The 975,175-nt window shown below is 39.3% G+C and overlaps 1 protein-coding gene across 1 annotated transcript; it reads left to right on the top strand.

Moving 5' to 3' along the window:
- Positions 1–566: 566 nt before the first annotated feature.
- On the top strand, positions 567–544,957 carry GRID1 (glutamate ionotropic receptor delta type subunit 1). The gene is made up of 16 exons (XM_027817170.2): positions 567–937; positions 3,146–3,301; positions 222,130–222,414; positions 306,622–306,827; positions 417,425–417,478; positions 431,524–431,697; positions 443,014–443,175; positions 444,625–444,744; positions 489,873–489,974; positions 491,526–491,723; positions 493,713–494,037; positions 495,127–495,265; positions 515,779–515,974; positions 524,547–524,713; positions 526,063–526,303; positions 544,236–544,957. Exons 1-16 carry the CDS (start codon positions 859–861, stop codon positions 544,662–544,664), a joined length of 3,033 nt encoding a protein of 1,010 aa, XP_027672971.2. The 5' UTR covers positions 567–858; the 3' UTR covers positions 544,665–544,957.
- The last annotated feature ends 430,218 nt before the right edge of the window (positions 544,958–975,175 follow it).

Here is a 975,175-nt window from a genome sequence, read left to right as displayed (position 1 = left end):
CGCCCGCGGTCGCCGAAGTTGGGCAAGCGGCAGCGGGCGCAGCCCCGCGCCCTTACCTCCGGGGGCGTCCTGCCGCGCAGTGCCGCGCCCCGGGCCGGCGGGGACTGCGGGAGGCCGCGCAGCGCCGCGCAATGGAGAGCGCTGGGCACCCTCCGGGCAGCGGCTGCAGCCCCGCGCAAGAGCCCGCGCCCCGCCGCCGGGGCGCTCCGAGCCGCCTGGCCTCGCCCCCGTCTCTGCTCCCCGCGCTCGGAGCATCGCCCCCCCTACCCCTTCTCCCCTGAGGTGTGTGTGTATATATATATGTAATTTTGGATATATCCAAATATATTTAACGGCAATCAGTCTCCCCGTTCTTGCGCAGCCATCCCGCTCCCCGGCGGAGCTGCAAACTCCCCTCCGTGCCGGGCGCCCCACTGCCCGCGCCCCGCCGCCGCGCCGTGCCCCGGCGGCACCGAGCGCCGAGGCTCCGCAGTCACGTGGCGCGGGGGGCGGGCGGCGGCGGCGGGGGGGCCGCTCCGCAGTTCGCGGTCTGCCGGCGCCCCGGCACACACCGAGCGCTGGAGGCTCCGCCGCGCCGCCTGCCAACCCGGGATCTACCTCCGTGCTTTTTTAGCCCCGGCTTGCTTTCCTTTTTTTTTTTTTTTTTTTCCTCTCTCCCCATCGCCCCTTTTTCTCAATCTTGGAAGATTCTTGGGGTGCTGGGGGAATTTGTTTTTTTTTTTTTCAAAGGGGGGGTGCCTGGGCATCTCCCCCCCGCGCCCGCTGCCTTGCTCTACCTGCCCTTGCGCCTTTTTTCTTCTTTTCCCCTGCCTGTCTCTCCACCAAACCCGGGCTGATGTGCTGTGCGAGAGGCTGGAAATGGAAGTGTTGATGCTCTGGCTTTTCCCCTGGATATTTCAGTGCGTTTCGGTGCAGGCAGACTCCATCATCCACATTGGTAAGAGAGGGAGTAGGGGGGTTGGAGAGAGACGCGGTATATAGATAAATAAATGAAGGGAGCGTCTCGTTTAACCGCGGTAATGTCACAGGCAGCGGCTGAACCTAACTCCGCGGAGAGACGGGAGGAGGGAAGCGAGAAAGGCGGCTGAATCCCTCTCCGCCCCCCCAATTGTAAAGTTAGGGGCGAAATGCCGGCTGTGCACCGGGCCGGGAGCGGGCACGGGGCGGGGGGACCCGCCGGGGCCGCCGCTGCGGTCTCCCATGTGGCTGGGGAGCCTGGGCTTGGACCTGTTTGCGTGGAAAGGCTTTCTTCCCCCTCAAGCTCCCCCCCGCCTCCTCGCCACTGAAAACAAACAGCCACCCCCAACACCCGAGCAGGGGAGAGGCGGAATCTGAACGTGCTCGTAAGGAAAACTTTCGGGGAGATAATCCCCTGGCTTCCATCCCCTGCCGTAGCAGGTGTCAGCCGAGCCGGAATGCCGGGGGGTGGGGGTACTTGGCTGGGAAAGGGTTAGAAAGGCGAGATTTGCAGCGGCTGCGTGTGTGCGTGTGTGTTTCTCTGCGCGCAACTGTTGGGGTTTGAATAAGATCTCATTAAAACCCCTGGGCAGCAAGAAGGCTGGATCAGCAGTGGGAGGAAGAGAGGGATGAATAAGAGGCGAAGGAAAGGCTGATGTGAACTTTTATGGCTTCTGGGAGCAAGGCATGGTGATGTCCGCGGGAAGCCTGGCAAGCAAAAGCGAGGCTCTGCAGTCACCTTTTGGCTGGTGTTGAAAGGTACCAGCAGGAACGAAAATGAGGATGTTTAGGGGCGGAGAGGGGGGAGAGAATCACTTGTGGAAGATGATAGAGGAGGAGACGGCAGGGAGTACGGCCGGGAAATGAAAAGCCGTAATTCCCATTAGCCTTTCGGGGAGGATGTGAGACAAAAAAAAAAAAAAAAAAAAAAAAAAAAAAGAGGGGGCCGTGGCGGCAGCGGTCCTGGCGAGTGGGGCTCCGCGGAGCCGGGGGGGAGGTGCCATGCCGACCCAGGGCGGGGAAGGGGAGAGAGGGACCAGCCCTGTAACAAGTTTCCCGGCAGAGGCGGCTGTGGGGCCGGCAGAGGAGGCTCTGGTCGGCGCTACTCGCCTCCGGAGCCTGGGGGCGCAGCCAAGGCAGACAGCATTGCGGAGCCATTAAGGAGACGGGGTCAGCCCTGACCGCAGCGGGGGACTCCGGCCCAGGGGCGCTCCCCAGGCCCGGGGACACCGCGGCGGCAGCGGCGCCAGCTCCGCGGGGAGGCGGTGGGGCCGCCGTGGGAAGTGCCCCGGCCGGGGGCGGGGGTGGTGGCCGGAGCACCCCCCGCGGCTCTCCCTCTGGGCCCCGCTTCCCCTGCGGGTGGCCGGTGCCTCCTCAGCTTCTCCCCGCAAGAACTTCAGCCCGAGAGGTGTCTGCCATGTAACTCCTCGCAGAAATAGCGGTCCGGTGGGCAGGGGAGGAGAGCTGCTGTGTGCAGAGCTGTGATTTCACACGGGCAGTGCACGGAGGCTCCGGCCACAGGCACGCACAGTGTGAATCAGCAGGACTTTTCCAGGCAGGGGGATAATGTGGCATGTTTCCCCTCGCCCGCCTCCTCGTTTTGCTGCCAGCACGAAAGATCTCCCACCGCTGCGCAGAGCAGGGCAGTAAGCCTGGTGCGGGCACACACGCTCCGTAGAGAGGGGATCTTATGTAACACACATCGCCAGATGTTTTCACGTTAACTGCATAAACAGGACAGTGAAATTAAAGCTTCCAGGTTACTGGACACAAATCCTGCCTTCACGTTCCTGCGGGCATGTGAGCCTCAATAAAACCGCTGCCCGAAAGGCAGCAGCATCCTAGGGAGCAAGCCAAGCAGTGGGCAAAAAGTTGGTCAAATTCCCAAGCCTGCTCCCTTGCCCATCACTGGCAAAGCGAGTCCCTCGCCACCGTTCCGGTTCGGGGCTCCGTGAATGCCGGTGGAGCAGAGGGGGCCGGGGGGAGGGTTGCGCTTCCCCGTGCTCGGGACGAGGCCGCGCAGCCTGCGGCGGCCGCCCACGGGTGGGTCCCGACCCCCCAGACGCCCGGTGCCCCCGCAGCAGCCCCGCCGGGCACCGTGCGAGGGTGCTTGGCACGGCCCGGGGGGGAGCGGGGGCTCCGGGGCGGGCCGAGCACTCCTCACCCTCCGCCGCCTTCCTCCCCTCAGGTGCCATTTTCGAAGGCAATGCTGCCAAGGACGACGAGGTGTTCAAGCAGGCGGTGTCGGATCTGAACCTCAATGACGACATCCTCCAGAGCGAGAAAATCACTTACTCCATCAAGCTCATAGAGGCCAACAACCCCTTCCATGCGGTGCAGGAAGGTGAGGGCCCCGCGGCGGCACCGACGGCGCGGGTGGGCTGGGCGCCGGGCTGGGGCTGAGAGGGGGCAGACCCCGGCCCGAGCGGGCGGGAGGCGCTTCGGCGCCGGTGGCAGCCCGGACCCGTCCTGGCGCCCGGCTGGAAACTTTTCTTCGGTCGGGGGTTGGCGCTGTCCTACAAGGAAAGGGGAGGGACGGCGCGGCGCGGTGCGGCGGCTGCGGCGCCTGGCCAGCCCCGCCATGGCCACCCGCGCTGCGCCGGGCGGCCGCGGCTGCGGGTGGCAGCGGCGCGCAGGGGGTCCCGGGCCGCCCCTGGATCCGCAAACGCCCCCTGCCTTTGCCGCTGCGGAGGCAAGGCCGCCCCCCGCCCCCCCCCCCCCCCCCCGCAGGGCCCACGCGTGGACGCGGAGGGGCGAGGGGGGGCCGCACGGAGGGGTGGTTCGTGCGGCGCCGGGGGGCCGGGCAGGAGGGCTCGGCGCTTGCCGGAACGGCTGCGGGCGGTGGCGGGGCAGGAGCCGGCACCTCTCCCGGAGCATCTGTTCCCCCGGGGGGCAGCGGCGCGAGGCGGCAGCGCGAGGTCCCCGTGCCCGCCGTCCCCGGCCGTCCGTTCGCGTCCTCCCAACGAGCGCGGAGCTCCCTCCCCGGGGCTGCGAGGGGGTGAGGTAACCGAGTCACCGGCAGAAAACCTTCTTAGAGTTTACAAGATCTGACAAGTAGCTACGTAGGTAAATCATTTCAATTAGATTTTTGCAAAGGGGAACGTTTTTGCAAAGGGGAACGTTTACATTAATCAGTTTGCCTTTACAAATAAGACTTTAAAAAGATATTATTTGTGATTTAATGAAGCTGAGGTTAATTATGGCCTAGGCTATTTCAGAAGCTGTGTTTTTCAGTAGCAATTATTCTAGAAACAGAGAGCTATTTATATACCCAGACTAGAATATTTAAAAAAAATGATTCATCACCAGCCTTACCCTTAGTTTTACAGAGCACAGAGTGAATCTTTCCCTGTATAAAAATTTGCATTAATCCATATGTATTTATGTCTAAGCTGTGTACATGCAAATTACAGCTACAAAATTACATCAAATTTTAATTTTCATGAACTCTGAACAATTTCTTCTGGTATCTTTTTTTCTCAGAGTAGGTGCTAGTTAACATCAAGCGCATTCAGGAGAAACAGCAGTATATACCTTTTCAAGGGCCTGATCCCATTAACAATAGGATTCCTCCTGCTGCTCTGAAAGCTTAGCAAGGCAGTATGAAAAAAGTCTTTATGAAAATGGAAACGAGAGGACTTTAAAACAAAACTCCACCCACATAGTCAGACACCAGAGAAAAATAAAAATCTCTAAATAATGGCGGGTTGATTTATTGGCAAAGATTAACTCTGAACAATTGGATCTTCTTATATTTGCAAAAGCTCAGTGTCCTATATTGGAGCTTATTCATATTCATGGAAGTGACAGTAGTTGGCTGGCTGAACAATTGCTTTCAACAATGTCTCTTCTCAGAAGTAAAACTTTATGAAACTGTTCTGAATGCCCTGGGATCTGAGCTGACAGTCTTGTGGACAGAGTCCCTTTGCTCAGTTTTGTTGAAAATAGAAAAGCATGACCAACTGGAGGATTCTTCTCAATCTAATAGAATTTTTTAAAATTGGTTTATTTGCAATTTTATTTTTAATTGGTTTATTTATTTGCAATTTTATTTTTAATTGGTTTATTTGATGATTAGCGTTGCATTTACAAAGACTACTATGAAAATAACATTTCTCTACTGAAAATCCATGCTGAAGACGCAGAAAAGACTGGTCAGATTTTTAATCTTTTTGATACAGAATATTTGTGCTACCTGAATATATGTAAATAAAGATGTTTCTTCCTATCCCTCCCAAGATGTTCTTTCAGGGTTCGTGTCCATTGCAGTTAGAATTGTGCTTGGATGAACTGACCCCATGCTGGAGTATTAAAAAAGTGGTTGATGAACACAATTTCAAAGAGAACTTGTTCTCTGTCATTACTTCATTAAGGCATATCAACGTGTCTTCTTTTGTGAGGATGACATAATGATCCTGTCTGCAAGTAAAACCTTGCCACAGTGGGAGAGCTAAGAGGAGAGTATCAGACTTTGCTCAATTTCCTGGCTTGCTTTGTTGGTTTGGGTCAGGTGTTTTTTTTATTTAAGATGTAATTTCCTACTTTTGAAACTGTGATACAACGTGATGACAGAATGATCCACAGGATGTACAAGTTGCCGGGCTATTTCTGAGCAGTGTCTCTCTGCCCAGTGTTACTTGGTGTCATTCTGACTATTCAAAATCTTGTTGTATCTTATGTATGGATGTCCTGCGCATTTCGGTAGAATGTTGCTTATAGTAGTCAAAATAACCTGGAGCAAATCCACTGCCCAGACTACTCGCAGAATCTTGCTGCTGCTACATAAAATGCCCTGACATCCACATTATTCTGCAGTGTTTTTCTAAGCAGCACCATAGAAATCAATGTTGCAAGCATTAGTTTCATAGCGATTGAACTTTTTATAGTAAAAACCAATCTGGAGTAAAAATAGACCATTGTGATACTACTGCCAGAATAGTTCACACAATGAAACCAATCACAAATATTGTTTTTATTCGGAGCATCTTTTGCAGGGTCTTGTGAGATGACATTGTAAATTATTCCTTAAATTCTTTTTAAAAGAGTGCTGCAAGCAAGGACTTTCGTTTCAGTGATACTGTGCTGGTAAAATTATGGAAAACCAGCCCTCTGTGTAACAAGGTCTATTACACAGTAACAAGGATTTAATTACCGATGGTGATTTTTTTAACGTGTGTTCGACCTGGCATTTATTGTACAGCTGGAGAGCTTCCGCATGGGTAGGAAACACGAAAGTAGTAACTGTAGGGTTTTCTCAGTAGGAGCAGTGCATTTGCAGAACTAAAGGCCAAACAGAAGATATTTTGCCTTTCATAAATGGAGTAGTTTTCAGTGCTGGAAGGTGCTGAGAAGTGTAATAAGATTTTGAAAAAAAAAAAAAAAAGCTTTAGCAACTTTGCTTTAGAGAGAGAAGGGTACTATTGTGATAGTTTCTGGTGACTGAAATAGGCACATAAAATTTAGAGATCCTTTTTCTTCAAAGGCTTGGTGGACACTCATGTTCATGGCTGTATAGGGAGCCAGAGAACAGTAATTAACAAAAAGTGTAAATTGTGATCCATCTTTGCCTTTCATTTTAATATACGTTTCAGAAACAAGATCCTGTTGTGCAGAGAAGAGATTGTTTTGGCCCCATCAAAGTCATATTCTATCACAAAGTGTGGCAAGTGGGTGGAAGGAACTCCAGTGGCAAGGGAGGTAACAGTAAAGAATAAATAGACCCTGGTGTATGCATAAAATAGGACTTTGTTGTCTGTCTGTGCTTGCAAGCAGCCATTGCATTTTGTTGTATATTGCTTTTATGTATGTGGCAATTACTTGAGAGAAAAATTGTTTTTTCACTGGCGGTCACGGGAGAAAATATACATGAGTATCGTTGTTCTTTTCATATGATTTTAAGGAAACGAGCTCAAATCACAAAAATAATGTTAAATTATATCCTTGCTTCCAAAACAGCTATGTGCTCAATTTCTGATAATTGATTGAGATGTGAGATAATAAGTGCTTGTTTGTGTGCGGTATGTTTTTAAGCTAGTACTGTGGTAACCTTTTTGTGATTCAAGAATTCAAATAAGCTTAAAGGTATGAGGAACACTTTAAAGGTTTCAGTTCAAATTGGGATTTTTGAGCCTGCCATTGGTGTTGAAAAGGAACTGTGTGTATGACATATAGGTGGCAAACGAGTTTCCAGCTGGGCTTGAAAACACAATGGCAAGTTTAAACTAAAAACCAAACAAAACTAACGTGTGGTTTTGGAGCGGGAATAGTTAAGCTCCGAGTCAAACCCGGGACATGGGAAAGATGATACTTAATTTTTGTTGTGCTCTTTGGAGAAGGGCTCCAAAGGAAGTAGTTACACAGAAACCGTGAGAGTTTGAAACCCTGTTTCTCGGCAGATGATGCTTGCACTTCTATGGAGCTTTCCTGGAGCTGAAACTTGCTGTTCTCTCTGCATAGCAATTTCAAGTGAATTGTTTCTAATTTGAGCAGCCTTGTGTATGTGCTTGTTGATGTTAAAATGCTATCAACTCTGGAAACCAGAGCAAATTTGGAAAATCAGAATATGATTTGAGAGCAAGAATGGTGTTCCATAAATGGGTTTATTGTCAGTCCCATGTATGCTGCTGTGGTTTCAGAGTAACTCAGAGCTGCTAATTTTTTGGATGTCTGTGGGGTATACCACTGAGTGAATCTGATTTCTTATCATACCCTGTAGAACTTGCTAACAATACATGGCATAGAATAGAATAGACAGGCTGTTTCAGTTGCAAGTGGCCTACGGTGATCATCTAGTCCAACTGCCTGACCAATTCAGAGCTGACCAAAAGTCAAAGCATGTCGTTAAGGGCATTGTCCAAATGCCTCTTAAACACTGATGGGCCTGGGGCATCGACCATCTCTCTAGGAAGCCTTTTCCAGTGTTTGACCACCCTCTCAGTATAGAAATGCTTCCTAATGTCCAGTCTAAACCTCCCCTGGCACAGCTTTGAACCATTCCTATGTGTCCTATCAGTGGATAACAGGGTGAAGAGATCAGCACTTAGTTCTTGAGCTATCTTGGCTCAGCACATATATTTCAAGTTACTACCACTGTTGCTGTCTAACAGTTTTATTTGTTGAGAAGGTATAAGCTGATCAATGATAACTAGAGATGAAATACAGACCTGAAGAATGGGACTCAGCAGCTCCATTGCTAGTTTTACTTTTTTTTATCTGGCTAAAATACCCAGCAGAGCTATGCTTGTCATACGTGTATTGCTGTGGTAGGCAACCACGGAGGAGCAGAGTGCCTCTGTGCCTCTGTGTATGTGTGTGTGTGTCTTGGGATATTTGCACATAGCTCTTTTTGCAAACCTGGGATTTCATTTCAAGGTAGTGCAAGTGTTGCTGGCTAGAAACCCACAGGTGGGCCAGAAGCTGTGTCCTGGTTATGACAAAATACAGACTTCAGGCTTCAATTAAAGGACCGTTTTCTCTGTTGGGAGGTTTTAAACTTCTGTGGCTATTAAATGTAGAAGGGGAAGACCTAACAAGGACCATGAAAAAATACCCCTTGGTCATGGTGATAAACCCTTCCCTCGCCATTCGGTAAGCCCAGATCCAGCACCATATAAAGCTAAGTCAAATAGGTTTTTGTGTGAATGTGGAGTTAAGACGTTTTGTTTTGCTGAACTATAGTTTCACATGCCCCAGAGGTGAAGGTTGTTTTTAAAGTTAGGATATTTTAATATCAGAATGGAAGAGTAGATAGAAAGGAAAGGGGAGCATGACAAATGCAAACAAAAATAAGATGAAAAATCATAAAATATTGCATATATAAACTATTTTTTTTTATTTTTAAAAAAGCTTTATTGATTTGACTGTGTTGGATTTGGGAATTTGGTGCATAGTGAGAAATCATAGGCTGTATGTAGATTTTTAATGTAAAGCTTAAAAAAAAAATTTCTTATCTGCCAGAATTGTAAAGGATTGGTTTGTATCAATATATGGTCAATTAATTTTTGTCCAATGGTTTCTCTTGAGTCTTTCATTGTCATGTAACTTTACCTTTATCTACTTTTCTGTGGCTTGCTTGGACTCAGATTTTACACTGTTTTCATCCGGGTATGTGGTTTTGTTTGGAAGGTTTTGACAGGTGAACTCTCAGCTCTCCAGAAAGCACATTTTGTTACACACATTTTTTTCTAGGTTTAGTCTGAGCTTTCGACACTTTTAAAAACCAACCAGAAAGAGTGCAGGTAGGCGTTCCCTCACATGGTCAGAGAGGCCTTGCTGTGTAACTACACGTTTTTTCTACTAGTTTGCTGCAGTTAAAAGCTGTTGCTCAGTGGGGTGAATGGGCTTAACAGTTTTACCTCCTTGTGCCTTGTGAGACCAGACCAAGACTTGTTAAGGACTGCCACAGTGAAGACATCTGTGATACTGTCATCTCATTGTGCTTGTGTTTTTATGCTCTATAGTTGCATGGCTCAGTGCATTATAAACCAGAGTGTTTTGCAGAGCTAAATAAAACAGCAAATTAAAATGTCCATCTCTTCCCATTCTTGTATTCCGGCTATGCTGAAAGCACGGACCTGCAGATGTCTTCAGCAGAAAGGAAGGGAGACAATAGCCCATGAAAGAGTTCGATGGGTGCTGAGGATGAAGGCAGGCTACAGACTGTGGGCAAACATCCAAACACACCTTTGCTTTGTGTTTTCATTCCACTTGCGATTTGTTAATTTGTAGCCACAGCTGTTCAGGTTCTGGTCAGGGTTTAGTGGCCGGTCCGAAATAATTTTGTATTTTGTGGAGGCAGTCCTGCTGGAACACATCCCTGCTACAGCTTGGGCTTTTTTACAGGAGGTGCTGGGATTAGTTCCACCCCAGCCACATTCTGTGCTTTTTCAGAGGCTCCCGTCACTTCAGGCTGGGGCTGAGCTGCCCAGAGAGTGCGACGCATCAGGGTGCAGCGGGCAGTCGGGAGTCAGGGGAGAAGGAGATGGTGAGATGGTGCTGTGGGCTCACTGCTTAGCATCCAAGGTAGTAAGGTGTTTTTTGTTTTTTTTTTTTTTTCCTTTGTGTGTGAATACACTAATGGCATGGATGGGACCTGTTCAGAGCAGAGTCCTGCCCCAGCTCAGAGAAGGTGGTGGGGAGGTGGCATGCTTAGCCTGCCACAGGGCCTGTGTCAGCCCCTGCCTGCAATAAAAGGTTTTTACTTGCTCCTTCCATCACCATCACAGGTTAAGCGCATTTCTTCTCTCTCTTCTGACATGCAGACTTGTTAATACCTTTATTTCCATGCTGGGTGTGGGTCACCCATCTGTTTTAAGGGTCTCATACACAAGAGCTGCTACAGGTTAGGCTACAATTCTTTTTCAGTACCTAATGGCCTTTCCCACCGATCCTGCTGCTGATCCTGCTCATTTATCAACGAGCTGCAGTTGGGTTTCTTATTCTAGGGTTTCATTAAAGAAAATATGCTACATCATTAACTAGGATGCTAGAAATTATCCCAAAAGTTCATAAATAAGCACTGTTCATAAAAATATTAGCAAATGTGTTTCAGAGTTAAAGATTTTCTTTCTTTTTCACTTGTAATTTTTTTTTCTTTAAGAAAATAATTTTCTGAGTGTGTTGTTTGTCTGTGACAGCTTTTCTCAGTCATTATTGTGGAGGAGGATCTGTAAATGCGAAATGAGTATACAAAACAGCCTCAGCCTGATCTAGCTAAAATAATGGCTAAAGAAAATGATCCTAAATTGTGAAATACAATCTGTATGTATGCATATACATGCATGCCCATATACTCCATACGAATAATTTAATTGCTAGACTTACTGTCCAGCAGGGAATATGCCTTGAGCCTTTCTGTGTTCAGAATCTTCCAGCTACAGATGATTAAAGGATAGACTACCTAAGTATTACATTTTAAATTACATCTTCATACTTGTAGAATGAGATGCATTTAATATTTTGATGTGATTTATCATACTATGGTTGAGCTATATAGTGAAAGGAGTTAAAACTACACATTCTTTGAACAGAGGGGATATCATTATGTTAAAAGTGTTCTTGGTTTACCATAGTTATTTACTGGAAGGGAAACAAGACAAAGCCTCAAAACCCAGTTATACAACTACAATGGTGTCTGACCATAAAAGTACAGCACACTGCGGCTGAAATAGTTACTTCAGATTTAACTTCTTGCCATTTCAGAGAAACCATAGTCAAACTCTTCTTCATTTTTTAGGTGAAGATCAAAATATTTTTCATACTTTCATTCATAATAAATTCCCTCTGAGGGGAATTCCTGCTGTGTCTTTATTTGTCTCTGTCATCCCATGCTTAGAGGTGTTTTTTCAATTTACCCCTCATAAAAAATTTACTTAGAATGCATTGCTGGAATCATACTGCTGTGTAAGTCTTGTAATTATATAAAATTACACTTTTTTTTTTTTTTTAGCAGATGTCTTTGTTTATCTGAAAGTGCCCTGCTAGAATTAAAATGACCCGCACAGCTATTGCTTTTCTGACAAGAGATTTTTCCATAATTTACAGATATTTGAGTTGATGATTTTGAAAAATGGCTTACATGTTCAATTTTGCATTTGGACAGTTTTTTTGATATTACAGAACTTGCAGTGATTTTTCTTACATACAGAAATGCGGTGTGTTTTTTTCCATTTGGAAACCTGTTGAAAGAGGACAGGTTTCAGACCAAGGAATGAAACATTTTGCTCACAGGGCACATACAAGTTATGCAGACTACCTTACACAAAAATGTGTCAGCTCTGAAGTTGAAATCTAGGTGTCATCCTGAGAATCCTTTCCATTTCACTCTTCACTTAGGAAAGGGAGCAGCTAATGCTGATCCTTAGTGTAGTTCTTTGGTTATTCGGATTCTTGTCCATGAGAAAATTGAATTGAGGCTTTAAAATAGTGTGGCACATTTTGAGAACCTCATTTTATATCATATGTAGATCTGTAATCATTTCAAAGACAGATAATAATGATATGCTAATATGCCAAGATTTCCTTCATTTACATAACGTTAAAGCAATAAATATCTGAAATGAGAAATATGTTGAAAGGGTTTCTTTTATGTTTTTCCTAATAGCTTGCATTTAATTATAATTTGGAGACCTGATTGCTGTGCTTGAATCTGTGTTCAGGTTTGTGGGTTTGGAGTGCTTTTTATAGCCTGAAAGGTTCATCTTACCAGAAAAAAGACTGTCTATAGTAGCCTCACTTTCGTGAAGTTCCATTCCTTTGACCTTGTTGTAGCATCTTGGTCTCTGTTTTTTTTCCTTGTGCTTGTTGTATTATATATTCAGATATGCCTTAAGAATTAATACTGGAAAGCATTAACAGACAGTGCTTAAAGGTAAGAAGAACCAAGAGGCATTCATTTCAAGTGGTGTTTGGCTGCATTAAAACACACAGCAGGGTTTCTACTGCTTGACCTTACTGAGAACCATTCCCTTAGCAACCTTTCATAGAGGAAGTAAAAGGACAGTAAGAAAACATTTCCCCCCCTATATTCAACAGAATAATATCTAAGAAATTACTTTCTCTCTTAAAAAATACAAAAAGCTCAAACCAGAAAGCTTCCAGTGGATCCAAGCTCTCATTATGTGTCCTGTTTCTTAGTCCAGTCATTTAATCCACTGCTTTTTAACTTACTTATCTGAGTCTTTGAGATTTTAACTAGTAGCATCGCTGATGGAATACTTCCAACATCCTCAAAATCTCATTCACAATCTGGTTTGTTTTTATTTAGGAAGTGAATAAAAGGATTTTCCATATAAACAAATGTTTACAAAGTTAATGAGAATTGTCATTGTCAGTGGGTAAATGGCTAGTTCATACCATTACTTGATATTTAGGAAATACCAATTATTTGCTGCTTGGTAATGCTTTCAGTGGAGAAGCTGTGTAATGATCCAGAGAAGCATTTCCATAGGCCTTTGTTCTTAACCTCTCTGCTCCTGGATAAAGGTAAAAGGGGATGGTGGAGGGAGGAGTTGGTTTATGGGAGACAGAGCCTCTCGGTGTTTTTTCTGTGTGTTTGCAAAACCTTGACTTAATTTTATTTAAAAAATGCTGTAGAACTCAAAGGAAACCTTTGGTATAAATTGAGCATTGTCTTGTGTTGAATATTTAGCTGCATTTTAATCCAAAGGACCAATGTTTTGTCCATTTTCTATCCTACTTGAAGATATTTATGAAATGAGAACACTTATCTGAGGGGATCAGAGGAAAGGAACTTAGGATGTGATGTCTGCAAGGGTCAAAACACAGATAGCTAGGATGTTGAAGTGCACAAAAATTAAAAGGGAACAACCCAATTATCTGCTTTAAGTTTATTTTTACTGAAACTTTATTTTTGTTTTTATTTTTTCAGCTTGCTTTTGTGCCGAAGTACTTCAGTTACTGTGGAGATAGCAGTCTTTTTAACATAGGTAGGACTTTGTGACCCAAACAGAAAGAGAAAAAGCTTGCATTTCCTCTGGTCTGAGCGAGATGCTTGCACAGTATGGGTCTGGATTTTTAAAGAGGCTGGAGAAGGGCAGGGGTGCCACAGCATTAGCAAGTAAACATTCCATAAATTGTCAGCCCGCGGTGGGCACTTCCTTTCCCAAGAGGAGAAAAGAAATTTCCAAAGAGTGCTCAGAGGACAAGATGGGGAAAGACACGGTTTACCAGAAGTTGAGGTTGATTTTTTTTTTTTTTTTTTATTAGTAACCTAATATTTGTCTCAGGAAGGGCTTTCTTCTGTTACCCATTTGGTTTGGTTTTAGTGTCTTACTGCCAACTTGGGGGCCATACAGTTGTAGCTAGTATCTTTATGCCTGAGGTTCTTCACCAAAACTCCAGTTTCTCAAAGGCATCTAGCTGGTGAGATGTGGACTTTCCTGTCTAGAGTTGTCCTTTTCAGAGCCACCTCCTCACCTCCAGCCACAGCCCATTTTATATAGACGGCAGATTCACCATTCTACCTCTTAGTGAGGTTTGTAAATGTGAATTATTTCTCTGGATTCTGGTGTCTTTTTTTTTACCTGCCTTCTCTTGCTTGGTGTTTCCCCTGTACTTCCCTCTTCCCCACCACTGCTCAATGCAATAGATTTTATGAACATGCTTTTTGTGATTTGCTGGATTATTCTATTTCCACTGCATTTTAATTATCATGATGACAACATCTGTTTGCAGCAGTACACAGATGTTTTTTCAGAGCATATTCTACAGTTTGTAAATGGTTACTGTATCTACATGAGAAAACTAAGGTTTTGTGTTTTCCATTTACATTAAAAGAAGTGGAATTGCGTTATGGAAATGAAATGTGTGTCTCTGGGAGATGTGCTGCCTTTCAGTGATTGCCAGTGGAAACTTTTGCATTTCATGCAGCTTCCTCTCTGTTACCTGCTGCAGGGAGCGTGGGGTTTGTATTACAGAATTAAGTCTCTCATCCTGCTTTCACTTATATGAAGGGTAATCTTCCTCTTTTTTGTTTTATTTTAGGTTTTAACCTTTTAAGCTGTGTATCTCTGACATTATAAGGAAATGAAAAACACACATGGACAGGAAGCCAAAGGTGCTCCTTGAGAGCATCAGAGTAGCTCTATAGAATAGGAAAGTATCAGGAATGTAAACAAGAAATTACAACAATGGTCAGTTATATTTGCTATAGGACGTTCTGGCAATGCTGGCAGTTAAATGCATTTAGACTAAAATGGTAATTTGGTCAAAAAGTACTTCATAAGATGTCCATGAACTAGAAGGCAGATTATGTATTGACATAAATGTAATGCTTTTTAATTTTCTTTTTTGTGCTAATTATCTTTAGTGAGATGTTGTCCTTCTGGCAGTTCAACATGCAGAAAAGCACCTGATGGGTATGCAAGAAATAAAGTTTGTTTTATTTTGTTGATCAAAGACAGGAGTTCATGTCCTGCACTCATGGTGGCAATGCGGCTCTAAAGTGGATTTTGGTAATCCTGCTAACTGGTCTTTTGTTATTGCTGGCCTGTAGGGAGACTATTTGTAAACTGGAGTCCTGTCTCTTGCCCTGAGAAGTAATGTGTGGTTGTGTTGAGTCTGTGGACGTAGCACATCTCTGAAAGGATACTATAAAAGGAAGGCTTGGAGCAGGATGTGTGTGATGTTTTGGCTCTGAAATTTATTTTCTCAGAAAAATAAATTAATAAGCTGTTACGTGGGGTAATTAAAAGAGAAATAAATTATTTTGCATCTCTTGTGTTTGTAAAAAGAGAAAATGACTTAGACTGTTGATATTCTTTTGGGCTTGCAGGGAAGAAAAGCTTACAGTCTGTAACTCGTGACAGACTTACAGAGTTGGGTTGCTTTTTATTTTCCTTTTTTTTTTTTTTTTTTTTTTTTTTTAAAATTTAAGAAATAGCCCTGCTAGTTGCCAATGGTATAGTTTACCTCTGTACAAAACCTGTACATGAAATGTAAGCTAACTGTAAAATTTGTACACTATAAAGTGGAGTGCATGAGACCAGAGAACTACTGTACAAGGCCCTAGAGAAAAATGCGTATCATACATACACATGACACTTTACCTAGTTAAACTCAAGTTAAATGCAGTCACAAGATGATCAAGGGCCTGGCGGAAGATGTGAGCCTGCATCACTCAGTTCACTTCCTGGGACAGTTTGGTGAACTGATAAGGTAGGATTGTTGTCTCTCTGAAGTTGAGGAAGAGATAGGAAGAGTTCCTTTGAATGTAGAACAGCACAGTGACAGCTGGAAAGGCTCTGTTGTCTCCAGTGCCCCTGAAAAGTGTCTTAAGGCAAAATGAAGGCTTGTCTTCATTTGCTGTTTAAATCTGTTCCCAGCTACTTTGTTGGTGAAGTGTATTGGACTTGGGAAATACAAATAAATATGTGGATTTGGAGAGTTCTGTCTTTTTAAAAATGTATCTCCATCTCTTCAGGGTTACTTTGCATGTATGATTTGAAAATAGCTTCTCAGATTATCAGATTAACTGGGAAATAGTCATAGGTCCTAGGGCCTTTGGAAAATGCACTTGGAAGCTGAGAATTTTAAGTGGGATCTTCAAGTTTTTGCATGTTATTACAATGTTAATAAATAGCTTGAGAATGGATAGAAAAATGTATAAATGTATGATACTGTTGATAAAATGCAAACCAGCTGAGGAAGCTGGTCTAAAGCTCAAATAAGCATGCATGAGGGAAAACTAAATTGCTCCTGAAAAAAGATTTGTATATATGTAAACTTTGGAATTTTTTTTTTTTTTTTTTTAATATTTCTGGTGATGTTGTATTGATGGTTAAAAAGCGATGTCAAATTATTTTAGCTTTTGGCCAGAAAGCTTTCTAACAGATATGACAAAATTATTATCTTCATGAAACCAGAGAGACAGACAAATGCAGCTGTACTTTGGTCTTGGTGTCATAAATCTAATTTTAAAAAGTCCTTTGAGTTTCTTAATGAGAGCTTGTTAGTATGAAGTGTGTCTGTGTTCTTTCCAAAAGATTACCACTTACCTTTTTTCCAGGGTATCTGTATTTGCAAATAATGGCTCACACGGGAAAAGTGTGGCCATCAATGTAATAGAGTGTTCACAGTGCTTTAAAAAATTGTGCCTGCAATGCATTCATCTGGAATAATATTGAGATTTAAGATGAAGATGGGAAATATTTGCTGACAGGACTGGCCTCAAGGCATTCTTTTTCCTTCCTAAATGCTGATAAAATTGCTTGAAATGTTCTAAAGTATATTGAAGGTTGTCTCAAGATGGATATATTGGCTTAAAAAAGGATTATTCCATTCTCCTTATAATTATATTGTCTTTTTGATGAGATTTTGCAGGAAACTTCTTTTATCTCTTTTTCTATAGAAAAATATTAATACAGGAAGTAAACTTGTTGAGAGTATTAGCTATCTTGATACAGAGAAAGGTCAATTGATTTTCTGGATGCTGGTCCTGGATTGAGTTTTAAATTGTGGAAGTTTGACTCTAACTTTGGTTGCTGGTGAATGAGAATTACCAGGTGAAGAGAAATGGGAGTCCCATTGCAGTTTCTCATGTGCTCGCCAAGCTCTGGTCTGCATAGCATGGTAAGGGAGAGAAAACTGTATGCTCATGACCTCTGTATGTGTCCTTGGGACTGGAGTTCCTTTTCCTAGTGCTCATGTAGTGCTATCATATACTTCATGCTTCCTTTTGACCTGTCTGTAGGGACCAGAAGAGATCTTTGTTTTGAAACATAGCTTAAGGTGCATGGTAGTCTTTGCTTCATCCATTATTTCCTTCCCACCCTTCTCTTTGCTGTCATCCTTTGATCACCCAAAGTACCAGACTGGCCAAAGGAAGCGCTGAGGTACTTGGTATGTTAGGCTGGTACATGTATTGATGAATTCTGTTACTGCTGAACTGCATTTGCTTAAACCAGAAATGGGTTAATCTAGATGTGGATTTGTGAAGGAATTTCTTTTCCTGGTGAGAAGAGTGGAGATCTGCTACTTATTTCATTTCCAGTCTCTGTGCCGTATGGGTTGTGATCCATTTTTCAGGATTTTCTGAACTATTTGACCCAACAGGTTTCTTGATACTGTTGGGGCTAGCATTATGGTCTGAATTTCCTTTGGTCTCCTGTTGAGTTGCATTGTAGTTCTGGCCTTTGGCCTCTTACTGTAGACTTTGGGATGGCTGTGGGCCAGTTGTTCTCAAGTTTTTCAATTTCTATACCTCTGGAAAAGTTCCTGAGAGGGATGATAATTTAAATCTACTGACAATGGGCTTGATTTTTTTTTTTTTTTTTTTTTTTTTTTTGCATAGATTGATCTGTGAACCACAGGTTGAAACCCGTGGTAGCAGATTTAGGAAATAATTCTTAGTGTTTGCAGGACTGATAATTTCTTGATTCCTTGATTGTATTTTTCTGTGTTTGCAGAGAAATAGAGTCAGTGACCCAAATCAATCCTTCCAACTTTGTCCCCCAGACACAGGCCACAAGTATAGAATCATTGAGGTTGGAAAAGACCCTTAAGATCAGTGAGTCCAACCATAAAATGACAGTATGCTCACTGTAATTAACCTAATGCTTTTGTTTATTTTCCTTAAAATAGTCTGTTAAATCTTTATGTGAAGTACTGAGGGTTTCACTTATCATTAGCCAACTACAAAGAGTAGAAAAATTGACTGACGTTGTTGAACAACAAGCCATTATCTAAGTGCTGACAAGCAGATGAACAACCCCCTTGAATTTGCTAGTCTGAGTTGTTTTCTGTAGGGAAATACAGAAATAGTCTTTGGAGGTATAAGCCTCAAAGGGATAAAAATCAACATGGGAATTTGGGAAGTCTGACAACCATAAGCTCAGGTATTGGCCTGTTTGCCAAGCATGACTGTGCCACTGTCATAATGCAGACTAGAAATCTGTAATAGCTGTACTTCAGTGCTTGTAAACTAGTGAGTGATTATTTCATCTTCTGTTTATACCACTCATCAAAGCAGTCTGGGCTGACAAGGCCTGGAAAATTCTCAAGGGTTTTGCCGCTGTTAATGCAGTGTGCTACAATGGGGCCTCTCGTACAACAATGTCGCTGAGTACTTCTAATATCATAGTCTATATTGGCACTAACTCACTGAATCATAGGAGTTGCATATTCCTGCCCATCTGCCTCATTTGAACTGATTGCAGCAATTTCCTTGGAAGTTCTTTCTTCTGTATATTGCATGTGAACTTTTTGAAGTTGATTATGTTTGTTGCCATTAGTAGCACACAGTAGTTTTTTGATGATTTTGTAAGAAGTCAGACCATTTGCTTACAAAATAGAAAGGATTATTTCTGGGAGGACTTTGAGGAGCTTAACTTTTTTCCAGACATATGAATAAACCTTTCCAAGAAATCATTGTATGCAGTACTGCTTTACTGCTCTAACTTATTAAATGCTTCTGCAGCTTTCTTCAGTTTGTAAAAGCATAGTATGAGGATCGCAACCTGCTTGCTTTCTGTTCATAGACATCTGAAATCATAACCTTATAACCATCAATAACTGTGTTGGTTTTTGCCTGGCTTGATCCTCAGGCCCATTACAGCTGAGGTTCTAGACCACATGTAATCCCATGGCAACGATTTGATTTTAAATAGTGCAAATCACAGTTATTTTTCACAAGCAGCCTGAGAATTTGTGCATAAGAAAGCTTTCCAGGCCCACGTGCATTTAGACCTGACTTGTGACCAATACAGTGTAAGTACTGTGAACGAGATCCAGTCCTAGGGATACCTACAGATACAGGGTGCAAGCTTTATCTCCTCTACCCTGCCATGTGTAATAGAGCTTGGCATACACATGAGAATCTGCTTTGGGATTCATTTCTTTTCTTTCTTTCCAAGTTAGCTTGGCTCTTCAGCCTCAGTGGGTATCTTATACAGCGAGGCAGTTAAATTGGTATATTGCTGATGCTTATTGCAGCCAGTTGAAATCTTTTGCAGGTACTTCTGAAATATGATAATTGATCCTTCCACAGGCAGATCCTCCCACATGGGAGGAACATGAGCCACAAATGGCTCAAGGCACGGGCAAAGCTGTCAGCTCTGGGGCAAGCGACTGTAAATGTAGCATCAGCTTTAGTTTTGGTGATGGATTTGGCTGCTCTGTGAGGCTTGCCAGCATTGCTGCTGCCCCATGGGAAGGGCTGGGATTTGGGAAAGGCAGCTGTTGCTGGGGGCAGGGAAGGAGCACCACTCCTCATATTTTCCATTGTCTCCCAACTCACTTCAGGAATAATAGGATCCACTCATCTGAGTGCACCACTGGGACTTCAGCTGTGGTTTGTTCCTTCATATTTATTTATTATTTAATATTTCATATTGGGTAGTTCGTATTTAATAGTAGGGCTACAAATATGATGAGGGGACTGGAACATCTCCCTCAGGAGGAAAGGCTGGGAGAGCTGCGCCTGTTTAGCCTGGAGAAGAGAAGGCTGAGCGGGGATCTTCTCGATGTCTAGAAATATCTTCAGGGTGAGTGTCAGGAGTACGGAGCTGGGCTCTTTTCAGTGGTGACCAGCGACAGGACAAGGGGCAACGGGCACAGCCTGCAACACAGGCAGTTCTATCCAAATATGAGGAAAAGCTTCTTTACTTGAGGGTGACGGAGCACTGGAACAGGCTGCCTAGAGTGGTTGTGGAGTCTCCTCTGGAGACATTCAAAACCTGCCTGGATGTGATCCTGTGCAACCTTCTGTAGGTGAACCTGCTTTAGCAGGGGGTTGGGCTAGATGATCTCCAGAGGTCCCTTCTAACCCTGACCATTCTGTAATTCTGTAATTCTGTGATTCTGTGATTTCCTATGGCAGAAGCAGCCTGGACTTGGCCAGAAACAACCTCTTATCCTTGTGGCATTAAAATTCAATTCCACCTAAATGGCTGAGATGATATGAGCTGTCTTTGCTTAACAGTCCATATGATATGTTGTCTGCTTTGCCTGTGTGGGAGCCGAGTCCATATTTCCAAAAGGTACAGCCAATGGGAAAATAATTTCGAAGGCAGAGCTGCACCGTGAACAAAATTGAAGGAATACTGAGCGTTCTTGAAGTTACACCCCTCAGCTCAGACACAAGTGATCATGTCACAGGTGATGGCACGCTCAGCTGGTAGAGAAAGACAACCAGGACTGTGTCACTGGAGTGACTGCTCCCAGCTAAGTCGTCAGTCACAGCAGACTTGACTGATCTGTAAAGACTTGAAGCGGTTCATTTGTAAGAGAAAGAGCTGCAGTCTGATATATGCTATTCAATATAGGCACAAAAATAAAGACTGTACTGGAGGAAGTTATTTGTTGAAAATTATTCAATTGCCTCTAGAAGAAATAGGCAATAAATCTGCTTGACTGTCTTTATTAAACCCAAAAGCATCTGTCGCAACACTTGTTATGGTAACTGAAGTAAGTATTAAGTCTGACTGTAAAAGTTACAAAAAAGATAGCTTTAAAAATTCATTGCCTGTTTTACTAGTGATTGACAAGTAATTCCTAAAAAGAGGTTTTAAAGGGGCTGATCTGTGCAGTTCAGGGTTCTCAAAGTCTTGCTTTGGGTTTGAGACTATCTAGCTCTTTCAAGATGAGTCTGTTTGCAGATTTATGATCAGTATCAGATGTTTTTCTAAGCCTGTAGCTGACTGCTACCCAGAAGTGAGCAAGAGCTAGCGAAGTATGGACAATGGGAGAATGAAAACAGGAGATTCTGTCTACAAGGGTCTTCCAGGCACTGCCTTAGTGCCAGCTATGCACGTGGAGCTTGATATCCCTTCTTAGGAATGTCCTTAAACTGTAATAAGAGTCTGCTTACTCCAAAATGCCACACTGCATTTACTAATTTACTGTAGCTTCAGAAAGTGAATCTAGAAACAGATATGGGAAGAGGTATGGCAGAGCTGTAGCTGCTGTTACTGGATAGTACAAAACATGCAGAAGATTGGAGTTCTGGGCCTATAATTTTTTAATATGCAGAAATGGCTACATGTAGCACAGAATGTATTCTGTAGTGGATTAGAGATCCATCATTAGCTTTTAAGCACTTTCAGCAGCAAAATATGAGAATGGTTCTTTGAAAAGGCTTGTAGGCATCTCTGCTCCTTTATCAACCTTCTGAAAAAATGTAAAACAGAAAATGCAAACAAAATTAAAATCCTGACTTTTTAAAAAATTCATTCCATGTGATTTGAAAGAGCAGTTGGAAAAGTCCTTTATTTCATCTTTGTTTTCTTGAAATCTGAACAGAATGTGTTTTTTCTGTACAGGCTTCTTATTAAAAAAAGTAAATCCTGCCTTAAAATGTGTAATTTTTGGTGACAGTGATGCTTCTGTTACCTCTGCCCACTCTCCCAAATAAAACCCAAGGAAACCCTTGCTGTCAGTGCAGATTCTTCTTGTGTTAAGGAATATTTTTGGTCTGAAAGCTAAGTAACTAATCAGGCTTGGGCAGTGGCAGGCCATAGACAGAACCAGTGCTTTTTTTTTACCCTCCACAGTTTCCTTTCTCTCGTGTCTTGAAAATATTTGGGAGAAATCCCTAGCTAAGTTAATCTCCAGGGAACTTTTTATTCTTTTAGTGTAACTGACAACAAAGCTTCATTGTGTTTTAGAAGACTTAAAAACAAATGGAAAATGTGTGACTTTTATCTAAAAGCTTTAGTGGGCTTTGCCTTCCTATAGACAATGGTTGTTGGGTCCAGGACTTGATGAGGCACACCTGGTGCTGTTCCACTGCTGCAGAGGTGCCTTACAGCTGGCCCATGTCCCTGCTTCTTTGCAGGCACTCCTCGTGGGAAGGAGGCAGGAGAAGAGTGCTGTGGCTGGGTCTGCTGCCTGGGGGCTTCTGAGGCTTGCAGACAGGCAGACTTCAGAGGTTGCTGGTCTGACTCTGGGCCAGTCACAAAAGTACCTGACAAACTGTCTTTGGGCCTTTTTTGTCTAATGAGGGAGCAGGATATTTTGGTTGCTCATGACTGATCATCTGGTCTCTTTCTAAAGAATTGTTACTGAAGTCTGTGTGTGTGGGCAATATTTCCTTTTAACTTCAGCAAGAAAGATAAGGTACAAACTGAGGCAAGGAAAGTCCCAAAAGCTGGAACTTGAACCAATCAATTGGCCTGTATTTATCCCATTTCTATGAAACACGTATGTGTGTGTATAGATATAAAATAGCTGCTCACCATTAGGTAGCTTATGTACATATTGGGGAATGTTTCCTTTTCTTTCTGGAGCCTTTTCCTGCATTCCCAGCTGTGGTAAGCAATACACAGAGAAGGATGTTATTTTTGTTTGAGTCGCTGTTCTTAGCACTTGTCTTTATTGTCTACCATCTCTTATGAGATTTAAATCTGTTGTTTTCATGCAATTTGCTTTTTTTTCAGTAAGAGTTCCCTAAAAGATATGTCTTGTTTTATGCTAAAACCATCCTTCAGAAACTTCTTCACAAAATCCTTGCAGTTAGGATGGTCTGATTGGAGCCCCTGCCAGGGCATTGAACAGCAGTATCTTGACCACTCTGGTATCTCCCTTGCAGGCTCAGCCTCTGCCAGGCTGGTCTCGTGCTCTAGCTGACCCAGCTGTCAGGCTCCTAAGGCACAAGGTCCCTGCAGCAGCTGCTGACACATAACCTTGTGTGTGCATTTGCACTGGAACTCTTCAATCAGGTACTTAAATGACCATCTCAGTGTCCTTATTTCTCACAGGATATTGAACCCTCCATTTAATATCTCCTTTCATGAGGAAGGACTCTACACAAGCTTTAACACTACTTGAATTCCATTAAGAATTGCTGTGATTCCTAACAATAAATGTATTGTACCTTGCTATAAAGACAGTTCCTGATGATTTGGTATAATAGAAAGAATGCATATTTCCATTGAAAGTACTTTTCTTCTTGCCATTTGTTCAGCCAAATGCTTCAGAAATAGCTATGGTGCTTGGGTTTACCTTTGCAAACGTGAGGTTTTTTGATACTGAACATTTCCTGTTCAGAAATGACTAATTAGCTAGAGGCTCAGAATAAAATAAGGTGGTGTCAAATATGGTAAGAGAATGTAGGGAGGTTGCTGTGTACCTGCACTGTGTGTTTGATTAGGGAGCACTTTTAAGGCACGGGAAGCAGAGAGGCTGTCATTCTTACCTCTAATGAGAGGCCTCAGAGACTGAGCTGTTAACTGCTCTAGGGATGGCACTGTGGATTTCCCTTTTAAAACAGTCTTGAGAGATAATGCTCCTTCCCCAGATCCCTGGTGACATGAAGGGCTCAGGAGTGTGTGTCTGACTTACAGCCCCTCAAAGCCGTCTTATCCAGGGGAAATCATCCCAGGAGTCTCCATAAAGAGACTTGAAAAGAACAGGAGATTGCTGCTTGCACGGGGCAGTAAGATCTCATAAAAAGGAAAAGCTTTGCAGAGCAGAAGATTTTTCTTTTTCTTCATATACCCCCTAATGACTGAAATCTGTAAAAAGCCCCAAACTGTAGCCTATCACACAGCAAAGGAGGAGGACTTGGGTTAGACAAAGTTTTTAGCTTGATATAAACCTTCTTTGTGTTTTGTATAATAGCCGTGTGTCACTGTTAAGGACTCTAAAAGGGCTTTTATCAAGAGGGATTTAGATGAATACTGAAAGGCAAGGTGATGTAGTGTTCTCTTGTTTCACGTGCAGTCTTTGTCATTTTAGCAATGTTGGAGTTTCTTACAGCTTGTATGTCTCAAAGAGGCAGATAGGAACATGTAAATGCATTGATTGTTCAGGATGGTTATGAGTTTCAGGCTTGTCAAGCAGAATTTAAAATTCTCAGTCTTTATTTGAAGTAAGAAAAAGAGGCAGTCACTTTCCAGTAAATCTGTATTTTCTTAAACACAAATATTTTAGGTATTCTAGACCATTTCATTGTCTGTCACTGTATAGATTCTGATATGGTTGCTCTGTAATAACATAACCTTTCTGCTCTACCTACTTCTGAGGATTGTGAGTATTTATATGTATGTATCAAATATATATACATACATAAATATTTGAGATTATATATACATATATATCAAATGCATAATTTATCCCTCTCTAGCTAGGCTCTATTTTCTATTTACAGCGGAAGAACTGATTCATATAATCCTTTAAGATATTTTTTAATTAACAAGTCCTGATAAGAATATTCATTATGGTCTTAAGTATTCTATTCAGTGATATCATGCCTTCACTACAAGAACTTGAAATGCTTTTATTTTCTAAGTTTGCATTAGATTAAAATGTCAGGGAACAGCATTGCGGCATTTGACCTGAGGGATATGTTTTCAGATGGTGGGGGTGAGGTTGCTGGCTGCACCACTTACGTGAAAATCTCTGAAATTGCTGTTTTGATTGCCTTTCAATGACTTTGCACCAGAAGCTTTCTGGGCATAGTGCTACTTTGAATCTGAAGGAGAAGTTGATAGCATGTCTTGTGAGTGACCAAATTAAATCGAAAACTGGCAAGGTCCGGTCGAAGCTGCAACCACTTGGCTGCATAGTGGTACCTATTTTGAGAATGTTGTCAATGTTGTCTGAGGTTTTATGCAGAGCAATCAGTAATACTTAATTAGATGATTAATCATAAAAAATAGCAGAACTTCAGTGCATGTGGATCATTTTTACTTAAAATAACTCAGATTTCCCATTGATTATCCTTGGTCTTACCGTTCTTTCCCTGGCTCTTCTTCAATTTCCTGCAATCAGCTGCAATGTTTAAAAGGTCTTTCTTCATTGGAAAACTTATGAAGTGGCAGAGGAGGCAGGCTCTTACATAGAAGGAATTGATATGATATTGATAAAGGTCTGTTATTTTGTAAATCTTGAGAGTGGCAGTATCCTGTCATTAGATGAAAACTGCCTGGCCAAGTCCATCAAGCCTTTGAATTCTTTTCTTCACATTTCCCAGTCCTTCCTGTTGTCTCTTGGTTTTACACTTGTCCTCAGAAAGCTATGTCAAGGCATGGTTTGGCCCTTGGTATCTGCCTGTAATTTTCAAAGGGAAAATAAATGAAGACTGTACCATTTCTGTTTACCTTTTAGACTGATCTTCATTTACTATGTATCTTTGATAGCTGCCAGAATGAATTTCCAGCTTCCTCAAAGGTTGAGTTTATCTCCCTTCAGATCTCATTAGGTGCTGCACCTTTACTGCCCTAGGAAGCAAGTATATATATTTCTTCGTCACATTATTTTTTTTCCCTTTACAAACATCCATCTCTTCTATTTTCTCCCTTTTCTGAATGCGTGGATAAGAGCACTTTTCCAAAACACTTGTGTTCTGCAAATCATTGCACCACAAATTCCCTTTCCGTCTGTGGCCCCTCTTAGTCTTGTCATTGTGCATTCCTGCATCATGAAGTGTTTTCTTCAGGCTTATCTATTTCCTTCCCTACTACTCCAGATTTGACTGATTATTTTTTTTCTCATCTGTCCCTTTCCTTTTCCTCACCTGCCTTTACTTTTGGACATCCCTTCTCTTCTTCTGCCAGTGCAGCCACAGTCGTCAAATGTTTGTGATGTAGGATGTCTGTTGCCTTAGTACTTTCAGAGAGCTTACGTGAAGAGAAAAAGGAAGCAAACTTGCACATTGCTTAAAGATGAGTGAGGCTGAAGTGCGAGGGGTCCTTATGCCAGAAGAAAATCTTTGTGTTCCTCCCTCAGGAGAAATCTGAGGACTTCACCAGAGTGGAAGCACTTCCCTCATACCCTTTTGTTTTGCCCACATTCCTCTCAGACCGCACGTACCTAAATGTGGTTGTGTGGCAAGTCCAAGCAGGAGCCATTTAAACTGACTCTGACCATCCAGGTCTCAAAACCATTGCAAGTACATCTTTGCTACAGCAGTCATGCTTTCAGATTTTATACACCCTGGAATGCATATTTTTGCTCTCTTTATCTAGGCTGTGTTTCTTATTTACAGTGGAAGAACTGATACATCTCATCCTTTAAGGTTTTTTTTCCCTCTCTGTTCATCAGCACAGCTGGAGCTCTAAAGGATACACTTCAAATGAACGCTGAATTCTTATATTGTTTGCAGCAACAAACACTACAGTCACAAAAAGACTTCCATTATAGTCTCTAGCTTGGCTCTTGCCTCCCACAAAGTGCCATGGATTCCCCTTTCATTTCTACTATTCATCTTTAAACAGCATATGTTATCTGCAGACACAATGGAGAGACAAGCTCTTCAGAAATGTATGTAATAATAATCCATTCTGCATGCTATTCAGTGTGAGGTGGCGAGTGCTTTGGAATCTGTCCTTCTGTAAGAAAACAGTGGCATTTCAAATGAACTTTATTTTGGAGAAGTAAGGTTAGGGCAGTGCCCCGTTTTTCGAAAGAGTAAGGGAAGTACTTCATGTTACCCTGGTTTTGTGGAATTTGTAAGTAAATGTGAAATGCTCATTTATTTTCCTGGATTGAGATGACTTGAACCTAGTATGCTGAATCAGAAGGAAGAAGTGTTTTTATGTGGGGTGTACTGGTGAGTATCAAACCAACACAGTACTGTATGTTCAAAATCTGTCAAGTCTCCAGTTTGCTCATGAACATAACTCTTGAGCAGGGTAGGGAGATACAGGATTTTGGTCTTCCTGAGATGAGTTTCCCTCTCTTAGCAAGTGCTGGGCATGTCACGCACTGTAGAAAGTACATTTTGGGCACAGTGATCAGTAAGTGAAAGAAGGCTTCTGTGTGTGTTGGTAGGGGAAGGAGGAAAGCTTTAGTTTCACTTTTTGTTCCCTCCATTTGTCTGTGCACATTTTGTTAAGCAGGATGAGTTTCATTAGATAGGAAACCAAAGTAAGCACAAATGCTCTCTTCTTAGCTGTGTACTTGGTGGTTGCTTGTTGATGAATTAGCTATGGAATTTGGAAGTTCACAGTAGATTTGTGGTTCAATTTGCCTAACCCAAAGGCTTCGGTTCTCTGTATGTATGAAACAAGTTTCCAGTTTATGTATTCCAGTGACTTCAAGACAGCTAATTTGGAGTCTTTGTTAGTCAAAATGCATGTTTAATGGAAATGTCTATCTGTAGACTAATGTCCTCAGTTTAGTTGAGGGTCTGGAGTCAGTGTTTGTTGCCATTACATGAGGGTTGTTTGCAAGGTCTGGAAAATAACAAGTCCAGACCCATGCAGTAATTATCATGTAGCTGCGTTGTGACATTACATTTATACTGTGATTTCCAGCTTTCTGAAGATTTATGTTGTTTCTGCAAGAAACAGCTCATAGTATACGGTTGATATAAAAGATCTGTGGGAAATTAGTCATTGGGAGACCCTTTGTTCTCTCTCCTCTGGTTTGATTCTCCTTAATTTTCTGTGAGAGGGAAGAATGTGTCCCACACTGCCATTACTATAAAATAATCCCTGCTGCTAAACTGTGCAAGTTTGATGTGACATGGTAAGTATCAGGAGGATTATAATCTATATCATATTCTCCCTGAGCATGCTTCTTTGTATGTGTTTCTTGTTTGGTTTTGTTTTATAAATTTTTAGTGTCTTTTGCTTCTAGTCTTTCTTTCTAGCAAGGACAGTTTATTCCTTGTGCTTTTTTGATGAAGGCAGAGACAGGATAGACATAATGACAGTTTGTTTTCAAGTACTTTTATAGGCAGTGATTTCTATGCTTTTCTTCTTTACAATTCAACTGAAATTTAAGGTTTCTGAAATAATGTTAGAAAAATCTTCATGGTGCCAGTAGTAAGAAAGATAATCAAATAGGCATCTCCTTTAACCCATGCCATTCTATTGGGTACCTCCTTTGGGTTTCCATCAGAGGTTGAAGAGGTTCAAAAACCCTGGCCCTCATGAGAGACTTCAACCACCCCGTTATCTGTTGGAGGGACAACACAGCAGGACATAGGCAACCCAGAAGGTTCATGGAATGCATTGATGATAACATGCTTCTCCAAGTGATAGAGGACCCCACAAGGAGAGGTTGATGATAACTTCCTTCTCCAAGCGATAGAGGACCCCAGAAAGAGAGGTGCTGTGCTGAACCCTGTTCTCACCAGCAAGGAGTGGCTGGTGGGGAATGTGAAGCTCAAGGGCAGCCTTGGCTGCAGTGGCCATGAAATAGTGGAGTTCAAGATCCTTAGGGTAGCGAGGGGTCTCTACTGGAACTGGTGCTGTTTAACGTCTTTGTTGGTGACATGGACAGTGGGACTGAATGCACCCTCAGCAAGGTTGCTTATGACACCAAGCTGTGTGGTGCAGTTGACACAGTGGAGGGAAGAGATGGCATCCAGAGGGATCAGGACAGGCTGGAGAGGTGGTCCCGAGTGAGCCTCATGAAGTTCAACAAGGCCAAGCCCAGTGTCCTGCACATGGGCCAGGGCAATGCCAAGGACATATACAGGCTGGGAAGAGAATGCATTGAGAGCAGCCCTGAGGAGAAGGACTTGGGGGTGCTGGTGGACGAAAACTTCAACATGACCCAGCAACGTACACTTGCAGCCCAGAAAGCCAAATGAATCCTGGGCTGCATCAAAAGCAGCATGGCCAGTGGGTCGAGGGAGGTGATTCTGCCCCTCTGCTCTTGTGAGACCCCACCTGGAGTGCTGCATTCAGCTCTGGAGCCCCTGACATAAGAAGGACATGAGGGCCACAAAGATGATCAGGGGGCTGGAGCACCTCTTCTGTGAAGACAGGCTGAGAGAGTTGGGGTTCTTCAGCCTGGAGAAGAGAAGGCTCCAGGGAGACCTTAGGGCAGCCTGCCAGTACGTAAAGGGGCCTGCAGGAAAGCTGGGGAGGGACTTTTTGCAAGGGCAGGTAGTGATAGGACAAGGGGGAACGGCTTTAAACTGCAAGAGGGTAGACTGAGATTAGGAAGGCTCTGCAGATGCATCTTGACAGGCTGGGCTGAGGGGCAGAGGCCACTAGTACGAGGTTCCCCAGGGCTCAGCGCCGGGCCCCGCGCCGGGGTCACCCCAGCCCCGGGCAGCTGCGGGCCTGGGGCAGAGCGGCTGGGAAGGGCCCGGCGGGGAAGGGCCTGGGGGGGCTGGCTGGCGGCCGGCTGGGCAGGAGCCCCCCGCCTGCCCAGGTGGCCCAGGAGGCCAGCGGCACCGGGCTGGTGCCCGAAACAGCGTGGCCAGCAGGCCCGGGGCAGGGACCATCCCCCTGCGCTCGGCACCGGCGAGGCCGCCCCTGGAACGCTGTGTCCAGCTGTGGCCCCGCACGGCCAGAGGGACGCAGAGGGGCTGGAGCGTGTCCAGAGCCGGGCAGGGGCTGGGGCAGGGGCTGGGGCACCCGTGGGATGGGGGGCGGCTGGGGGGGCTCAGCCTGGAGAGGAGGGGGCTCAGAGGAGACCTTAGACCAGGCTGCCCAGGGAAATGGTGGACTCACCATCCCTGGAGGTATTTGAAAAGCTGCGTAGATGTGGCGCTTGGGGACATGGTTTAGTGGTGGGCTTGGCAGCGCTGGGTTATGGTTGGACCTGATGATCTCAAAGGTCTTTTCCGACTTAAATGATTCTATGATTCTAAGAAATTCTTCACTGTGAGGGTGGTGAGGCACTGGCCCAGGCTGCCCAGAGAAGCTGTGGGTGCCCCATCCCTGGCAGTGCTCAAGGCCAAGTTGGACAGGGTTTTGAGCAACCTGGTCTTGTGGAAGATGTCACTGCCCATGGCAGGGGGCTTGGAGCCAGGTGATTTTTAAGTCCCTTCCAACCCAAACAATTCTATGATTGTATGATTTAGGACTTGGGGACACATTAGTGACAGCTTCTGACATTATGCCTTTTGGAAATATGGGCCTTAAATGACTGCATTCACTGTGGGTTTTTTAGGGTGTACAGAAGATCCAAAGTGCTGAACTTACCTATTCAATTTAATTTTCTTCCATTGTTATAATTAGAAATACAGAAATGTGTAAAATTTCTGTGTAATGTCAGAATACATGGCTATCAAAAACCAGCTTGTGCTATTCATGTGAACTTTTAATTAGATCGTGGTGGATTTTGTACTTGCCAAAACCTAGAGTTTTGTGGGGGCAAGGAGAAAATAGGCAAATTGAGGGTGAAAGGTAAGAAATTTTTCACAGAAATAAATGGAATTGAAAAGGTATTTCAACATTTCTTGCAGTGTCTTGACATAAAATATTTTGACTTTTTGCTTTTGGGAATGATGTAGTTCAGGCATGAACCCTAACATTTGATTATGTAAAGCCGTGGTTGGGAAGTTTCTATACATTTTGCCAACTTTCTTATCTCTCCAGATATTATCAACCAATCAATCTATCTCAATTTTTGGCTCTAATAATTCCCTAAATTAAAAGGAAGTATAGTTGAAAGAATGAAAATGCCAAATATGTCTTATGTCTTGCATTACACATTTGGTCTTTAAAAAAAAAATCTGCTTCAAAGAAGTATTCTTTTATTCCCAGTGTTTGGGTCCTGTAGTGGATTTTTTTTCTTTTTTTTCCTTCCTTTTTTTTTTTTTTTTCTTTCTTCTTAAACCTAGCTGTAGATATAATTCTAAAGAGCTGTAACTGGTAAATAATCACAGGTAAGTGAAATATCTCAGCATATTTCTTTACATGCAGGCAGCCTGGCTTTCTAATATTGCCTTCAGGGAGGGAATACATTGTGAGAAATCAAGTCTGCAAATTATCTGTCATAAATATGCATTATTTTTGGCAAAGCTACAAATGGGGTGCCTGTGTTGATACATGCCCACCATGTCATTAACCATGTTCCTTAATAACTATTAATTAGTTTCACTGGATCTCTGGTAGTCCAGATGAATTGCAGTGGGAGAGCCAAGGGGAACTAAACCCCTCCTTTATTCACTGTTGCTAAGAGTTGACTGGTGACAGGAGACTGCCTTTGGTCATTCTATAACTGATGGAATGATGTTAGTGTCCTTGGATCTTTTTACCTATTGTGACTGAAATAACACCTATTAACAGTATCCAAAATTATGGTTGGGAAGAAGAGCACTCCCTTGTTCCTTTGCACACCAGTATGCAGATTCCAGAACCACACACAGATAGCGTGCAGGTAGCATTATGGGATTTTTCCTTCATCCAGATATTTCTTCATCTGGTACTCGTTATTGGAAACTTTGCAAACAAAATGACAGAAAAGCAACGTGGTATTGACCAGTGCCCTGATGAACACAAAACAGGAACAGCAAGAGGACAAGTGATAAGTATCTCTTCCTTTGCTCTTTGAACAAGTTTATATTCCCATGAATCATAAGAGAGCGCTCATTACCCATCCATCTGCTTGAGAACAGTTTTTTTGGTAGAGAACTGAATCTTCTTTATCAGTTTTAAGAACTAGAAATGTGATTTTTTGTGATAGTTCTTCAATAACTGTATCACAGGATCAGTTCTGTTGACCCAGTTCAAAGAAGGGCACCAGATGGATTAGCCATAATTATTGTTTATATGCAGCTTTGGTTGTGCAATTTCAGTATTTTCTCAAACTTTATTTATTTCCAGTTATTACCAAGCAGTCTCTCCATACAGAAATTAGCCATATTAAAAGTTAAGCCATATTTTAAAGTTACTGCTGAAGAGCAGTGCTGTTTCTCTCATTTCAGAGTATTTAATTCTTTTTATCCATTTCTGAATGGTTATTTCTGGTATCTTTGTTCTCCAGATTTCTTTAAGTGCTGCTAAAACTAGTACAGAAGGCTTACTCGTTGTGTTTTTTTCTGTTGTTTCTGATATAAATGGTGTGAGTGGCTTGAAGAGGGTATCACAGCATCTCAGCAGAAGAGAAAGACTTGCCTGTGACTCCTTACTTGTCTACTCTATTTTCCAAATACATTTTTTTGATTTTATATTGTAGTTGAACTTTGGGTAAGATACAGTTTAGGCCCTTTACTTCCACTCCCTGTGAACCTCTTATATCCTTTCTCTGAATAAGCATTTCCATGACTGTTGGCCTTTCATCAAACGCTCCGTGGCTGATACACTGATGTGTTTAAACAGACATACATTAATTACTGATTGTTTTCTTAATTCTACTTCTGTTTTTCTCTCATGCAGTAGCATTAATTTGTCAAGAAAACAACAGTCGTAGCTTGTTTCTTGACAAAAGCAATTTTATTAATTTTGTAGTGTTAAAGTGGTTGTACTAGTTTTATTCTAACTTTCACATCACCATGTATGTATTGGAAATGCATTATAAAATTTGATGGTTTGTGTTGCTTATAGGGTTTGGTGTTTTTTAAAATGAATTTTAATTTGGAAGGAATAGAGCAGAACTGGTTATATGGTGGTCTTGTAATTTATGCCGTAATAATGGAACTGAGTCACAAATATAGGTCTAAACCTGTCAGGTACATCGGTTTAAATGAAGAAAGAAGTTACCATTTAATCTCAGACTACTGCAGGCAAGAAGGAAACACTGTCGCATTCAGGTTGCTTTCTAATTAGGCAGCAGGTTGGTTGGACTTTGAGCAAATTGCAGGCTTCCAGCTGTACTGAAGTGCTCCAAAGCTTTTAACCCAGTGATTTCTAATCCAGGCTTTTATACCACTTACAATCCATACGCTTGAAGAATTTCTGAGTTGTTATTAATGAGACTAAATAAATGAAACTTGGAGAAATCCAGAGGGAATAGGAACTCCAGAATTACAACAGTCTGTTTTTAATGGCATTTGCGAGTAACCTTTAGAAATTCTTTCTGTTTTCCGCGGTGTTTTGTTCTCTGCAGATTTTGTGTATTGACTGATCTTTTCAGAGGCAACCTGCTGGGAAGTGGAAAACTGCCAATTTTTTAATGTATTGATTGAGATTTTTAGAGGTGGTTCAGAGTGGAAGCAGAAGAGGGAAAGGGATGTGGAGTGTGTTAATAAAATCAGCTGCACTTACATTCCTTTAGAATATGTCCTCCCTATAAAGGAAAAATTAAAGGATACCAGCTGTCTGTGACAGTGATATGTTACTTCATAAAGGCAATGGCCTTATTCTCTTTTGGGATACTAATACTACTGATAGTTGAAGTAAATGTCAAGCCTTCTATATAAGTAGTTGGAAAATTTTCAGCTGTGGTCATTATTAGAAAGTTGACTGTCCTTGGCAGCAGCACAGTAGTATTTGTAATGTTTCTGTATTTAATTTGAAGGATGCTGAACTTGTTTTCTGTTGTCTATATAGGCATAAAAATAAATACAAGAATAGTTATGTCTTCATGTTGTGTTTCTTCTAGTTATATTAAATAATAGTACATCTTTTGTTCTAATGCAAAGCAGTGATAGTACTTTTCCGTATAATGAAATAAGGTAGGTAATACTGTATTCTTATAAATTGGATAAACATTTTTATTGTCTTCAAATGGATTATTTCTGTGAGCAACAGAGCTCACTTTGTACTGTGAGACTTAGGTTACGACCTTCATTTATATGTAACTTGCTCTTTCTAGACTTTACTTAATGACAGACTGATGAAATTTCAGCCCAATATGTAACAGAACTGGGTATCAACATTTTTATTGTAAGAATTTTTGTCTTTTGAGATTTTATTTATTTTTTCCCCCTGGTCTCTGAAAGAGTGGTGTAGTCATTCTTCCAATATCAAACTATACTTGTAACAAATGCAGGGTTGGTCCACTCTTGCAGATGGATTTCATAAGCCAGTACAGAGTGAATGGTCTTCACTGGGACTACACCCCCTCTGGCTGGCTGGCTGTGGATGTGAAGCCAACTTGAAATTGATCTTATTTCTGAATAGTTGCTCTTGGTGATTTAAAAAATCAGGCTTGAAAACATTTGTTTGGTGAAGAACATATAAAGTTATCTGTTCATGTATTCACAATGCCTGATACAAAGTTAAAAAAAAACCAAAAAACAAACAAAAAGAAAACCTCAGGCCTCAGTTTTCCATTATTTACAAGGAAGAGATATTGCAGTGTCTTAGTAGCAGATTGTGTCTACAAGTAAGATTCAGAATCATTCTACTGCACCTTTTAGCTTGGATAGGATAAGACCTATTTTGTTCTCATTAGATTTATAATCCCAGAATTACTTTCAGCACAGATTGCTCAATAGAATGAAATTATTCCTACGTTAGATAATGCGGTAGATTTTTATAGAATTGAAGATGTGAATATGGCCAAACCTGAATATATATCACTCAGAGCCTTTTAACTTATCAATTAACTTCTGGCTTCATAATATGAACCGGATATTAAAATGTAGTTGAGTGATTAATCCTTGAGCTTTTCTCTGTTCTTATACAAGTTTTTTTTAGTAAAGTTGCAGTCCTAATTCTTTGTACAAAAACATTGTACATCTGTTGCTCATAGTAGGCAGGATATTGAAATTCCAAATAGGTAAATTTCTTCAGCATTATGATAGACATTTAAATGCTCTTTGTCTTAGGGCATGGGTATTATATAGTGTTAATATTTACCATTTTATTTTATGAGGTACTCATTATGCTATTGCAGTTTCTTTAAATCCTAATAGACACTTGGAAACTGGAGAGGTGAACCCAATCTCAGATGTGTTGTCCAACTAGAAGAATGTTTTAGGGGACGGTTTTCTTCTTGGAGATTTGTGGTTCTCGGTTTGTGTCTGTGTCACTGTGTTTTACTGATACAGGTCAACGTTCAAAAGGCAAAAGAGGCAAAGGTGAAAATTCTGTTCTGCCATGGAAATATAATTGTGTGGTGGCCTTGTCTGGTTCTATTTGCAGAATAAAACTATTCTGTGCAGCTGTTATGAAGGGAGATACATTATAGTATGCTAATGTGGGAGAGACCTAGTTTTTGCTCCAATGGTACATAACGTCTCCAGGATGTAATTTAATCCCAACTGTTCCCAGTCTGTAATTTCCGTTGTAGCCATGACTGGTGGAAAAAAAAGCTACTTGGCATATGGTGGTCTTACTGGGCAGCAAAAATATATGACCTATAGAAAGAACAGCTTGCAGGTGTGTTGCTGTAAAGAAAACAGAAATGCTTCATGGCAGGAAAAAAGCAGAAATAAGGTATGCCTATTTGGGTTATGCTTCAGTGTGGTGCATGAAACTGTGTTACTTTGTCACTTGGAGGCTGAGTCTTGGTGAGAGAACAGATGAAATTCAATATGTGCTGGCTTTTAACCAAATTTTAAAATACGATAGCAAGTTGTAATTTTAACATTTTATTATACTTAATGTTACAGGAAAACGTAATCTTTGTAGTTTCACTAGTTCACTGGTGTGTGTTGTATAGCCGACATTAACTTTATCTTGAGGCATCCCGATAAAGTCTACAGATGTGCTAATGAATGTTTAACTTGATCTTCAAAGCCATGTGTAACCGAATGCTTAAAACTGATGTTGAAGTTTTTTTTTTTTTTTTTTCTGATTGACTTGATATAGATTTTCTTATTCTAGGAAGTGGGTTTTTTCTCTTATGTAGGATATTACAGGGAGATGTAATATGGATTTGGTGGTGACATTCATTAGTAACTTGCTTTCTACTATTAGGTTCAGTGTTGCTTCTATGTTATAAGACCTCTGAAACAATACTCTGATGTTTGGTGGTGTTGCCTGAGTCCAAAGGCATTATTTTGCAAACAGTGTTGCAAACACTGGAACCATTTGTGCTATGTTCAGACTTCACATTTTCTTGTTGAAGGTATTCAAAGGAGAGTTTGTCTTTTCTCCAAAATTATATAGATGTAGTGATTTTTAAAATGGGAAACAAAATTCTGGGATCATTCCCATTTTGCAATCTTTGTGTGAAATATTTGACATCTTCCTTGAATTATTTGCATTGGTGAAGAGCCTGTGTCACAACTGAAGGATACAGCCAGATAAGGAGTGAGACTGAGAGTTGTTGGCGCGGTTCTGATTCTTGGAGGTCTCTGGTATTACTCTTTTTAGGCTTGTCATAGGCCAAACTGTTTTGTCTGGCACCGTTTAGATATGTCCAAATCACTTTTCAGAATGCAGTATCAGGAGAATATTTAACCTTTGTTCTTGCGTACTGTTCACAGGAGTAAGCCTGCTGGAAGATCTCACATGTATGTAATGTAAAGCTTTATGACTGTAGCTCTACTGTGGTTACCTTTATACAAGAGGAATTACAAGCCTCTAAGTTCTACTGAACATGCTTGTTAACAGCCCCCGTATAGTACAAAGCTTATTATACCTAAGGGAAAACTAATATAAATGATACTGTAGCCTGCCATTAACAGGAGGGTGACAGCTTTACTCGCACTATTAGTTTCAGGTTAAAATCCTGGAGAGCAAAATATTTCTTGTGCACTTGACTATAATTAACCCCTTATGCCTTTCCCTCATAGTCATATCATTTAACAAGGCTTTGTTTGCAGCGGCTCAGTAACACAGTATGTGTTCCTACATATGCAAAGACCACTTCAGTGATTCCCTTCTGCTAGAGGCTGGTTATACTGTAGGGCAACTTTCAGGATTAATTAGTTACTCTCTGAGTTCCTTACTGCTGTTGCAGATTTTAAACACTGAGACAGTAGGCAATTCTGCATTCCCAGAGTCTGTTACTACCTTCTGCTTGAATTCTGTTTTTATGTAAATACTTATTGCCAGTTGCTTGGTTTGTTCAGTGTAACACGAGCACGTATAGGACAGTAAATTCTTTTTTTTTTTTCAGAAAGATGGAGAACGCTGGTAAAGTTGGATGAAACCGAACATTACTCATGTTGTAGCTGGCATAGGCTTTGTGCAGTTTATATCTCATATCCACAGCACTTAGCTGTAGCATCAAACTGTGCCCTGCACGGGTCTGATGTTGAGAAGGAGGGTATGCCCCTTTGTCCTTCAGTCAGCTGGAGCACTTCACCCTTTGCCTCATACTGGTGACAGGCTACAGAAAGGTAAACCTGCACAGATGGTCCTGTCAACACCAGTGCTTCAAACAGGCGTGTGGCTGGGTACTTTGCTGTTTTCACCAGGCTGTTTTTTGGACATTGTAAAAAAAAGGTCCTGGCTGGATCTGATATGTCACTGAACTTGTTACCATCAGCCAGGAGAGTTTGAAATCTAGAATAGTAACTATTCTTACTGGATTTATGGCAAAGGGAGAATAACGGTTTGTGACTCAGCACTTTGCAGCTTATGTTGTTGGAAGTGAAATTGCTTGAATAATCTTTTAACTGCAGATCAATTGCTTAGCTCAAATGATGACTGCCTGCATGGTGACTGGCTATTAACAAAGGTGTAAGTCTCAGTGTGTTGTAAAATATACTGGATACTTTGTAAATCAAAGTCAGTGTTAAGAAAGCTAAGATTATTGAATTGGAAGAGAGGAACAAAGAAAAAGAAGTTAATTAGATAAATAAGAAACAGGTTTTACTGTTCTTACCAACTTATTCATAGAAGCATAAAAGGCATGATTGTATTACTATGTGCAGTGGTAAAATATTTCCCTGAATGCTCCATTTGCATGTTTTTCTTGCATGTTGTGTACCATTCTGTACATTAGGTGTATAAGCAAATTTGTTTTAAGATAATAATTTGCTATAAACTTGTGCACCCAAATTTGCCAAACTGGATCTGTGGTAGGCATTGATTAATGGAATGGTAGACTGAAAAAGCAATACAAAAATCATAATGACGTTTTGAGAAATGAATTTCTATATTGTTTTCCAGTGTTGGAAACTTGCACAAGTCACATGCATTTGATCTGGAAAGTCAAAATATTACTGCATGGTTGGATTAAAAAAAGTAGGGAAGGAACAAGACACAGTAAGAATGATTCAAATTATTTCTATTTAAGGTTTATGTTTATTCCTTGAGAAATGGTATCCACTGTTTAAAACAATTGCATTTATATGTGTTTTTTCCTATTTATTTTAATCAATTAGTTTGGAGAGAACTCTGCTTCACTTTGAAATTAAGGGAAATAGCCAAAATAAACAAATATTCACAAATCACAGGTATCATTTTGGGAGCTGGTAAAGTAAGCTGTACTTGGAACTGTATTTATTTGTCAGTTGTTCAGATTCTCCTGGTCGGCAGGCTCTAGTCAAAATCTAAAACTATTTTGTGACTAGTCTGTCTAGACCAACTGAGATACTAACCTCCCTTCTGCAGCAGCAGTAGTACGATAAATATACGTGGGATATTCCAGGACTTGTAATCTTTTTTCAGTCTAAAAGATTAAATCCTGTGTGGGGAATGGTGTACTTAATTTGAAGAGCAATTACTACAGACTCTGCCATCTACTTTAGTCAAAAAGAATAATTGATACCTTTTCTCCTGGTGTGAATCCAGCTATTCAGAATGATATTTTTGGAATTGTCATAATACAAAGTCTGAATTGCTTCATCGTTAAACTTAAAAGATGATAACTGCACCTTGGCTGTCTAAGAAAGGTCACAGAGACTTGGATCACAAATTTCTTTTAATCTCTCTTCCCCAGTCATTTTACAAAACCATATCCTGCCCAACACAGTACTAAATAAGACTGCTGCAGCAGGTGTCCTTGATGCAATTGGAGACATGGCCATGTTTCAAAATTCAGGTTTTTGGCCGTCTCCATCCTGAAGGGTGATTACATCTTATAAACATTGAAGACTTGTAAACACTATGTACCAATTACTTACTCAGGCATTGGGTGTGAAAATCCTAATCTCTTCTTGCTTGTGCAATGTTTATCCATGAGAAAAGGTTTGCCTCTTAAAAAAACATAGCTGATGTTATATGACCTCTGAATTGGCATGAACATTTAAAAGTGTCTTAAAAAAAAAAAAAAAGTAGGTTAAAACAAACTTGTGAAATAGGTAGGTTTTTTGTATGCTGTGAATTGCTGCATGGTTGATGATGGAAGGAGGTAGTGACGTGAGATGGGAGTTCCCTGTTTTGCTAGTGATGTGTTCTTGTGCATTGCATAACTCTATTTTCGTTGTGTTTGTGCTTCTGTTTTATTTTAAGTAATATGATGGCCACTTTTCTCAAGTTCTATGAAAAAAAATAGATAAATGTTCCTGGAATAAATTTTAAAGAACAATAGTAAGAAATTAAAATTAGTTTTAATGTCTTGCAAGTTTGTACTGGAAAGGAGTGATGAAAATATAATTCTCTCTCTCTGGGTGGTCACTTTAAATACAGAGGTGCAGAGGAGTTTGTAATGGAATCAGATTCTGGTTAAGTTCAGATTAACATTTCTGCACAGTTTCAATGCCACAAATACTTTTTTTCTTCTCCAATATTTATTGCAAAATATTTACATTTAGTTTTTTGTTTGGTTTTAATAAAGGGAGTTATAGTTAATGTATAATTGAATGAACAGATTTTCCCATTCTGCTGCCACTTCCATTCGTGTACCTTTCTAATCGCTTAGCATCCTAATGTACTTACTGCCTGTATTTTTTTTCTGAAGAGCAGCATTTCTTAGTTATCTTTTTAAATCCTACTTCTACTGTTAGCATCACTGTCTTGAAAACTTGGCTGTAAGTACCTGTAGTCACCTGCCATGAAACAGAAGAAATCTTTAAAACTGGCAAATCAAATTTGGCTCATAAAATGTTCATGAGTCACAAGCCTAATGACGCTTCTGGTGCTCTCTGGATTTCTCAGAGGGGAGTGAGAAATGTTTCTACTGCTGCCACTTACTGATCCTGCAGTCTCTGTCTCTGCTTCTGTTGTCATGGTGGGAGGAGTGTTTCAGGTAAAGCCGTGGCTAGCCAAAACTATGTTATGAGGTGGGTTTTCCCCTTTGAGTGAGTTTCTTTTTTTCTTTTGGTTGTTTTCTCCTAAGTTATAGGCAATTAATTTACCTTCTGAAAGGTCCACAGTGTGTATTGTTACATCAATAAAAAGCCACAAATTCTACTACATTGTCAAAACTATTGACTTTGGTGAAGTGTGCTGAACAGTTTGAAGAAAACAAGAATTTCTTGCAAGGTAAAGGGTATGTATCTTATCAGGTGATTTTCTCCTAAACTTAGCTGGAAATCTGAAATACCAGCTTCTGAACTGCAATCTGTTGGCACAGCAGGTTAGGAAGGTTCGTAACCCTGTTCATGTGCAAACGTAGATGTGAATGCTTTCAGTAAGACCTGCAAAATTATAATCGAAAATCTTTCAATTTCTCATAAATGAGCAAGAGTACAAGAGTATTTTGCAAGATAAGATTTACAACATAATTTACTCAGATGATGAAAGCATGACACTGAGGGATTAGTTTGGTCAACATCCAAGATATACAGATTGTTGGAAGAATATAAGTGGAGTGATAAGTTCATGAAACATGTGAAAGTGTTTTTTTACTCTTCTGGTTAACAAGCATGACAGGTGCAGTATGTGCTAATTGCTCAGAATTACACTATTTGAGTTTCTCTTTCTTGTTTTATTACTATCAGATGTCAGGCCTCTAAATGCATTCGTGCATCCACTGATAATAAAACATGAAAATGCCTATGTTTGTTTTTTACATCATATCAAAGCATCATATTGGCTTTGATTGCGGTAAAACTCAAAGACAGCCAAGTACTGTCTGTTCATATGTGAATTGGATGCATTATGCAATGTAACAGTTCTGAAAATAAGCATTGCTTGTATGCAAAACGTGTTTATTTTTTCTGACATTATATTTATTGTAAAAGTTTAAAATATTTATTCCTTTCCCTTTTTTTTTTTTCAACTTTTTTTAGGGGATCATCAAAAAATAAATTATTGCAGAGCTTATTTTAGCTTTTACAGGTACCGAATCATTATTAGATGCATATAAATGATGGACACAGTTTTAATTTCTGCCAAGCTTCTAGGTTTTTCATCAGCACTGTCCATTTTCTTCTGAACGGAGGGATATCTAGTTTACAGAAGAACTATCAAGCACTGTTACAAAAAGGGGGAAGGGCTGTGTGTGATAATATTATGTGCTGTAATAAAAAGCAGGCAGTAAGTTACGGCATCTCTGCTCAGTTACAGTAATAGTTTTCATGTCTGCTGCAGTACAGTATCAAGTCTTGTAGAAGATATGCATTGAAAGTGGGTTTTTTTGGTAGACTAAATAAACTCTCAGAATCCATACTCCGTAAGCCTGGATTCTATTATATGAAGTCTACAGTTTATTCAAGTCTAATGGCTTTCTTTGTGCTCTGGAGAGTCTGAAAACCAGAAAAAAAAATCTGGTAGGGTTTCCGATGTTCACTGACGTGGGGTTGGAGGGAGTCCCTCTAAATGAACTCAAAGTTCTTTGGAACAGCACATATTTAATGATCAAAACTATGTAAGATTAAGCCTGCAAAAGATTGGCTTTATGTAATAAAAAGGTGTCAAGCTACTTATCTGGAGCTAAGAGAATTAAATTAATTAAAGGCAGTGAAATCAGGTCTCCAGTGAGTACAAGCATGTGCTGATCAATATAGCATGTTAGAAAGTACGGGGGAAGGATCTGTTCAGAATGCTAACGGCATGCAGCCTGCTAGGAACAACTGCCAGCCGGGGAGCTGGTTCACGCTTCCTCATGCGCCTGGTGCATCTCGTGGCCACAGAGCCAAGGGGCTGAGCCTCTTCTAACTGCTCCTAAACTGTGCAGAGGCAATAGCACAACGATGGTGGTAAGAAGGGGGTTGTTAGTCTTGAGTTCAAGTTTGCAGTAAGGCCCTTTTCCAAGTGGGAAAATGCCCTTGTCTAGATAGGACTTGGAGAATTTAGTCTGCATGGCCTCAGTCAGGTGTACAGCACAATTACCCGGAGTGCTCAGCTATGGCTGTCAGCACAAGGAACCAAGTCTTATACCAGGTCTTTTATAGTTTTACATTCAATTTATAAAAGCAGCTTTCAGGAATAATTTACTAAAAAACACCTTTCTTGAGTGCTTAGTCTAACACTATCTGAAGCCTGGTAGCCTGTGTGTCGTGGGGAGGTATGTGTGACAGTTGAATTATGCGACTGGAGATTTTCTGCTGTTTTCATACAGTGCAGTAGAATCTGATTATTAAACTGATTATGCAAAATACTGCTACTACTGAGCAGCCCCTTGCAGTGCCAATTGTGAAAGAAATACCCCAATTCATGAAGTGAATCAGAACCCCTGAAAGGGGCATGGAGTAAACTAAGGGAATAATCTTGTAGGAAGTTCTTGCCTGAAAAAGATCTGTCATAGCCACGACCCTGTCCACCATATTACGAAAATCTAAAATTAGAGAGAGCAATGTTAATAGTGAAAGTTAGAGACAGCAAGAGCTATGTAGTTTTATTGTCTATTTAGTGAACAGGCTTAGAGGCTTCAGTATCATCAGAAAGCTTTATATGCCAATTAGCTGCTCAATTCCAATGATTTTAAGTAAATTAACAAATAAGATAACAATGCAAGTGACAATACACCTGAAAGTTCTGGCAGAGATAAATAACAGGAGGATTTTCTGTTTGGCATCTTTGTGTTGGAGTAACTGGCAGGTTGTCTGTTATTTTTGCCCAAGGTAGGTGGGAGGGGGAACACGAGGTTTTTTTACCTGGGCGATGATTGCTCTGGTTCTTAAAGATCCCGGCGCTCACATCTGAGCATGCCAGTTCAATTGTTCTGAACAAATATGAATTAAAGGATTATCATCACTGTACTTTTATTGTTCTTGTAGCTAGAGATGAGTACAATATAAATTTTAGGTCAGTCAGCTGTACAGAATGGTGCTTGTTTTAAATTGCTCAAGTTCAGAGGCTCTTCAGAAGTGTGTAGGTCCTTGATAGCTAAATATTTCAACAGTTCTCATTTTTTACTTACATGTGAAATATTTTTTAAAGAACTTGCCAGTGTCTTCAAGGGTGCAGTAAGGAAAATAATAGTGAAGAATTACTAGAAGTGTTATTTAAATGCAGGTCTGGGAGGCAGAAACTTGTGACATTTAATCCCAGTACTAAAACTAATCCTTTGGTGGCATTTACTTCTCCTAATCTTATTACTACAAAATTATTTTTATTACTAACTGTCAGGCATCTATCTTCAGGCTTTAGCAGTTAATCCCCATGCCTCATTGGACCCATTGTATGGATGGGGGTGCTACTTTTCTGCATTCCACCATGAGCATGCTGTGGTTGTTATGGCTTGGTTTCGGAAAAAAACCTAAAGTCTTTGGTCCATTGTGTTTACGACTTGAGCTATACACACACACACATTACCTTTAACTGTGTGCCCATGTTTTGTCCTGGGTTTAAAGATTATTTGAGAGGAGAATGGAAGGGGCTAAATCCAATTTACTTTATTTTTAGTGCCAACAAAATGCTAGTTCTAATTTATCCTCACAGTAATCAACAAAGGGTTATCCCAGGTTTATTCTTTTAAAACTATCTCTGAGGTTAAATGACCAATTGGTTCAAGAGACTGGTTGTCTTTATCAGACTATTCCTTAGGAATGGACTGTTGAGATAAATGCTGTTAATTAAATACAAATCCTTTTCTTGATTGTGCAGAAACACCCTCGCTACTGGTCCCTCTCCTAATCTTGTTATAACAGTCCCCTGATAGGTCTCATTAGATTGTCTTGTTAGCTGATACAGAGTCTATTCTGCAGCAGAACAGACAGAAAAGTTAATCTTAGTTGGTTATAATGTGTCTCAACTGCTAAAGGGTTTTTTCCTTTTACTTTATTCACTTTTGTTTACTCTCATCATCTGGTTCCTTTTGTTTTGTTGCCCAGAACAATAGATGTGTGTGAAACCATTCATTTATTTACTTTGATTAGTTTTTACTTAATCTGTCACAGTTTATTGAATTTAATTACTTATAAATCATTAACTTAAACTGAACAACGTGAGGGGGGAGAGAAAAGCCCTGAGTGTCTTGTACAGTGTGAATGGGACATGCCATGAACTAGTTCCTAATTTGCCATTCTGAAGGAACTTCTTCAGACATAGAGGTTTAATCAAGGATGCCCTCTATTTTAGGAGAATTTATGGATTTATTGTCACCCATAATTGCATGTGCGGGATCTTCTGATTTTCTTTCTCTGTGACTTTCAGAAAGTCAGCTGCAGAGCTATCGCTCAGTTCCTTGAGAGATCCAGAAGACCAAGATGTCTTGAAAAATGACTCTTTGTAAGAATGAACACTTGTATAAAGTAATTTCAGTATTTGGAGTTGTCCATGATTATGCTAATAGATTTCACTGAATGGCCCGTGGAAGGTGAATTTAAGTAGCAGCAGATCATTTTGTATGGCAGTGCTGTTAATACGAGACTCATGAATTCCTAACCATCAAGAACTCAAAATTAATTGCCATGATACCTATCAAACTCTTTAGACTTGTTGCTGAACTGTTGCTTATACAGCACTGTGTAGGATAGCTCTTTAAAGAGGCGTGGCTGGCCACCAGACCTTTAAATTAGCAGATATGGTGAGGTGCAAAATTAGAGAAGGAAGTAGTAAAACTGCTGGAAGAGGCATGCTTTTTACTGAATGCAGTCATCTGGCATTGCTTGTTTCATTTTTCTTCCTGCTTCCTACGATACACCATGTGAACTGTCTGTGTATGGGCAAGGTTTTCCTGTATTTTATACCATGATTTAAATACATTCCTTTTTTTTTCAGAATGAGATCTGTAGCAAGAGGAAAAACATGGTTTGTTGTCTATTTTAAAAATAGTTTATGCTTCTTTATCCTATTTTCTTGACAAAAACCTGGAGGAAAATGGTAAACAGAATAGTCTTACTAGAGTTTAATAATATACTAAAGCTAATTATTTGATATTAAATTTTTTTTTAGGTCCTTGATCATTGAAATTGACGCCTTATTGCAAACGCTCCCTTTCACTTTTTGTGAAGGATGTGGGGTGTATTTTCTGTTTACTGTCCCACTGGAGAGCAATAGTTTGAGTTTTGGCTTTGCAGAATGATTCATCACCCTTCAGATAATGAAGACCTCCCATTCTCCTGTTTCTCAAGAATCATGGTAGCAAAGGTACCTGATGCTGCAGAGCTCTTTTCTCTGTGGTACTAACTCTCTGCTTTTCCTCCTTCCAATGCATCCCTTTGTTTTCAGCCTTAACTTGATTGAAAATTCTGAGATTCTGAGGAGTCAGAGTCTGGGGATTTTCCTCTTCGTTCTCTTTTGATGAATATTTTGGTGAAGAGAATGTATCCTAAAAAGCTGATGTCAAGCTAAATTGATCTTCTCCACAAAAGACAGATACTAATGTGGAGTGCAGCATCAGGTGCACAATCCATCTGTCCTGGCTTCCAAATCTCCTTCCTTTTTTAAATGTAATTTCATTATCCTGTCTTTCATGTTACGTATTATGTACATGACAAATCCCCAGCTAGAACTGGCTCTCTGAGGAGGAATATAGGTGGAAAAACGATGGCACTCTTTAGGCAACACTGCACGTTCACATTTATTATTCATTCTTGCATGGACATAATTTTATTCCATTTGGAGCTGCTGCTCTAAGCTTTCTACTACAGCATTTGTAAATACATGATACTGCCTCGCTGTTCAGAGAGGGAAGGGTGAAAGTACCCTTGGAGAACAGTGTTGGGAGTCTTTGCCAAGTAGCTGTATGTTTTAAGGAGCAAAAGATGATTGCTTGGCAGATGAAAAGTGGGTGGGCTGATTCAAGTGTGGGTGCTGGCATGGAAGTAGAAATAAAACTGAGAATAAGTACAGGAAACAAGTGTGCAGGTAGGAGGGACAAGGGAACTGTTTACTCAGCAACCTAATAGCCTTTTCAACTCCAGCACAGCATAATCACAATGATCTTGGTGTTTTTTGCTTAACTGGCCAACAGCCATAAGTTCACTGCCCAAGCCTTTTAAAAATTTAAAATATGTATGGATTTGATGAAACCTGTGGCAAGTTAAAAGCTGTACCTCGCTACACTGGAGCAAGTTGTGGCTTTTAGCATGAATTATTATGTATGGTTTAATTTGATTTAAGAGTGTCCACAGTAGTCTTTTGTGGGTATGGCTGAGTGGTCAATATTCTCATTTCTGCTAAATCTGAGTTCAGACCAGGCCTAAATATCAGCTGACTTCTAGAATATATGGTTAGGTTTTGATCTTGTAACACTTAATGTTTTTTCTGGGTAAAGCTTTTTTTTTTTGTTTTGTTCAGGCTTTGTGCATGCGTAAAAGGATGGTAAATTCTTCCTTGGGCAAACACATTGGCTCTTTTTAGCATATCCAGTTTTCAGACACCCAAATTCAGCAGTATATTATACAGAAGAGCACCCGAGAAAATGTGCTTGAACAATAAAGAGAGCTGGTAAAGCTCTTTTTTTGTGCGTAGTGTAATAATAACAAAATGCATAACTGATGAGATATTTTTTGTCCTGAAAGATGAAAAGTCTGTGTGTCTTCAAAGACATCAGAGTACACTTGAACAACACCATTCCAGGTTCTGCCTTGTATAATGTGGGTAGTATGGGCTTGTAGTATGAAAACAGCTCCCATTTCCTTGGTGAGTAGAACCCTATGGATATTCTGGTTATGAACATATAAGGAATTATTCTATGGGAAATAAATGTTTTTCTCAAGCCCATATTGGACTTTAAACGTGCATCTGCTACTTTACCAGCAGCCTCCCACACGCTGCCACAAAATCATAACTTGCACATTTTGGTCTTGGAAGCAACTGTTTCTATAGGCCTTGACTTCTACCTCAGAGTCCCCAAGGATGGTTATAAAATGATTGCATAATTGATTTTTTTAATGGGATACAGCTTTTTTTTATTTAAATGATACTGAATATAATAATATCCAGGTGTCTTAAACTCCTACCAATGGTAGCAGTGGAGAATTCGCAAGTATTGTAGGCTGAATCCTCCAGAAAAGGCTGCCACTTGCAGGAATATAGTGAACAACCTCTGCTGCTACTGAAACTACTTGCATGAAGACTGAGCATCTGACCACCTGTGGTTCCTTGAGAGCTGGAGAGTGTTTGGCATCTCTTCTAGACAGAGGCAGGAAAAAATCCTTCACCTCACTTTGCAAAAGTTCAGTCATTAAATCAAATGGTACTTTCACCTTTAGTTAAGCCCCCCTAAAACGTGAGTGGCTAAGCTTTTAAAAAAACAGTTCTTTCAGTTTTCAAGAACTGGAGGTTATGTTTAGGAATTGATGCATATTTTAAACAAGAAACACTTGAAAATCTGTCCCCTTTTTTCTTGCCTAATTAAGTGCTAAGTTCTGCACCTCACCCTGTCATTATAACTATATGATGTCAGCAATGAAAGAAGAGAACAAAAACTGTTTAGTCTTTCCAATCACTGCCAAAAAGACATTTAAGTGCAACCCCAAATTTCTTTGGCAAGCTTATGATCACAGTGGTAAAATACTAAATGATGCAATGCAGAGCGAGAGCTTTCCAGTGACTTCTAGACCAGATTCTCATGTCTGAGCCTGACCTAACTCCATCTGAATACAATGGAGTGACTCCTAATATCCTCTAATTTGGTGGGAGTGTTTTGTGTGGCTGACTTCAGAAGTATTATTGCCACTTACAGGGGGAGTAGCTTTAAACTCTCAGTGTCTGTTGTATGAAGCCGGATAACTTCATCTGCTTTCATAGTTATCCAGAACCTAAATGATTACATCGAAGATAGGAGTCTGGCTGTACAATCAACAGTGCAGTAAAACATATATGTAAAGTAAATACAAGTAAAGTACAATGGCTAAAGGAAAAATATGTTGGTTCTTCAGTTCTTCAGCTATCAATGATGAGTACATTCCAGGGACTTTAACTGTCTGGTTAGCAAAAATGTTTCCATTTGGGAAAGGAGAGGGATTCATATTCCAAATGCTTTCAATGTAAGGCTGATAAGTTGTCTGATCTGGTCCTATTCTTGCAAGCATTTTAAAAAGTAAAATAAAAACATACGCTGAATAACATGAAATTTCAGAGGGTGAGGAAGAGATATTTACATTAGTGGACAGGGTTTTTTTAATTGTTTATCAATTTCTTTTTTTGTTGTTGTTGAGTTTATTACCCTATGGAGCTGTCTAATTTTTTTCTTGTGATTTTATTTTTTTCTTGGTTGTTTTTCTGTAAATTTTAATTTATAGTGCTGCATTTACATAATGAGTGTAATTATATCTAATTATATGTCATCTCCCCACTGAAACTTGTAATTACAGAATTATGATGTATAATGACATCTATGTTACATTTAGTGGGGGGAATGTAAAAGAAGACCATAGCAAATGCATTTAAAAAAAGAAATTATATTGAAACAAGAACCCCTCCCTAACAGAAATAATTGAATTCAGTCAGCTAAACCTTTACAACTTGGACAGGTTCTTAGTTCAGTAGTATTTAGTCTTTCCCCCCTCAGGAAAATTTTACTTTCACTGATTCGAAGTCTAAATTTTAGGGTATTTCCCTGGCCAATAGTTACACAATATTTTGTCTAAGCTTTTCACTTATGATGTGCAATTAGGTTAAACCAGAGAATTAAAAAGCTGCAAACTGTGTGAGGAGTACAGAAATAGATACAGATTAGAGGAGATCTTTTGTATCTTAAAATCTTCTACATTTTAAGGAGAAGCAGGGCTTTAGCAGTAGTAAATATTTAATCAACAAACCCAAACTTCTCTTGAAAAAAAACGAAATTACTGCCTTTATTACCCAATTGGAAGAAAGCTGTAATCAAAGGCACAGGCAGTAATTTTAGAAGTTGATTTTCAGTGTTGTGAATGCATCATTAGTTTTATAACTGGGAACCCACTAAAAGATTAAAAATTTTCTAGGCTTGCTATAGATGGGATAGCAGCTAGATACATAGACGTGTAGCAGCTGTGGGCCTTCACAGAGATGGTTGAATACACTTTGTTTCTAGGCACTGTGTGATTTTCATCTCAAGAAGGTGAAGGACAGAACTAAGTGACTCACTGAGTTACTTTGCGCTGAAGGCTGAATGTCTAGCTGAGATGAACATCTCTTAGTGGGCTTATAGACTCTCAGGCGTCACGTAGGGTACACAAGTACTTGAGTACGCAAGAGGCCTTTGGGAAAGCCACCATGCAAAACTTTTCACCCATCCATCTATGGAGAATCTAGAGCATACGTTGCTTTGGGTGATGTTGCAGGACTTCAAATAAACTTAGTAAGGAAACTCTGGAAATTCTGGTCATGAAGAAGAATGGGGTAGCCTTTTCCAGTTCATCTTGGGCACGCTCTGAATACTTAATGGTTGATCACTGAAATATTCTGGTCCCTCATATTTATGTTGTTCTAATTGACTTATGCTTGGTATGAGTGAGAAGGAGTGCGGGCCTTTATATAGTAGAAAATATTCAGAGCAGGCTTTCCTGACGTCTTGAGAACAAAGTGCAGTAGGCGAGAGATGGGAAAATCCTGAGTTTTGGCACATCAGGGTGAAAACCCCAAAAGGTTCTAACTGTCCTGTGTTGGTAGCTAATCCTTTCAGAAAGCAACAACAGTTGCTTGCAGTCTTCTAAAGGAAGCTGATCTGGCCCAATTCCACCTTCAAACAACTCCTCTTCTATTGCCTCCTGAGAGCCTCTTTTGCCTCATCAGTGCAAGGTCAATGTTTGACCTTGCAGTGAGTTATCTTGTGACAGATAATTCTGTTCACAGTGCATTCTTTCTGCAGTATAGCCTTGTCAATAGCCTCCTCTCTGAAAAAATGCTTCCCCGGATTCATTTTGCAATCACCACCCCGTTTATAAATGAGCTTTTTCAGGCAGATGATGGCTGAGCTGAATTCCACCAGTCAAACCACATCACTTGTAACATGAAAGGGCCTTTCCTTGATAGGCTGGATTTCTGGACTTGTTTATTAAAACACAAAAATTAAATGCTGTACTCCATTTCCCCTCACAATTTCTTTATGCCCTTCCCCTCTTCTCCATTTCAGTCATTCACAGTGGCAGACTCCCTTACATAACGGCAGCAGCACACATTTTCCAACTGTACGAATGAAATGAAACCACTGAGCATAGCTGAACCAGACACATGATTAAGTACATTATAATCTACTAAGAATAGGAGGAACATGCCACAAAGGCATCATCTATCACAATGTACATGGTGGGAAGGAATCTGTCAACTTATTCTATGTTAATGCCATGATGAATAGGTACTTACTTACACATGTGCATGTGTATAGCTGTTTAGTCTCAATTTCTTTGTAAATAGATGGGAGAACAGCTAAATGCCTGTGAAGACCTCTCAAGCTATTGCTCTGAAGTTAGCAAATTCTTGGCTCAAAGTAGCTTTCTTGCAAATGCAGTCTGAAAGCTGTTTATGTTTGACTGAAATACCATAATGGAGAACAAATGAATGACACATTTAATTACATCTGTGGAATTAAATAAAACACACTGCTAGAACATATGCGTAAGGGTTGCAGCAGAGAGTTTTATTTTCTGAGAAATTAATTGGTTTATTTATTATTCATAAACTAAAATCACACAAAATGGTATCTGATGTATCTGAGCTTTTTGTCTTCAGCATATTTTCATTCCTCTGAAACAAGATTTGTTGAAAGAGCTTTTGTCTGTTGATGTTTTCAGGAGATACTTTCTGAGCAGCCTTTAGATATTTGATAGTAGCTCTTGGGTTTCCACTTCTTGAGTTTTTTGAAAAAAAAAACAACCAAAAAACAAAAAAACCAACCAAAAATATTCCAATATAATGTGTATGTGTATGCTATTCAGCAAAAAGTTATGTCATAAAGTGGGGCAAAATATTCATGCAAGAAATGGAAAAATTGTTCATAGTTTGTTGTAACTGGTACATGATCTAATTGAGAGGTGGACAGGGTAGATAATCTGCCGCTGAACACGTGTCCGCACAGTTAAAACATCTGTTTTGGAGTATCCTTGTACTTAACCCTTATAAGCATGGGATCTGGGACCACTTCCCTTGCCTCCATCTCAAAACACTGAGCAAGAGTATGATAGGAAAGCCAAAGCAGTAAGATAGCAATTTATTGTTCATGATGCTTTGTCTGTGCAGTGACCCACGCAGCAACCCTGAGCCTAAGGAGTCAGAGCAGTTGGGTCTGCCCAGGTTCTCTCGGAAGCAAGTGGGTGAGGGGTAGAAGATGATATCCCTCTCAGGGGACATTTGGGATTTCCTCTTGCTACCTGTTAGTTTCTGTACTCCATGTGGTGATACACGGTTTCCCGGAATTGAGTGTCCGTATTGTTTCATTGCAGATGACTTGTGTTTAGTCATCCAGGTGTTAGGCAACAGTATGAAGCTACCCTGTTTATATTCAGTGATGGGTATGCGGGCATCAGGCTGTACAGTTGGTACACGTTACTGAGTCTAGGTGGGCTGTTATTGGGAAACAGTAAGTCAGACATAGTGAAGTTCTAGTCGGAAAAGAGCTAAAGGCAATTCTGGGAAAAAAGCAGGCAGAAAAGCAAAAATATCACTGCATCTGTGAATACAGAAGGGAAGAAGGAAGTCCCTTTGGAAGAAGAGGAAAAACGATGAGGTTGCACCCAGGTGTGTTACTTCTCAAAGCTAGCTCCATGAAAAGCTCAAGCTGTGGCTGAGAGCCACTGAGAAGCCAACAGACCTGAAAAGAACTGAGAGATGTGGCAGAGTAGAGGAAAAGCCTTAAGGCAAGACGAAGGCTAATTCCTTTTTCCTGTCTTCTTTTCTTCCCCTCTTTTCCTGTAATCCACTGTGTCCCAGCAGCCAGACTGCAGGTAAAACAAGCAGGCACAGCTCCACAGAACAAGCAGGCACAGCTCCACAGGGAGCAGTAAGATATGGCCATTTAAATACTAGAGGTATGTTCTGGTTAGTAATGCTTAGTTAGTAGAATTGGTAGAAACAATATCAGTAGGTAAGCTGTTGACAACTTGATGTTAGCCACCACTGCCAATGGTTGAATTTATCCATGTTGTGTGTTTTAGGACAATACCATAGTCTGCAAGTAGAAAACCGAATATTTTTGAACCTATGTTATCAGTTTCATGATGAATTCCCAAATAATGTTAATAAAGCTCATTCTTTTATACTTCTTCTTATCAAAGATGAATTAGCCATATAATATTTTTTGATTGATAACAAAGCAAGATTTTCCAGTAAATGCTTAGCATGATGCAGTTTTTCTCAGATGGCTACAAAAAATATTTGACACGTCAAACTCAACATGGTGCTGATACTATCTAGGAGAAAATCCAAAGTATGTTAACGTCGATGATGGAATTTTCAATACGCTTGTTGACTGCTAGGACCCTGACAGATTTTCTTTGGCTGATTTTCAGAAATAGTTAATTAATGTCATTAATGCAATTTTATGTCACCTGTGTTGACTTTGAAAGAAAGCTGATCTGAAATTTGACAGGAGTGAAATGTTATGAATTAGATGCATAAGGACCAGGAACTAATAAAAATGGAATATCCAGCACACAGTTCATATGGCTGATCAAAAGGCAATTACAAAATCTATGGGCAGACATGAAACTGAAAATGTAAGTCGAAATAGGAGGAATAGACAGAAAATCAGTGAGACCAGATGGAAAATTTTCATGCATCTCTGTGAATTTAAATTAGGTATGAATGCCTTTAGAATAAAATCCTGTAATTTCTCTGCCACTTGCACAAAAATCGACAATTTAAATGTTAGGTGTAGAGCAAGGGAATGTTTTCTTCATACCTCCCTGCCATGTGACCACAGTTACATGTTCCATTTTTAATAACAATTTTCTGCAAAAGAGTGGCTTATTTACTTTGGGTATTTTGTCAGAGAATAATTATTTATGTGAAAACAAACTAGGGAACATTTTCAGTTTTTTAAGTAAAAGTCACTAAGTACATATGATCCATTTTAAAAATCAATTTTCTTTCATTCCGGGTTTCTTGTACTCTAGACAATTGCTTTTTTTGGCATGATGGCTTGGGGTGGCTTAAGCCTAACAAATCTTTCAAAATGACAGGGTGCACTTGGTGCTCTGAGGACATAAAATGGGTTCTGTCTATCAGGGTCTTTAGAGAATTATATATATGGTAGAAGTCGTGTCAGAATTTATCTCGGTCAAAGCTAATATTAAATCACTGTCAGTTTCCAGGCACCTCTACTATATTGGAAAGTGTTGCAATTGGTTAACAAAGTCATGTTTACTGATGTCAACTTTTGATAGATTGTGTGAGTAAACTGAGGAAGAAAAATATTTAATATCTATTGTACCAGACAGCCACATTTCAGTGAACTATGAAAAAGTACCTATGGGTAAAGTGCGTTATCTCTTAAAGTGTTGCTAGTCACAGAACTGTATATGAAATATAAATGTTCTTTTTGCACTGCAATACTTGCAGTGAATTTCCCTGGAGGAAAAATAAGTGTATAGCCATAAACCAGAAAATAGTTTTCTTGTTTGATAGATGTATCAAGTTTCATCCGGTAACAAAGACAAGAGTGGATGTGAATAGCAAACTTCCCTGATCCATGTATGTGCCAGCATAAATTTGATGTAGCCACAGTTGTCAGAGAAGTCACCTCCTGTGTCACCTCATTTACCTTTGTGGAATGAGGTGCCCTGCATTCAGTTTCAGTACTGACTTGTACACTGATGAGCGTAAGAATCAAAGAAGGTCAGAAAACACAGGTGCTTGATGGAAGTTTACAAAAGGCAGAATAAGAACGAGAGAGAGGTCTTTTTCATTGGTTGCAAGAGATAGTTCAGACTGGGAAATAAAAACATGGAAGCTGCTTCTCAGCTTATTAAAGAGAATGAGTTTCACTTTCCAGTGTGCACGAAAATGCAGTTTCAACATGAGAATCTCATACACATACACAAGTATTGCTCTGGTAAATCATGCATCAGTGCCATTATGGGTGTAATACCTGGCTTTACATTTCTTTCTTTATGCAATTCTTACTTATGTCAACTGGCTAATTCGGTTACATATCAGCAAGGAAGAAACTTGTTTATATTGTCATATATAGTACATTGTTTTGGAGAGGCCCCCTTTTTTTGTATACATTAAAATGAATAAAAGTCATACAGAAGTTAGAATCCGTATTCACAACAGTTACATTCTCTATGTCAGTTACCTCCACCAGCACTGAAGTAGGTTCAATTACAGAATAAATATATTTCCAGCAATACCTGAAACCCATTTGAGAAAATGTATATAGGAGTAGGATGTTGCATTTGGCAGCAGCGTTTGATTTCAACATAGGAGATAACTACAAGATATTAATGCAGTAAGAATGTGTTTTTACTGTGCGAAGGTTTCACTGCATCCATACGGGCCTTTATAGAGGTGCCCATACAGCACTGGCAGAAGGAATGTTTCAGGCTGTTGTGGCTGTTGGATGCTAAACTGTTTGGTTTTCAACAGCCGGGTGTCTTTGAGACTCGGTACCTGTCAGAGCTGGGAATGGCACAGTGTATCTCCTGCACCCATTTTAAAAACAGAACACCCTTCACTGTGGTGAAGGGTTGCAAGGGGTTTGTGCCAATCAGTTACTCCAAAATACATTCCTCTGGTCATAACACAGGAGCACAGGCCCACATCTAAGCATAGTCATACTTCAGAAAGATTTTGAGAAGTAATAAACAATACTGATTTGAAGAATTTCTTCTACACTGAGAGTCACTTTGAACAAAACTGGCAGTGATGGGCACATGAACAGCAGCACTACATTTTATGGAAAGGATATGGGAGGTTTCTGAGAATGCTTTCTGTGCTGAAGTTAAGTGCTTGTGTAAGTGAGGGACATGAATTTAAGCACTCCATGAACTGGTTTTGCACTTTTTTGCCAGCAACATCCCCAGCAGTCCCGTCCCAGGCTTTTCAGATGCGGAAGCTGTGCCTTTGTTTAAAAGGAAACAGGGGAGGGTTTATTCCCTTCTACTTTTACAGAAACTTTTACTGCCTCTTTCTTTCTCTCTTTCTGTTTCGTATTATTTGGAAAATAAGTAAGAGTCTCAGAAAAGCCCACCAGATATGGCACTGCCCAAATTTATGTTCAAGAGAGCCCTGTCTAGGCATTTGTAATCCCACACAGTTTCCTGCAACAATCATGCTCATGACAATTTTCTTGAGTTTCAGGATGTGATTTCTTAATGTTTCTAAGCTCTTCCTAGCTTCTGTGTTTGAAATACAGCATGAGTTTACAACTTTACAACTGGTACCAGCTGGCAGGGGTAGGGTTCCTCACTTCCAGGATGCTCCGTTTTCTTTGCAATATAGAACTGTTTGCTCCACATGTGGCTTCCTGACATGCTCTTGTTGTGGTTGCATTCATGCCCCTTCCTTTGCTAGGAAGAGGAAGATAAATTGTATTTGTCATTAAAAATATTATATTCAGAGATTTGGCTCTTTTTAAAATCTGCATGTGGATCAGTTTGCTGATTTGAGATCTTACTATCTACTTTTTTTAAAGGGATTCTATCACAGAGAGCAGAATTAGAACTTAAAATACATTAATTCTAATATAATGTAAAGATACATGTTTGCTTTTGGGGGGACATTTTAATATACCTTTTTGTACTACATTTTTGAATTAGCTGTCTGTAAATTGTCTTTAATGTTTTAACACTTCTGCTATAAAAGCCATCATAATCCCATAAGTTAATTGCTAATTGCCAGCAACTATTAGTAACAAAATAATAATATTCTGATAATTAGAGATTAAGAACTCTCTACAAAAGAGCGGAATTTCCACTCTTGTTTAGCTCCATCATTTACTTGTTCATCTTGGAAAGCACGGTCTTCTTTCATGGGAGAAGTCTCCTCTCTTTTTCATGGGAAGTATGTCAACATGATCTGTCATGAAGAGAGACATGTTGCGGAAGAGTACGTGTCTCCAGAGGGAGTTCTGTGGTTTTGCTGTTTTACAAATGTTAGTTCTCGAATGCTGAAATGTGTGCTGCCTTCAATTAGTATGAAATTGATCTGGTCTTAGACTGGGTCAGGAAGAAAACTAAATGAGCACAGAAATATATTATCAGTGAACTTAGCATTCTTAATTGGCAAACAATAGAGCTGTAACTATTTTATTTTGATTATATTCACTAACAGAGTAATTATAATTTTAATTGATATGTATGAACAGGTGCTTACACTGAAAGCAGTTTCAAACTGGGATGCGTTATGCTTGAAAAGTAGCCTGGGTGATTGTTCTCATTAGCCAAACAGATGGCTGGACTTTTGCTTGCCATTTTACGGAGAGAGAATTATAATCTGACAATATTTTACATAGTGTGAAGTATTTATAAATCAATAAAAGATGAAATTTATGCTCAGTATTAGTGTAAACGCAGCTCACATGCTGAGGAATGGCATCTCCATGATAAATATCAAGCTACTGTTCTAATTAACTCTTTTGGAGGGTTACTTTCAAATTTAATGAGGCTAGAGCATTGACATGCTCAGGAGTATGTGGAAGCAGATTTTATTTTAACTGATGGATTGTCATGCCCTTCTCTGGAAACCATGTATCTCTATGTTTCATTCCCATCTATTGCTTGATTTTGAAAACTTTAGGGCTGCTTAGGAGGAGCCTTGCTATGCATCTCTGAACATTAACCGGGCACGCTCTAAATGTTGGCTTGTATATTTTCACCTTTTGAAAATGAGGTTGTGTGGGGATTCCCAAATTTTTGATCTAAATTTAATTTTAGATTTGAGAATCCTTTTCTGTTATTCTCTGTGTAGCACAGGATAATTCTTTGTAATCCTTGGAACAGTTGTGATGGATATATTGTGCTTCCTTGTCTGGTTAATAATGTTTTTATTGCTCCAGCATTACTTGAACTTCCTCTCAATTTGCTACTGTAAAAAGAGATCTGATTTTTGAAAACTTTTATGTCCGAATGAATGTTTGTGTGGACCTTTTGCTCCAAAAATTGAGAGAGAAGATAAACTCTGCAAGCAACAGGTGGAGGCAGTCACTCTTAACTTTGGAGTGACGGAACAGAAACAGTTGCATTGTCTTTCCATATTCCCATAAGCTACGTAGACACCGGGACAGCAAATGTTCTTTGGCGTACACCTTTTCTACTCTTGATTCTGGATCCAAAAGTCCATTTCCAGTGGGACTCACTGAACCTTGTAAAGTCTCCTGAGAAGTCAGGCTTCCAACCAAAACCAATAAATAAATTAAATATAAAGTAATAAAACTCAGGAATCTGCATCAGAGACTTCTTAACCCAGTTTCCTTGGGAATTCCTGTTTTTACAGTTACAAGGTATTTTAGGTACAGCTGGTTTGTTGGTGGCCAAGCACCTGTTAAGTCTTTTAGGTATTGTCTCCTGCTATGAAATTCTGCACCAGAATGAATCTTCTTTAGTTGGCACTGTAATACTTTCCAGAATGTTGACTGCAATATCTGAAAGAGAAACAGATGACCAGCTTGAGGGATCAGCAATAGCTCTTCACAAACTGGAGAGTTCTTGATGATTGCATTGCTTTAATATAATGTTCCTGTTAATAAATGTCAAAGAAAAAATTATAGTACTGTAGCATAAATAGAAAACTTAGAACAGTAATTCATATTACACAAAATATTCTAAAGTGCTGGTAACAAATTTTTTTTTTTGCATTCAAATGCCATAAAAGCTCACATATTAAATTTCCAATTACGGCTTCAAACCGGGAAACAGATTTGGGGGAGGTAGGAGGGCTTTTGCTTAGCACTGGCACCAAAACAAAGCTGTAGCTACCTGTCCTTTTTACCTCCCCCTTCCTTTCATGCCTCCGTAGCCACATGGTGAGCCTTTTTATTTTAGACTTTATTTCAGTCTTGGTATCCAGACGACTCTGTAGCCACACAAACAGCCATGCTGGCACAAAGGCTTGGAGTGTCATGGACTCGGTGGAATGTCTGGGACTAGAGGAAAGCAGGACTTCTCTTGGTAACAGCAGTAGCTTTTACTGCCTTAAAATATTAAAACTCCTGCCGTACCTGGAGTCCTTTGAGTACCGGGCTTGGTACTGCCCCAGCTGGGGAGCCTGACTCTGCAACACACACTACCTGATGAGAGGAACTGCAGCGTGCCGTCCCTGTTGCACCTGGTGTTACTCTGTTAAATAAGCAGCTGTGAATGTCAGATAGTATTGAGTTGAATAAAAGTGATTTTTAGCACTTTCTTGTTTTCCCTTCTGTATGGGGTAATGTCCCAAGTGTACAGCTTCCAACGATTATCCATAGCTGCACTTGTACAGCCTGTATTTTGGTTAGGCATTATTTGAAGATAAGGTGCAGGGTCTTTCACTCCAGGCAGAATGAAATGCACAAGGCTTCTAAAATAAGTTGTCTCCTCCTTGGTCCTATGGGGCCAAGTGATAAGGCATTTCATGCTAACCACTGAAGACATTTTTGGTGCTGAACAGCATTCCTCTGTTAGTGCCAGGGGCTTCAGAGCAGTAAATAGCATCAACAGATTTTCTCATCTTTTAGCCATATTGTTCTGCAATCCAAAGACAAGGCAGAAGACAAAGCTAAAAAAGAGTTGTTTCAGTCAAAATATGATGAACAGCACACTTTTCTGAAACTCAGTTACAAATCATTCTGTCAACAAACTGAAATCACTTGGCCTTCCAAAGGGGTTGGTCACCATGGTAACAAAATATGCCAGATACTTCATTTTCCCCAAACCCTTATTCATGTCACAAATGGAGTGGGAGCCCATCCTTCTTTTACTGAGGGAACAGGAGAAATATTTTCATCGGTGCTTGTTATCTGCTGAAAGATCCTCACGAACTTGCACATTGCTGGGAAATGTTTGCTAGGGCAGGTGTTCCTGCAGCGCGCCTGTATGTGCAGAGAGACTCGCTTGAGTACGAGTCGAGACCCACCTTGGTAAAGCATTGAAATGGTCCATAATGGCTGATGAATTGCCAAGGGAGGTGAGAAAGGGAGAGGGGAATGTTTGGTACTACTTGTATACGAGTGCTGGAAGATAAAAGCAAACTTTCTCCAAAGCTAGTTATCTTTATGTCCCATGGTGAATTTATTATATTTCAAGGGCCCAGAGCTCATAAACACACACCTGGCTCTTGAGTTGCAATTTGCGCATTGAAGCCTCTTGTTGGGAGGCTGCTGTACTGGAATAGGCAGAGTTGTTTTACTATTATTGTAGATGCTGTCGGTTCTTTCTTAATTTAATTTTATAAACATCTCCATGTATTTTGTCTGCAGCTCTGGTAGACCATCTGGAGCAGTCTTGTTTTTCTCCTTTTACCTTGATCAGTTCCACACAGAATAGTAGCCCTTCAATTCATGTTTAATTTATCCTAGAGAAAATAAGGAACCAGAATGAGTCAGTTCAAACTGAAAATGGATCTTGAGCAAAGTTCCGCATCCAAGACCGCACCTGAGGAAAAATTGCAAATTTGAGCAGAGATTTTGCTTTAAATACTTCAGCAGAATCTTTCCTTGGAGTGAGGCACAAAGCTGGAGTAATTTTGATGAAAAATTCAGTTGCCTCTTTTTTTTTCTTCCATTTCTCCCCCATTATTCTGCTGCTGCTTTATGGAAAGACTTCTTTTCTCAAAGCTCTTTTGTAAAGCTGTTCTTTGCTTGACCCCAAGCAAAAACTGGAAACAGTCCCTAATGGATTTATATCATTTTATATATATGTATATGTATATGCATACATGTATCTATGTATTTTTGGGAACTATTGTAATACCAGAAGACTTTGATTAAGAGAAAAGCTTTCGAAAAGCATCCAGTTGACTTTGCCTTCGACTTCACCTTTCCCTAGCTGTTGCCTTTAAGGAGAGAGTCTATTGTTTAGGCTTAGAAATTTGTATAAACTATTTTAATTCCCAAATTCAGAGATGGTTTTGAAAAGTAGCATTGTTTCAAAGTTAGTTTTGGAAGTTTTTTTTTTTCCTAAATCGATTCTATGTGCAATATTTTGACTGAAACTGATAGATTTACTACAAAAATAAACTTGAGGTCCTCTTCTATAATATAATCTTCATTATAGATTCTGTCTTTATTATTCATAGTGAGATGTAATGGGATTTTTTTTCTTTCTGTTTTTTTTTTTAATGTGATTCTATGATGAAACATTGATCTTGAGGTTTCTTGTTTGCAGTCCTTAATTACAATTTAGACTTTAAATTGAGAGTATGGTATTTCAGGTTAAAAAGGAAAATAAGGAGTTAGATACATAATCACCTGTAAATTGGCTTCTGTTTTTAAAGAGAAACTAAATGCTAACCAGAAGAAATTTTCATTGATCCAAAGGAAAATGTTGGCGTAGTAAAATTGATCACTTAAAAAGGAAGTTCAGATCATTCCACTCCAATATTCAGCTGAACCACAAAACTCAAAAGTTCTGAAGGTATTAGGAGGGGACATGTCCCAGCTCGTCTGTCATTCCTGAGCTTTGCCCTCCCTGGTAATAGGTTGCTACCACCACTTAGGAAGCTGCTTATCTGGGATGCTGCTAAGGGCATTTGGGATGCTTTCATCCATATGCTTGGTTCCTGTAGTATGTTTTGCACAATCAAGAAGTGGGCCTGGATGGCAATATTCAAAGTTATACAAAACTTTTTGGCTATGTAGGTCAACGAGAACGAGAACAGCTTTCATGTCCTTAATTTTTGAAGTTTTCAGACTATACTGGAATAATTCCTGCATGTACATAAGTATCCACATCTAGTGAAGACATTGTTTAGGACTATCTACTGGAGTAATTTCACTTTACTTTCTGTTTCTAGTTAGTATCAATTCAGATACAGCATCCTCAAAGTGATTCGTTATTTGACTAATCAGTTGGGTAAAGTTACTGAAGAATGTTGTTGTTTTCTTTTTGTATTCTGAAATTGTGATGACATGATTATTTTAATTAAAAACTGTGCTTTCTGCTAATGAGATGGTATTCTAGTGGAATTGCTGTTCTATATCTATGTCCTATCTATATAGAAATTCCCAACTATTTGCTTTCTTGAAGACTGTATAAATTTTTTGTGGGAAACATACAATGAAATTTTAATGTGTTTAAAAAGTTTAGAAAACTATCTTCCTCACTGTTATTGCTGGCAAGTGGTAGTATTTAATGTATGTGACAGTGAGACTGTGATATGTAGTACAGCATGGCAACGTGCACACAACACAAAGTACTATGGCAGAGCTTTAAACTCTTCATGGTGCAACTGTTATCATTATGTCATAGTTCCCCCTTCCTCCTTTACATGCTAAGTATGCGTTAAGGCTTTTACTCGAGCTGGGAAAACAATAGATCAACTGCCATCGCAGCATGTACGATAAATTTTGAACTATGTAATTCCTGAAGGTTAGAAATAGTTGATGGAAACCTTAATTTACATAAAAGAAAATGTTAATACCTGTAAAATTACTGACCAAATACACTGGCTAGGTCAATGGTTGTGATGATATCAAGCATTTGATTGAAGAGTTTTCAGTTTAATATACCCTTTTTGGGTGGGTGGGTGGAGGAGTGGGATGCTTAATGCATTGTTATAATTTATATCACCAGGAAAATCATGACTTTTTAAACACAGGTTGATTTAGGCATTGGGCAAGGGTGATGTAGGATCTTTGCTGACTGGTTAGGGAAATAGCTTTCAACAAAGATCAAAGGAGAACATGAGCAAAATAACAGCAGCCTGGACAAGTATATAAAGATTAGAAGCCCTTATCCCACCGTGCAATGAGAAAAGCTTTTCATTTTGGTCATTTACAAAAGATGGTGAAATCAGGAATCTGGTGAGCTGGTTTTTAATGAATGATTTTATAATGACACAAAATACAAGATTTGGTAGACTGTGAAGTTTAAATAAGGAGGCATTATGGTGGGTAAGAAGTTGGTTGATGCTCAGAAAAGTCATGGAATTTATCAGGCTGATTTACTGATTTATTATATCAGATGGTTTACTGATTTATTGTTGATGTGGACAATGCAAAAATGGAAATTATTCAAACATCCTTCAATTGATCTAGAAAAATCCAATGCTGAGGAAGTTAGATTGCATGAGAACTGCTAGACGGACAACAGAGAAAAAAGGGTTTTAAGAAGGCAGACATATAAAACTTTAAGATCTCCTGGGGGACAGTCTAAGGAAAATAGAAAGTAAGGTGACCTGCTTTGACATAGATGAGATTAACAGCATAATTCAAAATTATCCATGTGTGGAAGAAGGATAGCAGAGAAAGATTATTAAAGACTAACTTGGCTAAATCATGAGCTCCCCACTGGCTTTATGTAGAAAAGAAAATTAGTTAGTTTACTAAGAACAGCTATAAAAGAGTAACATTGATTTATAGGGAGGTACTTAGAAAACCAAGGATCAAAATTAGATGCATTTAGAAAGAAACATTAAGGATGACAAGAAATACTTCTATAATTGCTTTAGGAGCCAAAGGAAAATCTTTGGTCTTTATTGACAGAAGGGAGATTTCTCAGGAGGTGGTGTTAAGAAGGCCAGTATTCTTAATGTCTTTTGAAAGAGATAAAATATAAACAAGAGGGTAGCAAAATTAGCGCTAACAATAAAAGAAAGAGATATCGCCCAGATTGGGAAAGAATTTTGCTTTTAACACTTTGATAGTTAAAAATCTTTTCACATCAGCCCAGTATAACATAAGATATGATGTTTAAAAGCTCTTTGAATGAACCTCAGAACCAGCAGCAGCTTTCCTTTGGGAGCTTGTGGAGGGTGGCCAAGGTTGAAAGAAGATACAGGTTTGTCCATCTTTAGAAGAGGCCAAGGAGGAGAAAGAGAAAAGAATTATTAATTTGGGTAGTTTTGTTCCTGTGTACATTTCTGAAACAAGTTATTTGTAATAATTAACACTTGCAATTTGAGGAAAAGGTAAGTAGCAGCCAATCAAGTCAAACGAGCCTGATTTTCTTCTGTGCTAGGAAGATAAGGTATTGTATGTGGGGGAGGAATGGGTGCTCTCAATCTTGTATTTATTAAAACTTTTGCTGCAGTCTTATATGCCCCATTCACTTGTAAGCTAGAGTAATGGTCTTGGGAGAGCTCCTAAGAGATGGCTGCAAAGATCAGAAAACTAAAATGAAGAATTAATCAATGAACACTGTATGTGTATATTGGTTAATTTGTCATGCTTTCAACACCTGTATTTTTCCTGATGGAGGAAACGAACATAAAGATAATTGCATACATTTCTGGTAACATTGCTTGCTAATTCCCTTCCTCCCTGTTCATCTTTGTGATTTGTCGAATTTGAGTAGAACATCCCTAGAGTCAGAAGGTTATGCTGTGTCCTGGGCATACTCCTGATTTCATGTTTCTGGTCAGAGTGTTGGAATGAGTTCCAAAGAAAATCTGTGTAAGGTGTGTCCAAACAGAACTACGATAGTGTATGGGTATTTGTGAAATGCAAGCTTCATTGGTAACTTCAGGGTTTAACTTTTGCATCCCAGAATTTTGACCTGTCAAATTTGTAGTCACTTGCGCTACTTGAAGTTACCATTTTTATGTTAGTTATTTTATATATTTATTCAGTGTTTTAACAGAACCTAAACATGTTTCTTTATGTTGGAGAAAATTGTGGTTGGATTGGTTACTTGAGTGGATGATATTTCTCATCCAAATGCTTTGGAAGAAGCTTTACGGTAAAGTGATAAAAACCAACTCCACTTAGGAAATTAATTTTAAATGTAAATTCTTTATTTTTTATACAGTTGCATCATGTAAAGATGTCAGTACTAACCCATTATGTGAAATAGTAGCAGATATTTTGAAATAACAATTAAGAATATTTTTTTTTTGGCAAATTTATAAACTTAATCTTGCTAAACTTTAGAAACAAACTTACTCCAAATTAAAATGAAAAGAGAAATTTGCCTTTACACAATGAAATGGTACCTCTCTACTAGAATGCCTTATTCAGTATTGGTGTGTACAGTAGCTATATGCATACATATATCTTCCATCTTTCACTATTTACTTCATTTTTTATGATTACTTTTTTTGAGAGTATTTTACACTTGGATAGATCTCACTAGCTTAACCTTCCTGTCATGTGTTAAGAGTACAAAAATATGTCTTCAACACTTCAGAGGAAGTTTTTTGTGATTGGAAAGGTGCTATACTATTCCTTGCATTTTGCCATTCCTTCTCCTCCCTCACTTTGTCAGGAGTCTTGTTTAGCAGCTCTTGCCTGGTTTCTAATTGTAGCTTACTGGAGCAAACACATAACCTTGTTTCTTTCCTCTGTGGTTTCATATCTTACTGGGAATCATGCACCATTCATTATGGTACTCATCCCTCAAAAAATCTATAATTTGCCAAGAAACTTTATTTTTTATATCACTCTTCAGATACACTTGGTCCTTTCTCTTCTGTCAAGTTTCTGTCTTTATGTTTCAATGATGTTGACTGAAATAGTTGACAGCAACAAAGCAATAAATAAACCTATTTACAAAGAGGTCCCAGAAAGCCTTTTGCTCTGTTTATGTCACTGTGTTTGCCATATTACATAGGACTGGGAAACATATTTGTTAACAGCCTTGAGGAATTTCTTACCTTCAGCTCAATAAAAGATGTAATAGCTCTAACCTATGGGTTTGTGATTTGTTGGTTTTATATTGGGGTTTGTGTGTGTGTGTGTATGTGTGTGTTTTGTTTGTTTGTTGTTTTTTTTTTTAAATACGTTAACAGAGAGTCCTTAAAATAGAGGTCAGTTTTCTTTTAACAGTCAGAAGAAATTATTGATTTGACAGAATCAAAACGACTGCCGACTCTGAAGTAAAGGTCACTGTTGTACTTCAAGAAGTTAGCAAGAATAATGCAGCAAAAAATAGAGGTCTCAAAATGGGCCTTGCAATGTCTAATGAAAAATTAGAACTTGATAGGGTGAAATACTTATGACTGATTGATTTTTAATGTTTTTGTTTTCTTTCTGCTCCCCGTCTTCCATGAAAATACAGATAAATGATCTTGAAGCACTTAAAATTTATTTTTCTGTGAAACAAGTGCAAAGCTATGTTATGACTATGCTTCAGATGTGGGTGAGAAAGGACAGTAGTGAATTCGTCATGGTCCAAGTGGGTATACCAGTTGCAACTGATAGCAAATGTTTGCTGACTGATAATGTAAGCTAGAGGAGGTGTGACACCCTACATATACTCTATATGCAATGCTATTTAAAAAAAAACAAACCCAAAACAAAACTCAGTAATGAACTCCATCAAATTCTGTCAGCCCTAATATCGCTACTTCAGCAGCCTTGGAGATTCAGAGAAAAAAGGCTTGTAAGGGAAATAAATATCCTTTTGTCTTCCTATGTAATGTTCTGATTGCGTTGTTAACTTAGGTCACAGTCACACTTGTGTTGCGTAGAAAATACTAGGTGATATGACCACGAATGTTCTCAACAAGATACCTGACCTATGAGGCCATGGAAAGATCCATGTAGCCTGTACTTCCCCTTTCTCTTTCCTAAAGATTTTCGTAATTACTCAGGGAAGGGAGAAGAATTGTTCAAAACTCTGTTCTGCTCCATTTCCTAAGGTCTCACCATGCCTTGTGGTGTGGAAGCATCACATGTGTTTTGTGGCTAAAATACAGGTATTTTATGTGGCTAAAAAAGGTAATTTTGCCACAAGGTAGGCCAATGTGCTGTCAGGTGCTGAGCACTAGGTAAAGATGAATTGCCCAGGCAATCCTCTGGGAATAAGGATATTGTATGGGGAAGACACTCCCATATAAAATATGAGTGATTTTAGACTCAATTATACTTAAACCCAGCTGGGGCTGCTAGTGGCTAGTACATCCTCTAGAGTCCATCCTCCAGAAGCTTCTGTCACCTGATGCTGCACCTCAGGCCATGCAAGCCCAGATCACCAATCTTTTTTGGAAAAATTAAGAACAACTGTATAGAGTAAATCCCGCTGTCTTTTTTATGTGTTATTTTTAATGGTCATTTCTGTAAAATTTAGCAGTCACAGCACTGCCAGATTTATGAATTGGTGACATGCATTTAGATGGTTGTGCCAGTTTATTTTGTTAGACTTTTAAATTACGCGATCGCATCCTAGTTTTTCATAGGACCTATACTCCCTTCTGTGTACAGTGGGATACAAGGAAGGTTAGCTGACAGCAGCATTTGAACTTAGTTACTTCTATTTTAAGAAACAGAAAAATAAAGTACAAGTATTTAAACATTACTTTAAATGCTAGTCAGTGTTAACTTTTTAATAATGACAGTACATGCAGTAGGGTTAGACACCTCTAAACTAAACTGCATAAGTGTGTAGAACTAGGTATTTAATTTGAATTTAGTACTATGTAATCACTTGTGCTATAAATCAGTTAGGAAAGTATATATTATAGCTACATATTAACCATTGCATGAGAAGTAAATGTCTTATAACTGTTTAATGTGTTTAATATTTATGTATCATTAACATACTGTGATTAACATACTATTAAATCCTAAAGGATAACAAATTGAATTCGTTAAGCTGCACTCCCCTTCTTCCCCTTCAGTACTGCAGCCCTACACTGTAACTGGTTGGCATTCATTATTTATACAATAAACGTTGCTAGCTTTTTTCTCATATAGTTTCTCGGTGCTGTTTACCTCTATGTGGCCTTGTTCTTCACTCCATATTCATGCTTAGGCTGCAAAAAGCAGTTTTGCAGATGCCTGTTAAGTGTTGTGTGAATGTGCAGACTCTTACCTGCTGATTACTAAATGTATGCATTGCACATTCACAGTTTTATATTGGACTTTCCAGTAAAATGGAGTTACTGCCTTCACAGGTTGTAGCAGGATTGCTAATTGGGATATATCCCTATAGAGAATGAGTAGTTGAAAGTACAGTAGGGGATAAAAAGGAGGAAGGTGGAGGATAACCAATAAGGCTGTATTTGTTAGGTCAATAGGATCTCAGAGTGTTTTTACTCTCCAAGAGGTAAGAGCCTGCTGACTCTTAGAGAAGCTAATTGGCTTTCTCTTATTTCAGTAGAAGGTGACATACCCTGTCCCTACTGACGCAGGAGCTCACGGGAGGCTGGGAGCCCAAAGTGCCTTTCTTGGCTGGCTTGGTCAGGCTGAGGCACAGCTCTGTGAGCGCTGTGACCCTGCTGGAGTGGCAGGTAGAGCAGGAGACATGCCAGTCGTGTCTTCTCCGAAACCTCCAGGTCAGCATGGGACCTCTGCTCTGTTGTGCTTCTCCCTTGTGCTTCCCACTAATACCCTGGAAGTGGCAGTGGCAGCGGCAGGTGAGCAGGGCACCTTGGAGAGCAGTGATGATGGTCACGGTGGCTCTGAGGAACAGGTCATATGCTTTGCTGGTGGGCTGCAGTGCCGGCTGCCCGCGGGGTACTGCGTGACATGGGGCTGTGAAAGTGGCTGGCTTAGATTGTTCTAACATAGATGAAAATCCAGACCATCAGATCGTGTGGTGAGAGCCCTCCCCTGTGCTGTGTGGCCACTTTGCTCTGAAGACAGTAGGTTATTTGTAGTCAGACCCCACGTTAGCAAAAGATGTAATTAGGAGGATGGGAGGATATGTGATGACTGATGCCTGAAGAAATTGCCTGCTCCAGATGGCAATCTGGGAGCTGAGCAGAAGCGTAGAGATGAAGCCTTCAGTTACTTAAAGCAGGAAACTAGAGAGTGAGGAGATGTTAGTGAGAGCTTCCTCCCAGGCAGAGCGGGACTTATGGCTAGTTATTCCTGGGTGCCCGTGGCTGTTCTGTTGCTGTGTCCCATGGGTGGACGCTCTGTGATGGGGTATTGCATGTCACCCCCCTGGGGACTCTGCTTAGGACCTGTGTTGCAATGTATAATATACCTGGATAGCGTGCAGTCTTGTCGCTACTTTTGTGGAGTTTTGATGTTTGTTTTATTTTTCCTGTCCCCTATTATGCCTGAAACATGAATAGATGATTTTGTTTCTCTATTGTCAGCAGCAGGTCATCTACAATATTGTTTCCTCTCTGCTTTTCATTCTGCCGTCATCTAGCTACAAGAAATCCATATCCTTTATCTCTCTTTTTCTTTACATTCTTCAATGAAAACAAATAGATCAAATCTGCAAAATTACATAGTGTACATAGGTAACTTTTCTGTATTTGGGATGACCAGCCAATAAAATGGGCTAGTAATAACGTTGTCATACTACAGTTAGAAGCATAGCTGAATTCAGAATTACATTTGTAATTTTAGATTATCACATTTGTCATAACACCAAAGAGGCTTCTTACCTGTTCTTGTGTTATAGTAATGCAAACATTAATTGGTGTGTTTCACATTAGTGTTGAAGAGAAGAAAGTTCTTTCCATTCTTCTGTCAAGGCAAGGTAGCTTCTGGCCTGCTGTCTTGTCAAATTACCATAGTTTTTGCCAGGTACAAGAACATTCATTTATCCTGTTTCATGGGGCATTCATAAATGGCCATTCGGGGGGGGGGGTTAGGAACAATAATTCTAGTTGTTAATACGTAACGTAAAAGATACAACAAGCATTTAACTTCCTATTATCCATTTGGTAGGTAAATTTCTTGTTGTTAAGATGGTGTTTCTAACCCGATTTGTCTAATCATAGATATGGTGATATCGTACTAACTTATATTTAAAAGCTGATAAAACAAGGCATGACCATTTAGGGTAAAATGTAACCTTTGAGCTCTGGCTAAAGGAAATTCAAGTGCTGAATCTTTTAGTTTAATTTTACCAACCACAAAGTTTTTATGCTCTTTTAAAACAGGGCACTCTGATGTGAAGCATAAACTACAAGCCGGCTTTTAGTAACTCAGCATAGGGTTGGCTTTGCTCTTGTCTCTTTGATTTCTGAAATTTTTGGCTGTCAGTTTGTCTAGGACATTTTTTGATTTATGGGAGTGAATGTTTCCATTGTCCCTTAGAATCAGAAGCTTCTATATTCTGGACTCTTACTGCCAACAGAATTAATGTGGTTAAGACATGGAACTTACTTTTCATTTCTTTGGAGAGAAAGATAGAGCATCAGCATGTTTTATAGTCTATTGCAGGTTTTATAGTAAAACAATAACAGAAGAAGAACTGCAACCAGAAATGGCGTTCAGGGTAATGAATAAAGTTGACGCAAATCTGACTTACCTTCTTGCCAGAATCTTAAGTCATTCCTTTTAGCAGATAGACGAGAGCAATATTTACAGAGGGGAAGCAATGACATCTGTTTTATAGATGCTGGAATAAATATGCCACAGAAGATTAAGGCAGTCTTTGCCCAAGGTCATGAAATAATTTAGTCAAACAAGTTGTGAGTAAATATGATATCTGCTACTCATGTGTTGAAATGTGACAAACCATTCCCTATTTTTTATATTCATTATTATTAGGCCTTTCTCCTGTCACTTCAAATCCTCTGTCTATCTTTATGCTTTTTTTCCCTTAGGCTATTTCTTGTACGACATTTTTATGTCCACTTTATTCCATATACATTTGTAACTGTGTCTGAACATCAAATATACAGATAAATACATTTAGTCCATAAAAACACAAAGGGAAAAACAATTCCCATCTTTGTGAAATTCTAGGAGTTTAATAAAGTTAATTAAGATTACTTTTGAAAAGGAAAGAAATAATTAATATTCTTTAAGAAAACCAAAATATACTCTCAAGAGTTCTTCGCTGTCACTTTTAAGAATTTGTATAATAAACTATAAGTAAAAATATTAAAATTAAACTTCCCATTTAGAAATTAGAAATTGATTCTCCAATAAGACCTTCAGATTTTAGGAGCTCAGCAATCTCAGATGAGAAGAATGCTGGGGAATTTGCAGTAGATAAACTGTCATTCTCCTTGCCTCTTTCACCAGGCTGTGTTGCCATGCTAATTTATAGCAATAGTTCCAAAGCCTGGAAGAAAGAAACCTGTCCTTCAGGAGGTGAAAGGTTGGTGAACCCTTGATATAGAACCAATAGTAACAGGTTCCTGTAAAACGTGCTGCTGTTCCTGCTGCGTAACTGTCCTTTTCCCCCCCCTTTCACTTCCTTGAATAAATGATGATCTTGAACAGTCTGAGAGGCGTAAATTTCTCTTGTTTTGTACTCTGTTGTAAAGTGTTTTGTTGTAAAAATTTCTCCTTTGTTACGCTGGCTGCACCAATGAGCCTATTTTTGCTCTATGACTTGTCTCTACCTGCATTTTATTATTGTTGACTGGGTATTTTTGGGAAATCTGTTGAAGTCTTTGTATTTGTCCTTGTACTGGGATAATTTTCTGGGACAAGATCACTGTTTGCATATGACATACAATTTTTGCTCAGCAGCATCTTTTGAATGGCATGGCCATCCAAAGAACATGTTAACTTTTGTGCTTCACAAAGGTTGTATGTTATATTTTCGAATTAGATTTGCAATGCAGGAAATCGAAATCTTTGTTAATACATTGCCTGATGTGTCTTTGTGGTTTTGGGTTTTTTTTGTTTGTTTTTTTTTTAATAATATTCAGAAGTTTAGTAAGCAACTGTGTTCTTTTTCTGTAATGAAATGAAGATTGATTCTTATATTTTTCATAATGGTTTTGTGCTGTTTGATCCATGTGGAAAAAATCTTTCAGATTTTGCAATTTTTATTAATAAATGATTAATCAACAATCTAAAATAAAATGCGAGTTGAATGACCTTGAAATTTAAGTTCAGATGTTTGCATTTCAAGCAATATACAGACCGAGTTTTCAATTTGTACTGCGTGCTTATACTGCATTTGTTCATGTTTTAAGTGCCTGTAACATCTTCCAAGTGAGATGATCTTCGTTATACCTTCAGCATTGAGAAAGTTTCCCAGGTTTGGTTTTTGTTTGTTTTCTAACTTGTTTGTACTTTCAGAGGTGGATGCTCATAAGAAAGTGTGCCAGTTGGGCCAGCATCTTCACTTTTTCTATGCTTTTCAGTTATTTTTTCTGCAGTACTTAATGCCAAATCAATGTAACAAGGTGCTCCAGAGGAACTGCCTAACACTTTTCCAGGGCAAGCTCTCAAGGACAACGTGCAGAGGGTATGGTGTGTATTTCTAAAGAGGTCAGAGCACTGCTGATACACTGAGGAGCGGTCAGCTTACCAGTGCTTCCCTTTGGAGATTTACAAGCTGAAAAGAAATTAATAGGAAGGAGTGGCTGTTGCTGAAACGTAGTGATTAGGAGTTAGTCCCTTAAGAAACCACAACACATGATGGTTGTATGGGTCTAATTTTCCCCTTTGTGCACACATAAAACTCCCACTTCCATTAATGAGAATGACATGCAAGTGTCAAGGGAAGAACAAACCCTGTCTGTAAACCACTGGAATTAACCTCCTTTATTTCTACACAGGAGTGGAGAGGGTAAGAGTAACTCTTTGTTCTACTGGGGATAGTTTTACTAAACTGAAAATCACAATTGACCATACCTAAGTCAATTTTATAGCAAAATGTTATAAGCTCCTCTACAGGTTTAGGCCTCTCCTTGCCATCAAATTCCTAGCCAAATGTACAGGAACAAGCTGTCTCCCAGATCACGGAAAAAGGAGGGTACTTTTCTTTCCAAAGCGTTGTCCCTCATATCCCCTCAGTCAGGGTAGCAAACGCATGCTGCAGTGATTACCTTCTAGCTCATCTTGTGTGGGCAGTAAGCTGTACGCCACTTCTGTGCTGAAGTGCCAACACGCTCATCAGCTCTGTTGTATCTTTAGAACAGCTGTGTGACAGTGACATATAGTTTGTGCTGTGAAGCCATATAATCAAAGGAGAATTTGGGAGGTTCAACACTAACCCAAATATTTCAAGCCTTTTCCAGGAAAATGCATTACATTCTTTATGCACTGTAGGGAGGGTTCTAGTGATCTTACAGTGCCAAAACACCTGTGAGCTTGTAAGTGAAAGTGGGAATTTAGCAACACCAGCAAGGTTATAGTGTTGCTCGATGTACTGGTTTCCTGTGACAGTGGCTTCTCACAGCTTGGTAACTACAAAGCAATGAGAGGAGCCTGCATTTTGGCAAAGGGTGCTCTCTTTCATGGTATTTTTTAAAAAAGTAGATGAGGAGGTGAAATGTAAAGGAGGAAAAAATATTTTGGTTGTATTTACTGATTAACAGCCTAATGATGTTGATCTCTTAGTTGCAGTCCCTGTGGGCAATAGTGTGTGGAGGTGAGCTTACAGCAACAGAAATCAGCAAAAGTGCCTGTTTGCTGCTTTATTGATTAGAAGGAAAGTTCAATGGCACTGCTGCGTTACAGCTGGGTAAGTTGCGTTCTGGTGTGCTTCTTTTGATGAAGTCAAAGAACATATTTATTCTCTGAAAAGTAATGTTTATGAGAGATGCAGCAGTTGGGTGGCAGCATACTACATGCAGGTCTTCTTTTAACCTGTTTTCAGAGGGGGTTACTCCTTCCATCTTCTGTTAAGTTTCTTTGCAGTTAGCAGCTCTCAAAGATGTACATGTATTTGGGACCCAAAACGTCAGAACTCATAGTAGAATCTTGAATAAATGTGTCTACAAGTACTAATTTTAGAAGCATTTGTTCTGAAGCAACAGAAATTCTTCCTTTTATTCCCTTGTGCACTTGAAATAGTGCTTGGCAGTAATTGTCTTCAAAGAGAATAGCCATATTTTTCTATAAAATACCTGAACAGCTAAATAATTCCAAGGATACTGCACCTCTTTCCTCTTTCTCAGCCACTTGCCTTTGGATTAAATTACAGGAATTAGTGTAACACTGTACTTAATATTGTATTTGCAGAGAAAATGGGAATCCTGTAAACAAAATGACTGTGAAATTCACTCCTTCCAGTTTTATGTCTTCATACCTCTCCTGCCATGTCGAGTAGCCTTGAGCTTTGAACTGCGGTGGTGGAAAAATGTTGCAACTAAGACATTTTGATCCATAATATACTGTCTATCTTTGCAGTTAACTGAAAGCTGTCTGTGGCACGACATGAAAATTTTTATGTTGACTGATTGCTTTTTGATGTAACTTAGAAAATAACTATGTGGGGATGATAGCTGTAAAAACTTGACAGGACTGGTACTCTGCAGTTCACTCATGAGGGATGCATTACTAGAAGTTGGTTTTGGAATAATTGTGTTGTATGGTATCTGCCACAGCTGCAGAATCATTAAGTTCTTCCAAAAAATGAGGCATTTAGTTTTCAGTGAATCAGTATATACTCAGGCAAACGTAACAGGTCATGTGCCTTCAACAAAACATTGGTTTTTAGGTTGTAGTTTCTACCTCTCATGCTCTCTGTTTTAGTCATTAAGCACAGTAGCTTTGCCCGGTGATGCTGTGCTGGGCCAATTCTGTTCTGGAAAGGGAGATCTTTAGAGACATAACGTTGTGCTGGAGGGGAGCCTAATGATTATGCACCATTACTTGGAGTTGTATTGTTCCAGTTCTGTAACTTTTTTCTGGTGGTGCTCTTTTCTGGGTAGTAAAGAAAACAGATACTGCAGCTACTTTATGGTATTAAAAATCTCATAACACATAGTGAGAGCACTGGTGGTTGCCACTTACTTTTAGTGCATTTTTCCCATTTGCAAGGCTATTTCATGATCTTTCAGTGTTTTCATTATAAGGGATGAGTTAGAATACAATTATCTAAGTTTTGTTTTAATGATTATGATAGGCCTCCTCATTTCCCGTCCTAAAATTGCTGTAATTAAATAGCTTATCTGCATCTCAGAACTGGCTGAAAATCAGGGACTAGTGATGCGACTGCTGGTCTTTACATGTCAACAGTGTGGCAGCTTTTTGAGGTGCTGGTACCCTTGTGTTGTGCACAGTTAAGTATAGACGCTGGCTAATTCTTGTGCTATGGAGAAAAATTTTACATTCAGCTAAGAGAACTGAACTTGTTAAATTCACTGCTGTTATAATTTCCCCACTGACCTGAGACATAAGAGTTTTGAAGGTCACAAGCCTATTTCTGAGTTATTTTGCAACAGGGGTTTGTATGCAGCTAGTTGTATTTCAGTGTCACTTTTTGCTAAAAATCCACAGAGAAAGGAAAAGAATAGAATAAAGTAATTGTTCTGTCAAGGCTAATAATCTTCATTAAAATCTAATCTGTTTAGTGGCTATTTTTCAGTTTCTTAAAAGGCTTTTAGAAATCAGATTATCAATAGTGTTATACAAGTCTTTTATTAATGCTGTCAGTTCATCTTTTCATAGAAAACTACATAGCAGTCTGGCTATTTCTCCATCTTTTTACTGACTGGTGCTATTTTTCAATGTAAAAGCAAGTAGTTTTCAGAAATTGCAGTTCCATGCATTGCCTTTATATCACTGGTTTTAGGTTGATCAGTTACATTTCTGTATTTAGTCTGATTAATACACGGTTTGATGGTGAGAATTTTGAAATGCTTTGGTGCCCTAATTTTGATTTATTTATTCTGAAAGAAGAAGCCATGCAGTCAGCCTTGACATGATGTAATATAAGATGAAATCTATATTATGTTCATCCCAACCAAGCTAATCTTTGGAAGAATTAATCTGATTCCTTTTGTCACACTTGACCCTCCTTGATAAGATTGATACGTGGAAAGTCCCAGAGAGAAAATCTTAACAAAGCAATACAAGCAGCTGAATTTGCAGTGTTAAAGGAACTATCAGAATGCCAAATTCTGAACAGTTCCTTTAGTTCAAGAATACTGAAGAACACAGCTCACAGTAGTTGAACAGTCCCAGAGTTGTACACAATAAATGGCCAATATATGAGTGGTGAATTAATCTAGTCCTGTTTTGATTTTTTTTGTGTGGTATAGCAAATAATTTGGAAAGGAAAGCAGAGCCAGACTCTGTTTCATGTCTGTTAGCACCTGAAAGTGTTCAGACACAATTGGTTAGGACTGGCTTGTCAGAATCCGCCCATCAATTTTCTACCACTTTGTGTTTATATGTAGTTTTTGTGGGTTAATTTCAAGTTCAAGAGACCTTTGTGTCCTCATGGAGCAAAAAATCCGTACAATAGAATTAGCTTGAACTGGGAAGAACTTGCAGTTTTTACTGAGTTTTTCCTATGAATATATAGATCACTTTCTAGCTTCCTGCCCGGCTTGGGAAATCTACAACAGTGGTTGTACACTCAGTAGCTGAGACTTGATGTTATTTAGGTGGTGTTGGCTCAGTCTTTGGAACTGTTCACCTTATGCCTGCGATGGGAGAGTACGCAGTTATGGTAAAGTATAGTCAAATTTTAGTACAATCATAGTTTCTTTAGTTGAAAGTTCAGCTCATTTTACGTACCAGATGGTAAATGCTTAAATCAGTAGTGATGTTGTATGTTACTTAGCTAGTGCCTTTATTTTTATTTGAATGACAGTCACATTTCTTAGTTACCCTTGGGAATACCACCTCCTCCTCTTCTGAAGGCCCTCACCATTCCTGCAAATAACTAACAGTCTAGATTTGATACAACAGCAAATGCATAACATCCAGGCCTAGGCCAGTCACAAAAACTGCATTCTAAGAATTTTACTTGATAACATACCTGATTTTAAATAAATTGCATGTATTTTAACTGCCTAAAGAACTAATAAAATGCTAACACAAAAATAATTGCACTTTGATCTCTCTGTTGTTGTACAGTTATTGCTATTGAGAGATACCAGTTCTTCAGATACTGTGCTCCTCCTTCTTTTTCACTTCCATCCTGATGATAAAGTGTGCAGTTTCTGTAACTTCATGTAGGTCATCTGTTGCAATAGAGAGATTAAACAGTCATTGGAAGTCATGCAAAGATTTAGCAACACAAGCATGATGCTTCTCTAAGCTGTATTCATACTTTAGAATTGGCTATCCTGGCTACTGTTCTTTTTCCTAAGCCTCCTGGAAGTACACAGGTTGCCAGGATATCAGGGACTTTCACTTATAATTCATCTTTTAGGTGCACGGATGTTCTGAGTCCAGATATTTTTGTTGTCACCATCTCTTTATAAAACCAAAAAAGTATAAGAAGATACAGGACTTTTCACGGGGACTTTCAGGGGAAGTTCCTATTCCAGTTTATGGCTTCTTCAGTTGAAGACTGCAGTAACAGTTGAAGAAAGAATGTTGTTTTTGAGAAAGCTAGAGATATGATTAAATAGATGTTTCGTTTGAACACGAATTCCCTCCTTTAAAGTCAAATACAAATGGGATTCCAATCTTTAAAACAGGTTTGGATCATCCAATAATTTTTAACCTGTTATTCTATTTTGTAATTACAGAACTCAGAGGATATATTTTGTTCAAATAGATGCGCATGCTCTGCAGAGATACTCTAACAGAATGACAGTGCAAAGCTGTACAGATGCTTGATTAACATTTAGCATCCTTTCTGCTAAGCATTTTTTTCAGTAATTGAGGGTTTTATCACCATGTCTACAGCTCTCCTCAGATTCCTCCTTAGTTTCAATGCCTCCCTCCCCCATTCTCTTCCAGCTCTGGGCTCTTTCCTGGCACACTGTCTTCCTTTCTCAATATGCTGCTATTCAAAACACATAGCTATACGTGTTTTCACTAGCATGCAGCTCCCTCTGCCCAGGATAATGCCATCTTACATGTCTGTACAGTGTCATTTGTGTAATTGCACTCAATAATAATACAGCATCTTTCCTCCAATGATATTTCCTACACCTGAAAAATATGATGAGTGAATATTTGACCTTATCTCCTAGTGCAGGAATCAGAGTGTTAAGATATATTCAGTGTTTTGTGGCCACATGTAAAAGACTTCTGTTCATTTAGATATAATTAATGTACTTTTGACCTCTTCGGGCATCAAGAACTGCAGAGCTAATTAATTTGGAAATTATTTTTGAATGCATACAGGTGCACTCATTTAAATGTCACTGACTTAATTTAATAACATGCTGTGAGTTTGGACACGCTGCCAATTTGATAGAGCTGTTTGTTTCTTCTTTAATTTATACTTAGTAAGATTCTATGCTTTTTTTGGAATCTCTGAAGAGTTTGGATGATAAATTATTTTCTTCCATTATGAAAAGAAAATATTTGGGTTTTTTTAAGTTGACAATTAGACATTTAAAAATAGTAAAAATTGTTTAGAAAAAAAATCAGTTTCAATATTTGGACAAGTAGAAGAGAAAAAGAACTGCATCCTTCTCAAGACCAGTGCTTTAGAGAGTAAATGTTTGCTTTTTAGAATGTCTTAATAAAGACTGAATAGGGGTTGGTAGGTGAGGTAACAGTTCTTGGAAGCAATTACTCATATATATTTTCAAGGATTTTTTTTCCCCCCAAGTTGTTTTGGGATGCCATTTATTGTACTGAGAGGAAAGTAATATTGCAGGGTGTTACATATCTAGACAAGTCACCTAGAACCCCATCTTGAGGCAGAGTATTCCCTGCCATTCGTTCTGGGTCCCAGCACAGTTCCCCAGGCGAGGCATAGTCAGAACAATTGCCTGGCAAACCACAAACGATTGCTGGAATGAATCCCATCAGGTGTGCTGCAGGGCTCAAGGACCCGGAGGCTGTGTTTTATTCCTGTCCTGAAGAAACCAAACCTTAATCATTGGAAGGAAAGAAAAATTACTTTTTTGTTCTGTGTGTGTAAGACTGACATTACAAAATCTAACCCAGTTCTGAGATAAAATTCTAAGACAAAAATGCTGTCAGTGTTCTTCATGTATATATTTTGTTGATCTATCCATATTGTTGGTAGCTTTCTTAAAAGTCAGTGCTGGAGGGTTTAGGACTTTTAAATTGTTCAGGGGATTAATGCAATGCTCTTAACATCTGAACTAAACGCAGTTCAGTTAAGCCATTAATTTGCACAAAAAGATAAAGCGCTTCTCCTTCCAATCAAATTGCACTGAGCTGAATTTCTAGTTGTCTTTCTTAGGAGAAGATTTTATTGCCTATGTTCTTCACAGAGTGCAATCTCTATTACACCATTGCCTTCACTGTCTTAAGTTTCAAAGCTTACACTCTGTAAGAAGTATCAGCCAGTGCAATAACACTTATTCATATGAGGGAACAGTCCTTGACATTATCAGGGAAGAAAATCTTGCCAAAGACTTTTCTCACATTAGCAGAAAACTGTGCTTTTTGCAAACATATTTTAACAATACTGTACAAGAATCAAAGCACCTTTTTTCCTGTCTTGAAAGATATTTAAAGTGCAAATCAGGATAAAATGTGTTCAGTTTTGTAGTTCAAATATACTGTCTTTACAATGTCTTCCTGAAAGAAAGTCTCTGAATTTCTTCCGTATCTGCTTGGTCAAATCTATATCCAAAATATCTACTGAAAATAGCTAGGAGCTATTCAATTAAGGCACAAATCCTGTCTCTTGTACAGAGCCTACGTGTCTGAGAGGTGCTAATGCAACTCCGATGGGCCTGGCAGAAGAATGACTGAAACTGGAAGATTCCTGCCTTGCTCTGGACTGCAAAATGTCATTGCAGCTCTTCCTTCAGTACTGACTTAGGATGCACAGCTTAAATATCTGCAGCAGCACCAATGCTCATCCTTCTAACCATCACGGAAGAGCTACCTAATGAAGTCACTAACCTAAAGCTATTCCCAGACAGACAGCTTAGTCCAAATTCTGTTGGCATTTTCTACTGTCATAGTGCTTGTCAAGCTTGGAACAGCTTTGTTTCTTCCCAGTGATCCTTAGATTCTCTTAGCTTAGTTTTCAAGTGTCTCCTTTCCAATGTTACTCGAGTTGGGAATTATTTGTTTCCCTGATTCATTGATCTCTTTTCCCAGCTGTCATATTTTTGCACTTATTTTGTGTCTTTCTAGATTTCTGGTTTTGTTTTGTTTTGTTTTTAATATTTTCCTACCTTCCTCACTTCTGTTTATTGCATATTCCCATTTACCAATGAATGTACTCAACCTTGTATCAGATCCTAAGTGACAAGATCTAAGACAAGTTCTTTTATTATACCACATTCTTTTCTCCTTGCAAATATTTTTTTACATATTTTAAAATGTTTTCCATCAATGTTTGTCATTAATTTTGAACACAAGTAAGAATAGTCCCCCTCTCTAAGAAAGTATTTATGTAAATGAGTAACTAAGCTCAGAGTCAAAACGCTTCCTGAACAAGGTCCTTTAATAAAAAGCAAAACTCTAGGACAGAATTTATCAAGTTATTGCTGTCAAATTATACCTGTTTTGCATTCTTCTTATCTTAGCATATATGAGGTATTCCATGACACTGTCTTTATGACCACCTGCTACTCACCAGTCTCAGTTTCATTATACTCTCAGCTGAAACTTTGTTAGTACTTGTTGTTATTTTAACTACAATGACAATACAAATTACCTTTATTTCATATTCTGAACATTCACTCAACATTTTTTTCCCCTGCATTTTCCATTTATATAATAGTTTTCATTACTTAGAATAATAGCGGGAGTCACAAAAACTTGAAATTTCTTTTCTGCATTCTGTGGAACCCTAGCATATATATCCATTCAATTTATAAACACTAATACTTTCCAAGAACATCTTATCAGCTCTTCACCAGTGACTGTTTCTAGACTGTTTGTGATACAGCTACATTGCCCTTTTTTTGTTTATATCAAGTAATGGAAGGATATAAAATTATACGTGCAGTTATTTACTATGAAGTTTCACACAATTTAGTATGATTAAGCTCTGATGAACTTAAGGAATGAAAAATGAGTTTGCAGAATATTTGATTAAGTGACTTCATAGCTGATGATTACTATAATTCAATATTCATAGTCAGAGAAAATAGTATCTGTGAAACTTTTGCTTTCCCACTTCCTTGCATTTTAGATTATGTGTGATACCATGTCATCATTTTTTTTCCTTCCAACAGTGATTTGGTGCTATTGAAATAAGCAGGAGTTTCATCTGTGAAAACAGGTAGGACCTTAATAGGCCCACCTGCTATCAACTTTGTGTTTTGATAGTTTGTAAGAGACTAGTCTTCATACTGCTACTGGGACATGTTGTCCAAAGCCGTCTCCTCTGCTTTGGTATTTTTTTCAGTGCTGTCCGTGAGGCTGTGAGGTTGGGCTGTGAATTTTCTACTAAGTGAGGCATGCTGCTTTTAATCTCGGATGAGCTAACAAAAAACGTTGATTTGGTTAGTTTTCCTAATGCAGTGCCTTTTCAAGAGGTTTCTATTTTTCATTCTCCTGTGTTTCCATAGTAAATAGTAATATTTTCTTGAAGTGTATAGAAAAACCTCAAATCATCTGGAATGACTTAAGAAATTTTGAGGGGGAACAAAAGCATTATGAAAGAGTTTACTGTGTATAGTTTGAGAGCTTGTTTCGTATTAGCATTTGAAAATCTAAATGCCATTTGAAGACAAAATTGAGCAAAGTAAAATTTAAAAAAAAAAAAAAAAAAGAACATAAGACTTTTGCATAGTGGAATAGACTTCCATTGGTGGTAACAGCTCCCTTGCTTCTGTTGTTTTAAAATCAGAGAGGACAGAACTGTCAAGTTTGTTACAAGAATTGGCTTATATTGGCTTTGCAATGCACTGCCCACTCTGAAACATGTTTTCAGTCTGCTGCAATTTTAAATGTGGTTTTGTGTAAGGGTGTTACTCAAGGTGATATGTGCTTGATAAATCTAATCTCATAAATATTTCTGTGGTGGTTTGTAGTCAGACTTGATGCTTACAGTTCCATCATGCCAGACAGAGGGCAAAGAACTAACAAAAAATTTGGTACACAAAAAATAAGTGGTGTGCTTCCTAAAAATTGATGCCTTCTAAATTACTTATTAATTTATCTTAATTTACTTAATTTAATTAATTTACTTATTAATGGAGTGCCTGCCTACTTTTGGAATATCTTGACTAATGTCAAGTCTCCATTGCTGAGCTCAAGAATGTGGGGTATATTTTTTGCCCATACCTCTCACAGGTTACTCAAGATTTTGGAGGAGATTCCATCAGTTCTTAATGTTCAGAGATTCTTTCAGGAAAACAAAGTGACAGTTACCTTCATATGAGTAATAAGTGAAAGCTCAAAAATCATGTCTTGAGAAATTTAAATATGTACTGCCCTATCACCAATGTTTTCCTTCACTGCTGAACTTTTTGATAACTTTAAGGCAACTCTCATCTGATGTTACCTCGAGTCCTCAGATTTCCTTTACTCTTTTCAGGCTGGCTAAGTCCTCCCTCTGTATGTTAAATGTTATTTAAGTTCTCGTGTTGTTACCGATTTCTTCTGGTTAATGGATTAATGCCAGGTGTCTATATTGACCATTTAAACCTGTTAGCAATCTGCAATATTACTGACTGTTCAGGAGCATTCAGGTATTTTTAGGACCCCATGTGGATATTTGGGCTTATGCTTAAATAGCTCCATTCCTTCTTTTTTTTAATCAAGGAAGAATTCCTGCATATGGTATTAGGCATATTTATTATGCCCAGGGACCTTTGTGGTCTCAAGTGCCACATTCGAAAGCCATCACCCTTCTTGATCAGATCCATTTGTGTTTGAGCTCACTAGGGGCAACCATGGAATATTTTGGATTGCATTGCCATAAGGGAGTAGATTATACGCTCCTCACTCTCCACCATGAGACTTGAAAGAGACTGTCACTCAGTGTGTGCTAAAACTTTTACCTAATGATCCAGAGTTTTACAGAGAAGAAATAACTGAAATTGGTGCGATGTACTTCAAGAATTTTAAAAGATTAAAACTAAATTGTTTTGTGTTGTGATAGTTCTAAGGCAGTGGACTACCACGTGTTCTGTTTTGTGTAAGAAAATTTGTTGAGATGTCAGCTGCATAAATAGATTTTTAAAGTGAGACATTTCATGATCAAAACATTATCTCTAAATATTGTGTTGCTGACTTCAGTGTTTGAAAGTAAAGAACTGTCTCCTGAGAACTATGCTTTGCTGGTGGTCATCCGTAACCAGTTACTGTGGAACACTGTTTTTCCCTTTATGTCAGGAATTTAGTGCTATGGGAAAGTAATTGAGTTGTTTTAAAAGAAGTAAATGTCAAAGTTTACTTTCTATAATGCAACAGCGTCCACATTTACTGTTTCACTTGAGCCATTGGCGATGGCAGTTACTGAAAGAGAACACAAAGTATTTTTTTGCCCTGTTCGGCCTATAAATGCTTGTTCTGTGATTTCTGAAAAACTCCAGGGTTGTGGTTAGATTTCTTTCCTGTTGTGCTTCTTGTAACACACCTTCATAACGATTCATCCGTAAAGGAAAGGTTATGACCCTCTAACCATTGGGTAGTGTGATAACTGCTTGCTTTTCCTCAAAAATCCATCAGTGACTTTGTTGCTTATGTACCAGCAGCATTGGCTAGTCAGTTGCTGTATAGGCAAGTTTCACATGATGCTTTGTGCAGGCTTCCCCTCAGAATTTTGCTCATATGTCTCAGGCTTGCCTGCAATGCTGGCAGCTATTCTGCATGAGACTTCAGCAGAAACTGTGAACGGTGTCGCATCAGGTGATGGTATTGTGTAATGCTGTCCCTTCCTTCAGTCATTTCAGAGTGTGGGTTTGTTCCCAGGGAGTGGAAAGTCCTCAGTATCTCACTGCACCAACTGAGATACTAAATGACTCCATGTAGTCATAGGGTGAAACTCTACTAGTCTGTTTTAGAAGAGACATGCAGTTTATTGCAAGCCTCATCTCTGACTAGCCTTCTTTCTTTTGGAACATTCAAAACAAATTAGAAATAACTTAAAAAGGGTAAACACTAATAATGAGTCACTTCAATAGCCTTTGCTGCCAGAAAATTACAAGTGTTTTAGCTCCTTGCATAGGCAGGGCGCTTTCATTGTCAGTCATGAGCTTGTATCCAAGGGCAAGCTCTGTGAACATTTATAGAAAGATTTCCTAGGCATTTCATGCCTACCACAACTCATTTTAATTATCTTAAAGAAATAGTTTAGCTTGCAATAAATGCCATGCCGTGAATGAATACTAATGTTTTATAATTTAGTTCTTAAAATGTAGTACAGAATACAGATAAGATGCAGTAGACTGAGGGCTTGAGAAGCCCAATTCCTGTTCTAAAATAACTTCATCTTCCTTTTTGTTCTCCCATTCTCCTGTCCCCTTCTTCCGCCTCAAAAAGAAACAAAACAAACCACCACCTTTATTTGGAAGAGGAGAACTGATTTCACCTGCCATAGAATTCCTTTCGAAGTCTGGGGGAAACACCGGTCCATGTTACAACCTTTTTGTTGTGTTACGAATAATACCAATGTGATATTGCTAAAAGCCACGTAGCAATACGCAGACCCACTGTTAGCATGCAGTAAACTCTGTACAGCTGACCAGATTCTCTGGTGTGCTTCTATACTGAAGAGGCGTTTCATTCTATGGTGCATTTTTATTTTATTTATTTAAAAGAAATCCTAACCACTAATTACTGTAAGCCATTTAATCTATACCATGTGTTTAACACAGGCTATGACTCTCTCCTTGCCTTTGTGAGCTCTGTTAATGCAATGCTATTTCTGACTGGTTGACATGCAGTTCTATAAATGGAGATAATTTGTTTTGCCTATTGAGACACTAAGTTGTCTGAGCGAGGACTGTCTCCTACTATAAACAGTACTGAAAATGAGGTGACTGTAACCTCAAGCTAGTGTTTCTGGGTAATGTTGCATATTAATGCCTGTAATATACAACTGCCAAAAATGAAGAATTTTCTTCTGCTTTAATGTCCCTTGCTGTCTAGTTTTCTCTCCTCTTTGTATATTCCCAAGCCATTTGTGATTTCACCTCCTTTCTTCACACGATTTTGAAAGTTCAGGCCTAATATATTCTGTAGTAAAAAGCCCAAGGCACAAGTGTTGCATAGGCAATCAAATATTCATGCTCTTTTCAAATATTTATTTGTATAGTGTTAATAAATTAGAAGACAGGAATGTGACCTTTTCCTCCCAGTGAGTGAGGGCAGCTATCTAACATAGCAACACCTATAATAGGTCTTAAAAGTGTAATTACATGGATCTAACAGTTGTCTGTTATTAATTTTTTTCTTGCTGGTCATTCTAGTAAAGGGCTCTGAGATTTTCAAGTAAGACTTCCACATATCAGGGTTTCTCTCGTGTGAGGATTTTGATAACTTGAGTTTTAGGTGGGCTGCTAACTTTTTGGCAATGCACTGCAAGTTATAAAATGCAGGAATTACATGTTTATATTTCCATGTGTATTTTTATCTCAGATCTTGTCAAAAGATACTTTTTCATATTTAAATCTGTACTGTTAAGATGCTGTTGTTGCATACTTGATTTACGAAGGCAGAGATTGATGTGAAAATTTAGGGTATCTTGTAGGATTATAAGAAGAAATCCAGCAACTCATGGACATATGCAGCCATGTAGTAAACTTTGGATGTGTAATATTTATCCTGGCTCACAGAGCAACAGCAGAATTTTTGAATCTGTGAAGTAAGCGTTGCCAGCTGGAGTTATTTAGGTGGGTACAGACCTCAAGGGGCTTAATTTGGAGATTCATCCATGAGGCAGAAGCAGGATTCTGGCGTTGAAATCTATCATGGTCAGAGATATTTAATAAGTCTATGTTTTGTGCTGAATATAAAGCACAACAAGGTTAGTTCTGGTTCTCCATGGAATATTTGTATGCTATCATAGCTCAAATACTCCTTATGAACGGATTATTCCAAAAGCAATTAAGTTGATGGAAAGACACTGTATTTCAAACTGTTTTGCGAAAGAACTTCAGTAAATTAAAAACATCTGTGATCATAATCAGCAGGTTAGTATAATGGAAAAAAGCAAATACCCTCCCACCCCCCCAAAAAAAACCCCCCATTGTCTTTCTAGTTACCCGAAGAGTTCATTACATAAGCGATTTCTAGTACTGGTAAGTTTGATGAAATGTGGCTGCAGAAATTAACTCAGTTCCTGGAGTCAGAATGCTTGCTTATTTCTTAAACTTATTACGCTCAGTTGTTTCTTGTATTTATGTTCCTCTTCCAAATAGGAAAAGTGGGAATTTGAATTTTCATTCTCCAAGGAGCTGTGGCTATGCACATGAATGTCTTCCTTACAATACAGTGTAACCTTCAAGACCTTAATTTGTTTTCAAAGTATTATTTTTTTGTTTCACCAAGGGCTTCAGTTTAATGAGGCCTTGTTGGATATTCTGGAAATTACAGAATTATGTGAGAATGGAGCATACATTCAGTGATCTTTCAGGGCTTTTTCTGAACCTAGTAAGTGTATACAGGCATAAATAGTAATTGTTCTAATAATGTCTTTGTTATTTAGATACCAAGTCTAAAAAAGCAATATTCATCCAACAGGTTAGAATATTTGGAATTTTGTGAGTTGTTGGGAGGAAAAAATTAGAGCTATAGAGGGATTAGGTTCTATTCTCTCTTCCTTTTTGAACACCTTTTCTCTGAAAAACTGAAATAGGACCATACAAGGGGCAGAAAATACTTCCTTCCTTCTTCCCCTTCCCTATTGATTTTGGGGAGAATCTCATCAGACGTCAAGTTTTTGGAGTATGCTTTAACATTTTGCAGAGATGGTTTAGATGTACCAGAACCCTGGAGTGCCAGCTGGGATAGGTGGAGACTGATGAGCATTCTTCCACTGAAAGTTTTGGTGGCATTGCTATTTTCTTGTAAAAGATTATGATTCAGTTAAATTAGCTTTTTCTTAGCAAAAAGTTTTTAGCTTTGTTGAGTTCCCTCTTCTCATCTCTTCATTTGCCTGGTTTGTTTTCTGAGCACCAGTGTATTAATGTATTTGTGTTTTCAAAGCAGCTTTTCAAAAGTGACTTACACTTTCTTTTTTTCATTTGAATACTCCTTAGTACGACTGAAACTTCAGGGTTATGTCAAGGCTGGTTCAGAAGCGTAGCAGTGTTGGTGAACAACCCTTGGGGCAACCCTGCCAAATATGATTTGTGTTGCTGCAGTCTCTCTATGTTTATGAAGTATTATTGTTTCGACAGTGTCTTGGAGGATATGTTTTTGTTGTAAGGATTGTGACCAGGTAGTCCCAATTTACCTCCAGATGGTCATATGTCTGCCCTCCATATTATGTGTTTATCGACAGCTGCATTTTCCTGTCTGCCTTCAGGTAAGGGATAAATGTTTACATGATGGAAGCGCAGTCTAACACGTCAAAGGAACTATTTGTAGAGCAATATGCAACTCAGAGTAAGGTCATCAAAATCCTTTTAAAAATTGTTAAAGATATATTCAGCACTTTAAATCTCTCAAATGTATCAAGCAAAGAATTTGCCTTTTGAGTGTTGGTAGTGTATTCACACTACTTAAACATAAATAAAAATATTTGGATATAATTTTTCAAGGCATCCTTCAAAAGGGTTTAGTGTAGCTTAATAGGAAAAAAAATCTTGGGCATGTGCTTTTTACTTGTTTGTTTGTTCGTTGTTTTTTTTTTAAACAGTATTTTATTGTTTCATAACAGTACTATGCCTTTTTTTCCCCTTCCCTCAAGTGTGTCATTGGTATTTTATAAAATGAAGCATTGTATGCACACTAGAGAAATGCAAATTTATGCAGAGTAACACTGCTTTAAAAACCAAAACTAACAGTAGCTTTTCCCGAGTAGGGAGAGCTCCCCATTCCTTCAGGTTTGCTCAGGGATGCTATTTTCCCATCCTCATGACAAACAATCAGACTTGCTAGCTGAATGGTGAAATCTTACCAACAGATTTTTTACATAGCAGTGAAGATCTCCTTCCTGTGTGTCAGCTACCAGCAGTTTAATGGGTCGTTACTCTTCATCTGTCCCTCATCCCATTTTGTGTACATGGCTTTTTTTTTTTTTTTTTTTTTTTTTTTTTTTTTAAGAAGAGGTAGATGTTGCATCTTCAATAGAAGATGGGTTTTAATGTGGTTTGGTGTATATTTCTTCTCCTGAATAGAACGAGCATCTGCTCTGTGTGCGTGGTGTTGCCCTGGGAAAGAGGTAAGCTTTTCGTACAGCTCTGGTGGCAGTGTTGCTTTGCTGTCTCTTCCCTAGGGGCAGTGACCAGCAGTGTGTCTCCCAAGAGGGTCCTGCTTTCAGACAGAGAGAGCCTGCTCTCTGAACACAGCAGTGGATCCATTGTCATTTTACATACTCTCATACCTAAAGTAGTAGCTGACCTACTTTTTGGCTTTGATTTAAATCTGTTCCTTTCTCCAACAACTCTCAGTAGTTACTGTAAGTCCACCTGGCAAATCACTGCAGATGTAATCCCAACTCTTTCTCTTTCTTTGGATTGCATCTGTGTTGTACTGAATCTGGTAATTTGCACTGAAATCTAAGCTTTATTTTTAGATATTATATTTTTTACTTTGCTTGATCCTGCAGAATTGTTGACAGGGAACAAACAAAATAAATGAACTTAAATTAATAGACTGTATCAGAAAACACTAAAACTTTTAGAAAGAGTAAGTATAGTTTAAGTTTATAGTGTTGATGTCTTGCCTACATCCTCTAAAATGACATCTTTGTTTCTGTCTGGAGTATGCTAAGATTATAAAATAAGTTTAAGGAAACTAAATAGAAGATTCAAATCAAAAGATGATCTGATCTGTGTGTGTTTATATGTTTCCTGGGAAGATGGAGGAGGATGTTGATATTCCTATGGCCCAGAAAAGCGATATAATCATGTTTTGTGGAGAAAAGGCATGTCTGTTTCTAGATGGCTCATAAACCTTTCAAACAACCAGAATATTTTTCAAGCCAAAGATACTGGATGAGTTTCCCAATTTTCCTCTGCGCCATCCCCACCCCTGAAAGTTATGTTAAAAAAAATAAAACCCAGAAAATAGCTCTTCCAACCTCCTAAATGTAATGTGTGTCTTTCACAGACATGAACATATACAAGACTATGTAGTTTCAGAAAACAAATTCTGGTGAACGGTTTCTAGCCAGTAAATAGCAACTGTGTTATTTCCTAGTATTTCTGGTTTTGAATAGCGAAGGCTTTGTCATTGTTATATTTGCTACTAAATGTTACGAGCAAGATTTACAAACCTAACATGGTAGAAATGCTGTTCTGTCATAGAAAGAAAACACATGGTCTCTTTGTATACTTACTTGATTCAAATACCAAATCATTTGTGCCTGAGAATCTAATATTTAAACCTGAGTTTTATGCTAAAAAATAAAATCTTGTTACATATATATTTATATATTTAATGTACAGTAATGGAAATAGTTCAGTATCTTGTCACCACTAAGCAAGTTGCTCTTAGGAATTTCCTTGTTGTTTAATTTTCCTTAGCGATAACCTACCTAAAAAATAGTTAATGATCATTATAGCAGTAACAGAAGTTTTGCGACTCTCAGTCCATGCTTATTCATTGTTGAAAAACAGATTGTACGATGATGATGATGATAAGAAAAGAAATAGATACAAGGTTGAAAAATTAGCCTGGGTTGTGTTTTTGCTCTTACTTGAAGAATGGAGAATTAAGTCCCCCAGTTTGCCAGAGTACATGTGCAGTGCAAGGAGTGATGCGCTTGCTTTTATGCATGGCTCCTTCCGACTGAGCACATTCCCATGCCATCATATCAGCTGCATTGCAGCGATCTTGTCTAACACCACAGAACAAACTGTGTGCAAGGCTTAAATATCACATCCTTAGAGGTGGAAGAGACTACTGAAATGTTGCAAATTGCAGACACTGCGAAAAGACTGATTTATAGGCTTGTTCTTTCAGCAAAGAGACATGAATGCTTCATTTTGAGTTCTGTTACAGATTATGCAAATTGTGAGGGAGAGAGGTGTCTTAAGACATGAGACATTGAAGTATTTTAGTCTCCATGTCTCCATTTCAGATTCTCCATGAGTCAGAATGATTGTGAAACCTTGCCAGCAGATTGCTGTTTGGCCGGCAGTCCAGTTTCCTGTGTGGTTTTTATCCATGTTACTGGCTTGTCTCTAATAATTAGTATGCAGATTAGTAATTTAAGCAGTGACAAAAGCCAGTGTAAATATGAAATCTACTTTTTCAAACATGAAGATACCTTTCTAAGTTGACAGCAATACAAAATTACCATTGCAGGAAGCTTGTGCTTCTGATGTCTTCTGACCACAGGAGTTTATTATCCAGAGTTGTTAGGCTGCAATCTTCTGTTAGTTTCTTGCAACAAATAATTAGTGAAAACTTGACTATGTGAAATCTGGTGTATTTATGTTAAAGTCTGTTAGCTTCTACATTCTTCAGTAATTTCAAACCATTTGTCTTCACCCACTGCATTTCTCAAAGGGATACATGCCTATATTCTGTTTCTTCTCATAGCTGAAGAACATGTGGACTGACTTAAGCAAGGCCTGCATTAAAAACCCCTTTCGTGGTGAGAATGGGTCAGCTCTGAATGCTGTGGCTCTCTCTGAAGTGGCCATGTTTGGTTTTGTGTGTAGAAAAGATTAAAAGAAAGATGTTTCAGAGTGTGAGATGCTTTCTTGCTAAAGATGTCCCTTTAGAAGTTTCTGTCATGGTAATGTGCGGTATGGAGACACAGCAAGTCCAGGCTGTACCAGATGGAACATTTTGCTAATTGGTTAATTCTGCTTTAGTGCCTGGCCACCACTTGGCATTGTGGCAGAGAGAATGTTACATAGATCCAGCAGGGAAGCTTCTGCTTTTTATTTTCCTGAAATAAGGAAATGGCTTTGATGAAATGAACATTTTAAGTGAGATTTTCTTAAATTTTAGCGTGTTCTAAGATCCCTCTCTTTAACCCTGCATGTGTATCACCTTTTTGAATTTGAAATTTAAACTGGGTCTTTGTTTTTTTCAGTAGGATCTAGGAGCCTTTAAATTGTGGCTGGTGATCCTGAAAGTGAAAAACTATTACAGTAAATGTGCTAATAATAGATTTTGCTTATGGCCTGTCATAACTACTGACTAATGGATCTGTGGACAGGACGAGTGCACTCGATTCTACTAATTCAATAAAGCAAGTACCTTTCTGGATAGTGGGACAAATTTATTCTTGGAATTACTCCATAAACTTAAATACATTTACAGCTGAGCTAAATTTGCCCCCTAAGGTCCTATTTGGAGAACGATATTAATAATTTGTTCAGTTATGACCACAAAGTACAGTGGCATCTTTTTATTTTTAGCATTCTATTTAAAAACACCAGGAAGTTTACAGTAATAAAGTAGTTCCAAGCTCTACAGATTCTACAATGGGAAAAGGATAGTGGGAAAGAAGGGAGTATCCACTTCCTGCAGATGCACACTTGCAGCACATGATTTATAGTAGAGATGAGAATTATTTAACTAGTTCTTTCCTTAAATTGGCCATTCCTTCTGAGCTTTGGGAATGTATTTTCATTATTTAAAATGAAAACACAGGCTTCCCAAAGGCTTTATTAGAAATTACTTGGGACTAGGAAGAAGCAATTTTAGAAGAAAAATTTCCTTTAACAGTGAAGTACTTCTCAGCTACTGGGTATACATACGATACGCTTTTAACCCTGTCTGTTATGTTTTACTTCAATGAGTTCTGCTAGAAAATAGAAATAATTAGAAAATTGAAAATGGAATTATACAGGAACACAGGCCAGCCTAGCTTTGTGCATAACATGGAGTTTGGGATGTGGATTGAATGAATCCTGATGAATCCTTCTATTTCAGTGCCATGCACAACACTGCGTTCAACAATCACAGAGTCATAGAATAAGTTTGGTCTGGAAGAGACCTTCAAAGGGCAACTAGTCCACCTCCCTCTGCAATGAGCACAGACACCTTCTGCTAAATCTGCTTGCTCAGAGCCCAGTCCAACCTGGCCTTAAACATTTCCAGGGCTGGGGCACCTACCACCTCCCTGGGCAACCTGCTCCAGTGTTTCACCACTCTCATCATAAAAAATGTCTTCCTTATATCTAGTCTGAATTTACCCTGTGTTTATTTAAACGCATTACCCCTTGTCCTGTTGCAACAAACCCTACAAAAAAGTCTGTCCCCATCTTTCTTATAAGGCCCTTTTAAGTACTGAAAGGCTGCAGTAATGTCTCCCCAGAGCCTTTTCTCCAGGCTGAACAACCCCAGCTCTCTCAGCCTTTCCTCGCAGGAGAGGCGCTCCAGCCCTCTGACTGTTTCTGTGGCCCTGCTCTGGACCCGCTCCAACAGGTTCATGTCTTTCCTGTGCTGAGGACCCCACAGCTGGGTGCAGTACTGCAGGGGGGAGCTCACCAGAGCAGCCCAGGAGACAGTGGCCTTTTTGGGCTGCGACTGCACACTGCTGGCCTGGCTCATGATGAGCTTTTCATCCACCAGTACCCCACAATACCTTTGTTTTCTCTATGTTAGCAATGAACCAAAGAGATACTGCAGATCTCTCTCTCCCATGTTATTTGCTATGAAGAGAGCTAAAGGAGGCTTTAAGAAACCTCAGAGAACCTTTAGCATGCCCAAATATGTAGCATGTTGGGGATAATTTTAAAAGGAATAGCATCAAATATCGAATATTCATACACTTTTTGTAGACATGCATGTATTACATTTTGCATTAGGTGCTTTTTTTCCTCTCAGGCATGTCAGTTGCCATACTAGCGGATGATTTCCCCCTACAGTGTATTTACATTTTATAAAGGCATTCCCATTCTTGGTTTCTTGCAAATATTTTTCTGTTTTGATGGTGGTGGGAGGAAGCAAAGAACCTCTAGTCCTGTGGTGAAGTTCAGTTTAAAGATTTAAATAGCAAATTCAAGTCAGAAATGAGACACTTAAAGCAACCTTTCAACAAGAATTACTTTCTGCAGGAAGATATATTTGTGTTTGCGTAGGCATGTATATGCACACATTTATACCTCATTTATATTAGGAAGCGTAAACCCCTCCCCCCATATCAACTATTAAGAGCTGGCTTGGGCTTGTGTGTCCAGAAATTTCAAAGTGCTCCACATCCTCATGTTAGCCTAGCCAAACACTAGCAACAGATTGCTGCCTGATCACTGGCTGAGGGCTTTATTACTCCTCTGGCATTTGGGAATCCTCTTTGGGAATCTTCTTGCCGAAGTGGGCAGTCATGGTAGTAACTCTATGGGGACCAGAGAACTCATTGGAAATAGGTCGTCAGGCACGTATTAAGATAACATACCTAATGCTTTTGCCTAATACAAGATGGGCTCTAATCAGGTGTCTAGGAGGTAAACAGAGTTCATTTTCCCGTACCAGTCTGCCAATTTATCTTTTTTTCTAGTGGACAGTTATGTTATCTAGAAACATTTAATTAGTTTGGTTTTTTCAGGTGGTGAAATAGAATGCGACTTGTTTTCTCTCTATGACACTAGCACTTTGTGAACCTATTTAAATGAATTTAGAGTAGTCTCTTCAGTCTAGAAAAGAGACAGCTTGCGGTAGAATAAGATAGAAGCCTGTAAAATCTTGACTGACATGGAGAGAGATCTTCTCACTGTTTCTTCTAATGCAAGCACCAGAGTTCACTGGGTCAAACTAGTAGGTGGCAAGTTTGAAACACATGAAAGAAGCTGGCTGTTCTTGCTGCAGATTGCTGTGGAGGTAAAACTTTACATCGACACAGGGAGGTCTGGAAACATTAATGAGAGAGAAATGATTGGAGAGTAATTAAATGCATAGAAATTATATCCAGGTGCCTACTCTGAAGGCTGTTGTCATCAGGAGCCGCAAGTATTAGGTTGAAAGAACAACTTTACCCTGTTCTTAATCTCCTCTGATGGAATACTTTCATGACCCCTGGTATGGAGAAATTGCGGACAGTTGAGAGAGTAAGGGTGTGGGCAGCAGGAAAAGTATCATTTCTGCCTGGAGGAATGACCAGCTTGTTCATCACCAAACAAAAAGAACAGATTTATTGACCATATGATTTGGAAGATATTTATAAATTTAGCAAGTCAAAATTTTAAAATATTTCTGAGATAATAATGAAGTCAAAAGACTAGAAAATAGATGTCACTTGTCTGTAACCTGCAATCTCCTTTTCTGTTCTGCAGTTCTTGGGCACGTAATATACCATTGCTTTCATTCATTCTTTTTTCAGGTAAAGTACAAGATATAAAGCATGCTTTTGCCAATCAGTAATTAAGTGCGTTGCTATCTATACCTTCTATATCTGTTTCTGTAGGAAAAAGCAATGGTAGATTGAATTAGCTGAAAAATGCCACAAAACAAATGAAGTTCTAAACTGTTAAAATATTTAGACTGAAGTATTGCCAGACTGGAAGAGGATTTTGGTTTAGTGGTGTTGGTGAGATGGTGAACATCTGAGTGTTTCAGAAGAGAGCTTTAGCATGGATTGCGTGTTGGAATCTGAATTAAGATTCATATTTGGCTAATCCTTTGGAACTATAAGCATGTATTTCAGTAGCTGAAATACATAACAATGGTTAGGAAAAGTATAGTAGAGAACATGGTTCTATCTGTTTTTGGTTTATGACGTGGTTTCTGCAGGAGCGGGCTGGAAATTAGGACCATGCATGGCAATCAGTTAGCTAAGGGGAATGTGCTCGAGCTTGTAGGTCACCAACCCTGGGAAGATAAGAAGTGTGAATAGACACAACAATTAACAGGATGAGTCATGCTGAAGAGAACATAGGGGAGTGGGGGACCGATGGCGCCAAGGAAAGGTAACGCCTTGCTGTTGGTAGTTAACCACCAATCGGGGATTGCCTGGTATGCAATGCTTAGCTTCAAGAACCAATCTGTTTAAAACGCGCAGCTTCTGAAAGTGTATATAAACTCGTGTTTCTGTACAATAAATGGACATTTGCTTGCATCAAGCTGCGTCCCCTCTCTTCATTAGCCGCAGGTTTCAACAATTGTTTTAACGTGAAGGAAAGCACAAACACAAACAGACAATTTACACTCATGGTTCTTCTGATCCCAGTAAATAGAGCTGAGATTCCAGTGTACCTCTTTGAAGCCTCTGAATGATGCCCTGACAGAGCCTGCCACACATGCAGCTGCTTCTGCTTATCTTGTTGCCTAATTTGCAGAAATGTGTTACCCCGTTCATATATTTTTTTTTTAATTTGTCCTTCCTTTTGTAACTTAAGGAATCTTAAGAGACATTTGGAGGTCTTTTCCATGTTCAAGAAAGAGTAAGGAGGGACTCTGCTGCAAGAAGTTAAATTGCTGGTGCAGAAAGTAATCGAACACCACAAGGTGCTGTGCAGAGCCTGAAGAAGTAGTACAAAACAAACATGCCCTGAATAGGACCCTGTCAAAGTGCTTGTCTGCTGTAAGGTTGTGAAAGAATTCAAATACCAGAGGGAAGAAAGCTTTCAAGAGTAGCTGTTTATCACACATGCTTCTCCTTGCTCCTATTTAGAGATGCTTGCAGCTACTTTCCATTCAAGCCATACAAGATGCATAAAGAGAAGCAGATTGCTCACAGGCTGGTAGCATAACACTTGCTTTTTTAGCACAGAAGGCCCTGTATTAGTTCCCTTCTAACGCTGTGTGTGTCAGTACCTTGCCCAGCTAATACTGCCAATGTGTTTTCCCTGGAAAACTTTAAACAATATGAAAAAGCACTTTGGGAAGGCTTGTAAAATGCAGTCAATTTGTCACAATGGTTTATAGTTTTATCACCTTAGTCAGTGGAGACTCAGTGCTGTATATCAAAACAGAAAGTAACAAGCTGGAACCATTGCTGCTTTTATGTGTTTTAAGTAGTCTCTGACATGCTAACACCATGTTAAAGGGCTGTCTAAAATTGACTGTGGTTAGTAGGTTCATCAAAGACTACATGACGGATAAGACAGCTGGACAACAAAGTAACTCTCTGGAGGTGATTGCTCCTATTTTTCCTTGGTTTTGATAGCCGAGATTATTATTGTTTAGTTGACTCTCTCTTAACTTCTTTTAAAGGTAAGCAAAACAAGTTAAAACAGAAATTGCAATGAATTCCTTTAAATGCATACACAAAACAATAAGGTGAGATAATGTAGCACTAAGCAAATTATTTGTGATTGCTCTTCAAAGTAAAACAGATAACATGAAAATTTTGTAAAATAGGTGCCTTTTGTTTTAATGCTAATTGGCAGACAGGCCTCTGTAGCTAAGAAGGATGTGCAATATGGAACGGCTGATTACAAGAGCTTCTAGAATTTTCGTCAAGATGAGTGTGGTTTGTAAGTATTTATATGAAATGAATATCACTTTGATAGCCTAACATAAAGCTACAGGCATGAACCAAGTGCCATAGTACTTCTCGTTTAGAAGAAACAGTAGTGAGGGGACACTGTCTAGCTTTCCCCCCTATTCTGAATCCACATTTTCAAGGAGTATTTGGTTTTATCTGAGTCTTAAATGGGCTGGCCCTCCTCATGCTCTGGAGTCCCATGACATCCTGGTGGGAAGTGGCTCTTTCTGAAAGTCAGGAAGATAAAAAGAAAGGTGTTATTTTGTGACTTGATTTGGATGAAACAAAGATGAAACAATGCCCAAGGGAAACTCAGAGTGTTTAGCAGAGCGATCCAAGGATAGGCTTGAGAGCTTGGTATCTGATTTTTGAAAGCATCAGGCTTTTTATCCTTTGTCTTAGCTGTTCAGAAAACACCCCAATCAACTTTTCCTTTGTTTCCCCCCAGTAATTCGAATTTTAAAGTAATGTACCACATCAGATGGTCACAGTATGTTGTACTCAAATTTTGCTGCTGTTGTGGAACAGCTAGTCTTCTCAGCTGTCTCTTTGTATTCTGACATCCTCTTGCTGTACTTGTCCCAGCAGACCTGAGTTTTCATTTCTTTCATTCTTTGTTTTCATACAGACAACTGTTCCAAAATATTCTGCAGGAGAGGAATACGCAAACCTTCCCTGACCCTGACACAGTGACATGTCAGTTTTGGTGTTCAGGCAGTGCTTGGGGATGGTTGCACTTGCTCCGCATCTGGTATTGCACTTGCTGTTACAGCACTTGGTCCTCTCCCTGTTTTTTTTTGTAAGAAGGCAACACCTCTGTATTTTCACCATTCTCTAATTCTTTGCAGTTTCACTCAGAAACTGAAATTCTTTTTCAAGGCATGAAATGTCTGCATGTACAGTAAAACAGTGTATACAGGGGTTGATGGCCACAAAGCAGTCTCTTCCCCAATCAGCTGCCCTGTGGGGACATGCCACATAATCTGTATGAAGTATGGTTGTCAATAAGTAATTGGTCTACTGATTACTGGTTTTGCAAATGACAGTACATTTGCATTCATTGTTTTTGTACAGTTCTGTTAATAACCTCCGCTAGAAGTCAAAGTAACATTCAGCATAGAAACGAGAAATCCCAAGGGTGGGAAGGATGAAGCGACTACAGAAATTTAAAATGTATTGCAGAGCCGTCAGGTCTGTTTCATTTCAAATGTTGCTTGTACTTTATTCTGAATTTATTGTCTGTGTAGCAATTGTCATGGAGAGCCAAAACCAGAATGGAGTGATAATGGTTATCAGGGTTTTAAATTTTTTTCCCATCTGACTGTTGATGATGTTTACAATGTAAAAATTAACAGCTCTAAAAAGAACTAATTGATAGGCACTGTCAGTATAATGATATTATTGTTGGAAGCTCGGTGTGGAATAAGGACAACTTGAAATGAATCTGGAATCGGAGATGAATGTGTCAATGGGAGGAAAAAAACCAGTAGCTGAATGTGATTTACTAAGTTAAATATTTGTTAGCATTATATTCCAGATGCAGAATAAAAATGCAAGGATACCAAATCTGAGCACTTGCAACATTTCAGCATATTTAAAGTATAATGATTACTGCAGTTATTTAGCATAATGACTAAAATAGTTGCACAAAGTACTTTATTTATAGCAACATTTGTAATTAGGTACTTGAACATTTGTTATTTCAGACAGGAATGTCCTGTTGAGCTAACCCATGTGAAATGAATTCTCCAATTAGTGAATTTATATCATGCTTGTTTCTATGATAAGTAAAATGAATTTTCTTTTTCTTGGCAATTTTTGCTACTATTAATTTTGTTTCTAAGGAAACAGTAGAACATAATTCTCCTTTGCCATATTTAATTCTTAAACTCAGCGATTGTATCCTCAGTGAACACATATCACAAGGATTTTGCAGTTGAAACTCCCCAAATATTATTACTTCATGGGGATTACTTGAAATGCTTACAGTCATGATTTCTTCATGCATGTAGCTCTTCCGCTCTTTCGCCGTCCTCCCTCCTCCCAAAAAAAGATAGACTTACAATAGCTAGCATAAAAAACTTGGGTATGAAATGTTCCTCAAAATGAATCAAGTTAATCCTTTGCAAACTAAATATTATCAAGTCGCCTTAGTAAGTTTTCTTTTTATTTTAGCAATGTTAAATTAATGTCAATTATCAAATTAGAGATGATTGTGCCTGGTGCACAAGGCACAGTATGATGAAGAATATTCAAATGCAGCAGTCTAGAGGCTGGTAAAGATGTTCGCAGAACATGAAAGCTTTGTCTAAAACCTGATTCAAGGTTGAAGAAAACCCCTTTGCCACCATTCGGAGTACCAAATGTAGGAAGTGAATTAAATATTTAGATAACATAAAGGTTCTCATGACCTCTACTGAAGTAGTTTCCAACTCCATGGAGGCGTTGAAGTTTTTGTATGCAAAGCACCTTTTGGTCCAAGTTTCTGCCACTGTTCATGCACTGTACATTGCCTCGGACGATGGGAAACTTGTAGTCAAATTCTAGTTCTTCTGCTTGGTTTGGACCAGACTGATGAACTCAGGTTTCCTACTTCCCAAGGGCTGTTGTGATCAGTGATCCGTTGAGTTCAAAGGGATCATTCCTGGCCTCCTTTCTTCTTTTCCATGTGACCTAGCTGAGATACTCTGTAGATTTAGTTCATACCTGTACAGCTCTAAGCCTGTAGCTTTTGTAATTTGCATTTGTGGATACTCTGGCTCCTCTTGCACAGTCTGAGGACTCTGGGTGCTGCTCACAGGGCTGTGGGTTCCTCTTGGCGCAGGGACAAGTTTGACACTCTGATGGCTGTCCCCCTGGGGGGAGATACCTTCCTTTTAATAGGAAGGCTTGGTTCACCCTTGGTGCAGTAGAATATCGGATTTGAAAACCCTATATGGCGGGTGATAAAAGTCTTACTGATTTAAATGTGGTTTACTAAACTAAGCTAAATTAGGAAAGAAAATAGTACCTGGGTAAGCTAGAATTTTAAGTACCCAGTTGCTATGAAAACAAATCTCTCGTCACCATTAGCACTGATGTTAGGTGACAAAGGGGTGTGTCTGACCTTCTGTTTTCTTAACGGTTAAATACTGTTAAATAAATGCTTCTTTTTCCAAAGCTGCTTTACTCTTTTGTAAGAAGTTCTTGTTGCTCTTAATTTTCTGAAGAAGCAGAAGAGGTGGTTTTGTACAGCAGTTCACACTTTGCTGGGAAGCAGGGAAACAGAAGCTGATCAAGTCCTGTATGTCTTATGCTCAAGTAGCTGAAGTGTTTCTATAGCCCCTTAAAAACATGAGTAAAAGAATCGCTTTTGATCAGAAAATACCAATTTGTTGAAATGGTATCATCAGGAATAAGTACCCAGGCCCATAACAGGATTTCTTGAGGAGATGGATTCTGATTTCAGCCAAATGCATAGCCTGCTGGTTGTGTCTAACCGTGGAAGGAACCTAGGGCTAGTTTGCTGTTTTACTGAACATGGGATTTGAAGTCAAGCTATTCCTGGTTGACTATTTAACTGTTTGGCATTGAAGAGTTACACAGAGGCTTGGCAGCCCTTGGGCAGGACACCTGCTGGGATAGGAGACCCTGGAGTTCTAAATTGCTCAGAATAAAACTAATATGTAAAAAGGACTTGAATGCTGTGGTCACCAGGCTACTGGCTGATCTCTGCATGCCTCTCTTTGTCTTGCGGTTGATGAAGGTTTTCCTCCCAAAGAGCAAAATTCAGAAAGTACTTGGAATGCATGGCATAGGTTTCTTAACCTATCTTATCAATGTGTGAAAGGCTATGGATATTTCTTCATGACAATCTGACATCTCTCACATTTGGACCTTTCAATGACACACCAAAGGCAGTGTCACAGTAAAGGGCAGTACGGAAAGAATTTTGCCTGGCCTATATGTGCCCCTTTTCATTAGGTCCAAGACCCGATTGTCAATTCAGAAGAATTTAAAGCCCTCCTGTGCTTTTAAGCTATATTTTAACAGCCTATTTTAAAAGCTGTATTTTGGAGAAGCAACACTATATCCATAATGTAATGTTTTAGTAGGCATTTAAAATGTAAAGTGCAAACTCTGTGAAATATTATTCTAGCTTACGGAATGAACAAAAAAGTAATATTTCAAATCCATTCCCTTTTGTTTTCCATGCTTTTCCTGTGAGCTTTCGAATGTGCCTGAATGTTAATCTAGAACAGACACTGATTTATATGAAAATACATTTTATTAAAAATTATTTCACATTTCTAAGAAGTGTCATTTTCTTTTAGAGTACAGCTTATCACAGCATGATTGCTTTTGAAACATTATAACACAACACAAATGTGGTGCCAGGTAACATGACTAATTCAACACAGTCTGATGTGTAATTAATGTAATACTTCACAATATGAATGCTTTTTAGAAGAAATAAAAATGCAAGTGCAATTTTGGAAGATAATTAACAAATAAAATAGCCTTAAAGGGTTTTCATTTAACTGTTCCTCTGGAGCAAACAACGGGTGTTCAAGTCTTACATATCTCACGTACTTGCAGACTATGCAGTTGGTGCGGTGAGTAAAGGTAGTGTAGGAACTGATGAGAAAACTGAAAAACAATGATAAATTTCTTTACTTTGGAGAAGACAGTTGGGCATTGTTTGAAGATGGCAAAAGAAAGGATTTGCTGGAATTTGTTATTTATAGCTAAGCAGCTTCAGAATGCTGAGATTTATTTTGAATGTCAGGTAAATAGAAAACTGTTTATGCTTTTACCCAGTCCTTGGGATTTGGCACATGATTTTGAAAACTATCTTGTAAAAAGTAGAAAAGAAATACTTGGAATCAGAGTTTTATATGGGGAAGGGGGTGGGGGGGGAGGAGTCTGTGTTTAGAATACAGTGTCTTGTTAGCTATATATTGTTAATTAGGCTTAATCTTCTGGTAAAAGGGATTATGTAAATTCTCAACAATAGCAAATATGGCATTTCACTTTAAAAATTCTCAAACCTAAAAAAATCCTTTGATTTTCAACTTCCCCAAAGATGAAGGTCAAAGCAGCCCAGGAGAAAAGCTGTGAGTGGTAAACAGAGGTTGGGGAAAGGCATTATATATGTACAGTTCCTGGAAATAACAACCCCTGGTCAGATTGGATATTCTTTACTTCTACTTCATATTCATTATATATGATGGGAAACATGGATGAGACTTGGAAAGGCCTCCAGAAGGCTAAGTAGCCATGGCTTTTCTCAAGCCCTGCAGGCTTTGCCTAGAAAAAGCTGCCCAGCTCCTTGCAGCATTACTGATCTAGTGAACTCTGTGTCTGTGGGACTCCTGTGGGAAGAAAAGAATCAGGACTGTGCACCATAATAATACCATACTAACTGTACAGTTCAGGCTTGAGTGCTGTTTGTATTCTAAACCTTGACACACAAATGTTCTTCTCAGTCATTGCCTAGTACCAAAAAGCAGCCACTTTTGGGGCAGACTTTTGTTCTCACGGTTTACTTCCCTCTCTGAAGAGTGCACTTCTTCAAAAATTGGTAAACACAAATATCAAGTGCGGATTTGACTAGCTGGTGTGTCACATTACAGATCAAACAGTGCGTTTGGAAGCAGGATACTTACCAAGTAAAGGTAACTTCTGTACATCTAGCTCTTTAATAAGACTTACCTTCTGTTAGTGCCAGGAGACTGCTTTTAAGTGCTCCAGAGAATTCAGAAAAAAAGGCTGTCTTCTCTATTTTAAAGTCAAGCTGTTTCAAAAAAGGCATTCCAAGTGTGTGAGAACACTGGGTAATCCCTAGAACTGCAGAAGCAGTAGTGAATTTAAAAACAGAGTGCACCTACCATGTAGTCATGCTAATGTAGCAAAACAAGGCCTGTGATGGCAGGGGTATTCTGGCTAGGGCTGTCTCAAAGACTATGCCCAGCTAATTCGTGTTTAGCAATTAGTTACTTAGACATAGAAAATGCTGGGCTTTGGAACCAACATAGGATTATACTGGCTCTGCAAGTTCATTGAGAGACATGTAAATTGGTCAAGAAAAAAAAAGCAAATACGTTTCTGCATTTGTATTTGTGTGTGTGTCCCTAAATGTGTGCTGGGAAGCAAGGATTCTTCTCCCTTTCCCAAGGACTCCTGCCTTGTTTCCCTTTGGCCGTCAGGCAGCTACAATAATTTGCAAATTTCTCCTCTGCTAGAGGCCTTAGGTCAACAAAGCCCAGAGTTCAGCCAAAATTAGTAAGGCTTAGAGATACAACTGGATGAAACATTCCCCCAGCCGCTTTTCTGACTATGGTGCGTTTTAATCCTTTGCAGTGCCTGTGTGCCACAGTCCTGTTTCATATGCTACACACCGGTATCATCTTCTTCTGTTTGTTTCTCTGGGCGAGCCTGTGTCCCTGCAAGGTCCTGCTGTGCCGCCTGACTCATCCTGCTGCATGGAGAATGGGGCTTGGAATACGGTGTGCTCTTGTTACAGGTGCCAAAGCAGGTTATTTTACTCTGCAGCTGGCTGAATACACAAGTGTGGGAAGCAAGGAGTGCATGACCATGTAGTACCACTTGGCTGGACAGCAACTATGAAAATAGTAACGTAAACGAAGGATTCATAGTTTGAACCTCTGTAAAGGCTGTGTGGTCCTGCATCTCACCAAGGGTTCTCCTTGCCATCTAGCCCCAGGTGCTTTCCAGCTGAAGAAACCCATATGGTGGTTGTCTGTATTTTGTTCTGTGAATAAATTAACAATCACAATTACTTATATACTTATTCTGGCATCTTCAGTACATGAAGATGCAGGGTGAGATTTTGTGTGCCTGTGTGTAGTCAGAAGAAAAATAGCTCTAAAGTGAGAGGTGTTATTTTGGTGAAACATCTGTCTTTCTATATCATCATTTATACTGAATAACAAACCTTAGAGAATCATTTAACTACTGTTAACTCTATATTTTCATAGTTAGCAAAGGATGCAACATCTGATTTTTTCTTTATGCCATCCATCTCTCCTGTGTCTTGTGTAGAATTTAAATGCACCTCATTACTGTTCTCAGTTCTTTCCTAGGATGTCTTAATTTAATTTCCATCCATTCTCCCCTGTGGCCTCCAAGGAAAAGAAAATAAATAGGTGGGACAGACAAATTGGAAAATAGGAAAATGCTCTGTGTCAGCTTTTCTGATTGTGTCAGGTGCACTGCAGAAAAAATAATCTACTTCATTATCTCCTCGTTCAAGTGGAATACTAATCAATATCAAGGACTGAAAGAACAGCATTTGACAAATACAGGATACTACTGACAGTTCACTTTTTAAAGTGATCATTCTTTTTTTTAATAGTGACTTGCCGTTAACTATTGTTCTAAATGTTTTTACAATGATTAAGTTTTTAAAAGCGCTGTGTTGCTACTTATGCCCTTGAAAAGGAGACATCACTGAACTGTCCTTTTATCTTCTACTCCTCAAAAAAACCGAACAACTTTTCAGGATCAGATAGAACAAATGAAGTCTTTCTCATGTAGATTGTTCATTTAGAGAACAATCATAGGAAGTTCTGTTATTCTAACAACTCTGCTTCCTTATGCTGTTTTTTCCTTTCCAGACCATGTTTTTCATATGTTTGTATTCGTTAGTACATGGTATGTAGAGAATGCAGTAGTATTAAAGCAAGATACATAGGATGGATTAGACAACCTCAAAAATAAAAGGCAGTACAGATATCCTAAGGAATATTTTCTGCTTACATTAGGTTTTTACCTTGAAGAACATTTACTCTCATGCTGGCCTAAAATTAGTAGAAATCTCCACTTCTGGAAAAAGTAACGCATACCATCTCACTCCTTTTTGATATTCTCTGAGCTAAATGTGAACTCAGAACTCTGCCTTTCCTATTTCTCTCTTCTGTTTTCTTCAGCAAGATTATAATAGGAGTAGCCTTGGTTGGATCAGGAGATTTAGGCAGGTGACAATCCACCTTCTTAGAAGTGTTCTAATAGTGAATTTGGTCTCTTGTTTTCAGAACATAGGGATATAGGTTTTTGACAACTCTCCCCTTTAAGGCATGTTGCTGAGAGGCACTGTTTTGGGAGAGCTTAGTACACAGCATCTGACACTGTGACAACTGAGGTCAGATAATTAGTGTTGAAATACTCTGGGCTTTTTTCCCCCTGAAAATCTGTCATCTTTATCCAGTTTTGGGAAAGATGACTTGAACCCAATTCTGAAAATGTTGATCACGCTGTTTCTGTAATCTGGTATCGTGTGGTGGTTAAATGAAGCACCTGTAAATTTTCTGTGGGACAATGGTATGTAATTGAATTTCCTAGGACAGTATTTTTGTGTGATAGGCAGTGACTGTCTCTAAATGGTTTCTCTAGCCAGCAATCAAAGCAAAAGCCATGCAGTTATAGACACTTAATAGTAGAAGTCATCCTGATGCTCAGAATTAAAACGTGTCTTTTTGTGTGGAGGTTCCTTCCCCGCTAGCACACCTGTGATGGCCGTCAGGAGGTGGCTGTGGTATTTGGACTTGCTGTTCCTTTATGGATCATTGCTCAGCTGTAGAAAATCTGTGTGCTCCAGGACACCTTAGAAAGGGAAAAAATGATTTGATCTGTGCTCTTGCTGGTTTGCATGTCTGTCTGTACTTGCTTTCCACTTGACAGAGTGGGCAGGCAGCTGTTGACACCCCACCCCAGGATCCCCTGTTGTCCCTGAGGGCATGCAGCCTTAGCTCCAGAGCCCGTGTGCCCTCAGTAGTGCCATGGGGACTGAGCTGGGGCTACTGCTTCTGCTTTGTGGATGAGAGTTAAGGCAGAGCCCCATGTTTCATCAGTGAAGCTGCCAGCTGGCCCAGGAAAACACAAAGCAGTATTTTTGGTCTTCAGTGTGCCTGCTTATTTCTTGGAGGGATGGAGGGAGTTAGGGAGAAAGAGAAGAGGTTGAAGCTCTACTCCTGTTTTATCTGTTCACTTACACTTCACACTCCTTTGTGTTCTTCACCAGTTATTAAAAAGCAGTCAGTGGAGTGTCAGGGTGGTTCGTTTACCACCTATGTGACTAGAAAGGAATATAAAATCCATATTTAAATCCAGTGCTTATTGCTCTACATATGATAATGATGATAATGATGTAAGTTACTTTATTACATAATGCCTCTGTTTATGGGCTGAGATCTCATTCTCTAAAAATTGCCTAAAATTTATATCCTCCTGCATTTTGTCTAGTACCAGTTGCAGCCATGAAGGTAAAACTCTTCAGGTCTCTTGAACTCTTGAAGACCTCTCTCTGTAAGAACAATCTTGGAAAAAACCCCAAACATTTCTTTCTTAGGAAGTATTCCTCCCTGTATCTGCCCTAGAAGAAAAGATGTCAGCCTCCTCTTTCTCAAGGTATGCTTTGTCACAGTAAGAGGTGTTTACTTTCTCTACTTTAATACCAGCTTCACATGGCTTAATCCTTACTAATGACTGCAGCTTGGCTCTGTGCCTTGAATCCACCTATGTCTGTAGACTTCTAAAAAAACCAGACTGGGAAGAATATTGGAAATCTTGCCAGAAAAACCCTCTTTTACTTCTTTGGCAGGGTGCCTGGAAAGGAAGAGAGAACACAGAATCAAAATAAATTACAGGATTCAGAAGCACATTAAATTAGCCCTAAGAAATTACTTTCTCCTTGTATTAGTGACTAGTGATAATTTGAAACACTTCAGCCCTGGTCACTTTGTTATTTTAAAAGAAATGGAAATAGAAATGTAAGAATGGAATGCTTGAGTAATAGGGCCAGTGGTTACATTTTAAAGTGGTAACTTAAATTGAAACGTTTTGGTTAAGAGGAGACACCCTAGCAGAGTTAATTTTAAAAGGAGTAAGAGAGATTGTACAACAGTTTAGTCTTGAAGGAATTTCTGGGAGTCCTCTTGTCAACCCACTTCATTAGAGCAGGGCCGGTGAAGATAAGGTTGCTCAAGACCTTGCCAAGTTAAGTGTTGAGTATATCCAAGGCTGCAGATTCCATAACCCACGAGAGTTTTAGAGGGCGAGGTGCACATCTCTCAGAACAGATCAGAAAGAGAAGAGTTTTAAACGACAGGTTGCTTGCACTCTTTAAAGGTGCCTTCCTCACAGGTTTTTATGGCAGGAGCGCATTTTGTTTCCTCCCTAGTTAATAAATAGTATAGGTCTGTCTCTAAGAAGACAGAGAAGTTCAAGGTGCAGATGTTAATTGTTTAAAATCAATATTGTCTGGCCATTGTTCAAGTGGTCCTACCATGCTGTTTTCTCTGAGGATTAGGAATCCCCCCAAAGATGTTACGTAGGTTCAGTATAAAGCAAACACTAATTGTCAGTGTGTGTGAACTGACTCAGCCATGCAAATCTGATCAGGTTATTTGGCTGCTGTGCTCATCAACTTCAAAAATAATTACATCTAGGAGCTTGAACTTGCCTAGTACAAGCACGCAGAGCTGTTACAGAGCTCTTCTGGCTGCAGATATCTTTCCACTACATTAGACTGCAACTTCACTTTTTATTTTTTGTTTTATAATTTTTTTTTTCCCAAAAAGTTGACCATCTCAATAAAGTAGGAAAAATAATTCAGACAGGACAATAATTACCGTAGTTTTCTCCATGGCTCAGTGGGGAAAAGGACTGTATTAACAATAAAAAATCATTTATGAAGCATGCAGCACAAAGATCTCATTTCCTGTAGGTGAAGGTAATCCTTTATTTATTGTGCATATATATAATCCCAAAGGTAAGGATTTGCTGCAGAAAGTGAAATATTCACAGAAAGTGAAATCTTCACCTCAAAGCAATAATGAAAGGATCATCACTCCTCCCAGTTTTTATACAGTCATTAATCTTGGATTCATTTATAACTACCTGAATCAACTTCTTTCTGTTGGTGCTTTGCTTGTCAGTAAATGCTTAAATGAAGAGCATTTCTAAGGACGTACCATAAAGGCTTTATAAATGTAATATTAAAGCTTTTATTCCATTGGAACTTGGCAAAGTCTGAGGGGAACAGATCTGAAAAGGACGTTCTTTGGTTCTTGTCTTCTGTCCTGAGTATCCAAATTATTTTTTATTTATTTATGTATTTATTTATTGATTTATTTATTGCGTCCTATACATATTTCACTGGCTGTGATTATCAGAGATGTCCTTCAGGATTTGTTTTCCAATATCTATCTCATTGTACCCCTTGATGGCTTTATTGTAAGGGAAGGAAGACACAATCTGTTTTCCAGTTGTCTGGATCAGCATCTTGTTGTCTTAGAAGCTGAGATGTGCCGTGTAATGAATGCAGTGACACAGTGGAAGAGACAGATGAGTGGAGGTTATAATTTTTTGGGGCAGAAAGGAACAGTGTAGACAAGTCTGTTAATACTAGGGGAGAGAAATGAGTCTTCAGAGAGTAATTCAAAGGAAGTCTTTGGAAAAGAAAGGTGGCACATTCCCCTGTAGTTCATAGGAAGCAAATAGAGCATGGTCACTACTCTGTCATACCAGAGGGGACGAGTCAATGACGAGACCTTGCTTCAGGAAGGTTGCAAGATATCACTTTGGTGCAATTATGAATTAGATTTATTATAATTATTATAGGACAGTTGTTCTACCCTGTTGGGGTTTTTTTTTGCATTCCATGCTATAATTTATTTTGCTTTGCTTTTTGGGGTTTGTTTTTCATAGAATGTTGCTGGCAATTTCTGCAGCTTGCTAGCCTTTGTAACTAGTAAGCATGCGCCAGTGTAACCTACAACTAAGTAACTTGAGGGTAGAAAGGATTTGAAGTTTGTTCATATGAAAAATAAATGAGATTATTCTCAAAGAGAGATCCAAGGTAAGTTTAATTGCATATATTTACATTTTAAATGCAAGAGATTAATAACTAAATTTAAGAAGTTAATGTGCAGTGGTAAGCTGTCTTTCAATGAGAGTGACTTGTTGGAGAGGTTTCTGGAAAAGAAAGTCTATAAGTGTGTTTTCTAGTATTTCTCTGGAGTAACCACAGTGCTTCCTGATTTTTTATGGTCTTTTATTATAGTTTGTCTCAGAACAAACTTCTGAGGCAGAAAAATGCTATCCTTAGCAGAAAAGTGCTATCCCTATTTTAAAGCTGGGGAACTGAAACACAAGATAGACTGTGGCTTTGCTAAGGTGCAGGATGATGTGTGAAACAGAGCAGAAAGCGGCAACTCAGTTTCCGATGTCCTGGACTGGAATGCTAACTCCCAAGTATGTCTGCATTTGAGATTGCAATAGAATCTGGTTGGCTGGGTTTAAACAAGCTGGCTTAGACACTGGTAACAATTTCTACATCAGAATGAATTTCAGTGCAGTCCAGATTACTCCTCCTCTCATCTCTGTAGGTTATATCCAAGGCTACTGAGCTTTATGAAAACTTGGTTTCATATTCCTGGTCTAGCTAATGTAAAGGTGGTTTTAGGGTCTACCCACTACACTAACGTATATTGTATAAACATACCCGATTGTATAAATGTACTGCATTCTGTGAAGTGAGAAAGCACGCTTTTGTAGTTTAATTCTTAACCCTCAAAATGCAGGGACTTGATAGTTCAACCAGAATCTCCCAGTTCTGCCGCAGATACATGGATGTGTAGTGCTGGTCAGGACACTTATTCACTGTGCTCTGCAGTTCTTCTGTAAACTGGAGGCAATAGATCCTTGCCTCTGAACAGTGCCACAGGAATAAATTCGTGTCTGTCAAATGCCAGTAGCCAGGGGAAGACAGTCACAAAAGCACCCATCTAAGTACCTTAGGCCATTGGGGCTCTGCAGCTTTGTAACAGCCCAGGCTGCTGTTAAATAGAAAATGAATATTGTACAATGTCCACATCCTGTCAGTGTCTAGAAATTCAATCATGGGAGAGAGCAGAGAAGGATAAAAGTTTGATATTTCTCTGGTTTATTGTTTTGAAACAGAAAAATAAATCCATTATTATTCTTTTAGAAGTAATGTCAAATACTGGCTTCTAGAGTAAAGTTGCAGCCTACTCTATGCCTGTCACTGATGTGATTTTGCAGGGGTCAAGAATAATGTTGTCAAATAAATATATAGATGAGTTTTCTACCTTTCGTTAAATCTTTATCATTATACTCTGTTGCCTAGATGTCTTTGTTTCCTCTGCTGCCATAAATTGAGTCCCTAAAGTGTGGAGTGAGTGTAACGCCATCTTAATGTAATCACCTGGATGTGAGATGGCCAGAAGGCTGTATGCACGCATGGACACACACACAGACACAGGCAGATGCACGAGTGTCCAAGGAACAGAGTTTTAATCCAGGAGTACTCTGCAGCCAGGAGTTAAGGTTATGTGACATTTACTGCCTCTCTGACTTGGAATAACTTAAAAGTGAAACAATTTTGGAACCCTTTTCTCCCTACCTCAGTTAGCTAAAGGCTCCAGAAAACAGGATTTGAAGACCACCTTGTTTTAGAACAGAGTAAACAATCATTTTAAAGGATTAAAGAATGGGTAGGTTTTCTTCCCCTTAAGTGTTGTTACAGATAATCTTTCTGGAGTCCAAAAGCCCTGCAGAAGTGATGGAAAAAATGATCTGTGACTGGATGGCTGAAGTGATTGATGAGAATATAGGATCTTTCATGTTTCGGTCATTTTTTAATCCAGAGCAGGCAAAATGGTTACAGCCTGACAGCTGCTGAGAAGTCTGTGCAAAATAAAGTAGCACACATTTTACAAAATCTGAAACATTTGTGAAAAGTTTAGATCAGGGGTCCTCAAACTTTTTAACCAGGGGGCCGGCGCGCGGATGCAGTGGCAGGCAGCCATCTGCGGCTGCTTGGTTTCCCCCCCCAGCCCCCGGCGGGGGGGTGTCTGTAAATACCAGGGGCCGGATTGAGGACCCTGGGGGGCCATATCTGGCCCGTGGGTCGTAGTTTGAGGACCCCTGGTTTAGATTATGTTTTACAGCTACTTAGTAATACAAATAATTACTGTAACACCAATCGGGAATTCTTCAGGCCCGACTAAGAATTAAAAAATACTAGTCTGCAATTGGAAAGAAACCACTAGTATACCTCATGAAAATGCACATATACACAATTTGTGCAGCAAAGACCTAATAAAGAACTTGGAGAAGAGTTGAAAATAAGACAGACCTTCTGATGTTGTATGAGGAAGTATTTTCTCACTCTCCCGAGAGACTGAGTTAGTTCATTCAGGAAGCTTTTTCATGCTTCATCAACAGATCTGTGGCACTCTTTTTGTTATCAGCTTTGTGTTTTTCTAAGCTCCACTGAGGAGGAGAATGCTACATCTGAAAGCTTATCGTCTTTCATTACAATTTTATGCATTATCCTATGTAAGACATTCATTAATGCATACAAGATTCAAATTAATCTACTAAACTGGCCCATCACAGAGCACAAAAATAACAGGTCTCTGTCTTACAAGCCTAATGTAAAGTCTGCCAGCACAGGCACTCAGATCAGACTTCTGTGCTGAGAGTTGTCATGAATTTCCGAGCAGTTGTATAATTAAGCAGAGTCAGCAGTAAAGTTTTGATCATGGCTTGTTTGCTCTATTATTTTCGCTCAGTTACTAAGGTCAGAGTCAAAAAAACTTGTGAGTAGATGTGCCATGTTTTGCCGTAGGGGTATTTGAAATTGCCCACTGTTTTCCTTTTCTACTTTTCCTTCCTGACCAAGGGCAGTATGGAAGTGTAGTTTAGGATGCTTCTTCAGAAATCCACCCTGCAGTGATTCAGGTTTTTCTCCCCCCCTTGCCTGGGATTGGGGAACTTTAAATCTTGGGCTCTTAGTGACTGATGAAAGCATATTTTGCATTTCTACATCTCTTGCCTTGATGGCCATGTTTGAAAGCAAGGAAAAACTCTATTAGCTTAATAGGTTTGAGAATGAAAAATGCCCCAAAACAGATATCTGAACTGGAGTTGAAAGCCTTCTAATTACCCGGGCAAGAGCAGAAATTATACTTCATGAATCATTCAGAACAAGCATGCTTATAATCTGCTTCTCGATTATCCTTTTCAGTCGATAAGCTCGAACCCTCCTTCCTCAGTTCATATTGTTGGTGATGAGTTTCTGTCTGCCAGAACCAGCTCTGACCTGCTCCTTCCTTCGTGCCTCTGAAGGGTTCATCTTTGCTTCATTCTTCAATCATGGCAAATCTGCAGCTTTTTAATGGAAAAGAAACATGTCATCTTAGATGTTAAAGTATTGCATGATTATATCACTATTGATTTTCAGTGAGGAGACCCTTTAATTTAGCATATTTATATTTATATGAAGTAAATCTGAACTTTTGCAGTTCTTAATTTGGTGGTGGCCTAATTACACAGTTCAATACAATCTAATAATCCAGGACTGTAGAAGATTTTTTTCTTTGTGATATAGCTGCGGCAAACACTAATCTTTGTGGTTGTTACCAGAGAAAGACATCTGAATCTCCAGCAGTATTTGTCTTTTCCTGGCGCTCGATTCCTGCTTTCTCTGTGTGTCGGGGTTTTGTTTATCGTTTCCGGTTGTTCTGGGCTCCTAACGTTCATCTTCATTTCTGTGGTTTTCCCCTTCCCTCCGTGACTTGCAGCAATAACTTATTTTCCTTTTAGGCTGGTAAACAACATACTGCTATGTATTCTGAGTCTGAGGTAGGACATTTCTGTTTGCTCAGAAGCAGTGACTCAGCTTTCTTTAGCCAGCAAGTGGCCAACTGCTGAGTCACTTTGGCAAATGTCTGTCTGACAGTGAATGTTGATGAATCTGACAGTATTTAAGAAATTCCTGAATAAAATTACTGCTTGTTTGGAATGCTTTAAAGGCTGATACAGGCAGAAGCGGAGGGAGAAAAAGTATGTTTAAAGAGTGACCTTGACCGTTTTAAAGAGTACATTCTGCAGTATAAAAGAAATTTGGTTGCTGTTCCATTGTGAGAAGATACCTAATAAACTGAATTTATTCTTGGCATAGCTGCTGAATAAGTAAATCAGTAATAAAACTATCTTGCTTTGTTTTATTACTGTATTGCATATATTCATATAAAAAGTTACGCAGAAACTCCTCACTTGTTTTTCATGTGTGCCTATTTTCTTGATGTGTGGTATAGCGTGCTATTTTAGACTGCATAGAACCTTTCTTTACTAATAAACCTGGACTGCTAATTACTGCAATATGATCTCCCCTCCTTCCTCCTTCTTTCTTTGTCTAGTGATGAAAAAGTGAATCCAAGTCATCAGTCATCACTAGTATAAACCTGTTACTGTATCATTTTGTATTTCTATTCTGCTGTTTCTGCTGATGTGCTTTAGATGAAGGCCTTAATAACAACAGAAATTAAAATAAGGGGAATCACAGTGACTTCTAGAGACAGATGGTGTTAATTGATTTCATTTTTCCCCTTCACTTGCTTTCTTAAACAGGAAGACAATAATCCTTCGTTGCCAGAAGAGAATTTTGCTTGTCACTGATATTTAGAGGTTAGTCTTAAGCCAGGTACATTTCAAGATAGTGAATATGATAATGCTGTGTATACAACCTTAATACATGAAGATTGGCAGGACTAATCAGATAAGCAAGAAACTGCTTTTCATGCATTTACAATTTACACTTGCTTTTTTGTATTTTCTTTCTTTCTTTCTCTTTCTTTCTTTCTTTCTTTCTTTCTTTCTTTGTCTTTCTTTCTTTCTTTCTTTCTTTCTTTCTTTCTTTCTTTCTTTCTTTCTTTCTTTCTTTCTTTCTTTCCTTTCTTTCTTTGTCTTTCTTTCTGTCTTTCTTTTTCTTTCTTTCTTTACTGCAGGGCCCTATGCTATTATCAACTTAAAGCGATTTAGTTACAGGTGGATTTTGTGGTAAGGGTAAGCTGCTAGGGATGACAAACAAATTTAGATAGAGGAAGGACTATTTTTTCATTAAAAAAATATTTTTATTGAAAAAAAAATTGAATGTTATGCTTGGATTCAGGATACAAAAACTGGCAGAGTCAATGTAACCAAACTAAGCCAAAGTGGTGCCACAATCCTGACTTTTTCCTAATAATTTTTTTCTTCTCTGTTAAACAAAGTAAATATATCCTGAAGGGAAAATGTAAATTTATACTTGGATATGTTTCTAAATCTGTGGCTACATTATCTGATCTGCTATATCAGGTATTTGGTCTCTCTTCCCTTGCAAACGGGTATTGGAAAGGAAGCGTCATCCAGTGTATGGGATATGCAGCTAACAGTCTTTACTGACATCTGTTCCTCTTGGAAAAGCTTTTTGTTTAAAGGGAGGGTCATCTGACCTCATCTTTTAGAGAATGTGTTGAAGTGTTGAAAAGCCCCTTAGGAAGGCTTTGGTGTATCTCACCATTTCTGAAGCCTTGTACCCTTACTGAATTACTGTTCATTCCTGAAGGATTTGCAGAACTCTTCACAGAATTTTGCTATTCACACTTCACACACGTTTACCCTTCTGGCTAACTCAGTAACTGCTTTCTTCATTTTCATACCTCTACATTGACACCCCCACTGGACAAAATTGAAAAGAAATAAAAAAGTAAAAAAAATAAAATAGAACAAGGTAAAAGTGATGAAGCACGTCTGTTTGAGTGAGGAAGTGAAGCAAGGATCACCTAATAAACTACAAAATCGCTCCAGAGCAGTGGAAGCGTCAAGGACCGTCCTACGATGTCCTTTTCTAAAGCATGTATGTATGGAATACCAACAATAGAAAGCTATCATAGGGTATCAGAATTACTCTGTTGCAGTGAGATACTATGAGGTACATATAGTAGTGGCCTGGTGAATCGAGAAATCTCCTATATTTAGATTTAGATATTCAGAACTATCTGTAGCTTTTATGGCTACACATTTTATTTATTCTTAATCTCATAAAAGTGAATGGATATGTGAAATGAAAACAGCAGTGCTTGACTGAGAGCTAGTGAATACATATATTTTGGGGATGTTAAAAAGCAGCAACCAGTTTTGTTTATGATAGTTACATGGATAGTCTATCGTTTACTTATGGTTTCCTTCTACCTGTCTGTCTCAAACAGTTGTTTCATCTTGTATTTTACTGGCTGTTACAACTTGTGAATTATCTTTGCCAGAAATTGTAATTTATTTTATGTCTGTACAGGGCCTAGCACAAAGAGGACCCAACCTTGTCAAATCTCTGGCTGCAAACAGTAATATTAATAATTAAAAATGGCATGGGAAAATTGGATTGAGACTGGAGTTTGTATGAAATGTAATATTGAATGTAATAAAAGAGAGTATTTAACATATAAATGGGTTTGAGAAGACATAGAGTAATCAAATTCAATGGCATTTTTTTTTAGTACTTCCCATGTCATGTCTCCCAAGGTGCTTTACAGCACCAATAATCATGATTAGCTCTGGATTTAACCAGTGAACTAGTGCAGTAGTCCACAGAGTGGGACAATGAGATGGAAGAAGTTGGTGTTAGTGAGGACCCTTAGTGACCGTGTCATAATTCACGAAGAGATGTCAGTGAAACCCATGAAGTCTGGGTGTGACAGAGTACATGGGTGACCAGTTCCATATTTCAGAAAAACAGTTGGAACAAATGTCCACAAACATTTTTTTGATAACCTAATTATCTGCGGAATGGGAGGTTTGGGATGCATGCTTTGTTTTAGGATGATACTGACAAATCACGAGAGGAATTTATACCACATTTTCAGATTTGCTTTACTTTTGCTTTCATAATTTTTCTAAGCACAAATATCTCTCAAACGTGAACTCTGTGAATTGCAAGTACTGGTTTCTTGGCAACCACATCAGGACATTGCTGTGTGCAGCTAGAAAGGAGGGTGCATTTTCAAATAGACTGCAAATTTAGAGGTTTTGATGGCATTGGTGGTAATGAAGGTTTGTGGCTTGTATTTAATTTATTTAAATCTTGCATTCTTAGTCCTCAGACCCCTAAGTGCAATACACCACCAATGTGGTGAGTACCAAAGTAATCTTGAGTTACCTAGGTAGTGAAAACCTGGGCAGTTTTTCCTGCTTATTAGAAGACAATTTTTGAAACATAAACCTTCCTTTTAAGGATGTTTCATCACCAGGTGTATTCAGTAAACTACTTGCATAGTGTGTTTCAGATGGACGGTGGTGAGGGCTCACGCTCCATGTTACTGAGAAATTATGATGGTAGGAGCTAAGGGGACAGTGTTCCTGCATACACACCTTAGGAGAGGGGGCAGAGGTTGCTCAGGCATGGGAGGGAAGAGCCTGGGACGGGGTTAAAGAGTATTTCATGCAGTGGCATGACCCAACAAATATCAAGTATAGTTTTCCTCTTCTTTTTACCTCCCTCCCTCCTTCATCTCCCTCCCTGAAATCTAGGGAAAGTATTTACTATCTTGGATCTCTGTAGAGCACAGAGAAACTGATGGATGTCAGACAGCGTAGGCAATAATCCGGTTGCTAGGGTCCATATGCCTGATATGCAAGCAGTACAATTTCAAGTCATATATATTTTTTTTCCTCTGCCATTCTATATGGTTTAAATAAATTTGTATTAAAAAGTAGCACTGCGGATATATAATTCCTTTAAAATCTAATATTATAGTGAACAATTAAAATGATTTGTGTTAAAATTTTGTTGCCTTCTGAGCAAATGAAATCTGTTATTATGAAAATTGGTTCTGGTTTTGTAAGATATTGATTCTATTGCAGTTCAGGTGAAGAAAAGAGAAAGGTCAGTGAAAGGAGAAAAATGAGATATTTACATTCTCTTTTTGTGGATGTTGGCGCAGGCTCTAGAATGCATGTTCTAAATGTGTGTTGGATCAAGGTTTTATACTGTGAGCTCTTAAGATTACAGAGCGGTTTTAAATTATACCATGAGGGATTTATACTCGGCTTTGGATAGTCGTTGTCTAGTACTAATAAAACTGCATAATTGTCATAACTGCATTAAAGTTTATAATAAAGCTTCTCTCATTTTGTGGCACTGCAATCTAAATGCCCCAGCACATTAAACAAATGTAAATGAATTGATTTTCCCATAGTTTCAGAGAGCAGGTAATTTTCCTACGGATATGGAGCTCACAACAGAAATTTCTAGAGGAGTTGCCAGGCTTATTGTGGAGTCACAGGTAGGAACCAGATTTTATTCTGGGTTGCCCTGATGAACATTTCCTCACTCCACCCACCTGCGCGTTCTTTTAGCCCTTTCTTTGGAGTCAGGCCGCTTCAAAACATGTCTGTTGTTTTGGTGGCGGTAGTTGATCCTTTCGTCTTTGTCTTTTTTCTAAAAAAACCCACATTTTTTTCTAAAAAAAAATCCACATTTTTTTTCCATGAAATGGGGAGAGCAGTGCTTATATAACTTTCAGGGGGTTTGGTAGTGTTGGCTGGTTCAAAGGGGCAGAACTTCTTGAGCTAGGGAACTGGGACTTGTATATCCACATGGAAGAAATTAGCACCCCCTTCATACCTGGAACTTCTAATGTCTCCCTGGACTACTGATGGATGCAGCCAATTCATCATGTCTTTCTCAAGATCACTCTGAATAAAGTCAACATCTACCATATATTTATTATTTATTAAATGAAATATTTATTATTTTACTTGCTATTATTTTCAGAATCTCTTGACACAATTATTGAATTATATATGCTTACAGATACGTTTGTGCAGAGATGAAGAGGGTACACTATAGGATTCAATTTTTAGAGTTAAGTAAAATCTAGCTACATATGAAGAACAACATATCCAGATGAAGTATCTATTATGCTAAAGCAAATGGTGTTATTTTTTACTGCTTCCCCATGGAAAAGGGCCATAGTTTTGAGATGAAATCCAGTATCTCAAATGAATTTTTCATATTACTTGCATGTAGCAGGATTCATTTTCTCCATCATCTAATGGATCATGTTTATTGAATCTGACAAAGTCAAGAAACTGAGCTTTCACATGTGGAGGGCAAACAACTGCCTGCATTTGCTTGGAAACATTGATTTATCAAGACTTTCATCTTGTGCAGGCAATTAGAGTTGAGTTTCCATCCCTTCATGATAAGTTCCATTATCTTTCTTAAATCTTTAAAAACTAGTGTTGAGGAAAAAATGATGTTTAGGAAAACCACCAGAAATACTTTATAGAAATTTTATAGGGATGCTATAAAGTAAACGAGTGGTTATTGCCTTTCTGTTCATTATTTTGATTCAGTGGGGAAGGAAAATATGACTTCTTGAAGGAAAGAGTAGTCTTGGTCCTGCTTTTAGCAAGGTCAGTAGCGAAACTTTTGCAGTTCTGCCTCTCTTTAAAGATATGGATACTCAGCTGTTTGGGCTAAAGAAAGATGTTCTGTTGAGAAGAGATTTTGCAGCTGCAGCAGTTTTTTGGGGTGAACTGTCTGTCTGGTAGTGACAAGAAGACTGTGGGACAGCAACCTGCCTTTTTTCCCTTGACACTCCTTTCTGAACACTGGGGAATATCACAGCTCCCTGGCAGCAACACTGACCTGGCTGCATTGAAGTCAGTGGGGCGGGTTACTACTGACTTCAACAGTAGTAGGGTCAAGCCCAGAGCTACACAATCCTTCCCACAGGTACCTTGAATCCACCACTGTTTTGTTACGTGGTTTCTGTCAGCTTTACGCACACCATAGATATGCAGGGCAGTTACGGAGTGCATTTAGGGGCCAGCAGACAACTCCAGGTGTCGAGCAGAGTGGCGGGCAGGTGTGAGCTTGATGAGCACAAGGAGGGGCACAGCAAGGGAGCCTGTGAAAGGGAATTAGCAAAATTAGCAACACCTGGGTGGGGGGCCTTGCTGGGAGCAAGAAGGGGAGTGTGCTCTAGAGAGGCCGTAGTCTGCTGAAGATCTGCCTTTGAACAACAGCTTTTGGTTAGGATGTCTGTATTTTAGAAGTGGATGATTTATCTCATCTATACAGGTAAGAAATAAGGCTTACTTATTTGCTTTATTTTGGATCATTTTTGATTATTGTGACCATATGTGTTTGTATATGCTCAGAAACCTGGTTTATATTTGTGAGCTAGGCAAGGAATAAATCTTTTCCAGGATGACCCTGGAGTAAGAAAATCAATACATAGAAAGTATTTGGGATGCGAAAAGTCAAGCGTAGGTTAAAAGTTTGATGAGAATTCTATCTGTGTTTCAGACCTAGCAACCCCTTTGAGCAGGGAGCTATTGGCTTTGCTACTTACCTGGTATTTAGGTATGCTAAGTGTCTGTGAGTCACAGACAGATAACTGTTGTACCTGCAAAAGGCAACTCTATTGCATGTTCAGTGATTATATATAAAGGTACATTTCACTAGATCTGCACGTTGATTGATACAGTGCACCTTAGCTTTTGCATTGGCTCTTCATTGTTAGTAAGCTAGAATGAGATGAAGATTTTTGTGTGTTAGGTTACAGAATTCAAATGGATGATGCAGACGGTGAAGAAAGTATGCCAGGAATTACTTTGGATTTGCGTATCTATGCCGGGTGGCGGATATCGCACCCTGTACTCTATGGACTGATTCTCTCCTACTTGTTTTATGAAACCCTCTTTCACCTGTGAAAACTTGGTGTAGAAGGTAAGAAGCTAAGTCTTACCCCTTAAAGGTGCCATGTATGTAAGAAATGATACAAACTGCAGGACAATATGTTAGTAAGTGTGGTTCTCTTTTTGTAATAATATCCCCTCTCGAAAACTAGAGGAGGTATAGTTAGGAGAGTGATTGGAAAAATTAGACTGTGCAATTGCTAAGCTCTAGTATTAGGCAACTAAGACCAACTGTCTCCAAGCGCCAGCTGAATCCTATTGTGGTTATAATCAGGTACACCTCGCTTGCATTTTAATAGACGCTTCATTTTTATTTTTCTTCTCACAGATACCTTATTCATGTAAGTTACAGGAGTTTGAAACGAGGTGTACACTCTGGGGCCTTAATTGCTAACTGTTAGTAAACAGAAGGTTTTTGCGTTAACTTTTATTGCAAGAGGCTGTTGAGAAACTGTTCTGTGATATAGTTTGCTCTTGTTTGGGGGGCACTGTTTCACCTTTTGGGAATGCTAATGGCACATTTTGAATTACAAGGATTTATTTCAAGGGCCGCAAAAACTGTGTGACATCTATCAGCTGGAAGGAAGCTTAGTGGTCTTAAACTACCAGTGTGTAAATGAACTCTTAGATTGTATTCTTTGGGTTCTGTGAAGTGCTGCAGCGTGCACGTTTCCAGCTGCGAAGGATTACTGTTGATCCCACTAGCTCATCTACAGAGAGGTTTTTATTTTGGTTCGCACTTTGAATAACTGATTCATGTCTCAATGGTGTACGTACATAAACGTAATCCATTGATTACTTTATTTCCTGCTATTCACAGGCACTGCTTGTACATTGCTTTATCAGACCTAAACTTTCATCATTGTCATTGCTGAAAGCTCTTATCTGGAGTGCTGCTAATAATGAGGAAGGTTATACCGTTGTTAACTGTCTCTGGTGTGGCAGAATGTGTTGCTTTGCCGCTCACAAACCCATCGTTCCTGAAGGAGGGGAGGAGCAATGTGTGCAGTTGTCAGGGATGGCTACTCTAGTTACCTGCTACAAAGTACTGCTTTTTCTGAAAGGCAAGTTTACTGCCCTAGAAATTCAACTCTAAGTAGGCCTGGGAGGGGAGAAAGAGGAAATAATTAAATGCAATAGTGAATGGTCTGCAGGCTGCCTTGGGAACTCCAGCCAAGCCTTTAGCTCCCAGTAAACCAGGCTCATTCCCGCTTCAGACCCAGAGCAGACATTGTGGTAGCTTCTTTAGCCCAAAATAAGGAGAAACAAACACAATTAGTTGAAAACCAACCTGAGCCAGGGATTTCTTCTTACTGCCTCAAGTAAGAATGTGGAGAGGATTCATTTATTCAAATGTTAATAATGTTGGAGATTTCCTCTTTCTCTTGTCACTTTTAAATTCTATGACTTGCATCTTCACTGGCAGATTTATGCAAGGTTTCAAGGTTAAACATCAGGTGCCACCGAGGCATACCACAGTCCAACTAGGGCAGTATATTAGCAGTGGATTATTGGATATACTACAGCACGAGAAGTTACAGCTACCAGAAGTTGTGTCCTGCCCAGAAGTTGGTGCGTGCTTGAATGCTTATATAAAAAGTGTTTTGTTTTTCCTACGTGCTATATCAAATAACTTAAAAATTATTTTTTAATATTAAAATTCAAAGTTAAATGATTTTTTAATGTGAATTCATCAGGCTTTCTTTTGACACTTAACAAGTCAGTCAAAAGTTGAATTCAGTGATGAGCTGTATTTTGAACTGACAGATACCTAAAAATATGGTAGACTTCAACCATGGTTCCGTGATTTCTTGAGGCTTCCTTGTAACTGCATTATGCATGAAGGAAAAATAAGAGAGCTCCCTTTCTTCAAGTAAAAAACCCAATAGTCAACTCACAATATTGCAAATAATGTAGAAATACATTCTGAAATCTAAATGTTTTAGCTGAAAAAATAATCGTTGTATATCGAAGCTCTTGCTGACTTTTTTGAAGATGTATGTAACAGTCTTGCTACATTTAAGTCTCAGTAATTTTAGTCTTAGTGTGCTACATCTTGCAGCTTGTTTTAGCCTTTTGGCAAAAAAAAAATAAAATAAAACTAATTGTTGTTGGGGTTTTTTTTTAATCTGGTTCAGATTGGTTAGTGACTCTTTATAGAGAACTTGGAAGAAGAGACTACATGTGGAAGCTGATGTTTACAAGGCAAAGATTGATAGCAATTTACCTCATAAGAAGTTTAAGCTCTTGACATAATAGCTTCTTGCAAGTTAATCTTAGAGTGATTTTATGCTTTAGAAGGGGAGAAATGGATCATGCAGTGAAGAGCCAGGTGTAGTGTGTGTAGGGGCTGTATGAGCAGCACCTGTGTTGACCTGCGTTTGGACCAGCTGGTCCTTTGTGCTTTGCAGCGCAGGTGACAGCGCTGAGAATATTTTGTTTCATGTACAAGTGAAGACAGCCATATGTGTTTTCTTGGGCAACCTTCACAAAAAAAATGAGATCGCAACCGGGACTTAAGTGTGCGAGTGTGTATATGTGAGCTTGAATCACTACGTTAATTTTGAAACAGATCCCTGCCCCTGTTCCCGCCTTCTGGTTAGTGCCGTGAAGCAATTTCAGACTGCACAAAGGTAGGCCTTTTCAAGCTGGTTTAAACTGGAAGACGTTCTCCAGGAGTGCACCTGAAACTGATAAGGGGCAGTTAGCCCATGGCACTGGATCGGTGCTAGTTCCAAGTAAAACTCTCTAGTACTATCCTGTGAGCGCTTGGTGATCAGCACCAGCTAGTTCACTGCTTAGTGTGAGATCTCCTCACGTTGTGTTAAATCACTTGCTAATATAGATAAAGCATGGGAATTAATTTATTTTTAATTTTTTATGAAGTTGAAAAAGAGAGGGTCGTTTGGGACTGAAGTTGAGGGATGGAGGACAAGTGTGAAGTATCTATTAGGGTGAATTGAAAGCATCAGACTAGAAGCGCTTCTCATTTTAATAAAACTGTTTATACTTGGATTTTTATTATTTTGATGAGGATAAATGAAAATCTCACCTTTCTCACTGTTCACAAAGGACAAGGGATGATTATGACGGCACTGCTCCATCAGATGCTAGCCAGTGAAACATGTAGGGTGCTTTCTTGCCGTATGGGAGAAATGTCTTTTAATCTCTCCTTGGGTGAGACTTAGACATCTCTCAACTCTTCCAGGAGCACGGTAAATCCCAGCTTCCAGGAGCATGGTAAATCAGCATGTCCCATGGAGGGGTTCCACCCTGCATACAGTATGTTTGCTAGACTAAGGAAGTGAGGGAGCATGACGTGGGATCCTGATCATCAGCCCCCAGGTCCCAGTCCTTGCTTTGTTCTTACAATGCAAAATGGGGCAGCTTTAGCAGTTTGCTTTGCGTGTGTCATGTTCTTAATGATGATGATTAATCTAATTGAGCTCCAGTTTCAAGACTGTGTTTATAAGAATATTTAAAGAAAATGACATTTTGAATTCCAGAAGATTAAGCAGATGCAGGTCGGGGGGAGGGCGAGGCAAGGCCCAAACTCAGTAATTAAGGTTGTGTGAATGTATCACTTTCATCTTCCCTTCTACTGTTCCAATTTTACTCTTCATCACATCTTATAGATTCTTTTTAATCTGCCTCCTGGGTGTAACAATTTTTCTATGTTTTGTTTTTTTTTTTTTTTGAGAGCTTGTTGTGCTGTTATGACTGTGGGGGATAGTGTGCCAGTTCTCCTTTCAAGCCACTATTTATCCACAAAGATGGATTGTGATTTTTGTGTGTTGTTTCTATTTTGAGAGTATGCCAAACCTTTTTATATTTTTTTTGTGCCCGGTGTCCTTTTGCTGTGGGGCTGGCCTACACCTTTTGCAATGCCGAAAAGATATTTTCCCTAGTGGAAACAGGAAGCCAGCATACTGGAAAAATCATGTGTGTCTATGCCATTACCATTTTTTGTAGGTCTTCTGTAAGAGTTTTCATATCTGAGAGTAACATGAAAACTCTGGAGGGAGTACTAGATGAAAGTACTGTCAATCAAAATGTAAAACTATGCATCCTTACTAGAAGTTACAATAAATGTATTTTCATGAATGATGCGTTTTTTGATGCAGAACTTTTTTTTCCCTTCTTGTAACATAGGCTGTTACCAATTATTAAAGTAGTAAAACATGGAGTAGTCATTCCTGGGCAAAGTAATTCAATTGCAATTCCTTTCTTTAAAAGGGTTCCTTTTGTATTTTTTTTCTGATTAGCATTTTTCTTGTATGAGACGACTGGGTAAACTGAAAGGGTTTTCAGAGGTGAAATAATTCTGAGTAGCCAAAAGGGGGAATAGTATACTTCATTTTCTTTTATATGTGCATAAAATCAGATACATTTATGTTTAAGTATATACACAGACACGTGTTTGGGGAGTTCTTGTTAGTGTTCCCTGCTGTGAAGGAGCCCTTGCACCTGGAGGAGGTAGTCCCGTGTTTTTACCACAACAGAAATTCTAGACAGGTGAATGGTCTTGCATGGGTTTTGGCTGTGGAAGCCATTGTATTTGCTGAAACAGTTCATGCTTTAGATTCTGAAATCTGCTACTGTCAGGACACAAATCCATGGGAAATAACACTTGACTAGTTCTGATACTTAAAGAACTAGTTGTTATACCATTCCCCCCCCTCCCCCCCAAACTACCATAGAACAGTGACTTATGCTTGCTTTCAGAAAAGTAAATTTTAGAAAGCATGTTCTCTTTAAAGCAGTAAGTGGACTGCAATATCTGATTTTTTCAGATGGCATATCTTCAGTTAATTACAATTTTTGGTTGACCATCTTGCCAAATTATTTAATTTTAGAACAATTGAACAACATTACTTGAGTGATAAAAGTAAATGTGCTAAGTGTTGCTCTACTTCGTAAGTTTTTCTAGGGTACTTCAAAGTCATGAGTTGTTGATACCAACTTTTTACAGCTGTTCTATATCTGAGCTGTGTGACTGCATGGAACTAGATAGAGGGGGTAGAAGCCTTTTGTGGTATTAGATGTTGAATGACATTGGTTAAACTGTAAACAAAACGGTTTTGTTCTTTGGAAGGGAAATGTAGCTGGAGAAATGGTCTACATTTATAATAAAGATGATTTACTGCTATTTAGTAATGATCCAGGTTGAAGAGAATGAAGTCTTAAAGTTTTTGGAAGCCACACAAGAAATAAGCATTTCTGAGGTACTTATGTATTATTCACATCAGAGAAAGGCTAACCTTCTCATAAAGCAGTAGGAGAGATACTGAGCATCTTATCATTTCATGGAACAATGTATGAGGCAGATTACAAATGTTTCAGAGTGCTAGAGAGGCTTGGATGCCAAATTGTTTGATAAAGTACTCATGAGTTTAACAGAGCCTTGAATGTAAAACATCTAGCTGTTATACGCTGTGAACTGGCATGTTCGAAGTACCTACAAGCTGTATTTGCGGTGCTTTATGTGCAACTCGTTAAGTCTTGGATACAATATTGGAAGCTGAGTTCTAATGTTCTGCATAACTCCTGTGTTCTTGGGGAGTGAATATTGAAAAGTAATTACACTTTTTTTCAACTATGATAGGTCTTTGAAAGTAATTGTGGAAAGAAGCCAACCAAATACTAATATTTTCTGTGATCTGCTCTGGAGGAGCCAAGGGTGGTTTTTTATTTTTGGGTACTACCAGAATTGTGTTTATATTTATCTGGTCCCTCATAGTGGAAGATCCTGGCTTTGTGAAGATTTAAGCACTTAGACTACAGTTCTGGAAAGTGTTTATTGTGCCTCAGACAGAACACGCTGGTATCTGACTGAGCGCACAATCGCATGCGGTTATATTACTGTCTTTTGATAAGGCAGTGAATAACCTGTAACGTGATTGTCATCTTCATTCAAGGAATATAAATAATGCAAAATTAATTGGGCCTTTTGGGCATGAATCTACAGGCTGAAGTACTTAAAACTTATTTCTGTTCTTTAAATTGAATGAGATGTGTTTTGGTAGATTGAAGGCCTCATGCACAATGCCCTCCAGGTTGGTCCATGTGGTATTTCTCTAGTCGCTGAGCAGACATGCAAGTCATGACCTTGTGTGAAGTCAACAGGAACCTCACATCTCTGAGTTTAGTGTTTGCCTAACTATCTTTTTGATGCTTTCCTGAGGAAAGGAGCCACAAGAGGAAGCGTGATAAAGGAGGATGGGGAAATGAGCAAGTACTACAGGAATTTTGCATCCAAAAATATAATTCTGAACTTGCTCCAAACTTGACTTAAAAGTTAGCCCTATCTTACTCTCCCTTTTCTCTCTTGATTCTGCTGGTCATGCAAACCAGGGAGGGAAACGTTACAACCTTTTTTTGAGCCAAAAGCTATAGAAGTCGGCTTGGGGTAGCTTTGCCGTGTTAATGTGTTACCTTGGGTGACCTATGGGTTCATGAAACTGAGGCAGAGAAGTATTGTTTGGAAAAACATCTTGAATTTCTAAACAAAACTGTCACTTGTACTTATTGGGTATCTGCTGCTTACCACCCACTTCCCATGTGAGTGGAGAGCAGTGCTTGACTACCTTGCAAATATTTGGGCTTTTCTGATTAGTCTTTTCAAGACACTCATTGCTTACCTGAGTAAACCAGGACCTTTTTATGCTTTCTTTTTCATTTTTTTTTTTAACGGTGGTTATGTTACGTGTTTCTATTAGAGGTTTTACTTTTTTTTCTTAAAAATATCTCTCTAAATTGGCAATATTTTCTTCAATAGCTTGTGTTCTAGTAAGCAACTGCTCTTCTAACACTGTGTTTGCTTGTATGAAAGTTGGTCCAGCTTTCTGCTCTTGCAATTGTCACAAAATTCCATTTGTGTGAATGTTATTGGTCTATCTTTGGTATAAAGAATGCCATCATATTTACATATAGTGTAGAATGTAGTGGGGTTATTGTTGTTGTGGGGTTTTTTGTTGGTGTTTTTTCTTGTTTTGTTTTTAAATGCTGAGTCTATTTTGTTTCAAAAATCTATCCTCCAAAACTATGGTGCTTGATCAGGGGTATATGACATGGGTTAAGCTATTCAATTTAATTAAAAAAAAAAAAATAACCTCTGAGAATTGGCTGTAACTTACTGAAAAATGATTCTTGAGTTGTTTGTTTGGAAGATAAGTATAAGGGTAAGCTACCACAGCTTTTTTTTTTTTAAAAAAAAAAAGTAATTATGGTAAGTGCTATTTCCCCTATTTAAAAACAAGACACTTCTAGTGTCTTTACACATGAACTGTTCATTTAAAAGACAGAGGTGAATGCTGTAAAAGATAGAGGTGGATGCTACCTCAGTAAAATAAGGTTGCTAAGATTTTAAACCCAAGGAAGTTAATAAGATAAAGGCATAATTTTCAACTACAAAGATTTGTTCTTCAAGATAAAGTATCTTAAACTGATCTGGAGACTACAAGTTATTAATAGTAAAATACTTGTTAAAAAAATTGTAAAGCCCTCTGAGAAAAATGTATGATTAAGCTACACTGATAGATTAGGATCTTTGACTTAGAGCTGGTGTGATCAAAGTTGAATATTGGTAGTGGTAATTTATTCTTATTAAGCTGCATAAAGTATATTTCTTTGAAGCACAGTAGTTGTTCATTGTTATTTGCCCTTCCTTACCCCATAAATAGCCTTACCCACTTAGTTCAAGTATTTTAAATACCAAAGCAAGAGGAGAATGAGAGAGAAACAATCCTAAATATCACAACAAATATATTTTGGGGTTTGTGTGTGTTTTTTCATTACTAAGTACAATTTTTTTTTCCTGCATGACAGGAGTAATGTGCAGTACTTTATAGGTAAGGTTAATTTTTTTTTTTAATTCCATAATGTTAGGGGTTCCACTTCTTTGTTAAATTTCTAATTGTCCAGAAAGTTTTTTTTGCAGATTAAAACCTATTTGTTAAATAAAATGGTTGTTCAAAAGTTGTTTCTAACTTAAACTATATACTTAGCATGAATTTTAATGTTGATGTCATACCATATAACATAGGCTTTATATGGATTCAGAGGTGTCCAAAGGTATCTCGAATGATTAAACATTGTTTCATACTACACTAATTTATTCCCTGTAAGCAGTTTCTTTTATAGAATGAAGGAGTGGAAATATTCTACGGGTTTTTTTTCTGTTTGTTTTTAAACTGGTCATTTTCTTGTTCCCTGCTACCTATAAAGCCTCTCTTTGTTAATAACTGGACTCCAAGGGAGAGGAAAATGAGAACTTATAAATTTTAAAACATCTCATAAAAGTGATCTAAACCAGCCTCATGATCTATAAAAATGTTACAGGTTGTAAATTGTGTATCTGGGGTCCTTCCAGATCTACATGCAAGTGTTGCTGCTTATTGGGCAGTTCCTGTTTCTAATTGTGTGGGGTTTTATGATGCTAACACTGTAGCCTGTAAGTGGAGCAAGACTGTGAGCGTTGCAGCTGAGAACAGTATTTACTTATTTTTGAATCTGGGGCTTCAGCAATGGACAAGAATTAAACATTAGGATCAAAAAAAAGTGAAAATCTGTGCATCTTTTAAGGCATTAGGAGTGTTGGAGATCTTAGTAAGTACATTGTCTCCATTGGATGGCATATACGCAGAAATAAGTTTTATGAATGGTAACAGAAGCCTAAATGTTTTAACTCCATCAGACAGGATTCTTGGCTTTTGCCTTCCTCTGGCTTAATGGAAACACCTACTTTTCATTTGCAACAATAGAATCTGATGTTTTCTTTGCAATTATGGAGGCCACTAGTCCTGTTTCCCTTTACTTGTAAGGTGTTACTTATTAATTTTTACTTTATTAGTTTTTATTGCGTTAACTTTTGCCTTCTGTGGAAAGGTTTTGATTAACTAAAGGGAAAATCATAACTTGCAAAGCAGCTATAGGGGTAATCTCAAAGTTTTGTCGATAAGCTGCCTCAGTCCTTGGGGAATTGCTGCAGGAGAGATGAAGTCACTTACTCGCTGGAGTCTTTAGCTTCTGTACGGAGAACTGGATACAAAGGTGACAGATACAATGAGGATGCCTTTCCTATGGGTCTGTGCTGAGAGCAGTTAAATGCAATTGCCCACCCCTTCCAGACATGTCAGACATCTCTAGAGACTGAAATTGGTGAGATTCTGCTGACTGTCAGAGCTTGAGATCATTTAGCACCTCACAAGACCAGGCATCAGATGGTAACCACCTTTGTGCGGTGTCGACTTGGACAAAATTCAAACGAGTGAACTACAGGAAAAAAAGAAATAAATTGCTTTTTTTGTAGAATTTGTACTACCAAGGTTTTCTCTTTAAAGCCTAGCAATCCTGCTGTCACTACTTGTTTTTGCTCTGCAGGCACAGCATCGATCTTCCCCTTTGTGTGTGTGATGCAGGAAGGGAACAAGGCATGCAAGATTAGTGGCTGTGCTTTCCAGGACAGCATCACTGTCTCTTTTTGGACAGGAAAACTAAACCTTGAGATTATTTGAGATTATATGCAATTCAAATAAATCTTTGTTTAATTTGAAAAGATTTTGTAATTTTCCAGAACTCTTAATCTGTGTAAATTGGTAGGGTTTCCTGGTCATTAATCAATAGAGATTGTATGGTGATGGAGAATAAATTTTCATTCAGCAGGCTTTCATATGACAAATTACAAAAGATTGTCTCTTTAGGATGTGTGTGGGGAAAGCGGGCAGGAGTGAAAGAGGAAGGAGTCTGAATGGCTCTTACAATGAGGTACATTTAAATGTCACTGTTACCTAAGATAAAAAGGATACTAAAGGAAAAAGGACTCTTCTCTGTTTGGGCACTCTGAAAGTATCCATAGGAGGTTCTAGTTCCCTCTTAGTACAATAGAAATGGGGTTTAAGATAATTTGGACGAATGACTTTCAGTTCAGTTGTTAGAAGATTTTTAGTCCTTGCTTGTTGGGAGGGCTACACAAAATTCACAGGTCCCTCTTTGACTTTTCAAGAAGACAGCTGTTTCTGTGCTAGTAAGTTCTTGGCTTTTACTCGCAACTGCTAATTATCCCAGCCAGCACTGCTGTCCTGCTCCTTTGGCTGAATGTCAAAGGTTCGCTCGTGCAGGTGTGGAGGGGCCTCCTCAGCCCGTGTACTAAAGATGGTACTGACCCCAAGTAACTAGCTCAGAAATTCTTTGGCTGTTTGTGGCATTGGTGTTTCCACCTAGATCTGGGGTTATGTGATGGATTGTACTCTCAGCACATCCATGTGACACAAGACAAGTTTGTTGCTTTTTTTTTCTTTTAGCTAGAACAAGAGTTGGCTATATATGAGTAAAGTAGTTTCTATTGAAAGCAGTCTTCTGTTGACATTATGGGAAAATGAAGGGCAAGGGTAATAATATAAAGGACTACACAACAGGATTGTATTTTGATACTATGCTCATAAAAATGCAGATTTTCGGTTTTTTTCCTCCTCCTGCTATGATTTAAACAATAGTGGTCTCACTTCATTTTCATTGCAAGCCTGTTTCTGAACGATAGTCTTCAAAGGGAGTTTTCATTGGAGATCTGATGGCTTTTGGTTATCTAATCTATTCCTGCAGTGAATCAGCCAGTTTATGGCTGATTTAGATTAAAAAAATTCAGGGGATTGGTTGGATAAAAAGCTGAGCTTCCCATTTCCAAATGTATTGTTACCTCATATAGAGAACGTTGGTTCAAAAACAGCTATTGCAGTACACTTTTCATTGATACACACCTGTACCATTTACTGAAATGTGACACACAAACTCTTCCTGTAACAAAGAATTCATTTTTTTGATGGATTTTGCCATTTGGAAATAGACTTTCTAGTCTCGCTTCCATGCTGGTGATGGTTCAGAACAGGAATATCCTTTATTTTCATCTAAGAACACTGAAGAATACTGAGCTGATGAGATTACCAGTACCTGTGTTAGTTATTTTTTCATTGGTTTGACAAAGCTGCATGCCCAGTTGCAGGCACAGGGAGGTGGACAAGCCAAAAAGGTTAAACACTTCTCATTTTCTTCCCCTTATGTTTATTTCAAATGCTCATCTCTTTCAGTGCCTGAAGGTGGCCAATTAATCTTATGTACTTTTGTTTCTACCAAAAGAACGGTTGTGATGTGTGTCTCTGCTCTTATAGAGGCACGAGGAAGTTCTGTACAAAAAGAATAGAAAACCATTTAGCTTTTAGAAGCCTTCCTGAGGGGCTGTTTAAAGCTAAAACTTGTAATGAACTTGGCATCAAAGTTTTCCATCCAGAAGATTGTGGGTTATGCTTGGAGAGAGCCAAGGTCTCTACCTTTCTGCAAAGTAGAGTAATTTTGTTCCCTGCAAGTTGTACTCGGAGGTGAGGCTTTCAAATCAAAATCCAACACCAGGGAGCCAGCCATCTCCCTTGGTACAATGTCTGTACTTCTCATCCTCTCCATTGTTAAATGGTTTGCATCGCAGTGGATTTGTCACTGCATGCTCTGACTCTTCCCTGGCTGTATGGAACAGGGAATGGAGCTTTGCCTGCTATTGCACTATTTATTTTCAGAGCTCCATAAAAATCGGATAAATCAGTGTGAGTTTCTCCTGTGGTACCCTTAAATCTAAAGCAAGACACATGTTTGGGTTTTTATGCTTATTGCACTCTCTTGTATTTTTGTCATCTCAAAATATTTTATTTGAGAAGCTATGTGGAGACAAAAAATTGTCTAACAGCAATTCTTCCTGACTTCTGCATTCACTGTTAACTATTATTTTGTGTCTATTGCATCAGCAACAAAAATAACATTAAAAGAAACGTAAGAAAATATTTTCTCTGTTTTTAAATGCCTCATCCTCAATTTTTTAATTTATTTTTTTTTCCACAGATTCCCTGCCATGGAATAGTATTTCATTTGCTCAATATTCAGTTTCAGTCTCTGAACGTTGCCTCTTGGCTGGCAAAGAATTGTTAATATATCAGGAAATTTATGATGAAAGGTTGTCAGCATGAAGTCACCATGCAGAAAGTAGAATCAGAAGTCCAGGAAGTTTAATTATTAGAAATGGTGTCTGGCAGATAAAAGCAAAGTACTTTAGAGATGGACCTTCAAGACTTGTGCAAAGGGATCTCTCTGTGATCTGTATTGTAAAATAATCAGATTAAAATATTTTAAGATTTCTTCCTTTTTTTAAATTTTTTTTTAATAGGACACCTCTTTATTCCTGTCATTCTGTCTTTTCCTTTGTAGATAAGTATTATTCAGAGCCAACGATGATGCCTTTTTTTAGGATATCTCCATGTCCTGAAAGGTGTAAAGGCTAAAAGGCATAACTGTAACAATACTTCATAGTGCTGTGCTAGTGATGTGGTGTTGAAAAGAAAAAAAAAAAAAAAAAAAAAAAAAGCAAGAGAGGAAAAATAGTAAAATGAATTTTTGATGCAGCTGCATTGCCATTAACAGGTAATCTGAGCCGTCCTGTCAATGTAGCTTACAGTTTACCGTAAATTCGTTGACGGGATCTCTCCAGCTAGCTGGTTACTCATAGAATGTGTTTTTGGCCAACTGCTACAAAGCAATTTTGGGAGAACAGAAGTTCTGTGAAGCTCAGTGTGTTTCATTGAAGCCTCCCTGGATTCATAGACCTATTCCTAAATCTGTCAAGTGACATTGTGTCGTTTACTTTCATACTGGGAAGGAGTTATTTCAGGTGAGGGAATGCTGAATTGCGAACGTGCAAGTACCTGGGGAATGTGGCTCACTTCTTTGAATAAGATGGAAGGCTGTATCTTCAAATTGAGAAACATACTATATGGCTACTTGCCTCATGGCAAGATGGAAGTTATGCTTTATAGGGTTTTTTTCATGTTTATCCTGGAGGAAGGATGTGATGATAGCATGATTGTATTGGGCACAGCTGGTTTTCAGTAGGTCTCAAATAAGTAGTGTGCTGGTAGGTGAGGTGCTCTGGAAAGGTTTTTGTGAAATTGTATGGACTAAAAAGCTATTTATTTTCAAGTACGATATGACCTGGAAAAAAATCAGAATGTTTCCAAATACAATTTTGCTAGGCTTTGCTTCTTGCCTCACTTCTGGAAAACATTTGCTTGCCTCATGCTGTGATGCAGTATACCATGTAACAAGAGAATTGGGAAAGAGGCTTTTTACTCCATTCTTATACAATATTTGGCTTATATGTATTTCTCCTTTGTTAGTGCACTCTGACAGTTGCAGTAGTTTAGCAAGTAGAATACCAGACATGGACTCAAGAATCTTTAGCTTTGTCCCTCCTTCTTTCACTCTCCAAGGCATGTCCGGTTTGCTTCACCGTTGCTCAGTTTCTTCTTCAGAGCAGGGTTGTTAACACTGTTTTAAACTGTGTCAAGACCTGTTTGTATAATCTCATGCAATGGGATGATTAGTGATTACCCACCCCCCCTCCCCTTAATTTTGCAGTTCAGTGGCTCTTTCTGTTGTTTTATTAAAAAAGACTGGAGTTGCTACAGCTTTTTTGATTGCTTTCCCAAGACTTTAATTTGATCCATGGCTTGGAAGAAACTTGAATAAGCTATGCTAAGAATGATTTCTCTGCTTATGGAGTTGTGGCAAATGTCCTTCTTCGAATGCTTGGGAAATACCTAATTTTAAAAATTCTCCTTGGATGTTATTGTGCTCTTTCGCATTCTGCAGTAGAAGTTAAGATTTGAAAAGCAAGTCTTCTCATACCCTTTCTTCCTGCAGACCTCTGGTTCTCGAAGTACATTGCTGGTCTTTACTGGACAGGATTTAGATTGGATGTGATGAAGCTGATGGTGAGTGGTGAAAGACTTCTGTACAAAATAGCAAAAGGAGTGGCAAGAGCATTCATGTGATATAGGGTATCCCCAGCCTTGCTGGTAAAGGAGATTCTTCATTCATTTGGCTAGCAATGGGAGCTGCATCAAATCTTGCAAATGAAGTTTAACAAGAGGAAAGATAGTTTATTAAAGCCCCATAAAGTTGAAAATGTACGTATTTCCATTTTAAGCCTGTTACAATTGTGCATGAGTTAGCATGCAGAAGTCAACACGTATTTATTGTGTAGCTCTTCAACTCCAGTACTTTTTAAATTGCTGGTTAACATACAATAATTACTGTATTCAGTTTTAAGTAAAGTCATGCGTATTGGAAATATGATTTACATGTTTTTCAGAGCGTAAGGATTACAAAGGTTTTTTTTTCTAGGCATTTCAAATGTTAATTATGAAAATAAGAGTCAGTATAATTGTTATGCTCTTTATGAGAACTGGTTCTAGTCTAGTTCTTTTGACCCATCACTTCTCTCTGTCTTCCCTACCGTACAGTAGGATTTGTAAGTCTGAAAAACCAAGACTGAATTGTTAAAGTCTGCTACTCTGAAACCCTGCCAGCCTGTACTCGGTAATCCCAGAAGAATTAAGAAAAAAGGGGATGGACTGTGTCACATTCATTCACATCATCTTAGCTTGTCATCGGGTCACAGGCTAAAGGGAACAATTGCATAACTGTTAAGGCAGAGAGATGGCACTGTCACTGAGGAACTGTGAATCAAACAAGCTGCTCAAGTATGTATGAGTGCAGCTCTTAGAACGATGCTAATCACTAAGATCTCTGTATGCTGAAGGTTTTACTTAGGTTGTGGAATCTGTGCACAGTAAAATCACTATGATGCCACATTAGTGTTCCCCACCCCCCCCAAATTCTACTTTAATGGAGTCAGAAGGGAAATCCTTAAATGTATGTTGATAGGAAACACTTCAGGAACACTGTATAGGTTGAAAATATGCTCTGCAGTGAGAAAGCAATGCCACTCCTCTTGGAGGCATTGTGCATCTCATGTCTCCTTTACTCCCTGAATCATGACCCCAGCCCTGTGCACTCTTACCTGCTTACCTACTGTACACGTCGATTCCCAAGACCTGAGTCTGCATCCTCATCTGAAAGATGCACAGCTTCATGCCTGGATGTTTTTGAAGGGCGGGAAGGTGGAAGGAGAGTGTGGTCTTGCACATGAGGAGGTTTCATGTACCTTCTGGCCATGCTGATGTGCAGACAAGAAGCCGCTGGATGCAGTTGTACAAGCTCTGCGCTCAAGGAGATTAGGCTGCAGCCTTGTAACGGGGTGGCAGGAGGGCTGGACTGGGAGCTGGAGGGGCAAAGTCCCCGCAAACCTCAGACAGCTTGTCGTCGGGGTTGGCCTGGCTTGTTGTGTTCATTCACAAGCTTTCAGGTGTCTAGCTGAATTAGTTAAAAGAAACAAAACTGTGGAGACCCCCTGGGAGAAAGCGAAAGGATTCTCATTGCAACTCTGAACTCTGATTATTTGCATCTATGCTACTGTGAACTTCCAGATGGCACGTTGGGCTGGTTTTTTCCAGTGCAATGCATCCTTTGGGGAATTTTCCTGAGGAAGAATGAAACATATTTGAATCCGTATTCCATCCTAGTACCCTGTGAATGCCTTGTAAGCAAGACTCCCTTGTCTGGCAAAAAAGCGTCTGTGAATTAAGAGCAACTTGGGTTAGGATTCCACATGCCAAATTAACTTAGTTTTCATTCAGCAGCCCCAACAGATTTTATTTAGCAGGCAGTCTGTTCCACATTTGGATGATCTGCTGACATCATGTGCTTCCTTCCTCTAAATCATCCAGGATGAAAACTGGGATTTTTATCATGCATTGAACATGTACATACATTCCTTCTTTCTAACCTACTAATGCAAGATGGAACTTGTCTATTTTAGCTAAACGAGCTCTTGACATGCATCCGCACAAGTGCTGATCATAAATGCTTTCTTTGAAGAGTCCAAGATGTAGAACTTATACTGGTATATTAGTAGAACCTCCAGGCTCTTACTGCAAAACGTTAAATATTATGGAACAAATCTCCTGCTATTTCGAGTATTTTCAATTGTGATTTCCTTGTTTAAGCTTCCTTTCCCCCCACCTTTCTTCTTGCTTTAGTTTTTCTTTCTTTATGCTTTCCTGATGCTTTTGTGTTTATTTCCCCATATAAAGAGATAACCTGCCCTGCGTGATATCACTACTAGTGGTGAAGCTGTAGCTGTGTTCTTATAAATAGGATATTTTGATTTAAAATCCTATTTTTTTTTTTATGGAAAAGGAGAAATTGTAACATAAATTCTTTAGTAATGAATAGCCTGTTTTCATCTGTCATATATTAAAAGAAAATAGAAAAGCATGGTAAATATATGCCTGCAGGTAAGAGCTGCTACTATCTCCACTGATTGCTTTTTTGTTTATGATTTGAAACCAGCAGTCTTTATAAGAATTTTCATCCTAAGAAAAATGCAAGTACAACATCTGAGCTTTGTAGGAGAAGCTCTTAATCTCCAGGTATGACTGGTTGCTGTCACACTGTAGTAGAGTTGGTTCCCCAACCATAAAGTACTCTCCTTCGAACAGAAGATTGCTGTAGTTGTGCTATCTCTAATTCGATGCTCTGTCCTGTCTGCTTATAGACGCTGCAGTGACACTTGACTAGAAATTTGAGAAAATAATTTATTTCATGCCGATACAGATTTTGGTTTCCTTTACTGGAATAGGTTCCTTGTTTAAAAGGACTCGGAGACCGGGTATGTTTGTTTCATAACTTGAGGAAGAGAATTCACCTTTTCGTGAGAGAGGATTTCCAATCTATGTGGTGCCTGGGCAATGGAATTACAAAATTGGAATTATTGTCTGATGAGCAAAGGGATAAGTCCAATTTAAAATAGGGGATTTGTGCTTGTCCAGCTGTGCATCTACTTTAGGACTACCAGTTACTCTGTCAAGTAGCAGGCTTCTTAATGATTTGAGAAAGATGTTTTCATGGTAGGAATTGCACTCTGTCCTATTTTTCCGTATGTACAAACAGCTTACCGTTTATATTTTTATTTCCACAATGCAGATTACTTCCATTTAGAACAAATAAAACCCCCATCGCTTTTCAGGATAAGGTCTTGTTCTGAAGGTGAAAAATGCTCTGTTGGTGTGAAGTTCCTTTGAACTATGATGGAATAGAACTGTCAAATATAAGAATTCCTGCTTTCGCTCCCAGTCCCATTGAGTTCTAACAGACATACAATGCCCTTGAAAATCAGCCCAGCCCCAGTAGTTTAGGAACACCTCTTGGGTGATCTAACTTTTTAAAGGAAAACCTAACGCCTATATGTTACTCAAATCATGTACACCATAATGAGGGAACTATAGGTGAGAGGCTGAAGTTCAGCTCTGTTTTCACTTGGGACCAAACAAAAATTCCGGAGAGCTTTCTTTTTTTCTCTACCAGCAAGGAACAGAAGAAGTGTACTGCATGAGCAGCAGGTGAGCTTGAAACATCCTCATTACTGTTGAGATGGACATAGTCTCCCAGTAGGGATGTATAATAAAATTCTTGTATGTAGCATGCAGTAGGTACGCGAAGTATCTTCTTTTCTGAAACTGTCTGCTGAGAAATATATGTGGAAGTAGGAAAAAAGACCAAGCGCTGTTCTGTCACATCATCCCATTTTGTGCAGGAAGGCTGAACAGCTGTACTTTTGGGAGGGAGGTAATGCTTCCACAGGTCAACCTTTCAGTTCTTGGGTCAGCCTGTGGTGCAGTGGGGATGTGGCTTTACCTATTTATCATACCCGTGGTTATTCTGTGGTTCTGATCTCCCACAGGGAAGGGCTAGCAAAGTCCTCCTAGCTTAGGCAGTTGAGACTCTCTGGTAGCTGTTGTTTCATCACAGAAGTAGACTATAAGGGACAAATACGTTCTCTGTACCTATTTCCCACCTCCTGCTGTCCCCTTCCAACTCCCCCCCCCCCCCCCCCCCCCCCGCCTTCCCCCCCGGCTTTTTTTTTTCTTTTTTTTTTTTTTTTTCCTCCCAGGAGCAGTTGAACTCTGGCCTCATGCCAGTGCGTACTAAATACAATGAAAAACCTGCAAATGTGTTTGCAAATCTATTGGTGTAGTTTGGCAGATGCTTTACTTTCTGTGTGATTTATATTGGTGCCCATGAGGTTTGATCTGGTTAGGTTACTTAGTCTGGCTTTGTTTTATGTTTTTGTCTTTGGGTTTTGTGACCAGCTGCTGTACATTAAAGTAAACCTTATAACCGGCAGTGTAAACCATGCATATTTTTCGAAGTCATAATTGAAATGGAGGATGGATGATCAGGATATTCTCACTGGTGGAATTGGGAGCAGTGAAGGTTTCTCTGATTGTCAGTGGCCATAGTAGTATACTGTAAAAAGGACTTTTTTTTTTTTTTCTTTTTTTTTTTTTTCTTTTTCATATGTAGCTTTTGCACAAAATTGTGTGCCACTGTTGGGAATAATAATTTCTGGCTTTGAGATACTGAGTGGGATTGAGTAAATATTGTAGTTCTCATTTTGTGTAGATCATAGAAAGCAGACTTGCAGGTGTGTTTCCAGACTTCAGAAACAAGCCAGCAGGTATACCATAGTGTCTGCACTCTGTAGACATTCTGCTCTGTCTGTGAAGCACGAAGGGCACCTGTGGCATTGCATACAGAACAAATACAGCATAGAAAGCACTCTGTAAATGAAATTACACACCTTTTCCCGTTGCTTGTACTGAGGAAGAATTTGGGATAACTAACTAGGAAAGAAAAATTGTTCCTTGTTTGACTTGTATGCCATTCTAAGCAGGGTTCTGCATATAAACAAGCATTACTGCATAATTACAAGATAAAATGCATGAAAACTTTGAAAATACGTAATGCTGGATCAAAGTACTAACAATTTTTTTTTAATAGGCATGTTACTTTTCCTATCATTCATACAGAATGCTTCAAATCATTTTTGTTAAGTTTTATGTATCAATGGAAGAAATCTGCGTACATAAAACTGCCTGCAGTTATCAGTGCTCAGCCATTTTATTTTGGCTGTGGTGACTAACACTTCTGCTTACTTGTCTGTACTGTGCTTAACGAGAGGCCAGAGTTCTTAAGATTCTGGGTCTTATCTCAATATACATAATTCAGTAATTATTAAAATGATTTCCTTCCTGCCTCATCTATTTGTTACTGTAATTCACACTTAATTTGAAAGGTTGAGAGCTGTTGGCAGAAAGTGGGTGTTTACGTGTGTTAATTTACTGGTTTATTATTGGTGTTCTGTGAATTGCAGTAGTCAGTTCTGCCCCTTCTATCACAGATTTATAATCAAAATATATGAACTAATACCTAGTTACAGACACAGATATTCAAGAAATCAATGAAATGATACAGCCTAAAGAGTAGCGTTAGGGGGTACCAACCATCTGACTGGATAAGCCAACCAGAATTAAAGTATTGTGGGAGAGGCTGTTGAAGTAGTAAGCCAAGTCCTTAAAAACCATATTATTTTGCATGAAAAGATGCCTAATTTATTGTTTGAACCTCCAGCTTCTGCTTTCGTTGGTTATGGGAGAGGGAGGATGCCTTGGCTCAAACCTCTTGAACGCTATACGATCGTTCCCAACCACTGCTTTTAATTCCAAACCAAAGCATCCTCATTGAGCTTAGTGTGGATAAGGTTTTCTTCTGCTGCTTGCTCGGAGGCAAGCCACTGCTGGAATAATTGTGCTGAATGCCTGGATCATAAATTACAGACAGGCTTTGTCCCTTTTAAAATTTAAGAGTAGCCTTCTGTGATCCGTGTAGCTTACATGATGCTTTTCCATTACAGTTGCTCTGCTCAGCTATACCTGCAACAAATAGCAGAATTGAGACTAGCAGAATGCCTCGCCTATGTGAATGCAAAAAATTGTTGAGAGTGAAATTAAAAAAAAAAACAAACCCTCCCCCTGACATCTCCGCCCACCCTAAACCTCAAGCCAGCCCCCCTCAGGTTTGACTTGGAAGTAATTTAGCTCCATCTGGCTATGGAGGTCATGTGAATCAGTCACTGTTGGAACAGGCTGAATCCTTTAATTTGGAAACTGCTACCTAAAAGTATTTTAAAAGAAAACCAAATACAAATGTGGCACTGTAGTTGTTACCCTGTGTTGTAATTGGCATGATGAACCCTTTAAAAATTGCATATGCCACCCAACATATGTTATTGTGGTAATTTATTTTAGAGGCTTTTTTTAAAAACTGAGAGGTCAATAGGTAGAAATCCTCGGGTTCTGCTTGTGATCCAGAATTGTAACCCTTCCAGTAGTCATCTGGCCCCAAAGCAGGCTGCAACTCTGGGCTAGCAAAGAATTCTGTTAACCAGGTGGTGTGAGGAGGTAAATCTTTGAAACTGCTTAGATTAGGTAATTTTGAATTTTAATACCTATTTGATTTTTTTTTTTTAATTATGTATACCTACAACATTCCCCAGTCCTTCTGATTATAAAGTGCAAACAATTTTAAAAGTTGCCTGTCAAAATTGGTTTGTTTGGTTTTTGTTTATATTGGGTCTTGCTCAAACTATGTAGGCTTAGAGTTTCTAACACACATAGCAGCAATGAGATTATCCAACCCATCTAAAAATACCAGGTTTAATCAGAAAATTTTGCAAAGATAAAAAGGGGACATTGTAGCTTCTCTTAACTGAACTTCTGTTTATTTTCCCATAGTATAAAGTAGTACAGGGCGGTGTGTTGCTGATGCATGTAAGGGATCAGGTGCTGCAGTAAAGAATTCAGGGACTTCTATGGTGTTACTCGCAGCACAAGGTGTGGACCCAGTTATAATTTGAGCGGAGAAAATCTGCAAAACCCCAAAATATTTCAAAACCTTTGGATCCAGATGGAACCAAGAGAGGTAGGAGTAGAACTGACTACTGTGGTCTGTGCTTTCCAAATCTTGTCTCTTAAGAAGAGTTGACGGGTTGGTGACATAATTGTAGGTACAACATGGAACAGTGTTCACTTAAAAAGGTTTGAACAGTTTTTCCTGTGCTTGCTTAGAAAGATCCTTGGTCTTCTGGAGTATGCCGTTAGGTGCTGGGCTGGCCAAGGGGTGCAAAGGTTTCATAACTTCCATCTTGGAAGATACTATTTTCCAAACAGTAAGGGCAAGAATACTGATCTCTGTCTTGGCAGCCATGACGCAGCAAAGGACCTCTTCTGATGCTTGCAGTTTTAACTCTTGAAGGAGTATATAAGATAAATGAAAACCACAATCTAAAATAACAAGAGGAGCTATTCAGTAAACTATTAATGAGCTGGTGGGGGGTGGTGGGGGGAAAAGTACAAAGGCAATGGTAAGATCGTAGAAATGGTTAAAATAAGAAAAGGAGGCTATGTAACAGTGAGCCATTTTGCGAGGCGCAGCAGTCTAACATCCAGTTGCCATAAGTTTATGTCTTTTTCAAATGGGTACAGCTTCTGTGCAGAAATGATCTGCAGGAAGGCAAGGAGGTGACAAAGTTCAATGTACTAGACATCTTTTCAAACCATGAAACTTGTGCATGTATTTGTTTATGATAATGGCAGCTTGAAAAATGCTACCTGCCACAGTTTACATTTCTGTTAGCATTTCAGTTGCATTCTCTGAAGCTAGCTAAAGGTTAGAGAGAAGAAACTAATTTATGCCCTGTTAATTAGCAGCACAGGAGTAACAGCAGACATTTATCTGAGGTCTGAAATTCAAGATTATTTATACAAGCTGCAGGATTTGCCAAAACTCAGGAGGATATCCTGATATTCCCCTAGAATTGCCGTAAAATATATGGTTTAGGGTTAGGTGCTCAGATTGTCGTGACTTGTTGACATTTGACTGTGGGGCTGTTGTTGGAAACTGGGCAGGGACATAGTGATGCTTATACTGTAGAATTTTTTTGTTTAAATAATGCAAAGTAAAGCTTTTTTATCTTTGGCTGCATTTTCAAAACAAGACTGCAAAACTGCAATTTGGGCATCTATGTTTTAAAATGTGTCTTTTTGGTAAAAGAAAGAATAAAAGCAGTTTGGTTGCCATAGAGATTCAGTCCATTGTGCTCTGTTTGTTTCATACCCTGAGGCACGTGGAGCTTACAACTGGACTGCTCTTGCAAAGCAACAGGTTTTCACTCCCTTCATGCTTGCTGTCTTTAGAATCCAACTGTTTTGAGATTGAGCTCTCCTTTTTCCCCCTCAGTCTTCGGTGCTTATCCGTTATGCCCAGGGACTACTGCTTCCCCCAAGAAAATCCCCAGCTCAGGTTAAAGAAATGAGGTGAACTGCTACTGTGTCTTTGCATATTGCCATTGGAATGCAGAAAAGGGACCTAGTGTTGAAATGTAAGTGCAGTATTGACGTTTGTTTGGCTTTTACAAACAAGAGACAGAAAGGGGAGAGCGATCAGAACACAACCGAAATTCATGGTATCATCTTGTGTTTTCTCCATTAACAACCAGTGTCATGTCAGTGCTTTAACTAATGGCGAGGTTAAGATCAGCTCTGGGAATTTTTTTTCCCCCCCTGAAGATGACCCCGTGCATTTGTTGTTCGGTGTAGAGAGCAGTCACTTGCTGGCTTAGGGCTGTGTGAGAACATTATTGGGTGCTTTTTAGGTATGGAACAGGAAGCTGGTTTTTGCAAAACCTGTAATGAGGTGAGCCTAGTCTTTGAATTTTCATGCTCTGAAAGAGTTAATCCAAACACCTGTGAAGTAAATGTAAAGACCCTAGTGGCTTCTCAGGACTTTGCATCAAGTTGTTGAGTTAAGGAGTCTGTATGCTTTTCTACTGACAGTCCTCTGTGAGATGGCATATGAGAACTTGTTTCCTGTCTTGTTTAAAAAACCAATACAACAACAAAAGCCACCTTACCAAGCAAACCCCAGAGAATATGTTCACTCGTTATGTCCATTTTTACTCTAACCAGTGAAGTTTAATAAGGCAAGAAGAATACAGTTTTGTCCGGTTCTCATGATGATAGATGCTGAAGAGTACACCAGAGAAAAACTTGAGCAAAATTTGGCATGGGGAAACAGATCACTGGAAAGCTTTTAGAATGACAGATTTTCACCATGTTGTGTGGTGTGTCTTGGATGTCTCTTGAATAGACCTGTTGCAAGCCCATCAGTATTTGTTCCAAAAAATACTCACTGAAGAGTTACCAAAATTTTTTTATTTCTTCTGATAGTTTGCTTTAATTGCCTTTGTGTCGTTTGTTCTAATTTCAGGTTAATTGTATACAATTTGATGACAGTGTACTGTGTCTACCAAATGCAAATTCTCCAAAGTCTTCTAGCAGCATTTCATCTTAATGAAAATGCCATTTGGAAAGGAGAAATGTGGTTTAAAAGCAGAGGTCAATTTTGACAGCTAAGGAGTTGGTGTAAATGAACGAAAATGTCTTGCTGAGGGATATTTTTTCTCTTCTAGATTAGAAAAACTTTTTTTTTTTTCTCAGTCAGGTCTTGCAGTGACTTAGGAAGGTAAGATTTTTTTTTTTCTTATGGCACTTTCTGAGAAAGCGTACTTTGGCAATGAAGCTGGCCAATATCTGTTAAAAGTGCCCCTTTTCTTACAGCCAAGTATCTCGTTGGCCAATGACATGACTATGGGGATGGGAGGATGGAAGCAGCAGAGTAAGCAGAATGGAAGCTCGTGTGAGTGCTTTGAATAATCCATGGGGACTGAGTAATTATGTGTGACTTAATGAGATGAAGATGTTGATGTAGGTAATAAGATTTTTCTGAATCTGTTGCTGAACAGATTAAGGAAATGTAATGTGGAACGGTAGTTCAGTGCTAGCTTTTTTTTTTTAAAGGAAACAGTGCCAAGTTGAACACATTTAGGAATTATTTACATGTCGAGGACAAAATAGTATCAAGTGAACGGGGTGGTGATTGCCAATTTATCCATGGGAAATGACCTTGCTGCATGCTGTCCCCTCGTAAAAAGTGTGTGTGTTTGAATCCCTTTTATTCTATATGGTCCTTCATCCTGTGCTATTCATTTGACGCTGGCCAGGAAGCAGAGATTTTTTTTGAACATCCTCTTGGCCTGGACACAGGGACAACTGTTTTTTAATTATCCAAATGGAGGGGGAAAGTTTGCATATTATTAGCAACCCTCAAAGACTAAAGCACCATAAAGTGTGCTTAATACTATAGACACACATTGTTAAGTGATTACATTTGAATGAATGCCAATGAATTACTTATAAAATGTAACCAATTACGAAAGTCTTAGGGCATATCTAAACAATGCTTGTTTTAAATTTCAGAAACAAACATTAAATAAAAACCAATGAAAATGGATTGATACGGTTAGTCTTTTCTCCTCTCAGATAGAAAGTAATTTTCTCTTCTAAAGGAATTCTTGTACCATAAGCAGCATATTACAGTGAATACCAATGATATTTAATTGGTAAACCTTTTGAGGAAGAGATTTTCTTTTTTTTTTTTGTCAAAAATTCTTTTGTAAGAACATTTGGGCTAATACCCTTTTTTCTTTATAGCTGAAACTGGGGTATGTTAGCAGGAATGCTAGCATCAGAATACAGATTTTTTCTGAAAGAGAACCTTTGGTAAATGATTGAGCTGTGACAAGGAGATTTTTCAAATGCCAAATGGGAATTAGGTGCCCAGTTCTCACCGACTTTTCAGCATCTAACTGTCGTTTGTTCTTTTGTTAATCTCTCTTTTTGATCCAAAGTAATTGGCTTCTGCTTATGTATCTTTATCTCCTTCTGTGAGGCATGTGTGAGGAAGAAAGTGTTGTAGGGAGATTCGAACTGTTCTTCAAAAAGAGCATCATCTGTGTGCTGGCAGTCAGTTGAATGTGACAGCATGCTGAATGTGGATTGTAGACCTGCAGAGTAGGAGAGGATGAGAGCAGAATTCACCTTCTGGTGACCTTACTGTGCCAGCAACCAAAATGAGTTGCTTGAATATGTAATAGCCAGATAGAGGCTGGATTCAATGAATTCACTGCAAGTTCTGGACTGACTACCAAGGCATGGCTGCTCTAGCCGATAACCTCAGACACTGCCCCGCTCCTGGTGTCTGCAAGCTTCCTGACTTAGATCTGAGAGAAGAGGTCTCAATTTTATTGCTCTTCTAAAACTTAAAACAGCTTTTTGCTGTTTGTTTCAGAATGGAGGGAACCCCCACCCCCCAACCCAAAAAAATCCAAACTCCTACACCCCAAAAAACCAACCACAAAGATCTCTTTAAGAGCCTTTGAGTTTGCACGGGGGGAATGTTAGTGCAGTTACCTGAAGTTAGAACCCTCCTGTATTGAAATTTCAAAAAGACAAAAACGTGTGTAAAGCTTTTTAGTGCATTTGTTACAGAAGTTCAGTGTAATGTTAAGTAAATTGACTAAACTAAACTTTCTATAGGTTGCTAATTCTACCTGGGTTGTCATAATGTCTTAGTTGGGTTTGCAAAACTCCTGCTCGTTAACAGGTGTTGGCTGTGTGGCTGGGAGCTGAGATGGACTGTGCAATAGATAGTACTGAGGACCCATGTCTGGGCTGATTTTACTGAATTTGAACTGGGTAATCAACGTTTTGTGTGCTTGTTTGTACACCATCCCTTCTGTAGAATGGGTGCAACGAGTGAAATGTTTTCCTAGCATTTGGATGTAAAATTAATACCGTAGAAAAATACTGGTAGGAAATGAACACTTGTGTTCAAAGGTAAAACTGTGAAAAACAAGAGGTAGGCATAGACACTATTTTTCTTTGTTATTCAGTGTGCTTATTAAGTGAGTTTGTTTTTTTTTATTGTTGCCTTGGATGGCATGGGAAGGCTTATGGGGGGCAGTAGGATCATATAATTAATGATTGTATAACAACGCAAAAAAGGCTGGTTAAGCAATCTGTGCTGTGTAACTTTTTATTGTAGGGGGGTTTGTGGAGATGTGTGGGCGTTTGTGGAGGTGTGTGCAGCAAAGCAAAAAACAGTGGGTAGTTTACAAACATTAATCAAACCATGTGGTGTTTTTATAAGTGAATATTGTTCAATAGCTAGGAATCAATTACACTTTTTCATAGGGCATTCAGTGACACAAAATAAGTCAGTACACAGAGCAACTCACTCAGTTCTTGACTTGTAGCCATAACTGGAAGACAATAGTTCTAAACAGTAACTAAGTAGTCTTCCACTACTTGAAGTGGGAATGTTGCATTAGGTTTCCCTGTAATTCTTAGGTAATGTGTTTTGAGCACTGTATTGTATAGTTCTATATAATATAACTGTACAATCACTTCATGTAATATATTGAAATATATTTACATATATACATCAAACTATACAAGTTATACAATAATTTCTATAATTTTAAATTTTATATATTTATATGGCACTTGTATAAGCTCACATACTTTGGTTTAAAACAGCAATTTTAACTTCTTGATATCATTAATGATAAAGAAAAGGGTGGGGTGCCCATAGCTCTATAGGCATACCATAGTATGATAAATGAAGCCATTTACCAACTGGCTGGTTCCGTCATGTGGGATTCTTACTTCTATCAAGCACAACTAAAGAGTATGAGAGGTATTTATGTGTAGAAGACCAACACTGACAAAAGAACGCCCCCTCAAAAAAAAAAAAAACCAACAAAACCCCAAACCCAAGAAAACCTGAAAAACAAAATAAATCACAAAAAAACCAAAACCACCCCCCAAAAAAACCCCCACAACCAACAAAAACCCAAAACCTCCAGCAAATCAACCAACAAAACCCAAAAAGAGGAAACAAAAAAAACCCCCAACATAAAACCCCAACCACATAGTGTTTTAAGTCTACTCTGGTCTATTAGAAAGTTGAAAATTCTATGCAGAAGTCTCTTCTTTAAAAAACCATATTGATATATGGAATGTATGATTGTTGCCCTGATTTTTGAATTTTAGTTATTATTAGCTAACTTTAGCAATTCTGAATATGGCGGAAGGAAATCACTTTGGGTTGACAAAACATGAAAATATGTATTTAGTGATTTGAAATAGCAGAAAATGTACTTGGATTTGAATGAAACATTTTGTTTGGCCCCAATAATAGTTTCATTATATTGAAGTGTTAAATATATGTCAACAGATCTAGTGCATTGTAAATGCAGCTTTTATTGATTTTAAATCAGTGAGAGGGCTAAAAATCAATGAAAGGGGTAAAAAAAAAAGTCAAGGGCTAAAAATCAATGAAAAACTGAAATGCTTTGTTAGAAAATATCAACAAAGCCGTACCTTAAAAATGTGCAGAAAATTTGATTTTTATGACCGCAAATCTGTTAAAACTTCTTTCATCACCATATTACCAAACCCTGGTGTTACTCTCACTCTCTTTTGGTTTTCTGAGGCGAGGGGAAAACCTGGACTGAAAGATATCACCCAGCCTCAGCTCTGTATCCTCTTGAAGTAAGCTGTTTTGAAACAAATGCTGCTCTGAGTCTTAAAAGTTCCAGGGAATCTACTTTTGCCTTTGCTAACACCGTCTTGGGGTTGGCAGGCCCTTGGCAGCTACGTAAGCGTGCGTGGCAGCCTTTCCCCTCTAGCTGCTTGCACTCGGTTTTACTGTTGGGGATGACAGTTATGTTCAGGCTGTGCCTTACCCTGCTTCGCAGCTCTGTCTTCTGCTTGGCTCACTTGGCTGCCGTAGCTTTGAAGAGCCTGGGAGCGGGATAACAGAAGGAGCAGCAGGTTAGGGCCGAGCTGTGGCACGAGGAGGGGTCTGTGGGAAAGCGGCTCGGAGCCTGCCCAGCAGCTTGGCACGAAGCACCCTGCTACTTGCTCATGTTTTGGAACTGTTGCTTGACTCCCTTCTTCAGAAAACCAACAACTCTTACAGCTACTGATCTCCTAAGATACTGTACAGTCTAACGAGTTATGTACCATGCCCAAGAAATAACTGGCTCACAAAGTAATCTGTGTATTTGGAGGCACTGAAAAACTGACTGGGGATAAAGTGCCCAGTATTTCCAAGAGTAGCTACGATTTAGGAAAAAAGGTAAAACATGCGTTAGGCCTATAGTACTTGACTCCACTGCACAAAGGAGACTTTCAAGCCCTTAAGTTCCTTGTCTAGGGGCTCTGTTTGGTATCTGATGTGCTGTAATGGTTGAATGTCAACTCCTACAAAAGTGGTGTAAATACTGTCAGAACAAAGCTCACTTTGCGAAGATCTAGGGCAGGAAGCTCCTGCTGTGCAGAAGCCACAATAAGGAAAGTCTGTTGCTAGTGATGAGAAAGCAGAGTAGGAACTCTGCTCAGATTGAGGAATTACTGCTCTGCTGAACTGGAGCCAGGTAAAAGTGGACCTATAAATTACTTGAAAGTTTTTAGATTTCTGAGTGGGAGAAAACCCTTTGGTGGGGACTCGGTATGGGGAATAGGATGTATTTCTCTGGCATTTTCAGACCACCCCTGTAGCATCTACCAAACCTGATGATTTTTATTGTGACTTAATGCCTTTCTTGTTCCACAACTGCAGCTGCCTCTCTAGGCCCTTGCCTCTAAGGCAAACGCTACGGAGTATGTACTGAGTTGTGGAGGGCTTTAGGCATTATGAAACTTCAGCTAGGAAGAATATTAGGAACTGGTTTGAGGTTGTACACCTTGGTGGATGATCTTCAGTTTCAAAGCTTTGGTTAATATTTTAGCGGGGGGCGGGGCGAAGAAGAAATTATCTTGGCATGGGAAACAATTTAGAACTAGAAGTGAATACCTGTGAAAGCTCAAGAACTGTTTTGAGTTCTCCGGACCACTTGTAATTCAGGGCCCTGATCCTAAACCTGCTTGTGCTAGTCAGTAATATCTACTCTAATTAGTCTGGGAGGGGAGGGGATAGGTAAAGTCTATGCATGAAAAAGGGTTTTTTAAGTCTGGATCCATACTGTAGCCCATGCGTGCTCAAAACTCCCCCTTTAAAACTATTTGCATGTTTAACTGGTATAAAAACTAGTAAAATAGAAACCCTAAGTGGGAACTCTGTCACCAAACTTTATATTAATTTCCCCTCTGGTACTTCAAAAAATGGTTGGACTGTGGGACAGTGAAATATCCTGGCATTTCCCATTGTTATGGATTCTGCTAACAGACCAGGATAGTCCCTGGATGCTGAGACCTGCCACAGCTCTTCTCCTGGGCTTCCCATGCCAGCTCAGTCAGCTGTGCGTGGCACTGCTGATGGGCTATTGGCTTATAGCTAAGAGTGGCTCTGTGGCCAGTATTCCAGGGTCCCTGCCCTAATCTGAGCCTTATAATATCATATTAACAGATAAATATGACTCCTGACCTATTTATTTTCGTAACGATTTGGGAAGTGCTGTGGGTTGCGTGATGTACAAATCTAAGATTTAGAGGATTACTGGAGAACATTAAATTGTTGTGGCTGGATCACATTCAGTCTAAGAATACAGTTATTTTTTTTTCCCTGAAAGTTGATACATAATGAAATTTTATTCTTAGTCATCGCAAGCTTCCTTTTTTTTTTTTTTGTTTTTTATTTGGTGGCTTTGCAGAAGCCAATAAGCTATTGACAATTTCCGTCAGCCCCAAAATCACAAAGGTCCAAAGGTTCATCAAAATCTAATTCCTACTAAAGGCAAAGACTTCTATTCCTTGTCTGGCGAGTATTATCAGATCCTGTATCACTTGAAGAGGGGTGTGTGAGGATTGCTTGGTGATGTGGCACAGTCCCTTTCACTATGCTTTTGGCAGGCCATTGGAGAAGTGGGCATGTACCTATTATATTAATATGAGTAGCAGCTGGGGGCCTAGTTATGCTAAGACTTTAACTCTGAGTAACCACTGAGCTTAATCACGTTAGCAAAGTGAACATTTCCCCAGCATAGATGGCATCTGTGTCTTTAAAGTAAGGTTTAATGCATAGTGGATAACAAAGCTATCCAAATAATGCCTCCCTTTCTAGGTCAGCGCTTGCCTTTAAAGCGCATTTCTGTTCTGAAAGGCAATCAGCACAAACGGTCTGTTGGGCTCCATATTACGTTAGTGTCGTGTTTTCACTTCTTATATATGTTATAGTGTTATATATGATATTGTATCTGTAAAAGCTGTGCTACAAAAGTTGTCAGGCTTCAGACAACAAAGTGCACTCTTTCCTTGGGAGATATCACTCTAATTTTAGACATTTGAAAACAGGATATAACAGAAGTAAAGTTGGGGAAAAGGTGAGAGTTGGATGTATTAGATCAGTAAACATTCTGAATTTACTCAGTAAAAGTGGAGCGCATAGGAGGAAAAGCACATAAAAGAAGGAATGACCTTTGTTAGCTCATCATTACAGTTGTCAGTGTAAAAGAGGATCTGGAGGAGATGTGAATCAGGAGATCAGAGCAGATGGGTATGTTGAGGGTATGCTGCAGCTGAAGAGTGAAACTGGGAACGAGTGGAGCTTTTTATGGGAGAAACGGGTCTCTGTGGGGTCAGATGTGCCAAATCCCAAGTCCCTGAATTTTTAATCATGTTTAACTATGGATCTACATTAAAGAGGGAAAATGTACTTAAATACACAGAGAAGCCAATAAGGTTATGACTAAAACCCAAACTTTCTCTTGTGTGTAGAGAAGAGAATTAGTAGAGGGACTTACATTGGTGATAGAGTCAACTCAAATAAATACAATTCTTAGCAGCTGTATTTTGTTGGGAGCGTGTCCTTGTGTCTTGGGTGCACAAAATAAGAAGGTTTTGCTACTCAAATCTATGTGATGAGGGCCTGGATGAGAGTTTTAACTGTCAGAACTGAAAGAAAAGGTCACTTCCCAGACACTGTGGTCTTTGTGCTCTCAGTTGTGCTCTTAGGGAAAGCTCTAAATGAGGTAGTACAGGATGAATATGTGGCCCATGAAGGGTTTACAGTGGAGAACAAACTGTATTAAATTGAAATATGCATAAAAACTAAATTAGACTAGCTTATAAAGTGAAGTTGAAGCCAATTATGGAAATTAAGCATGATGTAATAGTTAATGAAACCAGTGTAGCAAGCACAGTGGAGCTATACTGATTGCCAAGAACATCTTGCTTTTACAGTACTTATGTAACTGTCAGGAAAGGCCTCGGAGTATTTTTAATAACAATAACCCTTTTTAATAACATTTCTTTTCACTTCTTTTTTTGCTTTTTTCCATGTGATATTTTGCACTGCAGGTGGGGAAGGGGTGTGTGGATAAAAATATTCTTTGCTTTAACTTTTCTAAGCAGTATTCCAGGTTTTACACATATTTTTATTGCCATTGTGAGCTGCTGTGAATTGCGTGTGTGTACTTAATTAACAAGGAAAATTCCGGCTCCTGAGGACTTTTATTGCCCTTATGAGCTGAACAGATTTGTGTGGTTGTCTGCCTCGATTTGCTTCTGCTTTCAGCAGTCCAAATTTAATTTCATTAGGGGAAAGAAATACCCAACAAAACGCAAAGCAATGTAATATTGTGTTTGTTCTGTGATAATAGCTGTTCTCCAAACTTTTGTGCTCTTAAGAAATGGCATCACATGGAACTGAGCATTATGGAACTTGATTTATCACTTCTCAGAATTTCTCAGCCTTATTCCTTCAGTAGAAAACTAGATTTCACTTCACAAATTCTTGTCTGACTAAAGTTTTAATAAAATAAGCCTAATGGACATAAGTTTCCATTTTAAAATAGAGATTTGTTCTAGTGTAGGCTGATAATAGAAGTTTACCTGCTACAGATGGTTTCTTCTTCAGCATCAAGCAGGTCTCACATTTATTCTGTGATTTACAGATATATAGCAAAAGCTAAACTTATGGCTAAACGCTGGACTGAAAGCTGAGACATCATCTCTTCATGAGCTTCTTATAAGATGACGGGTAGTTTAGGTTGCACAAACCTCAGTTTCCTACGTACAAGATAAATGTTAAAAACGTATTCTGAATTGTCAAAACCAACTTCTTGTAGAAATACTAGCATTTGTCAAAATTTTACCTGAAAAGAGCAACAGTAGAGTAGGACACGTACTCAGGTATGGGAGACTAAGGTTTCTGCCAAAGCCTTAAGCCTAAACCTTATTACTGGGGTCAGGAGGGTGCTTTGCTGTGGTTTTGTATCAGAATTAAATCATATAGTGTGGTGTTTATTTTCCATAATATCCAAAGCATTCATGCTTTCTCATGTTTAGTTTTTTTATGCTGGTAACAAAGACCCTCTGTTTGCTTTAGTATCTGGAGATTGCAATTGTGGTTAGTCTTTCTGCTTCCCTGATATGGGAAGGCTAAAGGAGAACATAGGAATTCTTTCTTGCATCATGTCAGCTTCTGACTTCTCCTCCTACAGCTGACTATCTGCTTCATCCCGTATTTTCCTGAATTAGCCCAATTTTGATGGGTATTACTGGCTAGAAAGCAGTTTGTCACAACTAAACTACTGGATGGAGCAAGGGACTTTCCAGACAGCAGAGAGAGTACACTTAAGTGGTCCATCCAGCTGGAGTGCTTGTTTGCCTTAGCAGGCTACCACGTACTGAACAGTACTGTCGGTCCCACGAGAGGCTCTCTAGATCATCTCTGGATTAAAGAAACAGGCTGGCTGTAAGCCTTAACCTGAGAAGCTTGATTCAGAGCTCCTATTGGTGAATCTTCAGTGAATTTCTGGGAAATACAAGATGGATTAAGTAAAAAGTTTTGTGTCTGAGCCACTCTTTATTTGTGAAATGACATTTCTTAGTTGGAAAGAAGATGGGGGGGGGGGGGAACCAAAACCAGAAGGAAAACATGGCTCTTAAAAGTTGGTTGTCTTGACATCTGTTCTTCTGGGCATCTGTACTTGCTTGGTACATGTGTTACTTCAAGTTCTAAAGGAGAATGTCTAAAGAGGGTTGCTAATAGTTTTGCATCATTAAACGGGCCACAATCTAAACTTGTGTTAATATTGTGCAAGAAGGAGAAACTGTTAAAAAGTACTTCTGAGTTACACACATGGTAGCAAGGTACACCAACTAGTATGTTTATCATATTGAGACAATATATGTGAGATGGAATTAAACCCTGGTTTTGCATGACTAGTGTTTAAGTGAAGCAGTGCAGGTGCAAAGTAATCAGAAGCAGAAACCTGATGGATAAGGCTATGCCTCAAAAGTCCAAGCTTTTAAAAGTGAGGTCCTACTCAGTTAAAGCTTCTGTCTTCCTGGCATTATGTGGTATGTTTTTGATAATGGTACTACTGTGTTTGTGATCCCAGGCTAGCTTTAATTAATTTTTAAAAATGAATTGGATATTTTTTTTTTCTCCTTCCTCTGCTTAGGGAGTTGCCAAAGCAAGTTTGAGTAATTTTGCAAATGATTTCTGAGCTTGAGAGCACTGATTCTATTAGACATGAAATACTGGAAATAAAGTAACAGCTCATTGCGTTGTATGTGTATTTTTCCCTTGTCATCTGTTCTACCTCATAAATCAAAAATTCCAAACAAAGGATTCAAAAAGAGAAAGCATAAAAGGAAAAGAGGAATAAGACAAGAATAAGAAAGGAAGAAGAAAGCAGATCCGTATTTTACTTTCCTTTCAGAAAAAAATGGCTATAAATGAGAGACAAACTGGTTTCTAAAACATTGAACATCACATTCTTTCTGTATCGAACAAATGCAGATACAAATTTTGTATCTGCACAGAATCATCACATACACAGAACTTGATGTTGCTTGTTTCTATAGCTACAGTAAATGTAATTACTAAAGTGTCTTTTGCAGATTCCATTATGACTTCAGGTAACTAATAACATGTACTTTTTTAACTGTCTGGGGCAAAATGCTCATTTTGAATTTAAGACAAGTAATACCATTTTCCATCTTAGTTAAGTACTTTGTCATAAGACTTATCTCTGCAGAGCCTGGAGTTCAGTCTGTAAGCATATTACAAATATTATTGCTACTTATTTTCTGGAAGGAAGATTAGGTACTGTGTGTGTCCAGAGAAGCTTCTCTTCCATTTTCACTCTTTGGTACATACCACTGCAAATTCAGCATGAAATCACTGCAGAGATAATTCATACTTTTCTCCAATGTCTTGCATTAAACCAGAGGCACCTCGGAGACCATAGCATTATCTCTGGGAATATAAACTATGTAAATATATACTTGCAACACAGGGTTATGTTAGACTGTGTAATTTTCTTAACAACAAAAAAGAAACCAGGTACAGAATGTTTACTTTTGTCCATGAAAAGCAGTTTTTCAGCTAACTGCCTCATAATTATTCTGTGGGAGTAAGACTTTTTTTAGAAGAGGTTCTTGACGAAAAATGATAAATTCAGTGAAACACAATTCAGGCTGAACAAACTTTTAAATTGTGGAATATGAGGTATTTAAGGGATATGTATATGAGTGGGAGTTGTCCTGAACCCATGAAGCACATGGTAGCAGAAAATATGCACTTGAGTTTATCTTAGAAATGTAAAAATTAGCCTGGAAAGTTGTATAAACTCAGTTGTTTGCTCATAAGAGCTCTAGTAGAATTTGACACTAAAATCAAGGAACTATTATCCTTTGTTTGTGGCTAGACATGGGCCCAAACTATCATCAGATCAGAGATTTTCAAGGTAATGGATAAATTAAGATTTCAATTTACTGGGCTGAAACAAACACTAGAAGCAAAATTATCCTGTTTGAGGATGTTCCTTTTACTTGACCTGAACTTCTTGACTTTGTTCGTCTCTTACACTGTTCAACATGTTGAATTTGAAAATAATATATACAAAAAGCATTAGAAAAAGCATTGCTAGTTCATAGAAAGCTTTCTGGGATACTAAGAGCTCTGAGAGAGAGCGTGAGAGCAAGTAAAAAGTCTGCACAGGCTGCCACTTTGTCCCTCCAGAAGAGCCAGCTGACCTTGGTGTCCTTTCCTGCATACATGAAAAAAATCTCCAAATGTTTGCTTGTTTTGCACATATATATATTAAAAAAAACCCTTTGTCTGTAGCTACATATGTATATGTTTGGAGGTGTATATATATTTAGTGGTTATACATTGAATCAGAAGAAAATATTTTTTATTCTAGTACAGAATTATCCTTATTGACTGTCTTGAATGGACCTACTGGTCTTGCTTTTTAGTGAGTTGATTCATGGAGTTTCTCTTGGATATTAAACTGCTTACAAAGACACAAGTTGATTGGCTTGGTAGTTGAAATTTTACTCCGCTGCCATCTTTATCCATGGCAGTGTTTATGCTTGTCAGATACTTGCCATTGTTGCTCTATTTGTCATTTGGTAGATTTAGAAACATCACATGTGAAATTACTCAGTTTAACTGAGCCAGTGTGGAGCATGGTCTAAACTAAAACAAGTGGAGTGACAATGGCCAGCTTTCCTAGCTGTGTGCTAGATTGTATTGTGGCCAACAGTCTCAGGCCATGGATCAGATACCTTGTAAAGCTGGAAGACAGGAGAGTTTCACAGGCAGAACCTGACAGTGGTTCCTCCAGACTTTCAGGATGGAGTTCCTAGTGAACATGGCTTAGCAGTTCCCTGTCGGTTTGCTGTTTTTCTATAGCTGACAGCTGGCTAACACGGAAGCAACTGTGCCAGGAAAGTCCTGATGCTGGTTCTGTGATTTGCCCTGGCATAAATAAGTGCTAGTGCTTGACCCTCTCTTACATTGCCTGGGAAGAAAAAACAAGGAAATTACGGGGTTGAAGCACTCGGAAGGCAGGGGTTGCTTGCTTTTTCCCTGCAGTTCTCGGGGCATCAAAAGGCATAGAACCAAGCTGACAGATTGTTAATTCCTTTTCTTACACATAGCACCCATTATAAAAATAGAAAAGGAAGGAGGTGGTTTTGGCTTATTCCGGGCAGGATCCCAGTTCCCTCCATTTGGTACATGGGTGGTGTTTCCTCTTCTGGCACTCGGGGATTTGATTGTTTACACAGGTTTGCTTAGCGGGTGCACAATTTAAAAAATGATTTGACAGGAAAACAGACTTGCCTGCATGTGTGCACGTACAAATTTATACGTTCTGTATGAATGCATGGTGTGGACAAGGAAGAGCATGTTCCTTTTGACAGTATAACAGATAGGTATGATGGAAACATCCCGGCATCTTGCCCTGCGCTCAGCCGTTTTCCAGCAGCCCTCTAGTGTGTGGCTCCAGCCCTGCCAGCATGTGTTTGCTGGGTTGAGCAGGGAGGTGGATGTGGCCGACACAGCTGGGAGAGGGAACCTGAGAGCCTGAGGAGAAAGATAAAGTTATTCTTCAGGTCTGGCAATCGTTATTTCTTGCTGTAGGGACTTAGTGTTTGGAGGGACTAAAAACCTACTGGGGGCAAATAAAAGGAAGACAAAGCCAAGTGAGTATCAAAGTGTCTCGCTGTCACTCACTCAGCTGTTATCTGTGTGTTTATTTTAAAGGCAATAGTGACACGTATGCATGGCTTCTACGTTGCACATGATGCAGCAGCAGTACTAGCTGTGGTTTTATTGTTGATTACAGTGTAGATAGTTTAGAAAAAAAATTTAGAAATGCGGAACAATGATCTAAAAATATTTGGATATTAATTGTATGCCTAGGAGGTTCTTTCATTTAAGTTCATCAGGACGCTCCGTATTGCCCTTACCTGTTGATGAAGATCTGTCTTCAGGTTTTATTGAATACTTAAACTGTACTATTTGAGTCTTTTGTGTTGGTTTAATGACAGTTCTTTTAAATGACATAAAATGTGAAGAGAGACCTAAGTTGAATTTCTCTTATGTTCACATAATTAATCTTACGGTTGCATAGCTTGTCATTTTTCTTTGCAACCAATCCTTACAAAGCAAACACCCAGTTCAAATTTTCAAGTTCAATAATAAGACATAATGAAGGGAGAGAAGTGAGTACAATATAGGATTTGTAAAGGAGGGAGGTCTTCTTGAAGCCTGCATAAAGTTTAATGTTATTAACAGTACCACGGTCTTATGTAACAGACTAAAATCTTTGGGTGTCTCCTGTGCTGCTGTTCTAAATTTGCCTGGTTGTCCTGTGCAGTCATCCTGTTGTGTTATGTGAATTGTAGACCAAGTGAAAGAAAAGAAAGGTATTACAGTATTTCATGACAGCTTCTTCAGTGATTTCGAATTCACAGGTTAGTCATCTTTTTCTCAATTCACATTACTCCTTGGCAACACTAATGAAGAAGAGCATAAAGGGTGGATTGGAGGATGATATGACAATTGTACAAAAACTTAGAACAACTTTTTCTCCCTTTTCAGTCCAGTGAGAGCCAATACTGTGCTCATATAATTTTGCATTACATGGACGTGGTAATCAGGTTAAGCAGAAATAATGAAAGTTTTATCAGCAACAGGGAGGCAGAGAATATAGTTTTAAGTTTTTGTGGGTCCTCCTATTTCCAGGGATGAACAGGCCACCTGTTGTAGTTTGAATTCTGTTTCAACAAAGCTGGACCATATATACTTGTTCATTCTTGTACCTGCTATGTTTTTCTTCCTATTTTAACTTTGTTGCCATGTCTTTCCTGCCCACTGGGTGCTTCCCATACTTCTCTCATCCATCTTCCTGATTTCCTCCTATATCCCTGTCTTATTGTCCCCCACTTACTGCCATTAATTAGCACTCTTCTGGAAGTTATATTGATAGAGATCCCTAAAACTGATCTGTTGACTGTGCAGCCAACAACCCATGGCGGAGCCAGGGCTGTTCCCAAGCCCTGGTGTTGGCATTGCTTGGCAATGTTGTAGCAGCCCAGAACTGGCTGGTTACTGGGGAATGCTTTACTTTCTGGGTTTTGTTTTTGTTTTCTTTTTTTTTTTTTTTTTTTTCAGAACTGAAAAATATTTGTGCAACCTGAAAAAGCCTGGTTTTGATTTTTCTGTGTTTATTAATAAAGTTGAATCAGTAGAACTCTTTTTAAGACTGATAAGAGCAGTGCAATGTAATTCGATTGCAATTCCAGGATCTGGTTCAACTTCTGGAAAATAACTTTTCAACTGTCAAAACCCCCTTGAAATAATGCTGTTTGACTCCATCAAATAAAAGGGTATATCTTGGGCAAATGCATCATGGCAAAGTTCCCCCAGATTTCTGAGACAGGCAAAAGACTGTTTTATACGAGGGTGTCATTTTTGTGTTGTAGGAATCACAAATGACAACCTGTGATTAGGAAATGTTTTTGTAGAGTTATTACAGAGGCATTTAATAAGCAAGAAAAGTAGTTTAGAAAATACCAGTGTACACTGAGGATACGGTTTTAGAAGGGATGGCAGCATCTTCTGGGATCAATAACCTGTCTAGTGTTGAGAATTCATTTGAAATGCAAAGTATAGGACAGGTCAAATAAATTGACCATGGCATATCTGGAAAAAAATATGTGTGGCTTATTGCAAAATATAAAGTAATAAAAGAAAAATTACATCTTGATATCAAACTAGCTTATGCATTTCTTTGACTGGAATGAGTGTTGGGCTGTGTTGTGGAGGCAGTTTGGTCTAGCTGAGTAAAACTGGCTTCCAAATCATAGCCATTTCCTGAGTTGGCTGCTCAATAATGCTTCCACCAAGCTGTGCTCCCTGTTATTGCTGGCCTTTCTCCTGGGAGCTGCACTTCCCCTACTTAATTAGATGAGAAGAAGGGTAAGCTGTTCCTCTTTCTCCCTTCAGGTTTGTGTCCGAAGGGTCCCGATTCTCATGCTCGGTAGCACAGCTCACCGACCTGGCTGCTAACCCGAGGGCCCACCTTCAGCGAGAAGGTCTGCTTTGCCTTTCAGCTTGAGAGTAAATTCTAATTAGAGTAGCTTCTGTGTTAATATCAAACCCAGTGTGACTGTGGTTTGGGGGAAAGAGAAGTGGGAAGTTCCTGATGCATTTGTGATTTTGGGTATCTTCATAGCTTTGATTTAAAGTCTTCCTTTCATGCTCTGAGTTATGTAGAAAAAGACACCATCTTCTCTAATGGTGGAATGAGTCCTGCCAGATACAATCTACCATGTACCAAGGAGCCAGAAATGGTTCGGGTGTTCCAGTACCAGGTGATATAAAGCTTGTCTGGAAGAGCCAGCTCCACTAGGACGTAAGCTGGATCAGCTGAGTTCTTGGCTTCTCTGAAATGATGTGCAAAGGTTACTAAGTAGTTACCATCCCAGCAGATGTACATTTGCAAATCTTCAATCTACTAGTGATGACACTTGGTAGTAACATTTACACTGGTCTTTTCAGTAAGGATTAAGGGTCAGAGACAAAGTTTGTAAGGAGGTGATATTAAACGAGTCAGCTGTGTATGGTGCCTTCCACACCACAGATGGGAGTGGGGAGAGAAAGCAAAACTGTACGCTTGCTGTGGTCGCTGTTTTCCTTGAGGTAAGGCCTTTGCTGTGCCTGCTAAAAGTGTCCACCTTGTCGTTAGAATGAATCTGTTGGGGGCACCAGTATCTAAATGCAAGACAAGTAGCAAAGAAATGTTTAGGGGCTAGAATTTCTCTGGAGCGAACCTAAGTGTGCCACCCTCCCTATGACTGTGAGTGACCCCACACACTTCTAGAGCTGTGGGACACCTTCTTTCCTGCTGGGAAGTGACACAGGAGCCCCGAGGCTGCCATTTTCCACCCGGCCCCTTCTCCACTCCCATGATCCATCTTCAATACTATCTATATGTAGTTTTGACTTTTACATTGTAACAGAATAATTGCAAATTAAAAATTAAAAAATCAGATTTAAAAGGGTATTAACATGCACACACACGAGCAATTAGTAGTGGTAGATAATTACTCATCTTTGTTTAGAAAAATACGTATGTATATACCTATATAAGGATTGTTTACCTTTCTAAGGAGGACACAGTGATTAGCTTGTTGCAAGCAGTGAGAACAGTCTTTTTACGTATTTGTTTGAATTTAGCAAAATATTGGAGGAAAGTGGGGGGGGATCAACCTCATTTGTTATGGTATTTGAAACCTTTCAGGTGGCTACAATCAGTCCTCTGAAAAGCTGTTATTACAGGGTTCAGACAAAGTTCCATCATTCTGGTGTCAGAAAGGTCAGATGCTAGAATTCAGAAAAATTATTCACCTCGGATGCCAAATGCAGATTATCTGAGAATAGCCATATGCCAGTTTGTTATGGTGATGTGCACATGCTTGAGCTAGTATGTTGCTTTTGATGCCAAATGTCTGTCTCAATGAGATGAGTAGAAGCAGAGTGTTGAGGCAGCAAGTATAATCCATTCTAATATTAGAATGCGGGGCCAGATCCTGTGAGCCAGCCTGCCCTGACAGCCCAGCGGTTGCCACCACAGTTGAGGGTTCTCAGGGCCTCGATGTTCCATGCAAACAGCATTCACTGCTTCTAATTATTTTCTTTCTTTTTCCAAGAAGTATGAGTAAAGGACAACTAATCCCCTCAGAAAATATAGTTGCAGTGAAGAATGTGATCAAGGGAAAGTGGAAAAGTACTGTGTTGTATTTTTATTTATCTCTGTTAATGCACTTCTAGTTTGATGGACAACCCTACCCGTAGTCATCCTATATAGAAACTGAGTTTGCAAGTGACAAAAGTAATACCGTAAAAAACCCCCAACACCGCTCCCGAACCCAAACCACCCAGCTTTAACTTATGGCCTTCTGTGAATTTGAATGCAGAGGTCGAGGACTTCTGAAAGTGCTATTGTACGTGGATCTAGCAGTGGCTAAGATTCGGGGGATAGATGGCGTAGGCAGGTGAGAAATGTTACTTCTCAGGCTCTAGCTTGCTTTGTTTTTAGGAAGGGACTATTTCAGAAGCATAAATGGCATGTGGGTGCCTGTACCCCACCCCAATCCCTTAGGAAAACCCTGCCCCAGCGCCCTGTCTCGACTTCGAAACGGTGAACTGGGGAAGAGGAACAGGAGGTGCCTTGTTCAGAGCCGATTGCTGCCACCTTTAGGCCAGCTGGAAATCATCTCCCCTTGGCGTAATGCACGTCCTCCAATTTTTCAAGTTTCCCTAACTTCTAGAGTTTTGGAGCACTGATCTGGTTCAAAACTCACCTTTGTTGCAGGCCCATGTATTGAACTTGAACTGACCTTAAAACCATGCCACAATAAGTATTTGTAATAAATTATGCAGCATGCAATTTTAAAGAACATGAGTGTTCATTTTAGTTGATGTTAAAATTTACGGTCTCCTGCATTTGTTTTATTTCGGGTGATATTAACTTCTAATAAATACATCAGTATTAAAAAATGTCAGTGTTGATGTTTAATTTAGTACTGTATTTGCTTAATACTCACATGTTAAAACATAAGAAAATTAATGGAGAATCTTTTTCTTTGCAACCCCTTTCTACTTAGCGCTTCCCACCTGTCAAATCCATCTATTTGAAGGCTTTAGGTATTTTGGTCTGTTTTAAAAGCATTAGAGGAAGATAAAGATAGTTCTGTAGTTCATTACAAGGGAACGGTTCTGAACATAACTGAAAAATAGAGATACGTTGCCAAAAATGTGTGTTGCTGTGTGTCTGACTATGGTACTTACAGGAAACCATCACCATAGTAACTAAGCCTCTGCTAAATAATTACCAACAGATTTGTTCTTTTTTCTCCTAACCTGTATCAGGTGTCTAGCCTTGAGTGTAGTTTTAAATATAAGAATTGTGTATATATAAATGTTTGCACACTGCATTTGGAAGATAAACCAAAGAACTCGCCATATACAAGCTTAGTTCTTGCAGAAGCAGCTTCTGGATTCTAGGTGTCCGCTGCTGTTGTTTTCTCGCCAATGAAAGAACAATGCAGAACGGTTTTAATAAATGCAGTTTTAGTGTTACAGTAAGATGTAGCTATCATGGGAAGCCAGACATCAGGAAAAAGCAAGTTGTTTCTACAAAGCCAAAGCAACTTCTTGTAAGACAGTTGGATTTGTACTTAATAAGCAGCTACTTCAAACAGCGGAGTGGAATTCCCTGCCTTTCCTGTTCCTCCCACTCCATCAGCAGGACTTGGACAGTGCCTTACTCAGGAGCAGATCAGTGGTGGTGCATTCACCTTTTCAGTTGCTGATGACTATTTCTCCGAATTCCTTGCATGCAGAGTCACCTCCATACGTGCTTTGGGAGCGTTCTGGAGAAAGTTGGAGTGTCTTACAAAATCTGTGGCTTCTTATCGGGGAAGTGGCCTGCTTCTCCATTGTTTTATTCCCCAGAAATGCTGTCTTGTGGGCATATTCTGTTTGTAACCCTGTTCTTTTGGGAGGAACCTGCTAGACTTTTGTCCTTTTAGCAGTAAGATAAACAACTCAGGGTTTCCTCTGCATGATAGAATCTTAGTTCTAAAAATACGCTCAACTTGATCAGTCTGAAGACATCTAGTGAAGTAGCCATACCTCAAACATGGTCTTGAAAAGCATTGAATTTGGGTCAAAAAATGACATGGTGAAGGCTTTGTTCTTCCAGCTGAACCTGGTTTCATCTTGTTGGGAAATCGGGTGGGTTTATTTGCTCTAGCAACTGATGCAGCTCAGTGCTTCAAAGAGCTGCCAACCCAAATGGTCTCTGACTTCTAGGATCTTCTTTGTCAGAGAGTTGTTGCTCATATTAAATAGGCCATGAACTATTTCGGATCAGACTTGTGAAACCAGTAAATTAATTTAGCTGTGTATTGGTGTTCACAATAACTGAGTTGAGGCACAGATAAACCTGAGCTTGTAAAGTGGTTGGTCACCTTCAATTATTTGCATTAAAACTCCTTTCTCTCCTAGTGAGAAACAGCATCCAGATATGTGACCAAGGGAAATATTCACCTTGTCTTTTTTTCTTGGGCAATTCCAGCATGATTCATAACAAGCTGTGGGACTGGAGACTATTGTAGAGGTTGGATTAGCATGTTTTTTGTTTTGTTTTCTGATCTTTTTTTTTTTAATGCTATTGTGTGAGTTGGAGCTACTCTATAGCACACTAAATCTTCATCTGTTTGAGGTACAGGCATGAGGTCTCTGAAGACGCTAGCTGTACTATATGGTCTCAGGCAGGATGTGGGTTACCCTAGAAACAGCAATAGTAGCAAGACCAGTAGCAGGGAGGACCCTGTCATGCGGTATTTTAAAATTACTGGAAGTAGCAGCAGTAACTTTGGAGCTTTGCAATACACATTTTCAACACTGTACAAGCCATTTATTGCCATAAAAGATGTATTTTAAATCAGATTTTTCTAAATATGCTTTTTATTATACTTGTGTAATTGTTCAAACATATGTAGGGAATGGGTTAGGCGATGAAAAAGAGCTGAGAGCATTTTTTCTGTTTCAATGAATATCATATAGGAGCCATGTATAGACATAAAGTTTGAAAATTGAACTGAATCAATGAGATAGACCTAATTAAACAAACTCAGATTGTTTTCCAAGGAATCAGATTTGCAATTTTCAGTGCTACTACTCCTTGAAAATCTATAAACTTAAATATGTTCCTGAACTGGATGTGGAATATCTGCAAATGAGAAGGTAGATCCACTGAATGTGTTATGAAATTTGTTAAACTTTGGTTTAGCAGTGCATAAAATGTACATGCATAGATTTCATTAGCTCAACACATGTAACTGATAGCTGTGGTAAGTACGTAACTTTTATCGAACAATAATTTTCTAAAAGGCAGCGTGTTCAAATTCCAAGTCTCTTTTTTAGTATAGTAAGTGAAAAGAGCTTTTCTACTTCTGCAGATGATTCATTTTAGGAAATGCCCTTGAAAAAATCTCCTTGTATTCTAGCAAAGGACGTGCATATTAAGTCTAATCTGCAGTTTTAAGTTCTGCCGGAGCTGAAGATTTATGATCAAGGCTAGACTAAACCATGGCAATATTGTCTTGGTTAGTATAACAGCAAAGTATCTAAGTGAATTTTAAGCTACAGAAATAAAATTTCTTGTTCACAATATCTATCCCATTTAATCTGTATCAGAGAAGTCATGGATATAACATCTTGATCATTATTGCTCTTAACAGACAATTACTCTTCTACTGACTCATGTCCCCTGACATACGGTTTGTTGCTTTTCAAGCCACTTCCAGACTGTTAAATAGCCACATGTCCCATCTGAAGTAAGTGTGGCCTTTCGATTGTAGCTTGTATTAATGCATTTGACTCTTTTGTCCGTGTCTCCCGTTACTTATTTTGGCTTGCATATCCTAGTTTCTTTCCTTTTAATGGCTATCAGTGAGTCCCTAGAAATGTGGATGGGTTTAATTTTTAAAATTTATTACTGATCCAATTTGGTTTTGGGGATATGATTAATACAATAAGCCAATTTGCTACTGCCTATTGAGAAATACTGAGCTATATTTCCAAGAATTAAATCTTACTCAACAACAGTTCTGCGTGTTAGTGGTCACTAAATAGCAGTAAGTAGTTTGACAAAATATTTTTTCTGGTTTTCTTAAATGTTTTGTTTTAGTACATTTAGTCTATGTAACATCATTTGGATACTTGGGAATGTGCATAGAGTTAGTGGGTATAATCCTGTCTGTCATCCTGGGAGAGATTTTAATCTACATATATCTTACAGTTTGACATTTCAACATCATCGTTTCCATTTACATTCCACCAAAAGATAGAGAATTAGTGCAGAGTCTAGACTTCCAGCTTACTCTCTGACCTCTGTGTAGTGTAAAACAAGAAGTACATGAGGGTTAACCAGGTCTGGTTTGTTTTGAAAATGGAATTATGCCAGGTATGCTCCATGACAGTCTGTGCTGGGGAACCCCACTGATTAGGAAAACCTAATCTGGATCTTGGCAATAAATTGTATAACAACCAGTGTGAGTGAACCTCTATTAAGAAATAAGTTTTTTAAAAAAATATATATTGCTTATATTGAATAATACCTAACAAGAGCAGGCTAAGAATTTAGTGGGGATGAAAGCAGCAACATAGTACAGAATTTTGTCTGAAGAGTCTATAGAATTGAATGAAGTAATTATTTCTTTCTTATAAATTGAGGCACTTGGTCCTGAAGAGTGATTTTTCATGGCAGATGCTGAATTCTCTGAAAGAGCTGTTCCTGCTTGAGTGGGGTGAAGCGTGGACAGGGTGATCTCACCTTCCAGCCTCAGCCATCCTGTCGCTCTCTGGAATTAGCTGGGCTTTGTTTTAAGAGCTAACTTGACAGGATTGGATTTTTCCCATAATCTCTTCTGTTTACTGTTCAAAGAGGTAAACTGAGCTGCCTTCTGTGTAGGGTGGCTGTGCAATTTTGTGGAGTCAAATTTGTCCTTTTGATTAATAATATGAATTAAATAGAGGTGACCGTTGTTTGCTTCTGTGCTTTGAATTAGCATTACAGAAGTCCTTGCTCCTGCAGAGGGGGTACCAGGGAACTCGGAAATGAATTGCACAACTTCTTTAATGCTGATTTTCATTATGCTTAGAAAATAAAACTGCACATGAAAAAAATAATCATGTAGCTGTCAGATGAAATCGGTGATTTGTCTGCATGATTTCAGGTTTCTAGAAAATGCTTTTTGTGGTGATTGAATCAGTCTGCACATTATGAAGATTTCTAGTAGACTTTTGAAGAGAAAATTGCAGCAATATGGCTCAAAAAACTTGTAAAAATGTTTTTTTCTTAATTATGAGGGTTTTTTTACAGTTTAAAAATTGTTCCATGGTTTTGCCATTGAACATGAGTGCCCCAAGGGATTTCTAATTGGTATTTTCAGATTGTTTAACAGCCCTTTATTATGACAGTCTTTCTTATAAGGAATTGATCAACTTCTTAAAAAATGGGGCCTTTGTGAGCTTATAGTGAATTCTAAAATTTCCCCTTGTTCACACAGAAATAATAGTATTCATTATGTCTTAAATTCTATCACTTACCACCTGACTGAAATACATGTGTGTATCGGGGTGATCTATGTGCCTATTCTCTACCAACTATTCACTGCAAAACTGCTAAAATGTATATTGGTTTAAATTACAGGAGAGGTAAATGTCATGGCAGAACGTAGCACGCTACATTTTTTTTGTTAGTTGAAGCTGATTCTAAATCCAAGTTTCTGACTTCCTTTACGTGCTTATTAAAACAATAAATTTCAGTCAATTACCTGAACCTCTTTTCTGAGTGTTCCTTCTCTCCCGTCACCTTGTTTTGTATAAATCCTCTGTATACAGCAAGAGTTTTCCTGGGTCCATATTATTGTTATTTTCAAGAGCTACAGGAAAAACATTGTGTTTTCTCTTGTTGAAATAGATAACATGAAAAACATTCAGAAACTAGTGTCATGGGTATTTCCAAGGGCATAACTGTGCTAATGTAACAAAGAACAAATAATAAAATCCACCACAAAGGGATTTCAAGTCTATAAAACAAATAACTTGTATGAATATGATAATAGACCGATTGGGTACAGAAGTGATTTGCATTGGTACAGCTACAGGTCTCTTTTGAAAAATGTAGCTGAATATCGATTTGAACATTTTCATGATCTGAAAACAACTCTGTCAATTTTTTTATATTCAGAAATTCTTATGCAGGAGTTGTAGGAAAGCTGTGCTCATGCAGATAGGTTAGAAATAAAGACGGCGTAAAAGAGGCTACATAGCTGAGTATAAACATCTGAAAGGTGGAAACTAAATTACTATTTCTCATTTTAATACATGAAAATTTTATCAGGAGAGTTCAACCTCAACATGAAGGTATACCACAGGATGTGCCTTTCATTAAAGGCTTGTATTGAGCCTTGCACAACTTTCACTTTACTAAAAGGCAGATGGATGTAAAGCATGAACGCTTTGAATTGTTAAGTTTCTACCGGGCTGTCATGTGAACCAGATGAACAAGCAGCCTGCAGGGTGCTGGAAGGTCAGAGCCTCAGGATGGCTTCACACATACTGCAATGAAATATGCTGATGGTTGGGCCCTTCCTTGGCCATGCTCTTCCTTTCCAATAAGTGACCATGCGTGCAGGCAGATGTCCTGGGCATCCCTCTGGTAGAGTGGGATGTCCTCGCTACTGCAGCAAGAATTGGAGAGTATTGGAGCCCTGGTCTGCTGCAGGTCAGAGGCCAGCAGCGCTAGTTGTCCTAGTCAGTGGTGAAACTTAAAGCTCCGAAACCACTGTAAGAGTATGTGTGTGGATTTTATATTTAGTTACATATTTATAACATGAGTGTGAGTCTTTTTACCACTGTATGATTGTTACTGATTTATGCTTGTGTAAATGAGAGCAGGTTATGGCCTCCTTTTTGCTCGTATGCCTGTGGCTAGGTCAGGTTTCGTGCCTACAGTGTATATCCATAGATTTGGGCACTTTTCCTATCCGTGCAATCACTCAGTAAAGCCATGTGATGGGTGTGTACATATTACTAAAGTTATGAAATGAGATTTCAACCTGATTAAAGCAAGCATAAAATAATTAAAATTGTTGTTCAGTAGTGAATTCAATCCATAATAGAACAAATCAAACAAAAACAATGGAGTAATATTAATAAAGAACAACCTTCTGAAGGCAGGGGAAAAAAACCAAAAACAACCCAACTCTGAGGTCAGCCTGAACCTTGCCTGTTATAACACAAATACTTAAAACAAAGAAAATAATTATTCTTCAGTTTTAATTCATTTCGCAGCTTGAAAACAAGCCTATATCCTAAAGATCCTCAGCTAGTTACTTAATCACTCTTTTAAAACTTTTCATCAGTAAAACACTTTGGCAATGTGTGTCATTTCTAAAAGTTACTGTGCTTGTCTAACCAGAACTCCCACCCTTGGCTTGACCTTGGTTGTTTTTTAAGACAGCTGCTTTGCAATCTACTAATTCAAACATATTTCCAGCTGACTTCTTACTTCCCAAGAATTAGCTCATTATGAAACTCAATTACTTCAACAAAAACATGTTTATAATACGGGAAAATTTTACAATAGAGTTAATGCCTCATTCACATGTTAAAGAATTTAGATGCTGACTTAAGGGATTTAAATGCTGAATTTAGATGTGATCTTCTAGCATTGTGTTTTTTAAAACTTGTAGATAAAAGATCGGTTTAACTGAATTGTGGCTCTTCATGTCTTATATCTGACAGAACATAGACACAGAGCACAGTATCTATTCAATGTGATGTACCTGTACAAAATCACAAAGGACAAACACAGCTAGAAAAAAACCTCTGGTGGACTAGATCTGCTGCATAGCACACAATCACGGTCAAAATCCGATGCAGAAGGTAAATAAAAAGGTCAAGTACTAGACCTTTTCAGGAGTATATCATCAATGTAAATTAGCTGAAAGGTGCCTTTATTTTATGAATATTGTGTATGTGCCTGATTTGACTGTTGTGTGGATTTAGGGAGCTTCTGGAAAAAAAAAAGGTGTAAGAGAAGTCTAAAAACATACTAGCAAGTACATTATTGACTTTGTATTGCGATGTCACTTTACTGACACAAGTGTACTTTTACGGTACGTTTGCCTCTGATGCTGAAACTGTATTTGATGTCTTGGGTTTTACAGGTCTTCTGGGGGAAAAAATAGTATGGTAGAATAAACTTAAGTCTCTGAATTTAGGAGGCAGTGGTTTACAGAACCGGTAGTGACCCTAATCCCATACTTGGAGGATTACACACTTGGGGTTAGTCTGCCTAACTTGGGCTAAGCATGGGACAAATCTGCTGGGCATGTTTCATTTTCTTTTGAATGAGGTAGTTGATACAGAATCTGCCTGCTGGTTGCAACTGCTGATATGTAGTGGCCTATAAATCTAAAACCTCTTTGCCTTGTTAAGAGTCATAGTTGGCTGCAGACCAGCGATCAAATCCCTGTGCAGGCAAGGAGTACAGGCTGCTAGCGAAGAAAGAAGACACTGCTGTCTGTAGCTGTGCAAGCCTAACAGAGCAGCTAAAGAGAGCTTGGAGATGCAGCTGATGAATATAAACACAAAGTAAACCTGGTTCTCCCAGGATGATTTTGTAGCGGGGTTATAGGGTAAGAATGATAAGCAGGGAAAGTAACTCCTCTTTTTAAGGAAACTGGTTGAGGATCTGAACCTTTTTAGACCATCACTGGCAACTCAGATACTTAGAGAGCTGAGGGAAATTCGATTTAGCTTCATTAAAAGTTCATGGTGGCAAGGGAAAAAATTGAAATGGCTTCTTTTCCAAGCTATCAGAGAAAATCCCCGATGACTGCCACCTTGAATGTAATCATCTGATCAGGCTGGTGCAAAGAGGGCGAGTGCCATAAACATACTTCTTGTTTTTGTGAGAATTATGTGAATTAAGATTCCGTTTTGGTGAACCAATTAACTCCAGCTCCAGCATGACCTGGCAGAGCAAATGACACAAGATAGCGTCTATCATGGATCAGCTGTGCCTTACCACTGATGGTGGGCCAGTTCAGGAATGTTCCCAGGACTGACTTTGAGGGTCTCTGGAAAAAATGTCAGCTCCCACACAGCGAGCTGTTTGCACCTGGAGGCAAATAAATGACGGTGCCAGTGTCACTGTGTGTTGGGAAGCAGTGTAAAGAGAACTACCCTGCAGAATGCAGCATTGAGGAGAGGGAAGCTCTAACGGGTGCAATTATCTGTCAGGTAGCCACAGGTGCCAGCCTGGCTCATGTGGCGCTTTCTGCCAGGCTCAGCATTTTCTCATTTTATTTTACAGGTGCTAACCTGGTGTTACATAGAGGATAATGGCGGGGGTGGTTGTGGGGGTTTTTTTGGTTTTGTTTTTTTTTTTTTTTTTTACACCCAAAGCATCCTAAGGCTTTGTCCAAAATGAAAAGCTAAGTAGTCGCAGTGCATGGCGACTATCCTATCTGATAGCTGCTGGGATTTGCTGGTTAGCCAGCTTTAGCTGTGGCTGCTGGTCCCGTTTTATTGAAAGAGGCTGTGTTGGCCAGTACATACCGATTAATTCTCTCTACACGTTTTGAAAAGAATGCTAGGGTCCTTAATTTCTCTTTAAAAGTCGCTAGAGACAAGCAAAAGAGACCTTGTTTTAAGTACTTACCTGAAAGCCAGTACTTCTATCGGCACAGCCGAAGCTGTGCAGCTTCCCCATGCTGTGTCGTGCACCAGCAGGAGTACTTTAAGTGCAGGTTTTTGTGAGGATTTCCACATACAATTCCCTTCTAGTTCAGCCAGACTGCTGACACCCCTGAGCTGATGTTGTTGATGAAGTGCTTAATACATTCGGTATCTGCACTGCTAGTGCTGCTGGATTCCTAATCTTGAAGAAGTGTGGGTAAAAGGAAACTAGCTTGAAAGTCGCTCTTTCTCTGACAAACTTCTTTGTAGCGTACATATCGGGGTTTTTTGGAATAACAGTACTTGCAGGCTTCACTTACAGTTCGTTCTGCCAATTCAGTGCTCAGAATATGATACTGAAAGAAGTTCAGCTGGCATTAGTGGCAGCAAAACTGCCAAAATTTTTATATAAGAGAAATGGCGGCAAACTGGGGGGTTTTAAACCCTGTTGTTTTTGCACAAAGAAAGTTCAAGGCACGGATATTGCATGTCTTCGGAATACAAAGGGTTGAACGCTTGCTGAATGAGCATATTGTGTTTTTGGGAAACACCATGTCTGATGGGGGGTGTGTGTCTGCGCCCATGCGCTTTTTGGGGTATTTGCTTAGGGGTTTTAAGAAGGTTCTGGTTTTGGGGAAAGGAGATTGAGGCATCTGAATCGGTCAAGTTGCATTGCTTTGAATGAAGGTATGTTGTTTTATATTACATATCGTTTGCCAGGGGCTTTGCACGGGCGTGAAAATGGCTGGGTTACTTCTGAGAGCAAAGACTGAAAACAATTGGGCAGAGTGCTTTTGAGTGACACGTCATTAAGAAACTGCCGTGGTTTCTCAGTGTTATTAATGGCTCCTATCTTCTTAGGCTGTTCAAGGTGAAAAAGTTCTCGCTATTAACTCTTCCCAAAGTGTCATGAAATCTCCTTAAAACCTCATTAAACAGGCAGTATTTGAAGAAAATATCTTGTGATTCAGTTATTACTAATCACTTGATTGATTTTTTTTTTTTTATTTTTTTTTTTTTTTGGTGGTTGTATGTATAAGCATGTTACTATGGGTGGATAATTTGCGGCTTAGAGACCCTGAAGCCTTGGGTCAGTGTTAATATTGAAAAGAATTTTTCTTCAAACGGCAGTAGGTGTCAGACCCTGATTTTAGGTGTAAACACTGGAAGAAAGATGTATCACTGGAAGGTGATTTTGTGCTCAAATATGAGAGGCTTATGTTCTGAAAATACGTGTTAGGATTCTGAAGATTTGGTCTATTTAGGAGCTGTGCTTTTCATCCGGATCAATGTACTCTGAGAAATAGTGCCTAAGTGCTTTTTCATTTTACAAGAAAAGAAATCTTTTAATGAAAACCCTTTTAGTAACAACTACATAACAAGTAACAGCTGTTCACATTTACTGTTAAACTGTCTACAAAAGAGAACTCGCAATCCAGCAACTCTAACAACAGAGATCCTTTACTTGAATAAAACCCCAAAGCTTCCAACCTACTAATGCTCTTTGCCCTGCTCAGCGGGTACTTGTTATCTCAGCGGTGACTGAAATTTATGGTAAAGATAGCTTACTTTTCCTTATTGTTAGCCATACCATTTGTGAGCTCTGCTGTGTGCTTTGCTTGCTTTCATGCCGTAGAACTCCAAGAATAAAATGGTACCCCACAACAGCATGCTTGGCAGCTTGTGAAGGGCTTGAGACAGTTGCTTGAAATGCAGTCTAAACTGGGAAAACAGTTGTGTAAAAGTGAGAAATTGCCTTAATTGTCAAAAGGATGTCGGGAACAATCTCGCTAGTAACTACAGTTCCATGCCATGCACTGCAGAAACCTACCGACGCAAAATGGAAGAGGGATTAGAAAGTGAATTTGCAGATTTTTGTACCTTTTTTAAAACTGCAGATACTTTCTGCTTTTGAGGAAAGAGTGAATGTGCTTGGGTGTGGGACGGGGGGGGTATGGGTTAGTCAGACCAAGTCAGTTCTGAGCCTTATAGCAGAGACCAGACTGAGCTCAGTGTAATTCTTACTTGCAGAGAAGAATTTCCACATGTGCAAATGCTCCTTGATGTGACATGAAGAAAACGGTTTCATTTTATTTATTTAATGTTGTTAGACTTGTTGCTGTCATTGCTCATACATTTTTAGCTGCCAGAGGCTTCAGTTTTCAGTCCAACGAAAAAGCAAATGGAGGATTTGGGAGGACATGTGGCAACATAGCTTGCTCTGGTGACTCTTAAGGCAGATTTTAGACTTTGCTACACTTCTGCTTGTGTAAAAGGAAGAGCACGATTCCTTGCTCCATTTAGTCTTACAGCGTATTTCCAAAAGAATTGCCAAAAAATGGGGGTCAGGGTTTGCAATCACAGAGTTGTAGTGGATGTCACAGGGAGACAAGTGCTTGGTACTTGGCTCTCCACTCCGGTGGTCCCTGGAAAGCAGCAGAGCACAGGAAGGCAGGCTGTAGGGAGCTAGGTCTGAATGTGCAGGAAAATTAAAAGGATGGCATCTAAAACTAGGAGGGTAGTTTTTACTTGCAAGATGAAGTTATATGAGCTTTCTGGAGCAAGGGGAGCTGTGCTGCAGTGTTCTCAACTCCCTTCTGCAGCTCTAAAAGCATAGCAATGTAACAAGATAATTTTTAAGGCGATTTCAGTATGGGAGACAAGCAGGAATTAAAGCCTAGATGTGGCTTCTAGCAGAAGCAAGGAGCAAGGTAGAGATGAATTTTGGCAACTTTTCCACTGCTGCTCTTTCAATAGTAATGGTTACTTATTCTCAGCACCTCTTTGCTGGGAATGGCAAACGATTGCTTCTACATCTGGTGTGTCTGACAGATCTGGCCAGCTGGCAGGGAAATACCTCTTCATGGATTGAATGACCTTGTCCCCTTGGAGACTGAATGTGGATGCTGCATCCGCTGACCAAGGGAACAAGGGGCATTCTGTGACTCTTCTCCCAAGCTTGCATTTCTCCTGGCTGGAGCAGTGGGAAGGCTCACCATGCTATTGCACACCCCTGCTTTGCCAAGAGCGGTCCTGTAAAATCCTTTCTTTGAAGCCAGATCAGCCTGGGGGTGTTGCAGAACAGGGGAATACAGGTAGTAAAAGGTCATGTCTCTGGGTCTTGACGGTGCTTATATCAAAGCATACTTTTAAAGTTGTTGATAATCTGTCAGGCATCATGATGAGATGCAGAGTAAACCAGAATGTCTTTGATTTCTTCACTGGTAGGGTTATCTGTATGCATGCTAGTCTTGTTTTTCTGTTCTTAGCCTTGGGCTTTATATAGCTATTGATTTTTTTTTTTCCTGGTTGTTACAACATTAATGCTTATTGAGGTAAAGATATTTGTTATTTTCCCAAGACAGCCTCACAATTCATTAAGAATGTGATGGGTTCCTGTGTGCTAGTAACGACTGCTTTAATTCCAGCAAACAGGATGCCTTACAAACAGCAGGTTAGATATTCACAGCTAGTTCCGTGGTCCATTACAGCAATTTCTTTTCTTCTTCACTGCAGCTAGCATTAGTATTCAAAAGCTGAAAGCATGTTGGTGGAAAGCTACCTAAATATTTATGGACTATTGCTAGGGTCAGAGTAACAAGGGCAGCAAATGAAATGAAAGATTTACGCCATGAAACAAACCGACTTATCAATCACTCTTTGCCAAGTTGCTCATGCTGTTTAAAAAAGAGATTTTCTAAGAAGTTTTTTATAAAATGAATTTCAGCATGAAATTTTGATCTGTAGTTTCACTTGAGTGTCTGCATTATTTCTTCCAACAAGACAAGCAGGTGGAGAAGACATCGCACAACTGACAAAGCTGGCTGTTGCATAGGGTGAATTTCATAAGAACAATGCTCTGCATCTTTTATCTGAGTATATCAAAGTCTTACCAGACCTCAGGGTCATAAATACCCCTGTGTGAGGAAAGTAATGTGAGGGGAGAAACTGAGGTACTGCAACCTCAGAAAATTCTTATGACAAGTCAGACTTAAGAATACAAACCTGGAGCTGGGCAGACTTTGCATTTAAACTTTGCAGTCAAACCTCAGGCCGAACAAGGAAGCTAGCTGTGCTGAGCAGTGAGCAAGCCGAGATTGTTTTATGTTTTTCTGGAGGGGTATAAGAACCTGGATAACCTGGTATCTCTGTTAAATAGAAATGACACTCTTCTGTTTTGTGGAAACATGACAGAACATATATTTGAAATGGAAATTGCCTTGCTTATTCAAATGAAAACCTCTGAGCACAGAGGCCCTACTTTCATTATTTTGATTAGAAGCTAAGTATTTTGCAATAGCAAGCGGGTAGGAAAAAGTCAAACTGGAAAGGAAAAAAATCTTTTATTTTTTTCTTTCAGAAGATGACTTTTTTTGTTGCTTTGGAATGTGTGTAAGTTCATAACCCAAAGTAAAACATGATTTAATTTTTTTCGTTCTGAGATAAATTTAAGTGATAAGAAAATAAAGACCTCCAATTGGTGACAGCACAATGGGCATAAAAATGTACATCACCTAGAGAAAATTAACTGAGCTGTAAGTGGCTTTAATAAGCAGCATACTAGCTTTTTCTTTTGGATTTTAGCTAGGGATTGCGTAAAGCAAAACCCCAGGAACTGACTTAGCATTAATGCATTTTCTAGTTTTCTCTCAAAGATAGTGTTAAGTATTTAAACACAATAAGATGGAGGAATTTATTTCAGTAGAATTATGATAATTTTTAAAAGTTACGTTTGTGTAAAAGGTGCATGCACATGTGCAGGGTGTCATTTGGTTTGGCTAGGAAAATTCTAAGGCAGGTCAGAATCTGTAAGTACAAGTGTATAATCTTCCAGTTAAATATTGAAATAGCAAGTATTTGCCCTAAGTAGTGCTTGTGTGTACCAATGTCAGTACAGTCCTGTTGTTTGGAATCAGCATTTGCATTTTGCAAATGAAACTGGTCTCTTTTGATGACTCACTAGAGCGGAGGTGTGTTGATAATCACCCAAAAGGGATTTTGGATATGCTTGGTGGAGATACACGCCTGTTTCTACTAGCGGAGTGCCTGAATATTAGCATTTGCAAATATTTTTGTTTGCTGGTAATTTATGGCTCTCTTGCTTTCTGAGGAAATAAGACCTCAATAAAGGTGAAAGAAAAAATAAACCTAAGAAAAGCACAAAGTGATTTTCATTGGTATTATAGAAGGCCAAAGGGTTTGCAGAGAGGATCTGAAATTTATTGTCTCTAGATGATGTTGCTGCTGTCATGTGTCCTGTCCTGTTGTCCTCTTGCCCCTTGCTCTGAGGAGCAAAGTAACTGCAACATTTGGTTTTACTGAAATCCCCAACAGCTTTAGGCTGAGCATTGCCCCAAAATCACATCAGCGAAGAGGGCTGTAATTCAGGAAAGTACCTTTGTGTATTTTCTGGTATTGCTAACTGCGCTGTGATTTAAACTGGAATATTTTGCTTAGAATCACAGCAGTTCAGAGCCTGGATATATCGATCACAGTACATAATTGGGCTGAAAACCAAATAGTTTAATATCTTTGGAGATTCAGTTTTTGCTGATTCTTAGCCTGAAAAGAATCTTGACCTGAATAATAATTCTGTTGCCTAGTCATTATTAGAGAAAGCTCTGGATCGTAGGCACTCCAGCCTCCTTATTCTGGCTCATTAATATTGGGCTGATGTTATGTATGTTGTATGGCCAGTGTGGAAATTCCAAGAACTTCACAGCTTCAGAGCATCCCCCCTTATTTAGCATTCATAGGCATGCCTGTCTAAACATAGACTCTTTCTTCTGTATTTTACTTAAACTGTATAATCTTTTCCCCAGCGAGAAGGAAGGCGCACACAGCCACAGATGCCTGAGTGAAATATTCCTCTTGCTGCCCTATGAAAAAAATCTGAGAAGTCCCCATTAGTTAAGAATTTTAGATGATGATATTTACCACTAAGGATCATGAATAATAAATGTTCATATTTTTTTCATTAAAGGTTGAACTTGTGATATGTGGTTTCCTCAACTTTTGAACCCTGTGCAATATCTCATGGTAAATGCCTTGTTTCTCCCGCCCAAGATGAAAGACATCTAACATTTCACGTTTATTTTGGTTAGAGGTATTTGTTTATTTTCCCTGCCAAACAGATAACTTTCTCCAGAGCTTGGGTTTTTTTCCCCCTCACTCTCCATTTACCAGCTACAGTACTGCATATGTCTTTTAGCCAGGGAGATGCTGACAGCATCAGTGAAATGTTTCAGTGCAAAGAACACGTTATACGGCAGCTTTAACGAGGTCTAAAGAATGGCTGCAGGGAGTCACACTGAGCTGCCTCGTGGCACTGACCACCCTGAGAGATGTAAAGGCATGTTGCGGAAGGATCAAATTTTATGTATTCAGGTACTTCATGCAGGACCCTAAATACAGAATCTTGGTTTTTAAAAAAAATAATTTGCGGGAAAAAAAAAAATATTCTTGATGATGACAGGGAAGTTAGGTACGTTGTAGCTCTACAGCACAGAATACTGACTCTGAGCAGCAGTCTGTCTAGAAAGATGCACATGGATACAGAGTGGATTATCCTTGCTGCATTTTTTTAATACAAAGAATAAGCGTCCACTAGAATACATCAGATATTTAAAAATGTATGCCTACCCTCTGCCTATCTGCTTTCCACAATGTAGGCTGCAGGATGAGCTGTACCTTGTATGCTCCTGTCAGTCATCTTGGACAAACTCTTTTCATATGAAAGACTCCTGAGGATTTTTCCTGCTGTTGTACAGAGTTCCTAGGTCTCAGAAATCACTTCTGAAGTCAAAGGGGACTCTTCAACAGTGGATTCCTAGTGCTGTGGGTAGCGTGCTATACGCTTAAGCTCTGATATCTGAATTAGCTGTTGTCAGAAGAAATACTTTCCTACGATGGAAATAACAGATCTTGCCTATGTGGAAGCTGTGTCTATATATAATTTCTCTCACTCTCTCTCTCTTTTTTTTTTTTTTTTTATTTTTTTTTTTAAGCAGCCTTGGAAGAATTCTGGTCTGTTCTATGTACGATACACTAAATACAATTTTTGTTCCATTCCCACCCTCAGGTTTCATTTATTGTGAAAACATGTCTGACTTCCCTGAGCTGGTAGATTTGAGGGGGAGACAAAATGAAGATATATTGAATATCTTGATATGATATTTGGAAGTACACAATCTTTCTCTGCCAACATGATTTTGGTTTCCATATTGTGTCTATATTTTTCTTAGCTTCCCGATAGAGAGGCAGTCAGTCATCAGACAAAATGGTTTTACATTTTAAGTGAAGTTCTTAAATGTTCTCGTCTACTAAGGGTAGTTTTAAACAGTACATGAGCAAAGTGTTGTTTGCTCTTTGCATTATGTAGGATAGCTCCCATGGTTTCCTAGGGCTGATGTGGGCTTCTCCATGGGGAACTGCAGTCTGGACAAGGTGTCAGAGTACGGATTTTTTTCCCTTGGAGTTGAAGGCAATGAAATGCATGTAAGATTAGCCTAGCTAATCAAGCTGCCTCGTGTTTGCCAGCAAATGCAGCCTACCAGTGCGGAAGACAACAGCAGACTGATGGCTTCCTGCCTGCCCACAGGGAGCCTGGCTGTATGCGGTGTCTCCAATAACTCTTTGGGAGCTGCCCCTCAGAGTGGCATTTGGGAAGCTCAGCCCCACGAGGTGCACGGTTGCCCTGGTCTCTGTGCTACATTACTGCCTTGGTTGATTTCCATACTGGCTTATTGAAAGAGAAGCAGCTAGAGGCAGCATCTCCTGGGGATGTGATTTGCATTCTGTGTTTAATTAAAGCATGACAGTTTATGCCAGAGGATGTTAAAATGTGAAATGGAATGCTCTTTGCCAAATATTGGGATTTTATAGAGACTTGGAAACTCATTAGTAGAGAATTTTATTCATAATAAGTGTGCAGCCTGTTTTGCAGGGCCCATTGAGTTTGGCCTTGTTTTCTTTTGGGTTTCTCCCTTGCTGAGTTGTTATTTCAGCCTCACATAATGTTGATGGAAATACCCTGCTCAGTGACAAAACCATTTGAGAAACAGGCGCTAAGCAAAATGTTTCTCTGCTAAGGAGCTGCTCCAGGGGACTGTTAATGAGATAGAGAACCTCCTCCACACTAGGTCAGAGGTTTCAATTTAATCACATCAATCAAATTTTAACCACCTGATAAGCTGTTAGGTGGCCTGTAATAAATGTGGTAGGTATTTTATACTGCTTGTTAGTTTTTTTGCAGGACACCTGTACAAACCTTGTGACCCTGACAACTTGATTGATAGTCTCAGAAGAGAAGTCAAGTATTAAATAGGAACAATCATGTGGATAACTGTGCATAAACCCTTTGTGCAGTGGGTCAACAATTCCTAAGAAGACACAAATATTTATCACCTCACTTTGTGAATTAGATCACAAACTTATCACTTTGAAATCAGCTGTTAGCAAGTGAATTCAATCAAAGTATCTGTCAGTTTTGATTAAGCATGGAAAGTAATACTATTTTTACAAATGCTTAAGGTGTCAGGCCACCTGAAATTTTAATGACTTGTTTTTTTTGTAGAAAGATTTTCCGGGAGTGTGGTAAACTTACTCTTCTCTTAATTATGAGGTGAGGTCACCAAGATGAGGGTCGCTTTGCCCTTTTTCCTGATTGTGTTGTAAGAAACAGCTAACCACTCTTCAGCAGTATGCTGCAGAGCTGCTCTTTGGAGACAGGCACAGCCGGTCAGTCAGCCCTGTCCATGACGTATTAATGGGTAGCTTCAGAGTTGGTAGATTTACTCAAAATCCTATTCTTTCATCCAAAATTGCGCTGTAAACCATAGTAAGAAGCGGCATTTTCATGTGCATGAATTGAACCTCTTTAGAAGTTCATTCTTGATGTTGTCAGATAACCTGCGCAAAGTCAGAGAAGGCAGCAGGATTCTCTGCCGAGGGTGAGGGAGCTGGCAGTGAGGGTCAGAGACTGGGAAACTATTAGTGAAGCATTTGTGTGGTAGACTTCTCTTGTGGTCACCCTGCAGGCATCCAAAACATTACTTGATTTGCAAGGGTTTGGTCTTTCGCAAATAACCCTGGGTTGTGTGTGTAGTTATGTTAATGCTGCTCTTTGTTACCTGCCTAATGATGCTGAAGCATTTCCTTGGGATCAGAGAATGGAAACAAGTGCCCACTCTGCAGACTGTTTGGATTAGGTTATAATTTATGCTAGGGTCCATGCTACACTAGGCAGGACATAAAATGCTGGAAGTTAGAGCAGCCTGGACCATATTAAGTTAGGTTTCAGGTAATTAGCAGTGGATTTCACTGCAAGATTCATCCCCGAGTTATTGAACCGAGGAGGTTTGATGAGGTAACAATCCCTAGTATGTTTTATGATCATGCTTTTTTTTTTGTGCGTGTTTACAGTTGATGGTTTTCAGTATTTTCAGTTTAATGTTAAATTGCATTTATTTGATGAGGCTTGATTTGCTGCACAAGGAACAAGGCCTCCTAAAGATGCCTCTCAAGGTGATGTTTTTCTGGAGCGCTAGGAGAAGCTAGGTTGGACCTGCATACGGAACAAAGGCCATGGAGGGAAAGGCTGCTGATGTTAACTTGTTCTCTTGTATTTTTTTCTGTAGCTATTAATATAGAAGAATTGTACAGTAAATGATGCGTTTTGAGTCAATGTTTTCAGTTCTGTCTGACACGTCTCCCTGATGTTTCAGTAACACATCCATTCAGGTCGAAGTGTCGGCTGTGGTATTCATCTTTCTCTGGAAGAAGACAGTGGTTTTCAGCTTCATGAGGATTTGTAACTTTCTGCTATACATCTAGCTTCTATTTGGAGACTCTGATTTCAGAAGGCCTTGGGAGATAATATATATAGCAAGGTCTAGATTTTTCTTATCACTGCTTGTAGTGAGGGCGCATTCCTTCTTCATCCTTTTAATTAATAGACAGTCTTCTACCAAGTCTTAGCAAAGCGCAGGTGAAGCCCTTGCTCCACTCCCTCTGGCTGCCTGGCCATTCCCGTTCTGCAGCCAGCATCACTGCCGGAGTTTCCTAAACTGACTTGGGGGCTGCAGAAGGATGCAATAAAAAAATGTAATTTCTAATGACCTTTTTTTCTTATGAAACAGCCACAGTAGCGTTTAATAGATGCTTTAACAGAAACCTGAGATGTCCCATCATGGGGAAATTTATTCTACTCTTAAATACAGATGACTCATGTTATGTTTAGCTTTGAATTATTTTTTTTTGATCTATGGCCTGAAATGGAGGGAGTTATATGTTACCTATCATAAGTAGTAAATATTCATGCTTCTAAGTGAATTTCAGATTGTACCAAAGTAATTTTTTTTGTAATTAATAACATCCATATTGCTGATTTCTTACTTTGTTCCTATACAAGAATTGTCATGCAGTAAGCCATGTACTGGACTGTGCTTTCCTATTGATGCTGAAATATTGTAAGGTAATGGCTACTATGCTCATTCATGGACATCCAGAAACAAATAAATCAAAGCAAACAGTCTGTTAAAATGCAATTTCAGCATAATTACTGACACTTGATGTGAACGACTCTTTGTGCTATTTTTTTGTAATCAAAAGATATGAAAGATGTGGATCTTAATCAGTTTCTGTGGGAGAGGCTTATTAAAAAGATCTTCAGGGATTAAAGAAGCAGAGCAAGAGAGGTTATAGCTGTGTTAGTGAAGCAACTTTGTAAAAAACTGTTCTCATTTTGATCAAATACACAGTATAATGTGTGGACACACGATGACAGAGCAAACAGCATCCAGAGGATACAGTTTGTAGCATTGTATACCTATAATAAGACCTCATTTTTTGTGTTGCATCTGGTTATATTACATACTACTATGTTATATCACAGCCTGTTATGTAATCTAAAGCCCCAGTGATGGCAAGGGGGGTGGGGGACTGAGCAGAAGTGCCTGTAATCTAGCAGAAATATGACTGAAAGAATTCAGCAGCTCAAATATTTCAATGTGTAACTGCAAATGGTCAGAAAACCAGGCAGGTTTAGCAGCCTTTGCAGTTGCAGTACTAGAAATTTTCAACGATAGAGCAGAATTGCAGATGAGGTATTTAGAAAATTGTTGTATGGGCTTTTTAATAGACAATACTTATAGCATGTATTCAACCAAATATGAATATAAAAAATGAAATTAGATTCAGATTGTAGTTAGTATTTTTTGACATTACATTTTGAAACCATAGATTCTGTACTATAGCTTTTTTCCCCCAGAATAAGTGGAATTTCTGTGATATTGTCACTTGTCCTAAATTGTGTCTTTAAACTACTGTAGACTTGTACTTCTGGTTCACCACTTAAAATCTCAGTGTCATTTTCACCTATATGGATAGGTAAGTATATTTCCAATACTTCTTACAAAAATAATTCAGGGATCTGGTCCTGTAGGTTTGAACTGCCCGCATATGCGGTCTTGTACTTCTGTTGGATAAGCATTGCTGCCATAAAACAGGTTGATGGAATTGGAGCTTTGACCTGGCTAAGGACAGCTGGCCATCCCAAAGATCGGTGTGTGTGTTACATATTGTGCCATTTAGGTGACAGTAGTTCAGTGTGAATTAAGACTAAACAGGCAGCACTTTCTATTAATTTTCATATTGAAAAATGGTGTTTGTGTGTCTTCTGGGTAGACCGCTACCAAGACATCCTTGCTTATATTGCTACTGTTTTCACTGACAAACTTTTCATAATCATTGCAAGTAACTTATAAAGCTTTTCCTTTAAATATCTTATAAATTCTGTATTCTGGCTAACAATTCGTTCACGTCTGGAAGAAGTGTTGAATTCTATTGATAGTACCTAAAAAGGTCAAAATCTTATAGCAGCTTGCTCCAGAGACTTTCTGTGTGGCTTGAGGTCCAGAGCAATCTAATTAAAATACCATGAGCATAACGAGCTCTGAAAATCTTTTAGGCTTTGTTCCTTAACTGGAAATGCACATGGCTGTTTTGTTGTTATGAGAGTTTAGAGACTGAGTTTGGCCATTTTCTCTGTGGTCTGTTATGCTTCAGTCTGTGTGAAGGAAGCCAGAAGGCTTCAGTAAGTCACGAAGCAACTTCTGTTACCTGATAGATTTTTCTGATTCTAGGTCAAGGTTCGTTTATTACCCAAGGTGTAGACTTCTCTGTGTAAAGGAACATTACTGGAGTACCTGGAGAGAGTACCTCTGGGCCTGAGAGTGTATGGGGAATGTGTAGAAAGCTGTTGCCTGGCCTTTAGGTCATTTGAAGTAGGGTGCTTAATTCTGATGGATCTCTGATTTAAATGTGATTGGTATGGTCATGGCTGAATAAAATCTCTAAAGAGAGCCTAAAATATGTTTTATGTTGATGATTTTTTTCAGAAATGCCTAATTTGCTATAGCCAGGAAGAAATATAAATGTTGAATTCTGCAATGAAGTAGTAAAACTGAGAGTTGGTTTTCACATAAAACAAATGCCTATTGAGAAGCGTTTTATTGTGGTTTCAGTGATGGAGAAAGTTGTGCCCACAAGCTTCCACCATACCTTATTGTAAAATATGACATGCAGGTGGGAAGTTGTGGATTAAAACTTTTTGCTGTGGAATATTTGTAGATATTATGCTCAGTACTCTAAGTGGGGAGGATTAAGATATAAGCACCAGGAAAAAAAAATAAATTAAAGTTGCATGTGCAGAGCTTTGTTAGCTTAGGTCATTAGGTGTATCATGGTAAGGTCAAATTTGGTCAAGGAGAAGGGCGATCATCTTGAATGTGTAGTGGTTGTAATGTTATGGATGGATAAGAGTATCCTGAAATCTGGATAGTACCCGGCAGCTTTTCAAAACTATACAGTGCCTTTCTGCCTGCAAAGCAATGGTGGTAAATGCAGTTCTGGTAAAAATTAATTGTGGCAATGTTTGTATTTTGATGAAAAAAATGTTTTAATTTTTGTTCTGATAATAGCTAATTCTTTTAAATAATGTTACACTGTATTGTTTTTTAGTTACAACGCATGGGTTTTTTGAAACTTAATTTTAGCTTATATTTCACGTGTGTGATTTTGATTTACTATTTTTGTGCTACCATTGTGTAATGCTGTGGAATGAATATGATTTAGCAGCCTTAGAGTTCTAGTCTTTTGTTGTGATTTAGAAAAAAATGATCTGAAATGTCAGGATTTCCTATAGAATGAAAAATGTATTTTCAGACCTATTTCCAGTTTGCTTGTAAGTGCAAAACAGGGGAGGACCTCTTAAATAAGGTGGAGGAGGAATGGAATTCCAGTGGAAGACTATCTGTCTTGAATTTCTCAAAAGTTTAACTTCAGGACTCTTATTGATGTCTTGGAAGAGTGCTAATTGTTTTGAGCTGTGTTTCTCTGAGAAAAAGCAGAATTTCAGATTAATCCATGTGAAGGTGGATCAGAATCACTGTTCTGAGCAGAGGAAAAAAGTGAGAATCTGGCAAACTTGAATGAGTTAGGGATCAAATATTGAAGGAGAGATACCGAGTGAAAAAAAGATGACCAAAATGCCAGGTTGCAGAGGTGAAGACAGAAGGGGATGATGGGGAAGAGGACTGTGGTGGGATGGGAAGATGACTAGGAAAGTTCTTGGTGGGAAGGGTTGGCCTGTCTGCAGTGGAAGGAGCTGGTGCTTGGTTTTTAACTGCTTTACCAGGTAGGCTGGTACCAGTCTCCCACATGTCTGCCCAGTCCTGAGCAAGGCTTGAGTGTGGATAAATCTCTTTGTTAGCTGTACGCACAGCCCTCTGCAAAGGGACATGTCCCCATACTCCCTCAAGTAGCTGAGTGATGCTTTCCGTTGTGCTGGGGGAAAGTGGCAGTGGTCAGTGCATCACTTAGAGTTGCTGGGAGCGTATCAGAGGTGTGAGGGGCTGTTGTGTGTGGGGAGCTGCCCATGGCATGGATATTGTGCCATCGGGCTGTGCTTGGGCTGGAGAGGCCCATGGGATGGCATCTGAAGAGCTCTGCTTGTGGGAACTAGGTGTGATAATTCAGGCATCTGAACGAGGTCTGTACCGTTACAGCCAGTACGAAAGCTAGCATTAAGAAACAACTGACTGTCATTTCTGCTTCTGGATTGGAATACACGCCAGCTTCTTAATTTCTTACTGTTTATTGTCTCATAATTTTTTGTCTTGAGGCTGTGTAGTATTTTATTACATGTTTTTGCCAATAATTGTTATAAACACCTACAGAAGCTTCATGTTAAAGTAGTCTCACTGTTGACATTCCAGACTAGACTTCTCAATTCAGATTTGCTATAAAATGCAGTCTGTGAGATAATTATATTAGAGAAAACTGCACTCTGCAAAATGCTTTAAAAGCTGGAGTATAATTAATTGTAAAGTGACCTCTTAAAGAGAGTAGATTTATTTCTTTAGATTAATTAATTTCCTGATAGAAATTTTGGACTGCCATCAAAACAGAATTGAATCTGTCAGTATCTGTGTCACTATTGCCACATCTAGCAGCACTTACCAACTTTGATGTGATGGGAGCTCTTCTGTGGGGGAAAGGGCTGCTTAGAGGCCAGAGCTTTCCAACCCTTAACTTCCTTTCCAAGTGTCATAGTAGTGCTGATAACTATTGATGTGTCCACTATAATTTACTAGAAACTGTAATGAGAACAGCAGCTCCATTCACAGAAGTGGCTGAGTGCCAGTGAGGTGGTGTCGGGCTGGTTCAGTCCATCTTGTACCAAACTCTGATTAAGACAAAGATGATGGGGGTTTGTACTTCATTGCTACTGCGCTGCTGGGGATGGGATTGATCAGAATCCCATTGTTTTTGTCTTTTTAGCTATCTGTGCTGTATCTCTGTGGGAAATGCAAGTCCTTCAAGGGATAAGCCTTGTTTTTCCTTTGCTTGTTTTTTTAAAATACAGTTTTTGCTTATAAGCTAGCTAGACAATAGTTCGTTTGGATATGCTCTCAGAACCATCAGCAGCTACAGAGGGAAACTGACTTAAGCTATATTCAGCTCCTCTGCTGTTGAGTACTGAACCTTTCAATAGCACTTGGCCATAGCCAGCTGATGTGGATCACCCTGTGGCTGGATCACTGACGTTGGTTATACCAGTGGGTTGGAAAGGGATCTGTTTAGCCTCACATCTGTTTCTGATTCATGGGTCTGACTGCAGCCAGAAGGTAAGCAAACTGGGCAGGGGGGAAGAGAGGAAGTATCTCATTGGAACTGAACCTCTTTGGAAATGTACAAAATAACTGAAGGAGATTTGGAAGGTGCTTTATTTTTTCACCTGGAGCAACATGCGGCTTGTACGGCAAGATGGTAGAAGAATGGCCTTAATGAAAGAGTAGGAGCAGGTTTTGAAACTCTTCATGTTTTTAGTAGTTTTAGGTTAATTGAGGCAAAGAAAGCTAATGAGCAAAAGCTGTTACAAAAATCTGGAAAGTAATGCCTAAGAATTAAAGGTAAAAACTGGTCTAAAAAATTGAGCATTGAGATTCTGTAACAATGCATCCTCAGGAAGAGACCAGGTTGTGGTTCAAATGTGCAACATTATAGTACTGGGTTTGTGGAAAATTAACACATTATCAAACATTAGTTCCAAAAGTTTAGCCAACCTGAAGCAGCTGCCTAGTCCAGAATGAAGGGTGGGCAGTGCACTGATCCCAGGGACAGAGTAGAAAATTATAAATACTTAAAGAAAACTTGAAGCAGAAGGGCAGTTTGAGCTGCAAGTCAGGTCAAGTGTCAGCCTGGCATTTGGAGAAAGAGGAAAAATTGCAGTGTGTAACATCAATTTGCAAGGACCAATAATACGTCCAGATGTCAAGATGGTGATCTTAAAAGTACTTCTTTTAGAAGCAAAGGATGAAAGGATACAATAGAAAAAGTGGGACATTTATGAAGTAAATGGGACTTCTGCTGACTTTAGGGTAAATGTATCAGTGCAGTACCAGGAAAAACAGTATTATCTAAAGAAAAAAAGCATATAGGTGAAAATGAGGCTTAATAGCAGCCATTTCATCCTTCCTGTGGAAGTAAAGACAGTGTCTATGTAAGAAATAAGAACAGCAGTGATTTTTTTGTTGTATTGGGGGAGGAATATCCTTTACTGGAAGAGGGAAGAGAATCCACTCATAATTAACTTGAGCTCAATCCCCATTATCCTTAATTTAACAGGATGACAGAAAACAAGTATGGTAGGAAATAAGATGCATCCTGAGGTGAGTGCATAAAGAACGGATCACAGAGCTACAGTAATTAAACATCAGTGGTCACCCTCTGCTGACTTGTTCAGTGGGAGAAATGAAAACAGGAACGTTTCCCACAAGGTGGAAACTTAATGACAGACCCTGCGAATTGCATACATCTGAAGAGACAGCTGAGAAAGGCAGTAAACCACTTCAGCGTTATTTAGGGTCCCAAGTGCTGCTACTAAGGAAAATGGTTTGCATTTTTTCCAGATTAGAAACAAGGCTTGGAAACTACCAAAATATCATGAAGCAAGATATCAGTGTGGCTGTGTGTCATTTCAGTGTTGGCCAGCAACGTGAGGTTACCCAATGTGGAGCATTGCTTAAAACAAAATCAAACACAAAAAAAACCCAACCCCAAAACAAAAGAAAACGCCAAAAACCCCCAAGCACCCCCACCTCCTACCCCTTATTGAAACATGTCCCAAACATTGTATTTGTCTGGGACCACTTTATGCTATAGACTCCTCTCATTTATTTATTTTTTTTTTAATGATCTGTGGGGAATTGTTTCTTGTGTTTTTCACTGTGTTTGTGGTGATAACCATTGCGTTGTGCAGCAGGCATGTGAGCATGTGTTTGTGGGACAATACACACTGAAGGAACACAAATCCATCCACTGATCCCTGGCACAGTGATGCCCTTATTCTATTTTTGTGGTTTGGTCAGAACGTGCTTCTGCTTTTTACCATCTATTAGCATTGAATGTATTTTGTTTCCTCTTTTTCTTCACATTTATATCATGACTTCCATTTCCATGCTTAAAATTAGATGTCGTTGCATGGTCTATCAACGCTTGGGGAATTTGTTTGCATTAGCACAGTGAATTTTTAAGTTATTCTTGTGGATAACAGCTTTCTCTTAGCCCCATCACCCTGTGTGCCATAAGCATAATACAAGTGTACTATAAAGTGGTGTTATGGAGTGCAACAGAGAAGACAATCTGAAGTGTTAAATTCAGAAGCGATGCTGTTGGTATAACTACTATCCAAGCAATGTTGTTTGTCACACAATAAAAAGATACAGACCCCTAAGAAGGGCTAGGGGAACAGCGATGACGACTCAGTAGCTGCCGTGCCATGTCAAGCTAAGGAGCTGCTGTCTATCTGAGGGGAAGATTTTCTTGCCGTCTTTCTTCCAAAACTTTAGTGGCAATGAAATTGGGGCTTTGGGGTTGTGTGGATCATTTTTTCCCCTTTAGAAAGCCAGTAATTTTAGTGCCATCTCTGCTATCTGGAATAGGATTTACTCCCTAGAACTTAATCCATTGCAGTCTGGGTTACTGTGGTGAGTAATAGTGTTTTAATAGTCTATAACACATTGAGTAACTGACTATAAGTGAAATCTCATTAGAATTCAAATATCTGATACTAAAATGGCTTGATGTTATAGCAGTAAGGGCTGGGAAGCAGTTTCAAGCAATACACTTCCAGGAGCAAGGGCTGGGTAGCTAAGGACTTTCAAGGACATTGGTAAATATATACAAGAGTATTTATGGAACACTGAACCAAATTATACCTGACTTTGTGGCATAGCTATCTTTCTGTATACGTAAAATAAATGTCTAAACGAAGAGTATCTGCATTTACTGACTAGCCTGATTTTGGCAGAATGCTTTATTTCTGTGCTGATCGTGTTTGTTGTATCTTGTGTGGTTTACCTGAACAAGAGACCTAAGCTAAAACTTTATTTTTCTGTAGTTCATTTTCTAGTGATTTCAGGTTAAAAGAGGTACCTCAAAATAACCAACAAACCAATGTGTAAAAAACAGATGATTTTTTTTTATTTTGGTAGTAAAACAAGAGCTAAAGCTTTTAAAAATAATATTTTTAAATTTATGTTTAATTAGGGTTTATCATCACGTTTCAAATTGTATTCATTCTAGGTCCCTTAATTGTAATTTTACTAATCCTACTGAATAAAGCCAGTGCATTGTTTGTAAGTGTGGGGTTTTTTTATTGTGTGTTTTTTGTTGTTGTTGTTTTTGTTTTGTTTTCATGACTGGCAGTATGTTTACAGAATTTTTCTGCTCCTACATTTACCTCTCGTTCAACCCTGATACCAATGACAAGTATGTGAAATACACTTTGTTGTTTTCTTTCTCAATCTTTTGTACTTCAACAACTTGAAGGTATTGTTAATGAGTGTTTTAAAAGCAGAGGAAATGGAATTATATCCTTGAGACAGATCGGAGCGTTTCTAGTTTGAAAAGTCCCTTTGTATATTTATTTTAGGAATACTCAATTAAAGCCCTTTTCAGACGCCAGGAACAAGCTACCTCACGCTGCACCCTGGCGTGCGAGTGGCACAGAGGGTAAGGTGTGCTGCCTTGGCACTGTCAAAGAAAATTGCTAGTTATGTTAAATTTAGCCTATCACTGTGAGGACTAAGGATTTGGAACCTGCCACCCGTGCTCAAAAGGAATAGTATCTGATTGCATGGATGCTTGCATGGAGTGGAGCGTGCCATCTAGGAAGCCATCACCAGAGCGAGGAAGAGCGGCAGCACTTGTCGCAGGAGAGCGTCACTGCGTGGGGCTCTGTCCCAGCTACGCAGCCAGGTGTGCCGCAAATGGTGGCTTGTGTCATCCTGCGTCCGTCCCTGTGGCAGCTCTGCAGAGACGCAAGTGACTCCCCGCTAGCGGCATGGCAGGAGAAATTGTTGTGGAGGGATTCACAGCAGTGAAAGCAAAAGGAAATGTGATAGTAGCTTGTCTTGGTCTGGGTGTGTTGTGGTTGAGCGAGGCTCACTGTCTATGGTCTAGGAGGAATCGATGTTAAGGGCCAATGAGCATATTACTGCTGTTTCCTGGATTTTTTTGGGTGGGTTGTGTTTTGGGTATTTTTTTTTTTTCCTAATTCTGCTGCAGGGAGCAGTTGTTGTGTCACAAGTTCATGCTGAAATACAAAGTACATTGTGATTCTCACAAGGGAAATGTGTCCCACTGGTGGGTCTGAGGTGATACTCTCACTAAGGGAACCTGAATATAGAGATTACAGGGAAAGCAGCTAGAGCAGAGTGGGACGGAGAACCCGGAGTGCTTGAGAGAAATAGAGGGAACTGTATTTTCATAGATAATTTCACTTGTTAATTTCTATTGAGAAGCATAACATGAAGAGCCAGTAGTCTGTCCCCTGAAATCTGCACATCCACCCCACCTGGGGATCTGCTCATGCTTAATGGACTTGAAGCCCAATTTGGTTTGCTTATGTAGAAAGCTGGTTGCTTTCAGGAAGCAATTCACTTTGGCTTATATCCTTGATGCAACTGCTCTTTATTCTTTTCAAATAAGATGGTCTATACCAGTGTAACAGAGAAGGGGAGTGGGGGATGTATTGATGGAAGCCCTGCACAGCCGCAGCCAGTCTGTGCCTTTGTCCAGTGGTTGTAGCCTGTTGCTTTTGCAGTGGAAAACACATGCTGGAAAGTAAACATGTATATCTCTATATTTGAATCGGAGGAGCAGCCTTCAGGTGCAAGCAGTGTGAGGGTGGTTCCCTAGCCATCATTAATAGGTATTTCAAAGCCAGCAGATGAGAACAGCCATCCATAATTTGTGTCTTCCACTGTTTTCATAGCTTGACCTCAGGAGCAGCCATGATATCCAGCTTTGGGAGGAAAAAAACTTAGCTGGTCTGTGTTCATTAAAGGACGCATTTGTTATCTAGAATTAAGAGGATGCAGAGCCAAGTGGGTATTGAAGTAGATTGCATTCAGCTCTGTGGATTTTGGAGCTATATAAAATTGTACAAATTGTAATAAAGGCAGCTTAATCACCCTAATTTTATTTGTGTATATGCTGAATTGTAATGAGAGGTCAGTTATCTTATGTGGGAGATGAGATTTAAATGAGTTCAGCCTGTGCTCACACAGTGAAATTTGCTCCACCTCTGGGATCACAAAACTATTTCTTTTCAGCTTTGCACGTGGAGTGGTTCTGCATTTTGCAACTATGATGTGATGAATATGTTTTGGCTAGAAAATATGAAAGTTAAAAGCATGGTGTGAAAGGCACATCAAACTTGATTACCTTTCTGATGGAATCACAAATGTGGTGAATGAAGGGAATGTAGTAAATGTAACATATTTGACTGTAGCAAAGCATGTGATACTCCATTCCATGAAATTTTACTTGAAAAATTGATTCAAATTGACTGTGATGGAGATGCTGCCATATGATCTAAGAGTTGGCAGGGCAACTATAAACAAAGAATAATGCTAACTGGATGAGGCTGGAGCTTTGGGAAAAGCCTAACCAGGGAATAATGCTATATGTGTTCTAATGTTTAGTATCTTTGTTAATAGCACAGAAAATGAAGAATATAAAGTAATTTCTGTGAAGGTGCTGAACTGTGATAGTGGCAGTGTAGAGGAAAATAAATAACACAGAAGAACATGGAGAGTTATTAGAAATGTGGATGAAAAATAGGAGAAGATAGATATTGAAAAGCTTAGTCTGAACCGTGGCTGAAGGGAAGAATAATGCATAACAGAAAATTCAGAAAACCTCACAGTGGAGCTTAGGAAATAGATTTTTCCTCTTCTAATTAACTCAAATTAATTGAAAATTGAGAAAGCTTTTCTTTAGGGCTCCTCTCTGTTAGGCAGGAAGACAGTCAACTCTCTTAAACCCATCAAAACCCACCAAAACCTAAAACTGCACACATGATATTCTGCGCCACGCCCCCCCCCAAAAAAAAAACAAAACCACAAAACAACACAACCCCAAAACAAAACCAAACAAACCCAAAACCCAGGTAAAAGACCAAACCAAAAGAACCTTCTTCTCCTCACCTTGACCAATGGTTGAATTGAAATGTACTTATTATTGCATGTACTGAATTGCTAAATGCAGAAATTGATGGCTACCTGGAAGTTTAAGTACAGGTTCCCCTTGTGGCTTGTATTGAAGTGCACCTCTTATTTAGCATGTGAATCCTTGCTGAGTGTTTGGTGTTGTTTCAATGCCGGGACATTGCAATTGCAAGTCACATGCTATTCAGGTAGTGAAATGCTTAAAAAAACCAAGCCAAAATGCTCAAAACCAAAACCTTTAAACAAAGCTTTAAAGAAAATAAGTCCTCACCTTCTTAATGCTAGTGCTGGTGCTGCCTTGTGGTATTACTGACAAAATATATCTGTGTGTATCCAGATCTCAACAAGTTTATTTTCTTCAGGAAATATGAGAAGCATCTTTGTGTCTCCCTTGGGAAAATAGAAAAGGATGCTTTTCAAGAACACCCTTTTCTATTTTCTCTTCTGTTATTAATGAGCTCAGTAGTTGCTGATACTTCTGTATGAGAAGGGCTGCACTTGAATGTTACGCATTTCAGTACTACATTTGTTAGGAGTGCAGATCTTTTCCAGGAAAATTCTCAATTGTACTCCCATGCGTGAGGGAGGTGGTAGTCAGCATTGCTGAAATACACTGCCTAGGAGACTTTAGTTATACCCTCCGAAGAGATTACCCAAGAGTTCTTACAAGATTTATCACTTAGCAGACAGTTTGCAAGAGCCCTATTCATGAATGCGTGACTTCAAAGACTAAGATGCTATTTGTAGATTTATTTTTATATCCCCTGAAACGGATTGTCACTATGAAGCCTGTCAGTGAAGAAACTCAGAAACTACTGTTAAAAAAAATAAATAAATAGCCCTCAATAATAATAAAAAAAACCCACAACAAAACACCATACAAACTTCAACACACCCCAAAGAAGGGAGGAATAGATTCAGCCTTCTCATATCATTATTATGTGCTTTGATGTTCCCATTTAATAATGACAATTTTCCTTTCAATACAAGGACCCTGTGGTGGCCCACCCTGAAATCACTTACTGACCCTGGCATCAGCAAATGGTACAATGTTTCCTCTCCAAAAGAGTTTTGGGAAGGCTCACTTGTTGTCTGAGAGAATTGTATGGTGGAGGGAAACAGCAGTGGATGCCATAAGGTCCCCAGGGCTCGGTGTTGGGGACCCCAGAGTGCTGCTCCCAAGGGCAGGTGAGTGAGTTTGGCAGCATGGCCCCATGGCACCCAGGAGTATGAGCTGTGAGGAGAAGTTTCAGCCACTACAGACATAGTAGGCTGCTGTATAGTTAGCTACAAGGAATAAAAGGGCACGGACTACTGATCACTTGGATTATTTTTTTTTTTTAACAATACAGATAAATATACAACCAGCAGGGAACAGAAGTAATAAAGTAAGAAAACCAACACTAAAATACCCACCTACGCCTTCTTTAACGTACGATTAAATTTTTAAGTTTTCTGTCTGAATAAATGCATCTTGGGATTAACACTTTTTCTACGAGAGATGTCTGACAAAGTGGATATGAGTGAAATGCTGTGCATGAAGCCTTCCTCTGGCAGTGTACGTGTAATCAAATTAAAGGAAATGGCAAGGTCACTGTGTATGAATTCTCTTTGTATTTTAGGAAGTTAACCTTTCCCTGAGTTGTATTGTAATTAGAACAAGCAGACCCACTGCATTGTGACTGCAGTATCTAGGGAGATGAAACCTTACCTCTGAGGTTTTGGGGGTCTTTGATCATCCTATAGGTTAGACCTAGTCATATCCCTTCTGAACTATGGACGAAGTGAGTTTGGCATTCCTCTCAATTACATACTTACCTTCTGACTGATGGAAGCTGGTGTTACAAAAGATGAAGGTAATCAGTATTTGAAGTCTAGACTTGCATAAATCCAGATGTGGAGTGGGAAAATACTGACATGTTTTAAGTAATTCAGACGCCTAACTGTACATAGCACCCTGCTTAGGATTTTTATCATGGGGAGAGTACCGACCAACTGCAGCTTCGTTGGACGCAGATAATTTTTAATGTATCAGTAAAGAAGGGAAAGAATCACTAAAAAGCAAAATGATAACAGATTGGTTAGAACTGTGAGATGTGTTTGCTATAGTAGTGTTCTCCACTCGCCTAAATGGAGTGGCATCTTTGATACCAGTGGGTTAGTTGCGTGCCTAGTAAGTTCTCCATAGCTTGGTATGGATGACATCAGTGAGATTAAAAGAACAACTAGGATTAGTTAGAAGAAATTTAATAACTTTAATGCTTACTAAGAATTAACTAACTTATAGATTTCTTGTTATTGACTATTATCATTCTACTTTACACATGAAATTTCAAAATCTACAGAGGAGTTATTTTCAGGTAACTTTCATGTGAAATTTCTACAAATATGCTAGCTAAAGACTTGGGACTCGGGCTGATATTTAAATATACCTTAGTGGCATTACATATTAAGTGATGTGAGCTCATGTTTCTAGGAATGTAGGATGTGTATTGTATTTGCCTGACATAGGAATGTGTTTTTGAGGAGCTGTGATTTAGTAAACAACATAGGTCATTACCGTCTGTGACTTCTAAATATAAACTCTTAAAGATTCACAGCAGCTATGAGAGCAGAATAATGAGTAACAGTAGTAATACCACTCTGTTATGGTAAAGAGTCTTAAAACACAGTGTAGCTCAGTTGTGTGGGCTTTATAAAGGATATGGGCAAGTTGCTATGTTCAGTAAAGAACTACAAGGCTGACTTGGCATCTGCTTCTCTGGTTCTAAGTGATTAAAAAAAAAGGTATGCTTAGTTCAGAAAGTTTGACAATCTTTCTGTAATGACTTTGGGACAGTGTTTCTGGTAGTAAGGAGCTCCATAGTGTTGTAAAAAAAGCCTTTACCAAATAGAGAAGCTGAAGAGGCTGAAACAAAAGAAATTTTCTGAAAATTTTCTGAAATAGTGGGAGTGAAAAAATGTCTGATCAGTGAAGCTGAGCATGTTGTGAATCCTAGAAGCTCTGGACTTGATAACATTTCATAGCAATATGATGCAGCAGCTCAAGGTAGATGGCTACAATGGTATCCTTCTGGCCTTAAAAGAGAATGAACCTTTATATTTATTGTAGTCATTTCTAGCTAGTGAAATGCAGATGTCTAGCCCTTGGGTTGCATGTGGTGGCCCAGGATAACAGCTTCTGCCCAGAGTATTCCTCTGGGGATACTTGCAAGCTGCAGCGAGCTGGGAATTTCTCCAGAGACTTTTAGTGCACCTGCCCTTAAGACTGTCACTTGCAGACTCTGCGTGGAAAAACCCTGATTTAAAAAATGTGCAGATGACCTCCTGCATGAATATTGGTTGCTTTTTATGGTGGTTCTAATGTCACTCCTAAAGCTACAAGTTTCTGCAAGAGGTTGAGTTCTGGAAATAATGTTCTAAATTTTTTATTTGCACAGGTATGCATTTATGGATTTTGCTGCTTTTGCTTTGATAACTAGATGATTTCTGCTCCGCTATAGGCAGTGGATTGTTGCAACTGAAATTACTCAGGATGAAGCAGCAGTGATTCCACAAGGTTTATTACATACTTTACTTTTTTGGTTTAAAATATGCTGGTGTGCCCAGTAGCAGAAGGATAATGACTTTTTTTTTTGGGGGGGTGTGTGTAGGGAAATAAAAGCACAACCCCCCTGCCAATAACAAACCCCCAAACCTCAACCCCCAAAACTTTATCATAAATATTTTTAAGCAGTAATTTTAAATATATATATTATAAGCTTTATTAAATATTTTTCATAAGACAATCCTAAATAGTACATTAAATTATATTTTAAATTGTATTCATGCAAGTCTTATTTCTAATATTACAAACTTTTGAATACTGAAATGAAATATTTTCCAAGTCAAATTTGTTTAATCTGGTTTTCAAAGTGTTTATTATAATTTCATTCTAATTTATTCTTTTTCTACTGTTGTTCATTGTAGGCCACTTAGCAGTGCATACATCTTATAATTGTTGCTGTCATTTCCATATCATTTCCCTGAACTAGAAAAAAACTTGCACCGCTGATTTTTAGTCAACTTTCTACATGCTCCTGGGGGGCCCTGGGTGACTGCTAAACCTTTCAGAAAAGGGGGTGAAATGAACCAGTGACGTTTGCTGTGCTGACAAAATCCAGTGTCCTGTCCTCCACTGGAAAACCTTTTGCAAAGATGGTAACCCACTAACTAGGATTAATGTGATCAGGTCTTAAAAAGGAATGATTTTATGACTAAACCTTCTAAACATTGATATGAGACAGATTGCTACAAATGTCCAAAGATGCATATGCAATTTTCTGTGCCAGTTTTCTTGAACGAGGCACTGCACAGCTGTGAATGATTGCGTTTTATTGCACAGCATCTGGAACCTGTGTGCAACCCTGTGCCCCTTGGGCATCACCTCTACGGTCTCCATCCCTCCCTGGATAGGAGCCATCGTTCAGCCTGTCGCTACCTACCTACCGCCCCTCTAGACAGTGCTTTTTCACACCTGTGAGCAATAGAGCTATAAAGCCTGACCAACTTTTCAGCCTGTTATTAAGATGTCTCTGACAAATAAATCTTCTGCAAGACAAAGGTGGTTGTCCTTCTGCTTGCCATCTTTTCCTTTTTGAAGCAGCATTGAGGGGTAAGTACGGGGTTGTCATCAGTCATTTGTGATAGGAATCAGGCTGACCCCTGATGGACAACACCGGCTGAACAGAGTGCTCTTGAGATGCTATTTCAATAAGGAAAACTAAACACACATACAGATCACATTGCTCAGATGGGGAACTTGGCTTCTGAACTTGCATGTGGAGCGATTCAGGCTTCTGACACAAATGAAGAGGTATTTAAAAAAGTAAAGCATGTTTAAACTCCTCAAATGAGAGTGATGTGTGGTTAAGGTTAGAAGATTGGCTGGAGATAAGAAGTATCTGCCAGGCCTCCAGCTAGGTTTGTTAGAGTATGGATTTTTGTACTGCTTGGAAATTGTCGGATATACAAAACAAATGTAGGGAAGTGTAAGAAGTTAATGTTATGGAAAAAACCTGAAATTTTATGTTCCTGAATCTGAAATGCTTTTTCCATTATCTGTTTACAGCACAAGATACGCTGCTTCTGATAGTATCAGCTTTGAGGATTAAATTAACCTGGCATTTTTGAATTAGGGAGTATATAAAGGCCATTTAATAGGAATGCTTCGATTGATGAGCAGAAATCGAAGACAACAAGATTACATATAGCCCATTCTTTAGATCCTGCTAGGATTGTGAATCTTTCTCATGTTAAAACCAGGCTCTGTAGTCACTTGCTGCTTCAGTGTAATTTTTCACTTATTTGAAACAATGTGAAGTCTCCCACTATTCTTTTCTCTCCTTATTAACTGTGGGTATATGGGGGATTTATGCTGCCAGTACAGATTAGAAAATAGGTTAAGGAAGCATTTTTCCATAATTATTAGGACTAAGATAAGCGTTCTTGGTTTCTTATGTCTCTTAACATGAGTATTGTTTTTGCCGGTGTGTAGTAGTTCTTGAGCACTCAAGTTCATTAATTCCTGTTTGTGGTTGTGCCATTCCTTTCCACCCAGAACTGCAGAGTGTGTTGCTGGAGCAAGTCTTAAGGAGAGGAGAACTAATGTAAAGAGAAATCAGTTTCCATTTGTGGGAATAATTTGCAGTGGCAAGTTTGTAAAATTGAATAAAGTAGCAAAACAGAATGATAGATGCTAGGAGATGGAATCACCAACTGGAAAACAAAAAAGTTATTGCAGTAGATCAGCAGGTCAGTACAAAGGAACTGGTGATGTAGCAGTGCTCAAATTGGGTGCAAATGAAGAAACACCCAGACTATCAGAAAACACAGATAGAAAACCTGGCAAGGAAATAACTTCTGGTGCCTCATAATATGCTGTTTGAATTCATGGAGACAGGTAAAGTTGTTAACAATGTTTTCTGAAAAATACGAATTTAAATGTAGCACAGTTTTTTTTTGTTTTTTTTTTTTTTTTTAAAGAAACACAGCCATATATATTTGCAGTTACTAAAGTTTGAAGGAATTTCATTGTCCTGCACTTCTGCAGACTTTATTTTCTCTTCCCATGTTCCTAAAAAGTGCATTTGTGTCTGTTCTCTCTAGTGTATCTACCAAGTGTTTGTTAATAGATGTGTTCATCCTTGTTGTCATGTGCGCTACTGCTGCCTTCCTAGTTTTAGATGGATGTATTAAAGGTAAATATTAAAGATGATAATAACCAGTTCTGCAGCTTGGAAGCAGAAGCCTTCAGCCAGAGCGTGGATGTGTCAATATGCCCACACTGACACGCGGTGTGCTGGCCAAAACGTCTGTACCACAGCCTTCACCCAGCTTTTTCTTATGGTGCCCTGAAAGGGCCTGAAGCTCAAAATCTCATGTGCTACATGCAGTGACTTCCAGTGATCTTGGGGTACTTTAGATCAGGTTGTAAATTAGTCTGGCAGTCCTACACCCTATAGGCTTCATAACAGCTGACAAAGCAACTAACTTATCTACCTCTTTGTGCTGAAGTGCTGTTTCTGTTTGAGCAACCTGAGAGCAGCCACAGAGTCCTGGCTAGGCGAACAACCAGCTGCAAGACCCGTGTTGTGCGGTGGGAAAAGCATTTGATGGTGACCTGCCTATTAGCTGGTGAGGATGTACCTGTGTTTGACTTGGGTTTGGACAGTAGCCAAACACCGAATGTGCAAATGCATCTCCTCCTGGTTTTAGACTTCCGAAAGCAGGAAGGAGTCCCATCTGTGTGCTTTTATGTATAAGCATCAGGTTTGGGGGGAATGGACACAGGGATAGGTAGATACTTATAGTTCAGCTGTTATTTTGATCTGGTATGACAGATTGTTTCGTGGTTTGGTTTTTGTTTGTTGTTTTGTGTTGTGGGTTTTTTTTTTTTCCTCCCCCTGGGCATTTTGTTTTCTTAGCACGGTGGGGCTGTCAAGAAACATTTCCTGCTGCAATATGCTTTGTGTGCATTTCCGAACAGAATATATATGCGTTTGTGTACACAGTAGTAAATTCTAAAACTGTTATTACCACTCAGGAAAGAGATATTGCATCTTCTGTAGGTATTTTTTGGGAAACACTAGTTGAATGCTTGGTGGCAGTAAGAAAAGACAGTAGAATCTTAGGGATTCTTAGGAAGGGAATGGAGAACAAAACCACCTCATTTTTCTAGTGTACTTCTGCATCTCAAATTCTGTGTGCAGGTCTGATGATCCTGTCTCTCAAAGGTCACAGTAAAACTGATAAAAATCTAAAAGAAGGACAAGAAGCATGGTTAAAGGTATAGACCTGCCTGTAAGGGAGGAGGAACATATTAGATTAGGATTTCTGCTTGAAAAGATATGATAATAGTAAAATAGTAGTATACGAAAAATACAGATGGCACAGAAATATAAGCAGGCAATGAGAATTATCTGAATTTTGTAACATGGGAACTAATGGGTGTCCAACAAAAATAGAAGAGGATTTAAAATGAATGAAAGTAAGTACTATTCCATGGAAAGCACAAATTGCAGAGCTTGTTACCGCACAGTGTTAAGGAAGTCAAATTATAAAGGACTTAACATTCATCAATTTTTATCAATAATAGTTCTTTTGTAGGCTACTAAAAAAGTAGGTTGGAAGCCAGCTCTAACTCAGGTTAATTCCGTTAAGCTGCTGGAACCACTGTCAGTATACAGACAAGAGGGTCACACAGTACATGTTCTGCTTCATAGAACCCTTCTCTATCAGTTGGTATTCATCGTTTGTTTAGACCAGGGGTCCTCAAACTTTTTAACCAGGGGGCCGGCGCGCGGATGCAGTGGCAGGCAGCCATCTGCGGCTGCTTGGTTTCCCCCCCAACCCCCGGTCTGTAAATACCGGGGGCCGGATTGAGGACCCTGGGGGGCCGTATCTGGCCTGTGGGCCGTAGTCTGAGGACCCTGGTTTAGAAAGGGGGGGGAAGAAGGTAGTGTTGGGCTATGTGGCTCATTATTCCCTTCCAGCATAGTAATTTCTGTGTTCAGAGTGTGGCTCATCTGTGGTACATTGCTTTTAGTCTTTTGTCATCATAAGACTTAAGAGTAGGTATTATTTTATTTTTTTTAATTGAACAGTAGTGTAAAAGTGGTGCAATTCAGACATCACTTTCTAAACTACTGTCCAATAAATAGTTTTTCTTTTAAATCTTTGCTGTAGAGTTTCAGGCTGGGAGAGCAGGTGGTTTCCAGTGATGTGAATTGAAGTTTTTTTGTATCTCTGCTCAGAAACAGAGTTTTCAAAGCAAGGGTGGGATGCCTAATGAGAGTCAACATGGCAAGAAATATTTAGTGGATAGTCTCAATTTTCTACCTAGTAATAGCAGCAAAGCAGTATAACATGAGGCACGTTTACTATGAAGGGCATACTAGGTCTGCTTCCCATTTCTACATTATAGCCAGATATTTTAGACATGATATCTAAAATTAGGTATTGTTAGGTGTTGCTACTGTTTCAAGAAAAAAAGACTGTTCTGAGATGCTTTCCTGTTTTAACCAAAACTGAATGTAAGCAATTGATTTTCAGAATTTGATTTGGGTTTAAGAAAAGTTTTGGTGGTTGAACAGGGAATGAATTTGATCATGCAGCCAAATGTTATTCTGAATGTTTCTTTGAATCATTGCATAAATTTCTAGAACGTGTTTTTTCATTCAGATTCTTCTATAATAAGGAACTACTCTACACTCAAGTATCTAATATTATCTGAAGTAGTCCAAATTGTTAAGCCATAAGGAAGTGGGTACATTCATTAACCCTTTTTTCTTTTCTTTTGCTGTTCTGTAAACCTGGGATGTGTCTGTTTTGCTGAAGCCAATGTTTTGAACTGTGGCAGAATATTTCAGTTATGGGAAGCTGACGGAGGAAGGCAGGCAGCAGGGGTAGCAGGGATGGTTTGGGTTTTTTTCTTAAAAAAAGTAAAAATCAGGCCATCACTTACCTATGTAGGAGATAATAGGTAAAAGAAGATTGGAAGTGTAGTGACTCCTTCCTAACTCAAACAATGATGTTTTCAGTTCTTTCAGGAGCATTTGAATTTCAGATTTAGCGTTCTCAAGTTTTGAAGTAGGGGCTTCTACTGACCGCAGGAAGCTGAAGCAGTCAGCAATAGTTATTTAGGCATACTCATAAGAAAGTAAGTGGTAATAGAAGCTGTAGTTTACTGAAGGATATAATGAAAATACATTTATTTTCTAAATTTGTCTTAAACCATAGGTCTGTTCCAAGCAAAGACTGCAAAGCCTCTTGTCCCCTTGTCTACTTGCTGGGCATGCATTAAAGGACTACCTGGTATTTCTTCTGTCTCGAAAAGGGAGAAGCAGGATTCTTTGGAGTTGTTTTAGCTGCTTTGTCTGTAATTGGTGACAATGACACTGTTTCTCCTGGATCTTCGTGGCCGAGTTGTGGGTGAGTGCACAGCCCACAAATAGCCAATGAATTACTAAAGGTCACAGAAGAGCATTATGCAAGTCAGTGGACTTTTAAACGTACATGTATACACACACACACATATATAAAACCTGTTTTAATATAAAGTCCTGGTTTTCTTCCAGTCCAGTGTTTCTTTTCCTAGCTCTGACTTGTAGGCCTGTCTCAACTGCTGGAAGACAAATTAGGTCTGAATTTCTGTTGTGTGTCCTCAGAGGTTCTGAAATGGAGAGGGCATTATGACCGTCCAGCAAAGATAGTGCAAACAGAAGAGTGTTTTGTCAGGGGTGAGTACGTATGTGCAAGACACAATTGGTAGCTCAAACAGGACAAAATCAGCACTGCAGACTCTGAGGTGCTTCTCTTCAAAGGCAGGAACTCTTGATGCTGCACCAAGGCTCTATTTCTATTATTTGCTTGTTGTTTAATCCGACAGTGTACATGAGTCTAGTGATTTTAATTGATAGTTATAGGGGCAGTAAAATGAAAACTCTGACCAAGATTCTGCAATTTGGTTCAGAAGAACAAGTTTTGATTTTTATTTTTTTGTTTGTTTTTAGTCTCCTGGAAGCTCATTCTTAAAAGTGCAGTTTCAGTAGTGTTCTTCAGCAATGTATTTCAGTAAAATACTAAGGTATGTGACATGCGTATATATCCGTACGCTTTACTGAACTACAACTAATATTCCAAGTAGGAAATTTGGTACAGTCACTACCCAAGTGAAACACAAGATAAAACTTCCTCTAAACCCAGCAGCAGCAGCACTGTAAAAGTTCATGATGGTAAAATAAATCTTTCACCATGTTAAAAGGGTTATCTGTTTGTCCTGAAATTGTGTTTCCATTTAAAGTGTCTTATGAGGGTAAAAGAAATGAGTTGTAAGGGTTCTAATGCTGACAATAAGCAGTACGTGGTAATTTCTTGCATCTCAGCCAAGAGAAGCAACCCTTTTTTTTTCCATTTTTAAATGGCGAGTCCTATGTGACAAGTAAAAAGAGAGATTTGGATTTGGGGGGAATAACATCCCTTTTTGTCTTAGCTCAGGGTGAAAACCTTGTTGAAAACTCTATACAGAATTGTGCAATATTTCGAAGGCATTTTTAGCCCATCCTTTCAGCCCATGAATTCCAGAGCAAGGGGAACAGCAAACTAGACCCAATTCAATAATGAATCACTCAGGTTTTTAGATATGGTTTCCTCAGGAAATTATGTAGGCTTCTAGAGTGGGTTCTGTGTCTCTGTTGCATCTTTAATTCCTTCATATATTGCAAGATTTTTGATGGGGAAACCAATGCAGTGTAACTACTGCATTGACTTTGTGTCAGAAACATGTGAGAGTTAACCAGAATGTCAGACCTCCTGCCCTGTTTCGCATTTTTGAGGTATGTGCCACTTTAGAGTGTCTGCACCGCGCTGCGCTGCAGCACAGAGAAATCCAAGTGACTTCAAAATGACCTAGCTCACATAGCAGAGGATGATGCAGTTGTAAGCTGCATGGCGTAGACAGAATGTAAAGTCCTGTTAGAGGTTTATATTGGTTCTCCTTTCATGCCTTTCCAGAGATGGCAAGACTGGGCATTACTAAAACTTTAAGAAATTAGAAGTAGCTTTATAATCAGCTCACTACTCTTCTGGTTTTGTTTGTCATCTCTTCCAGAAAGCAGAATAAGATGTTTTGCTGCAACACCACAAATGCGATTTCATTAAAATAGGACTGATGCAATACCTTTCAGACCTTACAAGAGAGCCCATGGCTTTTGCTGAAGCCATAACACAATTTCCCAAAGCAATACCCAATTAAACACATGGTTATAGAACAATGTGAACCTCACCAGAGAGAGAAATGTTGGTTCTAAGGGATAGATATGTTTTTCATAATGTTCAGATAATACTATTGTAGGGTAAGGAGTTACCATATGGAAAAAAAACATGCTCTGGCAAACACTCTCACAAGAAGCTGGCAGTGAAGCTAAGCAGTTCTGGGGGAAGGGAGAACGGAGGTGCGAAGCCATCGTGATTAGGGAGCTACCTATGAAAGTATGTGAAACGTGAATGAATAGCACAGCAAAAACCTAATGCTGGGATCCTCACAAGTTCTATACTGTAAATAGTGTTCAATATTCTTACCTCCGATCTGGAAATTTGAAAAACAATTGTGTATGGGTGGCACACATTCAGGCTAGAGAAGGCAGTGACTGTCATGACTCCTAACAAGAGCAGGTGAACAGATAGCATAATGACAGGAGAAACTCTCTGCCACAGCTTGTGAAGTTGTGCTCATGGAAAAATAATTAATTTTGCAGCTGTATTTTAGTTTATGGAGGGGAAAAAAGGGCCTAAGTTGTTGCTGGAGAGAGTAAATGTAAATGCATTAGGAATATCATCTTTTTCCCGTTTCCTTTCTGTGACCGTGTTTTTTGAAGATGTATGTGACAGGCTTAAGTATTCGGAGGGAAGTGAAAGCGGATTAAAGATATGGAAAGGAGCAGAATCTTGGAGTTCTTATGCATAAGAAGAGGATTCATAACTGAGGGAGGGACAATGGTGATGGAAAGAGAAAGCAAGTGGGATTTTGTTATTTTAACTACATAGGAGGCAGAGCCAAGGCTTAAAAACAGCAAGAATTTTCTGAACTCACAAAGTTGCCATATTGAATGCTTAGGATCTTACTAGGATTTTTTGATTTTTTTTTTTTTTTTTCAGGATTAGACTTTATGCAGACATTTAGAAAACTCACAACTATATTTGATAGGATTAAGAAATTACAAAGAATTTGAATCCTCATGCTTCAGTACAAAAGCCAATGAACACGACAATATTCTGAAGAATATTCTTTTATGGGAGTTTGGTTTCATATGTCTGCAAAAGATTTGCAAGCTTTAGCGAGACTCATGTGGTGGTGGCGACCGATACGGAAAAGGCGCTGGCCTAGACAAACCTAGCTAGCTAGTATGATAGATTCAACATTGTATTTGCCTTCAATGAAGTGTTGTTTACACAAAGAGTGCAAAACTGGACCCTGATAGAGGAACAATTAGAGGATAAAAAAAGTCCGCAAAAGGTGCCCAGAAGTTTAGCCTAAAAAGAAACTTCATTCTTAACCTGTCTTTCAGTAGATCTGTGACAGATGACTGCAAAAGTATATTGTATCATATGTTGTAATAGAAGAGAGCAGATCCTGAACTGCACAAGAAATATGTAGACAGTTACTTACATTAAAAATAGTCCATAGGAATTCAGTTTTCTGGCCACTTGCTTCTTATAGCATCTGTACTGTTTTGCTTTCAGTAACAAAAAATAATATTACATGTAATGCTGCTTTGCAGTGCCTGACATGGCATGACAAGTATGGATTTCTCTTCGTGTTGTATTAACCACGCAAACAGAACACAATTGCATACTTCATGCAAATACTCCAGGAAAACACAAAGAAAAGAAATAAACAGAAATGACTATACAAAAGAAATTAGACATTGCTGTCATTCGTCTGTATAAATTACCCATGTAGCTCTTTTCTATGTGCATCAGTCAGAAAAAAAGTTTCCCAGGTAAATCTAATTAACCCTTTGGGTAACAAGTTTAGCCTGTCCTGATTTGTGTAAGTGGCTTAAAGCACCGTGCTTGTGATGGCACTTAAGGTATTCTAAACAAACAGTGGCATTCTTAGTGAAGTAGAAGGCCTGTCATTTTTGGATAGGGTTTCCGAGCAACGGAGACTGGGAATTGTGTTTGACAGATTCAGTCACCGTTTTAGCTGGCACATACCCAACGTGTAGAAGGGAGCCAGGCAATGCTTTATGCTGGAGGCTTTGTATAACTTGCCCTTGAGATCTCAGACTCTTCATAGCAAAGAACTGAAGCAAGAGGTTGCCAGCTGATGCTCACCCCAAACTGAGTTTACAGAGGCCAACCAGTTGCCAAAATTTTTTAGCTTGCAGACCCCTGCAAAAAGTGACTGGATTGTGGGCTGAAGTAGGACTTGAGCTGTATGAAGTGTCAGGTGTGGGAATGGTTATTTCTGCAGCTGAGACCCACAGAATCTCCTGGCTGCTTGGGGGTGGTGTCAAGAGTCGGCCAGTAACCAGAGGGCTCAACACAAGTCCTGCCTGAGTCGTGGGAAGGGAGGAATGGGAAGGCTTGGTGATGGTGGCAGCAGAGGGACCAAAAGTCTTCTGGCCTGGTGAACTCACCTAGCAACTTGGCAAGGATTGTCAGTTCCTGCAGGGGGGCCCTGGCTGACCTGCTGAGAACCTGCACCCCTGCCCATGGCACCCCAGGGAGACAGCCAGCCTGAACACCGGTCCGCAGGGCATATCAAGTGCTCTGTGGTAAGTGCACCTCTTCTGGGGTTTACTGCAGAGTTTGGTCTACTGTACAGGCATGTTATAAATTGGCCCGCAAGGAATTTACCTCTTACTGCATCAACAGATGCTGTACGTGTATGTTAGGTAGAAAAAACACTGTATGTGCACTCGTGAGCTAGTGTTGTCCCAAATACACCTATGGGAAAGCTTGTAGGTGAGTGCAAGAGAGGTGCTTGGCCGTACTGATTTGCTCTGGAAGGATGGGAAGTGTGTTGTGGATGTATCCATATACAGTCATCACTGCAAATCAACATCACGTTTGCATGAACTCTTTTCCTTGAGGGCTTCAGACAGAAGATGAGCCACTGAACCACTGTTACTCATTTTTTGTTTGCGCTGCCCAGTGGTGATCCATGGGAGCAGACTGCTGGGATCAGCAGGGACCAGAGAGTTTCAGCTATAACATAATACTAATCAGGGGAGAGTGCAAGTTCCAGCTGGTGCGGTATACTTCAGCTGAGTCCTGCTGGTTTGCAGTTTCAGAATCAAAACAAAAATATGCATTTATGTTTTATTTTTGTGAGTATTTAGGTTGTAAAAAAATAATAATTAAAAAAAAAAACCCACCCAGGAAAAAAGGCATAACCTAAATTTAAATGTCAAGATTAGATTTAAAATAAAAATTGTTTAATTTCTGTTAAAAAGTTTTGTGTATTCTTAATATGAAACTTCTTATAGTTGATTTTTTTCCTTTGTAGAGCTTTATATTTAAATGACTTCAGTAAGGGTCAGTGGGCAAGAAACTTAACTTGTCACTTCAAAATACTTGTTCTTTTTGGATCATATTTGCTTTCCAGTGCATTAGCAGATTGTGGGGCACAAAGAGACCATTTAGCTACTTACCTCATACAGGGTTCTGCGTGCACCCCAAGTGCCTGTTGTCACTAGAAATCTGTGTGGACTCCTGGGGCTTGGTGCAGTCCAGCTGGCTGGACTCTGAGCATCTTGTCCCAAATGTTTAAAAACGTTTTAGTCACACAATGTGAAAGTTGTCTTCTGATTAAAGCAGAACAGAGATGAGGCTAGCTGAGAGTCCTGGTAGAAGACATGGCCTTTCTTTTTGTTACGCATTTCTATGTGTTCTAAAAATCAGTTTATAAATTGAATGTTACCTATATGAGTAGCTCAGCAGTTGCCCATGTATCTGAAGTATTATTCTAATATTGTTTTAATGAGTTGTCTTTGTTCGGAGTGCGTCTTTCCAGGGGAAAAATGCATAATATGCAAGTTGCACGTAATTTTCTGTATTGTACATGGCCTCAGTCATTCTGAGATGTTCAGACTTGTTGAACTTAAGATATTCTTTTTTGACAGCCTAATTCAGTTGCTGCCAGCTTCCTACTCTGCTGCCAACCCGAGCATAAATAAATGACCAACAGATGTTGAAAAATGTTTTGTCCAAAGTATGATCTAGTTGTCATTCTCAAGAGAGAGCTAATGAAAACTCTGTTAGGACTCTACACATCCTTTTATCTAATTTGTACAAACTTTCTCTTTTGTAGTCTTTCTGACAGTTTAGCTGATATATTTTGTTATTGCTTGTAAAAACCTTTTCATCCAATTTTGAGTTCAAAGAAGCTTACCTCCTTAGAATTACCTGAGAAGTTGTTGTCAATGCAGTTACTCAAGTGTATAGCTAATCTGGAAAAAAAGAATGATAGGCACTCTTCTCATTTAGAACCCCTTTTTTTCCTCACTTAAACAAGTGCACCACAGCACATTCTTCTGCATGTCCAAGGAGGTTGAGAAAATCATAAGTGAGAAAAGAGAATATTGCATTTCATTACATTGCACGGAAATGTCTCTTAGACTGGCAGGGAGCTGCAGTGGAAGGGAAGAAAAATGGTTTTCCCTAATTGTTCAGGTTCCCTGTTCATGAAGTAGGTTTAGATGTACTTGGCAATCACCCTCTAGCTGGCAGGATCCAGTCAAGCAGCTGACCTGTAACATCTTGCTATGCTTTGCTGTAGCTGCCAGGCCAAGGCAGAGAGGAAGCAATGCGTCCTGGCAGTGGATGTTGGCCTTGGTCTCTGGTGTCCAGGCTGTGTCTGGTATGTGGTGGCCACCCTGCACTAGGAGAGGGCTGTGAGGAAGGAGCGTCTTACATGTGTCTCCATTACACCTCGTTTGAATGTGTAAAAAACATACAAGAATTTCCACAAAACTTCAAGCTTGCTTCAGGCTGGGGCTTTATTAACATCTTCCATTGGTACTGTTGCCAAGGATAACGTATGCTGTGGACTGTGCAGCTAAGGAACCATATTATCGGTGGAAAGAATCACTTTTGTAGAGCTGAGAAATACTTGTCAGTCTAAATATATATATGTAAAAAGACTGATCTCCATGGAATTTCAAAGAGTAATAGATGTGCAAGGTCATTGTCTGCCAGATAGATGGTCTCAAGATGTAGATTTGGTCTATATAAAAATGTTCTTATCATGTGAAGATGGAGTGTCTCTGACAAAAATCTCCCCTGAGAAATCAGCTGACATATTTATCCAGGAGGTAGTTTTCCTGGTTGCACAAAATAGTTTCAGCCTAGTGAGGGAATAAATTCGATTTGATTTCAAAGAAGTTGCTTATTCAGATGAATTAGGTCCAAAATACAAGTGGTTCATAGTACTATATGTATAATAAATACTGTAGAAAATGTTTGAGATCCTTATAGAACTTTAGGGGATGTGGAAGTGGTGAGTATGTATGTGCTTTCTAAACTGTGTTTTAGCACAATTGTGCACTTGCATTGCTAAAGAACCTGTCTGTCAAGATTTTAGGAATTTTCTAAGCCAAGACATTAGATAGACCTAGCTAAAAATTCAATTGTTCTTGTCCTAGTTTAAAAATGTAATTTGAGAGAAGGTAAGTGAGCTGTGACAAAGGTTGGAAGGGACAACAATAATAGAAGGCATTTAGGTAGGCTGCTGGTGTGCAAACCTATCCTGGTGATTCAGATCTGTCACTAGAAGAGTCTGAAATGACTATGTCTGGTACGAGAGAGAAAAGCCATTTTCTAGCTGCATTAACCAATATAAACCCTTAACATACCTGGTACGAGAAAGAAGAAAGGGGAAAAAAAACCAAAGCGTAGCTATTTCCGCATGATGAGGCAGTTCTGTAGTGATGAATGATTTACCTCATGGGGAAAACACATCTGCTGTGCTATTAAGTTCATATGAAAAATGTTATGTGGTGTGTGAATCGTTTTATTTTGAAACTTCTTTCAGAAATGACTTATTTACAGTGCATGATTTCTTTCCAAGATGTGAACTCTATACGCAGATATACGGAAGCTGGAAGTCCACTTCAAATATTTTCCCTTCCTTTTGTCTGTTTTTTTTTTTTTGTTGTTGTTGTGGGGTTTTTTTTTGTTTTGTTTTGTTTTTTTTTTTTAGCAATAATGTAAAAGTAGCAATGGAAAGAGCCACAAAGCACCTGTGATTGTGGAAAGCCCTTGAAGCCAGGGTTAGTTACTGTTTATGAAAAAAATCTGTTTATAAAGACCAAACTCAAATGAAGGCAGGAAGCTAAGTTCTTAGTGCGTCAGCTGATCACCAAAAGGCTTTTCATAAGGTGACTGTCTTACAGAATCGTCGTAGAGGATTATAAAAGCAAGGTCTTTCACCACTCATTTCAAGGAAGGGAAGGTAAAAGGTTATGTGTGGGAAGAGACTCTGTGGTCCAGGCAAGAAACAGAGAGAGGGACAGAAAGAGAGGCAGACAAGTCTTCGGGCTGGAGACATGACCTAAATCTGGAAGAGTCATCCAGATGAGAACGCGTTCAGGAGACTGGAAAGGGATGTTAGTATTTCTACACTGTTCCCTGTGTTAGCAACTACGTCAAAAGTTATGGTATGTATTTTGACTGTTAGAAATCCTTGAATGAAAAATTATAGCCTAGTCTAGCAGTCACGAAATTAGGTTTTTGGGGAAGTGTTATTTTAAGTAAATTGGGAAGCTTGGAGAGCTAATTGTAGCCTGTTTCTGAAGACTCGGTGTTTACTATGCTTGAGCTCTCAGAAGCTGCACCTACATGATGTGTCTAGAGAGCTAACCTTAGCAGGCAACGTCTCACTTCAAGAGAGATTTGGGGAACTTTAAAAGTCCGCAATGCTCATTGTGTAGGTTATTAGAAATCAGTCAAGTGAAATTCCAGGGGGAAAAGTACCATCAGTCCTGATACTGGCTTCCCTCCAGCCCCCAACCTTACAGTCATGTTATTTTATGAAAACAATTCAGTGATTATGTGGAAAGGTGTAAAGAATGTGACTATTTAGCGGTTATATATAGCATGTGTTCTGGATGGGACCGTGACTTTTATAAAGATGGTGTACAAAAGAAAAAAAAAAAAAAAATCAGAGTGAGTATAACCACTGTATGATGATAACTGAAAAAACCCTGAGCCTCGCAGAAAATATAAGAAACAGTCAGTATGTCCAGGCTCTAAAGCTGACGTTGTGTTGTTTATGGTACCCTGCTGCAACTTGACTTTTAGTGGTCCTAGAATTTGAATGCTTCTCTCGCAATAAAATTCCCTAATGCCTGGGACAGTGGGAATTGCAAGAAGGTGGTAGCTGCTGTGGCTTTCTGACTTTTGGCTTCTGAATTAATTTTTTTTTTTTTTTGCTTGGCTTATGACTCCAGCATGTGACTTATAATACATACTCTCAGAAAATCTGTATGACCCAATAATGAATGCACAGTTAGAGGTATAGTAAAAACCCTTAGTGAGAAGCTGGTGACTACGAATGAACAAAACCCCTCATTTGTGGTGGTACTTCTCATCAGAAATTACTTTTCTAGTAAGTAATTTATTATTTTGAAACTGGTAAAAGGAGAATTGATACTTGAAAGCAGGATCCTTCTCTGACCTACTCTTTCTGCTTCTGTATTTATGATGCATCTTTTCCTGTTTTTATACTAATCCCTTTGCATGCCTAGGTTGGAATTTGGCACTAACCTCTTTGGTATGAGGTCTGTCTTGTCAGTTTTAAGTGTTTTCCTTCCATCTGTGTTTACCTCTCTACACAAGCAGTAGTTACCAGTGTTGCAATGGCCACACAGATTCAGGAAGATGCGATACTGGAATTCCCTACTGAACATTACTTGTCCTGTCATATGTGATAGTGTCTTAGTATCTGTTCCTTAGGATCAGCTCTTCTGACTACAGTGCACTTCAAATCCTGTGGTAGGAGAACAGGGGTGAAATTGTTTTGGTTTTAGTCTGTGACCTGGAGGTTTTATATAATGAGACTTTATGAACACACACACATAACAGCCAGTTAAGCTTTATTAGTGACATAGCCTAAGTAGCACCTAATCAGAAGTGTAGTAACGTATTTATGTGTAGATAATGTCACAGGGCTCAAGTTAGCCTCTGTTATCCACTTTGAAAATATTCTTTTATGCAGTTACTGAAAACAGATAACAGCTGAGAGCAGAGCCTTTCACAGTGAAACTATATTTCAGTGGAAGGTGAGTTATTTTAATATTGGATCCTTTTTATGCGTTTTCTTCTGGATTAGTCAGTTTGGGCTTGCTTACTGATGAAACACTTGGGGTTTAGTTCTTTCTTCCGTTGTGTGGTCTGTAGTCTTTTTTTACAATCTAATTTAATGATTAGTTTCATATATATGACGCTCTCATTTGCCTCAAATTATTCAATATGTGCATACAGGCCTTTGAAAATATGATGCTTCAGATGCTTTAGAATAATTTAGTAGTGGCATCGTCTTATTATTAATAAAACATTTTAATTGTTAGCACCATCCTTTATCCATAGAAACCTGATTACAAGAAGTACTTTGTTTCTTCTTTCTTCACCTTGATCACAGAGGACAGAAAGCTCAAAGTGAAGGTCCTATGGGCTAATCAGTAACGGACACCATTTAAGGCAGAATAGGACACAAGTGGAGTAATCTATTAATACATTTTTATTTTTCTTCAATGCAGTACTGTATAAAGCTGGTTACTTTTTCTGTATGGATTTAATACACCTGCTTTCCACTTCTGGGTCACTTTAGAAAGTAATTTTAAGGCGCATATATATATATATATGTAAATTATTCTGCATAGGTCACTGAAACTTGAATTGCATTAGCAGATTCTTTCACAGCTATGATTTAGGTGCTTTAAAAAACAGTAATTATGTGAGAAACTAGTAATTAGCTGGAAAATAGAGGGGTAAAATTCTTGTATTTATAAACGGGGGCCGGGGAGGCGGGGGGGGGGGGGGGGGGGGGGGGGGGGAGGATGCAGTCACTGCAGCACTGCAGTCCTGAGAGAGATCACATAGTATCTCTCTGGGATTGTAACCCTGCGACTGCACCCACCCTTGCTGATTTTTCAGCGGGACGTGGGAGGATTCCCCATCACGGTGTCCTCTTGCCATTTCAGTATTTGTGTGCGTATGCCTGGTATGCCCCCCCCTCTGTCCTGTTTTGCTCTTTCACAGATCTTTCTTGTGTACTTCAGCCTGTACCTTTTGCTTATCACGCTGGTTCCCTGCTTCCTCACTTGATTGTTGACTGTCGTTTCCCTTCCCTGATGCTCCTAGTTTAAAGCCCTGTTTCTCAGGTTTGGCCAGCCTGATGGCAAAGATGCTTTTACACTACTGATTAAATAGGTCCTGTCTCTTCCCTGAAGTCCTTGGTTTTGAAAGATGGTTCCATGGTTGTAAAAGCTGTGTTGTTGACACCAGCTGTGCAAAACCCACAGGCTCTGTCTACTCTTCTGCAAGCTGTTTCTCTTCACCAGCAAGACTGAGAAGCAAAATACTGGCCTTGTCCTGCACTTGGCCATTGCTCTCTGAGCCGTGTGTCATGCTTGATATGCTCCAGATCTCCCTGGCGCTGTTGTGGGTGGCCACACGGGAGAGCAACAAGGGCATACTGGTGGGGGGGCTTTGTGTGCTGGTGAGATGTGTGCAATAGAAGAGGGAGGGAGACCTTCAGAAACTCTGTACTGGTGGTTGATTGGGACATAAAAAGAACATGTATCCAGCAAAGAGAGGCTTGATTTCCCTTGTAATGACTCTTGATTTGCATTTTGGTGTGACTTTTCTTTGAATTTTCCACCTTCACAGTAGGTGTAGCGGAAAAGGCACTCGCCTCTATCAAACCTGACCACCACTCCAGGGCACTTTGTTAGTTTTCAAATTGGTGTCTTCCCTAGAGTGACTTTCATGTATAGAGAAACCTTAGGTGCAAGGTGTAATTAGGGCAGTTTTTTAAACAATTCTGAATAACATGAGATTAAGGAAATGTACTGCATCTGTGCTGGTATGAAGTAAGCCTGGTTATCCGCAGGGTAATGTCTGTTTATCTGCAGAGATGGAGGCTGAGATAAAGAGGAAAAAAAAAAAAAAAAGAAAGAAAAGTGCAGTCCAAAATAGGAGCAACTTCCAAGAGGCCAGTCTCATTTAAGCATCAAAAGGAGAGGCCTGGTTTTCAAGCAGCCTCTGGGTAAGAGGTGCATAAATGTTAAGACTTTTTGAAAATCTGTCCTAAGGTTCACAGTGGGAACTATATAAGGTGTTAAACACATTTGAACAACTGTCTAATTTCATGTATTCAGATGAGAACTCTTGCAAATTTGTGGGTTTTGATGTTTTTCCCTGATTTGACTCATGCAGAGCTGAAGGGGAGAGAGAAATTCAGAGTAATACTCCAACAATTTAGAGTAGCTTTATTAGATGTTAAAGCTGTGTGGTGTCTGAAGTTACTCTAGGGCAACTGCTAAAGCAAACTGGAGAATGCAGACTTGCAGTATTTTAATGCCACCTATTTTGTAGCGCTGGTCCTGCGGATTTGAGATCTGTAAGCAGTTGTTTTCATGTAAGGAATACTGGTGCTGAGTGAGGACAGGATCTTTTTCCTAGTATTGAGCAAAAATAATTTTGGCATTCATTATGTGTTTCATGGGTAGGGAAAGAAGAAAGTGTTCCTTTTAAAGTTGATTTTAGAAAATGAAATAGCAGCTTTAGACGGTTGCTAGGCTTGGGATATTTGCATAATGCTTGAATGCAATTGTAAGTATGTGATACATTGCAGAGATCTTTCAATAGATCAACCCCTAAAATTTGTCAATAAATACAAGCTATAAATATGTACTGAGTCACAGCTAGATTCATAAACGCTGTGAGTCTTTCAGCAGTTGGCATAAATAAATGAATGTTGTTTGTGTAAGTTGGCTCCTTCACCATGGGTGTGTTCCCCAGCTCTGTGAATTGACTTCTGGTGTCTCATCTGCCTGATGTAATATTGCTGTCCACTTTGCTGGCAGAAGTAACAGCTATTGGAGAGAAGAGATCATAGCAAGATAAGGAAAGGTTTTAGGGTTGTGCATTACTTGAGCTAGTAGTTGGAGTATGGAACTTGCTGTCCATGCATGAGGCAATGGTAGCTTTTGGGAATTTGCCTTGAGTTTCATAATGTTTATCCTTCTCATAACGCAGCAGCCCTGATAGTATTATATATACCCCTGAGGCGCCCGTCTAAGTCTCCTGCTTAAGGTTTCGTTCTCAGGATGTGAACTGCTGCTTTGGAGTGATGTTTGCAGTTTGAATTTGTTGTTTCCAAGTAGGTGTTTTACTGAAGCACAGTGGTGGATTGGTTATGGAACAGAGATCATGCACCAGTGTTTTGGTTTGTTTAAAATTTCTGGGTGACTAGGAGTGTGCAGGGAATGACACATGCTTCTAATGTGCTGGGGAAACAACAGAACAGAGAAATCTTTTGTGGTTAGTTTAGAAGTAATGTCGTGATGCTTAGCCTGATGTTCATCCCTCCTGCTTTCAGCATAAAAGCATGGTACACAGGAGAACAGTTTAAGGAGGGGGGTGCCCCCCACAAATTGAAGTTTCTATTGGCACTTTTTGTGCACACACATCATTGCTGCTAATTAGACAGGCAAGCAGGGCTAACGCGTTCTTTGCTGGTCAATACTGCTCAGAATCCAAATGAGTTTCTTGGTACTGAAGAACTAGGAGGTTTTATCAGCTCGTCTGGAGTTGCTACATTTGACTGCTTTTTGTAAATGGCAGGAGAGTGTTTTCCTTTTGTGCCTGCCGGAACTGAGCCTCAGCCACGCTGACGCTACAATAATACTCGGCGTGTACATGTAAAAAAAGTCCCAAAGGAGGCAGTGAAGTCAAGCATGCATGCAGAATGCTAATGAACGTGTGAAAAAATACTTTTATATCGTTATGATTTTTAATGAAAGGCAAATGAAAGAAGCAGAGGGTGAGAAAGTGCAGTTTATTCTGTGTTGAAGGGCAAAAGAAAACATAATTATTGATGAACTTGCTAAGAACGGAAATCAAATATGTAGTATTCAGAATAGCAGTTGTTTATGTCTCTTAAATAATTGAGATAGTTTGCAGTTAATTCTAACTCAGAACTAGTCTTGAAAGGGGAAAAGAAAAACAAAAAGAATCAAAGCTGGTTCGGTTCCACCTGGTGCCTTAAAATAGTATAGATGTCATTTTGATTAATGTGTAGCTCTGCAAAACCATACTCTTTTTAGTATTACCCAGAAATGCTTATTCATGTTTTTAAACGTCATGCCAAGCTATGATTCTGGAAGAAAACCGTTACTAATGGAATGACATTTCGTCGAGAAAACAGAAGTGCAGTTATTCCCGAGATTTCTGTACTGTCAAGGCATTATTTAGCTGCTTTAAGGATTTTTTTTTTTTAATTATTAATTCAGAACAGCTAGAAAATGTGTACATTTCGTGATATTTCACATCCTCAACCGCTCACATTACTAAATTATTGTCTAAAAAAGTTGTAAATACATACATTATGCAGGCTTTCCTGGTTTGGTCTTCCAAACCCATCTGACTGCAAAGGCAATAGCAAAACTCAGCTATAAAGCAGAGTTATAGCTGTTTCTCTCAGAGACTCTTACCTTCTTTGGAGGAGCTAGAGAGCACAATCAGGTGTCTTTTGTAAAAGCAGGGGCATCTCTTATTTGTCACTAGTGCTCTCAATTAATGCACTTTTATTAGTGGAGTATCCCTTGTACTGATTTCATGGTGGTGGCTTTTCCACGCAAAATGTAGCATGTTCAGTGATTAACCCAAAACCCTTATTTGCAAAACAACCGGTGCATTTGTTGACCACTTGATGGCATCACTCAGTTGCATGGAAAGTAAACTGTTGCCAGTAGAGCAGTTACACTTGTGTGCTTGGTGTGAGAGGACTTTAATGTTTTATTTTAGGCTATTAAAGACTGAAAAGAGCTATTAATACGCTCCCATAAATTAAATGAAAGATGAAAGCCACAACTCTACTTTTGATAACTCTTTTCCTTCTCTATGGTATATTACTTACCACTTTGAAATAATTTCATCATCTGCATAAATGTGAATGAAGAGTGGTCTAGATTGCTTCTTTCCCTGCTTTTGGTTAACTTTTTAAGAATGGCAGCTAGTGGTTTATTGCATTGATACTGACACAAAGAATGTTGTCATGCACTGAAATGTCCTTTTGGTTTGTGCTTTGAGGGAAATTACTTGAAACCTCCAACTGTTGCAGTCAATGTGCATTCTAGGGAAAGGATTTATACAATTTTGTGCATTCACTATAGGTCCTAGAAAAGAAAAGCATTTTTCAGCCTTCATACCCAATCTAGGTGCTCTGTCTGTGTGTGAGCCAACGACAACAGCTTACTGAAAATGCTGAACCAAGGGGATAATGGAGCAAGTAAGGTGCGGTGACTATTATTTCAGAGGTAAAAGATGGTTCTAGTAATGTCAGGGGAGCCCTGACAGTGTATACATGCTGAGAATTGGCCCACAAGGCACCAGCCAGTAAAGCATTTAGTTGAAAGTAAGCTGATGATCTAAATATTAATTTTCCTATGCAACCAGTGTCAATGAGCAGTAACCAAACACCCTATTAGTGCTATGAGCAGTGACTCAAAGGAGATGGAGCTGTCTTCTGACCTCAGAAGGGGTAAGCGGGCAGTGTGGGAAAAGCAGCGCAAGGAAGGCGATATCGCCAGTGTGCCTCTGTTCTGTGAGTAATGGTTAGCGTGTATCTAGAAGAAAAACATAGGAAACATGCATACAAAAACTCATTCATTTTTTTCCTTCTCCTATTCTTTCTTGTTTGGCTTAGGCTGCTGAATGCTGGAAAAACAATAAAAAGGCAGTCCAAGAATAAGGGGAGGATCTTTAATAACGTTTTTTTCTAGAAGTTTTTTGATAAACATTTCAAAATCTCGTGCTTAACTTAGCTTTTGAGGTTTGTTTTGATGCTGCTTTGTCAGGGATATTTTGATATACTGATTACGTGTACATTTAAATATGCACGTTTATATATGTATATACTGGTCTTCTTGATAGTGTATACTGGTTTTCCAGAATCTTTTCCATGTAACTGGTAGCCTACTGAAATAATCGTCATAATCTTAGAAAATGTAAGCGATGATGCGTATCATATTTTTGGATCATGAAGTGCTTTGAGCTGGGCAGCTGAGAATTTTACCTAAGTTGGAGACAGAAGTGGGACTTTACCCATACAACTGATGACTAACTTTTCTAAAAGAAAAAAATAAAGAGTTTATAAACTGACTTGCCAGTCTTATTTCAGTTGCTAAGAAAAAAACACTAGAGAATCCCTTACCATGTGTTTTCTAAGGAGGAAAAAAAAAAAGAGCTATACTGAAGGACAGAGAAAGAATTCAGAAACAGGCTAAATGGTGATTATTCAGTTTTTCAATATATTATCTAGTATAATGGTTTTGGTTAATAGTTATCAGAAAACTAAGTATCAAAAAACTCCATGGAGGGCTCACAATGACAATTCAACTGCTGGCAAATACTATGTCTCCTCTATAGCTGCACTAAAATGAAATATTTGAGCCTGCCTCAGGTCAGGAATGAGCTTCTCTAATTTTCATGGAGTTAGTGGCAGCCTGCGCCTTGCCAGCTGTGTCTTGTCCATACATAGATGCTAATGAACCTGCTACAGGATCATTTTAGCTTTGGTGCTATAAGTCTGTGATTTTAGGACTGTGGCCCCAGGTTTTATTGCTGTTGCCAATCACTCGTTAAAGACTTTACATCATACATATTTACACATGGGTAAGTATCAGCATCTCTCCAGAGATACTCTGTTATATGGGGGGTGTGTGTGTCAGATTTTGAAGCTCTGCCTGAGCTTGCAAGCTGACAGGAGAAGATTTACTTGCCTTCTTGGAGCTGGAGAGAGCCCTGAACTGATTTATTGTGAATTCTTCCCAATGTGGGTTTCATGGCTTTGGAAAAAGGACACATAAAGGGAGCTTGGTTTCATGTGAGACTAGAACATGGGCCTTTTGAGGAGGTCAACATTACAGTTTGCTTTGCGTTGGGTATATGGTTCCTTTTGTTTTAAGTTTATATCATGTTTCTGTGATATCCAGCAAGAATGTTATTTATCTGACAAACTTCAGGCATTTTCTGTCCTCTTTGGTTCTCAGACTATCTATTTTTATTTACTGCAAGAGAGTCTGCAGTATTTGTCAGTGGTTGCATTTGTATGTTGGATGCCGGGCTAGTCACAGGTGCTCTCCAAGGTCCTTCTTGCAATGAATTATTATCCATGGGAATACTTTCATGATTTGAAATTCTTGTCTCTGGTGGAAGACTTGGCATTGCGTTTGGGCTCTGAATGCCGGCAAGCAGGGGAACACAATTGCCATCAGGAGGTATGGTGGGGCTGTGTCAGACTTTCCTGTGGCTTCCAGAATTATCGCATCAAGGACTGTGGGATTTAAGAAAGCCTGGATCCTGGTCCCAGGTAGAGAAGAAAAGCTGTTTAAATGAAAGGGAGGAAATATTTAGTGTTCTCAAATGTTACATGTGAAAAATGTACACATCCAAATTGGGGTAGTTAGGGTTTTGGTTGGTTTGACTTTTGCATTAAACCACAGTGGACTAACTGTGAATTTTCTTTCTTGTTTTAAGATGCATTTTGTTTTGATTGAACATATGTCTAATGTAGTAAGAAATATTAATCTTCACTACATACAAACTGGTACAGCAATAAAAGTGCTACATAAAAGAATTTTGCTGTCTATATCTGTTATCTTTTCTCTCTATTAACAGTTACTCTGACAAGTAACTATAGTTTGTGTAGGGTTTTTGTAATAAAAATTACAAATTCTTAGTAGTTTGAAGAAACATAGTGTAAACACATAACATAAAGGTAATTAAAAACCTAAAGAAATGTAACAGAAATAATTTATTGCTGACTACCCAAAGGAAGGACAACTGCGTAGCATGATACTAGGTGCCAATATGCCAGTTCATTATGAATTCTCTTTCTCAATTAGTAAAAGAAACTGATGAAGAGTAAACAAACAACATAAAATATAAAGTAAGGAAAGCCTACTTTTCTTCAGGAAAACCTCTTAGTGAAGCATCAGGTCAAATGAATGTTTAGATGACTAATGTTGATGTTGTCTTTAATTCACCAATAGTAGGAGTGAATCTATAGATCGGTATTTTGAATAGAAGCATTTTCAGTGATATCGTTTATCCTGTAATTTTGTCTGCCTGAGGGACTGATTTTGCACAAAATCATTTAAGTATTAAAGGACTTTTGAGGCCTAAAGAAAAAGACTACTAGTTATCTACATTTTAGTTATCTATTTTTCTGTTGACTGAAATACTTGTAGGTTCGTGCCCTGACTTCTGTAAAGTTTCTCGTGTGCTACAGCAGAAATGTTTGGGTTTTGTTTAGGTATGTGTGAAAGCGCTCACTTATCTGGCTTGTGTTATTTTTGGTTTTAGCTGAAGGGATTGTATTGCCGTCCTCTTGATTTTGAAATATTGCTTGGTGGGCTGCAGTCTTTTTCCTTGTATTGTTGTCTTTTCTATGTCACCTCAGTGCTCCAGACAAACCTCCCAGAAGGACTTTTTCCATTCAGTTTAAGAATACCTCTATGGATGCATTTCCTGCAGACCTTACATCTCTATTAAGGATACAACATACCAGATTTCTGAAATGATATATTTTTATTTCCTAACTTTTTGCTATTCTAGTGTTTAACCCAAAACTTCTGTTATGTGTATGTTATAAATAAAATTGGCTAATGAACCAAATTGCTGATTAAATTTTGTACACATGAATAATACAATAGTTAGTTCCTTGTGTATTCATTTGTATATAGCACGGGATATTCTGCATGTGCTTGCTAGGCCAGCTTGTAGATTTGCTAACTATGCACTTTCAGCAGAATAACTTGCAGGCCTTGATAATCTCATGGAATGTTAGGATTTAGGTTTCCAAAATAGTTTGGGTTTTTTTATTACCTTCTCCAGAATTTGTGTTCTCTGGAATTTGATGTTTTAATGATAAAATGATTATTTTCCTCCCTACTGGTGTTCAAAGATAAACAATGTGAAAAATCAGTTTCTGCCAGATTGACTGAGGCAATAGTACTAAGGCAGGCATGAAGTCCCTCATCTCATCTCAGCAGGATGGTAGCTGTGAAACCTAGTTACAAATACTTAAGTGCCAACTTCGTTAATCATTTCATTCCAGAGAACTACACTAGAAATATTAGGTATGTGCAGTGTGGCTGGATTTCCATTCTTTTGCCAGATCTGAAGTTCTCTTCCTTTGAAGATCTTTCCAAGCGAAAAGGCAGCAACCTCTCAATTTTTGAACCGTGATATTTTTTTTTTTTTAATCAAGTTATTTGCTATTAGGAAGATTCTCCATTTGCAGTGCAGTAAAATGCTCCTAAAGGTTAATCAAACTAAAAAAGAAAAAAATAATCAAGTAAATTCAAACAATTCAGAGAGGATTTATCAAATATGATCAGATGCTGTCCAGAGTGGGTAGGACCAGCTATAGAGCTACACAGAAGTGAGAGACAGAAAGGCATTGAAGTTTGAAGAGGCAGTGTGAATGCCAGTAGGTGGATGTATTGTTAGATCCAAAATTACAGTGGCAGCTGGTCTATTGATAATTGTGGAAACAAAGGAACAAGTTTCTACCCTTTTCTGAAAAACAGGAAACCACTGAAAGGGAGACTGAAAGATGGTCATATTGTCACATTGCCAGAAGCAAGATAACAGTTTGTCTTGGAGTATTTTGATTCCCTGCAGTTTGGAGAGGGATTTAATTAGAGAGATCTGAGCTAAAGCTTTTAATGCAAGTATCCCTATGAAGATGGTGCCAAATCAGGACTTTGCCATCTGCACCTGTCTTCACAAATAGGATGGCAGTACATGAGGCAATGGTAGGAAAGCAAGACCTTAAAAGTGACTGTAGCAAAGCAGAATTCTTGCATCGTTTCACAGGCTGTGAGGAGTCTCGTGGGCCATGATTAAAAAGGTCACATGGATAAGGTGCATTCTGAAAAATGATAGCTGCACTTCCATGAACTGTTGTCTAATGGGATATGACTGGAGTTAGAGACGGGGGTCACAGAATGAGAGAAAAGTTTGGTATGTATCGGTATGATGTAAGAACCGTTAGACAAATGGATGTTAGAAGAAGCCCCAAATATATTAACCTTTGTTACTTCTGTCAACATCATGACAGAGATGACACAGAGAAGCTAAATGGAGAAAAACAGGGCTATAGATGGAGAAGAGAGCAGACAGTGTGTTGTGAAACTCTGTAATGGAAATAACAGTTCCAGATATGAAATGTCAAGCAGATGTGGAGAGGGGAGATTCTGAAGACAGATTTCAAAAGAATAGGTTGAGAGAGAGATTTCACTGAAACGACTAAAAACTGGATTAAGCAATAATTTGGGAAACTTCAATGAAATCCAAGTGTAAATTTGAGAGATGGTCTGTTGATGGTGGCTAACACCGATTAACAACTACCATGTCATAATTTAGTCTGCTCAAATAGATGAATGAAGATGAAGGCTGATGGTGATGAAGGCATTTCAGTACAGTAAACTAGTAACTATTGCTATTCACGTAGCAGTGAAATCTGGAGTCAGGATTGCTGGAACGTTGTCTCTCTTTATCTGTGGAACAAATACTTTAAAAGCATTATTTCTTAAAACTTATCTACGTAAATACATCTACAGGATAAATAAATATGAACACATCTTCGTTATAACAATATGAAATTGTTATAGCTACCACTATAGCAGTTAAAGATCGCTAAACACCTAAGGTGTTCTGATTCCCCTTTCCCTTATGTTAGTATGTTGACATGAATTGAGGCAACTTCACATTTCTGTATTTCAGCTTTAAGGAAATCAAGATGGTAGTAATAGAATTCATGTGCAAAAATTGCAGGTTCTTTTGAGTGCTTATGAAGCTGCAGCTGGCATACAGAATTAGTGATTTACTCAGTCTCGTCGTCAGGGGTGCTTGACTGTTGCTGAAAATCTGTAGCTAGTATGAAGTAAAACAGAAGATGACACATCTTTTCTCATGCCAAAGTTTTGTATGCAAAAAAGTACAGGCATGTGGGAGGAAATCCTATAAGAATTGTCACCAGAGTTTTCTTCTGGTATTGTATAATCCTTGAACGTTCTTTTGCTATGGGATTTCAAGATGTCTTAAGAGTTAATGAGGTTTTTAATGAATAGGAGTTTGCTAAGTAGTTGTTTCCTATTCTGTTACTAATGTAGAAAGCAGTACTTCTTTATGTGCTAAAAGCTTATTCTCACCTTTCAGTGTAGTAAGAGTGGAGAGGTTGAACTTCCTGGAATCTATTGTATTTTTATATAGTGAAAGTCTTCTACTAGAAATATGACACGTTCTGTTTCACATCCTGTAATTTGACTAAAGAAAGCAATTCAGAAAATATGAAACCTTTTTCCCTTAGTCATTCCAGTTTTTCATTGCCTGCTATACTATTTCGAAACCAAGAGCCAAGAGGAGGTAACAGTTACTGTGCAGCATATGCTTTCAGGCAGAACATAATCAATTGACAAAATATCAGAATGTAGAAACGTATTGACTAATTCTTCATTTTAACCAGTTGACACAAACTACAAAACACTGGGAAAATGCCTTGACCAAAACAGTCTTTGCTGAGATATTTCAGCTGTGTTCAGTGGGCTGTGCTGGGAGATAAGGGGGCCCATTTGCTGCAGCCTGTTGTATCTCTGGTCTTTTTGCTGCTAGTAAGTGAGCAGCTTTTGATTAGTGTCAACTGCTGAATGAAGTCATCTCTTGTTATACAACTGGTGATCAGCTCTATATTCCACAAATAAGTGACTCTCTGAATGCAGCCTCCCGAGAGAAAGGGCTTTGTTTTTTTGCTCCTTCTGTCTGCTTTGCAAGTAAATTGTTCCTTCCACAGACCCGTGTGGCTTGCTTCTCTCACCTCTGGTGACAGCAAAGCTTGCTGGTTGGTGATCTCTGCAGGGGTTTATAGCTCAGCTCGGCTGTTCTCTCCCTCTGTTCCCACTTCTCTGTTCCCTCCCCTACTGTGACTAAATAAATTACCTGTATGACATGTTCAGTTTTCTCTGGCTAGAAGCCTGGGAAATCAAATCTGTTCCCGAACTTGGGTCTCCCATTTGGCAAATGTAATGCCTCCCTGCTGTTAAATCAGGTCAGCTCTCAGGAAAAACAAAGAACAATTTCATGTAACTATAATCAACACAGAGTAAATTTAGATAATGCAGCTGACATGTGTATTGTAAAGACCATCAAGGAAATAATTTCAAAAGCACTTCATCTTTCTCTGTTGCATTAGGATACATGTTGAATGTTCTGTGCATAGAGAAGATCAAACATTTTCTTTCTGTTATCCCATATCAAAGTGTGATCTATTTATTTTCTGTCTGGTCTAAGACGATATTTGGTGAAACAGTTTGTTGGTTGCGTTAAAAACAGTTTTATGTGTTTAATTACTGTGGCTTTGTGTAATTAATATTGGCAATTAACTGCTAATTACTATTAATTATTCATACACTGTCCAGTCCCTTTGACGTTTTGGCCTCTGAAAGTGGAGGTATACTTAAAAGTGTTTAGAGGAGGAAAACCAAATCCTTTTAATATGTTATGCTCATTTTTCTACCTTTTCTCTCAGTTGGTTCCACCGGAGATCAGAGGTGGGTCAGCGGCAGGGTGGCAGCACGTCTTTCCTGCGTTAGCAGAGCTGACACATGCCCTGGCAGCCCTGCGGCATGTGCCACGTGCCGGCCGCCAGCTCTCCCATGTGCCATGGCCATCACCTTGCGCAGGGAAGCACAGCGTGGGCAGCCTCCCCTCCATGCTGGGAGCTGAACATCCTGCTCAGCTACCCTGTGTGTCCCAGAGGGGCTCTGGATTATACCCCGGAGGCTCTTTCATTTATCGGCTGTTAGCAAGGTCATGTAGCCTGCAGCAGGGCTGTGGAGCATCCCAGTCACCTCCTGTCCAGCTTGGCTCTGGTGGTGGGCCTCTGTCCCAGGGAAGCAGATTAGCTTGTTTCCTTTGGGCAGGCTGGGCTTGTGCAGGTGCTTGCTCAGGGACTGAAACGGCAACTGCAGCCCTGAGCTCCCCCAGCCCTCTTCAAAGGAGAAGAGGAGTGGGAAGCGCCGAGTGCCCCTGGGGGACCCTTAGGGCAGCACTAAGCCATGAGTCCTCCCTGTGCCCAGCTCCCAGGGACTTGTGGCTTTTCTGCCACTTATTCAAGAGGGTTAGTAACATCAAACGTCAGTAGCTGCCTTAGTCTTGCCACCACTGACTAAATAGCTGCTGGGCTATAGCTGGGGGGCCTAGACTGAAACATTTTCCAACTCCAGCTGCATGTCGGGTGGCCCTACCGGGCAGAGTCCTGGGGAGAGCGAGCCGGGCGGGATGCTGCAGCTGACCCCAGCAGCACAGCAAGGCTGGGAAGGGCTGCCCAGGGCTGCCCAGCCAGCACCGCCTGGGTCTCACTCGCCTAACGCTTCATCCTCAAAAGCAGATGGGCTCAAATGTGTATGCAGTGTTTTTAAATGGTATGTGCTTTTCCAGATCTTTTTAAAGACGGCTACAGTGTTATTAATAATTTAGTTGTTCATGAGTTGCCTTTGTTCTAACGAGCGCCTTTGTTGTTTCTTCATAGCTCTGAGACACACTGTGAATGTTTTTCCATCAATTTAAAAATCCTTCAAAATTCTGTTGTATAAGAGAAATCTTTGAAACTGAAATTGCTCTTTATTGTCTGAAGTCTTCGTCCAATGTGCACAACAAAGATTAAGAGGTGAAAGCAGTGAACTGGCTTTTAAAAGACAGTTCAGTTCCTGCTTCCACCAGGAATGACCTGAAGCAAGGGCTGTAAGCTCCATCCATATCAGCTCCTGTCTGAAGAAATGACAGCAGTAATGCTATCTGTCCTCGACTTGTTCTTATCAGTACAGATTGCAGATACTGTCTCCTGCCATAGAGGTGCAGGACCTAACTCTGAAAGGCTCTGGCTGATACTGTAATATAAATCATTTCCACTCTCTGTTAATGGCAAGGGTAAAGCCTGTCCCGTTTCCTTCTTAGCATCTAGGTTTGTCAAAGGAATTGCTGAGCTTGTTCTAACCCTGCTTTATTTCTTGTCTTCTCCAGCCTGTGACCTGATGACCCTGGGGATCTTAGCCTTAGTGACATCCACTGGTTGTGCCTCAGCCAACGCCCTGCAGTCCCTGACGGATGCCATGCACATCCCACACCTTTTTGTACAACGCAACACGGGAGGCTCCCCACGCACAGCATGCCACCTGAACCCCAGCCTGGAGGAGGAGGAGTACACGCTGGCTGCCCGGCCACCCGTCCGCCTCAATGATGTTATGCTGAAACTGGTCACTGAGCTGCGGTGGCAGAAATTCATAGTGTTTTATGACAGTGATTATGGTAAGTGGAGAATTTTAGATGGTATTAAATTGATTTCTTTTTAACTGGGATGTGGGGAGGGAAAGGCAAAGGGAGGGGTGGGTTAGAACTTGCTGGGTTCTTCACTGACAAAAGGGAAAATGTTTCAAGTGGACACAGGTCTTTGGTTTGAAGGAAAGGTTGCTGTGAAAACTAGTTCACAGACAAGCAGCAAAGTTGCTTAGCAACATCTACAAGGACAGCTGAAGTTTGAATCATCTCACACTTTTTCAGTAAAATATTAATGAAGTGTTGATGTTGATTGGCATGGGTCACATAGCTGTGCAAGTAAGTTCAGTGTGGCCTCTACCCATTCCCAGAAAAGACTTTCTATCAAAGCTGAGTACTGTTCTCTTTAAAAATTAATTTTCACAATAACTATTACCATTTCTTTTTTCACATGCTTCCTCACACTCTTCTCCATTTGGACTGAATTCCACACTGATATCCTTCCTGGCATTAAACTAAAGTGTAGAGTTAGCATTTCCACTGTATCTGATGCATTTCCTTCAGCAAAATTTTTACTTTGGGCTGAAACTTGAGGAAAAGGAGTCTCTGCCCAAGAAAATGTAGTACCTTATGTTGGGTGTAAAGAATCAAAGAAAAAATAGATCTCTCATTGGGCCAAGCTCTCAGTGAAAGGGAATTGTGTACATAATCCCCCCACCCAACTGATATGAACACTGTTCCATATGTTTAACTCATGGTATTTTCAGCGCAGTCATCTTAGGATATAGGATCTGTAATGGATATAGGGTCTGTAATGGATAAAATAAATTTTCTGTGGTATGTTTTAAAACCTGCAAACACTTCTGGTTTAAAATGCAATGCATAATCTTTTGGTGTGGTGACTGACTTCGAACAGAATACAAAGAAAGGAAATTAAGGTTAAATTGCAGTTGGAAAAATACATCTTGTGTGTCTGTGCATACAGTTTAGATTTTATATGTAGTCTTCCACAACTACAAAACAGACCTTTATTTGTATTCTTCCTATGTAATCATAGATTTTTCAGTGGTGAATCAGAGGGAAATAACATCTTTGGTTTTGAAGTTGGGCTACTCCTGGTTTAAAAAAATGAAACAAAAAGGCTATACGAAGGGTCCTGAGATGGAACGAGTTCTGAAAGTCTTAGGCGCAGCTTTCTGTTCTCAGTTGTTAGAGATGTCAATTGCTGTGTCACTTGAACAGCAAGACTGAAGATAATGAGGCTGATTTTAAGTGGGAAATCAACCGAGGCTGTAGTGTCCTTCTAATCATATAGAATTATTTTAAGCATAAGACGACTGCCATGATACTTGTAGAGTTAGTCTGTAGACTCAAAAATCTAGCAACCCAGCAAATAAACTGCCATGTAATTACTGTCCTATGTAACACTTGAGCAGTGAGTGTTTTGAAAGCAAGCACCACAAGGTGATCTTTTAGTAGCCTTCTGATAGTGATGAGAAAGTTGCTATGTAATGTAGGATTGGGTTTAAGAAGGTAAAATTATTCTAATGGTTATTTCCAAGAATGGGAAAGGAATAGGGCTGGGGTCAGTCCCTCACACGCTGCCTCTGCTGCTCCTTCCTCCTCAGGGGGAGGATCCTCACACTCTGCCCTGCCCCAGCGTGGTGTCCCTCCCACGGCAGACAGTCCTGCATGAACTTCTCCAATATGGGTCCTTTCCACAGGCTGCAGTTCTTCACACAGTGCTCCAGTGTGAAGTCCCCCATGGGGTTATAGGTCCTGTCAGGAGCTACTCCAGCCCGGGCTCCTCTCCCCACGGGCCCTGCCAGCAGCTGCTCCAGGGTGGGCTGCCCATGGGGTCACAGCCTCCTGCGGGCACCCACCTGCTCTGGTGTGGGACCCTCCCCGGGCTGCAGGTGGGGATCTGCTCCACCATTAACCTCCCCAGGCTGCAGGGGAATCTCTGCTCCGGCAGCTGGAGCATCTCCTGCCTCCTCCTGCATTAACCTTGGTGTCTGCAGGGCTCTTGCTCTCACGTATTCTCACTCCGCCCTGCTGCTGAAATTTGATTCAGAGGATTTTTCCCCCTTAAATATGCTATCCCAGAAGTACTGCTGCTGCTGGGCTTGGCCTTGGCCAGTGGCTTGTCCATCTTGGAGCCGGCTGGCATTGGCTTCATCGGATATCAGAGAAGCTTCTAGTAGCTTCTCACAAGAAGCCACCCCTATAGCTTTCCTGGCTACCAAAACCCTATCATGCAAACCTAATACAGTAGCAAACCTGGTTACTGAGCTATGGTATCGCTTCTTCCAGTAGTACATCTGTGTTTCTTTGCCTTTTCTGCAAAGGGTTAACATCTCAGTATCAAATCCTGAAACCCTACACATACTCTATAAATTCAGTGTGATCAAATTTACCTTTTCTGTTTGCCACAGACTGACCTTCAGGCTGTACCAGTAAGACAGACAGTAAAAGAGGATGGAAAATTTGCCACCAGATATTTTGCTTCTTCCAGTTGGATACTGTGTTGCATACTGCAGCTGCCCATGCGCTTCTCCTCTTCCTCTCAGACACAACAACCATCTTGCACTAATTCCACTAAAAGTATTTTTTCATAAAATTTTGGTGGGAGGAGTTCCCATAGAAAAGCCAATTGAACCCTGCTGTCTCTGGGCAGGCATTGGTGAATAGGGGTAGATAAAATAACCTAGTCCCCAGGATGCTGCACTGAGCTCAAGGACAGCAGGCTGGGTGCCAGGGTGTGCCCACTGCCCTCCCTGCTGAGCTGCAGGAGAGCTGTGCTTGTGCATCTCCAGTAGCACCTCCTCGCTCAACGTGCAGGAGTTGCCTGCTGGCCACGAGCAGGGAGGTCACTTGAAGAACACGTGTTTATGATTATGGAGAGTTTCCAACACTGGGCTCTCGAGGTTTACTGTAATAAATGGTCCTTCCCTACCTGCTCTCTGGAAGTTATACTATTCCCTTGAGTAATGTTTTAATTTGTCCATCTGCTGATCTCTAAAACCCAGCCAATCCCTTGGTGTCCTCCTTGTGGAAACTGTCAGGCTTTCAGAAGACGAAATAACATCGCACAGTTAAAAGAAGCCCCATGTTTATAGTAATGCTGTGCTATACTGGAGCTGAAAATTATTTACCTTGTGGATTACTTGTTCTTTATCAGCTATACATTTTGGATTATAATTTCTGCAGGGGTTAAATTAAGGACAAGGAGCAGACTTGGCAATTAGAAATACAGAGTAGTCACTGACCAGCCTAACAAACTCCTCATTATTGTTGTGCTTATGATAAAATATGTCTTGTTTTACACTAAAGCTACAGACAGAAATCTGTGTGCACAGCTTCAGTGAAAAGATATGGTCCTTTCTTCTAGTACAATGCCTTAAATTCTGTAACAAGAAATGGAGACATTTCACAGGAAAGATGTGGAAGTTCTAAAGAAAAAGATAGCTAAATGGAAATGGTAGAAGCACGGTACAAACTGTGATATTCCACCTAATGTGAAACCAGCTTTTAGATTTTGTCACTTGTGGTGAAGAAATGGATAATAGCAAGAAATGAGTAATAAGTTGGTTCAGGAGAAGTGGCCTTTCAAAAGACCTCAGGCTTGACAGCTGCAGCATTCAAACTCTTCTCAATGATAAGCTGTTCTACTGAGCAGTACCAGTGGGGGAAAGGTCAGCTGATGCATATCCATACAGTTCTTCTGTATTTGTGTAAGAAAATGTAAAGGGTTGATATAGACACTGTGTTTTCGTGACTTAGCCCTTGTTTTTCCACTTCTCTCATTTATGGTTTGTGCATAATTTCAGGAGATGCACAGGAAATCTACTCCCCCTTGATCACAATGGGAGCTTTCTGCTGATGAGACTGCTGCCTGATATGAAAATGATGGCTAGGCACTAGAGCAATGCCAGTCAGTCGCAGCCAAGACAAACATCCTGTCTTGCTGATGCGTTGTAGAGCTGTTGGAGCTCAAGGCCAGAAAGACAGACAGTCGAAGCCCTGTCTCTGCTATTCTTTGCCATGTCATCTTGAGAAGGCTTTCTAGCCCCTGTATGCTTCCCTTTCCCATCTGTGCAATGGAAAGAAAAACCTTCCTCCCAGTGCGATTAAACTGGTGTTTGAAATTTCCTTACAAATTCTTCAGGCAACAGAATTGTGGCACATTCAGGAATAAGTCAATTCCAGTAAGAGCTCAAGGAACCAGGGTCATGTTAAATGCATTAATTTACCTTAAATGTCTTTATGAAAATACATGCTAAATGATGGTATTTTACATTAATTTTCTGGGGAAAAAAATGAATTGTCCCTAAGTTTGTCAATGGCTGTCAGACGGTGCTCTGTGGAACTAGGTCTACCCACCTGTTAAAAAAACCTGCAACAGAAAATCAGATCTGTTGTGTCATCCTAAAAAGCTTCAGCTGCCCTCATGTGTTTTGAATTGCTTTTTTCCTCTTTACAGGAGCATCTTGTGTGCCTCCACATACATTACGTCAGTGCTTAAAGGCCTGCTGGGAAGCTTAATGTTTTATTTTGCTGACCTCCTGGATGTAGAAGCATCAGTAATCAAATTTTCTGACATAAAAATTGGTAGTGTGGCAAGTTTCATAAAGAATCTTACCAAGCTCTGAAATGACTATAGGTTAAAAGCAGGGGGTGCTGTCCATGGTAAGATGAGGTTCCGTAATAAACAGATGAAACTGTGCTTCTAGGGCGAGCAAATGAACAGATGTATAGTTCGAAGAAGGATTTGAGAAGGATTTTGGAAGCTGGATATGAAAATGATATGTTACGTTTCTGAAGAGAAATGTGAATAGCAGCGATGTTTTTACTAGATTAATCTTACTGTTGAAAAACACATTGTTTCTGTAGTTACATCAAGTCTCTGCTTTCCTACAGACGTGAGCATATACCCACATTACAAAATGTAAGACAAAACAGGCAGGTTTTTTATGATTCTGTTTTCTCAATTAAAAAGGTATTAGACCTGTGAAAGGGAGCTGTAGTAATTTATTCTTAATCTTTGGTGTCAATAAGTGAGTGTTGTCTGGTTAAGAAAACTGTTGTACAAAAGTTTTACAGAAGAAACTCGTGAAGAGTTTTGGTCCTTTCAAATCAAACTATGGAGTTTTGTTCCTACAGGGGAAAAAACCCCACACTTTATTGACTTATTAATTATTTTAAATTTTAACTTTTTCTAGATTAGAGATAACTTCTGTTTCATTGTGATCATTGACACCACATTAATTTGAATGCTTCCTGATTAATTTTGCTGTGTAGAAAGAACTTGGTTTTCAATGTGATGAGTTTCATGGGAAGTTTTGTTTCCTAGAGCAATTATATGGCAGTTTTGTTTCCGAGTCCTACCTGTTGAGGGCCTCAACCTTGACTAGAAGTTATAGGACCTATGCTGTCAATAGTTTTACAACTAGCTATTGATCCTGGAATGGTGCCTTCCTTTCTGCAGGCCACTACTCTTGCAGTTATTTACTTGGCAAAGGAATATAGTAATGAAAATGGAGAAATGCGTTTTTTTACACAATCCATATGTGACACTGCACATCGTTCATGATGTGAAGCATTGGCCATCACAATAAAAGCCAAGCAGAACATTTACAGACAACCTACTTTACATTAAGATTTTTTAAGTGTTATTCTTGTCAGTATAACAGAAGTTAACTTCTGCTTTCTGCATCATTATTTCAGCTGTTAACCACTTATGCATCACTATGGCTGCCATATCTCCCTACAGGCTTTTCCAGTGAGCATGCCTTGTTTAATGCCAATACACGGAATCTGGTGTTTGAGAAGTGTTGAACCAACTGCATGTGTGTTGGTAGGTGCCTGTTCAGGAAATGTGACACCACCAGAAAGTGTTAGACTTCTGCATGTGCTGTGTGGTTGAGTTTGCATATGTCATTAAAAATACCTGGATTTTTCAGTTGGTTGGAGCACACCAGCTAGAACTGTGGCAGAGAAACTTGAATTGGGATTGCTGTGTTTAAACGGTAAAATGTATAGTATTTAAGCAGCCAGCCACAGAGCAACATACCTTCTTTATGGTTAGAAATCTGCAACAGCAATAGCTTAGGGAGGGAATGGTTAGACATCTCTCTTTGGTACTGCTGTATAAAATGATACAGGGAGGAATAGCCTGGGCCTTAAGTACCTTTTCATCCAACAAGGAACAGAATGATCTGAGCATTTATTATACGCAAATTCTGTACCACCTAGTTATTTATGCATAACCAGGGATACTGGATGTCTAGACTCCAGACAAATGAAAAAAATCTTTACTTTCTACCTGGAAAAAATGAACGTTTTCCTTTGGAAAGAGTGTGTCTTGTAATGTAATATATAATCATCGTTGGTGTTGCAGAGGATGCCAGGAAAGAAAGAATTCAGCCAAGTTCTTTAAGTCCCGTGGAGTGTTTGTGATGCCATGGGGCAGAGGAAAAAAAAAATAATAAAAAGACCTGTTGACTTTTACATTGAATTTGATCTGGAAAGTATTGAAGAAATGGCATTGTGTGCTCCCATATTTATCCTTGAATCACTTTTCTGACTGTAGCAGCACTTAAAGTAATTGGCCTACTTAATTTAAGCATGGATTTTTGTCATTTTTTATAGTATTTTTTTTTATTTAGTAATGCATCACAGTCTATAACACTAAATGCAATTAAAGAAAGTCAATTTAACTTCAAATTATTACTTATAAATTAATTTTAGTACTTTGATTTTTAAGGTATGTGAGTAAGCATGCTAATAGCAGAAGTAAGACTTCCCCCCTCTAAGCACTCTGTAATTCCTAGCAGGGTATGGGAGCTGGGGACAGAGGTTGTTTCCCATAAAAGCTATTCACTAAATACTTTCAGGGTAATGCCTAATATGATATAGGAATAATCTTAAAGTTGTGGTAAAACATTTATTCTGAATGAATGCTGTCATAGCCTACCTGGAATTTTGGTGGTAGTAGAAACCAGTCAGAAGACTTTGGAAAAGAGTTTGGGAAGTTTCAGGTAACTTGTCTTGCTTGTAAAGTCAAGGCAAACTAAGGAGACATTTTGACACTTCAAATAGTTTGAAAAATGTTTTGCAAAGACAGGGTGCAAGTTCTTTTGAAAAATTTAAAATGCTGTGGAGTGACACTTTCAAAACAGAAGGCTTGCTCTCTTTATTCAAAATAATTATTTTTAAAATCAGTTTGTATTTTAAAACACTTCAGAAATATATCTGGGGGCACACTCATGAAAAAATTAAGTGGAAGTCTTTATTGGAAGCTGTTTTCCACTAGTATTTCAGTTCAGTCATCTGGTCAAAAGTTATTATTAATCTAGTCCAGAAAGCACTTATTGTGCATGCTTTACTGTCTCTTTTTCAACTCACTGTAACATTTTAGTGAACAGCCGCCAGGCTCAACTTTGCAGAAAGTAGTGGCTATTGGTGACTGTTTTTTCCCCTTTATGTTCCGAAACAGAGAAATGTTTCATAATACAGCACACACTGTCTAAAGAAAGTGCAAAGTTCAGCAGCCTGGAACTGGAGGGTGCAAATGAATTCATTTTGAACAGAGAGGTCTTTGAGAATTGTAGATGTCATCTGCAGAAGGTCCTAAGTTCTTGGAATTTCTTTCCCTGACTGATGGTAATTTGAATCTCTGGACTTCTCAAGCCATGGCATAAGGTTAAAGTGTTCTTTCGGGCATGTGAAAATGACAAGGAGAAATGTAAGGATGATTTGGTCTACAGGGAACCTGAGGAACTAATTCCAGAAAGGGGAGTCTCTTTAGTTCACATTTGTTCGAGAGTGAATGTTTATGTATCCATTTAGAAATTGTTTGATAACTGTATATCTGGAAATTGAAGAGAAGGGTACAAGTCTGTTCTGGAGAACGTATGTAGGGCTTCGGGCAGTAATGCTATCGTTCTGAGAAAATATATTCAGTATCCCAATATGCATTAAACACTGGTCAATAAATTCCTGGTCACTGTTGTCTTTCATGGAAAGCAGTAGAGGAGAGGAAGAGAATTCACATATATAATTTTATATATATATATATACACACATACATATATTTATGTACGAAATTCAAGGGAAGTGGTAAAGGTGTGTATATTTACATACAGATATGTGCATATGCTTGTGTGTAAATTTATACATGAGTTCATATTTGGAATCAAGGAAACACATTCTCTGCTCCCTTTCTGCCTTTGCCTGGTCCCTCCTAGTAATCTTTCTGATGCCACTCTGGGCAAGATTTCTTTGGCTTTCTTCCTGGATGGAAACAGTTTCTTTTTTGTTTTACCCAATTAAGAGTTGGCGTGGCTTCCCACCACTGCTTTGTGTCTTCCTTATTGAGACAGAAAACCCATTCCTTCTCCTTCTCACACTTCTTGTATTTAGATACTGTGTTTTGTTTATTTTTCTTATGGCTAAGCTTTTTTATGAGTTTGCTGGCTTTCTTCAGCACCCTTTCCATAGGCTGGGGCTAGTGCTTTTGCCAGGACTATTCCTTTTCTTTGATGATAAATAGTGAATGAATGTACTCTGCAGGATTTTTTTTTTTTTTACCTCTGCTTGTAAAGTATGATGACTGTGTATGTTAGAGAGAACATTTTTAGTCATTATCTTCGTAGAAAGGATTAATCTTGAGGACCACAATAAATGTAAAACTCCTGAAATCTTTTTAGAGGAGAAGTATGGTGAGGAATGCAATTTTTATAGAATCCTGAGGGTCAAAAGGTTTTCGTACATATTGTGTGGCTATTAAAAAATATGTGCTATTACCACTCCTGCACAGTATTCATATGTTTGTGATCTATGCATGTATTTGTAAAGTGGTAGGCTACTGAATTTTTGTATAGTGTAGCAAAAATACTAGACAAAACCAGCCTTTTGTTCAACATCAAGGAACTGGAAAGATCTGATCTGTGCCATCCAAGACTTCATTTAAATGTAAAGTTCACTAATTTTTTTTCTCTCTTTTTTGTTCCCCCTGAAAAGACAAGTTAAAACTGTAAATAATCTCTACTGTGGTGATTTTTGGAATATGAAATAAGTATCATTCATACTGTGAATTAAAACAAATGCAAAGGCTATTTTCCTAGCCCTCATGGAAATGCAAGATTAAGTTTTATTTTGTAACAGCAATCAGGAAAGCAACATGCTTCTCCTTAGCTGAAAAAAAGGGGTGATGATCAAGAAGGGGAAGCAAAGCTTGATTGATTTTTTTCAGGTGAAGGTGAATCCAAACAAAGTTATGTAGGAGGTTATTAAATTAGGACATTATAGAAAATGAAGAAATGGGAATTCTTGTCAGTGAAGCACTCTTGGGATTCGTAGTATAGAAGTTTCCATCTCAGTGCTGCCTCTCTTCAGGAAGTAGTCAATGTGAAACTGTGGAGAATCCCTCAACTATGAAGATCTCAAAGCACTTGGAGTTGTCTGGGCTCAGAGCAGAACCCCAAACTGTACACTTGGTCAATACTAAAATCATCTCTGTTATACTCTACCTTGATGACTTTACATTAAAGTACCCATTTAGTGAGGTGAGGTTCTTTTCATCATAGCATCTGAGTAATTTCCAGTTTAATGCATCATTCTGCAAGATAAGGTAGCTGTGTTTGTTCCATTGTATAAAAATTGCAGAGATATAGGGAGTGTTGGGCTGCTAAGATATTTGTGTGACTATAAACCTAGGCATCTTACTTTGATTTCAGTAAGGTTCTGAAATGTTTTTAATGTCTAGCTGGTCCCAGCCAGAGGTGTGCAAAGGTGTCAGACTTTTGCTGTTCCTTGAACTGTGCTGTGCAGGCCTTTTGTGCCTGCTGCATTTATTTTCTGGTGTATTTAATGTTTTGATCTGTTGCTTGGGGAGTTATTTTAAGAGTTACTTAAGTCATTTTAGAAGGAAAAGCATCATTACACTGTAAAGAATTAAATAAAAAGCAGAGGAAAAGAAGGCATCACAGTTTGGATTATTCAGTCAGAGCCCATTAGGAATGTAATCTGGATGTCTGAGTTCCATTGGAGAGTCATTTAATATTCATCATGATATTATAGCATTTGTTTAAATGGAAATAATACATTATTTTGTGTACAAATTGAGTAAATAGGATTAGTCTTATTACTGAGGAACACTGAGTTCTACAGAGATCGTTTTTAATACTGGGTATTTTGTTTTCATATCTCTCGCTTTAGTAGTCAAGATCCTAATAGGCTGTTTCTAAGAAAAACATAAGGGACAATTGTGGAGGACTTCAAGAAGGAGAGGAAAATTGCGTGGAGACATTCCTTGCAATAATGTAACTGATGATTCCCTTGATGGGAGAGCTCTGAATGGAAACATGGCTACCGTAATGCTATTCGGAGGCAATAGTTCAGTTCATCAATTTGGAATGCTTTACAGGGTCAGGAACTATTCATGGTCCCCATTTCATAGACTCAGAATCACTTGGGTTGGAAAAGACCTTTAAGATCATCAAGTCCACCACTAAACCATGTCCCTAAGCACCACATCTACACGTCTTTTAAATACCTCTAGGGATGGTGGCCCAACCACCTCCCTGAGCAGCTTGTTCCAGTGCTTGACCACGCTTTTGGTGAAGACATTTTTTCTAATACCCAACCTAAACCTTCCCTGACACAACTTGAGGTCATTTCCTCTTGTCCTGTTGCTTGTTACCTGGGAGAAGAGACAGACACCCCCTGCAGAGCCCCCCGCCCCCCAGCACATCGACACCCCCAGCTGGTGCCACCCGCACACTGGCTGGGGCAGCGCTCGGTCCCTCGCCCCGATGGTCCATGGCGACATGAACCATGGCCGGCCCCAGCGCTGAGCCCTGGGGACACCCCGTGTGCCCCCCGCCAGCGCCAGCGGGGTGTGACTCCATCCCCCACCGCTCCTGGGGCTCGGCCGCCAGCCGGCTTTTAGCCCAGCGCAGAGCACACCCGTCCCAGCCATGGGCAGCCGGTTTCTCCAGGAGATGCTGTGGGAGACGGTCTCAAAGGCTTTACTGAGGCACAGGCAGGCAACACCCACTGCCTTTCCCTCATGCACTGGGCCAGTCGCTTTATCACAGAAGGAGATGAGGTTAGTCAAGCAGGACCTGTCTTTCATGAATCCATGCTAACTGGGACTGATCCCCTGGTTTGCTTCTACACGCTGCCTAATGGCATTCAAGATGATCTGCTCTATAACCTTCCCTGGCACTTTCCCAGCAGTTTTTCTCATTCTATCAGTAAGAATAAAACCTTTGGTTGGATAAATCTTTACCTGTCACATAGCAGACATGGAAAGGAACTCAGGATGGTAATTCAGCTCTGGTATATATTATGGCTGGCTTGAAGTTAATTTCCAACGTGATTGTGATTTCCTCTGGTCTGCCTTCAGCCACCGTTTGCTTACATCATCACCAAGATATCTTCCTGGCAAAGCACCTATGCAGAGTGAGGAAAATAGAGAAACTCTCCCATGGAAAAATGGTTGTTATGTTTGTACCAAAAGACCAATAAATATTCAGTCCCTGAAATAAGAAATGCCTTCCTTGCATAACAGACCATAACCCAGAGATCTCATTTAATCCTAATGCAACTCCTCGGTGATTTTTAAAGTCATTTTGCTTTGGCCCACTTATATTTGACATTGTCATTAACAGGAATTAAGATACATCTCGTCTTCTAAAAGCCATATTGTAACCTTAAGGGAACTTTGTTAAAGAAGGAATAATCCATTAACTAGAACCGACACTACTCTGTAATCACCTTCATCCTTCAAATTACAGAATCTTTACAGGAAGGAATTGTCTTACGTTTAATTTTTGTAGTGGGAATATGAATCCCCCCTGCTGTGGAAGAATAATTAAAGGTCAAATTCTGGCATTGTATTCATAACTTAGAGTAGCCTGAGCACCAACATCTCACTAGATATCCTACCAGATACTTGTGGTGTAATAGTAATACTGTTGGCTGAAGGAACAGCAGCGTGCTTTAATTTTGGGTAAAGATCTTCCATGTTGCTCTGCATTAAGGATGCTGTGAAATGGCCTCAAGTTGTGCCAGGGGAGGTTTAGACTGGATATTATGAGAAGTGTCTTTACTGAAAGATTTGTCAAACATTGGAAAGGCTGCCCAGAGAAGTGGTTGAGCCACCATCCCAGGAGGTATTTAAAAGACACGTAGATATGTCACTTGGGGACATTGTTTATTGGTGGACTTGGCAGTGCTGGGTTAATGACTGGGTGCTCTCATCTTAAAGGTCTCTCCAAACTAAAATGATTCTATGATTACCTTGTATGGTAGTATTTATGAGCTCATCAAATTTTATTAAAAAAATAGGAATTGGATTGCAGATATTTGACTCCAAATGACAGTTCTGGTGCCCAAAGTGCACTCTTCCTTCAGTAAGTAATATTTGATGATATACTTTATTTCTGCTCTACAGAGTAGTATCTGTGGGAGTCTTTGTCGTGGTTTATATCTTTTATTTTTTCCCATCTTGTGCAGCCACATAAGTCTGGACAAGCTGTAATTAAGTAAAACTATATTATGGTATTAAAACAGGAATAGCAAAGGCAGCATTGCAGTGGGAAGGGTGGGAGGCAAAGAGAGGGAGACTTTAAATGTTGGCTTATGGGACATTTAGTGGGGTTGTCTGAATACTGAGAACTTTTAAGTTTTCTTTCAAATCCTGCTTACACTCTTAGAAAGGAACAAAATTCCAAATAATGGTAGCAGAAGGGGTTGGAACCCCAGAGACAAGTGATTTTGGCAAGTATAGCCACAGTCTTGGTAACCATGGACTAGCTGCGGGGAGAGACATTACGTTGGTGTGATGGCAGTAATGTCACTATGGGTTGGAACTGTTTCTTTTGGTGGAATCTCAGACCATCCTCTTCTTGTTTGGACTGCTATAGTTTAGCCAGTTCATTTTGGATCTGGTTCAGTAACTTCTGCTGTGCAACAGTAGCAGAAAATTAGCAGTAATAGAAATCTTGGATGTGTTTTGGTTGTGTCAGAGAACAGTAAGACATTTAGGACTTCTTCAGAGAGTTGCATCAGAAAATCATTTGATGGTTTATAACATGATGTGGTTGAAAAATTTGTTAGACTTGAGTACAAGAGAGAAAACACAGGGTTAGGAGTGAGATTTGTCTGCTTCCCTTTATGGGTTTAGTTTCTGTAGTGAAGGTGATAAAGGGCTTAATTTCACTCAGTGACTTCATTGCAGTATATTTAAAAAAAAAAGTGTGAAAATTAATTAAAAGCTTCATTTTTGGGGAGAGGAAGAGAAGGAAATTTGTTTTGTTTTGTAGACTGAGAATTATTTGCTTGCTGAAGTTAAAGAATCCAGATTGGGTTGGTTTAAATAATAAAGATAAAAACTTTATTACCTTCTTTTTTTCTCTAATGATGGTGAAAGAACGGATGAACTAGTGTAACTTTAAATGAGTGAATAATCTCCTTGAGATCCAGATATGAATGAATAATCACAAGAAGGGAACTGGAGAACGTATAGCCTATCTAAAATACTCAGAATGGCTCCTGGGTTAGAATAGCGCCACAGAAAGCTCTGCCTGATGTGAGGAAACACCTACATGAGACACTCTTAAGCAACAGAGCTCGGTACTATCCATGCCAGGAGGCCCATGAAACAGTATCAGCTCCTATCCTGCAAATGCATGCGTGTGCCAAGCGCTCTTATCTTTAAACTGAAGAGAGGGACTGTAAAGGCTAAATATAACTTCAAACTGTTAGCAGAATGGGCTGTCTACCTGTATGCAAAGACTGAATTTTTTGGTTTGTGTTGAATTTTACTGGGTTCCTGGAAAAAAAATGGCATCTGCGATTACACTCTGTGAGATCATCTGCCAGTCTGCTTGGTTTCTGAATAATGTTGATCTTGTTGACCAATTTCAAATCAGTCTAATGTACTAGAGGTCTCAAGCCTTTTCTATACATTCTGGAAAAAATATGTGGTCAATACAAGAGATTCCTACCGTGCAAAAGGTTGCACTGTGAAGTCAATTGTGAACTATTAGACAGCAAGGAATCAACCCAGCAGCAGCAGATGCTTGCTTAGGTTTGACATTGGGAAATCCCAAAAGAAAAGGGTCTTTCAGAAGACGCAAGGGTACTAAAAGCTTTAATCACACATTGTTAAACATGAAATAATCTAAATATTGGACACAAAGTCACAGGGTTTAGGACTACCATTGCTCAGGAAACAGTTTGTTTCTAATGTTCCAGTGTTTAATCCCTTTTAATTCCCAGTGTGTTAATTTACCTGTGTTTCAACTTTCTCAATTAACCTTCTGTGTTTCGTCTTCCTCAGCTGATGTCAGGAAGACTTATTGTTACTGTTATATTGTATAATGGATTAGGATGGAGTAAACCATCTCTAAAAGAGTTCCAAAACTCTCAGTCTACAGTCATTGCTGTGCTGTCATAGGATCTGCCAAAAAATAATTTAACTTAGTCATGGTTAATGCAAGGTCTACCTTTCCCTTCACCTTCTTTAAATTTTCCTGAAGGTGGCCTTTTCCTTTGCTTGGGACTTCATGAAATTTGTTCTTCTGTGCACTGTGGCCATTTATCACTTTATAGTAAATCCAGACAAATTTGAGACCCTTCTGATGCAGAAGGGCTGGAAGTGCCACCTGAGGGAAAGGAAAATCCTTACAAAACTAATAATCCTCTGGGGCAGGGAGAGTATTTGAGAAGCTCTGACCTGTTGCAGGATAGGAGTGCATTTTCATTGCAGGTTTTTAATACTAATATAGGAAGACAGATTACCCTTGCTGTCTAGAAAAAAAGTTAGATCTTTGCTTCTTAATAATGATGAAAGCTTAAATGTTAGAACATCAGGAGTACTATCTGGGGATTCTGAATAATTGTATAGAAAACAAAAAGCCTAGTCAAGTTTCCTCGTTTGTGGTCACTGCTGTTTTTCAAGTATTGCTCCAGCATTACCTATATGGACTTTTTTTTAATCACAGATTTATTAGAAAATTAGGAGGTAAGGGTACCTATGCTTTTTGTGTGTAAATGTGAGTAATTTTGGAGATGTTTAGATCAATGTGTTCCTGAATGTTGCTGTTTATTTCACCCACCTAAATAGGGGGGAAAAAAAAGAATCCCTTGGTTGAATTGCTACTATGAGGAATTGATATTGATTTGAGTATTCTCTTTAGGAAAACTTGCTAACAAAAACCAGCAGCTAAGTATAATTTTTTTTTTTCTTAATAATGATTTAAAGACTGGAAATTGGCAAGCAGAAGGAGACCTGTGGGGATATATACAAATAGCTTTGTTTTCCCATATGTCTTGGGTGGGATGATGGCTGCTTTTTATTTAGGTAATTCTTTATGTGCTAAAGAGATGCTTTGTTAGGGGAAAATATCGCCTTTTTTTCTTCATTTCATTTTAAGGAAAAAGGAAAGACTGTGATGATAATGATCTGAAAAAAAGGATTTTAAACATTTAGTGTTTATTGCTGTTAATTACTGTGGTAATTGTATAGAAATTGCAATGTGTGATGTTAATTCCTAGTTTGTTTATTTGAAACACGTAAATGCATCCACAAGCAAATTTTTTGTTAGAAAACCTTGTGTAGGATGTAGTTGTGTTGTCAGACACCAGAATCTCCCTATAGCCTGTCTTATTGTGATGTGTCTTTTACTGAACTTGACCTATTGATATGAAATGTCACATGTTTAAAACAAAACAAAACCAAAATAGGTCTTAAAGACCACAGAAGCTGGCAAGATGCATCATCTCTATGCTTTGAACTTTAATTCCCAAGGAGAAGTTTTTGGAGGTCCACTGGCAGGGAGATGACCAAGTTTCATTGGCTTTTGATGTCATCTAAGTGCTTGGTTCAGTGGCTATTTTTCCTTTTGAAAATATTTTTACTCAAATACTTTTTACAAAGTGGCAAAACTTGATTTTACTGGAATTTAAGAGAATCTTCCATATATCGGTTTAACGTCTCAGGAGACTGCAGAGCCTCATGGAGAAGGATTTATATATACTTCTACCAACCACATTTGCATATCCATGTCTTCATCAATTATCTTAATCCTGACCCCAGTCAGTCAATCAGACTTTAATACACCTTGTTCTTATCACATAGAGTAGTTTGCACTTGCCCTTCATCAGTCAGGTTTATGTGCGTGGCTCGTAACCTTCCAGCTATCACATGGAGTGCAGCAGCCTTAAATCTAAGTCCAAATGGTGTTCACATCCTTCTTGCTGTGACTTTTCCACAGCTTTTCTGCCACTCTCAAATGTAGAAAACGTTCAGGTTCTCAGGTAGTGTGTGTATGTGTAGTCTCAGATTTGTTTGCTTTTTTAAAGTGATAAATGTTTGTCACAAAGAAAGTTTAATGGCTATGGTGAGGATTGAGCTGAAGTTCAGCCCCTAATGTTTCTTATTAGAATAGTTGTAACAGAAGGCAGCCTAGAATCTAGCTGTTCATACATTTCAAAGAAACTTCTCGTGAATTCTTACTTGTAGAGAAAAGGTGGTATGGCCCTACTTTATCAACAGTTTTGAAAAGAAACTGGTTATTACTTCATAATCAGGGTTGTATTTGTTTGCCTTCCTGGTGAAGAAGGCTTGCTCTCCTCTCTTTGACCTGAAGTGCTTAATAAGGCAAGGGATTATCGAACTAATGGTTGTTTTTTTCCAAAATACAGGCTTCAGGAGGGGCCTCGCTGTACTCACAGGCAGTTTTGTTCTCCTTATTTTAAGGGTGAGGAAATTAGATCAGTATTTGTTAAGTCTGACGTGGCTTCTGCGTTCGTTTGTGGTTCATCTGACAGCCGTGCACTTTGCAGTTAGTGTGTCTATTTGAGGTAGAGTCTTTGTGTGTCTACTTGCTTCACATACCAATGGGGAAATGGAGCCGCCCCTATTAGAAGTAATTGGTAAGAAGCTGTAACTGCTGTCACACTATGCAGTGAGGCTTAGATCTCGCTTTAGTTGCTGAGGCTGCATGTCAGAGCCTTCAAAATGATCTGCCTTTCTCCCTTAGTGATCACACGTTGCTTCAGAGGCTTCGCTGGAATGGAAATCTTGCGGGCTGAGTTACGGTTCTGTCCTCCTCCCGCTTTTCCTCCCGACATGAAGAGCTGTGGAGTCATTTGGGTAACATTAATCAGGGGGCTAATCGGGAGCTGGTTGTCTTCCTTTCCCTGCAGTCCTTGCAATTAGGGACATGCCTCTCTGGTAGCGGCTGCTTGTGCTGTGAACAGCAGCTAACAAAGCAGAGCCGGCTTTTTGAGAAAGTGCTGTTTATTTTGCATGTCTGTCCTTACGGCTAACCACCTGTTGCTGGGATGAATTGGTAGTGTTTGAGGATCAGTAAGGGAGAGGAGAAAAATGGGATAAACCCATATGCATACAACACCCATGAACATATGCACTTAGACTATTTCAAAGGGTGCAGTTTTGTGTTTCTATTGACATCCTCATGCTGCATGTAAGTGCACATACATATACAAAGCAATATACATACAAATGTGTATGCATCTGTGTAACCAAAAAGCAAAGGCAGGCCGTGCTTACATTGATGAATGTCAGTTACTTGGAGCCTGTAACTAGAAATTCAGCTTCAAATACAAAGGTAGAAATAGAAAGAATAGAAAAGACTTGTAGGCATAGGAATTTTGGTTTGGTGTCATTTAGACACATTTAAGACAGTGAATCTTCTGCGAAACAAATGCTTTTTTTTTTTTTTTTTTTTTTTTTTTTTTTTTTTTTTTTGGCAAATCACACTTAGCTTTACAGGTTCCCAAATAAGTCAGTGGTACAAAGTTGGAGGGGGACAACGACTAATGCATAGCATTCAGGCTTTGTAGGAACATGCCTTCATTGAAACTGTATAACTTCTTGTGCTAGTTCCTTTACGTGCCCACAGGACAAATGTTAGCTATGCCATCTTTGCAAGTATCCATGGAAAAAAAACCAACACGGAAACCCATGGACATGAGTAGCGCCTGTTTTTTGTTAGTGTTATAAGGCTTTTCAATTACAGCTTTGTTTCCTTGTAGCCTGGGTAACTTTCTTTACCATTCTGCTATCCAGATTAAATTTGTTTTGTTTGTTCTGTCCTAGAGAGCATATTATTTTGGCAAGGTCAGGGTATGTAGGTAATGTGCTGTTGATTCACAGACAAACAAACAAAACAAAAAAAAAGAGTTTGTGTTAAGTACTGCGAGCTGACTACCTGCTAGGATTTCTTCTGTTGTCACTTTTTCCTCTCTGGTATATAAAATGGAAAATCTATGATTTCCATCATACATCATTGTGTATGCGAAACACTTGGCTATTGGGGGCTTCCCAAGGTAACAGAGTCCTGATAATACTGTCTTCACCATACAGTGGATGTATGAAGTTTCTTCCTGACTTCTCTTAATTCACTCAACAAATCATTATTAACTCATGCTATAAATTGGGTAGCACAAGAAGACCATGTTAGCATTCATGCTTAGGCTTTGCTGAAAGCTTCTGAGAACTCAATCTGATAGATGTGGTATTTTAAGTTAGCTCCATGCTTATTATAATTAAAGTCAGACAAGCTGATAAATATTGGAAATGGTTGGCTGTAAATACTGATGATAGTCAAGGTAAAATATGTTGTAACCTACATGATACTGAATAAAAATCAACTGAAGGACTTGTCTCAAAGTAAAATTCAACTTCTTTTTAGAGATTAACATATGTCCTATTCTAAATTGCAAGATAAAAATTAAATGTGATGTTAAGATATTTGAAAGTTGTGAGGTAGTAGAATATTTTAGTGTGTATTTAATCACACTTTGAAGGACTTCTACCTGAACATCTGCATGTTAGAACGAGTGCTCAGGAGACTATGAATAGGTATTTCCTTGCTGTGCTGGTTATTTCCTTGCTATGCTGCTCTTCCCTTATAAACAGTTTTGTTTACTGTTGAAAAGTTTAAAAAAAAATGTTAATGAAGCCTTCCACAATATTCTTTCTGTAATGTGTAGTGTTTGATAACACTGTTAAGGCAGTTGACAAAAGGTGTACAGGCCAGCAGAGACATAAATGTAATACAGCAGAATGAAGATGGCTAAGCCCGTTTCAACTCCCTGAGACATTTTGATAATTGAGAACTTGTTTCTGCTACCCAATGTGCATTAAAAGGGCAATAATTACAGAGTCTCAGTCCTATCATGCTGTATTAATTTTGAGTTCTCACTGTATTGGTCTCTGTTTTATTGTAGTCAGACACTTATATGGCAAGCGTTATGACTGGAAGGTAATGTCGCTTCAGATAATACTCTTTTTCTCTAATGTCCTTGTATACTGATGATTGAAAGTTTAATATGTTTCCACAGAGAGGTTTCCTGCATAAAAGTGATTATGTTTTCTTTTGAGAGTGGGACTTGTTTAGATAGCAAACGTTTAATTAATCTTCCTATTTTCTTCTTGTGATTGAAGATTTTCAATGGAAGGCCTCTATTAGTGAAAGGTGGGAAGAAGGACAGCAGGGTATTAATTTTTTTTGAGTTTTGTTATTAAGAGCATATCAGGACAATATTAGGAATTGTTTCATATAGCGGTCTGAAGGATAATTTGTTTATTAGAGTCTTTTAAACAGTATTGTGCCTGGACACTAGGGGATGTGTCTGTCCCTTGGGAGTGGAAGGGTGGTGCCACTGCTGGCAGTGCTCGGCTTTGTGCTGCAGTGCTGGAGAAAGGGTTTGGCATCAGGAGGGATTTGGTTTTGTGCAGTATCAGAAGGCTCCAGGAGTGCTGGCAAACCCAAATAGCAAAGACCGGGCCATGGGAAAAATGGCTCTAAATGATGGTCTAAAAATAAATTAATAAATAAATATATTTCCCACAGCTCCCCTCTCCTCTGCCACAGATCATTAGGAATTACATGAAGTCAATGCAAATGGACCACACAAACGGATGTGGTCTGTTTCCAGTTCCCCAGTGCAGGCCATGAAGAAGGCCTGGGTTTTGGTATTTGCATTGCATTTCATTCTTTGCATCCATTAATGGTTTCTTGCAAATGACAGCTGATGAGAAAACAGCTTCAGTGTATTTTGGAATAATTAGCTCTCCATCATTTCTAGGCTGTAAAATGCTCTAAAAACTGTTAACATTTCTCTTTCACAAAATTGAGAAATAGCTTTTGCTAGTAATTCCTGTCCACCAGAAATACAGAGACATTAGGATCTTCAGACATCATCAAGCAGTTGAAACTCCAGAAATGCTGTTTTTGTTGTGACAAGACAGACCTGCTGCCAATAAACATTTGGGTCAGCTGGGTCTGTTCACTCCATGGAAAAAAAGAATGTGATACCTTGATCATGAGTTCAAAATATAAAACTACTTTTTGCTTGAGTTTTATTTTCTTTTGGGACATTTTAAATTAGTTTTGGTAGTATATACAATACAGTGCTTCAATATATATGTATATTTTCCTTCTATATATGTTCTTTATCTTTAGAGATAAATATTATTTTTCTTGCATACGTGTCTTTCTGGAGAACGTTTAGGAGAAAAGGTCCAAATCAATTTAAGATGCAAATGCTTTTTTGGATGTTGATCTTCCCAGAACAGCAGTAATGACAAGTGAAGTTTTAAAGGCAGGCATCTCACTTTATCTCCAGAGCTTTTCTGTGTTTTTAAATACATTAAATAAATCGAAAATTAAATGGAAAATGTTTATTTTTATCTCTGGAATTATTTCCCCCTAGTTTTCTGCTTGCTGACTGGCAGGCACTTTGTATTTCATTACTGCATAGCTTCAGTCAGCACATTGATCTTTATATTAAATAGACACTTAGTGCAAACTTTACCAACATTGGACATCTTTTTTCCTTGCTTGTTTCCTTTTAACCCTTGTATTTATTGACGAGCCTTTTCAGTACATCACACCCTAGTCATCTTATGTTTTACAAGTTCTATGGTACTAACAAAATGGAAATAATCCCCAGCCTTAGAAATACAACACTGTTGATAAGCTTTTTAGGGGACTTCGTTTGGCTAGACTACTAGATCAAGAGCTCATTGCTGACTTACTTTATTTTTTTATGTGCAAATTGCTCTTCAAATTGTTATATGTAAGTATAACATGAAATATTCATGAAAGATGACATTAAAACTTAAGCACTTGTCCCTTTCTACAGATTTGTCTACTTAAAAAAAAGGAAACTATGAAAAGGTGTTTTCTTTGCATGATTTCAAGTTAAGTTTGTATCTCCAGTTTGGACATCCCAATTTAAGTTCTCCAAGCCTGTAATTAGCATTGACTAAAAAGGAGTATTTATTTTATCGTTTGTGTTTTTTCAGTTTTTAAAAAGCATTTAAAAATTGCTTTTGTTCAGAAATTCTCCCAGTTCTTCCATACTTTTATAGTACCAATTCTTTTAACTTTTCAGTTTTTCAACTAGCAAATCCTGTTAAAGTTAGGTAGCCCCAAAAATGTCTTTTAAGACTGTGTTTAAGGAATGCTTGATTATTTATGTACATGTGTATGTGTGTGAATGTCTTTGCAAATAACATGATTTGACATGTATTTTAAACTCATTCTCATATTTTTATATATATCAGAAACGATAGGTCTTTATAAACTCTTATGAAAACTCAGATGGGATCTGCTTTTTTTCTGTAGTGGTTATGTTTGTTTGATCTGTGGAAACTAATAATTACAGTGATAAGAGCAGCTTCAGAAGTGTTCTGGAGTGCTGGGAGAGATTTATTTATCCATATGCTCAACACAGAATCCAAATTTTCGGTCTGAGTCTTTTGACCGTGTGCTTATGCTTATAACGGAGCACATTATTGAGGGTAGCAGTCATCTGCCCATCAATCTTTGTTGTTAACCTCTGGTCGAAGGGATCATTCAGCAATGGATTCCTTGACAGTTCTTAAATGATGGTGTAAATAGACATAATGTACTGCAACAGAGGGAATGAAAGATCACCTAGTATTTTTTCTCTCTTGAGGGTCACTTCTAAAGGGTCAATATGTTACTGCATTTACTTTTGAAACCAATGTGTGTTTCAGTGTATCATCTGCTACGTCATTTCAGGGTCAGATTTTTGGGATTGTTTTTCACCACGTCAAGCTGCACCATGCTCTGCTTCAATCTGACAGTATGTAGCGTTATGAGACTTAATGTGATCTGACATAACAGAAATTCAGATTCAGTTAGAGACAGCCTACTGTAGTCTTTACAGAGCTGTTCAGCAGGCCAGTGGGCTACTGGTTTTGTAGGCTGCTTTGCTCACAAAGTAAATTCCAAAAGTTGGGCTAGAAAATGGATGTTTCTGTTTCTGGTTGCATCCTTTAGAGTAATTTACCAAGATATGAAAATAGTTACGTTAGTGTCAGGTTTGACATTGGATTTGAAAATGGTTGGAAACTGTCTCCACTTGCCATTGCAGAAGCAATCAAGTATAGTCAGCAAAGACTCGGTATATTGAACTGCAGTAATGCCTAATCTTTTTAATATGTTTACCCCAGTATTAAAAACAAACAAATGAAAAAAACTAAGCACGGTAAGTGTAGAGAAGGTATTGGAGTAAGTATGGCAGGGTGTTGAAAATTCGAGTGGGCCAAGGAGCTGCCTGTGGATGTTGCCTGCATTATTATTGCCATACCAATAGGGCTGTGTTCTTTAAAGCCCAGAGTACCTTAAAACCATTTGGAACTGAAGTCTGTGCTAAGTTGCTAGTTAGCAGAGGGAAACACTTGATGAAAAAAAGAAGAGAGATAGGACTCATATAAGCACTTAGGCTGTTGAATATAACGTTGTAAGAATCCATTAAATGGACTAATTCTTGGCTGTGCCACCCGTTGTGTCATCCTCTACAAGTTTTCCGTCTTACCTATCTGCTTTTGAGCACTGACATTCACTGTCAAAGCTAGTCTGTCAATACTATGAAAACTGAATCAAATCAGAGTTGAGTTTTGCAGCAATAATGCGGTACGGATAATTTTAATGATTACATGGAGCTTCCATTTGTGTAGTGATTTCTGCACTGAGGTAGTGAGGTGCTTTGAGCCACACTATCTGAGAGAAACCAGAGGAAATCCTAAGCTTTCACTCCATTTGTACGTGTATATTCATTTTCAAATGATGCTCTGGACCCAGATCCCGAGATGACATGCTGAAGTGATATTGTTTTGGGCTGATGTGAGATCAATAGCATCCTTTAATTTTCACACCTACACATCAGTAGATTTTGAGAGAAGATGTGCAGGAAAAAAATATAGTTATGAAATGAATGGTAGTCATTTTTTTCTGAAGAATATTTTGACTGACTTTCCTCTACAAAAGGTGTGATTGCTTACCTACAATCTGAGGGAACATGGAATTACTGAAACATCTTGGCCTTTTAGAGAAGAGCCCAAAGTGAGGGACAGAAAGGGAAAAAGCTTTTCTAATTAGTATAAAGATAAAATGATAAAAAAGATAATAACCTTGCTCCTTTTGCCCATTAATTTGTTAGGGTGCAGGAGAAAAGGGAGTAAAACCTGGGATTTTGTACAAAGTCAGTTTTCAGACTTTCCATAGTAAAAAATTATCTCATTGGAAAATGTGTGTTTTAACATGGTAATTACTAGTCACTTGCTGAGACTGATAATAACGTAAAGGAGCAGCCTAGAGGCCCAGGAGGAAATATATGAATCAGAAGGAAAAAGTTCTCAGCCACCCATCCAAACACTAGAAAAAATGAGAATTTTTTTATACAATAACAGGTACAATTGTGGGGTAAGGAGCTAGAACTGTCAGCCTGAAAGGCAGCAGGGAAAGCATGCTGTGAGGAGCTACTCCTCACAAATCCGTCTCTGTCTCCATCTTAATAAAGCCACAGGCCAGCTGAAGTCTCTCTCAGAAATTAAACTGAGCATTAAAATTAGTTGATGCTCAGATGATTTTAATTTTTCATGTTTTAAGACCCACTGGAAGAACTGGTTTGAATTTGTAAGTTAGCTGTAATATAACTTTTTCAGTGGCTGCAAAAGTCTGTATGTTTCTAGAAACACAATTTGGAGTCAGATTGGGTTGTACCACAGCTTTTTGAAGGCATGTCTCATTTTTTATGTGATTAGTTCAGATGCCAAGAACTACAAAATACTTCTGAGGTCTAAGTACCCTGCTTTTCAAGTGTGGTTTCCTCATGCTGATCTATCTTGGTCACAGCATTATCAGTATTTCTCACTTGAAACCTGGTTTACATATGTCTATGAAGGCTGCAGCCCACCTTTAACTACAGTGCTACAGTGCAGATGAACTAAGGTATAACCGCTATAGATCCAGCTGCTTGTTGGCATTCCCTACCGCACAGCATTCCTGTAGGGGAAACCAGATCTGCTAAGTTTGTTCTAGCCAGTTTCCAGCTCCCAGAATTGCTTTCTCTCAGTTGAGAACACCTCAGCAACTTTGTGTGAGGAAGAAAATTCTTAAAACTTTTCTCACTAACAAACTTTAGGAGTTCCAAAAAACACTTAGAAAATGCTTCGATTGTAAGAGAGAAGTTAGTCCTGTGTGTGGCTTGAACATTTATTTATTTGTGAAAGCAAGGTTCAAGGCACAGATGTTTCGCATGCTAGAAGATACTCCCAAGAATAAAACTTCAAATCTCAAAGCTGTTAAGTAGAGGTAAGGTGATCTCTAATGGAGAAGTTTGGGAAGAGACAGTTAAGCAGTACCGTGATCTTCTCCTTCATGAATGAACTTCAACTCTCTGTGTTTTATAAATTAAAGAATCAAGTCTTAAAGGTTTTAGTGGGAAACATTATTCCTGAAGTTAGTGTGGGATGTTTTTCTTAATGTTTGATAGATGCGTTTTTGTCCAGTTGGCATCATTAGTTGAATGAAATAAGCCATTTATTTAAATTCTCAGAAAACTCAGTTCAGGTGTGGAATTTAAATTAGTGGTTTAGTGTGAAATTATGGAACTTTTACTTCTTTATTTGTTATATGTCAATTCTAGGGGAAGAAACGTTCTCCCTCAGGCTTGATCTGTAGATGATGAGAGCCCCTTGCTGCCCAGCTAGGTCTCATTGAGTTATCAGCCAAAGCTGGAGGAGTTTGTTAGTTCTAGAAGCCTTGGGTTTAACCTCGCAGTATGTGAAGGAAGCAGCTGTTTGCCCAAGTCACTTCAAGAAATGACAGAAAAAAAGACCCAATATATACATGATTATGTGTATATATATTTTTTTTAAAAAGATGGCTTGAATATGGTAGTTTTGACTAGCCATCAGCTGAGTACTACAACTAATTTAATTCTGCTTTCATAGATGTTAGATTACATTAATTTCCAGCAGCACCAGAAGTGCCAGTATAGAAAGTAACTATTTTCTCTTTTTCAGGGCTCTCATTGCTCATTTTTTAAAATTTCAGTTCTTAAACTTGGCAGGTTGAGGAGAATGGCTTATGCTGCAGAGAGCTTCAGGCGTTACTGAAACAGCCAAGAACTTACAGATGTTGTGTCACTAGAATCAGTAAGGAGGAAACATAACCCACTTTCTGTGACTACAGGGGTTAGATAGGCTCCAATACAGTAAGAGTCCAGCCTTGCAATCCATATTCTTGAATGTGTGGAGTATGCGCATTGTGCATTAAAAGTCACTTAAAAATACTTTCAGAGACAAGGAAGAGGTGGGAGTCAAAGAAGCAAGTGTTAGGGGGAAGGCGTTTGTAGTTCAAGGATGCACCACCAGTGTGGAGATTAATGTTCTAGAAAGAACATTGACACCTGTTTTTTCCTTATTTTTTTAAGCTTCTTTTCTCTTTCTCTTGACCTGAGGGAAGAGGAAGGTACTGCCTTTCCTTTTGATCTCTCTGTAAGAAACAGTAAGATTAGCAGAAAGACAGCAATATGCCTTGCTCATCAGCCCAAGTCTGAGATGTCGGTGTTTGGTTCTGTGTTTTGGCTTGCTCATCCATTCGGTTTCCATACATTATTGTCTGGGTGTATTGAATGTGTAGAAACTCACACTGGTCTTTTTGAATGCAGAAAAGCACAGGAGCAGCTCTTACTGGAAGAAAAAAAGATGATCCCAGACCATTCTTTGTCTCCCTGGTTTGAAGAATGTAGAAAGCTTGAATCAGCCTGGGGTCTTTTTGTTTGTACAGGGCAGGAATGAGAGCCAGTTTTAACATAACAGTTGTTTGACTGGTGAAGACTTGCAAGTGTTGAAGTCCTGTAATGTTTTCTGGGTTTACTTTTCAGAAGAACTGAGTAAAACGTAGGCTTAACCATGTCCTCTTCAGCAAACCTGGGCATGCCACAAGCCCTGTGTGCCTTAATTGTGAAGACCTCAAAGCCTGACTTTCTAAATCACCTGTGTTCTGTGTTTTCCTTTTAATGGTCAAATTAAAAAGATTATTGGCTACATTTATTGCACACTTCTATCCACAGGGGCTTAGATCTGTATTTTCAACTTCAAAGGTTAAGAGCCAGATTTTATAGTTGGGGTAACTTGGACAGAATGCTAATCAGCAGCTCTGCGAAGAGCCTGTTATAGTCCACTTGAGGACTTTTCGTTATGAATAGCTTTCTCGTGAAAAGATTAATTACCAAAAAAGCATCTTCTACTTTGTTACAATCACCTCCCACTTCCTAGTGGGATTACATACAATTTCAGAATTACTTTCTTTGTATCACATGTCATAAAAATATGGATACTGACTTTGGCTTCCAAGTGAAATGTCCACAACCTGGACTGAATTGCACTCTAATATCCATAAAAGTTCTTGGTATTTAAAGGAATCCTTCCAGCAAAAGGTCTCACAACTGTTCATAAGCATGGATTAGTATGGCTGTGACTTTCACTCCTGAAAGAACGAGCCTTGTCCAAATGGAAAAGCAGTAGTTGAACTTGGGACATAGTATTTCCCACCATGTTATTTTTCTCCTCACGGTTCTTCTTCCTCTTTGTTTTCCAAAGTCTGTTTATATGTAGCTTGTGGTAACTGCCTGTTTTGGTTCATATGCCATGTGAATCTGTGTGTTACCTAAATATCTGTCAAACCCACTATTTTATTTGTCCGGTCTGTTCATACAGTGGAAGCACTTTTTTATGTTCAGCCAGCCGGAGCTACTTCTCAGGAGATTGTGGCTATGTAGCTTTGGGGAGGATGGAACCCCCCCCCTGCCCCAAGACTGGATATTTCATTGCCTTCACCAAAATGCTCTGGGACTGTTAACCAGATCAAGAAGAGGCTGAAAAGCCTGAGTTTTCTGTTTTATTTATGTGTTTAAAAAGTGACTGGTGGGTATCACAGATAATCCTTGAAATGTCCTTGAGAAGATTAATATTGACTTTCCACTGAATGGATAATTATCTTACGGTATCACATCTGAATTCATATAGAGTAGGTGGTCTTTTAGGTGTAAGTGACAAAGAACTAATGTAATAGCTTCAGGCAGAATGCTTTGTAATTGAATGCGAGAGAGTTCACATGTACTGCAGACCATTAATATGTGTCCAACTCCTCTGCTACCTCTCCTGAGTAATGAGGTAGAAATTGAGAGATCATTCAGAAAAGTCAGTTGCTAAAGACGTTGTTGTTATTGAAGACTGTTTCAACCATTGCCTGGTTTGGGGTTGTTTATTCTGTGTGTGTTCTTTAGTTTGTTTTTTGCTTGTATGATGGAGATGTGTAAACTTTTGATAGTGTCTTCTTTCTCTCTTTCTTATCTTTCCCCCCATCTTTCCTTTTTTTTTTTTTTTGCTTGTTTGTGTCATTTAAATATGGTCAGTTCTGTTCTTGTTTGGTAGAAGGATGCTTTAATAAAAAGGAGCCATCTCTGAGGGAAAGGCTTACAAGAGACTTTGCAGGCAAAAGATTAAATCCCAATTAGATCGCTGTAAAATGAATCATGTCTTGCACAGATCTTGCTTCTTCACATTGCTGTCACGCTTTCTGCCTATAAGGAGAGTACAGTGTTTTGATCCAAGTGCGCCGAGAAAGTGGCAGGATCTGTGAAGCAGGACGGAATATACAGAGCAGCTGGCTCAATTTGTACCAAAGATGGGGTGGGGTGTGCATGTGCGGATTTTTTCAGTGGCTTCCTTCATTCTGTCCTGCAAATTGATGGGAAGGTTTATGCGTTGTGACTTTGCAAGCAAAACAAACTCTTACACAGTTTTGCTTCTCAGGAATATGAAAGCAGGTATTAGGCACCTTTACAATATTTTGTGGCTTTTATTTCTAGCTGGGAATACAGTGTTGGTTCTACATCTCTGACCTCCCACTACAGGGAATACTTTATGGGAAGGAAGGGTGCTGGAGTTGTGAGCAAAGAAAACCTCCATTGATTTGGTGTATAAAGAATCTTGTACAAAAAGCAAAGAGAGTGTCTTCTGGATGGTCATGACAGGTTTGTTTTCTCATGACAGGCACTGTGGTTTGTGTTCTCCCCAAAATTATTCTAATAAGCACAGCTCCAGTGAAGAATCAGGTTTGTTCTCTGCTGGCAAGAGGATATACAGCTAGCTAACAAACTGCTTGTGCTTTACCACTGCCAGAAAGCAAAACTCCTACTGACTTAAATTAAAACAAATGGAAACAAAGCAAAACCACTGGAAACCACCACCACCACCACCACCCTTATGGTGGTATCTCGTAATGCTCCTTTCCTGCTTTGTCTCCTAAGGCGGCATGACACACTTTCACTGTTTTTCTTCTGAAGAAAACAGCTTCATCTCACTTATCACTTTTCTTCAGAAACAAAAAGGAGGCAGGCAATAAATAGCCTGTTTTCTGATGAGAACCTCACATTCTGTCATAAACGTTCTGAACTGATGAAATTGATGAAATCAGCATCTTGGTCTCTTTACCTTTCAGGAGCTTTTGTCACGAAGGGTTTCCCACTATGTTTAATAATATCTAGGTGTTTAATTCTTTTCTTAATTTTTAATTTTAGCTTGGCTAGTTAGCTCTCTTCTAGTTTTTAGCCCATATACAAAGAAAATACCTTACATTCCCTGACAAAGACATAAAGCAATAGTATGTGTTTTTAAAGCTTACTACATTGATAGCCTTAATCTAGATTTAAAAATTATTAGTTTAATAACTCTTAGTCTTCAAAAGTGAGAACAGAACTGCTGTCTCAAAATCCCATAAAGCACTCCAGGAAGAAAGTCTGTAGTCCTGTAAAATTTGGAAACAAATGAAAATAATACGTTTCCCTTTGCTATTGTTTAAATATAAAGACCAAATTGAAGGAGTAATATTGGAAGACAAATGAAGCAGCACAGCAGAGGTGTTGTGCAAAGAAAGAAAGGCCTTGTCAATAAAGGACTGTGTGGTGAATAAGTCTTTGCTTCCTTTTTGGTGCATAGCTCAGGAAGTCCAAAAGGAGTATGATAGAGAAGTTTGCAAATATATGCCAAGATCAGCTTTCATGGGAATGGAATTAACCTTTAAGAAGTCTTTATATCTAAGTTCTTATAAAAAGGAAAAAAAAATAAAAGGTTTCATTTTTATCAAAAAATGAAGTAGTAATTCAGTCTTACCAGAATATAACTAACTTATTTCTTCAGCGTTTGTGGTGTTTAGTTGGAAATTGACTTTGAATTTAGTATAGTGTTTCAGTAGTTAAAGCATTCTATTTACTTTTAGGGACGTGGATGATAAATGTCTATTGCTCCTGAGTTTAAGGTGATGGAAAAGAGTAAATAATTATTATTGTCTCTATAAGATTTACCCTAGTGTCTCAGTATATAAACTTGCTATATGCAAGTTTGCTCTTGGTGGATTTTGCAATTGTTTAATTAGCTGTATTTTACATTTTTACAAACTTATGTAGTAGTTAATGAAGAAGAAAGTCTCTCTGACCACATATGAAGACAGTTTATGGAAAAAAAATTCCTATGTTTTTTTAAAGCCAAGGGTTAATCTAACTATTGCTTCAAAATGATGGGATGGTAGTCAGGGTGCAAAATTGGGTGAAAGCTCCTAGTCAAGTAACTAGAGCAGGAAGCAAATTCCAGGGTTGTCAGTATCTGGTTTAAAAAATTCTTAGGTAACCACTCCTTCAGAGCCAAAAGACAGTAGTTTGCATTCTGTCTTTAAAGATATATTGCCACAAATAGAAAAGCAGGCATATCAGTGGTACAATTACAGTGATGAATTACAGACGTGCAAAATACTGAGAAATGCCAATGAGTTTATCTGGTTTTGATGGTTTTTTTTTTTTTTTGAACTGCAGCAATTACTAATGTTAGATTATAATATAATTTGGAGGTATCACATGTTTGTGAAATGTGTTAACACTGAATCCAGTGTTTATGGAAGGTAGGAACTAGTACTTGAACTTGGAAGTCTTTTTTTAATGTATGTTAGCACCAGCCTGCCTCATATTTTAGTCTTAGAATTCTTTGAAAATCAGTGAGCAGAGTACTTTTGTGACATAGAAACATACAGCAGATCAACCCCACCCTGATGCTTTCCACTTCTGACATAAATTAGAATTTTCATCAGTTCCTTTGGGCATGGCTGTAGTCATGAGCTACTAAAGCAGCCTTGTCTGGAGCGCTGCTTTCCAACAGAGATGGGATCAGCCTTTGAGTCACTGAAGTTTCTGTAGCAGCAGGGTGTTTTAGTCTATAGGTGTTGAGGAAACTATAAATCATCTGTTGTAATCCCATGTGCAGGTTATTTGAATATAGGTGGGTAACACCGTGGGCCGGGAAACAGAAATACATACACTGGCAAACCTGTATTCTCTATTCATAGCTACCTCCAGGAATTAGCACGGGTTGCTGCTGGCCATTCGATTGTCTCTCTAGGTTTAGCTGTCAAGAAGACTCCCTCCTTCACCCTTTTCAACACCTTCCCCCTCTTTCATGACTTCTGCTTAGAAAAGATACTTCAACACAAACCTTGAAGGGGTGGTATGTACAAGGGGATATAACATCCTTTCGTGGATGGATTTGCAGAACTGGGGCTGAAAGTATTTGTAGAGCTTTTCCCCCTTTTCTCCTCTGCTGTGATTAACCACAATTTAAGAAAAATCTTGCGTCACACTTACTTCTTTCTGATTAGGAAAGAAACTAGAGTTGATGTTTTGTAAGGCTGTGTTGATAAAACATCAGGTTACAAATATTTGGTTGGGCAGGAAGTAAAAGTAATTTAATAAAGCAATGGTTTGGGTTTTTATTTTTGGGTCCTCTTGTTGGCTTGTTGATGACCTTTGTTATGTTGTGATTTAACTTTTCTGCCTGAAGTTTGGGACTTATTTTTCTGTTAAGTATTCTAAGATCTGTTGAATAAGAGCTTGGTGTCAGTTTGTGAAATAAAAATATTTTGTAATCAGTTAATCTGCATTTCATTTTTGAGATATCTGTTGCTGTCTTGTTTATCTAAAAAGAAAATGAATATACAAACTGAAGAAAATCAAGTACTTCAGCACCCAGCTCCTGCCTTTTTTTACTTCCTTCCTCATCTGAAAGAATTTCAGTTTCTGTATGGATGTTTCACTTAAGTGGGGAAATAATAGATTAATTTGTTTGAATATGCATGATTTTAGATACCTGGGCTTTAGTGGCTGTAGCAGCTTGAAATCCAAATTGTTTGGCACCTATATAGTGATCAACTGCAACAAAGTCTTTTACTCCACCAATACTGAATTATTTTCCAGAATACACAATTCATTTATGAATATAGAGCTCCATATGAATGCTTTATAAAGTACAAAAAATCAAAGGCAAGCAAAAAAAATCAACCTCACACCCTCGACTGTTCTCTCGAAATACTACTCTAAAACTACTATTTTTGTAGCTGTCAGGGAAGAGGTTGAGTAAATATACTCAGGATTTATTCATGCTAAACTGCCGCCATCAGATGGTATAGATAAAGTAGAAGTTCACTTTCTAAGGTATCATACTTTTCTGAGATGTTTATAACTTAGATAATTTTTTAGAGAGAATATTATCCAGAATGACATAATGCAGTAAAAGTTGAAACTATCAATTTGAACAAAGTGGATCAGGTGATTTTCTTTTTCCACATAAACAAGAAAATATTTCTGTAGTGCTTCAGCAGCGCTTCCCCAATCTATTATTCAAATAAAGAAAGATTAAAAAAAACTATGAGCGCTTAAAATATGAATGTGAACTCACTTGTGTAGGTGTATCAAGACCAAAAGATGTGTCCTTGTGGGTTACATCTTTTAATAAATTGAACAACAGTAGTAAGCCTTGGTCAGCTCAATCGAGAAAGCTTGAAGCTGGAAATTAGAGATGATGATCAGCATACCAATGTTTCTGTGTCTTCCATTGTACTCCTGAAGATGTTGCATCTATTAAGGGTATCACGCTAGCTTTTAGTGTTTTCATTTTGATCTTGCAATTCATGAAGTGCACTCAACCTTTTGCTGTGACTGTATGTGATGTCCTCAGTATCTGCTATGCGTATGGACTTTTAAATATAATACTGCTTATTTCTTGGCCAATTAATTGTGTTTTGAAGGAAGTCTTAGAAAAGCCATATTGCTTTTTTGTGTGTGTGCTTGTGAAAAAGCAGTACACCTTTTTCAAGGACTGGTACTAAAATCTTAGGATGAAGTTACTATATTAGTAGTATTACTTGTTGGACATTTAATCATTTTGTCAGTATTTATTTTTTATGAGTCTGCTTTGCTTCATTCTCTGCAATTCCTTTGTGTATGTTTACTTAACATCTTTTTTTCTATGTCTTCAAGTGAATGATTTTCTCTGACAATATGTGAGGAATGATAGGTACTGATAGATTTAAAGGAGTATTTTAGAAGTGAAAAAAAGAGCCAAAAGAATAGCATGCTCAGACAGCTGTGACTACCATCACTATGGGGACTGAGTTTAAAGGCATTTATATTGGCATTGAGTCAGCATCAGATTTGTTTGTAACTGTACTCTAATGATGCAAGTTAAATTCACAACTTGCTTCAGCTCAGTCAATGCAGCAGAGAGCAGACCTACCCCAAACAGAGTGCAAAGTGCCCTAGGTTTGGATCTTTTGTCTCAAGACCAAAGAGTATTTGTGGTGAAAACTGGTGTGGTGAGCTAACTAATGTGCTGAGCTTTTCACCAAATACATTTGCATTTCTGGCTTTAACTCGTGTTGTGGCTGCTGTAATATGACATGACCTTATTCAGAGCACTCACTTGCATAATCAGTCTCTTCAATAATGTGGCATTCATGGAGGGAGGAACATTATTTATTAGTTAGTTTGTGTGGAAATACAAGAAGATAGAAAACTTTTAATGTTCTTTTTAACATGCTTGCTTTCTGTTTCAGTCTGCTCCTGTGAACCCTCATGGCAAAGTCTGGCTTCCGACTTGCCAAAACTGGTTAATATTATTTGGAACTGTCTGGACAGTCAGGGGTTTTGGGCAGCTATTGAGACCTGGGTGGTAGCAGATGTCAGCTGGCTACAACCTGCCTTGAGACAATCACCCATCCTCTGAGTATTTAATTCCTAAATTCCAATTCTAGCTGGTGACATAGTCTTGGAAAATTTCAAGCTGCTCTCTTGGCATTTCTCACCTATGCGATGGGACTGAGCCTAAAGGCTCAGTACAGAACAGTGCTGTGAGTACACAGGTAAGGCTTTGCTAGGGACTTTGAATCTGGTGATAAGGCAGGTACTAAACATCTGTTTCATGTTGCATGTTTTCCCAAATATATTATTTATTGAATTAACATTTTTCTTGTATGATACTCTTACCATCGTAATACCTTTAGCAAACAATTGTATTTCAATTTCGTGCTAGTTGCCTCACCATCATTTGTGCTGTACTAGCATGTCTTTCAGAGAAAATACATTATATTGGGTTTTTCTTTACTGGACGCACTTTACTAGACGCCGGATAATATTTTCCTAAAATTCTTTTGCTAATTCTTTCAACAACTTAAGATATTTAAAAAATTTCTATCACACTGTGGCCATAATATTTAATGAAGAAAAGTCCATTTTGTGAATAAGGAGAGTCAAGTGTTAAAACACTATTTTATTGCTTAGTGCCTAATTTTCAACATGTCAGTGAGGAGCTCCAAATACAAATAGCAATGGTAACATGGAATAAAACCACTCATAGCTGTGTTGGGAGTTCTGAGTATTGAAATGAATTCAAATGATGTAGTTGTCTATTTAAAATATAAGAAATTATTGTGTACTCATTACTTTATTCTAAGGATTTGTCCTTTGTCTTGTGCTTGGTAACTGGGTGTTGTACATTTAATTAAATGTGCAACTCTTTGAGTTGCATATTCAGTGTTTGTATATTCCTGTGAGTACATCCTTTTTTTCTAGCTTTGTTTTACTTTATTAAAGGAAACATCACACAAGGAATCTCAATGTCAAAAAGGGAGAAAAATTAACATTACAGTTCCTGCAATATCTATAATATAACTTCACAAGAGATGTATATTCAGGCATAAATTTAAAATCACATAAACTGTGAAACATGTTCTGGGGCATCTTTCAATGCCAGTAATAACTATTTTATTGCTATTTTGTGTGTTTGAAATCTGCTGCTGAGCTCTCTCTTCGTATCTTAAATATAAATTTTCCGTCATGAAAATTGTAATCTTGTGTGCAGTGGACTTTCAAGCAAAATAGCTGTGTAATTGCAAGCTTGGACTGGAAAAAAACCACTTTCATAAGAATACCTGTTAATTTTGAGACTACAAAAAGTCTGAATCTATCTTTTGGGGCATCTGTTTGATTGGAGTTGCTGACACTCTCTGCAAAAAAAAAGGAATGTTTTTGAACTTTAAGAAGTGATTAATTGTAAATAGAAAATACTTGAAAGTTTATGCCACACCCTTTTTTTGAAACCTATCAGGTAAAATTTAATGAGCTATGCAATATCTTCTTTCAGAAATGCAGGGTGTCATAGAAAGTGCATCCTAAATTTTTTAGAGGGTTTTGGATTTTTTGTTGGGTTTTTTTTTTTTTCCCACTTAAAACAACAGAGATTGTATTTATTCAGGGCCTTGGAAAGAAAACAGTATTGGTGAGAGCATATCTGTGTGAAAATGAGAGTAATGCACTTAAAGATTCCTAGTGTGATTACACATTTCTTCTGAAGCTTGAAAACACTGAGAATTTCTTTGTTACCCTTTTTGAGTTATGTTGTGTTATTCTTTTTGTCCTTCCTATCCTGTAACCTCTGCTCACTTCCTTCCTTATCTGAGCCTTTTACAAACCCACTATTTTAAGGCCAGAGAGGATTATCCTATTTGATCTATCCTGAATATCACTTATACAGCGGCGTGATGTTATAGCATATTGTTTGGAGAGCTATTCACCTTGAACAAAGGAACTCAAATGAAGGAGAATCTGCTGTTTGCCTCAACTAGATGGTTGTCGTGGTGCCGCTAGTCTGATTCTCCCCTCCTTTTTCTGTCTTGCCTTTTTAGGCTTTCTACTTGGTCTTCCCTTGAGGAGAAGGAAAAAAAAAAACCCCACCAAACAAAACAAGTCTTTCTCACCTATTCCTTCTGTCTGTCTTTTTCTGTTTAACCCCTCCACACACCTTTTATCCCTACTTGGTGATGAATACATCTTTTAGCTTCCTTGCTCTGATGGGGAGGAGGAATTGATAGATGTTCCTCCTTCCTGGAACTTTCCTTTCTGATCTGCTCTTGCTCTTTCATGTTTGGGACCACGTGTGTAGGCTGAGGCAGGGCAGCTGCGTGGCTTTTAAAGTTTCCAGGAAGGCATTGTTGAAAATTGTGTTTTCATTGAATCATTTCTGTTTTGATCTGAATCAAGGAGCATGACACAAGGAGAAGCAGGCTGCTGTATGGCAGGAACTTGTAGCTAAAATGAAATTCAAGTGGCATTGGCAGGAACATTATCGTAAAACTCATCACAATGTGACAGGCTTCAAAAAATTAGTTTGGAAATGTTTTACAAGAACCACTAATGGTGGTGGTTCTACTGCATGTAAAAGCAAATGAATTATGCATAGGTCACAGAAGAACATTTTTGGTTCTTGGGCTTATTGCCGACATTATTGCTGAGCATCCAGAGAATTGTCTTCATCTTGGTCTTTGGAATTTGTATGCTATTATGAATCATTCTGTTCAGACACTTTTGTCTTGTTATGCACTGTTTCTTTCATAGTGTTTTTACGATGACATAAATGCTTTCATGAAACTAATGAAAAGTTCTTTCCTGTGTTGCACAATCTATACTGAGAGATGATCACATGAACAAAGATTTATTAGCAAGGTCTGCAGCTGATGTCACACCTTTGTTGTAGTGATGAAGATTACTTTTCGGGGAAAAAAAAAAAAAGTACAAAAGAAATATGTCAGGAAAGGATGTTGCATAGCTGAACTAATATTTGCAAATATTTAGCAATCTTCCAATAAAGGTGCACTAGAAGAGACGCAAGTATAATATATATATATGTAAATACTGCGCTAGTGCAGGACCTAGTGCCCCAAAATAAGTGACTACATGGGAAAAATCTGGTGAGATTTTTCTCCTGTCCTTTCTTATATGTTCTTTAACCCTGTTATTACTCCTTCTGTCCGCTTTCTTTCTGTTGCTGGTTTGCTGGGTTGGTGTTTGGTTTTTTTTTCCTGTCCTGATTTCACTTTTCTCTTTTCCTGCATCAGGTCAAATACAGCATCTGTTAAGGAATTACAGCAGAAAGTGAAAGTTCTCAAGTGCTATACTGTACAGATTGCTCCAGCTAGTCTGCAGCTGGCTTCTTATATAAAATACTTTTTTCATTGTTGCTGCTTCCACTGATATTCCCCCCTTCTGATCTTCTGAAGTGCTATGTGCAGAAGGCTGGTCATCAAGAGATCTGGTGGTTGCATGTGTATGATCTTTTGAGAAAATGCTGCAGCTTTGGTGCTCAAGAACAAAGGTACAATCCAGGATATCAGTTTCCAAGTTTGACAGGGATAATGAAGTTGCTTTGTTCGCTAAACATATTCTTTTTCCAAGGTGTCTTGCTCTAGACAGACCTGTAAAATGCAGACTGCAATGCCACAGTTACAGGCTCTCATTCTAGCTGATTGCTGTGTCAGGTCTGCTGTATTAGTTTTCCTGTGAGAGCATTCCACTTTGTAGCAGTAATGCTCCTAGTATTTGGCAAATGATATTTTATGTCCTGATGCCTCCTTCAGATTATTTAGTTTCAACTTTGAAAGTCTTCCTAGCTTGCTAAGAGGAGTAGTGGAGAAATGATACTGTTCCTTCCAGTCTGCATGCTGGAAAATACGAGCAGAGTTGAAAATGCGTGGGCTAAATTGTGAGCACCTCTATGAAATATGATTGTCAAGTAGACGCCTGGTAACTGTCAGTGTTGATCTCCTAGGCTGCTGATGTACTGATTTAGCTGAGATCAAGGTAAGTGTTGTACTCATAAGTTATGTTGCTGTGCACTGAACTGCACAGAATGAAGGAACTATGTGTTTGAAAGGATAAATGGCTATTACTTCTTCCTAAATATCTTATCATTTATGTCTGCACAAGGTAAAGTATGAGTCAAGAATAGTTTGGTAGGATATTAAGTATTCTCCTGCCACGTCTGTATACTGCTTTCTAAAAAGTGTTTGCTTCAATTGTCAAAAGGAGTGAATGGAACTAGATTGCAGTTTCAAGTACGGACCATACACCTATACAGATGTCAGAACTTTCTTGATGCTTTTGTAATTAATTAGTTCAGAGTAATTTCATACCTCAGGGTAGTAGAAAAGCCAAGCAAATATTTGTTCAGAAGCAAATGTGGTAGAAGCACTGAATTTCTTGGGGGTGGGGTGTGTTTCTTTCCTTCCTCCTGTTTGAGAATCATCTGATTGTCAGTTGATGCTTTCGGTGAACACCATGAAAACCCACTGATCCTTTTTGTTAAGAATGAGTCAGAGACACAGTAGTTTGTCCACTATAAAATGTTTCTTTAAAACCTAGATTAATAAATAGCACGAACAGAAAGTGTAGAAGTTTTGTTTTGAAAGTGTTTTGCAGCAGAACCCAGATAGCAGAAGGTAGCTCGCGGAGTTTTTCTCCACAACAAAAGGCAAACACTGTGAGTAAAGTATTTCAGTCTCTCTTGAGATGCAATTGTATATAACTGAAGTATCGAAGGAAGAAATGCAAAACTTTGACTGTTTTAATTCAGCACACCACTTTAGTTTGAGGTAACAGTGCCCAGAAATTACTGGAAGGAAATTGAAGCCGGAGGTCCCCTGTTAAAGCACAGAAGCTGAGGTGTGTCCTGTGCTTAGCATCACTGCCTGGCCTATTGCTCTAGTTGCCTTAGTCCCCTTATGCGATCTGCTAGTGGCCAGAGTCACAGAAAAGAAGCCAGCTGCACCTTCCCTAGAATAGCATCGCTATTTTTGGCATGGCCGGCTGAAGCCCAGGGCACAAATTTAACTGGTGATTGGCCCTGAGCCCAGAGCTTACACAATGTGTTACAATCACCGATCTCCTGAAGTTTTCTCTGATCTTCAATTTTTTTTTTTTTAATTTATATTGCAAGACACAGTCTCGTCCTTCTGTCTGTTCATATTTTTCACTTTTCCTTTTCTACATCAATATCAAGAGGATAAAGCATTTGGATCTCTCAGGTCCATCCAAGCTAAGAGAAGAAAGTAGTTCAAAAGGTGGGGATTTTTATCCCCCAAAAGACGACATTACTTACAGGTCCACAGGACCAACAAAATAATACTTCCAATTTTCTTCTGGTAATAACAAATACATTACAAAGGAATTGGGTAAAGAAAGAAGGTTAGAGAAGAGAATAAATTAACTGATTTTTAGTTAAGTGTAAAGAGAAGAATTGGTCTATATCTGGAGCTCCTTATTTCAAAAGATGACATTCTGAGAAAACAAAGGAGGAAACTCCAGAGGCTGCTGAAGTAAATAGCTCAGGAGTTGGACATGGAGAAAGTGTGACAATTTAAAACAACAACATGCACCCTTCCATTGATCTGGATGAATAATCATGTCAAAGAACATTGGGAACAAGCGAAAGAGGAGCAGATTGAGTGAAGTATGTTACATCTGAGAGGGCAAGCATTTTAGAGCTAAATTACAATTGGCAAATTCAAACTGAGTTAATTCTTACAAACCAAAGGTTCTTTGGCCAAATAAACAAAAAGAAAACAATGAGAAAGTGAAAAAGAAAAAAAGATGATCTTGCTAGGCTCACAGAGCTCAGTAGATGTTTGCATTCTCAGTACAATTGATGAATACTGCCCAATCTGCTAAAATTAGAATGGCTAATGAGAGGGAGGGTAGGGCAATGGAGGCACGAGTAGGGCTGAAATACAGTCTGAGGTGTGGTATGGTTGTACAGGGGACATCTGCTAACCTCTCTGCTGGAGTCTGTAAAGAACTGGCTTGCAATAACACAGAAATACATTTCTGACGATTGTACCCACTTACCGATATTACAGTGTGATTGATGAGTAGCAACCCTAATAGTATATTTAAGAATTGTACTTTAGAATTTCATGTGGTGGAGTGGCAGAGGAGAGAGAGAAATGGTAATCCGGAGAACAACAGATTATAAACCTACCTTGAATAGAGGGTAAGAATTTAGAGGAGGGGAAGAGGTTATTTGGTTTTATTTTTTTAAATGGGTAAAGACGCTTTCATAAAAAAGAAAATGGGAAAAAAACAGATGATATTTCTAATGGCAAAGTATGCTAAATTGACGTGGTCTTTTTCCTTGGTAAGCCCACTGATTGCTTAGGTACAATGAATGCAGTTGTTCTTATATGTCTGGGTTTTAGCAAAGTTTTCCATGCAATTCCACGTGGAAAATTGTTGGTTTCAGTGAAGGCTGACATAAGAATGCCAGCAATAGCAAAAGAGGAAGGGCTAACCTGTTGTGCTGAAACCAGTATGGATAGGTCAGAGGGACAGTGTGAGCTAAGGAGTTATTTTGGAACCAATCATTTTCGTTACTGGCTGTGTTCTAAGAGGCAGCATAGTGTGTTTTTGTAAATGCAGAATTACACGTGTTAGTGGGTATCTGAACAGGCCCTATATGCTTAGGCTGCCTGTTTAACAGGGACGTCTTTACACTCTTGCTGGTGTTTGCACGTTCTGCTGCTGTGGCAGTGCACAACGTGGCAAGGGGCCATGCCAATGTGCTGTCAGCGAGTAAAGTCTCTTGAGCTCACTTTGCAGTACTCACTCCTTCTGCCTCAAAAACGAGGCTGAGCACCTGCTCAGCCCCTGGAACAGACACCTCTCCTCCTTCCAGGGGCTTCTGAGCTTCCTCCGTCTCTGAGTCACTTGTAAATTACTGTGATCTTTGCCGTTGTTCTCTACAGAAGAACTGAACGGGGGCCAGGAGGGCAAACGTGGAACTGGCATTTCTAATGGAAGTGCACGGGAGGATCCTGATGAATTTCTTTTATCACCTGTTTTTTGAGATGTCTAGAAATAGGCCTTCCATTGTTTCCTGTGTCGGGATGTACGTATTATAGAGTAAGGAAGGAAGTACTCAAATATATTTTGAAAACAGGGCTATTAATTTCTAATCTTCCTTAAAGGGATATATAACAGCTGGTATGCTGATGACAATGGAAAGATAAAAATAAACCTGGCTTCATTACAAAAAAAAAAAAGCTGGCTGACTTTCTTTTGAGGGGTTGTATCTAGCAAGTCAGTTTTTCTTTTCCACATAGGAGGATTGTTGCAGGTACTGCTTGCACAAAACCTGACAGCTATTATTAGTGTAAAAGAGTGCTTTTGTGTGGTAGAGTTCATAAAGACTGTAGATTGATGACATCTTTCTCTCAGGAAGTTTATAATCAAAAGTGTAATCCCAACCCACGGGATTTTTCCTCCTCTGTACTGCTGATAAGCTTCTGTCTTGAAGATGTTATCATGGGAGATTTAGATGACTGCTCTGTGCTTTGCAAGTAGAGGAATGGGCAGCAAGGCATTATTGCAATAAATTTTAATGCATTTAAAGAAGTGGTTATTTGGGATGGAGTGTTGAGGATTCGTAAAATTGAGGTTGTTATCATCAAAGGGATTATTGTGGTCTTTTCAAAGTCTCCTGTCTTGTCAGCAGTGTATTGTCAAGTTCTGTGAATTCATCAATGGTATTGTGCTATTTGGTTTCTTCTCTTCCCACCCCAGCTTCAGGAGTTATGACAGGATGTGATTATTGTAACTCTTATTTGCTTATTTTTTTATTTAACGTGAGTGTCTCCTGTGCCTCATTTTAAGGAAGGAAAAAAAAACATGCTGTGAAATGTAACTGTGTTATAAGATAAAGGTAAAAGTAATATGTTTCTGGGCTATCCACATTTTTAAAGTGAGCACTACTAGTTTTGGAGTTTTGGATTGTTCAGACTAGCGATACTGACTTTACAAATTCATAAAGGTCAAAAAGATCATATTGATAGTAGGAAACGCAATAAAAATACCCCAGGGATCTCCCATGCCTGTGAGTAACCACAGGGTGATGCAACATCAACGTCAATAGGTGTGAGGTGATGTAACCATGCCTCAGTGTCCCCTGTTCCATCAGGAGGGAGGAGAGCAAGCAACACGTGTTTTGCTGCATCCATGGTTAGAAGCCATAAGGCAAGGCCATGTCAGAGAACCAGCGGATCTCAGATAGTTCTGCAATGTTTCTGTAGGTCTCTGGTTTTGTTAGGTATATGCTTTGGAAGAATGTTCCCTGATATGAATGTGGACCATAACATTTTTGATTGTTAGTACCCAATTTACTCCTTAGATTCTACAAAACCCACTGGACAGCTCTAACATCTGTTCCTTTTGAGAAGCTCTGAAACACAAGTTGTGTTGCTGGCCACATCAAAAACGCATTTGTTGATATGTGGGAAAGAGGAGGAGCAGATGGCAGGACTCACAGAGGCTTTACTCAGACCGTAGTTTAGTCTTGTGCTATTAGCTCCTACTTTCTTGATGAAATATAATAAAAAAGCAAAACCCCAAACCTGTGTTTCCTTGGAGTTTCTGGTGCTAATCATTTGTTTATGGGTCAGACTAGCCCAGCCTGTAGATAGTAACCTGTAGGTAATGCGAGTGATGCATCTAGCTACTAGATGGGTACTCACAATGTGGCTAACCAAGTATGTGTTACAGTCTGGACCCTGTTCAGCAGGCATCAAAATTAGTTAGAGCCAAGATGCCAACTGGTAGGGGAAGAGGGCAACAAACCCCCATGATCGCTATATGCCTTTGTAGATTCCTCTCATGAAGTCGGCTGCACTGGAAAGTGCTACTTGTTAAGGCTGCTATGTATTTCATTTGTAATACTCAGTGGAAATGCACATGATTAACCCATCCCTCCCTGCCAAGTTCCTATGGAGAGGTTCAGCAATGATTACTCACCATTACATCAAAGTGATTTTATCAGTTCCACGGTTGCTTAGCTGTTAATGTTAATTTTACAATTCTGTTCGTAATCTGCACAATTGGTGTCATTGATTGGCACTGAAAATGAGTCATCTGAATATGAGATGTGGAGTAGACTTAGCAATACCTGAAATTATTCTGGTAGCAGTCAGCTCTGAGGGGTGAATATGAGATAATTGTGTGCAGACAATTTCAAAGTGGTAAACTTGGAATAAATTGTTGTTGAAACAGTCTGGACTGTGGCTACCCCACTGGTGATCTTTGAAGCAGATATTAAAATGTTGAAACAAATGATGTATCTATTTGGGATTTTTTTTTCCTCCATTTTTTACAGTAGAGAAAGAAACTGTAACAACTGTGTGTTTGCAAATGAAGGTGATACAGGCAGAGAAAATTCAGATACTAATTTGTATAGAAAAATATTGTAATATGATTTAAGTCTATGAAACAAAAATTTTATGGAAAGCCACAGATAGCTTTTTTATTTTCTTTCTGTAGTAAGGAGGATAGTCTACTCTAAGATGTTCTTTTATGCTGAAGATACGGGAAAGTCACAGCAAGGATGGTGTGGTAGAGATTTTAATATGTTTCTACATCAGTTTACTTATGGAACCACCACATTTTAAAAATCTCTTTATTGGATTGACTCCATTTTCCTATATGGGAGACTAATGCTGCAGAAATTGCTCCTTTATTTCTCTTTGTGGAATAGTTGTAATGTGGGTTACAATAAAGCTAGAGTTGATTTTTAGCTTCAGGGGACTGGGGTAGTAAAGTCTGAGTGGAGCTGATCACCCCTGTCAGTATAAGTGAGCATGAGCAGTTTGTGGGGATGAGCCATAATCTCCACCTGCGTTTTCAGTCCACATGTTGCAGCCCGTGCTAATGAGCCAAAAAGCACACCGAAGCCACCATGACAGAGGAGGTAATGTGTGCCATGTGTAAAACCAGATTAGGTGGGTTTGTGATGAAAATGCAGTACTTAGCTATACATTGGTGCAATCTCAAGCAGGCATTTTGAGTGATAACAGCCTCGTGAATGCCCAGAGGTGGGTGAGAGCCTGCTACACCTACTGCAATCATTTGATTTCTTGGTTGCCTGGGCTCTGAGAGTCTGCAGACATTTCATAAAGTAATAGTAAAACTGCTGAATTCATTAAGAATGAGAGGAGAGTTCTTATGTATCAATGAAATTAAATTTAGGAAAGTGTTTAAAAAGTGATAATAGATTTAAACAGTCCCATAATCTGGTAGGAGGCACAGAGCACGACACTATGCACAGCAAGACCACTGACGTTTTTGTTGTATGTTCAGATCATTTCTGTACTTACTATAATTGGGTTTCCTTCATGCTTCGTTTCCTTTAAAGAATTATATATTTTTGGAAGTGAACACTAATTGTTGCCCTGAAATTTCATGGAGCAGGCATCCCTGGTCACAGTGGGCTATGGGCTGCTTTCCCCAGATGTGTCCTTTCTTATTTCTTGAACGTTGTGCTTCTGACACGCTTCACAGCACTCATAGGTTTCCTTTGGAAAGTGAGTCTGATACAAAGGCGGTAGGCGAGCATAGTTTTCTTGCAAGCTCGCTTTTTTTTTAATTGCCTGGCTAAAACCCTAACTAGCCTGTTTCTGTACATTTTGTATTCTTCCACCCTGCTTAATTAAGTATCTCTTGATTGAAAAAGCAGCTGCTCCAACTGAACACCCTGTACAACCTCTCTGTCTTCTCCAGGAAGGACTGACATCATTCACAGAGCTCCAGTTAAGCTCATAACAGAGCCAATGAAGCAAATAAATAAGGTTCCAGCCTTAACTTCCAGTGGTGTTTGAATATTTTTAAAGCCTGAGTAGAAACCTCTTGAGAGAATGGAGTCAACATGGCGTAGTTGTTGCTGTATCAGAAATACGCAGCTGAAAGCTCCTTGTATTTTCATCAGTTTTCCAAGCACAAAATGTTCCCTTCCTGCTCATGCACAGAACCATTCCTGTCTTCACAGAACTGGGCGTCTTGGACCAATGTCAGCTTATGCTCATTTTGGGATCCCAACCCAAAGCTTTCTGAAAGGCACAGCCTTGCCCTTGCCTTGTCTGTGACGCCAGCCAGTGCTGTGACTTCAGGCACTGCAGTGGTCACCATCACCCAAAGGAACGGGGCATACCTGTGAGTGTGGGCTTGTGGCTAGTGTCTTGCCCTGGGAAGGAGGAAACCAAGGGGTTTTTGTACTTATAACCACTTGTCCCTTTTCTCAAAGTAGTGCTTTGCCTCCTAATGGGTTTAAATTACTGTTTGTGCCTTGTCTCTTTGGATTGATGTATCTTGCCTACTTTTCACTGCAGTGGAACAGCTTTGGCAGAGGGGATGGGAGGGAGTTGACCTAAAGCAATAAAAATGAAGCTTGTCAGAGGTGCAAGCAGGTTGAGAAGACTATTAGTTGCTGCCCCCCCCTGCTGAGATGTGTAGGTGTCTTAGTGACTGTACAGTAGACATATTTGGTTTTACGGTAAAGTGTTGGTCTCTGCCCTTTGCAGCAAGCATACAGAAAATTGGACTTGTGCTCGGGAATCTAATTACTTAGAGGCCTAATCTGATACTTGTTGAGTGCAATAAGAAGTTTCCAGGTAAATACAGTGGATAATTCTTCGCATGCAGCAGTGTACACCAGCTCTCTGCTGTTAGGCAGCCAAGGGAGGAGAGAGAGTGTGTGGCCTCATCAGTGTGGTGTGTTAATGAGGTGGATTATATGAATGGGATTGGGTAGGTATTAAATTTAGACACATATAAAAAATGATACAGCTTTTAGATTGTCTGACTGATGGCAATGTGGACTTCAATTTCTTCCAGCAATTGTCTCTTTAAGAATTGCAAAAAAAAGGCACAACCTCTGCCTGAGCTCTGCAGAGCACTGGGAGGTGGGGGGTGGTGTGGCTGAGCCACTGCTGGTACCCTCCTTTGCAGCTGCGTCCTGGATGGAAATGAAGTGTGCTGCATGTAGTTACCCGATCACCAAAGAGAGGGCACCCTTTACCACCTTAATAATTTATTATTTCCATGGCAACTAGCAACCAGTATCACTTTCAGAATATTTCCCCAGTATAAACTTTGTGGGTTTTATACAGCCTGAATCGGACTAAGGAAAAGAAACTTGTCTGTTAAAGAAACAGATTCCTATTAGACTGTGATGTGATATATCATGTTGAAATCAGTGAGAGATTTTCTCCAGTCTGTGCACAGATTTCTGCCTTCAATTATTTCGTCTGACAGTGACATTTATACTGTAAAGGTCAGCAAAAAAAGAAATCAATGCATTTAAAAGGACAAAAAAATCAGTGGTAAAAAATGCACCGAACTGAAAATCATGCTTTAAGAAGCAGGTATTGCTATTAGTGCATTTGCTGAGAAGCTTCTACCAGTTTTTAAGGGCAGAGTTGTGGGGTTTTGTTTTGGAAGGAAAGGAATCTCTCTAATGAAGTGTATGGAGAGAAAATCCATTTACATTGACGTTGAAGGCAAAAGGGTGGAGCAGGGTGTTGAGTTTTAAATGGCACAAGATGGTGTCCTGTCATTCTTAATCATGTTTTAGTCTGCATAATTTGATTTGTGATAACGTGTTTATATATATTCAGAAGGCATACATTTCAAAGTGCAGATTGGGGAGGATTTGCTAATGACGTGGATTTTTCTTTATGTACTCACTTTTTTGTGCTAAAATGCAGTGGTAGTAGTTAAACTGTGTTGCTGGCACATAAGTGCAAAATGTCTGGGTGGAAAGTTAATTTTCTGGTTAACAGCCGTCTATTTAGAGATTGTCATGAAAAGTCAGAGTTGGGTTATTTAGAATTTGGAAAAATACGAGTTAATGTGAATTACTAGCACATTGTTTTTTGAGTATAGGTAGGGCAGTACACGTCCCACATCCATTAATGTGTTGAGTTAAATTCTGCTGGGCTATTTACATAGTGGCTAATACATTCCAAATCCTGGTTTAGAGAAACCAGTATGTGGCATTAGAAGAAACTAATCTTTTGTCCTAGAAATAAGCTTATCTGAAAAAATGAGGCAGTCTTCATGCTGTTTCAGCTGCAATTGCCCTGCCAGTGTCCCTTGGAGGTCTTTTGTAAAATGTTGACATCACTGTCAAGCGAACATCTTTAATCTATTCCAAATTTGCTTAAAATTCATCACAAACCTGTGTGAAAGTCACTCCCAAGAGAGCTAGAAACCTGGGATGCTGGAATTTTTAAGGTCAGAATGAAAGTATATTGGCAATATTAGAATCGTAGAATCATTTAGGATGGGAAAGACCTTTAAGTTCAAGTCCCGCCATGAGGAGGGACCTCTTTGAACAGTATGCTGCCCTTTAGACAGTCCTGCCACTGCCACACAGGACAGCTCTGGGTTTAGCCTGGCAGCAATTCATCCCGCAATTCTCTGAGTCAGCTTTTCTGAGCTGACACATCACTTGTCTTGTGGAATGAATATTGAGAATTCTGTATTTCTTGTTCTGAAAACTATTTCAAAAGACAAAGTTTAGCTGATTAGATTAGAAAAGGGGCCCAGCTAAAAACAGTAAAGCATGAATAATGACAAATTCTCAGCGTATTTGAATTACTCTAGAAATATCTGCTCAAACTATCAAAAAGCTTGGGGGAGAAATACTTTTTTTGTGCCAATGATCTCTTTGCTCTCTGGCCACGAGGCTCACAGTTAGGCATTGTTGTTAGTTTCATGTATTTACTGCCCTTGTTATGTGCAGCTAAGCAGATGGCGATGTTACAGTTACCTTTTTGTCAGAAATGAGTGCTACAGAGGTACCAGAAGGAAGTAAACAGAATTACAGTTGTTCAAGTCAGATTTGAATCATTAAGAAAGTAGACATCAAAGTGTGCAAATGAGAAATTACTCTGATGGGGGAGGCCCCTTAATTTTTGATTCCAAGAAGCTATTTTCAATAAGATAAAAAGATTAGCAAAGGACTGCAGCCTAGCGATGGATTAACTCCTGAATGTTCATACTGTGGGGATTCAGAAGGTGTGCATAGTTTCAAGACAATTTAGCCTTTCCTTTTCTGCCTTTCAGTTTGGTTGTTGTGCAGTTTAGAATATGCTCCTTTCCTCTCCTTTCCTGAACAAGAACATGTTCTTCCTTTGGGAAGAAATAGGCCTTTAGGTCTATGCTCTGTAGTGAGAAAATCAGAGGAAAGATGGTTCTGTATAGGTGGGAACTGCATGATATGTGGTAGTTGTCCTACTTGGACTTGTTTTCCACTCTTTTCTTCTTCAACTTCCAGTACTTTTTCTGCTGTTAAAGAACACTGAACCTTAGTATGGCAACTTTGCGGTGTCGTGAGAGAAATGTTTTCTGCTTTGGAATCCAATGAAACCCTGAATGTTTGAACATTTGAGAAACTTGGTCTTTCCCAGTGAGGGAGCAAGGGGGGTAACTTACAAATTGTACATAAGATTGGTTCATTTTGAGACAAAAGAAGCCAATTCATATGTTCCCAATAATTTGAGTATTTTTAGAAAAATATTCAGTTATTCTAAAAGTAATTGGAGAGCACTAACTATACCTCAGTTTCTATTATTAATTGAAGTAAGTTTTCTCCATCACCATCTTAATTCTGATTTCCATGTACCCTTGAATTAGAGAGTACTTCAAGTACATGGTTAATACCACCATTTAGTCAAGCTGTGACATATAGAGTGGAGTTTGGCCATTTGTGGCTCTGTGAACTGAGGTTCTGTTGAACTAATACATAGTTTTGCATAACTTCTGAAAATATGGAGGTAGTGACTCCGTACCTAAAGATAGCTGGTTGTAGGTGCTTGGTATAAAACAGGCAGGGATCACTTGCAGGCCTTGTGTTGTATCTCAAGTGTCATGAGACATCTATTTGCAGATGTTTGAATTGCTCCTAATGCGTCCGACAGCCAAAAGCTTCAGTTGAAGATGGGTGACAGATGGGGATGTTTAATTAGGTTTAATTTTACTGTTGGGTTTGGGTTTTGGTTTGGTTTTTTTTTTGTGGACATTCATTTTAAAAACTACAGAAAATACTGAATGAGTTGCACAAGTTAAAAGGTCCAAATAATAACCCTATCTGGCTCTTACATGAGATACAACTATATATTTCTTTGTTCTTTGGGGTGCTCTGGATTTTTTCCAAAATATTTAATGACTGTATCTTCAAAACACATTTTAAATTCCAGGTCCAGGTTTTTTGTCTTTAAGTGTGATAAAATTGGTGGTTATGCTTCAGAGAAGATATAAGGCAAGAGTGTTTCTGTGCCGGTTTGGGTGACTGCTGTGCAAGTGGAAGCTAGCTATTCTGTGGTAATATTAAAGGTGAAAGATGTGGGGAGAAGAGCTTATCCTGATGATGTGTGGGTTAGAACTTGATTTAATGAGAAAGACTAACGGTCACAGCTGTGAGAGTTATTTTAAGTGTGCAACTACTGATACTTTTGGTTTTACTCTCAGTCATCCCATAACAGAGCTGTAAGCTCTAGGTCCTCCATCAAAAGCTTCTGTAAAGGATCTTATACTGTAGTGATCAAAGTACCTAGCCTAAAAATAACTGACAAATTTACCAAAAATAGTAGTTCCATGAAAGTAGGTTTGGTTTAATGCCTGTTCTAAACTAAATGTCTGGATCAGGTTTTGATATAAAAAGACCTTAGTTTTAATTTGTTACTAAGTTGAATCCCATGCAAACACAGCATCGATTATTGCATGGTTTGAGAGGAAACAACACAGAGTATATTGTATTTGTCACAGGCAGCATGATCTGGTACTCACCTCTCTCCATAGAACTTTGATATTATACACCTTTGGAAGGTAGGGGAGAGGGTGAAGTTTGTGTAGGACCAGCCAGTGCAGTAGGGCATGTAGAGCAGTTTGAGGCCATAAGTGAAAGTAAACTATCCAGCTGTTACAGCAACTTCCACTGTGGAAATTTAATTGCCTTGATTGTGAAGAATAGCTGCAGAACATAAGAGGATTCTTCAAAACAAGGGTCAAACACCAAATATTTCCAGCTACAGAATGTTAAATAGCAAGTGGTTTATTGCAACCATTCAAGTTGGAAAATGGCAAAGATGTCAGATAGCATGGTAGCTTTTTTTTTTTTTTTTTTTTCACCTTATGAATGGGCTATATCCTTGAACTGATCTGTTTTCTGCTCAGAATTTCAAGTGCACAGAGCTGCTGGCAGGTTCACTGCCTTGTTCAGTCTCAGGTAAAGAAATAAAGAGAAAACGCCCTTCCAAGTCCTGCTTGGTCATCATGCCAAAAAAGATGGATGTGCTCAGAAATAACACTTCAAACTGGAAGACAATACAAAATCAGAGATTGGCTTTTGAAACTTTTCCAACTTAATGATACTGCTACAAAGTCAGTCATATTGTAGATCACTTGCACACCATAATTAGTTTATAATCAAAATGTTGTCTAGCTACTAGAAAAAAAAGAATTATTTTTGACCATCAGCTGTTGTCTATTCACTGGTGTGATTTTGAACAAGGCTGAACAAGGTGTCTTGTAAAAATCTGGAGGTGTATAAAAGCCAGGCAAAATGTTTAGCCCCAGGCAAGGACATTTTATTGCAAGAGTTTTACAATAAGGCCCAATAAACTTTTATTTGGAATTCTTATTGTAAGCAAGATTTTAAGGCATTAAACAAAGAAGAGAGAGCACACTGAAGCAGTGCTTTTCTAATAACCACAAAAGGAGGAGAAAATATGGAGGCAAAAAATTTTGCTATTAGAGACCCATCAAAAAGAAACAAATTATTTTTTTCTAACACGTGTTTAGTGAAAATGAGGGTGAGATACTTTATTTTTGTTCTATTTAGAAATGTGAGTATGGTCACTATTATTTCGTGCATCCTTTTATAGTGAAGGTACGCTATGCTAGAGCTTTCTGTTGTCATTACATTTGTGGTAATGTCATGTGTATAAAATGGACATGAATATAAAAAAATTGCACTGAAAACTGACATAAGCTTGCCTAGATGGCAAGACAGGGAAAGTTTTGCTCTTTGCAAGATTTACATTCCCTTAAGTGAAGAGTCATTAAGAGAGCAAAGGCCTTTGGAGATGTTTCTTTACTGTATGTGTTAGAGGAAGGCTTAGTGCTGCATTGACCACAGTAAAGCAAGGTGGTGAGTGTCACGTATACTTTCTGCAGTGTAACTTGGTCTTCATTCAAAGCCTTTTTCCCTTCATGTTTTACACTTTAGTTTTCTGAGCAGATCATAGGGCTTGGTGAAGAGCTATAAACCAAAACTCACCCACTGTTTTCCAAAGCTCTGGGGTGTCTTCAAATGGCTTGGCAGTTTCTGGAGAAAGAGAGCATTAGGTTAACTGAGGTCTGTGCCTCTTTGCCTTTGAGGCTGAATGGATCAGAGAAGGTATGAATTAATCTTTCAGGCCACCACCCATGGATGCTTCCAAAGTCAGATATCACACAAAGGAATAGTGCACTTTCTGCCATGCTGTGTTCATTAGTGAAATACATTTTAAAAAATCCTGCTGCACCTGTTAACCAGAGGTCCAGTTTTGACACCACTGCAGAATGGAACAGTGGATATTCCTCATGTATTTGAGTCTGACCAGAATTTACACGGCTCCATCACAGTTGTATTACTAGGAAATTTTGTGACTGAAAAGCTGGAATTCTGATTTGTAGGGTAGGAGCATGGAAAGTGGAAGTCCTACCTCAACAAGCCACTACCACCCACTCCCTTTGGAACACAGCAGGTATTTGCTGCCATATCTCAACAGGGAAGAAAGTGTGCTGTGGAACAAAGCTAGGTTGTTAAAATTGTGTTTAGTTTTATGTGCGTATTTTTATGATCGCCGCAGAGATCTTCACACTGTCAGCCCTGTCACTGTCTCAGTTCTAGCTGTTTCCACAACAGTGTGAAGTCTGATCCAGTCAACTCTTTAGCTTTGACATCTGTCTTGTCTGACTTAAGGCACCATGCACACCTGGGGTATGATCAGAGTAATAAATAATGGTAATAACTGTGTATAGAAGCAGTCATTATGAAATCAAAAATCCACTGAATATAGCACAAGCTTCCATTCAAGCATTTGTGTACACATGTACAGAAGTGTGTGTGTGCAAACACGGATAATCTAATTGATGTATACTTGGTAGAATGTGGAGAGGAATACATTCATTTGAATAAAGAAAAACAAAATTTATGACCAGTATTGCTTGTCTAAGCTCTCCAAACACCAGTTTTGCAAAATTTGACTCGTGTGTTGTTCACACATACCAAATATTTATATACTGCTTTCCTAAATACTGAAACATGGAATCATAAAACTATGTAGAGATCTAATTTATGTGGAGTAGACGCACCTATCAAGAAAACGTGGTGTTGCGTATTGTGAGATAGTTCCAAACACAGAAGGTGATTTTATTTGTCTATGTGGTTAGCTCTGGGTCCAGTTCTCACATCTGGACCAAAATTCTGACTGCTGGTTTGACTGCAAATCAATTAAACTGAACAGACCAGTAACACATAGAGATCTAGCCCATGATGCAGTGCTGTGCAAGTAATGCAATAAAGTTTTATTATATATGCTTGTGTCTCAGAAGTTAAAACCCTTTTCAATCTACTTTCAGCAGTGTTTGGTCTTAATACTCAAAATACCTGAGGGTTTGTAAATTCATACAGTTGTGTTTGAGTTTTGGCTGCTACTACTTTCTAAGTGGTCCTTTGATTATTATTTTTTTCCTTTTCTCATTTTCATTGATTTTAGTTGCTCACATTCAACTTGTTAATAGATACTTACTGTTTTACTCTAATATGAAAACTTTGGGTTAAGCATTTAATGCATCTTGGATTTATACGATGTGTAAACAGGAATCTTCTCATAATTAGGTAGGTTTAGAACAGTCTATACTATTGTTTATAACCATTCTTACAACTGAGGTGGATTGCTGACTCCTTTAAACAATTGGTGTGAATTAGAAAATTCTATACTCTTCAAATGTCCAAGTATCTGGTCTGAGTACTTACGTTATTTTTAGAAATAAGATACAGACTCTTAGATGTATGAATGTTTTTTAAATTTTCACTTGCAGCACTGAAAGTACTACTATGTATTGGCAAGCTTCTTGTCCTTATGTGGCAGTGATTAATTAACACTAATATTTGAAGTACAGAACACAGGTTTAATTATATGTACGTGAGTTTTGATTTTAGTAAAAATACTCATACCAGAAGTTAACCTGGAACTCAGTATATGCTTGACCCTTAACTGAGCTGAATAAATGAACTCTTTACTGCCCTACAAAATATTCCTTGTGGGTCAGATCTGAGGCATGGAGAATAGCACGGTAACAGCTTATGTTAGAGATTTTCATGCTGTATTTATTCAGGGAATAACCGGGAATCTTTAATCTTTAAATGCTGTCAAACTGGTTTTTCCTAGCTGAGATTTGAGGAGCACTGATCGAAGTCATGACTTTTAAAACAGCTGCTTGAACGCAGCAGTTTCCTCTAACCTTGGACGGCAGCGTAGCGCAATGCAACTATCGCACTTTGACACAGCGGGTTAATGTGAAACTTAGGATCAAGACCAAGTGAGTTGAAGCAGTAAAATAGGATGAAATGTGGAAGCAAATACTTTAACCCTTTTCCAGAGTTTTGTGCTGATATGATGAGTGGCTCCTGTTACATATTCCTCCCTTGGAGTCAGACGTCACTTGGTGGCATCATTGGTTAGAGCTAAAATAATGAATGTGTTAAAATACAGGAGTGTAACTACAGGGGAGGGAATCAGCAGCAGCAGTAGATTGCAGCTTTCCTCTTAAATCAGATAAAATTGTTGTGCAAATGTCCTTTGCGGTCTTAATAATTTAAGAGCTAAACTGTGGTTAAATGCTTGGGGAATGGTAGAGCTCTTAAATATAATTTTTAGGTTAAATTGTTTGTTATTTATGTTTCCCTTGAAATGTCAGTAGTCTCTAATATATGTGTGCTGGTTTGTATCCCAGCCTGCCGAGTGGAAAAGGTGTTTTGATAAACTCAGTGAGGCTTTGGTCCTTTGAACTGGAGGAGAATGCTATGTAATGGAGTTGATGGGTTTTCTCTTCTGAGGGGAGGGTGTTGTTTGCTTCACACTGCAGCCCTTCAGACGAGTCAGTCAGATGCCAGTTCCCATTAAACACACAGTCTGACATGACCTGCCCAGCCTCTGAGCTGCACCTGGTAAAGGAGACTACCATTTTGTACAGTGCAAAAAGGATTTTTTGACTTTTGTTTTAGTCCAATTGCACACTGAAAAACTGGCGTGTTGTGTGCTTGCAAAGTGGGTGACTCGCATAACCTTATAGAGGAGATACTTTGAATACAGTTGTTTAAGACTGTTAATACAAGACAGCATATACACGTGATCTTGTCAAAACACAGGAGGTTTTCCTCTGATTGCTTGAAATGTATTCTGTAGGGGGTCATCTGTTAACTTCAAAGGCAAATCGGCACACTTGCATAAAATCAGGGCAGAGCTTACAAAATATGTGTATCATTTGTAGCTGTCAAATAGTATGTGCTTCTCTCCTCCTTCTGTTTGAAGTCAGCATTGTTCTTGCATCTGGCACTGTCCAAAAATTAATTCTGTCAAACAATTACAAATTTAATCTCATATATACATATAGATGAAATCAAATGCCAGTGGGCTACCTGCTAAGCCTAAAAAACGAAGCATGACTAGCACTGTGGAAGGCTGGAGCTAGACTAGGGCTTAATGTCTGGTTTTGATATGATCTGTCATGTTAACACAACCAGTTTTGTTCCTTGAGAAGCAGATTCTTCTTACACTGAGATAATAGTACCTATTTTAGTTGTCTATTTCAGCTTGAGAATCTTGATGGGCTGTGGGACAGAGGTGGGTTGGGATGCATGTGAGAGTGGGAATATAAGCTGGACCAGGACCAGAAGGCAGGGTTGGGGGGCAAGGAAGCTCCGGAGGGGCAGGAGTTAATGCAAGGATGGGCCTCACTATAGAGAGCGGGGGCTGTGCTGGTGGAGGCTGGAGATGGCTTCAGAAGCTGAACCCCACAAGGTAAAACGGTGTTCATCTCCACAGTTCAGTCTTTACGCACAGATTTCTACGCTGGTTTGTCACTGGTGAACAGCTTGACCTTTCTCTTTGTAGCACACCCCTTGCCCCAGGACAGGAAGATATGAACACTTATGAGACAACTGCAAAATTGCAAGAATGTTTTTTTGTTCTCTGGTGTATCTCTACAGGTTCTCTATCCACATTTCTATCTTTGTTCAGAGGCTGGCCCCTAAGTCTCTGACCTAACCTGATGTGAAAGACTTGCTGCAAGAGCCTTTCCCCCCCCTGCCCCTTTCCAACCTGGGAAGACCCACCACAAGGCATGTTCCTTATAGGGTCGGTGTAACTAGAAAATAAAATTGCTTCCCTCATGCCTCTTTCACAGCACATTTTGCTTGCTTCTCTATTCTGTTATTTCTCCACACTACAAGTCCCATTGCATGTTATTGAGGCTAGTGCTTACCCAGAGGCATAATTAGTTTGTATACAATACACCAGAACAAATCGTTGTATTTAAGCAAGCTAGGAAACTGGAAGGATTGTTTCGTATCTGGAGCCAAGCTCCTCAAATCAAGTTTATTTTCAACAGTAAATACTATGTTAATACCCTCTATAATTTCTGGGTTTTTAAGATTCACAGCTCCTACCCAGGGTGGGTCCTCAGCTGAAAGGCTGCATTATGGACTTGTCTGTTTGTTCTCTGCCATTGCATATGGAAAAGAATAATCTCGGAGTTAAGTGTTAGGCAGAGTTTAGAAGTAGAGGTCAGACTGACCTTTCCCTGTGCCTGAGAGCTATCCTTGCTCCAATGTACTGTTAGAGCAGTAATTGAATGGATCTCGCAGTGAATAATAGGAAATGAATCATGGTTGTTTAATATTTTTTTTAACTCTCCACCAGCCTGAAAAGAAATTAATCTGGCAGAAGTTGTGTGTATTTCTTTTTTTCCTTTCTCCTAGGTTTCTGCCTTCCATGATTACCATGACAGGGCATAAAAATAACAAGGATGAAGGAATACATCTGCATTATGCACATTGGGAGCCTGTCAGTCCCACACAGGGAAGTGGAGTGCATCAAGTCAGGAGCATGTGCATGCAGTCATGCACTTAGGTGTGCTGGGACAGGTGACTACATAACACTGTCTCCCTGTTCTTGAAATGATATTGCCCATTCCAAAGGCACTGCAAAGTAATTTGGTACTGTAGATAGTACAAAACTGGTATTTTTCTGTTGTGTGATCTGATTTAAAAGAAAGAGACAGGGAGAAAGAGAAAAATTGATTTAGTGTCTGTGTGTCTGCCATATGCTGAGGGGAGCATTAGTCTGCACCTGTGAGGTGGCAGATGCTGAAGGATGTAGAGCCTGAGCTGATGGAATGATGGGGAGGAAGGGGTGGAGGCTGTAAAAAGTTTCTTCAGGAAGCCCATGCAACATGTTGCCCTGAAGGTTTAATATAATGTTATTTGTGTTACTGTTGTTTACTGAGTTCTTTAGGATGGTCATATTTATCTTTATGACCACCATGTACTTTAGAGCGGGTGTTTCTAGAACTATTGAAAAGTTGTTACATGCTTAAGAGTTTGGTTTACAGCCAGTAGTCAAGAGCTGATGTGGTTAGACGTAATGTTAGCCCCAAATTTTCAAACCTCTGCCTGTGTTTTTGAATGTACCGCTCTCACTAAAATCAACGGAAACTGTAGAGCTAGCGTTTGCAAGCTAGCATTGAAATATTCAGGATTATATTTTTTAGCCAGCAAAAGGAGTTTGCTCCACGAACGTTGGATCAGCATGCTTGAAATAAGCAAAGTAGGAAGGAATCATCAAACAGAGTTTGTGCTGGATACCATGGTGACAAGAATCGTGTAAATGCTTCTTCAGTTCAAATCATTAGCTAGTTGCAGAGTTCCTGGGCTGTGCAAGGCTTTTCCGTATAAATCAAGCTTTTAAGGAGAAATAGTTTAAAAAACAGCTGTTATGGGGCCTTATTAAAAAGGCTCACATCAGTGGTGAGCTCTTACTATTAACCCACATACGTTTGTTCTTAAATAATTAGATGTATAAATGAAACACGGAGCCAAGTATGTCTGTAGCAACCTTCCTGGAGTAGTATTGCTGGTAGAGCCCTATTTGATTCTGCAAGAAGGGAGTTTATTACTTGGTGAGGCTGAGGTCATTGTGGGCTGTGGCTGCCTGCAGGGCAAGCCAAGAAACAGAACAGCTTGGTGTTAGTAGTTTCTACACTGATTATACTGCTGTTAGGGGAAAGATTTCCTTCCGGTAGTTCATTGACATAGAACCTTTTCCAGGAACGATCTGCTTGAAGTTGCATGCTTAGCCAAAGTCAGCAAGGTAAACAACAGACAACAGTTAGGTCTTTAAAGTTAAAGTCCAGTTTACCCTTTTTTTCCCCCTGTTCCATCCAAAATAAGAAAGACAGTGAAAGAATCATGGCATCTGACTGAGGGGAGGTTAAAGGTCTTGAGGGTTTTTTCTCAGCAGAGAGATATCTTTTTGATACTGTAAAGCATAGTTTTCAAAATGAGGACTTTATTTTTCATATTGCTGTGTTATTTTTCAAAGTGGGTATGTGTAAGCTTTGAAAAGCTAGGAACTCACAGAATCACTTCATTTAGTGTTTGTAAGGCACCTTTGATTAAATAAGCTTTGTGCTACTTTCACACAAACTTACACTGAGTCTTAAATTGGATGCACCCTTGAGTGTGTCATTACTGAGTTTACACCGTGCTGAGCACAGGTCTGAACACTGTGGTGCAAAATCATTGCGAGCTTTACATTGCCAATGGCACAAGGTAAGGGGCGCACACTGCACAATTTCTGAGGTCCAACATAGTTCAGGGATTTTATTGTGTAGTGCTATGTGTAGGAAGGGAAATGGTACCCAGTGATACCAGCTGAAAACTGACTCATTGTGAATTAGGTGTGACAGTAGCTTTTGTTCATCTCATCTTGGCTGAGTTCCTAGACATTTAGTGACTGTTACCAGAACTTCCTTTTGAACTTTTAAAGGTAACATAAAAATATGGACGGAGAGAGCTTGTGTGTGTGTATAGATATAAATGAATTAAATACCTGATAATATATTCATTTTCTCATTTCATGTGCATCTGTAATTAATGATGGAATTTCTCATAGACTTCATGGTGGATGCTAGCTCTTTCGTAAACAAAGCTTACGTCAGAAAAGTGTTCTGTTCTGGCCTGATAGGGTAAAATTCTAGTTGAAGTTCCTGAAAATGCAGCAAAAGGTACAGCTGGGTAGATGTTAGCAACTTGCAAGTTGGTGGATAAAATTGATGTTTTTGGTGAAGCATGCTCAGGGCAACATGTAATATGCAAAAGAGTAGAGTGGAAAATGGGGATGGAATAATGTGAGGAAGGACACTGCTCTGAGCTTGGACTAACGGATGATCAGTCGTGCTGCTGAATGTTTTCTCCCAAGGGTGATACAGCCTGAACCATCGAGGAGGAAGACAACTAGCGTTTTGTGTGAACTGGAACAAGCGTGGTGGCTGTTAGGAAAGCTCAAAAGAGTACATACTCAACGTCAAAAATAACAGACTATATCCCAGTGTTGACAAGATGGGAAAGAAACCGCAGACAGTAAAAATCTTACGAAGAAAAGAGCAACAACTTTTTGACTGACCCAATGTAGAGATATTAAAGTATCTGGGAAAGAGAGTGGAACTCTGCTTCTGTGGTCTAGCCAGACTCAGAGGGGATGAAGGAAAGACCATGTGGGATAATACTGGAGGACAGATTAGCATTTGGGCAGGTCAGAAGTGTTAAAGTTTTTGGGCAATAAAATGTCTTATTGGAACATGCCAATTTGCTTAAAGTAGTTTTATAAGCGTATATCACTTTGGATAACAAGTTTTTTTACAGACATATTCTAGTCAAAATGGCAAGCACAATTTTTTCCAGGATAGCCCTTCCCAAGATGATGGGAGGTCCAGGCTTGAGTCTTTGTTTTGTTGGATTCCCCAAGCTCCTATTAATATTAATGTTTATTGTGCAAAGTGATTGGAGACAGACTTGAAATGGCATTTAGCCTTCTTGTTATTTTTAACTGTGAATTTTGCCTGTGCTCAAATGTCTCATTTTGCATTAGAAAAGGAAGAGGTAAGATGACCTTTATGCAGACAGAGGTTTTGCAATTTGTTTCTACCTTAAAATATAGTAATGTTCCTCACTGGTATCTATACTTGGAATGTGAAGAAAGAAAATGTAGAACAGCGAGGCTGCCACCATAATTATCACTGATCTATGGTTAATGAAGGAAAGCTGAAATTGGAATTTTAGAACTCTGTTAAGGACTTTGACACCTTAGTCTGCCTAGTGAGTTACTGCCAAATAAATACACAATTGAATCTTTTTTTTATTTTAGACGACAAGATTTGAAATGAAATAATCATATTTCACTCCTAGCTGAATTTTAGTGCTACTTCAAAAACGAAGGATTAATTTTAAATGCTTACCTGGATATTCATTTCCTTTAAACTGGAAATTGCTATAATCAAAATGAAAACTCTTGACAGCGAATTTAAATGTTCGTCTTCTGTTTCTCACCATAACTTTGTTTAATAGACATCAACAGTTTATGGAGAAAAGCCTTTCTAATACCTCACAGGAAATGAAAGTAATTTCTGTATTAAAATATTAGCCTGTATGGCGGATGAAGGCTAGACTATGTACTACTTTGCTCTGAAATTGTACTTCATGATTTGTTTCTCACAATTTATTGCACGGAAGTATATTGCCTCAGATAGATTGCATGAACTATATGAGTAGACTGTGAAGAAGATTTATTTCAATTATTCAATTTAATTTATTTTTTGAAAGTGCAAGTATAAAATCATCCATCCTGGTAAAGTCTTTGCATAAGGTATTTGACTAAACCAACTTGTCTTTGGTAGTCTCCAATAAAAATTAAAAAGGTTGATTTCTTACAGCAACTAAGACTGTCAGAATGCTTTCTGGTAGCAAGATACATAGTTGTGGATCTACAAATAAAGATAAAAAAAAATCTTTGGAATATCTTAGCAAATTATGTAATGTGATGTTACACACACTTCTGCATATTTTTTTTTTAGTTTTGTAATTGGATTTTATACTTTTTATAAAAGGTAGTGAAATTTGTACTTTTATAGTGAGATTTTCTTTGGAGATAGGCTTTTCTTAGACTGGAACTGATTATAGACCTGATGTGGACTGATTTTTAACTGACTTCTTGCTTTTAAGTAGGAGTAGCCTGGAGTGGATCTTTCTTACAAGTTGAAAAATGGGGAAATACCTTGGTTCCCATCTAAGTTCCACCCTCGGAACTCCTGCTTTCTGAGGCTCCTGCACAGCAGCCCCCAGTTGTGTTCTGGTAGCTGGTCACTTTTTCTGTCTCTTTCACAGCTTAAACTTTTTCCAAGGTCATTTACTTTCTCTGGTAGCGGCATATAACATCTCTTTGGAGTAAGCTTTTAATTTCCAATGTGTAAATAATCACTCTCTCCCATGCACCTTAGGCAATGTAGCTTCGCTTCAGCTGAATCTCTGTGGTAGTTTTCTGTCTTTTTTAGTTTGCTCTAATTAGTTGTTGTATAAAGTTTTATTAGTCCAGTGTATTCACTCTTGGCTTTTTGTTTGTCATTGACTAAGATGCGCTATCACGTACAATCTGAATTGCATGTACTGGACATGACAGTACCATTCCCACCATTTGCTCTCACATGATTGATTGCAACCATTGAATCATGGCTTTGATGTATTGTGAGCCTGAGCAGTGGTTGTGGGTGATGGATCATGATGGTCATGATATTTCAGAAGTAAAGTTCAAATTATATTTAAAAAGAATTTTCCCCTCCTTTGAAGCATCACATTTGTAATCTTCCCATAGAGTTTATGGCAGCAGATGATTATAATGATTGATTCTTCCAGGATCCTATTAGGCTAGCTTTATTTTGCCAGTATAGCTTTTTAATTAGTGTTTTTTTGAAATTATCAGCAAGAATTGATTTTTAAAAGGAATCACCGGTTATATTTTTAAGAAGTTACTCACTATGGATACTAAATTCCTTCATGCTGGCAACAAAAATTGTAAAGGAATAGATTTTGTCACAGAGTGCAAATGGTTTTAATCTATCCAGTCCCTGGGTATTAAAGATCTTGCTATTGTTAGATTTTAACTTAACTGAAATCTAGCTAGTATCTGGTTTTAAAAATGAGTTGATGGTGCTGTTTTGATTGTCTCTTAGTACTGAAGGGTGGCAAAACCATCCCTGGGGAAAACTGTAGCGCTCTTTGAAGGCAGGCCAGGGAGTGAGACAGCAGCAGGCACCGTCAGGAGGGAACTGCAGCGGGCGACTCGTGGTGGCTGTGGGTCTGCCTGGGCTGGAGTTCGCTTTCCCCATAGCAGCCCCTATGGTGCTCTGCAGTAGCTTGTGGCAACACTTGATGGTGTTCTGGATTAGATCTGAAATGAGGAACTTTCTGTAAGAGAAAAAATTACTACTTCTTCTCAATTTTAAAACTTCTCTGAGTACGGCACAACACATTGCCGTAGCCCAAGGACAGCATAGATACAGCTGGAATGTTTTGTGAAATTCATTGTACAAAAGGAGAAACATATCCAGCTTTTAAATAGGCTATGTGCAGATGGTAGACAAGGCAGAGAGGATGTAACTATGTATGTGTATGCCTTTCCCCTTATGTGATTGGCTTCTGTTATAGAAGACTGCAGCAACATCCTAGAACATGCTGAGATTTTTAATCTTCTGTGCCTTCTCTTTTTGGAATCCCAAAGAAAGAGCATCAATGTCTGTCCCCCTGCCAGACCTACTTACATAGACCTTGAGTACTCCTTGCAATATCTAAAAGTGAATATCCATGTAACATCTCTTTCACATCTTTAATAGTAACAGGCAGGTCTGTTATTTCTAGGCCAAAGCATCATTTGCTACAGGCCACCTGATCAGGAAAAGGAAATTGATGAGGCCCTTTTGCAGACAGCTGGAGGCAGCCTCAGGGTCACAGGCCCTGGTTCACATGGGGGACTTCCACCTCCCCAGTATCTCCTGGAAAGACAAGACAGTTAGGCTTATGCAGTCCAGGAGGTTTCTGCAGAGCATTAATGATAACTTTTTGATGCAGGTGGAGGAGCCAAAGAGGAGAGGTTTGCTTTTAGACCTTATAGTCACAAAGAAGGATGGGTTGGGCGTAGCCTTGGCTGCAGTGACCATGAGATGGTGGAGTTCTATTGCATGGAAGAAGCAGGGCAGCAAGTAGGATTGCAACCATGGACTTCAGGAGAGCTAACTTTGGTCTCTTCAGGGACCTACATGGAGGAATCTCATGGGTTAGGGCCCTAGAAGGTAGGGGAGGTCCAAGAGAACTGGCTAATATTTAAGCATCACTTCCTCCAAGCTTAAGGTAGGTGCATGCCTATGAGTAAGAAATCAAGTAAAGGGGACAGGAGGCCTGCATGGATTAACAACAAGCTCCTGGTGAAATATTAATGGAAGAATGATATTTACAGGATATGGAAAAAGGGACAGGCCACCTGAAAGGATTGTAAGAACATTGTCAGAACGCACAGGGGTGCGATGTGGTGAGGAAGGCTAAGGTGAATTTGGAATTAAATCTGTCGAAGGAGGTCAAGGACAGCAAGAAGGGCTTCTTCAAATACATCAGCAGGAAAAGGATAACTAGGGAAACTGTGAGCCTGCTGCTGAATGAGGTGAGGTGCCCTGGTGAGGAAGGATGTGGAGAAGACAGAGTTACTGAATGCCTTCTTCACTTCAGTCTTTACTGCCAAGGCCAGCCCTCAGGTTTCCCAGACCCTGGAGACTAGAGAGCAAGTCTGGAGAAACAAAGACTTTCCCTTGGTCGAGGAGGACCGTGTTAGAGGTCACTTAAGCACACCTGACACCCCCAATTCCATGGGCCCCAAAGGGATGCACCTCCCAAGTGCTGAGGGAGCTGGCAGATATTATTTCTAAACCACTCTCCATCATCTTTGGGAGGCCATGGAGGCCAGGAGAGGTGCCCGAGGACTGGAGGAAAGCCAGTGTCGCTCCAGTCTTCAAAAAGGACAAGGAGGACCTAGGAAACTACAGGTTGGTCAGCCTCACTTCCATCCCTGAAAAGGTGATGGAAGAGCTCAGCCTGGAGGTCATCTCAAAGGATGTGGAGGAAAAGAAGGTTATCGGGAGTAGTCAGCACGGATTCACACAGGGGAAATCATGGCTGACCGACATAGTAGCCTTTGATAATGGAGTGGCTGGCTGGGTAGATGAGGGGAGAGCAGTGGATGTTGTCTACCTTGACCTCAGCAAGACTTGATGCTGTCTCCCATAACATCCTCATAGGTAAGCTCAGGTAGCATGGGTTAGATGAGTGGACGGTGAGGTGGACTGAGAACTGGCTGAATGGCAGAGCTCAGAGGGTTGTGATCAACGGCACACAGTCTGGCTGGAGGCCCGTAGCTAGCAGTGCTCCCCAGGGGTCAGTACTGGGTCCAGTCCTGTTTAATTTCTTCATCAATGACCTGGATGATGGGGCAGAGTGTACCCTCAGCCAGTTTGCTGATGATACAAAACTGTGAGGGGTGGCTGATGCACCGGAAAGCCGCTCTGCCATCCAGCAAGACCTGGACAGGCTGAAGAGCTGGGTGGAGGGGAACGTCACGAAGTTCAGCAAAGGCATGTGTAAGGTCCTGCACTGGGCTTTTTTTCAGTGGTGCCCAGTGACAGGACAAGGGGCAATGGGCACAGATTGCAACACAGGCAGTTCCTTCCGAATATTAGGAAAAGCCTCACCTTGAAGGGTGACAGAACACTGGAACAGGCTGCCCAGAGAGGTTGTGAAGTTGTCTTCTGTGGAGATACTCAAAACCTGCCTGGATGTGATCCTGTGCAACTTTCTGCAGGTGAACCTGCTTTAGTAGGAGTGTTGGAATATATGATCTCCAGAGGTCTCTTCCAACCTTGACCATTCTCTGATACTGTGACCTCAAGTCCACATCCAGTAACCTGGGAAAATAAAAACATTTAGGTCATGTCTGCTAATAACCCTTCCTCAGTCCTAAATGAAGAAGTAAACAACTTTGTAAAAACATATATATATATAATTCCCCCCATAGCACCCCTTGCGTGCTTCCATGTGCAAATCTCCTTGCAAACTGTTGCGACGGAGGGAAGACGCAGTCGCTCAATATGAGTGATCAGCAGACTTCTTTTATTGTACCTTACAGTCACCTTTTATGCCTTCTTATAATTAGCTCATACATATTACAAAAGTTAAGCTCATTATTGGTTAGTTGCCTAAATACCAAGCCCACCCCTAGTTTCTCTTCTGTAGTTTTCTGTTCCCACCTGCAACATTCTTTTCCCACCAAAATCTTCCTGTTATTCTGTAACAAGGACAGCCAAAGACAGTGTATTTTGCTTTACTTCAGATAAGCTGAGAGCGATGTGCATTTTTGTCCAGCCAGCTGGACTATGTCTATGTGACCCTTTTCAGCTAGTCAGTTATCCACAATTCCCCCGTTTTTATTTTGGGCGACATAGGCTTGGTTGACCATTTTCAATAACAGCATTTTAACACAGGAAAATACACAGCCAACTTATAAAATCTCAGTTCAGAAGTATAATTCCTGAAATACTTGAAAAATAAAGTTAGCTTGAAGCTTTAATTTAGATGCTCTTTCTGTTCCAGTGATATAAAAAGTTTAAAAAATTCAAAGGTAATTTTAAAGTTCTGAACATGGACTAATGCAAGCTCAAAACCCAAAAAGAAACCAAACTGATGTTTGACTAGGAATATTTGCAAATATTTTAGTGGAAAATCCCTGACCATTAACAATTTTCTGTCCAAATAACAACTGCCCTTATGCAACCAACCAGTCCATACATTTTCTGAAGAATTCCTCATTGATATCAAAGAATTAACAAAGGGAAAAAATTAGTTCTAAGCTATATACATTCATAAGTGGATTTTTCAATAGTTACATACAGATTTACACACTAAGCCATAATGGCTTGTAGGTGATACACACAAGAAGAGTACGTTGCTTATCTGTCTGAATGTCTATGCTAAATTTGACAACTATGCCACAAGCCAAGCCTACATGGGTGCTGTGTTATGCACGTTCCTTAACAAACAGAAGTATAATAGGTAAATTCCCAAGATCTAGTCCCCAACCTAATTATATTATTTTGTAGCCAATTAAGGAAAATAACACAAATGTGCATATCTACATGTGCACACACCTTTTAGTTCAGAACCAATCTGTGATATAAGGCCTTAGCCTTATGGCATCATCAAATCTTAACGAGTACAGTAATTAAAAATGCAGTCTTACTGTAAGTGCGATTTATGCTGACATTCCCTCAAATGCTACACGTGAGTATTTCTCACTCAACTGCCTCAAGGTAAAATAGTAGTATTCGTTAATATGTATTAAAAAATCATTAATTCTCTACAATAGCAGTTGACTTCCATAACACTATGTAAGCAAAAGAGGCCTAAGATGGGTTTTCTGAATACTAACAATTTATTTTAGACTGTCTAAACTCAGGTCTTGAAAGATTTCACTCTGCCAGGCGTAGAAACACTGTTGCACTCCAGTTGTGATATCCCTTTTCCCAAGTTGTCACATGCACATCTCGCTCAAGCAACATTATTGTCAAAGTTTCTCTCTGCTACATAAAAGCATGTTGCACTTGTAGGTATAAAAGACAGCACCCTTACTTAGATTATTACCTTATTACCTCATAACTCTTAGTATACCTTGTATCTCTGATTTCATCACTTCAAAAATTCACCAGAAGCAGATAAAACCACAGCCTCAGATTAAACTACACCTTAACTGCTGATTCAAATAAAGGCATTCTCTTCAGATATGCCTAATGCTTACAAATAGTGTTGGCTGGTTTTGATCAAGAAACTATTGTTACAATAATGATCAAAAATAATAATCCCATTTGCAAAATGCCTTTAAGCCAGCCTCCTAGTCCCAACCAATTTCCACATTCAGAATACAGCATAAATACAGAATACAGAATAAATTATCTCCATCAAGGCAAAAAGGCTTCTTTTTAAAAACAGAGATGTTTGCTAGTTCAAAGCAGAAACGCATTTCTTGTAGGTGACATCTGAAGCATTTTTTTTTTTTTTTTTTTTTTTGGTGGGTTTGTAATCAAGTCCGTATTTTTCCTTGAGAAGCTTAAGCTGTTCCTCTTGTTTCAGGAGTGTTTCCAACTCTGATTTGTCGAATAGGTCCGTATTTCCCAAAGATATCATACATTTCCTCCGCTGTGATTTCATACGGCAGGTTCCGAATATAAAGGATCCGATTGACCTCTGGGGGCAGCCAGATGTTAGCTCGCTTGGCCGCTTGCATCGCCATGGCGCCGATCGGATGGGGGGGGGGGGTGGGGGGGGTGCCGCCTCGGAGAGAAACCGCGGCCGGGAAGGGGCCTGCCGGGCCGCACGCTGCCGCTCGCCGCTGCCGCGGGGGTCCTGGATGCTATCCCATACGCTAATAACCCGGGTAATGCCTTTTTACAATCTATGTCCCGAACGCTCCGCTTTTCTAAAAAGCATATGAGCGAATCGTACGTCGCTTGTCTCTCCATACCTTCGTCAGCGCTGTTGCAGCCTTTGCGAGACTTCGGCGACGCGTGGCCGGCGGGACCCTCTGTAGGTGCTCCCGGGCGCGGGGACTGTGCCCTTCCGCCTCCTGCGCTGCTTTCAGGACCGGTACCCGAATCTCCGTCGAACCGTGGCTCGCAGGTTCAGCCCTCTCTAGGGTCCCTGTTCGGGCGCCATTTGTTGCGACGGAGGGAAGACGCAGTCGCTCAATATGAGTGATCAGCAGACTTCGTTTATTGTACCTTACAGTCACCTTTTATGCCTTCTTATAATTAGCTCATACATATTACAAAAGTTAAGCTCATTATTGGTTAGTTGCCTAAATACCAAGCCCACCCCTAGTTTCTCTTCTGTAGTTTTCTGTTCCCACCTGCAACATTCTTTTCCCACCAAAATCTTCCTGTTATTCTGTAACAAGGACAGCCAAAGACAGTGTATTTTGCTTTACTTCAGATAAGCTGAGAGCGATGTGCATTTTTGTCCAGCCAGCTGGACTATGTCTATGTGACCCTTTTCAGCTAGTCAGTTATCCACAGCAAACTCCTGCTTTTTCTTAGGTCTTGCCTACTAAGCAGCAGCTCCAGTGAAGCTGTTTGCACTTACAAAATACCTCCTCTGTCCTGGGGAGGGGAAGAGTGTAGGAGAGACAAGCAAACGTGCCAAAGCTATCCATCACTTGGATTAAGTATGCTTCAGATATTTAGATCTTAATGAAGATAGAATGCAAGGAGTTTCTGAGTCTTTTGATGTGTTTCTTAATGATCTGTTTAAAGCAAGAGTGTATTGCTTCTGTTAATGTAGAATCTGAATAATTTACCCACTTTAAAGCATTTTGTCCTTGCAATACCCATGTGAAAAAATGCTCTTTTAATGATTTAGATGGGGAATGGAGGCACAGACATCCAGAATTAGATTATGATTTTCTTTTAGACAAGCGTTACAGTATCTAGTTGTTTAACAGTTTTATTGGGCAGCAGACGAGAAAGTTCTGAAATTGTCACGAGGCATTTCTTTGCAACATCAGACCTTGTAAATATGTCGATGTATGTGATCCTGTGAGACTTGCCAGAAGCCAGAGGTGAATACCTGAAGTATTGGAAGGATCTAAGATCTCCTACAGTTTACTTGTAATGCAACTCTGGAGAGTAAATAGTTTTACTTTGTTTTTTTTCTTTCCTCACTTGTCCTTTCTGTCTGGGTTGTCTCTCTTGCGAAGTGCTAACAGGACCTATCACTGGGTGGATGACAAGCTAGTTAGGCTTCAGTGTGCCTGTTTCATAATGAAGTAAGTGCAGGGTGATTTGATAACAAAAAACCCATGAAATGCAGTGGCAAGATATTCAAATGTGTCTTGGGCGTTAAGAATTTTTTAAGATAAAAATAAATGGTGGATGGTTGAAAAGATTAATTTTTTCTTCCAGTAACAGTTGGGAATTGCATACCTAAAATCATAGTTACAGATATCAATACTTTTTATCATTTAGGCATTTTTTTAATGTTGAAATGGAGTTTGAATATCTTCCCTTTTCTTTTCTGGCTCATGTTTTTCAGGACCTTTTTTTTTTTTTTAATGAATATCATAATCATATGCCCACTTACCTTGGTAATAAAGATGGAATTTAACTTGCTGATGCTACAGTTACTAACACTGAGTAAAATTAATCACTGCCAGTGATAGAAATCACATTCTAATACAGGTTACATTTTTGTATTACCAGGTGTGCTGTGACTCATGGCCAAAATGTTCAGCTCTCCTTACCTATACCCTACCTGTATGTGATGAACAGACTCAGTGTTCTTGTAAATCATGGGTTCATAATACTCAAATATTCATTTCAGTAGCCCAGTACTTTCCAAATTTTTATTTTATCTCTTTCACCATGTGCCAAGCATTTGGTAAAGGTTAATATCAGAACCTGAATATTTATATGCATGATAATACAATTCCTTAGATGAGTAATAAAAAAATGTGTGTATTCATCCAGTGTATCTGTTTTAATAACCATTATCATGATCAAAATCTGCTAGTACCAAAAGACTCCTTGCCTGTGCTTTCTTAATATTATTGTCTTTCCAGAATAGTTGGTTGATGTTTGCTAGAATGACCACCTGCAGAGGAGGGCATGTCAGCCTGATGAGCACAGACTGACAAATACAGTTGGCTACAGATTATTCAGGATCAAGTCAGCAGGAAACCGGAGGGGGAGGGGGGAATAAAAAAAAATAAAATCTGTGCCTGCATGGAGAGCTGGCATTTTTATTTATATAAACTAAACAACACACCTCTATCCAAATGGACTGTGTTTGTCCATTTCTTTTTCCATGTGGAGATGGTAGACCAAGCTATTTTTTCTGACCTTAGTTGCAGACAAATGGAGGAGAAGGAGAGGGGAATGTTGTGCCAAGAACTTGCACATACTGAGCCCTAGAGTCGACGTGAGAGGTAGGGGTACCATCGCATTCGTGTGATGGGGAAATTTGGAGATGTGCTATGAAATGTCACCTTTCTAAATCTCTGCAGCAGTGTATAAAAAGAAAATATACTGTTAAACTAAGGAGAGAGAAAAAAAAAAAAACCCACAACCAAAACAAACCACCATTCTACAGAATGAATTTCTGCTTGTAGGGAATAATCCTGGCCTGATCGTGAGTTCTTAACCCTGTTTATGAACTTGTTGAAGTGGCAGAATGGACCTTCAGGAGCTGACTGTTCACTTTCTGAATTGCTGTCAGGTCCTACCTTACAAGGCAGTGGTTCTCCAGTCCTGGGGAGGCATTTGCAGAGCAAAACATCCTGGTTCCTCTCCTTCTCTCTTGTAGATCTCTTGCCCTCTCCTCCATCATGCCATCCCCTGCTGCAGCAGCTCTGGGAGGTGTGGGAAGAGTAATGCTTGTGTGGGGTTGACAGGAACTGCACAGGGGCACCTTTGGAGACACAGGAAAGGATGCTGGCATCACTGTGAATGAAATGTATGTTACAGCATCGCCTGTAGCAAGGGAACTTTTGGGGTAAGCTGGTCTGCAGGAGTGAGAACATATGAATCGGGAACTCTCCAGTTCCCTGCCTGGCCAAGCCCCTTACAGGACAGTGGCCACCCTGGCTGATTTGCAGTGCATGGGAGAGACCTGCCTGCTGTTTTACTGAATTCTTAAGGGGACCACACTCTGGTTTAGAGACATTTCAAAGTGGAGGGCAGAGTCTTTTTTGGAGAAAGGGGAGAAGGTGATAGACCATTAATGATTCCATGGGAGAAATACCTGGGAGGCGAGTATGCAGTGAAAGTGAAGGCACTTTGGTGTGGAGATGGGTAGATGGGGACCCATAGTCGAGTCCAGGGAAATGCACAAAAGAAATAAAGTGACATTAAAATTTGATAACTGCTGCTATGAAGGAGGATAAATTCTGATTTTGTTTCCATTACTTATATGGACATATTGAAAGCAAAAGCACAAAGTTATCACTTTCCATGTAGTGCAATCCATAAAAATTGTATCGGAAAAATTTAATGAACCTGCAGGATATGGTAGTTTTAATTTTCATTCTAACATGACTTTCAGCTACTTTTGGCAGAGGCTAAAAAAAGAGATTGGGCAACTTTAAGAGGAGCTTGACTGTTTTGTTTGTAACATTAATCAGATTATATGAAATCTATTAATTACAGAACTAACAATAGGCATTCAAATTAGTTGAAATAGGCACTGGATGTCTGATGAATCTGACATGTCAGACATCTGAGTCTGTATATAGACCCTTGGAAAGTCTTTAAGAAGAGAAAGCAGTAGTAGCATTCTAGAGACAGAATGATGTTCAACCTTGGTTTTTAAATCTCTGTAGTATAACTTGTTCTTTTAACTCTCCAGCCCTAATGTAGAAAACTGCAACACAGCTGCTTATATCTTAATATATTTGCAGCTTATTTCCATCTTTCCACTGACAATGTCACATTAAAACTGTAAACACAATTATAAATAGAAAAAGAGAAAGTTCAAACCCTTGTCTTATAAAAAAAGCCTACAAAATATTAACAGATATATAAGTGTGTGTGTATGTATATATAAAATCCTGTTCAGTTGGTTGAAGGGAATTGTGAATTGAAGTGACTATTTAATGCAATGGGAATAAGGGATAGATTGGATAAAAAATAAAAAAGGAAGAAACAAAACTAAGATATGAAACATCAGAGATAGTGTTAGATAAATATCACAAAAATTCATTTGCAGTACCAAATTATAAAGTCAGAAACAAGAAAAAGGTTTTGAACAGTTCGTTTGGACTATTCTGCATCATTTTTTGTTTGTGGGAGGTCTTTTTTTCTTTGCCTTTTTTTTTTTTCTTTTCTTCAGAAACAGTTCAAAAATGTAAATGAGGTAGCAGGCTTGAGGATACACTTCAGTTTCTGTTGGTTTTTTTCTTTTCTGCTCTTTAGTAGTTGCTAAAAGAATTTGCCTCAATACTCCCATGGCACTCTTCAGTGTCCAGTTCTTTCATTTTCAGTCAACCTTGCTATCTCTCTTTACATCTCTCTAGCCCATGGGACTATCCACTTCACTAAATCCACTGCAAATTTCAGATGATTCATTTTCTTCTCTTCTAAGTAGGTTTTTTACTCACTGTCTGTTCAATTTGTCATCAGCATATTGCAAAGCTCAAGAAGTTTGGCTTCTGTGTTCCGCCCACCCCGTATGTTTATCCTCAGTTAACTAGTCCATAGTAATTCTAATATTCCTCCTTTGGCTTCTGCACTTAAATTGTACCATAGTTGCTCAAGGGGAATATTTTTATTACTTGTTATATATCGCTGTCGCTATTACCCCTCCCTGCCTCTCGTACTACAGAGATTTAAACAGATCCTCATGGTTTTGGTAGGACTTTTCCCAGTTGGGGCTGGGAAAGAGTAAATTTATACACATAGGTAAACCTTTCAACATTGTAGAATCAATAAATTGATCAATTTAGATGGAAATGAGTAACTGGTCTATAAGAAGAGAGCAGGGACTTACTACACTCTTTAAAAGTCAGTTTAAATAGTTTATTTCAATCAGTGGAATATAAACAAAAAAATTTAATATGATATAAATCTATGTATGTATATATGATCCCATTGTACTTGTATGAAATAGAAAAGTAGGAGTTACCATACTGGAGGGGAATGTGAGTATGCAAATCCAGAGATACATGAACAGAAATACTAAGAAAAGTTTGTTTGTTTTTTGTTTTGTTTTTTTTTTGTTGTTGTTTGTTTTTTTTGTTTTAACTTGGAAGACTTGGTAATAGGGGATGAAAGAAAATATAAACCAGGATACTATTATAACCAGAAACTGATATTTTTAGTATTATACTTAAAAATTAAAAAAAAAAAAAATCCTGCCGTATGAAGAATATAATCAGTGACCTCGTAACTCTCAAGAGCCTAACTTCCAGCTTTCTCTTTTCTGGTGTTAAAGCACATTTTGCTGGTCATTCATTCCACTCTTTTGAGCAAAAGAGCTGTGTTCATACAAACACTGAATACTTGTTTCCAGGGGGGAAAAAAATGATTCTTTTTCATGCAAACAGTAGATAGTGTAATAGAGCCTTGAAGGTGGCTGGGATGTGAGGTTTCAAATACTGTCACTGGATATGCACAGCAGTGGTTCTGGGGACATGTCAAAAGAAATGAAGTGTGAAACTGTATCTGCAACCTCTTGCCAGAAGGTTTTGAAATAAGAATGTTTCCAGCAGTTTACATGGCTGTCTCATTCCCTGAAGTTTACAGCTATATTGTCTGCACTGCCGTAGGAGTCATTGTAGGTATATGTCAGGAGATGCCTCTAAATAAACATTAAGGGTAAGAAGGAGCAGATGAAATCTGTGAATGTACTCAGTGACCAAAAGCAACCTCATGATATTGAGAGGAATGATTATATGAGTGAATGAAGAGATTTGAAGAAATACTGAACTGGAATGAACGTCATTTTTGCTAAAATGAGGAGACTGAGATGCTAAAATAACAAAGAAGCCTATAAGCTGTAGAAAATCACTCAGTATTATTTTGCTTTCCAAAGGTTTCCAGCTGGCATTCTTAGGTGATCTTTCAGAGACCTGGGTCGCATTCTCCGGACAAGAAGTATCTCACACACACACAGCCCGCCCCTCCACAAAGTTGTGAATGATATTCACCAAATGTATTTCAGACACAAATATGCTTAAACATAATATGTAATATCAAAGCAGTATGGTTATCACAGTGATTACGCTCAAACCTTAAGACAACTAAAAGAGGCATTAGCTATACTCTATGCATGAAAGCTAGTAGAATGAGAAACATTAGTCTTTTTCTGGTCACTTTATGATTAATTACAGTAGGTGGAAGTTATCTTAAAAGTATAAAGAGGCAAAGCTTGATGCGTTGTTTCCCAGGAATAAAAATCTAGAAATGATTTTACCTAGATTGAGGGGTACAATAAAAGATAAAGATAAAAATAAGAACTCTGTATGTGAATCGGAAAACCTGCAGCTTGTTCATCTAGAGTTCAAATAGACTTTCCATGCCTTTATACTCAAACACATATGGTTAAATTGTTCTCATGAACTCAGCAGATTTAGTTTTTTCTCAGAGATTGGAATGTGTAACAGTAATGTGAATTTACTAGTTATATTTGTAATCTTTCATTTTTTTCCTTTCACTGCGTTGTAGTAATGTAATCTTTTCTTAAGGAGAGGGTTCTGTTTTCTACTCTCCAGCAATTCCACAAGAATAGAAGAATGAGAAGTCAGTAATGTTAAAATCTTGTCTTTGCCTGATTGATGGATTTTTAAATGCCTGGCAGTAGCATATTATCCTATCCTTTCTGGCACAACGTCTTGTCCTCTTCCAAGCCATTGCTTTATTTAAAGTAACTGAAATTAGCACGGTGTCTGCTTCCGTGAAATATATTAAGGTGTGCCGATTTGCCAGCACCCACCTGTATGGTGCTGCTCAACTGGAGGTGTTCTTTCTATCCTTTTCTAATTGATAATTTTTTTCCTAGTGACATCCAGATTTGCCTAAGTCCTTTCCAGTAAATTAGAAGACATTAGTTAAAGAATTAAGGTAATTAAGGGGAGGGGGGGAAAAAAAGCCCTCTTCATTCAAATGTTAACCTTAGGGTATATTGGACTTCCTAACTGGCCTTCATGTTAATGGCTGTAATCAGCAGCTGAAAGCTTGTCAGATTTTGGGGGGGGGGGGATTTGCACTGAAGCATTGTCTCAGAGTCCCACAGTCAAATCTCAGTTTAAATTTACTGAAGCATATAGCTCTCTTGTTTCACTTACTCATAAATGTATGTAAAGGAGATGCTATGGTAACACCCATTGTTATAAATATGCAAATACACCACCCCCCCACCCCCCAAGCATCACTGAAGTAAACTGAGAGCCCTCAATACTTACGGCCCTTTGTCCAAGCACTTGGGTGTCTCTGAGTGTAGATTTCAAAATAGCTCTACAGTTAGCTCAACCGGAATTTTCTTGGAGATTTACTCTGCTGCCAGACTGGGGATCGTTTTGACTAGTAAACAAAAGACTCTCTTGCTGTATTTGACTGTTTTTTTATTCAAATAAAGCACTTTAATTAAAGTTTGTGTGGGGGACACAAATGGAGTCAGAAAGTCTATGTAGTAGTATACTCTCATTTTCCCATTATCCTTTTCTATAGCTGAGTTTTTAATGAGACACTGTGTTCCTAAACCTGTAAATATTTCTTTTTGCTGATCCTCTATAGAAGTATAGCAAAGAGAAGAAAAGCTATTGTTGCAGATGGTTGTTAATTTTCAAGTGGACTGCTTCAGTGAAACCTGGATAATTGCTCTTGTGTCTGGGAATATATGAAACACATTGTAGACATCGTTGTCAAGAGCAAGTTCACTGTGGCTTCCCAAAGGCTGTGTACTCAGTCATGGGCATAAGCTGTTACTATAGCGGGGTTGTAGTTTGGAGAGGAGTGTTGCACAGGAGGAATGGTAAAAAAGTGGAAAGAATTTTGCTTGGTTTTGATTGCTGTTTTAAGAAGGAAGGGTTTCACATCCGACAAGGTGGAAGTGCATTCCATGCATTTGAAGTGTTTACCTGGATTATTTTCATAGGAATAAATCATAGTGTGTAGTAGCTATGTGAACACTTACTCATGTGTTGAGAGATTTCATATGTGGGAGGAGACTTGGCATTGAGTTTCCTCACAAAAAGCTAAATGCACACTTGAATGTTTGTAGGACTAAGGCTTAAAACTCTCATTTCCCAGTCTGTTAAAATGTGTTACTTTTGTTTACCATATGAGTGGAGAATCTTTTGGCGCTAATCTTGGTACAGTGTACCACCTCAGTGTTACCAGTTGTCTTTTCGGTAATCATTACTTGTTATGTTCCAAGAGCATGGAGCTAACAGAGGGATGCCTGAGGAAGTTTTAGCTGATGACAAAATATAAGCAGATCCATGTTTCTATTCTCTAGCGTGTTGGTTTTGGTTTTTGTTTCTTTGTTGGCTTTTTTTTTTTTTTCTCTAGGAACAGAGTTGTGATAGAGAATGGAGTATTTGTATTTGCCATCCTATTAAAAGTAATTGTCATAATGCAAGTGAATAATTGGCAATTGATTTTTTTTTTTCTGTTTGTTTGTTATTGGCATATTCCGCCAAGAAGGCCTAATTGATCATTATTATATGTGATATGAACTTAGTTTTTGTTTTCAACTCACTTCTGCTCCCACCAACACTTTTGTTATCTCACTAGGGATCCTTCTTATCTTTCGTTAACAGAGGACATGGGAGAACAGAGGGGAGTCTATAATTCATTTTTGTATCCTTTTGCATTTTTGTGCAGAGTTTTATGGAGGTTGTGTTGCAGAAAAGTAGGCTTTAAAAAGAAGTAGGAAATTAAAGTGTATGTAATCTTCTTAATTTTCTGAATTCAGTGTCTGCATGAAAATACACTTTGTGAGTCAAACAGCTGGCTGAGGAAATTAAACTTCCAGTACCCCCACCCTCATTACAGCCTGATGGGCATCATTTAAGTAAAATAAAGATTGGCCAGAGAGTCCTTGTTCCTGGATTCTGAGCTAAAAATATGCAAATTGTTTTCCTTAGCTTGCCAGCAGGTGCCCAAATATTGGCCAGGTAGTTCAGGGTGGGCTTGCCAGGGCAGGTGAGCTCTGTGCAGCTCATTGCCATGCTCAGGCTCCACGTGAGCTGGTGTCTGAGTGGTGCATGTGGTGCGGTGACACAGGGAGGGGTCTTACCAATGGTTGCAGCCTGGTGCTGACTCAGAGAGCTGTGCTAATGGTGATAAGGCTTGAGACAAGGTATGGATTCAGTGCCCCTGTCCCACCTTGCTACTGAATGCTCTGAAAAGCAAGCAATGGAGTAGAACTGTGGCATCTCCTAATGTGGCATCTAAATTTCTCAGTGTAAATACTGGCGATAGTATGAAATTAACATCAGTAAGGACTTGGTTGTTCAAAATCGGAGACTGGTTGAGAAATAGTAACCTTGGAGAGATTTCCTGTTCTCTCAGTGAAGACTCCATCCCTAGATAGTGCCAACAACACGAGAGCTGGCAGCTCTTACAGCCTTTCTGCTACTCGTGTGCCCAGGGCACCTGACTTTTACTTGGACCTACAGAAATGCTCCAATTAGAGAAAGTTTCTTCAACAGAGTTGAATTATGATTTGCTGATGTGTAGTTAAGTAGTTATAACAGCAACTAGCTCCTGTAATGTGTATTTATAGTGTATAGTTTATTATACTGTACAGGTGTTTATAAAGTACATTGAAATCCTTAGCTGAAAGGTGGTGTATAAATGCAAGCAGTAATTATTGTTACACATATAAAAGAATAAGGTCTTCCTGCCAGTAGCCTTTCCTCAAGGGGGAATTTAATTTCTTTATCTGCAGTAATTTTATGGCAGTCTCTCTTGAGATTGGAATGTGAAGTATTTAAGGTTGATTTAAACAAGAGAGAGACTCAGTCTGCAATCCATTAACACCAAAAGGATGTGCTTTGCCTTCTCTTTGCTGGATGCTTAGCTCTGCACGCATGCAGAATGAATGTGTCTTGAATTCTCAGGGGACTTCTGGTTTTCTCTGAATGGGAAGAGATACCTTTTGCCTCTCTAAGGCATTCTCTTTGCATATTTGGTTTATTTAAGGATGTGCTTATTTGCATTTGCTTATCCCTAGTTTAGGGTTACCAGTCTTGTTTAAGAAGGATGTACTTTGTGTGTCAAAGTACAATAACCGGACTTGTAATACAGTAACAGCTCCCCAACAGTAACAACTGTGTTTGTGTTAAAGCAGACAGGTTTACAGTTCCAGCATCCTGAATGGGCACCGTGACTTCAGGTGTTCATGTAAAATAACACAGCTTCAAGAAGGTGCATTTCATCCCTCTAAATGAAGACAGCTTTATTTTCCTAATGTACTGGTGGATGTATGTTCAGAATTGCTTTTACTCAGCCATAACAAATATTAAGCTCGGTAATTTAATGCCATAATTAAAATTAATTTAGGTGGAAGAAATATTTTGTTTAAACCTAAGATATATGTCAGCAAAAGTGTAATTTCTGTCAATACATCTATTTTTGTCTCATAAGAAGATACAGCAATAACACGGCACAGTGTCTTTAAAAGTATTTTAACATGTTAACAGCAGTAGTGAGATGAGAAGCTATTAAAGGTCATTTGGGTGGTTTACCATTGGGCAAACAGTTGGCAATTATTGCACTTGGAAGAATTAAACGGATGATTTGAATAGAAATGCTAGTTCTTCAGTGAATTCCCTTTTTACATCAATTGTAGCATATGTCCACATTTTTTCCAACAGAAACAAATTTCCTGAGATAGTTTCCCTTGTGCTTTTGAATGCGAAGTGTTAACATCCAGCAGGAGAGACCTGTAGCTTATCCTTTCATGCTAAATGTGAAAGGGCTGTTGTAGCCTTTAAAAGGCTTTTGTGCTTCTGGGCCGCCTGGGAAGCTCCAGGCACCTTCAGCTGGATCAGCTGTTTCAGGTATGAAGCATCACTTGTGCAGAGTAACTTAAATATTTTTACTAGTGATGTGTGACTTCTTTGGTAAGTCAAATACTGAAAACATCTGTTTGTGCATGCAACATATCTGGCTTTATGGTGCATTATGTCCTTTTCCTAACTGTTACAGGAGTAAATATCACCGATATTCTATGATTCGTCTCTGTTCAAAGTCCTTTTAACATTTAAAAGCCTGATAACAAAGTTGATGCAGGCAGTATAACTGCCCAATAAAAAAAAATTCTGCAGCCATTTTACAGGCTTCAGCCTTTGATATCATAAGGGGTTCTGAGTAGACCTTTGCATTTGATTAATCCTGATGCTTGTATCAAAACACTTGCGGTAAGATTTTCAGTTTCTATGGAGAGGTGGTCAAATGTCAGCCTGTGATCTAGATTTAAATGGCAAATCAATGTTCGCTGTATTTTCCGAAGATTACATTTCTGATAGGCTGTTTTATTCTTTCAAAAAATCTTTGATTTCTAGCTTTTTCTTGTCTCTTTGAGAAGGGGCTATGTCACTTCTAGGTCTGAACGGCATTGGGTAGTGCCTGGTTGTTCAGGCAGTGCAGGTGCTGGCACTCTGCTTTGTGTTTGATTGGTGTTAATAGAACTATACAGGAGAGAAAGGTGTAAACATGGGAAAGGAGAGAGTAGGGCTGGATCCTGAAAACTCCCAGGTTAATGTGCTGAAGGTGGTCTGGATGCTTGTCACTTACATGGGCTTAAAGGGAAACTGCTGTTCTATGGAGGAAAAAGGCATTTGGGTTACTGTGCAGAAATACACCTGGGTAGTGCATAGAAACCACACCTGCCTGGGGGATTCCCTGTGCTGCAAACTGTGAGCTGTTGGGACAATGTTAAAGGGAAGTGTCACTCCAGGATTGCTCATTTTACACTGTTTGTCAGACACAGGTTACGGAGCTCAGCAGAGCTTCTCATCTGGTACAGCTGTTTTTATGTAAGCTGAATAATTAAAAAAAATAATTCATGAATTTATTGTACTTGCTATTATATATGTACTTGCTAGAAAAACTATCGCCTAGTTACTGAAAATGTGATATAATTGCATATGTGTTATTGTAAGCTCTGGTGTATCTGAAAGCATGCAAGACAGCAAAACATTTTTTTAGCAAAATGTTTTTGAAGTGAAACTTTATTAGGAATGAGCTGACGAAATCACAGACATTGTTTGGAAATTGTGAGTTCTAATGTTTGTAGAAAAGTTATCTGGCTGATAGCAGTTATCTTGGCACTGCTTGTGGGAACATGGCAGGCAGAGACAAATTAGGAGATGTGGTAGGTGGGAAGCAATTGTAAGAACGGAGGAAATAACAATATATAAAAGTAGAAAATATACCTTACTAATATAATTTTACACTTGCACTGGGATCCAATAAGCATTTGCATTCTAATATTGATGTAGTCATATCTATTGTAACAGACTTTGTTATAATACTCTCTAAGCAGTTGTCTAATCACTTTATTGGAACAGTTAAAATCATATTGTGAGTGGTTTAGGTTGAAAATTTCAGTGCTTGTTCAAAGCCTAATTCTTCCAGATGATTTGGACAAAATAATTCCCTTTTGGAAGCATAATAAGTAATCTTCCCTCTATTGTTTGAAGGAAGACTATTCTGTTATTTATTAACTTAAGAAAAAGTGCTACTTCTGAAGTACGTCCACTTTCGGTTTTCTAAAATACTGGAGTATATATTCAAATCCTTCAAGTAGGTTATTATCTGTAGCAAGGACCCCAGGCTGCTATTCAAAATCATTCATTCAGAAAGTTTACAATGCAGCAGGAGTCTCAGCATCAGGATGAGCATCTGTGTTTCTTACACCAGTCTTATTATCCCTTATTTCTTATGTAAACAATTTGCAGTTGCAAAAATGAGATATAACAGCCCTTGCAAAATAAAACGAATGAAACCCATGAAACTGAAGTGGTTTGGAGAAACATATTTCAGAGTGATTATAGGTTATCTTCCAAATCATTGAATCCTAGAATGTGCATTTTCTTCTGTCTTAAGAAATGAAATAAGAAGTGTGAAGTATTCTGTCCAATTTGCAGTCAAGAGAGACAAACCTACAATAAAGCAGAGTACCTTTGTATTAAAGGTAAAAAATAGTCATTTTTGTCTTCTGTTGGGGCTTAAGTATGAGGAAAAATGCCTTGAATAGTGTTTCTACAATGTTGGAAAAGGTATATATATATATTTTTACAAGTGTATAAATACTAAAACAATGAAACTATCCAAATCTTGACACTCTTCCCTCCCTACTCTAAATATATCACCAAAATAATGCTCAAAGAAAAGTAACCCTGAAAAAAAAAAAGTGTGAAGTATAGAGCCTACAAGCAGCAAATAAGAAAACCCAAAAGCTCAGCGTTGCCTGCCCGATCTCATTGTTTTTCACACTTATTTACTTTTCCCTCTTACAAATGTAGAAATAAAAGTATCGGTATAGGTCATTTGCAAATAGAGCTTGGTGACAATACTTCAGTCTTCCCAGAATTTATGTGGTAGTGGATGAGAATTAAAGGGTGTGAAATTATTTCTTGGTGCTTCTTTAGCCTTGCCTTCAGCTCCGGCTTGGTACTGCAGTTTGCTTCCAGCTGTTTTCTACCCAAAGTAAAATGTTTCCTGGCCATGTGCTGCCTCTATTTCTGTCAAGCGGGGTTAGGAACTGGTATTGAAAAGGCAATATAATGTTGTCTTACCTCCTGAAAATTCCTTCCTACAATGAGCCATCTGTAAAGGCCAGCTGTACCTAACCACACAGCTGTTTCACACAAAAATAATAGCTTAAAGCTGCTTGTGTAAAGGCCAGGAATCCAATTCTGTAAATTTATGAAAGATGAATGCTGTGGTAGACCCTGATTTTTTTTTTCAATATAAACAAGATTATAGATAATATAACAAAAATTAATTGCTTTGTCGATGACAGTATACTTTACATATAGGTAGCTAATGCCGCATTTAGTACTACTATGTTTGTGTCTGAGTCACCCAGCACAGTGACCAGCCTCCCCTCCAGCAGGAAATTATACGTTTCATTATTCCTTATAGTACAATAAAGCCTTTTATTTATGGCAAGCATTAGTTTTGTAGTCACAGTGACAGGATTCATATCTTAGCAGTGCATCAAGGCTTTCCTTCCCTCTTCTAATAGTTATCCCTCAAATTGTCTCATTCTTCTGTTTTCAGACCTGAACATACGTCGTATCTGTCAGTTAGGAAGAATGCTCTTGGCCACAGAGATTCTCTTTCTAGTAAAAGAAGATACGCAAATTTCATAGGAAGTTTGCTTTTCTTACAAAGGTCTACTGACTTAGTTCCAATTCCAGCCTGCTAATTTCACATGATTGTGGTTGACACTAGAGTATGGGAAACATATCCAATTATTATATGGGTTTACTGTTCAGATCACTGTTATGAGAAACACCTGAGTGCATTTTGTATGGTGGCATTTTCCTTCTGGAGTGCAGGTGTTGCAGCGTCTTCAAGAAACTGATGTTCTCTAAGGAGAAATTTTCAAATATTGCCTCTGAAATTCTGCACATGCACAAATCAGGTGAGCAACTAGATAATGAAAATAGTGCTATCTGATTTTTATGGTTGAATTGTAGGCTACACCCCAGGCAAAAATAACTAATTGGAAAACTGAAGGCAGACATAGCTATGGGTTGTGTAGTTACAGCAAACTGGTCTTCCATTTGTCAGAGGTTCTAGACAGAAGTGTTTGATTGTGTTTGGATTGCTGTACTTTTCCTATAAAGTATGAAATAAATGGGCATGGAATTATTTTATTAGTAATAGTTCAGGATAACTTTCTAATGTTAGAATCAACTTTTTAATAAAAAGTCACTGTTAAGACTACAAGAGGCAGAAAGCACATGCATTTTAACATACAAAAGCATTTATAGAATCCTTTTTTTTACTAAATTCTATGTGAATTTTGTAAGACTCCTTTTAGTGTTGAAGAAAATGAAGGATTAACTGCCCTAAATTTTAAGAAGTGGAAAGAAATTCATAACTTTCTGTGAATATTTTTGGTTTAGCTGCCATGGAACAAAGCTCAATTTTTCTTTTATGTTGCATGGGTTTGTGATCTACTGAGGAAAACAAAATGGTGGCATCAAACTCATTTTCTCATATGTGAGATAAAAAAGCATTGAGCCTAATCCATTATAATTTATAAATGGATGCTCCTGCATATGTGCATGTGTTTGTGTATTTATGTACTGACACATTTTAAGAAGTGATTGCCCTCTTGGTAGTGGTTGCAAATAATTATTTGTGAAAAAAAAGATCCCATTATGTAGGCACCTAAAACTGTTAGTCACCTCTGAAAACATGCTCTTTAGTTTCCTCTTCCATCTCTGAATTCCCACCAAACTTTCTCCTTCTCAGTGTCATGTAGCAACAGGCATGTCAACTTTCAGGCAGATGCAGTTGTGCAGTTCTTTCTAATTGCCAACACCGAATAAATTCACATGCACTTTTATCTGTGAAAAGCCGACAGATTGTCCTTTTACATTTGAGCTTGGACAAACTCTTTCATCTCAAATTTTCCTTTGTTCTCAAGCTGGAAAAAGTCTGAATGTTCTCCATTTTTTCAAACTGGGAAATAGCCCTTTTTCCTTGCATGAAAACTTTGTAAAGGAATACAAAATGCTCTTCCAAGTCCAAATAATCTTACCATGTGCATCAAGTATTTTTCCCTGGTCTATAACAGTGTTTCTAACCTGTAGTTCAGCAGGTCAGCTGAAAACGTAGAGCAATATCAGCACAGTTAATCTTTTGTGAACAGCTTTTGTTTGTGCAGGGATAACTTTAGATGCTTACACAAAAAGGCAAGTCATTACCAAAGTATAAAAAAAGGAATTTTGTTACTGCTTGTCAAGCACTGCAGGATTTTTGAAGGACTAAACATCATTAAAAGAAATACCTCTGTGTTTCATGTATCACAGATCCATAAAGTGAGCACAGGTGTAGTAATGAATGCTAGTTTACTGAATTTTAAATTGGCAAAATCCAAACTTAGCTTGACAGTTTTTTAGTAAATACTTTAACCTGTAAACAATTGTTTGTCACTGTCATTATTTCAGTGCACCTGCAATATTTAGCAGTTATACAAGTACTAAAGTCTTCTGGCATTTTCCAGAAATGCCTACATAAGAATAAGCCCCTTCCTTTCCTCAGTGACTCGGGATTTTAGCCAGTAAGCAAGTCTAGCAGTTATTTGACAGTGTGATAAAGCTGCTAAAGACTTGTCTAAGTCATCAGCGAAACACCAACCCTCACGAGTGCACCTTCCTGATGGCGGGGTTGGCTCAATAGCGATTATGCCAGCTAAACCTGAGTTAGAAAGGCAACGAAGTGTCTGCTGCGGTGGGCACTTCCCTAGCTTAATTTCTGTAACTTTCTGATGTTTTCTGTAATTCAGAAAAAAAAAAATATTTTCTGTAATTTCTGTGTTTAGAAAGTAACTTTCAGTGCTTTTCTTTGGATCTAATGTTTGCTAGTTACCATGTTGACCCTAATACATTGCACTTGTACATGGGCTAAATTCTTTAACTGGTGTGTCCTTGTAAGATGTTGCTTGTATCAGGTTTCATACAATGATTTTTTAGCAGGAGAAAAAAGAAGTTCACTTGTCTATTTCACGGCCATGCAACACCGAGATTGGTGGCTGTCTAAGAGCCCACTCAGAGGGGCAGTAAGGAATGCTGTGGACTTGAATCAGGCTGGTTCTCAGTCCTCTGACATTAGTAGTGTCTGTAGTACTGATACTTAGGATTTCATCAGTAGATGTGTCCTTCCAGGATTTTTTAAAAAATAAAAAATATTACAAATCCATCAGCTGTTAAAATCTAGTTTACATTGTTAGAGTTATAGTAAAGTTTTCTGAAGAGCGTGTTTTATTATGGGAACAAAAAATGTATTCTTAGACCACTTGGCTTCACTCATGAGCTGAAATTTGATCATAAAAGTGTGAGAAATGAATGTGAGAAAAGAGGGTTCAATACTTCCTTATTCAAGACAAGTTATACATGTTTCGCAGAAAACTAAGGGCTCCTAATGACATGGTGCAGCTGTGATCAGGTCACTGTTAATTTTGAGAGCAACCCTGTTCAGTATAAGCTTTGACCTTTTTCTTGCTCTAAATTTCACTACCAAATAAAAACTCAGACATTTATGGTAGAAAAATACTGAGATTCTAGAGTACAGTTTGAACAAGTAGATTTCAGGATAAACATAATACGAAATGTGTGTTCCTCCATGTTAATGTCCTAACAAATGTGGGTAGGCGAATGTGTTTTTTCAATTAGCCTGAAGGTGAGGGGCAGAGCTCAAAGGAATTGGTTTTGAAGGGGCTTGTTTGCGTTATTTACTCAGTTGAAAACCAATTTTTTTACACCATAACATATTCTAATAGTCTGGGGCTTTGTATACTGTTCCATAGGTTCAGGTTAATGGTAAACCTCTGGTTGGGTTGGTTATTTATAGGAGAGGAAGGGGGCGGGGGGAAGTAGTCAAAAGGAGGGACGTATATATTCTGGGTATTGTAATTTTTTTTCTTGAAAAAGCAAGCATGATCTTATTATGTAAGACAGGTTGTGGTAGAAGGAGAGAAGTTTAGGGGTGAGTGATTTATCCCCATGCTTGTTCATCTGTTCCTGGATTTCTGCAGTTGAACTGGGATGTTGCTGGGGTGGGACTGCCTTTCTGTTTGGGCAGAGTTAAGCCCTGTGGTCTTGAGCTCCTGGGAAGGTGTGCACAGCCACCAAACCGCGTGCACTGGCATTTCCCGAGAGTCATTCAGAGGCCTCTGGGGAAAGGTAATTGATGGAGTTTTCCTGTTGGCGTTGGCTATGAAGGGGAGCTGTGGAAGATGGCTGTGTGGAATACTCTCCTTCTGACAGCACTGCAGGAAAAAAAGTTTAAAAAGCCTTTTTCCACCTAATTAGTGATGCTTGCCTAACTGGCGAAGGTTGATGCAGCGGTTCTTTTTTTTTTTTTTTTCTTTCTTTTTTTTTTTTTTTTTCTCCTCCTGTGTTACAGATATACGCGGACTGCAGGGATTTCTCGATCAGGCCTCAAGACTAGGACTTGACGTATCATTACAAAAAGTGGACAGGAACATCAGCAGAGTCTTTGCCAACCTTTTCACTACCATGAAAACAGAAGAACTGAACCGCTATCGGGACACGTTGCGAAGGGCTATCTTACTCCTAAGCCCACGGGGAGCCCAGACTTTTATTAATGAGGTCAGTGCACAGTAGTTCTTATTATCAATATTTCAGGAACATGTATGATGACTTTTGTGATACTTTGCTGTGTTTTCTGAAGTGGTAGAATTTGACAGAGCTGGTGGTTCAATGTCAAATAAGATTGTCAGACTCTAGTGCCAGAGAATTGAAGCCTTAGGTACTTCGTGTAACGTGTATGTCGTGGTTAATGCAAACGGGGCAGATGGGCACTTTCAATATAATATGGAGTTCTGTGGGGCAATTCTTCTTTTCTTGTTGTCTTCCATACTGATGCTTTTGACCTGGATTTCAACCACTGTCAATAAGTGACCAGAAAATCAGGAGTGAAACATAATGTGCCTGTGTCTTTATTGCGGAAATCTCTAAATTTATTTTTAAAGGGCATGTTATTGATGTTTGAAAGCTGAATCACAGAGGTTTTCATCCAGTATGAAGTGGGAATTTTATGTTTGTCTTTTTTTTGTTAATGGTTTCTTGAAATCAACGAGGCTAATTAGGACAGGGACATAGATGTTTGGCAAACTTGTAATTAATGTTGCACTGTGGGCAAATTTTTGGCATTAATTAGTTTTATCCAGCTTTTTTTTAATATTGAATTATTTTACAGTGCTTTCTGTGTCAGAGTTGAGAATGAGAGTTGGATCCTCAGTATAAGTTTACGTGTAGTCATTAGGTAACAATTTGGCAATGAAGTGTGGTTATTTTTAACTTTTTAAGTAACCAGGGATAAGACTGAATCAAGAAATTAAATTATGGATGCGACCTGTTTCCATTTATCAGCTTTGCTGCATCAAAGCCTGTTAAAGGGTGGGGGAGTGGGCGTGGGGAGAAGAAATAAAAAGACAAATTAGCTTATTAAGTTGGGGGTTTTATATCAGCATAAGTAAATTTTCCAAACTTATGTTCATTGGTGATTTTTAAAATAATAGGGTAAATTTTGTCATAAGTAAATGAAGCAGATGGGTAGCTTGGGAAAGACTAAGCACAGGGACAAGTTCTACTTGTGTTTGTGCATACACAGAGATTTTCAGCAGAGGAATGAGGGAGTACTTGCCATCAAAGCATAGTAAGTTATATGCAACTCAGTCAGTGGTTTTATTTGCTTCATAACAGGCCTCCAGTAAAAATAAGGCATTGCTTAGTTTTCCGCTGAGTCATAAGAAAGTATCCAAACCGGGTATTAAAAGAAGAAATCAACATATATGTTTTATTCAGACCTAAGCTGGGTAGAATGTCTGTCCATCCTTAATGCACGAGACTCCAGAAATATTTGTAAAAGTTACATGCGTGCACTGTCAGGACCCTGCAGGTCTCTCGAGTGTAGGGGCTAATGTATTAAACTGTTTTACTACTCACTTCGCCTTAAAGCAGTGTGTATTACAGGCATTAAGGCTAATGATCCTGATATATTTCCGGATCCCTGCAGGAGTTTAACTGTGGGCAGAAATGGAAAGTAATTTATTTGGCAATCTTCCCATATTGAATCTTGATTGATTCAGAAAAGCTTTATAAAAGAAAATTTAAACCTTAGAAAAGAACTCTCAAAAGGCTTGAGATGAGAGGTGCTCGTAGGGAAGAATCCTTTGCTAGAGGAGGCTGGGCTTACGTTTTGTGGAGAGTTAAGTTAACGATGATTCCTCAGTATCTCAGTCAATAAAGGCAACTAATTCCCTACAGCACAATTTCAGACAGTCTAGAATAACAACTTTCAGCTTAAATGAAATATGTATTCTTACATAATTTACAGAAATACATCATTCACGATGTGCAGCAGTAAGTGCTTTTGGTCACCTTGGAAGTTATTTGAGGTTTTGAAAAAATTTCCCTTATTAATTTTTTGGGGAAAAAAATCTAGGTGTCTGCAAAAATGTAAGTAGGAAAGTGAGAAGAAAATTCAAACGCTTTAATTTTAAATTTTGGCTATATTTTCATCTTTTCTATTTTAACTCAAGTTACAAATAACTTAAGAACAAAGAGAAGAAATTGGATTTAAAGCTTTGTTTTCATAAATTTCTGGAAATTTAAAAGTCCATGTTAAAAAGAGGTTTCTTAAGATTTTCAGTTTTGCTGAGTGGAGTTGGTGTTGTGTAGCAGGGGGAAAGTGTCTGAAAAACTTCAGCTAGAACTTATTAAAGTCTATTGGCTAATAACATCTCTTCAGAAAAACCAGGTGTTGCGCACAAACCCTCCTGTGGAATGCAGAACAAAAAAAAGAGACTATCTTGGAGAGTGTCTGGTTTATGAACGCTGATATGAATGGTTTTTACACATTTTTCTTAGCACAAGTCATAGATATGAGCCATTGGAAGCTGGTAGAAGAGTTATTTTGCCTGTTTAGATATTGCAAATGATACATTTTTCCTGTTAAAAATATGGATTCAGATTTCAGCCTCACTTATCTCTTGGGTGGGACAGAGAGTTCTCATTTGATTTTGGATGCACAGAGTTAGGAGGCTTTGACATCTCATACATGAAAAATTTTCTAAATCGTAGAAGAATGTAATTTTAGGATTATTTCTTTAATTTTTGTTTAGGCATCATTTTCACTTTACTGGCTTAACATCCTCAATGCCTGGTTCTGTCTTACTGCAGCAGAAATTACTGACATTTCATAAGTTTTCAGGGTCTATTATTCTGCTATAAAACTGCTTTGACTGTAAGAATAGAGAAAGGGAGAGAGGAAAAAAGTACCTTTTCAATGGTGTGGGTATAAACATGGAGTCAACCGTTATTCAGGAAACAGAAGGTAAATGCATTTATAAAACGTTAACTATGCTAGGTTTTGCATTAAAAGGTCACTTTGGGATTAAAGCAAACCTAATCTAAAGAGTGTCCTTCCTTAATCATTTTGAGAAAAATGTTCACTCCTTCACCTGCAAACTGCCCTGATATATTTGGCCTGGTGCCATTGTTCAGTTCGTATGCAAACCCAGTCTCAATTGTAACAGGTATGGCATGTAACAGCAAAAATTATTTTCTTTTTGGAAGACTATGTTATCTCCTTGCAAGACAATATATGGAAAGAAAAGAAGAAAAACTAGTAATTTGGGAATGGGGAGGAGTTTTATTAAACATAAATATAAAATATAAAAGATATTATTCATGTTAGTCTCTTTGGCTCGGACATAGCATCTGAGACTCAAAAGGCTTTCTCTTTGTGACAGACAGATTTCACCTGCCTTTTCCACTTACCAATGAATACGCTTTTTTTGGTTGCAAGTAGAGGTATATTTGTATGGATTACTTCTATCATGAAGGGCTCTATACTACATAGTGACATGAATACATGGAAAATGGCTCAGAGAGGTGACAAAAATGATAAAAGAATAGTAGAGCATGACCTATGAAGACAGGTCTGAGGAATGTTCTATATACAGCCTGCCTAAGGAAATAAAACTGACAAATACTTGAGAAGAAACATAAGAGGAGGAGGAGGAATTATTTAAGGTGATCATGGGTGGTCTAACAGGAAGCAATGACCTGAAGCTAAACAGGGAATGCTTTACAACAGGGAGGTCAGTCAGACAGTGTGAGCGCTCGGCGAGAGGGGTCAGCGAGGCATCATTCTTCAGGATGTTCAAGACTTCACTAGATAAAACACTCGGGTACCTTAAACTAGTAGTCCTTCCTGAACTAGTTTGAAGGACGTTCTAGATAACCCAGGGGTCCTTCTGAAGATGTATCAGGAAGCATTTGTTGTGTGAATAAATTCAGACTTTGTACATTTTGTATACAACGTGTTTGAAGGGGAGGAAGTCAGTGTTTCTCAAGTTTCCTGTTGTAGTGTGCAATAACTGTCAGCTGTGGAGGGATTGTGTTTTTTCTTCTTCACAGAACACATACGGTTTGTTTTGGATACATATTTTAATAAGATGCTGCTTTAAAACTGGAGGCAGTATCAGTTGCTCTATAGACTTCAGTCATTCTACTTAGTACCGTTACCTTTGAAAACCAGTATAATGGAGGCTGTAGCACAGTTGCATGGGGTTATTGATTTGCAAAGAGAAGGAATTCTTGGTTTTACAAAACCTGTAGCAGTGTTACTTGATTTTTGGCAGCTTCGCTGAAGTGAAAAATGTTTCCATTTAGGTGCATCTTTGAAAATGATACCATTACTTGTGAGTCTGTCTTGCGTGTAAGCTTACTGCAATAGGGTTGCTGGTATATATGCATATCCCTGCAGCATACCAGCTGAAAGCAGAACTCTTTGCATGCCTAATACAGCAAACAAGTTTTAAAAACACCCATTTAATACTAAAAGAGAGCAGATTAATTGCATTAAAAATTAATGCTAAAACCTTGTCTTATTGCAGCAGGCTTATCTGAATCTCTGCAATTCCTATTTGAGCTGAAGCTATAAACTTCCAGAATAATTCTGAGTTTATTAAACAGTTGTAAATTATGTTTGCCCTGTTTATGTAGTCACCTGTGTCCTCACTGGAAAACAAGACTGCGCTCTGTTTCTCTTTTACCATAGTTCATATCAAATGTTCTGACTGGTTCTTGAAAAGAACAACAAAAAACTCCACAAAACCCCAAAGCCAAACCAAAACCAAACAGGTATTCTGCTTTTGGTTTATGCTTTTGGGATCATTTCATGCTGATTTCTGGGCTTCCTTCATGCCTGGTTCTTGAGGATGCTGAGTACCTTACTCCCAGAGCGCTCCCAGTTGGCACTTGTGACCAATGCTTCGGACTTCTCTTTCCCTTGTGCAGCTGATGACATGCTATTACTTGACTGGAGCTGCAGGAAATATTTATGGCATCTTGAACAGTCTGCACCCACAAGCAATTGTATGAAATGGTTTTTCAGAGGAAGCAGAGACCTTTACTTTTCAGAATTTAACAGGAAAAATGTTTAATACTAATTTTCTGGCACTTGGCATTTCATATTGGTGTACATATCATTATGTTGCCAGTGTTCGGCCTATCAGTCCCTATCTCTGTTCTATATAGAGTATATAAAGATCTTGAAATATTGCTGAACAATTTGGGGAAAAAAATATTGTGCCTTTTCTTTTTTTAGAAGGCAATTTCTTTGGTTAAAGAACTGGTAATGATTTGTGAGTGCTGGTAACAGAACTGTAGAAATAATACATTCTTCTTTCAATATTTCAAGTTAAATTATACCCACCTTATTTTTTCTAAATTTACCTCGGATTTTCTATTTCTTTGTCCAAGCTAAAGTCTGGTATTGTTGATATTTGCAATACAGTAAGAGATTTTGTGCTTAATAAGAATAATAACTATGATTTAAATCCAAGCAAACCTCATTAAACTCTTAAAACAAAGCCTCCCATTTTAGCATAAATTAGCTTAGAAGCAGGTTTCCTTCCACTGGGCAAAACCCAAAACCACAAACCCAGCTGTATTTTATTTCACTGTGATTGTTCCGAGCTATGGGATTACTGTGAGAATATGTTTGGAACAATCACGTACATATGTCGTTACAGTTTTGTAGCCAATGTGAAAAGGGGGAAAAAATCATAATTTGGTGAATACATGACTTTATTAATTAAATATGAATGTCATTATACATTTCATGTAATGTAATTATACATTTCATGTCAATGACATTCCGTTTACTACTGCGAGTATGTTTAAGTGACAATAATCTTAATTTTTTTTTTAACTCCACTAATAATATGGCATCAGATTGTGAACCTGAATGTTGAAATTATGAGAAACATGAAGATTGAATCCAATGTTATTCATCTCTAACAATAACTGATAGCAGTTTTGTGAAGCTTTGTGGGTCGATTGAGAAAAAAATTATGGAGACTGAATACATTGGCAAGAGTTACACAAAGTCCTTATGAGTCTAGAAACTGCTTTACTAGCAGTATTACTAAGTCCCCAAGTGTCAGTAATAATATGTCTGATCTGAAGGAACTAGATTTTTCAGCTCATATTTGGAATCTGATGACTGGGCATATATGCATAAGAGATCATTTATTTTTAAATGTCATTAAATCTGTATGTACAGGAGCTGGGCATTCCTCTTGCTCCAGATGCTTAATCCTCAGCATACTTCTGGGTCCTTGCTTCATTCCAGGTGTTCAGTTGCTAAAACATGGCTCATGTTTTGCTCCTGTCCACAAGCAAGGATATCGGATCTAAAGGAAACTATGCCAAATATCTAGCTGACAAAATTGTTGAAATATTTTAAATTAAATTCTAATTGTCTTGTGAGCATCATTAATTTTCATTCATTTGTTATTTTTCAGCCATTCATTTTCTTTCCATTTTGTTCTTTTTGTTAATTTTCTCATCTGTTATATTTTTTTTCTTTCCTCTGTCCCACTGTAATGGGAGCTGAACAGCATGGTGCAAGGCAAGCCTGCTCCTATGGGGAGCCCTGAAAAAGCTGCCAGCTCTGTACAGTGGAAGGCGATGGGATGTGGAGACCGACGTTCACGTCCTGGAAACAGGAGCTGGGGTTACTGCAGCGCTGTGTCACTGTTCTTCGACTCTCCATCCAGGGTAGCCCCACGTTAAGACTGTCAGTTCCAGACACAGCTCCCTCCACAGATTTAACCTCCAGACTGGGGGGTTCTAGCTGTCAGGCAGGGCTGTATTTATGGGGCTTTTTTTGGAAGGAAGAGGAGCTATTAGTGACTTGAAAACACAGAAGTTTAGGATTGGGCCACATGCAGTTCGCTTTCTTTAGTGCTGTCTCAAATAGCACCCGGTGCCGGCTTTTGCAAGAGCTGAGACAGGGCAACTCTATAGTTAGCCCTAAAAAACCCAGACCAAGGCTATCAAAACCTAAGCTCACTTCCAGCTTTGTGGCTGTTTTTTCCAAACTATTTTATTTCAGGTTATTCAACTGACTCCTGGAATACCATGCAATTTAAAGATAAAGATTTTATAGATGTATTTTTTTAATATAGTGGAAAGTTACACCAAATACTCTGACATACCTGTGGTCATGATAATACATAAGTACATGCAAAATGTTTCTCTAAAATCCTGCAAATCTGCAGATGACTTTGTCATTCCCAGCAAGGATAATTTTCTGCAATTTAGGTATAATTCACCAGAAAGAAGAGATTACTAATTAATTACAGATGAGTAATTTTAAAATATGGTCCTGCATTTCCATTTGATCACTATACCAGTGCTTACCTGTTGTAAGACACTAGCAGAAGCAGTGCAAGCGCATAGAAAATGCATTTGCCTTATAAAAATCAGGGGAAAAAAGTCATGACCATACAAAAGCTATTTTCCATCTTCCAGTTTTACTTTTTCATATAAATTCTGTGAACTGTTCAGTTTACTGTGCTAGGGCAGCTTGTTTTTGAAGATTATAAAATACGTACTGCAATTAATATATATTCAATTTATGAACCTTCAGCACCAGTGTGTACTGCAGGTTGACTTTTTTCCATGGACACATCTGCAAGTGTCTCTAAGCACAGTCAGTCAGTCAGTCATCTCTCCCCTAAAATGCACTTCTAGACCTGGTGTTCTGGATTCAGAAAATCACTGACTCATTTCATTAGTTGTTTCAGAGGTTACAGAAGGCAGCCATTTATCCTTAGAAGAGATGAGTAATAATTGCTAATAATAATTTGCACCTGCTTTGCATCTTTTCACAGGAGGTTTTTAATCACTTTTAGTAGGTGAAATAAAATGATATTTACCCAAGACTTATTTTTAGTTTCAAACTAATTTGGAAAATTATTTAAGCCTTCACTAATTGCTTGCAGTATACAGTATAATGCTTTCTGTGTGTGAGAGAAAAGCTTGGGTAAGATTTACCTTGGCTTGAGAAGATTAATCCCAAGCAAGGTGCCCTAGGACTGTATGCTCTGTTTCTCTTAAAATTATTTCTCTGTTGGGTAGGCAATGCACAGTGTAGGTGCAAGGGTTAGTGTTGTTGATGCAGTGTTGCCCAGTGTGTAGGATACAATGTTATGCCCATTTTTTCACAATTCAGTGTAGAGCTCCTAGAACAAATACCAAAAATAGAGGCTCATGAGAGCTCTCTGGAAATGTAAGGGAAGAAACGTTTTAGAACCTTGTTCATCAAGAACAAGCAGTTAGATCTGATTAAATTTAAGCTTATAACTTGAGACAGTGTGGTAACTGCAATAAGATTGTTTTTTCCTCAGGCAAAGAGTGTTCTGTGTCAAACAAATATAGCATATCATCAGCATAAAGCATGATGTGTCAGTTCATTTACCTTTGCACCTTGGAGGGTGGCAAATACCTTAAAAATTAGAAAAGGTTTAAGAGTTGTTTTGGAAAAAGAGTACAGTCCTATGCTAATAATTATTTTTCCTAGTGCTACTGTTAGTATTGCTGGTGCTATTATAACTACTATGCGTGTTATACCTGAATGTCTTATTATGAATTGGGATGTTGTTTTACTAGATGCTGTATGAGTATGTGTCTCCAAAGAATTTACAGTGGTCAAGAGATGACAAAAAGAGATATCTGGGGAATAAAAGGGAGTGATGATGAGTGTTGTTCAATGACAGAAATACGTCTTCATACCAGGATCTTAGAAAACAGCATTTTGAAGAAAAAAAAAAAACAACAAACCACAGGGATTTTTAAGATACTTGTGGATTTTTTTTTTTAATAAATAGCAGTAGGTGAAGAAGGTTGAAATCAAGGCCAGAATCTTGGTGATGAATTAGAGGTAACCTGGAAGACTGGCGGTGGTGGGAAGTATATGCTGTTGGAAAGGAAGACAGTTAGCATATCTTTGATATGATAGATAACAAGGGAGCTATTGAAGCAATATGAAGAGATGGGTGAAATGATCAAAGCAAGAGGTTAGAGATCCTCTTTGTAGCAGAAATTTTAGTGAGATATGAGAGCAGCTTGCAATTCTTAAGGTCAGAAAGATGAACTTTGTAGTAATCAATAAGTAATGTCATCTGAGCTGGGAAAGGAATTTTAGCATTACGGATGGGTAAAAAGAACTGTTTATTAGAAAGGTTATGTCTAATGAATCTGTGGATTTTTGGCTTGCCTTGGATGAGAGGCTTTGAAAAAGAGTCAAAGATGACGCTTGGATTGTAGTTCAAATTGTGAGGTCTGATGTTCTGGCTGTCCATTTTGACTGAGAAAAAGTATTTCCTTTAGCTGAAGGGAGAGGGTTGAGGAATCATTGTTGTCTGTGTGAAACTTATGAGGATATCCAGAAAACAGGCTAGCAATTTAGACTGAACAGAATTTGAAAAATGTGTCACAGAGAAGTAGATCAGGACTCATCAGTATGTGAATGGCAGTGCATTTTTTGCTAGTTTGCTCACTGGATGAAGTTAACTTACAGAGAGGTGATTACAAAGTAAGTAAGTGTGGGACTGTTCTCTGGAGTCTTGAAGAACATCACAGAAAGTATCCCCTGGAGAGGCTGTGCTAAAGGAGTGGCATAGGAAACCCAGGAGAGAAGTGCTGGGAAAAGGAGGTTTGATAAACAGAAGAAATAGGATCAGCTGTATTAAAAGCATCAAAGGGAAGACAGTAACAATTTGAGAGTTTGGCTAAGAAAAGTGAATGTCAGTAGGAGCAGTTTCAGTTAAGCGCAGAAGGTAGAAACCAGAATGAAGAGAACTCAGATGGAGACCAGCAGAGGAGGTTCAAGGCAGTGCATGTGAACTGTGTTTTAAAGGGTCTGCAGGTAGAGGGGAGGACAGTGGGGTTGTCATAGGTATAGAACCATGAAGGGTGTGAGAGCAGGAGGGACCTAAAATGCTTTCTGGCCCCCGGAAAGAGAAACAGATGAAGAAACTACTTTAAAGGTATATAAGGAAGGTAAATAAGGTGTTCTTCTAATTCTTACAATGGCACCTGTGTGGAAGATCTCTTCAAAGGTAGCAGGGACTAGAATGCGTTGCATGTCTGGAATGAGGAGACAGGCTGGCAGTGGCAGCACTTTGTTGTGGCTGGACCTTGCATCATCTTTTGGGATGAGCAATGTGTGGTCTCCAGAGTGACAAATTAGAAGTTGGCCCTATTTGTCTTTGCAGTTCTTATCAGATATGCAGTTTGCTTAGTGTGCTGTTCTCCAGCTGTTGGAATGCTGTGTATCAGCTGACAGTAGAGATGTTGCTCCCTGTTTTTCTGGTTGTTTGTTTGAATGAAGGAAATAGCAATGTATCAAATTCTTTCATATTAACCTTATTGAGAAAGGAGGCAGTTTCCCAGGTTTTCGGATCATTTCCTTTGCAATGTGAGTGCTAAGAGAATAAAATCATCTCTGACAACGTCTTCTGTGGGGCAGGACATAAACTCTGTGTCATAAGAACAATTTCTGGTAGAGTTTTAGTTTTTAGTAATGCCTCTTTACTGGAGAAGTCTTCATGCTGAAATTTTCACAGAAGGAAATATAATCAGGTTTCTTTCTGTACATGGATTTGCTGGTTTTGTCATTGTTTTTGTTTGCTACTTGTTCAGGGTTTTGTTAAGATACATTTTCATAACATTTTTTTCAAGAATTTCTTTTCAAAGTTGATCTCTTTCTGTTGAGGCAGGTACCTAATGATTATCCCTACAGAACATAAAACGTGGGGATAAAGGATTATCACTCCCCTTTTTTCTGGCTGGGGCATGGGGGTACAGAGAAAATTGGCAATTTATGGAGTTAACCTGAACTGGGCACTGAATTTCTAAATGTCAAACCAAGAACTTGCCCAAAAAGTCACCTTTTCATTTGATACTGCCACGTATGACTTTGCCACCATTGACCCTTAGTCATTTAATTTGATAGAACTGATAGTCCTGTCAGTCCAGTGATCCTTCTGTCAGACATACAGCCTTTAACCCATACGCACTGTGTCAACTATTTAAACTGTCTTTGAACAGTGTGTGTTGGTTTCAGTTTCAGATAAATAATCTGGCTTGCACGTATGGTCCTACAGAGCATTTAAAGAGCTGCTCAGATAACCTTTAAAAATCTGTATTTTATTTATTGAATTGAGCTCTTTCATTGTAATGAAGTTATAGTTTGCTGTAGATGATGCTTTGTGATTGAGATCAATTTGTTTGGCACTGACCCATCCATTCAACTTGAAGCAATCAGATTTAAAAGCTTTGCACTTTATTAATGTGTGTGCAAATAGCAACTGGATTCCAAGGACACTCTTTAGGAAAGCACCTTGAGTGATTGGTCTTGATATATAATTCATATTTTGCTTCCAACTTTCCAAAGGAAAAAAAACCCTTGCATAATATACTAGACCCAGGTCAGTCACTTAAGAAGGAATTTGCTTGCATGGAAATACGGAAGAACAGAGAGTAAATGTTTGTGTTCTGTGCAGCAGGGAAAGGAAAATGGAGATACTGGAGCAGAAATGAACCAAAAAGTGTGAGTTCCTCAGAGCTGTTCTGTTTCAGCTCATTGAGGACGTTCACTTTTCCAGTGTGCTCTACTGATATTTGCAAATAGTGTCAACATCTTTCAGTTTAAACTAGGTGGAGAATTCTATCTTTAAAAGCCTGTTGGAATTGGATATTATTTCATGCAGGGGACTTGCAACGCTGACCAAATGGAACAGAGACTGTGTAGAAAACCCACCTCTCTTAGGCTCATTGGCACTGAATTTTCCGTGAACAGTGAAGACACAAAGAGTAAAATGAAAAAAGGTCAAAGCCTGAATACGAGGGTAAGCAGCGAAAAGCTGCCCCAGTGCTGGCATCCTTGCAAAGTGCGGAGGCCTCCTGGGAAACGTAAGGAGTGCTTCGCTACGGGCGGTAAAGTCAGCCAGGCATTGGTCCCAAAACACTCCATAGTTTAATGGTGACTTGTGCAGAAACTGTTATTCATGATTTCTAAATGAGATCTGTGGAACAATGCAATCCCTGTTGAAAAGGAAAACAAACCTGCATGAAGTCACTGAGTGGAAGTGGCAAAGCATCAACAAATTTGTGAATAACCTGAGGCTGAAGAGTTGCTTTTGCCATTTTGGAGGCTTGTCCTCCTGGTGTGCTTGCAGAAGACAGGCCTGGTTGGATACTTCCATTTTAGTGGTTAATAAGAATGTGAAAGGGAGTCACAAGCTCTATAAAAACAATTAGATTTTTTTATATCAACGCAGCTACACCGGACAGCTAGAATTGCTGGTAGCAGCTGCCTTATATGTCAGGCATATAACAGTCACATTGATGGTCCCACAACATAGTGTACATAATCTTTATTTCTGTTCTGGTTTTTGCTACTTTGAAAAATGAAATTCAGCTTTTCTAGCCAGAGAATTTATGCCTTTCTCTTGTTCTCTTTATTTTGCTCCCCTTTCAAATATTTCCCGTTGTGATAAATAGATTATGAGTTTAAGAGATCCTAACAGTAATAATAGTGGTGCTGATGTTCAAATGAACTACATAGGCACTTAATGAGATATGTTTGCACTCTTGCAATTGCTAATCTAAAATTAGAATTAAGAGTACATATGAATCTTTACAGGGAGGTAATGACCCAGTCAAACAACTGCCATATCAAGGTGCTTTGCTTATGTATAAAGCTGAAGTAAATTATTTTCACCTTGATCAAAAATTTTATATATATATATTATATATATATAAAATCTTCCCAAACTACTGAAGCTTTCATGTTCACTGCCTTAATTAAAAGTGAACCCTTAGGTCCCATCTGTTTTACCTCATAACTGGAGCTATGAACACTGTTGGTGGCCATGGGTAAATAGTTAAATCAAAAGGCTAAGTGGGCTGGCTGCTCTAGGGCATAATGGCACCCCCCAATTTCCCACTCAGGTCATTGATATTGATTTGCAAATGAATCTGCCTGTTTGTTTACTGGAATTACCGTTACTTCAGCAAAGTGTTCCAGCCAAGATGCAGCAGCTTTCCAAGGACTCTGGATTTCATTGTTTATCACTGTCACTTGCTTGTGGAAGGATCAGGAAAAATAGCAATGGGGATTTGTAATAACAGAAAAATCCCACAACCAACCAACCAAACAGGAGAAAGGCGCGAGTTAGAAAAGTGCTTTGGTACTAAAGTTTCTAAAACAATTAAATTAATGTAAAAGAATAAGAATGCAGCAGCAATTTTTCAGCTGTGTTGTAATAAAGATAAAGACAATGCAGTGTGGGAAATTATAGTATGCATCACACTGCTTTTGTTAATGCTCATGATTTACTTGTTAATATAAGCAGTCTTCAAACAGATCCTTATGTTCTAGATTAAGACTAGGGAGATGGAGAGTCTATTTGCAGTAGATATAACTATATGGATATTTCAGGGATAACTCCTTCCTATCACAGGGAAAAATGTGAGGATAAAATCCAGTAACGCTCATAAGGCACCAGAGAGCAAAGTAATAAGTGTCGCAGCACTCTCCAAACTAACCGGCTGCAACAAGGTCTTTTACCATCTCATACCAACATACTCTTCATGCCAGTCCCTCTGCTGCCTTCTCCTAGTCTCTCCTCATCCAGGGCACGCTCTCTGTCTTCTCTCTTGCTTCTTCCTCCTCTCTCTTCCTTGTCTGCTCTCTCTCCGTTGGCTGCCCAACCACTTAACAGAACCAGCCACACCTGCACCTTATCTACATCAGCCAACCCACTGCCCCTGAAGCCAGCCCACAGCTGTATGCTATCAATATTAACTAACCCAGCTTCATTCCTCTACAATAAGAACAAGAGAAGCTAAGTGGATGAATAGTTTAGATGACTGGGCAAGTCATGTCAATGTCTTGGATTTGACCTATCCATATAATGAGTGTTTGAGAATACTGTGCGAATGTGTTAATCAACAAGTTCTTCAGTTGTCACAAATGACCCATTTCCATATGGTGTGTTAACATTAGGAGGACAATTAATGATTCTGGAGCACTGCCCTTCTCCTGAACCTACCTATCTGTTGTGTGCATTTTCCCTCAATCTTGTGTTATTTTCACTTGGTCGTGTGCAAGAATGAACAAGGAATAGGGTTTGTCTTTTAAAAAACTGGGCAAACTGACATCGTCTGTATGTGAGACGAGAAAGAGAAAATGGAATGGCAGCGTGCTGCGTTTGTCTTGCCCTCGTTCAAGTAGTGACATTTCCGCTCATCAGCTGAACCTTCTAAAGAATGTCAAAATGTTATTGAAGAAAACCCCATGCAAACTCGCTCCAGCTCTTTGTTGCTTTTGACAAGAGTACATGAAGTCCTCTTATGTGCAAGAGAACTATATCAAAATGGCTGGTTTTATGCATTTCCTGCTGCTATTTATTGGCAGGATGACTTCTGGAAAGGTTGAGTCTATTCATACAGAATTCTGGCAGCAAAGGTAGCCAGAGATTTGGTGCCAGTCCTCTCATTTGAGCTTGACCTTGCTTTCCTCTTGATGCTCCCTGCAGACACTGCCTCTGTAAAACTCCCCTGTTTCAATGCTAGAAATATTTTTGGTGAGAATCCTGGGTTCAGCTGAGTTTGCGTGCGAGCTCAGCTACCTCTGGAATTCTGCACTTAACCTTTTGAGATTATATAATGCTGGAGGAGAAATACGTGATTCCTTTTCCTCCCTTGTGGCAAGATCCTAGAATGGGTGATGTTTCAGGTCAGAATTAAGTTTTTATTTACAAATACATTAACTTTGTCGTTTATTCAAAGAATAATCTCTTGTTCTTTCTTGACTACAAGCAATGACTAGCTCCTGAGAAGGATGAGATGTTTCCACTCTGTTTTTACTAATCAGCCTCAAAAGCCATTTAATGTGAATATAAAAAGTAACACAAACTATCAGTATTTCACAGTAATTGTTTAACAGGCAAAACCAGTTGCAGATTTTCTGTGAAAGTCTGGACAAGCTTCCATTGTTCTTTCTCTGAATTTTGAGCCAGATTATAATGGCATAAACCCAAATGAATAAACCTGTTGGAATTAAGAAATTTAAATTAAGGATATTTTACACTTTTGACACAATAGAACTTAATCTGTGGATCTGAGATGAGTAATGTTAGATTCTCTGCCCCTGCCCTGTACCTATGCAATGTACAATGAAATCCTGTCATATATTGTTTTAAGGACAATCCTTTTGATTGTTGCTGTTCCATATTGAATGATCACAGACTTCAGATTCATTTTGCATAGAAAAAGCTTTTAAATGTCGATGTGGGTCAGCCACATTACTACTGGGTACAATTTTCCTGCTCTGTGCTGTAATATTCTTTGCCTTCATTTAAGAAGCTCTTACAAAAGGTATGAACTCTTGCTTTCACTTGATTGCTTCAAATAATTTGCTTCCACGGCTGACCCTTAAGTAGGATGTGTTCTTGACCGATGCAACCACAGGCTTTGACATGTTGATGATGGTGGAAATGGCTTCTGGAAAGAAAATCTCAATTGATATACTGAGTTGTTCATAACAACATTCTTCATTAGAGACATATTGTGGTATTTCCATCATTTGTGTTGCAGTAGTGGTATGTACTACATGAAGTAGTGTTGATGTGTATACACATACATATAAACACATCATTATTTGAAATCCTTATTATTTCATTCTGTTGAGTGAAAATGGTGACCTGGTGCTGGCTAGACAATGATAATTTCTTCTGTTGCCTGTTTGCTCAATTTTACAGTTAAATTCTTTTGCAAGGTGTGGTTTGAAGGATGAAAATGAATGGGGGCGCCTATTTGAAAACAAAACCAAACAGAAAGCCACCTGTCTTCCCTCTTTTAAATAAGCAACATGAGAGATTTCCAAACCTTGTGATAAAATTGATACCTTCCTGTACGGTTGTCCCTGCTCAGTCTTTGGCGCAGTGCATGCATGTTCAGAAAATAACCTCCACCACAGCACATCACCAGGCTCCTAATGTTAAGTTCCCCAGTTAGGCTAAACAAGATGTAGAACGGCAGTGAATTTCTCAGTGTATCTATGGAAAGTGGAAATTGCCACTTTTCCACCTGGTCTTTATTAGGCTTTTGAAGTGCTCTCCATCGCTCCCTTTTCTGAGTGCATTGCTGTTGTTCAATGGCAAAACAAGATCTCTATAGACTGAGCTACAGGTGAAGGCTTTCTTCATCTTTTCCTTCTCAAATTACAAGTCTAGTCAAAGGGAATGCTTAGACATTTATGTAAAGAGCCTTCTGGTTGTGTATTTATTGAATTTTTCTTCAAAACAAGAACAGCTCTTTTTGTTTCTCTCTCTTTTTTTTTTTTTTTTTCTTTTTTTCTTTTTCTGAGAGCAAGAAAGGAGCTGTTTTTCCTCTTATTCTCCTGACACATTTCCAAACCATTTGGGAGCAAATACTTGAAACAATTTGACTGTGCATCAAAGATAAAATCAGACCTCATGGGATGGTAGCAAAAGCAAAAATATAGAGTAAAGATAAGAATTCAGAATGTGCTGCTGAGAGTGCTCTGTGGTGCTTAAAGAATAAGTTGAAAGCGGGCTGAGGAGCAGCAAGAAAGGCTGCAGGGTCACAGGATTTTGTTAGAAGTGGGGAAAATGCTTTCTGGGATCAAGAAACACTGTCTGCAGATGCATAAAGCTAATATTCGCATTACGTCTCATCTCTGTTGAGGAGGCCAGCAGGATTAAATGGGAGGCTAACTGCCTAAATAAGGATGTATTCCACCTTCAAGACCTCAGAGCTCAATGAAAGTCCTAAAATGTTGAGCCTGAAAATTGTGATACTTGTTTTGGGTAGAAGACAGTAACACTAGTACAGAAAATGAATATTTGGTAACATGCACTGATGTCTAAGAACAAGTGTGTCACAGAGTGAAAGGGTGCAAGAAACATCTTGATTTTTCCTAGCCTCTGCTTGTCCCATATATTTGAGTGTTGCTTGTTCTATTGTTCTGCTATTACATATATATATATATATAATTTATTTTTTTTTAACCAAAAGCATCAAGAAGGCATGCTTACGATGAAAAGCAAATGCCAAGTTTAGAGAGAGCATGCAGGGACTTGTATTTGTTTTTTGGGAGTCTTCTGGTTTGCCTTGAAAGAATCCTGTTTGTATTTAATTTGCATAGTTATGAACAAATAATGAATTTTAAATATATTTTAGTGAGAGGGGTTTGAGTTAGCTGCTAGTTCTGCCGGTAAATAGTAAATTCCCTCTAAAATTACCAAATGAGAAATGAGCTATCAAAATTACTACTAATAGAAATCTAGTTCGCTAGCTACATTGCTAAAGCTACAAATGAATGATCTCGAACTCATAAGCAAGGTCTGGATACATGTGTACATAGAAGTGAACATCTATTTTTGTGTATTGGCCATAACTGGATATAATGAATGTTAATGTGTATCGAGTTCATTGTAGTTAAATAGTATGGGTATAGGTATATAGTATGAATTTGTAAGCATAGACTATAATGTTTATGTGTTGAACATATAATTACAGCTGGACTCATGATTTATGTGTTGGATATGTAACTACCCTCTTCACATCTGAATACTTTACTGTGCATTTAGACAGTTCATCGGTATTGTTAGAAAGCCATGATACAATTTTAAATGCAATTTAAAATAAAGCCTCTGTGTGCTTGGGTAAAATGCCTCCTGTCAGCAAATAAGCCGTATTTCCAGACATCTTCAACGCTGGCATCTTGCATATTGAACTGAAATGGCACAAGCCCACCTTAATATTTGCCAAAGTCTGGGATTGCAAGGGATAAGGTGGAAAAGAGGAGTACTGGCTGAGAAAGGTAATGGCTTTACTGTGTGGTTCACCTGGGAGTATGTGGGTTATTACGTGTCTGTGGTGGTTCTACATTTCCTTGGTCTTTGTCTAGAGACCTCATTATTTGTTTTCTTGATTTAATTTTCTTTACATTATCCAACCTAGAGACTTCCAAGCCCATCTCTCTCTGCTTGCACTTCCTTAGTGTACTTTGATTTTTCTATGCAACTGCAGTTTTAAGAAAATCTTTAAGAGTTTTAATAGAGAAATCAATAAATGCAGCCAATAAAGTGTTCTGTCCAATAAAATATATGGGTTTTGCTAAAGGCACTATTTTATTTTATTTTCCTCTGAAATTTGTTTTTTGCTTTACCTTGTTTAGTCTGTGGTGATACCCTCTCTGAAGTGATCCCAGTGTTCATCCTCGTTTCCCTGACTGTGCAGTTCTCCGTAGTTCTTGCTTTAGAATAAGATGTTAAGAGGGTATAACAGAGATTTCCATGTTTTATTTGTCTGGTTGGATCTCAAAATGGGTTGGCTGATGCTTATTTATAGGATCAAAAATTATTTTAGCCATGCAAATGCTAGTTTTGAGATAAATAGACAATTTAAAAACATTAGGAACTCCACTTAATAACATGCCTCTCATAGAAAAATGATAATAAGAATTGAAGTTGATACTAATTTCTGCTTAAGTCATACTTAGATCATATTTTCTGCCATTAGATATCAAAAACCCCAGCCAATACCAAGTTGTCATGTCTGTATTGAGCTACCTGCACAGTGTATGCAGAGTCCTGGAGGCATTTGACAGATTTTATTTTACTGTTTTACTTTAGCGTTTTATCACAGAGTGTTTTTCTTAATGAGAAAATTGATAGCTACATTATACTAAACAACACAAGTCTCTGATTTAACCTTATGGCTTGTTATTTCAGCTTCTTCCATGACTCATTAGTTGTCCTGCCTGCCTGCGGTAGCTCAATTAGGTCTTGGGAGAAGCAGATCAATAGAAAAAAGGTAGATGCACAGTCGTTTACAGATACAGCTGTCTCCCACACCTGCAATTTGAACATTTAGTGTCTTTCAGGCCTTTCTATCACTTGTTTGATTTGTAGCAGTGCTATCATTATTTCATATTCTTTCAACAATAAAGTGCAATTCAGATGCTTAGCTTGTTTGTTAGTGAATGTTGCAGGCTCTGCACTGTTTTTACAGTTGCTTCTGAGAAATCAGGGAGCTGGATTGTTGACTTAAGTCAAGAGGACTTAGTTTACAACCAGCATCCCTATTGGATCTATCAACTACCAATGGGTTTGTTTTGAAATGCAAAGCCATGTGGTCAAGAGAAATTAGGTGAAATGGGGCTCTGTATTAATAAAGCAGAAGACTATAGTTCAGTTACTTCAGTTTGACTACCTTGTGTTGAATTCTTTTTTAGCACATTCTAGCACAAGCCAGGTCATATATCAGTTAGCAGATTGGTTAGAGATGACTCCATGGCATTTAAAATCCACTCAGTTTGTCAATCAGAGATAAATGCCATTGGAATAAAATTCAAGTAAATTTTAGAGGGGAAATTTGGGCAGAGGATGACACTGGGACCTTGTATAACAGAGCAACATCACAAAGACCTTTTTTTCTGTCACGTGTTGAAAAGAAATAATGACTATGACGGTGCGTATGGATGGACTCCTAGCACTTATTCTGGAGTGGTATATGTGCTTAAGTAACGCTTCTAATTTCTATGATAAACAGAGTTTTTCCTGTGCTGATACCAATGCATCTAGGATGAAGATTCTAAAAATGTATGTCCAGAAAGGTGTCAGGGGAATTCCCAGTGCCACATTACTCTTTCAGGCTGACAGCAGGCTCAGGGAAGCACTGTACCATTTCTTACCCTTGGGTCACATACTAAACATTTATTTTTTTCACAACTGGTAGAGCTAAACATTTGCTTCAACTGTAATCCATGGTTGGATTCCCTTTGGTCTGGAAAGACCCTGGACATTTCAAGACCGAGGGGTATCTGCCTCTACCAGGCCATAGGAAATTCTGATCCTCCGATCTCAGGTCTGTATCTTCATATCTACATCAGCTCAAATCCAAGGCAAGACTCCACACCTTTTGCTGTGTCAGGCTGCATTCGTTACCCAGGGCTAAGTTGTCATTCCTCAGACAGGAGGTCAAATTAGAGGCCATGAAAGTTTTCCTCTTAACACTTTCCTTCTTATGACTAACTGCTTCCACGCTTTGTGGTCCACCACGCTGGTGGTCTCGGTTCCCTCAGAAGGCAAATTCCCAGCAATGGTGTGGCAGGTGCCGTGCCCCCTCCGTGAAAATGAGCAAACAAGGTAAGCGCTTCTTAGTGGTGTGCTGCTTTTAGGCAAACACTTACCAGACTGCTGCACATAAGCTGGTATTGACCAAAAGTAATTACTTCCTGAGAGGCGTTCAGTGTGGCAGGCTGCTTGTGTATCTGAAATTACCCTTGCGTTCCCTGGAGAGCGTACAGCAATTGCTAAGACCCAAGAAGTGAATCATTATGATCTCAGCCATCCCTTCCTGATGTCCTCAGATGTCCTGGGGTTGGGTGAATTGGCACTTTCAGCTCTGAAATCATTGCAGTGTAACAATGGCCTGGCCACACCAGATTTTGGAGGTGCAAAATATGAAATCAAGCTCTGTTAATGCCCAGCACCACATGGGCTGAAGGAAACCATGAAAGCTCTGGAGGAGGTAAACCCACGTGCTGAGGTTGCTGGTACTCTTTGAGAGAGGACCTATAACGTAAGATTTGCAACCAGTTCCAAAATGTTTATTACCATTAGTTTTCTAAATTCTACATATTTTATGACCATGTTAGTGTCAGTTATTTTTTAAAGCTTGCTGAATTCTTGATCTCAGTGATTTCTGTCATAAAATTATAGTTTACTTAATGTCATGGAAGAAAAATGTTTTTACTGTGTTATGAGGCAAACAAAGTAACAGCCTAAAGGCTCCTTTCTCTGCATCATTTGTTGCTCAGTGTATTTTTATTACATCCCTTTTTATTCATCATCTTGCTAAATACAATTTCGTAATTTAAATTCTTCTTACTACTCTCCTTGGCTTTTGAGAATCCTTATCATTTTGAGTTCAAGTTCCTTTACTTAATATAGAAACACTATGGCTTTCTGTCTGTGTTGTCCTGCAAACTGACACCACTGGTGAGCTCTGGGAAAGCCATTTCTTTTTTAAAAATAGCAAGAAACTGAAGAAAGGAAGCATAAAGTATGTATGCAGCTTGTTTAATCATAAGGTGATGAAGCAAAGTAGGCAACAATACAGAACAGAACAGCATGATTAATCAACCAAAGAGAAATTCAAACTTCTATGAAATACTGTGACGCTGTTTTAAATAATTGTAAAGACTGATGGATTCATTCAGATGTACTATTTGTCTTTGGGGCTTCTATCAATGAATCAATGTCCTTTATTTGACTGGGTGACACATTTAATTTGGTGTAATATATGATACATGGAAAATGCCTTTTACTTTGAAACTGTAATGACTGATAGTTACCATCATTCAAGTTCTGCTGGTTACAATTCAGTTTTTTTTCTCTACTCATCAAGTTTACTAATAATGATTAAAGATTTTCTTAGTTACATTGCCTTTGACAGCACTGATGATTAAAGACACAGGCAACTTCTAGTATGGAACAGTTCACTTCTGTCCGTCATTGATCTTCCTTTCCATATTATCTGCCAGTTAGACCTAAGCAGAAGTATAGATGAGCAAGGTTATTCAGCACATTTGAATGAGTTATTGATGAGTAGACATCAGTTAACCTAATAAAATATATATTTTAAAACTGTTAATCAAGGAAATGATATTTCATGCTTATGAGAAGATTGGCATTACATTGGAAATTAGATACTTGCAATTAAGATGAATAATGTATTACATTGTAATATATAATGGTAGTATATGGGTTTCAAATAATTAAAACTTGCACTTCATTTGCAATGTAAAACTTTGTTGTGAATTCACTGTCTTGTTATATGGAAATCCCAACTTCTTGCATGGGTTTTTTGGGAGGAAGAAATGCTAAATATAAACCCCTGAAAAATAAAATCAGAATGTAAGAAAAGAAAAACCAAACCAAAAAAACCCTAAAGGTTGAACATGGTACATATGACTGATCTGAAGTGTTATTTCAGCGCTCCATGCCCCTGGTAAGTGTTTCCTGGCTTAGGTGATAGGTGCGTGACTAGATGGAGGTGTCGTGGTTTCAGTTCCCAGCTCTGTCACTCACTTCCTGGCTGACCTTGGACCTTGGCAAGCCATTACTATGCTGCGTGCCTTAGTTTCCACGTTGTAAGAATGAGCTTAATGATACTGACCTTCTCTTTAAAACGTATCAAAGATCAAACGTATCCTTATGGACAAGCATAAGCAAGGGTTGATCTTTGAACCTCCATTTAAAAGGTGACTGTACCTATTCATCCTCACATAAGGATAGTTTTCTGGGCGGTCACTGATACAGAAATCAGCGCTTTCTGTTCCAGGCTGTGACAGAAGGTGTAACTTCAGGAAATTACTTTGTCTTGCTTCTGTTTCTTCTATTCCCATCTGTCAAATAGGGATCATCACCTTCTTTTTAAAGTGGATTTGAACAGATAGGGGAAAAAAACCCCGAACTACATAAGACATACTATTTACTTGTGCTATATTTTAAGTTTTGTGCCTTAAATGGCCCAAGTATACCAATATCTGGGGAGGCTTCATTAAGGGTTTTAGTGGTAAAGGAGTAATTGCATACAAATATTAATTCTTAATGTGTAAATGTAAATGAACTTCTGTCACACATCCCCCCTCCCCCCCCCTTTTCTTTTTACCTGCTGTGTGTAATGGTAAGTTTCAAAAGCCTCCATCAGTTACACTCCTAATTTCATATTAACACTTCTAGTTAAGTAGTTTCAGTGAGAAGTGTGGCTTTCCAGTTAATGATTTCTGTACAGTTTTATGTCTTAAAAATCTGTTTAAGTTTTGTAAATATGCTTTCTGGCAAAATTGAGTAATAAATCAGAACAATTTCAGAATTGGTTTTCTTTAATAATGTGCTTGATGCATTTATATATCATCTTTCATATTTTCTTACATATATTTGAACATTATTTTTCACATATTTATATGTATATGGAAAGTACTTTAAAATGTATTATGTTTTCAAATGTACTGTTTTCATGTTCGATATACATAATGCACATATTAAATATTCTATAGAATATAATGTATTTAAATAATGTGTATTTTCCCATATATTTACTTAGTTATATTAAAAAACAACACCCACTAGGCATGTAAAAGAGTCCTAACCACACAGGCTTTGGATTCTTGTAATAGAAATAGGTAGAGATTAGCAAACACACCTATGTATTACTACTTTAGGCATACATTCATGGTAATCTGCAATCTTTGTTCCTTCTATTTAATTTCTATTTCTTCTATTTATTAGTGCACTCTCTAGTCACCGTACAAGCACGTGGGTGCATTCTGTGAGTGACTATTTATCAGAGAAGCGGATCTTCTGGCTGAGGATGTAGAAATACTCTCTTTGCCTTGAGTAGATCTTCAGGCTTGAATTCAGAAATTCACTGTGGCCGCCTCCTAGGAATTCACCAGATCTTACTAAATTTTAAAGTAGAATATATGGTGATGTCTTAATTTTCTGTTATTGCTTAATTTCTGTTCTTGCTCGTGTGTGTGTGTTTCTGGGTCTGTCATGTAAGGCTGTATATAAATCAGTCTGTTTCCAGAGTATTTATCTCTTGAGTAGCTAAGTGCTAGGCTACTGCTTGTACTAACTGTTGACTTGCATACTTCAACTGCAGTTCTGACTTTGCATAATACTTCATATGATATGTAAATATTGCAACTGGTTTTGAAACCTGTGGAATCATGCCTGGCTCAACGCTTGCTCTGCTGCAGTACGTTTAGAAATGTGTTAATCGCCAATTAATTCAAAAAAGGTACAAGTTAAATACGAGCTGTATAGCTTATGTGGAACTTTTTTCCAGGTTTTGCTGAGGGATAAGAGTAGAAAATAACTGAGGTGCAATGATATGTGTTTACTTCACATGCAGCGAAGTAGCCCCAGCCCTAAATTACCTTACTTCAAATTTAATTTATCTGCAGTCCTGCACACAGTTTGTCGCAGCACTGTAAATTCAGGTGGATCAGTGCTGCTTTAGCAGCAAACGTGACCTTTACGTGGAAGAGGCAAAATGGCTCATCAAGATAGAAAAATGAAATGAATCTGAAGTATTTGTAATTAAAAAGACGCTATTTTCTAGTCCAGAAAGCTTTTCTGTGACTGTGAAGAAAAGCTGTAGATAGTGAATAGATAAAATTGGGGTAAAATAAATGACTGAGCTCAAAAATGGGTTTCCAGAAAAATAACAATAATTATTTAAATTCTCTGCTCGGTCAGACCTACATTCCCAGCATTCTGCCTCTGACAGTGGCAGGAAGATATGTTAGTTAGGGACAATAGGCAAGCCTGGCCACCCTCTGCTGCCTGTCATCTCCCCAGCAACCACATCTGTTGGATTAGGAATATTAAAGAGAATAGGCAGAGATTTATTTTTTTTAACGTGTTATTTATTAATTTGAACCTATTGGAAATGTTTGCTGCTGCAGGTTCCTATAGCAACAAATTCTAGTCCATGACCGAAGATGTAAAGTTCCTATGGGCAAGAAAGGGTACATTAAAAACATATGGGTATATTATCTCAGCTGTCTGATTCTGGTGGCATAACACCTTCAAAGTCACCTCAGTCATTTTTCTGGACACAAATTAAATTGAAATATTAATGGGAGGTGTCAACCTGCAGGGACAATATTGTTTGAGTTTCGGGATTAAGTGGATTCGGAAAATGAAGAATAGAGTCCCGGCACAAGTTAGTGATGCAGGTGTAGAATAGTTTTCAGCAAGTTTATTGCCAAACATTGAATAAGCATGTTCAGCTGTGGACATTCAATGGGTTTGCCTACATATGGAATAAACTTCACTATCTGTTTTGTGAAGACCAAGTTACATGCTCCTGTCTGTCTGTGCCCAGCTACAGCTTTTAAAAGTGCACAGCTAACTCAAGATGATGAAAGACAGAGACTGATGGGTAAAGGACAGGTCTGGCTCTTGGGATTTTGCTGTTTTTACGAAGCTTTTGAAATGACAACTGTTTTGATGAATGGAGCTGTAAATTATCATTCCCATCTAAGATAATTAACAAAACTCTTTGAGAAAATAGGGCCCCCCTTGATCATTGATTACATGACCAATTTCAAAGCAACTGTTTTATTGATTTATAGGAAGAAAGCAGATTGCCCAGAATTAGTCTTAGATTTCACTCAGCTTTGTATGTTGGTTTAAAAGGCAGCCCTTAGGAAGGAGAGGCTCACATTGTGTGTCTCTTATCATGTTGCAAAAGTAATTCTTATTGTATAGCTCAGCCTTCTGCTGTGAGTAAACTGTAGGGCATTCCTGATTTAATCCTTGATTTGTCTTTACTAGCCTTTTCATGGTGGTATTTCTCTGTAGTTTAATTCTTTGTTGTTAGCGTTTTTCAGTTGTTGGCATTTTTGAGGCATGTAATTGTGTAAAATGGGATGATGCATGTCAGCTATTTAGGCAAGCAATACCCTTATGAAAACAAAAGGAGAACAAAGGGAGTATAGCTGGAGACTCCTTCCATTGCTATTAACAGGCTTTGAGGAAAACAGATGTTCATTTGAAGATTTTAGAAGAAAAATATTAATGTTTTGAATTCTGCTTTAAAGTGGGAATAATACTTGACCATATTGATACAAACTGATAAAGAACAAATTTACCTTCTGAAATAAAGGCAATAATTTCATTTTATTGAGGTGCATCTCCTAGACTAGTAAGGCGTTTAGATAATTTGTTCTAATTGCCATTCCTTCTAATACCCATTGCCTAGAATTAAGAAATGTGGGTTTTTTTCCCAAATCTGTTTCCTTTGAATACATGCTCTCTTCAGAAGACTCTTGAAATAAGAACAATGAAGACAACATTGGTTGATAACCCTCTCACATTTTGCAGATAAACACATTTTGGGATTGGGACGTTACAGCTCCCAGCTGTGTTTCAGCTGTAACTGCTTGTCTGCCAGTGTTTAACTCATGGTTCTGTAAAGTGCTTTTAGATACCTTAAGTAAGACTGGGTCTATGGGAAAGAAAAACTTCCATCTGTCTATCTTCTAAGTAATAGACAAAAGATTTACTTTATTGGGCTATTTCCAAGTGCTGAGCTGTAGTGAAGATGACGTACAGAGGTATGATTGTATGCTGTAGTAATTAAATGGAGTTAAGTGCTTTCTTCTATTCCACTTGTTACTTTTGTGTAAAATTCTTCTGAAAATATATCAAATTGATGGTATACAGTGCAGAGACTGTCTAGAGCCCTTCTTCTTTCCAAATGTACAAGCCTATTCATCATTTTAGCTTTCTGTAGAATAAATGCAGTTGTTAAGGGACTGATAGTTCACTGAAGTAATGGGACGAGTTAGTTTATTGTAAGGACACAATAATGGGGTTCTCCATCAATAAGGGGCATTGTTTGGGAGTTTATCTGTAGCAGCAATGAAACAAAAAGCCACATTATTTTTCAGGTCATAAACCTCCTTATTGCTGTTTCTACATTTCAGTGGCATGCTCTGCACTGAACAGTGTAAAAAGGACCACTTGGGCTTTTTTTGCATCCCAAGGCTCATGAAAAACTGTAAACCTCTTTGCTCAGATACAGGGGAGACTGCAATGCTCAAAATGCAGTTATGTTGTGTAGTCTTGTCAAGGCATTTCAAATCTGGATTTGTAACACTGATGCAACGTGGTGTGGGTTCAGCTCAGCCAGCTATAAATGAGCTGTCTGGGGAGGATGTAGCTGTCTACTTGTCAGCACTGGTTTTAGTACTGGTTTCAGCTGGGCCTGCAAAATGTTTAAAAACTATCCCAGAATGTCATGTATGTATATAAAAAGTTTTTTTTAAAAAAAAAAAACTATCCCAGAATGTCATGTATGTATATAAAGGTTTTTTTTTTTAAAAAAAAAACTATCCCAGAATGTCATGTATGTATATAAAGGGGTTTTTTTTTAAAAAAAAAACTATCCCAGAATGTCATGTATGTATATAAAGGTTTTTTTTTTAAAAAAAAAAACTATCCCAGAATGTCATGTATGTATATAAAGGTTTTTTTTTAAAAAAAAAACTATCCCAGAATGTCATGTATGTATATAAAGGTTTTTTTTTTAAAAAAAAACACTATCCCAGAATGTCATGTATGTATATAAAGGTTTTTTTTTTAAAAAAAAAAACTATCCCAGAATGTCATGTATGTATATAAAGGTTTTTTTTTACAAAAAAAACTATCCCAGAATGTCATGTATGTATATAAAGGTTTTTTTTTACAAAAAAAACTATCCCAGAATGTCATGTATGTATATAAAGGTTTTTTTTTACAAAAAAAACTATCCCAGAATGTCATGTATGTATATAAAGGTTTTTTTTTACAAAAAAAACTATCCCAGAATGTCATGTATGTATATGAAAAGGTTTTTTTTTACAAAAAACACCATCCCAGAATGTCATGTATGTATATAAAAAGGGTTTTTTTACAAAAAACACCATCCCAGAATGTCATGTATGTATATAAAAATACATATATATATGGTGAAATTTTAGGTGGTGATAGTCAATGCTTCCTCCTCAATTAGCTCTTTATTTGGAAAGACGTTTGATGTCAGCAGCCTCACGATGACATTTCTTAGTTTTCTAAACAAAGCTTTTTTCCTTGGTGATATGTTTCTGCTCCAGGATGGAAGTTTTACTCTGTCTGGAAGGATGTGAGCATAAATGCTGTTCAAAAGCCACAGAAACTCATGGGCATACACAGGCCTGTTTCTTAAACTGTCATTATTAGCTTTACACCCTCTAAATGCAGTAACTGCTAGATTCCCTTGCCTTGTCAAAGAAACCCTTGCTAATTATATTAGTGCTTTTGTCAGACTTCAAGGATTTGACAACAAGTGTTTGTTGACTACTTCCTAGAAATGGTTACCATGGTTTTCAGTGGACTTGTTTCTTTTCCTGACAGGTCATGAAAGCTGCTAGTAAGATACTATTCTGCAGGCACCAACGTGTGTTCTTTTAAGTCCTCTTGTTGATGCTGATAACCTGAATAATCATCTCTGTTATAAGTATCCGCTGAAAAGCTGTCCTGTTCCCAGGACACTCTTGTCAATGGAATACTGCATTTTCCTGCTGGAAAGTAAACAAAACGTACAGGCAGAAGTGAAAGATATGGAAATCTAGAACACAGTAAATACCTCAGTCATTTCAGATCATTTAAGATTGAAGTTTATGCACTGGGGAGAACTGTGGTAGTTAAACACTGTACTTTCCTGCAGGCTCTGCGCAGGCACAGGATTTTTTGTGGTGTTTGACAGGGCACTGTCTTACTGTGCAACATATGTGTGGGTGTTTTCATTATGGAAGCATGCTCCCTTGTTTGTGTTATTTTTTTGGCTTTATTGGAAGACTTAAGTTTTCATAGAGTTTGCTCAAAGACTGAAATGAACAAATAGGAAAAATAGTGACTATAGTTCAGTTTTTGCAACATAAAATTGCTATGGGGATTCAGCTGAATGCCCTTTACTCCAGCAAAATATAATGTGTGGGTCCTTGCTTTTAACATCAATTATTTGTTTGATGCACGCTGAGCTTTTGAGAGACTGCCTTTGATGTTCAGTGGTAGCTGCATCTAGCGCGACCCTTGATGTTTCTTCATGGCTGGAGAAAAAGTCGGTTGCAGAAACATGGATAAAATCCCATTTAAGCTCATTATGTTTCTATTGAATTTTATGTTGTCCTTCTGCATATGGTCATTTGTCTTACAAGAACAACAACACAGGAAAGCTGAACACATTTGCATTTCTTTCTTCCTTTTTTGAGTTCCTGACTCTTTCACCTTGGTTTAGTCTCCTCTTTATAGTCGGTTACCCAGCAGCAGCTTTATGAGGCTTTATCGTTTGATATTAATAAACTGCCTTGAAAGGTTTGGGGACATCACAGACTTTAAGAATTGATTTTGTATCATTGAAGTAAATTTGCATTTTGCATTGCCCTCAGTAGATGAATATTCTTAGCTGAAGACAGCGATGTTTGTGACATGGCATAAAGCCTTACATGGGGAAATGGACACTAGTTTCCATCCATTTGCCTTGCTATTAGATTAATACTTTTAAATGCAGCTATAAATTAAACATTTACCAGTATTAAAGTTTTCTGGGTAATACATCTGTGTTGAAGTATGTTAAACAATGCTGACACTGGGGCTGTATGTTGTACAAATACAGCATTACAAATAGTTGCAATTTCAGCCTTGTAATGAGGTAGCCACTAGCAGCAAAAGCCCTCCCTCCTCTCCCGCTCCAGTACTCATTCCATTTCAGTATGTCCTTGTAAACTATTTTCTCACGATAAAGACCAAAATGCAAACATCTGAAGCTCAGTGTGAGTAGCTATCCTTTTAATTCCAAAGGATACATAGTTTTAGTGGACGTACATGTAATTGCTTCACATCCTTTCAGGCAATAGTGGGGGAAATAAAATCAGCTGCAAATAACACATGCAGGGAAGCCAAATGGGAAAAAAAAAAGATAATAAGCAGTTTCATGCCGTTTAATGTATATCATGGATTTGTAACAGAAAAGTAGAAACCAGCCAATGGGCAAAAGAATATTAATTCCCTTTTATATTTAGAGGTTGACAGCCCTATCTCACAGCATTCAGAAGCTGTAATTTGGAATGTGGAAAATAGAAAATAAACTTCATAACTTCAGATCTCGACATTTTTAGGAGCTCAGACAGTACCTGATTGAGGCTGTCAGGAGCCAAGACATTGGACGAACAGCTGTCAAGTTCACTTAAAACCTCTTCGCAGTTCCTTTGCCTGGTTGTTCAGTTGAGTTTACTGTTACTTGCAAGCTTTTGTGTGTAGTGCCCACCACTGCAAAGGCTGGGTTACAGGACAAGTTAGCTAAGGATATTTTTTAATGGCTAACTTATTCTCATGCTTGAAATGATTTTATTTTTTTTAAATGCACTTTCAGTCTTTATAGAGTCTTTTCTTCCTCCTAGTTGAGTTGATGTTTTAGTGACACAGTAAAATTGTTTTGATGCCACAGCTGCAGCAGTCACAAGCAGAGATGGGGAAACTGACTGGCTCCAGTGCTCAGGGTGTACTTTAATAAGGAATTAGTCTGCACCCAGCCCTACAGACTGGAAATTTGGATAGTTATTTGGATGGAACTTCACCAGGGAGAACACGGGTACTGTCAGGTAGCTGTATTCAACAGATGTCTATGGGACAGAAAGGAGACCTGATGCACTGGCATGTCTGCTATATTATATGAGATTTTCCATGTGGCATTTCCTACAAATGCGAAGACTTCAGATAGATACCTTGGCTAAGTTCCAGTGAGCAACCCTTCAGCCCTAGCACTATTCCTTCTAATGTCAATCTGAGTTTGGTTTTATCAGACTGCTCGCTTCAGCAATTGTTCAGTTCTATGAAGGTCTCCGGAGTGCAAAAGCTCCAGAACGTGTTAATTCCTCTGTCACAGAAATGAATTGTTAAAATGGTGTTTGTCAGTATTCTTGCCCCAGAGAGGGGGGTTGTCACGGTGTCCTGCGGTGCTGCAGCAGCCAGTTATGCCTGGGCTGCCCCTGTGTTGGCCAGTGAAGGCTGTGGTGCCGTGCAGGTGTATTAGAGCCAAGGAGTCTCGGCGTAGCTGAGACACCTGAAGGGGTGATATGGACTAAATGTCCTCACAAGGGGGATTCACATGCAAAGCAAAGCTCTCTGCTGGTGTTCCCTCAACGCTTTTAACCTAACACTCGAAAAATGTCAGCTTGGGGGTCCATGCAGTCCTGTCACCAAGCAAGCTCAGGGCACAGGGGTGGATATCCAGCAAGGCCTGGGAGGGGGTTGTAGAACAAACAGCATACCCAATAGGGAATAGTTCAGATTCCCAAGGAAATGTTGTTTTCCTTGATTGTCTGGAATCATTTTCACTTGTGAGATACAGAAATGTACCTTTTTTTTTTATACAGTAGCAGATTGCATGTGGTCTACACAGATGTCGTTTTTACCTTGAGAAACAGCAGTAGAACTATGCGACGAGTGAAGCAATTTTAAATACAGTCTGAACGCTGAACTTGAAACATTTGCACACACTCCCCCTCACCCCCCAAAAAAAAATCCCCCAAAACAACCAAACCCAAAAAACCCCCAACCCCAAAACAAAAACAAAGAAAAAGCCAGTTAAAGGAGGATGAGTAACTGCATAAACTGCAGAAATTCAGGGGAAAGTGGGGCCACCCATAAAGTACTGTCCCAGGAGATAAAGAAGAAGGGGCTCATTGCAGTTGTGAACTCTTAGAGAAATTTGGCTAAACCTACGTGCCTGATCTATCTAGTCTGAACACAGTGCAGGGCACAAATGTAAGGTGAACATGAGATATGAATCTCAACAAAGGATTTGTAAATCTGTAGGATTTAAAGGCGCCCTTTTTACCTTTCCTCATTTGGGTCAAGTTTATTTAGCCATCTTTACTCAGGCACAGAGGGTAGCTGCAGTGAGGATATGCTTGAATTGGATATCCATTCCTCCAGTGCACACAAAGCTAGTTCTCTAACAGAAATATCTCTATATGCAATAAATATCTTCATATACACTTTAAGGTTTTCCGTCCTTAGTTTGGGAACCAGGAGTGGCATAAAAGCTGTACCAGGGGACTGAACTTTAGAGAGAAAAAGACAAAAAGGCACATGCATTGAAAAGGCAATAAATAAAGAGCAACACACTCTTATGTAGGTTTGGGATGTCCTCAGGTAGAGGTAAGTACGGGGTTTAGTAACTGTTGGCTTCTATTGAAAGTGAATCTCTGATAAATGCATTGCTATTCCTCTTTCTGAACAGCTCGTGCTGTCTATTATAATCATAGTGGGGTGAAAAGGTTTCAAGTATTCTGTTATGCCACTGATTTTGCATATACTGGACTGGATTTGAGTGCATGAAAAAGCCTACGTGTGTGTTTACATTTATATTTGAAGCTTACCTAGGACATAACCTTTTTGCAAAGCAAAACATTCTTAAAATGACATTTGTTCCTTCATATTAATTGGGAAGAAACTTGTGTAACATGATGCCAGATGTTTGCTACTGTCACAAATCACTCCAGAATAAAAAAAAAAAAAAAAACAAAAACGCAGGCATAATTATCTGAAGAAAAGATGAAGCTAGAAGTTTGGAGGAGTAATTTGTCAGGTAAATGAATCTCAACGTGGACTGTGTGAGCATGAATGACACCTTATTTGTCAGAAAGCTGTTACCTATTGAGGAGGACAACTGTTTCATTGCTTTGTTTTCCTTTGCTTCTCTTCCTGGCTTTCTCTTATGCTCTTCCTTAACCAAAACACCCATCTTGAAATAGACAGTGAAACTCTGAATATCCAAAGTGACAGGTATGAAAAACTCTGGAACTTGGTGAAATAAATATTGATGAAGAAGGAAACTCAGAAGGAAACTTGCAGCATTGTGAAGATTCTGATTAACACAGTTGAAAAGGATAATGTGAACAAAGCGTATTGCTTCTGTTTCCTTATTCTTGATGAAACATTACTCATTAGTAGATTTTTACAAATGCCAGACCTCACCTAAAAACAGTTGTTTGCAGCTTTATTTTAGGTTCAATATACAGTTGGCCATATGAGAGGGTAATTCTTGATCTGGAGCCTGAAACAGTTAGATACAGAACCAGTACAGATTGAATCAGACTATTTTTTTTCTGTGTTTGTTTGGGCTTTTTTTAAAGAAAAAGAGTAGTCCAAATAAATAATCGTGTTTTTCCCCAAAATAAAATGTTTTCATCTAAGGTCATTACACTCCTCTATTTAACATTTCAAACAGTAAAACCCCCAGGCTTTTTAAAATAATAAACAATCAAAAGGAAGTGAGGCTATGTGATGATAGCGTGTGTGACTTGTCAGTCTAGAAATTTGAGCTTGTTGACCTATTTCAGTGAGATTTGATACAAAAGTAGAACCCTCAGAGTTGTTACTTTCCAACATATCTTCGGGGAGGGAGGGAGGAGGGAGCAGGGGCATAGCAGTGTTCCTAGATGTGGCCCTTCACTTCCAAAATTAAAGCCAGAACAAATGTATAACTTAAAATTTTATTTTCCTTTTAAAATAAATGAATAATGCACTTTCTTTAAATTGGAGCACTGAATAAGATTAATTGAAATCTTCATCTTGGATAAATCAAATTATGTTGGCTTCAAATTGTAAATTGTTCATTTGTGACCACCTCCTGGTTTCCAGGAATTCAGACTCTGGGAATAACGTCAACATGCTGGTTAAGCTGCTCGGAAACAGATTTATTTGCGTTTTAAGTGATTTCCTGTTATTATTTTTCTTTTATGTACACTGCTACATAGATAGAAAAAGGTTCTTTTGCTGTACTCATGAGGTATGCTGTTTATGCATGCATGTGTGCACACATGCAAGCTATGTTCTTCAGTCCAGCTTCCTTGAACACTGGTTTCAGCAAGTGCTATTGGAAGGGTGTTGCTGCTTCTAAGATCTTCCTAGGGTTTTTTTTCCACACTGTTGTGCTATGACTTGTTAGTGTATAATTTCATGCTGTTCTCTCTCAGCCAGTTGCTTTCAAGCAAAGCAAAAGTTGCCCATGTTGAGTTCCTCATTGTGGACACTGCTGCTACTCTGCTTGTAAACAGCAATCATGTTTTCCCCTGATTTCCCTTATAATAGAATGAATGTGTGTGTGTACATGCTTTTGCAAGGAGGAAGATGTGGCTCTGAAATAAAAAAAGGTTGAGGTGAGTGTTTAGATCTGAGAGTCTGAATATCTTATAATTAAAAATATATGCACAATTTCTCACTTTCCCCAAACCTCAGAAATCAGTAGAGCAAGTCTTAGGAAAGAGTGTCAGGCATGCATGTAGTTCAGCAGGAATGGTTGTATGGAGAGAGGCACAGAGCACCAGTTCTTTTGGAGATTGCCAAGAATCGAAGACTTTTGCAAAATAGAAAAAAGTGACTTTGGGAAATAAGAGTAAAATGGAAGGTATTTTGTATTACATGGTACCTATCACTGGAAACAGTGTTTCAAATTTTTCTTTTTAACTTCCATAAATATATTTGTTAAGATCAAATGGCAGTATTAAACAACAACTAGGGTGAAACGATGCAGGTGTATTGACAGGGTGTTTATTATCTCTTAAATAAATATAATATTGATGGTAAGCTATTCTAAATTACTAATGTCACAAGTCATAATGTGGGTGTAACTTCTTTCAATAGCCTGTAGATAGTCATCACTACAAAGAATGAAAGGCATTAGTGACCAAACCTCAGAGCATTAATAGAAATAAACTAAATATTTGTATAAGATAGTTCCTTAAAATATATATGAGTCAGGGAAGAATCAGAATGAGGGAGAAGAGAACAAAAGGTTTCAGAATTATGTTCTTAATTAGTAGGAAGTTGAGATCTAATAAAATTAGGATGGGAAGGAGGACAGAATCCACTTTAAAAAAAAAAAAAAGGATTAAGCTGTTGCAAAATAGTAATAAAAAAAAGCTGGGATAAACTTACCTGGGAATCCAAATATTTTGAAACTTAAACGGATTTCTTTTCTTTTGAGGTTTCCTCAAAGCGGTTTCCAGTGCATTATAAAACCACATTGCTAATTGTTTCTCCCACAATGCATGACAGTCAGACTGACTTTTGAATACTCTTTCCAATTATTGCCACAAAACCTTTCTATTGTATCAGTACAATGACACAGTTTTTACCGCAGCTTGCTATGGCATAGTAAATAACGTATACTGCATTTTCTGGTTTACTGTATTCTACCATTGAGACACCCCAGGCCAGTTACTGAAATAATGTTTTATGTAAGCTGAGAACCTGCCTTCAGGTAAGTGGGTGGCTTTTGGAGGTGCAGTCCTGCAGCGGCTGTAGGATGTGACCAGGAAAGCCAACGTGGCTCTGATCACTCAGGGAGGAGGGGAAAAGGATTAGCACATCTTTATGTACTCTTTCTGCTGTGAAGGCATGAGTATTTCAGGCACAATGCAGGTCTGACTGTAAGCTGTTGCAGCTTCTGTCCTTGGGCTAACTCTCTTTGAAGTGGAGCTTTCCCGTTATAAATGTGTTGGGAAATTGCCCCCTGGCATTCCAGGGGGAGCTCCCCATGGTGCGTTGGTTTAGTGCTGCAGGGAGCAACGAGGGAGAGGGGTCCCACTGGGACAAGCACAGTCAAAAGATGTAAATTGATCCCTGTTTCAGATCTTTCTTAATTTAGTAATGCGATAATGTAAGACCAAAAAAAAAAAAAAATGGAACAAAGAAATGAATGATAGCATAGAAAAATAACTAAGCCTGATTTGTTTGTGTATGCCCAGGAGGATAGCATGAAGCTACTGGTCAACAGTGAAATCTAATCATTGCTTTGTTCAAAAATAAAGAAATCTAATATTTTCTTTGTCCACTGCTGAGTTCAGGACAGCCCAGGAATTGGTGTTCATGGAGGATATTTATTAGATTTTATTTAGCTTCTGCTTTACTCTTTCTGTCAGTTTAGACTTCCTATCTGATTTTATCATCGGTTTATTGCAAAGGCAACTGACACTTAGCACTGAGTATTCTTTCACAGTTTTTATTGTACACTGCAAGAAATGATTCAAATACAGGATTAAATGAGATACAGGACACTTTTGAGTGGGCACTTGGAGTGTTAGAGAGGCTCATGAGTTGGTGTATAAAAGCAGCTGCAGCCTCTGGTGTGCTTACCAGGAAAGGGGGGAGGGGAAAAAGACCATCCTGAGACTAAAGAGACACGTGAGCACAGAAAATACGAGATGTCCAAAATTATATAGGATGCCATAAAGAGTTGTAAAAGCATCCGAAGCTGGTTCCTCATACATATAGACCTTTCTCCTTCCTCCTGTATTAGCAAGCACAATTTTTATTAGATAAAAATATAATCCAATGGAATAATGTGCAAGATGTTATGCAAGGGATATCTGTTGTTGCCTAGTACATGCTAACATCTGTTTACCCCATATGGAAAGTTTTAGAGCAGTCTATATAGAAACAATTCTGCAAACTGAACATACTTTGTTTCTCCTGACTCATTATTTATTTTAAGAACTCCTGTTTGGTATAGCAGCTCTTTCTTAAGAGCTTCTTCCCTTTTTATAATTAATATTTGTCTATATTTTACTTTCATTTGCGAGCTGTTCATGTTCCTACAAAACTTTAACTGTGTTGTGCTGAAGAATGGTAGCTTCAGTTGAGAAGGCAGATAATGGAAATAGTTGAGCATCTGCCCATGAACAGCTACTGGCATGGGGCCATTGCAGGGGGTGGTCTGGAAGCGGGCTGTGCGGGCAATGTTAGAGCTGTAGTGGAAACAGATTGGTTTATTCTGTATCACCTATCTCAGCACCGTCCTTGGCTGTGATGGCAATAAGCACGTTATAAAACTTGGTCAGTACTGCTAGACCTTGCTTATGAGAAATTTTCACCCTTAACAAGGTCTTACATTTAAAGCAGCAGAGTAATAGAGGGATAATAGCACAAAGAGGATTTCGTTCCAAGCCTGACTGTGTTTTGTGTCAGACATTTGTCTATATAAAGAGTAAATAGACAAAAAAGCCCACGAAAACTGCCAGGAAACAGGATTGGAGTCCCCAGCAGGTCCTTGACCTGTGATGCTGTGCCCAGGCATGTGACACCCCATTTGCTGTATCCCGAACCATCTGCCACGGCACGTCAGGCTGCCTGCTGCACCCCTCGGCCGAGGGCCCTGCAGCCGATGTCAGCAGCTACTTACACTGCAGGTGCAGGGTCGTACGAGGCCAGGGCTCCTTGCAGGCTGGGTTGGGTGGGCCCAGGGTGCTACACATGTCCTGGGGACACATGGGTGATGCTGCCAGTGAGGACCCTGCTCTTGCTGTCGCTGCAGTGCTGCTGAGGAGGGTGGTGTATATCTATGGGCAGGCATTTCCTCCTTCACTTGGTCCCTGCATGGTTTTTTTTTTTCTTTTTAGTATTGCCATATCTACACATGATGCCCGTTAGCCCTCCTGTAGTAACTTTCCATGCGCTTATCCAGCTGAATGCTCTTATTTATCATTTATAGGTGCTTTTCCTGGCTCCTTTTCTGTACCTTTATGTACAGGACTGTACTCTGCAGCAATAAATTCTATGACTCCATTGAAAGTCTTATTCCGTTGTTTAAAAAAAAAATATTTTTTTTTTGGAAAGCCATCTTTTGTCACCCATTGCCTCTCAATTATGGCATATAGCTTCTACTTACATATAGATGATCCCCTCATACTCTCTGATAATTTTGTATAAGCGTTAGAAAATGCTGACCTTGAAGTGGCGACTGCTGTATTTATAAATGGAAAAAAGATTAATAAAATATTTGAAAAGGGTTTTTTTGAGGAGTGTTAGTCTCAAAAACCCACCCCACCAACACTCCATAAAAATGCAAATACTGTTCTTTTAAGCCTTGATAATGAATAAATTAATTTACATGATTAAAAAAAACATAACTAGAACAAAATACTTACAATATAAAACATTCCAAGTAAACGTTAGGTGTGCTATAATGAACAGCCAATTGAAACTCTTTTACCAATTTAGTTAATTGTTTATTTTTTAATTAAGTTGCTCCCTAATAGAATATCATTTTTGTAAGAATAATTTAAGATGTAAACAATCATATCTCAAACCTTTAGCTGAGTAATTATGTACATTTTAATTTTAGCTCTAGGGAAGTTTTAGGACTGCTCTTTGGCAAATACTTTCTTTGCTAATTAGCTTCCTGGAAATATTATTATGTCAACCACAAAACAATAGAAAACTAAAGAAAACAAGAAATGCCAACCCTTCTGAAAAAGAATTGAAAAAGGATTTTTTTTTTTTAAATGGAGATGAACTTGCATCAATTCTGAGTGATATAAATGGGAATTACTTTTATGGGCTCATAGGTGGGAGGATACTGAAAAGAAAGGGTAGGGGAGCTTTAGTTTTGTGACCTGAGAAGAGGACTGAACTTGAGGAGGACATTTGTAACAGAGCTGCACACTGAAGTGTGCTAGTTTTTAGCATCATTACTAAAATTTTTATACTTTTGCTATTAGGAAATAATTAGGGGACACTAAAGGGTTTACTACACAGGGTGGTACCAAACTTTGACATTTCTGCCTGGTGTTGGCTATGTTGTTCTCATAGTATGTTTAGATTTTGGAGTTTGGTGAAGTATTTCAAGTAGTCATTATCAAATATTTGTGTCATGATTTGTTTGGGGCCCTTCCCTTTATTGGAGTGATAGAGTTTGCTTGGATTTCAGTAAAATTTGAATCAGCCCTCAAGAATTTTAGTACATTACTTCTGTATTCCTAATATTTGTCCCCCCAACTTCCCTGTTAAGTTTTGGTTTTAATAAGGTTTGCACCTCCTAGCTTCCATTGCCCACCCTATGAAAAACACCATTTAGAAAAGCTGAGGTTTAAAATGTGTTTGCCTTGGTGTTGAGTATGGAGGTAACAGCACAGCGTTTTGTCTTTGCTTACTGTCCTTCTCTGCATCTGCTCTTTTCTGATTCTTTTCTCTCACAATTTCATCCATAAACTTGCTCACCTGGTCTAATACCTTATTGCAGGACCTAATCTTTAACTGCTATCTTTGAAGGCTGCGCTGATCAAATCTATAATTTCTATCAGAACATCTGGGGATGTTCTTAACACCTCTGGCCAGAAGTGTTTTGCTTTGGGGAAATACCAGAACATCAGCCCAGGCATAACTGGTAACCCACCTTTTAGCAGAGTTTGAACATGTTTGCATTCATCTGTAGATCAAAGACTTTTTTTTTGGTGGCAACAATGTCCTTCACCGCAACAACAGTTCTGCTTTAGTGCGTGTCATAGGGGGAAGGCAGAAGATGTGGAACAAGTGTTCATGTGCAGGTCTGCTTTGGGGGCTTTGACTGGTGCTGGTCTGGCCTGGGGGGCACAGTGAAGGGGACAGACCCTGCCTGGTGCATAGTGCATGGGGGTGACTAAAGCATGGAGTGGCGTGCACGGAGCTCTTGTGGAAGAAGAGATGATTCTCATAGGCAAGGTTTGAGAGGGAAGGTGTGGCACCAAGAAGATGGGCATACTTATAGAAACCCTTGAAGCATAGTTACGTATCATTAGGTGACGGAGAAGGGAGGACCTCAAGCTCACATAAGTTCCTATATAACTGGGAGGAAAGGGACACAGCAGGTCCTGCTTGAGGGATGTTTAAAGAAACATTGTTTTTGAAGGAAGGTTAGCTGATAGTGGTGGGAAGTGAAGGGTCAGTGCAGGACCTGTGATTACAGGGAACAGAGAAAGGAGAAATAGAGATCAGACAGGATGTCTGGGCACTCTCTACAGGATGTTGGAGGGTACCCTTGCCAGAGAAGGGGCAGGCAGATGCTACAGGGGACAGTGGGGTGGGATGTGTGATGCATGGCAGATCTGGTCTGTGATGCAGGGCGTGGCCTCATTTGTTCTTTATTGTGTTTTCACTGCCTTTGCCTTGCTTCATGCCTCCCTCCATATTTCCAAATGCTTGCTCTGTCCTGCAAGGTCCATCTTGCACGTTTGGCTGCTGGTGGGTTGCTGACTGCTGCTGTCTCTAGAAGGAACCCTTGCTCTTGTACCTCTTGGTAATTCATGCACGTGTGTCACAGGGCAGCACAGCAGAGACTGGCCTGAAGCTCGGTGCCAAATGATCTCTGATTAAAGCTGCAGGTGGGTGAGGCAGCTGCTATTTTTTCTTCTTTCCATTTGGCCTCGGTCACTTGCTGTCTAACTGCTGAGCACCTTGTGTAGTGAACTGTACAACTGGCCTGCCTTTTCAGTGATCTTGTAATTCAGTCACTGAATCATACTGACCCTCTTTTTTTATCCTTTTCCTGATAATTATAAACTTGCTCTGCTGTGCCTGAGATAGCAGAAGTTATGAAATAACTTGAACTTCAAAGACTGTAAGAAATTTCAATTCTCAATGATTTTCTTGTGTTGTCTGCAAAACAAGGTTCATTTGTAATTCCAATTTTTTATTGTGTCACAATAGTATTGCATATGAACTGAAAGGAGGACCAAACCTGTTCAGTAGTCTCCTGATGTAAGGCAGAGCTGAACTCTAAAATTTGCTATGTATGTGAAGACAGAAGAAAGTGTGTTATACAGGGAAGTGGTACAGCAAAGCAGCACCTGTCAGCATTTAGCTTGCAGGTGTATGTGCCAGCTTTTGGTGTTAGGTGCCATGCAATGTGAGATCCATAAGCTCAGCAGCATGGATGCTAAACCCAGAAGTGCCAGATAAAGTCCTTGGTTTCAGAGCAGCACTACTTTTAGTCAGGGTGCTGCCTAAATACGTGATATCTCCTCAGTGTAGGTGCTACATATAAATGCTTTTCTCATGCATATCAAACCTTGGGATTGTTCATTCACAATTCCCCTCCTCTGTCTCTGTGCCTGTCACTGATGAACTTCATGGGCAATTGAAAAGCTCTGTCCATTTGAAAGTCTTTTCCACCTAATTACAAGGACAAATAATATAGTGCTTAAAAATCCATTTATTTTACTCAACCCAACAGTCAAAAAGTTAAAGCTTGTCTCAATGAAGAACATTCGGACTGTACTTAAAACTGCATTTACGCTGTTCTTAGTCACCCATTGCTACTGACCTCCAGCTTCTAATGGGAGCAGACTCTTTTATAGGGCACTGTCGATTTTTTTATGCATCAACTTTCCCTGCTACATAACCATTGTAAAAATACTTCTAATCCTCTTCTGTTGGTGTGTTTGCCCTGTTAAAAGGTAAAGTGCAACTTTGTGCTGTAGGTGACTAGAAGGGTATGTGTTACAAAATTACCCAGTATTGTCAGCTTTTCTTTCAAAACATAAGGTTTTAGTTGTGTGGAAGCAAGGCAGATTTCAATAAAGACTTGGGAGCTTTCTGGTGAATTGTGGAACATCACATAGATATTCCTTAATTTCAGAAGGTCTCACAAAACAGGCATCCATGGCATGAGGGGGTGAGAGTTTCCTCTGAAAACAGAAGACTGCTTCAGTGAACAGATATTTTGTAATTGTGTCATTGGAAAAATGTTAACAAATATGTATTAAATGACTAGGAGTCCAAAATGCTCCCGATTCATTAACTTATTACTGCTTTCCTTCTAACAGTGGTTTTCCCCATTATTTGTATTTTCTTCTTCAGTCCCGTTATTAGCCAGTGATTAAATTGATTGTACTCCTCGTTCTTGAGCTCTGACAACAAAACCATTCTCTCAACGAAGTATTCAGTAGTGCAAGTTGGGACACTTCATTATTTTGTCTCTAGTAGTTGATCACAAAGTTTTGTGGTTTGTGTTTTGTTTTGGTGGTGTTTTTTGGCTTTCTATTTTTAATAGAAAACAGAAGAACATCAAATATCTTAAAATGAATATACTAAAAAATGAAATGCATAACATTATTGTACTAATGGCATCTGCTGCGGATTGGACTCTGCAGGAGAAAAATGTGAGGAATACACTTACAATCCCACATCAGATCATGCTCTCTACCCTTTTATCACAGTATCAATCCCCTCTCCCATCGGCATCTGCTGCTTCTGCCTACACAGTGTTTTCCCTTTTGGAAGACAGGAACAGCAGTCTGTCCTGGCCTAGAAGATGCATGATGCTGATATGTTTCCAGTTCAAGTGCCAGGAGCTGTGTGCACTTATTACTTCTATGCAATGCTATGACTTTCCTTTAGCTGCCTTAAGCATCTCTAAATGGCACCTTTCTCTATGTAAACACATCCTCTAAAATGAGTCTGAGCAGTAATCCTTTTGCCTTCTTGATTTTAATGTGGTCTTGTCCTTCTCCTGTTGACCACAGAGTTTTCTGTGATACATTTTAAACAAATCCCTTAAACAAATGTGTGTACTCCAGTCCATACTGCAAGCTTTGTAGTTATCACAGGCTGGGTGGTGTCTGTTATAGGATGCAAGGAAAGGGTTTTTTGGTGTTAGCTGTAAACTGTGAGGCTTATAAGCATGTTTTTTGTAGCTTACAATGATAATTCAAAATGCTCAAGATAATTCAAGAACTCTCTAGGGCAAGGAGTCAGAATATTTCCCACTGTCCTTAAGGTCTAAGAGCAATAATTAATTTGGCTTTTCCATGAGCAGAGAGGGGTGGTAACAGTATCAATTTGCCCTTCTGATTTCTGGATGTAAAAGCAGGAGCCAAGATTATACCAACTTTTCCAGTGTATTTCCAGGCTGCTGGTGACTTCAAAGTGTTGGCATGACTGGGGGTTGTGGTGGAGCTGCAGGCTGCATTAGGACATGGGTAAGGTTGGGTAGTTGCTAGAAGTTAACTGTTATAATAACTACCACCTGTACTGAGGTTTACAGGCTGGTGAAAATGTACTTTTAGTGAAACTGAATTGCATCTAGATGAAGGACTATGGCCCTCGCTGGCTCTGATTTTTTTTTTTTTAATTTTTTTTCATTCTTGTACCTCCTTTGACACTTTTTTAGTGCAGAATTGGAGTTTTCTGTCTCAGGTTCTACTGCCATCATGTGGAATTTGTTGATCCCCATAAAACCATCTGGAGGCAGCTGTTTGGCAGTCAGGTGCTCTTGTAGCAATACCTGAAGAGTAGAGGAAATAGTGAAGTGTGGGTCCTGGTTCACATGAGAACATGAAAACTGCTTTGCTGAAGCACACCAGAGGCTTACAAGGATGAGCCACTCTCCAGTTGCTGACAGCAAATGGGAGGAATAATCCAACAGCAGTCCCTTTGGGTGCTACTTCCTGAATGCATAAGCACAAGTTAGTTTGTATGAAGAGGTTTGTAGGCATGGAGAGTACATAATAATCACAGTTGATGGTTTCATTAGTTCCATCCCTGGGTCTGATACAGTGTAGCAAAAGAAATTAGGTGTTTTAGCATTATACTTAGCAAAAACTGTGAGTGATGCTGGATATGACCTGCTGTCCCTCTACTTATTTTGCTGACAGATATATATCAAAAACTTTTTCTTTATAAAATATTCTGTAAAATGTAATGAAAATAAATAGAATGCTTTGAAAGCATAAAACAGTTTTTTATTTCCAAGGTTTAAACTATGAACCTTTCCCTTGATTTACATCCTAATAATCTGATTTATACCCATTTATTGTTTACATTTGTTTATATATAATCTGGTGTCTGATCCTGGTTATCTTCTTTGAGGGCTAAGACAGGATATTAAACTTGTGATACAAAACAACACAAATACTTCTCAAAGGCGCCATTTTTCATGCATTGCAATGAATAGAATAAACTAATGCAATAAATTGTGAGTCATAATGGTTGTAATTCTTCGCTTTTCATTTACTTGTAACAGTTGCAATATTCCTAGTTTATTTAGCATTTCTATTAAAATTGAGACTTTCTCCATGAAGCAGGACTGAACCCTTCAGAAAGGAACCACTAATAATTCTCCTTAATTACTAAATTAATAATAAATATTTACACTCTAAGACTTTTAAAATAATTTATTCCTCACACCACTACTTGGTGATGTGTGGGTAAATATATTAAGTCTATATAATTATTATGAAATGTTATTAATTGGAACTGAATAAATGAAAAAAAAGGTGTAATTTCCTATTAATTTTTTGAATGTGTAAAAGTTGCAATTTAGAAACATACTGTATGAAAGCTAAATTAAAAATATATTCAATAAAATATATCTTTCAGTCAAAACTATGGTTTTTAAACTGGATGTTAAGCACTTTTTTTTTTTTTTTGGCTTCATGCGATTCTGAAGTCATTAGAAATGAGGTAAAATAGCAGAATTTCACTCTATCAATCAAGGGATGGTAATGCTGGTTCAAGTGGACCTGCTGCTATAGAGGCATACTAAGTTAATGTATGTGAAGAGTTACTTAGACATCCTGATATTCACTTGAAAATATTTTCTCTCCTAATTTTATGATTTAGATTTTTTTAAAAATGGAATTCTTTTGTATAAATTATATAAAAAATGTATCTGCCTGAACAAGTAATAGGGGTCTGCCAAAAAATTTTTAACTGCCACCTTATTAGTGTCTTCATGTAAGTGAAAAAGACAAGAAAATGAAAAAAAGAGGTGAACATCTCAGTTCACAGAAAGATTCCTGCTGTACTGGGTGAAATATTGTGTGGAAGACTTAGGTTTGGTCTAGCTTACACCAAACTCTCAGCACAAACTGTATTATATCAGACTTGATACAAGGTGATAAGGACCATTTGCTTGGCCAATTACACTGTCCTGACTTTGACTTATGAAAGCAGAATGAAATTAATATCTAATCATTATAACACAAGTATACGCTTTCTGTGTATTCTCACAGTTTATTTGGAAATGCTTAATCCTAGGAATTGTATATCCGGTTGTGCACATACCAAATATTTTCTGAATACCATCGTTCTTCCTCCTTTTCTTTAAACTGGACAACTTGATGAACTAAGTCTTTGGCAGAACATTGAAAGAAGGTTATAATTGCCTGCATGTAATTCGTGGCACAAAAATGTCTGACTTTTCACCTTATACTGCTGTCAGGGTTTGATTGGGGGGTGGGGTGGGGCGGGTGTGCACGGGTTGTTTTTTGTTTTTGGGGGGGTTTATTTTTTTGTTGTTTTTGTTTGCTTTTTTTTGTTTGTTTTAAGAGAAACAGTTGAGAAGAAGAAGGGCTTGTGGCAGGGTGCGGAGAGGAGCCGAGTTGTGTGAGCGGTTGCTGCGGTGGCCGGAGGTGGGAGGGCCCCGCGGACCTGTCCAGGGTCCTGACCGGGCACGGGGTTCCCTTTTTCTTTAGTCACTTTGGCTCCGTGCAGCAGAAGGCTCTTTCCTACTCCAAAAATCGGAGCTATGGGAACAAACTATTTTCTTGTCTTCCCTATTTACTGGTTGCAGAAGCACCTCGTTATAATTAAATGAATAATTTTTTAAAAGGAAAAAAAAAAATCAGTCTGGAAAGGAATCTTGATGGAGCTGGGAGAGTTGTAGTTTATCTTTGAGACAGAGGGCAGGCAGCAGGTATAGCTGCTCTGCAGGGTCTCAAGATAGCTGTCATGCACTTCAAGCCAAATTATTTTCCCTTTGCTGCTTCTAATGTATATATTTGCACATATTGCTGACCAGGTGACTTCAGGTTGGAAACAAACTCCTTTTTATCTTTCTCTTGAGGGAGGAATTTTGAGGCTATAAACCCAATTGGTTTTATAGAAGTTTTTTTGGATGAATTCTATAGAGATGGAATTTATTTTAATAAAACAGAGTGGAGTAGAGTCCTTGCAGTAGGATATTTCACCCTATCTTTCCTGTGACTTGAACAATTGGCCTCTAAGGGTCTTCACACAACTGATACCAAATCAGCCAATGCATCTCACTTTGCTCCTTGTGGCCGAGTCCCTTTAGTGTGGAGAAGCATCCTTCCTCAATGATAGGTTCAACAGAAAGATCAAATGATGAATTGTCAGTTGTATTGAATTATCTTCCCACTCTAAGAAGAGGCTGTGCTTTATCATCATTGTAGAATAGTGAGAGGAGGTAAAAAGGAAAGGAGGAGAGGGAAAAGCAAGAGGAGGCATTTTGTATTAGTATTATCATCAGTAGTATGAAATTACTGATGATATTGAGGGTTCTTACATTCACACTACCTTTACAAATACTAAATTCTCTTTAAGTGGTGTGAGCGTTCCCATACTGAGCCTTTACATGCTGAGTTTCTGCCCAGAGCACATCTTTATGATTTTTATAAGTCCTTAATAAAAAAGCTTCTGCAAGAAATGCTGTCAGAGATATAACTACATCATCATGAATAAAGTTGTGAAGGAAAGTGTGTTTAATAGAAAGTCAATACGATGAAGCTTGTGTGGAGTAATTCCTCCAATATTCCTACAGTAACAAAACAATTAAAAATCAGTGTCTCATTTAAAAAAAAGTCACGTGGTCTGCTAGAGGGCTGAGAGAGAAAGGTATGTGGGTGCTAATGATATTCCCCTCAGCACCCATAATCCATATTGCTCATCAGCTTTAGCAACAGCCACATCCTGCTTAGGATTCAGTTCACATTCCTCTGCCACATTCTGCAGCCATTGCATTATCTGCAGAGGCAAGAGCGACTACTAATAGTACCAGAATGGAGCAGCCCAATGACTGACCTGCGATATGACAGCTGTTTGCTGAAATGATTAAAAGAAAAAAAGTTCTAACAGGGCCACTAACTCTCCCCAACAAATATACCTATTTGGCAGGTTTCTATCCCCTTCTGCAGGAAATTGTCATCACAAATCAAGAATGGAGGGAAGTGGGGAGAGGTGGTCTGGTGCATCATTTGTATTTCTGTTCTTGCACTCTTTGGAATGAGGATAAGTGAATGTGCTCCGTCTGTTCCAAAAGTGCAACAAGTAATGATTCACTATATATCAATGGCATAAAAAGGGGGGTTTATTCACATTCATTCACATAAAAGCAGCTGACAATTGTTAACTCTTTTTCATTATTAACACAGCATCACTAGTGTTACAATTATTAATGCTGTGCCTGGTTTGCTGAGTTCCACTTTATTGATTTTATTTTGATTGGGGTAAGACTGATTGCCACCTTGGAAAAAAAAGTTGTCCTTGAATGACACTATTTAAATATTACGTACCCCTAAACATTCATTAAGCCTCATGCTTTAATTAAACCTAAGTATTACCACTAAGTGTTGGAGGTGTGAAAACAGAAGCAGAAACAGGATGTACCTGAGGGCCTTTTCCTTGTCACTAGAAAATGTCTAAATCACTGTGAAATAAAGAAGCCAGTGAGAGTTTTGATTTTTGGGGGGCACATCAACTACATTAAAATGTGTCTTTTTTTCCCTATGCATTTGTTCTTGATGGCTCATAAATTTTCCCTCTAGGAAGTGTTTTGTTTTATGTATGTATGCGTGTCTGTTGCTTTTGTGTTCTTTTACTGACTCTGTGAAAGCTAATGAGTTTTGGAGCAAAAGACTGGAAGCCAGTCTGATAGGCTCATATTCTGGATTCATAAGGTCTAGGCTCTGTTTCTGCTACTTACCTGCTGCACGATGTTGGACAAATCTTTGTTCTTGTATATCCTCTCCTGCCCATTTTGCTGCTATTGTAGTTTTCTTTTAATGGGAATCTTGACAAATTTGATTGTTTAAATATAATTGTTTTTTTCCTAGCTGTTTTTGTAGGTCACTGTGTTTTTGTGTGACATCTTGTATTAACTTCTCCAATGGTTTTGGCATATCCCACATACCTCTGTAATCACCATGTTGCCACTTCTCACTCATTGGTGCTGATCCGTTTTTCTTGGCTCTGCCATGCTGCTGTCATCCAATATTCAGCTCGTGCAGAAAGAGCTAAAAATATCTCCTTTTTTTTCCTTTTTTTTTTTTTTTTTTTTTTTTTTGTGTGTGTGTAGAACTTCTCATCTGTAGATCTAGAGTTGTTTAACAGTTCACATCTCTGTTTCCCAGAGTCATTACAGTGGTGCAGAGAACACAGGCTTACTTCCCATGGTCACATAGCCAAGTTAAGGGCAGAATAAAATGCTAGAAGCGATCATATGGCTTGTCCCGCTGGTGAAAAATTCTCTGTAACAGGCAAGTACCCTGATGTTTTATGTAGCTCATGTTCCCAAGGATGAACAAGACTATCTAATAAGAGCACATTTACTTCTGTCTTTGCACGTATATCATAATTGAGAAGTATTTTGCTAATATTTTCTGCCTGACACATCTGTGCCTACTTAGGAATTTATTCCTTCTACAGCAAAATAGCTGTTGTTGAGTCAGCAGTTTCCTAATATTATGTAATAATAAAGAATGTAAGAGATTTTGCAAAAGAATTTGCTTAGTTTTATGCTGTTTTTATGATTAGAAATGACACCTGGGCTTTCAGGTAAAGTGCTTGAGGAATTTAGATCATAAAATAATGGTTTGTGCACTTTTGGCTCCTAAAAAGTGACATATACATTGTAGAAATAAATAGAATAGAGATCTTAAACAAATACAAATTTGTTTTGGTCTAGTGAACATGGAAAAACAGGGAGATTCCTTATGGCTCATTAGCTCTTCAGAGCTTTGACAGAGGGGCATTGGTCAGATAAATCAATGACATGTAACATTAACAAAATCTGAGATTTAGTTTTTAATTATATGACTGCATTCAGGGATGGATGCAAAAGCAGTGCCATGGCTGCAGGGGCAATCCACACTTAAGGAATTACCTGTGGGCAATGGCAATTACTGTGTGGAGGCTAAAGAACTATATTTTTTCCAGTGAAGTGAAGCTATGAAGAAACAAAATGCCTTGTGTTACTTTGCAGTAATAATTGAGACTGAGTGATATGTTAACCACTGTTCAAACTCTTGTTCTTAAATTAATACAGCAAATATAGCCTGGTTCAACTGAAAACAGTTATGCTGGTAACAGGTAAAATACCAGGTAATTTATGACAAATTCTATTGGCAGAAGAGCTCTGGCCCATACAGAGATAAGATCAAATGAGTTCAGGCCATGAGACAGCATTGTTTTACATTACATTATTGGGCTATGCTAGGTGTGTTTCTAATGGAAACAGCAATATCCCAGAAAGCGAGCATGGCCTTTGGGTATCACAGGCTGTGAATTTTTACCTACTTACATTTGGAGTGAGTGGGAAGAGCGGATTTGGGTTTCAGTCTCTTGGAACTGAATCATTCCAATGTTTTATTTTCAGATTAAATCCCAACCCAGGCTGGGCCTGCTGTGTCATGTTAACATATGGTTCTGGGAAATTTAATTTCTTTATTACATTTAAGTCATTTTGGACATCTCATCTAGTCAGTCTCTCTACCTTGACCTGGCAGCAAGCCATGCAGTGTGCCTGTTGTAGAGTGGAAGGAACTATAGAACGCCCCAAGTGGCTTGTTGGGACGTTTCGGGGCTGGAAGCATTACAATTGCACTCTCTAGGTGGGATTATTCTCATGTTACTGACCTGGGATCTCTGACTGTGTTAGCTTGGAGCTCCCTGCTCTGCTGTCCACTGTGCAGCATGGGCTTGCCCTTGATTCCCTTTTTGCAAGGCAGGATTCTCACTCAGTGTTGAAACACATCACAGAAACTTCCCGATGGTTTGAACTGACTACAAAAAATCAATTCAGTCAATTTTCCCTAATACAAGGGTTCCTCTTTTTAATTGTTCCTTCTAATGCCTGCCATTATCATAGTCACTGGCCAGAACTGCTGGCAGTTTTAGTATTGCAGAGTGCTCCCTGCTCTCCCCCTAGCCACTTCTGTCTGCTCTACAATCTCTGTTTGGCTTTCTTAGGAAAATGGATCAGTCCTGCCAGCAACCCTGCCCCTGCCGGGGTCCTCTCCCCACGGGGTCACAGCCTCCTGCGGGCACCCACCTGCTCTGGTGTGGGACCCTCCCGGGCTGCAGGTGGGGATCTGCTCCTCCATGGACCCCCACGGGCTGAGGGCACAGCCTGCCTCACCGTGGGCTGCACCGCGGGCTGCGGGGGAACCTCTGCCCCGGTGCCTGGAGCCCCTCCTGCCCCTCCTGCGTGACCTGGGGCTGCAGGGCGGCTGCTCTCACACAGTCTCACTCCTCTCTCCAGCTGAAATTTGTTGCACAGGGTTTTTTTCCCCTCTTCTTAAATATGTTATCCCAGAGGTGCTCTGACTGTTGCTAATGGGCTCAGCCTCGGCTAGTCGTGGTTCCATCTTGAAGCCAGCTGACATTGGTTCTATTGGACACGGGGGAAGCTTCTGGCACCTTCTCACAGAATCCACCCTTGTAAGTTCTGTGCTACCAAAACCTAGCCACACAAACCCAGTACATCTTCCTATTAGAGAAAACTTGGGGCTTTGGTTAAAGACATAAGGTGTACACTTTACAAGTGAACCTGCCTTCTAGTGTGTATTTGTAGGCTACCTTTTTGGTCTTTATACAGTATTTTCCTCTGGAAGTCTGATTTTGAGCAGCAGATGTTTGGTTACCTTTTAACTTACTGTTTTCTCTGAACTTTGGCTATGACTCCTATATGTGCTTATAACATGATTCTGCCTCATCACTCCAAGGCAGATGCTGGGCCTTTGTTCCTTGTAATATCCCAGTTTTACCTTATGACATTACCTAGATCCTTTAGAACTGCCACTGAGATTTTTTTGAGGCTTGATAATAGCATCAACTGTGTATTAAACTGGAAACTTGGAAACTAGGAACAGGTATTTACCTGATTTGAATGCAACGCTTGCAGTTTAGCATATCTGTAACCAGTTTTGAGAGAGAAATATCAATACAAATTATTTTGTATTATCAAACCAGAGGGCAGCAATTAAGTCAGTAATACCAAGGTATTGATATTAATTACAGTCATTGATGGTCAAATCATAACTGCTCTCTGCCTTCCAGTCTTGTGGTTTTTTATTTCAAAATACAATACTTTTCCAAAATCATGTTTTGAGAGTGAAGTGAAACTTGACATTGCATTCAATAAACTGCATTGATTTTGCAGGAGCAACTACAGTCTAGCCTCAGTAGGTCTGCACAGCTCCGTGGCTGCCACTGTGCTGGGTGACAGGCAAACATACCTGGTGCTTCTCAGATCACCTGGTGGAGAAAGAGGAGACAGAGCAGAAGCAGACACCTTTGTCCATATCTTAAAATATAATAGATTTAATCTTTTTTTTCAGATGTTTTGTTTTGCATCTGAAATTGGATCCTTCCTAGCTAGGTAACCCAAAGTCCATGTATGCCTTTTTCTTGTAAATCCTGGCCCTTTGTTACTGTATTGATCTTCTTTGGCCTGCATATAATGATTGTATTGACTTAGCTGTTCAGCCTGTCACCCACCATAATCCCTAGGTCCTTTTCAGAAGAGGTACTACCTGGCCAGTCCTGGCCCATACCACTGTATGAAGAACTTTGCACTTTCCTTTTACCTTGCTCTGCTTTGCCTGGCATCATGTCAGGTTCTCCCTTTGCTTTGGTGCCACTTGCACGTCTGCTGAGGGTGCTGCTGTGTCATTATCCAGGCTGATGATGAAGATAATGAAACAAAAGTCCTGGCACCAACCTCTAAGATACTTTGCCCACTACAAGCAACAGTCAACAACCGCTGGTGAACTGTCGATTGCTGCCTTCTGAACATGGAGGTTCAGCACCTTTCCAGCTCATGAAACTGCCTGTTCCTCCAGGGCATACCTCTCCACCTGCCAAATGAGCCTACTGTGTAAGACGGTCCCAGAGACCTGGTGGAGATAAAAGTTTTGGTGTTTCAGTATACATTTAGTTTCAAAATGGGGCAAACCAACTCTTTAAAGAATTTTTAGAACATCAGGGTTCCATTGCAGAAATATTTATTTATGAAGCTGAAATATTATAGTGAAATACAGTATGAAAAACATTTATTCCTTATATTTTTAAATGGATAGTATGAATGATTAGAGAAAGCAGGTGCCAAAGGAACCTGCTAATTTTTAATTAATTGTTAAAGTTGAAACATTTAACTACAGTAACGTATTCTGATGGAAAATAATTTTGGCAAAGACTGACCAGTTTAACATGCATATAATCCAACACAAATAAATGTGTATCTATTCCTGTAGAATTAATACATTAAGTTTTATTTAAGGGATTCCACAATTTCATGATTTAAAATTTTTTTGCTATCTTTTCAAAATGTTCTGTCAATCAGAAAATGTCAGTTGAAATGATCGCTGAAGACAAATCTATGTTACTTCTCCAGCATTAGAGGAATTTGAACTAAAAATGAAATTAACCTGTATTATTTACATTGAATTTTACTAATCAGAACTCCAGTATAACATACGTAGTTTGAATAATACCTTCTATTTAGGTAACATTTCTAAAAGGTTTCAAGGATGTTTGACGGGCTTGACTGAATAAAAGTAAATCAAAAGGGTAAATTAACTTAATCACCATTTATGTCACGGAACAACTTATTTTGGAATTTGCTGGGGATGGGATGGCTTCCACTTGTGGAAACTGATGGATATTTCTTTATGGTAGCTGGTGGAGACTAGCGTGGTTGAATAGCTCTTGATGAACTCTCACCAGGTCTGACATGCAACTTCAGCATTGTCAGAGGGAAGACAGAACCTACAGTCTGCCACCAAATATTCAAAAAGTTGTATCCATTTCATCATACTTGTGTAGTATAATGAAATTGATTTCAACTGGACTGTGCTGTTGAGGATATGACCTTTCTCATTATGGATGGCTTTGAGCCTGGTTTGTTCATCATTCTATAACTTCTTGGTAATTGCTGGGTTTGGATATTTAGTGCATTGCTTTTTTCTCTTCCCCATTACTCTTAAATTAATGATGAAGAATTCTGACAAGAAAAGAATGGAAGAAAATGAGTCTTTTCTTCCATTCACTCTTCTCTGTTCATCTGAAGTAAAACCAAAATTTTCCATGCTTCGATGGTTGTGACTGGATTTTCTGCAAACTTTTAAAACAAATTTTACCTGTAAAACAATTTAAGTAACCAAGCAAAACAATATGCAGGATAAATTCTATTTCAGAACTACAATACTATAATAAGCTTTCAGACATAGGCTTTTCTCATGAAAATTACTTTCCAACAATTAGTCTAATGCTATGATTAGCTTTGTGGAGTTTAGTAAAATTTGAAGGTTTTTGGCTGGGTTTTATACATTTCCTTTAATGTGGCTGCTTAACTCTTTGATCTTTAAAATAAACTTTTGCATATTAGTATTTCAAAATGTTTGTATGTATATTTATGTCTTATAAAAAAGAAATGAGGATTTAGCTTGTAGATACAAATTCAGGTGTTCATCATGTGCATTTAATACCATTCACAAAATGTAAAAAGACTGGCATCCTGTGAAGGTAAGTTAGGAAGAAATACAGGAGTGGGAAGATGTGATATTCTCAGCTGTGAGTGCTTTCCTCTGCCTTCTCCCATACTGAGCTTAAGTGCTTTCAAAGACATGCTTCTCTGTTGTGCCTTCCTGCATTTCTGCATGGTCTTTAAAGATGCTGAGCCAGTGGTTGAATGTGGTGCTGCCTTTCACAAGCAACAATTGATCCAGCCATCCTTTTTTGTAACTCTTAAGTGTTGCCATTAGGTAATCTTTAGTATACTACTTACGTGAAATTATGGTGCTAAAGGCTGAGTCAGCATATAACAAGTTGATGGTTAATGGAACTGTCTGCACAGAGCACCAGTGGTTATTAGAAAAGTAAATATTTTGTACGTGAAATAATTCTACATTAATATAGAAGACATTCCTTTTCCTTACTACATTGGGTGTTTACATTGGACTTGTAAAATTATTTGTATTCACTTACATATACTGCAGATTATTGAATCTTAAATGCAATTTAGAGCTTTTTGCCCAGAGACTTGCATTTGTGTTTGGTAGATAGAAGGAAAGGTAATAAGCAAAGCTTTTGAAGAGTGAGAGCTAGCAGACTATAAAATAAAACTTGAAGTCTATTAGGATGAAAAATTATGGAAGTCACGCCAGCAAGACTGGAAAAACCCGTAGTCACTAGCAAAGGGAGAATTAAGAAACCTACACAGTCTTTTCTATCTGATTTTCATAATTTTGTTGAGCATTCAAAGATTGAGAAGGTTGGTTTGAGGTGATTAAAAAACTTCAAATGACAACAATTTTTAATTAATATTAGTTAGTCAATGTATTGTAATTTACTTTGTAACAATGGAAATGTTGGAAAACGGGCGAGACTAAGAATGGTGTTTAGAAATGTAATGAAACCATTCGCTAAGAGTTTTAATTAACCACCAGACTGTATGCACTGCCCTTTAGTAGCAAGTCTTTTTAACTTCATTCTTTAAAAGAAGTAATTGCATCGTTTCTCAGGGCTGCAATACTGTAGCAAAGAGCTAAAATCATTAATCATCATAATGCAGCATAAGTGATTTCAGCCTTGTGTTCTTATGATGTGTGCTCAGCTCATTGAATATGAATCTTCCACTTCACTTATTCCTGTGTATTTGTATATTAACATATCTGCATGTTGATTTAGATTTGCTAACTTTAATGTGTCTAGGTACAGTGATGGCAGTTATAATTTTCTAGAGCTCTCTACATTTCAGTGTGTTTATCTGCACCAAGAAAATTATTTATTTGATGAATCAATTCTGCATGTTTCTCCTCCAATAGAAAATGTTGCTCTATATTTCACAAAGTATTTTTACTGTTATGGCTTTCTCTAACGTCTTCTTTTTTCCTTCATGTCTGCTGCTCAACTTTCAATATTGAGTAAATGGCAACACTCTGTTTGCTGTGAGCAAATTATTCAGTAAGTCTTCTTAAAATGAATAAAAATAATTAAAATAGAAAGGTTACATGGTTTTGTTATAAAAAGGAATAAATGGGTAATCGGATAGGTAATGGCATGATTTTGTGTGAACGCTATTTATCAGTGCATGAGCGTGGAAGAGAAACTGCAAAATCACAGTCCAGTATTTTATATGTATTTGTAAGTGTGAATAAGAGTATTCCATGCAAATTCTCAAAGAAATATAGAGATTATATTATTTCTTTGTGTAATTTTTATCCTCCTGGATAGCTGGTGAAGCTAAGAAGATAGCAATCTCTGGTTAAGGAAGCATTGTCTCTCTTTTACAAAGGGAACCGAAGCAGAAGTTAAATCATTTTTCCCAGTGTTTTATATGGATTATGTTGTACTGATAGAATTAAGTAAATTTATTACTGTCTTTAGTTGTAAGAAATTGATTTCACTCTACAAGGCTAAATACAGAAGCATTTTTCTCTCTTTATATACTTGGACTGTATCTGTACTGGTGAATTGATCTTTAATAGTGCAATCTTCTCCACGCCCCTGCCCAGCTAGCTTTGTTCCATTACCTCATTTTGTTGCATATGCAAAGGTGTTTTTTGCCAGGGTCTTAATGTAATGTTTAAATATAAGCACATGCAGATCTATAGTGAAGTCAGAGAACTGTTCCCATAGTACGAAAACAAGCAAGGAAGTTAAACTGTATGGCAAAAAATACTTATGGCAGAGATATATTAGGTTGTGAAACAGTCTTTTTAGGGAAATATTAGAAACTCATTCACTTGAGACTTTTATAACTAGAACTGACAAACCACTAGAAAATGTCTGCAGAGTGAATGTTGTGCAGCGCAGGGTGCTGGATGAGATAGGGTAATAGAGCTTTTCAATCTTGAAATTCAGTGGTTTTGGGATAGTGACACAAATCACATCTGTGGAGTATACTTCAGATTTCCATGTGTTATCAACACATATCTAAAAATTGACCCATTTAGACACTGAATATCTGGCTTGTTTTTCTTCCTTGATAGACAGCTTGAAAGAAATAGTTTGGGTAATGGCAGCCTACTTCATTTACAACACATGGTGATGCATTAAAGAAAGATTTGTGAAAAATTTCCTTGAAACAATCCCAGTATTGATAGACTTTGGGGTTTTATTGTCCTTTTTTTGTTTGTATTTTTACTTTTTACAATACTGTTAAACTGTCTATTGCAGGTCTCTCTCTTAAGTCTGGGTTTATGCCCAAGTATGAAAACCTGTTAATTTTGGACAGCTTGAATGTCTCAGTGTCAATGAGCTAGAGTTTTGTAGTCTTATTTCTCTGACAAGTTCAAGTTACACCATTAGATTTATGAAAGTTCTCTAACAATCTTTTGCTAGCAGAATTTCCTACCTTGTCTGTAGGAAAACATAAGATCATGGCCATTAGTGAAAAAAAAAAAAAGTTTTTTCATGCATTGACTTTTAAAAATTATTCAGATTATTTCTGGGTTGGGTTGGGTTTTTTTGGTTGGGTTTTTTTGTTTGCTTTGTTGTTTGTGGGTTTTTTTTTCCAAAAAATAAGAAACTGGGATTGTTTAGAAAGAGTTTCATCCTTCTTAAGAGCCATAGAAGCAGTGATCAAAAAGTCATTGCTATCTGCATGAATTTGCTGGTTTTGCTGCTAAATTTTCACAAAAGCTTTAGGAAACAGTTCTAGAAGTTGTGAAGTTTCCTTAAGCTAAGGCTTGAGATATAAATGCTATTAAGGCATTTAAAGCAAATTTGACATGCAATATAAATGTCATTTGTCTTTAAAAGCCTTTGAAATTAAAGTCCTGAAAGAAGCTTTGTTTAGTTGTGCTTTAGACTTTAAGGTCACTTTAATGAAAACCTAATTTAGAACATTTGTGTGCTGATGCTATTTTAGGACAAAAGCCATGAAATTTTGCCTTAAGTTAAAAATTACAAAAAAGGACTCATTTGACTATTTGCTCTACTCTATATTTTCTTTTGCTCCCTACAGACTTTTCTTGTGCAGAACTTTCATTTGCTGCATTTGGGTTTATCTAGTTGAGATATGGGGTCAAGTTCTGATAGTATAGATGCAATATATAAAATGGTATAGGCTAAACTATGGTTATTCTGGTGATGGATGACTTAGTACACTAGGGACCTGAAAGTGCTTCTCAAAGTCAGTGGGATTTCAGCTGGTAGAGGTGCTGGTTAAGCCAGAACTGGATGGATTTTGGTTAAATTCCCAATATGTTACTCTGAATCATATACTTTCATATTGGAAAAGGAGATTATTTCCAGAACCAGACATATTTTACTTGTTGGATTAGAAACTAAATCAGGGCTAAAGTCTGGATTTGCATTCCTACCCGTTGATAGAAACCTCCTGAGATGCTGGGAGACCTTTTCAGCTGAAGATCATGGAAACTGCAGCTGAATGTGGTCTGGGAAACAATGTTTTTTCTACTGCGGTTGTACAGTGGAGGAGGATTGGATTTAGTATGTGGGAATGCTTTTCCAAACCAAGAGATATTTTGAGGAAAACTCGCTTTGGCATGTTAACATGTCTATGTTAAAACTTCCCAAAGAGGATGTAACCAAGAACGCTCTGTTAAGTCAAGGTAGTTTCCTCTCTCCCGTCCATGCTTTGAAGATTTTTCACTTTTTATTAGCTAAGAGTTTCAATGAGGACTTGAAGTGCAATGTAGATCAATAATTTACATGAACAAAAAATTCCCAAGAAGATCCAACTTCCTATGATAGAGTTCAGTCAGAATTTTCCAAAAAAAACTTAATGCTGATAATTTTCAGCATTGCAAAGGGAAAACAATGTTTTGCTAACTTAACTGTTATTTACTGTTTCCTGACATTGCTTTATCTGTGCTTTGTACAAATCAGCATGAGCTGTTGGTACCTCCATATCAACTTTTGCGTGCTCAAGTCTCTCCTTAATATTCTGCAGTAATTTTCATTCTTTGCCTGCTTCAGAAATTTTGTACCTCAGATGTGATTCTGGGGTAGCAACAACAAAATCCTGAATTGTATTGTACCTCCTGTCTGTATTGTTTACTTTAGGAGTGCTTGTCGTAGGAAAATATTCTCTCAAAGCAAAATATTATCGGTGCTGTTTCTCAAATGGCGCTGCATAATACTGTCAGTTACTTCATCAACTAGGGACTAATTGTAAAATGTAATTTGCTACATGCATTGAAGTAGAAAAGAGTATGTACAAAAATATTATTTCATTTCCTGAATGCTGTGCTGAACTAATTGAGCATGTAGTTAATGGGAAATGATTTGTAAAAGGACCACGCTCCTGTGTTGTGTTGGTTTACATATCGGTGTGCATGTGTGTACATACAGGTAGTGACAATTTGTAATTTCATATTGATCTTTTTACCTTCAGAGACTCTAAATCTTACAGTTTTAATGCAGAATTGATGGCTTTGCAAGTTAGGCTGTCAGATATAAATGTTTCAAACGTTGCCCTTGTTTGAATCGTGCCCAGAACATTTTTCCAGAAATCGTTCTGCTGCAGGAGATTTTGAACTCACAGGTTTTTTCTCCTGTTAAAATGCTTGCACAGTTTCACTGGAGTTAAGATAATTACTTGGCTCTACCAGATCAGTGAAACAGAGAGATACCTTTTGAATTCCTATATAGTTTATTGTCTTCAATATTTTTCTTAAAGCACATTGATGAATAATGTAGTCAACATTAAACTGGAGGAAGCTGAAAACTTTGAGACTATTTAATCAGTTACATAAATCCCTGTCAGATATCAAGTACGTTTTAAGAACAAGCACCCTGTTGATAAAAATTTGAGTATTTGCAGATTTGGACAGCAGAACTAATACTGCGCTGGCAGCATTTTGCATCTGTTCACAACTTTTGAAAGCAGCAGTTTGAAATATGCCATCTGTAATCACCAACTGCTTAAAAAGAGGATAACAAATGTTTGCTATTAGCTATTAACGTGGATCAAGACATTTAAAAGCCTGTGTGAGCCAAGTTATGTGACATTTCTTCATGTAATACTATACTTCTGTTGACTGGGAATGGGCTGTAGGTATGAACTGCATCACCAGTTCTAGGTGTTGAGTCATCCTTCTCCTGCAGCATAAATACAGTAACATAATTCCTTTGGAATGATCTGAGACCCTGCTGGATTAATTAATGCTTATTCTTCCATTCTTTTGTTAGCTTCCCCTTCATTTCTTGCTGGGATGCTTATCATCCCGATGGCATAACCAAAGACAGTTGTGCATTCTCTGCCTGTTTGACCTCTTGTCTATTCGTTGAGTAGCAGCTCTGCCTTTGAACGTGTTTTGCTTCTGGTGGTGTTACGTCGCTGTGGTGCTTGTACAGTTGGGAAGCAGACTGAAACAATTTCACCATAATAGCAAATAAGGCTAATAATGTAAATAATGCAGTCCTTAGCTGGAAGTTTGTCTAGAGGCTTAAATTTTCTTCTTCTCTAATCAAGGAAGGTCTCCTGAGTTTTCTGGTGACAGAAGTTTGTGAACATCAGTTTCACTAGATGTCAGACCTCAGCAGCTAAAGGTGTGTTTACATCTCCAAGTCAGCTTCATGATTTTAGCACTAAGTATTTAATTTTTGCAGAACAAACAAATGTAAAAAATCAGCAACTTCCCACTGGGGCATGCAGTAGCTTTCTCTAATAAACTGCTTTAATTGCCTGCATTTTAATGAAAGGATATTTTTTGATGGAGATTTTTTAAAATTAACAAACTGTTAAATGATTGATGCAGTTACAGCAGCTGTGAGAAATTAGTATTTTGGCTTGAGAGGCAAGACACCACCTAAATTCCATTGTCACGTATAAGACTATCTTCAGAAATTTCATTTATATGCAAATACTTTGGAATGTGATGTATACATGGCCTGTCTGGGGCAAAATATATGTGAATCTTGCGGCCAATGTGCAGATTTTTTGCGTAACTTTAATTGCTATAGGAATTCATAGTAGGTTAGGGAAGAAATAAATTTAAGCTGAAAGATGAAGAGGGACATGACAGGCAGGTTAAAACAGAAGGAATTTATTAGAAATTTCTTTAAGGAAATCAATATTTACATAGTTTCTATTATAAATCTACAAAAATACTCACATGCAGAAAAATTTTACGTACGTGGGAAGATTTGTATCACAGAAATGCCGAGGCTTAAACATAAATGCATAAAACTTGTTTTTGTTAGAAGGTAATGTTTACAGGTATTTGGCTGATGCATAATTGTGCGGTGTAGGTACAGGAGGTACCTTTTTCTCTAGATAAATGCCAATTATATAAAACACATTCATCTAAGTAGACTGCCTTGATTGAACTTTAAAGTGCAGCACAATAATGCCTGCAGCATGGCAGTCAGTAATAGATGCAGGGTATGTATGTAAGTAAAATTGGATTTATACACCAAGACATAAACAAAGGGGAAAAGTTATGCTATAAAGAAGTCAAGGAAATGCTAAAGATAATTTTGAAAGGAACTCCAGGGTAATGATATGAGGCTTTTAAATGACTAGGAGAAGCCTGGAAAAACAGTTTTGAAAGCCAGTAAATTTCCTGGACTTTTCACTGAGAGTCTGAGCAGCATAATGCAGTGCTGCGATTGCCTCTCTTCATTTTGTAACCCTTCTTTTGGTTTAGGACTGGGGGAGGGGGGAGGGGGGAGGCATGGGGAATATTAATAACAGAAAAGTCCTGGAGAAAGCCAACACTGTTGTATATACCTAGTGGAGGGGGGTTTGCAGTGACTGCTGAGGAAACATGCATCAGATGAGAAAGTATATATTAAAAGTCTGTCATGTTCCACCTGGCTATTTTTAACACACTGCAGAAAATGTGACTGATTCCCCTATCTGCTCACACTTTTCTCTTTGAGCACTAGCTGTCATATTCCTGTCGCATGCATGACATTTTTCAATAGGCTCTTTTTCACCCTGTGCCGCCTCTTATTACTCCATTATGAAGATTATAAATATATGAACTTGATCTCAAAATAGAACTACAAAGACCTAATAACTTTGCTAAGAGTGGTGTGTAGAGTTTTTTACTTTCATGTTATAATTTTGAATTTTATCCCATATTTGTAGTTGGTTTGAGGGTTTTTGTGGATGGTTGAGGTTGGTTTGGTTTGGGGTTGTTTGTTTGGGTTTTGTTTGTGGTTTGTTTGGTTTGTTTTTTTTTTTGTTTTTTTTTTTAGTATGAGACTAGTTCTGACTCAGAATACTTTCTGGTGAAAAATATTGACAAGCACAGAAATAAACTGGGTTAGACTTGTCTTTGCTTTATCATTAGGGAGAAAATATTTTCATTTTTCAAGACTAACTTATATAGGTCTAGTCTTTAGCTTAGGGATGGTGTTTTGGGTTTTTTGTGGTTTGTTACTTGGGATTTTTTTTTTTCACAGAAGTGTTTCAGCAAATCATTTATACAACAGGCATTTGGATAAGTAACAGCCATTGTTATAAATAAGTTTTGTGGATTCTCTTTATTATTAGGTTTGGAAAACAAAATATTTGCTTGTGTTATGAATAATAAGTTCAAATGCCTATTGGGTAACTTCTTGTATTTAGACAAAAACTTTGTTACTAGCTTCATCATCATATGTGGAATGACAATAATATCTGTGTTTTTTCAATTCTATCTCAGTCTTTACAAAGCTTGAAGCAGTTGTTTCATTTTCCACACTGATTTTTTGAAATAAATGTTAGCAAGAGAAGAACTGTTTCTCCTTAGGTAAACTTGACTCTTTTCACTATACTAATTAGCTGGTATCGATTAGTACCACATACTGAAAATATATAACGTGTCAAAATCTGAGCAAGCCTCATTTATTTATACAAACACTGCTATTTCTTTAATTTTTGTCAAGATTCCATTTCACTTGAGGAAAATTGCTGTGATAGTCTATATCTGCATTTTTAAAGCATGTGATACAAACTCTTTAATGTCGATGGAATGGACTTTTCCATTGGCTTTAACAAGATTTAGTTTAGGTACAGAATATACTGAAAAATATCTCATTATACCAAGATACTGAACTAGGTTATGACCCAGTCGTCGTTTGAAAATATAAAAATGCTGCTCTACCTGGAAACAGGAATCACTGCAGCAGAGATGCTAATTTCAAGTTAATAGCCATCTCCTTGCCCAAGAATGCAGGGCTATGGTTAAAGAAGGGTAATGGCTGCATGCCAGCCTGCATCAGGCAGTGTAGCTCCTTTATGGCTATTAGTATACAGGCCACTTAGAGCTGCTCTTAGAATTAGAATTTTAAAATTAGATTTTTTTTCTTTAAATGACTAATAATACCATAACAATAATAATAAAATCTCTGCAGTGTTTCATTTGTCCTCCATTGTTTTCACTACTACAGCGTTAAAAGCTTTGTTCACTAAGTGCATTTGGTAACTTTTTTGTGTTGGACAAGTGTTTTACAGTCAAAAAGAATTTACAGTAGCAGTGTTCTAAGTTGATTATTGACCATTGTTCTTTACGGGGGAAGGCAGGTTCCATAGGGAAAAAACAAGTATAATGCTTGTGTTGTTACGTAATACTTTTTTAACTAAGCATACTCTATAAAGGAATACAGAGCATGAGAATTATTGTGTGCGTCAGCAATTCTTAAAAACTACTTGAGGGAAAAATGTTACACATCCACCAGCTGAAGTAAGCAGGGAACTCTATTTGTTTAATGTGTATCAGCAACTCAGAAATATTTACTCATTTTAGAAGATCTGACTTGAAGTCAATATTCTGGTGGATAATGTTACTTGAATCAAAATAAGGTATTACATACTTTTATTTCCTTTTAAGTCAAATTTAATTAGACGATGCTTTAAAGCAATCAAGATTGAAGTAATCATCCAGTGGAACTAATATGGTCACATTTAAGTGAAATCACTGTTTTGATTTCAGGTCTATCTTAGGCTGCAATGAAAAAGCTACGAGTTGAAAAACATTCATGTTGAAGTTGAAGAAAAAGGGGAATGCTGGGTCAATAATGGCACCTCTGAGAAAAAAGTCTGGATGGGGAGTGCGATGGCTTGCACCGACTGGATTTTAAAATGTGTGTGGGAAGGAGGATCTTTCCTTTTGCGGCCTCACTTGCTCCCAGGCCAATAAAGCTGTGATTGCAGTGCTTGTGTTCAGGAGATAGTGATTTAAACAAACATGAAAAACTAATTGAATACAATGGTGAGGTGCATCACCATTCCTCATGTTTGTAACACTTTTTTTGTAGAAGTAATTCCCAGCTACACACAGATACCATTGCAAGGATCCTCGTTATCTGAGTACTCTCCAGGGAAATATTTGTGGGGAATGTGCTTCTGTGTTGCCCTCTGTGGACCCACTTTCTTCAGGCATGGTAGAGCTGAAGGCTGGGTATTTTTAAGCTGACTGCAGCAGTTCAACATCCATTTCATTTTGATAGAACTAAGTGTTTGCATTACTTGGGCAGCTTTGACATCCTTGGCTGAAATAGTACAGAATATTGAGCCTTCTGTTCTGGCTCCTTGCATGGCTCAAACCCAGATGGCACGCAGCACCATGGCACCAACAGAGAGATGTCTCATTTATGGTTTCAGATACTTCCCAGCCTGATCTTTAAGCATATACCAGACATGAAATTCAGACTGACTTGGACCATCCTGGATCAATTATGAGGTGTGCACAGTAGACATAGGTCCTTTTCCTCTCCTGCCCTCCATAATCATGCCCTTCCCATTTTTCAGATTTAGGTGATGGCAGGGATGGCAGAGGAGCTGGCTGAGGCAGGGTGAGCAAACTGGTCATTGGCCTTAAGCTGTTAATATGTTTGTGCTTCACAATCACCTCAGAGTTCCAGGAGTAAGGCCAGGTGCTCCCTACTTTGAAGACCCTTTGCAAGAGGGACACAGTGAAGAAGTGGTGGGGTCTGCAATGTGGACAACAGTAGAACTGGGTTGGCCTTGATGGAAGCAGTCTAATGGGGCAGTTTGTAGGTGACTGAGAGGCTGAGAAGATCATAACTTGCCCTATGGTTTTTTTTCCACCTAAAGATTTAAGGCTTTGAAATGTCCTATAAAATGACACAATAGTCTGGAGATTCTTAGGATAACAGCAACTCTTAAAACACATTATTTTTCCCAGAGCTGTATATTTTCTTTACAATCAATCTGCTGATTGGAGAGACATACCTATCATCACATATTTGTTAGAACCTGAAAGAGACACATCTTTTGGCAAAGTTATAAAATGGAAATAAAATGATTACTTTCTGGGGATCCAAAACCAGGAAGAAAATAATTTTGGTATGTGTGGCAGATAAATTAGAAATATTCATATCTTGGACTCAGTTACTCATCAGAAAGAAATGACTCTTCAGTTGCGCAGTTCTTGCTGCAAATAGTAGACTCGGATCCTGTGATGTATTTCAACAAATGTTTTAGTTACATATATGTTTTCACATTATGCAGTATGGGTTATTGTTAACTAACTATTGCCTCAAAATCTTAATTGATTCTAATTTTTTTAAAAATTTGAAACCACTTTAATGAATATTTTATAACATTTTGAATTTTTGGGGAATAATGTAAGTTCAACACAACTCCAGTGAAAAAATAGATCTAGTTATTGCATGGTAGAAAAAAGAGGAATGTGGTCAAAGGACTGGACTTAAGAAGATACAGTTCTAAGGTGTATTTCTTTATAGGAAGCAGAAACTCCTGAGGGCTCCTGGTTTCTGTGAGTGGATTTCAAGAGCAGAAAGTTATCAGTCCTGTTATATTTTTGCTAACAGAGAGGTTTGTGTAGATGAAAGCTCTGGGGATGCTGATACAGAGACAGGAGCTGAGAAAAATGTGTTTGATAATTCAGAGGGGATAAAAAACCCTTAATGAACAGAGCTGGGGTTATTTCTATGACATTAAGGTAGATGTGTATTTCTCTTTTGATTTGTTTCTTCATATTTCTCTGAAGATGCTGCTACCAACACTATATCTTTATTACTCAAGTTCATTTGTTGAATATAATGCTGTTATTTAATAGCTCCTGTACTAGGCAACTTTTATTAGGGATTATCAAGCGAGGTTCAGCTTTTAAGGAAGGGACTGATTTATCCCTTTTCTTTTAGAAATCCCATAGTTTGCAATAGATGGCAATGTTAACTTTTCATTGTGCATGCTGTTTTCTGGTATGCCTTTATTCTTAGCTCTAGGAGAATGAATGCATAAATAAAACTCCACTGTTCCTCTGCTGCTCTGCTGCCATTTAAATCCCTATTTATCTCACTCTAGGATGCCAGAGAGGAAATTTAATGTTGAGTATTGGTTCAATAAATGTCAGGGAGGGCAGGCAGTTTATATCCTCTTTTGCAATAAACATTTAGTTCTCCTGACAAAGACAGCATCAGAATATTGGGAGGGAAAAGCTGGTCTAGTGGTCTCTGCTTCTTTCAACAGTTGAAAATGTGGAGGGGTAATGGTGACCCTGTACACAAAGCTGAACCTCCAGAAGTGGGCGATATGCTGTCAGGGATTCAAATGTTTTCTTGACTGGAGTAAGCATTTCTTGTTTAGGAAGTTGAACTGCATGAGACTTGGTCTTGCAAAATGTCCGTGCAGTTCTCCTCTCATCTGTAAGTATTGTGTAGATTTAAACTTTTCATGAATGCAGTAGCCTTTTTGCAAACGTTTGTTGTTGTTTTTTTATTTTACTATGCTTTGTTTGCATTACAATAAAAGACAATTACATCCTTACCCATCCATTTAATGGATGGCATGAGACTTACTGAGCTAATCTTGTGTTATGACCCAGGGTGTGTGTTAGGAAAAGGCAGAAGCACGGATTTAGGATATAACATGCAATTTATTTAAGTGTTGTTACCATGTCATGTAAGTTGAAATGACAGGTTAAAGAACTTACTCTGCCATTATTTGTTTTATGCATAATTAATATATATCCTATGTATTTTACAATGAGGAAATTAAGGCAGAAAATGGAAATTTTTCTAAAATGAAATGTTTATCAGTTAGAGATACTGAAGATAAAATCGCTTGAGTAGAAGGTAATTGCCATACCTATCAAGATGGTCCCTCCCTTCTGCATTCATCAGGAGACTTCAGGAGTAACTAAGTTTAATTTCCAAGGGAGCTTCACTAAGGTAATGAAGTGGTGCCATAAACAGACATAAAGACATGTGAACAAAACTAGGTTAAGATTTAAAGTTAAGTCTGTAGGCCTTCCTTGATATACTGGACAAACTTCAGTGAGAAGGATTCTAGGATTCTAGGATTGCTTATTTCATATACAATGCATAATGGTTTGCAAAGGCTTACAGCATTGAATGTCATATATTGAAAATGTTAAGTTCTGTGACAATTGCAAAAATGTAACAGTAACAGGTTTATAACATTTTTTAGAATCAACTATTATGTTGCATACGTAATAAAGATGAAATACATAACATATATATATGCATTGTATGTACATGATTTCCTATACATACCTATTGTATAAGTTATTTTATGTTCTTTGCCAATACTAGAGATCCTGACCAATAAGCTTTTTAAATACCTGTAATTTAAAATTCTCCTCAGTCTTCTAATCTAATATTTCTCATCTTCACATAACCCCATGACTGATATGTTTAAAAGTCTTTCCATTTCTTTCTGAGCTTTTCTTATGACCTTGATGCTTTTGCTTTAAGCTTGTGTTTAAAAACACGTGAAAAAAACCCTAAAAATGAAACCTACAATCTGAATAAAAAATAGCATTAGAATTACACCTTAGAGATAGATGTTCACACCTGTTTGGTGAGTCCTTTATGCTAAAGCTCTTCTGTTTTAAGGTGTGTTTCAATCCTTGTTAATAAACTAAAACTGACTTAGCCAAGTAAGAATTTCAGCCTTTAGTTCTGGATAGAATGCACAAGTGTAAGCAGATGGCTAACAAGACTAATACCATTGACAAAACATAAATTTCAGCCTAGAAGAGAAGTGAAAATTTACAAAACCTGACTCTAAACTTCTGTCAGGCACTTAACTTCAGGCAAGATGAAATCCCTGACCATCAGTTTATTTTTTTGACCTTAGTGAATGCTAAACTGAAGAACTGAGGACTGGGATATGTAGGGCTGGTATGTCTGAACCAGCTTGTACCTGTATTTAAAAAGAGAAAAAGAAGTACTGAGACCAAGCGGCTAGATAACAGGTCTGTGGGGAGGGATATTACGCTCATAGTATGTCACAAGCTGAAACGTGCAATTGCAAGAGCAGCAGATGCTAGGCTAGGAATTAGGGGCAGCTAATTTACTTGCAAGACATGGCGAGCAACTCCTCTGTTCTGCTCGGCACCGTCGACCCCGGGGCTGGGGCACTGCAGTACCCCACTGCCTGGGCACAGCCTTGAGGGGCACAGCGAGGGTGGGCTTGTCCAGAGCCCACCACCCCCAAAGGAAAGACTGATTCAATAGACTTTATCGGCCTTGATACAGAAAGTCTGGAGGAGCAGGAGGACTATGGGTATAGTGTCTGAGAATGTGAATGCCTCTTGCAAAGAAAAGGTGCTAGAGAAAAGGAGAGGAATGGTGTGGCCATGCATTTACACAAAGCCAAGTATGGCCATGGCACTGGCTGGGGAGTCCATCTTGGGCTGTGTTAGGCAGTCTGACGGTGGGTGCCTGGCAAACCTATGTAGGCAAATAACTGCTTTCTGGACCTGGATTTAGGTGGGGCAGGAATGGCACATCAAAATCATCCTGAACAGATGCGGAATTTCAAAGCATAGGGAAGCACAAAAGCTGCAGAGTGTGGCTGCTGAGCATCCTAGGCTGGTGCATGGTCAGAGTCAGACAATGGCAGGACTGTGCCTTCAGACAGTGGTGACTATCTCCTGTCTCTGTGGTGCTCTGTATTCACTGGGTGCTCTTGGATCTTGCACCAGGCTTTCATCCAACAGCGGCCGTATCCTAGAAGTAACAATCCTGTTATGTTACTATCATGCTCACCTTCTCATTCAGGCTGTCAAGAGCATGGAGGCCAAGCATGATCATATCTTCTCCCCTTCCTCTTTCCCATTTTAAGAGCTTGATACATCTTTTTTGATAGTTTAATGGTTGAAAATTGTGGCTTTGAATCTTGACGATATGCATATCAGGAATGCCATCTGTTGATCAGAGCAGCAAACTCCCCAGACTCAGAGCTGAGCGGTAACCTGGTGCTAGGTGTGCTTGCCTTATTTCCCTTGCACATGTGAGCAGTGCAATGACACAGAGAATTGGAATGATACATCCTCACTTCACCCTCACAATGAGTTAATTTCAACAGCAGAAGAACAAGTTTCCCTACAGACACCTGACACAGGATGACCAGGTGAGCAGGCCCAGCCAACATATGTTTATGAAAGGCAGGTCCTGCCTGATGAACCCGATCTCCTTCTGTGATAAAGTGACTGGCCTAGTGGATGAGGGAAAGACTGTGGATGTTGTTTGCCTGTACCTCAGTAAAGCCTTTGAGACCATCTCCCACGGCATCTCCTGGAGAAACCGGCTGCCCATGGCTGGGACGGGTGTGCTCTGCGCTGGGCTAAAAGCCGGCTGGCGGCCGAGCCCCAGGAGCGGTGGGGGATGGAGTCACACCCCGCTGGCGCTGGCGGGGGGCACACGGGGTGTCCCCAGGGCTCAGCGCTGGGGCCGGCCATGGTTCATGTCGCCATGGACCATCGGGGCGAGGGACCGAGCGCTGCCCCAGCCAGTGTGCGGGTGGCACCAGCTGGGGGTGTCGATGTGCTGGGGGGCAGGGGGCTCTGCAGGGGGGGCTGGGCAGGCCGGGCCGAGGGGCCGAGGCCACTCGTACGAGGTTCCCCAGGGCTCAGCGCCGGGCCCTGCGCCGGGGTCACCCCAGCCCCGGGCAGCTGCGGGCCTGGGGCAGAGCGGCTGGGAAGGGCCCGGCGGGGAAGGGCCTGGGGGGGCTGGCTGGCGGCCGGCTGGGCAGGAGCCCCCCGCCTGCCCAGGTGGCCCAGGAGGCCAGCGGCACCGGGCTGGTGCCCGAAACAGCGTGGCCAGCAGGCCCGGGGCAGGGACCGTCCCCCTGCGCTCGGCACCGGCGAGGCCGCCCCTGGAACGCTGTGTCCAGCTGTGGCCCCGCACGGCCAGAGGGACACAGAGGGGCTGGAGCGTGTCCAGAGCCGGGCAGGGGCTGGGGCAGGGGCTGGGGCACCCGTGGGATGGGGGGCGGCTGGGGGGGCTCAGCCTGGAGAGGAGGGGGCTCAGCAGGAACCTCATTGCTGTCTATGACTACCTGAAAGGAGGCTGTAGGCCAGGTGGGTGTTGGTTTCTTCTCGCAAGTAACAAGCGATAGGACAAGAGGAAATGCCTTCAGGTTGTGTCCGGGAAGGTTTAGATTGGGTATTAGGAAAGATTTCTTCACCAAAAGGTGAAGCATTGGAACAGGCTGCCCAGGGAGGTGGCTAAGTCACCATCCCTGGGAGGTGTTTTAAAGCTGTGTAGATGTGGTGCTTAGGGACATGGTTTAGTGGTGGGCTTGGCAGCGCTGGTTTAGCAGTTGGACTTGATGATCTTAAAGGTCTTTTCCAACCTAAATAGTTTCTATGATTTTACCATAGTGTGAAGGAAAATACACATGTGAAATTACTGTCTGTTCCTCACTCCTGTAACTAATTCAGCTCAAGGTGCTCCCTCTGACTGTCCAAACAGGGCCCTGCTGGAGTACACCAGGCTGTTTCACTCTCTTACACCCAGCCCAACACACAGGCATCCTTGCAAAGGGAGGTAGACACCTTAATTAAAAATTTAATATCTGCTATTCTGAGTCAGAACAGTAGTCCCTCTCGGCTTCTGTGTAAAAATGGCCAGCAATAGAACCTTAACAACAAAGACAGTGGATACATAAAGGGATGCTCTCTCCGCGCCTGGTGTTTAGAAGTTTCAACTCTCCTGGGACCCAGGAGCTTCATGAGAGGTGGAGGTAACCTTTGTGAATGTGCCACCTCCTTTCTTGAAGACAGATTTCTTTTGATTTCTACTAGTTTTTTGGAGGTGAGTTACATGCTTTGATGTGCTTTGTATGGGTAACTGCTTTTTTTTTTTTTTTTAAATACAATCTGATAATGTCATTTGGCTCTGTCTAGTTCTTGAATTGTGAATAATCTTTTCCTATTCACCTTTCCCAGGCTATTTAATATTTTTGAGCTGCTATTCTATATCTTCTCAGTCATATCTTTTTCCAGCTGAAAAGATGTGGTCTGTTTAGCCTCTTCTCATGTGGAGGAGTCATTTGACTGACATGGCCAACTTGTTTCCACTTTCTTCACTGAAAAGCCATTGTACTGGAACCATTTTAGGTCATTAAGGAACTAAGAAAGAATCATGTTTTATTTGAAATTACTTTAAAATATTGTACTGGACAAAATCGGTATAAAACTCTAAAATGTTCCATTTCCTCTGCCTTACCCCTTTAAAAACCCCAAACCAAAAGAAAGACCTACATATAGTAATTCAAAAGAAAGTCCTACATATAGTAATTCACTGTGAGGATGTCTGTTCTGTCAGGTCTGTTCCTTCTAGGACAGATTCATATAACATGTATTGACATTCAGCAGGAGTTGTTGCTGCAGGTTGAAGCAGAATAGAACAACCCAATTTGGATGAAGCAAAGTTAATGTCTTCTATAGTCTACCAGAATAGGACCACCAAAACATCAATTATCTTAATGTCACCTAATAGATAATTGATGTTTTAGTGGTCCTATTCTGGTCCAGTCGTGGACTCGGAGCAGGGTTGACTTTGAAGTCAGCTGTGAACTTGAAAACTGGGGAAGCATTGTCATGGCACTGGCACACTGGTACATTGACTGCCTTTTATTTTGGGTAGTATTTGCTATATTTTCTGATTTTTATGTTTAAAAAAGAAAAGTGGTTTGGGTTTTTTTTTCCTTGCTTGAATAATAACATTTTTACAGTCTGTGTTTTCTTTTAAGTGCATTTATATATGTCAGTGCCCAAAGGGCTACTTTAGATTTAATTTTTAACTTTTAAAACTTTAATATATAGTTCTTATTTGAATACTTAGACTCCTCACCACCATTAGTTCAAATGTTGAGAGCAGCAACACAGTCGTCATGTCTGAGCTTATAGGGGCCTTGGGATTTATTGTATGAGTCTTCTCAGCAAAGACCATTGAGGTAGATTACTTTCTGCTCTGCCTTTACTGTGTACATTGATGAGAATTTTTGTCTGACTTTCAAAAACTAGTAACCCCATTGCTCCTGATTTCTGCATTATCTTCTGATATTAAAGTGAGGAAAAGGAGAACAGCTGTACTGTTTTTCCTGAGCTAAAGAGCCAAAAGGTTTTACCGTCCCTTTCTGTACAATGGATACACACTAGGTCTGGCTCAAAGTCTCTGCCGTGCTCTGTTACAGCTAATCATCACCACAGGATTTGGTTCCTTGTGTCTACAGCAGAATTTGTTTTGAAGCTTTCAGAGCTACAAAACTGCTGTGTACAATGACATGCATTTTTTATTTGGTGTGTCTTCTTTTATGACCTCCTTGACAGTTTCTTTCTCTTGTGTGTGCATAAGGCTGGCAACATACCTTGTCAAATAGTTTCCTCTCTGGACTGAGAACTGAGCAGAAGGAATTTAGTTTATTAATGAGCACCTTTTGGTTTTTTAGAAGTTGTATTTTCACAGCATCCCTCATGGGAAAAAGTCCTTAGACACACATTTACTATGGTAGACACAGGGGCCAAAGTGCAAATTCTGATGGTTAAAGATGAGGGATTCATTCTGGTAGGACTGAGTTGTCCTTTCTTACATTTTTGAGTTAAAATAAACACAGGTTTTTTACAGTGTAGTGTATGACCAACTACAATATATTTTAAATTGCTCATTGAAAAAACACTAAATTGGACATGGTTTCTGATTAATAATTTTTATGATCTGCTTTTTCATAGCTTCTAAGTGTCTTGTAAAATAGGATTTCTATGCAGAAAGGCTGTTATTCATGTTCCTTTGGAAGCTGAAATTCTACAGATATTAAATGAACATGGTTAATAATGGCTTACAAAGATGCCAGAACCCTGGCATCAAAAGGACCAGCTGTATTTGAAACACATACAAAATGCTACTTATGAGCTTATATAACCTACTTTTTCTTTCTGTCCTATTTTGTTAAACTGGCCTTTCTGTTAATCAGATTGTGAAAATTTCTACAAGGAAGTTTCTTGAATTCATTAGCTTAAAAAAAAAAAAATTGTAGAAGAATTTAAGTTAGTTTATGGAACAGAAGTCAAATGAAACACCAGATGCAAGTACAAAGCATCAGAGATTTTAGGGGTTTTGTTAATATCTACTTTGATAGTGAATTTCTCTAAGATTTGTCCAGACCGATGAGACAGACATTATAGCTATTTTGCCCTGAACATTGATATCAGAAAGATTACTTCCCACTCAGCATACAATAAATAAGCCGTAAATTTATGAAAATGGACTTAAGGTGATGTGAAAGTTGAGCTTGATAAGTGTCTTAAAGTTTGGCTGTTTATATCTTTTTGGTTTGTTCATCTTGGAGGAATGCCAGTATTTTCCTTTGACTAAAATAAAACGTTAAAGTCCATCATTCCAGTGCTGTTCCACTTTTAGCCTTCTACTTAAACTTAACTGTTTACACAAAAAAGTTATCTTACTTTTCCAGAGGTAGCTTCATTCTGCCTCTTATGAATTACATCTTATCTTTTATCAATCGACTTTTTCACTCCTAATGTATACTGTGAACGGTAGCATTTTTCACTCCTAATGTGTGCCACGAATGGTAGCATCCTTGGCATACTTCTGATACTGCAGTGATAGTCAGTTTAGAATTTAAGTCTGTACAACATAAAATAGAGTTTATAGATTTTGATTATGCAACATTTACACAGAATATCCAGCTAAGCACAGTATCAAGTACTTGAAGGTATTACTTTTAATGACGTGGAGGTAAGATATAATAGCCTGCTACCTCTACAGTGCTAAAGTATAATCAGACTTCAGTTCATTCACTGTGACATCATTCCCCAGATAGTTGTGTTTCTGTAAATGCAGGATATAAATTTTGCTAGTAAAACTGGAGACAATCATAATGACTAACAATGTGTCAACATGTGGCCAATGGTGTGTGCTTTGGATAGCTCAAACTTTCTGAAAAAACAAAGGTGAAATGTTCTGTGCTTTTTGTTGCTTCATTTTAAATTGAAACAGTTTGTTTTAAAACAAATCAATATCTCTGAATTCTTTGCAGTCCAGCACAACATTAGAGAAAACCAAACAGAGTATGAACATGCCTAATGTGATTCATTTTCTTTGTCAGATACAAGAGCAAGATACAAGGTAAACTAAGAGTAGTTCATAGAATGCCATTTATTTCTTCACAGTATGACTTTTAAATGTCACTATTCCTTTAAATTCAGTTGAAATCAAAGAATCAATTTTACCTTTTCATTATTATTTTTGCATTAGGCTGTAAGAATTTATAGTTTGTTTATTCTCTTGGTCCCCTCAATTCCTCAGTCTCTGAATTACATTAGAGCTGTTCAGATTGTATAATGTTCCAGGCAGACACAGTTGACTTTGCATGCCACATAAAATGTATTTTCTGTATTCCTCCTTATTCTTGCTGTAATTACCAGGAAAATTTCCATGAAATGGGATTTTATTTTATAGAAATTTACCCACTTGTGCTACTAAATCCCATTATAGTGAGAGCATAAATGAGCATTGTCAAAGGGATAAGTAGCAGGAGGAGATGAAATCTTATGAAAAAAGAATTTAGTTTAAAATGAACCTAAATATATGTCCGACAGATTTGGAAATTGTCTTCACAAGGGAAATATTGTACCCTTATGTCTAAAAAGTTTTCATTTTCCTTCAGGAGTCTTCACAACAAGGAGTTTTTGTTTTCTTAATTTAACACACTTTAGGAGGAAACAAAATGTTCAGAAAGTAGTTATTGTAATATTACAAAGAACCCATTAATTCTTATCTTTGTTTGTTCAGTATGTAATTTCCACAGGAAATTATTTTATTAATATTAATATGGGCTCCAAGAGAGCATATTTCCACCTCATGTTACTTTTAAGGTTGCAAGTCATCATTCTATTGTGATGCTGTAGGATAAAAAATGGAGAAAAGGAAATTTTCTGGTTAATTAACATGTGAAAATATGTGAACTTTTTATGTCCCTTTGTGATTTGCGTCTTTATCTTTTAGCATTGCCCATAAAGAACTCTAAATTCTGTCTATCACGTTTATTGTCCTATACTGGGCTACCGCTGTGAGGATATTCTTATGTCACCATCACACTGACAATTTTGGCTGATTGATAGATACCCTCTTGGTTAACTTGAAACCACATTTTTACATAATGGCTATGAAGTCAATGGATAAGGACCATTTCTATAGAGTCTCACAATGTCTTTATGTACTTTTTTAGAAAACTCATTCTTGTCAGGACTTGAGAGAAAAATGGCATTTATGTAACATTAACACCTGCTTAGTCTTTGCAGTTATAAAAGTGACTTAAATAGTGATAGGAGATGTGTTGCTCTTTTTCACTTAAATAAAACCCGCAGCTTGTTAGAAATCATCAATGAGAATATTTTACTGAGCATTGCTGCCTAATATTATCACTACTTATTACATTTAGTATTGTATCCTGGTTTTTCATTCCTCATTTTTGCCTTTGTAAATCTTACTTCTAAGGGTCCAAAAGTGCTAGGAAGTTTTTCCAGAAAGCTATAAAGCAGTAGATGTAAACAAATGTTGAGTTCAGAGATTTTACTCTTTGATGTGTTGGCTACCTCATAATTAAGGTTGGCTATTACAATTAACTACAGTGTGCCAATTAAGATCACTTGTTGCTATGGCTATCTGGTTATCTCATTGCTCTGATCTGCTAGCATCCCCTGTGTTTGTTGAAGGCTGTCAGCTGCCTTGCTGAGAACTAACTTCACATCACTCAGAGTGACTGAGAATTGTCTTGGGGTGATAGTTTGCAAAAATCAGTTACTTAAACAGCACAGCGAAAGTATCATTTATACCTTTAAAATGGGAGATTTTGCACAGTGGAAGAAGCTTAGATAGAAACAGCATATCATGTGTTACTGCTGAAGAATTCTATGTTCTCTACTTAAAGTATCTGTCAATTAAAATAATTCTGTACACTCCCCTTACCACAGGGTCTAAGTTCTTCACCACTTTTTATATCCCTAACTTCACTGCCTGACAGAGATTCCTACCTCTTCAACGAGGAACTAGGGGACAGAGACAGCAAATGACTGAGGCACAATGAATCATGTAAAGCACATCTGTAGTTTATGGGTTTAGATTGCCTTTTCGATCCCTGACTAGCACTTCTTCCCAGCATAAAGAAGCTTGTGGTCACTATAAACAAGATTTTCACAGGACTGCCACATGGTGTGGAGTTGTTCCTGCACTGAGTGCTCAGCATCTTCAGAACTGAATACATTATAAATTTATTAATACATCGAGAGACTCTTATCATGCTACTTACGTTCCATCTGAGAAGTAGTAGAAAGAAAAATTGCTATTTCTATTTTTAGAGTACTTTCAGTGAGTTTACACTAAAAAGGTCACCTGTGTATTCCTGTGGTGCCTCATGCCAGGGAATAGGGTCCCTAGGCACTACCATGAAAACAAATAGTATTTCCTAATTATAACAGAAACCAAAGATTGTTGGAGGTGGAGTATGAGTCATAAGTCTCCTAAGTAAAATAGGTTTTATTTAACATTTACTTTGCAACAGCACTTAGAAACATTTATAACATTGGGCTCTTCACAAGACTAGACACTACAGGATTTGAGTGAATGACTGTCCTATTTCACTTTAATAAACTCAGTGAAAAAAATCAAAGCAGTCTACACCTCTACACAATATAGGTTCATTATATTTCCATTTAGCAAGGACATATTTCCAACCTATTTGTAGCAATTTTCTTTCCTGAATGTGTTTTAACAGTATTAGGGTGCTTTTTATTGGTAGCTCTGATGATGTGTAGTATGTGGTGCAGCTGACATGTTTGTCCATGTTTCAGATGCTGTGCTACCAGGGGCATCAGCCAGGAAGCTTTTAATACTCTCTTCTCATCTGTAGCTGCAATATTAGCAGATAATGTTGAAGAATGGTTCCCATTTTAGCAGGAACTAGCTTCTTATAGAATTGTAGAACCATAGAACAGTTTGAGTTAGAAGGGACCTTAAAGATCACCTGGCTCTGAGCCCCCCACCACAGGCAGGGACACCTTCCACTAGCCCAGGTTGCCCAAAGCCCCATCCAGCCTGGCCTTGAGCACTGCCAGGGATGGGGCAGCCACAGCTTCTGTGGGCAGCCTGTGCCAGTGCTTCACTGCCCTCACAGTGAATAACTTCTTGCTTAGCTCCAATCTAAGTCTACCCTCTTGCTGTTTAAAACCATTCCTCCTTGTCCTAACACTACCTGCCCTTGTAAAACAGACCCTCTCCAGCTTTCTTGCAGGCCCCTTTAGGTACTGGAAGGTGTCTCTAAGGTCTGACCAGAGCCTTCTCTTCTCATGCTGAACAACCCTAGCTCTCTCAGCTTGTCTTCATAGGAGAGGTGCTTCAGCCCTCTGATCATCTTTCATGGTCCTCCTCAGTGCTTGTTCCAACAGGTACCTGACCTTTTTACGTTGGGGGGCCTCAGAGCTGAATGCAGCACTCGAGGTGGGGTCTCACAAGAGCAGAGGGGCAGAATCACCTCCCTCGACCCACTGGCCACGCTGCTTTTGATGCAGCCCAGGATTCATTTGGCTTTCTGGGCTACAGGCACACATTTTGGGTCACACTGAGCCTCTCATCAACCAACACCCCCATCTCTCTCCTCAGGCCTGCTATCAACATCCTCTACCCAGTCTGTTTGTGCTTGGGATTGCCCTGACCCATGTGCAGGACCTTGCCCTTGGCCTTCTTGAACTTCGTGAGGTTTGCATGGGCTCACCTCTCTAGCCTTTCAGGGTCCCTCTGGATAGCATGCTTTCTCTCCAGCATGTTGACTGCACCACACAGCTTGGTGTCATCGGCAAACTTGCTGAGGGTTCATTCAATCCCACTGCCTATGTCACCAACAAAGATGTGAAACAGTGCTGGTCCCAATGCTGGCCCCTGAGGATTGCCAGTCATCACTGGTCATCGAGACACTTGAACATCCAGCTGTTGACTGCAACTCCTTGAGTGTGACCATCCTTAGCCAATTCCTTATCCACTGAGTGGTCCACCTGTACAATCCATGTCTACAGTTCAGAGACAAGGATGTCGTGAAGGACAGCATCAAACACTTTGTACAAGTCCAGGTAGATGATGTTGGTTTCTCTTCCCTTATCCACCAGTGCTGTAACCCCATTGTAGAAGGCAGAGTTTTCAACTTTTAAAAAAGCTGGGTCCCTGCAATGCCTTTATTTTATTTTTTTTCTGTGTGTGTTTTTAACTTACTAGGCTTATACTTGTTTGTGTTTGTAACATGACTGTTCAATCTGGACTCATGTCTCGCTATCCCAAAATCACTCTGTTTAATCATAAAAGAATCTCAAATTAGTACAGGGATTGGTTGCAAAAAGAATTAGTAGGTGGTGGTGGTGATTTTTATTTTTCAGAGATACAATCCACACCAGTTTGTTGCATGATGCTGTTCCTGAAAGTGTGGATTTCTCAGCATCTCCATTTCAAATGCTGTTTTTTAGAGTCAAGTGTGAAAAGTATCAACTTTGTCACATGTTTTTTTTCTTGCTTCTCTCTCTTTGAAGAGAAGTGTGTGTAACTGGAAACATTCTAGACTTAATAGTATGTACACATACAGGTGATGTGCAAATAAAATAACTTTCAAAAAAGTCTGGGGTTTTTTTCAGATCGAAGAAATCAGGATTGTCTTACTGTGAATTGGATCTATTGTTAAGATGAGCTCAGGAGATGATCTGTTATTTTTGTTTGGTGACATGGTGTTTCTCCCAGTGATGGGAAAAAATGAAACCTCTTCTAACAGCAGAGGAAATGCTCCTTTATCAGCCACTTTATCACTACTGATAATGCAGGACTGTAATCTCTCCAGACTGAAAAATAATATATATATTCTTTATTTTCAGTATTTGATCTGTTCTTGTGGGACTCAGTAGTTATCACATTCGTGATCAGCGTAAGTCACACCCTCACTGTGTAGTTAAGTTGGGTTGTATCCATTTGGATGAGAGCAGCAGCACAAGAAATCACTCTTGCCCTTTGAAAAGTGACTGTCTTTGTACTTAAAGTATTATATAATTTGGGCTATGACCTGTACAAATATTCAGCTGGAGTTAAGTCATTTTCTGGAAGAAGTGATATGAAGCAAAATCTGGTACTTAAGACTTTTCCTTATAAAGGCTGCTGCTCTGTGCCAGTGTGAGGAATGGCTTCTGGCTACTCAGAACTCATATAAAGTGCCTTTTATAGGGACTGGAGGAAACTAGACAACTTGTCTATTTCTTCCTATTACAAATATGGCCTTAGAGACATGTATTAATCTTCTGCTTGGGGCAAAAATCTCTTGGTATGTATATATGTGTCATGGGATTCGCATTCATGTGCCTGTATTCACTCATGCCTGCTAAGACAAGTAGTTCATCCCATACTGTTTGCAGAATAAGGTACTTGGCACACAGAGATTTTCAACAAAACTTCTTGAAGCTCTGAATCTTAAAGCATTAAAAAACTTTCAAGAGCAACTTACTGGGAATTAGAAGCACTGTGTGCAACGCTAGTGATGAAGAAAAATATTCTGATGTCAAATTTTTCATTAAACTTTGTCATTAAAGCTGAAACTTATTGTCAGGGTCTTCTTTTGAAGAATGTCATGCTGGAAAAATAAACAAGTTTTAACATTTAACATTTAACACTCATTTAAAATTAGTTGTTAATTTTTTAGAAAAATATTACTTTTAAAAAGCTTAAGAAATAGGGGAAATAAAAAAGCTGAAATTAAATTTCCATGTCACATAGGAAATTAACTTAATCAAGGCTCTAAGTTATACATAGCATCATGGGAAGTAATTAAGGTGATGAGGATTTAGCAATACAATGTAGTGCCAACAAGAACTTTGCCTCTATGTCTATAAGTTTGTCTTTATTTACTGATCTTCCAGTAGCTCCCTTGTAAGTATATTATTAATAGTTTCTTTGGCTCTTTATATTTGGGAAATACCTAGTTCCTTGTGATTTAAAAGTAATGCCTGGAAGATATATTATGTAAACATATAGTGTATTTATAAGATGCATGTAACTACACAATTGTCTTAGAGTAAAAAATAAAATAAATAAAATTGTCATTTTCTGATCTGGTGGTGGTGAAACAGAACTACAGGAAAACTACAAATTCAAGCCTATGCTGTTTGATGTGTGTGAAGCACAGTAAAAAGTCCTCCTAACACATTCTCTTAAAAAATTACCAAATGAATAATGCCGAATCTCTTCATTAATTTTATATTTGCTGCAGTAAAGTAGTAAAGCATTAAGATGTATCACTCAACTATGTGAAGGATAATTTTAGATAAATATAACTCTGAACTTTTGGTGGAAAATATGGGTAGTAAAATTTTGCTGGCAGTTATATATCAACAGGAATCTTTGCTTGCAATAATTTGGTAAGGATCTTGACAACCAATAGAGAACCTCCAGCAATAACAGCAGTAATGTTTGAAATTCCAGTATAGTAAAGCTTAGTTTCAAGTTAAAGAACACATCTGGTTTCGCTGTTGCCCTGCATGACCTATATAGGACAAGTTATCCTTTTTAAATGTACCTGATGTTTATCAGCATAAGAAAGCATCTTAAGACCCAACAAAATGGAAAGAATCTTTGCCTTTCTCTTTCATTTTATCCTTAAGCTTTTTCTTCTACTTGCTTTCTCTTACTTTTTTTGATGGCTATTGTCTTGGCTATTATATCTTTGAGCAAAGAAAACTGAAATACATTCAGAACCTCCAAAATACTACTGTCATTGTTTTAATGTTGTGTGGATGCTTTCAGTCCATATAGACATGAAATACCGCTCTGTTCTGAGATAGTAAAGCCTGGGCAGAAAAAGAAAACTTCCAATGTTGCTGGTGTTTGAGTTTCCTCTATTGTAGGAATGATGCTAGGAATCCATCACTTGAAGGAAAAGACAATATCAAAGTAAACAATTTTTTGTAATATACATTAAAAGTCGTAACTTCAGCTTCAGTCATGAAGTTTTGCAAATTTTTTTGAGTTTCACATTTCAGGTACAATAAAACTGCTAAATACTAATTTAAAATGCATATATGTTAATAGATATCACAAAATCCTTCTCTTTGTTACTGATGAACAGGGCTTTTTGTTAACTGCAAGGCAAAATGCTATTTTCTCTTTAGAAGGCCTACCTTTTAAAAGGTTTGGTCTTGTTTATTACGTACTTGAGGCAGAATGTATAGTAACTGTTGGGAAGGGAAATATTTCACTGTAGTTTAAAGCCTATTTGAAGAAAGGAAGACATCTGGTCATTTTTGTAGTGTGGATATTGAAGTTTTCAGGTTGCAAACAAAGTAGTATTGGCTAGTGAAATTTAATCCCTGGAAATTATTAAAGCCTAGAACTAGTGGAATGTAAGGCAAAACTGTCAAAGAACAACTATTTACTTGCCATTACTTATTAACAGTTATTCCAGGATTCTTAAATGAAAACCAGCAGTTGAGGATATCTTATGTGGAGTTTAAAAATTGTGCATTGTATTATACTTTCATTAAGGAGTTGTATAGGAGTAAAGATCTGTAGCAGTAATAGGAAGGAAGTTCTGGCAAGCTTTTCTCCAAAAGAAGCATTGACTTTTACTACAGAGCAAACAATAGCGAAACCTATTTTTACCTCTCTCCTGGATCACTGATGATATATTACAGTTTTCAGTCATAAATAGGGGTCCAAAAAATCTACTGCTATTTTTTTTTTTTTTTAATCTTGCAATTTGTTTTTTCTCCTTTAAGTTCTTATAGCCTAATGAGGTGTCAGCACTGGAAATTCAAATCTGGCAAGAGATGCTAAATAAATAAACACATAAACAAGAGGTAGATGAAAAAGAGGGCATTTAAAATAGCTAAATTTTAGCTTAACTCTTTCGAAGCCTTTAGCAAAATCTTTTTCATAAAGAAAAGAAAATTAATGGTAATTTGTGCCGAAATGAATAACTGGAATATCAGAGGATACAGGGCTGAATTCCTGACCCATTTCAAGTTTTTATGGAGGATTTGCTGTCCCTCTTCATCCTGTCGTGACCTGGCCAGGTCTTGCCATCTAGTTCTTACGTCTTCAGTTATCACATTTTTAGTTTTCAGCCTCCTGAATAAGAGTGGGTATAGTTATGCAGTTTATGTTAAGTCCAAAAGTTTTCCTATAGCTTTCTATTAATTATCACCCACCTCAACATTTCAAGGTTTGAATGCTATACATGAAACTCAATATGAGGTATTTTTCAAATGTTCTTCTGAGAGTATCTAATGAAACTCTGTATTAAGCCTTGAAATATCCACACTGCTGCAGTGCCACATCTCAGTAAGCCTCCCGATCTCCCCCTAGTGAGACTCTCTGTGCTTTGGTGGAGTGATATAAAATACAGCCAAAACCCAGTGGTGAAAGAATTCACAGTCTATGCAACATATTGAATAAAAGATGCTAAGCCCAGTAACACTGGCATCAATTAAAAGCACCTTCATACACTCAGGAAAGTTACTTCTTAGTAACATTTTGATCAGTGCCCTAAAAAATGACACTTCTATCAGAGGTTCTCAGCTGTGGCAAAACACACATCTTCTGGGGCTACAAGTTTGTGCCAAAATTCCCTAATTTTACTGACAGAGTTTCAACAAAAACCTCTTGGGGGTTACTGGAATCTGCTCTAGTGCACTACAATGAAGAAATACAAATCATAATTATTATGTATCCCTTCTTTCCTAATGGAGTTAGTACTCAAATATTATGCTGTGGCTAAGCGCAGAACAGAGATGGGAAAGGAATAGAGAGGATTTATCTCACTTTCCAAAGCCCTGTTATAAGCTGCTTGGTGGACTTTTATAGTGATTTTAGTTTATCTGTTAGATGTAGCTAAGTCAAAGACAGAACTGTACTAAAGCACTACCTCCAGCTGTTTTCCAGCCTATACTTCTGCATATAACCATAAGCATTATAGGTCATTTCAGAATAAAACAGTATTTCAGAGAAAAGAAAATGTTTTGACTTTTTCCAAATGCAGTATTTTGATTTCTCTTGAATTTCAAAAGAATGTTTGGTTTAAAAGGAGAAAAGAAGCTACATTTTGGGACACAAACAAAAAGTTTTGGTTTGAATGACTTTCGTCAGTTGACCCAAAGTTTCTCATTATTTATAAAAAGCTTTTTTCAGAAAAGCTGTTCTTAAGAAAAGACTGTTTCAACTAAGTTGAAACTGTCTTTTATACATTTTTCTTAAAACTTTTCTGGCAAATAAAAAAATCCCATTATTAATTGATTAGTATTAATTCATAAGTATTTAAACACAGGAAATAATTATAGCAGCATATAACTTGCCCTGTGGGTAGGTGTATAAAGGATGTACATTAACATATACGTTCACATATAAAGAACAGATTTTTACATCAGTCACAAAAAGTGTGTTTTTATGAAAGGACAAAGCATTTTAATGTGCCACATAAGGAAAATATTTTCTTTTCCTGATCAAACACAACCCCCCTCTGTCTTCCTTAGCAAAATGTTTTCTGAACAGAAAGGTCGTCTTTAACTTCTGTGAAGGAAGAATCCTACTATTAAATTATACTAGGAATAAATCAAGTAGTTGAGATTTTTTTGCAGTTGTTCTTGAAATAGAAAAGAGTTTTGGAAAAAAAACAATATCCACCAACAAACCTTGTGAGTTTTCATATAAGAGATTTATTACTCATCAAAATTTTCTATATAGCAGTGTCCTGGATTGGAAGCATCAATACATTCAAATGGTGTATTAACCCATACAGTGTTTATTTTGTAGACATACAACATGAAAACAAGGATTGTGTTAAAGATATGTCACAAGTCATGGTCAAAGTTGTTTTCTTTCTCAAAGCTGTAGTACACAGGTTATGAAATCCTCAAATATCTACTCTCTTGCTGGCAAAAAGATACTGCAAGCAAGCTGTTAATGGTATGAGAAAAATTGCGCTGTCATATAGCATCTTTAATCCAGTTTTACAAGATGATATTTTCTTTTGAGGCTTACATGGCATTGTATTACCAGGTAGACTTTAAATGTTAATAACACCATTATCTTATGTATATGATTCACTTTTATTTGTTGTGTAATAGGATTTAAAAAAATAATATGCTTATCCAAATAGACCTTTGGAAGCATCTATTTTTGAAATCCTTCTGCCTTTTCAGAGATGGTCAAGGAAAGGCGGGAAACTGCAGAAAGGTTATAATGGGGAATGGAAGGATGTGGTGAACTTGAGGAACAAAAAATTTCACAATTCCTTTCATACTGCTTCTTGTGTTGCTTTTTTAAATGGAATTTTGATGTTGGACCCTCTTTTTAATAACACTGAAATCTTTGTTCCTTAGTTTCAGTTAATATATATTTTGCTTTATTTACAACAATTTTATATATTTCTTTTCCTCTAGACTGTTGCATTTTTATAGCTGTTTAATTTTATATTCTTAAGTGGATGTATTTTAAGTCAGCAAGTATAAAGCCTTTGAATTATGTGGCACTTTTAAATTCAAGTCAGTATTTAATAAGCAGTTTATGGTTTAAAATGTTTCTAATTCATGTTTTTAGATTATATGTATTTTTGCATTTTCTGCTGTACCAACACAAATACGTGAAATTGGAAATTTCAGTCAAAATGCAGATTCTAGTTCAGGAGAGTACCTAAGCATGTATTTAACTGAAAGTGAAGGGGGAGACATTTTCAGAAACAGGACTGGAAGATTACTAACTCAGAATTAATCATGATTAATTAAGAATTTTGCTGGATCAAGGGCCTGGCTGGCAATTCTAGTGTGGTTCAGGCAGGTGGAAACGCATTTCTTCTGTATGTTTTAGAGTGCAGACAGTCACAAGGAATGAGTTACACTGAGATTTCCGTTGTATGACTCATACCGCAGTTGTTTCTTGATAGTGCGATTCACACCCATGAAAACATTGTATAATGAAAAGCTGTCCACTTTGTGAAATTGTGAAGTGGGCAGCTTTTTTGTGTGTGAGGTTTTTTATTTATTTTTTTTTATTTATTTATTGTATCTTTGCTTCAACGACTAGCTCTCCATATTTGAAGATTACTCACCAGTTTTTCTGTTGTGCATCACAGAAATGGTCTTCAAGTTTTGTTGCTAATTTTAAGAGACCGTTTGGTCCCTTCATTCTATGTCCCTCTAGAATGTCTCTGGTGTTTGTCTTCTGCTTCCCTTCTGTTAACACTGCTCCCGTGGTCTTTACTGGGTCTGTAACCTAGGGGCTGGGATGCAAAGCCCAGAGGTCCTGCCATTAAAATTGGGAAAAGAGCCATAATGAAAAGATTTTTGGAGAACTATGCTTATTGCTTCTACTGCCACTAGAAAAGCTGGAAAGGAGATTGTCTCTGAGAGCAGCTTATTCCCTGCAAGTCCCTCTGTTGCCCCTCTTACAGTGACAATGCAAGGTGGATTTGATACAGGCAAAGCAGGCTTTGGCATCACTGCCTCTTTGCTGCTGTGGGCAATCTGGTGTTTTCCTCGTCAGTGCTGATGGACATGGCTGAGGATCTGAACTCCCTGCACTGTTCCACCAGTTACTTGCTGGACTGGTCATGGCTTGTAGATTTGCCAGTCTTGGTTAGAGCATCACAGAACTATAATGAGTAAGGACTGGGAAACAGTGAAAATCTATAGTACTGTGGCCTTCTCTAAGGTTATACTCTAGCTTTCTTCTGCAGTCAAAGGAATGACATCTTCAAAGAGTGATTCATTAGACATGTCTTGAATAGGGTAAATTACTATGGAGCTGTATAACTATTTCTATTGATTTGGCCTCCTAGGGAGCTGCTTGGATTAGGCACCTAATTTTACATATCTAAATTCAGTTGACTAAGTCTCTTAAATGTGCACAAGAAGGAAAGACTTTAATGTTTCCAATAATGGAAAAAAATTGTTGCTGAAAATAAGATTTTGCTCATTACCACGTTTGAAAATGTGGTATGAAATGAAAAAATGTAATTTCATGTGATGATGAAAAGTCATTAGGTGGTACTGAGTGCAGTACAGGTCTCTGAAAGGAACTGTGACTTAGCCACCCAATGACATGGGGTATTCAGGTTGACAGTAATGATCTGTTAATGACAATTGTTTGTAAAAAGCAAAGTATAGAAATCATAGTATCTTAGACACTAAACAGGACTGCATGAAATGCGTCAAAAAATAACTGTGCTTCAAGAAAATAGCCTTGGCTTTGAAAAGTTTTAATGTTATGAGTTATTAGTGATATTTTCCTGACTAAAGGAGTTTTATCATGTTATTTTCCTGAGCCTATTTTCACAAGTGAAATGAAGTCACATTTTGTCAAAATATTAAAGGCATAAAATATATTAATGTTTCTTCTTCCATTTTTACCCAAAAGAAAATTCTGTTCTGGGAGACACATTGTCTTAGAAGGATTTTTTTGCCAAAAGTCCTGCCAGAGAATTTCTTTGTTAATGATAAATAGAGAGATTTGGAGAAGAGCAAGATCTCACACTTAGAGGAACATTTTTATATAAAAATCTTAATATTATACTATGGAGAACCACTTTCTGCTCTAGTAAAATAATAATGCTCGCCTTTTATTCTTTATGGGATAATACTGATAATTTTAATTTTCTCATGTCAAACTCAAGATACTTTTCTCTTTTTGTTCCCTGTCCCTCTCTCTTTCCTCGGATAATGTGAGTGACATGCTGTTATATCTCTCAGCAGTTAGCACCTTTTTTTTTTTTTTTTTTTTAATCTCTCTATACAGTCTCTAAATGAGGTATGAGTCTTTGCTGCAGAAACAGCTTTTCAGTTTCGGTCTTGATTTTTTTTTTTTTTAATCTTTCCCTACACCTTCTTTAACAGGAAAGAAGAAGAAAGTCTTCTCTTGCCACAGCAATTAACAGAAAATAACAGAGCTCTAAAATGTTAAACAGGGCCTTTTACATACAACACTATTATACAGAAACAGAGTGTTGCTGTTCATTCCTGCCACTAATATAGGCTTCCAAATTTTGCCTTACAGTGTTTATATGTTTAGTTGCAAATTTGTTGTAGTGATGTAATGGAGTAAAAGAAAAGATCATGGATGTTCAAATAATAAAGAGGAACAGAAGAATCTTTAGAGAATACTGAAAAAATAAACAAATTACTTTATAATAGTAGAATGTAATTTGGAACATATTTTTCTCTCTTGAAGGCACAATGTTCACTGTAAATTCTGTCTGGCTCCCCACCAAAGCTTTCAGAGAGTAAGAAAATATGCAGAAACACATTAATAAATATATGTAAACAGATAATACCTATATTCATTTATAGTTTATACTGAGTAATCGAGCACTAAATTTTCCATCATCCTGCAATAGCAATAATAGCAAGCATACAGGTGGCAAATAGTAAATCTATTGTACGGTAAAAACACTCAAGCCCTATTCAAAAGGTGCTCAGCCACAGGTCATGGCCTCTGAGTGCTTACTTGAACAGAGAAATGGTAAATTATTTTTTTTTGTCCACTTCCAGATGATGTATCCAAACAGAAAAAATTTACATGTTATCAGCACTTTTATTTCATTTTTTTCAGATCTTTTCCAAATTATGCTTCTAGTGATCCTAATGAGTTCTGCCATTACATACTGCATCAAAACTTCCTGCCTATCCTGTCCCTTTTAGATATCAGACATAATCTTTGTGTACATACTTAATTGTGGGATACTCAATTTTTCTGTAAAGTACATTGACAAGTGCTGGAGGGAATGTGAGCTTTGCATCAGCTCTGGAGTCAGTCAAGTGTGAATTGGCTAGGGGTACATGCTGCCAAGTCTGCAGGGGAACACAAAAGGTCTGTTTTCATTTCCTGCCATGAGTAAATTCTCAGGAAATCTGTGCATTCCTATTGGCAAAGAACAAATTGTTCAGGTTGTATTTCTATATCTATCAGTCTACCTCCAAAAGATTTTTCAGGTTTTCTTGATTTTTCTGTGAAGCCTTTCTTTTTCAGTAATCGTTATGAGCAACCTTTTCAGGACAATAATATTTTAGCACTGGATTGGAGTACATACAATTTGAACGTGTTGGATTTTTGAAAGATCCTATATTACATGTATCAGCTTTCTTCCTTCTGAAAATCTCTTTGCACATATGCAGCATTTAATTAATGCTTTTAAAGGAGCTACTACTGGAACATCCAGACCAAAAAGCACCCAAATCCCACTGAAAAAAAGGCTGCAAATTAATTTCTGAATACAGACTTTGTAGCTGAGGAAGCTCACAAGAAGAGTTCATTCTGAAAGTCTGCTCTGTAATTTATCCTTCTTTCAAAATGAAGTATAACAGCTGGGTAAATGCTGGAAATTTTGGAAGGGAGAAGGAGGTGGTAAAGAAACAACACTTCCAGCCCTTAATGGTCTTTTTCACCTGTTGTTACTGACTGACTCAAATGTGATGGGTTGAGTTGGTTGCTTTGTTAAAAGCAAGATATTGTATGAAACGTAATGGATTTGACCCAGCTGTTATTAGGAATGTGTTTTAGGTGCAGGATGGAAGTTCTAAGCTGAGAAAGGTAGAGCAACCATCAGGTCAAAGCTGGTGGTTCTCAGAGCTGTGGTGAGAGATGGAGTTGTCTTTCTGTTGGTTATTCTGAGGTGCTGGAGATCTGTCCTCGGTAAGAACAATTTAAAGAAGTTTCATTTTCTTTCAATGTGAAATGGAAACAAATTCTGAAACCTATTTTTTTGAGTTGTTTTATACCAATAGTACCAGTATTTTGATAGTTTCCATCCATAGTTTGTGCCTAGGTTGTCTTGACTGGTTTGGAAGCATTTACACATGGCCTCTGTGTGTCCAGCGTTGTAGGCTTCAGAGGCAGACCTTATCTATGCTTCCCACTTAGAAGTTCATACCCTGACACTCACTTTCCTTACGCAGGATCTGAAGTGAACATCAGCTTCCCTGCATAGTTAAGTCTTTGTCTCAAGGTCCAGACTCACTGGTCTTCAGGAAATACCTCTTGAATTTTGCAAGAAAATGTAAACCAGTAATCCTCCAAAACTGTAAACTGTTTTCTAAATACATTATGCTCTACCCATTAGAAATCATATGCAACTGCCTGCAGGTGATCTTGTGTCCACAAGTAGTGGAACTTCCTACACTTTTTGTGATTTGGGATCTTCTTTTTTTCAGTCCAGCCTAGCTTTTTGTGGCACTGACCACAATGAGCATGCTGCTCAGAGAGGATCTCGATTCTTCTATGGTATTCCAGTCTTCTGTGTCTTGTGACTCTTCTGACATACCTTCATATGCTATAAAATGATGAGTTTCTGTTGGTGGTGGATGATTCCCATGTTGTGTTGTGGTACAATTATATGGAGAATTTATAAGGCAAATCATGACAGGAGTTAAAAATATATAACTTTTATACATACAAATTTCCAGACTGCTTCAGTTGCTACAGCAAGAGATTTTTTTAAGTGGTGTGTTTAATCTGAGGTTTCTGTATTTACATTTAAAATGAGAACTTGGTACCCCAAATATGCATCTCTATCTTGTGTACTTTTCTGGGTTTTGCTCTGATAGTTTCTGAACCTTTAGAAACAAAATTTAGACACACAACAGCTTTATAATCTAAGGAAGCATTAATATCCTCATTTAGTCTGGGTAACCAGGTATTTGGATATTGAATCACCTGCTCAAGGTTAAAAATGAAATCTGGGAAGGTCAAGGAGTTTAAAATAGTATGTATTAATCTCAGGACAGTTGTTTATTTTTATAAAGATATGTTTTGCTTAAATGGACAAACATTCACAGTTAAAATACTTCAAGTTACTGCTTACTGCCTTTATAGTCCTGATTTATTTATTTTTTTTAGAAGAGGTAGATTAATTCTGTCACACTGTATGTACAAGGTAAATCAGAGAGTACTAGCTAGATATCATTTTTTTCTGATGAATGCACTGTGCTTTGGAGTGAAGCTTCAATTTGCAATTAGTGTTTTTAAGCATGTTTTTGAATTGCAAATTTACTTTTTCTCAGAAGCGTAATAGTCCAACTGAATTCCCTCCCTATAAACTGCAGTTTTCATGTGCCTCCTGGGGTGTCAGACACATGGATTGATCTGGTGGGCAAAACCTGTGTTTTTTCTAAGTACAAATGGCAAGAAGTATCTTAGCAAACGCTGCTTTAAGAGTATGCTGCAACTGGTGTGAACCCAGTAACGCCCTTATGCTAGACAAGCAAATGCAAAGGGTTGCGTGGGTTGAAGTATTTCTTAACTACCTCTGAGTTTGCCTCAGTACTTTATAATTTCATAACATGTAATATGAAAAGGTACCAAAAGATAATCTAGCCCTCTTGGTTATCGCAGGCTGTCTAATTTATTCCATACTTCTTATCAAAATTAGCATAATGATAGGGCAGGGGGAGTTAACCATTCACTAATCCATCCATTGTTTGTTCTCTTAAATCCGTATAAAATCTCTATTAAAAGATCAAACATTGTATAGCACTAAAGTTGAAATAGTTACTAAGTTGAATTACTTGAAGAATTCGTATCAGTAATTTTTTTTTTCTGAATCTTACCAGTAAGCTTGTTAAAGAAAAAACAAACACCCATACCAAAAAGCCCCCAAATATAGATATTCTTAAATACCTAAGTATTGGTTGACCAGTCATGAATAAATTATTTATTACCTGAGATGAACATCAGGACCCATGGTATATAACTCTCTACATCACCCCTTAATCTTTTTATGTTTTAGAGCTAGTAACACTTTGGATTTTCCTGGCCTCTTTGAATTTTGTTGAAAATTAAAATTACTGGTTCGAACTATCTAGCAGATAACTCCTTTCAGATTCTGTTCTTTCTTTTGTTATTTATTCATAATACTTAAATATTTTGCATTATATATAATTTCTGAGCTGCTGTCACCTAGTAGATGAATTTTTACCTATTAGGATTCCTGAGCAAAGATTGCTTTGAACGTGTTGCCAAACCAACGAGTCCTGTCTGGTTTTAGTGGGGTAATATATATATACCATATTTCAGTCATAAAAGATTTAGATGCACTGCCAGAAAAGAAATGAAATTGCAGTTTTGAAAAACAGTGTTAAAAATTGGTCCAGATGTTTGCTAAGAATGGACAACAAATTAGTTCCCAACCTCAGTAATTGTAAAGGCAAGACTTATGCAGTGGTAAGTAGGCCTTAGCTGGAGATAACCTGAAACTCTGGGCAGAACTAGAAAGGCTTTACTTGAAGCAGAACTGTCACCACAACCTCTTACTTCCACCTTAGGTTTTTTAAAGGAAAAAGATTTATCCTGTTCTCCCAACCACTCCCTGGGAGGAGGGAAAAGCAAAACAGAAAGAGGAAGAGCTGCAGCATGTCACAATGCACCAGAAACCTCGGATTGTCTTAATTTGGTTTTGGGGAGAAGGTGATGAGAAATGTCAAAGGATATTCTCAGTTTGCTGCTTGAATATCACTACCATATCCGTGCAATGAGAGTATGTGAGTACACGAACACTTGTATGGTGGCTTTTGTCCTTCTGTAGCACCCAGGCATATTGGAGGATGATTGCTGCATTGGAAACTATTCTTTCCCCCAAGGGATCTAAGGCGGCTTCATAATTTAGTGTAAAAATATGGAATGTGTGAGGGAGAATAAAACAAATATTAGGTCTAGTTAGAAAATAATTAGACACGTTTAATGCTTCAAATAAAGAATCTTATTTTGGGGAAAAAAACCTCACAAAACAAATGAAAACCCAGTCACAACTATTATGACCCTTGCACACCTGACTCTCTAATTCCTCTCCTTGCTTTTTCAGGGTAGAGGAAAGTGATATTTTTCCTACATGAAAGGACATACATGAATGCAGGGGATCTGAGTTACAGTTTCAACCTTTTATAGAATTTTGTAGAGAAACAATATATTTGGAAAAATATGTGTATTTTACCATTTAATATAAAACCGTATTTATTTCAATTCTAATGTGCCCTGTTACATACATTTGCAAAGGACAAGTAAGCAAAATAAATGTCAACGTCCCTTTTACTGTTTTTCTGCTGGCAGTTTGTCATGGGTATCATGATAGAAGTGTTAGAAGGGATTAGACGAATGATGAGAACTTGGTTTTACCTTTACAAAATATATGTATGTCATACATTTATATGCAAATAAGAAATTTCTGCTGTGTGACAAAAAGAAAAAATTGTATTGGCGCTTTCTGTTTCAAAGAGGTGTTTGACAGTTTATCATATTTACTGCAGTATATTGTTTCAGCAAATACCATACCTGCTTAAAAAGGTATAAAGTCCTTTCAAATGTCTTTACAATGCTTGTGGTCAGCCTTGCATGAAAAGGCCATTTGTTCTTCCCATATTAAAGCCTGTGCTTTCATGTAGTTCTGAGAATTTCCTATTACTGTAAATTAATTTCACTTCATTAAGTGGTTGGGTCACAGGCAAAGGAATAATAGCAGTCAGAGATACAGGAGATTACTGGTTTGAATAATCATAAATTGGCACCCACCCGCATCCTCTCTAACACTGGGAGGAAGCTTCTGACTGCCAAAGCCATTTCATTAATAAAAAAAAAAAAAAAAAGCAGCTTATGAATGTGAACTTTAAAGTTAGACATGATAAAATTAATATCTACATGAACAGTATTTTACAGAGTGGAACAATGGATTCTAGTCCCTATAGAAGACAGTGACACAATGGTAAAGATTCACTTTTCTGTGTTATGTTGCTGTTACTTCAGTTCACTTGTGATTATTCAAGTAATCCACTCAGCAGTTGTACATGATGCATATAGGACTCAGTTGTGAAGAGATGACTCCAGAGCACGGAGAGTTTATTATTTAGATAATAATTTGTCCTCTCATTTAAATTATTATTTCTTCTGCCAAAGTATTCATTAAAGCTGTTGCAGTAGTTTTATCCCAGAGGAAAAAATGATAAGGTCTAATGAAAATGTTTTAATGAAAACAGTTAAGTGGTGTTTATTTCACATTCTGTCTTCTAAGTCTGGCCCAATGCTTATTGAAAACAACTGAAGAGAGTCCTACTAATTTCAGTAGATTTCTGATCAAAGCGCTAACCTCTAAAGAAAGCTGAAGGGAGTCATTTATCCAGGATCCACCTCCCCTTACACTGAATAGAAAGAACGAAGTAACATAAAAGGCCCTGAAAAGCATCCTCAGTGCAGGTGTTTCAAAGGGCTGTAAAACTACCCTTTTAAGGAGCAAACTGGAAACTGGATGGTCAGAGAAACCGCGTATAGGGTAATGCAGCTGCAGGGAGCTGCAAACAAATTAGCCGTGTCCCCAGAGCGATTTGAATCGTCATGGATAGTCCTCCAGCATTTTCTCTGAAACCTAGCACAGGGCACGACAGTGGTGTGGAGGGGCATTCCTGCTGCTCTCCTCTTAGTCACCCCCACTGCCACCTCTGTTTAAACAAGGGTGAACCTTTCATTTTTTGCTTTCTGCACACAAGGCCGTTCCTGATACCGAGTGTCTCCTCAGCTTGGAGGTGTACGTGGCACAGAGAATTTCAGAGTCACAGGCCTGGCTGGGAGAGGCAGGCAAAGCATATTTCAATGACCAGTCTTCTGGAAGGCCTTTGGTGGCAGCAACACATGGTCAGCTCTGTCAGAAGGTGCAGGCTGGGGAAAAGCTGCCCAGGCTTACCTTGGTCTGAAAATACTGCATGGTATTATTAACTGTGTGCCTTTGATACATTCAGATGGAAGGAAAGAGTGGTGGTGCTTCATTCTGAATTTCTCCTTGTGCCCATGCTTGTCGTTAGGTTAGTCAATGAGAAAAGCTTGTTGTGAAGATTGATCAGTAATTTATCATTGTTTCTATCTTGTCCATACCATATATGATATGTATCGTGTAACTAAGGGTGGCATAATTACTTAGATAAAGGATAATTCTGCAAACATTTACATATTTAAATTTAAAAGGGGAGTTTGTATGAGCCCAGTTAGTCATACATTTTAAATCCTATTTATTTAAAAAGTATGGTACCAAAAATACACACCCATTTTTGAATTGCTGTCACTTTACTTAAAACATGGAAAGAAATTTTATTTTTGCATCAGACAGATGTTTCTAACTTCTTTTTTTCAAAGGCTTCTTATTTTCTGTGATAATGGTTCAAAAAGTTACAAAAACGGGACACCTCAGTTTATTTCAGTTATTACCACAATTACTTAACTGAGACAGGTTTTGAGCCTTCTGTGGCCATAGGATGAAATAGCAAAGCTTAAGATTGTATACACTGGTTTTTCAAGCTGCACAGCTATGTAGCTTAAGAGCAGGACTTGAGAAGCTATCAGTATATTGAACAATTAATCATCAGTTATTAAATGAATGAGAAAGTTCAAGTTTGGTAAATTAATAATGCTCGGTAGTCACAGAGAAGAATTCAGGCCCTTGTAATGCCTGGGAAGGCTGTATGTTATTCTAGCTGGTTTTAAATTACATGAATAAAACCATCTAAAATCCATGCTGGAATTATGCTTTTTAGTTGCTCCTAATCCATCATGGGTTGTACTAGTGGAGTTTCAAATGAGAACAGCATAAGAATGCCAGACAGTTGGTTTGGTTGTTTTTTGTTATTATTTTGTTATTAAAGCAAGTATAATTGATGGCACTTGGCTTGGATGGCAGCTGTACCCTGGGGTGGAGGTTATGTGGAAGGGTATGAATGCACATATGTATAGCTTTTAGACAAATAAGACCATGTATCTCTAGTTACGCAAAATGAGAATTGCGAATTGTGTTGACTAAATAGTCCTGTTCATTGAGGCCAAGAAAAAATGTCCTCCCTGTTTTACAACTAGATGGGCAGATGGGGTAGAAAATACTTTTGCTTGGCTTTTTAAAGCTGGTGAAGACTTGTTTTGCATGCTTATTTCTCACAGCACCGTTTTGGGTGCACAAGGTCACCCCCTTGAAAAACAGAGAGGGTGAGAGCTGGGGAATCTTGTCATTGGCTCCATTGCAAGTACAGAGGCAGAGCTCTCTGAGCAAGGAGTCTCAAGTATGAAGAGATGTTGGCGTAACCAAAACTGAGTAAAAAAGCTTGGGTAGGAAATTAAAGTATTTTTTAATATATCTAATTAAGTCTAATATACGTTACTTGGCCAACACCCAGAAAACAAGAGTGACATGTGGCTCAAAATACCAGGTTTTGTCTTTTGTGTTGAAAATAGCAGGACAATCAATGGTGTAGGAGTTTTGCGCAGCTGCTGTAGACTCTTCAATCTATCTGGGGAGGCAAGAGGAAAAAGGTGGTATAGAGACAGAGGAAGAATTCTATGTTTGTAGAGTTTTGTCTGCAGATGGGGACAAACAGCTCCATCTGTCTTCAGGTTTGGAACGGCGGAAGTGGCTGGTGAGGCTTTCAGAATAAAGACAGGTTGGGTACATGTAATTAATTTGGGAAATAAATCTTTCTCTGAAATAGGGAGTATGAAGTAGCTAAGGGAACGCAAAATGATAGCATAGGAGTGTGCTGCAGTCTTCTCACTTGACTGATACTTTTTTCTGTTTCAGCTGTGCGGCACAGATAGGTGAGTTATGTCTTGTGTTTGTTGAAAGGGGCAGGAAGAAGTAAGCTGACAGGGAGACAGCCAAGACACAGACTTTAGAGAGAATTGCTGAACAGACTTAATGAAAAGAAACAGGGAACAATGGGAGGTTAGGGAGGGTGATGTTTGAGCATGGTACATAGGCTGTGGTGAGAGGCAATTAGCACAGAGCTCAGCCATGAGGTATCTCATCTGACACAGCTAAATGGTGAAACGTGCTCTCGAAGGCAAGGCAATGGCAAATCTAGCGGGGGAAATGGCTTCTGTCATATATCCCAGCAGTGTTGCCCTGGCTGGGAAAGGCACCTTTCTCCCAGAAGGCAACAAATGATGACAGAAAATGTGTGTATTTGAACTGTTCCAGGAGGACCTCCCTCCTCTGTTTTCTTATTGCTAAAGCCACAGAAAGGAGTGAGTACATGACAGAGACAGAAGAGAAACAACTGTGTGGTCTAATGATTTATATTGATATCCAGGTAGGTGTGTAATGTGACCAATAAATCCTGCTTCCATATAGCCAAACTTAAAAATCAATGGCCAAAACATATGCAAACAATTTTTGTTAGTGTAGCTACTAATGAAATTCTGCTGTTCTATATGATGCAGGTCCTTGAATAGTTGCAACAGTGGTTTGCCTGCTTGTGTCAGTCTTAGATTTACAGCATTTTGTACATGTGTATGTGTGTGTGTATCTGTCTAAATGTACATATATAATATGGAGTTAGTTATTCCTGGACATCAAACTTGAGAAGATTTGCTGATATTTATTCAGGAATTTTATGACAAATCTGGGAGCCAATTTTTCTGAGTTCCCAATTCAGTTTGGTGAGGACAAACTTTGTTTAAAATACTCTTTAAGCTTAGGGCTGGATGATTTCGGCCTTACTACTGGACTGGTTTTCTTCCCTCCATTTTCCTCTTTCTGCTTATGTGCCTGTCCTCAAGACATCTGTGTGGGTATATGTATATGCAGGAGTATGTCCACACGAATGCGCACATAAACAAACACGTGTGTATCTACCCAGGGAAGGGCAGGGTGGCTCTGTGTTGTGGCTGTACAGTTCTGGGTATGAGCTTCAGATTCATGAAGGAAAAATACTTCTGCCACCTTCTGGCATTCAACCGAAAACAATCAAAACACAGGCTTAAGAGTAGCTGCAGGCATGACACAATAGGATATAATTTGCAAGTGCAAACTCACAGTGATGCTGTTGTAAGTTAAGGTTTTGTTTTCAGTTTGAATGCTGTAATAGAGACATAAAAGGCACAGGTTTATGTGCATAGCCAAGAGTGCACAACTTTAAAGTACTCTTTCAAGCGGAGATGCCAAATGGAACCATGGTAGGAATGGTTTCTGGTGAGGGCCTCTGGGACACTGATAGAGTAACTCCAAGTGTGTGTCGTCTTTATGCTCTTCTGGAGCAGAAAGCAGCAGGTTCAGCACATGCTTTGCTGTGATAAACCCATCTGATGCTACTGAAGGCAAGAAAGGATCCAGATTTTTAAAGCAGGGATTACTGTTGAAGCTTTGAACAAGGACGAGTGACTTGAGCTCCTTTTTGTGTCATGTATTGTGTGTGATGTTTATCATGCACTTGGTCTCTGTGCCTTTATTTCCAGCTACAAAAAAAGGTCTAATAGTGCTATGTTATTATTATCTTTTTCCTCTGTTGTATTGAATTATTTTTTTTAATATCATTTTGGGCTTACCAGTTCAGACTGATACCAGCCTGATATGAACACCATGCACAGTAAGTGGAGTGTGGGCTTTTCCCCTCCCCAGAATTCTTTCATACCTACTTTCATCAAGAAAGTAAGGCATAAGATTTCTTTGCTTATGTTTGATGGGTAATTCTTTGTAATAGATAGTCTTTTGTAAGGACCTATTGACTGAGTTACTTTAATAAATCAGACAGACTAACCGGCTCTTAATATAATCTTCTAAATCTATCATTTTTGTAGGCTTTGAAGCAGTATTTCACAAACAGAAGACTCCCGAGCATGAAATCTCATCCCCCTTGACTTGAATGGAGCTATTATTAATCCCATATTACGTTATTAATTCTCAAATCATTTAGTTTTCATGGAATACCATTTTTTTTTTAATCTAAGTTCTTCAGAGCTGAAGTAAACCGTTGCCTTTTCTTAGCCCTAAATTTAGAATATAGTAATTCAACTACCTAAACAGACTTTGAAAAATTACTCCTTTTTTTGGACAGTCAAGCTTTAGTAAATAATAAAGATTATGGTAGACATTCCTTATCACAATGGTAAAGGATTACTGCTTTTGTACTTCTTGCTTTAAAAAAAAAAAAATTAGAACACCTTAATCTTTTAAAAACAATTTGGGTTTGGAAAAACAAATTGCATTAAAACTGACAAGATGCTTGCCAAGTTCCAGGAGATGCAATTTGGAATGTCTGAGATATTAAATGCTGAATGCCTGAGTTCCTAATAGAAGCAGGGACTCAATATTAACTCTTTAAGCTCTGCTGTAGTCTATAATGTAGAAGGTGCATATTTTTGTTTCTTTCTTATAAAACCCAGAAGGCTGCTGCTGGGTTTCTGTACTGTCTCAGCGGTATCAGATGAGAAATGAACTCCTGGCTTACTTGCTCCTGTCTCCTGAGAACAGAGGCCACCATAAACACATAAGTATATGTTCTATAATCACTTGATATATTCTGTAATTATATATAAAAATATATATCTTAATATATTCTGTGATCACATAAACTGATCATGCACTGTCTTGATATTGAAATAAATATTTTGGCCTGTCACTACTGCTGTGAGATGGATTCAGAATCTCACTGTAACACTTCAAAACCTTTGTATTCTCAGCCAGAATATATCCATGATCCTACTTGTCTTTGTTGCTAGCATGGCTGCATGAGTTTAGCACTTGGGATGCTTTGAGATTTATCCTCCTGAGGTATTTAAAATAGTACTTGAAATACAGCAAGAATATTGTTGATTGGCTCTGCTCCTGAACTATCTGAACTTAAACTCTATTCTCAACCTGCCGTTGAGTGCAAGAGTATCTCTCTGTTGGTATTCATACTTTCTTACGCTATTGATAACATTTCAGCTGATATAACTTAGGGTCTAATTGTTCATGCACAAATTGCTAGATCAAAGACAATAAACCTCTAAGAAACCTCTGGTGTTTTTCAAACCAATGAAGATTCAAATAATAGCAATTTTTCTTTGTTGTTGGTCCCTGAGTACATGACCTTATTTTTCATAGTAGCGAATTTCACCATAATTATGTTATCTGGTTTCAGAAGTCATCATATTTTAAATGCTCTCTAAATATCTCTGTATTTATCATACTTCCTAGTTTTCCATTATAGTTAATTCCTTTAATTGTATTTGTCAGGATCATTAGTGATAATATTAAATAACCAGCTAAAGCTCTCAGGTTCAAAAGGAGTGACTGCTGAGAAAATAGGGTAACTGAAAAGCTCAAAGTCTAAGGATGACAGAGGAAATTTGGAATTTCTTTAAGGTCTTCTATCATGAAGCTAGGAACCTTGTCTGTACTTAGCTTCGTTTAACTCACAATTGCACTATCCAACAAGATCAAATATATAACAACTTTTTCCTCTGGATTTAAGATTTTAAAATTTATTAAATGCATACCACTCCTGTAGAACTTTTTAATAGGTAAGTGTTATTCTTCTGTATTTATCTTTGACTGCAGGGCCACTGTCCCAGGAAGTCTTTCTTTCCTTTACTATACTCCCCCTATACTGCACAGAATTAGTCTGTTTTGCCATGATGTCCCTGTAAATTTCTTCATTGTCTGTTGTCTTGCTATAAATATCGTTCCACTTCTGACTCTAATGTCATAACATTTCTATTCTTCTCATTGCTGTTTTTATATCTTGCACTTCCTTCACTGTTTGGACATGGCTGTTAGTATATCCTCATTAACAGATATTTAGTCTCACAAAATAAAAGTGGTTTTAGAGACTGAGCCCTGTGTGCTTTTTTTTCTTCTAGTAGTTTCAGACTTAGTCCTCAAGGCCAGCACTGAAAGTCTTATCTGAAAGAATCACCTGAAAAATGGTTCATTTTAATGAGAATACTTTTCAGTGGTTACATTTACTGTTTCCTTTTTACAAGTCTGTTCTTCATTAGTGCATCCTACTTTAATTTGCGCTGTGCATCTATCTCACCTATCTATAAATACTCCTTTATCCAGCAGCAAATTTACAATGACACCCAGCCTAAGTGAAGAAAGATTTTTTTTTTTCTTGTTTCTTTTCTGTATCAAAGCTATGCTTCTTGTCCTAACTTGCTGACCTCTTCCGTCTGTGCTCTCCGATGACAGGCCAGTCAATTTGTCCCTCATGCAATTCAACAGTTCCTGGGATTGTGTGAATCTCCAATCTTCTCAATTTTATTTTTCCTTCATATGGCTTGTGATTACTTCCTACCTCCCCTGTTCCCTCTCCCCTCTCCTTCATTTATGTTTTTTAATCTTCTCTGTGTTGTCCTCAACACTCATAGGTCTCAGCCCTTAGATTTTGTTTTCCTCTGCGCTTGTAGGTTTCACTGGGTATCTTTTTAAGCATGTCTGTTTGGTCTGTGCAGCATTTCTGTTTCTCTGTGCAGCTGTCTTGCCCTGTTACCAGTTTTTTTTCTTGCCAGATTTGGTCACTCCTCTGTCTTGTCTTTTTCCCCACATACTCCAGGACTTTACAACTCACATCATGTCAAATTGATATTTTCTCTTCTTTCCTGTTTGTTCTCTTAAAAAAATATCTGAATCTCTTCCATGTCTCCAGATGCAGCTCTAGTCCTTAGTTCTTCTCTTCCACACTTTCTATCAGGTGATAGCATTATCTTCATATCAGGTGACCACTTAAGGGTGTGTCTTTATTAAGTTTTATCAGCTAGTCACTTTTTTTTTTGAGCCTGTAAAAACAGATGTAACACTGTTATAAAAATACAGTCCAGTCCATTGTCATGTTTTTTTTTCTCCTCTCTTTATCGTTAAAGTCTCTCAGACTTCCCATCTTGACACCACCTACTTTTGACTTTCTAAGACACTGTCTTTTAAAAATTTTCCCCAGGTAAAATCTTTTTTTTTTTTTTTTCCTTTAAGTTTTGCACTTAGACTACTCATCAGCCATAGCCAAAGATACCTGTAATATACTCTCAAATACATGGCCTTTGTCTTAATCAAAAGTTCAGTGTCCCTAAGTAGTTTCTGTGAACTGGGAAATTTTGCCACACTCTGGACTATGAAAAAAAACCAACCCTGTTGTCAACTAATAGACTTGGTTCCTGTTTCCATCACCCACTGATTTTCCCTTAAGGGGGATGACTTTCCTGCCAAATCCCCTGTTCAGCTCTATTTGTTGTATAGTTACACATGTTGCTTCCAATTTAATTTCAGAAAAAGAAATTAACATTTGTTGGATGCTTTCATGTATTAGCCTGAAATCTGAATCCATTTTCATTGGCTATACCTTGAAACATTTTTTTTTTTTCCTAGTCATAGTTTGTCACACACACAATTGTTAAATTAAAAACTGTGTTCACCCCATAATGTTTGGGGACTGTTGGTTTGGATTTTTTTCCCCTCAGCTTGTTGTAAGAGGCTTACAACAGAGACTCATGGTCCTCTGTATAAATCATTCTACGTAAATTATTTACCATATAGTGTACTTTATTTTTTGTCAGTGAGGTGTAGGCTATGTTAATGAGATGTGATGGAAGTTTCCCTTGTGAATCCTTTCATACCTGCATGGATGAAATTATAGAAATCAGTGCTAAGGAGAGCATATTATCAGTCAAATAGGTTCAGATTTTAAAATTAAACCCCTATTAGTTTCACTTTTTTTCCCCTCTACATTTGTATGGAAGCTCAGGTACATGGAAATTCTAACAAAAATCTGTGTTTGTCTAAATTCTACCTCAGAAACAATGGAAAGAAGGTTGCAGTAAAAATGCTAAAAATTATTTGGTTTCAAGAACAGAATCAAGGCATAATCTGTAATGAATGCTGGTTTCCCTGGAGTCAGAAGATAAGCTGTTGCTCCCGACAGTCAAAAACCCATTTGCCTATAACTTTGGAAATGCTATATGGGCTTGTGTTAGTTAGATGAAGCGGAAATTGTTTTTAAGAATGAAATACATATTTTTAAATTAATAACTTCGCTACACTCTTCTGAATAACTGTAAGCATGTTTTCCAGTGAAATCTGCTCATGCCCCATTACTGTAATATATATTTTTAATATCATTCTTGCTGCCAAAATTAAAGCTGAGAAAGACTGGCAATAATGAGATAACCATGGGGGCTCCAGTGCAGCTCTGCAAGCTTTGAGAAAGTGCGGGTGCAGGACATCGTGGGTTTTGACCCAAATGGTAAATATTTGAACACCTGCTTGGAAGAAAAATCTGTGAATAAAAAGTAAACTTCCTTGTGCCTGCTTCCCATCAGTGTGTGCTGCATGCGTGCACTGTGCGAGGGGAGTGCTGCCTCTGCTTACCTTTGTTTTTAGCCTGTAAGGCTTTGCATAAAGTCATTAAGACTGTGGACATATGAAGGGAGAGTTAGTCCTTCCATTATAACCATTACTACTCCCCAAGGGTTTCTTTTCACCCTAGAGCAGCCTGAAGGAATTATCACCTACACAGAAGCCAAGTATCCTCATGCTGTGTGAAGGAAAGCAAATATTCTTTTTTCTTGGCAAAGCTGATCAGGAAAAGTCTTCTGGCTTGAGATGGTTAAGGTGATTTTTAAGGTATTCTTTAGTGCTCACATGGCCTTTGGCACAATTTGTGCATGCGAAATGCACCATGACTGACAAGAAGGTCCTCAGACCTGTAAGAATTTTGCTTTAGTTATGTATTTATTTTGCAATTTAGAATTAGACTGCTGTAGGCAGAAAACAACTGGTTTGAACTTGATTATGTTTGAGGCTGAGGCAGGACTAGTGCCATCTTCTTTCCTTTAAAACCTGACAGGATTTTTAAGGAATTTGAGAGAAGAGATTGCATGTATGCGAACAGATGAAAAGATGGATAGTGGACAGGGTAACCTTTGATGTCAATGTACCTTTCCAAGTTCACAGAATTTTAAACCCCATTACCTAGGTAAATAACGACTTTGCAGTGTGATTGGCAACTTTGTGCCAGAGGCAATAAATCAGCATTAAAACCGTAAATTTATGAAAATGAAAGTTGAATCTTCACGCTATAGCTGGTTCTTTCAGTTCAGAGTTTACGTGATACAGGATTCTGGGAGCTTCAACTATCATGCTGTCGATACAAAGCATACTTCTTTTAAAAGAGGAAATTAGGAATGTGTAAGTTGTGTTTTCACTGTTTGGTGTTGTGTGCATGTTAGAAAGCCAAGAAGTTTGCATCTTCTTTTAATGATATAGTTACCATCTGCTGGTTTACCTACAAAAAGATCAAATTCTGGAACACTCTGTGCAAACTCTATAAAGTTAAATTGAACTTCCATTGCAAGCTGAAGTTGGAGCATAAGCTGCTCTTTCTGAGTAGAGCTCACAAAGCACGGTGTATGAGGCTGGTGGTATGTACTGATATGTATTATACCCTGTCTGTGGAACAGCTGCTTATCATGAGAGTAGAGACCAATCACCCATGCTGAAAATAGGTTTATTTACCCGGGGTCTATGCCTGGAAAGGCATTTTCAGCCTTTGTACCTATGTCTAGTGAACCCCATGTAGGCATTCCAAACAAACAGAAAACTTAAAGTGCTAAACTGTTTTGGTGGGAATTTCTTCTCTTAATGGGAGTTAGGAGGAGAACCAAAACAAATTAACTAAAAAAAAACCCGGGCTCCAAATGTTGTCCAGTTCTGATGAATTTTAGTTTGTTCTCTGGAGTTTGGCTCTTTCAGGAGTACAGTTCTTAACAAAACATTACAAAATGGTCTCTAAATAGCTGAGAGTCTTACTAGAATACAGATGTACAAACCTGTTATCTTCAAAAAGAAATTCAGTGTCTAACTGAGCAAAATGTAGTTATTCTTTTCAAATATTTCATTTTGACTTCAAAGTCAGCTCTGTGTAGCTCTGGTAAAATTTTAAGTAAAATATTTCTGAGAGACTATGTTCTGTAGTGAACATTAGATTTATGTCTTTACAGAAATGTTGCTCTCTGACAGCTGTGTGATTATCTGGTGTCACCACTGTGCCACATAATTAAATGGTCAACAGTTACCACATTTATAAATAGTATGTGACATTTGAGCTTTGAAAAGTAAATTCTTACTGAATGCTTTTGGAAGAGTTCCATATACAGTACTTTTATGCATCATTCAGTGGAATATGCATCGAACGGCATGGCAACAGAGATTTAATATAATAAGCATTACCTATAAAACTGGGAATAAGATTAAACAGAAATCCCAAGGCATTTCATTGAAATGATTAAGGCTAAAACAATAGGCAACGTCACATATATTACAGTAGTTACTCAAGAGCATTACAGTCATGTAGACAGCAGAAACTGAAGCATATACTTTCTCTTCTCCCACTCTTGCTTATATTTTTCATGATCTCCAACAGTTCTCTTGATCAACATTAAAATTTTATGTAGGTTTTCTTTAGTGTATAATTTTTTTCTGATCACCTATGACCTAAGTAACAGGCAACTGGTGCAGTACAAACTTTAAAATATATCATTAGTGTATTGCAGTTTGGGTTGTTGTCAAATTATATTGTGAAAAATGGCATGTATGCCTTCTAATTAGCATTCCTCAGCTGTAGGGGTGTGTGCTAAAAGCTGGTGAAGGTTTGGGTCACATCTACCCCTGTTTGAAATGCCTTATTGACAACTGAAAATGGAACTCAGTTGTGGATGGCAGTTGCAGGAATTTGATCTAGAATGTATTTTTCTTTTTTTCTTTTTCTTTTTCTCCTCCACAACCCCCACCCCTTTTTTTATTTACTTATTTTTATTTTCCCCTCTTTTTCCTTTATTAGGTTAAGCTATTTAGCTTATTGAGGAGCTGAGACAGAGGTCAAGGACTATCTCATATCATTTGGAAGAGAACATAAATTATTGCAGAGGTTTTGAGGAACAGGAATACCGAGACAGCTATCTCTGACTAACGACCAGACGTACGATTTGCAGAGTGTTAAGAGATCTATATGACCAGTTTGGCCTGCTTTCTGTGGGAGAGTCAAGCTGAATTTGCCAGTTAAAACACCTTCGAATCTCACCATGGCCTTTCAATAATTACTTGTACTTCATCAGTACCACTGAGGGAAGAATAGCTTTTCTTAGCAATGCAGTTCTGCAGAAAAGTAACAAGGAGACAGCAGGATTTGTGTTTTAATGTAACAGTACATGATAACTTGAAAAAACATCCCCACTAAGGGAGGATTTTTAATAATGTTTATAGAGTGTAGACCAAGAATGAACTAATATACACCGTGAATTATCGAGAAATGTGGTTGTTAAAAGCATACTATGCTTGTGGTTCATTAATCACTTGTACAAAGCTAATATGTACCAAGATACGGGATTGACAGCTTCTGTTGTAAGTGTAGGGAAATTAACCATATCATTGATGTGAGGAAGTGATCGCTGAAAGATAGGGACTCTGTCAGCATGCCAAGTGTTTTTTAAAAAGTATCTACACGTAGATTTCTATGAAGATGTTCAGAAAAAGGAAGAATATAGAACTTCTGTCAAAAACATTTTTAAAAAAGTACAAGTTCTTCATGGAGAATGATGTTCAGTAAGAAAGGGTCAGATTCAGTGGATTTTCTGATCTGAAAAAAGTGTGTCCTGGAACCTCTTTAAATGCCTATTTTACCATTTAGAGAAGGAAGAATGTCATATTTCACTTTGAAATGACATTTTAATTAACCTGTATTAAATGAGAAAAGCAAACTTACAGCACTGATTCAGTTTCCTGCAACTGAATTTTTTTCCCTTCAAGATTCTTAGTCCAAGACATCCTAGTTTTATGTTTTTTCATGTAGAGTTCAGATGTTGTACCATGGCCTGGAAAAAATTGTTTTAATCCCTGTACTAATGATACCATGACCAATAAAGCTTTAGAAACAATATCAGGTTGGAATATTCTTTAGTACACTATAAGAATTATGAGATTTAAAAAAAATATATTTATATATAAATATCTTTATAAATATTTATTCTGGCTTGTAATGCTTATTTTATTTATTTATTTTAATCTATTAATTATTGTAGCATTTATGCTCCTCTGGAGATACTAAGCCAAGAGGTATTTACTTACAATGCAAACAAAAGAAAGGTTCTAATGAAGACCAAAGATCTCAGTAACGGCTACAGAGAAATTGTTTTTCTGTGAAGTTCTGTTACCTATGTAATTCACTCCTGGATGAGAACTTCACTATTTTAATTTAAGAAGTTTCTAAATCTAAATCAGGTATCTAGGGTGTATAGACTGAACCCATCTGCTTTACCAGAATTGACTTTTTCATATCTCCTATCTTAACTTACTTGTATCCAAGACATACGCAAAACTTCTCAGATAAACAGGTGCACTTTGTTACTATCCAATTAATTACTGTCAGATCTGTTGCATTAGAAACTTGGTCTCTGTCTCTTCTTTGGAATCTAAACCAGTTCCCTGATTCCTAGGACGCTTCCCCAGACATTTAAATCAAGAGAAAATCATTTAAAAACAAAAGAAAAGAAAACAAAACCCAAGTCCTCCTGCAATGAAACCCAGCAGCTGGAGGTGGGTTTCCCTCAGGCTTACATAATGCTATAAAGAAGGTAGTGACTTTTCTTCTTACCCATCGCTGCTTTACTATAGTAGATTTCAAAATGGTTCTGAAGAATGTTGCTTATTTTTTGTGTGGGGAAGAAAAGACAGTAGTTAAATAATTTATCTAAGGATGAGAAGGGGGAAAAAAAAAGCTTCTTTTTGAAGCAGGTCACTGGCCTTGACCTTGCTTGGAACAAAGAGCTGGAAACAGTTTTCTTTTGAAACCTTTCCAGTGCCAAATGTAAAGTGAGCAGGTAATGAATTGTAAGGGATGAAACTGATGCCTTATGAAAGATTTGCAGAGCTGTGTGTTGTGGTTTAACCTCAGCCAGCAACTAAGCACCATGCAGCCACTCACATGACATCATATCGTATGGAGTGTCCCTTTGGGTCAGCTGTCCTGGCTGTGACCCGTCCCGGCTTCTTGCACACCTCCTCCTTGGGAGAGCATGAGAAAGTGAAAAGTCCTTGTCTTAAAGTAAGCACTACTTAGTGACAGCTCAAACATCAGTGTGTTATCAACATTATTCTCATACTAAATCCAAAACATAGCATTGTACCAGCTGCTAGGAAGAACATCAGCTTTATCCCAGCTGAAACCAGGACACTGAGAATTAGACATGATTACTTACTTTCCCAAGCCCTTCTTTTCTTATACCTTCATTATGAATAATAGAGAAGAAAAAGAAATAAGAAAAAAAAGAGGTTTGTCTGTCATTGTCATGCTGGTTGCTTTAGAAATATGAAGGGAAAGATGACAAATGACCTCAGAAATTTGTGATATTTTCTTTTGATGAAGGCATATCTATGGGCGTTTTTACTAATTTTTAGTATTAAAGCTGAGCTGGTGTATTTCCTAACCTTATGCCCCACCATCCTGGTCTCTAAGAAGAACTCAGGTCTCTTGCAGGCTCTTTCTTCAGATGCTCACTGGCTAGCTTGCTCTGTGCCTGGTTTTCTGCTGCACGCATCCTGGGGCTGGCCATTGGCAGCCAGTGTGGTTGGCAGGGGGCTGCGGTGGGGCTGCAAGCTGGACTACAGCTGCACAGGAGGGGCTCTGTAACGGGGCCTGGCGCCTGGGCTGTGCTCTTGAGATGCTCGGCTGTGTCAACACACGGCGCTCACCGCACTGCCGGTGTACCTGCTTTCTGCTGCCAGCAGTAATTAGTCATAGGATGGCAATAATTTTGGGTTTGTGTTCTTTTGGTATCTCTTAGGGTGCTCTCTGCAAATTATTTTCTAACTGTGACCTCCCTGCTTTACCCTTTCTTTCATTTTCTTTCTGGAAAGCTATGATGCTTTTTATCTTCCCCATTAAGGTAAAGGATGTGCAAGTAATACCCTTTACTACTTTGATATCCCTCTTAGCAAAACACTCTGGTGGTTCTTTTATGTCATGGATTTCAGGGTGGCAGCCCTTGTTTCCAAAAACGTAGACACAACAGGACCATCTGTGTTTGCCATCTGCCATGACATTTCCTACTAGGATCCTGGGGTTGGTTATGGGGCTTCCAGACATTCCTATTGCCTGTCCCCCTGGGTACACAGTAAGGAAGCAACAGGTTGTAGCTGTAACACAGATGCAGGTAAGCCTTAAACCCTTCAGCACATCCTGCTGCCACTGGAACACAGTCTGCCCGTGTCTGTTTGCACACCCACCAGCATCTCTCTAAGATGTGTCCGGCCACTTACCTCCACGTTCCTTCCTATACAGCTTGCCTTTGCTGGTAACGCCAAAGTGCTGACCTGGCAAAGCAGCCAGGTATGGTGGCAAAGAGCCTTCCCTATTACTAGCCAGCCATTTTATGCTTGGAAATGTTTTCAGTTTCAGAATTTTTGAGAATGCCAGGGAGGGATTGTTTCTGTTCCTTCTCCGCACCCCACCCCCCACCCTTCTGCCTGCAGAATTGATTTATTTCTGAACATAGCAGTATTTATTGCTTACTTTCCTACTTCTCCTTTTAATCCTGCAACTGCCATTAGATAAAATAATGAACTGAGTTACTTATAAAGGCAATGTAAATATTTGTTCCCTGCTGTATTCCAATAAAATAATGTTGTCATAGATTATTGGCACTAAATTTATACATTTAAAAGTAAACAAAGTCATATACATGAAAATAGCTTTGATCATTTTTCATGAAGCATCTTATTCTTTTCTTTTATCATTGTTGGTATGAGATCTGAAATCTTAATGCTCATATTTTGATTTTCAGTGTCTCCCTATTTCATTTCTATTGCAAATGCTATCTATTGAGAAATTATAAACAGTTTTCTACATTCACAGCTCCCCTTTCCCTCTTCCCAGTCTGGCCCAATTCTGATAACATCGTTTACATTTTGTCATTAACAGTGGTCCACTGAGTGAATTATAATTCTCTAGTTTGGGTTCTGCATCTTAACATTTAGATAATGAAATGTAGTTGGGGAGGAAGAAGAGCATACAGCCTCCAAAAAAACTTGTTTCCAAATTTGTGGAAGCTATTTGCTAGTCTAAGAGAAAATAAAGAAAAGATGGATGCTCTTTAATTTCCAGTGTGCCGTTTATCTAAAAAGCAGATTTTCTATTTGATAGAAGTGTTTTGAGGCATTACTCCCAAGTGTCAACTAGACCCTATGTACATATAGAGTATAAAAAGAACTAGGACATTTTGCACCTATGTTAATGATATTTTCTACAAAAAAATCCCCATAACATATTTCAGCAAATGAATCCTGCCCTAATAGATGGCAGAGGTTTTTCGCAGCTATAGTGATCACACAAATTCCTAGCCTAGTTTCTTTAATATAGGGTGCATTTATTAAATAGGCTGTAATAGATCCCTCAGGATATTTCATAGACAATTTTTTTTCTTTTTGAATGGATGGAGAAACAAGCTTAAAAACATGGCAAGAACTTGAACAGCTTGAATAATTAAAAAATAATTAAAAATGGGTGATCATAATCTCCTAAGTGCTCGTACTTTTCCTCTCTGAAGAAAAAGAAAGTCCATACATTACAAACATGTAATTCCTTTCTTATTCTGAGATCCCTGAATAGATTTTTCTTATGATTTCACAGGTCTCCAGGACCTCACTCTTCACACTGCTTAACTTCCATGAGCCTCCAGCAACACACATACAATACACCAGTGCTATTTGAAAGTTGAAACCTCTGACATGTATCTTTCAATAGTTCATTTTCGGATTCTTTAGCACATCAAGCCAGTAAATATGGTGCAAAATCTAAAGCACAAAATGCAAGAAGTTTCGGCTTCCTCTCAGCATGTTGGGGTTTAGAATAATGCTTCATGCTATGTGTTGCAGCTCTAAACAGAAGATATTTACAGATATTTAAACTTGTCTACGTACGGTTGCATTTCTAAATAAATTTCAGGCTTTTAGAGTGCAGAGCCATTGACTTCTGTCAATGTGGTGCTAAATGGTCTCGTACTCTGATGGCTGAAGAGAAACCCTTAGCAGCCTAAATCTGTGCACCTCATCTTAAAAAATCTGGTCCAGATATGTTTATCTAGAAGAATGAGTTACAGTAATACATTTCAGATTCCCTGGCTCTTGTGGCTCCCCAGACTTAGCATTTATTCATACAAATTGCTCACTGTTGCAGATAAATCACAAAATGTAGCCAATGCAATAACTCTGCACCTGAGCGTTATTTAGTTCTGCTTTGCTAATGTTGGCAGTACTTTGCTTTTCCTCTATATGTTACAGCACCTGGGTATTTTGGCTTTGTCTGAATATGTTAGAGGGGTGAATGGGGAGAAAATCTACATGGTTTTGCCCAGGGTTTCTTATTACTACTAGCTTTCCTAATAGCTGCAATTCTTCAATTAGGTGGTCAGTTTAATTTTCCTGCCTGCTTAAAAGAAACACAAGGGAGACAATTACCAAATGAGATAATTTTTGACTGCACACTTAGGAGAGGATTGTCTTGTCAGAAGTGTTGTCTCTAGTGGTTCTCATCTGCTTTACAACAGGGGTAGTTAATTTCCCATAATGCTGTTTATGATGATGATGAGAAATACTGTGCCGTGCCTGTGTTGATTTTTCTCTTTTCGACTTGTTTGCATTTTCTCTTTTGGGATTTTTGTCTCCTTAAATGAGTACTTCCCCTTGTGGACATTAGAAGTAGGTATGTGTGTTGCCCACAATTTTCTTGTAGGTTAGTGTAGGCTGCACAAATGACTAAAATTTTAAAATGTTGTTATTAGGAAGTAATTTATTTATTTATTTATTTATTTTAACCACAGTATAAACTAAAAGTAAAAATGTTGGTGTTGGTTACTTAGCCAATTTTTTGTTTGCTTTTTGCTAGGAAGAGGTAACAGTATCCCATTTGCCCATATTAAGGATGGATATCTTGTCATTTCACTGCAGCCTTAGAAGTCCTGGGCGTTTATTCTAAGCCAGTCATTTGTAGTCAGTGTCATGAGAGAAGGTGATTCATCCCATCTGACGCTAAATATCTGAGGGGCTTATTATGTAAATGTGTTCTGGAGAGGAAGGTGGTTGATGATGTTCCTGCCCAGGCCAGAGCTCTACAGAGTCTTTTGTGCCAGTGCAATTTTTTTTTGAGGGCACGCACAACAAACAGGGTGTGGAAATTATCCAGGTTAAAAACCGGTAACTGGAAGTATTTTATTCATCTGTATTTCCAGATTAATTTCAATCATTCATAGGACCATTTATAACATAGCAATAAGAATATTTAATTTCTTATTCAAGTTTAATAAATGGGGGTCATATTGACACAGAAGCAAGAAGTTGTTGAAGGCAGGGACACTTAAAAACTTTGTGTAATGAACTACCTACTGAAATACATGTGTGCTGGGAATGTCCTGTTTTATTAGGTGAGATGAATCCACAGTAGTTGTTTAACTGTGTGTTAAGCAGGATATCAGGAATATCATTATTACTGTAGTGTACATCTCTTGATGCTTGATATTGCTTTCTTAGACTATGAAGTATCTTGAAGTGAGCTTATTTATGTCAAACAATGGGGACAGTTAGAAATTTATATATATATCTTGCCAGATCCTTCCACTGAGGTCCTCAGTACTGTTTGTGCTATCAGTCTTTCCCAGTTTTAACATCTTAGTGAACCATGAGGGTTATATGTGTATGGATAAATATACTGCCTAATGAGATGGGCTGTTTCTTCATAATATGTAGTTATTCTCCAAATCCACACCAGGGATCCAGAAGCGTCCATGCAAAGCATAACTTTCTCTTGGGTCTTATGTAAACATGAAGAGAGGATGACTCATACGAACTTCACTTGAGTGTCTCAGAGTGGTGTTTCTAATTAAATAGGTTAGCTAAATGTTTAACTATCAGAGTTGTAATGGGGCAGAGGCAGTGTATTTTGGGAGGCATATTGAAAAGAAACCCAGCCTACTAGGGTGCATTAGAGATGTCATAGGGAAGTTAAATCTCATGCACTGCATGTTCAGTGTGCAGTTGTTCATCAGAGGATCCCTTATCATGCTGATGTACCACCCTGCTCCAATATGCTTTTATAGTGCATCTAAGGAATATCTTCATGACACAGGGTGCTTTGGTTTAGATACTGAAGTCGGAGAAATGCGACTACCACCCATCAGATACTGTTCCATGAAACAGCAGTGGAAGAGATGAAAAGAACTACACTGAAGCAATGCCAATAGCAATGAAAGCAATCAAAATGAGCTTTATAGTACATTTTTATGTAAGTTCTTTCTGGAATATGTTTCACATGTTTTATTTATTTTTATTATTATATTTCTTTTTATTTTTTTTTTTTTTAGGCTGTGGAAACCAACCTTGCATCAAAGGATAGTCACTGGGTCTATGTAAATGAGGTAAGAAAGTAAAAAAAAAACCAAACATAAGCTTGGTACACTTACTCATCACTGTCTTTTGTTTCATGTTTTGACACACCAAACTGAGCATACAGTCAGTATTTTTTGATTTTTGAATGGTACAAGATGCAAACTGTGGGTGTTGCTTGCCTGTCTCAGTTGAATTGACACAGGTTGAACACCAAAGGTCAAAATAAAGCTTTCAGTATACCTCATAGCAGCTGGGAGACGCTTTTTACCTTCAGGTTGACCATACTTCATTAGCCATTTAGGAAGCAGAGAATATCTCAAAACAAAACTCAAATACAGGCATCTATATATGCCAGTATCTCACCCTTCACTGCTATAAAAGCCTGCACTCAGAGAGTGGGAGAGGAAAGAACGCTGAGGCTAGCTGCAGGCTTAGCTCATTCGAGTATGCATTTACATGATACACAGGTTTTCTCTAGTGCAGAACTGTGTTGGTGTTTTGGCCAAGATCCAGGATGGGTTGATTTAAAATGTGATATTTCCTCTCTACAGCAAATGGTATCCTGTTCTGCTACTATGATTGTTTATTTTAACTTAGTAACAGGATGCCCTAATGGTAATCGGTGCAGAGTCGTACTTAAAAAGCAATGGAAAGCTTGAAATATTGCACCATGTATGATAATATAGAAATCACTGACTGTTCAGTGATGAGCACCAATTGTGATGAGCGCTATTTTATTTATTTCTGATTTTAATAATGATTCACTAAAATATAGTAAAATAGCTAAGTTAAAAATAATGGGCTTCACTGTTTTGTTTATATATTATAAATGCATAGCCTCTAATTTAAAAACCAATTCCTTTTTAATTTCTCATTCCTTATTTTGCACCTAGCTAATAATTTTGCATAGGCTACTTTTAATAGTACCTATAAATTGTGTTGTGTTGCATTAGAAAGGTTCTGTAATTAAATAGGGGTTAGGGAAAGAGAGTGAAATCTCTGCTTACAAAGGCTTTATAAATTCCTTCTAGTCCTTGTTACGTTTAAATACCTCCTGATTTGTCAGCTGCAGTAATGACCCACTACAAAATATCAGTAAGATGCCCAGAGAGTCAGTGTTTATATTCACATAAAGATAACACAGTACATGTTTCCCTAAGCATTTATAGAGAGGGAGTGTTTGTGAATTTGTTATTGCTGCCGTTATTGTTCAGATGTTAAAACTCACTTCATGAAGCCTGAATCTGTAACATCACAAATAAAAATCTTCAGCTCTCATCCATAAATATGTGCATGTGTACCCAAACTCATCACACAGGGTGTCCATTTTGCTTTTATTTTGGGAACTTTTATTTTTTCTCTGTTGTGCCTAGAGACTGGGAAGGAAAGCTATGATAGCAAAATGTAAATCTAAAGTATCACTTTTTAGTGAAAAATATTAGTGCACATACTTATAAATATCTCAAAATGCATTTAAATTCAACCAGAGAATTACAGAAACTTTTTGAATTCATGAAACTTTGGAGAACTGTTTGTAGGGAAAAAAAGAGGAGGAAATACCTTGATTATCCTTTATTTAAAAGAAAAGTATTGGTCTTGGTGTGCTTAAAGCTACAGTGAAAAGGAGCTCTGTTAAGCATCCACGTGGATGTATCTGTAGAAAGATGGAGGTTCCTTAGGCTTCTTACGTAATAGTGTGCATACGCCTGTGCTAGCAGGAGGACAGGCTGATCATGCTTTCCATATACATGTTTCCAGTTGGTACTGGTGAGAATTGCGTGGGTACTTGATGGAAAATATGTTATTCCTTGGCTGGATATTGATTGGTGCAGTGATTTGCAGAATGGAATTAACGTTTAATTCCCAACAGTCTGATCAGCGCTTTCTGATGTAATTCCACATGAGTAACAAGCCGGATGTAGTCCATTCTGCAAATGGACCAAATACTTTGCCAGTCCTTTTTTTCTCCTAGGCAGATAGAAGATCCTACACTTTTCTGTTTACCCTGTGGTCGGTGCAACCTAATGATCCCACTGCAAGCAAAGAGAGGTATAGGGCTAATAAGAAGAGAACACGGTGACAATTATTTCCATTGAGTTTCCTTGTATGAAGAACATAAGGTTGTAAAAAGGCTCTTTTAGGCCTTTCTCACTTCAGGAAAACATTTAATGGCCTGGCACAGGTTAGACTACTGAGGTCTACTGATCTTGAGCATCTTCTCACAGTCTGCCCTGTCTGCCACCTCTTGTCGAGCCAATGAGGATCTGAGCCTTGGCCTTATCTTGCTGTAGTAAGAATGACTATATAGCATGGGATTATTTCAGTAAAAGATTTTATTATTGTCTTACTGCAGTTTAATCTACTTTACTCTCTCTGTATTGACAATACAATAAACATCTGTGGTTCGTTCCCCCCCGCCCCGTCCTTTTGTCCCATATAGCAGGATAGGAGTTAAGTTTTTGAGTTTGAATATATTTTATCACTTTAAGGTTGTTAGGCAAGCAACACCACCAGGCTTGTGATGAGTTAACTTAAAATATGGCTGGTAAGCTTATTACACAGCAAATGTGGAGTATAAGTGTTGGTCTCAAGTTACAGAGCTGTTCTGTCAAGATCCTGCATTTGCTCGGTTCCAATAACCCAAGTCTCTGTGCTAAGGCATCTGTTCAGTTTGAATGCCATTGGTGCAAAAGGATTCAGTCATCTTTAGAAAAAGGCTAGTGAATTGGGAGTTGGGTTGGTTCATTGATGGGGTTGAAAGGCTGGAATCTTACATGGCAACTCTTTCAGGATAAGAGAAGACACAGGGATGGGTCTTTGCAGGTAATATCATGCCGTCATATATCGTCTTCAAAGCCAAGGCCATAAAAACCTGTTTTAAAAATAGATATTTGTAAGTATGTCTACTTTTCTCATTTCAGACGTTTTATGTTTCCAACTTGCAGAGCTGTCGAAAGTAGTGGAGATTTGAGGGAAAAGAAGAAATGTGTTTCTAACCACTCTCCCCCTTTGAGATTTATATTTAATCATCTTCACTTCCATTTATCTAGAAATACTAAATCATTCCTTGCATTCATTTAGGTAGTGATTCTACCTGAATTCTGGGTTAAACGTGCCAAATAGCTTTTTAAAAGCAAGAATATTTGTGATTTCTGTACAAATCCTTGCAAAAGCAAACAACTCTTTGGAACAATGACTAATCCACGCTTAGCTTTGTCTCCAGAATAGTCCAAAACATTGTATTGAGATTTACTATGTTCGAGTTGACAATGACTAGATCTTTTGACCCTAAAGATCTGTTACAATCTATCTGGTTTTCTGCTTGTACCTTTGCTGTTTATGCCTTTTAAGTGTTGATGAAGTGACCTACCAGCTTTGATAGATTGGTGCTATTTCCTCTTGCAACATAACTGGCACCCCTCTTTTTTTGGGTGTTTATCGCTTGTATTTTTCCTGGTTTTCTTATTTTTATTTTTCTCTTATATTTCTTTCTCTTTGGTGCCTGACATCAAGCATCTCTGTCACTACCTCCTGACATTTTTCATTCTCCCCTTCTCTTTTTCTGCCTTTTCAGAGGAAATGCTGTGCATTGCCCAAGGCATACGTCTGTGGGAGAGGCACAAGAGCACTAGTTGAAACTGAATTTGTATGTGGTTGTACTAGGAGTAATGCTCTAGGAGTCGGTGTCTGGTTTTTTCATTAGCAGCAGCCGTATGTCTGGGGATATAAATAGCACTAGAAACCGTGTTTCCTTTTTTGTGGGACATTTCACAGTTTTGAAAATTTCTCCATTCCAAGGTGAGAGAAAAGATAAAGAAATATTTCTGCAAAACTGGAATTTGGACTGAAAAAATATATTCCAATTAAACACAGTATTTTGTTCCCTCATATCAATATATTTAATTCCAATTCCAAGTTTCTAAGCTTTCATTATTTTTACATGTAAATTAGTAAAGTACACAAAACAATCTACTACACACAACTACTCTTCATGTAATGGAATGGGCACTGAATCTGACTGATAAATGAGTTGTTTAACCATTATTGCGTCCTTACTCTAATTCCTTTTCCAGCAAACTTTCATCACTATTCAGAAGCTTAATTGAAAGTTGTAAGACATGGTAGGACAAAGCACAAGGCTACTGGTTGAGATAGGAAATAATTTTTCACTAAGGACAGGACAATGTAGTGTTGCATGTCCAAACCATACGTGCTTGCTTTGAAGCTAAAGGAGAGGTGAGGATCAAACTTGTTCAATAGCTGTGTGGAAATACACAAAAGACATACACTGAGGAAGACTTTTTTTGAAAGTGTATTTTTGAAAGAAATATCCCAAAGACAAGAAATTGAAATAGTGGAGGATTTTCATTTCCCTGGCAGTTGGAAGTGTAATGCTGGGACACAGACAAGGCTTCACAATTTCCTGTGGTTGACAATGTTATCCCTACATGTTTAAAAAGTTAAGGCAGCTGTCAGTTCAGGTTTTGTTATGGCTAAGGAAGAATGGGCTAAGGAAGTCAGATGATAATTGGTGTGAAAGTGATCGTGAGATGGCATGCACTGTTTGAGGAAGAGGAAGAAGTGAGAAAAGGAGAATAGGGATAATGGATGTCAATGAAAAGCTTTCCCAACTTCACAAGTTTTGGCAGCTAGCAGTGCTTTTGGAAAGATGATATGCTGAGTTAAGGATGGCAAAAGAACAGTGGAGTTTGCTGAAGGTGAAGGCCTAATAAGGTATCGTTATGGTCCAAATTGGTTATCTTCACAGATCTTGAAATCAGAGAGGAATGCTAAAGAAAAAGTGGTGCAAAAAAGGCCTAAGGAGGAGTGTAAAGGTTGTAATGAACTAAATTATTATAAAATGAGGCTGAGGTGCAAATTGACTTATACCAGGGGTCATAAAAAGCAACAAGAAATGTTTAGATATAGCAGAAGATAAAGGAAAATGTAAGGTAATTTCTTAATGGGAAAATGAGGTTTTAACATTTTCACTGACTTACTGGATGCTGGCTTTATAGAAACTATTAATCATAACCACACTGTTAAAAACATATTGCAGTAGTTCCAGTTTATTTAATTAAATCTGAGGCACTCTGCCTGATCTTTCAACGTGGAGAAGTGCCATGTACTTCAGGTGTGGCTACAAAATGAGGTATAGCTGGTAAGCGTCTGCAGGAGCAACTTAGAATCCTTGTGGATAATAAACAGAATATCAGTCAGTACTGTTGCGATCTTGCAAAACAAGCAAATCAGATATATTACTGGGAAAATCCTCTGTAATATAAAGGAGCAATTATTTTGCTCTTCTTGACATCAGCTTGGCCTTGTTGGAACAGTATCTCAAATTTTGAGCAAGGCACTTTAAAACAAAGCAAGAGAATGCAGAACAATTTTGAAAATCCATAGAGCACATAGTATAATGAAAGCTCAACAAAATATGGCCCATGAGGAGGGGCTCCAAAGCGTTACGTTTGTCTCCTATGAAACTCAGATGATAGAGCAAGGGTATAGCAATAAAACAAATATAATTAAAAGAAGAATATGATCACGTGTTCACTCTGGAAAGGTAAAGGAAATGCAATTTAATCTTCTGCAGTAAAAAATTAGATTGAGTATTGGGAAGTGGTTTATGATCTAAATATGATAATGAATAGAAACAGCTTTCTTGGTTACTTTCTTCCATCTCGTCATCTCTGTCGTCATACCTGGTTCTGCTATTGTTTTTCATTTTTCTTTATTATGTTTTCCAACATCCTACTCACATTATATAAGTCTGCTAAATATTTCCAGATCTCAGTTTGGGAAGAGAAATACAATGGTATTATGAACACCCCTGTGTATTGTCTGATCTGCACCTTCTGTTCTAGGACTTTCCACATACCATTTTTCAATATGAGTATGGCAGTGACAGTTCATGCAAATATTCACTGCATATACTTCTATCAAATCATTTATTCAGTACTTCTGGTGGCAAACATGAAATTTATGGGAACTGTGACTCACATTTGATTTCCAATCAGTGTGGAATTCCACCCTTCTCTGTCTACTGCTGAACAAGCTAGAGCAATTGCGTTTGATGAGATTCTGTCAGCCAAATCACTGGGGTAGCCCCAGTGATTTGAATTAGCCAGGGATAAACCTGGCATCATATTTCATGATTATCAGTCATTTGAAATGGAGGAGTATATTACAATTGTATATAGTTTTGATGGAAAGATGCCTAGGAATGAATTACTGGCATTTTCAGTGCTTTAAAAATAGAATTCATTATGAGGTGTAAAGAAAGTCTGAAAACTAAAGGTTAGAGCTTCTACTTGACTACAGTTTTCATTTGTTGCTTTTCCACTGAATTGATTCTCATTGGTTCAGATTAACCCTCATCAGATCAGATACAAAGGGGTATTTGTTATTAACACAAAATAACTTCTTACTACCCTGATTCATTAGTCTTAGAATTACCACATTCTGTATGATATGGAATGCTGAAATTCAAACAGTTTTCACTTCTAAATTCTCAAACTGGAACTGTGGAAATAATGAGGAGAACTAGTGGAAATGTCATTACTTTAGTTCCTCACTGTCTAAATAATCAGGTACTCTGTAGGAAAGAAATGTACTGGGGAGCGAGGGGAATCCTCACAGGTCAAGTACCAACCAATATGGGTATTTGTCATGTCCCAACACTGAAAGGGAGTTCTTTCTAATTAAAAAAAAAAAAAAAACAAAAAAACAACAAAACAAAACACTGTTATTTTGCAAATTAACAGTGTCATGCATTCTTCCATTACATTTTTCTGTGAACTACTGTAAAGTTTCCAGAATTAAGCTTTGTAAAACAGGGAGGAATCATGCTCTTAACTGTCCTGGTAGATGCACTAGCACAGTTCCCAGTGCGTGTGTTCATGGGGACTGTATTTCTGTATTGCACAATTCAACATATAGTCTAATTCTATGCAGAGCATTTTGACTCTAAGGTTGAATAGGGGCTCATTTCTTTATCACTAAGAAAAGCTTGTGTTGTTACTTGTCCCGTTTAAAAACAAACAAACTCCAAACAATGCTGCAACACTGCAGGGTGGATAGCAGAAAGGTAAATTGTATTCATAATGGCTCTTGTAAAATGAAGGATGCTTTTTTATTAATAGAATGTAGTAAGCCAGCCAATCTTTTTGTACTAATCTGAGCTTTAATAACTAGGGCTTTTAAAAAAACATCAATAGCTTTATTTTGCTTCATATGTACAGTGCTAACCATAAATACATTTTAAAAAGTCAGGGGCTAGTTTGTTATTGGTGAAAAGCTGTTTTGAATAAAAATCCCAAAGAGCATGAAGCTAAAGAAATAGAGTATTATACAGATTCCAAAACCATAGGAAAGCAAATTATTCAGTAGTTAGAAGACAGCTGAAATTCTTGTAAGCTTTAATTGAAAAATAAAACTAAACTCTAATTAACATCCAGAAAAAGATGCTTTTCAATGTTTTCTTTTCAGTCCACAGAAAAGATCTGGTTTGGAAAAGCTGGAGACAGTGAGCACAGAGGAAGTACCATAGCAATTGCACCTGTAAAGTATTTGGTTAAATTCCTCCCAACTATGCTGATACTTGTCAGTAGTAGTGGTCGTAGTTGAGAGGAGAAGGGAGAAGTGAATTAGGAAGAAAAAATCTAGTAATAAAAAGATTTGGAAATATAGCATGGGTGCATGTTTCATCAGTGGCGAGAAGCACTAGACAGGAAGTTTGAGTGCTAAGGGCCTTGGGGAACTCTGAGCCATGCTGAAATGATGTTATCCACATCACCTGAAGCTGAGTCAAAAGTTTTAGACAGCAGTTGACCTTTTTCTTCCTTTTTGGACAGATGATGCTTTCAAAATGATGCAGGTGATGCTCCCAACATATGAATTTCTATATCTTCAGCTGATTAATAAAACTTTCCCAGACTGAACGTAGGTGATCAGTCAGATCAAAGTGCAGGAAAAAATTATTGATGCTTTTTGCTTTCCCCTTTCAGACCGTTCACTCAAAACACATTTCTGCTAATCCTTTTCCTGACTCTATCTCAGTTCTTTTATTTCTGCTCTTTTCGTAGGTCCCTCCTCCCCACAATTTCACTGTCTGTAAGAGGCAGTTTATTATATGAGGGACAAGAAAGTGTTCCATCACCTCTGTTCTGGTGTGACGTGTTTCTTTACTTTCCATTTCTATCCTGCAGCTCCATTGCTTCTGCCAATAGTTGTTTAAGAAAACAACTAAAAAAAAACTTTCATCACATCAGGCCTGGCCAGTATCCCTGTAGTTACTCATCCTCTTGATCTGAGAATCAAATGGCTTCTCAGCTATCATCTGGGCACTTCTTATTTTCCTCTATCAAATATTTTTCAAAGGTTGAGAAAAATGAGCAGAAAATAGAATAGTAATTATCAGATAAAGTCTATCTCAGCAATCTGCTTTTTCTCCGAGGGCTGCATGTAGGAAGGTGTTAGATAATGCATGATGAGCAGTGTTTTCTAGCACAGGGCTTGTAGAGTAATCTTTGGGAAACTTAATGACTTTGGAAGAAAGATCCTTTATGGATGCAATGTTTGTCCTTTACATTTATTTGGAAAATCTTTGTCTTTTCCCTAGAAACTCCTATATTATATACATTTTGGGTGATCAACCATCAGACCCATGAGCCTCTGCAACTTGTTACTGTTTCATTTTTACTTGAAAAGAACCAAGACTGTCTGGAAGACTGAAATTCTGCTCAGCCTTTCTCTACATATGGAAGTGCCAAAAGATTTATTTTATTTTATTTTATTTTTAAAGCATCAGTCTGTGTTATGATGCTTGTGTTCACTTTGGTAACAAGTTAATAAACTTTTTACACTTCCCTGTGCCTTATTTTTTCTTGAAAAAAAGCAGACTTTTAAAGATAGTTTACAAATGCAAGTAGGGCAAGCATCCTAAGATCTTTCCAAATTATGCTATTATACAAAATGCAAAGACTAAAAAAATTGAATAGAAATGCAAGGAACACACTGTGGAAAATTTCTTAAGATATAGCAAGTGACATATTTCAATGCAAAAATTAACAATTTATAGTTACAATTTATTCCAGTTTTATTCTCAGTACTTTATATTTACCGCTTGCCCAAAGAAATGTTGTTTCTCTCCTTTTGGCTGCTATCTTTGATGCTGAAGAATTTTTATTTATTTTTTATGTTCACAAAAATGTTTGATTTTCTTATATATGCTTGAGAGGTGTCCATATACATGAAACGGTACTGCATGTGTACCTGCATCCTGCTTGAAGAAATTTGTAGGGTTCAGAATTGACCTAATTATAATGATGTTGAATTACACAGAAACAGCCTTACTCAGGTAGAAGTAAGGTTAGATGAGCTTTTATGAGTTGTTTTATCAGTGAAACCAACTTTAAAATTGGTGAAGATTTTTTTTTTTTTGTCTAGCTTTTTATAGCTATCATTTTGTGAGGTGTTTTTTAGGTTTGCTTCCCCCCCCCCGAGATAATTACTTTTTAGTATGGAATAATACTTTGTTAAATTACAGGATCTTTTACTGTATGACCCTTCTATTATCTGAGAAAGATTTCTGGACACCCAGTGTACCTAGAAATAGAGCTAATTCAATTAAATTATAAATACATATCTGTAGAGATTTTTAGGAGTATTGGGTAAAAGAAAGAGAAGTGAGGTAGTGTTGAGTGTGTGGGAGGACTATAAGGATGGGAGTTGGACAGGTGGTCACGAAGGCTTGTATAGAATGTCTTCTGTGTTACGACAAATGGATTGTACCCTTGCCTTAAAAGATTAACACACGTGTGTGTGTGTGTGTGTTTGTGTGTGTGTCTATTCACGTGGGATGCAGAGAAGCCAGCATTGAATAAATCTGTCTACAGGGTAAGCTGTTGCTAACACTTTAAAAACCAGCTAACTGAAGGATGTTTTCTGGATTTTCAACAAGTGAACAAGTGTCCCTTTGCAGATGTACGTAGTGCATTGAGGGATATTAGAATAACCCAACAAAATGTATCGAACCACATTAATCTGTAGCTTGTCTCCATGAGCATCTTTGTCCTCATTGCTGTTCTGTTTAATCCTCCAGTTTTCTCCAGGATGTGCTTTCTGGAAATCTGTTCTGGTTCTTTAAATTATTAATGTCATTAAAATTTATACTTTTCTGTCATTACCTCTAGGAAAATAGAGATTGTAATGTGAAGCATAATTGCCTCATTTTGCAATTTGTGTTATGATAGTTGAGCAGAACTAGAGCAGATTTAAATATTCCCCTGAGCAATATAGCTAGGTATTACAAACTAACTGGAGTTCTTTGTGTACAGATAAATAGATGAATGAATTCCCCAAATGACCAATATTTGTGTGCAAATAAATAGAGAAATGAATGCCACAAATTCTTGAAGAGTCAACTTTACCATTAATATGCCACATCAACAGAAAATACAGTGCTTAAAGGAATACCCTCTCAGTCTTGAGTTAGGTGAACTACTGCTAGCCTGGGTGAATAGTCCATTTTACACTTGTGCCTGCCTACTAAAATATTTAAGGGGTCCCTGAAATATTTGAAATAGGGAAATTCTCTCTGTTAGTAAAGGAAAAATGCAGGATAAGAGCACTTAGATAAGAGAACATCTTTCATGCCTGGGTAAAGGGCTCTCATTCAAGAAATTCGGTATTTACAGGTCTGAGTGCAAAGTGCTGTTAAAATTGCTAAGCAGTAGAGAGTTAGGCTCTTTAACCTCCCTTAAAGTGTATCCCTCAAACAAGCAGAAGCCACCATCTATGTTAAGTCAAGATTTACCCCATGTTGCAGTAGCAACATCATGGGATGACAAAAGCCAAAAAGTGGGCGTGTGAAATGGAATTTTGCAAGGAGTGCTTACCTGGCCACACCAGCTGATAGGCTCTACTTAAGAGTACAGCATTCATGTGTGGCATGAATGATAATTACTGTGTACTCTGTTGTGCTGTGCAATAATCCAAGAACAAGACTGGAAATTTGGGATACATTTGTTTGAAAGAAAACCATCTCTAGCACCAAATTAAATTATTTACTTCATTATCAGTTTCACAGTGTAAAGAAAATTTTCATGTAATGTACAGGAAAGAAAATATGTTACTTTTAAACAAATAGCTCGACGAATTGCTTTTAATTGTAAGATCAGTGTGAAATGCTTTTTTCCCTGTGATTCCAAGGCTTAGAACTATTTTTTGGATGTATGCTGTTATTTTGGTGGGTGTAAAAGTAAGATCCAACTTCCCGTATACTTGTTTTTCCTTTTTTGGCTTGTTGTTGTGGTGGGGGTTTTTGGTTGTTTTTTTTTTTTTTTTCCTTTTGTTCCTCCCCATATTTATCACAGTCAGAATGCGGATGACCTTTCTGCATGTGACATTTAAGGTTTCACATGCTGCTAAGCCAGGACCGTAAGCTTTCTGGAAATGAATCTGCAGGGCCTGCCTGTGCCAGACAAGAGGAATGGATGCGGTCCTCTGGCCAGGGAAGCTGTAACCGGGCTTCTCCAGGGTGGGATGGTGCTGACCTTGAATCCTTTGCAGTTCAGGTGCTCAGCCACGCTTCCCTGCTCCTGGCCCAGCCTGAGGTGCCCTGTGGTGCTGCCTGTGGCAGTTCTGCCCTGTGACCTGACATGGAAAGGCCCATAGTTACCTTCAGCTTTTAGAGCACCAGCTCAAAAATGCAGAAATAGACCTTTTGTTCCCAGCTCTTCCAACAACAACTCTTTTTTCTATGCTTTTACATTTCTAAAAAGGAACCCAATTTCTAAAACGAATGGATCATTTGCTGGCAGGAATGTCCATCAGCTGAAAAAAACAGAGGTGCTTTGTTCCCTTTGGCATCACATACATAACTGAGGCATTGAAGGATTTAGCTACTGTCAGCTCTCCAGACAGAAAAGGGTGGCACTTTCAGAGTCAGATTTAGCCCAATTTCCCTCCAGAGGCTCATGTTTTTCTTCTTTGGATGTACAGTAACTAGGCTCTATGTTCAGGTCTCACTGGTGCCTATAACTAAGTGGGAAGCACCTGGGTTGATGCATCTAACATAATTGATCTCCTCTGTTACCTTACCTCTGGAAATCCCATGGAGGAAGCAGTTCTGGTCTGCTACATACAGGCTTACATCTCAGGTCAAGCATTTTGACATAGGTTATAAGATGTCTTTGAAAGGCTGTGCATCACCTGGGGAGGACAGAAAATGTGCGTGATGTGAGGTGAACTGAAGGCTTTGATGATTTGTGATATTTCCCCCCACTCCACCCCGTTTCCAGCCACTCAGTCTCAGTTTGTCCACCAAGGGGTACAGCTTAGGGGTTTATGAGTTAAAGCTATCCCATAAAACTGTCTATCCCTCAGACTACAGCTTAGAAATGCTGCCTGGCTTTAACATCCCTCAGCCCCACAGAAGAGAAATCCAAGGCAGCTGTCTGGAGGGATCTGTAGAGCTTGTGGGTCTCTTTTGGTGTCTCCCTGCAAGGCTACAGATGCTGCCCAGCATTTTCTATTAAGCCTCAAAACCTTTGGCTTCTATTATTTTCTGATATTCTGTTTTTATGCCACACCAGTTGGTCTGTCATTAATGCAATAAATTTCACCTTCTGTAAAGTTAAAAATTCATGTTCCTAAAAAATGATGGGAGATCGGCAAAGAAGGACTATATTGAGCCAAAGCTACAGTACTAGTCAACCGTAACAAGTAATTATAATAACCCCATGGTCATTTCAGTCACAGCTTGACAGAGAAAACAGCAAGAAAACAAAATTTTTGTTTTTCTTGAATGTTAAAATTACAGGGCCAGGTTCACTTCTGCTGATGACACATCACAAGGTGTGGGTCCTGTTCACCAAGTACAGCAACAGGAATTATTTGCAGCCCCCTACCCTGCAAGGGGCTGAGAGCAGCCCTGTGCAGGCCGAGCAATGAGTTGGCACAGCTGGGCAGCTGGTGCAGCCAGTGTGTACTGGAGATGGGCTGGTGTGACTTGCAGATGCTGCTGGTGGCACTGGTAAGGAGCTGGAATGTAAAGCTGCTCCCTGCAGAGGAGATGCCTGGGGGAATGATGCAGCCAGAGGTGCTACTGCCTGTCCTGCCTCACAGGGAATTCCTGGCAGTAAATAACCTTTCACAAGCTGTACTGCTGTCACAATTTCAGGATCAGTTAAGCCTATGATTTTCAAGCCATTTATCCTGAGATTAAAAAAAAAAAAAAAAAAAAAAAAAAAAAAAAAAAAGGAGGTTTTGGTTTTGTGGCTTTTTAAAAATGCAAAATACGTTGGCTTCAGTTGCAATAGAAGGGGATGCAAGCTCTGTCCCAGGATGGGTTAGAAGGCTGGAACAAGGGAAGGTCTGCAAAGATGCTTTAGACAGTGCGAAGCCTGGAAAGAAGAGAAGCTTGTCCTTGAGATCTCCTTATATCTTATCCAAAATTATCCTGTGTGCAGAAGTTTGCATTCCTAAATGTGTCAATCCTTTCCATGACATTTCTTCTATGTTCAATTTCCTAATATAGATAAAATAAAAAGACTCCCTTGAGTCATCATCAGGATTAGTCTGCAGAAATGATCTACTGTTCTTAGGAGCAAAGTACTTTCTTGTAACATTGCTCTCAGGTGTAATGGCCATATTTTCTAAAGATGGTTATGTTTTCAATTTATTGTTTTGTTCTGACGATGTGGTGAGGTTCTATTCTGTTAAACAAAAACTCTATACAAATTTGGTTTGAAGGCTCTTGTTTTTTACTTAGAAACCTGTTGAGACCATTTTGGTTCTTTTCTATGAGGAACTACCACTTCAGTATGTTAGTATTGCAAAGATAGATGGTACTGTGTTAAACTGTTTTCTTTTGTTTCAGATGATGCATAAAAAAAATCAATATTTTTAATAAACCCAAAACAAAAACATTTGGCCTAGACTAAGCATGTGCATCTGTATTTTTTTTTTCTTCTCTTGTCTTTTTTAAAACATTTATTCAATAATGAAAGGAATATATAAAATGTCTGGGCAAATATATGATTTTAAAAGACTGCGTCTCCATTCACAGGAAATTACTGATAATGAAATATTAGAGCTGGTACATAGTGCTCTGGGGAGGATGACAGTGATCCGGCAAATTTTCCCTCTCTCACGGGACAACAATCAGAGATGCATGAGGAACAATCACCGAATATCATCACTGCTATGTGATCCACAAGAAGGCTATCTTCAGATGCTGCAGGTCAGTAGATGTGCCCAGCAGAAAAATCCAGTTCAGGAATGTGACATGACATAGTTTTCTGTGATTATATTACCTCAGAGGAAGAATAAAATGAGAACAGATGAATCTAAGTATATAACAGTTGGTCAAGTTTTCCTGACTTATTTCCCAGGACTGAGTGCTTTAGATGTAATATTATGTCCATGCAGTACCAGCAAGTGGTTGCACTAACTCAGAACTGATATTGCATATTTCTTTCTATTAAAAATATTTTTCTATTTGAAAAAAGCAAAAGTTTTGCTGTTATAATCTTGTGATGTTACTGCTTGCTTATCGTGTTTATGCCTATTAGACATCTGTTGTGAAAGAGTTAATCTGGGACGATAACAGAGCTCTGATAGGTGTTAGTCTGTGGAGCATTTCATATTTAGTTAAATGCCTGAACCCAGGTGATGTATTCTATCTGTCCCATTTCAATAGCCTCAGCAGCCTCTAGCAGCTGATAATTGTCTGAGCATGTGAAGTATGCAGTACTAGTTCAAGTTCCAGATTCTGGTAACGGATTTGACTCTGGTGTAAGCAGCATCTCAAGATTTCTTGGCAATTTATCCCAGTTATCAATTTTTTCCTACAGTAATTTAAATACAATTTTAGGTGCTATTTGCAAGGATAATGCAATAATTTAGAAACACAGGTCTTGGACTTTCAACAGGACTCCATGTGTTTCTGGTTTAGACACAGAGAAGAATCTCACTTGTATCACTGTTGAAGCTGTTGGATAAAGCTGAAAACTTTAGTGAGACCGAGAATCTAAGCTTGATTAGAATCTTTTTATTGCAAATTTAGTGTCAACCTGAGATGGACTGAGTGAGAACACAGTGGTTGAGCCTGTGAGTTGGCAAGCATGGGTATTGTTTTAGAGTGGGTCTAGAAAGGGCTGGGTTAGGCTATGGGGAGGGGGCTGTTGGCAGTTTTGGCTGCTGCAGCCTCATCAGGAAGGCAACGTGGGGAGAGGTGTCCTTCTAGAGGGAACTTACGTGCTGGCTTGGAATTGCTTCTGAAGGGCAAAGTGTGAGGCTTATGGGAAACCAGGAGAGGTAGGGAGATTTTGTGGAAGAGGAGTAGGTCAAGATTTTCCAAGGAACATGGATGGGGATGTTTGTTTTACTTCTTTTTGCCCTACTAAAAAATTGTAACTGCAGACACTGAAATCCTTTGAGGGGAGGGGTATGGACATTTCCTCCTTGAAGAGAACCTCTGCCAACTCCAGTTCTGTCATAGCAGTGGCAAAGTTTGGGAAATGTCAGTCACAGGCACTGTACTTCTGAAGCACTGGTCTAGTCTTTCTGCACAGGGGAAAGGCTATGCCTATCTTGGCTTAGAAAGAAAAGACACTTTTGATCTTTGTTAGTAATTCTGAGGTATGCTGTAATGAGAACAAAGGCCACTCGTTTCAGAGGATCAAAGCAATTTCCAGTATGTTGAAAAGATTATCCATCCTGCACCAATAAACCATCATTGGGGAATGATCTTACATTACAGCAGGGTTTTGAGTATTGCTGTCTGTGCTGGTTTATGCATAATCTCAGAGACTCATCTGAAGGGCTCCAACGGACCTCTCTGAGCAAGTTATTATTTGCTAAAAGAGTAACTGGTTTGCTTGCTTCAACAGCCTTGTGGCCTATTACTAAATTTCACAGACAAGGACCCTTTAGGAAGGATTCCCCCCTGCTGATTCCCAAATGTGGCTTTTAAGAAGGAAAACAATCTCCGTTTCTGTCTTCCAGAAATATTATACCATCTTAGAAACTGTCTTTAAGAGAAGGGAACAGTAATGTTATCCTTTGTTCATTAGTTCCTTCTCTATGAACTTAGAGATATAAAGAAGTACAGAATTATAAAGTTCTCCTTTTAGAAGCTGATTCCACAACTCTCATGTCCAGCCACACTGGAATGAAATATGAAAGGTGAAGGGCATGTGTGAGATCTCTGAAATTAGCTGCCCCTAGTATATCTTGAGTTATCTTGTAGTTTTTACAGATTGAATATAGGATGCTTTCAGCATGTGCAGTTCTATCAGAAATGTTCCGAGGCTGCGTTTTTTTCACAGGCTTTGCCGAAACATCTTACGTAACACCTTGTGGGCATACAGCTCAAATTAATTTCCAAGTATGAATGACACGTTATTAATGGTCCTGCAATTCAGGTACTTCCAATCTTATGTTTCCTTTTTCTTGCTTAAAAAATAGTTTTGACCTTTTGCTGCACAGAAGTACATCACTAAATTACCCCTGTTGCCAGAGGCTGCAGTAGCTCCCAGCTCCATGTCAGGCTGCTTGAATCCACCAGAGGCAGTGACCGTTGCTTTGAAGTAGTTTGATTAACACCACAGTTTGGAAATCCCTGGCTCATTCTCCCTTGGGCAATCTCATATTAATAATTCTTTGTTGTCAAGGTAACTTACAAGCTATTGTTGGTTAATTATTTATTTAATGACTTTGAAGAAGAATAACCTAATCTCTGTCAGCCTCTAGCTGTAAGATTTTTATAGGGGAGAACTTAGCGTTTTTAACAAGCTAGTAAAGAAAGAAACATTTACGTCATGGATTATTAACTTTGTTCTAGCTAAATTAATGAAAGTCTTTTCGGAATGATTTTGTTCTCAGTGTCTTTAGTATCATATCCTGGAAAGTTGTTTTCAGCGGGTGATCATCCCAGTCTGGCATTCTGACAAGGCTTTTAAAGATCAGGCTGTTCTGCAAGCTCATCCAAAAACTCATCTGTTCTGAATGCTTTGTGGAAAGCCAATCTTATTCCATCAACCTACTTGTCAAAATTTTGCTCATGCCCTTATTTCTTGCACATATAATATACCCAGCTGATTTTATACTTCCACTGGAGAAAAAGCTCTATAACGTTTCTGCCTTGGCCATTTTAGACTTCAGAGGAAAACATTTATCTCTTTCTTAGCCTTCATATATGCTTTTCTGTGTCCATCTCTCTTACTTTTTTGTAAGTGGAAAAGAGACAGTTTAGAACTTGCTGTCTTCCATTGGTGATGTGTATGCTGCGCTCTGGGCCATCAGCATTGTCAGTATTGCCTCATATGGAAGAGAATACTGAAGCGCTTCAGGATTTATAGTTAAATCTGATTAGTCCTAGACAGACCTGGTATGTATCCCTGCATGGCATTTGAATGGTGTTTACTGGGATTACCACTATTAAACGGTTTATATTATTTCAGACATAGTCTTACAGAGTCAATTTGAAGACATTTTAATGCAAAGCCTGCTTCTTTCCAAAATCTTCCCCTTTTAAGTATTAGTTTTGCTGCCCATTTACAAATTGATTTTTGGTGAAGATCTTTTTTCTTTCATCAGGTTATTCATGATGTGTTCATAAACTCAAAATCAAATTATTTTTTCTGTTTATGTTCTTGAAGAAAGTTATTTATTTAGAAATGTAATTCCCATTAGTTTGTTTCTTCCCATATTTACCATTTTTACAGTGACCAAGCTTAATCTATGTGAGATTCTATTTATATTAAAATATATTACAGGGACAGAGTGTACCTGAAATCATTTAGAATGGTCCAAAATATATAGTAAGATTAAAAAGGCAAAAAAGAAAACCCCAGCAAACTGTCACAACATTCATGAGGTTATTCCTCAAAGGATTCAGAGTCCAGCTTCTCTACTGAAGAACTATTCCAGGCACTGCTTGGACATATTTGAAGGGAAGATGTTGAGAAGTGTGGGAGGGTATTCATTGAAACAGCTACTCCTCTCCCTGTGTAGAAATTACATTCTTCAAAGACTTGAAGACATCAGGTATCTTTGTAGGCACCTCTTAGCAGTTGCTCCTGCAGAGCTCCATTTTGATTTATGATCTGTCTTCTCTTCAGGAATGACTGCAGTTTAACTATTGTAAATGGAGATGTTTCTTGGAGGTGTGTTTGGCTGCCTAAACTGAAGGGCCTGCTCCTGCAGTTTTGTCCAACTAAATAGCCTAGTCTCATTTGACCTATTTACACTGCTGTTATTACACAGCTATTAAGTGCTACTGGGGCAGAAAATATTAAGCCCTATTAAAAGCATTTACTTTCTCCCATAAAGGATTGATGACCATCATTTTTCTTTTCTTTTCATTACAAACCTGTATTTGCATGTCTCTTCAGCTAAATTTAATTTGGACCTTTGGCCAGGTGTTCAGTCACAGTGAATTTTTTTCTGAATACCACATGAATGAAATGTATCTTTGAGCTGACCTTACTGCCCATTGAGGAACATAATCTCTCCCTGAAGCCCAATGGGATATGTTTTATACAAAGTGTGTTAGCAGAAGAATTGGTTAAGAAAACCCCAACCAACCGTGGGTGTCCTCTGGCCATGTGGGATTTTGCAAGCAGTTTGGAAGCTACAACCCCAGGTATGTCCTGAAACAAGCTTTTCCTCTCTGCTTAGGCTACCTCTTTTGACTTCTGGAGCTCTCCATTTACCTGATTGTTTCACTGATTTTTTTTTTTTTTTTCACTGCTTTATCAGGGAGTGGACAACAGTGGCTAGAAGAAAGGGTCAGTGGCTACATTTTTTATTTTTTATTGCCTCTGAAACCTAATTGGCACCCATATTTTTTTAAAAAAGTGCCATAGGGTAAAATAATAATCTTGTACTCTGTTTTGCAGTTCCAATATTACCTCTTGTCCCCTTGACTCGTAGTTGTGTTGAGTTTTCCTTATCAAATGTCTCCTGCTAGACTTCCCCTGGACAGTTAGTGTGAGCTGTGCCAAGTTCTTGAGATGTTTAGTGAGCAAAGCCAATGCCTGCAGCTAACAAGCTTGACCATTACAGGGTAATCCAGGCCTTGTATTATTGTTAACATGTTTTTATAAAACATACTGAGTAAGAAAACGCTCATAATTATGATAAGTACTCATAACAAATAGCTGAAGGAGGGTGAGCATTCAGAGACTAGAAACTGTAGGTAGGGAAAAGTGGTGTGAGGTGTGTAACGCAGTAAAAAGGGGGGAAAATACAGAGGAAATAAAAGCTGCTTATCAATGAAACGAGGATTCTGAGGGTGCAGTCTTCCAAAGAACTCCTTGGAAGCCCAATTGTTTGAGATACTTAAAACTAGAATGGGCAAAACACTAAATAATACACCAGTTAGATTCCTTACTGTCAGAAGGCCTGAATAAATATACAATTGAGATCTGTTTTTCTGTGTTTTTAGGATAATTTTATTCAGGCTTTCATTTACCTCATTGATAATAAACAGCCCTTTGGAAGTTTGAAGTTGACATTTGAGTCTCTAGTGAACATTTGGGTTTTGACTCTGGTTTCCTCATGAATGCCAGACTACTGGCTGTGATTTTGTTCTCCCCAAGCAGTGAAGTGTGTATGTCAAACATCGGCATTCATGCGCGGTCTCATGAGGGGTTCTACAAGCGAGAGTGGCTGGCGAGGTGTGAGCAGGGCCAGGAGCAGCGGCAGGCACCTCGGCTCCACCGAGGGCGGCCCTGGGGGCCCTGCCAGCAGGGAGGGCAAACAGGCCGTGGGCGCTGGTGGGCACCTCTTCGGTGGCGTTCCACTGGTCCACATCACCCAGCAACTGGGCAGTGCTGTGTGACAATCTGCACAGGTCAAGGGCGCTCATCCTACCTGAACCTTAAGGGAGAATGGTGGGCACCTATCTGAGAGCCAGGGCTGCAACTCCGGCTGGGGGGTCTGCACCATCTACCCTGGCAGTGGCAGATGCCTCCACCCAGATGGAGCTGCTGAAGGGAGAGGCTGCAGTGCAACCCTCAGGCTGTGGGAAGCACCTAGTCCTTTCTCCTGAGGTAGGGACAGGCAGTGAACCTGTCTGCAAAACCTGTGCCCAAGTGGAGGAGCTCCTGCAGCAGGTGGCTGGGCTGCAGGAGGTGGTGAGAGGACTGTGTAGCATCAGGGAGGCTGAGAAGGAGTTGGATAGCTGGTTCCAGGAGGCTGAGAAGGAGTTGGATAGCTGGTTCCAAACACAATCTGCAGTGGATATCACAGGTTGCCCCAGAGAAGCTGTGGATGCTCCACCCTGGAAGTGCTGAAGGCCAGGCTGGACGGGGCTTTGAGCAACCTGCTGTAGTGGAAGGTGTCCCTGCCCATGGCAGGGGGCTTGAAACTAGATGATCTTTCAGGTCCCTTCCAACCCAACCCATTCTATGATTCTATAAAATTAATTTAAGAAAATGAAACAGGTCAATTTTTCAGTCTCTCCACTCTAAAAATATCCCTGTAAGCAAGCCGTTATACTATAAGTAAACCATCAATCTTCACTGCTCCTGGTAAGATGCATCCTGTCATTAGAGGCAACAGTGCATAACTGTGTTAGGCAGTACTTGAACTTTGAAAGTTGAAATGCAGTTTCAGGGCATGCTAGCGTCTGCGTACGCAAGCACAATAATATCACTCCCCAGGCAGCAAGCGCTTCTGCTGCTGGCAGGCTGTGCTCGGTCTGATCTTCTCTTCCATCTGCTTCATCCTTGGAGCTGACTGCTGTGGCCACTCGCAGGGTGATTTTGGCAGCAGCAGGGTACAGATGCCCAGTTTGGGAATGAGTTTTTGAAGCAGTGGCATCTGGGTGTCAGCTTGTCTTTCCTGGTCTTGTCTGGCTAGACTTCTGGCTCTGCTGGCAACTCAGAAGTTGGGGTCAGCCTTCGTAGCTTGCTGGCCTTCCCAGAAGAGCAGTTCTCTGTGATTAGTGCCTCTGAAGGAGCTAGAAGGTATCTTCATATGTAAAACTTTAAAGGTAAAATCACTCTGGAAAATCTCATGAAATTAACATAAAACCCTTTATGAAATGACATTTAATAATGTGATAGGGAGAGATTTCCATTCTCATTGAAAATTTCTGCTCTGCTCTACCAGTCTATGGCAGATTGTTTCTTCATTGCAAAATAAAGGTTCAGAAAGTCTGGAATGATATTCAGAAGCTATACCAGAACATGCCTCAAATTACTCATGTACAGGGCATACTCTTTAATATATTGGTGAAACAGTCATCATCATTCTTATAGCAGACAGATCAAAAAGATCAAAATACTTCCAGCTTTTCAGGTCTCAGCAATGAGGTGAAAGAGGAACTCAAAATTATTGTTTCTTCCTTGAAACAGGAAAAAAATGAAACACTTTGTTCTAATCTAGGAATTTTTGTTATATGAGGGGGAATCCCTGCAAACAGGTATATGACCTTCCCTCCTCTGTTCCCTCTATGAATATATAAATAGGGGAAATAAAAAATCCTCCAGAGCTTGGAAAACCCAAAGCAGCCAAGTACATTGCCTTGACTTTTGTTCTCTCCTGCTTTGCTGCAACTCTAAATCCTACCTGAAGACTGATTTTTAAATTTACCGTTTTCTCATGCCTCTGACAGCACTGGTGGAAACAGAATATAGTTGATCCCTCAGGTATCTCACAAATTCCTTTTCAGTGGTCACACTTGTATTTAAAAAGAGTTTGATAGTTAGCTGAAAATTAAAATGTGTGCAGTTGCAGAAACAAGTGTATACAGGCTTTGTCCACTGAACCCTTTTTCTTTTCACAGGAATACTATTCTGGAGGTTACAGCAAACTCCTCTTGCAAATAAAAACTAGTACATATGCAGGGCTTTTGCTGTATTAAAATGAATATAATAGAAAATAAAGAAAAATATTATAACCCTGGATTTACTGTGAGATCAGGCCAGAATTAGTGTGTCTTGGTTTAAGTAACTTTTTTCTACAAGAAAATACATACATAATAATTGAATTCAGGTGGAAAGTGAGTATTATTTTGAGAAGAGAAGCATATTTGAGGCATTTAAGTTGTTCTTATTTTTCTCCATGTGAAGAGAATTTGAAAAAAAAGAAGATAAAAATATACCTCGCAGTAATTTAATAATGTATCTTGCTATAGGTATTGAAGGAATCAACTGTTCAACTACATTCACACAACACTACTCAGGCATTAGATTAGACCTGGTTCCATAATTTTGTTTTCTAGCACAAAGCTAGTTGCCATTTGGGATTAGGCAAAGACATGCTGTCTGTACTGTTGTGGCTGATGAGGAGCTGGATTTTGCTCTGCACACTGTGAAGCATCAAAAGGACATTATTTTCTAAGTTACCAGGATATTCTTGGCTGTTCTTGGTTATGTTTTGCACTTCAAAATGACTCGACCTAGAGGACTACCAAAGCAATACTATTATGTTAACATCCTGCCCTCTCTTGTTTTATATAAACTCACTGTCTACACACTGAATTCTGATCACTGTGCAAACCTAGATGCTTTGGGTCATGCTTTATAAGTTTTAAAGGGTTCTGTCCTTAGCAGCGTGGACTTTTATATTTTGTGTTAATTTATGTCTACACTAGCAGAATGAGCAAATAAAATAATAAAAATAAAGAGAATTGATTTTCTTAATATTACAAATCCAGCCTCAGTTGTGGAGGTTTTGCGGCTGTTTTTTTCCTAGCTTGCAAATTTTCTATTCTAAAAAAGAAGTGTTGACTGTGTCAATAAAATTCAACTTCTGTAAGATATTGACTCTTCGAGTGAGTAGAGGGTAAAATGTAGCAATGCATGCATGTGATTTTTACTGGAGTAAATACTCAGAATATGATTATATGAAAGAAGTGATTTTGCCCATTAAATAGTACCATATACTCATTTTTTTTTGCATGAGGCTTTCAGTAGAAGAGAACTGCAGTGGCAAAATACCAGTGGATAAGTGTGTACAACAGGTTGTACATAATATTCTTTCTATGGCAAATAGCAACATGCTGTGTTCTCTCTAACATTTTCTTCTGCCTTGGTACATATGTGTGACACGATGTAAGTAGTGGAAAACCCTCTTGTGCAGCTTCTTTCTTGCTTTCAATCAGTTTATATCATTCTTTCAAAAGAAAACAAAACAATAGTCGTACAAAATCCATTATAGGTCTAACTGAACTATGAGGATTAGTTTGGTAAACACGTGATCGTTTAGTTTTGCTCTACAGCAGAAAGTAATTTGAGTTGGATGCATGGTCATGTCGGCTAAGATCCTCAAAAGCAGTTTTCTCAAGCTTTCAGTGCATTACACTTGCACAATGGTGGCGGCTTCTCTAAGAACATAGCAAGCAGAAAGAGGAGGAAGGCAGTGTACCCTGGTACATCTCGTATTTCACCCTAGAGCTCTCTGCTAGTAAACCAAGAAAACTGGTTTTGAGAATGAGGCTGCAGTTTTCCAGAACTGAAAAAGAACAGTGCCAAACTGAGAAAATGCAAAATATTTCTGATCTGTGGTGGTTCCAAGGCAACAGTGAGTTGTCAGTTATACGTAAGGGAGCGAAATCAAATTCAAAGAGGAGCAAAGAGGATCATAATGACACATAAGAAACAATATTTTTCCTCATGCATGTAAAATTACTTCTAAACAAATGGGTTTTGTGGTGTGTGGTTTGGGGTGGTTTCATTGTTGGGTTTGGGGTTTTCTTTGGATTTTTGTTTGGGTGTTTTGTTTGTTTGTTTGTCTGTTCTGTGGAGAGTAGCTTAGCACAGAATAGGAAGAGTGCCCTGTTGAATAATGAGGATTTGCTTGGTTGCTTTATCTGAAAGTTGTTTGGAAAATATCTGCAGAGTAGAGACACAAATGCAACTGAGCAGAAGAGACTTAGTTGCTGGGACTCACTAACTCTTTAATCACTTTTCATAAAAAAAAGAGAAAATCTGGAAATTAGCTGCTTTGGAAACTCTTTTAAAAAGAAAGATTAACTGAATAAAATAGCAAATGTAGGGAATGTGAACTGCTTGTTCAGGAAGGCTGGAAAGAAAAGAAGGGAAAGAAGATTGCAATGCCAGGTGGGAGAGATTCTCAGTGATCGTATCTCACAGGTTTTGCATTATTTTCATGTTAACAGCTCTCTTTATGTTCAGTCACTTAAATAAGTGGGTATCCTCAATCTCATTTTTGTGTATTTTCTTCCCATTTTGATTCTTCCAAAATGGAATTTTTGTTTATATATCTTTTGTTCAGATTTACATATACTAGAAGATTTTTCAAAGTGCCTAGGTTCTCAGTTTATGTCAAATTCCAGATCAGGGAACATGTACCATTTTGCTTCTGAAGATTAGGATCTTAAGATATCAGAAGCTTACTTGGAGCCAGTGATACAACAGTAATATATGTTTAAGCTTTCACAGCTGAGTGACATTTTAATAGGAAGTATGCAGCTGCATTTATTTCTACATGTAGCTGTTTCCTGATCTCTAGGCACCATTTTCTATGGTGAATTAGAGAAATCTGAAAGATAAATGGCAAATTTGTGGATCACCATGAGTAAAGCCTTCAGCTAGGAAAGTATCTTTTTGATAATAATAATAATAAAAAAAAAAAAAGCTGTATCTGGCATTTGATGCTGACTGGAGATTTGAGTTTAGCAAAGAGTAAATCAATAGCTCTGAATTTGTGTATAGGTTTGAAGAAGAGTGCATGCAAACGCTGGAAACAGGTGGGGGTTATCTAATTATTTTTTTTTAAATCACTTCTCTCAGCCAGCTACCACTGTTAAAGTTTTACCACTTGTGGTGGATACCATGGCTTAATAAAAATCTGATCTTGTATCACTGGCTGTGTCTTGGTTTGAAAAATGAAATACATAGTTGAGCATTACTAGTGTGGTGTTCTTACTAGAGCCTTTATCATAATTATTGTTCTCTTTAACTCTCGTGTAAATTGAAGAATAAGGCGGTTAAGATCAATAGCTCCAGAGGAAGTAAAGTAGTAACCAGTCTCTTGTATATTTGGTGGAGAGAGATGATAAGACCTAAATAATACTGTTATTTCTTCTCCCTCTGTTCTAACAGTCACATTAGTATTGTATTTTGCTGTACCAAAAATTACTGAGGAGATTTCCCGAATGAACAAACAGAACAAGAACTGAATTCCATTCTATCCTTTTGTCCTTGCTGAAAGGACTGACAAAGTAGCAATCCTTGTCTTTCATTGATAGCTGTACTCTTTCTATAGCTTGAGTTTATATTTGAAGTGCCATCTCTTACATCTTTACAGCCCTGTGTTGTGCTGGTGTAGGCAATGCATAGGAAATGCAAAGTTGCTGGAGTCCCTGGGTCAGAAGAGCCCAGGTGCCAAGCAGGAAAGAAGGTGGGAGTGAGCACTGGTATTTGTCTGAATTGCCTTGACTGTCGAGCGTATCAACCACACCCAGCTTCTAGTTTTTACTTCTGCTGCCTTCTGTTTTCTTTTGTTTATCTCCTGTTTTTTACAGTTTCTTCAAAAGGATGCTCCAATAAAGGGAGGCTCATTCTTCTTATTCTTGCAGGTTTCCAACCTGTACCTGTATGACAGTGTGCTCATGCTGGCCAATGCTTTCCACAGAAAACTGGAGGACAGGAAATGGCACAGCATGGCAAGTCTGAACTGCATGAGGAAATCCACCAAACCTTGGAATGGAGGACGATCCATGCTAGAGACTATTAAGAAGGTGAGAATAGACAAACCACAGTCGTGTGAGTAATTGAGTTGCTTCATTTCTACTTGAGATTAGTTTTTGAAAAGGTTTTTGACCTCTATCCAACTTTTCTTTGATTTATTACAAATAAGTGATTTACAACTACCAGGAATGATCTACAGCTATTAAACAAGCAAATGATTTATTACAAACAAATTACACACCCTGCAGTGTTGCTCTGGTGGTGTGTGTTCTACTTCTGTTATTCTCATAGCTACCTTACTTGGAGGTAGTGTGATTAGGAGTAGTCATACAAATTATGTGCATGCATCATCATAATTTCCCCAACAGAAGAACTTCAGGAGCTCAAGGGGCCAGCCAATAATAAGGTTTAAGGCTTATGTTCCATTTACTACAGCTCAACTAGCTTCATAAGTGAGCTTAGCATTGGTATCTATTTGCGTACTACAGCCCACAGCAAAAGGGATCTGATTTAGCTAAGCTGTCACTAACAGTTACAGTCTTGCAGTGTGTTGAAATACTCAAATACGGACAGTACTATGGCTTTGCAGATGCGTGGTAACTTCTTGTATGAAAGTTATTTGATCACAAATACTAGTGGAAAAAATACTCATTTTTTACTCTACTAACTTTAGCAATTATTTGGAAAAAAACCCCAACCGATTCCCCATGTATATTGATGAAATGGTTTTCATCTAGTCAAATGATGCAATCTGATGGTGTTATGTTATTCTCTGACAAGTCCTAATGACGCCATCCTTTGTTGCTAAATTTATTCAAACTATAGTGTCATTTCAAGCCTCTTTGCTCAAACCCAAAATCAAATTCCATGATATTTTCACACAGAGGTTTGAATAATACTGAAAATGTTATCTTTTCTTCATGCCTCTCTTGGGAGCACAGCAGGCATACTCTTTTTTTTTTTTTTTTGGACTTGGAGTTCATGCCTTTGTATTCAACTCCAGAACTGAACCTGCTGTCCCAGTTACACTGAAAGACCTGTTGTCTCCTGACCCACCAAGGTCCTTGGCCTTTTCTTTGGGGTCTCTGTGAACGATGAAGATCTGGGGAAATGTGTTGGGCCATCACTAGTATTTTTGTATTCCAAATACACTTGGGGTAGATTCCATCACTATCATATATCTACTCCAGTAGTATTTGGAATCTACTACTCCAGTAAAGTACTGAAAAAATATGTAAAGTCTTAGTAAAGCGTTGACAGAATTTGTATTTCCATGAACACATATAAGGTGGATATGTTAGTGCTAATGTAATTTCCTGAGGGGGGGTGGGGGAAGTCCTTTTTCTGGCAGTACGTCTGAGCTGTCGAAGAGCATGTGATTGTCACAGTTATGTTCACTGTAAACATTTTCAAGCACATTTGGCGTACCTTTAATGAAGAGGAGTGTTTATAAAGGCAAATTTGTTCTGTTCTAAAATCTCTGAAATGTATTTCCTTAGGGCCATATAACTGGGCTTACTGGTGTTATGGAGTTCAGAGAAGACGGCGCCAACCCCTATGTTCAATTTGAAATACTGGGCACTAGCTACAGCGAAACATTTGGCAAAGATGTGCGAAGGGTAAATATATGCTGCTTCTTTCTCTCTTTTGTTTTCCTCTAAATAATATAAATTCTACTTCACAGGAGAAAGTGTTACTTCTTAAGAATGAATTAGTGCTACCGCTGCAGAATAAATTTGCTATATGAGAGACATTTTCTAATATCTTACTTATATCTGGAAAGCTATTTTTATATTGTTAGGCAGGAGTCCTGCAAGTTGTTTCCACTTGGGCAGTAATGATGCAGTGCCGTAACAATACTGTGAACATAATAGTGAAGACTGCACAATTCTGCTCATGTGTTTTATTGTTAAAATTTAACTGATATAACTGGTGCCTGTCTTACTAAGGAAGCTACCTGAGAATACAAATCACCTAAACACACAAACATGTTTCAAAGTATAGCTGCTGCACAAATTAGAGAGGAATAAATAAAACTCTAAAGAGGGTAATTTCCAAAAGGGATGATGCTGTATCATGTAAAGTGAAGGATGACCTATCAGTGGTAGCTGGTGCAACAAGGACTGATGTGGTTTAGAAGGCGGTTAGAGTGGTTCCATGGGGTTACTAACACAAAATGTCATGGGCTGAGAAGGCTACCTTAAACATGTTTACGCAGAGGGGATGCTCCAAAAATACCTGAAACTTTCAGTTGAACAGTGAGGTTCTGACTGGAACCTGAGCGACAAAATGTCTCTAAACTGGTCAACTCGTTGAAATACAGATGTTACCACTGCATGGTCAATGGGTCCTACACTAAACAGAGCTGAACAAAGAGGATTCCATGAAGAATTAAAATGTACGACATTTTCTATTTTCATTTGACCATGAGTTTCTTTGTTTTATTGTGATTCACCTGAATCGCATGAGTCTAAATGGAAAAACATGCAAAGAACTTGTGTTTACATTACCATTTTAAACAGATAAAACAGATTCTTTCAGAGTATGATTTGGCACAAGGATTCTGGGCATGGAGCCCAAAGGCTTACAATATCTATTAGAAACCCAACAGAAGGAAGAGAAGTATTTGAGATGTATAAAGCTCCAGGAGATATAACTGAAAAACTTCCGTTGCCAAAAAAAGTCTTTGAAGACTTCAGACTGGCTAGGCACTCTCCTATACTGTAGTGATCAGAAATACTATTTCTCAGTCCACTTTCATTTCTACATTTCTACATTTCTACTGCAAATCAGAAAGTCTAAGCTCTAAACACTACCTGAATGCTGAACATTTTTCTCGGTTTTTGGAAACAGTGTTGCCTATTTAATAAAACAGAGTTGCCTTAGGAGGTTTAGGAAGCAATTCCAGTTCATATACAGAAGTATGCACCTCACTTTATGTACGTGCATGCAAAACAGAAGTACCCGGTGCCATGTGAGGTGCTGTGGACTGTCCAACTGTGGTTCCAGCTGCCACTACAGCAAAGCGTGAGCGTCCTGTTAAGTGCTGTGTTGTCCCTAGCAGATGGATGCCATGGGGCATTTAAGTTTGGTCCCATTTTGTTACAGAATTCCCAAGTGACTTTGAGCAAGTCACATAATCACTTTATGCTTCGATTTACTGTCAGTAAAATTGGCATGTTTTCCACTTAGAACAGGTTTGAGGCCTTAAAGGAAAATTATGATGTGAGTCTACTTTATTACTTTTTTCTAATGTACATTTCAAATATGGTAACACGTATACAAAGGCTCTCACTTCAATATATGTAGCCCACTGACCAAATTGACGTATAATCCAGATGTGTGAGGTGGAGATAGCTAAAATATCACTCAAAAGGGACCACAAGGCAAAGAAATAGGTAATATGACTAAATGAGAAAATGAAAATGGCTAAACTGATATACTTCTGATCACTTTTGATCCCTAATGGGCTACTTTGGGATTAGGTGGTTAATATAGGGAGTCTTTCCAAAATGAAAGGGAGTATAATTCTAAATGGGTAAAAAGCCTACTGGCTGTGTACTACTCTGAGCGAAAATGAAGTTCTGAAAATGATCCTTTTAACCTAATATATATAGAGAGTAAAAAGTCAGCAATATGTTAGAGAACTCTATAGAATAACTTGGAAGAGATGAAGTTTCTTACAGCAAAGCTACCATGGAACTACTGGTATTCAATTATTTAGATAGCCTTTTTATTATTGCAGCAAAAATATCGTGCAGCTCGAAAGTACTTTTAAAAGCGTTGAAAGTTATGCTTGTCACATCGATATTACTTGAGTGAGAGATCAATTCTGATTTATTTTCAGTTGTTTCCATATCAGCCTTTCCTCAGATTCAGCTGTGGAGGAACATATTTTTCATGAAACACAGTGTCCTTTCTGGATGCTTTTCTTTTCCTCTGTATGGAGAGCATCTGTATCTATCCATCCCTGCCCTGACCCTAAAAAAATCTTTGCACTTAGGATCCATGACAGGGTAGGGCAAAAGTGGGTAACATGGAGTGTTGAGCTTTGGAAGGAATCCAGTCAAAAGCTAGTGGACTTTCAATACTCAGTATCCCTTGGAAGGTTCCTCAGAGGTCATTTCCACCAGGAAGACTCCTAGTAGGTTGTCCAAGGTAGTAACCCAAATCTGGCAGGAATTTTCAGGGCCTTTCTGTAGAGGCATCTCAACTATTCCCTGTTGCATTGAGATCTGGTCTTTCTGCAGAAGCAATTGTTCCTTCCACTAGCTGTGAGTGAATTATGAGTGCAAGTAAATACATGTATTTTCTTGCTTTAGTGTCCCTTCTCCTTTATTCCACAAGTCTAACACCACAGTTCTGTGGTAAAGGTCAATAGTGGCTTTTATGTTTTTTGTATGTGTTTTCTTTCTCCTTTGAGCATTCTTTAATGAAAAGGAAACTTCAGAAAATACTCTATTTTTTGCTTTAAACATAAAAGTACAGGGTATGTCCCTTAAGAGGTATACCATCTTGCTTTACAAAAGATTCATGTGATTGCCTTCTATTCGCTGTGTGCATGTGGAGGTTGAAAAAGCATGGTTTATTTGTGCTTAAAAAAAGAGATCAGTGTGGTGACTTGTCAAAGCATTTGAAAGTTTAAGGATAAGAATGTCAGAGAAACTGAAGAGGCTTAATCTAGTGTTTGACAATTTTCAGTATGATTTATGTTCCTAATGTCTGTAAATACCTCTTTAAAAATAGCAATCTGAGTATATGTACATGTAAAAAACAAAAAAAAAAAAAAAAAAAAAAGGGGGGGGAGGGTAGAAAAATAACTGGAGATAAAGAGATAAGGGGACTGTAGAAAGTACAAAACATAACAATCAATCAGAAGGAAAAAGTAAGAAATTTTAATAGTTGATGCCACGCTAATGTTTTAAAATGAATGAAATCTCAGTGAAAGAAAGAGTGAAAGAAACACAGATGACGTATAACTTGGAAAACCAAGAAAAAATGGTATAAATGTTCAGGTGAAGCATATGGAACAGAAGGAATAAGACTGATAGCCTATTATATTCAAAACCCTTTGAGGTTTTTGGGATTTGCATTTGTTGCAGATAAAAAAACCCTTCTCATTTCACCTTTTATGTCCACCTCCCATGCTAAGGGTGTACGCGTCAAATTAAGCACCAGCCTTAACCGCTGTATTTGCTCGTCTACTCATCATTGAATGATCTTCCTCTGAATTCAGAGTTACCAACATGCTGCTTTTTTTATCTTTTAAATTCTTACTGATTAGTCCTTTATGAATTTTTGTTTCGCTTATATAGATGCGTAAATGCTCTTTTGTATGTTTAAATTTTTAGGTCTTCTGCCATTAAGCTTCCTGAGCCTTTGGGTTCATTCCCAGCAGTGGCAGTGGTTGGGGGTGATCATTATGTCATTTTGCTTCATTCTCTCACTGTCCCCATCTGTAGCATGCAGTTTAGGGTACTTGACTACTTTGCACAAAGTTTTGAAGTCTGATGGAAAAAGAAAAAAGGACTCTAGCAAAAACATTTAGCTGTTAGAATTAAGAAATTGAATGAATCATAATATTAAAAACTATATTCCCAATTTCATGAGAAACCACCCCTTCAGGGCTTGTTTGGAATCGTTGATGGAGAACTATGTTCCACTGACAGTACAAGGGACATGAAGCGGGAAAGGAGGTCAGTACTATGTTAATTCCCTCCTTATTTACCATCAATATTACTAGTTCTTGTTATTGAAAGCCTTGCTGTAACTTTCAGAACATCTGAGCTGGTTTATGATCTAGTCATGAGAGCAAAAATAAGGGAGTCAGAACTCCAGAGTAGTAATGCTAGCAACTCACTGACTCACGGTGAGCTCTTGATCTGTAAACCTATTTGTTCTTGTTTGACCATGTACGCAGAGAATACAATAACTACTAACTGCCCTTGTAGGGATGTGATTAGGCTAAGATAACACCTGTGAGGAGCTTTATGATCATCTTCTTCTTCATCCTTGGCAGGAAGAATCTTCTGTAGGTGTGAGATGATGTTGTTGTTTAGTTTATTTTATGACAGTGTTCATGTTTTTTATAAAGCAATCTGCAATTCTTTCCCAAGTTGGTTAGAATGAAGGCAGAATTAATGGTTTGCACACATGCTGTATTTCATAAGAAACATTCTGTTCAAAATGATAACGTTTATCATTGGTTATTCATTTCTGTCAGTTGGTATGTTTTATTTTTTTTTTAAATTAGATTTTCTTGAAATATCATCTGCTTCATAAGCAGTCATACTTGTTTCCTCCACCACTTCTGAGGCAGATTGCAGAAGCCACTGTAAGTGGTTTTGTGATGTTTCACAGTTATTGAAACCCCATTTTTGAAGTCTGATACAGTGCTTTAATTGGGATTATTACTTTTAGACAGAATCTCATTGTTATTGTGATGAGAAATCCTGTGTTTCTTATTCATTCCCAAGAGGAACTGTATTTTAGGGGTCTGCATTATTAAGTGCTTCCATCTGCAAGAATATTGCCAAGTCACATCAAACGCCTCTAAAAGATATATACTGAAGAGAATTATCTTAGGTGGTTACTACTGTAATTGAATCAGTTTTACTCATATGGAAAAATACATAACTAGATTGCCTGAGTTTAGCTGTAAAACAAATGCCTGTCTCCTGTTTGAGCACTTCATAAACATGCACTTGGGTATAATAATTTGGTTTAATCTGTATTGCCAAAATACCTTTCAGCTGAAATGTAAGACTGAAGTCTTGGCTACCTCTGATGACTAAAGATCCCCTGTTACTTTGAAAAGTGAAGGGCTAATAGTTCTCTCATTCTGGGTAAACCATAACTTCCACCTATTTGCATTTGGTTTAACTTTCTCTTTCTGTTTGAGCTGATTGAGTGTCATGGTAGAATAATTTGGAAAAAGTGTATTGCGATTCACCCTATAAATACACTGTGTCAAACTGAAATAAAATCTGGAGTATTTTGTTCAAAATAATAAATCTCTTTCATTTTCTAGTTGTAATTTTCTATAGGTATGTGAGGAGCAAAATTAAATGCATTTCTTGCAAATTCCATAAATTGAATTATTCATGATGAAAAATACAGCTGAACATATAAGAAATATCTACGATCAGATCAGGTTTTGAACTATAGAAGAATACTAGAGAAAAAACATGATGAGTCTTTTTCCTGAAATGAAGTGGGATACCTGTTTGCCCAAGTTCTGCAAATTGTGTACTTCTTTTTTGTAATTGAAATGTTCCATGTTCTGCATGCTTTCATTGTAGAATTATAGCTGAATTACTACACTCACTAACTGAAAGGTAGGTAAGCAAGTTTAGAAATGTATTTTTTGTTGCAGATCTGTGATACATAACTCTTTAATTTTTTATTTTATTTTTTTATATATATTTTTAGAAAACATTGCCAATGGGACCCATGCTTTTGCGTAAACTGCTACTTGTATTTGCAAACACAAAATGCTGTATGTATTTGCAAATTATACAAGTGTTAACCTCAAGTAAAAGGGATGTCTTGCAAATTTTGGTTGGAATTCCTCCAAGCATAAGATCATGCTGGTCTTCTCCTTTGGAAGACTGTGCGGCTGCTTATATGACATTTCCACAGCATGAAGCTTGAGGCTAGATTTTAAAAAGCAGCCATATCTGAGTTATGAGCGGGGCCAGGATACCTACAGCAATTAGGATGCTGCTGAATTTTCCACAGCCCATATGCACCACTGCCTATATATTTAGAAATTCTGTTTAATTTGTAAATCACATACTGTGTCATACTTACCAGATTATAATGAATATCGGGTATAGCATTCTCATTTTTCAACATGTATGCAATATTGCATAAAATTGGGATGTTAGGAGTGTTAAAATCAGCCTTCTAAAAATGGTTACATCTTTAAGTATGGAGTTTTCATCAAAGCTCCTATAATTTATTGATGCATCCTAGGAGAGTGTTCAGAATGGGATGGAGAGAAAGCTGCTTTCTGTAGCTCAGCTCATGAAGAATTCTGTGCTCAAGTGTACACACTATGAAGAAAAATGTATTTCCGTAGGGAAACAGGTCAAGATTTTCTGAGCTTAACACCAAAGAAAATAGAAAGTATTTGAAAAAAAAGCTTCACAAGTTCTTACCTTTTTGGAAATCCAAAACCAGAGATTATTTGCTATTCGGTTTTGCAAAGCATCAATCTTGAAAAAAGACAATAAGCCCACTACTCCAGAAAAGAGGGACAGTCTGTCTTTTTATTTCCTGTCCTAAGAAATATATTTGAAACATGACTGTTGTTTAAAAATCACCCCATAACCAGAAAAAACAGAAAAACTTTCTTTTGAGTGTCAGACCAGCTTTTTCAGCATAACGTCTGTCTAGCAAAATCACTTTGAAAGATATTAATGATAATGCTAAAATACAAGCTCAGTTATTTTAATTAACACATCGGAGAGATGTCATCTTGGCTTTCGTAAGCACAAAAATGAAGGAGTTCTAGTATCTGTTCATTTGTAGCATGATTTCAGTGTTGAGAACGGTTGCAAGGACTGTATGTTGAGGGAAACCATGCACAGTTTCCTTTATATAGTGCATTTAATTCTTCTAATTATTGTTGTTGTCTTCCATCATTTGGTAAACTGCAAACACATGTAGGTGCCAAGCAGTTTATGAAGTAATTTATTTCAGCAGTAATTTTAAAATCCAGGATAACTATGTTGTCTTCATGTGTATAGTGGTCTGATGTAATCAATATGTCAAAAGGTGGAAGTTTAAATACAGGTAGTTAAGGTATTTGATCATGCTACGTCACAGTTTTGTTATATGAATAATGACCAAATTTTATGCTTTCTGTTTAGTCCCACCAAAATAAAGAAGAAATAGAAGTTAATTGAAATCGCCCTCCTATTTTTGCTTTTATTTCTGCCGTTTCATGGCAGATTATATTACTGTATACCACTAAACACTTTCACATGCCGGTTTTCATAGGGCAGGTTTCATGGCAATGTATCTTTGTGGTCAGCCCAAATGTGGGTCATGAGGAACTTCTATGTCACAAAATGCCACAAACTATCTGACTTGCTTTGGCTTGATTCCTTGATATCATTATACTTTAAAGAATAACCTTAATTCCTCAACTTACTTTTCTGGAAAGATACATGCAAAAGGGCATCAGAGTTCTGATTAAACCTCTTTGTCCATACTGGCTAATTCACTGAAATAACCGTACTTGGCAGAGATTGCCTGCTGGTGTTCCAGTTCCTGTCAGAACTGCCTTTAAATTGAGGACTTTCTGTTTTCAGACCACACAGAAAACACTCAGTTTTACCTTAAAACAGGTACAATCTATAATTAGTGTGAGCCTGCGTCAAGGAAAGAATTCTAAAATGTGCCCGGTCCAATACCACAATATCTCTTGCTATAGAAATGAATGGATTTTTATATACTTGGGTAAAATACACAGATGTCACAAAATAAAACTTGTTTTCCGTTTTGAGACAGCATCCTTTTACTGGAATAGAGACAGTATCAAGCATAGGTAATAACTCTGAAAATGGAATATTCTTTCTGAGCCATGGCATCTATGTGACAGGCTATCAGATTATAGTATGTCTGTATTTTTAATGTGTTAATGAGTGTGATGTACAAATACATAACAGAACTTCCTGAAAATTTGATTGGTAACAGGACACATTTTTATGTTGTATGTTGGCAACATGAGGATCAGCTGAGGGAGCTGAGGTTGTTTAGCCTGGAGAGGAGGAGGCTCAGGGGGGACCTTATTGCTCTCTGACAGGGTCTGTAGGCAGGGGGGGTCGGGCTCTGCTCCCAGGGAACAAGGGACAGGACAGGAGGGAACGGCCTCAGGTGGCACCAGGGGAGGGTTAGATTGGGTGTGAGGGACCGAAAGGGTGGTCAAGCATCAGAACAGGCTGCCCAAGGAGCTGATGGAATCACCATCTCTGGAGGTGTTTAAAAGCTGTGTAGATGTGGTGCTTAGGGACATGGTTTAGTGGTGGGCTTGGCAGTGCTGGGCTGACGGTTGGATTTGATCATCTTAAAAGTTCTTTCCAACCTAAATGATTCTATGATTCTAATATATAGTAATATATCCATGTTTTTTTTAAGTATTTTCCAGCATAAAAGAGGTACAGGAGCAGAACACAATAATAATTTAAAATATTGACACTATTTTAAAAGTAAATTGTCAATATGGTGTCGTAGGCTGAAATGGCTATTAAATGCAACAACACATTTGAATTCCACTTAGACCCGAAGGGGAAAAAATTACCCCAACAACACAAACCCTTTGAATACTGAAACTCACGAAAATCCACTTTGATGGAGATTGTTGGGAACGATTTCCAGAGGTTGAATCTGTTACATGAGTCATCCTGTTTGTCCTAGGAAGCCATGCCCTAGCTATTCTAAGTGAAAAATATAATTGCCACTAGACTGAATGGGAAATGGGATGGAGGTGATTTCTTAGGTGGCTGGCTTCCAGGTCCCACAGAGCTTAAAAAAGTGTTAATAACCTGAAATGACAGCTGGATGTGAAATGGTGAGTAGAGAATCACAAAGAAGAGGTGTACTTTGCTGACAGTGACTGTACACACAGCTTTTACTTCATGAAGGCAGGGCAGGCTCGGGAAGCATCCTGTTAGTACAGCACGAACCAGATGGAAGTGTCATGTAGAAGGGCTGAACCCTAGTATCTGAAATGGCCAAATCACCTTTGCAGTCAAAATTCTCTTATGAACAAATGTATACTTGTCCTGAAATTAAGTTGCAAGTTGCAAAAGCATCTGATTGAATGTTTTAAGACCATTGGGTTTTTATAAATAGAGTTGTACAGAGCATAAAGCATGCGGGATGCCAGCATTCTGCCTATTAATTTAAGATGCTAGGAAGAACTCAGTGATGTAAGTCTCTTTGCATATTCATTATTAATTTTTGCACTGTGCTTTGAGATCATTGGATGAAGGATGCTATCTATGATTATGTAATTCTTCAAACGCATGAAGTCAATCTCTTTCAGAGTACTACTTTAATGTTCCAGGCTACTAACATCTACTTCACTCCCAACAATGTCTTTTCTATGAAATAGTAAGTTATAAAGTCCCATAGAGTTTATTGATGACATCTGAAGAACTTGCAGGTATTGGGCTTTGTTGGAAAGCGGATGTAGTGAAGAGTAAATTAAAAAGAATAATCCAAGGACTCTCTGTTAGAGTTGAGGAGTTAAGGAAATACATGCTGCTGCTCATTATTCACAAAACAGGTAGTCAGATACAGGCTTTCTTTTAGGAAAATAAACAGCATAAAAATAGTTAAATCCAACATCAGTTGTTTGCATTAAAATTGCATGCCAAAGTCAGTTTCCCTGAATGTCAAAACTAATCAGAAGAAGGAGGGCTGGCTTGCTTATAGCAGTAAATTCCTCTCAAATGGAATACCACTGAAAAGTCCCTTCCTAGTGCTTTAATCCGGACAGAGCTTGCACTTGTTCCCACCATATCTGAATCTCACAATCACAGCATGGTCAGGGTTGGAAGGCACCTCTGGAGATCATCTGGCCCAACCCCCTGCTAAAGCAGGTTCACTGAGAACAGGTTGCACAGAGTTGCATCCAGGCAGGTTTTGAATGTCTCCAGAGAAGGAGACTCCACAACCTCTCTGGGCAGCCTGTGCCAGTGCTCTGTCACCCTCAGAGTAAAGGAGTTCTCTCTCATGTTCAGAAGGAACTGCCTGTGTTGCAGGCGGTGCCCGTTGTCCCTTGTACTGTCACTGGGCACCACTGAAAACAGCCCATCCCGTCCTCCTGACACTGGCCCTTAAGGTATTTGTAGACATTGAGAAGATCCCCTCTTAGTCTTCTCTTCTCCAGGCTAAACAGGCCCAGCTCTCCCAGCCTTTCCTGAGAAGGGAGATGTTCCAGCCCCCAGTTCCTGTGACGTCTTTCCTGGTCCTGCTGTTTCTCTCACCACCACAAAACTTTGGGAAAACACCTGGGGGAAGGTGAATCCTTTCTCCTACATGTGCTGTTTTCTGGGGTAATGTGTCTGTGGCGAAGGTGGTGATGACAGTTTTGTGTTATGTAGTTAACTAACAGACGGGTGATTTTACTAACCTGGCAAGGGAATGGTGGGTTTCAGCAGACAGACCACTCTATCTCCCTGGGTTGTTCATCCCCAAGTCTCAAATTATTAAAATCATATCCATTGTTAAAATGTGATTACTCTGCTGTGAGGGAAGTGGGTATGTTTTAAAACAGTTGAGGTGATACTGTTTGGGTATGATACCTGGCTGATACCAGTTCTTGGGCATCTGTTTTGTTTTGTTTTGAAGTAAGGCGTGTTATCTAAACATATGCAAGGTTGACAGAGTGCAAAAATAGGTATTCTTTTACAAAGCAAGCTAAAGGTTCCCAAATACAGTGCTTAGGCAGATGGGTGACTGAAGGTACCAAAGTATTTAGTCCCTGGAGCCTTACCAGAAAGTAGTTCTTAGAGAAGTACAAGAATTGGCAGTTGCTTACATGAAGGGAAAAAAAAAAAAAAAAAGCTAATATCCAGTAACTAGGAGCATGGGTGATGTTTAAAAGTATATGAACATTTCAGTTTGAGTACTTCTAGCACCATCCATAATTTTCTTAAAGCTTTACGTGCAATTTATTCTGCTATAAGATTAATAATACAGTAAGGCATAAGTTAGTAGATGCTTTGCAGGATTGCTGTCTGAGCTGTATTGAATCTAAACTGAGGGCTCTCATTTTCTCGACGCTCATTCGAGATGCCATTCAATACCAATCTACAAGGCCATTGTAGCTATTTACATTTCAGTAGCACCTGGAGGCTATGGTTTTGTTATACCAAGAATTGCCCAGGTTGTTAACTGTATCATTATTGTGTAATACATAAACCATGTGGTTGTGTGCTCAGACACTTGCTGTTGTAGTCTTGCTACCCTGACAGGAAAATGCTGTCAAAATCTAAGTTTTGAGAACATTCAGTACTGGCAATTCTCCAGGGTGTTTGCTAAGATAGGCATGGATAGTTTTGCAGATAGTGTGTAAGGTATGTGTAACAGGCACTGCTGCTCATGGCTCAGACTTGAGGAGGGAGCAAGTCCTGGTGAAGAATCTGAAGTTTTGTCTGCTTTTTTCCTTTCCCCTTTCCTAAGTTTTGAAATAAATAATTGGGAGTGAAGTTTTTCTTCGTAGATTTTCTGAACTTGATCAGTGATATTACAAGTTTTCACTAGAAATTTTAAAGGGAACTAAGTATTGTTACTCCATGTTTTTATTAGGGTAAGTGAGGGCAAAAGAGAGCACAAAATATTTACTTTATGGGCATGGGGAAAATGCACAAAGATTTTGTTATTATTTTTCATTAACTCTGGTTTCTGAGCGTTCAAAGGAGGACTTTTCCTCGATAGACTCACTGAAAGGACATTCAGCATCTAAAGCTCTTTTTTTCCTTTTTTTTTTTTTTTTTCATTTGAACACAAAGGAACACAGTAACCAGTGAAGCAGAAAACACAGATTTGCTGGCTGAGCTGGTTTAAAATGAAAGAGCGGATCTGAATCTAGGGTACAGCCCATAGAGTCTGCTGCTCTAGAGTGACTCTCATTAAACAACATTTCAGTGGCTTTCTTAATTAAAACCAAATGTCCAATATTATTTGGATCTCAAGATAAATCTCTTATGTCAGGGGCTTGCTATCTGCATTTGCTTCTCTGCTTCTCATGCATCCCCCAGTTTCATCCCCAGCTACGTGGTCCTCGCTTGTATATTGCATCCTGCACCCTGGAAGCTTCTCTCTGTCAAGGACAGTCATTTGCCTCCACAGAAACCATCTCCCCTATTTCTATAAGCAATTCAGTGTGACCCTGCGTGCATTTTGGCTTTGCAAGATCAGTGCCTTTCTCTGTGCTGCCCAACCACAACTTCTTAATAGAACACAACATATAGTCATGCAGTGAACTGAGAGATTAAGTAGATGCCATCCATTCCACAAATCAATAAGACAGAGTAGAATTCAAATCAGTATTGGTTTCCTCCCTGTTTCTATTTTGAATCTCAGTGAAGGGTTTGGGCAAAGACAGTTGAATTGTTCCAAGATCTAGAACTGCATTATTTTAACTATGGTTTGATTTAATAAAAAAAAAAAGGAAAAAAAAATGTAAAGAAATGCCTAGTGTTAAATCTCAGGAGAAGAAAGGGAGACGTTTTCATGTATTTTTTATTATTGATGTAATGTATTTCTGTATATTTTGCCTATGAGTGGTATTACAAGACTTATTTGCACTATCAGCTCTACTATGTCAGCCATGACTTACCACCATCATAATGCTTCATCCAGGATGACTCCTCTTGATTCTTTACTTTTTCTTTATTTCTCCTATTCCCAAGATGTGGTGCAAAACAGTCATTTATTGTAGGCAGTAGAGAAGAACAAATGGAAAATACGGATTGGTTTGCTTTTCGTTAATACATTCAGCTTTTGGAGAGAGTCAGATTTCACAAGGAAAGGGGTTCAGATTAGACTAGAGAGGCATTTTTCAAAACTAATCAAAATTTCAAGGCATTAAGTAGTTTTGGCTTTAGAACAATTACTGCAATTACATTAGTAATTTTTCAGTATAATTTATTATGATATTTCAGGTTCACAAAAGAGAGCTTACCACAGTGCTAGCACTCTGTTTTAAGAAGCATGCTGCAGAAAAAAACATCCCTGTAGCAAAATCTTTCTGGCTTCAAGGTGGTATGTTACTGAACCAGCCATGGGGGCAGGAACACTCCAACATCCCAGCAAGTCACACCGTTTCCCCATTGTTGACCTGGTGTGATCATTCAGGTGGATTTGTTGATTATAACATAGTCCAATATTAGACAGTTGATGAGGATATGAGAGTAATTATTACCTGATAGCTGAGTCATCTGTGAAAAGTCAGAGCCACCATCACTAAAACCTTTGTGTCTGCCACAGAGGGACTCTGCTTTAGAAAACAAATAACCTCCAACTTAAGGGAAGCAATCTTCTGTTTATTTGCACTAATTGCATGCTTGCAATCTTCTCTAATTGCTTTTTGTCTTGTTCAAGAAACAATGCATTGCCTGCAAATTCTGTGTATATGTTCTTTATAGCACAGGTTGGCTAGAAAATGTCATTTTAAAACCGCATGTATAGGTTGAACTATAGTTGCCCTTATAAGATTTTATCCTAATAAAACCAGGAAGCAGATTTCCTGGCTTAAAATACATCAGTTGCCCTTAGTATATGTATCCTCTAGCTTCAGTAGAGTACAGCCTGTTTCTTGACCATTTACAGTACTTCAGAGAGGACCTTCACTTGTCCGCTGCCCCTGCCGCCTGCCGGATTCTCTTTCTCTGTTCTCACAGATTTTAAGCAAAATGTGCTTTAAGAACCTGTACTATTTTTGCTGGTGTCCATACAGGAGGATTTGTGGTAGGTGTTTTGAGTATTGCTGCTGGATTTTAAAGGTAAGTTGCCCTGTTTTCTCACCCTTTATAAAGCCATGAAGAAAGAGTCAGCGGGATCTCCTGGAAAGACAGGAGGAACTGGCACAGCAAGGATCACTGCAGCTCCCTTCCCTCCTGTGCCTACCAACGCAGCCTGCCCACATTAATAATCCTCATTGTTCCATGGCAGTTAGTCAGGCTGCAGCAAAGATTAAATACCTTTTCCTGCAGCTGAATTAACTTTCTAGACGTAAGGGTATAACACAGGTACATCAATGTCCCTAGTGCCTCTCTGGTTTTAATTATTTCAGAAATCTTGTCTGTTCTGAATTCATAATAACTGTGAGCACGTCCATCCAAGACTTGGAAGTTCAGGATCAGACCAGCAGCAAGGCTCTGTAGAGGCAAACTTTCCTGCAGAAGTGAGGTGTTATGATCGTGATTTGGAAACCCAGCTGCAGGATATCTCACTTCTCTAGCTCTGCCTTGCTTCAGTAGGTATTGCATGGTCCAGTCCAGAAAGGCGGTATACAGATTAATGCTGCTCCAGATCAGTTGAGCAAAGGGAGTCATCATTTTCTTTCCCCCTTTTCCTCCACCAGAAATTAACACATCTTAAACCCAAGGCCATTTGTGTGTTTGTGTACAGCCAAGATCCTGCCGCTGTCATTGCTTCAAATCCTGCGGTGTTTCCCATGCTTCCTATCACCAAAAATAGGCATTAGCAACAGCTTCTAGGATAGACATTGGGGTGTTTGTTAGTTTGATCTCTGTTCCAGAATTTCTTTCGTTTCTGTAGGTGTCTCAAAATGCCTGATGACAAATTAAATGGGGCATAGACCCAGGCAGCAGAACAATGCTCTGTGGGGGAGTGCACCAAGAGTGCAGGCAGCTAATTTGAGTAATCCCAGAAACCTGGGGATGCAATGATTAATGAGGAAGGGACCTCCAGCTGGCCTGTAACTTAAACAAGCTGACACAGTGTGTTGAATTAAATAGTGGTTTGATTGACAGCATCTCTACTGAAATACACATCAGGACTAATTCTGTTGCCTTCCTGATGATGTACTTTTATTCTGAAGTATGCCTGGTCTTGGGTATCTCAGACTTTTTATGTCTCAACATGCTCAATTGCAAATCTAGATGTTCTCCTTTTGTTTATTGCTGTAAACCATTTACATAAAAATGCTGAGTCTTTAAATTATGGGAAAGGCTATAAAATGTGCAAACTCATATACATGCATACATGCATATATAGATTTCACTGTATCTTAATTTCCTCTGTGACATATTAGAATCTGCTTTTCTTCTCAGTCACTTTAAAAAAACCCTACAAGTCAACAAAAAGCGATTTTGCTGCGGGCACTCTGAGGGCTTTATATGGACACATTTAAAGATGGAAAAAGCATAGCAGTAAGATTCATTACTTTGGTGAGCTGACTAATGCTGTCAAAAATACAGGTATTGAGAAACAAAACATGCCCAGTGGAAATACAGGGATGTGAGAAAACCAGAAAGAATTTGTTGATAATAATCATCAGTAAACCTGACAGATGATATCTGTACTTCCTTTAGCTGATCACAAGCTAGAAATACAATTATGCTTTCCAGACTGTACATTAGGTCTTACATTAATATTGCTGTGAAGAAGAGTCTGTCTTTCTTTTCTCTACATAATCCTTTGAAGACAGTCATGCAATGTCCCTTCTAGTGCCCTGGGCTAGCCCAGCAGTCTGGTGGGAGCACAGGCAGTGCTCAGCTCTCACCCTCCCTCTCATGACACAGGGAGAGCGGCCTCACATCTGCTCAGAGGATGGACAGACATGCTGGAAAATATGATAAAGGTGGTGACATCTGGGATGCTTCAGTTTCCTCTAGTATGGGAAACTGGAAATTACCGTATCACTTACCAGCTAATGAGCATTTGACAGATATTCTGGGGCAATGCCAAAAAATTGGTAATAGGTTTTCTGGTAACACAGTTCAGAAAAAGATAGGGAGAAAATCTGGATATAAAGAAAACACAAGCTAGTTTACAGTATGAAGAAATATTTCTTGTTTAAATCAGATGTTATTTTTTTTTCAAAATAATACAAGTTTTTCATAGCCTAAGAGACAGTTTGCATTCTAGGTCAAATTTTCTCTCCAGTTTTCAGAAAGTTAAGAAATATTTTTGCTGTCAGTTGCATGATTTTGATTTTCTGTTTCATGCATTAATTCCATGTAGGTTTGGGTTTTTGGGTTTTTTGTTTGTTTGTTTTTTTTAATGTATATACATACATTAGCTGCTTTCATGTAAAAGATGAGGAACTCAGTCTTGAAAGCCTAACTAAATGTTACCCTGGTTTCACAGATAATCAGCAATTACTCCTTCCACTGCAACTGGCAGGCAGTGAACACAACCAGCACAAGTAGGGGCTCTGTTTGCAGAAAGGGACCACATGTCCAAACATGCAAAACATATAATAGTCCTATACCCTGGGGGGTTTTTTTCTGCCTGTTGCCTCTCTTTGCAGCCAAACACCTTTGATTTGGCTGTGTGTCATGACCAGGCATATATATGCCTCACTGGAGAGATTATTAAAGGCATGTATTTTCCATTCATTAATATGTCTCTGATTCTAATTTATAAAGTCTACTTTATTAAATTTTACTCTTGTGTGGCATTTCTTTTAATTATCTGAAAAAAAGAATGCTCAAATATTTTTTTTAATGAAATTTTTCTGTTGTGAACTCTAAAACATTGATTTCTAGCTAGCTGGATTTTACTGTCTTTCTCGCCGCTGCCACTTTTTTCTCTCCATAGAAATACCATCTCCCTAATGTTACCTTCATGTGAAGACCTTCGTACATCTGCAGATCTGTATTTTTCCCTTAGAGGGAATGAGTCTGACTTGGAAATGGGTTTTGAATGTTTTTTTTAATTCGCTGGTGGTCAAAGAAAATCAGTATAATTTGTAATGATAAGTACTTTATACATAGGTTTTTCAAAACTATTATGTTGTGTGGTCACAGCACATGTGATAGGACTCCACTACACTGCTTACAACCGGTAACGACTTTTCTGAAAGGATACGTGGTGAAGGTTTTTAGCGCAGCTATCCTGAACAGAGGGAGGAAAATAACTTTACTTGACCAGTAAAGTTATTGCCTGTGTGCAGTGCTGTGAAGCTGCATAAGCAGTGGCATCGTGTTCTTCAGGGTTCGGACACAATTACGCAGGCCTAGTGACCTAGCTGTGGGTAGCTGGTAGCTGTCTTACCTGGTGAGGATACTGCCAGGGACTGACTGACTGATGGCTGCAGAAAAGCAATAAACAGTTATGGCAGATTATTAATGAATTCTGTTTGAACAATACAAAGAGGTTCATTTTCTGAACCAGCCTTGTATATAGAGTGGATATGAATTTCCCTCCTGAAGACCAAGATGGAGAATAAAGTACATAGTCACACTGATCTCAGGTGTGCTTCAGGACCCAAACCCAAAACACTCTGCCTCCCAAAGACCCCAACTGCCTCCAAATGGCAATAGGTGTTTGGCATCACTGCACTCTATGAATTTATCACTTAAAAAAAAACCAAAACAACAAAAAAACCCAACTTTATATGTGCCTTACTTTTTTGTAGTATTGTGCTCTAAAAAAAAATAATAATCCAGTTGTTTACAATTACAGATGCGATTAGTGTGATCACATGGTTTCTGTGCCTAGAGCTAGATGGTTTCTACCTCTCTTGATATGTGTGTTTTGAAGATAGTGACTTACATATTTTAACTTAATTTAAATCATTGATTTAATGTAGGGGACCAGGATACAAGTGCATAGAAACTGCATCATTTATCAAAATGCTTCTAACCACTGTTAGTAGTGCACATTGCTTTTGTATGCCTGTTTTACGGGATGTATCTGGAGAATATGGGGTGATGGGGAAAGGACATCCAGGAAGAGCAGCTGCCTGGCTTCTTGTGAAAATCAGGTGCCTTTGAGGTGATCACAGTCGAATGAATAGAGTCCAAATGAATTTGTATCTGTTCACATCATGACTGACTCTGTGGGTCTGTCTCTTGTGCCCAGCCCGGTGTGTGCCGCCAGGGGATGATACCAGGTTGCTGCTTGTTGAAATGTTGGACCTGTCCCAAGGCGAGGGCCCACGCTGCTGTGCTGTGTGCTCACACCCTCTAAGGCGTGACATTATCCCTTCTGCACTGTCCCTTTCCTATCCTAGCCTGTTTCCTTTACACGTATAATATTGCCTATAATCTTTTGCTTAACTTTCTTGTATTACAGTGCAAATGAGCCTGTTTGTGCCTAGCTAGTTTCTCCTTGATTTTTAGCTGTGTTCTTTCTCTGTGCTTGAAGCAGATTCTTAGCTACGTTAATTAGTGCCTGACATTAATTGACTTCTATAGAGTTAAACATACACTGCTAGTATCCATCCCCCCTGAAAGTCCCTTGACTTTCTCCCCTTCTCCAGCTGACTGTCCTTTGAATTGATTTACCTGGCATGTCTTAAACTGTTGACAGTGTGAAACAGTTGATACATTCCACCACAGAAATGACTGAAAACATGTGCTAAAGGATTAAGAGCCCTTTAGGATGAATCTCACTACACCACAATGATTATTCTGACTGATGAAATTTTAACCTACATATGATTCTTTTTTCTCTTAGACAAAGAAAAATAAAAACCATTAAAACTTTTAGACATGTTATAAACTTCAGATGTGTTTTTCTGGAATAAAATAGCAGACATCTACCTCAACAAGGCCTTAAACAATCTTTCAGCTTCAGGACTTTGTTACATTATGCCCTCAGGAACCTATTCTTATCATTATGATCCAGAGGAACTATTCCTGAACAGCAATGCTTTTCCATGGTAATAGCACAGTAGATGTTATACCGAACTGATGATTGTTTAAGAGCTTTTTGCCAGTATGAGGTAGAACGGTCCAACATCTTTGAAGCAAGATACTGCCTTTGGGTTGAATCAAGAACTGTAAGGAAGGAGAATTATGTTCTTAGGAAACGCGCTGAAAATTAGTAGGTTGAAGATGAAAAGACTGAAATTAATAAGAGGTTTTCTTTCACGATGCAAGAATAGCTGCCATTTGTGCTGTTGGAAGCTTTGTGGTTAAAGTTAAGGGATCTGCATTCTGTCATCGCTGTTCTCCTGTCACCTGTTATGTTAATGACAGTGACATGGTATCATGGGGTCAGTTTCATAACCAGTAAATGCATAGGGTTTTGGTAATGTTCAGGGTACTGTGATGAATAGTATCAACACTACAGCCGTAATATTTTTTCTATATTATAGAATTTATATTGGAGCCCAGAACACTGGCACTTCCAGATCAGGGAAGATGAGATCATGAGTTATGTGGTTAGTTACTGCTGTATGTGACTACTGCAGGTTTGAGTGTTGTCAGTACATTTGTAGTCTTCGCTCTGATCTAGAAAATAGTTGAGGCAGCTGAAGGTAAGTTCCATCCTATCAAGGTAGCTTTGAATAGGTGGTATTTGTGTCGTCCTTTTATTTTACTGTTTCTGTTCTTTAAAGTTCTTTTTTGGGCAAGAAACTAGGATCAAAATATATGGAAATCAAGTTTTGTGAAAAATCTGGCAGAGCACTCATATTATTTACTCTGTAGACTAAATTTAAAAGTGTTTTTAATAATTCTGTCAGTGTTCAATCTGGTTAGTATCATGTTTGATATCAGAAGTGTCTCTTTTGGGGGTTTTGTGTATTTTTGACTGAAATGAGGAAAACCCCACAAACCAAATCTATAAGCCCCAAACCTCTTCTGGCTTTTCTTGCTTTGCTTGGGTTTCTTTGGGGGGTGTTTTTTTTTTTTTTTTTTTTTTTTGTTTTGTTTTGTTTTGTTTTTTGTGTGTGTATACTTGTTTGTTTTGCTTCACTTCTAGAGAGGGACAATGTGAATGAGTGTCCTCTTTGGTTTTCCGGCATGAGGATAGATAACAGTTGAATAACTTATTTATAGACATATGGAGTATCCACAAGTTCATTTTTAAGGCCAAGGTTTGATCTCTAATAGACGTGCCATCATTTTAATAGAGGCTACAGTCCTAAGTGTTTATCTTCAGTCCTTATAGTACAGGAATCTGAAGTGGGGTAGTCATAGTGATCTCTTCTGGCCTTAAAATCAAGTCTAAATGCTCCAAAATCTGATAATGGAGCTGGGTTTTGCAGTTGGTATCCATCAGGGGGGAAAAACAATGTTTTGGATTTCGGTTGCCTCTGGTTTACCTTGCTTTTGCTTTTTAATTTTCATATAAGAATTAGGTCCAAACATAGCAATGCAGGGAAATATCCATTAATATTCAAATACATTGATCTGGTATTTTTCACCTTACTGAAAGGAAAGTCTTGTTTCAAATACAGGTGATTTTTTGTACTAGTTTAAGACTGAAAACTCACAGTGGATGAATTTCTGAAGAAGAGAACTGGGTTGAAAAATACACTTGGAGCTTGGGTTTAATAGAATTGCTTACTTGTTTGGTTTTAATTCAGAATTTTGAAATCACATTAATTTCACATTTTTTCCTTTTCATTGTGAAAGAACAATGACTGAAACAAAACAGTGACAGTGCCTAATATCTGTACATAAATAGTGAAAACAAAATGTGAGTTTACCTAGAGTTCTTATCTCTTGGATTTGATATACATTTCTAATTCCATATTTTAGAATGTGTACGTAATATTGAAATGCAAGAAGCAAAAAGCTGGGGCATAACCTTGGTGGTGTTTTATATCCACTTTCAAATTTTTACATTGTTTTATGTACTTTGACAGTCATTTTTCTATGTGCTGTATCAGCCCTAAATATCTTGCTTTCTAAGAAAACGTACAGGGGTCAGGTTGTAATATGCCTGGTGATATGCAATTTATATGTAACTGTTCAAAAAGTAAACTTACTTGACTATGGGAGCACAACAGAAGTTGTATTGAAATATAGCATAAATAGGCTGATAAATTAACTAGGGGAATAAAAGAAAGAAGTGTGGATGAAGATACAGAAGTGACTGGAAAAGGGAGAACAGTGTTGGGAATAACCTAAAGTTAGAAAACAAAGGACAAGTGGCAAATAATTGTATTTTCATATCAAAATGTGGCCACCGTTTGTAACCACAATGATAATTGAAGCGGTGGTTAAAAAAACCCCAACCACCACAAAAAACTGGAAAAGAAAAAAGAAAAACATGCCAGCCACAGCGGTAATAATTGCAGGAATATTGCTTTGATAGACAGGACTAAAATTAAAGTTTCTCTTATTTATTCAGGTTGTAATAGAATGTTTGTCCCACGTCTGTTATAAGAGATTAGGAGACATTATTGACTGTCCTTCTACAAGAAAACTGATAGCAACAACTGCCTGCAAGGGGGAGGTAGACTTCTTTAAACCAGATGATTAACCTTGTCATATTTCTGCTGGGATAGCGGATAACACTGTCAGATGTTTTTGAAGGTCTTTCTGTATTCAACATTTTTAATTAATTCAGAAGAGAAAAAGAGATTGGTATAGAATGGATGGGAAAGACGACCACTAACTTGCTCTTATTGTCTCATGAGCCTACAGTATGTCTTGAGCAACATACACAGCTGAGTAAATATTGCTTTCAAAACCATATTTGTAAAAGGTTTTTTTCCTTTTATTTATAAACCTTTAGAAAACCTCTAGTTCTGTAAAATTAAACATAATTTTATTCTATGATATAGTTCCAAAGTGTGGTTTTCCTATAAATGGAGTGGCATATTGACCACTTTGTTATATTAAAAAAAAATTAAGGCTTCTACAGTACTTTAGGAGGTGTAAAGAGACTAGTTTGCCATTCACTTGTGTTAGTGGTAAATTAAGAATGACCAAAATGAAGCCAATACAAAATTGGCAAAAACAAACATCTGTAAATAAGATTATTAATCTCTAAGATACCACTTTCACGGAGTTGTCTCTGTGATAGTTTGGTGATATAGTGTATGATGTGGATGTCCTCAATATTGTAGCATAGAAAACAGTGATTTTTAGAGAAAGTGTACTGGAGTGAACGTTCCTTTTAACACAGACAGAAAATCACTGGGAGCACTTAGCAAAGATATCACTGGAAAGAGTCAGCTGGAACCTCAGTTGACATGTTTGTATAAGCGCAGTCAAGAGGCATCTTGATCAGATTTTGCCAATCAGAGATCTTGCTTGAAAAGTTTTTTCCAATAGATTATAACATCTATTTTCTCTGCAGTCTGTGTAATAACAGTTCACCTAACCACATCTAACCTAGCTTTAAATTAGATAATTTGGGTATTGCTGATTTTATTTCCACAGTACTGTGGAATTCATACATAGACTCTAAAACCCATTTGTGTTTATGCTAAAAACCCGGCAAGTACAGTTATGTAGATGCAGTAAAACTGATGCAAAATATTGGAAGCAGCACTGCTATATTAACTGCTTATATTCATGCAATTTTATGTTACTTGTGGTATTATGCTAATAAATGGGGGTTAAATAGGGGAATATCAGTGTTCTACTAAAATATTTAATTGTCATTACCACATTATGTTCCCTCTGAAAAGCTTGTCCTTATTTCTTAACAAGTGATTTCTCAGATCTGGATCCATCCTGTCTTGAAATGTTCATTGATGTAAAAAATTCAGACGGTGCTGATAACCTGTAACTCTTTTGATGTGCTTGAGCAGAGCATCTGAATGCAGTATGTGTCTGCTAGATAGCTTACATACGTCTGATTCTAATCTGAAATCAAGACTAAACTGGAATTACATTAGCATAAAAGAGACTGGTTGGCTGTTCTTCTTCTTGTCTCAGAGAGAACTTGATTCTATACCAAACGAGAACCTGAGTCTGAAAACCTACCTTCTAAGCCTTACTTAAAGGGGTGTCTGGATCTGTTGGACTAGTTCCTCTGGGGTTCTTTAATATGGATTTCAGGATCAGAATCTTTATCTGACATGTTCAACTGTGAAAGATGATTAATAGTTTGTTGAATAACGGGTGATCTTGCAGCCTACCTTGGAAGGGGTATTTCTGAAATGTTTCTGTTTCCTTACAGCTTATCTCACCATTTGCATACAGCAAAGTGAACCTTGAGAGGGTGGGAAGTGTGGCTGGAGGTGAGGGCAGCTGCAGGGATGGGGCACCTGTACAGCTATGTAGCCTTTAACACATCATGGAGTGGTGGGATTCATCTGTTTTACGCCTCTTATGGCAAATTCAAAACCGCGGGGGCTTTGAAGACAATGAGATTCTGACCTGGCATTATTTTAGGTCTCTTGCATTCACATTTTACCTTAATCGTGGTTACAGTTAGAAAACATAGAAAGCAGTGGCATACCAGTTTCAAAGTGTGGTTGGTGGTTTTTTTCCACATCCCTTTATATTGCTTATAAGATTCTGACTACCGCAAACTAGGTTTATTTTGTGTTGTTTGTTCTTGTCAGATTTCTCTGAGCACCAGAGCAATTATCTAGACAATTTATGAGAAAAACTAATAAGCATACTTATTTGTTATGATGTTTTAAATTTCAAGGAAGGGTCCTGACGCAGCAAGGCCTTTAATCTGAGTCTAACCCAAAATTCAGTGTGACTGTCGGCATGTTTAAATTCTTTGCAGAATTGAGGCTGAAACTTTGTTGCTATCGTACTTGGCTCTTGCTTACTGTAGTGAGAGCCTCATGCTTGTGTCCAAGGGCAGGGTAGCTGGCAATGCATGAATTCCAGCCTATGGAAGAAATCTGGAGTGAATGTGATGACTGTGTCAATCTACAGTACTGTAATTATCTTGCAAGCTCCCTTTATCATGTATTGGCATCTCTTGAAATAAAAAAAAAAACAATACTGTTTGTGTATGAACATGAGAGAATTTATTGCGCTGCTTTGTTGTACCATGGATTAAATTATGATGTCAAGGCTAGTGTTAGAGTTAGTAAATTAGACACACTCTAAACTAACATCTCCAAAAAAATGAACAAAAGGAGCGTAACCGTAACTTACCTGCTGTTTTCCTTTGAATATTTATTCTGCAATAATAAACTGAGATTGTATAATGTAAATCATAAGCATACTTCTAGATTTTAATGCCTGATATTCTGTCATTTGGAGTTCTGCTTGCTCTGCTGTAGATAAATGTTTATGTTAAAGTACAGCATCTTTATCAAGTAATTTGAAGTTAGTCACATAGTATCTGTAGAACGGTGGAAGGAAGAAGACTTGAAGAGGTCTTTATTAGATAGCTCATCAGAGACACAACTAATAATGTTTTGCCATGATATCAGAGGGTCTTCTGGGAGAAATAAACAAGTGTTCCTCTTTTTAAAGGATGCTATTTGGCTAATAATCGACCTGTCAGGTGCATTAGTGTGAGTAGTAAGTGATGCTTCTGGTGACTGCAACCAAGGAAAGTATGTCCCTGCTTGCCTGCCATCTCTTCTGTGCTCTGGCATTCTTTCCGCTCAGTCCTTCGGCCTCTCCTTTTCTCTCCCTCTGTCCACCTTCCTCCCACTGCCTGGCCTTCTTGTTTATGTCTTTCCCTGCACATTCCTTCCTCCTCCTCTAACCCCCCTGTCCCACTGCTCTTTGAGATTTAAACTCAGTCCATACAAACATGCATATTCTCTCTTTTCTGTCCATCAGCTACATAGTATCATCAGGTGTATCAAGTCCCCACTGACCTTTCATCTTTCTTTTCTGGCTGCTTTTTTTTTTTTAAAAAAAGCTGTGTTACTTTCCATGGTTGTTTCTGTAGTGGATACTGGTATTAAGATTGTTAATGTTCTTTTCAAAGAAACTAGTTATACTTATTTTTAACTTTCCTGATTTTTTTGTTTGTTTTGTTTTGTTTCTATCTTACTCCTCAGCTGGGAAGTTTATCTTATGGCTCAATCTTCTTGATGAAGCATGCTTGATCCCCATTTCTGGGAAGTGACCCAAGTCTAGTCATCTGCATTGTCTTAGAAGAATGCCCCTATGGTGTTGCTTTGTAGATCAAAATATAGATGCCATTTTACACAGTGACTGATTTGAGTATGAAGAGTATTCAAATTTGAGGCTTTAAAATTGTCGTGGAAAGTTGACAGGGAACCTGCAGGAGGAAGGCACATAGTGTGCAACTGAGATTTAACCTGAAGAATAGATAGCTTTTGTCCCAGCTGAAGTTTTCACATATTTCCATTTAGTCTTGTGTATTACAGCTTTTTTCTAACGTATGGGTTGCTGTGGCCATATCTTTATAGAGGGAAAAGTTGATAAGCCACATAATATTACTGTTTATGTTCAGCAGGAAGTCAGATAGGACCCTACAGATTTTGCAGCTAAGGTAGCTACTGTTAGGCACTTCTGCTTCCTCCTATAGTGTTGCCCCTTTCCCCTCTCCTCATTATCACATACTTTGCCTTAGAGAAGAGGGTAAACTGAACTCTGAACAAAAAATCTCGTTCTGTCTGCCATTACTTTTTTGTCTCCCAGCAAAGGTACTGGATACCTCTTATGTTTCCCCAACAATAATATTTTCCTTCATAACTGTATGCAGAAAGAAAGACAGGAAGGTAATTTTCGATCAACTGGATTGCTTTAAGCAAAATTATAAAGGCTTTTTAATTTCTCCAGGTGTGAGTACATTTCACTTTAACGTTGTCAGTCTCTCTTTCTTTAACCATAAAGGCTAGAGATTTCCTCTTTAAAATTAGACATGTGATGGCCTTATAATCATATGACTGCAGCATCTGGAGACTTCAAAGCTTTTAATCAGACTTGCTGGCAACATTGCAGTTAACGTGCACAAACTAATTCATAAACCAGCTAACCTTATACATGATGCATGAGCAGAATGACTGCCAGTGCTTGGCACCAAATCTATAGTCTTCTGTTTTATTTTGCTAAATTACTTCGGCCAATAGAAAAGAATGTATATGGTTTCTGAACAAATTCATGTTCTGCCTATTAGTGGCAGCCATGTGAAATATGCAGATTTTCTCTGACTTCACCCAAAATGTGTTCTGCCATGACTTTTGATTCAGTTTCAATATCACATATTATTGAGTGCTGATCCTCCTAACAGTGACATTTCCCTGGAATCTCACCTCCAGAAGCTCAGTGGCCAGCATCCTCAGTTGCACAGATGAACCTTGCTGACTTGAAAAAGGACTGAGCTTTGACAGTTCAGAGAACTTAATTACTCATGTAGAGTGAATGAAAGCTTTTCAACATAGTATTTAAAAAAATTACACCAATAAAAATCAGCTGTAGTGATAGCTGGTTGGCAGTTTCTCATTGGAATGCTTTTCTGGTGGATACATTTTCATAGAGAAATATTTATTTTAATAAAAAACCCATTAAATTGAAATTTAATATATTTTTTAACTAGCCTGAAGTGTGTAATTCTGACAAGATAATAATAATAATAAAAAACCCACAGTATTTAACTGTTTTATTATCTTCTCTCTTGTATCATGAGTCAGGTTCTCTTATATATTTCCTGTACATGATGATCCTGAGAGACTGGAGTGCATTGTAGGAATTTGTTCAGTGGGGTATATAATACACTTTAGCAACTTGTCCACAGGAAGAAATTCAGAACTAGGATAGCAGTGAATAGAAAACAGGGAAATGTGCTTTAATACTGAAATGGATGAGATCCATGCAGGATTTTTGCAAGAATTCCACTTTGTCAAAACATTTCACTTGAACCAAAAATGTCTAAACAAAATGTTTTGACACTGCCTAACTTAGATTTCTCTCTGTGGAAAAGCTCAGCTCTACATCCTGTTTCAGGAGGAAATCAGACTGCCTGGTTTCTCCTAAGATAGCAGTTCCTGTTTTTTCTCAAGTCTAATTGTCATGCCTCCTTCAAATATATGCATAAATTAGTGTGATGTTTCAGATGAGAGGAATTCTTGGGCTGCTTCTGTGAGGCAAGTATTCCCCTAGGGGAAAGATGACACTTAAATAGTGGAGTGGGTTCTGAAAGAGTTCTGCAGTATCCGTGTTTTGGGAAAGAGGCAGAAGGAGAAGGTGTCAACGTGGATCTTGTTAAGCATTCCTGCTTGGTTTCTTTCCCATTCGAGTGGTCCCGTGCAGCATAGGTAAATCATTACACCGGGAGTGTTCTAATTCAGGAGCATTTTACTAGTGAACTGCTATAACAAAGGAAGGCTATATTAAAGTGTGCATCTGGGATTTTGGTTATTATAAATTACATTCTTTGAAATCTCATTTAGAACCAGGAACTAAAATGATGTTGGAAGGCTCAGAGGATTAATTCTTCCTGAACAATAGACTGTCACTGATCACTCTGTAAAGTAATTATGCCAAATTTAATTATAATACAAGCACATTGTATGATAGTCATAGTGTGCCCAAAAGAGAGTTTGAAAAGGTGCCTCACAAGCATATGGACTAGCTCTGGGAACACAGTGGCAAATTACGCATGTTGTAATTGAGTACGACTTAATATCACGCTTTCTTAATTAAAGATTTGGGGTTGTGGGGGGTGGGTTCTCGCTGACACACTTTGCTTTTCAGTATCATCAGCATAATGGAACAAATGAACTTTTACCTCCCCATTTTATAGATTCTGCCAGAAGTCCTTATGACTTCTGGTAGCACTGATGTATTTAAATCAATTCCGGTATCGCTGTAGTGGTAAAACTAGGAGTAATCAAATTGTTACAGGGGTGGAAAAATAACTGTCCGTCCTTCTGATACTTCAGCTGCAGGAATTTCACTATCTTATGTTTCTGATCTTTCAGTGCAATCTGCTCACACACATCTGAGGCTCCTAACTTCACCATTTCAGTCTTTTCAGTTTTCCACCCATCTTCATGTTGGATTTGGACTAGTTGTGGAAACATCATTGACCCTTTAACTATAAAATCAAGCACTGATCCTCTTTACAGTTCCACCTCTCTGGCAGACTGGAGCCTAAGGCACCTGTTGAACTGAGGGAGCCACCGCCTTAACAGACCCAGTCCAAATTTCGAGTAGCGTTAAGATGCTTGGTCAGAACCTTTTCCTGGGAAAAACGAAGTTGTGTGAGTCATGCATAAACAAATGGCATGACTGCCAGTGCTTGGGGGAGCAGTTCCACAGCTGGAATGACATGTTGCAGTAAGCCTGACCTGAAGTTTCGTGCTTGTGTTATGTCAGGGCAAGCATCGTGGGAGAAAGCTAACAACATCTAGGGTATGGGTGTCAGGAGGAATGAAGGACAGATGGTAGCAGGGAGAGGCAGATGCCTTTGATTTGTGTTGCAACAGAAGGGGTTTACTATAAAGCAACAAAAGTGTTTAGGACCACAGGTCAGAGCTAGCAAAATGACTACAGATCTGCTGAGTTTCCTGGGTTTGTACTCACAGCAGGCTTCAGTTTGGCTTATATCTCAATAGAAAAAGTTAAAAATAGAAAATCTCTGAAGAGCGGGAAAACCAATCTAATCTAATATGCCTTCTTTTTTCTTCCCTTCTGCCTTTTTTCTTTTGTATGCAACGACTTGGTTACATAGGAAATCGGGTCAAAATATGAACCTGGTGTTGGTCGTTCTACATTTAGCACAGAGGCTACTATTACCCTGAGTTGCAGGTGCTCTCATAGAGCATAACTTCTAGTTTTGCAGGGGATGGTGCCAGCACATGCTCTGCACTTTGCTTCTCCCATTCCTCCCTGTCCCAAAATGCCTCCTTTAAAAATTAAACTACTGAAACTACTTAAACAGAAAAGTATTTTCTGTTTTCCTCCAGCGTAGAGCATTTTTTTCCCAGGTCATCTTTGCAGCAGCATTATATTTTCAGAGAAAGTGTAGAAAAAAAGGTGTTAAAAAAGAATTAACAACCCCATATGCATTTTGGTTATTTTGCTTAATAACGTGATATAAATACTCGCCTGGAACATGTTAATAGCCAGCCTTCTGTAGTAATTTACACCATCATTGAAATGTTTATCAGATTCTAAGCTATATCTGCCATAGATGGGAAGAGTGTCAGTTTGTTTTATTGAAGAATATTGAATGTGAAATCTTGCATGAGCTGTAATGTCAGCAGTTTTCACAGCATCCACTAGGTGACATTCGACGTGTCTGTGAAGAAATCTGTGTTGATAGGGTGGGCTGTTAGGAGGATCGGAATGACATGCTGGTGACTGCCGCTGTTAGATGTGCTTGCTGGTATTTTAGTCTCGTGAGATTCCTTAACCAGAAGTTTGTGACATCTTCATATGCAGTCCATTATACAAATAAGCCTTAGTTCTCTTTGGCTTTCTGTGTGCACATGCAGCCTCTGTAATGTTGCCAGTCTAATGCAGATTGAAGTCCTGATAAAAGTCATTAACGTCAGATTTATTCATGCTAACAGCAAACTCCTGCTTGTTGAGAGATCCAGTATTCCTTTCCCCTAACTGATATGGTACCACTGCAAGACCAGGAGACTTGGTATAAGTAGATAGAAGTGTCCCAAAAGAAGAACAAGTAACTAAATTAAAAAACTGTGAAAACTAGTTAAGAATATTGGGGATTATTATTTTTTTAAAAAATTTCTGTAAGTTTCTTTAAATTGTAGCTGTCTATAGTCCCTGTGACATTTAGTTCTGCAAGACAATTTAAACTTAGCCACATTCTTAGGAAGGAGAACTACACAGGCTTCTTTATGCATACATATATACATATTTATCTGCCTATATATGTATTTAATGGCAATGGCATGTTCCCTAAAAGGGAGATGAAGAAATGCCATTTTTATGATAGCCTAGGTGAATGTAGGGAGTGGTATATTTTTAAAGGAGAACATTCTAACTAATTCAGTTATGATCCTAGATGATTAAGTCTGTGTTACTTGGCAAGGTGAAGGCAAAGTCCTTCACTGGAGGAGCTGTCTCTAATCAGGATCTGCCTTTTGAAGGACCACCTGAAGAGCTGCATCTTGTCACTCTTGGGATGCAGGGCCTGTGACCTGGGTACCAATCCATCTGTCTAGCCAGGCTTTTCAATACGTTTTGGGTGAGAAACAGTCAAACCTTTTTCCTTTGCTGTGCTCTAAAAGTGAGTGAGTGCTTGTGCTGGCACCAGACTGACAGCCCTCAGCGCAGGAGCCTTCCTTCTGCCTCCGAGCAATGAACAGACGTAACTTTCACGGTCTGAGATGCCAATTCTGGAAAGACCTCAGCCATCGACAATTTCTTCTCCATCGTTGACTGTGTCCATTTTGTATGCCCATCTGAGCACAGGTGGTTCTCTGTGACCTTGGGAGTGCTAATTAGCAGCATTTTAGTAGCATTAGCTGCGATGGTGCAATGATGGTACTTGACACCTCTTCCTTCATCCTTCCCTGTAGCTGCTAAATCTGTTGCAGAGCTAGTTATTAATCTGTTTAGTGCAGGCTCCTCTAGTTCAGTAACCAGCAAGTTTTCAGCTACTAAGTTAATGGACTGCCAGCAGATTGTAGGGTCTTTCAACCATCAGTGCTTGTCCTAAGGCTGCTCCAAAGCAGCTGGGAATATTGTACAATGGAGATGTGGCCAACAACTAATAATTATTAGCACACTGTTAATTTTTTAATTGTTTCCTTTAATTGCTTTGTAAGCAAAGTTTGTAGCATTCAGACATTGTGGGACCTGAAGGCAATTTTGTGAATTACAAAAAAAATCCATGTTGGCTGAAACATTTGTAGATGCCTGATGGGCTTTATGCAGACAGAAAAACACCACACTGGGAGTACAGCAATTGCTGCAAATTCCCCTTAGCTTTATGAAGAGTTACAAGCAGCCAAATACTAACAAACAATTTATTTTACTCTGAATCTAGTGAGAGGAGGGATATTATTCCTAGCTCATAGTTTTCTACTTCATGTATGCCACATTTTGCATATGCAAAGGAAGAGTTTCAGGAAGAGTTCCCAACAAATAGAGTGGAGGGTGTTTTTTCCTACTGAACGAAAATTTCTTTTTCCAAGAAACATTAAATAAGTCTACATCTTACTGTGCATATAGTAGGTAAGCATTTATTTTCCATTTTCTAAGTATGTCTTATCTAAATATATTCCATTTCTATTGGCGAGTGACATTTGCTTTCCACTTCCCTTGTTCAGCTGTGTCTGCATTTTAATACTGAAATGCAGTGTTGAAGATTTTCAAGGCAACTCTTCTAACATAATTGTAAAATATTTTTTATAAAGGTTTAATACTGTATCAGAAAGTTGGCTTTCCAAAGCCAGTTTTCCATGGGCTGTTTTTTGGCCAGTCTCTATTGTTTAGATAGGGTTGGGGTTTTTGAGTGAGTTTTATTTTTTTCCCTCTGAGAAATATGTGGCAGAACTAGAAGAGATACATAGGAGGGAAAAGAGTGATTGAAGAAAACAGATTGCTTCTATGTGAACACATATAGAGACCATGATTCTTTAGCTCAGGAAGCAGACAAAAGCTGGGAGTATGGCTAGGTGTTTATGAAACAATGAGATGAAGAGACAAAATGGGAACAATTATTCATTTTTTTTCTCATAACTGAAACCTAGAGGATACTTAATAAAATGAACAGGTAGCCAGCTTACAACTTATAAAAGAAAGCACATTTTCAGAGACTGTATGCTTATATTTTGGAATTCATTGCCACAGAATGTGTGGAAGAGAAAAGTTTAAATGGGCTCAGAAGACCTTAGGAAAATGAATGCCTGATGGGTCCACTGAGGAAATAGTCTTTATATTGCATTAAGGAGATATTTCTCACACTTAGGATTTCATGAGAGGCAATACTGATTTTTTCTTTAAATGTATAAATGGCTGGATAACAATCACCATAGCAACAAAAAGAGTATCAGGTTAAAGCAGTAAGGAAATGATTTAATGAATGTAATGTGTGTGGTTTTTTCCTCCTCAGATATGTTTGTGGTAATTCTTTGTCATATTTCTGCATCCATATTTCTCCAAGGGCATCGCCCATTTTAGCCCTAATGCTGCGTACAAATACTCTGCTGTTTATTGCTGAAAAACTACCTGCCCTGCAGTGACCGAGAGCCATTTACGCTGTAGGAACATACCTTGCAATGTTTTAAGCTAGGGTGGTCTGTAAATGAGACCTGACTGCTGGGCCCTTCGCAGAGAGCTGCTGCTTTTCCCCCAGGGGAGACTCTCCTACTTACCCGTGCTCCTCCACTCCAGGGGCCTCGGGTGTTTGTCTTCTTCCACTGAGAAATGTGGACCACACCTAAATCATGTCTTGTTTTCTAATTTGATCATGTTTGACCTATCTAAAGGCTTTTCTCAATACTTTGGGAACATCAAAGCATCAGGTGCACTACTAAATGAGCTTTGTAGTAATTACATAAACTTACTAAATTATTGAATCCTTCCAAGCGTGATGTAGAGCTCTCTTATAAAGCTTCTTGGAGATCAGGGTTTATTTTTAAAGCTATGGTAAAGAAGCTGAAAGGTGAGCCTTTAAGCATTACACATAGTACAAGCTGTCTTTCTTACCTGCTTTCATTTCTTACCTTTGACTACTTTGCTGAAATTACCACATCCTTTCTAGTGATGGAGTTTTGCTGGTACGTGTTAGTTTGTGGAGCTGGGGAAATGTATTTATTACTGTAATCTTTCTTATGATGCCTCTGTGCTCTGTCTGTCATGGTGTAAAATCACTCAGAAGTTCCAGACTTCCAGTATTTTTTTTTAAAAAAAGCTAAAAAGTCTCTATTCAATGTGAAGTGGGGAAAAACAAAGGAGGGTAAACATTTTGTTAAGCAAAAGGTTTGTAAACAGTAACAGGGAGAAATATTTTCCATGCTTACCACTGTTTCTTTATGAAGAATAATCAAAGATTAGCTAAGTGTATTACTCTATTCCTTGTGAATACTTAGCAACAGTATGTGGTTTATAAAAATGATAATATCTATGGACATAATGTTTGTGTATTGTCTGCTAATTGGCTTTGTGAGCAAGATGGTTTTATTTGCCTTACAAAACTTCCTTTATATATGTAACAAAGCCAAAGGGATAAATATATTTTTGAAAGCTGTCTCAATATAGCTTGTTAATTAAAACCATTAAATGTATATTATTACACAGAAGAAAATTAATATTTTCCATAATGCTATCTGCAGTTCTTCTGTTTCTTGGAGAGGTGCTTGTCTGTTACCAAACACCAAGTTATGTGGGTTTTTACTCAGTTCTTTTCTTTGTTGTTGAGGAGAAAAATGTCTGCAAATTGTTGAAGCCATTTTGTGTTACATTCTTTGAGAAGTAAGGATAAAGATGAAGTCGTGTTGTAAAGATCAAAATAAGAGAAAGTTCAGTAAAAACTGAACTTTTAAATTGTGTCATGGTTTAACCCCAGCTGACGGTTAAGCCCCGCGCAGCCGCTCGCTCACTCCTTCCCAGTGGGACGGGGGAGAGAATCAGAAGAATAAAAGTGGGAAAACTCGTGGGTTGTGATAAAGGCAGTTTAATAGGTAAAGCAGAAGCTGTGCAGGCACAAGCGGAGCAAAACAAGGAATTCATTCAGTGCTTCCCATGGGCAGGCGGGGGCACAGCCATCCCCAGGGGAGCAGGGCTCCGTCGTGCGTAACGGGGACTTGGGGAGGCAAACACCATCCCTCTGAATGTCCTCCACGCTCCTCCTCCTTCCCCAGCTTTACGTGCTGAGCATGAGGCCAGACGGTATGGGACACCCCTTTGGGTCAGCGGGGGTCAGCTGTCCCGGCCGTGTCCCCTCCCAGCTCCTGGTGCCCCCCAGCCCCTCGCTGGTGGGGCGGTGAGAGGAGCAGAAAGGGCCTCGGCTCTGGGCAGGCTCTGCGCAGCAGTAACCAAACAGCCCTGCGCTGTCAGCCCTGTTCCAGCACGCATCCAAAGCACGGCCCCACACTGGCTGCTGGGAAGAAAACTAGCTCTATTCCAGCCAAAACCAGCACAAAGTTTTACAGGAATTTTCAGTGTTCCATAGATATGGGTTTAGATTCCAGTGCTGAATACCAGAGCTGGTCAAAATTCACTTAAAACCTTCACCAAGGAGACTTTAGCATTTAGTGTTGTTGCCTATGTCAAGAGAGAATATTAACTTCTCTTGACAGTAGTTCTGATAAAATACTGGGTTTTAAAATGTTAATTTTAAAGTACCAATGTTTTATCTATGATTTCGACCTCTCTGTGTTAAGATTTTAAATTTATTTTATAAATTGCATTTTTAAATCCACACCTTCTGAAATAAAATCTGAGTAGGATACCTTTTCCTCTAGAACACTGTCCTTATTGTTACATGAAGGCTGCCACAAAAATATTATGAGGTAGTTAGATAATAGGAATGGTAAAAAACCAAGATAAAATATCAAATGTATACAAATTTCATGGAAAATGTAAGAAGATGCTGCATCTCAAAACTTTGCAAATGAAAATTTGAACAAGAATTTTATTTTAAAAATAAGTTTATTTTTTTAAAAAATATATTTTTCAAATAGTTTCCCACTAAAGAATACTCTTGAAGTCGTGAAGCTTTTCAAAAATACCTGAAGTTTGAGAGAAGAGCATTTTTCAATAGGTTTGAGAGCTGGCTCACCAGGTGACACCAAGGAGCGGGCTGAAGTTTGCTTTCAGTCTGAGATGACTCGGTGCCATCAACCAGAATCAGAAAGTGAATTCATGATGGCCAGTCTTCGGAAGGTCTGCAGCTGGTGAGATCACACCATGGTCTCTTTCTCACATGACCACAGAATGGGCCAGGGTAAAGTCATTAGAACTGCAGGTATATGTATGAGTTTCTTCAATGTGTAGTGAGAAGGCAAAAGCATTCGACTCAGATAATATCCAAGAAACCCGGTAATGAATTGAAAAAAAAGAGCAGATTTTTGGGTATAGCTAATTTTAATAATGTCGATTAATTTGTAAGTGCAGAGCTCTTACGTAGAACGACTGGACAAGGTACCAGGTCCTGAGAGTTGTCCAGTTGCAACAGCCTCTCTTGCTCTCCCTCCCCACCTAAATTCTAAGAATGTCACTACAGGGAGGTATTTGGTTACTATACTGCACAGAGCAGGACAAGAACCTGTACAAAAACATCATGAATTTGTATTTGTTGCTAGATCCAACTTTTCAATGATTTTTTTGTTTACAAAACAGTCTGCCGAGTTCATTATTGTATAGATAACAAGGGTAGTTCTGCTTTCAAAAGCTAGTAATTTCCCACAAAAAAGCACTTGGAAGCTTTGAAAAGAATCTGTTCTCTGTGTGAAATGGATTTGTTTCCATTTTACCCACACATAATGAGTAACGGCAGGGGAATTGGTTTGGTTTTGTCCACAAGCAGCTTCTCTTGAACTACCTGATTTTCAATATTTAAAGCAGTGTTCAGAGCATTCTTGGAGTCCCACACCCACCGTCTCTCACTGGGCAGCAATTTCGTTTGTTTGTTTTTTTTTTTTTTTAAACTGCAGAAGAAAGTTGAGGGGCTTGTTTGTCTTCCAGTGGCCAGGAGCTCATGCTGTAGGGTTTTTCAGCCAGTCATTTCTGACAACTGTTGTGGAATTTTTGTTTGGATTGGTCTAACTTTCATAATGACTTAGTTTTAATTTTATGCTTAGAGGCCTGGTTGTTCAAAATATCTGGTAATTTACAACACCCCTGGGAAAAGCCTGATTCAGCAGTATTGCAGGTATTCACAGTTAGTTTATTCAACCCTTAGAAAAATTGTGGTGCTGCACATACATCTTTTGCTATAGCAACACTGCCGTCTCATTCAACAACAGCATTGCTATGTTATAGCGTGATGTTTTTATCTTAAAGCCTCAAAATGGGGCAAAACTGCTGATGGACTGGGGTGGAGGTTATCTGCCTGCTTTACGAGAGAAAAGCCTGTGAGATCCTAGAGGAAAATAGCTCCAGTTTATTTTTAACACCACTTTTGCTGCATTTTGATTTTATGTTAGGGAAGTGAAATGCAGAAATTTGGGGACAGAGTAATACTTGTCTGCACTTTATAGAGAAACCATCAGAGGGTAATATTCTTGTTCATATTGTTTCCATCACTCTTATGATTGCTTCATTTAGTACTGCATCTTTTCCAGTGCCTGTGTTGCTGCACTAATAACATCAGCATGTTGCAGTCGCTGCTCCTTCAAAGACTGGTATTAATTGAAGCAATTTATTCTATCAGAGCTGAAGATGGCCCGTTTATACTTTTATATAATGAATATTAACAAGTTGCATTTATCTTGTCAAGTCCTGTCAGCTCCTTTTTCTACTTCATGCAGATTTGCTGCCCCATACACGCTTTGCTCAGGCTTGGCACAGCAGAACGTAGGTGTTTGTGTCGCATAAGAGGTCAGAGATGCTCACTAGCTATCCCAGTATAGAAAGAGAAGCAATCCTTAATTGGTATCATTGCTCCTTCATTGACTTGCTGGCAAAATGGTGTCTTGTTCTGCCAATTAATGGAGCAATATCTTATTTCAGCAAAAAGATAGTATTTGTAATTTATGTCCTTCAACATAATAGTAAATGTGATGTATATGGAATATAAAATATAAAGTATATGGTGCTGATCCATTCCCGAGGGGTATGAGGAGTCTTACACTGTGTCAATAAAAGCTATAGTGTTACAGAAAACTGCTACTTCAGTTCCAAATGAAACTCCTCAGTTACCATACTGCAGAAGACCCTATGTACACAAATGCATGTATAAGAATATCTTAGCTTCCTTAATATTGATAGTATAAGGCATAATGTGTCTACTCTTCATTTATGTCATAGAGTCCTTCTATATGTAAAATAGTTGGCTTTTAATAATATGGCCATTACATTTAATTGAACTGATCTTTGGCTAATGAAAAACATAAAGGAAACCACTTCCTGCCACATCAAAATATTTGATATTCTCTGTAATGAAGGACCGTAAAAATAGTGGAGGAAGATATTGCTGAGTTATGCTAGGTAAGGTCAAAATTGTTAATTGCAGTGAACAGCAGAATTTGTAGAGCAAGAGCTGAATAAATGCACAGGCTTCTAGAGAATGAAGAAAGTTAATGCCAAAATACCTCTACCAAAGCTTCTGTTTGTAGTGCTCCGTCCTCCTAAACTACCCCCACAGTTCTGGTGTAGATGGTGTAGTTTTTCCTCCCTAGGTTTTCCCTATCTGTTATGTAGAAATTACTGTAAAAGACATGGAGAGAGAGAGACACTTTATATTCTAGACGCTAATTACTCTCTGGATGACAGTGCTTTAATACTGTAATTGATCTTACATGGCAAAACCATGTTTCTGATACTTATCTGCATTTTGTTTTCATGTATTTTTTATCATTTTTCATTAGGTTTGAGTCCTTTGAATTATTTTGAAATTTTCCTTCCAATTTGTATAAATTTTCTGCTTGTTACTCTGCAGCTTCTTGCTGAAGTTCACACAATTGGATTTGTTTTCTTAAATAGGAATTTCAAGGGACTATCTATGTGGTAGTGACTCAGTTAATGCTACTCTTCCCTTTTAATTGTGAGCCAGTCTCCTTAGATGGTTTGAAGGGCATTGTGCTACTTCAAGGGCAGTCTTCATGTGGCATCTTAATCCTAGACATTTGCCAATTATCTCACTGGCTTCTCAGAAGAGCAGTGGTGTATATCTGTTTCCTTAGATATGTCAGTTCAGGTCAATTACTCTTTCCTACTCAAATCCCTCCTTCAGTGTTCTTGAACTTTCTTTATTTTCTATTCTAGGTCTATGCTCAATTAACTTTATATAAGTGTAACTCTCGGGATTCAATGGTATTACATAGGTTCGCTAAGTTAAAGCACAACTGTAAGTGGTTGTGGGCTGGGACCTTAAATTGCTCCTGTGCACATTCTGCATAGTTTCTCCCTGGCTGAGTTCTAGGAACGGCTTCACTTCAGCAGTGGGGAATGGATTTTTCTATTGAATGTGAAAATATCTGAGGTTTTCAAGTATTCAGGAATTATGCCATTCATCACAAAGACTAAACCAATACCTTTGACCTTTGTGAATGATAACATGCCCCCCTACTGGCCTTAAAGATGGTGATTAATCCACTCACCTGACTTGTGGCAAACTGATGAGACTGCAGGCTAAACCTTGCACTCTGGGGCTCGAATGAAGTTGTTCCGCATATGGGAAAAGTTATCCTAACCACCTTTAGCTAGGATCCAGCATTATGTGAAACACCGGTTCAAATCTGATATCTTTGGTGAATTAAGGAGCCACCAGGCTGTTCGGCTGTTCATTGATTTCCTTCATGTATCCTGGATGTGACAAACCTTTCCTGTGAGAAATTGTTCTGTTTAGAAAGACCCAGAAATGCTTAGCCCTTTTATCTATTTCTCATTTCACAGTCTGCATTGAGAATGAAGAAACATTTCTAGGAAATGGTTTGTATTTGATGTGAAAGGGTCTCTATAGATTATTAGAAGTCAGTAGCAGTTGTTTTGTTGTCTTATATCTAGTTTTGATTCCAGTTTCCCATTTCTTAGTCATCGTTACCTTAGATATTCACATTTTGTCTTTTACTCTTCTTGTAGAAACTGACTCCTCCACCACAGAAATAGTTGTTCTGTTTGCCCTTGATTTTCTTCCAGTATGCCTAAATCTTGTTCAGACAGATGCTATACATGGTATTAAGACTATACTCTTCTCAGCTATGTTGTGACTGCTCTCGGTGCAGCCTGCACCATGAGACACATGAAGACCAAAACCATACTGCACTGTATTACAAGCTCATCAAACATTTGCAGCTCACTTTCAGCCTGCACAATTTTTTAACGTTAATTTCTGTCTTGGTTTCTTCAATTGAAGAATTTCTCATTTTTCCTTTTCATAAGTGTTTGTTTCTACTTATGCAAGATGCATATTATTTCATGTCTGGGTTCTTACCACTCCCACTTATTTTTTCTTGCTGTTCTGGTCTGACATATTTTCAGTGCTTCCCAGTTTTGTGATAGCTTTGCATCTTAGACATTTTAATTTTAGTTATTTGCTATTTCCTGTTCCAAATCATTAAAAAACCTGTTAAGTAAATAAGATCTTAATATTCACTTGCTGTAAAGCTACCTCAAAATGTCTCTCCTCATCTTGACACATCATTCTTCATTGTTGCTTAGAAGCTAGTCTATAAATCATATGATATTGTCCGTATTCAGGAAACAAATTCAAATTGTCCTAGGTGACATGTCACAAGACCCTGAATGAAACACCAAAATTCAGATACAAGTATATCGTCCTCTTCATTTCAGTTACCTATTATTTCTGCAGTACTATTGAAAAAGCAGTCAACTTTGTCCAGGAAGACTTGTTCATTATAAAAACTTGCTGCCTAATGCTCGTTTTTCTGTGATTCTCTAGAAATGTTTTATTATCAGTTATATAGCACCATAAGTTTGCAAAACACAGAAAAAGCTGCATTCTTCTCCCTGAAGTTCTCACATTCTTGAAGGTCCATTAAACATCAATAGTCACATCAATGTGCTTCACTGTCCTGCACAGAAAACCAGGGTCCTCTTGGACAAATAACAGTGGCATGGTCATTGCAAAGGAGGCAGCCTTCCCCTAGTCCTCCAGTTTTTCTTACTTTGTATTATCTAGTCATTGCCTTTAAAGAGCTTACTGTCACAGGAGATGGGTGATGCTGTTTGCCGAAGTATCAGGAGTGGCAGAGCAGATTTCCATGGTCCTTCCTACCCTTCTCTGAATTTTCACCATGCAGATACAGCCCTTGTGTGGCCCCTTCGTAGAAAACTGAGCATTTTGTGCATCAAACAGGATGGGATAAAATTTTCACCCAAAAGACTTAAGAGTTTCTGTACCAGTTAAGGCTTTGCTCACAATCCTTTGTTTCATAGTTTTAATATGGTTTGGAGTCATCAGTGACTCTACGGCTATGGGTGCATAGGCATTACAATCCTACTGCAGATGTTTGGAAACAAGCTACCTGTTTAATACAAATGTATGAAGTATGTCAGAATGAAATAAACATCTGAACGTAGATGACTTGCAGGTATTTCATTGCAAACAAGGTTGAGCTATGTGGGACCACAGAATAGAGCTTAAATCAGTTTAGGTGGTGATCTTATCCACTATTTTATCTCTAATAGTGACTATAAGCTTATACTTTAGAAATGTTAGAATGTTGCTAATAATTACACAGCTGTTATAGAAATGAATTGTACCAGTGTCTGTATTTGCTTGCAGGTGTAAAAACTGTTACATTTGTATTTTCCTAATCCTATTTTATTTAACTGTGGATTACATAAATATACAGTCCAAAACATTCTTTATTTTTTTCTTAATTATGATCCCATATTTCAAATGGAAGTATTTTGGTACCTTCAAGGCAACTCCAGTCATAAAGATTGGAATTATGTTCAGGGAAACCTGTCAGTTCCTTAAGAATGACACATAATCCAGTGTGTGAATCCTACTAATACCTTGTTGTGAATGATATTGAATGGCAGCAAATTGTCTAGATTACTGATATACTGCATTTAAAAAAAATCGTGGAATTCAATGTAAATATTTGTTTTACTATTTAAATGGAATTTTAGAACTGCAAGAGAGGAGCGTCGAGTTTGCTCCACTTTTTTAATGGGCCACTACCTTATTTCATATTTGTCTCCTGTAAACGTTAGTTTTCTTGTTTACGGTTTGTTTATTTGGTTGGGATCTTTTTTATTATCATGTTTGCCTAAAATCTGCTTTTATAATGTCAAATGTTTCAGTAAGGGTTTAGCCATATTGCAAGACTGTCAAAGGGAGTGAGACCCCAACATGCAAAATATATGTACATGGTACAAGGACGTCATACTGGTTATACACTTCGTTGGCTTCAAATTCAAGGAATAAGTTGTCATTGAAGTGAAATCCATTTCAGTTCAACTTTAATCTAAAAGAATTATCAGATTGTGAGTGGCATAGATGAATTTATTTAACTCCATGCACAGAACAGCTTTTATATTCACAAAAAATATGCCCTGGGTTTATACAGGTGTCTGTGTCTCATGGCAGGAGAACAGCCTAACTTGTACGCTCCTGCCTGTTAGAAGTTTTGCAGATTTCAAGGCAGGGATTCCCAAATTTAGTTTCTTTGGACAATGTAACCTCAGCTCCAAAGGAGTCACCAAATAAAAGATTGCTGGTTTTGGTAAGATAGAAGATTCATGCTTTGGATTGATTGTAGCCCTGTCAAATATTACTATACATCTGCTAAATAGTATATGGTTTTATTTCTTATGGGAATCACATTTTCCCTGAAAAAAGTAAATCAGATTTAGGATGGCGGGTGTCATATTCAAAATGATGTTAGATAGTAGTGACATGTTATTTGGACAGTAACTACTGCGTCATAAACCGGTGTAGATGATCTTATTCACTGTTGTGATAGACATGTCAAATATTCCCTTTTTATGCTAATGTCAGTTTTCAACTGTATTTACTAGTAGTTTGCGATAATTTTTGTCTCCGTTTGTTTGGGTGTGAGAAAGACATTTGCCATAGTCCAGTGACATTGAGCATTCATAGCAGAGTTATGAAAACTAAATTCAAGTTCTCAATTCAAGAAATACGTAATTATTGTATAATAGAGTAGCATGGTCATGTGGACTTTGCAGACAAACAGATGTGTAACAAATAACTGCGTTTATTATCAGTTTCATCTCCTAAAGGGAGCGACATACAGGCTCTCCATCTAGTTGATCAAGTTCACAGGAGGTAGGAAATCTTGCAAATCAGTGCTTAATGAATGCAGCCTTGATTTATTTGAGCAGAAGTATTGCCTGCTTCATGGTGCTGAGGAAGGTCTTCACACTTCTGTGGAGCCGTCTCCGATATTCTTTGGTGTGAGTTTACCATGACATCTCAATATGATTTCCCCTGGGGCCCTAATCACTCACTCAAGTATTGGACAGCCAGCAGCTGCATCATTAACAAAGTCGTGAAACTGCTTTGGAGAATTTGACTTCTAATTTTTCAATAGGAACTCAGGAACCCTAAAATTACATTGATAAGAAGTTTTCTTTTGAGGGCCTGACAGATATCAGTATCTTTCAGGAAAAAGCCCTGGACAGCAGGATCAAGAGGCATACCCTGGATGACATCTCTTATCATTTGACATTCCTAGGTTGTTTAGCCATGTAATTGCTTTGCTTGTGTGTTGAGTATGTACGTTTGGAGTTATACATTGCTTGTGGATGTTGAAAACAATGTTAAAATTGTGACTTTCACTCTCCAAGCTTTTCCTTGCAGTTCCGGTTGAAAATGCTAGTAAATATTGGCAAAGATCAGAAGCATGTAATGAGTCAGAATTTTCCAACAAATTACCTTTTAGTGTGAATTTCGCATTTGTTTCCTTGGGTTTGTCTTTATTGGGTGATTGAGTCTCTGATGTACAGCTAGAACTATAGGATTCCCGGCAACATGACTGTTTCAGAAAGAGAAGCTAGGAAGAAGGTTTACATTGGAAAGGTGTAATAAAGTAGCTGTTTTCAAAACTTGAACTCCCATAACTTAAGAATCTTAAGTAACTTAAGAATCAAAAAACCCTACCCAGGCTGCCATTAAACACGTGTTCCACAGACCATTGATTTTTTAAATATATCCTCCAAGTGCTGATTCTGCAGGCAGTTGTTTTTCATAATCAGATCTAAAAGCTTTTTATCTCCTATCAGCTGACGGCTGTGCTATAACCTTTGGCTTCAGACTTCTGGTAGGAACATGGTAGGTATTTCTACAAACAATGAAACTCTAATGGCCTTATCAATTAACAGAAGTACTCACTGTGTTTAACAGTGCTGGAAATTAGTTTCTCAGGCACTGATCTTGACAGGTCAGCTGTCAGAAATTGATAGACCTATCTGTAAGTACTTTGGTCCTATAAACAAAATTCTGTCTGCAAGAACTAGAAGTTAAAACTGACACACTTCTTAACAAATGAAATGTTCTGGAGCACAAGGATGCATAGGAAAAATCCCTTCTGGAAATGGTTTTCCTCATGTTCCATTTATCAACTTTCTTTATATAGTTTCCTTTTAACAGACTGAAAAGATTGTACCTCCACAGAGAACAATATGGAGCTCTGTGCTGATGTGAAATACTCTCCTCTTTGCTCTTAGCCCTGCTACATAAAAGGGGAATCTTGTCTTGCTCCTTCTGAATAAAAGGAATAACTATATGGTTTTGCACTGGCATGTCTCCAGTGTCCTTTTTAGAATTAGAGTTAATGAAGAATGTGAAATGTAGGGTATTTGAGAAGTCTAAGGCCTTGATATGAAATCTGATAGAGTTTTTGAAAGAAAAAATAGTGGGAGAAGGAATTGAAATGTCAGTCCACCAGTGGTGAAGTAAAAAATTAATTTGTTACATTTGCCATTTTTTAGTAAATATTGAATTATCATCTGTAGATTGTGCAAGCCGTTTTGGCCACTGTATCTTCCATGTATCTTTATTGTATAGTAACTGTATAGAAGAGTTGAAGAAGGCATAGACAGTGAACCTACTTTACAGATTTGAGACACAATATATACCACACACACCTATACTGGTATTTGAATTCTGCTTAACCATACTGATTTATGTCAGACAACAAATTTGTCAATTTGGTTTGGCAACAGCAAAAGCTAAGAAGCATCTGGATGTATTTCAGAGCAAGCATCTAAATTCAAATTTAAAAGGTACCATGGCTACAGGTATGTACCTGTATTGTTTGTGTGCAGAAGCTCATCTGTCACTCCAAACTGGCATCACGAGGGGAGAGTTTTCAAACTGAGATACTTCAGCTTTCAGGATTGTCATTAGAGAGCTGAATGTTACTCATTATTATTCATTCCCTTCCTCCATCATCCAGGTCATCTAGAGAAAAGGAGGTGTATCTTAAGTCTTTCCTCTCCTGTGTCTCAGCTTTGAAGATTTAGTGACTATAGAAAAATTTCCATCAGTTGTGACAGTTACTATGGCTGAATATTCACCGAATGTCCTGTTCTTTTCTAGTTCCCTGTTTATTGGTTTAGTGCATCAAAACAAAAATAAAACTATACAGATTCCCATCACATGTTATTTGTCGGTTTGATTTTTGAGGCTTTAGGATAAAAGTGAAGTCATAGAAATAAATCATGTAGGACATCTAGCCACAGGCATTTTCAGTGAAGTAAGTTCTTTCCAAGGTTTTGACTTGTTACATGAAAATTAGCTTCTGGCAGGAAGAAGCCACATTTCACAGATCTTGGACTATGTTTAATTTCCACAGGACATGCCTCCAGTTAACAACACTGCTTCCACATCTGTGAGCATAGTATTGGTGTCTAAGAGTAGAGCTGAAAAAAAAGAAGGAAACAGTTTCTACTTGATACTATTTATGACTCTTCTGAACAAAATGACACCGTGGATTCCGTTTGAAGGCAAAAGGAGTGTCTGGCTGCTGCTGCTGAAGAGCATATTTAGTTTGAATAATCCAAAGGTCACTTAAGATTGACTTTTCTATTGAACCTATTTTATTGATTTTTACTGCATTTCTCTTCAGAAAATGCAGTAAAATTGATTTTTAAAGTGATACATTTAGTTGAAACAGAAACTAATTAGATGTAATGTTCCAGGGAGGTATCCTGAAAATCTGCATCCAGGTAATCTAGCAGATGCATGAAGTACTGGTAGATATGAGATATTAGATCATCAGGAGCCTGGGAACGTGAGTCTGTTGTTGTTTTACTGATGAGGTAGAATTAGGGCAAGAACAGAGAAAAGACTTAAGATGGGATCTGAAGAAAGTCTGAGAGAGGAGACAGTTTGACACCATAGGATCTACGTCAAGATTATATGACTATCAATGAGTGAGAACATTATGCAGCAGGAAAAAACCTCAGTTTTTGATAAGCAGTGGGAACGATTTGAAAAGTAGGAAGGGTTCTGAGCAGACAGGGGAATATGGGACAGTGAGACCACAGATAATTCTGAGGGCTGACAGACAGTATAAACTTACTGGAGAGAAGTGTCACATCAGTGTGATCTAAGTGAAATAATATGACAAATACTACGGATAATAGAGCAGCTATATTATAGGCATCAGTGAAAATACATTCAGGCAAGGTATGTGTTTATGTCTGTCCTCTGATTCTCACTGATTCTGATTCTGCATTAAAAAAAAGTCTCTCACCCTCTATCAGTTCTGGATTTGGTCAAGCTACTGTTAAATGTTTATTTAAATACTGAAAGATTTCTGCAAAGATTTCTGCCTAATGGTCCTTCAGACTCACTGTACTTTCTGTTCTAGCTGGCGACGTGGGACTCTGAGAAAGGACTGAACGGTAGCCTGCAAGAACGACGTCTGGGCAATGACTTACAAGGATTGACACTCAAAGTGGTGACTGTCTTGGTATGATCCTACTTGAGTTCAGGAGAAAAAATACGCTTAAAATAAAAAGGATTTGACTGAGTATTTTGGGCGCTTCCTGCAGTATTTTTCCCTATCATTTTCAGTTCTGTATTTTTGGATGATCAGTTACATAAGCAAGGAAGGTAGATCATGGCCTTTTATTATTTTATGTAAAGCTGTGCACTGTCAGATACACAGAAGATTTGTTTGTTTGCTTATGCTGTTTTTCTGCGTTGTAATTCCTACTGGGCATGGAACCAGCATAAGGCCTGAGGGCACAGGGGTGCATTCCAGATACCGTACTCTGACTCGGATATGCAGTTTCCAGCATTTCATGGATTTTAAGATCAGATGGGCCAATTATGATAATCTAATCTTGGCTCTTGTACACTGCAGGCTGTAAAATTTAATCAAGTGTTTCTTCCATCAAGCTCATAAATTCCTGTTGAGATAAACTATATCTTTTAGATAGGCGTAGTCTTTCCAAAAATTCATTCTGCTCTTGGGACTAATGCCTGTTAGCATCTAGAGCTGTAGCAGAGCTCGTGTCAGCTAAGTGCTAAATTAGGGGCAAATTAAGGCTTTAATGCATTGCTGCCTAAAATACTGTAGTTTGTGGATTGCAAAATGGGGTGACTTTTGGTGCATTTTATTTCTTTTTTTCTGAATCATGGTACAGATAGGAAGTACTGCATAAGATCATTAAGGCACTTCCCCCAGCCCCCAGTTTTTTTCCCCTCTCTGTGGTGAGAGGTGAGGTTATGCTGTAGCTTATGTGGGAGGCGAGCAGATCCCTTCCACGAGAGTGTCAGTACCGGGTTGCGAAGGCAGCCTACTGCAGTGCCTGCGCCACTGGCAGCCTCGGCGCTCCCTTGCAGGAGAGCGGGAAGCCCATGTCTGACAGAAAACATAGCACAAAATTCTGCATTGCCTTGGTCCTGAAACACACTTTAAAAAATACTCCAGGAAGATTATTCTTTGACTTTTCAGAATTTAAAATATTCACAAAATGCAGTGGGTTTAGCTTTTGTTTCGGTATGTCTCCTGGATAAGAGATTAATCATTGTCTGTGGAAAAAAAAAAAGCTTTTTGTATTTGATATGGTCTGAGATAGATGAACAGTAGTAATGTTCCTATGCAGGACTCACACAATTAACTTTATATTCTAGACAGCTACTTTGGACACTAAGGTGTGTGTCTGTGCCCTCTTTGTAGTCAGTGAGAAGAGGAAGGTACTTCTAAGAGCAGTTCATCCTGTGGGCACCAGGAATGCTGCTAGAGGGGGTTGAATTGTCTTCTGTAGTCTGACTCCTCTCAAGTGCTGTGAAAAGCCCAAGGTCACAGATAGGCCTCAGGTGCTGAGGCAGTGGTGTCTGGTTGGGAAGCCTCATAGCATCCCATATAGTCTACAGTTTTTTGCCTAAGAATTTTAGTAGTGTCTCAAAATTTGTGCCAAGTTGTCCAGAATTAACTCAGGAACATCCCTGTGCTAAGACAAGAAGACCAAAAAACTTGTTTCAAGTATCAGTTAAGATACTGTTTTGTTCTCAGGAAGAACCTTTTGTGATGGTGGCGGAGAACATTCTTGGGCAACCAAAACGATATAAAGGATTTTCCATTGATGTTCTGGATGCACTTGCCAAGAATCTGGGCTTCAAGTATGAGATATATCAAGCTCCTGATGGCAAATACGGACAGCAGCTCCAAAACAGTTCCTGGAATGGCATGATTGGAGAACTCATTAACAAGGTGCGCAGAGAAGAAGCTGTATTTAAAAAAAAAAAAAAAAAAAGAGTAAAAAAAGACTTCTTTTCAGATTACGGTGTCAAACCTTTGTAAGGGGATTCTCCCCTTCCTCCATTCCAAATTACAAGAGAATGAATTAGGATAAAAGCGCCAGTGCAGAACACTATGGGTAGTTTGAATATGGGGTAAACTGTGCAATTTAAGATTTAAGACCCTGTATACAGAATAGGAACTGGAAAGTCGTTTGTTCTATTTAATCTCAGCTGTTCCTGACATAAATTATATCTGTGTAAATCCATGTGTTTACATAGCTGTAAGCATAAGAAGACAGGACACACGTGAGTGTAAGTGGATGACTATAGAAAATAGAGCAAAAATCATGTATTCTTCTTAAAATACTAATTAATATTATTTTATTTTTTGTCATTATGTCTTTGCTACTCGTTTCTAGGTGTGACTTTATTTGGGTCACTTTGTGACCATGCATTTGATAATTATCAGCTGTTTGACTACAAAACAGAAAAAGCGTGCCCAGTAATATACCATTAAAAATGTTTTGAAGGACCAGAATTTAAGCTGATCTCAATATTATTAATTCATTTAAAACAGAGGACTAAATTTCTTTTTTTAATTACAGTCTTGCGAATCAGGAATAAGTTAATTGAACTCCTTTGAAGTAAATGGGGGAAGTTTATAGCTTAGAATCTCCCAGAGAATGAAATTGGAGTATTTTGTTCATGTTCTTGCTATCTGACATGGGACAAATGTTAATCAAGAAGGAGAATCAAAGGAATTAATATTCCATGTCGCTGCCCTTTGTAGAAAAGGTTACTCTTCTGCAGTGGAGTTATTACTAAAAGTGAAAGCTTTCTCATTATCTAGTAAGTAGGCGGCTCAGTATCTAGTAAGTAGATGTTTAGGAAGAAATAGAAGTGATTAAAGCAATAGCATACGTGTGCATGATAATGGGATATTCTTGGCCGGTGCTAGGAATTATAAAGAAGATTTTACTTATTTATACATTGACATAAGCTGTTTGAATTTCATTGATTTGAAAATGTGGTAAGAAATTCTGTTAAATTTATTTGGAAATTGTGTTCTTTCAAACAACAAAGTATCTATTATGGTATTTTCTAAATGGTATTTCTGCTACTAGCTTTTCCACTGATGCCAAGGGATTTCAAAGTATTTTCTTTACTTTCCCAACAAAAGTTAGAGATAGGAAACAAAAAGTATATAACTGTTTTTATTGAGATGGAAAAATATTCAAAATCTAGTTGCAGCTCTTCAAAAGCTTTGGGAATCTTATTTATTAACTCCTGGTTTATCTTTCATTGAGTTTGCATACTTTTTAAGGGCCCCCTACATGTAAAACGTACTTGCTTTAAACATTGAGGTCAAAGCAGTTTCAGGACCTAAGTTGCCTTTGGTGCATTCTTCCAGTCACTAGTTTTTGCAATTCCTTCATTCATTGTAAAGACCAAACACAGTGTTCCCCCAAGTTGTCATGCAAAATCCCTTCACGAGTATGGGAAGCTAGCATTTTTGCAGGGAGAGCAACAAACGCTAGCTCTTTGCACCTTGCTATCAAATACACGAGCTGAATAAATGGTGGTTTTCTCTTACTGCTTGCAGTGCACCAGCTTAATATGGATTGCAGCTTTAGGCATCCTTTGGAAAACAAATGAGGGATAAAGGGTAAATAAGTTGCACTCATTCCAGAGAGGAGTCAGGGTGACGCTTTATGTTCTAGAGTATGTGCAGGTTATGTTTCATGACTCTGCTTTAGGCCAGTGCAATTAACTAATGTTCAAATGATGAAATTGATTCTGGTTTTCTTTTTAGACAATTTATTTGATTTTGTCTAAGTGTTAAGTTATAGAAAAAAATGCATGGACTCACTTGGTTCGTAAAGAAGTTTCTCCTTAAGGCTCACACTGGCCGGATTCGTGGTGAGAGGGAGAGATCTGATTTCTTGCATTTGCCTTGCAGAGAGCAGACCTAGCCATCTCAGCCATCACTATAACACCAGAACGAGAAAGCGTTGTGGACTTCAGCAAGCGGTACATGGACTATTCTGTGGGAATCTTAATCAAAAAGCCTGAAGAGAAAATCAACATCTTCTCTCTCTTTGCTCCTTTTGACTTTGCGGTGTGGGCTTGCATTGCTGCAGCCATCCCTATAGTTGGCGTCTTGATATTTGTCTTGAACCGGATCCAGGCAGTCAGGGCGCAGAACGCTTCCCAGCCGAGCCCTTCTGCTTCCTCCACCCTCCACAGTGCCATCTGGGTCGTGTACGGCGCCTTTGTTCAGCAAGGTACTTACTCTCTTGTAAACACCACTGATGGACATTCAGAAATATCCCGCCTTAGGTAAAGCAGGTCAGAATGTGTTGATCTTGGCCAGAATGGTCTAAAGATGAAAAAGATGGCTCGTACAGGCAGGTAATATATTTTATTAGCCCAGCTGATGAAAAGTGGGAAGAGGTAGGTAAGTTGGGGGTGGGTGGGAGTGTGTGTTATGTTCTGCTTTTCTGTCTCAGTAAGTCCAGAAAACCCACTCATAGCAGGTTTTTCCACGTTGAAAAAATTATCATACAATAAATGAACTACAGAGCTGCTTGGTGCAGAATTACAGCAGTTCTCCAACTCTGAAACGAGCACCCTTTCTAGTTGTTTAATTTTAGAAATGTATATGTTTTGGAACTAATGTGAGACAGTATATCTTTTCATTCTTTGAACTGAATATGAAAATGTGATGGGTTTAAATACAGTAAGATATAACCAGCATAAACATACACCGAAGTGACTAGCACCAGCTGTATGGTGAGGTTTGGTCTCCCAACAATGTTTGGGCAGAACTGTGCTTGAAGCCTGCTAGAAAGAAGTCTTCACATCATTTCAAGTGCTGTAAGGAGTAACAAGTAATGACACTAATGTTTCAGTCTTTGCAGATTTAAATACAGCACAGAGAACACAGAAACCATCGGACAGTTTTGCAGGTTTTTTCCAAACACAAAGTGGTCATTGAAAACAGAATACTACTGTATACGAAGCACTGTAATGATTTAATTCTTGCATATTAGCTGTGCTTCACCATTAAACTTTCTTTATTTAGAGTATTTTTCATCTTCTGAAGATTTTATCCTCAACAATTCCCAAGGGAAATATTTTGAAAGATGGTTTTTCTAGAACAGTATCTAGAGCAAGAGGCTGGCTGGAGAAAACGTTTGTAAATTATCGGCCTTCATGGAAGCAGTGCTTTTCTCACAGTGAATGGGCAGTCTGCGGGGGAGGGGAGCAAAAATGTCGAGGGGTAGCACAACTGAGTTTAACATAGCAGGGCACACAGAAGGTGACCATAAAGGGAAGCTGCTGAGAGACTCATTTTCTCTGTTGATTTGTAGGGAGTGAATCTACTGTAAATTCTGTGGCGATGCGTATTGTAATGGGAAGTTGGTGGCTCTTCACCCTTATCGTGTGCTCTTCCTACACAGCAAACTTAGCAGCATTTCTCACAGTATCAAGGATGGATAATCCCATAAGGTAAGAGCCTCTGCTTAACATGAAGCTGGAAACCTGGATTTCACAGAAAGGTATTATCCATTCGAGCACTCATTCTTGCAAGAAGGAGATAACTCTCTAATAAAAGGCTCTGCTTATTTGCAGTGGCTGTTTTTCTCTTCCCCCTCTTCCTTCACCTTCACTCCAGCAACCCCCAAGCAGTTTTGACAGGTGCATGGAGGGGACAATGGCACTTTTAACTGTGTATTTTTCCAGAAGAGAGGTCTGCCATGTTTATATGCCTTTTGTTTAACTAGTGATCTCACTGCTTTGTCTGCCTTTATTTCTTTGTTGAACATCAGAGGGAACTGCCACCTCTGGGGAACAGCTCACTTCTCACCGTGTGATTTTATGTCCTCAATATTTTGATATACACTGTTGTTTATACCATTATTTGCATGTAAGCTATCATAGGCCGTCTTTTAAAATATAAATGGCCAGTTTCAGTGGTGGTGTTTGCAGAAAAAGCTTTTTCTCAAGGAGGAAAAGATAATTGAACCTGACTCCAGGATAGCAGATATAATATAGCAGTTGTTTTATTAAATTTATATGTAATTTTCTACAGTTGTGTTGGCAATATTGTGATGATAAATTACAGCTTCTGTAACAAACCATATTTATCTTGCACCTTTGACTTCTTTTCCCTGCTGTTTGCCTACTAATCCATACCCGATGAGAATGTTTTCAATAGACCAGGGCTCTGAGCAGCTCCAGAGGGCTGCTGGTGGTTTGGTGGCAACGTGTGTGTGTGTAGGTGATTTGCTTTTCTTCAGAAAATGTAAAGACTGAAGAATGTTTTCATTTTTTTCTCTCAAAACATGGACAATATTTCCACATTAACACTGGCATGGAGTACTGGGAGGGCTGTTGACCTGCAGTCAGTGCTGGCAGGACTAGAGCCTGATATCTCATGTTTGATCTGATGGTGATGGGGTGGAGAGGTGGCCAAAGGACAGTGTGACACAGTGTCCCCTTCTAGAAAATGCTGAGCCAAGGGTCTTGTCCTAGGTGCTAGAGTGTGACACGGTTAGTCTGTCGGTCTCATTTGGGATTGCACCGGGAAAACTGGGACTAATATTTGTGCTCAGCTCCTGAAACAGAAGCATTGGCACTTAGGTGAGGCTGGCACTCTTTTCTTCTCTTTTTTTGCCTTCTCTGTGGTATCGTCACAGAAGGACATAAGTGCATTTCTCATAAATATGAGTTTAACGGTATTTCCTTTTTTGAACTTGCCATTGCATACTTGCAGGTAATGTAACTTTTGTATGGCTATAGTGTTATAATAATAATAAAACCAGCTCAAAATCATAACTACCTTTGTTTTTAAATTATTTTTCTGTTAGTTTGGCAAAAATGAGTGGGTTTTAACAGCAATAGAAACAAGAAATACAGGTAGTTTATGGAGATAGCATGAGAAACTAAATAGAATAAAGCTACCACAGAGTATCTGTGAGGCCTGGCTGTAATAGGAATAAGGTTAAGCTCAATGAATAAATTGCTCTTGAAACCAAAGACATGAAGAGTTGTCTGGAAAGCTTGAATAATGATCTGCTCAAACATTTCTGAAAGTTCTAGTTCCTTCATGGCAGAAGAAATTGTCCCTTTGGTTTACTGAGCACCTCCCCAAACTCAGCAAAGTTCAGAGGAGGGCAAAAGTTGGGGTGAAATGCAGTGAGGAGTCTGTCAAAATAGACACAGGTTTAAGAGCAGAACTATGAATAATTACAGGAAACCTTTAAGGCAAAGCTATTACAACATTTATAAGGGGTTTTTATTCCCCTTCTTATTAGAATGAAAGGACACTGCTAAGAATCTTGAGGAGGAGAGAAGTTATTTGGGTGAAGGAACTGCTGAGTGTATTTTTGGGACTTCAGAACTCAGGCGCCCCTCTACTGTTAGAGACGGCAGCTGAAGATTTATAATTAAATGCCTTTCTATATGTAATGGTAGTTGCCATTTTCCAAGTTCCCACTATCACATCCCCTTGTACAAGGTGAGGATACAGAAGGAAGAAAGCACTCTACTGAGATCTGCAAACACCAGCAGAGTAATTCAGGTGTCAAAACATAAATGTCTAAAGTAATTTTAGTTGCCATAAGGTTCACTGCCTGTGCTTCAGCTACTTGGCTATAAGGGCAGGGGTCTCTATTAGGTGTTGTCAGCCGCAATGTGGATTATTTATATTGCCTGGGGTGTCTTAAGTGGTCCCAGATGCTGTGGCTTAGGCACCTGAATCATTCCCAAGGTAATCTGAAATGGTATCTGTCAGAAAGATCTTTGATTTGATCACTCACTGGTTGGCATAACTGAGACAGTTAAAGGACTTGCTTGTCTTGGCTTGCAATGGCTATTTCACAAAGTTTTCAGAATCTCTCTGAGATCCTGCTACTCATCAAAAAATGCTAGTGCCTTAGAAGAGAGGAGATGGGGTAAAGATATAAGCTCTTCAGAATCTTTGTTGAGTTTTCATCCATTACTAAGCTATGATGAAGATATTTTCATATCCCCACTCCTTGGGTGAAACATCTTATAAAAAGTTGTGTCGGATTTGTTCCTGAGAAAGTAAATTACTGCCTTACATGAAGGCATCGTGGCTTCATGTCTCAGCTCCCAGTACTACTTAGCTTCAACATCATATGATGTGGAGTGGCTATTCTTGCCTTTCTAAATCTGCCACTCAGCTTGCCTGCATCATATCTTTCATGGACCAAGAAAGGAATACTCAGGTGAAATCCATTCTTCCCACCCGAAGAGGCACAATGAGTTATAGCTAAAAATTTGCTCACCACCTGAGAACTACCAAATCCATCTGTGTATACATCCTTTGTTAAGAAATCAACCCCCCATCCTCTCAATAAATGCGTGCCATTATGTCACCCTCCATAGAGAAGTCCTCTGGTGTTGAGTACTGCTGCTGCTATGTGGGCAGCAGGAGAGAAAAAAGTATTATGGTGCACCATAGTTAAGATTTTCATTACAAGACCGATTTTCTTCCCAATCCCTCTCCAAAATATCTAATAAAAGTTGTTTCAGCATCAAATTTGACATGTGTGGTCTGTGACTAGTGGAATAGGAGTATGTTTGATTGAATAACTAGGTGTCAATCAATCCAGTGATCATTACCTCCACAAATTTCACTTCAAAACAAGTGTGTCACACAAATCATGAATTATATTTATTAGTGTGGCCTTGGTGAAACACTCACTGAGGCAAAGTTGAACTGCTGGAAGGCAGATTTTTAGAGCTGGCATGTCAGATGAAAGCCTGCTAATAAGGGAATATTTTTTAAAAAAAATCTGGTATTGGCAAATCTCACAAGGCTTTTCCACCCTGCCATGGGTTTCAGGGACTGCCAGTGGCTCATAGAAAGTGAAAACCCCAGGGTAGGAGGCATGGCAGAAAGCAGCTTTGATATGCTGCCTGTATTTCTGTACTTCCTGACACAGACCTCCTAAATCACAAACGGGTTCCCAAGCGCTGTGTTGTCCGGGTGCCCAGATCCCATGTGAGGAACGTGCCAACCTTGGAAAGAACAAAAGTCCTCCTTGGATTTTTCCAAACCCTCAAGGGCTTCTTCACAAGCATGGCAACAGGGAGAGACATCAGCTTCCTGGTCTGGCCCGGCTGCATGTGCTTCCTTGCTCCTCGTGTGTCCTGTGTGCTCATCACTTGTCCCAGTGTGACAGGGTGCTGGGGAGGGTCAGAGTGTGGAGTCTGAGATCCACATAAAAACCTCTGGCCCTTCAGGAGGTCAAGATTAGCAGAAAATAGTGTGAACTTTCCTCGGCTCTCTTCCATTTTCCAGTCGCTAGCAGATGGTACTTCTGCACCCCTTTGCTCTTTTAATATGGCTTCCCTGAGCCCTCTGTCCAGGTTACCTCGTGCTCTTCGCATCTTCCCTCTGCCCCAACCTGGCAACAAGGGAAAAAAGGCAATGTAGTGCTTACATCAGGGTTTCTGTGTTCATGGAGACCCACAGTCAGGGCAGTGAACCATCAAGTAGAATTCCCAGCTGCACATCGGCAGAAGAGAGAGATGTTACCCGGTTCCAAAAGAGAAGGCATTTTTTGCGAATGTGCTGGTGGCCACCACTTTGGAGCTCAGGCTAGGAAGCTGTGATCCATGTTCTAACGTTGTAAATGAGCAAATCTTAATTTTCGTTTTGGACTAGAAATCTAGGTAATGTTTAGAACCCGTGCTAATTCTTGACAAACTTGTTTAAACCCAGATGATTTGCATTTATCATTCTAGTATTTGCCTTCAGAACTGTACACAGCTGATAGGTCTTCTAATGGGTCAGTCTGCCAAGTAGGGGCTGAATTATTACATGTGAGTTTGTTCTTTCTTTTGTCTTATTACATTTTCTAACAGCCCTTGGATCTGCTGTCTGACCTTCCATTTGTAATTATGAGTTTAATTAGAAGTGACTTAACTTCCAGCTTCATTTCTTGTTAACAAGCAGACTACATGCACTTCAGTAGCTGCACAGGTGTTCTGAAACTCAGGTTTAGGAGAGCTTATGTGACAACAGGTTAAGAACCGTGCAGGAAAAATGGGACATAAAAACATAGGCTATTTGAAAATTCAGAAGAGTTTCAGTTTAAGATCTTATCAAATTGATCCTTAACATTTGCACATCTCATGGAAGTTTTGAATGGTATCTGTATGTGTGTGTGCATGGACTGCACACAAATGCATGTTATATCTGCTTTTAAGTTCACAGCTGCTGTTTCATGATTTGGGATTTCCTTATTTGCATTTTAATCCCCAGATTTCATGTCTTTTGCTGACAGCTGAATATTTACTGCAGCTTAGTTGGGGTGATAGTCTAGCACTTAGAAGACTTGGGTGCGGATTCTTTTCCTACCACAAGCTTTGTTTGATCTCGGCAAGCTTAGCCTCCTCTCTGTCTCAGTTCCTTTTCTGTGTAACAGATTTAACTTTTTTTTTTTTTCATATCTTATATGGCATGTTGTCAGTTTAGCCGCTTTAAAGATGATGGCCAGGAATGACCATATTATAATAGCTCTGCAGGTATCAAAAAAAGCTAGATTTTCTGGGTTGCATACAAACCAGAAACAATCTGAAAATATTTTACAAGGAAATGAGAAAAGTGTTTTGAAGATGCCAGCTAGAGGGAAATGAACAAAGGTTTCATCTGCTGTAGTTAAGTGGATTTGATAGGGTTGGTAGCAAGAACCTCACAGGAATCCCTCTATTTGCTGAGATTTTGCCTCGAAATTCCTTGTATTTGGAAACAGCCTTTCTGTTGTTCATATCATCCATGGTTTTCTAAATATTTCATTGGATTTTCTTTTGTTATGTTTAATTTGTAGTGTGTTTTGCATTGTCTGTGCAGCACCTCAGGCACATTGGCAGGAGGCACGTATGAATGAGCATGATAAAAAATAGTTATCGTGATTATTATTTATGGCCTGTGAGCAAAAGCTTCAATCATCAAAGAACTAGGTTAAGTTCATCCATAAAAATGAAGGCTAAAACAGAGTGTGAGAAAGATGCAAGTGAAATGAGCAAGGACAAAAACTCAAAAGATTTTTCTTTCCAGAACATTCCCTCTTTAGACCATGTGGAAGCAAGGTCACGGGAAATGCTCTGCAGCCTGTGTGGCAGGGTAGCAGTGCTCAAGGGCAGAGCTTGGCAGCCACTTGCCTCCAGGCACTGCTCAGGACAAGACGCTGTGTTGTTGCCAGTGCTAGAATCCCCATTGTCTATCTGTTCATTTCACTGTCATTGATGGTGTTGCCCAGTGGGTGCTTCTGGGAAACCCAAGGCTTCGCGAAGTCTGGAGCCTTTTAAAAAGCTTTCTGAATGTTGGCATATGCCGTTCAACCATGCTTTAAAATGGATCCTAATTACTCCTTTAATTGAGCAAGCAGGCAAGCATATAAGTGCAAATATTTTCCAAGGACATTTTTTGTGGGTAAAATGAGAATGCACAGCTGAAAACCAAGCTTGCATTCCATCTCTCCAGTTGCCATTCTAAGAATGTGGCACATACTGAAGATCAATGGCAAACCAAGAGATCTGTGATTCCACACCCTCTTCAACTCTACTCTTATGACAGCTGTATCACAGCATCTCTTCATTTGTTCTTGTTACCGGGAAGTTCTGTGACTTAACTGGGTTGAGGCATTAACGTTCAGATGCATGCACAGTTTAGAGAAAAAAAATGATTCAGATGTGATGTTAGCAAAACCTACCATCTGTGCAGGTAATAAAAAGACTTTTTATTATTGTTTTCTTTTGCTCTGGAAGTGTGAAAATCTAGCAAGAGCAGTAGTCCTCATGACAGCCCGTCAAAAAATCCAAGGATTGGTTCAAATCTGAGATTTGATACAGTCCTTTTTCAGCTCTGATTGAGCCGCCTCTTAAGTCAGACTTTCTCATATGAATATAGTCGATTCACTGGCCATCCATAGAGTGCAGCAGCTGTACGCTCCCTGCATGTGTAACCTTCCATTGGTCCCTGACTTCCACCTTCTTTGTTGTAGTGTGGTTTCTTTTTATTACAAGGATAGTACCTATGGCTTATTTTGTTGGGTTTTATTTTCTGTTTGACTCCTAAGGGGTAAACAGTATAAAATGCAGTAACAGAAGTTTTTTGCACAATCAGATATTTTTGCCAATAGGATATGTATATTTCTATTGTTTTTCTCCAAAGAAGCTGATCTAATGTCTTAGGTGAACTGATAATAAAATCTAATATAACAGGATATTAAAAAGGCAAAATAATTATTACTATAGGAATTCCGAGATGGCCTTCAAGTTTTAGACATTTCTTAACCATAAAGACTACCTCAACCCATCATTTTTTAACAACAAAAACAGGAGTGAGAAGGAAAACTTCATGGTGAATTCTGTTTTGGAAATGGATTCTGGGTGAGGAACAACCATTAAAGTAGGCTAGCCAGTGTGCTTGAGTATTTGAGTTTCACTCCTGTGAAAGCGTTAATGTTTTTTTTCCACTAGATATTTCAAGGTAGCTATTTACTTGACCTACAATGCAAAATTACCCAACTGATTTTGCATGTTAACATACTGTTCCATGTGTTTGCCTGCTTGCTATTCTTTTGGACAGACAGATACTGTTACATGCCCCTGTGGGGTCAGAAGAGTAGTTAAGCAAAGACTCTTAAAGTGGGAAGCCAGGTAAAACCTGACATGACACTGGTGAAACAGTGGCCTGGAAAAAAAAACAAAACAACAAACAAAAAACCAAAACAACCAATAAACAAAACCCAACAAAAATCCTGTAAAATTACTTGTATTTTCTACCATTTATCTTTGTTGGTCGGAGTCAGTAGTGTAACAGTGGATCCTATTACGTAAATCGTGCAGGTTGTTTTGTTACGGAGTAACGTATTGCATATTTCTGCATAGCTTTCCAAATTGTCCGGAGTGGAAAGGTCTCTATGAAAGCATCCTCACAGCCAGAACAACCAAGTAAATTGCATTCCAGAACTGCCAATAATTAGTAAACACTTTATCACAGTAAGTTAGTTCCTGTGAAACAGTGAGATGAAGTTGCAAGTATGTGTACCTACTTGTAAGAAGGGAAAGTTGTACCTATTTTCTTACTTGCTGTCAGCTCAGACAGGACATATATGAGCTTCCAACTCTGCTAATCTGTTGCATATTTTTGGAAATGCTTCATTTGCTTGTGTAAAAAAAAGTCGTCTCACTTTGCACAACTCCTCATCAACATCTCCACGTGAGCGGCGGTTCTGTCATTCTCATACCATGGTGGTTCAGCACCGAATTTTCTCACCCACCTGGCAGCAAAAATAATTTTCCCACCTTCTGTTCCTTATCATATATTCAATGTCAGCAGACTGACTGTGAGTATAAGGAACATGCACTGAATTGTGTATTTCTTTAGATGATTTTGGATGGAGAGAGGAGAGGGGAAAGAAGGGGAGTTTCCAGCAGGAGCAGAGGCAGAACGCTTGCCCAGCCACCTTCCCGAAGTGCCGGCTGGTTGGTTGGTTAACAGTGACCAGTGCTGTGGCCAGTCCTGCACTCCACTTAGATGATCTGTCTTTCACCTTGCAAGCTTTGAATTAATAGCCTGCAATAAAAAGTTGATCTCTGGGAGCAAAGCTCAGCATCCATTCTTTCAGAGGTTAAAGAATGAGCATGCCTATGCTGTGGGTTGCAAGGTTATGAGTTTCAGTTGTGGTGAGCTCAGTGCACATCTGTTTCATGTTGTGCTGATGAAACCCACCGTAAATTAAGAAATCAAACTTTGTATAGGATAGCTGGGGCAAGGTAAGTGTCTTTTTGCTGGATCTGCTGTGGACACAAGAACTTCAGTCGAGGGATGATGCAAACAGATTTGTGCAGTAACATCTTAAATCATGTAAGCTAGATTAATTGGTGTTGTGAGGATTTATTTTTGGTTCTCTGATTTTTTTTTTTTTTGTCTCATGCATTTTTATGATTCTCATGCATTTGTAGTATGTAGGCATATTTAGTCAAATGGTTGCACTCTTTTATGATCACTTAGAAAACACCAATGCTTTTCATTTTCTAGGTCCTGAAAGAGCTCTTGCTGACATTATACCAGCTTCTTATATTTTTTTTTCTTATAGTTCCTCACATTGGAATACTTTGCATCTGTCTTTGATACTGTCTCTTTCAGGAATTGCCAGCCCTTCTGTACACCTTTGTCCTTTAAATCAACTTCCTAAGAGGCTTTCTCCACCAGTTCCTGATATCTGTAGAGGTCTGGTCTTTTGAAATTCATTATTTTTATGGTTACTCTTACTTTCTCCCCAGCCCCCACCCCTGGGTATTGAGCTTCATTGTCTTGCAAACGGTTTTAATCTCGTTACTTTTCTCTTTGACATTTTCATTCAAATCTAAAGCGCCCATTCCCCTTATAAATGTCTCCATGATAGAAGATCATGCTCTCTCACACCTTAAACTCTTAATGCCTTAAATGATATATAGGACAGTATTTCGTCTTCTGAAATAAAAGTTGTTCCAATACATTCTAAAATGTTTATAGACCATCTTGCCATGAGGTAGAAAACTCTAAACTTGCCATTTAAAGAAAAGACTTTAAAAATTGAATATCCTTCTAAGGAGATTTTGAAACTATTCCAGATGACATAAAAAAAGAAAAAGAAAAAAACCCACATTGAAGCACACTTTCTATAGATGCAGGTTATGGATGTTTATGGGGGAAAGGAGCTGGGGGTTCTTTGTTTCCCTGGTAACTAAGATGCTACTGTTTATTACCATGAGTGCTTTCCTATTAGCTTAGTTCCTTTGTGGCAAAAGACTTTCTAGAGTGAAAGAAAACATTTCTGGAAACAATAGTGTTGCTAAGGGAAGGATTACATATGTTCTTTCCACTACCTGGGCTCATCTGCCTTACTAAGCAATGTTCCCTTCTGTGCACGTGCCCCCATATAATATAATACAGGAGTGTTTCCAGACTCATCTGGAGATGAGAGAGAGAACGATGTTGCCTTACAAAAGCTATTTTGATACAGCTGCCAAAGTTCCATTAAAAGAAATGTAATCACATGCACTAAAGTTGTTTGCCTTCTAAACCATTAAAACCAGCCTAGGAGAATGAGCCACTGATTTAATTTAATTGATTTATGAATAGTCATATCTATCTAAAAAAATAATAGAAAAACATCAGTCAGAATAGGGTGGATGTTAACTACTATGTTTCTTTCATATGGCAGTAATGCAATTTCCAAGCTCGTATTTCAAGGTATGTAATTAGACTACCCAATAAACTAATTAATCTCAATATAAGGAACAGCTAGTTGGTTTTGATGCAGTGCTCTCAGTGCTTCTGAGGTTCAGTATTCAGGCGAGACTCATGCTCAGGGTGAGGAGAGAGGGGCAAAGGTCTCTTTTCCTGTTTACCTCGTTTTCCACATCAGGATGAGGTGGGAAGTACGCCATATAGCAAGTGCTTGCCATCTGGCTCCTCTGAGAAACAGGCAAGTGGGCCTCTAGACTTTAAAATATGCATATGTAATGCATGCACTTTAGACATCAATAATAACTGATGAATGCTATATGTGCTTTCAGTATTAATGAAGAGCCCTATGTTTTGATTTCCCAGGAGTACCCAGCACATGTTCTAGCAATCAAGATGCCTCTTCAGAGCTCTTCTGTTTTCTTCTCCTCTTTCTGTCAACATCGATAGCTTCTGCTTTACTCCCTGTGGTAAGGGAAGGGTGTGAAGCACTTTTCCAGCATCACTTTGTACCTCTGACACATCTGAGCTGTGTGAATTCATCCAGTCTCTCCACCCCAGCTGTGAGCCTGCTGACAGTGGCGCAGGCAGCAGCCCAGAGCTTTCTGCACCAAGATTCTTATTCTTGCAGCATGCGACAGCTCCTGATAAATCAAAACTTAATAAAGGGTTGAGCGGGACCTTATCCCACACTGGGATTTCATGGACTTTAATGGAACTGCTCACAGTATAATGATATCCTAACAGTCATTGTATAAAGTACTACTCGCCCTGAGTAAGGACTTTATAAGCCAGCACCAAGATGCCAAGCTTATCCAGTCACCACTCTATTTAATTAAAAAGCTAAAAGATTGTCATCTGAGTGGAAAACAGAATGGCAGTGATATCAGTACTTATAAGACCAGTTAAGAAGGAAGAAAGCAATTTCTTCCCTCTCGATCTTAATCATTAATCTTCATTAAGATTTTCAGCTTCCGAATGTGAGTGGTAGGAGACATCAGCACAGCAAACAATTTAAAGTGCATCTGCATAAATAATAAAGGTAGTTTGTTATTTTCGTTATAGGTAAAAGCATGTGTCAGTTGCCAGATGTGTTTGATTCAGACAATATGATTTTCATGCCAACTTTATGATATGTTTGATTTAGGTGAAGTGACTAAAACCTGCTGTTGGGACCGAGTTGCTGTTAAACACCAGCTGCATTTTTTATTTTAATTAATAATTTAAGGAGCAGAATACCTTGCTTTAATTAACATGTTAACCCTTCAAGCTACTCAGAGAAAGGTCACAATGGCAAAGTGGTTTGAAAGTAAAGCACAAAAATATCCAAAGGTACTCCAACTGATGTATTTCTTCAGCTCAAACATGCTACAAGCTCTTGAGATGTTTTCATGTTTTCTTCTTTGCATTTTAATGCCCCACTCACTGCTGAATGGAATATGGAGTGTGAGTAAAGGAACCAGGCTAACCCAGGTTTTCCAGCAAGGCTGATTATTCTGGATTTGTAGGATGAGGAGCGACTCATAGCTGCTCTGAATCCCCTTCCAGGCTTTTAACTGAATCTGCAAACATCCTAAAGATGTGCTGCCATGCCAAAATTTTCTTTGATCCATTCTGAAAATCTGCCCAGTCATGTAGTAGTTCAGTGTGGATCTGAGCACACAAATTAAAACTCCAGCTTTTGAAAACCTGAACCTGCATCTTAAAAACCCCGTCTAATATGATTACTCTGAATGCCTCTTGGTCTGTCTACTACTTTTCATTGTTAAATTGCAAACATGGTGGCTAAACTGGGTAATATCTCAAGGGTATTAATTTGTTAGAAATATGGGAAAATGGGGTGATGAAGAAGAGACCTATAGGTGCCCCTTGTAAATACAAAGGAATGACTGTCTTCTGACTTCACTCCCTCAATTAGACATCACGTAAACTCAGATGCGATCATAAATGCCCAGCCATGACAGAAACTTAATCCAGGGATCACAAACTATGGGGTGCCAGTGGATGCAGCTTTGAGATGCAAATTCTCGGAATCTAGCTTCCATCGCTACCGCTATTAATTATGTTACGCTATTGTTTGTTTTAGAAAACATTTTCAAGCAAAGTAATTGTAACTTGTACCATGAGAACCATCATGGTTTCTTTACCATATGATAACAATATAGAAAATATAGGACATCCAGAAAGAAAAGATTTATTACAAATAAGCAACAAAAAAACCCCTAGTTAATGGAAAAAGCAGCAATCTAAGTGACTTATGCTCTCATTGCCTGGAGGAGATTTGGAGAATAGGAGGGTTGGAAGTATAGTTAGAAACACTGGACTGGCAATCAGGAGATGTTTAGCTTATTTCTAGTTGTTTAACAGATTTCTTTATGTGGAGTGCTGGAGCAGAGCCAATGTCAGCTCTAGGCAAAATGAACTTCTATGATCCAGCGACAAGTCAAGTCACACTCGTGCAGATCACTGCAGATGATTGGAGTTGCCGAGGTGGTCCTGAGGGCATCGTTTAGAAATAGCAATGGCTAGGAATAACCAGAAGTCTAATTTTGTTTACAGAAGAACCTGTTTTACTGATGATGATGAGAATCCAGTTTGATTTTTAGATCCAAATCTGAGTCCCAGCCAGAAAAAAACTAAGTCTTTTTTTTTTTTTTTTTTTTTTTTTTTTTGAAAATGGGCATGTTTCCTAAATAAACCACTGGAAGATAAAATTCTGTGAGCAATGGGACACAGCCTACTTGTATGGATTTTTGTCCTACATTCCCCACACTTTGACTTTAGCAAAAGTGCTGCAAATTGTTCTGAGATCAGTAAAGCAAAAGTGACATTTGAAGTGATGGTAATAGAGTATATTTCTGCTGCATCTCAGATGCTTCAAAAGTACACAAATCCTACAAATGTTTTGCCAATACAATGCGTGTAGCTAGTAATTAATTACTATTAAAATCATAAACATGACACTGTATCATTTATTAACAACTCGACTTTCTTCACATTTCAGTGGGTATACATACCGTTTGTTCCCTTCTTTTAAAACTTAATTATGCAGTAGCTCTGCGGGAACAGAGTCCCAGTGAAAACACTCAATCTGCAGTGAAAGCATTGTATGGGGAGTTTAGAAGACGGCTTAGTTCAGTTTTCTTGTCATTCCTTTTGCACGTAGGAACTGAGGCTAGTGGATGTGATTTTAAAGAAATTAAATATTTGTGGAGGCTGCACAAGTTCTGTGCTTCTGGCAGCGATGACCGTTAGCATAATGAAAACAGCTGCTGCAGTGCCATTACCTGCTAAGGACCTCAATCACTGTTTGTTTTAACTACGGTAAAAGTATGTAGTTGACATGGCAATGTGTTCTGTGACACAATTGATTGTTCTTTCCACTGGAGGAAAAGTCCCTGCTTCTTTGAAGTCATGTGTAGCAGCTGTTCCTGCTCCACTGACGATGACAAGCACATACATAGCCGTAACTGTCTGCACTGTTTGTCTCCAGTGGTTTGGAAATGTTTAGTCCTGGTGTGAAGGGCTGCAACTCCATCGATTCACTGTAGTTTAATCTGACAATGCTTATGGCTTCCCTTGTAGGAAGTCCCATGAGGCTTTCTCTTTTTTAAGGCTTTTGTTTAGAGTAAAGTGGATGTGTTGGTTTTTTTTCATGGACCACCCATGAAATGAGTTTTATATGAGCTGTAGAATGATATATCTGCTGGTGAAGGACTTGATCCTGCAAAGTGTACGCTAAGCAGGCCAGTACTGCTGCCAGTTTCTACTGGACTACCTCTATCGGTAAAATTAAGATTTTATTTAGTGTATTTGCTGAAGAAACCCATTGCTCTGCACGTCACTGCACTGAAACAGAATTAAGAGCATTTACAGTGACTTGATTCACAGTGAAATGGAACATGCAGGAGTTGATCATTTCACTGTAAAGAAGTTGGCGAATTAGTGTTTGATTTAAGAGCTCAGCTTGATTATTCGTAATTTCAAAGAAAGTCACAGAGATGCACAAATTGGAACTAATTCTTCTGATGCCTAGTATTATTAGATGTGGACATAAACTTGCTTTCATTACGGTTTCATTCTAACAATGCTTTGAACAGTTTTATTGACCTCACCAAAAATATTTTTTTAAATGGCCCATCTTTTAGTTATGTACCTTACAAACAGTTTAATATGCCCAGGTAACATTCCTATGTGGACCTGGAACAAATATTGGAAATTTATAGATATATCTCATAATACCTTTTGGGGGGCTTTTTGGATGGGTGTTTGCTTTTTAGGCTCAAAAGTGCTAAAGATAGGTCAATTCTAATGCTATCTCATTATTCAACTATATGTATTGCTCTTTCCAGTATGACTGAAGGCTTATTGAGTATTGGTTGCACTAATATTTAGGGGCACTAAAAGCTGTTCTTTGTTCCCTTGTCAAGTGGGATTGTGCCTTTGTAACTTGGATTCAGTTGGTGAAACTTTTCACGTGAGTTTCCAAGTCAATGATGCTATCATCCCCTCGTGGCAATTGATATCCGTAACAGATGGATTTTTTTCTTCCACCACTTAAATTACTCAGCTTGGGCAGACTAGCTCTAGGGAGGGTCTTTACATGGAATTTTGAACTCCGTTTCAGATGACTTAAGACAATACACTACCCACTCATAAATTTTACTTAAAACTGGAGATTGAAAGTCTAATGACTATTCATCTGTGAAAAACAGACTAAGGCTCAAATCCTTTGCAGCTTCGCAAATGGATATAAAAAAAAATAAACAGGACTCAGGTCAGGACTCTGAATGGAAAGATATACTGCTTATGTGGAAATTATCTGTACCAATACACTACCACCCACAACCTTGATTCAGCTTTGCAGACTGTTTTCTCACTGAGGATGTACAAATGAGAAGCTGATCCTGCAAAGCTGGCTTGGCTTCCAAGCACATCTCTCAGTGGGTGGACTGATGTGGTCACCAACGACAAACAACATATTGTCATTTCTTCTCATTGTCTTGTCCAATACATCCATGGAGGGAGTAGTTGTGAGCAATTTTATGTCTCAAAATATGAGTGCTTTTCTGCAGTCCACAGTAGGCTGAATTCTTTTTCAGCTCATTGCTTTTCATTGGTGATAACTTTATGAAATAAATCTCTTTTCAGATAGGATTTTATATTCTAGGTTTCAGTTCATAGGCATTTCTTGGGCTTATACTGGTGTTATAAGATTATCAAATCAATTCCGCTGTTTTTATTTTTACTTAGAAGTTTAGTGGGTTTACTTTTTTCCCAACGTGTAAAGCACATATTTCCCTCTTGTATATCCTGTTAGGAAAATAGTTGTAGTTAGCAACTGCACTTGTATTTAGTTCTCTAGATGTCATGAATGCCTAGCTTTTGGGGAAAGAAAGTAGCTTCAAGGTGTTTTAAAAAAGAAATTTAGAATTTGTAGCATATATTTTATGTATGCATTTCTAAGGCTTCATTTAGGCAGAGCAGCTTAAAAAGTCTCATCATCTCTGGGATGCTTTGTCTTGGCAATAGCCATCACCTAAAATATTATGCTGCACTGAGCAAAAATCTCAGGGTACTGGCTTCCTTAGGTAAAAGAAAAACATAGCTTTCTCTGCTAAATATGGAAAAAGCAGTAAATTTATTTTACTGTCCACATACATCTTAGAGATTAATATTAATTAAGGAAATTAATTAATTTTAGTTGAGAGGAATTATTTATATCTTATTGTCTGACAGTGTTGTGAAGGGAGAGGTTCCTCAAACACGTGATCACAAGGCAGAATATGTGCAGATGAATGAATAGGAGCTAAGCATGATAAATCTTGCGTAATTTTAAAGTAATACTGTCAATTCAGGAATGCTGAAATATTATTTTTCCATAAGTAATAGCAGACAGGAAAAATCCCCAATTTTACAGTGTCAGACCACGGGCAGTTGTGAAGGCCAAGGAGAAACTACCTTTAAATCAAGAAGCTGCCAGTGTTTTCCCATTAAGGTTTTCCTAAGGCTGAAGCAAAGATAAAATGCCACATTTATTACTGTGATGTAAAAGACCATTGCTGGATGACATCGTGGTGCCACTGATTAACCTGTTGACAGCAATAGACCTTACACACGAGTCCAGCTGTGCAGCTTGCTACAAACTTTTTTTAAAAATGAACAGTAAGGATGAGGAAAAATTCCTTAAGCAAGGATTTTTTTTGCCTTTTCTCCTTGCTTGCTTGTTTAAAAGACCTTCCTTTAATTTAAAAAAGAAAAGTTACTAAGAAAAAGAGAAAATTTCCCCCTTTATTTTTTGTAATTTAGAAGTGACAGGAGTCTGTTTCCTTTTTTTTTCCCCTCTTTTTAAATACCTTGATCACATCTGAGGACTCCAGTTAAGTTAATTGATCAGCAGTTACATCAAAGCACTTAGTGAGGTTTAGTCTATCACTTAGATAAGATTTGTTCATATTATTAATCCAGAAAGGCTTGGGTTCATAGATTTCCAGAGTAACATAAACCTATACTGGCAGCATATTTTTAGTCTGTATACTTACAGTTACACAAGTCTCTTACTTGTAAGAAAACAGCTCCAAAAAGTGCAACTTAACCAATATCATTATTGTAGCAATTATTTCTAGCTGTCTACTTATAAACACTAGTAATTGCCTGACTCTTTATTCTACAGCATATGCTTTATGTCAGCTTCTTTCTGAAAAATAAAACAAGCAGAGAGAGTCCAGTTTTCAGTTGGCTGTAAATGAAGTAATTGCAACTCCACTGGAAATTATGTATCAATTGTTGTATTTATCTAGCAGGCATAAAAGACACCATTTTTGTTTAGATTAACCACAGATACATTTACTTAAATCAATTGGTTTACATATACTGGTCTATTATAGCAATCACATAGTGGATGTATTTATCTACAAATTGAAGTTTGGCTTCTATAACTGTGAGGAACATTGTCTTTTTCTGCTTTACTAGTTTTATCTTTAATCACACTTACAGAGAGCCCTTAATGGGTTGTAAGATCCAATAACTGAGGTGGTAAGGTTAATGGGGCATCTTGATATGCTACACATTTTTGTTGTGAATAATTTTGTATATTAAGTGCAAGAAATCTTTGCCATAGGGAAGTGAGGCAAGAATGTCAGTGGCTAAAGAAGGTGGGTCCAGCTAATGGCTGGTGGCAAAAACGAAGCTTAAGAATGATGAGGGCAGCTGCCTTTAAAGAATGACTTAATTTTAAGATACAACCAACCTGAAATCACAGAATTGTGGAGTCGTTTAGGCAGGAAAAGACCTTTAAGATCATTATATCCAACCATTATCCCAGGACTGCCAAGTCCACCGCTGAACCATGTCCCTAAGCACTGCATCTACATATTTTTTAAACACCTGAAATGTAGCCGTGTAGTAGTATTTTGTCTACCAATGGTAGGTCTGAGGCAGTTAAAATATCAATGCTTAAAAATGACATGTGATTATCTTAATTCACCCTGTAAAAGCAAGGAGATACTGATATCCATTAAGTATCTTTTCTGTATGTGGCTGTACCCACCACGTCCAGATCTTTTGGTCACCTCTCTGGCCATGGAGATGCTGAGCATCACCTCTATTTTCAGTGCAGAAATACAGTACAGAGAAATTTTTTACACAGTGTAAGAATGAGCTGTGATGTAGACCATTCCCTGTCAGGATAATTTCAGAGAGAGATTTTTGTCTAAATGGTCCATTTGGTAAAAGCATAAGGTTAGCTTCTCACTCAAGCACTCACCATCCTTCTGAATTTATACTACAGGAACTGCTCACAAGCTTGATTCCTACTGTGCCCCTGACTGTACCCTTGGGTGACTGCCTCTCTCACAGGATATTTCCAATGGTGGTGCAGTGTGGAGGCTTTCCTTTGTCAGTGGCTGTTCTTATAATACATCAAACAGGACACTGCGAGACAGGCACATGTAATCCTTAGGACATAAAATACTCTGCATTATCTCTTCCAAGGAAAATCTGCCAGCTAAAGGGGCAGTAGTTGTGTTATTCACCACACCCAGGCAAAGGCTGTGCTTCCCTCCCTGCCACCAGTACAGGTTATCTGTTTATTGTAAAGCATTTAATTTAAACTCTGAATTTGCTCACTGTGCCTTGAGATGTTTAGAGAATTGAAGAAACTGTGCTGCTCAAAAAGCAGCAGGTACTGTGCTTTTGTACAGTACTGATAATCAATAAAATGTAATTTAGCTAAAACAGAAATACTGAAGGTCAATACAGTACAATTTAGCTAAAACAAAAGGCATATTTCTGACAAAAAGCTTCCACAGCAGTAGAGGCAGTAGAAGTGATCCAGAAAACAGTGACATTAGTAAAACTGCAGGTGGAATTATTTTTTTTTTTAATATACAAACGCTCATGTACAAACTTTCAAGCAGAATGGCAGAGTGAGCAGTAGGCATTTGTAAAGTTATCAGCTGAAAGCTGTTTTAAAGAACATTAGCTAAACACGTTTCTGCTACTGCGCTTCTACCAGACATGCACTCCCACACACCCCAAAAACCGTATGCCAAACCTGGTATAAAAAAATGTTGCCACAGAAACCCTTCTGTGTGTATTGAGTACTTTTCTTTGTCATTTGTACATAAAATAGACTGAAAAATGTCTTTTAACAGCCAGATCATCCATCCCTGGGATGTAAGAAATTCCATGGGATATGATAAAACTTATTTTAAAAAATAAAGACAGAACTAAATGTAGCATGTAATCATTTAGCTTGAGACGGGAGGAGAAATGGTCCTGTTCAATGAAATGTACAGGAAACATTTAGGAGACGAGAATATAACTTTCAGGATTGTTAAACAAAGAGAGAAATAAAACTGATATGAATTCTCTCATTTTTCATTAGAATTTTGAATTTCCAGCAAACTCCTGGGTGTTCATTTTGTACGTTACCAAAGTGCCATATACAGAGCTAGAGAAATAACAGGAGGTTTGGGGTTTAATGTAACTCCCAGAGTTAGCCCAAATCCACAAGTGTGCAATGTATATAGAGAAAAACTGTTCACACACAGTCTTACTTAAAGCTGCTTAACAGCTTAAAATGATAAAAAATCCTTAACACAATTTAAGAACTTAAACCACTTAAGCTGTTTGAAGCAGCTTGTGAGTTTGGAGAGTTTTGGTGTGGGTGGGAGAGGCATCCCTGCTGAGCTGCAGTCTGGGGACAGGGCTGGTGGGCTCCCGCGCAGCGTGTCCCAGGAAGGGGACCCTTTTGGAGCCATGCTTGGGCAGGCTGGAGGCAGCGTGGTGGAGAAGATGGAAGAGTTTTCTACATATTTTTACATAATAGTGTGTGTATGCCTGGATTGCTTCGCTTTAAATAGTGTTGCAGGGAATCTTACAAGTTGTGAGTTGTAAGCAGTGGCACATCCCCCCAAGTGAAACAGGGAGAACGGAGGCAGAAATATGTTGTCTGTGACAAGTCTTCAGCTGTGGAAAACAGTTTCAGCCCATGGTCCAAGGGAAGGGTCCTCAGGAGCACTGCAAAGAGATCTTCTGCAAGAGCTGCAAGGCAAAATGTTTTGCTTTTGTGGCTCCGGGAGTTGGAGACAGGTGGGAGGTGGCATGAGTGGGCCTCTGGATGTTTGGAGCTGGTTTGGTTTTTTTCTGAAATATTCTGTTTGGGAAAAAGAAATGGTGAGGGGGGAGGCACGGAGGGTTGCTTTAGTCTGACAGCATTAGTCAGTCAGTCCTGTCAGAAGCATGTAGTTGTTAGGTGAAGCCATATGTTTATAAAACATAAAATAAACCATTACTTATGAGATCCAATTTGGTCCCTTCCGCTGCACATGGTGGTCGATGGTTGAATGTGTGTCTGTGTGTCTGTGTGTGCATACACCCCGATGAAAGCAATGGTGGCACTGCACAGAAGCCCTGCGTGAGGAGAAAGGGAGGAGGCACAGGAATGGGAATGAACATCTGAAGGTGGAAAACAGCTAGGATGCTGCTTCTGAGGGCAGTGATGCCACCTCAAATGTTTTGCAACTTGGTCTGGTTTTCATTGATGCAGGCCGTGATTTATACCTTTCTGTGCAGAAAAGACTGTAAAACAGGAGTGAATTATATTCTGTACAATTTGAAAATAAATGGTGCATTCACAGCCACTCACGTTGAGGCCCATTTGCACTTCCAGAGTGGTATGATGAAGCTAGGCCTGTGTGTGAATGAAAAATGCCTGTTTTACCAGAGGCTGTGAAAAGCGAGCAAGTGAGAGAGACTTAGTGGAAACTGGAAGCGAGACTTATAGCTGTTTATTTAAAACAATGGTATTGATTTAGAGTCAGATGGAGCATTGGTGTAACTGCAAACTAATTCTACTGAATTCTGCGAGGTATTTCTGCTGGTGCTGATGGATCTGGAAGTTTATATTTACAATCTGAGTTTTTCCTGTGCTCGAATAGGTCTTGCTTGCACTACATTCTTGTGCAAACTTGGCATCATAATATTTAACAGGAAAGTTATCTGTCCAAAAAAAATCTTTGCTGGGGTGAAAAAGAGCTCAGGTATAGTTAAATTCATAAGATCTCTATACAATTAAATCACTGCTTGGTTTTCTTTTATGATGAGGAAAGAGATGTGCAAATGATACTAGGTGAGGGTAAGGGCTTCCTGACTAACGAGAGACATAAAAAAACCCCCAACATTTAATGAATGAAATCTTGGTAATGTACTATATAATACTAATATCTTGATATCGCTTGAATTTCAGAACATTTCAAGATCTGTCCAAACAAATGGATATATCTTACGGTACAGTGAGGGATTCAGCAGTGTATGAATACTTTAAAGCAAAAGGGACCAACCCTTTGGAGCAGGATAACACATTTGCTGAACTGTGGAGGACTATCAGTAAGAATAATGGGGCAGATAATTGTGTATCGAACCCTTCTGAAGGCATCAGGAAGGTAAGACTGGATCACAAGGTTTTTAATTTAATTTTTGTTCTGTATCAATGTTGTTTGCGTGGAGTTAATACTGTTAAGTCACAGGAAAGCAATTACGTAGTCATTAAAAAAATATCCATATCTAAAGTTCCTTTTAGTAACTCAATAGCAGGTAAGAATCATATTTTGAGGTCATTGTTTTGAATTTAAGTACTTTAGCTCTGCCTAAGTCTTCAGTATAAAAGCCCCTCTTTGCGTCTGGCCATAAGTTTTCTCAGTTTCTTGGGAGCTCTGATAATGCTATTTTGAATGTTATTCTTTACATTATACAGGTACTAACACTTGTTCATTGCTCGAGTATTTTGGTTTTTTTTTTTCTCTGAGTTGGTGGATTGAACTTATTGGAAACATGAGTAAGAATCGAGAGATTCACTGAACGTATACTCAATTCCCTTAGAACAGGAATTTAATGCAAGGCTTTGTTTATGCCAAACTTTAAAAAAATGCATATACTCTTTCACATGTCACTGTGCTTTCACATTTTATCTCAGATACGGCTACTCAATTTTTTTGATGAAACTGAGCATTGATGTGGGATTCAAGGAGTGATAAATAAAAGCTTGGGATCCTACATCATTGTGCCGAGTCCTGTGATAAATAACCCTGGTTCACATCATGCAAATACAAATGTTCACGCTTTCTCACTCTTAATCTGCCTCCGTTCCCTGCTTCCCATCTTGTAGCTCAGCAAAACCAGATACTAAATACCATCAAAGCACATGTGTCCAGGAGTATGTTATGGCAGAAGGGATGAAGACATGATGACGAAAGTTTAATGTGCTGCTTCTTTATTGAAAAGTGTCCTCTTTATTTGTCAATTGATTTTTTTCATAAAACAAGCTAACATCTGTTATTAACATAGTGATTGATCAGAGTTATTCTGCTGCCAGTGAATGTTACTAGTTCTTTCTGCTTTCATAAGTGGGAAATAATAAAATGGTTGGGGCTTGGGTCTCTTATTTCTTTGAACCTTTGAAACCTTTTCTGAGCAGTCAGAGGGAAAGCATCCAAAATTTAATGGTTTTTACAGCACCATAAGGGGTGTGAACACAATAACACAGGCCATCCCATTCCTGAAATCCAAGTCCTTTAATATAAGATTTGCAACTGTTTGTGTGACTTTGGGACAAAATAGTTACACAAACACTTGTGTCTTCTCAGCAGAGGAGTATTTAGTCAGTAGTTTTGTATCCGCCTGCCTTTTCTCCCATCTCCCAGCTGAGCTTTACTTAAGCCCTCTGCCCTCAGCTCAGATAGCTTTTCTTCCTTGGGACAAGGTAGAGCTCTGGCAATAGCGAAGTCTGCAGTGTGTTGATTCATTCTTTTTTTTTTTTTTATCTGCTCTGCACTTTGTGAAAATGAGGCCTCTATTTTGAGATAGTTTGTTAGCATTTAAAGGAGGTAAAAATAGAGACATTAAGTACTCTTCTATGTATCCTAGCATTAAAATGAATAATAAAACAGTTTAGCTTAGAAAAATGCACAGTATTTTTTTTTTTTTCATTTTTACCATTCTTATGCCAGTGGGTGCTCTTTAATGATGAACTTGTAAATACTTTCATTCTGTAAGCCTACTGCATGCTGCCATTTATGATAGCTAGTTTTGCCGAAGCCAGAAATGTAACTGTAGATTGGCAGGCTGTTTAGAATACCAATTATATTGTTTGTATGGAGCTGACAGTTCCATCCTATCTAGGTGGATAACTTTTCATATTAAGTTTGATTTCAATATTGTGGGGTGAGTTTTATATAACTTGATCAGCTCACTCAATTAATGTCACTGATAAATTTACTTCAGTCCCCGAAGCTGACCGAAGCTGCTATTTGATTAGACACCTACGTAAATTTGGCTTAACATTTAATAACGCTGTCAACTAAACTGTTGTATTTTTAGTTTAAGTGTCGCTCTTCCTGGCTCATTGAGCTCTTTGAATAAACAGACAAGTTTTCCATGTCAAGTATTATGGATAGAAATTCTGTGTTTTCTAAATGAGAATTTATGTCAGCCAAAGAAATGGAACTTTCTATCTGTAATAACGTACTGCTGCATGAGAGGTGTAAATGTGCCTTTAAAATGTACTTTAAAATGTACCATTTAGAAATGGGAAATCTAAATCTCTTTAGCATAAAAAGATCCCTGCAGCAATTTTTCTGAATGATGACTTGCCTGAGAATGCAAAAAAAGCAAAGCACTCCCTTTCTCCCCTCCTTCCCCTTTCCATTTTCTTCAGTCACTGTTCAGCTGCAGTTGCAAAACAGAGGAATGCTGCTTCAACACAAAACAGGAGAGTGCTGCTTATTTATGGTACAGGCAGGTCGTTCAGATGTTTGTTCCATTTACATACCTCCATTTCCCAGAGATTTTCCTACTCCCGTTGACTGCCTAAAAACAAAAGGATAATAGTTGGAAGAAAGTCCTGAAAGCTTTTGTGACACTTGGTTGCTATGGCAGAGGTCTCTTTTCAGACACAGCCCAGTCCCTGTAGCCACAGTGACCATCTCCCATTGTCCAGGCACAGCTTTCGCTGCACTGGGAGAGCTCCGGAAAGGGCGTTAATGCACTGCAAAGTTATGTATGCACCAGAAGGACATTTCACAGCCAGGGGGACAAGTTGCTTTTGTTGTACTCCCAAGGCAGTTGAGAATGGTCATTGCAGATGGAAAACATCCTCCTATTCATAAATGTCTCTGTGTAGCAAAAGAGGAGGTTAACAGACAAATCACCAGTCCATACAAAATGCTATTTTGCCACTCAGGTTTCCTGGTTACAAACAGATGTGGATTAACTAATGTCGTATGGAAAGTTTATTTCTGGTTCAAGGTACAGCCAGGATCCCCAAGAAGCGTGTGGTGGGTAGCTCCTGCCGTCTTTTCCCAGGTGGACATTGGTACTGGAATCACACTAAGCCACTTGTAAATCTCAGCAAACTGTTTTGATTTGCCAGTGGCAATCAGTTCTTCAGGGTACCTATTTATTACCAAAACATACGTAATAACCTGTGGCTTTTTTTTTCATTGTGGGCAGCCATTTTTGCTTTGAAAAATGAAGTAGTAGGATTCTTATGTAATCCCATACATATATTTTATATATATACATAGGATAATTAAACTCCTATTGTATTATTTAAAAGTGTTACTTTGGTGGAGACCGTTTGTTCCCCTGTTCAATCAATCTGGTGCAAAAATTTCTCTAGATCCTTTGTTTTCTTCCTGTGTATCACTTTTGATGAAAAGTGATCAAAACCAAATACAGTACAAAATGTGAATGTATCATTGATTTAAGCAATGGCACAGTAAGATTTTATTTCTTCCCTTTTTTTGCTTCCATCAAAAAGTTTCTTTCCCTTAATGAAGACTAAACATTAAATGATAATGTTTCTTGTTGAACAGTCACCTCCATTCAGTTTGAGAGTAAAAGTATTTTAAAATTTTGATGAATAGTGGTTTTTTTTAATTATTTTTTTTCCAAGAATTTATTTTCCACAATGAATTTTATACTGTGAATTGCGGTTCCTCATCCATATGTTTTCATGGGTCCTCAAAAATTTCTCCATTTCTCAACCCATCAGCCTTTGGAGTAAAAGCAAATGCTTCCTTAAACCTGAATATGTTTCATCCTTTACTGGCTCCTTAATTACATTAATTTTTAAATCATTTCAACAGGATTAAATGACATGTTTTCTTTTCATTAGAGCTGTGTTGCTTCTCTTAAAGCACTTTTTTATTGATAATAAATGTTATCCAAGCATGGTTTTGAACTATTAATGCCAATGTAAAGGTCACTTTTTGATATTTCTGTAGTATCAGCCATATAATGGGATCAGCCACAGTGACACTCTGTTCTGGCAGTAAATTAATCATGAATGTTGCATTATTCTAGCACTTTTTTCTGTAGTATGGTAGCGTCTTCATAAGTTTCAGATAAATCACAGACATATCAGTGATTAATCTGAAATCCATCTTTTTTCAAGTTTTTATTATTTCTTACCATGCTTTATTTGAAAAAAACATTGTTTTGCCATGAGTAAGCCAGGTTCCTTTGAACAATATTCTTCCATCTCCCTCCACATTGAAGAGTGACATTATGAGGTTGCTTACTGCTTTTTAGAAGTATTACTATTCTCTTTGTGGTCCTTCTTACATCTAGGAAGCAATCTTCCTTGGTCTTTAAATTTTGCATGATTATGAAGAAGAAATATTTTTAATATAAGTTTTGCTTTGGGTGTTTTGGGTTTTTTTGTTTTGTTTTGTTTTTTTCATTCTTTCCCTTAAGGCTGTTTTCTTAAAACCTCTTCAACTAAAGACAAATCTGGTGTCTTTGGTGTACATCACCATGGTAGTCCTACCTGGGTGGAATATATGTGTGCTGTTTTGGCTGAAATTATGTTAAAGAAGTTTTTGAAAGTTTAACTGAGCTATTTTTGTTTTGTTCTGCAATATGTCTTCACGCTGAGAGTCACAATAAGGCCATAGCAAAGGAGCAAAATATGAGAGCCTATTAAAAGTCTAACTCTGTGTTTCATTTCAGTCATTCAAGTTATCTTACCTATTCTCAGCTGGAATTTGCCACATTCCCTTTTACCATCTCTTTCTATATGTTATTTTTGCAATGATGTCTGATCACTGAACATTTTTATGGGCTCTAAAAACATACAGTGCAGGCCTTAGATAGCTGGGCTGTGAATGCAAGAGCCTGAGGATACGGATCTTTGCTGGACTGTGATCAGGACTTGGTTGCATGGGTAGGTACATGTGTCATGTGCAGCTAGGGAGTTTTGATGAGTTTCCAGCACATACATCCCATGGGTCAGTGCCAGGTGTTTCCTGTAATTCTTAGTCTTCCTGCCTCCAGTACTGCTCTGGCCTGGAAGCTGAGGGGTATGCACATGTGCACACACGCATTCTTTCATGTGACAAAAATTAAAAGTTTAAACTACTTTGATTTTTTTTTTTAATTTGATTTTTGGTTTTAAATAAGTGTCAATTTGATTGTAGTTGGCTAGTAAAGGTATATAAAAAGTAAAATATCTCAAACACATGTATGTGTGTGGCTCTGTGTCTTGTACATACATTTTTCAAAAGTTGTCAGTTTTTCTTTAAATTGAACAAATTATACTGTTTAACTGTCACAACAGATGTCAACAGGGATGTGAAGGATGCTGAATTTAAAGAGCAACTAAATACTTGGTCATAAGGAAGCTTTCCATGCAATGAACACACTAATAGTACGAGGTCTCCACTCTTCAGACAAGAAAACTATGCAAGTGGAAGAAGATTTGGAAGAGAGAAATTATCCCTTAGGAAAAAGGGATCTTTGACGATTCGGGTTTTAGCAGACAGGGGAAACAGTCTCACATCCAGTATTTCTGGGAGTTGAGAAGTATGCGTAGCTAAGAGTTTAAAACTCAGATTCCTGTTTATGCTAAAATGATCGGGCTGTCAGAGAAATAATGCTCTACAGATGTAATGGCACTGGATAGAACAATTTATGCCATAAAAAATATAAAACTTATATGAATAGGCTTGGCAGATTTTGTTTATTAACCACTTATAGATGTGGGCTATAACTTAGGATGCAGCATTGCAAATGCAAGAGAAGTAGACTTTTTCAGAAGATCTGCTGTCCAACATCTAAGTCAATGTACAAAGCTCTTCTCTATAAAATAACATAGGAAAACTGAGGCTTGAAAAGTAGAATCAATAATGTGATTTTTCACAAGGAATTGTCTTATAATTTAAGTCAGATGTTTGAAGAAGACTGTGTTCCTCAATTATTACTAAGAAAAAGATGTGGAATGTATGACATGTTGTCACTGTTCTTCTTTTCTAATTTGTAAATTTGAAAAGGTGATTTACAGAGCAATTCTAAAACAACCAGAGGCTATAGCTCTTTAAAACAAACATTAAAAAAAAAAACCACAAAACAAAACAAACAAAAAAATCCAAACGAAAAACCAAGCCCCCCAAAAAACCCACACCAGAAAAACGCAAGACATTTTATCACAGTGATTTAGGCCAAATCTTTTATGGGTCTTCTCTTTCTGTACTTCTATCAGGCAAGTTTTTGTTCTCTAATATCACGGATTTTGAATAAATACTAACAAGTGCTGTTGTCTTTGGTTCCATGAGTTTCTATTTTAATGCACTTGAACCTGAACAGTTTTCTGTTTTGGTACCAGAGGTACCAAAAGCCTAGGTAGTATTTACCATAGAACACAACCTGCCTGGGTTGTGCAAAAAATAGGGCTTTGGATGGTCCTTCCCTGCCAGGAGCACCAGTGGGGGGGTGCCCATTGCCTGTTGTCCCTAAGCAGGCAGAAAGCCTATCAGCACCATTGCAGATGTGAAGGCACAAAATGTGAATCATTAAAGCCCATCACAGGAACAGCAGAGGACAAGATGCAGAGATTTGCTGCTAACAACCCAGTTAGTTATGGCTATGTGATCATTCAGAAGATACCTTTGGAAAGCACATTTTAGGCTTCCAAGAACGTAGGTTGCTGGCTGAATTTAAGCTAGATGCCTTGAGGAATCACTCCCTTGCCATCCTTAATTTTTTTATGCATCCTTGTGTTGATAGGTTATGAAGCCTTTTCTGGCTGTTGCGTACAGTAAAAAGTGGTTTGCTTGTTGCTCCCACTTTATGCCACCATTACCAGTTTAGGTAGACAGCCAGGTATATTTTATGTATATTACAATGTAGATGTGGAAGTCTTGCTCTGGTCTGGTTTCATACAGTGACATTGAAGTGAGAGATACTTTTATCAATATGCTAGTTTAATGAGTCGTGTCAGTTTAATCAATGTATGATTTTAACAGTAGAGTCTGTGGGTCCTATTTGAATAAATTCTGTAAGGTCCATACTGTACTTCAGATTTTAATGATGTTTTGTAGTAGTATTGCAATAACTATCTGAGGCTATGTGCATTAATTACTGTTACTGAACTGACCAGAGAGGTGGCAAAAGAGAAGGTGGGGACAAACACACGATAATGGCATGTGCATAACAAACAATTATTTTCAGAATGCTCAGTATAGGTTCTTTTAAATCTTTCCAAAGAGGAAAGATATAACATTTTTACTCTGTTTTAACTCAGAAACAAATCTGGGGATCTTTGATTGCCTTTATTGCAGATAAAAGGGAAGGGGGGTGGGAGGGGGGGGAGAAACATGTAGATTGTGGCAAATGGCTTACAGAAAATCCAGACAACATACTTTTAATTTTTGTTTCCCTGGATTCTACCCACTAGAGGATAACTCACCCATTTGATTTATTGTCATATTTAAACAACTGTCAGGGACTTCAGAAAGCTGCAGTTTATATCAAAGCATGGTGAAGTAAAATTAGCTAAATTGCTCAAGTGAAGAATCCAATATGATAAAATAACTAAGGGAGGCTTACAGGTGAATTCAAAACCAAGCTTACACAAAAAGGGAAACTATGTGGAAGGATGAGCTAACTCCATGCCAGAGCTGGAGCCATTTGCTAGGGGAGCTTGGTTATGCATAAAGAAACATGTGCAGGACTTCAGCTCCTTGCCTTGCTTTGTTCTGACCTAAAAAAACCCTGAAATCACCCAAAGTTTTAAAAAAAATTAAAAAAAAAAAAAGTCTTGGAGGTCTACATTTGTGACTACTCATTTATTTGCATCAGATATTCCAGCCCATCTGTTCCGTTGTGCTCTCTGTGCTCACTAGAGACTTAAAAACATACTACTTAAATATATTAGGAAACCAATGATTACTTTAACCAAACAAAATGATTACTTTTTTCTTTATTGAATCCCTATCCAGAGATGTTTCTTACATCTTATGTTAAGTAAGGTGATTTACATTCATCATATGCTCTGCATGCAGGCATTGGTTTGAATCCAAATTAAGGCTGACATTTAAGGACATCTGCGTGGGTGTGCACTAAAATAAAGCAATATTTGTCCCAAAACTGAGATAATAGGAGATGCTGGTGACTTTTCTTACCTGTGAAAAAATGAGGGAGTTCTTTAAGCTCAGAGCATGCCTTTTGTTACAGGACAAAAGGTTATAGCTCTGAGAAGGGGCTTTGTGTTTTTACATATTTATATGAGAAAAGCTGCAATGTTATCATTTTGGTGACTATGATGACTAGGAAGCACCACTTAGTGCTCATACTGTACCCATCTAGTTACAGGAATGTATATAACTGGTCACATCCCATGTCTCTTACAAAACATACATCAAATTTCATCAGCTGAGGCAACAGCTTTCATCTATAATTAATAACCTGTTAGGTAAGCTTTGCCTACACTTACAGTTGGCTATGTTATCCTATGTATTCCTATTAAAAATGGAAGACATTTTAGCAAGGTTAGAAGTAGATGAGGTAGTTAGGAGGGAAGAGTGTTAGAAATGTGCTAAGGTGGAGGTCTATAGATAAATGGTGACCTAATGAAATACCACCATGGAATAATTACAAGCTCAGGGTTTGCTTGGCTTGGCTTTTGTCCTATCTAGAAATGTGGTTTAGTTTATATTTGTGTTCATGCTGTATTTACAGGCAAAGAAAGGAAACTATGCTTTCCTGTGGGATGTGACAGTGGTGGAATATGCTGCGCTGACAGATGATGAATGCTCTGTGACAGTCATTGGAAACAGCATCAGCAGCAAAGGATACGGGATAGCACTCCAGCATGGAAGTCCCTACAGAGATCTTTTCTCCCAGAGGTAAATTGAAACAAAGCTTGTTTTATAGGATTCCTGTCTACAACCAGCAACCATTTGTGGTTCACATCAATTTTGGCAATTATTGAATAAAGGACAGTGAGTAAGTGACAGCAGAAAGGTTACGAGTTCAGGATTCAGCAAAGCTGCTACTTCTGCTCTTCATACATCTGCTTAGGGAGGAGGGGACTGGAGGTGGTGTGTGGCCTCGTAACTCCAGGCAGCAGTGCCTCTGGCAGAAAAAGGACTGATGTTCAGAGCTCTGTATGAGCTAGGGGAGAGATTGAAGAGAGCTCTTTGATTCACGCTACGTTTTGCAGGCTATGAAGCAACACGTTGCTCCCTACAGTAAGCGTGTAATAATGCCCTGGTTTATCCTTTAGGGTGGAGAGACAGGTCGAAGGCTTAGAGCGGTACAGGAAAACAAGAATTGCTACGTATTGCACGGGATTGCCAAGACTGAGACTATAAAACTATGCCATTTAGTGATCTCTGAGATGTCAGCTAGGAATATCTTTTTTCACATGAATGTGTACACTGAAATGAAGACATGCAGTTGTGCAGGCATGTGTGGCCTCAGCAGAAGGTGAGCGGGTGCTCTGCTCCAGGAAGGGGGTTGAAGTAAGATTTCCTTGTCTTGCTCCTTCTTTATAAAAAGGAGTAAAACTCCAGCTGTGTAACCAGAAACAAAGCTGCCTCCAGAGAAAAGATTGTTAGTAAACAGCTAGAACACTTATCAAACCAAATCCAAAATGAATCATTCATGGACAGAAAGGACACTTCACAAGAGACAAAACAATGATTAATTAGCAACTGTTAACACAGTAATTCAGGCATGAAGTAACAGCATTGAAGTAAAATCTTTTTGAATAAGCTACGTTTGCTGAAGTAAATGAGTTGGTTGCTGCTTAAACAGATTTGTGTTGTGGCACACAAACAGTAGCATGTTTAGTCTCACATGATTTTGAAATTATTGTGAGAGCAGCAGTGGAGTGGGTTGAGCGTTTCGCTAGTGGGACCAGCTGTTGCAGCTGAATGTAGCCAGACCAGCCATGACTAACTGGAATATGGTGATTTCCCTTGGAAGTGCTTCTTGCATTGCAGTGGAATTTTTTTACAGTCTCTTCTTTTTCTAAAGTTGCCCAGTGGAGTTTACCTGCTGCTGTAAGTAGAAAGAAATCTTGCTGTAACAGAGTTTCAGAGTGAGAATGCTGCACGGTGGTGATGGTGGTGGTGGAATGGAGTTTTGAATGGTGGGGCAGTAGATTTAAGAGTTATGTGACATACAGAAAAGATGAAAAAACTGAAAGAGTATCATTGAAAATAATACTTGTCTTCTGAAATTTCTGCAGGATCCTAGAGTTGCAAGAAAGTGGAGATTTGGATGTTCTTAAACAGAAATGGTGGCCACGGATGGGACGTTGTGACCTGAATAGCCATACCAATGCACAGACAGATGGGAAGGCACTCAAGCTTCACAGTTTTGCAGGCGTTTTCTGCATTTTAGCAATAGGCCTTCTTCTTGCATGCTTGGTGGCAGCATTGGAGTTGTGGTGGAACAGCAACCGTTGTCATCAAGAAACACCGAAAGAGGTCCATAACTTTTATTCTTATCACAATTAAAAGTAGAAAACACAAAAGAAAGAGCAAGGAAGTGGAAGTTGTGGGATTTTAGGTGCTCTCATACAATAAATTTGATATATTTTGATTTGCCATACTAAGCTTTGCATATAACTTTTTGGGTGGTTGTTTCTAAACAAATAAAAAACCCCAACAAAATGTGTCTTTTGTGCACACGGAAGGTGCCAAACTGACAACCCTGGAGACTAAAGTCCTCTATTTATAGAGCAGGTACAGCATGGGCAGCAGCAGTGCAAACTTCCCCACATTGCCCCACCAATGTGCCTCAGTCCTGAGCTGGTGAGACCACCTTTAGGGGTAAGAGAGTAGTTCAGAAACACCCCCTTGGCCTCTCTGCTGTGAGTGACTGGGAGACCAGTCATGGGCACCCATTTGTGCCGCCAGTGGTAATGTCTTCTGTGATCTGAGACCCCCTGCGTTGGCTGTGAGAGCCATATCTATCCTGCACAGGCTGTGCAGCTGCCAGCCAGCTGGTAGCTGTTTTCCTTCATGGCTGACCTAGGCTGAGTTTGAAGAGGTACATGAGCAATTAAAAATAAACCAGCTAGTTATTAATTGAATAAGCCATATTGCCATGACACTGTTGAAATGCTTCCTTTCTTTTGAAATCAGTTTTATTTCTAAAAGTAGGAGACTCTGAGTAAACCAACCTTCATATAACATATTTTACCTAGGAAAATACATCTGAGAATTCCTTCGGTTTGAAGTTTTCATGCACAGCAGCAGTAGTTAGCAATGCTATGATAGAATAATCAGCACACACTCAGACCTGTCTTGCATGAAGCCTGTATTTGTTTACGTAGATTAAATGTTTAACAGACTAACCTCTTGTAATTTTGGAGACGCTGAGGCATTTGTAGGTGCTTTCATCTTGGAGCAGATGTTTGTTACAAGCAAATAATAGCAGTGAGCTACACTACAGCTGGAAAACGGTGCATAGCCCATCAATTCCAATCTATGTTTCTCAAGTTGCCAGGAGTACTACGCTAATTGACATACCTATCACCTGTAAGCAATTCTGGCAAATGGGACCTGGAGATATATGTTGCAGTCTGTAATGCTGTGAAATATTTATCAGTAAGATTCCATTCTTCTGAGTTCCTGCTTCTCCCATTTGAATTCATCCATCAAGTGCTTGGTGATAAACATCTGTACCATGTTTGTGGGACAAAGCTGTAAAGTCACTTGCCTGTGGCTCCACTACATGCAGCAGTGAAAGGGAAATGTTGGTAAAAGGAAGCATGGCTCCAGTTTGCACAATGCAGTACTCCAAAAGCAGGCACAGGGAGAGCGTGAGTAGGTACTCTTGCTTATAAAGTAGGTTTCATATGAAGAGAAGTGCGTCTTTCATTGCTCTTTGGTTAAATACTGTAGAATTTTGCCCCGCTGCCTTGTAGAAGTCACTCCTGCTGTAACCCCAAAGGCCCCACTCCACGTGAGCACAGCGAAGGCCTCTCCCCAGCAGCAGAGCGCTCGCTGCCTGTGGTGGAAGCCTGGCAGGGCAAGGGACAGGGACCTTGTGTGCCATGTCCTCAAGCTGCCTGTGCACAAGCATTCCTCTTGCTATACTATGCAGTGTGTTCCCCTCTCTACGCTCAGGGACTCACCTTGGTGCATCTTTGTAGAGTGAGATGAGTATGCCCCAATGGCAGTTTCATATAGGTAAGGTGAAATAATTCACTCTTTTATTGCAAGGAGTTTAAAATACTCAGTTTCCATCTCTGGAAAAGGATCTGCTTTCCTGAGTTTAAGTATTTTCTTTTTCCCCATCCCCTTTGTTTTGCTTTTTATGATGTAAGAAGAGTTATCGCAAATCCCTGCCTACCCCATCCCAACTTTCCTCCCCTTCCCATCCGTCTCCTCCTCCTGCCCTTTCCCTCCACTGCGTTCCAGATTAGGGTTGCTCTGTACGCCCTCTTGCAGTTTCTGTGACAAACAATAGAATACTTTTAAGCTTCCATTTAAAAAAAAATATACTAAGGTTATCCATACAGTAAAGCTGTACTTGGGAAGACCACCAGTGTGTGGGACTGGGCCTGCCCGTGGAGCGTAGCCACTCTGGGTTAAGGGTGGCAAGTTAAACCTGCTCACAGCACACATAAACAGGCTCGGGAAAGGTCGGTGATGTGGGTGCTGCCGAGAGGGAGCAGAGTCAGTGGGAGCCCTGGCACAAGCAGGTTGTTGAGGTTGAACGGGGAAGTGCGTGTTCCTGAGGAGAGGGCACAGGGATGAGGGCTCACAGGCTGAGCCAGCCAGGAGGAAAGCGTAAGGCAGGTATGCGAGGCAGGCGGGAGGGAACGTAATGAGGGGTCCCTCAAGAGGACAGCGGGGTGCAACGAAAGGCAGGTGGCTAGAAGCACCTTTGGGTCAGGTCAGAGCAGCTGGAGGGAAGGGGACACTGCTGCCCCGCACCACAGGTGGGCACGGTCTTCTGCGATCCTCTGCTTAAGCATGGCACAGCCCCACCTTGCCGTTACACTCGAAACTTTATTCCACCCAGACCCACTGCAGGCTGGGCCCTGTGACACGGTGCCTGTCACCTGAGCTCAGCCTGGCCCGGCCAGGGCTCCTGGCCCCTCGGCCCCTCAGCCCCTCACCCAGCTCCAGCTGGCCTGGGCAGGTGGGACCCCTGTGAGGCCGCAGTGGGTGCATGACTGGCCGCCTGTGGCTGATGGCCGCTCACAGCTGATGGCCACCTGCCTGGGGCTGGGCTGGGATGGCACCATGGGGCTGGGAGGAGGGATCCAGTCACAGTGACTGCAACATCAGCTCAGTTATATCAGCAAAGGAGCATAGCAGATGTTTCTCGGTAGATCAGTGGGCAGAGATATAAATTTTATCTATGTACTACTAGTGAGGAGGGATTGAAGGAGGATTGCTGATGGCTACTGTAATTCAGATAGGAAACCACGTTCCAGAAAAGGTGGTGTAGGTTGGTTGAAGATTTTCAACATATTTAGGAGAACCAAGTTTTGAAACTTTGGGAAAGATATGATCCAGAGATGAGGGGAGTGTTAAGTCCTGGGGACTGCTGTGCTTGAGTCAGGAGCAGTGGCTGAGTGTTGCTGGGGGACCAAAAGCAAAAAGAGGATTTGATCTCCAGGAGGTGTTATTCAGGAGATCCCATTTCTGTCACAGCATCTCTACAGCAATGGTCATAATAACAGAGCCGCAGCGTGCATAGCATGTACAGAACGTTAAAATCTGCCTCCTGGCTGCATCTGATACTCCAGCCAAATTGTTAGTTCAAGAACAGCTGCAAACTTAAGTCATGCTGCCGATTTTCTTTTGCTTTTGGGAAGGCTTTGGCACAACGTGAGTGTTGTGATATCACCTAAAAATTGTGGAAGCTGGATCGTCTCCCAACCATTTTCTTCTATCAAGTGCAGAGCTTGTGGAGGGTCACGGAAGGACTAGACTGGTGTCTCCTCATGCAGAAGTCACCTCATGAGTTGAAGGGCAAGGAGGCACTGTTCGGCTTCTGTGACCCTTACCCCGTCAGGAGCTTTATCAATCCGTTGTAGAAAATGACAGCGGATTCAGCCTTGAATAAGGAGTTAACATAACTTGTGGAGCCCTTGCATAACATTCTGTCTTTGGCTTGACCCACTTGGTAGGCTGCATCATGCCGACAGCTGGCAACACAAAAACCGGAGAGATGTTGGGAAGATGAATGCACAACTGCTCTGGCAGATTTATGACAGGGTTGGGCAGCTTGCTGGAGACAGAGCAAGGAATTTTTTAGAGGCTCATTTTGTATGTTGAGGATCTGTGAAGTCTAGCTGGAAGAATGTGCACAGCCCTCATTAGCACTGGAGAAATGTTTTCAGCTGACACTGACGTGTTGATATTTGCCAATTCATTATCTTTTCCTCGTCCACTTTGTATGCCTTTTGTGGACCTTAGCCTGAGCCAATACATTGAGGTGTTCAAGGACTCAGATGTCTGTGTGGTATAAATCACAAATCTTAATTACAGTAAGTGTGAAAAATGTAGTGTTAACTATGTAACTGGGAGGAACAGAAAGCCTGTATTTTGAAGCCTGACACCATAAGTTGGGACTTTGACATTAATTTGATCTACGTTTGTAGTAACTCTTCTTTATGGGGAGAGTGATGTCAGATGGAGACTACTTCCAACTGGAATATTTTTTACATTATTCGCATATGAAGAAAATCTGCCCCACTCAATTAAAAAAATGTGTTGTTCCTACCTATTAAGTCAATTCATTAATATAAACCTCCAGGAAGGATGGACTTCCTTTACTTTTCCAAAACACAGCTGTCATTGGTTCACCATTCTATCATGCAAGGTATAGTGAAATTTCTTGCTAGATTCGGGAAGGCTGGGTGGATTTTCAGGATATTGTTACAAGGTATTTTTGTTTTATTTGAAGCAGATTTGTAAAAATGTTTCTAATGAGTACTGTGGTAATAATCTTAATGTCTCCCTTTTAATTCTTCATTTAATCCATATCAGATCAGATTAACAAAAGAAAGATTAGCTTCAGCATCAGGAAAAAACGTATAGCTGCAACACTGTGCCACGTTCTTCTACTAGAGTTCAAGTCTGTAATCTCCTAAAGTTGGACAGATCTCTGGTAAAGTTTAAATTCCCTTATTAATTTCTAATTCAGCAAAATTTACATTTGGTCATGTTTTTTAAATTAGATTTTCCAGAATTTATAATTATCCTCTCCTAATTGTTAATAGGCAGCTATTCTATACCCACTGTGAAATTTAGCTAGCTCATATATCTATCTCTGTGTGCTAAAATCTTAAATTTACACAGGTGCTACTCAGCCTGCAATACTGATACCTAATCTTTTGATTTGATAAGCTTTAGTAATGTGGGGATTTATAAAAAAGTGAAAATTACTATTTATTCTGGAATCTCTGTTCAGTCACTCTATGTCCCTTTTGACTAACTGAGCAATCAGATAGTTATTGAAACCTAGTACCATAGAAGTGTTGAGCTTTTAGTAATTATCTCCCAATTTCTATATCTTTTGATATGTGTCTTATGCATTTATTTCATTATATCAGTAAGCTATAATATAATGTGAATCATTTAACTGCCAAGGGCTTTGCCACATTATCAGGTTGTTGGTGTCTTTTATTCCATTTGACACACTGAAAGACAGTTTTCAAATCTTCATTGTCATTATGATCCAGTGTCACTGCTTACTGCAATGGACACCCCAGCATCCTCTGTGCTTTATCATCTATGTCTTACTGTGATGTACTATTCCTCTTGAAGATTATTACTTCTGAGATCTCTTCAGAACTATTAAAAAAGCCGTCCTAGTTCATCCACACACTATACTCCAAAACTGAAAACTTAGGCACAAAGATAAAATATCATATTATTCATGGAGATGCATTCACTCAAACCAAATTAATGGCCAACTCTATATCAAAGAAAATTAGTCACTTATACAGGATGATTTTTTTTGCTGGGAACTGATACTTGGTGCATCTTCCATGAAAGGCGATACTGATTCGCCCACTGTTACAGTATATAATACAGCTCTTGAAAGATAATGTTAGAATGTTCTCAAGAAATTGTTGGATTGATTCTTTATAAATCAGAACTGTATTTTCTCCAAACCAGTTGTGCCACTCCTAGCAATGTGTTTCAGAATCTGTACCCAGCGTGTTGGCAGTTTTGTAGTGCTCGAAGATTTTGGGGTTTTACTGGTTAAGGAATGGCATTATTTTCCATCTCCTGAGTTGTGACTAGTCATTGCCTCATAGCTTCTGTCAAATTTATAATTCATTAACAATCACAGTCTTCACAGCTTAGTTTTTAATTTCTTAACTGTCTCATACTTCTGCAAAATCATTTTATTCAACAGACTCTTTTCACTTTTCTGTTTGCACTTTTTTAAAAAAATAATTAAAAGAAGGCAGCAATTCAGGTACCGTCCAGAGCACGAACAGACTTGTGTTCTAGTAGCAGCCTTTTATCATTCCTGTTTCCTGCTACTCCCAGCTTAACAATGTTGTAAATGTTATTTAATCTCAAAAAGTCTAGACTCTGCAATACTTTCTAGCTCTATAGGATAGTAGGAGGTAGTGACATTACTCTAAAAAATATCAGAAATATTTTGGCAGTATGCAGGATGAAAGAAAGAAAATCTGTATCTCTGGCCAGGGCAGCTTTGTATGATCTGCCTTAAGTTCCCATGTTTCCATGTTCGATGATATGCAAATTCCAGCCTACCTCAAACCCTGTATTTCCAGCTTTAGCAGTCATGAAAGTTACCCACTAGGACTCTCTTCTGTTATTAGAAGACAGTGAAACCCCGTGTACCTTAGAAGTGGAAGTATGAAATCACAGATACAGTCCAATGGATCAAAATTTGTCACTGCTAAGAATTGTGGTTTGCACTGTATTCTCCAACCAGATATTATTCCATGGCAACCAAGGCTTCCGTACCTTCAGCATGGCGTCAGCAGCGTTGTTTTTGATTATTAAAGAGTCTTACGCTTTCAACATTATTTTCACTTCCCTTGTCTTTGTCACTTCATTTACCTTGTCTCCTTTGTGGTGTTATCTTTTTATCTGACAATTTGATTTCCCCGGGGATGGTTCCTTTTGAGAGTGAAAGGAAACATGAGATCATCAAACTGATATTTTATTTTCCCTTCATTGCATGTCCTCTATATTTTATCTTGTTTTTATTTTAAATTATTTTTTCTGTATTTTTATGACATATCTGAAATCTTTGTACATTTTTTGCTCAGTTGCATATAAATGATCATTTGTTTGTACCACTGTATTGTATCTACTTTTCTAAGAATAAATAAAGTTTTTTGGGGAAAATAAATCATGCAAACACTGGCAAAATAATGCATTTTAATGCCGTATAGAAATTCAGTTTGAATATAATAAGCTGGGGAACTTCATTTAACTAGCATTTTAAAAGCAGCAGAGCAGTGTTAAGAATCAGTCATCCCAGAATGCACAATTTCATGTTGTTTGATGATGAAGTGTAAGCTGGAAGAATCAGTTAAAGAGAAGAAAAAAAAAAACCAAAAAAACCCCCAACAAAACAGGATATAATGTATAAATTGCCTTGTACAGAAACTGATAATAGCTGGAAAGGCACCTTAAGAAACTCAGTGTTGGCTGTTTATATGAGTGAAGAAACAAGATTTTTTCGTTAGAGCTCCCTAGCAGTGAAGCAGATATTCTGTGATACCTGGTCACAGAGAGCTTGCTCATCAGAATCCAATTAAATCAGTCAATTTTTGCTATAGATCACCATAGATTTAGGTCAAGTCTGTAATGAATCTAAAAGTGACATGTCATCCCCATGACTGATGACACCAGGCCCAGGCTTCTGCTACCCAAAGCAGTATGGAAGCATTCAAGTTTGGTTCCAGCATATTTCCCTAGCTGCAAGGAAGGGATTTTTCTGTTTGGTTTAATTTTTCTCTCAGTCATATAAGAAAACCCTGCTAATGGGATTCTTAGGGATATAATCTGGATTTACTTGGCATGAACCTTGTGGGGGGCAGGGAGGAATTGAACAGAAATAAGCATAAAAAAGGAGTGTTGCCATGCAGGGAAGTCAGAAAGAACCAACCTGTTCAAAGTTGCAGTTTCATACTGATTTTAAGTACTTGCTTAAGTTGCATTATATCACCTATCCCAGAGGACTTCTGTGGCTACTCATGTGCTTGGCCTGAGCTTATGTGTTTTACTGAGTTGGAGCCTTAATGTGTCAGATTCTTTTAGATTCTTCACACAGTGTTTACAGAGCTAATGTTTGTATATTTTATCTCAGCCTACAGTGGTATTTTAAAGTTGAATTTTTGAGGGGGTGGTGGGGGTGGTGGGTGGTGTTGAATGTTCAGTAATAACAAAAGCAGTAAAAGTTCAAAATAAAAACCATAAAATGTTACTTTTTTCTCAAATTTTTTTTTTACGTTTTTGTGGTTTGTAAAATGCCTTAGGCCTTGATCCAACTAAGTATTTAAACATGTATGTAAAGTTTAGTAAGAGTTTGATCCTGATCTCACCCAGATCACCAGAACGCTTCTATTCATTTAATGGTGTAGGATCAAACCTACTTTGCTTTGAAACCAACAAATACGCAGCATAAACTGGAAGCTACATGTGCACTGAAGTAATTTGTTGAAGACTGAACTCACCATACAATAATATTAACAAGAAATTTATAAATCTATTTATCCATTGAATTTTAATCAATTTATAATACCTGAAATAACCTGCGCTCAATATTAGCAAAATATTAAGGAATCACAGATACTAATATTGTGGAAAACATACATTTACTTTTTTAAAAAAATCTTGATGATTTGGTTGTGATTTTCCATAAGTTGATAATCATATTTATAAGCCCATGTATAGAAAAGACCTACTCAGACTTACTCAACATAACAAGTACTATTTCTTCAGAAGTATTTGGTATCCGAGAGTTCTCTGCTGGGAAACTGGTGGCCAGGTTTTTATTATGCTAAGCTATTTTAATGATTTGACTGGCCATGTCTTTTCTCATGTTGAAATAGGAGCTTGGGCAGCTTCCAAAATACAGCCGTGAATGGGGGTGCAGAAGCCTTTTCAAAAGTCAGTTCTTAATTAAAACATCTGTGGATAATAGTCAGGAGTAAGAGTTTTTGAAGGCTTTTGCATAGCTGGAGTGGAGACGAGAGGCTTTGCGAGGCAACTGTCGCTGGGCATCAGGTTGTAGAAACAACTCCTTGTGTCTCCTGTGCCAAATCACTCTTGTACTCCTGGCATAATAGGAAAAAATGGGAACTTCTGAGATTTGGATTTGACTAGGCTGGAATGGTGAAAAACGATGATGATAGAGCAATCTGTTATGCCTGATGCTCCAGTAGAGTAAATCAGACAAAGGGTAGCATTGCTTTCCTTTGGGCTCAGTAGAGTGAAAAATTACATCCCTTATGGACTAGATAATAATTTAGGATTTAAAAGCTGTGTAAATCAATGTAAAGAATCCATTAATTTTTAGTGAGTTTTGGAACAGAATCTTCATGAATTTGATCTTTACTTCTTAAAAGGATAATCTGTCACTTCACGGGGTCATTTTAGATGCAGTTGGATTCTGAAAACAGCATCCTCTTCAGGGCCATCCTCTTTGGTTACAGTGGTTAAAATTTGCTATTTCAAACCAGAAGTATAAGAAGTAATAAGTATGTTTTGTGCAAAAAAGAGTGAAATATTAATTATATTATTAGCCTCACTATCTTGATCCTTTTTTTTTTCTCCCCACATCATCTTTTTCCCTTTCTACCTGGAGATGGCCAATGATGTGAGGTTCGGCCTCAGGAGCATGGTGAGAATTTATAATGAACATACAGATAACTGGTTTGTTGTTCAAAATGCCTGCAGAGATGAATCCTTGCTAGTTTTCTTCTCATCTTTACCTCTCTCTGGAACTCCCCTTGAACCTAACCTTCGTGTTGTTGGAAATGCCTGTAACTATGAAGTAACTATACGAAGTGTGTGCACTGTAAAGGTTTATCCATTGCAAGTTCTTTCTCCTAAGAGTTCCTTTGCAGAGACATTGGCATGCTCATCAACCGGCATTCATTCAGTACTGCATTTTGCTGCTTGTGTTGAAAAATGTTTCTTTGCATTCTCTTACTGTCCTGTTTATTTTTAACCTCATGAAAACTGTGGAAACATCTGTATAATGGGAACCAGTCATTCATTTTCTTTGTAGTTGAGTTACCAGCTTCTAATGCTTGTGAACCAAAGTTGGTAAGGACTTTAAAGTTTGAATACCTCAGCATGAGGCTGGATGTCCCCTCTTGTATTGAGTAACAAATGAAGATGCTATCACAGCCTCTTAACTTTGTGGGTGTGAGTCTGCTGTTGGTTGTAAGGACTAGCCAGTGTTTTTTCTGTGATTGAACTTAGTTAATGGGTTATGATGAACGTGGGAGCAGATCACAGCAAGAGGCTGTGGGGCTACCTGCTGTCACCTAAGGTGCAATGCCTGTCCCAGTGGTGCTGTGTCCTGCATATTTATTCACACAGCGCCATAGCATGGGATGCAGTTGAAGATAAAAAATACAGACAGATGTTTAAATTGGTGTGCATCATCAGCTTCAATGGTCTGGTGGGGAGCTTACTGTCTGGTGTATTTCTGGGCAAGGCACACAGGCACAAACCATGGGACAGTTACAGTCATTACAGAATTAGATGCCTGGCTAGATGTGATTTCAAGTTAGAGAAATCTAACCTGGGTTGGGTGGGCAATGTGAGTGTGGGAAGATGTGAACTGCTCCATGAAGCTCCTTGCTACTTGTAACAATGCTGTAGCAAGACGCTTGTGACTTGATTGGTCTCTAGGTTTTTTTGGTAATAGTTTCTTACTTTGATCGATCATAGATATTTTCTGGCTATGGGTAGGTGGGAATAAACTTTGGCAATGTATTTGAAACAATTTTCTATCACATTAACGTCATCTTTGCAGCATTCTGTTATTTCTCACTTTTTTCCGGGTTTACTTAGGAGGGAAAAGAATATTACTGTCTCTGCATAAAGGAATTTCTGCTCTCTGGTGAAGGAGAGCATCTCCTAGTGAATAAGGTGGCCTCATACATATTTTTTTAATGCAGTTTTGTTTCTTTGAAGGTGATTACACATTGAATGAAATTAATATATCTTGCAAAACTCTTTCATTTCTTTTATTCTTTCAATCTGGTAACAGTCTAGTGGACCTTAGCTGATGTTAGTCTCAATGCGTTCTTCTAACAGCTGTTTTATGGATGATGGCTTAGTTAATTGCTAATTTAAAATACATAGTACAGGTTCCACTTATAAGAGCAGAAACTTGATTGCAGAGTTGGGCCTATTTATAAATGTTTTTCAAGTAGACTCTTGAGGTGCACCTGTACTTATTTCTAATAAGATAGTGTTATGGTCAAACCAGCATCTAGTGGAGTACACTCAGAAACCACTCAGCAAATTTTATGTAACATTAAGTGCTATTTGACTAGGTCAGTTGCCTGTGTTAAATTAGTGATGGCAAACATATATCATTGCTGCATCTGTTTACATGTCTGTCTGCATTTCACTGCATTGTCGACTACAGTATCTCCGGAATGATGAGCGTGGCAAAATAAGTCGTATTAAAAAGGAGTTATTTGTATTAATATAACATCATATTGTGTTGTCGTTGTTGTGCAGCACATCTATTACATATAGCATCACTGCTTTTTATTCTTGAACAAGGCAATTATGTCTGGTTTTGCCACTCTGTCAAAGCCCCCTGGAATAAATTAATATTACAGCTTTACATATGCAGTAGCTGTAGCTGAAAGTAATGATAATGACCCTTGGTGAATATAGAATTTCAAAATAATCTTAAACAAATATACATATGCTGCTTCTTCGTTTTTCCTTAACCAGCTAAGTGTTTTGAGCCCATGATGTCTGAAACCCCACGGACAGAAATTGGTGGCTGAGTGGAGCTGTGGGTTTTGATGCCGAGCTATGAAAAGAACAGCCTATGGGTACCTGAGTGTGGAAACGACACTTTCATTTTCATATTTTTTTGTTCGGTGTTTCAGTTGTGCAGTATGTCTGTCTGAGCATGGAAGTGCCTCAGAGGCTTCCTTTCTGTCTAGCTGGGTACAAGTGTGCCTTCCATCATCTGTGTCTCGTGACCACTGATACTTGTATTTTTTAATATATGTGTGTGAGTTAAGAGGTGGTTTATATAGATGGTAGAGGGACTGGCATGTAACCTGGTCAAGGCCAGAAAAGGAAATGTCTCTCTGAGGCTGGGACTTGACTCAGAGTTTGAATCCTAGTACTAATCACAGAATTGTCTTATTTTTTAAATAGTTTTTCGTAGTGTGAAAATGTAATATTAACATTTATGTCTTGGTTTCATTCTCTCACCAAAAGATAATTCTTCATATTGTCACACAAGACAGAAACAAAGAAACAAAACAGAAATGCACCATGGTTGATGATTAAAACTATATTACTTTAAAAAACGTATTTTCTGCATATGTCCTGAGGCTTATTAAGAACTGCATTAGCAGGCTTTTAATATTTGGCACAGTTATCACCATCTGACCCGGAGGTATTGACGCATTCATGATAGTCCCTCGGTCTATGTGCCTGCCTGCCCGTATTGGCTACATTTCTGAATTTTTAGTGCTTGATATTTAGGGTCAGAACCATCAGTCTTTTTCTTCTCCTCTAATCTAGAGTGGTTTTATTTGTATGAGTGGGACACAGATGCAACTTATCATAGTTTTGGCATAGTTTTAGCATCAAATTTCTGGAAATATTTGGCCTTTCTGTTGGGGCATTTGTCTCCCTTTTTGGCCTTACTGAAACTGCTTCATCAGCTTGTAACATTTTTATCTCTTCAAGTGGCCTCTCTTGAACTTTGTGATAAGATCAGAGAAATCACAAGTAAGAACAGGTGGCCGCATTAGTGTCTTTACTAAAAATATTTTTCTCAAATATCTCCCCTTTGGAAAATCCCAACCATTGCAAGCCTGGCAGCTGAACAGTATTACCTTTGAAATAATTGTGTTTAGAGTGATATAGGCAATTTCTTGAAAACATCAGCCAGTAGCTCCTTTCCAACATTCAGTGCAATGGCTCTCAAATTTGATAATATTAGCTGATTCCAAACCTCACAAGTAGTTTCATATTCTTTCAACCTGACTGCCTACACCCTTTTATGAGAGCCCACTGTCAAAATTCACAGAAAATAAGCTAGAAAAAAAATACCGATTACTCTGTAAATCATCCTGTCTGCATTTATATCTTTCCATAATTTCTCTCTGCATGATAAAGCCAAACTTGGTTAGTCCTGAAAGGGAATCATAGTTTCTTGCAGGTGCAGCCATGCAGGGTTAGTCGTTCCCAGATAATTATGGTGAGCATCCTTCAAATCCATGCCAACGGTCACCACGGTGAGCTCATGCTGTCAGTCATAGGCCATTGAACCTGTCGCTCATGATCGGGTGCTTGGGATGTATCACAAACATGCCCTTCATTTGCCTTCCCAGAATGACATTTAAATTGGTATTTATGAGTAAGACAGTTTCCTGACCAGAAGCATTGTTTGGTTAGCTGTTCTCCTTAACCTCGAGGAGGATAAGCCTGTGTTTGTAATCCATTTTCCTTACACATGATATTTTTTCTTCCCTTCACTGAATAATTTCTTCAACTGATCTATTCATATTGAAAATAGAATTATGAAGGTAGCAAATCAAAATTATTTCATCCTTTTCTGGCAACACATGTGTGTATGTTTACCCAAGGTAGCTACATATGAAAAGTGAAGTTGAATTGGCTTGAAACCTCTGAAATGTGACATATTTCTATTAACAGTTTTGCGTATTAAGTACAAAAAACAAAGAGAAGAAACCTTTGGTAACGTGTCTGTCATGGACACTGGAGTATGAAGTTTGGAGTTCATTCATTCAGCTCTTGAAGAGACTTCACTGGAGCTAAGTGGAGCTGAAGCCAGAAACCTTTGTGAAGAGAAGCAGTAAGGCTTCCCCTGGGGGGCTGGCCTTTGGAGAAGGGAAGACTGTGCTGGAAAACTGGCACACTAGCCTCCACTACAGCTCCTGGTTTTTCTGTCCAGCTGCCAGCTCTGGTGCCTTGCCACTTCCTAGCCCCAAGCCTTAATATATTAATTTGTAGTAATTTATTAATTTTATTTCATTTATTTTGTCATAGAGAAATGGAAAAATAGAGAACAGTTACAGCATCAGAAAGCTTGAAAGTCTTTTGCAATGCTACTTTACCGTTTCACAATTAAGGTGACAAAGCCTCAGCAAATGAAAGAAAACCCCTGCAACCTAACTAAGTGCTTAAGTATTTAAACAGATGGTTCATATTTAATGAGAATCATAGAACTAAAAGGAGAATACTGAGCTGACGGGGGAGCAAAACGTCATAACTTTTAAAACTTTTTTTCTGGCTTTATTACCATTTAACACTTTTTCCATTAATTTTGTTACTTTTCCCTAACATATGGTTTGTTACTGAATTTTCCAAGAGGACAATAAAGGAAAAGAAAGATGAGGTTTACAGAATTTACAAATTCTGAAAACTTGGTTTGTCAAATAAAGATATCCCAAAACCTTCAGTTCTGGAAATCTTGGGATTCAAGGCAGTCTTCTAGTATGTAACGGCAAACGAATCTTCTCCAGAGTTTCTAGTTTTTATCTTAGGGTTGTTTTTTTTTTTAAAAAAAAAATAAATTGAAAAAATCATTCATTCAGCATTAAGATCTTTTCATACAAAGCTTGACATTTAGTTATTCAGCTGCTTTTCATCTAATAAGGCAACGAAAAAAGGAAGAACCTTTAAAAATGTATTTCTATTATTCCTCAGAGACAGGGTTGTTTTCCTTAACCTTTACAAACATTTTATTTTAACAACAAAAAGAGGGAATGATGTGAACTTCTGGGCTCTTGGAAGCCTCTAAAAAGTTTTCTCTGATCTTAATAAGGCCAGAAAGTTGTCCTTAATGCTGAAGGAAGAGTTAGAAGTAGGTGAATGATAGCCCCACCCCTGCCTCTTAAAAAAACCCCAAGCATTTACTTCTCTACACTTTGTAGAGTGTTCTGTTGTAGATAAAATATGATGCCTGTGTGCAGGGATTATGTTCTTCTTGATAATGAAAACTTCAGCGGAATGAAACACGTTTATATTATGAAACATAAGCAACTACATATCCACCATTTGCTGAGGAATGCTGTCCCAGGGCTGGACTGTGCACAGCAGGAGAAGGCAACCCTGTTAGGCCAGCGGAGGGAAACATTCCAAACGATGTCATCCTGGATAACCCCTCTGGTCTGGACCAGGAGATGTTAAGAGCAGCCCATCTGAGGCTCTTTATGTTTACATCTTAAGAAGAGTTAAGCTAATATATAACCAGGATTCATTTGTCCTTTGAATTTTATGACCTTTTGTGCACAGATGCTCCAAATGAAGAGCACACTTCATTCACAAATGGATTTTTTCCTCTACAAACAGTTAATGATTGCATGTTGCAAATACCAAAGCTCTACCTTTCCCTCTGGCTTGGCTAGTTATCCCAGTCACGTTATATTTGTTCCTGTAGTAAAGCGGGTTGGAAGGCAATCAAACAATACAAATGAAATATTTTCACTTGAAATGATCAGAAGAAGGTATTTGGCAAAAGCTCTGAAAAATGCTAACGAGTCATGAGCATTCCTCCAGTGTTACTTAAGAATATTTTTCTATTGTTTGCTCAGTTCTAACCTGGGTTCTCTACTTTTTTCTTATTTTGTACTAGAAGCTTAGCAAGAATATCAATCCCAGATAACTAGAATGCCGACCTAGGAGTCTAAATCAAAGCTAGCAGCATTTTTGAGAAAAGAAATATTACTGGGTACCCAAAGAAGCATTTTGTAACAGACTTCTGGGAGTTAGCTTCCTTAGACATAGATATCATCATGCCTGGTGGTTCCTGAATTTTCTGGATAAACAGAACTTTGCAGCAAACTTTTATTGGCAGACAGCTGAGGAAGACACAGCAGTGTGCAGGCAAACGTCTGTGCAAAAGGAACCCACCCACAGAAGTTGAGCCTTTACTCCCTACAGGGAAAAAATGAGAACGCTTCTCACACTTGCCCCCAGTCCACAATTTTACTTCAAGAAAGAGAAATACATAAAATTATGAATTAGACTTGTGTAATCCTTTGGCCACTGTAGCACAAATCTTTAATTTACCTAGCTGCAGAGTTTATGAAAAAGCCTCCGTTATTGTCAGCTTGGTGCATTGTCTGACATACTGAAGGAAGAGCCTGACGTGTCAGGTACGGCTGATGGCAAGAAGGACTTAACACAGCTGCAGGGGTTATCTGATCAGCTGTTGCGTGGTCCCTTTCTGCTGCAAAAGTTTATTTGTTTTTTTATTGTCTACTGATTTTCTCTAAGTCAAAATTATCTCATTAGAAGATTTGGCTGAAAAAGCAATATTTTTAAAAGAATAGTTTGTTTCTTTGGTGAGGAAGATGGCACCCCCAGGTTTCTGGGAGTTTTATTGGTGTTTCGGTGGATTTGTGATGTAAATGAAACAGGAATTCATTTTCTACTGATTAGCAAAGCTTAGCCCTGTAATTGTGGAACAATTGTACTCCAATTGAAATCAATATGGATTTAGCCTAAAGCTAAGGACACAGGTTTGGGGTCATCATCACTAATTCATTTCCAGATCCGTACAGAGATCAGCAAATCCAGCGGTTCTTGAGTAATGTAGAAGTGGTGTTAAATCACAAGGTTAGAATCAAATCGGTAGTTGGCATTGACGGGAATCAAGGGCTTTAGAGTTGACTTGTCAATTTACAGGTGAAAGCAAAGTTACATAGCAGTGAATACCACTGGAATAATTTTGCATTTCTCTGTGCTCCACCTGAGCACCAGTGGCAAAAGATCATAAGGGGTGGGTGGCAGTGGCATCTTATACTTCTCTGTTCCCAGAGACTAGTTTTTGGTATGAATCAGAGCATCTGTAAGACTGCTGGTGTTGGATTTAACCAACAATTAAGCATATGATGTTTGCTGGGCAATCAGGGATTACTGGGACACAAACGTGTCAGTTAGTCCTACTTCTTAGGCTGGAATCTTGCTGACTGCCTAGTGTAAGTACTGGTTTCTGTCAGACCAGGGAATGTCTCTGGGATTGTTGGGCTTTTATAGATGCTTTGCTGCTATTCTGCCATATGTTATACTTGCATCAAATAACCACAACTGCAGATCACAGCTATGCTTTATGAAATACAGAGAAATGGTATAATGTAATACCTTTTTGTTGGCAATACAATGCTAGTATTAAAATTCAGTGATACAGCATCCCAGGTGGTTGACTTTACCCTGCCAGTTTTGTTGCTTTCCAATTTGAGCATCTTGAATGCTGCGCTGAGGTGATAAACAGCCTATTGTAGGTCTTTGCTGCTTCGGGTTTGAAGACAACTTCTTTTGTCATATTTCCTCATGGAAACTAGAACATGCTGAGTAAGTGGTCCCCAAAGTCCTTTGAAGAGACTGCTCCGGGAGCCTTAGGCAACACATTCTCAGAAGATGGCGATGCAATTTCTAAAGACCAGAGTTACTTTCCCAAACTCTAACGGTAACCAGACTTTTACCAGTTGACATGCCAAGATGACAGTTTATAGTTGGTCACACAACTGTTCAAAACACAAAGGAGTGGTCCCCTCCCCAGGGCTCCCAGAGTGCGTTTCTCTCAGTGCTGTTCCAGTAGGTCTACAGTCTGTGCCATGTAAGTGACCCAGGGCTTCCTGCTGGGAAGGGAAGACTTCTTCACCACCACAACCCCTGGACAGCAGAGTTCTGCATGCAGAGCAACTACCCTGGAGTCAGCTAGGCCGTGCACAGTGTTTTACTGACAAGTTCCTTTGAAAATGCACTGCAGCTATATGAGATAGTGGTGAGCTGTCTTGTGGTTACAAGATAGTGAGCTGCTCCCTGGAGTTTGGAGTCCCAGCTGGCTTACTTGCCTGCAGTATGCTTTTTTTTTCTGGGCTTGTGCAAGGTGAGCTAAGGGCTGGTGGGGTGTGCTGGTCCCTGGTGCCAGCTCCTGTGAGCTGAAACAGAGGCACGATTTACCTCCAAGGAGGATGAGATTGACAACATCAGGGGCTCTGGTAGGCTTGAGATTGAGCTTGTGTTTTCTTCAGCATGCGTGTCTCAGCTGGAGATGTTGGGCGGACCTTGAGGTTTTGCGTAGGCACAGACAGAATCAAAGTGGTGTAATGAGTGAGCAACTCCTGGCAGACAGAGGAAGTGGAGGGGGGCCGGATGGGCTTGGAGATTGTGTTTGGACTGATTGTTCTGGTTTCTTCCTCACTAGGACAAAGAAGTGAACCTGGAGCAGGTCCACAGACGTATGAACAGTTTAATTGATGAAGACATAGCCCACAAGCAAATCTCTCCAGCGTCCATTGAAATCTCAGCCTTGGAGATTGGTGGCATGCAGCCAACTCAGACCCTGGAGCCAGTACGTGAATACCAGAACACACAACTTTCTGTCACCACCTTTTTACCAGAACAGACAACTCATGGTGCCAGCAGGACACTCACGGCTGCCTCCGGCAGCAACCTGCCGCTGCCCCTAAGCAGCTCGGCCACCATGCCCTCCATACAGTGTAAACACAGGTCACCAAATGGAGGACTATTTCGTCAGAGTCCTGTGAAAACCCCGATCCCAATGTCATTTCAGTCTGTGCCAGGGGGAGTCATTCCAGAAGCAATGGAGCCCTCACATGGAACATCCATATGATGAAAACAAACAGTAAAACAACCAGCAGAGCTTTTTAATACAAAATTTAAAAGAAAGAAAAAAAAAAAAAAAACAAACCACAAAACAAAACAAACTCTTAAATTTTTCTTGTATATACCTGTAAATAATGAAAGAATGAAGTGGGGTAAAAGTGTATTTTGAATATTCCCAATTTTCGAAGTAAGTAAAAAACAAAACAAAAAACAAACAAAAATGTATGAATGACTTTGTAAATTTTGTTCTATATGAATAAAAAGGCAAACTACTTGTGATCGTTCTCAAGTGCCAAAGAAGACCAGTTACTGGGACTGAGGGCCATACATTTCCCACCCCCCCCCCCCCCCCCGTGGATATCAACACTTATTCCCTCACTGTTTTTGTTTATTTTAAGAGCAAAAAATTATCTGTTTCTTGCTAGAAAGTTTCACCGTGCTCAGATCTCTCATTTCCCCAGAACCACTTTTTATTGTCAAGATGGTAATTCAGTCAGATAATTTAACAGCAGGTATTAGCACAGCAGTAACAAATCTTTTAAACATGAATTATAAGTAAAATTCAACAAACAATAACCAGGAAAAAAAGAAAAAAAAGATAACTTTTTCTTTCTAACAAGGATTTAAACTTCCACACAGTTTTTAAGTTTAGGCACAGGATTAATGAATTGTGTTTTCACATGTCTGCTGTGCTGTGTGGCTCTTTTTATTTACCCTTGTGTGTTTCTTATATATATAATATATATTATATATGTATTATATATATGACGTATATATTATATATATAAATGCTTTGATAAACAACAGGGTTTAGGCTAAGGGGAAAGCTTTTAAGATAAACTGATCAGCACGTTTTTTGTATCTTGTGGACATGACTGATAATGGGGAGGAACCAATGACCGAAAGGAGTGAGGCAAGGAGGAGCTTGAAGGGGCAGGGGAAAATGGCTTTGCAGTGGCTGTGCCCCCTGGTGCCGTCTCTTTCTTTAAGATTTCAAGCAATTTGCTGCATAATGGATGCAACACTCTCTGTTGAAGTCATATCCATGAATGAGAAGGCTAAGCTTACGAATTTAAGCACAGCTCTGCTTTTTTCCCATTGATTTTATAAAATAAAAATAAAAATAAAAATAGTTCAATGGCCATGCCTATAATCTTGGTAGAAATGGCTGTAAAATGCCTTCCTTTTGTCTGTCAAACACAATCAGAGGACAAAGATAGAGCAACATGTATAGCAAATTTAATGTCTTGTTCTGCAAATATCACCAATGCAATTTCATATGACAAAAATCAAAAAATCCAAACCACATTGTTTCCTTCCCAAACAGTAGTTCGAATGCCCAAGATAACTGATCCCTGGCTACCCCCCAACTCCCTCCCCCCCCCCCCCCCCCCATCATTATCTTTCAGAATTAGGATAATTTAGTGTCTTCTCAAATGTATCCCTATAGCTAGGTTGCAATTTCCCTTTGTAGCTGGATTTCTTCACTTTATTGGAACACTGCTATTTGGGAAAGGCTGAGATCTTGGTGCAGCAAAATCACTGCCTACATTAAGGTGAAAAATTATGTTTGAACAGAGGTAAAAATGCATTCACATCCCAAGAAAGTCAGCAAGCAATCTGGGTCAAGTTTTTGGATAAATAATAATTCCATTGACTGCTTCTAATTTGATTTGCATAATTACACAACAGGTATATTTATGGGATGATAAAATTCCCCAAAATTTTTACATTTCTAGTTTATGCAGGGAAGAAAAGTCAAACTGTGATATAAAACCAGCCTAATGGAAGAGCATACTCAGCATATTCCTTTTTAAATGAGGAATATTGATGGTGAGCTTACAGAAGGAGTACTCTTGCAGGGATTAATTTGTCTCTGTTGTCAAGCTGGCTCCTTGTGAAGACAGTGTGATTTTGCAGCTTGGCACAAATTGCACTATTTGATTCAAACTAATTAAAAATGAATAATGCTGTAGTCAGCTGACTGAATTTATCCTATTTAGAGACTTGGCCCACACAAGCTTTGGGTATTTTTTCTTTCTTCTTTCATCATACATATTCTTATCATTATCTTAATAAACCCATGGACACAGAAAAAAAATGGACATTTCTTCCCCTGATTTTTTCCCCATCTTCCATGAATACACAAATCAGTTATGACAGATATAGCTGCACAAAAAGACTATGCACACCTAGGTATCTGTAAAGATGCTTAGGAGAAAGCATGCAACTATTTGCATTGGAAAAATCCCTCATTTTTATTACCAGTTTAAGATTTTAGCAGCTGCAGAGGAACACGCTCCAGAAGAGGTGCAAGGAGATGCTTGCGTAGCTACAAGGGTGGAATCTGCAAGCTAGGGCTGGGCTGGAGTGGGTACTCCCTCCCTGGCAGTACCAGAGCAAGGAGACCATCACCCTTCATCCTGGGCATCTTCCAAAGCACAGAAGGGTGAGCGGCTCACTTGGCCACCTCAGCAGCCCAAGGCAATCATCCAGCCCCACTCTGCCTTCTGGATGGTGAAGAGCTGTGGTAAGCTGCTGGTGCATGTCAGCCTAGCCACTGCTGCTGGCTGGGCACCAATGTTGTAGTAAACAAGCTTGTCAGAGGTTGTCTGAGCTGCTCCCTTGCCATTTCCCCACAAAGCATGCTGTTTATTTGCTGCAGCAAAGCTCAGAGCAGGGGATTGAAACCCTCCTTTACTGATGTGTTATTACTTTCACAAAACATATTATATCTTTTTCATATTATAGTCGAAACCACTGTACTGAATAATTTAAACTGAACTGCATTTGTTGAATAAATTGTGAATACAGTGTATTTTGGGGATTAAACTTTAACATTCTCTATGTTCCATGTTCTTCTGGCTTAGTCTTGCCACATGCCGTAAGGTTTGGAAGTGTGGTTCGACTTGTAAACAATGTTGGATCTCACTGATTCTTATGCATAGAATATGACTTGCCTGTTTGAATGCTCTGCAGGATTACATCTAAAATGATCAGAGTCTTGAAGAATCAAACCACACAGTTTATCTTTAAGAAAAGTATTTAAGCATGTGTGCAAGCCCTATAGAAAGCAGCTGCTTATGCACAGGTTGAAGTGCTTTGCTGATTAATGATGGAGTTAAAATGCACGTCTCAAATTAATTATATGGCTAATTTTAAGCAGGTGAGTGAGCTCACCAAACTCCCTGGGACTATTCAGCGGCTTGAATTTAACTGTTTTGAGTGCTTTGCTGCACCAGGGTCTGTACTGTAAGAGTTAGGAATCTACAGTGGATCTGTCCCTGTTTAGGAATTACTTGTTTATATAAAAGTTAGCAAGTCATAGCCTGAGCCTGTCAACCATGACAGGAAGCTGTTAAACCTTCCATGTGATGGTGATTTGGTTTTAGACTATTTAAGCAAATCACCAGGTTCTCCTTGAACATAAACAATGTTTCTTTCCCAGTAACTTTCAGATTTCAAAGTAAATGCAGAATGTATGATTTCCATATTCTGTCTCCTCTTTTATATTTATATCTTCATTTTGACAGATCAAAGCATTCACTTTCTCTATAATATGTATTCACCACACACTCATGCATATATATATATACATGCGCAGTTACTCACAGAAGTGAGAAATATAATTTCCATGTGATGTAAATGAGCAGAAGCTCAAAGCTTTCGCAGAGCTGTGCTTATTTACACCACCTGCAGATCTGACCCTGCACTTAGTATCTGGCAAGTTGAAGTAGAAAAACTGTAGAAGTTCCTGAAAACTTTGAAGACCAAACTGTGCCCTTGATTTTCAAATGAGACTTTCCTTGAGTGTGCTTAAAAAGGGAATAGTGTATAATCCCAAATATTCTAGCTCCTCCAGGATGTTTACGTTGCAAAGGCGGTTGTACATGAAATGGAAATTGAGTGCCTATACCTTCCTTTTATTGTGCTCTTTTGCCGATGAACTTTTGCAAAAGTGACATCTGTGGCACAGCACTTGTAGTGCGTCTTGTTCTATTGATCCATTAGTTTAGAAATTACTTTATTTTCATACAAAAATGTGACTCCGTTTCTTCTATTTGCTTGCAATCCACAGGCAATCTGCTTGCAATCTCAAGAATGCATTGCTCTTATTTCTTAGTATGTCATGTTTTCCTATTGCGATGGAAAAAAATTATTGTGCTTTTTAATTTTGGAGCTAAGACTTGATAGAACATTTTTATGCTGAGTTACAGCTGCACATGTGCAATATTTGTCTTGCAAAGTGAAATTCCCAATATCTGCCTTGCTTTGATAACCATTGCTGCACTGTAGATGAAGTCTCAGCAAAACTCACTTTCTCTTAGTCTGCTGATAGAATAAAACACTTACACCTGGGTTCTCACCTGTGTAAATCAGCATCCCTCCTGTGAAAGGGTCAAGCACACTGAGCTTCAGCAGGTGAAGATTTGGCTCTTAATATTGGGCTTGAAAACACTGCTTACCTAGACTTGTATTCAACGATAGCTCTGAAAAGCAAAATGCTTTGAAAGTCTCAAAAATGAACCTGAAAGCAGAACTTTTATTACTATTTTGAGCACCTAACATGGATTTGACTTTAAACTGTATGCTGAAATAGCATAGAGAACAGATTTCTTCTTCAAATCTGTTCAAATTTAGGTATACCTCTCCTCTAAGAAAGGTTAAAAGCTGTTGACATGGTGGCAAATGGAACATTCCTTTCAGAGGAAATCATGATACTGGGGCAGTACAGCAGACACAGTGCTCAGACCTTTTTCTTTTCTTTTGCTTTACTGACTTGAACGTATGTTGTGTGCAGCTAAAGAATAACATAGATCTAAACACAACACATTTGGGGGATCCCGTTGGAAATTTCCCAGAGAATCCACATCCTTTGGCAACGCTGGGAAAGGCAAGGAGAAAGTTAGAAGAGAACTCTGAAGAGAAGGAAAATTAAAGGTAAAAATGAACATGTGGTGAAGAGGGAGGGAGGAAAGGGTGGTTACAACTCATGTGTCTAGCAAAGCTGTATTACTTGTATGAGAAACCTAGATTATATCATACAAGCAGTTGCCTCAGTTAATTATTATTTTTCTTAATTTTTAGAAAACAAATAAAAACAGCATTTGTTCTACCAGAAACAGTTGTTACATTATTTAAGAGTTGGAATTATTTGCTTGGTGATGCCTGTTTTTTGGCTTGATTCTCACTCAGCTGGGGAAAATCAGCCTCAATCACTGATTTGCACCTAAACCAGCTGCAGGCTGCTTGCTGGATGACACTTCCAATGGCTGCTTAGGTCCACAGCTGGGAAAAATCAGCCTCACTGAGCTACCCATAAACCACTGACTTCTCTGGTTTTGGGTGAGAGTCAGAGTTTAGTAGTATCAGCTGCATATGTCTCTGGATTCCTGGCCAAGGATGCTGCTTTGCTAGTGTTCATATTGGAGGGAAGCAGCACAGGCGCTTGGTTTCTCCAAGTCTGCAAGGTAACAGATAACAAAAGCAAGTAATGTGTAAGGCTTTGGTCTTTTACTGAATTTTGTTTTCTCCTAAGTTTGCTGTTGGGTTTATTGGAATGATTTTGAACATTTTGGTTTAATTGTATGCTTACAGGGTACTACTTAATTTTTAATTTTTTTCATTGTTCAAATAGATATTGGATAACTTGCTTAGCAACCTGTGCTGGTAGTAACGTTTATGGTATGTTGTAATACAGTACCACCATAAGAAAGTTGTTTTTTCTTTTATTTTCTTTTCTTGTAAGTCCTGATGAACATGATGAAGTCTCATGTCTTAGTAGCTTAGTTCTTCTGTTGTGCTTATGAAGCTTTGTAGTTTGGAGGATGTCAAGGGTTTTATCTGGTTTGGTCCCCATATAACGTAAGGGGTGGGGGTGGGGGGTGAAGAATGAGTCCTCACAACCATAGATAAAGACAGGCATGGAAAGTAGCAGGGTAAAGTACTTGAACAAAAAAAAAAAAAAAAAAAAAAAAAAGCACATCTTGCCAAAGTTTCTACTGCTTTTACAACTGGCTGGGACAGAAAATGACTTCTGAATAATGATATGTGTGACTGACTAATGTAGAAATCATCTGAAATGCTTCTAGGTGGGAAACCACAAATCACAGGTCAATGTGCCCCCAAGTTGTTTTCAAGCTAGAATGTTTTTTTTTATTATCATATATTGTTTTGTTTTAAAATCACATCTGAAGGTGTATGTGAAAGGATATGGAACCACAGGTTTTAGAACAGCTGTAGTTAATTATCAGACTGTGTTTAGACTCTGATTCTAGGAAGTCACTCATTAAAGAAAATACCTTTGAGACTTTCTATATTTCAGTATTTTTCTTATTTTCTTTCCCTTTTGTGAAATGTATGTATTTGTTTTCTGGAGGAATTATTTTCAAAGTGGTTAAGTATAGCACAAGGGAGTCCAGCACTTCAGGTGAGAATTGCAGCTAAAAGAACAAAAGACATGACAATGAACTGTGGAGAGAGCCCAGATTTATGTATTTTTTTTCTCTGTATCAGCAGGAAAAACTTGACTCCTGTTTAATGTGCTACTTATACGATCTATATTGGATCAGCCCCATCAAATTAAACACTTACCAGAAGCAAAATATTCCATCCCACTAAAGTGCTGAAATGCATATTTGCAAATAAATCTAAGCAGACATTGGAAATGTTTCCTTGTCTTATATGGAAAGCATAATTTTGATCTGCTGAAGTTGAAGTGGGTATACTTACGTCCTTCAGACCTTTAACTGGTAACTTAAGCATTTGGAAGTTCCGTCCTGCACCCAAACATGTTATGTCCAGGGCTCATGATATGGTGAAGTGTCCCACAGCCATCACTGGCCACACCAGCAGCACAGGGAAATGAGGAAGAGATTAGGTTTGGTAACTACTTCTTTGTCCTGAGACAGAGAGTACTCACCCACAAATAAATTTGGGATGACGCTAAGTAAAAACCTTTATCTGCAGTTGCAGATCGTTTTTCATCTCAGTACATTTAGAAGGATCCCAGAGGACTGAGCTCAGCCCTGGTTGTCCATTGCCCCCAGCAGAAGGGACAAGCTTGTCCTGCTCTGGATGAAGGAGAATCTTGTGTCAAGGTGTGCTGTGTTCTGGGTTTTGCCCATCTGTCAGGGTGTTGCTTTCCACTGTTGGCTATGTTGCTGCTGCTGGGTGGATAATGTGTGACAGGAGTAAACCCTCCTGAGATGCGTTTGGTGTAGGCAGGTATAGTATTTACTAGCTGTGGAAAATGAGTAGTTCCTGAATGTCAGCTGCCATTTAAGAGCTGGCCAGGAAGCTATATTGCAATATTTTTCTTGATTCTAAAGCCTGCTTGAATTGTGGTGAGAACCAATTTTTTGGGAGGGTGCTTTGGTTGTGAAAGTTTCCAACTTCCAGTACAGCAACCACTAATGCTCAGCACACACCCTGCAGGCACTCTGAGGTGGTGGTGAAGTGTGGAGTGAGGCGTTTGGCAGTGTTTGCTGGGAGCTTCCTGAAGAGCTCGTGTCTGCTGTGCTGGTGGCAGGGGAGCACAGGAGAGCTCCAAAGTAGCAGTTGCTGCAGAAGGGGGATGTGGGGCAACTCCAGAGAACAGGGGTAGTAGCTGGGGTGGGAGGAGAAGGTCTCCAGAGAGAAGTGCTGATGGTGTAGGCAAGGTGGGAATTACCCCTCAGCAAAGGTTGGTGAGGCTTGGAAATAAAAGGGGGAAAATGCTCTATCAGGGTATGAACTGTGGACGTGGGGGTTGCTGGATGCCATTGTCACTGTTTACATAGAAGTTTCCTAAAACCCATGTGATGTGAAATGGGGAAACCTGGGTCAGATTGATCCTGGCATGTGGACAGAACAAACGGCGATGGTGTCGGGCTGTTCAGATAGGGATGTGAGCTGCTGGCTTAAGTCCGTGCTGTTTGATTTCCCTTCCTATGTCTGTAGCTTGGCTCGCTCATCTCTTCTGGGCTATGATTAGTTGTGCAACATTTACCTAACTCTTTGACAGGGGGAATATGCTTTTACAACACAAGAACAGTTCCCTCTAGCCCATTTGCATTCCTGGCTTTGTCTTGTCATTCATGTCAAAATGTCAAGCAGAGAAACATGCTTTCAAATGGAGTTTCTGCAAACCATTTGGATCAATAAGGACTGTCTGTCTGCGTATTTGTAACATCTGCCACAGAGGAATATGAAGCTCTATCAATTCAGTGGCTTAGTAAACCATGTTTTAGTCCTGTAAAAAAAAAACCCAAAAAAAACCCCAAAACAAACCAAAAACCGCCAACAAAACCACTGTAGTTTGTTTATGTTCAGTGACAGGAAAAAAAATCAGTGCTCTGGGCATTGCAGAGGTCTATTGGAAAGCAAGTCCTGCTTTTTGGAAAGTAGATGTCTCGCCATTTGCACACAGTAAGTACATGCTGTCCTTACAGACCAGGGTATTAATGCATAGACGTGTCACTTTGAGCTCCTGACAGCTCAATGCAGTTGCTGATCACTCCAAAGTCCAGTGCAGGCACCAACTTTGATTATTCTGAGGCAGCACCTGAACAAGTCCCAGAGTGTCAGGAGGAGAAACCACCTGCCTGTGGACAGCAGGGCGGGGGGTGGGGTGGGGGTTGGCCGGAGCCCATAGGTGTGATGCAGGAAAAGGCTCCCCCACGCTTTGCTTGGTGGGATGTGGAGGATGAGATACACCTCTAAGGGCTGAAATACCACAGCAAGAAAATGGTGGTGGAAGGCAGCGATAGGAAAAAGGTCTCAAAAAAGAGGGAGAGATGGTACAGGGGTGCAGTCAGGTTAGCAGCTTGCTTAGCCCTGGAGTGAAGCTCCTGAAGGGATGTAGAGATGTTGCTGTGAGAAGCCATGAGGTTGCAAAAGCAGCATGCTACAGTGCCAGCCTGGGTATTAAGCAGCTGAGCAAGTCCCAGACCTTTAGTTACAAAGCCTGCTTAGTTCCACAGTATTAAGTGCCATGAAAAGTGTATTAAAGCTTTTATTAAGAATTCAAACAGCAGACAGTGAAAGCACGCAAAATGTAAAGTGTTAAATTAGACCGTCAATTTAATTATTCTTTATCACTTAATCCCTTTACCTGTGTGGCTTGTTAAAGGGAAATCCTTCTCTGCTATGTGGGGAGGTATTGCAGGAGATGGCAGCAGCCCTCTGGGAGGGAGGGAGGGGGGGGAACTGGGAAAGCCATCGTGCTGGACGAGGAGGCTCTGTTGGCAAGAGGCAGACTTGAGCTTCAGCAGGGCTAATGCGTGACCAGAGACAGAGAGGAGACAGCCGTGATGGAGGAGACAACCTTAGCCAGCAGTGCACTGACCCTGGCTTTCCAACTCAGTCTGGGTGGCGCGAGGCGTGGTGCCTAAGGCCAGAAATCACGCCGCTCTTGAACTGAGATGGAGTTTTGTGTTGGCTGAAGGTGGGGAATTGAAAGCAGTGCTGCTGGAACGCTGGGGCTGTGGCGGCGGCGCCCGCCGGGGTATGGTGGTACCCAGAGTGGTGCTGCTGCAGGTCGGCAGGAACGGGCTCAGCACCAGTGGGTTTCTGTTGGTGTGTGACTTTGTCCTTCTGCCTTGACTTTAAACTGTTCTAAGCAAGTGTTAAGAAGACAAAATATATCTAAAAATATATATTTCAGTAAAGCCTAAGGGAAAATCCTAGCTTTTTCTTCACCAATAAAGTGCTTATTTTCTCAAATACAAAAGCTTCTGTGTATGTGGGATTTGATGAACAGATGAGATAACAGTGTATTAAGGAAAAACAAAAATCAAAAAAATGTTCTGTTCTGAAGTTTCTGATGCTTCTTGAGTTTCTTTGCATTGAAATACATTGTTCAAAATTTTCTGGAGCTGAATTTTGCTCAAAGGTTACGTTGGAATTGAGGATCTGTAGTTCATCTAGTTGGGAAATGCATTGGATTTTCTGCTTAAATTAGCTGGTCACTATTGCACAAATACCAGCAAAAGTCAAAATGATTACTCAGTGAGGTGCAAATTAAAAGTTCATTCTTATTAAAGAAACATTAAAATTTAATTTTGCTTTTGTTTTTCAAGAGAGTAAAAATTGGATTAATTGGAAATAATTAGTATTAAATTACTCATTTCGCTTTAGTTATGATGGATTTATTAAGTCATTGAGAGATTGGGTGGTGGCACATGTTGATTATGTTTAGATGTCACTTTGTTTTTTCAAGCACTAGAAAGAAATAGCTCAGATCTTCTGACAGCTAAAAAAAAAAAAAACAACCCAAAAAAGACTCAATTTTTATCTAAGACATTTAAAGTTTCCAAACTATTTAAATTTCAGTGGGACTTATAAGCTTAACTCCACAGAACCCCTTTGATAGTGCCTGATCAAAGAAGTAGTCAGGTCACAATTATTTTGTGTATGTTGTGTCAGATGCATGAATTGAGATTTCAAAGCTGTTTCACTATTTTGGATTATTAATTCAAACCCATACCCTAATATTTGTGGATTTTTTGTTGTTGTTGTGTTTCTTTTTCCTTTGATCAGCTTTGAAACTTTCATTATTTTGAATACATTTCTATCTTAATAACTGAAAAACTTCAGACAAGTTTTGCATTCTTCTGCCAGGAGAGGACAATACTGAAAAAAAGGACTTTAAATCACACTTACTAAGTGGTCTTTGGTCATCTGTTGGGATCCTTTCTGTTGTGGTTCTACAGATAATATAGAAATAGATATGTATTTGAGGCATTCTGGTAACATAAAAGGTTTTGGATTCATTAAATCTTCAAATACTTCATGCTTACTTCTGCTGGCCTTCTGTTGGCTATCCTGTATGGCCCACCTTTGTAGGTCATATAGACCTTAAGTCCCGTGAAAAGACCCCACTGTTCAAAAATAAAAACAGTGCATAAGTCTTTCAGCACTGTAAACAGATGTTACTTTACTCCTATTGTTGTATTGAGACAGCAAGAACATTTCAAGGACTATTAATGCAGAGACTACTAAGTAAACTGCAAGTAAATATTGCTTATATTCTATTAATGCTAATATTGTTTGTATTTTTCAGTTCTTTGGTTAATTTAGTTCAATTATTCATGCAGCATCTGCTATCATAAAGAGATTTCTTACCATGTGAGCACAAAGGCAATGTTACCTCTTGTGATAAGTAGGAAGGAATATTCATTTTTTATCTGTATATGCTCTATTATAGCTCTCATGTTCAAAGTGTAATAATTTTAAAAGCACAAAGAATTGACTCGCTCACACAAGGCCATGTGGCTGAAAAACTGAAAGCATTTTTGAGGAATTGGGCACAAAATAGGTCCTTCTGCTTGCCTGAAAACCTTCGAATTAAAATGTTCTGTTAGTCTCTTTAGGTAGACTTTTATCTTTGCTGTAAAGTATTTGGATGTCTGGGGTTTTTGTTTGTGTTTTTTTGGTGGTTTTTATTTTTTTTCCTCAGAGGGAAAGAGACAAAATGTGCAATGTTTTACTGGCTTTCCTTTGCATTATACCTTTAAGGTTGCTGTGATACATGCGGCACATGTAGGTTTTCAGCGGCGAGAAGGTGTTTGTATGGGTTGGGGTTTTTTGTTGTTTGTAGATTGTGTGGGTGTTTTGTTGTTGAGATGATAAATAATGTCCCAAAGAAAAAGGTCCCAAGATGTCAGCCTCAACACCAGGGAATTATGTGCTGTCTAGTAGAATCTTGTATTTTTAGCTGTCATGTTTGTGGCTAAATCGTAATTTGTTCTTCTAACTAAAACTTCCCATAGAACCAAAAATTTTGATCTATTGCTGTGGCTGATGCATATAAGGATAATTTTCTATGAAATGTGATCTATCACGTAGTGCCTAATTATGTCACCTCGAGTCTTGACCCCTCTTCACTGTGACAGGCACAGTTAGCAATTTTCTCAGACTTCTAAACCAGAATAATAATAATAAAAAAAAAATACCCACAACCCTGTCTGATTATAATTGAAAGAAAAGAGAAGCATTCAACTTGTCCCAATGTGATGGTGTACCATATTCCTACACTTCAGGCATCACTCCTTACCGACACTGCAGGTGGATAATTAGTTAGTTGTAAGCAATGTTCACTGGAGCCAGAGTTCTGGTGCCCCAAGAAGATGAGTTTTCTTAAGTAGTTTTTTTTCTTTTGTCCTTCCTATGCACTTCAGCACTCCCAACTGCAGATATCCAGGAGAGCTTATCAATGCTTTCTAATTGGGACTTGCCTGCATGTAAACCTTTTTCTTTCCTGGGGTGCTCCACTCTGCATTTGAGGTGGTCCACATAATTCATATTTCCTCCTCTGGACTCACTGATTTTTTTTTTATTTTTTCACAGAGTAACTTGGAAACTTAGGGATAGTTCTCCTCTTCCTGTCTGATGTATGTTTGTGCAGCTGGGTGGGGTGGGGAGAAATTCAGTAGACAATGAAAAAGAAAATCCTTTTATAATCTGAATTCCTATGCCTGTTCTGTTTAGCTAGAGAAGATTTGAAACTTCATCCCTTGAATATGATGTATTATCAGTTTTGCATGAAAATACTCACCAGCGTGAGCAAGAGGATTTCTCAACTTAGCCTATATTTGTCCTTGAGGTTGGTTTTGTTACCTGCTTTGGCGGCTGCTTTTCTGTATTTCTCTGGCACCTCTCGCCAGAATCTCTCCAGCAGCAGCGCACAGGCTTGGCCCCACATGTTGCATGAGGTCAGTGCTGGATGAAGTGGGAAGCAAAGTTAGTTGTCAGACTTGAAGACATAGCAATTGCTGCTTTATTTTCTGTCTGTTTGGGTTTGTGCATTGTGTGGTTTTGTATGTTTTTTTTTTTTTTTTGTGTGTGAGTTGGTGGTTTGGTTGGTGGTTTTGTTGTTGTGTGGGTTGTTTTTTTTTTCTTTTAGTAAGTTACCTTCTCAGCCATCACATAGTAGCCTTTATTTTGAAGATCACCACTGGCAAACAGCCCAGGGCTGGAAGCTTGGGGCTGCCTGAGCAGAGGCTTGGCTCTGGCTGAAGCTCTGTAGGACTGATGCGTGCCTGTGTGCTGGCTGCCCAGGGTCCTGGAGGAGGAAGTGTTTGTGGTCCAGTTTCTGCCAAGCCTCTATGTTTCGTGTTCTTCACAGTCCCTCTTGTTTAGGCATCATGAACCTATGTCTGTCCCTGCAGATGCAGAAGGGATTACAGTTTTTTGGGGGCATCCAAAATTGATCCCATCTGTGAAAGCTTCAATATTTGGCCTGTTAGAGGATGGCCGGTGAGCTGCAGTCAACTTTTGAAGATGTAAACCATCCTTCCGTCCTCATCTACTATGCATAACCTAACTCCTCTAATCTCAATATATAATTTCTTCTGCTTTTTAGACTTAACTGCAGGCAATTACAAGATGTGAATGAAGTCACAGGTTGGGTGCAGGTTTCTATGTTAGCAAGTATGTGCGCAGCATAACTTGGTCTTTTTTTTTGCAAGTGTGGATTTTTTTTATACAGGGTAACATATGAAATGCCTGTTTTAGTTGTGTGACCTCTTTAATTGTTTGGCTTTTACATGTAAATTGGTTCTGTGTCAGCAAAATACTCCTTTAATTAGAAAACAAAGTATGCAGCCTGGCACCTAATGTTTCCATTAGCTTGTTTAAATAGTCCACAGATCTGGAGTTGGGCCAGACTCTTCATTCAAAGTGTATTTTTAGTTGTATTATTGATACATAGTGGTTGATATATCACTGATCCATTGTTGAAATAGATGTGTTTGAAAGTGTTCTGACACATCCCGGTGGAGTTTAATTGAAATATTTAATCCTATATAGCAGTATAGATCTTTCTTCTTTCAATGCTAAATAACAAAACCCAAATGGTTTGACAGGGTATTTAATATATACCTCCCTTTGTCAAAAATACATTAATCTTTTGCTCATATTTAAGATGCATCTTTCAGCTTTTTTTTATGTCTAAAGATATTGTTGTCCTCTGAACCTTCAGAATGGGTATCTTCACTTTTGAAGTAGGAAACTGAAATAAGGACTTTCTTTAGTCAGAAAGTTAGGATTTTATTTTTTTCTTGGGGTGTACTTCCTTTGAAAACTCGCCAATTGTTTCCACTTCTAGTTTCTTTATTTCTTAGTCAGGTGCAAAGAGCTAAGTTGGTAAAAGATAAATCCATTCTGAATCCAAGAAAAGATCTCTTGCTATCTTTTTAACAACTGAGTTGCACTAAGAAGCACTTTTGAGGAACAACTTCAAATGATTTTTTTTTTTGAAAATGCACCTTTATTATGTCAACTGGATCATCCTTTGTGACCCTTTCAAAAGGAGAATGGATTTAAGCAGCATGGTTTTTCCCTTCTGAAAAGGCACAGTGGTTAGCGTGGGGGTTTTTGTCTCCCGCCCACCACCACCCCTACACACACTTGTTCTTGTATAAACCACGCTGCAGTGGCTGTATGTGGTAATTTAGGAGGAGGGGACTAGGAAAAGAGCAAGACCTGGGCAATAGCCCTGCTCAGCTATGGCTTCGCTGGCAGCTTGCGACAGGGCTGCCTCCGAGACCCCTTGGGCGGCTGAGGGAGCGTGGAGGGGCTGAGCAGCTGGGTCTGCTTCTGCCCTGGCTTGTGCTCACCTCTGTCATGATGCTGTGCAGCCCCGGACATGCCTGGCTCTGGCTGGCTCAGTAATGCACAGCTCGCAGGCCTGAAGTCTGTGCAGAAAGCTGCTGGAGAAGGGTAAATGAATAACGAGCAAAAAGTATGGAATGGGATCCTCCTTACCCAATGCAGCCCTACATCATTGTGAGCCCATGGCTTTACTCTCAGTCTTTTCCTGGCTATAGACATCTCCCACCCCATAAAGGTCCTGTCCATGCTCAGTTACCACCCTCCGAACCATCTGTGTTAGTTGAACTTTTGGAGGTGTCTGGTCCAAAGGACTTGCTAGCTCAGACACGAGCTAGTCTCTTGGTGAGAGGTGGCTTCTTTCTCAAATCCCTTTTCTCTGTGTTCTTGTTTGGAAGGATGTAATCATGCTCTGTCACTCAGAGCTGCTCTGTGCTTTGGAGAGAGTAATGACATTTCACCGCACTTCTTTTCTTGAGTGATGTGCTGAATATTTTTATGTTTTCAGTAAAGTTCATGATAAAGCTGGAACTGTTTTAAGCTGGTAGCAAGTAACTGTTATTTGCCCAGCCAGAATCTGATGGATTTGAGATGGTGGTGTTGGTGGTTTTTTTTGCAAGCAACTGTGTAGAGGTGTCAGCCTAGTTGAAGCCCTTACACGGAAGCAGACGCTGGTAGCTTTTCTCCCAAAGGGGTGAGGTGAATGCACTCTAAGGGCTGGAGCCCAAAGGAACAGCGCTGTGGCATGCTCTCTCCCCAGTGCAGTGTTTAAACCCCAAACCGAAGTCTGAAAGGTCGGGTTGCACAGCTTTGAGGTAAAGATCAGCCTATATAATTGGGGAGAAAATGGATTTGTTTTGCACAACTTCAGTGACTGTTACGTTGATGTTTATCTGTATGCCTTTAAAAAGAAAAGGGCAGCTGGGGGAGGAACATGCTGTGTTACTGCTAGATGGAGGTCCCCCTCAGGAGTGTGCAAGGGTGGTGATGCTGGGAGCTCCCACATCTCAGGTCCTGAGGCAGAGAAAATGGCACTCGGCCTGCCTGTCCCTCGCTGGTCATCTTGGGGAAGGAATTTTTGTCCAGTGCTGTTAAAAATCTGAGAAGGCCAGAAAGCACTTTTGTTGTCCTTTATGTTACTTAGGTTTGAAGCTTCTTTCCCTTCCTACCTTGTGTATCTCGCAATCACTTTAGCTATTGACAGCAATTATGTGTCTCAATCCTTTCAAAATTTTCTTTGTTAATTTCAAATCTGAAATTATTTGTGAGTTTAGGGCAAATGCTTTGCTTCCAGTTCCTAGGCAAAAGTTTTTTATTTGTGCAAGCCTATAATTGGAGGAATGAAGCCTTTTATCTGTGATGACACTTAGTGCTGAAGACTCAATGCTCACAAAGCAGCATTCCTGATGGAAGGAAGAAGAAACATTTTTAGTCAAATATAAGTTAATTCCAGGATATAGGGAATTAGCCACTGCAGTATTGCCTCTCTTGCTTATCAAAGTCACCAGATTCTTCTAGTTTAAAGCATGTCTAAAATGCCTGCCCTGCTGCAAAGGTTAATTATGGAGGAGTTGCAGCTGGGGACCAGCTCCTACTCAGAATGAAAAACCAAAATGCCACCTCCAGAGCTTGTTAACTCATGTAACCTCTCTGTCCTGGCCAGGATAAAGTCATTGTCCTATCTGCCACTTGGTTTGTCTTAGGTTTCCTTTAGCTGGAAACAGTTCATAGCTGTTGCCTTCTCTATCCCAGTGCTCTAAAAGCTAAAGCTGGCTATCTGTACACAAAGCATCTGCTGGCGCAAACTACTGGATTACATCTCAAAGCAAGACAAGCTTTCCCTGTTTGAGAAGACAGGTCAATTGCTCTCTGTGGTTCTTGTAATCGCAATAATTATTGTGTCACAATTGGAATATGGCAAAGGTGGCTCTTCTTGTTGCTACTATTTTACCATGGAAGCTGGCCGTTAATGGAGAGATAGATATTAAAAATAAATAAACGATTTTTAGTGATCTTGCTAAACAAACTTCCATGTTGGCTGTGAAATCTGGACTTTTATAGGTTTCAGAGCCACAATCAGGGTACTTCCACAGGGTGGGAACTGTAAGAAGATGCAGCCATTCCTAGCACGCAGATAGCCAGTACAGTGAGTTATCATGGTTCTTAAACATAAAAAAAAACCCCAAACCCAAAACAATTTCTGTGTAGAAGGGATAAAAATGCCCTGGAGGATTGTACAAATAGAGATGTCAGCTCTTGCCTTAGAAGGTGAAAGAATGAAAACATACTTGAGGCAGCTTTTGTTCACATGGCATAGATTCACTTGTTCTTTTATCTGTAGTAGTGCTAATGGTCAATTTGAATCCAAGGTCATGTAGAGTAGGCAAAGCCTTGGCAGCAGCATCTCTAATTCAACTTGGTATTTCTGAAAGGAACTATCTTTTTGCAAGAAACTTGTTTCCTGGAGAAGGGAGCAATTAATACCTAATAGCCTGTTTATATGTTCAGATACTAGTACTCGTACTATAACATTGCATGAGCAATTGAGGATAAAAACCCCCATATCATACCAGGATAATGCAGAACAGTCAGTACTGAGAGCAGGGCCGCCAGCATGTTGTGGAAATGTAGGGGCAAAAGATAGGACAGTTTCCTGCAGGAAAAAAATATCAATTCTGTCTCTATCAATCACTTATTTCCTCTGGAAGAAAAGACTCCCAGCTATCTCTCTGGAAGCCCCTATGCTCATTTTTCAGCCAGGATTTACAGTCCTTGGTAGATTCCCAGCACCAGTGTACTGTTTCTTAAAATGAATCCTAAAGGGCTGATTTCCATAGTTAGTTATATTCCCATTTTATTTAATTACACTTCCTGAAAAGAAGCCATTCTTTTTTATGTTTAACGCTGCTGTCTGCATGGGAAGTTAAGCTAGATAGAGCTGGTAAAGATCTATTAAAATTAAGCTTCTTGTGACAGTAATAAGCTGTGCCCATAGCACCGTGATACCTGGAAAATATGTTTCTCTGACACTGTTTTACTTGTTTTTGTTCTTTGAAGACATCAAGCAAAGCATTTTATTAAAAAATTTAAAAGATTTTTTTAGAAAGTTGTGTTTTGTTTATTGGCTTTTTTAAGGTTTTACTTGCTGTAAAATTTCTTCTGGTTCTAACTCCTTTGTCTGAAAACCTTGAAATTACTTCAGCTGAAATAAAACTTCCCATGAATCTGAAAGGGAATTTAGTGTTTGCTTCAAGAGAAACTGTCTTTAACCTGTTTTGGTTTTTTTTGCAAGTAAGAAGGTTGGTTAAAGGGAAGATACCTGATCTTTGAGATTATTTATCTCCAGGTTCCCAAGAGACAGACCTCTTTGTCTGAACAGGCGAGGGGAAACAGTTTTTCTTGGTATTTCTGAAATGCCCCTTATGACTTTTGTAACTGTTCTGTTCCTTTTTTTCTAAGCTGGTAGCTTAGTCCTCTCCATGCAAGTTAGGAATATAACTGCTTCCCTGGCTGCTTAAGTGTGTCTCAGCTGGTTTACAAAGCCAAGCCATTACAAGTGCAATAAACCTGTTAGACTTTCATCATTTTAGCCAGATAAAAGAATTAATCTATACACTATGTATTACACATACATATATATGTATAGACAGTGTGTTGCTGCTGTTATGCATAGTAGTGGTTGAAAACCAGAGGGGGGAAAAGATGAAACTAGTTGCATAGCTTGTAGCAGTCAATATCAAAAAGACAAAAGAAATGACAAAACTGTGGTCTTTACCAGTCTGATAGCTTTTCTGCAGCCTTCCCACCAGTGCATGCTCTTGCTTAATCTCAACTTTAACAGATATTGATCAACAAAATTACTTTTCAAGGTCATTGCTCTGGACAGAGCCTTGCACCAGAGATAAGCAGCACCTGTTTTGCAGGCAGAGCGATGCCCAAGATAGCCTGTGAGAAGTGTTCCTCCAGCAGCTGCGGAGGCTGTGACCTGCCTTGACAATGCTGGTGGCTCCTGAGGGTTGTTCACATTGCCCAAAAGCTGTCTGAGAGCAGTGCAAGCCTGTGGCTTTGTTAATTTGAGTTGCATGGAGTAACCCAAGCTTTATGTGAATTTAAAGGGACCTTTTGCCTTTTTTTGTGAGGCTTTTTTTCTCTGTTCATTTTTAATGTGCAGTTCAAAGGTTTTTTGGTTTTGGGTTGTGGTTTTTTTTTTAATATGTGTAGTTGTTCTCTCAGTTCATAGTCAAAAGATTTTCTTTTTAGTTTTACAAGTTTAGTAAACACTCTTTAACATGGATGGTACCTATGCAAATTTTGTCTGGGGATAAACTGAGTTTAATGGCTGTTGCAAGACCCATCCTGCACCCCAGTTAAAATGAGGGGGCAAATCTAGCTTTCTTAGAATGCAAAGTATGCGAAAATAATTATAAAACATTTTAGCTTGTTCTTGTATTGAGAGTTAACAATTACTTGGGGTGGGGGGGGTGGGGAACAACCAAAACCCAAACTTTGGCAACATATTTTCTGTCCAGTAACTACTACTTACTTCCATCAAAATGACAGAACCCTTTCTTCATCACTGAGGACAGCTGAACCACATGGGAACAGACACTGGAGTCATTTTTGGTTACCATAGATAGAAAAACTGCTTCCTAGAAAATAACAGATGCTTGAATAATGGTAGCAAACCCCTTGGAATTTAGTTGTTAAAGTTTAAGGTGGGGGAGTTGCCCAAGCCTGCTATTTTGGGGTACTGTAAAACTTGGAAGTTAGATTATTTTCTGTTTTCCCTGGAAAACCACAGTGATGTCACCAGCCTGTAATGTAAAAAAAAAAAAAAAAAAAAAACCAACCACCACAGTGATGTCACCTGTGACACTGTAATCATTCTGAAATGAGTCCAGTTGCTTAAGTTCTCTTCTGTCAGGTGAGCTGGATGTATCCCAGGTTAGTTATTAAAAAGGAAAAGGACTAGGAAGTTGCCTGATGGGTATCACCTGTTGTAAACTCAGGTTGCTTTATTGTGCATTGAGGGACCAACTTGCCCAATAAATGGGAAGGAGATCCTTCAGTGTTACTGCATTATTTTGGGGGGAAAGGATGGTGAATAATGAAAGCTGAAAAAACCAAATTCAACCTTTTCCTGAAACTGCCCTTTTAGACTTTTGGGTTGGATTTGGGCTTAACGTGCAAGTAATGTATTAAGCAGATTGAAAGCCCGATGTCTGGACAGTAACCTGTTTTCTGGAGTAAGCTGGTGCATCTCCAGTGATGCTGTAATCTCTGTATGTAAATTCCTTCTGCATGCCTGCCCTGTGAACACTGGGGCTAGAGCTGGCAGGCTTGAGTAGATTTTTATAAGCACACCTCCGCTTATGTGTGACAGAAGAATAGCTGACATATAATCAATTTATTTCTCTGGTGCAAAGAAATAATAGGTTGCAACTGGTTACCATTTTCTAATGATCTGTGTGTTGAAAGAGTCATCAGCTTTGTTCCGTGTAATTGCATTCTTTAAATGTGGCTATTTGTGGTAGATTATACCTTGCAACTACAAACACGTTTGAGCAGACAGCAGATAAAGTCCACTGGTTTTCCTTTTAGCTTTATTCAGGTAGCTTCCTTGGTTTCAGCGCAGCGACAGCTGGCTTACCTCTATGAAAGGAGGTAAGAGATGTCTGAGGTGCACTTCAATTCCACAAAAATATCCAATTGTCTTGGCTTGATTCTTCTATTTCTTGAGTTATCTATCAGTATAACTTCACTTTCCACTGTTGTGAAATGCTCCTTAGGAAACTACAGAATTAGTAAGGAACTTGACGTTCAAGCATTGTTTTGCTATGCACTGCATATTCTGTACAACGCTTAAAATATCACGCATACAAAGACAGAGCTCCTGTATTGGTGTGGAGAAGGTGTTGGGGAAGGTCTTTGCTGGCTTCACTACATGCTGTATCCTTCTAAAGTCAATACTGATCCTATTTTCAGTGAATCGGGTAACTTATGAACCCAAAGGGTAGAAATTGCCACTTTTAGCCTTCTGTTCTTATGTAGTAATATAGGCTAGTTCGCTATTTTTTTCCAATTTAATGTAAGACTTGAGTAGTAGTTCAGTCTTCAATCTAGCTTAATCTTCAGCTCGGTGACTGCCAATTACTAACAGAAACCCACTGATGCTGTTTTAGCAATTATGATCTCAAGGTCAAACAGAAATGAGAAGTGACCGCTCTTGTTTCAAGGTGCCCAGGCCTGAGAGACACAGGAGTCCTTTCCAAACACTGATTGTCCTTCACTGAAAAAAAACCCAAAACAAACCAAAAAACCAAAACCCAAACCCCACACACCCTTCAAACTTTCCCAAAATCTTAATGACTATCCAATGACCTCTCCAATACTTAACCTGTATTTTAATTTTTAGTTCTTTTAATGTACTAATAACTCACCTGTGTGTCAAAAAACATGTTAGGTAGCTACCTCTGGAGAGAAGACATGGGAGTGTCTCATACTGAGCTGACAGTGAGCCTCTCCCCACGAGTAATCAGTCTCTTTACCTGTGCATGTGAATGCATGCACACATTTACACAGATCATATTTAAACTGGTGAACACAGTTGTTATTTACATAAATCTGTATTGGGTTTGCATGGCAAGGTTTGGTGGGGTGTGAGGGGGATGCTACAGGAGTGGCTTCTATGAGAAGCTGCCAGAAGTTTCCCCATATCCCATGGGGCCAATGCCAGCTGGTTCTAATATGGGCCAAGCTGGTTCCAAAGCTGGCCAAGGCTGAGCCCATCGGCGATGGTGGTAGCACCTCTGGGGTAACATGTTTAACAGGGGAGCAGGTGGGTGCTTGCAGGAGGCTGTGACCCTGTGGGCAGCCTGCGCTGGGGCAGCTCCTGGCAGGGCCCGGTGGCCCTGTGGGGAGAGGAGCCCGGGCTGGGGTAGGGGCTGTGACCCCGCGGGGACCCTGGCTGGGGCAGCGTGTGCCTGCGGGGCTGCACCCACGGGGGGACCCACGCTGGGGCAGGGCAGGGTGCGAGGACCCTCCCCGGGGGGAGAAGGGGCGGCAGAGACAGCGTGTGAGGGACTGACCCCAGCCCCTGTCCCCCTGCACTGCTGGGTGGGAGAAGGGAGAGAAATTGGGAGTGAAGCTGATCCCTCCACCCCTCTCCCTGGGAAGGTTCTTTTATGATTTAGGCATTTTCTCATTATCTTGCTCTGATTTGATTGGTAATAAATTATTTTTTTCCTATGTAGAGTCTCTTTTGCCTGTGACAGTCATTGCTGAGTGATCTCCCTGTCCTTATCTTAACCCACAAGCCTTTTGTTATATTTTCTCTCCTTCCTCCAACTGAGGAGAGGAGCGATAGAGCCACTGTGGTGGGTACCTGACATCCAGTCTGAGTCAGATCACCACAAAATGAAAGTTTTTTTCACTATAAGGAAGATCCTTTTTTTTTTTAAAAAAAAAAAAAAAAGGTGGGGTGGGATATTTCCCATGTAGTGTCATGTTAGTTAACAGTTCAATTTCCCAACCCAGCAACAGTGCTGGATAAATTTGAGCTCCAGAACGCATTCCCACCCACGTCCCTGTGCAGCAAGAGTCAATTGATAAGTCTCATTTGAAACTGTCTTGCATACAGGAAAGAAGAATTGGGCATCAGTCACTTCTTGTAGGAAAAGTCCTCTCTTCTCCTCGCTGAAAAGTAGAGGAAATGGCAAATGAATCCCCACTTCTCTTGTCACATGCCAAGGGGTGTTAACTCCCTGGTAGCCAGCATCTCTCCACAGTCTGTGTCTTGTTCTCTGATTAGCAATGACCTTGGCTCACAGTGAGCCTTGCCTTTACTCAGACAAGGAGGTTAATTTTTCACAGCTCTAAAGCAGTGCTCCACTGAAAACTACCCCTGTTGTGTTTTGGTTTTTTTTGTCCAGAGCTAGTATCTCTGAAGGGCAAGCTACTTGAGAATACAGGGGAAACTATACTAGTGTCGTCAAAAAGGAGAAACTAAAGGACTGTACTGAAGGAACTTCCAAATGTCAGACTCCTATAGCAGGAGAAGCCTGAACAATGTGCTCCTCTGTGGCTATCTGTAACACATCGTGCTCAGTCCTAGCATTCCTGAACCACAAATCCCATCTCTTGAAATCACAGACCCTGGCTTCATTTCTTACCTTCAATTTACTGCAAACATATACAAACACAGATAGCAAATGCAGTTTGGTTTTTACATGATTGTGCTAATAGGTTGCATGGAAGAAGATACTACTTGCAGCATGTATAGGCAATTTATGAACTTTTACAGTGAAATATCATTAGCAGATGGCAGAGGAATATTACAGGTTGCACAAAGTCCAGGTGTAGTAGCTAAGCAACTGTCTCATGTGCTTCTTGCTCTTTGGAGAGAGGACTAATGCAGGGGAATAACAGCTCACATTAGTGTTGGAGCTAATCTGGCTGACTTCCCCAGCAAGCTCCTTCCCTTCTTTTACTCTGCTGCATGTACCTTGATTTTACCTTTCTGAGATCATCATGGCTGTTCAGAAGTACTCCTTCCATGCCCAAATGCTGCTGGGGGAAACACCGCATGGTCCCAACTGGAGCTGTGATGCTCAGGGCTGTACCCTGTCCACCCACCCATCGCTGCGCAGCAGCATCCCTGCTTGTGCAAGAGAATCTTAGTTGAAGTTGCAGCAAGAAAAGAAGCAAGTGAAATAATTTCTATTTCTGCCTCTATTTCCTAATCCTCCCTAAACCCCAGTGTGCTAAAGTGCCTGGATCTGTATTTCACATTTCAGAGCGATGTAGGTGTTTCTGAGGAAATGGGCTTTAGTCTGTTGTTAACGATTACCCAGTGGGAAGTGACACTGTGGCCTCTCTGTCTGGGTCCTGTCCATCAGCCAAGCCTGCTGGTGTGGGTGCTGCCATGGTCATTTTTGGGAGGCAGACATTAGCCCAAGGTGACCAAATTAAATTCTTGTGGTCAGCCCTAAAGGTCCTTGAGAAAAATTTCAAGGCTGTTCATCTGATGTGTTTGAAGGACAGCAGAGGAGTCAGAAATGAGATAAAACAAGTGCTGTGGGAAGCCTTATCTGCAGATTTTCTTGTGTCAGTCCAATGCTGCTCAGCCCAGCCATGGCTGCATGTCCCCATCCTGGCAGCGCTCCTCAAGAAGGCTCTGCCCATGCCCTTCCCAGCCCTTTTGTCACTGTGCAGGTAACCTGTTTTCAAGCCAGCAGATGTTTGGGAAGCCTCTTTTATTTGTGGAGCTTCTGGTGTCTGTGCATGAAGTAGCCTCTCCAGCCAAAGCTGTGTGTCCCTGCCAGGGCGGCTTGCTCTCCCACTTCCATGCCCAGAGCCTTCCAGAACCCTGAAGGACGCTGGCAGGTACAAGGACGAACCACAAGAGTTTAGAACCTCAAGCAAAGGTGCCATACCAGCATGAGTAGCACTGGGAAAACAGGGAAAAAGAGGCAATGGGGTCAGGAGAGGGAAAAACTTAAGCAGAAGGAAGGTCATCCTCAAAAAAAACCAAACAAACCCAAAAAAACCAAAGCAAAAACCAAAAAAAACAACCCTACCCCAAAAAGATGAATCCAGTGGAAATAAATTTCAAAAGTGAAGCAGTCTGTTTCCATGCAAGTTGTCCTGTCATTTTGCAGTACTAAATCCTTGCTGAAAAGCTTGTACTCATCTTTAGTGCAGGGAAGTAAGACGGGAGACATTTCTAATCTGTGTTAAACATTGCTATTCCTTTACATACTGCTAAAAGCTGACCATAAATACTGTGTGTTGCTTCTAATTATTCATGTCTCACATCAGCTTCAAAATCGGTGAAACTGTTCTTATATATAATTAAGGAAGAAAGGGTATAGTGTCCCAGGAAGGTACCTCACAGTGCCACTGCCTGCCTTTCTGAGCAAAAGCATGAAGTAGGTAGCAGCCCCTGACAGACAGGAGCATATTAAGATAGATTACCAAACATTTACAAAATAGATCAAGCAGAACAAGAGCTTTGTTTGAGAAATGTTATATTAATGCTTCGCTAGACAGACCTCACTACTGTAGAATATTAATAAATGAGGCATTACTTGTTAAATAAAGAGTGGGTGGGTGTGGATGTGTGTGTCCATACCTACATATTATAAAAGATAATTTATATTATAGAAGATAAACCCCTCTTTCAGAACAGTGAGGTCTTGCTAATTGACTGCAATCACTTGATACACAGATACTTAAAGTCCCCCCAAATACTGTAGTAGATGCTTAACTGGGTTATAACTTAATTTTGTAATGGATTGGAACAAAAATTTTCAAGCTCTTTAGGCCAGAAAAAACACACCCCACGACAGAACAAAATCCCAAAAAGTGTTTAGTTTAAAACTAAGCTCCAGTGCTGGTAGCGGCCCCTGGTTTCTCCTCTCCACCCTAGACAGGGATGCTGCTGTGGTTTAGGGTGCAGAGCAGTCAGTTACTAAATGGTAGCACAGGGTTTTCCAACCCAGTGTCTTCCTAAGAACACAAACTAGATGCAGAAGACTTCTTGAGTCTTTCCTAAGCGAGCAGGCCTCTGGTGTTTTGGAGGGCTAACAGGAATAACCGAACATGTTCAAGGCTTCACTTGAAATGACGACATCAAGTTTGTGAGCTGTGGTGCTGAGCTGGGCCCAGTGGTGGCTAACCTTGTGATGCTATTCACAGGCTATTGCCAATATTTCACTTTTGGCAAGGAGGGGGAAGGAGCAGATCTCAAACCCCTTTTATACACATCTTTGGCATCTCACAGTGAGTGCATTTGTTCATCAAGTGTACGTGATTTATAGGTCCCGTGCTTTCGTGATGTGCTGCTCTTGCTCTGTAGGAGGGATTGCCTGTAATGTTGGCAGCATCAGAGAAGGCTGTGGCTAATCCTGGTAATCCCTCTGACTTGTTTATGCTGTACATATTTACTTGTTGTAAGTGTATGTTTGATAGGCCAGGAGTTCAGTAAAAGTGAATTTGCCTCTTACTTGTAATACCATAGCCGCTGCCAAATCAGTTCTCAGGAGCAGAGGTCTCTGCAACCTTAAACACTGCTGGAAGTGCTGCTTGTGCAGCCCTGCTAACATTTAAATAAACCTTCTCCATGCAAACAACTGTTCCTTACTGAATGTAGGGTAGAAAATTTGTGGTTATGTGTTGGCAGTAAGGCTTAGGAGTTGGTGAGTACCTTGGGATGACGGCCTGGTGTTACATCCAGCTTCAGCTCAGCCTATATCCCAGGCTGGCAGCAAACTCTGTATTGCCTAAGCTGGCTCAGGCCGCCTCTATACCTATTACAGAGATTCACAGCAAACGTGCTTCACAGAACAGAGCGGGGTTTTATCAAAGACTTTGTGAGTTCCCATTGGCCACAATAAGGGAATTATTTCTGCTAGTCCCGTTATTGTCAGATGAATCACTAATGCAGTGTTCACCACGCTGCGGCACGTGCCTGCAGCTGGGAGCAGGACAGAGCTGGCTGGCAGCCTCTGAGAGCCACTGCGGGAGGCAGATAAATGGCACAGGTTTAGAGCTGGGGTTGGCTTGGAAACTAACTTCCACTGAACTAAAGGAAATATATGGACTTTTCAACACTTGCTTGTTTTACTTCATTGGAATTAAAGCTAGGCATGTGAGTGTTCAGTGGCCTGAGGGAGGTCTCTGGAAATAGCACAGGAATTTAGAGCATCCCAGGGATAGGGGTGCTGCATCACTAACAGGTGTCTTTTTGGCAGACAGATTGGGTTTTAAGCCATGTCTCCACTCAGCTGTATTCCTTGATTATTTTTTTTTTGATTTTTTTTTTTTTTTTTTTTTGGTGGGGTGGGGAGGGTAAGCACTGGTCTTCATTTAGAAAAGCTGTCCTGAGAAATGCTTTGTTCTCCAGCTGATATTTTCTCATAGAAAGCTTCTGCTTCAATAAACCCTCGGTTTGAAAAAGGAAAGAACAGTAACCTCTTTCGGTTTCTTTGTGGAAGGTTTCTGACCTGCTGTATTTCAGAGGATGTGCTGCTGCGAGGGCTTGGGTATCGCAGAAGTAAACCTCCCGCTATTACTTCTCAATGGAGATCCTAAATCCTTTAGCACTTGAGAGCCCAATCAAAGCTCAATTCAAGCGAGAGTCTGAAGCTTTTGCTACTGAGGGATGTGCTGTTTCCCAGGCACCTCACTATATGTAGGGAAGCCGTGGGTAAGCTGTGATGGCTGGAATTAAAGACCTGCTCCAAAGCCCAGTAACTTCAATGGGTCCCCAATTAGCCCTTATGGTGTGCTTTTCTCTTGGTGGGGAGTTGGCAAGAGGGTCATAAATAAACCTGGCTCAGCCTCAGGGAGCTGCTTTGGATTTGGTTCATGCACGGATGAGTGCTTTCACACTTCTGGCGTGCTTTCTTCTCTCATAATGTGTATAGGATGACCAAAATCTGTGTGCCACCTTTATGAAAAGGTGATGTGGGAAGATTGGGAAGATCTCTTGTGGACAAGTTGGTAAGTCAAGCCCTATGCCTGAGCTGTTCGGTGAGCTGCAGATCCTTTTGTCTTATCCGCAGCCCCATGGGAGAGGGGAGTTTATTCACAAGTTACAGTGAAATTAAAGCTGGAGAAACAAGTTATCTGAAAAGACTGCAACAGGGATGGTCATCAAGCTTGGAGGAGCAGGAGGGTTGCCGCGTAACCAGCCACTGTATAGTGGCATCAGTTAAGGGATTAAGCACATTTTGGTAGGTTGATGCAGAAAGGCGACAAATATCTGAAACCTCCTGTGAGACTGGAGCTGCTCAGCACCTGCTGGGTTTGGTCGCAACATGTGTTTGGTTTGCCTGCTCGGTCAGCACCTGCCTTACTCTGCAGCTTTGTTATTTACTTGCCAAATCAAGTAATGCAACATAGACCTTAAGGTTACCTAAATTCCCTGCGCTCCCACAGGAGGTATGGTGAAGGTACAATTTGCATGCACACTGAATTGCTCTCTGGAAAAAATACCCAAACCTGCTGAAACAGAAGCATCAGAAAGATATGTGGGTGTTTAGGCTTTTGGTTGAATCTTCTGTTGAGTAATAATAAAAAAATGGTGCATTAGGGGTGGGATAGATGTGTGTCTTTTCTATCAGACAGGGAAAGGGGATGTGAATAAAAGAAATCCCCATGCATTGATAGCTGGTCCAAGTGAGGAAATGGTCAATATTGCACTAATTTACCACTGGAGCAGAAATGTCAGGAAGGATTGTGAAAATGCACTGATGGTAGCAATTATATTGATAACCTACCATTGCCATAAGCAGATAAATCAATCTTGCACTGACAGGACTCTGACAAATTTCTGTGAAAATCAGAAAGGAATCTATATTCATTGTGGGTAGAAATAGCTGTGAGGACTTTCTTGTTTTTTGTGATTTCCCACCCTTTTTTTTTCCTCCTTCCTCCAAATATAACGATTGAAAACACTGTAAATGAGAGAAGTAAGAGAAACGTTAAAAGACAAGTGTCATTAGATATGTAAAGTGGCCACCTGACTAACCTGGCTTTCTTTGTACTTAGCTGCATGTAGTATTTTAATAGCTTTGACATTTAGGAAGAGTGCTTTCTGTGAGTCCCTTGTTCTGTGCTGAGGAGGGGGGTGTGCTATATTACTGATACAGAGTTTTAGGTGCTTTTTTTTGGTTGTTGTTGTTCCCCCTGACAGCTCTGCATCACAGCATTAGAAACAATTTATCTTTTGTCCTGCCATTAGTTAAGTAGATGAGTTCATTGCTCTGTTAAAGTGACATGCTCCTACCACTTCAGCTCCCTGGCTGATCCTTTACTTACAGCTGTGTGTCAGGTAATAATTTTATTTTGCAGTGAATGAAAAGTTCTGATGCTCCACAAACTTGCCTTTACCTCCCCTTCTTTTCAGCAATGCTTCAACAACTCATACCAGCTCATGATCTTCTCAAACTCGGGTTTCTAGCCCTTTTGTGTGTCACCAGTCATACACTTTGCACTGCATTTCATTTTGGTTTTCACGCTGTAGTGGATTTTATTTTAGTTCTAACACATATGGAAAGGGAGCATTTGGACCTCAAGAGAGCTTTCCATTTTGAAATAAAAGTGGATTTGTGATTGGGAAGCTGAAATAAAAACCAAGTGCTTTGAATGCACTGATTTATTTTTTTTTCTTCAGGTTTTCAGTTTGCTCCTTTTAGAAGTTTCTTTTTTAACCCAGTTTGGAGTGGGGAGAACTGTAGGAATGTTCTGACACCTGTGAGCTGAAATGGGTTTTACAAACTTAACACCGATGGAAATAAGGGAATAAGGTTGACTGTCCCATCTGCATTCTGTCAGTACCTTGTTGCTCGCTATGCTGAGAACAAAGCATAGTATTTGGTAAAAAAAGTAAAGTTAATATGAAGCCACTTGACTCGTACCAGATAAGAAAGGACTGCAAAAGAGATGGAAGAGTTGGTTAAAAGTCCCCGAGCTGAAACCAAGTCACATACCATTAATCGAGAATCTGCCCCTTTCAGCAGTATGTGCAAGAAAACCAGAGACTTTGGAATATATTAGATTGGGAGCATTAAGTTTAACTAGAAATTGCTAGATTAAACATTTAATAAAATCTCAGTAAGAAAAGAAAGAAGTCTTTGGTCCTTGAAGCCGTATCTCCTAGGAAATGTACACAAACCGAGCTGTCTGGGCAGAGCATTGACTGCGTGTTGTAAGTTTGCCTGATGGAGATATGTAATGTCAATCTGAACTGCTAGAGAGCCAGACCCACAAAGGTCTGGAAAGGACCAGTTCATTCTTGCCATGAATAACACCTAGGCCAAAGTGGTGTGCTATGCAAAACGCTGCATTTCTGCAAAGAGCAGCAGGTGCTAGAGGGTGAGAGGAAATTTTGCTTTTTCATAATGAGGAAATAATATAAACCTATGTAATCATAAAGGCCTGCAAAGGTATATGAGAAACACCAAGGGACTGATGCTACCTGTTCCCTCTCTCACTATGCCCTTGTGAGATGGTATTTAAAGGGCAGTGGAAGGCCCAGGCTGAGCTCTTGAAAGGTTCTCTGAGAGGCTGCAAGGCCAAGGACCAGCAGGTGTCCTTGGGCTGGAACAGGGAGATTCGGGCAGGAGGAAGGTGTTCTGGCATCCTTGCAGCACCTGTGGTTTGAAGTGTGCCTGTAATGCGTACAGTGACTTGATGTATAGTTGCAAGAACAATTTTTCGGGAGCAGGGTTAGTTAAGATAACCCCGATACCCATTATTTACTGCCCTTTTCAATTCTTCCTCCTTTGTCTTTCTAATGGCTGAGATTTTTAAATAATCTCAACGTGGGGAAGCCATAGTGTACTGTTGTGAATGTAGTGCCAGGAAATAGGGATAGCAAATCTCCATTTATTCTACAGAAAATGGATTTAAGGGACATGTACTTGCCATAATTAGAATATTGCAGCAGTCTTTGCAAGGCTTAATTAGCACCACCAGATTAGCAACTCAAAGGAAACTGTAATGCCAGCACCTAACAAGCTTCCTGAGTCAAAGGAAGGTAATCCCGAATTACTCACAAATTACTCGTACACTGTGAACATAAAGCAGGGGAAATAACTCCTAAAAAAAAAAAAAATCAATCGTAAAAGCAATTTGTCCATTGGAAATGGGATGAAATGAGTTTAGTTTGTCCTGCAGAAGCTTGTGCATCAGAATTGCTCCTTGGGTTCATAGGCTGGCCTGACTGTGAAAGGCTTTGAACAGAACTGATCCTACTGGCAAAATGAATCCAAATCTCATAGTGTAAAAGAATTTTTGAAATGAAATTTTTGTTCTGGATCTTGTATTATTATTAACATTCTGGCATGGAAATTTTCAGGAGTCTAAAATGCCTAATAGTCATGGAAATAAATTATTTATAGCATTTTGTTTCTAGTTCCTTTAATTCTAAATTAGCCTATCTTCTGAAATACAAAATAATGTTCTCCCTCAGTGTCATAATACCCCACTCTTTCAACTTTGATTATTTTTTAAAAGAGAACTTGCTCTAAATGAGTCTCCACGAGTAACTGAGCTTTAACAAAGTGTCATTTTCTGGTCAAAAAATGTTGGTTTGTAAAAGTTCCCAAGGCTTTTCACAGCAAATGATGCTCCACAGGAACAGTTGTGATTTGGCATGCCAGTGAATTTTTAATGCTTTCACTGAAATAAAATACATGTTAAACTGGTCATGCCTGGAATAGTCCATGTCATGTGAGTCTTCCTGTTGTGTATAACCATAACTTTTCGGTTTTGCTTGGTGTTAGCTATTCCAGCATGCTTTGGCACTCATTCTTTCTTGTTGAGTATATGCCAAAACACAATTCCTTATAACTCTGAGTTCAGAAGTTGGGGTTTTTCTGCCTGTCTTTCAAGGGGGGCGATGTTGCTGTCCATAGCAGCAAAGTTTATCTGGCAGCTGACAGTGGGTGTAGCACTGGAAACACAACAGCAGTACAGCTAGAAAAGGCATCACCAGCTGAGCTCTAAACTTAAGGACTACTGACTGGCCAAGAAGGTTGCAAACCTTTTTTACAGATGTCTTTGTATCTAGCAGAAAAATGACAAATATGCTTTCGGTGTCCCCATAGGATGCATGTATTTCAGCATCTTCACATAGTGAAATGGGTCTCTGGATTTCCTCTGAGCAATGGGATTCTTTGCATTCTTTCATGCTTTTTTCTTTGGTGCACCTCTTTTGTGTGGATAGTACCGCTGCTCCTTTTTTTTTTTTTTAACCAGGGCTGTTAAAATTCTGGGAAAGTAGCCCTTATGTTTGGCAGCACCAACTCTTGACATAGGCAGCCACCTGAGTATAGTATATGTGAAGAACATCTTTTACTTTACGTCTATATAAAAACCTAGCATTAGATATAAAAAAATATTCTACTACCAAAAAAACCCCTTTCATTTATTTTAGTCTTTCCTAAATACAGACGGTAAAGCACACTGATGTCCATGCTCTTCTAATTGTTAAAGGAGTTTGTCTGTTAAATGTACACAGTGTTATTTTCAAAGCCAGATGTTGCATTTTATTCTTTAGCTTTATTACACTATCTCTTTAGAGGTACGTTTGCCTGCCTTGACTTCTAAAGCAGAGATAAGCAGTCAAAATAGTGTTGAAAAAGCATTAGGTTATTTTCTTTCTTTTCTGTTTTTTTTATTTGGGTTTTGTTTTGGGCTTTTGGGGTTTGGGTTGTTTTTTGGTTTGGTTTTTTTGTTGTTTGGTTGTTTTTTTGTTTTTTTTTAAACTTGGCTTATATATCTTGTGGACAGAAGCTCTGAAATTCTTGCCTGAAGAATAAAAGGTTGTCAAATACAGACACATTGCTCTGGTTTGAGGCCCAGGATAAGGCATCTTTTATCTTTCTTTGTTTTTTGCTAACTCTTCTGCTATTTGGTTACAAATGATGTTTGGCTTCAGTTAAATTTCCATCAAAGAGAATTGTTTTGGTTTGTGTTGACAGCTTTGTGCTGTTGCTGAAGCACTATTGTAGTACTTCACAGACAGCATTTGAATTCTGCTAAACCAAAAGAAGGGAAAACTTGGAACCCACTGTCTAATACAACCTCCTGCAGATTCCAATTTGAGTTACAAACTACTACTCAAAATGAAATTTCTCGGGACTTTTGTGTTAGACCTTGGCTCCCTCTTAAATAAAGCACCCTCCTCTAGTTTTGCTGGAACGTCTCTAACTGTTGGAACACAGGTACTAAAGCCACTTGATAAACACTTGCCCATCTGTTGACACTGACTGTTTCTGCTCTTGTGTAGTGTGGGTAGGGTAGCAGCACCATTTGAGGAGCCACAGCACGTGATCTCTCAAGCGTTAGTCCTGTCGCAGTCATAGAGCTATTCTCCATGTTTAGTGCATTTTTGTATAGCCTTCTGATAAAACCTTCCTGCCCAGATTTGGACTAAATGTTCTTAAATATCTCTTGTTTCCGTTTCAAGAAACGGTCATTTACTTTACTTTTCTGAAGTGGCTTTTGGGAAAGTCAACCATATGCCTCATTGCTTATAAGAATAATAAATACCTCTGGGCTTTGGCAAATCCTTAGCTAAATGACTCCAGGGTCAATTTTCTCTAATAGTCTTAGTCACTTGGTGCATGCTAATTTCTGGAGGTAAAAGAACAAAGGTGATGTATATTGAAGAGCAACTTTATAGTGGCTTTCAAAAAAGTCAAATGTCTCACTGTAAATCCAGAGGAAGGGCTCTGAGCTCTATATGACCTGCCTTCACCTTGACCATTCTTAAAAAGGGATCCTGGAAGTATGGAAGATGGTGGTGAATTAAATACAAATGGGCACTAACTGGAATGCTCCCTTTGCTCCGCGGGAGCCGAGTGCCCACCAGAGGCTGCCTTGATTTTAGGCTGGGCATTGAGATTAATCAGACGAAGCTCTCCACAGGTGCCTCGCCTATACCTGAGAGCAGGGTCTGAGCTCGGTGTTACCCTTCAGTGTCCCTCTCCTGCCTTAAGGAGGTCACCGAGCCTTGTGCTTGCTTGGCCAACACATATAAATGTGTTTCAGCTGTCTGTATCTTGGTTATTCCTGCCTTTCTTGACGCGATTAACCTGGTTAAGCCTTGTACTTTTACTTGTACTTGCAACTTCTCTTTAAAGAGAAGAACAAAAGCAAAATGCTTGCTGTTTTGGCTGATGAGCTGATCGTAAGGAGAGCAGTGACAAATGGCTGCCTTTACTGGGAAAGCTTTCATACTCTTCATTTGATGATGCTGTCAGAAGTTTTGTCAAGAACAACTTAGAGTTTCAAAAGTGCTCATGGCACTGATGGTCAGCAATTGTCAAATAAAATGGAATGGCAGTGAGCGAGGCAGCGCTTCAAAGCAGTCTTTCTCAGGCACAGAGAGATGAGATCCAGTTGAGGTATTCCAGAGGTCCTTCAGCTCTGACCTTGCAAGATAATTAGCGAAAAAGGATTTGGGATCTTTCCTTTGTGTTCAAACTTTTGTTTCTCTGTCTAATGGGTACTTTTAGTGAAGTAAAACCTAAAACGGACAGAAGCATTGAGACTGGAAGGAAGGCTTCTGAATGCTTATGCAGGGACTGGAAATATTTCCTCGATGGTTTTTCTTTTTGAAGAAGCACTCTGGAGGTAACAGCTCCTTCAGAGGTCAGTGACAGTGGTTTAGTGCTTTTGATGCTTGAGTGTCATTAGACCTACTCTAAAATCCCCAGGTGCAACAGGGGTATGCCAGTGAATGCAAATTCATCGGGATATAGTTGTCACAGGGAGACTATTTTGACTGATGAGAGGCTGACAGTCTCCTCTCTGGCCTGTTGCCAGTTTGCTTTGCTGTGTAAGACCCCAAGATAATGAAGAGAGAACTCCTCAGAGGCACCAGCTCCATGGCTTCCCAGTCAGCTGTCTGTCAGGGTCCTCTCACTCCGTCAGTGAGCTGAGGGGGAGACCAAAATCTTAAAACTCTGGAAAAAAGCGTGTCTGGGGCTCTGGGTTCCTTGACCATTGGAGGTTCCCAATGCTTCAAAACTGGAATAAAGCAAAATACTGAAACTCCCCAACTCTCTGGGAATTATCATTCTCTGCACAGCTCCCAGATATATTTAGAAAATTAATTTCAGGCTCTTCTGGTTTCAGCTTTTTCCTCTTTCTTCTTTAAAAGGCCCCAGAGCTGAATTAACTTCCAGGATCTTCAGTGTGAATTCAGCCCCCGCTGCCACTGTAATCGCCAGATGAGCACCGTGTGAAATAAACCCCTGGTCTCGCATGGGTCTTCTCATAACAATAGCCATTGTCTCACCTGATGCAGATTGGCTTTTTCTGGCTGAAGTCTCATTAGAGCACTATGAATAACGAATGAGTCTGGGAGATGAATTTTCCTTTCCTCCCTATTACAGGATAAGGCCAGGTAGGAACTGAGTGTCTTCAACAGGGCAGCAAGGTCTGCTCTCCAGATAAATAAATTATTTCAGCTTTGAGAGTTGTCAAACCAGAACTTGGGACCAGCACAGAATTCAAATAGACCCTTTGCATAAGCGCAGGTATAAAATAAACTGGAGGGGGTGATGGTGCCAGGCAATGCAAACAGCACAAGGAAGCTGGGAAGTTCTCATGCTATGGTCAGTGCCGAGCTAAGCTCTTCTTCCTCTTCCTCCCATCTCTGACCTGGGGCTGGCAGTGTTAAATCTCCTAATGGTATTGTAAAGGAGGAATTGCTCAATAATGGAATGATACAGAAGAATTCTAAAATAAATCATAAATTACAGCGCTAGATATAGTATCTGGCAACTTACTTGTTTTAGTGAAGGACGGTGTCTTATCTTCCTGAGAAATTTCTTTGTTTTTTCTGAATTTACCCCTGGTAGGGCCAGTTGCATTAGAGGTAAGAGCTGTATTATACATCTACTTTACAGTAATGTGCCATATGTAAGTGAAGAACATTTTCTTGAGGGTTTTTAAGAGGGAAGACACTGACAATGACGGCTTTTAGATGGGATCAAAAAAACATGTGGGTTTTTTTTCACCAGCATTGAACTGTAGTGCTCTGAACAGTCTCTTAGTCGCCTACATACCTCCACGGGCTACACAGGACATTCAGGTACCTGATTTTGAAATTACATGCAGGATTTTGCCTCTGACACAGCAAGGAGACCCTGAGCTATGCTACTGCAATATTGATGTAATATATGACAGACACATTTTGGTGGTTCTCTTTTCTGTTAAGGTACTGCTATCAGAGGGGTAGGTTTGTGGTTATTTTCTATTAAAGATAAGTTATGTGCTACCTTATTTGTATCTCAGCCATCCGTAGTTGCATCCGTAGAAGCGAAGAGCAAAACTGCAGTATCTGGGGAAAGAGAGCAGATGACATTGCTCTGGTAAACCTCCTGCTCAGGTCAACAGGGAGATATATGTTTTTCTTTCTCTTTTTGCTTTGTTGCTATTATTATTATTATTATATTCTTGTGGAGTCTGTGTGAGTTTCGACTCGTAAATCCTTCACCAGCCTTAAAAATTATGGAGAAGGCTGAGGAGATAAGGAAAAGGTTTAAATTGTGCTTTGAAACATAAGTGGAAGCTACCAGAGCTAATAAAAATGAAGTTGAATATAAATGGTTTTGGGCTGGTGATGCAGGGTTATCAGGGTGGCAAGGTAAGGAAAAGTGAATTAAAAAATGACAGCAGCTACCCAGTCTGTGTAGAAATATGCCAAATCTAAATAAAAGTATAGAAAAGGTAATAAGTTTCTTCAACTATTCTAAAAAATGTAGAGAAAAAGAAAAAATTAAGGGTTAAAACTTGAGTACAAGAATTCCTCAAATAAAAGCCTGAGCCTCTTATAAGTCAAGAAAAACACTGAATACTCAAAAGACATGCTCGTAAAAGGACACACAGCAAACCCAGGCATACCACACAAAAATAAACACTAAAGCACCACTGACTGTAGTAATAATTGAAGCAGTGTGGTTCAAAGGAAGCAAAAAGCTAGGGAAGTCAAAGTTCAGCTTGAACTGCTAAAATAAAGGGAGGAAAAAAATCAATGTATAGGAAAATACAAGGCAAAATAAGGAAGACTACATTTGCCAAACTTGACAAAAGAGCATGTTAGTAATTGGCATGGTGAAATGCAGTGCTGTGGCAGAGGTCCCTGCTCCCAGTGAACCGCCTCCCCCCCCCCCCCCCCCCGTGCTGACTGGTGCAGGGATGGTAGCTCAGGGCTGGGCAGGGGTGCCAGGGAAATGCTGAGTCCCTGTGCATGGGCTGGATCCAGCACAAACGTGGTTCGAGAACTTATAAATGTCCTTAAAGGATAAACAGGCATATTTCAGTGAGAAAGGAAGCTGGAGAGTTTCATCCCAGGGTAGACAGAATGTTGTGATTGCGGGCAACACGGAGAACCCACTGACTGATGCAGGGAGCTGCTTGCATTGGATGTGACCCAGTACTTGCATCGACTGAGGTGGGATCCGTCAGAGTTTCTACTCATTCAGGATCTAGACAAATAAATGAATATCTGCCTTGAGAGCTGGAAAACATGCTCTCCCTTCCTGACTGCTCAAAAGTAAATAGGGGCAAATGGCTCCAGATGTTGTCTGTGCTGGAAGGAGCTTTGATGTTCCTCTTCCCGTTTTAGGAAAGTAAGTCATCACCTTGGCAGGTAATATCAACAGCGAACCTTCTCAGCCTCTTAGGCTACATCTTGTAGAGGACGTCTTGCCTAATAGATAAGTGTTTCTCAGCCATCGTAATGCTGGGGGGCACCTGCAGAAAAGGAACAAAATTTTTCCTCATTACCGTGCGTGTGGCAAGGCACAGTGTGGCCTGTGCAGAGGTGTAAAGGAAGATTTCTTTTTGTTTCTTGTTAGAACAGGCTGTTATTTCCCGTTTAATTTTTATAAGGTTTCTAAACTTGTTGTGGGCTGTATTTCCTTCTTCTTGACAAGAAGCCCCAGGCTATGTTATTCCTTGTGATAGGTACATCGCTCACCGAGACGATGGCAGTATGGTTCGGTTGCTGCTTTGCTCACAGTCAAGGCGCTGCCTTGCCGAAGCGGCGGGGTGAGCTGGGCCACGGGGGGCTGCTTGTAACCCAGGGCACCCGGGCATCTTCGATGGCTGCATGGGGGGAGAAAAGGGAAGACCACGGGGATGGGAGGCACATGGTGCAGAGCCCAGTGGTTTAGCTTTTACTGCAGATCCTTGCAATGAGGAGGAGAGGACAGCCAGGACATTGGTTTCAGTGGTGATAGCAGGGCTTTATTAGGGTTAAAGTGCACTGTACTGTGTCTAGTGATTCAGAAAGTTATTGTGCAAATAAAACCAAGTAATGAATCTGCCTGAAAAGACGAAGCAGGTGGGAGGACAGCTGGTCAAGTTTTTGTGGTGGTTGTGGGTTTTTGTTTTTGGTTGGTTTTTTTTTTTTGTTCGGTTTTTTTTTTTGTCTTCTATGGTCTACCTTGCTTGGGGTTGTATGTATGTCAGAAGTTTATTTTACCTTTTTTTGCAAAGCTCAACAAAATATGTTTATAATCAAACCTGTTTCATACTTTCAGCCAACTCAGGGCCATGGTAAATACATACGTTACTAAAAGCAGTCATTCTTTCCACATGACCAAAATGTTTATTTGGAACTAACTGTAATATTTTATGTAGCTATGACAATGCTCGATAGTGCTTGACTGCTAGAAACACTGAGTAAGTTGGGAATGAGAAATGAAGGAACATGCCAAGCAGTAATACCAAGCAGAGCAATATATGAAGAAATCAATCTTTCCCACTTGTGTAGCTCCCACAGAGGGAAGGAATGTCCATGATTTTCTCAGCTATTGTGAAAAGCATAAAATGTAATAGTTGCTGCAGTAAGGAAAGTATTTAAAAGAAGTCATGGGGAAATTTTCAGTGATGGAAGAAAGCAGGCTTCACGTTGCTCGTTTCAGCTCTGTAGGTGATCTGTAGATAGAGTACCTTGGAAAAGAGGTTGCCATGCTAGCTGTTCATCTTGCAGGTCCCTGACTCAGCCCCCAGCTGGGCCCAAGCTCATTCCTTTCTCGTGATTACATGATCAAAGCATGAACCACTTTACAAAGTTTAATGTAATGATAAGAGAACATTTGCCACCACAGAGATTAGGTATGCTTCATTCCCAGTGAATTTCAAGGATGTTACTACCAGGGACTGCACAACAGTTAAAAATCAAGGGGGTTTTTTGGCTTTGCTAAATCATCTATACACTTCCTCCTGGATTTCCGTCATAAATTAGTAGAATACAGAATCTGTATAGTTAATTTCTAAGAAATCACTCAGCAAAATGTATTCTCTTGAAAAGAATAATACAACAGCCTCATAGAAATCATTGGCAGAGCTTCAGTACAGTGGGCGGCCACAGGCATTTAGCAGATAAGCTGCAATCAGGAGAGGGAGGGCAAATAATCCTGTGAGCTTTGCAAGCGAGTAAATCTTAGACCACACATGTAAGACAGAGTAATGTGCTTTTCCATGACGCCTGGCTTAGATCCTTTATGTTATGGAAAGCTGAAAGGAATATGGGCATTTTAGCGTTCCAGATCACCTCGGCAAATCTCTGCTTTTGTTAAAATACAGCAGGGGAGGGTAAGCAATCAGAATAAGGCACCTCATTCATAGCTTGTTGATCACACAGTGAAAATATTCGATGATAGAGGTATGAAAGCAGCCTGGGGGCAGGTGAAGAATTGGCCAAGAGAAATGCAACAAGAACAAATATTAAACTTCAACAGCTTGTTGGCTTTTGCATTTCTGTCTGAGACATGCAAGGTCAAAAAGTTTGAAACTTGTCTAGTCACACCTTTCTTTACTCTAAATCCAGAAATTACAGAAGATGCTCATTGGGTCTTGTAAATTGCAAGGAAAAAAATATGCCCAGGTGCAGATTTCTTAGTTTGCTCAGAGAATAATGAAAACAGGGACATGAGGGTTGTTGAAAGTGTTTTGTCCCTGCCATGCTGCTTTTGGGTTTTGCAGATTCCAAAGTATGTATGAACCATCTGCAAAGACTGCAATAACTGGTATACCATTTCTGCAGTATAAAGTGTTTTGTGTTAGATTAAAAACAAGTTATCCACTGTCCTGCCTTAGCCACCTTTGCCACATGGAAGGCATTACTAAAGTGTCTACTTTCTCGGAAGAATTACACAAACTATTCAGGTTCTACATAGAGTTTAAAAAAAAAAAAATTGAAAGTACTTGTAATGGAAATTATTTTTTTTTCCTTTGCTTCAGGAAGAGCTATTTGAAAGCACAGTAACCTTGCACTGACATTCTTGGCAGAGATGGGGGTTGCTAAAGAAATCAAGTTCTTATGTCCTGAACTATTACCGAAGTAACTCTGTGTGAGTGAATGGTTCTTCTAAGAGTCTTATTTAAAAAAAAAAAAAAAAAGAGTGTTTATTTACATAAGACCTTACTACTTTTATGTCAAACAGGGGTGTGGGGAGTGGGGTCGCTTGTGCAGGAGAAGGGAGAGAAGAAAACCTATTGCACTTAATGACAGGTCTCTGCCTACCCTTGTGGGCATCTCTTGTCATGTGCTTCCAAACATTCTGGCTAGGAGCAGAGCTACCGAACACATTGCTTTGGTCTGCTCTTAAAGTAACCATAGAACTGGTGGCAGGGGTAAAAGTGCCATTAATTTTCACTTAAACAGGGGTACATCTTTTTGCACCTTTTGCATGGAAGCAAGATATGCAGACTCTTACTGGCTTTGCCAAGCACAGAAATGCAATGTTCATCTGACGCTTTTGCCCAAGGTTGTTTATGACAGGCTTCAGTAGTCCCAGTGTTGGGCTAATTTCTGCCAAAATGAAGGCAATCTGATCTGCATGCACACAATGAAGCCAAATTAGGTCCACTGTGCTTTTCTGCATCTGTTTTGGATGTAACCCACAGTAACAGCTTTTTGTTTTGTGCTTTTTTGGGGAGGAAGGGTGGTAGGTAGGGGGGTGGGGTTTTTTTGTCAACTATGTACTGATATAAAATGCCTGGAAAAGAGCTATTAGTATAAAAACAACCACATTCCTGTAATTGTAGAAGATGCACACTTTACTAGTGTATCCCCCAAAGTAGTAAATGGGATAATTAAGGAGGGCAGCCACAGAAAGAAGCTGTAGGGAAGGACTTGCTTCTGTGGACACGTCTCTGAGGCTCCCTGCAGGCGCGGAGGGCTTTTGCTGGCTGTTATTTCCCCTGCCCTGCTCTTTGGTTAAATGCTAACACCATCCAAGAGGGTGTTTGGGCTGTTTCTGCAAAGTGTGGGCCCCAAATGTATGGGAAAGGGGTCTTGATGAGAGCCAGCCCTGAACCGGGGAGTGGAAGTGCTGCTGATGGGAATTTCTGGTGGATGTCCCCTTGCTTGGTCTGGCCTTTCTGCTCTCAACACTGCAGTGTCACAGTTGCGTTATTGTGACATCATCTGGAGATTAAAGAGGAGTTGTGCCAAGACTTGCAAAAATGCGTGGTAAGAAACAGCTTCTTGAAGAACTTGAATCTAAATAAGAAAAACCAGTGAAGAGTGAGAAAGGACACAGAGGGACAGAGCCTTGCAAAAGTTCTGACAGCAGGGTCAGTGGTAGAGCTGGCCAGAAAAGTCAATCTCTTTCCTAGCGAATGTTCTCCTTGAAGGCAAAAAGTGAAATGACAAGAGCTTTCAAAGAGCTTGCTGGAAGATAAACAGCCTGACTCTTTGCCTCCTCGGCTCTCTGTGGTTTCTCAGCTGTTGGAGAGGTATCCAAACGGTGATTAGGAACAAAACATCCCAGTTTGTTGCTTAAAATTGTAGCAAAAAACATATGGCAGGAGCACTTAGAGCATTGCTATTTATCAAGCAAATCTTTTCACAGATGTCAAGATTACTCACTGAATACTCAATGTATTGACCACTTTGTTTGGTAAATCATATGTTAGCTGACTAAATACATATTTTATTAGAGATGAGGAAGTATTTTCTGTTGCCTTGCTGGGAACTTACTGGCTGTAAAATGAGTGAGATTCCATTTCTAGGGGTTGCCATTGAATATTGTCGACACAACTGTGAGCTAGCACTACCCAGAAATGTAAGAACTAAGCTAACAACACACAGTGACACCAGAGCCAAGAACGTCTCTACAAGAAATTCATTAATTGAAGAGTTAGAAGAAGAAAAGCACTCCAGAGCGGCAGAGAAAGGGAATGCAGTAAAAGCCAGGAAATGTGCCTCCGTGTTAGGGGAGCAGATTTTACCCACTTGAGCTGCATCAGCCTGGGACTTTTGGCCTGGAACTCTTCCCACAGCCGTGGCAGCCTCCAGACCTTGCTAACTACATTTAACTCCTGAGGCTAGGGGAATCCCAGGCTGTGCAGACTGCTCTCCTGCTCTAGGCAATCCACTACCTTTAGCATTTCTGCCAAGTTTACCCCTGCTGAGACCATCTGACCTCCAGGAAGGTCTGGGTGTGAGTTCTTGCCTTAGCTCTCCCCTTTCAGCAGCCTTGCTGCAGCCATCCACCGCTGCTTCATTACAGCAGCCCTTGTCTAGCTGCCCACCTCACTAGTAGCCAGCGCTTTTTGTCAGTGTATCACTGCCAAAGCCTGTCTGGCAGCCCACAGCAGCACCTCTTGCAGCCCTGCCTGCTGCTATGTATGCCCCAGCTGGTTTAGGGATCAGCTATAGATCCCCACTGCAAACACACGGTGCTTCTGGATGGAGTTTGTAGCTCATTCTGTTTCCCAAAGCTGCTGCAAATAGATGCATTCCCTTCTGCTCAGGGAGTCTGTTCTTCGGATTTTTTAGGAGACACAGTTCTCTGCTTGTTATCAAAGGCATAAACCAACATCCCCAGGTTGTCCTAGGCTATGTCTGTCTATGTTAAACAGCGATTTAACTTCATCTTTTGCTTAGGCGTATAGGAACATAGCCCTGTAAAAAAAGGCATGGTACTTGTATCAAAGGCATATTTCAGCTTTCTCTCTTCTTCTTTTATCTCTCTTTTGTCTTCTGAGAAGGCCATTACAAATCAATAGTTCTGCTTTAAATTTAAGCTTGTAAAAGTGTCTTGTTTTGTCGATACAGTGTTTGATAACAGATATTTCTGCTAAGGAAGTCAGTGAAAATATTCTTCAGAATGAGGTTTCAGGCACATCTTTCAAGCATTATGTTGCACCTTATGCTGGGCTATAAAATGATTTGGAATTCACACCATATTCTGAGTAAAAAGATGTGGTAGTTGTTGGGGTTTTTGGGGGGTTTTTTGCTTGCCTTTTCTCTTGCACACGCTTTGCTGCAAAGTCTGTTCACCACTCTGGCAACTCTGTAAAACTGTATGACCGCTTTTTGAGAAGTTTGTAACAGTTTCTATAGGAGAGCAGAAGAGCTTGCCTGATATCTTTAGGTTTTGGAAGACCAAACAGTAACTTCCCTCTTCACCGAGGAAGTTGTCCCTGGGAATTTTTATTTTCCTTCTGGTGCTCATCCTTGTCTCTTAGAGTGTTTCATGGACAGCTGTTCTAGGCCATCTGTTGCACAGTCTGGGATGCTGCTTGAGTACATATGGATTTAAAATATGGTAGTTGGGATTCAGTGGTTTGAGTGTGAGTCTGGTGCTGACCTTGGGAGAACGGGCTCCAGCTGACCCGTAAGTGTGTGGCTGGCTCTTCAGAGCTGGGGGTGAAAGATCGATGGGTACAGCTTTAGCTGCAGCAGTCCTGTGCCCGGTTTCCACAAGCTATTGAAGATAACGTGCCTTATCTGGACTAGCTCAATGGCCTTTCTAGACTTGAGGCAAACACTTGATTCAACTGAGATTTCTTTCTACTGCACATACATATATATATATATATGCTTTGTCACAAAAGAACTGCCTCGTGGTAGTGTGACCAGAGCATTGCTAGGTCTAAATTTCTAGGCAGAAATTTGCTTTTGATTTGGAGGAATGAATAAACTGACCTAGATTTAGAGCAGTAGCAAGCAGAGGCTAGTAGCTTGTCTCAAGAAATGCCAGGCAGAGCTGCTGCCTACCATTGCCTTCCTCAGCCAGCGCTCCCTGCCCCAGGGGCTGGAAAAAACTTCTTGTGGTCTAAAACTGCTACCCTAGATAGGGAATGTATCTAATGTTTACAGTACTTGCCTCCTCCTCAGTCCTCCTGTAAGGATGATTTGCATTTTCCTGAGTTGCTTGTGCTTTGAGAAGGATTGTGGGGATCTCTGAAGAAGGACTGCCTTTCCTAAACCACTACCACTGCTTAGGACTGACCGCAGACTATGATCATAAGCTGGCTCAGGTTCATCTGGCTGCGTTTTTCTCAGTATATTGCCTTAGTGTCAAGGAGGTGGTTCTCCTTTCTTGTTAGATCTTTTAGTTTTGTTACTTAAGTTCTGGGACCTCAGTAGCTTCCCTGATGAGCAAAGCAGTGGCTGCCACTGCTGACAGACAGGACTTTCTTGGATTTCAGAAAAGTTCAGGGAAGTGCTAGAGCTATGAAGAATTAGTTTAAAATCAATGAATTGGGCAGACTAATGGGCATAAATACAGTCAGTGCTAACAGTCGCATTTATATGCAGAAGTTATTTTGGGTAACTGTAGTATAAATAACAAAGGCATAACTAAAATGCTAACATTCTTCCTCTGTTCTCCAACTCATTTTCCATCTTGATGGCTACACCTCAGATTGGGGCAAGTAAAGCTGTAAGGGAAAACTGGACAACAGTGTTTTAAGACCGAGAAACACAATGCAAATGCCTGGGGTGCAGACTACAATGTAGTTTAACTCTGAACTTTGAGCCCATGGTATATCAGCTGGCGCTGAGCTTCCTGCTTCAGTGCCTTGCCTTGATTACTGCCTGGGTTTGCACCAGGTCTGTTAGATGAGGCTGGGCATTACTAATCTACGCTGCAGTACAAAGTCAGCACACAAAAGAAGAATATTGCGGGTCCTTTCATTTCTTACTTCTGCATGCCCCCATTTAAATAACACCAATTCAGCCTCAAGCTTGGATGTGTCATGTAGCCAGGCCAATTACTGCATCTTTTGAATTATAATGGAAAGGTGTGATGTTCAAGCCTCCGAGAATGCTTAGGGACATTAATACTTGGCTGACAGTAAGATCCTGTGTTACAGGATGAGCTGTGTTTTATTGTGACTATTGAAGAGACTATTAAAACTAGACAGAAAGAAAAAAGCCCTCTTCAGCTTGGCTGTGATCTCTTTAAATTACCTTTGCAAATTCCCAAACCTAGGGGTAGCTGGAGGCCAGTCTGACCCTCTGCAGGCATTACAGCAGCTCCAGGGCTGCCCTGCATCCTGCCTGGTGTAGTCAGCTCTGCCCGCCTGCTGCTGGGATCCACCAGAGCATGGTGGTACCTGGCCTCTGCTCGGGTGCTAGTCCAGCCTACTTTCTCCCAACCCTGAGAGAGTGGTTGCTTGCATATTTTTTTTTCTGTCTTATTGAAGTGAGTGGGCTCAGGATCTAGAGAGCAGGACACCATTCCAAAAATCAATAGGGGTTTGGAGGTAAAATTTAATATTGAGGAAGTCCAGATGTTCTTAAGCTACATCGTATGGTTCTAGAATCTACTTTCAAGTTTATTTTGTTTGGTTGTTTGTTTTGTGGTTTGGTGTTTTGTTTTTGGGTTTTTTTGTTGGTTTGTTTTTTTTTTTTTTTATCTAGGTTGGTGGTGTGCACTTAAAAAGCAGCTTTTTGTTTGTTTGGTTTTTCCCAGCTAGTGTAAATGTTCTTTTCCCCAGTTCTGTAATTCCCTACTGTTCTTTCCTTCCCACTAAAGATTTTTGTACCTTCTGCTTTAACTTCTGTTAAAACCCTGCAAGTCAGACATGTTTCATGTTGCTTTCCTTCCTCATTTCCCAAGGAGTTTAGAGGCAAGGATCTAAATCATAGCTGATGACAGCTTTCTGTGATGGGTGCTTGAAGGAACCCTCTTCCCAGGCGTTTCTAGCTTTTGCAATTCAGCGCCATCAGAGCTCTGCTCTGTTCTCTTGTTGGCAGTTCCCTGTTGTTTCACTTCAGCTGGAAATAAAAAAAAAAAAAACAAACCACCAAAAAAACCCCCAAAACAAAAACCTAAAGTCATCAGCCAACTTGCTTGTGGGGTGGAATGTGGCCATCTCAACTGACAGGTGATGGAGGTCAAGACGCAAAACCCGGGATAAGGCATGGCACATTGGAAGAAAATGCCCAGGATGAGATCGCATTTTCAGAAGAATTTGGGGGAATACCCATTATGTGAGTAATAGAAATTATTCCACATGCTCATGGCTTGAATGCTGTGCTGCCCTAGCGTACTAATCCCAAACTGCCTCCTACTGCTAATGTTAAAGGACACACATTGGGTTTAAATGATGGTCAGCCAAGAATCATCCAAGTGGATAAATGGTTGACCAGTAAGGTTCAATTTATGCCAATATGCCACAGATTACAGCCAGATTAGTTCTTCATAGCAGACTAGATCCTACTGTAAAACTTCCCATCCTCACGTGTACCTGCTGTCCAGTTGCTGTGAACTGAACATTGCCTGCTCTGTATCGAGGGAGGATGTTATCGGCTCCTCTTAAGCCAGCAGCTCAGTTTTTCTAGGGCTTAATTGCCTTGGCTGCCTGGCCAGGCTGTCCAACTCTCAGCCTGGGCAGGAGTGCTTTACTAGGTCTTTTATTTATTTAGCTGTTGGATACATCGTGCTCTTCTTTTATTACCTGTCACATCTTGCCCCTTCTTGCTTTATGAGGAGCCCGTGCCGCAGCAGGACCCTGGGCTCTCTGGCAGGAAGATGGAGGCTTCGCTCCATACAGCCATCAGGAGAACAGTAGGAGCATGGTGCGTGTTTGGCATTCTTTCTTTTCCCCCACTGGCTGCATATATTATACCTTGAAAATCACTGGGCAAGAGCACAAGAGTCCAGTTAAGCATCTCGGTGATTTGAAAGGCAGCAATGAAAAACACAAGTACCACTAGCTTAAGTAAATTGTGTAAATTGTGCCTGTAAACTCCTTCAGAAAGAATTGTGCTGGGGACAGAGAATTAACAATCAGCGAGGAGTGCCGATGCCTATACCCACTCTATGATTCGTGGATGTATTGACAACAGTGGTAAATCTCTTCAGAAATCAATGCAAGCAAGCAAAGGGTATTTTAACATTGCAACGGATAATTGAAAAAAAAAAAAAACACAACACAAAAAACCAACAGGAAATATCTTTATGTATTTGGCAAGCATGTAAAAACGTGGTCCAAATTGCAGACCCAGCATCAGCAGAAGCCACCTCATTGATTGAGTGCTACTCTTCACTGGAAAGAAAATTATGGACAAATTAACTGCTGATGTGCACTCTACAAGGTCCCTGACCCAGCCGAGTCTGAACTGAAAACGTTACCAAGTTAGAAAGGTGTCTGATGACTAATTTTACATGTGTCTAAATGGCTGTGTATGGAGCAAACTGGTGGAGCAGGTGGCAGCTAACATTGGACTCCACGGGTTGGATCCTTCCCTGCCTGCCTGCAAATGCCTGAAGGGCTGGTGGAAAGCTGCTGGGCAAGCCTCTGTTGCAGTGGGAAAGCAAGCACTTCCAGAGCTCAGATTGTTTACTTCAAACTAACCTATTTTGGGTGCTGATTAAGTTATATTTTTCTCTTCAGGAAGGGAAAAAAAAGTATGTAGACAAACTAGTCAGATGGAGAAACCTATATTTAGACAAATTGCACCCTGTGTGCCCGCAGTTACCCTGAAAACACTGCCAATTACTAGCTCCTGGGGATTTGAGCCCTTGTCTGAAATTTCAGTGAGAAAAAGATACCTGCAAGCATTTAACTCCAAGAAGAATGCTGGACAAATTCATGTATCAAGAAACATCCTCGCTGTCACAATTTGGCTGACTAAAAGTAGACTCTCTTACAATTCATTGGAGAGAAAAAAAAAAAAAAAGAAAGAAAAAAGAAGTGTGTGCACACACTACTCCGCCTTGTCCTTCTTCCCCCGCTGTTGTCCTGCAGTTGTGAGGTAAATCAAAACTGAGCAGGAAACAATATCTTCCTCATTGACACTCTCCTGACTTGGCTTCTTGGGATTTGGCTTTTTTAAAGTATCTTTAGAAAGTTATCATTTTTCTGATAAAGCTGTCTTAACCATGACATATCTTTCTTTTTGTTTGGGAGTGTTCCCTCCCTTAGAAAACTGTAATGATTAATGTTCAGAATAGACCATGTTTGATCCTGTATTATTGATAAACCTGAGATTTCTAACTATGTGACCATCCAGAATTTTACCTAGAAGTTTTTTCACCTTCAGGAAAGGCGAAGCTATAATTTTCCAGTGGGACAGCACTTTCTTCAAGCTCTGGTGGGTCATGGGTTCTGAGAAAGTAAAAGCTACAGCAGTAAGTTTGAGACATGTTTTACATTTTCTATACCTCTGAGCACAGTACAGCATGGCTTATTTTAATTAAAGTCTGGTTTGCAGTTGGAAGGATAGAAGAAATACTGCCCATAAAATTTTTTAAGACTCTCTACAAAGTGTCTTATATAGAGTTTTTCCCTTCCTGTAAAATAAGTTGCATATGTAGAATATATGGCAATCTTGTATAAAAAGGTTTTATTGGCACTTGTTGTAATGACTTTCATAACTTATTCATGAGTTCACCGCTTATGAGTAATTTGGTCATCCAAAATACAGGCCGATAAAACTTTTATCTTATACTATACTGTCATGTCTTCTACGCTTTGGGTGGGTAGATAAGCACAGGCATACCAGAAATATGTTGTAGATCATTTAAGGGAAGAATTAAAACAGAATATAAGTTCAGCTGTGATGAAAAGAAAAGTGACTAGATGAAGAGAACCTGATAAAAACCACCAAGACCAAAGCAAATGTATTCTGGTTTGACCTGGTAAAACTGATATTGTCTTTTAAAGTGTCTAGGGTTATGTGTACTTATGGATCAGAAGCCGATGCTTATGACATTTGCTGTTTATTCTTGCAGGTCTCCCTTCTTTCTGCCTTTTGCTTTGTTTATTTTTCAAGTGAGAGAGGCAGTGGGACAGTTCTTGTGTAACTAGAGCTGCATTACATGGGACTTTGTTATGGTCTCTGAAAGTGTTCAGGAGGGAACACTTTCATGCACCTGGAGCATAGATCGGATGTAAATCTAAAGTCAGGCTGCCTGCACACAGCGAAAGCAATCTCTTATAAATCTAGTTTGACACGATTCCCTATTTTTAGCTCCGCGGTGCAGTGTCATATGACTAAGTGCCCTGAGGGTATCCGCTGCTCCCACAAAAGAGGAGGACTCCCACCTCCAGAAGGCAGGCTCACACTTGTTATGCTACTCAAGACATATAATGAACTCCTGACTAACATGATGTTTTATAACCAAGAGAGCTTTTAGGTACCTGAGCTTGGAGATAACGTACTGATTACCACTTATTTCATTTCTTTACCACTTTAAATCAGTGGCATAAAATTTATCATCTTTGAGCCTGTTTTTCTGTCAGACTGCTTATGCTATATATGTCCCTTTCTTGCAGTATATGAAGAGCTATGCTTATAAACCCTTCTCTAACTTTTTTCTAAAAAACGTATGCTGTGCGTATTCTCCTACCCAGAGCAGGGTGGATGTCCCCCCTGCCTACCAGCCCATGCCTGTTTCTTAGGCAGAGGCTGTTCCGTCTGATGTGGGGACCACAACGGTGTGCCTGGTACATTTGTAATAAGAATATTGATCTTTCAATATAGCAGCTTGGCAGAGAGCTGGCCCTTTCCCATAAAAACGCAGCACGGGGGAGCATGGTGCTTGCTGACTGCCGTAGCTGAGGCTGGTTCAAGGTGCCAAGGGGAAGGCTTGCTTTGGCAGAAGTGGCATTAGGAGGGCTGCGTGTAGAGGTACTTTTGCCAGGTGGGAATATCTTCCTTCCTGGTTAAATGAAGAAGGCTTTTCAGCCTGAGTAAGAGGGAGAGAATTTTTGCTTAACAGCTGAATGGCGCTGCCTTGTTTATTTGCCATTGCGCAAAACCTGACCTGAAGCTGTTCTCCGAGTGACTGGTGTTCGCCATCCCGGGTACTCTGGAAGCAGGACCAGGCTGCAAAGGGAATAAAAAGGGGGGTGGGGGGGGTGGGGGGTGAGAGTGTGGAAATATGTTAACTGTAAGGACCCAACCGGTGAGACTGGTTCACAGGTTTTCTGTTGATTGTGACAAGAGGGTATATTTAGAATCAAGACTGCAGTTCTTGATTGAAGCCAAGCCTTGTGGTGACTATGCTCTCAATTAACAAAAATATTAAGGATGGTTGCCAGCTCAAATACTTTAACACTACATTGATAAACCAGGCGGGTCACAGAAAATGCCTGGCTCAATCAAGCAGGTGCCTAAGCCTTGGTAAGGCTCTCCCAGTCTTCAGACTGGCCAGTTCCAACTCATAATATTGTGTTGTTCATCAGGCCCCAAGTGCATGTGTGACAGTTGGGGACGTTTGCAAGTTAGATCTGTTTTCTGGGTATTCCAGGTATTGAAAATGCTGTCTGGTATTTACAATCCTGTTAAATTTGGCTCATTTTATTTGAACAATTTTTCAGCAAAAGAGACCTTGTCATCTATAGTTCCTTGAATTATTATACAAATATGTACACACATCTACTGTTCTACTTTTTTTCCCCACAGATCTATCATTAACCTTTGTCACTTACAGTGGTTCTAGTAGAAACTGTACATCGTGTCCTAATTTTACTGCAGTCTGAAACATGAGGTTACAATTGTATACCAGATGGTTTGCTTATGTATATGCATCGCCACATCCTATGAATTAAAACACAGAGAGACATGGGTATTAATGTTAACAATTCCTTAAGCTAGGATTTAGGGACTGTTTAATTTACATTTACTTTTGATTCTCTCTGCTAAGGAAATGTGTGTATCCCTCATGCCTGCATGTAGTTATGGCTAGTGCCACTGCATTTAACAAGGTAGGAGGTCCCATCAATTGTATTTTTCAATGCATCCACACAAATGCTGCAACGCTTAGACTTTTACACCCCGCTGCTAACATGGGAAGTTTGATTGTCAGTCCTCCAACTGTACAACTGTCATTTGTAGGTTAAAATGGCTATGAATTAATTATGTCTTTCTGAAAGGGGGGGGGGGGGGGGGAGTGGATAAAAATGCCTAGATCAGGTAACTTGTGACAGCTCTCTGCTGTCTGCAGGAAGGGTTATTAATTTTCATCTCCTTGCTTTTCCACCCTACCTCTTCTAAAGGTCAGTAATGAGGCTACTGTAGCAGCAAAGTGGCTCTTCTGTTCATTTTGTTGCATATGTGGGAGTTTTATTTGCTCTTCCAAATAGTTTAGATTTTTATAAATGGTAAAGGGAAACATTATTTGAATGTTTTTGTAATTTGTGGCTTTCTGGGAGTGAAGGATGGGGGAGGTATGTGCCCCTGGAATATCCTGGTGGTGTCCTGGGCAGAGATCATAGACAATTTTACCCCAAAGCAAACCTCATTCTAAATTTCCCACTGCTTTGCCCTCTTTATTGGCAACAAAACACTTCCTAAATAATATAAAGATTAGATCCACAGGGAGAAGGTGCCTTGCCTAATGGCTTCTCTAGGTAACAAAGCCAAACATATAAATTGAGCCATAATGAAGCATAATTTATTATTCTGGTCTACTTTAAATTGTGTTGGTGTTCATGGTTCCCTTAGCAAAACTCCATCGTTATTTACAGTTTTGCTTCAAGGCATGCCTAGAAAAACCCTACAGGCTGGGCATCTGGAATCTGAGAACTGTAAGTTCTATAAGCCCCTGCAAAGCTACTTAGTTCAGCCTCAGATCCTGTTCTGAGAAACCCCAATTCACGTTTACAGGACCAGATCCTGTGCGAAATGAAGGACTTTCGTGCGGTGGCTCATGCAAGCCACGAGAGACCTCCATGGAGAGCCCTCCTCTATTGGAGGCAGTCTGGGCTGCTGCTTCCCTGCCCTTATGTAAACTCTCCTGCATTTTAGCTCTGTAAAAAATCTGCACTGAAACCTTCCCAAATTTGTCTGTCAAAGCTGTTTTATTTTGTGTGCTGGTAGTGAATTTACATAGGTTGGGCATATAAAAGCATGAATGTCGCCGCATAGACTAGCTCATTTGTCAGGACATTCAATGAGTGGTTCCTCTGCTGGTGGGATGTACAGGGTAGGACATTTCGGTATCCACAAATGCTAAACGCTCAGTGAAATTCAGCATTGTTGAATTGTTTTTCCGAAAATAGCCCCATTCCCTGAGGAATGCCTAGTCCTTTCTGAAAATCGGGCCTAGCTCACTACCGAAGCCGTGGCAGAAAAGGAGGACTTGCTTTTTTAAAACACGTCTTTATGAAAAAGATGCACTGAGGCATATTAAGATACTGGATAAAATAACTAGATAATTTGTATTGTTGCTCTCAGAAAGTTATTAAGCGTTCTTCAGTGGTGTAAGTAGTATAGTTCTTTCAGTGTTTGATATAAACCATATTTATTTATTATCAGTCACACCTGTGAAGAGAATGGTATCCTTCTCCTTTATACGCATGGCTATGTTTGGCTGTAGCCTGCACACCGTGAATCACGGATGTGTTAGTAATAAAGCTTATTATCAACAATTCATTATGAAACTGAAATTTATCTTCCAGAAATACTGCAAATTTATGCATATTCTTCAGCTGTTACAAATGCTTCTCAGCTAGTGTGCAGATCATTGATAAAAGTGACAACTGGAAAACGTAGAACATTCTGTAAAAATTTCAGCTGAAAATATTTTTTGTTTTCATCCGCAAATCAAAACCTGACATATTCGAGTTGCAAATGAAATAATATTTTAATTCTGAATTACCACTGTTTCCTCTGGGGAGATTATTTAGGCGTCTCGTGTTTTTCTGTGCCACTCTCTGGTTCTATCTTCAATGATGCATCATGATTTTTGTCTTGTATGGGACTTAGTGCAGTGTGCCGCTAGATGCATAAGTGTAATTTAATGGCAGATAAAGAAGAGAAAAGAGGAAAAGACACATTCATTTTCTGTGAAGTATTGATTATTTTTTTTTTTAAGATTTGGGTATTTTGTGATTTGTTATTTTGATAAGAAAGCAAACTTTACCAAAGCAAACATCTTATCATTTTAATAAAACACAAGTGCTCAGTTAAAAACTCAATCTAAAAAAATGTTGACCTGTCATAACAAACAAGAACAGTGAGATGTAAAACTACTGTCAGTATGCAGAGCACATCTTTTGGTCATAATACATATGTATGAGAAAATTATCCTCTGAGAGGCATATAGTGAAGAAATCTTGATTGCTTTCTGGTGTTATTTACATATTTAAATTAGATAGAATTTTAAAACTAGTATATGCAGAAAACAGAAGGGGTATTTAGGACATACCAAAAGGTTATGATAATACCTTTATTACTAATAATTATTGTGTTGCAAATCTGTTACAACTCAATAAAAATCACTTAATTTATACCAGTATAAAGAAGATGAGAGACAAGACATTTTAATTTTTTTTAATGCTTTTGATAGAATGAAGAGGTCATGTCTGAAATTTAATTGGCTTGGATAGAAATGTTGTTACAGCAGGCTGAAGAAAAGATCTTTGGTCCACTGTCAGTCTGTACCATTGGCTCCAATGTGTTAGCTAGAGAGAAGTGACTCAGCACTGACCACCTTCCCAGTTAACGGAAGCAAAACCTGTGAGCGCAATGGGCATTAGGGAGGAATCCGTAATGGGCCCTGTGTCTCCAGGCCAAGAGTTCTTCTCTGAAAAGCAAGTTGTGCAAAAACGTAGATAAATGAAGAGAACATCTGCTTTGCCAGACTGAGAAAATCCTTTATTGTCCCTATTTATTACAGAACTGTAGCTAGTTAGGCAACTTCATTTTTTCCAGTGTACATTTGATATTGCTACTTGTTTAACTCTTTCTTATGCTTCACGTTCTGCTCTCACTTATGTGAATTTAGTCATTTCAGGAGGGGGTTTTGGAAATCTTTAATCATAATTAAGTGAATTGATTTTGTAAGTAGCACTTGTAATCATGTTCAAACGGAAGCAAGAAGGGCTTATAAAGGACAGTTAACTGTAGACATTGGATGGTGACTTATGTATTGCCAAATAAATCAGTCTACATCACTGCAAAATCAATTTTGCTTCATGTTGTTCATAAACCAATTAATATAAACAACCTGACTTCAAAACTATAAGATCAATTTTGGCTCTTGTCGTTTCATAAAGCAATTAATACGAACAATCTGACTTCAGCTGTCTGCTGTCATATATGCCACTGGATTATGAGCCTTAAAAAATGCCAACAGATCTCTGATGATTTATAATGAATTGCCAGGCAAGGTGGCACTAGAGATGGTGTTTTAGCTGTTGGTGTTTTTATAAGCTAATGAAAGGATGTAGCAAAAATGACGGTCAGGATCCAAGTGAGCTCCATTGCTTCTGCTGTGCCTGCCCCTTGTTCTCTGGGGCTGGTCCCCTCCATGTGGGGTGATGGGTGACATCCCTGCTGCGCTGCAGGCACCTGCAGGGCTCCTGGCTCGAAGCTGAAGTCTTGCCTGAAAGTCTCTGCCTTGGGCTTTGTAGTTTGAAGCCTTCCTGGGAGATTTAGCTCATAATTTCTTCTTTCTCTACAACCTAGACACTGTTCAAATAATTCCTTTAGGCCATATTAGTAAAGATAATATTTGAGGAAAGAAGGTACCCTTCCTTTAAGAGAGGTAAGTTGACACAAATCAGGAAAAGGAATTCAAAGGAATTTGTGGGTATGGAAAAGAAATGCTCAAAGAAGGCTAATATGGTGGTAAACAAAAAGAATGAAATATTTAATTTCAGACAGATCTAATTTTGACTTTCTCAGCCATAGCAGTGACACATTAACAGAAAATTTCTGTAGGAGGGTAACATGTAGGATATACATCTAACAGACTGTAAATGGAAAAATCATGGAAGCAGAGGGTTTGAGTGAAAATTTTTGCATGAAATGTTTCAGGAAAATATGCAAGTTTGACAAAATTAAACTGTTTTGCTAATATGCTAATATGTTTTGACTATTTAGTGATTTTTTTTTTCAATTTCTAAGATTCAAAACTAGTTTCAGCACTTATAAGAATGTATTGACTTACAGATTATATACAACTTTATATTAGAAAATACTTAATATCTTAAAATATGTGAAGTAAAAGAAAAACAGGATAGTAAAGATACGATAGTGTTTTATTTTTTGCAACTATAAATTTTGCACAGATATATATATATATAAAAAAATGACTGTGATCTAGTTTGTGTCACATTTGGTAGATGCCTACAGGCTTTGCCAAATAATATTTTTTACTCTAGGGACCAATATCATAGTAATAATTTATCATATAAATGGAGAAGTAGTCTCCATGGGAAATGCTGGAAGGAGAACAGAACCATGGCTGATCTTGTTTAGTGCCTGTTGATACCACATCATAAAAATCTCATTGGGAGTAAAAATCATCGGTGAGTGGGTATCATTCCTAATCGTGGTACTTCAGTGCTGCAGATGTCACCGCTAGTTCTGCTGATGAGCAGAGGAGTGGGGATGGCACAGGATGGCAGGAGCAGTTAGAAAGCATTTTAGCTGCTAACTTTGCCTAAAGCAATTACATTAATGTTGGTTTTCTAAGCATTTCACGTGGTGTCAGTAAGTCTGTGCTTACTGCCTTGCAGCTGATCAGGAGAACCCTCGAGCCTCTGTCTTTCTAACACATTCTTCATTCTTTCATTTCCTCCGGAGATTAAAAAAAAAAAAAAAAAATATTGAAAAAACAGATTTGCCACTGAAAACACGGGATGTGCTCCAAAGGCTTTTTAGGCACAATGACAGATGTGGCAGTGTGTTCTCACAGCCCATGGAAAATCCTCAGACACTGCCGTGGGCTTGCTGAGGCTGCTTTTGCTAGCTCTGGGCATGGGAACAGGGAGGTTGCTGGCTGGAAAGCTGGAGAAAAGGAGAAGGGAAAAAAGCTCCCCAAAGTAGACTGTGCTTTGTCAGGCGGGGCTGAAACAGCTGGCCGGTCAGTACCGCTCTTGCCAGAGAACTGGACTTCAAAGGGGAAATTTAGTTGAAATATCAGTGCTTGAACAACTTTTTAAAACCTGTGTCCAAGCATGGCTGCAGGTGGATCGGGTGGTCTCAGGTGTGCTTTCAGCAGAGAAGAAGGGAGAGCCGGGAGCAGGGCTGGTGGCGTCAGTGGTGGGGTACGGGTCTGGGACCCCGGGAGCTGGGGAGCCCTGTTCTGTGCAGACCACGGTACCACTGCCTCGTCAGAACAGTCTGCACAGAAAGATTCATTTTCTGATGATGCAGGTCAGCAGGTTGGCTGATCATAACTGCAGGCAATACGGATTTGCTGCTTTGTTGTATTTAGGGGAATACATATATTTCTACTTACTTTAGCTAATCCACATCTGATTTGGGGATTCATAGCGTGATCTCCCATTGACTGCTGTTCGGGGTATATTTATAGTACAAATTTCCCAGTTAAATATAAATTAATTATCATTTATATTACAATATTATCCCCCGAGGCTGCTAGTTCTGCACAAATTTATACTGTAAAAAATGCTTCATTCTCAAAGAGGTTACTATTATTATATGTAAATCTGTAAGACAATGTCTAAAGAGGCATTATCTCCATTATTTTCTCATTCTTGTTTCAGATAGGAAATCTGAAATAGATTAAAGTATTTTTGTTCCATGGGTCTCTGAGAATTTCGTACAGGAGACTGGGAATTGGGCCAAAAATGTCTCAGATTTCAGACCATGTCCCTGAACAATCAGTTATACCAACAGTCCGCACAGGTATTGATATGGAGCGTATGTAAATGTGTATGAATAATAATAATGCAGTGCAGAAACTGATTCTAAAGTAAAGAGATTACAGTGTGTTAATCTGCAAGGCCAGTATCTAAAATGAACTTTCTGCCTTTTAGACAATTATTGAAGCTCAAGCTAAAAGTTCAAGCTATATTTCCTGGCTGGAGATCGGTGTAATGAATATGTGCTACCTGCAGCTAAAACCTGAACCTTGCAGAAATACATTGCATTCCTAAATGTAGCAGAGTCTTTCAAACTCTTGATGACTAGGCACAGTATATAGACTTACCTAAAAGCAGTTGCAACGGTATCAGCTGGTCATAACATATCAGCTGGTGATGTTAAAAACTGTGTTTTCAGATGCTGCTGTCCTTTTTACTAATTATAGTTAAATGCATTGGAGATTGGGTGTGTTTTTTGGTTGTTTTTTTTATCCTGACTTTGGGATAGCCTGCTGTCTTGCTATCCGCAGGGTAACCAGGGAGCAGACAAGTCCCTGTCCAAGCATTTCACCCCACGTGGCGGGTGAGAGGGCTCCCAGGGGGGTGTCCCCTGCAGGGCTCCCCTGTCTTCAGCAGGGTTTGGGCTGTGGCCTCCCTGGGGTGTGATGGGGGGCACTTCACCTCCCCAGACCACTCGGATCATGACTGGCACAGGACAGGGATGGGAAGTTCCAGTTATATGAGGATCTTCAGTTAAATAATATTTTCTCCTACCTATTTTCAGTAGCCATAGGAAATTTTATAAGCCTCAGGTTTCAGTCTAACCAGAATAAGATCTGTAGAGAAGCATGGGGACAGCCTGTACTATGGAAACCTTGCATTTCAGTCCGGATTTTATACCACAAATCAGTATCTTGTTTATAGCTGAGCTGATTAAACTTTACCCATCCATTTTAATAGATCCTCAGTCATAGCTTCACTGAAATCAACATGAGTAATATATGTCAGGTATGACTCAGGTGGAGATGTGCATGTTTCTGTGGGAAGAGGCAAGTCAACTTCTGGCTTAAACATTTTCTTAAAGTATTTTCAAATGTGAACTGTTTATTTTGTTGGGAGGGCAAGGCTGATAACAACCTGCTCCAGGTTTCAGTCAGTGAAGTGCTGATTGAAGAGAATTTTGGCATGATGCAAAATGAGAGATTCAGTAAGACCCTCTGTTGTAGTTTGTGGCATACTGGCAACATTTAATTAAAAAATATGCAACCTGTTTCACTCATATGCAGTAGTTTACTTTTTACTGTGGGGTTTTCCATGAGTTACATGTGAAGGAAATTGCTGTTACTATTGAGGTCTCTGTTAAAAGTGAAGAAATGCAGGGAAATAAATTGTACTAATGAATTGTCACGTTCCTGTGGTCTGAGAGAAATCTCTCAAGTTTCTAATACCAGATAGAAAATAGCTGAGGTCATATATCCTACAGGCCTGCCAAACAGAGAAATGCTTGTTTTGGCTAATCTTCCCACATAAAGTTCTACATCTGGAGGGCTTTCACATACCCTGTCCAGGTGGTGAGTCTGTTCTTAACTTTGAAGAATCGTTAATGAGAAAAAGGGGAAGCACCAGGAAAGCAGTCGGTGGTATTGAAAGTCACACTTACTGAACACTGAACACCTGAAGTCCTCAGAGTCTTCCTAGGTCTAACCCGCCACTGTTGGTGAACTAGTGACATGAATGTCCTCCACGAGGCTGAGGTTCTGATGCAGCACCATGCATTTGCTGGGCTGTGGATGGCCAGCAGATGCTTTACAGGAGACCTCTTGCAGTGCTTCCCAGCCCTTCAGAAAGAACTGCCATTCCCAGTGCTGCAGATGTGGTTAGGGCTAATTTTAGGAGTCTGATGAACCATGGTTTTCTTTTCACTTGCTCATAGGGGTTGTAAATTGCTAACGATCTGCAACAGAAATTAATTATTGCTGATTATTCCCTTTCAGCCACAGCTCAACTCTTCTTTTAGCACAGTGTGTGGATGCAGGTTAAATGAAGTCCAAATCTCATTCCCTTTTCTGTCCTTGAAGTAAACAGCAGATACTACTCACTCTTTACATCCAGATCGGGTCATGCAGGAATGCACGGGGAGGAGGATGCTTGCCCTGTTTTCAGAGGCAGAGAGGGTGTCTGTGCTTAAAGCCTAAAATGGGATTAAGGCCCTCCTTTTGTCACAGCTTCGCTCTTTCCTCTGGGGCTTTCGGTAGGACAAGGTGAGACTGATATCTCTTCCAAATAAATATATTGAGGGGGATTCTGTTTATGAGAACAGCGAATCTGACTTACTGTAAATGAAAGTCATGATAATAATCCATGTATGCTATGCAAAATGATGCTATTTTCTGTGCAGTCTGCATGTAGACAGTTATGCTGTTATTGAAACGTATAACTTGCAAAATTTTAAACATGGAATTTAAATATATGAAGTGACTCCAGGGTAACTGATGTTGAACTAATAAGGCAACTAAATGAAATGTCACCAAGTCTATGGTTACCTTGCCTAAACTGGACATGTGGCTTTGACCAATGCAGAGGGCACACTGAAGCTATGTATTCCCACTGCCTCTGTCAGCTGAGTCTTGAGATGAACAGGGAAATCTGAAAACACTTAATAGCAAACCATAGTATTTCCAGGGGACAAAGGGAAGTCAAAGTATGAGGGTTTTTTTCCACTCTGTCACAAAGTTATTGCCACTTGGCATTGTACTGAACCATCTTTAATGAGGCTAGCGTGTGCTTGCTGCCAGGGTGATGCTCTCCCGTGTTTAACCTTGGAAACATGTCAGCTCTAAAGGCACTTAAGAAAGTTTGCTGGCAGAAACACAAGTGCCTCAATTTCTGCATTTCATCACATCCATAATTGCCTGAATATTGATCTACACACTCACAGGCAATGGCAGAGCCTTCTCAGCAGCGAACATTGGCACTTGCTGGGGCAGGTCAACACAACATGCTTTCTTCATACAAAGCAGTCCTGATCTGCTCTCACTTAATAGCCCAGCATTTAAAGGACTCCTGGAGTTTGCAAAGGTGGTTTGAATCTCATGTCTCTCTGACTCAGAGCTGTGATTTCAGCTAAAATAATGTTATGATCTTTGAGATGAGAAGAGTTCATGTGGTTTTCTTAGTCTATGGTAGAAGCAGTATGTGATTCAGTGAGTATTTCTGCAGAGGAAAGCTGGGACCACCATAAGCCCTGTTTTCAGATGCTGTCATTTTGAGTTAAAGTCCCCCTGTTGAATGTAGTAGCCTCCTGTTGACTTGAAACCATCAAATGCAAAGCTGCTTCTGCTTCTTTCTTCTGTACTTAACAAGTTCTCACACCACTCATTTGATGTCAGTTGTTTGCTGGTGGGAATCATGGTAATCTTGTCTGCCATTGTGTTTGAAGTTAGAGGTTAAAACTCATCTCTCCAACAAATCTTAGCCTTTTGGCACAAACTACAGAGCTAGAATATTAATTTATTAAAAAGGACAGCATTATTATCTGAATGGTGACAGGGAGAGCTATTAATTCCCACGTGCTGCTTAATGACACAAATCTGCTCTAAAGAGTGGGTTTGTGTCTGTGGAGCCAGCTCTTCTTTGCCTCGCTATGTATCTCTTATAAAACACAGAGAGAATGGAGAGCGCATCGGTCCTCAGCATCAGTGTGAAAGGTACAAATATCAATCTGTTTGTTAGAGGGCTGCTGGGGAGAGCAGAGGGCTTTCCACTGCCCCTGGGGAGAACAGAGGGCTTTCCACTGCCCCATATCACAGGAGGTACAAGTGCCCAGGCTGGTGACAACTGCCCCTCTGCTCCCTCCAGCAACTGCTGCTCCTCCATAAGAAGCCCCAGTGGTGGCCCACCTACGGAGGTGTGCTGAAGAGAGTCACTGTATGTAACTATGTTTCCTGAGAGCTCATCTGCAATCTTTATTACAATTACTAAGGATCATTTGACTGTAAATGCTGGCGCTCTCTTGCTATGAATCAATCAGTCATTAACCTTAGCAGCATCGACGTGTTCTCCCTATGCATTTCAAGCAGTTTAATAAACAAGAGAAGAGTTAAGAGCCCATTCTGTATGCTGCGATGTATTGCTGTGTTACTGGATCTGGATAAACACAGCGACGCTTCGTTGTACAGTTACAGTGAGAGATTTATGAAGGAACTATGATGCGAGAGAGAAGGGGAAAGAGGCTTGTGCTGAGATGTGCTGATAAAGAAGCAGAGTTGAACAGAGAAATGGGAGCAACGTGCATACATGTGCGTGTCTGAAAAGCAGGCATCTGACAGTAAGCTGACACGTGCTAGGTAGGAATCGCTTTCAATTTCTTCTGTCGTGTCACTGTGATGCTCGACGACTTTGATTCATTCTGGGAACAATCAGCATCAGTGTGTTGAAGGAAAAGGATGAAAAGAAGAAAAAAAAAAAACACCTACATGCATGAAAGTAGCTCTTTTTGATGTGTCTTTTAGGTGACCATAGTTAAGAGCATGTGGTTACTCTTAGTCCTTGACTATTTTAAGACACTCTTTATTATTATTATTACTATTGTTATTATTACTATTATTATTATTATCATTATTATTATTATACCCAGGAAATGACTGAGTCATTCAGAAATCCAATTTCTGACAGTGCATAGAATGACTTTAAGGACTCCTCTCCTGCCAGAAAAAAATCTGGTGGTGCTTTTTTTTTTTTTTTTTTTTTTTAGTTCCTCTTGGCCAGCAGTCCCCAACTAGTGGTACTGGCCAGCACGATGCCCATGAGGCTCTTGGATATTTGCTGGAACAGTACTACTGTGAACAGTCCAAGTTGAGGAAATACAGTGTTACGTGCAGAGCTGTTGCACAAGATTTCTACTTGCAACAAGGAAGGGTTGGGGATCTCCGCTTCAGGGCATGACAGCCCAGCTGGCGGGTGTGTGAGGTTGACGCGCTGTCCCAGGGAGCAGGGGCAGAATTGGCCATTGCAGGTCAGTGCCGCTCACCAGCTGACTCGCAGCAACACTGGCACCTTGGCAGGCAACAGAGTCCTGTAATGGGAGCCAGAGGTTTCGGAGGCCTGGGAGCAGCCTGCTTTTCATTACCTGATGACTCCCGGGTAAATATGGAAACAGACGTGACAAGCACAGCAAGTGACACTGGGCCCCTCCGCTTTGTGTTCTGCAGCTGGCCACAGGAGCAGCCAAACCTCCCAGCTTCAATTGGCAGGGAACAGGCACCACCTTTGTAGCTGTCTAGAACAGGAGGTCTGGAAAATAATGTCTTTCCCAGGAAACCTGAAGCACTTCACTGAGCCTCCTGCCTAAGCGGGGGAGGACTTGAGCCTTGCAGGTTCGCCATCCTGGAGCAGCCTTTGTGAATGAGCCAGCTCTGCTGAGCAGCCACGGAGAGGGGTGCCCAGATGGCATCGGGAAAACCTGCCCATTTCAGTGCCCGTGCACCAAGCATCCTGGAGCTTGACAAGCCACCAGAGGGCTCGGCAGCTTTGTTTTTCATAATTCCTAACATGTGTAGAACTTCAGCAATGACACAATTAGTTTAAGCCATTAGCGAGAGCTGGATCCGGGCCTTTGCAGAGCCAAATGGCCTGTGTTTTCTGTTTTAGGAATGAAACATATTCTGCTTCTTCTGAACAGGGGCTACAAGGGACTAATCTATCTTTGGGTGTACTTCCTCAGCCAACTTTAAGCAGGCCTGCTGCTGGGTGAGGTACCCTGTGTCCTTATGACTCTGAGCACCCCTGGGCCTTGGGACACTCGGGAGTCAACAGTGTACAGGCACAAGCCCTCAGGAAAATTTCGGATAGGGAGTTATTTCCTAGCAGAAGCTCATTGTTTTGTCTCCTTTATCGTTATTCACTTCTTTAAAGCATGTTCATTCGAGTCCTGGGCAAGACCTTATTAATAACCTCCTGTTAGCTTCTCTTTCATAAATATGAATGTCTTTGTGCAAAGTTTTGCACGTTCAGTTTCACAAAAACATGGCCTTTAAAGTCAGCAACCAGGATCTGGAAGCTTTAAACAATCTTCACATATACTAAAGAATTTTAGTTCACTTTTAAAGTACTCAAATAGTATTTTATGTTTTAAATTAATATATATAAATATTTTTGAAGTATATCCTCCTGAGTTTTAGACCTTCCAGCCAGTTTCATTTTACTGTCTCAAATGATATAAATGTATATATTAGATGTATTTATAAACTAAATAACTATTACAGCTGAATATTTAAATCAAAATGAGTAATTTATACAGATTTTCTACTTAAGAATTTGTTAGAAAATCATAATTTTCTTGATCAGTCCAGTGTCTTATATTACTTTTAAGTAACTATACAGACTGATGGGGGGGGGAGGGGGAGAAAAGAAAAAAAATCCTGACAAAACTCTTCTGTGAGTATCGCAATGTTTAATCAATCTGGACTGATTAGTTGTGTTTGGTCAGATGTGTAATATGACATTGTTCTTCTGCTGTGATTGGATGAATGCACAGATAATCATGATACGAATCATTACATTTGCAAAGCAAAATCCATTTTCCACCGATTCACTTCCCATGAGCATTTTTTATAAAGACGGATTGCTGAAAGGCAGTATTTTTGAATACGTTGGTCGCTTTTAAGTGTCTCCCTTGAGCAGCTTTAGAAATCATTTGCACCTGATTTTAAATGGGGCAAAGGAGCTAGGGCTCTGACTGTGATGCATGCAGGTGCTACTCGTCTGAGTAGTTGGAGTAGAAGGTAATTAAGTTGGAGGAGAGGAACAACCCGGCCTGCCCAGTCCCCTTGCCTCGCCCAGCCTGGGCACTAACCTGCTCCGGGCAGGCTCCCCAAAAGATGTGGGTGAGGGGCTGGAGGCATTGAAGGGCTGCGACGTGCCCCATGGCGCGGAGGCTGGTCCTGCACGTGTGAAGCAGCAGGTCCTGGGAAGCAGGACATGGCCCCTTGCACTGGTCACCCTGGGTGCAGCACGTGGCTAACGGGGGGCTGGCGGCCGTGCTCCGGGTGTGCTGTCCCAGGGCGGGCTAAAGCCCTGGCGCTGCCGTCTTTTTGCAGCAAATATTTATGATTCTCTAAATGGAGTCTTAATGAGCGATTTGCTACAGATGGCCTTGTGAAGGGGAACACTGCGAGTGAATATTCACGTTTCATCAGTGTTTTGTGCCTGAACAGTCTCCAATTTAGAGGCATTTTGTTCTTTGTCTTCGGGCATGCGTTTTCCCCTGTAAGCTTACCTTGGTGAACAGCTGAGCTCACAGCCTGAGCAAGCTAATCTGGAACAAGTTTGTGCATAGATGAGAAGATGGAGAAACTGGAGGGGGTGGTGGCCTTGCAGTTACTGCAGCTCGTGAGGATCAGGCCCATTTCAGATGCTGTCTCTGGTTTCTTGTGTTACATTGAGGATTGATGATTTCTTCCTCTCAGCCTGCCCGGTCTGTCTGTTTGTCCAGGTTGTCAGATGTGCACAGCAATAGGATTCATTTAGGTAGAGCATCTGGTGTAACTGGAACTCAATATCACAAGGTGTTACTAAACAACATAGTCATGCATGAAATGGGGGGGGGGGGGGGGGGGAAAGTACCAGAGCAGGTTAATGCAGAGAGAAAGAAACATGCATAAAATTATAGTGCTGATAGCCTTGTGCTGATAAAGATGAATATCTCATAGACCTCCTTGAAAGCAGAGAGAAATTCTAGTTCTTGTGAATGATTTGCAATTATGATAGCATCTTATTGTTGCATTTAAAAAAAAAGAAAAAGTTGAGAATTTCCTAGATACTGCTGAGGTTTCCAGGTGCCTGGAGGAAAGAGATGAGAAAGTGTTTGGCTGTGAGTACACACAGCGGTGACATTGTCACCTCGTGTACATCCCAAAGAACAACTCCAGGAAACCAAGCACTTGAATAAATACTACAGAAGCAAGGTAAGACTTTTGAAGATCTCATAGGTGGTTAGATGCCTTAGCCTCCTACGGATTTAACTCCAAGTGAAGTGCTCACAGGTTTAAAAAAATTTAAATAAAAAAAAAAAAAAAATCTGCTCTGATGAGAGCTCTCCTCTCTGCAGCCTAAGCCCATGCTCTGCATAAACCAAGCAGCGAGCAGAGCAGGAGGGGTTTTTTTGGACAGAGAAAGCCCTGACTGAAGACAGATAGGTATGGAAGAGTCCAAGGTGTTGATTAGAAGGTTCTTATTCTGCCTTTCATGGAGAACAGCAAAAGGAAAAAACATTTTGAAATCCTCAAGAAATAGAGGAAGCAAATTAAATTACTCTAAAAAAGAATAACCATTGGTAGAAGTGTGAAGTGTTGATCTTACGTATTTTTTGCACATTGTAGAGATCCTTAAAGGCTGTCAGCATTTTAATTAAATATGACAGCTTGACAAAAGGAGCAGCTAGGTGTGAAACGTGTGCACTGCTGGAGGGAGGCTTTCTGCACAACAGTGACCTGAAATCGGGAAGTTGCTGAGTGTGACCTTCGTTGTGCTTTGCGGAGCAGCCAGAGCTGCAGGCAGGGTTGTCAACTGTGCTGTCCCCAAAAAGTGACACACTGTGTTCATTGCTGCGTGAGTCAGGCATGGCCAGAGCACCACCACTGCCGCTTGCTGCTACTTGTGCTTGCCATGCTTGAGCAGAGAAAAGAGCTGACCCTTTCCCTTGACATGGAAGCTTGGTTTCTTGTTGGTGCAGTGGACCTCACCTGAAAAAATGCTGAGAAACTGCATTTTTTCCAGTCTTCTTTCTGTTGGGGTGGTGGTGGTGGGGGAAATCTCAGTTGTAGGATTTTGACATTTAATATTATTATTATTATTAGAGATCAGCCGTGACTGTAGCCTGTAACTAAGTTCTTTCTACCATTACATGGCTTTTCCATTAAATACACCCTCCAGTGTAAGGCTTCCTAGCTCAGTAACACTTTGCTGCGTTTCAGGCATCTCTATTATTAATCAATTTGCTATTCACTGTAATAAAGCCCATCACAATTAATTTATTTAGCACTACGTGGGTATTTCGTGTCTTCTGATTATGCTTCCTTCAGTGTTTCAGTTGAAGGATTTCCCTGCTGCCGGGACACAGTACCCCTGACATCCTGATGCAGCAGATCCTGACGTGAACTCTGTCGATAGCAGATGACTGTGAGAAGGCTTGACACCCACTACAGAAATGGAACTAAAATTGCTTAAAAATTTTCAGTCCTGTTTCAGATTTTCAAGGGCTTGACTATTTAAGGATTTTAGAGATGAGGTCCATGTCTCTTTTTCTTTAGGGCAAAGTCTTTGCTTTGGGAGCAGCCCTGCAGAGACAGACTTTGGGGGGGTACTGGCAGCTGAGAAGTGGGACTTGAGCCAGGAGTGTGCGCTCGCAGCCCAGAAAGCTAACGGTCTCCTGGACTGCATCAAAGGGAGCATGGCCAGCAGGCAGGGGGAGGTGATCCTGGTGAGACCCCCCCCTGCAGTACTGCACCCAGCTGTGGGGTCCTCAGCACAGGAAAGACATGAACCTGTTGGAGCGGGTCCAGAGCAGGGCCACAAAAACGGTCAGAGGGCTGGAGCACCTCTCCTGCGAGGAAAGACTGAGAGAGGTGAGATTGTTCACCCTGGAGAGACATTACTGTGCTTTTCAGTACTTAAAAGGGGCTTATAAGAAAGATGGAGACAAACTTTTTAGTAGGACTTCTCGTGATAGGACAAGAAGTAATGGCTTTAAACTAAAAGAGGGTAGATTAATAAGGAAGATTTTTTTATTATTATTTATTTATTTTTTTTTACAGTAAGGGTGTTGAAACACTGGAACAGGTTGCCCAGGGAGGTGGTAGATGCCCCATCCCTGGAAATGTTCAAGGCCAGGTTGGATGGGGCTCTGAGCAAGCGGATCTAGCTGAAGGTGATCCTGCTCATCGCAGAAGAGGTTAGATTAGATGTCCTTTAAAGGCCCCTTTCAACAAACTTTTCTATGATTTTGTGTGACTCTTGGGAAGCTGCAAAAACCACGGCCAGGCAGACCTTGGCAGGGCTGAGTGTACTCTGCCCCATGAAACTCCCAAGCTGTCCCACGTTCAGATCCTAAGAGTTGCTAATGTAACTTTCATGAGCGATACTGCTGACATTGAATCTACTTCCATGATGTACTGCATTGTAGTTTTCTTCCATATTACTTATGCAGTAATACTGGGTTTAGATTCAGGGAAAAATAAATAAAAATCCAGATTGCTCAATTGCTCAAGAGTGGTAGGTTGTACATTAACTTGTAGCTCAGCTTGGTCACTACTGTGAAAACTACTTTAGGGAAGAAAATATATTCAGAGGGGTCTGCACTTTCATAAAAATCCTGAAAGGAATGAGACGGAAATTCTGTAAGAGAAAACTTAATAGTCATTGTACTTAGGTGAATGTAATTGAGCTCTGCTTCCATGGTGCAGAAATAAAATCTCACATGCATCGAAGCAGTTGAAGAGTTCAACTAATTCTTCACAGCTACATAATAATTTATCATTTGCTACTATCCCAGTGGATTTCTAGCACTCTTTCTGCCATAATTTGTCCCCCTCATATCCTCAAGCATAAACAGTCGTAAGCGTACAAAGACTTGAAACACGCATCCTTCGAAAAGAGCTAATTAAACATTACGTATCAGTAACATATGATTTAATTATACTTGTTATGGAGCAATAAGTACATTGTTTATTTCCCTACATCAATATATTAACAAAGTGGTTACTGACAAAATCAAATGTTCCCCTTCTATTCATATGCTAATAATCATACTTAAAGCAGCATATGATTTGTTGCTAAAACTCAAGAAATGGTGTGCAACAGAGACAAGTCTGGCTGTGGTGATGGTGCTGTGGAGATGAGCTGGACATGGCTGGGAAATGCAGTGGGAGCTTTGCTGGTGGAGTTCAAGGTAAACTGTAAGATGTGGAGACCCCTTCCTCTTGGAGGGGCTGAGCCAGTGCCAATGGAAACAGCAGAAATACTTGTTCCGTGCCTGGTGACTGTCAATCTGGCCTGCACAGCCCTGTAGCCGTTTCAGAAACTTGTACAGAGAAGTGACTAGCACTGTACAACCCAGCACGAGCAAAATCAAAACAAAATGTTTGTTCAACAGAATGATCAATAAACATGTTGCAATAGGGCTTAGCTGGTCATTTTCTGCCTTTCTACTGCTAAGATATTTTTCTTAAAAAAAAAAAAAGCAAAACAAAAAAACCCCACCCCTTTTCTAAAACTGTAAGTAGATTCAGCTTTGTAGTAAAAAAGACTGCTATAAAAAAAGACAGCTTTCAGTTTCAGGTTATGAATTTACCAGGTTCATTTCATTTGTCAGCATTTTTGTTGCTCAGTTTTACAGACTTATTTACAGGATGACAGACTTTTTCATGCTTGCTCCTCCATGCTGGAGAAGACAGTCTCTTACTGGGGCTCATCTCACCTGTCTGCTTGCACGCTGGCCCAGCTAAAGCAAGGAATCATTTGTGCTATTTAGGTGATTTTGATGTATGCTATGTGCTAAAGCATTTGTGTAATGTGGCTGTGTAAATTGAACAGCCAACCATTACCTAGTAATGTTAGGTTATGCGAAATAAATACTACTTATACCTGTCTCTTCAGCTGTTATCATGAGTACAGGTGTATGCTTTGAGACCATTTCCCCCTTTGGGAAAAAGAACCCAGAAATCAGAGACTGTCATTAGCCTAATGTGAACTCCAAAAGCAAATCCCCCAGGTTTTGCGTTGCCTCGCTCCCATTTTTGTTTTACCCTTCTGTGTGCTCTGTGCCAAGGTTAAACACGCTTAGCCATGCTGCTCGGGTGACTTCCTTTCAGTGCAGGGAGAAGAGAAATGAGAGGAAGACTTGGGGTTCACCAGAGCAGTTTTGAATATATTTGCCAGAGTGGACCGCTACATTTGGTAAGATGCTATGGCTTTAACTGTGCTGGATACACCTGAGGAAGTTCCTGCTATGGGTGCATTTCTTTGGAAAGGATTTCTCTGGGTCTGGAAGGGAATGTGACTGTGTGGGTCTAGCAGAGCAGTGGTAATGATCTTCTCTACATATGGACCTAATCCCACTTCTCTGGTTTAGAGGGCAGGGCTCTGTAGTCATGAAGGTCATGTAGATATTTCTCTTAATTGTGTGTGCCTGGCTGGATCAGTTTGGTGTACAAAGGAGGGAAACAGTTCTGTTATCCCAGACAGCTGATGGAAACTGCCTGTTGTATGTGCAGTAAGAGAGTGGTGGGACTCGGGTGAGAGCTCAGGTACCTGAGTTCTACCTCAACCTTCCTGTGGCTGTAGAGGAGTGTGCTTGTGAGCCTGAAGTTTCTATGCACCTAGTTAGTTGCTTTGTTACTGAATTTACAGTCTGATCTAATTCTGGAAGAAATAGGTTATGCTTTGGATCCCTTCCTTAAGCACCGTGTCTTGCTCAGATTGAAACTTGACACACAACTTTCAACTCCTAAAGGTCATTTCTGTTCATTCCTGATGTTAGAAAACAGTTGAGCCTTTTAGAAAAAGTTTTTATGACATTAGAACAATGTTATCAGAACAGTAAGATTTGAAAATAAACTCTATCCACTTTATCAGAAATAAAACCAACTTCTAAAAGCTTAACACTTGTACATAGATACCTGAAAATATTGCACTTCTGTTTTCTGCTGTTGTCTTAGTTAACGTTCAATGGTGCAAAGGAACCAGTATGATGTTTAGGAAAGGAAAAAAACCTTACATTTCTTCTGATGTATTTAAAACCTACCGTGGTGGTGGTTTTTGAGTGTTGGTTCTGAACTCAATGGATAAAACAAATGGGAGAGCTGCAATGCCTGTCGCAGTCTTTACCCCAGAAATTTTTACAATAACTCATCTTTCTCGCCTCCAAAACCTCTCTCATGTAGGTTTTCATTTAACTGGAAAGACTATAAAATCCATTTCTAGATGAACCTTAGCAGTAAAGGTTAAACTGGAAAGAAACCCGATCACCTTTTTCAGCTTAGAATTTTAAAGCAATGACTGAGCCAGAATTTGCAAGTGGTTTCATACTGCTTGAGATGATAAATTTTTATCTATTTCTAATGGAACTGTTTTCTGTTAATAAAAAAAGATGGATTTCTTCCCCCCCCCCCCCCCCCCCCCAAGATTCGAAGAGTGAGGATGTGTTAAAGTCAAAACACTTTGATCAGGAAAGTTTGGGTTCTTTTAAACTTCCTATTTCAATTCAGTGAGCCCAAATTGGCTTGTACCATCTCTTCATTTGTCTAATTAATTCTGGATTTTTTGACACCTACAGCATATTGACTTCCTTTTCTATGTCTTCCTGGGCCACAATTTACCTTCCCAAACCACCCCGTCTTCCATTGCTCTGAAGTTAAATCATTAAATAAAGATCATAAAGGATAAAGTTAACTCCCTTGATTCCCTCATTAACAGTGTCCTCTGGCTTCCCCAAATCGCTTTCAGTGCATGAAACAAGAGGGTGTGAGACAACACTACAGCTTGCTCTTTCCCCAGATCCCGAGGAAGGGTACGGGGAAAGAAACCCATGTCTCTGATCTCCATACAAACCCTTTCCTGGACCTTCCCCTTGCAGCTCTGCGGGAAGGACGGACACGTGCGGCACGTAGTTAGAAGCAGCCCAGGAGCGTTGGTTACTGTCCCCTGCACAGCACATCCTCGGCAGGCACAGCAGCCGTGTCTTACTTGTTGCTGCTGCTCTGGGCCCTGGAAGCCAGCCAGGAAAATATCGTCTTGAAGTGATTTGCAAACCCTGCTAGAGTGCTACTTAGAGACAACTTGGCTCCAATCTTGCACGAAGCTTTTGCACATAGCTTGGTGCGAGCAAGATATTTTCGTGAGGCTGAGCAGAGTCAGACTAATTTTCAAGGCCAAGGAGGGAAAAAATAACAGATCTGTATGCTCTTGATGGGTGAACCCAACTTCGTGTGACTTGAATTAGAGTTCTTTCTTGGTGAGGCTGGAAGTGGTGTTCTTGTAAAATGTCAGTTAGAGATTACATGGAAACTCTCAGGGGGAAGATAGATCTCAGAGCCCATCTTCACCCTTGTCCCTGAACTCTGAGGAATAGATCTGTGTTGCAGCATACCTGCTCCTGATCTTGATCTCCTGATCTTGACTGTAAGCTCTGAACACCGTGTTTATGGAAATTCCATCTGGAGATAGCTTCTGGTTTGTCCCTAGGGTGATAAACTTGTATGAAAGCTGAAACCACCTTGGGCAATATCAGAGAGGAACTCAGAGGCCTGATCACCCCCTTTCTTATCTTCTGGTGTCTGTAATCTCAGGGATTTGGGTGGTTCTGCACCTTTATGGTTCTAAACTCAATTTATTCTGAAGCCATGTAATTTACCCCAGACTGGAGGAAAGCACTCTCCTAAATTATTGAGCTGTCCAAGGATGGAGTTGTTTCACATATGCTGACAGAAGCATTTTTTGAAGTTAACTTCTGATGATTTTTATTTATTTTTTTTTTTACCAATAATGCTAGCTAATTAACAGATGTTTGGCAATGGAGCTGTTTCTATGCATGTTTGCCTGAACAGAGCCCTCCCAATCCTTCAAGGAAACCTGGACAGTTTGACAATAATTCTATTTAGGGAAAAAAAAAGCCTCCTCTGCTGCACAAAGGTTAAGTACTGGGGAATCCGATCCCCTCCTGCTGCTGCTTCAGTGACATTTCATCTTCCAGCACTGCAGGCCAGCACCTGCCCTGTGTGCCTTGCATCCTTCACCTTGGTACGTCATCCCACCCCAGCCACGCTCCCGCAAACACTTTCTCCTGGCAGCCGAGCCTGCCGCTGTTTGCTGCCATGTGAGTCTTGCTGCGGTGTCCTCTCTGTGCGCAGAGGCAGGTTGCAGGATTTATCTGTGTAGTTTCTCCATGTCGCATTGTTCTTCCCACGCACAGCAGAGTAATTACATCCTAGCACAAAAAATGAAAAGAAACAGAGCTTTTGTCCTTATCTCTTCCTGCCTCCCTGTTTGTTCTTTCTAGTCAGTCATGTTTAAAACAGTTTTCCCTTAAACATTTCAAAAGCCTCCCCATCTTCTCCCCTCATTTTTAATCTTTCTTTTTCTTTTGTTAAACATAATTTTAAAAGAATCGCCACAAATTAATTTTTTTCCCTCCTCAGAAAGACCTCCAAATTTGAAAGAAAGGTCCGTTTTGAAGAAAGGAAAAAAGAAACTCTCAAGTGTTTGAAATTTCTGTTCAGATCTGCTTTTGGTGCCTGCAGTGCTTTCCCAAGAGTCAGGGCAACATTTACCCCTGAGGTAGCAATTAAAGACAGAAACTTTAAGTAGAATTAAACTTATTTCCCAGGGAAAGTCTGACTTTCTTCTTTGACTAATTCCCCTTATTATTGGACAAGTCGCTTTGCAACGCCCCTTTATTCTGGCTTGTTTTTTCACACTGGCTGCATGGCTTTTTGCTAAATCTCCACAGTACTCTTCATTCAACGTTCATTAGGAATTTTTTTTCTCTCTAAGAAACTTTCCTTTTGCTGTCAACCATCCAATCATTGTGGTAAGTGAGGAAGTGATTTTTTTACTGAGTCCTGTGCAAAGCAGTACGCAAGCCCCTCTCCAAATAAGCACTTTTCCAGCAGATGATCTGGAAACACTTCTGATATCTCAGTCACTTTATACACCAGAAAATAAGAGCCAATTCTTCACTCAGAATAAACCTAGGATTTTCTCAAGGCTTATGGCAGTCTGTGTAAAAAAAAAAAAAAAAAAAAAAAAAATAGCATTGACACAGGTTCTGGAGGAGGTAGTACTAAATGAGTGACAGATTTAAGTTGATAATTTGAGTGACACAAACAAAATAAAGCATTAAGCATATTCTGTGTGTGTTGTGCTTAGGTCATTTACCTTTTGGTGATCCTGTTAGTAATATTCTTGTTAAGGAGTACCAGAAAATCTGGTATGTTGTGCTGGGATTAGCCCAGCTGGAGTCATCAAATGTTGTTTACTCTATATTGTAAAGCCAAGGCAGCCCAAACCCAATGTGTATTGTGTTTCATTCCCAAAGAAACCCCAAGATAGTGAACATTTAAAGTCCACAGAAGTCGGGGTGGGGAAAGAAAGGGGAGGAGAAGGAAAGAAAAAGAAAAACCCTCCTCCCGTAGATGGCAAAATCCTACCAAGGGCGCTGTGTGACAGCACTAAATAAGCACACGTGCTCATGTGTAGGCACGTGAGGGCTGTTGGGAACGTGTTGCAGATCTCAGTGCCTGCACTGCTATAGTGCTTTGTGCATGGATTCATACAGCTCCCTCTTATTTATTGCAGCCACTGTCCAGGCAATGGTATGGTTTGTAACACTGTGGGGTTTTTTCCGTGTCTATCATTCCTTTTCACCTCTTAACGTGTTCCTTCTTTAGGCTTAGTCTAAAATGCTGAGGCCAGAGTTTTTATGAAGAACACTGCGGTTCTGAGCTTTGTTTTATCATAGAATCATTTAGGTTGGAAAAGACCTTTAAGATCACCAGGTCCAACCATTAACCCAGCACTGCCAAACCTAGCACTGCCAAAACCTAGAGTAAACCATGTCCCGAAGTGCCGCATCTATGTGTTTTTTAAACACCTCCACGGATGGTGATTCCACCACCTCCCTGGGCAGCCTGTTCCAGTGGCTGACCACCCTTTCAGTGAAGACATTTTCCCTAATAATAGTTTTGTTTCTTTTCATCACTGTACTTCTTTAAATTGTATATGCACTAAAAAGAAATGTCATCTTCTAGTAGGCTTCAAGCAAAGACAAAGCTTTGGTGCAGTATATTTAGGCTTGCTTTCAGCTGAGTGGGTTAAACAAAAAGTAATCGGCATTTACAGCCGACTGCTGCTCCAAACCCAAAGCAAGCATTGCAGGGGCTTCAGAGCTGTTTGGTGAAAGCTGAGAGGTGTTCTTGTTCTCTGGTTCTGCAAACATCTAAATTTTCTGCAATACAAATATCTAAAGAGCATGTCTGTCTTTACATGAATTCTGACCTGTCTAAAATCAGCAGCCTGAGATTCAGCTGCTGGACAGCTTGTGATACAATTTGGATCTGTACTCACAGCCCTCTGCTTTCCTGAAAAAAAGGAGGCTTGGTAAGCTTGATAAAGATCCAGAGGTTTAGATGTTTATCCAGAAAATAAGCCTCTGAAATTCATCAGTGGCCATTTAGGATATGATGGAGACTGCTGCTCTGTAAAATATGATGCCTCACATTCAGATTTAAAAGCTTTCTTAAAAATCAAATGCCAGAAACTTTTTAGATTCTGGGAGGAAAAAGGAAAACCTGGGTGGAAGTATCTTTTACATATTTAATTGCATCCCCTGCAAGCATCTATTCCTATTATAGAGGGCATATGATAATTAGCACAAAGAGGCAAACTACAAGTGAAAAGTCAATGGAGTTGTGTTAAAGAGGCATATATGTCTTCTTTATACTCGGTTAGGAAGTCCTTTTTTGAAGCATTTATTGCAGAGTTGTAGAAAATAATCCATAAAGAAAAGCAATTTTGCCAGGAAAATGATGTCTTAAAAGCTGTTTTCTACTTTGCAGTGCATTGCTTGTCTTCTGCCATAAAAATGTTCAGTGTGTTTTGGGGTCCATACTTATTTATCCCTTCTACTACTTGGGAAATGTCAATAATCCTCAGAATGAGATGGAAATGTCAGCAGTGCTGTTCTTAGCAGGGATTACACATTTCAATAAGTAATAACTTTTGTTACCTCATCGTAGAGACAAACTGGTATCTGAACTGCTGCAAATGATCTGAGACAAGTTTTTACAGTCAGCAGTGCCAAAATTCACACACACAAGTGAAAACCTTTCTCAGGTTTTGACCACTAATTATAGTTGAAGCAAGCTTTTTTTCTTTTTTTCCAAACAGATGGGAAAAATCAAAATGTTAAGTAGCTTCGTTTTCACCAGAGGGCTCTTTCAAAGGCTTTAAGCTCCTGGATGGCAGCCAGATTTTCAGTTGGGTTTTTCTCCTTGTGTTTAGTCCCTACAGCAATAAAGGCAAGAGAAAGAAGTTACACGCAACTCCCTTTAGCGTGCCCTGCTTGCTTTCTCTGCTGCTCAGTTAGCAAACTTTACTCCAAGTAGGCTAATGTTTCCAATGCACAGCAGGCTCCAAAACCAAACCTTGATTTTAACTTTTTTTTTTTTAAAAAAAAAAGCTGTCAGCTCCCATTCGTTCAAGGACCTATTCTATTCCTCTGTTTATCTATAACAACACATTTTAAAATTAAAGTCTCAAAGAACTAGGCACTATTTTTAGAATTCAGAGAAAGTACTTTAAAGATAATCAGCCATTTTATTTTTCTGCAGTGACAATTTGATTTATCTTATTGCTAAATAAGGCTTTACTTGTGAGCGTCTGCTTGGAGAGTCATCCAAGAAAAACAGGAGGCAGTGGGACTTGTATCAGAAGGCAGGTGTATTTTTGGGTAGTTCTTGTTTAGCATCTCCCCCTCACCATTACACTTGCCTGAAGTTTTTTCGTCTCTGTAGACTTTGGACCTGGTCTCTGGATCAAGGCTCTGCCGTGATGGGGATGCAGGCAGGCATGGGGCTCTGTGGCAAAAGGACAGGGGAGGACAGCATGGAAGAGGCCATCAGTGTGTGTGTAAATACATATATATATATGTACACGTATACCCTTGTCTTGTTGCCTTTGAAGTCAGAGATACTGAACATCCCCTTACCTTTCCTTATGTAAAAGCGACTCCATGCAGGAAGGTTCCCTGGCACCGTGGTGCCAAGGGATGCATTGCCTGTAAATTTGTGTACGTTTTGTTGTATGTGCTTCCTATTACTTGCTAAACCCACCTGTGTCCTGGGCAAGTGTTTGTGGTGTTTAGGATTCTTTAGGAAGTAACTGGATTTGAGGAGCATAGGACTATGTTTGTAACTTATCTTTAAGAGGCGGACTCATTTGTCAAAAAAGGGAGGAAATAACTGGTGCAAAGCACTCACTGCAGTGTGTCAGGAGCTAGAAACTGGAAATTATTGGTGCAAATATGTGGTTAGGAGGAATAAATACATTAGATGATCTCCTAATGGATTATTTTAGCTTTCATGGGGGGCAGGGAGAAAGGAGTTTATATTGCTTGCATTGCTCTGAGTTATTTGCCTGGCATTGGTAAGTTTTTGTCTTTCTGTCTCATTGTAGTGAAGAATCACAGGAAGTTTCTTCATGTGGGATAGGAGAAGACTTGATGCTTCAGTTTTTAATATCTCTGCACTTACAAAATGTGTTTCAATTTGGGTGCTTCTCCTGAGAAGCCCTAGAAAGCAGCAGAAGTGGTTTCAAAGGCAAGAGAGTTAAAAGCACCAGTGTTAAAAAAGCAATCTGTGTAAACTCTTTTACAACTTGAGAGTTATGTAAAGCCGTATCTTACCTTGGCCTCATGCCCCAGATTGCATGTCCATAAAGCACTGCAACCCTGCCTTGACACATTTTATAGCATACTTCAGCTTTGAGGAAAATAAACTAGTTTGTTAAAATGTTTCTGCAGATTCCATGGCCTGTCCCATCAGCCAGTGGGAAAATGGACATATGAGACTGTCTTGTGTGTATGTAGGACAAGAAGTCTTGGGGGCTGGTGTACTTGGTGGTTTGTGCTGGGAGTGAGGCACACTTACTGTTCCCAGTTATGATGATGCATAGCTGGACAGTAAGCGTGTACCCCACTACCTGTGACATAGTTATCTGGGTGATTGCATGTAACTGATGTTACACAGCCTTATGAAATTGCCGCACAGTCCGGTGCGTAGTCTAGTCGTAAGAGGCGGTAGTTGTATCATAACAACTGTATCTTCAGCTTAGAAGGGGTACTTGTAAAATATGAGGTTGTCAGCTTCTAGAAAGGTAAAAACAGAATCTAAATCATAATTCGTATGAATTAGCCTCCACAAGCTGTGTACTCTGTTGTGTCTTAATTTTGAATGCCTAAATCGGATGTCCTTCAATGGTTTTATATATCTGTAGTTTTATGCATACAAAAAAATTACAGGAGAATCCAACTGCTGCAGAATCCTGAAGCTTAGCAGGAGACAGCCCATGCTGAATGCGGTTGTCTGCAGCAGTTCCCCTAAAACACCCTTGAGACCCATTGCCCTTGCCACTGTCCTCAGAGGTCGGTGGGTGGTAACATCCCACAGCACTTCTGTGGTTTTACATCTATCTGATCCCAGATGGATCCCGCGTTGCACGAGGAGGAGGGAAAATGGAAAGCTGTTGAGCAGAGGATCTCAGAAATAAACTGCCTTTTATCTTTAAAGGGCTTGATCCTCATTGCACTGAATGCTCCTTGCAGTGCAAAGGAGGAACTGATGTGTGAATTAGAGCAATTTATGCACATTTAAAGAAATTTATGATTCAGTAGTTAGGTGGGCATCTCTACAGAAAGCGTGTGTCAGCAGCCTAAATGGAAGAGATGAGAAAACTGATATTTTGTATGTTGTCATCCCTCCGTTACTTCTAGATCCAGTGCACAATCTAGCTAAATGTTTCTCTAGTTTCTGTTCCCGTAAGAGGCTCCTACTACAACAGCATCCTATTCGGAGGGCCTCTATATTATTATCTTGAGGTGTTTGTGTGTGATGCGATAATGCCACTCTATAAATAGAATGCTTTTTGATTTGCTTTTAAAATAGTTTTCTACTTTTAATAAAATAATTTTAAAATAGTTTCATGTTTTCAAAAGAGCAAAATACAGCTGCTACTGGCATCTGATTAATGCTTGCTATTTCACGATAACTGTAATTAAATTCAGCTAATTCTCTACTGCAATATTTATGGAAAACAACGTCCAGGAGCTGCAGTTCAACATTTATGCTGGAGAGTATGAGAGCCCAGGAAATAACTCTGACAAGCTGTGGGGCAGGGGCTTGGTGTGGCCAGCAGGGAGCCCAGAGCTTTCCCTTTGCAGCGTACTGGGTGATGTGGAGACAGTACATTGGCACCCTCCCTCATAATGTTATTTTCTTGCCTCCATTTCTTCTGCTATGAAGGATGTGGCAGCAGAGAAAAGCAGTCTTGGGGATGTCTTACAGAAAGGATTGCTTCAAACTGTGCCTCAGCCTTCTGTGCTGTGGAGATGCCCATCTGTTTGGGCAACCATCAGGGGGATTTACAGCCACCTTTGCCTTCAGTTTAAGATTTAAGGGAAGAAGAGAGCAACATCATTTCCTTGGAGACTCCTTTTTGGTGGCAGCTTCTGAAATACCTAAGCTCTGTGAAATGAATGTGGTGGCAGTTCATGGACATGTTAGTGGCTACAGCAGTGCCACTGCCCTCAGCTCATCACACAGATGTGAAACAATGACAAGAATGTCTCCAAAGCTTTTTATTTTTCCCTATGTGGTTGTGCCTGTCCAAACCGATCATAAGAATTCCTGCAAACAGCTTTCTAAATCATTATCTAATCTCTGCCTTGCTTTACTCTTTAGAAGGTGACTATTCTGTTTAAAACCAAATTTTCACTTTACATGCCCCCTGAGTGGTGGCATGATCTGCACAATGGCAGGCAGGCAATCCTCCACAGTTAAATTGGCCAGAGAAACATAGCCTGGTAGTGGGTGACTGCAGGCAGGTGGTGCAAAGTGTTTCTACACAGCAACTGCCTCACCTTGGGTTTACTAATGCGTTTTTTGGAATGAACACCAAGTACATGTGGCAGCACCATGCATCTCGAGCACAAAGGTGAAGTCTGTTGCTCAGAGAACAAATATTGCAATAGCCTATTGGGACAGGAAAATGGAGCATTAACCTTGCAAACACCCATGGGGTAAATTTAAGCAAAGGTTTTCCCATCTACCACCAACTGCTCTGCTCAAACAGTAACAATGCATTTCACAAGCTCATTGCTCCAGGGTGTGATTTCTGAGCAAGCCTTTGATCTGGTCTCACCCAAATACAAGTTTTGTCTGTTGTAGGAACAATGGATGCATGCCTGGCTTTGAAATGGGAGAGCAGATACATTTTGAGGCATGGAACAATGGATGCATGCCTGGCTTTGAAATGGGAGAGCAGATACATTTTGAGGCATAAGCCAGAGAGCTGCCTATCCTAAAATGTCACCCAGAGTTTACCCATAAGTAGAGAGAGGAACACATCATTCTGGTTACATACCAGGTGAATATCCTGTCCTGCAGCAAGAGACACCCAGGCACGTAGTGCTTGAGTGTTTCCACAAGAACCAATACGATAGGGGCCATGTGGTCTGAAAAGGCTGCTGAAGTAGCCTGTACAGCCACTGTCTTCCAGCTATCAATTCTTTTTCAGTGTTTCATTGAAGCTGGTTCAGTGGTACAAATGTAACTTCAGCCTTAGGACATCCTGGTTAAATTTCAGCCTTGCAGTAGATTTGTGTGTGCCAGTTACCCCAGTGTAATGTGGAGATTAAAGTAAATCTATCAAAAACATTTCACTAGGCTATTTTCTCATCCAGACAAAAACTTCCTTTCTAGAGGAGGAAAAAACAATCCCACCACCAAATAGTTTTGATGAGCCTGACAGGCTTAGAATAGAGTATTTCAATTTTTAGTTTCAGGACTAGAAGCTTTTTTTTCAGTGCCCTACTTTCTCAGGCTTTTTTATAATGTTATTGTGTGCTGCTAAGGGAGAAGAGCTTGCTTGTCTTCCTCAGGTTTATTTAGAGCTTTTCATTGACTAATGCTTTTTGTCACAAGTGACAGTGAAGGACCTGTTTGGTAATAGAGATCAATGGAGATGAAGGTGACATTTCAGAGCAGCATTTTAAAACTAATGCATTGCTGTTTATCTGACCATGGCACCTAGGAACACTGGTTCAGAATCTAAGACCCTGTAAATTCTGTCCCTGCCTTCCTCCTCCTAAAATGTACATTTCCTTTTTCTGTCACTCTTCTCCAACCCAGTACTTTTCAAATTTTTTCTTGCCTATTCTAGAAAACTCTTTGGTGGTCTCTCATCCTATGAATTTTTTATTGACAGACTTCTTGCACTATCGGTGGGGTTAAGCGCCTGTTGGCTGAAGTGGGGCTTTATCAGTAACCGATCGGTCCTTTGCTTCCCCTGGGCAACTGAATCTTGGATTTTGCAAGAACAGAGCCTTTAGTGGTGGGGAGGTCCAAGGACATGAAGGGTGTCAATTCCTTTTATTCTGCACCGAGAAAAGTGTGGTGTTGGCACTGAGCAAATTAAGCAAGTGTGATTTCATGCTCCAGCTCTCTCTACAAATTCAAATGCACTAAAGATACTTGTGAAAAGTGCTAAGGCGATAGACAGTGAAGAACTTAAGGCCCTTGGAGAAGAGGTACAGTAGAAGATAATTGTTGTCCTACATTATATACTGGAGTAATCAGCTTTGAGTATTTGGTACAGTTCAATTCCCAAACACATTTCAGATTCAATCCCCGCCTTCTTTGCTAAGAAATCCAGGAAGGGCAGCTGCTTTAGACTCTGCAGTAATCTGAGACCACCATATACTCAAATAAGTTTCAAAGCATCTGCCAAATTAAAGCACTACCAATGCTGACTAGATTTGAGTAAATATTTACTACCTTGCATCCAATTACACCCCTCTTTCTACACGTAAGCTTTACCATCTGTGTCCAGAAGTACTGGCTTTCGTAGTCGGTTTCTGTGACATCCTCCACACTTAATTCCAGGGTAAGAAGGTCAATGCAGATAATGCATAATGCAATTATATATAAACCACGATCTCTGTAACTTCTGTACATAAATTAAATGAAAACATATTAATAACGTACCGCACATTCTGCCCGGTTGTCTCACACGATGTCATGGCAATGCATTTATTACAGACCAAGCAAAAGAAAGACAGATTGCTTTCCCAGAATTCACTCAGTTAATGGAGAAAAATCCACCCTGATCTAAGCTAGCTCCAGCAGTTTCTCAGAAATATTAATGTCTCAAGCTCTCATGCCTTTAATAAAGTAAAATATAATGTATTTCACTGGAAAACAAATTCTCCATTTCTCCTCTTCTGGCATTTGGTGCAGCTGATAGCTACAGTACTGGTTTCAAGCAGAGCATGCTGAGCTAATTATATTTCTTCTAAACATTGTTGATTTCTTGATTGCTGATGTGGTATTTGAGAGTCAGAGATTCTGAAATGTCAGCTTAACAATCCACCTTTACCAGTCTGAATCCCCTAAATACAGGCCTTGTTTTACCGATATTCCCAGTAAAGAATTACTCTCTCTACTGCTTGTCTGGCAAATGAAACAAATAACAATTTCCAAAGGCTGTATTTTTTTCTGCACCACATTTAATTGGTGGGAGCATGGAGACACAGAAACATTTTCATTAATGCTTCATTATTAATCAGTGAAAGATGGATGCAGCGCTTGAGGGAACCACTGAATAGTGAATTCCCTAAACAATTTACTGTAGCTCCCTTCAAAGAAACAGCTTTTTGGAAAGATGGACAGCCCTGTTAGTGGGAATGTTGCGACAGCACAATGACATCCCCTTTTAATGTGCTCTTCATGAAAAAGGAAAAAAATCCCAATAACTGGATAACTAAACTGTTTGGCAAACAAATGCAAATGTCATTTATTTGCTTAATTTTGCTAAGGTTCTGTGGGTATAGTATTAATACAGTTTTTGGATGATGACTCACATAAATATTACCTTCATATTTTTGGTTTCCACTTATCTTCTTTTTGCTGGTTATAATACTTTATCTGTTATTACTTTTTACATGCTACAATATTGCAACACAATAGTAATTAAGCCTGGGTTTTGATTTAGATAGAGACAGCTCTGCACATCCTGCAGCGAGGGTCTGCCATCACAAATTCCTCCCTTGGAGGAGGAGAGCCCCACTGACTGCTGTTCAGAAAAACAGTGGCTCTTATTCCTAAACTTGCTCTAGGTGTGCGGCTAGATGACACACTAGGTGAGCAGTGTGCAAGGTCTTGAGCAACAACAGCAGAGACTGCAAGGTGCAGAGTCCTGTTTGTATGGGAAAAGAGGAGGGAGCGAAAATGGGTCCCTGGTTGGTGGCATGGAAGTACGTGGGGAAAAAAAATGGAAAAGAAATCTGGATACGTAAGTTGTTTTCCATTCCTTGCTATAAATCTGCCTATTTAGGAGTCTGTAAGGATTGGCTGTGGGAACAGTGCGTGAATTTGGTTGCTCTTGTAAGCAGAAGCCTTGATTTTTAGAAACTTTTCAGAAAATACCCTGGCTACATACAGGAAACTTTTCTTACTACCAACAGTAATGCAGAGTGTTAAGTAACATGGCATCCTTTTTTACTGCCTTACTTGCATTGGCACCTCTAGGCAATAACAGCCTGATGGGATGTGATGGATGGAGCTGTCATAAGACAGCAAACCATGGGGTGTTACCCCTTGTGTCCTGATGTATGCCAAATCCCCCTGTTCTGCCAGGCAGTTAACCAGCTAGTGGCGTAGCTCTGCAGTCACAATATAGTCACAGTCTACTGGGGCCAGACAGGCTGAGGTCTACCTTTTTGCAGCAGGACATGGCCTGAGATAGGGTCCTCCTGGCATCACAAGTGAAGGTGATGGCCAAAGTGGCTCTTTGGAATCTTGTACACATTACTGGATACTGAAGACAGAAGAATCTATTCTTCAGTCTCAGTTCATCTCTGCAGCTTTCTGAAATGTTCAGCTTGTCCCCTGGTTCAGCTAACTTTCTGAAACGATGCTGTACTCCTGTTTTCCGTGATGCTTCATCTCCTCCTCTTGTGTATGTCTGGTTGGGTGCCATCTGACTTGGTCTATTTCTTCTCAACCAATGCTTGTGAGATTTTTGGTTTCCTTGGAAGCATTTGTTCATACTGAGATATGGCCTGTTATCCTATTGCTCAATCAAGTAATGTTCAGGCATGAAATGCCAACATCTGCAGATTTGTAACTATTTTTATCCCCTTGGATGAAAATATTTGTGAGTGGAGAAATGGAGGAACACAGTTTAATTGAAAATATGGCACAGTATATTCTCATCCAATGTGTAAGAATGTTGACTGAAGGAAAAGAAAATAGCGCATCTTTTTGCCTAGTTTTCTTTCTCACAAGATTTACTTTCTCAGTAATGCACATCAAATCTACATCCATGAGACTATTTACTGCTTTCAGCTCAAATTGGAAGGGCAGCAAGTAAGAACTGGTATATTTATTTTCTGTTTAACTCTCAGGAGCAAGTCACAAACCTGGGACCTGTCATGACTGACATAGCAAGCCATTAGGTAGTTACAGGGAAACCCATTTTATTAAAACATCTGTGTTGAAATGTGCATGCTAAACAGTATTTTAATAGGCTATGAGTCTAACTCCCTGAGCTTTAATTTGGTAGCAGAGAAACTTCAAGCATTTTCAGCATTATTTCAAAAAACACTTTAAAGAGATCCATTATAGGGCAATAGTTTTTGGAGAAAGATGTTATTTTCCTTTGGCATCAAAGCAAATGTTTGATAAAATGCTTACTATGACATAAAGCATATGCAGAGTTTCAAGCTGTAATAGGTCTATGAGTTCTCTTCACTTTCAGCCTTCCCCTTCGGTTCCCTCTTCACCTTCCTGCCAGGTCACTAGCTCTTTGCTTTCACTCTAGTTCCTTTACTATATTTTATTCTTTCCCACTGGCTGAAGAGGGATTAAGCCTCTGCACTGTTATTTTGATGCTTCACCAGGCATTACCCTTTCAGGCTTCTTAGTCAGCAAAGTCCCAGCCTGCAGACCTTGGATCTTCTCCCAGTCCTGTATCCCAAGAAGTCCTAGACTCTTGGACTATGCTGACATTAGCAAATGAGCACAGCCCAAAGGAGCAGATACGCAGAAGACAGCAGCTGGTGGCTGGCGCCCACCTTGTACACATTTTAGGAGATTTGCTTTGTACAACTTCTAGCCTGTTCCTGTGGTGACCAGCTGATGCACAACTTTCAGTTTAACTTCATCCTAAAGGAGCCGAGGTTGGGTGTCCTGAGACTGCTGGCCAATGGAAACTGAAACATGGGGCTTTGCAGAGGTAGAAGAGCAGTCCGCACCAAACCATAACACAGGTGCCCCCTCACTCTTTCCTGGCTTTGCATTTCAATCTCTGTCTTTTCCATTATCCCTTCATCTAGCCAAGGGGGCTTTTCCTATCTCCCAGGTTCTGTTTATTTGTGCTTAATGAGTGTCTTCCTTTGTGACATGAACTTTCCTGATGTACCCTTCCTTCTCCTCACTGCCTAAGTACCCACGGGAAGAGGGGGTATGTTCTTCCAGCTCGGCACTTGCCAGGGAAGTCCCATAGACCAAACTCAGGAGCACTCGAGAGCGTATACATAATCTTTTCCCTTGAATAATTCTAGGTACAGGACTGTATTCCTATTCCTTCTTCAAAGTCATGAAGGCTATCAAATCTCTTGATAAATTAATTATTTTTTAAAAATGAGTTGTGAGAAATAATATTCTTTCCTTAATCTTAAATATAGCCTGATATTAAAAAAAAAATATATCCTAAATAAGGAAAATCTCATCTTGAACTCTAGGTGTTCAGTTATAGTATGAGCCCTGAATGTACAATCCTATTATAAGAAATAGCAGACATCCCTAAATTTAGATATCACTACTTTTTTTTCTTGGGATACTGCACCCTAGGAATTCTCCACATAGCATAGATGCAGAGCTGCAGTTGATCATATTTTTTATTAATGTTTATGCAGCAATATAAATATGTAATTATTTTTTTTTCCCCAGCAAGTCAATGCAAAGAACCTCCTCTCTGTTGTAAATCTGTCAAAAAGTCCTCAGGAGACCTAGACTCACAAGGCTCCAAGTCTAAGGTGCTTTTAGTAAAAGCTTCTTCATGAAAATAACTTTGAGTGACTAAAGTATTGATGTCTGATGGGAGTACTCGTACAAAGAATACTTAGTATGGTTTCATACGTTGGTAATTGATGCAGGTGTCTGTATGAAGTACCTTTATCTATTAACTACCCTTTCTTGTTTTCTTTTTGTCTGTCTTTTTGTTTTTCCTCCCTAAAGGAATACATAAAGTTTTCCAAGGTTATAAATCTAGGATTTTATTTTTTGTTATTCTCTCATTTTGAAACATGCATCAAGAAATGTTGCCTCTGCTAGTGTTTGCACACCACTAGAGTAAACGTTCCTAGGAGGGCATTCTCCTAGTCAGGATCCAAATAGATCTTTTACATGTATAAAATCTCAGGGATCCCTTTTTTTTAATTTATTTTGGGTTTTTTGCATATTAGTTGCAAACAATAACAGATGGAGACTGTAATAGCTATATGAAAATAGGGCAAAAGATACAAAATGTTTACACATGCCAAGAACAGTCAAGGATCTTTGGAAATTGCATCTTGCATGAAAGATACAGTGTCATCGTTCTTTGTGGGTGACAGTCATATTTGGTTATTTTGCTTTTCAGAAGAACTGTTGAAATCTTTTTATGCATGCCATATAACAATTTTGTTTGTATTTCTTTGACTTTAGTTTCCTGGCCATATACCATACAATTGTGAAGAAAAGTTCTCAAACCTTGCAAAGAAACTTCTTCCTTTGCTTTTGGTTCTGTTTGTAGGAATGGAAGATGTATAGGTGTTGAAGAAACATAGTCTGAAAGAACCATTAAATAAAATTCACAAAGTGGCATCACTGTTTAAAACCTGTTGGTATTATATTTAATGGACTAGCTCGTATGCAAAGAAAACAAAGGAATGAATAATAAGCAAACACTTTTAGATGGAATCTACTTCAAAGTAATACCTTTGACATGAAGAAACATTTTCTGAATCATTGGTTTCATAGAGGGATGCAACTGTGAGGCCAGTGGTACAAACCCACAAGCTAAAACAGCTGCTAGCACGCTGTGTGTAACAGTAACCAATTAAAAGTACTAAAATTTATCAGGCCTACATTATCCATGAGACAATGACAATCAAGATAGTCATAGCCAGGAAAATCAAGCACTGTTTTCTTATCAATAAGATCTTCTTTAAAACTGTGTTGATTTTTCTGTAGTTACATTATTTTCTCCATGGTCAAACAGGCAATGAGAAGTAGAAAGACAGACTTGATCCTTGTCTCCAGAAGTCTCCAGTTGCAGGTGTTCGGTCTTACAGTGGCTTACACACAGAACTAAAATAACAGGTTGAGTTGCTTTCTGTGTAAATGAGCTGTTCCTCCCCTAGCTCCTCTGGGATCGCTGGGACAGTGAGGGTGTGCTGGGTGCAGCTAGCCAGGGGTATGCACAGCCCGGCAATGCAGCTGCTCCCTGCCCATGGCCACCAGCCGAGAACAGGAGAGAGAGAGGTGTGCCTCATGCCATCTCTCCTACTGCACGCAAACTGCCACCTTTACACCCCATTGTAATGCCATCTAGGCTGAGGTACCTTTCCAGTGTCCCCTCCCCTCCTCTCACGTAGCCAGTTTCAGCACCTTGGGCACCAAACAGTCTGTGGAAAGAGAGTGCTGAATCTGGTCCGCTGTTCCGTGTGCACTGGCTGGTGGAAACAAACATCTTGTCTGGTAGTAGGGGCCATGCTTGCCATAGCCAGGTTAATCTGAAACCAAATTCTTTCCGTTACCTAATGCCTCAGTGCTGCTTCTTTGTTCAACAAAGCCTTAAAAAAAGGCCAAACACAACATTTATTGCTCTGTATGTTTAACCATCATAAATGTTGTCCCTTAGTAATTCTCCATGACAAAAATCAGTTATGCCTAGGTAATTTACCACAGTGAAGTTTTCATCAAAAACTATTAGGAGCATGTGAAATGAGTATGGAATGATGCAGTGGTCCAAGCTGCTTGTTCCCTTGGCATCCCTGTTGGGTCCAGGCTGTCTACCTCTCAGCAGATGTCTTCCTCTGCACGCATATACAGTATCAAATCAAGCAGGACTTGGGCCTAAAGTACCTTTATTAGTGTTAAATTGAATCATTTAAACAGTTAGCCTAACATACTTCATTTGGCATTTGTGTTTTCCTAAGAGCATGGGCTTGGTTTCATTTGTTTCATTTCATCCTGTACCCAGCTGTCTGTAATTTTACTATCAATTTCTATACTTTTATGGTGACTTAGATAAATATTACTAAATTATGGAAATTTTATAAAAGCCAAACAGGTAATGCCATTAACCTCAGCCAGTCAAAAATAATCCTATTAATCTCCTGTCAAATTGGCACATGATGAATGTGCAGTCAAACTCACAAAAATTAACCATTTCACTGCAGATCAGTAAATAAAGTATTGCATATTTTTCTTTATCCATTGCTGTAACAGCGTGTCACCAAATAGCTGTCAACAGCCACCGGGTAGTGATACAAGTATGCTGCTCGGGTCTGAGGTCCACCTTGAGGACACTGGTGGGTTTTGATGATAGCAGCAGCTACTGGCTAAATACACAGTCACGTTTGCACTGCTTGGCTCTGGCTGTAGGAAAGGCTTCTCCAAAGACCTCAAAGGCCAATTAAATATGAATTGACTTTTTTTCTGCTGTTTCATTTGCCTTAATGGACGTATGTTTTTCTACATTTTGCATCATTTCTGCTCTGAAAAATACAAGACTTAGACTGATCAAGGTATACCTGCTCTTCTTAACACTTTAGTAAAGCTATTGGATTAGGAAATTGAATCAATACAAAGAATTTCCATATGGAGACTTCAATTAATAGCTTTGCATTTTTATTGAAGTGGGATGACTCTTAAAGCCTCAGAAATATTGATGAGCCAAAAGGCTGAAAGAGAAGTTCCTTAGTTGGCAATCTCTGCTTTGTAAGGGATTTCTAGGGGTTTGCTTAATTCTCTGGCTGAGTTCTGGCCGATTAATCCTGGATCATGGGAGCTGCACTGTGCAAGGGCTGGATCCAACCGGCACCTGTCAGAGCCTCTGAATGATACAGTTCCCTAAAAATGTGGTGAGTTTTGTTTCTTTAAGACTCTCTTAGGGCTTAACATTTATTAGCATAATTGGGAAGAATCACAGATGATATTCATAATGGAGCAATTGTCACTCTAAGCCCCCAGATCGCTGGATGATAGCTCAATGCATCAAGTGACCTTCATCTCTGGACAAAAAATGTGAAATTATTAGCCTGAAGAGAGGTATGTTTGAAAAATGTTCCAAATGTTCCAAATTCCCAGCCTGGGTAACTAGCACCCCTCTATACCAGAAGCCCACTCCTGGATGTCTGTTTCAGACTCAATTTATGTCTGAAAAGCTCTTTGGTCTGCGTCTGGACCCCAGTGTGGGCTTCTCTCGTCCTTCCCCCCTCCCACAGTGAACTCTTCTCTCCTCCTTGCCCTGGGCACGCTCCTGAAAAAGCAGCTGGAATGGAGGGGGTAAGCGGCTGAGATTTCAGGCAGCTGTTGCTGCTCTCCCACAGCTTTTTTTTCTACTCTGGTCCTAGCAATAAGCAGTTCAGCCCTGAGTTTTATCAGGACTGTCTACATCTCCAGCTCCTCTGAAGAAACAGAGGAGGGGGAAAAATACTTGGCAAAAATAAATATACTGGGGAAGGGAACAAGAGAATCGCTAGCAGGAAAATAAATGTAGAAGTGGGGAGGTGAAAGAAGAGAAATCAAAGTATGAGTGAGGGTAAAAACAGATATAAAGAAAAGAAAAAGAAGAGGGAAGGTAACAGACAAAAGGAGAAATGGAAGCACATGCTGGGGAGAGGGTATGAGCCACCCAGGAAAATTTTTATTACACTACTAAGGGATTTTGGCAGAGAAAAAAACATGGGAAATACTGACTCGGGACTCTCTCTTCCCTTAGGCTGTTTATGACATGGATTATCAATGCCCAAACTGTTTCTTACTATCTTTTCAAACAAGAGTATATTTTTCTTCTATTTGTGTTATACCTCTGTCTATATGTCTTCTATTATCATTCTTGTGGTAAGTACCATTAGTTGAAGACACTGCTATGTTTTCCTTATGAATGTGATTTTTGTCTCCTGATTCCTATTGCCAAAGCATAGCTACTGTTACTAGTAGAAAAATGTGGTGCTTGGTTAACTGTTAGCAGCAAAATCTGCTTGAGAGCTGTGCATGCGAAATGAACACACAAGACCTCTAAAATATCTCTCTAGAACGGGAGTTACAAGGAATAAAACATAGTTTCAATATATTTAAGTAGACAAGGATAGCACACTACTTTCAAGGTACAATACTATCCGTTTAAAGTATACCAACCAGCCTGTTAAATAAATCTTTTCTTTTAGTGCACAGAGCTAAATGTACAAAACTTCACAAAAACCCTTCTTTTTTCACAACCTATAAATCATGTGTGGTATCTCTGTATTATATAGCTTCCATCATGTCCACAACCACATTATTGGAGCCTAGCCTCAGCGTGATCATTTTCCAGCATACGTCTTATCTTTCACTGTGTTGGAAAAAACCCACATACTTAAATTCCAAACTGATTTTATCCATAAAGAAATGCGTAGCTCCAAGAAATGTCACTGTTCCCAGCCGTTCTTACATTTAACCTACACAATGTTTCCTTTTCTGGGGGGGTATAAAACACTTGTTTTCCTTACAGCAGATATGAGTCAAAAATAAATTTATATGTGCTTTGTCGGTTCAGCAGGGAAAACCCTGGCACTCAGGGCAGGCTACGTGTACTCACTGAGGTCACCTTTTGTCTCCATCCTCTGCTGGCTCATTTTGGAGATGTCGTAGAGCGATGGCTGAGCCTGTGCCTTTGCCAGCTGGGCTGCTGTGCCCGACTGCCGAGGCAGAGCTCTCCCGGGCTCCCAGCAGCAGCAACACCTGCCAAGAGCATCCCCACAGTGCCCTGTCCGAAAGGCCTGTGCTCAGCCTGCGTGACTCTGGGCAGCTGGCTCTATAGGAACCCACATTCCCATCCAACCATGCGGTCCAATGCCGGTGTTCATTGAAATTATCTCCCTGTTCCATTTCCAAAAAGCGGCTTTCACTCTAATTCTGCATAGTGGCCCTAAACTGAGTTTCCAGTTTTCATTCCTTTTTTTTCTCCAGAGGTCGTGCAATCTTTCAAAAAAATATCTATTTGTTTTTGTGGGGTTCTACTTGGGGTTACTTATATTTTGCTATTTCTATTTATATATACATGACATGTGGCAAACAAAAGGGGGAAGTACGTGTTAAATCTGTTACTATCTTATCTGAACTCTAGATTTATATTCTGTTTAACCCTTATGAAAAATTACAAGGTATATAAACATGGCTGAATAAGAGTGGACCTTTAAAAATGAGAAAGGGATTCATTCATAGCAAAGGTATTGGGGAGGAAACACAAATGGGTTCTTAAGGTGCTAAGCTGTCAGCTGGCAAAAGTCCCATCATTTCATTGCCTTCTGGTTTTCATAGAAGTTCAGAACCTTATATTTGGGTTTATTTCAAGAATGATGTAAACATTTTGATTTGCTTATTTTTTTCCTTCAGTTAATTCAACCTTAAACTTATTGGCTATTGCAAGTTCCTGGTTTTATACGTAGGATAGGTGTACTTTAGTCTTCACAGGTTTATGAGCATTTTGAAACTCACATATTTAAACAAGACGACAAAATCTGTTACCTGTCTAATGCCATAGGAACTGCCAGTGGCTTAATTAAATCTAAGGGCTCCTGATACAACTGTGGAAAAGTGTAAGGGCCTGAACTTGTAGGAGCTCTCAGCAAATGAGAGCTGGCTCAGGGGAAGTGCATAACAACGGGAAGGGATAGCATAACACTGTCTGTCACTAGGACTGAGCTCTTTTTTTGCCTGCTTTATGTATTGTTAGTTTTGCTTTTGCTATATCTTTCAAGGGTTCCTGCCTGACTTCAGGCTTCCCGTTGCACCAAGCCCCAAGCAAACCTCCAGGCATACGTGCCTAATCTAAAGAGACAAGATTGGGAAGAACTGTTATTACACTCGACTGAAATACAAGGCAAGGGAAAGTAAATCTGTTGTTTAAGGTATTACTGGCTCTTAGTTTTACCTGAGGTGATATATGAAGTCTAGGGCAGAGAAGGGAGATGAACCTTAACCTTCCATTCAAGTGCGTTTAACCATAAAGCTGTCATTTGTCATAGCATGCATGATGAAGGGACAAATACAACCACCCTTCCACATTACTCCTCGTGGAGGTTTTCACAGTCATGACACTGTACAGGAATCAACTGGCTTGATTTAGTTCCCTGTATCTGCTGTGCAGCCTCCTCCACACCATGAGGAACCAGCCCTCAAGGCTGACATGTCTCTTCTGGGACATTGTAAAAATGCCCGTATTTGTGTTTGGAAAGCTTTGTGGTGGGAGGATGCCAGGGCCAGTGAGATAGATAAAGATTTTCAAACCACTTTCTGAAAGCTGCTTCTGGAAAGTCTTTCCTTGTAGTATTCAAAAGCTCTCTGAAGAAGTTAAACATTAGCACTAGCTGAAATTAAGACACTAGACTAAAGCATATGCAATATCAAAAATGCAAAACCCCAAACCAAAACAGTTGCCTGAAAAGGAAGTTGTGCCTCTAAGCTTTTGTGTTTCTGATAGACTGGATACAACTCAAGAAATGCCTCAAAACAGTTGGAACCTCAAAGGATGTAGACTTCAGTGAGTAAATGTGTCCTATTTCTTCTGTAACCTACATCCTTCTTGCCTTTATCCCAGTGCTAATGTGATATTCTGAGCTTCCCAGAGTCAATCAAAAATTTTCTGCTAACTTCAGTGGACCCATAGCTGAGCTCCTGATGCAGATCCCCACTTGCCTTACATGTCCACTATTTAGATGGAGGGTGCTCCACAGTGGGCTGCTTCCAGGATCCTGCCCATCTTGTGCAACTGAGCCCATGCAGCATCCCTTCACACCTGATAACTGCAGTTGCTCTGGAGGGAAAAGGGAGCTGCATCAGCCATCCTGTGCCTGGGCCTGCTGGCCTCAGGGGCTGGGCCATGCAGGTGGAGGGACCTGATGGCTGAGCAGAGCTGCCAGAAGAAAACAGCTGTAGATGAGTCAGACCTTGAGTTAGCAGCTCTGTAAAGATTTGCTTTACCCCATAAATACAGACACAGTTACCCAAAGGGTAGCTGGCAATCGCTGTCCTTACGACTGAGTGATGTGATGTGAAATATATGCAATGTTAATACTTCTGCAGTGCTAAAAGTAAGGATGTAAATCCACTTCTTTTTGTTTCAGGAGCATAGATAAGGAACCACGAGCACTGGGTTAAAAATGTTACAACTTTCCAAGAAACCATAATGAAAAGAGCAGCCATCCAGTCTACTCTTCACTTCACATTGGTACCATGTGAGCATTTGGGATTTAATTGTCTGGGTCCATTTAATTCTAGTGACCTATTTCTTATATGTTCAATGGCGTTTTCTTTCAGATGCTGTAGTTTAACACCTTACCACCTCACATTATGTGGTGTTCAAAGGTTTTTACATTATCTTATTGTAACCTCAGAAAAGGCAAATTATTCAGTACATCAAAGGAAATAGCTTCCATCCACTGCAACCTTGGGCTGAAAGCAAAGGTTTGTAATCTATTCTCAACTTTATTAAAAAACATAAGGAATCAGCCTTCATGTAGCTCAAATACATTTTCTTACATGGTGACATACCATGTCTGATACTGTAGAATGAACTCAATATGAATTTCTATTCATTGCAGTCAGCATACTGGTTGTTATTAAATTCTTCAGTGTTGTGTGATTGAACACACTGATCATGGGAACAGAATACTTGCTCAGCTTTGCACAGCTTTCCTTTGCTCTCTCTTGCTTTTTAGGAGAGATATATATATATATATATATTTTTTTTTTTCTCCTTCACACGTCTGAGGATTGAGCACTACCTTCCCATGACCAAGAAGAATTTAATTCTTGGGTCCTGTCCTTGTGACAAGGCTTGCACAGCCCTGCCTTGGCAACAGCCTAGCAAATGTTCCATCCTATGCAGCAGCCACCCCTCTCTCTGTACATACACGCTTGCACATCTATATGTGTAGATAGAAAAATAGAAAAAAAAAAACCAAAACAAAAAAACCTGATAGTTTTAATCCATCTGTCATTTCTGGTCCCCAAGGGGAATCTGTGGCGATGCCATGAGGGCTTTTGTGCCACTGGTTAGTCTGGGGTCTAAGTGGCACCTGTGACTTGGTGATATCCAAGTCTTGTCTATTGGCTCCCAGGGGTATATGACTTGCTATGGTTGACATCATAAGGTTTTTGATATGAAGTATATAGGGCTAGAAATTTGGGATACCTGTGCTTAAAGACTTAGAACAAATATTCAAGAATTAGGAAAACCAAATGATTTTATATAATTGGGATAAAAGCTGGTATGGAGGTTAACAAGGGAAACTGTTTTCTGTTCAAACACAAAGCTCTCATTTCTCAAATGAATACAAGCTGTCAACTTTTCTGCAGAAAATCTACTATATACATCTGTTTCTAAGACAATATCTGTGCCCAGTAGCACTGGTTTTAGCAGTTACAGCTGGCCTGGAGGAACATGGGAAACTGACAATTTACAGGGTATCAATGCCCATGTCTCTTCCAGGTGCTGTGATCAGAAAGTTGTTTTATATTACAGAGGATAAAATTTCTACATTCTCTGTCACGTCCTCTACAGATTAAAGGAAAGATAACCTGTCCCATCATCATTACAAGCTCAAAAGCACAGATGGAAAAATCCATGCGTATCAGTTCTGTAAGTCTCAAGGAAATTTACAGAGGAAATAAATGACCCACAGCAAAAATGGATAATACTTTACAAAATTGGTACCTGGGAGCTGTGTGGCTAAACTAGCAGTAAAAATGACCCATACTTTTCAACATGAAATTAGTTCTCTGCTGAAGTATAGAAAAAAAGATTTTTAGGCTGTTTTACCACCTGCTCCTTGTTCCTGGGATCTGTGTATTCAGTTTTGATTTATGAGGGAGAGGGAGAAGGGGAATTAGGTGAATTTTGAATGGCATATATCAAGATCATAATGGTTTGGTCTTTTCTTCCAGGCTATTTTTTTTTAATCCTATTTTTGTACAATAGTAAAATTTTAAGTGCTTGCAAAGCCAGAGGACTTTCAGTTACTTCTCTTCAAATGTTTTATCACTTTTTATGCTCTTCTGTCCAGCAACTCATTTGCTAAAGAGTAAAATTGAACTATTTGGTATGCGGTGAGGTTAGCCAACAGATAATTTGACCACAGGTCAGATCAATTATTACAATATCTTTTTACGTTAATAACTTGTGCATATGTGTACATATGTGCATATAGATGTATTTAATACTCTCAGAAAATGTCAGTCTTAACTCTAGTGTCATCAGACACGCTGTGCAGCTGTGGCATAATTTTGCTATTGCTGTTCAGTATGTGAAAGTGTGTGCTGGACATGCTATAAAGGCCATTCTAAAAACAGAAATAAAGGTTTTGGCAAGTTAAAAAAAGATCAGTTGTCTCAACCACGTGGAAAGTCAGGAACCTAGGTGTGCAATTTTTCCTCAAAACTTCTATCAAATCTCTAAATACCTCACAGAATCAGGCTTCTGGTATCCTGAAGAGAGGCAGTATAGTTAGAAAGGAAAAATAACTGGCCTGTTAATAATCCTTACCTGTATTGCTAGTTCATCTTTAATTTAACCCTAGTAAAACTTTGTTTGTTTCACCATATGGAGAACTACAAGAGTAATACTATATTGACAATTCATTATACAATTTGGTTCAGACAGGTCAGTGAATTAATACTTCAGTCACTGTGGACCGAGGGCATCAAAGTCTGTTTGAGAGTGCCCACCAGCAGACAAAGGTAGGAGAGGTCTGGACTCAAAGTGTTGCAAGTGAGGTCCAATCTCTCCATAGAGGGCAGAAAAATGCAGAGTATACGTTCCCCTTCATAGCTGAGGAATTACACGTACAGTTTTTAAAGAGCCCTTACTCTTTCTGGACCCAAGCATCTACCACTGCAGGCTAAGAAGGATAAAAAAGGGGATGAAAAAGGCAACAGAAACCATAGAAAACCCTGCTTTTACTGATATAATTAGGTAGTTGACATAAAGTTATAAAAGTGATCTTTTTAAACAATCTGGCAAATTTGGATATGATTAATATCAGGAATCAGTCAGTGGTAACACTACTGTTCTTTGGAGGTAAAATTAGGTGCAGTTTCTTTATAAAGAACTTCTGGGGGAAAAACCCACTACTGAAAATTCTGCTGAAATATTTTTTTTCTTCTGTAACTTTTTCTCTCGTTCTGTTTATTACTAAACCTTTCTTGTTCTGTGCTTTTGATTCATTAAAAGTTTATTTTTTCTATTCTAAAATCAAATTGTGTTTCAGGGTAAATATCATTCTTTAGGACTTATGCATACAGATGTCTAATGAATCATAAGTACACAGTCTTTATATAGAGTTAGTTTTAAATATGGTATCACTGCATGTTTTTGCAAAACCTCGGTTTTCTCACAGTAATGCTGTTTTTCATGTTTCTCATTAAAAACATCCTGATGGCTAAAAATTACTTTCCCAATCAAAAGGTCAGGAAACAGAGAGCAAGACAGAAGAGCTCCTGCCCTGAAGATGCCTCTGCAGGTACTAAATATATAGCAGTCCTCTGGGGTATTTTGTAACAAATATCTGCTTTTGAACCTTCTTATTGAAAGTTCTTGTGTAACTCCAAACTAAATGTTATTTGAGACTCTGAAAAAAATTCTATTTTTAAGAGACATTGTTTTGACTTTTCATCTTTCCATATCAAGAGAATGTCAACTGCATAACAGAAATGCAAGTCCAGGGTGGAGAAAGATATAAACTTTATAGAAACATCTTTTCTGGAGAATATTGCCTTTTGTGTTATACTGTTTTGTGAGCATTGTGATACAGACAAAGTGTTTAAGAGACTGCCTCTGCTAGTGATTAATTATATCATGGCTTTTATCTTTAAAAAGAGAAAAGCTTTAAAATCATCCAATTTTAAAGTTTGAATGGGTTTAGAAATCTACCTATCTTTGAATCTTTATATAAATAGTGTCAATCTTCTCTCTTTTTACTTTTTTAATACGTGAGACCTAAATATATATATGCTTTTTTTTCAGTCTCTCTTTAAAATAATTGTATGATATTTTTCACATTTACTTGAAAGCAAAATAATTATGGAGAGTGCCCTTTGCACTGTTCCTCATATACATCTGAGACTGAAATTATTGTTAATTAGGTACTTAGAGAAGAATAGTTTACTTTAAAAATGGCTAAATGCTAGAATGTTAAACTATGTCCAAAAAGAATAAATTTTATTATTTAGTCCACTTGTTTAGACAGTTAGTTATGCTTCTGGATGGATTCTTGGCATGAGTAGGGTGTTTACCAAGGTGTGAGTTATTGTCCGAGAAGTGTGAATTTTGATATTGTAGTTATGGATGTGCTCCAAATGTTAGTTAATGTGTTTGACCAGAGGAATAAGCTGTTACTTATAAGGGAGAGCTAAATGTACAGAAGTTTCAGGATTAATGAAATATATTAATCTATTTCATGGGTGTATAATTCATGACTACCATCTGAGAGAAAATTAGAGTTTATACAATAAAACAGAACTATTTTGATTTTTCACAACTATATAGTCTTTTCATGAGTAGTTGGGTTTAGTCCTGGCACAGTCCTGGTTGTTGGCTTGCAAAGATCTTGTCCTTGTGGAGTTTGTGGTACACTTCAGCATTTTTTGTGGATGGTTCTGGTCCCACACACCCTGTGGTTGTGTTTCTGCTTTTCTAGAGGATCCAGTGTGTGCTTCTTCCCATGTACTAGCACTGGCTAGAAACAGGGCAATAAGTGTAGTTGATGCCATCAGTTTGACTCGGAGCTTCTCATTCATGCAAACTGCCTGTTCCAGCTTCCTCAGGCTGACATGGGAGTTAACCAAATAAGACCAAAGTCTCATAGATTCATTTCAGGACCTGGATCAAATCTAATTTACTCTTTTATTGATCTGTATTGGGTATAGTTATCTTTAAAAGTCAGGCCCCCGTTTTGGATATAAAAACCTCATCCTTCATAGTTTTTTCCTATCTTTGCTTCTGCTTCTTTATCACCATTTATCTTGATCAGTTTCTATGTCGTTATGTGCAGAACAGTGCACAACAGAGGGAACACATCCAGTCTGTGATGAGGGAGTGAATATGATCACACAGAGATGCATAAATGCAGGAATTTCTCACTTTTAATGTAATAGTTTTGAATATATTCTTTTAACCTATTCTTCTATCCTTCAGAAAAATGTTTTCTGTAATAAGGTGAATGTATCTTCTGGTTTTTTACATGATACAATGTATAAGATCCACACGATATATCTACTTGTCAGTGCAGTGCTTTTTTTGGTTCGTTTGTTGTTTCGGTTGTGGTCTGTGTTGTTTTTTTTTAATGCAAATTGTATTGGGTATTGAAGTATTCACCAGAATGAGCAGAATGATAATGCACACAGGAAGCGTTATAATTCTACAAGCAGGATGTTTGTTTGCTGTTGAAGTTATGGTGTGCTTTAAGTGCTAATAAATAAGAACTGGAATTTCTAATTGTGCTAAGACTTTTATAAAACATTAAGTAAATAATGAATATTAAAGGAAGAAGCAACTAAGAGACAATGTTATATTGTACCTGAAGTGTCCTAAAGGGACAGGTTACTATTACTATTTGGCACATTATTTAGTTCTCATCATTGATCAAGCCACCTATATTCTTTTTCTCAAATGAAAGAAAACTGCCTTCTTTAAAATATGAAGAAAAGACTTCTGGGGGACCATGAATCTGTAAATGCAAAAGACAGAAAAAGGACTCAGCGTTTTGCACAGCATGGGTAACTATTCACAGGCACATTTTCTTGAATAAAAGAAATAGTATGATGGGATGAATTAATTTGAGGATAGTCTCCACTGATTGCTCTAAGTGTTTTCATTAGGGCCTAAATTCAGACTCACGCTATGTAACTATGCAAGAAATAAATTATATCCTCTTTTAAATCTTTGTGCAGACTGCCCAGTTAGGGTTCATTGCAATTAGGGTGGCACAAACGTATGTTCAACATAGAGGGGTAGAGAAAGGGAAGGGGATTTGGAAGAATACAATAAAGTCATGGCGCTACTTAACTACCAACTCAGTGTGACTGGAAGACTTTACATTTATTTTTCATAAAACATGTAGGAAACTGAAGCCATTGTAGGGAATCGGAGCTGGGAGGGTGAAAGCTTTTGTGCATCTCTCTGCTGCTCCTCTCCTAATGCCATTTATGTGATTTCAAAGCAGCTAAATGTAGTTTCTGTGCTGCCCTGTACTGAAGGTCTGGGCCTCTGGCTGATCAGAGTAAAGCCCTTAAAAGAGCTGGCAATCTAGGAGGTTAATCTGCAGTTCTTGAATGAAAATTGGGTCTTCTAAGTATCCTGTACTGGGCTCCTGCAAAAGACCTGTTAGGACTTCTCACTTTTGAATGTCTTTCTCTCTTTTTCCCTTAGGAGATTATTTTTTTCTTTTTGCGGAGTGACATTTTCTCAGCCTTTTTGGATCATGCATTAGTCATAAACATTATCTGCAGCAAAACTGGAGGTAAGGTCACATTCCCCATTTTATCCAGATCATCCATGGAACAAATCTGCACCAAACTGGATAACATCAGGATAAAGAAACACAGTTTAGCAGAAACATACTGAATGATAATTTTCCATAGAAATCCAAGACAGTCAAATAGAATTGAAATTTAATTTTAGAGTATCCAGGCATTAAATACCTGATTTTTTACTAATAATAGATCTATCAGACTTTCAAACATTCAGCTTAAGCACCAGTGCTAATTGATAGCTGTGTGCTGAAAGAGTAAGAATTTATTCCAGCTCCTCCACTAGAGACATTAGCAGTCTTTGACAGAAATAGGAAAAGTTTTGGTTTTAGGGGCAGGGTTGTGAAGGAAGGTGGTGTACATTTAGCACAGAGGGATCAGGCCTGTTTAGGGCTGATGGTAAGCTGGGACAAGACTACAAGCCAGAAGCCTGGGGACAGATCAGGCTACATTCTCGGGGAGTAAGGCTACGGCAGAAGCAGGTGATGATGGGGTTATGGTTTAGACAGCAAATAGCTAAGTTAACTACCAGGGCAAGCAAACAGGCCTGATGTTAGGGCTGAGGGGGATGAGTTATACACAGCATCACTACTTTACGACAGCATGTGGTGCCAGATCTCATGCTGGCATACAGAGGCGCAACAGCAAACCTGCCAGCACAGCCATGCCATTTATGTCTGCGCTCTCTCGTTAGTCTTGGAAATTGTAATCGATAACTGAAGGTCCCAAAGAACAAATAGCATCGCTATAATGTACATCATTGAATAGTTTGGGGTGGAAGATCATCTTAAAGCTCACCTAGTTCCACCCTCCCCCCGCCATGGGCAGGGACACTTTCCACTAGACCAGGTTGCTCAAAGCCCCATCCAGCCTGGCCTTGAACACTGCCAGGGATGGAGCAGCCACAGATTCTGTGGGCAGCCTGGGCCAGTGTCTCACCACCCTCACAGCAAAGAACTTCTTCCTTAGCTCCAATCTAAAACTACCCTCTTGCTGTTTAAAGCCATTCCCCCTTTCCTATCACCACTTGCCCTTGTAAAAAGAAGTCCCTCCCCAGCTTTCTTGCAGGCCCCTTTAGGTACTGGCAGGTGGCTCTAAGGTCTGCCCAGACCCTTCTCTTCTCCGGGTTCAACAACCCAAACTCTCTCAGCCTGTCTTCACAGAAGACGTGCTCTAGCCCTCTGATCATCTTCTCTGGATTCACTCCAACAGGTCCATGTCCTTCTCATGTTGGGGGCCCCAGAGCTGAGTGCAGCATTCCAGGTGAGGTCTCACAGGAGTGGAGCAGAGGGGCAGAATCACCTCCCTCAACCTGCTGGCCAACGCTGCTTTTGATGCAGTCAGGGATACAGTTGGCTTTCTGGGCTGCAAGCACACAGTGCCAGATCATGTTGAGCTTCTCATCCACCAGCACCCCCAAGTACTTCTCCAAGCTGCTTTCCATCCATTCTCTGCCCAGCCTGTATTTGTGTTTGGGATTACCCCAGCCCACCTGCAGGACCTTGTCCTTGGCCTTGTTGAACTTCATGAGGTTCACACAGACCCACCTCTCAAGGTCCCTCAGGATGGCATTCCTTCCCTCCAGCATGTTGACTGCACCACAGCATAGTGGTGTTGGCAAATTTGCTGAGGGTTCACCCAATCCCACTGTCCATGTCACCAACAAAGATGCTAAACATCAGCAGTCTCAATAGTGACCACTGAGGAATGCCACTCATCACTGGTCTGCACTTGGACATCCAGCTGTTGACTGCAACTCCTTAAGTGTTAACATCCAGCCAATTCTTCATCCACTGAGTGATCCATCCATCAAATCTATGTCTCCAGTTTAGAGACAGGGATGTCGTGTGGGGCAGTGCTAAATACTTTGTGCAAGTCCAGGTAGATGGCATCAGTTTTCTTCTCTTATCCACCAGTGCTGCAACCCCATTGTAGAAAATCACCAACTTTAATTTGCCCTCAGTGAAGCCATGCTGGCTACCACCAATCACCTCCTTGTTTTCCATCCACCTTAGCATAGTTTCCAGGAGGATCTGCTCCATGATCTTGCCAGGCACAGGGGTGAGACTGACTGACCTGTAGTTCCCTGAGTCTTCCTTTTTTCCCTTTTTAAAAATAGGGGTCACAGTTCCCTTTTTCCAGTCAGTAGGAACTTCACCAGTGTGCCACAACTTCACAGATATGATGGATGGTCTCTTGGTCACTTCATCCACCAGGTTCCCTCTTGACCCATGGCTGCATCTCATCAGGTCCCATGGACTTGTGCACCTTCAGATTCCTTAGGTAGTCTCAGATCTGGTCTTCTCCTACAGTAGGTGGGTCTTCATTCTCCCAGCCCCTGCCTTTGCCTTCTGTGACTTGGGCAGTGTAGCTGGAGCACTTGACTGAGGCAAAAAAGTTGTTGACTACCTCATCCTTCTCCATGTCCTGGGTAATCAGGTCTCCCATTTCCTTCTGGAGAGAGCCCATTTTTTTTCCTAGTCTTTTCAGTTAGTGGATTGCCTCAATAACTCTCTTTGCTACAGCTGAGAGGACAGAAGAATGCATTCAAGAGCATCTATTGGATATAGTCATGCTTTCTTCTCCTGTGATAATGATGCGTTTAGAGAAATTCAGCAGATTATATTTACACATTGAAAGGGCTTTTTGATACAAACCAGTCATGGTAGTATGAACTAAGCAATCACTTTTTTCAGGCAGTTTAAGGTGAAAGTCAGATATCTAAGACAGAATGTTTTGTTTATAATTGTGCAACCCAATTAGATGTTCCCATTATCCTAAGACATTGGCTAACAAAACATCTTATGAAGAAAAGTACAGAAATATCTCTGTTCACTGAGGTGACAAAGTTCACTGAGGTGCTGTGAAGTTATGATTTGTCCTGTTGGGGAAACTAAGTCTCAAGAGCAGAAGTTCAAAGCTCTTAGTGTTGGTATCTGCCTGCTGGAGGGTATTGAAAAAAAAAAAAAAAAGGGGGGGAAAAAAAAATCCTTTTATTCATGAAAGGTCCAAGAAAGCAAAATAGTTAATGGCTGGGTCTACTGTCCTTGGAATCACTGGGACATTTTCTGTTGGTCCAAGTGAGCCGGAGCCAGGCCCTGTGTGACTTACACAAGATACCAAATGGACCCACTACTGCCCCAAATCGATTCTTGTGCTACTTCTTCCCCTTCACTGTTAGGGTGAAGGGACAGTTCATTTCTCGCCAAGTTGCCCTACCTCACAGCCTGCTCTCAACCGCCTCTGGAAGCCCTTCTTCCCTTGGTTTGCTGCCATGTGCTGCACATCCAACAATTTACAACATTAAAAATTACAGCCTCCATGTATCACGTTGCTGATGCCGTTAGTGATTAGACAAATCACTGATACACATTTTACTGAAAGTTGGTAAAAATAGCAGGTTACTGAGGTTCCATTTTAGCTTTGGCTATAGATGATCTAATGTAGAAAGAAATCAGGTTAGGGAAAGCTCTGAATATGTATTTTGTAGGGGGAACAAAAAAAGTTTTTCTCGCCTCCTCTCACTGCCTCTCAGTCACCGAGAAAGAAAGAAATGATGAAAATGACACATGAGCTGTGCAAAGCCTAAAAATAAGACAGCTTTTATTTTATATTTGGAAAGGGAGATTAGTTTGTTCTGTGGCTATTTTTCTTTTCATATATTTTTTTAACTTTAAACAAGGTGTCATTTAAAGTAGATGTTCACCATGCCAAAAAAAGCAAACAAATGTCTTGCATCTTATTGCTGGGGAGGTGGATAATGGGAAGAGAAAAAAGGGGGAGAGGGAGGAAAGTGGGGGCACTTACAGGAAAATGCATTTGTGTGGGTTGGGTTTAGCAGTTTGAGACAGGGAAGTAGTTAATCAAATCTCTTCACATTTATATCCAGAAATGAAGAATAGTTTTTCTCTTAAAAGGACTTACCGATGAGACATTCTTGAAGCTAGTATTAAGTTGGCAGGATGGAGGATGCTGCTGGCAGGAGGCTAAATGTGGAAGTGTTAATTGTGGCCAGTCTAAATGTGTAAACTCCCAGTTCAGCAAAAGTAAAGGTCCTGAGGTTAAAAAAAAAAAAAAAAAAAAGGCAATTGAATGCTAAGGATTTTTTTTCCCCCTAAACTATGTCTATAAAATTAGTACTGCTCCTTACAAAGAGTTTTGACATTGGTCTCAGACACAAATTGCAGAAATAAAAAAATGAAAGCCACCGAGTTCATGCTTTGAAGTTCACTAGGATTAGCCACACAAGAGCAAATTCCAGGAAGAAAAGGTAATCAAAATGCAGGCAAGCAATTAGATCTGCATATTAAGTATGAAAATACACAGTGCTGGTTGCATATTAAGCTGGTGCAGTAACCTTGCGCTTCTGGAGCTGCTCGGTGAGGTTGCTGTGCAAAGGAGCTCAGAGGACTCACCTCCAAGGAGCAAATTGCTTTCCTTTGGCAGTCATCATCGATACAGTGCTGTAAATGTACTTTGTGCTTGATCATGATTAGCAAGTGGGCTGGGGACAGCGGGCAGCATCAAGCCCTGCCTGCACTGGGGAAAAGCCCAGCCAGGTACGGTGGGCATCAGGCAGGGCTTTGGGAGCAGCATGGGGTGAGCAGCTGCCCTGGGGGTGCTGGCAGCCAGACAGGGAACATGCAAAATACCTGAGTGATGGCGAGCAGGGAAGTTTGCAGGGCAGCTGTCCACACCATCCTTGGCTCACAACTGTGCTCTGAGCAGCAGCCTGGGGAATTTTTCTTTTTTGTACTGTTATTGTAGTGGGATTTCACTGCAGTGGAAGGAGCCTATTCTAATTTTGGAAACCAATGCTACTGGAACAAACTACATTTTATCTGTACTTATTATCATTATTACCTTTTTTCCTCTCTTTAAAATTGAAGACTAGGATTTTCAAATGTTCGTGCAGCAGCTTGTGTTGGTCTCCCTGTGCTCTTTGCTGTTTCTCACTGGCAGTGACCACACAACTGGGACAAGGTCTGGCCATCCAGGCATCCACCTGGGCACCTTGTTCATCATTGCCAGCACAGTTCATGAGTTCCTAAGGATAGATATATTTTACTTTTGAAGTTTTAGCATAGAGCTGCTACCCTACGCACATCGCCTGTCCCTGATTGTCTGTGCATGCTCACTTGCCAAATAAAAGCCAAATGTTGGTAAACCCAACATTAAAGGCCTAGACACATTTGCTCACCCAGGATCCTAAATGCTTACGTTGGTTTAGGACCCAAGAAAGAAAGAAAAAAAAAAAAAAAGGCAAAAAAAAAAAGCAACCAGCTACTTGCCCATCCTGTTTTGAGAATGGCTTCAGTGTCGAGCAGATCCAAAGGCAAGCCATGAACTCCCAGCTTGTTGGCTGAGCAATTGCTTTCTAAAATCCATAAAGGATAATCGGGTGCTTCCAAGGGAGATTGACCCTGATCCCTTCAAGAAAGATCATTGGGTTTTAGTGAGAAATATGCCCACAACATAAGTCTGGGATCGTGTGGCAGTTTATGTGACATGGCACACATGACAAAGTAGATGCTACTCTATCTTCCTGTCAAAGTTTTTAATTTCTCTGTGTATCTCTCTTTATAAAAGTCTCTCAGATACACGGTACTCACTCACGCAAAGGTGGTTTTGGGTTTGGCTTTTTTGGTGTTTTTGTTTTGTTTTATTTCCTTTTTGAGCTTGATATTGTGGGAAGTAAAGAAAGTAATAAGAAAAGGGTGAGAAGAATGATCACCTTTAAGGCAAGCAGCTTACTATTATTTCAGGAGCCAAGCAAAATCAGTTTGGATAAGCATCAAACATACAACACAGCCAAAAAATGCTTTATTTTTATCTTTTCCCCCCTCTAAAATAGCACATTTGACAAAGCTGTCCCTTTAAATCTACTCTTAATTTTCTCACTTCACCAAGTTTGAATTTGCTGTATTTCTCAGCCCCGTGTGGTGGTGTGGGTGTCAGAAATATGCAGGTGATGTCATTTTTCATTCCCTAACCCAGGGTTTAATTGACACCATCATTCCACACCCCTCCTCCCACCTCTTCAGTTTAAACCTTGTTCTTCCAGGCCTTTTGGGTCAACACACTTCAAAAATGTGTTACCTTCATCATTTAAAGTCTTCTCTAAGAAAGGGAAACTTCACAACTCTCTTTCAGTTTTTACATCCTGGTTGATATGGAAATAAAAAATATGTCTGATATGGTTTTACTTTAGTAATCCTATCCAGTGATAATGTCTTTAACACACAAAATAAAGAGATGACACAGTATTGGTGGTAGAGAGCAGACTGGCCATCAGCATACTTTGAATTTTGAAGGTTTGTTGCCTTAATTTTATTATTGTTTTAATGATCAAAACATATGCTTTATAAATTATCTTCTCTGCATGAAATTTGGTGTCAGATATCAATTTTTCATATACCTGTATTAAATAAATCATGGCCATAAGCTCTTGGGTAAGGTATTTTGTCGTACCTTTAATCCACTCAGCAAAGATTCCAGAATAAACAGGAAGTTTCCCCCAGTAGGATGAATTACTAGAGGAGATGTAAGTTTAGAAAAGAGGTGGTTGGTCAACATAAAAAAGAAAAAGGCAAGAACATGTCTGTATTGACAGAGAAAAGGTTTCAGTAGCCTGGCTCCTCTCTTCTTCAAAGGATTTTCCTACTCCTAGTATCCTAGGGCGTCTTCTGAAAAAGGCAAACAAAAGCCCTGAGGCCAGCAGTGCTACATGGACTGCACCATAGACAAGTGTTCTTGGGACTGTACTGGGAACCAAAAGTCAACCTGTGAGGCAAAGCTTTTCCTCTGCCTTATCTTCCTTTACCCAAGTGAATGGGAACATGTGATGTATTCAGCTCTCATTTCTTGTCCCAAGCTTCATCTGACTCAGAAATGCAGACACAAACAAAACCACCTACTCATTTCAATGAAGCTGTGACTGTTGTGCTGGCTGGGAGGTAACATCTAAACCACTAGAGAAACGCAGAACCATACAACAGCCTTTTTGAAAGCTGGGCTTTCGGGCTTCTGAAATTGTGAGGCAAAGCCACAGCCTAACCTGTAGGCTTTTAGCTCAGTTAGTATCTCCCTCATTACGGTCACATTACAGGTAGTTGTCTGTGATTACTTACTAAGTCAATTAATGAGATAAAGTAAAAATGTAAGTGAGAGCATATTGGGCAATTCAAAGGTTGAAAGGCTATATTGAAACACATCTGGTCATAATTAAGATTAACTGTAAAATTTCACCTGACCAAACATAATTACATGCAACTAAATGTATCTCAGCACAGCTGATTGACACATATACTATACAGCCATTGCAAACAAAGGACAAGATCTAGGTGACTTGCAGGAAAAAGTAAGGTGCATGCTTATGCGAATGGGAAGAAAAAAAGTGAAAACAAACAAACAAAAAAAGAAATATTGCTGCCTATTAACTTCATAGAGAGTTATATATATATATAAATAAAATATTTTTTAAATGTGTTTCCTATTCTAGAGTAAGGTTTTCTTTTACTTTCTTCTAGACTGTCTTTTCTGTGAGGTTAAATGCAGGTATAATACATAGTTACAGTGATTATGGGTTTGCCCTTTATTGTGATCAGCTAACCCTATGATGGAAAGAGTTACTGAAAATAGGAAGGAAAATGGTGTTTATAGCGTGTGCATGACAGGAATCATTAGAAGTGACTTATGGTATGCGCAGGAGTTGGTGATCTGCCAGTGCTAAACTGATGTTGAAGCTGATTAGTTTTTGTCTAGAAGTGGTACCTATGTGTCCTGCTGCACAAGATGAGTCTTCTCCAAAAGAAAAAGACTCTTTGAAATGTGATTTGAGTAATGTTTGTAATTACTACTGCTTTCACTGTCTTATCACTTCATCTGCTGAGCTCCGGTTAGTGTTGTGGCTGTGTAGCCATGTGTTTGTGGGTGTCAGGCTGCGATGATATGCTCCTTGCCCTCGCAACCTGGCCTTTATTTCTTGTAACCCTGCCCAAGTAACCAGCACCAGCTAACCACGGTGTTGGCCAACATCCAACTCAAGGCAAATTTGGAAGAAACTAATACCTGCAGTTGGTATACAAATATGGCTATGAGTCAATCATCTTACTCCATAAATAGTGGGCAGCCCAGGGCCTGCTGAATTCTCCTTCATGGCAGCATCTTCCCTTGAGTAGGGATGCCTCTTAAGGTTACTGTTTGAGGCTGAGAGAATCCTTATCTTGTCAGATATTCAGTAAGTGAATTAGGAACAAGTGTGCTGAAACTTTGAAGTCTTAGCTAAATGATATAAAGGGTTGATTATGCATATATAATCCTTCAGGCATAAACCATTGACCATGTCTGAGACTAAGTCTTGATCCAGCCACACCTAAACTCCCCTCTGAGAAGGAGTTTAAAACACAAGCAGCTCCTTTCTGAACCTCATGACTCAACGCAAGGGTCACCCTGGCAATTTTCTCTGACCTTGTCCTCTGTGCAGCAAATACTCAACTGTACCTTGCCGTATGTCGTGGTTCAGCCCTAGCTGGCAGTTAAGTACCATGCAGCTGCTCACTGTTCTCACAACACAGCCAAAACACAGCACTACGCTAGCTAGTAAGATGAACATTAACTCCATCCCAGCTGAAACCAGGACACCATATAATATTGTTAAACCACTGTCACATTTACCATTGAAATTTGTTAACACACTGTCTTTATCAATAAAATATATTGCTGCATCTCTTTTACGAGTGAAGTGCCCCACTCCATCCCTGACACAAGCACAAAAAGACGTGGAGCCTAAGCCTCACCCAGAATTCATCAGAAAGAGTTGGAGAGAGGAAACTGTTACTTGGAAATTGCTTTTCACTAAATTTTTCCTTGCTGGGAAAGGCTGACTTCCCACAGATGCCATACTTCACCAAGGGCCCTGCAAGGATGCCAGTTTTACTGAAAATCCATTCTCTACTAGAATAAAAGCCCAGCTGAGCTGCCATCCATAGCAGCACCCAGATAACCCAATGCAAATACGGTGTGATTCATCAATTACTGTCAAATGAACTTTTTTTTCTAACTGAAAAAAAATTAGACAGAGATGAGACTTATTGCAAGGGCAGCTGAGCAGATTCAGTTGTAATGATGAGAAAAAGGAATAAGTACAATGCTAAGTTGTACTGGAAAACAGCTGGGCCTATGCTGCTTTTTTTCTTAAATATTATTTAGACTCCTGCAGTTTTGTTTACAGCACATCTCAACATAAGGTGCCATATGGCAGTAGATGAGTGGGTGCTAATAAGAGCACACATGAGACGACTGTGTCTCTGGGTACCCCTTCCTAGTCACCCCAGGAGCACTCCAAGTTGAGGCTTTAGCCTCGAGACAACCAAAGTTTGCTGTAGACTTTTCCTGATATAAACCCAGGTGTTTGGGTAGCCATCTGGCACATGAATAAATTAATGAACATTAAGACTATTCCAAGCCTCTGTCTTTCAGGAAGATGTATCACCAGGATGGTTTGTGATACTGTTAATTACTACAGAGGACTTGGAGGCTTTGGATCTCAGATTGTCAATGCAGTTAATGGTGCAGGTCTAACTGCACTCAGTTCCTCATCCACGTGTAAGCCACACAGCTAATGCATAGTGATGAGACTGGGCTCCCGTCTGGAGCTGCCCCCTGGAAAGCCAGCTGGGCATGGGGAAAGGCTGGGACACTCCGTCCATCCCCATCCCTGCCTGCAGTATAGGAACAGATGGGCTGCAAGTGCCAGTACTGTCCTTTGGTTTTGTTTCATTTCCCAGTTTTACACCTCTTGCTTCTCAGCTGTGCCCCATGCCTTATGTGGGGACTGTGCTAAAGGCACAGCCTTTTTCTTTTTTTTTCTTCCCCTTTTTCCATTCCTCAGAGCCTTCCAGGTGCATTGCCTAGGTATCACACATGTATATGAGATACTCCACCCGTCAGTCTGAGAAAGATAATATCTGTGGCCTCAGCTGTTGCCATGACTTGAAAGCATCATTTAAAACTGTTGATCATGCTGGAAGCTTTACTGGGTATATTCTACACACATATGTGTGCACACACACACAAAATTTCATAATTTACAAAGAAGGGTCTGAAATGGGGATAACTCAATATCCAATAGAGCGTATATTGATTCCTTTCCTTGTCTGTGCAATTAATACCATCTTCTCAGTAACCAGCTATGGAGGGGAAGCCATTGTTCATCTCAAACAAACAAGTCTTAATGAAACTTAGTCCTGTTAAAAGATAATTCTGAGAGGAGCTCAGAAATACTATACTTCAGCATTCCTGCAACCAAACATCACAGTGCCTGTCTTTTACTCTTAGGTCTACTGCTTGGACTATATTTTTAATGTAAAATTGTTTAAATGTGGGGCTACATTCTCATTTTAATAGGAAAACTGTTTTCATACTCTTCCATTTATTCTATTTATTCAGAGGAATTCCACAGTTCTTTCATTGAAATCTGACCTTGACCTAGTTTGGCACCTAACTTGGCTCATTCTTGTCAAGGCTGACCCTGAGCATTAATGCTTCCAGCAGAAAATGAGCATGAGGCTGGACCAGGGGTTCATATGGTCTGGTACAGTAGGGTACCACTGAGTACGGAACAAGCATATGGGTAGTTGTTCTTAATATTTTCTCCTCTTCTGACCGTTTTCAGGTCAGGGAAATGCCTGAGTCAGTTTGTGCATGCAGAAACCCTTGAAGGATCTCCCTTCTGCTAATTCCTTCTCATCTCTGACCCCTGTAAGCTTCTTGAGATTGCTGAGAGCAGATGCAAACCATTTAAGAACATATCTTGGTATTAAAGGAAAATCAAAGTAACAAAGCAAAGACAATGGAAAGTATAGTTGAAATTTTAAGTTAGGTGGATCTCATTAAACTCAGAAAAAAACCAAAACAACCCGGATGAAAATGCAGAAGGATTTGTCTCTGTGCTTACCTAACCTCCCGTAGAGTACTCTTCTGCCTCAGCTGGGGTGAGAAGATGACTGCTGCACATCCATGGCTTGTGTCATGCCACCAGAGGCCTGGCAGCCCAGACAGGCCCTGTGCCGGCATGCAGAAAGAGGAGGCGTCAGGGTCTGCATAGCTGCTGTTGCCACAGCTTTACAGAGGGTGCTGGGCCCAGTCCTTTCCAGTACTGGTGGTGTGAAACCCTGCAAAGCAGCAATGCAGCACGTCAACACATCAGCTCTACAGACATTGAAATAACAAGCCCATTTCTGTGTTTCAGCTCAGCCCCGATATATGACATTGTACATATTATACATAATATATGTATACATAATATAATGTATTATAATGTAAATACTGCAATTTAATGTATGGTACAATGTAAAACATTGAAATACAATATGTAGTATGACATAAAAGCATATGAAATATAGAACTTATAAAATACATAATGACTTAAAATATAGGTCATGTGTAGCATGTGACATGTTACACATCACATGTAACATGCACTATAATGTATAATGTGTGGTATATAATGTCTAGCCAGTGTAAGCTTTACAATTGCTGTCGCCTACTATAGTTAAAGCACAATTTGTTTTTTAAAATCTCATTAAAGAATAACTCGCCGAGCACAATTACTTTGCCTAATAGGAGCTTGTTCTCTAATTCTTCTCATCCATGGTAAACAGGTACTGTCATTTCACATTCTCTCCCTATGAAAGTTTTTCCTATGACACGAATCACTTTATCTCCATTCTCTGAAGACCTGTTTCTGCCGCTCACACTCTTGAGAGGCAGCCAGCAGAACATGCTATTCAAGATGAAGGGGTACTGATTTGTAAAATGGCATTCTGCTACTCTTTCTATTAGTCTGCATTCCTTTTTCAGCTGTGTCGTTAATGTTCTGGTTGCCATCCGACCGCTCTTGTACATTGAACAAAGTTGTTTACGACTATGGGTCCCCTTCCTCAGTGATCACCGTTAATTCAGGCTCCAAACGGGAGACAGCTGCTTAAGTGTCTCCTGACTGGTGTTGCTTAGTATGAAGCACTGAATAGTAGATTGCCCAATATGCTGGGGTTGATTATTTTTTTTTTTTGGTAGTGTTCATTTCAGTCTGCTTAAGGGGTGACTGATTTGAAATAAAGATTTATTTTTTTTAATCTGCACATTTCACAGGTTTTGTGGGGTTTACTGTTTTCCAACTTGATCAAGTAACAGCACCTTTGATGAAAGACTCCTGCCTCTCTCTCTGTGGGTTCCCCATCAGGGCTTACATGTAAGAAATGCTCTTCCATGCTACAATGCTAGCTTGTTCCTCCGCCACAGAGGTGCTGAAACTGCTAAGGCCTGTGTCGCAGGAGAGACGGACCCATGCATCTCTGGCACCGAGAGGTTTCTCTCAGCAGCTCCCGAGACAGAAGCCAAGAGAGACCGCACAGTGCCTGACTTTCCTTTTAATGGCACACGGGCGGCCAAGGAAGCAATGGCAATAGCTCCAAAGCTGTATTTGAAAACCACAGTGGCAAAATGCAACAAATTAGTGAAGTTAATACCTCAACAATTTTGTCACATATTGCTTCAAGAACGGACCTCTGGGTTCCCCCTGACCCTGGATGCCAGAAAACACCTCTCTCTGTTCAGGAGTGCCAAGGACAGGCGTTACCTGCCCGATTTCTGCTCATAAGCTGACAGACTGACATAGCTTTTCATAAAGGAATGCTGCTCATACCGTTAAGTTGTCCACTTTACTCTCACAACATCTCACTTCGGCTGCCTGATTCGAAAGGCATCCCTGTGTTGTGAGGATATTTCTCTGCAAAGAGGGTGTTACGTATATCTAACTCTATAGTCTGTGAAGGGAAGAGAAATTCCAGTAATGATTAAAAAAGAAAAAAAGGGAAAAAAACATTCAATCAAGCAAGCACCGTTAAAGACTCATTTACATAACATAGTGATGCATGGCAAGAAAGCTGCATGTGCTTTGAATCCAAAAGCTCTTGGAAAAGTAACACTGTAGGGCCTTGATTCTGACACTGCTTTTAGCTTCCATGATTTTAAGCAGAGCAAATGTTTTAACATTCAGCACTGAACAGAAGCTAAGCTACACTTTCAAATCAGGGTAAGTATCTTAAATGACCCACCGCCTCCTTACACTGAGCAACTCTAGGTTTAGGTCACCTGCTAGGGAACACCAGTGGGTGAAAATAAACTTCCATTTTCTGCACTTCAGGCTTGCAAGCTTGTTGTTGATTTTAGAGAGAGTGGGGTTGTGTTTTTTTGTGGGCTGGTTCTTTTTGGTTTTCTTTTTGCAGAGCACACATTACTGTCAGTTGGAATACTAATGGACATCAACATAAACATCATCTCCAGGGCTGTTCGATGAAACTATCTAAGGCTGATTGTCTTGAAATTAGCTTGACTCATATCTGAAAATTGCCAGTGATTAGCTGATTATGGTTTGAATTGAACTCAGATTGCTACAAAAAGCTACAGAAAGTCATCCTCAGATATATTCTAGTAAATGATGCCTCAGTTGCTGCCAGCGCTTGCATTAGCGATGAAGGTTTATTACCACATCACGTTGACAGCAGTCATTTTAAAACATATATTCTGCCTAGGGAGAATCTGTCTGCTGTGGAGAATTCTGTCTTTTTACTTTTTAACCTACTCGCTAGGTAAAAAAAAAATAAATAAAAATTTGAGACGTCACAAACAACAGAACAGATTTAAATATTCTCCCTGTGAGAGAAACTTGCTTTCTCTCTGTAAATAAAATTATTATAATTACAGAGTGGTTCAATCCTAGTGCGTCACTAGGAATCATTCCTTCTGTACTGATAGTATGTAACATTTATAATAATTTTAAATAAATCAAAGACCCACTGCTAACAATGCTGATAGATGTCAGGACTATTAAATATATACATATATATATAAAAATTTTGTTGGTCATAATTATAAACTTCTGTGAACAATTCTGGTTTGATTAAGTCCTGTGGATTTAAAGACATTGAAACAAGCAACAGAAGACCTTATCAATTTCCCTGTCTAAAACTACACAGATGTGCATTTATCAAGCGTGTCTGTATCTCTTAGCGTTCAAATAAATACAGTTCAGCTTCCTGAAAATAAGCAAGTTCCTCGTTTAAAAAAATGGTCACTTTTGAGCTATGTCTCTGCATATATGCAGCTGACAGGCTGCTCTGCTCTCAAGTGCATAATTTATTTTTTTTTTTTAACCCCAGAAAAATGTCCCTTACAGTCTTTAAATGTGAAAATATATTTGAACTCTAGTTCTTCTCGCATTACTGACCGTACTGCACAGGGAGATATTCAAACAGTATCTGCAAGCCAAAAGTCATATTTCATTCACATAAAAAAGGGCAACAGGATACTACCCTGCCATTTCCTACAGGTATTCCATTTAGAATACTCACAGTTGGTACCCATTTCTTTTTTTGCTGCATAATTGTCTTCCCGCAGCAAAAACTATTGTTACTTGGTCTCTCTGGTGATGTGAGAAGATGCTAATGAGAGTTCTGCGCTGGAACCACTAATTTGGGACATAAGATTCGGGGTAAGGATTAGGGAAACATTGAAGACACTGTCAGACACGTTAGTAGTAGAAGCCATTATGGGACAAACAGATGAACACTAATTGCCAGGACCAGCTGGCACAGACCTGTAGGACACCACAGCTGGAAAGAACCCCAGGAGCTCCCCCAGTGCAAACCCTGCTCTGTGTCAGGCAGCAATGATGACAGACCGGCTTGTTCAGTGGTTGTCACCCATCACAGGAAGCCAAGGACAGGGTGTCTGCACACCTAACTGCCATCAGAAATACACAGCTTAAAGCTGTCCTGGAAATAGAAACTGGAAAATGGAAGGCTTCATGTCAGTCTGAATTTTTACCAGTTCCAGGCAAGATGCTAAAGAATAGGGTCCAGTATGTCATGTGAGTGTCAGTTTTTTACAGTAGAGATGAGGGCTAGGGGGCAGGTTTCAGGGACCAGGGCAGGCATATGCTGCCATAAATGACTGGAAAAGTGGCTTAACGGGAAGGGATTGACATATGGCATCTGCTCATGCTAGTGAAAGTGGTTCTTAAAGGAGCGGGGCACATGTTCAGGACCACAGAAAGAACTGCTGAGACTTATTAATTCTTAAGTGATTAAAAGAAAATTATTTTTTAAAAGAGAAAAAAATATCAGAAGAAATTCAGTGATGGGCATTAACATCAGAGAGGCCCTTCCCACCCCACTGAAGCTTTTCATATGAAATAATTGCTTTTGTACCATCTGTAATCACCAAGAAATGCCGTACCTACAAGCTAGCGTTAAGACAGCATCAGCACAGTGCCAACAGTCAAACAAGATGAAAGAAGGAAAACTGGTACCCGGAATCTTAGGCCAGCTACAGAGCACAGAGCCTACTGAAACCATAAAAACAGCTCTGGGGCATTTCTCCATATGCCTATGGCATCAGAGCTCGGCCATTCATCCTGGACTCATCCATGGGGTGAGAAGAGCTATAGCCCTTAAAAGGGGGTTAATACTCCATTTTGTGCATGTGCCTTGCCTACATGGTGCTGGGGTGTTGAACTGGCCCTCACAGTGGTGGTGATAGCACTAAGAAAACAGTGAAGAGTTGAGATCCCCTCAATACCAGCATAAAACTGCACTTCTGTCAGTACCAATCATGATACATCAGCAACTAAGTCTGGATGGCAGCCATTTAGCAAGCTTAAATATTTAATTTAAGAACAATAGCAGGTCATTTAAATAATTAAATTCAAAGGAATACTCCGACAACTCACAACATCATAACGGTTTCGTTTTGTTTGACGTCAATGTGTACATTAACTAATAACTGCAGGTGCTCAAGTCACTTCTCCCCACACCTATACACGTACAAATACACCCAGATCAAAGAGCTGCAGAGTGTTGTATACTTTCCTTTGGCCAGAGTTCAAAAGAAAAAAAAGAAAGAAAGTAAAAAAAAAAGCCAGCATTGCTGTGCTGGCTGCTCTTGGAGGACCATCCCTTGTCTTGGCCCTGGGATGCCTCGGCTAGCCAGAAAAGTGAATGTGACATTGCTGTAAGTCACCATCAGTCTGTATGTGAAGGCAAAGGGTGTGCAGCCTCAGGCACTGCCTGCTGACGTGGGCAAAGCAGCCCGTGACACTGCTGCCCATGTGGCTCCTCACACCGCGGTGCCGACAGCGAGGACGGCCACCCTGCCATCGGCTGCTTGGCAAACAGTGCAGAAGTGTCTAGGAAACATGATGAGGAGTGCAGGGGGTGCCAGTTTGTATGAGTGTGCCAATTCTCATTTTATTTTATTTTATTTTTAAATTCAAGCTAAATGAATTAGCAACCAAAACCTTTACTGAGTTTTAGACTCAAATGGATTTGATATAAACACTGATGATACCAGCTAAAAGGTATTTATATAAATATAAACTAATTATATATGTTAACTGTTCCAATGGGCCTAATTGTTATTCCTTAAACAACTACTTGTTATAGGTAAATATTTAGGGACATGTTCCTTTAGCTATGAAGTAAAGCACACACCCACACCCCAGAATACGCTGGCTGTGCATAATTTTGTATCTCTGGCACAAGGCTTTGGCATGGACATGGAGCTGAAGCGTTAGCTGCTTGCAGGTCAGAAGGCAATCTTTTGTGCACTTGTTTGAAATAGTAGCTTTTACATCAAGCGGCAGCATGAATTAGCTGCGGACTGCAAGTCTCCTACCAGCAACTAATGACAAGCTAAGCTAAAAGCTAATGAAACACCGGAGTGCTGCAATGCCAGTAGTGAAGCAGCCTGCTGCACAGTCAGATGTCAGTCTGTTCACATCGCCTACAACTGCTAGTCCATTCAGGCACAAGGACCCGCTTAGCCACTGCCATCGTGTCCTGCTGACTTTCCCAGACATCACTGAAAAGACCAGTCTAGGCAGTCCTTGGTCTACCGAGTCACTGATCTACTGGGTGCCACCCTCACTACAGGTGGGTGACAACTGGGGATCCTGCTCTTTTACAGCTTCATGGCACCTTCACGGTTGTCACACCTTCACCCACCTACAATGTTTGCCACTCCCCCAATGCATTCTTCAGGGTGGCTTCTTAATTGTTCTAAATGGGTGATGAGTCAGTGGGAAATTTCACACTTGGAGGTACAGTGGGTAAGGACCAAGCATGAGCCCTGTTCAGCTGTTTATGTTGCAGAGACAGCAAATTTCAGTAAGGCCAAGGGGCAGATTATACCCTTGTTAGCCCATATATATATATATATATATATATATAAAATATACATATACCACAATAAAGTCCAACCGTGAGGCAAAGCCCTAATCTCCACAGCTAGGTTATCTAACACATAAAAAGAGATACTGTATTTTTAATAAAATCCTGCATTAAATAAAACATACTTCTATAGAGTTAATCCTATATTCTAAATATATCAATTTTTAATAATCAAAACAGTGTTGTTGACAGTCTCACATTTGCATGTGTTTGATTAGGGAAATAGACCTCCAGCATCTCTGCTGGTTTTTATACTTCTCATCTTCATGTAACGCAGCCTGGCTTCCCCGGCAGCCTCCCTGGGACGCCACTTTCCTCTTGGATGTCTATCAAGGCATGGCAATGTTCATGGATAGTGGAGACTGTAGGGGAAATTTGTCAACTCAGTGCATGTCCTGGTATCACAACTCCTCTCTAAGCCGTCGTGATCCCTTTTCCATCCAGCACAATCTGATTTTCTGCTCCTGGGTGCGTGCAACCTACAAGTCCATGGGAAAGTGAAGGAGACTGCCCATTTCCCTGCTGCTACTGACAGCTTGTAAACACCACACCTCAGGCAGCAGCCCCATCCCCAGACACTTGGTAAAGCTGCCTTTAGGATTATTTCTGTTCTCTTCCCATCAGAAAAACCCTTACTCTTATCAACCTATTAGCAATTTGAAATTCTACTTTACATTCAACTGTGTTGCCCAAGAAAGTATAAAGTTATGAAGTGTCTTTTGGACTTACATCAAATGGATTTCTTGATGAATTGCAATCTGGTAAACTACTTGGAAGCTCTTGAAATGTAAAGTCTATTAAGCCTTTCACCATGATAATGCTGTAATGTACTGTACTTTTTTTTTCCCTCCAAGGATGGCAAATATAACAGAACATCTCCTGCTACTGACTGGAGGTTGTGTCTGTCAGCGGGTGTTTGTGATTTCAATTCTGTTTTTCATGGGATCTCAAAAACCTAATTAGGTCGTGATGGACCATGACTGTGAGAAATCCTACTCAAGCAGTACCCACAGCTACAAGAGCAAGCAGAGTCCATGTCCCATTGAAGGGGTGACCATTTAAATGACCCAAGGTCTGGTGGCCTTGGTTTTAAACACAGCCCACCAAACTCTTCAGTACCATCTAAATAACTAACAGCAAACTGTTGTCTCTTTAAACTAAGCTGAGCAAATGGACCATTTTCTAGGATGCCTCGGGCAAGGACACTCATCCTGCAGGACATTCCTTAATGTAGGTCAGCTCACACCTTCCAGAAACCAGCCACAGCCCTGGCTTAAACACTGATGCTGACCCTGAACTAGACACATTTGTTAAAGTTAAAATATTGTTTGCTATCAGCCTTAAATATAGATGAGTAAATATGTTTAAGCCTAGTTTAGCTGGAGGATGTGACCTCAGCAGGACTAAATGGCTATCAAAAAATTACGAGCAATTTTCTGCAGCAGAAAAAGAAATTAAACTTTGCCTTCTTTCAGCTTCAGTTGTGAATACAACCTTAACATTAACCCTGATATTGAAAGAAACCAGGCAAGGGACTATAACCTCAGCTCTAACAACTTCTCCCTAAAGGATAATGGCGAATGACCTTAACCTTACTCAATGAGGTCTTTGCTCATAGTTAGAAGATTCTCTCCAAAGCACCTACAAAATTAACCATATCCTAACTTCAGCTTCTTCAGCATGAGGAAGAATAATCCCCCAAAACACCATTTCTGAGATTCCCTGCAGAGCTTCCCCAGAGGATGAGAAAAGATGTCCAACTCTTTGCAACATATTTCTGAAACCGTTTTCCTAAATCAGCTAATTCGTATAGTGCAAGAACACAGAAATATATTTAAAATCTATTTTCTCATTTACTGTGTTCTGAGATGGGTTGGGGGGTGTTTTAAAACACTTTTTTTTTATAAAAAAAAAAAGCATATTGAATTAAAACTGCATTAACGCAGAAACTGATAAGCTCTTCTTAGTAGGGACATTACCCACTGAGCTGTAGAGCTCCCCTATGTTCTCCACAGACTCTATTAAGGAGGTCAGTTCTGCCTTTCAGAGAAACTCAAATCAAGACAAACTTCAGTCATAATCTTTTCTCCCAGACTTGGCTGTTTTCAGGATTGTGTGCCAAGGATTAATGTTTTCAGATAACATTCACATTTCCCCTAAATGTATGGCTGGGCTGAAGAATTTTCTGCAATAATGAGCTGGGTAAAGAACATTTCAAGCATGTCACTAAATCTCCTGTTTTTTAGGAAGGTGGGGTTTTTCCAAGAAACATGTGCGAGAGACTTAGAAACCAACAGCAATAACCATCCTTATGCATAGGAAGATAAATGAGGAGTTTGTTGTTCAGTAAATCAAAACTTTCTTCTGAATAGGTTAAAACATTCAAGATTTATACTAGAAACATACCCTCTGTCCAGTGGCTGAAACTTGCAGTGGCCATAAGTAAAAAAAACATTATGCAGGCAGTGCTATAGGTCAGTAAAGAAGTTCCCTCAACACATTATTACACGAAGGGGAAAAAATCAGTTACATAAATTTTGGTAAACCTCAAGCAATAAAAGAGAAAAGGTCATAACAGGATCAAACAATTTTGCAAATAATTATGCAACAATAATCCCCATGAGGATGGTGTTCTGAAAGAAGTTGCTTTGTGGTCAACATTAGTGTCATCTAATAGTATTTTAATTTTTTACTCTGCTTGCATACTCTAACAGTCAAGTAAAAATGGCAGAAAATCAAAGTGTGTTTAAAATTGCTGGGATGTGTGTTTGTAACCGTAGATTTTTCTCCTCAAAGCACTCTGCTTCATTTAGCATGAACTAGAGAGGATACACATCTATCTATCTATAGACCTAAGTAGAATCAAGAAGTTAAATCAATAAAAGGCCCTTTATTTGAAGTGGTTGAGTTGTGACCCCTTGGAGACTCCAGACTGATGTTGGTGTTTTGTTTTTTTTTTTTTTCACAGAGAAGCATAAAATGCCATGATATAATTTTTGTAACACTAAAGTGTCCTAGATCAACAAGACAGTTATGGGAGGATTAAACAAACAAAACAAAACCTCTAAAAATACTGGAAGTCATATCCTAAGCCAGGAAAAAACAATTAAGAGCTTGTGAAAGCAATTTCAGTTTACACCAGCAAAACCTGGAGTCCATAAGATCTGAGAAAGCAAGGGAAGCTTTGGAAGAGGTCATCATTATCACTTTTGATGATCAGGGAAAAAAACGGGGGAGAAGTATTCTGGCCAAGGTGTGCTAGGAACTAGACGAAAGTAAAAAGATAGACAAAATTTATTTACATAAGATTTCAATGATTCTCTGAAGTGTCTCCAGAGCTGCACAGAGATTTTTAATCAACTGTAAAGTAATATTAAACAAAAAACGGGAAGAACCTTGAAAAGATGCAACTCTAAAACAGTAGACACCTTTTCACCCATTTGCCATTTATTTGCTTTCTTCAATAGAAGATTTTTATAAAGAAGAAACTTCTTGGTGAAATCCAGGTATTTACTGAAACCTCAAGGCAATAGAGCCAGTGCAAATAAACTCGAGAGAGAATTTCCTACTTAACATGTAAGAACCAGAAATCAATACTGCTGGGTTAGACAGCAGAGACTCAGAATAACTCTTTCATTAAGTGGGGAAGAAAAGCTTTACTGACTGCACTTCTGTATTTAGGCAATTCTATTACTGGATTTCTGGGTCCACTAATAAATAATTATATATAACCCTAATACAGTGTAGGATATGGGAAAGAAGGAAGTGACAGATAAAACTATCCTGTCAGAAGTTTATGGAAGTGAATAAACAACTGGCATTAATGGCTATTTCTTTGTTACAGTAACTTTTATTATTTATAATTATAGATTTTTTGTTGCCGTATTTACTGATGTTTATGCTCTGCTCTCTCATGCAGTAAATTTTCTCCTGTTTTCACTAGCAACTGAAGAAATACGCCCAGGTAAACACACCCTGATTAGGTTTTGCTAGCATCTAAAACAAAGCTTCAGCTGGGTTAATTTAAAATTGCAAGTATAGTCACACCAACCACCAGGGTTTGCATGTGCTTTCAGCTTTTGCCTAAATACTTGTTCATGAGGTCTGTGCATATCATACTCAAGCCCGAGACATAATTTAAATGCTCAGTTAAAATAATAACCATACCCAGGAATATAATCATGTCTCCTTAGCCTATGCCTGTGTATGGTGGAAATACTGAAATAGCTGTGGCTAAACTCAGCCATTGATGCAATGCTAGTTTGCAATAGTGCAGATGATACATACAAACTATTATGGGCATAATCTCAAATGCACTATATATGTAGTAAAATAGTTTGACAAGTGACAGAAACCTGAGTGACAGGAGAAACACCTCCCAGAGACCCCCAACTATTTTTTCTAGCACGAAAACAGGACTAAACTGAAGATCCAGCAGATACTCCCTATCTCATGCACATGCACATGACATGCACAGACTTTGTTAAAAACATTTTTAGCTTAAAGCTATTTTGCCATAAAGTAATATTTTAAAGGTACTGATCACACTTGTGTAAAAATGAATGTAGAATTAAGTATTTCTCTAATGAGCACCCAGGATATGCCCCAGGTTAACAACTTTTGCAGCCATACTAAAAAAACACTCTGGTTTAAATCAAACACCACATTTTTTTAATATAAACTCCCTTTGTCAATGTTGAGGCTTAAATCAATATGAGTAATAGAAAGGCATTATTATTGTACACTAAAGGAGTGATCGGGAAGTTTTATGCCAGAATTTTACATCAGCTGTTAATTGCCAATTTTGTCAATATAGATGTGAAATTCTCTTACAGTTATCATTTTAGAGAAGTGGCATGTGAAATACTACAAAAACATACAAAGTATGTACTGCCAGCTAGCTGTACTGTAAGAGCGCACTGCAGAATACATTTTTTAAAGAGATTGTATAGAAAGCCAACATTAAAAAAAAAAAAAAAAAGACAAAAAAAAAAAAGACAGTATATTCTCCTTGGTTTTTCTGCTGCCTACAGATCAGCAAGCTTTGCAAAGAGGAGGAGAGACAACAATGTCTCTCCAGAGCCACAGAGTATGCTAGGGCTCGGGGAGCCTGTATAACACCTAAAAGGCAAGGAACTCGACGCCACAAGGGTTACAGTTGCAGCCAGCTGCAGAGATGTGGTGGAAGTGCAGAAACTTTTCCAAAGGCTTTAGAATAAATGTATGCTCGAAAGTCACCCAAATGTGCCAGAGTTTAATAAACAGTGGAAGAATAGCTCTTGGCATTGCACATGGGGGTCTGGCTATTTGGTTCATCTGAGTCATCAACCCAGTTTAGAAAGCCGCATTATTCTAATCTGTTCTATGATCTTAACAAAACCATAGCTCAAAAGATCAGAAAGTGTTGGGAGAAGGGCCCATCACACTCCTCATCTTCAGCTGAATTTGTATTTCTTTAGTGCACACCATTGACAATTATAAATTATTTTGTAGGAAGTAATCATTAAAAGAGAACACTTAAAAAACAATTTATTTTTGGAGGTTAAAGTGTGACTGGTTGTTTTAATTTGATTGCTAGTCTTCAAAGAGGCAACATTTTAATTTAAGGGTCAACTTGTTCTGAAAGGCTAACCAATCGTGTAATCTAGATAAGTCTCAGTCTAAATAGGATAAAGATGGCCATGCATAATTAAAGTATTCAAAGGCACCTTTGTCAGTTCACTGCAAGCTTTTGGGATGCATTGAACCATACTAAAGGAACACTCACTGAAGCAAATAGTTTGAGAGATCTATCATGTTAGTGTGGTTACTGAATTCTACTTTAGACTAAGAACTAATTTTAATATAATCATCCCTATGTGATGAGCATTTTTAAAGTAGATTAGCAAGGTTTGAATATCTCTACTCCAGAAAACCCGAAATGTTCCATGTTAAACTTACAAGTTTAACTCTATTATCTTACAACTCTCCTGCTTTTACTTCCCATAGCTCTTTAATAATATCACTTAAGAAAACATAATAATTCTGCCTTTAACTAAACACCAAGAAATCTAGTATGCTAGTGAAGAATGTTTTATAAGTTATTTTTTTACTTTCTTTTCATTACCAAATCTTCTTAGGTACTTATAAGTACCCTACTGTAATGCAAATTTATGTTTTTTTTTCTTATTATTTCTTACTCAGAAAGAAAGAACTATCTTGGAAACAAAAAAGAGCATAGAAATTATAATCTTGAGTTTTGAAGGTCAGAAAAAGAACTTTATTTACCTCTTTGCACCTGTAAGCTATTGCTCACAACACTCCTATCAACCGACACCTAAGGGATCATATACTTTGTCTGCCCCTCCATCCTCAAGTAACTTTTGAGTCTATTGACCTGTTTCGTATGCAATGATGTGCCTCATTTGAGTGGGAAGTGAGGCAACAACAGTTTCTTCCCATTTTCAGAAACAAAGTAAGAAACTTCATCCCAGCCTGCTGTCTGGAAGTGGAAAAATTAAGATGTGGTATACACTTGATGGTTGCACAGTTGAATCAGATCTTTTGACCGATTAACATTCATCCCCTGAGCCTCAAAAGCTAACCTCAAATCTGCCTTTCTCCCATGGACACAGCAGCAAAGGAGAAGGAGGTTGCCAGTCCTGGAACAAATGACTGGTGTGGTAACCCAGAGCAGGCACTGTCTGATGCTATGAAAGGAAATTGATTATCTGAGAGGGAAGGAAGGTTTACCTTTGAGTAGTAAAACACGAGGTAATACCAGAATGAAGTCACAGCTAGCAAGGCAGTAACCTAGAGATGACCTGAAATCTCCCCTGTAATTCCCTGTTTTTTTTCTTTTCAGGCAAAGAGGAGGACGATAATCTTTACAGGAGACATGTATTACACTTGTGATTAGTTCTAGTGAGCTTATTTTGGAGGCCTGCTAAGGTAAATTACTAACACTTAGCCCCTGATCCCCCAAGGTGATTCTCAGCCTTCCTTTATGCACACATAAAGCTTTGAGTTCCTTCACAAGGCAGCGCAGAAATAAAGCCAGCCTTCCGAAAATCAGAATAATGTTGTATATTTGCAGATAATGCTGACAAACAACCCAGAGCCAGCCACAGTTAAATTCAAACTGAACACTGACCACCTCCGTTCTTTGCCATCCCCTTCCTGACAGTCTGGCTCTATGGCTTCAGAAGAGCGAGAGGGTCATGTCAGACCTGAAAACTCAGGTGGTATAGGCAGACTAAACATGGCCCATGTGAAGTTTTGATTGGAGAGCTGCTCAAGCCTAATCTTGTGTTTAACTGATGAATTTAATTTGTCTGAACATGATCTTATAGGGCAGCAAGGTTCATACAGGGAGATGGTAGCTCTTATTAGTCCAACTCATTATTTGAAAGAAAAGTAAGTTACACAGGTCCTTCTTCAGGTCTGAAAGCTCTTTTCAAAGTAAGTCGGGGCTGAAACCAGGCTCTGACTCCAAAATGATAGTGCTTTGTATGGTTCCATGCCAATGTTGTGATTTGATCATGATCTTAATTATGCTAGATCTGTGGTCTATTGTGGATTTAAGGTACACAATGCAAATTAAAGACTCTAACAGTACTGATTCCTTTGCCTCGTGGTCATTTTGGGGACTTCCATACTCTGGGCGTACAGCTGACAGAGCCAAATTTGTTGCGGTGGAGGGTTCATACTAATAATTAAGGTCATTGATGTAAAAATAACTACAGTTGTATAACCAAACTCTTTATGTTAGTAAGATTTATAGTGAGAATTATTAACTCTAACAGCTATTTTATCTAAGGCAGTGTCCATGAAATAGGATGACCTTTTATCTATTACCTGTTGGGTTTACAGCATCTATGAGTTCCAGATTGATGAGTTTCAGACTCAGGCCAATTTCATTACATGTTCTATTTATACCACACTACTTTTTTTCCTGGATGATTGTTTTCTCAGGAAGAGAAAAAACCGCCGACAACAACAAAACCCAGCCTACACCCTGACGTGTTCATGGTATGCAAACTTGATCAGCTAACTACAGTAATTATCAAATGCACGGTGACTCTGAGCCCTTGAAAAGGGGAGACTAAGCACTGAACCTAGCAACCCAACAGGTGAACACTGGTAAATATTGCATTATTTGTCATAACACATCCATTTAACACACAATGAGATAAAACTGCTGTGACTGAAATGAAAGACGTTTCAGGGATGTCTGTAGGCTTTGAAAAGACCAAAATTCATAGAACAACTTTAGTTTATTGATATTACAGCCAGGGAAAATGGCCTAAGCAAGCACCAAAAACCTGCAAAACACTTCCTGACTTTCAAGGAACCTTCCACATGGCAGCCTTCATCAAAACAAAAGCCATCTCTTATATTAGACCTTAAAGAAACAGCTGGAGTTTCAAAATGCTCATCACCAGGCAGATCCAATTGGTACAATTGTATGGCAATCTGACTGAAGGATGCTGAGCCAGATGAACAGCAAAGAACAAGAAAAGGTTACTTTAAAATACATGATGAGGTGGCTACTAGAGCATACAGAGAAACTGTAACCGCTTTGCCATGTTCTCCGTTCAGTATATTGCTCAAGTGCTTTCAAACCGGCTCTCACAACACATCTGAAAGTCCAAATAAATTATAGAGTACATCAGTCATACTGTGGTTGAATAGTTTGAAATAAAATTGACTATTAAAATGATCCAGTCCTTCTATTTCTCCTAGAATATCTTTATTTCCCCTCTGAGATCCACAAATCATACCTTCCCCTGCTTTTCTCTCTCAGGCTCTCTACTGAAAGAGAAAATCTTTAATTGGAGTATTATTTGATCCTTTATAGCCTCAAAGTTAACTTTTGCTGACTGGCCTCTTGAAATGCTTCAAATGATAGAAACATTGCTAGACATCTCCATGAAATAATTAATAGTGCTGAAATTTGCACCATCATCATTAAACCTTGGGACTAACAGCCAGCAGAGATAACTGAGGACTTTTGCATTTTTTGTAGATTAATGATAACATTTTTATGTTTTCTGTAGGAGAAAATACATCAGCCTGAACCCCTCTGCAGGTGGAGGAATAGCCTGATGATACAGCTAAAATTTCTTTGCCTTCTTCATAACAATGTGTTAAATAGTGAATAATTAAGGAAAACCACACCAAACAAAATGAAACAAACATGAAACTCCAACAAAAACAAAGAAGTCAGACATTTCTAGAGTATTTGAGCAGAATACATACAGCGTAATCTGTTTCCCTACAAATCAGGATTGAAATGGACATCGTACCAGCTGTGACAGAGGGAGGCTCCAAATCAACTCATGCCAGTGGTGATCAAAACCAATCCTATTTCATAACATCTTTGATATGATAAATTAGTAATCAGTAATCCTATCCGATGTCAAAGAAATGTTCAAGCTACAAGTCCCTAACAAGAAAGACTGAAGACGCCGCTGAACAGTGAAAGATGCTACCCATGTTAATCACCAATAGCTGTGTGGGAAGAACATGTGGTTATTAAAAACAGACAAAAAAAAAAAAAGAAAAAAGAACGAATCCTTAAAATTGCAGCAATGTAAAAGCACAGCACAGAAGTAACTCATCTATATGTGCCTAGAGCACATGTTTCCAATAAATCTTCAGCAGGTGTAGAATGACTCCCAGCACGGTGGGAGGTGTTCTGAACTCCCCATTAGCAGGGATTTATGGCAAACCTTGCTGAAGACAGTGGGTGATATCTGCAACATTAGGGTCAGAGCCTACTGACCTTGGAATAGGGTGAAAGCTTTGAAGACAAGACCACTGATTTATGGCAGTGAGACGAACACCCATTTTTCCTTGGATAGTTGATATGGGTAATGATCCAATGCAGCAACTAACATTAGTCAAAGAAAATATTTGGGAATTTCTAGATCATCCCTATTCGGCCACCTGCTGTGAATAAAACACCTCCTTACACGGTTTCTCTTCATTTTCCTTTTCTTTTCTTTATAATACTCCTGTCAAGAAAACTGCTTATCGTATACCCTACAACAAAAGCATCTGGTAATTCTAACCTGGAAGACTAATATTATTGTTCTTTTCAGGTACAACACCCCAGTGTGGATACAGCCCAGTGTTTCACACACACCTGTATTTAGCCTGTCGTGACTATTTAAGTGCTTAAAATAAAAGATTCATATTAAAAAGTTCTGATTACCTAGTGGTAGCTCATGCTGGCTTTTGGCTGACTTTTAACTTTGTGAGGGCCTTCATTTCCACAGTAATTCTTTTCTTTTTAAGCAGCAAATACTAATTTTTACCATCCACACTAGTGGTTATGATGTTATGCAGTGATGATAGCCTGCTTTGTTTTAAACCATACCTCTGTTTTGTTAAGTATAAAACCATAGAGGCTTTCGGATTACTGATTACTTCTCCTAAAGGGCATCACAGCCTCAAAGATTTCTCTCTTCCTAGGAGATGAGTCAAATCTGCATAATTTGTATTTCATGACAACACAACCACTAACAGTCTGAATTACTAGTGTTGTACTCTGATGCGTGTCAGCAATGGTAATGCAGTGCTGGCTGGTTATTTAACAAAGCTAAATTAATTTGTAGCTGTCAGTCATGTTTGCCAGATTTGCTTAGATTCTGAAATTTATTGACAAGCTATAATAACTGACATTTAAATTGTCTGTTCTTGTAGAAGCAAACATGAAGCATGGACCTAAAATATGACATTTAGTTCTAATCCCTGTTGCAAATAGAGAAATCAGTTGATACTCTTGTAATTCTTTTTAAAATGGATATTCTCAAATGGTCCAGCATCCTTCTAAAATAGCATTTGAAGAACTTAAATTTCAGACCTCTTCCTGAAATATTTATGTGTATTTATCAGATTCCTTGATTGCGGCTGATGTTATTCTGGCAGACAAGTGCAAAGGGTATATTCGCCCCTCTCTGTATCTGTACTACTGGCTCATTCAAATCATGATTAGCAGGCAGTTTGATGGAGAAGGGATTGAGGGGTGCTGGCTGCATCATGCTTGCTGCTGCCACATGGGAATGGGACTTCCAGTTTCTTGTGTGCCACTTTCTCTCTGCATGCCTGCCCTGATGCTGACACATTCACAGCAATGGGGAGGAAAGGGGCAATCCCTAGCTTCCTCCACTTCTCCGGCACGGTGTTTGGGGGCAAAGAGCACATACCCTGAGACAGCTTTGTGCCACGGCACAGAGTCAACCATAACATGGCCCTGACGATACATTAAGGGCAACTGCATTATCAAGCAGTGACAGTAATGCTATAAGCATATTCTACAGCAAGGCTTTAACAGAAAAAGAAAAAAAAAAACCACAAACTGCCAAACTCTTTTTCTTCCTCTTGAGGCCAAATGCTCCTCATAAGAGGAACAGCTTGATGAACTAGCCACGGTCTTGTGTGCAAACCTCAGGTCCTTGCCTGGCTTCAGAAATGTCAAGACCAGAAAGGAACAGTAAGTTACTTTGCTATTTTAAAATAAATGCTCCATTACAGAACAAACCAGAAATCCATGTTAGCAGCCTGTCTTCCCATACTGACTACTGTAAATTGCCAAAGTTGAACACATATAACTGTTGGTATTACCAGGGCTCGGTATATCTGAAGGGTTTGGCATAGACAGACTCAGAAGCTCATTTGCTTAACTGAACTCGAACACCTGAACAAAGTAATCTCTCATGGCTCTGAAAGAAAGTGGAAAAATTCATAGGAATTGAAAGATCTTTCTGGATTTTGAAGATTCAGCTTTCCTCAGAAACTCAGACTGTGCACAAAACAAAGGGAAAGAGTTAGGTTAAACTGTCCAGGGGGGAAAAAAATAGTATCTGAAATTAGAACTGGGAGATGTGGGGGGAGGCTGATGTCCAACCTGCATAATGCCACCCCTCCACCTGTCTGGATAGCTTTTTTGATGACTCGCCCTTTCAATCCCTCTGATTGTAACTGCCAGCATGTAAAATCAGGCCTTTGTGTAGATTGCTTTTAGCTGATTGTTGTAAAGGGTCTCCACTTCAAATAAGGGGTTAAATCCTCTTTCTGTTACATGAGAATGTTTTTTTTTCAAGAGGTTTGATTGGCCTGGTGCTCACACATTCACTCCATGGAGAAGGACTGGGGCAATGATTGCAAAAATCACAACCCAGCACAGCTCTGTTAAATCTACTATTGTGTCAGAATACAAAGAACAAAACTAGCTCCTGGTTGCCTTAAAACCTAGAAGTAATATTTTCTTTCTTTTAATAGTGGACACATTTTTGAAAAAGCAACAACATCTGATGCTTTTAAGTCCTTCACTGGTCCCCTAATGATGACCGACCAGAACATTAGAGCATCCTTGGCTTCCCTTCAGACCTTTTAACTACTCCAGCTGGTCACTAACTGCTCTGTAAAAAAGACCTCTGTGTGACACATTTGTACACAATATGGATCCTGCAGGTTCTCAATCCCCACGGCACTAGTTAGGCAAGTGTTCCCTTCATGTATTGGCTATGCCCTGCCTTTCAGGCATGTGTATATATATTTTTCCCTTTTTGCCAGCTCCTCTGACTTCTATTTTTAATATTCAGTTAACTTTGTAGAAAGTAATTATATTCTGCTCATTCTACACCAGCTGGTATTTACTTCATCCTCCATCAGGCATCAACAGAGCATGGGGCTGCAAGACAGAAATATTACTCTGGCAAGCATAAATATTTCATTTTTCACACCACAAATGCGTTGATGATTTATTAATTAGCCTAAAGGCCTGCTGCTTCTGCATAGCTGAGTAGCAAAATAACTCAGCTACAACGACTGAGAAAGTCTATGGCTCACATCCCATTGGAAAGCTTTGACCAGCAGCATGTCTGAAGGCTAAGAAACATTTCCAATGGACCAAGACCAAAATTACCAAGATAAATCTTGGCCATTACAACCTTTGGGCTGGCTTTGGGGAAACGCCTTGTCGCATTTCAAGCAGTAGCAGCTCAGATGCCGGCCTCATGCCGGTTCTGCAGCGGGAACCTGTCTGGCTGCTGTCAAACACATTCTCAGCAGAACTGATACTCCATAGCAGCCATAACACTCAAGCAAGCCAATAAAAGCAGAAGATTGAGCAACAGTGTATTATTATTCCTTGGTGCTCATAATTTGAGATCCAGGCTGGCAACCATATCTGGCTTTTTCCTTTAAAAAACAACAAAAAACACAACCAAAAAAACCCAACAAACCACCAAAAACCCACAGCCATTGTTCCCCCCAAAAAACCAACCACCAAACCCTGAAACTGTCCTTTAAAAATTCAGAGGCTCATTCTTGTGTCTTAATATGTCTTTCATAACAGGCCAAGACAGTATCTACTTAATTTTATTTAAAAATGCAATAATGTAGAAGTTGATTCCAGCAATCTCTTAGTTTTAAATGAGAAGCAGAGAAAAGGAAAAAGAATAGATCAAAATAAATTACACTGATTTTTAAGTATGACGAAACACCATTTCAGTGCTGGAAAACATGCCAGTGTTCCAATTTTCATTCTGTTTGCCTTCATTTTTAATTATATTAAAACATAAAATATAATTATGATATCATAATCACTAGCATTATTAAGTCTTCTTAAGCATGGGTAAAAATCTGAATTGGACTGCTGATTTCAAGGCGGGCAGTGGTTCAAACCAGTGACCAGTTACGAGTGACATCCTTAGAAGCCAATACTGGGGCTGACATATCTCCACCAGGGACCAAAATAACTGGAAAAAAACGCACCCACAGGAAATTCAGGGTGACACCATACTGCAGTGCACAGAGGATATATCAGAGGGCAGGGCTGCTGTTCAGGGAACATGGCAGGTGGCAAGGATGCCCCCAGGGGACCCTCAAGCAGCTTGGCAAAGACAAATGCAAGCCCTGCACCCTCATCCTGGGCAGCTTTAGCAAAAGGGTAACCAGCAGGTTGGGAGTTGTTTCCCACCACTGGGCACCTGCAAGGCCACATCACACACATAGTGTCCCAAACACTTTTCCTCACTAGGGGAGAGGTATTAACAACTCCATGGAGGAGGCTGGAGTGCACGTCTTACAGGAGGAGCTGGGGGAGCTGGGCTTCCTCAGCCTCACACAAGAAGGAAAAAGGGTGACATGCTGTGGTCTTCAACCACCTAGAGGAGGGTCCAGAGAAGGCAGAGGTAAAGAATGAAGACATGTTCATGAATCACTGCAAGAGAAATTAGAGCTGGGTATGAGGTAATGGAAGAAGCCCCAAACAAAGCACCATAAAAAAATTATGTACTGCAAAGGTTGTCCAAAGAGGCTGTGGAGTCTCCATCACTGGAGATGTTCAGTGCTCGGTTGGATGAACCTCCAAGCAAGCTCTTCAAAGCTAGCCCTGCTTTGAGCAGTAGGTTGGACTATTTCACCCTCCCAGTGGTCCCTTTTAACCTAAATTATTCAATAACTTGATGATTCAAAGAACTTAGCGGTAATTGCTATTTATATAGCCTACTTAATAATGGATGTTATTTGATGTTTATGCCATAATGTTTTGACCCTATTAAAACAAAAGTTTTCTTTCCCTGCAAGGAAATATCTTACACATCTGAAACGACCAAAATGGCAGCAACTCCAAACACATTACGGGAGCATTTTAGCATAAGGTCCTCAAAACACAGCCTTTTGTCCAAATTGGGCTGAAGACATGTTTTAAAGTATCAGAAGCTTCCATAGAGTTGAATTCTGCCTAGCAGTTGTGGCGCACACACCCCCCCCACTTTAACTCTTCAAAAATAAAGCCTGTGCTTTTGGCTATCTTCCTCTCTTTTGCCTCTTACTAAGACTTTTCAGCAGAATATTTTAAAAAAAGAAATATTAAGTTTGGTCTCATTAGTAATTTCCCTTTAGTTGTGTTATTTACCTTTTGCATGTAACCAGAGACCCCAGCTGAGACTTGGTAGGCGGCGTAAAAGCATGCAGCAAAGAGGAATCGTGGCCCAAGAGGGGTGGTATGTGACATGCCAGGTACATGGTGGAAGGGTTGGAAAGGAAAAAGGAGAGGTACCAAAAACATCAGAGCTGGGAATACAGCCTATCTTTCTGGGTCTCAGTACACTGCTATCTGGCAAAGAAAAGCTGGTATGGGGAGAAAAGAAAAAAAATATAAAAAAATCATTAAAAGTCTCTTGCTGACAACAGCCTGTCTGAGGTTAAGGGTGGAACAAAGCCAGTGTTAGGCTTCTTCCCAAGAGTTATTTTTGAGGTTACTCCTGCTTGCTAGATAAACATCATGAGCTGACACGAGGGAAAAACAGAGACACTGATGTGTGCTTCATTCATGTGCTGGTGGCAGGAGAGAGCTCACAGCCAGGACAGTGGGGAGCAGCAGCATTTTTGCCTCTGGCGGGTGGTGGTGGTACCCACCACCTGCCTGGCATCCCTGCCAGGGAGAGGTGCCAGCCACTGCAGCACCCCTTCTGGCAGTGGGGCCGGGGCTGGTGGAGCTGGTAATCAGCTCAGCACAAGCACCAGGCAGCCAGAAAAGGGCTGGGCATTTGAAACTTGAAAAGGGGTGGTTGACAGGATTTGGCAAATGGGAAAAAAACCCAGATATAACCCCCAGCTTTTGGAGGATTTCATAAGTGGATTATGCCTTGCAGGAAATTTAACAACTGCCAAAAAATTCAGTGTCCACCCAGACCTCCCTGGAAAAACTCCATTTTCCCTAAAATGTTCATGACAGACTCGGCCAGCTGACCATTTTGTTACCAATGTTTCTGTGCATGCTGAAAAGAAGGTGGGTGGTTCATTACAGAGCATGCCCAGCCGAGAATCAGGAGACCTGCACTTCAGTTTCATTAATTTCTGAGAACAGTATCTCTACATTAAGATCAAGCTTATTTCTCACTTTTATTATCTACATTTTCAAGAGCGAGCAAGCGTGAGCGAAAGAGCGCGAGCGAAAGAGCGCAGAAACAGGTCATGGTTGAACCCTGGCCAGCAGTAAAACCCCACGCAGCCACTTGCTCAGTCCGCCCACAGTGGGGTGGGGGAGAGAAGCAGAAGGGTAAAGGTGAGAAAACTTGTGGATTGAAGTAAAAACAGTTTAATTGGTAAAGCAAAAGCCACACACACAAGCAAAGCAAACCAAGGAATTCATTCAGCATTTCCCATGGGCAGGCAGGTGCTCAGCCATCCCCAGGGATGCAGGTCTCCATCACGTGTAACGGTGCATTGGGAAGACAAACATCATCACTCTGAATGTCCCCCTCCTTCCTTCCTGAGTTATATCTGGACCGATTTCTCTTGACATTTTCTAGCAGCTCTCATCAGATACTACTTTATATGTTTATATTACTTTATTGCACATTATTAATGTATGTTTTGTTGTTATCAACAGTAATATTCAGTGAATAAATGTAGCTCTAATATTTTTTTATTTGTATTACAATGAATGTACATGTTAATATACCTGTGATTGCAAATGCTTTTTAGGTGGACAGTTATTCATTAGATTCTTAAGCAAGTGGTAGCACCACCTCATTAACATACACAGAAAGAACACTGGAGGTTCAATTCCTAAGTAAAAAGTTTTGATTTTCTATTGTTTTCTTAATAATCCTGGCAGTTCTGTGCACACTAATGATGCAGAATAGAAGCTGTTATTTTAAGGAGAGAGGTAATGCAAAGGTTTGGGTTTTTCCCCTTCGAAAAGTTCCAGACTTTTCATTTCAAGTTGCTGTGCAAAAATGTCTGAGATCTCACACATTTAAGACATCATCATGTTTTCTGCCAATTTTATACTTATGAGCCAGAAGGAAACCAGCATAAGACATAGGTTTGTTTGTTTACTTTTAACTAAAAATGTCAATAAAATATGATAAATTGTATCTGAGAAATCTGTCTCTCGCACACATTCAATATTTTACTGTCTTCTAGGCACATTCCTTGTTCCATGATGCATTTTCAAACTGTAGGTACCATAGGCATTATCTCATGAGCACCTTTGCCATTCCTGTCAACACTTTGGTTGCCTTATGCCCTCAAAAAGTTTTGCTTAAGTCAAGAAATCGAAGTTATTAATTGCCATGTGCCAAATTTTTGGGCTGCCTTGAGCATGCCACTTAGTACAATCTATAACACATTGCAGCTGTGAAATGGAACACTGTAGCAACAAGGGCACATAGGAGAGGGCCATGAAACCAGAGGTGGGTGTGACAGAAGGCCTGGGGTTTGTCAATAATTCATACTCTATGGCAGGAGGAAATTGATAAAAGTCATTTATAAAGAGATAAATCTATTCTATTTCTGCGTTCACGTAATACACCCTTCATGAAGTTGTGAACTAACACCTCTAATAAAAACTAAAGGACACACAATTCAGCAGCTGATCACTTTGATCTCCATTTCCTTGTTGTTCCACACAAATCAAGATTAAATACTGCCCTTGAAGGCAAGGCGTGATAAGTAGCTTCCCAGAAAAAGAAGGGACAACAGCCAACATACGGACAAAAACCAAAAACGTTGAGCATCTTGGCCTGCTGCTGCCTCGCGGTGGCAATGCCACCCTTGTAACTCACGCAACCGCTCAGCTCCGCAGCGCCCAGGCTGATGCCTCAGAGTACAACAGCCATGGGAAGTACTGGGGGGAGGTCAGGGACTGGACAAGACAGCAGACTTTGATTTGGTTAACTTCTATAATGACATCAGAAATCTTTCCCCACAATCAGACTGCCTAGGTACAAAACCTAAAGGAAACACCAGTTACAAGTGGCATGTATGTCCAGGTCTTCAGCATTAAAGCAGCTGAAGAACATCATTTCCCTGCAAAGTATGATTTATAAGGGGCATAATTTTGACATGCTTGAGGTTTTATTGCATAAGTTGTCTGTTCATAATATTTCACTAACACACCACTAGAAGTAACGTGAACAGGCTCTTCTTGCCTACTCCAACCTGACCTGGAAAAGCGCCTGCTGAAAATTATGTTTTGGGCTGATTTGTTTCTCTTTTTTAACAGAGAAGCATATGTCTCAGCGGATGTACACAAGCTGAAGGTATACCATGCAAAAAGTATGTAACAGACTGACAGTAAAGTGATGATACATGGAAGCATCTCTTCCTTATGTACTGAAAGTAGGGATACAATAGCCAGAGGGCCAGGAAATGGGGTGCTCCCAGTGTGGCATTCCCAGGGCAGATGAAGGGAGCACACACTTAAAAGGGGAAGGGAATGATGACTGTGTCCTCCTGGATTAAGTCAACAGTGACTACAGCCTTTGCCTCTGACATGGCATGACCTCAGCCACATTGCTCTGCAGTTGGGTTAAGGAGGAAAAGAATGGTGTTGCGGAAGGAGGAAAAGTCTCGATGTTCAGTCCCTGTGCTGCATGTACTCATTGAAGTTAAGAAGTGTGGCTGATACTTTCCTAGCTGGAGAGTTAAAAATTTCCAAAAACCTCCTCTACCTTAAAAAAAGGGGGGTGGGGTGGGGAAGTCTCCAGGATATCGACGGCATCAGCACTTGGGACAAACATGCTTGTTCTGCTCATCAGCTTTTGGGGGAGCAGAAGCACCTAATGTTTTGCCAGCATACAGTATTTAGCTTATTGTGGTGAAAGATTTGTTGTCTTGCAGAAATGAATTAATCATGAGCAGTGCTGCTGGAAATAATGGAAATATTTAGGTGGACAAATACTATCATGGAAGCAAGATGGCTCAGTTTAATAGCAAATAACGAAAAATAGTGAAAAATTGAAAATATTGAAAGAAATTAGAAAATCATGACTAAATGCCAGTTTTGTAGTCAAAATGTAGTGATAAAAGCTCCTCTTATGGATGCCAGATTTATAGCTCTTTATTAGAATATTAAAAGGAAAGTTGAGGCAAGGAAAAAATAAGAAAAAGAAAATTAAGCAAGGACTGGTTTAATTAAGAACTCTGGGATAAAATGTCTTGTTTACGATGCATTTTGATTCTTGTTTAGAGCAAGGTAGTTACCCACCAAAACTTAAAAGATTTTCTGAGGTGATGCTGCCAGTGGTGGCCTTTACAAGATTTTGAAAAACACTTTAAGACAGACAGGAAAAAGAAAAGTCAGTCTAAAATTAGATTATTTGCTCAAGCGTATCTAAATGAGATTATGGTGTGAAATCCTACATATGTTTGTCTTTTAATGCATCACTAACAAAAACATGCATGACTTGCAACATAAAAATAAGAAGGTGAACAACTGGTGTAAAACAAAAGAATCTTCGTCAAATGTGTCACTCGGTAGCTCTGTTAGCTGGAAATCCCTTTTGCTTTGATATTTGTTCTGCTTTAGAACCTTTAATGCATCCTCTGAATAATTTTACTAGTGGTTAAACCAAAGGCCTTTAATGATAAACTATTAAAAAAAGTAACTGTTCTAATCTAGACTAAAAATCTTTGAGGTCTTGATTATAATTTGCATGGTCAGACAGATCAGATCTCTTTAATCTCAGCACTGTCTCTTAGCTGACATTGGAACAACATAACTAAGAACATGTGCTAAGAAAACGACCATAACCCACCCTGAAATGCAATTGAATGGGATAAATATTTCTTTAGCTGTAGCTTAGGCTCAATATCTGGCAATAACACTTTCAAACTCCAAAATTAATACTACTGCATGGAAAAAAACCCAAATTAAGAATTGTTTGTCCCCTCACGTGGGTGTTAAATATATAGAGATATATTTTCAATTGTCATGAAAACTTCTATAAAGCAGCATTTGAAGCATTCCATTATTTCCAGTTATTAATGATTTCAAGCAGTATTTCAGTGTTGAGAAGTAGTCATTTTAAGGTCTGTAAAAGACAAAGCCACATGCCTTTTGCAAAGCACTGGCCTGGCAACAGGCCATAGAGGTGCAGACAGGGGCTTTGAACAGGTTTCTTGGGATGATTTCCGAGGCACAGCTCACGTGGTACACAGAAGACTCAAGGAAACACTCAACTGCAAATCCTGACAACTACTGAACCCACTTCCTTTCCATACGTACAGGAGTAGGAAAAAAGCGAGAGGTTTTGGTGGTGTAGGAACCACACAATGATGGCAATACACTCAATGCTTTTGTCTTAGACCGATTTTAGTGACCAAACATGCCCATATTTCCTGGCTCTCAAAGATCAAGAATTTCCTGGGAAGACTCTAGTAATAAGGAGTTAGAGAAAGAAACGTGGCAGTCTGCAAAACCCTGATGTTGTTCAATACAGCTATCTACTTTCTGTAGACAAATGCTGCCAAACATTGGGTGTTGGGAAAAGGGAAAAGGCTTTGGGGGGTGGGGGGTGGGAAAGAGGCAGAAAATTCTTCTTGGTGTACATGGAGTCAGCAGAAAACCTCCATCTATAACTGAATTTAAAAATTAATTGACCCAAGTGACACAAGTCCAAGAAAAGAGTAGTTTCATTAGCTGTGCTTGTTTGGTAGTTCCTTTTGGGACAACAGGAGACCTGTTCCTTTGCAATTACACATGGTCTCAACCAGCATGGAGGCAAATGGATAGCGCATTAGCCTGCAGCACCATTAAGCCTGTATAAGCACAGCAAAGAACACAGCTTCAACATAGAAAGCCTTCACAGGCTTGCTTTCAAAGTTTTGCATGAAGTTACATTTCGATTAAAGTTCCTTTTGCATTTGCTGCGTTTGAGCAATGAACACCTCTGCTCCCTTGATCTCATGTCTATGTTCCTTTCCAGCAGCCGTAAAGACTGCCTGGAAGTGCATCTGTAAATAATTTCTTCAAAACTGGCGAAATGCATTTTCACAGAAGGTTCCCACCAGCTTTTTTTCATAATCCTACTGTGTCATCCTTACGCAATCTCAAAGATAGGTAGCAAAACCCCTGAGTGGAAGAGATTACTACTGATAATTCTGAGATTGCTACGAATAGTGCTGCATTATGAAAGTTAACAAGCTCACTACTTGCTCTTTGGGAAAGATGGGCACAAGCCAGAGTTCCTGCTGCACATGAAAGCCTACAGACTTTCAGAGGTAGCATGCTATAACGCTAGCGCTACACATTGCGGAAAAGCTAGCTGTCATCTCAAGTATCTTATTATTGCCTTATTTGTTCTTCTAAAAATGATCTTAATGGCAAATACACTTTACTCTCTCCTAACAATGACCAAGAAGCTCTACTGACAAAGGGTTTTAAGAGACAAAATGGCAGGCATTCCTTAGAGGAGTAATCCATGTTTTATTCTTAGGTTTTTAGTGTTTTAACAGCTGCAGAAAATTACATTGGAAGACTTTGCTTAAGAATCAAGAGATCTTATTATATTACGTTCTGACAGAATGGAAGCCTAGAGTATAATTGTCTCCTCCATAGTTTTTGTTTCAAAATACATGCATTTCTTTCCATTTCTCCTTCTGTATGCATTTATTGTATTATTTTTTCCTCATATCATTTCATGTTTAGCAAGACTACTAACTTACTAGCTATTTTTTGTGGTCCCTTTCTATTCATGGACAAGTTTACATTTAGATTGTACTTTTTTACTTTGTTATTGGAACAAATGGCAGCAAGAGCACATACGATATGATGTTTGCATCCAAATAGAAATAAAGCATCAATAACTGGTCATGATTTTCCCGAGCCCTACAAAAAGAAAATAAAATGATGTTTTGCATCACCTACCTAGGTCTACAATGGGAAGTAGATTGACCCAGACGTCCAAACTTGTACACTGGGGTAGTAGATTGGAAAAAAACCCTAGTGTGTTAACAGCTTCACTTCATCCCACAGTGATACCCTGCCTCTGGAGAAAACAGCCATTACTTAGCAACCTTAACATTTCCTGCAAAACCACACATCACCAGTTTCACCATGAACGTAACCCTTCCTCAACATAGATAGTCACAGAGTTTTGGGGAGAGCTAAAATACTCTGTCCATGAAAGCGAGCTGCAGGGACATTTGGTTCAGACCTTTAGCTACTGAATGATTCCACAAGTGATAAAATGTACTGTATGCAGCAAGCCCAGAGAAATTACCATCTTTGCTAGTTAAAAAGCCAGCTCTGGAAAACTAGAATTTCAGTCTCCCAGTTGTTTCAGATTCTTAGTAACCTTTGATCTTGAACTACATTCATGCCCCCTATTGAACAGGAATAGAGCATGATCTTTTCCAGAAGCAGCTATAGCAATAAGCCAAGCTCTACCTGATCATCTTTGTGTTATCCACCGAATTATTGAAACTGTTTCCTTGCTAATCCAAATGCTGGTTCCTGGGGAAGACTGAACTCTCCGATTTATGTCTCTCACAGCAGCAAATGCTCATTTTTCCAATAGTTTTTTTTTTTTTTAATACAAGTCTTCCCCCACCCCCCACAAAAGTTCCACAGCAGAGTAAAAGCCTTAAACCTTAAGAGTTTTCATTGAATATAATAGAATCATTGAAGCTTTTTCCTGTCTTTTTTTCTTTTTACCTTTGGCAATCTCACTTTTCAAAAGGACAACTGAAACATGGAAACTTTCTAAAAGCTGAAGAACTTTCTTCTTCTGGGTTTCATTTTTGCTACAGAAATGAAGAAGGCTTAGAAAAGCTGCAGAGTAGCAATGGAGGAGGAAAAAAGGGGATAAAAATAAGCAATGAGGAAGAATAGATATCACTTACTGCACACAGTGCTAAAATAGAAAATGTGTGTTTGTGCCTATGCCTTCCTAGGATTTGCTGAAAGACATTAAATATTGAAGCACCTCAAGATATAATTTATTTCAAATATCATGTTGAGAAAGCCACATTAAATCTGGGAGAAAACGCCTACAGAATAAGCACATGAATTGTTTAACTCAAGTACCTCAAAATGGTAATGGCCTCAAGCACGTGAGGGCGAAGCGGTTTGTTGAATGAGCTTGTGGTGGGACTTATTTCCAGCTGCCGAGGTGAAGGTGGCTAGCTTGTCTTCTTTTCCAAAGGCACAGCAGGCGATGGGCACACCTCTGCCAGCCTGTGCATTCACCTGCAGCACTACTGCACACACTGCTTCCAGTGCCACCTGGCAAGGAACCAAACATTAGTCCCACAGGCCCTTTGCCTTGCGGTCAGGGGCTGTGAAAATAAGGTTTGGCAGATGGGGTCTGGCAGCCCCGAGGCAGGTGCAAGGCAGGGATCTGAGCCGTGGGACCTAATCGCATACAACAGTGACAGCACATGCGAGGCAGAGCCACCGCAGGCCACGAGCAACACCAAACACCCCATGGGCACCGGCTTAAGAGGCAGCAGAGGGGAAAAAAGAAATCCGCGAGGATGCCCAGAGGGGAAAAAAGCACAGAACAACAATCTATCCATACAGCCAAGTTTATGAAAGAAGCTTATTTTGAGGTTTTGCTTTTGCTGTTGTGCACAGAGCTACCAGCAAAGTGGGTACAAGAGAGCAGATTATACTAAATTATCTGAGTGCTTGCCCGTGTGATGCACAGGCTCAGAGGGCTGCACGAGGGCTGGCTGGAGACACAGCTCATTGCCATTGAGCCTGCAGCACTGAGAGGTGAGCAAATGCTATTTCTGACACCCTTCGGGGTACCCAATATATTCTCCATTTCCCCATCCCTCACTGCTCTGGGAGGAATGATTTAAAACCATGAATTCAAAAGAGAAGAGAACATTTTCTAGCAGTAGCAGAAGGGTGATGAAACCATCTTTTCACTGCAGTCAATCCTGCACAGGCCTATTAACTTTATCGAAGAGAAGACCCAGCTGTTTAAAATAACAGCACAACAGCTTTTCTGTCTGTTCTGCTCCAACAGCAGCATGAATCCCCCTCGGTGCCTCCCCCCTTCAGAGCTCTGGCAGTGAGATGCTTCTAGGGTAATGAGTTGTAGCTTGGGAATTTGGAAATACTCTTCGACTTTTTTTTTTTTTTTTGCCAGGGGAGAGGAGGGTGGCAGGAGGAAGAGTGGGCTATCATAAGGACAGAGAAAAGTAATGGCAATAGACCATTTTCACAAAGTTTGTCTGCAGCAGGTTATAATTTTCAAATTCAATGCCCATTCAGTGAGAGAAGGCAGCAAATATAAACATACTGAAGAATGTGTTCCCTGATCTTTTCTCAAGAGAAGGAAAGAAAGTATATTAGAGCTGGTTGAACAATTTATAATGAATAATGTAACTGACAAATTCTTCTACCTTTGCTCTGTCTGTGTGTATTGTCAATGAACACTGGGTTTCTCAACTGTTCATTATTCAGAAAACATTTGCCAAACAATTTGTGTTTGTAATCAGTTCTCAAATACAAAATATGCTCCCAATAGGACTATACACTTACAATTTAGGAAAAATACTTGGGCAATGCAGGTATGTTTCATGATTTGCTTTGAGCAAATTCTGCACAGCTTGCATAGTAAGTTACCATCATTTGTCCCAAGCTGTCACTCAGTGAATAAGATGGTTGAGACCAGCCTGCTGAGGAAGGCAGAGAAAATAGTACAGCTTGGAGCCTGACCCCAGCTGGCCTGGCCCTGAGCTCTCGGGCCCCAAGCCACTGCTTATGGATGCAGGGAGATTTCTCAGGGCCTTGCAGTTAAGCTCACAATTAACGAAAAAATTTACTGGCTTGAACTCAACATGCCAACAAGCTCTGCAGGGCTTTTCTCCAAGAAAATAAGATAAAGTACCTCCTATAGTCGCTGCTCTGCTGTTTGTCATTATTTCCTCCCCTTCTGACCTTCAGTGAGTAAACGAGAGTTATTTCTCTCCCCACTATTGCATTTCAAGCCCAAGCACGTTACAGAGCTAGCATGTTTACAGACACTTCCCAAGCTGGAACCTTTTAATTCTTATATTGACTCCAGTTAGTCTCCAAGTAGCCCACAGTAGTGCTCTTGAGCCCAAGTAGTAGTGCTCAGACCAATCAGACCCATATCTACAGCCAAAGATGGGACACAGGGTTTTTGGTGCAAGGGTATATATTTTGAGGACACAGGGATGTGGCTGAAGTATAGTGAGGAGAGATATTGTCCAAGCAGGCTAGATTCCTTATGCCAGTGATCCTGTCACCTTCTCCAAGAAACTGATCTGACCACCAACCACCAGATTTCTGTCAGTTTGTTCAGTCATTCAGACGAAATCTACAGTTTAACATTGCTTTGTTTCACCTCCGAAACATGAACTAGGGCTTTGTTTGTCCCATGGTTTAGGAAAGATGAACAAGAATGGACAGGAAATAAAAGTATGGAAGTAAACACTCATTTTCAGATTTTTTCTATATCTACTATTAAGTCTGAAGACAGACTTAGTCTAAGACAGACTGAGCCTGTAAGAACAACACATCAATTATTTTCTTTTGCTTTTTTTATGGAGAATGGTTAGAGGGAAAACAGACCTGGCATCACCCTCCATCAGCAAATTTAGCACTTGCTGGAACAGACGAGAACACCATAAACTTTGATCCTGTTAGAATGAAAGAATCTCTTTCCGCTTAGAGGAGAAAGACAAATCTCCCTGTATGTGGCTCTTTTAAGAGACACCACAGGCTTCAGAGATAAATCCACCATGCTGAATAGCAGCATCGTACTGTCAGAGCGCCAGTGCTGGGGAAGGTCGACAACAGCCAATAAGGCTATAGCATTCCCCCTTTTTACTTTTACTAACATTTAAGAATAAAAACCCTTGATTCTGTTGCTGAACCTGTCAAGATAGAAGTCAAAGAGTAGCGCATAGGTACTACAACAGTAGAGGAAGGGTTCATTCTGTTTCCAGTCCAAGCCTGCACTGAGATTTGAGGATGTACAATAAACCGCTTTTGTGCTAGACCAACTTGATTTGGTAGAGAAAAGTCATCAAGTTGGGCAACTTAATTCAGTTTGAAAAAACCCTCACATTACTTTGCATTTAGAAGACAAAGCCCTGTTGCATGAAAGTAGAGGCAGATGCCAAACTGTTTCAGTAAAGCTGTTGGGATGAGTGGGAAGTTGGCTCAAAAGCACATTTCATTCAGTCCCCGATTTATTGCTGTCAGTCTTCATTCCTTCAGCAATTTAAAATACACTTAAGTAGAAATAACATTTAAGAAGAGTTGTTCCACTCATTACTACAGCAAGCTTCCACAAGACCTGGGTGTTATCCCAAGTCAATTATTTTTTCTTCTTTCTTTTGTCTTGGGCTGTGCTGGCCTTCTCTGCTCAGTCAACGAAAGCTGTTACACAGCTGACAGGAAATTTCCCAGCTGAGAAATATGCTGAGTGCCAACTGAAACTTGCTGAGTGTTACTTCATCGAGCAGCCACTGCACCTCTTCACAGCATAAATGACAGACTGAGGCATGAGAGGTCCTTGAGCTTTGCTTGCCTGCTCCTAAAGCATCATGCCCCAAGTACCAACTATTATTCAAGAAACCTTTTGAAGTTAACTGTCTTTTCTGGGTTGTGGAAGCATAATTTCTTCATTATTATGTTTTTTTGGGTAGAATGGTAGCACCTTGCTCATTTAATACATCAAGAAAACATAAGTCATCATCAGCAGTCCACGTTCCTGTAAACTCTCAGATTTGAAGCATGACGCACACAGAGCTGACCCACTCAAGGTATGCATGGAGGAATAGTAAAGTTATATAAGCAATTGATACAAGTTAGACTCTGAAAATGTATTCCAGGGAAATTAAATATTTTTTTGCTTTTGAAAAATTTTCCTTGGGGATATAATCTGTTTAGCAATTTGCAGAGTAGTGCCACCTCTATATTCCTTCATCATTCAGAAACTATTTAAACTAACTATATGCAACTTTCCACTGCAGATTCAGGGTGGCCAAACAGATCAAAGCTGGATATAAAACCAGATTGTTACCAGTTGTTAGACTCTACTTTTCTGTTTGCCCCCACTGCCTCAGTCCTTCACATGTAAATGCCACCTGTGCCCTGCTGATTGAAATTAATACTTTGCATCCATAAATTTCTTCCAGCTTTATGACCGATCTGTAGATTTTACTGAATTAAGCCACTTGCGTGTCTGATGGGTGTTGCCTACACTTACAGGAATTGCAGCCACATTTCCCAGTCTCCATTTGTCCAAACCTGGCTCCAACAAAATGACCTTTCTGCACAAGCTTAAAAAAAAAGTGGAGTTCCTGAGCCCCAGGGTTACAATTTTGTCAAAGTTCACATTCTTGACAGAACTTTCTAAGGTTATAAAACATTCAAGAGATTGGCAACTCCAGACTACATTCATTTTCGGAGAACAACTCACAGAAAAGTTACAAACGTTGCTTTTAGGAATCTAGTTTATATTCTAAACATGATTTACCCCTGAAAGGTCCTTTGTAAGCCATTTGTGTTTCTCATTTAAAGTAGAGCAGCTCCAAGTTCTTCTGTTATCTAAGCATGTCAGAAATGAAAATTAGATTGTTTTTTGCATTTCTTTCATCATACTAGCTCGACTTCATACCACACATGAAAGCTTGGTCTCTGCTTTCTTCTAGCCAGAAGCATTTAATCCTCTTAATGGGTGACTCACCCATCTTAGTCTGGTCAGATAGGAAATCATCTGTGCAGCCAAAGAATTACAAGTATGGAACAACACCGCATGAAATTACCTCAAGGATTTCCATATGGATCTTGCTGTCTACAAGACTATCCTACCTAATAAGCCCAGGGGATTCAGATAACGTATTTACAAACCCTGCTTTCATCGATTTTTTTTTTTCATTTTTCTTTTTACTTTTTCCTCTCCTCATTAGACAGATACCCAATTTAAAGTCACTAGTTAACAGCTAAAAGCAACTTTTATAGGTTTTGTAGCAAGTAGGAGTGACAAAAACACCTCTTCTATCACTTCCTGTAGGTCAATAAAATATAACACAATGAACCATCTGCTGCTTGTATAATGGGTAAAGGCTGGAATAACACATCAGAACTAATCTAGTCTTTTCAGGACTGTCTTCATGAGTTTTAAATGTAACCCTCCCACTGGCTATACGGAAGAGCTTCTGACTCAGCTCTGGGATAGCTGAAGGCACTCTCTGCACTAGCAATCTTTTCTGCTTCCATTCTTACTACAACCAACTTGTCAGGCAACAAAAATATAAACTAAATTACCAAAAGTACCTTTGTATATTTCTCACAAGTCCCCAGAATAGACTCATACTCTAACACCACAGCTAAAGAGTTAAAAAAACAACAAAACAAAAAAAACCCACAGTGAAGACATATCATTAAGGGTCAAGTCTTGCATTTGGGATGTTCACATCTGGGGGAATATCTCCAGGAATGACAAGTCAGGGTACTTATATCCTACACAGAGCCAGATGAGTGGATGGCAGGCTGTTGCAAGCAACAGGCAGGGACTGAAGGCCCCTCATACCAAGCTATAGAAAGCCACATGGCCTTGGTAGGGGTGCATGTGGCAAGGTGCATGTTTTGGAGCAGGTAAGGGATATCCCAGCCCCCTATTTCACCCCAAGAGTTCTGAAAAGTGGTGCAGAAGGGTCAGCTGGAAGCAGGAGTTAATAAAAAGGATAACTGCATGTCTGGGATGGGTGTTAGCCTTAACTTAGCAAGTCTGGAAACAGCCCAGCACCTTGCTGTGAAAACAGCCACCTTTCCAGAACCTGTCCTCCCCCAACTCAGAAAGAACTCCTGCGAGCTACTATGAATAATTATTCCTTGCCTCTCCTCATATCATTAGGCTCTGCAGAGAATACCAGGTCTATAGAGAAGACTGATGGGATTTTTCATGATGCTTTGTAACACTGATCTCTGCCTTCCAGCTGGTGCAAAACAAGACATGTAGGAGATTAAAACCAGTAGGAGTTTAATCTCCTGAAGAATAAAGGAGGGGGGTTAAAAATAAAAAGCTGTGATGTAGCAAAATGTTCTTAGCTGTCCCAGCTTACTTGGCAGTTGAAATTACATTTAATTATGAAAACAATAATTTTCTTGAAATAGCATTAACTTCAACCAAATCCATGAAATGTCTTCAGCTTAATTTCTAAATACTACTAAATAACTATTGTATCTCTTACAATATCAATTTACGCAGAAAGTTTAGTCTCTTGAGGCACATTGGACAAATGTTCAATCACTGGCATCAATATCTCCTTGTTATTCCTACAATTACCTTTCATAATACTAAATATTATATTCAGTTTAGATGTGGTGCTTTCTCAAAGTCTTAGCTTGCCTCGAGTTTCTTACTTCAGCTGAAATTCAAAGAAAACAAGAAGCATCAGTCCAAGAAGACAAAAAAAATCACAACTTCTCCCATCAAGAACTGGCAAATTAACAAACCATCTACCCTGAAAAGGAAGTCACTGTGTATGTAAATGTTTTAAGTCTAAGGTGGTTTAGGTTTTTTGCTTCATTTCATCCTGTGTACAGTAATGGCACACTCTGGCTGGAGGCAGCCTCTTAAATGTTCAGTTAAACTGGGACTTGATAAAAGGAGAGATACTCAGACTGTTCTCTTTCAGAAATATTTCTCATGTTAATTCTTTATTTACTTCCTCCTACTGATACATAAAAGTAAAAAATATTTAAAATGTTCTATGTGTATTTTTGAACATAAACCAGAGGCACTACTAAGTTTCTTGGTGTTTCCATTAAAAGTTACTGTCTGAGGTCTTCTAGGGCTGCTTGGAACTGACACTGAGGAGAATTTTTAGATGTTTCAGAACTTTAGGAACTGTCAAAAATGTTAATTGATTAATGTAGGGGGTTTTTTAATTCTTCATCTCTCAGAACTCAAGTCTCCCAGAAAACAGAGATTAATGCATGCATTTAAGAGCAGGAAGGTTTGTGCAATCAATTATGGCCCGGATTGATAAATAGCAAATCATTCAAAACACATGTGAATGATCTTCAAAACACTAACACCAAAACAAAACAACTCCATATCTGAATCAAATTTACCTACGCTCAGACGTAGTGATATCCTGCTTATGTAAATTAATGAAATCGTAGCAGTGACGTGCCGTTCTAAGGCAGAGTCCTAAAGGAGCTGTGAGGCCCTTTATGCCTCTCAATGTGAAGTGCACACACATCTGGCAACAACCCCATTTCAGAAAAGAAAGAAGTTTCCACACTAACATAAGATTGTGCCCCTTACAAAAAGCAGGCCTAATCTATCAGGAAGAATCAAGGTGATGATACAAATCAAAAGCACTGGTAAACTGGTGTCACTGTATCACCTTTCTGCAGTGAGGTGGCTGCTGTCACCAGAACTGCTCCTTTGGCTTAGAGCATGCTCTGAACAGGACTGCGACTTCAGACTGTTTTCTGTATGCCAAGGGAAGGATGTCTTCTTTGCTTTCCCCCTCCCCTATACATCACTTTAATGTTAGATCCTGTCTTTAAGCTATATAATCCATCCAGCTAAGAGACATTATCTTGTGTCTCATGCTGACCTCCACATTTTGGAAGAAAGTGCATCTTGATATCATCTGCGCTCACCTGCAGTTATGTATTTCCCACTCCTTTGTACTTCAGGTCATCCTTCTAGATTGTGTGGGACTGTCACACATCTCCCTAGCCTACTGTGCCTTATGGCATTACCCCACTTTTCCATCCCAGAGGGGCTGCAGAGTATCCTGAGGCCTCTGCCTTGAGAGCACAGACATCTTTTTCCGAAGGCACAGCAACAACAGGTACTGCTGCTTCTGTGCAGCAATTGCTGTGGATAGAGAGCACCCTGTTAGGGATAAAACGGTCCTCGTCAACTGCTGAGATTCAGATTCTGTGCAACATTCTTGCTTTTTGCAAAAGAAAGTGGTGGGTTTTTTTTCCCTAGGCAGTTAGCAGGTTTGTCCCTCTCAGGAGCCTTCTTTCAGCTGAATCCAAGTCCTCCCGTCATTTTGACTGGTCATAGGAGGGAACCAGCATTTAAGCTGACAAAATATTGACTATCAAACACCTGGAGGGAACCATATCACTGTGGACAAGGTGTCATGTCATACTCTAGTAATAACAAAAACTGACTCATTTTGAATAATTAACTTGTAAACCAATTTCTTGCTAGGAAAGTCCTCCTCCTTTTCAGAACGATCATCCTATTGAATGAAACATGGGCGGGGACCTCTCCCCTCTGCCCCAAAGACCAGCCTTCTTGACTGGAAATGATCTCCCGGTCTAGACTGTTATACAGCAAACAGAAGAGTTGCGTGGTAGAATCCTGGGACATCCACCCATGGGTGCTCTGCACTGAATCTGACTGAAAGCCATTGGATCATTCTTCAAGGGGGTGATATGCTGTCCACAAATAATTGCAATTTTTTCCTAGAAGTATGTGGAAAGAGTGGTTCAAAGAGCAAAGCACAGTATGTACTAAGGTTTAAAATACTCAAACCCCAAGACCCACACCAATATTAGAAGCTTCTTCCCAGCTCTGGGAAGACAATTGCTCTTCAGATAGTTTTTCTGAATATTTAGTAGTGATGGATGATAAACTTCCTAGTAATGGAGATATGTGACTATCAATCAGGAACAATGTGTAATCCAAAGATTTCCATTACTGAAGCAAAATGTCAAGGAGATGAACATCTCAGGGCATGCCAGACCTAGCACATGTAACAGCCTCAGAAGAGAAACATTTGCTACAGCTCAATCATCCATATACTTGGAAATACACACACACCTGCCTTGTCTGCAAAAACTGGCCTGAAATCACATGCAGGACATACCACCTTCATCCAGGCAGTGCAGGAACAAAATGCATTTCATTCAAAGTAAGAAACAGGGAAGATTGTCATCACATGGTATTTCTTTCCAAATACTGCTATGAGGTGTAAACCCTTAGTTTTACCAGTTATTTTTGTAGAATCCTGTTCTGCTTCCACTTTTGTCACCAATGCCATTTTACCACAGTTGGCTGAAAAATTCCTTTACTGTATGTCCTACTGCTTCTCATTTTCATTTCAGATTAGGTTAGCTTTGTCTCCTGTGGCGGGTTGACCTTGGCTGGATGCCAAGTACCCACCAAGCCACACTATCACTCCCCTTCCTCAGCAGAATAAGATTAAAAAAATTCCTAAACTCATAGGTCAAGCTAAAGGCAGTTTAATGAAGCAATAGCAAAGGTTGCGTGTGCAGAAGGAAAACAGAAGATGTTATTCTCTACTTCCTACTAGCAGTGTTTGGCCACTTCCTGGGAAGCAGGGCTTCAGTACACGTACCAGTTGCTCCAAAAGAACAAACATCATAAAACCAAATGCCCCCTCTTCCTCCTCCCTTCTCTTAGCTTTTATATCTGAACAGAAGTTATATGGTATGGAATAACCCTTTGGTCAGTTTGGGTCAGCTGCCCTGGTCACCTTTCCTCCCAAGGCCTTGCCCGCCCCAGCCTACCGGTGAGGGGCAATGTTGGAGAGACAGCCCTGGTGCTGTGCCAGCCCTGCTCAGCGGGAGCCTGAACACCGGTGTGTATCACCACCTTTCTAGCTGCCATACAAAGCCCAGCACCATGAGGGCTGCTGTGGGGCTCAGCCAGACCCAGTACGTTCCCCTCACTCAGTTGAAACATTGCTCATGTATATCCATGCCTAAGCCACATAAATCAGGATGAATCATTCTGCTCTGCTAAATGTCATTGACTTCTGCTCATTTCTTCAACATTTTTTTTTAGTTAAGGGCTAAATAAATAATAATAGCCAAGAATACATAAAGGGCACCTTCCTTTTTGAACCCTGAGGATAGTCTTAGGCCAAAGTATCCCAATATAATTGAATAAAATGTACTAATTAAAATCTATTTTATTTCTGAATTCAATAGTTAGTTTCCATCCTCCGTTATCTATTTCTTATTTTTAGAGCCTTGCAAAGAAAAATAATCCATCTTGCTTTTCTAAAAAAAACCAAATCCTCACAAGACACCAAGAAACCATCTGAAACTCTCCCTCAGCAAAGTTTGTGCTTTACAGAATTGGCAGGTGCATGCAATGAATGTGACACAAAGTGCAGTTTGTGTAACATGCCAGGGACCGAGGCTTGACAGCCAACTGCTGCCTCCGTCACTAACATCGCTGCCTTTTCTCATACTCACAGGCAACTTTGACACTCACCTGCAGTGCCCCAAACCCCTCCGCAGCTTGCATTTAGCACACCTATGATGTTTGTGAAGTAAAGGCATAGCAACAAGCAGGGGAAGCAGGGTTTCAGATCAGGGTATGTCGATCACTGCTTTAAAGTGAGTTGCTTCAGGCTTAATACTGGTCTTTGGCTCACAGGCACTTTTCTGAAAGACTTGAGCAGCAAGGTAAACGTGACTCTGCTGGCTCTACCCCTAGCGCCAAGCCAGGGCAGGGAATACGAAGGACAACAACAACCTGTGTTGAAGGAGAGGGGCAGAAAGGGGCTGATCTGAAAACACGACAGCGGAATGAAGTGGCAGCGACTGTGCTGGTGCTCAGGCCTGTGGGGAACTGCATGATACTCTTCATGGTTGTTTAACACAGTCAAAGCAAAGTAAATTGAATAAGATCTTTCTCCTGGCAGCAAGATCTGCTGGGCAATGTCTCAAGCAATAAACCGGTTTCCCTGGAAAGGGTTTCAGCAGGGATGATGAGCAGCCACACTTTCAAGGCCAGGTTTCTGAGGGATGCACCCTCCGAGCCAGCTCCTCTGAGCACGTGGCCATTGCTTTTCTCTACCTGGGCTATTAATGCTTCCTGAATTCTTTTTACTGAACAGTACTAAAAATATGCCCTATGAAACTCAGGAGTTTTCTTTTAAAAAATGTGGATTGTGTGGATATACATACAAGCAAATGCAATCCTGCTTGTAAGTGAAAATTTCTAGGCAAGTTTTGTTTAAAAGCTTTTGCTTGCTTCGAGCTATAACTTCGTCTATCTCAGTGTCTTAAAGAAACAAAACTTAAATATTTTCCTCACTTTACTTGAGCTACTCAACCCTAATCCAAACTACAAGGCTCTGTGCTACAAAAAGGCACGGGCTACAAACATTGCAATACACAGAACTCAATGAGTTTGCTCACGCGTGCAAGCAGCGCACTCTGGAGTAGGACTGATATCTCAGAGCCACGCTGCTGCCCCAGTCCTGGGAGAAAGCTAAAATGTTTACAAGGGTTTTAGCATCATCTGGCAGCCTTACCCCAGGAAACGCTACACGCTATCAGAACATTATCTCATGGCTTCAATGGAAGCAGAGGACACTTAGACCTCCTGAGAGCTACTTATACTAAATTTGATCTTAGGCTGGATATTTTATACATGCTTTGAAGAAAAAATATGAAAATATTTCAGAAGACTAGTTTGTTCACAGAAAGAAACGTTCACAAACATTAGCTTGAATCAATTTGTGACTCTACAATTGGTCAAGCAATTTCAACAGATCAAAGTAGCAAGGAAGCAGAAGGAAAAACAGGAAGAAAAAAAAAAGAAAGAAAATCAAGGCAACAGTCTAGAAACAGAAACTGTCTTTCCTTTGCTCATGTGGAGATAAGAATTTTGGTTTGAAATTCATAGAAATTTACTTCTAAACACAAACTCCTCTGCCCCACAGAAAGTAACATACTTACTTTGGGGTTAAAATAAGTTTGCTAGTTACCTGTAGTGGTTTGTCCCCCACCTCCACTCCCCCCCCAAAAAAAAAAACAAAAACCAAACACAAAACATAACAAAACAACAAACCCCAAACCAAAACAGAAAAAAACAATTTTATTGCCATTTAACCTAAATTATTTTTATTGCCTGAGTCACCATTGCATGAAAAACTGACAAAACCCAACCTGACCCAACCACCCTCAAATTTATATTTACATTCACATATTTCATAGGCCAAAAGGGGAAATACCTTTTCTGCTCTAGTGTAGGAAAAATAAGCTTCTTTACAACAGGCACCGGAACAAGCCAGCAGACGTCAAGGGCCAGCAGCTGAGGTGGTTATATACCTCCTGCCCTGCCAGGTTTTCCCCTCATTAGGGTTGATTGGTGCTTTTGCAGCTGAACCTGGTTAAGGGGTGGTGCAGACCTGCAATGCCCAGCTCCCAGGGCATTTTCTGTGCTCCCTGTCTCCTGTTCCCTTACAGCTGGTGTCATGCTGGTGAGTGGTGCAACAGGAGGCTTGATGTGCTTGCACATTTGATACCAGGTCATGAACTTTGCTGTTTCAGTGCAAAGCAAATAATACTGTGCTTTATGCACCTTTTGAGCCTGACCTGCCATCCTTCTCTTACACGTAGACATGGAAGGCCTCCTGAAAGCGAGCCAGATGCTCAAAAAAAGTAGATTGCTTGTAGATCTGCTTCAACACTCCTGCTGCAGTATAAAATTATACTCATGCCTTGGCTTGTGATTTTAAAAGCAATGCAATTACCTTTCCTTGGGAAATACAAAACCCTGAGACAACTGGATCTCTTTAAAAATTCATGTATTTTTCATGTACTATGTTTTCTTTTTGCATAATTAGTAATTATTTTAACATGTGGTTATGTTCAGAGTCTGACACTCCTGTAAAGTTGAGGAGTCTGTGTAGAAAACACCAAAGTAAAAGCAACTAGAAAGAAAAATGAAGAAAACTTATTACTTGACTTCCCCACCTATAGTACTATGTGCCTATGAATCCATCGATACTTTACTTGTTTCTATTCAGTATGTAATTTCTACTTTTTAGATAACACCTCAAAAAATAGTGATTAATTTTGTTTGTTGGGGGTTTTTTGGTTGGGTTTTTTTGTGTGTGGGGTTTTTTTATATATATATATATTTATATGCTTCTGACTTTTTTTTTTGACTGGGAAATGTGACTTACGTTTTTGAACACCTGAGGAATGGAAAATGCCTCAACATTAAAAACAGAATGGGAACAATTGTACAGCTGATAATTTCCATAAGGCATTTAGACATATTTCAAATCTAAATGAACTGCTGATGAGAGATTTATTTTTATGTGTGTTATGTGATAGCAGAATCCTGAAATCCTTGTTCAACTATGATTCTCTGAAACTAAGAAAAAAATTGTCTGAGTCAAGACAGCAGGATTCCGACCCAGAGATTTTTCTGCAAGGCCCTAGGGCTGAATTCATCCTTGATTTAAATCAGGCCAGCAGAACTGAAGTCAATAAAACGCCACTGATTTATATCAGCTCTTATTTATTGCTATAGCACCCATGCTTACTTCTGTGCCCCCGTTGTAATCATTCTCCACCGTTCATTAGGTGCATATATAAAAGCTGTCACAAAGCACTAACTAACTGACTGCTTTTTGTAAAACTCCAAATGTCAGATTTCCCTTGTTTGCAAAACAAGATCTTGATCTTGCTAATGCTGGTGGAAATAAGGATTCCTACAACTCACCCCCATGCGGCTCCATTGGGATAAATGAGATAATAATCATGACTGGAGAACAGGGAAGATTTCAACTACTGGAGCATTACTGTTTCCATTGCTTTGAGGTGTGACATGCAGGGAATTCTAGGGTAAGCTCTTTCTGGGTTATCTTACTCTGGTAACTTCAGTTCTCTTTAATAATGTGAAACCTCCTAGCGCTGTTTCTAGGCAGATTCCCTGTTATTTCCTACCGAATTGCTTTAACTTTTTCCCTTTTGCTGCTGTTCCACAGAGGTGCTCAAAACTCAGTTGCATAAAAATGCTCTATCGCATTACTTATGCAAATGGACAAATCACTACACCACCCAAAGACAGAATGGGGGGATGCCTGGGCGGTGTCCAAATGAGTGGTTTGCTGCAGATCAGTGGGGCGGCTGTGAAGTGGATCCCCTGACTGCCCTTTGGTTCAGTTCTCAGAGTGATTTGTTGTCCCCAGAGCAGACTCCTTTTGCAAGAAACCCAAGGGACGGCTCCATATCACAAGCCATGTGGTCCAAGAAATCTCACTACCTCCCCATGGCTCTCTCAGTACATGCTTAGTACTTCTTCCTTCCATAAAGCTTAAACCAAAAAATCCTAGAGGCATTTATCCCAAGGACTAGATTATATGTCATCTGCAGTAAGTTCCTTTAAGACATATATAATGTAGGTACATAGCAATTCTGCACGAATTATGTTGGTCAGCCAACCCACTCCTCTGAAAGTCCATTACTACTAATATAAATGCAACCATTCCCCTGTGAAATTTTAGATTCTTTCTCCAGAACCTCCAGTGAAACTCAGACTTAATTCACAATGCCCCAGTAATGCCATAAAACATTGGTTTACAAACCCAGTGTGGGAATTTCTACCTAGCTAGGCTGCTTCCTTTTTTCATTATCTTAGTGGTTTCTAACAGTACAAAGATAAAATTTTAATGCATCAATCATTTTTCCTTTACCTCAGCTTCTGCTAATTTTGAAGGAACAAGAAATTGTAAAAGTGTAATGTTATCATTCTAGTCTTGCTTCCCTTTTTTCTTTATTTTCCTTTAATAGATACTACAGAAGCTTCATTCAAACCAGAAAGATCTTGTCTTGTATCTCACTGCTGCACAAAGAATTGCTCCCAACTGTGGACCATAAGCTGTACCATTTAATTTCTTAGGCATTTACTACTTTAAATATCTGAAAAATAATTATAGAACACTTTGAACCAGAAAATAGTCTGTCTTACCTGATAAGAGTCATCTTTCACATGGGCTGAAGCACAAAAACCTTTGCTCTAAGTTCATGAAGTACTGATTGTCTTTTGAAAATTGCTTTTTGTTCTGTGCTAGCCTGCTTTTACACAAGTAGATCACATTGAAAGATGGACATATTGTTTGTAAATAAATGAGTCTATATATGACTGTGAGATAGATGACTGTTCTGGTGACTAAGTGCTGTAAATCATGGAAGGACAATGGAAGCCTGAGCTTCGAGTTTTTCACCCCTTTTTGTCCAACTAGTTGTAGTTGAATCAAACCTACAATCCTCTAGGTGCATTTCAGTAAGTGGGGATTGATTTCAATGAATTAAATCAGCATAAGGAAGACATAATCCAGCAGTTTGTCCAACAGCAACTACCCAGTGGAATTTTGGACCTGATTGAAATCCCATTGACATTAACTTGATTTTGTTGACTTTATCGCTGTTTTCAACTCAGCTTGAATCAAGGCTTTCATTACTACCTTGAGATATTATTGAGTCAAGCTGCTGTGTACAGATACTTTAAAAGTTAACTCAAAAGCACGTCATCTGAGCACAACAGATCTGGGCTGCCCTTCATTCTTATTCAGATATGTATCTAACATTTTTAAAAAACTTCACTGATCTGATTGCCATATTAATACCTTGGGGCAAGGAATATAATGTATTAAGACGTGTTGATTTAAATGCTGTGATTTCTTTGAATGTCCATGTGTAATGCACTAAGGTACATACAGCTATTGTTTCCATCATATATATTAAATTCTCTATTTTTAAAAAAAAAATATTCTGCATCTCTTATAAATATCAAAACTTTACAGCTGTTATAGTCAACATAGATGCAGAAACTTCTCACTGAGATTTTGTAGTTCATATTTGCCTGAAATTGAAAGACAGACATATAATCTTAATTTAAAGATCAAATCCCTGAACTCCCTGTTCCAGTGACTTTGTATGTCACTGAAACTGCTTCTATTAATGTGTTGGGGTTTTTTTCCCCAACACATGATCTGGATAAAGAAAGTAAGATTAAAATGTGGAAGATTAAATGAGGCCACTCATACAGCTGTCTAAACAGGCTTTATGTTTTCAATAATAGTAAATCTATATTTACCAACCTGTACACCTATTTTCTAAGACACTTCATATGCATAATTCTCACTAAAGCAAACAGAACGTTGTAGCACATCACTTAAGAGACAGCGTCAAATGAATTTCTTTGTACAAGTTCCTGTACAAACCTAGTAATCATTCCTCAAGGCTTTCTAGCTCTGCTGCCATATGGTTGTCTGCAGGGAAGAACACTAGGGCTGAATTCAGTAGGTAGTATTTGATTTGATCACAGGAGAACTCTTCACTGAAACCAGTAAGCACATATCAATTGCCGTGATGGCGCTCTTCCATTTCCCATTGATATCTTTGCCAAGTCACTCGCCATGATGAGACTTCCTTCATTAAAAAGGCCAGTTTAGCTAAAACTCATTTCTTTACAGTTTATGTTGCATTTTTATTCTTCTTAAACTACTTCTGCATCATCATCTCCTCTAATCACCTGAGCTTTGTTATATGCCTCTTGAATTCCTTAAAATTCTTCTTAGAATCCATAAAGCAAATCAATGGGTATGGCTGGGAAATGACTTTACTACTCTCATCCTTGCAACGCATGGCAGAAATTATGTTTGTCATTCTAAGCAGCCTGTCTAATTTTGAATACTGAATGTAAAAAGTCCTGGAGAGGTGAGCAGACAATGGCTTGTACTTGAACGGAGGAAATGAAAAGGAACAATGCTATTGCAGAAGGGAATCAGCCTACAGAAGACAAGGCAGATGCATCAAAGGAAGGGACCAATACATCAAAATATTTATGAGCATTTCTCTGGGATGAGGAATGTCAGCTGTGAAAAAAGGGACTGCTCCTGAAAAGCCACAACAGGTGGGCTGACTGCACAGATCAAATTCACTGAAAGGGGGTGGGGGAAGTCACTGGATGTCACTTCTCTGCAGAAATCCAGCTGAGGGAGTATAGTGCTCCATCTGGCAGAAAAGTAGTCAGACCTGCAGAGGAGGAATTTTGACTGTGTTCACTTAGGAGAGGCTGAGACATACATTTAAATACGAAAAGCCTTTCATGGGAAACATGAAATTTAATTTCTTGCTTCTCTTGACCATGCATTTTTTCCTTCTTTTTCTCATGGGGGTGATTTTATTCATCATTAGTGGCTAGTCTGAAAGAAATGAAATATCTAGAGCCTTCCAATTTTATCCTTAAGGGTCATGCCATCTCAAAAGACATTTTATTATCATGATATGTAACTTTATTGTGTCCTTTGTTTAGCTCTATTTGTGATATGCATCATATTTATTTTTAGTTGAATTTTAAAAAAAAATTCTTGCATGTTCTTGAGGTAACCTAAGTGCTTCCTATTTGCCGTTTCTTTATTTCTACTTTGCAGCAGAATAAGAATTGGAGAAAATCACATCCTTTCTAAGATGTCCTGCTCAGTTTTTTTCTTTGATGTATTCTGAGTGTACCCTTTCCTTTGTCATATGCAGTGCTTTCTTGCAGCAACTTTTAACAACTGTGATTGATTTCTTGGCTTTTCTTTTAACCACAGTCTAAAACTTACTTAGTTTTCCGGCTGCCACTATGCTTCAGTTTCCGTATCTTGCCATTTTCTCTAGGAATTTGCTAAATTATTCTCAAGAATCCACGTTTTGAAAATTCTTCTCAATCTATCTTTATATACTGTGCTTTATCTATATGTAATAATAAAGCACTGAGACAGTAAATAAAAACTTAATTCAGGATTCTCCATAAATATTAAATAAATTTAAATACTTCTGCCTTTCATACTGCTAGAGACAAATGCAATTACCATAAACACAGGAAGCACAAGCTTGGCTTCACCTGAAATTATGCTGCTAGAGTATCTCATGCCTTCATTTAGATGATCAGCTTTTTCTTAAGGAAAACCTAGGGAGCATGGAGACATTGATCACCAAACTTTATGGTGTCACTGAGATCATGTTACAACTATATAATACCTTCTTGTACTCACAATACTACTATCAGTACAAAATTGAGGATTTAAGGCAGTTATTTAGGCACCCACATTTAAGGAAATTTTAAAAGCCTTTGGCTGTAAGCATGTGGGACTGGTAGATATGCTGTTCATCCAGAGGGAGACATGAAAAACACTATCTTAGCAAGCCCATTGCCTCTGATTTTATTGAGAAATTAAAATCCCATGAGATTTAACAGCACCTTTTTGCATTACAGTCTTCTGTGTATACAAATTTACTGTAGAAGTCAAATATCAGAAGAAACCAGAAATAAAAAGCATGTGCCCAATCAGCATTGTATTTCAGTGGTACACATGAAGGAGAAACATACGTAAATTCCTAATTCTTCAATTTCAGGCAGGGCAAAGCAGCCAGTGTATCCAGTTTTTTCCAGCATCAGGGCTGTTAGTCTTAGAAATAGTTGTGATATCACATGAAAACGAGGAAGCAGTTGAGAAACTGGTGGCAAAGGAGAAAATTCACATAACTTTCCCATCTGCAATTTATGTGCCTGATATGAACAATCTCAGGGCAATTTGCACAGACAGGTGAAGTGGGAATTGTCCCACAGCTGGGAATGTTCATGGGGGTTTTTGGTGGGTTTGTTTGTTTGTTTGTTTGCTTTTTTCTAAATTTTGTTTTGTTTTGTTTTTAAATAGGGTGTCACAGAAATAAAATGTATTAAACCAGGAAGGTTTACCTCATGATGACATCTTAATCCTCCTTCTGAATCATTTTGCTGCAGTTTATTTGCATTTTTTGATATTTCACACAAAACAGGATATTGATTTATTTTAATGTATAACTAAAAAAGGGCAAGCAGAGGAGATGGGGACAAAGAGAAGAAATTAATTATGTAAGATAACCTAACCATGCTTTGCAGATGCATAATGTTAAGTATAATGCCCAGGTGCTGGTGGTCCTTCATGCACCGGATTATAAAATTCCAGAGTTCAGCGAAGGTTTTGGATACACCTAACAGAAGTGCTAGTTCCTGCCAGTAATGAGAATGGACTCAAGGAGCAGAGTCTCTTCAGTGGAAAGCATCAACTCCAGAAGAGATAATGAAATGTGGTATTGGTGGATGGAAGGAATACAAATGGTACTTTGCCTGGTGCTCAGTTTGATTGAAATTTATAGAGGTAGGTGCATTTAACCAGGTGAGAACTCTTACATATGAAGTTAAGCCTTTAAAAGACAGAGTGAAGGAGTTAACTACAATTGGCAGGGGTATCTGATGCATATACAAATGGATCAATCTGCTTTCCTGTCTCCCTCTGATACCATATAAATCTCAATAGCAGTTGGATGAATCAGCAGAAGACCTGAAAAATCAGTTTCTCATTGACGTAGGATCTCCAGGACTTTAGTTCTTCCTTTTGCTTTTAGCATTTATTCAATATAGCCTATTTGAAAATCAATTGTCAGAAAAAAAATAATTCCTTTTGGAAGTTTGAGCTTGATTTCAAAGCAAAAATGCTCATTTAAAACAAGTATTTGTACATTCACTTTTCAACAATCAGTTGAATTTAAATGTGTTAAACCTAATAACCATAAACTGAGCCGAAACGTTGAATGGGTGTACACGTGGGAAGAAATTCCTTGCTGACGACACTGATTTAATTAAGACAAAAAGCAGGATAAAAGAGTATGATTTCTGACAAAGTGATGAGGACAGGTCAACCTGGAGAATTAGGCACATTGTTAATCACTGCATAGGGAACACCTGAAAAAGCTAGGAATTCTTCAGTGCTAGCTTAGTTCTTTCACCTGAGGAATGTATTTCCTCTTCAGCTCTGAATTTTTTTCAGTCCTTGACTCTCCAATGTTCTTGAAGTCACATAAGAATGAAGGAATGAATGAAAACCAAGAGAAAAATGTTATAGATAACATTGGTAAAATTATTATCATCATCTCTTAATCAGGTGAGGTATCAGAGACAGCCAAATCTGAGAAGAGATTCAGTTCAGATTTTGCTTAAGTTCTAAGTACAGAGTGGAGCTGTTGCCTGTTTTACTTTAATGATTTAATTGACTAGAATATGTTTGACAGGCAAGCATCTAGCAAGCCAGGTGAGGTGAAGGTTGAGTGACATCAGTACTGCCCTGACCTTGGCCAGAAAGGCTACATGCAGTTTGCGTGTCTCAAGAATCTGTGGGTGTCCACCTCTCCTTTCACCAACCTGTTATAATGCTCTGCTGCGGCATATGTGAAAAGAAACCTGTGTAGAAAAATCCTCCTGGCAGAGGAAAGGAGAAAGAGAGCAACTGTATTCCTGTATAACCTCACATATCTTGTGGAGACCACTGAGACCAGCATTGCAACTGCTTAAAGCCATCAAGGTAATTACAATAACATGGAGAAACAATTCACTGAAGAGAGAAAATTTCCATCATCATCATTATTAGTTTTTAAGCTCAACTCCAAACTCAATGGAAAGTGTATTATATTTCTAGGAATGTCCATTTGAAGGCACCTATATTTGAATAATAATGCAAATTCCCCAATCCATCAAAACATTTAAGCCAGTTCTCCTCAGCTGGGTGGGATCTTGGACCAAATCACTTACCCAAACCCACCAGGTTATAGCTATGTCTATTTTAAAACTGAGAAAAATAGAATTTAGAGAGATTAAATTATCTGCTCAGGGAAAGAAAACTAGTCAGCTACTGAGCTATGAAGAAACCCGCTTTGCCTAGTCTTCACAAAACAGGGTGCTTGTGTTAGCTTTAGCCATATAAACTAACTTTCAACACGGGGCTTTGGCCGTAACCAACTTTGTACGTACAGCGAACGCCATTGGTAGGAATCGATCAGGGGAAAAGTAATCATAAAACCTGCCAACAGCCAGCTGTGGTTTACATTTTTCTCCCTCTGTTATGAAAAAGGCCAGATGTCTAGAAAAGTGGGGCTTTGTGTTTCCATATACACACTCTCTGAGAGAATATGGAAAGGTAATATTTATTTCCTAACACCTCTTTGTCTATAACTTTTCCCTATCTGGGGGGCTATTTTTATTTATAAAACTTACCGTATCAAATTAAACAATAACCATACAGGTATGAAAAAAGGACTTAATCTGGATTTGTCAGTTTGCCAACATTTAAATAAATATGTGTAGTTATAAAACCATATTGCCATCTTTTCTTGCATGATAAAAAGATGTCTAAAACCACTGATTAGATTGCTGATGGTTCATTTATAGAAAAAAGACAGAGTTGAGAAATCCTTTTTCGACTGCTCTATCCTTAATATCCTTGTTGGGCAAACTCACTGGCAGACTAGGTGAAAAGAAAGTTTATTAAACATTCCTTTCCCATAAAAGTTTGAGAAATTTAAACATATGTGTCTAATAAAGCCTATAGTTAGGTTTTCAAGCTATGTAAATAAAAACTATTATTAATCACCTTCCTTTATGCAATGACATTAGAAGTGTGTTAAAATAGATCTTTTCAGAATGTTTTGGCTTTGAATACACATTATCTGATAAAAAATCCCACCACCTAAATCCTTAGAAGTTCCTGAGAATCCCTTCCACAATTTGCCTTTTTTATTTTCCAAAAGAAGCAGCAAGATGGGACTTTCCATCTCCTTTCTGCCACCCAGTATCTCTGATCTCCATGAGCTGAGGTAGACTTGCAAGTCCTCATAGAAAAATAAGATGGCTGCACCTTTCTCCACCCCTGAGAAGAGGAAGATGCTCCCTGCTGATAAAATGGCCTGTTCCTCTCCTCAGAGGGGGAAAAGATATGAGCTTTTTCTAGAGAGGAAAAAGATGACTAATTCCGTTGAGGGAAAGCTGAAAAACTGCGAGCCCTAAACATGAATTCTAAGGAAAAGGATAGAATCTCTATTTGAATCTTTAATTGTAGGGACCAATGGACAAATCTGGATTTAAAGCAATCAGGGGAAATGAAGGGGTTCCAGGTGACTCTGCCAACAGAGCTATTAATAAACGATGGGTTTCTCAGCTACGGTACACAGAAACAAGACGCTGCCTGCTGCTTGTCTGCACGCTGCTGAGCCCTAAGCATATTTGCACAGACCATTTTTGGCACTTAAGAAGGGGAAAATTTGGGTTTGTGCTGAAAAATGAAATGCTTTGTTTCCAGATCAGCTGCTGATAGCACTCTGTTCCTAGCAACAAGAAAAAGAGATTTTAATATTGCCAATATTTCTTATATTCTGCATGAGGATTAAGTGGGCACATACCTTTCTCTCCCTTTATCCGTACCTACCTTGACTTTGGGGTTATTTTTCACGATGTTTCTCTCCATTTAAAAAACAGGGAGGATTACTATTTCCTCAGTTGAAGCAATATTTATCTCCAATACCTTCCCTGATTTGGTTCACATTTGCAAATTGTCTATTCAGTTATCTCCTTGCTTTCACAACTCTCTGTTCAATTTGATCTGCAGTACACAGGAGACTGGTAGGATTACAGGAAGAAAATGCAACCTGAGGAGGGTGTGGCAAAATGGGGGTTACGGGCAAATTGATCCAAAGGGATTATTTTAAAGTCATCTTTTCAAAAGCTCTGTTTTAATGGAATTATACAGATGTTTGATACATATTTGATTTCACCAGCCTTTTAGAGAACCTTGTTTGCCTATGATATCTCTGTGTTATAACGAATGCTGCAGCTATGATATTTGTTTTGTTTCAGGGTAAATTCCATAGGAAAGGAGAGTATTTTAAAGCTGTGCAAAAGATGTCAAATAATCAGAAAATACTGGCTATATGGCTTTATACAGATCCTCTTCCTTCCCCCTCCCCCCTTCTATTCATCATTGCAGCCTACAGTTACAGTATCTAAGGAAGCACGACAGTTTTTCTTACGTATAAGATTGATGCATTTTGTCAGATCTTATGTGTTTCTTTTAAATCTACAGTAATCTCATTGACACAGTTGTTCAGTACATTTTAATCGACCCACGTTTCTTGGATGAGATCTTGACTCTGGTGAAGACAGTGGCAAAACTATGATCCCTTAAGTTTCCACCTTTCTACGTACTACTTTAATAATTCTAACACGGATCTTACTCGGACATTTTCTTCCCAGCTTTCCTCATGCTTTGCACACAGCTAGGAGATGAAGCGCTCTGTCCTGCTGGATGATTCTCCATGAATGCTGTTTGCTGAGGTACACAAGGCAATACTTCTGACACTGCAGGTCAGGGAGGCCGTGAAGATGATGTTGTCTTCGTTAATTTTGGCATTTCTTTAGATTCAGATGTTTATTTCTGCAACAGGAACATTTTCCTAAAGTTGCCATTGATTTACATTTAGAAACAGGGAAAACTGTTTAAAGAGGATTTGAAGGAGGCTACCTAATTCCACCTGTTACTGAGGAAGATAACAGGTCCATGCCAAGCAGAGCTCAGCCCTGGGGCCGTTACACACTGAGGTCCAGCCCAGGTAAGTATTCCACAAAGCCATTAACATTACACCTGTTTAACCTCAGTGTGCTGGGGCTACCCAACAGAAACACAAACAGACTGCAGTTATTCCTGTTTTAAGGGTGAAGCATTCACTTGAATTTCAGGTGCATTTGGCCCCAGGGTTTACAACCAAGGAGAGGTCTTGCACCCATTTCACACAAAGAAAAGAATCCAGGCAACCCAGAGGAATAGTTTTGTTTCTCTCTTTTACTCTTTGAATATATTTTATACTGTTTGATGACTCAAGATGAGACTTCTGGGAATAGAAGAAGTGTTTCATGGAGAATGACAAGATTATTATGCAAAGTCAGTGACAAAATAAGTCTATTTATTTATTTAAATTTTACAGTGTTCCACTTTTTTGCACAAGGCTGAGCTCAAGAGGCTAAACAAGTGGCTCATCCTAGAACAATGGCCTTAATTTACTTCACAAATGAGACACAAGAGCCCCGGAGGCAGAGAGAAAACATGAAATAGGCTAAGGGGATGGTTCAGTGTAATTAGTTCTGCTTAATGTACCTTCAAATTTGGTGTGGGGTTCAGCTCTTCCAGCTCACCTTAGAAAGGTAATGGGACCCTTTTTAAGCTGCCAGAAAAGATTTGGCTTAGGTACTGAGGGGCCTCCAGTGCAAATTTACTTGTATCATTATAAAAGCCATTTCCTTATACGTGTGAGCCTAATGAAAGTACACTTAATTTGTAATTTTGTATAATTATAGATCTTGATGAGACAGATGAATGTGAATTCAGTATCAGCTAGTAAGTTCATCATTCCTTGTATCATCAATTTCTCAATTATCTCTAATGGTTGTCTTCAAGAGATTTATATCTTGTCATTTTCCTGCTAACCCACGTAACATATCCTAGCAGAATTGTACCAGTGATTTGTCCTAAGGAGACCAATTGCAGTGTCCTGCACCAAGTTTCTGAAGGTTAGGCTTCTAAAATACTACCAGACTATCTTCAGATATTTCCAATCTGGGTAAGATTTCCTTCCAGGCCATGGTATTCCCTTTGTTTACTTTCCATGTCCAGAACAGATGGGTACTCCAGCACTGATGTCTTCTCATTTGAACTTTCCATCCCCTTCCCTCCTTTGAAAGCTTGCTCAGGTAGATGTTAGACTTTAACCATACAGCCAGCTATTTCTACATACACTTCTTTTTTATGCATTAGTACAATTTCCTAAATGTCCTGTGGGGTTTTCCAGTTCTCTGCTTTCTTTTTTTTTCCCTTTCCTCTCATGTCCTCACAAATAGTTCAATGGCAAAGTGACCTCCACCCTGGGCTTTGGGCTGGATATCACAGGGGTCTTCTAAGTCTCTCATTACTCTTCTTATTCATAGTGATCTTTTCCTTACAGTCATGTGTTGGGGGTTTTTTGTTTGTTTTTTTTTTCATTTCTTTGAAACTGCTTAACTTACTCCTAGGAGCAATGCTTACAAGAGAACTAGAAAGCCTAAAAGTAAAAAAAAGCATGAGGCACCCCAGGGAGGGTCCACATGCTTTTCAGAGTTTATTGGTGGTTCTTAAGGATGTATCTGAAAAAAAAAAAAATGTTTTCGAGATAAAGACCAGTGGCTCCTCTTCCACCAATCTCTCAGTAGGAAAGAAGCCATCTGAATCATTCAGCTACAAATAAAAAAAATATTTTACAATCCCATGTTTCTGTTCTCCCTCTTACCCTTTTGGTGGCCATCTCCAGATGTTTAAGACAAGGATTCATTTCCATTTTGAATTATGGAAAAAGTAAGCTCACATATTATGGTTTTTTCTGTGTTCATTCATCTTGCCGAATTTCATCTTGAAGGCTTTCAGGATTAACTGAGAAGAATTTTATTTCATTTTATTTTTTCATACTAAGGTGATGGAGGCAGCAGCCTTAGTTGAAACAAATCCTTTTCCATCATAAGAAGTGATCATAATAAAGCTCTGTTTACCATCCTACAAAATAAGAAATAATCCAGCTGCTCTGTTTACCACTTCTAAATGTTCAGAACCATTTATGCTTTGTCATTACAAGACCTAATAAATTTTCTTGACCAGGAAAGTATTTCAGTGCTGTCATGATAAATATTTTGGTTATGAGTATTGTTAATCTTGCGGTGTATGACATAACTGAGTTCTCTTAAACATCCATAAATTGTCAGGCACTTCAAGTACCCTATCAGCATCCTATCTCATTATGGCAATGCTTGTAGGTAATTTTTTTCCCCTGAATATAATAAACATAGTTATATGAAATACATGAATAAGCAATGTTTTGAGATACGCAGATCTGAATAGGTTGGAAAGACATTCAATAAGTGTAAGGCAGATTCCATCTTAGGATGTAAGAAAAGATAGAGGTGACTTTCCATCACCCACTGATCAATCCTTACTGTATTGCAAATGCTAAAGTAATTTTGTTCAGTTTTATGAGCAATGAGTTGGTTGCTCAAAACCACAAAAGGCTGGGCAAAGATAAGGAGGGGGCTGTGCTTTTTCTAGAACAGAACTACTTGATAAACTGGCCTTGCCTTGTTTTTCTCAGAGAAACTGTGATTGATGGAAGACTAACCCTAGACCAAAAGCCACAGCATCACTCTGCACTTCCAGCCGCTGCTAAGAAATAATGCTTCCTATTCTGCTTAAGAAGAAGCAGAAATGATAGTTTTCAGGCTCATAGGATAATAAGATTCCCCAGGGCTCTCATAACTTAGCTTTACTGCTAAATGTTGTTGGTGTTTCGATGGTATTTAAAGGAAGCTCTTATGTGAAGAAACTGTGAGCCCTTCGGTAACTGACCACTGCACACTGACCTCAGCAAGAACGTGCCCTTGCCAACGAATATGACCCGGCAAGCAGGTAAAGGCCTGTCATCATACTCTCACCTGTCACAGCAGCTTGGTTTAGATGATTTCTAGCCTCAGTTGTCTTCATTTTAAGAAGCCTGTAGTGCACCAAGCACAGCAGTGAGGCATAATTTGGAGAGATAGAAGTGGCAAGGGAAAGAGTATTGCTCAAAAAGAGATATGTATGGTTACATAACTGAAGAAATACCAGAAAAAAAATTCACAAGGGAAGTGCATGAATTTTGAGGAAGATTTCATTACAAGGTAGAATATGGATTTCAATGTAGTTTTTGTAAAAAGGTATTTACTGCAGTGTTAGCTAGCTTAGTAGTAATTCTTGTGTATACCTGGCTGAAAATTGACCGTGGGAATCACTTTCAAAGAGAAAACCTTGGGGTCAGTCTTTGGCTTCTACAGTTCCACCATTCTACTGTAGGTCCAACTCACCCTCTCCAGCACAGGATCTGCTCCCCTTCTCTGCTAAAATCCTGATGACTAAATAGAAACAGAGATGGAAAAAATTCTCAAACAATTGTGGAGAGAGGTGGTATAATTCCTGGGAATTGCTCAGGCATAACAGCAGTACACAAAACTAGATTTGGGAGGTGGATAATCATCCAGCTTCTAAGTGATGTCTCACACGGCAGGAAAAGTGCTATATATTTGAAGAAACACGGAATGAGAAGTGATTTTTCTTAAACTGAGAGAAGCACTACTCAAGGTATAAGAAGATGAGCAGAACAAAGAGATTCCATGAATCACAATTTCCTCTGTTTTCATCTTTTCCTTTTTCTATTTATAGAATGAAAATATTGAGCATGCAGATAACTTGTTCATGTAATGTTTCATTTCATAGGTTTTTTGAGAGAAAACAATAGAGGAAAAATATAATACTCACATCTTGCCTGTCATATCATAACCATATTGTAACCTGAAAGATTTAGGAAAGGGAGCAAAAAACCAAAATGTTTAGAAGATTGCAGTGCATGTATGTATGTGTACAAAAGAAATCCTTGGCTAAGAAGTGATGTTGCTCACTTCTCTTTGCTAAAATGTGGTGCAGACAAGGGGATTTCTATGTAAAAGCAGCAGCCTGAATCCCCACCCTCCCAGCTGCCACAAGTTTTTACAAATATTTGCATACTAAAAGCTTTTTCTGGATTTGTTGACCTCCCCACAGAGCTCATCGTATGTATTTTGGTAATTTTACACAGCTTTTTTTTAGCCTTATATGCTGTGTTCTCAACAGTGTTGGCACACAGTAGCAGCTTAGAATATAGTAAGGTGTTAGTTTTTGCTTGTTTCCATTCCTGCCGCAGTCGTCGTTGTGGATAATTATTGTATTCATTTCTCTCTACTCCTTTCCTTTCTAAGCCCATTGTTCAAACTTCTGGCAATGGAGGAAATGCTCGCGATTCCAGCATCGCCTCCATTTTGCTGTTGCACTGCTCTGACTCTGTTTCCATGAGTTGCTTATTCCACCTCTGTGCTGCCCAGAGAAGATGGCTAGGAGCAGAAGGAAGGATGTGGGAACCCCAGAAAAAGGCCCTGGAGAGAAGGATCTTCATTAGCTATTTTGGCCCCATTTTGTGGACAAGTCTCATGGCTTCCAGGGGCTCAGGCTTCACCATCTCTTGTAACTTTATAACTCTAACTTTACACCTTGATCGGGTAAAGGCTGGCAAGATCATCTGAGCTGATTTTAACTTCATTTCTTTACTCAAGGATTTAGGGAGGAGAAGAAAACCACCAATTGCTCTCTGCATCAGCAGACTCAGTTAATAAATCCCGTTGTGACATGATACCCCCCTTTGCCTTGAAACATGCTCCTATTCCTTACTCTTTTCCCTTACTTATTTAGTGCTTGGATTTTTCTCCTTCGGTATGTTAACAGAAAGTGAAAAAAAACATTTGAAAACACAGTATAAAAAAGATCAGATACGAAGTCATGTTTGGTATGAGATATGACATCATCACTATCCTGAAGTCAGCTTAAGTCTGTCTTTCTCTGGAAATGGTGGGCTCTGGAGAAAGCCCTCAAGCCACATATTACTTTTAACTTTTTTTAATCCCCACTTGCTTTAGCATTGATCTGACAGGCTCTTCTGCTAGCCCTGAACTCACTATTACTGAATGATTGATGGGCAGACTGCTCCCTTCTGAGATAGCATGGCTGCTGCTGAACCTGTGCTCCTTCAACTGAAGAAGGACCAATGAATTTAGAGATACTTTGTGTTCTGAAGAGCCTGTTTATTATACTTCAGCTCTTCCGACACTTCAGAAATACAAAATCAAGCTGCCCCTCTTCCTTTTCCCTGTTTGAAATGACTGTTCTGTTGCATTTTGGCTGCACAAAGGACTGTAATTCAAAACTAGTGCCAACCCTGTTACATGAAAGATGGCTGATAATCTACATTCTCTGGCACTGGTGTGCCAGACCACAGAAGTTCACCAAGTGGTGAAGACTGGGATGGGAAGGTGAATGGAGTTGGGCTGAAGACAGATCTTTTACACCTCAAATCCTCAATGAAGCCTGGGCAGTGGAACACAAGGCAGGCATGAGTTTATCCCAACTGGAAAGAAAGGTTCCCTTACAACAACCGGCTCTGGACTGATCTTTCTTGAGGGCTTGGTCTAAAACCTTGCTCTGCTTTCACCTCTTTTCTTCCATATTGCTGTTGGCATAAAGCGTGATGACTCCAAAGACATGAGACAGAAAGATCACCTATAGCACTGGGAAGATCTACTTATTTTCTTCTGGGAAAAACTGCTGAAATGGATGCTTGAGATCACCAAATCCATAGACACTTGCTTCAAGTCCATTTCCACTAACAGCTCCCCCCCCCCCACCCCCAACAGCAAATGACACTTACTGTTTATTTTGGCCATAACACTTAATAGATCTAGCAGTGAAACACATATGGAGAAACAGCACCTGAGCTCTTCTGAGTTCAATCTAATGCAGGCGATTCTTTATAAACATTTAGCCTCTGTGTACCCCCTCCAGAAGAAAAGTACGCTAAAAGAAGGTCCTTAGTGATAAGAATGACTTATGACTAGCACCTTTCATTTCAGAAGCTAGCAGCTGCTATTTAAAAGCACTTTAAGTAAATATATATTACACCCATATGTATTCAAATGCTCCTAACACAGAGCTACTGTCACAGTGGTTAGTTCATCCATTATTTACATTAATAACAACAACAAAAAAATATTCTTCACTTCAGCATAACATATATTTAAATATTTTGAAATGTTCCGTAAATATTAACCCTTACACAACCCTCTAAGTCTGGAATGTGTTATCATCCTTCCTGTGAAGAATATGAATGCTAAATATATTAAGTAATTTCTTCTCAAGTCTCTCACTGATATATCTGATACTTTCTAGTTTATTATCCTTTTTCTTAACCATTACATTTTATTGATTTTCAAGAAGTACTTAAAAACTGAAGGTAGAAAATAAAAACCAAGACTGTTTATGTGTGGCAGAATAAAAGGAAAATGTAAGTGAGATGGACTACAATCAAGCTGGAGCTTGGCAAGTAAAAGAGTATTGGTGCTTATCTGTCCCATGACAATACTTTTCTTTTCAAATGTCTTTATCAGATACAGCACTGAGAAACAACACAGTGCATGTGGGCAGGCTAATTAGTTTGTTAGCAAGGTTAATCATTGCATCAGTAGGGTACCCTAGGCTCCTGCTGTTATCTACCCAAGAAAAGTGGCTAATTCTGTTAGATGTAGATTTTTTTTATATTAGGATATGGCTTTCATCATTTACCTTCTACTTGAGACGTTGTATTTTAGAGACCATTGGTGAAGAAGGATAAAGACTATACCATGTTGATTTATGTATTTAGCACTGTTAATGGTCTTTCCTGGAATCAGGAAGAGAGATCAGAACTGAAAGAAAATTTCAAAAAATGGTTTATACTGCTGTGGTTTTGATAACTGAAAAAACACCAACTATTCATCTTTCATTTTTTTTCCTTGAAACAGTGTGGCTGGACATCTCCTTTTGCACTAACTCCAGCTGCAGTTTATTGTTCTCTGTTTTATCTGATTATGTTTTCTGATTATATTTTTTGGTTGCAAGTTGTCACGCTAGGTCTTTTCTCCTTTTCCTTCCCATTTAATGAACATACACAATACTTTTCTGTCTTATTCTCCCCTGGCTTTAGTTCTCTGCATCTTTTCACAGGTACTTCACCCCCTGATGCACCAAGCTAACCAATGACAGGCTGAATGAATTGCAGCCCCCTGCAATGAAGCTCATCTGTGTTATCAGACTTCAAATCTTCGGTTTTTTCCTATCTTTTTTCTTTTGTTTTTAAATCTTTTTCAACAGAATAGCTGAATTCCCACCTAGCCCATTTCAATGTTGAGCTCTGAGATCCTAGGCTCGCTTACAGTCTGCTGAAAAAAAAACAGACCCAAGAAACGTGATTGAAATATTCAACCACACCAAAGATTTTGATACAAGTATTTGCAGAAGACCACAGCTAGAAGATTGAAAGAGAATAGGATATAACACAAGTGCCATAACTTTGAAACTACTTTTCAATAAAATAAAACCATGGTTGAACTTCATGTTGGAATGCCAAGGTGCTGTGATAAATGGAGGACTCAATTCTGTTTCACCTGCAGGAAAGGGAAACAAATTCTTCATGATGGACTTTATTAAAATGCTGATTTTGACTTTTTGCCTATGACAGGGCAATCTGTAAAAAAAGGAAATAAGGCAGTGAGACTTTGAATTTTATTACCTCTCTTCCCTTCTCTGCTCCTTGTGTTTTTCTCCCCTCCCTTGGCTAGTGTGGGACTGGATGACTATGATTCAAGCACTTACAAAATGAAAAGGCTTACATTTGCTTGCTTCCTTATTTACCCGTGTAACTATATATATAAAAATCTCAATAGTCCCAATAAGAGGTTATCTGAGAGTACCAATGGTGTAGCTATGTGAGTCCTTTCCAGAAAATTGACTTAAGTTCATGCTCTTAGGTCATTGTATAGGAAATCCAATTTGAAAATGGTTTTAAATTAAACTCATACCACTTGGTGTAATTTCCTGATGCCTGTTTCTTCTTCGTGGTTCATGCTTTGTATTACAAGTATAATGGCCTGCAGAAGTGTCATCTGGTGGATTTAGAACAAAACGAATTAAGAAGTATCTCCCACATTGTGTATTCACCAGGTTATTTAAACTGAAGGAATTGATTTTTTCCGGTCAAGTGTCATGCTAAAAGCAGATTTAGGAAGACAGCTGGTGTAAAAAGAACAACCAAACAAACCAACAAAAAACCCAAAGCAAAATACAACCATTGAAGGCTCTGGGCAGAAAAGACGTCATTGATATTAATAATGTTCAATTTTAAGATCTCTGTACTGGGACTTGAGCACAGGAATGGAGTCTTGTGACAGAAGTTAACGAAGCAAAAGCTTGTGGAAAAGGAGCATCCTGAAATGCTTGGCTTAGCCAATAATGTGGGGTGCGACCTTGGATAAATCACTTGTCTGATTACATCTCAGGAAATCAGCTGGAAAAAAATATAAAGGCTTGCCTTTCTGACAAGTTGCTTTGAACAAACTGAAACGTGCTCCCGTGACATCCCTTATTGACACGTATTTCTTTATCTAGAGGGTTGCTTAATGGGTATGCTGAGGGGCAGGGGGAAGAAAGGGACGAATAACTAAACATGACAGGTGCAAAATGTACCTGTATCCATTTACTGCATAAAAGCTTAGAGTTCCTGCTCATTTAATGTTAACAGCTGTACACAGGATAAGATAGCAAAAAATTGGTAGCAAAGTAGATGGCTTTCCAACTTATTTTCTTCAAAACTTACAAAAAATAAGCAGATTTGAGTGGATGGTAAAAGTTTCAAAATTCATTTAAATTTTACCCTAACCTGTTTCCTCCATGCCAAATGTTATAGTCTGTATGTGGACCAAGATGTATTTCAGATGGATGCAAACTGTGAATATAAATCCTCTGACACATGGAGCCTTACCCACTGTTTAACCCTGTTCAACGCAATCTTAACCCAATGCACACACATCACTGACCTTGCAGTGATCCATCACCCTTACTATAAATGAAATAGTGGTTTCTGAAAAGAATTGGGAAGCTGGAAGAAGAGGAACAGACAAAATTGATGCTATGGCTGACAAGCTGCTAAAAGTAGTTTCAGAAAACTTGAAAGAAAAATGCACCATATTGATATAGGTGAATATGTAAGAGTTAAAAAAATCCACAAGATGCACTATACTCCTGGTGACTCCTTAAACATTGGTGCTTTACTTTGTTAAGCTCTGCTTCTCAGAGCAAGCGTATGTATGCAACTTGGCAGTTGCTAAGGTAACAATCATTTGGGGAAACAGTAGAGTAAAATAGACTTAGAAAACCTACATAAAATTGACATTAAATAGCAATGGCTTCCCTAGGCTTACAGTAACTCCCTATATGTTCATGAATATACATATATAAAATATTTCCATTTCCCACGACTTACCTAATTTGAATTACTTCTGTTTTGAAGGTGAATGGCAGTGCCACTTGTATTTGTTTTTGAAAAAAAAAAAAAAGGTTAATAAAGAAAATGTACTTTATTTTCTAAAACTGTCACCAGTTAGTGCTTTAACACAGGAAACGTTTACACCCATCACCTGCCACTGTTTCTTCCCAAAGGAACATTCTCCAGCACAGCTTCAAGGGCTGCTGAGGGACCTGTGTACCTGCCATTCCCACCCTTGAGCCTGTCCGTGCTTTGGAGCACAGGATGCACTAAAAGCCATGATAGTCATTTCTTCCTCCCCCCTGGCTCTTTTCATCATACCCAACACATAACACTGTCATAACTAGCCTGGAATTGCTTATGCTGTCTTCTTTTTGTAATCGCAGGAGTTTCCCTAGCCGTGTGAGTCCCAGGCAATTCGAGTGTAGGTGGATACTAGCATCCATGATATCTGAGATAAGGCACATGGATTCATACTGCACCCCACATTGCCTTCCAAGCTTGAGTTTTATGAAAAAAATGCAAACTGGTTTGACTAATGAAGATATTATGAAGCTGCTTTAGTTATGCATAAGCTATATAAGGATGCTCCATTTAATTTAAATAAAATTGTAACTATTTTAGCAAAACAGAATTGAAAATTAAAGAAAGTCATGCATTTCTTTCTTGTTTAGAGGCTTCTCAACTTCCCTCTGGGAGCCATCTGACTCTTCCTGTGGATCTTATACAGCAAGTCCTACCAGCCTTGGAGGATGCCTCACTGATGTCAGGAAGTCATTCGTTCACCTGGGAAATTTGTTCTTTCTAGAAGGCACCTGCATCACCTTTTTTGGTATTTGTAAGACATGTAGCATTCCTCGATGATGATGATAGTGATTAGATAGAGAGCTGAATATCTTTATTGTATCTATGAGTAAAACAGCAAATGTTTGTTTGTTTGAAAGAGGGCGAGGTAAAGGGAGTCTCCTCTGCAGGAGTTGCTAACATTTTCTGACAGTCAAAGAATTTAGGGTGACTGTTCAGGTTTGGCTTCTTAAAGGTTCAGTCATCCTTTTCTGATAGAAAAGCAGAAAACAAGGGTGGTCACAGCCATATAATAAATCCAAACTTGATAGAAGCACAGGTGTTGGCAGTATACAAAAAAAAAAAGAAAACAACAAAGCACTCAAAAACTGAACGAAACTCTCTATCCACTCTTTAAAAGTAAACATGTACAAAGGCCTAAATTCCTCTAACAAGAGTCACTTAAGCATTCAGTTTTGTGTCAATAATCAAGGAAAAGATAAGAATAAAAACTAGGGGGAGTCCTCTAGCAAAGACCAACCATCCAAAGAAGGAATCCAAGGTGTTCAAGGTGCTGATACAACCCAACAAGATTCCTCAAGGTAAGCATGATAAATTCAAGTCACGATGTTCACTGGGTGCTCTCAGACCCCCTCAGACTTTAAGCTGAAATCTGGTCATAATTTTCACATTGGTGAAAGTTCTCTTGCATTGCTGTATATGTTTCATATTTAGGAAACACAGAGAGAAAATGCAAGTCTTCAGGCTAAACACTTTGCAGATGTAAGATTGTACTTACCCATAATAATAAGGATTACATTGGTTCAGATATATTTTTAAATATTGCTGAACATTTTTATCTACTTGCAGGGTAGAACAGAATATATCAACCAAAAACCAAGGCAGCTTTCAGCATAGAAAGATGGTCATAACTAAATAAAGCCTCTCTGAATCAAGCTTGTACCCTCAATATCCCAGGGGAATCAAGTTGTGTCTAGTGTTGTCTATCTTGATTCCCTGCCTGCCTGTCTGTGACGCTCAAGCAGTGATTTCTGCAATGTTAGCCCCGCTGGCAGGCTCTGGCTAAGGCTCCCAGGGAGCGGAGCGAGCGGCTCTGCTCTGTGTTCAGCCAAGGGTTGTGCCCTGTGGCATGTGCCCAGCGCCCAGGAGGAGATCACAGTGGGGAGGGAAAGGGGGAACCCGCTCTGTCTAAGGAAGGGGACAGCAAAACTCTGCTTTAGTGTTTCCTCCCTCTGGCAATCAGAGCAAAGTCGAGGTGGTTTCTGGAGAGAAAGGCATTAATGGTCCCAGTTAGCAGGCACCCAGCAGGCTGCCAGAGGGAAGAGGTAGTTTGGAGATGCAGCTGGAAAAGATCCTTCCTGCTCTTTTCATCCAAGTTCATGGGGTTTATCCTCACAGACTGGAAGGGTTTGGCTTTATGCATTGACATGAATACAAATGAAGCATCTGCCTCATGAAAACATGAGGACTATTGGCACAAAAAACCTTTCTTCTTAAACTGGCCTGTTCTCCACTGAGAGCATTTTTGCCCTTACTAGCTGGCATGCTCAGTGTCCTCTTCAGGGCTTTTCCCATTAAGGAGCAAAAGTCCAGGGTAATGCATGAAACCCTTGATTTCACACTGCACAGCAGCGCTCTCTCCCTGGGAATTTACAGCTACTCCTTATGACAGGCAACAGGCAAAAAAGTGCACGAGTGTGTGCACGGGGCAAAATATTCCAGCCTGTGGTATGCTGATGAGTTTATAGCCGCATAGTAAATCTCAGAGCAGGCCAAGCCTGCCATTCATTACTGCTATTTTGTCTATAATTTTCTTCATTACATTTTAATACTATTCCTGTCTATGAAAAGAAAAATTATGGGGACCACTCAAGCACTTTCTTACAATCAGCAGAAGGAGAAATCTAGGACAGAAGGCAGCGCTCCAGAAGGATTTCACTGTATGAATTAACATGGGTACAAAAGAAGAAAAAAATGCCTAGTTAAAAGTAAGTGATATCAAGCAAAAGTCAACTGAGACCAAAATCTGGGAGACAGATCAGTGTTACAAGACCACCTTCATAGCCTGAGCAAACCGACAGCAGCAGACAGACATGGTGGCGAGCCTGGGACACAAAAACCATCGTGATACCTTCCTGTTTTGGTCCAGGATATGTCCAGGCAGTTTCTCACCCTCTTAATGACCTCTGAGTCACCATAATCAAATCCAAGTATCTCATCATAATATCACTTGGAGAAGGCTGGTGTGTCCAAACTCCCCTTCAAACGTGAATTTCTTCAAAGCTACATCAATGTGTTTCAATGAAGTGTGTGCTGGGAGTCACAGGTAGGTAGGTCTTTCAAAACTTGCCTACCTCATATTATTTTTTCAAATCTGAAGCTACTATTTTGGAATAATTGGAAATGGCAATAAATAGTGGAAAGAAGATTCTTATGGCATAAGAGTGATTTTCATTGTAATCTAAAACAAGGGCCAAATTTTATTTTTGGGACAAAAGGGGGAGTGGTAAGAAGAGTCACACAGTACAACAGTAATGTCATATAATTTACATAACTAACAAAACTTCTCAGGTTTTACAGTGGCATCTAACAAGAGACATCTACTAGCTGTATTCTGAGGTACTTGGAATCTTTCTGTTGACTTAAATGGAATTTTTCTTCTATGAAACAAGCAGAAATGGGTGTTCTGCTTCTGAAGGAAAAGACAGATTTGTCTCTTGGTCAGGAATAAGTAACATGGATCCCTGAACACCCAGAGGATCAGGGGAAGCAAATGGTTAGCTGTACTGAAGGTCCTCAGGGTTGCTGAGGATCCTTTCAGCGGAACTGCTCTTTACATCAATATTTGGCAGCTCATCTTCTATTTGATGGTGGCAAAATGGACCCTTACGATACCTCTGGTAAAGGCATAGGGTATGGAAAGAAATGGACCCTGTGCTAAATGGAACCTGAACGTCTGGCAAGCAAGCCTGGCTGTCCTGAAATTATTGAATTCACTAATGAGATCCTTCTCTGTGAAGAAGGAGATAAATATCCAAACCATTTATCACAATCAGATTATTAAACATTTAAAAGTGACGTTAAAAAGGATGATACTCAGAGTAATGTGCATACTCGAACTGGCAGCCCAAAAGCATATTAGCAGTCCAAATTGCTAAGCCCTGAATCTAGAGGTGCTAATCACTGTGTGCTGGGCTGGGTGTCTGGTGAAAATGAACATCATTTGCCCAAGGCCTCAGTGCTGTAGTTTGACTGTACAACACTACAGTAAAAGCGGTCAAAGAGAAAAAGCCAACCGATATTCAGGAGAGCTCTGCACAAAAGCTCAGATCCTTGACACAATCACTTTGTTGTAGCATCATACCTATTTCTACATATTTTGATAGGACAGGCTCTTCCTTTTTGTCTCAGCCTGATGACAGTTAATTAAATAAATGTCCTCCTGGATCCTGGTGCATATTTTATGTGATGAACCAGTTTCAAAGGAAAACCCTGTTTGAACTGTGGTGGGTAGATGGGTGTTGGGGCTAGAAGCCCTTACATAAATAATCACATCATTTTATGAATCATCACTTAGTGTTTTTCATCGTCTGTTCACTTTTCTCTCATATTCCTTTTGTAAAAGTCCGTTCTGTTTGCTTAGTTAACTTGACATACGAACAAATCAATCTGTCTGCTACTGTGGGCTGCTAAGCCCTTCACATCTGTGTCCCTAAAAGCTGATTAAAAAAGAAGAGAGGAGAAATTCCTTCCGGAGTGCATGGAGATTTGTTCTTTTTTTTTTTTTTCTGGCAAATAAGTTAAACTCTGAAGGGCCATTCATTAGGTTGTAATGTTGGATTTTGAAACAGAATGGCTACCAATTGTAAGTACCAAATGCTATACAATCACTGATGTGCCTTGACCTCAAAAGGGAAATTAAACATGTCCTTAGAAACAGAGACAAGAAAACAAATTCATTATACCTTTGGGGATAACCACCCACGTATTCTGTGGAGCAATGCTGGGTAAATTGAAGGACAGAAGAAGGTTGAAGGAGAACTGGAGCCTTTCTCACCCCTTCATGACCTGAACCCTAAAGAAGGGAGTAAACATGACGGCCTGTGTGGTAGGAACAAGCAGGAAGATGTTCTCCCTAATTGTATTCCTGTTCACTTATCTTCATGAAGGACCAGAGCAGCCCCTGCCTAATTGACTGCCTCAGACCCTGTGGCTATGACATAGAAAAAGCAGGAAAGAAAACGTTATTCTAAGTAATGACCCAGTTGCAGTTATGCCATTTTTATACTACATCCCAGAGAAACACAAGTTTTAACATTTGACGTGGCCGACCATAGAGAACACAGCAGGGAATTCCTGACTAGGGTAACAGCTAGGGAGGGTGGATTACCCTTCCCTGGACACCACTGGCTTTTCTTCTGTGCAGAAAGTTATGATTCCTGTTCTATCATTATAAATATTTTTTAGAGTATATTAATCACCAATACCATGACAGGTAGCTGAGGAAAATTTGTGTGAGAGAAATGGCAAAAATGCAATGGGTTTCAATGATGTAGTAAACGATTCTTTCAAAGACTCAAAGATTTTAGGCACAGGATGAGCCTCAGTCAGTTTGTTCTGGAAAATTTAGGCCACCCAGCTTCACACAGTGACTTCTGTAATGAGCCTAATAACTTAAAGATAAACTAAAGCATCTATTTTAGAGAAAGTCCAATCTTACAGCTGAGAGAAAAATTACTGCATCACTTGGGAAGTTTTGCAATTACAATTATGCTCATTATAAAAATGTGCTCCTGCTCATTATTTTAGGTGCTGTTGTTGAAAGCTTAATGGTTCACACTCATTTATATGGGAAAAAAATAAACAGTTTATTATGAAGTATGGAACTACAGTATAATGTTGTCAAAAAATTAGTTCAATTTTAATGAGGCTGCAGAAAAAGTAAGCTATGTTTTTATTTTTGTTCTGGCTAGGAGCTGAAACGCAGCTGTAATGGCTGTTCCAACCCAAGCAGAGAGGCACAGCTGAATTCTCACACAACCCCCTGCCCTCTCAGGAGACAATGATCAAATTTTCATTAAGAACTTTGAATCTTTCTGTTCAAATCCTTAGCTATAGGCAGATCCAAAACAACCTACTTTTAAACCAAGGTATTTAACCTTGGGGGGTTTATTTGATATGAAGCACAGCTGCTTTTCATTTCTTAAGTTGATCAAAAACTATGCATTTGAAATCCACCTTGGGCTTTTGAGTTCATGTACAGAAGCACTTGGAAACGCAAGTATAGCTCCATATTCTATTCCTGCAGGATGGTGGCAGGAAAAGTTTATAACATTCAGGACAGCCTCTGAATTTTCACACTATTTCATTTAGTTTCCACATAAGCCTTTGTAAACTGCCAATATTTACCTGGAGAAAACAATTTTCCACAATGCCAAAAATGAAAATGGAACTGTAACTTACAATTGAAACATAACAAAATGGTTTTCATGACACTGGCTTTAAAAAAAAATAATAAAAAAAAGAGATTGACGCTAAGCCAACATTTTGTTTCAGTGCTTCACTTCATATAAATAAATCTGTGCCAGAAGAGTAAGATAGCTTAGCATCACTGGAAGCTGAACAGATGCTCATTTTTTTATGATTCTCAGTCCATCTCTGTGGTACTGAGATTCTAAATTGATACTAAAAACTGGTCTCAATAATTCCTCCTTGCCACTTTCAGTTGCACCACGGATTAAATTTGCTTTGACTTTCATGATCCCCATATACTACTAGTAAAAATAAACAAACCAAAGCATATCTATTTTTCGTACACTGAAAGAGAACAAAAAAGGCTCCTAAAAGATGAAGCCTCCTTTTGCCTGTACATACATAGACACACACACATTCATACACCAGCTCTCATAGGTTTTCTGATATCCCGAGTCTTCACTACCGGCCACCCCAGCCCAGAGGAGAAACAGGCATACTTCTATTGTATGTGTGACATGCAGATTTGTTAATCACGTAATCCATCTAAGCAGCAAGATGGAAAGCTTTAACGAGTTCTAGCCATACCTATGTTATTTCCCTAGGGAGAATCCTTTCTTCAATTACACTGTTCACTTCCCAAGGCTGCTTTGTAGTTGGACTTAAGTTTCTTTGATTAATATGTGAAAATATATTCTTCCAGCTTTCTTAGATCATTAGTAATTGCTGCTTTGTGACATACTCTTCCAGCTGAGATTTTCACAGGGACAATTAAACTTCAGCATCATCCCCTCTGTTCTAAGTTGCTGAAATAACTATCTATTCAAGATCTGCAGTATAAGGCAATTGTCACAAACACTTTGGAGCTTTTAGCAGAGCAAGGCACTGGCTTATAGGTTATAATGCTCCTGGATTTTTTCAAACAGTCCCTTGCAGCCCTGGGAAGAAGAGTGGGACAGATGTTTAAGAGCAGCAGAGAATCTTCAAATCCTGCAATTTATGCTTTTAAAACAAGTGTGTCATATATGTAAGATTTATTCTGAATTCTGGCAGCTGACCTTGGGTACCTCTTCCTTGCGCACACACACACACAATATAGGATACAGATGAAGGTAAATCGAGTCAACATTTACTCAGATTTCAAACCAAAAAGGATAAAGCATCAAATTGCCCCCGAACAGGCAGTGATTTGGGGCACAGCAGTGCTTCCCTGAGCATTACAATGACTGAAAACCCCCACCAAACCTAAAACCAGAAATGTTTGTATCAAATCTAGCTTCACTAGTATTTGCACCAATATTTTTCCTCATTTCCATTTGTCATATAAGTGCAATCAAGCAGCGAGCTTACTTGGCTCGGTCATGGTGACTGGCTCAGTGACCAAAAAACATGGATGTCATTTGTGGTTTTTCTTCTTTCCGTGTTCTGGGACACACAGAGATTCATCTTGGTATTCGCTTTCCTCCAAAAAAGCTGAGTCAAGAAATTAAATCATACTCCAGATTAATTCTTCATAGACAGAGGTGAAATTATATGCTTCAAATTGCAATCTAGTGCATTATGTATCAATCACATAAGATGGACAAATAAGTTCACAGTCTGAATTTTTTTTTTTTATTACAGTGGAAACAGGGTCCATTTAAAGGTTCTGTTTCAGGATTCAGGGACGAATACTGGGTTTTGTTTCTGTTGTATCCTGACAAAATTCAAGTTCTGTATATATTAAATAGTGTTCCTAATTTGAAGACAGGAACTCACTTGCAGAAACATCTTTAGGTTCTGAAGATTTCCTTAAAGCATTTGACGTAAGTTATACCTCAGCAAAGGTCAGCCCTCGCTTTAAGACTATTGAGAAGGTTAATTTGATCAGATGAATTCAGACTTCACTCTGAAACTCAGTTGACATTTTTAGATGAAAAGTGAGTGATGGTAGTCAGGGGAAAAATCAGCCTAAGCTACTTCTGTTCAGTCACCAGGGGAATCAGAAAATGTTCTGCTGTACGGAAGAGTCAACATTAAAACGCCAAACTTCTCAGTTATTATTTCCATATGGAAGTTGGATTCTGGAGCTCAACAGCTTCAAAGAAGATTTTCACACTGTAGCAATAATAATTTAGACATTTCTGCCATGCCCATTGTCTTGGCAACTCACAAAATATTTTTTTTTATGTTAGGCTCCCCATCCTGGTGCAGCTTCAGCAGCCAGTCAGGAGTAAGAGGGAAGGATGGGATAAGGAGATCATGTCTTTCCAGGCTAAGGTAGGAACCCAGCTACCTGTGGAATGGAGCTGCTGGGCTCCAGTGCAGTGAACAGGACTTGAAGAGCGAGTAACAATCCCAGCTCACTGCACTGATGGTTACAAACAAAGGGCAGAGAAACAAGGATCTAAAATTTTAAGGGTGAAAGTTAGAATTGAAAATAAATGTTGGAAATAATCTATGTTTAGAAGAAAGAAGCATACATATTGTGTGTATACATGCACATGCATATATATGTATAACAAATATATATACACACACCCACACACATACATGCAGGTAAAGGAACGCAATTGAAAATCTCTGATAAATACTTGCTTTTTTACAAGACAAAAACACATGTTTAAGTCACCGTTTTCACCTACAGAACATCCTCCACTTCCGCAGCACTGAGCCGCTTGGAAGCAGGCACCCTGCCACCTTCGCAGGTGGGTAAGAGCGCAGCCATGCCAGCGAACCAGCCTGTTCCTGAAGTCTGAGACTCCCTGGCCAGCTCCCCATCCCAAAACGCTTGAGCAGTATTCGTTGTTTTGCTTCTGTGGCTAGCAGGGACGTGTCGCCACCTGAATCTGGAGCATGGGTTAACTTTTAAAATCCCCAATCGGCAGAATAAAATATCTATTCTGGGAAGTATGTCCACCAGGGTTTGAATTTTCTGTGAGAGTAAAACAGGAGAATAAGCCACATGCAGTGCTACATGCTACCCTTGATCTGCTGGGAGGGCTCACACCTTCATTAGGAAGCAGCAGGAATTTTGGAGTTAGGGAAGGGGGCACAGCCCGGGGCTGGCAGCTGCTGGCTCTCCAGCCGCCCTCGGGGCTCGGCTGAGCTGTCCCAAAGCCTCTGCTATCTCACCCAGGACTTGCAGCCTCTGGAGTGGCAGGGCGAGAACAGGATTTTGCTATCCCTCCTTGAGCTAGCTCTGCTGGCATGACCTCTATCAGTGTACCACTGCCCGCAGGCATTTATCCATGGGAAGCTCCTGGAGACTTGACTTTTTCTACAGAGAAGCAGTATGACTTTTCACCATATACATTTTTTCAGCAGTGCCTGAGATAGACCAAGTTCATGTAAGATCTGCTTCATTTAAAAACAAGATGCAAAACACATCTTTAAATGCATCATTACTTCATTTTTTTCCAAATAGCCAAAAGTGACACCAATCGCTGCAGAAGCAGAGACTCAAATTCTAGGGATCACACAACTGCAGCAGGGTATTTCTTTTGTCTTTCTGATAATGCTGCATCAAAGCACAACAGTTAAATGATCTATTATAAATTACTCCCACTGCTTTCACTTCTCTTTAGGCCATCGTTTTCTACTGGATAAATCCTCACCTGTACAAAGGGTAACAAAGCCACAGGTAAGCTGTTCGAGCTGAAAATCTGTTGTATTTTGTAAAGTGCTGATGTATATGGATTGGAGGCATTTACTTTACAAGAGCAAAAAGAAAATAGTGAGAACAGTGCATGCACTACAAATAAAGCAATTGAATTAATATTGATTTAACACTGAATGTCCCTTGCAAAATATGGTGATGTAACACTTTTTTACTGTCAAAAATGCATACATTGCAAAACGTGTACATACATGCATATGCATGCATGCACATTCAAATATACATAAATATATATATATACACAACTTTACACTTATATTAATGTGCTAATAAATTTAGAAACAAGGTTTGGATCTGGATATGTCATAATTTAACCATAGATGGGCTAGCTGGACAAGAGTGGCTAACAATTTTCCTTCAATCATAACTGTAATTAAGTAGGAAGAACACTGAAGTGGTTGAAAGTTCATGCTAGGAGACTGACATGATGTCAGGTTTCACAAGTAATAAGATGTGGAAAATGTCAAATTATTGCTGAGAGAGAAAATGTCAAAGATGCACTTAAAATTAGACTTCTCTTGCAAGAGTCTCAGTGAACAAGAGGATGCAGAAGAAAGATTATGACCAACATCCAGATGCTGCCCTCCAGGACAGTGATGCCTGACTGAAGCACACAGATCTGTTTCACTCCTCTGTTGACACCTGGAAAATATTTCAGTTCTGTGTCTTTTACTAGCTGTTTCCACAAAGAGCTCAGCTTCTTTATCAGGATTAAACCTGGGTAGGATATACTTTCCTCGAAATACTTTCCTTCAAGTTTCCAGCCTGTTCTGTTCGGCCTGAATTAGCCAAGCTCTACTGGAGGCAGCAGAACTACACCCTTTTACTCCCCCTGAGGATTTGTTCCTCTTGTGTGTGTTTTGTGGTTTTTCTTTTTCCTAAGTTTTCAGAACTTTTGAATATGAATGTGCATCATTCACTAACACATTCTGAAATTTCATGTCATGCCGAGACACACTGAATGGCTCACAGGACTGTCATGCCCCAGTTTAGGGAAGTCTCCAGTAAGGTAGGGCATGCTGCAGTCACCCCCCTCAATCCTCCCTGATCAAAGTACTTGAAAGTGAATAGGCAGCTTTTATCAGTAAATGCTTGGGTTTAAATCATAAAAGCTATTCAGGTTTCCTTGTCCTTGTTTGTAAATTGCCTACCTTTTTTTCCCAAATGTTCCAGACATCTACCAAGGGAAAAACTCTAAAACTTTATGGTGCATCTGAGCAGATGATTAATCAATCTTTGAACTTATAACTTGAGAGCTGCACAGCCACAGCAGCTAGCTGTTAGCAAGCATTAAAAATATGCAGCTACCCATCATTCATTACACATTTCTTCTCTCCCCCCTCTCCGGTCCCTGTTAGAACTTCTCTTGCCATATTACTAGTAAATTCTTTACATAAAATAATGCTGGGTTTATGTTTTAGAGCTATATAATATATCGAAAAGTCTTTAAAAAACCTCTGTGGGCACTTGTTTTCAAAACTGGGATTTTTACCCTTTTTCACACTGCTGTATTTAGCTGAATTTCTGAAGTCACAGTTTTCTGACAAAAGGCCAGTATCAGTAAACAGAGAACCAGGATTTCCCTGCACTGCAGAGGGACAGTTACTACATATTTTACTCTGCCGTGTCAAGTACGTATCACATTTCTGTAACTGTCACTGCATGCTTTTTCTGTAGAGTGAAAAAGGAGGAAAGATCTCAGTGAGGTCCCAGGAATCTCACAATAGGTGAGATTCAGGTGTTTTACATCTGGGAAGCTCTGCACATGTACTGTTTATATCTTGCATTTCAAGAGCCATAACCCATCTGTTTTAAATTACACTCAACATTTTAATTCTGTGATGTTTACTCTTCTGAAGACTGGATATACATCTGTGTCTGAACATAGGTGGTGACACTAGTGATATATAATGCTAACTCCTCTCTTAATGACGTTTGAGTAATTTGGAATTATAGTTTGGGAGGTTTCATAATAGAAAGAATAGAAAGAATAACTGGTTTAGAGAAAGGGCTATATAATGAAGAGTAAGCCACTCCTAAGTATTTTGTTGCAAGTCAGATGTGTCTTTGTTACAGCTGGATCTTCAGTGTCCTTAGGGAGAGAATAAAACCTCAGAATGCTTGTGTAAACTCAGAATATTTCATTTCAGGCAAGATTAACATCTGATGGGCATTAAATATGAATGTATCTGTATTGAAATGGCTAGTATTTGCACTTGAAATCCATGTTTTATTATAATTACAACATTCTATAATTATTTTCTTAATGCAGATTTCAGTGTTTCAAAATTCCATGCAGCCTCATTTATTTTTCATTCGAGATAAAACAGTTTATAATTACATCTTCTTCTTCCCTACCTAATGTAATTTGAAAAAGATATTTATCAATAGTTAAAAATAATATTTCAATTTTTACATCAACTCAGATTGAATTATCTATGTTAATGTAAATTTTCCTAGAGAAAGCAGGTGTATTGGTGTGATACTCAGTATGAGATAATCTGTTTTTTATTAGAAAAATGCCTGGCTAACAGAGGATCACTTTTACCTTTAAATGTATTGTATTACTTAATTGACTTTCCAAAGATACAGAAAAGCAAAAAAAACATCCACCTGGTAACATGGCAAAAAGTGTGTATGTATATATCTCATGCAAGTATTTTTTTTTTTTCCCCTAGCATAAAACCCAGGAAATTCAAAACAAGAATCCAGAAAGAAAATTAACTTTATGCCAGATCCTCTTTTTTTCAGAATAGCAATTCAGCTGTTGCTTACCTTTAGCACTGGTAAAACCTCACTGCAGCTAGTGCTAAATACCTGTTTGTTGGACACTCTCCTACATTAAAATGGGTTTAACGTGCTGCTGAACTGGCCCTTAAAGCTCTGACCAGCCGTGAGTAGCTACTTATGAGCCTTCATTGAAGCAAGTTGTGTGCTGTTATATCAAATCATCAACAAGCCTATGCATGGAGCTGCTGCAGAGGGGAAAGCACAAAGGAGGGCAGCAGGGAGCAGAGAGACTGTAGCAAAATTTGAAGGATGTGAAACTCATGCCATAAAAAAACAGGTTTAAAAAGGAGTCATTTTACAGAGAGAGATGAGAGGACAGCCTCCTCACACCTGCAAACTCTGAGTATCTGCTCTTATTAGTAGCAACAAGAAAAGTCTTGCTGCTGGTGGTGCCTGGGAAATACACCTTCCCTATAGGTACCTGAATTGTCTCAGACCTTTTTTTAAGCTTTCAGATAACCAATTGAACAAGTGATGTTTTGCAGCCTATGCTTTGATCTTCCAGTCAGGTAATTTTGATTAGATCACACTAAGAAAGTCATCTTACTGCAGTCTTCAACTTACATCATGTGATAAATACATCATCATCATCTGAAACACACACAACATGCATACAAAAGCTGAAGGAAATTCAGGTTCATCAGAAGACCTAACAATGCAAGTGATGTTTAACTGGACATCTGTGTGTCACTGGTTAAACAGCACATCGCATGCTATAGGCTTACTTTGTCTTGCTTTAACATTAGTGCGAGTAAATCTATGAACCAGATGGCCTGAGAGAGTCAGTCTAATAAGTCTGGTAGAACAAAGTAGAATTTCATATTTTTATATAAATTTTATATAAATTTTATATTTCCTAGAATCCTGAATTAAATTTATTTTTTCAACAGTTTGGACTACAAAGCCTCAAAGTGTACACATTCCCACCAACACACATAATTTCACTCCAGATCTTTTTGTCTGTAAACCTGGTGCTTGCACCTTATTTATAACTTTTGAGTAATTAATCTTCTGTTATCTCTTTATTTTACGGTAGGTCAGTTCTTTGCTGCTTTGAAAGATATGACTGATCTGGGCAAGTGTTTTTTCTTTTCCTTAGAATTACTGACTTAATTTACCCATATCATGTCCACTGCCTCTCCTGTTATGAGTTTTGACATTAAGAGATTGCGGTAACTGAAAAATAGAGCGGGAAAGCAAACAGAAAGAAAGAAAGTCTGCTTTCACTGTCGTTTGACTTAGACTTTCCACTGTAACATAACCCCCAGATATTTCCAAGTATAACTGGCAACCCTTCTTGTAGTACAAGTGTTATGTTTTATTGCTTATCTTTGGATTGTTAGGAACTGCTGCTGGTTTCCTCTTAGGTTCCTGTGGCTTTAATGGCCCTAACCCACATCAGGATGATGAGACACTAAGCCAAGGAGACACACGGAAAGCCATTGAGCAGATTTGACTATTTGACCTTCTTACTGTCTTGCAGACCACTGAGCACTTTTTCCTTACCTCGTAACACATTCTTTCTTATTAACAGACTCCTTAACCCTCCATGTTTCATATGCTTGTAGCACTATGGATTTTAAAGAAATCACAAGATCCCATGATTTACTGATGAAATTATTTACATATCAAGGTTACCAGCCAAACTACTGAACATCTGCTCAGTCCTGTTGAGAGGATGAGAGAAAAATACAGGTTGTGAAGAGAGCTTTACTGGAGTGCCTTGTAGGGATTAATTTCAATAGAAAAAGATTACAGCAGCTGTTAACATTGCTTTCTAACAACAATCCTTTTTGCTTTAAGATCTGAGGATGTTTTTCCTCACCTCACTTGGATGACAATACTCAGGAACAGTTTTCTTGGGCTGCGTGCCAGCCCTTGCATACCTAAACCAGGGCTAATCTCACCTGCCAAAAAGCGAAATGTCTGGTCTAAGGTAATTGCCTGCTACCACACTTCCTGAGGGCATGCAACTCACTTGTTTTAGGTATTAAGCTGTCACAGTAGCCACCTTTCTTGTGTCACTGACCATGTGAATAGCTGTGGCAAAGGGTGACACTTGAACTTCTTTTGGGTGAGGTCACTTAGGTGCTAGACTTTCATACAACTAAAGCTGGACATGAATTTCCCCACCCTGTTCACCACTGGCACACGTATAACCCAGCAATGGTACACAGCATTGGTATTTTTGGTGCTTATCTGCAATACAAATAACTGATATTTGAAATTAACAAATACAGTCGATCATGGTAGTGATCCTGCATACAGTAGTGATGGCCAGTGCACAGTGTCACCATGGAAAAATAGAGCACAAAGCTTCAAGTTGTCCTTGGAAAACTTCCCATCTGTGGTTGTAGCAGCAAGATTGGTTATACTCTAATCCTTCTGTTGTCTATTCACTGGCCAGTACACTTTTCTGCGGTCTCTTTGGAAATTTGTTATCATGGATCTTTTCCTTTTTTCTCTCTCCTAAATGTTCCAGTCACTGAAAGCAGAAGATAGAACATGAGCTGCTGTGTCGCTGATCAAAGCAAGCCAAAATACCTTAGATCAGAATTTGATCCATAGGTGTAGGTAGGTAAAATATGGAGTGGTGTCAGCTGCTTAAAAGGAATGATAATTAGAGAGCGTTTGAACCTCCAGGTGGCAATGATATGTGTTTACTTATTTATTTTCAGCACGACAGTTTTGTCTAACAGGAAGAAAGAGTTACAAGGCCCACTATCTGGAGAGAGAAGTGGGGTTGTCAAGGTAAGAAAAAAAGAGAATCAGGGACCTTTTGATAATGGTGGATCTAAAGAAACCGTTTTAACTTCAGCTTTTCACTGTATTTCATCAAATTGCAGAAATAGCACTCTTGGAGATATAAAGCCCTGAAATTATAAATCCATCTTTATGGCATGATGTTGTCTGAGATTCACCCAGGCTTTTCCCAAGACATTGTATTAATCTCCAGTGTACTCTGATTGATGTGCATCTTCGAAGTCCATCTCTTCTCAAACAGCTTCCTGGTAATTGTATCCTTCTGATTTGCTAGAGATTCTTCCATGCCAGCTGCTCCTGCTCAAACCCTTCATAGGTCTGTTACAGGGAGATGGAATCGTTGTGCATGCTAATCTTGCATTATTGTCAACAACAAATCCATCATAAGCTGAGCTGGCAGAATATTATTTAGAAAATATGTTCCTTGATTAATTTCTCTATTTTTCATTTCAGAAATGCAAATTGTCTGCTGCTGTGCTTAACAAAAGAGCTCTTTAATAGATCCAAGGCTGGACCAAACCTTAGCATGTTCATCTCATTCAGATTTCAATGCAGTTAAATTATTTTGAACTCACTCTGAATATAGCTCACTGCTCAGTAAATATTTATTAAATAGACTACTTGGATGCAGCAGTGAAATTCAGCAAGTAATAACATATTTGTAAAAAACTTTTTGCTGCTAACCAATTAACTCATATATCACAAATGTCTCATGTAAAATGAGAACCGTGAGACACATAAGGGATTTCTTCTGTTCTCTGTGAGATATTAATATTCTTCCACATCTTCAAACATGGAAAGAACATGAATATGACTCTGCATGTCAATATTTATGGATACGAATTGTTTACTAGCAGCAAAAAATAAACAGACCCAGTTCAAAATTACCTAAGATTTGCTTACACAATGTGAAATCTGCTTCCTAGCATGGCAATTAATTTTAATACAGGCAAAATCTCATGCAGAGCGCTGTTTATTTCTCGGTTATGTATATTGGTCCAGTGTTTCTTAGCTTCTACTGTCTTAAACACCACCAAAGCCCCAGTTTATAACAATATCTTAACCCAAATGAGGAGCGTTTCCAGAAAGAGTGCGCTAAAATGAATATATTAATTTGTTCACATAAAAATAGTTTTAACCCAGAAGTAATTTAGTATGGCTTGCCACCTTTTCTGCTCAGCTTTCTACCCTGTAAGCCACAGATCCAGTCATATGAAAAAAAAAAAAAAACCCACAGATTCAGAAATATTGATTTTCCTTCTGATGGCTGCCTGTCATCAGACAGGTGTGGGTATCTCCTACAGAGGCAAATGATTGAGTTTGCTGACAACTTCATGCTCTAGTTTTATTTTCTGCTTTTATTTTTATTTTCTTACAAACCGTGCCAGCTTAACCTGAAGGTGAGCAGAAAGGCTAGTGAAATGTAAAATGTGAAGGTAATTAATTTGGCCTCTAACCAGGCACATAGTCTTTGCTGTTTCTATGCTAGTTTGTGCTATGCTACCTACGTGTGCCTTCCAGTCCCAGAATTCTTCTCAAACCTGAAAGACGACTAGTATAAGCGAGCTACTCTTCAGCATGAGGAAGAGGAGAACAATCTGTCCTTACAGGAGGAAGGGCTTATTGACAGCATCAGGTTGTTGTTTTGCCTGCATCATTTTGAAACGGGTAGAAAGGAAACTACACATTCAACACTCATCTAACCCAGGGACATATTGCCAGTAGGTTTTCCAAAAAGTGTTACTGCTCAAATAAAGCTGATCTATGAGCCTCACAGCTCAGAGGGTTTTACAATGCAGTCAGCATTTTCTCCTTTGTTCCCTTGATTAAGCAGTCATAGGATTTAACTGGAATTAACTGGACCATGTAAGAAGGAACACAAAACATATGATTTAGGCATCCAGAGCAGAGCTATCCATCCCATTGCAAACTGTGGAAGTCAAGAGGCGAAGACTTTCAGGGTCACATCCCGTGTAAGCTATAGAAATGTGGGAGAAGGCAGTGATTACTGGCAATGAACGTTCTCAGGCAAAGAGTTTAGGTACCACAACAAAACCTTACACATGCCCAACAGCATCCTGAACACCACTGAGATGCTGGGCAGCTGCCTTGCTTCCCTTGCCATGGTCAGTGCCTGATAACGCTGGTGAGAAACTGACAGAAATCAACCACAGCACCAAAGAGATTGATCTAATCCCTTTGTTAATCAGATGTCATTTGAGGTGGAGCAAATTTGTGGCATTGACACTAAAGGTTGACCCAGAGGGTTTTAAGTGGTAATTCCACATCCCAGTGGTGCTCAGAAAACCAAGTTCTGAAATAGATGCTAACAATAAAACAGCAATTTCTTTTTGCCTTAGCAGAAATTAATCTAATTTCAAGTGCCTATAGTTGTAGTCTCTGCTGAAGACTGACAGATTAGAATGGATTGGAACCAGCCAGGAAAGTTCTTTGCAATTCATAACAGGATAGACACAGTGATCTGGATTTAAAAATAAAAATCAATCTGAACACTTGCTTGGAAATGAGAAGGAAACCATTCTGAGTACTGAATCAATTAGACTGGCAGCTTTTAACTGCCAGTTTTTGAGATTTAAATTGAATACTCCAACTCAAGACACAAGTGAAAATGAGTATAGAGGCTTTAATCACTAAGTGTTTTCCTCACTAGAAGTGTGATCCACAGAGGGGAGGCCCAAGACTGCAGTCTTCTACGATGCCTCATATAGGCACTGAAGTGTCCTGGTGATCACATATGGACAACATATCTCAAAGGCACAGCCATAAATCTGGCTCTGCTGCTAAACAAATATAACTGATACACATTTTTCCTCTTTAAAAAAAAATATATATATATAAATCCGTGTCTAATTCTGTGTTTGTGTTCTTTGGTGGTGGTTTACTTTATTTTTTCTTTTTAGCTGTATTTCATTCTGAAGAGCACTCAAACTCTCAAACTAGGAGGGGGTGGGGTGTGTGTGTGGAAGTGCCTTGTGAAGATAGTGAAGATATTGGAAGCTCTTCTTCTCCCACTCAGATCAATAGGGAAAGCTAACTTGCTTTTTTATCAGTCTCTATTTATCTACTTGCAAGCTATCATATGTTACAGTCTCTCTGTGTGACTTAATGCATATGCCCTTTCGCTGCCACATTGCTCATAATCCCATCCCTGCCTCTTTCTGCTCCAGGAAGCCATGAGATGCCAAACACATGAAGTGCAGAACACTGGCAGTTTCCTAGAGAAACACAAATCAGCGCGTGCCTCTGTGCTTTAACAGTTGAATGGCTTTCAGTTTGCAAATGTTGGAAAGGTGACAGCTGGGGACAAACTCCTGCCCATTGCAGCAATGCTGCTGAGGGGGTGCCCACCCCAGAAGCCCCATGTGGGAGAGGATTGCTCTGCTTCTGCACGTGGAGACACAGTTCTGGTGTCATGTTTGCTTTGTCACAGTGCCTTCCCAAGGTGGAATTGAAATGAAGATTTATAACAGTTTTGCTGTGTAGTGGCTGGCCTAGAAAGGTGATACAATCCTGTTTCTCCTGGTAGATAGATTGTCACATAGGCCTGTGACTTCGTGTTCAAAAGCTCCTGTTATATTCCCGTATGCATGGCGGATGTAACTGCGATGAAAGCAGTCATATATTAATATCACACCTTCCTTTGGACAGAGTAAAAAAAAAAAAAAGCCAAAAACAACAACAACAACAAAAAAGCAAACCCAAAAAAACTCCAAAACCACAAAGCTCGTATTTTAGAGGTTACGTCTGGATTTCATCTAAAGACACTGTGGCTTAAAATGGACCAAATTAATTCCTGGAGACCTCTGCAGAGGATGAACTCGATCTGATAAGCTCCCCTAAGACCAAGCACTGCCAAAAAATTTGCTGCCCTGGGAGGGTGGCAGGAAGGATGGATCCTCTCTGTCAGAGATGAAAGCTGCTAGATGGGAGGCAGAACTGGTACATTGAACAGAAATGGGCAAGGGCTATACGTTGACTATAAATGCCAGAAAACATGAATCAGGTTTTGCTGCTCATACGGCAGTTTCCTCTACTTTTATGAAGAAATAGTGGCTTTAATAGCAAGCAAATTGATATTCTTGTCATTAAGCTAATTAGCCACAATGCTTTTTCCACATCCTCTGCTTTCTATGGAAGTCCCCTGCTCAAGGAGCGTGATATCTGATGAGATCTGTGACTTAATACAAACAGCAATAGGCACTAAGCTGTTCCTTCAATCAATTCAGGATCCTGGGACTGAAAAATATTTATGCAACAGTTGCAGACTGGGAGCACTACTTCTTCCCCTCCCTTTGCAGAAAATTTAAGAGATGTTGACTACTAAAAAACCTTTGAAGACAAATATATACCATATAGCTGGTACCTCTTTTCTAACATTACAGCCAACATTAAAAAATAGTAATCTTAGCAGGGTAAGGAACAGTTCTTCTATATGGGGAAGGGCTAAGCAGATTAAGACTTTTCAATCTGCAGTAGAGATAAGTGAGAAAGACGTGACAGAGGTCTATAAAATCAATGGAGCAATGGAAAAGTGCACGGAGGACAATTATTCACTTTTCTCCTAATGCAAGGATTAAGGGGAATGAAATGAAATGAACAGATGACAGATTTTAGCAAGCATATTAAAAAAAAAATCATACAAAATGCAATTAAAACTGTGGAGCTCATTACCACAGGATGCTGGAGATGTTAAAAGTTTATGTGAGTTCAAAAAGTAACTGCAAAACATACTAGAAGAAAAATCCATGAGATTTCTTTTCATGCAAGCATACATGTCTCAAGATTTAAGCTGTAATTCCCAGGAGGTTTGGAGAACATACCTTGGAAATATCACTCTGTCTTATATGTCTACTGCTTTCTACTGTAGGAGGTAAGATACCTTGCCTTGATATACTTTCAGGCTGGCCTGGTGCAATGGTCTTATGTCATTATTAATAGATTTGCAGCCACAGAAAGCTGTAAAGCTGAGACAAGAGCACAGATACTTAGCTTTAACCAAAGCCACTGTAAGTGTTGTGCCTGTGGGGTTAGGGCTTGCACAGGAATGCCTGTCTCTACTAAATACACACTCTTAGTGAAGAGCCACAGCAATGCTCTGGTTATCAGCTTGGACATCTCCCATTTCTCCATCTGTAAAGAACTAAAAGAACTAATTTCACTTTAGCTTTTATAATTTTTCAACAAAGAGATCTGAAGCTGGAAAATGAACTTCAATGACTTGAACAGTAGGAAAGGAGGTAGAAAATGGCACAGGAATTTTCACTTGAGTGAGGCAGAGAGAGTGCTGAAGAACTAAAATACTTGCTAAAGAAATGATCCTACCAGGGTAAAAGCAGCTCCATATCTCAGTGCAAGTTTGCGGGAGAGTTTGCTAGCGCTGGGTGACAGGAAAGCACAGGTGGATGCCATACAGAAACCAGATAGTTATACTATAATGCAGTCAACTTGAGCAGATCCAGTATTTGGAAAGGAAAATACACAGGGTTAATGTGATTTGGTTGTTCAACAAATTGTGCTGGGATGGAAAAGGTTACGCCCTTTTCAGCATGCTTTACTTCAGCTTCCAGTGGCCTCAGGATTTCTCCCTTTGACATACATTTTGACAAAGAAATTTGAAAATTAGAACCAGAATCAGTTTAAATCTAATACAATAGAAATTCTCACCTTTCAGCAATGCTTTCTTAGTAGCAAAAGTGGGCATAACTCAGAAATAGGACAGATATGGGATATCAAAACTGTCTCAGCCTTCCTTCCTTCTACTTGTTTTTACACCTGATTTACACCTGTACACCTGAAAAAATAATGAATCATGGGTTTAGGATTGATAATTCACAAGGCAGGGTCTGCAGGGAGAGTGCTTATGTGTGTCTTAGGTGTGATTTCCAGAGAGGCTGTGGCAGCATGTGTCATAGCACAGTAATCTTTCTGCTACCTCTGTTAAACAGGTACCTGTTGCTATGCTTAAATGGATGTGCCCAGTGCCTTTTAAGAAGAAGCAAAAGACATTTGGGTGCTTATTTTGATTAACAAAATTGCCAAGAAGTTCATAGCAAAACATTCATGGCAGCAACTGTAGCCATCAGACTGGTCTCCCAGTAAAGATCCCGTAATCAATTTACGAAAAAAAAGACACCAAACTATCCAAAAGGTGTGTGCATGGGAACAGACAGGACCTGGTTCATTAATGAGTAATTAAACAAAGATTAAAGATGTATTAACTTCGAGTCCTGTCACAGAAACTTTAGCTGTCAGATGATGTGGGGGCTGGCTGTTTAAGGGAATCTGATGAATGCAGGCTCATGGGAAGCTGTCATGATGATGAAACAAGCCCAGCCTGGGCTAATAGATTTATCTACTTCTACCTGGCAGATTATAATAGGATCTGGAGTCATCCTGCTGATCAGTGGGTATCTGTAGAAAGTTCATCACACAAAAAGTGTCATTACGATCAAAGGGGAACGTTTTTTTTGAAGCTAGGTACCCAGAGACATTGTCACTTGAAGAAAAGCAGAGAGGGAAGATCGCATTTTGGGGTATAACTTGCAAAAGGTTGTCAGAATATCCGCAAAGAGGTAGATAAAATAGCTGATGAATAGTTCATGAAGAACTCCTGCAGGAGATTCCTTCCTTACCCATTTCCCTGGAGAGCTAACAGTGCTGTAGATCTAGTACTGCATATTTTTGTCTGAACCTGTAGATATTTTGATAAAGGAGAGGCTGAAATAATCAGCACTTCCAAAACCCCCAGCTGAAACGCTGGAAGAGTCAGTCAACTTTTCCAATTTGCTAAAGATAGCAGTTAATAGAATTCACTTAGAAAGCTGAGACAGTATCATTAAGGATTTGACTGCAATAAAAGACAAGGCGACAGCTCATGTGATATCTCTGTTACACGTGTGAAACTAAGCCCTTTTCTGGCAATCTTACTGGAACTTGGGGTCATTCCTGAATGCGAAACCCAAATCAACTCTGCTTTAATTGCTCGAGAGCAGAACGGTTGGTGCTGAAGACATGTCCATGCCATCTGCATGTAATGTCTCCCACATCTACCAAGAGAAAGAATATATGGACAATATCTCAGGTGACTCCATAAATGTGCGTGAATTCATGCAATGGAGAAAACATCTGCCAGTGAGCAGGTTATTCCTATGCCACATCCACACCCAGCCCTCCTGGTGAGGATTGTCAGTAATGTCTTGACATTGACTTCTCTTGAGCCAGTCTCAAACATCTCATTGTAGGAGGTCCAGAGGACCGACTGCTATTTGTATGAAATATCTGTGAAAGTCACACTGTTCAAACCCTAAGAAAAGTTGCTGGAGCCATTTCATTTTGCTTTCTTTTATTTTGTGTCATTCTATGAATTCTAGAGAACAAAAAGGACTTTTTTTTCAATTCTCTGCCAGTTTTTAATCGCTCCTTACATGACAGTAGCTGCCATCAGCACCAAACCAACCAATGGCTAACACAGCTCAAACACAGACAGTGCCTTTTTTGATTTTTAATATTAAAAAGTTAACAACCTGGAGGCTGATTAAAAGAAATAATTAAAAACACCTAAGCCCACTCAAAATTGAGTATTTTCAAACATAGATTTTTGCATGTATGAAAGGGAAAAGTCTGACAAAAAGATCAGTTTTGCCAAAAAAGAAAAATGTTTTTAAATCATCGTTTTAGTGGAGAAAATGAATGACCATGACACCATTAGGAAAAAAGTACCAGAAAAGCAATTCCCTTTCCCAAGATACCGCGACACAAATAACCAAAATATATAGTATATGATGAATTAATATTATTCCTATTTTTCAAATCAGAAAGTTGAAACCGAAGTAGAGCTAAAGGGAAATTATGTACATATAATATACTGAAGAAGTCTGTAACAAACCGAATTTTATGCAAAGTCCCTAAATACATCTCACTTCTTTCCCTAGTATGTTTATGATCATGCTGTCCAGTCAAGAAATAAAAACAAATGGAAGGCGTTTGATCAAGGTATCAACAACAACAGGGGTCAAGGGCAGGACTTTCAGAAGCTACTGTGTAAACAGAACTGATATTTTTGATGGGAAAAAAAATGAACAAGCAGTTTGGAAACTCCAATTTATCTGCAGTGGCCACTGGATTTGTATTAATATTGGAATACAGTGTTTTGATCCATCAGCCTTTCACTCAGTGACAAAAGATAAGAGGTTCTTTACAGGTGGACCCCTGGGACTGTATACACCAACAGCTCCTGACATGGATGTGGAGCTGTTGCCCTCATTGGGAAAAGATGGTTAGTAAACAGAAAGGCAGAAAAAGATAATTTTGGTGTCAAGGAGTAACTCATTCAGGTCTTGATATCTGTCAGTGAGGGTCTGCAAAGACAATGAGAATATAGACACTTCCACAAGCAGTTCAGACAAATACTTGGACAGAAGATCAACTTCTTGTCCTCAAATTTGCTTCTCACTTAAGAGTGCAAAATGCCAGAGGTTTTTAAAGTGGGAAAACATTAAACAGTTTTGGAAACAATACTCTATTTCTATTTTTCTCCTCTGAGCACATAGAGATACATGCTCTTCCACATGCTTTTCTGTACCTGCAATACACCTTCCTTCACTTATAAAAGTGGATTGCAGTGGATGAGACATTTAATGAAATCTAATTTGTCCCTTCACTAGTGTCCTTCAGAGGAAAATTTAGGCTATCATTGCTCAAGTGGGGTCTGAGCCAAAACTTCTTATTGAATTCTGTGGGTGCTGGATCAAGAAGCTCTAAAAAGTAATAGAAATAAATGGGATCTCCTGACTAACCTTTCATTTTACTTTTTAAGTAACATCACCTATGCTTTGCCATTTTATGTACACACCTTTGGCTTTGGACCAAATCCTAGCCACTGTAAATCAGCCTCATGGTACCCAGTACAGGCACTGGAGCTACACAAGCTAACAGCAAGCCTGCAACTGGCCCACTGAGATTAAGTTATACATTTACCTGCTTAAGTTATAGATTTACCTGCTTGTGTAACATACTACTAGTTCCTGTTACTACTTTGGAAAGTATTTTGTGAAATTAAGGGCTAGTAGAAGCTATATTAAATTAGATTCCAGTCTAATAAGATCTATCCTGTATTTCCCAGTAAAAGGATTTCTACTTTTCAAACACAGAACAATAATTTTGTATGAAGTATTCAAGGTGAGCTACTTCAGATGGCTCTATGCTACCTGTTCAGAATCATATGGGAGAATCTATTGCTGGAATATAGTTTTTCTCACCTCCTAATTATCATTAATGTTAATTAATAAGTGTATGTTAGTTCAATCTCATTGTTACCCCATAATGTGTAGCTAAAAATTACAATAATGAATTCCAAGTTCTACAGCCGAATGTAATAAAATGGTGATTAATGTTCCCCAGCGCTGGGATGGAATATGATTCAGGGTAATCTAAAATAGTTGTAAGTGAAAACTTTGATATCCATCATTTACTGAAGCTGACAGAGTAAATGTAAGGTGTGATTAGCAATGTGGTAAAGCAAGTAGGTCACTGCTCTCTGCTCAAATCACAAGCACTGCAGCCACCATGACTTGCTCAGAGTTGCTTGGCTGAGTATGAACGGGTTGTGTACTTATTTTCCCCTTGTTCAACCCTTGTGTCTCTATTACCCTTGAAATCTGCTCACAATATAATGCATACTTCCGTGTGGAATGAAAAAAGCAAACTTCCTACTTTGTTAAATAAGAAATATTTTTTGATGGAATTAGGTAGGATGTGCATAGTTAACAAAACCAAATAGAAATTCAGCATACTTCAGAGACATCCAATATCATGTCAATGCGCTTCCAGTCAAAAATTTCAGGCCCTATCCCAGATGCAAGTGCCTGTCATAGATGTCATCCACCCTCTCATGACAGCATCACAGAAAAGGTTAACAGGCGATGATGTACAGGTGGATGCATGAAATGACCTTGGTGAGGAACCAGCAGACAGGTGTCCATGTGAGGCTATGGTGGCTGCTGGTTCTGAAGAACTGTGACAGGCCAAACCGACACCATTGAGCCCTCTTCTAGTGTCAGCTTTTCCTGAGAAAATCTGAAGCTTGTTTGCCAGAGGACTTGCAACAGGCTGAACACTAAATAATGTAAAATACTTTTAAAAAAAATGAAGTTTCTGTGACCTTATATCTCCGGTACTGCCAAAATGCTATTTTCCATAGGAATAGAAGGAGGTACAAAAGTGGGAGCTCTTGATCTCACTCTGAAAATAATCCATACAAATTCATGCCCCAAAACTGCTACTTTACATAATCCAATTTATACAAACATGTTACTCTAGTTACACGCTGCTGTGACTGCTGCAATCAAAGGAGCTATAGAAGTGGAGAACAGGTGTAAACCCAGGATGAATCCCACCCTGATTAGCTACCCTCCCACACTGCACTGTGTACCTCCATCTCCCCTCAGGTTCCACAAACCCAGAAACATGAGGTAAGAGTGATGGAAGAAATGCACAGAAACCCACCCCTTATTGCAAAATCTGTTTTACAGCAACAGATAGATCTTTAAAATGAAAATGCATATGGATTTGAATCTCTCCATTTCAAAGACTGAAATTTGAACTCCTCTGTATGACTTAAAAAAAAAAAAAAAAGCCACAAAAATACCCAACATACACCCCTCCCAAACCCAAGAATTACTATTGAAAGCAAAGTACATGAAGACATGGCACCAGGATTGCCTTAATGCTATAGGAGAAGATCCTACTAAGGCCCTCAGTCTTTCTGACCCTCATTTCCCCAAGTTTAAAATGAGAAAAGCTCTTTAACAACACCTTTACTGCAACACAAAATATTTTATAGTTGCTCAGGTGACATGGGGTTGACATGAAGAAATGCAAGGTATGAAGTATCTACAGTACGTGTATATGTGCAATTATCACAAAGCTGATAAAGGCTGCCCTATGCATTTTGGTTTCTGGAAAACAAAAATTTTCCTTCTCTCTTTCTCCATATTTTATACACAAACCAAAAAAAAAGTTAGAGCTGTCTGGTGTTCACCAACAGTGTTGTACATCCAGATGGGGTGAAGGACTAAGCATTCCTACCACCTGAAGGAAAGTTCCTAAAGCCACGCTTCTGTGTTTTGCAGCACTCCCTGAACCAGCTGAACAAAGGCAGTGCAGACTGCACCTACCCTGTCCCGTTGCAGTCTGGAGGGAAACCAGGGAAGCAGATACAAAGCTCTGTTTGAAGATGGCATGCCATTTATCTGTCCTCTTCACCCCCCCCCCTTCCCCCGCCCAAGGCCCTAAACACCGAATATTTCTAAAACTACTTTGCTTACAAGTCACTCAGAGGCAATACACAAGTGCTTGTGCGCTACAGCACAGAAACACAGAACTTGCTGAGGGTACTGCATTGCTCCGTAACCTGGGGCCTCTTTACTTATGGATTTTACACCTCTGTCACCGTGCTCTTACTTGGGTCACCTGTAAGACTTGATCCAGGAAGGAACAAGTGATACACTTAAACCTGCTGCCCAAAGCCCGTGTGCTCTCAGGTCAATCAACGAATGGCCAACAGACTCGTGCCTTTCTTGGCTCTGATGGGGCACGGAAAGGGACTCCCTTGTTACCTGGGGAAGGAGGCTACTATTTTAGCATTATCTACTTTTTAGAACAAGCAAAAAAAATGACAATTAAAAAATAGGTTATTGTTTTTTTTATAACTGGTAGGATTATTTACATATAACACTTTGCTTTATTTAAAAGCAAACAACCCCCCTCTGCTCTCAGTTTTGCAGTGGTGGGTATTTGCAGTGAACTGGAAAGCTGTTGGAGCAGGAGAGGTGTTACTTACTTGAATTCTAGAGTGCTGTATCTGCTAACTAAGTAAAAAAAGTAGAAGTTTCACATGTTATCTCAGAGCATGTGAAAGTAAATTGATGCAAATAGGGGGAGAGAGGGCTATCACATTGTGCAATCGTAAGGCAAACTCAGTGACAATCAAAGGGACAAGTTTATGAAAAAATCATAGTTTTCTACCACAGGTTTTATGATTTATTTATACTGGAAAACTGCAGAGCACAGAGGTTTGGGGGTTTGGGTTTGGATTTTTTTGTTTTGTTTTGGTTTTGGTTTTTTTCCAGAAAAAGATAAAAATTGTTCAATTGTTTTGGTATAAATTGACTTCTGATTGTTTTAGAAAGTGAAAAGAATATTTTTTTCCCCTTTCACTCACAGAAAGAGTCCCTTCCTATCCATTGACCTATGACACACAAAGGAATGGAAGGTTTATAAGGGTAAGAAGTGTTTATCCAAAGTACTCATTTAAAAAAGCAAACCCCCGTGCCTCTAAATGGTGTTAGCATCACACCCATAACGCTCCATGGAAAAGCAAAACCACACAGTTGCTTTCCTGCCTTAGGTCTGCACAAGCTTCCAGAAACCAAATAGCGCTGAAGTCTCCTATCCAAGCAGCCTTGCCACTGCCCATGCATGCCCGACCCAGAGCTGGCACCCCACTACACCACAAGAAGGGAGAGGAAACCGTGTGTGCACTGCATGGTGCCAGCAGCATCTCTGAAAGGGTCCTTGGAATCATGCAATAGGCACCTGCAGAGAAAAGCAGCTTGTTCCAGTACTCTGACTCGCAAACTGCCCTCAAAATAGACACACGGCTGGGCCCTGAGCATTGGGAAACTATACCAACTTTTCCAAACTCTCTTCCACTGAAATATCTTCTTGGGGAAGAATAAACAGAGACTGAAGTAATTCAGGGGAACGGATTTTCAGTGTTTAACCTTTTATTATCCAAAAATGAAAAGACTACAAGGGAAAGCAAGACCTTCACCTTGGGGCTCTCATCAAGAATTCCTGTTAGAATGTCAAAGGAAAATAAATTTTCTTTTTTTTGTTGTCATAGGATGGATACCCGTGCTCTGAGGAGTTGCTGCATGGATGCACAATGACATTAAAGATATTTAGGAATATTACATCAAGACTGTTACAGAGGCCAAAAAGAATAATCTTCATTGATAGATGGCAAATGGAAGAAATGGAAGATTTGCATGCTTTCAAAAAGGCATATCAAAGGTCACTATATTTGATTATCACTTCACGCAGTTATCTATTGCAGCATGCCTTCCCCCATCAAACAGGTACAAACACAAAAAAGATTCCATAATAGTTCTCCTGGGTAATGGCCCTAAATGATCTACTACATATTATTTGGTTACCTCCAAGTAAAAGCAATTTGCAACAGACTGTCATTTATCCTTACATTTGAATATATATAAAAAAAAATATTAAAAGGGCAGAAAACACCTCTTTTTTTTACTGAATGGTATCTCACCCCAGCTGAGTTTAAACACAACACAAGCCAATAGTCGATACTGAAGAAAATTGAAATGTGATTGGAAAAAAAAAATTCCAAAAATAGTATCTGCAGTATATCCTCCAGCTAAGGGCAGCCTCCATCATCATTCAGATGGCACACAGAAAATGTAGATTTTATCTATGTAAGAATGACAGTAAACAGTGATCTAAAGAAGGTCAGAAGAAATTTCAACAATAAATATTTGCAATCACTGACTATATCTTTCTGAGGTGTCCAGTAAGAAAGTCTGTACAAGTTTATCCGGTGATCTTGCTTGAACTTGGTTTCTTGAGCATAAGAATAACTGGAAGATGCAGTCCAGGAGCACTTCTGGATGCCCTCTACCCTCAGTCCACAGGGTCAGACTAGACCTTATTTGAATTGCGTCTCCCAGAGATGTCCATTGCGTGAATATCAGGTCTTCAGCAAAAATTTATTTACGTTATGAATTCACTCATATTGGTCCACACTGCTTGCCAGCGTAGACATACCTGGAAAGACACAAAACCATCCATGTACATCTGACCCACAAAGATGACTAGGTTTAAGGGAACATTCACTTCCTGGTTAGAGACAAGTTAAAAGTTCCTCTTGACAGAGTAAGCGGGAAGAGATTTTGCAAAAGAAAACTCCAACCCCTTTGCTCTAATTTTACTAACATTTGATGTTCTGCTGCTAAAAATTTAATTTGACCATATAAGCTCACTATCATGTGTTAATTATATTTAGGAGGCAATGATTCAGTAACCTACTCAAATAGATTTACCTCCTCCCTAAAAAGCTCATTTCTTAATAACCTAAATAAAAAAAAGCCAAGCTGCACTTCACTAGAGTATTTTGACTTGCACTTCGGTGTGTGAGAAGTTTTAACCAAGAAGCTGCTAATGTGGTAAATGATGAAAACAGAAGTGAAATGTTAATTATGGTTTGGCAATTAAATAAATACACTATGAAAAAGAAAAATAGAAAAACAAGGGAAGGCTTTCCACAGGAAAGTTATCTTTAAAATACACAAAAGATATTAGAAGCTAAAAGTCTGCATAAGAATACAGGGCTAAGTTCTTAAAGTTTATCCTGGTCCGAAAAGGAGTTTTTATACAGGAATTTCTCAATGGAATATGCCATGTGGAACATAATGCATGTTTATTAGTTTTATAGCAAATTCATTTCTATGTTTTTATAAGAAATATTTAATTTGTATATGTTACTAGTTACAAATAAGAAATTAATGTACTATAAAATGCAATAAAATATCAAATTAAAGACTATAAAAAACAATAGAGTTTGGGATGCCAAGGACAAAAATGAAACCACTAGGAACTGGAACGATCTAAAGTAATAAACTATTTTGTTAATCTTGCGAATCACTTATCTTGCATAAACTATGGAAATAACACTTTTTTTAAAAAAAAATATCTTTCCTCACAGTGTCAATTCTATGTGATAGATAACTGGGGGAGAGGAAGAAGAAAATGCAGATCTTTGATAAAGAATGAGTTAGAATGGATCTCACTCATCACATCCTCAGCAGAAGATAATGAAGGAAAGGACCAGCTCCAATAGAACGTCCTGCTATTACTTAGGTAGCTTTTTACATATTTACATTGAGCTTTGCTTGTAGTGAAGAAAAAAACTGCAGCAAGTTGCTTAACCAAAAGTTTTGTAGTGGGTAAGGGAAAGAAGTTGGTCACGCTGCTAGAATCTACACATTTTGCATACAGTAAAGCTGAGAGCACATAAGGTTAAGGCTGTCGAGAGAGAACTCACTCTGACTTACTGATGTGCCCTGAGTTACAGCCAACAATTTTTATCTGATTTTCCAACAGAAAATGAGCAGACAGGTAGCATTCACTTGGGTATACATCTTCCTTCAGAAACTTTGTCTACACAGGATGAGAAGCACTGCTTACTGCTCGGGTACCCAAGCCGCACTGCTTTGTTCACCTCCTAGTCCTCATCAGCATTTTGAGCAGATCGCCATCTGACCGTCAGCTTTGCTCCAGCTATGAATATGACTGACAAACATGAAAAGGAGGAGTATATACATTAGTATTTCAGAAGTCTACCTTCTCAGAGCAGACAGCACACACGGACATGCAACCACAGAGTGTTGTTACTTTTCAGGCAATGCATGAATAAATGAATGGGACACCTAAGCTAGAGTGCTCTCACCATAATTTTGTAAAATGCCAGTAAGGCAGAATTTTTGGTTTGTGTTCTTAAAGAACATTGCCCAGAGGGGTGCTAGCCCACAGCCCTCTAGAATCAATGAGAAAACATGGGTTCTTCCACTTTGCAGCTCACAAAGGACAAGTGAACACTTAGGCAAGATTAAGACACTTTGCTTGGGCTTTTTTAATCTATTTATTTCAATATAGAAAATTTTATTATCTGTGTTTCATTTCACCTTGGTTTTCGATAAGAATTACAAAAAATGTTTAAAGGCTGTAAACCCATTACTGTGGACTAAGACTGAGACAGTGAACCAGCACAAACATGCCACAGAAAGAAGTAAACACATCAGGATACAAACACACTCCCCTTTGCAAAACCCTCAAAATCTTGTCGTTTTCTGAAAGGAGGGAAACAAACGATCATATGCCAATTAATTTTGTTTTAAAATCCTTCATATATTTTGTTTATGAAGGTGAACCTCAGAGTCCAAATCACTTGTTACATGGATTCCCTCTTCTCCTGGGTTTTTGGCAAGCGAGCAGATGCATGGTAGTTGCTGGCTGGGGTTAAACTACAACATCTCTCTAAATTGCTTTCACTCTGCTCTATCAAAATATAACATTATGTTATTTCAGTTACAGATAGAGTAAGGTATAGATGTTGGGGGAAAGAAAGTAAAGCTTACAGTTGTTGTGCATGTATTGCTTTTTACTGAATAATAAAATGAATTATTTGAACATGTGATTGAGCTGCAGTTCTGAGGGAGCTGATAGTGGAGGGTGGTAGGTTTGGCATTTTCCCAGTGGAGTTGCTGGGATGGCCCTGGGGGCCCCATGGTGTTCCTCGTTGCCATGCATTTTCCTGGTAGTGCAAGAAGACTCCCTCTAATTTTGCAAGCTAGCAATCTGTGCAAAATACAGTCATGATTGTCAGCAATAGGGACAAATCCAAAGGGAAACTGTTGTAAACCTTCTGATTCGGGGAAAAAGAAATGAAGTCATGAAGGACCACATAGTTATTTGCTACAAAACAAGTCTGGATTAATCTGAAACATCTCAGACCCTGGTTTAAGGCTCTGAGTGCAGAAGCTAGACATCATTTTCAGGATTGCTAAAAAGCATAGCATAAACTGAAAAAAGGGACTTAAATGTTCAGCTATGAATAGTGCCCTCCTTTTGCAGGCCGTGCATGCAAAACAAAGGCTTGCACAAGTCTTTGTAGCACAGGAAGCATCTTTGGCAGGATATTTCACATACTTTCCATTGTCTGTCTCTGCCCTCCATCCCCTCCTGGGAACGTGCACAAGCAATAGATTTTGAGGCTGTTAATATTTGCTTATATCCCTCTGTTTCTAAATCTTTAATATTTATCTTTGTCTTTCAGTGTAGATGAACTGTAGGAAAGAAGGGTGACAGCCAATAACCAGCCACCAGCACAGACCATGAGTGCACAGCATATTGAAGGGAAGAGGTCCAAGGGCAGCTATGGAAGTCCCCAGGGGGAAAGTGGTCTAACATTTGGGGCAGCAAATCAGAAGTTAGTGTGTCTTGACTCAGTCTGTGGTTTTTTTTTTAACTTCCTTTCTTTACAAGGTACATACACTGAGAAGAGGAGGTACAACAGCATGTCAGCCAAATGAGCAAAACAAACAAAAAACATCCCTTATATCATGGGTTAACAGAAACCCAGGATGCACAGAGGTGCATCAGCTGTGGCTTCAGGGAAGGGGAGATACTTTTTCTATGGTCATTATGACATTGTGAAGAACTGAAAACTGCAAATCTTCATGCTCATGCTGCTTTTTAGATGCACAGGCAGCTCTAGGAAATGCAAGATAGATAGAAGTGGGAGAATTTCTTTTGCTACTTTTGAATTATTATTTGTTCAAAATATAAATCTCTGAGGAAAGTCAGAGGCTGTTGCTGTGCTGCTGCCTGAAGGAAGACAGTGAAGAGTTTATTGAAATTCCTACTGGGAAGCAGGTGGGATGTAAGGTAGCACCACTGGGTAGGTAGTGATAGAAAGCCATGCTCTGTGCCAGGCCAACAGAACTCTGAATGAGTGGCTTGGCTGTGCCGCAAGCTTGATGCAGCAGTTTGATGGTTTCAGCCTCCACGAGGGAATCAGAGGAAGGTGCTTTGACAGACAAGTATTTTTAATTAATCCAGTTAGCAGAGAAATAGCTACACTACCTGTCTTATTGGCCATGTTCCTAACACACCTAGAGAGAGGCAAGGTGGCAAAGGTGCTTCACTCAGCTTTTGAGGAAATACATTACAGTATTTGGAGCTGTGTTTTCAAGCATTATTGACAAAATTCCTGGGGGCATTTGGCTCTGGTCAGCTCAGGGGAGCGTTCCCCTGGCTCTACACCCTTAAGCACTGGTTTAACAAATCTGTGTATTCCTTTCCTCCCTTTCCAGTGAACCTTCAGCAGCAAGTGTTCTTTTGCAGATAAAGGATTTATCGACTTGAGACTAGAGTGTCCTTGAAACCAACCATCAGTCTACAACACAGCAGAATATCCTCCTGCAGCGAGCAGAATAGTCTCTAATCAGGGAAGCATAACTTACTGGCTTGTTCAGAAACTTTTAAGTGAGAGGTATGCTACCTTCTCCTTTGTGCATTTACTCCTCAGGCAAGTCCCCTTTCACTTGAAATTACTTCTAACTTGAATTTTGTTTCAGCTTACAGCCCTTGAAGTTTAAAACACTGGTTTTACCACCTAACATGCATTAGTCAATTTAAAATGCAATTACTGTTCTTGATCATAAAGGCAGACCCCTATTGAGGGTTCACAATATCAATAAAGAATGTCAATTGTACTGATTTGTCGTTGATATTCTGGGATTTCCATTGTTTCAAACCAAGTCCTGAAGAAGTTTCTGCAATACGTATAAATGAGCCTTTAATCCACCTTCTCTATTTTTTACTCTTTTGTATTGGCAGAGTGCTTGGTGCCTATGGGAAATGCAAGGAAACATATCTAACTCTTGTCATAAGATCTTGTAATCAGAAAGAGAATGTAGCTTAGATGCAAAACATATCGACCTAGATGTTAACTCTTCTAAGAGGATCTGCAAGCTGCAATTTCCATCTTTCAGTTCTTCCTGCAGGATTGTTTCTCTTGTGATGGTGCTCCTTTTCACCAAACTACCTAACCTCTCTCCCCTTTGACTGACTCCATTTAAGATTTTTTTTTCCTTAAGACAGCGTTTCTGTGCCAAAGGCTGTTTGTTATTTTCTCACAGAGATAACTATCTAAAAATGAAGCACCCTAAAATGTCTGTCACAAGACATTCATTCCTCAAAAAACCCACACCAAGTAACTGCATAGTACTTGAGACTTTCTATGGCTTATTTTCCTATGACATTCTTCCTTCAAAATGCCACAGTCAAGCTGAAGCTTTCATACCGCTTTTTATACCAAAAGTAGCATCTTTTTCAAGGCTGGACACAATACACCTTCGCTGCTAAGCTTTCCCATAGTCTGCTTAATAGCAATGTATTTTTACTGTAGCTAGCCCAATGTAGGGCCTTGCAAAAGGCACTAAAAGGTTGGGAATGAGGAGGAGTGCTTAGCATCGAGGCTGAAAAGTTACTCTCAGTTAATAGCAACGTGTTTGTCTCCGGATCTCCGGTAACACTAATAGAGGGAGCTTGAGCCTCAGACCATGAAAGAAGATTTGAAGACTACCTTAAAGCAACATCTCAAACTGCCCAGTGCTACAGGGACTTTGCAAACCTTTAACGGAGCCTGATCATCTCTGGGCAACACCCCAAGGAAGCCTGCCAACTTCACCGCTTCTGTGGAACTTATGCGAAACTGCAGTTTGCTTGGCTTAGCCTAGTGCTTCGACAGGCACACTGCCTCCAGCATGTTCGTTACTTATTTTATTGCTCATATGCAAAATTCAGGCGATGAACCATGCAAAACCCAACCCTTCTCTTCCTCAAACCAATGTTCAAAATCAATTTCTATATAGGCCCAGTTCTGCCCTTTCTGAAAAGGTCACCAAGCAGAAGCAGAACACAAACCCCACAGGAGTTATAATTACTACTGCCTGTTGGTTTTCCTGGTTTAATGGGATCACGGTGAGCAAACGTTACATGTTGGCCAACAGAAGGTGACGTGATCACAGGCCTGAAGTGCAATCACACCCAGTAATTCCCAGGGAAGGCAAATCATTCCTTTGTAACTAGTCATTCTTTTCAATTATAGGGTACTTTGCCTGGGAAGCTGTTTTCTCACCGATCTTTCAGCTGCAATATGCCCTCCATTGCCCTGAGACAATCAGATACTCTAATAAACTGAACTTAGTGAAAATAGCAATTACTGTGTGTTGGGGCTAAGAAAGCCTAGGACACAAGAAGAGATGCAGGCCCCCAGACTAGTAAACATTTACTTAATATACTATATAATCTTCCATCAGCCTTTGTCATGTGACCTTTAAAGTTCATAATTAATTTACAGTACTGTACTATAAAATATAACTTCTAATTTGTGTTATTATACTGTTGCCGAGTTACCGCTTTGTTGCATATGCTGTTGCATCTGCCAACATGTTAGAAAAGATCTTTCTTAGAGTTTGCTGAAACTCACGAAAATAAAAAGGTGTTCTTCTTCTGAAGAGTTTTGCAGTTACCACAGCTGCATGCATACACCTGTTCCTTCAATAATTCATGTGTCTTCCCAATACTAAGATTTGAAAGGGAAATATTGCAATAAAGACAACAGGGTACGGGCAAAATCCAAAGCAAACAGACAACAAAGGGAAAGTGATCCTGGGTTAAACATATTGTCATTTTGTGACATGTTTGAGGTAGGTACAGACTGGATGGATAACCAGAGACATGCCAGGGCTCAAACGCAGCTGCAGAGCACATCAGGTCAGGATTTCTTAGGGGTGTATTTCGGCCTGTGGCATTGATCACAATAATCCCATTGTAACTGTTTCCTGAGGAGAAACAGATACTCTGCTCCGAAATGTGTTTAAATTAAAAGGAGTAACCCTCAGGCCCCATTCTCTGCATGGCTTGTTGTAGGAAAGACAGACTTGAATATAAGGGTGAAAATTGAAGTTCTACCTTTTTTTCCAAAGTCCTGTATATTCTAAAACATAACTGGAATAGGGGTAAGGAAGCAAAGTGGGAAGCTGTAACTGATCTGAACCACTTTTGCAAACTGGAGGGAAAATGACCAAGTTTTGAGATGGACACCATAACCATGTCAGAAAGTGCAACTGGGACAGTGTAAAGAGAAATACGCAGAACAGATTATTCTTCCTCAAAGTTACAAGGAAGGAGGCCTGTTAACATCCTAAAATACCTCTTTGATGCCATCATAAAGCATATTGAGTTGGATTACAAAACTGCCATTTAAGTCCCAGAGATTTGATAAACCTTACAGTATTGCTCTACATTGACTGATGAACAGCTCAATTTGCTGAACTTGGACTGTGTTCACAAATCTCAGAGGCAAAAAGTTTCCTCAGCACTTGCATAAATTATGACTGACTCATCACAATATTATTACTCACACTACTCTGTGGTAAATTAATTCTTTTTCTCTGCTGTGTGTACCACAGCAACTTTACAGAAAACTGAAAGCCTTTCCTAGTCATTTTGTTGTTTGCTTTTAAATCTGTTTGCCAAGTGCCTAATCCTATAAAACAAAACCAGAACCTACCCCACAGTATTTGTGGCAGATGTGAGCTTGTTATCAGGGTGCTAGGACACTTAGGCAACCTTAGGTTTTAAGAATTGCCCAAGACAATATTTATCATGCTATCAGGAAATGAATGCTAAATCCTCTTAAGCTGTTGAGAAAACAGACAGTTCTCTTAAAGCATGCTCTCCATTCTCTCACTCTTATCTTTCTAAAGTACCACAAACTGACTCTTGGCAGGGCTGGAGTACATTGATATACAGAAGGAAGTTACGTTTCTGGATTTCTCCTGTAAAACACCGACAGTGTCTTTTCAGCACGGAGATCCCTTTCATCATGGCTAGAAAAGAAGTTTTACTAAACTTTTCTTCTTAAATTTCTTTGCCAGATTTCACCACCATTCCAGACCTGGTCATTTTTGGATTGAGAAGAGGTTTCTCCCCAAGTGTTACTTAATCCTTAAAATTGTAGACTATTTGTACAAGGGTCAGTTAGAAGTCCCATCGGTTTTGAAACTTGTTAGAGATTATGGAGACATAGAAGGCTGGGTTGGAATGTGATCTTCAAGAACTTATCTATTTTACTGCTTCCAAAGGGCTTGTCAGCTTCCTACTAAAACACAGTTCAGTAATTGCATAGTGAATATAAATGAGGAGGTAGCTTTTTATTAGCACGAAATGGTCAGGTTGATTGACATTAGGGATCCTCTTTATATAATTTCATTGACAGAAGCATATGCTGGAAGGCATTTCTATTTTCCAGTAACACATTTCTATATGTAATAAAACAACTCACTACACAATATTAAGCTATCACATTACTGATCACTTGGAATATGCTTCTATTCTAATTCCTCCTGCTAGCCACACCAAAAAAATATGTTAACTTATTTTTTAAATTTTACTTAAACTTACCAGTAGCAAAAAACTACTTATGAGTATTTGGTCTACAGTTCTATTGCTCTCTGAATTAAATATTTCACAGTAGGGGACCCCTGAGAAGAGCTTTCATGGTCCTTTAAACAAACACATTTCATTAATTCCCATTATACTCCTTCGCATTGCTCATGGAAGTCCACAGTAATCCTCTCCCCCTTTCAGGAAGAGGTTTCATATTTACTCTATACTTCTGAGAACAAAACACAGGCTCAGCCCGAGGCATGCAGCACGTCATGCACTCACAAAAGAAAACAAATTGCTGTCATGAGATAAAGGGGTCCATAACAGACTGAATTGAAGGTATGCGATTTCAAAACCTTGTCAGGTGTTGATCTAACCCTCCCTAAGAGAGCTTTTAGTGATAAAATTTCCACCATTTCCTCCATACAATCATTTCCAGAACATAACTGTCCTCTCCATACTTTTTCTCTATACACAGAAGCCTTTTACATATTTGTAATGTTCTGTCTCCCCTCCTCCATCTCTTCAGTCTTCTTTTACCCTTCACTACTCTATTTTCACTCTTCAGTTTTTCTTGTATCTCATGTTTTCTAAATCCTGACCTTTTCTACTGGTGTCCCTGAATTCTCTGTAGTGTTTATTTTTCTCCACATTAAATATCCTATCTGTCACATATGACTGAAAGGACTGGCCAAGTCCAGAGAGAATAGGTGTTTTGCAAAGCATTTCTTTGTAGGTTTTACCAGAGATTGGACCTCTAGAAATATTGGCCTTTGGCTCTTTGGGACAACATTCAAAAATGAAAAACAGAAGGTATCTGACCTCTCACTCATTGAGAACTAAATTAAAGAAAACGTGTCTCCAAAGCTTCATAATCTTAATTATTCTTTGATGCTTCAAGATTCAGATGCCTGGGATGGTCATACAGGCAGGTGGACAGTAGAACTGAACACCTGAGGTTCCCAAGATCAAAATGTAATCAGAGGATAAAGTGGGAGCCCCCGAGAGAAACCCTAGAGGCAATTACTGAAACCTTCATTAGAACCTCATTTACGGAACACTACAGTAATTCAGTGTGTAGCTACTTGCTTCATTTGTTGCCTTTGGCCAGAGATTAACCAGAAGATAAGCTAATATAAGATATCCCACCAAAAGGAAAAAATAACATCCTGCTTTGCATAAAACTACATTATGTCATAGGAACTACCAGAGAGTTAGAGTTGCACAAAAGCAAAAGATTTACTTAAGCAAAAGAAGGCTGAAGCCAGAAGTAGGCTAGCGGTCACAGAATTTTTCTTATGTTCCCTAACAGATTAAATGCTTGAATTAAAGAAAAAACAATGAACCCCACACAAAACCAAACAGAAAAAAAACCAAACAAAAAAACAACCACAAATCAAAACCCAAAAGACAGTACCAATAGTCTGAAATGTACATGATTTGCAAATTCATTTCCAAGATGTGCCTATTAATTTAGTAAATTTAGTTTCCAGCACACAAATGAAAATTTGATTGAGAAATCTCTTCTCTTCACATGACATACATTTATTTTTTTTTAGCAGTGCTTAAGAAAGCATTAAAAAAAAAAAAAAAGAGTTCTGGGGTTTTAAAACCTCTGAAAATAGAGGATTCCTATGAAGTGCAATTGTGACGCACCTATTTGGATTTTCTGAAGAATGCAATAGAATTTTATAAAAAATACTCTAAAAACTATCACACTTAATTTTTTATAAATTGGGTGGGTATGGAATATGAGCATTGCTATTGCATTAAAAGCTTTCTTTGGGATTTCTTTGACTGCATCACTTTTGAACACAACATAGTCACATAGCTCAGTCAGTAAAAAGATATGAGTAACTAGCTAGTTGTAGCAGTATTAGCACTCATGGCAGGCAACCTTCCCAAAGCTGAATTTAGACTAAGGTTTTGATTCAGAAGAAAAGTGGTCATCCCTTTTGGTCACCTCGTGTTTAAATGCAACACTATTCAAGGGGGATGCATTCACAACTCAGGCTCCTTGATGATTTGTAAATTGGATACATGAAATCACATACAGCCTAAACAAGATATCATTATACATCCCAGAGCCTTTTAAGTAGTCCTTATTCACTACAGGGTTACTTATTTGCAAGTCCTTCACCTTTCTTTGCCACTGAACCACTCAAAACACCCAAAGCTGAATGTGCAACCTCAGAGAACTCTGTCAGCTAAGCACCTTGGCAAAGCTGGGAATGAGGAGCAAAATCTCCATCCTACTGCTCCTGGCTGTGCTATTGATCTGCTGCACTCTGAGCAGATGGCAATCCCTTAGCAAGCTGCCAGGTGAAAACAAGAAGAAAAAAATTATACTGAACAGGAAACTGATTCTTTTCTGTACAGAGTTTTCTGACAGAGGTTTTATTTCCAGGAGAAAATACTGGGTTTTAGTTGAATCATGCCTTTTTTGTTTTAATTGGTTATATCAGATAAGGTGCTTTTACACCATGATTTTATTTTTACTTTTCTCCAAAACTTGAGTTGCAGTTACATGTTCTTCAGAATGACAGAGCTGGAGCTGTGACATGCTATGTGAGAAGTCTAAACCTCAGGGAAATATTTGAAATTAATCATGACTGATCTCAGAAAAAAAAGATGTCCAGTAGCTCAAAAATTAACAGAATTAAAATAATTGATGTGAAATAGGGAGAGAGATATAGAACTGTTAGAAATATCATAACAGTTGCTTATAACTGTTGTTGGGGTGATTGCTTCCCTGTTTGACTTGTAAAAATCAGGAGAAAAAGGGACAGTGAAACAGAAAAAGAGAGGTGAAAAAAGAAAAAAAAGGTAAGAGGAGGAAGCTAGCACTGATAATCAAGGACGGATGAAAACGATGCCTAAAATTCTTAATTTATATTCTTTGGGGAAAGAGAGAGAGATAGACTTACTTAAACTATGGAAGCTTGACTCTCTGCTAATTAATCACTGGTGTGACTACAATGGTAATCATAAGAGCAATAGAGATTCAAAACAGATTTAGCCGAAGTCCCTCTAACTTCTATCCACTTTATTTCATTTGCAAGTAAGTCAGGAGTTTTTGATAAAAGGATTTTGGGAGAAAGATAAGGTTTTGCCCTTTTCCCCCAGTGATCACTGTACGAATTACCACATGTCTACACAAGAGAGGCCCAAATCCACAATCACTCACAGAAGTCAAGCCCAGCTGTATAAAAAGACCAGAAAGGACAAGTAACTGATGGTTGGGCTCAAATCACAAATCTGAGCTTTCTAACATGTTGGAAAATCACTTTTCTGTAAATGTTCCTGTTCTCGTAAAGCCCAAGTTGATCCACTATTTCTATTTCTTACATAGCAAATTGATTCATTCTCACTCATGTGCTTATGAATATGTCATAAGTTGTGACTAAATGTAATTATGTAAATTATAGTCATTTGTTTGCTATACAGATTAATGTTCTGGTTCATTGGGGTCCCAATATGGAACAGCAGAAGTTTGAGCTTTGCAGCTGTGCCTCTGTGTGGTGCTGCCTCTCATCTAAAAATTAAAATGAAGATGAAATTTGTCTTTTACTTAGTATGAACAAAACAAACCATCCCTGTGTTACTTAACACATTATCTATTACTTTCTACAGGTAGCAGAATCAATCACCTTTCCCAGTGGTGGCAGACTCCTGGGGAATAATTTCATACACCTCCAGCTCTATAATAAACCATCAAAGCGTTAATTAGAATCCCAGTAATAGTTTTGCTTTTTGTAGTGATGTTTTTTAAAGCTAAAGTTCCTTTCTCAAACTGGAAACTGTCAAGAGGCATGAAAAGTTCTGCTACACTGAGAAAATTTGACTAATAAAGGCTTATGAAAAATGGGTTTCACCATCCTGTGAATTTTTTTTTTTTTTTTTTTTGTAATTAACAGGTTTTCCCATTTTGCAGTAGGATTAATCTGAGATCTGTTAAGTGTTTGGAGGAGTGTCTAACAAAGAAAACCTCTTCCAAAGAATAAATACTTGTGTGCTACCTAAATTTGCATGCACACGTGTTTCCTTTTAAGACAAGTCACACTAGAAATTCTATGTATTGTTAGCTATTTCTCTTCCCCCTTTAGGAATTTACCTGGAAAGGTTTTTCAGAACTAGGCTACAATACTGCTGTTAGGCTGACTGCTTCCATAGGAAGTCCCAGATCTGACAAGTTCCCAAAGTTAGGTAGCCTGTTTCTCTTGTTTAAACCAGTAACATTACATGAAGACTAAATGCAACTTCATGTTGTTACAATAACACTTCCAGTCCTCATAATAAAGTTATCCCAAAGTGTTTATATTCAATTTTCTAATTATGTCTTTTGAATTATGCATGTCTCTACCTAATATAGAAGATGCAATGTAAGTAGCTCTAGGGAGGAAGAGTAAAAAAATCTGCGAGACTCGAAGAAACTCACAAAGGTAGCAGCTAGTGTGTTAAAAGTGAGCCCAAAAGATAAGCAATTCTCTTGCAAAAGTTCCTTTTACTGACAACATCAATCCTTAGACTTGTATATAATCAGCATGGCACAGTAATGGAAGGCAGGAATAGACTGCCTACACACCCTAATATTCTATTAATAAAAATCTAATATTCAGAAAAAGGAAAATTTTGTCTCAGGGCTCCTGCAACTAGCAAGAATGAAAAAACCTCTGCTGTTCTACGCTTCAGGTTCATGTGTCACCCAAACCCCTTCCCACATATTTTAGCCCTTCATTACTTGATCAGCTTTCTATTAATTGCACATTTGAAAAAAAAAAAAAAACAAACCAAAACCAACCCTATTAAGATTCTTGTATTACTCTTTAAATTATGTATCACAGTTCTCCAACCATGGTTACAGAAAGACTAGTTAATAGATGCTGTTGGAATCTCAGATCTCTGGTGGCACCTGGGGAACACTCGGTGACAGAACTGAGCATGAGATTAGTTTGGACCCCTCCTTGAATCCTCTTGGGCCGTGAACTTGTGTTCCCAGCTACTCAAAAGTAGCTTTTAAGTGACCCTCACTGTCTTGGTGGCATTACACCACCATGTAGGATCTCCAAGACCGCAATCCAGTATCCTTGAGAAGCAGACACTGGTTTTATATACTGTCTTTTCAGGTCATCTATCTCTCATTCTAAAACCAAAAATTTCTGTCTACACAATAGAAAACAGAAAAGTGATTTTGTCGCTGGCACCCAGCATTTCTTTATGGCTCCTCATAGAACTCTAGGCGACGTAGTAAAACTTTCACACCTTAGAAATAGCCCTGCTTGTAAATTACTCAGAGCTTCTTAGGTGAAAGGAGGATCTTAACCTAGAAAATAATATCTTTGACTGTGTTGAGTAAACAGCTATTAACCTTTCAAGTCTTAGCCCTTTGAAGTAATATGTCCACAGTATTTGGATTTTTTTTTTAAATGTCACCCACAGCAGGAAGAAACGAGTTAAATGTTTGCAACATATTCCTGATTGATTCATGAGGATTAACATGCATTATTTCATTACAGACATACACAGTGAAAATTACAGGAAGGCAATTCTTACAGCATGTTCCTTCATAATTTAGCAGAAAGCATTCTTTATCCCCATTTTAATCTTCCCTTACTTCCACACACAGAATGATAATCAGTGTGTGGAAGGTCTGCCTCCAGCCAGCCCAGATCCATTTCTCACAGTACTTGCATGTCACAGAAGCATAATTGTATAGTCGCAGGAACTGTAGACCTGACCCACTATAATGCTCCATGAGTGCAACCAACTGAAATATTCAAAAGCTACTAATTTATGGCAAGTACTTGTCTCTCATCAAGGTTTTCCCTTTGACTACATGCAGGTTCCAAGCATAATGTGTCTTCTTGCAATGCAGAACTGTAAGTAATATTTCAGGAAGTGGGAATAATAAGAAGGAACAATGCCATGGCTTTCCCTACTTTTCCTAAAGGAAATATTTTTAAAAAATTATTATTAGTTGTATGTGTAGCTAATTATGGTTGAACTATTTTGTTAAAAAGCAATACATTACTGTTTATTGATATTTCACCAAATTTCAATTTTGTGGAATGAATTCATAGAAACATAGAATCATTCAGAATCAGAGTCATTTAGATTTGAAAAGACCTTTGAGATCAAGTCCAACCATTAACCCAGGACTGCCAAGTCCAACCATGTCCCTAAGCACCACATCTACATGTCTTTTAAATACCTCCAGGGATGGAGATTCCAACACCTCCTTGGGCAGCCTGTTCCACTGCCTGACCACCCTTTCAGGGAAGAATTTTTTCCTTTATGCTATTAAAAAATATTTAGTTGTTAACATTATTCTTTGTAAACACCGTTAAATGCCAAAGAATTTTAAGCTGTTATAAAATAATGCAATTCTTAATATGTTTGTCACTTCTCATTCTGTTACATAGAAAATGTGCGTTTCATTCCTTCCATCAGAGTGAAACAACAGTGACAAGTGACAGAATAAAAAAACAGCACTAACTAAAGAGCTCTTGTGGCAATAAAAGCATTTTTTTGTCAGAAGATTCCAGTTAAAACTCCTTTTCAAAACGGTTTCATTCAAAGATTGGCCTGAGGTCACTTATTCCAGTGCTTTTCAGGTTAAGAATTAGGGAAGGTGCAATAGCTACTGTAAACAAGAGGTAACCTATAGTAATAATCAACTAATGTTCAGACCACAAATTCAAATAAATAAATCAACAACATATCTAAAAAAAAAAGGAAATAATAAATGTAAGTAGTGGCATTTGGCAGGATGAGAGCATGCTAAATATAAAGTGGTCATGCACTACAAGCGTTGCACAAGCCAGGCTGTAAGACTGCAAGCCAGGTTTCTGCGTGCTGTCTTGCCAATGCATCTCAGCCCTTCTCTGGAAGGCAAATTGTATTGATGTTAATTCAGTCCTTGGCTGTTCAGCTAAAACTACTGATTCCACCCCCACCACTCTCCCCCATCATAAAGAAAATTCTATTCAGTACTTTGGATCTACAAGGTCTAAGATGTATTCTCAAGACCAAAAGTCAATGATGCATCTAGAGAAAGCACCTAAGGAGTTCTGGTGACCTGAGATATAACTGACTGCTTTTCCTTCATGTCAGGCTCAGGATCCTGGTTCTCAGAAACTCAGGAGTTGGTCTGGAGAATAAGGCCTTCCTCTCAGGGAACAAAAAGCATCTTTAAATCCTGCTAGGCTGACTTTAAGCTGCAAGTATGAAGACATTTGTGATCGCAACACCAGCTCAGTTTAGTTACCGAGGTAAATCAATGTCAGTGTGAAGAGGCTGCAAAGAAATGCTAAGCTGATAAATGACTTTAGGACACCAATAAAGTGATGAATCTGAACAGTCGCTCACTGCTGGAAGGCCCATAAGCTTTCCATGGAGTTTATTAGCACTTACATTGTCCTAGCAAAACTGCCCCTTCCCTCTGCAAAGGCTCCCCGTTCCCTTAATTCCCTTAAGGATTGGCTTTATCTCTTTACTAAACTCGCCATGCCAGCTGCAGAGAGCTGAGCTTTAAACTACTCTGGCAAAAGGCAGCTGGAAATGGTTATTTTACTGTAGCGAGGTTCATGTTATCCATTGCTGATCAGACATTGAATGAAGCAGACCTCTGTTAGGCACTTTGGCTCTGTTACTGGGGGTATAGCAGAGGGAAGCATTCCAAATGGAAACAAACAAACAAAAAACCTCAGAACACTTAACAGCTCTGCCAGAGTTGGGGGGGGGGGGAAAAAAAAAAAAAAAAAAAAAAAGACAAATGCTTCAACAATGAGAACAGTGACTAGAGAAGGTTAAAGATCTCTAACAGGGCTTGAAGAACAGACTGCATGGCAGTGAAAAGAAACACGTACATTAAAGGATTTGACTCAGAGTCTGGAAGCCTAACATAACATGTACTGGCATACTTTGAGGACTACTGACTGTGAAGGTAAAGGGGGGGAAAAAGGAAAAAAACCCTTGTTTATTATATGGTTGATTTAGTAAAGGTTAAAAAAACAGGGAAGGATTTTTGAAGTTCAAAACCCCATCTTATGAATTTGGGAGCCTACACAATTCCTTAATAAGAAACTTCTCTGCACCTTTAGACTGAGAGAGAACATCATTTGCCACCATAAGCTCAGGACTCAGAATTAAGTCTTAATGAAGAGATTGTAGTTAGCAAGGAAACCACCAATGTAGGTCAAAGTCAGGATGTGCATAAATGGGTATAGTCTGTGTTGTAACACCACCAGCCAAGAGACATAATGAAAACAATGCCATGGGGGATGCTAAGGAGAAACAGTGGTTGAAAGTACTTGTGAAATCAAATGAGACTTCTGCCATCGCTACCTCACACAACACATCTCAGAAGGGAGGCACATACAGGTGATGAGATGGAAGTTAACAAAAAATCCTAGCTAGGAAGAACAGAAATAATAATAAATCATACAAACTAAGACAACTGAGCCCTGAGAAATGACAGAAATGAAACCAACAGAATCACCCTCTGATGATAACATTGTTGCCTAAAGGCTCACCTGTCCTGGCTCTCAGAATACACTCACCCAGACATTACTAAAACTGTTCTTAATAGGCTGCTTATTGATATTTGAAATTACAGACATTAACCTCAGGTTGGTTACCACTAATATTGTGCTTAGCTTGAAGAGAAAGTATTAGAGCTATAAAAAAAACAGACGTGAAGCCATTAACTCGGTTTCTGTGTCATACAATGGCTCAGATACACAACATGGACTGGTTAGAAGCAGACATTGAAGGAAGCAAACTTCTGTAGCTTTGGGTAATTACAGAGCTACGACTGACACAACAAATTATTTTCTAACAGGAGAGTTAGGAATGAAAAAGCTGAAATAAATGAATACGAACAGGTATGTTAGGTACAGGGAAAAGACAAAATTAACCTGTAACACGCTTACTCTAAGTCCAAATTGCAGTCCACTCCTGTGTGTGCTACAGGTTCCTGCACGCCCAAACCACCCAGCTGTTTACGGAGCATACTATCTGGAAAATTTTGTAGGCACTAACTTCAAAACAGGGACTCCTCTGTTCAGAGGTATTTTAGTAGTTGATGATCCCTCTCTTCAAAGGCCAGTCAAGGATAAAACCCAGTAAGTCTGACATGTCACAGCAGGCTGGCTCATTACGAACAAAAATGGAAGCAAGTGATCAAAGTGCAGAGAGATTTTAAGTCTACAGGTTACGCATGCTTCAACAGCTGGGGTCTTATCTCTCTCTACCGGGTCTATCTGCTACCTCTCAGCCCCTCTCCTTGTTTGACTGTGGCACTTGCAGCGCAGCCAGCCACCGTTAGCCACTTCCCCACTAACTCCTTTACAGTTCCCTTTCTCCTTTAAACCTCGGGTTTGAACCTCTTAGCATGAGCCGGACAAGCACAAGGGAAGAAGCACTCAGAAGTCCTTCCCTCCCTGCAGCCAGCCTCAGAGAAGAGGACTTTAAAGATTGGCTCTGTTTCCCTTTAAACTCAGCTACTTCTCTCTCCCAACAACCCCCTCACCTGTACTGCTTATGGGGAAAGACCTTTTATTTACTACTTTGGTCATGAGTTGGGGAAGTCGGGTTCCATATATATATAAATTAAAGCCTGTAGGAGAGGAGGAGGTGGTAAATCTTTCAAATTAAATCTACTCATGGTGCAGCTATTAAATTTTCATTTTATCTATCAGGCTATCAATAAACATTCATAAGCCTAATAGCTGAAGCCCTAAGATCTTAGAAATATCAAATTTCTCATAATTCAAGATTCTTATCTACTTTTTACCCCCACCTCTTAAAACTACACCTAATGACAGTATTTGCTTTCCTAGATATCTCTACTTTAAAACTATCACATCCCCCAAAATACCACACAAACACTGATGTATACAACCATCTTTTGAAGAGAATTTATTCTCCTTTAAAAAAAAAAGTCTTTTACTCTTTCCAATAGTAGCTTCTTTACTATTTGATTGCTATGGTCTCTTCATTATTAATATTTACATTTACTTCTTATTCTACCAAATTTGTCCCCCAAACTTATATTGACTTGAAATTATTGCAGAAATTCTTTCCAGTTCACAAGTTACTGGGAAGGACACTCAATGCACAAAGCCTGCTAGTGGTGAAGTGCAGATGTTTTAGTCATTCCCTGGGCCATGAATCGTCTCCCTCCCATGTAAGCCACCACAGCCATCTCTGTGGGTAAGGATTAACTTTTCAAAAAATAGCTGGGTGGGAACCCACAAGATTCTTAAACACAGTTAGAGAGCTTATACCAGGCTACTGAACATAATAAGGCTGACTGAAAGCAGAGACACAAAAGCAACGACCTGATGACGTTAATTTGAAGTTATCACAGTGGGCATAAGTACAGTATATCCACTGTTGGCAACAGGCAGGTAGGCAACAACCTTACTAATGAAGCTGCATATTAATCTTATATAGAAGTACCACAAGGCTTTCACTCTCTGGGCAAGACTGTACAGGGAGCATTGCTGCTTGTACCTGGGCATACGGCCATTAGTGGCACCTGAGGATCATGCAGTAGTAGTTATAATTGCATAGTGTCTTCTCTCTGCACAGTGGGTGGTTGTTAATGGTTTCTTGGGATCACAGCAAGTGCTCTCTTCACTGGCTATTTCAATACCTCAGGCCAGTATTTTTATCATCAGGTGTGGCTGCACTAATAGGAGCAACCCTCAGGTGTCTGACATGTCACTTAGATAGATGCTTCTTCCCTAACTTCACATGAACTTAGTCGCTTGGTCACTGAATTCCAGCTACATCAGGTTCCCAGCTCTGTTAGGAAGTTTCTTTTCAAAGATTTCAGAGTTATGGCATTTCATTATAACAAGATGTTTCCTACCTTCCTCCATCCAACTTTTGTTTTGCCATGATTGATGATGCTGGGAATCAAGATATACTCTTGCAGATGTGACCGATTTCAGCATCATGCTCAAGAATTCAAGATGTACGAGTGAAATTCTGACTGCACAGGTGAGGTCTGAATGCTCTGAAAACCCAAGGGAAGGCTTTAAACATCTCCTCTAGCCTCAGTCAGGACCTGCTTTTACTGGGCCCATGGGATTATTCTTCTGCTAGCCCACAGAAGGATGAACTGAAAAACATTGAAACGTTTCAGGGGCACATGCAGATCCACTAGCCATAACGAAAACAGTACTGCATGTGGTGAACATTAGCTTGGCCTGAACTTATTACAGGAAATCTCGCCTGTATGGCTGCTTTCAGGGCAATTATATAAGTAGTTACCCATTTCTTTTGCTATTTCTATTAATACCTTTATACAGAACAGTTATTGTATCTCATTCACTTGTTCCTTGGAGTCTTCCACATTTTGTCTTTTGTTCTTTTTTATTTCAATCTTTCTGAAACAGTGCAGGAACTGATCTGCTAATAGAAATTCTTTTTTGGGACAATATTACACCTTAAGCTTCACTTTTGTGGCATCAAGATCAAACACAGGTATCTCAGCAATGTAAAAACTGTTGCTACGTTGAGATCTCTTTTGTGATATACTTTAACTATACAGCTATGCAATACGTGCTCCCCCTGCAGCACCCTGGCACATTTCTGACATCCAGTGACAAGAGCTAAGGACAGCAGAGCTGACATCTGCACTCACAAGCCAAATGCCACCAGAGAGTTTTCTTGCAAGAATACTTCTGCAGCTCCTGCTTCTGAAGCAGCCATTTCTTGCTTTTTGTTTTCTAACCTTAGTTTTCTTCAGGAAGCCTTCTTTATATCCCAGTTACACCTTCAAGAGTGCCCACCCCCTTCTCCCCAGAGTGTTACAGAAGTGCTGTGACTTCTACTTTATCAGGACCTTCCATTTGTTTGGATGAGTTCTGTCATTTCAGTACCTTTACTTTTGAGGATTTTCAGAGGTCTGGGTCACATCTATCCTTTCTTAAAATAGCCACACATCAAGTCACAAATTCCTTCACTTTGTTACCCTCCGTCACCGCAGGCCTTATTCTTAACAAGAGTCAGTTTTGTGCTTGGAGCTTTTGCAATGGGCAAATTTTGTAATATCAATGGTGTCGAATCATTCCTTTCCCAATTTCTAAAAGTCGGAAATAACAGGTAGAAAGAGCTGTTGCTTCAAATTGCTTTATTCTTAGTTTGTTCTGACCTAGTTCAATTACTCCTCTTTCCAGGATGTGGCAAGTAATTTATTTCCCCAGCACTGTTTTCATTTTTCGGTAGTTAATTTTAACATTCAGGTTCCCTTCATCTGCAGCCATGTAATTAGTTTTGTCTTGTGCTTCTTTCATATTATGCCATATGCAAAAATGACACCGTATGATTTCTAGAATATCTTTTGAGCTGAAGAGACAGTAGATGTTCTCTTGAAATGTCATCTTCCAAATGGAGCTCTGAAAGCAATAAATTCTTTTCCTTTTTTTGCCCCCTAATTGAACCAAATGAAATAGTAGACTCCCAATTATCTAACCAAATCTGGAATAATATACATTTTTATAGTTTTGTAAAGGAGATTCCATTTGTTTGGATAAATTCTGTCATTTCAGTATCTTTACTTTTGAGGATTTTCACAAATCTTGGGTCACACCTATCCTTTTTTAAAATAGCCACACATCATGTCACAAATTCCTTCATTTTGTTATCCTCCTTCACTTCAGGTCTTACTCTTAAGAAAAGTCAATTTTGTGCTCGAAGCTTTTTGCAAGGCCAAGTAGACTACCCTAAATATACATCTATCTAGGAAAAAGAAAAAAAAAAAATCACATCTTGTTTTTCCTCACTGTCTCTTTTGTGGTGCGTGTGCAACATAGCACCTAGCTAGTAACATTTTCTCTTGTGCTTATAAGTGTAGTTCCCTGCTATGCAGAGGGAACATCTTCCCTACACATCTCAGAAGCAGCTGAACTTTCCCTATCTTTTATCTCTAGGATGCACTTTACTTTTGTCTTGGTATAAGCTGAGAACTTTATAGATCAGTTAAGAATATATCGTTCCCTCCTCCCCTGCTATTTTGCTCTATAGTCAAAACCAACTCTTCCTCCACAGCTGTTTGAGCTTGCCTGAAAAACATGCCCTGTTTTCCCTGCTCCCCTAGAAGCAGCAGTTTGCACTGAAGTTTGACTGGTTTCCCATTTGCAGGTCACTCCTGCTGCTGCATGTGCCACAGGTCACACCTGCTGTGAAAGGGTGATTAACCAGGTCCTTCCTGGGAGCTTTGTGCAGGTCTTGGTCACCTCTTGATGCATACATGTGATTCTTGGGCGCACTTCAGGTTTATTAGATATGTCCAGACTGTTTCTATTGAGAACTTATTTATATCTGTTCTGTTCCTCTCCCCACACCCCAGGTATTCCTGTTTTTTCCTAACGTTAAATTGTGCATTAAAATTCTGTCCCTTAGCGTACCAATTCTACCTGCAGAAGACATTTTTCATGGCTATACCCTTACTGGTTGTCTCACACATTGCCCGAGTGCTTCAGCAGGCAAGTTTTTTCTATGAAACTTTTTTTCTTTGGAAAAAAATAAGCTTAAATCAACAACTTACTTGGATTCCTCCTGTCTGTTCACACAAGACTGCCACAAACCACCTATGTTCTGTATCTACCCTTTTCCTCCCTTCCAATAAGTTTTAGAAGCTGAGCAGATTTCTTTGAGTGCCTCCCCACCTGCGTCAGGCTGGGGCCAGTTAGCACCCTTCTGCGCAGCTCTGTTCTCTGTAGTGCTTTTGTTTAACAATCCACAGGCTACACTTCCTTGCTTTATTTACATGAATGCCACAGTCTGGTTTTTTCCTTTTTTCCTTCTCCTACCAAACTATTTTGATTTAGATACCTGCCAGCAATAGAGATTAACAGAAGATAGGATGATCTAAGCTGGCTTTTATTACAACCTTCCTAAACACTTCTGTCTCATCTGTGCTGCTCACTGCATACCTAGAGAGTAACTAAGCTGTTAAACCTTTATATCTCTTAAAGAAGCAATAGTATAGGGACTAACACACACCTGAATAATGTGCTATTGACTTTATGTGATGGTTTATTAGATTGTCTGCAGTCACTACCCTTGGGCATCTTCTAACATGAGCTTCAGAAGAGAGAGTGGCTTGCAGATGCAGAGAGATGGTTTTAGTGTTTCACAGGGTTTTTTTGCTAAATTACAGGTGAAGCACTCATGCCCTATTTAAAAACATTAAAAATAGAAAGCGTACTTACACATGTAAATGAAATAAGCATGAAAATGATTCTGTTGTTGGTACAACTGTTTTGCACTTCTGCGGGGATCACAGCAAGTAAGTATTCTGATATATACTGATCACTTAACATCTAATGGACACACAAGGTCAAAGAACACAATGCCTTGATAAAACGTTGAAGGATTAAAAAAGAAAAGGTAGGGACATGTCATTTAGAAATAATTTGAATTTATGGGAAATAACCATGGAAAAAAATTAATAAAGTGAGCAGCATCTCAAAATTGATAAGCACCTGCTGGGATATTGCTATGATACAATAAATCACTTTATCTAAAAAAATATCCCACATAAAACCATCCAAACATGTTTTATTGTTATAAATATCAAGCAGCACTTGCTGAGCTGTTGAACTTCGGTGCCTAAACTGCCAGCCTAGATTCCCCGTGTTATGAGGGTTGTTTGCTGAACGGTGATTCAGAACACCTCAGACAGAAGTTGAGTATTTTTTCACTGACTAACCAGCAAGACTTTGAGTTATACTCTGAAAATATCCACCCTGAACCACCTTCATGATAACTGATACTATTAAGCTACTAGTGGGTTCTTCACTGGCATGTCTAACATTTAATTTCTCTCCTTACCTCCAGCCCCAGGAAAGCACACCTGCCTATAAAAGCTCAGTTACAGCTAATCACATGAAGATATTTTGGTTTTAATCTTTTAATCATAAAAGTCACAAAAAAGAAATATGATTTCACATTAAGGTTCTGAATTGTAACGCAAACAAGTTGATTTGAGAAAGCTTCACTTTTTCCAAAGGCAGTGGTTATGTTTGAGCTGCTGTGGCTTGCGTGCCGGAAGCTGGCTGACGCATCACCTTCCATCACATCAGGCAACATTTCCACTTTTTAAGCATTTTTTAGAGTTCTACTGTCCATCTGAGGGACTATTTGCTAACATAATGGAAAATTGCAGCTCACAAAGAAGATGGGTAAAGATTAAGGGACAGGCCAACATGGGTGACACTTGTGGGTGCTTACTACAGGCCATTTAATCAGGAAGAGGAAATGGGCAAGGCCTACAGACAGCCAGGGAGAGCCTCAGGGTCACAGGCCCTGGCTCACATGGGGGACTTCCACCTCCCTGGTATCTGCTGGAAAAAACAACACAGATGGGTTCACACAGTCCAAGAGGTTCTTGCAGAGCATTGATAACTTTTTGATGCAAGTGGTGGAGGAATTAACCAGATGAGGCATGCTGCTGGACCTCCTACTAGCAAGCAAAGAAGATGTGAAGTGATGTGAAGGCTGGGGGGCAGCCTTGGCTGCAGTGACTGTGAGATGCTGGAGTTCACAATCTTGCATGAAAAAAGCAGAGCAACAAGTAGGATTGCAACCACGGACTTCAGGAGAGCTAACTCTGGCCCCTTCAGGGAATCCCACAGGTTAGGGCTCTAGAAGGTAGAGGGGTCCAAGAGAACTGGCTAATATTCAAGCATCGCTTCCTCCAAGCTCAAGATAGGTGCACCCCTATGAGTGAGAAATAAAGCAAAGGGGACAGGAAGCCTGAATGGAGAGGCAACAATCTCCTGGCAAAACTAAAATGGAAGAAGGAAGTTTATGTGATGTGGAAAAAGGGACAGGCCACTTGGGAGGATCCTGAAGTGCACTAGGAGGAGTGTGGCCAGCAGGCAGAGGGAGGTGATCCTCCCCTCTCTACTCTGCCCTGGTGAGGCTGTGTCTGGAGTGCTGTGCCCAGTTCAAGAGAGTCAGGGAGCTACCGGATAGGGTCCAGCAGAGGGTTACAAAGATCAGGCAACTGGAGCATCTCCCTTCTAAGGTAATGCTGAGAGAGCTGGGCCCGTTTAGCTTGGAGAAAAGACAGAAGGGATCTTCTCAATGTCTACAAATATCTTAAGGATGAGTGCCAAGAGGATGGGACTGGGCTTTTTTTGGTGGTGCCCAGCAACAGGACAAGGGGCAACGGGCATGGCCTGCAACACAGGCAGTTCCTTCTGAACATGAGAGAGAACTCCTTTACTCTGAGGGTGACTGAGCACTGGCACAGGCTGCCCAGAGAGGTTGTGGAGTCTCCTTCTCTGAACATACTCCAAACCCACCTGGATGCAATCCTGCACAACCTACTCTAGGAGAACCTGCAGAGTCGTTGTGCTAGATGGTCTCCAGAGATTTCTTCCAACCCTGACCATTCTGTGATGCAAGAAGCATCAGACCTTCTTGACTGAAGGCAACTGTCAGGTAGACCTGTCCTAGCCTTCCCAGTGGTTAACACAGCCCTCAACCTGGTGAAGCTACCATGTTCAAAAACCAAAATATTGGATTGTGTGTCTAGAAGAGCTTTAGTAAAAAGTGCATGTTAAGCAACTAAATTATAAACAATGCATGAAACAAATGATAGAAAAAACTTGTTATATTCCTCAAAGAAAAGTAATAGCTAGGATAAGTTTTCCTTGGTACTGTCAGTGATGTTTCCTAGGCAGGTGCCTCACTCCCGAAAAACACGCTGCTGTTGTGCTGTTGCTGGAGCTCCCTGCTTGAAGCTCAGCTTAATCAAGGATTTTTCCAGCTTTAACTGGATCTTTACAAGAGTTTCAAGTTCCTCCTCCTTCCTACTGTATAGGGGTTTTTATAGAAACACCCCCACACCCCAGTCAACTGCCTGAGAACTTTCCCCTCATGAATGGTGTACCATGAATTTACCTTTCAAAGCAAGGAGAATGGAGCCAGCTTGTTTACTACCAATAAAAAAAGTTGCATTCACAGGGAGGCACACTGTTGTTTTTTTTTAAAAAGCTAGTGAAAGATCACATAACCTGAAACCTTTGATATCTAGAGAAGTATAGTACAACTGTCTGAAAAAATGTTTTTGCCAGGACTCCAGGAAGCATCTAACACAAATGAATCACACTTTGTCTTATTCAGTTACTAGCTGGGACAGCTCTGTTTTGCACCTTCCAAATCTACTCCAGATTACTCATCTATTCTCATACAGCTAAGCAGTTTTACTGCTACTAAATCAGACAGAAAGTTGAAGCTATTGTAGCAATTTTGTTTCACTTTAAGGGACAGGTTAAGCAACATATTGGTCATAATGCTGCAGCCCAAGCCTTCTCTGGCCATCTCCTTTTGTTGGAGAAGGCAAAGCTAAGGTAGCAGAAACCCACCCTGGTATCACACCATTAAGATCTTTTCTCCCCAAAGGGGTTTCTTCACCTCATGGACCAACCCATCACTCAGGAATCCTGGGAGGCAGCTGGTATACATGTTCCTAGAAGCCATTTCAGAGAAGGAACAGGGGGTGCTGGTCATCTCTCCTTAGAAAAAGAGGGAGATAGAACCAAAATTTGTATTTCCAGATTTGAATAGCTACCGAGTAGTGTTTTATGATCTGGCAATATTAACTTCATAGCCACACAAAGACAGCTGACAAGCAAAATTCCTAATTCCAGTTGCCTTCAAAGTTTTCAGCAAGATTAGTTTTGTGAAGTGTGAGTACCTATGACATGCTAAATTAAGACACTTACTTATAATGCACCAGTATTGCCGACTGCAGCCTGGACCTACTTGCTTGCAGAAACAAAGGAGACTGCTTGCATTGCGCCTTGAGGGCCCCTGGTGCACAGTTGTCTTTTCCAGTGTCATCCTGCACCAGTCAAGCATATATTTCTACAGCCCTCTTTGCAGGTGATGTGAAAGCATTTTGTGCTATACAAGTGTTTTACATCAAGCTACTCTCTGGGTTGGCTGGATTTCCATTAGCCCCATCCTCCTGAGAGTGCAGCACGGCATCAGTCACATTACAGATGAGTCTGCCACAAAAGTCTTCCACCCAGCCAAAGTGAGCTCAGAAAAAGCAGATACATCTCTTTAAATACTAAAGAGATGTTGCTTAATGAGGAACATAGAAAGGGGAGGAAGGGGTGTGAGCTGCTAAGCCTGTCTCTTTGCCCATACCTCAGGCAGCCAGATGTATGAGAAAGCATCCTATTTGTGCTATGCTAGGCAAAAAAAAAAAAAAACCAACAAAAACACCCCCACAAAACCAAACAAACCTAGAAGGAAAAAGAGCAGGTGTACATTAAGCACTTTCAGCTTTTAGATCAAAATATGGCTCAGTGTCCTTAAAAAGCTGATTGTTTGAAAAAACTGATTTTGCTACAGAATTTCACTTAGACATCAGTGGGTGTTTGCACGCTTGTATATATGTATTTACACTTTAACACCTCCTAGCCCAATTACAGCACCACTGTCTTCAAGCTTGTTCATTAAGCATTTTAGTAACCAACGCTTACATGAAAATGCACAAAACAAACCATGCTCATTTTTATTTTTGTAGGAATCTTCCTTCTTTTAAAATGAAAATATTCTATAAAGGCTAAATATGCCACCTTTTTCAAGAGACCATACTAGACAAATGAAAAGTAACAGCACTGTAGCCTAGGCAGTTAACCAAGAGTGTATTTCTTGAATAATGCTCAGGGTAGGCCAAGTGCCTGAACAGGAGAACATGATAACTGGGATATTTAAAGCACTTTCACTTGTAGACAGTTACTTCATTATTCCATAACTGCTAATACTTAGCACGTAACTAGTGCCATATCTTAAATGCTGCAGTACATATAAATGTATATCTTTGTAGATCATGTCGAGAACCATTGTGCCTTGAAAGATTACACAAGCAAACAGTTAATTACCTCTTTTCAGAAAGGATTAAAAATTGGGAAGATGTAGTCCATGTGAATTGCTACATCACTATCAGCCAGAAAAGCCAGGGGCAAAAACAGATCAAACTTGCTTAATTAGGTCCAGATGCAGTGAAGTATACACATATCTAAGCCAGCGAGGGAGCCTATGGACAACAAGCAACTTTTATAACTATACTGAAGGAATACAAAACTCAATATAGCAGGAGTGTCAGCTTTCATACATGATTTCTCATATGCTCAGGATTATCTGCATGCTCTAGCATTCTGCACAATCGTTGTTTTGTCTCTTGTCAGAAAATTGCCTAGTAGGAAGTTCTAGAAAACTGTCTTGAAGTTGATTAACATTCCATCTCGTTCCTTCTCATTTCTCAGTCAGCTTTACAGAAAAAAAAAAAGTTTCCCTGCAAAGGCTGAATGCAGCTATCGGGACTGCAGGCTGCTGGAAACAACATGTAAGAAATTATGGATTTCAGAACACTTAAAATCTGACAAAAATATGATTCAATGCGTCCACATTGTAGTTCAAAAACGCTGGGCAAGGAAAAAACTGCTTGCCACTGGGCAAAACAGAAACAACGTATGTTATCAACTTGTGGGTGACACAGGCTATAGAGCTATTTCCTATCTGCACAGCAAGACATTTCTTTTTTGTTATTTTCTTAAGATAAGACACCCATTTGTCAGATCATTATAAGAATGATAGAGAAAATATTTGCCAGTACGTATTATTGGATATGTGGTGGATATAAAGCAATTCTTCAGCAGATGGAATTCCCCAAATGTAGTAAAACAGGATAACTGCTAAGGGATAAAGTCTGTAACATGTATTATGCTAAGCCGCAAAGAAATGTGCTCAAGACAGCTCAAGTCACACAGAGGGACAAAGCCACGAGAGGAATGTGATGGAGGACAGAGATCACAGGCTTGTTTCACCCACTAAATCACCTATATTGATTTAGACACATGAAAAATTATGTTTAACCTGCAACAAAATAATTAACTTCCAACTTCCAGTCTAACCTAAAATACTCACTTTTACCTAAGCAAAACATTTCATCTAAATTGACTTAAAGAAATTCTAATAATTGTGATAATTAATTCTAGAGATATTTCAGAGTAGAATAAGAGATTATAGGACAAATGATATAAAGAGCAAAGTAATGCCAGATATTTATCAAAACTTTAAGCCAAATGTAATAGGTCAGTATTTTCAAAGATACGTAAACCTAGAGTCTCTCCTCTGTCTAGAAATAGAAATGTTGCTCCTGGAAGCCAAAAGTCTAAGGCCATCACAAGTTCAGATAACGCATGTTTGCAGCTGAGACTGTGGGGAAATAGCCACACTGAATTTTGACCCTTTTGAAGTTGGCAACTGTTCTGCACTACAGTGTACTTTAATATGCATCTAATTATTTTCTGGCTCTTTGGCCCTGAGGAATGAATAGATCCTAGGTGATAAGGGCTGAATAACTCTGATCCAAATAAGAGCTCATAAGATTATGGATGCACAAAGGACAATTTTGTTATTTTTCTTTTCTTTTCCAGGTATTTGCTCAATTACTTTCATTTTCCTAAAAAGGTAGATGTGTCTTTAAAGAGAAAGTGAACACACTGAGCCAGCTTATGCTGCAGTAACTATGACAACAGACTTTGAAACAAGTGTGGAAAAAGCTAGACCTGAATCTTAATTTAATTATTTTTTTAGTCTACTTTTCACATTGACTATTTTGCAATTTACTCTGAAATTCAACAGAAATTGTGATTTATTTTTAACATCAGGTACACAGTTTTTTATGTAACAGATTCTATAGATGTTATTTAAGTCGGAAAAGAAAATACTTGGAGTTGGTGGACATCTGCTAATGTCTTAAGATGAATGCCAGGCTGCCTTCTGGGGAATATACTTCGCCCAAAGATGCTGGACTCAATGCAGATCAGCACGTACCAGAAATCTGATTTCATGATGGAATGATCCCATTGGATCAACCATTAGCAAACTGAATCATATTACCTATGAGAGTCGACTTCTTCAAAATCAGGACAGGAGAGCAGGTAGTTAAAAGTCAGATTTTCAATTGATTATCTGGGCTGGAGCGAGAAAGAAGAGACTTCACTTCTAGCATCTCTTCCTTTTCTCTTTCAGGCCTTCCCATCTCCCTCAGGACAATCTTTTATAGACGATATCCATAACTGTAGATACTGTCAGCTTCACTAGAGAGAAGCTCCCTGTTCATGTCTCCTTTCCCGTTCCTCCATATTCTTTCTAGCAGAAGAAGCAGAGAGCAATTCCACACACACCCTACCCAGCACAGCAGTTTAGATATTGGGAACAATTTCTTTTTTTAAAAAAGGAAAATAAAAGCTTAGACCATTACCACTAACCTCTCTTCTTAAACCATAAATGTTTCATTTGTCCCCCTGTATTTTCTTTCAACAGGTCCAATCACAGGAAAGCCAAACCACTTTACAGCCACAACTACATAGAAGAGGAGTCACTTCAATCTCTTTAGAAGTGACCCACATCACCTGTGCTCCCAAAGCAACTGGTTGAACTACAGCCACCCATGAGCTCCCATAGCTGACCAGGCCAGGGACACTACACAGCACCTTCCCCCACCAGCCCAGCTCAGCTTCTCCAGGGCCACAGTCCCCGAGCTCAGGGTTGCAGGGCACCATTACAGAGGCTGGCACTATGAGGTACACAGGCATAAACCACAGAAACAGATGGTCACCATACTTCTAGTTGCTTATTAATTCTATTAATAACTGATTGTTGAATAATCAGTCCTCATAATTCTCCCAGAAAGCCAAAACTAGATGAGCGCATGAAACAAAAGTAATTCTTTTTCTTAAAGTCTGATACTTTTCCCACTTAGCTCCCTCCGTTTTCTCAATAAGGTGCCTCCTGCTGCAATGAATGAAAAAAGTCTGCTTGAATAAGGACTGCAAGTAAGCAACCTTAATCCGCATTATCATTTTTACTAGTGCATTGCTTTTTAGACTTGGCTGCCTGACTGCTAGAAATTTGTACTGGGACCATCTCACATGTAAGGAACTACAGAGATAGTCACAGAAGAGGCTCAGGCCTTGGTCATCGGGCATCTCCACCCACTGAGCAATATGGCCTGCCCCGCATTCAAATGCATTACTCTCATTCCCATATTTGTTCTCTTTTGGAACTGCAGCTCTCTCACACACACTTGTAGATTTTCCCTGCATGTCCAATATCTTCAGCCTAGCTGAACCGTTGCATCTACTATTTGCAAATCTTTAAAAATTTTGAACTACTTACAGATTTCCTCTGCAGCTTGCAGGCAATCGAAGACCACCATCACAACAGGTCCTTGGTCAGAAGGGGAGATCCAGGTTTTACTTACTGCAGCAAACGAAACAAATCTTTGCATAACTGGTAAAAGAGATGTGAAAGAGATATGAAAGAGTGCATAAAGCAAAGCCTGAAATCAAGCACAGCCCCAGCTTACCCAAGGACCATCTCCATTTCACACAAGGACACCCTGCCTGGAGAACTGTATTTAAAAAGGGCTTGCTCCCTGGCACAGCTGCCACCTTTTATCCTAATTTCACACCTTGAGAGTGGAGAAGCAGCATTAACTCTTCAGTTGCTGGTTCATGGAAGGTAGGGGAGGCTGTGGTGCTCAGAGCATTCCTTGTTTCTGACAATTTCTTGTCATTTCATTTGGAAGTGCTCCCAGCATATTATTTAATCTCCACTCTCCTTGCAGCAAAGCTGTTTCTCTTCCATCGTTGCCAGAATCAGGATGAAAGAGTCTGGCCATACATTTCGTTCTTTCCATATGTATTTCAAATAACACCTATTAATAGCATCTTTGTTTCTGCATCCACTGCACTCAGCAAATAAAGCATTCATTTTCTTTCTGATGATGAATCTTGTGAAGTGCATGCACAGCTAATTTCAAATTCTTCCTCTTTAAAGCATGTATGATTCTTTTTAAAACCTTTTTCCATTGACGACTATAGCGGGCACTGAATGCTAAAGAAGTAAACCAGCCACATTTTGTGCTAGAGTTGGTATAGCCTCTCTGGTCTTCCTTTCTCCTGCCATGCAGCAGTACTGAGAACCCTATTTCAGTCTTTCATGTGGCAAATTTGAAAGTTTTTTATTAATCATGGAACAAGTCATGGGCACCTGAAGTTCAATAAATCCCCAGAGGCAGCCAGCTTGGTTTATTTTCAGCTCTGATGACCCACAGAGGGATTTTTTTTTTATTTTGAGATATGGAAATGGGATTTTTTCTTTGTCATATGTAAACAATCCCCCTAACATAGAAGATGGAGAAAGTTCATATCAAAAAGGAATATTTACTAAATTATCAGCTTCTCCCTGCTGCAGGAGGATTATTAGCATCACTGATTTCCTTCTCTCTTCAAACAACCTATTGCCAGATTTCTCAGAGAAGTACTTTTGTGGTTGCTGGTCCTTGACAGCAAGTGTCTGGGCAGTTTAACCTTTGTGTGAGGACAGTGTTGCTAAAAGAAAAAAAACCAAGGTGCTGAGTTTCCCGGTGTGAGGGGTGACAGAAGAACCCCTTTTCCAGATCAGGCCATTGAGTTTGAGGTTTTCAGCAGAAACATGAGATTAATTGCTTCCTTTCTAGGAATCAGTCTGATGTAGCCTGAGGAAATATCTTAGAGAGGCATTTTTACATTTACTGGTGCATTTCATACATTGCTTTATTACATATAAACATAGATACAGTGTCCTGGCACTATTAGAGGAAAAAAGTGAGGATGACGTGCTGGTCACACACAGTGACACCTAGGAATGAGGGGACACAGAAATGATACACTCAAATGGTGCAGAATGAGTATAAATTGGTTCACATTATATCTTTAGTACTGCAGAAGGCTTCATGTAATGTATCACTGGAATTTTTTTTAGTTTATGTCTTACTGTCACAGCACAAACAAACTGTCAAGCTGCAACAAGGTCTTTTACCACCTCATAGCAGCATACTGTTCTTATAGTCCCTCTGCTGCCTTCTCCTTAACTCACCCAGGGCACATGTTCTCTCTTCTCTTGCTTCTTCCTCTCTTCACTTCTTCCTCGGCTGCTCTCTCTTCACTGGTTCTCAACCACTTAACTCAAGCAGCCACACCTGCACCTTATCTACATCGGCCAACCTGCCGCCTCTGAAGCCAGCCCAAAGTTGTATATTAGCAATGCTAATTAACCCAGCTTCATTCTACTACATCTTCCTGACTACATTTTTTTTCTGCTTCTTTCTTGATTTCATAAAGCCCAAAACAAATTTTGGCTTTCAGTGTGTAGAATCAGCATTCAGGCTACACAAGCAATTTGAGCACTCAAGATGCAAAAATAATGCTGTCTTAAAAGGGGATACCTTTTTTCTCCTTATTCTTCAGAAAGAAACTGAAAAAGAATACCTAATTGAAGTGTTTTTAAAAGAGAGAGAAAAATGTGTGAGAAACATTTATTTAAGTCTTTAAAAGCCCAATAACTTTCATGGGTTTCATTTTATTTCCATGCTATGAAAACATATCGTTTTCTTGTTTCTCTCAGTTTTTTTCTGGGCAGATGCTTAAGTAAAACTTGATCTTGTAAAGTTATCTGTATATTTGTTCAACCTATTTTTTAATCCATGTTTCTTTACAATGTTTTGCTGAGAGTTCCATATTTAATTGCTGAATTTTTTCAGAGTCCCTCAGCCACTGTTAACACCCCATTTTGTTTCTCTGTGCCTTAATCACTTAGAAGAGGTATTCAAAACCTTTCTGTATAGAATGCAGTTTTCAGGCACAACCTTTTCTTTTTCTGTATATTTATATAGCACATAGCATGAATTTATTTATTTTTATTTGATACTTCGGACTCTGAACTCAGTAAGTTGTGAACTGTGAAATAATTGTGAGGTTGTTTAAGAAGCTGTGATTTATACTACAGCACATCAGTCTTCAGACCCACCTGTGCTGTCCTGTCAAAAGTCAGAGAAGACCTAACATGGAATAGTTGAAGTTTTCTCATCTCAGAACTCTTTTATTTTCTGAAAGCCAACACGGTGACTGTTCTAAATGGCTATAGAGAGCACCACCAGCCCTGGCTTGCACTTTTCAAGGTGCTGTACACAGAAGCTGCAGGTAATTTATAGCAAATGAAGAGGCTACATGCACAAGCAGGGGGAAAGAAAGATGACTTTGATAACACCCGGCTGCTTTGTGCTGGCTTTACACTGCATCATAGGCTGGGTAAGTACTAAACATAACAGAAGCATTTTAAGTCTTGGCAGAAATACATGTTACATCTTCCTAAGAACAGTTGGGTCATTAGTGGTCATTCAGTCAGACAGACCGAGGCTGTCTCAAAGCTATTAGGTAGATGGTAAGAGGTTGGTTGTGAGAAAATGTTGTGTTCGAGGCTCACACTGAGCAATTACTTGGCTCAGCTGTGTGCAGAAAGACAGCCCTCGCTGCAGGGCTGATAGCCTGGTGGAAGCCAAAAGGGAAATCAGCACTTCATAAAAGTTAATGACCAAGGATATACTTCTTATGAGTCCTAACGACAGCAGGATTTAAATGTAAAGCACAATACTATTTCTTCTTCCATTGTGCCCTCCGTTTTGGACCACTCTCCCTCTCTTTATATTTTTGAGAAAGCCCTGAACAACACATCCTCCATAATTTTCTTCTACTTCACTACCAGATCTGACTCAGCGATGCCATCCTTTTTCTTTTCTAGTTTCCCAGAGGTAATATCTGAAGTGAGATTAAACAACCTCTTCCAGATGGCCCATTTTTGGTAAGAAAGTTCACACATGAAGCCAAGCATTGGCAAATCTTAAATCAGCAGCCTGCACAGAGGGGAACAATGGCATTCTGAGTACTAGGCATTTTGACTAGTGCTATCACATTGTTTGTACTCACATTTATTCCAAACAAAGATATTTTTCGTAAATGCTGAACACTGTGATTGCCCATCTCCCAAAAGCTACAGTGTTGTGTTTCGTAATTTTATGGTGTTTTATTACTATTACTATAGCATAAAATTATGAATAAATAATAATATTTAAGAACAACTGTTAAATAAATAATAGAAAAGATATTTCTATCTTTTTCTAATGGCTGGAACCAAGAAAATACAGTAATATCCAATGCAGCTTTCAGCCCTGTGGCACTCAAGTGTGTATGTATCTGTGCTGAGGACTCAAGATCAACTGTGACCCACTAAATAACAAATTAAGAATAACAAATGTAAACAAAACATACTCATTTCTTTAAAAAGAAGCAACCTTCTTATTACTTATTTTCTTTCCTTTTCACCTCAATGTATCCTTCTATTCTACCTGGCATAGTTTAATGCTTTTCTGTTTTGTAACCAGCTCTGCATAGTTAGGATTTATTTTTTTATTTTTTTTTTAATTCATGCGAGTGGGCAAGGTATGTGAGATGTTACAGTGCTTGTTGTCAAACACAGGATCAGAAACACAGCTTGTGTATTAGAGAGAAAGGTTTAACAATGGTGCACCCTGCAAGAAGTTCCCATGCCAGCTTCACAACTAGAAGCATGATGGCTGTGTCTTCACAACACAGTCCTGAACCCATTAAGTCTTCTTGCTGGTTTAAAAAATTAAGGTTTCATTCCAGACTCTGTGTGATTCACTCTGTGACCACAGGCAAAACATTTCCTCTCCTTTTTCTGTTTTCCCAGTTGTTAAGCACGCATAAAGATGCATCTCATTTTTAGGGCATTTTAAGCCTTATGGGGGGAAAAAAATTATGGAAACTTTAATACTCAATTTTGATGATTAGGATGAGTGGCACAGGGCAGGAAGAAAGCCAAGGAAAAATTCAGTTGTAATAAAAAAAAAAAAAAGTAAGTATGGTGCCATAAAGCAGGCTCTGGGATATGTAAGCATGAGACAAATCTAAAACCAGGATAATTACAATAGAGCTTGTAAGACATAGAATAAATATGAATATACTTTAAGTATTTTGCCTTACCAAAACTGCATTTATGTTGGAATAACAAATCACTGTATTGCTAAAGGAACAGTCATAACTGTGAAGAAAAAAAACATTGAATTATTATGGCAGACCACACAGCAACAGAGCATTTATGGCTTTGCTCAGGGTAGACTGCTCAGTCAGGATTTTTCTCACATGTATTATCATATAAACCTCCTGCGCCACATGCAGTTTTGCAGAGTTCAGGTGATGAAAGAGCAGGAGGGGGATAAGTTTATTTATTGCTGTGGAAACCTATTTGTCATCCATGTCTAGAATTACTGTCTTTTTAATCGAGTTAGAAAAGTTTTCATTAAGTCCCCAACATCTTCCCTTCACCCCAGCGTTCCTTTCTTCACACATGCATGCACACCATTTTTATTGGAAGACATGCTTTTATGAATTGTACTACCAAAGTTGTTACTACCTATTTGCCATTATTGTGCAGCACTAGATTATCAGGTCAAAATAAATTATAATAGCACAACATTGTCCCAAATATCAAACAAATGAATAGTAACCCTTTTTTTCTGACTATTTCTGGGATAATCCATAAGCTCAGTGGACTGAAAATTAAATATTTCATGGCAGTTACATGATTTTTGTTACTCATGAGATTTTTGAGTGTTTATGGGCAATATGATCAGGTATATCTTTGTCCTTGTGAGGTAGATGTGTCCTTTTGGTTTCCATCTAAGGCAACCTTTGCCACACCTTCCACAGCAGGAGAACAAATCCCAGTCTTGACCAGGAAAGGGAAAAAAAGGGAAAAGGAAGACTATCTAGAGTTTGCTGAGATCTCGAGCTGTTACTGTTTCCAAACTTACACTTTTCCATGGTAATGCCAAGGGAAATTACATCAGTGCTGCAGACCTAGCTTGGAGACAGCTTTTGAAATATCAGAAATTTTTCTGCAGGTGCAGGTGATATTGAACGTATGGTGTTTGAAAGAGTGGCCAACATTGCAAAAGCCTTTGGAATCATCTGATCTTTTATTTTGTGTTTCCCCGCCCCCAGTTTTTAAGTCTGTCATATTTTCCTAGTAGCAATATAGTGACCCATTTATGGCAACAACTGCACATTCAACTTGTTACTAGTGAGGTTATTTATTATAGTGAAAATGAAAGTTTTCATTATAATATATAAATATTATAGTGAAAATATAGAAAATATATAAGAGAATGCGAAGATGAGCCCAAATGCGAGGGAAAAAAAGCAGTGCTCATGCTTCATTGTACGGCCTGGATTATCTTTCTGTAACATGCAATGAATGCAGCTTAAGCAAAAGTCCTTTCTTGTCTATGAGTACAGTGTGCTAGATACTTCAAGGTAAGCGCACAACATTTTCTATCATTGAAGTGAAATGTCAGTCTGAACTGGGAAATGCCATGAAGCATGAAGTGATGAACTACCGTCATTTTTGCCAGGCTTAATAATGCACGATGGCTTCAGATCACACTATTTTAACTTGTGTCTGTGGTATTAATTTTGTTAGGAAATACCTAAAAAGTAAAGCCTTGAAAAATAACGTCAGCCTGTTTCCCTCTCTCTCTTAAATTTTGTGCAGGTTTTCTCAACCTTACATTTAAGTGAAAGCTATTATTTCTTGACTCATGCATTATGCAGTTCTTAACTGTCTCCATGCATCATCTGCCTCACACTGAGGTACTGTGGTTGAGGCAATTGCATCATACCACAAATCTGATTTTCTGCTATTTATCCTATGGAAAAACTACTCTGGAATACTTTAATTCCCTGGCATTATCTGGATATCTCACTATTTGTGAATTCAGGCTTTTAAAACCTGTCTGTATAAAATAAACATCCTGATCCTAAGGCACCAAAATTCAGGTTTGAAAAGTTTATAGACTTCTGCTTTGGGCTGCACTGAAAACCTGAACATCAACACTCTGGGACATCAAACTCTCAGTGTTGCCCTTAAATTAATCCAAAACTGTATTAAACCAAACATTCAGATAAGTAATTTATAATTTTTTCAGAAGGTGACGAAGAGACAATCCTTCGTCTTTCATACACATCTGTCTCTGCTCTGTAGCTAGGCCAAGCTGAATGAGAATCGAAGCAGGATGCTAAGCCTGTGTGTCTTTTCCTAGTTGCTTGCATCTGCATTTCAGCCAGAGCAGTTCAAAGTATGGGAGTCTACCGGACACTCAGTTTCTGCTCACATCTCTGCAGTTTCAAGTCACCCAAATCAGTTTACAGTTGGGATTGTCTATAATAGCTGGTAGGAGAGTGAGAAACTTCTGGATGCTGACAGAATTCCACAAGATGTACACATACTGTATCAGACAATTGAAGCAAACCTCAGGAACAGATTGAAAGAAGAGGCTCCCACCTCTGGAAAAGGATGTAGCAGTAAATGAAGATGACAACATTATTCATTGAAAGCTCTCTTCTAGTCAGCTCATGCGAGGTCCACACATTGCTGAGGGGAGTTTATAGTCAGTTTCATATTTGGAAGAGATGGAAATGTCAAGAACCCAACCCCATGGCATAGGTTTTCAAAATCTGTAAAGAAGAAACGCCTCTTGCTGCTCTCTGGCTCAATGAAATATGAAGGACGGTTTCTACACTTCATGCAGTTCTGCCAATAAGTGGAGACTGTGTGGGTTACAGGCCCTTTTCATATTTGGACAAGCTTTATTTAACTAATCATTGGGTTAATTGATTTGTAAGTGAAGTTTCAAGCTGGTTTATGTTGCTTGGTTGATAATACTATAAACCTGAGTTCTGAGAACAAGCTGCACAGGGAATGATGGTGAATGCTCCTTAACTGCAGCTGAAGAAACTTGATGCAGAGACAGCCTGGGTTGAAAATTTAGTTCAGAAATAGTAGAGGAACTAGTGAGTGTCACAGCTCCATTTATATGCTTCTGTCTTCTATATTCATTCCTTGGCTTTTGGTCTGAGACTTCCATTAAGGGTGCCAAGTGCAAAAATGTTTTCTCTTCTGTGTCATGAACATCTGCTTATTAGGAACTAGTTTTGTGCCATGAAATCCTCTTTAAGAAGCCATAAAAAGAACCATCATTTGATTACAAATCTCTTCTTGGTAATATGATAATATCAATTTCATCATTTGTAAAAAGTTTTTCAAAGAGTGATTTAATCGGGGTTTTTGCAACAAAGAAATCCACCACTAACAAGATTTAGAAACGTAATTGCGTGAGATTCCAGGACTGAACAGTCAGGATGCCACTTTAAACTTGAAAAAGCTTTCCATAGTATCAATCTCTTAAATATGGCACTAGAGATGGGTAGAGGTGATGGCCCTTTGATTCATATTACAATTCTAGTCACGGAGATTGCCTTGCTTTTAAGTTAGAGTCAGCTGGTTGAAAGCCCGTCATCAGCCTGTTCAGCATGATTCTGCTGGGGTTGCCACCACTAGCTACTACAGGGTCAGCGATGGGAAAGTGAAGGGCCAGGCTCTGCTTCCCACAGGTGATGCATGAGTGGGCAGGGAGACACAGCGAAGTGTGCTGGCTCAGCTGCGGGGGTACGTCAGCCCCAGCCTGCACCAGGGCCCCACCGGCACCCTGCAGACAGTCAACCAGGTTGGAAACCTTGAACAAAACCAATGCCAGCTGCTGTCTGCCCTTATAAAACATGGGACAGAGAAAGGTGACCCGAGGTCATTCTACACGTAGACAAGTCTGTTAGCTTCAACTTGCTGTTCTCTTAAAACTCCACAGCCACTTGAAACGCAGCTACAAATGGCCTATGGGCAGCATGTGAGAGAGAGCTCCAGTGGGTTGCTGAGATCTTGGCACTCCATAAATACACTGATCTTTTTATGAGCATGCACATAATGTATAATATATATATAAAGGTACAAACACAGTGATGTATGTGTATATATGTCAATGTATATGCCCACAGAAAGGGCCGTACTGCATACATCTCTGAGAAACAGAACAATCAGATATACAGGATGAACTTCGCAACAGTTTACGTTATTGCTTTTTAATGTTTATTTTCTAAAGAACTTACCATTTAAAGGCAAGGGTGGGAAAAAAAAGGAGAAATAATAGCATTATTGCAGCCTCTGAAAAGCACTTTCCCCTGCAACTCTTTTGCAGCCAAAATGATACTAAAGAATTGAAGTAACCTTAACATTGCTCCATAGCAACACCAATCTCCCCTCTTCCCTTCTTCCAGCCAGGCAGTGAGATTGTCTCAGGTATTGTCTCAGCTACTCGATAACACAGCCAGGGAATGAAAAGGGTGAGCAAAACCCTTCAGAGAGTAGAGTAGAAAAAGATGAAAATTTTACCAATGAAACAGAAGCAATATAGGAAGGGTGACCAAAGAGAAAGACTGACGTTATAACCTGCACACCTTTACTTCTGACAGCTTCACAAAGGTGAGGAACATTGCTCTTTTCATTCTGTGTTAGCCAGCTGGGGAAGTTTTACCTTCGCCTATGTTTGATGTCCAAACATCCTTTACATATATGGTGGGCTTTTCTCCAACTCATTCTATTTCCCATACGATTTTATTCAAGTTATAGTTTAATATCGTAGTTAGCTGCAATGTAACGGCTTTTGAGCTGAGAAAATAAATGGGTTTGGACAAAAGACGATACAAAGTGTGTCACATTGAACAGAGGGGATATGGCTGCAAACAAGGAGGGGGGGATCATCAAATCCTCCTCCCTGAACTCCCACAAAATCGAAGGCGGTGAGAAGGCAGCAGTCCTCATGGCTGCAACATGGCGGCTGTTGTGTTGCTATGAAGCAAAGCAAAACAAAAGAGCGTTTCATCTATTCACTTTAAGCATCTAAAACTATTCCTTTGTGAAAACCTCAGCTTGGTTTCTTTGTGTTACTGAAATGAACCCAAGATTTTGTGTGACATTTCAAATAACAAGAACAATATATTTCTCCATTACTTTACTTACTTTAAGCACATGTGTTTTGTAGTTAATGTAGTTCCTGGTGTTATGAGAGAGCAATGAAAACAAAATCCATGCTTAATGCACTGAACTTTGACAACAGCAGCTGCAACTCAAAATTAAAATCCACTCCTTCGCTTTGCTCTAAGGGTCTGAACCAGCTTTGGGAAGTGCTGCAGCGCACTGTGAATGAGGATATCTGAAATGAAAAATGCCTGCACGACTGCCCAAAGGACAGATCAAATGACCAAAAGCAAACAGTGATGTGCTAGGCTGTTTGCTGAATACTCAGGTGAAATCAGACAAAACCGGTAAGCCTTGGAAATTTCAAGACAAAAGAGACACTGAATTTTTATCATCTGCTGCAAGGCACTAATCACAGAGATAAGAGACTCATTTATACTGGATGACTTGACCCAAAAGCCAGAGGAGGCAATGAAGGCAATGAGGTTTCTGCCATTGGTCTCAGAGCACTTTAGATCTGGCTAGAAGAAGTTTCCACAGCAATTTTGGACTAAGTTGTTTTGGGGGTGGGGGGTGGTTTGTTTTTTGGGGTTTTTTTGGTTTTTTTTTTTCTCAGATGGCAGCACCAAACTGAGCATTAGTCATTTTTTCTGTGATCTTGTGATGTCCTTTAGATGTTTAACTGCATTTTATAGTGAACCAATATGTTCAGGTTTTGTTTATTTGCTTTTCCTTTATATCATCATGGACCTGCTTAGGATTTCTGGTTGAAGTAGGAATTATGCAAAATCTAGTCTGCCTCTGAAGGACGGTTCATTAGAATAGCTCCTGCTGAATGCCTGGCAGGCTTCAGCCTCAGCTGCTGCTCTGGCTGAGCAAGGTGAAATTCTCTCCAGTGATTTCCTTAGTGTCTAATATATGGACAGTAGGAGAAAAATGAAGGGGAGGGAGGCTGTGTAGACACCATGAGCTTTAAAAGCTTATGAACTAGGATTGTCAGAGACAGTTGCTGGTGCCACACTTGCCTGCTCCCAGTGGATGGCACCTGTGCCAGCCAGGACTCACAACTTGAACGTGTAGTCTTTCCACTGCCTGACCTCCACAGAAAAGGCAGTTTTTATCATACAGGGGCCTATTCATGGCAGAAAGTCCCTCCTGTAGGGATAAATGGCAGCTAGGAAAATAATATGGCTCCACTGGGTCTGAAAATTCACATGTAAAGTTAGTCACTTAAAAGGAAAGAAAGCGCCAAGGTTTACAGCTAAATTATGTTCCTATGATGTAAAAAATTATTGATTCAGTTAAATAATAAAGTCACATTACTGAATGTGCTTCTTATTATATGTTAATCGCAGTAATGTAAATATCTTGCAGATCTTTGTGCACCATCCACCATTCATTTTCAATGAGGAATAGAAGTAGCAGGAGTCAATAGCTCTGACTCTGCAAGCTTTCTTTCTTTTTGCATTTAACTTTCCATGTATTGAAATGCTCTGAATACAGATTGAGTTGCTTTGTTACATATTTATTATTGTTCCACCTGTGTCGAAACGGGAACAGCAATGGCTTTGATAAATAGATTCAAAGGCAGTCAAAATTCATTGTGCCTTTTCTAAATGCTTTTGTGTCTTCTGCTGGAGTTCTTTTTGATAACCTCTTCCAGCAAAACACCTCTTGAAATCAAAATAGATACATTTCTTGCTTCCATAGAACATCACTGCAAAACCTTTCATAAACCCAGATTGTCCTATGTCACATATATGTCCAGGTTTTTTGATTTTTTTCTGAAAGCCAAAGTCCGTTCCTCTATCCCACGTTCAGAGATTCGGTACTTCTTAAGTCAGTGGGGTCAGGTACATGATAACTGATAGATAATTAAAAAGAAAGGTGTCAGAATCTGGCAGTAGAACTTTGTTAGCCTTCCAAAGGATACCTGAGAATATTCATTATCACAGTATGAAATATCATAAATAATTAGCACTAAACCCACACATGCCAAGTGAATGATCACTATTACTTCATATTGTGATCAGCTTGCCTGTTTATTACTCTGCTCATTTGCCTGCTCAATATTTTGCCAAATTCTGCCATTCACACTAGTTCTCCTAGCATTTCTGTGAAGAAAGAAAAAGCCACTAAAATTGTCTTGCTATTTTCCTAAATCAGGACATCAACTAACTGTAAATATTTCACTGTACAATAATAGCACAATCTTGCTTTAACTTGTCAGCAAGCCAGTGCACCAAGACTATCTCCTTCCTTTTTTTTAAACTTTGTTTTCAAAGTTAGAATGATACTACAAAAGACAGCTGTAAAATAAGGCAATATTAACTGTAAGATTGATACAAACCTTCCTAAAATGAAAGAAGCAGAGTCTGAAGATGTATATGGTGTGTATAAAGCACTACTTTGAGAATTCATGTTTGTACCTGTTCCGTCCTCCTTGTATTCATGTACTGAAGGACACTTCTTTTATCCCAAGAGGAGAATAGAGTGCACAGAAAAAGAACACCAAAATTACTAACGTACACACGTACACACAGTTTTTACGTAAATATGCCTTTAAATTTAATTCCAAGATTATCTTTGTCAGCAGCCCATGATGTTACTCACTGAATAATGAAAGAGGGGCAGCATTAGTTTAAAGTGATTGTTGTGTTTGTTCCATTATTAAGTTTTGATGCATGGTGCTACAGGGTAACACAACATGACACGGCTAAGCGGTGAAATGAGTACTATGAAAATTTAAACTGAGCACACACCGAGAAGCTGGAAACAGCAGAACATGAAGCATCTAAGGCATTTGAAAAGGAAACAAATGAACAAAATAATCCACTCAGCCTGTGATGCTGACCTCCCTTTCTTCCTCTGCAAATACCATACACCTGTGCCTGAAACACACCTCCTGCTTTCACCTTCACTTCAAATTTAATCCAGACGTCTCTTTTGGACTGTCCTACTTATTAAAAGCTTGTTGGTGAATTTACCATTAGTGACAGTCCAACTAACTGGAGTCCCTTGATATATCCACGGGACAGGAAAATAGAGCTGCAGCCCAGGTGAAGTGAGACAGGTGTGGAGGGCTCCGGAATGGCTGGCTAACCCTCCGCGCAGCGTAGCGCTGTGCAGCAGGGCGAAAAGGGCTTGTCTGCATGCTTCGTGTGCTGCCAAGCTATTTGAATAGCAGCTAAGAGCAGTCCATCCTGCTGTGCTGTTTCTTAAATAATCCACAAGCACAACAGTAACAGGTTCACCCCAGTCGTGACTATCAGCAAGCTAGTCAGAAATTTTCCCATTCCTCTCTCCATAAAAAAAGATGTATACTCACCCAAAAGAAGTGGGAAATATCAATTATAATAAAATTCCTGATACAGAAGGGAGAAAAACAGTGAAAGAACTTAAAAAAACATTGAAAGATTCCAATTCATTTTCCATTACAGAATTGCTCATTGTTTTGAAATTGTACAGAATGACAATAGGTGGTTACAAATTTATCACAGCAGCATAATTCGGTTTACAGGGATTTTTTCCTTTTTTTTTTTTTTTTAACCTCCTTAACATTTGAGGATGGGGAAGAAGCGCACACAGTCTAAAATATTTTCAGAGGCTCCATTGGGATTCATAGCTGAGCAGCTGGCAAGAGGCTGCCTGGTTTATATTTCCTGAGAAAACACTACAGTGGTGACTCCATGGCAGACCCCAGCTGATCCTGAGTTTTCACTAGACCGAGTAAAACACAAGGCTGCTAATAGCACCCACTGAGTCAACGGGAAGCGGGACACGGCCAGGCTCCTTCCACTGGGCAGCACCACCCAGCCGCAGGAAAGCCGGGGCTGCCCCTCACGGAATGAAGTTCTGCCAGAGCCTGGCACAGCTGCACAGGAAAGGTTTGCTTGGCCTGGTGGTGCAGTCTCCCCCAGAAGAAGTAGGTAAATGTTGACAAGAAGAAATCTGGGGAAGGATCTGGTTTTCACACTGCACTCAGGCCTCACCTAAGTCCTTTTGCCTAGGTTTGGACCATCCTGTCCTACTCTGCCTGAGCATCATGAGCCTTGCAACTGATTCGGGACTGTGGCACCTCATGCTTAGAGTGGGAAATGGCAGTTACACTCCTGAAAGCCAGGTGCTTTGGAGCAGACAGAAGTAGTCCTCATGGAGTTTCGGAGTCAGCTAATATAATTCACCAGATTCCACAGAAAACTAAATAACAGTTTTGTGTGTCGGAGAGAGACTACAGGGAACCTGGTTGTTGTCTACAGAAATTCATGGGAGAGATTGTGTTCCTGTTCAGTAGCTCATATTCAGAAGGTGATTTAGTCACTTTTTTACTCAATTTAAAACCATCAGCTTGTTTTTCAGAAGAGAAAATAGATCAGAGAGCCTGAGAAGCTGTCTTTTTTTTCTTCACAATGGCCTCGAGCAGGTCCCCCAGTACTTAACTGGCCTGGGCAGCTTCCCTCAGCTCCCTGTCTACTGTCTCCTTGGGGAGGTCTATCATAGAGAGAAATCAAATCAAAATTTACTGCAAGATTAAAGGCACTGGAGATCAGAGTAAGTTGCAAGGAACCACTGTGCATTAGATTAATGCTCAGACCAATGCTGCTTTGAATTCCACTTCAGCTTCACAGATTATCAGGGAACAATAGTCAAGTAGAAACAGAGCCGTTTCCTCTTAGAAGCCATCACGCTTGGCTGGAACTTGCTCTGCCATTGTCTGCACTAATCAGCCACTTCAAAGTTTGGCTGGCACCCTGTGGGGCTGCCCCCCACACATAGCCCCTCCTTCCCCTCTCATTTCAACTTCTTCCCAACTTCTTAGGCTTGTAGAAGAGACTGTAGAGGGACATCTCACTAGATGAAGAGCAGAAACTTAGGAAACATAAGGCTAAATCCAAGCACAATGCAAAATTTATTTTGTGAACTTGGTAGCTCGCCAATCTACTTCGTCTCTCAAGGGAGATTTCTCTCTGCCTTCGCATCCACAAATACAATAACCTTCCAGCTCCTCTCCCTTCCTTTTTTTCTCTTCCTGTTGTACATGAACAAAAACTGACCCAAGGCTAATGGTAAGAGAAAGCATCGTCTTTATTGCACTTCTCGTACAGCATTTTGCTAACTCCTTTTCTAACAGAGCTGGTAGAAAGAAGAACTAGAGAGGGGAGGCCATTCTATCCTAGTCCCTTTTCTTCTTCACTACTTAGAAAACTTTGAATATTTTCGTATAACTACAGAGCTAACAAAAATGAGAAGTGAAATCTCTTTTGAAATGTGAAAATTCAATATTAGAAATGTGGTGACAAGGCACAAATGTAGCTGTTTGAAAAGGTTTGCTGAACAGGGAACATAAGGCTGTTGTATAGTTCCTGCACAGGAAGAATGAAGAAAGCAAAAGGAGCAGGTTGTGGGAGACAGAGCAGCAGATAGTCTGAGATTCTTTTAATTGAAAACTGAATCTAGCTTCATTCATTATATATTTTTCGTGAAACTGTGGAATGAAAAAGAAAAGGTTCCAATGAAACATGGGGCTTCCAGCTTGCTCAAGGATATCACAAAAGCCTTATACAGTTTCCCTTGAAGCCAAGAAAAACATGTCTTTTCTGGTTCCATTTTCAGCTCTTTGAAGCAGAAACTCGGTCTTTTATGTGTCCCTACAGTGCCCAGTGCAATAGGTCTCCCATCTCATCAGGGGCTTCCAAGTGCTATTGTAATAAAATTAGTTAATCGTATTTTTTAATGAACTCCTTAATATTTTCATTATCAACCTTGATGAAAAGATGTATGCACACTAAAAAAGCATGAGGGTTTAATTTAGAATATGGTAAAGAGGAATTTTTCCTCTAAGAAAATCTAATTCAAAAGCTGGTAAAAATTCTGTTCATACTAAGCAGATGCAGAAAGAGTATTAACAGTGTAGCAAAACAGAAAACTAGGCTTTACATCTATTCATAGCATAAAAATTAAGTATGAGATGGGTGAGATACGCATAGCATGTAGGGATGCTATTTATGACTTTAAGAAGACAGAGATGTACTATTATCTAGCTCCATCTGCATGGAAATGAAGGGCCACTCAGAGACAGATGTGTAAATCTTCCTGATCAGATTCCTCCCCACTCTTCTGCAAAGTAGCACTTAATATTGACTTCTGCGCTACTATCAAATAACCTCTGAGTTAGCCATCGGAATGAAAGGGCCAGTTCACATCTCTTACTAGCACTGGTTCAGGTTGCAAACGTGGGTAGACACTGCTGCATCAGTCTGCACTTCAATAAATATTTTTAAGGTTTATTTTTCACAGCAGGAACAGAAATGAAAAATGAGATTCAATTGTACGTGTTGGCAGCCTGGGAGAAGTGCCAGTATGTCATAACCCCATGTACCAGCCCAGCCCCTTTATTTTGTAAAGTACAATTACTGTAAATTGGTTCAGAGCCTGGCAAACATATCACAAGCATACATATGCCTCTCTGTAAATACGCTTATACAGTACACATAAATGATCCTGGGTTTCTTCTTTTTTTTTTTTTTTTTTTTTTTTTTTTTTCTGGTAAAAAGAAGTTAAAAGCCTTAACCTGATCTATCTTCTTTCCCTCAGCTAGGGCAGATTTCTGTCTGAGGTATTTTCTCTAGGCTCTCCTTAAAGTCAGTGAAGAACAGAAGTATTGCAGAGGGGGGGGTCATCTCCCCCTGCTGGAGACACATAAGGGTTGGGCACTTCCCATCTCTCCCGATTAGCTATAGTCCCTCCTAGACAGTTAACCAAGACTTAAACATCTTAAACTCGCTTGGATTAAATGCTTGGTATTTGGATATCTAACATCATTTGAATCTTTGTATAACTGTATCAGAGAGACACAAAACTATCTAAAATATATTGGGTTTATAGAAAGAGAACTGTCAATTTTAGTCTACTGTCTGCGGTAATTTGCAACCAGAAGGTATTCAGTCCATTGAACAACACAAATATTTTCCTTTAGTAATCTGCAGTTATTAAACACAATGAAAGTTACAGTATAGAAATAGATAAGCTTCTACCCTGGAATTTAATCTTCTGGATCCATGACGTTAAGCAAAACATACCATAGAATCATAGAACACCAGGTTGCAAGGGAACTCAGTATCATCTGGTCCAACCTTTCTCGGGAAAAGCACAGTCTAGACAAGATGGCCCAGTGCCCTGTTCAGCTGAATCTTAAACGTGTCCACTGTTGGGGAATCCACCACTTCCCTGGGGAGATTATTCCAGTGGGTGATCGTTCTCTGTGAAAAATTTACCTCTTGTGTCCAATCAGCATCTCCTCAGGAGTGACTTGTACCCATTACCCCTCATCTTTTCTGTGTGACTTCTTGTAAAAAGGAAGTCTCCGTCTTCTTTTTAGCCACCCTTTCCATACTAGAACATGATGATAAGGTATCCGCTAAGCTGACTTTTCTCAAGGTTGAACAAACCACGTTCTTTTCAGCCTTTCCTCACATGGCAGGCTTCCCAGTCCTTTGATCACCTTTGTGGTCTTTCTCTGCACTCTTCCCAGTCTGTCCACATCGTTTTCATATAGCAAGGACCAAAAAAGTATTCCAGGTGTGGCCCGACAAGCACTCAGTAAAGTGGGATAATGACTTATTTGTCTCTGCTGGTGATGCCCTTGTTGAATCAGCCCAGCATTCTGTTGGCTTGCTTTGCTACAGCAGCACACGGGTCACTCATACTGAGCTTGTTCTCCACCGGGACTCCCAGGTCCCTTTCCACAGGCTGCTCCCCAGGTAGACAGAGACAGCCTGTAATGCACCTTCTTAATGTTTTCCCAGGTGCAAGACCTTACATTTGTCTTTGTTGAACTTCATAAGGTTCTTTTTAGCCCACTTTTCCCAGGAAACTACACGCCAGTCAGTCTCACCCCTGTGCCTGGCAAGATCATGGAGCAGATCCTCCTGGAAACTATGCTAAGGCACATGGAAAACAAGGAGGTGATTGGTGACAGCCAGCATGGCTTCACTGAGGGCAAATCGTGCCCGACAAAGTTGGTGGCCTTCTATGATGGGGTTATGGCGCTGGTGGATAAGGGAAAAGCAACTGATGTCATCTACCTGGACTTGTGCAAAGCATATGACACTGTCCCGCAAGACATCCTTGTCTCTAAACCGGAGAGGCATGGATTTGACAGGTTGAAAGAGGGTACATTTATATTGGAGATAAGGAAGAATTTCTTCACTGTGAGAGTGGCAAGGCACTGGCACAGGTTGCCCAGAGAAGCTGTGGATGCTCCACTCCCATAAGTGTTTGAGGCCAGGCTGGATGGGGATTTGAGCAACTGGTCTAGTGGAAGGATTCCCTGCCCATCGCAGGGGGCTTGGAGCCAGGTGATCTGTAAGGTCTCTTCTAACTCAAACCGATCTGTGACTCTATGATTGCAGCCTGTCCAGGTTTTCCTGCAGGGTGGCTCTCCCTTCTGAAGTTTCTTCCTTTCCCCGCTTTCCCACTCAGTTTGGTATCATTGGCAAACTTCATCAGGATACACTTGATTCCATCATCCAGAGCACTTAATGAAGATAACATTGATTAATCAATGTTAATAAAAAGTAATAATTTTAAAAATAAATTACTAAATAATTTTTATTTTAACAATTACTGATATTAATAAATAATTAATAAAAAATTTAAGATAAACAGTGTTGTACCCAATATTGATCCCAGGGGGACCCCACTTCTGACACGCTGCCAGTTTCAAAAGGCACTATTTGCCACCACCCTCTGACTGGCAGCCAGTCAGCCAGTCCCCCACCCACCACACAGGCCACTTGTCTAGACTGTAGCACATAACTTCTCTAGGAGGAGTCTGTGGGGAACTGTACCGAGTAACTTGGAGAAATCCAGGTAGACAAGATCCACCGCTCGTCCTGAGCGGGTTACTTTGTTGTAGAAGGTGATTAGGCTTCTTAACAACTATTTGTCCTTGGTGAATCTGTGCTGGCTTTTTCCCAGTCATGTGCTTCATTTGACTTGTGATAGCTCCCAGGAGGATTCATTCCATAACTTTGCCAGGGACTGAAGTAAAACTGATGAGCTTATAATTTCCTGAATCTTCCTTTAAGCCCTTCTTGTAGATGGAGGTGACCTAGCCTTCTTCCAGTCTTCTGGGGCATTCCTCAATCTCCACAACTTCTCAAAGGTTATGGAGAGCAGCCTCACAATGGTACCAGCCAGCTCTCAATAGCCTTGGGTGGATATGGTCAGGGCCCACTGATTTGTAGGGTTCAAGCTCCTGTAATAGATCACATAGCAACTCTTCCTTCACTGATGGTGAGTCTGTGTTTGCATCAACCTGGATTTTTGTTCCCAAGGCCTGTGTCCCAACAGTGCTGGTACAGAGGTAAAGAAAGCATTGAGAATCTCTGTCTTTTCAGCATTGTTGGTGACTAATTCACCTCTTCTGTTTAACAGCACGCCAATATTTTCCTTCTGTTTCTACCTGTTGTTTATGTACCTGAAGAACTCTTTTCCTGTAGTTTTGGTATCTCTGGCCAATTTTGATTCAAACTGAGCTTCTGCTCTTCTAACCATCCCTGCATGCCCTGGCAATGTTCTTGTTGTTCTCAATGGGTATTTGTCCTCTTTTCCATCTCCAGTACATTTCTTTTTTTAGTATTGAGGAGACTCAGAAGCTTGCAGTTCAGCCATATCACTGAACAGAAAATCTCATATGTGGATGAATAAGAAGAAAGTTTTTGCCTGCAAATTATTTCTTAAAAACATCAGCTGTGTGATAAAGCTGTGGGATTAATTAATTTAGCATGCATCTATAATTGCCTTATCGCAATCTCTCTCTCCCAAGACTAATGCTAATGCTCCAAACCTCTAAGCATCTTCAAAATGGCAGCTTTTTTTCTAATCATAACATGCCACAAAATCATTTTCTTATCTTCAATACGTACAGTATTTTTGTGCCTACTACATACAGGTATTGTGTTTATAAGCGTAGATATTGCCACTACCGTATTGTAGAAACTTCAAAATGTAGTTGCTCTTTTCCCATTAATGCTAAGTACCATCGGGAAGCTAAGTGCAAGACATAACTCAGATATATAGGTGTATACCATTCCTATGCCACAGCTAAATCAAAATATTTTAAACAAGGAGGCACCACTGGATCAGCTGCTCTGACCTCATTTAATCAAGTTATTATTTTAGAGAGCCCAGTACCTCCTATTTAGCTCAGCAATATCTCCCCACAGTATCTCTCCAAAACCATCTAGTTCTTGATTTGACTATTTTAACAGAAATTTACATTCTTATAGTTGTCTAGATCAATCACATTTTTTATAAACACAAAACACAAGATGCAACAAAGCACAGGTGATTGTCCTTTTTAACCATGAACATTTATATGCATGAACACATCAGTTTAGTTTACTGTGTTCACACAGCTTGTATACATATTCCAAGTAGGTGAATAAAATTCAGCATGAACAAGTATTAGGGACATCTCAAAGAGAGGTATTTTTGAACTTTTACCTGGATTTAGCAGAAAGACCATTCTGAAAGGATTAGCCTGACAGCAAATAGACAGTTACCTGGCCTGTTCAAATTTCACAGATGAAACAAACCCCAAGCCAAGAATTATTCATGGAAATTATTCAACTGATAGAATAACAATATTACATTCAGGATAATTTCAAATTTATTTTAGATTACTGGCAACAAAAAGAAGGTAAACTATAAACTGGATTTAAAAAAAAAAAAAAAAATATTCCTGAAAAGAACAATTGTTTTCTTCAAGATAAAATGTGTACATGATTTTATTTAAAATCCAGGTCTTGGGTAATGTCTGATCCGATGAATAAGCATAGTAGGTGATCAACAAGCTTTCATTGAAACTAAAACCATCAGTGTGCTCAAAACCAGAACTCAGATGAAAGCCCAGAAGTCCTAGCCATGTATGCCAGGAAACAATAGCAATTACATTTATTATTTAAGGAAAGGGATACTGAAGAGATGAGCATGTCTTTCAGCAGGTATCTGCAGCCTTATGGGAGGATGCAATGTGTCCTACAGCCCTCTGGCACCAAATCTTTTTACTTCAGCAAATGTGCCACTTTGTTTCACCGACATATGTGAGCAGTCTGGAAAAAGTCTATTGGGAGAACAGTCACTGCAAGTCATCTTATTTTTCTGGTACCTTAAATATTTTATTTTAAACCCTAACTAAAATATATACGTGATGAGCAAGATAAAGAAAACTCTAACAATCCATCTATTCTTTTTGGACAGGCAAATCCTGACTTACATCACATGGGAAATGATGATCAGCACTTCCCAAGATTGCACCTCTTTAAAATGACTTCTTGTTAACATAATTTTTATTCTGGTTTCCAGCAAACTCAAGACATGCATTGTCTATCTACGCGTGTCTGTTCTAGTCTGTTCACTAACAATTTTTTGGCACTATTTGGGCAATTTCAAATTCAAATTTGATAGAGGTAACTTTCAAATATATCCACTCCCTAAAACCATTAGTTAGCAACTGTGTCAGGTAGGGACAATTACTTACTTTCTGGAGAAAAAACGTTTACAACTCGGTGTAGATTTATCCTGCAAATGTTAAGAACCAGCCACAAAGTCTCATAGTATTCACCCAGCAGTCAATGGGCATGTTAGCTTCAAGAAGCAAGGGGAGAAGACAAATAAGAAGAGCATCAGCTAAGAGTTCATAGGAAATCATGTTCCACTAGATTCTAGAGTATCTTATTTTAAAGACTGACTTTTTTGAAGTTTCTTGTGGAAGTCTTCCTATCAATTCTTTTAAATCCATTTTTCAAGTGTGATACCTTACCTTTGTTTTTTTTCTTTTTTTTTTTTTCTTTTCCCCCTTGCTTCTGGAGTCTTGTTTGCAAAAGCGCCCATTAAATAAAGTTCTGCTGCACTGTACATACATTTTCTTATGTCTTCTTCCAGCCCTATAGTAGCCTTTAGTCTTCAGTAATGAAAACACAGAAACTTTGCCAGCTGAAGTTTGGTGGAAGGAGGAAGAAAAAGAAATACGGGCAGGAAAAAGTGGGTTAGAAGCTGGCACTGACTGCATCTTTGGGAGCAATGAAGAATAGGAGGAGTGCTCCTGTGTTCCAGCTCCTACAGCACTCTGCTAGCCTTGTCACACATTGTCCAGGCTTGCTACAATTATGAGGTGGTCTCCAATCCTTTTCTACAACCTTATGGTTAGTTTTCTTGTTATCCCTTTAATCACTAACATATTTTATCTTCAAAGAGGGACACATTTCATTAGAAAATGAAACAAAATGGCTGAATGTCCCCTTCTTGCTTTTAACTTTATCAACACCTTGACTTCTCTGGAGCTCTTTTCCAGTCAGAGCAAGAGGGAAGCAAGGGCCCAGATTTTGAATGAAAGCTTGTCTTATTTCTTCTTTCTTTTCCTAATCTAACTTTTATTTTTGTAATTCTAACTTTTCTTCAGGTTATTTAAGATGACAGCAGCCTCTTGCCTCGTGTGCTGCAGAGCTAGAACTATTTTCAGAAGCAGTAGACTCAAGGAATGAGAAATAACATCTATAAAACTTATCCCGTTGGTTTACTTGATCTGTGTAATTCTTCAAGACACCTATTTTTACAGACTTACTGAACTTCCTCAGTCCCCTTGAACACTGCACACTTGCTATCTTTTTTATTGATAAGAAAACCAACAGTATAACCCTAGCAGCATTTTTTCTCCCCCCCTTGGGATGTGTATCCTTGTAGATTGTACTCTGTGATCCTCTCAATTCAAAAGTGTTCCCTGAGTAAATACTATTGAATCTTCTAGCTACAATGCTACTCCCCCACCATATGTATTTTCTGTACGGATCACGGCCCCTTTCTCACTTCTTGCACAAAAGCTTGCTGAGAATGAATGTGTGGAAAAGCCGTGACATCTCCCTTAGTGTGCATTGTGTTTTCTTTCCTTTAGCCCATGGAAGGCTGCAACAGCCAGAACTGATAAAGGACAGAGAGAAAATGTGTTACAGAATAAAGAAACAGTACAACAAATATAACTCACGTGAGAGAATGTTACTGCAGGAGGGCAGTAGCTTTGTGTGATGCCTGAGGTCAGGCTTCATGGTCATAAAGGCAATTCCTGGCTTTCAGACTCTCCTACCAGAGACTCTGCAGAGGAAAAGATGGAGCAGAGGAACCTCATTGTACCTGGTTTCAGTGCATCAGCACCATTGCTGTGGAGAAGCTGAGATACAGGGCTACAGGGGGCTACGTGGTCTAAATACACGCTTCTGTGAGTCCCATCAAAAGAAAGAACGCTCAGAGCCAGAATATATGCGTCTCTCAAATTGCTGAACAGAAAATAAATCAGAAGCCCAAATGGTCCCATCCCAGTTCAGCATGCCCACACTCATTTGCTAGTATTGTTATAACAGTGTAACATTGTATAGCATCGTCTCTCAAAAATTAAGCCACGGTGCTAAGAAAAATCTCTGGTCCTGCAGCTGTGATCAGAGAATGAATGAGACATGACAGTGCTCTTGTAGAAGTTCAGACAGCCTGAGCCTGCCTCAGTCATCTTTTCCTGCGGTGGTAACATCCTGTGGGATGTAGTTTTGTGTCATTTCTGACACTGTCATTTTGGATGCTCTGAAATCCTGGAAGCAAGAGAAGAGACCAGGGAAAGAGGGGAGGAAATAGAATATAAAACCGTCTGACAACAAATATCCAATTCCTTGTGTCATCACAAGATTTGCATGACTTGTCAAGATAGGCACCAATCTGATCCAAAAGGGCCTACAGCTGGCATGTCAGAAGCGCCAAGCCTTAGAAACCACCTCTTGGGTTGTTATTATAACCTACATAGCAGAGGGGGCCTGCAGCATTTGGTCAGTTGATTTGGGTTTTCTTTTCACATAGCAGCCTTTCTTCTTTATGAGCAAAACTTAGAAGTTTGAGATTGGTGTATTTCTGCTAATCTAAGATAGTAAACAGGACAAGGAAAGGGCAGTTTTTACGATGGGCAGCATTTACATAGGTTACGTTTCTATGGGTTTCTCAGCAGCTGATTCTGTTGAGTCTCCCAGGAGCACTGAGCTTACGTGGCAGCCTTCCCTCCGAGAGGGTATGAATTTACCTGGGTGCACGTTTTTGTGTACATTGGTAGCAACAGTGTTGTCTGAGGTCTATCCTACTGTTAGGCTAATCAGGTTCAGAGAAGTTGACAGACAGATTAATGGACATCTAGCATAACTAGAGATGGCAGATTTCTTTAGAAAATTATCACAAAACTATGTAATAAAGGATATAAGAACATTTCTCTCTAAATCATATCTGTCATTTGAATACTTAGAGCTAACCTTCTAAATTGTTGTGACTTTCATATACAGTTCTCTCTGCCACTATGAGACTGATGAGCCTTTTAATGCAAATTCTTCTCATTATTGGATTGATTCCTCAACATTTGATGGTCTATCCTTCTGGCTCATTAGATGGTCAAAAATACTCTGATTGTTTTCTGTTTAATCAACAAAAAGCATTTCATTAGAAAACTCTACCCTTCCTTCACCAAACATGTTTTCCTTTTTAAAGGGAATTTGTTTATTGACAAAATTCCATCTCTTCTCCTAGTCTCCCTCCCCATCTGAGTACTCTGGGTGCTTCAGGTCCTGGATCCCAGAGCAGTCTATTGGAGAGATATGGGGAGCAGTGTTTCTGAGGCACAAATTCAAGGAGATACAGGACCATGAAAGAGGTTCTAGACAGTCCCTGGTGGCCAAACTGCTCAGGGGAAGCCAGTCTGGGGCATCCTGTAGCTCATCAGTGAAACCATAGTTTTTGGTTATGGTGAGCCTGCAATCTCTGCATATCTTTTAGATGTGATAAATTTTGGTCAAAGTGAGGATGGGCTTGCCAGGGTAAAATGTTTAAAACAGCTGTATGCATCCTAAGCTTTTGAACAGTGACTTTTGATTTAGTTGGCCTTCAGTTTTGAGTTCCCATTTCTCAGAAGGAGAATGTAATTTTCCAGGTAATCAGGCTTTTAGATATTTTTAGGTGGTTTTCAGATCCTCAAAGTATTGAGCAGCTTCCCTGTGAAAGTCAAACCCCTCAGGAGTCTCTAGTGTCAGAAGCCCAAAGTGGAAGCAACCAGAAATATCCTACTGCTCTGTAGTGGCAGTTCATTCTGCTTCATAGTTCCAGCAGTTAGAGAATTAAAAGTGGCTCACTATTTCCTAAATGATTAAGAAAAGTGAGTACGAATTCTCATCACACTCTGATAAAAATATTAGGTCATTCATTTCTGGGGTTTTGTTTTTTTGTTTTTGTTTTTGTTTTTGTTTTTGTTTTTGTCATGCTTTCCTAGAAGAGAAGAGACTTTAGCTTATGGGGAAAAATCAGAACAATTCTAGTAACTAGATAGCCTGGTATTTGATGTATTAATTAAGAAGTAACAGTGATTACTGAAACAAATGCACTATAGAAATAAGAAAAGACATACTTTGTACATGACAGACAAAATGAAAACAAAGGACCACATTATGCTCTCATAACAGTTAATATAATCTTTATTCCCTTCCTTTCAGACTAATTGTACCTGATTTACTTTAATATGAGACCATAACCTGGTCTATATTTTAAGACACTTCCTATTTCTTTCCAAGATGTTTTTGGGTGCAAAACTGAACAAGAATTCCAGACAGAAGACTGACTCTTCTGTCATTTACCAAAGGAAAAAAAAAAAAAAAACAAACGCTAGTCTTGCACTGAATGTATTACACTGGTAAGTGTAAATAGTGCAAATTCATGAACAAGATTATTTGCAAAGCAGGAGATCACAATATTAAAAACTAATTGTGTTTTGGGTTCTTTTAATTGTTTAGTCTCTTAGCTGTTAAGGAGTTTATTTGGTTTTCAAGTTTTTTTTCCCCTATAGCAAGCCAAAGACTTGCTTGCAAAAAGAACTAAACAAAGCCTAACTGAGATTCTGGGTGAATTCTGGACTTACAGGGAGATATCAGGTATGGAAAACTCACAAGAACATTACTGGACATGGCAACATTACACCATTACACTGTCTGGTGGTATAAAGAAAACTAGAATATTCAATAGAAACAAACTAAAAATTAATTAGTATTTATTAACGGTTTCTATCCATCAGTTATATAATTTTCTTAAATATTTTTACATTGTTACAGTTATAGTTTACAGCAATAACTGTAGCAGAACTGTGGAAGGAATAAAGGGAAAATTCATTGGGATATTCTACATCAGCCATTGAACACCATTGAATTGCCTGTATTCCTCTACAAAGACAGAAATAAAAAAAGTAGAATCTAGTGGTGCTCCATGTGATCATTAGTGATGTAGAGATTGACAGCATAAATGCATTTGAGTTTCTTTAAATCAGAAACTTTTGGGTTTTAAAGTGTTGTATAAAGCACAAAGATTTGTATATGACAAAGTATAAGTAATTTTAAACAGGTTTCAGCTGTTCAATAGTTCTGTTTGTTAGTATTTATCTACTACAGAATGAAAAAGAATGAAAAATGTTTTAATTATCACTGTCAAAAAGGTACTAAAATTAACTTGGCAGGAGGGATAAAGTTAACAAATCTTAGCCTTTTGTCTCTCCATATGATCAACACTCGTATACCAAAGTTATTTGACCTGTTAAGAGATGCATAAAACTACACCACCAGGCCTCCTTTAATGTCGCTTATTGTCTTGGACACCACAGGAAGAAAGACAAAACAGCAGTAATGTGGTTTAATTAGGCCAGAACTTGATTAACTTTGCACATTGGGGATCTCTACCAGAATTCACTCATCTAGTGCAGAGATTGCTCGTTTGTACCATCTGCTGGAAGGCTGCCCGCGGCCCGGCTGTTCTCCGAGCACTTAACATAGCCTGGGCTCCCTGCAGGGAACTGGCTGCCTTAACTCACACAGGAGCTGAGGGGATGGAGGGAGGGCTTTGGACCTGTGCTCTAGCAGCCAGGGAAACCCTGACACCCTTCCACATGCTGCATTGCAAGATTCCTCTCTAATACTGTTTTAAAGTCCTGCTTGTCAATAAATCCAACTCTTCATGAATGGATGAATATCCAGCTGCAACAACATGAATATGACCTGATCTATATTACTTACTGTCACCCCAGGAGAATGAGCTTGGAAGAAGACACAGCGCTTAATCCTGTTTGTGACCACTACAAACTAATAGAATGGACTAGTAACATCACTTCCAAAACCACTGAAATAAATATCAGCTTCTTGTTAAAGGTAATTAAAAAGACATAGGGGGTTTTGCTAGTAAAAGATACAAGGTATCTCTTCTAAAAGCAGATAAGATATGAGGGTGTTTCCCAAAGAAGGGAGCAGGGGCAGTGACGAAGGAATGTTTGTGTTGGTCAAACATTCCATTTTCATTTTCCTTCTCCTTCTGATGCTGCCCCTCCCCTTCCCTGTTTAAATATTCCATTTTATCCTGTTTAAAATGATACTTGAAGTGCTGTGTTTTTCAATGTTTAACAGTAATGTTTGCTCTAGCAGGAATGCTGCCTTTTCTCTCAATGAAATTCTGAGGAAGTCCACCTGCAGCCATGAAACGTTTCATGTAATTGGAAAGACATTTTCCATCAAAATACCTGAGAACAGTAACGTTCGGTATGTTCAAATCATCCTTTTATTTAACTGTTCCAATACGACTCCAAAAAACCTACCTTCGGCACTTCCATCTCATATAGTATCACATTGGCGCGGTAACAACTGTAAACATAGTAATGATGGTCCTCCTGTGATCACAGTGATCTGCCAAAGCTATGGTTTTGAAATGACCATATGCATTCCAAATCAGCAGGTTTTCAAAACACATAATAGCAACCTGAATGGGATTTCAAAATGTGCTTAGCTGCCTCGGCATGTTTGCAAAAAGTACATGTGCACTGCAAAATAAATTCCTGCTAATGTGCTCTGATGTGCTTCATTCAGCAAGTTCATTCTACTCTTCTTCACCCTCCCATTCACACACAGACATTCATCTCACACCTTGCTCACCCTCCTCCCCTCATGACATTTGCTCTTTTTTCCCTGTGAAGACATTTATATACACTCTATAGTGTTTACTAAATTAGAAATGTCCTCTGCATTTACTACTAAATAGAATGCTCTTTGCAGGCCACATCAACCTACAGGATCCACCTACAGTGCAGCAACCGTGACTGTCCCATAACATTCCCAACACAGAAAGACTATCCTTTGTGTACTGAGTGCTGATCACTATCTGAACACAACCACAGCCATAGTCATCCAGGAGCACTGGCGAGTTAGTTTTTGTTAGAAGAGGCTTTCATTCTCTTTCATGCTCTTTCATGCTTTAATGCCCTCATTCATGCCACTTTTAGACTTTACAGTAATTCCTGCAGAATTTTAGAAGAAGCTGCAGAATCTACAGAAAATGCTTTACCCAAAAAGGGTTGCCTTTTCCATTTATTTCTCTTCAAGCAAGAAAAATGTACTTAGAATACTACATATAATTTCACCGGAGCAAAATATAACATGTACTATGATGCAAGCATTGATTTGTTTTTCTTTGCCCATCTATTACCTCAATCTACGTATCTGAAGAAGGCACAAAAGTAAATCAAGTTCTGGAAATGATCCTTGCATTAAGTTGAGAGAGAAGAGGATTCACAGCATTGCCATCTGGGCACATGAGTTATTATGCTAACCTTCTCTATTAAACCAGCATATTAGAAAGGTCTGATTTCTTACAAGTAATTTTGTAAATACATTACTATCTATCAACAGGCAAAAAACACTCCATGACTATCCATATTACCTGCACTTCAGCTGGATTCTAGAGGGCAATGTGAATGGAGAACGGATAAGCTGACAGACATAATACATCAAAGGAATTAAAAGCAGCACCTGGTAGAGGATGTGTATTTTACAGCCACTTTGTGATCTGCTCCAGACAGTGCTACTGTTTGAATTCACAGTGTAAGGAAAAATCCAGATTTTGCAACCTACCTTGTGGTGGAAATGGGGTTGCTTTAATAGTCCCTATCTGCCTCCTACTAATGTTACAGCACAGTGTTGTGCACTCCCTTCAGTTACACCTACCGAAGTACAGATAGCTTCATTTTTTGAGGAATAAAAAAGTTTCCGTTCAGCTGTAGTAGGGCTGGTTGCTAAAGCCATAAAGACACTGGTATTTTACATTGTATCTCTGCTAGACACAATTCAAAACATTGAGTTTTCCAGGTCTGTACCTTATTTAATATATATGTGTTCACAGGCACACAATTACACTCAGGCTGAATGTAATTGCACTAGAAAGTCCATTTAAATCGTTCACAGAATAAAAGGTTATTTAAGAACAGGGTGTCTAGACAGCACTTCTATTTAACTTCTGGTAAGACCATTCCAAGTCTGCTTCCAGCAGTTGTCCAGGGGATTCCCATTCCCACCACAAGCTTTTGCTGCATTAAAGGCTGTGTCTATGTTGGGATTTTATTCTGATTCTTGATGACAGAGACCAGTGTTGCTTCACTGATCTGAGCCCTGCCACGTACTGCTGTTTACACTGCTAGAGATTACTCCTGATCGAACGTGGGTCGGTGGCACAGGAGTGAGGAGCAGCTCCGTGTCTGTGCGGCACAGTCACTGCAGTCCTACCGCCAGCCGGCGGCGGAGTGAATGGCAAAGAGAGGAAAAATATACCTTTCAAGCTTTTCTTAATATAGATGATAAACACCTTGACAATTTCCAACGTGCAAGGAGGAGCCACACACGCAGCTCTTTCAAGGGAGTAATTCAGACGTGGCTCCATGTCAGCGCTGTGCATTGGCCACTGCCACAGCTGCCAGTAAATGCCTGCTAGTCATAATGTCATTAGAGAGCTATGAGGCTCTTACTTGAGATTCTTAATCAGTGAGCAAAGTGATAAACAGAGGACTGTTCTACCCAATCTCCCTCTCCCAAGATCTCCGTTACCCCAAGCACGATGCACCTGTCTCCTTGGAAACCGGTGCACTATGCCCTGCGCATAGAAATCCTACCCACACTGCATTTGCAGAACCAGGTCCCAGGTGCCTGCTGAGAGGAAAAATAAAAGGTTTTAGTCTCGCAGGGCACTTGCAGTAACTGAAATCAAGCTGGAAAAGTCATTAACGTATACGCGCAAGTGCGTTTTCCAAATGAAACATAAGAATATAGCAACAGTAAGGGAACCAAGAAAGTTTTCTTTCCTCCAGTTTATGAACCTGTCAAGAAGTGTCACAAAGGAATTGTGAGTATTGTTTTAGTGGTCATTTGGGGGCACTATAATTACAATACCAAGCCATCTGCTTCTTGGGGAGTGCCTAATTACAGTGTGTCAAAATTAGATTAAACTTGAATTTCCTTCCATCTCATTCTAACCTTATTATGAATTGACAGCTGAAATCCAGACCATTAAAAAAAAAAAAAAAAGCAGTAGACAGTCTTATAAGAAATAAATTTCTTCGTTTGTACTAAACTCCACCATAATCCTCTTTTAAATGAGTTGCCATTTCCCAAAAATTATCATGGAGTTATCTCTACTAAACCATAGTATTCCTCTGTGCCTAGGAAACAGTTCCTCACCAAACCATCTCCTGTTGGGAGCGATACCAGCACAAGACCGGTCCCCAGGAGACAGTGGCACTGCTGGTGTTTCTCTGACAAGGTGGGAAAGCTTCATTTGGCTGCTGGGGCTGCTTATGAAAGGATAAATCTTAAAAGCAAACTTGTTCATTAAGCTTAAAGTTGCCTGAATTTGATCCTGGTTAGGCTTCAGGTAAACCCTGCCTTTTGATACACTTCCCTGACAACCTTCTTGCAGATTCGGAAAGTACTGCTTCTATCTGTCAGTGAGAAGTTAGATTTAGTGAATCTTCCCTCACCCATAGCTGATCACTTTCAATATACTGCAAAATTTTATACCGAAATGGGCTACTACAACACATAAAGTAATGTGAGAAGAAAATAAGAAATTAAGTTCCCTTCCATTCCTCTTGCCTTCCTTCTCCCTTTCCCTTTTGTCTCTACAATTGTCTCTGCTTCACATTCAATTTCTTCTTCTACTAGTACAAATAACGTAATTATTTGGTTATTTCTTAGTTACTTCTATGCATAACTAATGAGTAACTTTAAGAGAGTAATACAGAGTGGTTAAGAAAGGTTTTCTTACTTTTAAATAGCAGCTGATAGATAAGATTTCTGTTTGCCTTAATGGGGATGGGGATGTGAGTACCATAAAAAGCAATCATTTCTTGTCTCTCAAGCAAATTGGAATCATGACCCAACAAACCTCTCGTGCTGCTTTTAGTGTTCAGGGTGCCCAGAGTGGCAAATTCAGCACAGCCCAACCTTCAGCAGTCTTAATCTTTAAAGAAAGTATATGACAGGTACACATTTTAAATATGCAGTTTGACCTTGCATAGGAACAAAGGTTAGAAAGGTAAAATGTAATAATTTCAGAGATTTTTCTTCTCAAGAACTTTATGCTCTCTCATAAATCTGTATGTACTAATAAGACTCATATATCACTCCTGGTGTGATGTACAGGACAGAATTAACAGTAATTCTTGCTTTTTCTTTTAAAAGAGAATTACGCTTTCGAAAGATGACAGATTCACAGCAGCAGCAGCAAGTGGTAACCTCTGTTTATCCACACCTAAAAATTTACATAGTTAGTGGTACGTTTTTTTGTTAGAATATTTCATTAAAATCCTTTAGCTTTTAGCTGTAAGAAATGGCTCTGAAGGTGAAAGATTCCGTTTTTTCCACATCTGTCGTTTGTAAAAGTGAACTAACAAGCAGGCGCAGCGAGGATGTTAACCGTGGGAGGAAAGCAACTCCAAGGAAAGGGATTGTTTTTAATATGCAACAACCAGTCCACCCGTGAGCTGGATAAGGCTATCAATGCATTTCAAAATCTTTATAAAAGAGCTTGCTATCCAAATTACCTTGAAATGTCATGGCCTTCACTACATGCACATAAGGAGCTTTAAACTTCCTTATTCCTAACTAATTGCTCTGGCAACTATAAATATGTAACTTTTCTCTGTGGTTTGCTTTAGCTGCTGCTGAGATGAATTTACAGGCATAATAAAAGAGGAAAATATATTTGCAAAGTAAAAACATCACGTATTTTTATTGTATTTTACCAAAATTATTTTTTTCTAACGTAAACCTTTCTAACTAATTAAAAATATATTAACACATACTATTCATGTTCAAGTAAAATACATTTGAAATAGCCACAAAGAGTTTTCACAGATTGTTCCAGGAATTATTCTGTGGGTATTAAATCTGTAACGTGCTGGTCTCCAGAGCCTTAGGAAAACGTATCTTACTTTTGTTACTTGCGTTACACACAGAATTCTGTATAAACGAGCGCATTCACACAATTATACTTCCCTCCTAAAGAAAACATCAAAATCATTGTGTTTTTTCTGTCACTGTAGCAATTTCCATTGTGGATGCTACCGTTAAATGGAAGACAGGGTTATGACTCCCTACAAGAAATGAAATGAGCTATTAGTTTGAAGTGGCAGGACCTGACTTTGCATCTGCTAAAGAGAGCGTGCATGTACACACACTGAAAGCTCACGTTCATGCCTGCATTCCACTACAACCACAAACAGCTACCTGTTTTACCCCATTACCCTTTCTTTTATTTGGCTTTGTGTTGACCGTATATATGCAGTTTACATGTTCCCAGAATATTAATAGTGATAATGGCATCCCCCCAAAAAGAGATGGGCTTGTACAGCGTAGACAGAGGCACCTAGACATACACGGTGTCAGAAATACAGCCCAGGAGTCAGTTCAAGGGCAACCATATTGTTTTTAAGGTGAGGGGCAATGCCGTGGGTGGCTATGCTGCACCCCACCATATGGTGGATGCAAATGTCAGCAGGAGCTGCGGCCCATTCCTGGGAAAGGAGTACACTGTCTGCAGCTAGCTGCCCTCTGTTAACATTTACACAAGGATGACTGTGCTTTCCTCACTGATCTCTTGATTCTGCTCCCTAGGACGCTCTCTGAGCCATTACACAGCAACCACAGAGCTCTGCACTTTGGCGACCACGCAGGCTTAGAAAGAAGGCGGCAACATTTACGTATTCACATCACTGTTGTCGTAAATACAGGCTGTGGTAAGAGTCTGTGAGCGTCTCCTCTGAATCAGAATGTAAGTGCTGTGGGAATGCGCAAAGTCAAAAGTGTGCAGAAATGTTAAGAGAATTTATGAGCTGTAAATGGAATTGAATCAATGCGAAACTGCATAGCTGGCCATTTCCATGCTTCTTAATACCCTGGGTTTTTTTTAATACTATTTTTATACGAAGTTTAGTTGCCCACTGTGTTGACATATTTGACATTTTATAATGTCTATAGATTATATGTATAAACTGTACATGAAGTATGTCAGAAATGCATACCAGCCCATGGTTTTTTTTGCAAAGTGACTTCTGACATCATAGTGCTGGTAAGTTAAATTCATGTGGGTGTAATGAACTTTCAAACAGCAGCAATATCTATTTTCCTTTCCTTTCTCTTCGCATTAGGGCTTTGAGCTGACGTGGAATCACTGTGGCAGCCTGGGAATAATGATGCACAAGTTAGAAAACCACTGCCTCACGCTGAAAGCAAGTGAGAGCATACGGACAGAGCTGGGCTGCTGCATCAACAGAACCCTGCCAGTCTGTTTGCTGTATGAGACAGTCACAGACGCACAGATTTGTCTCAGAGGACTGGTGAGCCTAAGGGGAGTGAGAAAAAAATGGCAGTTCATGTAGATTAAGTACTGGGCTTACAGTTTTAATTATGAGTGACTATTACTCACATCGATACACAGGTGATCGTCAGGATAAATTGGTAAGGTTTTTTATTTCAGTAGATGACAGCAGCACAGTTCTATTTATTCAACCAATTGGTCACATTTGATTAGTTTAACTACTTTAAATATGAAATAAGAATTCAAAACAACCATTTATAATACCATGCGCTAAAAGGAGAAATCTGTTCAGGACTGCCTTCCTTCCTGCCCCAGCACATCCTCGGATCATCCCTGCTGGGGATAATATCTCTTTTTCTTTCATTCTTTTTAAGCTGGGGTTGTTCTCTGCCTTTCAAGCTTTGCTTCTCTCACCTCTGCAGGTGCTTAGTGACAACTTCAGTCCCCTGAATCTCTTGCTAGACCTTCACAAATTTTTGCTTTTGCCTAGATGAAGCCCCTGGAGCTTTCCTCAGAGGCAAGGAGAAGCTGTAGCATGAAGCAGTTCTACTGTTAAACACAATTCAAAAAAATCTACAAGGGAAAAAGAAGTCAGGAACATGAAGGAAACAACAGTGCATTTCTGCTGCTTGCTTTGCAAGCTCATCAAAGTAGGTCCTGAATTCTGGTCAGAGCCTGACTGACTGGCTTTTTGCACAGCAATTTATTTTAAATTGGGCATACTGAGCCAATTCTGTGTATTTATGAATGCACACAGCTATTGCAATCTGCTTGAGCAGCACAGAGGGGGTGGGAAGGCTTGCTGGGGAGACATCCACCACACAGGAGGCATCCCAAGCAGGTCAGAAAAACACTGCTAATGACTATACTGTGATGTGAACATTCATCTCCTTTTCAATGAATTCATTGTGAGCATCAAACTCTCAGCCCCAAGGGTATCTTTACCTGGAACCCACAATAAATTCAGACTGAATGCAAACTCCTGTTTGAAAACAGACACATTTCAAAACATTGAAGTTATGAATAGAGTCTCAAGGCTGCAAACCGAGGCAGTGCTAATGTCAAGTGATAATTTTAAATGGACAGAAGGTTCCTGAGAGTGCTGTTGGCCTTTTTTTAGTTCTCAGAACCCTTCACTCCCTCTGAAAGAAATGTGAATTGGGAATATTCAAAACCACACGGGACCTGACCTTTCCTCACATAAAATTGTCTCCGTACGTATCACAAATCAGGGCTGGCTGTAGGGCTTCTTGAAGAGACTTATTTTCAGATGAGTTAGGGACACAGCTGAACACCAAACATTTAAAGCTGTTATAATTACATAATGGCCTGGATGGAAACCAGGACAAACAAAAGGCATATCATTGGAACAAATCTTCCAAAAGTTTTGAAAGATAGATTCTTCTCATAGTTTCTTCAAGATTCACTTCCCTGACAAATTTATCCTCATTTACTCTTGGGTCTATTCATAAGTTTGAATTATTAGAAAGTCATACTACATTATTTTCAGTGGTCCATCATCTCTCTCCTCAGCAATATAGTGAAACCATTTTAAAACAGAGAGAAAAGCCAGGATTCTGCAGTGGGAGTGGGAGAGGACTGGACTAGATGCCCTTTTAGTTCTTTTCCTATCGTTGTGTTTGTCTCACTAAACGTTAAGAAAACTTCTCTGCTACCTTTCTTTCTTTTTGATAGAAGGAAATGCTGAGAAAGAGGTAGCAGCCAGGACCCCCTGTTACAAAAAGGCATGGACTTTCAGAATAAAACACAGCAGAGACCTGAGGTTTCCCTTTTCTTCTAGCCACTGCACAGACATCTCACAGCTCCCACACCCCCCAGAAAACCCTGCTACCACAAGCTTCAGACAGATGGTAGTGAGTCTCTTTCCAGCTGACCCTGTTCCTCCAATTCTGGTGTCCAACATGCCCTCCAGGGAAGCTTTCCAGATCTCTGGCCTTTGCTTAGGTAGGCTGATGAAGACAGTAAGAACCTGGACTTACATAATGAGCTTTTGAAAAGATTTCATAGGTCACCAGAGAGAAAGAGAAATGAGTGAGTGAGTGAGTGAGTGAGTGAGTGAGGTTTGTTAGCTCTTCTGCTCCATGTTACCAAGTTATCCTGTCACAGCTTTTGACCTAAGAAGGAAGCTCTGCAGTCTCTTTTTATTTTCTCCACTCATTGTATCAATCATGCCTTGGAAGATTAAAATTTAATAAAGACCAGCATCTGAAAAAGAAAAGCCTGAATAATAGAGCAAATAAAGCAAAAGACTGAGCTGCCTTTATTGAGGGATATGATACAGGTTGTCAACCACAACAAACACTGAATGAGCAGAGGCCAGCAATCAGGCATGGGCACAGCAGGGGAAGCCATCAGAGCTGAGCGTCTTTACCCGGTTCTGAGGATTCAAACAGGGACACCCTGTTTTTTCAGCTGGTTGTGCACATCTGTTGACCCATGTATGTCTTTGGGCGAGCTGGACTTTTTCTATATAAAGAAGAAACACCTTCCCCCACTCCCAGCAAGCCAGCTGTTCTTGGGCATGTGAGCTTTATGCTGCGTATCTAGATCCTAATGACAGTGCTTTCCTTCAAGGTAAGTCCCAACACATGAAAGCTGGAAGGGGTCATCTGAAATTTGGAGATAAAAAACTTCATGCTGTGGAAGTCAGTGAAAGATTTCCATGGGAACAGCAAAAACGTGGTAGAGTCTATTTCTGTTAACAGACTTGCTTCCCCCTGTTTTGTTTTGGTTTTTTTTTTTTTTTCTTTTGTTGTATCTCTCTGCTTCAGAGGCCACTACTATCTTCTTCCTGACAGATGATCAGTTAAATCAGTAACTCTTCAATAATTTGTCAGGAATTCCCAAACAAAGGAAACGTTGCTGTAGATCTGATGGACAATTATCCCATTACTCTCTCCCTTGCCTTCATGAGGACCTGGCTCTTGACGCTTTAATAAAATCCTAAATCCATGTAACTCATATGACCAGTTGTGTGCTGTCTACTGGGTGGGTTGGGAAGCGAAGGGGAGTCATTCCAGTGTGGACTCTGCAGGCTTCAGGCTGCATGCTGAAGTGTGAGATTTGATTGCCCTCATTATGGTGGTTGGTGTAGCTGACTGATTATAGCCATAACATCACAAAGGCCTTTGTAAAACCCAGAGTTTGTTCCTATGATCTCCTGTGGTGGTAAATTATAGTATGAATACATAATGTGGCAGAACGTAATAATCTTGAGTAATGTAGCTGATTTTATTGCTCTTTAATTTCATTAAGTGTACTCTTGTCAGGCAAGGGACAGGCTTTCAGCTCCTAGGAGCAGATGCTCACGTCCTAAAGCTAGACCTGAAATACTCATCATGAAGACAGAGGCCATTTGCACAGTCTGGACCCAAACAAGAAGTGATGTTGGCATTTTTGAATCTTTTGTTAGAATCTTTTCTGTTCCAAAATGGATGTATGAAAGAAGACAAGTACTGGTTTATGTTCTGTGCATTTCCCTTGCCTACAGACTGACATGTCCTCCCGCTCTGCTTGCACATGTCCATGGCGAGTGGTGCCCAACAGGGCTCACCTGACAGAGGCCAGCAGGCGGTAGGAATGGGAGCGATTTGGCAGTCAGCTGCCCACAGAGAGGGTGCCCGGGGACAAGCCTTTCTGTGTACATCTGTACTTCACTCCTGTCAACAGCAGGCTGATGCCACATCATGGAAGAGGGAAGCTACATCGCTGCAGAGAAATGTGGGTTTACACTAAAATGACAGACATGACACTGAAGAGACTAAGCCAGAGGCATACACTCCCTTCTGCTGACTCTGGTGTAAAACATCTGGGAAGATGATGAAACAAGAAGTATTATTTCTTAAACTAATGAACTAAGGCTTCTCAAGGGTCATCTGTAGGCATTGAACTCCACTGTGTTACTGATAAGCACCTAGATTGTCTCACTCACATATGGATAGAGGAAGTCTGTAAGAATTTATAAGAAAAAATACATTGAAACGAAGAGGATTGCCTTTTCATACAGACAAGGTTCCCCTGTCTGTATTAGGTATTAGTATTGGGAATGCATTTTTCACTCCCAAAGCATGTAGAAAAGGTTACTGCATGTCATCCAGTGAAGTGTACCCCAATGCCGAATAGACTTTCTTCCCTTCCCATGTGACTTTCTTTCTAATTCATGTACTAAGGAGGCTGGTAAACCCTGCAAGTCTTTCCCCGTTCAAACCTCTCCTTAATTCTGACTCCTAAATTTACCATGAACTTCTAAAAGTCTTTAGGAAACTGAATCAAAAGTTCATGATGAAATGATGGAGATACAGCTTTACAGATTATTAAAAGATGTGTTTTCTCTCTTTCACAGCAAAGTCTGCCTCACACCGTAAGGCACAAAGACAACATGCTCGCCAGCTGAGAGCTGTTAACTGAGGTGCAGCTCCACACTGCCTGAAAACACCTTTCAGACCTCACCCAATGCGCCTCAGACCCTGGCAGTTAGAATTGTGTAATTTTGTGACCACTGATCCTGTACACGGTACGTAGGGGGACCCCATGTCCAGGACTCAGTGCTAAGACTGAAGTTTTATTTGTTCTTCCAATGGAGTTAAAGGCTCTTTGTGCTTGAAGCACCTTTCCTTGCTGCCTTGCCTTGTCCTGAAGGGCAAATGCAGGACTTTCCTCTGCCTTGGTGAATCTGAAATTTGCTAGGGACTTATTTGAGCTGCTGTGTGGGATAAGATGGAGCAACAGTTACTGAGGGTCACTCAAACAGAGGGTTTATTTATAGGTATATATAGGGTATATCTGGTGTTCTTTTCTATCATCATGTTCAAAGACTTCAGGACAGATCGGATGAATTATTAAAATTTGATCATTCTTTGCTTGGAAGACTCTAGATTAAAAACTGTGATTATGGACAGGTATTAGGGTAATAAGCTACTTTGGTTAAGAAATTGAGTAATCTTGTACATTTTTATATATCACATAAATATTATATGAGGAAAAATCGGGAGTAAATTTGAAGGAGATGGCAAAAAACTAGTTGAAGGAGATCCTGAAATGTTAATACACATATGTACACACATTTCCCTTTTGTGACCCCAGTGTGGTAATCTAATCCAAATTGAATTCTGAAAATAATATTAGTTTATACAAAATAGGGAGACTATGTAAATTCACTATAGAAGCAGAAAGATTTATTCAGCTAGGTTATTAAAAGATTTTTTCAATAGCTCTTTAATTCAATTTTTATGTTTTACATCCCATTAGAGGGTTTTTAGAGAATAAAATGTTTTAAATATATAATACCAAATAAATCAGCTTCAGGTTTGACAAGCCATTGATTACTGAGAAGAATGAAAAAAAAAATAGCAAATCCTAAACTCCTTTATGTATAGCTTAGTTATTACAGCAGTACTGGAGGAGGAAAGCAGTAATTATAGTAGCTAATTCCCCTTAGAACAGCACAGTGTAGTGAACTAATTTCTCATGTGTGTGCAATATTGCTCTCTACTGGCTGCTAACTGGATAGGAAAAGGCAAAGCGTAACCAAAGAAGCCTTCATGTGGTCTATCAAATCCTGAATCTATCTGTAAGCTGACAAACTCAGCCCTCAGAGGACTGATCACCCAGCAGCACCCAAGTGATTCTCAAGAGCTGTTGGATAGCCAGCTCCTTTTTTACAGAGACTGAATAGAGAATGGGGTGTGAAAAATTCAGGCGATGCAGTATTTGAAAATCTTTCCAGCAGCTAACAACCTAAAAGGAGATGGTATGACAGTACAGCAATAAGGATAATACTAACTGTGAAATAGAAATGAACTGTATTGCTGCTATAAGTGAAAGGAAACCTCTTTTTGCTCACGTGGAAAAGGTCTGCGAGGCTTTAACAAATACAGTGCAGTTCTAATCTCTGCTCCCCCAGGTACAAATGTATAATATATCTAAGAACTGCATCTGCCATCTAAAGCCTTGGGCATCATTATTTTAACATTTCAAAATTATTATTGATTGGAAAAAAATTATGAAGGAAGCAGAATAGGTTACGTAGATCCTACTCCTGTTAAATATTTCTGTCTGTAAGTTTGTTCCTTCCAGTCCCCATCATTTCCTAGTGATTTCTTAACCTCAGAGTTACCTAAATACTATGCTGCTGGAAATCAGTGAAGGACTTGCCCCTCTGATGTATGTATGTGGCTTTCACAGAAGCTTGGTAGAGATGTGCAGGTGATGAAAGATGCAAGCTGTAAACCATGATACTTTCCCTCCTTTTCTTCCACAACCCCAGCCACATCCTGACCTCTGAGCCAAAATGCTAAATAAATAGCAATGTACACTCAAAAGTCCAGGTGAAGCCTGACAATAGTGGTTGCCCTCGGAGAGGGTATAGAAGCTTACAGACCTGTTCCTGACTATAAGGGGGGGGGGGGGGGGGGGGGGGGAAGGAATCGTACTTTGGGGCATGGAGAACACATGCTTGTTTGAACACCTGCTACCTAATCTGAACAACTTTCCTCACAGTCTCGTGGACATAGAAAATTGTATGGAAAAATCTGTATCTCTTCCATTTTCACAGTGTTCTTTTTGAAACAGAGACCAGAACTACAGACATGCAGACTGTATTCAAGATACAAGCTGATCTGGCTAATATTCAGGGTCTTAATGATGTTCTCTACTCGATTTCCTAATTAAATCCTCATAAGTATTTCTTTTATTGTTATGGATCATTGAATTACCTTTTTCGCAGAACTACCATTACTCCAAAGTCCTTTTCCCAAGCAATAGTGGTCAGCTCAGATCTTATTTTGTATGCAAAGGTAAGACTTTTCTTTTCTACCTCCAGATGCATCACTTCACAATTATTTATACTGAATTTTACTTGCTAATTTAATAACCATTCTTGTAAGGGGCTCATGCAGATATTTACAGCCAGGTCTCGTCTTTTCACCCTCTGCAACTTTACCAACATCAGCACATTTTGCCATCTTACAAGTCATTCCTTTTATAAATAATTTATAAATGTGTTGAGCAGTCCAGATCCCAACACACATCTCCAAGACACCCCTGATGACCATGAGACTCCCTTGACCAAGCATTTACCCATACACTTGCTTCCCAACTTTTAGACTTTTTAATCCATAAAGTACCCTCCCTTTTATTCTATGGCATCTTTGTTTCCATAAGAGCTTTTAAGACCCCTTGCAGATAAACCTATTTGAAAGCCTTCTAGAATATGGTCTACACCAGCTGGGCTTTGTAGTATCTCAGGATTCAATGGAAATGGGATAAAACAATTACAGAGCAAGGTAGGGTAACAACATATAACCCAGGCAGTTACGCTACATCATGGTGACCTCCTCTGTGCAGCTAACCTCACATAGGGAGGACAATGAAGACCCTTGACTGATAGCCTGGAGTGGCAGTAAAAAAAAAAAAAAATCTTTGCTAGAGTTTTAAAAGGCCATCAGCTGAAGTATTTCCTACTGATGAAAAGCAGTTTAAGGACCAGTCAGAATCTGATCCTGAAGGACCTAACCTGCCCCAGAAGGCTGCCAGAGCATATTCATTCACACAACTTTACTTTAGATTTCTGCAGAGATGTGAGAAAATGGAGTAAAAGGAGCTGGCAATGTCGCAGAAATTTTCAGAACATTTTCTTGGTGTCTACCAGAACATATTCTTGGCCATTTAGAGTATTTTAATGTCAAAACCAAAATGAATACCGATAACAGTAAAGCGCATCCAAAATCCATACTTCGTTTTTCATTGTTATTTTCATCAGCCAAAAAAAATATTGGTTGATAAAAGCCACTCATTTCCTACTGACTGCATGCTTCAGCAGCATACATCATTCTTTTATGAACTGAACGTGGTACAAAACTAGACTTGCTCAACTTAAAATAGTCAAAAAGCAGAAATAAAATATTTTAAAAGGTAGTGTGAAAAGAAAAACTCTCACTGAACTTTTCAGAGGGTCTTGGTCTTGACGGAGGTTGTGACCAAGATTACTGGGTTTCGTTTGATTTATTACTGTATACCTCTACAGCTTAGTCAAGAAGGAAATGAAGTGGCCTCCTCCAAATGACAGGTGACTGAGATAGTCTTTCTGAAAACCGAAAGTTGTGTGTGAAGAAAGAAGACAGGGACAAGATCAAAAGTGAATGTCTTGTCTCAGGAGACAGAAAAAAAAAAGGCTCTGGAAATGGTGGAGCCAGTTCAGGAGAGGACACATAGTGTGGATCAGACAAACAGATACTGTCGGCTGTCTAAGGAGCTTGCGCCTTGCTGTCTTGAAATGCTGGAATGATTTGAAGTATGATGTGGCTATGACTTATGAGAACTGAGTAAATGGAAGGGCTGGTAGCGATGAAGGTAACTTTACGTGAGGAAAAAATGGATTGTAACATAGAAAGAAAGAAAGAATCTTCCAGTCTGAAAGTCTACAAGCTGTCCTGGAAGAACACAAACTTTGTTCACTTCTAGTAAGAAGGTCAGGGGACAGCCAAGGGAAACTTGAAAGGAGAAAAGCATGATACCTTTTTTATTAAAAAAAAAAAATAAAATCAAATCTATTTCTGCTCACAGTGTAGAAAGCCAGTTCGCTTACTTAAACGTTCATGATGTACAGATTAGAAAAGTCAAGTTAGAAACCACCATTTACAATTATTTACCTCTTTTCAGATTTCTTCAAGTAAATCTAAAGGAACTCGGAAAATTTTAAGCTTTTGTAAAACACATTTTACTTCTGGACATTATTACAATATATTCTGCATTCAGCTTGAAATTGGACTGATTCTGTTAAGCTATCTTTCAGCATACTTGAAATGAATTATAAAAAAATATGAGATAGACAACACCACCAGCCAGTAATCCTGGCATGGCTCCCTCCTTTTTACTTCCTAGCTCAAACAACATTCTCCCAGTGCACTTGTCCAAAAATGCTGTTCTAGAAATCTGAGGCTTTAGTTCCTTAAAAGATAATGAAATTATATTAAAGTTCTGTCCCTTAAAGCTTTGTCCATTAAAAATTCAGTTGAACAGGAAGGTGCTTAATTACTGCCAAACAGAAAAGGGAGGATGACATCTTTATTATCTTTTTCTCATTTTGAATTTTGGAATTTTGACCAGCTCTAAAAGTGTGATGAAAACTAACCCCGCCAGCCCGGTGCCATACCCATGCATAGGTTGGGGTGGCTCCTCCTCCCTTAGCCAGGCAGGCAGAAATGAGCATCACTGCTCCAAGGAGGAAAGGCTGGATGGAGGCCAAGAGTCAGATTTCCCCCCCACACACAAACGGCACAGCTATCCCTTCCTTCCCACCCAGTCCTCCGGGCAGCCAGGGCTGCTGCTGCTGCTGGCAGTGCTTCCCCGGCAGCCTGAGCCCTGGCTGCACCATTTCACCCCCACATCCACTTCAGTCCAAGGCTTAATAATCCCCAGCAGGAGTATCGCGGTGCCAAAACTCCCGCAACTAGACAGAGAGGAAGCAATTAAGGTTAATATGACGGCATTTGTCTCTGCACTACTAGTCTCTGGTGAGCATAAGCTAAGACTTTTAACATCATTTTTTTTCCACACAGGTTTTGCATTTAATTATAGAGTAAGGACACCGTGTGTTCCAAGAGCAATCATCTTACTGACATGTTATTCTGAAGCCAGCCTTCATTCAGTGTGACACATGCTGGTTATGCACTACCAAATAGAGCTATAATGAAGTGAGGCTGGGGAAAAATGTGTCGGAATCTGAAGTAATGCCAGCTAAGAAAGCTTATCTCTACTTTATTATTATTATTATATTTAATAAACAATCTTTCATGCCTACAGAAGAAAGAAATAAATGAGAGCTTTCTAGGGTAGATATAAAAGCTTTGCATAAAAAAACGTGTTTACTGAGTTACAACTACTGAACTTTTCATTTTGCTCTAAAGAAGAAAGAAAAAAAGGAAAAAAGAAAAAAGCAGGCTGAAACAAATGGAAAAGTTTACAATTATGATGTGAAGAGGAACAAAACCCTGTTAAGGTAGAAGACAAGAGTATGTTCCAGGCCATGGCTTATCTTTGGTCAGGATCCAGCATTTTATATTAAGTGCATCATGAGCTCTTATGTTTAATTGCAGGTCCAATTTGAAGATCCATTGAAGGACCTGGCAAAACTTTCTAGAATATCTGTTGCTGTTGAGGAGGTTTGGGGGTGGATTTATTTTACATCTTCACCTAGTCAGCCTTATCCAAAGGTTTCTCAGTGACCACCTATGACCATGAGGCTGCTGGGCAGTAAGGATCCTCACTCTTTGCTGGGCCAGTCCTGTGAGTTGCAATGATGTGGCTGGTTTTCATTACCCAAGTTGGGAGCTGTGACTGAGTTTTTCAATGAATTATCTGCATTTCACTTCTGCTGTACCCTGACAATGTCTACCATGTTATCCATATTGCCTAACAATTGCATCATGACTTGATGTGGGGCTCTGTTGTATAGTACAGGGTGCATATCGCCATCAGCTCCTGAACTACAACTGAGGCTCAAGCCCTGTTACAGTACAGAGCTCCTGTTTGTTTTCCTGAAGTACAGTAATTGCTGCAAAAAGACATGACCTTTTTCAGATGTTGCAATAGGAGCTCTGAAGATTTCAAAGCTGATTGTTATTCTGTACATATTTTCAGGGTCCTTGCTTGTCTTTAATTCAAGACAAAATCTGCCACTGAATAACGTATTGCTCTTTCAGTATAAACAAACAAGTACAGATTAATTTTTCAGTTTAAAAATTTCGGTTGATCTTTAAATAAATAAGATCCCATTGATATCTCCTAGACTTAGGGTTTTCACACCTCTCTGACTTGCTGTGGGCAAATACAAAGCCACTGAAAACATTAAGAGCTCTTGAGTGTACAAGTCTTTTTTTCCTCCCTTCCCCTCGTGTCCACATAGTAGGAGTGCATGCGTTCTACAGGTGAATTCATCCCTGAGTAATTCACACTGTTGTACAAGGAGCTTATTATAGGAACAGTATCACAAAATGTCTCTCTTGAAATTTAGGGCAGGGTCAAAATTTTGTGGTAGCTCTATGATGTACATTTTTGGTCATAATATTTATTTCTATTTTATACTTCTTATTTTTAAAAGATACTACATGGATTATTTTGTATGTTCTAGCTACATTCATAGTGATGCACTCTTTATTAATTTCCGTAATACACTTCACATCTGGAGGATATTATTTGCATAGCAACAGATTCTTCCAAGACCAGCATCTTAAACTAAATTCCAAGAATATTAACTCACAGCAGAATTTTATAGCTAGCTCAATGTGGCTGCTACTCAAAAATAAAATAATTTCCTATGCAAATATGCTGATTTCTGTGCTGTACCTGGAAACACAGCTTCTGGGGGCAGAAACAATCTGTTTGGAAGCTGACTCTACTCCTGTGAGGACACACAACTCAGTGCCAAACTGGTTATACCCTTACTTAATTAATTTGCAGTCTGTATAGGCCAGACCAATGAATCAGCAGTATAATGAAGTAAACTCTTTTCTTTCATCCAAGGGACATCAGCTCTCTATGTTCCAGTAATACACAGCATCATAGTCAGATCTGGAAAATATGTAATAGCCTTACAGACTGTGAGCTTGGACTGATAGATGAGAAGTGATTCAGATGATATTTGATCCTTTTCTAATCTTGATTCTGACCTGCCCCTCAAATTACTATGAGTTATTACAGACCTACTTCAGCAAAAGAACGAGACAAAGCTAATATTCTTTCATTGTTAAAATCAAGGCAGATTTCCATCATGATTTTGACATAAATTCTTCTTTACTTTTAGCATGACCTGGCACAGCAAGAAAGTCTTTCGACAAAAACAATGTCCTGAAGGAAAGCCTTAAAATTTATTTACTCCATGCATGTCTTTGTATCTTCTTTTTTATATCTTGTTTTGCATGATTAACTCTATTCTTAAGCACTTCTAAACTTGTATATGATTCTCATATTAGGGTTTCCAATTCTGGCAACATACATCATCTCTCTACATCTATGACAAACCCACTGTCAGCACTTATTACTACTATAAAGTAATTAATGCAAATTAATCTTGCACTTTGTTGCAAAACCAACAAAAATCAAGCGAACAAACCAACCACACATAGTAGCAATCTGAATAACTCAAAAATCAAGAAACTTTTCATAATAAAACTGAGTCATTATAATCTTTTGAGTTATAGAGTAGCTTCAGTATATTAACATTTAACCTCTTTTAAAAAAACTTCCTATGCCTAAGTCTTCCTTACTTGCATTCCTACAAGAAATTTTCTTGAAGATGCCAAAGCCCTCAATAAAGTTGATGATACAATATTTTCTAGGGAGCATAATAGCAAAAAGAAAGGTGTAAAATACTGTCATTAAAATTAAAGAAATTAATTTTTTTATTTAAGTTTTCACACTAAAACAATGCCATGTTATTGTTTTATTAAGAATAGGTAGAGTATCACTTTCTCGTATCCATGTTGTTAAAAAAAAAATATTTCTACACAAGACCAATATTTTAGTAAGAAATTATATCTGTGAGACATAAACAGGAAAATTCTCACTGTCATGAGATTTTTCCTTAACTAACCATTTCAGAGCTGTAGAAAAATCCTGGAAAACACTTGCTGATTTTCTGTTGCTAGAAAGTTGCCATGGTATTGGGGTTTACTGCTGCCTTTCTTTTTCTGCATGAAAGTGCAGCATATTAGATTCTCCATATGTGCTATGTTCATTAAACTAGCCAAAGATGTCGATAATTTTCAAACAAATTGTAGAATTTTAAAGAATAAGAAGCAACATTAGGAAACATCCTAAAACCACAAACCTGAACAATTAAACATGAATAGTGTCATATATGCACGTGTATAACACATTTGCATGTATATGCATCTTGAAAGGCAGTCAGAATTATTCTGTAATAATTAAAAATGATTATTCTTCACAAGTAGCAATATTCACATGTTTATAACCATTACAGACTTTCATAGTATAATATTTCAGTGGTTTTATGATAGAGATGATTAAAGGCAGGGAGATAAGGCGAGATTAAAGTTCAAGGCCAGGTTATCAGCTGTATGACTTCAGAGATCTTCTGTCTAACTCCAAATCATACTTGCCTTGGCTGTCCTAGCTTGCCCTCTGTATAAAGGGTCTTTACCCTCATCAGTCTAACTAAACCCTAGTCAAATATTTTTGAAACTTGATTTTATACAACCTGCAAGTAGTATTCTTGGATTAATTGATTAAATCCTCTGGCAATCCTATTATCTTGTTTTATCATATTAATCAAGGCATCAATCTCCCCAGGTACAGACTTCAGGTGCATCCCTGAACCTAGCTCCATTTAGCCATATGGCCTGTCCTAGAGCACGTTAATCTGTGTTTCAGTGAGCTGATGCTTTTCCCAGGACTACCTGACTTCAGAGTATCCAATCTCGTCCAATTCTTGGATACCTTACAAAAAAAACCCGGTAAGAGACCATGCGGCAAACTTGGCTATATAGCATGTAGATGTTATGTGCTTATTGTCATAATAAAAGATAATGTGAGCTCAAATTTTTCCTAATTCTCAATCCAAAGCCTCAAAGCTTTTTGAGATACTGTGTCCCCTGCTGCAGAGCACTGTGGAATACATGCTACTGCTACTTGCAGTCTAATTAAGCTTTTTTCTTTTGATGGAAAAGCCATCTAGATATCAGTGTCAATGCCTGATTAATTCCTTTGGAAGTGGTAAGAAAGGCAGTTGCAACAAGAACACAAAAAGGAACTGGTCATGTAGCATGATCTGCTGAAGCAAATCTCTTTTCTGATCATGAGCTGTTTCTTCTAGCTGTATATCTTCAACCAGTCAGCGCATGCAACCACAATCTTGTTTTCTTGGCTCTGTTGCTCACTTGCTTGGTTAAACATGACTGGCAGTTGCAAATTGAGTTGTTGCTAACTGGCACATCCGAAGAAATAAACTAAAGCATTCTTGATAATTTCAATAACTTCAATGCTTCTACATGAAAGAAAAGAAACATAACAAAAGAAAATTCTTCTATCAGCAGCCAAATTACATAGCCTTGATAGTTTCCAGAATAGAGATAGCTTCATGACACTATGCACAAAACAAACAGAAGTCTTTGTTGGAAATGGCATGTTCATGTGGTTTGAATTCATTAAGTTCTCCATGGTAAATTGAGATAATTTTCAATTTTGTTGTTGCAGATATAGAAAAGGCAGAACCCCTTCCCAGACAAAACAATATACATCAACCCCCCTCTGCCACCTTACAATATAGGAAATCATAATCAAGCATCTCAAAAGAAACACGTTTTTCTTCCTAAAAAATCCACTTTTTTGAGTTAAAAGCTTCAGCTCTGAGATTTATGTTCTGTTCTTTTATCCTTCCACCAAATGTCAGTCAATTCAGATATTTTCAATTCTTGCACAGAAAAGATGCCTCAGACTTCCACATTATACTGAGATGATTAGCTTCTATGACAATAACAAGGAAACTGTTCAAAATAACAGTTGCACTAGCTACTTATATTGCTTTCAATGTACCCAAACCTTCAGTCCCTGGTATATGCAGAGATCTCTAATGGGATATTTCTCTGTGTGAAGCAGAAATGGCTAATGCAGAATTAGTGGTAGAAGTTTGTGTGTGTCAGTGAGGAGAGAGGGACACCTTTTGTGAAGGTTTCTTGCATTTTTAGAGGGGTAAGAATTTTAAATGGCAATTTTTTTATGAATCTTGAGGCATTTGTAGATTTTCCACCCTACTCCTTTTGAGAACTTCCTCAGATTAGACCACAATACTTTCAAGAAAACCTCAGCTAGAAATCCCTTCATTATCAGTTGCTGGTGGAAAATAGTCATTACACCTAAAATATAGCCTATGAAGTGGCAAAGCTTTGACTAATCACACAATGTAGAAAAGCAGGGCTGGGAATGTCCTTTACAAGTTACCTAGTTTAAGCCTCCCTTTTTGCAAAAGGAGATCCATTATTCCATTCCTAGCAGCTTTTTTTCTAACCGGCTCCAAAAGACCTGCAGTGATGGAATTCCACTTCCTCAACATGCTTTTCCAAGCTAAGGTTTAAAAGCCTGCTCAACATATTTCTGTATTCAGTTCTCTCCACGATTTGTAATCCCAGGTTGAAACCCCAAGAAACAAGAGAAATTTCCTGTGGGAGACAGGAGGCCTGGTAACGAGCTAGCTGAAAGCAGGGGTCTTTACAGCCTTCTGGACCTGACCCATTTCATAATTCAACTTGGATTATGGACTTTGCTATTATTATTTTTCACAGGAAATTTTTTACTTCAGGACAGGTAAATTGTTTGTACCTTCCTCCTGCAGGAATCTTTAATGCTGACCCCTACTGTGACCAGCTGGCCATCTTTTGATTTTTTTTTCCTAGAGACAGTCTTTATTTGAGGAAAAGCAGCGTTTGCAGATGGAGTTTTACAAATAATGATAGGAGCAAGGTGCAGCACAATTCTTACATCTTTCTTCCACACCACAGGAAAATCTGCCCTTCTAACATTTCTAGCTCAGTTGGAAGCAAGAAAAATCAGACATCTCATAAGAGAAGTTGGGATCAAGATCTTCAAATGGTTAGATATCTGAAATAAGTGTCTTATCTGTTGAGTCAGCCCAGCAGTAGACATTTTTGTGATTTTCCCATTCATATGTTCAGAAAACTTTTTGTAGCTGCAAAAACCTACCACCATGCATGCTGCTAACATGATGATCCAAATGAGGTGAAGAGATTCGATCTACCATTTCTTGACATCTAAAGCCCAATTAAGGTGACCACTTCCTGTAGAACCACATCAGCTTCCTTGCTTTCTCTCTTGGCTAATCCAAGTTTATGTGGATTGAAGTTTCGTTTAGATGGAGTTTGTAAGATTTTAGGGAAGGATATCCTAGCATCTATCCCACTCATATTCTTAGAAATTTTGGGGCTCATCTTGAGATTCACCACGTGTCTCAGAGCATGGACTGGATCCAGCTGGTATGTCTCCTGACTTCTGAGAAATCCATTACTGCTCCAGCATCAGCTCTGCCTGCTTATTAGCAAATGCCCGAACTTGCCTGCTCTCCAGTCTATCAGAAGTGACACAGAGGTTCTTCCCCTAGGTAAATTATGATAAATAGCACCACACACACACAACCCACTTATGATAAGTATGTTTCAGAACCAATTATTTATCTCTCTCTAACTTTTAGAGCTAGATTTAGCTGAAGGAACAAAACGCTGTAGGGGCTGAACAGTCTTGAAAGCCTCACAATATAAATTGCCGTGTTATAATTACAGCCCAATTAAAATTCAGTGTTACTCTCTTCATTAATTACCATCTCTAGCCTTACAAATAAGTTGGGAGAGACTGCAGTTCTGTGGATCATGTAGCTATCCATCCTCCCCCTGCTTTGAATTTGCGAGAACCATGGCTATTCTGAGTTCTGTGCTCCTATAATAGAGACTGAAGCAGGTAAAAGCCCTGGTTTACACTCTCAGCCTCATAATAACCCCATTCTGTGACTCACAAATGCTCAAAACTCTCCACAGAGCTCAAAGTCCTGTAAACAGCAATATAAATGGAGGCCGTCGTATGAGGATATACAAAAGCTGTTGATAGGACATCTAAGCCTGCAATAAAAGCCTCAAGGCTGCACAGTCACATTCTGATACTGCATGAACTCATCCTGCTGCATCTAAAACAATAAAAGATTTTGCTGGGTTCACTGTGTACCAGTATGTTATACGTCATCTCTCGTACCATACATCTCGCTGCTTTAACCTTAATTTGGGAAGAGGTTTTCTCTGTCCTGCTGGGATCTGCATAAAGGAGCAATAAACTCTGCAGGAGGCTCAACCTCGATCAGGCTTGTGCTGGCAGGTGATGAGCAGTTCACAAGCCCGGCCCGAAAGGTCAAGAAATGACTTCAGGCTGTGTTTACAAACATAGCAACACAGGAACTCATTGCAATTATCAATTTAGAAATTGCTAAATTCCCAAGGGAGACAATACTATAGCTTTTATTACTAGACACACCTTGTATTCCACAAAGAATGGTTTGCTTCAATTTCTTTAGTGTTAGTGCTTGCTTAGGCTGTTAATGACAAGGTCTATCTGAGTGCCACGCACTAAATTAGCAGGAATCAGACTAACATTATTCAATGACGGCCACTGTAATGTTTCACAGTACAAAGCAAGTCCTTCTACAGATTGTTGCCCAAAGCCACACATGTATTTTTGGCCTGACCAGACCTTAATCACCCTTTCTTGCGCCAAATACAGTCAGAAACTGAACAAAAATACAATTTCCCTTATATCCTCCTAATTTCACAACTCACTCAAATATCTTTTTTTCTGTCAGACTCATCGTTAAGATTGATCACCTGTTACATTACACTGGTGCTTGACCCATATGAAGTAGCTGGTTTACTGATTCAGCATAAAATGATTTAAGTTGGTCCAATGCTTTATTCCATCTCTAATTAGCTGACACAAATCATAGTATATTAACTCTGTAATATTCTTTTTTTTTTTTTTAACTAAAATACCATAAAAGTACAAAGGACTTTTTTTTCCTGTTAAACCACAACATGGGTTTAATTTCAAGTGAGATGTTTTCCAGCAGCTTGACTCTTATGCCAAATTAGTAACCAAATCCTTGGCATAGATGTTGAAAACCCAAAAGGATTCAATTATCATTAGGAGAAATCTATAAACTATAATAAGAGGACAGTGTGTTGGAAAAGGGACTATAGTAAAAGAATGAATAAACAGACACGTAATTTAAAAGGTGTTTCTGCCTTAATAGTGTCAATTCTTCTGTTGTGTTTAGAAATTGAAGATACTTTGATCGTAGAATCATTCTATGATCAAAGTATCTCCCTTGGACAGGCTGGTAATGGGGATCACAACCAGCAAGGAATGAGCTGCTTGAGGCGCAGGCTTACAGGGAAGTGTGGGGGGACCACAGTACCTAATTCCACACCACGGACTGAATGGAGGATGGCTATGAGGGTGGTTTTGAACTACATCTCATGATTTCCCATACTTCCTTGAGGGATACCTATGAACTATCTCTTTTTTCTTCATGCTGGCCAATATCTCAGTGCAGTATGCCTTTTCTCAGGCTGTTATTGAACATGAGGACACAGATCTGTACTCGATATGCTGCAGACATTAGCTGTATTCCTTTTTTTTTTTTTCCCTTACCTCCTAATTTTATTGGCTACTCTCTACCTGTTTTAAATAATGTTTTTTATTCATCAAGTCGCTAATAGTTATTGTGAATTAAACATGATTCCCAGGGATTGGCACAGCTTTCTTCTTCAATATGTATGTACAAACCAAAAATAAACCTTAAAAGAAACGTCAGGGCTAATGAGACAAAAGAATGTCATATATACTGACAAAAAGAGAATATGTAAAGTGAGATTTCCAGCCATCAAGCACTCCTTTCTAGTCACAAACTGATTTCCATTTCCTCCTCTCTGGCACCGAAGCAGCAGGCTTTGGAATCTTGCTGCTTTTTCTTTTATCTTTACATTGGTTATATATTTGGGCAACATAAAGGTTGATTTTACATTTTTTTCCCCGCATACAACCAATCAACAAAATCAGCATGTCTTCCAAAACCAGAGTTAGCTTTCTGTCTTTCCTCAGAGGGGCTGTAAAATGTAATTAATGTTTGCAAAGCACTAGAATATTCTTGCATAGAAAAGGCTGAGTTACTGCCAAGTATTTAATACAGGCAGTGCTGGTTCTGTCAAAGTTCCCAAATGTGACTCAGGGGCAGATTTGAAAAGGAATATTACCACATAAATAAAAAACAGCTGTGGACTTTCGAGGCACATCCTAAGAGCCTCCAAAACATCCACCTTAGGACTATGTAACTCTGTAAGTACAAAACTCACCAAGCACTTTCCCTCTGACCTCAGAACTCTCCCAGCAGCAGGACTTGGGCTTCTGAGCTTCCTCTGAGCTGCTTCGCCCTGACCTGAAGAGCTATACATAGGCTCCAGACACCCAGACAGGCACCTGAAGAAATTTGGTTTTCACTTATTCTGTGACTGAACATACTTTGACCAAATACAATTGTAAAAATAAAAAGCAGCATCTCAGAGAGAAGGCTGTGGTGGTTTGAACAGCTAGGGGGTTTGTCCTCTGCTTCTATTTCTTTTCCAGCAACCATTCCACTTAAAATTAAGAAATGGTCTTCTGCAGACATTTGGCCCCTTTTAAAAGATATCTCCAGGTATGGGGATTAAGACTAGCATTGCCTTCCCTTTGCAGACTTGCTTGTACAATAGGTCCGAAGGAGGCTTCCCATCTCGTCTGGCCCATTGCAGCAGATCACAAACTCTGCGGGCCAAAAGACCCAGTACAAATCTCACAGTGAATGCTCCAAGTACTAAATATGACTACGTGTTATACCCTGGAACTGCAAGATTCTGTGCATCACCGCAGTTCTTTTTCTATTCCCAGTTTGAATTAAAGACCACACATGACATGAAAATTATTAACTGTTTTCAAAAAAATGGTGTACTCATTAACCAGGCGCACTCTCAGACCCTGACAAACTAAGCTTCACTGGGGATCTGTAGCAGAAATGAAGTCTCAGGACTATCATGAGTCGCAGGTTAATAGGTGACATGTCTTGGGAAGTTAACCTTTCGTTTAGGTGCAGTACGTGATCTTTGCAGTAACTGAGTGAAGTGGGGAAAAATAATAGCACCGGCTATCTGCTAGAGGTCACGTTTTTAATTGCAAAATATTGAAGACATCTGTCCTAAAGCTATTAATCCTTTCAACCAAAACAAAATACAAAAAAAGTAAGAATAAAAAGAAGAACTCCCACTAAAGATCTGAGCCCTCTGACTGTCTTAAAAACAACAGCAGAGCATAATGAAAATGCAGAGAACTTAATTTTTTTGGCAGACCGTCAGCGTTTTTACCAGCCTGGGGGCAGAAAGTTTGTTGGAAAGATGGAGGCCTTTGTAAAGCTTTCATTAGCGGTGGACTTAAAAAGTATGGGATTATAACGTTGCCATCCTGATCTAAGTCAGAGGCCATCTAGTTAAATGGTTGCCATCAGCCGTGTCAGAAGAAAGCCAGCAGCATATCCTGTGCTCATCAGATTATTGTATTTGACCCCGGCCAAAAGGAAAGCAGAAAAGCACATTGTAGACGAGAGGTCTGTTCTGTTTATTGAGGGAGGTGCCCCGTGGGTCAAGGGTAGTGCCAGGAAGCTGATCTCCGTAGGTTGTGTCTGCTGCCAAGGAACAGAGCGAGCTGCTTGGAAATGCACCCTGGAGGAGCCTGAGCTCAGAGCACCGGCTCTGAATTGCTCTTTGGAGGGGCTGTTTCTTTTCTCTGGTTTCATCATCAGGATCCTGTAGTGGTTAGTGTCCAACGCATGGGTTGGGGCGCTTTCTGGTTGCTCTGCTTGATCCCTGCAGTCAGGCAGAGCCCATCAGAATAGAAAGCAACAGTGCCCTCAATATACACAGTCACTGTTTCTGAAGCTATAAACTAAAACTTCATTGTAAACTCATACATGGCAGGGTAGATCTCTGATTCCTGAGAGCTAAGCTGTGGAAACTGTTTACTTCCACCCAGGATTTGCAATGAGACATGAATAGAGATGTTGCCATTGTTCTCAAGATTTGACAAATTTAACTGACACACACAACAGAGTGTAATCATACCCCAGAGACGGAGAAATCCTTCCTGAAAAAAGATCAAGGACAATGTTTATACACACTTATGTTTGAAATATAGATGTGTAAATGTTATGTTGCTACATTTAAATTTAAATTAGGTAAAAAACGAGGCAGAGTGAGGGAGAAGAATTACAAAAGGCACCAATAGATGTATTGTGTCATAGATACAAACCGATATATTAATATTTTAGCTGTCCTTTAGAATTGCATAAAATTATTTAAAATTTTTCTCTGTTCAACTAATGTTAGATTTTCTAAGAATTCATGTTACATGTTCTATAAAGCATGAGTGCAGACTGCCAAGACCTATTTATTGAGCTGTACATGCAGCAGCTCAGCAGTTTGACTGTGTAGTGCTTTCAGATATTTCCTGAGAAGACAGGCTGATGACTTGCAGGTGAGGAAAGGTACAGGAGAAAAAGGGAATTTGCTTTTTAAAATGTAATATTGCCTCAGTTTCTTATTGTGTCATTAAATATGTACTTTTTCCCTCTGGAAAAGTTTTAACAAAGGTTTTTAAGGACTGGTTAGGTAAAATGTATTTCTTAGGAAGTGGATCCTTTCTATGATACTTGAGTATTTTTCAAAAATTGGTGACATTTGCACTTTTTTGGGTATATTTGGCTATATATATTAAGTGTAAGGAATTAATATTTATGTCATTGTGAAAAAAAATTATGACAAGTTTTAGCATTGAAAGAGAGCCTGGTTTTGATCATCTGATGGCTTTCATTTACCTTGTAATGAGATTCCTGAGTTAAGCTGAAACAGACCATTAAAAACAATGATCCATAAAGGAAACTAGTTGTGTTTTGTCCCAAGTAATTTTTGCCCCCAACCTTGCACAGATGGAGAATTTTAATGATGTGGTCTCAACTGTAGGAACAAGACTATATTCTTCAGTAACATAATGAAAGCAAAGTATTATTTTGAGATTTGGAAGCTGGAAACAAATTGTTGATCTAATTCAGTGCACTGAAATATCTGTAATAAATGAAATATCTGAGCAGTGAGGAGATCATCCTAATGATGGGTCTGTTTGTCTTGGCCTAGGAAACATATGCTTGGGGCAGTTGCACTGTGTTTGCTGATGCACAAGTCAGGGAATTCTGAAAAGGTCACTTGAGCTGTTAGAAAAGTTTGACAAATATTGCAACCCTTCAGAGATGTCTATTAAACCATTCATCATTTTTTGGCCACATTTAAGACCAGTAAATCAAGACTTGCTCTGCTGTGCTAAGGCAGTATCTGCTTTGGTAACAGCAATATGACTAGCTAAGCCAGTTGATTTTGAGTAGGAAAAAAAAAACCCCAAAAAAGGTGGTGTTCATTATGGAAAACCTTTGACTCCTTCAGCATCATATTCATGCACTTCAGGTTGATTACGTACATTTAAGGCCAAGCTTGTGTATTTCTTGGCAGAAATCAGGAGGAATCTGAGAGGTGCGGTATGTTTATGCAAATACAAAATCCTGGTGGAGTGAAAAGGCAGCAGAAGCAGCATTTCAGAGATCTGGAAAGAGTACCTTTAATGTTCTGGTAAACCTTAGAAATGAAACATCTGTTGTCGCATAGTTTACCAGAAATGAAGAAATCCAGGTCATAAGACATGTAGTAGGTCTATGTGCTTTGCTCTTTGGTTGGGTTATTTAGAATTTGGTTTCTTGAGGTTTTCAAAGACCTATTCTTTCTCTGCCAGATCTCCAGCCACTTCTACTCATGAAGTACAGTGGGAAACTGAGGAGGGGCAAGACAGAACTGATACATTATCAGCCAGACCAGAATCACTGAAGAAAAATGGCACATTGTAGACATATTTGTTGCCAAGGAAGAATCTAGAAGCTCTGAACTGGAGGAGAAATGGAACCAAGTTTTACAGTTATCATGGACTGTACTGCAATTAATGTCTGAAGTCTGTTTAAGGCTCTGACATGTGAAATGGATGACTTAGTATGGCAAAGATGGGAAAAGGTTTAAGTGCTGTTGTAAAATATTGCTTCTAAATGCTTTGCCAAAAGCCATTTGGCCTTAATGCATGTTCAACTGAGAAAGGCAACTGAAAATGAGATTTGTACTTTCCAAAACAAAACAAAACAAACAAACAAACAAACAAACAAAAAAGCTGAAGAAGGAAAATGCAATGCTTTAAAATGTATTTTGTTGTTTCATAGCAGCAAAATACTATCGCACGTTAATCTCTTTCTTTTTAAGAGCCCTGTAGTACCTTGCTGGATGTAGTTACAGATGAAACAAGTACTGACCCGTAACACAGTACAAGAAGTACTTACTAATGTTACCTTCTGGATTAAAGAAAAAGCAAACAAATAACACCCTTCACCTTCCAGTCAACACTGCTGACTCAAAGGGGCACAAGAGATCTTAAATACATGGACAGAAATAACAAACTTGCAGCTTCATGCCTAATGATAGGAAACATGGATTAATGGAAAATCTTACCGAGTATTGCATGTGCCTCATACAACAGTTAGTGAAATCACACTGCTTAGTGCTTAAAAGAGATAAGTTACTTATGTAAGGTCATAAGCAAGAGGTGGCACCTCCTGAAAACAGTACAAATTGAAAAGTACCTGTAAAGATACAGAAGATTATAATGCATGTTTGTTAACCAACCCACAATAAATGAAGGCTTGTTCTAGTGGACAACCGAACAGTCTCTGCCAGGCTCACTGTTCTAAGTAACCAGATTTGGGGAGTACTTCTTTACATCTGTTATGTCTGCACTCCATCTACACTGGCTCTCCAGGAAACATGGAAGAAAACTAATGCTACCTGCTTGATTGTCAGTAGAGTGCAAATTCCAAAATTGTTGGTGGAAGGGTTTTCAGAAAGTTTTAAATGAAATATCAGGCATGACAAAAAAAAAAAAAAAAAAAAAAGACAGAGCTTTGCTTTGGAGAGCAGTATGACGTGTGGGTGAGGAGTTATATAACACCTAATATCACCAATTCAGTTATTTCTTTGTTGCTTTCTAAATATCCATCAGCTTGGACAAACATAGTGACACTCTGATGACTATGTACTGGAGTACTGGTAGACTTATAATATTGTTAGAGTGTTTAATGATGACAGCTATTTCAGAGGAATGAAAGCAATGTTATATTTGAGACTGTTTGATGCTGGTTTAGTCTAAAAAAGGAGGCTTTTACTAAACCTCATGCTGAATCCTTGGCCAAGAAGTCATTGAAGGGATCAAAATCTAACGAATTGAGGACAACTATATACATATATAAAGTACATAGAATAAAACTGAAATGTTGACAGAAGACAGTATTCTGGAAGACCCATGTGGATAGTGTTAAAAAGATTTTATGAGATTCTGTTACTTTATTTGCTTATCCATTTTCTCTGCAAAACCTTCAGTAGCGTCTAATAGACATCTTGGTTATACAAGCTATGTGTAGTCAATGACTTCTTTATAATGAAACCAAAGGAAATTAAAAAATATGTTAATAAAAATTGCCGAGTAAATTTTAATAATGAGATTATGTGTATGTGTGCTGTATGATAGGCACTAATGTAAGAACCTAACTCAATCAGACAGTGATCTGCAGATGGACACTACATTCAATTCAAAAATGAAGAGGATAGATTAATCAAATCCGTTACCTATTGAAAAAATGTACTCACTTCAAATAATTCCTACATCCTCACTCTGGTCATGCAGCTGCTGCCTCAGCAGCAATCTAGCAGAATATGCTAAGGTGAACAAAATAGCAGATTTGGGGAAAATCTTTAAGACAGTAGGGCCATATATAACAAGATATATAACAAGAAATCTGCCTGAATACATCCTAAGTACGCTCTACTTCAAGCCAGCCCAGCTGGGGCTTGAGGGGGGTGGGATTGTCTTCTCATTACCATTGTACCGCTGTTCAACAGAGTTTTTCAAGCTATTCGCTCAAGAATACCAGAAATTTCCACTGGAGGAAAGACGCATTCCTCCACCAGCACTGAAAGTCCACCTGTTTGCATTAATGGACAGATTCAGCCTATTTACCTCTGAAACAGGGATGTTTATATAAGTTCTACCCTTCTAAGATGAACAGTATAATTCGCAACTCCAGAAAAGATGGCTTGGTTACCTCCAGCCACCTGTGGAGAGAAACCAGTATCCTGACATTCCAATATGCTAAAGTACAGCTGGGCTCAGTTGTCAACCCCAAACGGTCTTCCAGTCTTGCCCCTTCCACGGCAAGGCGGAGCAATAACCCACCTATAACCAGAGAGTAAAATGTTGGGCTCTCAGCTCCATAGGAGAGTCTCAGGACCTCATTATCAAGTTTAATTTCCGCTTTCATGGCATTACTGACCTGTTTCACTCTTTCCACGTTTGTGTGTCTTACAATTTCATGTCACAGATGGTCCCTCTGTTTTTCAAGTTGCACTAATAACAGAGCATTGGAAAAGCTTACTGCATTAGTTATCTTGCCTAGGAAACCTGCTGCACATCTCAAAGCTGCATTTCAGTCATCTTCAGGCTTAGGCAGCTGTTTTTCATAGTGCCTGGTTTGCGTTTTCCAGCCTTTCTTTAAAAATGTCAAAGCTAAAAGAATACATGGGGTGGGGGTTTGGGGTGGAGGCTGTTAAATAAAAACAAACAGACCCAGAAATTTCCTGATATTTACCTTATTTCAAAAGCTTACGTTGTAAGCCAGGAAAACTGTGCCACCTGGGATACATTTGATTTATAGTCTGAAAGGGTAGAGTCATTCATTCCTGACTTCCTCGTCTGAGCCTCTGTAAAAATCTAAAAGATTTTGAGGTTATGACATGTTTGAGGGACAATCATATTTTCTATTGCATCAGATTTGTTTCAAGATTATTCTCTGGCCAGAAGAAATGAAACTGGTTTATGTTTTTGTTCCCCTTGCCCAACCAAGGAAAAATGCCTATGATTTTTCCATTAAAAAGTGTATTAGCTTACATAGAAGATTAATTCATAATGCAATAAACACTCTAGCTTTTATTCCTATGATATTTCAGTTTTCCAAAAGTGAATTTTTGCCAAAAGCAAACTGAAAAGAATGATCTATCCGATGCCATGATTCCTTAACTGCATGAACCAAGGAGATCTTCACAAAGCATTGACATGCATAAGTCCAATATGACACCACGTTAGCACTAATCATGTGATCCAGAAGTGAAACAGGAACAAGACTTTTAAAATAATTCATAGCCTGTTTTTTCTTATCCTAAGTCTGAATTAAATTAATGGCTTTAAGTTACATAGGGTAGGATTCAAAGTAGGTACACATCCATAAAAGTGGTTGCATGCTTCTGAGATAAGATGCGTACTGCTGAGCAAAGGCTGTCCCATAAGAACAGATGTCAAGCTATCTGTTTAGGACAGGCTACATTATACCTTGGAAATCTTTATTTTCAATAGCTAAAAATAAAAGTCTAGGTGGATAGCTGAGATATGCGATAGGTGGCTGGAGTTACGGTAATTAAGAACAACACAGTGGCCCTAGCTTCCTGCAGACAATACCTCTAGGAACTATTGAATATTCCAAGGAGAAACAAGTACAAATATACAAGCAAAAATTCATGTTCAGGCAGGGAAATTGAGAACAGTTTTCCTGCAGCCTGATCAGTTGTAAACAGAGAAATGTTCTACTGCCCTTGCAGATTCATTAAGACTAGTTTTCCTTATCCTGCAAGTTTTTTGAGATCCATTCACACTACTAGTGCAAACTTTTGCTCTGCTTTCCCTTACTGAGACAGCTGTCTTAAAGGGTGTTGTCCAAACTGTTTCGTTGCTGAGACTAGTTCTAGGAGGAGAGGAACATCGCTGTCGAGCATAGCTCAGTAGGAATACAAATCTCTTTAACAGAATACCTTATTTCATTGGTGGGCGAATATGAGAACTTATTTTTGTTCAAATAAGGGCCAGGCAGGAGAAATAATCTCAGAGAAGAACTAAAAATCTGTGATAGACAAAATAAGTTATAGCATTATGCTTATGATATGCAAAGAGCACAGCCTTCTTACCTTAAGATTTTCTGTTGCAATTCACTATTAGGTGACATGAATTGCCCTCAGCAAAACAAATTGTTATGGATAGTTGCCATAGGGAAATGTCTAGGAGAATTAAACAGTTCTCTGCACCATGGTGCAGGATCAGGCACTGCTAGTGGCTGGCAACACTACACCTTTAGGGCAAAGAGGGGGAAGAAGACAAGAAGAGAACTGAAAGAGGCAAATTGGTGCAGAAAAGACAAACAATGTAAGAACCAAAAAGAATGTGGCTGAAGACATGGAAGGAGGTCTTAAAGCGTTATAGTGGGAATGTATCAAAATGTAAGTTATTGGCGCAGAGATACTAGGAAAAACACAAATTCATTGGATTCTGTAAGACTGGTTTCTACAAACTCTGAGATTAGCAGACTTCTGCATGGCAACTTGAACTGTGGTTTAATATACTCTATTGAATTGTTTCATTTGCTGACATGTACGAGTCATCCTCTTTAACCTGGGAATTTAAGCCTTCACAGGAGAGAACTATGTCTGTGTATGGAGAGGGCAATATCACCTTTGCACTGGTTAGCTGGATGATTAGACTCCAAGTAGATCTTCTAAGAGTTCCTGTTTTAGCAGTAGTTCCTTGAGTAGTAAGTCTCAGCTAGCAAGACTTTAATGGTTTAAAAGAACATTAGCTTACTTGGCAAATTTCAGAATTCAAGCACAGTTGGTTGTGAACCTTGGCTACCATACTGCTATACATAACAATCTGAGAACATGTTTGTAAAACAAAGAATCACTGCAGCTTATTGATTTTCCAGGCAAAGGCAGACAAAGGAACTGGACATCACACCCTTACCTTCCCTTTGCCTATGTTCCTGGTAGCTTGTCCAGCTCTGTATTTCTTTACATCAAAGGTTTTTTTCAGCCTTTAAATGTGTTGAAGACTTCTAATAATTCCACTGGGGGACCACTGACTTCTTACTTTCAGATCTTGCCCGATGCTTAACTAATCACTTTATTCTGTTCATTTTTCCTACACATATATATACCTCCCTCTTTAGTGTGTTCATATCTTTCTGACATAAATACACATTTTCATCCCTTAGCCTTTTTCTGTCCACATGTAATTCTACTACAAACACATGGAGTTCTGTTAGTCTTTTATTTGCAGACTGTCTTAGCAATATGCTGCTTCTTTTCTGTTTAGGGTTGTTGAGTTTTTTCCTTTGGGAGTGTATGTATATACATATGAATTGTCAGAGCACAGTCAATTATTCTAGGTACTGTCACCCCCAGAGCTAAAGAAAGAGGACTAAGTATGTCACAGCTGTGTTGAGAAGCCTATACTTGAAACATGAAATCCTACTGGGCTTTTTTCCCCAACAAATCATCCTGCAAAATCAGACCTAATTTGCTGCTGGCTATTTCTAGCTCTCTTCAGTATTACTGGTTTCCATGCACCTCCTTCCTATCGAGTATCAATGCTTCAGACTGCATCCCTTCAAGGTAGCTATGTGTCCTATGGGAGTAACAGTTGCTGGTTCCCACCTGCTGGCCAGCCAGGGCGCTATCACTGAACACTGCTTCCTGCCTTTCATGCACAGCTCTGTGAACACAAGAGTCTGAACTACCTTAATTTAACAGGTATATCCAGACCTCCTGGCAAGTTCTAGAGATGAAAAATGAAAATTGATACAATCAAGTTCTCAGATGTAGATAAAACAAAATTTTAAGGATGTTCAGACAGTTGCTGTGTGGACTTCATCAAATACCACAGCGTGTAGCACAGTAGGATCTACACACAGGAAAACACAATCATTAAATGCCTGGAAAACTACTGTTCCTCACATACCTGAAGAAGTTCTAATATGAAATCAGGCTTGCTAAAGGCTGAAGTCACTTCTGCGTGTGTAGGAATAACACGTGCTTTTTTTAGTTATGTGGAGAAAATGCCCTGTTAAAGGGCTACAGCTTTCCCTGTGAGGGAATTAGATTTCTTTGGGTGACAGAGAATAAGTTCTACTCACCACATAGATTAAGGTCTCTGGCCAGTACAAAAGCAAAGGTGGAGGGAGGGGTTGAAAGCAGTGGTTACTGCAGAGGAGTGACTGAGAAAGAGATGCTAGATGCAGTTCACGCAAACACTAGAAGCATGATCTGGAGAAAATAAAAACAAGATGGAGCATTTAATGCTAAACATTGAAAAGGCATGAAGACTAAGGAAAGGTACCTGCCATTTGAAGACTTTGCGTGCTGTTCAGTGCTGAACAGCTCTGTGCAGAAACCCTTCCCCCCATAGGATTTACCTGGCCTTTGTGGCATGACCAGGTAAGGTGGCACAGTTATAGACATCCTAGGCTGCGGTTTCTGTTGTGATTTTCTGATTTGCATGTCTGACATCCATGCAAACAGACAGCATACATAAACTGAGAAAAGCCCAGTATCTAATATTCGATGGCATTGTTTTACTGCCTGCACTAAAAATATTCTATGACACAAAAAAACTAGAGCCAGCTGACCAGGAGACAGAGTTGCTGAATTTCCAGGAGGATGTAACATCTATTTCTGTGTAATTTCTTTCAAGATCTTTAGCAAAAAAACCCCAAACCAACCAAACAGACAAAAACAAACAGTTGAATGTTTATTGATGTTGTTTGCTTCACCTACACCTGCTGGGATAACATGTAATTTTCACATTACGTAAAGTGGTGTTATTGACATAGACCAAACTGTATTCCTAGTAACTGATCTATACATCAGCAGTGGTATGACTTTTGCTGCTCTTTCATTCTTTAAGGTTTTACTCTATGACTCATGAACAACTTCACTGAGGTATAGAATAACCTCCAGGGAAGAATATTTTACAATCAATAGCATATTAGTAGAAACGCAGTACATGCATGAGTAAACTAATTGAAGGATGTGTTTCCTCTGTTTCAGCTCTGTTATCATATTCTAACTTCCCACAGTTTTTGCAATTTAACATTTCTGGTTGATATAAAGTACATCGTGATACAGAGAACTTATTTCACCTATATGAGAATTAACTACTAATTTTGGAGGCAATTCGAACTGTGTGAGATTAAATTAGAGCTATTAACATGTTTGCATTGCTCAGACCAAGTGGAAACCTTGACATCCACGAATCAGCTGCCACAGAAACCCTTGATGTCTGTCCTGATCACACTTCCTTTACTTGCCACAGGAGCTGCTCCCTGGTATTCTAGAACAGGTTACAAGATCTCATACCCTTGTGGTGCTCTTTCAAAGCTGCCGCCCCACCCATATTTGATTGTTAAAACCCCAATCTTAACCGCTTATCATCGTCGTTGAATTATGTCCATTTCCTACAGGAATGGTACACGCATTTCAGAGGCATGGAAAAGGTTACGCGAAGAACAGTAAAACCAGTGCATTGTTCAAAAGCAGCAAAGTGACATAGATCTAAAGTGAACACAATATAAAACCTTTCAAAGAGAAGCATCTGAGCTTACTCTTTATTTAAGACTGCAGCCCTACTCAATGAGTTGTTTCCAAGCATTGAACCCATAGCAGAAGGCCCAGAGAAGATTCTGGTGGATACACAGCAACCCATGAGCAAAAATCCTCTGTCATTCAGAGTGATATAGAGAAGCAGCAATATCTCCTGGTTCCTATGCTGTCAATCCAGTCCACATGAGGCAGGATCTCAGTTACAGCAGGATCCCTGTGGTGTAAGGCAGGCTGGCATGAGAGACTACAAATGTGCTAACAGATGCATTTCAATGTTAAAAGTGAGTTGTTTTACTGAAATCTGTGTGTGCACACAGTGCAGCCAGGGCAGGAACTCCTCAGCATGTAAAAAGAGTTGTTCAGCTATTTTGTTCCATTTCATTCCTCCTCTCCTGTTATTGTATTCATGTACTTGTAAATCAAATTTGCATTGCAGAAGTTGTCAGGGAAAGCTGGAGGTTTGAACAGTTTGGGTATAGATGACCATCTGGTATCCAGAGTTTACCCTAGCTTTTACCATTTGCAGTGGGGGGGGGGGGAACCCCAACCCACAACCAAAATATTTGTGCTAGGTTTTGAGTGCATCACAGGGCAAGTAACAAAATTTAGCATTCTTGGGACAAGCCTATTATTAATCACAGGATTTATCCTAAGTACTCACTCCCACATCAATGAAATTACATTGACATTTGCAACTCTTGTTTCATTCATAACACCTCATCAAGCTTTTCATACAACCATGTTTTGTTCCCAGCTATAGACATGTAAAACCATTTATATGTTAGAGTTTCGAATGTCACTGTCATGTTTTACAGTGAAGCCACTGGAAATGCTCTTGGCTCCACCTAAGTATAATGGGAGTCTTGTACATGCAAGTTTTTCCCATGACACTTTGAAACACCATCTGTCAGGCAGGAAGATAACTTTGCCGTACCTCCTGAAACAGAAAAGAAGCTTCAAAATCCTTACTAAACTGACCCGAACTTTTTTATTATCTAAGGACAAGTTTCTGTATGAGGGAATTTTTAAGAGGGTCCCAACTGTATTTAAGGTTTTTTTCTTTATTCTAATTTTTAACCTACATGTCTACTTCTCTTCCTACACCTCCCTTTTTTCCAGGTCTTCTTCTGGGACTAGGTATGCTTTCTACAAAGGTATTCTAAGATTACGATTTTATTCAATTTTTCTGAGTTGCAGAAGAAACAAAAAAGCCAGGGTAGGGACATAAAAGAAAAGAAGAAAATAACACCCTTCAATTTTTTTTCCAGAAATTGTGAATAATAATGTCATACCATTTGCAGGAAGAAGATGAGTAAGTGTGTGAGTATGTCAGATTTCTGTTATTCTTTGGGGAAAAACTCTACATGACAGGGAAGAGGAGACTTAATAAAGGGGGGGGGGGGGGTGGTGGCAGGGAAGGGAAGACTGAATAGCATGCACCAAGGGAATTCTCCTTTTGTCTCCTCTCTCGCCAATATGACTTAGACAGGAGGCTCACTTCCTATCAAGACATCCCTCCTTCTTGATATTCTTTGCACATCGTGTTTAGCACAGGCCAACAATCCCAACAGGTTCCTTCATGAATGACTGCAATAAACTTATAAAACCCTGTTATCCTATATTTCCTCACATGGATACCAACATTTTTTCCCTTTAGCACTCATGTAGGCTACAGTCCCATTTATCCCAGTATATTAAAATAAAACAGCTATGTGAACTGTCAAAAACAGTTCCTGCTTCCTTGTACTGGGAAGGTTCAGCATGTGTTATGTCTTTATGGTTAACTTTCATTAAAGCCTAAAAAATGATACATACAACACCACTGGGAGATAATGAACTAAATGCTATCCTAACTTTACAGACGTAGAAAATGAGATGTCAAGTGTGGGGAAGTACACCTGTAATTGCCTTCACTGAGAAAGACAGCTGGAGCTGATCGCTGCTGTATCCCCACAAACAGCCTGAATGAAAAGATATCTCTCTGGCTCTCCTGAACTCTCCCAAAGGGTCAAATTTCACTTCAGCTGATGTAAAAATCTCCCACTGATTTACTCTACTTATTAATCTCTTTGCAACTGAGCCTTTCTTAAAAAATTTGCAGCTAAGATAAAACCCACAAGCACCCTTAGACTGCCATCTTTGGAAAACTAATTCCAACGGATACTCCAGGTTTCTGGGCTACCTACATGAATGCATAATATGGATATCAGACTGGTCTGAAGATACGTTAATAAGAAAGTTCTAAAAGCAGTGAGGTGGAAGGGGATTAGGCTACTGACATCCTATTGATAAATGCATACGTAATTCTCCAGTCTTTTGTCAATATAATTTTACTGCAGTAATTTTATTTTTTTCTCTTCTTCAGAGGACAAGGTATTCTATTTCTGAAAGAAAAAGGGTATACTGTCAAATTCATTCAGAAGTTAAAATAAACAGCAAAAGTTAACTGCAACACTGACCTTCCATGAAAATATCTTAGAAATAATATCAGATTGCAGCCAGACAGTGACAAGCGTCAGTCAGTTTTCATTAAAACCTTTAAGTATGTTCATCTGATTGACAGACTATACAAGATGTTGAGAACTTCTGCTGGCTTTTTATGTTTTTGTTTGGTTGGTTTGGTTTTTTGTCCATGTAATTACCATGGTAAATGGATGCCATTGCCTGGAATAATAAGGCCCTCACATCAGCAACAGAGCAGCTCAACCTCTACCCACCACCTCATATCCTACTGGGATTTTTTAATAGATTATATAATACTGGGAGTATTTATATAGATTAACAAAAGCTGTTTCATTTAAACTCATCAACTTTAGGAATCCCCCTGTTTTCTTGTTTGAATGAAGTTTGGACGGGTATATTTTCAGTGTATTATTTTCCCTAACTACATTTTTAGGCTTATTCTAGATTTGTCAGGATTATTTTTCTTTCTCCTGGATGAAGACAAAAATTTGTTAGTATGAAGTATACTAGAGTACAGCAGCAGCCTATGGATTCTGCACCATGTAGGAAGAAGGAAGGTGTCTTTCTAGTCCCGTGTGAGTGAGCTCCATCAATTTGTTGTTCCTATAAGTCTTCAGTTTTCATATCCAAAAAATTCTTCAAAGGAAGCTATGCAGACTGGAGATTAATTTAGATCTTTTGATGAGAAATTGTGCAGAAATCACACTTCTGGGTTTTGAAATTTTGGCACTTCAGGTGTTTAAGAAGAATAAATTACTTCCTCCCTTCATGTTGCCACCCCTTGGTACTGCCTTACAACAGCCTCAGAGAGAATCCGGGGGTACCCGTCAAAGACAGAAATGACAGCTATCCATCCGCCTCTTTCTCAGCATGCTATTTACCTTGAGTAGATTTTTTGGCATGGTGGTAATAGATTTTTATCATTTAATTGAATCAGTCACTGTCTATTTCTGTTTGCACTGCCAGTATGATCAGCAAACACTTTCCAAAACCCAGGACCCTTCTAGAAATTAAATGAAGCACAGGAGCACAGTATTCCCTCTCTCACACTGCACAAGTGACTGCAAAGCAGGGCTACGCGCATGTATTCTGCTCCTTTTCCATACTGAATGGTAATCTCCAAAGGCTTAACATATTTGGAAAAGTTTTATAACCTTGAATCCTTTTGCTCAGGCAAGTATTTTTTGGATCATTCTCCAAGCTGAAAGAGTGTTTAGTAAGTGGATAAAAGCTAAATTCAAGGCTCAGAAATTAAAACTAGGGGGCACTAATTTTTATAATGACTAGTTGAGTCCCCAGTTCTGGCACCAATTGTAGCACAAGTACTTGGTGATAACTGGTAATTGATCAAGTATCTTTTGTTCTTTCAAACCAGAGTGCAAAGTTTCTGCATCTGCAGAAACAAGTGGGCTAATGAAGACAGTGAGACAGCTACCCTTGCTATCCTGTCCAACAGAAATCCTGGGGCAGCAATGTCAAAGCTACTTTAGAAGGACTAAGCACATTTTTGTTTCAGAACCTGAGGTTACTGGGTTTGAACCAGGGGCTGTTTTTAAGGACAAACATTTCATTGGGCAGGGGGAGGGGGGGAAGGGGAATAGAAGCAAAGACCCAAAACAATCACTGACTTCCACATTCCCAAATCAGAAACACACCTTCTAGCAAGGGCCGGTGCCTCCTCTGCCTCTCTAACACCACAGATTCAACCTACGCTTTCTCATAAAAATGAAGTGTCTGATCATGGGTTATGCTACAGCAGAGAAAGATGACCCATCTACTCCACAAATTGCTGATAAATGACATTCCCATTTCTTTCACCTCCATATAAATAACAATGTTTTCACCAAATATTTTACTGAAGTGGCTTCAGTCTATCATATCTAAGGCTTCAGTTGTCACCCTTTCCTTTTTACGAGTAAGTGATCTCTTCTCTTTATTTGTAGGTAGGTATATATAGTTGTCTGGTCTTTTTGGTTTTCCTCTCACATCTCTCATCCTAAGTCTTTCCTACAGCCCTGACAAAGAACAGAAAGACTACAACCTTTCCCTTACTTTAGCAAAGAACATTAAGTAATCTTATTAAATTGCATTTTCCTCTGCAGTATCAGAGGTTTCTATCTACTGTTCCGAAAGCAAGAAAAGGAAATTTGGTTTGCAATTCAAAAAATAGCCTAAAGAAGAAAGCTCTGAATCTTCTCCCCATTTTGCTATCAGCCACAAAACTACCCCATTAAAATCAGCTTCCAGGCAAACTGATGTGTTCTTAACATATGTTCCTCAAAGCTGTGCCAGCTGTAGTTCTTTCTACAGCCAATCAGTGTGTTAATTGAGGTAAGCAATGAAAACATAAACACCTAAGTTACAGCAGCTTCTGAGATATTTAAAGCTGACTTGGATAAGCTATGTTAAACTACTGAAATTGTGTGTCTTGTCCTTTCATATTTAAAAATAATGAAAGTGTTACTGGTGGGTTTGTTTGCTTGTTACAGCTTGTGGCTCATAGAAATAAGAGACACTAAGTGTAGCTTTGGTTTGTTTGTAAGCTCAGAATAGCTTTAGTAGTGTTTACTACAAGGTCCAACTTGATATATAAAGTATTTGAATCCTTAGCAGCATCTTTTTTGGTTCAAACTGGTTTTGCCGTTAGTCATTTTAAGTTAAATAAGAGTTAAAAATATTGTAGTCTTTCCCAGCATTAGGAAACTCAGCAGGCTTACTAAGGACCACTTTCCTCTCTAGTGTTCAATTTTGTTATTGGGACTTCACATGCTGTTGAAAGATATTCCAGATTTGTCTCATAATTCCATCTAGTGGATCAGGTACTGACTAATCCTTTAGGTATCTTGGCCCAAGGGTGGAATTAATACTGTTTAAAAAAATAAATTTAAAAAATCTCTGGATTCCCGTGTCATGCATCTCAGAAAAAAGCCAAAAACCTCGAGAGCTACCTAATTCTGCTGAGAGCGATAAAATGCGAAGAATCCTCTACTAGGTTAATTTGAAATGCATAAATGCTAAGAAGCATGTCACCAACCAACGAGCATGTTTCAACCAGTGAGGTGATCAAAAGACACCATGTCTGTAGCTTTGAGGAGCTGTCAGTCCAGAAAGCACATAGAACAAATGCAGACTAAGGACACAGTGACAGATTGGCTTCCCCTGGAGAGCCCCGTACCACTGTTTCAGCTTATAGAAAATACAAACTCACAGGCGACAGCACCAAGGAAGCTGGAAGAAAATGGACTGCTCAGTGCCTTCACGATATACATGCGACTCTGAGTTTAGGCAGTCGTGAGGTAAAAGCTTCAAATCTGCTTAAACCCTCATCTTTTTCTGATGAAGAACTGCCCTCAGGTCTGTTAGCAGTATGGAAATTTATATAAACTGGAGCTTTTACCCTCCTGACTCTTGCTGTATTAGCATTTCACTGTTACCAGTTCCTAGATGAATAGCCTAAAGGCAGGCTGTATTTTTACATAAAGCATAAGTTGGTTAAAAGAACAAGATCACCTCATGATCATTTTGTACATGAAAAAAACTTTTCTCAAAAAATCATAAACATTTTTTCACATAATTTTTAAATAGGGGCATTGCCCATGCCTTTTCAAGAATGCAGGAAACTCCTACAAATCCAAAGAACTTTTCTTCTATACCCTGTTAAAGGTGAATGATTGCATTACAAAGCCTAGCCCTCTATGTTGTAGCTAGTCATTTAAATCCTTATTTGCTATGATCTCTGAGATGCTGTTGCTGCTTCATTTTGAACTACAAGAATGAGTTATTAGCCTGATGAGAGAAGCAAATGGACACAAACTACTTTCTCCTAGTCTGCTTTTCGTAGTGGGGTTTTTTGTGGACTTTTTTTTTTTTTTTTTTTCAGCCTCTACAGTTCCTAAGGAATATGGTTTTAAATTAGAGTTTTTGACAGCAAAAGCAGAGCACATTTTATAACTCCCAGAGCTACAAGAAACAGCTGTATATAAGCATAAACCCAGACAATTTCTGTCTTAATGTGCTCCAGGACACTGCTGGCCCAGTTCTCAGTTGTATTACAGCCTCTGTTGTGCCATTTCTCTTGTGCAAAGAGGCTATAAAGCCATCTTCTGCAGAAATCCCTTCAGCAACGGGTCAAATGCTGAACAACTCAAAGCCAATGTAGCTGTTCACAGCCCTGCCTTCAGTGGTCCAGAGCCTCAGGAAATGCACAGCTCTGCTGTAACATCACTTTTCTGCCCTCTCCAGAATAGCTCATGTGCATGCCAAGAAACTGGGTTACTGCAGTCTTTGAGGTATTCTAACTTTTACGAGGAGAAAAAGCCTCGTCTAGGAGATACAAATATTTATTATTTTTTTAAAAAATTCATTGTCTTCTCTCAGGGAACTGTCCCTGTGCCAGAAACTCTCCTGGCACAAAAGCTTGGCACAGTGATTTTTTTCCCTCTAGGCCACTGTAGTCATTTGCTGCTAATTATAAGGTAAAGGTGTTTTTTTTTCCTCTCCCCTAGTGGATTACACATTCCACAATCATATGTTCAACCTAAATTAAAAAATAAATAGAAATATAACCTTACAGGCATGTTATTTCTCTTAGACTGCACAGCAGTAACTCCACAGATATTCACCATCACTTCATAGGTCACACAGAGCAGACAATGAGTTTGAGCCATTCTTGCTCTTGGATGGATGCTGTTGTTGAAGCAATTGTGGCAACTTTTCAGGGAACATACAGATGGCCTGGTGATTACTGATATGGTAGGGCTTCAACAACACCACTAGCTGAAGAATAGGAATTTTTAGGAAAGAACATTGATGACATAAAATAAGCTTTTATAATTTTTCCTGTAAATTTTTCAAGAAGGGTGTCTGAAAACTGCAATATTTCACCTGAAAAATTAATTATATCAGCACTTTCCATTTTTAATTAATAGAAAAACATGTGGAAAGGAGATACTTGTTATGAGGAAAAAAAAATACATGCATAGAAAACCCAATTTTCCAGTACAAGGCAGCTCCAGTGGAAAATTTCTGAGGACACGTCTTCAGGTCAGTTGCAAGTTCTTCTTCAGATTTTCTTAATGTCTCTGGTCAAATCACTTAATTTCTCTGTCTCAGCAGCATGTTTCAAATTGGACGAGATAATGCTTTTTCATCCATCTTCCTTTGAACCTTGGCTTTGTAGACAACAAAATATTTTGGATAGGCATTTGCTTGTTATTTTCTGTAGGACACTGCATTGCACAGGAAGTTATCACCTATCATTCAGAGTTTCAAGAGACTGTCCTAATACCAATGATAAATTAGAGTAATTCACATTAACTGAACGTTTTTCCCCAGGTTTACTTGTGATTTTCCAAAACAATAAGTATATAATTATGGAAGCACAGCTCTATGAGGATTAGTTGCTTGCTTTTTAAATTGAATCAGTCTGTTTCCATAGTATCCTTGAATGTGTTCTGATACTTGTATTTGAAAATTTACAAAGTGAGTAAATTGTATTGCAAACTGTATAAAACTCAATAACTTGAAATTTTAAACAACAGTCAACCTTCAGGGATAAAACGAATAATCCTGTTCTTTAGTTACATCACAGAGTTTTTGTGCCTTATGTAAAAACATATTTGTTCAGCTTGCTTGCTGCCAGATGAACTCCAAGATGATAGTTTATCATGGTTGACCGAACACATAGGAGACCTGCGCATATGCTTAAAAGGTAGCCCTTCTGATGGCATCTTTACTTCTTATAAAGGCTAATCATATTTTAACGTAACTTAGCATTAAGAAACAGGGCACGTTATTTGTTCTACATCTGTGAAATCAGCATGGTTTCCAATGTGCCCCATGAAATAAGCTGCATCTGTGAGTGTCAAATCTCTGGCAAAGGTACTGTCCTTTGTATCACATTGCAGTTCAAGAAATGCAGCTCTCAGTCTAAGCTGTGTTTTTGCTCCTCTGGGTGAAAAGGAAAGGATCACTGTGTGAATAGTGCAGCAGCAGCAGCAGTGCACTCTTTGTACTTTGTACATGCCCTAAAGCAATCGAGGTTTGCTTAAAGGGACTTCAGGTACCAGGTTGGACTTAAAGCAAAACCAACGCAAACCATAACACAAACCAAAATCTTTTCTCTTTGTCATATCAACAGAGTTATCAAAATCCTTCCTTTCTCACCAGCACATTCTAGGAAAGACCCACGAGGTTTGTGGTGGGTGACTCTTGAAGCTCTTCGCTCTCATCCAGAGCAGACATATGTCTGAACATACAGCTGCAATGGTCATTTGGTGAGGGAACATATTTCGCTCTGATGAGTGCTAAAGGCGCTGCAGGAGGGACATTTGACTGTCATGTCAGACACCCACAGAATACAGGACAAAAAACCGACCTCACTCAGACATTATCAATCCCCACTGAAGGAGGGACTACCAGACCTCTCACTGTTCACCCCAGCTGCAATATCCAGTGCAAGAAATAAAGCAGATGCCTTTTAATCCTGCATACCTGGAGCTACACATCAACTGTTTATGTAGGAAATGGGGAACATAATGTAATGGATGCTTGATTTAGATGAAAAGCTGAAAGGTGTTTCTTAAGGTTAAAAGAAAGAGTGTGCTTCACTTCTCTGACAGCTGGGCATAGTATAGGATAAACGAAGAAATCTAGGTCCAGGGGACTTCAGTGGAGGAATAATATAATGCATACATCACCCAACTGTACATGTGCAGAATCAGCGACAGAACCCATGGCCTTGTGCTCCACTAAGAGACAGCTCATCTAACAGAGGGAACCAGCACAAGAAAGTGGCCCCGTGCACTTCCCCCTCTGGGGGACAATATATCAGGAGTCAGTACATTACAGAGGCTTGTTTCCCAGACTTGCTGTCTTCACTTCTGGGGTTTACTATCAGTTCAGTGCAGCAGTTGGGCAGGATCACCATATGGAGTGCCTGGGAAGTCCAGAATAAAGACAGACACAGAGACGAATCTGTACCTGGCTTTTAAAAAGCCATTAGTCTAAACCTCCTGGTTCAGACTGCCAGCAGCACAAGCAATTGTTGGCACAAAACACTGCAAACACAAATGATATAGTGGAGATAATGTTGCTGTAGTCATGATGGTCTAAGAACATTAGCGATGAAAGGTTTGTAAATAGAGGCAATGTCTGGCATAATGGAGATTTATAAACGTCTATAGTGTCAGCAAACTGCAGTAAGAACCAATGAGAGGTCTAGAGAGCATCCAGAAAGCTTTTCCTCAGCAAGAATTTCTCAGGGAGTGTAAGCCCATCACGCACTTTAGTGGGGAAAGAGCGGACATTGCAGGCAGGGTGGTTCAGTCACTAATGCCCGTGAAGCGGGCTGGGCCAGTGATGTTCTGCTCCCCTCTCTCCTCCTGTCTCAGTAGCTGCAGCCATGGTCCCTACACTCCTCAACTTTCTCTGCATGCAACCCAAGCAGGTTTGTCAAATGACAGCTTCTCTCTGTCGTCCTTGTGATTTCTTTCAGCCTGGTTTTAAAAATAGTTTCTGAGAAATTATGTGTCACATAAGAATAAACCTGCATGCTGGTGCATCTTTCCTGTCACCACAAAATAACAGCACTACAGTTTCTATATCTCAGTCTTTTTTTTTTTCTTTTTTTTTTCCTGCAAAGATCAACAACTTCTGCAGCAAAAGGATACAGTATAATCAGGAGATCATCAGCCTGAAATAAATATGAAAGTTGCAAAAATTATGTACTCTGTGGAGAAACCTGATGTTTTTTTTAGCATCCAAGCACACATACTGCAAGGCCGAATCCATCTATAAAATAAGTCAACACAAACCTCTTCATATCACCAGGGCTGCACTTACTGAGGACTATATATATTTTTTATATACACATATGCATATATATATGCTTTTCCCTTGAAACCACATTTTGCATATTTTTGATGCTCTGACATAGTTGGTGCTGCTTTTGTAGCTGCTTTGTTTCACAGTGTTCACAGAAGCTTTGCTGAACCTGGTTCCAGGCATTTGCACCAGTAAGGTGAGACCCTGAGATATTCTGCCTTTCCTGTGTTTAAGTCAACTACTCAATACTTCACAGCTGAGGAATTACCATTTGTATAGAAGTGAGCATCTCATGCACACTGCATGGTCACACCACATAAGGACAGAGAAAAGCTGTCATGTTCTTCTCCATCCGTTGAAATGCTAAGGAAAAAGCTGTTGGTTTTCTTCTTGGTGTCTTGAGGTAATTGTTTGTCAAATCAGGTGCCACGCCTGCTCCTCATGCCTTGAAATAATACCGTGTTTATCTCTCCCAGAAAAGTGATTTGCTATTGTCTGCAGCTACCTTGGACTGTTTCAGAGCTTGCTTAAAATGTTTTTTCTTTTGAAATTGGAAGGTCTCCACTCGCAATTAGGTTTGATATCCCAGCTTCATGGTTCAAAAAATATTTGAGCTGTCTGCTGATGGAACTTCATGGTCACCCAAGGAACTGTAGCATCATTACCACCCCATGGGACTGATGGATTTGTTCCAGTAGAGGAAAACTTTGGTAAGGAAACTTTGGTAAGGGACTCCACTGCTGGATCTCAGCAGCTTTTCCATGGCAGGAAGTAATTTCCCAGAGTATGTCACAGTATCCCTCAAAGCTATGTTTTAAGTTGTTGGGATTTCTGCTTGTTACTGATACACCTGCTTTCATGGGCAGTGAATGTGGACATGAAGTGTTGTCCAGTCTGCCCAGGTGACTACAGATATATCCGAGAAGAAAGCTGACAGAATTTCTGGCAGATACTTTTGTATGGATCACCATGCATGGGAAAACAGCTCAGCTCTGGGTAGGGAAATCAAAGGGGAGGGACTTGAAATGACCCCTCAATAAGAGAGAGACAAAGGCCAAACAAGGACAGCAAAACAAAACTTCAGTGGCAGTGAAACAGGTATCATTAATATGAAGGGGATTTGACAGGAGTTATGGCATACTGACTCAACGTTAGCAGGATTTTTTCCTGGCTTCCTCTCGAGTGATAACTCCAATAACATTGCACGATGAACAGGGATAATAAAGAAAAACAAGACCAAGGAAAACCCTTCTGGGGTTTAAGCGCAACAGATTCTTTTTTGTAACTCAATTATTATATGTCTAGTTGTTCAAAGTCTTGAAACACTAAAAATAATAAAAATATCTTTTATTTATAAATTAAGTAAATAGAAAAAGTTATTGCAGCCTGTGATCCAGTCTGTGAGCTTACCATTGCTGAGTTTGCTTGGACAGAGTGGGTGGTAGTGTTTTTAAAGGCAACAAGGCCAATAATATATGCAGATCAGTTCAAGACAATGTGTGATTATAAATATTTCCTGCAGAGAACATTAGGTCTGCAGGTTCATAAGTGCCTTTTAATTCCATATTTTAATCAGTGGTCTTGAAACAGCCTGGAAAAAAACCCCACATGTCCAAAATAGAGAGTAGAATGTTTTTTTCTTGAACAGGGGGGATGATTTTGTGACCTCGCCCTTCTCAAAGAAAAAACTATGGTCTTTACTTGTGCATTGATGTCAGTCATAGGCCTGACACCAGAAGACAGATCCCAGGTAGACAGATGCATCAGTAGATTTATAAGGCCAGATACTCAGCTGGTATAGATCAATGACCTTACATCGACTTCACGTGTCACCATGTGGCTTGAGAAGAGCTGCTCTCACCAGTTGGCTGGCCTCAAGCTACTATTTTGTAAACTTAAGCTGCTACCAAGGAGTCATTTACAGAACAACAGGAGATTGCTCACTGATTTCTCAACACTGGTAAAGCAAAAGAAAAAGGTAAGAAAAAATTAAAACTGTCCCAAGCAGTCAGAATGGAAACAATCCTCATCTCTGCAACATCTGGAAGAGCTGATTATAACTGTAGATCCCAATTACAGTGAAAATAACACAACAACATGGATAATTCTTTAAAAATAAACAGAGATTAATTAGTGCTATTGATCACTATTATTAGCATAGTAGGTCAGCATAATTTAAACCTTTCCATTAAGGCTCATAGATGGGTTTTCAAGATAGGGCATCAGTGCAATTATTGAGCTGAGTAGGAGGTAGAAATGTAATTATGTAAACTAACTAAATTAAGAGGATTGCACAGTTCATTAGAGTCCATTTTTTTGGTCAGCATTTTGGATCACCAGCTGCTATAGAATTTCATTTCCATTAAAAAGCATTAATTGCCTCTCTTCTGTGAAAGCAGAACAGTTGTGGTAGTGTGAGCAGCTCCATCGTTGCTGTCCTAATGCAGGTGTGGAAATAGCCTTCTGCTCCCCACTGGCGCTCAGGACAGCCAGCCCCTGTGCCCTCACTGAGCCTCCGAGGGGACAATATACCAAGGATGCCTATGAGCACACTGGTTGGTAGGAACTTGTATAGTTTATATCATTAAGGATTTAAGGTGAGTACGTCAGGAAATATGACTGAAGACGGCATCCCACTTTGCTAAGTCATTTCTAAACAGAGCTAGGCCCTTCCCAAAGGAATATCTCTGTGGCTGGAAAGAGGAGAGGGGGAAGGCTTAGTCACCATATGTTGCACACACTGAGCTGAGACAGAGAGCTCATTTGAAGCTGGGACTTTCAAATAAGCCTGAGAGAGATGGGCACGCTCTTCCAAGTTATATTCAGTCAGACATCAATTACCTGTTTTCCAGAGGCTGAAAAATCCACCCAAAGATACCTCGCTGGAGTCAAGCAGAGAAATGTGATCTGTCACACAGCCATGTCATTGTCACTGTCCCTTGGTCTGCTTTCTCATGCACTCCTTTGAAGGAATAAGCAAGGCCCTGCTGACAGATAAAGAATCCAGGAGGGATGTGGAAATCAATGAGCCAATGTACATACAGTCAGAGACCTCATCTCACATATTTCTTGTCTCTGGCGTTATTATCATTCGTATTACTGTGGGGTAATATTAAGGCAAATATTGCTCTATGTTCTGCCAAATAAATGTGAACCACACCTTTAGCCCTCAGCAACAGAAAAGTTTCCTATCTGTAAGAGGTCAATCTGAGGAGAAAAAAACCTTCATTCAAAACCAGAGACTGTTACTTGTTAGTTCTGTGTGGCTCTCCCTTCCTCACAGGGAGATCTCTTCATCATCACCCTTTTTTTCTATAGACACTTCTGGCAGACCAGACCCCACGCCAGTCAGTTGCCAGTTACTCTTTTCCTCCAGACAGGGTGTTCAGTCTACAACAGGCAAATCCCACCCTGCTCCATCCCTGCCAGGCTGTTTTGTTGAGTTTAGTTATTGTTGTGTGGAGGTTTTCCCTAAAGACAGGGAATGCTTTTATTGCAATGCTTTAATATGTTTTGCCTCACAGACTGGTCACTCAAGCTCTTTACATGTAAGGGTTAATGTGGAAGATCTTCATAAACACAAATCTTTTGTAAGTGTGAAGAGTGTAAATGGCTACAGTACGGTCAAGAGGTGGTCATACTGGCTTTATTTGCTGAACAGTAGATTAAAAAAAAACCCTAGTTTTTCCCTCCTCCAAGGAAACCACTAGATGAAGATGTTTGCAGGGAAAGAAATGGTTCCTCACTCAGGAGATCGTTTATGTAATGTTTTTCCTATATGCAAGTGGAAAAAAAGGATTCGGGTATCCACATAAAAAGACGGATGCTTGTGCTGTGTGAGGCTGCTATAGAAGCATATTTGACTTTACCTGCAGAAAGCATCAGACTCTGTACTTGTCCATTGTAAATGAGCATCCTGCGGGTGAGTTAGCAAAAGGAACTTATGTAAAACTCCTCTTACAGCATGTAAATCATTGCTGCAACATTTGCTTTTCCCCTACTGACTGTATTAATGTGCTGTTTGCACAAATAAATCAGGGACTTGAGAGCAACACATTCAGCAGCCCTCAGTGCCCCCACCTATACATGCCTCACTGGCACAGGGAGGACTGCTTTGAGGACAACAGAGTTTACTGTGGTGTCTCATTTGCAGCGTATGGCTGTGATCACACGGAAACCATCACAGTGCCGTCTACAGCACCAGAATCAACACCATACCTACGGGCTGCACTTTGCTACTTCAAGGAAATTCAGAAGGTTCCAATAGATAGCACTGCTGTCGCAGGCTCAGCGGGTAGTACAGCTCTGCTGCTTTTACTTTGAATACCTCAACTCTATAAACCTATTTATTTTCACAGGATTTCTCCAGCTTTCATTCGAAGTCAGCTGGACTGCATTTTTCTTTTCCAAAGTAGAAGCTAAGTATGGCTAGAGAATGGCAGCAGGAGGGGTGAGCTGCTGTCTCTCGGAAAGGCAAAAAGTCACCCCCATGTCTCTGTGCTGGGCAGAAGCTCATGGTCTCTGGTTGCAGAGCAGCAAAGGAGGAGGACGCATTAAGTTGCTGCTCAAAGACCCACAGCACCACAGAGCAACAAGGTCATATGTAAGAGCCAGGAGCAACATGCCACCTTACACGTGAGAAGTGTGAGTTAGCTCACCCTGGAGCAGCAGCAAAGTGATAGAATCCGGCTATAAGTGCAACAAGTTCTTCTACACAGAAAGGACCATATTAAGAGAGAGGTTGTACAGGAACAGACTCAAGGAGCTGTTTTAAAAAGCTTAACATATATCTGTCTATAGGTGAAAACCTATTAGCTACCAGGATGACTCATTCACCACAGTCTAAGTTCATATCACCATGCATCAACAGAGAATCATATGAGATTCCCAGATTTTAAAAATTTAAAAATACACAGGGAAAAGAGACACAGAAAAAATTTAATCATGCAAACAAGAGAAAAATCATAAATTAACAAGATAAAATGAAAGAAACAAACACAATTTCAATACAAACCAGAGAATGAAAATAAATGTTACCACACCATATTTTCCAGACCTAAAATATATATTTAAATGTCAATGGAATAAGGTCAAGCTTTTTTTGGTATTCCTTCAGACAGGCCCCTGACAGTGTCTGCAGTATCTAGTTCCTTATGTCACATATGTCCAGCTCTAATAGGGAAGCCGAGCAGAGTAACACACAAGGTTTTGGTGTCAATGCTAATCTTGTGTAGAGCAACACAGCATTTTGGCACTTTCTGTAGGACTGTGTTTGAGAAAGTACATTAATTTTTTTTCACACTGAGTTTCGCAATAAGTGCCAGGCCACTTTCACAAAAGTCAGATCTGGCCTCTCATACTTATTATTAACATCTATAATATGATGCTCATAAAATACCATTTGTTATCATCTTTCTGACCCTTTCAAGACAAATGAAAAAAAGTTATCTCACTTCCTAACAGCCACAAGAGCCCCCTGCATATCAAGAATAAATACAAAGCTCTATAAAGGAAGTCTACAACCTCTCTTCTTGTTTTTCTGGCCCCATGATAAAAATTCCCTGGGAAAATGTATATCACTTTAAGTTTTAGAGGAACTTTTTAAAAATAGTTCTGTAATTACTTATCCCATTATTACTAATTCAATCCTTCAAAAAGTATTCAATCCTTGTGCTTTTTCTGTACAAGTAATTATTTCTCCAATTTTTCTGCCTAGAATACATTATTTTTCAGCGGTATTGCTCTTCCTCATTTAGCTTTTCATGTAAAGCTTCCCAAATGACTGACACTGCTGCAGCTGTCAAAAAGTTTGAAAATATTTGACTTTCCTTTTCCTTTTCCTTTTCACTAGCCTAGATCCACAGTTTTATACATTCTGGACCTTCATCTCAAATGGTACAATGAATAACATTCTACTAGGTTAATCAATACATGCCTCATGTCTAGCAGTAAAAATCTACAGTACAGTTAATTAATCTATTTCTAAGACTAGAAATTAGCAAACTACTTATGAAGATTGTGGCCATTTATTGACAGCTTTCCCTCTTAGAATCAAGGAGTGAAAGCAGGTTGGCCCTAGCAGCAGTGTTATTGACACTTAACTTAAACCTTGATATAGCAAATATGTCTGGTATATCTGATTTTAATAAAGGGGGTGAAGGTGCTTCCAGAATGTTAAGTTCATACAAAGATCAGTCTTACCTACTCCCATGCACGTAGAGACTTGTAATAACTAGATATTACTTTCTTTCACCCCAAAAAATCGTAGCTAGATTCTCAGACCCAGCTAAGCACACTTCACTGTTCTTACTTGCATCCTGGGTTTGACTAATTTTATGGCACACTTTTGACTTAATTCCCCACATTTCCTGATTTATAAAACCACAGTATTTTCCTTCATAACCTATACCTTCATAAGGTATAAACCATTTTAAATTTATTTTTGTCTTCTCATTTCTGTTGGTAAAATCAATATAATTAAGCAGCTGGAATTTCCTTCTCATCAGCCAAGCTTTGTCTTTCCTCTTCTTGTGTTTCTAATTGCAACATTTTGATCAGGCCTCTTTTAACAGGCTTCCTAAGAAACATAGAGGAGATATCAATGGACAGAGAGGCAATACTCGTTCAGATACTCACATGCATCATGTCCCACATTTTCATGATCTTCATTTGCTCTTATACAATCATCTTTATGTTAATATTTTTTGCTCCAAATACCTCTTTGGGGCTCAGCCTATTAAATTCCCTGATTCATCACTATCACACAGAATACTGATTTGGGTGTCACTTCCCAAATTAGCTTCGACTAGCTTTATTTGTTGTATTTGATCACTGATTGATGTGGTGGTCTCATGTAAAAGTTGAGAATTGATCAAGTTGTTAATATTCCTCTGATTGTGATATTCCCTAGCCAGTTGCAGAGCAGGGCTTCCAAGTCTGCTGACCAGTAACATCTGTTACTCTATCTGAACTTATCGTACTCAGCAAACTCAGACACTTTCCAATTTTATGGATGACCTCTTTGTTGTAGAACTTTAATTTAGGATTAAAAACAGTTTCTTATATTTTCCATATTCATTCTATCATTCTTTTTATCTTCCTTTGCATTCTTGGAAATAAAATACAATTCTATGACTACTTTCATTGGTTGGCCAAACATAAAGAGCATCGAAGAAAACATTTTTGTATAAAATGTAATTTTAATTTATCTAGAGAGCAGAGCTGAGGTGTTCACTGTGTTGAGCCTGCTGGACAGGATGTATTTGCATCTGGAAGAATCATCATAAAAAAGGCAAGACTAGACAGGTATTATTCATTATTAATCTCCCGTTGCTCTCGAACCTTTTTTAACTTCGTCAAGCCAAAGGAAGGTATTATCACCAAACAACTCTGGCACAGCTTTTGAAAATATCTCTTCTCTGTTCTGTTATACTGTACCATCAGGACTTGATTAGAAATGTCAGATCATACAGTACTGCAGGAACTGTGTAAAAACACAATAGTACAATCCATAGTTCTATCACATTTATGTTGGAGGGATGCCAACCAGCCTTGCCACTGGGCAACAAATTAATAATGCGTTCCATCGGTAAGTTTCCCTTTGAAGTGTTGCTGAGTGGCTGGCAGCACTTGATTGGGAAGTAAATGTATCAGAGTTAAGTAAAATTAACTGCCAAGGCTGGACTCACCATTCAGAACTGGTGCATTTCCAGGCAGAACCACAAAGATAACACATGTGCGTGGGGCAGCTACTTAGGCATTATGATCATTATGGCTAGTCTTGCAGCCAAGTCTGTCTCCCCAGGTTTCATCTATAGGGATGGAGAGGAAAGAGTTCTGGATGAGGAACCAAGCAGGAGCGTGTTGAACCAGTTCTTGGTCTTCGCTGGTAGAGGCATCTCTAACAGCTGGGCTGTTTTCTTTGAGAGTTTTTTGTGAGTGTCTGTGGGACATGTGCAGTGCATCATTATTCCTACTGCTGCATTACTGGCTTTCTTTAAAGCAGTGTAGATTAGCTGTAGCACCTGGAAGCTACATGCTGAACATACTTGCTGCATTTGTTATAACATAAGTTCATATCAAATGGAAGTGAAATGCTGCATCAGACCAGCCAGAGAACCAGCTGCCTGCCACAGGCTGATGTAAAACTCTCCAGGTGTGCTTCACATAGATTCTGTTCTGAATCTTTGACAGCATCAAGTTGCAATTCCTCTTCTCAGCTCCCCACTGTATACATACTGAAATAAACCTTTTGATTTGCTTCCAGATAAATGTATCTTTTTGATTGTTATATAAAAAGGTCATGTTTGAAAGGGCAAGTTGCAGACTCATATAGCCAAGGCTGGTGCACTCAGAAACAATCAGGACAGGCCACAGTCTTTGCAAGCCTGACAGATAGATGCTCTCAAGCCCTCAAAACTGCTGCTGAAAAGAAGTCCTCAAAACTGCTTTTGAAAGTCAAGGCCATAGCATGCACAGCACACAAAGAAACAAGTATAAAACCTTGCATTAGCTTAAATTTCCAGGGAAAATGAAACCATGAAATGTAATGTATCCTGGTATTGTTCCTTGATTGCACCATGTTCTACTTACTAAAAATGTCTGACAACCTTTACAATGTTTTAAAAGATAAAATGGTGTTGTGATGCATGCAAGAATGAGACAAAATGTGGACTTCAACAAAGCAAAATGAAGACAAAGCCTTCACCTAGAATCTTGAAATAAATGGAGCTGGATTTGAGGTTCAAAATACATCTACTGATGCTTTTCTACTTTCCTTTTTTCTCCAGCTTTTACTATATGTAATTTGAATGTGCTATCTACCACAAACTTTGCAGTAGAATGTTATTCTAGACAATTCCTTATTATCCTGTTACTTCAGCTGTTTAGGATGAGGAAGGAACAGTCATACAACATAAAAATAAGTGGCTGCAGAAGGACAGAGAAAAGATCGCTCGGATATGTTGTCCTGTCTTCAGTGGTGGGTTATAAGAGGTACTAAGGGAAGAAGCTAAGAAATTAAGATTCACAATGAGTTATACACATCCAAAGGAAAAATAACCAGACTGTGGAATACTTTGGCCAAAGTTTCAGCTATATGTTTCAGAACTGATTATGTGTACTTCAGTGAAAAGCCCCCAAGAACTGTTTATCTCACACCAGTGGGATGTGGTGTCCATCCACATCACGGATTCTGCAAAAGCCTGTTGCTGATTTTGTGGCAAGTCATCTGTTGCACATGCACAGCGTGAAGCTCTCAAACGCTAAGTTTCAACATCTGAGATAAATTTTTTTCAAGCGAGTCAAAACCACTTTTCTTCTACTGAGGAGCAAGCTGATGGCAAGACAGACGTTCTAAGAGAATCTATTTTTGAGTTATCTGAGTGCTTACATATCCCCTGAAGATTTTTTTAAAAGAATGGAAAAACTTCTTAAAAGAAATAAAAAGGGAATTTTATGCTTTGGATCAATGAAAACTGGACAAACAGAATTTCACAAAATGTAGCAAAAGGGAAAAACTAAAACCAGATCTTTTGTTTGAAGAAAAAGCAGCAGAATTGAGTTAAAGTACTTTAGAAACTGTTAGTGGCCTACTATCCTAATGCATTTGAAAGGAAGGTTCTCACTCAAACTCCAGTAGTAGAAATTACTGTAGGATTTCAACTTTTTACTAAAAAGCCTGGGATTTGGCATAAGAAGCTTAGCCTGTACTTCCATTAAACTTATCAGCAATGAAAATCCAACATTGATCAAGGCTCTGGACTTGTTTAAGGTGTAAAGGATCTCAGATCCAAGGGCCACCTTTATCTCACGATACTTTCTGCATGTTTTTTTCTCAACCTGGTAACTGAAGCTGCACCATAAACCAGCAATAAATACCTAGTCACTTGCTAACCATGACTAAACATAGCGTATTTTTAGTGATAAAGATAGCTGAAGCAGTGCACTGATTAAGAAAGCATTATTCATTTGCAGTGTATCACTGAAAGTCTTTATTTCTTTTTCATGTAATACACAGAGTACCTTGAAAATAAAACAAAATGAGAGAATGGAATTCTTATTCCAGATAAGCAACAAAACTCTCAACCAAAATCCCTCTAACTCCCTCTCTGGTGCATGTTTTCCCCAGTCACTTTTGTCAAGACACATCCTCAAAAGTTATTTGGAAATATTTTGAAGAGGGCATAACAGCAGCAAGTCTGTCATAACAAGGGCAACACCTGTGCTTCCCTGACTATCTGGAATCCCAAATACAGTGTATATCTCTTTGTGGCTTAGGAGTGAGGACCATGGATTTCAGTTGTAACTTGACAGTGAAACTCGACAGGATATGATTATCTGAATATTGAATCAGATTTCTGGGGAAGCTGTCCGTCTGAAATCGTTGCATTTTATATAAATTTGACACTACGTGTAGAGATAAAAATAGTCAGTGACTACATTTTGTTATTATGGTAAAAAAAAAAAAAAAAAAAAAAAAAAGAGAGAGACTGCTTTGATATAAAACTTCCAAACTGTGTAAAGGTCCAGATTCTGTTAACAAAACATACAATCTATAGTGCTTTGCTCCTTGGATAAGCTTTTGGATAAGCTTGCTGGAATGAATGCATGTGGGCAAAGAGATACCACTCAGCATAGGTTGTAACAGCACAGTCTGTCAAAGAACGTTTCAGCAAACAAAGGTGTTATTTGGAGTGAATAGAAGTAGTATAATTAAGTCTTAGAGTAGCACAGAAATGGTACAGTAACCTAGCCCATGAACCAGGCTACGGACGAAGCACGTTGGTGGTATTTGTGTCACATATTCTATGGTATTTATTCATGAGGGCAGATAGTTACGCACCAACTCTCAGTATTACATTTGTTGAAGGAATTATAGTTCACTGCCCCTTCCAGATATAAGATACATGGACAGCTTGTATATATCACAAAACACAACGTACTTCCATTTCTATAGTCTCAATAACAAAGTTCTAGTAATCTATGCCAGACAGCTTTCGGCTGCAGAGACAGTTCAGGTGGTTGTTTATTTCCAGCATTATTGCTAGCAGATAGTTTCCAGGCATTATTAAATTCCTACTCCCTAACAACCAATTCCTTATTATTAACATGCATTGACAGCCCACTCACTACCTGTAAATGTACAACATACTTGGCACCAATCGAGCTTCATTTGCTGCCTGAGCATATGGATTTAGTTTGATGGACACTATCAAAAACCAACCACAGAACTGCTTGGGGCCAGATAACACAGATAAACTAGTGCAAACTGAAATTTCATCTAACAGCTGGAGAAGTCACCTGGATGTCATCACGCAGGACAGAAGCAATTGACTGCATTTCTGTAAAATTACAGTGTATTTTCCTTTCACAAATATTTTGCACTCCATTATCAAACAAACAAAAAACATGACTGCGAAAACTGAGGAATATGTCTGCATTATTAGTATTAATATTACAAATACATCTGTTAAGTTGACTATTGATGCATTGATAGTCAATGCAATGAAGCATTGAACAAAGACATCTTTCCAGGTACCCAGGAATATGTTGGTTTTCTTATCTAACTACTAGATCTCAAAGCCAACTCCTTTGATATTCACTCTCATGCCCCACTGGGATTATTCTGCTTTAGTGTGGGGCTAGGGAGAGGTGTCCTTGTTTGCAATGTGAGGGACCTTCCTGGGACACTCTGGGAACCAAGGTTTTGAATGCAGAAAAAGTGCAGTCCCAAGAACTAGAGAGGCAGAAATAATGTTTGCAAAGAAGTTTGTCATAAATTAGTCATCAAGGATCTAGGTCTAATCCAGAGATGAGTTGAGCCTACCTAAGTTCTGAGGAAAGTACAGCATTTATAAACTCTGTATTGCATTAACCATTTTCCCTCTTCTTGCTGAAGTCCATATAGTACCCTGTTTCAGATAATGAGTCCTCTTTTTTTTCAGTTCCCATATTATTTGCCACCCATGAAGGAAGTCTTTATCAGGAAGAAAACCAGCTAGTGGTGGGGAAAGAGCAGAATTAATTAACAGGAGACAGTCTGATCAGGAAGGGTGGTCTAAAAACTCGGGAACTGTTATGTTCCCTGGCCAAGAGAAGTGCAGGTCATAAACCTTGCACTTAAAAAAGGTTGGGTTTGTAGGGGCATTTTTGTAAAGGAGGTACAGAGAGAGAGAAGTTAATGTCACTACCAGGATTACTTTAATAATAATAATAATAATAATAATAATAAATGGAGCAATTGCAAACAGAACTCTTTAAGAGCCTCTTGATAAAAATCCATTATTCTTAATTTTTAATTTTGTTTGTAGAATACAGAAAAAGCATGCTAACTTTTCAGCCATGGAAAAAGCCCACAACATTTTACTCAAATTTCAAGTAATGTGAACAATCAGTAAGTGACCGATTTTAATGAGACCTCCAAGAGTCATTAGAAAGCTAATGGTTTCTCAGATGATACCACTTTGTCAGTTGATTACCTTGCTTCATGTTCGGAGTGCTTGTGATTACTGGCTTGCAGGGAGCAGCAGCAGCAACTCTCATATCAAAGACAATGGCAAGCAGGGAAAAGTCTGACTTACTCTTCCTGCTTGCCCTGGGCTTTCTCCTCAGCTCTTTCCCAGGCAGCCAGCAGAGCTGATGCTCACCTTGGCTCTGCAGCCTTCACCTCGGGGCCAGCAGCAACCAGTGAGCTGCTTCACACTTGTCCTAACTTACTGGTTAACCAGTAAGTGCCTTGGGTGGCTGCTGTGTCTGGCTCACAGAGACCTCATTTCACAAAGCACTTCAGCCCCAAGAGGAAAACAAACACTTGCACTAGTAAAGTTGAATTTGTTTCCAGTAATATATTTCCACATACTGATTGCCATCTCTTGTGGTGTTTAACTCATACAACACAGTACTAGTATGTACCCGGTATGAGGGTTACTTATTTAGAGTATGTACTACCAATACTGGTGGTGGGGGTGGGGGGAGAGAAAGACAGAAAAGAGAGTGAAAACATGTTGGAAGTAACACTGATGTCATTTCCAAGGCAGGATCCCTGAACATGTGCAGTCCTTGGGTAACACCACTTGTTGTTCAAAAGGTGAAGATGGACCTTTGCGAAAGGAAAAACAAAAAGGTTTTGAATGTGATTTTATTACAGTTACTGTTAATCCCTCTGGAAATAACTGCATTGTCTTGAAGGTTTTCCAGGTTAAATGTTTTCACATTTATCATGGCAAATGCAGAGTATCGTCAAGATATCTGTCTGCAGATCTTGGCTAATAGCTAAAAACTGAATCAGCTCTATTATTGCCTTTAATGCCGACATCTGTTTCTCCCTAAAGATGTGTAAATAACCAGAGCCAACACAGCTGACAGAAAGGGGAGAGATACAAAGCAAAAATGGAAAGTGCCTCTGGGACATTTTGAGGCCCACTGATAATAAATTTCAAACAGTGCTGCTTTTTTATGGCGTGTACTTAGACCTTAGGCTAAGAATACAGTACTGTAGCATAGGTGCCTCTTTTTCTAAGGTACAACCTTTGTATTTACACTACAATGGAGGTGTATTGCTAGTGTTTCCTATACTAAGGTATAGAAACAATACATGTGTGGTTGTGCATTTCACCCCCTCCTCTGGCTGCTCTATGACCTCAGGAATCCCTATTAGGCCTTGATGTTTGTGTAAGGAGTGGAGCAGTTAAGCATCCCTTGGCCATACTAGCAACTCTTGCATGGCTAAGGCGGGGAACGGCACTCTCTGTACCAGGAACTCGTGTTGCCTGGCCAAGGCAGGAAACGAGAGCAGTGACAGTTAGTCATTCCCTGAGAGCCCTGAAACATTCCTGACTTGGGTCAAGTGGAACAGTACCATTATTGTTGGAATTTTGAAGAATTGCCTACTAAGGTTATGGCCAGGATGGATATTTAGAGATGACTAAAGCCCATCACCTCACAACTTTATTAACAGCAGTCCTAACTGAGACCCTTTGAGCTCCCTGGCACTGCAGTGAGATGTGACCACCATCTCCCTCCGAGCGGGATGCCGCTCAGAACTCACAAACTCCCAAGTTTCTAATAGCAGGGCGACTGCTGCCGAAAGCTGACAATGGGGCCTGGGCTGATACCCCTGCTCCTCAAGGCTCAGCCCTTCACCTGCTGAGAAACGCAAAGGCATTCAACGTGAGTATTTCACTAAACTTGAGGGAAACTTTTAACAGGTATACCTTTGTACATTTGTGCATACAGCTCTATACATCTACCTCTTTTTGTGCTTGTGTGCATGTGTATAAATTGATTTAGGTATCTCATACTCAAATCCATAATAAAGGTTTGTAATTTAAGTAAATCCTATTGATTTATTTTCTAAATGTTTTTATGATCAACCTTAAACTGTGAATAAATCTTACACAACCTCGAGATATAAACCATTGTCAAAGTCTGAGACTAAGATTGGACCTAGCCCCACCTAAACTCTACCAAGAGTTTAGAAAGCAAAGGAGTCCACTCTAAACCTCAAGACGTGACAGGAGGACGTCCCTTACCCTTTTACAGCTTTGATCCCTATGTAAATCATTTTGGCTCAATTCTAACTTAATTTTAATTTGATTTTTCTTTGTGTGTTCTGTCCATGTAATAAGTAACAGAGTGAAACCTACCATCAAAATTTGTGATGTCGCATTTCCACAAATTCATATTAAAATTATTTTGCTCATACCTTTGATGACGATTCTTTAGGTGACCTAACCTAAACCATTCATTTTATGACAACATTTTTATCCATAAAAGCTGTAATGATGTCATATTAAGGGTAAGAATTTGAAGAAATTTAAAAACAGGAGACCTGGTGAACAGAATGATCCTTCCAATCACTTGTACTGAGAAAGTAAGGAGAGCTAATTTGCAGCACTGATTTAAGGGCTGTACTACTACTGATTTTAAACAGTCCCAGTGAAGCCTCATCTGAACATTATTTGTCACATACATTTGGAATATCCCATCTGCCTATTTTTGCAGAGAATTTAAATGTAGTAAACAACATATTTTTTACTCAGATCTATCTTCATGCATTAGGAATAAAGAAGTGACAGTGAAAAGGAAAGCTTAGTCAAGTGGAAGAAAGTAGGTAAGGTATTTTTTTTATTATATTTATTACAGTCATGCCTAGAGACACAACAGGTCGAGGGTCCTGCTATGCAAAGACCACTGTGAAGCACAGAGTAAGATCTGGTATGAGTTTTGAAAAGCTTGCAGCCAAATATACAAGACAAAAGCCACAACAGAAAGCAAGCATGCAGAGGTCCTGGTAACCATCTTCTCAGTATCATAGGAATAGTTTTATTATTTTTTTAATTTCATGTTTGATTTGGGGTAGGTGAAGTTGCAAACTTCTGGTGGGAAAGGACTAGTAAAGCTGGAAAACAAAGGGACAAGACAATGAGAAGAGGAAGTAGAAGAAAGACAGCAGGAGCAGAAGGATCAGCAGAAGAGAAGACACCGAACTGCACAGAACCCTGCAAGGTAGCACTTGACCTACAGAATGGGGATAGAAACAGGATGAATACACTTGCCAAAATATTTACCAACATTTTAGAAGAACAAATGTCATATTCAGTGATTCAAACGATGAACACCAATTCTACACTGAAACTAGATACTGACAAATTACATGGCTCAATTGCCCTCTGTTTTGCCACGTGTCCAACTTTTCTGTTATTAATACACCCCAAAAATGTGAACAAAAAACCCATGTAGCTGTAGATTAGCAATTTTGTTCCCAGAGCTGAGTGGTTTGGAGTTTCCTTGTAGTTTCATCCTATGCCGTAGTACAGACCACAGAGAGGTACTTCTCAAAGGAAACCTTCAGGACTTACAGGTGAGCTACAAAATCATTCTTGCCAACAAAATGCTTTTTAAGCGTCTATTATATCATTGGTCTAGACACTTTGAAGAAAATATTACTGAAAAGCCATTAGACATTAAATATCCTCATTAAAGACTGTCAAGCTGATGTGGTTAAGTTACAAAGACTGACCAAATGTGTTTGACAGAACTGTAGGAGCAGCAGAAGACCTCCTAGTCATTGCATGCTAAAGACAGAGCTGCTACAGTGCTGTCATTTTCTCAGGCCCCAAACTGTAGTGGGGATATTATATTATGACCATTTAAATGGTTCCAGAGCTCTGTCTTTGAACCGTGCACAGGAATAATTCTGGGACAATTGGCAATAAAACAGTAAGCCTATAATTGCTTAGGTCTTGGGGGAAACAAATCAGTTTTGCACACAAATTCCTAGTAACTTTCCAGTTCTTAGAGACAAATTACAATAGCTTAGCAGCAAACAAACAAGTACTGTTTGCTTGTTTATGCCAGAAAAACAAAGAGTAAGAAGAAAGATATATGTACATAAAATAATCTTCACTGCCATCCCCAAAACCAAAACATAAGCAGTTTCTGTTGAAGATACAAGGAGGGCACTTAACTACTTTCTTCACTGGCTCACCCTAGGCCAATGTCAAGGTCTGATAACCTGGCTGCTCACATCTGCTCTAGGTTCCTCTATGGGCAGAACAGCTGCCCATGCCCTCATCTTAATGCAGCACTACCCTGAAAGCTAACCAAGAACTATAGTCTGCTTTCCAAAAATACCTTAATGAAAATGAAGTTGCATTCATTTTTGTGCTTAGCTTTTTTATACACTTCAATTTTTCAAGTTTGAAGTTTTGCTTATTCCTTCTTTCTCATTTATGTGTATTTGACCTTCATTAAAGTCAAAACTTCTGAGGGAGAGGCTGGAAGCTGAAAAGGAGACAAAATGTGATTTAAAGTCTGGGAATGTGCACCCTTCAACAAATTGTAGAAATTGATCATATTGCTAAATATATTTTAGTTTTCCCAAAAAGCCTTTTTAGTTGTGGAAAAAGGAAATAAGTGAGAAAACAGAAATTTCAGTTACTTCCACTCCCCTCAGCACACTAATGAAGACAGTCAGTGTCCTGCCTCATCTGGTGCAAGGCAATTTCTTTTTTTTAGCCCTTAATCTTAGTGCCAGTGTCCCTGGAGGTTTCATCATTCTTCTCTTTATCAAGAAATATTTACCTTATCTTTTAAACTGTTTGGATTTAGGAAGAAAAGAGCTCATCATTTTGTTTGTAATTTTAGCTGAAAATAATTCCAAAAAGCTTTGGTGATACATACTTAAAATTCGACTTCTACAGTGTCGTGAAACCTCTTACATTGCTGCTGCCTAAGGTACTGACAGAAATCGGTCGCTCTGTGGAGACGGTTGTTCAATAGGAGTGAAGTAGACGTATACTCAGTGAGACACTTTGGGGAATACCAAGAGGGGAGCCTTGGTAGTGTGGAACAGTTCATTATGGCGGTCTCATACAAGTTTCAGTATCTGTACAATATAAAAAACTTCCTTTATTCCTAAGTATGCAGCAAGAATGAACTAGTTTTGCTAGATTTTGTCAGATAAGACTTCAGGGTATTAATTATACTGTTATTTTCAAATGACATAGAAATTCTGAATAAGAATATGTTTTAGCTCAAGGTCACTAAACAAAATGGTCACCATTTTCCCCACCAGCCCAAAATATGTTTACTGTATCCTCAAATTCACAGAGGACGGGCAATCCTGTGTTTTAATTTGCTTAGATAACTTTTTTCCCTGCCACTCAAACACGCAGTTCAAATTAAAAACAAATTCAGCTCAACCATGTTTGCTTTCTCTTGCCTACTCTGCAGCCTGAAGCAGGCTGTCGCTGCCCAGGTGCCTCTCTAGCTGGTTACAAGACTGGTAAAACAGTAATGACAGAGCAAGAGAACGGGTAGTCGAAGGATCTTTTCACAAAAAAACCCAAAACCACCAAAACCCAAAGCTAACACTGTTTGATCAAAATGTCACTAGGCAAGAGAAAGAGCTACAGATATGCTTCAGCTGAAGGACACTTGCCCACAGGTCTATTGAAAGACCCTGAACATGAAGCGGTGTGCTTGTAGGAGGCCCAGGCAACCATGGACCACCTGCACAGAGGTGGGGTCACTCCCCCCGCGGCACACCTGGCTGCTGGTGGCTGGCGGGGACCTCTAAGCAGGCAGCTACTTGCTTTCCAGCAGAATGGCTCAGGCAGTGATTAGCCCTGCGGGCAGCTGCCAGGGAAAGCATGGAGAAACAAGGAGGGACTATTAAAGCAGTGGGTGGTGGAAATGGTCTTGCTGACACCGTGCTTGACTTACACATGAAAGCTCCGTGCTTGTTCGCTGCGTGAAACTGGACACCAGCCTGGCTGAGAGAGCACACATCTCCAGAGGAAGGAGTGGAAGACGCTGTGAGAAGAGCAGCTCGAATGTCAGGGGTTGCGAGTATTTCCATTTTGACCAAGAGAGCCAGCAGCACCCGTGTCAGCACGGAGACCAGAAGATTATCTGCATTTGACAGCACCCCTGGACAGCCCACAGCACCATACTCTTCTCCCCCAAGTCTGCTCCCACTGCTCCGCCTGCCTGTCCTCCTGCTCCGTGTTCCTGTGACATGTAAACCACTCCTTGAAGTAACGTATGGGGTTAAGCTGGATGAAAGAATTTCATTTAAGGTGGGTTTGTTAAGTGGGTTGCGCTGTACACATCACCCCCGCGCCGTGCGGGCTGCGCCGTGTGGGCTCCGCACTGAGCTCATCTTGTTCCAGCGAGCATACACACTCACTCCTGCCTTTTGTTACTCGCCATGAATGTTAATCACTAATGCCTTGTTTTTAAGTAATGGTCTGATGCATGAATCACCCAGAAGATGGTTGTAATTCAAAACACACCGCTGAAAACCAGCACAACATAGCCTCGATTGTCTCCCTTTAATATAATTCTTTCAGGTTATAATACATCTAATTTTACTTCCCCAAAGTTGCAGAGATAAGAGCAGCATCCCCCCGCCTCCGGAGCCACAGCCGGTAACTATGGTGACCAACACCAGTGTGATGAACACACCTTCTGTTCCGACAGGAACCCAGAAACACTGGAGTTAAGAAACAACATAAATAAAAATAGGGTTGAAAAGAAAATCAAAGCACTGACAAAACTTTGTCTGGGTTTTAAATACAACATTAGGGAATACATTATTCATTAATGCCTGTATACGTATATCTCTCTCAGTCTTACGACCCCCTACCATTTAAAAATGCCGGATAAAAGCAGCAAAGTATATTCTTTGTATTTAGATGTAAAGAACAGAACAGATTTATTGCTGCTCCTGCCACACATGCACACATGCAGGCACATGTGAACACACTTTGGCATAGCTAGTGGCTGATTCCTCCCTTACAGAGTATTATTATAAGATGTTCTAGATCAAATCATGTCTGGTATGTGGCACAAATACAGTAATAAGCAGATGCAGGCCTGGAGGACCTAATAAATCTGCTCCCAAGTCTTGCACACAATGTCCTGATCTGCAGAAGGCATGTTCTGCTGGGGAGGGCAACACAACATTTGCATAATAGACAAAATGCTGCTCGGCCTTCTCCCCTAAGTATGCTTTCAGTTGCTCCTGTCTGCTAAGCACTTGTGATCTTCCCTTACGTGCAAAAGCAATGACTTAGAGCAGAAGCATGATGGTTCAAGCCTCAGAGTCTCACTGAGATAGCCTTGTATCACACAGGGGAGGTGTTGCCCGTGCATGTACTCATCCATACTGTGCCTGGCATACAGAGGCCTACACTTTCTTTTAACTCTAAAACCAAGTGTGACTTGGAGGTAACTTTTATCTGGGAGAGAGATGTGTGTTGGGATGCTGTCTCAAGCTGAATTCTGTCTCCCAGTAGATACTTAGTGACAAAATGAAAGGGAGTGATTTACCAAAAGCCTGCATAATAAAGGACTTTGCCAGAATTAGAAGCCAAGGGTTTTTTTTTTTTGTCTGCAGTTAAACAATGAGCCATCATACATAATTCAAAAGTTTTTTCAGAATATTTCACACGTTAATTAGTAGTAGTACTATGAATATTCTTCTCATTGTATCACTGATAGTTTTTTGCTGCTTCTTAACTGTACAAAAACTTTTTTAATCTCAGGAATTTACACAATGCATTACATTGTGCCTGCCTTTTCCCTCTTCCACTTTTTTGAAAATGTGTTTCTGTTTATCTGAAGTATGTCTGAAAGAAATTTGCTATGTAGCTGGCAGCTGTTTTGCTGTGCTATGGCATTTCACTGGTCATATTCTAGCCAGGAACAGGGGCAGGGGATGAGGGGAAAACAGTCAGGCAGATTAGGCTGTTGTTTTAAAGAACAGTATGCTAGTTTACTCCCAAGGAAAGGGAACAAAGAAAGGCCTATGGGTTTGAAGAGTTAAATGGACAAGAAGAGAGTTAAACAGAGAAGATACCTTAATTTACTTTAATGTCTCTGCTCACATCAGCAGGTTTCAGGGTGCTTGGGTATCCAAACTAATCAAATGCAAGTCTCTGTGTGGCCATCTCTCCTCATCATTTGACTCCCCTCAAGGCTGCCTTCAGCTTGCTGAAAGTATTTGGACACAAAGTCTGGAGAACCTGAGCCAGGCATGTATTTTTGTCGGTGAGGAGGTAGAACAAACCCCAGAGCACATTTCATGTTCTTTTTCATGAACTATTTCAAGGCCTTCTCTTTCCGCCCCGCCCCCCCCCCCCCAATGCAGTCCCTTCCAAGTAAACACATAAACAAAAGAAAAAGCTCCCCTATCCTGTCTGAAAAAGAAGGAAAATCACAGCAACTTTGCCTGAGTAGCCCCAGTACTTCTGAATACTCAGCTCTGACAGCATCTGTTTCCCCTGTCTGTAGTTAAATTGCAAATGCCATCTTCTTTTGTTCCTTCTCCTTTCCCTAGACTACTATGAGACCTGCCACCTTGTTCTAGGCAAAGTAAAAGGGCTTTTCCTTGTTAGCTCTCTCCAGAAAAGACAGAGAACAAAGGACTTGTTATTGTTAGATGCCACAGTTTCACTCCTGCTTGACTTAGTGCGGGAGACTCTCTGTACTGGAAAGATGAGGACTGGCATATGTAGATTAAAAAATCTTTATTGCACTGTTGGTTTAACTACTTGTTTTCAGAGTGCTGCATTCAAAACCTGCTAATGGTAGTAACCGAAAGCTATTAGAAATTTCTGTTTGTCCAAGCACCCCAAGCTGAAATGTATATCCAAGCCTACTCTGTCTACAGTGTGAAACTCTTCTTTTCTTATCCTTGTAACCCAATTATTTCCAGCCTGACAGTTTTCCACCTCTGTACCCTGGAGCCTTCTCCCATCTTCCAAGCCATACTAACTCAGTTCTTTCAGGTTAAAACCTTTTTCCCTCACTGTTGTCTCTAAAGGATCCCACTTCAAGACCAAGCATCTCTGTCTTTTTCATTCCTCCACACGCTCTGTGAGGGCATTTTCCACATCCATGACACCATGTAACAGGCATCACATCTAAATGTCACTTCCTAGTGAAAGTGGGCTATAGGATGCAATCCAACAACAAATGAAAGGTAACATGAAAAGCACAAGGCCCCTGGGAAACGTAGCTCATTAAAAGAGGGCTGAGTAACACAGAAAACATGAGATACAGACTGAAAGTCTGGAGGTTGGAGAAGAATAGCAGGCTTAACTTCTCTGAGGAGAAAAGAAGATTGAGAAACACTTCAGTAGACCTAAATGTATGCCACGCTGGATTTGAGCACTAAGGACCTCTTAGGAATGCTTAGGGGGAAGTGATGCTTATGAGACACACAAACTGCCAGTGTCTCTCTTTTCTCCTTGCCAATATCTTGGAAAGCAAGGGAGACATCTCAAAGATAAAACAAGCAAACAACCAAAGCTACTTTCAGGAACTCATTAATTAGGGACTGGGTTGAAGGGAGAGATGCAAATTAGTAGCTGCTGGAAGATATTTCTGGAACAGACCCTAAATCAAGAAATTGGAGGAGTAGTTGATAAGCATCACACTTTTGACTAGGGCTGCTGAGGTCAAGGGGACCACTTGTGGGCTGGGAAGTATGAACACAGACAATTGCATTGCTGGATCAGAACCATAATCTCTGCAATGTGGTACCTCTTCTAAAACAGCACAGAGCACATTAATTCCCTCTGTGGGTATCCTATAGTTGGAACCAGTTATATTACATATAAGATCATATATATGACATAGGGTTTTTCAAGGAGTTTGCACATCAGATCACAGACACATGAAAATACATTATTCAGGTAATTAAGATTTATATTTTCAGAAATCTTAATCTTTTTCCAGATATTAAACAATGTGCTTACATATACCTCCACCCCAGAAAGTATTACATTCTAAAAAAGGATATGACTTCTTTATAGCCCAATTTTTTTAATCATTATTATATATAACTATTAGCTATAAAGCAATTCATAAACTTCAGAAAATTATACATGAAAGACCAAAAAGATACTTTAACGCTACTTCTCCCTGCTAAGAACATAAATCATCATTAGTAGTAAGCTGATTATTTGAGAAGAAATCCTTAGCACTCACCCACAACAGCTACTAAACGAATAATTTCTTTCGGGTTAGTACATGGATATTTTAACAAGTTACTTAATTTTGCAGAGAGATCCTTTATTATCTGTATTCTGTTGGACTACCAGCACAATGAAATTACTCTCTCATGGCATAGTTCAACATTAGCATCTTCAAAGGCCATTAAAATGGAGACATATAAAAAAAGAACTTTTTCTTAATTACTCTTTTGATATCAAAATATGTTTAGTTTGAGCTGTGACCATATGCTAGAGGCAGAGTTTGGCCTATTCGGAATGGTTTCCCTGTTCCAAAAATAATAAGCCTTATTCTTTTGATACTAACACAAATATAAGGAGGAACCCCATCAAAGTAATGAAGTTACACTAGTACAGCACAAGAGTAAAACCCACTTACATTTTTAAAGAGGATTTCTCTGCAGTTGTAATTTGAAGGGGAAATAGAAAAGACAACATCAGCAAAAAAAAATATTAGAAATCTTAATTCCTGAATGACATTTTGGTCAGATTTGAAACTCAGATTAATTTCACCGAGAAATGAACACTAGCATTTGGGGGTGCTACATAGCAGCTTTGTCAGGATGGCCGAGGCTTAGAACATCCTCAGTTGGCTCGGTGTGTTGTCACAGCAATTCAAACTGATGGCAGTTTTGAAATCTGAATAAAACTTTGTACCTTGACATAACCAGGAACGTCAAGATGCAGTCAGAACAGCTTCATCCAACACTCACAACTGCTGAGACTAAATTAGTTCCCATCCATTACCTTCTATCCTGCAGGTCTAACATTATGTTCAAAAAATAAGGTCACTGGTGAGGTGGGGTATTTCTTAAAGAAAGCTGATGTCCTGGAACAACTCTCAAATAGCACCATCGAGACAGCGTTAGTGATCTAGCACAGATACACTGAAAGCTGGTGCGTCCATTAACCTCATGATCTGCATGCTTGTAGACCTCAAGAACTTTCTCATCCATTTGCTTTCTTTCCCTCTTTGTCTTTTCTGTTTCTGTGTGTGTCCAGATATTGAGAATAAATACATGCTCAAAAAAAAAAAAAAAAAAAAGGCAAAAAAAAACCCCAAGCAAGACTCGAAACTCTTTGCTTTTGAGAAAAAGAGCGAAAAATCTACTTAAAGATCACTGTTTCCTAAAGATTCAATTCTGTCTCTAAATTTTATACAGCAAATGTTCCAAAGCATGAAGCTATGGAGAAAAAACTTAACCCTGATATAAGAATAAGCTAACCTGATGGAGTTCCCAAGTTGACCATTCTCATGACAGGCCCGAGAACCTCCTCTCCTTTTTTAGGTGTGGGTGGAGGAGCAGAGAAGGAAACAGTGCTATAGTTAAATACAGTAGGCTAGCCACTGTATCCAATAGAAAAGATGTTATGATTAAAATCAGTTTTTTATTCCTCATTGCACAAGGAATATTACACACAAAGGGAAGAAAATACCATTTCCTAAGAACTGAAACAGCATTTACAACTAAGAACTTCTCTGAAGGTAAGGAACTGCATCACCTAGTAACAGCAGGGTAATTGCTAATGGCAACGGGAGGATGCACCTGATGGGAGCTGGACATGGCTCTCTTAGCATGACATGTACACTCCACTGTTTCCAAAGGCGTGTAGACACATGACTGCACAGTAATCCCTTTCAGACTGGGGCTGCATTGACTCCCACTGCTGAAAGATCAGCATGAGACTTTTTTTTCTTTCTTTCTATTAATTTCAGTTGTTCTGGTTCAGTTCTAACCCACAGCCTGTTCATTGCAGCCTCTTGAAGGATTTTTCCTCTATGGCACCAAGTCATTGCCCTGTATCCCCTGCCTGCTGGGACTGGAAAAAAGTCATCTAGTTCCCCACAGTACACACCTGAGTGATGTGACACACAGAATTATACAAGGCTACGTGTTTTGACACCTGTGTTGTTTGCAGCCATGGCTTCCCATCACGGATGTGCACAGCTTAATTTTCATGAAGCAGTTGCAGCTTCTGGGACTTTAAATCATACTATTTTCATTTTGTTTTATCTGTCAGTCTGCTCATCTACAAGTACCCACTGACTCTGACATCCACTTCTAGCAGCCCAGACAGCCCTGTTTTCAATTCTCTGTTGGACAAGATGTCAGCAGATGACAACTCATACTCCACTGATGTCATTCTGTAATTTAACAATGTTAAATATGGGTCAGAGTCTGACCCTCATCACCTTTTTGGTAGACACTTTATTATTTTGTTTTCCATCAACCAGTTAGAAAGGGGATAATGGGGATATGCTGTGCCATAATTCATTGCAACAGCTTAAGCATATGCTCATGAAATGCCAGCTAGTTGTCAGACATAATTATGTCAGGATTATCACAGCTAGCAAAAGCTGATTTACAATCAGCTGCTGAACTCTCAAATCTTCTAATACAACTATTCTGAGACACAGTCAAATAGTAGTTGATGATAAATGGGCTGCTGGGGTTTGCTCCCCCCCACGCACGTCTGTATGAATAAATCTGTATTATTTTGTCCAGCAGACCAAGGTTTTTCTCCTGTAAAAGCAGCAATAGTAGGTCTCTGACTTGGCAATTTCATCTCTTTTTACAACAATATATGACAAACCTTAATCTCTTCCTGAAGGTCACTCTTCAGGGGAGGCTTACACAAAATGTATATGGTCCCTCTGAAAATTCCCAGTCGTTAACCGACCTTCCTACCCACTTTATAGAGACACTTGTTTGTAACTCCTTCAGAACAACCACCCTTGTGCCAGCGTACAGGTTCCTCTGGAACAGGTAAAGGGGGCTATAAATGCTCCTTTCTAAGGTCCAGCTTCCCATAGCTACTATAGATTTAATCTGCCGATTGACCATTGCTACAGGGTTGCTTTTCTCTTTTATGGATGAATCTTTATGGTAACTCAATAATGCAGCAACAAAAATGGTCAAAAGAGTAAAGGAGAGAATACTAGATACGGTGCCTAGCTATCTAGGATTCATGGCAGAGAGCAAATCTCACTATTTTCACCTCAACCTGAGGTTTGGATTGACAGTAATGACAAAAAGCATCTGATATGTCCACAGTATCCTTTCTCTGGCTTTTGATGGATGATTCTGATCAAGGCAAAAAATATCCAAGTCACCCTCTGAAAATCCTTGCAGTATCCTGGAAGAATCCTGGAAGAAATTCATCTTACAAATTCAGGCTGGGAAGCCCCAATACCTGCCTCTCACTAAGTTCGAAAGAAAAAGCAAGCACCTGCTGGTGTGAATACTTAGCTGGGACACCGATGAGGGGCAGCCTCAGACTCTATACAGCAGCAACTGAAGCTATTGGAGACAAGACTGCTCTCCCAGAAAGACAGAAACTCAGGGCTAGTGAGAGAGGTCTTACTATGTCTATTCACTGTTTCATTCCCACCTGCCATCAGAAGACGACTGTGGAGAACTTGAGATGAGGGGGGATGGCAGGCAGTTGGAAGAGCAGCAAAAGAAGAACTACTGTACCTTCAGAAAACCCCATGCAGACTTTGGCTGGCTTTCACTTGCTGTTAAATAAACATGTATCATGTGCTGTAGGAAGCTTGGCAGACACACATATGATCACACGCCCATGTCTGTTCAGGTACTCTGTATAAACCCAGTAAAGCACAGGTCAGGTGTCAGTTCATCATGAGCCATAGCTTCACTTCATTCCATATTCCTTGCATGTATCTCCTCTGCTTTTCCTCTAATTTCTTCCTTTGTAGTGGGTCTCCTAGTAGGTTAGCTTATTTCTTCTACCGCTTTACCTCCATAATGTGGAAATAACCTGACATTTGCTCCCACTGGTTTTCTCCCTCCCCCTGTCAACCCCACGATCTACTGGTTCCTCTGCTGTAGCTGGCTTCTCCCTTCCAGCAGTGAACTGCTCTGTGCAGCAGCCCCCTGACCGACCTGTGTTCAGATGGCAGCACCACTCCAACAGGAGCAATTTACTGTCCATTTTGGTTTGTCATTAAACACAACCATAGCAATATTAATAACTAGTTACCCCGATATACAAATAACAAGTACTTAACTGCCCATCTCAGATTCTCTATACTGCATTTTTTAGCTAGATATGCCTACATTTGCAGAAGGCTGTGAAAAAACTTTAGTCTTAAAACATAAAGAACACTGAAATATGACAATTTGGAATGCTTGCAGCAGCAAGTGGGAACTGGTGCATTCACCCACTGTGCCACAGCAGTTTAAATGTGCTGGGTCTCACATGGCTATGAGAAGCAGACACCACTGAAGAAGCTGCTGTGCTGATATTGTGCCCACAATCTGCCCTCATTTCATGTCCTATTTCCTTTGAATTAAAAGTTGTGTGGTGTGTAAGGCACCATCCTTCAAGAGTCTCTGCAGTCTCCAAGGATTCCTTCTTAGCTGAGTACTTCAGAGGCTGTAAATACAGCCATTAATTTCTCTAATAAATAAAATAAGGACCCAGGAAGAGAGAAGAAATTGGCACCACTGTGTCAGTTCCATTACTTAAGAAAATCATCCTTTTACTCTTCAGAGCATAGAATAGAGATTTGCATCCTAAGCCTTGCAGGTTTAATTTGTAGCCTCCCTTCCTGTGCTGTGACTCAACCCTGGAACTACCAAACCACCAACACATAACATATTTGGAAATAGCAATGGCTGGTTTGTTGGTTGGGGGTTTTTCATTTCTCTCTGACTGCTACTTTGAAGGGAGAAGTATGTTATGAATTTTCTCTTTCTTATCACTGTCACTAATCTGGTTTGAGATCCTGTATTAAATGGTTCACATACAAAAGTAAAGATCTGTAGATGTATTTTTGTCCTTACCTCAGCCCTGTGTCTACAAAATACCCTCATTTTATTTTATTTTCCTTCAACTTATCTTGTAGCTTGTTTCCTTTATCTCTATTAGTACTTTATGCTGTTAAAGCAACAGAAGCCTTTTTCTTCTCATAGTATCTATTTGAAAAACAGAAATTTCTATTTTAGATGGAGTTGATGCGAACCTTCTTTTTTTGAACTGACAACACCTTCATTACATATACCCTTTTGGTGAAAACCTGTTTATTTGTATGCCAAAAGAAATGATACTGGCACTTGGGATGCAAGAATTTTTTTACTGCAGTAGAGTTCTTCAAGACATCAGTTCTACAGTCTTTTAAAATTGCATTGTAAGTCTGTCTGCATGTTTAATATTCCACTCTGACAAAAGCAGTGAGAAATGGTTTCTCCTTCCTAACAAAACATTGGAGAAGAAAAGGAAAATAAGTAAATCTCTTCTTTGACAATATTTTAAAAAAGACTTGTTCTTCTGTTTCAGTTATTAGAAAATTTTACCTCTTTGAGCATAATATAACCTAGGAGACATCACAAACCCAGAGCACTAAATTAAAGTCTACCAGGGTTTCTTTAATATACAATCACACAAATCAAGTAGCTGGCCGCACACTCACTTTCCTGCTATCCTTGGAAGGGTTTTGTAGAACGGAACATGTTTAAGTTTTAGTTCTTAAACATAATTTGCTCTAATTGCTGGATTACCCAGTGTGAGTTACTGAATGCTGCAAATTAACAAAGAAGATACCCGATTGTTTTTAAAGGGCTCATGGATTCTAAAATGTACTATTTATATACTTTAAATATAATGTCTTGTTTTAATTGTTCATAATCACGACGTGATGGCAAAGTATAGCTGGGCATATCTGTACAGATCATGAGTCTGAAATCATCCCCCTATAACCATGCCAGTGCTGGCGATCTCAGCATAGTGGGACAGGGAGGGTCATCTGGAGCATCACCAGCCAGGGCAGCATGTGAGCAAAAGTCAGAAAAAGGAGGTTTCCTTCTCATGACAAGCATAGTGAAGAAGCACTCGAAGGTGCTGTCTGGGAAGTGCCTGTGCTGGAGACAAAGAAATCGCAATAGTTTCCAGAGCTGTCATTTCAAGTTCCTTTTGCTATTGCTATGACAGATTTAGGACCAGACACCTTCTCTGCAGTAAGTGTGTTAATACTCTACAATGCACTCTGAAAGTAATCAGCAATACTTCCAAGATGCTAGGTCACCTTCTCGGCTCCTAGAGCTGCTGGTACCATAACATGCTGGAGGGATTTCATCAGAGGAAGGCAACGTTCCTTCCAGTAGGAGTAACTCCTGCCATAAGTAAGCTGCATCTTCATGTAGCCGTAGGGAGCAGTGACACTACACCTAGATATAACGGCTGTGCCCTTGATAAAGAAAGGAACAACTGCAACTATTAAAGTGTGATTTTCTTCCAGATATGACTCAAATACTTCATAGAATAACATCAACCCACTCTCAGCACTTTGCTGCCATTGACTGCCACAGTTGTCACAGGAACACCACTACAATCATTATTTACTTAAACATGGAATGACAGAGCTGAATGGAAATGGCAAAGATACTCATATGAGCTGACATGAATCAATCTTTGAAGTCATATTTATTAAAAAATAACGTTTAGGAAAGGCAAATGTGACACTACCCTAAAGTGTCCCAGCTAAAACTTACCCAAACACACTACTGCTGAGCTTTCCACCTTTGCAGCGACTATTCAGTCACCTTTGAATATTTGCTGGTGCTGATGTGCTTAAGCTCCTTTAATGCAGAGGCTATTACTACCTCTCCTTATTTTCAATAACACCAAGCACCAACACCTTTAATGCATTTCTAGCTGTGTTGGAGTGTGTTCCTAAAATGACCCCAGTTTCCCAAATTACTCCTGTTAAGGTCAAGTTTTTCGTTTTTTTTTCTCCTTTGGCAATTGTGAAAATAATCGGGTTTACTAGCAAGGAAAAAAGCATGATATTATTGGATCCAGTCATCATTAGCAGCTCTGGGTCTATTTTGGATCAGACATGGCTATTAGCAGCTGGGAAGCAGTGATTTTCTCCCCACAGAACATGAGCCCCCCAGCTGAAACCTCTCTATGAAGACATATGTTGGCTTCACGTTCTCAGCCATGCAGGACAATACTGCTTAAGGTTTCCTAACAACTGATCTAACATTGTATGAAAGCCCTGTCTTTGGCACAAACAAGGAATTGCAGATTGCCTGCACGTTTCAGAAATTACGTTGATCTCACTGAAAGTGCTACAATTTATTCAGCCTGAGAGTTGGTTTGTGTATTTACATTTTCTCTTAACCCATTTTGAGTTGGACAAGTCTCATGGCTGTCAATTTAAATCACAAATAGGTGTTATTGAAGATTTTCCTGCAGTTCAGTTGAGGATATCTGGAAAATGGATCCTAACTGATCTAGATAGTGTTTTGATAAAAAAAAAATCTACTGCAGGTTTCTCAATATGTTATTCCTCTGGTGTGCAGACATTTACTAAATTATTTGTTCTTGTATTTTTTTTTTTCAACTAAGATCTATAATTTTCCCAATTCTTTTTTATCCTGGCTTCCTAAAGAGACAATGCTTGCGCAAATCAGCTAGCAGGCACCCAGCCCCCAAGCCTGGAAAACAATTTAAATTGTGTTTGAAAGAAAAGCCAAACTGTCAAACATGCCACTGTTTTTGTGAAAAATGTTTGGCTGGAGGAGAGGGACCAAGGCAGGGAGAACACAGCTGCTACACATCCTGCTCAGTAGCAACTGGTCAGCCCAAACTAAGTCTCCAGGCTAGCCGGAGCACATGCCTGCTCTCTTTTCAGTGCGGATGTCTGAGTACCTAAAGGGGAAGAAGGAGGCAGAGGTACCATAGTAAGGGACAGGAGCCAAGCAGAAGACACACATCCTCTATGAATTTCCAGAGAGGTCTCCCAGATCATTGCACCCAGATTTCCTCTGATGAGGTCTGTCCTCACAGTTTTATGAAAATCCTCATGCCTTGCTACATCAAACCTACAGATTCTTCATCTCGGTCCTTTCCTGCTTTGTGCTGGCTGCAGTTCCTGAACTGAGATCACTCTGTGAGGATGCCAGCCCTCTTCTCAGCTTTTATGTCTAGCAACTAATTTTGGGCCTCAGCTTTCCCAGTTTCATTTCAGTATGTCCATGCCAATCATCTTTAACCCTGTATCTTATTTATACTTGATTCATTTTTCCCTTGTTTATGCTTTAACTTGGTTGTTCCAGTCCTTTCAAAACTCCTGATGGAGTCATACTACCTCCTACTTTTATTCTGTTACATCAGAGTGGTTATTGTTTTTCTTCCAGTCTAATCCCATACAGTAACTGCTGGGATTTTTTGGTTTGGTTTGGCTTTTTGTACACTTCAATCCCCAAAAATGAACTTGGAACTTTTTGTACACTTCAATCCCCAAAAACAACCTTGGAAAAACCAATTTACTAACCCTTTTTTCTTTTTTAATTCTGTTTGTGATGACCTTTACATTTATTCTGCTCTTCTCATTCCTTCCTTTCTTGCTAAGTCATTTTGTAATCACTGTCACCTAAATGATTTCTCAGGATTGAAACTAATCAGACAGTTACTTCCTATGTACTTCTTCCAAACTGAGAGCGAAGCCTGAATGAGTTACTGGTCTGGAATCCCTTCTCTTGATATGGAGAGCTGTCTCTGATGCAATACAAGTGTGGTAAGCCATTGGTATCTGGTCATAGCCCATTTCTAACAGCTACCCATTTAATTCACCTAATTACCCAGGGTTAATGAACCCCAGAGTCCCATTAGCATCGTATTCTGCCTCTGAGAGGCTTCTATCAGCTGATCAGAAACCCCAGGCTCATCACCTCCAAGGTAGGTATCACCCCAGAAGCATCACTTTCACAAAGTGTTGAGTTAAACTCTGGTATATTATTCTGGCATATGTCACAAACTTTGAGTAAGAGCCACTTCCACAAGTCTGTTGTGACCCTACTTGGGAAAGTCATATGAGAAATGACAAAAAACAAACAAACAACAACAACAAAAAGCTTTTATTTAGAAGTAGGATGTAACTGCCTGGCAACTGGGGAAGATGGGGGGGAGGAAGGGAGGGTAAAAGAGGAAAATATAAGGGAGAGGAAATCAATAAGAGAAAGCAAGATAGCAAACTAACTTACTCTTTCCAATGATATATTTATGCCGAGGGGTGTTAGAGTGTATCTCTTATTTACATCCACCTCCTTCCCACACATTTCTCCCCTTTTTCATTTTGGTGATCATAAAAAATCCTGCGTTTCTGAAGACAAGGTCAGCCTGAAGAATCTCAAAGCTCTAGCAAGTGTACTAAGCAGTGATAAGCAAAACATGCAGTAGGTTCGTTTCTGTAGAAACTAAAACAGTGATGTGTCATATCAAGATCACATTTTTGCAATCCTGTTCTTTATGAGTACAAAATAAGGGGTTTTTTTTATGTAACATCAATTTTGTCTCTTTCATTCTATCATATGGGCAATAATTTAATAATCTAATCATAGATGACAAATACTTTTTGAAAATAATTACAGGCAGCCTAAAATTTAATTGAAAATGTGATTTTAAATTGAGCTCAGTAGTATTTTTAAAAAGTCCTGTAGAGAATGCTAAGTGGAATTTAGATGTGCAACTTGTCTGAAGAATTTTATCCAGAAAGGCAAACAGGGTATTAAAACACTGCATTGCTGATATTTGAGACTGAACAGAAGCACAGGAGGATTTTGAACAAAGTGAACTGGAAATATTACCAGAAGCCATATCCCCACCCCTCCCAATTTATGATACTGAGATCTTTTATTATTTGTTTAAACTGAAATGCTAAGATATTAAAAATTCCATATTTCTTAATCGTTTTAGGTAGTTACTTTTAAGCCAAAGATAATCCTACTTTAAATTTCAAAAGACAGTCTGGAATATCGGCATTTTTTTGCAGGAAATATAATTGCTCTCACAACACTGATCCTCCCCTCCTGCTTCTACCCATTTTCTCTTGCTCTTTACACTGCATATTCTTTGGGGCAGAGACCTGACTGATCTTTCTTCTTGTCCACGTAAGGCAGTACACAGACCTTCTACACCTTTTAAATCCCCTGTGTTAACAGCATCTGTTTCACGTAGATTTTGTGGAGTGATGTTAACAGGAGCTTTCAGTTAACTTCACCTGACACTGGGGCAGCTCCTACATAAGGGCAGACCTCAGTAACAGTAGTTTAATACTGACGTATAATCCTGTGCTTCTTCACTGCAATTAATGAGCACCATCTCAGAGACAATGCAACAACAGAAGATAAACTAAATCTATTACGGATCTATTATGCTATTAGAGAATTATGGTCGTTAGCACATTCATATAGAAATTTCTTGCTCCATAACAAAATTGCAGTCTATTGATGGGAGGAAAAATTATTACATGCAATAGATTAAGACAGAATATGAAGAATGTCATCCATTATGAGGGTTCTAAGTTTACATTTTATAACCTCTCTAAAAGACTACAAAAATTAACTTCTGTCTTGGAAATATTGACATATTTAACAATAATCATATTACAGCTGTTTCTTAGTATGTGTAAAAGATGTTACTGTCACAGCAAAGGAGTTTTCCTTCATTCAGAAGGAAACTTAGCTCAGTTACACAGGGGTAAAGCTAAGCTTTTACACTAGGCACTGCTACTTCATTGCTTCATGAAGAACAAAATCATGATATACTCAAAGAATTTCCATTTTAGTACAATCAGAATTTGACAGACATCAGCTGATAACCCTTTTTGACAGAATTTATCCCTGTGTGTGCATCATGTTCATGATTAACCTGTGCTGTCAGTCCTAGAGCATATTCTAAGATGACATAAGGAAAAATCAAAAGATAGCAGATCCAATGAAGTTTTGAAAATATCCAGATATGAGATCAGATCCATTTTCCCCAAAAATATAACTCGGATCATTGGTTGAATAGTAAAAAGTGAATTATTCTCTACTATACTGAAGAATTAATGGCTGATTCTACCAAATAACTTCACCTAATTCTCATGAAAACATCTTATGATGTAACCTCCTGCCTATAAATTCTTTTATATGCTGTTAGAAAAATTGTCTAGTGAGAGTTATGCAGTAAAATAAAAAACTGCACTTAAAAATATTCTATCAGACTTTCTGCTGCTTCTGCAGGTGGTAATAGTTTCTTCCCAGAAGACCGACAACCCCAAAATGGAACCACTCTTGATAGGTGCTTCCATAATCAAAGTCTAAGATACATTCAGAAATGCAACGTATGTGGGTTTTTGTTCAACCACAGTTTCTTCCCACTTTTGATTCCAGTACTTCCATCACAAAAGAGTACATGTGCATATCTTTACAGGATACGCAGAAGATTTTCACATGAAGAGACCACAGAGAACAAGCACTTTTTTTCCTAATCGTATGGGTCAATTAAGTTTAATGTTGTGGTTTTGTCCTAGTGTTATAGACCAGTCCATTACATTTTGTAGAGCTACCAGAGTATGAAATTATGTGTGATTTCAATAAACTACCCTAACGTATTTATTAAAGAACTATTTTCACTGATAATTCAACACCAGCATCTGCACACACACACATATACAAAAGTTTGTCCTCAAATACTTTTCAGTTGTTTCTTATCAATAAATAACGTTTTCAACACTCAGTCTGTACAGTATTATTTACTGAGGAAATGTTGTACGTATTCAAGTATAGCTGTAAATCAAATACATATTAGGTACACACTATATGAACACAGGGACGGCCCTCCCACATAACATCTCCAGATTGCACAGTTAACCTTGAAATGACAGCACTTTCTGGATCAATGGGCTTAGCATCTGATAACAGGTTAGATCTGGGCTGTTGAAATGCCCTTCCCAGCTGCTGCTGAGCAGCTCCCTTCTGCTTACGCCAACAGCTGAGTTGGTGTCAGTGCCGCTGAAACCTGTTTCAGATGCAGCAGAACAGAGCAGAGCCTACAGGTAGCTGGGATGGGAGTGAATAGTACTTGTAGCTGCAGTGAAGTGTCCTAAGGGCTGATTTTCTAAGTCCTTCCAAGAGAATTTTTCTGCCATGAAGAAAATGTTTCTAATAACAAGTACAGTCTCCGTTATCACTGCTAGCTGATCATCAGCCAATACTACCCAGCATTTTAAAGCCTTGCAGCATTCAGCTGATTTCCTGCAGCTCTTCCTATACTAGATGCAAAGACCACTGAAGTTAATGGCAGTTGCCTCTGTACCTCACATCAGACCCATAGCTATGGGAACAACTGCAAGGACACTGTCATTTTTAGTCCAAGCGGAACGATACCGTATTAGAGATCTACAGGAGGTGATCTAGGGGGGAAATATTGTTGCCTGAAAAAACAGGTCAATAAATGCTGAGGTAATTTACCTTCAGCTACACGTCTAACCTAAGTTTAACCATGAAGATTCCAGTGCAATATCTTATGCTATACAATTACTGCCCAGGCTTTTGTAATCTGTGTTATATCTCACTGGATCCTTCCAAAAATCCTGCCCTAATTTATGCAGTATCTTCTTTCCCAACAGGTACCTGGGGATTGCAATTCATGGTGCAAAGGGCAGCTTCTTGCAATTTTCCAATGGGGTCCAGGCACCAAACACTGTTCTGAAGTAACTGCTTTTCAAGGACACACAGACTATCTCCTTTAGCATACCAGGATATTAAAAAAAAAAAAAAAAAAAAAATGGTACACTGATTTTTCATTGCACTTTCAACAGATTGAGGGAATGTTCTTATTTTTGTACCACATGCCTTGGAGTAGAAGGACCTGTCTTCATACTACCACAAAAAAAACAAGAGGGAAGGACACTAAAACTAAATTTCACAAGTTCTCAGTTATCTCTCAACCAAACCACGTGTTGTAAGATATACAAGCAATGGCCTAACATTCGCTGCGTGGGCTTAGAAGTGCTCAGCTTTGCTTTCACCCATGTTGCTCACAAAGCCACACTGTCACGTGCTGTAAAAACAGCCCAGAAGGATTTACACAGCTTTGAGGCATGGTGGACAATACTAGAATGGCAAATTTTCCTGCTCTCTCTTACAGCCAAGAAACCCAAATTCTGAACCGTTCACAACTTCTAAGTGATCTAGGAAATTCTTCACCATTGCAGGTTGGAGTGGGCTAGATTTTAATAAATGAAACAACACTGAAAATTTTATCCTCTATGGCTTAGTCAATCGCAGGAAAACTGATCAGACCACAAGAGTCTGCATTCATGTTCATTCATTAAGTGCAAATACAAAGCCAGAAATCTAAAGAGAAATATGGAGATACTAGCAAAGGCAAGGAATATCACATTCTTTGCAATGTCAAAGTTATTACAGGTTAATTATGCAACTATGAAAACCAGTAAAACTGTTTGCTTGAATTAAAGAATAGCTGCTTAAAAGGCAGAAATAATGAAAAAGAGGGAGACATGGTTGCAGATTATTTTTCTGCACCCCAAAAACTTTAGAAATAAAGAAATTTAAAATAATCTAATCTTCTCCTATGGGAAGATTACTGATTCTCTATGAAATGAGGACATTCGTGGAGTGAGGTAACCTGTAAGCCAGATCAGTGAAATTTTCCTGCTCTAAACATCTGTGAAAGTTGGGTTAGTACTAAGCAAACACAGAAATCCATGTGGTTTCATTAATAGAACATGTTGCATCATTACATGGATTTCTTCAGGGTTTTTATTTTTGTTTGCTTGCTTTGTTTAGAGACCTGTTTGCATATTTGTTTACCTGGTGATAAAGGGAAAGTAATTTCTATTCATTGCTAGGATACATGTGAGTAAATGTGAGTACCTGGAACAGTACTAGATGGCTCTTGTGCACATGGCGAGTAAATATGTGTCCCCATTGAGCTATGCCAGCCCTCATAGCTCCTAGAGCAAGAGCAAGCTTGTGTCATCTTGACACTCTGCCATACATTCACAAGGCTTACTATGGTTTATATTCAACATAAGTACTATCTTTAACACAGATTATGTCTTACACACAAGAAAGTAAGAGCTACTGTTTCAGGAACAGGGATTAACTCAGGCTGATCTCGTCTCTCCTTGCAATTAACCTACTTTTGGCATAAATTCAGATGTACAACTGCTGACCGTTTACAGTGTCACACAGCCCCAGGGTACGGAGCATGGAATATTCCACATTCAGACACAGAATATGCCCAGAGCATGTTTTACTTGGGACCTGTATCAGATCTTACTTTCAGAAGCTCCGTATTCATTGCTTTCCTTTTGGGTTAGTACAAAGGAACACAATGCATGTACCCAGATCACAAGGCATCATACTTTCCCAGTTCTAGCCAATTAGATCAGATTCTGCCAGCTGGCTCAAAGGGAAGTTAACATTTGATAGTTAGATTTTTAGGTTAATCTGAGAGAAGCTTGTTGGACAAAAAGCTTTGAACTATTGGTCAGCGGTAGAAATATGATCAAAGATATTGAATCTGAGGGTCTTAGATGGGAAAGTTGTGGCAGACCATTCAGGTTCAAGGGAAAATTCCAAGCTCAGGAGAAAGCCTTGGAAATTAGGTGAGAGGGACGGGTGAGAAATGTGCAAATGTCGGAGAGAAAAGTGCATTGCGACAAAAGCAAAAATGAAAGGCAAGACACAAACAGGAGCAAAGCTGTGTGCAGTCTTCCCTACATTTCACTTCCAGAACAAGTACAGAAAAAGTAAAATGTTGAAATAAAAAGCAGATGGGAAACCAGTGCGAGTATTTAAGGATGTGGGACTACATCACTGGGGCAGCAAACAAGGTGGATGATCTCATCTCTGCCATAGATTTCAGGGGATTCTGTAAGCATCGGACAAGTCAGAGAGAGGGAAGATTATAGGTTTCCAGATATTGAAAGCACACAGTTTTGGTTGAAAAGGAAAGAGACAAATTCTGCTTCCTATCACACTGATTTATACCTGGAGCAGCACAGCTGAAATCGGTTTTGTCAATAGAAATTAAACCAGGGATATGAGATCAGAATTTAGCTCAAAAACTGTGGAACTAGCATTTAATGGACATCTGTCTTTCTGGAAATTGGATCTGCAGCAATGAAACCACCTAAAGGCAAATACTTAACAAGAATTTGTTACAGAGAACAGTAACACTGTGAAGATGATAGATCCCCATACTCAAAACCTGTCTGAAACCTAATACTCTTAAGAGCTCAGTGTATCTGGGAGGTGGGCTCTGTACATTGTGAACGAGGCTGCAAATACACACACACCCATCAGCATGATAACTCATTTTCAGAGAAAAGGTAAAAAAAAAAAAAGTATTATGCAAGCCACCAGTATGTCAGAAAGAACAGCATTGCATACTCAGCAACGGAGTTGGAAATAACCAATGTATTCAACACTTTTCTGGTTTTCTTGCTACTCTTGCAGTTACTCACATGCCAGGAATTCCTGAAAAGGCAACATTTCATGACTCTGATTCAGGCAGAAGTAGGAGCTCCACCAGACAGACACAAAGCAATGACAGTGATCCAGGAAGAAAGATATTGCTAATGTGCAGACTTCATAGGCAGTGTTGCAAAGAACTGTAACAGATACAGGATGTCCCACCACACAGCATCTGAAATGAGCTTAGGAATGGTTCATCATGGTTTCCATTCACACCCAAGCACTTTATGCTGGTAATCACAACAGTCAGTAGTGCCCTGCTAACAAGAACTCTCACCTGAACCTGTGGCAGTAAAGACTACTGCTAAATCCTTATCCTAGATACAACTAGTCTGCAGTGACATAGCATGTCTTGTGCCTTGTCATCTGGATTCCGAAAATACCCTGGGGACCCCCATTAGAAAGTTCCAGTCAGCACTGACTACTGCTGCCCCAGCTGTAAATGAAGCTGACCAGCACGGCAGACCTGGAGCTCTGCACTGCTTGTCTGTCCATCCTGAGGCAAATGACACCTGCTGCCCCTATCCCGGCAACCCTCAGACGCTCTGTGATCGCCCTACAGCAACCTCAGCTTCTCCAGAAAACTCAAGCACTGATGGAGATGGGAAATCAGGACTTTCTAAAACAAAAACTAAACTAAACTAAAATACCCCACCTGGAGACTTAATTGACAGAGCACAAACTCATCTTGTGATTAATCAAAGACAACCCTTCAAACAAATGAGAACACAGTGGAAGACATTTTTTCTCCAGCAACAATTTGACTATTTGAGCAAAAGCAACATATATTTGACACAGCAATGATATGCGAACATAAATACAGGGTTTTTGTCTATTTGTCCTGCATGACTAGCCACTGTCTTAACCATGTACTAGATCAAAAGCCTCAGACATCCAAATGATCCCTGCGGTGAAAAGCACTATGCATGTATACAATGAGAAAAGATCCTGTCACTATGTAGTTGAAGACTGTGGCATCAGTAATCAGGCAGCTATGCCATAAATCATAACGCTCTTATATGTCCCAGTACCAATTTATTCACTGAACATTTGCTTGAATATTTTTTTTTCCTTTTAAAAGTATTTGCAGAGATGCTTAGCACCCAGCAAGTCAGCACTGAAATGGCATAATTTAGCTAAGTTATTCCTTCCACATCAACTGCTGGAAGAAAGGTGCATGCAATAAAGTTAGATCTTAGCCATGCCTACAGTCGTTGTAACAAAACATCCAGTTCTTTGTTCACAGCTGACAACCTGTCAGTCACGGGGGGGGGGGGGGGGGGGGGGGGGGGGAGGAGGGAATAGAGTCTGTCAAAACCATCTTTCTGGAGCAGACATTATCCTGATACCAACACAGCCACAAATGAAGAATATCCATGGTACCCTGGGTGCAGTGGAGAAGTTCTGCCCACTCTCTGCCCTGCTCTGCCTGCTGAGAGATGCTACTGTGGTCTGACAGTTTCTCTGTGCTGTTCACATATGACAGTACGCCAGAAAAGTCTCTCTCACGTTCATGTAGCTGCACAAATGTACAAAAGATTGCCACCAAGTTTAGATCAGTGTCTAACATGTTAATTACACCTCTTATGCTAAAACACTTCATTATATTACTAGGCCAATGTCACCACGTGCAAGTTGGCTTTATCAGTTGCCTTAACTTTGTTTTCACAGAGAGCTGTTATTTAAGTATTACACATATGGCAGGACAATAATCCACAGGTTTTGACAGTAATGACAGAGACCATCACCGGGAAAGATGAATTATACCAGCCCTTTATTTTCCTCTTTGAGGACTTGATGTTTGGCAAGGAAAAAACCCAAAATACCCTAATTCTGTTCAACATTCTGAACATATCACATTCAGTGGTACCTTTGCAATGCATTTACTGCCAAATACAGTGAACAGGCTCCCAAGTAACCATCGTGCAGTAAGAACATACCTACTTCAGTATTTGGTAACTCACCAGCACCTGTGCTGAATGAATTAAACCCAGCAGAGAGATTGTCTTACTTCATACTCTACTTAAATCTTCTAACAAACACATTTTATAAAATCCAACCAAAATGCTAAGACCTTCCAAACATCTGAGCGTGCATTTCCTTTAAATGGCAGCTATGGTGTTATGCAAACATAGCCCTACATGTAATGAATGCATATTGTGATAAAGCTGCCAGTTATTAATAAAGTTCTAAATAGAATCAGAAATCCATTTTGTTAGTGTATTTTCATTATACAGAAATGTATACATTCAGATCAGACATTGCATGTATATTCTTAGCTCAAAGAATAAATAGCATTAAATAAATGGTACAGGAAGTTTTGACTTTGTCTACATTCTTTTCTTTGGCTGTTATATCATTTCTTTTAATCTGTTTCCCAAGCTTAGTATTTTTTCTCATTAATTCTAGAATAATCAACTTTGGCACAGTGAAAACATCTTCTTTCGTAACTGTTTCATACTTAGAAACAAATGAAGGTTGTATTTGTTGCAGGACTGAACCTCGGTGACTCTTTTTATCACTCTTATTGCACATTTTCTATTACAAGTGCTTTCTGTTTTCTAATAGAATGTTACAGCCACAGAGGCATTCCCCTGCGTGTATTGCTTTTAGTACGTCCAGATTAACACTGAAGGAAAACACTTCTGCTGCACTGAAGGGACAGACCAAGTCAGGCGCAGGATGCCCCCACCGTCCGTTGTACTGCATGCAAATCCAGCCTCCTGCAAATGGCAGAATGGATGGAAGACCTCTGACTGGCGAGCTCCACTTCTGAGGATTTTCCTCTTCCTTTTCTCTGAGTTTTCTCCTTTTACCTTTCCTTTCCCTCACTTTATAGTCTAGCCCTATTTTTTATCCTAGAACAACCTGCCTTTCCTCTCACAGTCATCCTTCTATTAAAGCCTGTCATATAAAACCTCAATCTGCTAATGTTGCCCCTGGTTCTTCAGTAAGGACAATCTTTCTGAAGTCCAGAGAAATGCATTCGTGTAGCCTAGCACAAAATGTCACACTTCTCTGTATTTGTTTTCCATCAAAAAATGTCCTGGTTGTACTAGTAAGAAAACTCAGATTTCAAACCAACCGTCCACACTACTCTTCCAGATTTGTTTAAATGCCACTGCTTCATTGATAATAGGCATCCTTGCCTTATTTTGGTTTCAAGCAGAAATATGGTAAACTTAATGCTGAGTGAAGGAGAAGGGAAGAGTTGGTTAAACCTGAGACAATAGTGAAAATAATATAAATAACATTTTCTTTTTGTTTCAGAATGTGTATATTTGTTGTGACATAAAGCATCAGAGATTATTTTACAATTAGAGATTTCAATTTAAATCGAGAAGCACTTGTTAAACAAAAAAGTAGAACTGCAGACAACTAAATGAGCTCCCACATACATTGAGCTTCACTGCTGTGTTTCATCTTAATCATGGTGAAATGCGTAAGCTGCCTTAATTACCATAGCTAGTTTGGAGCAAGTTTTATTTCAGATTGACTTTCTTTAGGCCTTATTTATTCTGTAGTGCCTTTTATCAAAGCTATGCAGCATACTAGCAGTCAAGTCTGTTGCACAAAGTACAACTTGATTATTAATTTACAAGCTTATTCTGAAAAAGATCATTCTAATGGATGAAATCTACACACACATCAGACCTGTTAACACATACAATCGTCAGTTTGGCTCTATGGGCAGCAGCAGATTTCATTCATCCATGGCTAAACAGCACACCTAAGCATTGCCAGACCATTTGTTTCTCCAGCTGTTCAGTGCACCCATGCTTACCACACTCAGTCCTGAAAAACCAGTGCTGTTATTAATTGTTATTGCACCAAAGCAGACCTGAAATCATAAGCTCCTTCTCAGAGGCCATCATACCCCCAGTGCACCTTTCCAGATTTCATCACAGCTCCCAGAGCAGAAAATCATGGGAAACTGAAAGAGTATTTATTGAAAAGCAAACCAGAAAAGCTAAAGCTTCAGTAGTCTCTCTGCCTCTCCACATACACCCCTGCTTGATGTAAAATGTCCTTAAGGTAGCAAACCTCAGCTTCACACAGCATATCCCTGACCTCATCCCCCTATCCCCAGATCACCCACAGCCTCCAGACAGACACAAATTCCAACAGGCTGGCTGAAGACAACTGCTCTCCAGCTCCTGAAAGTGTGAACCATATTTTTGCCATCTTAGTGGAGTAAGAAATCTATTTCCCAGAGACAACAAAGCAGAAACTTTTGGAGGTCAGGCTGTCCCCGACTCACAGAGCTGCGTAACTCATGGGGAGGTAATGAAAGGACAGGAGCACACAGCCGGACAGCCACTGTTGGTGTGTTTGCTGCCCAAAGCATTGCTTGTTTGTTTCACAGGGTGACACTCTTGGAAGGCAGAACATTTGCTACTGAAATATTTGAGTCCCAGTCAGAACGGTTTCCAATGAATCACAGATAGCATGGCATATACATGTCACAGTAGTGCTGTTACTGCCCTCTCATTGAAAACGTAGGTGTCACTGTCTTTGGATGAAGATAAACATGTCAGTGTTTCAATCTGTTGTTGCTACATTATAGTCACTCTATTATGGCATCATACAATGCATATTGAAATTTCTAGCAGGCTTCCTCTGAATAAATAGCAACATTTACTAAAGAAAACTATTATGCACCTTTTGGATGGGCAAGTCCTGAATTTTCTTTTTTTTTTTTTTTCTTTTTTTTTTTTTTTATGGCACCTCACAGACTGGATTCCCAATATGTTTGGCCTCTGAGCATGTGTTAAACTACGCTCATCCACTTCAAGGTTTCTCCATTTGATTTGGGAACAATGTCATTTCCTACAAAACTCTCCTGGAAAGTTATGAAGAGAGCATTCAGTCAGATACCAACAAATCCTTGTACACTTTTCAGACCTGAGAGACTGGCTGTTAGAGGAATTCATTACCATTCAGGACTTTGCCCAGCAGTCCCCTTGTAGTGCCTGGCACGTGCAGTAATCTCCACACCCTTTGGTGTGCCCTTCCACTCAATAAGCCTTTAAAATGATTCAGATTTAGTCCCTGTCAACCCCTTTCTCAGTTCTGTTTCTTGCGGGTTGAGGAGGGGAGAGGACCTGACACCCCTGTGGCTTTCCGCCAGTTTCCACAACCCATCCTGGAATAAGCCAGCAATCAGAGGGAATCTAAAGATGAGACTGAGGCTAGTGGAGAACACCCAGCTGGCCCTTTACTTAAAACTCCCTGAAATACCTATCACATTTAAAATTGATGATGATGTGCCATCAGCAAGAGCTTCCTCTCCATCCCACTTCCACACCTTTCCTTCTCCCTAGGCAGCCTGCATGGAAGCTCTTTTCCCAAGCAAGAACCACAGCCACCACTACAAGATCAAGCAAGCAATACACAGCCATACAGAAAGCACAAATTTATATTTTACACTGCACAAATTTATATTTTACATCACATCAGGAGAACAAAAAAAAAAGGAAGAAAAAAGGAAAAGGAAAGGACTGCAGTTAGGGCCATTAATGTTTCATGAAACCTCTTACATCCTCCCTACAATTGACAGGATAAAAAAGATACAGTCATTAAAATTCAGATAACAGGATACTGCCTTGGTGTTCTCTGTATTGAAATTCTGAGCTGAACTATTGCCTTGCAGAAATTTGTGTCTCTCCATATTCTCTCACATCAATGTCTCAGGAAAGACCTAAATACTCCAGTTAGTCCAGGATCAGTAACAACTGCCTAATTGCTCACATAGAGCAGTTTGTTGCCTTATGGGGAAGGGTTTGGATACCTTACAGCACCACAAGTCCATGCCACTTAAAAGGTTACTGTTGAGTAAGGTGTACATGTAAAATTCAAGGTCATTTCCCCCCTTTTGTTAACAATAAATGTAGTAAACACCAAAGAAAAAGACTGAAGTACTATTGGTAAATTTTTCCTCTATCCTTGCAAGTTCTAGGATCCATTTTGCAAGGGGAGGGTTTAAGAACTGGAATTGGGACCCACATTTCTACTGTTATGTTGCATAATTAGAGTAGCGTTACCAAGGTGATAAAGAGACAATATAAATAAAACTCAGAATTTCTAAGCAGAACTTGAAACTTTTGACGCTTTAATTCAAGCTAGCTTTTATGAGATGATAAATGTTTGGTTTAGGTTTGTTTTTACACTATTCCCTTAGGAAGCCTAGGTGAATAAGTAAATGCTTTTTCACCATTAAGAAAGCTTTACAAAGCATTCATATTCAGAACTGGAAAAGATCATGAACCAAGAAAGGGTTTTGCAAAACTGTACCTGGTGAAAATATCTTTCTGATTTTGTTGAAAAGGAAGATATTAGGCTTTCCTTCCCTACTTTCTGGAGACTTTAGTTTTGTAACCTTTTCCTGCCTTAAACACAGTTTTGGTAGAATACTATAAAATAGAAGAATAACACACTATCTATTTACATTTAATTGGAGCCCATAATTTATCTTGGAGATGTGCAGCCTGGCTTGATTCATTACCATCATAGTAATCATCACACAACCCAGGCCCAGCACACCTGGCAGAGATGGCTTTTCTAGTGAAGCATGAGCACTAATGAAGAAAGGAAAATTTATTCCACGAAGAATCAAGTGCATTTTACAAAAAGTTATAGAAGGAAATTCAAGGGGAAAAAATCAGCTCTTTCAGAGGTTTATCCTCCTTTTTAAAAAGTATGATTATATGTTAGACTTTGCATAATCTTTCTTGGCATCAGTGGAAATTCTGAAGAAACACAAAAAGGAAAAGCTCTTAAATTATGTTCCTTGTGCAACTCTTTGACTGTATTTTGTCAACACTGAAGAAGGGCATTTACAACCTTTTATGGTCACTGGCTCTAAGAAAAAACATTGGGAACTAATTGTGCACCTTTAAGTTTTCTACATTTCTTAGTCTATCATCCCATAATACACTGGTAGCTCAAACAACAAAGCATGTTTGTATAGCCTGCAACAAATCATACAAATAATGTCTAAAATAACAACAAAAGCAAACAAACAAACCATTTGTGTGACTTATGGCTGCTTTCTGATGATGAACATGGCACATGTCACTGGTTCATAAAGCTTATGAAAATAAATCACAACCCCCTGCCACCCTAAGTCCAAGTAAAAGTGGTAAGAAAGATCTCTCTGCTCAGGCTATTTACCATCATCAGAAAACACTACGTAGTCTTCCTTCCAGCCCCAGTCTGGGACCCAGATCTCATTTAAGTGAATAGGAAACTGTTTTGTTCTTGCTGCCTGTTAGAAATTAATTTCCTTCTTTTAATCTAGCATTAGGACCATCTTAAAACCCTGGAATTATAAACAGGGCATCAGGTTCATAAAACTCGGTATACTACTGTGCAAACACTTTATGTCTGATTTAAAGTTCAGTGCAAACTGCAGCATTTTCTCTATACACTTTCACCTCCTTTTAACTGTTTAGCTGAGTTCTGAGTAGCAATCAAGGAAATTTATATTCTGTGAAATTCATTTTTTCCCTGAAAAGCGTACTTGAAAACATTTTCAAGTGTGTCTCTGAATATATGAGAGTCATTCCTCACAGGAAAAAAAACAGTTTCCACTTATAGTATGCATGTTATATAGTTTATGCTATTAAAAAGAGAACTACAGCTAAAGTTTGATGGGACATTTAGTGTTTGAATTATTGAAAATGAAATGTCTGTTATTATTAAAATACAAAGATACTGTTTTTTTCAGTGGTATAGCATAAGTACACATTGAAAATAAACTTTTTTTTTTTTTTTTTACAGTAACCTGACATTTCTAGATAACTGTTCTTCCTTTATAGCCAAGCCCATACACCAATGTGGACTTGGGGGAGGTCAGCATCAGCCTGAAAAAAAAATACTTGTGAGATTACCAGAGTTTTCTCCTGTCTTTGAAAGATATCTGTATTAAGCGGGTGACAATTGTAGTTCTTACTGATGAGCTTCTGTAAGATGTGTGACTAGACACAAGCTAACATACACACACACCCTTCCACATTTTATATCTCTCTCAAGATTGCACTGATCTGGATTTTTCTTCAAATCTCAGCTCAACCTGTTTTTTTGGCCAATGCAATTTTCCAAGAATAAATAACAGAGCTTACTGCTGTGAACCTAAAAAGAGCAGAAACTAAAGATGTTAGGTTTGAAGATTCTAGCAACTTGAAAACTGACCTATATTAAAATTGCAAATGTATGTCCACACATAGTGAGCAAAGATAAATTGAATCTTCATTATTTCCCTGAAAGTTCTATAGAAATAATAGATTTATTTTTTTATTTTTTTTTTTTGCCAAAAGCAAATAAACTTTGGAATAAAAAAAATATCCGAGTTTTGTTGCTTTCCTCCATTAAAAAGGAGAGTATGTGAAAGAAAACCAGATCTTTTTATTACTCTTCCTCCCCACTTTTTTTCCTTTTGGTCCTCCTCTACACATGCTAAAGAGGAGGCCTGAGCCTTGAAAGAAATTCTTGGTCCTGTATTGGAGCTGGCAGAGGTCTGCAGGCATCACAGCGTTCAACATGTGATTACACACAATGACAACAGTGGTATTTTCAGCAGGACTTGCAAGAACCTGTGACATACTAATAACCAGCAAGAGGCTGAGGCAGACATTACAACAGCAGGTTTTTTCAGTGAATATAAGTTAATAAATCAATATGTACTATTCTCTCTTTTTTATTGTTTGACAAACATGAGAGCCGTTGCTAACATTTACCCTGAAAAAATGAAACAACTTTTAGGTCATCAAAATATCTGAACTGTCTGTACACATCCAGCTAATACTGAAGTAATGCTTGACTAATAATGATAGAGAAATTTCTCCCCAGTTGTTGGCTATGGATCCCTGGCAGGACTCGTTATGTTCTGTGTTTTAGAAACAAGTGCCACTTAGTAATTATGTTTAATTGAATCTTAGCCTGCCCAGGAAACCCATCCACCAAAGGGCAAGAGGAAGACTGCATGGTCTCCATCCCAAGTGTCTCTGTTTCATAGCCATCGTCCTGTGTCCAAAGTCTCTGGCATTCCTTCTGCTCAGGGCAAGGTCTGAGCCCAAGTCTGATCAAACTCCAAGACAGTAACAAAATGAAAACCTATTTTAAGCATGTGGATCTATCTCTTTCAGTTCAGTTTCTATTTATGTTTCCTTGTTATTAATTTAAGGGTTTCGTTACATGAGAGTGGAAAACCTCAAAAAAGCCCAAACACTGCTACCTCTAATCGTGGAACGCAAACAAAGCAACGCTACCCACTGTGCAGACTCAGAAATAGGACTGGCCACTTTACAGAGTTATACTTTTCTCTTTGATTTCTATGAAACTTCTTGGTGCCTTGAGAACTGACATTGCTTAGGAAATGCCAAGGTGCCTCTTTTTTACTGCCACCCGCCTGTCAGCACTGATGCAGGCAGGAAAAAGAAAGGTCTGGTCCCTGTGAATGGCCATGGATCCTGCTGCCATCGAGGGAAACAGAAAGCATTAAGGAATGGAAATTGAAGCTGAACGGGAAAGGAAGGGAACTCAGACTTGCTCAGTTCAGGCCATGAAATAAGTTCCCAGTGGAGGACTTGAGACTAGGCAAATTATATTTTGAAAGACCAGCAAAATTCTTCCTGGTCTACATTTTTTCAAATTGAAATGTCACAAGAAACCATCATGGGTGTGTTACAGGAAATAGACTAGGATTAGCACAGTAACACATATACTAAATAGGTATTCTCTGACTTCCTTCATTCTGTAAAAATACTATAGGAGAGACAGAGCTCTATTTAAAGCATTCCCACCATAACCACCTGTATTGCCATGACATATTCATGGCAAAGGAAAAACAAGCTAAATATCTGTACAAATGATTCTCACTTTTCTATCTGTCCAAAAGAAGGACAGATATGTTGCTTGACTACAACAGGTATCAAGGGACATACGTGATGCTCCTGAGAGTAGCCATTTGTATGAGACGTATAAAACACTATTACAGAACAGAGACATATCCTCACAAGCTCTGAAAATACTATGTTTTGCATGTTGGCTGACTTGTAAAGCTTGGAGGTAAAGTTCTTAAATTATTATTTTTTTCCTATGGAAATTCTTGTCTGTTCAGTAATATGTACAAAATCCTCAGCTTTGCTAAAAAAACATTTATTGAGCCCTGCCACTGGGCTTTGTTGGGAAGCAGAATTTAAAGAACGAGACTCTGAAGGCTTCTTCTCTTATTGCAGGACTGCTCTGCTTGACAGAAGCAGCCTTTGGAGCTCTCCTGACTTGTAACAAAGTAAAGTGGTCTCCTTCCTATCTGCATGCTTCCCTGTGAGGTTAGTTTCACCAAGGACCATGTCCACAGATGTGTCAGTATATTTGTGGAACAGACATATCTCGCCCTGAGCCACAGTTCTCACTGGGCTGCAGCTGTTGACACTGGGGAGTAAAGGAAATGCAAAGGGCTCCCGCCTCTTGCACGGGTATAACAAACCCTTTTTCTCGTATTCCTTTGGAGTCAAAAGGACAGAAAGTGGTGACATTTAAATGCCATTCTGTCTGTTTATAGCATCTTTTCCTTCCAAACAAGATGGAAGGAAACATAAACATGGATAGGCAGGGATCAACAGAGTGCGTTTGAAAACAGGATGCCGAAGTCTCCTAAGTCCTGAAGTCCCTAGCTCTCTTCCCTGCTGCTTTCAGATACTGCCTATGGCTTGCTTTTCCAGTGACGTGACCTTAGCAGCTTTTTCTCCCTTGGGCCAGCCTTCTCACTGTGCCATCACACACAGCCCACTGGTCCAGAGGAGCAAGTCAGACAGCTGAATAAAACTCTCAATTTAACTAAAAGTATCATTTGATCTCTTAGTACCTCAGATATGCAGCAGTGTGTGTTTACTTCAGAGACCCCCTAATGAACTCTCCCCAGTAACCCAGCAGTCTGAAAGACATTTATCTTCCTGTCTCGGGTCCCTGTCTGCCAACTCTAAAGTGCAGGTTGTCCATCTGTGACTCTCAATATTAGCTCATTCAGACAGCCACTTGTTTGGAAAAATACATCAAGACACCAGACAGGGAAAAAGAAATGTATCTTAAAGAAAACAACGAACCAACACATATATATGACTGAGCTCAACAGCAGAGTAAGTGAAAATGCAAGCATCGGATACCTTTCCCCAAAGAAAACCAGAAGAGAAAAAAAAGTGTAATCTATTACAGCAAATTAAGAGAGGCCATATTTCATCTGCATGTGCCTAATATCCTCACGTCCTTTAGTGGGAGGAACGATACGGCATTATCTTTCACAAGGAAAAAAAGAAATAAGGACCAGCTATTTATTCTTTCTCTAGAGTTTGAAATATCAACACTCTTTCACCTGTTAAACATCCACCATAGCTGGTTCTGTACCAGCGAAGCTGGGCTTCATATGAAGTGCTAAAGGGAACACAGTCATCAGAAACAATTACTAAAATACTCAGCTGTGCTACCTGCTTACCTAGAAAGCTAACAGCAACTTTGATCAGAAAGGTGTTGCACCAAGTCTGTTTAGGGTATGGCAAAGGTCCTACAACCTAGTTTGACCAGCCCCTCATTAGTAGTCCTTTTATAGTTGTTGAAGTTAGTGCTGACTAGGTTGGTGAGATGCTGTGTATGTTCACAAAACATAAGTACTAGTCTCTGGGCTACATGATAAAATTTAATCACCCAGTTCCAGTACACTTCCTCTCCAATATTTCAATTCTGATTTGTCCCCCTAAAATTGCTTTTCCTGAGAATTTTACACTAGCTAATTGACTTTCTGCTCCTTCTCTTGTACTGTGCATGAATACGGTCTCCTCAGACTTCTGCTAACAGCTCTTTCCTTTAATAAAAATATTGTACTGTATTCATAAACCACCTGGATGGAAGAAACGTTTCTGAAAATACTCAATAGTATTTAGAAGATGAATAATCACTGAAGAAATACTGAGTACTATACAATCTTTACAAGACTTCTACTTCATGCCAAAATGGCTGAGATGTGGCTAATGAGGATTGGACTGTCATATGCTGAAATGACAACTTAAGCTTCAAGAAAAATCAACAGAAGACATTTATTTTCTCTTCTTTTTCCCTCTTTTATCCTCCATTTCTGTATTTGAGTAATTCTGGTATCTGATTCCATTAAAACTAAGATATTTTTTTCCCCTTAATTTAGTTTACACTTAAATTTCCATTTTTCAAATGTTAAGGAAATTTACATTGAATATTGGAAGAATTTTGTCGCAAGTGGATTTGGTATTTTATGGTGATAGATAAAAGAGGTCGAGTGAGTGTCCAGGATTCCAGAAAGTGTGCTGAAGCTTTCCCACTGTGTGTAACAGTCTTGTTATGAAGTGGAATTTCTGGAGAAGGAAGGGAATTAAACAGTAAAAGCAACCCATGTTATAGGCCATCTTTTATCTCCCTATGAATCCAGCAATGGAAAACTGGCAATTACACAGTCATCATTATGTTTCAGAGCCAGATCTGAAGCACAGCCATTCTTTTTGCCTTTCCAAAATTTGATTCATTGAATGTTCATTACACATTTTTGGGACCATCTCTGGATCCATAAAAGCTGGGCACCACTACCATACTCAGCATCAGACACACTCTGCGTGTGCGTGTATAAACATGTTACTATATAAAAGAACTATCTTTCTATATAAAGATCTTTAATGAACCTCCAGTTTCTGCAATATTGTTCTGGATTAATGCTTGAATTCTGTGACTAAAAATGCACCTTCCTCATGCATTTTTCTCTTTCCATTGGATGCAGAATTACATAAAACCAGCATTTTGCATGGCATTTGGGCCTTTTTACATTTTGGCTTCATTAAAAACAAGAAATTTAAACTGCATGTTAGGGGAAGGTGAAACACTGAGTAAATGCTATGCTGCTTCCCCAAAGAGGTTTCTACTGTCCAGCTCAGACTTTCTTTTAAATCTGAAGAAATGGACAAGTAGACTTTACTGACCTTTTTTCCTTATATGTCCATTCAAGATGAGGTCTGACACTGATTTTAATTTTGGAAAAATTGTACCCCTGGCACCAAGTCCTCAGTTCAGAACATCTGTGCAAAGCCTTATGAAGTCTGTAGGGGGGTGGGGGGCTCACAGCTATTTCTAACAACCCTTTAAGTGTCAAACAGTTTTCTGTTACAACTGTTTTCCCTGAACACCTGAACTGACCATGAGCTTTCCAGACGCTGACAGATTACTTTGTTCTGCTAGTTTCTTTAAAGAGCAGCATATTAAACAGTGAGTAATAGTTGGCAAAGTCTTTGGAGTCAGGTAACTTGCCTGCTTATACAGTTAGATGATAGATTTATTTTTCAAAGATGATGGTTACCATGAGGTTCAAATATGTTCTCAAAACTCTCAACATCCAGATGCAGCAAGGGTCAGTGACAGAGAACAGCCCTGCTTGCTGTCAAATGTGAGAAGAGGCACTTTCTTGGAAACACAATGTTCTGCTTGTTGCTGTGAGACACCCTATTGACCAGGAGGTGGCTAAACACAGGGAAGAGACTGATTGAGTTATGGGTACCTATGAAGATGTTGTGCCTGCTTTCTTTCTACTATTCCCTGTTGACATCAGGCAAATAAAAAGCAGGGAGTTGTAAGCAGACCAGAGGATCTGGAAATACATTTGTGCCAGCAAAAAGCATTCAGGTACATGTTTAAAAAGACAGACACACACACACACCCCTTCCCCCCCACCCCTTCCACCTACAGAATCAGAACAATTTTTATGCCTTTTTTTTCACTCATGTACTGCCATTTTAGTAATTAATTTAGTAATTAATGTATAGCAACACATTTCAAGCTTGAATACATATGGTACATTTGTTGTTCTTAGAAACACTCCTAAATAGACAGTTCAACTACTTACCTTCCTTATATCATATTCACAACAGATGTTTTTTCCCTTGTACAATAATTACTTGTACTCTATTCACATTAGGTACACACAGAGAAAAATGATATGACTGTTAAGCCGTTTTTAGCATGAGTAGCCTAGAGGATTGTCTTTTATGATACGTTTCTAATCACTGTATCATAGTAAAATGATATGGAACAAGTTCAGAGTTGGAGTGAACCATCTATTTACAGACAGGGTTTGGCAGGGATGCTCCTGATGCTGAATTACTGTTCTGGAAGTCAGCATTGATTTCCTGGTCCCTTGCTTGCTGCAGAGATAAGTAAAATCAGCACTGAGCTATTTCAGGCTAGTAAAACAGCAAGAGGCTCGGGAGGAAGAAAAATGCCAAAATGGTCTGTCAAAAATGAATGTGCTACTCGTCAAATTGGTGTTAGTCAACTTTCCTTGAGCACTTGTGGTTCCCACTTGCCTGCAGTCTGAAATGGCTGCACAGAGTTGCCTAGCTACTGCAGTGCTCCCAAACTTTAAATCTCTCCCTTTCCAGCTCTCTCCAGCTCCTCCATCTAGGCACATTTATGTCACATCTTTTCTACCTCTCTCGCTGTGAGATCCTATGTGCCAGATGCAGTTGTTTAGGGTGGGACATTCTATCGTCTGTATTTGGCGTGGATCCCAGCGCAGCACTGTAGTGCAGTCAGTGCAAAAGCTTCACTAGAAGAGCTAGTCCTTGGCTAAAGCTCGTACCTGACCCACACAACCCCGGCATGCAAACCAGCATGTCTCTTGTGACTTCACAAATTTCCTCTCTGTCCTCACACAGCCCTCACTGTGGCAAACCTTTGCCCTTACGCTCTGACTGCAGAAGCGATCCCCATCACATGAGGGCAATAAAGATTGTAAACCACTGGCTAGAGTTATTCCTTTACCATGGCACACTGGAGGATAACCACTGTGTTTTAGCACTTGGCATAGAGCAGCCATAAACAACACAGCCATGCTGGTAATGGTGAAAGCAAGCATAAGCTGCATTTTAGATGTCAGTGGTGGACCCAACCTTTGCTATTCAGAAAAAGCTCTAAGTCAAAGAGTCTGACCAAGGGCTGCCTCACTCATTGTCAGAATTAACACAGCAGCATGAGCAACCAGAGCTTCTCTGCCTGATGCTATAACAACTAGCTCCAGCTGACTCTCACTCTGGAAGACAAACCTTCCCCCAATCTTTGTCCTCCTGACACATCATTTCCACTGTCATTATCTAGTGCTAAGCCAACTGCTCTGGCTGTGCCATGTTCTGGCACCCAGCCACCATAACCCACTGCATTTGCTGTGTGGGAAGGTCTCAAACTGAACCGTCAAGTATTAAGTCCAGACCTTTCAGTGCCATCTGAGAGGACTGTTTTACTACAGGCCTCAGTTCTGATGTAGTCAATCATAAGGGACTCAGGCCAGCCTCATAAAATTGCTCTTCAGCCTAACTTTTTTATTCAGCCTTAACAAGTGACTAATATTCCTGTTCTTTTTCCTTCTCTTTGTAAACTTTATTTTAAAGCTATACCATATAAATGTTTCATTATTTACGTAATGAGCAATCCTCCAGAAATTACTGTAATACAGCCTCCTGCAGCTGAACACAGAAAATGTGCTTTAGCTGTTCTGTCAGAAAGAAGTTTCTCTCCTGACTGCTGCTCTCCTTCCTATCACCTGTTGCGTGCAGATACACTGCAGCTTAAAGCCTTCTGCAGTAAATCTGAATGAATAGTAACACTAGCTGTCTCTGAGGACAGCTAGCTCTGCTACCTTTTATGCTATACCACATCATAAATGTAGATTCACTCCACTGAATGAGCATTAAAAGATGTCTTCATCATTTCTGGAAGCTTTTGGCTTTGATAGGAGAATTCCACACTTTCCTTCAGAGTTTCTTCTTCATTTATGTTATCCCTGACACTGCACTTCACTGTGAAAGCACTCAGAAATCAAAATTATGCTTAAACTTGAACTCAATTGTCTTTCCTGTCAAAGCATTGCACTGATTTCTGATCAGGGCCAAACTGTGGCAATCCCTCAAAACAATTCCCAGACACAACTAATATGAGCTGGAAACCATTCCCAGTGGCAGTACAGATGCACCTGCTGTGGTCTGGAGGCTGAGTTTAACAGGGAGGACTGGTCATTCTGTGCAGCCAGGCTCAGAGCCAGAGGTGCTCCCGCACACGTGTAATTTACTAATACAGGTGTGACCAAGAAGCCTGACAAAACAGCGCTTCATTCAGTGCCTTCATCTGACCTGTTTATCTCGGGGCAACACGTCTGTCATACACAACAGCATGTTCCAAATGACTTTCTTCTACACACATAGCCAGCATAAATCTGTCCACACGAAAATTACACGAAGTTTATTGATTTCAATGGCTGTGGGACTAGGTATACAGCCTCTCTGTTGACCCTACAATCTGGCACTCAGCAAGACAAGCAATCAGCGCTAAGGGTTTCAGTGTGGCTTTCTGTGTGTAATACCAGGTTCTGACTTACACCAACACGAAGAACTGCAGGCAAAAAATGTTCATTGCCTGATTTTGCTCTCCCTTCACACTGGGAGATCACAATCAGGGTGTGAAAAAGCAACAAGCAAGGCTTCCTTTTGCACCCCGTTTCAATGTAGGTACCACATAGCCACCAGGACAGGCTTGAGTCCCTAAGCCCTTCAGCCTCTCACAACCTTTAGCATCGTGCTTGCCTAGCTTGATGCTGGTGGCATTCATGGTGCACAGCCGCAACAGGATGAAGAGAACTAAACTCTATTAACCAAGTCCAGCTCTATACTCCAAATGTTTTTATTTAGATGTTACTTCCCAGAGGAAGTCTGGGACTCTTTTGTAATGCCCTTTCACTCAACTATGCTTAAGCAGTAATGATGCTTCATCCATCTAGACTTACGCCTTTCTTTTCATATATGCTGCATCACCAGTTCTAAGAAACTGCTGTAGTAAGACTAGAGTAGGAATATTATTGCCAGTATGTTAAAATTTAACTTTACAAAGCAACTTTAGCTTTATGTATATATGTCTGCTAAAATGTCTGTTGAGTATTTTATAGAGAAGTCCGTGAAAAATCCTCATTTCTCTGCCTCCTTCCCATTTCCCTGACTGGTTTTTCAATCAGGCTTCACAATGGATCATACTAATGTATAAGAACCTTCTAGTGAGTGCTTTTACCTCAGCCTGTTTGTGTAGAGGAGAGGTTTCTGCAGCAACATATGTATAAGTCATATCTTGCTTTTATCATAGGGGACCTACATCAGCATAAAGAGACAAGACCTTATTTGACAGTGTTGATATTTCTACAAGAGAAAGGAAAGAAAGCTAAAAAGCTTCTTTCCTTGAAATAAACACAAGTCCAAGCCATTGCAGACTTTTGACACATATATCAAAAAAGAGCAAATAAAATGAAAGCATGTTCTTTTTCCCTAGGATACCTTTAAGGGAAGAGTGTTTAAGGTGTTAGAACTTACACCACAGAGGAAAGAGTTTGAAGGGTTGCTGATGTTAGAATAAGCTGTGGCAATTCATAGTTCCTGAATACATGGAAGAAAAATAGCAGCGACATGTCATTCAGATGTGTAGTAAGTTCTTCATAAAAGTTACTTTAGTCTTTCACCTTTGGATGAAAAACTACAGCTACAACTAAAACCTTGACTACATACACCCTGAGTGGGGCACACATGTTGTGCATGTGTGCAGCCCCTGATACCCTGTCCTCATTTCAGAGGCAGAGACGTAAAATGAGTGAGAAAGATATCCCAGTTCATGAAGTACTGCAGACTCCAAAGGAATACCTGTGGATGTCAGAAGGTTCCAAGAAAAGACACAAGCTTGAACTCCAAAACCTGAAACTCATTTCTGCAGTTTGAGACCTCAGCTTCTACGAACTGATACTAAGTGCCTGTTCTCCCAATGCAAAAAAAAAAAAGGGTATGTCATATAATGAAAATCACCTGATACTTTTCCAAGCACTTTGTAAATAAGCATAGAAATATCTTTGGATACAACTCAAGTGAATCATAAGGTATCTAGCACTTGATTGAGTATCAGAGGACCCAATTGTTAAAAAGTATGGCCAAAGGAACAGAAAAGATCTTGAAAAGTAAGGGTTGGTCCAGAAAATAGAGACTGATAGGGACAAATAACAATGATGGAAAAAACTCCATATACTTGTATATCTCTCTCTGGAAGTAAAAAGAACTCTCCATAGATTCTCCTCTAATTAAACATCTATTCTAGGGCTACTGTCAATGGCTACACTACAAAAGCTCACCATTAATTCCCAGCAATATTATATATCTGGCTTCTGTAACTTAGTGTCCTGCATAGTATAAATCATGATGTTTGTGCCCTGAAGCTAAGAACCATACTGATAAAGATTGTTGCATGGCCGCCACACTAGATACATTGGGTTCAGTGTGCAAACCTGACATTTTCCAGTCCTGCAATGTATAATTCAGAGCTCCTCTCTCTCCTCTTTCCTCATTTGGTAAGTGAAAGAGAGCAGAAAATGACAGAGGAGACAGGGAAAGAGCTACTTGCATATCCATGTGGAGAAACAAGTGCTTTCAGCCACCCTGTGCAGTCTTCCATAGCTCAGCTACGATGTGCTTTTTAAAGACTATAGGTGAGTGTTTCCAAGGCCACTGTCAGAAAGCCCACCATCAGGTGGCCAGCTACTCTCTGCTGCCAGTGATAGAAGAGCTCACACTGCGGTCCTGGTGCCAGTTTCTGTAGTGGTATGCTGAGTATATTCCTTGACTTTAGAAGGTCACTTAGTCTGAACCCTTTTAGTGATAATAATTCCAAACAGGAAGCATGTTAATAGATAGCCAAAATACTGCTAAGTCCTTCAAGTATATGTACTTGGAATATTGGGCAAGAAAGGTGGAAAAGTCTTTTCACTAATTTCAGACACATTGTTTTTCATTTTGACCTTCCAGTTTTGGATGTTTTACCCTCTCTGACCTCTATTTTCTCCAAAATTTCAAAAAGAGATTCAAGAAAATCCAGCTCTGATAAGTCCAGGATTGCTTCTGCAAGGGCTTTCCAGATGAAACTACTGCTACCTCTACAACGCACGTAAGATGCAGACAGGCATTCACTGGTGGAGACTGGCATCCCAGTCTTCCCTGTCACTTCACATCTTAAAAAGCTATCTCGATGTGACATAGAGAACTTAAAATGACGACTAATTCCATTTAAGAATAACTGTATTATTCATCACACATTTTCTGTGGGTTTGTCCTTTTGTTTTTAAAATCAAGGATAGTTGTGTAAATGTCAGGCTGTTTGTTTCTTAATTAATTTTTCCTTGGCAGTTTATCCCTAATCTATTTTTTTAACTAAAGCTGTCAATTAATTTACAGGATTAATCTAGCTTTTTTCTTGAAAAAAATGCATTTTGGGGAAAGTGCTTCTTATTCAGGAGGATTTGCTAATATTTTCTTTTTATGATTTTCTGCACACAGTTTATTATAAGGTTTTAGGTTTAAAATTATAATGATACTAATGTATTTTATCTCAAGTATAGGGTCACCAGATACTTTTTTCGTCCTACCCAATGGGATGGAGGCAATTAAGATCTCAGACTGATGACTTTTAAGAGAAGAACTAAGGAATAAGAGCAAAAGAACTTAGTGAAAAACAAACTCCTATCATTAAATGAACAAAGGAGGAAGAAAAATAAAAGGAATAGCACGATGTGCAAGACAGTCTCTTTAGAAAGAAACTTTTCTTTCAAATTTCTTTGATGTTCTGGTCTTGGTTCCCACTGATTTTAGTCAGCAGGCTTTGAGCCACTCTGAAAGTTTCTAAAGTAGCTGTACTTGTCATCCTTCCTATTCACCCTGTAAAGTTTATTTTGACCCTTATATTATAGATTGTTTTAGTGTTGGTTTAGCACATTCAACATCCATGTCAGAAGTGTGCTGCCAGGGTCTGTTGCAGGGAAGTGAGCTTTCTCAGAGTAGAATAGAAGGCATTTTCAGCCAAACTAGCTAACTAACAAAAAAAAATTAAATAGAAATATCCTCTCCAAGTTTTGATCCATCATGTTTAGTTTTGTTTTCATTTCCAAACAAAGAGACAAAACCCTCATGCTCAGGCTGCAAAGAGGAGGAAGAATTGCCATACCAATGAAAACATCTTATTACAGCATGGTCACAACAGCTCTTTGTCATTGAAATCTCCCCCAGTCCCCTTTCTCTTACATCGAGTGCTACTTCTGCTAAAAATGATTTACTGGGGGGAAAAAAAGAAGTCTTAATCATCAAATCATATTAACTATTAATAATAACAATAATAATGGAAAATTCTATTGTGGGTAGATTTATGCTTTGCTTTTCTAGCTTCAAATGTTTTTAATTTTCTATTTAATTTGTATTAAGAAGAAACCCCAGATTTTTCTTACAGCCCCAGATACACATGTCATCTTTTATGTACACTTATACAAACATTTTATTATTATGAACATCCTTTCATTTCAAATACATTTATTAAAACCACTTTATCAGTAGTTCTTTTTCGTGATCTGTATTATTTCTCAAATGTAATATCAGGAAGTCCATTAGCCTTAGAAAATTTGATGGTTTTTACAGTGTCATAATAGTAGATTTTTACTCTAAATGAGTGTTCTAAATAGTGGTATTTTACTTTGCTGCAGAGATAATAAGTTTGTACAGAGTTAATGCTTGTGAAGTATTCCACATTCTCGCAAGGAATAACTCTAGAAAGTAGGTATAGATCCTCTTGTTTTCAATGTTAGCAATGAAGCATAAAATATGATAGTGAACTAGCAAGAGTTGTTTATTTCTATGTCAATCTTTTTAATAATAATAAAAAACCCCAACAACAGGAGGGGGGTTGTCATAGATAGCTCTTAGAAAACTCATCCTTAATGAAGTCAATGAAAGCGTTCGTGTTGGCTTCAGTAAGGTCAAAATCCAACTCTGAGCACCTAGCCCCCTCCTGCGCTTAGCTACTGCACTTTATACATCTTGCTGCAAGTTGCCTCTTTTGTATACAAAACCTGCAACATCATATGTCTTTTAAAAAGCATATGCAATACAAAATAAATCTGATCTAATTTACTGCTATAAAGACCATCCATTTACATCGACAGTACCATAAATTTAACTGTGGTTGGTTGAGGGTTTTTTTGTTACTTCATGTGGTAGAAATAATATCCACTTTGCAGAAAAGTAACTAGGGTCTTTCCCTTAAAAATTAAAGCTTCTCCCATCCTCCCTCTACTGAATCCATAATGTTAAGCAAATGCTACCTCATAGGCACAAAAATGCATGGATGTGCACGTGTATGACATTTCCACTGACACAAATGAAATTTCAGACAAATGAAAGTGGGATTAAGCCCAAAGTACTCAGTGCATGGCAGCTCAGTTATTCTCATGGCAATGAACTGATGAAGGAGAAAGGCTCTTAATGTGACACAGAGAGTTTTAAAAGCAGAAATAGGAATTCAGGAAGTTGTTCACAAATTGCTTTTTTAAATATGTTCCCGTATTTCGTGTTTACTCTCAGCATAGTGCTCTGGGCACACTCCAGCCTCCAGCAAGACCTGATCTGTCTTTCAGCTGCAATTGCAGATGTTGGAGGACCTGTTCTTAGGTTGTTAAACAGTTCAATTCACAAGCAGTCTACACAGACCAGTTCAAAAAGAAAAAAATATCATCTGGAAGAGAGCTAGAGAAGCTGCAGATAGGAGAGCTAAGAGACCAGGAAAGCCTCAACTGCCCAGACCCATATCAAACAATAAATTGAAGTACCTTCACTACCACATTCTGTATTTCTTCAATACTGTATGTTAAATCAATTAGTTCAGTTAATATATTGTCCATTCTGAATTACAAATTATGGAGTCTTTTGCCTTTAAAGTATACTGCTTGTGCAAAGTGCCAGGCAACCTCAATTTTGGAGATGGAAACAAGAATATTAAGAGGAAGCTTCCAACCATAATCCCAACAGAAGAGACACACAAAAATCCTTTGTATCTTGTTTCATTTCTTCTCTTTACTTTTCCACACATACACCAGACCATTTATTTTTTCTTCTCCAAAGTCAGTTAGTCAAAGTGAGCATGAGATACAAGATTGGAGCAGAATGCCTCAGCAGGGTTTAATGGGATGTCCTTCAGGACCAGCCCAGACGGGAAAAGAATGCAAACTCTTCTCACAATGCTGGGTTGTTGGTAGCCTCTGAAAAATGACTGAGCAGTTGCTGTCTACTTCCTAGAAGGCCTATTGCTTACATTCTCTGCTCCTGAGTAGTGGAGCAGCCCTGGTACTTAGGTTTACGCTTGGCATTTGAGATTAACACTTCATTGCAGGAAAAACAGCTTAATATCAAGAAGAAACGTCTCTGTTTCTTTTTCTTGTTGGCAACAAGCACACACAATACTCTGGAGGAGTACCATGGTCTCTGACATTAAACTGACAGGGAATACTGAAGCAGGTGTGGGAGGGTTGTATTACAAAAAAAATCACTGTCCAGTTTTGATACCACAAAATGATGAACGATTTTCATGACTAAAACATGGATACTTTCCTCTTACTTTCCCTGGTGACAATTCAGACTGCTTAACAGCACAGTTCAGAAAGCTACCGTTTACATTTGATGATTTTTTTTATTATTTTTTTTTTACTTTCTGAAGATGTTCCTATTACTGAAAATTCTCAATTTTTGTCAGAAAAAAACTTTAATTAAACAGAATGTACCACTAATTAGTTTTCACATAAGCCAGTAAAATGGAGTAGAAAATGAGTACTACTAAAAGAAAGCTGTAGAGAAATTATGGAATTCCTAAAGAAGAAGTGTCTGTAGTTTCCAAAACACAATCACGGTTGACAGAAATTCTCACCTCTATTTGCAATCTCACCGGAGATTAAGGACTGAGAAAGCACTGAGGCGGTTTAATGTTTTGTCTTTCAAAGTGATCTCCTCAGATTTAGGATGAGAAGAAATGCTGAACTGATGTGAGGACACTTTCACTATTGCTACTCAATGTTTTATGTGGTGTTCTGTGGGGACCTAGATGATTTCAGCCTCTCTTACTCCCAGCCTGGCATTTTTCACAAAAAAAAATGAGGAGAAAAAAGTCACGGACAATAAAATCAATCCACTCTGAAAAGAAAACTAAAGCTTTTCATGACAATACTCAAATACTTGCATCAGCCTGGTGTGTTCACCTCAAAGACAGGCAGAGCAAAGAGAATTTTTATTTGATAGCTGACCAGCAGGGAAGAACCAAATGGCCAAATTAATGATAAATATAACTCAAGAGCACAGTTGATGGGGCATGCATGTAGAGGTATCATAAAGACTGCAAAGTGCAACCTTAAATTTTGAAGGCTTCCAGGAAAAGAGGAGTGGCAAGGTTTATCAGGAAGAAAAGAAAATCAAAAACATGCCAAAATGTTGTGTGAAGGCAATAAGCCACAGAATATCAGAAATGTGGCACAAACAAGAGCTGTCAGGATGATACTAGGAGTCAAAGAGACAGTGTCACTCTCTAAGGAACCCAGATATTTTTAATGTGATACTACAAAACCAAATGATATCTCCTACATGTTGAGAGCTGCAGAGATATTAACTCCAGCTCTAGCAGTAGTACTGAAAATATCCCCACACGGAGGAACTTTAGCCTAATAGTCAAGAATGGACAATCAAGGACATCCTTAGTTCTTCAAGGACATCTTCAGAAGCCAAACAACATAAAGGCAGAGGAAGCAAACAAGGAAGCCAAAAGATTTCTGCTTTGGTTTTATTTCTGTAAGGACTTCAGAATCTATAGTCATACTGCCAGTTATACCCCTAAAATTAATGAAAGCACTGCACAAGACCTGGCACCCTTTACTTGTCTTTCTCTCTCTCTCCCTCCTGTTCTGAATATTAGATCTTTTGTTTTAAAAAAAAATGAAAGACGTTCTGGAGTTGACACCAAATATTTCGCGCGTCAGGAAAACATGGGTTAGGGATCTGGAGTTCTGCCCAGTATGAATAATGCAGTAGAGTACTACGGTAGCATGAACTATTAAAGGAATCACAGCTGCTGGTCTTCACTGCTTGCCTAGACAAAAAATATGACTTACACACTCTTGATGCCCACTAGAGGCTTCAGGACAGGTACTGAAATAAGGATTTCACATGCCACATTAGTTCTGTGAGCATATGTTAAATAACCCTGTGTCCCCATTCCTGTCCCCACCTGTATGTTCATCTATCCTTTATACATTGAAACTTTTATCTTGGCATTTTCTCCCCAGAACTTCTACTCCAGAAAGTCTACTCCATGACACAGATCAACAGTAAGAATTGTCGATACCAAGCTATTTTGACAACAAACTAGAATCCCATGTATCAGAAATACTTGTCCATTAACATCCATTACATTTTTTTACTGGCTTAGCCTTCTAATATTGGTGTCTGAAGATAGGGCCCTTAGAGCTGAGTCAGCTTTTCTGATTCTCAAACAAATTTTAAACCCTAGGTGTTTATAAGGTGTATAAGGCTTAATTGTACTTTTCCTTCCTGCTGGCTTATTGCCTTTTCCTCTTGAAGCAATGCCTAGCTGATATTCCAGCAAAAGCATCCTCCAGCTCTCCATCTCCTCAAGCACAACACCACATGAAGCTCATTTGCATTCTCTCTGTTGAGGCCACAGGCCACTCTTGCACCTTAATTTCTGCTATCTGAAATAGGCAAGTCCATCATCCTGCTAAAGAAGGGAAAGGAAAGAATATAGGGCTACTGTCTCACAAAGATCCTACAAGTAAATTGTTGAAGTATTATGTGCCAGTCGAATTCCCATACTGCAGTTCCCCACCTGCACTCTGGACTACCTTCAGTGATTCAGTTCTCACCCTAACAGAGAAGGAATTTCACCTGCAGTTCTCAGCTACACTTATATCTGAAATTAGGGATAAGGACAAAAGAAAAATATGCTGAAGTGGCTGAAATTTAGAAAAGGAGCAAGGAGGCTAAGAAGATGTTTCATTTCTAACCTATCACTTTTGTATCAAGTAGAGAAGGAACATCCCAAATAAAATCAAGTACTCAGCTAAGCTTTCACTTTAGGGAAAAAGTGTCAGGTATGCATCATCACCAGGTGGGACTGGCAATTCTCTGTTGATACAACCCTAAGTCATTTTTCATTGCATTTCAACTGACATTGATTTTACATCATATTCATCCGAACAAGGAGCTGCTGCCCTTTCACTATTCCTCACAGTTACAGAGAAGGAAAATCACAGGAAGAAAGAAGAAGGTAAAAACACTATGGCTAAAATTTGTCCTGTGATAGAATAATGTTAAGCTTCTGATGGGGTACATTTCCTTACTTTATGAAGGAGTTTAATGATATCTTTTAAGAGCAATAAATAAATGGGCTGCTTGAAAGCATTCTCAAGTTAGTATTGCTTTTCTCCTGCTAAGTCTGCTAATTATGGCATTTTTCCATTAACTGAGAAATTAAAGTCCTTAAACCCAGCTTTGAATCAGTTTTCTGAACTGCAGTAGTCTTAGAATTGCACCAATATCAGGCTAGGCTTATTTTGCAGCGAATGCACTCACAAAGGGCAGAATTTCTATGTCTGACTGTAAATTCCTTCCCTGACTATGCTTTCAGGAGAGACCAAGGCCCTGTCTCCAAATTTCTGCTAAAAAAAAAATTGACCTGACCATTTCAATTTCCACAAGGAGCATTGCTTGTGGCATGTAAAAATATAAGAATGTATCGCTAGTTATGTTTCCAGCTACCAGGCAGTATACCTTATGTCTAGGTTTCATTTTATGAGTACTTGAAGCAATAAATGCAGAAGTAACTTGTCTAAATAAGCTATACAGGCAAAGTAAACTAGTTTATCTGTGTTCATCCTTAATGAGAAAAACTGCCCTATACCATCACATTAAATATTTAAAACCACCTCCCCATGATAAATTTGTATCAGGTCCAATGTATTACATGTCATTACTGAGAGTTTGTCAGTGAAATCCAACAAACCGGTTTGCACTTTCTTATCTTTCTTAGCCTTCTTGTTTATTTATTCTTACATGTACAAAGATGTCTACGAATCTCAACCCACTCTGTCAGCCAAGCTTGTATCTACAGGATACATGCAAAGCTAACTTCAGAGTGAATTTTTAATAATTTCTTTAAGGTTGAGAACAGAATGGATCAAACATTGAATATGTTATAATTTTCCAAGTTCTTCTTGTAGGTTTTTTGACTCTGAAGTGAAAAAATAAGATATTCCTTAGTCCTTAGCTTTTCATCTTCAGAAATATGAAATTCTCCTTGAGACAAGGGTTGTTTTGCTACTGGGTCTCAAAAAAACCCAAAACATAACAAAAGCCAACAACCCAAGGGCAGTTACTTTCTCTTTTCACAAATATGATACACTATAATCATTACTCTTAGCTGTTCTTTAAAGCAGCATATGGTCTGTCATTTTCATTTCAGAAATGGGGTAGAGACAGCCCGTTTTCTTCTGATCTGGTTTATATACTTCCTTTAGAACATGTAGAAATCACCAGAAAACATACTCTAGATTCCTGGTGACTTCTTGAAAATTTTATATTCCAGGTATGAGAAAGTGATCACCCTACCTTTCATCAGGTTATGGACAATAATGTAGAAAAAGTAAACGTCTCCAGCAGTTCTTCTGTTCCTGCCAGCCTAGGCCATGGCATAGTGTGCAGGCAAGACTGTGCAAGCAACATGTTGCCAATACTTGCTGCTCTGGAGTAATATTTACATTATAAGAATATATGCCACTAACATATTATTTTTCATCTCCTTAGAAATACAGCATATCTCTGGAAGTACACACACATACACACACTGTGTCAACCAGTTATGAATGTCTGAATAGGACATTAACTTGCTCGTTTATTTTCTATTTTAATGTTAAATGATGTGTATAGAGACTCATAACATAATATAACTTTAAAACATTGTCCTGGTTTCAGCTGGGATAGAGTTATTTTTCTTCTAAGTAGCTGGTGCAGTGCTGTGTTTTGGATTTGGTGTGAGAACAACGTTGATAACACACTGATGGTTTTAGTTGTTGCTGGGTAATGTTTATACCAAGTAAAGGATTTCAGTCCCTCAGGCCCTGCCAGCAAGAAGACTGGAGGGGCACAAGAAATTAGGAGGGGACACAGCCAGGACAGCTGACCCCAACTAGCCAAAGGGATATTCCATACCATAGAATGTCATGCTCAGTATAGAAACTGGGGGGGGTGTTGGCCAGGGCAGGGCAATCACTGCTCGGCAACTGGCTGGGCATCAGTCAGTGGATAGTGAGGAACTGTACTGTGCATCACTTGTATTTTCCCCTTTCCCTTTGGATTTTATTCCTCTCTCCTTTCTCTCCTTTTCATCATCATCATTATTATTATCATCTCTATCATCATAATTTGATTTTATTTTATTTCAATTATTGAATTGTTCTTATCTCAACCCTCAAGTTTTACATTTTTTCCTGACTCTCCTGCCCATCCCTCTGGGACAGGGGTTTGGGGGGACTAAGTGAGTGGCTGTGTGGTACTTGGTTGCCAGCTGGGGTTAAACTATGACAAATATAAATCTTCTAAAGGAAATCAAAACAAAGTCTAAATTGTATCTATTGTAAGAGATCATGTCAGCTTATTTCCCTTCATGTTACTCAAGCTGCCTTGTTTATTTAAATCTGATTTTTATTTTCAATGTATTTAAATTATTTGGTACAGGATTCCCCATTAAATAAACTGTATTGAGTTTGAAAGGAGAAGAGTCTCTATTCTGTTTTTTATTTCTAAGGAAAATAATAATAATTTAATAAGACAAACGTACATTTTTTTTCAGCCTCCTGAGGTTTCTGATAGATTATTCCACGTGTGTTTTTTCCTCTCTAACAAATACACAGAAATGTAGAATAATATCCTACAGGGAACAATTGATTGAACTGGCCAGCCACTGATGGCAAAAATGAGTCTAGCAACAGGAAATTGGTGAATTTGAAAATGTGGGATTATGAAGTTGGTAATTATCATTTCAAGAAAGGGAAACAAAGAACAATTTTCTAGTGCCATGGAACCCAGATGTAAAAGATTGAGTGAATACAAATTCAAAGAAATATCTCCAGTTTTACTAACTGCCAGTGTAAAAATTCCATTTTGCGTTAGTCCGGAAATATTTTAGTAGTAGTTGAACACAATGAGAAAAGAGAAAGAAAGGGTTTTCTTAAGGTCTTCAAAGGGGAAACCTTAAGTCTGCTTAAGGAAGGAAACTTGGAGATGAGATGGAAAAGACAAAGGAACACTTTGGAGTAACATATCTAAAATAGAATGTGTTTCAGGTGCGTTCCTAAAGATTTGCCAGAAAAAGGAGCAATACTTAAGCAGTGTGGATTATTTAAGTGATACTTCAGAATTCTCTTCTTTTTAGGAATGCAATCAGTTCAGAAATACAAAGGCACTGACTCAGGACTGGAGCTATGAAAGGACAGACAAACAGTGCAATGGGATTCTTCAATATTAGAATTTCTTTTTCTAACACCCCATGGCAGAAAGCAAATTATAGTGTAATTTAATAGTGTAATTTAATGAAGAGTACTGAAGCCTGGAGAGGTCAGGGTGAGGAGAACTCTACAGAGTTGCTGATATTTAGATGTTCTAGATTCTAACATAAAGATAGCACATAATTCTCTAACAGGTAGAAGAAAAACAGTGCACAAGCTCCACGGCACTGCTCTGTACCCATTACAGCAACCTTCTAAGCTAGCACAAACAGTATTTATTTGATGTTAGCAGTGTAATATGCAGGACGCTTTTGCAACATCGATATTTTACAACTTTGCTACAGGATCCCAAACATTCCCTGTGAGAAGTAGTCAATTGAGTCAACGCCCAATGGTGAATCAAGGTGTGTCGCAGTCTACTCTCCCTTCAGAAAGACTTAACTATTTTTCATGGGTCTAGTCGCAGAATGGTCCTCAAATCAAGCAACAACCTTTCTCTTCCTAAACATAGCTGAAGTATGTACTTAAATACCTGAAACTACCATTGTCGCAACCTGCCCAGAGTGAGATTTATGACCTCTACAGGATTTGTAATCCTAAAAGGATTTGTGGGAACATTCAGCGATGCCTGTGGCAATGTTCTACTGATGAGGAGCCTTTGAGATGGGGTTTGCAATGCTGAACTGAGCTCTCACCATTCTTGCAGGAAATCATTTCATTCCTGTTACTGACACTGACAGTACAGCTCTAGGAAATTATTCATTTTGAGATTACAGCTATGGAAGGGAGGAACTACAAATTCCCAACTATAAAGGAAGCAGGGGGTTGGTGTGCTCCTTATAGTCCCTATCAGCAGCCAGCCACCCTGTGAGTGCCCAGTCTCTAGCGGGGAAGCCAATGATCCAGCCTGAGGACTGAATTTATCGAACCTTTAGCATACAGTGATGCTTTCAGAGGATAAGGTATTTCCTGCGGAAGTGTCTCTCATCACTTGGGAGATATACAAGAGTCAAGAGAAAACTACAGAAATTCCTATGACTGGAACGAAAGAAAAATACCATACAGAATCACACTTTTGTAACTATTTGGTGGTAAAGATCCTTACCTTCTGGTCAAGGATTTCTACAGCATTTGGCTATAAACGAGTCTGTAAAATTAAGATGCTAGACCACAGTGAAGATGCTGAATCATGTATTCACCACACATGACTTTTCCTATTGAGCTGATCTGTGAACAAAGCATCTGTGAGAGAATTTTTGTTTCAAGGAGTGTGAAAGAACATAAGAAAGCAGTGATTTTCTTATTGCCAATGCGTGAAGGAAACAGAACTCAAGCTCCTCTTCTGTTCTGATAATATACTACTATTTACTGGTCTGAAATAATATGTGTACATCACCCAAGCAAGAACTTGAGTTTTGAGAGCTTTGACCACACTATTGATAAGTCAAGATTCATGTTCTCCCACATTGGCTGAAATGTTCACGCCAAGGATCCTCTTCCCCTCCAGTGTCTATTACTATCTGAGGAAATAAGAGGACTCAAAACAAAAATGATGGTATTGTTTTCTGAAATCTCTTTATAATGAGGCAGATAATGTGAGAAAATACAGCTTTTGCTACTCTAGTCATTTATTTAAGATCAGTGGTGGCAGGCCCAGCACAGCATGGCAAAAGGAACCAGATAAATGTTATCCATCTGTACTTATTTAAGTTTTAAATGCTAAAGTGTCATAAAGTTTGCACATCCACTCCTACAAATATTTAATAAAATCCTAGACATCCTGGTCTACTGAGCAAGTCCTACCAAAAATAACTATTTTGCCTTATTTGTCCTTCTTATATTTTTTTGCAAAACTGAGTATCTTTATGGGTGGGACGCCGAACGCCTGATATCCTGAGTCTATAATGAATCCTCTAAGCTGTAACGATTTCTGAGGAATGAGGATTGATCTTTTGTTGTTGCTTATCCAAAACTGAAAAGATTTTAGTAGGTGGATTGTCAGATACAATTGCTTCATGAGAAGGAACAGCAATTAGGATGTCTTCTGTGTAGGTTAACTCCCTGACCTCTCCTGGAAACAGAAGGAAAAGGAGTGGCCCTGGTGTGCTCTTGACCACCTCCGAACCACCAGCTTGCATTCATACAAATTCCTTCATCAGCTCCACATGAGCAATTTCTTTATTCTATGAGTTGAAAGGCTTAGAAGCATGGCTAGAATACATTTTTAACAGGTGTTTGTGAGTGTTTGTGATGCCAAGTCAGAGAGTTTGTACACTGTCTGGCATGAGGGACTGTGTACATCTCTCCAAATGAGGTATGAATATACATTCATTCACCTTCTGTTGCCTGGTGTCTCCATTTTGGTGCAAAATATTGTGAAAACATCCTGGTGCCTGTCTTCAGCTGGGAATCCCATAGCCTGGACTGACATAAAGAATTAGAGACTAAGAGCCCACACAGAGCCTACTGAGGCCAAGCAGCACATGGTTCTACCAGATAGTTTCTTTAGATCCCACTATGAAGGCTTACCAAGTCTGCCATTGGACGAAGTAAGACCATGCCTAGAGTTACATGCTTCAAATAGAAAATTTGTTTATAAAGAACTGCATCTAAGATTCTTAATGAGATGTTTATCTCAAAAAGCACTCACTTACTCAGCTTTCATAAGTTGAAACCGTGGATATAAATATGCTTTCTTCCACCTAACCACAAATAACCTCTAAATGGGATACTGAGCAAAGAACTCTTACATGGTTTCAGGAAGAACTTTTAGGCTAACAACTGGCACAGGGGAAGAAGTGCATCCTGGTGTCTCAGGCTTCTCAGGAGTCCAGAGATCAGATTGAATGGTTTCCTATGTGGATTTATGGTAAGCACCTGGAAAAACAGATCCCACTCTCCTCAAACCTTTCCCTGACTCCAGGAAGTAGAAGGTACATTCTCCAAGCTATCAGGCACTGGTATTACCCTCTTCTCTAGTCCTCAAGATGCTGCATTTTCTGTGTTACTGAGAAACTCTAGGACAAAGAATTCAATTAACTTCAAGAAGCCTATAAGAACCATTCATGAAGTGCTCTTGGGTGTCCAAGAGAAAGGGAGAAGGAGACAGAAGACAGTGACAAAGGCAGAGAAGAGAAGCCCTGCCAGAATAGAGCAATTACAATATTCCAATGAGAATTGAAAAAAAAAAAAAAGAGGGGGAAAAAAAAGGAAAGGCAAGAATGCTTGATTAATACTACTACTACTAATACTTATGTATTTACTTAGGCAATAACTATGAGAAGTAAAGCAAACTTTTCTGGTACACCATCAACTGTAGATTATTCATAAGGTCAAGCATTAGCAAAAGAGGTTATTTTGAACATCGGATTACTCCAGAATCTTAGCCTTATCTAAATTAGTTCTGCCCACACTCTCAGCCAATAAATTTCTCCACCTGTTTACATATTGATTTTTTTCCCATCTTTTATTTATTTCAGTTTCCTCAGGGGTGAAAAGAAAAGGTCTATTAAGTTGCTAACAGGAAGTACAAGTTCTGAAAGGGTATTTTTGCTGTCAAATGTTTCTCTGGCTAGATCACATTACAAATGTAAATTAAAGCGTTTTAAATGTAGAATTCTAATTTGATTTTGACAACACATTTTCTCATTCAAAACATAATATATTGTTTTTCAGTTCTAACACCTCTATGATCTGGATCAGGACCCATTAGCTCTCAGCTCTCTTCTGGTATCTAGAAAAAGGATTGTTTAAAGGACCTTTATTCTATTTTTCTAGTCCTTCGTTTTGCTTCCCTTTTCCTGAAACAAATGAAGCAATGCAACATATACTTATCAGCCCCACAGACCTCAGCAAGTAAGTATGAAAGTCAAAGGAAAAAATCAACAGCAGTAGCTTGTGAGATTTTACAGATTGAACAGCCTATGAATACTTCATTTCCCCACACTTGTCTCTCTAGTTTTAAATGTCCTTTGGATAGATGTACATTCCTGTGACACTCAGTAGCCAGGGCACTTAACCTTCCATACCACTATGAAACAGTACTGCTTCTTGATGTTTCTCAGATGCTAACAAATTATCTCTACTAATTTAACCTTGAGCATTTGATCTCATAGAAAGGTGTGACTTTTCTGAGAGACCAACAACATTATATAATCAAATGAATACCTAGATCATGCTCAGTTGGTCATTTATTAGCTCATTTACAGCACTTTGTGATTAATGTAATTAGTTTTATTTCTGATGGAGCTGTTGTCTTACAAAAAATTGCAGTGCAAAAAGGATTACAGTATTTTCTGTTCCTTGGAAACCCAGTTCTCTTGAACCAGCTCTGGAGAACCCGCTGGTAGTTCTGAATCTGCCTAAAAGGGGAAGGTGGGCAATTCTTAGCTAGGGATTGATGTGTGCTGGTCAAACTTCTGCTTAGAAGCAGAACAAGTACTAAGACAGCTATGCATTAACAGGAGTGTAACTAATCCCCCTGGCTGCAAAAAACTTTAGCACGGCCATCTACACTATCCTGTTGTGGTCCTATTTCTGAGTACAAGAATTTAGGCAGAAGTTTCCGATGCTAGTACAGGATTGTGTCCATAGCTGAGACAGTAACTTTTAGTAGGTAAATAAGTGCCATTATTTAAAGTATATATGTTTATACCAAGTATATATCAAGTATATATGTGCCAATTATATAAGTGCCATGTATCAAGTGCCAGTGGTTTGTCCAAAATACTCTATCATTAAAGATTCCATCCCCCCACAAGTGGCAGACAGCGGTGGGACATATTCAGAGAAATAGGTTAGTACAGAGATCTGTATTCAATTTAACCCATCGGTATTCTGCTTAGGTTCTAAGACAAATTATATGGGTTTGTATTCTCATATTCAATAAACATTCTCAATATGTGTAATTTTATGACTTTGCAAATGGCTGCTACTTCACTAATCCTAAGTGTCCTAAGAAAGACATATGAGAAATTCTTCCAGTTCTCTTCCACTGCCTTGTGTGCAAAAATTGGGATAACTTTATAGGCTGCAGGTGTCTTGTGGAAGCATAGAAAGTTTCCTGGAAGCGTCTTTATGTTGTATCACTGATTGCCAGGCTCTAGCTAACAAATTCTGCTACAGCTTTAATTCATTGACCTGATAAGGCTTATTGGTTGTCACAGAGCTCCAAAGAGCTGCTTCAAGGAGTCTCCTGGGTAGAGATTTCACTTTAGACAAGACCAAGGATCAAGAAACTTAGGTCAAAGTATTTAAAACATTGAATAATAAAGTCAGAGCAGTAACATTTTACACCTGTACTGAACACCATTAACATCTACAATAGAAAAATAGTCTTGCAAAGAACTCACTGAGCTGAGTTCCCTGTTGTATTGGGCAATTGTATCATACATGCCTTTTAGGCTGACTGAACTATCTAGCAGCAAGCTTATTGTTTTTGGTTTTGTTCCCACTGCTCCAGTGGAAAACAGCCTCTTTCTGCTCTGAGGGCTGAGATTTCGCTGTGCTTTGAGACAACAGCTTTTGCTTCAAATGAGAGCAGGCTACAGATACACACCCAGCCTCCTGAGATCGCCCAGCTGACATCCTGTAACTCAGTTGTACATCTGAGCCCAGTGCTCTCTTTCAGAGCTTGTTCTAACACAGGACCAAGTTATTACAGGAGTTCCCTGCCTTCTGTCTTGTGAATTGTTCCAGGTTTTCTTCTACCTTGAAGATGTCTCCACTTCATCAGCTAACCAATTTTGTTCCCAGGTTCAATAACCTCTCCCTTGCTGAGAATGGGCATTTTAATTTGGGGCCATGAGTAACACCTGCAGCCCCCTCCTGTTTTCCAGATATATCACTGACAAGCTTTTTGCTGTTTTTTTGCCACGTTGGTGTCCAGTTAGATATGATGAAGTAATTATTACCTTATCCTGACTTTCTGTGATGCAGTTAATTTCCTTGTCAGGTTCCTCTGCATTATATTAACTCAACTCCTGATTTCTATTTCAGTGATTTCATAACCCTTTTGAACACGCAGCCCTTTGCCTTGAAGGCTTTTTCTGTTGTTCCTAAAATAAACTCCAGATGGCTTTTCTACCTGTAACTTGAGGACAGTGCTAGTATTTAAATGCATTTCATTTTTTTCAAAGCCTTTTTGAACTCAAGAGCTGTAATACAACAGGGTCTTCCCTAGGTCTTTTAATCATTCCTCTGTTTCCCAGCAGTGATGTCCCGGAGCCCCAGCTACTTAGCCCTGTAATAACAGAGAAATCCCAAAGAGTCCGCCAACATCCTTTTTAATCCTCTTAATTTGTTGTTCTTAACCTATGACTAAGGCAGGCACTTGGCTGTGTCCAGGCACACCCACCACCGCACAGAGATGTTTCTGCAACATGCAGTTCTCCACTCAGTTTCTTGAAAGTTTCCCTGCCATTTCCATGCTGCCTTCCCAGCTCATCTCCCCCCCCACTGTCTGTCAGCCTGTTTTCTCCTCAGTTCTCTCTTCCCAGCCACCTGTTACTATGGCCCCTGAAATATTTTCCTCTTGTAAAATATTTTCCTCGTGCCTCTGAGCTGCCAGGTCACTGCTGCCCCTCTCTCCCATAGAGGCTCTCCCTGCTCCCAGCCATCCTTGTTTACATGGTCCCTTGAGTGGGAGAGAGCAGGGCACCTCAAGTTTGGCAGCAATCGTTCAAGGGAATTTTCTCATTTCTCTAGTGCAAGATTTCCGATTTCATCATACTTAGTTACAGATTTATTTGTATCCTTCTGTTTAATTTTGCTTAATTCACTTGCATGTTTCACAACAATTTTGGTGTAGCTTGTATGTAAAAACTGCTTTACCATCCTCTCCCTAAGCAGTTTGATTCCTAAAGTGTCTATTTCACTATGGCTATGACATCTCGCTTCCATCCCATTATAAGCCTAAAGCGTTTTTTTGAACATCATTTTCTGCTTCTCCTGATTTACAGAGGTCCTTCAATATTGATGTCCCAATTAAAACTTTTATTCCACCATGCTTTTGTCATCAGGAAGATAGTCACCTTCAGGTTCTGCCTCAGAAGCTCCCTTTACTCCACTTTTGCCCACGCTACTTTCATTAACAAGAACAACGTCACAGTGCTCACTCGTTAGTCACATCTATTTTCTTTTCAATATTTGGTACCACACTTTCACTAGCTGAATCTCTTTTGTTACTGCTGTTCTTACTAGTTTGCTTCATTTTCCCTTGTGGTCTACCATCCTATCTTTTATTTCTGCTTTTTTTTTTTTTTTCAGTTACTAAATTTTCCTATTCTTGTATATTGCAAAAAAGCTGGAAGGTATTGGGTGTTCAGACCCAACTGACATAGAAAACACCTCTTGCATCACCTATCCCGATTGCTGTACTCACTAGGTTAAACATGGGATTCAGGTGACAATAAAAGTGATACACGATTTAAAAAAGAGCTGAGCTATGTCACTATTTTACATGTTCCTTCTCTCTAAACCAGTTGACTTTTAATTAGAATAAATTAGGCCTACTTTTTTTTTTTTTTTGTAATAAAGTGTATTTTAGGCAGTAATAATAAAACTACGTGTTACATTATTTCTGTGACTCGTTTTAAACACATATTTTACAGCCACTGCTAGGGCTGATGTTAATTGTGCCTGCACTATATCACACTTCAACACTCCTTGAAGTCGTGAAAGTGCTTAAGGCGGCTGGATTTTCTTTTTGACTTGTCTTTTAAACTCAAGAAAATTTGGTAAGAACACCTGAAAGTGACAAACTGCTCTGTGGAACTTTTTTCTCTTGTGCTTTTGAAAGAGATTACTTAATTTCCTTTCCTTCCTGCTTTTATTCCACTGTTATATACATGCAAGTATTGTATTTTTTTCTGCCTTGTCTCAGAAATAGAAGCTGTTACATGTCTACACGAAAGCATGAGTAATGTAAGACAGACACACAGACCAAAATCCAAGAGGCATGCAGCCTGTGTAACAGAAGCGGAGAGCTTGATGATTTACAGTTCAAATCATGATCAAATCAATTGTGCACAAAAAAAATGATGACCATTTGCTAGGAAATCAGTGTCTCTGTGGATTGAGGAGAGCTATAAAACACAATTTCAAAAATTATGTACTGCTAAGAGCTTAAACAAAAACTGCTAAGGAAATTCCCCACAATTTTTCAAAGTCTTGGTGAAATTTCTATATTCACATTAAAGTTGAAAGAAAAGCTGGAATGGTAAATATTTGTTCTGAAAAGCCTGCAGAGACTACAGCTGAAATGGTTTGTCTGTGCCTGTTATTACTATATTTAGAGATAAGCAGTAGACGGGGGGTGGGGTGGGAATCACAAACTTTACCTTTCACTGATTTTGAGATTTCTGGATACGTATATGGTGCTGACAGTTCCTTCATTGAGGGACACAGACAGAACTAGAAAAGAAAAACAGAAAAGAAGTCAGCTTTCCCAAATCAGTGTTTCTTTGTTTATTCTCTCACTTTTCCAGGTCTGTTTATGGTTAGCTGATACAGATGACACCCCTCTTTCTTCATGTGACTGGAAATTGCTGTTTGATACAATCTCAAAGTAAAGAAGATGGAGTAAGGATCCCCTTTTGTATGAGTGTATAGTGTTTTACATACCAAACTGAAACAGTTTTCGCAGAATTACGGATTTTGTTCCTAATTCAAGTTATTTGCAGAAATGTACAGATCAGTGGAAAAGAAAGCAAGAGCCTCTTGGAATAAGGGTTTCAAAGAAATGTTCCAAAGGTGACAGATCTGTTATTTTGACAGCATATATGACAAATACAAAATTTGTCATCTGAATTATTTTCCAAACATAAACTGAGTTTTGACTGAATTTGATGGACAAACACACAGAACTGTAGAAATTTTTGTTACCAGTTTGAAAACCATCAGTGATTTAATTATTTAGTAAAAATATGGGAGGGCTTCCTGGTTTATTTGATAAAATAATACTGTCTTCAGGGCTGAAAAAAAATTGTCTTTTTCCAGTCTAACTAGAAGCATCTGGGAAAGGTTTGAGATATTTCAACTTCATCTTGTATACACCCAAGCAAACTGAATGAAACTCATTTACATAGTAGAGTGTCTGTTTTGGTCCTAGAATGGCATTCCAAAAGACATTCTAATATTGAAAACAATACATTTGATATACCAACTGAATTGCTTTTTAAAATACAATGCAGGTATTACCAAGATCTATACTTTATAAAAAAATGAGCAAATCTTTGGTGATGGAATGTGGAGGACAAGAAGGTTACCAGGAAAAGTCAGAATAGATTCACCAAGGGATAATCATGGCTGACCAACCTAGTAGCCTTCTATGATGGAATGACTGGCTGGGTAGGTGAGGGGAAAGGTAGCGGATGGTGTCTACCTTGACCTCAGCAAGGCTTTTGATGCTGTCTCCCGTAACATCCTCATAGGTAAGCTCAGGTAGCATGGGTTAGATGAGAGGACGGTGAGGTGGACTGAGAACTGGCTGAATGGCAGAGCTCAGAGGGTTGTGATCAACGGCACACAGTCTGGCTGGAGGCCCGTAGCTAGCAGTGCTCCCCAGGGGTCAGTACTGGGTCCAGTCCTGTTTAATTTCTTCATCAATGACCTGGATGACGCGGCAGAGTGTACCCTCAGCCAGTTTGCTGATGATACAAAGCTGGGAGGGGTGGCTGATGCACCAGAAAGCCGCGCTGCCATCCAGCGAGACCTGGGCAAGCTGGGGAGTTGGGTGGAGAGGAACCTCATGAAAGTCAACAAAGACATGCGTGGGGTCCTGCGCCTGGGGAGGAATAACACCACGCACCAGTACGGGCCAGGGGTTGACCTGCTGGAAGGCAGCTCTGCAGAGAAGGACCTGGGAGTTCTGGTGGACAGCCAGTTGCCCACGAGCCAGCGGCGTGCCCTGTGGCCATGAAGGCCAACGGGATCCATGCACTAATGGAGGTGCATTAGGAGGAGTGTGGCCAGCAGGCAGAGGGAGGTGATCCTCCCCCCTCTGCTCTGCCCTGGTGAGGCTGCGTCTGGAGTGCTGTGCCCGGTTCTGGGCTCCCCAGTTCAAGAGAGTCAGGGAGCTACTGGAGGAGTCCAGCAGAGGGTTACAAAGATCAAGGGACTGGAACATCTCCCTTCTAAGGTAATGCTGAGAGAGCTGGGCCTGTCTAGCCTGGAGAAGAGAAGACTGAGAGGGGATCTTCTCAATGTCCACCAATATCTTAAGGGTGAGTGTCAGGAGGACAGGGCCAGGCTCTTTCCAGCAACAGGACAAGGGGCAATGGGCAACACAGGCAGCTCCTTCTGAACATGAGAGAGAACTCCTTTACTCTGAGGGTGACCGAGCACTGGCACAGGCTGCCCAGAGAGGTTGTGAAGTCTCCTTCTCTGGAGATACAGCAAACCCACCTGGATGTGATTCTGTGCAACCTGCTCTAGGAGAACCTGCTTTAACAAGGGGATTGAGCCAGGTGATCTCCATAGCTCCCTTCCAAACCTGATCATTGTCTGCTTCTGTGGTTATTAGTATATAACAACATTTTAACATATCAGCACTTTCCAGAGTTTCAAACAAGTATACATGTAATTGTCTTTTTGCCCTTGAGTCAGAAATAGCCATGACTTCCCTCAACATTTCCCAGCTCTTATTTTAATGTATTATGAGCTTCTCAACCAACAGAACTGTAGTTCAGCTCTGACAACATGAATTCATGCTGAAAGGAGGCTTCTGTGCCAGAGCTGCTTCAGTCACAATGCAGTACTTTCTTCCCTGAAGACCTCATATGTGTGAGCACAAATTGGATAGATATACTTCTTACCATGGCTGTGGCAAACTTTCTAAATGCCTGACAAGGATGGGTTCTCTACCACAACACAAATTAATTCCAGATGGTCATAACCGCTTTGTTACTTGCCAAATATTTCATGTAGGAAACAGTTTTTGCTTCCTACATTTCCCCAGGAAAGACAGACCTAATTTCATTCCTTCCAAGTTTTACATATGAATCAGGAATGTTTGATTTATACCACAAAATGTCCAGCAAGTGACAGGAAAAAAAAGAGTGAAACAGTTTCCATTTAGCCCAGCGTTAGGACAGTGTGGAAGCCAGCCACAGGCTGCTTTCTACCATCACGAGGAGATATCTGGAAGGAAATCAAGTGAACTCACATTTTTTTTGGTGGGAAAGGCAATTCCATTCAGGATCTAGGGGTTATCTATTTACACGAGAGCATGTATCTCATAAACCACCTTGCTGCTTTATGGCCAGTTACTCTGGGGTTTATGTTACTGCTGTTTTATAAGCACTGCAGAACAAAAACATTTTAGAATTGAACTATACCCATCTCTTTCAGGCAACATTTAGAAAGATATCCTTTTCTACAGGTATCAGTTATAAAACCAAAATATTTTATGTAGCTACTTAGGTGGGGATTAATAAAACCTTTTTTTTTGTAGCCATTGTGTTGATACAGTAGCAATTGCTGACTTTGCCTCTCTTTCTCTGCAGTCCTGAAATTTTAATTCAGAAAGCTCCAGCTTCTGTAAACTGTAGTGCAACAAGATAGGGATTTAAGCAAACATAGACAATACACTAAACATAACTTGACCTACAGAAAACTATACTCTGAATGCTGGATTTCTTTGATTTAAAATCAAATTATCAAATAATAATAAAAAAAGAAAACATAATATTATAGTATCTTGTTGGTTTTAAATGCTTTATTTCAGTAAGGTATACCATTGCTCTGCATCATGTTGACCTCATCATTAGTAACTATTCCAAATTATTCTGCAAAACAAAACAAAAAAATTCCTATTGTCCAAGCCAAATTTAATTTAATTCATTCAGTTCTGATTTTCAAAATTCATTCATCAGTTTAGTGTCACAGCCTTGAAACTAGAAGCAGAATGGGTAGCAGTATCAGGGCCTGCTAAATGGCAGACCAGAAGCAGCTGGGCAAAGTGCAGTCTCTGCAAGTTGTGGGGAGTATTTCTCAAGTCCCTGGAAACGCTTATCTCTATTTCCCATAGTGTGAGAACAAGTTTAGGAGCAAAATCTGTGGAGTTTAAACCTTTCGTAAATAAGTGTCCAGTTAAGTGCAACCTGAAGCTGAGAAACATGAGAGCTAAGTTTGCACAAAGTTAACACTGCCATTAGGAAGGTCCGTTACAATTTAGGCTTTAATATGATTGCACGTTATTCATTGTTCCATGGGATTCCCAGACTGATTTAGTGGCTCACAATGAAGCAAGGAGCTGTTCAGTAGACTTTTACCATCATTTTTCAGTACATTCAGCCCCACTCTGCAGCTTCCCCTTCACTCTTCCAGCCTTCTGCATGCAATTCCCGTGACTCATAACTGACATGGATGCTGGCCAGGCCAAGGGATCATCCCTGCCTGCTTACCTGTGCCCCTGCAATCATGGTCACCATCCCCATTTGAATGGGACACTGTCAGACATGCACCTTCAGAAAAAATGCTGGTATTTCCTTACTGAGGATAGTATTGTAGTGCTTCCTCTTAAACAAAGAGAAACAAACAAAAAAATAGCTGGAAAAGCTGGGGAAATTCTGACTTTTTGACTGCCATGGGGTTTCTTTATGACTGTTGATGTTTTCTGAGAGCTTCTTTTTCCCCATTTCCCTTAAAAGCAGGAAACAAATTAATAATACAAATAAAATAAACTGGCAAAATTGAAACACGGGCTCATGTGGAACTATTTGCTTAACAGTACACACAAATCTACATTCCTTCATCTCCACTCCTTCCTCATCAAAGAGCTACACCTAGTCCCATGGAAATCAAAGGGAAACACTGCAATATCATTAGAAGCCAGCACCCCAGGGTGACTGAAGAAAATGATAAAAAAATCACCTTTATAATGGAAACTCTTAGGTTACCTTACCTATAGCTCTCACCACAGACATCAGCATACCTTTGTTTAAAAAGAAGAATAGTGAACTCTTGGAAAAATTCATACATTGCAGTAGATGTTGCAGCCAAGGTATCGTGAATTTTAGCTGAGTAGTAAAGATGAGTTATATTAAAAAAAAAAGAAAAAAAGAAAAAAAGAAAAAAAATCACCAATAACAGCAAAAGGAAAACCAACAGGAAAAACTCCTGAAGTATCTCAACTTTCCTGTAAATGACTGCTAAAAAGGATGGTGGGAGAACAAAATAAGAGGAAACTGAATATTCAAGGCAGAAACAAATCTAAATATTCACTAATATGTTCGAAAACCTTCCAGAAGATGCCAGTAGCTTTTGAAGCAGGGCAAATCTATTTGCATGTTTCTAATGCAGAGACAGTCCTGTTCATGGCAGATGTTTGTCAGTCACACCTTACATGCCCCAAAATGGATACATTGCCCAATTAAACAAAAATGTTCTTAGGGCATCTCTTGGGTCACATCTGGCTAGCTAAAAGCAGCTGTGCTGGAACAAAGGTAGGCAAATTCCCTTGTTACATAAACAGCATCAATCTCCGCTGAAACATTAAGATGGAAAATTTGTTAAATTAAATGTGGTTTGGTTTCCTCTCTCTTCTCCTGGAAAACATATGAATTCATTTATCAAGCAAGAATTGTTTTCAGGTTGGGTTGGGAGTTTTTTCCCATCCTGATTTACCCTAATGTAAGATGTAAGAGACTGGATTTTTAAAGTAAAATATCTACTTCAGCTGCCTACAAATGTGACAAAGAAAAGCAAAAAAGCAACAAAGGTATGAAGCTGAAACTGGGACAAGAGAGGACAGCCAAATTAAAAATGAGCTTGATGATTAAATTTCCTAAAAAGTACAGCACATAAACTTTTACTTAACTGTTACTATTAAACTTGCAATGACAGGCAAGTGGTAGAGTTAAAATTGCAAGTCATAGTCCGATATTTGCAAGCAGGCCTCTTGAGTATTACACACACCAAACTTTGATTTCTGCAGCGTGTGAACACAGGGCTCTGCAGTAGGAAATGCCAGGGCAAGCAAGTGATGCTTGATGTGTTGTGGTTTCTCCATTTACTGAAGAAGTTTTATTACCAAATATGAAGTCACGACAATGCTGGCTGCCTAGACTAAAACAACCTCTTCACCTTTGACAGCAGAAGGATAAGAAATAATTCAGAGCATCTACCCTTCCTCCTCTTTTGGGCTTATATATGAAAAATCTAGGACTAGAGGAAGGATAAGGACTTACATATCCCAACTGCCTATTAGACTTTCCGGAACTCACTATTCTTTCTATCCCATTTAGGAGAGGAATGGGATAGTTGTCATCATGTAGTTTGCCTAAATTCTGATGGTCCCCCTCTCCAGTATAAAGTGGCTGTAAGATAGGTAATACCTTCAGATATTCTGAAGATTTAGATTGGAGAAAAGTGAAAAACTCAATTTATCAAATTAGAAGTCTGACAGAAGATGAGAGGGTCAGAAGACCGCTCAGAGATGGTTCAGGGAGCACCTCAAGGATTGCTTTGGTTGACAGATGTATTCGGTTATGAAAATGCACAGTTAGCTTTTACCAACACACATCTGTCTTTCTATTTAAGCAGCTTAAATAGAAGCAGAAGACGTCAAATGAACTTGGTAGTATTTGTTAGTTAAATGCCCACAGTCACTTCATTTACTGTGCTTAAGGGTTTAGGAATTCAAAGGAGAAACATAAAGCTAACAGACAAGGCTCAGCCAGAGAAGTGAAATCATGAAGTACAACTGAAACCAAACCTACAACCTTCACTGCTCAAGAGCTGCTTCAGGCTGTGGCCAGAAACAAGAAACCGGACTGACCTCTAACAGAAGGATGTGAGTCAGGGCTTTCAAAAAAAGTCCACAAAACATCTCCTTTCCTCCTTAAGCTTGTCATCAGCTGCTTCCTTCCTCCTACACTCATCTGTAAATCTCACCCCCTTAGTACAAAGAAGAGAACAGAAATTTGAGGTTGTATTTTGCCTTTGGCTGGAATGAGAAAAACACTTTATAGCAGAAACCCCTAAATTTTAATCATTATAATTTTTAAGTATTATGACCACATACTAATGCATCCCTAAACATCCAAATTAAAGAGGAATGATTTGAAAAAGACTGGAAGGCAGATGCCAACAGCCAAGCAGGTCAATGAAATCCACTAGTAATTAAAGTTTCCTATAGAACTCATTCTTTCTGATTTCTTTTCAGTAACTTGAAAAAACAACACAGAGGGGGTCCTTCCTTTAAATGCAATGGTATTCATCAAATCCATTTGTAAATATTAGCTCAGTTAAAACAACACATAAGATATAAAATGTAATTAAGTTCTGTATAGATTTCACTTTCACGGGAGACTAAGAACAGCAAGGCAGAAATGGTGTTATTCTGTTTCTAGAGCTCATTGGAACCACTAATGATTGCAAAAGCCCACGACTCATCAGCTACAATTAAAACAATAGCAATGGCAGTGACCCCACCAGAAGAAAAAAAAAAATTATGTAGGCAGCAAGCAATACAGAGAAACAAAGTTGGAATACAGATGGTAGTGATTTGTGGGATGCCAAAGAGAATAATTCTCCTGCTATTGTATTTCTGTGTTCCTCCTAATAGGCAAGCAATGATAGCTGGCCAGAAAACAACAATTCCCATGCACTGAACATCTCTGACTTTGAGGATTTGACTTCCACTTTGGATGTAGACTGCTCCTGAAGGCAAAGTAAACATAGCCCAGAAGCACAGGCCTTGGTCACCAGGCGATCCACGTGCTGCACACAGCTAGCCTTCGGCTTTCGCACACCTCAGGTTTATTCATTTATTTCATTTACTTACTTAATATTTTTAGTAATAATGGGAAAGAACATCCCAGTTTCAACAAAACAGCTTCCACAGGAAAAAAACAGTTTTGCACAATTGTCTTTATTGCACCCCTGATGTGCTACTACTTTGATTAGCTGAGAGGATGAGCAAAATTTTCAATATTAAAGAAAAAAACAAGCACTAGACTGAATTAAAAACAACAACAAACTGTACTTCAGCATTGGGCCATTATTCTCTCAAAACCTCCTTTCCCACTTTCTCCCTAAAACACTTTGTTTTAAATATTATCATCTTGTGCAGATTTGTCGTCCTCTCTTCACTTGCTGCCTAACCATAGTAGAGGCTTTGCTACTATTAAGCATTATCTTTTTCATAGGTTGGACAGGTTATCTGCACTCACATCATTCTCCCTTCCTCCTCTAGTGTCATGTTTGTAGCTTCTTTTCTCAGAAACCTAATAGCATCATTGCTGTCCTCCCCAATGGGATGCTTAGGTCACACAGGCATTTTCTCATTTCCAGCTGGGCTTCCAATTAGAACGACTGCTCTTCAGTCAATCACAGAAACAGCCAGAAGAGCCACACAAAATGGCTACACCCAATTTAGGGCACCACTTATACAAAAAAAAACACCAACAAAAAAAACCCACACCACCCAAACCACCCACAAAACAAAACAACAGAAAAACATCCACTTATATAGCTTTGTACACAAAATAGCTTGGAAAAACGCCTTATAAATGTCATTGCCCCTTGTATCTGGCTACTAAGCTGCCAATGTAATCATCCCCTCAGTAAATTCAATGAAAATTTCAACATGTTTACAAAACCCGAGTGTTTCAGCCAACTTGATTTATCCAACCAAAGCAAGTCAGCTGGCAGAGCTAGTCCTCCTTTGGGATGCAATATTGGGCTCAAAGAGGACCTGTGATACAAAAATCACTCTCTCTGATCCTTTCCTTTGTCCTTCAGCAGTCTGAGTTGAGCCCATCTGAGCCCACAGGTTTGTAGGCAAACCTGACTTGATTAAAACATCTTCTTCATTCCATGTCTCCCCTTGTATTTACCCAACGTGTTTTGGGAAGTCCCAGAGTGCTCTAACCTGCTGAAAGTGAAGATAGTAGGCACGTTTAAAGAAAAAAATATGAGAGAATTTCTAAAGTTCAAATATTTTGTTTTCCTTCTATGTTAAATTTGATACTTGTCTTTCTAATTTGTCCTGCATAATCTTTATTGTTGGTGGTAACCAATGAAAGGAAAGAACCTAAGCATGTTTTAAAGATTCTAGGCTGGAAATTATGAAATAAATAAAAACCAGTAGTCATTCAGTATGGACATCTGATATGAAAAATTGTGAGAAAAAAATCATTTTCTGAGCACAGAACCACACAATAAATCATTAATAACACAAAATCATCACAAAAAGTTCTGGGAAAGAATGTATATCTGCCTGTTGTTTCTTGTGGTTTGGACTGTTGTTTGAATGCTGATCTCAACATCGCAACACTGTGTTATCACTGCAGTGAAAGATGCTCAGGAAATAAATCCGATTGTTAACTCATGAAAGGTTTCTTCCCTAACGCCTTTCTAAATAAATTAATAGTTGTATGTCTAAATGTGTATTTTAAAAAGAAGCTTCTTAATTCCTCATTCTCAAATAGTTTTAAAATCTCAAATTAGACCAGCAGGATTGAAAGCTTTTCCTGGTACTTAGAGATAATACTTTTCATCCAGGCCAAACTTTCTGTGAACAGAAGAAAAGCCGATGAATCAAACACTCATGAGATCTGCTATGGTCTTTGTTCTCCTAGTCTATTTATATGGTAGACATACAGATACTGGAGTGATGGGTGGCAAAACAAAACCCTAAAATAGATAGTCCCACAGTTCCTTGATACCTCAAGGCAGTTATGAAAAGCAAGGACTAATACACACCCCCATAAATTCCTTTTTGTTTCCAGATGAGACCTGCAGTCTATCAGCAGGAAGAGAATCACATTTTCAAACCCATGTTGTATTCATCAGTCTGCAGCACAGGAAAAGAAAAAAAATCTTACAGTCAGTTTTGTCCTTCCAAACCCAGGTCTCTATCTGGGAGATACACTCTAGTTGCTAACCAGACGGCTGGTGCTCTGGTTAGAGCTGAGGGGGCAACAAAGGGAAGGAAAAAAGGGATTAAACAAGAAGAGGAGGGATACAATTATGTCCATCCTCTGCCAGATACTATTCCAAGAAGTATAAATTAAGCCAGAATTTGGCACTCTGCTATTCAAGCTTAAAACTCTCCCTGCTTGGTGCTTAATGACACATACTGGATATTCAGCATACCAAAGCACGAAAAAATTCTATTAGATTATAATGGTTACAAGGGAGAAGCAAGAAAGCTTGTGGCACACACACAGAGCAGAAAGGCCATTGATTCTTTACTAGCTTTTGATCAAGGGAAGGAAAAAATAAAAGAAAAAACAAAAAAGAAAAAACAAAGCAGAAAGCCTCACCTTCTTTGAAGCTGGCCATTTTGTTAGCTTTTGGGCTGACTGTAGCTGTATTTCCTAATCAGGAATGACAACAGAATTTTTTTGTAGTATTTATGCACTTACTTGCAGGAGAAGCCTCTGTAGCTATCTGTATAATGAGAGAGAGGTTGCTTTTAGATCAAATTAGATAAATTTATCCTATGAATAAATGTCCTAGAATGGACATTCTAAATGCACAATAAGAATACAAAGGCTTATTTTGGTGGGTGTATCTTAATCCAAGAAGATACTAAAAAAAGGGGGGAAATGGAACAAAATTCCTAACTAGAAAGAAATTTTCATTCCTTGACTTCGGATTAGGAAAAAGCCTTTTTTTCCTATGGGCTTTTAACAAGAAATCAGACTCCAGCTTTAAGAATTTATTACAGAGGGAATTTTGGAGCAACTTGAGAAGCAAATGCAGTAAAGATTTCATTCAAATTATACTGCTATCTAAAATGTTCCTATTTATTTGAGTTGGCTTCAGATCAGGGTTTTAAACAGGAAAATACGGCACTATGCACTGTGAAGAAGAGAAGAACCGTGTTCTGTGTATTTAAGGAAAGGAGGTGCAGGACAGGCAAAATTCCCTGGCTTCTCCCTCTTCAGTAAGGTGGGCTACAGAGCTTCTTCCAGTGGCAGGACAGGGTGGCTCTGTCACCCCGCCAGCATGCATGGCAGTGCCTCACACTCTCCTCAAAACAGCAGGCTTACTAGAGAGCAACTCTTTTCAGCTTGTGCTGTACATGACATCCGCATATATTCCCCATGTGGCTGTTACCCTCCCGACCTGGGGGTTTCTGTGGAAGTCCATGTCCCTTGCCCAGAGGACTGTCACTCCCTGTGATAGCTAAATGGTGTTTCTAAAATGGTGCAACAATCCCCTGCTTTGTTGTGACCTCAGTGCGGGACCTGGGTGGAAATCACCTGACACGTCCAGGGCATGGCCAGGCTCTCCTTTAGTCAAGTCCTGCTTGTCTGTATTGACCAAGATTCTTCCTAGGTCCTGATTAACCTCATGTTATGGCTGACACTGAAGTACGTCAAATTAATTGTCTCTGATGGGAAATTTGGGCTACCTGCCCAGAATCAGATGACCACTTTTCTAACACTAGGTGAGGTGATTCCCACACCAGTCCCTAGTGTAACATCACATCCTTCATTCTGGCTGTGCAATTATGCTGTGCAACACAAGCACTGTCACAAATTTCTGCTGCAAATGCCTCCTCCCTCCATCCTCCTCCTCCTTGTCTTTTTGCGAGAAGCTGCCGTGGTCTCCAATGGCCTGCAGTGCATTGGACACATCTTTACAAAAACAGCATTTAAAATTCATCACAGTTTTCCTGCCCTAGCAGTACTTCCAATTTTAATCAAAGCTGCCATGTTCAAATCATATATCAGCTCAGCACTGTATTAAGGGGGAGGGAGAAGGGAATGTACTCTTCATACACCAGGTAGAAAGTAAGTAAAGGAAAAGAATGGTAGCAGTGAGCACAGCACTGGCATATTAAAACTCACATGAAACAGTAGAGCCAGATGCTCTTGCTGTAAAGGCATTGTTGGTATAGGATCCTTTTGCTTTTCCCAAGGCAGACACATAAAACATTATAAAGAATACTGGCTTTTCTATTTGACTGCAAAACAGCAAGAAATATATCCTGGATACAAGCCGGCTGCCTACCATGATAGAACAGCTAGGTGAATTCCTTTGGTCTACATAGCCTTTACATTAAAAATTCCATTTAAATTAAGGAAAAAATCGTATCAGTAAAGCAAAGTTTGTATAGCACTAACATTTTCAGGGCTCATTTCACTTCTGTGCTCTGGTTAATGTTAGTGTGACATTGGTATTAGCCAGAAAGGAAACACATAAGGCAGAGCTGGGGCCCTGCTGGTGCTCCTTCATGCATTTTGGCAGTGAAAGGATGCTGCCAGCCAAGCTCCGGTATCACTGGCTGTGAATCAGCAGTGGGGCATAGTGTTGAACAGGCTTATTCTGAAAGCTCAGATCCAGCAAAATACTTAAACACAGCTCTCATTTAAAGCATGGGAGTAACTTTGCCAAGCTGCACCTCATCAGCTGTCCCAAGCAGAGCTCAGCACCACAGAAGCAGTCTGCCCAGGCTGCGGTAACCACAGGGTACACATCTCGTTCCTATCGATGTTCAAAGGAGGGTGCATCTGCAGATAAGCCTTCCCCGGTTTAGGCGATATAAGACCCAATATAAAATTAATGATGATGTAAGACTTTGGCTAATGATAACACCTTTTCTTTTGCAGCACTGACAGATCATCACCCAGTGTTATAAAGGCTATGCATCATGTACTTTATGTCACTAACAGCACCTCAAATCCTCTTTTCAATGATTATTCTGAGTTTTAGAGCATATTCTATAGTTGAAAGCCTCACAAACGTTGCCTTGTTAAAGCTGCACAGCTCCTATTTAATGTAAATAATGATTATCCACATTTTAGAGCCCAAGAACACAAGATCCAAAGAGATTAATTAGACAGGCCCCATAGCAAGTCAATGTCAATTGCAAGACCACAACACCAGTGTTCCTTACTTAATCCCCATGCTCATGCTGATAGAGAATGATATACAACAGCCTGAGCACACATGCTGTTCTGCACAAGGGTCCCTGGGTTTGACTCACAACAGCCCTGCTCTGGACTCACCGGGGGGACATGATATGTACATTTACATACATTAGTTCTCTGACTGAACTCAGCAGTGTTTCAAGTTCAGGCACAAAAGTACCATTTGAGAAATGAGTACATGTGGCGTTTTCACTGACCCAGAACGCCAGAATTACCCAGTCAATTCATTTCCTCTTTGGCAAACAGGATAAAGGTTTACGTTGCCTTAGAAAGTCCCCCCTCCCCCCACCCCCCCAACACCACTCCCTCCAATATCCCTGTAATTAATTCATCCTATGAGCTTGGCTTGTATCAGACCTAAAAGGTTTCCTTTGGAAATCTACAACATGCTTAGCGCAGTTCAGGTACCACCCACTCAGCTATAGTCCTGGCTGTGCACAGAAACCTACTTTCATCTTATACACACATTTATTCCCACTCGCTTCAGTTCTGACTAGTGCAAAAAAAGACCCAGAATGCAACAAGCAATAAAAATGTCCACTGAATATTTTAAATTTATTATTCCCTTATATAATCACCATTATTATTTCAACAGCTTTTTCCAAAAATGTTTCATGTAATTTAAAAAATTTGTAAGAAAAAAAATCTTAATATTATGAATTCATAATGAGGTTATGACTACTTGGAAGTTTTTACTAAAACAGTTGCCTGACAAAAAAAAAAAAAAATCTGTTACAATTACAGCATTTCAAAATGTTGGCTTCTTTAGCATTTTATTTTAAAAGTCAGATCAAGAAATTTAATATCTTTTTTTGAATGAAGCTTTTCCCTCAGAGTGATGTTTCAACAGGAAAAAAATATATATTATACCAAGAAAAGTTGAAAATATTTAATAGAAAATGTATGTTTTAACTGATGCAGGACATTTTCATTCCATTGTTTCATATTTGGACAATTCAAGAAAATACTTAAAGCAGATGCACCTGTGGAACTCAGCACATGAAATTAAACAGAAAGTGGACTTGAGAATAGGTGAGCAGATTACATGGGTAGGAAATATTCCCCAGGATGGATGGAAGTGACCTACTGAAAGCCAGGAAAGGGCCAAGGCTGAATTAGATGTTAAATTCCTAGTCTTACCCCTTGTATCTTTTTAGTTTTGAGAAACTGTCCATAACTTCCCCGATGGGTAGTAAAACCTTTCCAGTATCTTTATTGCTCTGGCTGATGACTGATGAAATCTGGCTGAAATTCCCTGCTCAGTATATCCTCTGCCTTTTTATCATTCTGAGAAACTGACTTCTCGTGCTCCGTATATCAAAAGGAGATACCTTGCACAGGCTTGAGGTTGCCAAGTCAGATGCCTAATTACTATGTGCTACAATAAACAACTTAGTGAACCTGGTCTCAAGGTGCCAGTTCCATGGTTAGTATGAAGCTAAGGGATAAGGAAGGCAAAACAAAATATAATCTGAGTTCAGGGTCAATACCCAGGCTGAAATTTGATGGAACACAATATTTACTCAAGCAGCTGGAATAGCAAACACATGCATAAAAGGCAATATTGCCATTTATGTAGCCATCATTTCACACTAGCACAGACTCACATATGGACTAATGTACAAGCCTTTCAAATCACAGTTGGCTCCAAATCCCAGTTTCCGTATATGACACAGGAGGTGTGTGCTGCCTCAAACACCCAACACCTTTACTTAAAAGGATAGACCTAGACCAAGAAATGCATTCAGTGAATACTTTTTCTTCTCTTGCCCTGGGCTCAATCCCTCATCTGTTTGTCTGCTAAACTCATCTTTTTCAATCAGTTTCCTTTTTCATGTTGTTGAGAAAAAACATAGTGAGGAAAGGTTTTTCTTTTCCTTTCTGCAAAGGCTTTAAGAGATTCAGTGTTAAACACTCTGTCCTTTGGTGCATTTATGGTAGCTGGTCTGACTTTTGAAACAAATGCTAAGCTTCTGCTGCAGTGTTACACTCATTACCCATTCATGAGTTCAGATAACTGATTGAATAATACTAGTTTCCCTTTCTATAGAGTAGATAAAAGCCACAAGAGCCCTTGCTACAGATGGTCTCAGACACTTTCTGCTCGGGCTTTTGCCTGACACTGCTGCCAGCTGGGCATTACCTGGCAGCAAGTTAAAGCACAGCAGCAGCTGAGCTGGAGGGAAAAGGAGCAAGTGCAGAAGATTTAGAGGGAAGCAAATAAAGAAAACAAAGGGAAGAAGGCTCCCCCTCGCCTCTGTGCATCCTGGCAGATTTGGTTCCCCTGGTGAAGCAGAGCCAGGGTCTTCTGTCCCCACCGCTAGTGCTGGGGCTGGAGGGGGGTCTGCCCTCACTCCCCTACAAAAGGCTGCAGAGAGGTTCCAGAGTGAAGTCTGGCTTGAAAATGTGCTTTACCTTATCATCTCTCAACAGACACCTCTTTCAGGAAAATAAGGTGTTTCTCTCTTTAACATCTACAAGTGAGCTGTCTTTATTTACTTTCCACATGATTACACACACTTTCCACTCCAAATACAAATTAAATAAACAAAAAACAACCCAGAATTGACAACCCCCTCAGTTTCTCCTACTTCCCCATTTATTTTTCTGCTGGCATTTTGAACTGTTGCCTTTAAAAAGTTTGTCCATGGTGTCTTTTTAAATACAGCAAGCAAGATCAGGTTTAAAAGCCAAGAGAGCAATACAGCCGGAAAGCTGAAGAGCAATTGGCATACCAATAAATGCTTTGATAGCACCTTCAATACCGCTGCACTGATGTGGCTTGTTTTCAGTTTCTCCCTTACCCGTTCCTTGAAAATCCTTGGGCCTTGCACAGAGGATAAACTAGGACTGGTCCCCAGTGTAACAAAAAAGATGGTTAAAAGGGCAAAGACTGTGCAAGAAGACAGCCTGGGTAGCTGATGTTGGAGATACCCTGCTGGATACTCTGGGCTGTGACTGTGTCTAAGCCTCTTAAAATAGGGTAAATATCACCTGCCAAATGAGAGCTAAATACTGTGCTCCCAAGGGATTATCCATACTGACTCCTTTCTTTTTTTGTTGGATCAGAGAAATGGCATCAGAAAGGAAAAAGCTAAGCTGTCTCATCACTTCATGATGAATGTAGAAGGGAAGGGTTATGTCCACAGTTCCAAAAGCTGCAGTTTTATTATAGCAGGACAGAAATCTCAGCAAAATATTTTAATTGCACAGACATTTGAGCCTGCAACTCTGCCATCTCAGATCCTGGTTTTGCTGCTCTTGGCCAAGACAAGAGAGGACCTATTCCTGCCATCTAAAGTTCATCCTAGGAGCAGGAGTTTCCCCACTGTGCTGCTTTGTGCAGCTACTGGCAGTACAGAAAGTTGCAACCATTTTTCTATAAATCTTCTGAAAATTAAAAGCTGTACCTACAGCCCACAACCAGATTTCCACACCACCCTAGCAGCTTGTCCCCCACCACACTCACTCAGATCTGCCCAAAAAATCACATCTGCTCTGGGACAAGCAACACTGAGTTTATTAGGGGATGCTCTAACAGGATGTCCCCTCTCCACAGCTGGGTAACTACTGAAAAGGAAGAAGCCAGATTTTTATTTTTTTTTTTTCCTTCTAATTCTTTATAATTCTACCTGGCATGATACATCTTTGAAACATGGTGGCAATGACAAATACATGAGCTCTACCCAAGCATTCCTAGGACAGAAAACTAGAGGGAAAACAATAGTCTCCTTTCTCAGGTTACTTTTTCCCTCTGAAGGGGAGAACCAAGTCTAAAATATTGGACATAAACACTCATCCCAAACCATAAATCCCTGGTCACAGATTCCTGTTGTCCTACCATTATCAGATCATCCAACAGAGCAGATACAAGGAGATGAAACATGCCCTGAGATGATGTTGGGTATAGAGAAATGTTGCACGGAGCTGAAAACTCTGGTGTTTTTGACTAGCATTCCTTTTTAAACAGAGCAAAATGAGTGAAGAAGACTTATTCTATTAAAGGAAAAAAAAAAAAAAGGAAAAAAGTCTGTCAAAAGGATTATTTGGGGGTGTGGAGTGGGAAGACAACTCTTTTACTGATTGCGTTTGCTGTTTGCCTTATGTGAAGTTTCATAGAGAAAGGCTTAAAGTGACCTGCAAATTTCCTGTGGTGTGACTGTATTTTTCAATTCTAATTTTTAATGTTCTCACTTTTCTTTGAAAAGCAGCACTTCAGGAAAAGATATCTTTAAGAAAGACCTTGAAACCATAGGCAATTTGATCAAGCCCACAAGGATAAAGCCTAGGGCTTGACTCTTGAGCTCTGGTGAAACTAGCTGAAGTCTTTAAAGATGTTCCCGTACCCTGCTGACCTCCCTGCTCATTTGCTGACATCCCGCAAGCCTGAAGAAAAGCAGCAGAAGCAAATGTGGGCAAACTTCTCAGCCAGTCCCACTCACGGGCTCTTTTACCAGTGTGGTCTCACCTCTCTGGCCTAATTAGCCTGAACAGTCAATGACATGCTTGCAATTATACAGAAGCTGTTGTAGTCATAGCTGAGATGTTGCATATGCTCCTTTCTACAAATCCAGCTATAGAGATTGCAACTTCTTGCCAAAGGGCAGGGAAGGGACAACACGGGGGTTGCTGGTGTATTAAGCTACTTCAGCCAGATTTAACAGAGAGCTCAAGTCCCTGGTCCTGGTCTTAGCCACATGTGTACAACAGATTATTACATCAAAAGCAAGAGGAAAGGCAGGGTTTTCATTTGGGGGAAGAGGGGGGAATTTTGCAGAACACATTTGACTTCTTTTCACAGATTTGTTGAGCTTGGCAACCATTTAACTTTCTGAGGTGCACCGATCTCCAATTGTTATTTGTTATGAACAGCTAGAACCCTAGCATACAACTGGAATCTCTATGCTCTTTCACAATAAATAATACTCCTGCAGTGGTATATTGCCACTGACAGGAGAAAGTATGTGCACATGGATGCAGAGTATCTTTCTACCATATAAGCACCACTACATAAAGGTGACTTTTGAATGCTGACAAATCCTCATTCTCCTCTAGGAACAGCAAGTTACATCCTGACCCAGTGCACAGGTCCCTGTTCTCTCTGCTGGAGCTGGTTCTGCTTACGCATTCACTGACCAGAAGGCAAATGAGAGCATCTCTGCAGCCAGCAGTTAGGGCTCAGCTGGGAGACCGCAGCTAAAGAGAAAACTGTGATGTTCTGTAAAGCAGAAAGCCAGTCTAATTCTATGACATCAGGCAGGGAAAACTCTTAGGTACTGCCCTGGGTAGTTTTACTAGCTCTTCTAGAAGAAAATTTATGTAACCTGTACAGCTGATTGTTTCAAGTATTGGAGGTGTCACTTTAACGACATACTGATTGCTGGACTACAGTCTAAAGCTCCAAGCTTTTGTCAAGTACCATTGAAGGCTGCCTGGATGCAGCATTGAAGTGTATGCCTTGATGTTAGGACACTGCTGGCCAGATGCAGTAAATAGAACTCTTTACAGTTTATTGGCAAAGAAAATATTTCCTCTATTTTATATCAACGGGTGTCTTTCATTTCCTTGAAGTTTAATACCTCTGCTGGTGTTAGATCAATCTTTTTCTTTACAATAGACTTTTCAACAGTAACTGTATCTTCCTCAAGTTAAAACTCAAAGGAAAAAATAAATAAATTGACAGATCAAGAGATGCTGTGTGGGTGAATGGTGAAACCAAAATGTAAAAGGGCAGAAAATCTGTGCCTGTATCCAGAACTAATTACATCTGTGGGAATAATGGATATTTTTTATTACTTTGGTGCATAAGTCAAAGATCAAATCTAATTATTTATTTTAGTTCGTTGGGAGTCAATTAGGAAAGACAGAAACTGCTCAGTATATAATAATTCTGGTACTATTCAATTTTCTGAAGGTTTTTGGTTGGTTTTGTTGTTTGGTTTTTTTTCTTAATTAGACCAGCTTTCAAGCAAAATTAAAATACCTTATTGCAATTGGGAGCCAATAAGTTCTGTAAAAAATGTTGAAATGAGAATTTTCAGTATTTCTGGAATACAATGTTATGCTTCAAGAATGGCAAACTAAATTTTAAAGATACTTTTGCTTTTCTTTGTTCAATTTGGTCTAAATTCCTGAAGAGTTGTCACACAGAAGTTTTTCTTGGGCAAACTGTAGTAGTAGGTTAGTTTCCCACAATTCGCAGAGCTTTGAGCATGCCTTGCAGTGGTTCAGGGCCCATATTCTAACCCTGTAACAACCCTGACAAATCTTACTCTCTGCAAAATCAGTGGCTTTGAGCCACTTCAAAATGTACTGCTCGTTCCATGCTTTTTCTGCCCCATTAGCTATAATCCTCATCCTGCGGAGGAGATACCATGAAAACCTAACCTCTTCTTTTCTAAGCTTTTTTCTTTTTCTTGCTGGTTTCTTATTTCTTATACTTCTTTTGCTTCTGATGGACCATTTCCAGTTCTCTAGGACCCTGCTGATGACCAGGATTATAAGTCTCCCAGTTTCTGGCCTTTTTCTTGCTCTGTTCTAGTGTAGCTCCCATTTCCATTATTTGATTCAAGCTATGGCCTCACTCCCTCTCTCACATCTCACGTTTCCAGTCTCAATGCTATTTCATGCATGTTATGCTGCACCCCTAGTCCTCATTGTCTCAAAATAAAGGCAAAACTTAAAACTGTACTACTTCTTAGACAAACAAGGCAGTGGCTCAACGTGGCATAAATCAAGGCATGAAATTTGTAAAACCTCTTCCCAGATTCCCATCAACCAGTTTTTCTGGTTGGGCAATGTTACCCAAATGTAAGTTGAAGAGAAGCTGACAAAAAAAATCCCAGAAATAAAAATCCCCAGGAAAGCTTCATTGCTCCAATGGGGTTCTGGTCTCTTTAGAGGCTACTGACAGGGTTTCCATACGTATTTCCACATCACTGGATTCATGTTAAAAATATTAATCTCAGTAAACTTTTCTCATAGGCTGGCTAGGGGACAATCAGTTGCTGTTGCTTTTTCATAGAGAACTACTTCTGGTTTTTCATCATGTGAACTACTTTATATGTAAAATATTGTATTAATCAATTCTTGGGTAAGCCAAAGCCTGAAGTCAGCCTAACAATCTAATTTCACTAAAACAAGCATATACCGTCATCCTTTGTACAAGATAAGACCTCCATACCTTGTCTTGCCATCTCAGAATTTTATCTTTCAGTAATACAGATATTTATCAGGCACATAAGTATTCTTTCCTCCCTGCTTTGCTTCATTCAGGGCTCCAAGGGAGCAGTACTTTGTTCCTTTTTTTTTTCCTTTTAATTTCTTCCTTCTGGAGAAGTGTTAAGGGGCCAAAACCCCCAAAAAAGGGAAAAGAGGAAGAAAAATTTACTTAAGTTTTCTTCAAATACTTCAGCAGTAACAAAACTGTCTGGTTTTATCGACAGTAACATGCCTGAGAATGCTGGGGATGAAACCCCGAAGCCCCTTTGGAGGTCTGCATATCAAAAGGTACAAATATTAACCTGCCACCAAAAGAGGAGAGAGAACAGGGAAAGAATGTCAGGACTTTATAAAGTCAAATTGTGACACTCTGTCAAGAGACCACAGGTGTTCAAACATCTTCCTCCAGGCTGCTATTAAAAAAAAGACCCAAACCCAAAAAGCTGGCTCCATATTCAGAGGCCTAATTCACTTTATACAAGACGACATAAAGAAAAGAAAGTAAAAAAGTAGGAAACATTGGGGTTTTTTTTTGGTACCGCTGATATGTTGAAAAGAAAATGAATCTCCAAGAAAGAAAGGACCAGAAAGACAGTAAACTGTCCATGGTAAAAAAACACCCTGAAGTTCATTAGCTTATTTCCGTTAGTATTTGGGGGGAGTTCACTGAAAGGGATTGCTGGGGTGTTGAGTGCAAAGTAAACATATGTATGGTTATGAATCATGAGTACTACATGCACATCACAGCACCAGTTTTTCCTCTCCACACAGCCTGTCTTCTGGGGTAAATAACAAGGCAGGCAGCCTTCCCCTTGGATCCTGAGAAATATGAGTGATGGGTAGCAATGTACCCAGCCACGGTACCACTGGTAAAATAAAACCTAAATGACGTCCAGGAGGTTTCTCAACAAGAAGATGGTATCCCAAAGATGTTGCTGGAATCATTTTTATTGCAGATATTAGGAATTTTTATGCTTATAGGAAAAACCCAGATCAAATAAATCTTGACTGTACCTTGCATGAATCAGAGATGCTGAGGTGGCCTTTCATGCTGCAAGTGTTATTTTTCAGGATGATTTTATTCACTTCATAGCATTTGATGTTAAACCACACCACAGAGAATTTTTCTACACAGTATTGTCATTTTAGGATTGACAGCTTTGAAGCTTCCCTTTAAAAAGAGGAGGAGGAAAACATTTCATATAATTCTAAAGTAAATATAATATTTTTATTTGAAGCTAAGTGCAAATCACTGACTAGGTAGGTTATTAAAATCTGTGCTGTTAGTTTCTGAAAACTTCTAGATGGAATAAGCCTCATATAATTTTACTTGAAGTTTACTTCTCCACCTTTCTTTCTGTGTTAATTAATCTACAGATATACTCAGACACACCTCTGCTCAGAGCACCAGTAGTAGGTAGTAGATTGGGTTACAGATGTTCATACAGGCCATTGCAATTCTACCTGAGAATTCATCGTTATTTCTCCCAGTTTCAGAAAGTTTCACATCCACCCAAGCCTGAACCCTCACTGAAATTTAGCTCAATCACTATAGTTGCTTCTTCATGCTGTTGACCTCGATATTGACCCAAATGGATTTATCCAAAATTTTCTTTACCCTTAGGCAAATTTGGGTGATTTGAAGTCCGCCACAGAACCTGCAAAACCTGTATGGTTTTGGCCTAGCTTGGGTAGAATAAGAAATAAAAATTGCAGATGCATGGACATCAACAATTTACACAGCAGAAATTCTTTTATTAATCCAATTTTACTGATAAACTGTACCTGAAGTCAGGTTTATAATGGCTTTATTTACACAAACCTCCCATAGGCATTGCTGGTAAGGTGACTCCAAGATTAATAGAGCTTTAATGACAATTAAAAGTTCCTTAAGACCTTTACAGGGAGGCAATTTTGACAGCCCTAGGCTGACCACTTCCAGCAGTGCTGTTGGTTTCAGTGGGACTGTGTAACGAGGTAGGTGTTCACTGGCATGAGCAATGTTGGTATTGTTGATATCATCTGGCCCAAGGTTATCTGGGCAATTACAGTGGAGAGCTCTTGAACACAGCGCTTTAGCTTTTTTTATAATCTCTCTTTGGGCATTATTAACCTTTATATTTTAACAAGAATTAGTTTTCAGTGTCTCATTTTAAACAGCTTATTTATAAGTACATTAATATTGCAAAATTCTGTTGCCAAAAAAAAAAGAAGTGGCTGTTCTCTTTGGCTGCATGGCATTACACCTGCATTATTTGTTGTGTTAGAATACTGCAAAACTGAAATATATCTTTACTGGAAACATACATATGCATGCAAATGACACATGTGGATACACAATGTGGATAATTTGTCACCCATCGTCCAGGGAAGCACAACCTGCTGATAGCATCACGCAGCTTTGGCCCTGTTCCCATACTCATTAATACCGAACTCAGAACTACTGGATCACCTGACAGGACAAACGTGGTGCCAATCAAGCAGAAATCTACAGCTACATTTATTTAGAATCAGACTTCGATGTGGAAGGACAAGCAGATGCTGACATCATATATAGCCCATATTGGCAAAGCTAGCCCTCAAATGGAGCATTTTTATAACCAGGTTCCACCAAGCAAAGGGAGATTGCTTCCATTCAGGACATCTTTTTAGAGCCTTAAACTCCATTACCCCTGGAGTTGCATCTGGGGACTGTGGGGGTGAAGTATTTAATCAAAGCAGATTTGGGTTTTTTTCTGTTTCTGGAGTGTCTGGGAAAAACATGTGTGAAGAGGAACAGGAAACTGAAAAGGTAAAACAACAATGCAAGCTTACATGACAAAGATTTACTCTGAAATACAGCCTTTCCGCAAACTGTAACTTCCCCAAAGCACAAAAGACGACAGCAGATTTTGTTCATCTTCTGCTAGGTATAATGTATATGAGACCAACATGAAGCAGAATGGGGTTTTTAAGTCTGTTATCAAATATACAGTCTTTTGTGATCATCTGTCCCTGAACAACAATACGATGTGATGATAATTGGAACATCAATGAAGTAATTACATCCATTCGACACCGAAAGGTGGCTGGATAGCATAGTGAACCAAAGTATGTTAATACATAAGGAAGCGAAACAGAGATCCATTCATCTCTCTGTCAGATAACTGCATTGCATAAAGCTATCTTTATATAAATTTGATGTGTTCTCGTGGGTGCATTAGCACTTCTCAGTTTTTCATGCCTGGATTTATAGATAGATACTAATGAATAAGCACAGGACACATACTTCAGTTTAGCATTCTCAAATGAGGCCTTCTAAGGTAATCCATTTTTTCTTATCTTCCATATCATTAGAAGATTCCTTGTATTTTAATTTGGAGTGATAGCAATATGTAATTACTGCATGTAAGTGAAGTCAAAGAGCAGCTTATTAACTGAGCATAGCATAAATGTCTTCCAAGACTGAAAGGAACAACATTACCTCAAGTCAATCTGTTTGATGATTTTCTTTCCTTTCTCTTGGCTCACATTGCCATATGATGCTTCTCCAAAACTAGGTTGTCCTTAACCAGCATGTAAACAGAAAGAACCTTAAAATATTATCAAGAATATTTGTAGGCTCAGGCGCAAAATCTACTCATCCATCTCTACTACTACGATGAATATCATGAAGGAAACTAATGATACTAAATTCCTATACTTAAAGCATGATACTTTGGCTGAGTAAGCTGGTAATATTTTACCAAGCTATAATAAAAATCACAGTATGTATCCATATGCATCTGTTATAGAGGGGCTCCTACATTATGAAGTCTTAGCAATATGTATTCTCACCATAAAAAAACTCAAACATACCTTAAGTGCTCTAAAAGCCCACGATGTAAAGAGGAACATTTTATGTTCATAAAATGAGAGAAAGAGGAGGAATTATGAGTGGCCTAGTTCATTTAATGTATTATCTTTTTGAGTTTTCATGTATCGATTTTGGCGGAAATGGGATCAAATGTTGCTGTCACTTGCAATGGTAAGAAAGTGTTTAGTTAATGTCCGATTAGGTTTTAGCATTCAAAACAAAATTGCCTGGTTATGCTGATGGCTATATCCTATCATAGCACAAATCTAATAGAAAAAGGAGCAAGCAGTATAGCAATCAAACAAGTCTTGTCATGCCATCGTTTTGTCACTGAACCACTCTTTTTTACAAAAATATCAAAGCAGAGAGCTAGGCACTTATCCTGCAACGTTCAGTAACTACTGGCTTGCACAGTCTCATAGGTAAAAGTGCTTGAACAAGTCCGGTCTTAAGCCAATAAATGTGTCACTATTATCTGTTTTGATCTTTTTTCTGGATTTCATCAATGAAATGAAACTCCACTTTTTTGGTGGGATACCACAAAAAAAAAAAAAAAAAAAAATTAGTGATGGTCAGAAATCATTTATGTCCTTGCAGTTTCTTGGGTTTACTTTGCCTTGGATGAGACTGGTAATGCTGTGTGAAGTACTGCTCCAAACTTTGCTTAAAGGTACAGAAACACAGTGGCTTCCGTTACCCTCAGTTCAGATTTTCCAGGCAGCTTCAAAACCCACAACACTGACAGACTTGTTAAAACAGAGTTCAGATTTGGGGAGAAAATATGAATTCAAGAAATGCATGTTATTATGTCCAGTCATTACAGATGAGCTCTGTCTCTGTCCTGGCACTATGGGCTAGCAGATCCCACTGAAGTCTTCATTTACCAGCTGTGGTTCCCATTTCCTATTTCCCAGTGACACGTTTTATGTTGTCTTCATGGACCACAGCCTGGAAGGTCTTACTTCGACAAAAACCTGATTTAAAGAGGTGGCCAAGCTCTGGATTTTAAGCACCCTCAGTTCTTTGAATCTGTGGCACTGGGGTTAGCTTCACTCCACAAGAAAGACAGGGAGCATTTTGGAAGCATGTGTGTCAAGCAGATCCCAAATGCAGATGTTTTAGTCTTGAAGTGGTGCTCAGTCCCAGCTTTAGCTCCAGGCCACAACTGTGCTAACAGCCTTGTACTTACGAAGGGAGACTTTCCCAAAGAGATTAGTGCCACACTTCATCTTCCTTAATAAAATATGTTCTAAAAGTATTAATCTGGCAGATAATAAAATATCTGGTTTCTTCTAATTATTTTTAAAAATCTGCTAACTAACGAGTTCAGGATTTGCAATTTCTCTCTCTTTTCTGTAATCACACATACTGTGTCTGAGTAAATCTGAACTGGAAGGGGAAAACATGAATTGACCCCTCACTGTGTAGCTGTCAAAGTTACCAAGTTACACACAGTGCATAAGGAAAACTAAGCCAAATCCAAATCCAAAAGAGACAGTCACCTCTGAGGCAAATGGAAGTAGAAGAGGACAAATACATGAAGTGAGTGAATGGACTAATTTGTACTGGCTGGCTTAATTTATAGAATCCATCCCAGACATCTCTGAACTATTTCACTGCCATTTTCTCTGGTTCTTTTTTTATCACACTTGGGGGTATAGATACACACAGGCAAACAGCAAGTGTTACCTTTGCATGGACAAACAGTCACTCCTGGAAAAGGACAGTTCCAGTGTGCTAAAGCACATTTTCAAACAGTTTGGTTGTTCAGTGTCAGGCTTTTCATACTGTGGTTTCTCAAAGAGATAGGAAACTGAAAAAGAAACCAACAAGCCCAAGCTCCCAGAGATGTCTCTTTAGATATCACCAGCCTCAGAACTCATGAATCAGATTTCTTTAACAGTCACCCAGAAGACAGTGCAAGGAACTGTATTTCTATCACTTCCTTTTTCTCATCGCTATTCAGCAATTTTCCCACACACTATGAGGAATTATTGCTTTTTTTTGTGCTAGAATATGTGTAGAGTAGAACCTGCCAAACAGAACACACTCCTTAACTGCCAGTTCGTAGCAACCAACATGTTGAGTGGAAACTAATGGGGCTGGGCAAACCCAGAAACGTGTGCTTTACTGGAAAATGGGAGTTGCACTGCCCATCTCTCTGCAGGCACACACAGCCTTTTACCACTACGAGTAGTCCATACTAAGTGTCTGCTCTGCCTGCCTTCCTCTGCTGCTTCCCCATACTCCAGACTCAGAAGTGACTACTTGTCACATGGACCATTTCATGACCACTGTGCTTTGCTTTGTAGTTGGAGTCAACAGGCTTTTAGTACCGACAATTTAAGAGGTTGCAGAAAACCTGCTTGCCAGTTCTTCATGTTTGGTGCTACACTGACATCTTGTGGCCCTTAACCCTGCCAAGATGGTAAATGAGGCCAACACATTTCCAAATGTTTAAGAATGCAGTAAAATTAAGTTTGGGAAAGCATCACTGATTTCCCTCACACTTCCTATCTGAGTTTCTGTTCCAACGCTTCATGTGCCCCATTTTGCTAACAAACTTCCGTGTTAAACATCTATGACTGAAAAAATAATCAAGTAAAAATTAACAAATTGTGAATATAAACCAGAATTGTAGCAGGTGAACTTGTACAGACACAAGCTACTTCTCAGTCTGAGGAGAAAGCAGAGACTACAGACACCCATTGCTTTCGTATTCCATCAGCAGGCCCTGCACTTAAATTTATAAGGTTGAGATTTAAAATTGTCGTAACAGTAACTATGCATTGCTTCAGTTCTTAACCAAGAAAATTCCCAAGAAGAACAAAAACATATGGATAACGTGGTACTACTTAACTGCCATTAATAATGATTGCTAATAAGAATAGAAGCAAGAAAACCTATTTGGAAACTATGCCAGTAGTGGTATCCATAGGTTAAAGCTACATGAGATGAAATCACGTGACCATGAAAAGGCAGGTCTGTCACAGTGGCATAATATACACAAATGAAAGAGACTGGTACTTTCATCCTAATGAATAATGGAGAAGAAAAACCAGACACCATAGTGTTGGGCATTACTCCTTAACCCTAAATAAGTTTCAATACAGCTACAAATGAAGTATGAAAAAGTCTGGAGATGAAAAGCAGCATGGGTACTGTAGGAAATAAAAGGGATTTTAGTATTAGAAAACATAAGAGACCACACTTCAATCCAGATTCACCCCTCTAAGCACTTAGCCACCTTAGCTAAAATGGGATCTCTGAAGCTTGTTGTGTATGTCAATGCAGAAACAGATTCCTCTGCAGGGTGAAATCTTTCCTTGAATGCACCAGGTTTTGGAGGCATGGATCTTTCTTTTCAGTGATTAGTGTGTTGTCTAGCTAGTTAGATTAAAAGCCACAAGCTAAAATGTTTCAGAGAAGCATCCAGAATTAAGGCCCCACGCCTTAATTATAAGCAAAGTATCGCAATTAAAATAAATGGGATACTGAAGCGAGGGAGAGGAGATTTACATGCATAATCAGATAGCTAAATTCAATTCAATCAATTTATTCCTATGTCAGTTAAAGATCTTTTTCTTATCTATTAAATTATCAGTATATACCACTAGACACTTAGACTATCACAAAAGCAATGTGGGAGACACAATAAGAGTCATAGGGGCTAAAAGGGCTCTCTATACAGAGCATAAAGGAAGATCTCAGTGGAAAACCCAGCCTAAGGGATCCAACTTCTTTTCTTAGAAAAACACTGGAAGAAACAAAAATATTTGGACCTTCAGCATTCGGTCTGATGCTATCAATGGCTAAAAGGAACACTGAAAGGGGCATCTTCCCCTCACACAGACGTCACTAGCTGTAGGAGGATATGCATCCCTGCATAGGTACAGGAGACATCCCTGAGAGTAGGAAAGGAGAAGGAGAAGATAAAGAGGAGTGACTTGACTAGTGGACTCAAGTTTAAAGCAAGTCCAAAATAGCGACAGAAAATTAGATTGTCTAGCCTGATCCACTTGCTATTGTAGACAAGCTATCGAATCAACTCTCCCATAAACCTGTCACGTTCCTCCTCAATAGTTGTTTTGTCTCTACCATATCAGACTTCCATCCTTTAAGGATCAGAACTTGCTTCTCTGTTACAGCCTGTTTATTCATAGCCACTATACCTGCTCTTGGCTTTTGTGCCAACACACTCCTCACCTACACAGCTCTTGTCTTTCCTGATGTGTTTATAGACAGTTTCCATATTGCCTCTCACCCTCCATTAGGCTCAAGTGAACAGGCAAAGCCCTTCTAATCTCTTCTTGGCAGGGTTATCAATGCAGTGGCAGTGACTGTGTCTGTGGTAGTTCAAACTGTGTTCTTTTGCACATGGGTGATCAGAGTGGCAAACAGGATCCCAGATGATCTCTTGTGACTGCTTTATACAGTGACAGTAACCTTCACTATCTTGACCAGCAACACCTGACCCAATGTGGGCTAAAGCATCACTCACCCTTTTTAAGGGCTGTACTGTAACAGCAGCCCAGAGGGCCTCCTTTTCTTTAAACCCACTACTGCTTGTTTTCACCCTGCGTTTCATCCTGATCCTATTACTCCAGACCTCAAGATATCTCAAGCTTGTAGAACTGTCTTCTAAATCAGTTTTTTCAACGTGTTCCCCAGTTGTCCTGGCAAGACCTTTTCCTCTTACACGTAGAAGAGCCTGTCACGACAGACCCCCTCTTTGTCATAGTAAGTAATACAAACATCACTCACTGCAGCAGGCAGGAAAAACTTCCCATTGCTAGACACATTGCACATGATAGGGCACGACTTTTTTTTCCTATAAGCAATGTTATCACTAGCCAAAGCAATTTAGGCAAAGAGAGCACGTTGTCCTGAGTGATTGGGATTTGCAATGACAACATTAGTGGGAAAGTCCTGGATGGAAGTGTTTGGGTTTGAGCCAAGTGTCCCAGAAAGTATAAAACAGGGGGAAAAAAAATAATGATGGACTAATACTACCTCCTGCATTGAAAACAGATTAAGAGATCAGAAATACAGACAGTGATAAATTGCCTCACACTGTATTGGAAAGAGGAGTGTCAAAGACTTCCCGCACAAAGTAATTCATAGTTGTGTATTAGTTTTGTAGCAGAAATGGCAGAAGCTTCATTTGAGTTGTTTTTTTAAAACAAGTCAGTTAAAGATTAATTACAATTAAAAGGTGACTTGCGGGAGAAATATTTCATTGTCAGGCAAATGAAGTCAGTGTTTGATTCAGCATAGCTTTTCCACCTTTGACATCTATGTTTAGCTGTCAGAAACAAGTGAAAGAAAGTAAACATCAGTAGACCAGAACGTTTTCACAGGTGGAATTGGAATCACTTCCATACTGGCAGCTCTGGGAAGACTTTGTCTTGCTTCTTTTCCCTCACTTGTTCCACGAGGTCAGCAGTCTTTTGTTGAGCTAAAATACAAATGAATTTACTGAGCAACTGAGCATGTGATGAAGTTGGCAGCCAGAATAAGACTGCAGATACGCCGACAAATTCACTGTCACGCTCTGCTCCTTTTATACTACTCAGCAAACCCTGGGAAACCGTTCTGCTTGGGTGTAACCTTAACTCAGAGAGAAGTTTCAAGCGGGTTCACACCAGTCTGAAGCTGCTCTCTCCAATGACACTAACCAATAACCATAGGGGGATACAAGCCCACTACTTGGCCCAGATTGGAAGACGTTGAAGAGCTGTGATCAGCAGATTCCAGTTAGAACATGTCCTGTCCTTGTTAGACGGGAGCCATAAAGAAAACAGAGAGTCTGAGAAGCAGACCTCACTCTGTTGGAGCCATCCAATTCTCTTCTGAGAAAAAAGCAGACCAGCACATAAAAATGGCCCTGGTGCTAGACTGATTCAACAGGTTATAACAGGTGACAAAAGGATTGGTGGGAAATGTTACAGAAAGAAAATAATGTGGCTTAATCTTCAAATCTTATGTTATTTGTATAGGGATTAAACAGTAATTCTATTATTTAAAAAGCCGCTAGACTGACATATGTAGAGATGCTGTTATCTGACACCCACCCAAGTCAACAGAGCATAATCAGAAGCAAAGCCCGCTCTGTTTACTCCCCCCTGTGCTCCCCACCGCAGCCCCACCAGGTGGAGGTGAGTGACACAAAAAGCAGGCAGCTCTGCTTCTCACTTAGCCAGCCCTTGGCCTCCCCCGAGATGCCTTGTGGGCAGCCGGTGGCGACAGGAGGCCTGTAAACGTGAATACTTGACCCTGAGCCCAGACACTCAGACACTGGCAAAGAAAAAAACATCATCTCATCTGTCCTCATTGTGTGAAAGGAAGATGTAAAAAGAGACACAAAAATGAGGCCAAATAGCAAATCCCAGGCTCCCAAGGAAAAACACAGTGGAGCTGCAGCCATTAGAATTGCACCGGCGAAGACAAGCACTTCATTAGGAAGGACTAACTCACAGCATGGGCCACAGTCAGAAGCAGATGAGGTGAAATCAGATTCTGGGGCTTGGATGCTTTACAGATTTCTGATTGCCAAAAAAAGTGAGGCTAAAAGAAGAGCCACAGCATGTGAGTATTTCAAGTCACGGGGATGTTAGCACTATCAGAAGTGCTACTGCTTGTGAACTTACTCTCAGTGGCCTGTTATGAATAATAAACAAAACCTCATGGAATGATCTCATTTGTCATATAGGTTTAAATGTATCTCTCTATTTTTCAGAAGGAACAAATAATATTTTGGTGAGCACTCTGCCTGTTCAAAATCAATTCAACAGAGGGAGAAACAAATTATTCCAAATTGCTCTTGTGATTGGAGTAGGAAACTTTGGAGATGCCATCTGTATGGCTCCTCCTCCTACCTCAAAAAAAAAGCCTTAGCATATCCTAGGAAAAAAAGATATAGCTGTGAATTCTTTTATGCTGCTCAGCATGATATTCTATAATACAGTCCCTGGATCAGGCCATATGACCTCTTACGTTATGTCTTAACAATACAACTAGAGCCTAAATTACGATCTCTTCAGTGGTGTACTTTAAAAACCTATTCTTTGTAAGTTTTCTCTGTACACTTTTCTCTTACAGAGGTTTGTTTTGTTGTGGGGTTTTTTTGTTTGTTTTGTTTTGTTTTTTATACATATATAAGGGCTGCTTTTTTAATTTAATGGATCCAAACTTCCACAAAATTTTTTACTAATGCATCTGTATCATTCCTACTGCATATTGCTTTGCTACATATAACTATATTCTTGCAAGATGTGAACCATCTTCTAATCTAATCTTATTTATACTATTATAGCAATACAGTCATTTTAAACGCTAGAAATCTGAGGTAAAAAGGTAGATTGGACTGAAAGGGAATGCATCAGGCTTCCCTCTCTACTTTGAAGTATCAGGTTATCAGAAAGCTGATTCCAGACTGGCAACTAGTAGCATTTCCAACTTTCTGAAATTTGAAGTGATATGTAAAGGCTGGTAGTCACCTCCCAACAACAGCAGCAGTAGCCACAACAAGTTACGGTTTGTAAGATGAAATAACAAAGACAAATGCTGCCTGCCAGCACTGTACCCTGGGCACCTCCCAGCCAGTGCTACAACATGCACTGTGCTCTGGGAAATACGCAGTAAAACAGCAGGCCGAATGGCATTCAAGAGACCACAACTATATTCCTTCAGAAAAAAACTTGTACACCTTTTATTTTACATGGAGAAAGCCCTGAGAGGCTTCTGAAACACCTCGGCTCCAGTCACAAGAGCTGCTTAGAACAACTTGCTCCACTCATGTCATACAGGCACCACTGCACACTGGTGTGCTCCCCTTTCCTACTAAGAAGCACAAAGAAACCTTTGAATACACCTGGCCAAGATGATCACACCATTTCTTTTTTCTTCCACTTATTCCTAATACGCGCTGGAACAATGCTAACTCCATGCCTTTTGGCTGCTGCTTTTTCATCCTGTTGAACAGTCACATGCTGGGTGTACCCAGACGAGCCAACATTCTGTACTGCCACAAAGGTATAAAATGTCTAAAAATCCCATTTATCTTCATTTGATACAGATTAATTAATATTTTTCCGATTAATATTCCTACCATTTTGCCCACTGGTTCTAATTTCTCCCCGGCTCCCATAAAGATCTAAAGACTAGTTTAGCTAGAAGAGAAAATACTTTTCCCCTTATCTATCAGAGGCTGGACCCGCCTCTGAGCAGGCTGGCTGCTTGTGGGCAGGACAGCAGGAGACAGGTCCTACCACTGTATATGCTGTCTCTGCCATGTATATTCAACTCCTACCCCTGCAGCTGGCAGTCCAGCAGCTTCTGGCACTGCTGAATAAACTAGGACTAGCTAAAATAAAACTATACAACCTCTCAGTCAGTCCATCATTTACCTGGTTCAACTTCCTGCAGATGTGTTTAATTCTCGTGTTTCTCAATCTGCCTTTAGTGCATTGAATACTGCATTTGCTGCTTTTTTTTATATACACATATAATTCCACCACACTGTGATAATGCTACTGCTGAAAATAATTACTTCAACCATTCTGCCTGAAACAAAGGAAAGAGAGGGCTCCGAACTGACCCATACTGAGTTAGTTTTTAATCTCCATTCTAGGAGAAGTTTAACGAGGAGGAGAAAACTGAGTAGAGAATATATGCCATCATAGAGATAGCAAAGGATTTATTAGATCAAGCAATACTAATTTCTGCTACAGCAGCATACAAGCTACATATCTCTCTCCCATTTTTTGGAAGATATTCTTCAATCTACAGTAAGGGCAGTTAGTTTTGGATTTTGGAAAAGGTTGACCACTGCCCCAATCTACTGACTCTTATATTTCAAAGATCAGATCTAAATCAATATTCTTGAAGTGTTTCAACCAGACAAAATTACCAAGCAGCTTGTTTATGTAGGAAATTCAAATCAAAACAGAAGACAACCATTCTTTCATTAAAATACAAATGCCTCCATTTTGTTCTTTAAATGTTTTCCACGTATTTCTTCTTCACATGATCAGACTCCCTTCAGCGTAAGAAACCTCCTAATGATAATGCTAGACACTGGTTCAGATTCAGTGACAAGGAGTCAGCTCACCACACTCAGACAGCTATTGTATAGATTGTTAAATCTGCGCTAATGACCAGAAACTTCCTGGGAGTCAGAAAGAAGAAAGAGGTGTTTTAGAAGAAAATCCATTTGACTTTTATACAAATACTTTAGGAGAGACAACTCATGCCCTGGAAGTGCTTATTTCTCTCTGATGACTCTTAAGTCAGATGTTGATGTCCATGTTTGGTCACCTAAATCCTGCCCCTATGGCACTAACCAAAACCATGGACTGCAGTGAAGGAAGAAGGCTCAAGGAATGCCAGAGGGGATCTTAAGACTAAAGGACAGCTCCTAACTTCAAAATGACTGTAGAGGATGAGAAAATAATATTTAACTTCAACAGCAGCTTCAAAATTGCCTGAATCCCACACAGTACTTCCCCTTGTTTTCCAATCCAGAACAAGTATAGTGTTTCAAAGATAAAATTAATTTCCTTTGCACTAACTATTCAGTGACTTACTCTAGAGTATTTCATGACTAATCACCACTGTTTTCACATGACAGCAATAATCTGCAATGAAATATGTATAGCGGGCCACTTGTTTTTTCTAGCAGTGGTTTCTTTGGCTCAGAAAGTCTAAACTAGAGAACTAAATTGTTTCCTAAAGAAGCAAGAAGGGAAGAAATCTTATTTTATAAGTTACACAAGTCATTCAAGAACTTTATAGACTTTAACTTAGACCTGTCCTAGAAGACCTGTAAAATAAACAACCTGTAATAATCCATTTACTTTTTTTCTTTTGATCTTATTCAGTTATCACACAAAAATAAACTGTTAAAGAACTGCATGTTATCTGACTGTATCCCTACAAATTAAAAGTTCAATTAACTTGCACTCTTGACATCTGTCTCTTCTTCCAACTTTGTGTCAATGAACTGATGCACAGCAGATTTAGAGTTGTGGCTCTTCAGCCCTGAGGATGTGACCTGTGCTTTGTTTTCTAGGGTCTACACAGCCTGTAGCACATTATCTTATGTTGTTTTAGAGGGGGAAAGAAAAAGGAAATAAAAAAAACCCACAAAAACCCCCACAAAAACCCCAACAAAACAACTTTCTTTTTAGTGACCAGCCTGAGCACCAGGAAAAATATTAAGTATGTGCGTAAATGTTTGAATAAATCAATGCACTTGTCTCTGTTTTTTTCTCAGAGATGCAGTGCAAACATCACCTTCCAAAGCTAAAAATAGTGTCTGTAGGCAGCTCAGGTAGATGCAAAACACCTTCTTCAGCTTACTTAAAATCTCCTAAGTGAGGAACAATTCATTCTTCTGTGAAGTTACAAAAAATTAATGGAATTATAACAGTAGGGATCTGGTAAGAACTCAAGAAATTTGCAATGGGTTAATCATAGAACCAGAGAATGATCTGGGTTGGAAGGGAGCTATGGAGATCACCTGGCCCAATCCCCTTGTTAAAGCAGGTTCTCCTAGAGCAGGTTGCACAGAATCACATCCAGGTGGGTTTGCTGTATCTCCAGAGAAGGAGACTCCACAACCTCTCTGGGCAGCCTGTGCCAGTGCTCGGTCACCCTCAGAGTAAAGGAGTTCTCTCTCATGTTCAGAAGGAACTGCCTGTGTTGCCCATTGCCCCTTGTCCTGTTGCTGGAAAGAGCCTGGCCCTGTCCTCCTGACACTCACCCTTAAGATATTGGTGGACATTGAGAAGATCCCCTCTCAGTCTTCTCTTCTCCAGGCTAGACAGGCCCAGCTCTCTCAGCATTACCTTAGAAGGGAGATGTTCCAGTCCCTTGATCTTTGTAACCCTCTGCTGGACTCCTCCAGTAGCTCCCTGACTCTCTTGAACTGGGGAGCCCAGAACCGGGCACAGCACTCCAGACACAGCCTCACCAGGGCAGAGCAGAGGGGGGAGGATCACCTCCCTCTGCCTGCTGGCCACACTCCTCCTAATGCACCTCCATTAGTGCATGGATCCCATTGGCCTTCATGGCCACAGGGCACGCCGCTGGCTCGTGGGCAACTGGCTGTCCACCAGAACTCCCAGGTCCTTCTCTGCAGAGCTGCCTTCCAGCAGGTCAACCCCTGGCCCGTACTGGTGCGTGGTGTTATTCCTCCCCAGGTGCAGGACCCCACGCATGTCTTTGTTGACTTTCATGAGGTTCCTCTCCACCCAACTCCCCAGCTTGCCCAGGTCTCGCTGGATGGCAGCGCGGCTTTCTGGTGCATCAGCCACCCCTCCCAGCTTTGTATCATCAGCAAACTGGCTGAGGGTACACTCTGCCCCGTCATCCAGGTCATTGATGAAGAAATTAAACAGGACTGGACCCAGTACTGACCCCTGGGGAGCACTGCTAGCTACGGGCCTCCAGCCAGACTGTGTGCCGTTGATCACAACCCTCTGAGCTCTGCCATTCAGCCAGTTCTCAGTCCACCTCACCGTCCTCTCATCTAACCCATGCTACCTGAGCTTACCTATGAGGATGTTACGGGAGACAGCGTCAAAAGCCTTGCTGAGGTCAAGGTAGACACCATCCGCTACCTTTCCCCTCACCTACCCAGCCAGCCATTCCATCATAGAAGGCTTTTAAGCATAGTTAATTTGAAAGCAAGCCACTTGATTTACCTGTTCTCCAGCATCCCTTACTTTGAAGGCATGAAAACCACTCTCCTGGTCACTGATCACAAAACACATAATGCCAGATTTCAGAATAACTTTTTTCCCCTTTAAAGCAGCGTTTTCTGTAAAAAATCTGTGTGTTTGATTACACCCAAGGTCAGAAGCAAAGTCTAAAAATTGCCAGCATACTAATAAAACCCCCTAACTTTGCCTTCTCCTTTGCAGTCACCAAGGGCTTATCTCCACATCCAGTCAGCAAGATAACTGAATAACATGGGTGACAGAACACAGCCCTGCCAAGCTCTTGGGCTGACCTTGAACTCTGGTCAGCTTACCATGTACAAAACCTCTTTGTATATCTCTAAAGAATAAACTGAGTAAGCAGATCAATTTCCAGCCATTTTTCTCAAGTTTTACATACAAAGATTCAACAATCTGAGTTAAGTATTATGGTAAAATTGGCCCAAGACAATAAGAGTTTGAAGTCAATATTGCTGTCAAGCTTGTTGAATCTAAAGTGTATCATCACCTGATTCCTGGACCCATGTTGTACTAAATATATAGGAATTATTTTAATATGCTACAATAGGTGCATGCCTCAGGCAATATATTTTTCTGTGACCCAGTTCTCAGTTTTGCTTTATATTGCTCTAACAGTTACGGGTCTACAGAGTAAACATCATTATATTTTCATCTGCTTTGCCAAAATGGTGACGTGTATATATATATAAAATATATACTTATTTATTAAGCAAGATTGGATAAAAAATAGTTCATCATCCAGAAAGAAATTAGTAGCCAGTTGCTTTCACACTACTGTGCATAATGATGAGTCTTTAGCTGTGGGTCATGCCAATTTAAAACTTAGGCAGGCTGAGACACACTGTAATACCTGTTTTGCAACTGAAAGAGGAGGGCTTCTGAGACACCTTCTGTAACGGTTATCTTCAAGAATCAAAGGGTCAGTTATCTTTAGAGAAAACAAGGTAGGGAACATATTCCCAGTGTTTTTTTTATTTCTTTTTTAATGGGAAATCACATTATTTCCTACTGTCAGCCTGCTGAAGGCATGAAAGATTATTTGTTGTCATTTGTTTCTGTTTGGGTTCCTCCCAGGACAGGGTGAAAGCAAGGACTGGTAAGCATGAGAGCAGAAGCCTTACCATTTTTTGAAGCGTAACAGAGTTCAAGAGGCAAGAGGCGCTTTTAAGATAACCAGGCATAATCTGTGCACTCTTCTTGAAAATAAAATTTGTAATTAAAGTTGGCATTTCTGAGCAGCCTGCTAGTGCTGGCCATCTTGATAACAAACAAAGAGGACATGTTTTGTGACACTGACATACAATCCATGGGGAAGAGATGGTGCATCTCTTGTAGGAAGCAGGCAGAATAGACGTGTGTATCTAAGATGGCCTAGAGGGAGCACAACTGCAAGACATTCGGGGAAAAAAAATGGTCATGTAGCCAGAGTAAAGAGAAATATGAGAGGAAGCAAGGGGTGTAAAATCACTGCTTTGCTTTCCCACAAGCTTTTCCTGTCATTTCACACTCCTTCAACTTCTTTCTACTTATTACAGAGAAACTTTTTTTTTTTAATTTTTTTTTTTAATGCTCTGAAAAAGTGAACTTAGAAAGCAAGGTAACAAAGGACTGACAAACTAATATTCAGTGCAAAACTCTGGATGGGAAATGGAAAATAATTGTGCTCTCAAAAACCAGGTAATAAAGAATTAAGAAGCAAAACACATCTGATATTTATGCAGATCATTCTCTCAGGTAGAAAGCTGGAGCAAAATCAGATAATTAAAAAAAAATGTTACAGCTTTAAATAGCGTGTTTATTATAATTTTGGACATCATTTAAACATATTTCAGGTCGCACATATTTTCATTACTCAGACTGGGCTACATGAAAAAGGATCTTGGGTACTCCAGTCACATAAATAATTTCATGTTTTATAAAGAACCTCAGCATCACCAGGAAAAGATCTGAAAACTGTCAAAAGGTATATAGCACACAGAATCAAATTTACATACAGTTAATTCTTTTGAAGGAGGAAGAACAAGTTGAACCCATTGAAATTCAACACTCTTACCAGGAAGTATGTTAACCTATTCTGCTTTACTTCTCAAGAGTTAAGGAAAATCAGCATTCACAATTCCAGTCTGCTCAGAGTTTTTTTTAGAACAGATTATAGCACTTCACCTTGTTTCAAGCATCCTTTTGCAAACAAGCAAAAGGAGGGCTACGCTGCAGTTAACAGGGCTCAGGAGGTTCAAATACAGATAGGCTGAAAAGTGGGAATACCCCTATTAAGGGAAAAAAATTGCTAGAGCATTCCGATGGAGTTTTGTAACACATTGTGACAGATTCACATTCATCAATCAATTCTCAGATTTAAATGGGAATAGAATAAAGGTAGGGCAGGATTATGAGAAAATCTTTCTGTATTTGAAGAGAGAATTCTGCTCAGCATTTCTTACCAAGGCCATCTAACTGATTTATGTCAAAGTATGGATAGCAGGGCAAAATAGAGGGAAGACACTGCAGTATGGAACATTGGCTTGAAAAGAGATGACACGGTAAAGACAAGCACTACGTTCTTATGTCTTCAATGAGATATCTGAATTGTTATCGTGACTCAGGAACAATGGATGAGAAGGCAAAGCAGTGATGAAAAGTGTGGACTATACAAGAGACATCTCATTAAAGGTAGTCAGATCCCTCCCTTAACAGTTCTCCATGAAAAATTGGTTTTGCACCACCAGGTTTCTAGAGGCAAATAAAATCCCTAAAGAGAGTTTCAATAGAAGAAAAAGGAAGATACATCATGTTGAAAGGGGTGACATACAGCATATCCAGGAAAGATAAACAGCAGAAAAAACCACAAGTGTAGATGAAAGAAAGAAAAAAATAAATAAATTCAGTGTTCAGATCTTAATACAAATAATATTCCTGTGACAAGTTACATACTTCTGAAAAAGAAGGTTAAGTGCACCCAGCAGGGAAGCTCAGATACACATTCACCTGCTCTTCCACTGGGCAAGCAGAAACAAAGAGCTGGTTTCCCCACCAGCCAGGAGCACTGCTGGGCAGAGAAAGCAGAAATCATGGAGCTCCAGAAAGCAAAATTCTGCCTCTGCGCTTGGTCATCACCCATTAATCTGACTGATATCCTGGTTTAAACCCGATTTTGATAAGCACAATCCCCCTCAGATCCACTGAGATAAGGAGAGCTAAAGACAGATATGGTTCTAGTATAGTATAACATAAATTGTTAGAAGCTGTAATAAGTAACTAAATCAGAGGATACAAATAAATGTAGTGAAAGGGAATCAATACAGCTTTTCTAAAGACAAGTGGTGTCACACAGATGTGTCACAGTTTTGTTTTGGAGAGTCAGTGTACATGAAGAAATTGCAATGATTTTACTCATCTACACTTTCTAAAGTCTTATATAGGGTTGCTCACCAAAGATTTTTAAAGAAACTAAGCTGCCGTGAAATAAAGTGTTGGGACTGTGAGCAGCCTGATATGGGCTGGAGTGTCCATTCAAGCCCAAAGATGAGTCTGAAATCCTGCACCACGGGAGCACCCTGACTGAAACCCTCCTTGGGGGGGGGCTAAGAGTCAGACACACCATGGCCTCTCTCTCTCTCTCTCCTGTCCCCACCCCTCTGATCCCCTGGGAAGGAAAGCAGGACACACCAGGTGAAGGTAACCACAGCACCTTCCAGCCAAGGTCCTAGGGAGGACAACAGTGGGCCCAGTACCATGGCACAAGCCTCCGCATGAGACAGTGCTCCACTGGCTGCAAGAATGGCACAAAGCCCCTGCAGAGACAACTGCAAGTTGTTATTCTGGGCTTCTGAGCAAGGCTGAGCATAATTATACACTCAATTCCTACTCTGTCAAAAGTTGCTGCTTTATATCCAACTTGCTTTTCAAATTTATTACCATTTCCCTAGAAAACCACATCCCTGAGGTACAGACCCATGTGTGAAGTAATGGTGTATAGGAGAATCAAAACCTAGACGATACCTACAGTAATACATCACACATTCACTCTTTCACCCAAAGCAGGACTTCTGTTACTGATATCCAACTTCATTTTTAAAATCTTACCCAGTGTTGCACCTCCTCTTGCCACTGGAAGGCTTATTTCACTGTCTATTATGTCTTTCAGAAAGTTTTTCTGGCAGATAATTTTCCTGCTCTCTATGATATATCTTGTTGTGCTAATTTCCTCTTCCCCAGTGCTGTTTATTCCCTCAAATATTTGCAGAGCATTGTCAAGTCACCTTGTAATCACTGTTTGGAGCATCCCTATCTCATTTGCAGCCTTTTTGCACACAGCAGGTCAGTTCTTCCAGCCCCCTTTATCATTTGTCTCGTTCATCTTGACAGTTAGTTTCTCTGACCTCTCACTTTGTTTTATTAATTTTCCAACACACTTTTGCAAGGCAAGTACAGATTAGCAGCCTACTTTCTTCCATATTGTGCAATCAACATGGAACTGGTGAGGAGTTCATTCACTTGGTCACGTGCAAACCGTAGGAATGTGTCCTGTGCAACAGAGCTGCTTCAAAGAGAATCTTTACGGCATTCAGCAGCCCTTTACACAAGACACCTGTGGTCACGTTCTGGTCACTCTTTGTGGCACTTCAGAGCCTGAGTGACCATCATGAGCATGGAGGACTAGATTTCCTCCCAAAACACTGCTCTTCAATGTGGGTTCAGGGCAAGCACGCTCCCAGCTGCTCCCCTGGCACGTGGACATTGGCCCAGGATGGAAACTAAGCTCATTCTCTTCATTGCTTTGCCTTCTTTCCTGTGTTCCTTCTGCTAGGTTGAGAGAGGGTATTACACTTCCCACATACACACTTTTTCTGAAGGTATTATTTCTGGTTTAGTGGAAGATAATGGAGCTTTCTGTCTGTGTGGGTATGGCATACCCACTGCTGCAGTGATTTTCCATTTCATTCATGTGCTCTGTAGGTTCCCGCCTAATCCTGCAAGAAAATAAAACACATCTGTATCGATAAATACAGATATATCTAGCTTTTTGAAAGACCTGGATGTCACTGGCATATATAAGATTACATTCATCCCAATTTATCATAGTAGTAGAAACACATGCGCAGTAAGGAACTCTATTATCCTCTCTTTAATTTACTCTCAAGGAGTTCATCTTTCACAAAATCCATATTTGAGCCCTCTTTCTCATTTATTTTAGCAAGAGAGGGGAGAGGTCTCTATCCGATCTGGTAATGGAGCTATTTGGCTCAGCCCAGCCATTAATTCATCTGACAGCTTTCCTATGAAAAGGTAGAATTTCCATCCTCCACTCCAATTTACTTCATCATCTGCACTTTCCTTCTCCCATCCCTGGTCGGTGGTAATAATAAGAACCATCTAGAAAAATATATAAATATAGCACATGCGAAAATACAGGCAAAGCAGGTGGCACTGATGTGACAAGAAGGGAATAGTGCTTTTACAAGAATTTTTACCTCAAACATTTACTTCTCTTATGAAAACTTAAATCAATCACCATCCTTTTGAAAATATCCCAATACAAAATTCCATTTTTCTCAATAAACAAGCTCTTCATTTTGTTGTGTGTGAATTTAATTTCCTTGATTTTTTTTTTTCTTTGGTTTGCTTTTATATCGGTCCCTATCACAGCAGTTCTCTGATCTTAATGAAAAATACTATATTGTAATTCTGAAGCAAGGTTTACTTATTGTGCTGATACTCCAGGTATCATAATCAGATCTGGAAAAGAGACAAGTATGCAATACGGATGTCGAGCTCTCCTGTCTGACCTGCTGCTCTGCAATTATCCTTAGCTGACAACATTTGACAAGGCTTAGGGTTAGAGAAGCAGAAATCTCTGTGAAGAAGGGGTTTCTTGTTTCTTTTTCTTTTTTAGTAAGAAAAACTTAGTAGCTGACAAAGTCATTTATTCTACCCAGTATCGATAATTGCAATAAAATATTTTTATTTTAAAATGCCAAACTTGTTAGACTTTTAGCCAAAATGCATTTCTAAATAGAAATAATGTTTTGGAAAGAATTCCAAATTCTATGGCTCTTTTCAAAACTTTTGAAGTGGAAGATAATGTCTTTCAGGTTCAAAATAGCATCTCATTTCCAAAGTTAATATAATTCTACCAATAATAATATCTCAACTTTTTAAAATACATTCATGACATTGAGCAGACATGACTGTGGATCAGCTATAAGATATCCCAAGGCAAATGTAGGTAACACTTCTATGTTACATACTGTTTACCTACACTAAACACTTTTTAATGCTCAGGTGCTCTTCCTGACTCTGCAACATGGTTCCTTGTTTCCTGTCTGGTGTTTTTACAGGTGACAGTTCATAAATATTTCAAATGAGGTCAGAAGAGGAGAGAAAAAAAGGGATTTTCCCCAAAATGACATGATGAGCAAAAGACAAGACAGTGTTTGTACTTTTCCTACTTATATATCTACATTTTAGCCCCCAAACCACTTAAAAATAATTTCCATGCATGCAATCAAACACATTTTTATTAAGCTACTTTGGTTTCTTTATTGAAAATGGAAATGTGAAAATGGAAAACATGTCAGCCATGCTGGATACGCCCACTACATTTTTCCTGAATCCTCTATTTTCTGGGTAGTTTGTTTATCCTCTTGTAACTCCAGATGCTAAGACCACACTGTGCAGCAGACAGGTAAAGGGCATTACTCAGAGGAAATTCTACCATTCCTCATGCTCATTGCAGCCACCTGAATGGTCTTCCTGCACCACTGTGAGTCAGCATAGGAGAGACCTTGAAACTAATCTCCTATCTGGAAACTGCATGAAATGGTACAAAGATACTGGAACAAGTTCTCTCTTCAGAAGGGCACGGCAGGTCCAGCCTCACCAGAACAAGGTCCGTCACCATGCCTGGGGCAGAATCCTGCCAGGGTACGTGCACTGCATCAACAAATGTTCCTTGCTGCTATTGAACTTTTTTGTCTGGCAAGATGTGATTTAATGGGTTCAAGTTTAAATCCTTGCTTTAAACCGTAGCTAAAAAGGTTAAAACATTCATTTGGGTTTTGGGATTCATACAAATTGGAATTGTGGTGGAAAGGGTCTGAAACTCCCTGCGCTCCCCCAGGGACCTGCTAAAAGGAGTTTGACTTCCTCATTAGTAACTTAAATTTCTGGCTTCACAGAGAAGATTCAAAGCAGAATCACTTTAAAGAAGGGCATAAACCAATGATACTTTGAGACACCTCAGTGGTCATGCCTGAATGTTAAATCATACCAGTTTCTGTCTACCTCCCACCAAAGCATCACTGCAGCCACTGGTATGTTCTTGTCTCTGATGTCAATGCAGTTCCCTAGAGGAGAAATGGCTCATGGTATAACCTCGGAAACAGGAATGCAATTCTAAACTGCAAAGTTTCCCAAATAGCCTGAATATTCCGTCAGTGCTGACTTTGGTTTACTGATGCTACATTTTCCAAGCCTTTTTCTGGGCTAAGATTTAAGGCACCCTTTTCTGCTTCATGCCAGTTCTGTAACAGAAAAAGCTTCCATGGAATGTTTTCCTTCTCTTTCTAATGATCCTCAACAACAAAGTCTGTCTGCCCATCGCTGCTCTCTCAACTGTCTGAACTGACAGTCTCTTAAGACCTGCTGTGACTGAGCTGCCCTGCAAGTCTACCACATAACTTACAGTGCTTCCTAAGCAGAACTTGAAATCTTTACAGATCTTGCAATGAGGATGGACTTGCACTTCATGAGACAGGTTATATACCAATTTATCAGCAATTTAGGACAGGAGAAAATTTAGGAATTTTTTGAAAAATAAATATTTATGTTCAATGATGTTTCCTAGGCTTAGCAAACACTCATAGCAAAGTCTGGTCCCTTTCAGGTTCATCTGCCCATGTCTATGTTGTACATAATGTTTTCCTAGTACCCTTTAATTGGAGGAAACAAGAATTTTTTGATGATGTGCAAAAAGAACATTTGTTTATTTCTACAAGCATACATGCATTCCAGTCTGAAGGCAGCTAACAGAAACCTTTGGTAGTGTAAAAATGGAACTAAAAAGATTTACACACCCTGGATAAATTTTAAACTACTTTAAACATTTCCCTGAAGTAAATGACTTTCTTTCTACAGAGCCGTATTAGAAAGGGAGACAAGAAAAAACAATTTAATTAAGCATTCCAAGGAGTTTTCAGGATGAATTCTTAACTAGCTCTGAGATTTCCTACTTGTAACCCAATCCTCTGGCTGATTAAGCTTCTGTGGGTAAACATGTTTACTTTCATGTAAAATCTGTTTAAATCAAATGTTGAGAACTTGCCTTACCAATTATTTTAGAGCATAAAATGCTTCTGGCAGTACCTGAATGTTTCTCCTTGGCTTTGGCAGTATATGCTCTGTAAGGCCGGAGTCTTGCACAGCTTGCTCAGCAAAATAAGTGATTAGTAACACCACTGGACCAGGCAAAACAATGAAGTGGAGATTTCTGTAAAAGCTTCAGTTTGGCAATGCCCGACATGGTCAGAAAGGTGATCATTGTGTTATTTATTTTGATAGGAAGCTTAAAGTACTGAACACCACTAGTCTGAAATCAAATACAGTATCTGACTGACCACGTAAATCTTCTACTCAACCTGCTGTCTCCAAATAACTTTTTTTTTTTTTTTTTTGTGAAAAAGATATTTTTAGAGCTTTGGTTTATGAACATTCATGATAATATTTTCTGTTTGATTTGTGGAGGAAAAAAGGACAATGCTTCTCAGCTATTTCCTGATCAGGTATGTTAGTTACATGAGGCTAATCTTTAGCATCCAGACAGACACCCCATACTTCTGATAACCCAGAATTCCTCAAAGTTCTTGGCATGATAACGAGAAGTAGCTCGTATTGCTTGTGATTATTTGCATACATGACAGGGAACATAACTGCTTTCCTAGGCACTCCATTACAATTGCTTTCTTCCCAACCTTTTAAAAGCTAAATGAACAAAGGAATCAATGGTAAATGTGACCTGTGGCATAAACTGTCTTATAAAATATGCTGCAGGCAGTGAAAGCTTTATCTTATTTTTGGGTTTAGGCCTCAGAACCACACAGCTACACTCATCTCTCTCAAGCTGTAAGACACTGGATCATAACATTAAGAGAGAAACCGATGCATTTAAGTATTAAAATGTTAACTTCCTGATTGCATGGTTGACAGAGAAGCTTATTGTCGATTCCTTATATTCGGAGCACCCAGTCTGGCAGTGGTATCATCCACCGGGATCCCCTGCTCAGCCTGCCCTCCCCAACACCAAAACTCAGAACTCCTTGAAAGAAGCAATACCCATCAAACAGGAATATCCTCAAACATATTACTCAAAACTAAACCAAACAAAAGCACAGGCTTTGCCCACCTAGAGATTTAAACTGGTTCTGGAAGTACTTTGTGCAATAATGCTAAAAGTCAAGAGCTTGATAAATGGCAAGCAAATCATCCCTTGCCTGACTGTGACCAAAACCAGGTCCTGAATTACCAGCTTTTGGTAGTCTCACCAGGCCTCACCCTTCCAAATATTTGTGATTGATCTGGTTCAAATAATCAGAAAATACAGATGGCACCCATTTCTTCCAAGTCTGATTGGAAGGATGTTAGTAAGGCAGTACAGGGTTTGCTTCTGCAACCATTAACCAGGCGTGAGTCCACATTCTCCAATATACAGACAGGAGAAACCAGAGTTAAACCATCTTTTGGAACCTGAGTTGCAGGAACCAAGGAATTCCTATTCAGAGAGCAAAACAAACATGAAGATTGAAAACAAAGCAAGGAGGAAGGCTTAAATGAGCTATCTACTGGGTAGAGATCAGATATGCAGAGGGCAGGGAAATGTAACAGTCAGGCAGCCCCGAAACTGAAGCAGGGATAATTGCTCTTCTTGCATCAGTCTAAGTAATTACTTTTGCAGGTTTGAAGTGAAAGCCATCGTCCATCCACAGTAGGCATTCTACCTACCAGCAGCTTTAACTGTTCTTTTCTACTCCCCCCCAACTACTCTACAGTCTTGAGGGAATAAAAACAAACAACAAAATCCTAACTACATAAATCCCAAAGTCTTTCCAAGGCAAATAATTTGAATGTGTCTCAGGTCTTCAGAAACAGATGTCCCTATATAAATGGAAAAGTTACGCATTTAAAGTTCATTGATGTTTATTAGTTACTTATAAAACACTTATCCCAGTTGACATAGTCACTGCTTTCTTTCAGGACTTTTTTCATCAGGCATCTATGCCCTCCCTGCAACAAATATGCTTGATTACTCCTATACACTTTGCTTGAATTAAAAATAGCGTTATCTCTTATGTAAATAGATTATATGACAAGCAGGTACGGTAACTTAAAGTCTATAATAGGTTTTATCTTTAATCACTGACATATACACCTAGTTTACAGAACAGAAACTAACAAAATGGATTGGTTAAGTGATTTGTTGAAGGTGGCATACAAGATTGTTCTGGCACAAGAACTGGACTGTCATCCTGTGATACATCCCCTGTTGCATCTCCACTAAGGCTAGAAGAGCTGTGAGCTTTCAAAGTGCCTGGCACCCTCAATTTTCTTTCAGCTCAGTGGCCTGGACTCTGCAGCACTGGACTCATATCTAACATAAATGCTGCAGCAACCAATAATAAAACTGCCTTCAAGTCCTGTAAAATATATAACCTAAAAGAAGGAACTTATTTCTTTCAGTTTGAAAATTCTTTTTGCTCCTTGTAAACAATTCGCTTCAAAAAGCACAACCACCTCAAGGGGTCTTTCCAGTAGTTATCACATTTTTGAGCTGCTGTGTTACTCATCCTTCCTTTTTGCTTCCCCCATCACACCGTCTCCCCCTTCCATATTATGCATCATCAAATTTACAGAATGAAAGCCAGTTAAGGCATCAGAATTATTGCTGACAGTGAACAGGAGACGAAAGTCAAGTACCACGCTCTGCCTGCCTGTTGGGATTCCTCACGCATCATGTTCTGTATTTCACTCATCAAGATGTCATGCTGAAAACCTTAGACAGCCTGAAGAATAAAAGATACAACAGAAAGGAAAGGAGATGAAAAGGATGGACCCTCTTGCTATTGCTCATGTTTCCCATAGAAGAATTTGGAAAAGGCTCCTGAGTCCGACAGCAATCACAGCCATCTAAACAGTGTCTAACAGATGAATAATGCCTTGGTGTCAGCTCAAAAAAGACCAAAACTGCTGGCCTCCGAAGGCCATTTTACAGCTTGTGTATATATCTGCCATTAAGAAAAAAGAGATTGCGTCATCTCAGATATATGACACACACTGTGTATGCAGCTATTTTCTGGATTGACTTCCACGATAAACTTGTCACTTCTGGAGAAAATTGATGGGAGCCAGAATTGTCATTTCTCTAATTCATTATTCCCAGTCCCTTTGTCCTCCTAGTTCCAGTCTGTTTTGTAGACTGAGTTTCAACACATCTATTGATTACCTTAGTGCATAAAGGTAAAAATATTTCTAAAGTGCCTCACTGAACTGGGTCTGTGGTACCTTCGTATTTTGGATTTTTCCATTTCAATAAAATGAATTAAAGTTAAAGAAAGAAGGACTGAGACATGGAAACTTTAGGGAAAAAACTCTGCTTTCAAAATATCTAAATTGATCGAATAAAGCACCTTTGAGAATAGTAAGCACTCCTGTTAATATGCAGTTTGATGATACTTGGTTACACCAGTATTGTTTCTTCTTGCCTTTAAATATAAGCATAATCCAGTTTGTGCGTATAGATTTGCTTTCGGACATTTGGGAGTAGTTAAAAATATTTCTAACAGTGCCCTAATATAACCCTCATAAATCATAGTCATACTTTAGATCTTTACAAAATGAAGGCATATTTTCTCAGGGTTATAGATAATTTGGGTAAGTATAGCCTAGCCTGGGCTATGAACATGTCAGAGTATCTCCTTATTGCTTTCATACTGAGTGAGACCATGTGCCTGTCAGGGAAATGCATCTGCTCACTTATTTCTGTCATTTCACTGGCAACCCCATGTAATTACCCAATATAATTGATTGCTTTGGGGTTGTTATTAAAAATATATATTTATCTTTCTCTTTTTTGTGCTTGTCTTGTCTCCTAGTTTGAGAGCTTTGCTGTTCTATTTACAACATTGCTGTCATTTCGGTGGCAAAAACCAGATTCTGCAAAACCCCACTTTTCTGTTTATGGCTTCCCTGCAGGAGAAGGCAGAGAACAGCCAGGCTGAGAGGAGGAGAGGTGGGCCTTTCTGTCCTCCTCCCAGGCACAGACCTGTCTTTGTGGCACCCTGTGCTAGCTGAAGCAGCACTGTGGGGAAGGAGCAGGGACAGACTGCAGAGCTGCCACATATTTAGCTCTTCAACTCTCTACAGGCTGAGGAGAAGTGCAGAGCAGCAACTCTGCCCATGGAGGTGCCTTGTCAAGTCAAATCAGTTCAGGGCTCTGGGCAGTACCTCCACCAGTTATATAAAACACTGCCCGTAAGACCAACAGCCTCCTGGCCAATGCTTCCGAACAAGTGCTCTGTTCAGAGAGCTGACCACAGGCCCACTTCTTCAAATACTGTGGGCAGAAGAGATGTAGTGCATCCTTCTGACTGCTCCCTAGCTTTTCCCAGCTCATTGCCTGAATGAAGCCCTCCTCTTTGCCACATGTTAAGAATAGCGAAAGCAGAAAGCACTGGATGTAAACTGCCAGCATGACACAAATCATGTCCCTTTCTCTCACTCTTCCTCCTGTTTTTACTCCCTGTGCTTGTCCCAGCGTGAGAGTCCTGCTTTCATTCCAAGAGAGCTACATCTGTCAAACCTTTCACATTTTTGCATCCATTCATGCAGAGTGCAAAAGCTAAAAGAGGTGCTACAGATGTTTGTTTGATTAGTGCAATCTGTTGATATTGTGTTTCCTGATATTTCACGAAAGAAAGAGTGAGAGAGAAGGAAAGATAAATAGAAAAAGGAGAAACAGTGGCAGCATTCAATGAGATAAATGAGTTGAACGTGCCTTGCTCTGCTGTGATGGCTTCCATCAGATATGCCTGGCAAGGTAAAACAGTCACTTTTCAAACAGATGGTCTCAAAGTCTTTACAGCATTATGGCTTGGAGTAACAGCATACCTCACTGCCGCATGCTGGGGAGGTAGCTGTGCTGCGAAGGAGATGCTCTCAATTTACCCGCCTGCCCTAACAACCAAATGCCTGGTCTGTTGAGGTGTTAGGATACATCTAGGTAAAAGGTAGCTGCCAAAGGGACATAGCTAAGGTTATGGATATTAAATAAAACCTTTTTATTAAAGCAATGAATCTACATTCTGAGGACAGAGGACCTTAATTCCATTTTGAACAAACCACATAATTTCTGTGACAAGGTTTGCATCAGAGACAACACAGCTTGTGGACAGTGTGCCACCAGATCTAGCCACCTTCCTTTCCTGGAGGTACTATGGAGGCAGCCAGCACATCATAGAAGCTCTTTCCTGCAGGTCGCAGAAGTCTGGTTGCATCCAAAGTTCTGCAAATGGCATATTAGTTGTGTGCTGTTGGCATACTGAGCCAGGCTGCCAGGTACTTTTGGGTACATATACTGCATTCACTGGAGAGAAACCTTTAGTCAGCATAGGAGACTCATTTCCAGTTGTCTAGACAGACAGTAAATCTGGAATTGCAGGTTGCGGTAGGTCTGCCTCTCAAAAGATGGCATAAATACAGCCTGGGTTTCTGTTCCCTATCTGTAGAATGGGGATAATAAATTATAACACTGTCTTTGCCTTTCTCTCTCTCTTGCCTACTAAATTTGTAAGTGCTTTAGGAAGAAAAAGAACTGTCTCATCAGAATGCATGTTTGTTGTAAATGGCCAGCTGTACTCCAGACCCTTCAGATCCCTTCATCTAGAAGCAGAAAACAGCGTGTCAATTGGATACGGCCTGGGTTGGCACAGAGAATCTTGAGATAGTAGAGCAGGCAGGAGAGACTGAGTGCTTCCTATCAAATTAAAATTTTATATCTATGTTTAAAAGGTTACAGAGAGCCTTCAGAAATGCAATTTCTCATTTAGACTATTTCAGCCTCTCCCTAAACAGACAGTGTCTATAGCCAGGTAACTCTGAAAAGCTTTCTGTCAGCATGAGGATCACTCTCCAGACTACAGTTCACTGGAGCCCTTTCCCAAGCATATTACAAAGTTGTTATGAAAACTCATGGCTCTTCCTTCTGTCATGGAGTCATCTCTTCCTGCAGGCTGGGAAAGGTCAGGACAAGCTTTCCACCATTGTGTGACAAGCAGAAATATGCAGGCTGATAAGTGCAATAATTGCCAAGCCCCTCCAGCCTTTGCTGTGCAGGTGAAGGGAAGCAGAATGGGCCAAGAGCCACAACAGGGGCCCTAGAGCCAGCTGCCCAGGATGGGGCTAGCCTTAGGGCGTTATGAGTTAAGCAGGGCAGAAGAAAGCACAGGCTTGGATGTAGCCCAAATGGTTTCCAGAGAGGCTGTTGCCAGCCAAGTCTCGAGTCTCCCTACCAAGGATGTCAGTTTTTGTACAAACACCACCAAGGTCTTGTACAATACCAATATTCCTTCAAGCAGAACCGGAGTCTGTGGGACAGCCCCACTCTGCACGTTACCCCATAAGCCCAGGTAGCAGCAGACTCCCAGCTAACAACCTTCAAGGTGATTCAGCTTTAAAAGGCAGCTAAGCCTTGATAACAAATAAATTCACAATCTGAACTGCTGGGTGAAGGCTTATTCCTCAAGGAGGGGGGCGTGTTGCCCAGACTGCACAGAACATAGGTCCATGAGCATGATCTGCGAGCAGACCCAAGGGGGCTGCAGTTCCATAAAGGCCTCATTAGGAACTTCAGCCCAGCATCCCTCTTTTCTCCAGGCATCTCACAGCTGTGATGTCCCACAGCCCTGATTTTCTGCATCTTGACTCCTCTAGTTTTCAAGCCTGAAGCCTTGCAGGCTAGGACACTAATTAAACTGTTTGCTTCTCTAAAAGAGACAAATACCTGCTTGCAACAAGAGATTCATCACAAGGTACTAGAAACCCACAGTGTCCCTTTGACTCCAGATCAACTGAGGATGCTGAGCACATCCGAAAATGAGGTGTCTACCTTATTTCTCACCGTTATCTTGGAGCAAATGGCTAGACTGCAACCCAGGCCTCCACAGGTAGTATATATCGACTCTCCTGCACTTACCCTCGGCAGGCTTTGATATCCAAAGGTTTATTTTGTTTAAAGAAGCAGCTCTGCCACTGTACTACTGCATCAGAAATGAACCTTCAAATCATGTTCACCCTGGGCCATAAGGATAGAAAAAAAAGGTTTTCTCTGAAATTCAACTGAATTGTCATGCTGTTCTCCTACTGCTGTCCCCTGTTTGTTGAGTGGGTTTGGCAGATTTATCTGTTCAGTATGTATTCACTTAAACTACTTCTTCCTAATGATAAAGGAAAATGTTAATTCATAAATAACCATGGGCAGTGGCAGATATGAAACGTATACATTACTTGTATCTGCATTCAGCAAGCCGAAAAACGACAGTGCCCCAGCAGTGCAACCAGGCAAAGCATAAACCATTCAGCTGAGCAAGATGGAAAGTCCATGCCACTCTCCCCTTACAGGCTAAGCTGGCAGGTCCTAGTTATATTCCTGTGGCAGGTTAAGCTGACTGCATGAGCTGCCAGCACTGGAGTCAGCAAACCAGAAGGTGAAACAAAGTCTTCAGCCACACCTGTGTGCATGCAGTTGCCACAGTGAACTTGGCAGGTTGTGGTCCCCAGCTGAGCCACCGGTGGGTGTCGCTTCCCACCTACCCACTGCCTCAAACAGGTCAGATGTTTCTTCTGGTCTTCTACTGCAGGAGACAATCTCATTTTCTGTAGAGCAAGAGACTCAGACACTTTAACAGCTTGGGTTTTGCCAAGCTTACCTGCCCCTTGTGAAGGTAAATCCCAGAACTGCCAGGGCTGGGTTGCTTCCAACTTTTGCAGTCAGGGATCTTCATGAAAAAAGCTGACAATACAAATAGCTCCCGCAGGTTTTTTTGCCACCCTAGTGGCCTTTTCATTTTGAGCAGATAGCAGCTTTTATCTCTTTGCACCATTTGGTTATCATATTTTTTTATTGCTGAGTGAACCTCTAGTGGTGTGGCTACCAGGGGAGAAGAGGCATAAGAAGTTCTTTCATGGATCTGCTAACGCACTTCCTTGCAGAGGCACAGCGCCCCACCTATCCTAGGCTCAGGCATTCACATTGAGCCCTTCACTCACATTGCACTGTCTCCTTTTTAGTCCATTACTTAAGAAGCAGAGCACCTCTCCCAGTAAAAAATGTTATGCTTCAGTTGACACAGCTTGATACATCCGCTAACCAAAACACAGTCATGCTATTCTGCAAGTCCATCCCCATTTCAACCCCAGCCTGGCATAGCTGAGAATATAAGAGAAAAGTTAGAATCCTTTCTCTTGCCTTACTCCAATTTAAACTAACCCCTTAAAAGAGACCAGCCTGGCAATTATTAGAGTTCATAACCTCTTTCTTAATTGCCCACATACAAACAAAGCTCCACAAAACATATGATGACTATGAATAAACTGCCTTACGCT

Source organism: Falco cherrug, chromosome 9 (genome assembly GCF_023634085.1).
Source record: "Falco cherrug isolate bFalChe1 chromosome 9, bFalChe1.pri, whole genome shotgun sequence".
NCBI lineage: Eukaryota > Metazoa > Chordata > Aves > Falconiformes > Falconidae > Falco > Falco cherrug.
This window is presented reverse-complemented; position numbering and strand designations above follow the sequence as displayed.

What these genes read in the sequence shown, in the direction of transcription:
- GRID1 (XM_027817170.2), top strand. Translation starts at nt 859, where the DNA reads ATGGAAGTGTTGATGCTCTGGCTTTTCCCCTGGATATTTCAGTGCGTT. An exon ending in CCCAGACTTTTATTAATGAG is followed by an intron (nt 306,828 to 417,424) that starts GTCAGTGCACAG and finishes TTTTTTTTTTAG; the next exon opens with GCTGTGGAAACCAACCTTGC. An exon ending in AGAGATCTTTTCTCCCAGAG is followed by an intron (nt 524,714 to 526,062) that starts GTAAATTGAAAC and finishes AAATTTCTGCAG; the next exon opens with GATCCTAGAGTTGCAAGAAA.